We start from the raw sequence: 1046099 nt of genomic DNA on the forward strand, positions 1-1046099 counted from the left end.
CCATCTCTTACTGCTGAGTAATAATCCAGGTAATATATATGTTACACTGTATATCATAACCTACTGTGCATCTCCAGTGGACTTAACTCTGATGGACTTAAGGTCTGGTTTTTACAAGTATGCTCTCAGAGAGGGACTCAGAAACTGATATAACGCCTTCGTGTGCATCTGGTGATCCTGAATTTATCCTCACCCTAATTGTGAACAGTTTTCAAAAGAAATGGTGGGTATTTTCCTGATTTTACAGCAGAATTTAGGACTCAGGGAAAAAACCATCAATTGCGACAATCACATGTCAAGACATAAGCAGATCTGAAGGAAAGATTTTTACACCTCACAATGCCCTCTTAGCAGCAGCATGCGTTTGCTGAGAGTATTTTATAAAAAAAAGTGTAATATTTTTGAAATGTTTTGCAAACAGAGATACTGTAATCTACTCAAGGAAACAAAAATCTTAAATATTCATTCAATTAATGTAAATGCTGTGTTTAAATTAGCTTAGATGACCCTGGATGTTACATATGCGGAAAACTGTTTCTAGTTATATTAACAGAGAAAATTCGAGTATTAAAACAAACATACTGGAAATAGTTTAACAAATAGGTATAAAATATTTTACTTGCAAAAAAATAGGCCTCAATGAGAAATCTTTCTTACTTCAACTAACTTCTAGACCCTTCATTTAAAATGATGCATTTATTAGACTTGTCAGATTAATTATGCTTTATCTATAAGATTAAATAATTGAACTGGAATTCTGACAGTTGTGTGCAAGTATTAAAAGTTATTAACTTTTTAAATGTCAACATTAAAATTTTAAATAGTGCTGCATGTGCAATATCATAAATACCAAAAAATTCAGAGCTACAGTTTATATAAATTAAATGACTAAATAAAAGTGCTTATCAAGTATTTAAGTCCATTTACAATTGAATTCACTGGTGTAAATTAGTGCTCCGATAATACCATTTGAACATCACTCATAACAAATGTTTTATTTTAAGATACTTTCACCTGACTGGATGGAATAGGAGGTTTTATCTCTGCAGATGTGTGTGACAAATATTTAATGTTTCAAATACTTTATAAAAGGTGTAGATTTTATGCTTCTTTTTCTAGTGCATTTTAAAAAAATAGATTTATAACTGAAGGTTTGCGTTCACTCTGGAACGCCATGGGAGCCCTTAAATCACGGACTTAACTCTATGGTCCACTTAAATCCCAGACCCATTTGTTCCCTCACCCAGAGAAGTTGGTTCAATAAAAGATATTACATCACCCACTTTGCCTCACAGTTCAGACGATGAAGATCTGTAGTACTGCCATAACAACAGCCTTCTCCAAAAAAGTGCTTTGCAATTTGCTTAGAAAAAAGAAAGTCAAAATGCTGCACTATCTCACCATAGGGCTGCACTAGCATTTTAGAGCTCATTGTCCAGAAACAATTTGGCATTAATAAGTGCATGTTCTGCAGAGTTAGGCTATTCTTTGCAATAAAAGCAGAGTTTGATGCTCCATCAAAAATTTCTGTCTCTCTTCATGCAGACCTGACAGCGGCTGATGATGTTTTCCAATTCCCCGGCTTTTAAAATCTGTGGTAAAGGCTTCCTAAAAGAAAGAGAACAACACATTTACTTTTCTTTTTAAAATAGGAGTGAGGTGGTGGGAGTTTTCTATATTTGCACTTTTGCCTCTGTCCCCACCACCCCAGCTCTCACATAGCTCTTAGCCAGCCTCACCGGAGCATGTGTCACAAGGGCTCCCAACACTAAGCACTGGTTTTGAGCCAGAGTAAGTGGGGTAAAGTACCACAATCCCATTACTGTTATCTAGACTGTTAGGGTCTAATCCAAAGACCAAAGTCTTTATATTGGGTTTTGGATCAAGGCTTTAGATTCCCCTATTTTTAAAAATCTGTCCTCATCTCCTTCAGCAAGAGGTGAAAGGTGGTGTCAATGTAACCCACACACCTCCTGGGTGCAGTGTTCTGTCCCATCTAGTGGCACCGAGTCCACTTAGAGAGAGAGATAAAATGAGTCTGCTCTACAGCCTTAGCGAACAGCCAGTTGGCTTTTAGCTCATGTGGTAGAGACTCATGCACTAAGCTCCAGAAGTCCCAGATTTGATCCCAACTGCTGGCGACCGGGATCTGTTGGCGTTACATCAACATTGCAACTGACAAGACTGGGGTATGACCATTAGTTGCCTTGAAGAATGAAATGTGTGTTAGTGTACAGTGAGCATATGCTGACAGTGCAGCCCTCAAGAGCACAGGGATATGTACAGCAACACACTACGCATGTGCCTAGGGTTGCCCCTGAATGTGTACAAGATGACCACAAAGCATACAGTATACACCAAGAAAAGATGGAGGGATTATAAAGGACACATTCTTGAAACATCAGTGTTGTTTATGGTTGCAGGAAGAAATATATAAAGCTTTCTAGGATATATGAACTTGGAAAATACTCACTTTTCCCCCATATCAAAATTTAGCACGAAGGGCCAAATTCTGCACTAAGGTACACCTTGGAAATCCCACTGAAATTGCTGGGGTTGAATAGGCTGGAAATCAGTATAGAATCAGGGTTGAAAAGTTCCAGTACGCTTTGGCTTACTTGCTTCTCGCTAGAAAATTCACTATTGACGTAAGCAGGGGAAACTGCTGAAAATAATGGAATTGCACCTGCTTATATTAGTGGTGACTATTTCCCTGTGCATTTAAAAGACTTGTTGCAGGAAAGCTGGGATTTAAAGAAATGAAGGCTTTGATCCTCTTTTAGGCCCCTTTGTGCTGTTCCAACACCGCAAAATGACTCTAAAGTCAACTTAGCCACCCTCGCAAGGACGACTAGCAGGATGTTCAGATAGTGTACAGCCAACTTAATGGCTCCTATGCTACCCCTGGATCTGCAGCAATGGTGGCTGGTGTGGATGAGGGCAACGGGTCATAGCTGAGTCACTGGGAAAGCAAAGGTTACCTGAACATTCTCCTTGGATCTAGTGAAGCCAGCCAGAAGCTGTAGGAATTTGTGTAGTAGTTGCATGTCCCTCTACCATGACATTCTATGAATGGAATGGCACGGAATTCTTCCAAGCAGGATCCAGGTGATGCCAATGCTTGGCCAGAGGCTTCTGAACCGGCACTTGTATACTGTAACCACAAAACTATCTTTAATGAACATCTGCTGTGAAAGTAGAATGAATTATATTGAAATTATAATTCATTAAAGAAATGCTACTTGAAGGGTTTGTTGAAATATAGTTGTCAGGAAGAGAAACATTAAGGCGTGTGAGACAATGGGTCCTCAAAACTAATTAACTTAGAGCTCCTACTGAGCTAGGAGATTGGTAAACGTCAGTATGCAAATAAGATATGTATGTATATTTGTCAGTTTCTGCTTCCTTTTGTCTCTTATGTTAAATTGGCTTTGGCTTAGCTGTATAAATAAGTTATCTTTAGCCTCAGAGAGGGGCTCACATCTTTGGCAAAGCGCTTTGCTAATAAACAGAGTGGTCTGACAAATTATGTGAGTCCTGAATCTGACTTTGACACTGCTAAACACCTTTTACTGAACAGAATGCAAGAAATATCTTTCTAAAAAACACGTGTGAAGTACCATTCTAGCAAAGTACCGTTGTGCAATCGAGCTAAAACAACAATCAGCACCGATTAATTGTATTGAATGATGGATTATTATATTTTGGACTGGTATTATTTTGACATTAATACAATTTACTACCTTGTAATGAAGTCCAGTACAGAAGCTTTAGGACAATTCAAAGGACTTTGTGGTATTTCTCTAATCCCTGCAAAGGTGTTTTTCCTCTGTCGGGGGGAGAGGTCACGATAACCAGGCCCAGGACAAAGACAGAAATTCCCTGGAAGAGGTTTGGCACCTCCTTAGTTAAGTATCATAGTAACCTGATTTCAAATGAGCCATTTCTCCAGCTTTAATCACCTGTGCATCGTTTTCCCTTGCACTGATTGCTTCTCTCTTCATAGAAAGCAGAGAAGGAACTTATCTGCAGTGGGAAACGTGCTTGTAGAAATGCCCATAAAATGACCCTTTACAGTAGAACACTTTGGATGGAAACCTCTTGTAGTTGATAAAAATCTGCATGTTTAAAATCAGCACCCAGTAGTAACCACATCCTAGAAACAAGCTATCTTTCTTTCCTTTCTTCGCTAAGCAGCTTTATATTAGGGACAAATCCTGGGAAGACAGCAAACCCCATTCCCCATGTAAAAGGGTGTTGCTCCACGTGAAAAGTATTTTTTGTCTATTTTCCCCCTTACCATAACAAAGGAAAAACCCTTCCACAGAGATATCCAGCCTTGAGGACATAAAGGAAGTGCAGTTGTTTGGCTGTGAACTGCTATTACCACTGCTGGTCCTTCACAAACAATACATCTGTAATATGAAACATAAGTATTGGGTGAAAAAATCCAGATGACATTTATAGATCTTACTGATACAATTTCACATCCCATTACAGGCATTGGTCTGAATTTTGGAATTTGCACTCATAACATTGCCCCCATGGAAACAGGTAAACTGGTAACCAGCTGTCAGGTACCAGACTATCCAAAATACATGACTTCAGAATTTCCATCCATATACACTGCAAGGAATTGGTGAGGCAAGGAGATTAGCCCTAGAACACTTTGATCATCCTAATGCTGCCATTATTGAAATGAAAGGTTAAAACTTGCTTGCTTTAGATGCTCACTGCTTGGGGTGTTATATATTTTTACGCTGGAATACTCTGCCATGATTAGAAAAATCTGTTTCATCCACTAATGAAGGAATATAGACCAAATCTTGGGGTCTGACTGAACTGCATGGACTGCATGCAAAGGGGGGTGCGTGTGTGCAAAGCTGATCTAAAGCTTGCTTTTGCACCCTCTGGTCTTACTGATGCTCTGTGCAGTGCTGCTGATGTTTTAAAGTTGCCTGAGGGCTTCTCAAACGTAGGCTAGGCTGAAAAATGCCACATGGGACCAAAAATGTAGCTGAAGACTGACACAGTACAGGAGCACCACAGCCATGCCCCATTTCTTCCAGCCACATTCTCTTCCGTCTGAAACTCTGATGCTCCATTACTCTGACAGAAAGGACAGAGATCTGTCAGCTATACATCTCTTAAGAATCATCTGTGCATGCAATAGTGTGATTCTCCCTGGTCCAGTGAAGATGGCTTTAGGGGCAGATTACATGGGTGGTATGGTGCAAAGTGGCTGTAGTGCACAGGATAATCTGGCCCTACAGGTGCAGGAGGTCTCCAAACACTATGGTGATAGAGTCTTGAAGATGGGTCTGTAAACAGATAAAGGATGTAAAATGAGACTCTACACTGCATAACTGCCTTGGGACATTACGCACGAGAGTTCTCTGTAATTTTCATGCACTGATCACAGAAACGATGGTTTATTCCAGTATATGTTCCTTAAAGTAAATTCAGCTGTAAGAAGACAACATATTCCTAATGTTGAAATTATGTCTGTTTCCTTTTAGCCTGTCCAAATCTAATACGCCTGCACATGGAGCAGCTGATTATTATGTAACTATTGCTTCTTAATATCATCAAGGTCAGTGAGACTTTGGGTTGTCTTTCTTGTGCCAGTTATGCAAATTAAACATACCCTAGCTTTAACTAGGATACCAGAACATTTAAATGAACATTTACAGTGTTGTTGTAGCCATGTTTGTCCCAGGATATTAGAGAGACAAGTTGGGTGAGGTAATATCTTGTATTGGACCAACTTCTGTTAGTGTAAGAGACAAGCTTTTGAGCTACACAGACAGAGCTCTTCTTCAGGTCAGGGAAAGATACTCAGGGTTGTCACAGCTAAATACAAGATTGTCTAGCATAATTAGTTAACTCATATTCTAAGGGACCATTCAAGTTGAAGTGGCCTGTTAACATCTGTCAGGGTTCCTTCACCACTCTGAACTCTAGGGTACAGATGTGGGGATCCGCATGAAAGACCCCCTAAGCTTATTCTTACCATCTTAGGTTAAAAACTTCCCCAAAGTACAAACTTTGCCTTGTCTTTGAACAGTATGCTGCCACCACCAAGTGTTTTAAACAAAGAACAGGGAAAGAAACCACTTGGAGACGTCTTTCCCCAAAATATCCCCCCAAACCTTACACCCCCTTTCCTGGGAAGGCTTGATAATAATCCTCACCAAATTTGTACAGGTGAACACAGACCCAAACCCTTGGATCTTAAGAACAAAGAAAAATCAATCAGGTTCTTAAAAGAAGAATTTTAATTAAAGAAAAGGTAAAAGAATCACCTCTGTAAAATCAGGATGGAAAATACTTTACAGGGTATTCAGATTCAAAACACAGAGGATCCCCCTCTGGGCAAAACCGTAAAGTTACAGAAAACAGGAATAAACCTCCCTCTTAACACAGGGAAAATTCACATAAAACAAAAGATAAGCCAGGCAAGGCAGATTAGTTTATCTATATCGGTTGCAATATTGGAGACTTGGATTAGGATGGGTTGGAGAAGACGGATTTCTGTCTGGCCTCTCTCAGTCCCAAGAGAGAACAAACACGTAGACAAAGAGCACAAACAAAAGCCTCCCCCGCCCCAAGGTTTGAAAGTATCTTGTTCCCTTATTGGTCCTTTGGGTCAGGGGCCAGCCAGGTTAGCTGAGCTTCTTAACCCTTTATAGGTAACAGGATGTTGTCTGTGGCCAGGAGGGATTTTATAGCACTGTATACAGAAAGGTGGTTACCCTTCCCTTTATATTTATGACAACATCCCTGCAGTCATAGGAGAAAAAAGGGGGGTAAGTGAGTTACAGATTGTTGTAATAAGCTAATCTGTTAGAAGCTAAAACCATCTGTTTCACCTTGTATTTAGCTGTGACATCCTTTCCTAGACCTGAAGAAGAGTTTTGTGTAGTTCAAAAGCTTGTCTCTCTCACCAACAGCCAGATACCTTACCGATACGCAAAGTACGCAGCTGTGTAGGGCACCAGGAAATTTGGGGCACCAAATTTCCTGGTGCCCTGCGCAGCTACGTGCTGCTCCAGCCCCTGTTCCCCCTGCTCCGCCCCCCCTCTTCCCCGCCCCAGCCCCGCCCCCACTTCTCTGAGTTCTGCAGCAGGGCCGGGCCTGCACTCACCGGCGGCGGGAAGTGCAGCGACCTGGCCCCTGCTGTGCCGCTGGTGAATGCTGGGGGATGGCTCCCCCCTGGCCCCCAAGCCAGCCCCCCCCCCCCCACAGACGCCTGGGGCTGCATGGGGCCCCAGAATAGGTAGGGACAGCCCTGCCAACAGCAATTGGTCCAATAAAAGATATTACCCCACCCATCTTATCTCTTAAATGAACATCTCAGTTTTGGTTTCAGGGTTTTCTTGATATTTGCTCATTTAGGTTAGATTTAAATTATTCACCATTTGGGACTTTGGTACCACATATCAAACACATATTCAAATGTGATCAAATATCCAGGTGGTCAAATTCAGAGCTTGTATTGGCTAAGACAGGCAGGCTGACTGAAAAAAACAAGATCATATTATAGAACTGTGACTGGAGGTTGGATTTCAGTAAGATCAGTTTGAAATATTTCTACTAGAGCCTCACAAATTCTTCTGTTCACAGAGAGATATTGTTATTGCAAGTCTGGTTAATTTGTTAGCTACTGGCATAGTACTTTTTAATACTTTTGCATTTTGAAAGCTTAACTCATCTGTATTTCACATTTTGCTATTCAAAATAAATGATGTTATCTGTGTAGGTCGGAATTGGGGCTGAAGTTATTAAACTCATACCTGCTAATATAGGGCTGTAAGGCGCTGCCAGAGATTGGTTCCATGTCTTCTGGCATTGGTGCTGTAGTTGACAGCCAGTATGAATAGTCATTGCGAGAAGCAAAATTGCAAACATCATTGGTGTTACAGAATAAAAATGGCATGGTGGTAAATCGCTGCAGGCAGCTACCAACTGTCCCTGAAAGACATAGGATGGCAGTTTTGTGAAAGCCATGAGAGATATTTAGCATAACAAATGGAACAGCCATGTGATGAGATCCAATCTACACACTAAGAATAAATACAGATAGAGGATGTAAAGAAAAGAAGCCACTTTTCTGTACAGTTGTACCATAAGTAAGGTAATCTGATGATTAAATTAAATACAAAGAGGCTACATTAAAATAGCATGGAGGCTAAGAACAAAATCTGTTGAAAGCAAGGAATTATTTCTTTTGATTAATTGTGCAATATCATCCTTCACCTCGTCCCTGATACTGAATGGCCAAGGGGGGCAAAGGAGATGCGGATGCTGGGAAGGAACTGCCTCGCTGAGCCAGGATTCCTTCCCTGGGTCTCTCTTGATATGGTAGAGCTACTTGCTTCCCCTTTTATGGGACTGGTTGCATGAGCACTATTTAGTCCTTAGTGTACAGTGGAGATTAGTATCTTTGACTGATATTTTCATTTCAGGTAAATTATGAGATATTTACTGCACATTTGCCTTTCCCATCAGTAGTTTAGGCTTATTCCCCTATTCAGTAAGGTGGTCATGGGATTTACAGTAAATGGTTTTAAAATTCTTTCTAAGATGGTACCAAGGTCTTGGCCATGTGCTTGCCCATTTCCTTGTACAAAGAGAAGAGAATAACCACTGTAGATCTGAGCTGTCCCAGATGGGCATGACGGAATCTTTGTTGACTGGCTGTGCCGGGTAAAGATGAAGCCTCTTCTCGTTGGACCAGCTATGGAAATACCAGGGGAACCAGGTAGGCCCCGTATTCCTGGAAAGCCAATAAGCCCAGGACATCCTGTAAAAAAACCCCAAAACATACATATTTTTATCCTATTACTCTTTAAACAGTATGTCTCTGATTGCTTTCTGAAGTGACTGAACCCATCCGAAAACAAAATTTTAAATAGTTCAACTTAAATATTATTATCTGCCTTCCAGTACTGTCTAGAATCCCCAACAGACAAACAACCCCGACCCACAGAGCTTACGCTCTAAAGAGACAAGACAGATGAAAGCTGGGAAGGCAAACAGACGTGAAATGACCTGTGGAAGGTAACACAGCAGGACAGTGGGAGAGTCAGGAATAGAATCTGGAACTCCTCACTCCCACGTGAGTGTCTGATCCACTGAAATATACTGTCTCTCCTATGTCAAGCTATTGTCCTACATATATCTACATGTATCTTTCTACAAAAACTACATTTTTAAATTCTGACCTAGCTTGAGAAATTTGATAATTTCACGTACATTATACAAATAGATATTGTAAAAAACAGATAAACGTTTTAAATCCTTTTAAATGTAAAAGGTACATAAATAGCTTTTGTGTGGAACAAATAAAACAATATTAGTTATAAAATACAATGCAATTTGATTCTATACAGCATTCTTCCTTCAACCTATATCCCCAAATGCACAGTGCTAAGAAACATGGTTTACTCTGCAGGAGAGTGGTAAATGTAAAAACATTTTATGGTGAAGGACTTAAAACAAGCAGTTCCAATTTGTTGTTCTATAATTGACTGTTTATATAAAAAGTACGGCACCTTGGTGGTGGACATGGATTTCTAAACAAACAAACAAACAAACAAACAAGGTCAATCACAGAGGGAGAGAGAAGTTAAGCAGCATTATCAAGGGAGGAAAGGTATGTTTTCAAATGAGATCTGAAAAGAGATGATTTTAGTGGGACTAGTCATGTGTTTAAAAGTTAAGCATGTGTGTAAGTGCTTTGCTGAATCTGGGCCTGATTGAGGGTGTCATAATGTAATTTGTGTCAGAATGGAAGGATCCCCAGAAATTGGAGTCCAACTTATCTGCAGCTTCAGTATGATGCTCCACAAATAGCTATGTCTCCTTCACTGTACCTCTTTGTCCTTGAAATCCTCTGTCTCCTTTTGGACCAACTGGTCCAAGTATGCCTGGATTTCCAGAATGGCCTGGTAGACCTTTTACACCTTGAGGTCCTGTGTTGTATATGCAAGAATGTGTGTTAATATAACAGTAATTATTCTCCATACACATAATTACCAATTACAAAAAAAACAAAACAAAAACAATCAGCCCGACAAACAACACCGGAATACAACTTCAAAATAGCAGATACTGTGGCATAATTTTTTGTAGAATCAAATGCTTTAAAGTCAGAATTCTATCATATTACTGTCACCAGATTTCGCATCAAATAAATTAGGAAGATGATATAAAAAGAATGGTTATACTGTAGAAAGTTTTAATTTTCACAATGGATTGTTACAAAACTAAAGCTAATGTTAATACTGTCAGGCCTCGATTTACATGCTTTTTTTGCACGGTTTCAGTTATGCACGGTCCATTAATTGTGACCCTTTATTTTTGTACACAGTATGGATTCACTTTTACATGGTGTGGCGCGGTCACCAAGTTGCGCAGATCAGTGGTGTAGCCAGGATGGGACACTTGAGTGGGCGGGCAATGATGGGGGTGGGAGAGGGGAGGCAGGAGGGATCAGGGCTGCCTCCCCATACCCCTACAGCCAGCCTTGCGGGGGGCAATGGACACTCTGGCTGGGGCCCCCCGCCCCAGGCGCACACCTGGGGGGGGACCCTGGTGCCCCACTTCACCCACCTGGCACTCCAGCTGGGGAGTGGGCAAGCCCCTGCGCCCCGACCCCGCTCCCTGGCTGGAGCGCCGGGTGGAGTGGAGTAAGCTGCCTTACCTTGACCCTACTCCCCGGCTGGAGTGCTGGGCAAGAGGAATGGGGCAAGCCCCTGTGCCCCAATCTCCGGCAGGAGCACCAGGCTGGCAGAGTGGGGCAAGCCCCCACGCCATGACCCCGCTCCCCGAGTGCGTGACTGGGGTGTGGGGACCCTGGCCAGAGTGTCCATCGACCCCCGAAAGGCCGGCTGGAAGGGGAATGGGGAGGTGACCCCGATCCTTCCTGCCTTCCCTCCCCACCCCCGTCAATGCCTACCTACCCGAAGTCGGGACCCACCCAAGTGTCCTGTACTGGCTATGCCACTGCTCCACACTCCCTGGCCTCCCAAGACACCCCAGATGAACCATCAGCGTTCTGACTTAAACGACATCAGCATTATCATCATATCAAGTTCATCCTCAACATCAGTAAAGGTTAGTAGCAAGTTGAAATTTCATTAAAAATTTTTAATAAAACCTGTATTGGATAAATTAGGTAGGTCATCTTGTGATCCTGTAACCTAAACCTTTATTTCCCATAGACCTTTGGTATCTTTTTAAGCTATTTCTATTTGCACAGTGTTTTTTCAAGAACGCAACGATAGCGTAAATCGAGGCCTGACTGTAGGATTCATAAAGGTTTATGCGGTTGGCAACATTCAGGGCACACCCGGAGTGTTGTGTAGGAGTAGTGCACACACTGCTCCATCCAAGGGCATCAACCTTGGAATCTCGCCAAGATGATATGAACCGTGGGAAGCCTCTCAGGACTGGGCTCAAGGCCCGAGAGCAAGGAATGCGGTAGATAGAAATTGGTAAATAAGAATGTTAAACAAAGCCAGTGTATTCCTTTTATCTGTTGGAGAATGTAATGCGCGGGGGGAGAGAGAGAATAAAGGGGAAGGTGGAAAGCTGACAGGGAGAAGCCTGTTAGCAGAGACCAGCCTGCTTGCTTGCTAAAAGCTGTGTTCTGTCTTGTCATTGAACCGCCACACCTGACTATATACCTTTTTCAGCATTTGCTGTTTTATTGAAATTTTCCAAAAGTACAGTAGCAATCCAAAACGGTATGAGTTGCTGCTCTTAAATCCATAAATAATTTAGATTCCGATATAAGATAAATTTTCTTGTAAGAGACAAAAAATGTTTCTTTATTCTATGCCTTTTGTTAACCCTTAGGGAACCGGCTAAGTCTTGGGAAGCTTACACCTTAAGGATTGGCCAGATTTCAGAGGAGCACCATAGCATAAAACAGAAATTGATTTTGGTTGCTAAGAGGTGCTGGTTCAGGATTCTCAGTAGTTCTAACTGGCCTTATGTGCTTCTGCTAGGAACACCCACTTCTCTGGCATGCCTGATCTGCTCCACTTCCCTGCTGGTTGGTCTCACCCCCTCCTTTAGTCTGAAAGCAGTTGGGAAATGGTGTTCAGTATCAGCTGAGGACACTGCCATGGAGGAATCAGCATGATGCTGGCAAGGTGTCTCAGTGGCAAGATCAGCTAAGCTAAAATGGGAAGAAAGCATAAGGCTCTCCACTCAGTGGGAGGAGGGTCTCCTCTGGAAGTTCCTGGCTGAGATGGTAAGAATCAGAGGTGGGACATGAGGAGAGAGAAAACAAAAAAGGGAACAGGAGTCAAGAGGAAGTGGGATGGTGGCTGAGTTTACTTGGCTCCTGTCTTTCATCTAAGAACCTTTGGGATGAATGTACTCATCCTGATGGGGGCCAGGATTCTTCAAAAAGCAATTTTTGAGCTGACATGAAGCAGACAAAAAAACAAAACAAATGCCCACACATGACAATCCTAGACAAAAATGCCGTGAGGTCAACCCCTGAAAGAGATACACATTTTGTTATGCATTATAACGGGTATTTTTTGTCAAGATTAATCACCTTTCCCAAATATCATCTTCAGGAATCTCCTCAAAAGGAAATTGTGAGCAGCATGACAAATGTTCATGAATTCTTTTTTGCACAGGTCTACGTTAAGGGAACTGCTCACCCATCCAGTGAACTAGGGGTAAAGTTATGAATAGGAGGTTGTCAATATGACACTAAAATACAATAGAAAAGGAAAGTGATATTAAGAGAGATAAAAGTGTCTATGCAGAAATTCAGGGTGCCAGCCAACCATGAACAAGTCTTATCAAGTAGTCTAGGCAAATGGTAAAACATATACCATGTAATCCTGGTGGCCCTTGAGGTCCTGGATCACCTGGTAGTCCTGGGCTTCCAGGTGATCCAGCAGGTCCTTGATTTCCTGGGATATATGTTGCTTTCCTAAGTGCTCCAGGCTGACCTAACAGTGGAAATACAACAAAGAGCTGGATGCTTTATATTAACACCCCGCCCCCCAAAACAAAGTTTTGGGGCACTAGAATGAGAAGGACTGGAATAATGGTTACCAGGGTGGCCCTTTGGTCCGATAGGTCCTGCTGCACCCATTGGTCCAGGGGATCCTCGATTACCCTTTTCTCCTAAAAAGGAAGATTAGACACATGCATGATTGTAGAAGCCAAAAACTATTGGTGGTTTCAGAGATTCGTTTAAGAATCCTCCGGGTACATGATCTCACAGAGTTAACAAAAAGCTACAGTGACTGTTTACTTGGTAAAAATGGCACTGTAGGGTTCCATGATTACTGATGCTCAATTATTTACATGTAAAATATAGTCAATTTTTAACAGCTGTGAAATATGGAATGGAATCCTGGTCATTCACCCATGGCTGTTTTGGCAATAAAATGCGTTATCCTGTATTAAAATAGCATCCAGAACACCCAATCAGGATCGGGGTCCCATTGTGCTAGGTGCTATGCAAACATAAGAGACAGTCCCTGTCTCAAAGAACTTGGGTTGTGGCCAACTAAAAACATATCCTCATCCCAACCCCCATAACATTTTTATGTAAAATCAATCAGCTCTGGGTTGAATTTATCCCAAAGAATCATTTGGTAAACCTTCCCCCCAAATCCTTATGCTGGCCTTGTGCATAGTGATGGATCATGGTGGATAGGAATAGGGTACAATTGGCTGTGCTGACTAGAAGCCATGCCTGAAAGGTCTCGTAAACCATAGGAGCCACCCTGTTTTGTATTGTGAGTTTATTGATTGAAAAGTTGCACGAAGGGAAGGCAGATGCTTTTTATTGAGTTGGTGTCAGGTTGGTCTAAACCAGAATCTTTGCAATAAAAAACAACCCAGAGAGGATGAGTTGTGAGCAAACCTGATCTTCTGGTGAATTTTCCATCCCTGACCCTTCTACAGCCACGTTTTACTAAGAAGGTTCCATGTCTCCAGTTATACAACTGGTACTGTGCTGTCCACAAAAAGTATGTTTAATAAATAGGTGAATACCTGTTACACCTGGAAGTCCTGTAAAGCCAGGTTCACCTCTAGGGCCTGCATTGCCTGGGGTGCCTTCAACTCCCTGCAAATCAGACAACAAGAATGAAGAAAAATCATAGCAGTATTCAGACACCGCAAGATAGGCTGTCTGGGTTTTTACTTAGAATTCAATAGGTTACTGACTATGCTATTTTTCAGACAAACAGAATGAGACAAAACATGTCCATTAATTTGTACAGCTCAACCAAAAATTGAAAAACAATGTCCAAAGGGGAAATATCGGAGCTACTGCAAAATGTGCCTACAAACATACTATAATCAGACGACATCTGACCCTACGTGTTTGCAAGCACGCTAGAAATATTCTGCCCATTGTTAAGAAAACAAGTAAATAGAAATTCATCCACCAGGAGCTACACTCAGGAATGATAAAACAGCAAAAGCAAGGAAACTACTAAAAATTCATGGTGATGTGTTCGATGCTGTCCAGGCTTATTCCCTACTCTGGCACTTTGAGTGCAGAAGGTGGGGGGCCCACAAGGATTCTAACAATTAATACTGGCCACTCCAGGCTTGTATTAAACTCCCAAGGTTACGGCTTCTCTCTGACCTTGGATGGGTTGATGCTGCCACCACCCAAATGCAAAAAAAACCCTTTGAACCCAGGAAGGCGCATTTGGGAATTCCTCCCTGTGGGGTACCCTCGAACCCTTTCACCCACCCTCCAGGGAAGAGCTGAGAAAGAAAACAAACGAAATTGGGTGTTGCTGCCAGCTAATTAAACAACATATGCACAAACCTCTTAGGACATAAAAAACCCAATCCTGTTCTTAAAAAAAGGTAACTTTTATTAAAAACAAAAAGAAAGAAAATACATCTGGAACTTAGGCTATTGCTAGATTTAAAAAGAGTAAATATAATAATTAAGCATCAAGAATGGTTTTCTTGAGGTCCAGCTTAAAGGTTACAAACAAAACAAAAGCATTTGAGTCTTAGCAAGAGGAGTCCACAAGCCTTACAGAAATAAAAGAGATAAACCTAATCGTGTCTTCCTTGACATTTCCTGATCTACTTACATATCTGGGGTTTCAAAAGAGTAGTATCTAGGCAGGATTTGATGATTTTTCATACCTGCCGCAAGCTTCTTACAGCATTGCTGCTCTGTGTCTCCTCTCCAGGAGGACAACAACAGATAGACAAAGGGAAAGTTTTTTCCCCAATTTTAAAAAGTTCTAGCCCCCCCCATTGGCTCTTTTGGTCAGATGCCCACTCCCTTCATTTTACCTATGGGCTTGTTTAACCCTTTACAGGTAAAGCAAGTAGAGAATAGCTACTAACAGGGATTTCATCGCTAACTGGCTGTCTGTCCATAAAAGGGAGCTACCTCCCCCCCCTTTTCATTTATCACAGATGCCCTCTGAAGCTTATGCACAACAACAAGTACTCACCTTAATTTCTTTCTTACATCACAACTTTTTTTGCCTGGGTGTAATTTTCACCAAAACTGTGAAATTAAAAAGCGAGTAAGAAAGAAGGAGTATTCATTTCACTTACTGTTGAACCTTGAGGACCAATACTGCCTACCAATCCTGGTGGTCCTGGTATGACATCTATACCTCTAACACCTTTGTTTCCTTTTATGCTGTACACAGGGGTTCCAGAAGATCCTGGACTACCAGGAATACCTACATTTTAAAAAAAAGCTGAATCAGTAAAGGCAATCAGTAGGCATATTTCATGGCAGCATTATTTACAGCACAGCTCTGCCATGAAAAATGACTCTGCAGAAGTGGCATCATGGGCCTCCATGTTCATTGTCCCTCAATGAGTCCAGAGCAAGAAGCATAAACGTGTATTTTTTCCAACTGCGAGCCCTGCACACACAACCTGAAATCTGGGTTGAGAGCTGGGTTATTTCCATCCTACACCCAGCACCAGTTACCAAGGCTATTCAGACCAAATTAGACTTTACGTGACACCAGTGCTACCTCATTGCCCTTAAGTAGGCTCTTGGTAATACCTGTGCAAAACCACTGGCCCAGGCCTGGCACGGGATCCAAGGGGTTTATGTAGGGGTAGGGGGAAGGATTGGGATTTTAGCAGAAGATGTGGTTCATGGAGTGAGATCCATTATGTTATTTTAGTTTTATGTTTCACTGTGTAGACATACGTTGTTTTTTGCAATGGTAAAGATACACCAACTGATAAAGCAACTGTCTGCTTAATCATAAAGTGCATAAGCCCCTGTCATCTGTGATTCTAGATTTGCCAAACCATCTCCACTAGATACTAAAACTTCTTTTCCCATCAATAAGAAATAAGAGCAACACACCCAGTCTTCCATTCACTCCGGCAAGACCTCTATTTCCTTTCTGGCCGGGAATTGTTATGCCTGGTGCACCTGGGAATCCTGGCTTTCCATTCAATCCAGGAGGTCCCATTGATCCTGGATCCCCCATTAGACCTTTAATACCTTCTGGTCCTGGACAACCAGGAATCCCCTTGTCACCTTTGATTCCTATGAAACATAAAAAGTTGCTTCATAAGTTCTGAGATAATTTTCAATAGGGCAGCCATTACTTTCAGAATCCCGGCAACCAAGAATGCACACATTTATTATACATTGAAAATGGGATTGTTGTCAGAGTAGGTGCCAAGTGCCTGTTTGCCTTACAACAACAAGTTGTCTCGTGTAACAATGTAGCTCAGGGCAGGCAGCACTCACTGTGGGATGGGTAACATGCTGCTGTTCTTCTGAGACTGCACTTGAGAGCTTGGCTGTGCGAAGGAGTTATTTTGACAAAGGACTGGAAAGATTTGAGGAAGAAAGAACAACATAGGATTGTTGGTTGCCATGATAAAAAATGCTATAATTTTTCAGGTGGAACTAGTAAATCCTTTTAAACCAAGCCACAGCTAAAAATATCAGGATCCAGAACTGACTTATTTTGTTCATAGTGCTGTTCTTGAACTCCTCGCTTTACACGTGAAGGGAAATCTTTTCATTACTGAGATTGGGAACTGCTGTTGTCCCTCTCAGGAAATCTTTTCCCCCTCTTGCAACTCCAAGCATGGAGGTACAAGAAGAGAGAGAGCTGAATAAAAGTGAAAGGGAATTTACATGAAAAGAAATGGATGTGGCTTTCCTTTATCCTGGCAGACAATGGCTAGTGCACAGTAGCAACAGCTTCCTGTATTAGAACATATCCTGATAATCAAATTGCCATAAAAAACAAACTAGAGAATCCTGTGCTTGACTACACCTTTATAAAAGCAGGAAATATGTCCTTGATTTCTCTGTATTATATAGACTTAACTGTACAAGTAAGACATCTTGAAACCTAACAAATAGGGTCGGATCACTGGTTTTAACTACAGAATCACTCTCCTTTTTTAAGAGCCTAAGTGACAATTTAAGCATCCAAGTGCAGAATTTGGCTTAAAAAAAAGGGCGGGGGGCAAAAAATCCCCAAACTCATGGTAGCTGAAAATAATACTCACCTTTAGGACCAGAAATACCTTGTGGACCTGGAATCTGCCACCCGGGTTCACCTGCAAAATAATATTTCATGTGCGACCCAACAGCCTTTAAGCACTGGTAGAAGATACATGTTATATTTGTCTAACATTCCAAACATATACTGGATCAAATATCACATTTTAATTATCTGAAAAATCTTTATTAGTTTGGATTTGTGCTATGCTGCTACTCGGAAATACAAATGAGGTACCATCTTTTTTAATCTGGGAGGCACATTTTACAGTCATATTTGAGGCGTATCTTACCAGTGCTAAAGCCTATTTTCACACACACACACACACACACACCCCCCCCAAACTGAAGAAAAAACCAGGAAAACACTGCATTTGTTTTAAATCAGCAACTAAGAAAAATGCAAAAAGAAACTTAAGTATGTGAAAAGTGAAAATAATATGACAGTCGTTATTAAGAACTTGATATGAAGAAAGAATACTGAATATCTGTTTTTATACTAACACACAAAAAAGCAGCTTGAGGCTAAAAATGTGAAAACACTTTTCTTCTGTAAATGAGGAAGAACTGTAACTTTCTGTGGCTGCTGGGCGAAAAGAGGAAGAGCATCTAACTGAAGGATTTGAGAGTTAAAGGGCTGGATCCTGCAAAGATGTAAGCAGGTGAGTAAATTTATTCATATGAGTAAACCCAAGGCTGGCTTCTAAGTTCTTATTCCATCTAGCAGTTGAGGCTGTTGCTTCATCATAAAGGTGTAATATCTCTAACTCTTAGAGCATTTTTGAGGCCACCTCAGATATTATCAGCAATACCCTTACCTTGGTAGACGTGGACATTAAAAATGGATTATATAATGATCATTATAAACCAAAAATGTCATGCAGGAGCCATGTATATATACTGTATTTTGATGTCCTATGCAAAATTCGTACAGAAAGTTTGTGAAGTGTGAAAGAAACCTTTTAGTTACCAACATAATTTTTGTACTTCAGGGGATTCCTCTTTTAGCCCACAGGATTGACAAGAATTGTGAACAGGAAAGGAAATGAGTTTAAAATAACATGAAAATATTATACTGCAGTACCTTGTTCTCCCTTTTCCCCTGGGGAGCCAGGAAGACCATCCCGTCCTTGATTCCCCCTTTCTCCAACAGCTCCGTTGGCTCCAGGGGCTCCTATTGCACCTGAGAATTATAAACTGTCATTTTCATTTTTACTTATCTGTTTGAAATGCAAAATGACAAGGAAATGATGCTCATTTACTAGAGTGTTATTAACAGTGGTGCATTAAAAACCCCCACAACTGTACTAGTGTATAAATGGTGGTAAAGTGCAGTATCCTGCGCCCACAGAACTCACTGGCAAAACTCCCATGGATTTCAATGGATTCAGAATTAGACCCACATTATGCTTACAGGCTACTTTGTGTCTTTCAGAGAAATTGTAAGGCCCAGTCTGTCAATGGGATCACAATAACGGACCCATCTGGGCCTCAGGGTATCAATCCCTAGATCCTCTGGAGGGTTTGAGGCTTACTGAGTGAGAATGAGAGTCTGACCTCTCTTATACTCATATAAATCTAAAGTAATTTCATGGAAGTCAACAGCACTACTCCCGATTTACCTTGGTGTAAATGAGACGGGAATCTGGACATGACAATACTCAATACTAATTTTGTTGATAATGGCTATTTCCCCCATTGTTTTCATTTCAATAAAATGTATAGTAGATACGTATACATCTCCCTATATGTATATTTTAAAGTGTTCTGATCTTTGTTACTCTAGCAATGGACTGTCACCCTCTGTCTTTTTCACTCTCTTCTCTGACTGCTTTTTTTCTACTTCTGGCTAGGTCTTTGTTTTTTCATCCACTGTGGATATCTCAATAATCTTTCAGGAGGCAGAGCAGGCCTTTCTCACCACTTGTGAGGCTATTACATCTCCCTGCAATCATTAGTGTCCTGATTTTTAAAAACCCCCTTCTCTGGGTTTAAAATTATACTAAAACTTTATAACTGTACCTATAGCTTTATGATGGAAATGTTAAAGAACTTCAGAACCCAATTTCAAAAATATATAAAGTAATTTGCAAAAAACTCAGAAGAAACTGACAAAAACAACAAGGAGTCTGCTGGAACCTTAAAGACTAACAGATTTATTTGGGCATAAGCTATCGTGGGTAAAAAACCCACTTCTTCGGACACATGGAGTGAAAATTACAGATACAGGCATAAATATATATTGGCACGTGATGAGAAGGGAGTTACCTTACAAGTGGAGGACCAATGCTGAAGGCCAATTCAGTCAGGGTGGATGTGGTCCACTCCCAATAATGGATGAGAAGGTAGTATTGACACCTTCTCATCCATTATTGGGAGTGGACCACATCCACCCTGACTGAATTGGCCTTCAGCATTGGTCCTCCACTTGTAAGGTAACTCCCTTCTCATCACGTGCCAATATATATTTATGCCTGTATCTGTAATTTTCACTCCATGTGTCCGAAGAAGTGGGTTTTTTACCCACGATAGCTTATGCCCAAATACATCTGTTAGTCTTTAAGGTGCCACTGGACTCCTCATTGTTTTTGTGGATACAGACTAACATGGCTACCCCTCTGATAGCTGAGATTTTCAATTTCTTCTATCTCATGTCAACAGAGGAAACAAACAAGAATGCAGAGAGCTGGGAAAGAAATGAGAGAGAGGATAAAAATCCAACCTGGAGGGCCTTCAGTGCCTCTCGGTCCTGCCACCCCCTTGCACCCTTTAGTGCCAGTATCTCCAGCACATTCAGATGGCCCTGTAAATGGGGGGGAGAGTTTGGAAGAAAAAGAAGAAAAAGCTGCATCACCCTGAATTCAGATCTATACTGGATCCAGAGTTAATGGCTTGCTAGATCTACTATGATTTTACTTTGACCAGATTCTCAGCTGATGTAAACTAGCAAAGCTCCCTTAATTTCAGTGGTGCTTTGCCAACTCCCATTAGTTGAGGAACTGGCCTAGTTATTTCCGTTGGAGGATTTGGAGATTCCCTTTTGCTAAAAGCATGTAAAATCTCACCATTTTCCAAAACCAAAGCTCACCTGGAGCTCCTGGTTTTCCACAATCCCCCCTGTTTCCAGCTAGTCCAGGTTCTCCTACAAGTCCTGGCTGACCTGGTGATCCTCTTTCCCCTTTTCTTCCCATTTCTCCCGGGGGACCTGGATCACCCTAAGAAGCAGCAGCCAAATACATTTTGGATAAGATTTTAATTAAGTTAAAATGCATATTGAATTAGTAGCATTCTAAAAAAAAATCACATGTATTAATGCTGATGTGAATATAATCATGGCTATTTGTTGTGAGATAATCTGCAGACAGAAAATGTCAAAATAGGCATATGACATGTTGCTTCTAAAATTTTATAATGCACCACTGATGGTTTCAAAGAGAGATCTTAGTTTCTGAAACACATGTCCAATATATTTTAAATATCTCACAAAGCAGTTCCCTGAATCTCTGGCCTCTATTTTCTCCACACACTCAGTATCACCAACACCACATACACTTTATTGGCTTTTACACTAGCTGGTTTAACAGCTCCTGAATATAAAATGGTCACCCTCTGGGGGCCTGGGAATTAATTTCTCCATAATATATAGTTGTACACAAATGTCCACATGAAGTTTTTTTTTTTAATTTCCACCTTCCTATGAATTATCTGGTTTAGGCCACTGTCAAAAACAAAAAGAAAAAAGGAGGACTTGTGGCAACTTAGAGACTAACAAATTTATTGAGCATAAGCTTTCGTGAGTTACAGCTCACTTCATCGGATGCTTATGCTCAAATAAATTGGTTAGTCTCTAAGGTGCCACAAGTACTCCTTTTCTTTTTGCGAATACAGACCAACACGGCTGCTACTCTGAAACCTGTCAAAAACAAGGCTCTGAAGTAGATGGATAATTGGTCCGACCCAATATAATTAGTATGTTCCTACATATAGGTCCAAGATAATAAGTAATGGTGCCTAGATAGAACAGGCATGGGCATGGTATAAAAATCGAGACACATAGATTGGATGGAATGCCTAAGGTGTAATACAACATACTGCATAAGATAATTTGAAATGTGTGGATCAGCTTGTAAGTAAAATAGATTACAATTAATTTGTATTTGAAAATGTGGGTTTTAGCTGCTCACGGACCTGAATATGTGACACTGAATTACAGTCACATGGCCTAACTTTTCTAGAGAAAGTTGAACTGTTTTAAAAAGTAACAATTCATGTTTCATCTTGACATTACTACTCTGTCAAAAACTGATAAGACAATTTTAAAGTTGTCTTATTTTCTTTACATGGGATAAATGGATTTCTGAACCACTTGATAATCGTCAGCAAATATTTGTCAGCACCAGTTCTTATTCTTAAAAGGATCAGTCTTCATAAATAAAAATATGAAAATTATTCCAAGAGGTTCCATCTTTACAAATATGAAACTCCTGGACACAGGGGAACAAAAAAACAACTCACTGATTTCTCCTAAAATGATGACAGGATAGGATTTCAATATTTCTCATCAACAGCAGATTATTTCCCTACAGCGCTGAATGGGTTAGCTTGCGCCATAAAAATTTTCTGCCCTTGCTTATACTTCACATTATTTCATCCGCATTCAAAGGTGCTGCCTATTGTGTCATTACCATAGCTTATCCATTGTCTTCTTGCTGTACCTTTGGTCCTGGTTTTCCTGGAGGCCCAGATGCTGAACTAGCTGGTTCTCCTTTATCACCTGAAAAACCAAGAAGGCCTGGAGGGCCTTGTGCACCAGATGGTCCTGGTAAACCTCGAGATCCTCTCTCCCCTTTAGAACCTGGAGTGATGCAAATATAGGTATCACTCTCAAAAGCATCACCTTAACATATCATACTAGATATTTCCTATGCTTTATGGCCTATTAAAGTAAAACAGATAACTGACAGTACACTTTTCTTTTAATATGTATGTAAGAAAATAATGGTTGCAATTAAAAGTAGTAAGGGAAAACAGCAGAGTTGAGATAGTATAGATTATGAGTTACAGAAGGTACATTTTTCAGAGTAACAGCCGTGTTAGTCTGTATTCGCAAAAAGAAAAGGAGTACTTGTGGCACCTTAGAGACTAACCAATTTATTTGAGCATAAGCTTTCGTGAGCTACAGCTCACTTCATCGGATGCATACTGTGGAAAGTGTAGAAGATCTTTTTATATACACAAAAAGCATGAAAAAATACCTCCTCCCACTCCACTCTCCTGCTGGTAATAGCTTATCTAAAGTGACCACTCTCCTTACAATGTGTATGGGAGTGGCTAAGTCATTATGCAAGGTAACCTATTTCCCCTTGTTTTTTCCTACCCTCCCCCCCCCAGACGTTCCTGTTAAACCCTGGATTTGTGCTGGAAATGGCCCACCTTGATTATCATACACATTGTAAGGAGAGTGATCACTTTAGATAAGCTATTACCAGCAGGAGAGTGGGGTGGGAGGAGGTATTTTTTCATGCTTTGTGTGTATATAAAAAGATCTTCTACACTTTCCACAGAAGGTACATTGCACTTATTAGCTGCTATCACAAGCAATCTTAACAACTTCTGTCTTTGTTTAACTTCAGCAAATCAAGACATTTTCCTAATATTTTAATAATAGTTTTGGGAAAATATCCCTGAAATAACTCTTGGATCAATTTTCCAGCATCAGACCTGAAGTCTTTGGGATAATCCCAGAAGAGTTTTCCTATGTCATGGCATCCCTCCAGCATTTTCCTGTGAATTTTGTGTCAATCATGTTTTGCAAGATTGGTGTGATGCCCTATATTTTTTTAATGGGTTTGAATTCTTTGGATGCTAGTTTGTGCCCACTATTAATTGGAGTTGCAGAAATTATAGCAGTTAGACACAACATTAACAACAACAAGGACAATCAGATAGTCAAATTGCTAAATTGTATTATTTATACCTCCAGTTAATTGCAGGCACACCATTTGAGGCTAAAATGAGGTCTGCTTAAAAAAAAAAATAGTGCATAGAGTAATAAATTTAGCCCAAAGTGTAAAACAAAATTTCTTCTGTAATCTTATATAAATCGGCATAATATCACATAGTGTCAGGTGACAAAAATACAAAATGATATGAAGAGACCATAAGGACAAGAACAATTAAATTTGAACTTTCAGCCTCACCTTTTGGAATACAGTAACTTCTCACTTAAAGTTGTCCCGGTTAACATTGTTTTGTTGTTATATTGCTGATCAGAGAACATGCTCGTTTAAAGTTGTGCAATGTTCCCTTATAACGTTTGGCAGCCGCTTGCTTTGTCCACTGTTTGCGGAAAGAGCAGCCCGTTGCAGCTGGCAGGTGCGGGCTTGGAACCAGGGTGGACTGGCAGCCCCCCATCAGCTCCCCGCTCCCCTAAGTTCCCTGTGCAGCAGCCACCCAGCAGGCTATCAATTGCTGGGCAATTCAGCTGTCCCTCCCCCGACTGCCATATGCTGCTCTTGCCCTCTGCCTTGGAGTTGCTCCCAGTAGCCTCTTGCTTGCTGTGCGCGGGGGTCAGGAAGAGGGGTGCTAATATCAGGGTATTCCCCCCCGCTCTTGCCCCCCACTCCTTTACCCCATCGCCACAGAGCGGGGGTGGGGTAGGGGACACGACAGGACTCAGGACGGAAGGAGCTTGCGGGCAGCAGCTGCTGTCTCAACTTGCTGATTTACTTTAAAAGGCAGTGTACTTAGAATGGGGTCAGCGTACTTAAAGGGGCAATGCTCTTCTCTCTCTCACACACACACACGGTGTGTGTCTGTCTCTCTGCCATGCTGTCCCCCCTCCCTCCATTCGTGCTGCCTTGCAGAGTGTGAGGCTACATTAACAATGTGTTACCCTTGAGGGCTGAGCCAAGTGCTAGTTCATCATTTAGCAGTAAGGCATTCCCTGGGCAATATCCCACCCTCTGAGTTCACCACCTCAACCAACCTTCACAATCATTTTATTTATAGATAGATAGATAGATAGATAGATAGAGAGAGAGAGAGAGAGAGAGAGTGTGTGTGTGTATTTTGTCTGGCGAAAAAAATTTCCCTGGAACCTAACCCCCCCTATTTACATGACTTCTTATGGAGAAATTGTATTCGTTTAACATCGTTTCGCTTAAAGTAGCATTTTTCAGGAACATAACTACAATGTTAAGCGAGGAGTTACTGTATCCTGATTTCTGAGAGCTTATTTCTCAACTTGACCATTGCATTTTGCATTTAATTAATTAATTGTAAATTGTGTGTGTGTGTGGCTCCCAAAACCCTCCTGGGTTCTTGAGCATGAGTTCTTTAGCCAGCCTCTTCCTCTTCCACAGCAGCCCAAACACCAGCACTCTGCAGCTAAATCTGAGCTGCTCCTCATCAGTGCTCAGAGTGGACTCTCAAGCGTCTCTCCTCCACTTTATAGGTCTCTGAACACACTTGAGAGAATCATTTTTGCTTTCACTCCAAGCAGGAGTTCCCTCGGAGAGACCCATGAACACGTGGCTGGCATGTGACTATCATAAAATATGATATGTCAAGGTAAGACTACCAGTACTGCTGCTACATATCAGCCCAATTCTAACTGCATTCTCCAGAAACACTGTACCGGTCCTGTATGGCACTTCTAGTCTCCACCCATGCAGAGACATCATGCTTTCCCTCTCATCTCAGAAAAGAAGAGTCAATTGGGGAAAAAAAGGAATAGCAGGAGCCTCATCTGAGCCAGATTGTATTTCTGTTGCTATAACAATATCTAATAGAATCTCGGCACATCTTTCACAACTGACGAAAACAGTAAATGAACGCATAAGAAGAAATTTGCAAAATAACATTATTTAGCTGGATTTGCATCTTGTTTTCAAGTTGATCAATCTCACTTTAATATGTTTACATGTTACCCCAAAATATTAACAGTATCTTCAATCCCCATAAGGAAGTTAACCACAGATGCATAAGAGCAGGTTTTAGTTACTGATTTAGTTAAAACAGCTAAGTTAAGTTAAAATACTATTCAGTAAATTTATTACAAGATTGTATGCTGAGTACATATGTAGCACTAACTTTAGTATAATCATGTTCCATATTTACAGATATAGAGCTCAAACCTTGCTGATTCGACTAGTCCCAATAAGGTTGATAGGTACTGGAGGGGGTAAAAATTACTTGTCTGAATAGGAACTGCAGGATTGTGCCCACAGTAAGTGTACAGCTATTTCTATGTAGTATATGAATTTGTAACAAGATTTTATAAAGAATCACCTGGCATTCCCATATCACCTCTGTCTCCTGGAGGTCCTGGTAATCCTTGTCTTCCAGAAAATCCTGGCAGACCTACAACTCCTTTGGGACCTGTAAGATGACAAAGTATCAACATTGTCTCAACATGTGTGCCTCAGATTTAGGCTGCTTAGTACACTTATCATGAGCACAAAGTATCCATTCCCATGCTCATTGCCATGGCATCTCAGAAGCGTTTAAATCAATTGGTAGTCTAAATATAATTTCTTCCTCTGCCCAGTACAGGTACAGATTTTTAATTATTACTATTATTTTTGGAAGCCCTGGCAAAGAAATGGGTCTTGTATTTCAGCCTGGAGACTATCAGATTTGCAGCAATTCTCAGTTCCTGTGGCTGGCAGTTCCACAGCTGTGATATCCCAAGTCTAGTCCATTGGGGACTTCATAGATATAGATTAAGATTTTGTTTTTGCTTTGGATTTTTCTTCCCTTGTAGGTCTGAGACTGGTGAACTTCTGAGCACATTGTAAGGACCTACACTGTCTATCCACCAAGTGCTTTGCAATAGGATTAGAGAGGATTTGAGGTTTTTTTGTGTGGTTTGTGGAGTTTCTTCATGACCTTTTCTTGTGTCAGTGTGGATACATTTCAGTTTGGTGACTTTTTAATTTAATATAATTTAGAATTGCCACCTATATGCCTAATTTCTCTGATAGACAAAATGCATACATAGGCTGGTTCCGCTGCATATATAGATAAGTGAGGTTTGGTTCTGCTCTACTTGAGACATTAAAAAGAGGGACAGAGCTGGAGCACCAACACTCTTTCTTGCTAGTTATTGCTTTTTCCTGTTACTGGTACTGGCCTCTTCCTGTTGCCTACTTGGTCTGTCAATAATGATATCTAACATGGACTATTTCTCTCCTGGTGTGGGCTATTTGTGTGAGCACAAGCCCAGATATATTTTTACTTACTTAATCAAGTTTTATATGATGATTTCTAAAAAGAAATCCTTTCAAAGACACAGCTAAAAAGAACACATGGTGATGCAGCATGGCATCAAAGTTTTATCCGCATGAGCCTGAAAAGACTGTGCTACTCATACGTAGCACAGCCACAACTGAGTTAATAACTATGTCATCTCAATCCAGGCTCAATAAACCCTTTTCAGTACACCATCCCACAACATCATGTATCGGGAGAGAAGAATTGTAATTAAAATAAGAAACTTCTAAAGTATCTAAAATAGCTTTTCTATCAATCTTAATGCCACAATACTTTTAGCAGTTTCAATTACAATTGAAGTTACAATTGCTTTATGCCACTGGGGAACCAGTGGATTCCGAACTTCTCTTCAATAGTACAAAGCACCCATTTCTAGTGCTGCTGGCTTATGAGATATTTGGATCTTAGACTTGTCATTGGTTCAGGACTTAATATTGCTTGTCCTGTATATCAAACCCATGTAATTTGGTGGAATTCCACATCTGGGAAGAAAGAAGGAAACATTTGGGGAGCAGATTTTTTTTTTAAATTAGCAGCTTTTTGAAGCTGCTCATAGTTTCGGAAAGCTTGAAATAATCACAGTCGAGGCAGGTTAACAGAGAGAGTTTAGGTTAAGTAATCAAAGTTTTAAGGTTATTATAAAATAAATAATAATAATAATATGGTTTTCCACTCCTCTGTGTGGTTACCACCATCTCTACAGTCTGTGTGGTACTGTGAACATGCTGCTTTTAATTTTCATAGCAGATGCTGCATACCTGGCAGACCTGATACTCCTGATGTCCCATCAAGCCCTGCTGATCCTTGTATACCTTTATCTCCTCTTTCTCCTTTCAGACCTGTTCTTCCTGGAAATCCTATAGCAGCAATTGTATGGAATAGCATTAAAACCAGTAGCTCATAATAGCATTAAATCATCTCTTAAAAGCAATGGAAAAGGAAAAATGGAGCCTGAAGTGATTAATTTGGAGTTATCCTCTTACAAGCAAACGCATTACAAAATACAAGGGCCTTCTGTTAAAGTTTCTGGTATTTCTCATATGGAATTAAAAAAGAAAGTATCTGAACATCTAACACACCACAAGCCTGATTATAAAGGTTAAGTGTACGCAACTTGTGTGAAGATATGTGCATGGTGCCTCACCTATGAGAGCAAATACCAGTGTACATCTGCAAATCAGGTATTGGTGGGCACACGTAAGTCTTTGCAAATGCATCCATACCAAAAGTTCATGACTAAACTTCATACACTATCGACATGACAGCATATCACACCTGATGTGACATCACACTGATATTACTTTTTAGGAATATAGATTGTAATAAGTAATTAAAAAGAGAAAGTGAATATTTTTAATATGTGCTGTAAAAAAATAACCCATAAGCCTCCCTCTGCTGTTCAGCAATCAGATGTTTAAAAATGGTACAGAATAATCTGGGCATTCCGGTCAGCTTACTTCATGAGTAAGAGCCGGGGTTCTCAAACTTCAGTGAACCACAATCCCCTTCTGACAATCAAAATTACTACACAACCCGGGGGGGGGGGGGGGGAAATGGGATCAAAGCCTGAGCCCACCAGAGCCCTTCTGCCCTGGGTGGTGGGGCCAAAGCCAAAGCCTAAGCTCCACCGTCTTGGGTGGGGGGTGGCCAAAGCCCGAGCCCCACTGCCCTGGGTGGGGAAGCCAAAGTTCAAGGGCTTCAGCCTCAGGCGGGGAGCCTGTAACGTGAACCCAGCCACACAGGTCTGAAGCCCTCTGGCTCCAACTTTGGCCCTGGGCGCTTCGGCTTGGGCTTTGGCCCTGGGCCCCAGAAAATTTAAGTCAGTCCTGGTGACCCACAAGCTGTGGGTGGCCAGGCTGTTTGAATTGTAATTTGGATTATTTGTCTCTAACTGTTTTCAAATTAAATAGAAAAAAAGATGTACCTGTTGATCCTGGTTCTCCTTTATCCCCAGTATTCCCTGTGGTCTCTGATGGTCCAGGAAATCCTTTATCACCTGGTTCACCTTTTGCTCCTAAGGACCCCTTTCTTCCCTTCAATCCTGGAAGGCCAGGAGAACCTGCAAAGCAATATAAATGAAATATGCGGAGGAAACATGACTAGCAGATAGTAAATGGAAAAGGAACAAAAATATACTACTATTTTCAAGGACAACTGTATGTGACTATGCTAAAGCAGTAGAAGAACCAGCTTCTTAAAAGCAGCAGTCTTCAACAAGACTTCTTTTTTCACCCTCAGCTGAGAAGACAAAGGCAACTTGGTTTCTTCCATTCCCACTATTACAAGGAAATAGCAGGACCCCAGAGGCCTGATCATTCCATCATCTGCACATGTGAAATTCCCATTGGCTTTAATTGGAGTTGCCTGTGCGCAAGTGCTTCGCTAACTAAATGATGTTATTTATATCATCATTTAAGCAAAGAATGGATTCATGGTGAACTGTTTAACGAGACTGCTGAGGTGAAATTAGCATGCCCACACCAGAAATAATCCACACATTGTGTAAATTAAAAAACTCTCATATGAAGAGAGATTGAAAAGATTGGGATTGTTTATTTTAGGAAGGAGATGAATAAAAGGGACTTGATAACAGTATTTTAAAAAGTGGATGGTCTAGAGAAGGTAGGTGAGGAACTTCTGTTCTCCTCATCTAGTAACACAAATACAAGAGGACATTCAATGAAATTGAAAGGTTTCAAATTCAAAACTGATAGAAGGGAATACTTTTCCACCTAATTTATAAGTGGACTGTGGAACTCATTAAGGCCAAGAATTTAGCAAGATTCAAAGATTGGATATTTATCTACATAAGAAGGCATAGGTGCCGACTCCATGGGTGCTCCAACCCTGGAGCACCCATGAAAAAAAAATTAGTGAGTGCTTAGCACCCACCAGCAGCCAGCTCCTTCCCCTCGAGTGCCTCCCACCCAGCGGCACCCTGCCAATCAACTCCTCCCCTTCCAGCTGTTCCACAGCATGCAGGAGGTGCTGGGGGCAGGGGGAGGAGCTGGGACAGGGCACGCTTGGGGGAGGGGGTGGAACTGGGCGGGAAGAGGTGGAGTGGGGGCAGAGCGGGGGTGGGGCCTGGGACAGAGTGGGGGTTGAGCACCTGTGGTGCAAGGAGGAAGCCAGCGCCTGTGTAACAAGGATATTCAGAGTTATAATGGTTAATGCTAAGAAAAAGCATTCTGGAAGGGATAAAAATATCACATTTCAAGTTTTAAGTAATCTCTAACGATTAGGGATAAGGATTAGACCTTCCTGGGGGCAGATTATACCACATTTGCCTAGTCTGGGGTTTCTTGCATCTTCTTCTGAAGCATATGATTCAAGCCAGTGTGGGTGACAAGATCCTGGATTAAACAGACCACATGTCTGATCTACTATGGCAATTCATATGTTCTTAAATAATTAGATAAGGTAAATATTATAGAGACTAACCAATTTATTTGAGCATAAGCTTTCGTGAGCTACAGCTCACTGTTGCATCCGATGAAGTGAGCTGTAGCTCATGAAAGCTTATGCTCAGATAAATTGGTTAGTCTCTAAGGTGCCACAAGTACTCCTTTTCTTTTTGCGAATACAGACTAACACGGCTGTTACTCTGAAACCTGTAAATATTATAGTAACTCACCTCTGTTTCCTGGAATGCCTGGGTATCCAAAGACACCGGGATGTCCAGGAATTCCTAAATTGCCCATTATACCTTGTTCTCCTCTTTGGCCTGGGGAAATGGAGAAATATAAAGCATGTTTCTGAAGTGTTTGATTAGTAAAGTGTTCCCAGAACATTAGTTTTGAAAAATAAATGTTTGTAAATATGTATGTATGTATGTAATTTTGTGGCTAATTACTTGCAGTGATATGTGGTATATAAATGCCTAACTATGTAATCACTTTCTCTTTTATTTTTAATTATTTTCTCATTTACTTAACATTCTTTAGGACCTAGTCTTGCAATCCTTAGTAATGTGAGTAGTCCCTACATGTATAATATCCCCAAATGTTACTCATGTGAGTAAGGATTGCAGCATCTGACCCTTGGCTTTTAACAGACTATATTTAATGAGATTATCTACAGACACACTATATTTCTATAATTAATTGTATGGGTTGTATTTTACAAAAGATATGCATATTATATTGGGCATTGAAAAATGAAGGATTTAGTTTTTGGCTGTAAATAAGGAGCAGTGCACACTTAAGTGCACTTAAGTGACTTCTTCCTTTCTCCTCACAAATTTTAAAACTATTAAGAACATATTCCTTTACAACTATGGGGATGCCCATTCCAAGAAACAGGGGAAACTCTGGCTAACCCTTGGAGAGAGACAATTATGTCTTTATAAATCCATGCATCAGAGTCAGTATTTGAACATGTTAAGTAAACAGACAAATAATGGATTTCCTTTCACTGTACTGAAATTAAGATAAAATAAAGAAGATGGCATTTACAGAAATAAGTTTTATAAGGCAAAGAGGGCCTCTACCACAGCAGAAGTCAGAAAGAAGGACATATATTAGATGAAAAGCTAAACAGATAGGGAGAATTTCTGTAAAACGGAAACTGTTTCTGGTACAAGGGGATGTGCCAGCAGAAAGTTAGGCTTGGCAGCATCAATATTTCAATAATTAGCAGCATACTGAATTTACAGACCGCACAAGAAGTTTTGGATTACTTCCTGGGAAGATGGAGGAACATAGTGAGCAGGAGGAGTCCTGGAACCTCCTTTCGGCCAAGAAGCACTGTATTGGAGCCTCCAGACATTTTGTATCAAGGACTGCTGATCAGTCTGGGCAGAACACACTATCATTTGTTTTCTGTATAAATCACACCACCATCCAGAAGCATAGCTGTCAGAGTATCATAGAATATCAGGGTTGGAAGGGATGTCAGGAGGTCATCTAGTCCAACCCCCTGCTCAAAGCAGGACCCATCCCCAATTTTCACCCCAGATCCCTAAATGGCCCCCTCAAGGATTGAACTCACAACCCTGGGTTTAGCAGGCCAATGCTCAAACCACTGAGCTATCCATCCCTTCTCCCGCCCGCCCCCAATACAGTAGCTCTGACTGTACTGGGAGGAACCATTCTTCTGTTTCTAAGTGGAAGAAAATGATAGCCAAGTTACAACAAAAGGTGGTATAAACATGTATCTGGAAAATCCTTACCTGGTGCACCTGGTATTCCGGGGCTGCCAGGCTCACCCTTGAGACCAGGTGATCCTGCGTCTCCTTGGCGACCTGGCAATCCAGGCAGCCCAAACTCTCCAGGGAATCCTGAGACATCCAAGCCTGGAATACCGGGGTCTCCTTTTGATCCAACTGAACCTCTTTCTCCTAAGAAAACAAATATGTGGCATACAGTAAATATATGTAATTTCCTGTAGTCATGCCTGTGAAACTCGGCTAGCAGGGTGGCTGGCAGAGAGGTGTGGCAAGTGGCTAGCAGGGCAGCTGGCGGAGAGGCGTGGCAAGCAGCCAGCAGGGCGGCTGGCGGAGAGGTATGGCAAGCAGCCAGCAGAGAAGCTGGTGGAGAGGGCCAGAGCAGAGCCCTGCAGAGGCGTGGCAATCAGCAGTTGGGGCGACGAGCGAGTGGCCGAGCAGTGCAGTGTGTAAGGTGCCTCCTTACCCCCCACTGCCTTCCACAGAGAGTGGGAGGTGAACTTTGCAGATGAACTTCTGAACTCTGGGGCCACACTGGCCAAGGACAGCAACTGTGAGTGGGGTACAGAGAAGGGACAGGAACATTAAAGGGTCTTTTGGGTTGCTGGATTAAGACCCTGAGAGGAAAAGGACACTTCCCAACTTACTTGGGGGTGGGTCTTTTGTTCATGGTTTGTGTTTATGAACCCTAGTTGTGGTGTTTTCCCAAATTAATGCTGAGTTAATTCCCTCCTTTCATTAAAAGTTTTCGCAACATTAAGACTGTGCTTACAAGAGGGGATGCATTGCCTCTTAGAGGCGCCCGGGGGTGGTGTGTAATTGTCCCAGGTCACTGGCTGGGGGCTTGAGCCAGTTTTGTGTTGTATTGTTGAAAAGGAACCCCTAGATACTGAACCCGGCCCTTGTTGCTGCTGGCTCCACTTGGCAGAAGGATTACACTAGATCAAAAAAATAATTGCGATTAATCGCAGTTTTAATCGCACTGTTAAACAATAGTAGAATACCAAGTTAAATTTATTATAAATATTTGTGGATGTTTTTCTACATTTTCAAATATATTTATTTCAGTTACAACACAGAATATAAAATGTAGAGTGCTCACTTTATATTATTACTTTTTATTACAAATATTGGCACTGTAAAAAAAGAAACAAAAGAAATAGTATTTTTCAATTCACCTCACACAAGTACTGTAGTACAATATCGTGAAAGTGCAACTTACAAATGTAGATTTTTTTTCCACATTACTGCACTCAAAAACAAAATAATGTAAAACTTTACAGCCTACATGTCCACTCAGTCCTACTTCTTGTTCAACTAATCACTATGACAAACAAGTTTGTTTACATTTACAGGAAATAATGCTACCCACTTTTAATTTACAATGTCACTGGAAACTGAGAAAAGGCGTTTGCATGGCACTGTTGTAGCTGGCATTGCAAGGTATTTACATGCCAGATATGCTAAGCATTCATATGCCCCTTCATGCTTCGACTTGTAGTTGTTAAGGTCTGGCTATGGAGATGATATTGCAGGATTGTGGCCTTTAACTGGTCTAATATTTTCTGCATAGTATTACATCAAATATCCATAAGACCTTTTCATCATCATTTAGGCAACTGTAGGGTAAAAATAAAACCAAACCCCACTCAATCAACTATATATCAGGCAGATCTGGCACGTATTCCTACCTTGTTGGCCTGTTAATCCACATGCACCTGGGAGACCTTGTGGGCCAATAAGACAATCACCAAGCTTCCCTGGAAGTCCCTTTTCTCCGGGAGCTCCGGGACAGCCAGGTTCTCCTAAGAAAGAGAAAATATTAAATTAATTATGACTTGAATTTTTGTAGGTGGACAATAAGCTTGTCCTTTCCCCCATTCTCTTAGAGCCTCGCTCAACAAAATGGGTGTAAGGTAAAGAGTTCCTTGGCTGTTTTTTTGTAATGACAGCACCTCTTGGCCCATCAGCACCGTTACGTCCTGGGAATCCTGGTAGACCTGGAAATCCTCTGTCACCTTTTACCCCTGGAAAGCCATCTTCTCCTGGGGAACCTAATCCACCCTGTTGGCCAGGAATACTTAATCCGGGGTCTCCCTAAAACAGAGGAAAAACATAAATGCAGAATGTATATTACGTTTTGTAAATCTGAAAATATGACTCTCTCTGTCCTGTCAGTAGTTCATGTTTTCTGTCAAATTATTATCTCCACTCCCAGGGGATCTTTCACATTTATGTCAAAGCACTGAAAATACATTTCTCCCCTCCCCACCAAACACCCCTTTACACCTCTTGCTCTTGAAAGCCTGTATGTTTTAGTATTATTCTTCTACATGAGCATTGGACAGGGCTTCCCCACACAGCTGGAAGAATCATTGTTGAACAATACAAGGTAGTCCTTTCCTTGCTGTCTGCCTCTGCAGCTCTCAGATATCCTGCTGCACCTGTACTTCAGACAACTCAAGTATCTGTCAGCTGCTTGAAATCCATTCGAGTTCCACACTTGCTTCACATTACCCAGCATTCATACTGTAGACTAAATATATATTTAAATAATGGGCCACCAAACCAAGCAATCTTATTTAGTATTAGTCCTGCCACTAACAGAGAATGAAAACAAGGTTCAGTACATGGGTCAGAACTCAGATACCATGCCTCAGAAATACCCTGACATATGTTAGGTGAGTCTGTTTTCTTCAAAAAGAAAATTCTATGAAAGAAAAATTCCTGACAGGAAAGTCTGACCTGCTCTTTTTGACAATCTGCCTGAACTGCTTTGGACTGGCTTTCAAAGAAGCAGGTAAATTCAACAATTTTTATTATTATTATTATTACTCTCACTACAGAGCCTACAAGCCCTAGACATGGCCCAGGACCCCACTGTGCTAGATGCTGTACAAACACAAAAGAAAAGGGCAGTCCCTGCCCCAGAGAGTTAAATCACATCCAGAGGAACAGTTTATATGCAATTACTGATTGTGTATTTGGATCACAAAGGCCTTTCCGAAGGCTGTCATAAACCGAAGCCCTATATTACTGTGGCAGGTGGAACCTTGCTGACTAGTTCCATACCTGAACATTTTATGGGCTGTGTGTGTTACCTTTTAATCTTTTACATTCAGTTTAGGTGACTTTTTAAGCAAGCAAACAAATAATCAGAGTCGTCAGCAAAATAGGGCCAAGCAGAAAAGACAGAACGCAATTCTGAAGCAAAGAAATGTGTTTTATTTTAGTAAAAACAAAACCACTTTGGGGGCTTGATGACACAGCAAACAGCAAATCCCTAAACTCACAAATGATGTCAGTAGCTGAGCTCTTTTTTATCTGCATTTTTAATTACAGCTATGGCCTCTGACTTTTTTTTTTTAAAGTCCTGATTCAGGAGAGCACTTAAGCATATGATTGACATTAAGCATGTGCTTAAGTCCCATTTAGTTGAGTGGGATGTAAGCATGTGTTTAATTGCTGTTCCTAAACAGTGATGCTTTCAGGAACTGTGGCCCTGATTACTCAGTGCAGGTGATGGAAAATCCTATTTGTCCCCTAAAAACAACCTCCAGTATAACCTGAAATTTGGGGCTTTTGAAATGTGGATTTCATTTTTATGGTTTGAGCCCCCACCCCCATGTGGATAGTTTGCACAATTAGAAACTAAATCCTGTGCTCCTTAGACCTCTCATTTGCTTAATTTGTTTGGAAACATGCTTGCTGACAAGCAGCCCTGATTAAGCTTGGGTTGTGTTTCTAATCAAACCTTTTCTCCTGGGTATCCAGACTGTCCCGGCAAGCCTGGTTTTCCTGCCTTTCCTGGCAAACCTGGTGATCCTTTAGACCCTCGAAGACCTTTATTTCCTGCAAAGCAAACCAAATAGCAGGTAAAAACACCCTGCTTATCCATCTATTTTGCTGAATGAGCACACAGAGATTTTTACTTTCTTGTTCATGAGGCTCTGACTTTTGTAACTACTAGTGTAAGTTATGTGAATTGCTGTCAGCCTTCTGATTCCAGAGTTGAATTAGCACCCACTATAACCTGTTCACCTTGGTATTCATTCAAACATTGATTGTTGTACTGCCTAGTTTTAGGGCTCATTTAATTAACTCTCTTTTAGTTGCCTTTACAAGTTGATATGATGCGAGGTAGAAAAGGACTAGAGTCATTTTGCCCAATTTCTGTTTGCTCTCATCTAATTTTAAATGGGGCATTTCTATGGTCAATTTCTTGGTTACTCACTACAGAAAGTGGCACAGTTATGATTTCAGTATCAATGTTCTGGATGGGTTTTCTTTAACTCTGAGGGGGGAATGCAAAGGACCAGTTGTCTAATATTTCTGGAATGGTATCTGGAGACATTTTAGAAGTGGGGCTTACATTTGCAAGGAGGACTAAATTCATGGTACTCAAAACACCTTCTATTCCCTTTACCAAGAGAGCTGGTATGGCATGAACATAACTATATACCTTATAACTAAAGCATTGGTACTTACAAAGGCCCTATCACTGTAATATATAAGCACCTCAGCGATACAATAGTATTAGCCATCACTGTAGTATCTAAGTGCTGCACAGAGAAATTAGATCTGTGTGGCAAGTGTTTTAGTGGACCTCAGAGAGTCTTCTCTCTCTCCTTATAGGAAGTTTTCCTTGAAGTACATTATATGTTCGGTGTGTCTCTATATGCATTTTCAAGATGTTATAGTAAGGCAAATTGTCCAGCTAAATCCTCGTGCACGTTTTTCCAAACATACTCCATTTTCTCAGTTCTGATGCCTGACTTTTGGAAAATAGATAAAAATATTATTTTTTATTTGCAATGTACATGCTTTAATGTAGACGACTGTATGAATGCTGTAATACAGACCCTTTCAAGGGTTATTTGCCTGAACTGTGTATGGGTTAAAATAGTTTTTCTGTCAGTCTCTCAAATGATTTTATTCTCAAAAACAACTAATAAAGAATTATAAAAAACCATAAAGGAGAATTCTACCTTTTGGACCAGGATCTCCAGGAAATACAGTCCCTGAAAATCCTGGAGCACCGTCAGACCCAGGTAATCCCAAATCACCACGTTTTCCTCTAGATCCAACATTACCTACCAGAAGAAAACAAACTCTCAGATATTTTGCCATAGATCTTCTGCATTTAGCAATTTGGTGTTTGCCACCTTACCATTCCCCATAATGATGTCATAATCAATTGGTTCATTAGAACTCAGACACCATTTCTACTCCTACTTTGTCAAGGTCAGACTTGACAAAGCCCTGGCTGGGATGATTTAAGTTGGGGATTGGTCCTGCTTTGAGCAGGGGGTTGGACTAGATGACCTCCTGAAGCCCCTTCTAACTCTGATATTCTATGATTCCTCATTCTAACACTTTCTTCCAGGTGATTTTTTTCCAGATAAAATGCTAAACGTCAATCACAGGGGCATAAGTCTGCAAGTAAGGCATATACAATGCCTTCTGTATGTGCACAGGTCTGGGATGCATGTGTGTAGCTATGTGCATATACAAATCTTTGACTTGCATGTTCATATTGACCACACACGAACATGCATTGTGTGTGGGGGGAAGGGGGGATGAGACAGGCAGGCAGTATAGCTCTATCTCAGCCGAGGAGTCCCCTATGCTGTTTAGGGGCTGCTTTAAGGTCCCTTTGTGCCATGGGAGCAATGCAAAGGGGCTTTAAGATGGACAAGAATCTGGCCCCACAGTCTTTGAAATCATTTTGTGTAACCTATAAAACATAACATTTTATATAAAAATGTAACAGTGGATTAAAACCCGCAGCAACAGTATAGAACTATGTTACATAACACTTAAAACAAAAAGAAGCCAGAAGCTTTGTTACAAATCTGTTCTTTCCAGCAAGCTCGGAAACAGTGGTTGAGGTTCTGTGCTATGCTTCTTTACGGGTTAGCACAGAACTCCCAGTCCAGGGTATGGTGGTGGAGGTGGGATGGCCAAAAGTGGCTTTAAGCCACCTTTGTGCCCTCTCAATTACTGCCTTCTCTGAGGGCTGGAGCAGCCTCAGTGTAATTCAGACAGTGTTGGGAACCATTCTAAATTATAGCAGTCTCCCCAGGCTGCCTTATGAATAGCAACACTGCCCAGAATCTCCACAGCACTAAGTGTTCCAGACATCCCCCAGAATGTTCTTCCTGCCCCCATCTATGCCCCCTACACCAGGGCTTGCAAAGGGATCCTCGGAAGGCAATCTTATGGCTGTCTCTACAGTGCCAGTGAGCAGGGAATTCACTCAGATGGACCCAGAACTTTTAGGGTCCGTGTACACTCCTTTGGCCCTTTTACTCAGCATAAAGAAACCAGAGTGTGGGTTAAAATTTCATGCAGATTAGTTTTATTGCATTTAACCTAGAAGATGCTCTCACCCATTGCTCCTGGGGGTCCTGGTAAACCCTGTGGCCCCCGAGGTCCTGGTGGTCCAGGTATTGGATTTACTGCACTAAGTTCTCCTTCAGGACCTTCAGAAAGTATATATAACAAAAGGTTAAGGAGGTTTGTGGAGATATAGTGTGTGCTCTTGCGCTTTTTAAAACAATATTCATAGAAAATTGTGTTCAGTTAAAAATACTGTATTGAACAGTTTTGAAGCTCCAACAAGCCCATAGAAATGGGCTACATAACAATTAAAGAGATAGTATTTTACTGCTGCCAAAAAATCCCCTAGACACTTCTTTAAATATTAGAAAGTATGGAATTGTGCACCAGGAGGACACAGCAAAGGAAGCATGCAGGCAATAGGACATCTTACAGATACTTAATCCTCAGATCTATTCCAAAAAGATCTAACGTGTCTCTCTGGCTGCATTGATTCTGAAACCTCCAGGAATAATCCCAGGTTTGTCTTCAAGATTTCAAGCCAACAAATAAGAGTTATCATCAGCATGGATGTTGAAGTCCATCAGGACAATAAATGAAAAAGCCAATGAAAGACCAAAAGAGACTCATTTAGACTGGGTAGGACTCATGATGTGACAGTCTGTACACTACAAGGATTCCCAAATGTATCTTATCCCCAGGATCAACAATCAAATTGATACAATCAAATATTTTCATTTTTGGGAGGGGAAACCTATGCCTGATAGAGTCAAAGTGTCTTCTGGCCATCAACTAGCACCGATGACTACTAAATCTTTTTACTGCTAGGGTCCTGTGAGTCTAGTGTCTATTAGCTTATCTCAGAAACCTTGACTATCTTTCTATTGTAAACTACTTTGCATTTTTCCAAATCATGTCATTTGCAACCACACAGGTCAGTTCATCAGTGTGTTTGAATGAAAGTCAAACACTTTAAAAAGGGAAGCTAGTGATAAGATATAAAGTTACAAACCAATTGCTCCAGGCAATCCAGGCAAACCAGATATTCCCTTAGCACCTTTGGGACCTGTCATTCCTTGTGGTCCATATCCTGGTGGTCCAGTGAGCCCCATTTCTCCAGGAAGACCTGGGTTTCCAGGAAGTCCTGATAACCCTCTGTCCCCTTTCAAACCATCCAGTCTCTATTAATAATGAGACACATTTACATAGTGTGCATTGCTTATTTTTCCATGTTAGTTCCAGCAGCAACAAGTTTTGATACATTGGACTGATTATGGTCTCACACTATTTTAACAAAAGAATAACTCCATCATCTTAAGCAAAGTACTCCTGACTTACATAGTGTGAGATACAAAATTGTCTGATTATTGTATCCTTATCTAATCCTGTGCCTTTGTGAGATCCTAAAAGAAAACGCTGCAAGAATACAGGAGATATTTGCCCATTCTGGGATACTGCCTTCTGATCCTCCCAGGGAACCTACTTCTTCCAATCCAAATTCTTAGAGACATTCCAGCAGCTAAAACTAATGAAGAGGACCTTTAATGCTCCAATTTATGGAGATGTAACAGAGACCATAAAAATGATTTGATCAGTACTTTGATTTGACCAAATTTGCCCATGTATAATGGAAGCTGCGCACACAATTCCATGCAAATTGCAAATGAGTAAGTGTAATCAAAACTTTACCACTTTGCCACCATTTTAAGCCACACAGAAAACACTAGACAAACATTATATAAAACATTAGACAAAAATATAAATTTCTGTCCTATGGGAAATTCTGGTATTTTAATATTGTTGTCCAAATTGGGATGAAAAGTTGAAATATCAACATTTTTTACAGAACAAAAAGTGCTGAAAAAGTTTGATTCCCCTAACCCTTGTAGCTACAGAGCAATCAGCGTCAATGCCTGGATATTTTTTATGATGTATACATTTAAAGACCAGAAGGGACCGTTTGATTATCTCATCTAAACTCCTGCAAAACACACACCATAGAATATTACCCAGTAACTCCTGCATCAAGGCTATATCCTTGATTGCGTTAGAGCAGGGGTTCTCCACGTTTTTCTTTCTGAGGCCCACCCAACATGCTATAAAATCTCCATGGCCCACCTGGGCCACAATAACTGATTTTCTGCATATGAAAGCCAGGACTGACATTGGGGGATAGTAAGCAGGGCAATTGCCAGGGGGCCTGCAAAGCTACACTGCTCAGGCTTTGACTTAAGCCCTGGGTAGTGGAGCTCAGGGCCCCAGGCTTCAGCCCCATGTGGTGGGGCTTTGGCTTTCTGCCTTGGGCCCAAGTGAGTCTAATGTTGGCCCTGCTTGGTAGACCCCCTGAAACCTGCTCGCTGCCCCCTAGGGGATCCCGGACCCCTGGTTGAGAACCACTGGGTTAGAACATGTTTAAGTTTACTTAGCTATCTTTACAGTTGTTACAGTGTTTTAATTCTAACGAATAGGGCTGTGCAATGTACAATTATTTACTTAGCTTTCTATTAATTCTAAAATAATTAAAAATAATGTATACCAACCCGTTCGCCTTTAGAACCTTTTGAGCCTTTTGAACCATGTTTTTTGTGCAATCCATCTGAACCTTTCTTCCCTGGATTTCCTCTGATCCCTGGATCTCCTCTGTTTCCTTTTTGCCCTTCTGGATACACATATCCTGGTTCACCTTTTGGTCCCTTAAGTCCTTTATCTCCTGGAAAACCTGGAAGTCCCTAGGACACAGCAGTTAAGAATTTCCATGTTAGATTTATGTCAAGTCATTTTTTTATATCAACACTAAGTGACTAAGTTTCTTTCTTTCTTAGGCAATTCTTTAGAGGGTCCCAGGATTTTAATTTAATTTTGTCTTCACTAATTACACTAGTCAAATAAGAATTAATTATTTTCATTTGCTTGTTGTCCCTGAAGCTGACAAATTAAGTTAGGGGGTCAGATCCTTGGCCCTGCTCCTTCCCCTTTGCACTGCTTTGGTGGAGGAAAGGGATGACAGAAAGATGGCTTAAACCACTAAGATGGGAATTTCCTATTGCATGCTAATGCTGACACAGATGGCTCTATGTTACCCACTACGGGTCCCCCAGCGTAGGGGACATTTGGGGACTGGAGCACACTATACTCTGGTGATCCTGGGCTGGTGAATTGATGATTGTAAGCTCTTTGGGAGAGAGATGATCATTTTATTCTGTGTTATACTTAGGGGCCCTACCAAATTCATGGTCCATTTTGGTCGATTTCATGGTCATAGGATTTTAAAAATAGTCAATTTCATGATTTCAGCTATTTAAATTAGAAATTTCATGGTGTTGTAATTGTAGGGGTCCTGACCCAAAAAGGAGTTGTGGGGGGGTTGCAAGATTATTGTAGTGTGGGTTGCAGTACTGCTACCCTTACTTCTGTGTTGCCTTCAGAGCTGGGTGGCCGGAGAGCAGTGGCTGCTGGCTGGGAGCCCAGCTATGAAGGCAGAGTCACCGCCAGCAGCAGCACAGAAGTAAGGGTGGCATGGTCTGGTATTGCCACCCTTACTTTTGTACTGCTGCTGGCGGGGCGCTGCCTTCAGAGTTGGGCACCTGGCCAACAGCCACTGCTCTCTGGACACCCAGCTCTGAAGGCAGCACAGCAGTAGGGGTGACAATATCACACCTCCTCTAAAATAACCTTGTGACCCCCCCCGCAACTCCCTTTCGGGTCAGGGCCTCCAATTTGAGAAATGGTGAAATCTGTATAATATAGGGTAAAAGCACACAAAAGACCAGATGTCATTGGGGGAGGCCAGATTTCACGGTCCATGATGCCTTTTTCATGGCTGTGAATTTGGTAGGGCCCTAGTTATACTGAGTCCAGCACAGGGAATCCTGGTTTATGACTGCGACTCCTGGGCACTACTGTAATATGTATAATAATAATATAATAAGAATTAATTAATTAATTAACAGGGAGCCACTACTGCTGGTGCAAGTTGAAGCAGACACAAGGCATATCCCTTAAAGATGCTTTGAGGGAATCTTTGTCTCCTGCCCCAGCCAATGGAGCGATGGCTTTACATCCTCTAAAAGGGCAGTGTCATAAATATAAAGGGAAGGGTAACAACCTTTATGTATGCAGTAACATATTAAATCAGTTCAATTAACCTAGTTGGCACCTGACCAGAAGTACCAATGGGAAAAGAAGATACTTTCAAATCGAGATGGGGGAGGAGGGGGAAAGTTTTGTTTGCTTGGTTGGTTCCCTCTTGGGACAAAGAGAGAGACCAAGCAGGTAACCCAGCTCCTACTGAAATAATACATCTAAAATTACAGAAATTGTAAGTAATAGCAAGGAAGTGTGTTAGATTATCTTTTGTTTTAGCTTGTGAATTTTCCCTATGCTAAGAGGGAGGTTTATTCCTGTTTTTGTAACTTTGAAGTTGAGCCTAGAGGGGAATCCTCTGTGTTTTAAATCTTTTTATTACCCTGTAAAATTACCTTCCACCCTGATTTTACAGAGGTGCTTCTTTTACTTTTTTCTTTATAATAAAGTTCTTCTTTTAAGAACCTGATTGATTTTAGTGTCCTAAACATAAAGAGTCTGGTCTGTACTTTTATTAAAAGCAATTGGTTGGTATATTATTCTCAAGCCTCCCCAGGAAAGGGGGTGAAGGGGTTTGGGGGGATATTTTGGGGAAATAGGAACTCCAAATGGTCCTTTTCCTGAATCTTTGTCTAAATCACTTGGCGGTGGCAGCAATATCGTCCAAGGACAAGGGAAGGATTTGTGCCTTGGGGAAGTTGTTGACCTAAGCTGGTAGAAATAAGCTTAGGGGGATCTTTCATGCGGGTCCCCGCATCTGTACCCCAGAGTTCAGAGTGGGGAGGGAACCCTGACAGGAAGCATAAAGCTAGCTTTTCATGCACTCTCTGGGGCTCAAGGAGCCACTGTGCCTGCTTGAGGGAACAATGCATCCCAGAGTTCCTAAGAATCAGAGCTGCCCTTAGCATTTTGGGGTGAGCCAGTCAAACATTTCCAGTGCTTTGTAGGGGAAATGGAACCCCATGGCTTGCACTGGAGTCTAGGAATAGTCACCAGCATTAAGAACAGGTTTATAAAGGACAATTATCTGAATAAATATGCAGTTTGGGGTGTATGTAGTGAATTTAAACACACACGCTTTAAAAACATTAACTAATTAGTCTCCACAACCACCTTTGACTGTGAGATAGGTATCATTGTCATTACCATCTTTATTTCACTGCTGAGGACATTAAGATAGAGAGATTTGACTAAGATGATAGAGGAAGTCAGGGTCAAGCCTAAATTTGAACACAGGAGGCTCTTGCTCTCAGTTCCCTTTAAAATTCAATAGGTCATGCTGCCTCTCACATTACTGAGATTGTAGCCTCTGGTAATGGGTTTCAGGATATGGCCTATGGATGGTCAGCTGGGAGAGGAGCATATAACAGACAGAGCACCATGAGTGACAATGTGAGGAGCACTGCCCCCATAAACATGCACTGATTTGGAGAACTTCAAAAAATCAAAGGACCAGTGAGCATGTATTTCATGAAGCTCAATGGCCAACCCAGGCATTGTAGTATTCATGGTGATGTGTATTTCCTTGAGATATTTAGGAAAAATGTATGTTACACTTCCCACCCTAGTGATCGGTTTACACTGGTTCATATGTTTGAGGATATCTTTACAAGGAAAAAAACTAAAGCACGTTTTTTCCACACCCCTCCCCATTTTTTAATTACAACTTAAATTAGCCCTAAATCTAGACTCTGAAAATACCACCTTCCTGGAACCATCAAGCTAAAACAGTAACAGTATATCCTGCATATGGCAATACAACTAGACACCATGATTCTCAGCTCACGAAAATTCAATATTGCAACTGAAAAACCCATTTAACTTAAATCTTACTTGAGGACCTGAAGGACCTTGTCCCCCTGGAGAACCTCGAGATCCTTTGGGACCACCTATTCCTTGTCTACCTGTGACAGGTGAAAGATAAATGAATGAAAAACTGATTTGACAGGCTCTCGTACTAACATACAATACAGAGAATTGCTGCCTTTCGGATACAACGCACATCAACAAACTGCCGTGGAAGATACATTGGTAAACGGATGGCTGGTGGGTATATAACAAAATCCCTCCAGTATACTTGTTATTTTGGAATTTCTTCCTCCCCATTATTAATTTCCTAGAAAAATTACAATACAGGCTCCTTACTAAAGGTTTCCTAGGTAAATGTTTTCCCTGCCAGAAAAATATTTTCATGTATTGACAACTTCCCTGAGTCTCTGACTCCCTGATACTGAATTAATTCCATATACTTCCACAGTGTTCTCAAGGAACTGAACTCCTTCCAAGATGTCATACTCTTCCTCCTGGGGTAGTTTCCTTCTAATTGTTCCACTGGAGAAATTATGTGTGTGTATGTGGTGGCGGGCAGGGAGTTCACGCTCTGTGAGATTAAAAGGATTGGAGTTTGCCTCCCTAAATCAGCAGGTTATTCTAAGACTGAAAGGCTCCATATTCAGTTCCAATCTGTAGCACATTCATAGACTCTAAGGCCAGAAGGAACCACTGTGATCATCTAGTCTGACCTCTTTTATAGTACAGTCCACAGAACTTCCCCAAATTAATTCCTAGTGCAGGTCTTTTAGAAAAACATCCAGTCTTGATTTAAAAATTGTCAGTCATAGAGAATTCACCATGACACTTGGGGGAGTCACAAGTAGGTTTCAGAGGGTCCAAGCAGGGCCAGCATTAGACTCGCTGGGGCTAGGGCGGAAAGCCAAAGCACCACTGCATGGGGCTGAAGCCCATGGCCCTGAGCTCTGCCATCTGGGGCTGAAGCCAAAGCGTGAGCAACGTAGCTTTGTGGAGGCCCCGGTGGCATGGGGCCCCAGGCAACTGCCCTGCTTACTACCCTCTAACACTGGCCCTGGCTTTTATATGCAGAAAACACTGGCCCTGGCTTTTATATGCAGAAAACCAGAAAATAGATGGGCCCTGGAGTTTTTACAGCAGGATGAGGGGGCTCAGAAAGAAAAAGGTTGAGAACTCCTGTGTTAGGACATTGATACGTAAACATTCAAGTGAATTTTCTTCTGAGTTAACAGTGACTCGGAAACAGGTAATGACAGAGTGCCACTCCCCTTCCCCTTTCCCCCACGCAATCCTTCCTAAATAGGTTATAACCATTGATGTTAATATTCCAATAGTGCGAACCATCCCACCAGGTTTCAGTAATACCACCTAAATCGAATTTATGCTCATAAATGATCAATTCCAATTCCTCTAGTTTGTTACTAGGCTCCTCGCATTAGTGTACAGTATAGGCAATTGGAGAAGTCCTGTTTTCATGTCCTGTGGTTTCTTGATTAATTTTGTTATCAACGTCTCAGTTTTGTGCTGAGTGCTCTTTTTTTACCTTCTCCTTTTGCTCTCCGTGTAACCCCTCCTGACTATCTTAGCCAACCTGTCCCCAAGGAGAGAGCCTCCACCTCCATAGGAGGGGAACCAATCTAAACTGTACAGCCCCCTCTTCCCATAGAAAGTGGACCACAAAATCAAAGCCCTACATCCTGGATATACAGTCCCTGGCCCTAAACCTCCAGTTTCAGACAGTTTTGAGTATAGATTAAAAGAAGTATCTCATTGTAATTGAGGGAATGCTGTTGGATTTGTGCAGCTAAAGATGGTGCATGAAGAAACACTGGCATTTCCCAATAACAGTTTAGTAAAGCCAACTCCTTTTTACCAGTAACTCCTTCTTGACCGTCTTGCCCAGGAGCACCAGGAAGTCCAGGTCCTCCTAGAATATAACTGCATTGATTACAGGGACTTGCTTCTTCACCTGGAACAAAATTATACCTTCATTAATTGCTATACTGGCAAATTACCTCCGTGTTCAATGAATAACTTGCATCAGGCCCTCTCATTATTTGGAAAGAGAGCAGCTGGCTAGGCACAACTACCTAACATATGTCCTGGGTTAAAGAGGAGTGAAAACACTGGGAATAAAGCTTCATTTTAATCATTAATCATCAATAATCAAGGATTATTATCCTTTTAAATACAGCTTGTCTTATCTCTTGGCACCAGAGCCTACAGCACTGTCAATTAAAAGACAGGATCACCCAGTTTCAATAGCCTGTTTTTTGTTCACTATTTTAGTACTCTGCTGAGAATCTGTCATTTTAGCAATAAGCCAAATCCCGTAAAGCAGGAGGAAGGTGTGCCCAAGCCTTTAACTCCTATGCATGGTGGCTCCACAATAGGCTGGCTGACCCTAGACGTTGTCATCATCAGCATGTTAGAAAACACAGAGCTGCAGTAGTCCCTGTGGTACGATCTGCAGGGGGACACAGAAGGGCCCAGGCATGGGGACCTCATTTCCAGCCTCCTCTCTTACATGGCAGGAAGAGGTAAGGTTTGTGGGAGTGACTCTCCCTTCCCCAGACTGTCCTGAGTGGAATTGCTCTTTGTTATCTGGCTCCAGTATCTTGGTGGAGCAAGGGGGAACTTGGCCCTCTTGCTGTTTCCACAAGGAAGACATGGAGAAGTCCTGCTAACACTAATTAATTAATTAATTAATTTCTGATTGGTAATTCCTAAGGACTAGCCAGAATAGCATAATAATTTTTAATCCATCTACATATCTCAGTTTTTAGCTGAAAAGAAATGATCAGTTTATGTCAATCACAACACGGCCCAATCCTGATCTCACATGTGTGTGTATTGTAGAAACCATGCTGCACTCAGTGGAGTTACACTCACACGAAAATGAAGTATAGCAGAATCGGATCCAATTATTTTGACTGACAAACAGTAGAATGATCACATTCAGCTCTCTATTGACTCTTGACTGAATATGATTTTTCAGCTCAGTTGTTTTCTGTAAGTTACAGCAGCTTTCTTGAACATGGAACAGTTTGTTCGATAGAAAGGTTAAATTAATTTCTGCATCTTGTTGGTCCATCTGAATCAACAGTAAATTAATTCTAGGAACATATTTTCGCACACACACACACACGATTGCTGACCTTTCACTCCACTATCTCCTGGAAGTCCTGGAGGTCCCACACATCCGGGGTTTCCTGGAACTCCTGGTGGGTGCGTTTCAAACGTTACTTTACCTGATGATAGGATGAGTATGACAACATTAATTTAGCAGACTGTTCGAAGAGTTTTAGGTTTTGCAAAGAGAAAGAGAGATAGACACCATCATGATGGGTTGTAGAGGATATTCAGGCTCAAAGGAAGAACAATCTTACGCTAAACACATCTGAAAACTTGGAGAAAGACTGACAAGGCCTTGTACATGGAAGTACCAGAGGAAAAATCTGGTAAAGCAGCAGTAAATCTCATGTGGTCTGGTGGGTATGTTTGTGCTAATGGGGTGATGACCTTTAAAGAACATAGTTCTGTGACTCCAGACAAAGATTTTGTACTTTTATTTTGGATGAGAAGTAAATAAATTAAAGCTCCCGGTATGAAAGGGGAAACTCTGAACCCCAAATTTATGTTGCTCCTGTCTCTTCATTAGCGCTGCTTTTGGCATTCTCAGCTATTTCAAAACAACAGAAAAGCCTTTAGAAATAGCATAACGTATTTCCACCAGTAACACTTGGGCTAAAACAAATTACAAAGCCCTATTGTTTATAAAACAAAGTACTCTTTATTTGGCTTTACCATGAATTGCTACTTCGAATAAAAAATTTGTTCTGTGTTGCACACCCATTTGAATCCCACTGAGTTTGCATCTTCCTCAAATTTTATAACCTGCACTTACTCAGCTGATCACCCATTTCTCACTTACCAGCATTGCAAGGGGCGTATTCTCACACAGAATTACTGCTTCAAAGCCCATTGTAGTCAGTAAGAGCTTTGCCATTGATTTCAATAGGGTTTGAATTGGGTCCTGTTGAATTTACTGTTCCAGATTTACTGAAATTTTGGAAATGTCAACCATACAAATAGGCTTTCCTTTAACATCACCAGAGTGTTCTTCATACCTATTTTTTCTTCCTCACTGTGCAATAGATGTATACTGTCACCCATGTACAGAAAGTCCAACTCCCCTGTATTGCTGGAAAGTCCTTACATTTTTTGTACAGAATCTCAGAATAATGATGGAACCCAGCACCTTGTTACATGCAATGTTTCTGTTAATAATGCACATCACGTTTGCTCTTCGGAAATCCCATTCAACCAGGCTATTCAGAGTATTCTCAAGAAGTCACTTCTCATGAAGTGTTAAGACACTAGGCCAGCTTTCTGATCTCCACAGATGTTGAAATAACGCTGTCTTTGTAGCAGTGTAATTGAAACCATAATCTGGCCCATTATATACACAGTTACATAAGTTCTATGCTGTACCTGGCTGTCCTGGAGGACCTGGTGATCCTACAGAGCCAGGTCTGCCTGGAAACCCATGAAGTCCTGGAGATCCCACAGCATTCATGCCAGGCTGTCCTCTCTCTCCCTTAATTCCTTTCAGTCCTGGATATCCTTGTGGACCATTTATGCCAGGTCTCGATACACCTAACAAAAGATAAAACTGTTATTTAATTTCAGGATCCTAGATGAACCTATAGAGCTAATAAGAGTTTTTTAAAAGTGTGTTCTGTAAGACGGGAAGGTGTAGCACGTTAGAACTTTTGTTTCTATCATTCAAATGTGTGTTGAGTTTTGGCCATTTAGGGTATGTGTACACTGCCGACTTTACATGTGTCCAGGAGTGAGGATATGCTCAACCCTCCCCTGCCCCCAACCTTGTCCACACTCAAAACACCTGAAACGTGCATCTCAGGATGGATAGATCCCAAGCTAGTTAGCTCGTTTGAAGGTGTGAGTTTGTGCTCCAGTCAGCTGTAACCATCCAACTTTGCAGGTTGATGTGGTGAAGGCGCAGTAACTAGGTCTCAAATCTCAGTAGTTCTCCACTCCCATACCCACAATTCCTTGTACCCATATCTTTCTGCCCTTCCAGGTATCAAGTTCTCCTCACTCCCCCAGTATGCATTGGAAGTAGGATGCTGCAGTCTCCAAAGCTTACTACAGCTGAAAATACCACCCACTTGCCTCAACAGGTAGGAAAATTGATGGGGCCAGCAGTGATTGGGACAGCTCCAGTTGAACAGGGGAGGAGAACATATGCTGAGGGGAAACTGAAGTGCCCCTCCCTTTTAGAGTCCCTGGCCACTCACTGGCTATCTTGAGCAGGCAGGGAGCTGACTGGTCCCTCACCCTCCCCTTTCATTGGTTTGAACCCTAGCCCAGGCCATGTGGAGCCCCCTTTAGCCCTAGTTGGCTCTAGAAGGACTCTAGAATTTTAATAAATATCTGGCAGGAGTGCAGCTGGCAGCACAATTTTACCTGGTGCAGCAAGGACAACCCCATAAACACTCATGTTTCTAGAAGGCTGGTGGAGTATGGCATTGACCATTCTGCGCTCAGTGCCGAAAAAGAATGAAGACTTAAAACAGCAGTACAGGAAGTTCTGGGACTTGAACAAGGGTGAAAATTTTACAAATATTTACTATATTATCAATCAAAGGGAAAAAATGAGAAATTTTGTAATTTCTTTATTACACTTCAGGAAAGTCACAAGCAAAATCCAAACAAACAAATCACCAATGACCGCAACTGTCCCCAGCACCAACTCCACCCCATGTTACAAACATGCTTCAGGAAATCTGTTTAGAGGGGTTCCATAGTGGGTGAATTGGGGCAATCAATTATGGGGTGACTATCCGAACAATCACGCAATTACTTCAACTGTCCCCATCCCAACCGGTAAACACATTCCAGGAAAACTGTTAAAATGAATTATATACCGGCGTGAACTGTGACAAGCACAGTGACAATCCCAGCAAGTGCAAATCAGATAAAACTAAAATAATAAAAAGCCTCTTGTGGCCTGTATCAATTTTGGCATGTACCTTCATTTAAGGTTAAAGCAGATTTACAAAAGGCTACCAAAGTGCCCCCCAATAGCAGCACAAGTCAGACATCATCCTCTTTCTCCCGGCACTGCAAGGATCTATCAACCCTTATTTCCCTTGCAAGTCTGGACCCAGCACCAGTAGGGAGCTGGTTGCCTGTACTGGGCTTGCATACAAGCAATGTCCTGAGCCAACTCCATGTGGAAATACTTGCCTTTTGCCTCACTGATATTGTGCAGTGTGCAGCAGATCATGATTATATAAATGGCATTGAGCACACTGGGATCCAGACGTGTTTGAATGCAGCGCCATGTAGCCTTAAGCCTATCAATGGCACATTCCACTACCATCCTGCAGCTGCTGAGCTTGAAATTGAATTCCCTTTTCCCAGGGCCCTGACATCACTATACAGTTTCATGACTAAGGCTACCTTTTAGTCGCGGATATTTTTAGTAAAAGTCATGGAGAGGTCACGAGCAATAAACAAAAGTTCACGGCCTGTGACCCATCCATGACTTTTACTAAAAATACCTGTGACTAAATCTTAGATGCTCGGGTGGGCTCCAACGTGCTGCTGCTGCTCTGGCAGGCTCCAACGTGCTGCTGGGGAAGGGGGACCGCTCAGGGTCCTGTGGCTGCTCGGTGGGGTGGCACGGGGCAGCGCCTGGGACCGCTGCTGCTTCAGTGGCACCCGGGGCAAGCTGCCTGGGGCCGAGCAGCAGCCCATGCATCTGGTCCTGGGGCTGCTCCAGCTGCTCAGGCAGCCAGGGGATCAGCTGCACTGCCGTAGTAGAAGTAACGTAGGTCCTGAAAAGTCACAGAAGCCGTGACTTCTGTGACCTCCATGACAGACTTGCAGCCTTATTTATGAGCCATGGCAGAAGCAGGTATGTGGAGTCCCCCATAATAACTATTGTCACAGATACACCTTTCATAACCATATAGTTTGTTGGGAATAAAGTCTCTGCTTCCCCCTTTAAGTACCAGCCAAATCTCCTCAACCCCCTGGCATCGTGAACCTTTCCCGTACTTCCAGTGTTAGTGTTTAAGAACCTGCCTCTGTGGTCAACCAAGCCTTGAAGAATGATGGAATAGTATCCTTTGTGGTTCACATACTCACTAGCCCCTTTTGTCGGGCAAACCATGGGCAACTGAGTGCCACTGATGGACCTAGTAGAATTTGGGTGCCCCAGCACAGTTTGGGTCCCCCATCCTCTGAAAGCCAGCTGTTACTTCAGGAACATTTCTTACGTCCACCACCAGTGGGTAAACCACACAATTAATTGCTTCACAAACCTCCATTCTCACAACCCCAACAGCTGACTTGCCAACACCAAAGCAGTTTGCTATGTACCTCTAGCTGTCCGTACCACTAAACTGGGGCTCTCAAACTTCATTGCATTGCGACCCCCTTCTGACAATAAAAATTACTACATGACCCCAGGAGGCGGGACTGAAGCCTGAGCCCCAACACCCCGCATGGGGGGCTAAAGCCAAAGCCCAAGCCCCACCGCTCAGGGCAGGGGGCCAAAGCAGAAGCCCAAGGGCTTAAGCCCCAGGCGTGTGGCCTGTAACCTGAGCCCCACCACCTAGGACTTTTCAGCCTCGGGTGGTGGGGCTCGGGCTTTGGGCCCAGGCCTCAGCAAGTCTAATGCCAGTCCTGGTGACCCAATTAAAATGGGGTTGCGACCCACTTTGGGGTCCCGACCCACAGTTTGAGAACTGCCACACTAAAAATTTCCTCATCAAGTGGTCAGGCACCGGAGGATTGGTGCTAGTTCCTCACATGGCCCCATGAAGGTCTCTTTCCTCATGCGGAAGTTCTGGAGCCACTGCTGGTTCCCCAAGTCTGCAAGAAGATGTGATCACGCCACACCGTGCTACTTCTCCTGCACTAGAAGCATTGGTAAACCAAGGGGATTTTCTGGCAAGAGGAGCATTCTTCATGTCTGTCCAGTCTGCCATGAATTAATTATTCTCATCCCCCAAGTCCTGCTGGTTTTGACATCTCAGAAAATGCTCCTGAAATGCAATCCAGCATCTCGCTGAGCACCTACGCCACTGCATAAACATTTCACCCACAGAAGGAGCAGGTGCAGGAGCAGCTCCTCCAAAGGATCCATGACTTTGACCCTGTTTTGACCAGACAGAAGTGAGAGGTGACATGACCTGGAAGTGCCACTGGTAAATGTAAGAAGGTGGGGAAAAACGTCTTCTGCACAGGGGTTCAGGAAGGAAAGGAACATGGTACCAAGAACACACCACAGATCAGTTCCTGGAGTGGCTCCATCTGATGGAAAGAATACTGGAATACGACCCCTAAAACGGTAGCACTAAACTCAGGTACCCAGAGCAGCAGTGTGGATGTGGTTTTCTATGTGTGACCAGCACAACAAAGGTGCACTCTCAGATAGGCTTGCCTGGATTACACCTGCATGCACATGATCTAGTACTCGGGTATGCACACCAGTGTAGACATACATGAGAAATGATCACTGCCTTCACAATACTAAGTAAAATAATCAAAACGAATACTGCATTAGGCTTTTTAGCGTGCTGTCAGTTCATGACACATACCTGGTCTTCCTGTCACACCTAGGGGACCTCTTGGCCCTGCAAAAGCAATATATTAAAAATCTGAATTAAACCACTGTATATATTGGATTTTCATTATTCAAATACCTGTGCTGCTGTTTTTAACTACACACTGGATTGTATAATAAGGCTGAATAGCAATTTTGACTTAAAAAACAAAATTTTACACATATTTTGAACTCTGAGTTTTTAATCTGATTTTGCCTAATAGGGATTTGTCATTTGTCGAGTCCTGTAGTTGTTTCACAAAGAACTGCCACTGACATGCAATGAGAGTTTTATGTGCACAACAGTCGTGGGATCAGACCATTACTAATAGGCCAAGTGTTGAGCACCCCTGCAAGGTATTCGGTGCCCTCAATTCCCACTGACTTCAGTAACATGAGTAACTTTATACAGGTGAGTAGCCCCCATTGAACTCTATGAGACCACTTGTATGTATAAACATTTACAGGATTTGGGCTCTAAAGAATAAAGTCAGGGTTGGTGAGGATGGATACAAGGCAAACAAATTGCATCTATGGTGTCAGAGTTTAACACACAAACCCTTCACTACACTGTGATGTGTCCTGAATGACAAACTGATCAGGGTTTGTTTTTGATTTTTGCCAGTATGTTTTCATTTTATAGCATTACCAAATTAAAAAAAACAAACTGATGCCTTTACCATTTCCGAATGGCATGCATTAAAATCAGGATGAGACAATGGGGAAAAAGATAATGAAAATTAGTGTGAAATAAATGCCCTTTCCTAGGGATTATGGCCTTCATCTTTCAATTCCTTGCCTGGTGTGCGGCAAAGATGTGTTGATGCTGATGATGATGTGTTCCAGTAAGAGTATGAGCAGGGGCACACAAATAAGGGTGAAAAGAACAGAAGTAAGTGTCAGGGTCCTTGTGTCCCTTCTCCCATATTCTGAATATGGCCTTCACTGTGATGCTCAGAATACAAGTCGGGCACTTAGCTATGAGCCTCTTCGGTCTCACTTCTACTACTTGATGGCAGTAATTTGGTGGCTGTACAGTGGCACTCTCACGAGTGAAGGCTCAGGGTCCTTGTGACAACTCTTCCTCCCTGTGCTCTGCATGATCAAGCCCTGGCATAGATTTCTTTTTCTATTATGTTTATAGTTTTCAAAGCTCTCTCACCAGGTATGCCAGGTTGACCTTTAAGTCCTGGGGGTCCTGGATATCCTTCATCTCCTTTTTCACCAGCCACCTCATCATAATACTTTGTCTTAAAAGAGAAAGCGAGAGAGAAAGAACAGTAATACTAAAGAGAAAGGCAGTCTCCCATAACGAGTGCTTGACATGAGTAATTTGCTTTCACATACATCTGATTTCTTCCATTAACTCTCAAACCCCAGCTCATGTAGGCAGAGGGAGGTTCCTGTATTTGTCAGGATCCTTCAGTTTACTTGAAAGACACAGGGTATGGAGAGGCTGGGTGACGCTAAACAGCAGCTAAACCAATATCGATTATTTCCAGACTGGCTGTTCTGTTGGGAGAAATATTGGGACCTAGCCCATTCTTTTGACCTTATGACATCATGAGACCTTGTGTTTGCTCATTGCTAATTCCAGAATAATTGTTCACAAGCCACTGTATTTGAAGTTAGGATCTATACATGTGTAATGTGCTATGGCCACATACATGTAGACAGTCCTGGGACTTTCAGCACTACTTGCACTTAAGGAGAACTCTTTCATCTGTGAGTATAGTCACTGGGGCAAGCTGCAAGTTGGAGACATTCACAAACATTAAGCCAGTATTACATGTATTACATGTACATAAAGGATGTACATAAAGGATGGATGTTCCCATTAATGATAATAGTACAGTGCTACCAAGTTTGCATGAAACATGTGCATGAGCAAAACTGGAACTTAGAGACAACAATAAGTTATTGCTCCTTGGTGGATTATTTTCCAGGTGAATAAACAAAGTTGAACATCAGCCACCTTTCAAACCATTGTATGTATTTCATTCAACAGTGGCCAGATAATAGTGATCACCATTGCCTAACCACACTCAGTATAGTGAGTCACGTATAAATCACACAACATAACATGAATATTAGCCCTGAAATTAAAGAAATGTCAGAGGCTGAGCTTGAAGCTCACAAATATTTTTCATTTATTAATTTATTTATTTTGTACAAAGCTCTTGCTAAGCCAGATGATACAAATAGGTTAATGTTTTAAAAAAGAACTGCGTGTAAGCAACTGGAGTCAAAGGCTGCCCTCAGACATGTACATGGGCTTCTAGGAAAGTCAGAAACAGCACGCATGCATCAATGAGATGATTTTGCTTCTAGTTTGCAAAGCCTTTTGATATTTAAAAACTAGCAGCAATTGTTCTAGACATGATTATGGTGTCACTTTGGAAATTTAACTATTGTGAACTTTCATGGCTGTTTCATGACAATTAACTCTCCAGTTGAAATGAATGAGGTGCATGCTTCTCACGGTCCATTCCTGCAATGAGCTCTGCACACGGGGCGAGAGCCCTACTGACTCCATATTTTGAGACAGCAGTGCTTTAGTCATGGCACCTTGGGGATTACTTTTATTTGAACATTTAAAAAAAATGACACTACTATATTAATCCAAGCATAATTTGCACTTACGGGACCAGGAAATCCTGGTGGGCCAATGTCTCCTTTCCTCCCCTGCATGAGAAAACAGAAATGGGCCATCAGTTAGATACATTTAAAAACAAATTACTCACAAGCCTTCACAGCGTTTTGAATATCAACTCTATGTTAATCCGACAGATCTCTAAGATGAACTTCATATTAAGTAGAGCTGAGTGGATCGCTATTTATGGTGTTTATTCAATTATTTCACTTACTGTCATTTTTTGCCATGTCACTGCATGAACACTGTATGTCTAGTGATATATGAGCCAAAATCCAATAAACAAACAAGAAAACCCAACCCCAAAATAACAAGGATATTACGTAATTACCTTAGTGCCTGCTCTGCCAGGCAATCCTGCGTAGCCATGTTCACCCTTCTCTCCCTGTAGATGAGAGAACAGAATTATTATTAGGGGTTAGTCTTCTACCTATTTCATACATAAAATCTGACATTAAAAGCCTAGATCATTCCTACTGATGGAAAAAAGAGTGTGAGTGGCTCAGGGAGAGGAAATCCCTGTGAGAATTCCTGTATAGAGATCTCCCCACATCATCCTATTGAGGGAGGGGTTTACATGCCTACAAGCCCAACCTTCAAATCTGGCAGATCAAGTGACATCTGCAGGAGGACAAGTACATCTGCATGGAAGCCCTCTATCCCATACTGGCTATAGCCACCTCAGGGCCTCCCCTCAGTGCACTGTAGCCCATTTGAAGCTTTGCTACTGGGACATCTCTGATTGCGGTTGCTCCCACAACTCCCAAGGGTTTTGAAGCGGATAAGATAGCACATTATCAGCTGTATTTTCTTTTCTGACTCATTTTAATAGAGCTGCATGGAGGACAACGTGAATCTCCCCAGCCCAAACACTCCTCCCTAGAGACTGCCCAGGCTGCCCTATCTCCAACACAGTGCTGGTCTGTGTAGGGTCTGGAGGGAAAAGAGTGCTACAGAGGCAGCCAGGCCCCCTGTCTGCAAGGAAGACTGCATGCAAAGCATCCCCTCTGTGCCTGGATCTCTGGCCCAAAGCTTGGTGTATAGGAATACAGTTCCAAAATGTATTCAGATGTACATTTCAAGTACAAATCGAAGTAGAGAAGAGCTGTAACACAGAGATACAATCCTGTCACACTTACGCAGCTCTTATTAATATAACAGAACAATTAAAAGGTGTCTTCATTACCAGAAAGCCATGTGGACCGGGGGTACCATCTTTTCCAGGGTTACCCTACCAAAAAAAAAAAAAAAAAAAAAAAAAAAAAGTGCACAATCACAAAAAGGTCACGAGTAATGCTGCATTCTGGAGAACAAATGGCTAAATTCTGCACTCATGTCTGTGCTTTCTATCCCTACGGCTCTAGGACAGAGATTTAAGTTATTTTAAAATGTACATTATTGTTGCTAATCACTTATAGCTCCGCCAGCGTACACAGAGCTTTACAAAACACAGAGTAAAACATTCCTCAGACTGAAGAGCTAATAGTCCTACAAAGGAGTGGTAAATGCTGCCTCTTTCACCAGCAGAGTCCCACTGACCTGCAGGATTCCCTTTGAAGTGAGGTAAACAAAAGACAAGACAGTAAACAAGATAACAGCTCTGATAAAGGAGACAGCTGAGGAAATAAGGTAGAAAAGATGAGTGCAGGAAATGGGTTTAAGGAATGATTTGAAAAGGAGAAAAGTGAGAGCAGCCATTTGGTGAAAAAGAATTGGGAGACTGTTCCGAACATAGTGCAAGCAGGAAATAAAGTGTCAAAGTAAGAGTTGAAGAAGAAGACAACTAAATTATTTGGGGCAGAGACTGTAATTTTCTATGTGTATGTACAGAGTTTGGCACAACAAAGCCTTGGATTGGTTGGTCTAATTTCTACTGCAGTATAAATATAAAAAATATTAATGTAAGCAGTGTCAGGGTGAGCTCCACCCTGACATCTGGTGGTGAGGTGTGGCAAGTTGTGGAAAAAAAACTTTAGGGGCTGATCTCATTTGCATAGGCACACCCACCCCGCCTAGACTGAGGCCATAGCTGCCCAAATGGTCACTTCGGCTGCTGTGGGATCCCCAGTGTCTCTGTTATTGGGGCAGGAAGAATAAATTGTTATTACCCTGATTATGGGAACTGTGCTTGGAACTGTACTTGGCCTTTTGCTATGATGGAGGGACTCACCATCAACTAAGTAGCACTCGCTAGGCAAGGGTCATGGGTTCCAAAACTGTGTGAATTGAGAGAGACTTGAGACAGGTATTAGTACCTGGTGGTGTGGGCCCCTTTGTGAGGGCCTGAAGCACCAATTGCACCTCTGTCTCTCTCCACTGTGGAATGTCAGAGCTAATTTTGGGTCTATTAAGAGTCTTGCTACAGGTACTGTGCTGCATTCACTTTGGCCTTAAGGTGCACCAGCACTAAGGCCCCCACTACTATGAGCTGAAATCACTGAGAGCTGAAATCACTGAGCACTGCGTCAAGTAGTGGGGAGCCGGAAGATCTAGAGTGCAGCGGTGTGTTCGTGAGACGGCGAGCTGTGCGGAGTGGAGCCGGTCGTGGTGGAGCGGAGCCGTCTGAGAGACAGCGGTGTGTTCGTGAGACGGCGAGCTGAGCAGAGCTGTTCGTGAGACGGCGAGCTGAGCAGAGCGGAGCCATTCATGAGACAGCGAGCTGGGCAGAGCTGTTCTTGAGACAGCGAGCGAGCGGTGCGGAGCAGAGCCAGTCGTGGTGGAGTGGAGCCGTTCGTGAGACGGTGAGCTGAGCAGAGCTGTTCGTGAGACGGCGAGCGGTGCAGAGCGGAGCCGGTCGTGGTGGAGCAGAGCCGTTCGTGAGACAGCATAGCAGAGCAGAGCCCTGTGGGGCAGTCAGCTTCAGGACACGTAAGGTGCCCCTTGCCCCTTTTCCCCACACACAGGCACATTTTAGCCAGACTGGGGAGTAACACTATGCAGATGAACTTTTGAACTCTGGGGCTGGACTTTTTGGACTTTGGGTGATTTGTGGATTGCTGGACTCAAGAGACGTTTGGGTGCTGGGACTCAAGAACCCGAGGGAAAGGGGCATGCCCCAATTTGCTTGGGGTGGTTTTTTTGCTCATGGGTTGTGTTATGAATCCTGTTGGTGGTGTTTCCCCAACATAATGCCACATTGTTTCTCTCTGTTATTAAAAGGCTTTTTGCTACACTCAGACTATGTGCTTGCGAGAGGGGAAGTATTGCCTCTTGGAGGCGCCCAGCGGGGGTGGTATATATTTGTCCCAGGTCACTGGGTGGGGGCTCGAGCCGGTTTGCATTGTGTTATTGGAATGGATCCCCTAGATATTGAACCCGGCCCTTGTTGCTGCCAACTCTGATGGGCAGAAGGGTTACATTAACAATAATTAAAAAGAGAGGCCTAGGAAGAAGAGTGTGTGTGCAGAAGGAGAATAGGAGGAAACAGGAGGAGAGATGTAGGCAAACAAGAGGTTATTTAGCACTTTGAAGGTGAGCATGAGGAGCTTGAACTTGATGCAAGAAAGAGAGGAGTCAGTGAAAGAATAAAAGGTGGGTGAAAAGTGAGTCAGTCAGAGTAGTAGGGGAGGAAGTTCAGTTTAGCAGCAGCTTTTGGATATACTGAAGAGGGGAAAAGATTACATGGCAAAAGATGGCCAAGGCATGAGCACTTGCACTAGAGAGAAGAGGAGAATACTGAAAGAATGACAGGACTTAACAAGAAATAGTATGTGGGAACGGAAGGAGAGCGAGGAGTCAAGGATGACACTGAGATTGCAAGTCTGAGAGGACAGCATGTACCCTCTGGTGTGTTTGTGTTCAGGGCCCTCTTAGTGACAATTCACAGAGGAAGTGAGTTGTTACAGCTCCCAGCAGAGGCTTGGCTCTTTAGCTGAAGGAGTAACGCCTCATGCTTTTAGCTCTGGAGCCCCCTGTTCAAGCCTCACAATGTTGGCCAAGAGGGTGGCCATCACAAGTGCACTTGTGAAGAAGAGACAGTGAAGGGAAGAAGCAGCGGAGGCTGAGGAGGAATCATGAGAAGCTCTGACTTGTTGGGCAACATAAATATTTACTATTTTGCACTAAGAAGTTAAACAGAAAAGAGATTTTTCATAATTTACCTTTTTATAAAAATAATATCGCAAATTACTGTAAATAGCATCTTTCATCAGAGGATCTCAGAGAACCCCATAATCATCATAAATTCAATCTAAGCACATTACAGGCCCAGTCTTGCAGTTGTTACTCATATAATTAAAGCTATTGAAGCCCATGAGACTTTGATGTGAGGAAGGGCTGCAGGATCACACCATAAGTAAGTGGTACAAAATTAGCAGGCTCAAAGGCTGATAACTGATTCTTTGAATACATTTCCTGTTTTTTCTCAAATCTATATGCTTCCTACAAATATTATAAAAACTTGCATTCACACCTGTCTATTAAACTCTTTTCAAAATGTGCAGAGATAAACTTAACCTCATTATACCTTCATTGCTATCAGTCTTATTATTTACATGCAATATTTCAAACACTGGAGTCAGTCCTTTGAAACTGTATGAAGTACTGATATGGTAAGAAAAGTAACTAAATATGGCTCCTTTCTCCACAGACGTGTTGGAGTGGAATGTATTGAGAGTCATGTCTTCTGCCTTAATTGACAAAAATATGTCTACTTAAAATATCTTTACTCCTGCTAGCATTGCACAGTCACTGCATCGATTGGAGAGTGAGCAGGATTCCTTTCTGGCTCATGCATCATAACAGAACTGTTGACCAAGTTCCAACCATAGAACCTTTGCTCTATGATATGCAGAAGTGCGTCCTCAACTGAGTTTTAAGTACAGCTCAGGAAGCATGTGCCAGAAAGAATACTCACTTGACTTTCAGATTCCAGGTTGAGTTCACTGGACAAAAATCTCTTTTCACCTAAAAGCCTAGTAAATTTGCTCTGGAAGTCATTGAAAGACAAAGCTGGAACTCCACAATAACACAGAAATGCTTTCAGAGAAGAATGACACTTTAAAGTGTTTAATTTTTCACACGTACCTGCGGGCCAGGCTCTCCTGGGTCACCTTTTTGACTTTGAAAATCTCCAGGAAAACCCTGTAACAAATCCACACATATTTTCAGATTCACATTTTTGCACCTTAATCCATTTTGTATTATTTTATTACCTTGTACAATGAAGTCTGATTACAGCTTCTGTTAATAGATCTTAATTGATGGCTAGACCAAGGAGTATAAATATGGACTCCAAATAGCAACATTTTCCATGTGAATGTGATGCTGTATGAAGGTCCTGGATTTTGAGAGATTTACTTTGATCACTTACCAATGACCCAACAGGTCCTGGGAGACCCCTTGATCCTTTCTCTCCTTTCTCTCCTTTCAAGTCCTGTCACAACAAAATAAAATATTTATTTAGTCTTTCAGATTTTTCAGTGCCTCCAAAAAAACTCTTAGGTGTTTTATACACAGGGAAACCCAAAATTACAAACACATTTTAATTAAACAAATTAAAAGCTTGATCTGGGTAAGGCAGAGATAATGTTAGTAGCCTGATTAAGCAGGTAGAAAAGTTGGCAATTTTTATCACTATCTGTGACTGAGGTGATTTGCCATTTGCAAATCAAGGGACCAATCATTTTCTCAGATGTTTGCCTCTTGGGCTGAAATTTTCCAGGTTTGTTCTTAACCTGAGTACAATTTTTTTGGAAAGTTTGAACAAAAACAGTTTAATTGTTTTCAAGTGAAAAGGGGGAAAAATACACTTTTACTTGTATAAAAATATTTTTGTGAGCCTTTTTGGAACAGCTCTAGTGACTCAGGCTCAGACCTTCAAAGTTATCTAGGTGGCTAACTCCCACTGATTTCAATCGGATATCAGTGCCTAATAAATACCTTTGAGGATCTGGGCCTCAGTGATTTGGGATAAAAACTTGAAATTTGTCAGGGACATGGGCTATAGGTCAACACAGCCTTTCTCAGTCTACTGAAAATCCATTTGGTTTGGCCAAGTTGAAAGTGTTCTATTTTGCACATACCCACTGTTTTTTGTTTCCACAACAGGCTTTTTACAAATGATCACTAACATCCCATTGGCACTGTGCACATGTGCATATTGGTATTGTTGCCTCATCTATCACTGCTGTATGAACATATAATAAGAAGAGCTTGTTATCTAGATAGAGAAGACAAAGAGCGGGAGAAAGAAAATATTATTATCTCCATTTTCCAGATATGGAAATGAGGCATTAAGGGCCAGATTTTCAAAGCTATTTAGGTACCTAGTGGGATTTTCAAAAGTGCCTAAGCAAGTTAGGCACCTAACTCTGAACTGAGTTCAAGTGACTTGCCCAAGGTCATGCAGAAAGTCTGTGGCAAAACTGGGAACTGAATCTAAACCTCCTGAGTCCCAGACCAGTGATTCAGTCACAAGACTGTCCTTTTAATTGCCAAGACAGTCTCATTCAATGCACAACCTCTCAATGTTCTATTGGTTCGACACATGTCCGACAAAAAGTTGAGAGGAATTTCATTTTTAATGTGTGGGGGGTGCATGGAATATAAGGATGTGGATGGAAAGAGGTCGTATGTCTAAGCTGCCCTGTATCATTCTATATGACATATGAAGGTGTGCTTAGGAGAGGGCTGGGCTCTGAAGGAGAAAATAGAATAAATATAAAATACCAACAATATAAATACTGAGAAACTTCTGTCTTGTGACCCAGAGCAAAGCAACTGTGTATATGACCCAAAGCAAATGTGGCTCAAGGTAAAACACACAACTTGGTTTATAAATAATTATTTTACTACCTTCATATGATCTGGTCCGCTTAATGTCACAATAACTGTTCCTGGGGGCCCAGGGGGTCCTGTTGATCCAGGTTCACCCTGAAAATAAAAAGAAAGATTATTCAAATAAAGTTAATACTCTATGGGAGAGGGGCATTGCTGGCACATGATGGCATACATCACATTGGTGGATGTGCAGGTGAACGAGCCTCTGATAGTATGGCTGATGTGATTAGGCCCTATGATGGTGTCCCCTGAATAGATATGTGGACACAGTTGGCAACGGGCTTTGTTGCAAGGATAGGTTCCTGGGTTAGTGGTTTGTTGTGTGGTGTGTGGTTGCTGGTGAGTTTTTGCTTCAGGTTGGGGGGCTGTCTGTAAGAAAAGACTGGCCTGTCTCCCAAGATCTGTGAGAGTGATGGGTCGTCCTTCAGGATAGGTTGCAGATCCTTGATGATGCGTTGGAGAGGTTTTAGTTGGGGGCTGAAGGTGATGGCTAGTGGCGTTCTGTTATTTTCTTTGTTGGGCCTGTCCTGTAGTAGGTGACTTCTGGATACTCTTCTGGCTCTGTCAATCTGTTTCTTCACTTCAGCAGGTGGGTATTGTAGTTGTAAGAATGCTTGGTAGAGATCTTGTAGGTGTTTTTCTCTGTCTGAGGGGTTGGAGCAAATGCGGTTGTATCGTAGAGCTTGGCTGTAGACAATGGATCGTGTGGTGTCGTCTAGATGAAAGCTGGAGGCATGTAGGTAGGAATAGCGGTCAGTAGGTTTCCGGTATAGGGTGGTGTTTATGTGACAATCGCTTATTAGCACCATAGTGTCCAGGAAGTGGATCTCTTGTGTGGACTGGTCCAGGCTGAGGTTGATGGTGGGATGGAAATTGTTGAAATCATGGTGGAATTCCTCAAGGGCTTCTTTTCCGTGGATCCAGATGATGAAGATGTCATCAATGTAGCGCAAGTAGAGTAGGGGCATAAGGGGACGAGAGCTGAGGAAGCGTTGTTCTAAGTCAGCCATAAAAATGGCATACTGTGGGGCCATGCGGGTACCCATAGCAGTGCCGCTGATCTGAAGGTATACATTGTCCCCAAATGTGAAATAGTTATGGGTGAGGACAAAGTCACAAAGTTCAGCCACCAGGTTAGCCGTGACATTATCGGGGACAGTGTTCTTGATGGCTTGTAGTCCATCTTTGTGTGGAATGTTGGGGTAGAGGGCTTCTACATCCATAGTGGCCAGGATGATCACCGATGGATTGTAGTTTCCTCAGGAAGTCAGTGGTGTCTTGAAGATAGCTGGGAGTGCTGGTAGCGTAGGGCCTGAGGAGGGAGTCTACACAGCCAGACAATCCTGCTGTCAGGGTGCCAATGCCTGAGATGATGGGGTGTCCAGGATTTCCAGGTTTATGGATCTTGGGTAGCAGATAGAATACCCCAGGTCGGGGTTCCAGGGGTGTGTCTGTGCGGATTTGTTCTTGTGCTTTTTCAGGGAGTTTCTTGAGCAAATGCTGTAGTTTCTTTTGGTAACCCTCAGTGGGAACAGAGTGTAATGGTTTGTAGAAAGTGGTGTTGGAGAGCTGCCGAGCAGCCTCTTGTTCATATTCCGATCTATTCATGATGACGACAGCACCTCCTTTGTCAGCCTTTTTGATTATGATGTCAGAGTTGTTTCTGAGGCTGTGGATGGCATTGTGTTCTGCACGGCTGAGGTTATGGGGCAAGTGATGCTCCTTTTCCACAATTTCAGCCCGAGCACGCGGTGGAAGCACTCTATGTAGAAGTCCAGTCTGTTGTTTTGACCTTCAGGAGGAGTCCACCCAGAATCCTTCTTTTTGTAGTCTTGGTAGGAAGGTCTCTGTGGGTTAGTATGTTGTTCAGAGGTGTGTTGGAAATATTCCTTGAGTCAGAGACGTCGAAAATAGGATTCTAGGTCACCACAGAACTGTATCATGTTCATGGGGGTGGAGGGGCAGAAAGAGAGGCCCCGAGATAGGACAGATTCTTCGGCTGGGCTAAGAGTATAGTTGGGTAGATTAACAATATTGCTGGGTGGGTTGAGGGAACCACTGTTGTGGCCCCTTGTGGCATGTAGTAGTTTAGATAGTTTAGTGTCCTTTTTCTTTTGTAGAGAAGCAAAGCATGTGTTGTAAATGGCTTGTCTAGTTTTTGTAAAGTTCAGCCACGAGGAAGTTTGTGTGGAAGGTTGTTTTTTTATGAGAGTATCCAGTTTTGAGAGCTCATTCTTAATCTTTCCCTGTTTGCTGTAGATACAGTTATTTATTCACCCACCCCTTCACTTAAAAAGATGCACAGAAAGTGTATGACTTTCAATGTTATTTCTGTCTTTTCTACAAGCAGAAGAGTAGAGGTGTGTATGTTTATTGACATCACAGTATCTAGAAATAGCTCACAGATATAAATGTTGTTTCCAATGCAGTTTCTACAAAACCAATATAGCATCACTTTCTCCCTAATCGTTTTTTAAAGAATCTCTCCTCATAGCAGTTGGAGTTCTTCTCCCATTCTGATGACGTTAACCTGTTAGTAAAAACACAGTCCCTTTGCTAAATTCTTTTAAAGACTGCAGCCTAATAGAATACAGATAGATGGCTGTAATAGATTGCTGCCTCACACAATCAGCTTTCACATTTGACCTAAAATGTTGGAATTTTAGTGCACTCTTTCACTGAGGGCTGCTGAGAACAGAAAAAATCCTAAAAACCATCAGCAGGCATTTTAAACAGCTTTCAGCCATTCATGTGTTATTTTGCGTATGTTATCAGTAACAATTTACAAGAAATATAGTAATGTCTTCTGTGAGGCTCGCTAGCTAGAATTTGGAAGAGTCAAGGTCACCTGAGGTCATCAGTTCCATTTTTAGGAATTTAGCCAAGACAATTTCAATAAATATGTTTACCAGCTAGGTGATTACATAACTAACATTAATTTCAGTGTGCCCAACTCCTGTAATCAGATCAGCACAGACAAATAATTGCATTCATGAGGACTCCAATGACTAAGCTGGGACTCCTCATGGATGTAAAGATCCACTTGCCAGGATCCAATTGCAAGATTGGGGTCTACAAGACAATACATTTGCTTATGGTCACTTGTAATTTGCATTGAGGCACATTTGATCATGGGGTGATATAATAGTGTGAGTGACAAAACATCCTATTTTTATGGTATAACACTGGAGGTTTTCTTGGAAGATATTCTTGGAGTTTCAGAAAGCACCACAAAGATGAACACTTAAAAAGGCAGGATCAGAGCATCTAAGAATGACAGCTATTATTAGTTTATTTATTATTCAACTCAACTTTATTTATTATTCAATTGGCTAGTGGAGGAACAGGATTTCCAAACACTGTATTGCTAATGTAATGTAAACCACATTACTACTTTTTATTAGTAAATACTGACTACTGGCTCCAAGAAGTTAAGCTTCCTCTTAAACTGTTAGCCTGCTTCTATCTTTCAGTTATGTGAAGACAGTTTGTCCTTTAATGTTACCTTGTCCCCATACTCCAGTGAAAGTAGTCTGCAAAGATTCTCCGTTCACGTATATAGAGCAAATTATTTTTGCTTCACGGTACTTCCTCTTCAAAAGATTTCATCATAGTAAGAAGAAATCCACAGCAAAACTTTCTAATGTTATAATTATATTACATAGTTACCTTTATTCCTTTGGTTCCTATGATCTTAATCCCCATGACACCCTACAAAAGAGTTTTTAAAACATTATTTTTTTCTTGTTTTAAAAAGCACCCATAAATAATGAATGAAAAAATGATGTTACATTTGATTTAAGAGTTTTAATTTTTATAGCAAATCTCAGGATACCTTACGTCCTGGAAGTCCCATTCTCCCTGAAACACCCTAGAGAAAACAAAATGAAATGAAAAGAAAAAAAACAGAACAGTAAAATAGTAAATAGTAGAATCCTCAGACCTGATATAAGGCCTTATTCAGAGCCCACTGAAGTCAATGGGAGTATTTCCGTTGACTTCAGTGGGTTCTGGATCAAGCTTCTGGTGCCAGATTTTCATCCAGGTCTTGCCATGGTTTATTTATTGCGCCTACAATTCATTGTGGATACAAATATCAGTAGTATGTCTAAACACCTGATTTGCAAGTGCAAACACTATGTGTATAACTGGAATTAAATGTGAATTTAAAAAATATATGTGCAATTATTTGAAGATGCAAAATTATGCCCACACAAATTGAAGCTACTCTTGAAAATCTATTCTTTAATTAGCAAACATAAAATAAAAACAAATCTGTCAGACATATGAATTTACAGATTTTACACACTCATGGAATTTTCAAACTATAGGAGTCAATGGCACATATTCTTGGGAAATGGGTGACTAACTCCCTTAGGCTCCTTGGAAACACCCAGCCTTAAATCATAAAAATATACTGATTTTATACTCACTGAAGATCCCGGAGGGCCTTGTGGTCCAACTAGCCCTTGGAGTCCTCGAGGACCTGGTTCACCCTTTATATTAAACAAGAAATGAGAATAAATTTCCTGATGTTAAGAAAATGCAAGAATATAAATGATCCACTACGCATGGAAATATCTGGGCACTGGAGAGTGAGTTACAGTCATAGAAGCAAAGTTATCTCTTAATTTTATTCTTTTCATGTTTCAGTTAAATATTATTTAATCTAGGCTTTTGTTTTTAATGTCTTTATATTAATGATAAAAATAACTTTTTAAGTATGGGTTTTATTACTATAGAACCAAAAACGCTCAATGGAAAAATTACAGTTTTTCCACTGAAATCATTACAGCTATTTCACAAATATTACTTGGTCAAATTTGCGATAAATTGGGCAGGTCTGCTTATGAACAAAAGAACTGCAATCCTGGATCAAACCAGTAGTCTTCCTAATAATCCTGAATCCTGTCTGTGAAAACAGCCATATCCAAAGGAAGGTGCCGTCAGTCCTTTAGGGTATGTCTACATTGCAATGTCAGCCCAGAGCTAGTAGAACTCGAGTTAGCAGACCTCGGGTTTGTTAACCTAGGGCTTGAGCATCTACACTCATTTGAAACCCCAGGCTAGAAATTGTTGGACCCTGGGACCGAACCTGGGGCTCCAGGATCTACACAGCATTATGTGGGCCTTAGTCCAACCACCATTATCCCAGACTTCTTAGTGTCCTCTCAATATGTAGCCACTCTAGCCCTTTGTTTGTGGAGTAGTATGAGAAAATCTGACTGTCCACCAAACTTGACTGTCCAGACAACAAAGAAAGTCAGCCTATGGGATTGTGGGATACTTTTGGTGGACTCCCAGAACATGAGTCCAATGGGACTGCACCTACACTGCAAAAAAATAGGGCTTGAACCCTAGCTCCCAGCTTGACTGAGGCTCGAACCCTCTACCCTGTGGGTCTTGGCACCCTGGGTCCGTGACCTGGGTTAGTGCGATTTGTATGTAGATGGAAGACAGAACAGGCTTTAGCCTGAGATCAAACCCTGAGTTTACCTTACGGTTTAGACATACCCTCTGTGGACAGTTATGGAATAACCACCCAGATGGAATATTTCTTCTCAAACTGTGGTCTGTGAACCACCAGTGGTCCGCGAGCTCCATTCAGATGGTCTGCGGACAGTTCCCTCTAAGGTGTGCGCCTGGGTGGCCGCACACGAGAGAATGAAGGGCCACCCACCTAATTAGTGGAGCTTTGCAGGCATGGCTCCACTAATTAGGTGCCTGGACCCTGGAGAGGACGCACATGTAAGGTGACGTGGTGGTTCTGGGGGGAAGAGGGGGTGGGGGAATTTGGGATGTGCAGGGCTGCGGCAGCCAGAGAAAGAGGTGATTTTCCCCAGCTCCAGGGCTGCGGCTGCCAGGGAGAGATGGGCCTCCTTCCCAGCCTCGGCTCTGTGGCTGCTGCAATGAGGGAGAGACCCCTCTTCTTCCCAGCCCAGCTCGGTGGCTGCTGCACTGAGGGAGAGAGGGCACATCCATTGCATTAGAAAGGTACGACTGATATTAAAATACGAGTTGTTCGCTTTTATTTATAGAACAAAAGAAGTTAATTATTATGTTTTTTATATAGCGCTTTTATCCAAAGCACTTTACAATGGTTAGCTAATGGTACAAACAACATTTGGAAAGATCATTGAGTGGTCCACCGAGACCCTCAGCAATTTTCAAGTGGTCCGCAAAAAAAAAGTTTGAGAACCGCTGCCCTAATTAATGCTGACTCATCTGCAAATGGCGCCACCTCACTGTTCACTCCCTTTCCCATACACTTAACAAATACAGTAAACATCACCAGTCCTAGTAAGCAAAACTAACCCCTCCTGGCTTGGGAAAATTTGAATTTTGAAAGCGATAGAAAGAATAACTTTATATCTCTCACCTTTATAATATAAACCCAATATCACATTGAGAACTGAAGTTACTTTCTGATTTAAGAACAATAATACATTACTTTAAAAAAAAATATACATAGCACAATGTAAATTCTTTTAATTACTTGGCGTCCAGTAATTCCTGGTAATCCAGGGTCACCCCTTCTGTCATATCCTGGGTCATATCCACTTGCAGGGCACCCCTTGACAATAAGTAAATGAAAAAAGTCTCATCAACTGTTATATTATGAAACTCGTTTGTATAACTTGAGGCAATAAAGCTCACAGTAAGATATACAGTAGAGAAATCCAACATCAGAAATCTCCTAATGCTGGCTATTGTCCATTATGGACAATTCTACCCCCAAAAAATCAATATTCAGTACATACTACACGATATGTACATATGATCTGTACTTCTTAGTCCTTATGAACCTCCTTCTTTTTAGACCTACACATATTTCCTTCACACACATACCTGGTCTTATCTAACTTTTTTTTTAAGGGTATGTTTATTGGATTTTATTACAAGAGTTCTATTATTGGCATTTTGCATAATCTCCAACAGAATACAGAGAGCCTCTTTCTGACCCGATCTGAGTTACACCTGACTTCATTAGAGTTACTGTGGACTTACACTGGGGGAACTAAGATCAGAATCTGGCCCAAAAGTAATTGCATCATGTAACTGACGGTGACAAGTTCTTTATATAAAACCAGTTCCTAGCGTAAAACATTCAAGCAGGGCCAAAATCTCGTTTTATTTCTTTGTATCACTTACATCAGAAGTCATCTTTGCTTTATTGTTTATTTGTGTCTTTGTTCCCACCAGGGTAAGAGCGCTGATAACAGGATGAAAGTAATTCAGACCACATTATCATGGTCATCTCCAAAGTCTTTGTACAACGCTGCTGTATTTTAAAAAAACTGTAACAACTTCTTAAAGGAAAAGGTTCTGATTCACTGCTGTGTTACTCTGGTTTTCATCCAGTGGAACTGCACTGAAATCAGAGTTACACTAATGTGAAATCAGGATAATGTAGTGAAGAATCAGACCCAAAATATTTCAGATTCATGTTGTGTTCAACTGTTTCACTAGTGTACATGAAGGGTGGGGGGGCTTAGGGAGCTCCCTTTGATAATCTGCGGAGCAGTCAGGCATATTTGCCTGAACTCTGTGGAGCGTGCAGATTGCTATCTCCAGGCAAGTGGGGCTGCAAGACACCGTCAAGGAGGTGAGGCAGGAAAAAAGGTCATGGCCTTGGTCCCTGTGCACAGAAGAGAGTACTGCATTTTCATAAAGCCATGTAGCAGTACAGGCATTCTGCAGTCTACGTGCTTGGGCATTCTGGGAAGAATTCTCCCTCAAGGAAGAATTCTTCCTGTAGCAACCCCTGGGGTGGGCAACACACAGCTGTGTTTAAATGAAACAGAGCTCATACTAACTAGACTCAGCACTTGACTTTTCACAGTAACTCATCTGCATGCCTCCTTTCTTCCTGCCCCTGTGGTTAGAATGATCTTCCTCTTCAAACACACTCTTCTGACACTTTCCAAAAATGATCTTCCTAATAATTTCTGAACTCCTTTGATCTGAACTCTTTTCCAGTGTCTGCATGGCACTTATAAGCTCTTTGGGAGAGGGACCTGGTCCTTGGTGTGTTTGTAAAAAATACTCTTACAACACTCAGTAATAGTAATCACAGAAAATAAGAAATATTGAATTGTAACCAAGGATGAATGTGGCAATCGTATACTAGATTCTGGTGTTAGCTGCATTGCTCTTCTTCTGGGAAATAAACTCTCTAGCTGCAGTGGATGAAGATAGCTATTATAGATCTTTTACCAACAGCTGTGCAAATTCAAAATTTTGCTTTTCAATGAATATTCAATACAACATACTGTGAATAACTTACCTTATCTCCTTTGAAGCCATCAATACCCTCGGGACAGTAAAAATAATAAAAAACATATCATTAAAAAAGGCAACTGATAACACAGGTGATAAGGACAGTCAAGATGTTTAGTAGAGGCAAACTTAAGAAAATGACCTATTTTCATGAATGCATGGGTGAGTAACCTTGGTTGGTTCTGATGCACAAGGATGAATTTCATGCCTTGTGCGCCAGACTGCAATCTCAGAAGAATGGATTTGTTGTTGGAAAGTGGCCCAGCCTACCAGCTGGGATTTCAAAATTATTATAAATTTGATTTGTGCGGCCTGACTTTTTTGGGCGTGTAGGAGGACTTTTTAAAATAGAAAAAAATATATATCTTTAGAGGGGAGCAGATTTTGTGCCAATGACAGTGCTCCACTTTTATTCCTTGTTTATAGTTTACCTTTGATATAATTTCTGTAGAGCAAATCAAGCACTAGCGGTTAAAGCACGAATCCCGGGTTCTGCTTCTGTCATTGACTTACCTTGAGTAAGTCACTTAGGCTTACATTTTTAAAGAGTATTTTCTAATGTTGGGTGCCTCCTGTTTTTGGATGCCCAGCTTGAGACACCCAAGGCCTGATATGCAGAAAGTACTGAGCATCCACAACTTCAACCAAAGCCAGCAAGAACTGCAGGTGTCCATCACCTGTGAAGCTCAGAGCCAATGTGTTTCAAATTGGGCCCCCAAAATCAGGTCACTTTTGAAAATGTTCTCTTAACCTTTTCACTCAGTTTTCCAGCCAGTGGGGATACTAATATTATCCCACCTCACAGGTGCATTGTGGGGCTTAATTAATTAATATATCAACAACTGTTAAGGGTTTTAAGCTTTAAGGAATTAAGGGCTTTATATGGTAGAAATGCACATTATGCTTAATGTTACCACTTACTGGTTTGCCCGGAGCACCTCCTGGCCCTGGAGGCCCTGGAAATCCTTGTTCACCCTGCGAATAATAAACGTAATTGTTACAAAAGCCACTGATCCATTTTGTTTATTTATCCATGATTAACTAGTCCTTTCCTGTGCTCTTAAGAGTATTACAGAATATTCAGTTTCCTTTACTGTAAGCATAGGCGTAGTTTGACTGTTATATCTGGGTTGGCAAAGTGAGCCCAGGCACATGCATGCACATGTACATGCTGAAGCCAGTCCCCTTGGTTCGCTGGCTGTCTCCCCGCCACCTTAAGTGGTACCTGGGCTGCTGGTGGTGGTGGGGAGGTGGGGACGGTGTAAAGGGGGAGTCCCAGCTGCTGCTGGCAGCCACTCTGGCACTGGCTGCTGCAGTGAAGTCGCTGCTCTGGTGCTGCTGCGGATGCCTCCCTGCTCGGGCTGGAGCTGCTGCTGCCCAGGGGATGCCACATGCCGGGTTCCTGCTTCCCCCTGCTCATTTCCATATCCCCTTCTCTTCCCCCTGCCCCATTCTACCCCCCCTTCCCCACTGTCTCTTCTCCTCACCCCACCCACTCGGTCGTCCGTCCCCCTGCGCGGGCACTCATGGTTGTAGAGGAAAGCAGTGGGCACTAGGACCCAGGAGGCGGCATTCATCTGCTGAAGGAGGACCCAGAGCATAGGAGAAAAGCTGCTTCCCACCAGCTGAAAAGTGCTGGGGGGGCAGAAGGGGAAGAGCAGTATGGGAATGACTAAGCCCCTTTCTCCCCCGACCCCAGGCTGATTAGAGCAAGCCCCGCAGGGCAGCTCAATGCTTGCAGAAATGGGGAGGAGAGGAGTGGCGCATGACCCTCCCCCCGATACCTCCCCTCTGTTTGGGGGGACAATGCCCCCCTGCACCACCCAAACTATGCCTATGACTGTAAGGCTAGCTGAAAACTATTTTGGGGTCAAATAAAATGAAAACTTGAAATAAAGTGATTAACTACAGGCTTTAACTTTTCCTCAGGCTGCAATTCAGGACTCATACCCATACCAAGAATAGAGGCCCAAAGCACAATACAGAACATAGAATTTCAAACTGCTGAGTGAAATTGCTTATGATTATTCCACTTCCCATCATCCTGCATCTTCAGGATAGGTAAAAACAACATAGAAAACAAAGAAAAGATTGTCACACAAGTACTTGCAACACTTTTGCTTTCCATGACTATTCTTGTGAACATAATTTCTCTCCGATCAACCAGTGAAGTTGCAAGCTGCAACAAAAGAACTCTGCCGTGCATTTGAGAAAATGCTTGAGAATGCTTTTGGGCAGTATTCACTGATTTTTAAGCTTAGCTCTTGGCAATCCCCATTATCATCACGTTCTACTTGATCCCTACCTTTGGACCATTGCATCCTGGAATTCCTGCACCTCCAGGCGGACCAATGTTTCCTGGTTCACCCTAAACAAGTTCAAAATTGACAGAGTCTTGTTACTGAACATTTATATTCCCCTGTAACTATACTGAAATAGTTTACGTGGATACAGTATCTGGATGGATGGATTACAATTTGTTCTTAAACCATTATGGTGAATAAGAATTGTTGATACCAAGATTGTAATCTTTAGGTTAATTGATAGAGACAATGCTGACATTGACATTAGGTTGGGGAATACTGAAATGCTGTATAAGTAGAGGACTTGGGGTATGCCTTCACTACCCGCGAGATCGGCGGGTAGTGATTGATCTATCAGGGATCGATTTATTGTGTCTCGTCTAGAAGCGATAAATCAATCCCCGAATCGATGCCTGTACTCCACCTCAGCAGGAGGAGTAAGCGGAGTTGGCGGGGGAGCCGCCGCGGTTGACTCGCCGCTGTGAGGACGGCCAGGTAAGTCGAACTAAGATACTTCGACTTCAGCTACGCGAATAGTGTAGCTGAAGTTGCGTATCTTAGTTTGAAACACCCCCACCCCTCACCCGTCCAGTGTAGCCCAGGCCTCGGTTTATCTAGTTTTATTTTACTTACTGGAAGACCTGGGAGACCTGAAAAACCAGGAAATCCTAGCATTCCCTAATGATACAAAAAGAAACAGAGAAAGAATAATACAAATTAATAGGAAAAATGCATGCAATACATTTTTTACTCCATTTGTAAGAACAATAAGCATTAACAGAAGGTAGTCTATCAGGGGATTTTTATATGACTACTACACTTTACCTAACTATTCCATTGGTACACCTCATATGACTGTAAACTGTTACATGGAGATTAACAGATTTTAAGGCCAGAAGGGATCATTATGATCTAGTCTGACTCCTACATAATACAGGCCAATACTTCACAAACACATGCATGAAATCTCATATATGCAGCACAGCAAATTGGAAAACAGCAGCTACAGTTCTAAAAAAGGAAAAAATGGGAGTTCAGTGCCACATTTTTCAAAATATAGTAACATAATGTGGTGTTTTTGTTTGATTTTATAGAAAAGGCAGTCATTAAATCACTTTAATAATAAACAGGATACATAATACGTTAAAAGTTTGCTTAAATATATATTTACCCTTTCACCTTTGGGTCCGACTAAACCTATCAGGCCTGGAAAACCCTAAAACACCAAACAGAAAAAAAAAACATGTATGAAATCTTTGTGCAATATTTATAATGCCAAGATCAGAACACACAACTCATTTATTTTGTTTTTATTGTTCACATCCGTGCATTAAAGAAATTAACATGAACAAAAATTCACAACAGTTGGTACAAATCCCAGCCTCTACCATACCCTCTGATTATTCAGAAGGTATTTATCCCATTAGAGGCACAAAAAACCCCAACAAAAAACAACAGTGCTATTTGGGGAGGTGGTCACTGAGAGAGTTAAGTCTCAAGTCATTTAAGGCTTTATAGACAATATCCAGCACCTTCCATTGCACCCAAAAGGGAACTGAAAGACTGCAGGGGCTAGAATACTGGAGTATGTGTGTTTATACATTACTTTGAGGCCTCAAAGTAAAAGTAAACAGAATGCATTACAACAGTCCACCCAGGAGATAGCAAAGGATTGCATAACAGTGGAGAGGTCCATGTTGGATAGGACCATCCTTATTCACAAACATTCCTACTGGAGTTAATATTTGTACTTTTGAGTCACTTCCCCTTTGATAAAAGTGCATTTGTTCCACTTAACATTTTTTTAACCAGTTGAACAAAATACCTTTGCAACATTCTTGCAAACACTGCATGGATTTATACCAAATATTGAAACAGTATCCAAACAAAAATTACAAGGAGGATTTATTTACACACAAAGTAATTTGTTGTTTGAGGAGGTGATTTCTTGATAACAGAACTCTTTGTCTGAGACAAAATAAAATGAATTTTTAATAAACTAATTAAATAATTGTGAATGTTTATTCTTTCCACTCTTCCAGGACACAGTGCAAATCCCTATGCAGCTTGACACTCTTATGAATCAATGAGAAGAGATCATTGAAGAGGCTTCCTTCTTCTCCTTTTCCCACTTTTCTTTTGTTTTATTATTTGTCGTAGCACCAGTTTGGTTTTATGCATTTCTCATGATGATAGATATAGTTCTTGGATAGCAAATTGTTAAGAAATCACTCCACATCACAATCAGTGGCTCAATGTTATTGTGTTTGTCCTGTATGGATAGTCTTTACACACACACTGCTCTATTGCATTGAATATAAAATTAAAATATTACATATAAAAACATTCTGATTAAATGACGGGCTGCAATAATACCAACTGTAAATAGAGAGGGCAAAATTTAGAGGTGATGTGTAAGAGGATGACATTAGATGCAATAGATGTTATTGTGGTATTCGGGGAATGTGTCCATACAACTTATGAATTCTGGTTAATATTGTGAAGTCACTGTTATGAAAATTATTGTATCATGGAATGAATGCCTCTATGACTATGTGTATACACCATGGGCTGACAGGACCTGTAGCAAATACACACCAAACTAAGCACAATGGAGAGTACTTAACTTTAATGACTGCACTCTGATCTATAAGCCACCTCCTCCAGCTTGTCTGTTTCAGGTATTGGTGGTGGGACATATAGAGACTCACAGGGCCACAAAAGAAGCTTTAAGCAGGAGGAAAGAAGGGGACGGACCAGCCGAGGTGAGAGAAGCCTAGCTGGGGAGAGAAGGCTCCATTTTTCAGAACACAAGCCGTGCGCTGCAGCAGAAAGATCCTGGATGCCCCAGATCACTATGACCAGAACCCAAAGAGTGTGCTGGAGTGGTGAGGAAACTGAGGCAGGGAAACTCATGTAGGGTTTATTGTTTTGGTATAGACCTGTGTATTTCTGATGCAGTTAAATGCGATGGTGTTAGAATCCTGTGCAAAGCTTGTGCACGTTGTATGTGTAACACCTACCATGTATCCCTTGAAGTGGTAAACTGTGGGTTCAGAACTCCCCAGGGCTGAAGCTCTGGGAAAGGGTGTATTTAAACAATGAGGGAGTCTGAGTGGTTAGCTCTGATTCCAGGGGCTTAGCAGTGGGCTGCATGTTTGCATCTCTCAGGATGGGGTGCTAGACAAAGGATCTGTACCCCAAGAGTGTGTCCGGAGGCCTCAAGACTGGAACAGTATATGGGCTCTGTTCAGAATCTAGAGGCTTAAACACACACAGCAGTGTGGTGAGTGAGTGTCCAGCAGCGGGAGCTTGACTGGACCTGTGACAGCCATCATGCTGTTGTAAACTCCCTTAAACTTAGGACTTCTTTATATCTCTTTAAACCTCTTAATGTTGTGTAAGTTGAACTTACACCTTCTTCCAGCTCCTCATTGTGTAAGTCCCAGCAGGAGCTGATCTACTTCAACAGAGACATTATGGCACATTCCTGTTAGTTGTTTTGCTACATCCCTCTCTGCTAGCCTCTTGGCGTGAATGTTACTTAGTTACACTGAAGGAGCCTGATTAAAAAAAATAATAATAATAATTTAAAAAAAAACCCTCATGGAAAGTTTTGACAAAAAACAAAAATACCCTTTGATTGACATTTTCCACAGATATTTAAGTTTTCTGCCAAAAACTCAAAACCCAAAAGTTTTCAGCAGAAAAGCTACAGAGTCTATAGAAAGCAATCACTTTTTGCAAAAGAACTGTTCAGTATAGAAAATCAAAAAACAGTTAGAAACAGTTTTGATGGAAAATTTCAGCCAAGCCGTATCCCTCTATTACACCCAGGATATGACTACACTAAAAACAAAACAAACAAAACCCTGCAGCTGCAAGTCTCAAAATCTGGGTCAACTGACTTGGGGTCTCGGGGCTTGCACCATGGGTCTAAAAATACAGGCGTTCCCACTTGGACTGGAGTCCAGGCTCTGAGACCCTCCCCTATTGCAGGGTTTCAGAGGTCGGGCTCCAATCTGAGTGGGAACGTTTACACTGCTATCTTTAGACCCACAAGTGAATCCCATGAGCCGGAGTCAGTTGACTGGGCTTGGAGACTTGTTGCTGTGGGTTTTTTTGCAATGTAGACGTGCCCTCAGTACGCAAAATTCAGAGGTGATGTATGCAGTGGGGACATGTAAATGATACAGTGCTGCAGTCAGTGGGTGAGAGTCAAAGGGCTTGTCTATACTTAAAATGCTGCAGCGCTGCAGCTGAGCCACAGGCGCTGGCTTCCTCCGGGTCCTGGGGGTGCTCAACCTCCCTGCTCCTCCCCAGGCCCCGCCCCCACCTGACCCTTTCCCCCAAGCCCCCACACCGCCCTATCTCTTCCCGCCCCCACTCCACCCCCACCTCTTCCCACCCAGTTCCAAACCTTCCCCCAAGCATGCCCTGTCATTGCTCCCCCCACGCCCCCTGCACACCACGGAACAGCTGATTGCGGTGGTCGGGAGGCACTGGGAGGGAGGGGGGAGCTGGTTGCCGGTGGGAGCACCCACTAATTTTTTTCTGTGGGTGCTCCAGGGCTGGAGCACCCATGGAGTCAGCGCCTATGAACTGAGCTGCTGTAGCACTTCAGTGTAGACACTGTTAGTGCTGATGAGAGAGGTTCTCCCATCAGAGTAGGTAATCCACCTTCCCGAGAGGTGGTAGCTAGGCTGATGGAAGAATTCTTCCATTGACCTAGTGCTATCTACACGGGGACTTAGGTTGGCATGTGGATTTTTCATACCCTGGAGCAATGTAGCAGGGTCGATCTAATTTTCTAGTGTAGACCAGCCCCAGTCTATGAAGCAATATAATGAGTAATGTCAGAGTAACAAGCAAGGGGGGAAAGCAGAATAAGACATAGTTCTGTAGCTATGTGTCATTTACTCTTATTTGGACTCCCCTCTGAATATGGTCCATAGGCTCTAGTGCTAGTCATCAGGCAGCAGAAGTGTTATGCCTCTGCTCTTATCAAGTACTTTCAGTAACTAGCCAAGCAGCAACTCTGTAGATCCTGACTAAGTATATTTTACAACATTTCTGAGCAAAATTGTAAACTCTGAAACCACACACACACACATACACACACACAAGTCAGCAACCTACCGTGGGTCCCTGAGGCCCTGGAGGTCCCTCAGGGCCGTGGAAACCTGTCTGGCCAGGTACACCTTGAACACCAGGAAATCCTTTTTCACCCTGCAAACAGCATAACAAACAAGTCCTTAGAACTATCCCTGTGTTTTCCTTCTGATAATTTATTTCAGAGATACTAATTATTTGGGGTACCTCTTAGCTTTTATTTGCACCTCTGTGTTTAATCTTATTGTAAAGCACACAGATTAGCTGGCAGAAGATGTGGTCTTAACAATGCAGCTGACACACATTTCTTGCAAACAACTCTATATAATTTGCTTAGTTTCCACCAGCCCCAGAATTCTGATCCAATGAAAAACTCCAAAGTCCCAGTTGGCAAAACTGATAGCTGCTCCTGTGTAACTGGGTGGGCAAACCATTCCATTCCACTCCACTCCATCCCCATATGTGAACCATGTAAAGAAACAAACTATTAGTGAAATATAATGTAGCTGTTTAGGTAGCATAAAATAGCTGTTTGCTTTAAAAAATGCTGTTTTTACTGTTCCAAGTCACATAGATGAAGCTACACAGCCAGTTTAAATGCAAATTTCGACTGAAAACTTTCAGATTAGCCTAAGGCCAAGTTCAGACAACTAACCCATGGCCAGGAAACACAGGAGGCTAAAACCACATGAGCAGAATAATAGGGTTAAATTACACTCTCTTTCTCTGTTGAATATGCTGGGGTTGCGAGGTGGACCATAAAGAAAGCTGAGCTGAACACAGCACTCCAAGGAGCACCAGTGCTATTCCAGCAGCAGTTTAGAGCCTTTATGCTAGTTCTACACCAACTTGAGAGGTGGCCATTTCCACCCACTTTTAGAACCCTTTACTCTGCCAGAGCAGCATTACATGGCCTCAGGGAAATGGAGAACTAGGCCACATAGTTTAAAACCATTTGATATTGTCATCTATAGATAACACAGGCCATTCACTGTCATACAACACAAGACTGCCAGACCATAGGTAAAAGAAAGTCAAAGAAACTTAGACACACATGTAAAAATACTCCCAGTCAGTTCCTTTTCAATACCACTTTTCATGAGTGCAGGTTGTTCGCAGTGGCTGATATTTTCAGAACCAGATACGGAGTTAAAAGTAGTTATGTGATTTTTAAAGGGGGCTTGAAGGATTTATTTTGGCTGGGTAAAGCTATTTAATACATTCTTGATCTGAAACATTTGGTCTCTTTGGATATGTTTACACAGCGACCAGCAGCGAGTCTCTGAGCCCAGCCCGACAGACTCAGGTTCATGGGGCTCATGCTACAGCACTGGAAGTAGCTGTGTAGACATTGTGGCTCGGGCTGGAGCTTGGGAGCCTAGGGAGAAGGGTGGGCTTCAGAGCCCAAGCTCCAACCTAAGCAGCAACATCTACACAGCTATTTTTAGTGTCGTAACACAAGCCCTGTGAGTCCAAGTCTGTTGCCCCAGGCTCAGAGGCTCATAAGATGGGCTGTGTACCCATGGTCCCAGTTTAGGAAAATATCCCTATTCATGACAGCACTTCAGCACAGGCTTAACTTTAAACATATGGCAACTCAATGGGACTTAAGCACATACTTAAGTGCTGTTCTGAATAGGGATAGAATTAAGACATGCTTATGTGCCTTCCTGAATCAGTGCCTATGTGAATAACATAAAGTAGCTTGGCATGACATTTTGCCCTCCAAACACGCATAGAGTCTCAGAAAAAGTTCCAGCCACACCAATCTTTCTCGGTACTGTTAGTAGAAGGAATTCTTATTTTAAAATTATCAATGTACGTAAAAATGTTTGCTAAGACACAGAAAGTATGAAGATGTTACATTAACACTATTTTTTATCATAATTACTTATATTGGCATCTTACAAAAAAGTTGGCTGTAGGGGGGAGGAATTTGAATACATATGCAAACCATTCATAAAATTAGTACAGAAATTGTCATTGAAGATAAGTATTTTATGACAGTTTACATCAGAGCTGCATTTGAGTTAAAAATAACAAAATATGGATTTAAGCTCTTTGGGGCAGAAAAAATAGGCAAGAAGTAATACCAAATACTAAATAATAATAACAAAAGTAACCAGAAACATATAAGCTAGGACAGAAGGAGGGAGTGGCTTATTAATTTTCTTGGAGCAAATTTTCTCATTACTTTATAAAGATGCCTTTGAAATGGAGTTTTGTTTTAAGGTGGATGAGTATTCCAGAGTTTTAAAATGTAATAAAAATGAGGTTTCATTCCCAATGGAATTTGTGACCAATTAATAATTTTGTTTTAAAGCATCGCCTACCTCCATCATTGACAAGTCCTGGTCATCGTGTTATTAAATTCACATGTAGGAAGAGTACAAAAGGAAGGAAATGTAGTAATGTTTTGGCTATAGACAAGTGGAAATCTCTTAGTCTAACCACCCCTTTAAAAACAAATACAGATTTTTAAGTGGGCTCTGAAATGCAACAAAATTTAAATAAATAAACAAGGCCAATTATCAGCTGGAGTAACTCCTGAGTCTTTGGGCTAACCCCAAGAGATATGGACTGTGTTATAAGGTATCTGTGGATTTTGTATCACAGACGAACATAACTTTCGAAAATGAGTAGTTTGGTTACATTTAAGAGACAAGCTGGGTGAGTTCATACCTGTTATTGGACCAACTTCTGCTAATGAAAGAGACAAGCTTTCGAGCTTACACAGAGCTCTTCTTCAGATCTATGTAAACTCAAAAGCTTGTCTCTTTCACCAACTGAACTTGGTCCAATAAAAGATATTGCATCACTTACCATGTCTCTCTAATATCCGTGTTCAACATGGCTACAACACTGCAAACAGCAACGGTTACATAAGAACATAAGAATGGCCATATTGGGTCAGACCAAAGGTCCATCTAGCCCAGTATACTGTCTTCTGACGGTGGCCAATGGCAGGTGCCCCAGAAGGAATGAACAGAGCAGGGAATCATCAAGTGATTTAACACATTTCAAGGAAGATAGGAGAAAAGAGATAATAATGCAATACCAAGATCTGCCACTGGATGGGGTACAATACTAACTCATACGGAGAAATTTAAGGACTTGATCTTTCTTCATTAAGCTTGAATATCTTGCCACAGAAACAAGTTATAAGAGTGATCCCCTCTATTGTTTCAGGGACCCACAGCTGAATCCAGACACAGCTTATTGCCCTCTGCTGATTCACCTAATGAACCTGCTCCTCTGACTGGCTGAAGGCTCCAGCAGACATATTCTTAAACCCTGATGCAGGGCTGGGACTCTAGCTATTCAATAGAATTCCATGCCTGCATATGTGCTCCCGGCCGAGGGTGATCCTCTTTCCCAAAGTGAAAATGGGACAACAGGTGGGGCTGGCCCAAGCCCCCCGACCAGGCTTGCCCGAGCTTCCCTCCCCACAGGGCTAGTCCGAGCTGCTTGGCGTCACCACTCACCCAAGCCAACCAACCTGAGGCTGACAGCCCGGGCCCTGCTGCCTGGTGCCGCCACTTGCCTCCCCAAACATTCCTCTGCACCCCTCTACTGGGGGCATACCCCACTTTGGCACAACTGGGCATTTGTCCTGTTTGCTCCTGCCAATGATGATCAGTTGGCAAAAGCAAATGGGACAAATACCCAGCTTTACCAAAAAAGTCAGGATGTCTGGCACGGGACTTAAAAAGGAGACTGCCCCAGCCGAAATGGGACGTATAGTCACCATACCCCTGCCCCAGCTGATGCTCTGGCTCTGACCCTGAGCTCCTCATTCCTGGATCTCGGCTTTGGCTTGCTCCCTGGACTTGATAACTCAGTTCTTGATTTGGGCTCAGGCCAGAACACCTGGTCACCTCTGCTCCAACCACCAGGCCAGCCTCTTGTCCTGACCATTGGCAAGGACAGCCTGGTTCTTAACATACTGAGCAGTAGCCTTATCTGTTGAGAACCTTGCTCCTTTTTATGTGATGTTATTGGCTTTATTCTAATTCTTATATTTTGTAGCTGACAGATCAGCTATGGTCTTGGAAGGTTCTTTTAACATTCTTACCATTTTTAAAGCATGTTGAATTATCTGATTATGCTGACCCTTCCTTGCTCATGAGTGAGGATATTCAGAAACATCATCAATGCAAATCACTTAATGATTAGCTACTTAATGTACAGCCGAATCCACAGACAATTACAGTAACTCCTCACTTAACGTTGTAGTTATGTTCCTAAAAAATGCAATTTTATGTGAAATGATGTTAAGTGAATCCAATTTCCCAATAAGAATTAATGTAAATGGCGTGGGGGGTTAGGTTCCAGGGAAATTCTTTTCGCCAGACAAAAGACATTATATACATATACAGTATATGTTTTAAACAATTTTAAACAAACAGTTTAATATTGTACACAGCAATGAATGACTGTGAAGCTTGGGTGAGGTTGTGGAGTAAGAGGGTGGAATATTTCCCAGGGAATGCCTTGCTGCTAAATGATGAACCAGCACTCGGCTGAGCCCTCAAGGGTTAATATGCTGTTGTTAATGTAGCCTGACACTCTACAAGGCAGCATGGACTGAGGCAGGAGGGAGGAAACACAATAGATGCAGGGCAGTAGCTGCAAACACTTCCCTGAAAAAACTGAACATGAGGATGAGCCCACGCTATCCAGCGGGGCTATCCACCACTCCCTCCTCCTGACAGCACATGCACGGCTGCACAGGTGCTGACTTTCCAAAGTGCTGGGAGGTGCGTGCATGAGTGAGAGAGAGAGAGAGAGAGAGAGACATGCACTGCCCCTTTGAGTACGCTGACCCCACTTCAAGTACGTTGTCCTTTTACGCAGATCAGCCAGTTCAGACAGGAAGCAACAGCTTCCAGCAAGCTCCTTCCATTCTGTCCCGGAGCCCTGTCCCCCTCCTCCGCTTTGTGGAGAGGGGGTACGGAGCGGGACATCCTGATATCAGCACCTCCCTTCCCCGGCAAGCAGGAAACTCCCAAGAGCAGCTCCAAGGCAGAGGGCAGGGCAGGAGCAGCACAGCAGTGGGGGGAGGGACAGCTGAACTGCTGCTGGGCAGCTGCCGAGCCACATACTTTACAGGGAATTTAGGGGAGCTGATGGGGGGGCTACTGGCCCCCTCTGGTTCTAATCCCCGCAAGGAGGGGCTGTTCTTCCAGAGAATCCTGCAAGCCGTGGACAAAGCAGGCAGCTGCTTTGTCCACGGGACAAAGGGAGCATTGCGCAACTTTAAATGAGCTTGTTCCCTAATAGATCAGCAATGTAACAACAAAACAACGTTAACCGGGACAACGTTAAGTGAGGAGTTACTGTAATTCAGAGAAGTTAGCAGTTGTTCAATTTATTCTTTTTTTTTCTTTTAATGGGTAGTTTGTGTTATTAGTCTCCCTTTTCTCAAAATGGCCCTTATTTATCTTGATTAAATCAAAGTTAGGTCAGACCGATTATAAACATGAAAAATGCTCATTTCAGGATTTTAGTGAAAGACAACAGCACCTATTATTTTTGTGGGTTTTTTTGAGGAGGTGGAACCTGGAGCAGCACAGCCTGAAAAATATATATTATTAATCAACAACTTCTCACTAGCTATTTTCAGGAGATTTTTCATTCAAATCGACCTTTCTAAGGCTACAGCCTGCAGTGGTCATTGTGCTATCAAATTACATACATTAAGGCCATTATGGGAGCCTGATTTGACTGACTGTTTTACAGCCCTGTTTCTGCAGTTATGTACCTGAGTACTTTATGGACTAATGGGACTACTCAGGTCTGTAAAGCTATTCATGCTCTGAAATGCTTGCCAGGCCGGGGCCAATGTCATTTCAATACACCGATCACCACAGTGTGTAGAAGCAGCCTGAACTCTACCCAGGATTTGCTTACAATGCTGCACTAATTTGTGAATAGGTTCAGCAGAGACTCAGACTAGCTTGAGCCACAGTCTCCTAAGCACAGCCATACCTGGTCAGATCAGTGGTCCATCTAGCCCAGTATCTTGTCTTCTGACAGTGGTCATTGCCAGATGCTTCAGAGGGAATGAACAGAACAGAGCAATTATTGAGTGATCCATCCCATCGTCCAGTCCGAGCTTCTAGCACTCAGAGATTTAAGGACAACCAGAGCATGGGATTGCATCCCTGACTGTCCTGCCTAATAGCTATTGATGAACCTAACTTCCATGAACTTATCTAATACTTTTTTGAACCTTCACAACATTCCCTGGAAATGAATTCCACAGGTTGATTGTGTGTTGTGTGAAGAAATACTTTCTTCTGTTTGTTTTAAACCTATTGCCTGTTAATTTCAGTGGTGACCTCTGGATCTTGTGTTATGTGAAGAGGTAGATAACACTTCCCTATTCATTTTCACCACCCCATTCATGATTTTATAGACCTCTATTTTATCCCCCCCCCAGTCATCTCTTTTCTAAGATGAGCCATCCCAGTCTTTTTAATCTCTCCTTATACAGAAACTGTTCCATACTCCTGTTCATTTTTGTTGCCCTTCTCTGTAGCTTTTCCAGTTGTAATATACCTTTTTTGACCATGATGTCCTTTGGCAACCAGAACTGCGCACAGTATTCCAGGTGTGGGAGTACCATGGATTTATATAGTGGCCATTATGATATTTTCTGTCTTATTATCTATCCATTTCCTAACGGTTCCTAACATTCTGTCATTTTTTGACTGCGGCGGTACACTGAGCTGAGGTTTTCAGAGAACTACCGCAATAACTCCAAGATCTCTTTTTTGAGTGGCAACAGCTATTTTAGATCCCATCATTTTGTATGTATAGTTGGGATTATGTTTTCCAGTGTGAACTACTTTGCATTTATCAACACTGAATTTCACTGGCCATTTTGTTACCCAGTCACCAAGTTTTGTGAGATTGCTTTGTAACTTTTTGCAGTCAGCTTTGGACATAACTATCTTGAGTAATTTTGTATCACATACAAACTTTGCCACCTCACTGCTTACCCCTTTTTCCATCACTGGTACAGTATTGTTCCCATTACAGATCCTTGGGGGATCTCTCTCCACTGTGAAAACTGACCATTTATTCCTACCCTTTCCCCCCTATCTTTTAACCAGTTACGGATCCATAAGACCTTCCCTCTTATTCCATGACTGCCTACTTCGCTTAGGAAGTGGGACTAAGTATACATTCTGACAGTCCAAATACACTATATCCACATATTAGCTGACTCCCTCAAAGAATTCTAATAGATTGGTGAGGCATGATTTCCCTTTGCAAAGCCATGTTCACTCTTCCCCAACATATCATGTTCATGTATGTGTCTGATAATTCCATTCTTTATTATAGTTTCAACCAATTTGCCTCGTACTGAAGTTAGTCTTACCAGCCTGTAATTGCAGGGATCGCCTCTGGAGCCTTTTTAAAAAAATCAGCATTACATTAGCTATTCATCAGTCATCTGATACAGAGGCTGATTTAAGCAATACTGTAGGTTATATATACCACTTTTAGTCGTTCTGCAGTTTCATATTTGAGTTCTTTCAGAACTCTTGGGTGAATACCGTCTGGTCCTGGAGACTTATTACTGTTTAATTTATCAGTCTGTTCCAAAACCTGCTCTACTAACACCTCAGTCTGGGACAGTTCCTCAGATTTTTCACCTAAAAATAATGGCTCAGACCTAATCTCCTCACATCCTCTGCAATGAAGACCAACGTAAAGAATTCATTTAGCTTCTTCTCAATGGCCTTATCTTCCTTGAGTGCTCCTTTAGCACGTTGATCTTCTACTGACTGTTTGGCAAGTTTCCTGCTTCTGATGTACTCAAAAACACCAAACAAACAACCTCTTATTGTTTGTTTTTGTGTCTTTTGCTAATTGCTTTCCCATTTTTTTTGTTAGCCTAATTAATTATACTTTTCCATTTGACTTGCAAGAGTTTGTTCCTTTCCATTTTCCTAAGTGGGATTTGACTTCAAATTTTTAAAAGATGTCTTTTTGCTTCTAATTGCCTCTTTTCCTCTATTTAGCCCTGGTGGGGGGTTTTGGTCCACTGATTGTTTCATCTTGTTTTTACTGAGGGTAGCCATATAGTTTGAGCCTCTGTTACGGTGTTTTTAAATAGTTTCCATGAAGCTTGAAGGCATTTCACTCGTGATTGTTCTTTTTTAATGTTCATTTAAGTAACCTCCTAATTTTTATGTAGATCCCCTTTTAGAGTGAATTGTTACTGTGGTGGGTTTCTTTAGTATTCCCCCCCCCCCAGGATGTTAAATTTAATTACAATTTGGTCACTATTACTGAGCGGTTCAGCTATATTCACCTCTTGGAACAGATCCTGTGCTCCACTTAGGACTAAATCAGGAACTGCCTCTCTCTTTGTGGGTTCCAGGATTAGCTGCTCCATGAAGCAGTCATTAATGCTGTCTAGAAATTTTAACTTTTCATCCTGTCCTGAGGGGACATGTACCCAGTCAATATGGGGATAGTGGAAATCCCCCATCGTTACTGGATTTTCTGTTTTTTGTAGTAGCCTCTCTAATCCCTTGAGCATTTCACAAATTACTATCGCCATTCTGGTCGGGTGGTCAGTAGTACGTTCCTACTGCTATACACTTAGTATTCTAGCATGGAACCTATGATTTTTCGAGTAAATAAACTCTTTGTTTATTTTTATCTAAAGTAGGTCTCTGTTGTGCAAACTGTGAGGAGTTAAACTCCAGTGCACGCTGTAAAGCCCATCTTTCTTCCTTGGGCTGCAGAGAGCTGGACAAGCTGGGGAGTGGAGACAGGGGGCTCTGGAGGTGATTTTGTTGGTGGTGTGTGATCTGATTTGCACCCCATACCAGCCCTGACATTTTAATGAGGGCCTCAGAAACAAATTAGATTACCTGGCATCACCCCTGAGAGGGAGGACCAGGGTTAAATAAGAGTGAAGCCCAGCGGGGGAAGGGCTGCGACCGCACTATAAAGACAGGAGGCTGAAAGCAGAAGAGGGAATTGTAGGGGAAGGAGGCTGCCGTCACTTCCTGGGATAAGGGAGGTTGTCAGAGACAAGAAGGAAGTCCAGGGACAGAGTAAACCCTGTGATCCTGCCCTGGAGTAAAGTGTGTAGCAAGATGCTAGGAGAGGGTAAAGTAGCCACAGGGAGTAAAGTAGGCTCCATAGTAAACCAATAAACAGTCAAGGGACAAGAGAGGTGCTGGGTAAGAAGGAGCTCAGGGAAACAGCAATAGGGATGGGGACTGAGCAGACGTGGACTGCTCATTATAGGAACCTGGTGCAGCGGGTGGGCCCAGATTCACCTGCCAGTCACTGCTATAGAGGCATGGGGCTAAACACCACCCAGAAAAGCCATTTGGATAGCGGCCCTGTTCGACTTCCTAAACCCAGAAGGGCTGGACTAACTGGGGACCTGGCTGGAGGGCAAAGTTACAAGACAAGAGACTATTGCAGAGCGAGCAGAGAACAGAAGGGGGCACCTGATGCCACGAGAGTTACTTTCCCATATCTAGTCATGGGAAGTTGCACTAACAGTGAGTGGGAACCCTGTTGCATGACATTATTAAATCTTTGTTATATTTATGTTCTTATCAAGTTAGTGGTATCTGTGGGTGCTTGAAGAGTTCTGTGTAGCTCAAAAGTTTATACCTTCCACCAACAGAAGTTGGTCTAATAATAGACATTACCTCACCCACCTTGTTCTCTCATATCCTGAGACCAAAACAGCTCCAATACCACCACAAACAACTTTGGAAGATATTGAATTTTGCCACTTAAAATGGAAACTTCACAACATGAAGAAACCCAGATCTGAAGAAGAGCTCTGTGTATGTAGCTTAGGGAAGTCACTTATCTGGTTTCATACGGGGAGGGGGGGTACACTTTTTGGCTGATTTGTCCCGTCTGGTACTGGAACAAAACTGGATACGGTTTTGTCCGGTACCTGATGGGGATGCCATTTTGAAGAGCATCTTTGAAGAGCATGTTCTGCCCCTGCTGGTGGACAGTGCATGTGAGGTCACGCTAGTGGGGACGGGTCACGCAGGCAGGGGTAGGCTCATGCCTTTCCCAGAACTGCTGGAAAGTCCAGTATTCCAGGAATGCACAAGTAGCCACCTTGGTGTAGCTTGAAAGCTCATGCCTTCCCCCAATAGAAGTTGGTCCAATAAAAGATATTACCTCACCCACCTCGTCTCTCTCATATTGTGATAATCAGGGTCCCTACCACACAAGGGGAGAAGAACTCCAAAGAATAAACAACCGAATCAACGGTTTGTATACAGTGTTATTCTATCTAAATGTGTCAAGTAAGGCCTTTCATGAAAGCTGGTAATGTTCTGAACTTGATGGCCATTAAGAGATATGTAAACAGGTTATGGTTATAAACATATGCATATATAGGGGTGTGTGCGTGTAGAACATTGTAATTGTAACTAGGATGTAACTGCAGCATTGCCTTGCAGCTTGTGGGGAAGCTATCAGGGAGGGAGGCCACGCAGGCTAGTTGTTTACATGAAACTAACTCCAAGCACGTACCATTGTACAACCTAGAGAAAGACAACAGTGGACCATTAAAGTTAATGAAAAGACACAAATTGAAAAGAAAACCCCAGTCTTGGTAAACTAAAGGAAGGAGGGAGGTCCCTCCACCACACACATATTGTGTAACCATGAATTACCAGTCTGAGAGAAAAGAGGAATGGGCGGGAGAGGGAACCCCTGAAAACAGTTTGAAGGGAAGACTATCCAGAAACTGGATGCCAATATCTAAGCGGCGTGCTGTCCGTGGAACATTGAATCCCCACTAGGACAGACAGCATGCTGGGAAACTGTTCCGAGGCAATAGCTAACTTGTGTTAGAAAAGTTAGCGTAATAGAGAAGTGTAAAGCCTGAGATGGCATCTTTATGTTTATTTTCTGTGTAACTGGTCTGTGTTTGCTCTCCCTTACTATTTCACCTTTGAATCTCTGATTTTTCTATCGAATCTTTTTGTTTATTTTTACCCCATACAGGTCTCTGTTGTGCAAACTGTGTGGAGCATGTGTGCCCAAGTGAACTGATAACTGGGGGCAGGTTTCACTTCTTCAGAGGTGACAAACCAGAGGGGAAAAGTCCATGTGTCTGGTAGTTAAGAACTCGGGGAGATGGATTTGGGCAGAGCCTAGACTGGAAAAGTTGTTGTGGTCACCCTGCAAGGATAACTAGGCTACTGGAAGCCAGGGTTGAGACCTTCATGCTTGCAGGCCGGCCACTGGTCAGGGCTCTGAGCCACAGCAGCATAGCATTAAGGCACCCAAAGTTACAAAGCAGGTGGTGACAGAACCTCTTACTGGTCTGGGTAATCCCCAAAATGTCACACGCATACTGGGATCAACACAGCTACAAAACTGCAAACTAAGAGTATGTCTACACTGGAAACTTCAAAGCACTGCTGCAGGAACGCTCCCACAGCAGCGCTTTGAAGTGCGAGTGTGATCGCGTGCGAGTGCTGGGAGAGAACTCTCCCAGCACTCCTCGTAATCCACCTCCACAAGGGGATTAGCTCCCAGCGCTCGAAGCCTGTCTACACTAGTGGTTTAAAGCGCTATAAAATGTAAGTGTAGACAAGCCCAAACTCACTTGCCGGAGTCTGTTTAAGATGAACAGTTTGTCAAGAGCTTGGGAGGAGTGCTCTTCTGTTTTTAGTACTGTAGAAATCTGAATAACTTAGGCCTTGCCTACACTGCCACTTACAGCGCTGAAACCTTCTTCGCTCAGGAGCGTGAAAAAACCCACCCCCTTAGTGATGCAAGTTTCAGCACTGTAAAATGGCAGTGTAGACAGTGCACCAGCGCTGGCTGGGAGATATTCCCCTTGTGGAGGTGGTTTTATTACAGTGCTGGGAGAGCTCTCTCCCAGCACTGGAGCCGCGACTACAGAGCAGCGCTTTAACGTCGGCTGTGTAGATATACCCTAACTAAATGGAAAAGATTTTAAAACGTTTACATTTTTCCTAGTTAAACAGTGTGTACAGAGTTATTCTGAGAGGTGAATGTAAGGTAGTGAATCCATTTGAGGGTTGTTTTTACCAGAAATAGCTAACCGTTTGTACCACCACCCAGTAAATACATTCTGTTTATCATTCATATGTTATTAATTTGCACCAATGATTCATCTTTAGGGGAGTGGGGAAGGAACAGGGTAACATATTTAATCTCTTACCTTATTACCTTTCATTCCATCACAGTAGCAGTGGCTTTTACGTTTGCAGACACAACTCTGAAAAGAAAAGATAGGAACTTTACAATAAAGGGAATTAATTATTTCAATGTGCTGTCTGATGAAGGACAATTGCCTTGAAAATATTAGATCTATATGGTATTTAAATGAAGTAAAACAATTTCTAGGTAACATATCAATATCTATACATTGCACTATGTACAACAGTCATCCTTAGCACTTGAACACTAGGTAGTTACTCCTCACAACAGATCCATGAGGCAGGTAAAGGATGCTATCCCCATTTTTACAGTTGGGAAAATTGGGGCTAAGGGCACGTCACTCTCCTATGGCACAAAGGCAGTAAGTATCAGGGCTGGGACTGAAATTCAAGAGATTCTGGCTCAGAGTCATGGGCTGTGACCATTCCTGGTAGATCCTTTAGAAATTGAACATAGAACCAGAGCACAAGCACCAACTGTCCAAAGTGCCGGGGGGTGCTCAACCACGGGCTTTGTCCCAGGCCCCGCCCCCACTCCACCCCTTCCCCCAAGGCCTCCCCCCACCTCTTCCCGCCCTTGCTCTAGACCTGCCCCGCCTCTTCCTGCCCCCACCCTGCCTCTTCCCGCCCAGTTCGGGCCCTTTCCCCAGAGTGTGCTGTGTCCTCGCTCCTCCCACTTCCCCCCAGCCTTCTGCATGCCGCAAAACAGCTATTCGTGGCGGGTAGGAGGTGCGAGGAGGGAGGGGGAGGCACTGATCCATGGGGCCCGCCGGCAGGTGGGAGGCTCTGTGGGGGTGGGGAGGAGCTGATAGAGGGGCTGCCAGTGGGTGCTAAGCACCCACCATTTTTTCCTGTGGGTGATCTAGACCCGGAGCACCCAAGGAGTCGGCACCTATGAACCAGAGAAAGCGTAAGCCCCAGTCTACACTACAGAATTAGGTCAACATAAGGCAGCTTACACTGACCTAACTCTGTAAGCTTACACGGACCTAACTCTGCACTAAAATGCAGCTCCCAGCAATGTAACTCGTACTCTACACCGACTTAACTCCACCTCCACAAGAGGTGTAGCTCTTAAGTCAATTTACTTAGGTCGATGCACTGTCAGTGTAGATATTGCGTTGCTTACATTGACTGTTGCAGTTTTTCAGAAGCTGTCCCACAATGCCCCACTCTGGCAGTTAAATCAGTTCGAGCGCTCCTGGTGAGGACGCGAACTGCCAGAACAAGGAGCATAGTGTGGACATGCAAAAGCAGTTTAATTACTGTGGTGGCTGTATGTCTATGTAACTTAGGTTGACTTAATTTTGTAGTGTAGATTTGCCCTGCGGGAGAGTGTGTGATGGGGGAAGGTGGAATATAGTTCTAGGTTACAATGGTATTTTTTTCCTTTTGTCACAATCTAGTTACAAATGCTTTTTCTGACTTCCTCATGTTGCACCTACCTACCCATTCTCTGCCTCAGACCTCTGTACAGCATAATAACTAAGGGCCTGATCCAGTATCTGCAGAAGCCAGTTGAAAGATTTCTATTGATTTCAACGAGTGTGGAATCAGATCCAAAGTGCCCAATCACTTCTGTTGGAGAGATGGACACTGTCCAATACAGATATCATGAAGACACAGTATAAATTCTGCTGCTTATAAAATACACAAAAAATACACCTATAATTTCAGCCTCTGGTCTTCTTTAATCAACAAGGCTCTAAAGACAGTAAACTCTACAAAAAATAGTTTTCACCCATGAATTACTGGTAGAAATTAAACCCCTTTTTTTTTAAAAAAAAAGGACTGTGTTTTAAACTGGCCTAGAATAACTTGAAAACTTTAAATTCTTGAAGAGATTAGCAGGTGTGTAATAACTTATTGCAACCATGGAAGCACATTTAGTCTTGGTTATGGATTGCTATGTCTGTTCATTTTAAACTCAGATTTATAGCTATTTTTAATCTATACAAAATTGTTTTTCTACTGGAAGTCACTATGAAGATCATCTCAATTGTGACTGAGACACAATAAATAATATCTGCTAGATAATTGCAAGAGTAGTTTTTTTATAGAAGTATAATCAAAAGCAAAGGGAAGACGAGCTTAAATTTTTTGTCTTATAAATTTGTGCTTGGACAGCAAGTATTTGGAAAACTATAGAGATATGATTGTTATGAGATAGTTACAATGGAGCAAAAGGGAACAAACAGAGAAGCAGCATATCAGAACATTTTAATGGAGAGCTTTACACTGGAGACAGAGGGTAATTAATATTAACGAGCACAGCATTCCCATATCATGGTGATGAGTGCAAGCTGGTTAGACGGATGCCTTTATTCTCCATTTGACAGCTGCTCTCTCTTCCTAGGACTTTTTATTTTCTTTTTTGATTATGTTTAAATTCCATCCAGTCAGATTTTCTTATATTTGTACTTCCTAGAATTTTAATCAATTAGGATTCATGAATTTGAGAAGATCCAGGTCTAAGATTTCCACCCATGATATTAGAACTATGCCTGAATTCCAGAAGTGAGTGGGACCTTCTTCCACAACACCTCAACTAACGTTAAACTACAAAAATTAAACAAAAAGTGTTTCTCATACTGCACTTCAGTCATGTCCCAAACTGGCAGTACCTACAGTTGGGCCTCGATTTACATGGTGGTTACGTTCTTGAAGAAACACTGTTCAAATAGAAATTGCATAAAAAGATATCAAGGGTCTATGGGAAATAAGGGTTTAGGTTCCAGGCTCACACGATGACCTCCCTAATATATCCAATACAGGTTTTATTAAAAAAATTTAATGAAATTTAAACTTGCTACTGACCTTTACTGATGTTGAGGGTGAACTTAATAGGATGATAATACTGATGTTGTTGAAGTCAGAACTCCGAGAGTTCATCTGGGGTGTCTGGGGAGGCCAGGGAGTGTGGAAGAGTGGCATAGCCATGACGGGACACCTGGATGGGCCCCCACTTCGGGTGAGTGGGCAGGGGCAGGGGAAATGAGGCAGGAGGGATGGGTCAGGAGGGATTTGTACCGCCTCCACTCACCCTCTCCAGCCGGCCATGCGGGGGAGAGATGGACACTCTGGCTAGGGGCCACCCCCTGGCCCCAGGCGTGCACCCAGGGAGTAGAGTCAGGAAGCGGGGGATTGTGCCACTCTGCCTGCGCAGCGCTCCCCAGCTGGAATGCCGGGCAGGTGGAGTGGGGTAAGCCCCCGATCCCCTTCCAGGCAGGAGTGCCATGTGGAGCAGGGTAAGCCCCCGTTCCCCAACCCTGGTCCCTGGCAGGAGCACCGGGTGAGCATGACAATGCACACCCTCAATCCCCTCGCTGACAGGAGTGCTAGGTGGAGCAGGGTAAGCCCCCGTGCCTCGACCCCGCTGCCTGGCTGAAGCATGCGGCGGGTGGGTAGAGCAAGTGCTAGGGCTGGAGCAGAGCAGGCCTGGATGCTAAGTGGGTGGGCCATGGGCCACCCAGGCCCAACCGTGGCTAAAGAGTGGAGCTGGTGGCGGAAGACATGCAAAAAAAACTGGTGATGGTCAGTCGTTTGGTCACACAGACCAGCGTGGTGGAGGGGGTTTGGGGTGGGAAGCAACCAGCTGATTCTAGACACATCTGCACATCTTGGCGACCACGCTGCACCATGTAAAAGTGAATCCATACCGTGTACAAAAATAAAGGGTCACAATTAATTGAATGTGCATAACTGAAACTGTGCAAAAAAACACCATGTAAATTGAGGCCCGACTGTTATCAAAATTCAATGCAGAGCTCTGAATAGTAACACAAACTGACAATTTGAAGCACTTTCTGAACTGACATGGGGCCACAATGCAGGCTATAGAGTGTGCTGTGACAAAAGTTTGCAAATAATGAACATTTGGAGCATGAGTTGGATTTTTCATTTTATACTGTTTGGGTGGCTTTAATATTTTCCTTTTATCAAAAAGTTCAGCCTGCAGCCAACTAATATATGTCAAATTCTGATGTCAAGAATAGAACGCCTTCTTCGTGGTAATGTCAAATTAGGAAAGTCTAATAATAAATCACATGTATTGTACGGCTTGCAAAGTACTTAAGAGTGTGATCCTGACTGCGGTTCAATGCCTGTAATTCTTACTGAAGTCAACTGGAGTTGGAGCACCTAGCAGGACCAGCCTCTAAGTTACCTTGGTGAAGCTAGAAGTATACACTGTATATTTATAAGATAATTGCACATTTGGAATGTAGATGTATTCACAGCATAGTTCACTCTCTGATTCACACACAGGGATAACAGAAACTACAGAGTGTTATGTCAAAACTCACAGAACCATAAAATGTAGAGCTGGATGGGACCTGAAGAAGTCATCTAGTCCACTCCCTTTTGCCAGACCAAGCACACCTAGACCATCCCTGACAGGTGTTTGTCCAACCTGTTCTCAAAAACCTTCAATGAGGGGGATTCCACAACCTCCCTTGGTAACCTATTCCAGTCCTTAACTGACCTTATCATTAGAAAGTTTTTTCTAATTCTAACCTATATCTCCCTTGTTGCAAATTAAGCTGATTACTTCTTTTTCTACCTTCAGTGGATATGGAGAACAACAGATCATCATCTTCTTTGTAGTCCTTAACATACCTGAGGACTTTTCAGGTCCTCCCCCTCTGTCTTCTTTTTTCAAGACTAAACATGCTCAGTGTTTTTTCACTTTTCATTATAGGTCAGGTTTTCTAAACATTTTATCATTTTTGTTGCTCTCCTCCAAATTATCTCCAGTTTGTCCACATCTTTCAGTGTGTTGCCCAAAACTGGATACAGTACTCCAGCTGAGGCCTCACCAATTGCTGAGTAGAGTGAAACATATACTTCCCATGTCTTTATTATAGTACTCCTGTTGATAGACCCCAGAATGACATTAGCCTTATATATTTTTACTGTATTGCAGTAAGGAAAACAAAATAATCTATTATATGTAATATATAAATAAATAATATACATACTACTGACACTATACACTGCATATAATACAAATATAGGGTTAAACTGCATTTATCATGTTCCTTTGGCCACTTCACTTCTTACCCTTATTTATCCACCAAAAGCTTTTAGTGCATTGTTTCTTTTCTACTCTTTGAGAAAGATATTTTTAATGTATCCTTTATTTGTAATTTTTTTTTTAAAAACTGCTATGTACCTTCCCGTATGGCAGACGTTGTGGATCGGTTTTTCAGAGACAACAAAAGGAGAGAAAATGTCACATAGAATTTATTTTTTTTCATTTATAGTCTATAAATAAACTTTTGTTTCTAAATCATGCAAAACTCCAAGTGAAGCGAGGGCGGTATATTTTCTTAAGAGACACAGGCATTTAAGACTTAGTAATATAACATTTCCATTCGAATTCTGAAAAGAGAATTAGGCTATGTCTGCACTACACAGTTTTGTCGACGAAAGTCAGCTTTTGTTGAAAAAACAGTGGAGGCCTACACGCTGCATTTAACTCTCCTGCTATGCAGACATAATAAAGTCACCTGGATGAGAAGCACAGAGCTTTTTGCAAAGTCAGAGCGAGGTAGTGTCAGTGTAGACACTGCATTGCTTATATCACCCTAAGTGTCAGTGTAGACACCGTGTTGCTTGTCACCCTAAATGACCTCCTGAGGTGTCCCACAATGCTCTGTTCACCAGTTTGAACTCCACTGCCCTGAAGCCAGGCACACAGACATGCACCCCTCCCCCTTTAAACGCTGGGAATTTCTGAAATTCCTCTTCCTGTTCACTCAGCATGGACAGCTCACTCTGCATCTTCCCAGCTGACCCTGCCAGCTCCCCCCAGGAAATACGCTCCCGCCTGGAGTACACCAGAGCTGTTGGATCTGCTGGGTCTGTAGCTACAGCTAGAGCTGTAGGAACTTTTATACCTACCTTTGGTCCAAAGGCAGGAAATTTCACGAGAGTAGCTAATTTCATGAGATTATCATGAGACTGGCCAAGCACTGGGCTGCCCAAGAGACAATTCTGGCAGCTCTAAATTGTCCCCTTTTGAACAGTCACACACTGATATAAGACATGCATATTAAGTGACTCTGAAGAATGCTTGAGAAATGGTTGGGGAGGGATTTTCTGACATAATCTCTGGTTTTGTCACAGAAATAGTGAGTACTGGAATAAGATAAATGATTATTTAGAAAAAGTATTATATTTTAAAATTGCCACATGGATCCTTGCTGATCCTATACACAGTCAGTTACTGAAGACTTAACACAACTTTTTAGAAGGTGATTATTCTTATGTTTGGTGCAAAGTGACTTTTGTAAAGAAAGCTGCAAAGTAAATTGACACCAATGATGAATGACTGGTACAGAGATATGGCAGAAGTTTTTGCAGGTGAGCGGTTAGGGTCAGATTTACACTTTTTTTTTTAACTGATATCAAATCAATGAGTACACTAAAAGCTCTTTTTAATATCAGATGCTCAGTAAATACCTTTAGGAGTGTAATTTTCATTCTCTAAAGTAAAATTCACGATGTAGCAACAATCTTGCAATCCTTTGGCCAGCTGTCTTTATTCTAACTATTAACAGCTATTGTAAGAAAGGAAGTAAGCTGTAGAGTCTCTAAAATGAAATAAAATAGAAGGCAACAAAGTCTTCAGCAGATTCCTATCTTGTACATAAATACTGTAAAAAGAGGCAAGTTATGGCCTACAATGAGTATATAAAAACTCAACAACAAACTTGGTCTCAATCCTGCAACGTATGGTATGTGAGGGAATTGCTGCTTCGCCATGCCACATGCTGCAGGATCAGGGCCTTTGTTTTGTAAAACTATTGTAAATAATAACTGCACAGTACGTCACTTTCATTCAATGTCTTTTTACAACATTTCATACATACCTGCTCCAATCTATATCTGGAATTAATTAAAAAACTCACCCTTTAAGTAGGTGACATTCAAGCCAGACTCTTTTGGTAAACATGATGAGGGTATTTCTTCACTGCAGTATTAACCTGAGTTATTGACACCCGAATTAGCCTACCTCAAATAAGAATACAAATTAATTTGCAAACTGGACACCATTAAATTAGACTTGAATAAAGACCGGGAGTGGATGTGTCATTACACAAAGTAAAACTATTTCCCCATGTTTATTTTCCCCCTCTACTGTTCCTCACACGTTCTTGTCAACTGCTGGAAATGGCCCACCTTGATTATCACTGCAAAAGGTTTTTTTTCTCTCCTGCTGGTAATAGCTCATCTTACATGATCACCCTCGTTACAGTGTTTATGGTAACACGCATTGTTTCATGTTCTCTGTGTATATAAAATCCCCCTACTGTATTTTCCACTGCATGCATCCGATGAAGTGAGCTGTAGCTCAAGAAAGCTTATGCTCAAATAAATTTGTTAGTCTCTATGGTGCCAGAAGTATTCCTTTTGTTCACACTGCAAAATAACTCTCGAACTGCTGTATCCATGCTGATGCTGTGTTCTCACCTCATGTGAGGAGCTAAGAGTTCTGGGGCCATATCCCAGGCTTCTTTACATTGTAGTAAACTCTAGGAATTCTTTCCCAGTGAATTGTAGAAGAACTTGTCTCTCATTTCTGGGCACACAGGGGGATGTGTGGGAAGGGACCTGGATGACTAGCAGCACTTGCCTGGAGCTAGCCTTTAGATTGTAAGCTCCTAGGGGGAGAGATTGTCTATTGCTCTGTTTGTACAGTGCCTACCACTACAGGGCCCAACTCTTCTCCCCATGCACTTCCGTAACAAACTTGATTAATAATAAATAAATAATAATAATAGGCTGCGTTACTACAGTGTGGTTGTGTTAACAACTTACAAGCTCTAACTCAAGCTTTAGCTTATACACCCGCTAGGCAGCCAATTTGAGATACAAGCTCTACCATACTCAAGAGTTTTAGTGTGTGGACAAGGCATGATTTGGAGGCAAAACTCGAGTTATAACTCAGGAGTTAACCTTGCAGTGAAGAAAAGCCCTTAGGGCCTGATTAACTACTATGTTACTTCAGCTTTAAACCAGTATAATACACAGCTACCACCTATACCCACAAACTATTAATAATCTCTTCTGGAAGACTGAATATTTTAGTGAAAATGATGAAATAATCCTTTCTTAGCCCTGCATGGGAAGTACAATAGAGATCCCTTGTACTAAGCTAGGACTTGGGGAAACCATGAAAAAACAATTAAGTAATCTTCCTGATGCTCCAGGACTCAGCATCAGAGACAGGATTAGTACAGAGTTCCCACGCCGGTGCTCAAACCACTAGACTAGACCACACCTCTTTGCAGAGACAGCTGTAGAACTGTGACTGTCAAAATAGAAACAGAAACCCTGACTTTTTATCATTACAAATTCTTCTCACAGGATAAGACAACTCCAAGTTTAATCAATGCTACCATACCTTGACAGGGGTGGGGGTAAGCAGACAAAATGGTGGTCTATCATGGTTATTTTTTTCTCCCAACACTTGTATGATTAGTTATTTTCAATGTTCGTACCATTAGCATAGCCCCATGTTCTTGGATCTTCTATTTAAACGGATAGATTTGGGCTTATTTGACATTATTTATTAATTTGATGTTTTCATGAACTCTGTGGTTTGTGTTCCACTGTACTTACTGGATTTTTCACAAATAATGAACTATAAACACATGAAACTCTCTAGCAATACAAATTTGCATTTGCATAAGATTTTTCAGCACTACCTCCATGGCCATTGCAATTTTTATAGCAGAGGTAATAAGTATAATTATTTTTCCTATTTAGTGTATAATTATTGCTTTAACAAATCTAAGTCATGAGAATATAATAAAGCTTAGTCATCAGCTAACCATGTGGAATAAAGTGGTGGAAATGTCTAAACTTTAGCCTTAGGGATGCTACATATAAACTGAAAAATGTTCCTTTAGCATGTATGCAGATTTTATGTTTTTTCTGATAATCTTCCTACCGCAAATAAAATGTTGTATGATCACATATATCGGGTTTCAGCAGTGTCTGTATTAATACCATAGCAAATATGTGTTTGCTATACATTACCACAGCAAAAATAAATTTAAGTTCTTTTAATGGCTAGGTATATCTAATTTTTCTCTTAATAACTCCACTCCATCTTCCCAGTCATTAATATTTGTGCTTTATGGTGACACTTATTACATAAGATGACTCGAGAGGAAATAGGAACTGCAAGTTGTGTTGGTCTACCACTACAAACACTGCCTGCCTCAAACAATATATGGTGTTTAAATCTATTTTTTCTCTCTAATGAAATCCAAGGTCAATTCCCAAGGTGAAATCATATTTGATGCGGGTCCTCCTCGTGATATCCTTTTATACAGGTATTTATATATACAGGGTCTGATTCTGCTCAAACGTAAACTGGGTTTATACCTGTGCAACTCCACTACTACTGATGTACACCAGTATAGGAACAAAATCAGGCCCAGGATGTGTGGTTGGAGAACACCCAACACCTATCTCTTTCTCTCAGATTTTGCTTGGAGTTCATGTGTGCGTGCAGTGAAGGCAGAGGAGAGCACAATGGTCCTTCTTCCCAATTTACACAATCCTCATAAGGACAGGATAGAATTGCCATGGCTGTACTTGGAGGACCTCAGGGACCGTTCCCCCAAATGGCCACAGAAGAAGCAAGCCCATGGCTCTATACACCCAGTTCTTCTCTATGAACCAGCTGGCTGCCTGCCCTAGCAGTACTGAGCTACACCACACAAAGAGATGTAGCAGCAGGGCAATTCACAGCACACTATACACCTGCTAAGCTTGGCGTCCAGCTCTGGCGTGGGTCTCAGTTAACCCTGATAAAAATGATTAACATAATTTGCATGTCTTCAATCTCAGAGATGCAAAGAGGACATTTCGCTAGGTTCTACAGTGCCTAGCTTGAACCCTCCTGTATAACAGAAGATGAAATGAGCATAGTATTCGACCATGTTATTGCAAATTAAATTTAGATAGCTGTTAGATTAACCATACATCTACTCCACTTAGCCCAAGAACAAGACCATGTTCTCTTAATCTTTGCTTGAACAACATGTACTTCTTCAGAAAGTTGTTTGCCAAGTACATTAATTGAAGACATAATCCCATTTAATGAACATTATGTACACCAAAATTTACACTATCTTGATTTAAAAAGCAGAATCCCATTCTGGAATTTCCTAAACATGTTTTATCTATTATGATGCATGCCTGGAACCAAATATCAAAGAGGCACAAAATTAAGCTAACTGCAGTGTATAAAAATACTCCAAAAATATGATTGTCTCTTTTGTGCTACTTTATTGCTAAAATCTAATACTTCTCATCTTTTAGTGGTTTGCCCATTTCAATTTCCATTCATCCTAATTTATCATAAAATTAAATAGTAGTTACTGTTTCTTTAAGGTTTAGGAGCGAAACCTTCCTTGTCCAGTACTACCACAGCAGGTTTCCTGGATCAATATTGTGGCAATAGGGGGAGCAATCACAGAGGGGGAGGGAGGTTTTGGGTAAAGCAGTCTGGGAACTTCTTAGGAAACTGATGGTGCTGACTGATCTCAGGACCCCAGGCTGGAGTTCCATGAGTAATAGGCTAGAACCTCCTGCTCCTCACTATGGTAAGGGCTCAAGTGGGCACTTTTGAGGGGGTTACAGCCAGGCTCTTTTTCAGAATCAAAAGAGCAAAGCACTGGAAATTAAGGGGTTTTTATAAATAGCACCCTTCCAGAAAAAGGAAGCAGGTTGGAGCTGCTCCAACAGGGTCTCTCCAACAGGCAAGTGTGTATTTTATTCTATTGTGTATTCTTTGCAAAGACTTTCAGCAGATCCCTCTGACAATAGTCTCTGATGTACTTTTATTATTAGGGGGGAAAATGAAATGAAGCCCAGAGCAGGAGGAATTTTGTTACAAATCCCAGAGATATGCTTTTTATTTTCCTGTTGAGCCCGACACAGGCAGTAACAAATTAAAAGGAGACAATGTGTGTGAAGTTAAGTGTGATATACATATTTCAGTTTCTTTTCTCATTAACAAAGTTCATAATAGATTTCCTGGTAATATTGGAAGTTCACATATTGCTGATCCTACTCATGCCCACCCTGCTGCATTTAATATGACGGGAATTTTATAATAAAAAAAAATCAAGGCAAGATAGAATGGGCAGATAGTCCTGGCGTTGTATTAGTGGTGCTACTGACAATGTACCCTGCAGTAGTACCATGGGGTGCCAGTTATGGACCAAGGCACCATTGTGTTAGGAGCTGCACAAACACATAACAAAGACAGACCTCAGCCCAAGGAGTTTATAATCTAAATAGGTGTGCCTCTTCTCACTCTCATGTCTATCACAGAAACAGGAGGTGAATTCATGCATCAGTTGATGACACTTTCAGAATGGCTTAAGTGTTTGTTGGACAAAAGTTTCTTATTTAAACTCACTGTGGAGCCTTTCTGGTCAGAGTGAGCCTGCCTGTTAGGGAGTGAATGGGCGCTGCTGTAAAATCACCCTTTTATTCTCCTCTCACAATAGTTTTCCTGTTTGAGGGTCTTATTCTGCAGTTCTTGCTCAGACAGTTCCTATGGGGGTCAATCATAGAATTGTCTGAGCAGGAACAGTATAATCAAGAACATTTAATTTCACCTTTTTCCACCAAAACATCTGCACAGATGGAGGGGTGGATGGCATGGAGGATACTTGGCCCAGATACAGATTTATAGCCCCATTTTGACCAGTTTATGATTAATTTGACAACAATTTACCTAAAATCCTACAATTTATCAAGTAGTGTATGGGAATAGGGTGGTTTAGTAGTTTGTGAGCAATATATTGGTGCTTACTATCCTAGATTGTAGAAGCTGGTTAAAACCAGTCCGAACCGCAGTATAGCTAGGCCTTGCATGCCTGCCTATATTTAGCAAACACCATTTTTTTGGGACTTGACTATGCCCACATGGTTTCTTCATATTGTTTTTGTTGCATAAAGAGCAAAAGATACAACAGGCACTTATTACCTTTCAAAAAACAAAACAATACTGATATTGTTCTTTTTGTGTGCTAAGATAAATGGGCAAGATTCTTATCCCTGTACTCATAGCAATTAGCATCTTAATCCAGGTAGGTCAAGGTACTATTCAGTGTAATTAAGGGTATCAGAATCTGGCCCAAAGTGTTTAAATTGTCAGGCAGGTAGAGTTTCCAAAGGCTGTTCAGTAACCATGTATCCCAGGGAGTTCCTTCTCCAAGGTTTTTGTGCTTGAAATCACTCAAAGCAGAAAGTCCCATTAGGCTAAACAAATGTAGCCTTCAATAAGAACTATGTTAGAGAGTGTTCAAATAAATCCCCCTTTCTGGATTAGCCAAAACAGTCTCAGAGAATTTGGTCTTGTGGAAAAACTTTGGAGAGGTTTTGATTAGCTTGTTCTGCTGCCAACCTTTGTGCCGCTTCACCTCCTCACTCCTTTCCTAACAGGGAGACATTTTAAAAGAGCAACCTAATAACCAGGAACTATATCATCCAACTGGTGAAATGCAAAATTTTACTAACAAGTGCCATGCATAACATCACCTCAAACACTGTGCTTGAATATGGCATCCTCTTACTCCCCCATCCATTGTCCAGTGGGCGTAGGGGGTATTAATTTATATTGTAAGTCTTCTGGTTCAAGGACCTGTCTTTTTGCATGTCTATACAATTCCTACCATGCTTTTGGACACTATATAAATAACATTTTAAAAATGGGTCCCTAAAGGCCACACATAAGGAAAAAACAAGAGGCTATGCAATAGCATGCCATACCACTGAACAGTCAAAAACCTTCCCTTCCACAAAACATAACTGGTGGCAATGCAATGTAGGAAAAAGGGTGCTGGCCTTCTGAAAGTAGATGGAGTCAGGGAACGACCACTATATGTAAGCATGATCCCCTTGCAAAGTGAGGTAATTTCTGACATAGTTTCTAGCACAATTTAGCATTGACTATAACAATATTAGCTTTCTCAGAACAAGCCCACAATATACACTTTGATTTCTGTTATTACCAATAATTCTGGAAGCTCCAAAGTTGTGCAGGCTACTTTTTATTTTAAATGGCCACGAATATTGGGTGAGTCTGGGGTGAGCCTCAAGTCAGGCTCCGAAAATTAGAGACAACTTTTACAAATTTTTGCCACAGATCAGTTGATTTTGTGACAATCTGTTTGGCATGCAGATGTCAGGGAACGATATAATACAACCTACTGCTCCAAATCCCAGTAGATTTTGTTATGTCAGCTTTCTCTATGTTGTTCTGTGTAAAAGTGGAGCACACATGGCCACAGTTGGTAAATTTTCATTTGAACAGAGGGAAAGAATGGCAAATAAGTTAGGAAGTTAGCCTCTCTGTGCCAGTTTTGACAGAAGCTTCCCTACTCTATCACAGAATTGGTAGGTTAAAAAAAACAAAAAAAAACCCCCAAAACGAACTACAACTATAAAGCTGAAAAAATACAAAAACATAATATAAATGATCAGGCAAAATGGAATCCTTTCAGTGTATTTAAGAACTGTTGTGGTTTTAAACAGTTAAGAAGAAAACCAACAGCCGTTGAGTTTTGCACCTAATTTCTGGAATCACGTAATCTATGCCAACATACTGAGTTTACTATTATTACTTTGTTAAATGAGGATGGTAGAGTGAAAAGGTGCCAGTAAAATAGATAACCAGATATCCTCTAGTACTTGCAATTAACAGCAGAGTATTGTGTGTCAAAGCCATGTTATGATAAGACACCTCTCGGTCTAAGTTGCCACTGTAGTTCTTCCATAATAAAATCAGAGTATGTTTGTGACTATCCACGCTGCAAAGCAGTGGAGAATATGACCCACTGTTTGCTCTGCAAGTGTAATAATTTTAATGATCTTTAATCAGATGCAACTTGGACTATACAGTTTTGTTTAAACGTATATCTTGTGTATTTGTAAAAACAAGACTATACGTCAAATGCTGACAATTCATCTTTTATGAATTTTATCACGGCACAGTAATTCATTCATTCGAGTGTCTTACTGCAATTATAAAATGCATCACAGACAGGATTTTTAAAATATATCCCTGTTAATATAATCGGTTCTGAGCAAGGAATTAGTTGTAATGATGTAACAGTTCTGAATTCCAGGTTTCCAGGCAGACTACTTAATTTCTCTTGGCCGAGAGACAATAATAGGTCAGATGTCAGCTGGTGTAAATCGGCATAACTCCGCTGTTTCAATACGTTGACTTGAGTGTAATCATTGATTTACACCACATGAGGATCTGGGCCAATAAGAGTAATTTCACACTCCAGTATTCAACATCCTACACAAGGGTGTAATCAGCATTTGCTACACTTAGCACTGTACCTGTTGGTTTTTATGTGGTTTGTGGTGGACTGGTGACAATTATAGAGCTAATTATAGAGACAATCAAGACCAGTGCAAGCCAGCCCCTGGAAGACAACCACATCTAGAGGCCGATCGTGAATTTCTTAAACAGGTAACATTCCTGCTTACCTCAGGAATGAATTATATAAGAATTAACCAACCCAACAGCACACTTAACCAGGAGTGTATTTTTATAGATTGGTTGATTAACTGTGTTATACATTTTCAAATGTACAGCCTCGATGTCAAATGAGGCAACTATGCCAATCAGTGCAGATAATTCACAATACCTGAGTATTCCCAAAAGCATGCCTAAGGGCAAGTGTTATAACTTTGACAACACTTTGCCCCTCCTACATCTTGGCTCATTGTCAAAGCGTACCGTTCTGCATCACATTTCTAGCAGACTTTGGTATAGGTATGCTTATGGACCAACTACAGGATAATTGTGTTAATTTTTTTCTTCTGATATAACTTTCCTGTTTCATATTTCAAGACATATTTTATACTATCAACTTTATTAATGTTTATTTAGAAAAAAGACAGGTCATCATCAAAAAGAATCATAGAAACATAGGACTGAAAGGCACCTCGAGAGGTCATCTAGTTTAGTCTGGTCCACTCATGGCAAGACTAAGTATTATCTAGAAGACCATCCGTGACAGGTGTTTGTCTAACCTGCTCTTAAAGATCTCCAATGATGGAGATTCCACAAGAAGAGGATCTCATAAACATTTGTTTTTCAATGCTGATGTAGTAAAAAATGAACTAAAAGGGAAATATAAGCCTGCTACACTAATTTAGCTCAGGGTCACATAACTGGCCAGGAACATGATGTTAAAAAGACCTGTTCTACAGACCCTAGGGCTGTAAACTAAAGAACTAGAGCCAGTACTAATTTCAATGGGCTTCTTGTGCAGGATCAAAGTGGAAATAAATTTAGTTGTTTTGAATTATCTTTAATTAAAAATTAAAGCTTCAACAGCAGTCTTTTACAAGATTCACATGCTCTCCCTCTTTCTTTTAAGCAGAGATTTTTCTGAGCTAGAAGAACTGGACTCTAATAATACTGAGTATTTTGTTGACAAAACTTTTGTTGGCATCTGCCATGAATGGATTCATTTTGTATTTATTTTATATTATGTCATGAATACACAGTGTGAAGTGTTACTGGTTTGTCTTTAGCAACTGGATCAGCTAACAGGTCTTAAGAAGGCTAGTCACAGTCTGAATGGAAAGCATGACAGTTGAGTCCGTGGTCATTCCTTTGCTCCAGGGAGAAGATATTTGCATCAGCCCTTCACCTTGTGTTTATTACCTTCCCATCTGCAACTGCTCTGCAAGTACCTTACGGGGCTGAGTAAAGTTTCTACTCACGGCACACCTTTCCCAGCCTATCTGCACAGGGAGGAAAGAAGGCTGCTATCCTCCCACACAGTAACCCACAGTGTAGACAGCATACACATGGAACTAGGGGGTGATTTTATTCTTCTTATGCAAGCATGTAAGATTTTGTAAGATGTAAGACGTTGTAGGCGTCTAGCATGGAAATGTGTGCAAAGTAATCTACTCATACTTTGCTTAGTCCCTGCCCCAAGGAATTTACAGCCTATCTTTTTTGTTCTATGTTGCACAGTACCTAGCACTATGGGGCTTTGGTCCATAACTGGTTCTCCTACGTACTATTGCAAATACAAATACTACATTTTAGTTAGTTAGTTAGTTAGTTAGTTTACTTACTATCGTCATTTTGATATAGCAAAGATCATGAGTTGCTTAGATTCTTGTGCAATTTTAAAGTGCATATTAACTGTGAAACAATTAAGAGAGGTGAGTGCACTAATCATTACTTTAAGTACAGAACTTACAGTACTATAAACAACCCTTCTAACTTTCTAGTATTATCTGAGCAGATAAAGTACCATCATTCTGCATGTTTCTGGAAGTAGAGATTTCACAAGTGAATTAATAGGGAAACTTGGTTATCTATGCCAGCCAAGCTTAATCTTAAGCAACAGAATCTTCAGTTTCCACTTGCAGAGAAGAATAAATTCTTAAAAAAAAGATTTCCTACACAAACTGATCTCTGAAGGACAAATGCATTGAATTAATGAGATTTCATTTCACAGTATAAAATATGCTTAAGGCAATAATTTGGTACCAAAGATACTGTACATAAACTGAATGTACAGATTGCTACTCATTTCTGACTTTGGTGTATCAAATGACTCTAATCTGCAACTGTTTCACTCAGTATGAGAGCAAAATTTGACCCTCAAACCCCTTCAACACAATGGAAAAAAAACTTACGGGTTTTGAGCAATTGAGGTGACTTTGGGTAGGAACCTGATCTCAATTACTCTGCTGTAAACCAAAAACAAATCTATTATATGTTTCTCTCACACAAACATAGCTGAAATCAACTGAACTGCCAAAGAAATACTGAACCTAGTAGAGTTCTGAACAGACCCATGACAGGTTTGAAACAAGTATGCAGAAAAATGTGTATTGTATTGAAAAGGCAAATACAACTGTGATGCTGGATCTTCACTAAAGGAACTATTAAGTATGTTTGATTACCTTAAAAACAAACACTTCGATCTTGATTAAATGGTTAAAGTTTGTCTGCACGTTCCTTGTGAGAGAAGAAATAATTGAATACATAGAAAAAGTCACCTGAGAGTCATTTACTATATTTAATTTTAAATACTTTCTTCAGAATGGGTTAACTATAAAATAACCAGAATATTTTAAGATAGAAGCAATGACTAAACAATCTTGTGCTGGGAATCTTTATACCAGGAACTGTTTAAATCTATCAATGAAAAATAAAGGATCAACAAATTTTTATTTATAGAATGGACTGCTGAATATTTTGTAATTCCACCTCAACTATAAAGCATTACTACTTCTCCACTGAAGTACTAAAAGATAATTGTGACTATTTTTTAAAAGGTAAAATAAACTGATTACTATAATGCAAGAAATTGAATCTGGAAATTCAACAGAAATTGCTAATTTCATCAGTTTACAATTTGACATATAGCAGAAATGTTGCTGGGGAGCCACACCTAGGGTTACACAGTAGCATCCACCCACAAGTAGTTACCTCCTGCTCCACCGTCAGAACAGATGCATTTGTGGGGGTTAATGGCCAGCCAGAGGGGATGGGAAATCCCTCTGGTCAGCTTGCTCTCAAGGGAAAATTGCAGCATAGGGTATTGCAGATGGTACCAGAGTTAAAATATGTATCAAACAGGCATACCGTATATTGTAAAAAGTTCAAACTGAGGTTAATGTAGATGGTAAATAGTTCTTCCTGTGTGTGTGCACATGTGCACACACCTGCATGTAGACAGATATATATCTATTAACAGGGTGGATTTGATTTAAATCACTAGTAAGGAAGACTTGATTTAATCACGGTTTTCTACATAAAAGCGCATTCTTGTTGGTTGTTATAACCTTAATACATATTCTTCACAACTCAGAGATAGATGTAGGTTTCATTTTTAGAAGGTACACACTATACATTTTTAAACAGTGATTTATTTTGAAAACTTTTCAGATTAGTTTTACAGCTGTATCAGAAAATTAATGATTGTTTGGTTATTTCATTTACCAAATGTAACTAAAGCAGATATTTATGAAGTCACTGGGAGATGAACTATCTCCAGTTCAACAGGTTAATCATTAATATTTGGAGGACTTTCTTGCCATGCTGTATTAGGAGGAGAAAATTACCAGACAGACATTTAAATTGTTTTATTTAACTAAAACTACAACGTTAAGTATTCTGGGCTGTTTTCTTCAACAGCAAACATAATATTTTCACAAAAAAGCGTATGTCCCTCGCTTCTCACATTTATCTCCAGACTTCTGCTCCTTGTCCAGATCTATTCCACCCCCAAAAATCTTCTATTCATTGAACTTTTCTGAAACTTTGCACTTTTAGAGAGAGGTAAGGGATTGACTCTGTGTACACAAATTTGCAGAGGGACAATAGAGTTGAGGTTTCTTTATTTCTCACCTCTATATATTATTTATTTAAAAACATTTTTGCTGAAACACAAATCCACAGTTTGAAAACTGCAAAACTAAGCATCTCTGAGGGTATCTTCTAGACTAAGCCCTGAGTCCCATTGGGTAGATAGAAAGATTAACCTAAATAATCGATACAGAAGTCCCTGGAACCCCACAAAATTGGGTCCCTAATCCATGAACTATTGGAACTCATTTACAAAACTTTTCTTAAACATGACATGAATATATGGTCTCATACTATAGAATTAGAATTTATAATCCCTATTCCATGATGAGGTATCTTAATTAAAACTATTTTTAGATCGGTTTTTTTGATAAAATGCTCTTTGAGGAAAAAAACCTTTTTTTTTTTTAAATCATTGATTTTTTCCCACCCTGACTACAAATATACCACAAAAGGAAGAAGAATTACAATTATTAACTAAATAGTCTTGTACCCCAACCAGATTGTTTCAGCCCAGGTAAAATTCCACACTGGAAACAGAATTAAGGCTCTTATCTTGGTCTTTCTTGTGAAGAAAGTTGATTACTCAAATATTGCAGAAATAACAATATTGAGTCTCTCAACAGGTACAAATTGCATTATTTGTAAAACCTTGGGACATGAGTTGATTATTAATGCAGTCAAACTTGTTCCGGGTCTCTTCTTTTTAATTTTATTTTTAATATCACCGCCAGCCCCCACACAGCTGTTCGCGCCTCTAAATAGCAAGTCACTCGCCCTGCGGCAGGGACAGGTCCCCCCCCGCGCGCCCCGACCCTCACCTTGGCGGCGGCGAAGCCGTCGGGCCAGCGCACGCTGCTGAGCAGGGCGAAGAGCAGCAGCCCCAGGCAGCCTCCGCGGGCCATTTCAGCACCAGCGCGCCCGGCCCGGCCACCCCGCGTCCCGCGGCGCCCAGCAGCGGCCGCTCCGCCCGCACTCCAGGGCTGGGGTCTCTCGGGAGGAGCCGGGGCGGGGCCGGCGAGGCCCCTGGGCGAAGGGGGCGGTGGATGCCCCTGCGAGGCGCCGCGGGGCGGGGGAGGCCGGGCCGGGCGAGGAGCCAGCCAGGGATTGGGCGCCCCACCCCGGCGCTGGGGGCAGACGGGCCAAGCGGCAGGAGCTGCGCGAAGGGGCGGGGGCCCAGGCTAGCGGGCATCTCTGGCGTCTTTTCCACAGCAGCGACTCTGCCTCCGCCTGGAGTCCCTCCGCAGCAGCCCTGCCCGCGGGCCCGGGAGAGCCGCCCGATGCCCAGCGCGGGGCTTCTTCTAAACGCCCCTACCTGGTGGGTATAACACAGAGCGGGGCGGCGCCGCTGCCCTGGGGCTTGGCTGGGATCCAGCCCGGAGTGTCTCCTCATCAGCCTCACGTGCCCCTCGCTGCTAAACGGCATGGTGCGTAAGGGGACAGGCGGGGGTGAGGTAGTAACTTGTATGGACCAGCTGCTGGTGCCCGCCGGAGAGCTCGCCTTCAGGCGGAGGACCCATAGCAGCCTTTGGGAACATTAATGGTCATGCTTTGAGAGATAAGGAAGAGCTGAATGCCCCTAGTTTGCAGGCAGTGTCAGTGGCGCCCTGCCCTGCTGGGCATGTTCAAAATCTTGCCCATAGTCACCCCTGTGCAGGGCCGGATTAACCTTTGATAGGCCCGGCGCCAAACATATTTGTGGGCCCCCATGGAGGCAATGGAGCATGGCACAGGGTGGCCCCGCTCCGCCCAGCCCAGTGCAAGGGCACTATTGACAAACTGGCACTATTTACAAAGTGGGCCCCCCCAGCCCTGTGCTGCCAGCATGCCCCTTCTGCGTGGGGGCAGGCCCTAGGCGCCAACTTCTGCTCCCGCTGGTGGGTGCTCGACAGGGCAGAAGTGCTGGGAGGGAGGGAGAGGAGCAGGAACGCGGCGTGCTCAAGGGAGGAGGTGGGGAAGAGGCGGGGGAAGCTTGGCTGCTGGTGGGTGCGGAGCACCCGCTAATTTTTCCCGATGGGTGTTCCAGCCCCAGAGCACACACACAATCGGCACCTATATGGCAGGCCCATGCCATGCCTCCCAACTCCCCCACCCCGACTGCCTATGGCCAGAGCGCCTCTGGACCCACTATGCCCAGCCCCCCCAACAGATGCACAGCGCCCTGCACAACACCACCCCTGCCCAGCGTCCCCTGCCCACAGTCCCACCACAACTGCCCAGCACTCCACACAGAACCCCCCACTCCCTCGTGGCCCAACATGCACAGATCTTCCCCACCCCCTCACAGCCCAGCACCCCTCCACCCAGATCCCTCAGAGACCCACTCCCTCATGCTCTGCTTCCTGGCCGCACTCACCGGCCCTGCTGGGAGGCAACTGTGTCTGCTGGGCTGAGCCAGCAGTGCAGCCAGGGCTGGTCTGGGGTGAGGAATCGCTCTGGCCCCTCAGGAGTGGCGCAATCAGCCAGGCCAGGGCCTGCCCTGTCCAGGCTCCCTCAAGATGTACTTGCCTGGAGAGGCCCAGCCAAGCACCCCACACTGCCCCCACAGCTGGCCGAGACTGGCCAGGCTTCTGCACCAGTCCCAGGTGCTCAGCTCCAGGGAGACAGGCAGGGCCCCATAAGGGGTGGGAAGCAGAGACTGCCCGGAACCGGAGGTGCACTGGTGTCCGGCCAGGGGTCAGAGAAGAGCAGGGGAGTGGGGCCAGGGGGCGGAGAGGAGCCATCGGCCAGCTGGCGGGCAGGACAAGAGAAGCAAGTGGTGAGCTGGGGATGCAGTGCAAGGGGAGCAGCCCGGGGCCCCTTCTGAGCATGGGCCACTGGCGCCATTGTAAACCCAGCAATGCCACTGTGGTTTAATTACCTGATAACTTCATGTTGCTTAACTATTTACTTGTTTCTAATGCAGCCAATGGCTTGTCTTTTCCTGGCGTCACTATTCCTTAATTCTTTCCACAAACTTTTTGATTATATACAATCTGTGGTATTTGGAAAACAAAACAAAGACATTTAAACACTGAAAAGACCGCATGCAACCAGGCAGAAAGCTAAAATATATTAAACATGATTATAGTAAATTATTTCAATTTTGGTTTATGGAGTATAGATTGGTGTGTATATATATTTTAATATTTTAAAATACATTTTCTGTATTGAGTGTACATATAGTTAATGAACTGGACTGGTACATTTGTTTAGTTTGATCCTGCAAACCCTTATGCATGTGAATAACTTTACACACAGTCCAGCTGAACTCAGCAGGACTACTTGTGCATAGTTACTCCCAAGCATAAAGACTTGAAGAATCAGGACCATATTGTGTATTGTAGTTGTTGGCCAAGAATTCCCCGCCCCCCTGCCGAATTTTAGATATGTGCATGTCCAAGTCATTAAGGGCTGGGCTGTAACTTTATAATTCCGCTCCAGCAAGACCCAGCATGTAGCCATGCTGCCTCAAGAGCAGGGCAGGAACCAAACTGTTAGTGAGTGCCAGTCTGGCCCCTGCTGCTTTCTTCTTCTGGGGGAAAGTCAGTTGCACCAGATATCTTGATGGTATAATTCACTTATCCCGCTGCATGGGCTCAGTTGTGCTAGATGATGCATTCTGGGGGGTAGATGCAAGGCTCTCCCTATTTCCCCCTCTTCTTGCTCACCTGAGCATGATAGGGAGTAGCGGTGGGGGTGGCTGCTTTCCTCACATTCTAACTTTGGAGATGGGGGGGGGGGGCGTAAACTCCTTATCTGCCCCCTGTGGACAGGTAGCCAGGGTTACTGGTAAGCCTAAAACTGATGAAATTACAGAGTACATTGGCAATTACCGGATGGCATATAACCCATTACATGTATTCCTTTTCAGTTGATAGTCATTTCAAACCTATCTGAATATTTAAACATTTACTACTTTTTAGATTTCAGAGTAGCAGCCGTGTTAGTCTGTATCCGCAAAAAGAAAAGGAGTACTTGTGGCACCTTAGAGTTTGTGTTTTGTAGTGGGTTTGGTACTGCAGTTTTAATTTAGCTCTTTCTTTCTACCAGGTGGCTAATGACAATTTTTTCAGTGCAACAAATTCATGGGGTAAGTGATTTGGATGCTAATTTTAGACAATCAGTCAATGCTACACACTTCAACCAGGTAGCATTCCCTACCAAGATGAATATAGCTGCTTAGTAGTACCGAGCTGTGTCTTTCCCCGCATCCAATCTGTGGCCAAATCCTATTACTTGTCCCTCCACAACATTTCTAAACTCCTCCCTTTCCTTTCTGGCCTGTGGCCAAGTTGCTTGTCCATGCCATAACTACTGTAATCTTCTTCTGTCCAGTCTCATTAATACTGACCTGCCACATCTGTCCAAACCCTGCTACCAAAATCATCCTCCTTACCTTTTGCTTCGAGCATGTCACCTGCCTTTTCTAATCACTTCAGTGGTCCCCAATCTTCCCTCTAATTTTTCCCATGCATGTGCGGAATGAATTTTGTTACGTGCACCAATATGGAGGTGATGTGTGGTGGGGCCGAGGGGTTTGGAGTGTGGGAGGGGGCTCAAGGCAGGGGCAGAGGGTTGGAGCATGGGGCAGGGAGGAGATGAGGGCTCCAGCTGGGGGTGCAGGGTGTGGGAGGGTGCTCAGGGCTGGGGCAGAGGGCTGAGGCATGGTGGGATGAGGGCTCCAGATGGGGGTGCAGGCTCTGGGTTGGGGCCAGGGATGAGGGATTTGGGGTGCAGGCTGTCCCAGGGCCTCAGCAGGGAGAGAGGTCTTCCCCCCAGCCCTCTCTCACTACAGCAGCTCTGGAGCTGGGGGACAGCGTGTCTCCCCTGCCGCGGCAGCTCTGGAGCTGGGGCTGGGGGGAGGCGCAAAGCCCTTGGTAGGCTGCTTACATTTGGAATGCCCTTACCTTTGGAGTGCCCATCTGAATTTGTTTGCCAACCCACATACTTCACCTCATATGAATACCAACTAAAAATTCACTTTTGGCATGAAGCCATGAAAGGGGGAGGATATGTAACCCCTCCAAAAAAGAGCAGAACACAAACTATCAAGGCATATATATGCCTTACTGAGTAATCACGGGACCACCCTGCTACTCTTGTCCTTCCTCTCACTTTTCTTTTCCTGTCCTATTAAATATAGACTGTATGTGTAACCCACTCGAGCACAGTATCTACCCTTTCCCCTTTCTAGAGGCTGGTTCACATAAGTTAAAAGCTTATTACTTCTACTTGCTAGAAGAGTATTCCTCTATCTCAAGTGATAGAATCTCAGGCTTTTAGTGCTGAAGGACTTGGCATCAGACCCTGCCAAGAACCAAATGTGGGGTCATTAAATATGCTTCCTGGGGAAGGGAACATGTCCACTATATTTTGAAGTGACTGATACATTTTGGGGTACTAAAAACAAAAAAAAAATTGTTTAAGGAAACAGTTTTTAATCTTTTTATCCCAAAGACAATAAAATAATATTTTGATAGAATCCTTATTTATTCATATTTTAGAGCAAATTTGAGAAGAGTTTACAAAAATCTTTAATTGTAATTTAATCTAGATACTGAAAGCCAGAGAAAATTGAAGGAATTAACTTGGAAGTTAGCAGAATGAATTCAAAATTGCCAAACCAGTTAGTCATTACCATTAAGATATCAATATTAACAATTTGAGATACTACATTAGGATTTTTTTATGCAATAGGAAATAAAGAAACACTATTAAGGCTGCAAAGTGAGGCACTCAAAAGTTTGTATATGCTAGAATTAAGATAGGCTTTGCAACCTTAATTCTGCCCCAGATGCTTTATAATGTAGACATACATTATCTCATACTGTTTTTGTCATAGCATTCCTCCCTCATGGAGTTCACAGTACATGCCTTGCTCAATATTTCTTTTTAGCTTCATCCTCCAGTATATACCTTCATTCATTATTTAGGCTGCAGTTCAGCAAGGTGCTGAAGCAGGTGTCTAACTTCAAGTGTACACAAATAGTCAAGTGTACTGAACTCACTGGAACTAATCGTGTTTAAAGTTAAGTATATATTTCAAGTACCTTGCAGAATTGGGGCATTACTGCACATCATCCAAACCCCTCTCTGAGTAAGAATTTGTTAATTTATTCTTTACCATGGCACTCTTCTTTGTAGACTGAGTTTCTTAAATATTAGTAAATCTATTTTCATAATTACTCTGAGAGGTAGAGAAGTACTATTATTCCTATTTGTTATCCCCATTTTACAGATAGGCAACTGAGCTACAAAGAGATTAAAGCCCAACTTTGCAGAAGAGGACACTAACTTTGGGTGCCCAACTCAACATTTATGGTCTGATCTTTTCTCCCCAGAGGTGCTGAGCATCCACACCTCCCATTTAATTCAGTTGGATATGAGTGCTCACACTGGGTATCCAGAAAATGGGAAACACCTAATTAGTGGCTACTTCCAAAATATTTACCCTGCATTACATTGGAAGTATGTGGCAGAACCAGGATGCAACCCAGTTCTCACAGGTCCCTGCTTAGAGATTTAGCCATAAGACATCGTTTCTCTTCCAGCAACCCCTACCACATACACTTGGACTCATTGTTGAAATCAGTGGGACTACTTATAGAGTGAGGTACTACTCAGCTGGAGTTAGGGTGGCAAAATCTAAGCCCAGGTTACTAAATCTGCTGCTCCAGGTCTCCAAAGGATTCAAAAATAACTGCAAAGATGTCACATTTTTCTAATATATATAAAATGTTAGTAAGGTAAAGAAAACATTTTAATAGTTTAAGTTGTTTAAATAAAGGAAATTTGCAGATATCCTACTTATGATAGAGGTAAAATTGGAAATAGGTATCTTGTATAAAAAAGAGTATCACCTGTGGGATGTATATAACTATTGGTTTGGGTTTTTTTGTTCTCGGTGTCGTGCATCCTCAATGTTCTAAGAGTCTGGTCACTACAGAAGGCAGCTGTCATTTTCTGAGGGCAAAAGGTGCTTATCCTTATCTCATCAGAAAATGACCACAAAATCGGACACTAAATCTCTGTGCAGTTAACACGGTCATATAAATTAGTGTTAGAGAAGCAATGTTAAGACAGTTTTATTATGAGGCAGTTTATGGTAATTTCTAATAAGTAGGGCTGTCGATTAATTGCAGTTAACTCATGTGATTAAATAAAATAATAATTGAAATTAAAAAAATTAATATTGCACTGTTAAACAATAGAATACCAATTGAAATTTGTTAAATATTTTTGGATGTTTTTCTACATTTTCATATATATTGATTTCAGTTACACAGTATACAAAGTAGACAGTGCTCACTTGTTTTTTTATTACAAATATTTGCACTGTAAAAATGGCAAACAAAAGAAATAGTATTTTTCAATTCGCTTCATACAAGTACTGTAGTGCAATCTCTTTATGGTGAAAATGCAATTTACAAACGTAGATTTTTTTGGTAACATAACTGCACTCAAAAACAAAACAATGTAAAACTTCAGAGCCTGCAAGTCCACTCAGTCCTACTTCTTGTTCAGCCAGTCTCTAAGAGAAACACATTTGTTTACATGTACAGGAGATAATGCTGCCTGCTTCTTATTTACATCACCTCAGAGTGAGAACAGACATTTGCATGGCACTTTTTTAGCCGGCATTGCAAGGTATTTACGTGCCAGATATGCTAAACATTCGTATGTCCTTTCATACTTCAGCCACCATTCCTGAGGACATACTTCCATGCTGCTGATGCTCGTTAAAAATAATGCATTAATTAAATTTGTGGCTGAACTCCTTGGGGGGGGAAATAGTATGTCTCCTGTTCTGTTTTACCGACATTCTGCCATATATTTCATGTTATAGCAGCCTTGGATGACGAGCCAGCACATGTTGTTCATTTTAAGAATACTTTCACTGCAGATTTGACAAAACGCAAAGAAGGTACCAACGTGAGATTTCTAAAGATAGCTACATCACTCGACCCACGGTTTAGGAATCTGAAGTGCCTTCCAAAATCTGTGAGGAACAAGGTGTGGAACATGCTTTCGGAAGTTTTAAAAGAATAACACTCCGATGTCGAAACGACAGAACCGAACCACCAAAAAAGAAAATCAACTTTTTGCTGATGGCATCTGACTCAGATGATGAAAATGAACATGCGTCAGTCTGCACTGCTTTGGATAGTTATCAAGCAGAACCCGTTATCAGCATGGACACATCTTCTGGAATGGTGGTTGAAGAATGAAGGGACATATGAATAGTTAGTGCATCTGGCACATAAATATCTTATGATGCCAGCTACAACAGTGCCATGCGAACTCCTGTTCTCACTTTCAGGTGGTATTGTAAACAAGAATTGGGCAGCTATCTCCTGCAAATGCCAACAAACTTGTTCATCTGAGCGATTGGCTGAACAAGATGTGGGACTGAGTGGACTCGTAAGCTCTAAAGTTTTACAGTGTTTTGTTTTTGAATGCAATTATGTAACAAAAAAAAATCTACATTTGTAAATTGCACTTTCACCATAAAGAGATTGCACTACAGTACTTGTATGAAGTGAATTGAAAAATACTCTTTTGTTTTATACAGTGCAAATATTTGAAATAAAAATATAAAGTGAGCACTGTATAGTTTGTATTCTGTGTTGTAATTGAAGTCAGTATATTTGAAAATGTAGGAAGTATTCAAAACTATTTAAATCAATGGTATTCTGTAATTCTTTAACAGTGCGATTAATCGTGCAATGAATCACAATAATTTTTTTAATCGTTTTACAGCCCTACTAATAAGGTTTATAAAACAGCTATTCTGTTAATCTATGTGGTGACTGCTGACATATTAGCATCTTTGGTACGAGGTTAAATGATGTACTAGTTATCTAAATAAATACTTTTCCTAGTATGATAAACAAATGTTAGTAGAACTTTGCAGTCCTTTGACATTCCAGTTTTTACTAACAAGGAAAGGGACTAATGCAGAACAGATAGGTATTCTCATGGGAAATTTAGTACATGGTAGAGAAGCAGTCTGAGTGTGTCGGTAATTCCTTCTTGTTCTGAAGTTCAGTATCACCAGACATTTTGAAAATATTTGAGATAACACAAACTGACTCCTCCTCCTCATCTAAAGTTTGATTAATTTTCTCCTTGAAAAACTGCAATGTGAGCCCTATTGTTGTCTCTCTCTTACTGAAACCAATGGCAAAACTTACACAGATTTCTATGGAATCAGGATCAGTCACTGAATCAGTATATTTCACAGTGTCATTTTTTGAATTCATTACCTAAATTATAGTTTCTTATCAGCCTTTTTAATATTAGGCCTGTTTTTTTTCAAGACCACCTATGGCATTTGGACACTCATTTCTAATTAAAATTAATGGAAACTGGGTGTTCAAATCACCTAAGCAGCTTTGCAAATTTTATTCTTAATCTGCATTTTATATAGGCATAGTCAGTTGTTTTCTTAATACTGCTCATTTTCTGGCAGTGCTGTTACGAAATTAAATAAAAAAAACCATTTTGGGACACAAACTAAAAAAAACATGTTTGTTCTACTTATTACATTATAAATCAATTGAATACATGCGTCCTGATATATTAGGATCCCATTAAACATATTTGTTTTCAGCATTACATCAACATTACATCAACTGGAAAGTCTTTCATCTCCTTGTTACTAACAGTATAATTTTATAGAATTTAGAAAGGAAAGAGATCCATTATGTCAGTCTGTCCCCAGTTCTGTGTAATGCAGTATTGCTTTGTGCAGACACTTAAAAAATAAAAAGTGCTTAAGGCCCAGATCCTCAAAGGTATTGGTGCTTAATTCGTATTGTGGAGTGACTTGCCTAAATACCTTTCTAGCGCTTGGACTAAGTTTTAATTTTGACTAGACTAGGCCTAAACACTTATTGTAGCAAAATTCTTCCTAATATTTAGCCTAGATTTTATATTCCTTAATTACATCCAATTATAGCTAGTTAATAATCACCTGATACCGCTTGTCACGGGGTCACTCACCATACTGTTGCCTCATGCTGGGCCTTTTGGGAATTAGCTCAGTCCCAGCGGGTGCACCTCGGGTGATAGTGGCTCTCCTGTTCTCGCCTACAGACTTTTATGGCTCCTTCCTCTCTGCGTCTGCTTCGTAGCACAGTCCTTTGACCGTGTCACCATCCGGTTTCCCCCCCTTATGGGGGACTCTTCCAATAAGAGTCCAGCCACTCCTCACAGCAGCTTGGCAGGCTTGGCTAGTTGGGGGCAGGCCACTACATCTCTACTTCCATGAAGTCTTGAACTGTTACTTGATGTTCTTTGTTTCATTAAAATGTGTTATATTGGATAACAAGTATACTGTATATAAACTAATAAACTCTTAATTTTTAGGGCAAATATTCATATATTGGTCCATGTGGAGGACAAGATTGTTCGGTTTGCCAGTGCTTTCCTGAAAAAGGATCAAGAGTAAGTGATTTAATATAACAATAATTGTTATTGAAAAACATTGCTCATTTTGTGCACATCTCTCATTTAAAATCACTAGGGCTGTTGAACATTGGGAGCTCAAATAAGAAAGTCCCAACTTGGCAAGATAGGAAACAGATCTAAGTCTGCCCTTTGGTGTGAAGTCCAAGCACTTGCACTATCAAAGAAATTCAAGACCATAGGTCATTTCTAGGCAGATTAGCCCACAGAGAAGGTCAGGTTGTAATAACATAACTTTCATTTGAAAGTGATTAGAGACTTTTCAGGATGAGCAGGACAATTAGAAAAATGTCATTTTTAAGGCATCTTCAGTTTGGAATCTGTCCACCTTCTCAGATGTCCTCTGAATGGCCAGTCAAAGGAGAGTATGTTTTTGTCATTTTATAATTGTATATTTGCGGAAACCTCGGTTATTTTTTATCTTCATGTTGATCTGAAATTTGTTTTGGTTCTCCTAATCTTTTATCACCTTTTCATGATTTTTAGTACACTAGATAAGTGTCCTAGGTATAAGAAAATTTGAGTTATTTCAGTGTATTGAGTTTAAAATGTGAAATTCAGCAGGTGTGGTTTTTTAGCTAATATTGTTAGGACTAGTAGTTTAAGTATCTCCTTAGACAGAAATGTTACATAGTAGTCACTAGGTATGAATTTTGAAATACTACCAGCTTTTGGCAGTTTACACAAGTTGATATTTGTTTATAAGTATGTGGGCTTTCTGTCACTGATTTATAAATTTGATAAAGACAAGGTAGGTGAGGTAAAAATTTTTTTGGATGAACTTCTGTTGCTGGAAGGTGCGACACTATGCCCCATATACTTCATAGAAATATTGTTATAATATTATTATAGCATATCTAAAATATATTTTATGCAAGATGGGTCTTGTGAGGTATCATTGGAAAGGTTATGATTTACTGAATATTATTATCCTATTTGTATGCATGTATCATTTTTGTATATAAAGTTAGGAATATTGATTATACATCCGTACTACAAAAGTGTTGCACGTAGACAAAATACAGTCAGTCTGGCTGGTTAGCTGGGAACAAGTCAATGAACCATTAGGGAGGACAGTATGTCTTTGAAGATGCTAATCTCCCACCTTCCTGAGAAGCTTCCTGGGGTGCTACAAACAGCCTTTGACTCATGTCTGCTTTGACACTGCAGGGTCATGTGATCACATCACCTGGTACTGGACTCCATGATAGAATACCAGTATTTTTCCACTTGGGGAAGGGGGGAACCACAATGAAAAACAAAGGCTTCCCGCCGTATGTAAATTCTATTTAAGACAGGGAAGTGAGATGATTGGGGTTCATTCTTCACTGAATCTCTGCCCAGTTTTAGTGATTGTCTGGAGTTTTAAGCTACAAGCAAGAGCAGCCTGTCTTCAAGAACCACTGCAATCTGCTAAAAACAACACTTAGGATGAAAAATTACTACTTGTAACCAGTTTCTTTAGTGTATTAAGCTTAGTTTGCGTGTTTCTTTTATTTGCTCAGTAATCTGCTTTGATCTGTTTGCTATCCCTTATAATCACTTAAAATATATCTTTTGTAGTTAATACATCTGTTTTTGTTTTCTCTAAAACCAGTTTGTGGAATTCATAACTCGTCCGGGGGAAAGCTGTGTATATCTTCTTCCACATTGACAGAGGGGGCGAATTTCATGAGTTTACACTGTACAGTTCTCTGTGCAGCGCAAGACAATACAGTTCTGGATTTGCACCCCAAAGGGGATGTGCACTTCAGTGCTGGGCAATTCCTTAGCTGAGTCTTCCCATGCAGAGCTGATTTCAGTGTCTGTGTCTTTCTTCAGCTGAGTGTGGCCCTACCTGTGTGTGTGCTGCAGGAGGCTTGAGGGCCTGGCTCAGCAGGACAGTGTAAGAGAGCCCAGGTTTGTGGAACAGGCGGGCTCAGTGGTATCCCAGTATATCAGATGGCACCCCAGAGTGGGGGTGGGCAACCTGTCACAGAAGGTCCAAGTTTTCAAGCTACACAGAAGCTTTTCTTCAGGTCTGGGGAAGGAAGTGGAGTATCTGCACTAAATACACATTGGGACAGCTTGTTAAGCAGAAGGGGTAACACATTTGAGTTGGACGTTTGAAATGAAGTTGGCAGTGGGGGCTAGATTGTTATACAGAAAGGGTTTGAAGTGGGCAAATAAGAGTAGCAGGCAGTGTGGTGTGTTACAAATTGTTGTAAAGAGCTATAAAACCAGTGTTCCTGTTAAGTCCATGGTTTTTGGTGTCTAGGAGAGCTATGAATGTAAATTCCCAGGGTTGCCTTTTGAAGGTGTTGTGCAAGTTTCGTTTGAGGACAAGTATTGAAAGATCAGATATGGAGCGATCGCTTTGTGAAAAATGTTTGCCTGTGGTTTTTGTCTTTTATCATTTTTCTGTATGAGTTCATTTGAGAGCATAGTGATTGTCTGGTTTCACCTGCATAGTTGTTACAGGGGCATGGGGTGTGATAAACATGTGTAGGACCCAGGAATCTTGAAAGGTGTGATGTGGGGGCTATTGGTCATCGTAGGCATGGAGATATGTTCACAGGTTTTGCATCTGTTGTTCAGGCAGGGTCTGGTGCTGCTTTGAGTTGGTATGTCCCGGCTGGGTGGGGAGCTTGCTTCTGATGATGAGCTTAACAAAGTTGGGGGCTTGTTTGAAGGCCAGAAGATGGGGGAAAGAGTTCTTTTAGGATGTGGTCCCCATCAAGTATGGGTTACAGTTGTTTACCATATGGATTCCAGTGTGGTGTGGGAGGTGACAGCTAAGGGGGTGTGGTCAGTAGTTTTGGGTTTTTTATTTGTGAAGGTGGCTTTTCTGCAGCTGAGTGTGTTTAGTTGTTATCCTGGACACTCTCTTCGGCACCAGTTCTGTGGTATCTGAGTGCCTAGCTGTAGATAAGAGATTTCTTGGTGTGTCTGGGGGGGTTGCTGGAACTGTGGAGGTAAGTGCCATGATTGGTGGGTTTCTTGAATAAAGCTGTTTGCATTGTTCCATTATTTAAGATAATTGTGGTGTCCAGAAAGTTGATGCTGGGGTGGGAGTTTGATGGATGGGTGGTGGTAGTTTAAGTTGTGGTGGAAATCTAGGAGGGAGTTTAGGTTGCCTGTACAGAGGATGAAAATATCATCAATGTATCTCACATATAACAGTGGTTGATGGTGCATTTTTCCAGAAATTCTTCCTTGAGGTGGCCCATGAAGAGGATGGCATATTGGGGAACCATCCTAGGACTCCTGGCTTTGTCCATGGTTTGGACAAAGGGTTTATTGTTAAATGTGAAGTTGTTGTGGGTGAGAATAAAATGGATGAGTTTGGCGATGTTTTCTGGCGATGTTATAATATAAATTGATGTCAGCTCCACCTCAAAATACGTAGCAATGCAGTGATAGAAAACGTAAGTTAGGAGTGTGATTGAGATAGGAGATTCAGAGAGTAATGCAGGACTATTGATGTGGGTGTGGATACATTTGGATACATTCTTTCAGTTACTTGGAAATCAGGGACTGATTTAGGAATGAAATGTTTTTCTTTCAAGTCATTAAATGTCAGAATTTTGGGGCAAATAAGAAAACCTAAATATCATGGATTAATTTAAAGAAAAACACGTAAAGTTAGGGAGTCCTTATTAATGAATGAAGTTTTATTCTAATCATAGTGGGACATGTTTTCACTAGTTGGGAACAAAATTGCATATAAATGAAATTGAGGTGTAGTGGTTTGCACTAATTTAGACTCAGTAATGTTCTGACATTGCTCTGCCAGACCCTGAGATGTCAGTATCTGCTGGAGATGAGAAGGCACATCCCTAATTCCTCTTCACAGTGGCGGTTCAGATGATGAAAAGAACTAGGCGGCACAGAAAGCTCTCCCACACATGCAGGTGGAACAGGTTCAGCCCTGGCTGTTCCCTGGTGTCTCCTTCATGGTTAGTGACTTTGTGAATCCCAAATAGCACCATCAGTGCAGGTTCTGTTTTATGCCTTCTATCTTTGCTGGAAGGCAGGGCTGAGGTAAACATATAGGTGGCTGATGCATGTGCAGTGCTGTCTTATTCCAGAGTTATGCACTACCAGTTTATCTGTTGGAGTGGGAGGCCAGTAAACACACAGCTGGTCTCTGGGCATAGGATGCCTTTATTTGCATGGAACATGCTCTTTTTCCCTCTTATACTATCCTTTCCCCAGTCTTAGGATGCATATAACTAGTAGATGTACCCCTCCTCTGGTTTTCTCCACTGCTGTGAATTTGAGCACATCTTCAAAGCACTATACTCTTGAGATGTGCTCCATTGTGATTTCACTTTCTCCTCTTTGCGCAGGAGTACAGAATTTGGCCCCGTGTTCTAAAATAACGATTATAATAAACATTTCTAACAGGCCAGTATTTATACACATGCTGTTGTGCAATACAGTATATTTAATATGCTTCAGTGTAACTGTAGCTATATACTTTACTTCTATCACAACTGAATATTATATGTAAATTGTGTAATTTAATCCAGCACACACACTGAAAGATGCAAACTGTATTAGGAAATGTCAGGAGGAATCCCAGCTAGAATCTCAGAGAATGCATGCTACAGCACGAACATTACTACCTGTTCAGCTCTTGCTCCTTTCCGCTCCCAGCGAGCTCTGCTAGCCAGTGTGGAAGGGGTTCAGGCCATGGCCCTGCCCTTTCCCTGTGTCTCCCTATGCCCTTTAAGGGCTTAGACCAACTTCCATTAAAAGAAGGACGCCCAATCCCTGCCCCTTCATACACCAGCATAAGGACAGGCACAGTTGAACTCTAGGGGCCAGATTCTCAGCTGATGTAAATTGGCCTTGCTCTGTGGATGTCACTGGAATTGGGCTAATTTACACCATTTAAGGATCCCACCCAATATTTTGAATTTTGTATAGTAAATATTTAAATACTTATGAGAAAAAAAATAAAACCACAAACTGACACGAACAACCAGCCTCAGCAAAGTGACTAAGGATTGAATGAGCATGGAGTCTGAACTCTTCCCCTCTCACTCAGACAGATAGTCCCCTACAGGCCAGGATTAAGGCTCATTTGCAGGATGATACAAGGAAACATTCACTGCCACTTTCCACACTTATACTTATTCAGAAGACTTCAGCCTCCAGGGTTGTGAATCTCACATCTTTCCATATTTTAAAAACAAAATATAACATTTAATTATTAAAGCAAATTTTAATCCATTTCTGTTTCTTTCCCAGAAAGGTTTAACCTCATTCTCTTCTAACATCTAAAACAGTCAGGTTGAGACATTTCTAAACTGGAAAGGAAATAAAACATTGCAAATGAGCTCTAATTAATATAAGAAAACAACATAAGAAGAGCTACCACTGTAATGGCTAAATAATTATTTATTCAAAAGTTATTGGAAGGGTACATCCACCTTTTCACTATAAATATTATGCAGTAGTGCAGTGTTTCACAAACTTGGGACGCTGCTTGTTCAAGGAAAGCCCCTGGCGGGCTGGGCCAGTTTGTTTACCTGCCGTGTCCGCAGGTTTGGCCGATCCCGGCTCCCACTGGCTGCGATTCGCCGCGCCAGGCCAATGGGGGCTGCAGAAAGTGGCGGCCGGTGCGTCCCTCTGCAATAAACACTGCAATAGTGGATTAAAACTATGTTGTCCCCAAATCCACCAGAACAGTCACCATGCATGCTAGTCACACCAGCTGGGTCAGTCACATTGCTCCAAGCTATATTGCCTGTTCCTTTTTTAGGTTCATGTTGCAAATTAAGGAGGATACCAGAGAACCAGAATGCATCTTTCCTTCTTGGGTGCTATACTGATAGCAGTGAGCTTATATGCTCTGCTGCCGGATGATCACTGATGCTCTGTCTCTGGATTCTACCCTGATCCATTCTAGACTGTGTCTGTACTATTGTCTCCCGTGCTATAGGATTTTCATAATATGGGAGCTAAGATATTTCGTACTTCAGGTATAGTATGATACCTTTGAGTTACCCCAGGAGATCTATTTATGGGGATTAACAGCATCCATAGTATCTCTCAGTGTTATTGAGTATCATGGTTTGGATAAAATAAAGACTGATTTGAAACATCATTTAAAAACCAAACTTTGTCAAAATTCCATGGGAGAAGATTCTTGGACCATGTCTGCTTAGCTAGAAGTTGTACTAATTCTCTCTCAAGAACCTGTTCCAAATTTTTGTCCATACCAAACCTCTGAATATTCTAGGGGTATACTCATCACTAGTAATAACATTTCTAGATATTCAGTGGTGTTGCTGTTGCTACGTTCCATATAGAATATACTGTAAACAATAGACATTTAAAAAAGAAAATTGAATACAATTAAGCAGGCGTAAATCTGTGAGACTTGCATTGTTGACGTAACAGCTTTGAAACCTATATACTACTTGAAGGATTCCCTCAAATGTAATAAACTTATATTTCATATAGGTATTACCATTAACCTTTATGCAGCAAAAACATCCACTTTATGGACAATAGCTACAGTAAACATCAGTTGAGACAGAAACGAAGTATTGGAAGAATGAGATCCTGATATATGTACATATTTTCTGAAATAACATATTGCATAAATTTATATTGTGCGGAATCATTTCAAATCTTCCTCCCTCCCCAACGTACAGTCCTGCTTATTTCGGGAGGTATGTCACTGCATACAGTAAGCCAACAAACCTTTATGTTTTCTCTTTAAACTTTGGCACACTGACTGTATTTGGTGCCTGTTTGGATTTTGTAAAGGCTGCTGATTATAAAGTAACAAAAACATGTATCTTATTTTTGAAATTTGTGCTCCAGAAGCCAAAACATCAAATTTTATTTACATTTCACTCTGAATTTGCTAGAGATAAGGTCTATTATTCTTCCTCAGTCCTTTTACTGGGATGCAAAAACAAGAGATGAACGTTGAAATCCCTTAGTGTGGTACAGTATGTAACCCTCTCCAAAACTCACCAAAATGTACATGTCAGAAATGCACATCTTATCAAATATGTCTATCTATTCCAGTTTAGTTAGGGGCAACACAGTAGAGCTCAATTGTTGATCACAAATTTTTTCCATCTTCAGCATCGCACCTCAGACAGACTGTCTGGTAAAGACAAAGATATTTTTCAATTTCAGAGTCCTAAATTAACCAGTATTAAATATATCAGCTTTTCACAGGAGCTTAGATTTCACTCAGCCCACGAAGACACAAGGCTTTTTTCAATCTCTGTTTTGCTCTAACACCCATCGTATATATTGACAAAACAATGAGTCAAACTCACCACTGATGTAAGCAGGCATAACTCCGTTTTAGCCAATAAAGTTGTACCTATTTACACTAGTGATGATTTTGGATTGTTGATTTTACACTGAAATGCTCTGCTACATGTATAGTCTACATTGTCTAAAACTAAATGAGTTTTGGGTTAGTTTATATTTTCTAAAACTAAACTGAACCCAGGGGTCTGCAGACTGCAAGTTGAAAACCACTGATGGATCATAAAAAGGTGCGTTGGATTAAAAACATACTTTCTAAAAGTGCATTATTTGTGATACACTTGCTTGAATGCATAGGAATGATTTTTTGCAGAAAAGATGTTACTTCTGTCATTGTGGTAACTTTGAGTGTAAACCCATCATTGCTTTATACTTGTCCTTGGGCCAAAGAATGTTTAGGTCTTAGCTGTTCACCTGAATGAGTCTAAATAGCAAACAACTATCACACGATTAATCAAATCTAGTATGAAAGGACAGGTGTTCTAACCGAATGCAGTATGTCCAGACTGCTGTCATTCCTGAGTTTGTGCATTTTGTTAAGGGGATTTTCTATGTGTAATCCAATTCTTAGCTGGAATAACTGGCAACAAAAATAGCTGCCATTTTCATTTAAGGGAGTTTTTTGTGGCTGTTTAAAATAAGGCACAGTGAAGAGAATATATAATAGCACTCTGGCATTATAGACTTCAGAATGTAGCCTCTCTTTAGACTTTCTTCAGTAAACTCGCTCACTGGAATGTGTTTTGCTAATAGATGATGAGACAGTAGAGCATTTTGACAGATACTCAGTATAGGGCTGCTGCACTTTTATTAGAAAACTGCTTCCATTAAGTAATCACTATTAAAATGGAGATAACAGACTTGTACTCATTACATTTGGAAATAGTTTTGAATGGTTCTTCAAGACAGGCAGTTGGCTAATGACAGTGGTCTCTTTGACTAATAAATCCCTCCAGAACACTGACTTAATGTAGTTCCCCATCACACTTAGGGAAAAAGCCAGCATAAACAGAGGAGCCTTTCAACCAGGTCCTCAAGGTGAAAAGGCATAGGCTTCATCCGATCAACGTGGGAGTGAGTACTATCAGGCTGGTTTTCCCCAGGCTCCAAGAACGTATTTGAGTAGTCACCTAAGACAGGTTTGCTATGTTTGTATGTGCACTCAGAGACTTGGGGCTTGTCTACGCTGTGCATTAGCCTGCATAGAGGGGTGTAAATTCTAGTACACGTGCACTAACTGAGCCATATCTGCACACTAACTGACCCTGCTGGCACTCGCTAAAAGTCCCTTAGTGCACATTAATGTAGTACTATTGGGGTCAGCAGCAGTGCCAGCAGGGTCCCCAGGGGACAGTTAATATACGAGTGATGTAATGCAAGTCACAGAAAAGATAGAATTTTAACACACACACACGCACTCGCTAGTATTAAACTAATAGAGGGTAGAGACTAAACAGTTATTAATTAAATAATATTGGCCAAATTCTCCACTTTGTTATACCCGCTACTTCAGTGTAATGAAATGGTGAATCGGGGCTAATGCTTTAAGGATTAACTTTACTTTACATTTCTAATACTGAAGTGCAGCTGCTCATAGTGATGTCATTGTTGAATTACAGGTATTTTCTATGCTTCCTTAAAACATGTTCTAATTTGCTTTGTGGGTCTTCTTACTGCACACAAGTGTAGATCAACATGATTTAATTGCAATTAATAGTGACGAGTGAAATATATTTAACTTTGTAAAATTAAGATTGAAGTGAAGCTATCTTCATGCACTGTATGATAGCCTAAAGAAAAGACTAAGGCAAAATTTTAGAAGAGAATAGGAGCTTGAAAATAGGCTCCTCCATGTGTAGGTTACAGCTATAAGTGGCCTGATTTTTCAGAAGTGCTGAGCACCTGGAAGTTCCCATTGATTGCAAAATCTTTATCTTAATGTATTTGACATAACATTTACGGGGTATTTATCACATTTTTATACAGTACACCTACTATTAATTATGGGTGGGGTTTTCAGGAGTTCTAAAGGAACTAAGCACCCAACTCTCATTGGAAATCAAAGGGAGTTGGGCCCTTAACTGCATTTTTGCCTGTGAAAAGAAAATCTCCCCCATAAAATGACAGGATAGGAAAGGTTCTCTGGACAAGGATATCTGGAGAAGTGGAAGCTGGGTAAAGGAAGGATGAGCCAAGCAATCCCATGGTAATCAAGAATGGAAACAGTGATGGGCATGCTTGAATTAATAGAAACTGTGCTAGGTGGAAGAAAACTAGGGACAATTATGTACGTTAAAGTTCAGATAAAATAGAAGCAGACGGACAAATATCTTGACAGCCTAGTTGCCAGACAGTCTTTTTACAGAGTACATAAAAACACCAGTGTAACCTCCTGCACCTTGGGAGACGAGACCTACTCATAATGTCCAGACTGTAATCCCTCACTGGTCTTAAAGCCATGAATTGTGGTACAGATCAGTGTGCTGACTAGATCCACCAATTCTTACATCAGGAAAATGGGCCAAATCACAGGAAAACTTCAAGGTGTGCTCAGGGGGTGTACTGGTCTACTAGTGTGTAGGAATTACTCTTCCTTTATACCACCCGGGTGTCAAACTTCTGCCTGAGTTTAGAAGGCCTCTTTTCTCCGGAGGGCCTCCTCTGACAGTGCCATTTAATCCCTCTGCAAGTACTGTCTGGCATGGTGCATGTGCATCTAATGACTGTGGTGCAAATAAACACAGTAAAAGAAAAGTCACTAGTGCAAATAAATAAACAGGTAAGCAGCACGTTGCACATTACAGGGATGGGCTGTATACTGCACTCACTTGTATAGTACAGGTAAAGAAAAATTTGTTAATTATATATATGTAATGGTCCTTTTAGTGATGCTGTGCAATTAAATGCAATCATGACAGATATATATTAGGGCTACAGTCAGGAGTCTAATTTTAGGTTAGATTAAAATGGTTTTTAAATCAGTTCCAGATTAGATTAAATTGACTTTCAAAGACATATTTCTCTTTTATTGTCACCACAGGGCAAAGTTAAGGTTGTTTGGATGCCTTAACTGCATTTTCATACCTCAGCATGTTCAGATTTCTTTTAAGGTTAGCTTCAACTGAATTTCCTAGGTTTGCAGTGTTTATTTTGGGGATGATTACCATAGACCCTGGTCTTTATTCCAAATTACCGATACGTACCCTCATCCTGAACTCCATCTTATTGTAGCTTTTGTCTAAAATAAATAAAGTTGCTTTTCCAAATTTAAGAACACATAGTCACACACTGCCAGTTTCATAGAATCATTGAATATCAGTGTTGGGAGGGACCTCAGGAGGTCATCTAGTCCAACCCCCTGCTCAAAGCAGGACCAATCCCCAACTAAATCAAGTTTAAGCAAGTGAAGATCCAAAGTATGAACACAAGTCAGTTGCACGCACGTGGCCATGTGTACATGCAAATACTTGATTTCCATGTGCACATCAGGTATTTGCATGCAAAAATGGGGAACGTGAAATTGTATATATTTCATTATGCATGCCTTCAGGCCAATCCTGCAAATGCTTATGTGAGTAATTTTAATTGGATCACTAGTCCCTTTGTCAATGGGAATACTCACATGAGTGGAGTTACTGACATATGTATTTGCTGGACCACACCCTAAATTTGAAAATCTTGCTGTTGGTTTTTTTTCCAAGGTGACATTATTCTGCAGAGACCAAGCGTGGGGCACTTTTATAAACTGAAAAATAAAATCAATAATTAAATACAATAATTAAATTTAAACATGACAAAGAAGGAAATGGTGCCTGTAACATGATGAGTAGAACAGGAGAAAGAGGGCCATGTTTCAGGAGGGACCTATGCTGAAGAAGGACCAGGGGCTCAGCCAGGGCCAGAGTAGACAGACAAAAAGTGCAGAGCCCCAGCAGGGCCTCCTAACATATTTAATAAAGTTTTGTTTCCTATCATTCTGCCTGCCTGCTGCATCATTTGTTGCTAATTAAACAGTCACCTTTATAATTAGTTTCCTACTTTGGGACTAGCTTGTGCAACCCTTAATCATGTGGGTGTGCACTTATTCACATGAGTAGGCTCTTTGAAGTCAATGGCCCTGACTATGCACAGATTTTTGCACGTGATTAACATTATGCACATGACACTATTTGTGTTAAGTAAGTGCTGCATAATCTCAGGGGTTCTGAAATCTAGCCCTTAAGTTTTAATTGGTAAAATTAAATCTAAGCTATTTTTCATGGTGTTTTTTTTTCTCACTAAAAAGAATTTAAGCTAGTTTGAATTTTCAACTTTTCTGTTGGAATATGTCCCCAAGTATGTTGTTGAGAAGTTGTCTAATTCAGTAGACATGTATTAAGTGGGAGAACATTTTCTGAATTGAAAATTTTAACTGGGAGGAAAATTTGGACTGAAATGCTTTGGAAATTAGATTTTTGAATAGATAAAATGAATAAGTCTGAAAATGGGTCATAGTTTGCATAAAATAAACTCAAAACTAAAAACTTTATGCCATAACCCAGAAGCCCTATTTATAAAGAAACTTATTTTAGAAAATGTGCCAAACTTTCAGTTTTTGACAGGTGACTTTCAGCTTCAGTTTTCACACCCACGCCCCTTACAGCACTTTTATGTAATCCAAATATTATAATTGTCAAAAGGAGAACTGGGGTTATAGATGCCCTCTTTTCTGTCATCCTAAAGAGTCATTTTGGTAAGACTGTGGAATTGTAACTGGGTTCCTGACACTCCCATCCCCACAGAAGTTTTGGTAGGATGTTGTAGTCATGATATCATGTACTGCGTGACAGCTCTCCTGCAAGTCTTTTGCTCAGACACTGATTTCTGCCAAACTCTCTGTCCCAGCAATAGTTGTCCCCTTAGACCTCTTCCCCACTTCCTCAACAATCTGTATGGTAAGCAAGAGGGGTGTGGGAGCTATCAACAAGTCGCTTATGTTTTCCACTCCCAGTACCTTCTTCTAGTGGGCTCAGAAGGAAGCCATAGATGACCTTACACTTGGGAAGTCTGTTTGCTAGGGTCAGCAGAACTACTTGGTTCAGGCTGGCATCCCAGGAACAGGCATGGCCAGATGCAGCTCTTCATGCTATCTCTCTGCTGCACAGCATCTCTGGCCCTGTCAACACAAGTGAAAAATCTTCAGCTATTCTTGCTTTTTTCCCTCCCTCAAGCAGGTGTGTGGGAACACCAGACATTACCCCATTGCCATTGTGAGGGAACAGCAGGCATTTTCCATATTGCCCAGGTGATTCACTGTTTATTACTTACATTCAACATCCAAAGAGGAAAGATTGGGAAATTATCAGTTTATGAGTCCTGATGGAATTCATATAGAAAACCAGAACTTGCCAAGCTATCCACCAAGAAGTCAGAGCACATCCCTTGCAGGTCCATTGAGCTACCTCCAGGGCTCTGGTATTCCTGTTTATTGCTGGAAGCAATCTGCAGGAGGGATCACATTAGTATAAACCAGGGGTCGGCAACCTTTCAGAAGTGGTGTGCCAAATCTTCATTTATTCACTCTAATTTAAGGTTTTGCACGCCAGTAATACATTTTAACATTTTTAGAAGGTCTCTCTCTGTAATATATAACTAAACTATTGTTGTATGTAAAGTAAATACGATTTTTAAAATGTTTAAGAAGCTACATTTAAAATTAAATTAAAATGCAGATCTTATCAGTTTAGTGTGATCCTCGCTCTTACTTTTTCCTGCTGAGTTTTCCAATGTCTGGCACGTATTTGGATAGTTTAAGCTGCACACAGGTTTCTGAGTGATCGGTTGTTAACCGCCTCTGAGAGGGACCGAGGACGGATTTCATGTGTGAAAATACCTGTTCACACAGGTATGTGGATCCAATGCTGAAAGCATTGCAAATGCTATTTTCTTCAAACAGTTAAATTTCATTGGCAGGGACATCCAGCAGGTCAGAATAGAGGCCTCATGATCTCTCTTGGTAGCTTCAAGTGCACTCCACAGATCTCCAAACTTTGATGCCCACAATTCTGAGCTTTTTACCTGAATGAGCTGCATTTCGAAATCTTCAACACCCATCCACATACAGACAAATCCAAGTCGCCTTTGTTGAACTTTTCAGGTTTAATTAGAAAAGAAAGAATTGGGCCAAATTGCTGGAAATCTTGAAATCTGTCAGAAAATTCTGATTCCAGTTCTTGCATGTACATTCCAATCTCATCAACACTGACAGTGCAACATGTCGATAACTCTTTTATGTGTTGGAAGTAGCAGAAAGTTGAAGTTCGAATATCCTGAGAAAAAACTGCTGGTTTTACAACAGGTGCCTTCCAGGTTTCATAAAGATCCAGAACCGTTTGCCCTGCACCCTGGAGACGGAGGTTGAGTTTGTTTAGGTGAGCGGTGATGTCAGTTAGAAACATGAGCTTACACAGCCATTTCTCATCATCTAGTCCGGGGTAGTTTTGTCCTTTTTCCAACAAAAAGGCCTTGATTGCATCAAAACAGTTTACAAAGTGCACTAAAACCTTGCCACGACTTAGCCACCAAGTGTTGCTGTGAAGTGAAATGAATGGACATCTAACTTTGCTTTCTTAGGAGCTGACATTTTGTCAAATGTACCCCTCAACTTACAGTGGGAAAAAAAATCAAGACAGACAGCACACACAATGTCAAACGCAATGTGCTGTTCCACGTGATGTGATAGTGATGTAAGCAGCAAATCAGGACTTAAAAATATCCCAGTACAGTGGCTCTGGAACAATTTTTAAGGTGGGGATGCTGAGCTGCGCCCCCTCTTGCCCCAGTCTGCACCCCTCACTGCCCCAGGCTGGGGCCAGTGGGCCACAGCTGGGGGTGGCTTCAGAGCCCCAGGCCGGCGGCCAGGACCCCAGGATGGCAGCAGAGTGCCTGGGACCGGTGGCAAGCAGCGGGCTGAGTGGGGGCAGGCGGACGGGACCCCAGGTGACAGGGAGCCAGCGGTAGGACCCCAGGTGGGCAGCAGAGCCACCGGGACCGGTGGCTGGGACCCAGGCAGTGTGAGTGCCACTCAAAATCATCTTGTGTGCTGCCTTTGGCAGCGTGCCATAGGTTGCTGACCCCTTGTATAAACTTTTCCTAATTACCACAAGGTCAGAAAGTCACTGGCTAGATGAGATTCACACCCACTGTCAATCAGGGAACAACAGCTAGAGCTAAATACTGTCCTAAGCTATGGCCCCTTTGCACTATCCTAAAATGGCGTTAAATAAGTAGCTAGGGATCCTTGTAGCATGGAGGAATTAATTCAAACCCTCCCCTGACACAAAGGGAGGGAAGGGTGTGGCCAGAACACACTGCATTCCAGTGATACCCTGTGGTGCAGCAGTCTAGATATTAAAAAAAGCTATTAATGATATCCAGTTATTAAAAATTAAAAGCATTTGCCACATCCCTAGTAGGGATTCCCTTTTTGTGATCATATAGGGAAGCATGCAAGTTTAACACAGAGAGCTAAATTCTGCTCTCAGATACACGTGGCTCCTATTTGTGTTCAGTGGAATCTGTGCACATACAGCTAAGGATCAGACTTGATCCCAAATGTACACTTCAAACAAAGGCATTCTCTGTTAATGTGCCATGTAAGGGGAATGTTTCATAGTCCTTTTAAGTAGAATTGGCTCAACACACTTAATCCATACAGATAATCCTTTTCTCCAGTTCTAATGCTTGAAGAGACCGTGGCCTCCACATCCTTTGCTGATGCCCCGTTCGGTTGTGTGTGTGCTGGGACTAAGGACAGCATCCCACCTTTCAAAGGTCAAGCTGGGAATGAAGAAAAGCAACATTTGCTGAGTCTTGAAGGGAAATCCTCTAAATAAACAAAATATGGGAGTAGAAAAAGATTCCTGCACACCCTTTTCACGCCAAGTACTTTGTGAGGTGGGAGAGCTCTTAGGCGGTGGAATAATTCAGCAAGAAAACAAACACAGCGACAGCATCAGCAAGGTCTTTCTCTCAAGTAGCTCTGCTTATAACAAGAAAGCAAAATATATTAACTTAAGCAGAAATGGAAACAAAAAGAAATCCCTACTTTGGAGCTTAATCCAGTCCTGTGACTTTGGATGCTTAATGTGAACTTCCCAATCGTATTTGCTTGCCTTTCCCAGGAAGCCAATTTACAGTCTTGCAAGGGGTGGGGAGCAGCAAACATGATTTTAAAGGTGTTAAATTGTGTCTATACTGGGTGTTAAGAGGGGGTTCAAATTACGTTAGCTAACATGATTTTTTAAATCACCTTTCTGGTCATCTAGACAGGCTAAGATGTTTGTTGTGAGAGAAGAGATCTCGGGTCAAATTCAGCTGTGATGTATAACAAGGAGCTTGACCCCTTTTCGCTAACTGTGGTCTTCTCTACACACAAGCTTGCACTAGTTTAGTTAAATTTGTTTAGTTAAATCAGTACAAATCCCTGTGTATTTCAGTTTAGTGTGTAAATTGATCCCTAATCAATTTAAGCCACACCAGAATAAGTGTGTCCACTGCTTTTTGTACCAGTTTAACTAAATTGGTATAACATCTCAGCTTGAGTTACATCAGAGCAATTCTGTATATAGACATGCTGTAAGTCTCCCTTACTCTGTCTGAGGGAGTCTCAGGGTATGTCTACACTTGCAGAGTTTTTGTGCTGTAAATTTCACTGGTGACAGGTAACCGGTGAAAGTAAAGCAGTGGTTTGTGTGCTCTCTTAATTCCCCAGGCATCAGAGTGTTTACATTAGCAGCACTTCCATCGCTGATGAGAGCAGCGCTCTAGGGCAGCTATCCCACAGTGCAGCTCTCTCCATTTTGACAATAGGTCTTGTGGGTCGGGGAGGTGAGCACAAGGCATTCTGGGTCCCTGCTCAGTGCCCCGTGATGCACTGCTTCATGTCTCAGCAGCCTCATTATTTCCTTGCTTCTTTTGCGGCATTTTTAAATACCCCTTGCTCTCTGGCTGCTTTCCCCACCACATCTACAAGCAGGAAAGGATCCTGCACTGCTCTCCACTACTCTGATAGCTCTCACTTGCACATCGTGCGTGGCAGTGAAGCTGTTCTTAAACTTGCAAAGAGAACTGCAGTCGGAGATGCCTGATGAGCTGCTTGAAATGGAATAAGTAACATTCAGTTGCTTTTGGCATTAACTGAGAGCTGAGCACTGTGGAACAGCGTTTTTGGGCTAGGGAAACTCGCTCAGAGTGGTGGGATCATATCGTTATGCATGTCTGGGATGATGACTAGTGGCTTCAAAACTTTCGGATGCAGAAGGCCATCTTCATGGAAATGTGTGCTGAGCTTTCCCCAGACCAGTGTTGCAAGGACACCAGTCTGAGAGCTGCACTCACTGTAGAGAAGTGTGTGGCAATCACATTGTGGAAGCTGGCAACTACAGCTAGCTACCAGTCGGTTGTGAACCAGTTTGGAGTGGGGAGATCGACCACTGGTGCTGTGGTAACTCAAGTGTGCAAGACCATTAATCACATCCTACTGCACAAGACTGTGACTCTTGATAATGTGCGTGACATTTTGGATGGCTTTACAGAAATGGGCTTCCCTAACTGTGGTGGGGCCATAGATGGAACGCACATCCCTACTGTTGCCCCGGCCCACCTTGGCACTGAGTACATAAATCGTAAGGGATACTTCTCCCTGGTTTTGCAGGCACTAGTGGATCACCGTGGGCATTTCACAGATATTAACGCTGGATGGTCCGGAAAGGTGCATGACGCATGCATTTTTAAAAACACTGGCCTGTACAGAAAGTGCAATTGGGGACTTTCTTTCCAGAACAGCAGATCACCGTCAAGGAAGTGGAAATGCCCATTGTGATCCTGGGAGACCCAGCTTACCCACTGATACCAGGGCCCATGAAACCATACACTGGAATCCTAGATGTCAGTAAAGAACGTTTCAACAATGGGCTGAGTAGGTGCAGAATGGCTGTCGAATGTGCATTTGGCCATTTGAAGGCGCTGGAGATGTTTGTACAGTAGACTGGAAAGGAGCGAGGAAAATATTCCCATGGTTATTGCGGCATGCTGTACTTTACATAACATTTGTGAGGGGACGGGCGAAAGGTTTACTCATACGTGGAGAGTGGAGGCCGAACACCTGACTGCTGAGTTTCAGCAGCCAGATACCAGGGCTATTAGAGGGGCACAACCTGTGGCAGTTAGGATCCGGGATGCCTTGAGGGAAAAGTTTGAAAATTAAAATAATTAAACTTTGCTGCTTGGGAAAGGAAGTATTAACAGCATCTGCTCTGTTACATGGCGGTTCTGTCTGCAATTTCAGTGAAGATGAAGTGCTAGTTGACTTATAGCTGTGATGACATGTAAAGAAATGTGAACACACAAATGAAGCTTGCTTCTTTTTGAAAAATTTGTGCTTTTTATTTAAAAAAAAAGAGAAAACACCACATGTACGTATATCTGTCCTCAGTGATGGTGGTCAACAGGGTGGGCCCATATATCTCACAGCTGTGTATAACTCCAGCTGTCATTTGACAAGCTGTCTGGGGGCGTGGATTGTCAAGGAATGGAAAAATTTGCAGCGAGGCTATAAGAATGTGCAGTGGGAGTTTGGGGAGTGCATGGGAACGAATTCTGCACTTGCTGCAATGGGGGGCGGGCACGAATCAGGTCACTCGGCAGTGTAATGAGAAAATGCAGCATGTCTATCTGATGCTCCAGAATGCTGATTAGCCTCTCCGTGGCTTCCCTATGGAATGCATTATTCTCTTTTCAGTCTCTGTTCTCTCCCTCTTTCCACTTTGTCATGGTTTCTCTCCATTTATTTTTATCATGTGTCTCTGCTTCGGAGTGCAGAATCACCTCATGAAACATGGCTGCCTTAGTGCATCTTGGCCGCTTATGTGTCGCAGACGGTCTACTACAGTGAGGGGTGTCATTTCTGGGGAATGACCACAGTCATTTCTGGGGAGACAAAAGCAACATATTACTGTGAAACATACATACAGGAATCACTGTGTATGTTGCAATACACCACTGGTAAGAAATCACTGTCTTGGTGACAAAAGTCAAGCACCCCTGGTGCACAAGAGCCCAGCAATGGTGAGGGAACGCCGGGTTAGAGGGTTTATTGCATACACCCATTCTGAAAAGGGCAAGCATGAACGGAGGGCTCCCAGCACAAAAACACAGCCACTGTAGTACTCTCCTATGCCCTCCACCTGCTTCATGCATTGTCAAAGCACAGCAACTTACCAGAGCTCTGCTCTCCTGCCTCTGCCTCAGTAGACAGTGGCCGCTCACACCAGCTCCAGAGCAGAGAAGGGGTCTTGAGTGCACTCAGCAATGGGCTCCACAGCTTCCTCAGCCTCCTCCTCCTCCTGGCTAGGGCCATTTTCCCCTGCCTCCAGACATGCAGAAATATCCACTGGGCACTTTGCAATGGAAGCGGGGTTGCACTTAGGATTGCATCCAACTCACTGTAAAAACAGCAGCTTTGGGGCGCAGCGCCAAATCGACGGTTTGCCTCCCTAACCTTGTGGTAGGTGTTCCTCAGCTCCTTCACCTTTGCTCTGCACTGCAGGGTGTCCCTGTTATGCCCCTTCTCCTGCAAGCTGCATGCAATCTGCTCATAGGTATTGAAATTCCTACGGCTGGAACGCAGCTGGCACTACACAGCCTCCTCTCCCCAAACAGTGATCAGGTTCAGTAGCCTGGCATTGCTCGAAACAGGGGATCATTTGCTACATGGAGCAGCCATGCTCACCTGGCCAGATGAGCACTCGCAACAGGAAAGGGAGTTTCAAACTTCCCGGGGATTTACATGGGGAGGGGCAGACATTCGTTTACCTGGCGTCAGAGCAGTGGAGGTGCTGGCCAGGGTGGTCGCTTTTGGAACTGTGGGATATCCTCTGGAGGCCAAAAGGTGTTTACATAAGAAGAATGTGTCTTCACTTTCACATCACCGTAAAAAGAACAGCGGTAAGAACTGTATGCCTCTTGTGAAGGTGGTTTTCTTTTTGCGGTGAAACTTCTGAGTTTCACCGCAAAAAGTCATTAACGTGTAGATGCTCCCACGGTTTTTGCACCAAAAAGGGACATTTTGCACTTCAGATGACAAGTGTAGACATGCCCTAAGGCAGGGGTGGGCAAACTTTTTGGCCCGAGGGCCACATCGGGGTTCCAAAACTGTATGGAGGGCCGGGTAGGGAAGGCTGTGCCTCCCCAAACAGCTTGGACCCTGCCCCCATATCTGCCCCCTCCCACTTCCAGCCCCCTGACTGCCCCCCTCAGAACCGCCGACTCATCCAACCCCCCTTGCTCCTTGTCCCCTGACCGTCCACTCCCGGGACCCCCCGCCCCTAACCGCCCCCTGGGACCCCACTCCCTAACCAAACCCCCCTGCTCCCTGTCCCCTGACTGCCCCAACACCTTTCCACACCCCTGTCCCCTGGGACCCCCCCCACCTAAGCCCCCTCCCAGAACCTCCACCCCATCCAACCCCCCCCCCGCTCCCTGTCCCCTGACTGCTCCCAAGGACCCCCTGTCCCTAAGGACCCCCTGTCCCTTATCCAACACCCCTCCCCCCGCTCCCTGCCTCCTTACCATGCTGCTCAGAGCAGCAGGAGCTCGCAGCCCCGCCGCCCGGCCGGAGCCAGTCATGCCACCACGCTGCCCGGCAGGAGCGGTGGGCCAGAGCGTTGGCGGCGCAGCAAGCTGAGGCTGTGGGGGAGAGAGGACAGCGGGGGGAGGGGCTGGGAGCTCGCCTCCCTGGCCGGGAGCTCAAGGGCCAGGCAGGACGGTCTCACGGGCCATAGTTTGCCGACCTCTGCCCAAAGGTGATGCAATTGGCATGGTGAGTCGCTGGAACAAAGGTACTTTAAAATAGGGTGGGGACTACTCTAAATGTACACACTCTTCTGGCTTTTCCGCATAATTACACCAACTCAGTTCCTATATCTCTTCTCCACTGCCCCTCTTTTCTACCCCACACTCCCCCCAGCCGTGGTCTTCCACATACCTGAGGTGGGCCACCTCTTGTTTTCCAGGGAAGAGGAAGTGCTTTAACATCCTGCAACACGTGTACTCATGCTAGTGGTTAGTGGAGCTCTTCTTGCTATTAATACAATGGTTAAGTTGTTAAAGAAGAACTCAGAATGAGAATACATGTATGCCTGCTACTGAAAGATATAAGTACATGGGTAATGCAGAATATTGAAGCAATTAAGGATAGTTTATCCATGCAAACATACTAATAACCTTGACGATAATAGGAAGGTCAGCAAGACCTGGCTGATGAGAGAAGTATGCATGGTCTTGAAAATGTTTAAAAGACAGTTTTAACTTATGCTCCAGTTTGTTCAAAGTTTCAAAACATTTTGAGGAAGATCATTAATGCTTGCCAACCTCACACAGGTCAAGGTTCTGTTCTGAGACTTCTACAGACCTTTTAGTGTTTCCAGCCTTTCCATTCTACAGCCTCCTTAATAATGCTCTGATTCTTGACTGGGTCCCAGCATGCCATGAGCCCCTTCCTCTAATTCCTCATCACCACCACATGGCTTTCTCTTCCAGTGATTTCCCCCCGCTGACTCCAGACATGCTCTTGCAATGCTTTGTAATCAGATTGGCCTCAATGATTTACAAGAATCCCAGGTACTTTGCCAGAATTTAAGGGGTTACGACATTTTCAGTTAACAGTAAATAATTAAAAACCTGTCTTGCCCTGACCCCAGAGTTGGGTGCCATTCACTTCTTTTGGTGTCAATTCTGGAGTTAAGTAGATTGAAAAAGCCAGCATCCATTCATGATCTGACCTGATCGGTTTCTGTTAAGAGATCATGTCAAATGCCTAGTTTAAGATGATAGCAAGTAAAACTCAGCCTGTCTGATGTTCATTCTTTTTCTTTTTCAGTTGAAACAAATGACCTGTTTTCAGATGAGTAAAATTGGTGCCTTTAAAAAATATATTTTAATACTTTATGGGAGAGAATGCCACAGAATAGAAATTGCTAATTCAGAAATGTGAGGGGGAGGAGTGTCATATTCTGCCATGTGAAGTGAAAGGCAAACTACACAGGCTTTTTGTAGCTGTTCTACCCTAACTAGGTTGTACCATGCTATGCCACTAGATGGACAGCACAGCAAAGCTAGAAAGTCATCTGAACTTGGTGGAATCTAATTTTGTAGCGTGCTTATTAAAAATGACTCCATTCTGTTGAACCTGTTCTCTTCCAGATCTATTAGACCCATTATATAAAAAGGTATAGGCTTGTCATAAATAAAGCTGGCTGAGTAGGATCCACCAGATACAAAATTTGGTGAATTTTGGCTCTTCCTGGTATTGTCAAGCATTCACAGCGCATTCCCATTGTTTGCATGACCTATTCCTATGTATTTGGTATTCAAAAATACTGGACAAATATTACAAGTAAACAAGTGGCAGTCAATGTGAAGTATTTGAGATCTGCATTTGAAGTTTCAAACTGGATGCTCAAGAAACTAGTAAGCTGAACTCACATTTGATAAGAAATACATGTATTCTCCTCACTCATCAAGGCCAGTTTTGAAGGGCCACAAATTCACAAATATAAGAGTTCAAATAGAACTGAATCTGTATCCTACTATTTGTAAATCACTTTTCCCAGTATTATCAGCTGTAGTAATAATAATAGTTTTTAATGTAAAAAACTCCTGAGATCACCAGTTACACATAGTGCTTCACGTCAGTTATCTGAGAACAGCACTATGGATACAGTTGTAAAATTTCACTTTGAGGACTAAATCCCAGGAAGAACACAAAGCCTAAATAACTGGGCAGTGTATTGGGGAGTTCTGTGTGTCCAAGAGGCAAGTTTTAGGGCAGAGGTGGGCAAACTATGGCCCACGGGACTGTCCTGCCTGGTCCCTGAGCTCCTGGCACGGGAGGCTCGCCCCTGGTCCCTCCCCCGGAGCCACACCGCTGCGCGGGCAGTGCTCTGGGCGGCGCGGCTGCCCACTCATGTAGGGCAAGCATGGCAGCGTGTCTGGCTTCGACCGGGTGGCGTGGCTCCCAGACATGCTGCTCTGAGCGGCATGTTAAGTGGGCCGGGGGGCTGGATAAGGGGCAGAGGGTCCCGGGGCATGGTCAGGGGACAGGGGGCGGTTGGATGGGGCGGAGGTTCGGTGGGGGTGGCGGTCAGGGGACGGGGAACAGGGGGCGATTGGATAGGGCAGAGGTTCTGAGGCGGGGACAGTCAGGGGACAGGGAGTGCGGCGGTTAGATAGGGGGTGGGGTCCCGGGGGATGATTAGGGACAGGAGTCCCGGGAGGGGGCGGTCAGGGGACGAGGAGCGGGGGGGTTGGATGGGTGGGGAGTTCTGAGGGGGGGCAGGAAGTGGGAGGGGTCAGGCTGTTCGGGGAGGCACAGCCTTTCCTACCCAGCCCTCCATACAGTTTTGAACCCCGATGTGGCCCTCGGGCCAAAAAGTTTGCCCACCCCTGGTTTAGGGTGATGGAATCTGCCTACCAGCACACAGCAAAGTAACTGAACAGCTCCAGGGCTGTTATCGCATTCCCAGAGCTTCAGTCACCCTCATATGCTCTCAATGGAACAAAAGTCAGTGGATCCACATAGGTGTAGATCATTTAGCCCCATGTTCACCTCACTACCTGCCTCCCCATAGAACCAAATCTGGGGTATACCAGGGAACTGGAACCCACCTCAGAATACACTTCAGTGGCATGCAGGGTGTATGCACAGCATCCCAGTATCCCTAGTGCCACCCTGTACACAGAATGGCACTTCTCCCACAGAGTGTTCCCTGTTGCAAGCCTAATACCCCTTATTTTTGCACAGCACAGATCCTGCTTATTTTCTAATCAAAGTTGAATCAAGCAGTGCAATTTTAGTTGCATGCCAGACTAACAGTTCTGCAAAGATATATGGCAAGAGGAAACATACATTTTTAACCAAATAATGGCCCTCAGAAAAACCCTTTAAGGCATAGCCCCAGTGTTGATTAAAATATCCTAAGCGGGACAGACAAGATACCTGTTTCATTAGAACACTAACCATATGACAAAACAAAGTAGTCAATGGCTGCTATCCCAAGTATTTGGTGCTATATATTCAAATGCAAGTGTCCTTTTAGAGCTACAGAAAGCCGATAGCAAGTTCTAATCTATCACCTGTTGCAGAAAGAAATATTTTCTCTCCTGTGATTTCAAAAAAAGAGGAGGAATAAATGCATTTAGTTATATTTGTGTACAAATTAAATAAAAAGTGGAAAGAATCTGCAATTTAACTTGCTGAGGGTCAGTCAGCCCCTCCTGCAGATTTTTCCAGAGGCCAGGTCCAGGTGGAGGGTTTTTCCTGGGGTTCCTCTTACACATTCTCAAGTCGTTCTGTATGGAGGGTGGGTTCCCCTCTATGGAACAAATGGGGGCTGGTTTTGCCACAAATTCAAAGGTCTCTCAAAGGCCACATGGCATCCTTCAGCCATATCCTGGCAGCTTGGCTCAGTTGGTTCTACTGTACTTATAAGGTTCATCCTGCGCCCATGCTAAGTGCCAGATCCTGCACCACTGAAGTCAATGGGAGTAGGGCCTATTCATAGCATTAAAAAAATAAATAAATAAGACCAGAAGGGACCATTATGATCATCCAGTCTGACCTGCATGACAGCAGGCCATGGAAAGTCCTGCATTGAGCTTAGTAAATTGTGGTAAATTATATGGTTGCTACCTACGTTCCTTCTGCTATCTCAGTTGAACATGGTACTTTACTTCTTGCCCTAAGCTGTTGTGCAGAGTTGCTACGCAATGTTGAAGAGCTGCTGAGTACTACATGAGTTGGGGGCTGTATTTCAGCAGTGGTCAAAGTGATCCCTATCTCATATCCTTTCCCTAGCTCACAAAGGTGTGGTGTGGTTTAATTAATAAATGTCAAAATCCTCATATCAAAGTCAAAAAGAAAAGGAGTACTTGTGGCACCTTAGAGACTCACCAATTTAAATTTAAATTGGCTAGTCTCTAAGGTGCCACAAGTACTCCTTTTCTTTTTGCGAATACAGACTAACATGGCTGTTACTCTGAAACATATCAAAGTCAGTAACAAAATGCAAAAGAATTACTCTTTTATTCATGGACTCTCATGTAAATATCCTACATCATTTCTAAAAGATGAGGAGGCTTAAACCATGGTCCTCTTAATTTAGGAAAAATTAAAGGAACAAATATAAAGAAAAGGGGCTTTGTCACCCCACATCCCCAGTTATAATTCAAGGAAAAGATTGTGTTCATACAAAATCAGTTCAAGTTAAAAAGTATAAACTGTGTAAAATTTACCTCTGTTCTGCCACCTATGGAAATAATTTTACTACTGAAGCCAACAATTATCTTCCTATATCCCTTGTTAATTGACATTTTGCTCCTCTTCCAACCATTGAAATGAAATGAATGTACTGGCTGTTGTTTCTGTGACTGGAGATTGCATTCCAGAATTCTTTGCTGCCCTCAGGTGGTCACCTTTGAGCTGTACACTTTCCCTTAGAAGACTAGGCTCAATTCTGCCCTTGGATTATGTTAGATACAGTAGTAGATAGGCTAAGTCAGAAAAGAAAAACCAATCTTCAAAAAGGAAAAAAAACATGTTTCAGAGAAAAACAAATATAATTACGGTAAATAGAGACAGTGAAAAAGAGCAAAGAAAAGAAGCACCTAGGTACACGGTAGGAAGTGTAGGAATGGAGTGGTGGGGGGTGGGGAGGTGAGGAAAAAAGAAAAATTCTACCTATTACAAATTTAATAGAAAGTTTGCTGTATTCAGTCTTTTGAATATAACATGAGTTCATCAGGCTACTTAGAGAGAAAAATTCCAAAACCTAAAAAATGTTGTTAACCTTTGGCTAGGGAAGGGAATAGACACTATCCTTGAGCCTTTTCCCTTTTGGAATATATATATACACAGTATTACCTAAAAATATATACAGGTGATCTGTATGGTATTGCTAGGCATAGACATTAGTTACAGAGTTGTTTACAAAGAAGTTACCTAATAACCATCATGTTAATTTTACAGAAATTTACCAATTGTTGAACGATACATTTAACTCTGGGAGAAAATGATGGAAGACATATAAGCTAGAAAAACCTGATAGGAGTGCAAATATCATTTGAAAGAAAGAACACTCCCAGTCCAGTCTAACTTACACAGTTTCTTTGATTATGCTAAAATGACGAGTCTCTGATTATGCTTCTGAGAGGCTAAAATGTGGCACTCATTGGGTTCTAAAGCTTACAAAAGGTAGAATGTGCATTGGCATAGCCAGAAAAAGTTGTAATTGATGCCAGGCATCTCACAGAAGGTATTGGAGACCTGATGAAGATTCTAGTAAGAAACAGTTATTATCTTGAGGAACATATTTTTCCTGGAAATTAAGCTCTATTTTCATAGAGAACTAAGCACAGGGCAAGATTGCACATTTTATTGCAAGCTGTCTTTGAATTATGAATAGGCCAAAAAGGTTAAAATAACTTTAACAAATAGAAAATCAAGTAATTTTTCAAAGCGCAACAAATTTGTACAGCTTCTCTGATTTACTGTCAGCTGTCCTGACCCTGGATAAGCATCATGTCTTTCAGAAAAAGAGAACAGCAAGAAGGGAGTAAAAAGCAGCGTGGATAAAAATCAATGATTTAAAAATATATATGTATATATTGTGACAGGGTCGGGCCAGATGGCTATAGGAGAGTAATTTTTTTTTTTGAAGCAAAAGATGTTTTTATTTGCATAACACAAATAGTAAAAACAGCAGCATATTCAATGTGTAACACAGCAACCAATCACAATTGTTTTCTCATTAGCTTCAGGGGAAGGAAGTGTTCAAGCTTGCCTGGGCCCAGAGCGGGGGGCTTCCTCGACTCTTGTGGTCTTCCACCCTTCCGAGTTACCTGGTGGCCCAGAACGAGGGGGCTTCATCGACTCTCAAGGTCTGCCACCCCCTCGAGTTACCTGGCGCCACGCCTCTGAAAGTACCCAACAAGAGGGGCAGGCTGTGGGGTGGACAATCCGGAGGGGGGGGGCACGCACATCCACATGTGAAAGGACCCCTCTAAGGTGGTGGTGACCGCAGCAGCAATGGCTGGGGCTGGGGTTCCTTACTCTCTCCCCCAATCAAAGGGTCAGACAAAGGGACCCGGACGGGGACACCGAGCAGAGAACCCCGGACAGCGCCCACCGCTCCTCAAAAGCATCAAGGGAGTCGGTGGACACCGCCCAGAGGAACTCCGCCCGGATACGTGAACGGGCCGAGGATCGGAAAACGGCCCCACAGTCGCAGGAAACTCCATAGGCCAACCTCCTCTCTCTGGTTTTATAGATGGCCGTTTTAGCCAGGGTCAGGAGGATGTTAACTAGGAGATCCCGCGACTTTGTGAGGCCACGGATGGGGAGTGCATAAATAAAAAGGTGAGGGGAAAAATGCAACCAAAAACGTAATAGGAGATTTGTGAGGAGCTGGAACAGGGGCTACAGCCTGGCGCACTCCAAATATACGTGCGCCAGTGTTTCCCTCACACCGCAAAAGGGACAAGTATCTGGGACGGGGGTGAACCGTGCCAAGTACGTGCCTGTGCTCACAGCTCCGTGAAGGAGCCGCCAACTGATGTCCCCGACGGGCCTCGGAACCAAGGTGGAATATAGGCTGGCCCACCGGGGCTGCTCACCCTCCAAAGGTGGCAGAAGGTCTCGCCACTTTGTGTCGGGGCGGGACACTAGGGTGAGGGCGTTAAGGGTGTGGAGCACGAGCATGTATAGATGTTTCCTTGGCGCGGTTTGGAAGCATACTGGCTGCAGTTTATGCAGCCAACTCGCAGTAAAGGGGTGAGGGAGTCGATTGGATCTGCGGGGCAGGGGTCCAATTAAAAGGTCCGGTGGGCCTGGGGTAGAAGGTGGGCAGGGCGTACCCTCGAGCAGGACCCGGTCGAGGTAAGCTCGAGCAGCAGGCGGCAAAGCGGCCTTCACCTCCTGAAGTACGTGCCGGGGGGTACGAGGTCTGGAGAACCCCATGCGCCGGGCGAGCGTCAGGGGATCCAGCCAGTCTCCTCGGTCGTAGTCCAGGAGGTCTCCAACTCTCGTGACTTCTGCCAGGATCAAGCTCTGGCGCACTCCGCCACCTGCAAACGGAGCTGGGGGTTGTGTAGCAGGGGCTCCAAGAGTAGATCTACCTCCTCGGTGGGCGCCACGGACCTGGTCGTTAAAAACAGTTTCCAAGTCCGGAGGAGGTCCTGGTAGAAGACTGGCAGCCTGGAGAGGTCTCGCGGAAGACCTCCCGGACAGAGATAAAAGAGCTGCCAGTCATATCGGAGCCCTCGGATGCGGCGCAGGATGGCGTGCGCCAGTGTGCTCCACGCCGATCTGCCTGCACCATAGAGGAGCCTCTGTAGAGCCCGGAGGCGGAAGACACAGACCTGAGTGTGTAGACACTTCAGGCCCTGTCCTCCTTCCTTCAGGGGTAGATGAAGAACCCCTACAGGGGCCCAGTGCGTTCCTGACCAAAAGAACCCCAGAATCGATGTCTGGAGGTTGATCAGGAAACCCGGGGCCGGGACCAGGGTGTTGAGCCGGTACCAGAGCGTAGACAGGACTAGTTGATTAAGCACCAGCGCTCTCCCTTGGAGGGAGAGACATCGTAGTAGTCCCGTCCATTTCCGGAGCCGCTCTATCACCCCGCCGTCTAAATTTTCCCAGTTCTCCGGCGGAGAGGGATGCGTGTCAGAAAGGTAAACGCCGAGGTAGAGCAGCGGACCCGCACTCCACCGGATGGTCTGAAGCACGGGTGGGAGGGAGCTCGCCTGCCGCCAGTCTCCTACCGCCAAGCCAGAGCTCTTGACCCAGTTGACCCGGGCGGAGGAGGCTGCCGAATAGATGGTCTGGCAAGCCTCCACCCGCACCAAGTCGCCGGGGTCCTGGATCACGAGGAGCACGTCATCAGCGTACGCCGACAGGACCAGCTGCAGCTCCGGCTCCCGCAGCACCAACCCTGTCAACCTCCTGTGGAGGAGACAGAGGAAGGGCTCAATTGCCAGAGCGTACAGCTGGCCCGAGAGGGGGCACCCCTGCCGTACTTCTCGCCCGAAGCTGACCAGTTCGGTCAGGGTCCAGTTGAGCTTAACCAGACACTCTGCGGAAGCGTACAGCACCCGGAGAAAACCCACAAACTGGGGTCTGAAGCGAAACGCCTGCAGAGTGCTCAGGAGGTACCCGTGGTCCACCCTATTGAACGCCTTCTCCTGATCTAGGGACAGGAGGGCGAACGACAGACCGTCTCTACGCCCGAGTTCCAAAAGGTCCCGAACCAGAAATAGGTTATCAAAGATACTGCAGTCCGGGACGGTGTAGGTCTGGTCTGGGTGGATCACGTCTGCCAGCACAGACCCTAGCCACAGTGAGATTGCTTTCGCTACGATTTTGTAGTCCGTGCTGAGGAGCGAGACGGGATGCCAATTTCGTAAATCGCGGAGGTCCCCCTTCTTCGGCAATAAGGCGAGCACAGTTCGCCTGCACGAAAGAGGGAGGACCCCGCTCTGCAGAGACTCGGCCCAGACGGTGACTAGGTCTGGGCCGAGGACGTCCCAGAACACGCGGTAGAACTCCACGGTCAGCCCGTCCATGCCTGGAGACTTATTAGTGGGCATACGACGGAGGGCTTCCGAGAACTCGGCCAGAGTGAGAGGCAACTCTAGCCGGTCTTGGTCGCTTGCGCTGACTGTAGGGAGCTCCTCCCAAAGCACTCTGCAAGCGCTAGGGTCGGTCGAGTCCAGGGAAAAAAGACTTGCGTAGAAGGCTCGGGCCCTCCCGCACATCTCCGCCGGTTCCGTGAGGGGGGTGCCGTCTTCTGCCAGAAGGCAGGTGATGTGTTTCTTGGCCCCCCTCGTTTTCTCCAGGGCATAGAAGAAGCAGGAGCCGCGATCCATCTCCCTAAGGAGGTGGATGCGGGATCAAACAAAGGCGCCCCGGGTTCGATGGTCCTCGAGGGCCCGGAGCTCCTCCCACTTCTCCTGGCACGCTCCGCAGAGGAGCGGGTCTTCGGGGCTGGCGGCCAAACGCCTCTCCAGCTCTAAGACCTCCCGTTCCAACTGCTCTATCGCCGCATTTCTCCGTCGGCTGTTGTCCCGGGTGTAGTCGCGGCAGAAAAGCCGGGCACGCACCTTCCCCAGGTCCCACCATCGTTGCTCCGAGGGAAAGGCACGCCGCTGCCCTCGCCAGGCCAGCCAGAATTCCCAGAAGGACATCATGAAGCCCTCATCCTCCAATAGGCTGTTGTTAAAATGCCAATAGGCCAGCCCTGGCCTCTCCGCACAGAGGGAGGCTGTCACGGTGGCTAGGTGATGGTCAGAAAATGGGGCCAGCCAAATGCTGGAGGAGTGGGCTTGTGAGAGATGGAAGCGTGATAAATAAATGCGGTCCAACCGGGAGTGGCTCGACCGATGGGCTTCCACCCGGACAAAGGTGAACATGGAGGTGTCATCCAGGTGGTGGTCACACCAGATGTCCACTAGGGAGTGATGTTCAGCTATCTCCCGGAGGGTGTCCGCGGCGGCCGGGCTCTGCTCGGTCCCCGAGCGGTCTCGCTCCTCGAGGGTGGTATTAAAATCCCCTCCTAGGACCAGGCACTCGTGAGAATCTAAGGTGCCGAGGAAGGCGGACGCCCGCTGATAGAATTGCAGCCACTCCGGGCCCAATGTCGGGGCATAGACGTTAACGAGGTTAACCACGAGCCCCTCTATACGGACCCGGAGATGCAGCAGGCGACCCCTAACACCTCAGGCCGTAGGTCAGGGGAGAACAGGGTCGCCACTCCAGCCTGCCGAACCGTGGAATGACTAAAGTAGACCCTGTCCCCCCACTCCAGCCTCCAACTGTCTTCGGCGGTCGGATCCGTATGGGTCTCCTGCAAGAAAATCACAGAGTAGCCTCCCTCCCGAAGGAAGGAGAGCACCTGGGACCTGCGGAGAGCCATCCTACAACCCCAGATGTTCAACGTTGCAATGGTGAGAGGTGTCATGCGGAGGGCTGGGGGGGATCCTCACTGGCAGAGACGCTCGCATCCCCCAGCGGGCCACCCAACAGTCCTTGACCCATCCCGTAGGTGAGTAATTGGTCATGGAAGACGTGGACCCGCCAGTAGGCTTCCCCGTCCCTTTACCTTTCCCCATGAGGTCCCTTGTGGCCCGGAGGATTTGAAAAAAGTCCCCCCATCGCTGGAGAGCAAGCTGTACCTTGTTGCGGGAGCCACGGACATCCTCTAAAAACTTCTACAGCTCTCGTCACAGCTCATGGGGGGGTGGGGTTACGGTTTCCCGGTTGTTCCCTGGCGGGGCCCTTGGTGCAGCCCCGTGGCCCACTAAAACGGGCAAGCAGGGTGCGGACCCCTGACGGGGTGCCTGATGGGCTGGAGCTTCTAGGCCCGCCTCAAGCCCTGGGGCGATAGGGGGCAGTGGAGGGAAAATAGGAGCCCCTAATGGGTTGGGGCAGGAGAACACAAAGGCCGCTCCCTGGGGGTCATCAGTTGGAAAAGGGAAGGAGACAGCCCCGGGGGCAGCAATAATATCGCAGGAGGTAGACTGGATAGGGGTAGGGGCAGGGGCAGAGGCGAGGTTCTGGGTTTCGGGAGGCAAGCAGCTGGATGGTGGCGCCTCCTTATCAGGCTCGAGGGTTAAGGGGGTGGGGAGGGAGCTCTCAGTGATACCGGGTGCGGGCTCTATGGTGGATTTAGCGGCCACAGCATCAGGAGGTGGATTATCTTCTGTTGGGCCCCTGCCCAGGAAGGAAGTCAATTGCTCCGCATCAACGGAGGGTGCCTCTGGTGACTTGTGTCCCGGCCGCGTGGCGCCGGCTGTCACCTGAGAGGCTTGATGATCGTCAGTGGGGTGCCATCAGCCGCCGGGTCGATGAAGGAGTCCAGGGGCTCCTCGGAGGTGGGAGCAGAAGCAGCAGTTAGGGGGAGGGAGCATGGGGAAAAGAGGGGTGGAGTGAGGTTGCCCAAATCGAGGTTACGGGCCCCCTGCTGGGGGACTAGGAAGGACCCCTCGAGCGCCTCTCCGTCACGCGCCGCCGATGGCAGTAGAAGCTGTACTTCCTGGAGGAAGAAAAAGATGTGACGGAGGGTGGGGTCCTTGCAGCCCAACGGGAGAGGGCTGATGACAGAAACAGGTTTCCCCAGGGTGGAAAGGGCGGGTAACAGGGCAGCATTGGGGAGAAAAAGAGGGACAGAGGTCAGGACCAGGCGGACGCCCACATCCTCTAGCGGCTCTAGGGGGACAAACATCCCCCCCACCGCCAGGCCCCTCTCCACCGCTTCCTGGGCAGCAGCCTCTGATGCTAAGAAGAAGACGACCTTCCCATACATTTTGGAGGCTGCCACAATGGCTGAGGGCCCCACCACCCTCGCCAACGCCCGCAAGTAGGCCTCCATGTGGGGCGAGGGGGGCACCAGGAGGCATCGGACACCATGCTTCTTTTTCATGGTGTGGAAGGGGCCCCGGCCGCTGTTGATGGTGGCGGAGGCGGTGGGCAGGAGAGATGACGAGGTGGCAGGCGGGGGAGCTGCCGCCACCCGGGCATACATCCTGGGGGGTGAGGGAGGGACACACGCAGAGCTGGTGGGGGGGGGTAGAGGGGAAGGATGCCGTGGTCGGTGGCGGGACCGCAGCAGTGGGGGTGGCCCCTGCCACGGAGGGCCTGGTGGTTTTAGCAGGGCCCTTCCCCTTCTTCTTGCCCTGGCCTTTCCCGCCAGCTGGGGGGCTCCCCTAGAGTCTGGGGAGGCAGTGGGCATGGCAGCGGCGGAGGTCACCCCGGTGCCATCCATTGCCGATGCCCCAGCGGGGGCGGTGGCAGGTGGTTAACAGGAGTTGGGGTCAGGTAAAAAGGGACAGGCTGTGGGATGGACAGTTCGGGGGAGAGGGGGGCACATGAACCACCGTACGCTTGTCCAGAGAGTCCTGTTTGGTTGGCTGGTGCTTCTGGCCCACACGGTGGAATCAGGGCGAGCAGCTAAGTCCAGAGGCAGATGTTAAACAGCCAGCAATGAGGATGGAGGGGGCAGTGAGGATGATCGTAGTGTGGGGGTTGGGAGGACACAGATGGATTGGGGGACAGCTCCGTGCCACACCCCCTGTGTCCCTACAGACACAGTCAAGACACAGTCAAGGCCTCCCCCCACACGAGAGCACAGTTCGAAAGTTACTCAGTCTTGGGTCCCCTCCATGGCGATTTGTAAATTCCCCAGGCGGTGTTCCTCTGGTAGACGGCTGTTTCTCTTTCTCTCTATTCCGGGCTTTCTCCGTAGCTGCAACATTCCAGGGATGCCGGAGCAGATGATAAAAGTTCCTCTCGGCCGAATACGGGTCCACAAACGAACAGCAAGCGGCTGGGTCTGGGGGCTGGGTCCCTCCACTCCCCCCCTCCGGGGAGCGGCCTAGCAGGCCCCCCTTCTCTCAGGGCGGGAGTTTCAGCTGGAGTGGCAGCAGCGTCCGAGGGCGGGCGGGTGGTGGTGGGGGGCGGGGGGGGCTGACAGCCGGCCGGCAGCCAGCCAGCACTCTAGCAACAGCAGAGAAAGAAAAAAAAACAACAAAAAGAAAGGAAATGGGGGAGAGTGTCTGGCCCAGTCGGGGGGAAAGCCAAAAGCAGGGGCAAAAAGCAAGGAAAGCCCAGGCCAGAGGGCGGCAGCAGCAGGAGAGCAGGCTAAGTAGGTCCCTTTTCCCTGGGTAAGGGAACAGGGAAGGTTCGAGAACCATCAGGAACCTTCTGGAGACAGTTAAGACAGGCTGATTAGAACACCTGCAGCCAATCAAGAAGCTGCTAGAATCAATTAAGGCAGGCTAATCAGGGCACCTGGGTTTTAAAAAGGAGCTCACTTCAGTTTGTGGTGTGTGTGTGAGGAGCTGGGAGCAAGAGGCACTAGGAGCTGAGAGTGAGAACGCGGACTCTTGGAGGACTGAGGTGTACAAGCATTATCAGACACCAGGAGGAAGGTCCTATAGTGAAGATAAAGAAGGTGTTGGGAGGAGGCCATGGGGAAGTAGCCCAGGGAGTTGTAGCTGTTGCACAGCTGTTCCAGGAGGCACTCTAGACAGGTGCATTCCACAGGGCCCTGGGCTGGAACCCAGAGTAGAGGGCGGGCCCAGGTTCCCCCCAAATCCTCCCAACTCCTTGTCAGACACAGGAGGAGTCGACCTGGACTGTGGGTTCAGAAAAACGGCCAAGCTGAGGGCTGCCATGAAGCTCCAAGGCGAGCAAATCTGCCAATAAGCACAAGACCCACCAAGGTGGAGCAGGAACTTTGTCACTATGTGTGTATATATATATATATATATATATATATCAGATTTTTTTTTTTTTATTTAAATGGAATTTTTTTGATAAAATGCTTTTTGAGGAAAAACCCTATCTAAAGATAGTTTTAATTAAGATACATTATAGCTCAAAGATATTTCATCATGGAATAAGGATTATAAATTCTAATTGTATAGTATGAGACAATATATTCATGTAATATTTAAGAAAAGTTTTGTAAATGAGTTCCAATAGTTCATGGATTAGGGACCCAATTTTATGGGGCTCCAGGGGCTTCTGTATAGATTATTTAGGTTAATCTTTCTATCTAGCCAATGGGACTCGGGACTCAGGGCTCAGTCTAGAAGATACCATCAGAGATGCTTAGTTTTGCAGTTCTCAAATTGTGGATTTGTGTCTCCAGAGATAACATGCTTGTTAACAGAGAAAATGTTTTTAAATAAATAAATATATAGAGGTGAGAAATAACAGACCTCAACTCTATTGTCTCTCTGCAAATTTGTGTACGCAGAGTCAATCCCTTACCTCTCTCTAAAAGTGCAAAGTTTCAAATAGATCTGGACAAGGAGAAGAAGTCTGGAGATAAATGTGAGAAGGGAGGGACAGGCACTAGAAACAAAAGTGAAACTGTTTGAGCAGCATATTCCAGAAGTCTTGAGGTCTTTCTGAGTGTAGCCTTCATTGACTTGAAATCTACCATACCATTCTCTCACTAGAAGGGAAAACCTGTAATGGCAGCAGGCCGTAAAAGAGATCCAGTTTGGGAATAAGAATGATTCAGGAAATATATGTTTGGTGACTATGTTTTAAAGAAAGTCACACCAGTGAACTGGTGGAAGTCATTTAAGCACTTAAGCACTAAGATTGGATTCAGAGACTGTTGAAGTGATAATCTCACTTTTAACAACAGTAGCTTCTTCTGCTGGTGGACAAAGAATATTTTCTTCCTTTGGACTAATTCATTCCAAATTGAGAAATCATTTGGGACCTGAAAAAGCAGGAAAGCTTGTTTTTCTTTTCCAGATTATGAACAAACAGGAAAATGAAGGGGAAGACAACATTTTAAGTTTCTCATGTTGACCTGGCTGACATAGTCGATTTAATTTTTTTTTTTAAATATTTCATTTACGTATTTTAGTTTAAAATAATTCTAACAAAAACAAACCTGATTTTAAAAAAAGTGAATGTTTAACTAAATTAAAAAATTCATATGCTTGTTTTGTTAAAATATTATATGTTTGCTGTTGAAGAAAAAAAATCCAGAATACATAACGTTGTTTTAGTTAAATAAAAAAATTTAAATGTCTGTCTGGTGATGGTCTCCTCCTAATACAGCACGGCAAGAAAATCCTCCAAATATTAATGATTAACCTGTTGAATTGGAGATAGTTCACCTCCCAGAGACTTCGTAGATATCTGCTTCAATTACCTTTGGTAAATGAAATAACCAAACAATCATTCATTTTCTGATATTGCTGTAAAACTAATCTGAAAAGATAAATCACTTAAAAATGTATAGTGTGTACCTTCTAAAAATGAAACCTACATCTGTCTCTGAGTTGTGAAGAATATGTATTAAGGTTATAACAACCAACAAGAATGCACTTTTATGTAGACATCCATGATTAAATTGAGTCTTCCTGACTCATGATTTAAATCAAATCCACCCTGGTAAAAAGAATGACTTAGAACTGAAAGTCTTTCAGTCTTAATTATGAAGTTACTACTGTGACACTAATGTCTAAACCAACTTCAGAACAGCAAAGAGAACCTTAAGTTAAAGGTTGTCAGCTGGACAATCACTTTTTCCTCTAATAATGTTGTACTTGCTAGTAACATCTAGAATGACTATGGGAGAAAGAATTTAGCAAACCAGTTCTTAATATTTTTTAGTTTGTTTATTTTGTGCACATGGCAGCACTTTGTGTATTGCTATTTTACTGATTCCCCAAATAGGTAGTTTCTCCCTCACTGAAACATCAACAGGTAAGATGAACAGATATACTTTTTTAAAAAAATCCCAACCATTCTATATAAAGGGTACTCTGTTGGAACCTGGATTCTTTTTTTTCAAATTAGTCATTATAAAAAGATTCAGATTGACAGGTAAAATTTTCAGAAGTGGCCAAGTGATGTAGGAGCTTAAATCCTATAGGACTTTAGCATCTTTTACATTTTATTCAAAGCACAAACATTCCAAAAGTGTAGTATTCGACTGCAATATCAATAGACAGTAACCACAACAACATAAAAGTAAAGTCACTACCAAAATATTTTTCAAAGTGACTGTCTGAAATATTGGTCATTATATTACTAAACATACAATTTATAAATATTTCAAACTTTGTTTTACTTATAGTGTTCTCCACGCCATCAACAGCAGCCAGAGGGAGGTTAAGTATATTTATTTACTGAACTACCTCTGAATTATTTCTTGTGTTTCTTTCAGGGTCATCCTGGTCACTTAGGTGCTCAAGGTCCAATTGGATCTTTGGGATGTACAGGGCCAGATGGTTTGCAAGGAGAAAAAGGAGAGAGAGGTGAGAATGGGCTGCCTGGGCCCGCTGGAGAAAAGGGTGATAAGGTAGGAAATGCCATGGGAAGGTCTTTTTTAGTATGTAAAATATAACGGTGAATATTGCAAAATGAAACAAATCAAGAACAATAAAAGCCTTTACTGAATGTTAAAATTACATGGACATCTCCTGTTCTTACTCATGCAAAACTTCCACTGAAATCAGTTGTAGAGCTGCCTGAGAAAGAACTGCAGAATTTTGCCCCAAGTTATTAAATTGAAGTTGGCAGTAAAAACGTTAAAATTCAGGGGTCTAAGTGTCCATTTGATATGTCCCACCTCACTCACATTAGCATCAAGGTGGTTACGTGCACATATGTGGGGGAAGAATAGAACTTTAAAATAGTACTATACAATAGGCACAACTTTGCCACCTTTGGTTATGGTGGGTAATGGAATCATAAATGGTGCCTTTTATTATAATTCAGCCTTTGGTTTTACATAGTTCTATAATCCTTGAACCTTTACCCTGGCTTTCACTTGTCTAATTCCATTGACACCAGTGTCAGTGAGATCAGAATTTAGCTTCTTTTGTACAACTCCACTAAAATATATTGATCCTCCTCTGGAGCCAATAGAAGTTGTGCCATTGATATAAGTGGGAGCAGAAGCCAGCCTCTAATATGACACATGCTATTATTTTACACATTATGGCTAAATTCATTTTTGAGTAATCCCTTGTGCTTTAATGGATGAAATTGGCCCTAAGAATTTAATATTGTCCCCCAGTACCATTTGTGGCATTCATAGCTATCATTGATCATTGTTCAAGATACACTAGCTAGATAACCTCAGGTGGAGTCTGTCCACTTTATATCAGAGATACAGAGTGGGTGAGGTATATCTTTTATTGGACCAATTTCTATTGGTGAGAGAGAGAAGTTTTCAAGCTACACAGAGCTCTTTTTCAGGTCTGGGAAAGGTAGTCAGAGTATCACAGCTAAATACAAGGTGTTTTACCATAACTGGCCACTTGACCTTGAATGGTCTCTTACCATATGTGTTAACTATTTATGCTAAACAATCTGTTCCACCTTGTATTTAGCTGTGACACTCTGAATATCTTTCCCAGACCTGAAGAAGAGCTCTGTGTAGCTCAAAAGCTTGTCTCTCTCACCAGCAAAAGTTGGTCGAATAAAAGATATTACCTCACCCATCTTGTTTCTCTAATATCCTGGGATCAACACAGCTACAGCAACACTGCAGACATCTTATGTAGCCATTTATCCTGCAGTGAGATCTTAAATTCATGATTCAAATGTGACTATTTCCTGATAGTTTTTGACCTAATTTTACAGCACCACATCCTCATGTTGTCCTCAGTTTTTAAGTATTCTCAAAGAACAAAATTGTAAAAGTGATTTATTTATTTTTTTAGGGCCCAACAGGAGTCCCAGGATTTCCTGGTTTAGATGGTGTGCCTGTAAGTACACTGCCAATATTGTGTTATAAAGATTACAGTTCGTCTGAACCCATAGGGAACTATTTTAACAGATTACCTAAATAATCAGATATGGTTAGTTTTATACCCTTCGTTACTATATCACCTGGAGAGCTGTACATGTTGTACATGTGTGAAAAACAAAGTAAACCATTATGACATTTAGTATTGATAATACTTCACACTTTACATGTTTTCCAAAAGACAGTACAAACCAACTAATTAAATCCATTAACACCTCTTTGAGGTAAGTAAATATTATTACCATTTTACAGAGGGGGGATTGGAGATAGAGAGGTTAACAGAGACTTGCCCAAATCCATGCAGCATGGAAATGCCAATGCCAGGATTAAAAACAAGTAGTTTCTGGCCCTAGTCTCTAAAGTAGACCACACGGCTTCTGAATATTCTTAAAATAGCAAAAAGGATCCCAAAGTAGTAGTTCTTTTTCTGTTGAAACATTTTGAGCGCTGTGCAGCAGTCCGTACTCAAATAAAAATCCCATTGAAACCAACTGAGGGGAGGGATAGCTCAATGGTTTGAGCATTGGCCTGCTAAACCCAGGGTTGTGAGTTCAATCCTTGAGGGGGCCATTTAGGGATCTGGGGGAAAAAATTGGGGATTGGTCCTGCTTTGAGCAGGGGGTTGGACTAGGTGACCTCCTGAGGTCCCTTCCAACCCTGATATTCTATGATTCAGTGGGAGATCTTCTGAATAGGAACTATAGATCTGAATACCTCAGTATTAAGGTAGACAGAAATACAGCTTTGTGTACAAGCTGTCATATATAAATGGAAGTGAAAGGACAGGATGCTCTATTAAATCAATATTTTGAAAATGATTTTTTATTAGAGTTAAATCCTGGGAGGCCCTTTATGACTACAAAAGTGGAAATAGTGCACTTTGGATGTTCACGTAGGCCAGGAAGCAGAAATCCTGTGGAGGGGATCTCTGATTCATTTGTGCTCTGTGTTTGCTCTCCATATCTGTCCATGTAGTTGGGATTGTTTCTAGAGGAGCTGTAAAAGACATGACTCCGTAAGATCAAAATCTATCATAGAGAAGACAACAGGGTTGTGTCTGCTAGAGTTGTCTGGAAAATAGAAATCCCTTTCCATGAAAAATTGCATGTTTGGGAAAAAAATTATCCTGAATCAGGACGAAAAGACAAAGATGCAAAATTTTTCACAGGAAAGGATTTTTTAAAAATTATTGTTTCAGAAGCACTAAAATGGGAATTTTTTTTTATTTGCCAGCTTCCTGCTTGGAAGGTTCTTCTTCCAGACAACAATCTTCCAGGTTGGCAGCCGAGGAGTAGTCATTTCAGTTTTTGCAATGGAAAACCTAACTTTTTTTTGGCAAAACTGACATTTTCATTTGACAATTTTTAATTTTGCCCAAAAGGCATTTTCAGTTGGAAAATTATTCTGATGGAAAATTCCCAACCAACCTCACTGTCCACTACTCTCCCATTCCTATAATAGTGAATGGTCAGTGCATTGGGGGTTGGAAAATCAGTTCCTCCATCCCACAATTAGTGTGTGGATTTTCCTGAGCTCACAGTATGTTTGACTCAAGTTGTGCCGTATTTTCGTGAATTGCACCCTAACAGTAAAAAAGGGCCTAGCTAGTTTGGGATGACCTTAGTGTAGGTCATTCACAAGGAATAAAACCTTTGCATGTTTATCCAAATGTGGTAGCTCTTTATTGCTTCCAGAAGGAATTTACTCTCAGAGAGCTTGATTTTGCTTCCAGTGAAGGAAAAACTTTTGTTATTGATTCTAATGAGAGCAGCATCCAGCCTAATTCTCTGACTCATCCAGCAGAGCTACTATGCATTAAAGAAGAGAATGTAAGAGGTATCAGACCAAAAACTCTAGTTTCAGATTACAGCCCCTTTGAGCCTATTGCTAGGTGTAAGGAAAATTCTCATAGATCTCAGTGGGAGGCTTTTCCACTGTAAAGAGTGTAGAAGTGAGATATGTGGGTGATCCTCTGTCCTCTGGGTTACCAGTGTCACTGTGGTGTTTAGACAAAACCTGAACCTAAATAACCATGCCATCTTTACATGTAATTAAACCCTCACTAGGGATATCCTGGAGTTGAAGGGTCCAGGGGCAAACCTGGCTTGGATGGCTGCAATGGTTCAAGAGGAGATCCTGGATTTCCAGGAGAGACAGGGTGTGTTGGACCAAGAGGCTCATTTGTAAGTTATGAGCTTTATTATATCTATTTAAACTTTCTCTCCATGTTAACACCTTTCAAAATTAAAGGGGCATTAGGCTTATGACTCTGAGTACCTGAGCTCATGTCCTGACTCGGCCATCTTCTACACTGCACCTTTTATGAGGTGCTGACTGGGCTTCCCACTCCTCCTGTTAGCTTCAGCGAAGTGGAGGGTGTTCAGCACCTTGCAGGATCTGGTGTTAGGTTAAAGATGAAATTAAGTTTGCTAACCCTTAAACTGAAGTTCTGCAGTACTTGGTCACACGAGAACTCCTTCAAGCTCAGGGAATGCAGTTGTGTCTGGCCTTTATGCAGGGAAAGTTCCCTACGCTACACGCCACTGGTGTTATAGCATAGAGAGCTGTGTAGGAAACATACTTGCATATATACCCACACCCTTCAAGTGTGCCTTTTCTCTACTTGCCTAAGCTATGCCTCACCGGCTACACTACCGTTTATACCCATGTTAGGGGGACTGCACGGATATGTACTCCATATGCCGCTGAAAGAAGCATGCCGTGTAGACATACCTTGAGACACACACAAGCACCTTGTGCTCCCGTGCAATAGCCAGCCACAGGCTGGCCCCAAGGTATATTTTATAAAACTGAAATATTTAAAATTACCTCTAAGATGGTTAGCTTTTCCCTCTGAAAACAGAAAGTGTGTCTGAATTAAAATTGGTCCAATATTTTAATACTGGCTAAAGCAGATTAATAACTCAGAACCAGATCTTCAGTTGGTGGAAACTGGTATAGCTCCAGTGACTGCAATGGAACTATGCTGATTTACGCCAGCCAAGGATCTGACCCACAGTGTTTGACCTTTTGCAAAAACATGGAATGGCTACCAGGTCATTAGGTTAAGGGCTGCTCTAAATTTTCTAAACTAAACAATAAACAGTTCTGGATGTTATGCTAAAGTCTAACACATTTAACCGAAGGTACTTGGTTGATCACCGTGTGTAAGCATTAAACTACTTGAAAGACATTAGAGGTCACCCTGTTTGCTGTATTTGAGCCTTAGTTTAATAGAAAGGTCATCTGCGGGAAGATGCAATGAACTGATTAATCTGTGTCAAAATTAGTACTGTGCTGTTAGCGCCATTTCTGAAAATTACGCTATGGCCTTATTATTGTTTGTAATCCAGGACTGCCCCATGACATGGCTAGTACTGCTTACACGAATAGCCTGAGGCCCTGACTCAGCAAGTTACTAATGCACATGCCTAACTTTAAGCATGTGAGCAGTCCTATTGAAACCAGTGAAACTATTCAGATGCTTAAAGTTAGGCATGTACTTAAGTTCCTTGCTGAATCCAGGCCTAAGAAAACAAGCAATATACAAGCCGAAGGATAAGGCAGAGGAATAAAATATGATCCAAATACAATAATTAACCCTCCCTACATTTCTGGTGGTGTAGTTTTAATAGGCTGCAAAAAGCCATCAGCTCACAATTTGATAAAAATCTAACCCACTACATCTTTCAGAACAATAGAATAACTTCTGTTCAACATGGTAACGGTAGCTGCTAGGAAATCTCTGACTGTACTTTGGCTCATGGACTAGACTCTCACCGACAAGAAGTAGAGGGATGAAATAAAAGAAAAAGTGAGACATGGAACAAAATTATAGCCTGAATCTAGCTGGTTCAAGGAAATCTGAGCCTTTGCAGACCTATCACTCCCAGCATATAAAAGAACATAAAACAACAGACACGCAGCCTTGGATCCAAACTAAAATACCAACACCAATAAATTGGGCTTTCTAGGAAAACATGACAAAGTCGGAGCAAATGTCTTAATTATCTGCTTGAGTATAATAATGCCACATCGAGCTCTGTATATAGTGTGACTCCAATTTACTAACTGATTTATTGCGCCAAATACCAACTTGATTACCTACTACCAGTATCACAATGGGCTGTTAATTTCCCTGATACTTCCTGTTTACGTCATTTTCGTGTATAATTTCCTATATTAATTAAATACATGTTAATTACACTTATATTAAATATATACCTATTATTGTCCCTTTAAATCACAAATAAATGGTTGGAAAAATTAAAGGAAGGGTTGACAACATAAAATCCTAGCTTAAGTAGCTGAAAAGGTGACAAGATTCATTTAATAAAAATAGTTTGTTGTACAAAGAAATCAAACTCAAAATTTGTTTAGAGACATAAATGTAAATAAGTCAGAGGTAAATATAGCTTTCAGTGGGACAGTTGCAGAAAAGCCTCTGTTTGATAGGTCCATTCTGCTACAGCAACATTTTTCAAAGGTCAGGTTGTCGCGGCATGTCAGGCACTGGGTCGCTCTGGTCAGCACTGCCGACTGGGACATTAAAAATCCCGTAGGCGCTGCTGCCCAGCTAAGGCCGGCTAGTGCCGAGCTGTTCCGACACCGCTCTGCACCCCGGAAGCGGCCAGCAGCGGGTCCGGCTTCCAGGCAGGGGGCCACAGGGCTCCGCATGTTGCCCCCGCTGCAAGCACCACCCGGCCAATGAGAGCTGGGGGCAGGAGGGGCATTGCCTGCAGGCGAGAGTCGCGCAGAGCTGCTTGGGCACCTCTGTCTAGGAGCCGGACCTGCTGCTGGCTGTTTCAGGAACGCAACGCAGTCCGCGGTGCCAGGACAGGCGGGAAGCCTGACTCTGCACTCCGGCTGCGCCGCTGACCGGGAGCTGCCGGAAGTAAGTCCGCGCCCCAATTCCTTGCCTCAGCCCTGAGCCCCCCTCCAAACCCAGAACCCCTTCCTGCACCCCAAAATGCTCATCTGCGGCCACACCCCAGAGCCTGTCCTCCCAGCCCTGAGTCCCCCCCCCACTGCAAACCTGGAGCCCCTTCTGCACCCAAACTCCTCATCCCCAGCCGCACCCCAGAGCCTGCACGCCCAGCCCAGAGCCATGATCCCCTGCCCCAGCCCTGAGCCCCCCCAAACCCGGAGCCACTCCTGCACCCCAAACCCCTGGTTTGAATTTCTAGGAAAGGTAAAGAACTTACATGCCAGTAGCCACTGTGTCCACTGAAATTAAATATGGCTGGGAGGTATAGAGAGTATTAATGCCGTCAAAACTGAGAAGTTATCACTGAAACTGTACAGTAGCTTAAGAGTATCAGAGGACAGATCATAATGTTATTACAGAACATAATATAATTTTTAATTACTGACTGATTTTTCAGGGTGTTCTTGGGCAAAAAGGAGAAAAAGGAAACTCTGCATATATTTCAGATTTCATTAGAGGTGCTCCAGTAAGTATATTATTGTGGAAATAATCATAAAATGTAGGAAAACATGTATAGCAAATGTAAGTATTCTAATAACTTCAAATTGTTTAATAAAAGCTAATTTATCTCTTTTTAAAACAGAAATTAAATGCAAATATGTTAACTGCAGTATACAGATTGAGATATTAATTGCCCTAAAGGCAGGAAATTCCCACAACAGCTATACATTGCCCCCAAAGTCTCTAGGGACATATAGACAGGCATTAAAATTAACATTGTATTCAGTAATGGAAGATTCTACAAATGTACAAAAGAAGCGGAATTAGGGTTACTGTGGGACACAGAACTTCAAATTGCCATGGACAATAGAGGATAATATGGACCTAGAGCCAAACACTTGTTGAATTTTGGGGCTGATGGGTAACACAATTGGCATAGTGAGTTCACATAACACATGGATGAAGGCTTTGTAGCTGCTTCTCTCAGTAAGATGCCTTTGTGCTCCCTGATTGCTTCCAGTTAGTGCTTGCTGCTGATTGCAGGTTTGGTTTAATATGCATCTGCTTCCTGCACACCACATCCACTTGGGGGGTATCATTATCATTGTTTCTAACAGTGCATACAATGTACTAGGTCCTTTTCAAACATAAAGGAAGGCATGGACTCTGCCACAAAAGAGGTTATACTGTGGCTCCCATCCTGCAAACACTTATGCACAAAGTAACTTTACTTGCCTTTGCAGGATTGGGATCTAAAAGACAGAGGAGAGAGAGAGAGAGATGGAGGTTCAGGGAAAGGGGAACAGCAAACCGGTAGGATACTGATAAGCAAAGCAGTAAGGTACTGGGATTGGCTACATCATGATAATGCAAAATTTTAACAATGCTTTAAAAGAAAAAACAAACTTATGAGCATATTCTTAACTGGTGTAAATATAGTTCCACTAACGTCAGTGGAGCTATGCCGATTTATACCAGTTGAAGATCCAGACCTTTATATCTCAAGATGTATAAACTAATCCATCACTGCCCTACAACCAGGACAAAACTCCCACTGAATTCAGTGGAGCAGAGCAGACATATAGCGAGTGCTCTGCTATGGTAGTCATGCACATCTCTTGGTGGACTCACTCTCTGGAGGGATGTTGCCCTGATGCTTGAAGATAGGAAGAATGTTTCCTTCTCTCTTCCATTCTCTCACACAGCGGTACACCAGAATGCAGGCTGTGGCTCATTTCTTTTGCATTTAATCTTCAATTCATCTGGAGTTAGACTAATAGTAAAAACTTTACTTAACCCTATGTTTAAATGTAGGGGATTTTGCTAACTTGAATACAGTACAGTGAAACTGTTGAGCGAAGTGCTGGAGCTTCCATGCTTTATCACTAATTCATTTTTCATGCATGCAGTTTGGGAGTATTTTTATGATTTAAAGTAAAATCAAATCAACAAAAGTATAATCAAATACATGACTTCAGCTACTCTCCTATGAGCTGTTCCCTGTTTTAGAGACTCATAGGTGCATCTGTATCTGAAGTCAGTTATTGTTTTTATGTATTTTCTTTATTATTGGACATTTTTGTGTTTTCATAAAGGCTTTCTCCCTTAATGTTCCCTCATTCCTTTTGGATGATCCGGTACTGACATCATAATCCTGTACTAATGACACTAGTCTGTTGCCCTGGAAATTATTATGTTGTCACTATTCGTCACTGTGTCTTAACTTTGATATCAAAAAGAAAATTTGGGCTTGAGGAAGCCAGTCTTCCTTTAAAATACTAAAAGCTTTAGTATGTAGATAACATTATAAAATTTATTAGAAAAATTCTCTGCAAAATATTTAAATGTATGTCAGTAGTTAAATTATATGTTTAAATGTTGTGATATCAAGTTCTTTAAACCCAAAGCTTGATGTCATTTATATGATGATTTCTATATGATGAAAAATCACGTGTTGGCTCATAATTCTGTGGTAAAGTGAAAGTGTGATCCTTTATTTAGAAAAATACTTTTCATTCCAGGGAGCAAGAGGTGAACCAGGCCCCCCTGGCACACCTGTAAGTATCTTTCTGCCGCTCACATATATGCTTGATCGTTTTGAACAACATACTGTAGCATGAGTACATTACTGCCATGTATTAAGAGTGAGTAATCCTTACTTATGAATGGTTTCATTGAAAACGTAGTAGTGAATGATAGTAGGAGAGAGAAAGACAACAGCTTTTAGCCTGATTTGCCTTCACTATTACCACCCATACACGAGAGATTAAAGATAGTGTAGGAAAAGCAGAAGATGACAGAGTGTATCATGAGTGAGGCTCAAGCTGATGTGATTGGAGGGTGCTAGGTGGCTTCACTGTTGGAGCACACAATAGTAGGTGCAAGAGGACAAAAGTCACAAGAACAGATGAGCAGGCCAACATAGCCAGGTCAGATTCACCATCACTGGCCGTGAGGAACAGAAGCAGACATTGCCCGTGCTTCCCACATTGCATGTGGTTTTGGTCCAGTGGATTTGCAGGGTACTGACCAACTGATGCCCCATCACATTCACAAGCCACAGGAAATCTCTGTGACAAGCACGCCGTGGATGGCAGATCCTCACTGTGTGGGGCTGCTGGGTCTTCCCAGAGTGCACCGAGCGCCTTGGAATTTGGCCATAAAAATAAAATCCCAAATGAAATATTTTCTATTTTTTTTGTTAAGCAGTCCTCCTCCCTATAGCTCAGGGACCCTCTTTTTTTATATCCCAAGGGCTATAGCATCTCCAGTGCTTTGGTAACCTGAGCTTAATTCTTTTCAACATGCTATTATTTATATACATGACTAGTATGTGCTAGAGAGACTAGTGTGTACTGGATGAGGTAATACCTTTTATTGGACCAACTTTTGCTGGTGAGAGAGACAAGCTTTCAAGCTACACAGAGCTCTTCTTCAGGTCTGGGAAAGGTAGTCAGAGTGTCACAGCTAAATACGAGGTGGAACAGATTGTTGGGCATAAATAAACACATTTTGTAAGAGATCATTCAACGTGAAGTGGTCCGTTAATATCTCTGCAGTCATTTGGCAAAAAAGAGGGGTTACTGGGATATAGATTGTTGTAATAAGCCATCAATCCATTGTCTTTAAGACTTTTTTTTTTTTTTTTTACTGTCTAGCAAAGTTATGAATTTAAGCTCCCAAACTCATCTTTTGAAAGTGTTATGCAAGTTTCCTTTGAGGTTGAGGACTGAGAGGTCAGATAAGGAGTGATCATTTTGTGAATCTGTTCCACCTTGTATTTAGCTCTGACACTCTTACCACCTTTCCCAGACCTGAAGAAGACCTCTGTGTAGCTTGAAAGATTGTCTTTCTCACCAACAGATGTTGGTCCAATAAAAGATATTACCTCACCCACCTTGTCTTTCTGATGTCTTGGGATCAACACGGCTACAAGACCACCGCAAACAACAATAGTCTATACTAGTATAACTGTCTAATAGTTATAGTATATATAATGTACTATATACTACTATACATAGCGTCTATACTGCATGACCTAGAAATTGTTCTAGAACATCAGTCAAATGGGAATAGAGAGGCTGCCAGTTGTATATGACTGGAATAGTGCCAATGGGCCGTAGATGGAGTCCAAGTGATATAGGCAATTAGGAGCTTAATGAGAGTTTGGAGCCACTATGTGACACGTTGAGCAATTCTGTGCGAGGAAGAAATTAAGATGCTAGTGTTTTCACAAACAAATACATCTTTTCTCCTCTTTTTCAGGGAGCTAGGGGGCTAAGGGGCCCACATGGATTGCCAGGTCAACCAGGCTTGCAGGTAAGACTGGCACTGTTCTATAATACTGCATTTTGACATTATATATAAATGCTTGTTCACTCATCTAAAAAGTTCAGCCCCAGTGTAAATTCAAGCCTAGACATTTCCTATAAGGCAGTTAATTAAAGGGCCTGATTCTGCCTGGCCCTTACACAGGTCTGCAGTGGGGGAATGAGAATACAAGGACCCTTCCACAAGCTTGTGCACACACATGTACGGTCCACGCATAATTCCAATCCTTGGGCACAGAAAAGTGCTGGTAATGCTCTCTCCCAACTCCTTCCCTGCAACCAAAGCCCTGAAGGAGACAGAGAAGATATGGAGCCAGAGCTCCACTCCACTAAGGGTAGACAAGTGGAGCCAGGGAGGGATTGCACAATCCCATGGGGAGGTGAGGCAATAGGCACACAGCCTGTGCACCTCAGGTGAGCTCTGAGAGAAATTTTGCCTCCAGGTGTTCCCAATAAAGTGTTGCAGCTCTGGATCATGCTCAGTGAAAAGCTTTGCTTTCAAGTCAGAATATTAAGTTGTTTGACTCTCTTTTTTTAAAGGGAGCTCCGGGCCTTCCTGGTTTGCAAGGTGAACAGGTTAGTGTCTGCTTTCCATGGGGTTGGTACAGTTTCAGTGAAATATATATTTATGCTGATATTTAAAGCATTTGACTATTTCTGTTAGCAAAGTTTCAAAAACTTTAATTGTTAAATTATTTTTCAAGCATTTTTGTGATTATTTTTACTCACCATCGCTAGTTTTGATCTTTTTCATTAGGGCAATCCAGGTACTGGAGTGGATGGACAAAAAGGGGAGCCGGTAAGCAAACAGTTAGTGGTATTAAAGGTGGCCTGGATGTAGAATTAAATATATATATGCCTAGGAAAATACATAGTCCTTATAGCTTTACTTAGTATACAGTTACTATGGTTAGTTACAGATGTTCATATAGCTTTACTTATGAGACAATCCCTCCAGCCCTGCCCTGATCCTGCACAGAGATCCATATAGGCAGACTGTGACACCTGCTTGAAGTCTGGGGGGTGGGGGAGAGGAAAAAACAAGGGGAAATAGGTTACCTTGCATAATGACTTAGCCACTCCCAGTCTCTATTCAAGCCTAAGTTAATTGTATCCAATTTGCAAATGAATTCCAATTCAACAGTTTCTCGCTGGAGTCTGGATTTGAAGTTTTTTTGTTTTAATATTGCAACCTTTAGGTCTGAGATCGAGTGACCAGAGAGATTGAAGTCCATCGGTGATCTTCCTGATAACACTATCCTGGCCACTATGGATGTAGAAGCCCTCTACACCAACATTCCACACAAAGATGGACTACAAGCCGTCAAGAACACTATCCCCGATAATGTCACGGCTAACCTGGTGGCTGAACTTTGTGACTTTGTCCTTACCCATAACTATTTTACATTTGGGGACAATGTATACCTTCAGATCAGCGGCACTGCTATGGGTACCCGCATGGCCCCACAGTATGCCAACATTTTTATGGCTGACTTAGAACAACGCTTCCTCAGCTCTCGTCCCCTAACGCCCCTACTCTACTTGCGCTATATTGATGACATCTTCATCATCTGGACCCATGGAAAAGAAGCCCTTGAGGAATTCCACCATGATTTCAACAATTTCCATCCCACCATCAACCTCAGCCTGGTCCAGTCCACACAAGAGATCCACTTCCTGGACACTACAGTGCTAATAAATGATGGTCACATAAACACCACCCTATACTGGAAACCTACTGACCTCTATTCCTACCTACGTGCCTCCAGCTTTCACCCTGACCGCACCACACGATCCATCGTCTACAGCCAAGCTCTGCAATACAACCGCATTTGCTCCAACCCCTCAGACAGAGACAAACACCTACAAGATCTCTATCAAGCATTCTTACAACCACAATACCCACCTGCGGAAGTGAAGAAACAGATTGATAGAGCCAGAAGAGTTCCCAGAAGTCACCTACTACAGGACAGGCCTAACAAAGAAAATAACAGAACGCCACTAGCCGTCACCTTCAGCCCCCAACTAAAACCCCTCCAACGCATTATTAGGGATCTACAACCTATCCTGAAGGATGACCCAACACGCTCACAAATCTTGGGAGACAGGCCAGTCCTTGCCTACAGACAGCCCCCCAACCTGAAGCAAATACTCACCAGCAACCACATACCACACAACAGAACCACTAACCCAGGAACCTATCCTTGCAACAAAGTCCGTTGCCAACTGTGCCCACATATCTATTCAGGGGACACCATCACAGGGCCTAATAACATCAGCCACACTATCAGAGGCTCGTTCACCTGCACATCCACCAATGTGATATATGCCATCATGTGCCAGCAATGCCCCTCTGCCATGTACATTGGTCAAACTGGACAGTCTCTACGTAAAAGAATAAATGGACACAAATCGGATGTCAAGAATTATAACATTCATAAACCAGTCGGAGAACACTTCAATCTCTCTGGTCACTCGATCTCAGACCTAAAGGTTGCAATATTAAAACAAAAAAACTTCAAATCCAGACTCCAGCGAGAAACTGTTGAATTGGAATTCATTTGCAAATTGGATACAATTAACTTAGGCTTGAACAGAGACTGGGAGTGGCTAAGTCATTATGCAAGGTAACCTATTTCCCCTTGTTTTTTCCTCCTCCCCCCCCCCCCCCCCCGCCCGACATTCGTGTTAAACCCTGGATTTGTGCTGGAAATGGCCCAACTTGATTATCGTACACATTGTAAGGAGAGTGGTCACTTTAGATAAGCTATTACCAGCAGGAGAGTGGGGTGGGAGGAGGTATTTTTTCATGCTTTGTGTGTATATAAAAAGATCTTCTACACTTTCCACAGTATGCAGCCGATGAAGTGAGCTGTAGCTCACGAAAGCTTATGCTCAAATAAATTGGTTAGTCTCTAAGGTGCCACAAGTACTCCTTTTCTTTTTACAGTATCATATATACTCCTGTAACGGATATAGGGAGCATTACCTTCCTTTGATTGAAAGAGTGCAGGATGGTTGACAGGCCTCTGCAGAGCTCTTTGTACTCACAAATCAGCAGAAGCTGTTCAATGACAGTAGAGATGTTAGTGTTGTAAGTAGGAGATTTCAATGTTCTGGAGCCTGGCAGAGCCAGTGAGTTGAACCAGATGTTTATTTTTACTGCTTCTCTGGCTTTCACAGGGTGATGTTGGACCTCCTGGATCTCCAGGACAGCCATTGTTGGTTGGGCCGCCTGATTCTTTCCTGGTTAAAGGAGAAAAGGTTTGCAAATTAAAGTCTATTTTTAAACATTACTGTACTCAGTTTACTAGAAGTGCTATCCCATGATGCATTTTTGCACAGATTTTATATAAAGGACATTTATTTTATTGAGTAATATACCACCATCATCAATAGCAATGCTGTTATCCAGTATTGTACTGGCAGATGGAGGCCAGGCCAGCCATTATGTTACTGCTGCAGCCCACCTATTCCCTCCATGAGGTGCCTCTGTGCCACAGCAGGAGCGTAAAAGGAAATACCATTCGCCTTTGTCCTTTTTCCCCACTCTGCACCATTGACAAACTGCCTGAGAACTGGGCTGAATTTACACACATTAGCAAAAACTCACGAAGAGTCTGTCAAGACTGAGGTTATGTCTGCACTATACAGATTTTAGTGACATGGCTGTGTCGCCACAGCCGTGCCGCTAAAAGTCGTGCAGTGTAGCCGCTGTTTGTCGGCTCTCCTGCTGACAAAAAACTTCTACCCCAACGAGTAGCAGCAGCTTTGTTGGCAGGAGAGCACACCTGCCGACAGTGCGCTGTTCACACTGGCGCTTGTCGCAGCAAAACTTTTGTCTTTCGGCAGGGAGGGGTTTTTAACACCTCTGAAAGATAAAAGTTTTGTCGTTCAATTGCCAGTGTAGACATAACCTTATTATCTCTGGCACTGAATTCCTTTCCCTATCCATCTCACAGTTTCATTCATTTCCTTAGACCTTTGTATTTAGTTCATCTTATTGGAGAGATGAATTAGATTTTTTCAGCAAGTTTCAGGCTCTGCTGAAGACAGGTCAAACTGTCAGGCAGCCAACCTTGATGTATTACTTATGAAAAATAAGTGTGGTCCCAGTGTCTATTTTGAAAATGAAACCATGGTATTTAAAGTAATTCCTCTATGACAGGTGTGCTTTGGCTAGAGTTGTAGCACTCCAGGTAGTCAAAATGGATAGAATAATCCTAGCGGCAAAGAGTCCTGTGGCACCTTATAGACTAACAGACGTATTGGAGCATAAGCTTTCGTGGGTGAATACCCACTTCGTCGGATGACATGCATATGACGAAGTGGGTATTCACCCACAAAAGCTTATGCTCCAATACGTCTGTTAGTCTATAAGGTGCCACAGTACTCTCTGCTGCTTTTACAGATCCAGACTAACACAGCTACCCCTCTGAGAATAATCCTAGCAATTTACTCTACAGAGTCATGGACTGTCCTTTGCTGTAGATCCTAAAGCATTTAAAATGCACCTCTGGTCTAAAAAACAATTGTAAAAATTGTATTGTGGAGTCCTATATTGGAATCTCAGTGATTTTCAGATCTAATTAACATTATATACAAATGAAAAGATAATTTTTGCTAACGGCCAGCTCAGCAGAGACAAAGTGGGTGAGGTAATATCTTTTATTGGACCACCTTCTGTTGGTGAGAGAGACAAACTTTCAAGCTACACACAGCTCTTCTTCAGGTTTGGGAAAGGAACTCCTAGCCTCACAGTGAAGTGCAGGTGGAAGAGAGAGTCTGTATCCACAAAAGCAACAAGGAGTACAAACACGGCTACCTCCTGATACTTAGAATAAGTAGTTAGCACATATTGTAAGGGACCAATCAAGTCTGCAGCGCACATTGTAAGGGACCATTAACATATATTGTAAGGGTCCATTCCAGGTCTGCAGACTCAATCTGGGAAATGAGAGTCAAGCTGGGATCTTTCCTGCTGCGCATCACCTGCAGTAATTTTGTCCTCAGTTACAGCTGTGCAACTCTGACTCAGGGCAAAAATTTGCTTTCTAATGACAAGCTTTTTGGACTGTACACATGCACAGGTTACAGTCTGAATGAGTAACAAGGTGCCATATTTACTGACACTTTTCAGGGCAGAACAAAACTTCAGAGTTATACAAGACTTAAATATATTTTGCATGCTAAGATGAAAAAATTCTACATATTTATATTTAGGGTGTAAAAGGAATGCCTGGGTTGGTAGGACCCAAAGGATCACATGGGCCCAAAGTAAGTAACGTATTTTGTTATGCATTGTTCCGTTTCCTTCTAGCAATAAGGATATTTAAGTACTGTAATAGCTTATCAAGGGAGGTTGCAGAATCCCCATCATTGGAGGTTTTAAAGAACAGATTAGACAAACGCCTGTCAGGGATGGTCTAGGTTTACTTGGACTTGGCTCAGGGTAGGGGGATGGACTAAATGACCTCTCAAGGTCCCTTTCAGCCCTAAATTTCTATGTTTTGATCATTTCTCTGATTTCCTAAATGATGCTGGCAGAGTTTCCTTTTATGTTACTAAAAACAGCTTTTCAGTGAGTGAATGACTTAGGAAATAACATGGCATTATACTGTGGAATTTAATCATCACACAAACTGTTGTGAAAGCATAAACGTTGCAAACTCTTCTGGAAAAATCTGTCCACCAACAATCTCTTTTATAGCTGACTATCAAATGTGGCCTCACGCAGGCATCAGTCTTTTTTTTCAATTAGAAAGCAGGGAAGCAGAAGGAACAGCAAACTCCAGGTTCATCCCTTGCAGATGGCGTGGGATTTTAGAGGTGTGAATCGCATAGGAAAGGAAGCCTCCCAACTCCACAGATCCTGACTGTCCTCAGGACAGCTCACTGCAAAGTTGCTAGTCCCCCCGCCCCTAGCATAGTTCCTTCAGCATTTGTTCTGCCCCAGGAAGAGTTCCATGCTGCTGTGCAGTAACAGCCAGAGAGCAGGCTTGACAGCATTAACATGTTTTCTGAAGGGAAATCCATAGGACCTCATGGAAGCAGAGACAATTGTTAGGGCCAGGATCTTTTTTGGAGGCAGGAAAGGGAGAGAAGAGCGCACACCGTTAATATCTGCTGAGACATAAATTATGACCCAGAGTATTGAATTCCTATATTTTGAGTCCAGGCAGCACCTTTTCTTTCGGCCATTTCCTGCCACATAGAAATGCAAGTCAGAGGAACTACTCTGTGTAGGTTTGGGAGGCAAAACTGGGGCTTCGGGGTGTGGGGTAAGAACTGCATTTTCTCTTTGTTTTATTTTTAAAAACTTGTTTCTTGGGTGTTGTCCCTCCTTGCAAATAATTTTATAAATAAATCTTGTTCCTGCTTATTTATAACCAGTAAATGTGCTGGGACCTTAAAATCCCAAAGGTTATTCTTAGTTAGGAGAAGAGCAGGTGTGTATCTACTCCTGGGTAACTAAAGCCAGTGGACACTGGGGTGGATAGAATGTAAAGTCAATCTAAGATATCTGGCCCTAACCATAACACTGCTAATTATGTTTTTACTTTTTCTGCCCATGCACACATTGCAAACTCTCTAGGACTGTCATCTCTGGGTAATCTGTTTAAACAGAGTTTTTTCAATGATAATAGGGTGCACCTGGAAATGGAGAGAAGGGTGAAAAAGGTATTCCTGGAGACCCTGGAATGCAGGTAAGGAAACTTCAGAATAAACCATTTCAAGTACTCACCAAAATTAGTTTATAAAATACTAGGGAGTTAGTTTAAATATGTTAGGATAATTCAGAACAGGATTTTAAGATGCTTTAAATTAATCTTGGTTGCTTTGTACATAGAGTACTTTGGTTCCTAAAACAAGGTATTATTCATGTGTTCCAGACTCAAACATAAATTCAAATAGAATGTTATGTCCTTGCAAAGACAAAAAATTTGGAATCTGATCTTGTAAATAATTACTAGTGGACAAAGTATGGGCTGCTCTGAGCAGCCTTGATGAATTCTATGGGACTGCCTCAGAGTAGAAAGCACTTCCCCAGAAGTTTTTTCAGGACTGTACCTTTAATATGTATAGTATTTCTCACATCAGACTTTTCCAAGGCTCTTCATGATACAGTATAGTAGAAATTAGAATTGGGCCCAATCCAATTTGACTTTGATCCATTGTTCAAGGTCATATTCATCTTAGTAAAAATGTTTGAAAAGATGTTGCAGGAACTAGATACTGGGGAACATTATAGCAAATACATAGTTCTTTCACACAAACTTGTGCAAGAAAGAACATTTCAATTAAATAATTTGGAAATAGATATAAGCAATAGTGTAAGACTGGCTTCTGTTGTTTTGCTTTTCATTCTACTTGCTTTTAATTAGGGTAGCCCTGGTTCTTGTGGATCTCTAGGTTTTCCAGGAATAAAGGTAAGGTGATATAAAAATACAAACGACACAGGCATGGCAGCTCAGGCATGTTGCCATTCACTTTTAGGTACATTTTTTTTTTTTTACATTATGTGGTCTTCTGGTTGATGAGACAGCAGTTCAATATAGTCTGCTGTAAGTCTGGGTTCTGAATCTATGCACCATACCAGATTTAAAACAGAGTGGACACAGCTACATTTGCATAAATCTTTCTCCTTTTCCTGCCTGTACTCTTCAAATCTAGTTAAGACCACAGTTATACTAGTCATGAATTGTAACTACTGTGCAAATTACTGACTCCTGAATTGTACATCCAAGTATCTGTTTTGCCTACATGGCTAATGAATTAAATCCACTATCTACCCAGAGAGTCATTGTAGTCTATCGGGTAGGTATATTAATAGTCCTGAACAAGAAAGGGGGCACTGTGGCACCCTGCTCATGGCAAGGACATGCACTGTTGACGAGCTTGTGCTCTTGTCCTGCCACCAGGGGTCCCCAGGCGCTGTCCAAATAACTGGGTTACAGTTAAAAGATCTTTTCTTTTAACATAAGAGATCCCTTAAAAATGTATCATCTACAAAACCAAATGCTATACAGTGCTGTGAAACAATGCATAATTATTAACAGATGACAGTATTGTATGGTATGACACGTTAACTAATTTCTAATAAACATTTAACTATATGACATGTAGTCCTATTGAATTAATACACAGAGACATTTCTATTATTGGTTCCAGGGGGCAAGTGGAGTTCCTGGTGTTCCTGGTCAGGCTGGTTATGCTGGTCTAAAGGTAAAAGTGCAGAAGCCCTTTATGTTTTGGTTAGCTAAGACCATTTTCAGGTGTACTAGCTTGTCAAGCCACAGCCCTGTCTCCACATTCAAATTACTCTAAAACTCACTTTTTCCATGTTCTCTACAACAAATGAGGCAGCAGTAAGGATTAACAAACAAACAACTGTTGATTGAATGATCATGGTATACACATATCTAACCTGAGTAATTTAATATCAGTATTACTATTTATTTGTATTATTGTAGCACCTAGAAGCCGCAGTCATGGACCAGGACTCCATTGCACGAGACACATTACAAACAGAGAATAAAATGTTAGTCCATGCTGCATAGACTTTGGAGTCTAAGTAACTACATGATCTTGTTGCTGTAATCCTCACCCTTCCTCTCTGCATCAATTTTGTCATTTTAAAATTAGCTTGTAAGAGTATCAGGGCTGGGGCCACGTCTTTTTGTGTGTTCTGTAGAGATCTAGCTACTCTTGGGCACTGTACAAATACTACATAATAACAAATATTCACAGTCAGCAAATAAACCTTAAGTATATGTTAGCAGATCTTAAAATATTTTTCAAGTTTGAAAGCGGAGAAATAAACCTGTTTGTTTTGTTTTTTGTTTTTTTGCATGATGAAAACCTTTTTGCTTTATTATCAAAGACGACAAACTTTGGTTGCTGTTTAAAATAGCTAGAAGGGCCACAATTATTATTACAGTCAATAAAATAAGTTGAACGGAAAAAGTTCCTGCAGCTGTTGAAAAGGGGAGCAGTCAACAATAGCTCCCATACGGTCAGAGGCTCAGATACTACAGAGATGGCAACAGGATAAAGACTTATAAAAATGAGCATCCAGTTTTATAGTCCCAGTACTCCAAGCCTCAGTCCTAAAGAGGCCCGTAGTCCTGATGGGCAGTCCCATGAATGCTACCTCACCAGGCAATTCCCAGATTTCACAGAAAGAGATTGTACATTCTTAGGCACCCAATTCCTGTTTGCCTCTGAGTGCTGGATTGATGCCTAATCTACAAGAAAGAGGCAGTTGCAAAATTCCTCCATCATCGCTTCATTGATTTAATCTGTCATATCAGAGAGTCCTTTAACATCCGAAATTCACTTCTTCCCAATTCAAAGTAGATAATAGTACAAGCTAATTTAGAAATTCTCAAAACAGGTCCTGAAAAGATTTTCATTGCAATTATGCATATTGTATTTGTATATTTCTCTGAAGCAGCTGGCTAAATTATCTGTAAGAACTTTGGGTCTCTCTTAACATGTATGTCATTGACAATCTATGGAAAATCTCTTTCCATCTTACTGTTTACCTATCATTATGAAAAACCATTTCCCAATTTTTGTATAAAATTTTAAATCAAATCACTACATTTTAATGGCTTAATCAAAATAATTTTAGTTAAATATATTTATAATGAGCCTTGTGCTACCAAATTTCCTGTAATTGACTCAATGTCACTTGTGTTTAACACAATATACTAACGTACCCAGATATGACAGTCAGAGTTCTGAAAATTCAAGCAGACAAGCACATCTGAGCAGTCTATCCCACTTAACCACTGATTTCTTCAAAGATATTGAGTCATTTTTATAGTATTGTATTAAAAAAAAAAGAAAAACTAAATAAAAAATGTTAATGTTTCAGAGGCAAGCACTCAAAAATTGAGACATGCCAGAATTAAGTTTGCCATGCCCCCTTTTGTGCATGCCTTATACTATCTTTAATTACATGGTAGCTCACTACTATCTATCAATAAACTTAATGAATTCTTTCAGGGGGATCGTGGAGAACGAGGGCAACCAGGCCTGCCTGGAGTTTTTGGAACACCACCTGTTGCTATGAAAGGTTTCACTTGGTTTTAACTACTCTTTATAGTGTGTAATGCACACAGGGCCCTGTGCTCTGAGGTGCTGAGAGTAATTGATGGGAGCATACTAAGCACCTCAGAACACTGGATCTCTACTGGCCAGATTCTGTCATTGCCTGCACCTTGTTGATGTCAGTGGAATTGCATAGGATGTATGAGAACAGGATTTGGCCCAAAGCATGTACTTCAGATGTAATACATGTTAGCAAGACCTCAGAGCACATATAAACACACCCAGATCTGTCAATTTATTCCTGGTTCTTAGATCTAAGAATATTTTAAAATAACTGGGAAGAGGAGGGCCATTCTGGGGACTGGCATGCAGATGAGCAGAGCACACATATGATTGCATTTCAGAATTCTTATATCCAGAATTGCCACAACATGTGGATTCTTGGCTTCAACTGAAGTCTGGGGTTGCACACCTTGGTTGAAAATCCTGGCCCTAATGATGTTGATGGTAAAACTCCCATTGACTTTGATAGGGCCAGAATTTCACCCCTGGGTTCCACCAGTTTTAAAAGTTATATCAGATTAATATAAACTCCAAAATGTATATATTGTATTTCAATTTGGTTTTATGTGCTGGCGACCTAGCAACAGAATAATATGCTTAATACAGTATTATCATTATCAGTTAAAATGATCTCTTATTTGCAACATTATTGCGATAGAAACTTACAGAGAAGCATTTTAGAATTAACTTCCCCATACATTACATCTACACTGCAAAAAAAAGACCTGCAGTAGCGAGTCTCAGAGCCTGGGTCTGTAGACTTGGGCTCCCAGGGCTTGCATTACACTGCTGAAAATAGCAGTGTAGCCGTTCTCCACTTAGGCTGGAGTTTGGGCTCTGAAGCCTGGGAAGGGGGCTGGATTTCAGAGCCCAAGCTCCATCTGGAACAGGAACGTCTACACTGCTATTTTTCATGCTGTAGTGAGACTGAGTCTGCATATCTGGGCTCTGAGATTCGCTGCCATGGCCATTGTTGTGTGGTTTTTTGTATTTTTTTCAGTGTAGACAAACCCAGATACACAGTGGGACAAATTCTGCTCCCATTGATGCATTAGCATCCCCACTCAGGCCCCAATTCAACAGAACATCTCTATTCTGCAAGAGCCTGATCCAAAGACAGTTGAAGTAAATAGGTGTCTTTCTGTTTATTTCAATGGCCTTTGAGATCAAGCCACAAAGTACATAACCATGTGCTTAAATGGGATTTAAGGTTAAGCATGCCCTTAATTGCTTTGAGTGAGGCTGTTCGGATGTTAACCGAGAGCAGAATTTATACTAGTGTTTTGCTATTCCAGCTTAACTCCATTTTCTTCAACTGTGTATGATCAAATATAAATGTTGTTTTTTGATATATAGCTATAATAATATATAATACCTCTGGTCATGAGTGGTGCGGTGCATAGGCTGGGGAAGGCTATGCCTACCCAAACAGCCTGACGTGGCCCCGACCACGCTCCTTCCCGAAGCCCTGCTTGCCCTTTCCCCTTGGCCCCAGCCCAGGCAGGCTGCTCCTCTTCAGGGAAGCAGCATGCTGGGGCTGGGGCTGGGGCTAGGGCGGCTGGGACTTGGGATGGCTGAGGCCATGACTGCATATGATAAGAGAGCCATTTTCTAAATAAAAGCGAATTGTCAATATAATCCTAGGCCAATGCTCCAAGAAGAGAAGTATTATTTTTTAAACAGAAGCGTGGGCGGTGGCACAAGATTTAATACACAAATGGTGAATGGAATAAGATTTAAAATAATGTATGTAATAAAAGGGAAGGGCTCCAGTGATAAAAGCAACTAAATTCCCCTCCTTTATAATTAAATTAACTCACATTGAAACCAATGTAATAAAGAAAAGGTGATGTATTTTAATTATGAATGGTTCCCAAATCATCATTTCAACTGCATTTTAAACCAGGACTAAAAGCTGTCAATTGTACAAGGTTTTAAATTGACATTTCCTGTAATCCCATATAGGTTCTCGAGGGGATCCTGGATTACCAGGTCCTTCTGGAGATGATGGGTTGATTGGACTAACTGGTCCTCCAGGCCCATCAGGAAGACCTGGTGAAGATGGAACAAGTAAGAGATCATAGACTTATAAACTATGAACTGAGAGCTCTATTTTCTGTCCTTAATCCACCTGCCAACAGAAATTGAGCACAGACCCAGGAAAGTCATGTGTTGTTTTAACCTTTGCAACATTCAGTGTGGGGAGGCCATGTAAATCAGGGAAGGTGATGTTGAGTGAAGAAGGATTTCCCGGCAGTGGAGGATTAGCTGGATCCTTTAACTGTTCATTTCAGGCTGTCTAATGTTGGAGTGTTTTAAAAGGTGAAGATGACTTTTTGTAAAGAAAGGATAACATTGATTTTTGTATCAGCAGAACCTCACTGAAGCACACTTTCAACTTCAACTTCTTTTTAATTGTTATTGCTTACCTGTGTGTGTCCCATACATATACACACTCTTATATATAACGGACAGGACTTATATTCTCCTCTGTCAGAAAATGAGTCAGAAAAGACCTTAATGAAGAGGAGAGGAGAGGGAAGCAGGATTAATGAGTTCCTCCTCTCCCCAGGAGCCTGTAACAGCTCTTTAGAGCCAACATCACATCGTTAGGTCTCTATGGCTCTGGAATGGGCTGGCATGTCTGCGTTGGGGAAGACATGGCATTTGCACTAGTTCCTCTCCATTGGAACTAGTGCAAATATAACCTTCCAAACCACTGGGCGTTAACTCTGCTAAAAGAAACCTGCTCCTTGCTGTCCCTTCATGTGAGGGTGGCAAGCACATGGGAGCAAGAGCATCAGAAAGGGCATTGGAGGAGGGGGAACAGTTTCTCCACAAGGCTGGAGCTTCCTTTCCTCATGGATCCTGAGGAACCAAAGGATTTGAAGGCCATGCCCCTGCCTCCTCAGCAGCCTCAAAACCCATTCCCCAGAGGGAAATACCAGTTACAGATTCCACAAGATAAACTTCAGAGACCTTGGCTTTTCTAGCCCCCCACCCCTGGCACAACGCCAGGGAGGCTTTTCATAGGAAGATACTGTATGGCCCATAATTTCTTCTTCATATCTCTTAAATATTCATAATTACTCTGTATAATTTATACTTACCTATTTTCCCGATAGGCCTCCCTGGTCTGCCAGGAGCATGTGGGCAACAAGGTCCTAAAGGTTCGCACGGGGATCCTGGTCTCCCTGGAACTGCTGAATCAACTCCAGGAAGACCAGGGTCTCCAGGAGCACCAGGATTACCAGGAGCACCAGGAAGACAGGGTTTGCCTGGACCACCTGGTAAGATAAACAATATAAGTGTCTTGTGTGAGAAATATTATAAATAATAGATTTATGGAGTCAGTGAGAACATGCTAATAGAAACGGTATTTTCTCATAAGCCTGCTCTATGGTGTTGCATCGGGTATACAGTAAATACAATACTTTATTTCTGTTACTCTCTTTAGAATATTGTTGATTCTGTTTCGGAGGATAGGGTCCTATTCTTTTTGTGTGTGTAGCTTTTGCGTGGGAGGTCTTTCCCACTCAACTGGATTAATTAATTTTACAGATAAGGACTCCAGCTGTTATCATTCTTATGAGATATGCAGGGAAAATGTTTTTTTACTATTAATTTTTTCATAGAAATCGTTAGCATAGAACCAATTTCTCCCATGTCTCTATACACTAAACTAAATCTAAATGTTCACCAGCAATTGTTGAGGTATCAAGATTTAGAAAGAAGCCAATGTAGTCATTGTAAATAGCTGATGGCCTAGTTCTGATAGCTGTGCTGGAGGATAGAGAACAGTAGGGCTGATGGGAGATGCCCGTGGAGAAAGGACAGTTGTAGGTGTCCTTGTTTTTAAAAAAATATTCTGTGCCTGATTTTCTATTGCCCCTGCACTTTGTGCAGCCCTTAAACCAATATAAAGAGGGTGTAAAAAGTCACCATGTCTGAACTGTGATGTTTTGCACTGGGGCAAAATGACCGCACAAGGTGCATGGCAATAGTGAACAGACACACAATCTGTGTTCATTGATCGGTTTGAAAAGTATTTTTTTCTTCAGGCCAGATCCTCAGCTGAAAACCTGGCTCTGATATTTTAATAGTTATTGAAATGCACTATGTAGTACATTTAATTATTTGTAGGTTAAGTATTCAAGTTTAACTTATTTTTTTTCCAGTGGAGGTACTCCTGATTTACATCAATATAATTGTGATTAGAATCAGTACCTTGCTCTCAAGTTAAGCCTTAACTAACAGAGAACCACATCAATTAAAATGCATGGAATATGTGTGTCTAAATTGCCTAGATTGCTTTGAAAATCTCAAGCTAAAGCCAGAAGTCATGACCAAAACAGAGGAAAATGCCCCAAATCAACACCCATTAAAAGAGATATGAACCCCAATATTCTAATACAGAAAAAAGCAGTATCAGAGAGTAGGAGTTGGCAGAAGTATTGCCTATAATCTTATTTTGATCTTTTCCATACTCTAGTCTTACTCCAAGAACAGTGCCATACGCGTGGCTTGTAAACCATTTCGTAAGATCCCTAGCTATTTATTGAGGATCCCAATGGATGAGATAGAGGGTGGAAGGGAGAGAATATGTCACCTAAGCTGTAAAAATGTTCAGTTCAAATAAGTGCCCTTTTTCTTCTTAAGGTATAGTTTGTCATGGCAGAGGTCTCCATGGACATCAAGGAATAAAAGGCCAAATGGGACCCCTGGGAAGAAGAGGTGAAAAAGGCGAAAAAGGCAAGTATGCATCAGTAACCGATTTTAATGCGGAGGAGACCTTAGCTGAGCTCCATCCTTTTGTTGCACCATTAAAGGCCTGAACCTGCAAGCAGAAGTCGAGGGCAGCTCTCTAAATGGAGAGCTTGGAGGATCAGGCCAAGTCATGAAAATACAGTCCAGATTTTCAGCCAGCGTAATGCCATTGAAGTCAGTGAAATTACTCCAGTAGAGAATTTGTTCCAGAGTGCGTAAAGATTCCACATCTTGTATAGGGAATCACATGACTTTTGTTTCCTGGAGCTGTGGTGGAATATAACAGGCATCTAGCCGCTTACTTCCCCACCTACATACAGAAAAAAGAATGAATGATATTTCTGTTGCATATCACAACCAGTTCAAAGTTGTTTTCCTACATTTGTGTAGGGAATCATGGCCACTGTTCATGTGACCTTGGTTCTGTTGGCCCACCTGGTAGACGAGGGCCACCTGGTCGTCAAGGAAGGAAAGGACAGACGGGATTTCCTGGAAGCTATGGAGAAAAGGGTGATCCAGGTTTCTCTGGCACAATAGGATCAACAGGACTCCCAGTGAGTAATTCTTACAAGTTTCAATTAAAAATAAAGTCAACAAAAACTCACCTCTCCAGGAAGGGAAGTGTCAATTTGGAGGAGGAAGAGGCAGAAGACACTAGGTGCTTATACTCTTGAATTGCACTCAGTATCGATTGGGCACCTCTTTCTCTGTTTTTCTCACCATTATGACTAAGGCTCTTAGAAGGCTACATTTTTCCCTCTTATTTGTTGTAAAGACAGTCCCCGTTGTAGGTGTGGGTTTTTAAAAAATTTTATTTCTCAGTTTCCTTTGGGGAGTTGATATTTTTTTGTTGGTCTGTACAGAAATCCTGTCCTGTGGAGGGCTGGGCTAGAAGAGACAAGGTGGGTTTTATATTAATAGATCGGGAAGGTTTTGGATGGGTTATATTTGGGTTGCCTTACTCTCTCTTGTGCTTCTGGTTTAGAGAAACCATCATTTTTCTTGGAAATATTTTAGACGTGTACACTTGTTGCCCTTGAAGATTGTTGGGCTTTACTTAATTAGATTATGGGGAAAGACTCCTTACAAAATGTTTAAAAGGCAAGAAATAGCAAATGGGAGTCACATGATGTCGGGGGGGAAGCAAACTTAAATCTTTACACAGCCACAGATTTTTTATATTTATATTCAAGATCAGCAGGCCATAATAATAAAAAAAACCCTCCCAAAAACTCCCTCTGCATGACACATACTTTTAATACAAACTAATGCTTTTCTTAATAAAACATAGTAAGAACTTATTTTTGAACTCTTACTGTTGATTGGTAGGTAGAACTATCATGAAGTTGGTAATTTTTAGTCTGATTTCATTGTCATTTAAAAGTATTCCATTTCTTGTTTTCTAAAAAATTATTTTGAGGTGCTTAATACAGCATTCACTGAGCTCATTTGTTTAATGAGCCAAACTGAATTTAATATAGAACCTAATGTTCCCTACAGACACTGTATGATAAAATGGTATCCAATCAAGCCAAGAGGTATCCATATGGAAAAAGTGCCTGAAAATGACTAGAGCCAACAAATTAAAGTATTTTCACTTGCTTATGTGGCATCACTGCAATATAACAATTTCACCTAAAGAAAATAATTCTTACAAAATAGAAGATGAATGCGTTACTGGTCAAAAAAAAATTCAGTACTAGAATCATTTGACATCTGCACACAACAGTTTATATTTTCTAGTATAGCTTTGTTCTAATATCAAATCTGGGATGTAATTTATCATAAACCACTTTTATAAAGAAAATAGCAAGGTGAATTAATTCATCATTACAAAACACCTCAAATGTGTGCGTCCACCTCTCTCTTGTTTGTGTGCTGTTTTATTGGGAATGGCTGCCAGCAGGACTAACAAATGAAAGGAAATCACAGCTGAAGACCTAGATATTCACTGGGTTGATAATTTATATGAGGACATTTGTTACCTAACCCACAGTATATCTATTAATTCTAGACAGAGACTTATTTACTTTAATGTACTTCAGGGAGTGTAATTTACACCCCGCAGCTGCCAACAGCACAAAAGCAGACTTAACCTAACTGCCTTCTGTGCACGTTTCAAGAAGATGATCTATTACACATTCTGATTTTTGTCCCACTGTAGATAAGTTTTGGTCCAACATGTAGACGCTGTATTCATGGGAGTATATATATTGAAGTGCTGCCAGATCTGAATTTCTGTATTTTGTTATGTGATACAGTTACCATGAAAATATGTATATGTGTGTGGTCTTACTGTGGCTCACACATCATAAGATATATCACTTTGCTGTACATATTTGGATATCATAAAACAGTAGAGAAATGACGTATGGGGTTTCCAAACTATTTTTTCTCAGGCTATGTCTACACTACCATGTATGTTGGCAAAACTTACGTAGCACAGGGGAATGAATATTCCACCCCCTTGAGTGACACAAGTTACACCAACATAAGCATTAGTGTGCACAGCGCTGTCAGCGGAGAGCTTCTCCCACCGACATAGCTTATGCCACTCACAGGGCTGGTTTTTTTATGCCGACAGGAGAGCTCTCTCATGTCAGCATAGAGTGTTTTCGCCAGATGCGCTGCACAGGCACCACTGCAGCATTGTACATGTAGACAGGGCCTCAGAAAACCCCACTGTGATTCAGATGTGGAATTTAAAGAAATGCCTGCAGAACTCAGTGTTGTCAACTCCCTCAATTTTATTGGTTTCAGAGTAGCAGCTGTGTTAGTCTGTATCCGCAAAAAGAAAAGGAGTACTTGTGGCACCTTAGAAAGTAACACATTTATTAGAGCATGAGATGAAGTGAGCTGTAGCTCACGAAAGCTTATGCTCTAATAAATTTGTTAGTCTCTAAGGTGCCACAAGTACTCCTTTTTTTTCCTCAATTTTATTACTAGTCTCACAATATTTTTTCCCTCCCCCTTAAAATCCAGCTCCTGGAGTCAACTGATGATGCAAGAATCATCATTTTTTTTAAAGTACATTTTTAGCCCTTATTATGGTTGCAAAGAAAAGTTTTGAAGCCATGACGTGAGTAGCTCAGAATTAGGAAGGCAAAGAAACACACCCATAAATTTATTATTTCTAAAAAACCTCATTATGTTTAAGCCAATCTGATGATTTTTTAATGTTTTGGGTTGGCAATATGAGCAGTTGTTCATCTGCATTTGCCTACTATCTGAGGAGCTGTAGGTATGCACATTCGAGAAATGTGCACCAGAGAGACATTTCAGTATAACAGATTTCTTTTAGGACAAATTTTTTTTTTCTTGAAATATTTTATTTTAAATAACTTTTTGCTCTGAAATTTAAGCTAATTATAATAAAAATAAGTAAGGTCAAAATACAAACAAAACATTTCAAAATGATCAAAACAAAATGTTTGAATTAACCCCAAATTGACAATTTGTTTTCAGATTGTTGGCTTGTGAAAACGTAAGTTTTCAACTTTTTGTTCCAATTTGGGTTGGGAACATTATTTGAATTCTCAGAATGTTTCCCAGCATGGGAACATCATTTCCTACCCTGCTGCAGAAAATACTTTGTTTCCTCTAATCCATTTCAGTTATTGAAGTCTTACATTTTACTTATAACAAAGTAATAAGGGGTCCTGCTTTGAGCAGGGGGTTGGACTGGATGACCTCCTGAGGTCCCTTCCAACCCTGATATTCTATGATTCTATGAATAATTTAGTAGGTACAACATTTTCAGACAAATGAGATTTTAGCTTAACTATATCCATTCAAACGTTGTTCACAACACAGCAAATCAACTTCAGCTGGTACAAAAGTTTATATTTACCCACCCATGTGCTCTCCCATAGCATGGGACTGATCCAACAGCCATTGAGATCCTGTTGGCATCAGTGGGTGCTGGGCCAGGTGCTGTAATGGGAAGAGCATCTGAACACTACAACTTGCTCTAGTCTTAAGACTCTTAAAGTCTTACATGCCCTGGCTGAATAGAGACCAGGAGGCCTGATTCCTTGCTCCATTACATTTATTTTACATAGCTGTATCTCCCTGGACATCAGTGGAGTTAATAAAAATGATACAAAAATAATGAAGAATCAGGCGCCATTTCTACATCTCCTTCTTTAAAGGGATCCCATGAGGTACAGTGGTTTTTTTCTCTCAGTATGTTGCTTTGATTGCTGTATATTTGGAAATAATTTTAGAACATCAGAGATATGCTATTTATTGTGATTCATTACTTGAGCTTAAATGGCTAAAAAGTCATATGTTTTTTAAATCACAAGGGCAAGCCTGGTTCTTCTGGAATAGCTGGTGAAAAAGGAGAAAATGGTGACCTGGCCATAGTGAAAATCAAAGGTAAACCTGTATTTATTGTCATCCGTTGTATTTCATGTATTGCATGCTGGATAATAACGGGAGAGGACTCCATGCTTGTAAAACTACAGACTCTTTATTAAAGCAGCATAGAGGTGCTAGCATTGAAGCCAAGTTCACACAGATTGATTTCCTGGTGCCTCCTACAAAATCTTTCCTCCTGCAACCTGTACTCCTCCCTCCAAATTCTATGCAGATTGCATAATAGCTTGCCATTGCTGCTACCAAATGACTAATATGTCACATGTATATTATTATTCGGGCATTTACAGAGACATACGCAGTTAAGATTGAGCAAAAATGGGAAATGACTGCCTAGGAAGGAGTACTGTGGAAAGGGATCTGGGGGTCTTAGTGGACCTGTAACGGGGGTTGACTCACCACTGTGGCGCCTTCTGCTGGCTGTTCTGGGAATTAGCTTGGGGTTTGCCAGTACACCCTTCTTAGGTAGTGTCTCGCCCGTCATCTCGTCTGTCTCCACCTCCAGAACCAGCGTCGCTCACCGGACTGCGTCGTCCTCTTCTGGACACTGCCCTCCAGCTGTGCCCCACTCGGTTCTTTTCTCACTTCTGGGAGACTGACAGTCCTTAGTCCAACCACTTGCCTCAGTGGCAGTCCCTTCACTGCAGTTCATTCACCAGCCACTCCCCTCAGTAGCAAGTGGGACAAGGACGGGGGGGGGGGGGGCGGGAGGGACCCGGGCCTGCCTGCTACTCCCAGGCCTGACCCAGGGACCCTATAGCCGGCAGATATGTACTGCCCCTCCTCCAACTCTGAAATCATCCATCTATTTGTTGGAGTTACAGTTAATCACTCAGGGACCAAAACCAATAGGTGATCAATCACACAACTTGAATTCTGAAAAAAATGCTGAATGAATTATTCTATGAACAAGAAATATGATGAATAAAGTATTCTTCACAAATAATTCATTATCTGTGTGTGCACATGTGTATGTGCTGTAGAGTGTTTGTGTGCTCTCACAGACATGCACAGACACTGGAGCAGCACAAATTATTCCTGGTTTATTTGTCATAGATTTCCTGAGACAGTGGTGTGAATCCTTTGGAGTTAATATTTTTTGCAAAGTTTAATTTGTGCAAATAGTGTATTTTCATAAACGTTTAGGGAAAAATATAAAACTCTTGCAATTAAATTACTCCACATTATTTACCATGCTCCCGCATAACACTATGAGTGAAATCCTGGGCCCACTGAAGTGGATAGCAAAGTTCCCACTTAATACAATATGTAAAAAGAGAGAGAGAGACCTGCTACCTCCCATATGTCCTCATGATATCCATATGATAAACTGCAAAGCCATGTGACAATTACATTTAGTTGTTTCATCTGCACTCTGCCCATAAATGCATGTCCCCAAAGATATATCAACTATGCTAACGTCCTAAATCTTTGAGCAGTTATGTCAATCACTTAAAACAACAAACTATCATAAAAACATTTCTTCCTTCTGCCCAAATGTCCTCGAAACTACACTGCTTTGAGGTGCAGTTTACACCACTGCGTGGTTTAAGGTTCAATATCTTGTAACTATGCATAACTAAAAACATGAATCTTACCTCACTGGAAAAGGGAGATTCCCAAATTGCTTCTAGCTCTTGCAATGTATTGCAATATCTGATTTTAAAGACATGACATTTTTATGTACACAAAGTTATTTGAGATCATTTATAGAGGCTTCATTAGTTTTAATTTGTCTCTTCTTCTTCTTCTGACTGTCATACAGATAGAATATGCTAAATAGTAGATCTGGCTTTGAAGGTAGAAGAGTGGAAGTCACAGTTCCAACAATTAAAAAAAAAATTCTCTAAAGCATTTGTTGGAAGCCAAACATATGCACAAACAAGACACATGGTGGTGTGATGTAGTGTTCAGGTTTTACTGACACTCATTTGGCTTGCATAATGTGGCCACCCTAAACTCACGGTAATTACGATCATGTGATCTAACCTCTTGCATATCACAGGCCAAAGAACTTCACCCAGTAATCTCTGCATCAAGTCAGTAACTCTGTTTTAACAAGGATGTACATTTGAGAAAGAGATTCAGTCTTGATTTAAAAACTTCAACCCACCACAATCCTAGATAAATTGTTCCAAATTAGGAGAGATGAACAGAGGAAGAAACTTAAATCCTGCATTAAAGAAATCTCACTTTATGAGCTGAAGAAAATTCTTGTAGAGTCTCAGACATTTTGTCCAAATATCAATAATGATGACCTATCATTCAACTGAGGAGAAAGAAATAGACAAACAGCTGCTATATATATTACTCTAAGCTTCTTTTTAATTGTTTTAAGGAATAAAAGGAAAAAGAGGCCCTCTAGGGGTTCCAGGACTTCCAGGCCAAAAAGGTACTGCTGGCAGAGATGGAGATCCAGGATTGCCTGGAGAGAGAGGAATTCAAGTATGTTTAACTTTGTTAGCAACTGTTTCATTCTTTGTTTTGAATTAATTTCTCATTTTACAAAAAAGTCAGTAAATTTCCAAATTATTTACAGATTAAACTGTTTTATATTTTCCTAGTAACCTGTAGCTAACTGCTGACCAATGAAAAAAATCTAACTTCCTTATACAAACACTGCTCTTTATTTTAGGGATCTTACTCTTATCTGCATGATGTGCCACTGAGGCACAGCTTCCATGTGTATCTATCTACCAGATGTTCCTGTTAATACAACCTTGTTCAGAGCGCAGGCTTTAAGGGTTTTCCATTAAGTTGTACATCAGATGTATAGAAATATTTAGCTTTGATCAGGACTTCAGTTTTAAAATGTTTATCAACAACTTGATTGTAAATGATCGTAGACCAGATTCCACTCTGTTACTCCTAGTCAACCCCACTGACTGCAGTGTAACTAAAAGTGAAACTCACTTCTTGGTAAATTGCTTGTGCAAGGTTTTCCAAGCCATTAACTATCTCCAGTACTCATGCATGCATTGAGGTAAGCAGGCCTGTGGTCTGTTCCGAGGAGGATTCTAGCCCCTACAGCTACTCCCACCTAATTCCCAGCAGAAAGCCCATTCACTGAGGGATTGGATTTCACCCAGAGAAGAAATTTCTTCTTTATTTCAGGGACAACTACATAAGAGTACTGTAAAGTTACTAAGCCTATATTGCAGTTTGTAAGCCTACCGCAAGATTAATTTTAAAAAAATCACATGTATCATCCATTTAGTAATTTCACTGTGTAACCAAAGATTTTTCAAATATTGCTCTAATACTGGAGTTAATGAAAGAAAGCAAAGGGGCTAGTCTTATGGAGCTTATATATATATTCTTTTTTTTTCTTTTTTTTTTTTTTAAATAGGGTGATGGTGGATCAGCACTGCCAGGTGATAAAGGATTTCTTGGGGCACCAGGACTTCCTGGTTCAAGAGGGCCTATGGGACCATCAGGTTTGGGATTTCCTGGCCCACAGGGAATCAGGGGTCATCCTGGAGACCCAGGAAGTACTGGCATAAGTGGGCCACCTGGTCCAAAGGGTCAAAGAGGTAATTTTGAAATTTAACATTAAAAACACTCTCATTGAATATGTGCTTGGTAGGATTCAAGTAATCTGCTTTTCAACTGGGATATCTGCATTCAGGAGCAGACACAGGTGAGGCACAAGAAACGTGAAATATCTGTGAATGTTGATTCACTGAGGCCCTGAACCTGCAAACCCTTACTTGTGTGATCCTGGTGGGACTACACTCTTGAACAAGGAGTATTCATTTGAGTAAAGATTTGCAGGGATGGATGAAGGAACAGGGAAAATGACACAATATTCACACAATATAGAGCCATTGCTGATTCACGAAGTAGTGTTAGAATAACCTATGGGAAGATGTCAGACAGACAGAGAAGGTTGAATAACATATGAAAAAGAAATAATAAATCAAAGTAGAAAACAGAGGTTAGTAAAGACATTGTAAATATGATTTCCATATGCTACATTTTAAGTATATACAGTATAATATTTAATATAAAACTGTGCAGTTCAAGTTTGCTATGTGATTCCAAAATGTCTAACTTCTATATTCTCAATTCTTTTACTTTCAGTATATTCCTGTTAATCTTGTGAATAAATCTTGTTTATTACAAGTTGCTACATGTGCAAAGCTAATTCTATCTAAAAATTATTTGGTTAAATCTGGTTAATTTTTTTCTAGATTCTAAGAAATCCAAATATAAATGTTTACTTCCTTAACTGACAGGGATTCTCATTTGAATAAAGTGAGAAAGATTTGGTCTTTATCTATATTTTATAAATCCTGTTAATGTAGACTTTTTTTAAAAAGCAAGTATGTATTTAAAATGTTACTACTGAAGTCATTACACTCTCCTGCTCTTTATGGTAGACAAACTATGGTTGAATTTCAGGTTTCCATCTTGTGGACTCCTTCCCTCATGAACCTTTGCATTCTCCTCTGATCTTCCCAAACTTCCTTCGCTGTTACCTCTAAAGATCACTTACCTTGTGTTAGAGGCCTTGACTTTCAATTAAACACCTTTAGTGTTTTATCAAACATCTTGTGTGTGACAAACCTTTTCCCATGTTTGACTTACACAAGCACCAAACCATGGTGAATTTTCCAGTTCTTGGACGGTCTTGGACCCCTCTTTCCAAATACCTTATCACAATGATACATACATCCTATTTTGAACAAGCAACAGCTGTCACACTCACCCCCCATTTGCTATAACAACCCAGACAGGGTGAAGACTATTTGTGAAGTGCCCTTTTTGGTTCTATACTGCATGCCTTGCTATCACCCTGAATTGTTTCTCTGCAGAACGTAAAGATATTTTAGCAGCAAAAGGAGAATTTTAATCAATTTTTAAATTATCACTACCTCCTCTATGCTGCAGACACTATTGGTCCTGGAATACTTTACTTGTCTGATATGCATGGGGTCGAAACTTGTTCTGGGAATTAAGAACTAATCTTAACCTGGACATCTCAGGTAGCAGATCAGCAGAGCCTGTCATTTCAACATTAAGGCAGCTTGCACCAAGGTGCTTTGATGCAATGTAGCATTTAGAGGATATTGTGGACTTGCCTTAATTGTAGGCATAGCAGAAATTTACATACTTGAGATTAGAATGTCATCTTCAAAGTCTCTCCACCTCCTCTCAGAGAATATTTTAAAGACAATATTTTTACTGCCAACACCACAGAAAATACAAATATATTATTTAATCTCTGCAGAATATATTCCCCACATCAACATTACAGTTGATCAAATTACTAATATAACCTTATACCAAATGTGTAATAAGAACATTACAGTTAAAATACCCCTAAACTTAAAGAATATGGAAATAACTATTTGCATAAATATTCCATAATCCTTACAGTTTGTACATTTGGTTAATGACAATATTGATATTTTCGCACACCTTACAGTAGATAATCAAACTTGGTTTATTTGCGTACAATACTTGCATAATGTTTTTTTTCTCGTTTCAGGTGACATCCACTGTTATGTTCCACCATATCCTGGAAGTCCAGGCCCTCCAGGTTTTCAAGGGGCTCAAGGTGTGTTTATTCAGAGGGGAAAATGCAGGGTGTTCTGATTTTTATAGAATTTGTTAGTGTTTAAATGATGGTGAGTTGCTATTGAAAAGTAGCCAACTAGGAAACAGTAAGTCACATGATGAATGCTCCAGTTCAGTGGTTCTCAAACTGTGGGTGGGGACCCCAAAGTGGGTCATGACTCCATGTTAATGGAGTCACCAGGACTGGCTTAAATTTGCTGGGGCCCGGGGCCGAAGCTGAAGTCCGAGCACCACGGCCGAAGCCTGAAGGCTTTAGCCCTGTGTGTCAGGACTCAGATTACAGGCCCCTGCTTGGGACTGAAGATCTGGGGCTTCAGCTTTGTCCCCCACCCAGGGCTCAGGCTGGCTCAGGCTTCAGTCCCCCCTCCTGGAGTCATGTAGTAATTTTTATTGTTGATAGGGGGTTGCGATGCAATGAAGTTTGAGAACCCCTGCTCTAGTTATTCTGTTGTTTAACGGTGCGATTAAAACTGTGCTTAATCGCGATTAATCTTTTTAATCACGTGAGTTAACTGTGATTAATCAACAGCCCTAATTTATTCTGCTGTGGTTGTTTTACTATCATAGGGGCCCAGAATAACCCCGTTCTGGAGATTTACAGACTAGTGCACAGCCCTTGGGTCCAAGCTGTCAGCTGTCAGTCATGCCTTCCTGTGCCAACTTGGCTGGCCCTTCCCACAATGTTCAGAAAGATATGAAAGCACTTGATCTTCAGAGCAGATAAAAAGGAGGGCTTGCTTGTAAATTCTACACAATGCAGCATACCGTAAAGATGCACCACTATTTACTTACATCTCCTTTTAGTTCACAGAGAGGTCTGATAGGTTACAAGCAGATCCTGGAAAACCTGTATTCTTTCTGTGTTCTTAGGACCAAAGGGATTAAGAGGACCCCCTGGTCCTCCTGGGCCAAATGGCTTTGATGGGCAAAAGGGCCAACAAGGCAAACCAGGAACATCAGGCGATATAGGGCCAGATGGTAAGTGAGAGAGAGACGGTATCTTTTTTACCCCTGAAACATGGAGCTGCACAGACTGTTAATACATGTGCATGTATACTTACACAGGATAGGGTAAGCTGCCTTGCTAGTTTTAACCATCTCCGCCCTTTCCCCTGACAAGCTGGATGTGTGTCTAAAGTTCAGTTGTAAGGTTGTTCAGGTTGGGATGGAAGTTACTTCTCCAGTTAGGCTGTTGTATAGATGTATCCCTTCCACTATTTTCTGTTACCACAATAGAAGGTGCTGCTGAGACTTGATCAATTCAGACCTGTAGCAGGAGCATGATTGTTATATGTAAACCTTGCAGGTACATGGAGAATATATTTACTCCCAAAGGGATTGGAATAAACAAGGATGGGGAATACACAAAACCAATATATCCTGCCCCAAACACATAGGTATCACCCCCCCTTGGCGTATCACTTCCACAATGGCTCGTTGGTTTCTCATGCAATATCATTATCCAGTGAGAAACCTGAAGTATGCAAATGTTATTTTGCATATAAATGGAATATATTTTCATTCTATTAAATTTGCATTATGGTAGTCCACACCTTTAAAACATACCATTTGAATGGTTGTCTACGTTGTGTAATTTTTAAATTCAATAGGCTTTCGAGGCAATGCTGGTGATCCAGGTGATGAAGGTGAAAGAGGTTCTTCTCCTGATGGTGCCCCAGGTTTCCCTGGCAGTCCTGGAGTTTCAGGTCAGAAAGGTGTTCCAGGTGATACCAGTTATGGTCTTCCAGGAATTCCAGGCCACAGAGGATTGCCAGGATTACCTGGTTTACAAGGAATACGAGGTGAATCAGGAACTCCTGGGCCACAAGGTATGAGTCCTATTTCTATTGCGTTTAAAGCATAAAGACAGAGACACTGGGCCTTATGCTGATCTCTCTCTTATGTGGCTCCACAGTGACTGATGTGAAGTTACTCCTGATTTTTGCAACAGTGTAAATAAGAGCAGAATTACGTCCCTGGAATAGAAGAAAAATATTCACGCTTCACACAACAATCTTACAATCACACAACAATTTTAATCTGCTGTCCATGACACACACACACACACACACTAGTACACCCTAAAAAAAAACAGGGCTCATTTGATAGAACAAGGAATAGTCAACTAAGCAGCTCAGCCACCTGTGTGTATAAACATTCGAAATACAGTGAAACCTTTACAAAGCCCTTAAAAGTTATGGGCATTTAGGAAGTAGCGGGTATGTAATGCAGACAAGAAGATATAATTACTTACCTGCAATAATTCTTCTTTGAAGTAATCATGATACACAGTGTCCTCTACTTGATCTCTCATTGCCAGTGTGAGAGAGCTGCTGCGTATTTTGCCCATGGTAGGCATGCACAAGCCTCTACTCAAACACGTTCAAAATGCAGGTACCATGGCCCCCTTTGAACTCTACAAGTTGGCCAGAAACGCTCTCTGCATCCATTGATCAATATCCATTGATGCTAACTGGATTTTTCCCGAAAGGAACTGACTGGACGATTCTAATGGAATTTACACTTAAGGATAAGTCGGGCACTGGAGAGATCTACAGGGTTGGAAGCAGGAAGAAGCCTTCCCCAATGCCATGGCATGGCAGTGGAGCTTCCTATTGTAATTATTTATATCACAGTAGCACCTAAAGGCCCCAGCTGAGATTAGGGCCTGTTGTGCCAGGCACTGTATGTACACATAGGAAGAGCCAGTCACTGCCCCAGATTGCTTATAGTCAATAGACAAGTCAGACAAAGGGTGGGAGGAGAAACAGACACACACAGAGGTGAACTGACTTGCCCGAGGTCACACAGCAGCTCAGTGGCATACCAGAGAACAGAACATGACTATGTTAACACAAAGCGGGTACCTCTTAGTTCATGCTAGCAGGCACTTACAGTTCAGCAAATTAGTGTGGACTGCAGTTCACAGCCCCACAGTCCACACTGCAGGGCCATGTGGGTGAGCCTACCCTGGTTCTGCCACCAGAAGGTCCTCCTTACCCATAGAGGCAGGAGTCAGTATTTGCCCCAGAAAGCAGGATGCAGCAGTTCTCAATAACAGCCAACTCCAAAGTGCAGGAAAGAGGCAAACATTTTTGAAAACCTATAGAGAACCTATACGATCTTTCGGCCCACTGGTGTTTGGTGCAGCATGTTCTATACCTTCCCTTTACTCAGCATGGTCTCATCCCAGCCTGGTCAGGCAGGTAAAATACAACAATAATTGAATACGTTGCCCTGAACTCTATGGGGATGTAGCTAGGGGAGTGGATGGGAAGTTTTTTGTCAGAACAAATATTGCATCTTTTTAGGACAGTCTGGCAGACCAGGATTTCCAGGTGCTACAGGTCTGAGAGGCAGAAAAGGTGAAATAGGAGCTCCAGGTTCACCTGGTCAGCCATGTGATAAAGGCTTACAAGGGCCACCAGGACAGCTAGGAGTTCTTGGACAGCGAGGCCCTCCAGGTAAACTGTGCTCATAACATTACATTCCAGCTCTGAACTTGGGCATCTTTTTCCAGTGAATATCTACAAACTCAGTAATCCCCCATTCCATTTAATCTCTGTCCCATTGATTTTCTATCTGCAGATAATCACTTTGAGCCTCCCCTTGTTCCCAGAGAATGCCAATAGCAAAGCTCCTAATTGATTTCAGTGGTACCAGAGCAAAAACCTTTGTGAAGCTGTCATTTTGATTTAAGAAAAACATCAGCTAAGAATGACTGAATTATGTGACTAGTGAAGATCTTATCTTAAGGTGTAGTAAACTGAAAGTGTCTCCCCTTCCTCTCAGTGGCTTCTCCCCCCACAACTAGCTCATTTCTACAGTGGTGTCTCCCTGCTATCTCTTTGAGCGTCACATGAGGATGTGCAAATAAAATAACCATAGCTGTCCATCTTATATTGAGGAGCAATTCATGTGCCACCATGTTAAAATTAACTACTGGAAACCTTCTAGTTAGGGAGGTTTATCATGGTGATGTTTAAAAAAAATAAACCCAACCCCTAAACTTTGGGACTCTCACAGCCACCCTTCCCTCATTGTGCTCCCATCTGATACCCCTCACTACAGTTCAATCACATTTTTAACTGTTGTGTTATTTTGCCCATATTTGTGAATCAGAGCAATGGTCCCCTTGATAGTGGAAGACAAAGTTATAGGGTTCAGAAAGAGAGAATCGTGAATTCTGTGTCTTCCATACAATTACACAATTGCTTTTTGTTAATACAAGACATGGGGAGTTTGGGATTCATGATGTAGTTGGTTTGAGCAGAGATCTTAAGTTTTTCACTTGTACTTTTATTCTGAACTCTTGTGCTACATTTAATTCTCTCCTGCATACTGACCGCCTGGCTGACATGTCAGAGACAGTCCAATGAGGATCTTTCGGCCCACTGGTGCTTGGTGTAGCGTGTTCTGTACCTTCCCTTTACTCAGCATGATCTCATCCCAGCCTGGTCAGTGGAGTGAAAAGCTCAAGGTCCCTCCCAAACCTGTCTCCGATAGTATAATGCATTGCTTAACTGGCCTTGTAAATATGCATTCATTGTGGTTTAATACAATGGAAGAGTTAAGTATTTCTACTTTGTAATTTCAGTATCTTAAAAGTGTGCTCTTTATTTAGCATGTAGTTACAGCCCAAGCTTAGGTAAAAGTGTCACTGAGCGAGACTGATGGAAAAATTGCTGTTGATACTGTTTTTCTATGGAAAATTGGATTTTCAACTGAATTCAATTTTTCACAAAAAAAGCTTTTTGTGGAAATTTTTTATCAAAAATACCAACACCCGAAAAATCTAAATATTTCATTTGAAAACCAAAATATTGATGGGGCCAGGAATTCCTGTGATGTACCGTCTCCCCACTCCGAGGAGGCACCGTGGCAATGTTTACAAATCAAAATATTTCAGTTTTCAGCCCAGTGTTTTCAGTATTAGTTTCCACCAAAAATCAATAATTTTGTATAAGATCCATGCCCCCATCCTTCTTATGACCATCTGTATTGCTGAATCTTCTTTTGTGCTTCTGGGTATAAAATGAGTAAAATAAACTGTTTTTTCAGGCTTAGCAGGTTTTAAAGGTCAGAAAGGAGACATGGGCCCACCAGGGCCAGCTGGAATGAAAGGCCTACCAGGATCTCCTGGTGTACCAGGGTCCCCTGGTCTTCCAGGCCCTCGAGGATATCCAGGGTTTCCTGGGAGCAATGGATTACCTGGACTCCCAGGCCAACGAGGTATATGAAGCCTAATGTATCTATCACCCTCTTACATATAACTCTTTTAAAGAGCTGCTCCTTATCAAGTGATGTCAGTGAGAGTACTTTGCACTGTTCACACCCTTCCAGCTTCTACTACATGTATCCGTGAAAAACAATGAGAATATCACCCTTTCTTATGTCTCTTGGAGCAAAAGTCAAGCAAGTGTAAAGAGTTTGCAGCTTGCAGGGAGCACCAAAGATTCTTTGGTTTTGGTTGTTTTATGAAAGCTACAGGCAAATTTCTATGGACTATTTCATTCTTCCTGTTTGCAACAGGTCATTATTGTGTCCTGGTTTCAGTGCAATATTGTGTGAGAGCATACTCATGTGTGCCTAAGAGGTATGAGGTCATGTGATTGTGGAAACAGCTTCTCCCAGCTGGGAATCCTCTCTAAAGCTACCAGCATTTGGGGAATTGTTTAGTAAAACCTTAGCAACAGTTTAGATTTGAAAGTAAGAGATATTTACTGAGGCACTAATGGAGCGCTTTAAAAATACATAAATACATTTACAAAAGACTGAACTACTTTCCTCAAACTTAAAAAGATATAACCATTTGGCTTGAAACTAAGTATGAAATAAGCGTTTAAACCCGAAAGGAGGAGAATTTTCCAGAAAGTTATGAGAGTGAAAATATGGGAGGTTAATTGTCTGTGGGCTGGCTGCTCCATTCTGTTAGGCCACTTCATACCCCATAATGTCACAAAGTGGCTTTAAAATGGCTGGAGTTAGCTGGCGGAGAATTCTCCTCACAGAGGGGGACTCTGCCAGAGGAAATCAGGCAGTGACAGCCACACACCTCATGCTGGAGAAAAAAGAGGGAGGGAGTATATCCAGAAGTCCCAGAGGAGGGGCAGGGGTAGGTAGAGCTCCAGTATGCTTGATCTTCCACTGATATAAAGTCTGAGTGGAAGTTAGAGCAGCGGAAGGCTAACACTTTTGCCAGGGCTGGGTGGGAGAGTATTAAGGAGCCTCAACTGGCTCCCTTCCATTACACCTGAGTGCAATTCCATGTGTAACCTTTTGTAGCTCAGACACCAGTGATGAGCATCAGCTAAGTACCTAGATAGTGAATGTCTGCTGCTGCGTGTTCTATTGTTACCCAGCTTACCTTAGTATTACCCAAATACATCTGCTGTTGGTTCTCATATATTACTAACTTTCCAAAACTCTCTCTAAACTGTCTAACCTTTTGTATGGCACTCTTTCTAATAGCACAACAGTAGGCTGTTAGATAAGCACATCAGTATCTTAACATTATTACCAGGTAGCAAAGGCATCCAAGGCATCCAAGGTTTCCCAGGAATCTCAGGAAAAGGCGGACAGACAGGAATCCCGGGTGGACATGGTGAACAAGGAGAAATGGGCTCAAGGGGGCCTTCTGGAGAATGTGGGGATGGAGGGCAAAAAGGTATGGAGAATCCATATTACCTGCCTTCCAATTAGTTTTTTTTTTCATTTTTGTTAATAAAATTGTTTTAATTCCCTGTTGTTATAAAAGGCTTCTAATCAATTCACTGCCATTTTCCAGTGGGATCAATGGAGTTAAGCCAGTGTAAATCAGGTGTACATGCAAGCAGAATCAGATGGTCTGTTTAATGAGTCTGCTGTTTCATGCACCTGTTTGTTTTTATTTGCCTTTTACACCCACTGCTGCATCTGGTGCAGCTCTCTCTCAACAGGGGTGATGAGCAATTGTATGTCATCACCAACAGATTTGAAACAAGGCATTCTTTAAGGTTCTGTCATGTTTTTCTCATTGTTCAATGTAAATATAAAGCTTATTGGCAATATCATGCCCAAACATTAAAACAAGGAATAAAGTTCAACCTGCCAAATACATAGTCAGTGAGAACCAAAAGATCTGTCCAATGGCAGGTCCAGTAGCCCTCAGGCAAACTACTCCACCCAAACCGGAAGCAATTCCCAACTTGTTGAAATAAATGGGACTTACATTACGTTCTAAAGAGAAAAGAAAGGGGCACTCTGGTAAGACTTTGGGAGAGAGTTCAAGCACTTAAATGTATTTTAATGACATTTTATGATACAGTGTGGTCAGCTAGCATTTGTATAGATTATATTCACCATGTTCTTCTTCAAAGGTGAAAGAGGTGCTCAAGGAGACAGTGGCTTCATTACCTTATGGCTGGAAAAAGGACAAAAGGGGGAACAAGGGCTTCCTGGTGAGGCTGGGTTTCCAGGGGAAACAGGTGAGCTCATAAATGTGTGTGTACACCCACCTTGCCTGATTTTTAAAAATGTCTACAATTTTTTGTCACAGTGCCGCAATTAATAGTCGTTTCAAAATTGCAGGCATAAGTGTGAACACAAATAGTAGTATTTGAATATCCAACTACCCCATTATGCTGACATGTCCTTCAGTTAGTTGTATAAGTACTACAGTTTGTCTACAATTTATTACGTACTTCATGAATTGTGAGCGCACAAGGGTACCCACAAAAATGTGGTACTAAAATGTATCAGCCAAGGACCAGGATAAATTTACAATAATCTTTTGTTGTGGAATACTTTCAGGTGAAAAAGGCAGTCTTGGAATCAGAGGGATCCCAGGATTTCCAGGCAAAGATGGGCTCCCAGGAACTCAGAAGGGTGAACCTGGTGATCGTGGGCAGATTGGGTTTCCAGGGCTGCCAGGCTCCCCAGGATTGGGAGGTTTAAGAGGAATTACTGGTTTTCAAGGACAACCAGGTGACCAGGTAAGCTAAGAGCAATAGTGCAAGATCATGGATACATAGTACTGTACTGCATTTTTATACTTCTTGAGAACTCAGAATCCAAGAAATGTGTCTGATTGTGGTACACAAGCCATATGAGCGTGCTTAGAGAGCTCATACGCCAGGTCACACCTAAACCTCTGATTGGCAGAAGCTGGGACTGGATGACAGGAGATGGATCCCTCAATAAATTGCCCTGTCCTATTCATTTCCTCTGAAGTATCTGGGACTGGCCCGTCTCGGAAGACGGGATACTGAGCTAGACGGACCATTGGTCTCACCCAATATGGCTGTTCTTATGATCTTATTCAGAAGACAGCATTGGCCTAGCATGCAAGGTCAACAACTGTGAAATTTGTTTGTTGCTTTTATTTTCACTTATTTTATACTGGGGCTGGATGGGGTCTTTTGTCACCTCCATGGTGCATAGAGTTGTTTGGTTCCACTCTCTGTAGTTGGGAACCCTCACCAGATTTCACTGACTAACAAGAAAGGTGCATGAGCAGTCTATCCTCTGATATTGTTCCCAAGGACACATGGATGGAGTCACCTACTCTATGCATAGTGAGATGGCAATTGAATGAGGCTGAAGTTTACAGAGCCACTTCCAAGAGCAGCCTGCTTGTTTGCATGCATAGTCCAGGAGCATCCCTTGGTCTTTACCCCCCATAGAGGCAGCTTACAGTGAACAGAACCCTGGAAAATACTGTTTCCAAAGGAAAAATGTACAAATATGCATGATATAGTTGAAATTAGAGGCAAGTTCTTCACTATCTTGCATCTCATGCAATGAGTCAATGGGATTGCACAAATGTAAATCCGGGTTGAATTTAGGCCGTTATATTTACATATCCTTTGTTTTCAGTGTTGGGTCTGTGTTTTACCAAATTATTTCTGAGGGACAGTATAAAGCTTTGTACTGCTGACTACAACTCCTTGTTTACGATGAAAAACTAGATTCTTTTTTTAATATTAGAGGGTCAACACTAATTTCTTGGGGGTCAACAAAAGTGGAGATAACATGTTTTTTATTTATTTGTGTTCTTGTGTAAAATACATTACTGAAGTACCATTTTTGAATTAAACTACAGTTGCATTAATTGGATCACCAAGAGGGAATTTAAGATATTTGAGCCAAATTCTAGCCTTAGCGATATATACACAGATCTAACTCAAGACAATTGGCCTTTCCTGCATATATCAAAGGTCAGCATTTAGCCATTATTTGACACAGACTAGTGGATTACTCCAAAGAATCATACAGTGAAGGCACAATAATATTGACATTTAGTATCAGTCTGTTCATCAAAGCAACAGAGTCAAATGTTTTTACAGATTGTGCCTCTTATGTATATTATATTTTAAACAGAGTGTTTTTTTAATAATGTATCAGGGTGAGCAAGGTTTACCAGGAATTCCTGGATGTCCAGGCCGTGATGGTGCAAAAGGACTTAAAGGTAATGAGCTGAAACATACAAGCTATATGAAATAAACAGTATTTTGTTAGGTTGCTGTGTACTTTGATATATTCAATGCACCCTCTAGGGGAAAGAGACAGAGATAATTCACACATGAAAATCATTAGACACAAGACTGTTTTATGCCTAAATAAAAAGTTTTCATTTAACTATAGTAAGACATTTGGTGATTTATCACTTGAAAAAAAGGCTCTCAGTGACTTTGAAGATGACTGTGTCTTAGTTAAATTTCACAAGATCATAGCTTCAGCCCAAAAATGAGTAAAACACCAATATATCTACAAAATACCATGGGATCTGTCAAGGTTCCTTCCCCACTCTGAACTCTAGGGTGCAGATGTGGGGACCTGCATGAAAGACCCCCCTAAGCTTATTTTTACCAGCTTAGGTTAAAAGTTCCCCAAGGTACAAACTGTTTTACCTTTTGTCCCTGGACCTTATGCTGCCACCACCAAAGTGTCTAACAAAAATAACAGGGGAAGTGCCCACTTGGAAACGTCTCCCTTCCCCCCCGCCCCAAATATCCTCCCCAAGCACTACACCCCCTTTCCTGGGGAAGGCTTGATAAAAATCCTCACCAATTTGCATAGGTGAACACAGACCCAAACCCTTGGATCTTAAGAACAATGAAAAACGATCAGGTTCTTAAAAGAGAATTTTAATTAAAGAAAAAGTAAAAGAAAAACCTCTGTAAAATCAGGAAGGGAAATACCTTACAGGGTAATCAGATTCAAAACATAGAGAATCCCTCTACGCAAAACCTTAAGTTATAAAAATACACAAAAACAGGAATATGAATCCCATTCAGCACAACCTATTTTATCAGCCATTTAAACAAAACAGAATCTAACGCATATCTAAATAAATTGCTTACTAACTCTTTACAGGAGTTCTGACCTGCATTCCTGCTCTGGTCCCAGCAAAAGCATCACACAGACAGAGAGAACCCTTTGTTTCCCCCACCCCCTCCAGCTTTGAAAGTATCTTGTCTCCTCATTGGTCATTTTGGTCAGGTGCCAGCGAGGTTATCTTAGCTTCTTAACCTTTTACAGTTGAAAGGGTTTTGCCTCTGGCCAGGAGGGATTTAAAGGTGTTTACCCTTCCCTTTATATTTATGACAGGATCAAATGACAGGACACAATGGTTATCTAGATGGCTTTTGTGATTAAACTTGTATTAGTTTTCAGATACAGTATGTATGAGACCTAAGGAGAAAGGGGAACATCACACATGAGTGGAAAAGAAGACAGGAGAAAATATACTTGCATGAAAAGATGAACATGAAACTATTTTGCTGGCAGCTAAGGGTCACATTTTCAAAAGTGGCCTCTCGATGTGTGCCTTTTTTTGGCGTAGTGTTGCCAACTCACAATTTTATTGCAAGTCTCACAACAACAGTGTGGGTGTTTCGTTTTGTTTTTTAAAAGGTTCTGTTATATTTGGATTTCTGCCTCCAAACTCATGCAGTTTATCTTGAAGGGGATCCAGGGAAATGTGGCATGACGGAATGGGAGAATGTGATGGGGAGGAGAATGAGGAGAAAGGGAGGGAAATACGGACGTGATAAATTTAGAGAATAGGTGGGGACAGTAGACTGTGGGGGAGCACTGAGAGGAGAATTGGAATGGGGACAGCTGCCTATCTGGAGAGGAGAAGAGAGAGAGACTGGCAGCTCTCCACACCCCTGGGGATAGACTAGGATGATCAGTAAAGAAGGCAGCCTGATTTTTTGCATGTGTATTTCTGACTGAATTTTGAACGTGAGATCATCTCACACCAGTTGAGATGGGGAATTCCCTAAAAAAGGTGACATCATCATAAAATGGCCCAAAAAACAACACAATTTTTAATTATTCTTAAATCGCATGCTTTTGGGTCGTCTAGCTTATGATTTTTGAACATTCAGGACAGCTGTAAATCTGATTTGTGTGCACAAATTTGGTAGATAGTTTACACAAACACAACCTTTGACACCACCAAGTTTTCATGTCCAATTTTTCTCATTCCTATTTTGAGGATGAGATGAGACCACTTTGAAAATTTGACCTTGAATATTTAAAGGCAGTTTATGAAGAGCAAGAGGTATCAGCTGAATTGTTCTCTTGTTTCAAGCTTCTGTAGAATATGATTTTCTTCTTAAAACTAGTTTATACAAAAATAAGAGTAAAAGAATGTGAAGACCAGAGATTTATTTGGAAGAAAATACAGAGCAAGGGAAATTCCTTCTCCAGATTCTTTTCCATGGCTCTAGCAATTCAGCATCTTCCTAGCCAGGGAATGTATTTTCACAAAAAATTAAAAAGCATTTATGAACAAATATTTGAGATAAAGAGAAATCCTTTATCAGAAATGGGCTAAAAGGGGGTTATAACACATGTAACGGAATTTTAAAAAAAAGAAGTTGGCTGAAGTAGGTGGCAATCAAGTTATTAAACAGGATCTTCTCTGGTCAGGGAGGATTGCTGTGACATAGAATCACTGATAACACTTGAATTCAAAAGTCTTCTCTATGCATTTCACAACCATCTCAGACAGAGAAGCTAGAAGCCAGCAGGTGTGAGTGGGAGGTATTAGACACCTGCATAATATTCTGGGGTGAAAGGGCTGTGGAACCATGAATTTAATGTGGGAGGAGTTTGAGGAATAGAAACAACAGAAAGAGAGTTCATTATAAAGGGAGGAATTGAAGTAGAGTGGAGAAGGCCAGGCACACCATCTGTGTTGGCTCAGAAACCCAAAAATTGTTCTTAAGGAGCCTTTTCTGAGTAAACAGACTTAAACTGTGTGGATTTTCCTTGCCTTTTCAAAGTTATTTCTGTAGGAACTGTGCGCTTTATTGTAATACTTGGTATTTACGTAGCACTTCTCAAATCTGGGGCAATTAATGAGTTCCTTACTGAGTTTTTACTCAGGCAAATTCCCATTGAACTTAATGGGAGTCATATTGAATGTCAACTGAGTTGATACCTCCGGATATGGCTTTTGATCAGACAGTCTGAGAATTAAATGATGTATTAGGGAAATGGGGATATAATATCTCCACCTATCTAGGCTCTTACACTGCACCTGTCACAAGCTATAGAATGCCAGAATATTCAGTAGCTAATGCCACTTGCCCCTCAAAAAATGTCCTTAAATGTTCAAGGCCGTCATTATCTAATTAACTAGAAATAGGGATATTGTACTAATGCTGTGTCTGTGTCCATTCTCCTTTCTCTCCTAAAGCAGAAACAAACTACTTCTACAGTCCAAAACTTCCTGATTGTCAGGAAGTCATTTCAGTAGTTCTCCTCTGTGTATTTTTCTGTTAATTCCATTATCATTTGCTAAGTGATTTATGATACACTACTTACCTTGGTCCACAGCTTTAAGACATTTGTGTGCATCTTGCTATACTAGAGATTTCACAAATAAATCACTTCTGAAGGCTAAAACAAGCATACAAAAGCAAGCGAAAGATTAAATCTTCAGGATGCACTCAGTTATGATGATGATGGGGGCTATACAAATACTTAGCTACACAGAATACCCAGACTCCTGAAGTTTCCAAAAGGTTGATACTTTGTTTTTAGAATGCTGTTGGCATACTTAACAGTCTGTTACTGTGTGTGTACAGGACCTGGCGCAATGGGGCCCATTCCCAATTAAGTGCTTAAGCGATACTGCAGTATCAAAAATACATCTATATTGTCCATATTTAACATAAAAACTTAGCACAGTCACTTGCAAAGAAGCTTTCCCTTAATCCCACATTCTGTTTCCTAGTATGAACTTATCAAGGACAATCCTCTAGTTTTTTGTGTTCTTTTGGTCCAATGAAATAAAATAATACAATTTGGTTTATTTTTTAATTGAGAATTGTTTTTGTAATTTTAGCTATTAATATTTGTAAGTTACTGGACCTTCAAAATTATCTCTTTTTGGTTTTGCAGATGAAACCGACACTGATGTCTAACGAAAGTCGTTTGTATTTTTAACTTGAATAGGTAACAGAGGTGGCTCGGGCAGTCAATATGGTCCACCTGGTCAAAGAGGTCCTCCAGGAGATCATGGATCACCAGGTACATTTGGGTTATTAAGAAAAAATTAGTGCTTAAATAGATTAAAAAGTTTCTATAGGATTTTTTTCATGATTTGCTGCTTTCAGTATTTGCAGCTTAATACTAATGACTAATGCAAAACAATGGCTTTTGGGCCTTTGGAAGCCCAGGACCAAAAAGGCCTCACAATTTACAATATAGTCCATAAATGAACACAGGAGTTAGGGTCTGCTACTGTCCAGATGCATCATTGATGAGCACTCTGCTAGCCACCTGAAAGTTCTGTCTCTTGCAGTCTCTGGGAACAGACCTTTCTTCTTCAGCCACATGGAAGAGGAAGGAAAAAAAGGGAGATCTGTCAACTTCTTCCCAATCACACTGAGAGTAAAAGGAAGATCAGTAATTCCATGCCCTATCGCTAATTTAAATAAATTCACAGTCCATACATCGGAGAGACCAGAGCAAAACAGCATAATAAACACATCTTTGTGTCTGAAATGCTGAACTATTTGTGTAAAACTCTTCCTTTATTCAGGAGTATGACATGAGGAAGCATATTGAGCTTGGCATTTTTCAAACATACCACAGTGTGAGCCATGGACGTCTTTAAACCTGAAACTGTTATATTTGTCTTTTTTTAAGGACCCTGTGGATTCCCAGGAGAGCAAGGTTTACCAGGTTTCCAAGGGGAACCTGGAAGACAAGGACCCAAGGGGATGCCTGGATCCCCAGGAGCAAAAGGCTTTCCAGGTAAAGTCAAATAAAAAAAAAAAAAAAAAAAACAGAAAAGGATGAGAATTACTTCAAAATGGACAAAAAGTGAGGCAGTCTGCAGTGCAATTCAAAACCATGAAGCTGGCAACAGAGAGTAGGTTGGTATCAAAGGCAGCATGAAGACTTGTGTCAGAAACTACTGGAGCGAAGTAGCAGAGATTCTTCCAAGAGGGGCCATAAAGGAGATTCAAGGAAAGCTGATAATGTTTTTGGATAGAATTTTTGGCCCCAGATGCCTGTCAATAACCACTGTGTACTGAATAGTATGGGAGAAATAACAGCTAAGGGAGCAGGAGTAAAAAGGTTTGCATATTAAAAATGTTTTCCACGTTCAGGTGCTATATGTGATTTGGGATTGCCAGGAGTTCCAGGTGGACAAGGCAATACCGGGCCTTTAGGAGCTGCAGGATTGCCAGGATCACCTGGTCCCCCAGGCAGGAAAGGTAAGTGCTATAGACAGCGTTAGTTACACATTACAGTTCAAGTAATGGTGTCAGAAATTACTGGGAATTTTGTGCAGTAATAAATGTAACTCAAAAGAGAGAGGATTTTCAAAAGCGCTTAGCATTGGCCTAAGTCTGCTCCCATTGAAATCAATAGTAAAATTCCCCTTTGACTTCAGTAACTAGAAGAGTTAGGCCAACTCTGAGCAGGTTTGAAAATCCCACCCTTAAAGCACAAATGTTGGCCAAAGAAATCAGGCTACAATCTAAAGTAAATAAGGAAGCAGAGACATAAACCTTAAATTCTGGTTCAGCTAGTGTAACAGGGCAGAGTATGACACAAGAACAGTAAAATTCTCTGAAGATAGATATTTCACTAACACTTCAGTTACACTGTAATTTACTTTCCGGCCATGTAATGCCACTGTTACTCTGCATACAGCAAACATGAATACGAATAGCAGACCACACTTTAGTGGAAAACATTAATACTGAAAAAGGTGGCCAATTCAAATTTAGGAAATCTCACATGATTGACTGGTGCATTTTATCAAAATGTGATAACTACTGTAAGTACTGTTTGCAAGACAGTTGATCTGTTGGCAGATTACATTTAGAAATACTTCCAATCAATGATAAATTACATCTTTCATGGCAATCACTGTTTAGATTGAAAAAATTAATCTAAAAATCTCTTCCCCCTTAAAGGATACAATATAAATTTTATGTATTGTAGCTAATTAAAATTTAGCATATATTAGATCAACATTATACTAAGATAAATTATATAATCAGAAATGAAGCTATCTTGTTTATTTTTACTGGGTGGTCACAATCTGCTTCCTAAACTACTCCTGGGGTACAACATGCTGCCCCAGACTTGGAGCTCAAAACAAATCCACCCTTGAGTCCATAATAAATTTTCCCAAAAAGAGAACAATCAATTTTTATACAGAAAACATTCATTTTTTCAGTTTCAGTCTACGGCAAACATGGTCAGTTCAAAACTGAAAACTGAGGTTTACATGGAAGCTTTCTCTGATTATCAATGGGAAGGTAGGGGGTGCTGATATAATACAATGCTAACAAATCCCTTGTTGCTGTGTAATCTGCAGGAAAACAGTTTATTGTGTTGCACAGTATACCTATTAGCTACAGCACTGGGATTCATGCTGCAATTACAAGGATTTCCAAATTGCCCTCCATTTGAAAAGGTATTACACACCTGATAGTGAAAACTTGTTAGTTGAAGAAGTGTCCTGTTCTTCTTTAGGAGCAGGCATTTTATTAGTTTTATGCAGCTAACTTCACTCATTCGTTTTTTTGGAAATCATTTTAGGCCCCACAAAGGAAACACAAGAGATCAACAGGAGCACAGGGACTGAAAAATAGGTAGCTCAGATAAAAATGGAAATTCAGTAGGGATCAAGCCACCCAATAAAGATTAGCTCCAATGTGGATTAATTCTACCAATATGTTTGAAAAGAAGAATTCTAAATTTTAAAATGTATCCAATTACAAGGATTTAATGGAATTGGTATGCCAGTGTACTATGGAGTATGGCTCTTAAATAATATTAATAGTTCCATTTTTAATAATGATTGTGATTGTCATTAGAAATGAAATGGTTAACCAATTGTTATTAAGGACTGAGCCTTGTTAGCCTAATTGCTTTTCGTTTACATTAAAGATCTCATGCGTGACCAATTTTCAGATTTAGGGATTGAAGTTACAGGCATTCATCAGAACAAAACATCAGTTTCTTTATGACAGAGAGACAGTCTCAGTAATTAAGGGCCCAATCCTGCAATCTTCACTCATGAGTAGTCCTTATTCAAGCAAATAGTCCCATTAATTTCAGTGGGATTGTGTGAGAAAAGATTGCAGGATTGGGCCCTAAAATTTAGAAATCATGGTTCATATATAGGTCAGCCAATTCAGCTGTATCTGGAAGTATGGGACTGTAACAGTCCAAAATCTAAACTTACAAGTGTTGATGTTATAATGAAGTGTTGACAAATATGTTAGAAATTTCCTGGAAAACAAAGTAAACCAAGTCAGCAATAATGACAGAATAAACAAATCATCAAAAACATTTTAAAACAAAACTGGTTTCCAAAAATTGTTAGCGTTTGTGTTCATTTAGGTAAATTCTCAACATTAGCAAATAACTCGTACATAAGCCTTTCACAAGGAACTCCCCTGAAGTATAGATGAGGCCGTAGTAAACAGGATTGGAAAGGTGAACAAATGTCATGAAAAGTTATTGTACAGTAATGAATTAAGGGCAGAAAGAATATTACAGGTGGGGCTGGTACCACCGTGTAGTATTGATGTTTCTGACATTTCCAATTATAAGACCATGTTTTCATTTGCTTAAAACTTTACCAAACATTAACTGTTTCAGCTGAAATTTTCCATGCCAGTTGTCTGCCTCAGGCTGAACTGTTTTGAAAAGTTTAAGCCAAGATTGTTCAGCCTTCTGAGGACAAGGCTGTGAAAAGATACATTATGCCCATGTTAAATTCTGACAACCTTTACTTTGAAAATTCTTAGAGCCCCCATGGTTTGGAGCAGGGACTTGAAATTCAGCAGGGGCAAGGCCTTTGTGTCAGGGATATGCCTTGTTTTGTCCCCATGAAAATCTGCCCAAATGTGGCCAAGTTATAAACCTTTGAGAAATCAGTTTGTGTATGCTCAATAGAGACTTACATTTTAGCAGCTAAATTCCCCAATGATTCTATCCAAACTGGGAATGCTCCTGCCTGGAGATGAAGGTTTTCCTTCAGTTGCAGCTCTTGACTGATTGGGCAAAGAGACTGGGACAAGAAGACCTAAGCAGAGGAAACTGGGACTGTCTAGGGGAGAAGAATGGGACTGTGAGGAGAAACTGGGATAGGGAAAAGACTTGGAGAATGACAGGTTGGAGGGGATGGGGCAGAAGGGAGTCATGCTTATGGGTGGAAGAGGGTGTGTCCACTAGCACCCACCCCCCTCCAGAGCATAGAATGGCACTAAAGATTGCCGAGTCTCAATAATTCCTCTGCTGTCAGCCAATGAAAGTTTATGCTCAAATAAATTTGTTAGTCTCTAACGTGCCACAAGTCCTCCTTTTCTCTTTCCACTTAGAAAGTGTCCCTTCTCTCTCCAGTGTTGGTGCATATGTAGGATAACAACCTACTATCAGTTACTCCATTAGCTCCAGTGGTTAGACATCCGTGCTGTGGATCTAAAGCTTTCAGTCCTGCTAATGAGCCATGTTGGTTCCAATATGATGCCACATGATGGAAATTCTGGGTTTTTTTGAGTTTCCTTTTTTAAAAACTTAGGAAATTACATACCAAACAAACTAAAGAAACACTCAGAATGTTAAAAGAACATTAGTAAGGCTGCAAAGTCAAGCACTCAAATTTTTAAATGTTTGACTTCGCAAACTTAATAATGTGTAATTGTAGCTATCTTGGCATAAAATTATTAGAAACTTTAAAGTGCATGATAGGTAGGACAGATAACTCATTTTAATGTGAATTCAATTTATTGTTCCTGAAAAAGGCCTGACTAAAAATTATGGTGGCCAATACCCTCTATTTATCACCAGGATAGGTTTAGCACATGAGCAGCAGCAGAGCAAGCTCCTCCACACCAGTTTTACTAATGGCATATTCTCAGGTACCACCTTTCAGTATAGGAGAGTAGTTTTGTTTCCATGCCTATTCAGTCTTTGGCCTCTCTACTGAGTCTATCAGTGAGGCTACCAGTTTGTGACAACTGTGATTTTAGATGCTCGCCCACTAACTAGGAAGTCTACTGATATCATCTTATTTTATAAATGTCATTAATCAGCTGTCAGATGGTAACGGCTGAACTTTGATCCAGTCCCATTCGCAAACTTCTTCACTCTCCAGTCTGCCAAAGTAAAGTCCAGTATATTAAATAGCTGCCTTTTAGCACTAAAATTAATGAAGTGTTGGTGACAACTAGGGTAACCAGATAGCAAGTGTGAAAAATCAGGATGGGGGTGAGGGGTAATAGGAGCCTATATAAGACAAAGCCCCAAATATCGGGACTGTCCCTGTAAAATTGAGACATCTGGTCAGCCTAGTGACAACAGACCAGGTTGGTAAGGGCGGGACAAAGGGAACACCGTGACAAACATTCTCTGGATGCATCCACCACTGCAAGAAGTCCAGGACCAGTGGAGGGAGATGGACCAATCTGTCCACGGAGTAAAGAGTTGTATGGTAAGCTGTCCTGAGCCATATTTGAAGGGGGAGAAGATGCAACCTTGCAAACTGGAGCACCTGTGTGCAAGTGGACATATGGCCCAAGAGCCTGAGGCACATCTGAACTGTCGTGGACGGCTGAGACTGCAGACTGAGGCAAAGGTGGTGAATCGCCTAGCAAAAACACTCTCGAAGTCAGAGTGTAAATATGGGGCCAATGAACTCGATTTTCTGAGTGGAAACCAAAGTTGACTTTCTAGAGTTTAGGATGAGACCTAGATGGTCAGGCAAGTGCAGTGTAGTGTTTACATGGGAAAGGACTTCCTCTCTGGACCTGCCTCTCAGTAACCAGTTGTCTCAATGTGGGAAGATGTGGATTCCTTTCTTCCTGAGGTAGGCTGCAACCACAACTATGCATTTGTTAAAAACCCAAGAGGCAGAAGAGTATCTGAAGGGAAGAACTGTATACTGAAAATGGCACTCTGCTACGATGAATCGAAGGAAATTTCTGTGGCTCAGCAAAATCGCCCCATGAAAGTAGGCATGCTGAAGGTCCAGAGCAGCGAACCAGTTGTTCTGAGACAACACAGGGAGGGTAGTCAATAGACTGTTCAGAACCTCATGTATCTGATATATTTGTAGAGGCTGCGAAGGTCAAGAATGGATCTTACCCCTCCTTTGGATTTGGGCACCAGAAAGTACTGGGAATAGAAGTCCTGCCCCCTGTGTTTTTGGTGGAACCTCCCTTGCTGCTCCCAAAGCCAGTAGAGAGCGAACCTGCTGGAGGAGCAGTATCTTTTGAGAGGGGTCCCTGAAGATGGATGGAGAGGGAGGGTGGTGGGGAGGAATGGAAAGGAACTGGATGGCATAACCTGATCTGACGGTGCTTAGGACGCAGCTGTCAGTGGTGTTTGAGCCCCAAGCATTGTGAAAGTGAGGCAGCCTGTCCCTAAATAGAGGGGATCTGGAGAAGGGAGCAATGACTGGGATGCTGCACTGGACCAAGGAGTCAAAATGACCTTGGTGCTGAAGCAGGCTGCATAGCTTGTTTGAGCAGGTGCTGCTTTAGATCAAGATCCTTCGCCATCTGACTGTTCGGTGAACGATTTGCAAATCCAACACCACCCCTTGTCGTGGACTTCACCTAAGCACAGCAAACACTGAGTGGGGATCATTGTTGGGAATCGCTCCCCCCAGACTTCAGACAATGTTTAAACCCTGGTGAAAGCATCACCAGGGAAATACGTAAACTAAAGCTAACGCTAAAACTAACTAACACTATATTAAATGAAATAATTAACTATATACAGCTCGAAAAGTCACTAAGGAATAGAGAGGTGTGAGGTTAGGAATCACACAGGTCCAACTCCAGCCACGGGCAGTAAGAAGGAACTGAGGGAGAGTTGGGGTGATGTTGCCTGATATACCCAGAGGAGGGCTATGGCCAGGAGGCACAAGTGGCATCTATCTACAGGTAATGCTAGGCAAAATACTCTGGCTCTGGTGTGCGCACACATCTCAGGGGAATACATGGCTGCATCTGCTAGAATATTTAGTTTTTTCATAACCTGAGCCCTATCAGACAGGCATGTGAGATAGTATTTTTACCCCTTAAACAAGTGTCTAATGGAACTGGAATGAAATTAGCTAGCCTCTTCCCAGAAGACAGATAGTATATGAGGAAAATGTTTGTATTTTATAGGACACTAAACATACTACCATTCTGCTAGAAAAGAGTCCTAAAGCAAAGCTGTTTGGCTCCCCTATAACCTCAGGAGGGGAGGACTGGGCTATCAGTATGACTGAAGCATACTTCAGAAATTATACAACTTTTTCCATAGCAAGCTCTGAACCCCACTATAGTGAGCATGAACTTCTACCCCATATTAAAATGAAGTACTTTCCCTTACAGATATTTATTGTTTGAAATTTAGGCAGTAAGGCACAATCAAGAAAGTTCTCAATTTCAGCTGTGCTAAAACAAAACCTAAAGATTATATTAAAGCCTGCTAAGTAATTGGCCTGTGTTACTACAAAAGTTTTGTGCCATTTGATCAGCAAGATGCTTTGCTAAGCAAAAAATTGGACATAAATGCGAGGCAGGTGAGATTTGTAGTTAATATAAATGGTTGTAATTTCTATCCTGAAATGATGAGTTTTGTCGATAAGTTTTAAAATCTATAAATAAAACTTTAACAAAAATTATCATTATTTTACTATCCAATAAAAAGGGGAAATAAATTAGAGCATTTCTACTCTGAAAAGAGACTGTAAAAATGCCATCATAGCATTATCTCTTTGTTGTGTTTCAATTATACTCTTATCAAATGTCCTCAGTTTACAAATAAAAGATGTTCTTTCTCCCTGCCTATCCTGAAACTCAGTCTGATCTTTCCACCTAGTGCATCACCACCAGGGACGATGAGTCTGCATACTAATTTAAGTCCTCAATTACACATGTTCAACTCCATTGTCTTTAAAGGATTTGCAAAGGGGTGGCTTAGAGAATTTTGTAATGTTACTAATTTGTTACCAATAAGGATGTTAGTAAGGTTTGAATTTATTCAGTAATTAAAGAGACCTCAGGATAAGTCAACAGGATTTGAGTTATTAAGATAATTAGCACATAACAGAAAGAGATGTACATCACTACAATCTGCGAGAACCATTTTCTGCAGTCTGTAGACAAGACAGTTAGTTTGTACTATTTATCCGGTTCCGAAGTTAGCTTACAGCTTGGCACTATTATAGTAGAGGGGCCTACAGTTTCATTTTCACTTATTTCCTGTTTTTCACAGACATATATTACTTTTATCCCCAAAATTTCCAGTATATTAACATCTGTTGTTTATCTCTATAAATTCTCCCAAGTAAACGGCTCTTACAATTATTAGTACATCTAAAATAATATTTATTGTTTAATAATTCTTGAAAAGATTGTCTAATCTTTTAATGGTAATTCTTAGGCAGGTTATTTTCCCCTTCTTAATAAGACTCCCACAACACTTTGAGAGTTTAACTCATAAATAAGCGATAAGCCTTACAAAACTCTGGCCCATAGGTCAACAGTAAATAATCCTGCACAAAATAGAATAAAATCCACAGCTCATTCTGTTTTAGCTGTGTTGGTTCTCCAGGGTTAACAGGAATAAAAAGCAGTAAAATTTCATTTTTATCAAGTTGGTAGATGATGACTATCGATGCACACGGAGTAGATGCAATGCATAAAGTGCCATATTTATAGTCATTTTTCAAAGTAAAATCACACTAAAGATTAAAGGTAAATGTTCTGATTGCTAATATAGGAAACGAAATTATCTCTGCTGCTTTCATATTTCCTTCACTATCCAGCAATCTATAAATGATGCTCCTTTTTCAAAACAGGCTTCGACTGTTAATGATGTAGTCCATTCTTCAGTTGTCAAAACACTTTCAGGAAACACTGTACTGAACCAGAAATGTATTGTCAAGTTTTAGACATTTACTTTTGTTAAATCAACGTTTTCAAGTTTTTTGGGTCATGCTTCTAATAATGTCCGCAATACTTCTAAGGTTTATCAGGGTTGCCTGGATTAGATGGCTTGAATGGACTGCAAGGTCAAAAGGGCTCACCAGGAGTTCCAGGTAAAGAATGAAAATGAAAAAGAATTTTTTTAAATGAAAATGAATATGAAATGATCAATGATATTTTGATATTTATCCTGTCATTAAGGATCAGACTAAATTTTAAAACAGTGCCAATAGTTAATGATTTAAAGAGACACACCAGCAATCATTTGTGGGGAAAGACTTAAAATCCTCCATCAGTCTAATAGTCTTGCTGGAATCCTTTGAGTATATTTTTACAATGAAAATGTTCAGTGCAGATGATTCAAAGTGAAGCCAAGTCTCAAACTTTTATGTGCACAAGATAAACAATAGCAAATAAATTAAAAGGAGACTCGGGGGGGAAATCTTGGCCCCACTGAAGTCAATGGGAGTTTTTCCATTGACTTCAGTGGAGCCAGGATTTCACCCATGGTGATCTATTTGAAGCTTTCAAAACACCCTATTAACCATTGTTAAAATCAGTGCTTAACACCAGTCTAAGAGATCACGAGAATAAGATATAAAATGAAAATTAAGAAATTGAAAGCAAAAAGAATAAAACTTAAGAATTTCAAATTAAGGACAAAGACTATGACTTGAGTCAAGGAGCTTAATACCTTTGAAAGGATGAATGAGGGCCAGATTCAACAAAACTCCACCCAACTTACATATGAGAACCAGACAACTAGAGATAGATTAATCACAAAAGGAACATCATCTGCAGCTGGTATTTTTATTCTGTACATCTGTATTTGCATTCACTGTAGACTTCATGCACTGTAATTGTTTTCCTCTGGAGGTAAAAGTGAAATAGGGCCTCCAGGATACACAGGGGCACCTGGACCAAAAGGAGACAAGGGTGAACCTGGACAGCCAGGAATTTCTCTTCCAGGACCTCCTGGAGACAGGGGTTTGCCAGGACACCCAGGTAAGAAACATTTTCTCCTCAACAGTGAACTGCAAAGCTGAAATGAAAACTGAACTAGTTCCCTGCTACTTGGTTAGCAGGCCCATGCAGCACATACATCTGGGATCTCTTCTTTAAGAAAAGTATTTTTCTCATCCAAGAAGTATGCTAGCATTTCCTGACTTGCTACAAATATCCCAGAATGCATCATTCTGCTACATCACTGAAACCGTGGGTTGCATGAGATTTGTTGAATCAGTGATGTCAAGGAATGATGCATTCTGGGACCTCTTTAGCTCCAGTGGATATTATAGAAAGGAATTAGAATTTTTTTTTTTAAAAAGAATTATATTTTCTGTGTCAAATGCCTCCCACAGTCTATTTAGCAGGGAAATGCAGCACACAACTATGGGGTTAACTCCAAGTTCTGCATGACCTTGCACCTCAACTCCCTTAAATCAATATTTTATTTCTGGAATCCAAAGTATAAAATACTGAAAACTCAAAACGTTTAGCATATGATCTGCTCCCTCAGGTAGAACAGGAGATACCGGGCCTGCAGGATCTGTGGGAAGATCTCCTGAAACTGCAGCTTCTGGTCCTCCGGGTGATCAGGGGCCACCTGGCTCACATGGCATCAGAGGTACAAGAAAATCAAACATGATCAGTTAACCAAAACAGTGAAAACTGTATTCTAATGATATATGTATGCACGTGACGTGGGAAGAGGCAAAGAGGGTAATAAATACGCCTGTTCCATAAATACATGGACAGAGGCACAGTGCAGCACAGTGGATAGTGACTCAGGAGATCTGCACTCTAGTCCCATTTCTGGCCTGCTGGGTGACCTTGGGCAAGTTATGCCACCCCCCATGCCTCAGTTTCCCATCTGTAAAATGGGTATAACGATACTTATCTCCTTTGTAAAGTGCTTTTCATCCATAGATCTCAAAGCACTTTACGGAGGAGACACATATTATGATCCCCATTTTACTAGAGATAGGTATCATCATGAGGTTTATGTAGTAAAGTATAAAGGTTTTATCAGGATGCATTATGTAGGTTTCCATACAAGTTCCAATAAAACCTTTAAACCATACCATCATGTACTCTGTGTGGGCCACATATGTTGCAGGGAATAAAAACTATTTTGCAAGCATATTAGAGTGTGTTTAAAATTTTATTGGTACTATTTTTAGTATTCCCCCACAGATACGTGTAAAAACATTCACTGTGAATGCAGCTCTAGCGGGCTAAAAGACGGTGTTATAAAAAGACCTCTAAAATATTCTAAAACAGCTTTTCCATTCATAAAAGTGTCATGATGTTGAGGTTCAGCATCTCAGACCCATCCAGAGCCAGAAACAAGAGTTGCATTTTCTGTTGGAAAATTGGGAATCTTTTTTTCCTCCACTGTTTTAGCGCTCCTCTTCCTAGCTCTGTAGGATCACAGGATATCACACCTTAAAACTGTTACTGGTCTAGGACTGACTACCTCCTGTCTTTTGGTAGGTGTAATTTTGGGAGGTGCTAAAATTGAAGACCATGTGATAAACTGGAACCATCGTATACTTCTGTCCACTTCAATTGTACTCCTTCTGCTTATGAATCTCTGCAGGGATTACTTCCAGCCTTGTACAGCTCTGAGCAGCTTCTGACAGTAGACATTTTTTAAAGCATTGTTCCTTCTTTCCTCCTAATTGTGGAATTTTCCCATTAAAGTGACACCAGCAGGAGGCATAAGATGGGCAATATTTGGTTCTGGGCAATTTTCCTAAGAGTTTTAAGTTCCAATATCTTACAACCCAGCCAAGCTAGAAAGGAACTTTTCATCCTTGCAAAAAAGGTTGATTCACTGCTCTACAATAGGCTGCAGAGCACTTCCTTTTAGTCCTGGAAGGTCCTGTGATATTAGGCCTTAAAATGATGACACTCATGTATAGAAAAAGCCATTTACGAAAAGAACAAAGCTAAAATAGCTTTTCTGTCCCCAGAAGTGGGGAAGAAGAGGGAGCTGCATGTTTATGGATATAACCTCTGTAGATGAGGGCTGTTCTCTTGTAAAGCTTAGGGCATGGCTACACTTGCAGATGTAGAGCACTGTGAGTTAAACCAGTCCTCGGAGAGCGCAGTAGGGAAAGTGCTGCAGTCTGTCCACACTGATACCTGCAAGCACACTGGCATAGCCACATTTGCGGCACTTGCAGTGGCATTGGGAGCAGTGCATTGAGGGCAGCTACCCCACAGAGCACCTCTTCCCATTCTGGCGCTGTGGCTTGTGGGAAGAGGGTGGAGGGTGTGGGGCATTCTGGGTCCTGTCCCAATGCCCCGTGATCCATCGCTTCACATCCCAGCAATTGCTGTGCTTCGGTCCACATTTAGCGCCATCTTTCAATGTTTTTTGTACTGCGCGCTCTGTCTTCCCTTTCGGACTCTGGGAATAGAGCCCGAAGTGCTGAGGAATATGCTGACAAGTCTCGCCAGCACACCACATTTGGCAGTTGAGTTACTCCTTAAGCTACAAACTGACAGTGAGGAGTCTGACGATGATGTCGACTCATGTAACACATCTGACACGAGTTTGCTTCTGGCATTCACGAACATGCTCACCACCGTGGAACACCGCTTTTGGGCTCAGGAAACAAGCACTGAGTGGTGGGATCACATCGTCATGCAAGTCTGGGATAACGAGCAGTGGCTGCAGAACTTTCGGATAAGAAACGCCACTTTCATGGGACTGTGTGATGAGCTCTCCTCCACCCTGCGGCGCAAGGACACGAAATTGAGAGCTGCCCTGCCGGTGAAGGAGGTGGCTATTGCAGTCTGGAAGCTGGCAACTCCAGACAGCTACTGAGTGGTCGCTAACCAGTTTGGAGTGGGAAAGTCAACCGTTGGAATCATGTTGATGCAAGTTTGCAGGGCCATTAATCACATCCCGCTCAGAAGAACGTGACTCTGGGTAACGTGCATGACATTGTGGCTGGCTTTACACAAATGGGTTTCCCCAACTGCAGAGGGGCGTTAGATCGGATGCATATTCCAATTCTGGCACCAGCCCACCTAGCCTCTGAGTACATTAATTGGAAGAGGTATTTCTCTATGGTTCTCTGGGCACTTGTGGATCACCATGGGTGTTTCATTGACATTAACGCAGGCTGGCCCGGAAAGGTGCCTGACACATGCATCTTTCGGAACACTGGCCTGTTCAGGAAGCTGCAAGCGGGGACTTTCTTCCCAGACCAGAAGATCACTGTAGGGGAAGTTGAAATGCCCATTGTGATCTTGGAGACCGCCATTACCCTTTAATGCTGTGGCTCATGAAACCCTACACAGGGAGCCTTGACAGCAGCAAGGAGCAGTTCAACAACAGGCTGAGTTGGTGCAGAATGACTGTGGAGTGTGCTTTTGGCAGTTTAAAGGGCCGCTGGTGCGGTCTGTATGGGAAGCTGGACCTGGCTGATGACAACATCCCCGTGGTTATATCCACGTGGTGTACCCTCCATAACATTTGTCAAGGGAAGGGTGAAAGATTCACTCTGGCATAGAACTTGGAGGTTTAACGCCTGAAGGCTGAATTTGAACAGGCAGAGAGCAGAGGTATTAGAGGGGCCCAGTGCAGGGCTGCAAGGATTAAGAATGCCTTGACGGAGCAATTTGAGGTTGAAAACCACCAGTAATATTTGGTGCCCTGCATGGAAGTGAAGAGCGGTGGTTCCAATGTTAGTGGGAATCTGTGTTTGCTACAGTGCCTTTCCTGGGCTAAGGTATCTTTTACTTAATTCAATAATAAAGAATGTTTCCAAAGCCAAAAAATCCATTTATTTAAAAGAAAATTCATTTATTGAAAAGAAACACAACTGCTTGGGAAACAGAAAGGGCAACGGGGTGGGGTGGGGAACAGTTCAAACACAGATTTGCATATGTCCTGTTATCATACTCTGCCTTCCTGTCTGGAGTGCTGTGCAATGAATGAGTGCTGTACTTCAGGCTGGCTAAAATGCATGGTGATTGAGTGCAGTGGGTAAGGGTCGTAGTTTGCAGGGTTGGGTGGTAAAGCTACAGGTGTTGGAGGCAGCTGGTGGCAATAAGAACCCAGATGTGGGGGAAAGTGGGTTGGACGTGACATGGGGGCACAAGGGAAAGTTTTGGGACAAGGGCTGTGTGTGTGGGGGGGCATAGTAGTGCTCCGCCTGCATGGCTACGAGAGCCTGGATCAAGTCCACTTGGCGCTCCTTAAAATGCTTAGCAGCCACTCCGTGCTTTGGTGCTGGTGATCCGTGTTCTGCTGTCAGACCCTCCTTTCACTCTCCCGCCACTCCTGCACTTTTTGATTTTTATTAGGGGACTGCTGCATTACTTCATGCAGCATGTCCTCTTTTCTTCTACGTGGCCTCTTCCTAATTCTTTGGAGTCTTTCAGCCGGTGATAACATGGACGGCTGAGATCTCAAGGCTGCATCTGTAAAGGCAAAATGCAACACTTAACAGAGGCAGCACTGTTCACAGACAGAGCAATAATTCACCCATACTTAAAGACAAGCACAGCCTACACAAATAGCAGAATTTGCCTGTCCCAAAGCGAGCACACATAACCCACAGGAGCCCCAAAATGGTGAGTAAGCACTGGGCCAAGGGGGATTGATTGTTTCAGGGCCATACTGCCCTCTGGGGTTCTGTGCCTTGGGAAGAGCTAACAGCTGCAGGGGGCCCCTATACTGGACACTGTCCCCACATTTTCCACAGGAGTTCGTCCTGGAAGATATCTCGCTGCTGAGGGTGACCTGGGAAGCAAGGGAGGGTCTTCTACTGCAATGCAGCTTCCGCCCTGGCCCATATGTAGTTTGTGTGCAGCAATGGTCCCCCTGCCCGTCATGGCACAGTGGCGCAGACATGTTAGCCTTACTGGGACAAGGAGTACAGTAGCTCTCTCAAGGAACCCAGCTTCTGCATGAGGCCTTTGAAGAGATCACTGAGGCCGATCACCACGATGTGAGAGAGCACATCAACACCCTATTCCACATCTAGGTATGCATGCAGCCCTAACCCTCCTTGCCTCAAGAGCCCACACCAAACAACTTCCTTCCCAAAATAAAAGCTACTTACTGGGCACCTCCTCTGGTGTTTGTCCTTCCCCAAGCACCGGCCGCTGCGACTGGCTAGGCTACCTTCCTCCTGGCTTGAGAACAGCTCCTGGCTGCATGCATCTAGGGATGCCAGGGTGTCTCCCTCCTCCTCAGCACCCTCGCTCCCACTTTCCTCCTCCTTCTGCCTTGTTGAACTGGGCTCTGAAGTGTCCATGGTGGTCCTCAAAGTGGAGGTGGGGTCGCCCCCAAGTATCGTGTCCAGCTCTTTGTAGAAATGGCAGGTCGCGGGGGCACCACCGGAGTGGCAGTTTGCCTTGCGGGCTTTGTGGTAGGCATTCTGCAGCTCCTTCACGTTAACCCTGCACTGCTGTGTGTCCCGGTCATGGTCCCTTTCCATCATGTCCCTTGATATCTGCCCGAAGGTATTGTAATTCCTATGGCTGAAGCGCAGCTGGGATTGGACAGCTTCCTCCCCCCAAACACTGATGAGGTCCAGCACCTCACCATTGCTCCATACTGGGGATCGCCTGGTGCGTGGAAGCGTGGTCACCTGGAAAGATTTGCTGAGAGCACTCCATGCCAGGCTGAGCAAACAGGAAGGGGATTTTCAAAATTCCCAGAGAATTTAAAGGGCGGGTCTGACGGTTGGTCACCTGAGGGCAGGGCAGTGGAGTTCAAAGTGATGACCAGAGTGGCTAGAACAGGCATTGTGGGACACTTTTGGAGGCTGAGCAGAGCTCATTAACAGATGAGGGTATCCACACTGGTGCTGCGGCGCTCCAGTCGGGGCACAGCAAATGTTATTCCACTCACCGAGGTGGAGTACCAGGAGCACTCTAGCTGCGGAGTCCAGGCACTCTGCGTGCCTTGCCAGTGTGGACGCGTCATGAGTTAGGGCTGCTTTAATGCGCTCTAACTCACAAGTGTAGCCAAGCCCTTAGACTGTAGTCAGTTCAAGAACTGATGATTGGTCACCAAACTTCTGCAAGTGAAGTCAGCAGAGTTTGTACATTCCACAAGCCCAATTACACTGGTTGAAGGGGTTAAACACCTTAGTCATAGTAGCTCTGGATTTTTTCTATATTTATTGAAAAAACAAGGACATTGAAATACAAAGTCCCATACAGCTGATCATGGTGCTGGTAGCTCACTGCAATGAAGCTGCACCACCAGGCAGCTGGGAGTTGAGGAGGGGAGGGCAGCCAGGAGCACAGAGCCAACATGGACAGGTGGGGTCTCCATAGCACTCACCTGCCTCTTTCTGATTGTGGAGGATCCCAGTGGTTTTGGCGGTGGGGGGGCAATCCCATGGAGACATCCTCCCCTGTATTATCTTGACGTAGGGCTTAGAATGACATTTTCTAACACACCTTGGTGACTTAGGATCCTACTTCCCATTGAAATTCAGTGGGACTTAAGCACTTCTGAAAAGATTACCCTTTGTGAATGCATTATTAATATCCATTGTTTTGTTTTAGGCCTGCCTGGCAATCCTGGCCCTCCTGGAAAGACTATCTTTGTGAAAGGCGATCCGGGGGAATTTGGTGTTCCAGGTGCACCCGGTATTCCTGGCCAGCCAGGGCAGCAAGGAGCCAAAGGCTTTCCAGGAAATCGAGGAAGAAGAGGCCTGAAAGGTATGATTTAAAGTGTATGATTTTGTTTGAGTGAATACCTGCCTTCTGGGAGATTCTTCTGAGTATCTACATTATGGTAACTTCCCATTTTTGAAAAATTGCCTACTCAGTCTTCACATTTTTAAACAGTAAGAATTGTGGGCCAGATCATACACCACAGACCCATGTGCTCTTGGGGATCTGCTTCCAGCCAGGTGGAAGGGGAGGGTCAGGCTCCTCCAGCCACAGTCCTGTCATAGATCTTGTCCTAAATATAAAGGGAAGGGTAACCACCTTTCTGCATACAGTGCTATAAAATCCCTCCTGGCCAGAGGCAAAGTCCTTTTACCTGTAAAGGGTTAAGAAGCTAAGATAACCTTGCTGGCACCTGACCAAAATGACCAATGAGGAGACAAGATACTTTAAAATCTGGAGCGAGGGGAGGGGGGGGGACAAAGGGTCTGTCTGTGTGTGTGATGCTTTTGCCTGGACCAGAGCAGGAATGCAGGTCAGAACTCCTGTAAAGAGTTAGTAAGCAATCTGGTTAGATATGCATTAGATTCTGTTTTGTTTAAATGGCTGATAAATAAGTTGTGCTGAATGGGATGTATATTCTTGTTTTTGTCTCTTTTTGTAACTTAAGGTTTTGCCTAGAGGGATTCTCTATGTTTTGAATCTGATTACCCTGTAAGGTATTTACCATCCTGATTTTACAGAGGTTTTTCTTTTAGTTTTTCTTTAATTAAAATTCTCTTTTAAGAACCTGATCGTTTTTCATTGTTCTTAAGATCCAAGGGTTTGGGTCTGTGTTCACCTATGCAAATTGGTGAGGATTTTTATCAAGCCTTCCCCAGGAAAGGGGGTGTAGTGCTTGGGGAGGATATTTGGGGCGGGGGGGAAGGGAGACGTTTCCAAGTGGGCACTTCCCCTGTTATTTTTGTTAGACACTTTGGTGGTGGCAGCATAAGGTCCAGGGACAAAAGGTAAAACAGTTTGTACCTTGGGGAACTTTTAACCTAAGCTGGTAAAAATAAGCTTAGGGGGGTCTTTCATGCAGGTTCCCACATCTGTAACCTAGAGTTCAGAGTGGGGAAGGAACCTTGACAGATCTACACATGGGGACAGCTGCCGGGGCAGGAACAGGAGGGTCTGGGAAGGAGCCAAATGGATGCACACTGTTTGTTGTTCTTCAAGAGATGTCCCTGTGGGTGCTCCACTTCAGGTCAAGGTGTGTCCCAGAGCCTTTGATTGGTGATTTCTACAGTACTCCTATGGGCTGCGCACGCGCTGTGCCTGCCTCTCAAGCTGTCAGTATTTGAACAGCGCGTGCACAGCCCGGGCTCCTCAGTTCCTTCTCTACCGTCCCCGGCTAGAGACGGAGTTCAACAGTGCTCTCTGAGATTAGCTAGGTTTCAGCGTAGCAGCCGTGTTAGTCTGTATCCGCAAAAAGAAAAGGAGGACTTGTGGCACCTTAGAGACTAACAAATTTATTTGAGCATAGCCTCAGCGTGGCCCAGACAACATTGGTACCCCTTCCTCCTCCTCCTCATGTAGGTCAAGCCACCTATTCCCCTTCCCCCACTCAGCAACCTCCTATCACAACGCAGGGGACAACTATTTCACCCCGACGTACAACATCTCTACCTGAGGACCTGGCTGATCAATGGTTCTCTAATGCGGAGTTAACGTGTTCGGACCCAGTATGCACTGTCTTGTTACACAGCAGAACACACAACATGCGCACTGCCTACCTGCATAAATGGTAACGCTTCACATCTTGGTGCTCGACAAGCAGACCTCTCCAGTTTCTGCTTCACTTCCATTGATACTTGATTACCTTTTACACCTTAAAACATCTGGCCTCTCTACGAGCTCACTCAAGGTCCACCTTGTGGCAATCACAGCCTTCCACCATAAGATTGACAACGTAACAGTCTTTGCCCATCCAATCACCAAAAGGTTCCTGAAGGGTATCCAGACACTATACCCAGACGTGAAACCGCCTGCTGCACCTTGGGATTTACCCTAGTCATCAAAGCCCTGATGGATAAATCCTTTGAACCAGTGGCTATCTGCTCCCTTCTCCATCTGTCCATGAAGACCGCCTTCCTCATAGCAATCACGTCTGCCAGACGAGTAGGTGAAATGGGGGTGCTTATGGTGGACCCTCTGTATACCCCGTTCTTCCACAATAAGGTCACACTCCGCACGCATCCAAAGTTCTTACCTAAGATACACTCTCTTCCTTTCACCTCAATGAACCTATACACCTCCCAACATTTTCCCCAAAACCTCACGCTAACGCCTTTGAAACAGCAATGCACACTCTTGATGTTCGCAGAGCATTATCCTTTTACCTGGATAGGACAAAACCATTTAGAAAACACCCAGACTTTTTGTCTCTACTCAGCGCTCACAGGGAAATGCTGTCTCTACACAGAGACTTTCCCAATGGATTGCTGACTGCATACACCTTTGTTACCAACTCAGGCAAATACAACCTCCTACATCAATTAGGACACACTCTACCAGAGCTGTCTCCACCTCCACGGCCTTTCTCCGTAATGTCCCACTCTCTGACATATGCAAGGCAGCTGCCTGGGCATCGAACCTTACCTTCGCCAATCACTACGCTCTCATCCACACTGCAGCGTCTGACACCAGATTGGGTAGAGCTGTCTTGTCAACAGCCTTCTTGCCTCATCCAAAGTCCCAAACATCCTAAGGGATACTGCTTTTCAGTCACCTGAGGTGGAGCACCCACAGGGACATCTCTCTCGAAGAAGAGGAGGTTACTCACCTTGTGCAGTAACTGATGTTCTTTGAGATGAGTGTCCCTGTGGGTGCTCCACTACCCGCCTTCCTCCCCTGTACTTCGGAATTTGTAACGCACTCCGTTGTAGAGAAGGAACTGAGGAGCCCGGGCTGTGCACATGCTGTTCAAACACTGACAGCTTGAGAGGCAGGCACAGCGTGTGTGCAGCCTGTAGGAGTACTGCTGTAGAAATCTCCGATCAAAGGCGCTGGGACGCACCTTGACCTGAAGTGGAGCACCACTGTGAACTGCAGCCACAGGGAGCTGCAGGGGGGGCCATGCCTGCGGACAGTCAACATCAGCAAAATGTCTCGCAACCCGTATTCAGATTACCCTGATGGGCCGTAGGTTGCCCATCACTGCTCCAGTAGAATCATAATGCCAGGGAGCTGTAAAAGCTGCAGGGTTCCATGGAACAAATGCAGAGGCATATATCTTCAATATGGAAGGCTCTGTGCCTCCAAGCAGGTTCATGAGTGTTGCAGGGCTTGATGCTTCTGCTTTGGACAGGAACAGTATACAGCCCTCCCCATGCATGAGTCGTCATAGGAAATTCCATGAGGGGTTTTCCTGTGGGAGAGCAAAATCTGGCCCCCAGCTATTTTGCACAGAACAGTAACTAGTCAGGAACCTGATGCCTGACCTCACTGCTGTTGTGTTCTGTGCTTTCAGCATCACAGGGGGTCACCAGATTTAACTGCTCAGTTTAAGTACTAGTGACAAAAAGTCTTTTTTTTTTTTTTAGGTCCGATGGGAAACCCTGGCCCCCAGGGTCCCCCTGGCCCTCTTGGGCCATCTGGGGATCGAGGTTTTCAAGGACAGCCTGGCCCTCGAGGTCCTGAAGGTACTTTTGAACAGCACATGGTTCTCTGCCATGCAGCAGAGTGTGTGCTGGCCACTCAGCCTTGAGAAGCTTTGATCTTAATATCCGTACAGAATACTTCTATATAGTGCTCACTTGCATGAAAAGAGTTTAAAGCAACCTGACAAAATTCTAGCATCCACTAACTTGGGATAAGGAAATATTGTTGAGTAAATTAGATATAATTCTTTTATTATTATTGTAATCAGTCTTCATTGATGAAATATGTGCCTGGTCTGGTAAATGTTCCTGAGTTGTGCAAGGCTGGTTTAAAATGGTAGTTGCAGCTTTCAGTTGCATAGAACATTTCTGAGTCACTGAAACAATTTAATAAATGATCATTTTCTTCTGATACTTGCAATAGTTTGCAAGACCAGAGAGCATGAGCATGCCATGTGAGGGTTCTTGCAAAGATGTACCATGTGTGAACAGATGCTTTTTGCTGTAAGAGAGGCAAAGTTCATACTGCGTATTTCATCACCCACTTTTCCTTTTCTACATTATCTTTCTCAAGTAACATTCATTAAGCACAATATCTTAATATCCAGAATACTACATACCACAGTATCAAGAATTTCAGTACACAGTAAGAAGTCTTACCTTTGCCTGTTGCATCAAAATAAGAGGCTCTGGGAAGAATTAATATATTCAAATCGATAAAGGAGTTTCTCAAGATTGGAAAATGTAATATTTTATTTACCAATTAAAAAACCTTTCTTAGCGATAAAGAACAGATGTTTTATAATTATGCAAATCTGAAAAGTAGTTTAGAATATAGTCATTTCATCTAATCATCTGTGATGATTTCTTTGCTGAGTGCTGTACTAATTTCTACCCCTGTGGGAATAAGGGATGAATACAAAGTATTGTGGGCCAAATCCTTAGATCCTTACTTAGTTTTTAACTCAGCTGTTATTTCATACCCCAAGCAAGAGTTTGATTAAATAAAGACTGAGTAAGTGTATAGAAAAGCTGAGACCCAGATCACCCTCTATTACAGGAGGCGGCCAGAAGGGCAGGAGAAAACTGAGATTCCAATCACAGAATTCCCTGAAAATCATTCACTCAGTTTAGGTTTATGAAGAGGGGATAAACTGATTTAGGGGATCTGAGAGAGAGAGAGCAGCCTCAGCCTTACCTGTGTTACACCAGCCCTGCCCTTCTGGCTTTTCTGTAGCAGCTGTGGGGAGCCACAAGGAACTATTTTATCTCCCGGATATAGCTGTATGGAACTCAGAGGTCAGTTCACCAAACAAGGGCCCTGGAGGCATGTTCAGTCCCTGCTCCTATTTCAATCATATATGCAGCACCTTTTTGTACAAAACAGTGGAGGGGCATCTCTGGGGTACGTAAATACATGATAGAGGTGGTATCTCTGCTTACATATAGTTGTGAGGAATTCCTCACAGAGAAAGGCCTCTCCACCTGTGGTTCCTAGTGAAAGGACTTAGCCCTGAGCAAGGACCTCGGGATTTGGCACTGTGTGAACTGGCCATCTAGAAGAGTTTGCACATCACACAAAGCACCTCACCATTTAACAATACCATGTATTACATTGTTTTTGGATTCCTTTTTGTTCTTGTGAAAACTGTTTGCAGGCAGTATTCTAAGACATGTACTTTATATTTTGCCATTATTATTTATATCGGTATGAACTGTATATTTATTATACTGAATTATTTATATTCAGTATGAACTGAATGTCAGTTCATACAAACTATTTCAGTTCTCATTCCATTCCTTGTTCTAATTTACATGCCTGAAACTTGTTTCCATCCTGCTTGGCAATGGCTGGCATGGTCTGCTTTCCATTTGATGAATCCTTCAGGTTGCAGAGGTAAGCTGGAGAATGCCTTATCAACCAAATATTTGTTCTGCATGTCTGGGTTTCTTTCTGTACATTCCACGCTCCCTGGATAGTAGAGCCATAGCTGGAAGCTAAGAATGACAGATATCATTATAACATGGTGATTATAATCAATTTTAACATAGCTGGGTTGTGTTTACAGGCAGAGTAATTGTGTACTATGCCGAGGAGCCCCACAATAAAGTGTCAAATATGTGTACATAGAATTCTGTATGCAAGTATGTAAAATACGAGTGTTTTCTCTTAAGCGATCTGTCACATCTATTGCATTTCATTTTATCTGCGGTCACAGTAGGCTCTTTCTAAATGAAGCCAACTAGCCAAGGCCCCAGTCCTGCTATCAGATCAGTGGACGCAGACATCGACTCCACTGACTTTGAACTAATCCAATAAGTCTTCTAGACAAATGTACTTATTACAGACTGCAGATGGTGACCACCACTAAGCAACAAACAATACATAAACTGTAGCCATACTCTGGTGGCTTTCATCTAAAGTGAGTGAGTAATGTGGGATGGAACCCATATTCCCTTACGCCCATGCTGCATGTGGAGACTTTCTCAGCTGCCTTCAGACCGTAGACAAGGCAGTATATACTTTAACATGTGCTCAATGGATTGAGTTAAAGCTTATGTTCCACCCAAGCTTCAACTCAGCCAGTTTAGCACACATTAAGGGCGATGTCCCTTGTCTAAACTAGACTTTTAAAACGTATTAGCTAACACATGCTAACAATACACCTTTAAATTCTAGTCTAGACAGTCTGAAACTAAAGTTAAACCTATGTATCTCATTGATTAACGTTTTGGGAACACAGCCCCAGAAATGCACTCTAATCTCAAAAGCAATTAAAAGGGGAATGTTGATCTCCCACAGTTTTTTGTTCCAATTGGTGTTGTTTTAATTTTATTGCATAATTCCAGGTGACCCTGGTGAACCAGGAAAAACAGAACACTCCCCATGTCCCAAGACACCAGGTCCTCGTGGAGTAATAGGACAAAGAGGAGCTGAAGGGTCTGTAGGATTTCCAGGGCCAATAGGTTACCCTGGACCCCCAGGTAAAGCCTGGATTTAAATACTTGGTAATCTAAGACAAACAGAACACTTAAGGCTTTGAGAAGTGTGTTCTCTGCACCCATCATGCAAAGTTGTGTGGAGTGTACAGGGGTAGGAAGAGGAGGGAGGGGTGTTTAATATTTTCCCCAAGGTGTTTTAGGCATTTTTCTCCTCTTCTTTCTTGTGGCACAATGTGCTAATTTCTTATGCTAATATGGCACAATGGCTAGGCTCATCAATAAGACAGTGAGAGGTTTATTTGGAATTTTAACAAATAAATGTCATTCTTGGTCAGTAAAATGAAAGCAAAAAAAAAATCCCTACTGTTTTAGGTTTTATGACTTATTGAAATTCAGTATTACTATAAAATCTAATTTCACAACAAATTCCTGGTCATACTGAAGAGTGCCTTCTTATGCTGCAAGTAGATTCACTGAAAGCAGCCTGTGAAAGGGTGGCAGAATGGAGTCGGTAACAAATAAACATCTGTGTGATAAGCTTTGTGGTTTTGGAGGTTTGGAAATAAGACTGGGAGAGAGAAAATGGAATAAGAAACATGAAAGCTTTGCTGATCTTAGAACATACTACACTGGGGCACTATGCTATATAGTGTATACCCCTGGAACTCCTTCCCATTTGATGCCAGCAATGATTGGGGTCTAAACTGAAAATAATGGTGAACTAATTTAACTCGTAAGAGTATGCTTCTCAGAGTAGAGGATTTAGTTACTGGGCTCTCTCTCTCTCCCTCTAAATTAAGGAATCAGACTTTACAACCTCTTTCCACTATTCAGATCTTGCATTAAAAAAATAAAGCAGCACACCACACCAGTGGTTTCTGGAAACATACTGTTTAATACTGAGATACTTCATGCAGATGGGCATGCAGAGTGACTGAGAGATTTGGCTGCCGAAGTGCATTGTACTATTTGAATCCAGAACCAGGAGTACAGGGCGTCGTGCAATAGGAATGCCAACCTGATGAATAGCGTTCCTCCTTTTTACAAACTAAAAACAAACCAAACACCAAAGTTACTGGGCTTGGGAAAAATTTACTTGGAAAAATTAAATTTAACAATAATAATTAACAATTAATAATTACTAAAAGGCCTGAAAGGACCATAAAATTAGTTGGATTCATACTACAGTGTTTTGTGTCTCCTGGAACTTGGCAATGTAGATGCAATGGTTACAGTAGAAGAAAAATAGCCAGAGAAAGAATTTAAAAGGGAGCATGTAAGAGGCTGACATTCAGTGATTTTTTTTCTGGTAGATAAAAGATTATGAGGTAAAAACAGCTAGTGATGATTCCAGTCGACGACTTGATAGAAATATGGAGGTTGTGTCTTAATTAGCTGTAGATAATGGGATACATCCGACACTCTCAGGCAGTTATCACCTAGGGAATTCATATTTTTCATGGTGATATTACTGGATATCTTCATATCTTCAGAGGAAGATACTCAGGTTGATCTTTGATATAATTGAGTAAAATACTTTTTACTGCACTGCTTAGTTTACTACAGTGCATTAATTCATTAGACAACTAAGAGGCATCTTTGGAATCAGGGCACAGTGTTTTCATTATATAAATCTTTAAACAGTTTCTGTAAAACCAGGTGGTACAGTGATGCATACTCATGCTGGTATGTTAGGAGAAAATTTAATTATGCTTTTGCTTTTACTGACACAATAGGAACCAACCTTATCCTTGCTGGGAAGGTTATGCAGGCAGATAAGAAAACTAGAAATTTTACTGAGGGATAATATTTATTACAAAAACTACCCAATACTTGAACTTTGGGTAAAAATTAGGCAACAGGTATTGAAAAGCTGTTAAATCAGTGATTCTCAAACTTTATAAGGGGGGGTCGCACTCATAAGCTTGCTGTGTGAAAGTTTTCACGCAGCAAGCTTATGAGTGTGCCCCCCCTTTATAATTTAAAAACATTTTTATATTTATACTATTATAAATGATGGAGGCAAAGCAAGGTATGGGGTGGAGGCTGACAGCTCGCGACCCCTCATGTAATAACCTTGCGACCCCCTGAGGGGTCACGACCCCCAGTTTGAGAACCCCCATGTTAAATTCTCTTGTGACTTTTAGATTCTCTCAAACATAATAAAAAGTAAAATGTGGTGAACTTTTAAAATTTGTCTCAGTATTAAAAAATCATTTTCCAAAGGGTAAACACCTAATGCAAACGTGCAAAGAATTAAGCACACAAATTTCACTAATGAGAATTGACCCTATCTCTAAGGAAACATGTTCATCTTGAAATTCTCTCTCTCTCGCTCAAAGGGGCTGCCAAACACCACAACATCTGACACGTGGAACTATATCAAACTTAGAAAATCATCCGCTTAAAAATGTCTAGTAAACATATCCCACACTGTCTGCTGCCTTTGCAATCAAATTATCAAGCACCCATTGGCACCATCTACTAATCAACAGTGCATTCACAATAATATGGCATTTGTTGCACATCTGAGAAAAAGAGGATGCATTCTTTGAGGGATATCACAGGCTTATGGTGCCGCCTTCTCCACTGAACAAACAATTAAGCCCAATTCAGCAAAGTCCATCGTTGTTTAGCAAAGCATTCAAGCACATGCTTACCTTGCCCTAAAGAGACTCGAGTACATGCTTAAATGCTTTGCTGAATGGGGGCCTGAAAGACCAAGACCTGTTGTGAAACTAGTGATGTAAGAACTAAAGATAGTTTTGATAAAAGTGGTACCACTTACCTGATTGTACCTAGCACAATCTGTCACCCAGTTATGGAGAAGAGTGCAGAATCTAATAGCAGCTTCAGGTCACGAAAGCAGTGAGCTTGTTCTGAGGGACTGTTCAAATAATTAGTCAAGTGGAAATAGACATCTTGGTACAGGCTTCCCCTGGTTTCAATTTTTATTACAGAATTTTTTGCAGTGCTCTGCAGGATTGTAAGCTTTGAAATCCAGAGGCAGGCACATTCTGGAATAGGGACATGAAGTTCAATTGGTGATAGCAATATCATCACACCACTGCATCTAATCCTACGGTCACAGGGAAAGAGCACAACTCTTATACCGCCCCCCCCCAACCAAGTTCTGTAATACTTATTTACTCTGTACGTGTCATTTTTTTAGTATTTTAAGAATATCTGGGACAGGACTAGATACAGCATTGTAAAGCAGGCCCTTGTGCACAGTACTATTAAATGGCTCCTTGTACACTATGTGTTTGGACTGTATTTACCTTTATATGTAGCCATATGAAGATAAAATGCATCCTTCATTTTTGTCTAGGAAGTAAAGGTGAAGAAGGGTTGTTTGGCTTGCCAGGTCAAGATGGCTCACCTGGTCCACCAGGACCCTCAGGTGACCAAGGTGTCATAGGAGAACGAGGATACACTGGTCCAGAAGGTAAGAATGATCACTTTCTGCTGCAAACGTGTCAGGCTGACACTGATGATAGACAGACTAATACAAAACATGGCTCTAATTCAGGAAAGCATCTAAGCATGTAGTTCAATTAGGCCTGCCAAGCGATTAAAAAAATTAATTGCAATTAATCACTGTTAATAATAGAATACCATTTATTTAAATATTTTGGATGTTTTCTATATTTTCAGGCATATTGATTTCAATTACAACACAGAATACAAAGTCTACAGTGCTCACTTTATGTTTATTTTTGATTACAAGTATTTGCACTGTAAAAAAACAAAAGAAATAGTATTTTTCAATTCACCTAATACAAGTACTGTAGTGCAATCCCTTTATCATGAAAGTTGAACTTACAAATGTAGAATTACATACAAAAAGCCTGCATTCAAAAATAAAACCATGTAAAATTTTAGAGCCCGCTAGTCCACTCAGTCCTCCTTCTTGTTCAGTCAGTCGCTCAGACAAAGAACTTTGTTTACATTTGCAGGAGATGATGATGCCCGCTTCTTGTTTACAATGTAACCTGACAGGGAGAACAGTCATTTTCATGGCACTGTTGTAGCTGGCATCGCAAGATAAATATGTACCAGTTGTACTACAGATTCATATGTCCCTTCACGCTTCGACCACCATTCCAAGGAACATGCGTCCATGCTGATGACGGGTTCTCCTCAATAACAGTCCAAAGGAGTGCAGACCGACACATGTTCATTTTCATTATCTGAGTCAGATGCCACCAGCAAAAGGTTGATTTTCTTTTTTAGTGGTTTGGGTTCTGTAGTTTCTGCATTGGATTGTTACTCTTTTAAGACTTATGAAAGCATGTTTCACACCTCGTCCCTCTCAGATTTTGGAAGGCACCTTGGGATGAGTGCTGTAGCTATCTTTAGAAATCTCACATTGGTACCTTCTTTAAGTTTTGTGAAATCTGCAGTGAAAGTGTTCTTAAAATGAACAACATGTGCTGGGTCATCATCCGAGACGGCTATAACATGAAATATATGGCAGAATGTGGGTAAAACAAAGCAGGGGACCTACAATTCTCCCCCAAGGAGTTCAGCCACAAATTTAATTAACACATTTTTTTAATGAGCGTCATCAGCATGGAAGCATGTCCTCTGGAATGGTGGCTGAGGCATGAAGGGGCATATGGATGTTTAGCATATCTGGCACGTAAATACCTTGCAATGTCAGGTAAAAAATTGCCATGCAAATGCCTGTTCTCACTTTCTGGTGACGTTGTCAATAAGAAGAGGGCAGCACTATCTCCTGTAAATATAAACGAGCTATTTTGTCTTAGCGATTGGCTGAACAAGAAGTAGGACTGAGTAGATTTGTAGGCTCTAAAGTTTTACATTGTTTTGTTTTTGAGTGCAGTTATGTAACAGAAAAAAATCTCATTTGTAAGTTGCACTTTCAAGACAAAGATTTCACTACAGTACTTGTAGGAGGTGTTTTGAAAAATACTATTTTTTATCATTTTTACAGTGCAAATAAAAATAATACACTTTGATTTCAATTATAACACAGAATAAAATATATATGAAAATGTAGAAAAACATCCAAAATATTGAATACATTTCAATTGCTATGCTATTGTTTAACAGTGTGATTAAAACTGCGATTAATCGCGATTAATTTTTTTGAGGTAATCACATGAGTGAACTGCAATTAATCAACAGCCCTAAGTTAAATCCATTATAGTAAGCCTGTGTTTAAGTTCCATTGACTTTAAAGATAAGCAACCATACCTGAATAGGGGTGCTTTCTTGAGTTGGGGCCTAGATGGTAATTTTCTGCTGGTAATTAAAACTACATCTCCAATATGACTTTTGTTAACAAACTGGTCTTACTGATGCCTGTTGCTGGTCACAGACATGATGCCTGTTCGTACTTGTTCAAATCCAGGCCAGACCGGAAAGTCCTCATAGTGATCAGCATGTATGTGAAGTTATGAGCTGGCCTCAGTCCATTTCTTAGTGGACATGGATCCATGCTGATAAAATCAGAGGCACAATTGGCACTGCTGATCGTCTCAGTTCAAAGGGTTCAGTGGGCATGTGAGAAAACTACGCTCCAAATCAGTGGTTGAGATGAACCACTCTGTGCTTATACTGCCTTTGACAATACCTGGATAAGAAGAGTACTTCAACGGGAATTGCATTCAATCTGGAACCTTTCACCGAGCATTAAAATTCATTCTGAAAAACTAAAGCAACGCCTGTCTTGGCTGAACTATTTAAATGTTCAAGCAATCATCTTTGTTTTGCCTCTTCTCCCTAAGGTCCACCTGGCCAAGCTGGAATCCCAGGACCACCAGCGCCTGAAACGAGAGCTGCTAGTGGGTTCCTGCTCATTCTTCACAGTCAGTCAGATAAAGAACCATTTTGTCCTGAGGGAATGCCAAGATTGTGGACAGGATATAGTCTGCTATATCTGGAAGGACAGGAGAAAGCTCATAATCAAGATCTTGGTAAGTACTGCAGTAAATAAGGGACATTCTTTATCTCTCATCCAAAATGTTCTGTGCCAGATGTGTACTGCTCATATACAACAAATGATGAGTGTATTGCAGCATATTGTATTAAGCTTTATTATGCAATAGTTGACTCAGTTTATATAGGAAGTGATCGTATGATCCTCAAAATACCGATCCTAATGTCTGCGTATTTCTTATAATATTGGACTGTTTCTTAAATGACTCTAGAAAATGTTGCTATTATAGCATCCTGTTACTTCTTACAAAATAGATTAAAATGACTTTTTCAAAACATAGGTAGCAGCCCAGCATCATAAATCCCATGTATGTCAGCGGGTCTAATCATCTGAGCACCTGATGGAGCCAAATTCTCCTGAATTCTAATGCGAGCTCTGAAAAGGCTCTTTTATGTGCCTTGGGTCACTTGTACCGACATTTCAAACAAAATTAACTAAAGATAGACCCCAAATAAGTGCCTGTATGTTTAGAAATTCTGAGCATCTGCAGCTATTGAGGGCAGTTCCTGGGACCATCATCTTACGTATTCTATAAGAGGCGGAGTCGTCGTCTTTTTCCTTTTACGGAGAAAAGGCTCGAGGGTTAATAAACTTGGCATGCAAAGGTGTTTTTAAGCAATGACTCTTGTTTAACAGCCAAGTTTGGCCTCTTCTTGTCTTGCATCTTTTTTGTTTTGAAATAGTTTAATTTTTACACAAGGTAACAGAAAGATCTACAAAACAGTCATAAAAATCTTTAAAAGTCAACTAATATAAAATCCCAGTATCCCTTACTCCCTACCTCTGACTTGTCTTCTTTTCAAGTCTTTTCTTTATTTATGCCCCCATACTGCAATAGGATCTGCTAGCCCAGACCCTTATACCCACCCGCATTAGCAAATCCTATTGCAGGATCAGGGAATAAAGAGTGCTGTTCAAGGCGGTGATCATGGCTTTTGTTTGTCCATGAAGCACATAGCACACTTTTGGGTGTTATAAAATAGTAATCAGCTTATTCTGTACAGGATTCGCCTTTAGGATACGTACCTGTAGTCATTTTTACAATTCTTCTTTATGTAATAGACCATTACAGGTACAACACTTTTGGGATCCAGTGTTGGCAGGAGAACCCATCCCAAGTGCCGAGTACTTTTTAATTCCCACTGAAGTCTCCTTGATGGTACTGCTCAGAATGTTCCAGGACTGCACCCTTTCAGATGGTCTGATCCCTCTACTACAATGATAAATCCTTGTGAAATCTTTGCTGGGAGGCAGTAAACTTGTTATTGAGATTTAATCTTATTGAGTTAGTAGCAGTGGCCTGTCAGACTTTACAAAATTAACTGATCACAAGTTGTCATTTACGTTTCTATTGCTGATAAGGAGTTGTGTATGAATTGCCAATCTCCCTCCTAACCCTCCTCCTCTTGCCTAATTTTTTTTAGTGATGTCACAGTCCAAAGTATTTGTTTTCACAGTTGCTTCCCATGATGCCAAATATGCGTCACATTTAATTGACTCTCCACTAAATGTACTGATAGGAGCAAACTGATTTGCAAGAAGAAACTTATTTGCATAACCACTCTGCTGAACACCAGCTTAGCAGACTAGCTGATAATTCAATGAAGATTTCTGACATTTTAAAGTTGGCCAGGCTTGCAACAAAGTAAGCTAGAATATTATTTTCAAACTGTCTAGAAACAAACTTTATATTATGACAATGATTTTAGCACAGAGGTTGGTCATGAGGGTGGAATTTACAGTGCTATTCATTGAAAAAAAAATAGGAAAAATTTGCAAAGCATTGCATGATTCTTTGCGTGTGGGAGACTTGTAGATTCCAACAGCCTTGTACTAATTTCTCCTGATGTTTCCACTTCTTTGAAATGGATGGTCTGTTTGTTGGGTGACTATGTACAGGTGCTCGATTTTCAGGATATGTAATTGTTTTAGGCCTGGCAGGATCCTGTCTTCCTGTATTCAACACCATGCCGTTTGTCTTCTGCAACATCCACCAAGTTTGTTACTATGCCAGTCGAAATGATAAGTCCTACTGGCTGTCAACTGCTGCTCCTTTACCAATGATGCCTCTCTCGGAAGATGAAATACAACCCTACATTAGCAGATGTGCTGTATGTGAGGCCTCAGCCCAAGCTGTAGCAGTTCATAGCCAAGATCAGTCCATTCCCCCATGCCCATTGAACTGGAGAAGTCTTTGGATAGGCTATTCTTTTTTAATGGTAAGACTGAAGCTACTTGGTTATATTCAAGTTTCTATTATAAAACTTCTGTGTGCTTTTCCTTAGCAATCATCAAGATTGGGAATGATAGCCTCTTGGATTATGTAGCTTATATTATATACACACACACATTTAATAATAGAGCGGGCCGAAAAATAATCATAAAAATCTTAATCATAATTTCAGTATTTTCCTGTGAGAAATGGAAAGCATCACCTGTTTGCACTTAACTTTCATTTTTCACTTGGGACCCTCATTGTTTGGAAGGAAAAGCAGTGGGAACAGTTGAAAAAAAATCTGTAAAAGTTACAGATCTGTAATATTTGTATTATAGCTGTAATCATCGTGGTTCTGGAAACCATAATCTTTTGCTGACTTCATTATTTATGCAAAATCATAAATGTGCATAGCACTTTACAGATAAATAAGAGACAATGGACCTGCTGCTTCTTTCATTTACAGGAATATAAAAGTTGGATAATATAACTTACTCCATTTTACACTGGAGCATAACAGAGCAGTATATGTCCCAATGTCCCAGGCCCAGAGTATAACTCATCATTAGGGCAATTTTCCCCCCTTCTCTTTGTAGCCTTTGGACACTTCATAGAATCACAGAACTGGAAGGGATCTCAAGAGGTCATCTAGTCTAGTCCCCTGCACTCATGGCGGGACTAAGTATTATCTAGACCATCCCTAATAGGTGTTTGTCTAACCTGCTCTTAACCTCCAGTTGTGGAGATTCCACATCCTCCCTAGTCAATTTATTCCAGTGCTTAACCACCCTGACAGTTAGCATCCCTAGGTTTTTGACACCTTGGGAACTGAGCAGTTTTGAACCATGAGGGCAAGGAGGCAGGGTTTGGACCAGTGGAATCTTTTCTACAGTGTAGCTTCTGCCTGTGTATAGTTAGGGGAAACACCCATAAGGAATTACTGTTTCAAGAAAACCTGGGGTAGACAAGACTTGGGCTTTTAAATCATGTCATTTAACTGCGTTGAGCAAGTTTAGATAATACTATTGTTAAAAAATCCTGAGCCCATCTAAACTACAGCTTCCCTCCAGTATGAGATGTACCTGGTGCTGACCTGAAAGGCTGGTCTGGACTTTTGAGATAAGCCAGTCCTAGAATGACTAGAACTGATTCTTCCTGCCATGAAAGGAAGTTTATTGTAACTTGAGTTTTCCAAGTATTATGTCTCTGCAGATTCACACATCTAGGAGCATTTGCCTTGGTGCAAAAAGTCCCAGAACCAAATAAAAGCAATAGCCAAGACCGTTTGCACATCTCTTTCTTGTTTTTCACATGCAGTTATTTAATTTTTTCATTATTTTTTTCAGCACACTGGGTCTGGAGATCAGGGAGGTGGACAGTCTCTTATGTCAACTGGAAGTTGCCTTGAAGACTTTAGATCAGCACCATTCATCGAATGCCAGGGTCAGCGGGGAACATGTCAATTTTTTGCTAATGAATATAGCTTCTGGTTAACAATCGTCAGGCCAGAATTGCAGTTTGTCTCTGCTTCTCTGTCAGAAACCCTTAAAGAAGGGCATGAACAGCGCAAAAAAATTAGCAGATGTCAGGTCTGCATGAAGCATGGGTAAAAAAGGAAGACAAATCTGAGGGGTTACACTGAGGGTCTTGCCAGGGGAAGAAGCAAATTGTGCTAAAGATTTAAATGGTGCTTACTGTCCGATTTCAGTTGAAGTTGTGCACAGCTCTATTCCATCTGTGTAAAAGTTGGCTGCCTGTATAGTACTGAAAGATACAAATGGTATATTATAGTTATATGCACACATACACAAGCATATGAATAGTGAAACCTAGTGTAAGTGACCGACCAAAGAAACAGCAACATTAAGTTCTATTACATTGCGTTCACCACCCTAGTACACAGGTGACAAGTACAGTTTGGTCTTACACTGAAGGTATAATCAAGTTGAACTGGAAACCTTAGGAAAAACTTTAAAATGAGCGCTCACAATAGCAGATTTCCTGTTGATTCTATGTGCATCTCTCTATGAGATGTATAAACGTAGTTGTGTCCAAACAATTTCTTATATATTTGGTTGAATTTACACTCATACATTCTATTTTTTTGGTGTGTGGGGGGGAATGTGATTTTGTTGCAAACTTATGCTAGCACATAGTAAAAACAAAGAGATCAATGACCATTTTACTAGTTACAGAACTAACCCAGACTGCAAAATTAATTTGCTAATGAAATTTCATAAGCAATGAAAAGCAAAAACTTGTCAACATAAGCTAATGGTTGATTGTTACGCAAGAAAATAAACCAGATAATGAAGGCATAAGATGCTGTTTATATTTTCTTTGCAATTAATTTCTCAGCATATTTAAATGAAAATGTAAAGCCGTAATCCATATAGCTGAAGACAACAAACGGTTGTCAATTCTATTTAAAAAGAAAAGTGAAACCTCCACCCCAGGGGCCTGTAGTAACAGATCTTTAAAGATTACTTTATACTATTGAAAATTATTTAAAAGATGGCAAGCTAAAACACTAGCCACATTTTCAACAAGTTGAAAACCCACAAGTCTTTTACCTAGCTGTAAAAGAATAGAAATGTCCATTATAGTAAATGCCTGTTTGAATAGCACTAAAACTACTGAAAAACCTGTTCACAATAGAGGGGAAATCCATTCCGGCGCAAAGAGCCCACAAAGGTTCTATATTGGAGCTGGTTTTGTCAGAATTTGCCAAAATGAAAACATTTCTTGGAGACTATTTGAGATCGACAGTGTTCCAATAGAACCCTGCCTGCCAAGGAAGCCTGCCTGGTTTCCTGCCAACTTGTCCATCTGGCTCTGCGACAACTCGCGCTACCAGGATTTGTGGCTCCAGGGTAAAATGTCAAGAGACTTGCACTGGAGCCAGGGCTCCATTTCCTTTCATGGAGAATTTTGAAATGTTGGGTGATCCTAACTGGAATGAAACCAAATTTCAAAATATCAAAATCCTCTGTGAAACAGAGCTACCTTTCTCTGCCCAGTTCTAGTCTATACACCACTTAAATGAGGTTAGAATCTACTTCTGTGGTAAAATTCACAGCACTGAGAAACAAACTTTGATTCAGAGGATTTTCAAACAGACTAATTACAAAGATATATCCCTTTAAAGCCAATACCAGTGTAATCAGCCACCCTGGGAGTTGAGCTCATGGCCTCTAAATTAGGTTCCGAAAGGGAGGGCAAAGTATTGGCTCAATCTCAGTCAAAGGAAAACAAAACAGTCAAGAGCAGTTCCTTTCGGTCCCAGAAAACAATTGCAGGGCAATTTCTGTCTGCCTCATCCAACTGCATACCCCTTCAGCCAAACCCAAACCTGTACTGCATTTGATTACCATGTCTGGGTGTCATCTTATCCCTCCTCTTTTCCAGACAGGATCTGGGTGTTTCCTGGGTTATGAAGAGAACTGCTTCTCTTCCCCCCCCTCCATTTCTGGGAACATTTGCTCCCCTTTTATGACTTTCTCTGCTTAGCAGGCACAGCTATCAATTCCACCTCCCAACAGTCGAACAATCCACAGCTGACCACTTTTTTTTTTCCAGGCCATTCTTGAGAGAGAGTTTCCACCATTTTGCCCAGTGAAGGACTTTAACCCCATCCTACCTTACACAGACACAGGTCGCAAGTACCCAGTCCAAGGGAGTTTGAATGAGTAACAGCTGAGAGCTTGATGCTGCAAGGTGCTGAGCATGTCAGGGTCCTCAGGATTTGGTCCATGATGAAGACACACAGAGGGGGAGAACACACCATGAACACATACCACTTAAACAGTGGAAAGCACATCCTAGATGTGAAAAAAAGATCCTGGGTGTGATTTTCAAAAGCCATTTAAGAAGTTAGCTGTCAACTTCCATGCATCTTCCATGGGAATTGCTCACCTAATTCCCTTAGGTGTTTTGGAAAATCCCACCCCATGTTCTTGCAAATAATGACACTTTCCCTTATGTGCATAACACCTCCTCTGTCATGCACCGGTTGTCCCGTCATATGCTTAGATTGTAAACTCTTTGACCAATACCTCTAAAAATACTGTGATGGAAACTGCACATTCTTAGCCACAACATAATGCTTTATATTCCCCAAAGGAAAAAGTCACGCACTTCAACAAAGTGTTAACAACATCAATCTCCTTTCATGTTTCTTCACGTAGACACCCTGAAAATTCATTTCATTCCAGCAACAGTAAAATGGGAACTCAAACTCTAGGAACTGACAGGATTTTCTAACTAATTGCTAATGAAAGAAAACTGTATTAAGATCTTGACTTTCCAGTTTAAGACAGCAGACCAAAGAACAACTGTTCTGTATACCGATCAGTAATTTCAACAGTCTTTAGAATATTTTTCCATGTGCAGTGTATACCAGAAGTTCACAAGTGTGGATAAGAAACAGAACAGATGGAAACCTCCTAGTACCCCAACAAAAAGATTGAGATAGCTTCTACTGATATGGCTCTCAGAGCAGTGCTTTTGATTCAGGATAAATTATTTACTGAACAGGGCACAGATTGTGAGGATTATTAAAACAAAGTTGCACTACTATGCAATGGATCTTGTGTGGGATTTTGTCTTTTTTATGTTGCTTACTAAAATCATTCATATATTACACAGCTAACCTTACAGCCTTTTGCAGTTTTGCATTGTGGAAGGCAGATTTGTTTTCATTTAGGATAGTGGAGATGGTTAAAATTCCCCACAGGGAGAGAGTAATAAAATTCTGCATGGAACTGAGGAAATCTACATCACAATGTTTACTCTGAGACAGTCACTACTGTAATATGTCAGGACTCCTGCACACTGAATTTATTGAGCTAAATCCCAAAGCGGTTTTGATGGAATTTCTTCCATTTATATAAAAGTTGTTTCACTGTTTACATCAGCACTGAATTTGGTTCATTAAGAGCAGCATGAACCATGTGTTAGCTGGAACAGAAAAAAATACATGGGCATCTTCAGGCATACATTCAACAGAGAACTCTCTGCTTAAATGTTATTTGACACATTTGAGCTAATTCAGAAATTAGCAAAAAATCTGAGATACTCAAATTCCATCCTCAGTAACATTATGTAAATTTGAGATCTTTGTCTTGTCTATAGAGAAATGTATGGCATACACTCATCCAGATACTATACGTGTGGCCAGATTTTCCAAACTGTTTAGCCTGCTGCAATCCAGGAACTGTGCACTTGTGAAATCAGCACCTGTATTGCTTTCACTTGCGCAGATACACTATGGACATTAACTTTCATTTTATAAGCAATCCAAGTTAGTATAAAAGTTACCATTGTACATTTGAAATATTTAATTTAACAGACACTGAGTAATATTAAGGCCACAAAGTGAAATGGACAACTCTATTTTCTTCGTCAATGCTGAGTCAAGTTAAAATGTAAACAAGAAAAAGAAATGAGTTTCAAAATCCCTTCAGATTTAATTTTCTAACATTACTGACAGAACTAAGGAAATGTGTGTACTATAAACGTGAATTTTAACTTGATCCTTTTCATTAGTTCCAAACCTCATGTATAACAGAATATAGCTGAAAGGAACTTGCTGACCTAAAATGAGACATGAATGCAACTTTTTGTGACGTGACAAGACTCACATGCAAATGAAAGGCAGGTCACAGTCTAGTTTTTCAACTAAGGTATTGCATAGCCTTGATAGCGCATGGTATACAGGTCACAAAATGTTGCAAAGACAGAGCTTTGTTACACTCTGAAAAGCAAATGGCGCTTGTCTGTATAGGTGGCATTATGGCCTTCAAGGACTACTGACTGTTACTGGTCAGCAAATCTGTTCTGTGTACAAGTTAAAACAATTTTTCTAACCACCAAAACTGCACACTCAACCTCACACCTGAAAATCAATGTTTCCTTACTGTCTCTTGAATAACTAGTAATAAAGATCCTGTCAATGAAATTTAGTTACCATTTCTGTTGATGATGCAGAAGCCAAAATAGAATCCATCTCATTAAAAGACCAAAGTACTCCACTTATGAAGGAATAATCAGCTGCACGCAGACAAATTGGGAAATGACTGCCTAGGAAGTACTGCGGAAAGGGATCTGGGGGTTATAGTGGATCATAAGCTAAATATGAGTCAACACGGAAACACTATTGCAAAAAAAGCAAACATGATTCTGGGATGTATTAGCGGGAGTGTTGTAAGCAAGACACAAGAAGGAATTCTGCTCTATTCCCATGCTAATTAGGCCTCCACTGGAATACTGTGTCCAGTTCTGGGCACCAGATTTCAGGAAAGATGTGGACATATTGGAGAAAGTCCAGAGAAGAGCAACAAAAATGATGAAAGGTCTAGAAAACATGTCCTGTGAGGGAAGATTGAAAAAAAATGGGTTTGTTTAGTCTGGGGAAGAGAAGACTGAGGGGGACAAGATAACAATTTTCAAGTACATAAAAGGTTGTTACAAGGAGGAGGGAGAAAAATGGTTGTCTTTAACCTCCGAGGATAGGACAAGAAGCAATGGGCTTAAATAGCAGCAAGGGCAATTTAGGTTGGACATTAGGAAAAACTTCTGAACTGTCAGGGTGGTTAAGCACTGGAATAAATTGTCTAGGGAGGTTGTAGAATTTCCGTCATTGGAGATTTTTAAGAATAGGTTAGACAAATACCTGTCACAGAAGGTTTAGATCAGTGAGTCTCAAATTGTGGGATGGGACCTGAAAGTGGGTCACAACCCCGTTTTAATGGGGTTGCCAGGGCTGGCGTTTAGGCTTGCTGGGGACTGGGGTCAAAGCCTGAGCCCCACTGTCTGGAGCCAAAGCTTAAGTCCAAGCTCCACCACCCGGGGCCAAAGCCCAAGTGCTTCAGCCCTGGTTGGCAGGGCTCAGGTTAAAGGCCCCCTGCCTAGGGCTGAAGCTCTTGTGCTTCAACTTTGGCCACCACTAAGGGTGGTGGGGCTCAGGCTTTGACACCCCTCCCATCCGGGATCATGTAATAATTTTCGTTGTCAGAAGGGGGGTCGCAGTGCAATGGAATTTGAGAACCACTGGCTTAGATAATACTTAGTCCTGCCCTGAGTGCAGGAAACTGGATTAGAAGACTTCGAGGTCCCTTCCAGTCCTACAAGTCTATGAAAAGGCAGAAAAAAACTTTTTTTGAAAAGAAAAATGGAAGCGCTACGAAATTCTACAAAAGGAAACAGAAACTCCGTAAGAAGCTATAAACAAAACACTATCAACTAGAAAGTAAGTAAGTAATCCAGACTGCTACTCACTCTATCTCAGGCCAAGGGGGGTTGAGAAGGAACTGAGTACAGTTTGCCCGTGCAATGCTAGATAGCCTCGAGGCAGAGCACAAAGGAGGGAGAGTGCATGTGCTGACCAAACGGACACCATTACCTAAAATCTCCAATTAGAGGTGCAGGGGTGCAGACACCTTGTGATAAATGAAGGAGGCGGCGGGAGCTTCCTTTTATGGACACCCAGCCAGCCAGTTAGCTATAAAATCCCTCTTGGTAGCTGTTCTCTACTTGCTTTACCTGAAAAGGGTTAAAAAAAGCCCATAGATAAAAAGAAGGGAGTGAGCACCTGACCAAAAGACCCAATGGGAGGACTAGAACTTTTTAAAATTGGGGAAAAAACTTTCCCTTTGTCTGTTTTTCTGTTGTTATCCGGGGAGAGGAGACGCAGAGCAGGAACCGGGCTGAACTATGATGTAAGAAGCTTCAAGCCAGGTATGAAAACCCATCAGATCATACCTAGAGATTGCTTATCTGAAACCCCAGATATGTAAGTAAGTCAGGGAAGGCCTAGGAAGATGAGATTAGGGTTATTTCTTTTATTTCCTATTGACTTGTGGACTCCTCTGTGCTAACCCCAGGTGCTTTTGTTTTGCTTGTAACTTTTAAGCTGAACCTCAAGAGAGCTATCTTGATGCTTAATTTTTGTAATTTTTTTTGATCTAGCAAAAAGCCAATTTTTCAGTTGTATTTTCTTTCTTTTTGTTTTTAATAAAAATTACCTTTTTTTAAGAACAGGATTGGATTTTTGTGTCCCTAAGAGGTTTGTGCATATGTTGTTTAATTAGCTAGTGACAACAGCTAATTTCCTTTGTTTTTCTTTCTGAGCTCTTCCCCGGAGGGGGTCGTGAAAGGGCTTGAGGGTACCCCACAGGAAGGAATTCCCAAATGTGCCTTTCTGGGTTCTCAAAAGGAGGGATTTTTTTGCATTTGGGTGGTGGCAGCATCTACCCATCCAAGGTCAGAGAGAAGCCATAACCTTAGGCATTTAATATAAGCCCGGAGTGGCCAGTATTAATCCTTGCGGGCCCTCACCTTCTGCACTCGAAGTGCCAGAGTGGGGAATCAGCCTTGACATGGTGGCAAAGCGGTGGGATCATTTTGAACCAGAAGCACAGACCGCAGGATTTTAAAAGGACACAGTTTTCCTTTTGGCAGCCTGCAAAGCCGGGGAGGTTTTTTTCTCTTTCTTTTCTTTGCTGCCTGAGGGGGAACAGGCACACAAAGGGGTCAGCCTGCCAAGCCAGGGAATCCAACAAGCAGTTTATTTTATATTTTTCTCTGGCTTCTTGGCAAGGAAATGGTGGTGGAGCTAAGGCCACAACTCCATGGACTCTTAACAGAGGTGGCAGCTGAAATACCTAAAGAACACATGAACAAGTATGAACTTCTTAAACACAAAGTGAGAATTCGGATGGGACTAACTCCCAAGCATGCCCGTCGGTGGTTCAGAGCCCTACGGTGGAAACCAGACGTGGCATTTCCCCAACATGCCTACCACATTGTGAAAAATTGGGATGCCTGGATATCAGGAACAAATGTTAAATCACTGGCAGATCTGTCTCTCCTCATACAAATGGAGCAGTTCTTAGAGGATGTTCCTGAAGAAATAGAAAGGTACATCCTAGATGGAAAGCCCAAAACTGTAATCGTGGCGGGGGAGATCGGAACCAAATGGGTGGAGGTGGCAGAGAAGAAAAAAGCTAGTAGCATTTGTAGCGGATACCAGAAGGGGCAACCCAAGGCAGCACCCCACCATCAGCGTCAATCCAAGGCCCCACCTTGCAAGGAGGAGCACTCCACACAGCCAGGGAAACCCCAGATGCCCTCTCGTCTCACCACCCCATTCTCCAACCAGCCACCCCGCCCCAACCCACAGTCAGCTGGGCAATGTTTTAATGTAATGAGCTGGGGCATGTGAAGACCAACTGCCCCAAGAGCGCCAGCCAACTGCAACTCATCACTCCGGAGTCCCACTGAGAGCCTTCAGGCCCAGATGCCTCGCAAATACCCCCAGAGCGAAGGGAAACTGTTCATGTGGGCAGGAGAAAAATTACTGCGTGGAGAGACACTGGAGCACAGGTGTCAGCTATCCACCAATCCCTGGTGGACCCCAAATTCATCAACCTTGAGGGCCAAGTGATGGTGCAACCATTTTAGGCCACTTCTTTTAACTTGCCTACAGCCAAGTTGCCTGTCCAGTACAAGGGCTGGTCAGGAATATGGACTTTTGCAATCTATGACGATTATCCCATTCCCATGTTGCTGGGAGAAGACTTAGCCAACCATGTGAGGCTAACAAAACGCGTTGGAATGGTCACCTGCAGCCAGGCTAAACAGGCCTCCACACAACTCCATTCCTGAGCCTCCTACAGGGACCTAGCCAGAGGTGGTGGAACCCAACCCCAGACCAGAGTCTATGGCACCAGTTGTAGATCCAGTTCCTGGAACCCAGCCAGAACCAGCCGAAGGATCAGAACTGACGTAGCAGACAGCACCAGAGCCCGTGCTTACAACTCCACCAGAGAGTCAGGGGAGCCAACACCAAAGGGCGCCATTAAGCCTGCACCTGCAGCAGTAGCTAAACTAGCATAAGAAGCTCAACCGGAGCCTGCAGTACAATCTAGTGCACCATTGGAGAGCGGTTCACAATCGACTGAGACAACCACATCACCTGCATCACTTCCTGTGGGACCAAGCCCAACTCCACAACCCAGCAAGGAAGTAATGTCTCCAGCATCAAGGGAGCAGTTCCAAGCAGAGCAGGAAGCGGATGAAAGCCTCAAGGGAGCTTGGACGGTGGCACGGAGTGACCCACCGCCTCTCAGCTCTTCCAATAGGTCCAGGTTTGCTGTAGAAGGAGGACTCTCATATAAGGAGACCCTTTCTGGACAACACAAGGACTGGCATCCTCAGTGACAGTTGGTAGTTCCAAATAAGTATAGGGAAAAACTCTTGAGCTTAGCCCACGATCACCCTAGTGGCCATGCTGGGGTGAACAGGACCAAAGACCTTTTGGGGAAGTCATTTCACTGGGAGGGAATGGGCAAGGACGTTTCTACCTATCTCCAGTCTTGTGAGGTATGCCAGAGGGTGCGAAAACCCCAAGCCCAGGTCAAGGCCCCTCTCCAGCCACTCCCCATATTTGAGGTTCCATTTCAGCGTGTAGCTGTGGATATTCTGGGTCCTTTCCCTAAGATGACACACAGAGGAAAGCTGTACATATTGACCTTCATGGATTTTGGCACCCAATGGCCAGAAGCCGTAGCTCTAAGCAACACCAGGGCTAAAAGCATGAGCCAGGTATTGGCAGACATTTTTGCCAGGGTAGGTTGGCCGTCCGACATTCTTACAAATTCAGGAACTAACTTCCTGGCAGGGACCATGAAACATCTTTTGGAAGCTCCTGGGGTGAATCACTTGGTTTCCACCCCTTCCCACCATCAAATGAATGGCCTAGTGGAGAAGTTTAATGGGACTCTGGGGGCTGTGATATGTAAATTCGTGAATGAGCACTCCAATGATTGGGACCTAGTGTTGCAGCAGTTGCTTTCTGTACCACATCCCAGTTTGGGATTTTCACCCTTTGAACTCGTTTATGGCCACAAAGTTAAGGGGCCATTACAGTTGATGAAGCAACAACGGGAGGGGGTTACATCTTCTCCAGGAACTAACATTTTGGACTTTGTAACCAACCTGAAAAACACCCTCAAGGACTCTCTAGCCCTTGCTCAAGAAAACCTACAGGATGCTCAACAAGAGCAAAAAGCCTGGTATGATAAACATGCCAGAGAACATTCCTTCAAAGTAGGTGACCAAGTCATGGTCCTGAAAGCACTCCAGGCCAATAAGATGGAAGCTTTGTGGGAGGGGCCATTTACGGTTTGAGAGTGCCTTGGAGCTGTTAATTACCTCACAGTGTTCCCAGACCCTACCCTAAAACCGAAAGTATACCATGTTAATTCTCTAAAGCGCTTTTATTCCAAGAAATCATGGTTCTCCACTTTACAGCCCAGGAGAGAGATGACACTGAGTGGCCTGAAGGAGTCTACTATAAAGGAAAAAGCAATGGTGGCGTGGAAGAGGTGAGCCTTTCCATCACCCTTGGGCCTAAGCAGCGACAGCAAATCCAGGCGCTGTGCACCAGCTTTCCGCCGATGTTTTGAGCCACCCCAGGACGGACAGAATGGGCATACCACTCCATTGACACAGGAGATGCTCGCCCAATTAGAGCCCAACCCTACCGGATGGCTCCTCAAGCCAAAACTGCAATAGAAAGGGAGATCAAGGACATGTTACGGATGGGTGTAATTCGCCCCTTTCAGAGTGCATGGGCCTCTCCAGTGGTTCTGGTTCCCAAACCAGATGAGGAAATCTGCTTTTGTGTGGACTACAGTAAGCTAAACGCCCAGAAAACTATCCAATGCTATGTACAGATGAGCTATTGGAGAAACTGGGACGTGCCCAGTTCATCTCCACCTTAGACTTAACTAAGGGGTACTGACAAGTGCTACTAGATGACCCCGCCAAGGAAAGGTCAGCCTTCATCACCCCTGTAGTGCTTTATGAATTTAATGTGTTCCCTTTCAGACTGCGAAATGCACCCTCCACTTTCCAGAGACAGGTAGATAACCTTCTGGCTGGATTTGGGAAATTTGCAGTCACCTACCTTGACGATATGGCTATATTTTCAGATTCCTGGGCAGACACTTGGAACACCTCCAAGCTGTCTTCCAGTGCATAAAGGAGGCAGCATTAACTGTGAAGGCCAAAAATGTCAAATAGACCTAACCACGGTAATGTATCTTGGACACCAGGTGGGTCAAGGAACTATCAACCTCTACAGGCTAAAGTAAATGCTATCCAAAATTGGCAAGTCCCTAAGTCGAAGAAGCAGGTCCAATCCTTCTTCGGCTTGGCCAGGTATTACTGATGATTTGTACCACATTACAGCCAAATTGCCACCCCACTGACAGACCTGACCAGGAAAAAACAGCCAAATGCAGTTCAGTGGACTGAGACGTGTCAGAAAGCCTTTAACCAGCTTAAGGCGGCCCTTATGTCTGACCCTGTACTAAGGGCCCCGGACTTCGACCAACAGTTCATCGTAACTACAGATGCATCCAAGTGTGCTGTAGGAGCAGTTTTAATGCAGGAAGGACCAGATCAACAATTCCATCCTGTCGTGTTTCTCAGCAAAAAACTTTCTGAGGGGGAAAGCCACTGGTCAGTCTCAGAAAAAGAATGTTACGCCACTGTGTATGCTCTGTAGAAGCTATGCCCATACATTTGGGGACGGCGGTTCCACCTCCAGACTGGACATGGTGCACTGAAGTCAAAGAGACGAACAAAAAACTTCATCGGTGGAGTTTAGCTCTTCAAGACTTTGATTTTAAAATACAACACATTTCAGGAGTCTCTAACAAAGTGGCTAATGCACTCTCCCGGGAAGGTTTCCCAGAATCAGCCTGGTAAAAATGTCCCTATAATCTAAGTCATTGTAGTCCTTGAAATGTGAAAAATACTGTAATTGTTAGTAAAAGTAGAGGTGCATGTATCTTATTAACTCTGTTTCCTAAACCTCCAAGAAGAAATCCCAGCCGGTGTGGACCCGACCTGAACCAGGCTGGCCAGCACCGTCTGTGATTTTGGGGGAGTGGGATAAATGAAGGGGGGGATAGCTTCCTTTTATGGACATCCAGCCAGACAGTTAGCTATAAAATCCCTCTTGGTAGCTGTTCTCTACTTGCTTTACCTGTAAAAGGTTAAAAAAGCCCATAGGTAAAAAGAAGGGAATGGGCATCTGACCTAAAGAGCCAATGGGAGGGCTAGAACTTTTTAAAATTGGGAAAAAACTTTTCCTTTTTCTGTTTGTTGTTGTTCTCCGGAGAGAGAAGACGCTGAGCAGGAACCAGGCTGACCTATGATGTAGGAAGCTTTAAACCAGGTATGAAAACCCATCAGATCATACCGAGAGATTGCTTATCTGAAACTCCAGATATGTAAGTAAGTCAGGGAAGATCTAAGGAAGATGCAATTAGGGTTATTTCTTTTATTTCTTATTAGTTTGTGGACTCCTCTATGCTAACCCCAGGTGCTTTTGTTTTGCTTGTAACTTTTAAGCTGAACCTCAAGAGCTATCTTGATGCTTAATTTTTGTAATTTTTTTTTATCTAGCAAAAAGCCTGAGTTCCAGTTGTGTTTTCTTTCTGTTTTCAATAAAATTTACGTTTTTTTAAGAACAGGATTGGATTTTTGTGCCCCTAAGAGGTTTGTGCATATGTTGTTTAATTAGCTGGTGGCAACAGCTAATTTCCTTTGTTTTTCTTTCTCAGCTCTTCCACGGGGCGGGGGTGTGTGTGTGAAAGGGCTTGAGGGTACCCCACAGGAAGGAATTGCCAAGTGCGCCTTTCTGGGTTCTCAAAAGGAGTTTTTTTGCATTTGGGTGGTGACAGCATCTACCCATCCAAGGTCAGAGAGAAGCTGTAAGTGGAGTGGCTAGTATTAATTAAATGGAGTGTAACCCTGGAGTGGCTAGTATTAATTTTTAGAAACCTTGCGGGCACCCACCTCTGCACTCGAAGTGCCAGAGTGGAGATTCAGCCTTGACACACCCCTAGAGTGGAACACCCACAGGGACTCTACTTGAAGAAAAACTCTCACATCTGTACTATACTATCAGAGTAGTGTAGCTGTGTTGGTCCCAGGATATTATTGAGACAAGGTGGGTGAGGTAACATCTTTTATTGGACCAACTTCTGTTGGCAAAAGAGACAAGCTTCCGAGCTCTACCATCTGGGAATGTCTGGGGATTAATGTACCAAATTAAGAGTTAGTAGACCTGGTTTTTACTTCCAAATGTTCCATTAAAACATATTGTGTACTCTTAGGCACCTTATTGAGGTGGTCTGATCAAAAGCCCATTGAAATCAATTGAAAGACTCCCATGGACCTCAATGGGCTTTGGATCAAGCTCTTATGTGATGGCAGCATGATCAATCAACAATATGCTGACTTTGAAGATATTAAATTTGTTTTCTATAGATTCCAGGCTTTTCCTATGCATGTGAGCCTGAAATACTTTAAAAAAAATGAGTGAACTTGTGGGGCAAGTAGGCTTTCTCCAATTTGCCCAGCTCCTGACAAAATATAACTCAATTATAGGTTTCAGAGTATAGTATAGTTTCAATTATAGTAATTATTACGAGATTTACCCAGAAAAAGGTTTCTACGAAGACACTTATAATTGTTGCATGTTATTTTCAAGCTAAAGTAGTCACTGTACATTTAAACATTCTAGAAGAGCAGCAGTCAGATGAAAAACAACAAATTAAATATTTGTTTTTATACAAAACAAAAAGGGGAATGTTCACATCAATGAGGGTGAATATGTCAGTGCAGCTGTAGGGTAACAGTTACTCATGCATTGACAATTTGTTCTGGTTTTATAAGCCAATTTACTCCAGTGTCATGATAAACGAATTGTTACCATAGCTACTTCCACAGTAGATACTTAAGATTGTCACTGAAATACTATCCACCTTCTTAAATGCACAACATTATTTCGTTGCACTCTGAAAATGGTGTTTTACGAAGAAAATGATGTGGTGTTCCAAGGGAAAGTTTTTTTCCATTTATAATGTCAGTTTCTCCTTAAATTGAATAGTATCCCCCTTTCTATATGCTCACAAATTACCCCAATTTTTTTAAATAAAAAAGTTTGTTATTTTTATGAACCTGTTGTTTTTTTTTTAAAATAAGAACTCAAGTGTTTTTTGTCCGTGCTTTTCGTCTGACAGTACATACACAGAAGAGGCATTATTTGGAACTGTGCATGTCAAATCATGATCATTTCCTCCCATTTTAGATTAAACTGAATTTTGTTTTTACTGCAGGTGTCTGGTTAACCCACACATAGCATTTGGAATAACATGAAAAAGGAAGGCATCACCATCGTGAGAGTTGTGAGCAGCAGAAGCACAGCAAAGTCCATCATTGCACCTACTGAAAACTCAACCGGCTGTATTTAAGGCCTCATCCAAAGAGCATTGACTTCATTTTGTTTTGACACTTACTGCAAGAGTTCTGGACACTGCTAGTCTATTATGCCACCCTGTGCGTGCATAACAAGTCGCTGAACACAATAGCAGCATATAACACCACCACAAAACCATTCTATCCAGCATGTCTGGATTTCCATCGGAACATGCGGAGCTCCAGAATTAGTACGCGTTAACCAGCTGCTTATTTCAGGGCAGTTCAGACACAGCTTTTTCATGTGCCAGACACCAGTATTTATCAATCCTGGAGTAAGAAGTGCTTAAATACAGATCAGCCTCCATGAGGAGGGCCCTCAAACGGATGTCTCGCTTTTTCTGAGTTCTGGGACAAAAGTTCTTACAGATGCGACACTTCTCATTCACCAGTGATTCCCCCAAGCATTTGAGGCAGCTGCTATCGGGGTCATTAACAGGCATAGGCCTGTTACAGTCAGAGCAGGGCTTAAAACGCAGAGACTGAGGCAGAGTTCCCACTGGGACTCTATCTCTAACTACATTACTTAAGTACTTACTAACTACTGTAAAACTATTTACCAGGCCTTAAGGCTCGAAGACTGAAATAGAAGAACCGCTAGCCCAGTGGTCCCCAACCTTTCTCTGGCCAAGAGCACATTCATGCCTTCAGAAGAGTGTGCCGGGCAGAGATGGTTCTTGGCGGCATTTCGGCAGCCGCTTCTCCGCCGGAAGCGCCCAGCAGCGGCATTTCAGCAGCCGCTTCTCCGCCGGAAGCGCCCAGCAGCGGCATTTCGGCAGCCGCTTCTCCGCTGGAAGCGCCCAGCAGCGGCATTTCGGCAGCCGCTTCTCCACTGGAAGTGCCCAGCAGCGGCATTTCGGTGGCGACACTTCTCCGCCGGAAGCGCTGATTGGCGACATTTCGGTGGCAGGTTCTCCGATGGATGCGCTCCTCTCCTCTTCGTTCCTTGGCGCCAGCCCTGACAGCAGGCACACATAAATGTCCTGGTGGGCACCATGGCACCCGTGGGCACCGCGTTGGGGTCCACTGCGCTAGCCCTTGTGAGGCAAGGGAAAGGCGCTCCGACTAACCACCAGGGGCGGTAAGAAGAAACTGAGAGGGTTTACCGCCGGTGGCAGCTAATATACCGACGCATGGGCGCGGCACTCAAGAGGGTGCTACAGCCGACCCTACAGATATCACTAAGGCAAAAATCTCCGACAGCAGCACACGTGGGCATGCGCACACCTAGGATGGAATCGACATGAGCGAACACTCGAAGAAATCACAGCTCCTGATAAAAATGAATTCACCTTCAGATTCAAAGTTCTATACAGCAACATTTCTTGTTTTTAAAAAATTCTCAGTTTACACACAATTACTGAGGCTGATTAAAGGCAGATTCCCCACTCTGGCGCTTGGAGAGCAGAAGGTGGGGGCCCGCAAGGATTCTAAAAATTAATTCGGCCACTCCAGGCTGGTATTAAACTCCTAAGGTCACAGCTTCTCTCTGACCTTGGATGGGTAGATGCTGCCACCACTCAAATGCAAAACCCTTTGGAACCCAGGAAGGTGCACTTGGGAATTCTTTTCTGTGGGGTACGCTTAAGCCCCTTCACACCCCTCTCCCCCCGGGGAAGAGCTGAGAAATGAAAACAAAGAAATCAGCAGTTGCCACCAGCTAACTAAAAAAAACATGTGCACAAACCTCTTAAGACACAAAAGTCCAAATCCTGTTTTTAAAAAAGGTAAATTTTATTAAAAACAGAAAGAAAGAAATACATCTGAAAACTCATGCTATTGCTCAATTTTTAAAAAAGCAATTCCAAAAATTAAGCACCCAAAATAGTTTTCTGGGGCTTCAGCTTAAAGGTTACAAGCAACAAAAGCATCTGGGGTTAGCACAGAAGAATCCCGCAAGTCACATGAAATAAACAAAATAAACCTAATCGCGTCTTCCTACACATTTTCTGATAACTTACATATCTGGGTTCCAGATAAGCAATTCTAGGTATGATTCTGATGATTTTTATACCTGGCCTTCAGCTTCTCACAGCCTAACTGCTGCCCTGTTCCCCTCTTGCCCGGAGAACTACAACACACAGACAAAGGAAAGTTTTTTCCCCCCCAAGTTTAACAAGTTCTAGCCTTCCCACTGGCTCTTTTGGTCAGGTGCCCACTCACTTCCCTTTACCTATGCATGCAGTTAGACTTTTTAACCCTTTACAGATAAAGCAAGTAGAGAACAGCTACCAAGAGGGATTCCATAGCTAACTAGCTGGCTGGGTGTCCACAAAAGGGAGCTATCCCTCCTCTCGTTTATCACAGCATGTTTATGCAGGAAGTACTGAATTTCAAATTCTTACTACCCCGCATAGGTACTGAGGAATTCAGGCAGCCTTAGATATTCAATCCATGACATCACATCTGCAGTCAGGGCTCTCCAAGCTAAATGGATTTATTTTTAAAATAAGAGTTTATTTTCCATTTTGGGAAAGTGCAGGGTAAAACCATATAACAGAAACAGCATTTTAGTGAACTGTATCAGAGTGTAAGGACCTGATCCGGTTCCCATTGAATTCAATGGCAAACATCCATTGACTTCAATGGGAGCAGATACAGGCCATAATGAAGGCAATTTGTTTAATCCACATTACCTTATAATGCGCTTTGACTGAATGTACAAATATAGTATCTTCTGTGCTGATCATTTATTAGGTATTACAATAAAAATGGAGAAGAAGTGGACAGGCTGAAATATAAAAACAAGTATTTATTTCAATTTCGTAGTAAGAAAATGTGAAAAAGCTATATATTTAACAATCTGTAGTTATTGCTGACAAGGTTATTATCCATACATATTTCATGACAATGGTGCTTAGGAAGGCAGTAAAAAGAAAGACAATAAAAGGATCCAGCTCATGAGATTTCTGTGATCACGTGGAGTTTTGTTTTAAGGGAGCACAAGACACCTTTAGTACTAAGTCGCTTTGTGCTGAGACTTCTAAACCAACATTACAAGAGTAAATAAATGCCATAAAATGGATTTTTTTGCCTTTGTTTAAATACTTTTCATTGTACTAAAAACGCCAGAAGACTGTCATTCTTTTACAATATATTTTCTGCCTATATCAGTCTGACTGCTTTAAATAACTGAAATTATGTAGCCTCATGAACATGACCAACTACACGGGAAACTAAACACCACAGCAATGAGATCAGTTTTGGAGGGGATAATGTTCCGGTGAAGGATAAAAAATATGCACAATCACAAATACTCAAATGTTGAATTTTGCTTGCTTTGTTCTATTATTTACTCAGTGAAGAAGGCAGGAAATTATTAGAAAAATCAACCAGTGAAGAAGGCAGGAAATTATTAGAAAAATCAACCTATTTAAATATAAATGAATATCGGCCATTCTAGTTTGTGGCTAGTATGTATAACGTATACAAAGCACAGATAGCTAACAAGAAAGAGTCTTTATACCGACCGTGCAATCCTGAAGGTGATCAAGAAAATGGGCCTTTACAATACAATTTTTCCTGTATTGAGCGTCCTCCAGAAAGCACTGTGAATAACAGGTCTGAACAGTATCTGCAAGTAAGATTTCTAGCTCTGCACTTGAAAAGCCAAACATTTGGCATGCCCATTTCATGCTTCTCCATGGCATGAAATGTACAAGAAGGGAAAGAGGCAAAGAAGATGATAGGAAGCAGCCTGTGCAAATAAAAGACTTTTATTGATGAAAACCAGAGAGTATACATATGTATTTACCGTGCATCCAGTAATTTAACTTTCAGCTATTATTATTAAAATACATACAGCTGTAATAATATACCCAGGTCAAAACTCCATGGAGAGGGAGAGGTTTCAAGATTTCATAAAGCGCAGATCACTGATCACGATAGGTCCCTGAAAATACTCTATACAAGAACTTTTCAACCCAACACGAACATAAATCAATGCTCAAGAGATGCTAGTAGTTCCACACCGCAGGATGGCAATGAATTGTGTTTCATATGGTAACAGCTGTTAAGGACTGAAAAGAACAAAACAGAAGAGGTTTGCCTATTTGGGCATTTCATTGCTCAAACTTGTTTTTAAAATATAGTTGTTCTCAATGTTAATAGACAAAAAATTAACAAAGCTGTTTTTATTAATATTAGCATATCAGCTACTTCGTGTGAATAAAGACATTTTTCTTTGTTTTTCTACTTGCAAACGTAACTGAAAGACAGATCTCTACAGTACACAGCAAAGATCAAGTTATGAATGACCTGCACAGGTGTGCTAGTGTAAGAACAGAGCACGCTGAAACTTTTGTCCCGAGTGGGTCCCAGGTACAACAGCCAATATATGATTAGCTGTACTGGAGAGGAGGAGGGGCAGCTAGTGCTGCCAGCAGGCTCCAGTAGTCCCACAGGCTGCAGGTCTCAGGAAAGTGGCAGCGGAGCGATGGTGCTCTCGTGACCCACTGCTCAAGAACAATTCTGGCTAAATCTTTTCCAAGATGCATCAAGTCCTGCTGCCTAGTGTGCTTTCCACAATTCCGAGGAGGCAGAATGCCTCTAGCCACCAATATTTAGGAAGTATACTTCCTTCTCCCTACAACAGCTCACTTTCTTATGAGCTATAACCAAGCTCCAAATAAGCCAGTGTAGTCCATCAAGAGAAACAGTCTGATTTTTAAAGTTGTATGAAAAAAGATTTGCATGATGGAGTTCCTATAGTCTACAAAGTATTCTTTAAAAGGGAAATAGGTAAGTCAACAACACACAGTAACTTCTTGGATTCCAACTTAGTCTCTTGCCTTGAAAATGTTTCAGTTTTATTTGTTTAAATAATCTTTCCCCTCCCCCAGAAATAAATATATATATATAAATATAAAAGTATAATAACCCCACAAAAGGAAGAACTTTCAGAATTAAGGCTGCAATATTAGGATCACCATATTGGCCATAGGCCGGGAGTATCAAGATAGTGTGAAATGTTACAAATGAGTTTTACTGTATACATATCCTAGGCAGAATGGGATGATTTGAGACAAGAGGAACCAAATTCTGCAACTTTAAAGGCTGTGCTAGCAACTTGTCAGGATTTATAGGGCTGTACCTAATTTACCTATATGCTCAGTCACTGATGTTTTAAAAGTACCATTTTACTCACCAATCCAAAAAGATTATTTGTCACAGGCAAAGAGAAGAATTTTGCAAGGATGATTTATATAGTTTTAAAATCAAGGACACACACTAATATGGTATCTGCATTTTCCCTTTTTTCCCCTTGATAGATGAAGAGAAATTGTTGATTGAGCTCATCAACAAACAAAAAGACAAGGCATTAACAAAGCCTTTGTAGAGAAATGTCAGAAGTGAGTTGCGGCCTGTTACAATCATCAGTCAACCAGTTTTCTTTCATATTTTAAGTACAGCAAAATGGAGGGCAGCCACAGACCACATTCTGGCTCTTGGACCACACCCTTGGCCACTTATTTTAAGCCTAGATTTTCAGCTGAATTTTGCAAAATCCTTGGCATGTTTTGCTGTTAAATTATGTAGCCAGTAGTAAATAGTTCTGAACTAGAATAGAAACTGTATAAATGAACAGATCTGCAAACATTTTGGCAACTTTGAAGAGCACTTTACATATTTTCATTAGACCCTTGGCAATTTCACCATCTCTCAAATCTATTAAGTCTTTGTCTTCTCACTTCCTCTTCTGATAGCTGTTCAGATGGAAACCAAAACCCATAAGGTCGCCTCTCATTGCTATGACTTCCTGCACTAAAACCTGTAAGACAAAATGAAAAGCAAATGTAAACCATTTTTATCCTCTGCTGAGTGCAGAATCGTACACATCCTATGATTTAAACAGTGAAAAAACTGTGTAGTGTAGTAAGGTTGTGAGCATTGTATACTTTTTTTTTGTTTACTATTATTACAAAACCATTTTAAAATAATGTTATTGGTTTTGATATATAACAAGGAGGTTTTAATACAGGCAATCAAATAACTTACATCATGCGGCAGAAATACTTTTACGTAACTCGTCTTTTGATTAATGCTTTGACCAGTAAAGGACAGAATCTGAATCATAAACTGCGGTGGAAAAAAAAACTGTCATAGAAAAAAAGAAAATACATAGAACCAAAATAACTAAACAAGAGCAGCAGTTGTCATTACTGAGACCACACTGTAATGAACTACTGAGTGTGCAGTACTGCCCTCTACTGGACTGAACCAGTACTGCTCAATTGAGTTACATAGGACCCTATCCATGCTAACACCATTATGATTATACTCAGATTACCATTGTAACAGAAGATCATTAACCTTCCTGGAATAGTTTACCATGGAAATATCTTTGAGGGATTTCTGTACAGTTTTCGCTCAATTGCATGAGAAATTTTTGATTCAACAGTAAGGAATCTCTTAGATCAGTGCTTAGTTAGCAGATTAATTTGTCCCCTTGGTCTTGGCGTTTCTGTATTACTTCATTTCTTAATATCGTCTGTACAAATATATTTTAACAAACATGAAATAATTATTGGTCCTTTATGTAACTAGGTAGACTTCCAAAATTTACACTGACAAAGCAGATGAAAAAAATTTTCTGCTAGTTTAAGAGCAAGCCCACTGCATTAATGTTCATTAAAAATGTTTCAGAGTGGTAGCAGTGTTAGTCTGTATCAGCAAAAAAAAAAAAAAAAAAAAACAACAACAAAACCAAAACAACAAGGAGTACTTGTGGCACCTTAGAGACTAACAAATTTATTTGGGCATAAGCTTTCATGGGCTAAAACCCACCTCATCGGATGCATGCAGTGGAAAATACAGAAGGAAGTGTGTGTGTGTATATATATATATATATATATATATATATATATATATACACATATACACACACACACACACACACACACACACACACACACAGAGAACATGAAAAAATGGGTGTTGCCATACCAACTGTAACGAGACCAATCAATTAGGGTCCCTGCTGATAATAGCCCACCCTAATTGATTGGTCTTGTTAGAGTTGGAATGGCAACACCCATTTTTTCATGTTCTCTGTGTATATATATCTTCCTACTGTATTTTCCACTGCATGCATCCAATGAAGTGGGTTTTAGCCCACGAAAGCTTATGCCCAAATAAATTTGTTAGTCTCTAAGGTGCCACAGGTACTCCTCGTTTTTTTTTCCCCCATTAAAAATGTGTACTTTTAATACAGCAATTACTCTTTAAAAAGCCCAGGACTTTACATTTTTCAGCATCCTTGTTTTATATAGTAACATCTAGACTTTTAAACTATTTACAAGTCCTCAACAGTTACTTTTGGCAAAGCAAGCTTTTTAAACTTTCAGCTAGTACTACAGTCCAAGATGTGGTGACCCATACCAGATGCACATGTAACTCCATCTTTAGTTGGCAACAAGCAAATTCAGAAATAAACTACACGTGGCAGTTCAGCTATAGCGAAGCACAGTGAGTAAATTAATCTGAGCCGAGATAGTACAGGCTATAGGTAGTTCTCTCTTCTGGCACCGTTGAAAGACAGAAAGAAAGACAGACAGAACCTCCCCCATCACCACCAACTAAAGAATTCAGAGAATTCAAATTCCAAGTCACATAATAAGGAAAGCAAGAAAAGATATAAAGGCTGTGCCTAAGTATGACATCATCTGCCTATATGCTAAGGGTCCTTGGGAAAAAAAAAAAGTAGAGATTGGCTTCTGAACCTAGGTACATACATTATTAAGGATAAAAAAGTTAGTTCTAAAGATTAGGGAATAGTTGAGTCAAACTGCATATATATTTATAATGTTAGTATTTATTAACTTTTCATCAAGGGATCATGTTTTAATAGTAATAGTGAATATGAAAAACCAAAAACAAGTAGTGTACTATACATATAGTGGAGCTCATTTTCAGATGCGGGGGTGCTTAGCAAGCTTAAATACCAGGGGCCTGTTTGCATAGTACACTGATGGCCTATCTACAGTGCAGTAAGGGAGACCTAGTTATTGACCTCTGACTCAGTTATGTTCTGATTTATAGTACAGACAGGACCTTAATAATAGACAAGTTTACGATTCTACGCAAAGACTGGAAGATGCAGAAGGATTTTTTTTTGTCCTTGCAAATAGCTCAAACTCTTAGGAAATGCTGCCAAGCCTAACTAGCTGCTCAGGCACCAGTGGTTAGCTATAACAACATGGGATATTCACAAAAAAACAGAAATAGTTGAAGAATGTTTTAATTCACGTTAACATGCAGCAAATCAATATAATGTGCATTGTAACACTTTAACCTCAACATGGCCTTGCACCACGTTACTTTTTCAGATTCAGAAACACAATCAGTATTTTCAGATAGAGGCAAAACTACGTCATATTTAAGAAACAGTAAACACAAACACTGCAACTTGTCAATTACTCTTCACCTCACCCATAAGCACACCCACCATTTCAGAACAACATGCCACTCTAATTAAGAGCTAACTAAGTGCTCCTGTATGTGATGAAATATTGCCATCTCCTTTTAAAATACTTTCCTTTAGAAACAAAGTATTCTTCCTGCTAATGTGAAAAAGCCACCCCCACTCCCCAAAGGCCATGGAATACCTCATAACTTGTACCTCCCCCCATCCCTCTGTCAAAATGAGACTGGTTGAGACAAGTTAAGACTGATGACAACATAGCGGTTGTGATGTTATGACCTAAACTGTTTCCATTCTGGATCTGGCCTAACCCCTTCTACCACGTGACCCCAAAGAGAAGTCCCACCTTAATTAGAGGAGACCAATAGGTGTCGGTGCATGGATAGTAACCCTAAACCATGGGTGCAGTAATATTGCAGCCATCCTGTAAACACACACAAGTGGAAACAGCAATGTGCAGATGTTAGAGAAAAATAATTATTCACTTCAGGACGCTAGAAATTTTGTGAGCATGAACTTTTGATTTCAGGCAGCTAAAAAGCATTACAGACCATTGAATTGAAAACAGGCCACTGACTGGCATACTAAGAGAATGTTTATGCATCATACAAACTGGCTATGGTTCATTTGAAAAGAAAGAAAACAATTGTCCCAGATGTGGATGCACAATGGCAGATAGCTTTTTTATACATGTACTGAGCAAGGAAGCTCAATGATGGTTGTAAATACATCTTAAAGGCCTAAACATGCCTGTGCAAAGGAGTTGAAAGAAGAGACCCAAGGTGTGATCCCTAAAGCTTTAAATCAATATTCATTAATGAGAGTGTGTCTCAGAAGCTGGACAGACCAGGGTAAAGAATTTTTTTAAAAAAACTTGATGCTATTTTAACAATTTTTTACAAGTTCATTACTTTGTCACTAATAATGATGTCAAGACCACCATGATGGAAAAGTTTATCAGACTTTGAAACTGAAGATGTGACGGTACTTTAGAGCATACAGTACCTTACATTTTTCTAGGCTGAATAGATGGGAAGGTATGGTGAAAAAGTGAGCAGTGGGGGCTTTTCAGAGAATTGTTTGGTTTTCCATACTGGTACAATTTGTATGGATTTTTAATTAATATTTTGTTCAGATGTCCAGAGTTTTGATGGGCATAAATACATTTAATATACCGAAAATAGTCAAAGCATGAATAAAATACTAAAACCACTGCATGCAGAGGCAATGTAATAAAGGCCATGATTGCAAATGACTCTTCATGGGCACACCACAAGGCCACACAGAGACCTACTGAAGTCACTGAAGCTTTGCATCTGAGCAGGGGTCCAGACACACAGTCAACTGCACAACTGGGACTTAAATTGTATTGCAGCTTTAACTAACATTATGACATACTTTTCTAGATTATTGCTACTCTCTGAAAAAAACAGTTTTTCATTTTCCTTCTTATGTATCACAGTAAAACGGTCAATTAAAAATCAGGGTCTTCCAGGATCCTGTTTATAGAGTGCCCATGTCCAGTTTTAGTATCTGGAAGATAAGACAACAACATTAGAGTTAAACAAAAACTGGGCACAGTACTCACAACTCCTTAAAGTCCAGCCCCCACACCAGCAACAAAACAAAACAAGATCTGGTGAAAAAAGTAGCAACAATTGCTCAATTATATAGTGACCCAAAATGAAAGGCCTTGCAGTGAGCCTTGAAGACCGCTTCAGAGACATCCTCCAGGAAAATGTCCTCACTGAGAGAATTCCATAGATGCATTCCAAGAAACATGAATGCCCTACTCCTGGTCTTATTCTGATAAGAGACAGAGAGCTGAAATGCCCTTGTACACACTGGGGGAGAGTGGTTGCTCATGTCCCTTGTATTAAGGGTTTTATACATTATTAGAGTATGGCTGGATACTGATTGCCCAAAGCCACATTTTGACTAGCTAGTTGGGCCTTTTTGATGAGGTCATAGTCATGCAACAACTCCTCAGCCCTGGTATACACTACAAATGAATGTCGATATAACACTGTCACTCAGGAGTGTGGAAAATCAATACCCCTGAGTGGCAGAGTTATACCGACCTAAGCCCCAGAGCAGACAGCACTATGTCAGTGGCAGGGCTTCTCCTGTCAACATAGCTCCAGCCTCTCTGAGAGGTGGAGTACTTGTGCTGACAGGAGAAGGTAGCGTCTTCACTAAATGCTACAGCGGCTCAGCTGCACCCATTAAGATTTTATCATTTAAGCACACCTGTAATTCTTTATGTACAGAGGAAATGTTAATGTTAAGGCAGGGAAGGGACAAGATAAAAAAAACAACAACCTAGGAGATAGCAATAAAGAGAGGCAATTGAGTGGGGGATGTTTCCTCTTGAGGCTAAAGAAAAAAGTGACAGTTTAAACTGCCTTCTTTGCCAAAATAACAAACTACCCCTTCAGTCACTTTTAATCCGTGTACTATAAAAGATGAACTAGAATCTTTTCAGTAGTGCAGAAGATTATTTGCAAACCACAGTATGCTGAAAGTGACAGTTCATTCAGAAACTGCTGCCAAAAAGGGCGCCTGGATTTCTGGGTAAGAAATCAGGTTGCAAACATCCAAATAGTTCACAAAAATGTAAAAATAATTAAAGGGATAAATTCTTAGGCCCAGATTTCTGAAAGCATTTGGATACTACTGGGCTCAATGTTGCAACACCTAACTGATTTAGGAGTCTAAATTTCATTTTCAAAAGTGATTTGGGCACTTAGAAGCTTAAATCTCAGATTGTCAACGGAATTTGGACTCAAGTGTCTAAATCCCTTCTGAAATATATTTAGACTCCTAAATCAGTTAGGTGTTGCAACACTGAGCACAGTAATGCCTAAATACCTTTAGAAATGCCTTAGCCACTTAATCCTTGCCTACAACTGGAGAATTTTACAAGAAAAAAATTTCACCAGGGCTACCAGTGTTTCAGTGGAACCTATACAAATGAGAACCAAATGTATAGATAAAAGCTGTGGCAGCTTTTGGCATTTTTATCACCATGTTAAGTAAACCAGCTTTTCAACCATTAGCTACCTCTCCTTCAGTCCAGCTACTGTAATGAAGCACATAATTCTGAATCTACAATTTTTTCATAGAAATTATCATATAACATATGTGTTGAGGATACTGCAGGTACACTCCATGCAATGACTACCTGGCATATCAGACATCAAAAAGTGGTTAATTAACATATATGAAGACAATCTTCAGATATTTTATATTACAAAATCATTTTCTAAATAAAAAATAATTACTATCATCCAGGGTAATATTTAGAGAAGGAATCATTTGCATGGCAGCATAAAAGGAGTTTGGAAGAAGGCATGTTAAAAAACCTTGATGGGTGAACTTGGATGACATTTTTATTAGTAAGAAAAAATAATGCTGTTATTTAAAGTTACTTAAATCAGAGAAAAAACTATAATGCAGAAAACTAAAATTGTATGCAGAAATATTATTTGTTGGTACTAATGGAAGTTGTTAAAACACAAGAAAAATAGAAACACAAAAACTCAGGAGGTTACAGAGGTTATCAGCTTATTTCATTTTAACAATAATAAATTCAATTTGACCTAAACAGATTTTTTCCACTCAAGTTCTGAGTTTGGAAGCAAGTTACAGGCATTTTAAACACAGTCATTATATGATGTGATCACCTAAACTCAATGAGACAGACATTTATAGCCTGAATGCAAGAGAAATTAAGTATGCAGCCACCAGTGATGGTTAACTCTCTGTGCTGAAAACGTGAAGCCCAATATTTATTTCTATAATGCCTAAGAAGGTAAAAGCTGTTATTTTATATTCAGCTCCTATTACCTCAGTTATTCCTGATAATTAAAAAACAACTGAAAACAACGTATTAAAAAGACTTTTACTCAATCCACTAGGTCCAATGGCCTTCGAACCAGATCCTCAGAGGCACTCAGCTTCCACAGTTCCAAATGACTTCAGTGTGACTGCTCATGCTTAGCATCTCTATAGATTAGGCTCTTAAACTGACATTCTTAAGCACTATATAATAGGAGTATTTTATCTTAACAATCATGGCACAAGACACACTAGCATTCTAAGCACCTCTTTCTTCCAAAAAAGGAATAAGCCTCCCGCTGTAATCTTACACTAGAGGCATAAAAAGAAACAGATATCATTTGGGACATTCCACTACACCAGCAAATGCAAAGAATTAACCATTGTTACCTTCTTCCCCACCCACAAAAATAAATTTGCTTTCTAGTTACAGGGTTTTCTTCTTTGTAATTCATGTAGAAAGGTTTTTTTGCTTTTCTATCTGACACTATTAACTGTTCTCATTTACATTTTTGGCACTTTCTAAAACTGTTCAGCTGTAGGACTTGATATTGCTAAAAACTGCATCAGAGCAGTCTATGATACCAGAATGAACCCTCATATATATTTGATAGATTATATATGAATGACATGTATCTCAAATCTATCTATCTATATCTCAAACTATCTCCAATATTAATGCAAAAGGCACAGTCCAACACTTATGAAGCACTCGGGGTTCAGTAATGGAAAGCCCTTCAACCAAGCTGAACTGTTTGAAACAGATCATTTAAAGTTAAGTGAAGATTTCATAATTCGGCATTATCATTTTCCGACACAGACCGGTTACTATCAATTAAGGAATAGATATTTCTTCATTGTTTACTTTCTATCTGCCATCAAATTACTATTACCTTATCAACAAAGGATGAGTAAATGAGAAACCTGGAATAAGATATATGACAACAGAAGCCCTATGCATTTTATATATTAAATATACTTTCATTATTCTATTATTATATACAGCTTTCCAGTTTGTTAAAAAATATATGCACCTAAGTCACCAAGGCTAGATAAAGTTTGAAGATATTAAAAATTCTGCTGTCTTCATCAGATACTGAGTATAAACACTAAAGGCAGCCCTTACCACAGGAGCTAACCTTAGGCACCTAAAACAACTAGCAGGAGCTTCTACTGTAGGCTTCTAAAACCAGAAATCTGGCTCACAATAGTTACACTGATCCAACCACAATGTCTAGCTCCAGAAATGCCATGTTCATTAACATCAAATTCTAGCCACAGTGATAACTATAAAAAAACTGCTACCATTGGGCCAAGAGCAATTTGACCTATCTAGCCTCATCTTTTTCAAAGAGTTCACAATGTCAAACTGCATTTTGGAGGATCTATCAGAAAACAGTTAATCATGCTGTAATGCAAAACCTAAAAGCTAATGAAAACTATACAATTTCTTCCAAGCACACTGAATTGCCCTTGAAAATGCTGATTTTTACTGTAAAGTTGGCTTCCTGGAGAGCTATGAAGCTCCATTCTGGACTTTGTAGTAGATAATATCACTGCGACCCCATGCAATACCACTGATCTCAGTAGGATTGCATGGAATATATATAAGGTAGCAGTCGGCCCACTGTCTCCAAACCAGTACACCAGTCTACATCTGGACTATTATAATTTTGGGATGAACACTTTTCATTGTATGTGCAATGTTCCATAAGCAAATAGGTGGGGTGTCTAGAAAACAATAAGATTTGGGATCTTTCCATCACCTCTAAGAGTTGAATGGATGACTGCTGAATCAAACAAAGTGCTGATGCTGTTTGATTTGAAATATTAATTTGATGGCATACTTCATATTTATCCAGGAGATGGCACCAGAGTCACATAGTCAAAACATTCAAGAAAACTAGGACAAACCCTAGACAACAAAGCATTCCGCATAGTAAGCAGAATTAGGGTTATTTTGAAACAGATGGGCTCTACAGAAGCTGCTGCACTGAATATTATAGAGTTGTTTATTGTCTGGCTGGTTTGAAACCCAGGGATTATTCACAAGCATCTAGCAGTTTCTGTGTCACATCAGGTTTCATGTGAAGCAGTGTAAAGTTAAAGCCCACTGGAATACATTACATATATATATACACACACACACACACATATAAGTACTAATCCAGTCCTGCATTCAATTGTGCCCTGTACTTTGTAACCCAATGTTTGTTCTGGAAAGATCAGCATCATAACCAATATTCTAACTCTAATGTAGAGCAGTGAGCTAACAGACCCAATACACTGGACTAAATTTAGGAGGCCTGTTTTGTTTTGTATTTTTAAATCCTTATATTCAACATCCAACATCTTTTCCAGTTTAACAAAATATATTCTGAGCATAAAAAGCTGTCCTTGGAACTCTTGTGCAGGAGCAAAGATTTTATAGGAACATCAGTTTCAAAGGACTTATTAAAGCTGGAAGCCACTTAACATCCATCTATAGCAGGTGGGTATAGGCAATGAGGAGCCATTCTTCTAAAAATCTTAAACCTATACATCACTGCTGTATATTACAAGCATGAACACAGTAACAAGGCTCAGAGTAACAGAGTACCATCTGCAAATAACACATCTGAAAAAAATCTAAAGAAACATGGACTTAATAAACTATATCCAGAGTACTTGGTAAATGCTTTCATAGGGTTCAAATAGTGACATCCTATAAGTTGCCAGAGAGGGATCTGAGTCACCAAAGTTAATGTATTTTTGTGGGAAAGCGGGGGGGAGGTGGAGTCATTATTTAACACAATGGATGATTCAAAATAACTAAGTCCTTCAGTGTCTGTCTCCTAGTCTATCTTCTTCTTGTGTTCACTTCATAACTTTTCACCAGTGTCGTTTTTCACTCACTTGTATTTTACTTTGCTCTCCCTCAAAAGGCACAACTAAAAAGTTTTAAAAATACAGCTCATAGTAGGGAAAGAAGAATGCAAGGCAAGAAGCAGCTACAAAAATTAACTGCGCCAACAGCAGCAATTTTATAGTTCATTAAGGTATTTGGGTGGGAAAGGAAAACATCCAAACAGGGAGACAAAAGAGCTGATTCTCAGAAGAATCCTGAGAAGAATATTTCCTGTTGAGAAGCCTGGGTAAAATCCAAACCCTACTGAAGTCAGAGTTTTGACACTGACTTCAATAGGGTCAGGATTTCACCCTGTGTCTTAGCTAAAGAACTTTTGCCATGAATTCTGGAGAGTAAGGACAGCCTACAGAAAGTCCTAGCTGAGGACATGGTGTAGCAATGTGTGACAGGAAGACAACAGCATGTCCAAGAAAGCCCTGACATATTGCTGAAAAAGGCATTTGGGTTCTGCTTGAAGAGATTTGAGTCTTAAGAGTTCCTCTTTTCCTGCTGGTTAATTCCTTGCCTGAAGTCCTAATTCAACATTTGTGTCATAACAACTATTTCCAGCTATCATTTGTAGCATCTCAACCAGGATTATGACATTTCAGTTCATTGCTGTGGAATGTGCATGCCATAAGGAACATAGGGTTATGATATGACTTTAAGCAAGGAATAAGCAGCAGGAGCAGGCAAACCTGTAAGAGACAAGGATCCTGTTTTCAGACAAATATCCTTAACAAGACAAGAAACCTGAAGAATATGACCTACAAGCAGAATGCTTTCTTAAAGAGAATGTTTTTCCACTAGTGCCAAACAGATTTTAATGCTGTATAAAATATATTTTAAAAAAACTTTGTATTTGTTATGGAAACAGCAAAGCATATTTTACAATCCAAACAAATTTAACATCTGAATCATCATAAAGGGAAGATTTGTAAAACTAGTAAGAATGAAACACAGTAATGGTACACAATAATTGTACACTAATTAAGAGATTTGCTTAAAAGTGCTTAGTTTTAGCCTATCTTTGCTCCCACTCAAGTAAACAGAAGTTTTAATGCATTTGGAAATACCTCCCTAGGTTTCTAGTGTGAAACTTCGTCTCTTAAGCAGCTCAAGGTTCCTTATGGTGGTTTTATAAAAGTTCAAGGAGTTTGTAAAAATTCTTGAAATAGATGTTCCACTTTATTTACCATTTTGACTAAGCAACATCAGTTTGAGAAATATTTGATGAATTATCATCAAAACTTTAAATTCATGCTTGGCTTTCATTTACCTCAGATGACAGACTGTATTTCTTCCATAGCAACATATAATAGTTAGGTCTGCTAATTATGCTGTAATGTCAGGGCATTATTTCATGTGTTTCAAAGTTCACAAATCGCTCCTGGGCATGGTACAGATTACATGAAATGCATTCCACAGCAGTCTCTGTAGCATATACTTGGCTTGCCTTGATTTTCCAACATAAAATGCCAATATTTAAGTAGTTTTATTATAATAACCATAAGGGATTCTCTCAGATTATAAACATCTGAAAACATAACTTTTTTCATGAAAATCTATCCATTTGTAGCACACAAAGTATGAAGAGGAAAGTTGAAAAAAAAGCATACAAATTAAAGGCCAGATTTCCAGCCCCTTCCTGCCATTCAGGCAGTGCAGAGAAGTCATGAGGTCAGCTTAACTTGCTACCTGAGGATTCCTCCAGTGTGGGGAGAATGCCCAGGGGATGCAGAATGCCCAGGCTGCTCTAAGATGCACTGGGAGCCAAATGACCAAACAACTGGAAAGTCACAAAGGCAGCATAAAACTATCTTTTTTCTTCCCACCTCCACCACTGTGTTGTGTACAGCTGAGTCATACCAAATGATCTGGCCATTATCATTTAACATCATCTAGGCAAGGCAATATGATTTTGCTTCTACCTAGCTCACAGAGTATCACTTCCAGCAATCTACGGTGTCATTTCCAACATTCTACATGAAACTTGCGCAATTCCAAAGTGTGAAACAGCTTTGTCATGCTGCGGCAAAAGTACATACATCCAAACGCTCACAAATTCTTTTTCCTGATGACAATGTCTATAGACATACTCTAAAGATTAGAAGATAACAGAGGCTGATGCAAAGGAGAAAAGAAAGCCCACTAGATAGTGGACCATACTTTGGAATGGCTGACAGTTGACAACTGAAGTTGGCAGGAAATTAATCATAGCCTAAGGAAGTAGGCTGAAAAAGCAACATGTAATGAGTTCAGATACAGCTAGATTCTTATAAGGAGAGCAAGTGAGAAATACTCAAACAAGGAACATATTTAAAAAGAACAGGAGTGCTTGTGGCACCTTAGAGTCAAACAAATTTATTAGAGCATAAGCTTTCGTGGGCTACAGCCCATTTCATTGGATGCATAGAATGGAACATATAGTAAGACGATACACACACACACACACAGAGAGAGAAAGGGTGGAAGTTGCCATACAAACTGTAAGAGGCTAATTAATTAAGATGAGCTATTATCAGCAGGAGAAAAATAAACTTTTGTAGTGATAATCAAGATGGCCCATTTAGACAGTTGACATGAAGGTGTGAGGATACTTAACTTAGGGAAACAGATTCAATATGTGTAATGACCCAGCCACTACCAGTCTCTATAACTGGTGCACTGCTGAATAGGTGATCTGGTGCCAGATGCACCAATTCCATAGCTTGATTGCATCAGTGTAGAGTGGGGCAGCCTTTGCTGCTCCCAGCTTGTTTATATAAAATACTGTAGTCATGTTGGCTGACATACTTGGACGTGTGCAAAACAGATGAAGGGTGGGAACTTCCTTTAAGTTTCATGCACTGCCTGATGCTTTAGAAGGTTGATGTGCAGTCTGGATCCCTTCAGAGTCCAGGAGCCCTGCGCTATTTGGTCACTCAGGTGAGTTTTTGAGCCCAGTAGGGAGGCATTCGTAATGCGAGTCTTTATGTGGTGGGTTTATGATGGTGCGTGAATGACGGGAACCCCTACTTAGACAGTCTCTTTGATTTGCCACCAGGTGAGGGACATGGAGATGTTCAGAGGAAGCAAAACTCATTTGTCCAGGAGGTCTGTTGCAGGGTAGACCATCTGCAACTGTGCCTGCAGGTATGGGTGATGGAGCCTCACGAAAGGTGTCACATAGAGATAGGTGGCTATGTGGCCTAAAGGAACCAGATCAGACTCCACTGTCCTTTGGGGTGAAATATCCACTGACAGGTATCCTTGTAGTTGTATAAGCCTGTTTGACAATGAATATATCTTTTTTTCTTTGTAAAGAAGACAGCAGAGGCATTTGTGAGGGTTAAAATGCCACGTTGGAAACTCCTACCTTTGGGGGTACGGGGGAGAGAGAAAGGCCTCCTTAATCAAACCTTTTTAATCTACACACACACAAAACTGGATTACATTTGATTCTAGGTGTGGTCTGAAGATTCAGAGATCCTTATTTTAACCAAAACCTGGTTGCTTGTACCTAATGAATAAACAAGAAGCAATTATGTAGAAATTCATATCTTCGTAGCACTTCACAAACACGCAGCAGTAATCAGAGCATGCAATTTTCATGCTGTTGTTTTAAAAGTTTCTTGCTGTATTCATAATCCATTTTAAAATATTTTTACAACAGATTTGTTATCAGTCCATTTTCTTTGGGAATATAGACTCCCCACAAGAATGGAAGCATCCAAAAGGAAGCTGAACTGGCAAGCCACTTTAAAAACATGTGCTCTCACTTTAAAATTACAGTAAGAAAAAGTAGTAACTAATGCACATTTTAATATACAGTCTGCAAATTCAAATAAACATCTCCTGTGTCAGTACTATATTTACACTTTTTCCATCAGCAAATGTACCACATTGTATGATAACATCTACTGCAGTGAAAGAATACTACTTTTACTCAGGTTTACCATCTGTGATTCAGACACATTAATCAGAATGCAGGGATATATATGTCATAGCCAATAGCTTGTCTTTTAAAGATTCCATTAAAGGAATATGAAGATAACCTATTAGGCCATCAATCTGAGAACATGAAATTATATTCTAAACAATGTTTCAATGTCAAAAATGTTTTAATGTTTTCCTCTTTCAAAATGTCTCAATGTAATGCTAACTGCAATCACATTACTGCTTCTCCACTGAGCGAAATGAGCCCCTACATTCAACTTGATGACATTACTATGTGTGTCCTTATGTAACACGATAACTTTGGAACCATCCAACCTATTTCAAAATTTTGGGGAACGTTCTAGAAATCAATGGGAAGGACCCTCTTTATTTTGAGGAAAATCAGAAAACCAGAGTGTGAAAATGTGGGACACACACAGTCCCTGTATCTGCTTAGCATACCCATCATTTGTAACCAGCTCTGTAATTACTATAGAACAGAGAACCAGCTGATAGCAGCCATTAATGCCTTTCAGTGTAATACACAACCCCTATCTCAGCTCTGCCCCCTAGAGTTTAAAATGCTGATACCAAGAATGAATTATTTCCAAAGACAGAAAGAGAAAAAATAGTAGCAGGGATAGCCAGAAAGAGGAGAAAGCAAAGGAGGCTTCAATTTCTTCCTCATAGCGTGTTGCCTCCCCAAAGCCTGATCTATGGGGTGTGTGAGACAGCCAGTGAACACCAGCCATCTGTCCATCACTTCCAATCTGGGACAATAAAAGGCACTTTGGGGTGGTGAAAAAAAGTTGAGCCCTGGCATAGGGGAGAAGTACGGGGGACCATGATATGGGTAAGTCAGTGTATAAGCCAAGGTGCAAGTCACCGGAAAACATGCCCACAGTAGTTTGTGTAGCATTTGATAAATACACAGAATGAAGTACCTACACCACAATTATCTGGTGCTGGAAAACCAGAAATGTAGCTTGCTCTCAAAGCCAGCTTCCTCTGCTTTGGGCTTGGGCTGTGACCATTCATAAGTCACAGGGAAGGGGGGTCTCACATTATCAAAAAGTATTTGTTGACGTCAGACAACATGAACTCACAGCTGGTTACACATATGTAACCCTTTCAAGGATCCAAACATTTGAGGGGGATTATGTTGGACCCTAGGTTCAATTATCAACAGATACAAAATATAAAAAATATGAAACGGATAAACAATGAACAGAAGATAATGAGTACCCTGTAAAAGTGCCAGATGTTACTGTCTATCCATAGAATCCATAGAGTCTCACTGTTTGTTATTTTCAAAAAAACTGGAAAAGATATTTGTACTTACAAATTTGAACAACACACAGACTTCAGTCTACATAAGCTGAAGTGAGGATGGAGGCATGCAAGGACCACCTGGTATACGCAATGAGCTTGGCCTACAGAAGCAAATCATGCAACCCTCTAGTGATTAAATTCCCATCTGCAGCTAACAAATTGCTTTGACCATATAAATAAAATCTTTGTAAACAAGATAGTTTTAATTGCAAAAGTACAACTTGAAAGTCCTGACTGCTGTTAGCCGCATTTTGGAGAAGTCTTAAAATATCATTATAATTTCATCTCTAATGCCAACATTTCCATAGTGATTTAATCACTATGAATGATTAATACTATCATAGATACATTATCTAATACGGATATAGGGTATTTTACCTTTAAAATGTACTTCTTGGCACAAATTTATCTTTAATATTTGTTGTACAAATTACTGAGCATGCAAATATTAAAAGTTGGAATTATTATTTGTATTTTGACAGCTCCCAGAAATCCCACTGTGTGAGGCACTGTCAATGTGAACAAAACTTGATTTTAAAAAAACAATTAAAATGGATTTTTAATTGGATTTTTTATTTACATTAAATACAAGTTTATTTTGAAAAAATAAGCCTATTTAAATGTAACATTATGACAATGTATGTAAAGATCTAAACTATAATCTATTAGAATCTTTTAAATTAATTTAAAAAAGAATATTCGAACAATATTTGTTTGCTGAAGTTTTAAAGAAAGTCATACCACTGAAATGGTGGAAGTCACTGGGTAAGCACCTGAAAACACATTTTGTTGAAGAATAGTGCTAAACCAGGTGCAGAGAATACTTCTGTCGTTTCAATATATTCATCTAGTTCATTAGAATTGAGAGAATAAATAAGAGTTGAAGAAGCAGGAAAACATGTTCTCTTCCAATCTACGAATAAAAATGAAGTGTGAGGGGATGAGAGCTACTACTTCTAAAATCTTGAAGGACACTGCCAGGAAACAGGGCCTGCAGCAGAGTCAGTCTCTGGGCAACCTAACAAAAGCAGCTGGCCTGCGGAGGGCTGCCTGATTTACTGTACCACCTGATTGGTTGGAAGAGTCAGCAGAACGGCTCTTACGCCCAGCAGCAGCTGCTCAAAGCATTTGCCCATAGCTGAGATAGCACCTGAGCTAATTTGTTCTCAGCCCCTCTCCTGCCTTGTTCCAGTCCTGCTCCTGCTCCAGACCCAGCCTTACCCTTGCTTTGTCTTGCTTCAGGTAACCTGGTCATCTGGTCCCCAGCCTTGGTTTACACCTTTGCCTCTGCCATCTGTCCTCTGACTCCAACTCTGGCCCTTGGCGCTGATTGCTGGCTATCAACTCCGGATCCAACTGTTAGGCACAACCACTCATGCCCCCGGGAGTCACTGGTAAATATGGTGACCAGATAATCAGCTCAATTCACTAACTTGCTTTGTTTAAATAACTTAGTTAATTTTAAATGTAAAACATGTTTTTATAAACTTTTTTTTCCGTACATACCCAGTACATTTAAGGTAGTTCTAGTACTTTAAAAAAATGTTAATGCTGGCTTTGCGCATCTAATTCAATTCCAATTTCCATCCAAATGCAATTTGTCACAAATCATGAGGAAAAAAAAAAATATAGTAAATAAGTGTCATTCACCAGTTTCTAAACAGAACATATGTGAATTTAAGAATCTAAATAAAAAGTATATTAAGCTATATAATTGCTTAAATAAATGTGCACAAATACAGTGTATCCTCCTGGTTAGCAAAAAGTATCAAATTTAGGCCAGGTCTATACCTAAAACTTAGGGTGACCTACTTACACCACTCAGGGCTGTGAAAAATGTTATGCCTTGTGAGATGTACTTAAATAGACCTAACCCCACTGTAAACACATCTAAGTTGATGGAAGAAGTCTTTTATTGACCTAGCTATCACTTCCTGAAAGGGGTCTGTAGGGAGATGGTGTGGTTCCCCGCTGTCCCGGAGAGGGACAAGCTCCACTGGACACCAGAGTGGGCGGAGACAGAGCACTCCAAGCCCATCCCCCAGAGGGTCATGTGCTGGACAGGAAGTATATGAGCCCAACGCCAGAGCTCACTCGGGAGGCAGCTGCTGGAGAGGCCAGACACCTCTGGCCCAGCTCCCACCGGGGAGACTCCAGCAGTGGACTTGAAGATGGCCGATCATTGATGCGGAGCAGCGTGTGGAAGAGTCGCTGAGCTTACTCCTCGCCAGCTACCCAGAAGAGTCGCTGAGCTTTTCCCTCACCAGCTATCCTGAGGATCCAATGGTGATCGACCCCCCTGAGGACACCACCTGGACCCAGGTACCTCCAGAGGGGGAGTTGGGAAGTAGCCCAGGGGCAGCCGACTCAAGTCTGGCTGCAACACTGCCAGAACCCATGTCGGTGTGTTGTGGCCAGGACCCCACTGACACAGCAGCCAGCCTTTGGCTGCTGCTAGGGCCCCAGGCTGGGATGCAGTGGAGTGGGAGGGCCTGTGTCCCTCCTGCCACCCAACTCGTGGGTGGCAGTCTCCCCCTCTCCCAGGTCCTTGGAGCCTGATGCCTGGGTGTGCTAGTTACCTGTGTTTGCTCAGCCCCTGCCTGAGGACCTGTTGACTATATAAACTGCTTCTCAGCCCCTGCCTGAGGGCCTGAGCCTTGAACTCATTGCTGCCCCGCCCTGACCCAGGGCCTGGGCTTGATAACTGCTAACTGCTATCTGTGTTTGCTCAGCCCCTGCCCAAGGGCCTGAGCTGTGACTTTTTACTGCCCCGCCCTGACCTAGGGCCTGAGCTTGTGAACTGCCGTTACCTGTGTTTGCTCAGCCCTGCCAGATGGCTTGAGCCAGGACTCCTGTGGCCCAACTGATTCCCCCAGGGGCCAGTGCAAGGACTGAAGGAGGCTGTGTGGTTCCCCACTGCCCCGGAGAGGGACGAACCCTGACGATATAGGGTCCATTTACCATAGTGAAGGAAAAATTCATCAGTATTATTACTCTAGTCATGAATGCTGCTTTTTTATAAAAACGAAAGAATTTTTTTTTTAAACAAAATATGAACATACAGGAATTTAAAGCACAATAAATGTAAGCTCCAGAGGCTGCATCTTGTTTATCAGCTTCAGGAATAACTAGTAAGTTATAAGTTAAAAAAATGACAGATCCTAGAGTCAGCAACAAATCATTGCGTTTACCAAATAAGAGCCTAACACCATCCGTAACTCTAAGGTTGTACTGTATTGGATAGTTGGTTAACAAATAAATACACTTCTTGCCCCGCACATAAAAACACAAAAATAATAGTTTCTACTGTAGATCTAAATTCTCCTCAGTCCATCTTGAGAGAAAAACTGGACTCTTAGTTATTTTCTTGCCCTTCCGGAATACCAAAAAGTAACTACAAGAAAGTCAGTTCTGAAATCTTTGTCGCAAAAACTGTTACAATTCGAACTTTCAAAGAAAAAACATCTAATGCTCTAAAGAAGACACAAGTGCTGAAGAGCCAAATTAAAACTTCAAAAAATTGTGAAAAGTCACTATATATAAATTTTGGTTGCTGTTCTGAGAAACCCAATTCTCCCTTAGAGAAAACTTACAGAAAGGACAAAGTTCAGTCCTCTTGTAAGGATTCCAAACCACAGAGAGAGAAAATTTGGTAAGAGTTTTCCAGCGGTTCTTTTAATACTACAGTCCTGAAAAGATCAAACAGGACATAACTCCTTTGATACAGACTGCCTCATAATAGCATAGGAGGGTTTTTGTTCTCTGAGCTCATCTACCTTCTCTGTAAAGTCAATAAGACTCTCAGTAACTACAACAGAAATCAATTGCTCAAATAGATTTTAAGCCCCTGGCAGAGTCTGGAGGCTTCTCCTCTGAGCTACTGTTTTACTTTAATCCAGCCTAGATGATTAGAATCAAGGAATTTGGAACACTTCTCAAAGTACAATGGAAGTGTCTAGTCAAAGGAACGATATAATAAAGAGTAGAATGCCACTTCTGGTTTTACTGAGTTGTAAAATTGTCTAAATGCCCAAACCACCCCACCACGCACATGCACCTTCCTGAAAACTAATCAACACAGTTTTACTTCTCCAAGGAAAAACAACCTACCCTTGTTTAGCTATTCTGTTCTCAGTTTTTAATTCTCAGAAAGTTGCAAAACAGGAAGAACTATTTGACTTTTTCTCACTCAATTCAATATTAAATAAGGTCTTTGGTAGACAAACATCTCAAAGATTGTCCCTTTCTCTGGCGAGATATATAGCTACATAGCAGCATATTTTAATTTATTAGGCTCCTTAGATTTGCACTGAGTGCAAATCATTTCGAAACCAGCTCATTATCGGCTCAGTAAAACACATTATCTGTCCTTCATTCTAGATTTCTCTGCAGTTTTCAGTCCCACCATGCCTGCTTGCTCAGATTGTTATTCAGGAACTATGACTATTCTGGTTCCAAAAAGGATTATATCTTAACTATTTTTTTTATCTCGAATTGAGTTAAGAACTGAGTCCTAGGTTGTTTGTCTCCGCATGAGCTTAAGCTTGACTATACAGAACAAGAAAAAATTTAGCAGGATCCCAAAATGAGATTGCACCATCAAGACTAGCTCCAACAGAGATTATCCTCGAATAACTTTTTTATGGTGAGAACAAATTTTCTCTACACAGTATACAAAGTTGTTTGACCTTTGTTTTAGAATATGTATTTCACTGAACGTTCAGAAAAAAGTTTTCCAAATTTTTTTCAACATAGTTCATTTAGTAAAAAGCAAACTTGTTCATTTGTTACAGGTTTGTCCACCATGGAAGAGAAGCAATGATCTTGGTGGGAATTGTCACTCTGGTGTTTATGTGGTCTCTGTCTGGTGAGTAAATGGACTGGAGCCAGGCTTGTAGGACATGTTGCAAGGATGCCACAAGACGTTTCAGCGAATGCCGTTCTCCAGGTGGCTTATAACATCTGGGATAAAATTCCACCAACCAAGGAGTGGAGGTGGCCCAGAGGCAGACTCCCTATTACATGGGTTCATCAAGTCTGTTCCGATGTTGGACTTTAAGGCCTTCAAGCCTTTGCGGTTGTGCAGGAACAAACCAAATGGTGAACGATCGCTACAGCCAAATATCTAGTGGAGGAGGAGCAGGGGGAGGAAGGGGCTTGTAGGCAATGTATGTGAAGTCTGGTGAACGGGCTGTAACATGATGCCATGTGGCCTAGCAGGGAAAGCCAGACCCTGACGTGGTTTTTGGACAGAAAGTGACTTGTCTTATCAATTTGTTCATAGTCTGGAGCACGAGGAGAACAGCGGTGCACATGCAGACCAATGGACACTACTTGCTAGAAATCTCTGAACTCAGGCGCATGGTGCACATGTGTACTCATGAGTGGAATACACACAGGGTCCAGCACTTGAAGATGAAAACAACGTTATTTAGCTGTTCTGTAACTTGTTCTTCTAGATGCATTGTACATTCCACTTCATGTGTGGGCAAATCCACTGCACCAAAGTCAGAGATTGTTCCCATAGCAGTACCCCCTCAGGACAGTGCATGCACCCTTTGCTGCCTTGTTCTGCTGCATGATGGCAAAAAGGGTGAAGCTGCCTCAGAACCCTCTCAGTTCCTTCTTACCAGTCAGACCTAGATATAGAGGGGAAGGAGGATAGGTTGTGCAATGGACGTGTGCAACACATCTTGAAGAACAGTTAAGATTAGTAACCATGTTTTCTTCGAGTGATTTCACATGTCCATTCCATTTCAGGAACACTGATGGAACTAATTGATAGGCCTTCTTGTTTCTAGTAGAACAAGTAATCCAAAACATGTTGGATAGAGACTTGACCTGGCAAAACACCCTTTCAGCTTTGACCATAAGGAGAATCATTTCCACTTCAAACAGGTGAGCATATCTAGTAGATGCCTTTCTGCTATTCATGAGAACTTTTTTCATATTGCCCAAACACACGGCCTCTTGAGGCATTAACCGAGGAGCATCCAGGCCATAAAATGGAGAGCAGCTAAGTTGAGATGTAGCAAGTAACTGTGGTCCTAGGAGATCAGGTCAGACTCTGGAGATAGCATCAAAGCAGCCATGGCTCAGAACAGCAGCAGACTGGAGAACCAATGCTGGTGAGACCATGCCGGCGTTATGAGGATCATGCGAGCATGAACCTTCTGGAACTTGACCAACAGAAGGAGTAGAATGGGAGAGTAGGCATACAGCAGTTTGTCTTTCCAAAACAGCAGGGAAGCATCCATCAGAGATACCTGACTGTGACATGCCCAACAAAAGAGCTGGCACTTTCTGTTGAGACCAGTAGCAAATAGGTCTATGTGATGGATCCCCGCAGCTGTTCTGAACATCAGGAAGATGGAAGATTAAGATGTATTGTATTGGTGACACAAAACTCCCAAAGATGTATTGCCACTTCACAGAGATGATCTGGTCTGGCCCCTCCCTACCTGTTCATGAAGAACATTTCAGCATTGTTGTCCATGAGGATTTGTAGTCTCTTTCCTTTGCTGTGAAGGGCCAGAAGAATAGCCTTCAACTCCCTGCATGTTTATGTGGAGATCCAGATACTGTTGAGACAATTGACCTTGAGTTCATAGGTTTCCTAGGTCAGCTCCCCAATTTAGAGAGGAAGCACCTGTAATTACAGTCAATGTGGGTAAGGGAAGGGTGAAGGGAACTCCCATACATACATTGGCTGGATCCAATGAGGCTACTATTCTTGCAGGAACTAAATCAGTATGTCCAGTGGGTGACGAGCCAGAGTACACTGACTTTAACCTTTTCTGCAGCTTTCTGAGATGAAGTCTGGCATGCCAAACCATATACATACAGGAGCGCAAGTTGTCCCAGTAGTCTTAGACAATTTCTTACTGTTGTGAGCAAATGGCTTTTGAGATCTATATGAGTTTTAACATCTGGAATCTGGCTTGAGGCAGGAACACCCTGGCTACTGTAGAATCCAGGATTGCCCCGATAAATTCTATTCTCTGAACTGGAGAGAACACTGACTTTTCCTCATTGATCAAAAGACCCAGAATACTGAAAAGGGATCAGATCCTGCATAGACTGAGTTCTACTTAAAGCTTGGATTGACCTTTTACCAGCGAGTTGTCCAAGTAAGAAAGTACGTGCACTCATATCTTCTTTAGGAATGCAGCCACTACTCCCACACATTTTGTGAATACTCAAGGGGAAGCACACAGATCAAAGGGCAAGACCAGAAACTGATAATGGATGTTGTTGACTGGAAATTTTAGGAATCTCTTGTGGTTTTGATGGATTGCCACAAGAAAATATGCATCTGTCAAGATGAGGACAGCATATCAGTCCCCCCCAGATCCTTGACGCTCAAGTGAACATGTGAAACCTTATTTTCTTTATATATTTGTTCAAATTTCACTAGCCCAGGATGGATCTGATACTTTCTTTTGCCTTTGTCTTCTCTAGCAGAACCACGTCTCAGCTCTTTCAATGGAAGCTCCTATCTTTTGTGCTTCTTCCTCAGCACCAGAGAAGAGAATTGGTACCAATGTTCAGAAGCACTATCCAAAGCACTATCCTCACTGATGCCGAAGTACCTGGTGCCCAACCCAAGCAGGAAGGTTCAGAAGGCAGATGCAGGACAGCCTTTATGGGATTGTGGTGCAGTCTCATGTTCCTGTCCTTCTTTGTCCAGTGTTTGAAGTCCCTGCAAATCTGGCAGTAGTCTCGCATGTGACCCTCAGTGAGGCATTTTAGGCAGGGTCATGCTCCAGCACAGATTTCTTGCAGCCAGCACACAGCTTAAAATTCAGAGACCAACTCATACCCTGGTACCAGATGTTGATACCCCATAAATAAGAGGGTCCCCCACACTGCAACAAAAAGATCCTATATTAATCTAACAGTAACAAATACTACTAATTAACTATTTACAGAAACAGAAGATAAATTGCCTGTGAAGGGAGAAACTTGCAGAAGCAAATGGATGTGCTCTGACTACTGATCACAGGCAGTCAGAACAAATGGAGGGAGATCTGGGGCAGCTGCACCCATCATACCATCACGCAGCAACATGAGGCAGTGGAGAATGTATAAATTGCCCCAACAGGTACTGCATTAAGGGGAAAATCTCCAGCTCTGGGCGCACACACATCTGAAGTGGAATGGACATGCGCAAATCATTTGTACTAGAAACTGAATGCCTGTACACAAATTAAAACAGGTTGATATTTATTCACCAAACTAGAAGACCAAGGTATTAAAAAGCCTAGCTTCTGTTAGTCAGAAAAACAGCAAGGTCAGTGTAAGACAGTGGTTTTCATACTTTTTTTCATTTGTGGAGCCCTAAAAAATTTCAAATGAAAGTGTGGACCCCTTTGGAAATCTTAGACGTACAGTAAAACCTCAGAGTTACGAACACCAGAGTTATGAACTGACCAGTCCACTACACACCTCATTTGGAACCGGAAGTACACAATCAGGCACGAGTTGAAGCAAAAAAAGTGCAAACAGGAGTACAGTACTGTGTTAAATGTAAATGACTAAAAAAATAAAGGGAAAGCAGCATTTTTCTTCTGCATATTAAAGTTTCAAAGCTGTATTAAGTCAAGGTTCAGTTGTAAACTTTTGAAAGAAGAACCATAATGTTTTGTTCAGAGATACAAACATTTCAGAGTTACAACGTCCATTCTCGAGGTATTCATAACTCAGATTTTACTGTAGTCTGCGGACACAGGTTGAAAACCACTGGAGTAACACTCATTTGTGCTGTATAAAGGAGTTTGAACATCTGAAAATGCAAGGAATTTTTCTTTTTAGTGAAACATTGTGAAAATTAGAAATGGAGATGTTCAGGTCAAATACACGCTCTACAGAGATGTGGCTGCAGAAAAATTACACAGCGAGGTGGCCACAAAATCAGCACAAAACAGAAACAAACAGCCAGAATGTTTTATTTTCACAATATAAAACTTAAAGATAGAGGATGTTACTGTCATCACAAATTGACATTTTAAAATGTCACATAAGAGTCAGATTTCTATTTATGAGGACTTATTACATACCATTCCTTTTCTATGCTGTATTTGAAGAAATCTATGATTTAGGTTTATGACCAATACAGTAACTCCCCACTTAACGTCCTCTCGCTTAACATTGTTTCTATCTTACGTCCCTGCTCAATTACAGAACATGCTCCATTTAAAGTTGTGCAATGCTTCACTATAACATCGTTTGGCTGCCTGCTTTGTCCACAGCTGGCAGCCCCGCATCAGGTCCTCTACATCCTCCCGCCCCCAGCGCCTCCCGCCCGCCGGCAGATCCCGCGGATCAGCACCTTCCCCCTTCTCCCCCCCACCTCCTGCCTGTGGCAATCAGCTGGCTTGCGGCATTCAGGAGGGAGTGGGGGAGGAGTGAGGACTCGGCATGCAGGCTCCCCCTCCCTCCTGAACGCTGCAAACCAATTGACTGCTGTGGGTGGGAGGGAGGGGGGAGACCGTGCACCGAGTCCTCACTCCTCCCCACTCTCTCCTAAACGCCGCAAGCCAGCTGATTGCTGTGGGCAGGAGGGAGGGGGAGGAGCGAGGATTTGGCATGCAGGCTCTCCCTCCCTCCCGAATGCTGCAAACCAACTGACTGCCGTGGGCGGGAGGGAGGGGGGAGGTAGTGCAGTGAGTCCTTGCTCCTCCCCCCTCCCTCCTGCCCCCTGAGCGCTGCAAGCCAGCTGATTGCCATGGGCAGCAGGGAGGGCGGAGGAACAAGGATGCGGCGCACCTTCCCCATCCCTCCCCTGCCTCCTGCCCAGGGCAATCAGCTGGCTTACAGTGTTCAGGAGGCAGGGGAGGGAGGGGGAACCTGCACGCCATGTCCTCGCTCCTCCCAACTCCCTCCTGAACGCCGCAAGCCAGCTGATTGCCGCTGGCAGGAGGCAGGGGAGAGGAGCGAGGACGCGGCACGTGGAGTAAAGGGGGAGGAGGGGGAGGAAGAAGAGGCGGGTTAACGGTGGGGGTTTGGGGGAAGGAGTGTAGTGGGCGGGCCGAGGGTTGAGCCCCCTGCCCCTGGTGCTTGCAGAATAGGGGAAGCTGCTGCTGCTCAGTGTGCTTCTCCTAGCCTACAGAACCTTCAGCCTCCTTTCCTGCCTCATTGTCTCCAGTGCCAGTGGGCTGTGCCTGTGTGGGGTAAGGCGGGAACACCTCCCAACTATAGTACTGTACTGTACGGCAAAAAAAATTTCCCTGGTACCTAACCCCCACTATTTACATTCATTCTTATGGGAAAATTGGATTTGCTTAACATCGTTTCACTTAAAGTCACATTTTTCAGGAACATAACTACAACGTTCAGTGAGGACTTACTGTATAAAGTTACAATAATGATAATAAATGGAAATAAAATGCAAGAATCAATCACCTAAAAACAACATAAAAAGTAATCTCTGACAATCTTTAGGACAATATACAACGGATATCATTTTAATTTATTGAGACTATAGCCATTCTAAAATTAGTAACATGAACAATCTACACAGTGGTTTCTATTATGGAATACGCCTAAGCATTGCATGTCAGTTTGATAATGCACATTAAAACAGATATATACAAAAATAGAATACCCTTGTAAAATCTCAGATAAATAAACCTAGCATTCATTTTGTAGCAATAAACATGCTTTGTTTTTGTTCTAGAAATTTCTAATTCTTTAGTCCTAGAAAATACTATGTATAGGTTGGTGGGATACCAACACAGAGCTATACAAAGGGACCAAAATTCTAGATCTTTACTCAGTATTCCTGGACCTAAAATCCTGATAGACTTATTTCTCCAACTAATAGGACATTAACTGCAGCACCACCTTTCAGCCAAACTGCAGAGCAATTATAACAGCAGCAGAAGCTGAGGTGTCGCAACTGCAGCAGGAGAGAGAAAAATAAAGATATAGAAATTAAGGTAGCTCTAAATTTAGATTAAGTGGTACCTGTCTTTACATATATCTATCCATCTGTTTCCAATTATATGATTTAATTTTTACTCATATAAGTGGCTGTTTCACCATCCATGTAATTGTAAACAGCAGAGAATTACATGCTTTTAGGAAATGCACATCCTTTGAAAGGGCAGTGCTCATTCAGGCTCATTATTCTTCAAGTTAATTGACAGAGAAAAATATCTTAATTGCTCATTATCACTTTAAATGTACTCAGTGTCTTGTGTCAGGGTCTAAGGAGACTTACAGAGCATGCAGCTGCATATTACTGATTTTGGAACGGAAATCACTGCGCTTACATAGGCAGGTAACAGGAATGTTTACATTTTAAGAAAACTTCTTTTTTAAATACTGTAAGTTTTGATCTTTAAACAGCTTTAATTCTTCAAATTTAATGGTAGATTAAATAATAAATAATATTATTAAATAATAAAAATGAAGAAAATTTTTACAATGAAATACCCATCACTAAAGCTTTTGTCAACCCCAAAAAATCCATATAATGTTTAATGCTACAATATAGTGCTGTGTATTGCTTTCTTTAGTTTGTTTTTAACTCCAGAAAGAAGAATGTGCAGTAGCTGATTTTGTGATTTTCTGGTAATTAGAACATTATATTGATTAGTTGAATATCGGTGCTGTAATAAAATATCAAAGCAAAAACAAACTACAACAATATATAAAGGCTTAAGAGGTAATATCTTGTATTGGATCAACTTCTGTGGATGAGACACAAGCTTTCAAGCTTACCCAGAGTTCTTCCTTAGGTTCTGACCAAGCCACAGAGTTCTTCCTTAGGTCCTGACCAAGCCAATACAAGATATTACCTCACCCAACTCATCTCTCTAATATCTTGGGACCAACATGGCTACAAAAACAATATATATACACACACACTTGGCAGGATTCCATTTAATCTTATAGATATTGGTCAACAGGAGTACTCCTTTTCTTTTAACTGACTCACTGAAACTGATACAAAAAAATAGCCATCGGTAACAGTCAGCATGTGTAGCCTCCCTCCACACCTTCCACCCACATCAGTGCCTCTCAAACTTTCTTTTTTACTGGTGACCCCTTTCACATAGCAAGTCTCCGAGTGCAACCCACCTTACAAATTAAAAACACTTTTTAATATATGTAATACCATTATAAATGCTGGAGGCAAAGCGGGGTTTAGGGTGGAGGTTGACAGCTTGTGACTCCCCATGTAATAACCTCGCGACCCCCTGAGGGATCCCGACCCCCAGTTTGAGAACCCCTGCCCTACATGGATCGGTTGTGCCCTGCCCTGAGGAAGCACAAGGAGCCCTCCGTAGCCCTGCTGCCATGGGGATGAGGGAGCAGGGCTGTCCAAGCAGGGTTGCAGAAGGCTCCCTGCACTGCTGAGACAATCGATCGCTGCAGGCACAAGATGTGGAGAAGACAGTTGTCCTCGTGGGCAGAGACCCCTAGCCAGGACTGCAAGGACGATGATGACAAGCCCCTGGATGGGGGAAGAGGTCACCCCACTGCTGAACAGCTCCATCCCTGGGCAGAAGCCATTCAGCAGTGGAGTGGGCCTCCTCTGCTTTGCCCTGCCAGGACCGCAGCCTTCCTCACACCTTGCACCTGCACTGATCCAATGTCACCAGTCATGCACACCTGCAGGGAGCCCTTTGTCACAGCCCTGCTCCCTCGCTCACCAGCCAGGAGTGCAGGGGCCATCCTCAGGCAGAGGAGTGGCCTCCCGTGCAGCCAGTGGCTCATCCTCCATAGAATCCTGGCCAGGGGTTTCTATGGTGCGTGGCCAAGACCATAGCTTTCCCTATGCTTTATGCATGGGTGTCTTGGGCCCCTTGGCCGCACAGGGAGCTCCCTGCATCCCAAGTGTCAGCTGTGCCCTAATCCTAACATTTACCCTATCCCCGCTTAATTTCCCATGCTGTAACAATAGTTACAATCAATTATTTTAAAAAAATCAGTGTTGTTGAAATTGCAAAAAAAAATAATCAAAAATTCTACCAAACCTACATACAGACCCTCTTTTTTAAATTAAAGATTTATGATCAGATACTGCCACATTTACTCAAATTAAATAATACCTTACTTTGAGAATAGCCTCTGATTTTAATAGCGCTACTTGAAGAGTAAGATGTTACTGAATATAAGGATATCAGACTCTGGTCCTTTATGTGGGAGGGAGGTGCAGAGACACATGGGGACAGGGGGAGGGGGTTCAGGACCACATGGGGAAGGGAGAGGAGGGGTAGCTGAGTGGGGGTGCAGGGACACATGGGAACGGGGGAGAAGAAGTGCAGGGACATATTGGGACGGGGCAGATGTGCCTGACTGATAGGAAGAGGCTAGGGGTCAGCCAGGGTCTGCATGGGGGAGGTTCCTTCCCCCCAACCCAAAAAACACCTGTTCCATATTTCTCCCACCCACACCCAACAACCCTCCAGGTGCACTCCCAGGCGCCTTCCCAGCAGTTACTTCCCTCTCCCTCAGCTCCTCCATTATCCCTGATTCCCGAAGCCTTTGCATTGCTTTTGAGGGGTCCAGGAAATATGTTTCCACATTGTAGTTTAAATGAATTATTACTCAAAGTTCTGCCTAGTAAGGAATCTGTCAAAAAACATTTTCTGAATCTTTTTTGATGTCTGTATTGTTACAGACATACTTGTTGATAGGTATTTGAAAGAAATTACCAAAATAATTGAAAGTGGTGAGATTATATTGTGTTATTTTGACAAATGAATTCTGCAGAATTTTTAATTTTTTGGCACAGAATTCCCCCAGGAATATTGCTTACGGGAAAAGTCATATTTGTCCTCTAACATACATTAAGTAACTACTTTTATCTGTAGCTAATCAAGAATGCCAAAATTAGATATCAGATTACAATGGTTCTCTAATTCTGTTTCTGGAAGATGAACTGTTCATGTCTTCACACGTGGAACGGAATGAAAACAGTTATCAAATGATGTGGTTGTTTTTTCCACACAAATCGATCCGTCTGATAATTTCCACCAAAATCATTAAAAAATTAAGCAGTTGTGTAGGTAGGTGTCTGTAAAAAGACCAAGTTGACTGAAGAGTCACACAAAATCTAAATGCGACACTATTCAGCTATCATACTAGGTGAAGCATACCACAGTCACAAGTTGCTACATATGTCAAATGTTTCTGGCACGAGTAAAAATATAAACTTGCAGGCATAAAGATAAGAAGGGCAAAATATTATGAATACGCTAGCTGTAGATTGTGCCAGAACACAAAAAGATTAATTATTCATTAGGAGGCAGAAGGAAGGTGCTGACCTATCATCATCAAGTGGCATCCTCCATTCATTCAGAGATGGATATGACATTTATCCAATCCTTTTCTTCTCGAGTCTTTCACTTGGGTTCAGTTCCCTCAAGGCCTGTGTAGCATATGCATACAAACCCAAGGCTGCTGACAAGAGAGGATAAATTCATAAAAGTGCATTCAGAATACCTGCAATTTGTAGCCCTCAATATCTTCTGCAAGTAAAAACTGCTTAGACTAGAACTGTTCTGATTATAAACATTTTTCCCAGACTGCCTCAAATACAGTGCTTATAATAATAGTCTGGCTCTGGACACTATACTAGGTGCTCTAAAAGGGCCAATTTCATAAAACTGAAAACAATTATTGGGAGAAGAATTAAAACAGAAAAAAGTGAATGCTAACAGGAAACCATTTTAAAATATTTTACTAGATGCCCAAAATGCCATAATTCCACAAATGAGAAAAAAAGGTCAGACTGTGGAACTTTTCAATAAGTGTTGGAACACTGGGAAAGTTCCAGAGCCTGAAAGAAAGCTAGTGCTCTGCCTGTATTTAAAGGGGTAAAAAGGACAACAGAGCTAATTATAGGCCCTATCAGCCTGACATGAACTCCGAGGAAAACAATGGAATGGCTGATATGAGACTTGACTGATAAAGAATTAAAGGAGGATAATATTATTAATTCCAGTCAGCATAGGTTTATGAAAAACACATCTTGTCAAACTGATCTTATATCTTTTTCAGGTAAGATTACAAATAGAGTTGATAAAGGTAATAGTGTTGATATTTAGATTTCTGTCAGGCATTCAAGTTGGTACTGCATGGCATTTTGATTAAGATACCAAATCAGCATGGCACATGCTAAAATAGATTAAAGGCTGGCTAACTGATAGGTTTTAAAATGTAATTTTAATGGGGAATCATCAAGTGGCTGTGTTTCTTGTGAGGTCCTGCAAGGATCAGATCTCAGCCCTATGGTTTCTAGTATTTTTATCCAGGACCCAGGAGAAAACAAAATCACCACTGACAAAAGTGATATATGCCATCATGTGCCAGCAATGCCCCTTTGCAATGTATATTGGCCAAACTGGACAGTCTCTACGCAAAACAATAAATGGACACAAATCTGACATCAAGAATTATAACATTCAAAAACAAGTGGGAGAATACTTCAATCTCCCTGGACACTCAATAACAGACTTAAAAGTGGCAATTCTTCAGCAAAAAAACTTCAAAAACAGACTCCAATGAGAAACTGCAGAACTGGAATTAATTTACAAACTGGACACCATCAAATTAGGCCTAAATAAAGACTGGGAGTGGATGGGTCACTACAAAAACTAATTCCCCCCTGCTGATACTCACACCTTCTTGTTACCTGTTTGAAATGGGCATCATGATTACATTGACTCCGGTGGCACCTTAAAGACTAACAGATTTTTTGAGGCATAAACTTTCCTGGGTAAAAAAACCATTGTGGATTTTTTACCCACAAAAGTTTATGCCCAAATAAATCTGTTAGCCTTTAAGGTGCCACTGGACTCCTTGTTGTTTTTGTGGATACAGACTAACACAGCTACCCCCTGATACTTGATTACACTGGCCTCATTAGCGCTATAAAAGTGATTTCCACCCCTTCTTGTCAACTGTTGAGAATAGCCCACTTCCAACGTAACTGAATTGGCTCATTAGCACTGTCCCCCACTTGGTAAGGCAACTCCCATCTTTTCATATGCTGCATATTTATACCTCTCTACTATATTTTCCACTCCATGCATCTGATGAAGTGGGTTTTAGCCCACGAAAACTTATGCCCAAATAAATTTGTTAGTCTCTAAGGAGCCAGAAGGACTCCTCGTTGTTTTTCCTGATACAGACTAACATGGCTACCACTCTGAAAACTGACAAAAATTTGTAGGTGACACAAAAATTGGGGGAATAGTAAACTAAAGAGGACAGGTCACTGATACAGAGTGATCTGAATCACATGGTAAACTGGGAATGAGCCAATCATATTTGTTAATAGGCCAAGTATAAGGTTATACATCTATGAACAATGAATAAGGCTACGATTTAATCATGGGTATTTTTAATAAAAGTCATGGACAGGTCATGAGCCACTCCAGCAGCAGCCAGTCCTTACTTACAGACTGCCCCCCAACCTGAAGCAAATACTCACCAGAAACCACACACCACACAACACACACACTAACCCAGGAACCTATCCTTGCAACAAAGCCCATTGCCAACTCTGTCCACATATCTATTCAGGGGACACCATCACAGGACCTAATCACATCAGCCACACTATCAGAGGCTCGTTCACCTGCACATCTACCAATGTGATATATGCCATCATGTGCCAGCAATGCCCCTCTGCAATGTACACTGGCCAAACCAGACAGTCTCTACGTAAAAGAATAAATGGACACAAATCAGATGTCAAGAATTATAACATTCAAAAACCAGTCGGAGAACACTTCAATCTCCCTGGTCACTCAATTATAGACTTAAAAGTCGCAATATTACAACAAAAAAACTTCAGAAACAGACTCCAACGAGAGACTGCTGAATTGGAATTAATTTGCAAACTGGACACCATTAAATTAGACTTGAATAAAGACTGGGAGTGGCTGTGTCATTACACAAAGTAAACTATTTCCCCCCCTACTGTTACTCACACCTTCTTGTCAACTGTTGGAAATGGCCTTGATTATCACTACAAAAGGTTTTTTTCTCCTGTTGATAATAACTCACCTTAATTGATCACTCTCGTTATAGTGTGTATGGCAACACCCATTTTTTCATGTTCTCTGTGTATATATATCTTCCTACTGTATTTTCCACTGCATGCATCTGATGAAATGGGTTTTAGCCCATGAAAGCTTATGCTCAAATAAATGCGTTAGTCTCTTAAGGTGCCACAAGAAACAACTCTGACATTATAATCAAAAACACTGACAAAGGAGGTGCTGTAGTCATAATGAATAGGTTGGAGTATGAACGAGAGGCTACTTGGCAACTCTGTGACACCACATTCTACAGGCCATTACCCTCTGATCCCACTCAGGGGTATCAAAAGAAACTGCAACATCTGCTCAAGAAACTCCCTGAAGAAGCACATGAACAAATCTACACAGACACACCCGTAAAGCCCCAACCAGAGGGGTATTCTATCTGCTACCCAAGATCCATAAACCTGGAAATCCTGGATGCCCCATCATCTCAGGCATTGGCACCCTGACAGCAGGACTGTCTGGCTATGTGGACTCTTTCCTTAGGCCCTACACTCCCAGCAATCTTCGAGACACGACTGACTTCTCGAGGAAACTACAATCCATTGGTCATCTTCTAGAAAACACCATCCTAACCACTATGGATGCAGAAGTTCTCTACATGAACATTCCACACAAAGATAGACTACAAGCCATCAAGAACAGTATCCCCAATAATGTCACGGCAAACCTGCTGGCTGAGCATTGTGACTTTGTCCTCACCTATAACTATTTCAGATTTGTGGACGATTTATACCTTCAAGTCAGTGGCACTGCTATGGGTACCCGCACGGCCCCACAGTATGCCAACATTTTTATGGCGGACTTAGAATGCTTCCTCAGCTCTCGTCCCCTAGTGCTCCTACTCTACTTGCGCTACATTGATGACATCTTCATCATTTGGACCTATGGAGGAGGCCCTTGAGGAATTCCACCATGATTTCAACAATTTCCACCGCACCTTCAACCTCAGCCTGGACCAGTCTACAAAAGGGATCCACTTCCTAGACGCTACAGTGCAAATAAGTGATGGTCACATACCACCACCACCACTCTATACTGGAAACCTACTGACCGCTATACTTACCTACATGCCTCCAGCTTTCATCCAGACCACATCACACGATCCATTGTCTACAGCCAAGCCCTAAGATACGACTGCATTTGCTCAAATCCCTCAGACAGAGACAAACACCTACACGATCTCTATCAAGAGTTCTTAAAACTACACTACCCATCTCGGGAAGTGAAGAAACTGACTGACAACGCCAGAAGGGTACCCAGCAGTCACCTACTACAGGACAGGCCCAACAAAGAAAATAAAAGAATGCCACTAGCCATCACCTACCGTTCCCAACTAAAACCTCTCCAGCATATCATCAAGGATCTATAACCTACCCTGAAGGATGATCCCTCACTCTCACAGACCTTGGGAGACAGACCATTTTTTCCTTACAGAGAGCCCCCCAACCTGAAGCAAATATATACCAGCAACTACACACCACACAACAGAAACGCTAACCCAGGAACCAATCCCTGTAACAAACCCCATTGCCAACTCTGTCTGCATATCTATTCAAGATATGCCATCACAGGACCTACCCACATCAGCCACACTATCAGGGGCTCGTTCACTTGCACATCTAGCAATGTGATATATGCCACCATGTGGCAGCAATGCCCCTCTGCCATGTACATTGGCCAAACCGGACAGTCTCTATGCAAAAGAATAAATGGACACAAATCAGACACCAAGAATTGTAACATTCAAAAACCAGTAGGAGAGCACTTCAATCTCCTTGGACGCTCAATAACAGACTTAAAAGTGGCGATTCTTCAACAAAAAAACTTCAAAAACAGACTTCAACGAGCAACTGCAGAACTGAAATTAATTTGCAAACTTGACCACCATCAAATTAGGCCTGAATAAAGACGGAGTGGATGGGTCACTACAAAAAATAATTTTCCCTCTGTTGATACTCACACTTTCTTGTCAGCTGTTGGGAACGGGCCACATCCACCATGACTGAATTGGCCTCATTAGCACTGACCCCCCACTTGGTAAGGCAACTCCCACCTTTTCATGTGCTATATATTTATACCTGCCTACTGTATTTTCCACTCCATGCATCTGATGAAGTGGGTTATAGCACACGAAAGCTTATGCTCAAATAAATGTATTCGTCTAAGATGCCACAAAGACTCCTTGTTGCTTTTACTAACAATTAATATAAACCATATTTACAGAATGGGGAACTTAATCCAGTACAGCATCACACTCCATATTGTGAAAATTCATTCAGGCAACTTTTCTTGGTTTTGCTTGAAGCACTGTTTACTTCCTATACTTTGAAAATTATGAACTCTGAATGATTCACTTGCTGTCAAGATAAACAATAGCTATAAAATTCCTACCTCTGTCATGAAGACTGTTTCTCAATGCCCTTTCAAACTGTTCCTCTTCAGTAAGCCCACCAGTGTACATGTCATAGTTTCCTGGTATGTTGTATGGATAACTTGGGTGTCTAGAATACCCTTTAGAATGAGAGAGAAAAAAAAGCTAAATAAATAAATAAAATGCTGGCATTGCATAAAATATTTGATTTTACTGTCTATCATTGCCTCAAGCAGGTTTTCCTTTTGAATTAGAAAAGTTTTAGGGGAAAAAAACGTGAATAAAGAATCTGCTACAAGCATATATGCAGTAAAACAAACTATTAGCCAGTTTTGTATGTTATAAATGATACACTATGGTGGCAGCCAAGGCCTCTGATAATATTTTAAAGAAAAATGTATTTGATTTTTTAAAAATTATTTCATGGTCTATAAGTGTAATAAAATGCTCCATTTTAATAAAAGACTTGTACTCTAAAATTAAAAGGCTGAGTTTTGATGAGCTCCTTTTAAAATTTAAATGCCAAGAACTGGAGACTATATTAATGTGACAGAGTTAAAAAAGGAGAACTAAACTGAATTTTCAGTTACCTTTCATGCATCTTTTGACCTGTACTTCATTTCACTTCTCTCCACAGTCCCCAACCCACTTTGTCTGCAACTATCAGCACTTTTCAGAATTGTCTTTGAGATCTAAAAAATCCCTGGCTCAAGGTACTCCTGCCAGAAAACCCTACAATTTGCACAACAATCCAGAATTTAATATCTAACTGCTCATGTACAAGCCTACTGATATACTCTGTAGAAGGAGCACAGTGCTGAGTGAAAATTAGCACGATACCCACTGCCAGATCCAGGAAACCCCCCACTGTTAGATCTTCTTTAACATCGCAACCACCACTTGTGGTCTGTTCTTACCATCAATCACCAATCCTCACTTGAGTACTTAGAACCTAGTTCAAGATATAAAGATCCACAGTTCATTGCCCAACTGACCATATGGAAGCAGAAAAAGAGGAAAAGATTTTAGAGGGTGAGGAGACAGGCAAGAGAGTATTTCTCCCTTCCAAAACAGATTTATAATTTTGGTGGACCCCAGAAATCCACAAGCCGGCCATTCACCTTGACGCTCCCCAATATGAAAAATGTTTGAGTTACAGTAAGTGAATGTATGAAGATGCAAAACAAAAATGGTTACTAACTTTTCTTACAACTACAATACCCACGTGCTGAAGTGAAGAAACAGATTGACAGAGCCAGAAGAGTACCCAGAAGTTACCTACTACAGGACAGGCCCAACAAAGAAAATAAAAGAACGCCACTAGCCATCACCTTCAGTCCCCAACTAAAACTTCTCCAACACATCATCAAGGATCTACAACCTATCCTGAAGGACGACACATCACTCTCACACATCTTGGGAGACAGGCCAGTCCTTGCTTACAGACAGCCCCCCAACCTGAAGGAAATACTCACCAGCAACCACACACACCACACAACAAAAACACTAACCCAGGAACCTATCCTTGCAACAAAGCCCATTGCCAACTCTGTCCACATATCTATTCAGGGGACACTCTCATAGGGCCTAATCACATCAGCCACACTATCAGAGGCTCGTTCACCTGCACATCTACCAATGTGACAGATGCCATCATGTGCTAGCAATGCCCCTCTGCCATGTACATTGGCCAAACTGGACAGTCTCTACGTAAAAGAATAAATGGACACAAATCAGACGTCAAGAATTATAACATTCAAAAATGTTATAAATTCAAATGAGAACACTTCAATCTCCCCGGTGACTCGATTACAGACCTAAAAGTGGCAATTCAACAACAACAAAAAAAACTTCAGACTCCAACGAGAGATTGCTGAATTGGAATTAATTTGCAAACTGGATACAATTAACTTAGGCTTGAATACAGACTAGGAGTGGATGGGTCATTACACAAAGTAAAACTATTTCCCCATGTTTATTCCCTTCTCCCTCCCTGCTGTTCCTCAGACATTCTTGTCAACTGCTGGAAATGGCCCACCTTGATCATCACTACAAAAGGTCCCCCCGTCCCCCGCCCCACTCTCCTGCTCACATCAGCTCACCTTACCTGATCACTCTCCTTACAGTGTGTATGGTAACACCCATTGTTTCATGTTCTCTGTGTATATAAATCTCCCCATGTATTTTCCACTGAATCCATCCGATGAAGTGAGCTGTAGCTCACGAAAGCTTATGCTCAAATAAATTTGTTAGTCTCTAAGGTGCCACAAGTCCTCCTTTTCTTTTAACTTTCTGTAACTGTTCTTCTTCAAGATGTATTGCTCATGTGCGTTCCATGCTTGGTGTGTGCGCACGGAGTGCACTGTTTTCCCTCAGTGGTATCCGTTGAGCCGGCTCTAGTGCCCTCTGGAGTGGCACACATATGAACCAGTACAAAGGTGCATTATAAAGGCTCCGCACCCTCTCAGTTTCCTCTTGCCAGTAACTCTGACAGAGAGGTAGGAGGGTGGTCATGGAATGGACATAAGCAACATGTCTCAAAGAACAACAGGCGGAGTTGACGGTACTATCGCTGGCTCGGGGGAGGAAGAGTGGCCCAGCACGGGTCTCATTGTATTAAGCTCTCCCCACTTGTCTCTGTTCTGCACCAGAGAGCATCCTCTCCAGGTGCACTGTTTATGTTTCTTACGTTTATTCCTCTGCACCGGAAATGATAAACGGTACGAGAGGGGTGCTCCACATGGATGTTGAAGTGCTTGGTGCTGATTCAGAGAGGCTCGGCTCCAAGACTGTTCTGAGGGCAGCCTCCATGAGAATGGCCTTCAGCCAAAGGTCCCTGTCCTTTTTAGTAGGAAGTCTGAAGTCCCTGCCGATCTGGCACTTATTTTACATGAGTTTCCCCCAGACACTTTAAACAGCTTGAGTGCAGGTCACTCAACAGCATAGGCTTGCTGCAAGAGGCACATGGCTTGAAGCCCTGGGACCAGGCCATGCCCAGACCCTCGGGCAAAGAATCCCTTGATGACGCGGACCAACTATTCACACTATTATACATATTAACACTAAGAAGTATTTACACTAACTACAATAACTATATAAACCATGCACAAAGAGTCCAAACCACTGGGAAAGAAGCCTTGCTGCAACAAGGATTGTTCCAGCAACCATCACGAGCGGTAAGAAGGAACTGAGAGGGTTCAAGGCCAGTGGCGCCCCTTACACGGGCGCATATGCCCGCGACTCCAGAAAGCATCAGACCCGGCCCAATGGATACCACTGAGGGAAAAATCTCCAGCTACCCTGCACGCACACATCTAGGATTGAATGGACATGTGCAAGTACTCGAAGAAGCAGTGAACTGTGAGGGGGGGGGGGGGGGAAACCACCTTAAAATCTTCCCCACCTTGCCTCTCAAAAATACCAAGTACTGGTTGACATTCTCTGGACTATTCTAACCTACCATATATATGATTTCAAAGACTACAAGTTAGCTCAGAAGCATTAAAATCCAGTGTGACACTATGCTCCCATATTCTTCATAGAGATATTGTCATGATATGATTATGGCATAACTATGATACATTTGATAAAAGATAGGTCATGTGACATATCACTGAAAAGGTTATGATTTACTAAATATGATTATTCTATTTGTATGCCTGTGCCATTTTTGTATCTCAAGTTATGAATATCATCTATGCTTCTATCACAAATGTGTTTACACCTGGGGAATGCCCACGAGACAGAATGCAATCAGTCTATATGGCTGGCTGGGAAGGGTCATTAAGGAAAACAATAGGACTTTGAATATGCTAATCTCCCACTGGGAAGCCTTCCTGGGAATCTTTCCTGAGGACCTTACAAACAGCCTCTGTCTCATGGCTGCTATGGCACTACAGACGCATGTGACCAAGTCACCTGGTAATGGACTCCATCGTAACACTAGTGTTTTTCCACTAACCGGGCATGGGACTCAAACTGGGAGACAAATGGTTCCCGCCCTACACTAAAGCTATTTAAGGCAGGGGAGTGACATTATTGTGGTTCTTTCTTCACTTACTCTCCCTGCCCAAGATGACTGTGGTAAACATCTCAGAAACAAAGACTGAACTGGGGGAGAAGGGCTGTACCCAGGCTAGAGAGTTTTTTAGCCTGTGAAAGGAATACCTAGAGTTTTAAGCTACAAGCAAATGTAGCTTGGCCTCAAGAATCTCTGCAAACTGCCTAAAAACAACATTTAGAGTGAGAATCTGCTACTTATGTCCAATTTCTTTAGTATATTAAGCTTAGACTGTGTTTTGTTTTATTTGCTAATTAATCTGCTTTGATCTCGTTGCTATCCTTTATAATCACTTAAAATCTATCTTTTGTAGTTAATAAACTTGTTTTGTTTTGTCCAAAACCAGCTTGTAGAAATCGTAACCTAGAGCAGAAAGCTGTGTATGTTCCTCTCTACATTGAGGGAGGGGGCAAATTTCATGAGCTTACACTGTACAGTTCTCTGTGCAGAACAAGACGGTATAATTTTGGATTTACCCTCTAGAGGGGGTGTGCACTTGAGTAACCAGGCAGTTCCTTAGCTTAGCCTTCCCATGCAGAGCTGATCTCAGAATCTGTGTGTGCAGCTCAGCAGGGTGTGTCCCTACCTATATGTGTGCTGGTGAAGTGCAGTCTGAAGCCTGAGAAAGTGCTTGGCAGGCTTGCCTCAGCAGTACAGTGTCAAGGGAGCCCAGGCTGGTGGGCAGGCGGGCTCATTGGTACCCCAATTCTAGGTGGAACCCCGAGGGGGGGAGAACCCGTCACCTCAGTTCCTCCCATCCATTCAAAAATACACTGGATTTCTTCTCAATTTGAAAAATAAGATTTAGAATATTTATGCATGAATCAAGCTGAGCATACCATTTCTCTTTATCTTCGGACTTAATGCAACTAACAGTCATATTAATTAACTTAAAACATCAGCAAAAAGTTAGCCCTCATATTGCGGTCCATGTGGATTTCTTGACATATGTTAGGTAAATGAGTACAGACTACAAGATGAAAATGTGAGAGACAAGGTGGGTGAGGTAATAGCTTCCATTGGACCAACTTCTGTTGGTGAAAGACAAGCTTTTGAGCTACACAGATCTCAAGAAGAGCCATGTAACGCAAAAGCTTGTCATGGTGGTTCCATTTAAAACCATATTTTTACATACCAATTAAGCCGACTGCATGACCCTGACTATTGATTTGTACATACTTTTGATGCAATCCTTACATATTTCTCCCCATTCACATTATGTTCATTGAATGAACATTTTCTCTCCTGTAAATGTAAGTTTATCTTCTGGATGTAATTTTATGTTGCACTTAGCTCAGTAACTGCTTACTGAATTGTAGGCTTCAACATTGCACATTTGAACATTATAAAAATAATTCTGGCACTAAAAAATGTAAATATGTTCCTGGCCATAAAAAAAGAACATGTCATGTTTTACGTCTGTTCCATAGCCAGAGTCTTATATGCTCAAGGAATTACATTTGATTCATTACCTTCACAAAAAGCCTTCAAATTGTATTTCATAATGAGAAAGGGCCCCAAAACAACATCCAAGTTATGTGGGGTTCCTACTGTTCATATTTTCATGAACTACATTTCTAAAAAAACCCAACATTCAAGTACTTATCCTAAACAAATTAAATACTGTTTACAACTACAAATAGCTTGGCAGTCACTCAGGAAAATGTAGCTAATGCATACCCCTTTAGCCTGCCACCCTCCACACAGACTCTCCATGGGGTCCTTGCCTCTCCCAATCAATCACAGCCCTGCTTGATGTAGGGCTGCACCAAAGATTGTGCCTTTGGTGATAAGGAGCCCCTCTTATTAGCCAGCTCAACCTAAAGGGGGAGATGCAGAAGCGTAATGTTCTGCACCCTCCTCCTTAGTTGTGAGCTGGGGGAGGAATCAAAGGACCATTCAGGTGCTCCTTCTTCTACAGCAAGGTCTGCCCTCCCACCCACCTATATGCTGGGGGAGGAGGGAAACAGAGCTTAAGAAAAGCAGTTGGTCGCTATCCTTGGGAGACTGTATCAGTACATATTTGCCAAATGTAAGTTATTATATTGATTGATACAGAATTGTGTTAACGTTTCCATGTGTTCTACTACTTTATGTTGCAATTTTGGTGGTGGATGTATTCTTTGCAGGAAGTACATTTGTTCTGCTCTTTGAGCCAGGATGGCAAGAAAGAGAAGATGTACATAACCCCCAGAATTGTGGTTCTTATGTAGCTGGGACTGATACTTGTAAGCAAAAGCTGCCTGGAGTCTGTCCTGTGTTGGCCCTAATCCTCTCTACAGGGATGGAGCATGGCTTGGTACAAGCTAAATGTCCAGGCTCGTGTGGGACAGAGTATCTCTACCTGGTTAGCCATTTTTACTTTGGGATCTGCCAAATCATGAAAAGGGGTGGCTCATGCTGAGTGGCTATAGTACCCTTTGCTGCATATCCCTCCATTTTTTAAAATATTCTTGTTATTTAATAAATTTGAGGCTTTGTGCCATGAACTATTCTTAACTGGTAAGGTGTCACTGTGGAGATCCTTTGAGCAAATCTTAGTTGTTACTCCTAACAACCATAGATAAGAAAATTTCATATGCAAGAGTTTTTAAATTCATGGTGTTCTCTTAACTGAAAGCACAGAAAAAATGTGTCTTTAAATGGCTCCCATCACCATTCAGCAGGAAAAATTTGGACAGGAAACTAGACCCACTCTTGCAAAAAAAATTCTCTGGGATCTTTAATTGCCACAAGTGCCAGGGATTACCAAACAAACAGATATTTTGATATGGAAAATACCCAGTCAGAGCTCTTATTAGGTGGAAAATACTCAGAAAAAATATTAATGGAATCCAGGACATGGAATTCTGTCTTTGTTTAATCCTGAATGGCTAGCCAACTACAAAAGCAGTTTCTCCTCTGTTGGTGTTCACACCTCAACTGCTAGAAGAAGGCCTCATCCTCCCTGATTGAACTAACCTCATTATCCCTAGCCTGATTCTTGCTTGCGTATTTACACCTGCCTCTGAAAATTTCCACTACATGCATCCGACGAAGTGGGTATTCACCCACGAAAGCTTATGCTCCAATACGTCTGTTAGTCTATAAGGTGCCACAGGACTCTGCCGCTTTTACAGATCCAGAATAACATGGCTACCCCTCTGATCTTTGTTGAGGAGGGTCATGTGAAGCAGAAATAATGTGTAGGGGTTCTGGGTCATGCATTGGCTGGAGAATTAAAAGAGCCTTAGGAGGAAGGAAGAAGGTAGTAATTAAGCTGTTAAGTGTCCAAAGATAGGAAAGGCATGAATGAAAAATTTCCTGATGATCCAGATATTAGTAGCATAGTAAATGACATCCCCAGCAGTTCCCTTGAGAAACTTTCTTTGGGCCCTTCAATAAATGCATAGAAGAAATGTTTTAGAAAAGAAACATCTCAAAACTATCTCAGCTGCTAAAAATTGTTTCCCTAGTTAGTTGCCTGATCTGCTGTACAGTAGCGTTAAAACAATGTTCCTTGTCCATTGGCATCACAAAATGATTGCATGACAAGACTAGCAGTAAGTGTTAATGCCACTGCTGCTATTGCTGATCTGACTTTGCTTTTGCTTTTTCCAATAGGGGCCCATCCCAGAGAGGAGAACAGAGAATTTAAGGGCTGTGTTGTTATTGCTGCTGCTATTACTACTACGTAACAAGAGAAAAACACCTAGTAGCAGTGAAGAAAATAGCATGACAGAAAGGAATAGAGACAGTGTTAAGTGTCATTCCACAACCACTACTGTCTTTAATAAAAAATGGCGATTTGAAATTCATACTCAATCTGAATGCAGTGGGTGGAGTATACTAACTCTGGTTGCACAGATCATTTCTTTTGCTCACTGGTTCAGGAAATGGGAGAGTTACAGAGATAATTACACTAAGGGTTGTCATCCTTTGTAGGTTTTCACCATGACTAATATTATGCCTATATACAGTATGCATACCTTGTGAGGTACTGGCTATGTGAAGCAGAAATCACTACCTACAGCACTTGTCTCAACACATCTACCAATGTCTACATACACCTCACACTTCCGGTATTTACATAATGCGACAAGGAACAAAAGACTGCACTCTAACCAATTTCCTCCATTGAGATTTTCAGCCTCTTTGTAGAGAAACTGCTGTTGAACTACCTATACAGTCACCTAAACAGGAAGGAAAAATGTGGTACAGTATCACCAACATATATAGTCTTCCATCGTGAATGCTTTGAATTTCATATAATTTAATAAGAACAATGTTCAAAGTTGCTATTTAAAAAAAAACTAGTTATTTTATTTGTATATTTTGAGGCCAAGATACTTTCTTATGTACATGCATAATTTTCCCCCACTTAACCAAATTTCATTTTCCAAATAACCAAATATTCTACAGTTCATAAAATTGTATCTTTATTTTTATAATTTTAAAGAAAAAGATACAAAGTTGAAAGGAAAAGTGAACAAAGTCTTTAGACAATTGAGTGAAAGTGCTCACCTGAGTAGTAGTCTCTCTGTCTTACAGAATCATTAAAGTAGAAAAAGCCACCTACCAGGGAGAAATGCGATATACTTAATATTCATAAATAATTTTATAATCCTTCTACAAAAATTAAAAATTGACTTTGCAGTAATACCACCTACAGAATCTTGGTCTTTTGTGATGAGGCTCTAGAACAGTGGGTTTTCTATAAAATTTTGCCCAGCAATAATCAAAGTATTTAATGTTTATAATCTTTATATTTTTCTCTGAGTCTCAAAGTGATGTCTGATATAATAAAAAGGGAAGAACCATGCAGAAAAGAAAATACCCACAAACAGCCCAGTAAACATTCTGCAGAATTAATGGTTGGGAAATTTTTGCAGCTAAATTGTGCACTGGGGAGTTCCTCTGGAGTAGAGAAAGGAGCTGTTCAGTTTCAGGCCACTCCACAGAAAACTTACGGCTAGACTAGCCCCTGTTCTGTCTGTGCCCTGCTACATAAGAGGAGGAAGAGAAGACTTGAGGATCCAGGAAACAATCTCTTGGCCCTGCCCCCAAATCCCAGCTGCACAGCAGTGCCCAAGTGATATCCTTCCGGCAGCAAAGAGCTCTCTTCAAATCCTGCTCCACCCACTGTACTACACTGGTTCTACCACCAGACAGTACTGCTACAGATGGGTGAAAGATTCACCTGTAAAAAAGGTGCGAACTGTCTCATATCAACCAAGTGGGCTGTGAAATCTCTCTCTCTTGGTTTTGTCATTTAAAAGTCCTATAGATCTAGAACTTACGGAGGCTTCATCACCAAACCCTGCATGCACTTCAAGCACTGACAGCAAGTAGGATAAATCTTCAGGCTAGTGACCTACTGGATTATTTGTTAAGGATTTATTTTAGTATTTAAAAATAGAGCTAAAACAAATCATTTAATATAACAGCTTTGGTGAAAAGTAGACAGAGCACAGATTTCTGAACTGATAATGTAGTCTCATTATACATTAGCTATATTCACATTTAACAAGGTATCATGAATAAAAATATTAATTAATCAACCTTATCAAGTAAATAAGCTACATATCCATATTTATTAATATTTTTAGTTTATACAAATATTTATGGTGAAAAGCTTTTGTTATGCTGAGAACATCAGCTACTATAGAAAATTGAATGAACATATAAAACACACTTTGTCATCGGGTCCAGCCCTGCAAACGTTCAGTAATGTGGCCCTTGTATTTTTACCTCATTGAAAGAGTTAAGTCAGTGGGACTACTCACATAAGAAGTTGCAGGACTGGGCCCATGGTTTGTATTTCTAAATATACAGATATGCAGTATTTGCATTTCCCCCCCATTTAACTAGCACCTTGTGTAAACCTGTAGTAATACAATACCAAAATCAACAATATCGGAAATTCTTTAGACAACTGTCTACAACGCCAAAAGCTCATTTTTAAAATGTGGGTACTTCCAATATAATATATACAGGTAATAAAAAGACAGAAATGTACCATACTCAGTATAATATAACAACATGATAGTTCTCTGGGTTTACTACATTTCATTTAAAATTAAAGTTTTTAAATAGCATTTTAATTTTACCCCGATCTTTTTTTAATAATTTATTGTCTTAGGAAGTACAAACATTTGAAAAATATTTGATCCTGTTCTTGGCTCCATTTATTGTATTTCTAATAACCCAAATCTTAAATTTAATATTAAGCTAGACTGTTAACTTCTTGTCACGCCAAGAGTGTTCACTACATACCTGCAGTTGCTTTCATGAGCATCTTCAGAGGCCCCAGTGTGTACATCAATCCAACAAGAATACCTGCCAGATGCCCAGCAAAAGAAGTCCTAGGAGGAACAGAATCATTTGCGAGAGTTTGTATGGCTGACGATTAGATATATTCTGTATTCCCATTATTCCAATGTATGTCAATTGGTCACAGTTTGCAGTCTTTGTTCCATATGTCTTTTGTTCTGTGCAGTTTAATACATCTCAAAGAACAACATTTTCCACCTTTTTTGACCACTGAAATGAGTAACAACCACAATATGTTTTAAAGGAACACCTCTGACCAAAGGAGGAGCTAAAAGTGACTGATGTATTACAAGAATCAATACGCCTCAAACAAAATAAGAAGAGTTAAACAAATTGTATAAATTTCATTCAGCTTTAGTTTGTTTCTGTTGTACAAAAAGCATCATCTAAAATTAGTTCTCTATTAGCTCTTGAAATTCCTGATTCAGCATTACACTGCTCCAGTTTTACATCAGTGGTACTCTACTGAAATCAGCGAAGCAACAAAAGCATAAAACTGGAGTAAAGCCATGGTAAATCAGGTCATTGTAAGAGGTAAATTACCACACTGTGTTTATAAAATAATTCAGAACTACTGCACATTTTAAAATATTAAATATATATGAGCGGCAACAATAGCTTTTGTAAGTAAACAGATCTGGCTTTGTTTCTAAACAAGAGCTTTATATAACTAATATTTTTAATTTTGGTGATGGTGTGGATAATGAAGTTCTCTTTCCCATGAACTCACTATAAACTGGCTAGCGGTGCAAGGAGTCTTTAAAACTGTATGTGGGAAAAATTTGGTCCTACTCTTTAGTTTTCTAAGACCCTCCAGTGTGACCCCTACTCAAAATCTCATTATATAGTAGTACTAAGTAATAAGTAGTACGGCAGAAAAGGATCTAGGACAGTGGTCCCCAAACTTTTTTCTGTCACGCCCCCCCTTACCTGTAATGGAATCTGTCCATGCCCCTCACCCCCAGGAGCTGCAGTCGGGAGCTGGGGCCAGGACCAGAGCCACGGCCAGGCTCCGGGCCATGGCCAAGAGTGGAACCAGGCCCAGGACCAGAGCCACAGTTGGGGCCAGGAGTAGAGGCACAATTGGGGCCAGGAGCCGAAGCTGCGGCTGGGAGCAAGGCTGAGGCTGGGGCCCGAGGCCCAGAGCCAAGCTGGGGCTGAGGGTGAGGCCAGAATGGAGCTGGGGGCAGAGAGGGGCTGGGCGATGCTTCCTCCCTGCCCCCAACTGGGGTTGGCTCAGGCCCCACTGTGCCCCCTGAACATTCCTCCGCACTCCACCAGGGGGGTGCACCCCATCGTTTGGAGATTATTAGGAGGTTATTAAAGTGGATCACAAGTTGCATATAAGCCAACGATGTGATGCAGTTGTGAAAAGGGCTAATATTCTGGGTGTATTAACAGGAATATTGTATGCAATTCACAAGCGGTAATTGTTGCACTGTATTGAGCACTGGGGAGGCCTCAGCTGGAGTACTGTGTCCAGTTTTGGGCAACATACTTTAAGAAAGATGTGGAAAACAGAAAAGAGTCCAGAGGAACAACTAAAGTGATAAAAAGTTTAGAAAACCTGAACTATGAGGAAAGGTTAAAAGAATTAGGCAAGTTTAGCCTTGAGAAAAGAAGACTAGGGGAAAAGGAGTAATGAACAGAGAACAGTCTTCAATTATTTTAACATCTATTATAAAGAAGATAGTAATTGCTCTCAGTATCCACTCAAGGCAGGACAAGAGTAATGGGCTTAATCTGCAGTAAGGGTGATTTAGGTTAGATATTAGGAAAAGCTTTCTAACTATAAGGATAATTAAATACTTGAATAGGTTACCAAGGGAGGTTGTATAATCCCCATCATTGGAGGTTTTTAAGACAAGGTTGGACAAACACTTGCCAGGGATGTCTGAAGGGCCTCTTAAGTTCCCTGCTAGCTCTATTTCTATGATCCTGTGGTTTTTCCTAGCAATTACTGATTTGTTAAGGAATTTGAAATTGGAATTTTTCTTCAGGAAAATCCCTAAATTCCTGTTAAGGCTCTAGTGCAAATGGTTTGAGTTGAGTAATGCTTGTTATAAACTTTAACATAGTATTTTTCAGCTTTTGGAGCTATTGTTCTGAAGAGTTCTTCCTGAAGTGAAGGTACTAAGCCCTGATTCAGTGCTGGTCTACTTCCAGTTAATATATGCAGGAGAATGCGCCACTGTAAAGACTGCGAACAAACACGGCACACAGTGCCAAAATGTTCATTCTACAATTTATTCACCTAGATCTCTGTCAAAGAATTTTTCCAAATGCTATAAAAATCTGAGGTGAACAACTCTGCCACTAACAAGATCTAGTTTTGACTATTATACCCACATGGAGGCATAGTTAGGTTATAGCATTAAGATTTAAAAAGGCTTAAAGTGAGAAAAAGAAAAACTTGTTTTAGCTTGTCACACCTTATAGCTGGTATCCAACGAATTGAAGGAAAAGACAGACCAGTTCCCAGAGGTAAATGCAACCTGGGATTTTGTTCGTGGTCCTTCTGCTCATGGGAAAACAGGAGACCTGAAGTCTTTGTAGACTGAGCTCCTCCCTTGGGAGCCTCTATCCCCCAACCTTTTTGCAGGGAAGGTAGGAAGGATTCAGAAGCAAGCTGAGTCATAGGGGTGAGCCAAAGCGGGATGACTCCATGTTACTGGTTCTGTGTTGGGAGTCCTGAACACGATTCTGGACCCAGTTAAATGCCTGCTGGAGAGAGCAGGAAGTGGGGCGCCATGCACCCCTCCCAGTGTTAAATAAAGTTGCGACCTGCTGCTTAAATCCATTCTCTGTATCTCCCATTCATTCACCAGCAAGTATTGATCAACTACATTGGCATTTACAGCAATTGGGTCAGGACTTCCTATGTAAGTTGTTTTTCTATAGGTTTACAGCTCTATAAGTACTCCCTCCAGGCTGGAATTTGACTTAAAATTACTTGGACGCCAAAAAATTTTAACACACGTCCTAAAGACAATGTAATACCTGCACATGAAAAACCTTTCATAATTTACAGTAACATCATCCTGGCTGAAGATTTTTAATTACAAGGAATCACTTAGTGTGAAATCTCTACTTCTTTATTGTTTTGCTTTTATGGTCCCTAGTTCTCTATTGTTTATCTGTATAGTTTCTGTCCGGTTCTTTGATTGTTTCTGTCTGTTACATAACTAATTTTGCAAGGTGTAAATCAACTAAGGTGGTGGGATAGGACTGGGTAAAGGATTATTTTGAAATATATTACGATTAGTCAAAGAATTATTTTGTAATACTTCAGTAAAATGATTGGTTAAGGTATAGCTAAGCAGGACTCAAGTTTCACTATATCAACTGAGGTCCAAAAGGAAGTTTTTTGGAATCAACTCCAGGACACAGCCCCAAGATCCGAACTGCCAGACCGCAACATCCTGCCAACTATAACGTGCAGAAGCTGGAGTCCCTGGACGACCTGATCCTGGCCAGCAGGAAACGTTTGTCTGCCTTATTGGGAGTGGTGAGCATTGTATGCTTACTGTGTGCATTCTGTTGTGGTGATTGTTTACAAACATAGGTTAGGGATTTCACTGTGTAATGTTATTTCACTGGTGAAAGACCCCGCAAACCCGCAGAGGGTAAGGGTTACATCTTGAGCCTGAGGAAGACGGTAAAGGTGGATGCCCCTAATGTGCAGGTAACAGAAATAATTAAGAACACTACAGGAAAGCAAATGAAATCCAAATGATTTGTTTGCACATGAAAAACTTTTAATTTTCCCCACAACTTTATTCTAATTTTACACTAATACTGTACTGGGATCTTCATTTTTTAGTTAGAAATAACTTCTCACCAACATCGCATGATTTATCTTACATTGTTTCAATCCTCCTAACATAACATTTGTAGCTTTAATTATCTGAAATATCTAATGTTAACAGAACAAAAAGACTTGAGTCACTGGGTTGTCACTGTCTCTTATTAACAGTGTTCTGCAGTTAAAAAAAAAAAAAAAAGTGATAGGTGTTATCTTACACACACAAATTATAGGACAGTACATCAGCCATTTAGTCCAGAACTCTGAGCTCAAACCACCATTATTACAGTCTTTTGGAGAAACAGCTTCTTATTTGTTTTCATGTATTTCTTACCTTTGGTCTACTGAGAGGCCATATTAGATAAACCTGTCATGAGATAAAGTGTGCTCTTTTAAAAAAAAGCAGCATTAGCAAACTGACATACTGTGAGCTACCACTGTCTTTAGATAAAATGATGAATTTCTCAAAACAATAAGTGCTAGTTCAACTAAATCAATAGCATGTACAGCCAAATACACCAGACAAGTTATGTTCTTCATTGCTAAATTAAAACATGATTAGCAAGTAGGCCCTATAGCTAATTTAAGAGTGCTGAACAAACGATTTGAATGCAAATCAGACCACATTAAATCATCACACAAGAAGGAATCAACTACTGATTTAGAGCAGCACTGCACAGAAAAACACTATTGGGTTTATTATTATTATTAACAAGCTTTCCTCTTTCAGGTTATTTTGTAATAAATCTGGAATTTTGAATTACCTGGTAAATCTTTACCAGCCAAGTCTGGCAAAGAACAGAAGCCAGGAAACTGGCTCTCACTGGTGAACATCACTTCTCCAGACTCTTATGAAATTAATTTCCTTGTGTAACTGAATGTTAGCAGGTCAAGGGGCACCAAAAAAAAGAGACATTCCATGCAGCATACTGTACCTCTCTAAACAGAGTTTTTCAAACTGTGGGGGGTGCCCCCCTTCAAGGGGAGCGTGGAGGAATGTTCGAGGGACTGAGCGGCGGCAGCAGGTATCTCGGGCCAGCCCCACATGGCAGTGCAGGGAGGGAATGCCCCCTGACTCACCTCAACAGGCTAACTAGCTAGTAAGGTAGAAGCAGCCCGTTGCTAAGGAAGCCTTGGCTGTGTTGTTAGTAAGTATCTGTGTATTTAAAACTTACAGGTGTGGGCAATTTAAAGTTGTATTACAGTCTCTGTTCGTTTTATGAATAGGCTATTGTCAGGGTTCCCTCCCAACTCTGAACTCTAGGGGTACAGATGTGGGGACCCGCATGAAAGACCCCCTAAGCTTATTTCTACCAGTGTAGGTTAAAACTTCCCCAAGGCACAAATTCTTTGCCCTTGGACGGTACGCTGCCACCACCAAACGATTTAACAAAGAATCAGGGAAAGGACCACTTGGAATTCTTATTCCCCCAAAATATCCCCCCAAGCCCTTACACCCCCTTTCCTGGGGAGGCTTGAGAATAATATCCTAACCAACTGGTTACAAAGTGATCACCAACCCAAACCCCTGGGTCTTAGGATAATAGAGAAATCAGTCAGGTTCTTAAAAGAAGGATTTTATTTTAAAAAAAAAAAAAAAAGGTAAAAATCACCTTTGTAAAATCAGGATGGAAAATAACTTTACAGGGTAATAAAAGATTCAAAAACATAGCAGAACTTCCTCTAGGCTTAGTTTCAAAGTTACAAAAAACAGGAATAAACCTCCCTCCAGCAAAGGAAAAATTCACAAGCAAAACAAAAGATAATCTAACAAGCCTTGCCTGGCTTTTACTTACATTTTTTGTAATATGAGAGACTTTTAGGATGGTTAAAAGGAGAAGGAGTTTTCTGACCTGATGCTTCTCTGCTTCCCAAGAGAACACACACAAAGAAGCCTCCCCGCCCCCAAGATTTGAAAGTATCTTCTTTCCCCATTGGTCCTTTTGGTCAGGTGCCAACCAGGTTATTTGAGCTTCTTAACCCCTTACAGGTAAGGAGGAATTCTAGGCTACTCTTAGCTGTATGGTTATTTCAGAGTAACAGCCGTGTTAGTCTGTATTTGCAAAAAGAAAAGGAGTACTTGTGGCACCTTAGAGACTAACCAATTTATTTGAGCATAAGCTTTCGTGAGCTACAGCTCACTTCATCGGAGTACTCAGCCACAAGTACTCCTTTTCTTTCTGTATGGTTATGACAGTTAACAAGCATACTTTTGCATGTCTCTATTTTTGTCTTGGTTGTGCGGGCACAACCAAAAATTTTAACTCAAAGGCCGGGCTCAGCTCAAAATGTTTGCAAACTGCTGCTCTAAAGAGTATGTTTTTAAATTTAAAAAAAAAATCCAATGATTCCCTGTTCCCTAGTTTCAGTCAGAAACAATTTCAGTGATTTCACCAACCCTTTTAAGAAACACTGATGTATTTCAGGCAAGTACCAGAAGCCTCAAATCTGGAAGCTCAAATCTGAGAGTGAGGACCCATGTAATGAGTCAGTGCACAACCCCACCAAAGTCAAAAGGACTGGACACAGAAATGGGCACAGGAATCCACCCACGAACAGCTTGTAGAATCAGGTCTGAATTAGTCCTGCAGATTTTCATGACAACCAACTTGCACAAAACCATTTGAAATTCACTCATGACAACCAATCTAACACATAGAGCCAACATGAGACCAGAGGCACTTCTGGCTTTACATACCTGAAGGCCTCCCCATATGACACCAGAGGCTGAAAGTTGCCAACCCTATGGATGTTGGATGGGGTTTTATTTAAGAGTTTTGGCACAGAAAGGTAATTTTGGTTATCATTTTCAAGCTTGACTAAAGATTCCAGGTGCCTCAGTTTTCTAGAAAGGGCTGAATATGCCTTCTGAAACACCCTTTTTAGGTGCCAAGTTGAACACCCAAATATTCAGGTACACAAAATTGCTATTTCTGAAAATCTTGACCTGTGTAATTTTATCAATAGGCATATAAACAATAGTTGGGGAAGGCAACAGTTTGTTTAACAAAAAGCTGTTAGGCTAGGTATAATACTGAAAACAAAGCCCACAATTTGGTAGTAGTAGTAGTTGTAGATAAAAGTATCTACATAAAATGCATATAAATAAAGATGTGATGTGTGTTTTATCCCTTCCCCCACCCCCACTGACAAGGTTTGTTTTACTAGATTATAAGTACTTCAGGGCACAAAGTGTATAATATATATTTAAATAGCACCTTGAACAACTATTTATTTGTTTTGTGATGGCACACAGAGGCTTCAGCAATGATTGGGGGTCCCCACCAAGAGCTGCTGCATTACCAATAAATTATTATTAATAAATAAATAAAATAAAATAAAATAATGAAGCAGAGTAAAATGGTAAACTAACTAACTACTTCAGCAGAATGTTAGAAAACTCCAACTATCATAAACTGCAGCATTTAGATTGTTAAAATGAACAAGTAGGAAGAAAATATTTATATTATAAATGTTTAATCGATTAGTACCAAGCAACATGTTGATTATATTATCTCAGTAAATTTCTATATATAGGAAACTACATGGCCCTAATGATTTACTATATGTAGGAATAGTGACACTAATTTCACTACAATAAAAAGGGGAAGTACTACTTTTTAAAATAATCTTTAGAGGAGGTGGTGGGGTGAATAGCAGCACAGACAACTATTTTCCCTCCAATGAGCAGTCAGACAAAAGATTAGCTTCTCACCAATGAACCGTGTTGTTTGAACTGTTGCCACAGTTAACCTGCATATCTCAATCACACTCTTGAAATTCCCAGTTGCAGGATCATTTACAACAGGTCACTTCTTTAAATGTGCCCACAACCAATTCAAGAAAAGAAAAGAAAAGGACACACTCTATCCATGTACCTCCTGAGTCGATTTATATTGCTGTTACAGCTTTCATTGGCATAACATTACTGTGAAGACATATTAATGGTACTGCAGGCAAGAGATAGGTGGTGTACTGAAAGTAACAGAAATGTTTGCCATGCAAGAGTAAATTGTCTCATTGATTTAGCAGCTCTCAAAGAGGAAGCTATAAACTAAAACCTGAAGGAGACTGAAAGTTTCTTAGCATCAGCAAATTAAGTCACAAGTCAATAACCATATAATCACTATTAACATGGCAAAGCTGTAAGGCAGCTCTCCTCAATAAAGCAGTATTTAAATACAAGCGATATTAACAATGTGGTCCCTAAACTCAACTAGTGAGCAAAAATACAAATCAGACTATACAGTAATATAGCAAAATATCAAAATCTCATGACATAAATCTTTTAACTTACAGCTGTACAAAATGTTGACAATGATACCTGAAACTATATAAAACTCTCCTTGTTTCATGAAAAACTCAAAATTCAAATCAGATTTGACAAATTATTCTTCAATATTTGCAAAACTGAGCCCAGTTTTGAGCAAACCTGGAATGGTTTTTGGTTTTACATGAAAAATTGAAATTCTCAGTTGTGCGTGTTGCCAAACTAAAAAAGTAATACTGTATTGGAAGTTCTGTCTGGGGTTTGTTTTGAGATTTTAGCTTTCTTTGAAACTCAGAGGGCTTGAACCCACATGGAATGAAACCAAAGAAAATGTTCAGATGGTTCTCTAAGAAGTGAAACCACCAAGGTTTTTTTGTTTCTTTGAGTGTCTTTTGTTTTTTTACAATTCTATTAAGTCTTACCAAGCTACATGATTGATCAATTAAAAAATACCCTTATTTTGCAACAAATAATACACTGAAGACTTCACTGTAGATCTCTGAAATTTGGTTGTGAGTTTAAGAAGCTGACTGAAGCCTCTGTACCTAAATAATAATCTGCTAGCATGCACCTGCTCTTCAAAACTGGGGTAGTTCTCATGTCTTTCACTTTGTGCACGTTAGAGGTTCTCAGTCAGAGTCTGGTATTACTGAAAGTGGGCAGAACTGTCTCAAATCCACATTAAGCAACATAGTTGAATTAGAAACAGGCAGATATGAAGAGAAAACTTTGAACATAAGTTAGTGGTGACCTGAGCTAGAAAAATCTTCCTTTTCAGCATCAGCCATGCACCACATTAAATAAGAGAAATGTATTACATTTTGTGGTATATGCCCATCTTGCTAATCTGGAAAAATTTACCAGACACCTTGTGATGCTGTATGATTGCAATATGACCATTTATATCATTGATATTCCCACTGTTCTACAATTGCAACAATTCTTGTACAAAGTCTATCATGTAAGGTGTCAATGGAAAAGTTATGATCTGCTAAATAAGATTATCCTGTTTAAATCCACGTATCATCACTGTATCTGAAGTTATGAATATTGGCTATGTTTCTGTATCTCAAATACGTTTGCTCCTGGGGTAACACCCACAAGATAGTTTACATCCAATCTAGCCAGCCCATTGTGAACGAACTATTCAAGTTTGATGGCCCATTAAGGACACTTCACTCTAACAATGGGCCATAGAAGAAACATCCCTCCCAGTAAGCCTTCCTCCTATGGATGCCTCAGCCAGAATATGGGTAATGGCTGCCTTTAGGAGTCAAAGCATGTAAGGACATGGAATATGCCCATGTGACCCCAGATTCCATCCTCAAAAAGATGCAGAGTTCTACTTTCTTTGTCCCTCTCTCCCACCTAGCTAGTGAAAGGGAGAGCATTTCTCCAGCTACACCATCGTGAAAGGGGCAGAGGATGGAAAGAGTCTACCCATGCTGTGATGGGGTATATAAATCCCATACTGAACAACAAGGGGTTAAGATCTGCTCTGGGCTCAGGCAGTTCCACCCTGCCACACCTGCATGCACAGGAATGAGGAGAAACTTAAAAGGGGAGCAGAGGAGCTCTCTTGTTGGCAGACCAGGGAAGAGAACAGATCTTCAGCCCTCAGCTCCTGAGGAAAGGGCTGACTGAAGCAAGAGCTTACCAGACAACCATTGCCTGAAGACCCCTCCCTGAAGGAAAGTAGGACCAGATTCTGATGCACCCTGAAAGGGAATTCTTATTACCTCACTTTATTTAAGCGACCTGGCCAAATGGCCAAGTAACAGGAAGAGGCAGGACACTGCAGCCTTGGTCAGGAGACACCCAGCAGGAAGGGAGCAGCCACTCCCGGCCACAGGGAGTCAGTGGTGAATCCCATCACACTGCCCTCAACAACTTCCTGGCTGCTGAAAAGTGAGGTTCCCACTCTCTTCCTCATTTCTCGCCCTCCAAGTATTTTGGGGGTCATCCATCTTCCTTCCTTCCTCGTTCTCAAACCCCTGTAACTTAATTGAGAAGCAGTGTGAAACTGAGTAGAGCACCCAGCCCCTAACCCATACTTTTTCCCTCTACCAGTCTGGCAAAAGTTGGGGTTTATTTCAGAAGGAGTACCATTATCTCTTATAATCTTCTCCTGGTAATAAGATCAGGTTAAGGACTCACGTGTCTTTGTAGATAAATAATCTTGGATATCACTGACCACAACTGTTTTTGAAGAGGATAGGATAATTCTTCAGTAAGTGTGCTCAGTGCTCTCTTCAAATTTCCAAAAAGCAAATCTTTCAAGGATCCTTCCACCCCAATGATCCTTATGTAAGGCCTTCATCTCCTTTTTTAAAGTCAAACCCAGTGTCTGCAGTTTTCGAGTAACAGAATGAAATGGAAGAGTGGAGGTGAGCAAGCAGGATAGGTGTGACTTTGAATAAGACGAAAAAGTAATGCTGATAAAAACTGCACTCCTCTTCTGCCTCTCAAAGTGTGTTGTCCATCCTTCCCAATAGTCTGCAATCTGAGTGTTATTTCTAGATCCATCACTCCTGGATTCTCAGGTGATGCTGTGGCATACGGTCCCTTTTTCATCTATATCAGACCTAATTTGAGTCCATGTCTTTCTGAGATGGACCTTGCCCCAGCGATCTAAACCGTTGTAGCTTCAAGACTAGATTACTGAAATGCACTCCAACAAAGACTATTGTTGAATCAGACTCAAACTTCAGCTACTACAAAAAGTCTTGAGAGGGGAAAGCAATTTTGATTCCATACCACCAGTGCTCCGAGATCCGTACTGGTTACCTGTTCATTTGAATACAACTGGAGATGTTAGTTATAATGTAAAATCTCTAAATGGCTTTGGAGGACATGATTACCTGAGAGATCACCCTGCTGAGTTCTCATTTTTAATTTTCACAATCAGTGGCAATGTTATTAGATGTCCATATTTTTTGAATCTGCCTCCCTTGGAAATTCTTCATATTCCAAGATGGACACGCTTCAGGAGACAACGTAAGAGCTATTTGTCTGGATAGGCTTTCAACTGATGTTTTATAAGAGGAAATGGAGAACAGTTGTTGATAAGTAAGGGGATTCATTATGTTCTATTGATTTGTAATTAAATGCAAACCTTGCAGATTCTTTGGATTGGGTATTAATGTAAACTTACATACACAACATTTTTGACAAACTGAAAAATGGATTTATATTCATTAACTTGAATATGATTTCTAATTAAATCAGGAAAGTTTCTCCGATTCATCATCATTTCCATGATGATAATAGGCAGACTCCTCCATGGGCTTACAGTCTGCTAAAACTTGGTGATCAGCCCCACATGCCAGACAATACCATATACAGCTGACAGATCCACAGAACAGCACCAACTTTCTTGCCCTTCTTGAAGCTATCTTCAATGTCTTGTGTTAGGCGAATAATTTGAACTCGGGTTGTCTGATCACAGCCTGAACAAAGGGCACTCGTGGTTCAATAACCTTGCTGATGCGCATCAAAATCAGGCTCTCCATAAGCTTCTACGTGACACAAATTAGAGATATGTTGCTGACTATTCCCTCTTAGCTCTGGTCTGGTTCATCGTGGAAATAAACTGCAGTTTCATCTCACAAGCTGAAGACAAAGTCAGCCAGCTCAGGAATCTCCACAGCAGACTTGCAAAAGTATCTGTTCTGGCTCCTCTCCTTTTCAACATATATACCTACAACCTAAAAACAACTAAGGCCAATAAGTACATGTACGCAGATGACTTATGTCTTGCGGACGTTGGTAATTATCTACAGGGTCACTTGCCCAGGACATTAATTCTCTGTCCGTTTACCTTTGTCAGTGGAATCTTAGATTAAGTGAGTCTAAGATGATAGCCACAACCTTCCATCTGAACAATCACCTGGCCAATCAACTCCTGACCGCCTGTGTTGAGGACAGTCCACCCCATTTCCAGCCAGTTGCCACTTATTTAGGAATCAATCTGGACCACAGTCTAACACACCAACCTCATCTAGGACACTTAAAGAAAAAGATCACCTCCCATACTGCCAAAACCCAGGATCCTCCTCGGAAGTAGAGGCAAATGTTCTACAAACCTCAGTCCTGGTGCTGATATTCACTCCAGCAAAATATTTTGCAGCAGTTTGGGGAAGATGTAGTCATGTGAGTCTTGTTTATTCAGAGCAGAACACAACCACCCATATCATTAGTGGTTGCCTTAGCCACACATTAACATTAACTTTGTATTTGTTGGCTCAGATAGCTCCCCAAAAGAGAAGACAAGATAACGTCACCCTAAAACAGTATGGAGGGCTATGACACATTAAAGCAACCTGCTGCACACAAGGCTGACAATGATTCCAATAGGTGCAAATAAGCAATGCATAATTCCACAAGAAGATCTGCTTGCCTCCAGGAGAAAACACCTACACCTGCAGTGATTATGACTGATTTCATTACATCCTTTTGCAATAGCTGTTCATCACTCATGTCTAACACTGCCAAAGCTCAGCTGAACAATGGTATATCAGAGCCAACAGCTGTGTGACAGACTGGCAGCAACTCTGGGATAGAGAGACAGGCATGCTGACTAATTTCAGAAGGCCTTATTTAGATACAACAGTTTGTGATCTGGGATGCAGATCCTAGACTAGGCTTAACAATCTGTGGCCTGGAACAGCCAGAATGGCTGCCACAACACAGAAATTTGGCTTAATCCAGTCTCCACAACGTGACTACCAAGCAGCAAAGCAGATGGTCAAAAATGTGGTAGAGGAGCGCACCATTAGAAGACAGAAGGGTAAATTGTAATGCCTTGCTACCCTCAGTGATGCAGCAGTTAGATGGCTAAACAAACTAGACATTCACTTAAGATGCATACAAAAGAAGTAGGAAGGTTTTTGCAATAATGTCAAAGAAGTTATAGTAGTTTTACAATTTAATCAGCACACAACTACATTCACTGACAGTAAAATTGTGTCAGGAGACATCCCATCCATCCGCCACCTTAAAATCATGGAAGTAAGAAATTAAGGGGGAAAATCTGTGCATTCTTTTCCATCTTCATATTGCATACTCCACAGATAACACATTATAGTGCCCCATAAGACTTTCAATTCAATCTCCAAGATACCCAAAAACCAATCCGTATCCCAATTTCAAATGTGCAATTTAAAGCAAAACCTTAACAGTCATCTCATATGCTTTTATATCAATTATATCAATAAATTAGCATATATGATTTCCACAAATACCATGGCTTCAGGAAGTTATTCTGCCTTAACACTTCTGGAGTCACTGCTAAGGTTTTGCATTAGAATACAAGTTTGATGACTCATGATTGTGATGATTGACACTATGATTTACATATTATATTTTTAAGTAAAAAACTGTTTTAAAGTGGTCTTTTCATAGTGTGAATCACATGCAAACATACCATTCCCCCACACAGATCAGCAGCAAGGTTTGAAACCTCTGACGTTCAAGAGTGCTAAATTAGACCCTTACTATTTGAGCTACAGGAGTAATTGCAAGTCCCTTTCCAGATCAGCCACTGGAGAAGGACTTGACACACATTCAGAGTGGGTAACACAACTATTTTATTATTCAGCAGTAGAATACTGATAATCAGGAACCTAGATTCTATCCTAGACTCTGGTAGAGGAGTGTGAGTAATATAGTGGTTAGAAATAGTACAGTAGTTTAGACACACTGAAATGTAGTATAGTGCAATTATAAAATTTGGGTTGGTCATGTTAGAAAGCTTGACTCTATGCCTGCAATGACTTTGCACAAGCTCTCTGCCAATTTAGTTAAAAATTGTGGGTGAGTGGGTGGGGGAATGTTCAGTAGCTCTTCCCTGTCTCCTAGACTGGAGTTCATGACAGCAGTCAATAGTAAGGCTAGTAAATTGCACAGGAATTTAAACATCACTAAGAGTAGAGATTTAAATTCTCGGTCTCCTCCTTTCCAGCTCAGGGAACTTTTCCTAAGCTATACTACCATTTGATTAGGGAGTGTTTTTTTGTGTGTCTCATGTTTTTTTAACCACCCCCTGAAGCAGGTAAATGGTGTTCACAGACTGGTAAAAAAATTAATATTTGGTGGGTTTATCATTTTCCATTATGGTTAAGAAGTTATAAAATATTCTATGCCCTAACACTGTTGATATATAACCAATTTTCTAGAAACTTGTAGAAAAGGAAGAAGAGGAAGATTCTAAACCAAAAGAGGGATAGGATGGGTTGGGAGGATTGATCATAGGGTAGAATAGAGTCATGTGGCCAGTGAGGTTGCGGTTTAATTGGTGTAGGGTTTGGGAGAAAATAGGATAAAGAGATAGATGGGAGAGAAGAGGGGACTGGCACTAGGAATGAACAGTAAAAAAGTGACAGATGGATAAATATTTGTTTTTGCCTGCCAAGCCTTTTCATGCAATATATCCCAGTTTTTCATTCTAACAGGATAAGTGAGTAGGAAAAGGAAGGGTAGTCCCTTCTTTTTCCCAACCAAAACACTTCTCAGTAACCCCCATGAGCAAGGTGTCCCATTTTTTCCTCTTTGACAAGCACGATCAACCTACAAGGTGTGGAGGAGAGAGATGCAGATTGCTACCTGCAACTCCCCTATTTATTTTGGGTACCAGATGTCATTGCTCATATGTCACAATGTATATATACCTAAATGGATCCAAAAAATTATGTGAGACCTGAGACTGATTTAATTAACTTACCCTGGGGAACATAAATGAATGGCCACAAGCTCCAGCCAACAAGCATATCTTCTGGATACATGAATTCCCATGATGTTGCTGGTCCCTCCTGGGTGATGATGATTGTTAAGGACTTTCAAAGCAAATAATACTCCTAAAAACAATAAAAATCACACCAAGAAAGAAATAGTTGACTTCAGATGATGTGAAAAACTCAACTGCAAAACAAACAAAAATGTCTGATAACATCTGGGGTGTTTTGAGGAATCCCTGAACTTGGGGCCAAGTATACTCAGCGCTGAGAAATGAAACTGGTCAAAAGCCAAAATAAATGACTGGGTCTGATTAGACAAAGATACTGCAGAATGTTAAATAGCCAGGGCTGGTAGAAAAATCTGAGCAGCAGCAGAGGACAGAAAGCGAACCTTTGGTTAGAAAATAAGTAGGAAGGGTTCTAGAGATAAATGAGAAACTGGCTTTTTGAACAAAGAGAGTGGAGTTTTTCCTCCACAGCCAGTACCTTTGAGGACTAATAATCTAAAAGCTAGTGGCGTTCTCTGTCTGCCCTGTGCTGAAAGCACAAGAGCAGCAATCTTAAGATTACAAGTATTCATAACAAAAATATTTTTCAGTATTTGCTGCTGACTTTGATTGTGCAGAAACTGTAAACTTAAATATATAATAGAAAAAGAAAACTATTCACTTTACAATAACTGTAATTCGACAAAACATGTTGGCCATACATATCCCACTCTTGGTGTGCATGTACTACACGCATTCAAGTTTGGAGTCTTTTGGCCAGCAGTGTACGTTGAGGCTGGACCTCTGTTCTGTGAGTCCTCATGCCTCCACCCAGAAAATCTAAATTCAAGTGCATGGGCACACACGCACCAAGAGTGAAAGATATACATATGTATGAACAAGCACTCAAAGAAGTAGTGATGGATATTACCTGTTCTAATCCATGTTCATCAGAGAAAATATTTCCATTTTCTATATTATAAAATTTTACTATACAGAATCTATAAATGTGCACTTCACTAAATTAACCTGTACCTCCTGAATGCCTTACCTGAAAAGCCTACGGCACAATTCATTTTGTATGAAGGGTCATTCAGAAGTCCTGCAAGTGCAAATTCCAACACCATGTACACAATGCCAATCAGCACTGAAAATACTGCAATTATATACCCAAACAATATGCTTCCAAGCTTACGTTCCAACTTTATCCCCTTCCAAAGCAAGGAGACCATGTTAAAATATAAATGCCAATCATCTGCATGGTGAACTGGCGCAAGCAGCAAACGTTGCCAGTCTTTCTGGTAATAACTTTGGTCTACACTGATACACACTTTCAGCAGTGGTTTCAGAGGCTTCAAAAAAAGAAAAACGTTCAGTGCTAGGGTCCCAAGTGTTACAGGTGGAATGTTTTCAAGCCCAAATTGAAATACTTGAGAAAGTAGCAAGATTAGTCCAACATCTACTCCTCTCTGTCTTCGCTGCATAATCACTTCTTATTCTGGGAAATTATAGGATTGTTCCAATTTCCAGTCTATTGTTGGAATCCAAAAATACACAGGTTTAGGAAATTCTGAAAGAAAAATAGATCTATATTAACTGACATACAATTATTTTATCAATAACTAATCAAACACACAAGGGGCATTTTCAAGCTCACTGGATGTTTTCTAAAAATACATGGAATATTCTGCAGAATTTTCTCAATTGTAACAGATACACACAGCACAGTTAAAGACAAAAATACAATTTACTTTAACGAAGTTCAAGTACACAAGTTGACCATAAATACAGGATGATGTTCTGCATCCTTGTGTAAGGTCTGAGTTAAAGGACTTTGCACAGATTCATAAAGGCATGAAAAAGAGAAAGGAACCTGCGAGAACAGCTACACTTTGCATCTCACATCCCTATGTAGGGCTGTAGTTGATCTATGCTGTTCATGAATGTGCTAGCCATGTTTCCACCTCCACCCTGATCTACTCACAACTAACTTGTGACCCCAAACTGTCATGAAGGAGTTGGAAAGTTCCTCTCTATGGTCTCAACATTCTGGTATTCCATTTTTAGTTTTCCATGGCCCTAGAGGCAATCACAGTATTTGAGTCTCATTCTATCTGAAATCCTCTCACTATCTTTCTTTCTAAATTTTACAGATATTCAAGAAACACTAAGAATGGTAATCTAAATGACTATAAAGAAAAGGAGTACTTGTGGCACCTTAGAGACTAACCAATTTATTTGAGCATAAGCTTTCGTGAGCTACAGCTCACTCAAATAAATTCGTTAGTCTCTAAGGTGCCACAAGTACTCCTTTTCTTTTTTGCGAATACAGACTAACACGGCTGTTACTCTGAAACCTAAATGACTACGTCAGGTTGCAATATAAAAAAAATCTGCTCATATAGTTAAGTGGTTCCACATAAGAACTTACTTTAAAAACTGAGACTATTAATGTAGTTCTTGGAAAAACCTTGTAGAGTGGTGAAAATACATATTTCTTTAAGCTATAGCAGAAATGAGCCGGGGTGAAAGTAACATTCAACACTTACTGGTACGGTGGCCAACTCAGCCCCTGGAAGGGGCAGGGCCTCGGACGGAAGGGGTGGAGCTCAGTGTCCCCCAGCCTGCCCAGCTGCACTGCCTGGCCCACAGCACCCGGGGCTCCAGCAGTGATTTAAAGGGCCCAGGGCTCTAGCCGCAGCCCTGGGCCCTTTTAAAACACCAGCCCCACGGCAGCTGCTCCTCCCCGGCCCCGTTGGCGGCCTGGGGGGGTAGAAGGGGCAACGATGTTAAAGCACTGCTGTGGCAGCGCTTTAAGCAGGGTCCTTTGCCACAGCAGCGCTTTAATGTCGTCAGCTGAGTATGGGCCGGTACCGGCGGCCACTTTTTACTGGTATGCCATACTGGCTTACTTTCACCCCTGAAATGAGCATAAAAGAACAGTAGTACAAACTAGAAATAAAAATTCCACATAAGTATACTCAATGGGAGAGATTCTTGCTCCCTCTCTTCCCCATCAAGTAAAATGATTTAAGAAACGTAAAAAGCTCCAAGAGCCCTGGGTGTGGCTGGGGGCAAAGAAGGAGGAGAATTCTTCAAGCACGGGAAACTGAGGAAGACAGTCACAGGCTGTCCTTTGAGGACTGTTGTAAGTCCTGGTGTACGTGTAGCGCTGCAGAGACTCTGGAAAGCAGAGCTGCCTATAGGCAGGTGGGGACGGGCTGTTACAATTCTGACAACGCCTCACGGCTTTCTAAATTACACCGGGGGGCACCCCAGAATCAAGAGGGCATGTGTATGGTTTAAAGTCATCATTTTCCCCCACGTCCTGGGGTGTGTGTTCTGTACAGCACCTCTAAGAGATACAGCACAGAATTTCACCCAGTATATGTATTAATCTACAGAACCAGGAATAAAGATCAAATTCATCACAGTCAACTTATCTTTCAAAATTACACCATGAAATCATTTCCATGCTTTCCAAAGTTCTTATCTCAACATAACAATACTCAAGACGTTTTCCAGATAAAAACCATTATTTAAAAAAAAAGAATATTTATATATGATATAAAAGTAGCAGTGGCTTATTTTGGTTTAGCTTAAGTCTGTATTTCACAGCTCTGCATTATTAGAATTGAGAGCCTTATAAACCATTGCAATGGGGAAGAATTCCAGCTTCCTAATGGGACCCAGCACTCGCTAATATTCTTGGAATTGCCAGAGATAAGCCCTGTTTTAAATGTAATATTTTTATTTTCAAAGAAGTTATCTGAGGTCATTTGAGAGTTTATGGCTCCCTCTCTGCTCTCTACATATTTGGATTCATGATGTAGTGACCTCACGCAATAACCACAGTATTATCATTAAAGCATTTTAGTGTTTGTGGTTCTAGATTAGACATTTTACAAGACATATTAAACGTTTTCCCCCTCATGGAATCACTAAAAGGAAGAGTTAAAGCTGTTTCAGTTTTTTAACCATCCATTTCTTATCTCAATATGTTTGGATTTCTCTTAAATGCAATCTCAACTTTGAATTTCCTGGGTATATAACACTTAGGCCTAGAGAGAAGTACAATTTTACTTTTTTTTTTAAACACGTAAGTTACTAATACATACTCTCACCTTTGCATATATTTTTGCCTGGGATTTACTGAATAGTTTTAAATTATTAAAACATCATACATGAACACAATACAAGAAACCCAAAGAGAAAGAAACCATTCACTAATTTCTAACAATCTGAAGATATGTAGTATGAACCTTAATAAAAAAAAAAAGTTTAACTTTTACAGGCAGATTCACTGGTACATTACAGCAGGCAGATTCTACCAGACAGTTAAGCTGGGTTTACATCACAAAAGGAGCTTAAAGCAATCAAAGTGTATTGGGTGAACCAGGCCCTTGTTTTGCAATTGACTTATTGGTTTAGATTAAATGGCTGTGTTAGTGTCATTACATGAAAGAGACACAGGGAGAACCCAGTCCCTGGGTCCCAATGTCCATATGCTTTACGGGCTCCCCCTGTATTTCTGCTTAAGTTCCCCTGGCAGTGCTGCCTAAGTGTGCAGTGGGACTGAGGTAGCAGCACTATGGAGAGTCTCTCAAGCACTGATGCTCTAGCTAGCATGCAGTGAAAAAAAAATTATAAAAAAAAAAAATCTTTAAACAGTCGTAGCTGAGCCAAGTAATCAATAAACCAATGAGAACTTTTGACACAGGCCCAATCTCCCTCTACTACTGAGTCACTGAAACCAACAGAACCATTGCATGCAAAATAGCTGCAGAAAAATTATAGGGATTAGTTAGTTACTTGAGGCATCACAATGGCTCATTTAATAGAGTTATCTGAGATGTGACCTGAGCTTGCCTGTAGCCTGTACTAGATGCAATCATCAATAATTTGACTTAATTGCAAACTAATTACTTCAAATTTAGTCTATGAACAAGACTTCAGTTAAGTACATGAGAAATTTGAAGTGTCTGCATTATTCCCCTGACAATGTCATTCAGGACAGTGAAGTACCCTTACTTATGCTGGCAAAATGTCCATGAAGACCCAGATCAATAATGTCACAGTAACACATGTACCTGCTCCTCTGTCCCCTTTCTGGTGTCTCTGAGTGCACTTCCCTCAGGTGTTATGCCTTGTACCTTTACCTCTCCGGAGGTGGAACTCTGCGATTCTACTTTTAGACTAGGCCATGGGCTGCAGTACCCTATGTATCAATTGAGCTTATCCAGGAGGTCTGACGGGTTTCAGCACCTGGAATTTTTCTCTTTGGGAATCTGTGACTAGTGGTGGATATAGTGACCAAACAGTCTTTTTAAACCCAAAATATTGTTTACTTTAACAGTAGGCACAAAGCAGAAGACATAAAAGGCTTTCAAAACAACACCACAATATATAAACACTCTTACCTAAAGTCTTACTATCCTCAATGGTAACCCAGGCAGCCCTGACTTCTTCAGACATCCCTAAGGGGTGCCTGTGTGTCAGTCTAGTTCCTGTTGAACTCCTCTCTGAACAGTCAACCCCTTTTGAGACAGAGTACCTTTTTAAAACTACTATATTTCTTTTGATCTTCAGGTTCCCAGACCATGGTCCAGATCATCAAAACCAGTTTTGTAAATTGGCTGGAGTAAGGAGTTAGAATCTTAAGAGTTAATAGTTTGGGCAAAGTGTCTTAAATGTAATTAAGTGTTAGCTGAGAAGTGGCTTATCTTGAGCCATTCTTCTTCCCTTCCTGCTTGTTCTCCTTACAGTTCCCCTTAAAGTAAACCAATATATTCATACAGTTAACACACTCAATTACCAGGTCAATACATACTACTCATAATTTATTACAGAGCACGTCCCTCACAGATGTTTACAGTAATTTCTCCAAGAACATAATATAAGAACAGCCATACTGGGTAAGACCAAAGGTCTATCTAGCCCAGTATCCTGTCTTCCGACAGTTGCCAATGCCAGGTGTCCCAGAGGGAATGAACACAACAGATAATCATCGAGTGATCCATCTCCTGTCGCCCATTCCCCGCTTCTCGCAAATAGAGGTTAGGGACACCATTGATGGACCTATCCCCCATGAATTTATCTAGTTCTTTTTTTAATCCTGTTATAGTCTTGGCCTTCACAACATCCTTTGACAAGGAGTTCCACAGGTTGACTGTGTGTTGTGTGAAGAAATACTTCCTTTTGTTTGTTTTAAACCTGCTGCCTATTAATTTCATTTGGTGACCCCTAGTTCTTGCATTATGACAAGGAGCAAATGACACTTCCTTATTACTTTCTCCACAACAGTATTCATTTTATAGACCTCAACCATATCCCCCGTTGGTCATCTCTTTTCCAAGATGAAAAGTCCCAGTCTTATTAATCTCTCCTCATATGGAAGCTGTTCCATACCCCTAATAATTTTTGTTGCCCTTCTCTGAACCTTTTCCAATACATCTTTTTTTGAGATGGGGAGGCTACATCTGCACACAGTACCATAGATTTATATAGAGGCAATATGATATTTTCTGTCCTCTTATCTAACCCTTTCTTAATGATTCCAAACGTTCTGTTCGCTTTTTTGACTGCCACTGCACATTGAATGGATGTTTTCAGAGAACTATCCACAACGACTCCAAGATCTTTCTTGAGCGATAACAGCCAATTTAGATCCCATCATCTTATACATATAGTTGGGATTATGTTTTCCAATGTGCATTACTTTGCATTTATCAACGTTTAATTTGATCTGCTCTTTTGTTGCCAAGTCACACAGTTTTGAGAGATCCTTTTGTAGCTCTTCACAGTCTACCTGGGATTTAACTATCTTGAGTAGTTTTGTATCATCTGAAAATTTTGCCATCTCACCCCTTTTTCCAGTTTATTTACGAATATGTTGAATAGGACTGGGCCCAGTACAGACCCATGGGGACACCACTATTTACTTCTCTCCATTCTGAAAACTGACCTTTTGTTCCTACCCTTTGTTTCCTATCTTTTAACCAGTTACCAATTCATGAGAGGACCTTCCCTCTTATCCCATGACCGCTTACTTTGCTTCAGAGCCTTTGGTGAGGGACCTTGTCAAAGGCTTTCTGAATATCTGAGTACACTATAGCCACTGGATCCCCCTTGTCCACATGCTTGTTGATCCCCTCAAAGAATTCTAGTAGATTGGTGAGACATGATTTCCCTTTACAAAAAACATGTTGACTCTTCCTCAAAAAATTATTTTAATCTATGTGTCTGACAATTTTGTTCTTTAGTATAGTTTCAACCTGTTTGCCTGGTACTGAAGTCAGACTTACCAGGCTATAATTGCCGGGATCACCTCTGGAGCCCTTTTTAAAAATTGGCATCACATTAGCTATTCTCAAGTCATTTGGTACAGAAGTGGATTTAATGATAGGATACAAACTACAGTTAATAGTTTTGATATTTTTCACATTTGAGTTCCTTCAGAACTCTTGAGTGAATGTCATCTGGTCCTGGTGACTTATTACTGGTTAGCTTGTCAATTTGTTCCAAAACCTCCTCTAACACCACCTCAATCTGGGATAGTTCCTCAGATTTGTCACCTAAAAAGAATGGCTTAGGCTTGGGAATTTCTCTCAAATCCTCAGCCGTGAAGACTGATGCAAAGAATTCATTTAATTTCTCCGCAATGGCCTTATTGTCCTTGAGTGCTCCTTTAGCACCTCAATCGTCCAGTGGCCCCACTGGTTGTTTAGCTGGCTTCCTGCTTCTGATGTACTTAAAAATTTTTTGCTATTACTTTTTGAGTCTTTGGCTAAATGTTATTCAAATTCTTTTTTGGCCTTCCTAATTATATTTTTACACTTCATTTGCCAGAGTTTATGCTCCTTTCTATTTTCCTCACTAGGATTTAATTTCCACTTTTTAAACAATGCCTTTTTGTCTCTCAGTACTTCATTTACTTTGTTGTTTAGCCATGGTGGCACTTTTTTGGTTCTCTTCCTATGTTTTTTAATTTGGGGTATACATTAAAGTTGAGCCTCTATTATGGTATCTTTAAAAAAAGTTTCCATGCAGCTTGCAGGCATTTCACTTTTGGCACTGTACCTTCTAAGGATTCAGAAACTGTAGCAATTTTAATTGAAAGTTTTCAAAATTCATGAGCTGAATTACACAGAACTAGCAAGATGCTCCAATCTTTCGACCAGCATACTAGTGGAGTCTTTCGTTTTGGTGAGTCTCATTCTGCAAAAACTGTGGCAACCGAAAACCTGTTGGTACACCCTTTTGAAGAAGGTGAGATCAAACACAATTTCAATGACACAGCTAAAACCGATAAAGGAAACCATTGGCAAGGAGCCACTCCAGGACATCAGGGAACTAAAGGAAAAAGAGAACGTTAAAGGATACAGAAGCACAATACATACCAAAGCTGAACTCCACAATGGAGTTGGAGAAGTGTAACCTACCTAAGCTGGTGCAGTTCAGAAGAAACTGAAATACAATGTTCTAAATGGCACCAGACCAACTGCCAATGTCATAAGAATGAGGCTCGTCTACCCACCTATGCCCTACAGAGCCATATATCTTTCAGCTAAAGTAGTTCAGCCCTGTCATAAGCCAGACTCAGAACAAAGAGTAGAAATATAATAAAAACTGTATATTTACAGAAATGTATCTATCATAAGAGATACTGTCAACTGGATATATTTAAAATCTTTTTTAAAAGTCAGAGTATTTTTCTGCTCCCCTGTTGATGTTTAGAATGCGCTCTGAGCAGGCTCAAACCTTATCACTGGAACATCCTCAAGCTTGTTTCTCCTTCCCTTTCTCTCTTTGCACAATCCTACTTACTACCCATTTTGGTTTTGTTTCCAGTTGCAACACCAAAGCTGTCAAACACCCTCTTTTGCAGAGCCTGAAAAGGGGCTTGCACTTCAGCAAAACAGTGAAACTGACTATATTCAAAGTATTACCAAATGCATAATATAAACAAGCTGAAAAATAAGAGAAAAAGAACTGGTTTTCCTTTCATCTGATAAAAAATTGAAAAATTCACACCCTGAGCAATACAGTTAAGCTGACCTAAACCCTGATTTAAATTTTTCCACTGACCTAGCTACTGCAGCTCGGGGAGAGGCCTTTCCTACATCAATGGAAAACCCCCTTCTGTCGATGTAGAAAGCATGTACACCATGGATTCTCAACTTTTTTCTTTCTGAGGTCCCCCCCATGCTATAAAAACTCCAAAGCACACCTCTGTCACAGTAACTGATTTTCTGCATATAAAAGCCAGGGCCAGCGTTAGGAGGTAGCAAGCAGGGCAATTGCCTGGGGCTCAATGCCACCCGGATCACTGTGAAGCTACATTGCTCAAGCTTCAGCCCTGGGTGGTAGTGTTGTACCAATAAATTAAAAACCAGCAGGATCTTATTAAAGGGAAAAAGGCAAAATACCACATTTATTGTGAATACAGAAAGAATCATAGTAAGCAGTTAGTTACAGCTGTAACATTCCATTCAATCTCATCTTTATTCACTCATTCATTCATACAAACACACACACACACACACACAGGTTCTGCAAGGTTGTTATCATAGTAAGCAGTTAGTTATAGCTATAACATTCCATTCAATCTCATATTTATTCACACATTCACACATTCACACACACACACACACACACACAGGTTCTGCAAGGTTGTCATCATAGTTACCAGCCTTAGAGTTGCTCATGCCAAGCCACTGGCCAGGTGGCCTGGACATGAGGAGGGAGCAGGGCCTTGTCAGATGCTCATCTGATGCTCCTGGAAGTTGGTTTGCAGAATCAGACCCCAAAGTTCTCACTTTTTAAGAGTCTATTTTTATAGGAATTTCTTCCTATGCCAGTCTATGGGAATTGCTTCATCATGCTGTTGCTGAATCAATCAGCAGATAGCACATTCCTGACGGCTCCAAGAAGTTATCTTGTTCTTTGGTTCTCCCATTCTTGAGGCTGTTGGGTGGATTCCAGTCTGCCCTCCGGGGGTCCTCTGGTTATTTCCACTTGACGCCTTCTTCAGCCGATGGACACTGGATTCTTAGGCTGGCACCTCCCTGATCATTCAGTTGTTATCCACACCAAGCATCCGTCCACATACATCCTCTATCTCTATTTTAATCACAATTGTTAATACAACAAAAGGGCGGGGAGTCTCTGGGTGCTGTTTCTGTTGTTAGAGTATTGCTTTGAGTCTCTGTGAATTGCTTTGAGAACAGATTCTGTCTTAGAATGTACTAACACAATTAGCAGCTTGCAAGTTTCACACATAGAGGGAGAGAAACAGTACCAAAACCCAAGAGACCTCTTAATTAGTAATACCCTGGAATTTAAACTATGGGGAATCAAACTCATTTGTGATTTTAATACAGAACTTCTTTAATATGATCCAACAGTAGGGCTCAGGGCCCCCGGGCTTCAGCGCCATGTGGTGAAGCTTCGGCTTTCTTTCCTGGGCCCCAGCAAGTCTAACATTGGCCCTGCTTGGCAAACCCCATGAAACCTGCTCGCAGCTCCCCCAGAGGGCCCCGAACCGCTGGTTGAGAAACAATGGTCTACACTACACTATGGTAGACATGCTTAGTTACAGCAATCTAAAGCTACTTTATTACTGAACAAAAGCATGAGGAGGAGGGGATTAACATATTTGCACGCTGACTTCACATCTTTGGCTGATTCACCTTAACTTTCCTGAACGTTCCCATGTAAACAATTCCCAAAATTAACAAAGATGTATTTTGCAAGCAGCACCCTGAATGTTCAGAAGAGACAACGTGATACTCCTTCACCCACATGTAAGTAAATGGCATTAAAATACAAGCTCAGAATCTGCATATGCTTCAGCACATCAGTTATTTTTTCCTTGAGTTCTTCACGGCCTGTAGGATGCCTAAGTTTTCAAGTTTTTCTAGCTCTGAAGTAGGTCTCAAAGAAGATCTGACCTGACCTCCCGTGAAAATAGTAGCATAAATACTGCTGCTTAGAAATTATATGAACAGGAGAATGGCCACACTGGATCAGACTAATAGTCCATCTAGCCCTGTATTCTGTGACAGATGCTTCAGAAGGAATGAACAGTACAGGGCAACTATCAAATGATCCATCTCCTGTCATCCAGTCCCAGTTTCTAGCGGTCAAAGACTTAGACACAGCCAGAGCATAGGATTATGTCCCTGATCATTTTGGCTAACAGACATGGATGGACCTATCCTTCATGAACTTAACTAGTTCTTTTTTGAACCCAGTTATACTTTTGGCCTTATTCACTACTCAACCCTAATTCATTCCCTGAACACTGTCCACCTTGCGCCCTGAACATAGGGGGCATGTGGAAAATACAGGATGTGATCAGGTAATTAAAACTACAATAGAACCTCAGAGTTATAAACACCTCGGGAATGGAGGTTGTTCGTAACTCTGAAACGTTCGTAACTCTGAACATTATCGTTGTTCTTTCAAAAGTTTACAACTGAACACTGACTTAAAACAGCTTTGAAACTTTACCATGCAGAAGAAAAATGCTGCTTTCCCTTTATTTTTTAGTAGTTTATGTTTAACACAGTACTGTACTGTATTTGCTTTTTTATTTATTTATTTTGTCACTGCTGCTTGATTGTGTACTTCCGGTCCAAATGAGGTGTGCGGTTGACTGGTCAGTTCATAACTCTGAGGTTCTACTACATACCATAACACATATGCACAAGAGGGCCAAATTAAGGTTGCATGGTCAACCTAAATTCTGGCATTTGCAATCTTAATATTCTTTTAACACAGTATTGTTGTAGATAATTTCCCGGGGCTATGGTGTTAAAAAAAGGAAAAACAAATTATATTATGTGTAATTGTAACACTCACCACCTCTACCATGCATCAGCACTGCAGCAAGAGACTTCTACTTCTTTTGTTACACCAATAACTAATTAGGTTGCAACAAGAGAAGGCTATTATTTCAGAGGGTGAATGGCTATTGAAACTATATGCTGGGTTTGGGGGCTGTTTGAGGAGAGCCCCTGCCCCACATAGTGTCCCCAGAGGGTGGGGAGGGAGCCACTGGGCCATCTGCTTGGTCTAGGGGGTGGAGCTGACAGAGGGAGTCCCAATGCAGTGTGTGCTGGTTATGCTGATTTTTTGGTGGGAGAGTGGGCACAGCTCTTTAGAATGTTTAGTTATTTTTTGCATGCTGCCAAAATTTTGTTGATAATACAAGCAACAGAAAGGAAAAGGGCAATTTTTAAAAGTTCATAATTCAACTAAACCTGAACAAAATTTTTTTTGGGGAGGGGGGCTCTTATCTGGCTCTACAGGGCTGTCTTCCTGTTGAATTTCAAAGACCTGTTGTAAATAACAGAGGTGTTAGAACTTTTCAACAAAACAGTAACAAAAAACTTTTATGAAGAAAAGTGGGGGGTAGCCTAAATATAGCAATTGCAACCAGCTCCCCCAATAGCAATATACAAAGAAATACATCAGAATTTTCAGTAAGAATGCTCCAGTTAATGCAATAGTGCAAAAGTTGTTGTTTCTTCTTAACTCAAGATCCTAAAACTAGAAAGAAAATTGTCTTTTATAATTACAATATATTTCTCATACAGTATAGTTACATTTCATTAAAATGTATGTAGCATGTGTATAGTATCAAAACAATGCATTTCACTACTTATATTTAAAAAACAAATTTAAAATAATGTATTGGTATGAAATTGTCCTGTACATTATTGTATCCCTTATCAAATTTATCGAAAAAAATAGACTAACAGACTGATAGTTTTATACATACTATTCTATTTCTCCCCATCAATTTAAATGAAATACATTGTTTATTTTTGAACGTTTGGTTTCCCAAAAATTAAAATAAGAATTCTTACAAAAACAGAAGAAATCCCTGGATCAAAAATAAAAAGCATACCGTAGAATTCTAAGAAATTCCTTATAGAATTCTAAGAGAGTAACCCAAAATATGACAACAAGAAACAGCATTACTTTAAGGTTCAAAATTCACTCATGAGCCTCACATTTAAATTACGAAAAAGAGAGTATAAAAAGTAAGTAACACAAAAAATATTTGGCACTGGTTAGTATACGACAAAGTAAAACAACTTGATAGTGCATGTGAAATGGTGGTTACCACCTAAGTGCCTCCTCATGGCCAAAGGTCATGCAGCAGCACCCTGCCTCTGTTTTTCTGACTCCTTCACTGGACACCAAAGAGCCACCTCACTCTCCCCTTATATCAGGGCGGATCAAAGTGCACACATTCTCCACCATATATAGGCTTGTCTGAATTCTATTTTAATTAATAACTGTCAGTAAATGTACATTTCAGCTGACATACAACTCACACACACACACACAAAACCCACACATACACACCACCCACCCACCACAATTGGTAACAGTTAGCACGCCTGCGGTGATAGTTTGCCTCCTTGCAGTCATGGCCAGGGGTCTCAGCTCCACTGGGCTGGGCAACTGCAGCCTCCCCTATTATATCTTGTGCCCGTATCTCGAGCTCCTTTGACATGCAGGGAGCCCCCTGCAGCCCCGCTGACAGCACTGCCCTAACCATACATCCCCCTTAACTTCCTACAACTGTAAAAATAAAAATAATCAAAATTAGAAAAAAAATAAAAATCAAGCTCTTCCATGCCTAACCATATGTGGCACAGCATGACTTCTTCACAGATTAACAAGCACTTATTGCCATACCCAGACACCTTTAAGTAGGTTTATTTGTCCAAACATAAGCACAGACAAAAACAGTTCCTCCACGGATCTTCTGTCCTAGGATTTCACGGCCTGCCCTCCCAGGGGTCTCTGGTAATCCTGCTTCTTGTAGCTTCCCAGGCACAGTCAGGTCTCATTCTCCTTCTGGAACACCGGCCCCAGGGCTGTCCCCATTAGCACCTAGCCCCTTATTCCAGAGACTCACCCCTATAGTTAGCTCCGCTCCTCTGTAGTTCCTCTCCCCAGGCATATCCTGCTCCAATCACTCTTTTTCTCTTCCCGCCCTCCAACAGGCATTTATAGCCACAGGTGTAGTCCTACCCCCTTAATTGGCTGAACTGGGCTCACCTGCTCTGACACAGGGGAACTGGGCCTGGTCTACTCACAGGGACCAGCTACCCTGTGACAGTGCCTTCGTTTCCAAAGAATTTTTCTTTCCCCCTGAAAACACACAAGACACAGGAGTGCTCACTTTCACAGCAATATCTCTGGCTGAGAACAAAGATTTCTCAGCTATTGCAGAGAAAAGGATGCAGAATAATCATTCCCTTCATTTCAGCACCTACAAAACAGCAGCTCATTTAGGCCCCAATTCGGAAAAGCATCCCTATTCAGTACAGCACTTAAGCATGTGCCTAGGGGGCTTGCATTAATTGGGGCAATACTTGGAAGCACTGTATTGCAATAAAATGGTTATTTCTCTTTCTGCCACATCTCTTAGACTCTGTTTACTCCTTTCAAGGTATGTTTCCTTTGAATCTTCCTCTCATTCTAATTCTATACCTTTTTTACATCAGCCCTTTATGTCTGGGACAGGTGCCTTCCTTTGTGTCAAAGATCCTTCCCCTCCTCCTTCAAAACACACTTCTTTCATCTGACTTTACATCCCTAATGTCAATTTCGTCATTCTTGCCTGTTCATAACAAAACAAAGAAATAAATACAGAACAGCAATTGATTAAATTACCTGAATTCTCAATAAATTTTCCTCTTTACCACAGCATTCCATTTTGCCTACTTTATTCATCCTTGGTTCCTCTGGCTTTCATCACTTCTGATAATTATATTAATCCAAGGTCCTTACTATAATAATCACTGTAAGGTCCTTGAAAGTGTGGGCCCCTTACTGAATGAGGGAGGCAACCTAGTGACAGAGGATGTGGAAAAAGCTAATGTACTCAGTGCTTTTTTTGCCTCTGTCTTCACGAACGAGGTCAGCTCCCAGACTGCTGCACTGGGCAGCACAGCATGGGGAGGAGGTGACCAGCCCTCTGTGGAGAAAGAAGTGGTTCAGGACTATTTAGAAAAGCTGGACGTGCACAAGTCCATGGGGCCGAATGCGCTGCAACCAGAAGCGCTACAGGAGTTGGCGGATGTGATTGCAGAGCCATTGGCCATTATCTTTGAAAACTCATGGCGATAGGGGGAGGTCCCAGACGACTGGAAAAAGACTAATGTAGTGCCCATCTTTAAGAAAGGGAAGGAGGAGGATCCGGGGAACTACAGGCCAGTCAACCTCACCTCAGTCCCTGGAAAAATCATGGAGCAGGTCCTCAAGGAATCAATTCTGAAGCACTTAGAGGAGAGGAAAGTGATCAGGAACAGTCAGCATGGATTCACCAAGGGCAAGTCATGCCTGACTAATCTAATTGCCTTCTATGACGAGATAACTGGCTCTGTGGATGAGGGGAAAGCGGTGGACGTGTTGTTCCTTGACTTTAGCAAAGCTTTTGACACGGTCTACCACAGTATTCTTGCCAGCAAGTTAAAGAAGTACGGGCTGGATGAATGGACTACAAGATGGATAGAAAGCTGGCTAGATTGTCGGGCTCAACGGGTAGTGATCAATGGCTCCATGTCTAGTTGGCAGCCAGTATCAAGTGGAGTGCCCCAAGGGTCGGTCCTGGGGCCGATTTAGTTCAATATCTTCATAAATGATCTGGAGGATGGCGTGGATTGCACCCTCAGCAAGTTTGCAGATGACACTAAACTGGGAGGAGAGGTAGATATGCTGGAGGGTAGGGACAGGATACAGAGGGACCTAGACAAATTAGAGGATTGGGCCAAAAGAAATCTGATGAAGTTCAACAAGGAGAAGTGCAGAGTCCTGCACTTAGGATGGAAGAATCCCATGCACCGCTACAGACTAGGGACCGAATGGCTAGGCAGCAGTTCTGCAGAAAAGAACCTATGGGTTACAGTGGACGAGAAGCTGGATACGAGTCAACAGTGTGCCATTGTTGCCAAGAAGACCAATAGCATTTTGGGATGTATAAGTAGGGGCATTGCCAGCAGATCGAAGGACGTGATCATTCCCCTCTATTCGACACTGGTGAGGCCTCATCTGGAGTACTGTGTCCAGTTTTGGGCCCCACACTACAAGAAGGATGTGGGAAAAATTGGAAAACGTCCAGTGGAGGGCCACAAAAATGATTAGGGGACTGGAACACATGATTTATGAGGAGAGGCTGAGGGAACTGGGATTGTTTAATCTGCGGAAGAGAAAAGAGAAGAGAAGAGAAGAGAAGAGAAGAGAAGAGAAGAGAAGAGAAGAGGAGCTGCTTTCAACTACCTGAAAGGGGGTTCCAAAGAGGATGGATCTAGACTGTTCTCAGTGGTAGCAGATGACAGAACAAGGAGTAATGGTCTCAAGTTGCAGTGAGGGAGGTTTAGATTAGATATTAGGAAAAACTTTTTCACTAGGAGGGTGGTGAAACACTGGAATGCGTTACCTAGGGAGGTGGTGGAATCTCCTTCCTTTGAAATTTTTAAGGTCAGGCTTGACAAAGCCCTGGCTGGGATGATTTAGTTGGGGATCGGTCCTGCTTTGAGCAGGGGGTTGGACTAGATGACCTCCTGAGGTCCCTTCCAACCCTGATATTCTATGATTCAGAAATTTTGCCTTTTTATCTTTTTAATTGTTTAACCGGTTAACTTTTTAAACGATATTTACATCCCTAACTACAACAGGTCCCAAATCTTACTGGGACCTCTGAAGGCTATTATAATGTGAATAAATAATAGTAATGGTAATGTATCCTCAAAAATATGTCATCCAAGAAGCTTTATATTTGGCCCCTATAAGTGAAACACACAAGGAAGATAGCAAACAGTTTCTAGAGAGCCTTTTGGAATGCAATTCATTTAAAACACATAGTGCTTTCAACTGTCTGAAACATTCTTCCTTCAGCCTCTACTGTGTTTATGAAAAAGCTAATGAGACTTAAAACAATAGAGAACTTATTCTCTTTTTCTCCAACGATTTCCAAAACATGCCACCGCCTCCAAAATGTACACATTTTCAGAATAGGCTTGAACTGGATGTTTGTCTTTAACCTAGACTGCCACGAGTCTGCATTTTTTGTCACCTACTCAAGATAAATGTATGAACTAAACATTCCAGGAATTTGTTTTTGTTTGTTTGTTTTGCACTAATTCAGTGAAAAGCATTTAAGGATTTATTTTTAATTTGAATAGAACCCCTTCTGCTTCAGAAAAATTGTTTGGCAGCCATAGGATATTATACTGTGATTAACGGATTACCCTTATTAAATTGCCTGTTAGTAACATTCCTTAAAATATTTTTATAGATAACAACTACGAATTAATTCTGTTCCTGCTACGTTACTGACTTTCCCTAAAGCAGTAGAGTAGATAACACACCACATAAAAACTCCAGTTTCTGGAGAAAGGGCTGAGCTACAAATGTCTAACAACAAGGACTGGGACTCTGCTTAAGTGAAATACATTTTTAAGGAGGCAAAAACTCAACTCTTGCCTTGGGTCTACATTCTACAAATAAATAGAGAAATAAGACATTGGTGGAGCATTCTTTCCCCTTACCATTCCCCAGGTTAGGTGTTGTAGCCAGAGGTTGTAGACAGTGCAGCCATATTTGAGGCTTTGAAACTGCTTCAGTAATTATGGGGGTGCGAGAACTTGAACCTTGGAAGAGCTGTCATCAATCTTCTCTCAAAAAGCTAAGGGTACTGCAGTAAGAGCAGCCTAGAGCCAAAGTTGATTTGTAATGAGAATTCCTAGTTAGAACACGTGAAATAACTATTTGTAATAAAATCAATGAACAAACAACCTTTGTAAAGTATTAGTGTTGTATCTACCTTAACAATGAAGCAGAATAGAAGCAGAAATTCTATGAAAGAAAAGGCTGGTGGTCCAATGAGGCAAATACTACTCTGGATGATTTACCCTGATTTATCAGGAAGATCTAATTATCTAGGATGCTAAATCTGCAGTATAAAACCAAGCATGTGTTTCAAAGAGTATGTCTACTCTACAGGAACGATACAATACAACGATGGCTATGGTAGTATAATCCCATAACACAAATGCAGCCTACACAAATGGAAGGGGTTTTCCTGTCGCAGTAGGAACACCATCTTCCTGAATGACAGTAGCTAGGTGAACGGAAATATTCTTCCATCAACCTAGCTGTGTCTACGCTGGGGGTTAGGTCAGCATAGCTACATAGGTCAGGGATGTGGATTTTTCACACCTTGACCTAAATGTTAAGTGTAAAGAGGCCAAAGTAATAAGTTAGGCCACTTCCTTTAGCATTACCTTCAATACCTGGAAAATCATCCACTAATGAATTAGAAATGAGAATGCAAGTAGAGAAAACTGAACCAGCATGAAAAGCAGCTCAAAAATTTGAAATAGTGTGAATTCCATGTCTATATTCAATGTGTATGCTTAATTTGAATGTAAACAGAAGGCCAAGCCACTAGCTATAAATTTCACAGCTTACTGGAACCGGCAGTCAATTCCGTGGTTAATAACAAAAGACAAGGCTGTGACATCGTTATAGTTGTAATTAATTTACACAGAGTGACTTCTGGTTAATCAAATGGCTCTTTAAAGGATTTAATGATTTTTCATTTGTAAAGCAATATGAAGCTTTGTTAACTGAAGAAACAAAGTTTTTAATTTGTTATGAAAAGATATTTAAGGAATATGTTTCTAAAAAACACACACTTATAATACAGACGCTACTATCTTGTTCACAAGAAACAAGACAGGCAGGAATGCCAACACAAAATGAATACAATATAGTACAAACAACAGAGACTCTTTTCAAATAGCTTTGGCCCAAAATTTAGGTTTAATTTTAAAAAAATTGAATAATAATGATAAATAATATATCTTATAAAATGTAATGGAAATTTTGTAATTATATTTTAGAACATTTTCACAGTAGTTTATTTTAAACTTGCTTCTGCAAAGTATTTGAAACATACAAGTCCAGTTTCATTGTCCTAGAATATTTTAAAATAGCAAACAGAATACACTTTGAAAAAATAAGGCCATGTCTACACTGCAGACTTTACAACGGCACAGCTGCACCACTGCAGCAGTGCAGCTGTAAGGTCTCTCCTGTAGCCACTCTATGCCAGCAGGAGAGCTCTCTCCCGCTGACATAATTAAACCACCCCTAATGAGCGGCGGTATCTGTCAGCGGGAGAGCATCTCCAATTTTAAAAACACAAATTTTTATCCCTTAACTTTGATATCCTATACTTAAATTCACTGCATCCATATCTGACCAATGATTTAAAATCTATTTAGTGGTTATGAAAGTTACCTGCCTTAGCAAGCGATGTCTCATTAATCCACAGAACAGGCTGTGTGTATGTTGTGTACCAACATAAGCTTTCTCAAATGACTACGTCAACATGATTCAGTCGTAGGCATGGTCCACACTACAGAGTTAGGTCGATGTAAGGCAGCTTACTGTGACCTAACTCTGTAAGCATCTATACTATAATGTAGCTCCTACCCATTTAAGTCACCCGCTACATCGACTTAACTCCACCTCCACAAAAGGCATAGCTCTTCAGTCAATGTAGTTAGGGTGATGCAGTGTCAGCATAGACACTGCATTATTTACACCGTCTGTTGACTGTCAGCTAGACACACACACCCCCTCCCTCCCTGCGCTGACTGCTCTGCCCCAGGGCTCACAGCTCGAGCCCCCCCATCGCTGCCCTACATTGACAGCCCCACATTGAGCTCACAGCTGGAGGCCCCCGCTGCCCCACACTGACAGGCCAAGCTGTCAGCCCTACACCGGGGCTTACACAGAAAAACAAGAAAAGTGAATAGCTTGCATCTTTTTAAAGTAATATCTCCTCTCTGACCACTTTTTGGTCAGACTGCCAGAATCACCTGCTCTCTAGATAACCTTTCTTTGGCTCTCCACGGACACATATGGGGCTGGTCTACGTTAGGACAACCCAGTTACACCCCTCAGGCATGTGAAAAATTCACAGCTCTGAAAGACATAGTTAAGCCAACCTACGTCATGGAATCCTTCTGTCAGCTAGCTACTATCCTTGGGGAGGTGGATTTACTACAATGAGAGAACCCCTTCCATTGTTGTAGTGTCTACACGGCAGCTGTCCCGGTGTATCATTTCTAGTGTAGACAAACCCTTAGACCAGTTCTACACTTAAAGTTTTACCTACATAGCTATAACATAACATGTTACATTCTATTGGAAGAATGAGTAGAGATGAGATGGAGTATTATTATGCTTGACGCAGTAATCAGGTCCATCAAACAGTTGTTTGATCTATAGACAATTGAAGACGTGCCTGAAACTGTGACTAATCAGGAGCTCTATGTCTCCTTCATTTTTGGTTTTCTCACTGCCCCCTCAAATCAGCTGGGTTCTGGCCATCGATGCCCTGAACATTCCCTGAAGTTTTAGAATCAGTTAGATGCCATGTCTACATACGTGTAGAAAGACAGAAAACTTAACCCTGGGATGAGAATATTAATCCCCACAACAGAGTCTGATAAATAGTTTCAGTATCCACTTCCCAAGAGATGGTCCACTGAGAAAGAGAAAACCCGTAACAATGATTAATGGCCACTTTCCAAAGGTTTAGACAGGAGCATGTCTACAAACATACTGGGTAGAGTTAGAGTGCTACCATCCCACTAGAGTGGACAGAGTTATATTAGTATAAATGTGCTTATACCAGTATATCTTATTTGCATATAAAAAACAGAATAAACTATATCTGTATAAATTCATTTATATCAATATAACCGCATCTATACTGGGGGACTGTATAGTACAGTAGTATACCTTTTGTGTGTTGATAAGCCCTCAGACACCACCTTTTAGGGCTGTATCCAGTTTTGGTCAGACCTCTTACGACTTGTCTACACACAAAAATCATACCACTTTGCAACTACAGTAACTCCTTGCTTAACGTTGTAGTTATGTTCCTGAAAAATGCGACTTTAAGCAAAACGATGTTAAGCGAATCCAATTTCCCCATAAGAATTAATGTAAATGGGGGGGTTAGGCTCTAGGGAAATATATATATAGCCTTTTTTCTGGTGGAAAAAAAAAATATATATACATATACTCTGTGTGTGTGTGTGTGTATGTGTAAGTTTTAAACAAACAATTTAATACTGTACACAGCAATGATGATTGTGAAGCTTGGTAGAGGTCGTGAAGTCAGAGGGTGGGACATTTCCCAGGGAATGCCTTATTGCTAAATGATGAACTAGAACAGCTGAGCCCTCAAGGGTTAACACATTGTTGTTAATGTAGCCTCACACTCTACAAGGTAGCACAAATGGAGGGAGGTGAGACAGCATGGCAGACAGAGACACATACACACCGTGTGTGTGTGTGTGTGTGTGTGAGTGTGTGAGTGAGAGAGAGAGAGAGATGCGCAAGGCCCCTTTAAGTATGCTGACTCCACTCTAAGTACATTGTCTTTTTAAGTAGATCAGCAAGTTGAGACAGCCCTTGCTGCCCTCCATCCTGAGCCCTGTCGTTCCCCCCCCCACTCTATGTAGATGGAGCAAGCGGGGGGCAGGAGCGGGGGGGGGGAGTACACACTGACATTAGCACCCCCTTTCTCCCCCAACCCCCGCACAGCAAGCAGGAGGCTGCCGGGAGCAGCTCCAAGGCAGACGGCAGAAGCAACACATGGCAGTGGGGGGAGGTACAGCTGAACTGCTCAGCAACTGATAGCCGGCTGGGCAGCTGCTGCACAGGGAACTTTGGGGAGCAGGGAGGCTGATGGGGGGCTGCCGGTCCACACTGTTTCCAAGCCCCCACCAGCTAGCTCCAACGGGCTGCTTTTTCTGCAAGCAGTGGACAAAGCAGGCGGCTGCCAAACAAGGTTATAAGGGAGCATTGCGCAACTTTAAACGAGCATGTTCTCTAATTTATCAGCAACATAACAATGAAACAACTTTAACAGAGACGACTTTAAGTGAGGAGTTACTGTAATACCAAGACAGTTAAAAAAGTGTAACCGTAGTGTGTGTACAGTTGTTTCAGTATAAAAGTATCTCAGCACTTATCTACAACTGGGGAAGGTAAACTTGACTCATATTAAAAACATTTTAAAAGCATATGAACTACATTAATGAGCTATATGCATGAAATAGAAGAAATAAGAAATGCTATATGGCATTTTATCTACTTCTTGTTTCTTTTTTTCCCCTTCAATGCTATTAGACAGCCTGTTAAAAATATTAATTACATTTTAAAAATGAGACATTTGTCATAACTTGTGATGTAAAAATGTAGTATAAAAAAAAACTTCCAGCTAAAATGTTTAAATAATTTGTAAACATTATTGTACTTCACTGAGGTAGAACCCACTGTGAACAGCAATTTAGTAGCCACACAAATTGATGAATCCCATCACACAACAAGGACCTAAAACTCAAGGGCCAGTTTCTGTACCAAATTTTGGTAAAATATTTAGTATTTGAAGGCCCACACATAAAAGTCTCCTGCTTTCTTGTTTCATGTCCGCCACTGACTTGCTAAACAGTCTTGTACAAATTACAATCTCTCTTCCTCAGTTTCCCTATTAGTAAAATGGAGAAATAAAATAAAATAAATAAAAGGAATAAAATACAATCATGAGTGGTGTGAAGAAAGTAAATAACGAAGTGTTATTTACTCCTCATAACACAAGAACTAGGGGTCACCAAATGAAATTAATAGGCAGCAGATTTAAAACAAACAAAAAGTATTTTTCACACAACGCATGACCTGTGGAACTTCTTGCTAGATGCTGATGTGAAGGTCAAGACAATAACAGGGTTCAAACAAGAACTAGGTAAGTTCATGGAGCATAGATCGATCAATGGCTATTAGCCAGGATGAACAGGGATGGTGTCCCAAGCCTCTGTTTGCCAGAAGCTGGGACTGAGCGACAGGGAATGGATCACTTGATGATTACCTGTTCTGTTCATTCCTTCTGGGGCACCTGGCATTGGCCACTGTCGGAAGACAGGATACTGGGCAAGCTGGACCTGTGGTCTGACCCATTATGACCGTTCGTACATTCTTATACTTATCACCAATGGGTTTGAAAAAGTAAAGCGCTATATAAATGAAGAGTTTTATCTTTGCTATGCAGACTGCCTACACTTCCACCAGATGTGACATGCATAATTCCAGGGCACCAGGCTACCTGTAATTCCAAAGCCATCAACATAGACTTAAAACATCAGTGCTACACTGCCATAATTAGGCTTGCAGCAGGATAATGATTTCAGAAGAGCTTTTATTAGAAGCCTATTTTCAAGTGCTTATAACTGGAGGAACGGCAAAGAGTCCTGTGGCACCTTATAGACTAACAGACGTATTGGAGCATAAGCTTTTGTGGGTGAATACCCGCTTAGATGAGGATTGCCCATAGCTGTCTCCCTCCCCCACGCCGAGGAGCTCCCCTGGACTGTGGGGGAAGCCAGCTCGTTATCTCCGCCTGGGAGGTGCATTGGCGTGCTGGGTTGGGAGGAGGTGCCAGGCGCGTAGCTATTGCCAGGCCCTGTGGCAGCTCGCAGAACTGGGAGCGAAAGCTTCAGGTGGGGCCCCCGAGTGCAGAGGGAGCAGGCTCGGCTGGCTGCGGTCAGCCCCCGATTACCTGGGTCACAGCAGAACTTGGTCGCCCCACAGCACCAAGCGCGGAGCCTGGCCTAGCCCCTCCGGCCACAGGTTGCGCCAGGAGAGCACGGCAGACACCCGCCCTGCTGCCAGTACTGGCTGGTACTGAGGAGGGGGTATTCTGGGCCAAGAGATGGCCGTAAGCGGCGGCCAGTCCCCCGGCAACGGCCCCGAGTTCCCGCGGGGGAGGGGGCTGCCCTACTGGGATCCAGGAAGCAGCAGGCCTCCTCTCAGGGTGCCGGGGAAGGGGGGGCTCCGCGCGCAGCGGGAGAGAGTCGGGACTCAACGGGCGAAAGGTCACATCCGGGAACAGCCCCGAGCCCCCTCTCCCCCCACTCACGTTCACTGCCGCGCGCAACGCAACAGCGGCCCCGGCTCACCAGACTCAGCACGTGACCCTGAAGCGGCTCAACGACAGGCAGCCGGACTCCCTACGACGCTCCCAATCCCGAACGCGCATGCGTAGCAGTGGGGTCGCCCCGTCTATGGGTGATGTATGAGTTCCCACTTTCCCCCTGCCCGCGTGGAGTCCGGGCTGGTCTGACCGCTCATGAGGAGGGGGTGTTGGAGCGGGACGCGGGGGCGCGATCACTGCGAGCGCGGGAGGGATTGCAAGAGGAGCAGCCCCGCCCTGAGGCGTTGGGAAGGGGCCGGCTGCGCGCCGGGGAGACTCCAGGGGCGCTGTGGGGCGGCAGCTCTTCCTCCTCAGGCTTGTCTGTTGTGAGCGTTTCTCCCTTAGTGCTGCTCAACCTCGGGCCACAGATCTTTGTGAGCAGAGGGCTCCCTTCCACCCCCTTATATCCACCTGATGAGCTGAACCTGCCGCCGAGTCACCAAGACATCTCCTTGCCGGTTTTCAGAACCTGCCAATAAACTGGGTCAACAGAAGGCCCCATCCAGCCGGTTACCCTGGCCAGCATGAACAGAAGTAAACCACGTGTTACTTTAGGAAAAAATGCCTTTAGGGTGAGTTCTGTGTTGAAGACAAGTTCAAGGGACATACTTTTTAGCTCTAGTGTAGATGTGGGCCTGAAAACTACAAGGCTCCACTCACTGGGTCATTCATTTCTCCCTCATAGTTTGTTTGTTTCTATCGTACCTGCTCATCCACATCACAGATGTATGTATACACCAAGCTCTTCCAGTCATTCTGTTCACAGTTGCAGTAACATAGCTCACCATGTTAAGGCAAGTTTAGCCTCAGGATGTTGCCTTCCGGTAGCCAGTGTCCGCTCAGTTCCCACTCAGGAGATTTTCAGGGCAGTCACTAGAACTATGTCTACAATTTAACCGAGAGAAGAAACCACTGAAGATGCCTAGTGCTCTTGCTCCGAGCAAGAGCTTCTGGATAATTGTCATATATGAGGCACTGCATTGCAAGATGAAGTTAAAACTGACTGAACTGGTGCTGCTGCAACGCTTTTGGCTTCATGTATGGTCTGGGAAGAAATCAATATAGGTTGCACAAGCCCAGCCAGATGAGTTATAGATAGGGTGACCAGATGTCCCATTTTTATAGGGACAGTCCTATTTTTGGGACTTTTTCTTATATAGTTGCCTATTACCCCCACCCCCTATTCCATTTTTTCATAGTTGCTATCTGGTCACCGTAGTTATAGATCCCATCCCAAAATGCCTGGCAGAGTTGTTGGTATGGACACAAGAAGTACAGGCATTGCAAGCTCCATGTAAAAGTTCTTGTTTTATAACTTCCATGTTCTTGTTTCAGGAAACCTATTACCTCATACTGTTGGATCATATTAAAGAAGTTCTGTATTAAAATCACAAATGAGTTTGATTCCCCATAGTTTAAATTCCAGGGTATTACTAATTAAGAGGTCTCTTGGTTTTTGGTACTGTTTCTCTCCCTCTATGTGTGAAACTTGCAAGCTGCTAATTGTGTCAGTACATTCTAAGATAGAGTCTGTTCACAAAGCAATTCTTTGTAACAACTACTACTCACACAGAGAGAGATTCAAAGCAATACTCTGTAACAACAGAAACAGCACCCAGAGACTCCCCGCCCTTTTGTTGTATTCATCTCGCTTTGTTAACAATTGTGATTAAAATAGAGATAGAGGATGTATGTGGATGGATGTTTGGTGTGGATAATAACTGAATGATCAGGGAGGTGCCAGCCTAAGAATCCAGTGTCCATCGGCTGAAGAAGGCGTCAAGTGGAAATAACCAGAGTACCCCCGGAGGGCAGACTGGAATCCACCCAACAGCCTCGAGGATGGGAGAACCAAAGAACAAGATAACATCTGGCAGCATGGAGCCGTCAGGAATGTGCTATCTTCTGATTGATTCAGCAACAGCATGATGAAGCAATTCCCACAGACTGGCATAGGAAGAAATTCCTATAAAAATGGACTCTAGAAAGTGAGAACTTTGGGGTCTGATTCTGCAAACCAACTTCCAGGAGCATCAGATGAGCATCTGACAAGGCCCTGCTCCCTCCTCATGTCCAGGCCACCTGGCCAGTGGCTTGGCATGAGCAACTCTAAGGCTGGTAACTATGATAACAACCTTGCAGAACCTCTGTGTGTGTGTGTGTATGAATGAATGTGTGAATAAATATGAAATTGAATGGAATGCTATAGCTATAACTAACTGCTTACTATGATTCTTTCTGTATTCACAATAAATGTGGCATTTTGCCTTTTCCCCTTCAATAAGATCCTGCTGGTTTTTATTTTATTGGTATAACAATACCGCATATTGTGGAGATTATTTTTTTTCTTTTGGGAGAGCCTGAAGCTAAGGTGTTACATATTCTGCAATTGAAGAATGTAGAATTTTTCTTCTATCAATATAATTTTGTTTTATATACTTTATTAGAAAGGAGCTGTGGAGGCCACTAGGGAGTGCCATGTCTCTTGGCAGGGGTGTACACAGTCCATCCTGCTGTTGGCCAGAATCATAGCTATGGGATTCTTGCCAGTTATGCTTCCACAGATGTGTTTCTGCTATGACTACACCTTCTTACAGAACAAGATTTACGTGTCATTTTTTATTGATTTTTATACACTCTACATATCCTGTTAATTTCCAGTACAACAGAGCAGCAAAGCAAGTACAACGGAGAAAAGCTAAGTGAAACAATTGTAAATATAGTAATATTTGTTTGCTCAAAGCTTCACTCATATGTAAAAGCTCACTGGAATCTTTTCTGGCAAATACAAAGTCATGATTGCTTTTAATTTGGTTGCTTCTGATTGACCACTGAAATATCCTACAAAAGTCCTTGTGGGGAGTACTCAAGAAAAATAAAATCCATAGGTAGGACAAGAAACAGGTCATCAGCCCTTCACATCTAGAATTTTAGGATGACTGCACTACCATCTCTTTCCTGTACATTTTTTGTAAGATGAGTGTGAAAATACTACCTTACAAAACAATTAAATCCAATCTGGGGAAACAAGCATGGTCAACAACAAAAAAATTCCCTCACCACACCAAAAAAATGACTGCCTATTCTCATGCACAAAACTGATTAATACTTCTTTCATTATTAAATTTTATATAGTCTCACAATGCTTGCTTAAATATATTAATACTACTTGATTCACCCAAATGGATATGTTGAGATGATAAATCAACTTTTGACTGTAGAAATTTCTGTATTTTTTTTAAAAAGGAGTACTTGTGGCACCTTAGAGACTAACAAATTTATTTGAGCATAAGCTTTCGTGAGCTATAGCTCACTTCATATGAAATCTTATGCTCAAATAAATTTGTTAGTCTCTAAGGTGCCACAAGTACTCCTTTTCTTTTTTCGACTACAGACTAACACTGCTGCTACTCTGAAACCTGTATGTTTTAAGAGAATATTTTCTTTGTCTAGATTAGTTAATTGAAATTTGAGAGACTAAATGAGAGTAGAACAAGCAGAAAGCTCATCTCTCTGTCACAACTTCTGCTTTGTTCTGGAAAAAGAACTTGTGAGCCCAATGAATTACAAATTTCTGTTCAGTTTTAGACTTGCTTTTCCATGACGATCCTCTCTTCCTTCCTACAGTTTCTCTTGATTTCACAAAGCCAACAAATTGTAAAAGGACAGGAGGTACTCACCTTCCTAGTTGGAAGGCTCCTACATCATTTTTACCCCAAAAGTGAGAATTAAAATATCAGCCTTACTTGTACCTATTCATGTTAAAAAAGGGTAATAAGGATCCTTATGAAAAATATTTAATGCACATGCGCAGAACTAACCAATTTTCTAAGTTTAATAATTCAGCTGCTTTAATTTTTTTCCAAACACTAAAAGCAATTAGAACAACACATTAGTTTCAATTGCATGTAGAATATAAATAGCTGACTTTAAGGATGAACTGTTATTTCAATGAAATTGATATGAATATCTGGACTGCAAGCTTAGTTGTTCTTATTCAGCATAGAACAATTTTTTGAGAACTTACAAATGCCTAAAATAATAGTTTATCATAGAAATGTTGGCATTCCCTTCAATCTGATGGTTCAAATTTGTGACTATAAATCATAAAACCCAGACAAAATTGCATGTAAACTACTCTATTTTGCCATAATTTATGTGGCACTTAAATTGGACTACCAAAGGAAATTCTGGCAAATTATAAAAGTATGTGAAAGAAGTTATATGAAAATTGTATTCTGCCCTTCCAAAAACATCCCATGGCTCAGAAGACTGGTAGGAACAAAAAGGGCTGAATTCCTAGAAATGGGGCAAAGATCAAGTAAAAGGAGTTGAACTTGCCAAAACAAGCACATTTAGCATATTCTTCTCTTCCAAAAACAACAAATGCCAAAACAGCAGGGCAACTTCAGCTTCTGCCCTCATTTAAGCACATTATCTTAAACTCTTGAATTTTGGCACATTTATATCTGTTACTTCAATTCATGTTAATCCTATCCATTCTCAGAAACTGCAGTAATGAGAGAAAATTTCTAACAAAATTTCTGATTTTTAATAATTGATACAGATTTCTATAATAGCATCATTTACTTTCTTGCCATCATACTTCAAATGCAAGTTTCATTTAAAAGGACCACAAATCACTCATTCCTAACAATATAATGCTTTCCTGCAGACTGAGGGTCCAATTCCAGATCCCATTACTGAATATTCAAGTTGTACTTAAGAAGAAAGCATGGTTAAGGTTTTGGACTGGGACGCAGGAGATCTGGGTTCAGTTTCTAGCTCTGCCACAGACTTCTTGTGTAATCTTGAGCAAATCACTTAATCTCTCTGTTCCTCAATTCCTTATTTGTAAAGTAGGAATATTAGTATTTTCCTACCTCGCAGGGATGTTGGAAGGATAAATTAGTGATTATGAGGAGTTGAGGTAGTATGGTAATGGAGCCATATATTAGATACAGTAGATGGGTATTCCTGTGCCCAAGGACCATGTCCAAATGCAAGATTAAGCTTCCTATTAAGGTGTGAAAATTGGGTTCTTCCTTGGCATGCAGAGAAGTTAAATTAAAAATATGCAGCAGTCAACATGGACTTCACCAGTGTTATTTTATTCTATTTACATTCTCTTATCTTTTCAGACACAACCTGCCTCTTCAAATCATGCTTACTTTTGAGGAAGATGATTGGATTATTTTGTGCTCACATAGCGCTAATCAGAAAATAGCAGCATGGTGTTTTTGTGGAAATGTTGATTTATCTTTGAAATGCTAAAAATTGCAGAAAACCAAAATTTTCAGTCAAAAATGGGGGAAAAAAGTTTTGGCTAAAAATTGTTTTGACTTTCAATTTTTTGATGAAAAAATCTGTAGTGTAGACATAGCTTTAGTGTACATCTCTGTGCTTCTCCTCCCTTGGCTATATATGGAACAGCATGGTACAATTGCTTGCATATTAACCTTTAATATTAATGTAAGCCTTAGATCTGGATTTAACTCAATATTTCATTCACAAGTTTAGCATAATTTTAGGTTACTATTATTCTAACACAGGGGTGGGCAAACTTTTTGGCCTGAGGGCCACATCAGGGTATGGAAATTGTATGGCGGGCTCCAGGCTGGGACCGAGGGGTTCAGAGGACAGGAAGGGGATCAGGGCTGGGGAAGGAGGTTGGACTACAGGGGAAGGGTGTGCGGGCTCCGGCTGGGGGTACAGGCTCTGGGGTGGGATTGAGGGGTTCGGAGGGCAGGAGGGGGATGAGGGCTGTGGCAGGGGATTGGGGTGCGGGGTGGGCTCAGGGGCACAGGCTCTGCGCAGCGCTTACCGCAAGCAGCTCCCGGAAGCATATCCCCCCTTCGGCTCTGAAGCTTGGCCAGGCAGCTCTGCGCACTGCCCTGTCTGCAGGCTCCACCCCCTGCAGCTCCCAGATCCTTCTCAGCAGTGCTGCTGCCAGGCCAGTTATCCCCCATTCTTATTTGTGCTTTTTTTTTTTCTTTCCTTAGTGTAGCACTTTACATTTGTCTTTGCTGAATTTAATTTTGTTGACTATAGCCCAGGTCTTCAATCTATCAAGATCCCTCTGAATTGCGGTTCTATCCTCCAAAATATTGGCCAACCCCCTGGCTTTGTGTCATCTGCAAATTTGATCAGTATACTCTCTATTCTTACATCCAGATGTTAAACAATTCTGGGCCCAGAACAGATCCCTGTGTAACCCCATTTGAGATCTCCCTCCAATTTGACATCATTCCATTAATAGTTATTCTGTTTGCCGTTATTTAGCCAATTACATATCCACTTAATGGTAATTTCGCTGAGCCTGCATTTCTCCAGCTTACTTATCAGAATGTCATGTGGGACAGTGTCAAAAGCCTTGCCGAAGTCCAGATATATTATGTCCACTGCATTCCCCCATCTACCAAACCAGTTACCCTGTCAAAGAAGGAAACCAAGCTGGCATGGCATTATTTGTTCTTAGTAAATTCATACTGGCTGCTAGTGATCACCCCTTCATTTTCCAAGTATTCACAAAATGAATGTTTTATAGATTACTCTACTAGATTCCCAGGTATCGAAGTCAGGCTGATTGGTCTATTGTTCGCCCTGCAAATTTGAATTCCTTCAGATTGGTCAGAAGGTTTCTGATATGTTCTTTACTTATCCCAATCTGCATCCTCTCCCCCTTATTGTCTATGGTAACATCGCTAGTCGTCCAGTCACATGTTTCTGAGAAAACTGAAGCAAAGTAGGCATTGAGCAGTTCTGCCTTCCTATCATCTTTTGTTACCAGCTCACCTTCTCCATTGAGTAGCGAACCCACACGATCCCTGATCACTCTATTTTTCTCACATATTTGAAAAACCCCTTCTTGTTGTCACTAACATTTCTTGCCCGCTGTAACTCATTCTTTGCCTAAATTATGTCTACACCACAGTTAAACACCTGCAGCTGGCCTGTGTCAGCTGACTTGGGCTTACGGGGCTCAAGCTGCAAGGCTGTAAAACTGTGGAGTAGACATTTGGGCTCCAGCCAAAGCCCAAACATCTACACAAAATTAAACAGCCCAAGCGCCATTAGCACGAGTCAGCTGACACAGGCCAGCTGCTGGTGTTTAACTGCAGTATAGACATAGCCCAAGTCACTTTTGAAAATGAGACTTTGATGCTTTTGAAAATCCTACCCTTACTCTGTTTAACATTGTCACAGAGTGAATAGGAGAGACATGTTGTTTTATATATTATTCTAAAGTCCAGGGTCCTAACCTTCAAATTTGGGGATAAAGTGTTTCCCTACCCATGCTTTGGGATGTTAACAAAATAAAAACTTTCACAAAATATGAATATTGTTAGTTGATAATTAAAGAATTGAAATAGCCGTTTCCATTTAGCAGAAGTTTGAAAAGGCAAGATTTCTTCAGCTGAGAAGACTAAAATACCACAGTTTGATGACACAGATAAAAAGAAGTCACAGATAAGAAATGCTTTGGTCCTTCAGAGCCTGAAGAAGGGAGATGCAGAAAATTTATTTTTGCTGACGAGTTAGTAGAAATTTTTGGATTACAAAACTTTGCTAGGGGTGTTGATCTTGACTCAGACGGGTGTCTACTTTTGAAGAGGCGGGCCAATTCTGCTTGAGGGTGTTTAGCCTGGATAATATGCAGTTCCCTTGAAGTGAACAACAAGTTCTTACTAGAAGTGGGACAGAACCAAAACCCCAGATCTGAATGCTCTAGAAATTTGTTTTATAAATTGGTGTGGTGGAGAAAGAAGTCAGTTCAAGAGGAATTTGAGTGTATCAAGGTTCTTGAATGACCACCGTGATGTTAGTAGCTGAGTGCCTCCCAAATTAATAAAAAAGATAACAAACAAAACTTTCCCTTCTTTCTCTGCAGGAATAGCTGGACAGAAAGGAGATGACTGCCCCCCTCTCCCCCCACCCTTCTTCTTCCCACTGTGCCTGTGTGTGTGCACTGACTGTGAAAAGAGTTATTGTGGGGAAAACTAAGTTGAAGAAGTGAAGGACGGATGCCTGGTATACGAAGATAAGGAGGCTATTCTAAGCATGGGTGGCTGGTGAACTGCTGGCTCGGGGAGGCTAGCCCCCAGCCCAGCCTGCCTCTGCTGCCCGGGGCCCCTCCCGCCCCTCCTTCTCCCTCCCTCTGTCTCACTGGGGTGATGGAAGGAAAATTAGGGTTAAACTGGGACATTCTGAATAGCCTAATAAAAGTTGGAATCTTGAAAACTCTCCACCCTGAGACTGCCTGAGAGAATAAAGGGGTGGGGACTGGAAATTCCGCAAAGGATCTATAGAGATACTAAGGATTAGATAAGGACTAGTGATAATTTTTGGGAAATAAATTTAAGTATTTTTGCTTTGTATAATTATTATTATAATTATTATATACATACTACACATAAATATTTTTATGTGTAGTATGTATATAGGCCGTGCCCTGTTTAAAACATAATCTCTTGTGCTGCTTGTACACCTCATACTTAGTTTTAGATTTAAGGATAAACATGGTTTACCTTTTCCCCATTCAAATGCTTTTAGGTAAAGATCAGTGATTTAAAGAGGGAGGAAAACAGTCCACTGTGACTGCTCTCTAGATCTGTGGTTCTCTACCTTTCCAAACCACTTTCAGGAGTCTGATTTATCTTGCATACCCCAACCATGGGTGCTGACTTTTTTTTTTTTTTCCTGGTGGGTTTTCCACCCCGCTCCGCCTCAAGGCTCTGCCCTCGCTCTGCCTTTTCCATCCACCCCGTCCCCCAAGGCTCGTCCCCCTGCTCACTCCTGTCTGCCTCCCCCGAGTGCTTTTCGCCAGCCACGGTCCTCCACTGACTGCCCCAGGAGCCCACTGAACAGCTGATTAGCAGTCAGCCCTGGGGCTGGAACCACAGGCTGGTGGGTGCGTAGCACCCCCTATTTTTTTTTCAGTGGGTGCTTGAGCCCTGGAGCACCCACAGAGTCGGTGCCCATGACCCCAACTTTCACCTCACTTAAAAACTACTTGCTTACAAAATCAGACATAAAAATACAAGCGTCACAGCACATTATTACTGCAAAATTGCTTACTTTCTCATTTTGTCTGAATGAAATTTTAGTTAGTACTGACTTTGCTAATGCTTTTATGTAGCCTGTTGTAAAACTAGGCAAATATCTAGATGAGTTGATATACTCATCCTGGAAGACCTCTGCTTTGAGAGCCACTGCTCTAGACAAGTTGTTATAATAAAAGAGAACATAACCTTAGCCCTGAAATTATTTAAACAAAACTGAAATTATTTATGGCAGTATAATTAATTTTTAATTCTCTCTCTAAAACTCAAAGAGAAGATGCCTTTGCTAAAGGCAGCTTTTGGATCTGCAAGACCCAGCCAAATGATATTTTGCCCAAAAGAAGAAATATGCCATTCATCTTTGCATTTGCCTAAAAGAATAAGTTGTTTCCTAGTTACTTCCTGTACTGTCATTTTTTCATAATAGGGTTCTATACAGTTGTTATGAAAAATTCTCTGGAGATACTCCAGGTATGGAAGTAGGCTCTGAAATGCTTTCCAATGAAACAGACCCTCTCTTTTCCCAAAAAATCATGGAAGAGCTCCTCAAGGGATTCCCACAGGGAAGTCCTCCCCATTTACTACAGGAAACGGTGATGCAGCCCATAATTCTCTTTCGGTCTGAAATATATATATGGACATCAGATTCAAGTGTCAAACAATATACAGTATCTTGCTACAACTTTCAGATTTATTTATTTTGGAATTTATGTTCATTTTGATTTGTGTTCAGTGAGCTTTGGAAATGCATATGTATTATTTTTAATTAATCAATTACTTTCCTTGTTCCCATAACCACCTTTCCTTTTGTAAGATAATGATCTGTGGCAATTTTTTGGCTTTTGGCATAACAAAGTATCTAGATTGGTTACAACAAGGTGACTCAGGCTATGTCTATACTGCACTTTTGTTGGTAAAACTTTTGTCGGTGAGGGGTGTGAAAAAACACACCCTGACCAACAAAAGTTTTATCGACAAAAAGCACTGGTGTATACAGTGCTTTGACAGCCAGAGACACTCTCCCACTGACAAGCTACCACGGCTTGCTGGGGGTAATTTTATTTTGCTGGCAGGAAACCTCTCTCCTGCCAGCAAAGAGTGGCTACACAGGAGACCTTTCAGCGGCATGGATATAATGGTACAGTTGTGTCGCTGTAAGGTACATAGTGTAGACATAGCCTAAGTATTCTGCTCATCAACTTGTAGTGACTTCAGCAAGGCCTTCCCTTGATTAATGAGCATTGGCCTATTCTTCAGATGAATTCACACTAGATGTTGCCCAATGGCTACAGCATGGGCATCCCAGGGAATTTATTGAAGCAATTCTGTACTTGAAGCGACTTTTCTTGGAGATCTAATTACTCTAAAAACAGCTTGTTTGAAGATAATGCTAATGATAAGGGGAAAGAGCCAATCAAAAATATAAAAGGAAATTTGTTCATGAAAATTTTCCACAAATTGAAACCAATCATTTCTCAAGTTAGGCATTATGTGAGACACTCAACATTGGGCCTACTCCTCTGATGTGAGTGGGAATTCCCATTACATTCAAAGATCTGGCTAGTGTGTGACACTAGCTTGCCCAGGTATACAAGTGGGGGACAGTTTACAAAGAGCATTTCCCCATCCTATGCTCTTCTGATTACTCCCTGTTACTGTCCTCTGGGACACCAGCCATCCCAAAAGAGGTTGGGAGGCACAGTGCGCTGGACTGAATAACAACAAAAAATGCTGCACATTTTGAAAGTGTGAAGTATCCCCACTCACCCTGGTCACCAGGCAGGTACATCAATATAATATTTTTGTCTGAAAACTGAAAGCAAGTTTTGATGCCACACTGGATGGCTACAGAGAACTGAAATATCTAGCGAAATACTTGGCATGCAAATACAAATTCAAATACCTTCTCTATGTTGATGATTCACAGATATACCTGTACTCCAGACATGTTGCCTTCTGTCCAAACTAAAAACTTTGGCCAGTCTCTTTGACATCTCCTTGTGAATATCTAGCCTTCAGCTCAAGCTAAACATGGCTAAAAGAGAGATTCTAATCTTCCTCCCCAAGCTCTCCCTACTACCTCCTTTCTCAATCACTGTGGACAACACCACCATTTTGCTTGTTGCTCAGGCTGTAACCTGGGCATCATCTTCGACTCAGTCTCTCTTTGGGTTTTCACATCCAGACTGTATCTAATCTTGCTGATTCTTTCTGCATAATATCTCTAAGATACAGCCTTTCCTATCCATCCACACAGCTATAACTCTTGTCCAAGCTCTCATCATCTCATATCTTGATAACTGCAACATCCTTCTCTCTGGCCTTGACAAATGCAATCTTGCCCCACTTATATGCATTCAGAATGCTGCTGCAGAGATCATTTTCCTGGCTTGTCGCTTTCTGTCACCATGTCACCCCTCTCTTTGAGTCCCTCCACTGACTCCCCCTTCTCTATTACATTAAACATAAGCTGCTTGTGTTCATTTTCAAGGACCTTCACAGTCAGTCCCCACCCTACCAGTCACCTCTCATTCGCTGTTGAGTGGGTGATGCTCATCTCCAATCAGCCCATGGTGCCAGATTTCATTGCCACTTGTTAAATTTTCAAAAAAGCGCCTTCATGCTTTCTCCCTTGATTCCCTGCATGCTTGGAAGGAGCTCTCCATAAACATCCACAAAGCTATCTCATTATGCACTTTCAAATCTCTCCTCAAAACTCTCCTTTTCTGCGATGCCTACAAAAAACTTGATAAGGGTTAGGCTGTGTGTGCTTAACATCCATCAGTAGGTCTGAGAGTGTGTGTATCAAGGGAAAATAGCCCCCTAAGTGATTTTGCAATCTCCAGACTCATTTGCAGGAGGAAAAGAGACTAAAACCAAAATATCAGCATACCAAGTGAAAGAAAACAGCAAGAAATGAGAAGCACAAGTCCATGTGCATTTTAGAATGACAATAAATTTAAAATAATAAACAATAAATAAACATGGCTTATTTAATTTTTGAAAGGTAATCCCATTCACAACTGAATTAACAAAGACATATCCCTATGAAGATAACTTTCATTATATAAATCAGTGCACTGATGTCTTTTTGAGTTTGCAGCCAAACAATAGCACCATCAAAGGTGTGAAGTTCCCTGATCATCTAAATAAACTGATAACGTCAAAGCCTAGTTGTGACAATCTAAATGTCATCACTATTAAACAAATAGCCAAAATGCAAACAAACCATCTTAAATCATTAAAATGTAATCATAAGAGACAGCTGGGTCCAATATTAATTTAGACTGTGGGGACTCATAATGGGGAAAAATATGAAACTTTCACATAAGCAAAATTAAACTGCTGAATGTGCCAGCCAGAGCTGTACACAGAGAACATGTGAAACGTGTTTTGTGCATATCCAGTTGTAACAAATGCTTATAGAAGGCTTGCACTAATTATATGGATATTGAATGTAACACAGTGATAGCAACAAATTCAACCATCATCTTTACCCTCCCTCTATCTTATATGCAAAATACTTTTCATGTAAACAACTGAGGCTATGGGATAGCCACCTGTTGCTAAAAAGTGAAGTAGCTGAATTGGATAGGTAGTTGGAAAGTGGTAGTGTCATATAAGATTCAGCAGAAATAGCTATGAAATAGAGATTCAAATCACCCTTTTGCAGAATGCCAGCACAAGGTTTATGCACCACAAATCTAATTTAAGCCCAATTAAGATCAAGTAGAATTTAAATGGTGCAAATACTTTAGGCTGGCTCTCTGCACAGGGGTGAATTTCATCCCAAAGCTCTAAGCAAGCACACACATACATAAGTAATCCCAGTGGGACTACTCATGGGCAGAAGGATACGTACATAAACATTTGCAGGATTAGGCTGTAAATGTGTAATATGAGGGGTTTTTTAGTTAGACTTGTGGTTGTAAATTATTACACTATGTATGTCTCCTGTATATTTTACTTGATGTTTATTGGTGGCATTTTGAGATGTGGACTGGTAGTTTGCAGGGCAGAGTATGTTACTGGCAGGAGTAGGCAGCTATTAAAAAAAAAAAAAAAAAAAAGGTGGTCCAGTGATTTGGGCACTAGTATAGGAGTTGGGAGATGTAAGTACAATTCCTTGCTCTGCCACAGACTTCCAGTTTCACAAATGTGGATAAGAACACACTTCACTATCTCACAATGGTGTTGTGAGGATAAATACGGTCAAGATTGTAAGGTGCTTGGATACTACAGCACGGAAAAACATGTAAGTACCTCAGATGGATAGTAACTATAGGCTGCACCCGGAGAGCTGGATTATTTTTAAGAACATAAGAATGGCCATACTGGGTCAGACCAGTAGTCCATCTAGCCCAATATCCTTGTCTTCCAGCAGTGGCTGGTCCCAGATGCTTCAATGGGAGCAAACAAAACAAGGCATTTCATGAAGTGATCCACCCTGACCTAGGTGGGCAAGGAGATAATGAGGAGTCACACAAAGCCCCTTGGATGGATAGGAGAATGGATACCCTGGCATGGAGAAAAAATGGAGGCCTGAGGATGGAGGTCACACCGAGCCCCTGGCACGAGGGAGAGCATGGGGGGAATCACTGATTAGAGTGGAGGGAATGGAGGAATGCAAAGAGCCCCTGGTGTGGGCGATGAGCTTGGCCTACAGAAGCAACAAAGTGTGCAACCCTCTAGTTTATACGTAGAGGTTTACTACAACAGTATTACAATATGTATTTTGCAAAGCACTGAAAAAACCCCGAAGACCTTTATACTACTTTACGACACATGGGATTCATTATATATAGCCTAGCATCTAAAATGGGTTCCACAGTCTGTGTGTTGTTACTTGTGTGTGAATTATGGAGAAGCAACAGCAACCAGCTTCCATTAATGAGCCCTATTTTCCCCAGACTTTTGGAAGGTGATGGGATGAAGGTAGGAAGACTTTTGGTTTTATTATTATAATTATATTTGCTGATGGATATTTAGTTTCCAAAATGAAATGCGTCGTCATTTTCTATTGTATTGCATATTTTCATGTATCTAATGGGTATCCCAAGCACAGGATAGTTGCCTATTGAGGTTTACATAAATTTAGATAAATATTGATAAGCTTAAAATGCAAACCGCATACATAAATAACTTTACCAGTTGTCAATATTGTGCATTTCTCCTGTAAAAGTATTTGTAATACATTATCCTCAAGAAACAACAACTGAGTGTTTTGACAAAAAAACCCACTGTCGTTTAGATACCAAATTGTAAATAATAAATGTATCTTTTAAAAAAAATCAGTGAGCCAAGATTGCTTGTTGTGACATAATATGCATTTATTTAGTTGGGTAAAGAACAATGAATTTCGCCTAGTGGCTAGAGCACTGGACTAGAACTCAAGAGATATGGGTTCTAGTTCCATCTCTACTCTGGGCCTGCTGGCAAGTAGCTTTATTTCTCTGCCTTTATTTTCTCTTCCCCGTCTATAAAATGGGGATAATGATACTGACCTCCTTTGTAAAGCACTATGAGATCTACTGAATAAAAGCATTAAATAAGAGGTAGATATTCTTCATTGTGGTTTGATCTATTTCCTTCTTTCCTTTCAAGTGCTTGTAAATGATGTAAGTTGGTGCATTGGTATAATTATCAACCTAAACTGTTTTTTTTTTAATTACGCTTTTTGTTTTTAGCGTATGCTGTTGTACAAAAAAATCTGGTTTGTGTCTATATGATTTCAGTTGGTGTGAAGTTTAGACTGCTTAAGATCAGTAACTGTTTCTAGTGAAGGGATGTGCTTTTTTCTGATGCAAATGGAAAGCCAGCTTGGCAGATTTTTTCCCCTTTTTCCCCCACAAAGAAGGATACAGCATCTCAGACTTTGTCCTAATTTTTTTGGCAGATTTGGACTGCCCTACTCAAGGGCATAAAGAACCCTCTCAACCTATCAACAATAAAAATAGGACAATGACCTGCCAAATGTAAGGAAATTAATAAACTGAGGGACAGTAAAAGTCACTGAAGTAGGAAACTTCAAGCAATGAGGAAATGATTTCCTATACAATATAAGCAAAATGTTCTGCTGCTTCAGTTTCATATTGCTACACTGAGGGCTAATGAATTTTAGTAACCAATTCTGTTATGAAAACCAATTCCATAGGTAGATCAGGTCGGCTTATAGAGTGGGCAGTTCGATTATTTTGAAAAGGGGGAAAAAAACGGCCATACTTTCCTCCTCTTTGCATATGTTCTTAACTGAATGAGACGAGACTCCTAACTCAGAATATTCAAATAAAATGTTAAGTCTCCAGGCACAATTACAGGTCCTGAATTTGTGTTAGCAAAAGGTGATGCTATATTAAATTTGTCACCACATAGTAAAAGTCAGCAAATGACATTGTACAATATCCTTAGCTCTACTCAGTTAGAAAGTCTGCGGGGGAGAAGGTCAAAGAAAGGTCAGCTGCTAAGATCAAATCAGGAGCCAGATGTGCTGACCCTTAATCATAGGCTTTATAGACTGCAATTCAGCATAACATTATTGAATTCACCTTTAGATTAAGCTGGTCTGCTTTGACATATACAGCCCCATAGGCAAGTTAATGGCTGTGTCATCTACTTAATTATGCACGCTTTGATAACAAACCAGTGAGGCCACCTCTGCAACTGAGAGAAGTCTTTAAGGTCTTAATTGTTTGCATTTTCAACAAAGTGACAGCTAATGTTTGGTAATTAGTTATATGTATACAAATTAAAACTTGAGAACAATCATAGTGAGAGAGAGACTTTTTAAAAAAATCAGGAACAAAGGCTGTGAGACTACCCAAGGAAATGTAACTAAGCATGTACATAAGTGTTCGAAGGGTTGGGACCTCTGTAAAGAGAACATTAAGGTTGCAAGTTAACCACCCAAAAGTCAGGAAATGCCAAAGTTAAGATTACACACACAGCCATAAATCTCTCTCTTTGTCCTTTTGTATTACTATACACTCTTTAATTACATGATCACATATCATTATTTCCATTGAATCCCAATATTAAAACAGAAGTGAAGAAGAAGGCTTCTCACAATACAATTTCTGTGGGTTTATCAAATTTTAAAATACTTACTTTTTGGAAATTAAATTATGTATTTTAATAATTTATTGTTATAATCTTTGTTCAATTAATGTGCTTCTGATTTATTCACTGCAAGTTGTTTTATCTGCAAACTGCATGGTAACTAGTGACTGGCAGCAAACCCTACCTCATTTGCTGTGCACCACCAACCCATGAACTGAGGGATACATTTTGCTCCAAGTTGCACCAATGTAAATTCAGAGTGACCCTTCTGACGTCACTGGAGATACTCTGATTTTACACTGTTGTAAATGAGAACAGAGAATGTACAAGAACATGTCAGAGATCCTTATGGCCCCTGCCTCATTCACTGAGTACATGAAGTAGAGGTACAACAGAAATGGTATTTTGTGATCACATAGGGCGTGATCCACCTTCCACTGAAGTAAATGGAAGTCTCTCCCGTGACTTTAATGGGAGTTGGGCTAGGCCCATAATGAAAGCCTATATTCTGTCTGTCTATATACGACCAGCCAACCCACCCAGGTTTTTATAGTCATGCCCATTATCACAGTGTTTCAATATATCACAGAGAATTATAAAACACAAACCACAAAAGCCCAATGATTTCATTTCATCCCTACTTCCGCCAAGGCTGTCAGGGCTATATGAGTGTATATGTGGGTTTTTTTGTATGTTGAGTATTTCCTTCTTCTCTCTCTTCTCACCACTCATACTACATTTTTCTCTTCATTATTGACTTACCTTTCATTTTCCTCTTCCTCCTTCTCTCTTCCTTCTTTGCTGTTATTCGTGTCGCTGTGAAAAAGTTCAGTTAAAAAAAATATTGTTACACCTAGGCAGTGAAACTTGTGGTCATTCTAATCTCCTCTGGTCTTCTTAGCTTATGTGCAATATGCCTCAGGTGGCATATGACCAAGATTCATCACTGAATTTGGTCTGCTGGTTGGATCATTAACTTTCCTGGCTTGGGCTGGGTGAGTTCCAAAGCCTTGACCTTAATATCTCCTGCTTGCATGAGCTTCATTCTGGGGACTGACAGCTTCATCATTCCTGAGGAACATAGCTGCCAAGGGAGATTGTCATCACAGACAGAGAGGGTCTCTTTTAGCTACACTGAAACAATTCCATGGAGGGCCTTGAAAATTAGAACTGAGATTCTGAAATGACTCACTATTATACTGTTAGCCAGTGTACTATACAGAGCACTACAGTGATGTGCTCTTGGTGCTGAGAAGACAGGCTGCTGCTTTCTGAACTAATCAAAATGTTTTTAAAAGGTCTATTTTGATTATGCCTAGGCAGAACAAGTTACAGAAAGGTCACAAAGGCATGGATCACTCTGGTCAAATTATCATTCCACTAGAAGCGATGGTCTTCTACCTGAGCTTAGTTAGGAGTCATTTTTCACAGTTCTAGCTATGTTAGACTCCAGCTGTAAAAGGAATAGGGAAAAATCCAAAGGTTGCAGACTAATTTGAAGATGTGGGGTGAGCAGACATCCTCAGTAGAGGGTGATGTGATGCTAGTGAGTTCTTAAGAGTGTCTCCCTCTTCATACTATTCTAACAGCATGTCATTGTTAAAAAGGGTGGGGGAGAACTGACTCTTGCAGAACATTACAGTTGAATGTCCTAGGGGTGAAAGAACTCATCATCATTTTCTTTCATGTTCTGAATTGTAACTTTTTCAGCATTTTCCCATTGACCCACGCTAGTGTCTGAAGAAAGTAGTACAGCATGGTCAACAATATCAAATGCTGTAAACAGATCCAAGCGAATGATATTAACATCCTCTTGCTTCTATTGTCAATAGGAAGTCATCTGTCAGTGCCACCAGCACAGTCTCTGTTCCAGGATCAGATCTGAAACCTAACTGTGAGGGGGTCTATTGACAGTGGATAGATGCCTTCAAGAATTACTTTTAGCTGCTTTCTTGATTACCTATTTCAAAGATGAGCGTTGGATACCAGTGGCAGTTTGTGAGGGCCACTGGCTCAAGAAAAAGTTTCTTGGGCAAAGGCCAGATTATTATATCAATGGATAATTATGACAGTCTCTGGCAGCACACAGTATGGCAGAGTTGAGGTTGTATAAGAAATCTTACCTTTGGCATTTGTTGCCTTTTGAGTGATTAACTTTGCAGACTTTTTATATGGAATGTACTTTAATATCTACCATTAATAATTTCTCTCAGATGTATTCAAAACAATTTAGATGCTTGAAATGTAGGGTTTGTTTCCAGGGATGCCATTCAGAAGTCAGCTCTTTGTTGTTTATTTGATGAGAACTTATAGGTTTTGTACATTGAACGTTTGTCCGTGATCTCGCACACGACACCATCTTCTTCACATCACTCCTTATATCTCACTTCTTTCTACAATATCTCCAACAATGACTGACACTCCCATGGACATATGTACTGTCTAAAAGCAAACACAGTACATATGAAAAACCTAATTTGCAAAAATGTCCTCCTCTTTGCATTATTTGAGCTCTGTGTGTGTCATGTTACATAGACTCTATTAGACTCTAAACTCCTTGGAGTATGGACCATGTCTTCATTCTCTAGGTAAAATGCTTTGATACATCACAGTGTGGTATTAAAATTAAATATAAAAATAATGTACTACATGAAATTAACAAAAGTTAGGGAAGAATATTTTTCATACATAAGACTAGGTATCTCATAATGTGAATTGCTGTTTACATAAATATTATCAAGCACATACAATGCATACTTTATTTGTAAAAGTATACACATACAATTTCATCCTGTATTGGATCTCTTTGCACCCTTGCCATACCAAAGTGTTCAGAAAACATTAGCATTTCAGCTGCATCAGTGTAACAGGCCTCCTAACACAGTTCCACAATTACCCTGAGCTGCCTCTTCTGACTGCTTTGGTTAAGGCTTTGCACCTCCAACCAGATATGTTTCACCTGTAAATTATAACCTCTTAAATGTTACATGTATAATCTGTTTAACTTTTATATGTGTGCAGAATATTCATATGAAAATTATAGATATAAAATATAATAATTTACATTTCATTACTAGAAAACAGGACAGAGATTTGGATGGGGAATTTTGCTGGAAACTGCGGGTTAGGTATCCAGAATTAATTGCTATGGTATTTGTGCAGATTGCACTGTGTGAATCTGAAACAGGATTGCTTGTGTTGTGGACATTGCAAAATTCACCAGTTCAACTACACTAGCGCAGATTGCAACAATGCAGTTCCCATATGGAGAAAACTTATAAAATAACCTGGTGATTGCATTCTAGTCAGAGGTGAAAGTAAGCCGGTCCGGTCCGGTATGGTGTACCGGACCGGACTGGCTTCCCGGGCGGTGATTTAAAGGGCCCGGGGCTCCAGCCGTTTCGTAAGGAGAGTGATCACTTAAGATGAGCTAATACCAGCAAGGGGGGGGGGGTAGGTGTACATTGGTAGATGTGCAGGTGAACGAGCCTCTGATAGTGTGGCTGATATGATTAGGCCCTATGATGGTGTCCCCTTAATAGATATGTGGACACAATTGGCAACTGGCTTTGTTGCAATGATAGGTTCCTGGGTGTAGCCAGACAGCCAGCCCCCCCCCCCCTCAGACCAGCATTGCGGAAGCCAAAACAGGGCACTTAACATAAATAGCAGCACAGCCTTTGAAGCTGTGAAAAGCACAGGTGTGCTGCTACAATGTGCCTCTGGGAACATATACAACGATTAGGCTCACAGCAGGCAGAGGTGCTGTGACAGACATGGCTCTTAGCCCCTACTAAATAGCATGATGCACACACACCAACATCCTAGGTGGGAAAATATTTACCCTAATAAAAGGAATGTCTGGTAGTCGAAACTTATTGTTTCTCTCCCTTGCAAGTGTGAACTACTCTTGCGAGAGCTGGCGTCGCCCAGACAGACCAGCCCCAATTTGGCATAAGAAAGGAGAAAGAGAATAAAGGAGTACAGAGGTATAAGTAGGGGACCTACAGCACCATGATTTTTGAGTGCTTTTCACTATCTATCTGCTGGTCAGATAAGTGACAGCCTCCCAAGGCTTCTGCAGCTAAGAGGGTCCCTAAGCCTTGTCCCTTATTCGTCTTTCCGCGGAATTGAGTGACCGATCCTGGCTTGGCACCGCTGGAATCGAGAGATGCAAGGAGGGTAAGAAGCACCCACACCTGATCTCCTATCTTTAGTGTACACATATTTTGAAATAGAGCTCTATACTTTGTTTTCTTTCTTTGGGATTGTAGCTTCAGTTTTGTAACTTGTTTGTGTGTGTAACATCTCTACATTTAAATAAGTAGGCACTAGCAATTTTGTAACCACATGATTAGAATCTAGTTTAATAAATTTTGGTAACCATTTGTGCATAAGCCTGACTTGTTTCTCTGGTTTACTGTAAAGCAGCCAACATAATTAAAGAACCTCAGCCATTTTGGCTATAAAGCCTGGCCATTAGGTGAGAGTACTAAGAGCCTAGCGTTGAGTTGTGCCGCCTCCACGGGGCAAACTCTTGGGGCACCTGTCAGTCAATCCTGACTGCCCGCTGCGAAGGAGCTCTGGGCTCTAGCAGTTAAAGTCACGGGTGTGAAGAGGCTCTTAGTGCTGCCATTGGGGCACCTGTCAGTCAGTGTTGACTGCCCGCTGCGAAGGAGCTCTGAGCTCTAGCAGTTAAAGTCACGGGTGGTTAGGACCTTGGGGCATCCGTCAGCCTAGCCCGGGCTGCCCGCCGCGAAGGGACAGTGCGTCCTAGCGGTTAAAGTCACGGATGGTATAAACGGGCATAGCTGGCACCTCACCAAACATCCCTGGCCATCGGCTAACACTGGGTTAGTGGTTCTGTTGTGTGGTGTGTGGCTGCTGGTGAGTATTTGCTTCAGGTTGGGGGGCTGTCTGTAAGCAAGGACTAGTCACTAATATTGACATTTAAACTTATCTTTAGGTTCCAGACTTGTCAGCCTATTGAGATGAATGGTCATACCCCTCTGATATACTGTTTCAGACTGTCTGCAGATTCAGAAAGACATCACTGCATTGGTTTACACTCAGTTCATGTTCTGAAGGTGACCTCTATGATGATGAGGGCTAGAAATGTTTTTTTTTTAAATGAAAGCTGAGATTCTTGAGCATAGCTCTTCAGGAAGGGATGAATTCAATGACAAACTCCATAGCTATGGAATATTAGAATATATGGGACTCTGTTGACACTATGAATAAATTGAGGGTTTCAGATTACAGGGCTAGCAGTCTAGCACCTTGCATGAGTAATAAAAACTCTCTAAAAAAGGATTTTAAAAGAGTGGGGGAAATGAAATTCAGAATTCATTAGTTCATATGTATCTGGTGCAATTTTTAAAAGTAACAGGATAATAGAGTAAGCAGATACATTACTCTAGAAGCTATATTCATGTTTATCGTTTAATCTTATGAGAGAGAAAGGAAGAGAAGCAATTGCACTCATCTGCATAAATCTGAATTTTCTTAGAGGGATGTTCAGGTTTATTTTTAGTAAAAGTATTAAAGTCAGAAAGTAATTTTATCCTTAATATGTCATCTCTGTGCAGACTGAGCATAGAAACTGCAAATGGATATATCACCAGGCCTTTTGGAGATAGCTGCTGCATTTGCTGACACAAGCACTGCATCACAATTTCTAGAGTACAAAATGCATTGGATCAAACCAAATTCTATTTTATTGTGTAACAGCAATAGTAAATTCATGCTTGCACCAACAGAACTACCAATAAATACAAAATTATTCAAATAGCTTCTATCTGAGATAAACTCAGTGTCTGGAACTTAGAGAGAAACTGAATTAAAGGCTAGATGGAGTTGCTCTACCTCCACTTGAAGTAAGGAGGAAAAAAGATTGGAGAGCTATATTCCTATTGGGGGCATTCCTTATTCATGAAAAGTTTCTGTAGAATGCCCAGATATTACTGAAATAAGCACTTAAAATATGTAATTATTAATAGTACTTAATATCATGAGATATAGCCAAAGTAGTAAATAATGTATAACAAAGAGTGTTTATCTTTCTCACAAAAAGGACAATCCTATTTTTTTAAAAAAAAAAAACCATTTTATCAGCACTTTCCTAGCTGCATTAAAGCCTCTCTCTGTATTACAGTTGGTAAACAGAATTAACTAACCAGATTTGTCTATTATTTTTAGCAAACAGATTTTTCACTTCAAGCTGGAGGTCTCACAGTAACTCACCTTTTACTTTTTCTTCTCAAAGCAATCAGGGAGAGATGTAGATTCTGTTCTAGTTCCATGTTTCCTGCCTCTAAGCAAAATAAAAGTGAGTGTCAGTGAAATTTTTAGAAAACATTATAATATTTGCAAAATAGCTTTTCTTTAAAGTACATAGTAGACACAAAATACTTGATGGCATTATGTGATAAACATACTTATAGGTACAAACACTGCTTTGGTATAAATTAGGGCTGTCAATTAATCGCAGTCAACTCACGTGATTAACTAAAAAAAATTGATCATGATTTAAAAAATGAATCACGATTAATCGCAGTTTTAATTGCACTGTTAAACAATAGAATACCAATTGAAATTTATTAAATATTTTGGCTGTTTTTCTACATTTTCAAATATATTGATTTCAGTTGCAACACAGAATACAAAATGTACAATGCTTACTTTATATTATTATTTTTGATTACAAATATTTGCACTGTAAAAATGATAAACAAAATAAACTATTTTTCAATTCACCTCATACAAGTACTGTAGTGTAATCTCTTTATCATGGAAGTGCAACTTACAAATGTAGATTCAAAACAAAACAATGTAAAACTTTAGACCCTATAAATCCACTCAGTCCTACTTCTCGTTCAGCCAATCGCTAAGACAAACAAGTTTGTTTACATTTACAGGAGATAATGCTGTCCACTTCTTATTTACAATGTCACCAGAAAGTGAGAACAGGCATTCACATGGGACTTTTGTAGCCAGCATTGCAAGGTATCTACATGCCAGATATGCTAAACATTCGTATGCCCCTTCATGCTTCGGCCACTATTCCAGAAGACATGCTTCCATGCTGATGACACTCATTAAAAAAATAATGTGTTAATTAAATTTGTGACTGAACTCCTTGGGGGAGAACTATATGTCTCCGGCTTTATTTTAGCCATATTCTGCCATATATTTCATGTTATAGTAGTCTCAGATGATGACTCAGCACATGTTCATTTTAGGAACACTTTCGCTGCACATTTGACAAAATGCAAAGAGGGTACCAACGTGAGATTTCTAAAGATAGCTACAGCACTCCACCCAAAGTTTAAGAATCTGAAGTGCCTTCCAAAATCTGGGAGGGATGAGGTGTGGAGCATGCTTTCAGAAGTCTTAAAAGAGCGACACTCCAATGCGGAAACTACAGAGCCCTAACCAACAAAAAAGAAAATCAACCTTCTGCTGGTGGCATTTGACTTCGATGATGAAAATGAACATGTGTCGGTCTGCTCTGCTTTGTATTGTTATTGAGCAGAACCCATCAACAGCAGCATGTCCTCTGGAATGGTGGTTGAAGCATGAAGGGACATATGAATCTTTAGCGCATCTGGCATGTAAATATCTTGCAATGCCGGCTACAACAGTGCCCTCCAAACACCTGTTACTTTCCAGTGACACTGTGAACAAGAAGTGGGCAGCATTATCTCCTGCAAATGTAAATAAACTTGTTTGTCTGAGCGATTGGCTGAACAAGAAATAGGACTGTGTGGATTTGTAGGCTCTAAAGTTTTACATTGTTTTATTTTTGAATGCAGGGGTTTTTTTGTACATAATTCTACATTTGTAAGTTCAACTTTCATGAAAATGAGATTGCATTACAGTACTTGTATTTGGTGAATTGTTTTGTACAGTGCAAATATTTGTAATAAAAAATAAATATAAAGTAAGCACTATACACTTTGTATTCTGTGTTATAATTGAAATCAGTATATTTGAAAATGTGGAAAACATCCAAAATATTTAAATAAATGGTATTCTATTATTGTTTAACAGTGTGATTCATTGCACAATTAATCGTGATTAATTTTTTTAATTGCTTGACAGCCCTAGTATAAATAGTTTATTGGCATAAAATTAGGTTGATGGCATTACTCACAAATAGGGTGCCCACATGTCCCTTAATTTGAGATGCATTAAAATGTATTAAAACTGATATTAAGTACTGTTTGAACAATAAATTGAAGCTTATAATAACTGCATTGTATACTTTAGGGCAGTAGAATGTACACCTGAGAAAAATCTATGATATGCTAAGAAACATGGTGTTTCCCTAAAATGTCCCTTAAAATAAATTGCTGTCCCTTATTTTTCAGTTGATTGTCCCTTTTTTCCATCGAACAAAGGTGATCACCCTACTCACAAATCATAAAATTCAGAGTCTCGTCAATCTCTGTGCTATCCCAGATGGAAGATAGTCTGAAACCACCTCAGAATTAGTAGTGTCTCAAACTCTGGGGCATTCAAATTTAGATGTCCATAACATTAATATTACTGAATAATTTTCTTCAAACTTGGCTTGTTTTTTTAGTCTTCTGGAGATTTAAAGATCAATACAAGTCTGAAGACTCTGTACATTATGGTAACTTACTGTAGTAAGATTTTAAAAAATTCCAGAATACCTTTATGAATTGTCAGCTAACTGATAATTAATAAGTAGGGCTTTTGATTTTAGGTTTTAACTGATAAAATACCCCTGATACAAAAGAAAAAAAGAAATCAATGTTTATCCAATAAACCCTGGAAATGGTTACTTGCAATCTAAAGCTCTGTCTACATGGAGCAGTTATGCGAATTATGGGGGTTTGATTTCTAAATTTCACTAATGTGTTGGGCATTAATTGGTCCACAGAGACCCTGCTGGTTTGCACTAAAGCTTCCTTAGTGTACTTTCACATAGTACTGTTTGAAACAATAGTACGTTAATACACACCAGACAACATTATAAAGAGATTACTCGTTACAGTATATACAAAGAGAAATTTCCCCTCCCCCACACCTCCAATTTTTGGACATCTACATAAAAATAGAAATTTGCTAAAATAAACCCAGAAAAATTAAATTAATAAACCCTGAAAAACAGAAGTCCTGTTTATAAGATATAATGAGATTTTCGGCTTCTAGAGGCAAACATCTAATTTTCTTTCTTGTTTGTAAAGCATCTAGCACACTGCTGGCACTACAAAAATAAATGACAATCATATTAAGGGAGGCTATACTAGGGCTGGGCTTTCAACATTAATTCTGCATTACTTGACTTTTGAGTCTTGGATTCCTCAACTGGATGTTTGCATTAGCGCTAGTTTTTTAATGAATAAAAATTGCCATTAGACCCTATGAATTACATGATTTAGGATTTTTTGACTCAATAAGTCCTGAACCCAACTACCCTTTATCAAGGCTAACAGAACTCAGGCTCCTTTGATTGAGGCCTCCTGGGGAAGCAGGAAAATGTAACCCTTAACCTTTATTTGTCACTTCTGTAGTTCAAACACTAAAACCAGAGTTTAGAATTTCACTCCAGTTTAACAACTGGTTGAACACCACTTTGGTCAAAATTCCTAAATTTGGCAGGTCAGTTTGAGACACCTAAGTTTTTCTAGTGGTATGTACAAAATTTGAGGCATCCAGGATTGGTAGACGCTTTTGAAAGGGTCAGTATTAACTACTTGGCATTAATTAAAACTGACCCTATCACAACAACTTTTGGTAACATTGTCCCAATTAAGTAGCAGTCATTGTCATTCACTATTATTTAGCTAAAAATCAGTTTCCTGGGAAACGGCCCAGTAAAGTGACTGTCCCAATTTAGCATATCCCATTTAAGTAGCACCTACTATAGTAAGATTTTAAATCTATATAGCATCTTTCATTCTAAAGCTTTACAGTAGACTGGGGAGTGAAGGAAAGCTGCTAGACTGTGAGTCTGATGCTTCAAAACAGTCAGGGAAGGGGAAAGTTTGTGCATTGGTACCAATGAAAAAGGGTGTACATTTATTTTTTCACACATGTGGAACTCAAACACAGCTGCAAAGGTTTTGCTTATACATTCCCCAAATAATTTGCCAGCTTCTTGTCTGAGATGAGTCATGGAATTTGAGCCCAAAAAGCATTTGAGAAAGTTGTGAAGCATGGAGCTAAAAGGGGAGTTAAAATTTAAGCTTAACACCACTTGCTACCACTATCTTTCCAGATATGATAAACCGTATGAATTTACAGAAGCACTACACTCAAAACCAGGCATATTCCAATAACATCTCTCAATGCTGGAAGATAAATGTAAATCCTTAGCAAAAACATCTAAGTCCCCTTTATTGGCAGATGGAAGGAACTAAAATGAGGACTAAACACAATAGTAAGTGTGATAAAGCATGGTTATACCATATACTTGTTATAAAACTTAGAAAGCATTTTCACTGAAACAACCCCTAGATAATGATCTGCTATTTGAGAATCAACTGGAGAACAGGAATACCTCTGCACTTAGGATACCCAGGGGAAAAGAACCTTCTGAGAACATTGCTTTCATTGAAAAATTTATTGCTGAACTACTTGATCCTAGAAGTAGAGCCCACTTATATGGAAATATAGTTCAAAGTGCTTACCAGGAACCTAGATGTGGCTAAGGTAATAGATGTATTCTAATAACTACTTTGTCCAATCAAGATGACTGCAAATGGATTTTAAGAATATCCCAGAAAGGTAGTCTATGTTGGAAAGTAGCAAAGTTTTATTTTCTTGCACTGAAATTAACTATACAAAGAGAGACGGTTTTGTTGGCATGAACGGTGTTTTTCTAAAGAAGTGAAATTGCTACACCAATACTGCTTGGATCACACTTAAAATACAGCCTATCCATAAACACAAGGATATTTTCTAGGACTCTGCCTTACCTCAGAAATGGCTCAAAGAGTAGGGTTTAGGAGAGAGGTATGGGACTCTAAATGGATTACTTAACTAGTGCTTTGAAGTATGTCCTTTTCAGTGGCTCTTTTTAGAAGGCATTTATTGGATTCTTTAGTGTATTGACATTTTTAAAAAAGTTCTTGGCAGCTTTGTCCATGTTTTCTGTTTCAACTGTATGGGATTAATACTACTGTTTACTAAATGTATGTCTGAGTTCCATTGAATCTAGGAAACTGTTTTTCATTTCTGTTCTGTTGTGTTAGGTGTATAACCATGCAGTAATTTTAGTTATGCTTTTATCTCTAGAGACTGTGCTTACAGACACTGGATTTGATTCTACTTGCCTTATGCCATGCTACAGGATGTCTAGAGGATTACTGCAATATTGCTGAGTTTGCATTTTGCAATCTTAACTTTTGTTTAGTTTGTCAAAATCTTCTGAGAGTTGGAGTCTAATGATCACATTTTATAACATGCAAAATCAATAAGCAGAATACACTAAACAATATATGAAATAAACAGAATGTGGGTTCCAAATGCAAACACAAAGGAAGCAAATCTAGATGATTAGTGTGATTTCAAAAAATTAATAGGATGCCACACAGAATTTAACATTGTAATTAACTATTTTAAAGCTGCTACATTTTCAGTATTAAGTTGGGATGTTTATTATGGTCCATATTGACTAGAACCTAAAGGCTAATAGATTGTCCTTTCCAGTGAACAGAAGCTGAGGTGTTTGGCATGATGTAATTAGAAAGAATACAACACATTTAGTTTACTAATCCTTGTCTCATATCCAGTAAATAAGAATTTCATTTAGCTACATATCTATCTGACTTTTTAAAAGGGACTTAACCCAACCTTCAGTTTTGCACTCTCAATCAACTGTGGGCATAAGTTAGCTGATGCAAATAATTGTGGGTGCAGATGACTCCCCCAATCCTGACCCTCCCCCCAGTTAATCCCTCTTCCCCCAAATCTACCTCCAATCCTGCCCCTCTGCCCCTCCAAACCTGCCCCCACTCTCTCTTCCCCTGAAATCTGATCCCCCAAACCAGGCCATCTGTATCCACCCCAATCTTGCCCCTAGATGTGCCCCATCAGGTTTAGACAACAGTAGAAACAATTCTTACAAGACTATACCACTGCAGTAAAAGAAGGTTAACAATCCTACTACTCCTCTACAGTCAAGGCAGCAGAAACACAACTGGCAGAGCTATTCCACTTAGTAAACTGGCTAATCAACCAAGGCTGCATAACCCAGATGTTGGACGCAAGCATTGACCATTGCTAAAGGTTGTCAGCGTACTTTGTTAATAAGATCAACCAAATACATATGGAACTAACTTGGAAATAAAACTTGATTCTTGGCCAGACTGTACTACTATCCATCATGCCACCCATGATTGATTTTGGCCCCATCACACATGGTGAAGCGCAAGAAGCCCTGCAGTATATTCGAGCCACAACCTGTGAAATGGATCAGTGCTCCTCCTGGCTGATAAGAGTCACTGAAGAACAGCCATACCCACCACTAATGGAAATAGTCAATGCCTGCTTTAGAGAAGCCCATCTGCCAAACTTGAAAAATGTAATAGTCCATCCTATCCTCAAGGAGCCATCACTCAAGCCTGATGCCCTCTCTAAATACCATCCTATCTCCAGCTTCCCATTCCTAGGCAAAATAATTGAGAAAACAGCAACCACCAAGCTCCAACAGCATGCCTCATCACCCATCATCTTGGAGTCAGCACAATTAGGGTTGAGATGCACAGCACAAACCCTAGTGGCACTGAAAGACAGCTTCCTTATAACCATGAACACAGAGAAGATCTCCATGCTTATATGCTGAATCTCTTTCTGGCACAGTAGACTTCCAGGTACTAATAATCCACCTAAATGACATAGCAGGAATAGATAGCACAGCACTACAATGGCCCTAATCATTCCTCTCCAGCAAAACTCAGAGAGTAGTGATGGATAACTGCTCCTCCTCTCCAAAGGCCTGTGAGTTTCCACAGGAATCCATACTATTCTTCCTCTTCAATATCCACAGGAGACAACTGTGATGTATAGTGAGACACCAGTATGAAGATAACACTCAATTGTATGGTTTCAGAGTAACAGCCGTGTTAGTCTGTATTCGCAAAAAGAAAAGGAGTACTTGTGGCACCTTAGAGACTAACCAATTTATTTGAGCATAAGCTTTCGTGAGCTACAGCTCACTTCATCGGATGCATACTGTGGAAAACACAGAAGATGTTTTTATACACACAAACCATGAAAAAATGGGTGTTTATCACTACAAAAGGTTTTCTCTCCCCCCACCCCACTATCCTGCTGGTAATAGCTTATCTAAAGTGATCACTCTCCTTACAATGTGTATGATAATCAAGGTGGGCCATTTCCAGCACAAATCCAGGTTTTCTCCCCACCCTCCCCAACAAACCCACTCTCCTGTTGGTAATAGCTCTCTCTCGCTGGAGTCTGGTTTTGAAGTTTTTCTGTTGTAATATCACAACTTTCATGTCTGTAATCGCGTGACCAGAGAGATTGAAGTGTTCTCCGACTGGTTTATGAATGTATATCATTCACAGATGATACAATCACCTGCACTGCTAAGATGTCAGAATACATACAAGAAATCAGCTCTTGAATGAACAGCAGCTGGCTTATTCTGAACCCAAGCAAGATGGAAATGATGTTGGAAGGAAGAAAGTATTGACCAAGATACCGTCCAAGAAGCTGTACCCAGCCCCCATTTGTCCAAGTGGTGCAGAGCCTCAGGGTCCTTTTTGAAGCTTCGCTAAGCCTGAATGACCAGATAGCACTAGTGGGAGGCATTCAGATGAAGTGGTGATGAACACTAGGTAAAAAGGAAGACAGATACAGTGATAACACATAGTGGAATTCAAGAAGAGGAAATCAAGCAGGAATTAACAGAAAAAGATAAGCAGAAAAATAAAAAGCAGAATGATGCAATGCTAGGGTGACTGTCCCTTTAAAGAGAGGGAGATCTCAGACCCATCTGTGACACAGCAAATTCTCCTCTGTAGAGGACAGGGGAAAATGAAGGTCCTTTGACCAGTGGGTCTTAGGACCCAATTTGGCCTCTGGGGTAGTGCCTGGGCTTGTAACAGGGTAGTCTGATCTAGTGGTCAGAGCCAGGGGGCAATGTCATGGTCACAGTCAGAAGTCACACCGAAGATCAAAGTCAAAGTTCAATGGTCAATCCAGAATCAGGAGACACACCAAGGGTCAGTACCAGAGTTGGAGTCAGTAGCCACACCTAGGGTTAAGCCAAAATCAGAGTTAGAAGTCAAGCCGGAATCAGTTACTGGAATTAGGGCAAGGAAGCAAGTGACAGGAGCAATGAAAAGAAACCACGTAAAGAGGATTAGGAAGCTTTATGCCTGGTCAGCAGACTGCAGCTAGCCACCGGACCCAGCTAAGTCAGTAGGTGTAGCCTCTGCTGGTGGGGTGTTAGCTGCAGTTCCCTCCCATGCCCGTGCAGTGTTGCGGTGCAGCAGGTAAGGCTGTTGCTTAGCAACCCTACAGGCCTAGGTTTGCGACCTGTGATACTTGGCAGGTAGATAAGGAAGAGGCCTGTGGAAAGATTCAAGGTAGGAAGGCTTAGAAGTAGGGATGAGAGGGCTGTAGAGAATTAGAAGGCAGCTGGGTAGAAGAGCCTGAAACACTAGGGGAGAAAAGATGCTAGCTAGGTTGGGTAAAAAGTGACCTGTCAAGGCAGGGAATACCAGTTAGGAAGGCTTGGGAATGGCTTGACGAAGAGTGGGGAAGTATGACTATATAGACCTTGAAATACTTGGACTTCGAGGATGCATTTTGGAACTGTTTCTGATGATAAACCAGCCCAAATAAAGCTGTTGTTGGCTATAAGAAAGCATTTCTGAAATTAAGAAAGGTGTCTTACAACTATATCAGTGGAAGCAGAAATAGGTCTATTAATAATTAGAACTTAGATCATAAAAGCTTGAGGTGGAAAGGATTTGTCCAAATCATCCTACCCACCTCTCTGTATATATTTTATCCAGTCTAGTTTTAACTGTCTCAACTGGTATATCTTCCATACATCCATTGTTAAGAAATTATCCCCAGATATTCATATTAAATTATTCTTTACTTCTTCTTCGAGTGGTGTCCCTGTGGGTGCTCCACTTTAAGTGTCGTTGTGCCCCTGCACTTGTAGCCAGAGATTTATGGTAGCAGTGCCCCGCACATGTGCAGTCCCCATCTTGCGCCTCTTCAGGCGGTTAACTGGAGCTGTGAGACCAACCCCTCCCCCGCCAGTTCCTTCTCTACTGCCATTGGCTCAAGTCGGAGCACTCAGCAGCACCTCGCAGCTAAAAATAATCCTTTTTCATGTCCCTTTAGCAGTAGTTTGTAGTTCTTAGAATACAATAGATTATTTCCCTTCCTACCTTATCCCCATCCTTTAAAAAAAAATTTCCTCATAGGACCATACGTTTCTAGGCTCCCTGATCTCAGTGGCACTATAGTTTTATGTCTCTCCACATCACTGAGCGAATACGCTCCCTCAGGGGCATGCCTAGCTCCCCAGGCTTCCAATGCTGCACTATCTGCCGGCTTTCAATACCCCTCTCAGACGGACACTCTCAGTGCGTCCGCTGTCTCAGTGAGGGACATATAAGTGCTCGAACTGTCACAACTCGAAAGCCCACATGAGAAAGGCAAGAGATTTACAGCTAAAGCTTCTCATGGAGAAATCACTTCACCTGGCGTCTGAGCCTGAGGTATGAACCCCTCCTAGCCAGAAATCACCGACTGCTGCCTCGGACAAAGGCCCCAGTTTCAGGGGAAAAGATCCTGAACAACTTGCCAAGAAGGCAACAAAGAAACGGGGCACCACATCCCCGATTCCAGAGTTGGCCAAGAAAAGGCACTCTGATAGTGGCCAAATGCTCCCGGTACTGACCGCACCGACCATATCAACGGCCGACAGACCAGGTCCCTCTGGTACCGACGGGACTAAGAAATCCAGAGCTCCTAAGCAGTTAAGCTCTGCCACAGGCATTTAAGGGGAAAGTGAAACCCCATGCCGTGGCACCAACAACAGCAAGCCAGCCATTGGTACCGAGCATCCCAGCGCTAATGCTACCACCTACTGCTGGTACTATGCACACCAGCCACACACCTTGCCGATAAGCTCACTTCAGCACACAGTACTGAGCTCCACCATCCCACCGGTACCGAGTCCGGGCACATCATAGCCGTTCCTGTGTCACACAGACTTATCTGTCTCATTGGTACCAGAGTTTCCTCTCCTTGGCACCGATGGTACCGCAATACATGTGGAACTTAGCCAATCCAGCTCTCCACAGCTTTCAACAAAATTCTCTAGTGGGGAGGACGATGGAGAGGAGGATATAGGACACTCACCACAGCTTTCCTTTTCCTGTGGCTACACCTGCCACACAGCCCCTGCCAAGCATGGACTTCCCTGTAAACTTTACAAACCAACCCTGGTACAGCCAACCCTGGATGCCCACCATGCCCTTCCAACCGCAATGGCCATTCTGGCAGCCATGGGCTTCATACCGACAACAGCAATAAAAGGGATTACCGACCACTCTGCCCACAGCTGGGCCACCTCAACCACCCATGTTGCCATCAAAGACACCTTCTGCCATCTCCGAACAAGGGGCAGAAGAACAGGAGCAATTCTCGGACCCAAACGAACCAGCTGACATTCAATTTTCATCTTCCTCACTGGATGATACAATAATGCCTCCACCTCCCACCACAGTGGACGATTTCAAGCAGTTTCAGGATCTCTACAAGAGAGTGGCTGCTTCCTTCGACATCTCTCTGGAAGAGGTCCAGGAATCTTGCCACAAGCTAGCGGACATACTACAGACGTCCACTTCATCCAAAATTTCCCTTCCCATGAATGATGCGATTATGGATCCTGTGAGTTGCTTTGGCAAACCCCAGCAACGATTTTACCTACATGTAAAAGGTCTGATAAGAAGTATTACGTGCCAGCCAAGGGCACTAAATTCCTTTTCTCACATCAACGCTGAATTCATTGGTTATCGACGTGGGTTAACAACAATACTGTAGAAACACCCCATGTGATAAAGACTGGAAATGGCTCGACCTATTTGGCCATAAAGCATACTCGGCTGCGACCTTACAACTGAGACTTGCCAACTATGAGGCCCTACTGGCAAAGTACGATTATAATAATTACGCAAGTCTCTCAGATTTGATCAACTTTATTCCAGACGACAAAAAGGATCAATTGAAAGCACTCATCACAGAGGGCCAACTTATCACTAGAACAGCGCTACAAGCTGCCCTTGACTCCGCTGATTCTGCAGCGAGAGCCATAGCAAAAGTGGTCATTATGAGGAGAGCCTCCTGACTTCATCTATCTGGTTTTCCAAAACCAGTGCAGTCCACTATAGAAGACTTACCCTTCAGAGGCGCCAAACTCTTCGCGGACAAAATGGATGAGTCATTGCATACCCTGAAAGATTCAAGGGCTACCTTATGGTCTCTGGGCATCCACACACGTAGGAACAAGAGACGGGAGTCCAATTATCAAACTCCTCAATGGTTCCGACCCTCTCTGTATACTCAACGAAATAGGTATTACGACCAACAGGGGCAGAAACAGAAAACTTTGAGGAGAAGGCAATCCGATTCCTCGACTACTATCTCTTAGCCATCAACCTCTGGACAACAGATTCGAAGCCTTGGTCGAGGGCTTTAGAATCCCATCTCTCTCAATGCTGGCACCATCTGCCACTGGCAAAATTTTTGGAGATCGCCTACTTCCATTTTATCCCATCTGGCAGTCCCTCACCATGGACAGATGGTTATTAGAAATTGTCAAAACTTGTTACTCCATCTCCCTTACCTGCAAACCCCCTACCCACCCCCATTCCTTGACCCTCTTCAGGGACTGCTCTCACGAACATCTACTGCTGGAAAAGATGGACCATCTCATATCCCTGGGAGCAGTAGAACCTATAATGACTGAGTATAGAGGGAAGGGGTTCTATTCCCACTACTTCCTCACACAGAAAAAAACAGGAGTTTGGAGACCTAGTTTTGATCTACAGCGACTCAACAAGTTTGTAAAAACACAAAGATTCAAAATGGTCATACTAGGCACCATAATCCCAGCATTAGAGGGGGAGACTGGTTCTTAGCCCTTGACCTACAGGATGCATATTTTCATATATCTATCCATCCCTCACATCGGAAATTTCTGCGGTTTACAATAGCACAGGACTACTTTCAGTACAAAGTTTTACCCTTCAGCCTTTTGACTGCACCACGTGTATTTTCCGAAGTACTCACCGTAGTAGTCACCTACCTATGCAGAGAGGGAATAATTATATTCCCATACTTGAACGACTGCCTGCTGAAAGCACAAACACTGCAAGCAGCCATAGATTCCACCCAACGTACAATACACCTCTTTACCTCCTTAGGACTTCAAATAAACTTACAAAAGTCCACCCTAACACCTGTCCAATGCCTGGAATTCATTGGAGCGGACCTCAACTCCCTCGAAGCAACTGCCTTCCTTCCAACAAAATGCTTTCTGACTCTAACCGCCTTAATCTTAACAGTGTGGAACAGCCCGCAGGCCAGAACTTGCCTGCAACTCCTAGGCCACATGGCCGCCAAGATCTTCGTCATCCAACATGAAAGGCACATGTGGTGCCTTCAAGCCTGGTTATGGGCAAATTATACTCTCCACAGGCACAGCATAAACAAACTAGTCAACATGCCCAATGCAGTTCAGGACTCCCTGCTATAGTGGACAAATCCGGACAACGTCTGAAGGGGCGTGCCATTTCTTCATAATCCACCAGTGCTCACCATCACCACAGGCGCTTCCCTCCGAGGCTGGGGGGCACATCTAAAGGCACATTCTATACAGGCCCGCAGGTCTCCAGTGGAGTCCCAGCTTTATATGAACCTGCTGGAACTACAGGCGGTTCGAAATTCTTGTTCTTATTTCCTACCACTAATCCAAAACAAAACAGTACAGATCCTCACGGACAATGTAGCCACCATGTTCTACATAAACACGCAAGGAGGAGCGCAGTCACACTCCCTATGTGTGGAAGCCATGTGTCTTTGGTAATGGTGCATCAAACAAAATGTCCATGTTGTAGCTTTGTACCTACCTGGCTGCCAGAACAACACAACAGATGCCCCGAGCAGGAAGTTTTATCAGGACCACGAATGGGAGATGAACACTTGCGTCATCCAAGATATTTTCCAGATGTGGGGGTTCCCAACAATAGGTTTCTTCGCAACCACACAAAACTCCAAATGCTCCCAGTTCTGCTCCAGAGCAGGACTCAGTCGACATTCTCTGGGCGACACCTTCCTCATCAAGTTGGAGCGCCCTCCTCCTGTACGCTTTCCTGCCACCCCCCTCCTAGCCCACGTACTCCACAAGATAAAGCAAGATGGATCCAGAGTGATCCTCATAGCCCCCACATGGACATGATAAACGTGGTACCTTTACCTTCTCCATACATCGGTCTGTCCCCCACACACGCTCCTGTTTCTGCCTTGGCTTCTATCGCAGGATGCAGGTCACATCCTCCATCCAGATCCCCAAAAACTTCATCTCAAAGCCTGGTTACGACATGGCTCTTGCGATCTGAAATGACATGTTCCACAGAAGTTCAGAACATATTATTAAACAGTCGTAGGGCAACTACCCGACACACATACGGACATAAATGGAAACTATTTGAATCATGGTGCCAATGCAAACAGACTGCACCTGTGTCAGCCTCCTTACCTCTCATTGTAGACTATCTACTGGAACCTAAACAAATGGGACTTTCCATGAGTTCCATCCGCTTACACCTGTTGGCCATCACAACATTTCATCATAAAGTTGACAGATTCTCTGTTTTCACACATCCCATCACTAAACGCTTCCTAAAGTGTCTCTCCAACTCCTATCCAGAAGTGAGAAAACCTGCCCCACCATGGGACCTCAACCTAGTCCTCCACGCCCTCACCGGGCCCCCTTTCAAGCCCATAACTACAAGCTTGTTACTACACCTCTCTGTGAAGGTTGCATTTCTAGTGGCCTTTACATCTGCCAGGTGGGTGGGAGAACTAGCTGATCTCATGACGGACCCACCCTATACAATCTTTTTTAAAGATAAAGTATCTCTCAGACCCCATCCTATGTTTTTGCCTAAGGTGGCTTCATCATTCCACCTCAACCAACCTATATACTTACCTACATTTTTTCCAGAACCACATATAGACAGTAGACAATCCAGATGATGCTCCTTGGATGTCCACAGGGCTCTCGCTTTTTATATCGATAGAAATCTTTCCGCAAGTCTCCAAGATTATTTGTTTCCATCACCGAACAATCTAAAGGGCATGCCATTTCCAAACAACACCTATCCAAATGGATATCAGACTGTATCAAACTCTGTTATCTCCAGCATGAATGACAACCCCATACAGGGATCCGTATGCATTCTACTAGGAGTCTCTCAACTTCCATAGCGTTTCTCAACAACATCCCTATTGAGGAAATCTGTAGGACTGCAACCTGGACCTCACCGCACACTTTTACACAACACAATGTGTTGCAACAACACACATCTTCTGATGCCCTGTTTGGTCACACGGTACTTTTATCTGCTACAACTTCAACTCCGAAGCCCAGTAACAGAAGTTCTTCAAGATGTGTCCCCCTGTGGGTGCTCTACTACCCTCCCTCCTCCCCTGTGCTTCTGAGTTCTATCAAATACAGACTCTGTAGAGAAGGAATGGGGGGTGGGGCAGAGAGTTGGTCGCACAGCCCCAGTTAATCGCCTGAAGCGGCGTGAGACGGGAACTGTGCATATGCGGCCCAACTAGGGAACTGCTACCATAAATCTCCAGCTACGAGCGCAGGGGCACAATGACACCTAAAGTGGAGCACCCACAGGGGGACACATCTCGAAGAACCTCTGCTACTGCGCAAGGTGAGTCACTTCCTCTTTATTTCACCCTATTACTCCTAGCTACATCCCTTTGAACAATACTTAACAATCCCACTCTCTCTTTATGGCATTAATACCCTTCAGGTTCTTATGGATGCCTACTCTATGACAAGATATCTTCCCCATATGCTACCACCCTGGGGGAGACCATCTGCAGTGCTTTAATTTTTCATGTCCCTATCAATTTCACTATACTTTTATTGTATAACATCTATGTACATATGTGATTCCCTTCCTCAATCAAGAACTGCTTGAGACTGTCACTTTTTGTAACACAGATATAAAAATACGTATAAAATGGATTAAAAACTGCACCATCAGTATCTCACTTTGGAAATCAGTGTTCCTGGCAATATTGTTCATAGAGAGGAGAAAACCCACCAAAAATTAAAAGTGAAAAAGTTTCTATGATGTGTGGAGGCCTTTTTTTTAACTTATTACAGAGAAATCTAAAGATAATAGATCCAGGGATTCCAGGTTGAACAGTCTAATTTAGGAATTATCCCATCATATTCTTTAGTTTGCTGTTAGGTTAATAGTGCAGCATTGGAAATTCCTTGTTCCTCAGCAGAAAGAAGTGGGAGCAGGGCTCCATCTCTCTCTCTCTCTCTTTAGTTAGGGAGGTGGGAGTGAGATGGGAAAAATACAAAAATTACTATAACTATGCAATGTTATTAAGCACACAGTTCTGAAGAGGAAAGATGGATTAACTGATTACTGTTACATAATTGTTTTACAAATTAACTGGACAAAACACAAGAGAAACCATCTGAATAAACAGGAGCATGGACAAGATAATTTAATAGGACTCTTACAATTCTAATTTCTATGACTCTGTGAACTATAACTGCTAACAACTGGATAAAGCATTAAAGCTTACTGTTTTGGATGTAATAGGTCTGAAGATTCTCATTCCTCATTGTACATGTTCCTCGTATACAATATGTTTCTGCCTCAGAGATGTCAGTGGATGTTGTGGGTGTACAAGGAATGCAGGATCCAGCACAATTTTTCTATGTGTTTTGAATTTGTGCTATAATAATTGCATGCGTAGCATTCCTCTGATTGGAAAAACAACCTGTTTGCTTAAAGAAGTAATTATTAATTCATCATGTAGAATAAAGCCACTTCAGGAATGCAACCATTCTGATCTTGGAGAAGGAGTGAGGCAAGTATCATTTATGCTGAAGGACACAGAAAAGTCAAAACTCTCAATCAACTTAGAACAAATAAAAGATGTAATCAAATCAACTTTGAAACAAGGACTATAATCATGAGTACATATGCTATCAAATAATATTTAGCAGGTAGTGGTTTTATGGTCAAATTGTATTACAAACACTGTGTAAGTGTGAGCCTGTGCAATTCTCAGGAATAGGACAGAGAAAATCAGGGGGAAAATATAAAGGAGCTAAGAATACTTACAAGCTGCAAAAGAGGAAGATGCAGCAACCAGATCAAAAATGGTCAGTGCTTAGCCCTGACAAATGTGAAAGGCAAGCTCCAGAAAGGCATATTGGAAAAATGGTTCCTAAACAGCCTTATACTGAGGAGAGTTAGTAAAGAACTGGAGGACACCAGGGAAGGTGCCTGTGTGAAAGGGGCTACCACCACAAACAGCAACAAATCTAAGAGAGTAAAACCTACTTAGTATAAAAATGTACATAACATTTTTAAATTTTTCAAAACCACTTAAGTGCATAAGAACATTGACTTTCAACTGGACTTGGGTACTTTTGAAAATTTACCTATTTTGTCAAAAATATTTTTTTAATTTAATTTTTAGAAAATAATAATAGGAAAACAACTTAAATATGCTCCACAAAATACATCATCATCCAAGAATGAAAATGTCACAGAATGCAGCTGGAGTCTGTGCCAAAAAAGTGGGATGTCAATGGCAAACACATTATGGCTTCTAGTTTTAAAACCATGTTTATTATGAAAAGTCTGACGAAGAAAAGAAATGCATTGTTAAATATTATTTAAATGGGAAAGCTCATAGTTTGTACGGCCCTTTCATCAGATTTGCTATGAGTCAGTATGATAACTGATTGGTAGCATTGTTCATATGATCATATATGACTTCAGTGGGGGTTGGATCAAGCCATTAGGACATGATGTGAAAAAAATGCCCAGAAAATGTGGCTTTCCTGTTCTACATTTTTTTTCCAGTGGTGCCATTTAGGGCTAGAATTTTGTAAGTCTCTTCAACAGGAGAAACAGGACAGAGAGTTGGGAGTAGCAGCTCGTTTAAGACAGTCCTGAAAAAGTTAGGAACAGCAGGTGGAATTAGATGCTACCATGACAGTTGGGAGCAGCAGTTGGGACCAGAAGATCCTGCTATATTTAGAATTGGGTTAGCTGATGAGGGAAGACCTGATTCTTATCTCACACTTGTTTACAACTGTGTAACTCTGTTGATTTCAGTGAAGTTACTTCTGATTTATGCCCCTGTAAGTGAGTCAGAATCAGCCCTAGAAGTCTAAAAAAAAATTGACAGGAGCAGGATTCCTTTTTACAAGGAGAGAACAGGAAAAGATCTTAGGAAAGGCCTAAGGTCTTAGGAAAGGTCAATAAAAAAGAGAGCAAAGTATGTAAGAAGAAGTGTCAAGGGAGTGAAAGGGAGTTGAGAAAAGAAAGAGCAAAAGAAACTTGTGAAAGCAGGGGGACGAAAAGCAAACTGAAAGTCACCTGAATAAATATAAATAAATAAAGATAAATATGTAATGGGCTTTCACTGCACTGAGGATGTATGTAGACTTTGAACTGCTGACTGGCCTGTCTGTATTTCAAATGCAAAAATTAAACATATTAGACTAGAAACTCATGTATGTCAGAGCTCTGCTTGGTGCTGCTGGGGCGTGTGTGTGTGGACAAAGGTGGCTTTAGGCCAAACTAGTCCCCACAGTAATTTACACTACAGCTTCTCTAAATTCTGCTGGCTTGCAATGGCCCTGCTATAGGTTGTTCCACCAGCCCAGGACCACCAACACACTAGGTTCCACTGGCCCATGACCCTCTCCTCAGCATGCCCACTATATTGGGTTTGGTGGGGATGTGGTAGGAGTTGATGGCATAGATCACCCCATGCCACATTAATCCTCAGCTACCTATTTAGGGCAGCTTTGTGGACCCTTTATGCTCCCAGAACGATACAATGAAACTTTAGGATGGGCCAGAACCTGGTCCATTATTATATTTCCTTCATTTCTCCATAATGAATACATTTATTGTCTCTATAACAATAGTTAGTTCTGGCATATTTAAATATGTGTAACCTCAATGCAGAGTGAAGGTGTTTGAGAAATATAATTGTGTTGGTTTAAGGATCCTGCCACAATCACCAAAATAGGGACCTCTGCATCATCCATGTGTGCTAAAGCATACCTTGCTCCATAGAAAAAGGATAGAAAGGATACAGGCAGAGACACATCCTGCTTGTTTGGTGTGCTGTCCTGCACACCTGAATATTGTTAGATTATAAAAAAATTGAATATTTCAGAGTTTAATACGCTACAGACCCAAGTTCAAACAGCTAAGAAACTCCTCCAAGATGGTGTCTGCTGGGATGTAAACTGTCCACTAAAGTTGTAGCTTTGAAAGCCTGATAAAAGTATAAGATGTTCCCTTTTATAATGTGTCAAATGACGGGCTCAGATCTGCATGGAAATGTTTGAAGACAGTTATGGAAACACTCAATTTGAAAATCAGAAATAGAATAAAAAATCTTGATATCTGCAAAGTGAGTTTGTTGTTGGTGATAAATGAGTGGACAATCCTGACTGCTGAGTGCGGACATTAATGATCTCATGACACTTTTTTTAAAGTGTAAAAGTTTACCCCGTTATTCTTGTTCCAAATCTCCTCTCCATCATTCTTGTGCAGCATGCTGCATGACAGATGTCTGTTCACCTAGAAGCGATTGTATTTCAGTGTTGTATATCCCAATATCATTTATGAAATACATTGGGATCATTTGGAAAGAAAAGCACTGTATACATTAAATTTAAGACATTGTTATTTATTACCAGAAATATAACACATCTTCAAAACGCATCCATTCAACAACAATAGTCAAATCTACGTTGGGTGTCTACACAGGTGCATGTGCCTCTGGTGACAGGGAGAAGTGGTAGAGAAGTCATGCTGTCACAGACAGCTGCACCAATTTGAAAAGCAGCAGTGTGCACCAGCCACTAGCACAGGCTGTGGTATGCAGGATGTACACTAGCTGGCTTGGGGGTCTGGCCTTGCCCTATGGTCAAGAAGCCATACCCCCTTGGAATTCTTCATTGACTGGCTGGCATGGTAGCTAATCACTGTTTTCAACAGTCATTTAAGGCTGAAATTCTGCCCAGCAGCAGCTCCATGAAGTTGGGGTGAAGAAGCTCCCAACCCTGTCCCTACACAGCATAGTGTAAGATTTGGTCCATAATGTGCTGAAAGCCAGTGTACATGAAGCCGATTTATTTTTGGTATAACTCCTTGCTTCTTTGCTTAACTATTTTGCAAAGGGTGCGTATTTAGGGAGCTGACAATGGGAAAGAGAAAGCCATATAGGTGGTACACAGTTTGCATTCCTGACCACTTCTTAACAATATGACTCTGTTCCTAGGCATTGTACAATACAAATAATAATATAATAGTCATGTAACTGGAATTTTATCTAGATTATTAACTCTAAGAGGAAAAGACATTAAGGCTGCAATGATGCCTCTTGTCATCTCTAAGCTCTCCAAATTTTGCTGCAAATATTTCAGTGAGAACATTTCATTTTTTGTTTAGATTACTCATGATTTAAAATCATTTTACAACTAATGATCATTTGATAATATTCCTTGCAATAGATGAACATTACCTAATGATTTTGCACTAGTTATTCCATGTTTGGCCCCACATAAATGCAAAATAAAATTAAAATTATGCATTCTAATTCAATATTGAAAGTAGTTATGAATGTTGTTATTGCATTGTCTCACATAAATTATCAATCTAAAAGTATTATATCAATAACAGACTGTTCACTATATATATTGCCAGCAACATGCATATTAAAGAACTATTAAACTGTATAGAATATGTAGATTAATTCATGTTCCAATAAATGTATAGAGACCATTACAAAAACCCAAAACAATCTGGAACTTATATATATATGCACTCTGTATTTGGAGTGGAAAAGAGAAAAGATGTTCAAGGATGTTTTAATGAACTGTCCGGGAGATGGCAGCATTGAGTAATTAATTTTTTTAGAATTGGATTGCAACACTTCTCGTATCCTCTTTCACCCTAACAGTGAAATAAAAGTTACGCATGCAGCACATTTCAGTACTGTAAACGGCAAATCATGTTGAATATTCAGTTTAAGTTAGCATATAATGATTTCGGGAAATATATTTAACGGCTTGACCCCACATTGGAGAAATTCTCCAGGAAATCTCTACCACATAATTCTGCTGTAAAAGATAATGATAGCATAGATTTGGATTTCCAGCTATGATAAATCTCCACTCATCAATAAAAGTCTTTATTTAGGGCCCAACTGCATAGACAATAGGTAAAATCTGTGATTTGTGGCTCCATGCTAATAGGAAACAAAAATAACAAAATAAGTCACTGCTGAGTTTGAACTATAAACATCCCCACAAATGAAAATCACACAAAAATCTTCTATTGTCACTGGTACAGTCAAAATCGGTCTCAAAACTATGCATCCTGTATGCATATCCTATTTTCAATTCCCAACTCCAAACGTGTCTCTTCTTTTAATTTCTCATACCCTTTTGCTATTATTGGTCTTCTTTGAACGGTACAGAACTTTGGGATCCAATTTATGTGGAAAACATTATGCAACATAAAGTTGCATTATTTATTTTAAAATGTTGCTCACGGAGATAGTCTTAGCTCAGTGTTCTGAGCCGCCCAGAGGACAACAGTCTTACTTCGGCACAGGAGAGTCACTCTGTATTATGTTACAGAAATCTCCAATTCCATAGACATTCATGAACGGTTTACGGATGGATTTTGTTTGGGTGGGAGGGGGTTGGGAAACGTTTCTGTTTTGAATTCAGCGGTTGCATTAATTTCTTTCGATCTTTACCCTCTTTGAAAGGGAAGCCTCAATTGCACTAATATGGTGGAGAGCGGAGATAGACGCGGGGGGGGGGGGGACGACGACATGATTTTCAGCACTTTTATGTCTATATTGCAGATCAGGCAACACTGGAGTTTAGACGCAGCTTGTATGTGGTAGGTGGGGGGAGGAGGGAGCCTCGTGGTTACAACGCAGCAACAGCGCCTCGATCAAAGTTGCCACACTGCAGAGATTCACTCGCAAGCCCCTAGTTTATAAATAACACGCCAGTGAATGGCGTCTACGCCTTTTTACTACGCTCCACTCCTCAACCTAGCCTGGGCGCCTCCCCCCGTGGCGGGGTTGAGGGACAGGCCGCGCTGCCAATAGAAAGGCAGCCCCCCAGGGCGCAGAGCGGCTCAGGGCCCGAAGGTAATTGCAGCCGCAGCGGCGCTGAATGAAAGGAGCGGCAGGCGGGGAGGAGGGGGCGGATTGGAATGCCGCGGCACCAGGCTAGGTTGGAGCCTCCCTCGGCCGCTGCTGGGATGGTCCACGCACTGGCGCCGTCACGTGTTTCTCTCCTTGGAGTGAGACTGAGTCGCGGCGGCGGCGGCGGGAGGGGGCCGGACTCATAAACACAGACACCGCCGCTTGTTTGGGTTTGGGGCGCTCGGAAACTCCGAGGAGCAGCCGGAGGAGGAGAAGTCAGCCAGGCAGCCCCAGACCCGCCTTCAGCCTGGGGCACAGGAGGGGGCTTTGCTGCTGGCCTCGGCGCCTTTCCCGACTGGAATGAGGAGGAGGAGGAAGAGAGGATGTTCCTTCCCCACTTGGGCTGCTTCCCCTCCTGCTGCTGCCTGGTTGCATTTTGTGTTGAAATGGCACTTTCTCTTCCTAACGAGATGGGACTGAATGGGGTCGCCAGCCTCCTCACGCATAAGCAGCAGCGGCCACAGCGCTGATTTTTGGGCTGGGCTGTGTTTTAGGGGGGGAGAAGAGGCGTGTGTTTTGGGGTGTAAGCCCCGGACTTTGCAAAATAAACCGCTACCCAGAGGATCTTTGATCTGCTACAGAGATTGAGACTGCGCTCGCTGAGGCGAAGTTGTGAAGGGGAAGGGTGTTTTGGAGCGAAGCAAGGAGGACCCCCTTCCTGCTCCTCTCTACAGAGGAATCCGACCCATACGACTGAAAGATGCGTTTCTTCTCCTCCCCGGCGGCGGCTGCTGGGAGAACTAGACTTTCATCTGGACTGACTGGGACTGGACTTTTTAAGGATATATTGACCCTCCTAAGGGTGATTTGGGCATAAACAGCAATATAAAAGCTGCTGTGGTGCTGGAAACTGCCTCTGCCACTGAACAGCTGCTCTCACCCTGCCAGTATCCCCTCCCCCCATCCCGTTTTGGAGAGGGATTCCGAGCTAGTTTGCTTTTTTATTGTGATTGTTGTTGCATGAATTGTATTTTAAGAGGTTTTTTTCCTGCATTGCTTGGCAGTTTTGGGGGCCTGTGGGCTGATAGCTGCCATAAAAGCACCACCACCTCTCCTTCCACCATGGCTAGCCCCACGGATAATAACGAGGGCTTCTTCTCAGATGTCAGGAAGGTGGGTTACTTGCGCAAACCCAAAAGCATGCATAAACGCTTCTTCGTGCTGAGGGCAGCCAGCGAGTCAGGACCTGCCCGGCTGGAGTACTATGAGAATGAGAAGAAATGGAGACATAAGTCAGGAGCCCCCAAGCGTTCCATCCCACTGGAGAGCTGCTTCAACATCAATAAACGGGCAGACTCCAAGAACAAGCACCTAGTGGCCCTCTATACCAAGGATGAGCACTTTGCCATTGCAGCTGACAGTGAGCTTGAGCAGGAGAGCTGGTACCAAGCCTTGCTGCAGTTGCACAATCGGGCCAAGGGCCACCACCACCTCCATCATCACCGCCACCACCACCACCACAGTGATGTCTCTTTTGGGGGTGGCAGTGCAGGACTGGGGGAGGCAGGTGATGATAGCTATGGCGAGGTGGTCCCTGGCCCAGCTTTCAAGGAGGTTTGGCAAGTGATCCTGAAACCTAAAGGTCTGGGCCAGACGAAGAACCTGATCGGCATATACCGCCTGTGCCTGACCAACAAAACCATCAGCTTTGTGAAGCTGAACTCGGATGCAGCTGCTGTGGTCCTGCAGCTGCTCAACATCCGCCGCTGTGGCCATTCAGAGAACTTCTTTTTCATTGAGGTGGGGCGCTCTGCAGTGACTGGGCCTGGTGAGTTCTGGATGCAGGTGGATGATTCGGTGGTGGCACAGAACATGCATGAGACCATCCTAGAGGCCATGCGGGCCATGAGTGAGGAATTCCGGCCCCGCAGCAAGAGCCAGTCCTCCTCCAACTGCTCCAATCCCATCTCTGTGCCCCTCCGCAGCAGACACCATGTCAACAATCCCCCACCCAGCCAGGTGGGGCTCAGTCGCAGGTCCAGGACTGAGAGCGTGACTGCTACCTCCCCTGCTGGGGGTGGTGGAGGAGGAACAGGGGGCAAACCCAGCTCTTTCCGAGTCAGAGCCTCTAGTGATGGGGAAGGAACTATGTCCAGGCCTGCCTCTGTGGATGGTAGCCCAGTAAGTCCCAGTGCCAACCGGACCCATTCACATCGGCACCGTGGCAACTCCAGGCTTCACCCTCCACTCAACCACAGTCGCTCCATCCCAATGCCTTCTTCACGTTGTTCCCCCTCAGCCACCAGCCCAGTCAGCCTGTCATCCAGCAGCACCAGTGGCCATGGCTCCACCTCAGACTGTCTCTTCCCACGCAGGTCCAGCGCTTCTGTATCAGGCTCCCCCAGTGATGGTGGTTTCATCTCCTCTGATGAATATGGCTCCAGCCCCTGCGATTTCCGCAGCTCTTTTCGCAGTGTAACTCCAGACTCTCTGGGTCACACACCGCCAGCACGGGGTGATGAGGAGCTCAACAACTACATCTGTATGGGGGGCAAGGCTGCCTCATCCTGCAGCTTGGCGGCTCCCAATGGCCACTTCATCCCTCGCAGTTGCCACCCACAGCATCAGCAGTGCCGCTATCCTGGCACCCCATGCTGCCCCCAGAGTGGTGGAGAGGAGGTAACTGACCTGGAGAAGGGCTTCAGGAAGCGGACTCACTCTGCAGGCACCTCACCCACCATCTCCCATCAGAAGACACCCTCACAGTCTTCGGTGGCCTCCATTGAGGAATACACGGAAATGCTGCCTTCCTACCCTTGTGGTGGCAACCGGCTGCCCTCCTACCGGCACTCTGCCTTTGTGCCCACTCATTCCTATCCTGAGGAGCATTTGGAGATGCACCATCTGGAGGGCAGCCACCACCGGACCAACCCCACCCCACACACTGATGATGGCTACATGCCGATGTCACCTGGGGTGGCCCCTGTGCCGAGCAGTGATGGCGCTCCCAAAGGCAGTGACTATATGCCCATGAGCCCCAAGAGCGTGTCAGCCCCACAGCAGATCATCAACCCTGGCCGGGGAGGTCGCCACGCCCAAGCCATGGTGGACTCCAATGGGTACATGATGATGTCCCCTAGTGGCAGCTGTTCACCTGACAGTGGTCCCACCGGCTACGGCAAAATATGGACGAACGGGGCTGGCCACCACCCAAAGCTCTCGGTGGACAGCAGCGAAGGGAAGCTCCCCTGCAGCGGCAGTGACTACATCAACATGTCCCCAGCCAGCGGCTCCGCTACCAGCACCCCCCCGGACTGCTATTTCGCCAGTTCGGGGCCGCCGGGCGCGGAGGAGGGCTCGGCGCAGGGCCCGGCCCAGCCCCCACACAAGCCCATCTACTCCTACTTCTCCCTGCCGCGCTCCTTCAAACACGTGCAGCGCAGGGCAGCCGAGGAGAGCGGCCCTCAGCTGCGCATCTCCCTCAGCTCCGGCCGCTTGCTCTACGCCGCGGAGGACTCGTCCTCTTCCACCAGCAGCGACAGCCTCGGGGGAGGCGGGGGCCAAGAGGGCGCCGGCGGTCCCTACCAGGCGCAGCCCCAGCCGCCGTCGGCTACCCGTCAGGCGGCCGCGCAGAGCAGGAGCCGCCTGACCAGACCCACCCGCTTGTCTCTGGACGGCCCCAAGGCCAGCACCCTGCCGCGGGCGCGGGAGCAGCCCCCGCTGCTGCTGCCGCCAGAGCCCAAGAGCCCCGGCGAGTACGTGAACATTGAGTTCGTGGCCAGTGACAAGCCGGCTTTCCCGTCGGCCGCGCGGCCCCGAGGGGACGAAGTCTCCGAGTACATGAACATGGAGCTGGGCCCGCCGCGGGCTGCCTGCCAAGCCGGCTTCGCGGCCGTACGGGCGGGAGCTGCGGCCCGGCCCGGCCGAGGAGCTGCTACCCTCAGCAGCCGGGACTATGTGACTATGGAACAGGGGGGCGGTGTCGGGGGACCCTGCCCGGGCTGCGGCGAACCCCCGCCCCCCGCCCTCTTGCTCAACTACGCCGACATGCGGACGGGCCGCGCCGCTCCGGAGAACCCCCCCGCCGCCCCTGCCTCCGCCCAGGCGCAGCCGCCGGCCGAGCTGGCAGCGTCGCCACCGCGCTCCTCCTCCCTGATAGGAGGCCCGGGGGTGAACAGCGCCTTCACCCGCGTCAGCCTCAGCCCCGGCCGCAACCAGAGCGCCAAAGTGATCCGCGCCGACCCGCAGGGGGGCCGCCGGCGGCACAGCTCCGAGACCTTCTCCTCCACCCCCAGCACCGCCCGCGGCACGGCGGGCAGCGGCGGCCTCAACGCGCCCTTGCTCTACGGGGCGGGGGGCGCCGAGGAGGTGAAACGCCACAGCTCGGCGTCTTTCGAGAACGTCTGGCTCCGGCCTGCCGCGGGGGAGCTGGGGGCGGCCGCCAGGAGGGAGCAGCAGCCCCTCGGGGCCGGGGGTGGCTTTGAGAACGGACTCAACTACATCGACCTGGACTTAGTGAAGGATTTTAATCAGCGTCGCCAACACCCCCAGGAGGGCACTTCTCTGCTGGGGGGGAGGCAGCCGCCGCCCAAAGCCCCTAATCAGCCTTGTGGGAGTAGCCACTCTAGCGACGATTTGAGTGCATATGCCAGCATCAGCTTCCAGAGGCGGGAGGACGTCTAATAGCTGGGCGGGAGCCAGAGAGAAGGTGAGTGAATGCGGGGGAGGGGGGAGGAAGGCGTTTAAACGAGTAGAAACGCCCACTTAAAACTGAGCCCAAAGGGCTAGCAAAAATCAGGCACCTAGTTGGAGGTTGTTCAGACCACTGAACTGTGTTCTAAAGGGGTAGCTTAAGGTGCGGTCTGTACTGTTCTCTTGTTTTATTGGAACGTTGTTTTTCTCTTGTTCCTTTGCACGTTCACGTCCTACTCTCAAATAGAGCCCTTTAGGTGTGTGGAGTATTTGTTGAGGCGTGGGAAGAAGATCCAGGTTCGCTCATTGAGTTAATCTTTTGATAGCTGCAGTTTCAAATATTGCATAATTAAATTTTTGTGGGGAAAAATAGACCTAAATAGACCTAAGCATGGTTCCTAGTTAAGAGATAACAAAAATAGGTTGGATAAAGTTTGGAACTGTGATTAATCTGTTGAAGCTTATTCCTTCTAGAGGAAGTTTCTGTAATTAAATTGGTGTGGTGACTTGTAAACTAGATGGTATGTTCTTTGAACTGAAAATATTTTTTCTATGTGGGAAGTGTTTTGGAAAATATTGCAGCCACATCAAGTCTTAACTCAGAAGTGTTAAATGAATGTTTTGGTTCATTTTGGTTTTAAATATGCTATTGCTTCCAGAAGCAAAATTAGCATTTGACAGTGCCTCCTTGAATCGTGGATGCTTTTCAGACTTGACACACTGTAAGATTCTCCAAGTAAGGGGGAACGGGGTCTCATGTTTTGTGAAAAGTTATGGTGAGGTGGTTCACTCTGTGAAATCTGCTCGAATATTGTTGCTGAGACTAAAATGCTTTTTAGTGGCACATTTACCTCACTCCTTTAATCTTCAGGAATACATATTTTAAAACTCCCAGTAAGTGGAGGGAGAGGGTGTGGGGGAGGGGATGTAAAAGAAAGGGGTGTGGTCTATGTTGAACATGGGAGTGGGTATAGGATTCAGAAGCTCCTACGTTCTAAATTTAGTGTGGTCAGTTATGATTCCTGTATCCATGTGCAAGCTAATTAACCTTTCTAACTCATTTTTCCCATGTGTAAAATGTGTGTATCTACCTCACAGGGTTGCTGTGAGGATTAATTAGGTAATGTTTGCAAAGTGCTTTAAAGGAATTCTGATGGACTCTGTGTGTGTGTGTGTGTATGTATATATATATATATATACAGGCATTTGTGTTTGATATTGATACTAAATATAATTTAGCAAAGCACAATTTTATAAGTATCTGCAAACTGCAGAAGAAGCAAATGGTGTAGAATGGACTCTGATTATAAGCTTAAAATGTTTAAAAATGAACAAATTAAAAATAATCTAGTCAAAATTTGTCAGCCTGTTGTATTAAGATTGGCATTACAAGGTTTGCATAGGACAAAGAATATTTTTGCAACCAATGTGATGGATCTGCCAAATAGAAACTGAATACAAAGTGTTGATTTTTTAATAAAACATTTTCTCCTCTAAGTATGTATTCCTGTATAATATTGATATTTTATACAACTAAGTTTTGCTCCAAGGTCTCTATTATGAATAGACAACTCCAGTCTAAATTTTAACACTCTTCCTGATCGCTGCAGTTTTTCGTGTATTTAACTCCTAGCAATCACTGTACAGTGAATGGTGAACCTTTACAACAACATAGTTGGACAAATACAGTCAAATAGTATGATACTGTAATAACACACTTATTCAGTGAATATTGTTATTGCTTCTTTGCTTAGTGTAAAGTACTAACACCAGTGGGAGTGGATTTGATAAAAGATTTAACAATCAAATGTAGGCTTTCCTTTTACCTGAACTGGTGAGCCTAGTGTAGAAGTGTGAATCGCAAATACCTGGAACAAAAACAATACACCCTTTCCCATATTTGTTACTTTAACATTTGCAATTATCACTTATTTGAACAATGTATTATTAAGATAGTCTTATTTTATCTTATCAGCATATGCTAGACTAGTCCTGCCTTTGGGCAGGATTTAAAATTTGGTAAGGGTATTGCTGTAGTGTCAAGGGGTGTGTGCCTTTTGCCTTCCCTGAAAAAATCTGCTCAACATTGGCTATGTTGTAGGGTCCTGAAAAATCTGTTTACTAAACACGAAGTTGTAGAGGCTGACAGCTAAATGACTTCTCTGCAGATTCCATCTGCATGGCGCATACTTCATTCCCACACAGATTCTGTGGGTGATCTGGTTGTCCATGCACCATTTCCACAGAGCCAAGGGAGCATGCTCCATCCTGGAGCTGAGCTGGACTTTCCCTGAAATTCCTCCTTCTGGCTGCTGGGACTGCACCGGTCTGGCACTAAAAAGAATTGCGGGCAGGGAGACACTCTCTCCTGTGCTTTCATTGCTCCCTTTGCTGGTGCCTCAGCGCTGAGAAGGAGGAAGCAACGTGATCAGAATGCCGAGAGAGGATCAGATGGATGAGAAGAGGTTGGGGCTAGACTGGAGGAGATATGAGCTGGGTGTGGCTCAGGGAGGAGGAAGAGGGAAGAAGGCAGGGCAGGGGATAGAGATGAGTAGGAGCAGAGAAGGACAGAGACAAGTTTATACAACCTTTATTTGGCTCCCTGGTTCATGTGTGTTATATCTTTAAGCCCCAAAATTGGCAAAAAGTTATATACATGATTGCATTCTATATATTTTTTTTTTCCATAGACAGCTTTCATCCCCAAAAGGTTTAAACTACTTGGGCAGATTTTATTTATCTAGACCAAAATATTTTGTTGTCCCAGCTTGTCAGATCAGGAGTTTCCAGCTTCTCATTAACAGGTGAATAAACGTGTGCCACCTTACCACAATCGCTCTCCCCTCCCCCCCCAAGCCATGCATGTTATGCACATTTAACGATATTGAAACATCTTCCATTCTGTGTCTCCATCAGAAAATCAGTTCTGCCCCCCTAATAGATTTCCCCCTGAACAAATCACTTGTTTCCAAATCTGTTCTGTTTCTCTGTCCCTTTTACCCCCATCCATATTCTTGTCCCCATACCTCTTTGCTGCTGCTGTCCCAAACCCTACTGCTTTCCTGAGTTTACAGGGGGCCTCAAACTCTTTAATTGTTTCTCAACACCAGGGTCCTCTGCTTCTTGCTCCTCTCCCGGCCTGTTAAAGGATCAGCAGTTTAAATTCCACCCTGTTCCTTGAGTTCCTTTACAGTGGTTCCAGCTGCTCTAATCCTTCCTTCCCTCCTTCCTTCCTCAGAAAGAACTTCTAGTGCTTTGGATACTTCCCCCCGCCCCCCTTTTTTCTGGAGAAGGAGCCTGTAGCTCTGTGATTGCACTTACTAGCAACCTTGGTGAGCTGACATGCAATTTTTAAGACCGATGCCAGACAACTACATTCCTTCCCTCCTCCTCCTCCCACCCCCCAGTCTTTCCTCTTCTCTTCCTGGGTTATGGGAAAAGAGAGTTCTTGCTTTCTCTCTGTGCTCTTGGTAAGGAGCAGTAATCTATTTGTGTATGTACCACTCTTAGATTTTCTCTTTTCTGTGTCCTGCCTTTTCTGGTAGCTGTAAACTCTGGTATAGTGAAACTGACAAGATTCTTGTAAGTTTCACTTGGCTTCTCCTGGGATTTCTCAGTGCAGAATTAGCTGAGGCATCTACTTCTTCCAGTGCTTCTGGTGTGGTATTTAGGAGGCTCTCACAGTTGGCAACATTACGAAGATGAGCAATTGATAGTCGATGATCTGAATACAGAGTCACAAAATATTTGAAGTATGAAGCCATCTTGAAATTCTTGTGTAATATATTAAGAAAAAATTTTAAATATTTCTTTTTCTCTAACTTTCAGTTAAAATAGCTTTATAGCTTTCTTCTAAGTTTACTTTATAATTTAAAAAACTTTGTGGACTTAAGAAATTACTTTAAAAATGTGACAGATTTATCTACATGCAATTAAAAAAACTGAAGCACTTCAAAAGACAAAAGATTCAGAAGCCTCTAGCTCTGCGGCAGCAGTAACTTGAACATCAGCAAGATATGAAAGTTATACATGCTACAGCAGTATTATTATAGACTAAATAGGGTGTTTCATACTGTATGTACATATTGTTTTTGTCCTCAACTAGTTATCTGCTAAAACCTAGACTGTGTCACTGTGTGCTTGCAGTGTGTTAAATTATTAGTATATTCTGCACTCTTTAAATACTTTATTCATAATTCAAACTGCAGACCTATTCCTTTAATGTAATTACTATAGATACATTAAACAGTTAGCCTGGACTTCTGACTTACATGGCAGTTTTAGGAAAATTGCTTTCAAGATTTTTCTCTCTGGTTAATAGAGTCCTATAAATTGGGACTGTGTAATAAGACACCAAGTAGGCAATAAAATAGCATCCCGTGACACGGAGGTTTTGTATTCAGTCAGTATTAAAATAACATTTAGGATCATGTTTAAATTAGAAAAACAAACAAGAAATTCAAAGTTAAGGATGACACTCCTTTTTTAGCTGGTGATTGTAAAAAGAACATGTGTGTTCTGGGTTGGTTTTAAACATTTAACAGCTGGGATGTAGAACCCTAAAGAACATATGTGACCAACACCTGTGGAGTTGGAATGTAATCTGACCAAGATCTTCAGTGTATTCTTTTACCCGTATAACTTACGGGATGCAGCCTGGTGAACAGCTGAACTTGAAAATTTCAATTAGGAACATACAGTTTATAATGGTTTTGCAAAAATTTGATTACAACTACTGAGGCTAATTGAATCCAGATCTGAATATCCTTTTGATAAAGTTGCTGTGACTCTGTGTGTGTGTGTGTGTGTGTGTACACGCATGCACGCCTATGTAAAGAAAGGGAATTATTTTTTTACTTTTCAAAACAGACTAAATTAATTCAGTATTGATTGTAGAAACTATTTTTAAAAATAAAGTCTTAAGGGAGCAGTCTTAAATTCAAATTTCTATTTTTCATGACATTCAGGTGAATTTTTTTTTTTGTTTTCAAAACTAATTAGCTTTTGGACTTCAGATTTTGTGTACCAAGTTTCATCTAGATCTTTGATTTGAAAATCAAGGAAGGTGGAACTCGAAATAGAAAAGCTGCCGGTCTGCAAGATTTAGATGCCATGGATAATTTTGAAAAATGTTCACAGTAAAAATCATTACACTTTGGTAAATTCATTCATTTATATTTTTCTTTCCCCCCTCCTTCATTACTTAGGATAGCTTACTTTGGAAAATAGGCTTTCTTAGAGTACCTGCTTCCTACTTATCACAGAATCCCATTCACATTGTTATGCATCCTATTGTCCTGAGTAAGGGGAGCAGGATTTTTCCACTTGCTCTTTTGTCCTGTGCTCTTTGTCATTGCACTTGAATGCTGTGATTATATAATACACAGAACCCTGTTTGTTAACATTGGACTTTAAGTACAGAATAAGCATGAATGAATAACTCCTTAAGCAGCAAGGATCTTGTTGTCATGTAAACATCCTCTTAGTAAAAAAGGAATAATATTCACACTGATTTTTAAATTGCACTTTTTTTCTTCCAGTTTTTCATTTTAGCTTTTTTTCTTTACACTGTGTTACTACTGGGACTACTATAATAAACCTGCTAGATGAAAAATCTTGATACATGCTAATTTAATTATTCATATCCTGCATTTATAATTAAATCCCCTTTAAACTATTTCATTTAAAGGGTAGCTCATAAAAAGAAAAACTCAAATTACAAAATGGTTGTGACTTACTGTTACAATAAATCTTCTCTTACATTTTATGGCAAGAGTTGAAATACAAATAACTATGGTTACAATTCCAGGTTGTCATAATGCTGAAAACTGAAACTTGGTCTCTCAAATATAGTTTGAAAGTGTACATGTTCACTAAACTGAATAGCATTATTTCTCTTTTTAATTGTTCCTTGTTTTGGTAAATTGATGATTTTTGATGATAAACAATTACAGCAGTTTGAATGTTACAAAATAGCAGTGGTGAAGAGGAGAGTCTTGTGTAATACCTCTTTTGATCTATTTAAATATGGTGGAAAACTGAACAAAAACAGAGGTGTGACTAGATAAAGGAGATTTAAATAAGCCTGACACTCTTAACTAAAAGATGACTTGATATGTATTCTCTCTGATCATGCTTGATATATCTAGGTCACATTCTCTGAAGACTGTCATTAGAGATTTAAACTTGAGTAATTGGAAAGTGCTGTGTTCTTCACAATAATTCACGATGGGGTTGGGAGGACAGTGAAAAGTGTGTGTGTATGGAACTGTTAATCATAATATGAGATTCTGACTAAAAACCTAATGTTTTAGTATTTGAATTGTAATATTGATTACATCTTCCTGCTAGTAGTGCATAATAGGTTTGCCTGTATATATTCTGTCAGCTGCCTTTTAAAATTCTGTTGTATGCAGTGTAGTTGTAGCTGTGTCGGTCCCAGGATATTAGAAAGGCAAGGGGGTGAGGTAATATCCCTCATTCAGAAATTAGGTACATAATCTCTGCATGCAAAAACTGATCTGCTAAATACAAGAATGAAAACACCTCACATTCGCAGAAGTATTGTAGACATTTATTCATGATGACTGCCTGCGCATGTGTTAAAGGCTGGAAAGATACAATCTGTGAGTTCTTAAGACCACACCCCCAATTTGATTTATGTCTTGTTTGCTTTTATCTAGATTTATTTATTTTTTCAACTGCTATGTGGGTGGATGTTTCTAAGTCATAGGAATTCTGAAATCTGCAATCAGCATCACCAAAGGTTTCTTTGAAGCAGTGAATTTCAAGAAAAGAAGGTGGGGTGGGGGGGGGGGGGAAGGTAGCCACCTCTCAACCTCAGACATCTTCTTGGACTCCAGTTTGAAGCCTGATCACATGTACTCAACAAGAGAGCTGCTCTGTTTAACTCAACTGCTTCTTGCAGCATGGGAGGAAAAAATGAACCAAAAAATGAGGCAGGAATTAGAAGTTCTAACAGTCCATCCTCCCACAGGAATGGGGAAGGGAATTGAGAGAGACACCAGTGTCATCAGATATACTCTTATTAATTTAGGATTTTTTTTTTTTAAGTCTACTGACACTTATTTTGTTTCTAGCTCTGTAAGAGACATGTCCAGAAACAGCTTTCCAGATCAGCAGTTTTAGCATCTATGGCATGTGTTTTTGGAGAGTCTCCTTTTTTAGTCAATAATAAAAAGGAGTCCTGCATGATGTTGAACATTTTTTTTGAAGATCCACAGTCTGTTTCAATGCAAACTTAACCTCCACAACCTTCTCTCTTCAGGGAATGAAATAGCCCTCTGCCCTGTGTTTTTTACTGAAGAAAAAGGGGGGGAAGGTTCTTGATCTTTTGTAGTTCTGCTAGGGCCTGATCTGACTTGCTCTGAAGTCTCTTGGAGTCTTTCCATTGAAGTCAGTGGAAGTTGGATTGTGTCCTTAATGATAGTTGGTGTCACTTGGAAAAAGATTTTTGCATGTACTCTCCCTCTCTCCTGCCTCTCTTCCCCTTTAGAAATGAAATCTGATAGGGGAGTGTCTAAGTGGTTGTGGTAAGTATTCCTAATGCTTGCCTAGGTTTTGTTTGTTTCAAAGGGGTGCAATAAGTGACTCATCAGTAATAATTCTCAAGTCAAGCTCTAGAGAACATGTGAAAATGATGATTTTTGTACTGTGGAAGAATCAGGATGAATTGATTACTGTTTTTTTTGTTTTGTTTTGTTTAAATCAGCAAGTAGGGAACCTTGATTTAAATAATTAGTTTTGCTTTTGTATTTCAGTCATTTTACATAAGGGCGGTTGATTTCTCATTGGTTGATAACCATTAAAACATATTGATTTGCAACTAAGCATTTACCTCTGCACCAATTTTGGTACTACTTGCTCACCAGGGGATACGCTGTATCTGTACGCATCTAAGCAGTTATATAGCTTTAAAATTATGTATTCAGATTTGTGACTTACTTTTTTATTATGTTAGAAATGGTGACTGATGCATTTCTTACTATAATTTTTTAGTTTTGATTTGTGTCAAGCTGCATTTGGATGGAAATTTTAGCTCTCTATTAAAAATGCGCTAAAATAGCATTTTTAACTAGCCTTATTTAACTAGTAAACAATGTTAAATGTACTGGATGCAGGGTGGTTTAGCCATGTTGGTCCCAGGATATGAGAGAGACAAGGTGGGTGAGGTACCGTAATATCTTTTATTGGACCAACTTCTGTTGGTGAGAGACACAAGCTTTCTTAGCGACAGACAGGGTGGATTTGATTTAAATCACTAGTCAGGAAGACTCGATTTAATCATGGATTTCTACATAAAAGTGCATTCTTGTTGGTTATTATAACCTTAGTACATATTCTTCACAACTGAGCTAGATGTAGGTTTCATTTTTAGAAGGTACACACTATACATTTTTAAAGTGATTTATTTTGAAAACTTTTCAGATTAGTTTTACAGCTATATCAGAAAATGAATGATTGGTTATTTCGTTTACCAAAGGTAATTGAAGAAGATATTTATGAAGTCTTTGGGAGGTGAACCATCTCCAATTCAACAAGTTAATCATTAATATTTGGAGGATTTTCTTGCCATGCTGTATTAAGAGGAGAACATCACCAGACAGACATTTAAATTTTTATTTAACTAAAACAACGTTATGTATTCTGGATTTTTTTTTTCTTCAACAGCAAACATATAATATTTTAACAAAACAAGCGCATGAGTTTTTGAATTTAGTTAAACATTCCAGTTTTTTAAAATCAGGTGTGTTTTTGTTAAAATTGTTTAACTAAAATAATTAAATAAAATATTTAAAAAAACCAACCCAAATTAAATTGACTGTATCAGTCAGGTCAACATGAGAAACTTAAAATATTGGCTTCTACAGCTAACTCCGTCATCTTCACCTTCATTTTCCTGTTTTGTTCATAACTGGGAAAAAAAAGAACGAGCTTTCCTGCTTTTTCAGGTCCCAGACGATTTCTCAACTTGGAATGAATTAGTCCAAAGGAAGAAAATATTCTTTCTACACTGGCAGAAGAAGCTATTGCTGTTAAAAGTGAGATCACATCAACAGTGTCTGAATCAAAGTGCTTAAGTGACTTCCACCAGTTCACTGGTGTGACTTTCTTTAAAACACCATCAGTAAACATCTCTTTCTTGAATGGTTCTTATTCCCAAACTGGGTCTCTCTTATGGGCTGCTGCCATTATAGGTTTTCCCTTCTAGTGAGAGAATGGTATGGTAGATCTCAAATCAGTGAAAGCTACATTCAGAAAGACCTCAAGACTTCTGGAATATGCTGCTCAAGCAATTTCACTTTTGTTTCTACTGCTTGTCCCTCCCTTCTCACATTTATCTCCAGACTTCTTCTCCTTGTCCAGATCTATTCTGCCCCCAACAATCTTCTGTTCATTGAACTTTTTGAAACTTTGCACTTTTAGGGAGAGGTAAGGGATTGACTCTGTGTATACAAATTTGCAGAGGGACAATAGAGTTGAGGTCTGTTATTTCTCACTTCTATTTATTTACTTATTTGAAAACATTTTTGCTGTTAACAAGCATGTTACCTCTGGAGAGACAAATCCACAGTTTGAAAACTGCAAAACTAAGCATCTCTGAAGGTATCTTCTAGACTGAGTCCTGAGTCCCATTGGGTAGATTGTTTAGGTTAATCTTTCTATCTATACAGAAGCCCCTGGAACCCCATAAAATTTGGGTCCCTAATTCATGAACTATTGGAACTCCATTTACAAAACTTTTCTTAAACATTACATGAATATATAGTCTCATACTATAGAATTAGAATTTATTATCCCCTATTCCATGATGAGATATCTTTGAGCTATAATGTATCTTAATTAAAACGATCTTTAGATTGGATTTTTTTGATAAAATGCTTTTTGAGGAAAAAACCTATTTAAATAAAGAAATCAGATTTTATTTTTTTATTTTATTTTTTAAATCATTGAGTTTTATCCACCCTGGTGACAGAGTTTTCTTCCTTAGATCTGGGAAAGGTACTTCTAGTGTCACACCAAAATGCAAGGCAGAACAGATTGCTTTAGGGTAAGTAGTTAGCACACATTGCATGGGACCATTCAAGGCATCTCAGCAGTCATAGGGCAAAAAGAGGGCATTAGTGGGTTATAGGTAGTTGTATTAAGCCATAAATCCAGTGTCTCTGAATGGAAGCAGAAGCTCTGTGTGGCTCAAAAGCTCTCTCTAACCAAAAGAAGCTGGTCCAATAAATAATACTATTTCTCACCTACCTTGTCTCAGATGTACTGGATGAATTTATAAACAGTAAGTTGATCAAAACATATTTGTATTTTAAAACTGATTTCTTGAAGTAAGTATTGTCTGTAATTAATAAATGGAATTGATTGTTTCTGGTTATCATGTCCTTCAAGATTTTAGTACTAGTAGATCTCATCCTCTCACTCCTTATTTTTATTCATAGCTTGGAAGCAGAAAACAAGCTTTCCTGCTTTTTTAGCTCTCCATCAGTTTCTCAAATATTTGAATGAACTGGTGATTGAATTGAACTTGCTGAATAAAGTGAAATAAAGAAAATAGTCTCTGCAGCTACAGAAGAGGTAGCCTAAAGCTGGTGTAGGAGTTTGGATCCAGATGTGTAGCAAGTGACTTCAACCAGTTCAGTGCTCTGACTTTGTTTATAATATTGATAGCAAACACATACCGCCTGAATATATTTTATTTAATGGCTTTAACAGATTATAAGGTTAGGCTTGAACATAGATTGTCAATTTAAAATTGATTTTTTTCAACATTTTTATTTTTAAAAAGAGAAATCTGATTAAATCTGATTTTTATTTAAAAATGGGTTTTTATCCACGTTGTATAAAATTAAGATATCCTATTTAAATTTCAATTTGTTTTGTGTTTAAAAATATTTTTCTAACTGTAAATTTTTAAAATTACAATAATTTTGTTTATTAAAAACAAACAAACCACGGCTTTACCACACAGAGCACAGCACGGACTGTTATATAGAAGGTCAGATTAGATGATTATAATGGTTTCTTCTGGCCTTTTTTCACAGAATCATTGGTTGTGTTATATTTTTTTTTTTTTTAAAGAGGTTCCCACGTTCCTTCACAAGCTATTGAACATAAAGACATTCATGAAGTATTCAAGGGTGGATGGTGCCATCTCAGGAATTGCAGAAAAGACAAACATCCTGGTAGAAGGGAGGAAGAACCAAAAAGCCTCAATAGAAAAGTTGAGGCATTCCTGAAGAGATCTGAGTGTTTGTTTAAATTTCTGTAGACACCTACCCACAGCACAAGAGGCATGAGTGGAACAAACTGAAGCTTGAACCAATCTTCAGAGGCGAAGAATGAGGGCTCTGACCCATCTGCAATGCTCTGTTTTATGGAGTGTACTCTTTTTTGTTCATCTCTGATGCTACATTCAGAATAATACTTGGCCTCATTTTTGTCAGTGAGGAGAGTCTTATGGCTAAAACAATATACAACATACAATATACAGACCAATCTTATAGCCTCTATAGTTGCCTTTCCTTTAAAAGAGGCTATTCTAGGGAGAAGAGCCTTATCAATTCTGTTTATTTAAGAATAATAAATAATAATAATAAATAATTAAATAATGTCATAATTTTAAATGACTCAAACCAGAGCCTGCTTTAAGGGAAGCTCATTCAATGGGAATGGGTTCAAATCTCCTGGCAAAAGGGATCAAAACCTTCCCAATGAGAGAATGATCTTCAACTGATTTTAGTTCCTTTCATCCCTAGACAACAGGAAATCAGTCACAGGGAGCCCCTTCAGGTTTTAAGGGGCTGCTTGAAGGTCAGGAGGCACAAGTGCAGAGCCGCACAATCGGAGGGAGGCCAAGAAAAATAATTCATGTCTAGTCAAAGGTGATTTCCAGTTTGTGGGTCCTGGAAGTTACTGGTTCAGGTATGCAGAAATACTTCATCAACTCTTTTTTCATTCAACTCACCCTGCTCCAAGATGAGCACAATATATCTGGGACAGCTAAACCATCCACTGACATAGAGGCCATCCTTCCAGTCCATTTATGCCTCTATCTGTGATTTTATCTTTTAGTGCAGGCTTTCACGTTAATATTTTATAGGCTGCAGTGTCTCTAGAATATTACAGGTTTCTGAAAAAAAAGAAAATGAAAACCAGGTTGCAATGATTTGGTACTGTCTTAATTCTCCCCTTCCCATGTGTGTGTCTGTCTCATCTCTAAAGTATGGATTAATTGTTTGCTACTTCACTGCAATGTCCTTTGGACTGATAAGGTGACATTTTATGGAAAAATGAAGTATTTTCTTATCTGAACCTCTTTCTGTTTTAGCTTCCACCTGTGCAGAGCACCCTATCTTAGGTTAGCTTATATTGATTGTTTCATCTTGTATTTGTTTTTAGTTTTGGAATTTAACTCTGAGGGTTTCCTTTCATACTGTGGTCAGAATTTATGGCAGTAGCCAAGAGTGATTGGCCCAGCTGCTTCAGTAGTTGAATGGCATAGACGTGTTCTTCAGCTTGTGTCATTAGAAGAAAACAAATCTTACAGTTGAGTGTGTTTTGTTTTTGTTTTCTTTGAGAGGGGGGTGGGTTCGCTGCCTGAACCTTGTCTCCACTAAGATTTTTGCACCGAGATAGCTAACGATGTAGAAATACACCTCTTTTTTTCGTAGTGAAGACATAGATGCAGACTCTGAAATAGAACCATCTGGTGAAGGCACAACTCGCTTGTGCTTTCATTCTCTAATCTTGATTTTCATTTTGCTTAGGAACTGCTTTGTTGAAATGACAATTTTATCTTCTGTCTCTGATATATAAATAAACTTTTTCTCTATGATTTGTTCACTTTTCCTTTACAAAGTGTGGGCAGAGTTGAATTCTTTCCCTTGTATTCCTCTGTGCTCTTACATATTTTATCGAATGCTCGATTTATTGTTTCACGATGTGGATAATTAACAAGGCTGAGTTATAATTCTACAACTATTAATTAAACTGGGCTGATGAATATCTGATTTTCTTGTTAGAAATAATAGGATGTGTGTATTTAATGCTAGCATATGTATACATCAAAGCAATACAAAATTTTAAATATAGGTAAGGGGACACTTCCCAACTTTTAAAAGCACATATTGTGGGGGGGAATGAGATTAAAAATCCCCTAGACTCCTAACAACTAGAGAGAAATTTTATCACTTCAGTTATTACAGTTCAAGAACCTCAAAAACAGTAAGCACATTTTACCACCACTAGTAGTTGTGTGTCTTACGCAGCCTTGCTCCATAACTGCAAAGTTATTTTGAGTAGGCTTACTTTCTTTTTAATAAATTTGTGGGTCTTTTTCCTAACTTCACAACAATATTCAAACTTAACAGAAAAGCAAATTGAATACGGCTATACAAAAAAACTGCGCTGTTAGCAAGTAACGTTTTAAAGTTTCTGTTTGTTCCAACATTTGTCAATATTTATGAAAAAGAGTATTTTTAACTTTCATTGTTTTGGTTTGTAGATAAGTAGTGGGCAATTAATAATTTTGTTAATTTTATATGAAATGAAAACTGAGGAGGAAGAAAGAGATGAAAATACACGCCAACCCTTCTGTCCTCCTCTTACAGGTGCTCCCCCTACACCCCAATTTAACGAACAAAAGTTAAGAACACGCCCTCTGTAATCAGTATATGCAGTACTAAGTTGTGACTTACAGACATGTAAATGATTAAATATTTCAATCTTAAATGGGTTAACATTGCTGTTTGGAGTTTATTCTTAATATTTCATTTTTATTAGAATTTCAAGCAGTTTAATCGTTCTGTTTTTTGTTTTTTTGTTTTTTTTTTAAAGCCATACAAACCCAAGAACCCCCAAACACATTAAATATTTTTCAACATGCAACTTGATCATCTAGCAAGTTGTTACAAGGGAAAAGCCTTTCAGAAGGTGTGCAGACAAGTAACTAGGGCATGTTGTTTTTCAGGCCTTTGAACTAAGTTAGGAACGTGTTTCAAGATGGAAGAATGAATGGTTGTTTGCTGCCTTTAGCCTCAGGGCTTGAAAATCATGAGGCATGTTGTTGTGCCTTCAAAGCCTGTTTTGCATAAGCAAGATTTTTGGATAGAGTTTTGTATTATCAAGGACACAACAATAAACATTGAGCCACTCAATCTCACTTAATTGGTTGGTGATGAGAAATTTCATGCATTTAAGGGCCCTACAAACTAGGGTATATCAATAAATGGATTTCAGTTGATCTATTTTATTAGGAAAAATCCCTCAGAACTAAGGGTTTGTCTACGTGGAGAAATTTATATGAATAGTTATATTGCTATAGCCACACAGATATAACTCCCTGAATGGACACACTTATTCTGGAATAAGTGTCCTTTTGTCTGTTAGTTTGTCATTTCCAGAGGAGGATGAGGTTTAAAAGGAAAAATATGAAACTCTGTCTTCTGGCCCTGTTTAGCTTGAGATGGCCATGGCCCATCTCAGATATGTCTGATCCCCCTGTACAAGATGGTTGAGTGGAAGGGGGCAGGCTAGATTTGGGAATCATAGGCAGACAGGTGGTGGTGGAATCCATGTGACCTCGATGCAGTCATCTAGGGATAAGGTAAGAAGTGAAAAGGTACAGGTCAAGGACATAGCTCTATGGAAACCAAGTGCAACCAAGGGCAAAAGGAGGTGAGAATGAGAAGGTTCCACTATAAGAAATTCCAAAAATGGTTGGAAGGGAAAATAGAGGAACCAAGACTGGACAGGACTGTGAAAGCCAAGGGAGGATGGTGTACAGGAGGAGTGATCAACAGTATTGAGGGCTGCTGGCAAACTGAAAGGTGAGAATAGAGAAGAGTTCCCATGACTTGCCCAGGCAGAGATCGTTAGAAACCACTGTGAGAGAGCGGTTTGACAGGAGTAGAAAGGACAGAAGCCAGGTTAAGAGGAATCCAAGCAGGGAGTTAGCAGAGAGGAATTTGGGGCCTAGGAGCTTCTATTTTCAGTGGATGCAAATGGTATTAATGGTTTAGATTAAACATAACATTAGGTTAAACATTAAAAGTAGAAATAATTGGAGTACTTGAGATAATATTTTAGGAAATAGAGTAGCGAAAGGCATTAATGTGTAAAGAATGGTTAAAGAAGAAAACTATACTGCAGTTACACAATCAGAAATGCCAGTGGTCCTTAAATTTTACCCTTTCTGAGAAAATATTTCTTTGGAGAGATCCATAAACAGTTTTCTCTCTGTGTAGGACACTTAGTGGTATAAAACAAAAATTGCTCATCTTGGGCCAGATGTTGAACTTGTGTGACTCATCATAGCCCAACTGAAGTCAGTGGAGCTAGGACAACTTTCACCACCCAGGATCTGGCCCCTTAAACTTACAGTTTTCCATCATTTGCTTTCAATAAGCCATTACTAAAGCATTCTGTTTGAATTACTATTAAGTCCCAGTTAAATTTAATTGCAACTATATTATTAATGTTACAAAATGATCTGATTCAGTGTTAAATTTTATCTCATAGCCTTGGGTATTTTATACCCAAGTATAAACAGTTTTCAGAAAAACAGTTTCTGAACAGTTTTCAGAAAACTGTTCTCTTGAAGATTGACAAGATATTTGTTTTGGTGCAAGTTTGTTTACTTCTGTGCTTGCTACAGTAACACATCAGCTTTTTATTCTATAGTACTAGCAGATTGATCTTGGGATGTTAATTGCCTTTTACCGATTCAGGTCGTACCTTAGCATTTGTATTTATGTTTAAAAAATCAAGAGCAAAAGATGATTATTAGTAGTATTGCTGTACACTTATTGTTTAGCAGTAACTGTTAAAACACTGTTAAACCAGCTTTTGGGTTGAACTCATAATTTTGCTTTGAATAGCTTTTCAGTCAGATTTTTTTTCTTTTTGGTGATTCATTCACTTTCCCTCCCCGCTCCCCAAGCTTTTACAATAGCTCATTAGTAGTAGAGTTTATGCTCTGGAGTCTGTTTCTCTACAGATCTCTTATTTTAAATCTACAGATGGTAGTAACTTTTATCATTTAGCTTTAAGTTTGTGTGACTGACTGTCTCTGATCCTGGTTCAGGAAAATATTTTAAGCATATTTATCTCATTTCAGGGTGGTATGTCAGAGATTTTAAGGCCAGAAGGGATTATTATTATGATAGGCTGTAGAACTTCACTGAGTAATTCCTATATTTAGGCACATATTTAAGTGCTGCCCTGAATGGGTTTGTTTTTCTGAGTCAGTATCTTACTGAACATTTAAGTACCGCTTTTTTTTTTTTTTTTTTTTTTTTTTTAAAGAAGGAACATCTTATACCATGCCGCCTTTGAGTTCAGGTGGAACATTTTCTACCACTTACCTATTACTTTCTTCTTCTGATCTGGGTGCCACTTCTTGCCAACGCCAGAGACGCTCCTGCATCAAGCTGACAGTTCAGTTTCCAGGAGAGTTTACTTTTTGCCAGAGGTAACCTTGACTCACTTGTAGACAGATCGTTAGGGCCACAACTCCAGTCTGCACTGTGTTTCCTCAGTCTGTGAGTACCTCCGAAGAGCTGATTTCCCTTATGCTCACTCTAAGCTCTCCCACCAGTAGTTTGTAACTCCTTGCTTTACTAAGGGCTTGTGTACACTAGGAAACCTTGCCACTTTTACTGTACTGGTGTCGTTAAATAGCAACCTGCCACCTGTCTTCCCCCCCAGTTCCCCCCCCCCGCAAGTGAGAGCACGGTTATACTGGTACAAAGTGCTTATACCAGTATAGCTAAAGCAGTACCTACACTAGGAAAGGTTTGTTAGTATAGCTATACTGGCAAACCATTGTTACGTAAATGCGGCTTATACTGGCAAAAGAGCGCTTAGTGGCAAAATATTCAGTATAGACTTGATCTTATTCTGCTCTAGAAAGCAAAATAAGCTATACTGGTATAAGGCCTCTTTATGCTGTTATAACTGCATCCCCACTAGTACTTATGTTGTTGTGGGGTGGTTTTAGAAAGCCTAACCACCACAGTTATACAGTAAACCCTTGCTATACTACCCTTCATAATGACGAATCTTTGGCTATAATGAATCTGGTCCTTGGATCCCATCTCCAGCCCCACCACTGTGATTGGGCTCTTTCGCTATAACTATCAAATGGCTTGGATCCCAATGGGTTTGTTATAGTGAGGGTGTATTGTACTGGTGTAAGTTTTTTAGTGTAGAACAGACCTCACATTTGGGAGAATCCTTGAAATCTGACGTTTTGCCTGTAAAATCCTTTTCACATATAAAACAGCACAAATCTAATGGACTAGACACTGTCTTCTACATTTCCAAATACAGATACCTAAGAGTTGAGCTCAAAAATAAGAGCACCCATATCTACCAATCCCCACTTCTGAGTCAGACTTAGAGTGACTATGGAAAAATCTCAAAGTTGATTTGGCTAGTCCAGATTGTTTATGAAGAAGCCTACAATTTACCAATCTCTGCATCCCTCAGACATGTTTCTTTCTGCTTGGCAAGATAGCGATAGATGAGATGTCAGTTGGTGATAGATAAACGTCAGATCTGTTTTTGTACTAAGATTACTTTCTATGGAATATTGACCCTCATCTAGTGGTGTAAATGCTCAAGGCAAATTACACAAGTGGTATGTAAATGGAAGAACAAGGAGTAAATTTTTAGTGTAGAAGAAACTGTGGTCAAATTCCAGAAGTTACCTTTTAAAAGACAGCTTCACTCTGCAAATGTTCAGGAACTCCAGTGGTGGCTTGAGTGGGGAAATCAAGATGCGCTGGGAACCACTAGGAATCTGTAGTTTGATTTTTTTTTTTTTTTTTTTCTGATTTCAAGTTCTTTTTCCATTGTGTATGTTAAGAAAAGTTATTTGCATTTTGTGTGTTAACTAATCCTTCTGCATAACTTACTTTTTGTTGGAAAAAATATAGCATTGTTCCCCTGTTAAAGTTCAGACTGCTTTATTTTTTTAACTAGCAATTTTCTTATCAACTGAAATGACACTAATGGCTCATCCAAACAATGAGTGTTTCTTCTGACCTGAGGAAGTGAGAGTAATAACTGAAGTCTTTAACCATTATTTTAAAGGAGTTTCATGGGTGTTTCCAGAGACTAGGAGAGGGACACAAAGATCTTGTGTATTTTGAAGGAACTGTCTCTAAAGGAGGAGATTGTGAAAATTAAATTAACTTGATTTACTAGTTTAGGTTATACGCTGTTTCTTTATAGTAGGATAAAAGACGCTAAATTGAGTCTACCAGGTTATCCTGATGGATAGTTTTCTTCTACCTTAAGTTACTCTGGCAGCATCAGATATTTTGGCGGTGGGGGTGGGGGTGTGTGTGTGTGTGTGTGTGTCTCTGTCTGTCTCCTCTCTCTCTCTCTCTCTCTGTCTCTGACAGGATTCCTCCAAGTTCATTATGCCTTAGCAAGTGAAGGTCACACAGCACACACTTCCTTTCATTTGCCATCTGGCAGTTTATTATTAGTGATAGTATGGAAATCAGAAATAAGAAAAGCAGGACCAAAATGCTCCACATACTGCTTCAGCTAGCCACTACAAGCTTAGCCCATTTGTACTGCTTGGTGGAATCTCCTTTCAGTTGGTGTCCAATTCAGAGTCCTTTAGGACTAGAAGAAACTTACAATGCCACAAGAAAAGTTGGAGTCTTCAGGGTGCTCCTTCCTCCCCTTATTTTCTTCTGGAGCACAGAATGCCACTGGAGCCTCCCCAGCTCAGGGAACTAAGCTCAGTTTTGAGTTCTGTGGTGCTACCAGCATACTTCTAAGACAGCCTGCCACTTGCACCCCTCCATCCCTTCTGTTGCATGAGGAGATGACATTGCTTATAGACCTGCACGTTGCGAGTGAAATTCTGTCCCCATTGAAGTCCGTGACAAAACTCCCATTAACTTTAGGGGGGGGTAGGACTGCACCCAATGTGTCCTTAGAAAAACAGGCGGAATAGATGATGATCCTAGCGGATCTTAAACATAAAAAAGAAGCTTACAAGAAGTGGAAGGTTGGACATATGACCAGGGAAGAGTATAAAAATATTGCTCGGGCATGTAGGAAAGATATCAGGAGGGCCAAATCGCACCTGGAGCTGCAGCTAGCAAGAGATGTCAAGAGTAACAAGAAGGGTTTCTTCAGGTATGTTGGCAACAAGAAGAAAGCCAAGGAAAGTGTGGGCCCCTTACTGAATGAGGGAGGCAACCTAGTGACAGAGGATGTGGAAAAAGCTAATGTACTCAATGCTTTTTTTGCCTCTGTTTTCACTAACAAGGTCAGCTCCCAGACTGCTGCGCTGGGCATCACAGAATGGGGAAGAGATGGCCAGCCCTCTGTGGAGATAGAGGTGGTTAGGGACTATTTAGAAAAGCTGGACGTGCACAAGTCCATGGGGCCGGACGAGTTACATCCGAGAGTGCTGAAGGAATTGGCGGCTGTGATTGCAGAGCCCTTGGCCATTATCTTTGAAAACTCGTGGCGAACGGGGGAAGTCCCGGATGACTGGAAAAAGGCTAATGTAGTGCCAATCTTTAAAAAAGGGAAGAAGGAGGATCCTGGGAACTACAGGCCAGTCAGCCTCACCTCAGTCCCTGGAAAAATCATGGAGCAGGTCCTCAAAGAATCAATCCTGAAGCACTTACATGAGAGGAAAGTGATCAGGAACAGTCAGCATGGATTCACCAAGGGAAGGTCATGCCTGACTAATCTAATCGTCTTTTATGACGAGATTACTGGTTCTGTGGATGAAGGGAAAGCAGTGGATGTATTGTTTCTTGACTTTAGCAAAGCTTTTGACACGGTCTCCCACAGTATTCTTGTCAGCAAGTTAAGGAAGTATGGGCTGGATGAATGCACTATAAGGTGGGTAGAAAGCTGGCTAGATTGTCGGGCTCAACGGGTAGTGATCAATGGCTCCATGTCTAGTTGGCAGCCGGTGTCAAGTGGAGTGCCCCAGGGGTCGGTCCTGGGGCCGGTTTTGTTCAATATCTTCATAAATGATCTGGAGGATGGTGTGGATTGCACTCTCAGCAAATTTGCAGATGATACTAAACTGGGAGGAGTGGTAGATACGCTGGAGGGGAGGGATAGGATACAGAAGGACCTAGACAAATTGGAGGATTGGGCCAAAAGAAATCTGATGAGGTTCAATAAGGATAAGTGCAGGGTCCTGCACTTAGGATGGAAGAATCCAATGCACCGCTACAGACTAGGGACCGAATGGCTAGGCAGCAGCTCTGCGGAAAAGGACCTAGGGGTGACAGTGGACGAGAAGCTGGATATGAGTCAACAGTGTGCCCTTGTTGCCAAGAAGGCCAATGGCATTTTGGGATGTATAAGTAGGGGCATAGCGAGCAGATCGAGGGACGTGATCGTTCCCCTCTATTCGACACTGGTGAGACCTCATCTGGAGTACTGTGTCCAGTTTTGGGCCCCACACTACAAGAAGGATGTGGATAAATTGGAGAGAGTCCAGCGAAGGGCAACAAAAATGATTAGGGGTCTAGAGCACATGACTTATGAGGAGAGGCTGAGGGAGCTGGGATTGTTTAGTCTGCAGAAGAGAAGAATGAGGGGGGATTTGATAGCTGCTTTCAACTACCTGAAAGGGGGTTCCAAAGAGGATGGCTCTAGACTGTTCTCAATGGTAGCAGATGACAGAACGAGGAGTAATGGTCTCAAGTTGCAATGGGGGAGGTTTAGATTGGATATTAGGAAAAACTTTTTCACTAAGAGGGTGGTGAAACACTGGAATGCGTTACCTAGGGAGGTGGTAGAATCTCCTTCCTTAGAGGTTTTTAAGGTCAGGCTTGACAAAGCCCTGGCTGGGATGATTTAACTGGGAATTGGTCCTGCTTCGAGCAGGGGGTTGGACTAGATGACCTTCTGGGGTCCCTTCCAACCCTGATATTCTATGATTCTATGATAGCTTAGGTTTGTGTCGCCCTACTCACTCTCCAGCAGTTCTGAAAAGAGCACAGTAACTGACTAAATTCTCAGAATTTACCTTTTTTATATAATTCTGTTCCGTATGTGAAAATCATTGGCAATCCTTATTGACTTCCTTTTCATAACTTACTTATCTTCCCCTGAATAGGTATACATGTCAGTACAGCAGGAATTGCAAGCATTGTGCTGCTTTTAAATAAGAATGATCACAGAATGTTTGATTTTTATGATCCTACAGAAAGGAAGGAGTGAGAGTAGGAAAGTGTCTTGGGTCTGGTACTGTTTAACATTTTCATTAATTACTTAGATGTTGGAGAGGAGAGTGTACTTATAAAATTTGAAGATAAGGACAAACTGGGTGGGGTTGCTAGCACTTAGAAGGACAGGAATAGAATTCAAACAACCTTGACAAATTGGAAGAATTGGTCTGGAACCAACCAGATTAAATTCAATAAAGGTATATGCAGAGTACTTCCCTTAGGAATGAAAAATCACATGTACAACTACAAAATGGGGAATAACTGGCTAGGTGGTAGTACTGCTGAAAAGGATTTGGGAGTTATATAAATTGAATATGAGTCAGCCATGTGCTGCAGTTGCAAAAAAGGCTGGAGTACTGTGTACAGTTCTGGGCACTCCACTTTAGGAAAAAGGTGGACAAATTTGAGAGAGTCCAAAGGAGAGCACCCAAAATGATGAAAGAAAACCTGAGCTGAGAGGAAAGGTTAAAAGAACTGGGTGTGTTTAGTCTTGAGAAAAGAAGACAGAGGGTTGATTGGATAATAGTCCTCAAATATGTTAAGGGATGTTGAAAATAGGATTGTGATCAATTCTTCTCCATGTCCATAGAAGGTAAAGAGATTTTAAGTTAAATATGAGAAATTTTCAGTTAAGGATTCTAATAACTTACCAAGGGAGGTTAAGGAATTCCTGTTATGGGGATTTTTAAGAACAGCTTAGACACCTGTCGCTGATGGTCTAGGGGTTTACTTGGTTCTGCCTCTTCACAGGGGGCTGGACTAGATAATCTCTTGAGGTTCCTTCGAGCCCTACGTGTCTATGATTATATTTTCTGGAGAAGAAGGGGGCATCACTAATTTTAAAATAGCAAACTTTTATTCTATAGTCAGAAATCTCCTTGAAACATTCAAATCATGAATTCCCAGATTCTGCTGCTTTTTTGTTTGCTGAATATATAATATCCTAATTTAATAACCATAAATCTAATTTGGCTGGATAGTAACCTGGTCATATGTCAGTTTTTTTCAAACACGAGACTTTGATTAAGCATGGGGGAAATTTTATAATGAAACTAAGGACTAATCTATGTGCAGCACCACAATAATAAAAGATTTTGAATTAAAATCAGTTTAGTTATTTTAGTACAAGTTTATGTGTAAACCAGGCATCAAACTGAAGGGACATACAAACATTACAGCAATTGTAAACAGTTTAACTTACTTCATTGTTGTTTGCTTAGCATAGGTTGTAGGTGTAAATGACTGCACAAGGTCTGAGGCAGTGCAGAATTGGACCTCTGGTTCACAGAATATTTAGCCATTGTCTTCCACTGTTTTGGTTGAGAAATAAGTCCCATGAAGAAGTCTTTGAAAAATTTACTGTGATGACTGCAACATCCAACTTTGATGTAAGGAGCATTAACCAAGGCATGTTTTCCATTTCTCCAGCTCAATGTGGAAATATTATGACAAACTTAAAACATATTTAAAGTAAGTTGGTGCAACTCCACTGAGCTAAATTTTGTGCACTGTTGCAAGTTGATTGCTTAACTCGGATACCCTTGAAAAGTCTAAAACAGTAAATGTTGGGATTTGTGGTGTGGTGTTGGTGGGTTTTTTTTATTCCACTTATGTAGGGACTGGAAATGACCTGTAAATTCAGTAAATGAGGTGCAGCATGACCTCTCCCCCTGAGCTGGCTGGCACATGCACCCTTGGAGCCATGGCTACGCTTACTCCCCACCTATACCCACCTGAGGTGGGGGAGTGTTCCAGATATAACCACTGCATTCCCCAGAGTCCCTATTTTCCCTACTCCCAAGAGTTCCCACGTAGAGCCGTGGCATGAACTAGCCCTATGTTTTATTACTTAATTACTGAGGTTCATGATGGTAGCATTTGAATTCCTCCATAAGAGACAACTATCCATACATTTCAAGCTGCCACTACACCTGGCAACTTTGGTAGTCTTATCAGAGAGGTCAGAAGGATCCAGAAAGAACTTGTGGCAAGTATGGGGAAACTTGCTCAACTTCAGTTAATTGGGAACCTGATTTCTGGATAAATAGAGGTTTTATTCTCCAAAAAGCGTAAACACAACATTTTACAAGGACTTTCTATGCTTAAAGCACTTGAAAAACTTTTCTTTAAAAAGTGTGTGTAATGTAAAATTTGTAATTCTTTTGCTAAAAATGCCGAATGTTGTTCTGTAGTATGACCAATAGTTTAACTTATTTCAAATTGTATCTTACTATTTTCCCTGAGGTTTTCTAGCTGCCATTAAACTCTCTACGCCATCTATGTCTTGCTATTCAATACTACTTTTCTTAGGTTCCAGCTGCATGAGTCACATGACAGTTTTTACTAGAGCAAGCGATTAGGTTGTTCAGAGTCAGAGAGGGCAGGGCAGCTGCGGAAACTCAAGAGCTCATTGCAGGATCTATGCCACTGTGCATTTGAATTTTTAATCCTAGTTATTCCTCTCATCCTTGTATGCTAAGGTTTGGTACTATTTCAGTCACAGAAGCACCTTTCAGAAGGTTTCCTCATAACTTTTTAGATATTTGTTTTTGTTGTCTGACCAGAATTTACTAATACGTTCTCAGTTACAAGCAACATCACTGTTCATATCGTAAGCAGTTTTTACTACAGCTAAGCAAACCAGTATGTTTTGACCTTGCTGACGCTTATTGGGTGCTGTTGCTCTCATTTAGCAATCTATATGGTGCTGATCAACATGGCAGATCAGTTTTGAAAAGATTTTAAAAACATATTACAGTAACTCCTTACTTAACATAGTTATGTTCCTGAAAAATGCAACTTTAAGTGAAACTATATTAAACTAATCCAATTTTCCCATAAGATTTAATGTAAATGTGGGGGGTTAGGTTCCAAGGAAATTTTTTTGGGGTGGAGAAAAGGCATTATATACTGTACAGTACTGTGGTGGGGAGGTACCCCAGCCTACCCCACGCAGGCACAGCCTGCTGCAGACAATGAGGTTGGCAAGGACGCTAGGAAGCACCTTGTGCACCAGCAGCTTCCTCCCCCGGAAGAACAGGTGCTGACTTTGCTGGGGAATGCTCCAGGCCCACCTCTTCCCACTCCACCTCCTCCCTGGGGCACGCTGCAAACCTCGCTCCTCCCCCTTCCTCCCAGCGCTTCTCTGCTGCCAAACAACTGTTTGGCAGCACTTACTGGGAGGGAGGGGAAAGAGTGGAGATGTGACATTTCCCTGCTCCTCTCCCTCCCTCCAGTGGCAGATTTAGAGTTACTGGGGCCCTGTGCTAAGCTTCATTTTTGGGGGACCCCCGCAGGGGAAGCATTCGCTCATCTCCCCTCCCCCCCATTTTTCTTTTTTTTCCCCCTCCATTCCCCTTCTGGGGGTGCAGGGTCTGGGAGGGAGTTAGGGTGCAGAAGGAGGCTCAGGGGCAGGCAGGAGGTGCAGAGCACTTACCTGGGACAGCTCCTGTTTGGTGCGAGGGTGTGCAGGTGGCTTTCTATTTTTTTTTTTTTCCTGTATTTAGCAGGTTGTCTTTGTATATATGCATTGGGGAATGTGGACAGAATCTATTTTAAAAACACTAGACCCGTGTAAGGATATAAATACCCCAAGAGTTGAAAATGAGACATGTTAAAAGGTCACAAAGCTAATGAAGTGTCACTTAAGACTTTAGATGGCCACAAGACAAAGACCAAAGCTGAGAGCATATAGCGGAAGTAGTGGAATTTTAATGTTTTCTTCAAATGTTTTATGAAGTTGGTTTTAAGGCTTTATGTTTTCTGTGATCGAAGTAGACAATACGTCTGGAATTGGACAAGGCTGGAAATGATTCTTGTGATGAAAGGAATAACATTTGGAAATAGCTTTTCTAGCAGATCAACCATTTACATCATTAATTGTTAAAGATTTTGTTTTAAACAAACCCTTCTTGTTTTATTAGAAAAATTGTTAAAGTTATAGTTAAGTGTGGGTATGTAATTTTGAAAAAGAAATTCCAGAAAGAAATTGTAGCACTTCATTAAATTGTTTGAAATAAGAATTACCTTTAGCTACTTTTAAGAGGCAAACAGTATATCCTTTGTTTCCAGTCACAAGGTCAGAAATAACTTTGTGAGAGGCTATATTTCAGTTCTCTGAGTAGTATCTGTTGATCTGATCTAGGTTGACGTTCCTCCATGACCGTGATTGGAGGAAGCTAGCGCTGTCATTCTGTGGGACTGGGATGAAAGAACCACTTAATGACTTCCTGCTCCAAAGTGCTCTGCTTCCAAGCTGACAGTGCATGACAGGAGCTATCTTATAGTATTCTTATGAAGGTAACCACTTCATTACTTAAGCTTTTTGTACAAATTCTCTCAACCTAATTATCCTATCCTGGGAGTCTTACTTCCCTCAGAACATGGAGTGTCATTTCCTTTGGCTGGGAAGTGCAGAACCAACTGTCCGCTCTCAGAAAAGCCTTTCTAGTGCTGCAACTAAACTGGAGGGAGGGGGAGAACCAAGAAAACAACTCCTGAGTGAGTGCAAATTGAAGGGAGAGCCTTAGGAGGATTTGTCTGTGTTGTGGTTGACTACTAGGGAATAAACATTTAATGCTTCCTGTATACCTCATTACAGAGATCTTGCAGGAGCTTTTTAAAAAAACAACCTGCTATGTTATGAGAGATGTGTGGAGGAAATCACAGCAATTTATTTAACAGATGTCTGCTTTAGAGAAGATAAACTTGCATTTGAGAAGACTAACTTTACCTTTGTACATGCTTCACTGAATGGTTCTGGTATGGACAGATGGCCTATTAGAAGTGGTATTATTATGCAGACCAAAGAAGTCCTGTGGGATTGGTTACCCTGTTTATTTTGGATACATCAGCTAGAGCCATAGGTTACACAAATAGCGTAATTTCATCCCATGTGCTCTCACCTGTGGCGTGTTGACTTGCAAGAGGATGCTTTCATCCACAAGGCAGTACAAGAAAGTGTACAAGCTGTTGTGTGTTCCCCTTTGCAAAACAGAGCAGAAAGGGTAATCCGTTCTAGGAATATAAATGGAATAAAACTGGGAGGCTACAGTAGAGGAAAATTTACAGAATGGGCCTCATTAATCTTAAATCAAAGTGCATGGCTCATCAGTGCTAGTCTGAAGAGGATGATGATCTCACGATATGTGTACACTGCAATAGGGAAATGTTATTGCAGCACCTGTAGACTACTTGAGTTGGCTTTGATCTAGCTATCTCCTGTAACAATAGCAGTAAAGCCCCAGCAGCATGGATGGTGGAATGGGTTAGCCACTTGGTATGTAGCCAGGGTCCCAGGAGGGTGGGGCTAGCCTGTGCTGCCAGCCTGCTACTGTAGCTTCACTGTTGTTGTTACTCTAGCCAGATCAAAGCTAACTCAGCTATGTCTGCTTGTGCTGCAGTCACACCTCTGGATTGCAGCAGAGACCTGCACTCTCGTCTCTTCAGTAAAAGATGGCCGGCTACTAGGTAGGTTTTAGTACTGGATATTCTCCAGAGTGGTGACTTCTGTAGAACTAATGCAAATCCACTAACGCAAGTTTTTCATCTTCATCAAAAAAATCACCAGAAAACGAAGGGTATGCAGGTTCCAATCCACCATCTAGCCCAAACTGGGATGAGTGGGAAAAGTTCTGTACTTCATTCTGTTCTTGGACAAATGCAGGTTCTTGTTGAGCACCTCTTGTTAAGATAGTTTCCTATGCAGAAATCCTGGTGCCTATGTGGTGCTCTAGCATCGACAGTGGGAAAGTGGAGTGGATCACAGTGCATCATGGGTGTGGGCTCAACATCTTATGATGCATTTCTTTCCATCCCAACGTTGCATAGGTTTCCGACTGCAATACATGGCATTTTTCAACAGCCCCTGTTTACTGTGCACCCACCATCTCTGTCTGAAAGGATGGATCCCACACTGCTCTCTGTTGTGGTCACTGTTACAAACACATCATGGATGGTCATACAGTATATCATGAGTAAGGCTAAATTTTTGTCTCAGATATTTTAGCTCCACAGTGTCCCGCCCCTCCCCTGTTGGCGGCCGGAAGCTAGGTGGATCCCCCCTCCCCCCCCCCGCGCCCATGGTACTTGGGAGCGGCAAGGATTTTCCCCCATCTCATCAGGTCCCCTCTGGCGGCCAGGAGTGGCGGATCCCTCCCTGCCACCCATGGTGGCTGGGAGCTGCGGGGCAGGGGATCCTGCAGCTCTAAGCCAGTGTTGGCTGAAGTTATAGAGGTCTTTGGAAGTCGGACTCTACAACGTTCGTGACTAAATCACAGCCTTAATCATGAGCTCCAAATCTGAACAGGAATCAGAATTGCCTGACCTACTGTTTGCCATAGAAAGAAACAACACCAGATTTCTTTTGGCATTCACAGAACAGCTGAACACAGTGGATAGGATTGGGAAACAAGCGCTGAGTGGTGGGATTGCATTGTTATGCAGGTCTAGGATGACGAGCAGTGGCTGCAGAACTTTTGGATGTGGAAAGCCACTTTCCAGGATCTGTATGTGGAGCTTGCTCCAGCACTGTGGTGCAAGGACACCAAAATGAGAGCTGCCCTCTCAGTGAAGAAGCGCATGGCAATCATTGTGTGGAAGCTGGTGACTCCAGACTGCTACTGGTTGTTTGCAAATCAGTTTGGAGTCGGGAAGTTGACTGTTGGGGCTGCAGTAATGCAAGTGTGTAGGACCATTAATCACATTCTGTTACGAAAGGACTGTGACTCTTGGCAATGTGCGTAAAATAGTGGATGGCTTTGCAACAATGGGATTCCCTAACTGCGGCAGGGCGATAGATGGCATGCATATGCCAATTTTGGCCCCGGACCAGCTTGCGACGGAGTACATCAGTAGAAAGGGCTACTTCTCTACGGTATTGCAGGTACTTGTGAATCACTGTCATAAAAATAAAGGGAAGGGTAACCACCTTTCTGTATACAGTGCTATAAAATCCCTCCTGGCCAGAGGCAACATCCTGTTACCCATAAAGGGTTGAGAAGCTCAGCTAACCTGGCTGGCACCTGACCCAAAGGACCAATTAGGGGACAAGATACTTTCAAATATTGGGGGGTCTGATCGCTGTATGGGGAGAGGAATCCGTGCTATCAGAACTCCGTTCCAGTTTTCGAAATGCCAAAACCTTTGTCAAGATCTCCCAGGGCATGAAGGACAGAGGCCATAACAGGGACCCGAAGCAGTGCCGCGTGAAACTGAAGGAGCTGAGGCAAGCCTACCAGAAAACCAGAGAGGCGAACGGCCGCTCCGGGTCAGAGCCCCAAACATGCCGCTTCTATGATGAGCTGCATGCCATTTTAGGGGGTTCAGCCACCACTACCCCAGCCGTGTTGTTTGACTCCTTCAATGGAGATGGAGGCAATACGGAAGCAGGTTTTGGGGACGAAGAAGATAGCTCACAGCAAGCAAGCGGAGAAACCGGTTTTCCCGACAGCCAGGAACTGTTTCTCACCCTGGACCTGGAGCCAGTACCCCCTGAACCCACCCAAGGCTGCCTCCTGGACCCAGCAGGCGGAGAAGGGACCTCCGGTGAGTGTACCTTTTAAAATACTATACATGGTTTAAAAGCAAGCATGTGAAAGGATTACTCTGCCCTGGCATTCGCGGCTCTCCTGGATATACTCCCAAAGCCTTTGCAAAAGGTTTCTGGGGAGGGCAGACTTATTGCGTCCTTCATGGTAGGACACTATACCACTCCAGGCCAGTAACACGTACTCGGGAATCATTGTACAACAAAGCATTGCAGTGTATGTTTGCTGGCGTTCAAGCAACATCCGTTCATGTGTTATCCTCAGGAGAGTGAGAGATAATCCATGGTCACCTGGTTGAAATAGGGTGCTTTTCTTCAGGGGACACTCAGAGGAGCCCATTCCTGCTGGGCTGTTTGCCTGCGGCTGAACAGAAATGTTCCCCGCTGTTAGCCACAGGGAGGTGGGAGGGTTGAGGGGGTAGCCACGCGGTGGGGGGAGGCAAAATGCGACCTTGTAACGAAAGCACATGTGCTATGTATGTAATGTTAACAGCAAGGTTTACCCTGAAAGAGTGTAGCCAGTGTTTTATAAAATGTGTCTTTTTAAATACCGCTGTCCCTTTTCTTTTCTCCACCAGCTGCATGTGTTTCAATGATCACAGGATCTTCTCCTTCCCAGAGGCTAGTGAAGATTAGAAAGAAAAAAAAACGCACTCGAGATGAAATGTTCTCCGAGCTCATGCTGTCCTCCCACACTGACAGAGCACAGACGAATGCGTGGAGGCAAATAATGTCAGACTGCAGGAAAGCACAAAATGACCAGGAGGAGAGGTGGCGGGCTGAAGAGAGGGCTGAAGCTCGAATGTGGCGACAGCATGATGAGAGGAGGCAGGATTCAATGCTGAGGCTGCTGGAGGACCAAACCAGTATGCTCCAGTGTATGGTTGAGCTGCAGCAAAGGCAGCTGGAGCATAGACTGCCACTACAGCCCCTGTGTAACCAACCGCCCTCCTCCCTAAGTTCCATAGCCTCCACACCCAGACGCCCAAGAACGCGGTGGGGGGGCCACCGGCCAACCAGCCACTCCACCACAGAGGATTGCCCCAAAAAAAGAAGGCTGTCATTCAATAAATTTTAAAGTTGTAAACTTTTAAAGTGCTGTGTGGCATTTTCCTTCCCTCCTCCACCACCCCTCCTGGGCTACCTTGGTAGTCATCCCCCTATTTGTGTGATGAATGAATAAAGAATGCATGAATGTGAAGCAACAATGACTTTATTGCCTCTGCAAGAGGTGATCAAAGGGAGGAGGGGAGGGTGGTTAGCTTACAAGGAAGTAGAGTGAACCAAGGGGCGGGGGGTTTCATCAAGGAGAAACAAACAGAACTTTCACACCGTAGCCTGGCCAGTCATGAAACTGGTTTTCAAAGCCTCTCTGATGCGTACCGCACCCTCCTGTGCTCTTCTAACCGCCCTGGTGTCTGGCTGCGCATAACCAGCAGCCAGGCGATTTGCCTCAACCTCCCACCCCGCCATAAACGTCTCCCCCTTACTCTCACAGATATTGTGGAGCACACAGCAAGCAGTAATAACAGTGGGAATATTGGTTTCGCTGAGGTCTAACCGAGTCAGTAAACTGCGCCAGCGCGCCTTTAAACGTCCAAATGCACATTCTACCACCATTCTGCACTTGCTCAGCCTGTAGTTGAACAGCTCCTGACTGCTGTCCAGGCTGCCTGTGTACGGCTTCATGAGCCATGGCATTAAGGGGTAGGCTGGGTCCCCAAGGATACATATAGGCATTTCAACATCACCAACAGTTATTTTCTGGTCTGGGAATAAAGTCCCTTCTTGAAGCTTTTGAAACAGACCAGAGTTCCTGAAGATGCGAGCGTCATGTACCTTTCCCGGCCATCCCACGTTGATGTTGGTGAAACGTCCCTTGTGATCCACCAGAGCTTGCAGCACTATTGAAAAGTACCCCTTGCGGTTTATGTACTCGCCGGCTTGGTGCTCCGGTGCCAAGATAGGGATATGGGTTCCGTCTATGGCCCCACCACAGTTAGGGAATCCCATTGCAGCAAAGCCATCCACTATGACCTGCACATTTCCCAAGGTCACTACCCTTGATATCAGCAGATCTTTGATTGCGTGGGCTGCTTGCATCACAGCAGCCCCCACAGTAGATTTGCCCACTCCAAATTGATTCCCAACTGACCGGTAGCTGTCTGGTGTTGCAAGCTTCCACAGGGCTATCGCCACTCGTTTCTCAACTGTGAGGGCTGCTCTCATCTTGGTATTCATGCGCTTCAGGGCAGGGGAAAGCAAGTCACAAAGTTCCATGAAAGTGCCCTTACGCATGCGAAAGTTTCGCAGCCACTGGGAATCGTCCCAGACCCGCAACACTATGCGGTCCCACCAGTCTGTGCTTGTTTCCCGAGCCCAGAATCGGCGTTCCACAGCATGAACCTGCCCCATTAGCACCATTATGCATGCATTGGCAGGGCCCATGCTTTCAGAGAAATCTGTGTCCATGTCCTGATCACTCACGTGACCGCGCTGACGTTGCCTCCTCGCCCGGTAGCGCTTTGCCAGGTTCTGGTGCTGCATATACTGCTGGATAATGCGTGTGGTGTTTAATGTGCTCCTAATTGCCAAAGTGAGCTGAGCGGACTCCATGCTTGCCTTGGTATGGCGTCCGCACAGAAAAAAGGCGCGGAATGATTGTCTGCCGTTGCTCTGACGGAGGGAGGGGCAACTGACGACACGGCTTACAGGGTTGGCTTCAGGAGGCTAAAATCCACAAAGGGGGTGGCTTTACATCAAGGAGTAGTTCAGGCAGGACTTCACGGAGGGTTCCAATAAGAAATGGTGCACCTAAGTTATTGTTCTTATTGGAACAAGGAGGTTAGCCTGGCCTCTGATTGATACATGGCTAGATCTACCTCACTGCACCTTCTCTGTGAGTGACTGCAGTGTGACCTAGAGGAATGAGTCCCCTAGACAGGGCAGAAGGCAAATGAGTACAAAACAAATCTGGTCTATTTCTTGTTTTGATCCACTCCATCTATCTTTTACATCTTTGGCTGGCAGCAGACGGTGCAGAAGGACTGCAAGCCATCCACATCTCATGGCTGCTCGGCAGAAGATGGCACAGTACGACTGCTAGCCATCCTCATCTCTTGCCTGCCTGGCAGAAGATGGCACAGTACGATTGCTAGCCATCGTCATCTCTTGCCTGCCCGGCAGAAGATGGTACAATACGACTGCTAGCAATCCGTATTGCCTGCCTGCTCACCATTAGACGGTTCAATACGACTGACTGCAGGACTAAAGAGAATGACCTGGTCAAGTCACCAAAAATTTAGTCCCTGCGCCCATGTCTGCCCAGGCGCTCCCAGCCGACGTGGCCAGGAGCACCTCGGACATGACGAGGACGGGTACCAGTCATACTGCACCGTCTGCTGCCAGAAGGCAATGGGTTGCTGCTACTGTGTAGCAATGCCGTACCGTGTCTGCCAGCACCCAGGAGACATATGGTGACGGTTACCTGAGCGGGCTCCATGCTTGCGGTGGTATGGCGTCCGCACAGGTAACTCAGGAAAAAAGGCGCGAAACAATTGTCTGCCCTTGCTTTCACGGAGGGAAGGGGGGGACTGACGATATGTACCCAGAACCACCCGCGACAATGTTTCAGCCCCATCAGGCATTGGGATCTCAACCCAGAATTCCAATGGGCAGCGGAGACTGCGGGAACTGTGGGATAGCTACCCACAGTGCAACGCTCCGGAAGTCGACTCTAGCCTCGGTACTGTGGAAGCACTCCGCCGAGTTAATGCACTTAATGCACTTCTGTGGGGACACACACACTCGAATATATAAAACCGATTTCTAAAAAACCGACTTCTATAAATTCGACCTTATTCCGTAGTGTAGACATACCCTAATAAACTAGAGCTGGCCAGATTCGAAGCTGAAGAGACACAAAAAGAGCATGACAGACAGATGGCCTTAAGGCACTTGGAGATGGAGACAGAACAAGCTAGGGTGGAGGCAGAGGAAGCTTCCCACAAGAGAGCTATGGAGGAGAAAGAAAGAGAGGAAGCATGCACTGGAGATGGAGAAGGCAAGGCCTCGGCAGAATATACCAACAAACCCTAGCAATCCTTCTCCAGGTACCGCATTCCCATCCTAGGCAGCTGTTGGAAAATATGCACTACAGGCAGAGTGACAGATTGGTTAGTAGAGTAATACATTGTAACATGGGAAAACTGGGTTTAGAAAAACATGTTCCTAGAATTTCTGCTCGTAAGATTCCCGTGACCAGAGGTAAAGTATCTGGAAAACACACTTAAGAATAAAATAGGCATTACCTTACACTGCCTTCTAGAAACATCTGCAATGGCAATTTTAGGGAAATCCCCCACTGTGGCACTAGCAATGGTAACGGTGCTAGTGTAGATTGCCCACAAGTGTTTAAACTGCAGCGTTTTCTAAGCTTTTTAATAGTAGAACTAGAGACAGTGTGGTGTTTAGCAGTGACCCACTGGTAAATTTAATCTACACACTCTCGTGGCTGATTTTGGAAATAGATGACTTTTGTAGCAGATCAGGAGACCACTTACTGGGTGAAATTTGGTTCACCTGCATAAAGCCTGAATAATTCAGCTTTATGTGGGTGGAAGGTTGGGAGATAAAGTCTTTCCCAAATCTGGTCTCAGAACAGGAGAGTACAGCGCAGTCCCCCAGTAGCTGCTACTCCAGCCTATGGGCTAGATTAGTGGCTGCAGTCGCTCTCTCCTGTTTGAGTAGCATATTAGTACAGCTTGTTCTGTGTAAAATACCTCTTGGCCTTGGAACGTCTGATTCATGGCTTCCCTCTTGTTGGTTTGTATGGAGCTGACATGGAAGCATCTTCTGTAGCAACAGGAGGTGTGCCGCTGAGTAGCTACTTTCCTTGTGATCTCCCATGTCTTCCACTTATTCAAACCTGTAACCGTAATGGGATAGCTGTCCATATGTGTGTGAAGTTCACTCTCTAATTAATAAGCAAAGATATGGAAAAACAAATCTAAAATATAATAATAAGCATGCCCTTTATTTTTCTTTGTATAACTATTTTGGTTTTATTTGAGATTTTAGGGAAGGAAGAGCAAACAGGCACATAAAGATGATGCCTCGAGTCTGCTGCTGAGAAAGTAAGTCTTAAAATCTGAAACTTTGTACCAGGTCACATGAATTCAGTATACTCAAAACCCTTTCTGATGGTCTGTGTTACGGCAAAGCTTACATAATACTTTTCTGCACAAGGGGGCCCATAGACTCTGTATAATGGATCTTCAGCCTGTTCCCAGCTCAGGAGGCAGAACTAGAACTATCAGTCTCTGACAGTGAGGAAGAAGTTCAATACCTGAAGACCTAGTCTGCTACCTCTGTTGCAGGCAAGCTTTTTCAGGCCCTCTTTGCTGCAGAGAAGAAATTGAACCCAAACTGAAACCCCTAAAAGGGGATTTTTAAAATTCCTATTACTGGATTCTAAGCTTTACTGGGTTATTGTTAGCTTTGGGATCTTGGAAGATAGGTTTCTGGAAACACCTAATGAAGAGGTAACTGACCATGGCAGTTCCCTTTACAGTATGTTTGGAAAAGCGTCGTAGGCAGCTGCATCCCCACAGGGATAGGAAAGCCATCAGAAGACCTGTAGCTCCAATCCAACTGGAAGAAGCTAACAGGGTTACCATTCCCTGCTGCTGATGCAAGCCACCATGTCCCACCAAGAGACAGACAAGGTTAGCTTAGCTGTATGGTATTTTAAAGAAGGGGGAAAATATTCTAAGCTCATATAACCAAAGGTTGTCCAATAGCTCATATTCCAAAACATGGTCAAGGTTCTCTTTGGTGCAGCAACAACCCCATATTGGTCAAGGCCAAAACTAAGAATATTCCGGAGTTCCTTTAGCAAACGTTGTCAGTGCACATTGAGCTGCAGACTTCGATAGTCACCTGGCTTGCTGTGTTCAGTCTCTTGTTTCCAGACCTTTCTTATTGCCACTACTTCAGCATCAGAGTTGTCTGGACTCTGTGCATAATCTATTGTACTTTTCATAAGGATAATGTAATACTGGGGACAGACTTTGCCTTTATTTCCAAGTTGAATACTATGCTCCACAGATCACAAGTGATATCCAAGCACCCATCACGAATCTGTGACGGGCACTATGTATTAGTAGAGCATTTAAATTCTTCATAGACTGTTCAGAGGCTTTCAGACACTCTTGATTCCTTTACTCTGTCCCGTCTAGCAGCAATAGCCTGGACTGTCCCAAAGATTTATCCACATATGTGTAGGTAGACAAAGTGCAGTAGCCTACAAATATAGGAGACTTGCTCCTCCTTTACATGTTAGAGGTGAAGTATTGGGCTTCCTGAAGTCAATGGTAGTCTTGCTTTTGACTTCACTGGGGGCCATGATTTCACCCTAGAGCTCGTTCCTTAAGTGTAATGGCAACTAAATGGACAGAAAGACCCTTTGTTTCAGACAAAGAAATAGGTAAACCGTGGTCTTTTGTTCATACTTTTTACCACAATTATACAAACTAGATGTGGAAACCTTTTCAGTCTTTGCTCTAAGCTGTCACATGGACCAGATGCTAATTTGGTGTATATGGTTATTCCTCCGTGGCTGCAGCAGATGTTCTGCTGTAACATACTGTATTATAAGAGTACTGAAGTCGTTATTCGTTTCAAAGTTAGCTGCTGCCATACAAATACTTTATTTATAGAAGCTACCTCAAACTGGCTGCGTCTTCAGGCTTTGGATGATACCTTCCTTGTCACTGACTAACATATGTCTGCCTCTCAAACTGGGAGCAGTGAGAAGTCCAGTTGTAAAGGATGTGTGAATCTTTTACGAGAAGAGAAAATTTTCAAGCAAATGCAGAAAGTTCCTATTTTCATTCCATTGTTTATTACTAATAAACATGCACGTCATTTTATTTTCAGAAGATATTTTTTGCCACATAAAATTATAGGTCCAGTCTTGTCGTTACTCAGGCAGAACTCCTGTTTACGTCAGTGGAAATCTTTCCTGACTTAACACATGTTTGGGCTCTCTAAATATATTCATACATACTTACACATTTGTCTTGTTTTTTCTTGATGCTCAGTTTGGCTTCTAACTTTAGTTTCATATAAACAGCCAGTGAAACCTAGACGTATTGGTTTTCATTGAAGCACTGAGGGAAACCTCAGCAACTCTTGTAGCTCTGCTGAAATGGACATGTATAACTGTATGGTGCAGTGTAGTATAACAGTATTGTGTTGCACTATGATGACTTTAAAAGATTTTCCTTAACATATGCATATCGAGTACTGATCTTTTTATAACTGTGAAAGAAAACTTTCTACATAGTTTCTTGGTTTTGACTTCTTAAAAGCAATTTAAATGACTGATACTGGATAATGAGTATTTGATTTATTTCTAAAGATGATTGTTATGCTGCAGACTTCATATTTAACAGCAGTTTTTAGTCTTGGGCTTGCTGAAGTCAGTGGTAGTCTTGCTGTTAACACTTGATTTGAAACACCGTCCAATGAAAATTATATTAATCTGGTACATTTTCTGAAATTCTGTTGACTTTTTTTGTTTTAGCGATTAATTCTTTGTTTAGCGTGCGTGTGTGTATACACACGCACGCTAAACAATTAATCGCGAAAACAAAAGAAGTTTGTGTGTGTGTGTGTGTGTGCGCGCGCGCGCTCTGAATAAAATCTGAACCAGCTGTACTTGTACTCTTACCGAAGCTTGTTTGAAGGCTTCTGTCTCTGACGTTACTCCTATCCATCTGGAATGTCTTTTTGAAAACAAGTTACACATGCAAGTTTTATTTATTAAACCTATGTTTAAATCTTTTTTCTTAAATGGCTAAAACTATTTGTGAAATGTAACTAGGATGTCATAACAATTGTTAACTAATCTTTTTTATTGACGCTTAAACATTCCTTGTATCTTCCTGTGTATTTACAGTAGCCAGTAGAGTTGGGGCCCCAATCCTGATTTACACATCTATGCTGTTGTAATAGAAATAATGTAGTATTAATGAATATTTTAAAACTCACTTATGAACAGTGTGAAATCAGCATAAAATGAAAGTTTAATTGAAATGTGTAAATTATATAAAGCTTGAATGGTAATTGTTTTTATTTAATGAAGTTCTACTGCATGGTGTCATGTTTAGAAGTAGTCTTCCTTAAGTATTTTTAATGTTTATCTAGAACAGTGGTTCCCAAACTTGTTCCGCCGCTTGTGCAGGGAAACCCCCTGGCAGGCCGGGTCAGTTTGTTTACCTGCTCCGTCTGCAGGTTCAGCCGATCGTGGCTCCCACTGGACGCAGTTTGCTGCTCCAGGCCAACGGGAGCCGCTGTAAGCGATGCGGGCCGAGGGACATACTGGTAAGATCTGTAGGGAATTGAAGCCCCGTGCTATGGATAGAGATGCTAGATTTGGCTCTGTCCTCATGGAGGCAGTGCTCCGACCTCCATTGGAACTGGGCCACCTGGACTTAGCACCAAGGACTTTGGCCTCAGTAAGGAGTCTGCGGCCTCGCTTTGAGACACCCAGTGCTGTTCCCTGATTCCAGTGTCAAGTTGAGACGCTTCATCTAAGGAACCCCGGCACTATCAATCATATCCGGTTCCAAAGAAAGATATGCTGGCGAGAGACACTAAGCACCGTTCACCATCGCTGGTGCCTAGGAAGAAACAAATGAAGACCGACAGAAGCTGATCACCAACACTGAGATTGGCAGGACAAGGGGATATTGCAAGGATGTGACCTGGGTCGGGCCATCCTGTGGTGCTGATAATCCATGCTGCACCATTGACTCCGATCTCTGAACAGGAACCGTTGAGTCCGGCGCTGACAGTCTAACTGCCGCGAGAGAAGCTCTGGAATTCCACGAACCTCCTGGTGTCGTCGACAATGGAGGCCTTTGTGACAGTAAGGGACTATTAGCGCTACTGGTGCAGACATCCCCAGGCTGTATGGGAACTATCAAGGGCGGCACCGATCGGAAAGACCTCTGCAGGCTCGAGGTCGCAGATGGTCGCACAGTCCTGGTCCCCTCCCTCCCGGCGCTGCTCCACCCTGGTCTCCGGAGGATCCTCTGAGGCAGAGTCTTTATGTCTTAAGGAGGAGCCAGCACTGCCAGTCTAGGCACTATCCTGCTGTAGGCCCAAGCCATGGGGTGCCACTGGTGGCGTGGCTACCCAAGCTGTGGCAGTTCCACATGCAGTGGCCTTTCTGGAACCCATGGGCACTTCCAGCCCAACCAGGGTCCCATTCCTAGGTGGTCATATTTAGTAGCTTCAGAGTCCACACGGCCTCCACCACTAGAACATGACCCAGGCTCCGGTACTGAGGCCGGTGCGGTGTACCAGGAGACTGCACTGCAGGATCTGGCCAGTGCCTAGGGTGAAGAACAGGGCCCAGTGCTGGGCCCAGGGCTCAAGCATCCTCCTCCTTTTCCCCAGATGAGATGGTGGCAGGAACTGATGTTTTGCCCCCGCTAGAGGATTATAAGGCACATGAAGAATTTCTAAGGAGGATAGCTCAGAACCTGGGGATCTAGGTGGAGGAAATTAGTCCTCCCACTCTCTTGTGGGCATCTTAGTGGCAACAGGCCCTGTGAGAGTGGCGTTGCCCCCTGAATGATGCCATCATGGACCCCATCTGTGCATTGTGGAAGACCCCAGGATCCCTGCAGTAAAAAAGACGGAAAGAAAATATTTTTTCTCTGCGAAGAGGTTTGAGTTCCTGTGCGTGCCCGGCACTGGACTCATTGGTGGTGTCCCAGCCAACGAACGAGAAAGGCAAGGTCAACAGGGATTGACACCCCAGGCTAAAGATTCCAAAAAGTTGATCTTTTTGGGAGGAAGGTTTATTCAACAGGGGGTCTCCAGCTCAGGATTGCCAATCAGCAGGCACTCCTGAGCAGGTGTGATTTCAACACCTGGGACTCAGTGCAAAAGCTTAAGGACTTGCTACCTCAGGAGTCAAGATGAGAGTTCGTGGCTCCTATAGAGGAAGGTAAGGCCATAGCAAAGGCGTCCCTGCAGACAGCCCTGGATGCAGTGGACTTGGTGGCTCATTCCATGGCCTCGGTAGTCATTATATGCAAGCGTTCATGGCTCCACCTCCCCAGGCTTGCCACACTTTGCAGGACCTCCCCTTTGAGAATACATCGCTCTTTCCTGAGCAGACTCCAGGTTACACAGCTTAAAGGACTCCAAGGCCACACTGAGTCCTTGGGCCTTCCATACTCCGGCCCCAGTGAGGAGGCACTATAAGCCACAGCTGGCAGCTCACTTCTTCCGCTTGCCTGCTTGATAGGACTATAGCAGGAGGAGGAGCAGGGGCTAGAGGAAGAGACCTCTGCCACAGTCTTCACCTGCATCTTTGAGACACTGGACAGGGTCAAAGCGGGTGTTTTGATGGGACATTAGGGACGATATACCAGGACAGTTAATGGATCCAGTTCCCCCATTTTTTGTGGACTGGTTATTCCACTTCTGTCGGGTGTGGTCCTGTATTACCTCGGACCGATGGATGCTACACACAATAGCACTGGGATACACCTGTCAGTTTTGTTGTAACCCCTACTTCCCACTCTCCCTCCCCGTCCCTCTTCAGGGATGCTTCTCACAAGCAGCTTCTAGCCCAAGAGGTGCAGTTGCTCCTAAGGATAGGAGCAGTGGAGGAGGTTCTGCCAGAGCTAAGGTGCTGCGGGTTCTACTCTCGCTATTTCCTAATCCCAAAAGCCAACAGCAGTCTCCGACTGATTGTGGACATGCGAAACCTCACGAAGAAATTCATGAAGAAGCTGAAGATCCACATGGTCTGCTTGGCCTCCATCATTCCCTTTCTGGATCCAGGGAACTGGTGCACCGTTCTTGACATTGCCATGTTTCAGGGACACAGAAGGTTTCTCTTATTTGTCGTGAATCGTGTGCACTACCATTTTATGGTGCTCCCGTTTGGTGCTTGGTGGCCCCTTGGGCATTCATGAAGTGCATGGTGGTTGTCACAGCCTTTCTGGGGAAGTAAGGGGTTCAGATTTATCTGTATCTAAATGACTGGCTGGTCAGAGGTCAGTCCAGACGTCAGGCAAAGGCAGATGTGAGACTAATAGTCAACCTTCCAGGACTTTGGTCTGCTCATAAATGTGCAGAAGTACACCACCTCCCAAGTCCAAAGGATAGAATTCATTGGGGCATTTCTGCACACCATACAGGCTGGGGCTTCTCTCCCAGAGGCTTATAGAAAGCCTCAAGAATCACCCTGTCGCTACAGCAAGGAATTGGTTAAAACTCACTGGCCCCATCGCATCTTGTACCTATGTTGTTCAGTACGTGAGACTCCAGGTCAGACCCCTCCAGACGTGGCTGCATCAGTATACTCTCTAGCTGATGTCGGCTTAGACTCAGTCATTGCAGTTCCCCCAAGGGTGATCACTTCCCTCAAATGGTGGACCCTGTAGCAGTGTGCGCAGGAGTTCCTTTCTCGAGACCCAGACCATCAGTGTCTCTCATCATAGATACGTCCACAATGGGATGGGGAGCTCACTTGGGATCCCTCAGTACTGAGGCTCTCTGGTCTCTGGAAGAGCTCTTGTTACACATCAATGTCAGAGAGCTCAGGGCAGTTCGCCTGGCCTGTCAGGTGTTCCATTCCCATGTAGCGAGCAGATGCATGTCAGACAACACAACAGCCATATTTTATATCAACAGACAGGGCGGAGCACACTCCTCTTACCTGTGCCAGGAGGCACTTCGCTTATGGGAATTTTGTGTAGCCCATTTGACTCTCCTTGAGGCCTCCTGTCTTCCGGGTTGTCAGAACGAATTAGCAGATCACCTCAGCAGGGTCTACTCTGACCACCATGAGTGGTCCATTTACCCTGAGGCCCTATAAGTCCTCTTCCAGAAGAGAGGAACTCCCCAAATAGATCTGTTTGCAACAGAGCACACAGGAAGTGTCTCCAGTTCTGCTCCTTCCTGGGACACAGTTCAGTATCTCTGACAGATGCCTTCCTCTTGCCTTGGGCAGGTCATCCGTACTATACATTTCCACCCATTCCTCTCATACACAAGGTTTTTGCTGAGTATTAGATGGGACAGAGCACAAGTCATCCTGATAGCCCCAGCGCGGCCATGACAGCACTGGTTCACTACGCTCACGAACCTGTCAGTAGATACACCAGTTCCAGATTTGATATCTCAGGACCATAGTTGCTTGCGTCACCTGAACCTCGAGTCCCTTCATCTCATGGCCTGGAAGCTCCATGGATGAACCCATTGGAGCTAGCATGCTCCAGACTGGTTCGAGTAGTTCTTTGAAGGAACAGAGAGCCTTCCACTGAAGCTATGTACCTGGCAAAGTGGAAAAGTTCTCAATCAGTGCGGAAAGGCGTCTTGTCCATGCTTTTGTCAATACCATTCATTCTGGACTACTTACTACACCTGAAGCAGCAAGGGCTATTGGTGGCATCAATTCAAGTCCACCTGGCTGCAATTTTAGCGTTCCACCCATAGGTGAATGGCTGATCTGTTTTTGCAAACTCTATCTGTAGTTGTTTTCTCAAGGGTTGGACAGACTGTTCCCCCAGTTATGACAACCAGTCCCATCCTGGGATCTCAACCTGGTGTTGTCAAGACTCATGGGTCCCCTATTTGAGCCCTTGGTAATGGTGTTCTCTTCTACTTCTTATCCTGGAAGGTGGTGTTCCTGGAGGCCATTATTTCAGCCAGAAGGGTCTTGAAGATCAGGGCCCTTACTTCAGAGCCTCCATTCACGGTATACTTCAAGGACAAGGGCTAGCTGCGTCCTCATCCAGCCTTCCTTCCAAAGGTGGTTTCACAATTCCATGGTAACCAGGACATTATTCCTTCTGATTGTCTATCTGAAACCACATGCCAATAACCAGGACGAGAGACTTCATTCACTAGATGTCAGATGTGCTCTGGCTTTCTAACGGAGAAAGGACTAAATCGTTTCGGAAAACTACCCAACTGTTCGTGGCAATTGTGGCTAGGATGACAAGTTCTCCAGTCAACCCAGAGAATTTCATTATGGATCACCTCCTGTATTTGCACATGTTACAGCCTGGTGAAGGTCCCTGCTTGGGCCCTGACAGCATATTCCACCGGTCTGGGCACAAGCATCTTCACCTGAATTCACGGCACAGGTCTCCATCCAGGACATCTGTAGAGTAGCAACGTGGTCTTCAGTCCACACTTTTGCATCTCACTATGCCATAATTCAGCAGGTCATAGACGATGCTGGGTTTGGCAGAGCGGTGCTACAGTTGTCTTGTCAGTGAACTCCGAATCCTCTGCCTACACTTGCTTGGGAGTCACCTAAGAAAAAATGGTTACTAACCTTCCGTAACTACTGTTCTTTGAGATATGTTGCTCATGTCCATTCCAAAACCCATCCTCCTACCCCTCTGTCGGAGTTAGCAGTCAAGAAGGAACTGAGAGGGTGGCGGTTCAGCAGGGCCCTTTATATTAGTGGTATGAGAGTGCAACTCCAGGGGGCACCAGAGCCGACCTGATGGATACTACTGAGAGAAAAGCTTTCCGGTGACAGTGCTTGGGGCAAACACACACCTACATTGGACTGGACATGAGCAACACATCTCGAACAACAACAGTTATGGAAGATTAGTAACCATTTTTATGATATTCCTGTTACTGTAAATGTTTTGCCAAACAAAAACTTATAACACTTTCTTTCATGTAGTGATAGAGAGATTGGTTGTGTACACTATATTGGAAAAAAAATTTGTTCTGTGTTCTTATTTTTCCATTCATTTAATAATCTTTTACATGTCTTTGAAGGACATGTATCTGTTTGATCTTCATTCAGTGCCAGTGCATCGCAATTATATAGTAATACAGGAAGTGCAGATGTTTCAGGATGCCATTAACAAACTCCTAAAAGTAGGGTGGGTGGGTGTGTGTGTGTGTAACTTGTGATCCATAGTAACCATATTTTTTCCCCCGACAAAAAGGTAGGAACAAAACAAAAAAACAAACCCAGAAAGGAAGAAATACTACTCTTCTTGTAATGCCTTTATTTTTACATAATTGCTTGTATTCTCTTCATCAAAATACATTTCAGGCATAAAATATAGCTTTCTTCTCATGATTTGGTAATATGCTGCAAGAACCAATAATTTAAACAGTTTCAAGAGTAGTCTGAATCTCTCTAATCATTGTACAATGTAATTTAGGTATTGGGATTTTTTTTTTTCATTGAGCCTCTATTAATCATGTCAAATTCAAGCACAGTGTTCTCTTAGTTTTTCTTAGTTTCTTAGTTTTGTTAGGTTTTGTTTTCTTAGTCATCATTTAACATTATGTAGAATATGGTACCTGTGCCTGTGTTGCAGAGCCATTGGTGACAACCAAGTCAAAATCTGATTGAACGATACCTTATCTGTTGTTAAATAACACTTTGTGATTCCTGTTTCCAGTAATGTTCAAGTTTGCCTGTAGTGGAACTGCATTTTGACATTGTGCACAGAGGAGGGACAGGATAGCCCTCTTGGTTATACTGAAAAGATCAAGACAGTATTCCATTGCGTACTTTTTTACTTACCAGATGGTATATAAGGCCTAGTAGTTTTGGGCTGGTATGTCAGTGCTTATATCTAAATGTTCATAAATGTATATAATCTTCTTGGATACATTACAAAGCTCTTTTTTGAAAGTATTCAAGTTAAAAGATAACATAAGGAATCTTTCAAAATCTCAGAAAAACGTGCATGTGCTGCAAGTACTGTAGCTTATAGCAGCTTTTATGTCTTGTAGATATTAAAGAAATCTGTGTTCTTGCTGCTAAGTATTAACAGTGTATCAAATTTTAGAGTATAATTAAAAATTTGTACAGTAATCCATTTCAATATTTCTGGCTTTCACCACCCAGCACACCAGTTTAAAAATCAAGTAATTGTATTATACAGTGCTGTATGTTATGGAGTTGGGAGTGTAGTGAGTCAGTTTCCCACGTTGGCAAGGGGCCAAATCAACAGAACTTGAGGAGGTTCTGGCTGGGCCTCTTCAGTGTAACTTTATCCAAGGAACAGATAAATTCTTTTCAAAGTCAAAGCAAGTAACGAGTTCTCTCCTGATACACAAATGTTATACCAAGTTATAAATGGCTTATGTGATGTTTACGGCTTCCTTATTGGATCTAAAAGGTGTGAGAGGTATAAGAGGGGAAGAACTAACATCGTTGTTTTAAAGAAAATAAGTTTTCACTAAGTCACTGGCACTAATTTTTATTTTACCTAGCATGTTAGGCTTTGTTATACAATGAGTATACTTTATTCAGTGGAGGATCATTGGATAGAGTTCTGAACCAAAAGTGCCCAGCCCGTTAACTGCATTTCCACTACTCTGAAACGTTCTTTACAGTTCATCATACGAAGGAAGGAGACTTCTATAAACAGTGTTGGAATTGACCATGTGTAAAATTCTGAGATATGATATCACTAAATGCTAGCAATATTAGGTTTGCTTTTGTAATAAATGCTTTCATGGTAGCTTTATTGACCTCAAATGATTCTTGGATATTTGTCATATTTTTTTGTTTTTACTGAACTTGAGTATGATCTTGTATAACAGCTTTCTGTGAGGAAAATAGAACTAGAATTTATTTTAAACATACCTTGTACTCGAAATAATCCAAAAAGTCGTTTATTTCCTAAGTGGCCTTCCATGTTCTCCCAACTCCACTCCTTCCATGTAGCAAAAATACTTATTAAAATTGTTCGCTAATCCTAACGGGCACCACAGGCACCAATTATAAAAGACATTTGAAAATGACTGTAAGAGGATAAATATTGCTTGATAAAATGTGCCTTTTAGTGCTTTTTAATATTGTGCAACGGGTACTCTTATAAATAGGACAAATCATTTTGTTCCCAGGTAATGTTTAAAATGAAATAACTAAAATTCTAGTTACATTTCCCCTCTGTCCCCCAATTAAGCTTTTGTACAAGCTTTGGTTTGGTACAAACTGAAAATAAATGAAAAATACCCAGGAATCATTTGGGATCAAGAGAAGTGCGCTAAGAAAGTATTTTATTACAAATGTAATGCTAACACTACTATCATTAGCAACGCTTCTCCTGTAACAAAATAGCATAACTGTAATTTTGTGGTTGTATACAATCTCATACACTTTAGGGTGCAATGTGAGCAGAGTTACCCCAGCACGTGGTGCTTTTGAAAAATCCAGCCTTAAAAGTCTCTACAGATACTGCTAGATTTACATCCTATGTAGCTGATATTGCTCACAGTATTAAAATCTGTGTCAATGTTTCAGTGGCTGAAACCATGCTTTCTAGGATTTCTGTTCCCACAAGTTTAGTATCATGTTCATCACCAAACTCGGTTACAACATATTAGCTATAAAATATGAGTATAATTGGATAAGAATGTTAAAAATATTGGGTGTATTAAAATATTCCGTCTAATACAATATAAAGACGGAATTCAAATTGAAAACTACTGTTTGTTCTTTTTGTAAGTGATACAGTTGTACTTTTTTTTAAAAAGGCTAAAAATAAACATAAACTCACATATTTTAAGGACAGGTGTCAGCCTAAGCTTTAGGAGTTTGACTCTTTTAGTTAAATGTAGTAATTTCTATCTAATTGCAAATAAATGTGTACATATCAAACATCCCTATAGTTAATTCTGACATGACTAAGTCTTGGCTTTGTGCCACTTGAACGAAATAATAAAATAACTCTGGACTTTAGGCTAACCTGTATCAGCAAAATAGGAATGTGCAATGTTCTTTGGTCACTTTTTGCAATTGCAAAACCCAGGTTACTTTAATCACTTCCTAGATAGGAGAATATATGTTTGCGGGACATTCCAATGACATGAATGATTTCTTTTTAAGATTCACTTTTTAGATTTTCTGCAGACAGTGATGATATATTTAATTATTGCTTTATCCTTAAGATATACCAATGTCGAGAGGTTGTATCCATAAGTTTAAGTTTAGCTTAAGTTACCATAAACCGTGTTTTAAAACTAGTGTCATTGTTTAGCTCTTATTCAGGCACAGTGTATTTTGATCTGCATAGGGAATATTTTAAAGAGTGGCTGCCTTAGAAATGTCAACAATTGGAAAGGAAAGTGCAGCTGTTTTCTGTTACTTTTTAATCTTGTACCCTTCTGTGGCCTGTAATGTAGCAGGGTACTTGTTTACTTATTATAGTGTGTGAATTATAATTTTATAAATATACTGTTTGTTTAGAAAGCCAAAACAACCACAAAGAGAAAAAAATTAAGATGTGCCTGCAAGGATTTCAGTCTTTGAAATCAGAGCAACAAGCCAATGTAAGACTGAATGAGAAAATGGAAGTGGAAGGGTTTTGTATGTAATAGAGTTAATTAACTTCCATCCTCGTACCTTTATTTTAGAGCTCCCTTTGATATATTTTAACCTGTCAGGTGAAATTTTCCATGATTTGGTGTCTACCTCATGTTGAAATTTATTGGAAAGCTTGATCCAGAAGAGTTGGCCATATTCAAGAATATCGTCAATGGGAAAATGGGTAGTTTTAACTATGACAGGTTTCAGAGTAACAGCCGTGTTAGTCTGTATTCGCAAAAAGAAAAGGAGTACTTGTGGCACCTTAGAGACTAACCAATTTATTTGAGCATAAGCTTTCGGGAGCTACAGCTCACTTCATCGGATGCATACTGTGGAAAACACAGAAGATGTTTTTATACACACAAACCATGAAAAAATGGGTGTTTACCACTACAAAAGGTTTTCTCTCCCCCCACCGCACTCTCCTACTGGTAATAGCTTATCTAAAGTGATCACTCTCCTTACAATGTGTATGATAATCAAGGTGAGCCATTTCCAGCACAAATCCAGGTTTTCTCCCCACGCGCGCCCCCCCCCCCCCACATACAAACCCACTCTCCTGTTGGTAATTGTTAATTGTTAAACCCAACACTCTCACAAATCTTGGGAGACAGGCCAGTCCTTGCCTACAGACAGCCCCCCAACCTGAAGTGAATACTAACCAGCAACCACATACCACACAACAGAACCACTAACCCAGGAACCTATCGTTGCAACAAAGCCCGTTGCCAGCTGTGCCCACATATCTATTCAGGGGACACCATCACGGGGCCTAATAACATCAGCCACGCTATCAGAGGCTCGTTCACCTGCACATCTACCAATGTGATATATGCCATCATGTGCCAGCAATGCCCCTCTGCCATGTACATTGGGCAAACTGCCCCCCCCCCAATTCCTCAGACGTTCTTGTTAAACCTTGGATTTGTGCTGGAAGAGGCCCACCTTGGTTATCGTACACATTGTAAGGAGAGTGATCGCTTTGGATAAGCTATTACCAACAGGAGAGTGGGGTGGGGGGAGAGAAAACCTTTTGTAGTGATAAACACCCATTTTTTCATGGTTTGTGTGTATAAGAACATCTTCTGTATTTTCCACAGTATGCATCTGATGAAGTGAGCTGTAGCTCCCGAAAGCTTATGCTCAAATGAATTGGTTAGTCTCTAAGGTGCCACAAGTACTCCTTTAGTTTTAACTACGTAATTTTTTTTGTCCAGACTATATTTTGAACATTTCTAGTGTCTTAAAGGTTTTTGAGTAGGACCTTGAAATTTGGCAGGAAGATATCTCGCAAACTTTAGGACTGCTTTACACTGTCCCAGTGAAAATCTGCCTAAATGTGTTAGAGGTCAAAACCGCTGAAAATGGACGCTTGGGCATATGCAGTAGAATTTGTTATAGTCTTGGTCATTAGTTCTGAAAGTTCTAACTCTTTTTGTCATAGTGGAGTTATCTGTAGATCTTAACATTTTTTCCTTATCATGGTGTTTGATACTAATCCTGTTTTTCCAATGAACAACCACCACTCTTACTAACTGGTAAAATAGTCAGTAGTATTGTGTAAAGATTAAACTAGGAACAGTTTTTCCAAATTTCAGCTAATATGCTAGAACACTTAACAGTTTTCAAACCTGGCTGTATAGAGTACAGGATGGTAACCCTAATAAGTTTGAATGAGAAGATTATTCGTATTTTTGAGAAATCTGTTTTAATAAGAAATTGACCTGAAAATCTTTGCTTCTGAAAGTAGCGTGGTTACTTAACTGAGCTAAAGAATAACCTATCTTGTTTGTTGTCGGTAGTAATAGCGCTGACCCATTCTTGCAAGCAACTGCAGCTCACTTTGACTCCCATAATTAGTTCATCTGAGTGTACATGGATACTTCTGCAATATGTTAATTTTAGTTTGTTATAGTCTTATGCTTTATGTAACTTATACTATAGAGACAAGTAGTAGATTCTTGTATTTATCACCCTTTTCCTGCAATGCCCATCCTGACAACAATTCCCAACTTTCTAGAGGGTATGTATATTTTCAATATGATAGTTGAACCTCCAAGTTCTTTCCCTTTCCCACCTATATATGAATGATTACACATTAAAACAATCACGTTTAACTATATGTTCAACCCCCCACTTCCCATTGCTTTATAACTTATAAATACCCCACCCTCTTTTTGGAAAACCTACCCTCTCTTCCCCAAAATAACATGGGTTGAGACACCCTTTGGTTTGGCATGTTGTTTTGTGGCGGGCAGGGGGTTTTCCAAGAACTTGAGAAAATGAAGGTTTGTAATGAAAGTGCTGATTCTACCTTAGCGGCAGTACAGTATTGTTGTGTGAGGTCACTTGGAGCCAGTGTGTCCCTAGCCCCTGTGCACGAGCGTACAGGTGGAGGAGAGGTGCAAGGTGCTTTCTGCCATCCTGCTTCACATTCCTCCTCTCTTGCCATAAGGGCTGGGGGACATTCATAGTGCCTGGGCTCAGGGGAACACAGGGACTGCACCCTGCATGCATCCATGGAGTGCAAACCAACCAAAAGTATTCAATATATCGAAAAAAGACAATATAAAAAAAGAACAGTCTTAGGAAGCAGCCAGTTCATTTAACACTGTTGGCTTTTAATAAATAGGTAATGTAAGGCTAATTTGGTGGCCTTAAAAAACATAAATTGGTACATGAATTGGAACATATGTTTTGGAAGTTAAAAGTACTATTTAAACAATATGCATTGCCTTTCAGCAGTGTAGTACATTTCCTCTCATTGATCGTGGGATAACCAATAAACGTGACTTTGGTGTTGAGACAGCAAGTGTAGGATTTTTGCTGGGATGACACAAGTAGTCTCTGATTTTCTGTGTGACAAATATTATTATGTAGCCTGCAGATAGTGCCTAGTGTAGGGTGTAAATTACAGATCCAACATAAATATACTGACACATGAAGAGAAGGGAGTTATCTATTAATTTTAAGATGCCTTTTAATATGGTATATTTCTTTGTGTAATAGGCCCTCTATTTGAGTTACATAACCACTGGTGGTGGCTGTTTTTTCTGTTCAGTCTTTGGTGAACCTAAATCTCCTTATTATTCCCTTTCCTAAAGTCATAAATATTTTTTCTTGCCACTTTTCTGTCACAATGAAATAGCATCTCTAGGGTAATAATGAAGAGAAGGGGGCCTAATGTAATCAAATGTCAGATACTTAAGGGATATACCTTGCATTAAAATTTCATTGAGTGTAAAACTCAGCCTTGGCCTTGCAACTAGTTGCCTAATAAAGAGACATGCTGATTCACAGGTGTCTTACTAATGTTGTTCACATCGTTTAAAAACTTTTTAACTGGTTGTTGCCACTGCTGACCTGATTTAAAACTGCACTGTTTATGTGTTTTGTTGCAGGTGCTGATCTGTCCCAGTGTTCCCCCCACTCCTCCAATCTCAAACATACAATGAGCCATTTGTTCCTTGCATTCTTTTGAAGTACATTACAGATTCATATACATTGTGAACATCTAGTCTGACCTCTAGCATAACACAGGCCATAGAATGTTACCCAGTATTTGATTTAATATGCTCTTTGTAGAGAAGTAACACAGTAGTAATAGTAGCAACATAGTACTAATATTAAGAAAAAAATCACTTAAAGACTTTTCATATAAATGTTTGAAGAGTTACTGAATTCAGCAGTGTATCTTCTTTTCCTCCTTGTCTACCATGCGCCTTCTGCTCTGCATAAACTCTAATTTTTTTTTAAGAACATAAATAAAAATGCTGGCATACTGCAGTTCTGCTCTGGTGCCAACAGCCATCCTTGCCTATTGACTAATACTCTGTCAGCTGCCAGTTGGGTAATCCATTTGACAAACACTGGGGGAAAAAAAGGTGTTCTGAAAATAACTTTCTCGGGTAGATTAGCCAACAGGAATTTTGAGTCTTAAAATATATTACAAATGTTAATACTTGTGTTAAATTGTAGATAAAAAATAAATCTGAAACAGAAGTTTGATTGTTAGACAATATGTGGATTTCTTGAAGCACAAGGTAACAAGATTTTCTAACAGTTTGATTGAGAAAAGTTTCCTTGAATATTCAAAACAGATAATAGTGTTTATCCTCCTGCTGATATTCCCCCACCCACCGTTTGCATATACATAGCTGTTGTGACGGGTTTCAACACAGAAACCCCCTTGGGGTTGCCAGCTGATGTGCCAAGACGACTACTGCCCCTGCTTTCCCTGCCAGCTTGGGATTCCGGCACCCTGTCTTGTTGAGCCAGACACGCCAGTCTGCTCCAACACAGACCCAGTGTCTGAACCACATGTCCCAAAGCTGGAGGTTTAACTGAAAGCAACTTAAGAAGTGTTCCTGCCTTTAACACTCAGATGCCCAACTCCCAGTGGGGGCCAAACCCTAAATAAATCCAGCTTATACGGGGTAAACTCATAAATTGTTCACCCTCTAACACAGAGAGAGATATGCACAGCTGTATGTCCCCACCCCCAGGTATTAATACATACTCTGGGTTAATTAATAAGTAAAAAGTGATTTTATTAACGACAGAAAGTAGGATTTAAGTGATTTCAAGTAGTAATAGACATAACAAAGTGAATGACTAAGCAAAATAAAATAGAACACGCAAGTGTATGTCTAATACAGTAAGAACTCTGAATACAGAAAAAAAACCTCACCCTTCGAGGAATTCCAGTAAGCGTCCTTTTACAGACTAGACTCCTTCTAGTCTGGGTCCAGCAGTCACTCACACCCCCTGTAGTTACTGTCCTTTGTTCCAGTTTCTTTCAGGTATCCTTGGGGGAGGAGAGGCTGTCTCCTTAGCCAGCTGAAGACAAAATGGAGGGTTCTCCCAGGGGTTTAAATAGACTTCACTCTTGTGGGTGGAGACCCCCCTCCTCTCTCCTATGCAATGTCCGGCTCCAAGATGGAGTTTTGGAGTCACATGGGCAAGTCACACGTCCATGCATGACTCGGAACTTACAGGTGGCAGCCATGGTTCACATGCTTCCTTGAATGTCCTCAGGTAGACTTCTTAAGTGGATTGGAGCATTCCAAGATTCATAGTCTTTTAAGTGTTTCTTGATTGGGTACCTAATTTGCACATTCCTTTCTCAAGGAACTGACCAAAAACTCTGTTAAGGCTACTTAAAAATCAAGCCAGTACACAGCCAATATTCATAACTTCGAATACAAAAATGATACATGCATACAAATAGGATTAACAGATCCAGTAGATCATAACCTTTACATAGATATGTTACATGGCATATGTAGCATAAAACATATTCCAGTTGTCTCATATATACATTCATAAGCATATTTCCATAAAGCCTTATGGGGGCACTGTCACAGAACTAAAGAGTATTTTGGCTTGTTAAAATCCAACTGTGTGCCTTGTCCTGGGCATGAAGGGAAACCATGCCCCAAAGAATGTATAATTGAAATGCAGACACGCACAAAACTGATAGATTCAGAGAATGGTGCCAAAGTAGAATATGTCCAGACTAAGATAAGGTTTTTTTTTATTGTTTAAAATGTTTTAAAATACAACTTACCCTGTCTTTATTAGTATTTTAGCATGTTAGTTGATTGAGATGGTCCCTTAGCTATGACACAAAACCAGCTATAATATATATTAATAAGCTTGCCTTGTTGACGCTAGGGTCCTTTAATCATAGTCTGTGTACTCATAGAGGAATTTTAAGATGAGTTCACATTTGTAAGTCTTTCAGAAAAAGTGAGTCTAAAAGAAGAATATGTTGTATGCCTGACATATAAGGGCAGAGTGGATGTCCCAGGCATATGGTGCATCATAAAAAGAAGGCACAGAGAAAGAAACATGGAGATGAATGAGCATCTCCTAGATAGAGTAAAGCAGGGACTATGATAAGCAAGAACAGAAAAACAGGTGTGGGCAAAGTTTGTGAAGAGCCTTGAAAGTGAGGATGAGAAACTTGAATTTAATGTAGCTGGTGAGAGAGTCATTGGAGGAATTTGCAGGGGAATTCATGATCTTAGCACAAAGTAGTGAAAATCATTCTCACTTTTGAGTTTAGTGCTGCAGCGAGCTAGATGGAATTTGGGGATGCCAGGAAATTCATTAAGAAGAGTAATGAAACAAGAGTGTGCTGAACACAGCAATGGACTTGTATTTAAAGTTATAACAATTACCTTAGATTGGAATTAACATGAGCTATATTGACCTTTTATTAGGTGGAATATACAGAAGACTACACATTTGCATTAAACGTTATTTTAAAAGGATAGAGAAGACTGCCAGACTGAAAACTTTGTGAAAGAACTAATTGTACTGCATAGTCTGGAGCAGTGGTTTTTGAACTGGGGTGTGCGTTCACAAGCTCCCATCAGGGGTACGTGAGAAAAATCCTGTCATGGCGAACACCACATTTTATTTAGTACAGAGGTTTTCAAACTGTGGGGAACACACACACACACGTGTGGGGGAACATTCAGGGAGGTGAGCAGTCCTGTGGGGAAGGGCTTGGGGAGGGAGTGCCACCTCCACCTGCTGACTTACTGCAGCAGGACACCCAGCCTGTCTCGGTTGGGGGGAGGGGCATAACCAAAAATTGGAAAGCAAAGGAGGAATGAGTGTGCAGTTGGCAATCACAAAATCCTAAATTCTAGTCCCAGTCTTGCCGATGACGTGTTGTGTAGTTTTGGGCAGGTCGCTGCACATTTCTGCCACGGTTTCCCCTAAGGTAGCCTAGTGATTGTGATTGTAATTAGGATTAATTAGCTAATGTCTGCACAGTGTATTGAAGTTGTAAAATGCAACATAGGTGCAATTTCCATTTAGATATATTGTGTGACATTATGGTCTCACTGATTTCAGTGGAGCCAGGATTTCACTCCTAGAACAGTGCACATCCATCATTGGTAGGGAAACCAAGGATTGCCAACAAAACTGCAGAAATGAGCTGGTAGTCTCTCGCAGTATCTCTGAGGGCAAACATGCAGTATGGCACTGCTGGGTATGACTAGAACAAAATTAAACTAATTATTACAATAAGGCTTAAGAAATCTTTTGCACTCTCAAGGTGAGATTCCATGCTCATCCCCTGGTATAAATATCTAGATGGAAGGTCAGGGCTGATTCTTCTAGAGCACAAGCTGTTGTCTTGGAGGGAGTGAGGAAGTGCATTTTTTTTTCAGTAAATAATTTGTGATATCCTCATTTAGAAACCAATCTGCTGCTTCACTGACTTACTCTATGGACTAAAATCATGCTCCTGTTGAAGTTAATGAAAGTTCAGACATTCATTTCAGTGTGACCAGCATTGACCCTTTGTATTAGATGTACACAGTTTGTTGATGCAGCTCTTTTTGTCAAATGTTTGTTCCTCTCTGACCCTTTGTGCACTACTATAGATGAAATCCCATCAATCAGGACCTTTTTTTTCTTTTTAAAAAAAAATACGATTTCAGAGGCTTGGCTCAATCAGTCTGGGGTCTCACCAGTTTTCAGACTGTACTTTAGCTTTCTCATCATTGCCTCAGTATGATTTTTCAGGTCCCTACTGCTCTCCTGTTGCACCTTGGTAAAATTCTTATGTAAAAAGGAATTTAAAAGAATTTAAATAATCTGTGGCTACCTTGAAATCTTGACCTGGTGTTGGTGTCTGCTGCCACAAAACTAATTCTTCTGTGATGAGCAACGTGTATATTCATAAATGTGAATCTGAGTTGCAGAACCTGTTATCTATTTGGGAAAAAAACTAATACCTACTTTTATGGGGGCGGTTTTTGTAATCTGAATTCCATAACTCTCCCTCCTTATTCTTTATAAGTACATACTGGTAACTGTAAATAGTATTTATTTGTTAATACTGGTGTGACTAGTTACTAGTAGTTTTATCCAATTATTTTGTCACCCTGCTTTGGGAAACTGTTGTTATGCTAGTCAAGCAAATATTTAAAAATGTGAACATTGCAGAAAGGTTATCTTTGTTTATGCTACAATGTTTATTTTGAGTAATTTTAAATTAAGTTGATATATCAAGGATAATGATTCCTGTAAATGAGTTGCTTTCTGGAGAGGCTTAGGCATGGCATCAATGATATCTGTAATCATTGGGGGCTTGTATACAGAGACGCTTAGTACATAACAAGCCAGAGTATGTATCTGCACTGCACTATCTTACCATGTACTGACTTGCTGTAGTATGTCAAAGTGCATTATGGAACTTCTAGTGTAATTGGTATAGAATCAAACAAGAAAATGGGTTGCTTATATTCATGACTTAGTCATCTGTAACACATGCTACTGATGCGTTTATAATCCTTTATAAGTAGGGCCATAAATTAATGGTCCATTTTGGTCAATTTCACAGTCATAGGATTTTAAAAATGATAAATTTTATTATTTCAGCTATTTAAACCTGAAACTTCGCAGTGTTGTAATTATAGGGCTCCTGACCCAAAAAAGGAGTTGTAGCTGGGGTCACAAGGTTATTGTAGGGGGATTGTGGTACTGTTACCCTTACTTCTGCACAGCTGCTGGCGGTGGCGCTGCCTTCAGAGCTGGGCAGCTGGAGAGTGGTGGCTGCTGGCTGGGAGCCCAGCTCTGAAGGCAGTGCAGAAGTAAGTGTGGCAATACCGTGACCCCTTAAAATAACCTTGTGACCCCCCCTGAAACTCCCTGTGGGTCAGGAGCCTCTATTTGAGAAACACTGGTCTCCCCCATGAAATCTGTATAGTAGGGGGTAAAAGCACACAAAAGACCAGATTGCGTTTTTCGTGGCCGTGAATTTGGTAGGGCCTTATTTATAAGCATGCCTGTAACATGCTGATAACCTCTACTAATCCATTTATTAAGCCTCTATAAACTCTTAATATACCCTTAATGGTAAGTGTGACCAAAAAGATCAGTCTGTTACATAATTGGCTACTACAACATGGTATTGGTTATTTAGTTACACATTTAGTGAAGTTATTGTAAGCCATTTCCATTTTGTGTATCAAATGACTTAACTTACTACAAGTTTAAAAGATTTTGTAATTTTTATGATTGAATTAAAATATCTTACTCGTTCTCAAAATCCAGTTTGAGTATCAGCTTCAATTATTTTAGGTACAATTATGCAAGCAAAATATTATTCTCACATCATTAGATTTGTTAAAATAACATTATTAATGTAGCTATTCAACAATTTTGCACTTAAAATCTTAGTTTTAATGCTTCTAAGTATTAGTTCAGTGAACATTAGGTCCACTTATTATGTTAGAGCCTTTAAATTATAGCTAGGGCCCTACCAAATTCATGGCCATGAAAAACTTGCCACAAACCATGAAATTTGGTCTCCCCCCATGAAATCTTTAGTGGACTTTTACCCTATACTATACAGATTTCACAGAGGAGACCAGTGTTTCTCAAATTGGGGGTCTTGACCCAAAAGGGAGTTGTGGGGGAGTCGCAAGGTTATTTTAGGAGTGTTGTGGTATTGCCACTCTTCTGCACTTCCTTCAGAGCTGGGTGGCCAGATAGCCGCGACTGTTGGCCAGGCACCCAGCTCTGAAGGCAGCGGCCAACTAGCAGCAGAGCAGAAGTAAGTGTAGCAGTACTGCAACCCTCCCTACAATATCCTTGCAACCCTACCCCCCCCCCCCGCCCTAACTCCTTTTTGGGTCAGGACCCATACCATTACAGCACCATGAAATTTCTAATTTAAATAGGTGAAATCATGGAATTAAAGATTTTTAAAATCCTATAACTGTGAAATTGACCAAAATGGACCATGAATTTGGTAGAGTCCTAATTATAGCACTAGCAGTATTTCAGGCTTTCAGCATTTCACTGAATGAAATTGTAAAGAAGCAGAAACAGAGGGTTGTTTTTATTTAATCTATCTTTCATAATTAATCTTAATTTTATTCACAGCTGCATCCAGATCAGCACCCCAGCTCATGCTAGATTCTTCTTCCTGTGTCCACCTAGTACAGCCGTTCTCAAACTGTGGGTTGGGACCCCAAAAAGGGTCGCGGCCCCATTTTAATGGGATCACCAGAGCTGGCGTTAGAGTTGCTGGGGCCCACGGCCAAAGCCCAACCCCCACCTCCTGGGACCGAAGCCTGAGGGCTTCAGACTGGGGTGGCGGTGCTCAGGCTTCGCATGCGCTTCCCCCCGGGTCAGGGTCATGTAATAATTTTTGTTGACCACAGAAGAATACCGTTGTGCCCTGGTCAAATCTGGCTAGAATATGGGTTTAATACCTGGTCTACCTCTCATGTGAAGAGAATAATGCACATTTGTGGTAACCAGGCAGAGATTTACCCCAAGCACTCCAGTCAAAGCTCACTGGTATAGATTAAAACAAAAACAAGTTTTATAATCACTTAAAATCTAATCTTCTGTAATTAATAGTGATTTCAAACTGATCAAAGCAGATTAGCTATCAAATAAACAAAAATGCAAACTAAGCTTAATATACTAAATAGATTGGATATGAATTAGCAGATTCTCACCCTGAGAAATGATACAAGCAGGCTGCAGATCCTTAAGGGGCAAGCTGTACTTGCTTTACAGCTTGGAATCCTCAGGTGTTTCATACACAGGCTAGAAATCACTTTAGCCTGGGTCCAGCACTTCCCCAGTTCAGCCTTTGTTCTTCAGGTTTTTCCAGGAGTTGTCTTGTGTGGGGAGTGAAGAACCACAGATGATGTCACTCACTGCCTTATATAGCTTTAGCATATGGTGGGAGCCCTTTGTTTCAAAACTTGGTTCCCAGACAGGTTTGTGGAAAAATACTGACATCCCAAGATGGAGTCCAGAATCATGTGGCTTGGTCACATGTCCTTGTAGAGGACATAGTAGCCATTACTTACAGGCTGTTCGGAGTGTTCTCAAGAGGCTCTCAGGAAGTTTTTCCTAATGGCCTATTGCCCTGAATAGGCCCTACTCCACTCACTGTCTAGACTGAAAGCATCTTGTCTAGTGAGCATTACCCAGGTGTAACTACATTTGAAGTACAGATACATAGTCAATATTCAGAACTTCTGATACAAAAATGATACATGCATACAAATAGGATAATCATATTCAACAAATTATAACTTTTCCAATGACAACTCACATGACTTATATAAAATACATCATAATTATGCTATAATCATATCATATATAATAATATCACTATGAAGCATATGGGGTGCAGTGTCACACTCTTTATTTGCCTTATTGTTCTGGACTAGAATTGACTATTTTTCCTTTTCCTAATCACTGTCTAGCCCTTATTTTCCTACTACACAGTCTTCGGAGAACAACTAGAACGACAGTAATTGTTTTGATACACATAAGTATTACAGTGTCTAGCAGGTTCACCAGCTAATTCAGCCCTTGCACTGAAAGCTGATTAAATTGCTCAGTGCTGTTTTTGAGGTTAATCCCATTGAAGTCTAAAATATCTTGATAGTTAAATCTAGCGGAGGGCGGGTGTATGTGGCATGCATCTGCCCATCCAAGCTCTTGCACTTATAGTAAAGATTCAGTTTGCTGTAATTGTTGTCAATTTGTTGAACTTTTTTTTAAAAAACAAACAAAAAACCCCTAAAATCCTGTTTTAAGTATAGACCAAAGTGACTTCCCTCTACTAAGAAGAAAAGGCTTGAAGAGCACTGTAAATATTGTTTGTTCTTTTTTTCAGAAATTTGTGTTTTTACCTTCTTCCTGCCACCATCTCCTTTATAATGAAAAAAAGTAGATTTTTGGAAGGTTGTGTGTGTACACATACATTTTCTCTCTTTAAAAAAAAAAAAAAAAAATTAAAAGAACATTATTTAGGTTGCAAAGTCAAGCACTCAAAAGTTAGGAAAGTCAGAATTAAGGTTGTCTGAAAAACCTTAATTCTGCCCCTTTGTGCCTATACGTTGTGATAGTCTCTAACTGCATGGTCACATAATTTTTTCTCAGGATCCCTGCCTAGTCCAGTGTGCAGGATGGATGGAGTTCAGGGAATGAAGCAGTTATTCAGTTTTTCCCTTTTATCCGCAAGGGTCAATTTATGCCTCTATCTTATTTATTGCACACCATCCAAAGCCTGCACTGAATATGGAATTATTAATGGCCACACAGACATTTGCATGGCACTCATCACTGTAATATCTGAACCTCACAAATATGAATGAATTTATAGTCAAACTCCCCTGTGAGATACCAGAGTATTGTCCTTCTGTTACATGCAAGAAACCGAGGCACAGGGAAATAAAGGCTAAAACTTGCAAAAAGTTTCTGCTAATTAGAGGTATTATAGTGACTGTCCTAACTTGAGACATCCAGAGAATGATTTGTTTTCAGAACACTTAGCATTTTTATATTATTTCATATGTTCAAAGCACTGTTCAGACATTGACCGAATAAACCTCACTACAACCTTGGAAGGTAGATGTGAAGTAGTGTAATTGTTGGATCATATTAAAGAAGTTCTGTATTAAAATCACAAATGAGTTTGATTCCCCATAGTTTAAATTCCAGGGTATTACTAATTAAGAGGTCTCTTGGTTTTTGGTACTGTTTCTCTCCCTCTATGTGTGAAACTTGCAAGCTGCTAATTGTGTTAGTACATTCTAAGACAGAGTCTGTTCTCAAAGCAATTCACAGAGACTCAAAGCAATACTCTAACAACAGAAACAGCACCCAGAGGCTCCCCGCCCTTTTGTTGTATTAACAATTGTGATTAAAATAGAGATAGAGGATGTATGTGGATGGATGCTTGGTGTGGATAATAACTGAATGATCAGGGAGGTGCCAGCCTAAGAATCCCGTGTCCATCCGCTGAAGAAGGCGTCAAGTGGAAATAACCAGAGGACCCCCAGAAGGCAGACTGGAATCCACCCAACAGCCTCAAGAATGGGAGAACCAAAGAACAAGATAACATCTAGCGGCACGGAGCCGTCAGGAATGTGCTATCTGCTGATTGATTCAGCAACAGCATGATGAAGCAATTCCCATAGACTGGCATAGGAAGAAAATCCTATAAAAATAGACTCTAAAAAGTGAGAACTTTGGGGTCTGATTCTGCAAACCAACTTCCAGATGAGCATCTGACAAGGCCCTGCTCCCTCCTCATGTGCAGGCCACCCGGCCAGTGGCTTGGCATGAGCAACTCTAAGGCTGGTAACTATGATAACAACCTTGCAGAACCTGTGTGCGTGTGTGTATGAATGAATGTGTGAATAAATATGAAATTGAATGGAATGTTATAGCTATAACTAACTGCTTACTATGATTCTTTCTGTATTCACAATAAATGTGGTATTTTGCCTTTTTCCCTTTAATAAGATCCTGCTGGTTTTTATTTTATTGGTATAACATAATATCTATTTTACAGATGAGAAACCTGAGACAGAGGAGATAAGTGACATGTGTAAGACCAACAAGAAACCAGTAAAAGACCCAAGATTAGATTTAAGGATCTCATGACTTTGAATACTATGCTTATTCCTCCAGACCATACTGCCTTATTATCAAAATTTCCATAACTTCCTTTGGCTTAGTTGCAGTTATGAGTGCCCAGCCCTTCTGAGAATCAGGTCCCAGGTGTCAAATGGGGAATACACAAATGATCACCTGTGAAAAATCAATTTAATTTATTCTTTCATGTGCAAAATTGTAATTTCTTATGTACAAATTTTCCAAATATATGTGGATCTTGATGATTGACTATGTGAGAATTACTAGCACTAAGCACTGCTAGGTCTTCAGGGAAGGGCAAACTGAGTGCAGATTACTGGAAATATATGGCAGAAATGCAGTGAGAATATTCTTATCAAAAGCAATTTTTTGGTTTAAGTGGCAAAGATTTATTTTAAGTTCTCCAGATACATAATTTGCATATGATCTGTGTTTTCTTGACATCAAGATGATCTTTTAATCAATCAGCTAAACTTATCTCTTTAACGTTAGGAGGACTGTGACTTATGGTCAAATGACTGCTTTATTTTCTTGTAGGCTAGTCTGACCTAGTACCTCACCTCTCTGTGTTGCAGATTTTTCACTCAGGACTTCACTCTCCTTTCAATTCTGTATTTACTTGAATTACATTTTTTTTTCCTGCTGGGCAGAACCACTTGCTGTAAGGCACAGCGAGCTCTTTTAACAGAAATTTAAGGTGCTGTACTACACCCGCCCGCCCCCCCCCCCCAATAATGTGGTAATTGGCTGAATGGACGTTTCGTATACTTCTCGTGTCCCAATTTCTCCTCCGCCTCCTCCCCCCTGCACTCCATTTTTGGCAACTTTGTGTTTTTTCTGGTTGGTTCAATCTATTTTGTGCTATTTTTCTGCTTTCTTGGATGTCTGTTCATTCTTCTGGTCTGCCTCCCAGTTGCTCCTTTCTTATCATTGTTGATCCTTAGTGTCGTCTTGTTGGACACTAGAGAACGTGTTTCTTCTACAGTCAGTAAAGCACTTGTGCCTTCAGCACTTCAAGTAGTGCTGTACTGGCTAACCCATTCATTTGGAGAGGCAAAACTTCAGGGGGACCTGGAGGAGTGGTGCTGTGGCCAGGTTACTCCAGAGACTGCTGTATATTTTCCTTTCTTTCACAAAGGGTATGTCTACATAGCAAAGAGAAACCCATGGCTGGCCGATGTCCGCTGACTCAGGCTTGGTTGGTGGGACTGTTTTCACTGCTGTGTAAACTTCAAGGCTCAGACTGGAACCCTCAGTCCCTCCTACCCCACAGGGTCCTAGAGCCTGAGCCCGGAAGTCTGCACAGCAATGAAACAGCCCTGCAGCCCGAGCCCCGCTAGCCAGAATCAGCTGGCAGTGGGCCAGCTGATGGTTTTTCTTTGCTGTGTAGACATACCCAAAGTCTTCCCCACCACAGTCAGGTTCTGCACTCCCCATACATGTCTATCAAAAGAAATGGCCCTAGCTAAGCAGAATTTTGCAGGCTTATCTTTATGGTGGACATACATGAACTGTTATACATACAAAAATCCAGAACGGTCACCGCAAGGCTTCTGTAGATGTGGCTGTAGGCACATATTTCTTTAAGGTGCTGTCAGGAAGACATTTCTGTCTCACTGTGCTGCCTGCCAGTTCACTTATCCTTGGACAAAGAAGACTTGCTAAGTGTAACTGCACTTTTTGTGTGTTAAAATTGCTCTTAAGTTGTCTAGCATTCATTTTATATTAGGAAACAATAATATTACTTAATAAAAGTTGTCTTTGATATCTATGAATTTTGCCTCTCCCTTACACTGATCCTGGAGATGCTTCATACTAAAAAAAAACTTTGGTGCTGAGAAATCCAGTTTTATATATAGGTCCCACTCTTCTTGTTTAAACCAGCAAAGAGAATGCCTTCACTTTGAAAACAGCATGTGAATTGTTAGCAGAGTTTCAGAAAGACGGCACAAGTGACCGCCTTGAAAATTGAGCTCTGGGATAGTCATGTTGGATGCTAGAAAACCTTTTATCTTTTGCTATGGTGGTCATACCAATATACGGGAAGTCTCAGTGCATCTTTGTAAGTTCAGGCAGGATTAATTGTGTGTGCTTAAACTAGCTACAATTTTGAGGCTGTGTTAATATACCAAGAGGCAGGTAGGTTACCAACTTTTCCCCCGTAGAGAGACAGCAGTTCCAGTTGTTAGTAGTGTTGGTGGGATTGTTCAACTCATAACTATATTAAAAGAAATAAAGCAACATTCTTTTGTAAGAAATCCCTTTTGAGAAATGAATTGCATCATGAAGAATCATGCAAGGTAACATCTTCCAATTGTTAGTAATCTTTTATACATTCAGCTGTAAATGGCACTTGTTTTGACAGACCACTTATAACGTAACTACAGTATTTTAACAATCAGATTGTGTAGTTTTAAAATCCATCAAATAAGACTTTTGGCATCCTTGTGTTTTTTTTTTTATTAAAAAAATCTGGATGCAAAATATGTTTGAGTTGGTAGTGTATTTAAAAAAAAAAATGCAATACACTTTTTTTCTGTTCCCTATCTTTGGAGATGTACAATAGGGTAAGATTTATAGTAGTTCCCAAAACAAATATTTTTATAATACATAACCTTGATTAAGATTTTTACAAATCTTTGGCATAAAAATAAAAGATGGGATTTTTCAGAAAAGCTCAGCATTTGGTTCACTCTGCTCTCATTGAAGTTAATGACAATTTTACCGTTGATTTTTATTGGGAACAGTGAGGATATTGCTAAGTGCTTTTGAAAATCTCACCCAATGTATCATCATTTAATTTTATTTTTAAGGCGCTTGGGGTGAGGAGTAGTTTACATTGACTGGATGATGAAAGTGAACACTAATTCAACTTTTACTCTTCAAAGTTAAAATTCAACATTCAGTTTAAAAGGAAGAGAGTAAAAAGGGGTTGTAACTATCAGGTTTTCTACTTTGGATTCTCTAGATTGTGGGCCCAATCCTGAAAGGCACTCAGCATCCTTAAATTCCATCAAATTGGGAATAGATAGCTTGATCTTCTGCGGGAACTGAGGATGCCCAGCAACTCTCAGGTCCTTCAGATTCAGCAAACAGTGCAACTTCTACAATAACTAGTTACTCGTTGGCTGACTCAGTCCATTTCTGTGAGAGTTTTAGAGCAGCAGCAAACACTTTGTGCAATTAATATTGAAACTATTAACATGATGATACACATTTGGTATCTGATATTTATACTCTATGCGGCAAATTGCAATTTTGGGGAGGGGAAAAGAGGATGGGTACCATCACTATTCTTACGTAAGGAACATCAGAGGAAGTTTAAGTTGCCAAGAGTAGTAGAGCAGCATTATAAAAGGTTTCAAGGTGATCTGGATGAAACAAATCTAGTCGGAGTCTGAATTCTCTGACTTTATGGGAACCTTTATTACTTGTCTCTTTTTTCTTTCTGGGGAAAAAAAATTCCCTTCATATTGGTTGGAATGGTGCTTTAGTTGAATCCTCAGCCTGGATTATTATTAAAAAAGCCTGTAGAGAGGGCAAAGGGATCCAAAACACATTGTGTTTTTATTAAACTGGGGCAAAAAGCCAACAAGAGCTTCACTAAAAATGTAACATTTTTCCACAGGGATATACTCTCTTCTGTGTTTCCCATCTTATAAGAAAAAGAAACCCACAATCTGCAGGCTGCAACTCACTTTCCTGTTACTCAACTCATTGATGGACAATAATTTCTTTTGCAAAACTGGAAAGGTAAAAATGATAAACTAGAAATGCAGTTTGAGCTGTCCGCTGTGTTCAAGCTTCTGTCTGCTATTGAACTTCCATAATAAAGTAAAAAGGAGTTTTGGGAGTCTTCGGTCACCCTGATGTCTCCTGGGAGAGCAATACAGTGGTGCATAGACAATCCAAGAAGTTTTTTGGAAAGTGTAGGGGACAATTTCCTGGTGCAAGTGCTGGAGGAACCAACCAGGGGAGAGCTCTTCTTGACCTGCTGCTCACAAACCGGGAAGAATTAGTAGGGGAAGCAAAAGTGGATGGGAACCTGGGAGGCAGTGACCATGAGATGGTCGAGTTCAGGATCCTGACACAAGGAAGAAAGGAGAGCAGCAGAATACGGACCCTGGACTTCAGAAAAGCAGACTTTGACTCCCTGGGAGAATAACGTGAGGGGGAAAGGAGTCTAGGAGAGCTGGCTGTATTTTAAAGAATCCTTATTGAGGTTACAGGGACAAACCATCCCGATGTGTAGAAAGAATAGTAAATATGGCAGGCGACCAGCTTGGCTTAACAGTGAAATCTTTGCTGATCTTAAACCCAAAAAAGAAGCTTACAAGAAGTGGAAGATTGGACAGATGACCAGGGATGAGTATAAAAATATTGCTCAGGCATGCAGGAGTGAAATCAGGAAGGCCAGATCACACCTGGAGTTGCAGCTAGCAAGAGATGTTAAGAGTAACAAGAAGGGTTTCTTCAGGTATGTTAGCAACAAGAAGAAAGTCAAGGAAAGTGTGGGCCCCTTACTGAATGAGGGAGGCAACCTAGTGACAGAGGATGTGGAAAAAGCTAATGTACTCAGTGCTTTTTTTGCCTCTGTCTTCACGAACAAGGTTCGCTCCCAGACTACTGCACTGGGCAGCACAGCATGTGGAGGAGGTGACCAGCCCTCTGTGGAGAAAGAAGTGGTTCGGGACGATTTAGAAAAGCTGGTCGTGCACAAGTCCATGGGGCCGGATGCGTTGCATCCAAGAGTGCTAAAGAAGTTGGCAGATGTGATTGCAGAGCCATTGGCCATTATCTCATGGCGATCGGGGGAGGTCCCGGACGACTGGAAAAAGGCTAATGTAGTGCCCATCTCTAAAAAAGGGAAGGAGGAGGATCCTGGGAACTACAGGCCAGTCAGCCTCACCTCAGTCCCTGGAAAAATCATGGAGCAGGTCCTCAAGGAATCAATTCTGAAGCACATAGAGGAGAGGAAAGTGATCAGGAACAGTCAGCATGGATTCACCAAGGGCAAGTCATGCCTGACTGATCTAATTGCCTTCTATGATGAGATAATTGGCTCTGTGGATGAGGGGAAAGCAGTGGACATGTTGTTCCTTGACTTCAGCAAAGCTTTTGACACTGTCTCCCAGAGTATTCTTGCCAGCAAGTTAAAGAAGTATGGGCTGGATGAATGGACTATAAGGTGGATAGAAAGTTGGCTAGATCGTCGGGCTCAACAGGTAGTGATCTAGTTGGCAGCCGGTATCAAGTGGAGTGCCCCAAGGGTCAGTCCTGAGGCCGGTTTTGTTCAACATCTTCATTAATGATCTGGAGGATGGCGTGGATGACACTAAACTGGGAGGAGAGGTAGATACGCTGGAGGGTAGGGATAGGATACAGAGGGCGCTAGACAAATTAGAGGACTGGGCCAAAAGAAATCTGATGAGGTTCAATAAGGACAAGTGCAGAATCCTGCACTTAAGACAGAAGAATCCCATGCACTGCTACAGAGTAGGGACCGAATGGCTAGGCAGCAGTTCTGCAGAAAAGAGCCTAGGAGTTACAGTGGACGAGAAGCTGGATATGAGTCAACAGTGTGCCATTGTTGCTAAGAAGGCTAACGGCTGTATAAGTAGGGGCATTGCCAGCAGATCGAGAGACGTGATTCGACATTGGTGAGGCCTCATCTGGAGTACTGTGTCCAATTTTGGGCCCCACACTACAAGAAGGATGTGGAAAAATTGGAAAATGTCCAACAACAAATCATTTGTTCCAGTCCCCTAATCATATTTATGAGGAGAGGCTGAGGGAACTGGGATTATTTAGTCTGCAGAAGAGAAGAATGAGGGAGGATTTGATAGATGCTTTCAGCTACCTGAAAGGGGGTTCCAAAGAGGATGGATCTAGACTGTTCTCAGTGGTAGCAGGTGACAGAATGAGGAGTAATGGTCTCAAGTTGCAGTGGGGGAGGTTTAGGTTGGATATTAGGAAAAACTTTTTCACTAGGAAGGTGGTGAAGCACTGGAATGGGTTACCTAGGGAGGTGGTGGAATCTCCTTCCTTAGAAATTTTTAATATCAGGCTTGACAAAGCCCTGACTGGGATGATTTAGTTGGGGATTGGTCCTGCTTTGAGCAGGGGGTTGGACTAGATGACCACCTGAGGTCCTTTCCAACCCTGATATTCTATGATTCCTTGCAGCATCTCTTTCCGTTCATAATCTGATTGATTGCATTTTTTCTAACATCTTTCTACAACAGCCCAGAAAACTGACTTGTTTTCTCCTCCTTATAGGTGAAGCATACACATATGACCTGTAATTATGTCACTCCCTCCTATATTGATGTTTCTGGTTGTCATCCCCTCAGTTTCCTATCGCTAGCCTGTCCAAGTCTTCTCTTACTGACTGAACTGATTGGTTTGGATTTTGTGCTGATTTTTCACTGAGTAGACAGGCTGTAAGGCTGAATTGAAACTGGTTAATTCTTACAGTTGTTCCTTTGCAGTATTGCTATAGCCATGTTGATCCCATGATATTAGAGACAAGGTTGGTGACGTGATATCTTTTATTGGGCTATTCGTAAAAGACAGGCTTTTGAGCTACATAGAGCTCTTTAGGTATGGGAAAGGTCACAGCTAAATACCAAGTGGAACAGATTGTTTGGAGTAAGTAGTTCACAGGTACTATAAGAGACTATTCAAGGTGAAGTGGCCTGTTAACACCTCAACAGAAAAGGACAAAAAAAGGGGGAGTTAGTGGGTTACAAACAATTGTAATAAGTAATAAATTCACTACCTTTAAGGGCATATCTACATGTACAGTGCTGCAGCTGCAGGCTGGTGAAGACTCTCTATGCTGACGGGAGAGAGCTCTCCCATCAGTATAATAAAACCACCTCTGCAAGCAGCAGAAGTTATGTTGGCAGGAGAATCTCTGTCCACACCAGTGCTTTGGTCAGTGTATTTATGTCGCTCAAGGGGGTGATTTATTTACATCTGGACATAAGTTCTGCGGACTTGAGCTGTAGTATAGACATAGCTTTAGACCAGGATTTTTATTGTCTAAAGTTATCAATGTTAAATTCCCAGGCTTGTCTCTTGAAGATGATGTGCAGATTCCCTTTGAGGATGAGGGCTGAGAGGTCAGATACAGAGTGATTGTTTTGTGAACAGTGTTTGTGGTGGTCTTTTCTCTTATAATTTTTCTATGTGAGCTCATTTGAGAGCATAGTGATTGTCTCATTTCACCCACATTGTTCTTGTTGTTGGTGCATTTAGTGCACTGGGTGAGGTATACCACATGTTGTGATTGATAGATGTGTAGCACCCATGAATCTTGCAAGGTGTGTTCTGAGGTGTATTGACCCTCGTACCAGTGGAGATATGTCTGCAGGTTTTGCATCTGTTATGGCAGGACCTGGTGCCACTTTGAGTTGGTGGGTCCTGGTCTGTTGGGAGCTTATTTCTGATGATGAGCTTGGTGACGCTGGTGGGGGATTGTATTCAATGTAGGGATGTAAAAGGTTAAACAGTAAGTATTAGGCTTACCGTTAACCGACCTTAACCATTAACCCCAGAGGCCCTGCACCGGCTGGAGTAGCCCTGGGTGCATCAGGCCAGCCGCCCAGAGGGACCCCAGCCCCGACTGCGCCAGAGTGGCCACAGCCTTGGCCGTGCCATGCCAGCCAGCAGGACCCAATCCTGGCCACATCATGCCAGCCGGAGCAACCCCAGCCTCTGCCATGCCAGGCCGGCTGTAGCTACCTTGGTTAACGATTAAAATTGTTTAACTGGTTAACTTTTATTAACTGATATTTACCTCCCTAATACAATGATGATCTTAAGCAGTGGCAGTTCTGGCTAGGCTGCTGTCACCCTTTCCTCCATTGGAGTTCTGAATGGGACAGTGATCCATTTGTGGTTGACCAGCTCCTGCTCAGCTTTGGTGTGTATTTTTAAAGTCCATTCTTGATAAATGCAAGATGTATCGGGAACTAGCCCAAATGATACATCTCTTGTTTATAATTTTTCCTGCAGACACGGAATATAATTTTTGGGGAGGTGAAAAAGGGAGGATTCATTTTTTTTGGTATTCGCCCTTTCACAACCTGGCCAATCACTCTGTATGGTCGGTCATCAGTCTTTTTTGTAAGTGAGCCCAATCATTTTTCCCATGAATTTCAACTGTAATCAGGGCATAAATTAGATCATAGTTTAAAAAAAAAAAAAAAAAAGAGTTCACAATTGGATAAGGATATATTCCACTCTGTCACAAGCCCCACTGCACTATTTATCTTTTCTCTTTCATGTAACCATCTGCTGCTCCATTTCACACCCCATCCGTTGCCTTCTCTTCTACATCTTGCACTCCTTAAATTTCATTTCCCCCCACCTCCACAACCCTTTTCATCATGTCTTCTGCACCATTTCCCTTCTCCTGAAATGGCTAAAACAATAGCTCTCATTTTCTGTAAGACCGTTCTCTAAAGCTGTTTTCACTAGGAAGAAAGGTGTGTTCTTAACTCAAGTTAGCAAACTTAAGGTGAAAATTTTAATGATGACAAGATGGCTTGTAGCTCTCACATGGTCAAGGTAAAGCCATAGTCTTTAAGTAACTCAAGTTAAGTACGCTGCTTTTTTGTACTTCTTAAGACAAGGCCTGCCAAGCAACATCTTCTTGAAAACTCCTCACCAGAGTACCTTCTGATTTGTTAGTGGAGAAGGTAGTGTTCAGGCTTCCAGCAGATAGGGTAGAGAGAGTCCTGCATTTCTCATTGGCAGAATGAAGAAAACTGCATGTGAGATGAAATGGGATTTAGCTGAAGGAGTGAAATAGTAGGAGAGGAGAAGAACACTATATGAAGTAAGGAAAAGTAGTCTTCGTCGTCGTCATCACCACTCCCATAACTGCATTGGTCGTTGAGGCACCATCACTGATGAGCAATCAACCAGTTGTCTCCACCCCGACGATTGTGTGTCAGTGCTTGAGTCTCTGTGAAGTCCATTCCTGTCAGCTCTTTTATGTTGTCAGTCCATCTCTTCTTCTCTTCCCCTGTCCCTTGGAGGATGATCTTGGATAGGCCCGATGATCTTGTTACATGGCCGTACCAATTCAGCTTGCGCTTCTTCACGGTCGTCAGGAGGTCTTCATATGACCCAGTGGATTGGGTGATGATGTTGTGGACCTTTTCATTAGTGACAAGGTCAAAGTAGGAGAGGCGCAGGATTTTACAGAACTTTCTCATCTCTTCTACCTTTATTTTCTGTTCAAGTTCTGTCGTAAGGATCCATGTCTCGCATACATACAGAAAAATGGAGATGACCAATGTGTGCAGCAGTTTCAGTTTGGATTTCAGAGTGATATTCTTATTTCTCCAAATTGGCTTCAGCTTTGCCGCTGCTGCTGCTGTCTGCGCAGTTCTTGCCAGAATTTCTGCCTTTGATCCTTCATCAATGATGGTTTTCCCCAAATACTTGAACTGTTTCACTGTCTCCAAATCTTGTCCACTGACAGTGATACGTGAGCTGATCCCGTCATGTTTCTTTGTCATCAGCTTGGTTTTCTCTGTACTAGTTTCCATGCTGTATTTTGTGGAGGTTTCATCCAATTGTTTCACAAGGTTGGCAAGTTCATCTTTGCTGCCTGCCAAGCCATCAGTGTACCGAAGATTTGAGATTATTCGCCCCCCAGTGCTGACTGCATACGTGATCTTCTAGGGGATCAGTCATTATGCACTGCAAGTAGATGTTGAGCAGTGTGGGTGAAAGAAGGCAGCCTTGCCGGACTCCAACAGTGGTGCGAAACCACTCTCCTGTTGTGCCATTGACGAGAACTGCACTGCTGGCCTTGGCATACAGTTGCTTAATGGTAAGAATAAGCTTATGACCAACATTTACTACTTCATGGTTGCCCAGAGAGCTTTGTGCTATACTCCGTCAAACGCCTTCTTGAAGTCAACAAAGACGTGGTAGATGTCCTTCTGGTGTCATAAGTACTTCTCACATCGAACACGAAGGTTGAAAATCTTTTTCTGTGGTACTTCTTCCAGCACAAAAGCCAACTTGTTCTGTAGTGATGATATTTTCCGCTTGCGGCTTCAGTCTGTTCAATATGACTTTCAACATCACTTTGCTGGGATGGCTAATTAAGCTTATGGTCTGGTAATTTTGACACAATTGCAGGGCACATTTCTTTGGCAGAGTGATGATTAGTGACTGTGTCCACATGGAGGGCCACTCACCGGTCTGGAAGATCTTGTAGGAAATCTTGGTGAGTACATCTATGACTATTTCTCCTCCGAATTTCATCAGTTCAGCTGGGATGTTGTCAATACCTGTACCCTTTCTGTTCTTGAATGATTTCACAGCTGTCTCCACTGCTTCATGCAGTATTGGGAAGTCATCCTCTGAATCTGGGCTGTCTAGGACACTAGGATCTCCAGTTGTCTGGTGGTTGTATAGATCAGAGCAGTAGTTTGTCCACCTATTGATGATGTCCCTTTCTTCTGGAAGACTGTTCCCTTCTTTGTCTTGAATTGCGTTAGCTTTGGTCCATCTTTCCTTCAGATATTTTACAATCTGGAAGGCTCATTTGCTACTTTTATTATTGATACACTCTTCAATTTTAGAGCGTTGTTTTTCAATCATATCTCCTTGGCAACCATCATTCCTTTCTTGATCTTTCTGCCAATCGCTCTGTACTTATCAGATTCCTCGGTGCTGTTCTTGTCTCTCTTAAGGTCTCTTCTAATGTCACAATCAGTAGTATTTCATTTGTGACCCATGGTTTTGTCGTCTTATAGTGTTTCCCAAGGATGTCCATTGCTGCCTCATTTATTAGTGTTGAAATTGTTGGTCATTGTTTCTACTTCTTTCTCTAGAGCAAGCAATGGGGCAAATTTTCTGCCAATCATTGGTTGGAATAACTCTGCAATGTTTTGGTCTCTGAGTCTTTCTAAGTCAAACTTGGTTCTGGTGAACTTTGGCCTAACGATTTTCCTTAGCCGCTGCCAAAAGTTTAGCATCACAAGTGTCATAAATATAAAGGGAAGGGTAAACACCTTTTAATCCCTCCTGGCCAGAGGAAAAACCCTTTCACCTGGAAAGGGTTAAGAAGCTAGGATAACCTCGCTGGCACCTGACCAAAATGATCAATGAGGAGACAAGATGCTTTCAAAGCTGGAGGGGTGGGGGGAGAAACAAAGGTTCTCTCTGTCTGTGTGATGCTTTTGCCGGGAACAGAAAAGGAATGGAGTCTTAGAATTTAGTAAGTAATCTAGCTAGATATACATTAGATTATGATTTCTTTAAATGGCTGATAAAATAAGCTGTGCTGAAAGGAATGGATATTCCTGTTTTTGTGTCTTTTTGTAACGTAACGTTTTACCTAGAGGGATTCTCTGTTTTGAATCTAATTACCCTGTAAGGTATTTACCATCCTGATTTTACAGAGATGATTCTTTTACTTTTTCTTCAATTAAAATTTTTCTTTTAAGAACCTGATTGCTTTTTCATTGTTCTTAAGATCCAAGGATTTGGGTCCGTGTTCACCTATGCAAATTGGTGAGGATTTTTATCAAGCCTTCCCCAGGAAAGGGGGTGTAGGGTTTGGGAGCATTTTGGGGGGAAAAACGTTTCCAAGCGGGCTCTTTCCCTGTTATATATTTGTTAGATGCTTGGTGGTGACAGCAATAAAGTCCAAGGGCAAAAGGTAAAATAGTTTGTACCTTGGGGAAGTTTTAACCTAAACTGGTAAAAATAAGCTTAGGGGGTTTTTCATGAAGGTCCCCACATCTGTACCCTAGAGTTCAGAGTGGGGAAGGAACCTTGACAACAAGGTTGTGATCACTTCCAATAACAGCACTGGGGAGAGCTCCTTCTTTTAGCTCTGTTAATCCCAGAATGAAATCGGTTTTGCTCTGTGATGTAGACCATCGGGTGCGTGCCACATTGATCATCTGGATGCTTAATGTGCTTGCAAGAACCAGCTGTTATAGCTGGCAAACTCCAAAAGTCTCAATCCTTTCCCATTTGTTACCGCATTACAGAAAGGGCCACAATAATCTCACCAATCTGCCTGTGCATCAGTACCTACTTTAGCATTCCAATCTCCCTCTACAATCAGGATATATTTCTTGTGTTCCTTAACGATGATGTCTTGGAGCTGATCGTAAAAATCTTCAATTTGTTGTTCATCGTTATAGTTTGTTATAGGGGCATATACTTGTACCACTGATATTAAATGGTATTGCCTTTAGATGGATGGAAATAAGTCTGCTGGACATTGGGCGGCATCCTAATACTGAATTCTTGATATCTTTATGCACAAGAAATCCTATGCTGTTGATATGTTTGTCCTCTCCATTGTAATAGAGTACATAGCCTTCTTCCGTTAGTGCCTCTCCAAAGTTCTTCCATCTGACTTCAGAGATACCAAGGAGGTGCCAGGTGTATTGTTCCATTTCGTATGTGAGTTCTTTCAACCTCTCTATTTGTCTCAATATCCTTACATTTCATGTGGCTATGGTGATGTTATCTCTTCCACGGATCCTCTTTGTTGGGGTTACACCAGTAGTATACGTGTTGCATCCGCCCTGTTGGGAGACAGGTGGCGCCGTCCTTATTAACCCAGGCTGCAACCAATCCTGTGTGGACATAGTTGACTTGCTCATCATATGGTGTGTCTTGGGAAAATTTCTGACCTGGGAGAGCCCATCCCTCTCCAGGCAGCCCCCTTTTAGTCACCTCTTACTACGTGCAGGAGGAGCAGTGGGCATATTCTGTGTCCGGACTCACAGGGGGAGATAGGAAGGATAGAGAGAGAAAAGCAAGGGATGGGGAAGAGATTTTTAAAAATTAAATTCCTCCTCCCCAATAATTAGTCTGGCCTGGTCTGTAACAGTCTGGAAAAAGGTTCTTCCTACCAAATGAAAACAGAGGCTTGAAGTTGTGAAGAGCTTGATTTCTGCATATCTGTTGTAGGGATGGGGAGAGGACCAGGAAAACTGGGGGGTTTGGAATAAAGTGAACCTCTTCACACAATTCCCGGTTTGAAACACTGTCTGTATTGAATAGGGGTCGTGAGTGTTTTCCCTTTCCCAAACCTCCAGGGTAGCTGCCTGACCAAAAGCTTAGCAATTGCAGAGCAGACTGCCCATGTTCAGCGGAGATGCATCTGTCCAGGTTTTGCAGAGCAGGATTCTGAATTAGGGGCAGCGAAAAACTATGCGAGTAGTCTGAAAAATCCAGGCTGTACATTAGACAGGCACTATTTTGCTTAGACTGATGCTCATCCAAAGTGTGTGTTGGGTTTTTTTCCTGCCTACAATACAGGAAGATGGAATGATAGCCCAGTATATCGTTACAGTAATCGGTATTCTGTCACCATCCCATAATTGACAGTTTTCTAGTCTGTCCAGGAATATTTCCATGTATGGTGATCTGTGCTCTCTCGCTCTCCCCCCCCCCCCAAAACAAAAACAAACCCCTACTTTGGCAGTTTATTAACTATTTCCCTGTTGCTGCCTTTGTGGCGAGGAGGGGAGAGACATCCCTACCTTAATCACCTTCTAGCTGTTCCGCCCCCCATTTCTGTCTCTGCTCTTCTAACTGCTTCCCCGTTTCTGTCTGTGCTTTTTTTATTGTATTAACGTTCAGTTGAAATTACAATGTAATGTCACAGTATACCAAGTAGGTCCAGTATTACTGGAGATGCACTTTGCCCGATTTGCCTGGCATGTTAAGCAGTAGTAAAATAGTTGTATCTATTTGCTGAACTGAGAACAGTTTCAGCGGAGTCAAATTATTGTGGAGAAAAGTGCATAATTATACTTCTTCTTTGAAACAGTATAATCCTGTAGTTTGCATGGGACTGTTTTACATATGCCTTGTACAGCGCCAAACACAGTGTTGGCACCCAATAAATCAGAATAAGAAATTTAAATGGCAGGCTGGAATGCCTCTTTTGCTTTAACATAGCCCTATTTTTCATTTTCATAGCTTCGAGATATTTTAGTCTTGTGTTTTTCAACGAGAATTGCTTGGGGAGGAAAGAATGAGGATGATAAATTGAATACCTTTTAAGCACACTTCCCTTGTATGCATGAGGTTTCAGTTGACTTCAGGGGAAAAAAATCCTTTTTGTCTAGACTGTTTGGTGTTTTAGGATAGTTAAAGTCCTAAATGCCCCCCCCCCTTTTTTTTTTATTTACCCCTAAGGGGAAATAAGTGAACTTCAGAAAGTCTTCAGTTGCTTTCTCCAGGAGATGTAAATGACATGTTGCTAATATGAAATCTTAAAACAGGCTTCAATAGTAGTGGGAACTACAGTTGAGCTGTCTTGTGTCCAGTCTGGCCTAAAAACCCGGTGAAAAGAGAGTTCTGCCAACTGGATCATACATTAGTGTTAACTGTATCTTCTAACAGATGATGAGCAGAGATCACTTGTCAAATATACCATGTAGTAGCTTTTAAAGATGTTTGTTTGTTTCAGTACATTTTTCGTGCATTACCAACTTCTTCCATAAAGTTAACCACAAACCATATTACTGGGGACTCAGCTACAGCCTGTGGTGAGTAGGAAATAAATTAAACACAGGTTTTCCCTTTTGTTAAGCTGCCAACGGTGATGTCAGTAATGTTAATGATCCTTACCTCAGCTCGCTCTAGTCCTAGCACCATCTATTAAAACATTTGTCTCGTGTGTGCTGTTTTGTATGTTGTTAAGGAAACACTGATGCTTGTTGATAAGAAACAATAGGACACCCAGATGATGACTTGAATCTATATCAGGCGCTTTCCCCATTGAAACATTTTATAATACTACCCTGGGGAGAGGACAAATAAAATGCTCTTACTGTTTAAGAGAAAAACTTTAAATACTTAAAAGAAATATTTTGAGTCCTTTTTCATTTAGTAAAATTTTAGAAAATATAAAACATGTATTTGTAAATATACTACCAATGGATTACAAACTAAAATTTGTCATGTTCTGTTAAGGCTGTTTTGAGTCTGTAAATCAGATGTTGAATATGTGTATTAACCCTGCTGTTTCACAGTTGTGGAAAATTTCAACTAAAACATGCGGCATAAACTCTGGACAGCAAGTTCAGTGCCTAAAATTAGAACATGATGCAAAAACACCCTAATAAAAGAATAATTTCTGCATTTGCCATCGAATAATTTTAAAGGAGACACCACAACTTTTGCCATTGAAAAGCATACTACTTGTCATGTAATGCTCACCAATGTGAGTCCAGGTTGCACAGTCTAACACATGCAAATTAGTGAAGTAGGTTTATCTTTGTCAGGATAGGTAATATAATTAGGCACTACTTAATTTATGGTGTAATTTAGGAACCTTGTGTAAAATATGTGTAAAATGATATACAGTTTCATATTTCATTGTGCCATGTATATCTAAGTCATAATTTTAATGAAAAATTCCCTCTCCCTTTTGGTTTTCTGGATTCGCACCTGAAGTATTGTGTTAAATCTCAGTGTGGCGCGTTACTGAGACCATATATTCCTAATGGATCGTGTGATGTGGTCCAGCTTTCATCCAGACCACATCACACAATCCATTGTCTACAGCCAAGCTCTAAGATACAACATTTGCTCCAATCCCTCAGACAGAAACAAACACGTACAAGATCTCTATCAACTGTTCCTAAAACTACAGTACCTATCTGCTGAAGTGAAGAAACAAATTGACAGAGCCAGAAGAGTACCCAGAAGTCACCTACTACAGGACAGGCCCAACAAAGAAAGTAACAGAACTCCACTAGCCATCACCTTCAGCACCCAACTAAAACCTCTCCAGCCCATCATCAAGGATCTACTACTTATCCTGAAGGATGATCCTTCACTCACAGATCTTGGGAGACAGGCCAGTCCTTGCTTGCAGACAGCCCCCCAACCTGAAGCAAATACTCACCGGCAACCACACAACAAAAACACTAACCCAGGAACCTGTCCTTGCAACAAAGCACCATCATAGGACTTAATCACATCAGCCACACCATCAAAGGCTCGTTCACCTCTACATCTACCAATGTGATATATGCCATCATGTGCCAGCAATGCCCCTCTGCCATGTACATTGGCGAAACCGGATAGTCTCTGTGCAAAAGAATAAATGGACACAAATCAGACGTCAAGAATTATAACTCTCAAAAACCAGTCTGAGAACACTTCAGCTTCCCTGGACACTCAGTTACAGACCTAAAAGTCGCAATTCTTCCACAAAAAAACTTCAAAAATAGACTCCAACAAGAAACTGCCAAACTGGAATTAATTTGCAAACTGGACACCATTTAAATTAGGCTTGAATAAAGACTGGGAGTGGATGAGTCATTACACAAACTTAAAGACTATTTCACCATGCTAATTTTTCTCCTACTGTTACTCACACCTTCTTGTCAACTGTTTGAAATGGGCCATCCTGATTATCACTACAAAAGTTTTTTTTCTTCTGCTGATAATAGCCCACCTTAATTGATTAGACTCATTAGAGTTGTTCATTTTTTCATGTTCTGTGTGTGCGTGATATCTATCTATCTTCCTACTATCTTTTCCACTGCATGCATCTGATGAAGTGGATTTAGTCCACGAAAGCTTATGCCCAGATAAATATGTTAGTCTCTAAGGTGCCACAAGTACTCTTCATTCTTTTTGCTGATACAGACTAACACAGCAACCTGTCTGAATCAGACTGAGAGGATCAAAAATAACACAAACAAACAGAAAATAGAGAATTTTGATACTGTGGCCAAGGTCTGTGGCTCTCTAGATAAATTATATTTATATCCCTTTGCATGCTCTGTGGGAAGATATCATAAGAAACTAATAGGATTTTCTAACCATCCCTAAGAATAGAAAAATAGCAGGTCAGTGTCCCTTGCTGTGTCACCATGGTCCTCCATCTGGGCTATTGTACCTAGCTTCTGCTGCTGCAAGTCACTATGCCATTCCAACCAGGCTGTAGTGCTTAGCTGCCACTGTGGATCATCATTAAGGCTCTGTGAATGACACGGAAAGTCACAGATCGTGACTTCTGCAGCGGCTGGCTCTGGGGCTGTCCGAGCAGATCAGGCAATCCCTGGGCCAGTTGCACTGGCCACTGCTAGGACAGTTTGGGTGTGGGAGGGGGTTGAGTGCTGGGAGTTGGGGTGCGGAGCGGCGCTTACCTCGGGGGCGAGCGGGCTCTCCGGAAACGGCTGGTATGTCCCTGCAGCTCCAAGGTGGAGGGGCCAGAGGGCTCTGCGCACTGCTCCTGCCTGGAAGCACCACCCCTGCAGTTCCCATTGGCTGCAATTCCTGGCCAGGGGGAGCTGGAGCTCATGGCAGGGGCAGCACATGGAGCCTCCCTGGCCTTCCCTCCCCCTTGGAGCTGCAGGAACATGCTGACCACTTCCAGGGAGCTGCGCGGAGCCTGGTAGGGAGTCTGCCAGGCTGCCCCCCGCCTTCCCACCCAGCACCAGTGGGAGTCCCAGGCCACATGCCCCCCCAGCACCAGTGCGGGTCTTGGGCAACCCTCCTGCAGCCCCTTGGCCCAAATTTTAGTTAGGGGTATATAGCACAAGTCATGGACAGGTCACGGGCTGTGAGTTTTTGTTTACTGCCTCTGACCTGTCCATGACTTTTACTGAAAATACCCATGTCTAAATCATAGCCTTAATCATCATACCCCACCGCCTTCTACATCCCATTCCCCCCAACGCTGCATGTGGAAGGATGAGAGTAGCCCAAGATGCAGAACAACATCTTGCCCCACCGTTTACTACTTTGCGGTCCTCTTGCCTTCATTTTAAAGCATACAGTTTATTTGCATGTAGCAGTCTAAATCCAAACTGGTGACACTACAGAGGATGGACAAGGCTATCTTTCCTGGTGGTTAAAGACTCGGCATTTCTAGCTGAAGGTTATTTTTACCTGAAAGAGTGGGCTTCTCACTCAGGAGGAATTACAGGGGATTGTCTGACAATCTAAGGACCTCTCCAACCCCCACATACCTTGCATGAGCAGTGCTAATGTTTGGTCGATAGTACTGCATGTGTAGTGCCTCTCAAAACTAAAGATTTCACAGCCTAAGAGCTTCTCTCTGGAAAATGTCTTTTGACAGCCACTTTCTCTGTGATCACACTAGGTATGCCATATATCTCTTACTCAGAATAGTGGGATACAATGTTTTTTGTAGGCATGAGTGTCTTTGGTCAATGAGAGCGAATTCCTATACAAATCGGCTTCATGCTTTCTTGTTATATCAGTGGAAAATGTTATGGAAGGCAAGGGACAAAGTTAGGGTGAACAGATGTCCCGATTTTATAGGGACAGTGCCGATATTTGGGGCTGTCTCTTATATAGGCACCTATTACCCCCCACCCCCGTCCCAGTTTTCTGCACTTTCTGTCTGGTCACCCTAGACATGGTGGTCATGGAGTCATCAGAAAAGTCAGATTATAATCCGGGCACCTGCCAAACACAATGCAAAGGAATACAGATCATATTGCAAGTTGAAAGAGCCCCTGAAGTACAACAGGAGAAATTACCATTTTGCATTGGTGGTTGGAACAAGTTTGGGGTGAAAGGAGTTAAAGTGATGATGGATATTTTCAGAGCAATCTTCATGAGACTCTGCCAACTGTGTCTTGAATAGACCCTCACCCTGAGTACCCCCACCCCCCCGATTGGTGCCAGGCTCTTTAACTTTGGGAACTAATAGGTACTCACCAGTGGTCAAAATTAAGTTCCTGAACATTGTCCATAGGGGGTGATTCCGAGCTGTGGAAGAATCAAATGGACAGTTTTGTCTCAAGTCAACTATGGAAATGGCAGGACATGAAGGCAGTCCACCATCATTTATTACAGATTCGAGTAATACAACCCATTCCCTGGCAGAGGGAACTCAAGGGCAGTTCCTCATCCTACTATATTTCTAGCCTGGGAGAATTGGGGACAGAAAACAGATTTTCAGGCAGAGCCCTGAATAAGTGTCTACAGGAGCCTTTGTTCATGATGGGATGTTCTCAAGTCTACTTGACAGCTGTCTACAGAGAGGTTTTCTGTTTTCCATGGATCTGAAGGAGACTTGTCTTCATATTCTCATTGTATGATCTACAGACAATAATCCTACTTGGCACATGGTTGCCAGCTTTTTCCACTCTGATCGTTAGTGTTTGGTCTGGCAAAGTGCTTCAGGATCTCTTCCAGGATCATGGTAGTTGTAATAATGAATGAAGAAGGAGGAAATGATCTCATATCACTTCCTGGACAGTTCTGCTAATCAGGGTTCTGTGTGTAGAGAAATCAGATACAGAATGATAGTTTCTGAAGTATCTTAGGATATATTGGATACTATAAGATACAAAGTCTTGTCTTGGAGGAATGTTAAAAATGAAGGCACCGGTAATGAAAAAACAAGTTGTGCCTTAACAAAAGTCCAGTCCCTATTGAAGCCTATTGGGAATGCTGGTTTCATGCATAGATAAGCTTCCCTGACAAGAACTCATGTGAGAGAGATCCATTAATTCCTGTTTATCCCATCCATATTTCACCCTGTCACGTCCATTGGCTGAGGTGAAGGTCCTGTGATTTTTCTTGTTTGTTCCCTCAACTGAGGAACACTGGAAATCCTTGGGTGGTTTTTTTTTGTTTTTTTTGTTTTGTTTTTTAAACCATCAACCTAGCGTAATATCTCTCGATGCCACTGACTCAGAGATCTGCCATCACAAGGGCCAGTCTTCTATCCAGGACCAGACCGGCTCATCCTAACTGTCTTGTGTTTTGAAAGAGGTGACATAAACAAAAATTGACCCAGGTTATCAACAGTAATAGCTCCTAGAAAGAAGTCTATAAAACGAACTTATTCTACTTGCAAATGAAAAGTCCAGGGGCTAAATGTGATGTTAAAGTTGGTTAGAGGTTGCCTGGAGTTCATCCAGGAGGACCTTTTTAAATAGGACACAAGTGTCCAAGCTAAAAAGTCTGTTCGCTACATTATGTTCTTAAGTAAAAGGAGGTTTTCTGCACATCCCAATGTTAAGTGGCTCTCTACGAGGGCTACTCTGATTTCACCCTACAAGGTTGAAGAGCACAATTGTCAACCAGCATTCTGGTTCTTACGATGCTAACTTGATTGAACTCCTATGAGATGTGTTGTTATATTTCCTGTCAAAGTTGTCTTCTCAATAGCTGCTACCTCCACCAGGTATCTCTCTGATGTTGGGAGCTCTTTCTGATGAGACCCGGTATTGTCCATTTAATTCAGACAAGGTTGTCCTCACAAGATGGGAATCATTCCCATAATAAATTCAGTTATTTTGTCACAGAAGTCAAGAAATACTCTATAAAGTTTTTAAGTTCTAATGGTTGTGCACTTCATAAGTTCTAATTTATGTGTGTACACACAGATCTAAGGCCCTGTTTATTCTATGTAGTTATGGTGATATTACAGTGACCTTGAGGAAGCAGGTCTGCTTTCAGTAGGGATGTTATCTTCGTTTTTGTTGTGTGTGGAATCAGTCAGACCACTCATCACAGTTGTGCAGTTATAGTATGGGTTGTCAGTATCTCCATTATACGTTTTTTTGGGGGCAAAGGGGGATAAGGAGTTGATAAGTAGGTCATTTTAAAATCATCTGTCTAGGCTAAAACTTTCCTTAGCAGAGAATCCAGTGTTTCTAAATGTTTTTGTCACTTGTGTGTTATGTTTTTTGTGATTTAGAACATGCGTAACACGTTTCAGATGCCTACTTTAGAATCCTTGTAACTCACATAGTTTTGGTTTTTTAAAAGAAATTTTGAAGACTTAGACCAAAATAATATGGACTGTTTGCCTTATTTTTTAAGATCTCAATGAACAATACAAATTGTTTAAAAGTAGAATCTCTTCACTTAAATAGGATAACTCTTTTTTTATAGATCTATGTAAAAGTGTTTCAGAGGATGTAGTATAGAGCATCTCTTCATTCCTGTTTCAAAAACAGCTGATACACTCAAAAGCTTAATTCAAATGGACAGAGTTCTGAGATCTTGAAAGATTCTCCAGTTAAAATGGTGTCTTTGCTCCAGACTATCTTACAGGGAAACCGAAGTTGCTTATATGGTGTCACAGTAGTGTCACAAGATAATTTTCAGGAAATCTTTACAAGAGTATCGTATCCTGTTGTAACCTTGCAGACATTGAAAGTGTGGTAATAGATCTGAAACTGACCCATGTTACTACTACTTCTACAAGTATCCTTTTCAAAGTGCTTTTCTAAGGAACTACTGAGAGCCAGTTTACATGCATTGAAAGCATACTACAGTTACTGCTCCATATATTTTTGGACAGTCATCCTGAGTCACAGAAATTCCTAGATCTACAACCTACTCCAGCCTTCACCCTGTTTCACTTTTCCAAAGGTTTTGGTAGCTTATGTACCTAATCTTCCATAATTACTATTTTCTTCAGGACAGTTGAAGTTTCTGAATGATTTCACTAGATAATAATTTCCCTGTCTCCAGAAAATGCTTTTTCTCTTGTATTAGTTTCTGTGTACAGAAGACTGGAGAGTAACACCCAGAGATTGCACCAGGTTTCTTTACAAAAGAGTCTTGATGGTACTGGTTGTGTTGGGGGAAGCAAGAGAGGATTTTTAGAAGTAATGCATGACAGATTTGGGAGTTCAGGTAGATTACAGAAACATTAGATAATAGATATGATATATTGCTTTGACACTGAACATTGTTTTTATTTATTGAAAAATCTCAAAACAACAAGCTTGACATAAGTGGAAAAATTGTCCATTTCCCTTCCTGTTTCTTCCACTGTGCAGGTTGGAGCTTGTGACCATACTACTGAGTACAGTTTGTTCTTGGACTAAATTCATTCAGCTATGCTGGATTAGAGCCAGATATGAAATGAAAAGCAAATCATGCGCATTTCACTACTTCTCTGTTTAAATTAGGTGATTTCTTTCTTTGTCACTCGTCCTTTAATAAAGCATGGCATTACTGTCTATTTTTAGGTCCAACATAGTTGAAAGCCGTGAAGCTATGTTAAGCTGTATATAGATATTCTGGTAGGAACATTCCAGTAGATTGCAATATGAGTTCAGGAGAAAGTTGAAAGTAAATGAGAGATCTGTGAGAGAATTCTCCAGGGAGTTTTCACAGCATACCATGCATCATTTGCAAGGATAGATTTTCCTTTCACTTGAAGGACCACACAAAGTAAATTCTGTTTCTTGGGAAATGAGAGTATAGGACAGGAGGCCTTTTCAGTTTTTACTCCAGTGTCCCTTGGGAAGTCTTTATTTGCAGGGGGAAATATACTGTTAATCTCTCTTTTTAAGACATAGTATATGTTATGAAAATTATACACGTTTGTTAAAATCAGAATCTTAGCTTATAAATTCTATTTAGCCCAGAAATAAAACAGAAAGTAGTGGTGTTTATGGAATATTTTTCGCTGGCGGGTCACTTTTTGTCAAAGTCCTAGTTTTAATGATGTCATAACCTCCCTACTGAGAGTAGGCTCAGAAGCAGAATTATGGCTGCAGCATCTTGTGAGGAGTCAGAGGTTGTCTATATGATGCATTAGTCCGCATAAGTGGGATGTAAATTCTAGTTTAGTAGCCCTGGTACACTAGGGAACTTCTAATGCATACCACCAGGGTCAACATGGGCCAGTTGATGCATGACATGCTGGGTTACACTAGAATTTATACCCTGCTAGTACAGACTAACACACCGTATGGATGAGGCATCAGTCTTCTCTCAATGATATGAACTATATTTTTAAAAAGACGTCAGTGGATATCAACAATAGGTCCTGACTTCTTTCACCATAGGAATGTCCAAAATCTGCATTGTTATAGTTTTTCATAACTTATTAATGGTCAGTGGTGGGCATGTTGAGGTTGCATGGCACCTTTTCATACAAGAAATTGTGCACCTGGGTAGGCAGGAAAGTGGGGTCAGCAATCTAACCAAAAACTTCCTTGCGGAGAGTACAAAAGACCCCAGAAGGATAATGGTCTGGACTCTTTTCTTTGATATAGAAATTAGTGTCAAGAAATCTAATCAGTATGAACACTCTTGTTTTCTTTTTTCCATATGTGAATCTCTCAAATATGTTTAAAATATATTTCTGATTTTCAGCATCTTTGGTGCTTTAGTAATTGTTACATGTTTGAGTACAGTTTGTATGTCATTCTTTTCTAAGGTGTTAAAGACTGAAGTTTGAATGGCACATGTCACTTGTGTTGTTCAAAGCAGTAATTATAAGCAGTGTGTTTACAAGCCTAATATGGTTACTTTCTTTCTCTTTCAATTTCAGAGTGATGACCTATACAACCTCAGCAAATCCTTCTTTTTACTCATGGGTATCCAGACTATAAATGTTACATGAATCACAACTAGGACCTCACATCCTCCTCCTCGTCCATAGATGGGTACGATGCATCCAGTTCAGTTTGTTTACTTTACACAAACCTCAGGAGTTAGTTGACTGAACTGCACATTCTGTGTTGTGCCAAGCAAAAGCACTGTGACACCTGGACAATGAGTCTCTATTACTTCATCCTCTACCATAAGGACTTAGCTGGACACGGTGAACTGATGTGCCCACCACTATGTCATGGTGAGAATGGGAATTGTACTAGCACATTTACGTGATACATTACATTTCATTTGCTGCTGAAAACCTGTATGACAAATCATCATTGTAAATTATTACATACAAAACTGTTAATGTTGGTTGAAGAGTATTAAATATTTAACATAGGTTTTGATTTATACATGTACTTTTTTAATTAAAATGTAACTTTTCCTACAGCACATCTTTTTTGATGTGGAACTGAGGTATACTATATTCTGTTGTAAACAGAGTGGGGAACCTGCTTAAAACAAGGCTAATAAGAATAGAGTAGGGTACTATTCTTGTTTTAAGATTGTAATTCAGAAAATAATATAATATGAATCATTGGCCCCTGGGCCTTGATTGTACAGTCATATTTACTGATACTATCAGTTGTAAGATAACCCTGACGTTGAGCTAAATTCTTTCCAAAAGAAAAAATAATAATTTTGTACTCCTCTTGTAAAATAGGCTGTATTAACTCAAATGAAGATAAACTTACTGTAGATGGTATTTACAAGTGTCAACTTGAACTCATCTATTGCACAGAAACTTACAAAAAGCAGAAAAAAGAAATCAGTCTTCCATTGTGTATATATTAGGAGAAAAAAGGAAAAAAAAGAACCATGGGTGAAGTCTTCAAATCAAAACTCTTCCTGGAATGAAATATGTGGGTGTTTGTAAATTCTGGAAATCTTTCTATACATAATAAACTAGATACTGTTTTATCTGCTTATTTTTTTTCTTAGTAAATGGTCTCAATTTTCTACCCATCCACTCAGACATTCTATTGACATTTTCTTTTTGCGCTACCACGAATGGTGGCAGGATACCATAGAGCTTGCTACTTCAGAGTTCAAATTTCAAGCATAATTAGGTAATACAGTATATTAACAGGGAGCACACATCTCTGCGTTACTTCACTAATACTCTTCATGTTTCCAGGAAATTATCACTCCTCCTTATTCCATTGAAGTCAATGAAAAAATTCACACAGGCTTTACTGGAAGCAGTGTCCGGACTTTTGTTTTTCGTTTTAAAAAAGTGGCCTAGACAATTTTTGGGAGTTCCCTGTGTGCAAAAGAGGCAGTGGGGCAGTGCTGTTTCTGTGGCACTATCCTCCTCTGATCCAGTGAATTTCCATGAATAGCACCTGCAGGGCTTCACTAATTTGCTGTGGGGTAGAGCAACAGAGGTCAGGCTCTGCTTCTGGATTTCCATGTGAAAAGATGGTCAAGAAATAATATAACTTGAAGCTGTATTGGTTCTTCCTATGTCCTTTCTGCTGCTTATGTTAAGCAGCTCTAGGCCACTGTCAGTTCAGGAGGTGTATTCCCAAGGAGAGACAGGCCATTGGAACAGTAGATGTCTCTGCAGTATGGCCCTTGAGCCCACAGGGAATGGGTTTCTTTTCTCATCCTTCTTCAAGATAGGCAGAGTTAGAAGAGCGTGCTGCCTTTGAAATTCTTGCCTTTGCCTACAAAAAGCATCTCTCCAGAGAAGTTGGTGCCAGAAAAAGGCACCCTTTTCTTTTCCCGTCTCTGATAGAAAACACCAATCTCGTCTCAGATTTGTTCCATTATTCTTGAAAGGCATTGACGTGGTTTTTACTAAAGAAACATTAATGACTACATCATAAACCACATAAATGTCAGACCAACACTTGTAAACCTAAGTTACCTTTCTTCATTTGTGTTGCACCTTGGACTCCTTATGCTTTTCTTTACAGATCTAAATTTCAATGAAAACTCGCATGTGTTTTAAAGTAAATGTCTGGCACGCAACTTTGTCTGTTTTAACAAATTAACATGAGTGTTCGCTGCATTTAATTCAGTTGCTGAATATTGGCCAGTGCTGCTGTTAAATTAACCTTGATGCTTTAGTATTTGGTGACCAGTGCACTCTGCATTGTTTCAGATAATTTGTATGCTCTAACAATTACTGAAATAAATAGGTTGTAGCTACCGTAGGCTACATTGAAGTGGTTTTTTTAAAATGAAGTATTGACTACCCTTTCTAATACATATATCTATGAACAAAACTTGTGTAAGGGTATTGACTTTTTAATTTAATCGATTTAATTTAAAAATCAGCATTTGTCGTCATATTGGGTGGAAGGGAATGTGTTGGGTGAGAGCACTCTTCCATTCCTGTCGCAATTAACACTGTTAAGCATACAGTAAATTAACAAAGTTAGCACTAACTGTTTTTATGTTGGTGCTTATTTTTTCTTAATAAAAATAAAAATTCCTATTTCAGCAAATATTTATTGAAAAGTCTCATGAAGCAAAATGCATTCATAACCAATTTAAATCTCATATTTTTTCTCCTTTTTTTTTACACTTGTAAATTCCACAACTTACTTTAAAAAAATTCAGACATCATGAAGGAAACTCTATTATATTAAAGCTTATAAACTTTTTCAAGAAATGTGGTATTATCTTGTTTGTTTATGCATTCTCTTGTTCTGTCCATTGCAAAAAAGATTTTTTTTCATTTCTTAAGTTACTAAACTGAACAAATGGGATAGGTTTTACATCAAATTTATTTTCCCTGATTGGTTTGGCTTAGTTTTGCCTTCAGTCTTTTTCAAAGGAAAGCTGCCTATATCTCAAGTTTTATCTGACTGGGACAATTACAATAGAGAAGTCCGTTCATATGTGGCTTTAGCAATAGTTTCCCACCACCATTAGAGAACGAATGGAGCTGAAGTTGGAGAAAGATTGAACCAGTCTCCTGTGGTATTAGCCCCATTTACACCTTGTGTTCTGAGGATTGCTGTAGTGAAGCTCAATTTGCTGCTGAGCTGGCACACTACCACAGAACTGTAAACAAATCCTGATCCTTTGTCTTTGACATTAACCTGGTTTGTTAGCATTTTAAATGTCAGATGTCTCAAATATTAAACATTTTCCAATAAAGGCACACTTAGGAACAGGAAGGAAGGTATATTCATGTTATAGGCAACGTCTAATGCTGCCTTCTGTCTGTTACATATTTAAATAGTAGACTATTGGAGAATCTTGCTTTCAGCTCAGTTTTGTCTGAAGAGGCAGTTCAGTTGTTCTCCTAATTGACATCTTTTAGAATACAATAAAATATCAATTGAAATGTATTAAATATTTTTGGATCTTTCTACTTTTTCAAATATATTGGTTTCTAATACAACACAGAATACAAAGTGTACAGTGCTCACTTTATTATTTTTATTATATTTGCACTGGAAAAATGATAAACAAAAGAAATAGTATTGTGCAATTCACCTCATACAAGTACTGAAGTGCAATCTCCTTATTGTGAAAGTTTAACTTACGAATGCAGATTTTTTTGTTACATAACTGCACTCAAAAACAAAACAATGTAAAACTTTAGAGCCTCCAAATCCACTTAGTCCTACTTCTTGTTCAGCCAATTGCTAAGACAAACAAGTTTGTTTACATTTACAGGAGATAATGCTGACTGCTTCTTATTTGCAATGTCACCTGAAAGTGAGAACAAGCATTCGCATGGCACTCTTGTAGTCGATGTTGCAAGGTATTTACATGCCAGATATGCTAAATGTGTATGCCCCTTCTTGCTTTGGCCACCATTCCAAAGGACGTGCTTCCATGCTGATGATGCTTTGTTTAAAAAAAGTGTTTTAATTAAATTTGTGACTGAACTCCTTGGGGATGATTGTATGTCTCCTGTTCTTTTTAACCACTTTCTGCCATATATATCTTGTTATAGCAGTCTCAGATGGTGACCCAGCGCATGTCCATTTTAAGAACACTTTCACTGCAGATTTGACAAAACGCAAAGAAGGTACCAATGTGAGTTTTCGAAGGATAGATACAGCACTCGACCCAAGGTTTAAGAATCTGAAGTGCCTTCCAAAAACGGAGCATGCTTTCAGATGTCTTAAAAGAGCAACGCTCTGATACGGAAACTACAGAACCCGAATTACCAAAAAAGAAAATAAACCTTTTGCTGGTGGCATCTGACTCAGATGATGAAAATGAACATGTATCTGTCTGCTCTGCTTTGGATCGTTATCGAGCAGAACCTGTCATCAGCATGGACGTGTGTCTTCTGGAATGGTGGTTGAAGCATGAAGGGACATATGAATCTTTAGCGCATCTGGCACATAAATATCTTTAGACGCCGGCTACAACAGTGCCATGTGAACACCTGTTCTCACTTTCAGGTGACTTTGTAAACAAGATGTGGGCAGCATTATCTCCTGCAAATTGTAACCAAACTTGTTTGTCTGAGCGATTGGCTGAACAAGAAGTAGGACTGAGTGGACTTGTAGGTTCTAAAGTTTTACATTGTTTTATTTTTGAATGCAGTTATTTTTTGTACATAATTCTACATTTGTGAGTTCAACTTTCATTATAAAGAGATTGCACTACAGTACTTGTATTAGGTTAATTGAAATATACGATTTCTTTGTTTTTTACAGTGCAAATATTTGTAATAAAAAATAAACATACCGTGAGCATTATACACTTCGTATTCTGTGTTGTAATTGAAATCAATATATTTGAAAATGTAGAAAACATCCAAAATATTTAAATAAATGGTATTCTATTATTATTTAACATTGCGATTAATCACGCAATTAATTTTTTTAATCACTTGATAGCCCTAGTTTGCTTTTGAAAAGTTCAGTTTTTTCAGTGAAGTAATTTCAAATCAGGGAAACCTAATAAAATATATACGTTTAGTTTTTGGCGATAATAATTTACTATAAAGTGTCACTAGTGTTTTAACCACTTCCTACAGAGGAATGATATTGAAGCCAGTGATTTTATGTAATGTAGCAAGGGACATCATGTTCTCTAACATTACAACTTGTGCAGGATATCCTCATTCTTATCTCCTTAGCTATAGACTGGTGGGGCTCCCTTAGCTATCAAGCTTTTTGATTCCTGAGGTCAGTAGTAGTAAGGTAAAGCACAGGCCAAGTCCCCTGCTGCACACACCTGTTGAGTATAAATGCTGCTTTCCAAATGTTTCAGTTGGTTCCTTTTTGACGATGGTCATCAAAGGAGGTTCCTGCAAGATATAGTGCTGCAGTAGGGTGTTGGTCCAGCTCTCTTTCACATCCCAGCAATACGCCTTAGGTATCCTTTCTTCGTTCCTTCCAGTCCTGCTTTTCAGGCCAGGTATGTTTCAGCAGTTCTAAATCTGAGCCCTTTGTTTTCAGTGCATCTCTGAGAGACTTTAGTGCCTGTCTTGTTTTTTGTGATGGAAACTCATTTCTGTATTATAGTTTGCATGGCATGTTTGCATATGAGGCAGTTTTGTGGACTAAGATCATGGAAGCAAGTAATACAGAGACTCTCACGCCATTGGCTAATAGATGATTTTTATCTTGGCTGATCATGAATGCACTCTAGGAACAATCTGTAGCTAGGAATGTGCCAGGCAAGAGGAACACAATTGCAGACAATTGGTTTGTAACCAATCCTTGTAAGAAGTCTCTGGATCAGAACATGAGGGACCAGATTTTCCTACAGTGAGAGACACTGCTTCCATCTTACTTACGCAGAAAGCTATCAAAAGGAGGTTGTGGTAGCAAGGGCTGCCTTCTCCATTCACTGGTGAAGGAGACTTCTGTATGCCTTTCTACCAGCCCTTCTGGTAGCAAAGGCCTTAGCAAAGCCCAGGATTGAAAGATGTTCAGTAATTGTAACTACCCTGTACCGGTCCAGACAGGTATGGTTCTCAACTGAGTTCTGTTGAGCAAACTTGATGAATTCAGGCTGAAAATCTAACTTCAGCTTATCACTTGAAACCACAGCTTCTTGGATGGGGTCTCTGAGCAGCTGCCTCTTGTCCCCCTGCCATTTTATAAGCCATCTGCCAAATAGCCATACAATTTAATGTGGAAAAGAGTTCATGCCCATGTACAATAGCTGCTTATCTACCTTCTTACCTAATTTAATGCTAACTCCACCTAGATAATTGGAATTTGGCCTATCATAAGCTAATGGACAGTAAACCAGGATCCCCTGTGGTACTTAACACTTAGCTCCACTCCTATTTTAAAAATCCATCATGTTGTGGGATATTAATGTGGCAACAAAAATTATGAATGCTCATTTGAACCAACTGTTTCTTGTCTGCTTGACTTTCTTACATGGGAAGCCCTTTTCCTCTTGGTAGTGATTTCAGCTTAGAGTAAGTGAGCTTCAAACTTTAGTGATAAACTCACTTTTTATGAGGTTTTACAAAAAAATGTTCAGCACCTCTATCTCGATTCTTCTCCAAAGTTTTGTTGGACTTCCATCTTAGCCTGTCAGCCTGCTGACAGTCACCTCTCCCAGTGAAGCCCTTCTCCCTAACTAGGTTTGCTAGGTGTCCAGTTTTTGACTGGGACATCCGGTCAAAAAAGAGATCCTGGTGGCTTTGACCAGGCTGTTAAAAGTCCAGTTGCTGCGGGGCTGGCAGGCTCCTTACCTAGCTCAGTGTGGCTCCAGAGAAGCTGCCGGCATGTCCATCCAGCTCCTAGGCATAAGGGCAGCCATATCAGCCTTGTGCGCTGCCTCTGCCCTGCTGCCTGAGGTAAAGGCTGCCTGAGGTTGCACCCCTCACCCCATCTGTCAAGGTTCCTTCCCCACTCTGAACGCTAGGGTACAGATGTGGGGACCTGCATGAAAACCTCCTAAGCTTACTTTTACCAGCTTAGGTTAAAACTTCCCCAAGGTACAAACTATTTTACCTTTTGCCCTTGGACTTTCGCTGCCACCACCAAACGTCTAACTGGGTTTATTTTATTAGGAAAGAGCCCATTTGGAAATGTCTTTCCCCCCCCCAAAATCCTCACCAAAACCATGCACCCCCCTTCCTGGAGAAGGTTTGTTAAAAATCCTCACCAATTTGCATAGGTGACCACAGACCCAAACCCTTGGACCTTAAGAACAATGAAAAAAGCATTCAGTTTCTTACAAGAAGAATTTTAATAGAAGAAAAAGTAAAAAAGAATCACCTCTGTAAAATCAGGATGGTAAATACCTTACGGGGTAATTTGATTCAAAACATAGAGAATCCCTCTAGGCAAAAAAAGACACAAAAACAGGAATATCCATTCCATTCAGCACAGTTTATTTTCTCAGCCATTTAAAGAAATCATAATCTAATGCAAAAAGAAAAGGAGTACTTGTGGCACCTTAGAGACTAACCAATTTATTTGAGCATAAGCTTTCGTGAGCTACAGCTCACTTCATCGGATGCATACTGTGGAAAATACAGAAGATGTTCTTGTACATACAAACCATGAAAAAATGGGTGTTTACCACTACAAAAGGTTTTCTCTCCCCCCACCCCACTCTCCTGCTGGTAATAGCTTATCTAAAATGTTCACTCTCCTTACAATGTGTATGATAATCAAGGCGGGCCATTTCCAGCACTGACTGCTATTCCTACCTACATGCCTCCAGCTTTCACCCTGACCACACCACACAATCCATTGTCTACAGCCAAGCTCTGCGATACAACCGCATTTGCTCCAACCCCTCAGACAGAGACAAACACCTACAAGATCTCTATCAAGCATTTTTACAACTACAATACCCACCTGCGGAAGTGAAGAAACAGATTGATAGAGCCAGAAGAGTTCCCAGAAGTCACCTACTACAGGAAAGGCCTAACAAAGAAATTAACAGAACGCCACTAGCCGTCACCTTCAGCCCCCAACTAAAACCCCTCCAACGCATTATTAAGGATCTACAACCTATCCTGAAGGATGACCCAACACTGTCACAAATCTTGGGAGACAGGCCAGTCCTTGCCTACAGACAGCCCCCCAACCTGAAGCGAATATTCGCCAGCAACCACATACCACACAACAGAACCACTAACCCAGGAACCTATCCTTGCAACAAAGCCTGTTGCCAACTGTGCCCACATATCTATTCGGGGACACCATCACAGGGCCTAATAACATCAGCCACACTATCAGAGTCTCGTTCACCTGCACATCTACCAATGTGATATATGCCATCATGTGCTAGCAATGCTCCTCTGCCATGTACATTGGGCAAACTGGACAGTCTCTGCGTAAAAGAATAAATGGACACAAATCAGATGTCAAGAATTATAACATTCATAAACCAGTTGGAGAACACTTCAATCTCTCTGGTCACGCGATTACAGACATGAAAGTTGCGATATTACAACAGAAAAACTTCAAAACCAGACTCCAGCGAGAGACTGTTGAATTGGAATTCATTTGCAAATTGGATATAATTAACTTAGGTTACCTTGCATAATGACTTAGCCACTCCCAGTCTCTATTCAAGCCTATTTTCCCCTTGTTTTTTCCTAAGCCGCCCGCGCCCCCTCCCCCCCGTTCCTCAGACGTTCTTGTTAAACCCTGGATTTGTGCTGGAAATGGCCCACCTTGATTATCATACACATTGTAAGGAGAGTGATCACTTTAGATAAGCTATTACCAGCAGGAGAGTGGGGTGGGGGGAGAGAGAACCTTTTGTAGTGGTAAACACCCATTTTTTCATGGTTTGTATGTATAAGAACATCTTCTGTATTTTCCACAGTATGCATCTGATGAAGTGAGCTGTAGCTCATGAAAGCTTATGCTCAAATATATTGGTTAGTCTCTAAGGTGCCACAAGTACTCCTTTTCTTTTTGCGAATACAGACTAACACGGCTGTTTATCTGGTTTCAGAGTATCTAATGCATATCTAGCTAGATTACCTACTAAGTTCTAAGACTCCATTCCTGTTCTGTCCCCGGCAAAAGCATCACACAGACAGACCCAGACCCTTTGTTTCTCCCCCCCTCCAGCTTTGAAAGTATCTTGTCTCCTCATTGGTCATTGTGGTCAGGTGCCAGCAAGGTTGTCTTAGCTTCTTAACCCTTTACAGGTGAAAGTTTTTTTCCTCTGGCCAGGAGGGATTTTAAAAGTGTTTACCCTTCCCTTTATATTTGACACGCCCCCCCCAAATCACAGTTAGGGTGAAACGCTGGCTGGGATTTCTTCCTGGAGCTCTAGGAAAAAACAGAGTTAATAAGACACATGCACCTCTAAATATACTACCAAGTATAGAAAGATTAACAATATTTTCCACATCTCAAGGATGATTTTAACCAGTTGATTCTGGGAAACTTTCACAGGAGAGTGCATCAGCCACTTTGTTAGAAGCTCCTAAGATGTGTTGGATGTCGAAATCAAAATCTTGGAGAGCTAAACTCCACCGAGTAAGTTTTTTTGTTATTTCCCATGGCGGTATGAAGCCACTATAGCGCAGCATAGTCGGTTTGCAGGTGGAAATGCCATCCCTAAACATATGGGCGTAGCTTTTCCAGAGTGTAGACAATGGCGTAACATTCTTTTTCAGTGACTGACGAGTTGCTTTCCCTCTCAGACAGCTTCTTGCTGAGAAGCACTACAGGGTGGAATTCTTGATCCAGTCCTTCCTGCATTAAAACTGCTCCCACACCACGCTCGGACGCATTGGTGGTTACTAGGAATGGTTTGTCAAAGTCTGGGGCCCTTAGTACAGGGTCAGACATGAGTGTCGCTTTAAGCTGGTTAAAGGCCTTCTGACAGTCTTCGGTCCATTGAACGGCATTTGGCTGTTTCTTTTTGGTTAGGTCTGTCAGTGGGGCGGCGATTTGGCTGTATTGCGGTACAAATCGCCTGTAATAACCGGCCAAGCCTAAGAAGGATTGAACCTGTTTCTTTGACTTTGGGACAAGCCACTTTTGGATAGCATCCACTTTGGCCTGTAGGGGGTTGATAGTTCCTTGACCCACCTGGTGTCCAAGGTAAGTCACTCTGTTTAGGCTTATTTGACACTTCTTAGCCTTAACAGTTAGTCCTGCCTCCCTTATGTGCTCAAAGACTTTTTGTAGATGTTCTGCCCATGAATCTGAAAATATGGCCACATAGTCAAGGTAGGCGGGTGCATTCTGCAGCCCGAAAGGGAGTAGATTAAATTCATACAGCCCGAGATGTGTGGTGAAGGCTGACCTTTCCTTGGCGGATTCATCTAGCGGTACCTGCCAGTACCCCTTGGTTAAGTCCAAGGTAGAGATGAACTGGACCCGTCCCAGTTTCTCCAATAGTTCATCTGTGCGTGGCATTGGATAGTTGTCTGGGCGAGTTACAGCATTTAGCTTATGGTAGTCCGCGCAAAAGCGTATCTCCCCATCTGGTTTGGGAACTAGAACCACTGGAGATGCCCACGAACTGCCAGGGGGGCAGATTACACCCATCTGTAACATATCCTGGATCTCCCGTTCTATAGCAGTTTTAGCTTGAGGAGACACCCGGTAAGGTTGGACTTTAATTGGGTGAGCATTACCTGTGTCAATGGAGTGGTATGCCTGTTCAGTCAGTCCTGGGGTGGCTGAGAACGTCGGTGCGTAGCTAGCGCACAGCTCTTGGATCTGCTGTCGCTGCATACGCCCAAGGGTCATGGAGAGGTTCACCTCTTCCACCCCACCAGCACTTTTCCCTTCATTGTAGACCCCTTCAGGCCACTCAGTGTCATCTCCTTCCTGGGCTGTAAACTGGCAAACCCTTAATTCTTTGGAATAAAACGGCTTTAGAGAATTAATATGGTATACCTTAGGCTTTCAGTTGGAGGTGGGGAATGCTATGAGATAATTAACAACTCCCAGGGTGAATGGACCTTCCCACAACGCTTCCATTTTATGGCCCTGGAGCGCCTTTAAGACCATGACCTGGTCCCCTACTTTGAAGGAACGCCGTCTGGCATGTTTATCATACCAGGCTTTTTGCTCTTTTTGAGCATCCTGTAGGTTTTCTTTAGCAAGGGCTAGAGAGGTTCGGAGGGTGTTTTGTAGGTTGGTTACAAAGTCCAGAATGTTAGTTCCTGGAGAAGGTGTAAATTCCTCCTATTGCTGCTTCACCAACTGTAATGGCCCCTTAACCTTGCGGCCATATACAAGTTCAAATGGTGAAAACCCTAAACTAGGATGTGGTACAGCTTTGTAGGCAAAGAGCAACTGCTGCAACACTAGGTCTCAATCATGGGAGTGCTCATTTACGAATTTACGTATCATGGCCCCCAAAGTTCCATTAAACTTCTCCACCATTCCATTTGTTTGATGGTGGTAAGGAGTGGCAACCAAGTGATTTACCCCATGAGCTTCCCAAAGGCTTTCCATAGTTCCTGCCAGGAAATTAGTTCCTGCATCTGTAAGGATGTCGGAGGGCCAACCTACCCTGGCAAAAATGTCTGCTAGTGCATGGCACACACTTTTAGCCCTGGTGTTGCTTAGAGCTACTGCTTCCGGCCATCGGGTGGCAAAATCCGTGAAAGTCAGTATGTACTGCTTTCCTCTGGGTGTCTTTTTCGGAAAAGGACCCAGAATATCCACAGCTACTTGCTGAAATGGAACTTCAACGATGGGGAGTGGCTGGAGAGGTGCTTTGACCTGGTCTTGGGGTTTTTCCACTCTTTTTGGCATACCTCACAAGACTGGACATAGGTAGAAACATCCTTGCCCATTCCCTCCCAGTGGAATGACCTCCCCAACCGGTCTTTGGTCCTGTTCACCCCAGCATGGCCACTAGGATGATCATGGGCTAAGCTCAAGAGCTTGACCTGGGACTTAGTTGGAACTACCAACTGTCTCTGAGGATGCCAGTCTTCCTGATGTCCACCAGAAAGAGTTTCCTTGTATAAAAGTCCTCTTTCTACAACAAACCTGGATCGATTAGAAGAGCTGAGAGGCAGTGGGTTGCTCCGTGCTGCCGTCCAAGCTCTCTGGAGGCTTTCATCTACCTCCTGTTCGGTCTGGAACTGTTCCCTTGATGCTGGAGACATCAGTTCCTCATTGAATTGTGGACCTATGCTCGGTTCCTCTGGAAGCGATGTAGGGGATGGGGCTGTTTCCATTGACTGTGAACTGCTCTCCGCTGGTGCACTATGTTGGGGTTCAGGCTCCGGCTGAGCCTCTTGTGTAGGGTTATCGGCTGCTGCCGGTGCAGGTTCGATGGGGCCCTCTGGTGTTGGGGTTGCAAGTATTGGATTCAGTGCTGGCAATGGGTCTGGTGCTGGTGGTTCCGCCAGTTTTGGTTCTGTCTCTGTCTGGGTCTCTGGGACTGGATCCACTACTGCTGTTGCAGACATTGGCCTGGTGTCCGGGTCCATCACCTCTGACCGGGTCCTGGTAGAAGTTTCCGGAACAGAGCTAGGCATGACAGCTTGTTTAGCCTGGCTGCGGGTGACCATTCCCACCCTGTTGGCTCGCTTCACATGATTGGCCAAGTCTTCCCCCAACAGCATGGGGATGGGATAATCATCATAGACTGCAAAAGTCCACGTTCCTGACCAGCCCTTGTACTGGACAGGCAACTGTAGGCAAATTGAAAGAGTTTGACTTGAAGGGTTGAATCATCACTTGGATCTCTGGGTTGATTAAATTGGGGTCCACTAAGGAAGCATGGATAGCCGACACTTGTGCTCCGGTGTCCCTCCACTTGGTGACCTTCTTCCCACCCACACTCACAGTTTCCTTCTGCTCCAAGGGTATCTGGGAGGTATCTGGGCCTGAGGATCTCTGGTGTGATTCCGGTGCAATGAACTGTAATCTGTTGCGGTTCTTGGGGCAGTTGGCCTTTACATGTCCCGGCTCGTTACATTTAAAACATCGTCCAGCTGACGGGTCACTGGGGCGAGGTGGGTTGCTGGAGAATGGTGTGGCGGGACGATAAGATGTCTGGAGGGTTCCTTGGGGGGTAGTTGGGGCCTTGGGCAGCCCCCGGTAGTAGGGGGTGGTCTAAGGTTGTCCCTTCTGGTATCCGCTCCAACTGCGACCAATTTTTTTCTTTTCTGCCACCTCCACCCATTTGGCTCCAATCTCCCCTGCCTCGATTACAGTTTTGGGCTTCCCATCTAGGATGTATCTTTCTGTTTCCTCAGGAACACTCTTTAAGAATTGCTCCATTTACATTAGAAAGGGCAAATCTTCTGGAGATTTAACACTTGCTCCTGATATCCAGGCATCCCAATGTTTCACAGTGTGGTAGGCATGTCGGGTAAATGACACGTCTGGTTTCCACCTTAGGGCTTTGAACTGCCGACGGGAATGCTCGAGTGTTAGCCCCATTCTGACTCTTGCCTTGGTTTTAAACAGTTCATACTGGTTCATGTGTTCCTTAGGCATTTCAGCCACCACCTCAGCTAAGTGTCCACTGTGAGCAGCCTCTTAGTGGTGTTCTGCCTCTTTAGCTCTCCTTTGAGCAGCCTCTTGGTGGTGTTCTGCCTCTTTTGCTGCCTCCATTTCTTTGTCCTTTGCCTCCATTTCTCTCCTGTGGGCAGCTTCTAGGGCCTTTTCTGCCTCTTTCGCTGCCTCCAGTCTGGCTAACTCCAATTTGTGTAGTGTCTTGGTTTCTGTCATCTTTACCTCTCTGGTTTTTAACTAACTTTACACCCGAGAGTTAGAAATAAAACAAACAAACAAAAAAACTTGGCTTGTAAAATTTTGCTGTGCTGTAATATGATACCTCTATTCTCTGATAGTGATTGTCAGCCTATAGAAAAATCCAAAAAAACCCCCAACAATAACAAATAAAAAAAAACCCAAAAAATCCCTAACACCTTTGTCTCCAGGCAAATAGGCAGAAACCCTCTCTAGTTGCCTTTAGGTTAAAAAAAAAAAAAATCTTCTTCAGGTCTGTGAAGACTGGTGAATTTCCCTGCAGGAGGTTAACTACCCTGCCTTTAGGTAGAGAAAACTCCAGCTCACCAAAGACAATTCCCTTTTGTCTCTGCTCTGGCCCCAAAGCAGAAAAAAAAACCTAACTGCTTTCAGCCAAAACCCTGCTTTTCAGCAGCCCAAAGGAAAAAAAAATTCCTTTTCAAATCTCTGCTTCTAGTTCAAAAAATCTCAAATTGATCTCAAAATGATTTCAAGTTAATCCCACAGCTACCACCATGTCAAGGTTCTTTCCCCACTCTGAACGCTAGGGTACAGATGTGGGGACCTGCATGAAAACCTCCTAAGCTTACTTTTACCAGCTTAGGTTAAAACTTCCTCAAGGTACAAACTATTTTACCTTTTGCCCTTGGACTTTTGCTGCCACCACCAAACGTCTAACTGGGTTTATTTTATTAGGAAAGAGCCCATTTGGAAACGTCTTTCCCCCCAAAATCCTCACCAAAACCTTGCACCCCCCTTCCTGGGGAAGGTTTGATTAAAAATCCTCACCAATTTGCATAGGTGACCACAAACTCAAACCCTTGGATCTTAAGAACAATGAAAAAAGCATTCAGTTTCTTACAAGAAGAATTTTAATAGAAGAAAAAGTAAAAAAAGAATCACCTCTGTAAAATCAGGATGGTAAATACCTTACTGGGTAATTAGATTCAAAACATAGAGAATCCCTCTAGGCAAAATGTTGTTACAAAAAGACACAAAAACAGGAATATCCATTCCATTCAGCACAGCTTATTTTTTCAGCCATTTAAAGAAATCATAATCTAATGCATATCTAGCTAGATTACTTACTAAATTCTAAGACTCCATTCTTGTTCTGTCCCCGGCAAAAGCATCACACAGACAGACCCAGACCCTTTGTTTCTCCCCCTCCTCCAGCTTTGAAAGTATCTTGTCTCCTCATTGGTCATTGTGGTCAGGTACCAGCGAGGTTATCCTAGCTTCTTAACCCTTTACAGGTGAAAGGGTTTTTCCTCTGGCCAGGAGGGATTTTAAAGGTGTTTACTCTTTCCTTTATATTTATGACACCATCCCACACCCTCACCCCCTGCCCTAGCCTAGAGCCTGCACCCTCTCCCACACACCTTGGCACTAGCCCGGACCCCCTCCTGCACCTCAAACCTCTCATCCCTGGCTACAGCCCAGAGCCCCTGCCCCCCCGCTTCCCAACCCCATGCTCCAGCATGGAGCCCCCTCCCCCACCCTGAACCCTTCATATCTGGCCCCAGCCTAGAGCCCAACCCCCTGCCTCAGCCCAGAGCCCCATCCTGCACCCTGAACTCCTCATTTCTGTCTCCACCCCAGAGCCCTCACCCCCAGCCAAAGCCCGCACCCCAACATTTCACTTGCCTCGGACTAGGGAGCTAAAATCTAAGAGTGTGACTCTTGAAAAAAGATACCTTCATAGAACCAAAATTCTAAAAATAGCTTTCAGAAAAAAGGAAATTTGAAATTCACTGGACAATGGTCTCTTTGTTATAAGATAATTTTGGTACATTTTTACAATAGTAATCCTTTGCTTCAATTGATTTTTTTTTCTGAGCTTGTTTCACGTTCAGAACATTTTCATGAATACTTAGCCTATTGAGGGTACGCTCACTCTCCAGCAGCTGTCATTTCTGGAAAAGGGGCTCAGCACTGAACTAAAACAATATCTCAGCCGCAGACATTGCACTCTCTAAACCATATGGTTGTTGGCATAAAGTGGTAAAGCTTTCACATCCCCAGTTCACAAAGCATTTGCCTACTTACTTTCAAAGAACACAATTTCTCATAGCTGCTACTATAAGGATGCTATAAATTTATTAATAATTTAATCACTGTCAGATTCTCCAGGCCCTGGCATACACACAGAAAAGAAATTAAGGTCACCACACCAGTCTTCAAGAGGAAATTATTTGTAGGTAAGTGAAATGAGTAATCAGGATAAGATTGCCCAACCTTCTTCCACGCCGTATGTCAGAAGAAGAAACGAAAAGAGGGTGAGGGGCTAATTAAATTGTTGGAAAGGAAAGCGTGGCAGAAAGACGTTTGGTAGAAATCAGTAAGTATGTTCCTGGAAACAGACAATATGTGATTTCCCTACAACAGATTTCTTTAAATATCTGGAAGTTAAAAAGCCTGTGTTAACTTAAATTTGGGTCAGATGTAATTTTTTTGCTAGATGAGATATTAAAATGTGTGTGATGGGGTTTTTGGGGTGCAACCTGAACTGTGGGACCACTGAGCTCTCTTTTGTGCCACCCTGGGGTATTCTTCACACCGTGATGCTGTGACAAGCTACAAACCTCTGGCAGGTACTTAACTTACACAGACATCCACAGGCGGCAGGGACAAATCCAACTGTTACATGAATGCTTCTCCCAGCCACTCATGAACGAACAATAGAGAGGCTCCAGCCAATTCCCCCCAGCTTCTTAGCCTTGCACCCCCGAAATATACCATCTTTTCCTGGTCAGAAGCCTGACCAGTGTATTACCCAGCCTGCCCCTCCCTCGGTGTGGAGAGGTCACACGCGAGCCTTCGTAACCTGAGCTCAGATTTCCCAAGCACTTCAACCAAACCACACTGTTTTAGGTAAAATATAAAACAGATTTATTAACTACAAAAGATAGATTTTAAGTGATTATAAGTAGTAAGCATAGAAATCATAGTTTGTTACCTAAGAAATAAAAGTAAATTCGCAATCTGAGTTCTACAAACTAAACAAGATTTGAATTAAGCAGATCGTCAATACACAGACTGGAACTCTCCTCCAGCCTGGGGCTACCCTCCTCAGTTCAAAGTTTTTGTCCTCCAGACGTGTTTCCAGGTGTTGAGTTGTGTGGGGAGTGAGGCCAAGTCATGATGTCACTTCCCCTCTTTATAGTTTCTTCTAGCTTGTTAGAAAGATCTATGCTTTTGACATTGGGGTCCGCCCCCATTGGTCAACATTCTCCATTGTCTATGTGCTCTCTGAGAAATCTCCGTTGTATACAGTTCCTGGGATAGTGGATTCTCTTTAATGGGCCATCAGCACATATGGCTACTCCATCGTTGTACTTGAAAGACTAGTTCTGGGTGTTCCCAACCTCACAACATATTTTAGTAACACACAAGTAGCAAAACTCCGTAACTTCACGTACAATGGTAGCTCATGCAATCCAACAGGATATTAATGTTCAACAGATCAAGACTTTCAAAGTGATACCTCACAAGGCATAGTTTTTACAAAACATATAATTATATAACAGTGATGAATATGGGGGTTCTAGGGTGTTGCTCTGTGGTATGGAGTGCCACAATGTGTTCTCCTCAAGGCTATTTCCTTTTGTCAATTCATAGCAAAATGTGTAATTCCAGTTTGGGTCTCAGACAATTTAAACTCCCTGTTGATTTAGCAGACTGGTCTGAGTTTTAATTTAAATAGCTCTTCCAATTTTATATTTGCTTCATATATTCCAAAAATGTGTATGCAAAGATAAATACAGCCACATTCTCAGCATGTCAAAAGTATGAGAGCCCCAAAGTGGCCTCCTTACATACTACTGCACTGTATTCAGAAAGAAAAATGTCACAGCTAGCTACTTCCTAAACATGGACCTGATAGGCTCTTATTGATGTCAATGACAAAACTCTCTTTGGTTTCAATGGGAGCAGGATCAGACTCTTCAGGCTCCATAAGAATACTAATCCAATAAATGTAACCAACCAGATGTGTGTTTGCTTTTAGAGAGATTGTAGTAACCTAACTTGACCCCTTTTAAAAAAAATTACATTTTGCTTCATGGTTCTGACTAGGAAATATCTTATATAAGTGAGCCTGTCCCATTCTCAACTCTGTTTGAATTGATGTTATTGTTTGTTGTAAAAGTGGTACTTGAAGCACACAAGCCATTAGACTTTTCCATGACCTATGGGTAATGCTGCTTGGGAATTCCCATAATACTATGCAAACATAAAGAACTTGCTGCCTGAAGATGCCTCTTACACCATGACTACTCCAGCACCTGTCATCTCTGATGTTATATTAAGAACTCTGAGATTGAAAGCAAAAAGCTTTATGCCCTCTAGAGATTAGACAGATGGAACCAGTCACATAAAAAAAAACTACAGTAGAACTTCAGAGTTATGAACACCTCGGGAATGGAGGTTGTTTGTACCTCTGAAATGTTCACAACTCGGAACAAAACGTGTTAGTTCTTTCAAAAGTTTACAACTTAACATTGACTTAATGCAGCTTTGAAACTTTATTATGCAGAAGAAAAATGCTGCTTTTAACCATCTTAATTTAAATTAAACAAGCAGAGAAACAGTTTCCTTACCTTGTCAAATCTTTTTTTAAACTTTCTTTTTGTGCGTGTGGTTTATGTTTAACACACTATTGTACAGTATTTGCTTTTTTTTTTTTTTTTTTTTTTTGGTCTCTGCTGCCTGATTGCATACTCTCAGTTCCAAATGAAGTGTGCGGTTAACCAGTCAGTTCATAACTCTGGTGCTGGTAACGCTGAGGTTCTACTGTACATTATTTGTAGGAAGCTAAAGGGTGTTGCGTCCAAATTGAAGGAAGGGGAGCTAATCAGGATCATGACCTGCAGAAAATGTATTTCCAACTGGTCTCTTGCACCATGCTTCTACAGATTTTTTTTATCTAATTTTATTTACATAGAATTGATTTGTAACTGATGTATGGGAAGAGTTGTCTTTTTGCTAGGTGAAAAACTTAAAAGTAGTAAGCATTTATATTAAAAATTACAAATATTTGCTATGTTGCCTTTGCTATTTTTGCAGATACTTAGCTGTGAATAGGAAGTTTTCCCTTACAACCCAGCTTCTGCTTGAAAGTAAAATGAGTGAAAACTATAGTTTTGTGACATCACAATCTATTGCTATATACTGATATCACAAATTCTGTGTTTTGATGTGAAGACAGGCAAGGAAACAGGGATGAAAGATGAATATACATAGTACATCATGTGATATGCTAAAGCTGAGTGTGAAAGTTCCTCTTTTGGGGCCTTCCTAATATCAGTGTTTCATCCAGGAATCAGTGGTTCTACTGCCATATTCTTTTCAGGACCTTCTTTTCAAAATAATAAATTACTTACACTTTGGACCCAATACCAATACATTTCTAAATGATTTACAGTTAATGTTATATAATTGAAATAATATCAACGGTCAAGTACCGGGAACATCTAACTCCCCCAGCTTTACCTTGTGCTTGTGGCATTCCCTTAAGTAAGTTTCCTCAGCAAAACTGCTCTCCTCTTTGTCCACTTGTCATTTTGATTTGAACAGTAAAACTGAAGGAAAAAGGCACAATATTTATAAGGTAATATTAATATATTGTACCATTTTAGCATATGTGACTGAATTTTGACCATTTCAACTTAATGTTTTGAGTTCTTATTCTTAGAATTTTGGGAAAGAAGGGGATGGAGACAGCCAACAAAATGTGTCTTATTCTTCGTTTTGAAATCAGTACAGGGCCAGATTGAAGCATAAACCTATAAGCCTTTGCCACAGGCCCCAGCTCCTGGAGTTCCAGGATCGGGTTAAGATTTCAGCTTTCATTTTAAAAAAGCCCAAAAACCCAATGCAAGTTTCTTGCTTTCATGGTTGTGGAAAAAACCTTGAAAACAGGACCAGAATGTGACACAGTGATGCCTGTCTGAGTCTGCAGACAGCATGAAGCAATGAATTTGAGAGAGATGAGTTGTCCCATCCATCTTAAATGGGTTGTTCTCAGAGAGGTCCTGCTACTATTGCCCCAGCACAGGATGCTTGGGTGAGGGCTGCTTTCCAGCTCTTCTGGGCTATTGTCAAGCAGCGACCCTCACACAGCAGAGTCTTCTGTTCAGGTGGGTGGTGGCTGAGTCCAACCTACTGTATGTAGGACAGACCCTAACCCACTTGAAGGAAGGAGAAGGCCCACCTTTCCCAAAGAAGAATGGTGATGGGTGCCCTCTGTGAGTAAGCAGAGCCACCTAAGGATGAGGGGTTGTGCTCCCAAGGCACAGGGGTAAGGCCATGGGGAACTCAGGTGTGGTGTGCATAGAGCCCTAGATCACCTTAATCCCATCATGAACCAGTATTTTCAAGTCATTGTTTGTGCATGTACAGCAGCGTTTGTGTTAATTATTAAGCCCTTTAAACATATGTGTGAGTGAATATATCATGGGGTTAGCAGGGGAGATTACATCAAATGTATTTTGAATGGATTGCAGATTTTCAGCATTTCTAGCTTGGTTTCTTGCTTAGTATTGAATATTAAACTTATTAAAATCAAAAGACTTCCTGGCAGTGAGCATATTAGCAAATTATTTCTTTGCCAACACAGTTTTTTATACCTGGGCACCCGCTGGTATATGTGGTGTTTGACATGGAAGCTCACTCCACCGCAAGGCAGCTAGGATTTCCTTCTTTCCCTTTTTGAATTCCAATGTTAGGCTGACTGTTCTCCATAACACAGAGCTGTAGATATGAAAATTTCTTCTCAAACTGTAGGGGGCTTCAGGTGTATTAGATTTACAATATCGAATCTATTTTCCTTGTAGGCCAGCCCAAAGACTCTGTGCTGAGTTTGTGTTCCTTCCAGCTCCCTCAGAGTGGGTGGATCAGTGCAGCCCAGCCCAGCCTGCCATTTACTACATCATCTTCTGGCTTTCCTCAGCTGCACAGCAGAACAGTCTAGCTCAGCCTGCCAGCCTGCCTGTGCCAGTAGACCTCCTGCGTTCATTCCAGCTCCCTCAGAGTGTTTGAGTGACTCCTCCAGCCTGCCGTTTCGCTCCCCCTTCCGCTGGCTTCTCTCGGTAATTCAGCATAGTGGTCTACCCCCTAATGCCAGCCTTTCTGCCACCCAGATAGCGGGGTCCTGCAGGAATAGGTAAGCTGGAATTTAATTTCTCCTCAGTTCCCATGTGTGTGTTAGAGTAGCCTGGCTGCCTTGTTGAGCTCATCAGCAGTTCTTCAAAGAGCAATGCAGAATGTTCTGGTAGCTCAGACTGCCAGCCCCTCCGTCCCTGTAGACAAACCAAATGGCTGTAATCTGTGGTAAAAGATGAGTATGAGGGAGAAAAGTGCCTCAGATGGGACATAGATTCTGTTCCCATACCTCTTACAGCTACCTGCATACAGAGCATTTTACATTAAAATACTAAATTGGGACTTGAGAATTCTGCATTTTGCTCCTGGCTCAACCATAAACATCTTTGTGATCTTGGTCTATTCATTGAATCTTTCTGCCTCATTCTCTACTGTGAAAAGACAATAATACTTTCCAACACCACTGGGGGTTTTATGAGGATAGATTAAGGTGCGTGAGGGGATCAGATACAGCAGTGATAAGTGCCATAGAAAAACCTATGAACAAAAACCATAATTTTCTTTAACAGTGCTGTTGTCCAGCTGTTCTAGTCTCCTATGATTTGTGCCCCTTTAATGTGGTCTTGTCCTGGGCCAGCACCCTCAGTTACCTGAAGGTTCAGTCCTGTGCCCTTGGGGTTATTAATCCAAGAATGTTGGTATCACCCTTCTCGTCACTTCTTCTGTTTCTTCATAGCAGAAGTGAGACTGCCAGGGAACTGTAGCACTTCAATCCGGTTCTGCAGGCTGTCTCTAAAGCTCCTTTTTCAAAATCCTTGTAAGGAAAGGAGGCTGCTTAAGTTCTATTGAGCTGATTTTTACAACACTGAAGTCCAGAGATTTTAAGCAAGTGCTTAAGGTAGCCAGTTCTGAATAGGTATAGACTTAAGCACATGCTTATGTGTTTTCCTGAATGACGGCTTCTGTTTGCTGCTTTTCCTTCTTTTTAGGAATAACCTGAGCTAGGGGAATAAGTGAGCTGCGTGCTCTGTCAGCTAAAGAGCTTCAAACTTTCAATCTTCAAAACTTCCTTGAAAAGGTGGCACTGTTCTTAGTCTTCATGTCTTGTCTTTGTATGCAGCCAAACTAAAAGCGAGTTCCACTTAAACTAATATAGCACCCTCCCCTCTTTACAAACCCACTTCTTCCACGAACCTTAGGTTAAGCACCTTACCAGTGATCATTCCACATCTCCCCCTCCTAGAACTGTTTTATCCCATGTTTTGTCTTGTATGTTATGATCCCATTCTGTGAAGCGCTGAGCACTTCAAAACTCTCTCATTGACTTCAAAGCCCCAAACGCTCTTGTTATAGCACCAGGACCTTTGGAACAAAAGCTGCATGACTGAAGGCAAAGGGAGTTTCCCTCAGACATTAGTGGGAGCTGAACTGAGCCCTTTGTTGTAAATTCTGTGTAGTAGGGACACTCTAATTTCTGTTTTGTTAAACAGCTTGCTAGCTTATAGGGCCATGTAGTTGTTTCTTAGTAAACCCCCCCTATTTTGTGTAAAATAGTCACAAATCCGTGTTAAGTAAATAACCTCATGATAACAGCTGTGGTGTTAATCCATTGTCTTAAGTGTTGTTTAAGCAAGATGTTTCTCACATTTGACATTAATATAGGCTGATGCTGAATAGACTAAATCTTTTAAGAAGTGCCATGATCAGCATGTTTCAGCATTCGTTGTTTGGCTTTTTAGCCACTTAATAAGTTTCTTTCTGTTCATGTGGATAGTCATTTAAAAAACCTTATTGTCAATGAAGTATCTCTGGTTACTCACGTTGTAACAGATAGTTGATTAGGTGGACTTTACTGTGTTCACATCTGATTTTGGGTAGACATTGCTAAGGGGGTCTTGTCAAGAAAGTGGCAGTTATTACAGCCCCATCTGGAGTGATTGATTAGGATGCTGAGATGCTCCATTAGGAAAATGCAGTGACCATATAGATTTTTTTTTTTTAAATCTATGATCAGTTCCTAAATACAGGAGTTAAACCATGCCTAACTTTAATGAAATAGTGATACCTTAAAAAAAACAAAAAAAAACCCAAAAAAGTGTTTCATTGGCTGTGCTATAATGAGAAGGATACAAGAATTGGGACTCAATTAAAAGATTAAATTAAAAGCCTTACATGCTCTAATATTTTCTTTATCATCTTTGGTTGAAAGGCTTGCACTATTTCCTCACAGCTCTTTCTCAAAACCAAAATTTACCCAAGCAGCAAGAATTGGCTTAATGTAGTAGATAAACTACACCCTTTGGTTTCTTTCCCATTATATCTAAGGAGAAGGTTTCTGTCTTTCCTTTATCTATACACCTGAATATAGCTCTGTAATGTAACTCTTACTGTACCTATCTGATAGATATGATGGGAATAAGTGAGGAACTGTCAGCTTCCTCAGCTACATTATGTCTCCTAAGTCAAATGGCTCTGCGCATCCTTATGTATTAAACTGGCAAATGCTCAAAAACAAAATTGTTGGAAATCTTTAAGGCCATGCTTTGAGAAATAGATTTGAACATCTATTAATACTTCTGCAGAAAAATGAAAGGTCAGGAGAGTTAAAAATATGAAGTATGATTTTGGTGCAGCAAAATTCAGTATTTCCATATGATCAGAATTTTAATAATTTATTCTTACACCTCTGCCACCACCAAAGCAATCTGGACAATGTACAACAGAAAGAAACCAAATACAGTAGCATATGTCACGTCGTCTTAAAATACTAATGAGTGGGTCTAATTTAAAAAAGGAATTGAAAGGGAGGGGCTGCGGATACATTTTGAAAATACTTTTAACAGCAGAAACATAAAGCTTTAAGATGGTTAGGTTTTTTTTAAATGGGGATGTTCAAAATGAGGCTGACTACTTCAGATGCAATGACGAGAGCCTTAAATGATGGGTTATGTGCAAATCTGGAAACACAATGGGCTAAAGGAGCAGGTACATGAAGTCTCATGGCCCTTAAGGTTTTAAATAAAATAGTCATAACTGAAATCAGTGTGCCATTTTAGAGTCAGAGACACAGCAGGAGGGGTAATATCTTTTATTGGACCAATATCTGTTGGTGAGAGAGACAAGCTTTTGAGCTTATGCAGAGCGCTTCTTCAGGTCTGGGAAACTTACTCAGACTACGTCTACATTACAGCACGTACAGCAATGCAGCTGCAGCGCTTGTGGTGGAGATGCTCTAAGCTGATGGGAGAGAGCTCTCCTATAGGTTTAATAACTCCTGCCTCTGCGAGAAGCGGTGACTATGTCGATGGGGAAGCTCTCCTGCCGACATAGCACTGCCTACACCGGCGCATAGGTCAGTATAATTTACGTTGCTTAAGGGAGTGCATAAGTCACAGCCCTGAGTGTTATATTGAAGTAACCTGTAGTGCAATGGTTCTCAACCACGGCTATGTGTATCACTGGGGGTACGCAGAAGTCTTTCAGGGGGTACATCAGCTCATCTGGATAGTTGCCTAGTTTTAAAACAAGCTACATAAAAAGCATTGGCGAAGTCAGTAAAAACTACAATTTCATGCAGACAATGACTTGCTTATACTGCTCTATATACTGAAATGTAAGTGCAATATTTATATTCCAGTTGATTTTTTATAATTGTGGTAAAAATGAGAATAAGCATTTTTCAGTAATCGTGCTGTGACACTTTTGTATTTTTATGTCTGATTTTGTAAGTGAGGTGTAACTTGGGGGGTATGCAAGACACATCAGACTCCTGTAAGGCGCACAGTAGTCTGGAAAGTTTAAGAGCCACTGCTGTAGTGAGACAGGGTCTTAGAGTGTCACAGCTAAATACAAAATGGAACAAATTGTTTAGCATAAGTAGTTAACACACATTAAAGCTGAAGTGGCCCATTAACACCCCTCCAATTGTAGGGAGGAAAGGAAGGGGGGGAAAGCAACTGGGGAGGGTTGTTAGTTGGTTATAGATTGTTGTAATAAGCCAGAAATCCAGTGTGTCTGTTCAGTCTATGATTTTAGTATCTAGCAAAGTTATGAATTTAAGCTTCCAGGTTCGTCTTTTGAAAGTGTTGTGCAGGTTTCCTTTGAGGGTGAGTACTGGTAGATCAGATATTGAGTGATCATGTTGGGAAAAATGTTCACGCACAGGTGATATGGGGTGTTTTTGTCTTTTCTCATTTTCCTGATTGAATTCATTTGAGAGAATAGTGGTTGTCTGGTTTCACCCACATAGTTGCTAGTGGAGCGTTTAGTGCGTTGGATGAAGTACACCACATGTTGTCATATGCATGTGTAGGACCCATGGATCTTGAAAGGTGTGGGGGTGGGGAGTGAGGGAGGCAGGGGGTGCTGATCATTTCCGCAGTTTTTGCATCTGTTGTTTTGGCAGGGTCTGGTGCCACTTTGAGTTGGTGGGTCCTGGTCTGTAGGGACCTTGCATCTGATGATGAAATTGAAGAGGTTGGGGGCTATTTGAAGGCCAGAAGAGGGGTTTCAGAAAAGATTTTAGAGTTCAGACAGTTTAAAAAATGGTAGGCAGATGAAATGATGACTCTACCCATTAAGTAACTGAACTGCTAACTGGACATGCATTGTTATGAGGTGGTCAGGCACCATGTTTATACAATCTAGACAGCCTTTAGGGCCAGGTTCTGTGCTCATTCAAGTAAATGACAACATTCTTATGGCTTTCAAAGAACAGTATAGGCCCTAATGAAGCCAACCATGAATCTGATTCAAGACTGCATGGGTTTTCAATATAATTACACCTTTTTGTAAATGTTCTCAATGATTTCTTCATTTCTGTAAAGTTTCTGCTGCAAAAGCCCAAAATGACTCTGCACCTGCACAGAAAATCCTACCTTTGTAATTGAAATGATGTGACCTTAATTTAAAACAACACAAACAAACAAACAAAAGGATTTCCAGCTGCATACTTTCATTTGCATTGAAATTGAACTTTATGTACTTAAGTACTGTGTACTTTTGGGAAAGTTCTGGATTGGGAGTAAGATGAGAGGAATTCTGGCAACTCAATCCTTACTTTCAGATCCAGCTAACATAATTACAGTTTTGCTACTGGCCAGTAGCACTGCTCTTGATATCATCAAAGCATTCTTGTAAAACATTGTGAACTATTCCCAGTGACCATTTCTGTGGTCGGCATGTGGTAATCTTAATGCACATACTGAACCATGCCTTGTACAAAGAGCTATGAAGATTTTACATATAAACACCAGTATAGATCCATGTGAACTACCAAGGTACCAAACAGCTTTGTTGTAAACAGCATAAAATTTGAAATTTTGGCATCTTGGCACCTATTACGCAAATATCTTTCAAATAATTTTGGGACTCTGTGGTCTATAGTTTTGCTGCTGTAATCTATCACATCAAATAATATATTTTGAGGGGGCTATGTCAAAAGCATTGGAGAATCAGTGCTCAATGAACAGTCAGTTGACGTTGATCAGTTGCATTGCTAAAATGATGGAGAAAAAAGCTAGAAAGAAAGCTGTAACAATAGGGTCCGCCTACAAACATGACAAACTGTAACTTCTAGGAAATAAATTGATTTGTTTCTGGAACACATCTGCTCAGTTTTCTAGTAAAGTGCAATTTTTGGAAAGAAAATGTCCTGTTTGAAAGACAAGACTAAGCCAATTGTGATGTAGTTTAACCACTCATAGATACGTACCTATTACTTTTATTTCATTTGTTTCTGGTAGCACTCAAAATGTACTAGGTGTTTTCAACAGCTTTAAAAAGGAAAAAATAACAGTCAAAGAGAGAGATGGTAGGAGGAAAAGGTAACAACAAATAAGTAAGTAGGGCCAAGTCTTGATAATAAAATGTTTGTATTATTCAATGGTGTGTGTGTGTGTGTGTGTGTGTGTGTGTGTAATACACATGCACTGGAATACCAAAACCTAGTTGGTCTGCTGGAATGCTTTCCTTGTTCAAATCCTTCCTGAAGGACTCTGTCTGCTGTGGTGATATCTCAGGAACATTAGCATATATGCCTGTTAGATATTTCCATCCTAGTGAATTGTGTGATGTGGGACTGTTTGCATGGGGAAATACATGGTTTTGCTTTTATAGCACAGTAGTAGGACATCTGCTGTGTACAGTGTTACTGAACATGTTGGAGATGTGCAGGACATAGGGGCAAAGTGGCAGAGAAAGCGGTGAATAGGGATGGTTGTGGGTGTGGCTGCCCTTTAGTGCCCCGTGCTGATCTAATGTGGTGCTCCAGGCACTTGTCTGCTCTGTGTCCCTTCTCTCAGGTCCCCTTACGAACGCTGTGCAGTCCAAGTCCAAAAAGGTTTCAGAAAAATTCCCCCACTGCAATTCTACTATTAAATCCCCAAATAAACTTGTAATAAAGGCTCTCCCTTTGCACTCGTGGGTTGCACAGCCCTCCTTTTTGGGGACTATGATAACTAGGATTTTCTCTCTCTATCTCTCTGAGCACCTCCATGCAGCTGAGCCCTGATGACCTTTTATCAGGTCCAGGTGCTGGTTGTTCAATTAAGGGAAGCTTGGACCTAGACACCCTTAAATGGGTCAGCAACCCTATAACAGGGATGACTAGAGGTTCAAGTATGTTACCCAGTTTCACCCAGAACAGCTTTTGTGCGGTGAAACAATTTATATGAAGATTAGGCAGACTCATATCTCTATTACATCAGTGTAAATTTGGAATAAACTCTGCTGAAATTGAGTTATTCTGGATTTACACCAGTTCAAGTGAGATCAGAATCTGCCTCCCTCCCCATAGAAACCTTCCAAGTAGATAATCCCCTGGCATAGGTGTTTGAAATGAGGGAGATCTAATTCTGAAGAAGACAAACGTGCAGATAAATCTGCCTACCTGTTTGTACCACATTTGAAGTATTTCTGGGAAAAATCCTTAATACTGTATTTCAAATACATTTACGGCACAAAAGACTTGCACAGAAATTCTGAATTAATAAATCAAGCGTTTACATTTAACTGCAGGCATTTATTTTTAATTTTTATCACATATTCATAATACCAAGCATAACGAAACGGATTATAATGAAGTTTACACAGATGTGCATCAGGTTTCAGTAGTTTTGTAGCAGAACATTCTGATTAGGGTGACCAGATAGTAAGTGTGTCAAATCAGGACACTTCTTTTTTCTGGGGGATAGATGGGGGAGGGACAGTTGTGTGTATAAGATTAAAAATAGAATGTGCACTAGGCCTACCTTGTACTATAGGGCTTCTTGGAAGAGTCCGAGCTCTGCAGTGCAAGGCTGAAGGAGCACAAGCTCTGCACAACTGGGACTTGGGCTCCTTCAGCCCTGTGAAAAATCAGGAGAAATAGTACTTTGATCAGGATGGGGGACAAATGGTACTTTAAGCTTCTGTTCCCGAGTGGTGATCACTTCTAGGCCAATTATTACTCTTTGTGCCTTGTATAATAATTCCTATTGGAACTGTTGCATTCTTTCTAGGTTCTATTTGTTTCTCCTTTAGGATCTGTAGCAGATTGGCAGCCCAAATTTTGACACCCTGGCACAGCAAGTCCTTCAGTGCCTAGCTTTATGTGCTCCTCTGGGTGACATATCGGCTTTGGCTTTTCCTTCAGTGACACATTCTGTCCTTCATCAAAATAATTTGGAATGTACTAGGATTAAATAAATGGTATGTATTGAAATACCAACCTGCCAAGCTAACCACACTTAAGTTTGCCAAACCAAACACGATAATTGGAAATTTGCCTCAGCCTTGAAGTCTGTCTCCGATAGGATAGGGCTGGCTCCAGGGAGAGGAGGCTGCTCAAGAAGACACAGACTCAGAGATCCCATTCCTGGAGCAACAGAAAGCAGACTTTGTTTTGCAAATTCAAACTTTGGGTCAGTGTTATGGGCTACAGCTGAATTTCCACATCTCTGGGTTTGCTAATCCCTGTTACCCACCAATGATTTATCATAGTCCCACCATTTCTAGACTATTTTTAAAGCATTATCTCAAGATGATTCTTGTAATTTACAAAATATTTTTTCCTCATTGCTATTTATAATAACTCCTTAGAGACTTCAAATTGAAATCTATTTCCTGGCAGAAGACTCTCCCTCCATCATACATGCTAGTTATTGTAGCATGTATAGTAAGATTTGAGCTGCCTGTTGGCATTGTGGTGTTTTGGGATTTTATTTTTAAGAAACATTAAAGCATTTAAAGTATGAGAAAGAAAACCCACATACACAGAATATTACATGAAGAGGCTGTTGGGGGAGGAGGAAAGGTAGTAGGTAGGCTAATTTGGGGTCTAGCAACCTTGAGAGTGAGCCTTCCCAAAGTTTAACGGCAGCTAAAGAACTATGGGTCCCCTGCGCCCATCTGTGAGTGGACCATTGCCTGTGCCCATGAAAGGGGGTCATTGCTCTAATGTGGCACTTGTCCCACTTCCCCAGGACTTAACATGAACCTCTCTGTAGCTAACTACTGGGTTTCTGACTTCAGGAAGTTGCAGGGTTTGAGACAGGAGAGCAGGCTGGACTCCTCCACATCCTCCCCCTCTCGAATCCATAGAGGTAGGGTGACCATATTTTCCCAAAGGGAAAACAGGATATTGCTGTGGGCCAGCCCGAGCCCCCCTGCAGCGTGCCCACGCGCAGGACCAGTTTGAGGCTCCTTGCTTCCTGCCCACCCATGTGGGGCCATCCCAAGGCCCCCCCTCTACTTTCTGCATGCAGGACTGGCCCAGGACCCCCTGACTCCCACCTGCGCAGGGTTGACCCAGCCCCAGCTGCTCTCCCAAGCCCCTCCCGCATAAGGCTGTCATTGCTGTTGATCTCTGCTCCAAGCCCCATCCCCCCCACACGTTCCTCCGCGCCCCTCTAGTGGTCTAGTGACAAAAGTGGGTCACATCCCACTTTTTTTTTTTTTTTTTGGCAAAACTGCATTTGTCCCATTTGCTCTTGCCAACTGATGATCAGTTGGCAAGAGCAAACAAGACAAATGCCCAGTTTTACCAAAAAAGTCAGAATGGCTTAACAGGGCTTAAAAAAGGGACTGTCCCAGCCAAAATACGGACATATGGTCACCCTACATAGAGGAAACCAGGGCACATTAATACAATCAATTGCTTCATTGAGTGGAACCCCCTTTTAGAGAGTGACTCTGAGAGAAGTGGTGATTGGTTGACACTGTTCACAGTGGCTTGCTCATGGGACCAGAGGAGTCACTGAGCCGGCAATGGAATAGATGCAAGGGGTGGAATCCACAGGATAAGCAACTTAAATGCTCAGGGTGATATTCTGGCCTTGCTGAAATCAATAGGAGTTTTGTCATTTACTTCAGTGGGGCCAGGATTTCACCTTCAGTATTGGGACAAGAGGAATCATGTCCCATTCCCTAATGAAGTTGGAACTGAGTCTTCTCTCCCCTACATGAATTATTCCTATGGAGTCTAGCCCCTAATAGGGAGATAATCTCTAACTCAAAGTTAGGCTTCATCATTTTCTTTCACTGAGAGAAGTCTTTCCCCCTTTCTTTCACATAAACTCTTGCATCCAGGATCTCCCAAATCCATACTCCATTCTCCTTAAGAATGCACCCAGGGTTTCATTTCATCCTTTGTCGGAATCTGTCCTGCCGCTCTGTTTTTCCAAGCACCCGTGCTTCTTGTTTTTTTCCTTTCTTGCTATAGTTCCTGTCACTTTAACAAACCTTGAATATTCTTTCAATAGCTCTGTTCTCACTAGTCTGAATATTGCTATTTCTGAGCTTGTCATGCAATACCTATAGGACATAAAAACATGGGAAATGCCCTATATCCCTCAGTTATATTTAAAGTAGTAAGAGCTCTATTACAGAGTTCAGTTGTAATTACACTGACCTGGTGCTTTGTCAGTTCAATATTTGGTTAGTCAGTTTTGCTGATCTTAATTTACTTACATTTGGTTTTGATGCCAATTTCTCCTTTCTGTTTGCTATTCCTAGTAAATGTGGTTTTTATGGTGCACCTTGCTCTTAAAGGAGATGAGGTTCACAGCAGCAAATTTTGAGATTGTAGCCTGTAGGACTTGTGAAGCAATCAAGGAAAAGTACAGTATATAGAGGCCTGCCTGCTTTATATTATCATACATATAGAGATTGCTAATGCCAATGTTGCGTATAGAGATACAAATTATGATTGACTATTTCAGTGGTGGCTGATGTCAGTGGTAGCTATGAGGGGAAATTGCATCTTTTTTAAAAAATCTGTTAATTCAAGTTATGCAGACTTTATGAAATCAGATTTAATAAATTTTACATTAGGTATGGGTGACAAAGCAGAGTTAAAAACTATATGGAGTTAATAATGTAATGGGAAATCACTTCTAATACCTAAATAATAACCTCTCCCCAAACTAGTCAAAAGCACCCACTCCTTGCCAGGACCAACATCTTAAATCAAACTTGGAATTCATATTCCAAGCTGTTTTTGAGTTATGGCATGCTAAAGATCACATCTTTTTAAAAACGTTGATATCTCCCAAACACTTGCTTCAAGCTTTCCAGATAAATTCTGCCTTGGCGTAAGCACTTGTCTGTGAAATTTCAGATGGCTTGGTTTCATTTTGATGAAGTTAAGGCAGAATATGTCTAAATCAGCCTGCAAATGGAAGGATTCTTTCAACCTGAACTGTGGAGAGACTATTGTCTCTCCATAATAAAGTAATAGATGTTTCAGAAGTGCTTTGAAGTTGTTCCAGCCTCTTCATGGTGCTGTGAAATCTGATACTTCAGCTTTTAAGCAGTCTGTGAAAGTACAAACTGTAGTACTTGTGGAATTCATTTAGTGACTTCCAAGCTCAAGTCTGGCCTGGGAATGAAAAGAAACAGTTTAAGGGAAGGTGGGGCCCGGGGGAGAGAGGGGCAGGCTTCAATAAAATGTGGTGGGCAGTTGTCAATTTTGGCCTATTTTCAGATATGTGGCTTCATGCTTTCTAGAGATAAACTGTGACTTTTCCCAAAGGATTGAAGGATTTTTTTTTCCATTAAAACTTTTAGAATCACATGGCTGTGAAGTTAAGTGAAATACAGAACAGCCAAAAACCATGCTTTGTTAAAGCACTTAAATGTTAAATCTTTTGGTTGGTTGCAAGACCTTGTCTCCACTTATATCAGCGCAGTGCATTTGTCATCTTCAAAAAACAAAACAACCTCTCTCCCCCCCCCCCCCCCCCCCAAGTTACCATACTGTGTAACAGTCTAGCAAGGTTTGCCTGAAACCCCTCATCCAGTCAGCAGATGTTGGTTCTTCATGGAAAGGAGTAAATGGGTTGTGCTGGCTCCGAGGCTCTCAGTTGTTACCTCAACGGTCTATGAGGGAGGTGGAAGTGATAGAGATGGAGGTTTTGGGGAGTGTGCTGGACCAGAAAGAGATGAGGGATCTCTTTGTCTGTTATTCTTCACAATCGGATCGTTTTGTTCTATTTTACAGTAGGCTAGAAAAGGCACCTGATTGTATGTTGCTTCTTAATTTTTCTTTGGACTTGGTTTTCACTGCAGAGTTAACTTTGAGTTATAACTTGAGGATTGTCTGTAACTTGAGTCATGGCGACACAAAAACCCCTTTAAATTCAAGGGGGTGGGTGCTTTTAACTCGAGTTGGCTGGCTCACCAGGGGGCACAGGCTACTGCTCCAGTTAGCACAGCTCCTCAGCTGCTAGCACAACCACTCTGTGTAGTACTCCATTCACTCTGTGCATCTCTAATGTTGTTCTTCAGCATGGCTGCTTTCCATTGAGCACGGCTAACTCAAGAAGAATGAAGTCAGATATGGATAACTGAAGTTAACAATGCACCAAAGACACAGGAGGACACCAGAGGACTAGGCTGACCAGACAGCAAGTGTGAAAAATTGGGACAGGGGGTGGGGGTTAATAGGAGCCTATATAAGAAAAAGCCCCAAATATCAGGACTGTCCCTATAAATTCGGGACATCTGGTCACCCTACAGAGGACTGTGATTCAGTCACCATTTCACCATTCCTCCTCTGCTTCCCGCTTGCTTTGGGGAAGGAGTAAGTTGTTCCACCCTTTTTTGTGAAATAGTTTATTCTCCCCTCTGTGTGCCCATGCAGCTACTCGGACCAGTGAGTACGGAGGATGGAGCTAGGGCTACTGCCATTCCTCCCTTGCCCTCTGACTCCACTCAGCCCATTTGCTTACAGTGGGCAGTTGTATCTGCAGAGTAGCCCTTCCCCTGCCCAGTAAAGCCAGAGTCACAATTTGAGCAGGAGAGAGTGGAAGCGTGTGTGGGGGACATCATGCCCTGCACTGAAGAGTAAGGGTTGTGACCATCTAACGTATATGGAATATCCAGCCTGGAGTTTTAAAAACACTGCAACACAAAATCTGTACACACAATCTGCACATATGTGTGTCCCTAATTAGCATTCACCAGTATCCTGACAACACCAGAGTTGTAACTGCATGCAATCAGATTCAGTGGTTGGTGAAGTCAACCCTATATATAGTTTGTATATCAGATTACGTTTCTGTTGTGTTTTGGAATCCTTTGGTTTGAAAGACACTATGTAAATGCAGGAGCTGAATATTTGATTAAGGATAAATAAATATATATAATATATACACTTAGTTCTCCTGACTGGGGGATGGATATGACGGTGTAATGGGGCAGAATTTGGCCCACAGGGTATAATTTGCTGGTTTGTGTCAGATAAGTATGGGGCTTTCTGATGCCAACTCTGATAGAAGGAAAACAACAAAAGAAAAGCCCAGCCCGTTCTGTTTAGGAATGGCAATAAGAAGCAGACAACTTGGATCAGAGGATAGTCTGCAGTGATGCATCCAAAACAACTGCTTTTGTTCCAAATTGAGCTGATGCATTCAATAAAATATTCAAGGAATGTTGTGCCGTTTGTGGTGCAGTACTATAGATATCGTTGTCATGAAACTAAACACTCAAATCCATGTTAAAATAATATTACCATTGAAACAAAATCAACAAAAGCAAGGCAAATTCCAAGGGAAGACTGCTGCCGCCCTGCAAGTCGACTGAAGTTTGAAATGAAATGAAATGATCTCCATTTAATGCTCAGAGCCATCACTCCGAAGACCCTTTGCTTATGCCAGTTCAGTGGCTCAGAGAAATAGTTTTTAAACTGCTTAGCATCAAGAGGTCAGAAATTACAGACAGTAGTTTAAGAATTTAGAACCAACTGTGTGATTTCAATGAATGTGAGCATGAAGGGTCCTTTATATTAAGGAGTAGTATTTTTTCACTTGGCATTGTTTTCTAAGTCAAACATAGGCGCACATATATGTAATGTTATGAAATTGTGTTTGTGTGTGCGTGCGCAATTCGTACATATACTATATTTCTGGTGACATCATAATGAGCAGTTAAGGTCGCATTCGTATTTTCAATTAAAGTGGGATTTCATTCTTGTAATAGGCAGGAAAGCAGCTGTTGAGCATAACCAAAATTACACTGCTTGCTCTCAGGGTAAAGGTTCATAAGGTTCAAATTTATTCAATGGTCTGGGAATTCAAAGAGGCTAAAAGTAACTTTCTAAAAAATATTTTAGAGCAGCTAACGCTATCTTTCAGAAGGTTTTACTGCTTGAAACTTAAGGTAGAAATAGATCAAAACAAATTTATTAGTATTATGTATCATTAGTGTTTCTGTTTACATCACAATAGCTGAGGGATTTAAAAAATCCTTATCAAATATCATTATCAATACTCTGGCATTTTATAATTTTGGATGTTAGCTCTTTTGAAAGAGATGAGAAGGTTTCTAGCCAGTAGAGCACAAAGTGGTCAGTAATAATAGAATATTTGGGTTAATTACCTTACCAGTCTCTTCTATTCTTCTTAATGGTTAGAGTTTTGTAAATGTAATATTTTTGTTCTGTATTTTGTGTAAATGTATAATGCAATTAGAGACTTGTGCATTGAGATGACACTAATATACAAGTACCACGTAAATATTTATAAATAGAAATAATAACACTAAATGAACAGCCTCCTTTGCATGGAAGTATCCATAGTTGGCCTGGCTAGTGATTTTGGTGCTTCTGAAAGTGGTTGAATTCTGAAATCTTCTGTTAACCTGGAGAGCAGGTAGAGCACAAGCAGCAATGCCAACCTTGCCATGCTCTTCTGCTTTGATCTATAGGGACTGCTTCTCAGCAATCTTTAAAATGTTATGGTGGGGAGGAACTGAGTGAAAAATACATACATCCTCTTTTTTTCTTTATAACTATCATTTGGATTTGTATCTCTCTCCATCCCCAAGAAAAAAACAAACAAACAAAAAACTCCTTTTTTTCCTTCCCTTTTGCAGCTTGCCTAGTTCTGATCAGCTGGGAAGTAGGAACAGCAGCATCTGCCTCTGGAGAACAGGCAGCTGCTGTGGCAAACAATATCAACAGTCTGCAGAAAATCAGGGATAAACTGGGAGGGAAGAGCCCCTGTTCTTCCATTCCAAGGTATCTACTAAGCAGGGAAAGGGCGGGGAGGGAAGGGGAAGCATTGTGATTGCCTAATGTAAATGGAAGGCTACGCTGTCAGAAACCATGGACCGGATAATGGAAGGGGGCAGAAGCAAGTGAGATGAGGAAAGGGGGGATGGCAGCCAGTAGCTAGTGAAGCTGTTTTGCCACAGATCTCCCTCCTGCTACCTGTGCAGAGACCGTAGGACTTGCTGGGGCTACCTCTGCTCTTCTCCTGGCAGTGCTGTCACAACACAGGAACTGCAACCATCCTTGCTCACAGCTCCTCTCTGACTTGCTTTTGGGATGAGAATGAGGGAGAGGAACAGCATTCCCCCAGTGCAGGGTTCTGAAATCCTCACCCCTCTTCTGCATTTGTAACTGCACCAGGTCCACTGGGTCAAGGCCCTTTGTGGCAATGGAAAAGGGGGAAGGATTTGTCTTTTACCATAAACTTTATTTCTCTGAAAAATGAGGGTTAAAAATATTATAGGAGCCTCTTACGCCCCACAACACTCCTGTGAGAGGTAGTAGCCCCATTTTAGAAATGAGGAAACACAGGCACAGAGGACAAGAGACTTTCACACAGCCACACTGGAAGTCTGTGGTAGAGCTCAGAGTTCAAGTCTACCTGCTAGAGTCTTGTGCCTTGACCATCAGACCACCCACTGTTTGTTTGACGAACCCCCCAGCAGATGACCCCAGTTTGGACACCAGCACTCTAGTAACCTACCTCATCAAAAGGGGTCATTGCTGAGGATTCTCTCAGCTTAGGTATTGAGAAGAGACAAATAGTGTTAAAACAATCCCTTTAAAATTTCCATATACCCTATATTTTACTGTAACTCAACTCAGAAAATCCATTCATTTCTGCCTCTCTCCTTTAATCTCTAAATCCATGAACACTAACAGGCTCTCCTATCTCTTTAAGGTGATAGTTTATGGTGATAATAACTAAGACAGTTAAGGGAAAAGAAACAGCTTATTTGTGGTGCATTTATTACAGCCAAGAAATAACAAGATGAATAGTGAAATATTTCTCTCTGTAGAACACAGTTTTGTGTTTTAACGGATAGGCTTTGTCAGAGCTAAAAGGGAGTCTTATAATACATTTTTTGAGAGAAGACTTCCAATGTTAATGAGCAGCTGAATCTGTCTCAGGGAAACAGTTTGTTGCTAAAAATAGATCCCAGCCTAACTGTAACTAAACTCAGATTGCAGAAACCAAGCTATTCAGACTCCTGATTTCTAATGCAGGAGGAGAGGAAGCTATTACAAACAGCTCTGATTAATATATATTTTCAAAATGTGCCAAATGAGCCCAATTTTGAAATTAATCCACTTGTGAACTTCTATCAAATATGCTTACAACATTCTCTGGAGATTTTCTTCAGATTCCCAAAAGCCAATCAGAAACCAGTTAATAGTTATGAGGCTAAAAGGAAAAACACTGCACACAATCTATTTATAGAATGTTAAGCAAAACAGTGTGATAAAGGGCAAATGTAAGCTTTCAGTGAGACTTCTCCCTTGCAGTCCCCGTCATGTGGTCTTTACATACAAACCATACAATTAACCATGGAAATTAATTTGCTTTAGAACAACATTATTTTGATTAGAAGAAAATATTACCATGTTTGTTTACTGTTTAAAATGTTCTCATTTGCAGGCCCTCTATGTTTAAGGGATCCTAATGGCTTGCAGGGCCTAGAGATTTGGGGCTATATTTTCAGGTGGGCATCTGCAGGTCTGCAAGCATGGGTGCATGATGGAACCTTCCATTTTCAGATGGAAAACTTGCAACATTGGCAGATTTTTTTTTTTAAATGCTCAGTTATGGGTGTCAGTGCAGATGGAGTCTTAGCAGGTGGGTGCGAAAGGACACATGCAGAGCTCTGCAGAACTACTTGTGCCTCATTCAACTGGTGGTGCTGTTGCCATTTTTTTAAAAACCCAGGTGGTAGGCTGGGGTGCCATCTAGCTGGAATAAAGGATCCAGTCCAGAATGAGAATGGCAGGTCATAAGAGGTTCTGCTATCTGTTTTGCAGGTGAAGTTGAACTCCTGGCCATGATGAGTCTGACTCAGGAACCCCTTCTCACTGCCCCCCATGAAGATAGTGCCAGTACCAAAGTCTAGCAGCATAGGTTGGGCAAGCTCTGCATAGAACAGATAAGAGAGTAGCACGTCCCTGGGATCAGCTGTCATTTTTGGGGCCAAAAAGTCAACCCATAGGGCAGCCTAAAATGATGCATACCACCTATTAGTAAATAAGAACTGGTACCACCTGGTGTCAGATAGGAGACAAACTATCTGAGGTACTTCCTGTTATGAGTAGTTGTCCTACATTTCTAACAACTAAATAGGCCTTGCAGCTCTCTGTGGAACAGAAAAAATAGTGATATAAAATCTGATACAATTAATTTAGGGTGAGTGGCAAACAATAAGGACAGTGACTTTGAAAGAGTGATGCTACACAGCATGGGATAAGTAGCCAGCAGTGCACTAGTAGAAGAGAGAAACCATGTATTTAGCAATGCAGCCACAGAATTTGATGTCCTTTCACTGGGCATATGTTGCATATGGACTTCCCAGAGCCTCCATAACATACACCCATTTACAGAGCAAAGAGTGGTAAAAGTGAGAACCAGGCTCACCTTTGCATAGGAATCAAATCATACGTATGGCGCTGATCACCAGAAAAATGGGACAGCAGTCCTGTGAGTCAGATGGGCACAAGGCCTGAACAGAATGTTATTCATAGCCAGGCAGAACAAAAGGCTGCTCAAATAAATGCACAAGAATTAGGCAATGCATTGGAGGCAACAGAACAGTTAGCTAGGTGTGGCATTTGTCACAGGTAACAGGGATGTCTCTAATCACGTAGTATTAGGTCAGAGGGAATTGTACCTGTGGTACTGCTATCCTTGCTTATAGTGCATCTTAAAGAGACATAATAAAGTTTATTAATTAATGTACAGCATCCACTATAGAGAAGCAGAACAAAATACCCAGCAAATGCCAAACGCCTACCAACACCTGTATGTTTGTCATGTACTTGTATTTAAGATCTATCTATCAAAGGTACAATACTTATATGACCCTCATTACCATAGCTTCTGCGTGCCTTACAATCTCTAAGCACCATATGACACTCCTGTGATGTAGGGAAGTGCTATTATCCCCATTTTGCAGATAAGGGATTAAGGTATGGAGAAGCTAAGGCCCCGATTTTTAAAGGTATTTAGGTGTTGCTCCACTCAGCATTGCAAGGCCTAAGTCCCATTGCCCTTCAATGAGACTTTGGCTCCTAAGTCACTTAGGTCTTGCAGTATTGAATGGAGCCATGCCTAAATAACCTTTACAAGTGAGCACCTAAGTGAGTTGTTCAGGGTCCTATAGGAAGCCTGTTTAGGAGCACAAAATTGAATGTAGCTCTCCCAAATCCCAGATTATCACCCTAACCATTGGAGCATCCATCCTCATGACTTGCGTGTCATCTGCTTACAGTGACATTGCAAGCCAGGGCCCCAGTTATCATGGTTCTTTTCATCCCTCTTTCTCTGACCACTGGTTTAGTTGTAGACTGTGGCTGGAGTTCCACTGTATCAAACCATGTGGAATCATGGAGGAGGGGACTAAACTAGTGGGAGGTTCAGGGCATGTTACCTCAGCCTGGGTGATTGGGGACGGCACAATAGGCCAGATGACCCTTTTGCACAGTTATAAAACAGCTGCTTTATTGTATGACTCTGCTTTTTTTAAATGTACTACTTTGGGCTTGCAAGTTGAAGTCTTGCCAGAGCCATGGACAGAGACCTATTTTAGAGCCATTTATGTTTCCTTTGGGTCATGTAGGACTTGTCTTCTGTACTCCTGGACAGTGCCAGATAATCCTACTCTTGTATAATGAGGTGTCCACCCCACATAAGCCCCTTGAATCAGGTTAGTGTGGGCCAGAAGGGGCCAATTAACCTTATATGTTGCACCTGCAGGGGAACCAGGGATTGATAAAGTCTAAGGGCAGATGAGCCAGCTGGGAGAGGAGCTGGGATAGCCTTATAAGTCAGGAAGAGGCAGCAGGGAAGAGGTTTGCAGTCAGTCCCTAGAGGGAAAGGGAGTTGGCCAGGGACAAGGAGGTGATCCAGGGGGAGAGGAAGCCCTGGGGAGCTGCGTTGGACTAGCAAGAGGCCAAGCAGGGTGAAGTAGCCACGGGGAGCAGAGGAATCTCTGGTGGTAAACAAGCAAGGAGGTACAGGCAAGGAGATGGAGAGGTGGGGTAGGGAAGAACCCAGGGAAAGAGCAACAGGGTCTGAGATTGAGCAGAGCTGGATTGCTAGTCATTGGGTCCCTGGGCTTAAACCCAGAGTAGTGAGCAGGCCCAGGTTTCCCTACCAGCTCCTGGTAAAGTGGCACAGGTCCTAGAGACTTGGAACGAAACAGACACACCAGTGGACGGCTTGTCCAGTGGGACCTTGTTACCTCAGAAGAGGAGGACTATATCATTATCTGGCTGGAGGGCTGAGTTAAGAAGAGCAAGCACCTTGAGGCATGGAAGTGGGGGCAGGGAGGTGGGGGGAAAAACACAATGCGAACAGCTGAGAGATGGAATAAGAGCTAATTCCCAGAGTTAGCCAGGAAGACATGCACCTACAATGCGTGGAACCCATTTACACCTTGTCACTAGAAATATGCTAGACGCTACCCCAACATGATTGTGATATATAACGTGTTTAAACAAAGATTAAAAACAAGAGCCCTAAGCATTAGCAGTCAATCAAAACCAATACTATTCACTGGAGTGTGTTGCCACTCCTGTAGCAATGGTCTGGCCATAGTATTGATTCAGAAAAGATTCTGCAATTTGCTGCTGCACTAGGTGAGTATAGCCTAGCTAATGATGAAAAGAGCATATTTTCCCATATTTCCTAGTTTGAGGCTGTAAACTCAGAAAAACATCTCCATCCTTTCACCTTCCTTCATAACAAGGTGTTTAGGCCAAAAGGGCTTCCCAGCTGCTGTGCAGAAACTCTTTCATAGTGCTAAATTGCAGAAACCTAATCTCAGGTTCCAAAGCAGACTTTTCTTGGCATCCTTTGGCAGCAGCAAACTATCATTTAAACTGAATATATCAGTTTGTTGCACCCGATTTAACAGTTTGCCTGTGATGGACCAGAAAGGAGAAAAACTGTATAAAGCTCCAACCAAAGTGAACCTGTTTACGCTTTGAAAAGCTAGAACAACTGTAAATATAGATTTAAAAAGCATTATTCTCTACCATCTGTGCAGAATTCCCGCTCCTGAGTCTTAGTTCCTTAGCATGACACTGGTGGATCTCCATTAGCTCTTAAGATCATATGGAAAGCAGTAGTAGTAGGATAGGGCTCAGGCCAAGCTCCATTGGATGCCAGCAGCTGCTGAATTGAAATGCTGCCTTCTGAAAGTTCCTATCATTTGTTCTTACTGTGATCAGCAGAGGAGTTCTTTGCAGGAGACTACATCTGACCAGGTATTACTCCACTTCTTCCTCAGATCCTTACAAAGTCTGATCAGGTATCTTTTGAGTAACCTTCCCTGGTGTTCTTGTAGGTCAGGACAGTCAGCTGAAAAGCTAAGGTCTTTGTCTTAGGTGCCCTTCTGAACTGTCCTGATACTTTGGAAAAATTTTGACCCGGTTCTAAGTTTTGTAGCTCAAGCCCATTTCATATTTGATCCTCTCAGAAACTTTAGAGTTGCGAATTATCTTACATTTACTTGAATTAATTACCAAAATCATTTCTTTGCCAGCAGTGATCTCTCCAGGAGGGAGAATGGTGCCGTTTTGGGAGAAGCAGCTACAGGAATTGCATCCCTAGCATCTCAGACAAATTACTAAATAAGAACTCCTTCCTCACTCTCCGGGAGATTATTTCTAATGCCTGTGATAAGGTGTGTGGGAAACTGTACGCAGCAGGGTATTTAGTGGATTTATATTTATATTGTGGATGATGTTGCTACAAGCTGTAACTTTAAATGTTTGCATATATTTGACATTTGACTGCAGAATCCTCTGTTGCTATGCCCTGGCAACACCTGTTCACATCATCTTGAATTGTGGGTTTTCAGCTGCTCCAAAAATCAAGCCAGGCATCCAAAATTAGTGGGCACCCTTTGAATATTTGGCACTTAGTCTTCCTTTGTCATAATTCTCTTCATTCCCCACAGCGCCACATACAAACTAAAGAAAAATTAGGACACTGCAAACTCATTCTAGCTTGAGCTTGAGGTAGGGAGAAAATATTCACGTCTAACTTTGCTGTCTCTGATCTATATTTTGCAGCTAGGAAGCTGGGTAGCAAAGATCAACCAACATGATGCATATGTTTGTATTCCCATATGTCAGTCTCTCAGATAATTTCACAGATTAGCTAATGGGAAGTAGGCTTTTCAGCTTCTTCAGGGCTCTTATGGAGAGATGTGAATGTACTCCAGAACCTTGATGAGTGATAGAGGGAGCTCTCAAAGACAAATTTCCTCTGATGTTACTTAGACACACGACCTATATAGAAAGTCTGGAGTCACTCTCAGGTTAAAGAAATCAACACTGGCTTCTACCCAGGATGTGAACTGTTTAAGAGCTCCGCTATACTTGTGTTCTTCTTTATTTTCAAACACATGGTGGCAATGCAGCAAAGTTACAGAAACAACAGCCTGGACAATGGCCACATCCTACCCCTGGTAACCCAAGTTTTATGGGATCTGGGTAGACCTGAAGGAGGAAAGCACGGAATAAAGCAAAGCCAGGGAGAGTTGTGGAAATGTTCCACAGAATATGGCAATTACACTGGAGTAGAGTAGCCTTTACATCCCCATTGCACATGGGGAACCAGAGAATCCATGCAGTGGTGGACCCTCTGCACCTTCCCCAGCCATTCCAACCCAGCTCCAAGTTTCCCTGCATGTTGCCTCACAAGAAGCTTGCATGGAAGTCCAGTTCCATGCTTTGCAGGGTGTGCTAATTCCCTGGTTGTCCCAGGCATGGCCAAATTCTGCCTCTCCATCATCTTGGACAGCAAAACCTGCTCCACTGCCATCTGGCTCCCCATAGCCACAGAGATAAAGACAGGAGTTGCCTATCTGTGCATGTGTCACAGTGATGGGAAACAACAAAAATAAAAAGAATAGCACAGTTTGCCCCCAGTGTTTGTTGCCAAACAGACTCCTGTGCGTATTCCTCCTCCTCTTCACACACATACAAACGCACACACACGTCAATGTGAGAGTATCCTCTTACTGGTGCATAGTTAAATGAATCTTGATTCACACTAGAGCTGGTCAAAAATGGGGTTTTTCTCCATGGATATGTTTTTTCTAAAATGAAAAATTTTTTTCATAGAATTTCCAGTGAAATTACACCCCATAATATTTAGATTCTGAAATTCCTCCCTTGTGCCTTCTGGAAATTGTCATTCAGGTGCCTGTTGTTCTCATTCTCCTCTCTGGGTTGGATTCCTGCAACTGTATTCCATCTCCCATGATGCACTACAGCCATAGGATTGCCATGATGTACTGTCTCTCCGCTTAAAAAGTAAGGACCATGGATGGCGTGAGAATGAAGAGGAGAGTGGTCATGTTTGCAGCAGGTTGGAAACCGTTTTCTAGCTCCATCTCCCAGAGAGGTACCACATTTTTCAGGACACTGTGTCCTGAATAAGAGAGGTTGCATTTTGACCCCAGTAATAGTGGCTGACATTGGCACCCACTGTCTGGTGCATGTGGGTGGTTGTCTCACCATTGGAACTGCATGATCTTAGTTTTAGTTCCCCCTACTTGCACAGTTCTGAATATTTCACAAGGTCTCAGCTCCTTTGCTCCTGGCAATTGTAGCATCAATGTGTTTTTGCTCTTATGGTCATTTGTGCATGAAGCAATCTCAAATTTCTCTCCCAAATAACTTAATGACCTAAACTACACCCACTACCTTAGGTATCTCTCCTCCTGCTTCCCCGCGAAAAAAAAATCCCCAATCTACCTAGTCCCCTTATTAACAACCTAGAGTGACGGTTAGTGTAAGAGAATCTCTTAAAAGCTGTTCTACTGGAACACAAATGGGTATAAATGTGCCTCATCACAGTGTACTTCTCAGTCTGAGACTCACACCTCAATGGCATGGAACACACTGATCTGATCCATTCAAATATAAACCTGCCAGAACAGATAGTTCTGCACAAAACCATCCCACACTCCCACTAAGTGCTAACAAACAGGACTGTGCTTGGAAGAGCTCACAGTAAAGCAGCAGTGTGTTCCATTATTTTGTAAATGATCTAGGGGACGAATGACACACCAACCCAGTTCAGGACTATGCAGATTATGGAGGCTTTTCAACAGAGAGAACATAAAGCTCACTGCATGGGGCACATGGGGGGAAATAAACATCAGCGTAAATATATCTCCCAACTTCCATCTCCTTGTGAAGATTTCTGCTGACTTACCTAAGTATCCAAGAGAGGAGTTCTGAGGATTTCTCAGCCCTTTGGTCCTGATTCTTGGAGTAGCCCAGTGAGTGAATAGGAGGGTATTTTCTCCTCTCAACGCCTTATGGGTCATTCCATTCTAACTCTCTGAAGCACTGTACTTCATACTGCAGTATGTTTAATAAAAGTGTGTAGATGCACAATTTACAGTAAAGATGCAAAAGAGACAACACTTAATAGGCAGTCATCTGTCCCAAGAGGCTGCTTCAAAGTATCCTCAGCCATATGGGCCAGATTGTCTGGTATGGTCAGCTGCTTTGTGTTGCCGTCCTGGCATAAACTGGCCCTGCTGCTGACATAACACACATGCAGAGGGTCACTTTAGCATTCTGGGGGCGTAGCAGTAGAAGGCTGAAGGGTGGAAGAGGGGGGAGGGCATGGCTAGGATGCCACTCTACCACACTGATCCTCAGCTGTGCTCTTGGCCCTATGGGGCATTTTCACTCAGTATAAATTAGAGCAGCCTTTCCTCAGGGACACCTGCCTGGCACAGAGACAACACCGGGACTGGAAGAGTGTCAGATTTGCTTGTGTTTTTATTTTTACTATTGGGAAAATGTGATCTTAGTTTTGGTTCCCCCTACTTAGTCACTTCTGAACCTCACACCCCCTCTTCCCCCCTCCCCCCCGCTCTTCAGCAGGGTTAGATCCTTTAGCTTCACAGCACAGACCTCTGCCATTTGAGCTAACAAAGTAACTGATAGCAGTAGAAGGTTCTCACACTCTGTGTGGACTATCCACTAAAGGGAGATGAGGATCGTATTTTGCCAGTGGGTTTCACAGCCATTAAATTACAGCAGAGGAACATTGGAACTCAACAATTCTGGGTTCCAGAATCCAAGAGGAGCGTTCTCTTGTGATCACAGATTCTTCTGCCCCAAACCCCCCATCCCCACCAGGGGTGCTGGAACAATTTGTGTAGTGGGGGTGCTGAGAGTCATTGAACCAAGCTGTAAACCCTGCATATAATGGAAACCACTTCAAGCCAGGAGGTGTGGCTGCGCCCCTAGTTCCAGCACTTGTGATCCCCACTCCTCCTTTCCCTGGCCCCTTCAGCCTGTACTTGTCCCAATCTCTCCCCGGTTCTTTGTCTCAGTCTGCTATCTCGCCACCTGATAAGCCAGGCTCTGTGCCCCTCTGCATTTCAGTTTGGTTATTTCCTCCTCCTCCTTTCTGCCTGGGCACTAGCAGTGAGAGTATTGAGCACAGGAGAGGCCATCTCCCTCCTGTCAGTTCCTGTGCTCTGTGCTACACTGTCCCCCTGGCAACCAGGAGGAGCGATCAGAGGGAAAGTCCTGTTCAGCTCACGCAGTCCCAGGTTGCAGCACGCTCACTCATACTCTCAGGATGGCACATAGGAGCTATGAAGAGGTGGAACATGCTCAGTGCAGATGGACTCTTCAAAGAAGTAAGCTGCCAAACTAACAAGTCTCTACTAAGCAAGTGCAAATTGAGATTTTTCCAGAGGAGGCTTATAACATGGCCAAATTTGGATGAATTTTCACAGTGATAGCAAAAGGCATATCTCTGACCTCAGGGCAATGCCCCTGCCAAATTCAGAGTTCCAGCTTCAAATCACAAATGCACTAGAGGTTCTCAATGAAATAGTTGTAGATTTTTTTTTTTTTTAACACGGACAGAACCAAGTCGTATTTCCGAACCTCATTCTGAGAAATGGCTTACCTGTTTTTGCTTAAACTTTTCACATTTTTTAAGTAAACTGAAAGGGCATCAGATTTAAAACCCATTAAAACATCAAAAATACTCAGCCTGAGGCATGGGAAATTTCAGCCCAAATGGTTAAAGTTTGGCAAATTGTAAGAAACTGAAAACAGGTTCTTATCCTGGGGAGTGTTGGGTAATTTTAACTAGTCATTGCTATCTGCTCCAATCATATCCATGGAATTAGACTGTTTGGTGCAGTATAAAAGTTCTGGGATGGATGTAATATACGTGGTAAAGCACAAGTGAGTTTTGCAGGTTCACCCAAATATTTTCTTTATATAGCGCATTACAGAAAATTATTTTAGAAAGTGTTAAACCATTTTTATTGGGGTTATTTTTCATATCCTTCTGCCAGTAAACCAAGTGCCTTAGTTATTATAATCACAATGGTACAAGATTTTTAGGGGGCCATAAAATTGGTCCCAAGTAACTTTTTATATCTAAAAATGTAACTGTTATTTTGACATCTTCCTGGGCTAAAAGCTGGGATCTCCCCGTCCAGTGGTATATGGTTTCTCTTTCCTAACCCTGCAGGACCATGATATAGCAAATTATGTTGGAATTTCTTTCTTCCTTCCCTTTGGGCTTAATATACTAATGCTGTGATACCATAGTTATGGCAACATTTATAACCAGAAATTATACTAATACAGCAAAAGTACAATATTTTTGCAGGATTATTAGAGAATAACTGGTTGTGTACGAAATGGCCTCCAATGTTGAACATAACTTTCTATCACAGGCAGCTACAGTTATTTATGATAGCAATATAGCTGCTGTTTATTATTGGACAAATTTCTCATACATGAAACAAAAAGAACATAAGCTTTCTTTGGCATCTCCTTAGTAAATAACAGAGGAAGGATTGGAGTTTCAGAAGTTCAGTCCCTTAGGATAAAAAACAACAACCCAAAGCTATAAATCAGACCTTACTAATATGAGCGCTTCTTATTAGCATCATAGTTTTCAAATAAACAATGTGTCTGATAAGCAGTTACTCTGGGAAGTAAACTGCAAATGGAACCTATTGGTAGGTAATACAACACTGAAATCTGTCAATAAAACAAATATTGTTTTGCTTCAACAGCTCTGATTTTTACTCATAGAGAACAGAGCTTTCTAGGTAGTTTTATGGGCTAATGTTTGATAGACATGTTACAGCACTTCTCTGTTTACATGACCCTATCATGTTATAAGAAAAGGAGTACTTGTGGCACCTTAGAGACTAACCAATTTATTTGAGCATAAGCTTTCGTGAGCTACAGCTCACTTCATCGGATGCATACTGTGGAAAGTATAGAAGACCTTTTTATACACACAAAGCATGAAAAAATGGGTGTTTACCACTACAAAAGGTTTTCTCTCCCCCCCACCCCACTCTCCTGCTGGTAATAGCTTATCTAAAGTGATCACGCTCCTTACAATGTGTATGATAATCAAGTTGGGCCATTTCCAGCACAAATCCAGGTTTTCTCACCCCCTCCCCCCACCACACACACACAAACCCACTCTCCTGTTGGTAATAGCTTATCTAAAGTGATCACTCTCCTTACAATGTGTATGATAATCAAGGTGGGCCATTTCCAGCACAAATCCAGGGTTTAACAAGAACGTTGTTGTCCCTGGATTTGTGCTGGAAATGGCCCACCTTGATTATCATACACAATGTAAGGAGAGTGATCACTTTAGATAAGCTGTTACCAGCAGGAGAGTGGGGTGGGGGGAGAGAAAACCTTTTGTAGTGTTAAACACCCATTTTTTCATGCTTTGTGTGTATAAAAAGATCTTCTATACTTTCCACAGTATGCATCCGATGAAGTGAGCTGTAGCTAATGAAAGCTTATGCTCAAATAAATTGGTTAGTTTCTAAGGTGCCAAAAGGACTCCTTTTCTTTTTACGAATACAGACTAACACGGCTGTTACTCTGAAACCTGTTATCATGTTATATGGAGTCTTTAACCTTTACATTTATTTTAATGTTATAACAAAAATAAGCAAGAGATCATTATTTAGTTAATTTAAAAGTCATCTACTATGAGCATTTGGATCAAATAATAAAAAAGCATAGCAAGATGTATCTTCTGTATAGTCTTGTAAACCTGAGGAAGTGTGCTGGAAGTGAAGTGATCTTTTAAAAGAAGTTTTTCACAAAATAGAGAGCAACAAATAAAATTTCAGAATGCTCGTACCTCCTTTGGGGTTTCTAAGGAAATAGAAGCTACATTTTAATTTTGTTTTTACTTAACATTTTAAAATATGAAAAACAAGAAACTCGTTGCAGCAACATGAAATATAAAACAATAATTTCTTGGAAATATATTAAAATATTGGATCATTTTCCAGTAATGTTTATTATTTCAAAATTGTTTGTGTACATGATTTACCTGTCATTGGAAGACTCTTTATACTCTCTTGGATTCTATTAACACAACTATTTTCAGGAAATCACATTCTCTCTCTATCTCTGTGTAAACAGGGATATGGAATATGATAGGGTTATAAACAGAAAAACCGGATATTCGTTCAAATCCAAAGGTAATTGTTGTTCATTTTAGTTTATTTATAGCTTTGAAGAAAAGGGATAATTTTTAAATGCAAAACTTGAGCCATTCTTATCTTTGTTCCACTTGGGACTGACATCATTTTGTGAAAATTCAAAGAATGTACAGTAAGGCATAGAGTGGGAAGGAGATCTTTGTGGAGAGATGATTAATGGTGTTTAAAAGAAGGAAAACAATTATGTAATAAATACAGCCCATGAGATTCAAAGTGAAGAAAGCATCACAGGTGCAGACTGTGAACAAGCCCCAAAAGAAAGAATATTGGACTCTTAAAGAGAAGATACATAGGATATATACGTAAGATACATAAGCAAACAGAAGATATATAGGATATCTCCTTTCATAAAGTCTGTGTTTGATAAATCAGTACATGGACAATTTAAAGGCCTAAATGTTTATAAACTCAAAAGAACATCCGTACTCCTGTAAAGTAGTACAAATAGTACAAGAGTGTTAATTTACATGAAGTGGGAAAGATGTGTGGGCTAATGGGTCAGTTTGTTTTTGACTTTTGCAAACTATGTGATTTCTGCCTCTCTTTGGTTTGGTTTTGTTCTATTTGTTTAGTTCCATTTTGTTCCATCTCAGCTACATAATTGTTCTTTTAGCCTGTAAATATTATGGTCAATCTCCAGCAAAGTTTAGATGAGGCCAGTCTAATGTAAACAAGTGTGTCCATGCCAAATAATGAGAGTAAGCATAGCCATCTCTTGTGATATTTCTTTCCCCCTTTTCCCAAATGTCCTTTGATTGCGAGAGCATTGCAAAGCCTGTCACAGTAGCACACAATTCTGAGCATAGTTTGACTGTCCATCTGGTATTTAGTCTTGGTGTTTGATGCAGGAAACATTCAGTAAAATGCAATGTGGAAATGGGAAGAAGATAGCTTCGGGGGCGTGTCCTGCCTCCTGCAGACTAGGTCCCTGATCTGCCACACATATCCACCAGGGCTGGCCTTACCATGAGGCGAACTGAGGCAGCCGCCTCAGGTGCCAGACTGTGTGTGGGGGGGGGGGGGGCAGGGGGATGCCACTAGGACCCAGAGTGTAGAAAATTGTGTCTGCAGCTGGTGCATATGTATTCTCTCTGCTCTACATGCACAGAGATGGTGGAGTGCTGTGCTGGAGGAAGAAGGGTATAAGAGACATAACAGGAGAAAAGGTAAGAGGGAATAACAAAAAGCAGCAGGAGCTGCAGGGAGAGAGGGGAGGAGGAGGAGGAGGAGGAGCCTCTTATGTTCCTCTCTTGCACCCCCAGGAGCCTGGGCTGATTAGCACCAGCTTCTCAGGGAGCTTCCTGTTTCCTGCTGCTTCCCTGAACCCACTTGAGGAGAACAAGCAGTCAACTGAAGTAGCAGGAGCCAGTTAGGCCCTTAAGACACTGATATCTTTCCTCACTCAGGCCCTGCTACCAGCCTGCTTATTTTCCCCCTTCAATTGAGTGTAGAGAGCCTCTGTAGCGGGCACAGAACAGCAGTCATGAGTGAAAGAAGAAAACGCCCCTCTGGGGCAGCATTTGGAAAAAGAAAGAAAGCAAAGGAAGCTTTTCTATCTGAGCAGGAAGGAGCTCTCCTGAGATACATAGACACAAATGTTCACGTTGAGCCTTCTGGCCCCCGTGCGGATGTGAGTGGTGAGGACATGCCTGATCTTCCTGTTAGTCAGAGTGCAGATGACCTGGCAGCTACTGCAGCATCCAGATCTCCATCTCAAATGGATGTAACCATGCACATTCCTGAAGAAAAGTGTAGATCAGAGAAGAGTGTGGTGGAGGCACAAGAAACAGCTGCTGCTGAGTTCAGTTCCTTAAGTCTAGATGATCCAGGACTGTGGACCCACTTGAGCAGTAGCCTGAGGGACTTCCTTGTACTGCATGAGCCACAGCAAGTGAAAAACTTCATGTTCCCCAAAGACAATGAAAATAGAAGTTTCCATCCAACACATTACTGGCGTGAAATCCCCAATGGTGACAAAGTGGAGAGGCCGTGGCTTATGTACTCAAAAACCCAGAATGCTGCATACTGTTTTTATTGCAAACTCTTCCAGTCTAATGTTCCAGCCACATTGGGTTCTACAGGAACAAAGGACTGGAAAAATCTGGCTAGAAATCTGGCATGCCATGAGAAGGCAGCAAATCACCAGAGAGCATTCCATAGGTGGAAAGAGCTTGAGATGAGACTAAGGTTAAAGGCCACCATAGATGATCAGCATCAAGACAAGATTGCATCAGAGTCTCTTTCCTGGCAAAATGTTCTGAAAGGCTCATTGCCATTGTGAGAATGCTTGCTACCCAAAACCTAGCACTGTGTGGCACTTCAGATCAGCTGTAAGTGCCAAACAATGGAAAATTCCTTAAAATTGTGGAGCTGATGGCCGAGTTTGATGCAGTACTCCAGGAGTATCTAAGAAGAGTCACCACCTAAGAAAAGTACACACACTGCTACCTTGGAAAAACCATTCAAAATGAGATCATTCAGTTACTCGCAACAAAAGTCAAACAGGAGATTGTGGCAGGTCTGAAGTCAGCAAGATATTACTCTGTTATTCTGGACTGCACCTGACATCAGCCATACGGAACAAATGACTTTAATGGTGTGTTTTGTAACAACAGAACCTAGTGAAAATGTCCCTGAAATGGTGACTGTCAGAGAGCATTTTCTAGACTTTATTGACATTGATGATACTACAGGAGCTGGTATGACAAATGTGCTTCTTAAAAAGCTGGAAGATATGGGAATTGCGATAGCTGACATGAGAGGTCAGGGCTACGATAATGGTGCCAACGTGAGAGGAAAGAACAGAAGAGTGCAGACATGGATCCGAGAGTTAAACCCTCAAGCTTTTTTTGTCCCATGCAGTTCTCATTCATTGAACTTGGTGGTCAGTAATGCAGCATCAGCTTCTAGTGAGGCTGCTGAATTTTTTAATGTAATTCAAAGCATCTATGTATTTTTCTCTGCATCAACTCATCGACGGCAAATTTTGAAGCAGTATCTGGGAACATCCTCTCTGACACTGAAACCACTGAGTGCCACACGATGGGAAAGTCGAGTGGAGGCCATAAAGCTTTTCAAACACCAAACTGGGAAGACAGATGATGCCATAGTTGCCATTATGAAGGATAATGCTATGACAGGAACTGTTCGTGGGAGAACAGTGGAAGAGGGAAATGGAATCACCAGAAACATACATAACTTCAAATTTCTGTGTGGCTTAGTGTTGTGGCATGACATACTGTTTGAAATAAATGTTGTAAGCAAGAGACTCCAAGGTGTTGACATTGATATATCTGGAGCAGTGGAACAACTGGACAAAGCAAAGTCATACCTACAGTCTTACCGGTCAGATGAGGGATTTCAAAACGTTCTGAAGAGTGCACAGAAGTTGGCAGAGGAACTTCACACTGAAGCTATTTTCCCACCCATTCAAGAATACAAGAGTCACCGAAGAAGACATTTTGATTATGAGGCACGGGATAATCCCATAAGAGACCCCAAACAAAAATTCAAAGTTTAATTCTTTAACCAGGTGCTAGATTGTGCAGTACAGTCAGTTGAAGAACGGTTCATGCAGCTCAAGGAACATAGCAGTATATTTGGGATGTTGTATGGTATTCCAAAACTCCTCACCATACCTGAAGAAGACCTACACCAGCAGTGCAGGGCACTAGAGACAGTGTTGACACATGATGACATGTGCAATATTGATGGGAGTGATTTAGGTGATGAACTGAAAGCCCTTTCAAGATACATTTCAGCAGGGTCAACTCCAAAGGCTGTTCTGGAATATATGTGCACAAATAAGATGACCACCCTCTTTCCAAATGCTTTTGTTGCTCTGTGCATACTTCTAACACTTCCTGTAACAGTTGCCAGTGGAGAACGCAGCTTCTCCAAGCTGAAGTTAATAAAAACACATCTACGCTCCATAATGACACAGGAGAGGCTGGTCGGCCTTGCAACCATCTCAGTAGAGCATGAGCTGGCCCAGGCTGTGGACCTTCAGGAAGCAGTTCAAATCTTTGCAACCAAGAAGGCACAGAAAGCACCACTTTGATTATTCAAACAGATAAAAATGCCAGTGTTTACTATGCAGACAAGAAAAGTTACATTTGCTGTTCAGGCATTTGAAAGTTAAGTGTTACTTAAAATTTTTGAACAAGGCATTTTAAGTTGTGAGTTCTCCTTTATTGGGGTAGGTAGCAGAGCAGTACCATGAGAGGAGTAGAAGAGGAAGAAAGCAGAATTGAGACCTTTCAAAGTTTTGGCCCAAGAGAGGGAGTATGGGGGCATCAGGTGCCCAAATGTTGTGGACTGGCCCTGACATCCACACAGATGAGGAGCACCATCTGTAAGATGGACGTGAGCGCAATGTAGCTTTCTTCTGATAAGTCAGTGGGTTCAGGTTCCCCTTTCTCTACTGTTGCCGAGTAACCTCCCATTCTGTCCCTAGTGCCCGAGTCTCCTTGCTCATCCTGTTGACCTGGTAGCCTTTCTTCGTTATGGCCTTAGTGCCTGAGTCCCCTGCTTCTCCCTCCAATTGTGGCAATTCAACTCCAGTACCAAGTCTCTCCTGCTTCCTCTGTCCCATTTCCCGTGCCTGGCCCCCACCCCCACTCTAGTCGATGCTTATCAACATCCATATCTGTTTGTTAGCTGTAGGACACGGATGGTCACTGTTTGGTACAAGATATTCACTACTAATATGGAATCTTCACATCCTTATTAGTCCCTAAGGAGCTAAGGGTGAGAGGGGCCTGACATTTTCCATTACCGAGGGGAGAGGAAGGAGTCAGGCTGATCTCCCCACTCCCCCTGCAAGAAATGTATCTGTTTTTGAATGCAGAGTACTTTCTCTGCCAGGGAACCCAAAACCATGTTCATTCACTGACTCTCTGTCTCTGGAAGATTTTTTCCCTGAGCTTCAGATGCGAGTGCTGTGGTGATTTGCAGCTGGAAGAGTTGCAGCATGCTTGGCTAAAAACTATTTTAAATAGCAGGTAAAAATATTAACCACTTCTCAGCTCTGGGGGTACATTCAAACAGTTTCCACCAGCACAGCCCCTCCATGTTTACATTTAGAGTTACTGTAGAATTGATCATAATGGCTAATGGGGGGAGAATCCAGATGCAGTATATTAACAACCGATGATTTATTCTGTATTTCTTGTGTAGAAAGCCAAGCTACAATTTCAAACTTTCCTGCCTTCTCTTATGGGTACTTTTACACTTCTTTTCTTTTTTTTTTTTTCCCTGATATAAAAACCCTTTAGTCACTGCCTTATTAAATCTGCTCTGTTGCCTGTTTACTTTATTTATTGGTAAATGCTTTCAGATTAATCTTTCCTTCTTGGGAGACAATCTCTCTAAAAGCTGGGCAAGAGCTAAGGAAAATCCACTAGACTGGATCTCTCCTCTTGCAGCCTAGGGTAGAATGTGGTGCAGAAACAAATTTTCCTCGAACACATAGATTCTATGGGACAAATACAGCCATTAGATAAACGTGATTAACTCCCTTGAGTTCAGCGAAGCTGCTTTCACTAAGACTGAATATAGCCTATGTCTTTACCTTAACCCATCTCTCAGTTCCTGCTTCCCATCTCTGGATCTGCGTAGTGTCCTTCCTTCCAAGATTCTTAATGGGACAGTGTGCTGTTTCCACACAAAACACTTTACCAAAAAAAGGTATTGAGGGCCCTGACTATATGTAGTTTACCTTCACATTATAAATTCCACACAATATATGAAACAATAGCAAATGTGTACATTAATGCTTCTCTTTTACTTCGATTTACTAGGAAATCTATACACTCAACCAGTTCTTTAAACTAAACTATAGGAATAGCAAAGTGGGAACAGATTTTAAAGAAATGCTTGGAGAAATCAATTCTTTGGGCACTGTTTTGAAAATGTAGTATCTACTGTCTTGTCTCATGTTTTGAATGCTCTTGTCTTTATGCAGGTCAGTTTAGTTAGATCCGAGCCTCAGAGTTTGTCACAAGTGGCAAACAATTTTCTTGAAGAATTTTGCTGCCATTTGGTAAATCTCCATAGTCCAAAATGTGTAAAGCTTCAAACTGCAGCTTTATTTTAGCACCGCCTTTCATGGTTAGGAAGTGTCAGAACATTGACCTGTTAATTGAACTTCTCCTGGGAAATCACTGGGTAAACGTGATTCATATGGTGTTTTTGCCTGTTAATTTCACAACTGGATTATTAGATGCAGTAGTCTCTTTTTTAAAAATCCTCCCTGTGGACAGAAGTGTAGGAGAGTTGTTCAGTGTATACTTTTGGTAGATTTTCAGCAGATGCTCCTTCAACTATGGGCTTTTTGGTCTCTATGACATCTTGATGGGGCTCAGCTTTCGTGGAAGTATAGTCTCTGGAGAGATGCTATACAGATGAGTCCCTCCCAGGTAGTCTGCCTTGGTGGCACACAGGTAAGTAGAATGCATTTTGGGGTTAGGAGGTTGCACACTGAGAATTTGCATCTTACCCCTTCATCCTGGAGGTGTGTCATGTATTCTCTCGCTGCATCAACTTTTGCAGAAAGGGTGGGGTCATGGCTCTATCTCCTTGGTATGTCTAGCACTGATAGCAGTGCCAACACTCCCTAATCTTTGCGCTCAGGACCGGGATCATGACTGCCCCAGTGTGTGTCTGTTCAAACGGGTGTCCTTTATGCTTCCTTTCCCTATTTGTTCATCATTGCCAGGCCCTAAATTATCCTGTTTTTAACCTCATTAACAAATAGCCCTATATGTTCTTAGCCAGGTACCATCTTTGACCTTGATCAACAGTAATCTGGCTGCAAAGCAAAATTTGACATAGAAAAATCAGGTTGTAAGAACTGTAAGAGATGCATTCTCTAAAGAATAATATCCTCTTCCTTCTATCAGCTAGAGTCAGCCTCAAGTACAGAATAATTGCTCAAAACCCCTTCATATTGACTCTTCATGTCTTCTGTTTTCCATTATCGGTCAACTGCTAAATATCTTAAAAGGCAGAGTCAATAATTATTAGAGCAAGCAAAAGCATTTCCTCAGGGTAACCAGTAGTTTCAGAAACTTCAGCTGTTCACCCTGCTTTGTCACCTATTTTAAAAAAAAGTGTCCATATTTCATTGCTATCTAACAAACAAACTTCTGCCCTCGATCCATTTCCTCTTGGGCAGTTTGCCAGAAATAACAAATTCAGCTTCAACTCTTTGCTTAAGAAGTTTCACTTTATTGAGTAGAGTTCAAGTGCAGTCTGTTACCCTAAACTAAGTGATAAAAAGGCCTTTGATGTTAGCTTCTTGAGTGACTTATATAGGCTAGTGCTTCCTGTAGGGAAAATAGGACACCATCTAAAGGAAATGTTTGATTTATCAGGTAACTCCCTCCCCAAGTTCAAAATTATACTGCAAATGCTTGACTGCCTTGTGGAAGAATTATACATGCACATAAATAAAGAGCCTGATCCTGATCCCATTCAGATTAAGGGGAGTTTTGCCATTGACTTCCATAGGACTATAATCAGCCCCAAAATAGTAAGAAAGCAGAGGATATGGTAATGTGGATATTCTGAATTCATTGCTTGTCGTCTTCTAAATGTAATTCCAAATATGGAGATTGAAAATCAGTCTCCTCTCCCTCTGGTCAGTGGAGAAACTGCTTCTGTTTGTACAGCATCAGTAGTTCGTACTAAGCTGGAGCTAAAATTCTATTATATGTGAGTGTTAGTTATGCATATGTGATAGGTTGTTTGTTAATTACTTATTTATTACATGCCATGTTATCTGGAGTTATTTTTTTCCTGCAAGTTTGACAAGGTAAGATTTCATTATAGCCCCAGCTAGCTCCTACTGGTCAGTGGGAGCCCCCGCCCTCCCCACCCCTGATACCAGTGGGAGCAGGTTCAGGCCAAATAAAACACTAATTACAGAATTAAGACATATCTCAGTCTGCATCTTAATTCTGAGTGCTTTTAGTTTTATGCAACTTTATTATAAGGCAGTTAATATGTCAACATGTGGAAAGTCTGCACTAGAGGTTGTCTCTAGTACAAACACACAAACCTGTGTATCTGTAGAGTCCCTTCTGTATGTCTACACTACTGCGGTAAGTCAACCTACACTGTGCATCTCCAGCTACATGAGTAATGTAGCTGGAGTCGATGTACCTTAGGTCAAGTTACTGCGGGATCTACCCTGCGGGGGGTGGACGGGAGAAACTCTCCCGTTGACTGACTTTACTCTTCTCCTCAGGGGTAGAGTACAGGGGTTGACTGGAGAGTGATCTGCTGTCAATTTTGTGGGTCTTCACTTGACCTGATAAATCGACCGCTGGTGGATCGATCCCAGAGCGTTGATCCCGGCTGTAGTGTAGCCATAGCCATATGTGAGAGTAGCTCATGGGCTGTGATCACAGCCTGCTCACTTCTGCTCCTCCCCATCCCTCCTGTTCAGAACTAACAACCTATCGATGAGGGGATTTGTGAAGGGACCTGGTTCTAGTTAGGGCTAACGGCACCAAAATGAAGTGATTTCCAATAGGTTACTGGCTGTGGGTTTGAATCCTGATATGGCATGTTAGCAATTCAAAAAAAAAAATTAGGATGGTTGTAAGAACTGTGACAGACTAGTTTTTTGTGGAAACGCTTTGTGAAATCAATTTCACCAAAATTTCATTTCAGAGGACAAAAGGGAACAAGTGTTCGGACAATATCTATTTTGATATTTCTGGAACTAAATGTTTCCATTTTTCCTTTCAAATAACTTTTCCCTTCAAATCTTTATTCTGTATTATATTTATATAATGTAAAGTAAAAAATTTCGATTGAGCCAGAGCTATTTTTAAAGTTTTCTCCTGTGGAAAATTTTGAAATCTTCAGGCTTCATCCCAAATTGGAATGCAAACAGATTTCAAAAATCCTCCATGCTAGTGGAGGGAGTTAGACAGTGTTTTTAGATGCATCTGTGCTAACTAGAGCAGGAAGAGAGTGATTAATTGTATAATTCTGCCACTGCAGCAGTAGTACCTTACTCTGCCAATAGTCCTCCCACTGGCTTCAACTTCCCATGAAGTAAGGTACTACTCAACTGGAGTAAGGGGGTCAGAATCCAGTACTAAATGAATGGATTAGATAATAAATTAACTCTATTTCCCTAAAGAGGAGAAAAACCACACAATTTCCTGCCTATCCAAAAAATCAGTCACTGGTTGGATTGTGCCACCTTGGATTTGCGCCAAATGTTCAACACTGGCTTGGTTGGACGGGGTTTATGTCATGAACAGGGTTGGCTACTCAGGGCAGTTTAGATCAGTTATTGCAGCTAAGTTCCCTGAGGACTCTTTGGAGGCTGCAAGTGGGTTCTGGGGGAGGCTGGCTGGCTTGACAAGGATTTCCAGCAGCACTCAAAATCCCTAGTCATTCACCTCTGTGCTTCTGACTTTAGTTGTGACACTGACACAACCAAACCAACAGGCACAAATGAAGCCATTGGCTAGAGCTTTCTTTCTTTCACTGCTGCTGAAGCTGCTCTGCTTAAATCATAGAATATGAGGGTTGGATGAGACCTCAGGAGGTCATCTAGTCCAATCCCCTGCTCAAAGCAGGACCAACACCACTTAAGTCATCCCAGCCAGGGCTTTGTCCTTCCATGATGCATTCTGGCACTATTCTTGAAACATGTACATGGTTGATTTCCGGTGGCCCACGTACTACCGAGTATAATCCTCTGATGGTGGCATGGCTGTTTGTTGTTTCTGTCTGTGTCCCTGAAATATCAGGGCAGGGTCTTCATTTCCTGGCCATTTCACAGGCAGCCTCACCTACGTTCCCCATCTTGTGGATGACAGCGTCCAGAGTCAGAGTTATGTTCAGTGTACAGAGGTGCTGTTGGCAAAGGATACTTCTTGATGAGGTCTTGTGTTTGTATGAGAAATGCATCAGTTTGGGGTGAAAGGATGCTGCAGTAGCCCCCTGGATAGAGTATATTCCTTTCCTGCAATATGTCTCCATCAGCCAATATAAACAGGCAAATTTAAACCAAGAGGCAGGTTTTCCCACACTCTTCTCAGCACTTCCTTTTGTGCTGTCTTGTTGGTTTCTTTTATCTCCATGAGTTCTTCCTGTCACCAAGTGTGTGCCTCATGGACCCAACACAGTTTTCTGCTGAGTGCTGGGGACCTATGGTAGCAATGGTATTTAGCAACAAGTGAGCAGAGCAGTGGCTGGGTACTGCAATCCCACATGACAAGCAGGTTAGACAAATACCTGTCAGGGATGGTCTAGATAATACTTAGTCCTGCCATGAGTGGAAGGGACAGGACTAGATGAACTCTCAAGGTCCCTTCCAGTCCCACGATTCAATGATTCTATGACAACTGCCTTCTGAGAATCCTGATGGCTGGGTTCACAGCTAGAGAGAGTCTCAAGACATACGCATTTTTAAGAAACATCAAGTACCACCCACCCTCAGCTTTGAAAATCCTTTCATTTGTCTTGGCCTCTAGAAGGGAAATATAGGTTTCCTGTTGAACACGCAAGACTCTCCTTTTGAAAATCCCTCAGCGCTAGTCTACACCTGGGCTGCAGAGACTCTTGTTCCTTCTGCAAAGCTTTTTCACCTACCCATGGAAATACAGCCCATCAGCTGGGTTAAGGGGAACATTCATGTCTGTCTTGTACTGGCCTACAACCCAGCAATACCTGTCTGTATTCTGAAGGGGAATAACATTAGGGTTCTTAGATACATGGAACCATATTTCCCCCCATCAAGAGATGTGTTTTTATCAAGCTAGTTGCTTAAGGAAACATTAAAATGCTGGAAACCAGAGATGTGAACTGCTGAAAGCCTTGGAAGTTCTTGGAACCAATTCATTCATCTGACTGCAGGCTCATCCTTATCTCAAAGTGTATTGTGATTGTGTTGTCAGCCTGTCAGGTGCATATTTGGAATAGGAGCAAATGGGGTTTACAATGATTGTACAAATACATAAACCTGTTACAAAATTTCAGTAGCAAGATCTAAATCTCATTTCCTAAATCAAGTAAGATATGGCAATGGCAAAGCAGGACTGCTTTTCTCACTACACTCTGATCTTTGCATGAGATGTTTAAAATGAAGTCCATTCTGCCCATCGTATACAGGGCTTCTTCAGAAAGGGTAGGTGATAAAATCATGGTGTCCTTGCCAAGACTTACATCTGCGTGCAATAAAGCACGTTCTAATGCCTGAAAGGTTTTATAAGCCCCCAGGAGCTGGGTTTATCACACAGAAGAATCAACAGTTGTTATTAACTGCTCACATGTTCAGCTCAGTCTGAATCCATTTAAGCTCCCGGAAACCTCTAGTTCACACTCAGCAGGCACAGAGAGATGCAAGTGTAGTCACTCCAACATTAATGTTACAGGATTTCATTTGCATAGTCACTCCTAGGCCACATGTGAGCTATTATTGTGAGTGCACAATGGCATCACACTAATTACACAAGGTATATTCTGTATATGTGAAGAGAAGCAGGATAGTCTTACAATAACAGGAGCTCTGCTTTATGGCTGCTAGATTACTTCTGCCTAGTAGCAGGGGAAAGGCCTCAGAAAGGCTTAAGATGGGGGTTGTGATAAACCTACCAAGCATCTTCTCCATCCATAGGCTGCCCCCCGCCCTCCTTTTTGGTTTTCTGTGCACTTGGGTGTTAGGGAGCAAGCATGAGAAGAGCTTGAGACTTACTTGCACTGATGTGGAGGGAGGATCAAGTCCAGTGGCTGCCCTTATTTGCATATGCATATAGCGGCTCATACTTGTGATGGATCATAGCAATCTTCTGCTTTCTGTTACACATCACAAAAGTTATTTCAGGCTGAAGTCAATCAGCTTGCTGGGTAGTTGGCAATTTTTCTTTGCTAAAGGCTAAAAAAAATAAAATTGCATAATTATAAAATACCAGTATATGCATGAAAGAACAGAAGAAAGGGAGAGTGGAAGTGTCAACAAAAGTCCCAGGAGAAAGTTTCTCATTCTATTTCCAGCCCCCCCCCCCCTTTTTTTAAATAGGGTCAAGAGATTTCGAAAAGCATCTGCACTTGTGGGTGTCAGTCCAAACTGAACCAAACCACTGAACGTTTTGAGGTTCACCTATTACTAGGCTCACTTTGAGACAGTTTTAATTAGAAGTGGCACCAGCTTGCCCAACAACAGAGGTATGTCTACATTGCAGCTGGGAGTGAGCCTTCCAGCCCGTGTCAATAAGGCCCACTCGTGGGAGTCTGCCTTAGCATGCCAATGGTACCAGTGTAGATGCTGCTTTGACATTACAGGTCAAGCTGGAGCTCGGGCTCTTGAGCCTTGGGAAGAAGGTTGGGATAGGGAGTGTAGGTGTCTTGAGAGCCTGAGCTCCAGTCCATGCTGCAATGTCAAAGCCATGTCCATGGTGCTATTTTTAGTGCGCTAGCACAAGCCCCACTAATGCAAGTCTGTCCACTTGAGCCAGGAGGCTTGCTCCCAGATGCAACATAGACATACCCCAAGTTTGGTTCCAGATGCAGCTCCTGATCCAGTGTTCCCCAAAGCTCAGGGATGCAGATGTTCAGCAAGTAGCAGGGATAGTGTTTGATCAGTCCAGCCCAGTGCTGCATGTACTTCGTTAATAACCCATGCCTATTTCTTAAACTGGTGTCACTCTTACAGGGGGAGTCAGCATGTGCCTGTGGAGGGTGTCACTCTTGCTGGGGGTGGGAGTGTAGCCTTCTCCAAGGTGGTATTAAAAGCTTGAGGCTTTGTCTTCCTCTGCCCTCACTCGTTTTATAGGGGAGGTGGTGCTCTCATCTGTGGCCATTCATGCCAGTTACTGACACACAAGGAGGAGGCTGCATTGCAGGTCTGGAGGTAGAGCTGGTCAAAAGAAAATTGTCCACACTTTTTAAGGGGAACAACGTCTTTTTGGCCAGGAATTCTGTAAAATGTTTGCATGGTCACATTTTTTTCCCTTCTTTCTTCAGCCCCTCCTCCCCTGCAATCAAAACAAAAATTTGTTTTATATTGGGGGGGGAAGAAATCATTGAGGTTTTTGTGTTTTTAGGTTTTTTCCCCCCGTTGACTCACTTGTTTGTCTTTTTCCACTGCAAAAATTAGAAGAAAAAAGTCAAAATCCCCATAAAAACCTCAAAGGTATTTGGGGGAAGGGCCTGAGAAACTAACAAAACCAAATCATTTTTCATTTCATGTTTTGATTTGTTTAGATGAAAAATTTCAAAACAAATGAAAGCTTTGTTTCTTTGGAAGGGTTTTATGAAAATGGAATTCTATTGCTCAGCGAGCCCTACCCACAGACTTCCTGCCAATGTTCAGACAGGCCTTACCGGAGATCATTGGTGCCTGGATGTAGCAGGACTGTGCATGTGCATGCTTTTTTGTCTGATCCCTCTCCTAAATTGCCTTTCCTGTGTCCCGCACCCCAGTCACTGGGGGGATATAAAGGGTGCCCAAGGGTCTTGGAGCATGCAGTATTGCACATGTGCAAGTGGAGCAGCTTTTTGAACCCCTTATGGCTATGCTACTTGCCAATAAAGATTCTTTGTATAAATCCACATTAAAAGTGGCAATCTGAATCCAAGGAATTATCAGTTATTCTCTGTTTGAAATATCTCCATAGCTTCTGTGACTGCTTATTTGATCTTGAACACTTTGATTAATACAATTTAAAAATGTAAGGGGTCTTGATAATTGCACTGAGCATTAGAGTTTTATGGGTATACATGAAACCTAATGAACAAAGGGAAAGGTTACTATTTACTGTAAACATTTATATATATAAATGTCACATGAAAGGCTGCTGGATTAAAGAATTACACCGTATTGCTGAGTGCCTGGAAAAAATCACTTAAGCATTATGTTAGCCCTTGGCAGAATATATTGCAATATATACTGTTTAAGGAATCTACATCTCTGTGTCTGAAATGACTCTTAGGACTCTGTGTACAGACTCAAGTACAGGAATCTTTGTATAGGCTAGTAGAAATAGACTCTCTCCTGTGTGTGTGTGTGTGTAAGTAAGACCATGTAAGGGCACAGAAGGCCTCAATGTACCTCAGCACCCCAATAACCAGCGTTGCTAAAGAAATTACTTCTCTGTAAATATTTTTGGCCAGGTATGCAATTAGGATGGGGGCAAGAGACAGTAGATTCACCATCCTAGTGCTCCTCTTCAGCTGCTGCTGATCACGTACACATTTCCTCACAAAAGCTCAAAGGAAACTTGAAATTAATCCACTCAAAATCTGCATTCATGATGGCACAATCCTTAACCAAATGCACGTAGCCTAAAAGTGAATAGTCATCTGGCGATTCCTGCAGCCCTCAACCAATACGCAATGTTTATGGATTGACAGTTGGCAGCCTTTACTCATACCTTCTCAAGTTGTTTGGATTGTTTAATTAAGGCATGGGTTTAGCTGGAAATCCTGCATCATGGCATAACAAATACCATTGCCTTTTACAGGCGCTCTCTCCTCTGCACCAGCAGTACCACATTGGTCTTCCATGCCTCATTCTTCTTGATTGCACTGATTATTCTTGGGCATATAAAAAGAAAAAAAAAAGACATTTGAAAAGCAAAGAAAGAGGACCTGGGGATTGTGGGACTTCATGGTTGTCTGAACAAAACAAATTAAGAACTCATTTCAAGTGTGGGAAGCATACATCAAAGATTTCATAACAGGAAGATATTCAACAGGGTTTGCACTTTCAGGTGGAGTCAAAGCAAAAGGGAGAGATCATTACCCATTAGTTCTGCACTTAATACTGTATGTCACTGCTTTTCTGAGATATAGTTAAAGTTGAGAGAGATCCCTTGCATCTGAACAGAAGCAGGTTAGTGCAATGGCTTGGAACCTGGAAATACCTGTTGGCAGAGGGAAGGCACTAGTATGAAACATAAATGTCCTCTTTAAAGAGCAATCAGTGGCAAGGATTGCCCGCAAAGGTCCCTTCCTCCCCTCAATGTCACTGTGATTTGTAGGAATGATCAGTTCCATCAGTAATAGAATACATCATTAGAGAAGCAGGACAGAGTTCAGACTTGAAGTATGTTTTCAGCACTGGCTTAAGTTGAACCTCCCCATGCCATTTTGGTGGTTTCGCTGCACTGAATTGTCTAAAGGCAGTGCCTTCAGAAAAGCCAGTTTAGTGTGACAGTCTGGTGATAGGAACATAAATCTCTTAAGGTAGGGTAGGAGAACTGAAAAACAGGAAGGAAGGCTGGCAAAAAAGGGTGAATTTGAAGAGAAAGAAATAGGGGTGGGATGGGCCAGCTCCAGACACCAGTGTTCCAAGCAGGTGCGTGGGGCGGCAATCTGCAAGGGGCGGCAGTCCAGCGGCAGCCTCTCTCTTCAGCTGCCCGCAGTGGCAAATCGGTGGCAGCTTCTATCTCTTCAGCTGCTCAAGGTGGCGGCAATTCGGCATGCTGCTTGGGGCAGCAAAAAACGGTAGAGCTGGCCCTGGGGGAGAGTAAAATGTAAAAGTGAATAGAAGGGGTGATCCTTAAACATTTAAAAAAACCTTTTCCACATATGTGATAATGTAGTGCGGCAGGCACTCACCACCATGGTGCCTCCTGCTGGTCGTCTGGGAATTAGCTCAGTTCCAGCCTCAGAGTGCCTCCTGCTGGCCAGTGTCTTCCTACTGGTGCCTGCTTCCTGGTTTCCACCACTTGTAGCACTTCTGGCCCCCTGTCCCTCCCAGACCCCGGTGCCCCTTTCCTCAGGGTGCTGCCCCACAGCAGTGCCCCCACACTCTGGGTCTTCCTTCCCTGGGGAACCCCAATCCCCTAAGCCCACCTGGCCTCAGTGATCCACTGCCAGTCCTCCTCTAGCCCCTTCCCTCAGGTTGCAATCTGAAGTAGCCACTCATCATCAGCAAAAGGGTTGGACCTGCTGCCTTTCTAGCCCCAGCTGCCTCCCTGCAGTCCTAGTGCCTCCCCTGGCCTTTAGCAAGGCCTCAGCCTGGGGACTCACCAGGCCGGAGTTCCTCAGGTACCCTGCTTGCTCTCCCAGGCAGCCTGGCCCTCTCTACTCCTCAGCTGGAGCAAGAGTCCTTTCTCATACTCTCATCCTGCCCTTTTATCAGGGTCAGCTGGACCCTAATTGGGTGTGGCCACACCTGTGGCTGTTTACCCAACCAGCCTCCCCTGGCTGCTTTTAACCCCTTCCTAACCAGAGCGGGGTGACCATCCCGCTGCAGATAGTCACTTCTTACCTACATAATGGAGGCCTCATGAGGCTAGTTCTTTCTTCCAGGAAATTGCTTAAACTATTTTAACTATTATTTTCACTCCTTTTGGTGATTTATGGAGCCACTCCTTTAAACATCACTGCTAGACTGTATGCAACAGTATTACAGATGAATGAACCAATCATAAATAGGCTGAATAACATGAATATCAATTGTATTCAGCAAGGCAAATCTGGCCCATGTATAATTCAGTCTATATATCATCTATTTGTTGGTTAGCAGTTCTGAAGCCTAAGATCAGCTGCCTTCAGGAGAGAGTAGCAGGACCTGTGCAAATTGAATTCAGCTGGATGAGAGGATCAGCTTCTCTTCCAGTGCCTGATCCCACTTACCTGTTAACATTATGGGAAAGTCAGAATGCGGAGCCTACTCCTTTCATGTTCCTTGGACCTGGATAGGTGCGGATCGCTTCCTTGCTCCCAAGTCCTGAAGGGTAGGGAAGGTAAGACAGAGGGATGTGGAATAAAAAACTCTGTTGTAGCCCCACTGCTTGTCCTCCTCAAAAGAGAGGCAGAGCAAAGTTTCTCTCTTCTTGGGGCTCTCTTTTCCTGGGGACTTAAGAGCCACATCATGTACCTCTATTCTTGTGGTTACTCCACACCCTTAAGCCTTTATGGAAGGGAGTGAAGAAGAGGTGTGGAGTGTGTTCACATCTCTGCACATGTTTCCAGATTTCACCTCTTGAATCCCAACCCTTCAAAAGGCCCAGGTTTCCCATCCGCCCACATCTACTTAAGGAGCGTCTTCTAGGGGAAGACTTGAAGGCGCTGAGCCCCTCATCGCTACAGAAGTCTTTGGGGCAGCAGTTGACTGGTCCTCTCTCTTAGACTCCTCAGGGGTAGTCAACTGGCCTACCCCTGTTGGCATGTTTTCTCCATAAACCGTCTTTAGATGAAAGAAATATTGAGTGGGATTTCTGGATTCGGGGAGGTTCTGTCTGGCATGTGGGAGCTGGATGATATACAGTTGTGGGGGTCCAATTAAAATCTGTTAATTTAGACCCCCACATTTAGAATATGAAAATCTTCCATACATCAGCCTAGTCGCCCATCACTGCTATACAGTATCCAGTATCTCTCTTCTCATTCACTTTGTTTTGTTTCTGCCTGCTCTCTCTCTAATGCAGCAGGGATGACAGGAGTTATAACAGGGGCAGCATCCATCAGCAGCCCTTGTTAAAGGACTAACCTTGCAGATACCAAAAAAAAAAAAAAAAACCCCAAAACACCACCAACCAAAAAAACCCCAACCCCAAAGAAACAAACAAACAAAGTAACAACCCCACAGTAGTGTTTAACTAGCCACTGCAGAATCATTACTGCTTTTGAAATATATTCTTACATAATCAGGAGCCAAGAGAAGAGTGGTCTGAAATCTTCAGGGAAAAAATATAAATAAGAAAATGCAACTAGTTATGAGTGAGGTCCGGTTTTACCCCACAATTTACAGCTGGGCTGGTGGGATGTTACAGGGTCAAATGACCTGCCCAAAGTCACACAATGAGTGTGTGGGTTAACTGAGAAGTGAGCCCATAGCCCTCCTGGTCCTTGTCCTTTGCTGTCACAACTAAACCCAAATTACCTTCAAATATGTAGAGATGTACCTTGTCAGAACAGAATTTCTGGACTTGTCCTAGCTGAGTTCCCTCACCTGCCTGAATTAATTAACACTTAGTCTTTATAGAATCCTTATTTTTGGTCACATGAAAAGCCTTCTAAGTTTTTTTTTTTCTTCCCCATTTAACTGAAAGGAACCGTTGAACCAGGAAACTGGAGGTCTTTCTGAGATTTCCCTGTCATGGCAAGTTGTCAGGAAACCTCCAGTAATTGTTTTTACTCTTATATCAATTGCATCAACTCAGATCCATCAACTTTACTGTCCTACCATTTTTACCTTTCAGCAAGATTGTAGCAACATCTCATTTGCCTGCTGCTAAGGGAAGCATAAGAAAACTGATTAGCCTTTGTGTGTAATTTCATTGACATACAAATAACGCAACCAATTAGAATTCTAAATCCAAATGACTCATTATTGACTATTGGGCTTCAACTCTTTTTGATGATACAAATTATCTGAACATAGAGATACTGTGTGGAAGGAGTCAGAGGAAATTATATTTGAAAGAATAACTAAGTTACTGGCATAGGCCTTGATCTTGAAAACACACACGTGCTTAAGTGCTGACATGAGTAGTCTCGCTGAGACAAAGTTACATCTGTGTGTTTGCTGAATCAGGACCACAGTACTCGGTGTATAGTCTACATCTTGTGATAATTGGCTTTAGGTTTTTTTTGGGGGGGAGGAGGTTTTTTATATATCTTATTATTTGAAAAATATAATAAATGTTCTTGATAAGACATGTATAATGCACGCTACATTCAGAAGTTTTAGAGAGGTTTGGTATACTGTATCAGTATGATGTTTGTGTGTGATACCATAAGAAATGGGGGTCAAATTCAGATCTGGTGGAAGGAAGTGTAATTTGGTTGAAATCAGGGACAATTTCAGACATGATGTAGCGGTGGGTGACTCTACTGTGTTTTTAGGAAAGTAAGAGATGGAAAAGAATTGAATATATGTTTTTTTTTGTTTTTGTTTTTAATGGAGGAGGTAATATACCAAGATTATGGTATCAGTTGTAAGTGGTAACTGAAAACTGAAGGGGTTTGGGAAATTCTTATGTTCCAGAATCAACTCTCAAAAGAGTGTCGAATAAATGTTCATTAGTGACACACCCTAATCCAGCTCTGGTTTCTGGAAGTAGAAGCACAGGAGACTTGTTTCTCTAATCTCTTTTGTTTTTAGGATAAGAACAAGTTATAGTGATGGGTGATGCTCAAAAGGTTCAGAGATTTGGTCTGTATAATCCCTGAAAATCCAAATAATTCCTGCAGTTTTCCTTTCCTTTTCCCTAGCCAGACTTCCTGACCTGATTACAAACCCTGCTGGTTTCCCACTTTGGAAGAGGCCCTGATCTGGACCAGCTGCCTCTGTTGGGGTGACCAGATAGCAAGTGTAAAAAATCGGGACAGGGAATGGGGGGTAATAGGTGCCTATATAAGAAAAAGCCCCCCAAATCAGTATTGTCCCTAAAAAATTGGGATATCTGGTCACCCTAGCCTCTGTTCTTCTGCATTGTTTGAAGAAGCTTGGCACATCTTCCATCTTGGTTACCAACTTCATAATTTGTGTGCTTTTGAACTTCCCTAGTATTTGATAGATGCAAAATGTATTACGTGCCTCTGACCCTGGGGGAAGGCCAAGAGTATGCAAAATTTGAGACAGCAGTCAGCGCAAGAGAGAATGTCAGGTCTGCTAAGACACAGATGTGGACTTTGCAGGATATCAGCAAATGCAAGAAGGGTCTTTGGGAACAGATTGGGTGAGGTGGCGATATACCAGGTTGATCTGAGTCTTCAAAAAGGTTTGGTTCTGTTTAACCTTTGTGAGAAAAGTCAGGGTCAAGATACTTCTGTCAATGTACTAATATATAATATAGTAAGTGTGACTTTTGGGGGAACTAACTATATCTTTTTGTGGGTCTTGATAAGCCTATTTCTGGGACACATTCTCTTCTTAGCACTTCCAGATCTTTTTGATTGTGTCAGACCGAGAGATTAGAACACCACAGCAACAATAATGTACATAATCCAACAATGCAGCAAGCCATTGTAATGGAAAATTTGGATTTCTAGCATATCCTGAGGATAGGGCAGTACAATGCCAGTTGGGAAGGTACCTGTATAGACTCTTCCAATTCATGCACAGGAGCAAAGGAAATTATATAAAAATATTGAAGAGTGAATGTGTTCCAGAAGACACTTTCTTTAGCAAATATCAGGAATTTCAGTTACAAACTTGCTTTAATATTTACTTCCTTTAAACATCTATTTTATACCGATCTGTAGCTGCTAATTTAAATCCATTGACATCTTGTGCACCCTATTTGACAGAAAACAATTTGTAATGACAGAACAGGGCATGATTGTCTGAAGTGAAGTCTTTTTCAACTTGAAGGAAAATTTGATAACTCCACATTCTTTTCAGTGTTGTATGTGATAAATCCATGATAACATCGGGAGAGTACTGGTGTGTGTGTGTGTGTGTGTGTGTACATATACACAACCAAGTACTTTCCTGATGTTATCATGGATTTATCACATACAACACTGAAAAGAATGTGGAGTGTGTGTGTGTGTATATATATATATATATATATATATATATATAATGTCATCTTTAACACCGGTGTCACTGGTGAAGTGTAATTTAGGACAGCTGTTGTGGTTTGTAACATTGTGCTCTGTCTTTCATTGTTTATTTGTGCCTCCCTGATAGCTGAGTGATGGCAAGTAAATGGGACTGAAGAGGATAAGGTTACAGGAAGGAGGTGATGTGAGATACTCTTATACCTGAAATCAATCGGAGCAGGTCAAAGGTACAGTATTCTATAAAGAGCAATAAGACTATTCCTGTTTGTTAGCCATTACTTTCATAGTGGAGTGAAGGAAAAGATAGCGCCTCTTCAGCCCCGTTACAGTACGGAAGCGGTCCATTGCTCATCTAAGCTCCAGTAATTGTTTATTCAAGCTGACATGGGAATAAGGACATAAAAGGAATGGCTGGAAAGGAAGAAACCACTTGACCTAAAAATCCTGTCCCCCTTTAAGTTTATCTTAGCCCCAGTTCTCTGCTCTGTCACCGTATCCTTTAATCCCTTCTCTCTCCATAAAAGTGCCAAGATGTCTCCCACTTATACTACAGTACTTGTTTCCATGATCTTATTTGGCAATTAATTCCGTAAGTTTATTACTCTGACCTTGAGTGAAATAGTTTTGTCCTGTATATACTTATTTTTTTCATTATTTTTGAATGTGACTCCTGATTTTTGAACCCCTCATTAAACTGCTGTGAGCAGTTTAAATGCTTACATTTTATCAAATCCCTTTGCAAGCTTTGAGTCCTGTTACTGGGTCATTTCAAAGTCATCATTTCTTCAGGGGCAGTAGATTATTCAGAATTTCTTCATAACAAATATTCTCTTGGAAGCATGATAAAACCTGGGATCATCTGTTTGCCCCATACAAGTAGGGTCTGATTCTGCCATTCTTGTTCACATTAAGTAGTACTTTACTTCATAAATATTGGGACCATTTGTGGAATAATGTACAACTCAGTGTGTATAAGGGGAGGAGAACTGGGCTTATAATAATCAGGATTGTCATATATTCTGTTCTCTCCAGGACAATAATATCCAAAAACATAGACTCTGTTCTGATCTCATTTACAGCAGTATAAATCAGGAGCAATTCTACTGTCTTCAGTATATTGTGTGAATGAAAAACCCAATGTAACTGTGGTCAGAATAAGGGTCTGATATTTGGATGTCTAATCATTCTATTCTGAAGTATCTATAGTCTTTTTTATATGTATCTCGTTTTCCTTTTTGAAGTATTTTTCAATTAATAATTTTAATAAAATATCCATGAATAAAAATAAATGGCAGATATTAAATATCCAGTTACTGCACATAGAAATAGTACAATGGATTTACCTTCTATTCTCTTTCAGGCATTCCACTCTATAGTTATAGCAGGTAATAAGACACTAAAGAGTGATTTCCTCTACCCTCTCCCATTACTGTATCCATTCACTAGACTGACTTCTTCAAGTACTTCTGTAAAATAAACTCTCCGTTCAGATCCTTTTAATATCTCCAACAATTAGTCTAACAAAATGCATCTATTTTAGTGAAGATTGAGTTGGCGTAAGAGTATAATTGAGGGTGCAAAATGGACACATGAATGGTTTCCCAGCTGGAACTGTTTTGAAGTTAGTGCAAAAGCTGATGATGATCTCCTAATGCACATCGCCAACCCAAAAAAAAAAATAAAAAGAAGAAAAGGGCTTACACCACTGAAGTGGTATTTACTATTTTTTATTTCCTTTCTTAGCTTACTATCAGCCGTGGGAATTTACAAGCATTCCAAAGAGGCTGAGGAAATCCAGGAAACCACAATGACAGCTCTACTTGAAAAGACCATTATATGATAGTTACTTGAGAGAGAAAATATAGCATATTTTACCCCATTCATGAAAGATTAGAAATATCACTTATATTAAACTGTTTGGTTTAATAAATGAGTTAGTTTTAATTAGAGCTGGTCGGGAATTTTTTGATAGAATGCTTTTTGTTGGAAAATGCCAGTTTGTTGAAACCAAAACTTGGTGCAGGAATGTAGCAGGTTCAACAAAGTTTTCAAGCGGGGTTTCTGAGGTACAGGATGGAATATCTAGTCACAGAGGAAGAGAGGCAGACAGACAGATACCAGAAAAGCTTGGGGGCACTCACCTGGGTCTTGGGAGGCCTATATTCAAGATCTTTATCCAAATCAACTAGAGTGGGGATTCAAACCTGGGTCTTGCACATTGCAGGGGATTTTCTAATACAAGGCTATTTGGAGGCCCCCCATCTGTGGGTGTTTTGTGTGTGGGGAGGAAACTTCAGAAGGTTTGTTTTGTCCCAAAGTGCAACAGAAAATTTTTTGAAATCTTGAAAATTTTTGTGGGACAGGAGAACTATTTTCCTACTAGCTGTAGTTGTAATGCATTGCGGGAAGATATTTGTTTGCATCAACTGGGATTTTCCATATAAAGGTCATAGTGATTGACTTCTTTGAGATATGGCTATGTTATTACTCATGTCTTGCTGTATCATGTGCAAACTTTTTGAAATGTACCATTTGTTTTTCTCTTGAAATAATTTACATTTTATAGGCAAGAAACCTCCTCAGAGAAATTACTGGTTATTTTTCCATCCGTATGTTTAACAATGAGCTTGGTGTGATGCTGTGTATAAGAAAGATGACCATTTGTATAATTGTTTCTATGACTGTTAAACAATTGCAACAAATCTTGTACAACGTATATCATGTAAGGTGTCAATGGAAAAGTTACGATTTGCTAAGTATGATTATCCTGTTTATATGCATGTATCATCTTTATATGTGAAGTTATGAATATTGGCTATGGACTTGTATCTTAAACATGTGTTGTATTCCTGGGTGACACCCCGCAGACAGAATTTACATCAGGGCTAGACAGCTATGTGTTGATGGACCATCAAGGACACTCCACTCTCATGCAGCCCAGTAGGTCTCGCTGCGGATGCCTCAGACAGCAGGGAGCCAATGGCCAATCCCCTGTGATTCAGCAAAACATGTAGGGGCATGTGATATGCTCATGTGATCTTGGCCAGTAACTTTCCACAGGCAGGGGCTGTGGGCTTTGTTTGGAACAGTACATTCCTAAGAACATGACAGAGGATATAAAAAGACACTCGAGACACCTCCATGGTGCCTCTTTCCTGCTCTTATTCTCTGGATTGTGGATTAACAACTAAAAGGAGCACCTTGAACTATGGACTGAGCACCTTCCAATCTTTTGGAAATTGCCAGAGATACTTCTAAAGCCAGCAGTCTATTTCACCACTACTACAAACCTGATATAAGGACTTTGCAATCATTTGTATGTATATGATCTATTAACCATTTATAACTCTCTTCTTTTCTTTTATTATTGAATCTTTAGTTAGTTTACTAAGGATTGGCTGACATTGTCATATTTGGGAAAGGTCTGAGATTCATATTGACCTGGGGATAGAAAGAATCTCTCATATGATTAAATGGGTTTTCAATAACTTCTCACTATATTAGATTGGGTTGCCTGGATGGGAGCTAAGGGCTGGAATGCCTAAGGGGAACTGTGTTTGGCTTCTTGTTAACCAGCGTGGTACTGCAGAAGCTCTTTTGTTACTGGTCTGGTGAATCTAATTATGGAGTAAACCACTAGCTTTGGGTATTGTCTGCCCTACTTCTTGCAGTCTGCCCTGCAAGAGTGTGTCATTATCAGTGTGGTCTATCACAGGCAGTCATACCTGGTGTAAGAGCTTTAGCTGGATAAGCACCCAAACATTCTGATACTTTTAATTTTTTTTTAAATCCTTGTCAGATCGGGAAATTTCTCCCTCTGTATTGGCCAGAAATATAATGGAAAAAAGCCTCTCTTGAAGTATCTTGGTTGTTTTCAGCAAGAACCAGAAAGTCCAGAGGCACACAAAAATGAAGTAAAAAAGAGTAAGCAAATCTTTGCAGATCTTAAACCTGCCAACCAAACCAAACATCCCACCAACAACAAAACCACACAAACCACCACCACCACCACCACAATTTTGGTTTGAGTTTTTGGGGCAAAGGTTTGGCTCTTTCTTTTAAGAGTTTACAATTTATAGTTCCAATTTTTGAAATAAGTTTCTTTTGTGAGAAGTTAATGTTTCCTTTTGTAGGGTGAGTTTAGATAGTAAACCTCAAGGTCACCACTCAGATAATTTTGAGGAAATGTATAGTTGGTATTTTCTAAGCTGCATAGGTGGATTTGTCCCCACAACTTCTATTGGCTTGAGTGGGAACGTCTGGCTAAATTCACATTGTCAGGTTTGAAAACCTCAGTTCTCTGAAAACCTCTGCCTATAAAACATCCATAGTACTTGTCTCCATACTAGTCACTAACTGAGAATTTTCAACCAGTTGGTTAAGTTGTGGTTCTACTCTGAAACATCGTTAAGACAAAAGATGCCTCCACCCAATGGATCTGCTTTTTGTATGTAACTACTTCTTGATATTAGTGACAAAGAGGTGTTCATTCTTCATTAATCCCATTTAACACTTTAGAGCCTGGGTTAGAGAAAGAAATCTGTATTCTATTCTGTTTTGTGAATCTTCAACAGAATTGTTTGATAAGTTCCAGTCAGTCACACATGCACAGCCCTGAGATTGCACAGGTGTCACTGAGGGCATACCTTAAAGATGCACAGATATAACTGCTGTTGTGATTGGCCCTACAAAACCTTCATTACTAGTTGTGATACATCAGAAGGAAAGAGCCCACGTTGATTCTCAGATCCCAGGTTGTTTCCAAGGCTAGCAAAAGGAGGCTTAGTGCATTTGATATGGAAATCAATAAGAGACAATAAATGTGGAACACCATGTAACATTATTGGGTTTCACCAGACTCCAGTACTGTTGCAGGTGGTGTAAGTGGCTCTGTGTAGCTGAACGCATAGCCACTTAAACTGTGTGGAAAATGACTTTTGCCATTGATGCTGTAGTTGCTTTTAAGTGCTTTACTGAGCCTATCACCGGTAAAAGCTTTGTCTTGGCTTGAATCTCTCTACTTTAGTCTCTTTCTCACTGATTGGGCTATTTCTTAGAGCATGGAGCTGCTGCCACAGAAGCAAACAAAATATTACATGGTGCCAAAGCATTATGCAATGATGCTATGTTACAGAATCATTTTTCAGAGCAGAGCTGCAACTTAAGCAAGATTTTGATCCAAATAAATTGACATAAGCTGGCTTGAATCAAATTGCATGCTGTTTTTTTTTCCCAACATGCTGCCTTGCTAAATTCCACATTCACCCCCAAATGCTGTTAATCTAAGTGGGCTGTGTTGTTTAGTATAACACAGTGCCTTTTCTCTCCCTTTTAAAAACCTATTGGGTTTGATTTGCCAGTCTACAGTCCTCCGGAATCTTACATCTCACTAGAGAATGCCTACAATTAGCAACTGATTTTGTTCCTTTCCAGCTTCATTTCTTTTAAACTGATGGAAGTTACCTGGCCCTGAACCTTTGTCTGCCCCAAAATCTGCAGTCTTTAAATAATGCTATCCAGAATGACTGTCCCTGTTTAATTCCTTCATTTTGTGGGCATTTGGCAATGAGTGATTTTCTAGTTTTGCTCCAGGGAACCCATCCCAGAACAAAATGTTATGCAGGTACAACTGTAAACAAAACTGAAAAGGCTAGGCCATGCAGTAGCAATTCAGGATCATTTGCCATCTTCTTGGAATGCGGGGAAGTGTCAGCTAAGGTCAGGACTCTTCTGGGAAAATTAGATGGATGGTAAATGTATTACCAGCCGACTATCAAACTCCACATACCATGAACTATCCCTGACTTAGGCGACCCTTCCCTTCCTGTAATGACAGAAGGACAGCAACTGTTTAAGAAATCTGTCACTTTCTTATCCCCCCGTCTCCAATTCCCCACTACCAATTCTAGTGAACCAAGTTTTTCCATTATATTCTGTGTGTTTGTGGACATATTTGTAAAGCTCTTTATTATTAAATGAAATATTACCTGCAATTTAATATTTGGTGGTCACTCCCCCCCCCCCCGGGGGGGAATGAAGGGGTACAATTATTTAATGATCTTCTAAACTTTGTTATTTTCGTAACACTGCTCTACTTCTTATCAGATTTTTGGCCAGTTTCCGTTCTCTGTTACACTGAAATAAACCAGGACTAGCACCCTGACTTCTTTTTTGGCTGCTTGCTGTATGTTTCACGAGGACTTGGAGAATCAAAGCCTTTGCACCAATGGAACTATTCATGGAAAGAAAGATTTCAGGATAGGGTCCATAAATAGCCTGGTGTACCCAGAGAAACTTCTGTCCATCTACAGCATCTCTAAGATGCTTCTTATCTTGGCAGCTAAGAGCTGACTTGAATTGAATTGGATTTGATGACTTGAACTTGTGTCTTCTGTTTAAGGTAAAGATTTTTGAGTCTCTGATTTTGATGCTGGTCTTCAGTGGGACTAAGCACCCACAATACCTATTGATTTTGATGGAAAGTGAAGCTGCTCAGCTTTTAGGAGTAGACCCTTTGTCTGTTTCTTATTTTATTTTACTGTTTTTGTAAATAATCCAGTATAAAACTATATACTTCTGGTCAGGGCCTTCTTTCTTCTCTCATATATTTCATATTTTCATGTATATACATACCTGTACACCATAAACTGGGATGACCAGTGTAATTTCCTCATGATTCTACTATTTGAGTGATGCAACCATCTCAGTTATGCTGATAAAAAATCCTAGACATCACCGGACTTTCATGTGTGCACTCACTCTCTGTCTCTCATGTATGAGTGTGTGTGTGTGATGATGGGGTGCAATCTAGAGATTTACTGTTATGAATTTGGGATGACCATACTACTCATGAGTGGGAGTTATGCAGTTCATCCCAAACAAGTGCCAATAATGACTTTATACTACATATTCCCTATATGTGCCATATGTTCCACAGAAAGCTGTTTTAGGAATCTTTTAGAGAGTTATAAAGTTGTTTTTTGGTGCAGATTTTCAAACCCCTTCACCTGAAAGTCTTAGTTACCATTAGTACATTGGTAGAACCTTCCGAGGGAATGGAAAATCATAAATAATACATTTTGGAATCCCTAAAAATGTCGTAAAACAGGTTTTCCATGCATAATGTATATTATTATTTCACCTGTGGGATTATACTAAACAAAACTGAGCACATAGTGGAAACAATTTTCTATGAATATTCATTCAAATTAAAAACCAAATTTTCAATTCAGCTATGTTCATGACCCTTTGTGTTCACTTTCTTTGAAATTTCAAACTTTACTAGCACAGATATGAAGAGAGACGTGATGATTTAGAATATTACAAATAAATATACAATTTAGATTTGTATTATATTGGTTCCATATATAAATCTTAGGGTGCTGTTTTGAACAGGTGGCTTTTGTAACTCATGAACACAGTTTGCAAATATTTGCAATAAACTGCTCTCAAAGGATTTGCAGACCAAGAATTGTTTGTGCACATTATTTGTGAATAATTTTGATGCAAAATTCTCTAATATATTTAATAATGGGCTTGTGAACAATTTCCAAACAGGAACAAAGATGAAATTTGTCAAATAAATTATTTGTTCAGATCCACCACATATGTGATGATGGTATTCAAGTAATAAGTGTTTTAATACAAACATGATAAATGATGCAAAATGTGTATATGACCCTCTCATCACTATTAATCCACCTCAGCTGGGACTGCTTCTGACATTCCAAACCTGAAAAAAAAAATTGGAAGAGCCACAATTAAAAAACAAAAACAAACCCTGTCACAAAAGTTTAATTATTTCCATCTGTCATAAATATAACGGGAAGGGTAACCACCTTTCTGTATACAGTGCTATAAAATCCCTCCTGGCCAGAGGCAAAACCCTTTAACCTGTAAAGGGTTAAGAAGCTAAGGTAACCTCACTGGCACCCGACCCAAAATGACCAATGAGAGGACAAGATACTTTCAAATCTGGAGGGGGGGAACAAGGGGTTCGTCTGTCTGTGTGATGCTTTTGCCAGGAACAGATCATGAATGCAGACTTACAACTCCTGTTAAGTTCGTAAGTAATCTAGCTAGAAATGCATTAGATTTCCTTTTGTTTAATGGCTGGTAAAATAAGCTGTGCTGGATGGAATGTATATTCCTGTTTCTGTGTCTTTTTGTAACTTAAGGTTTTGCCTAGAGGGATTCTCTATGTTTTGAATCTGATTACCCTGTGAGGTATTTACCATCCTGATTTTACAGAGATGATTCTTTTACCTTTTCTTTAATTAAAACTCTTCTTTTAAGATCCTGATTGATTTTTCATTGTTCTTAAGATCCAAGGGTTTGGATCTGTGTTCACCTGTATAAATTGGTGAGGATTCTTATCAAGCCTTCCCCAGGAAAGGGGGTGTAGGGCTTGGGGGGGGGACATTTTGGGGAAGATGTCTCCAAGTGAGCTCTTTCCCTGTTCTTTGTTTAAAACGCTTGGTGGTGGCAGCATATGGTTCAAGGACAAGGCAAAGTTTGTACCCTGGGGAAGTTTTTAACCTAAGCTGGTAAGAATAAGCTTAGGGGGTCTTTCCTGGAGGTCCCCACATCTGTACCCTCGAGTTCAGAGTGGGGAAGGAACCTTGACACCATCAAATATAAATCACAAGGGATTTTAAATTACTCTTATCTAGAATCTTGGACTTGTAATTTTCAGACCTGGGACAGTGATAAATTTAGAGCCTAATGCTTTAAAAAAAAAATCTTGTGACCTCTCAGAGGCTCTGTCTCATAGGTGGGATGGGAGTCCATCCAACCTTTCAAACAGATCATGTATTTGTATCCCTGCAGGTTCACAAGATATTATACCTTAAGCTAATGGCACCCTGATGTATAATAAAATTGCTTTATGTCATTTTTAGACATTTTAAAAGTTTAGACCCCAACCCTACACTGTTGTGCATATGGACAGATCCCTGTGCCTGCAAAGACTTCAAGGAGGCAGCGGCACAGACACAGGGGTCCTCCTGCATGCTTCACATGGCAGAATAGGGGCCTTGTTCTTTCTTATTTTGTCTCTCTAAGGATTTTACATGAGAACTAAGGCAAACTGGCTTTACAGCCACAGGGGTACAATTAACTTTTCTCTAAAAAATGGCATAAAAGAATGGTCTTTGAGGTAATATAAAGATGGGACTGGCACTTACATCTATAATTGTATGAAGAAAAGGAGTACTTGTGGCACCTTAGAGACTAACCAATTTATTTGAGCATAAGCTTTCGTGAGCTACAGCTCACTTCATCGGATGCATACTGTGGAAAGTATAGAAGATCTTTTTATACACACAAACCATGAAAAAATGGGTGTTTACCACTACAAAAGGTTTTCTCTCCCCCCACCCCACTCTCCTGCTGGTAACAGCTTATCTAAAGTGATCACTCTCCTTACAATGTGTATGATAATCAAGGTGGGCCATTTCCAGCACAAATCCAGGATTTAACAAGAATGTCTGGGGGCGGGGGTAGGAAAAAACAAGGGGAAATAGGTTACCTTGCATAATGACTTAGCCACTCCCAGTCTCTATTCAAGCCTAAGTTAATTGTATCCAATTTGCAAATGAATTCCAATTCAACAGTCTCTCGCTGGAGTCTGGTTTTGAAGTTTTTTTGTTGTAATATCGCAACTTTCATGTCTGTAATCGCGTGACCAGAGAGATTGAAGTGTTCTCCGACTGGTTTATGAATGTTATAATTCTTGACATCTGATTTGTGTCCATTTATTCTTTTACGTAGAGACTGTCCAGTTTGACCAATGTACATGGCAGAGGGACATTGCTGGCACATGATGGCATATATCACATTGGTGGATGTGCAAGTGAACGAGCCTCTGATAGTGTGGCTGATGTTATTAGGCCCTGTGATGGTGTCCCCTGAATAGATCTGTGGGCACAGTTGGCAATGGGCTTTGTTGCAAGGATAGGTTCCTGGGTTAGTGGTTCTGTTGTGTGGTATGTGGTTGCTGGTGAGTATTTGCTTCAGGTTGGGGGGCTGTCTGTAGGCAAGGACTGGCCTGTCTCCCAAGATTTGTGAGAGTGTTGGGTCATCCTTCAGGATAGGTTGTAGATCCTTAATAATGCGTTGGAGGGGTTTTAGTTGGGGGCTGAAGGTGACGGCTAGTGGCGTTCTGTTATTTTCTTTGTTAGGCCTTTCCTGTAGTAGGTGACTTCTGGGAACTCTTCTGGCTCTATCAATCTGTTTCTTCACTTCCGCAGGTGGGTATTGTAGTTGTAAGAATGCTTGATAGAGATCTTGTAGGTGTTTGTCTCTGTCTGAGGGGTTGGAGCAAATGCGGTTGTATCGCAGAGCTTGGCTGTAGACAATGGATTGTGTGGTGTGGTCAGGGTGAAAGCTGGAGGCATGTAGGTAGGAATAGCGGTCAGTAGGTTTCCGGTATAGGGTGGTGTTTATGTGACCATTGTTTATTAGCACTGTAGTGTCCAGGAAGTGGATCTCTTGTGTGGACTGGACCAGGCTGAGGTTATGCTTAAAGCTTATGCTCAAATAAATTGGTTAGTCTCTAAGGTGCCACAAGTACTCCTTTTCTTTTTGCGAATACAGACTAACACGGCTGTTACTCTGAAACCTATAATTGTATGCTGCATCAGTAAAATCTGTTATTATTTATTACTGCAGTGCCTTAGTTCTGTGTGGCACTGTTCAGATATAGATGGCAAGTTTTATGCACCACAGATTCTACAATTTAAATTGAAATGTCCACGTGGCCATGTTGCGTATCAGTTTTAGAGTATGTATCAAGACCTCAATCCTACAAAGAAGCCCATGCAGGCATATGCCTGCACAAATCCCTTTATGACCCTGATCCTGCAAAGGGAACCAGGCAGGCATAAGTGTCCATCCATACAGATCCCTTTGTAGGATTAGGATAATAAACGGTACAGGAAAGGTAAACTGGAATAGAAAATATACCTGTGACATGCTATGGATTTAGCACTGTGGGATAACAATATCTAGCTCTTTTCATCAGCAGATCTGAGTGATTTACAAAGGAGGCCAATATCATTATTCCCATTTTGCATGTGGGGAAACTGAGGCACAGAGAGGTTAAAGTCACTTGCCCTAAGCCACCCTATAGGCCAGTGGCAGAGCCGGGAATAGAATCCAGGTCTCCTGAGTCCCAGTTCACCACTAGACAACACTGTCTCTGGAGTTGGAATTAAATAAAATTTTTGGAAATTCCTGACTTTTGAGTGTATAATTGTCAATTGTTCAGCCTTAATGTTGCATCAACAGTATTTTTTCTACAGTATTTCAATTTTCGTAGTTTTTAATTTTTAAAGGACCTCTCCGTAATTCATTGAATTGGTCATCTGGCAAGCTCTAGAAGTTTTACAATGGAGCTTGGTACATTTCTTGAATCACATTTCTTGGTTCCCCAGACTTGGCCAGTTGTAATTTGTATAATAAGGTTGAAATTCATCCCCATGCAGAGGGCCTGCACAAGTTCCATTTTTGGGGTAACTACGTCTGTATTCCCTCACCAGAGTTCATTCCAGGAGTGCCCAGTGAGGTCTGAGGCGTCCAGCCATCACCTGTCTCTGAGCAGGAACCCGTGTCCCACTCTCTTCTAATTGGGATTTTTAAGGCTACACAGCCCCCTTCCATACACTGTGATATCCCCAGCAAGCAAATCTGTCTGGTAGCCCTCAGTGAGAAAGCTGAGCCATGACCAGTGTGTGCCAACAGTTACAAGTTACCATGCAGCTCTTTCTCAGCAGAGTACATTTACTCTTCAGAAAGTAGATTCATAGCGAAAACACATAACCAACAGAATCATAGAATATCAGGGTTGGAAGGGACCTCAGGAGGTCATCTAGTCTAATCCCACGCTCAAAGCAGGATGAATCCATGACTAAATCATCCCAGCCAGGGCTTTGTCAAGCTTGACCCTAAAAACCTCTAAGGAAGGAGATTCCACCACCTCCCTCGGTAACCCATTCCAGTGCTTCACCACCCTCCTAGTGAAAAAGTTTTTCCTAGTATCCAAACTAAACCTCCCCCACTGCAACTTGAGACCATTACTCCTTGTTCTGTCAATACAAGTTCCTACACACTTACTAAACATACCATAAATTTCCCACCTTCCACTTGGGGAGTCTGATAGGTTCACATCCCTTGCACCTCTTCAGCAAGGGTTGGGGGTTGTCTTAGGACCAAAAGTCCTATCTCTTTTGCTGAATCAAAAGAAAGACCCTGTGTTAGTTCAACTCAGCCTTTATATCCCAAGTTATTTCTTTTGTCTTTTGGTCTCTGGAAAACCCAGTTTGAACCAATATATGCAAACCATCTCTGGAGTTGTTTCCAGTCTTTCTAACTCACCTTAATCCCCACCTCTCCATTGTTTTTAATTCCTGGAAGAGCTGTGGTAGCCCACCCCATGGAGTAAAACACAATCATACATAAACCATTCATAAATGTCATCTAGTGGTGCCTAAAGATACTTCATGAGGTTACATCTGTCACTTTTGGTACCACTCAAATCCCATTTACACCCTATTTTGAGAGTTTAAAATAATCTATGTGGTACATAGGCCTTGAACTGTCTTTTTGCACTGGCTTGGATTTCTCTGCAAGTCCCGTGCTCCAGAGCTATTGGGCTTATAGAAACGCAATGCTATTGTATGACCTAAGTCTGCAGCTAATCAGCTTGCTTCACTTGTAAGCTCCACCACCCATTGCTTCAAAACAATTGAACCCCTCCAGTTAACCATACGATCTCTGGCTTCAGCTGCTGACTATGTCCTGGAACCAACTAACTGTGCAGTTAACTACCTGCACGTGTGTTCACACCATATCCCTCTTTAAGGGCTAATTCTTGCCCCTGCTTCCACAGCAGTGGAGGGCCAACTGGCAGTGGAGCTAATGCAGTTCCACTGTGCATATCAGTGGAACTGCATAAGGACCTCCTTATGTGGAGCAGAGCCATGCTTTACAGGGTTCCCTCATAGAGTGGGGCATGGTGTAGGTGACAGGAGAGGTGGGGCTGGAGGATGGCCTTTCCCCCATCCTCCACAGAGGTCTGCATAATGACCACTGAGGCTATTCCAGATGCTGATCCACAGTAGCCTTGAAAATCTCAGGCAGAATTGCTCCATGGCCTGCAGGGAGGCACACATCTGCCAGGACCTGGACTTGCCTTACTGGGCTGGGCACTAGGTGAAGGATTTGCCACTATGTGTGCATTTCAAAATGACTTGGAAGTTTCTAGTGTGCATCGTCAGTCTCCCATTTACAAATTTTCACTGCTTTGTTATTTTGAAACTTTTTTTTTCAAACCTAGCAAAACAACTTAAGCCAGATCCTCATCTGGTGTAAATTGACATAGGCTGATTGTCAGCTAGCCCACATTGTTCATCAAGAAAATTTCTGACTCTTTTTTTTTATTTTATTTTTTTTTACAGTGTATGTGGGGAGGAATTCTTACCTTTGTCTGATTTCAAAATGGCGGCTGGGATTTCACTCATACTTAAAATATTCAGGTGAAAAATGAACAGTGGAAAATGTCAGCATAAAAGGTAAAATCTTTCAGAAACTCACGAACTTGTTTAATTGTAAATTAGTTTTCATTTTAATCTCATAACCTGGATTTTAGGGATTATGACCTGCATGGTTGTTATACTAATAACACATCGTGAGGTCTGCTATAAAGATCTTATTGCCATGTGTTTGGGATGACCACACTATTCACCTCGTAGTTTCAGCATCAGATTCTCAGCTGGTGTAAATTGGAGTAGCTCCATTTAAGTTAATGAAGTTATGGTGATGTACATCACCTGTGGACCTAGCACTGAGTGTCTAACATTTTGCTCATTGCTTTGACTACTCTCTTTTACATATCTTCTTGTATGGCTTCCATCACAGTAGTATCTGGGCACTTTGGTATCCCTTTATGTCAATATCTCTCTACTAAAAGTTATACAAAGTGGGGATTAAAACTGTGTGAATAATCAATTTTTCTATTCAGGGGCTGAGCCAAAAAATTGAAAAAAAATTGTTTCAGGTTGAACAAAACCTCTTGTTTGACCTGAGAGGAAATATTTTGTTTCATTTTTGGTCTTTAAACTTTTTTTTAAAAAATAAACTGTAGTAAAATTCAAAACAAAAAGGTATTTTGAATTGAAAAAAAAAAATTGACCCTAATTCACTTATCCCAAATCTGTATTTTTCAGCACCCTTCTCCCCCCGGCCAAAGAAAAGAAAAGTTTTGGCCAAAAACTTGGCCCAGTTGTAGTGTGGATTGAGTCTGATTTTATCCACATGGATGAACTTGCACAGATGTGAGAGAAGTATTTGGATCATGCCCCACTTCATCTGTTGGAGGCCAGGAGCAAGGGGTCACATTTGATGGAGTAGGACTATAGTATTCATCTATGGCTAAGAGATTAGATGGACTGGCTGTTTCTGCTGTTATAGTGCTTGACTCTCCAGAGTAAACAGTAAAAAAAGGTGTTGTTTGTGAGAGTCTTTTCACTGTAGCATCTCTGTAGCAGTGATGTCAGAGCACCTTCTATGTCAGGGGGTCTCTCAAGAAATATTTTGGTGGCCTCAGACTGCGGCCACCAACTCTTGCTGGTGGCTACTCTGACAATTTTTCCTAAAATACTTAATTAACATTAAGAAAAACAAATATCCATGTCCAAATTGTAGGATTTTGTTGCAGACTCAATAATAAAAATAATGTACGTTGTCTTTGTTCTTTACTGGATCTAAACAGAATAGAAACAAATAATGTGACATGTACATTCTTGTTTTTGTTGTTGTTGTTGTTTCTTTTGCTTTTTTGGTTGCTTTTTTAAAAAGACTTGCTTGCTAGTAAGTCTGTTTCTGTGAAAAGTGGTATTTGTACATTTGTTAACCCTGCTTTTGCCCTCCCCGGCCCCAATCACTACTCAGGAGGCTGTGACTGCACAAAAAGCCCCTGCTGGTCGCATGCAGCCATAGTGATCGCATTTGAGAAACGCTGTCTTATGTGGCTATGCAACATGAAATAAGTATTGAAAATAAATGATCCAACTGAAAAAAAAAGGTGACTGTTTTCTTAGCCCAGTTGCTGCAGAGTTTGCTGTGAAAAGCAACAGTTAATCTGAAACACCGGCAAAAATAATTGCAGCACTAAGGACATGTTTGCCTCGGTTGATGTCTGTTTTGCATTCTAAGCACTATATAGTACCAAGCAGCTTGATGGCCTAATGCCAAACTGTAATATTTCCTTTTGCTGTTGTTCATAAAGGCATTCAGGAAAACAATTGAGCACAATAAGGGCCTTCCTGTTCCGGCAGGCGTGTGAACCACCCAGTAAACTTGGAATGAGTCATCCGAATGAACTGTGAATTTCCTTTCATTTGTAAATAGAGCCTCTCAGCAGCAGCTGCAGAAGTCTGAAAAACACGGAACCCCAGATAGCTGAGCTCAGGATGGCTCCAATAGATTAGCCTTTTCAAAATCAATTTCTCTCACCTCTCAGTGCACAACAGGATTTCCCCAGTCTCACAAAAGTAAATGTTTATACAAGGAAACATCACAAACATATTTTGGTTTGAATGTTGGAGGCTTGGGGCTTAAGCGCTTGTCCACCCACAAAAGTTGTACCATTCTAACAGTGCTAGTATGTAAAGACAGGACAACCCTCCTGGGGTAGACCTAGTTATACTGGTATAAATGTTATACCAATAAAATAAAAACCAGCAGGATCTTATTAAAGGGGAAACGGCAAAATGCCACATTTATTGTGAATACAAAAAGAATCATAGTAAGCAGTTAGTTATAGCTATAACATTCCATTCAATTTCATATTTATTCACACATTCATTCATACACACACGCACACAGGTTCTGCAAGGTTGTTATCATAGTTACCAGCCTTAGAGTTGCTCATGCCAAGCCACTGGCCAGATGACCTGGACATGAGGAGGGAGCAGGGCCTTGTCAGATGCTCATTTGATGCTCCTGGAAGTTGGTTTGCAGAATCAGACCCCAACTCTTACTTTCTAGAGTCCATTTTTATAGGAATTTCTTCCTATGCCAGTCTATGGGAATTGCTTCATCATGTTGTTGCTGAATCGATCAGCAGATGGCACATTCCTGACGGCTTCATGCTGCCAGATGTTATCTTGTTTTTTGGTTCTCCCATTCTTGAGGCTGTTGGGTGGATTCCAGTCTGCCCTCCGGGGGTCCTCTGGTTATTTCCACTTGACGCCTTCTTCAGCTGATGGACACTGGATTCTTAGGCTGGCACCTCCCTGATCATTCAGTTATTATCCACATCAAGCATCCATCCACATACATCCTCTATCTCTATTTTAATCACAATTGTTAACAAAGCGAGATGAATACAACAAAAGGGCGGGGAGTCTCTGGGTGCTGTTTCTGTTGTTACAGAGTATTGCTTTGAGTCTCTCTCTCTGTGTGAGTAGTTGTTGTTACAAAGAATTGCTTTGAGAACAGACTCTATCTTAGAATGTACTGACACAATTAGCAGCTTGCAAGTTTCACACATAGAGGGAGAGAAACAGTACCAAGAACCAAGAGACCTCTTAATTAGTAATACCCTGGAATTTAAACTATGGGGAATCAAACTCATTTGTGATTTTAATACAGAACTACTTTAATATGATCCAACATAATGGTGCTTTGTACTGGTGGTGGTTTTCTGTCTAGGGAGAGGAATAAGCTCGTATAAAGCATCTTTATACTGGTATAGCTGTGGCCACTCCAGGGGTTGTGCTGGTATATCTATTTCAGTTAAAAAATGACACCCCGAAATGGAATAGTTCCACTGTTGCAAAACCTCTATGTAAACCACATGAAATCAGCTACCCATGAAATCAGCTGTGCAAAGGAAGTCATATGGAACGTAAACTGATAAGGATAGAAATGTCTTGAATTACATTTGCATGAGCTGAAACACAAAAGCAATAAACAGGAACAAAATGGAAGCCTTTTAGTCATTTTCCTTTTCTACGTGTAGAACTGTGCTTTCACAGCCTGATACTTCCGGGGGCTGAGTTCCTCCTGATTTCAGTGGAAGTCAAGAGCACCCAGTACCTTGCGGAATCTGGGCCCTTTATTCCCCTTTCCCAAAGTAAGGCTAATGCCCCTTTGATTTCAATGAGACTAGAATCAGGGTCAGACATAGCACAGATAAGTATGCCATGTCTACACTTGGTAATAGCCATGAGTCAGCACTCAGTGGCCAGCACTGGTGTAGCCATGCTGGGACTGACCCCGAAGTATAGACAAGAGTGTGCTGAAGTTTCCACAGATTGTGCTAATGGACGTTGGGGTCAGCACCAGTGAAGCTGCAGCGAATCTTGAATTGGGGCTATTCCTAGATGCTGACAAGGTCCAAGGGTTCTTGTTTTTACATTGTGTGGGGGATGGGGGTGGGGGGAATATGCATAATTATGAGGTCATGGTCATGGTGTTGGCTGCAACACGCATTCCAGGAGGAACCCCAGTGGGCCAGCTTATATTCCACCTTAGTCCCACTGCCTGCCGGGGATATTGGTTGGTGGCTCCTTCACAGAGCCATGAACATGGGCCTATACTTGGCCTGGTTCACCCCCATCCCCGATATCTGTCCCTTTTGCAGCATGAGGGAGACCCTGGCGCACGTTTACCTAGAGTGTGCCAGGTTGCAGCCCCTTTTCCGGCTCCTCCTTTACCTACTGCTGCATTTCCGGGTGCACTTCTCCCCCTACCTTCTTATATATGCACAGTCTATTGGTGGCTCCACAAAGTTGGGGATCTCCTCAACAAACTCCTCCTAGTGATGGCCAAAGTGGTCATCTATAACACGCAGGAAGAGGATGTTGGCTGAGAGGGTTCTCTGTGACTGTGGGACCTATTTCTGATTCTCCCTCTGTTCATGCATCTGGGCAGAGTTCCTCTGGGCTGGCTCCCTTGACACCTTTGAGTAGCAGTGGGCACTGTCCGGGGTTCTCTGCTGGGTGTTCCCTTCAGCTTCCCTTTTTTTGACCCTTTGATCTACACACCTGTCCTTGTTATATTTTCTGTTGTCCCCCAATAATTATTCGAATTCCCGGGCTCAGTGGATCCTCCTGATAGGCTGGGGGAGGGTCCTTTAGCCATGGGTGGGCTTGCACCCGCCCACTTCCCCAGAACCCAGTAGGACCCATTCCAGTCTAACCCAAGACATTTTGGAGCTAGAGAGTAGGGAGAGTTTATCTTGTTTGACTTTTTGCATACTTGCCCACTGTTCCAGTGTGGCCAGCACTGTTCCCAGTGTCCAAATCCAGTTCTAAGCAGCTGACTCAGGATCTTTAAAAAAAAGGAATAGGGAGTGGTGGGGGAAGGAGGGAGGAATTTGGTCTCCCACCAGTAGAGGCCACTATTTCAGACTACTCCCTCCACCCCTCACCAGCACTCCAGTAGCTTTGAAGTCTCTGGCTGCAGAGAGAGCTGCCAGGAAAGAGTCAGCAGTTGACTCCTGACCACACAGCACCAGCGTACTGCAGAAGGGTGTGGTTTAGAAGAGCTTGTTTCTTCTCTTTCTCCTCTGAACATCATCTCAAGGCTGAGAGGGGGGCAGTGTGGGCTGGGGGACAGGTAGTGGTGGAGACAAAGATGACATAACAGAAGATAGGAGGAGGACAAACTTCACCCAGAGGAGAAAAAGATAGGAGAAGCCCTGAGGCCTAGTGAAGAGGAAATAGAAAGAACCCCCTTGCTCCCCAATCTATGTGAGGAGGAGGAGGCAAGATGGCTCCAGAAACTCTGCAAAGCACCAGCCGAAGGTTTTTAGTGAGGGTTAGTGACAGGATTCTTTTGCACACACCCAAAAATTTAACTAACTAATTTTAAAAGTAAAAAATGAGAGAGACTGTGACATTATCTAGGGTACAATCTGGACTGATGGATGGCTGTATCCCCTCAATTCTCTAGCCTCGGGTGCCTTTTACACTGCTTCGCCATGACAGCAGCCACTCCTGGTCTGCTCACACACGCCTCCAGCATGTAAATCACTCCCAGTTATACTATTTGAGTGTTGTGGTCAGCCACTCATGAATTACACTGCAGAACAACACAAGCAAATTCCCAGTCCCAGACTTTCCCGCAGAAATGTACATCTTATCATAGAATCATAGAACTGGAAGGGACCTCGAGAGATCATCTAGTCCAGTCCCCTGCACTCATGCCCGGACTAAGTATTATCTAGACCAGTGGTTCCCAGACTTGTTCTACCGCTTGTGCAGGGAAAGCCCTGGCAGGCCGGACCGGTTTGTTCATATGCCGCATCCTCAGGTTCAGCCGATTGTGGCTCCCAGTGGCCGCAGTTCGCTGCTCCAGGCCAATGGGAGCTGCTGGAAGCGGCGTGGGCCAAAGGACTTACTGGCCACCGCTTTCAGCAGCTCTCATTGACCTGGAGCAGTGAACTGCGGCCACTGGGAGCCGCGATCGGCCAAACCTGCGGACGCGACAGATAAACAAACTGGCCTGGCCCGCCAGGGGCTTTCCCTGCACAAGCGGCGGAACAAGTTTGGGAACCACTGATCTAGATCATCTCTGACAAGTGCTTGTTCAACCTGCTCTTAAAAATCCCCAATGATGGAGAATCCACCATATCCCTAGGCAATTTATTCCAGTGCTTAACCATTCTGACAGTTAGGAAGTTTTTCCTAATGGCCAACCTAAACCACCCTTGCTTCAATTTAAGCCCATTGCTTCTTGTCCTTTCTTCCTCCTCCTTGTAACAACCTTTCATGTACTTGTAAATTGTTATCATGTCCCCTCTCAGTCTTCTCTTCTCCAGACTAAACAAACCCAATTTTTATAATCTTCACTTATAGGTCATGTTTTCTAGACCTTTCATATTTTTGTTGCTCTTCTTTGGACTTTCTCCAATTTGTCCACATCTTTCCTGAAATGTGGCGCCCAGAACTGAACAAAATATTCCAGTCGAGGCCTAATCAGCGTGGAGTAGAGCAGAAGGATTACTTCTCGTGTCTTGTTTACAATACTCCTGCTAATACATCCCAGAGTGATCTTTGTTTTTTTTGCAACAGCTTTACACTGTTGACTCATATTTAGCTTGTGATCCACTATGACCCCTAGATACCTTTCTGCACTACTCCTTCCTAGGCAGTCATTTCACATTTTGTATGTGTGCAACTGATTGTTCCTTTGTAAGTAGAGTGCTTTGCACTTGTCCTTATTGAATTTCATCCTATTTCCTTCAGATCATTTCTCCAGTTTTTCCAGATCATTTTGAATTTAAATCCTATCCTCCAAAGCATCTGCAATCCCTCCCAGCTTGGTATCGTCTGCAAACTTTATGTGTACTCTCTATGCCAGCGGTTCCCAAACTTGTTCTGCCGCTTGTGCGGGGAAAGCCCCTGGCGGGCCGGCCAGTTTGTTTACCTGCCGCGTCCACAGGTTCGGCCGATCGTGGGTCCCAGTGGCCGCGGTTCGCTGCTCCAGGCCAGTGGGACCTGCTGGAAGCGGCACGGGCTGAGGGATGTACTGGCCGCCACTTCCAGCAGCTCCCATTGGGCTGGAGCAGCGAACTGTGGCCAGTGGGAGCTGCGATCGGCTGAACATGCGAACGCGGCAGGTAAACAAACTGGCCGGCCAGCCAGCGGCTTTCCCTGCACAAGCGGCAGAACAAGTTTGGGAACCACTGCTCTATGCCATTATCTAAATCATTGATCATGATATTGAACAGAACCGATCCCTGTGGGACCCCACTTGTTATACCTTCCAGCATGACTGTGAACCACTGATAACTACTCTCTGGGAACGATTTTCCAACCAGTTATGCACCCACCTTATAGTTGCTCCATCTAGGTTGTATTTCCCTAGTTTGTTTATGAAAAGGTCATGCAAGACAGTATCAAAAACCTTAATAAAGTCAAGATGTACCACATCTACCACTTCCCCCCCTATCCACAAGGCTTGTTACCCTGTCAAAGAAAGCAATCAGATTGGTTTGACACTGCCCAGCCCTCTCTTGGACAATACAAGCTCATATGAAGACTGTCATTTCTTTAATAGCAAATGATATGCACAAATCTGTTCTCTCAAATGAAGTTCCCAAGTTCAATCCAAATACATTGGTTTAGATAAAACAAAACAAATGTATTAATTACAGAAAGATAGATTTTAAGTAATTACAAGTAATGAAGCATACAAGTGAGAATTGGTTATAAAGAAATAAAAGGTAAAACACAACTAATAACAAGCTAAATGAATTCAAAGCAAAGGTCCCTCTCACCACAAGTGCCAGCAATCTTACCGGCTAAGGCCATGTCTTCACTTACAAGCATACAGTGGCACAGCTGTACTGATACAGCTGTGCCTCTGTAAAGTGCTCGTGTAGCCGTGTTATGGCGACGGGAGAGAGCTCTCCTATTGACATAATAAAACCAGCTCAATAAGCAACAGTAGCTATGCCATTGGGAAAGCATTGCCTGCCGACATAGCACTGTGCCCATGAGTGCTTATGCCAGCAAAACTTATGTTGCTAGGCTGTGTGGTTTTTTTCACACTCCTGAATGACAAAAGTTTTGCCAACAGAAGTGCTAGTGTACTAGTGGCCTAAATCTTTCAATTAGGATCTCTCCCTAGTCCAGTGCTGCTCCTTTCTTCAGGTGTTGTTGATGCCATTGCCAGATAGAAAGGGAGAGAGGATTTGGGGCATTTGCTCTCTTCTCTTATAGTCATTTCTCTAGTGCAAGAATCATCTCAAGCTGAGGTTCATGAGACAGAAAGTCTATGTGGCCAGGAACCTCAAGCTGCTGCTTTGTCAAAATGTAGATTCTTTGCCCACATCCTCTCTCCTGCTGAACAGTGGCCACTTAATCAGGTGATGGTCCATTTGATCTTGTTGACACCTGGCTGAGGCACTGGCTAACCTTTTGCCTCTGGGGAATGGTTTGTGACTGCCCTCCAGAACATATTGGAATATGGCTCAGCAATATCACACAGTGGAATCTTATAACTCGACATACAATGTTGCCTCACATATTCTACCAAGACAATAATGATCATCAAATCATGAGTTTTCAAATGATACCTCACCAGGTATATTCGTACAAGTTTTAACATAATCCTCTAAAGTGCGTGAACATAGTGGTAGAGACTGTCACAGAGACATTTAGATCTAGCCCAGTCTCTGGAAAAATGAATTCCAGTTGCTTTTTCTCCTTAACCCTAGCATTTAGTTTCCACTCCTTATGTTTTCAAGACTATTTTGAAAAGGAAAGGGCTGGAAACTCTCTCAAAAATAAAGCTCAATTTATATTATTTATTTATCTTCCTTTGCATTTTTCTAGATCTCCCATATCAGGCTTTGTTGTGGGTCCCACAGGCTGTCTCTAACTAAAAGTGAAATGTTTCTGTGAGTGGTAAGTTTGGAGGAGTGATCAGCCTGTGCGTGTGTGTTTTGTGGTCTTATGTATAGCAGGATCAAGAATTTGAATCTCCAAGTGCAATTCCACCTATGTATCAGAGTTCACACTTCATATGATTTGAGGAAATACTAACTTTCCATTTTCACCCTGAACATATTCATGCCATTCCACAATATATAAAATTTCCCTAGCGATATTGTTATTACTTTGCCTTACCAAGAAATGGGCTGTCTTTGGAATTATAAACTCTGAGTTCAAATCCAGTCACTTCTGGGACCTGCATGGAGTGTGTGAGGTTTGTAATATAATGCAGCTGTGGATCATTGTGAACTGCTTTCTAATATTTGGCAGCTTGCTTTTTAATATTTCCAAACACTCCTGTTATCTCTTTTCAGCAGTATGATTCTAATCACTACAATAAATTTATGATCTTCCATTAATCCATCAAACCTTCAAAATTATCAGCATATGCAGTTATATTTGCATTTTAGGAATGCACATTGAAGCAATTTTTTCCACTTCTTAGAGACTTGGGTCTTTTAGATGTAAGATGCACATTACTAACTGGCAATGGTTTTTCAGCAAAGGCTTGTAAATACCTGTAAGTATTTAGGATTGTGCAGATGACATTTTCCTCAATGAATGTAAGAAGGAAAGCTGCAGGGTTTCAGCCAAATTCAGCAGGAAGAAGGAGAAAATTATTTCCACATCTCTTCTGTATGTTATTAAAATGGAAAAATGAGATAATTCCGCAGTACATATAAAAACTAAATAAGAGGTCTATTCTCTGTATAACTTCAACCAATTTCAATGGCTGTTACATGCACATTGATGGGAGAAAAGACACCAAAAATAGACTGATATATGAGTGACGTACATTTAATACTAAAGAAAATGCTCATTTTACTTAGGATAGTCACTTTTTATTCCAGATATATGCATGCATTCTTTTTACAGTAAGTATTCCAGTTGTCAGAATGACCCGATACTTTTGTTATTTGATGTCAATTTGAGTTGCATCACTGTGGAATCATTGCTACAGAAACTCCAGCCCAGTTTTTAAATGTATTGCGTTCACCCATTTTCTTCAGGGAAGCCGGTTTTGATTTCTCATAGTAAAATGGAGAAAATCTCTAAATCTACAGCAGTGTGCGTGGCAAAAGTACCCAGAAAGCTACATCAGAGACAATATGGAAAAAATGTGATTAAAATGCCAACAAACAAAATGTATCTCTTGATAACACGTGCTTCATTTTAATTGAAACCAGTGCTAAATTAGATTAATACCAAAATATCAAAGTGTGCCAAACCTGTGTTCTGTAGGCTTTGCTATAATTGGATTCTGATGTGGATGATAGTTTAAGTAGGTAAAGTCTGTTGATTCAGGAACTTGATTATTCATAGGGCAGGAGCTTCCTGCTAGGGTATACAGTGCTTTGCTTTTTTTTTTTAAAAAAAGAATCACTCATTCTCCCCTTCCCCCGCCCCTATGCTCCATGCTTATGTATCTAAAGTCCATATCGTGCCTACAGTAAATCTTTCTCTTGCTCAGAAAGAAACTATTTCAATATGTAAGCCAGGCATATTGACAACAGATTTACCCCAGCCAGCTCAGCTTTCTTCAGTCACAAGAGAGCTGGGCTGGTTTCAGGTTTCTGGGATACAGGCACAAAAAATGTGCATGCCCCAAGTAGAATCCATTTGTTTTCCTTTGAACGCACCTAGGGGGAGGTCAAAAAGAAATAAATATTTTAGCTGCTCAGAACAAGATGAATTATGGGATTACATGTAATCTAGACGGAAAATTTAATTACAACAAACAAGGTAGCACCAAAAATAAGATCCATTAACTCCTGAGAGTCAAAAGCATATTTTATATTGCTCCTTTAGATTTATCCTGTGTCTTTTCTCTTCAGGTTTATAGTAATCACTGCATGTCTCATAATACCCCTTATGTTTTTGTAGAACTCCCTATTTTTGGAAGATATAAGAAAGATAGCCATTTATGTATCCTGTCTGTTGTATTTCTTATATTGATGTGACTTACAAAATGGAGTGAAGTCTAGAATTTTGCTGTGATATATTAAGAATAAATCAAGTTAGACTCAATACTAGGGGCCCCAGATTCTCTGTGGAGTTCAACCAAACAATGGTAGGGACAATTTGTCACTAACATCTCTGGCTGTTTGATTTTCTGGAGGTTTGACTGGCGATATTTAGGTTTTCACTACCACATATATTACAGCTTTAAAAAAATTCATAGCTGTATGCAGAGGTGTCAGTCTTCATAGAAACAATCCTTTGAACATAATAATAATGAGTGAAATCCCTGCATAATAAAAATTGCTTTAATGAATAATGCAACTTTTTTTTTCTCTCTCCCCAACCTGTTGCCAGAAATAAATTCCAAGCTAGGAGCTGCTTTCTACACAGATCATAAATACTCAGTGTTTTCTTCAGGGACTGGCCTAAACACTGAACCAAGCTCCAAAATGAGACACTGGAAAGGTGAATTGGTAATTTTTTATAGAAGTACATAGACTTCTGCCCCCTTTACCGTCTACTTAGAGGTTAGAGTATTTGGAATATACCCTGTCTACCTGCCCTGGCCCATAGCATGCCTGAAACCAATGCAAAATATTCCCAGGTCTGGCTAGGTTGTCTAGTGACAGTAAAGTAAGGATCAGGGTTCAAATTGTGAATGTGGTCACATGCCTCATAGGCCAGCAGGAGCTGGGGACACAGCAAAGGTGTTGTGTACTGGCCACAGAGGATGGAATGGCTTGCACTGTTCTAGAGTGAACTCTAACCATAATTGTGGTGACAGGATTAAGATGAAGTTGAGGCCAATTCTGTCTCAAATGGTTGGAGGGTGGGTGAGCTGCAGGCCTTTCAGCAGTGGATGTAGAAGATCCCACAGAACTTCTGTTTAAAAGAAAAAAAAAGAAATATTATTTGATCCAACTAGTGTTGGAATGGAAAAGCCCTCCTTCCAATTTTAAGTGTCCTGACCTAAATGGAACTTTAATGGAAATGGTTATAAAGCCTCTCACCTCTATATTGCTGAATCAAATCCAATGTAAGTAGGTTATGACCAGAAGCTGATATCACCAGATGACTGTTAAGGAGCCTGTGTAAGCTGAGGCATGGTAGTTTCAGTACAATTCTCAGTGAGCAAATGTTCACATCACAAAAACTACCATAAGTGCCACCTTTGTTCACAGCTTCAGCAGAGAGGCTCAGTCCTGCAATTTTAGCCCTGTGGCCTCCAGTGGAAGTTTTACCTGGATAAGTGAAATAAAAACAGGACCTTAGGTAATAATTTTTAAAAAAATAAGTAATGCCTTTTGTTGTTGTTTATATTTATATAGCGGAATAAACTAGACATCTAGACGGAGAAAATGTTTTCCCCATCTTTTCCTTGTTTAACTTTGTTGAAAGATAGAGTAAATTCTTAAGAAATAATCTATCTACCCCCTCACAGGCTGGAGCTTTCATAAATCAAAGATTATAAAGAATATTGTAATAATGTAAATCTGAAAATATAAATGTGGCCATGTATGTACATTCTACTACTTCATTGTATTCATTTGTGTTTCTAATAGTATTAGTCCTGTAAATTTTGTGCTCTAATATGAATTATTTATCAAAATACTTTTGCACCAAAGGAAACATATTAAAATATAATGAATCTTCTCCTGAAATGAATGCCCATTAAATAATAATAGTTAAATTAATATATTTTTAAGTAACCAATGTGTGTATTTGACAGGTTTCTACTTTATGAGCAGAGAATAGCAGGAGGAAAATGAAGTATAACTGAGACAAGCACAAAAACTACTAATGGCTATAGATTTCATGCCATCAGAAAAGAAACACAGGGAGCAGTTTTCCACAGGAACATCTTGACAGCAGTGGCCAGTAATGAAATCGGAATACAGCCAGGTACGATCTATTAAAAGAGCAAATTTAGGCACCACAGAGCCCCCAGAGAAATCACTAGGGCTTTGTAAGTGCACGGGGATCCACCTGGCTCGAGCTCATGGCAGGCTCGGGACTAAGGTTGTAGTGCTTTCGAGCAGTAAGTTTGGGATTTGAGTAGTACAATTCTCACCAGCAAAGCTTGGTAAAATTTTGAAGATGGCTGAATGTGCATTACAAAAATGATCAGCTGAGCCAATATTTGGCATTTGAAAACTGAAATTATTCCCCACAACACTGTCCATTCTGCAACCTACCTGATTGTTTTGATGGTGTGTTCAAATATTGATTGGAGCCGAGTGAAATCCTGTTATGGATGGAGCCAAAATGTCACTGAGAGTGGGTGTGAACCACCCTTCAGTTAACATGACTGTCAGGGTGAGTTTATCTCAGATGTCCCCACCTAAGACGAAAGGGGTTTGTGCTGAGTATTATTTGTATTGTGTGGGACAGGGTGGGGAGGGGATGGCAGAACAGAGAGAACACAAAGGACCAGAGAGAAACACAGAGAGCTTGAAGTAGCAGCTGAAACCCTGGGTCAGAGTGCAGGCTGAAAAGTCTCCTCTTGTTGCTGTGTGCAACAGAAGCTGTTTCCTGCTATTTGATTCCTTTTATGTTCAGAGACACAGGACTTTATACATTCCTTGCAAATAAACAAGATTGCATGAAAGAAATACCTGACTATCCATAAGGCTACGTTTTATTCATGGGTATTTCTAGTAAAAATCGTGGACTTTTGGTGGTGTGTGGCCCGGGACCCCCGCTGGTGCTGTGGGAGGGAGGGTTGGTGGGGCTGGCAAGGGCTCCCTACCTGGCTCCATGTCCCTGCAGCTCCTAGGCAGTGGAGGCAGGGGCCAGGGCAGGAGCTACTCCTCTGCTCTCGCCACAAGTGCCGGCTGCCGCAGCTCCCATTGGCCAGGAACCGCACACAATGGGAGCTGCAGGGGCAGGACCTGCAGGCGCAGAGACGCCCCCGCCCCTCCACTGTCTAGGAGCTGCAGCGGGCCCCCTACCCTGGGTAAGTGCCCCACCGCACCTGCCAAAGCTCTGCCCCTAGCCCCGAGACCCATCCCACACACCCAAACTGCTGCTGCTGGCCCAGGGGCTGCCTGGCTCAGGCAGCCCCTGGGCCAGCCCCAGCCATTGTAGAAGTCACAGAGGTCATGGAAAGTTATGGAAGCTGTGATTTCTGTGACCTCCATGACAGACTCATAGCCTTAACTATCAACCATTTTTATTCTCAAGTGGAACATCCCCAGGCCCTCAAATGTCAACTAGGTGCTCTGGTCCAAAACAGGCAAAATTATAAATAAGCATTTGTGTTAGTAAATATACAATTGCTAAAAATATATAGGGCTAAATCCACCACCCCTGTAAGGGGTGTGACAATTGACTTCAGTACAGTTCCACTGGCTTATGCTAGTGGTGATTTTGGCCTGTACTGGTTACATTAACTCCAGCACATTTAAACACATTTATTAGGGTCTTATTGGTAAAGTTATCAACATTGAAACCTTACTGTTTTCTTCAAATGTATTGCTACTTTTTATCAGTTTACAAATACTTAGAATACTTACTTACAAATTTAAGAAAGCAACATTCATTGACATTCACACAGACTGATACAAAGGAAAAGTAAAATATAGTGGTTAGACTGTACAGTATGGAAGAATCCTGTACTCCATTGCAGGAAGAAGGACAAGAGAGTCTATCTTGAATCAGGAATTTATGCCTTTTACTATGCAGACCCAAATTGCAGTGGCCTTAAGTCTAGTCATACTCAGTTGCTAACTCATGTCAGATTTGCAGCCCCCTGTCATCTGTCGGTCTCCTCCCCCCTCTCATTGGTACAATGCGTTTCCAATTATTTCCCCCCAACTTATATTAGGTTTGTTTTTTTTTCCAAACTGAATCTAATTTGTTTTTGCACCGGATTTTTCATAATTCTAGCTCCAACTGAATCCCATTTGAAGATCTAATTATTAGGGTTGGTCAAACATTTTAAATTGAAATAATTTTTATCGACAGGATTTTAGATTTATTTGTTTCTTGGTCAAAAAACTGAATACCCCCAAACCAGAGTGTTTTGATTTGGATATACCATTCTGGTGCCTCATGTCAGTTGTAGTTCAATTGCTTCATTTGCCCTGTCTCTGTGGGCTTGGCTTCCCAGCTGGACTTCATCTTCCATGGTGCACTGCAGCAGGAAGACCCGCCTATGGTGCAGAGTGGCGAAACTATGTCGTGGGAAATGCCGTCCAGCCAGAGACCTGCAGGGCGAGCATGAGAGTATGAGGCACCTGAACCGCAACTTCAGAAGGCATCCTGGCAACATTTCCAAATAAATATTTTCAGTTCTTGGCTTAAAAATTTTGGATTTTGATTTTTCCCTGAAAATTGTCTGGGGAGAGGGGGAGAAGGAGGGGAACAAACATTTGCTGGCCAGCTGTGCTAATTATTACGTCTCTGTCCTGACTGGTGTTTGCAATACCCTCTAGTTGAGCATCCATTGCAAATTTCACAAAGGCAGTATTCATTGCCTCTTCCATATAGTTAATTAACATGTTAAAAATGGACTGGACCTATTGCTAATCTCTAGACATGTCTCCAGCTTCATATGGTGCCATTTACCACAGCCTTTGTTGGGAGTTTTTGCTCTTATGTAAGCCACATTACAGCTTTCAATATCCAAGCCATTATAAACTTATTTTTTCAATGAAGTTCTGTAAAGAACCGTATCAAATGCTTTACTAAAACCCAAATATTTTCCCCCCATTGGGTTCCCTTCATCTACCATAGGCAAGATTGTGTCCTCCTCATGTACACTGATGTCAGTGGGGCTACTCATTAAAATATGGGTCTACGTTTGCTGCCTTGCCATATATAGTGGAATGGGACAGTCACCTCTCTGGCACCATATCCCCTTTCCCCCAAACTACACAATGGGTTTCTTCAGGGCTTGTTCTGAGAATAATTGAGGTGGGTTATGTAGGGGGCATTAGGGGATGGATCATAGCAAGGAATGACATGCATCATCTCCCTGAACCCATCCCTTCAGAGAATGTGGCTGAGGCTGTATCAGCTCTGCAGTGGAACGTTTCTTTGAGTTGTGGTCTTTTTTTAAGTGGGATTCCTCAGGGCAGTTTCTGTTGAAAAACTGACCAAGGGAAAAAATCAGGAGTTCAGCAGTTCGGCTGGAGGCAGGGGACCTCCACAGAACATGGAGCTTCATGTTCTGAAGGCCAAGCCTCAGCTTTCTTCAATGGCAACAACCCTTATGGAGCTTCCTGGCCCTTTTCTTATCTCCCCCAGTTTTGCTGTTCTAAAGTCCAATGTCCTTCTCCTGCTGTGTTCTGTGATCCATCCTGCTGAATTCAAGGATCTCATGATAAATAACTTGCCTACTAGTCTCACATTTTCCATTAGTTCCTGCCTGTTAGTAAGACACAGATCAGTGATGGCTTCTCCTTTAGTTTGGAGTCTTTACTTGCTGGTCATAAAATTGTCTTGTATGTATCTTAGGAACCTCTTTAATGCTTGTTTGGATGTTTTTATTAGTCACGTATCTGAACAGTACAGTGAGTATCCTGTCACTTTACCTTGGGAGTTGGTCCATGAGTTTTTTGCTCCTATCTTTTCCCAGGTTTGGTGATATATATTAGATTCCTGCAGCAGTTCCTTCTTTGCTTTCCCATTCCTTATGTCCTTCAGATATGATTTCAGTACTACTATAGTACCTTAGACTGGTTGTAATTAAGGATCTTTTGAAAAATAGTCTTCTATTGCCATTGTACTGTAGACCCCTTCCAGTTCAGCAATTGAATGAGATTTTCCCACTGAATTTATGTCATAGCTACAGATCCTGTGTGTACAATTCAGTGGAAGCATTAGGATTTTCTTGTAATGTGCTATTGATGCTTGTGGAACAGATATTAATAATGCTGTGAGGAGTTACATAACTCAGCTCTTTGACATTAGAAAAAGCTGTAAAAGACACCACTCTAGATCCAATGCTTGCACATTTTAATTTTTTTAACAAAGCACATTTTGTTTTACTTAGAGCATGCCAAAAAAGCATCTGAATCCAGTAACCCCTAATACCTATCGATTTATCTGTATATAAATCACAGCAAAATTTACGTCAGTTTTTAGAGAGAAATTTGCATTCAGACAGACAATTTTACACCATGCTTCAGTCAAGTGTGTCTAAAATGGTGTTTTAAATTGAAATGACTCTTTAAGGGAAAATTATAGTGATTATTTATAATACCTTAGCAAGTTAAATAAATATTTACTCAAGGAAAATACATACAGTATAGATTTTAACAAAAGAATTTTCAAAACAGCATTAGAAATACCTGTCACAATCTCTCTCTCCATTCAACACCTGGGGCTGCTTCTCACAGGGTGTGAAATTCACCCCTGTGGGGGGGGCCAGCATGAGGCCCAGGCACTTCAGGTTGAAGTGGATATGTGTGCTGGCCCTCTGTATAGGAGCAAATATCACCACATTAAGGGCTGCCCTGTAAATAAAACTTCCCAGCAAGGACCCTAGGTGAGGATGTAGAAATAGGGGTGAAAGATTCTTCATGCTATCTGAAAGCACTGGCTGTTCCAGAGTCATATGGTAAGGGAAGTTCTGCTATTTTAAAAAAATGTGTCATTTAACATTTGGTTAAATAACTGTTACATGAATCAATGTTTCAGAAAACATATAGACCTTGTAGCTCTGTAACGTTCAGATTTCCATTGCTTCCTAATGATAAAGGATCAAAGATTCATGGCAGTTAGAGGAGAAAAGACCTGATAATCACAGTCTATTCTTTGGCATGGGCAAGCAATCATTTTTCTGCAAATCTTGTGAAAACAATTTAAACCAATCTTTGATAAACCAAATGTTAAATTAAACGTTTAAAAAAAAAAATAGCAGAACTTCCCTTACCATACGACTCTGAAACAGCCAATGCTTTTGAATAACTATTTCACCCCTATTCGGTACCTGTCAACCTTCTTGTCCCTTGCAAGCTATATTCAGCTCTTAGTTATGGCAGCTTCTGCTGAGATCTGTGGGATCATACTGATGTAAACTTTGTGTAGGGGAGAGGGCCACAGTTGTGAAAGATGCCCTCAACTTCACGTGGCTGGTGGCTGGAGCAGCTTCAGAAGTAGAAAGCCAGCAAAGAGGCTCACCTAAGGTACCTGTAGGATCTGCTAATTCTGGCAACCCAACCATAACTTAAAGTAGACTTTTCCTGACATGACCTCTGAGAATGACAGCAGTGTAAATACCACCAGCCCTGTGCTGGGGTACGCCCCCGGCATCATTGGCAGTGAATTTAGCCAGTGATTGCAAACTGCAGTAATTTCTGTATGCTTATAACAGGAGATTACTGCAATATTCCAAAACCAGTGAGTGGAAAATGTGGGCAAACTTTGGCTTTCTGTTTGCAAAGTGTACAGTGATTGTAATATAATTTACGTTGAACTGAAATCTGAGCCATCTTAAAAAGGCAAGGAAGCCCACAGACCTGGGTGGGGTCTTGAGTCAAAGACTCCCTTGTCTGGCCATTGTGGCTTATGTCGACCTCCTGACTGAGAAAGTTGCAGTGGCACTGTAATTTCTCTGTTGGCTACCAGCCAGCTGCTTCAGGTGTGCTGCAGCAATGCTGGTCAGTCGCTGTGGCGACAGGTGGATAAGGAAGCACATCCAAAAAGCCGCAGCATGGTGGAGGCAGCCAGTGCCCCATGTGGAGACTCTCGGGAATAGCTCTGTTCCCCCTGGAGAGTGGAAGGAGGCCCCATGTGAAGAACCCTTGCCCTTCTGTGAGCACAGAGTGGCAGGAGGCAGAGTAAGAAAACAACTTCTCCCTGCCTGCACTCTTTTAGCATGTCTGGACGTGGAGTGATGAGGAGAGGCAGGCGCAAAGCTGTGATGATCTGTGTGAGGGAGATGCTGCAGTGTGATGCACAGAGATGGGAGAGGAAGAAGGGAGACAGAAAATCAGGAGGGTCCTAGGAGCGCCTCTAAAAAGAAAGCGATTATAAGATGTGGGAAGTGTGGAAAGGGTTAGCAGCAGATTAAGGGGAACAAATGTAAAATATGTCAGGGACAACGTACACACACAGCTGATTGTAGAAAGAGATTTCCTGAGTGCATCTTCAGCATGTGCTTTGAAAAGCATGCCCTTGTAATTCAGCCTCCATTCGAAGCTCTGAAGTGCCATACAAGCCTATTCCCTGCTCTGTAGGAGTTTTCTCCTGTTTTGTTAATGAAAGTGAATGTGTGTGGGTCATTCAGGGTGCTAAATCTTCCGTTGGGGATCTCTGAGGGCCTGGGAATTTATGTGGGGGAGAGTGTCCAGACTATCTCACAGGCATGTACTGGTGCTGCTCCAGTTCCCCAGTGTTGATTTCCAAGGTGATTTCCCTGTGGCTGTACCAGCAGGAGTGACTGAGGAGCTCAGGAATCAACAGAAGAAGAGGGTGAAGCTGAACCTATATTAGTAGAGCACACAGTGGAGAGCAGACATGCCTTGTATGAAAAAGATGAATGGTCAGAAACTGCAGAACACACTGTGCAATTTTGACACATTCTTTTGCAGTTTTATCTGCAGGGTGTAATCCATGTGAAATCTGAACAAATTGTCAGCTGTTTCGAAGTGGACCTATGCATTAGGGCAGAGGATAAGGACATGTAACTCCAGACAGATTCTGATCAAACAAAGGAGCAGAGCGCTCACAATTCCAGACTGACCTCATTGCTGAAAAGACTTGAAGGTCCTTCTTGCTTAGTGGTAATTCACTTCTAAAGTTTTGGAAACAGTTTCACTGCATTATCCATATTCTTTAGGGGTTGATCCCCGTGCAGAGACAGTGTGTCCTTCTCTGGATTTGTACAGTGCCTAGCACAAAGGGTCCTGATCTAGGTAACTACCATTAGAAACATGATTAATAATAATCCTACATTTTCTATGCAGGAAAAACCCTGCTGAGTCTTGCCCATGCAAGGATTGTAGGATTGGGATTACAGAGTAATTGATACAGCAGTGTTTGCCCTGGATCCTCCAGGGGTGACGGGGAGGATGAGGAAATAGAGCATAACCCACATGTAAAAATAATTTTTTTTTAAATTGCTCTTGTACAAAAAGAATTATTTGGAAAGTCAGTGGCCTGTTGTATAAAATTTTAAAATGGAAGATAATGAAGTCCTGCTGGGGAATACTTCAATACACTTCATCACACAGTCTTGACACAAATAGCTGTGTGTTTTCCTCACCTCACGCACTTCTTCCATTCAGCACCCAGGCCAACACTCCTGTTCCTCTTAAACACTGTTCTTGCCTCATTCACGCTGTGCAGATTACAACATTTGTTCTTGCTTTATCGCGCCCGTTGTCTGAAAACCTATTTTCAACACACAGGCAGAGCGTGTTTTGGAGGGCTCCTTCCCATGGAAAGAGTTTGGCTGGCTTGGGCCCTCTGGCATGTGTGTGTGTGTGCATGCTCATGGTAGGGGACGGTGCTAATTCTTCTGCCTTTCTCCAGTGTACAGACATACTGTACTTCGTAAATTCTGCAGCTGTTACAATTGTGCCAATATTTACATGCTAGGGATAATGCTACCTAATCATGGTGACAAACTGTGGGAATTTACTGGATTGTTACAGTACATGATGAGCCTGTCTGACCAAGCAGGAAACAACAGCTTGTGAGAAAGTGGAAACTGCCTGTTATTCCCATCTCTGCAGACTGATTACAGGAGATGGTCATGGGAAAACTGCATACATCCAAATAAATCTGGAGACAATATTTAACGGGTCGTGTCCTGAATCTCTGCCACAGAGGAGAGCTTGGATCTGCTATCAGAGCTCCACCATTACTTTGGCATCCCATTGACCTGTCTCGTCTTCTTGCCCACTCTCCCATGCCTTGCCTCCACTATGCAGCTGCTAAGGTGGCCTCCAGTTCCCTGAACAGTGCACAAAGGGCACTTCTTCTTTGAACGCTCAGCTTTCCATGCGCACACTTTTCAAGTGCTAACTACCTGTATGCACAATTGACAGTTATCCTTGCCTGAGTGCACAGGCCATGGGATTGGACCTGTTTTGTAATCCTTGCTTTTTTCCCTACTAGTACAACATAGAAATATTCATTTAAATATGGAGCATGATTTGCAATGGTTACTCTGTTACTATCCTCCCTCAGCTCTCATGAGTAGTGGAGTATGAGCCTGTACCAGCAACAGTGCTTGTTGCAGCTGTAATGATTGCACAATATTTATAGTCCATTATAATTCAATGAAATATATATATGGTGTGGCAAGATGGCCGATGTTAGTATGCATTTTTCTTGGCAGGGGGGCTAAGACACCACCCCTTGCCCCTGCTCTTGGGCCGCCGAGGTCCTCACTAGTGGCCCGGGAAGGGTCTGGGTTTGCTCCTCACTCTGAGCCCCAGCCTCTCTCAGCCCCTGCAGGTTCTTACCCTCTTCCCCCTTGGGTGGGGAACCTTTGGTCCTTAGACGCTGGGGGAGGGACTCTCCCTCCCCTGCTGGGGCAGGGTCTCCCTTACTTTGGTTCTCTGGTCTTTCAAATCTTACAACATACCTCCAAGCTCCAGTCCTCTCTCCTTCCTTCTCCTCCCCTGACTGCCTGAAGCAGGGGTTTTTATTAGATTCCTGTCAGGGCTTAATTGACTACGGGTGCTCCAATTAACCTGTAGCAACCCTCCCTAGTCTACAGGGAAACACGCCTTAATTAGCCTAGGGCTTATACATTTCCCCTCTACCACTGCTCCCTGGCCCTCCTGTATCACACTGCAGAGTTGTTGTCCCAGCAGTGCCTGATGATCGCCTCCCACTGCTTAGCCACCTTCCTCGGTTCTTTGGATCCTCGCAAGTGCCTGGTCCTGGGTGGAGACTTCAACTGCACCCTCAGGACAGCATGGGGATCGAGCTGAGCTCTGCCGCCGCAGACATCCTCAGGGAGATCATAGCCCATCACTCCCTGGTGTACATCTGGCACGACCACCACCCGGATGATGACTCTACGTTCACTTTTGTCTGGGTAGAGGAACAACAGTTGAGCCACTCCTGGTTGGATTGTGTTTACTTTTCTCGATGTCGTCTTTCGCAGGCCCACTCCTCCAGCGTTTGGCCGGCCCCATTCTTGGAGCACCATTTGGTGGCCTTGATGGCCTCTGTTTCTTCGGAGAGGCCGCGGCTGGCTTATTGGCATTTCAATAACAGCCTGCTGGAGGATGTGGGCTTTGTGGCGTCCTTCTGGGAGTTCTAGCTGGTCTGGCGGGAACAGAGGCATACCTTTCCCTCAGTGCGGTGGTGGTGGGATGTGGGGAAGGTGTGCGCCCGGCTCTTCTGCCGTAGCCACACCCAGGGCACCAGCCGGCAGAGGGATGTGGTGATAGAGCAGTTGGAGCGGGAGGTTTTGGAGCTGGAGAGGTGTCTGGCCACCAGCCCTGGGAATCCACCCCTCTGTGGAGCGTCCTGGGAGAAGCGGGAGGAGCTCCGGGCCCTTGACGATCTTCGGGCCCGGGGTGCCTTTGTTCGATCCTGCATCCATTTACTGCAGGACATGGATTGTGGCTCCCACTTCTTCTACACCCTGGAGAAGAAGAGGGGGACAAAAAAGCACGACCTCTGCCTCTTGGCAGAGGACGGCGCCCCCCCCTCACGTATCTGGTAGTGATGCGCAAGAGGGCCAGGGCCTTCTATGCTGGCCTTTTCTCCCCAGATCCAACCGACGCTGATGCCTGAGGAGTGCTTTCGGACAGACTCCCGACGGTCAGCATGGGTGACTGGGACCGGCTGGAGCTGCCTCTCACTCTGGCCGAGTTCTCGGAAGCCCTGAGTCTCATGCCCACCAATAAATCTCCAGGAATGGATGGGCTGACTGTGGAGTTCTACCGCGTGTTCTGGGACGTCCTCGGCCTGGATCTTGCCCCATTCTGGGCTGAGTATTTGGAGAGTGGGGTCCTCCCTCTGTCGTGCAGGTGAGCAGCGCTCGCCTTGCTGCTGAAGAAGGGGGACCTCCGCGATCTCCGGAATTGGCGTCCCGTCTTGCTCCTCAGCATGGACTATAAGATGGTCTTGCTGCGGCTGCGGTCCGTGCTGGTGGACATGGTCCATCCTGACCAGACCTACACTGTCCCAGGCCGTACCATCTTCGATAATCTCTATCTGGCCTCAGATCTCTTGGAGCTTGGGTGTAGGGATGGTCTGTCATTCACCCTCCTGTCCTTGGATAAGGAGAAGGCGTTCGACTGGATGGACCACAGGTATCTCCTGGGCACTCTGTGGGCATTCAGCTTTGGGCCCCAGTTTGTGGGATTTCTCCAGGTGCTGTATGTCTCCGCGGTGTGTTTGGTCAGGCTCAACTGGATCCTGACCGCACCTGTCAGCTTCGGGCGAGGGGTGCATCAAGGCTGCCCACTGTCGGGTCAGCTGTACACTCTGGCCATTGAGCCCTTCCTTCATCTCCTTTGCAAGAGATTGACAGGGTTGGTGCTGCATGAGCTGGAGGTGCAGCTGGTCCTGGCAGCCTACGCTGATGACGTGCTCCTCATGGTCCAGGACCAGGTGGAGGCTAGCCAGGCTGTTTATTCAGCGGCCTCCTCCGCCCGGGTCAACTGGGTCAAGAGCTCTGGCCTGGTGGCTGGGGCTGGGTGGTGGGCAAGCTCCCTCCCACCCATGCTTCAGACCATCCGGTGGAGCGCAGGTCTGCTGCTCTATCTTGACATTTACCTTTCTGCCACGCATCCATCTCCGCCAGAGAACTGGCATGCTTTAGAGGGCAGGGTGACTGGGCAGTTGTGGGGCTGGACGGGACTGCTCCAGTGCCTCTCCCTCCCTTAACCAACTTCCCGGTGCTCAAAAGGACCACTCTACCACTGCTTCCTGGCCCTCCTGTATCACAATGGAATAAAAGGGGAAAATTGCTCCTAGATTTCTATTCCTCAGAATTGTTTCCATGATGCATGTGCATCAATTATCAGCAGGAGTAAAAGATCAGATAAAAAGAAAATAACATTTGTATGAAGTTGCAGTCATACTGAGGTTAGGGTTTACACTAACCTGGACTCAGGTGTGTTAATTGTTTTAGCATGACAATGTAGGTCAGTCTTGGGTTTCTTTGCTTTTAGACAGTCCTGTGGCCTATGTGGAACTTTTTCAACCCCTATCATTTTCTGTCTCTAATCATTTCTCTGCGGTTGCTGTGTTTGATATTTCAAAGCTTTCAAATCAGAGTAACCTGGGTTGGATGCATTGCCAGTTAGATTTTTATTTTTGCATTTAAAATTTCATAGCAGAAGAACTCCTCTGAGACCCAATGGGATCCAAGAGCAACAGTAAACAATCACAGCTTGATGGAATGCCTTCTTGCCATGCAAGGAATCCTGATCTCTACAATAATGTCTTCAAATGAGGGAGACAACCTTCAAAGCTTGTGTATAGGTGGTTAGATGGGGGCTCACTGCACGAATATTAAGTACTATTTTTCTATTGTACTCTTTTCCCCCCCGCTGCCATTTTAAACTTGTTACGTAGTATGTGGACAGCATATGGTATAGACCAGAACCTGTAGAGGCCAAAAAGGGGGGAAAGAACGGAAATTTGCAAATGAGAGAGAAACATATTGTTCAGTAAAAAGTCTGGTGAATTTTTGCTGCTAGGATAGGGAATAGGGAGAGCTGCCTATAGCGTAATCTGCTCCCAGATAATCCCACATCGTTTTCATGCCACAGCAAGGGGTGTATAGGGAATGAGTTGGGGTGGGGCCACACTGAACAGATTTACTCCCAGGGCTCTGGTTCCACTTCATATCCAAAATGCCATTTCACTGCACTCCCTGTTAAGTGCAGCATAATCTTTTGCAAGACGTGGCCCAAGATATTTAATAGAGGACACAGAGTATCTGAGAGCAGTTGTGGTAAAAGACATTAAAGCTTATTTGTTCCCACCTGTGAACCCAGCGGTCTCTGAGAGAAAAAATTTGCTTTAACAGAATTCACTTCAAAGAAGTGTCAGACAAAATTGTGCCCTGAATGCGTCGTAGGAACTGACTGTTGTGGAGTGAGACTCGACAGTCAGGTGTTGATAGCATGTAGGAGGAAAGAGCGGTTATTCATCAGCGGGAAGAAACACTGAATGTGGTATGGGAGTAGGGCAGATGGGAGTGAATAGACAGGCTCTTATCAAAATTATTCAGCTTCTGAATCATCTTCATACAAACCTACTTTCAGAGCCTGCAGCACAGAGTAGCCTCTCCCTCCATGGTCTGACAACATTGCCAGGATGAGTATGGCATTCAGAGAGGTGTTGAGTCAGCTCTCTGCACAGTAGTAATTCATGGTGTCCAGCTAGTGCTTTTATCACTGTTTCAACCAAATAGACTGTGACTATAGTATACAGGTGGAAAGCAAAGCCATTAATTCAAGTGCTCTGTGGGATGGAGAAGTAGTAAGAGGTTGTTGTTAAGGTAGTTAGAAGAAGTGTTTGTGAATCTCTGTTTTGGGGGCTATTTTCCATATCCACCCACTTATAAAGCCAACTGCCTTGTTGCCATGAGTTCAGGTATATAAGGCTCAGTGGGAACCATAAGAACCTCTACTGCTGACCTATCCTGGCTTTCCTTTACTGAAAAACGTTACCAGCATTGCCTTGGGCTTGGGGCAAGTGCTGCGTATCCCAATTGGAAAAATTCAGCAATTCCCTTTCCCAATGGAATTACAAAGCTCCCATTTCTACCCTTAGAAGGCCATGAGACAAATGACTTTTATACATTTACACACACGCACATATACACACATGCACACACGTGAAATCCATGTGAAACATTGCAAAGCCATGTGACAAGTTATTCTGCACCTTGACCACCTCACTGGCAGCCTGCCCTGCTCACTTATCCATCCCCTCGGGACTTATTTGAACATTCCAACCCTTTCCTCAGCATCTTCAAATAAGTGCCAGGTTAAACAGAGACATGTCTCCTCCTCCCCGCCCACAAATGTGGAATTTCCCCCCATCAGTTACCCCTGCTAATGTGTATATGTGTTGAAATAAGTGGGCCCAGAGAGTCAAAGGTTTAACCTGATTGTGTTGCTGTACATTATTAAGCAGTTGAATGTGGTTCAGGGATTTGAATACAGACTTTTCTCCTCAGGAACATCCAGAACTCAACACGCCAGTGAGCAATGAGCAATGATCTCCAGATAAAGGAGTGTCTCAAATCCAACAAGGGAAAAGATGTTAATAAACACTTTGTTGGGCCCCAAAACCCCTTCTTAAAATGACACTACCCAACCCCCACAACATGCGAATTTAATTGCTGGGCAGTAAAACCTTTTTCTGTACATAAAAATGTCATGCTTTAAAGTCTATTGTCTCACGGTCTCTGTTATATGGCAGCCTCAGGCCTGGTCCATTTAGCCATGCAGCCTTTCAGAAAAATGTGCCAATTATAGGTACTTGGCTATGCTGTAAAATAAGGTGACTCCGATACCTTTGCAAAACACTTCCATGCTCTCAGCTGAATGAGCACTATGTGATTGCAAAGCAACAACAAACAGCACCCAAGACTCAGTCCTCTGTTCTAAACACTTGCACACATTCTCCGTCTAGAGCCAGGAATAGAACCCAGGAACCTTGAGTCTTAGCACTCCATTACTGTCTACCAAATAGCTGTGTAACTCACTGGCAAGTGCATGCCATAGCCCACCCTTTTGGCTGTTCCAACAGCTTACTATAGCTACCAGTTTCGGCAGCTGAAGTGTTAGAGGTTGGTGCTATGGCTCTGCTGGTCCTGGGTTCAGATCCTGCTGATATTGTATGGGGGCAAGTTTTTCTGGTTGCATATGATAGAATTTCTTTTTTTTTTTTCCTGCTTTAAAAAAAATCCATGCAAACCCCCTTCTCCCCCCCTTTTACTAGACAATGTTCGAGGTCAAGTGCTCAGGAGTTTAGAAATGTCAGCATTAATGTTGCCCAGGAAGTCAGAGTTCCTCCTGAGACTCCGAGGGCTGCATCTGCACTGAAGTTTTTGTGCAATTCTTTCACCACTGCTGTAGCACCAATGTTAACTGGTGGTGAGGAGCATGGGTGTAAACTGCCTGCCAGCATCTTTTTACCACTGGTTCACCTAGTGCTGGGAGATCTTTAGAAAAAGCTTGTGTAGACAAGGCAGTGCAGCAGCGCTCTGCTCTATGCCCAGCTGGCTCTGCTAGCTTGGAACGTGGGGGAGTCAAGATCATGCCCTCACTCTGCCCCTCCTCACCCTCTTATGGAAGACTGCTGACAGCACGAGCATGGAGCTGTGCCTCCCATCCTCAGCCAAGTTATGGCTGGACCCTCTACAGTGGAGCAAGAAAGGGGGAAAACTTCTCATTCCTTCTGTCTTCCCTTGTACCTGCGAGGGCCAGCCACAATAAACCTCTGATATGTTAGTAAGAAATAGGCACCTTTTTAGTTAATAAAAAGCATAGATGTAAACAACTCTGTGTGAAGCTTAACTTAATGAAGCATATTTTCTGGGCCTCTCACAAATCCATTAACACTCTCTTTTCTCATATGCTCTAGTTCTGAACAGAATGTACCTGTTGCAAATATTTTTTTTCCAGTTTTTGGTCTTCTAAAATAATTTCCCCCCAAAGGGCCAAAGGAGGTTGATTTGACAAGTTTATGCCTGAGCTTCCCAGTGCAAAAGCAGTGGTTTCACTCTCAGGGTCAGCGCTGAAAGGTATTTCCTGCGACACTTGTGAAACAGAGGAAAACAAGCCTGTGCACTCCACTTTTGTGGCTCTATGTATGTACTATTACATTTAGTGGCTATTCTTTCTGAAGTTTTATACAGTAGAAGTGTTTCAATTTTCAGGGCCTTTGTCATTAATTGTGACTCAAACAACATATAAGGGTGTGTGTGTGTGTGTGTGGACAGATACAGATAAATAGGTAGTTTGCTTCTGGAAAAGTCTTATCCTGCCTGCATAGCAATCGATAAAAAGAAAAGGAAAAAATTCTAGTTGGAAAATATGATGTTCTTTGAGTGATTGCTCATGTCTATTCAACGTTAGGTGTGTGCTTGCCATGTGCACATTGTTGGAGATTTTTCCCCCAGTGGTATCTGTCAGGCCGGCTCTATCACCCTCTGGTGGCATGTGCTTATATGCTGAATTAAGGGGCACTGTCAGCCCTGAAACTGCCCCCAGTTTCTTCTTACCACCCATGACAGTCACTGGAACAGCTTCTCTTGCAAGGCAAGGCATTTTTCCATGGTTTTCTTCTCTCTATCTTAGTTATTATTGTTAGCCCTGGTCTCCACTACGGGGTTAGGTCGAATTTAGCTGCGTAAGGTCGATTTTAAAATGACTGCGTCTACACAACCAACTCCAATGCACTAGCCAGGTATACAGTAAAAGCCCTGGGAACTTTTGAATTTCATTTCCTGTTTGGTCAGTGTGGCGAGCTCAGCAGCGCAGGTGACCAAGCAGTCCCCCCAGAATCGCAAACGAGCTCCAGCATGGAGTGAATGGGAGACACTGGATCTGATTGCTGTATGGGGAGAAGAATCTATGCAGGGCGAACTCCGATCAAAAAGAAGAAATGCTAATATATATGCCAAAATCGCACAGGGCATGATGGAGAGAGGCTACAACAGGGGCACACAGCAGTGCCGTTTGAAAGTTAAGGAGCTCAGGCAAGCCTACCAAAAGATGAAAGAGGCAAATGGTCACTCCGGGTCAGATCCCCATACATGCTGATTCTATGATCAGCTGCATGGCATTCTAGGGGGGGATCCTACCACTACCCCACCACTGTCCATAGACACCTGCAACGGGGGAGTCTCACGCAACAGGGAGGAGGATTTTGTGGATGAGGAAGAGGAGGATGAGGATGAGGAGAATGCGCAGCAGGCAAGCGGTGAATCCATTCTCCCTGGCAGCCAGGACCTTTTCATCACCGTGGAGCCAATACCCACCCAAGGTGGGATCTCCGACCCTGAAGCCGGAGAAGGCAGCATTGGTGAGTGCACATTTGTAACTACAGTACAGGGTTTAAAAGCAATTGTGTTTAATGTTTGATTTGCCCTGAAGAATCGGGATGCATTCGTGGCCAGTACAGCTACTGGAAAAGCCTCTTAACGTGTCTGGGAATCCTCCAGGGACATCTCCATGAAGCTGTCCTGGAGGTACTCTGAAAGCCTTTGCAGAAAGTTTCTGAGGAGGGCTGCCTTATTTTGTCCTCCACGGTAGGACACTTTACCATGCCAAGCCAGTAGCAAGTAGTCTGGAATCATTGCAGCACAAAGCATGGCAGCGAATGGTCCTAGGTTTTGGTCGTATTCAAGCAACAGTCAGTCTTTATCTTTCTGTTAGCCTCAGGAGAATGATATCATTCATGGTCACCTGGTTGAAATAGGGGAATTTTTGTAAGGAAACAGTAAAAGGACCCCATTCGTGCTGGGTTGTTTGTGCTTGGCTAAAAGGGATCATCCCGGAGAATAGCCACGCAGCAGGGGGAGGGGTGAAGGGATCATTCCAGAGAATAGCCACGTGGTGGGGTCGGGGGAGGTGTGTGCTGCATATCTACCCAAAAACCACAGCCCTTCCTTTTAAATGTGAAACCCAAGCAGCATTGCTTGCTATGGGAAAGGATGGTGCTGCAGTTTGAAACCATTCCCACATGTTATGAAGGCGGAAGAAGCCAACCCCGCTTACCATGGCTTACCATGGCTACCTGGAAACCGAATTCTGTTGCCCAGCCGTGTGTGATGTCACCAGACCGGCAGGCACTCAATATAAAAGGCAAAATGCAACCTTTTAGCTAAAGCACATGTGCTGTCTGCTGTGAATTGCTTGATTCACTGTGAAGGAGTCTCCCTTTTGTTCTCAGAAATGTATCATCTTAAATTTTACTCTCCCTTTTTATCTCCCCTAAGGTGCAAATGTTTCTACGCTCCCCCTATCATCTCCATCCCTGAGGTTATTGCAGATTAGAAGGTGAAAAAAATGCACTTGCGATGACATGTTTTCCAAGCTCATGCAGTCCTCCCGCACTGATAGGGCACAGCTGAATGCATGGAGGCATTCAGTGGCAGAGGCCTGGAAAGCATTAAGTGAGCGTGAAGAGCAGAGGCAGGAGGTGATGCTGAGGCTAATGGGGGAGCAAATGGACATGATGAAGCATCTGTTGGAGCTGCAGGAAAGCCAACAAGAGCACAGACCCCCCGCTGCATCTATTGTATCACCACCTGCCCTTCTCCCCAAGTTCCATCCTCCTCACCCAGACGCCCAAGAATGCGGGGTGGGGAGGTTCCGGGCCCCCAGCCACTCCACTCCAGAGGATGGCCCAAGCAACAGAAGGCTGTCATTCAAACACTTTTGATTTGTAGTGTGGCTACAATAAGCAATGTGGCCTTGTCCTTCCCTCCTCCCACACCTCACCCCACCCGGGCTACCTCGTCAGTTATCTCACTTTTTTTTTAATTAATAAAGAAAGAATGCATGGTTTAAAAACATGAGTTACTTTATTTTGAAGTGGGGATGGTGGTTGGCTTACAGGGAATTAAAATCAACAAAGGGGGTGGGTTTGCATCAAGAAGAAGTACACACAGCTGTCACACCGAAGCCTGGCCAGTCATGAAACTGGTTTTCAAAGCCTCTCTGATGCACAGCGTGCCTTGCTGTGCTCTTCTAATCACCCTGGTGTCTGGCTGCTCAAAATCAGATGCCAGACGATTTACCTCAACCTCCCACCCTGCCATAACCTCCCACCCTTTACTCTCACAGATATTATGGAGCACACAGCAAGCAGCAATAACAATGGGAATGTTGGTTGCGCTGAGGTCTGACCTAGTCAGCAAACAGCGCCAGCAATCTTTTAAATGTCCAAAGGCACATTCTACCGCCATTCAGCACTTGCTCAGCCTGTAGTTGAACTACTCCTTACTACAGTCCAGGCTGCCTGTTTATGGCTTCATGAGCCATGGGAGCAAGGGGTAGGTTGGGTCCCCAAGGATAACTATTGGCATTTCAACATCCCCAATAGTAATTTTGTGGTCTGGGAAGTAAGTTACTTCTTGCAACTTCTCAAACAGCCCTGAGTTCCTAAAGATGCGAGCGTCATGCCCCTTTCCCGGCTGTCCCACGTTGATGTCGGTGAAATGTCCCTTGTGATCCACCAGTGCTCGCAGCACCATTGAGAAGTACCCCTTGCGGTTTATATACTGGTTGGTAAAGTGGTCCGGTGCCAAGGTAGGGATATGTGTTCCATCTATCGCCCCACCACAGTTAGGGAAGCCTATTGCAGCAAAGCCATCCAATATGACCTGTACATTTCCCAGAGTCACTACCCTTGATAGCAGAACGTCAGTGATTGCATTGGCTACTTGGATCACAGCAGTTCCCACAGTAGACTTGCCCACTCCAAATTGATTCCCGACTGACCGGTAGCAGTCAGGCGTTGCAAGCTTCCACAAGGTTATCGCCACTCGCTTCTCAACTGTCAGGGCAGCTCTCATCTTGGTATTCCGGTGCTTCAGGATGGGGGAAAGCAATTCACAAAGTTCAACAAAAGTGGCCTTACACATGCGAAAGTTTCGCAGCCACTTTGAATCATCCCATACCTGCAACACTATGCAGTCCCACCAGTCTGTGCTTGTTTGCCGGGCCCAGAATCAGCGTTCCACTGTATCAACCAGCCCCACTGCCACCATGATGTCCCAATTGCCACAGCCCGTGCTTTCAGGAATGCCTGTGTCCATGTCCTCATCACAATCGTCCTCGTGCTGGCGTCTCTTAGCCCGGTTCTACACATACTCCAGGATAATGCGCGAGGTGTTTACAATGCTCGCAACAGCAGCGGTGAGCTGAGCGGGCTCCATGCTTGCCATGGTATGGCCTCTGCATGGGTAACCCAGGAAAAAAGGCATGAAACGATTGTTTGCCATTGCTTTCACAGAGGGAGGGAGGGGTGACTGATGACATATACCCAAAACCCACCCTCGACAATGTTTTTGCCCCATCAGACATTGGGAGCTTAACCCAGAATTCCAATGGGCTGTGGAGACTGTGGGAACTGTGGGATAGCTACCCACAGTGCACCGCTTCATAAGTCAATGCTAGCCACGGTATTGAGGACACACTCCACCGACTTAGTGCGCTTAGTGGGGACATACACAATCGACTGTATAAAATAAATTTCTAAAAATCGACTTCTATAAAATCAACCTAATTTTGTAGTGTAGACATACCCTCAGTATAGTTGTAGTGTAAATACACTAGTGTAGATAGTTAGACCCTCTCCTTTATTGTAGAGGGGCTCCCTTTACCCTTGAGGCTGGGCATGCCCCAGTCTGCGGGATTCAAACCTTGTGCCTCCTGTGGCAAGCCCATGTTGGTGATCGACCCACGCTCCAGTTCGCTGAAGTGTCTGGGAGAGGCTCACGTAAGACAGCACAGTCAGATTTGTTGGGATGTTAAGCCTCATATGAAGAACGACAGAGTGGCTAGACTGAGGGCTATCCTAATGAAAGCCACTGTTAGACTGGCGTTGAAGCCAAGTTGCTCAGATTCGGCACTGAGCACTTTGGCCTTGGTTCAAAGCGCCCCTTCTGCACCATGCATTTCCCGATACTGTTCTTCATCTCCGGTGCTGAGGAAGGAAGATAAAAAGCAGCCCTCCGAGAGAGGGCACTCTCCTGTGCTGAAGAAAGGCAAACAAGGGGAAGGCAATGGAGTGTGACACACACTGGGCCACTCCTCCACCCGAGAACCTATAGTGGCACCATCAACTCTGCCCAGTTTGAGCCAGTAGTGTCATGCCCTCTGCTGTTTCTCTCATGGAAGGTTGCCTTTCAACAGCAATTACCTCAGCCAGAAGGGTCTCTGAAATAAGGGCCCTTATGTCAGAACCACCATACACAGTATTTTTCAAGGACAAGGTTCAACTGCGGCTTCATCCAGACTTCCTTCCAAAGGTAGTCTCACAGTTCTATATCAACCAAGTCATTTTCCTGCCTGTTTTCTTCCCGAAGCCACACAAGTATTCAGAAGAGCGGTGGCTTGGATGTTAGGCGTGCCTCTGCCTTCTACATTGAGATGACTAACCCATTCCGCAGATCCACACAATTCTTGTGTCAATAGCAGATAGGATGAGAGGCCTGCTGGTTTCAGCCCATAAAATCTCATCCTGGGTAACCTCCTTTATTTGAGCATGTTGTACCTCTTGCCATCTTGACCACTCATTCCATGAAAGCTCAGGCCTATTGAGCAGTATTTCTGGTGGAGGTCCCAATCCAAGACATCTGAAGGGTCGCAACCTAGTTGTCAGTGCATACCTTCTCCTCCCACTGTGCCATCACCCAACAGATTTGAGATGATGCAAGGTTTGGGAGAGCAGTGTTCCAATCCGCATGGCCATGAGTTCTGAGCCCACCTCCTTGGATACTGCTTGTGAGTCACCTAACATGGAATGGATATGAGCAATCACTCGAAGAAAAAAAACGGTTACCTTTCCATATCTGTTCTTCGAGACGTGTTGCTCATGTCCATTCCACGACCTACACTCGTACCCCTCTGTCGGAGTTAGCCAGCAAGATGGAACTGAGAGGGTGTGGGGCCGGAAGTGACCCGTATGCTGATGCATAAGCATATGGCACCAGAGGGCGCTAGAGCCAGCCCAAAGGATACCACTTAGGGAAAAATCTGTGGACACAGTGCATGCAGCGTGGACACACCTAACGTGGAATGGACATGAGCAATACATTTTGAAGAACAACAGTTACGGAAAGCTTAGTAACCATTTTTTTCCATTTCTAAAATAGCTGGGGACAGGGGGGGGGAAGAAAGACAGGAAAAAAATAAGAAACAAGGGATCAGTGAATGGCAATAACAGAGGTGAAGTGCACCATGACTCAAAAATAAAAAAAGCCTCTGGTTTCTGCTGTGTGTTCATTCCAATCCCCAAAACAATTTAAAAAGTTAAAAGTATGAGCTAATTGAGAATTGATTATTGAATTGGCCCCAGTTTTTTTTCTTTTTTGTCTTTTCTCTTCTCCTCTTTTCAATAAACTCTTTCTCATTATAAAGTTTTGCATGACAAAAAAAAAACCCACAACAACAAAAAATGACCCCTCCATAAATATCTGGAAGAGACATTCTTGTATAATAACCCTTTTCTTGCAGTGAATTTTTATCATTATAGCAATATCTCAGTAGCTTTGATGGCCAAATTACAGCCAATCAAAGCTATTACAATAATGGAGCATTTAACCATTTTGGAAATTAAATGTGTAAGCATGTCATTGAAGTGTCTCCAAACATGATTTAAAAGATGTATTTTTACCAAATAATTTGTACATTATCTCACTTCATTTGAATTTTATTAAAATTGCACCATTGATGTTCTCCCCCCGCCTTTTTTGCTCGTGCAGCAATTTTGCAATAGACCTTCCCATCTGTCTTCAGTTTTTCTAGACTTGATCATAATTTGCTCAAGATCAGATCTAAAACTTTTCCATTGAGGGTCATAATTTAGCACCTGACTAATGGTGACACTGTAAATTATGCTGTAAATAACTAGCAGGCTAAATGCCCATAAAGGGTAACAATGCTATCAAAGTCAGTAGCTAAACTGGAGTCAGTAAATGAGAGAGGTTAATACAATTGTCTTCCTCTTTTTGATTAATGTTGAAATGTTTTTTTTCCAATGTTATCATTTCATTTTGTTTAGACTTTATATTACAATACATTAATTTTATTTTATATTATGTTAATATCATACAATAGTTATAAGTTACATGACATTACATAATATATATTATATTTTATAGTGTTTTGACATTATTGAAACAAAATAATTTGACATGAAAATGGAACAATTCAACATGATTGACACAAAGTATTTTGCTGTTTCTGAATGAATTTTTTAATGAATTTCCATTCCAGGAGAAATTTCGAAATTTCAACTTTTTGTTCCAATTCAGAATGAAAACAAATTTTGAAATGACAGCATTTCCCACTGGACAGAAATTCCATCTTCTGACCGGCTCTGCTTACTTGGTGTAAACTGGGGTAGCTGCACTGGTGTCAATGTAACTGTGCCAATTTACAGGTTTCAGAGTAGCAGCCGTGTTAGTCTGTATTCGCAAAAAGAAAAGGAGTACTTGTGGCACCTTAGAGACTAACTAATTTATCTGAGCATAAGCTTTCGTGAGCTACAGCTCACTTCATCGTGAAGTGAGCTGTAGCTCATGAAAGCTTATGCTCAAATAAATTGGTTAGTCTCAAAGTTGCCACTAGAACTCCTTTTCTTTGTGCTAATTTACATCATTTGAAACGTTTTCCCCCAACTATAAATACTTGATCTCCTGCATACTCCTAATAATGAGGTATCGGTTTAATCCAGTGGTATTTCATCACTGTGGGTAAAATCTTGATTCATTCCTTATTCAGGCAAAACATGCCAGATCTCAATGGGAAGCTTGCTTAAGTAAGGACCGAGTAACGAGTGCAGGATGTGGCTGATCGTGCTACTTTCTATTTCAAATATTTCTTTCATTTCACTTCATACTTTTATGGCTGCATGTATAAAATGGGCAGTTACTTCTGCAGAACAGGATGACAGTGGGCCCAGTTCTGCTCTTGGGTACGCTGGTGTAAATCTGGAGTAACTGCTGATGTTGTTAATTTAGATTACAATGAGATCTACAAATGGCAATGAGAGTAGCATTTAGTCTGCAAGTCAATTTTCTTAACAGTCAATTTCCTTATTCAGAGGAACTTTTCCCTGATGATGAGAGATTATCTGCCTCCCTGCCAGAACACTGAGGATAATTCCTATTCCGCCCACAAATCCTTGAAACTACTCATTGTAGCCAATATTTTCCTATTTAAATGAGCTGAATGGGGCTTCTTTCCGAATCCACCAGTGCTGACCATAGGGTCCACCTGTGTTCTTATTCAGTAGTTCAGGGCACTTCCAGTAGGCCACTGGGTTAGCTTAGATTCACCCTTTGTTGCGAGTATTGTTTTATGCGCATGGTCAACAACTCAGGAGTTGCTTACCAGTCAGGTATGTAGCCCAAATGTTTTGAAGAGAAATAAGATGCTATTTTCCCAGGTTGAAACCAAGACAGCAGTGTTTCCTCTAAAAAAAAAAAAATAGATTTATACCATCCAACTCCAATTTGGGGATGTTCAATAGGCCTTTACTGCCAAGCTGGGGCAAATTCACAGAATCATAGAATATCAGGGTTGGAAGGGACCTCAGGAGGTCATCTAGTCCAACCCCCTGCTCAAAGCAGGAGCGATCCCCAATTAAATCATCCCAGCCAGGGCTTTGACAAGCCTGACATTAAAAACTTCTAAGGAAGGAGATTCCACCACCTCCCTAGGTAATGCATTCCAGTGTTTCACCACCCTCCTAGTGAAAAAGTTTTTCCTAATATCCAACCTAAATCTCCCCCACTGCAACTTGAGACCATTACTCCTTGTTCTATCATCAGCTACCACTGAGAACAGTCTAGAGCCATCCTCTTTGGAACCCCCTTTCAGGTAGTTGAAAGCAGCTATCAAATCCCCCCTCATTCTTCTCTTCCGTAGACTAAACATCCCCAGTTCCCTCAGCCTCTCCTCATAAGTCATGTGTTCCAGTCCCCTAATCATTTTTGTTGCCCTCCGCTGGACTCTTTCCAATTTTTCCACATCCTTCTTGTAGTGTGAGGCCCAAAACTGGACACAGTACTCCAGATGAGGCCTCACCAGTGTCAAATAGTGGGGAACGATCATGTCCCTCGATCTGCTGGCAATGCCCCTACTTATACATCCCAAAATGCCATTGGCCTTCTTGGCAACAAGGGCACACTGTTGACTCATATCCAGCTTCTCGTCCACTGTAACCCCTAGGTCTTTTTCTGCAGAACTGCTGCTGAGCCATTCGGTCCCTAGTCTGTAGCGGTGCATTGGATTCTTCCGTCCTAAGTGCAGGACTCTGCACTTGTCCTTGTTGAACCTCATCAGATTTCTTTTGGCCCAATCCTCCAATTTGTCTAGGTCCCTCTGTATCCTATCCCTACCCTCCAGCGTATCTACCACTCCTCCCAGTTTAGTGTCATCTGCAAACTTGCTGAGGGTTCAATCCACACCATCCTCCAGATCATTTATGAAGATATTAACTAAACCGGCCCCAGGACCGACCCTTGGGGCACTCCACTCGATACCAGCTGGCAACTAGACATGGAGCCATTGATCACTACCCGTTGAGCCCGACAATCTAGCCAGCTTTCTATCCACCTTATAGTCCATTCATCCAGCCCATACTTCTTTAACTTGCTGGCAAGAATACTCTGGGAGACAGTGTCAAAAGCTTTGCTAATGTCAAGGAACAACACGTCCACCGCTTTTCCTTCATCCACTGAACCAGTTATCTCGTCATAGAAGACAATTAGATTAGTCAGGCATGACTTGCCCTGGGTGAATCCATGCTGACTGTTCCTGATCACTTTCCTCTCCTCTAAGTGCTTCAGAATTGATTCCTTGAGGACCTGCTCCATGATTTTTCCAGGGACTGAGGTGAGGCTGACTGACCTGTAGTTCCCAGGATACTCCTTCTTCCCTTTTTTAAAGATGGGCACTACATTAGCCTTTTTCCAGTCGTCCAGGACTTCCCCCGATCGCCATGAGTTTTCAAAGATAACGGCCAGTGGCTCTGCAATCACATCCGCCAACTCCTTTAGCACTCTCGGGTGCAACGCATCCGGCCCCATGGACTTGTGCACGTCCAGCTTTTCTAAATAGTCCCGAACCACTTCTTTCTCCACAGTGGGCTGGTCACCTCCTCCCCATGCTGTGCTGCCCAGTGCAGCAGTCTGGGAGCTGACCTTGTTCGTGAAGACAGAGGCAAAAAAAGCACTGAGTACATTAGCTTTTTCCACATCCTCTGTCACTAGGTTGCCTCCCTCATTCAGTAAGGGGCCCACACTTTCCTTGACTTTCTTCTTGTTGCTAACATACCTGAAGAAACCCTTCTTGTTACTCTTAACATATCTTGCTAGCTGCAACTCCAGGTGTGATTTGGCCTTCCTGATTTCACTCCTGCATGCCAAAGCAATATTTTTATACTCATCCCTGGTCATTTGTCCAATCTTCCACTTCTTGTAAGCTTCTTTTTTGTATTTAAGATCAGCAAGGATTTCACTGTTAAGCCAAGCTGGTCGCCTGCCATATTTACTATTCTTTCTACACATCGGGATGGTTTGTCCCTGTAACCTCAATAAGGATTCTTTAAAATACAGCCAGCTCTCCTGGACTCCTTTCCCCCTCATTTTTCAGAGTAACAGCCATGTTAGTCTGTATTCGCAAAAAGAAAAGGAGTACTCGTGGCACCTTAGAGACTAACCAATTTATCTGAGCATAAGCTTTCATGAGCTACAGCTCACTTCATCGGATGCAATGAGCTGTACATCCGATGAAGTGAGCTGTAGCTCACGAAAGCTTATGCTCAAATAAATTGGTTAGTCTCTAAGGTGCCACAAGTACTCCTTTTCCCCCTCATGTTATTCTCCCAGGGGATCTTGCCCATCAGTTCCCTGAGGGAGTCAAAGTCTGCTTTTCTGAAGTCCAGGGGCCGTATTCTGCTGCTTTCCTTTCTTCCTTGTGTCAGGATCCTGAACTCGCCATCTCATGGTCACTGCCTCCCAGGTTCCCATCCACTTTTGCTTCCCTTACTAATTCTTCCCGGTTTGTGAGCAGCAGGTCAAGAAGAGCTCCGCCCCTAGTTGGTTCCTCCAGCACTTGCACCAGGAAATTGTCCCCTACATTTTCCAAAAACTTCCTGGATTGTCTGTGCACCACTGTATTGCTCTCCCAGCAGATATCAGGGTGATTGAAGTCTCCCATGAGAACCAGGGCGGTGCGATCTAGCAACTTCTGCGAGTTGCCAGAAGAAAGCCTTGTCCACCTCATCCCCCTGGTCCGGTAGTCTATAGTAGGCTCCCACCAGGACATCACCCTTGTTGCTCACACTTCTAAACTTAATCCAGACACTCTCAGGTTTTTCTGCAGTTTCATACTTGAGCTCTGAGCAGTCATACTGCTCTCTTACATACAGTGCAACTCCCCCACCTTTTCTGCCCTTCCTGTCCTTCCTGAACAGCTTATATCCATCCATGACAGTACTCCAGTCATGTGAGTTATCCCACCAAGTCTCTGTTATTCCAATCACATCAAAATTCCTTGACTGTGCCAGGACTTCCAATTCTCCTGCTTGTTTCCCAGGCTTCGTGCATTTGTGTATAGGCACTTGAGATAACCCGCTGATCACCCCTCTTTCTCAGTATGAGGCAGGAGCCCTCCCCTCTCACGCGCTCCTGCTCGTGCTTCCTCCCGGTATCCCATTTCCCCACTTACCTCAGGGCTTTGGTCTCCTTCCCCCAGTGAACCTAGTTTAAAGCCCTCCTTACTAGGTTAGCCAGCCTGCTTGCGAAGATGCTCTTCCCTCTCTTCATTAGGTGGAGCCCGTCTCTGCCTAGCACTTTTCCTTCTTGGAACACCATCCCATGGTCAAAGAATCCAAAGCCTTCTCTCCAACACCACCTGCGTAGCCATTCGTTGACTTCCACGATTCCCTTTCACATTCAGCTCAGTGAATAAGAACAGCTCTGTTCCCATTACTGATCCCCCAAGCAAGTCCTGCCCTCATAACTGGCTTAACAAACTCAAGTTATAGGAGGAAAATGGCACAGATCAGCTCTTTTCTCTGTCTGATACAAGTACTCCTGGCTCTCCAGTGTCTCTCATTGGGAGGGCTTAACTCCCTGTTGTCCGTTGCAGTTGATTCCAGCTTTCCCCACAGAACATTCTCTTCTGTATAACTCTTGCAGACAGGTTTCCTCAGCAGTTTCCAAGAGATAATCTCTTTGAACTCAGCCTCCATGATTATTAATGTTAGGTTCTTCCACGTACAAAGAACAGCCGTACAGTGTCAGTGGGAAGGAGCTTGGATTATATTAAGTGAGCACTCTGTGTGTGACTCCTTGGTAGCAGGAAGAAAAGGAGTACTTGTGGCACCTTAGAGACTAACCAATTTATTTGAGCATAAGCTTTCGTGAGCTACAGCTCACTTCATCGGATGCATTCAGTGGATCCACTAAATGCATCCGATGAAGTGAGCTGTAGCTCACGAAAGTTTATGTTCAAATAAATTGGTTAGTCTCTAAGGTGCCACAAGTACTCCTTTTCTTTTTGCGAATACAGACTAACACAGCTACTACTCTGAAACCTTGGCAGCAGGCAGCATCTGAACACAAAACGACAGCTGCTTCTGCGGCAGGAAGGGGGGCTTTTCTCCATTTAAAAGTAGAGTTACCAGAAAACAGGTCAAAAAAGATTGTTAAATGTTACTATCCCCTTATTAGACCAAGATGTTCCTGCTTACAGTAAATGGTTATGATGACAGACAGCAATTCTAGGCTTACTCTGACTTCTATTATCAGCTCTAGCACATGGAATCTGGCCCATCATCACACTAACACTCTTGTACAAAACATGCTTTTATGATGTATCGAGGACTGTGTTGGAATTGCTAGCTATCATTTTAAGTTTGTTTTTGTGTGGCGGGGAGTTTCTGGTCCTGCTTGCAGGCTACAGGTCTCTTTCTGTAGCAAAGCCTGTGATCAGAGTAAGTCTGGAAAGGACCAGCTTAAAACAATGTAGGCGAGTTATGCCTCACTGCCTTGGGGAGTAGTCTGTTTTCTCTCTCTCTGTTTCTAGGTTCTTGTGTGTTATGAATTCTAAGAAATAAAGCAGTGTTACACTTCAACCTTTCAGCAAGAGTATTTGTTCTCCTTGTATATGCTGTGACCATACAACTTTAAGGGGCATCTTTTCTGGATCTAATCTTTCTGCAAGACAAGTGTGTGTATGGAGGTAAGGGCAGGGTTTCACACCCTGTAGTCTGTCATCTTTGATCTAGTTAATGTTCTGAGAGCACTCACTACTGTCCTTTTTAATGTTTTTAAGCTCCCTCATGCTTTTTTCTAGATTCCTCTCTGACTCTCCTTGTCTGCATCTATTTTTCTCTCCTTAGGAAGAACACCAATCCTGTTTCAGTCTCTCTCTTGCAAAGGTTGCCTGCTGCTGTGCTGGCTTCTCTTGGGCCTGGTCTACCCTGCAGAGTTGGGCTGATGTAAGGCAGCCTACATTGACCTAACTCTGTAAACGCTTACACTAAAATGTAGCTCCCACCGATGTAACTCACCCACTACACCGACTTAATAACTCCACTGTCATGAGAGGTGTAGGGTAGCATTTAGGTTGATGTAGTTAGGTCTATGCAGTGTCAATGTAGACACTGCATTGTTTACATCGACTCTTGCTGCCTTTTAGAAGCCTTCCCACAATGCTGCACACTTACAGTTAAATCGGTGCAAGTACTCCTGGTGAGGACCTGCACCGCTGACACAAGGAGCGTAGTGTGGACATGCCAAAGTGATTTAATTACTGCAGTTGGCTGTATATCAACTTAATTTTTAGTTTAGACTTGTCCTGAGTATCTGTTCTTTTCACCAGAAGTTCCCATAATTAAAAACTAATGGGAGAAAAATCATTCAAACCTATTTTCAAACAAAAATCAGATTTGGGTTGAGTTTTAGTGGAGTTCAGATTGTCATTTCTCATTATATCCAGGTATATTTACTTAGCCTTTCCTCTAATATGTAATTGCAGAACCAAATGCAAATGGGCATTAGCAGGTATACCACCATTAAAGTCAGTGGAGCTATGCCCATTTACATCAAGACCGTATTTGGCCTTTTCTGTTTTTCTGCATCTTTTGTTCATTTTACTAGCTAAATCCTGCTGCTTTTCAAGTTACTAAAAATCAGAATAGTTTCTCTTTTTACGGCATCATTACCAAATGTAAACGGATTCCTGAATGCTGGACTTTGACCAGGGTTTTTGAACTGTCAAAAGATAACCACTGTGTATGGTATTTCATACTGAAATAGAATAATGTCATGGTAATAGTAAGTGAAATATAATGGTGTATTCTGAATGTAGTGTGCTTCAGAGAATAAAAGCAATTGGATAAATCTGCTTGCTTTGATACAGTAGATTGCAGGATACTTTACACATATCTCATTCAGTTTGTGCTTTAGTTATATGCAGGGGGCTGAGGGGTGAAGATGCTCTCTAACTGAAATTGGTGAGCATGCAAAAACCACAACTAATCTGTGTAATGCTTGACCATTTTAAAAATACACTTTGCACTTTTGGTAGCTGTTGTAATGCATTTAGCGTAGTGTGAAATCTTGACATAGACCCTGAGTTCTAAAATAAGATGAACTCTATCTTTTAAAATAAATGTTTGCCTATGAAATACTTTTGCTGTTGAGGGTTTGTGAAGGTGACAGTACCTGCAATAGCAAACCAAATTCACTTTTTAATGTCAATAAATATTCACAGAACTGTGCAAGAAATTTTTCTCAGTGAATGCTGAGTGGATGAGATTTTATTCCCACACGTGCTGTTCTAATATCTTTCCCTGCTGCCTATATCCAGCCAAACTCACTCTTGGGTTTTCATGTGTATATGTGGCAGCAGATTTGGGGAAATGTGCAGAGATTTGCGCCATACATCTGAGATTGGAGTCGGATCCACTGACTACATATCAGAAGTTCTAAGCAGCCTTGTGCTGGAGCAAAGTTAACTGGCAGCCAGTGCTGGCTCTGGAAATTACTGCTGGGCAATTGTGTCATGCAGAGCTCTTTACATATACAAGGATCTGATTTTCAAAGGAGCTGAGCACCTGCAGCTCCTGTTGACTTCAGTGGGATTTGTGGGTGTTCAGCACCTCTGAAAATCAGGCCACAGGTTGCTTACGTAAATGCAAAGACAAATTCAAAATTCAAACCAGGTTCCCTGAAAGATAAGCAGTCATTGCAAGCAAACCTGTGCTGTCTTTCCAACCAGACTGTGTCACAGAGGGCATATGGCTCCCTCCCAGTTCTCTTATTCTCTGCTGCGTTCTGACCATCATGGTGTAACTGCTCTTGAAGGAGTCTGGACACTTCCCCATGCTCTCCAGAGCAATGAGTCAGAAGAAATTTAGCAGGAACTTTGTTCAGCTACTTAGGTGCTTCTCCAGCAATCAGTGAACAGTGCAACTTGAGAGGTAGGCCGGACTTCTACAAACATGAGTGGAGCTGCTTCTGCCATCTGGGTGTCGCAAGTACAATGCAGCTAATGCAGTTACACTGCAGTAAGATCAGAATCAGGCCTGTTCTGTTTACATGTAAGGTATAAATCCTCTCTCTTAGAGGCATTCCTCTTTAAAAAGTAGTTTCAACCTACTGTACAACAGGAGGGGCTGGAGAAGTACTTCATCTTTCAGATCTGAGTTTACCCTGAAGAAGATCCCTAATGGAAGAATAAGACTTAGCTAACATCCTTTTCTGTTCCTAACAGAAGATCAGCACTTTCAGAATATTTTATTTAATGAACTCAGTGGTGAAGTGAAGGAGAAGGGGAAGGGCTGGTGTGGCATCACCATTCACTAAGGCCAAATTTGACTCCAAGATTCTCACGTAGGCTTCAAGAGAGCTCCCCACTGTGGTGTTACTGTGGCTTTAAGAAAATAAATAGATTCTTCAGGAGCTGACAGTGGGAGGAGGCAGTTGGTTTAGGTTAAACTGATAGATTGACCTGAGTTAAGATGCTCTCTCTATATGATTACTTTGTACCTAATAAAGCTTGTTAGGTTACTAGCAATGATTTATTATTAAGACTAGTGGATTACTTGAATATAAAACACCCCATGATAACAGGAGTGAAAGAAGAGACAAAAAGAACTGGAAGAAGTTGGAAAAAAAAGGATAAAAGTTACTCAGAAGTGAAAAATAAGTTTTGAATAAAATAAGATGGATCAATTAAGATCAATTAAGAGCAATTGATTGGATCAATTTCTAAAAATGTTGAGAAATCCTGCGGAAAACTGGAAAGGTTTTAAACAAGAATTTGATTTATTTCTGAGGGCATCAGGATCTACGCAGAAGGAAGATGAACAAAAGATTGTCATCTTTTTGGATATTGCAGGTACTGAAGCAATTTCATTATATAATTCATTTGAGCTTACTGTTCAAGAATGAGCTGACTATGAGTTTGTCTTAAAAAAAATTGAGGAATACTGTTACCAAAAAGAAATGAAATATTTGAATGATTTCAGTTTCACTCAGCAAATCAAATTGAGAAAAAGACTTCTGAATAATTTTTAACTGATCTAAGGATAAGAAGTAAGACATGGAATTTCCAGAATCTGAGTCAGTGAAAAGAGTCCAAATTGTGATGGATATAAAAGATAGACTGTTAGAAGAGCCAGATCTAAATCTAGAAAAAGCAGTGAGAATTTGCCAAACTGCTGAACTTAATCAACAATGACTGCACATTTTAGAAAGAAAAGAAACTGATGTGAATATAGACTTAATAAAAAAAAACAACAAGTCTATAGAGGAATAGAGTGAAAGTATTAAAGTTAAAACGTATGAGCAGATGAAAGAATGGTCTAGATGTGGCTGGAGGAACCAACCTAGACAGTGTCCCAGAATATGGTCAAACGTGTCATCCCTGCAAGAAACAGAATCATTTCATGAAAGTCTGTAAACAGAGAAGTCTGGAAAAACTTAGAAATATACATTTATTTCAAAATTCAAAAGCCGCAGACAAGACACCAAATAAGGAATACAGAGCTGACATTACGGATGAAGAAAATTTGTTTCTAGTTATTTTGAAACAGAGTCACCCTGTGAACTACAATGATGATTGGACAGTTACACTATCTATTAATGGAACATTTATTTCATATGTACTAGATACAGAGGAACAAGCTAATGTAATTTCAGAAGAACTTGTAAAATGTCTAAAAGTAAAACCTGTAATAAGAGAACAAATATATGTTAATTTACAATCTTATAGTGGTGAAAAAATTCCTGTTATGGGTATTTGTGAATTACATGTCATAGTTAAAGATAATTTAGAAAACATAAGATTTGTAGTAGTTAAGGGACAAGGTATTTCTATTTTAGGTTTAGAAACATGTGTAGTGCTAAACCTGATAGAACTCAAACTATCCAGGATTCTGAAACACTCGAAATAGAACCTCAATTTACAAATTATTCACCGGCGTTGGTAATTTGGGTACAATGTATACAATAGAGTTAAATGAAACAAAGAAACCAGTTATACACACAGCTAGAAAAATGCCCTTAGCTTTAAGAAATAGGATACAAAAGGAACTGGAAAGGTTAGTTCATTTAAATATAATTAAAAGAGTGGAAGAGCTGCCTGAGTGGGTGAATTCATTAGTAATAGTAGAAAAGAAAGATGGAGACTTGTGTTTATGTTTAGATCCAAAAGACTTAAGTAAGTATGTTAAAAGGGAACACTTTAAAATATTTGAACAAATATCAGTAGCAAAATATTGTTCTTTAGGTGCTTCAAATGGATTTTGACAAATACCATTGGAAGAAAATCAATTGCTATGTACATTTAACACATCTTGTAGATGTTACTGTTTTAAAGGATTACCTTTTGGATTATGTTAAGCTCCCAAAGTATTTCATAGAGCAATGCAAAAGATTTTTGAAAATAGAGATGGCGTACAAATGTACATAGATGATATAATAATGCGAGGAAAAACTTTAGAAGAACATGATAGAAGATTAACAAACATCATCTAGAGCCAAAGAAGCAGGATTAAAACATAACAAAAATAAATGCAAATTTAGAGTGCAAGAATTAACATTTCTAGTAGGAAAACTGACCAGTCGGGGATGAGCCACAATGAATACAAACCATTGATAATATTGCTAACCCAAAAGATAAGGAGTCATTACAGAATTTTTTGGGTATGGTTAATTTTGTAGGGAGATACATACCCAAATTAGCAGAAAAAAACCAACAAATTTAAAGGCTTTACTTTGTAAAAAATAATCAGTGGAAATGGGACTGTCACCATCAACAAGAATTTAAGCAGCTTAAGCAACAAATAAAAACAGCTCCAATATTAAAAATATTTGATAGTTAAAGACTCACAAAATTGTCTTCAGATGCATCCAAACAAGGCCGAGGAGCAGTTCTATTACAAAAGTATGGTGATCTTTGGAAACCTGTCCTTATGCATCTAGAGCTATGTCAAAACCAAAGTGTCATTATGCTCAAATAGAAAAAGAAGCTTTAGCCTTGGTTTTTGCATTAAAAAAATTCCACATATTTATATATGGTAGATCTGTACTGGCAGAAACAGATCATAAACCACTAGTTAATATTTCAAAAAGGAACATGGTAGACCTTTGGGTTACAAAGATTATTTTTTTCAGTTGTACTCATATGATTTAAAATTAGAATATCAGCCAGGCAAATCATTAATTGGTGCTGATACTGTTTCTAGAGTTTGATGTAACCAATATAATTGAAAATGATGATGATGTGGTATATATAGATGCACTTAACAATAGTTTTCTATATCAGAAAGAGTATTGGAAGAAATTGTACAAACAACTAGACAGGATAAGAACTTACAAAGGTTTATTACACCTATTGAAAAAGGATATAATAATGATACCAAAGCCATACAATCAATTTAATTAATTTATTCAAGATTTATCAATAATTGAAGGAATTCTGTTTAAAGGTAACAGAGTAGTAATTCCTTTAGGGCTAACAGCAGAGATGTTGATATGCATACACGAGGGACATTTAGGCATAGACAAATTTAAACATAGAGCAAAACACATTATTGGCCACAAATGAACCAAAACAGAGGATTATATAAAAGAAAGTGACATATGTCAAAAATATAGAAATGCTTGGTCTAAACAACCTATGATGTTTATTCAAGAAAACTAAGGCCTTAATCTAAAGTAGGTTTAGATCTATTTGAGTATAAAGGACATTGATATGTTGTAGTTCTTGATTATTTTTTATATTTTTCTGAAATATCTATAGTAGCAAATGCATCTGCCAAACAAGTAATTAATAAAATTAAATCAATTTTTGCAAGGAATGGCATTCCCAACATGGTAATGACTGATAATGGACCTCAGTTGCACAGTCAAGAGTTTAAAAGATTTGCCACAGCATATAATTTCAAACATATTACATCAAATCCTGGTTACCCACAGTCTAATGGGCTAGTTGAAAATGATGTTAAAATAGTATAAAGATTACTAATAAAAGCTGAAGAAATTAATAATTATTTATATTTTGCATTATTAAATGATAGAACATTGCCATTAAAACATGGTTTATCACTTCCACAGTTGTTGTTTAACAGGAAGGTTAGAAACAGATTACTATTACTAAAACTAGTGGATTACTTGAATATAAAACAACACACTCGTGTATCAAAAGAAAAACAATGAAATGTGTGAATACAAATTGTTCTAATCTTGTGTTTGCAGTTTCCTGTTTTTTCTTTCCCTTCTTTCATTATTTCTTTATTCCTTCTCACCATAGGGTGAGATTGTGGCCGGAGCAAGAAACCTTTCTCATTGTACAAGGCCCAGCCACATTTGCATTCCTTTTATTTCCCTGCAGGTGATAGCTTCTCAAATGGATGCAGGTGGCACCACGATCCCACCACCTTCTACACTAGTCAGTGAAGCTAGCTGGCCATGCGTGGGGAGAGCATGTTGTACCTTCCTAAGCTGATGTGTGGGCCATTTGCTGCCCCTATGATGAGCACAATGCTGCCTGGAGCTGCCAGTAGGGTGGTGTGGCTCCACACTACTGTCTACACAGGACTGTTCCTTTGATGGCATAATCTGACCCATTATCTCCATCCCCTTCCGTGCCCTACCTACTGCAAGGTTGGCTGGCTTGGTCTCCAGGTTCCTGGCCTTTCGAAAGGCTATTTTCCACACTTTCCTGTAGCAGGGTATGGTTTTCATATCAGGACGGCCCACTACACTAGCATGGTTGTCTGGCCATCTCAGAGTGAAATTCATGAGAAAGGGGCTAAACCATGAAAGCCACAACTGGGGCAAAAGTCTACACAAACTCCTGTGAACAAGGTTTCACGCAGCTCTAGGTTGGACTAGTCAAACAACAAATAGTGAACAAACTAAGCCTAAATTGCTTCATCTTCCTGTATGTACCTAGCTGGCACTTCTCTCATCTCCACTCATACCCTCATAGTGTTTTACTCCATAATGATTACAAATGTACAGATAATATCAAAAACAACAAGGAGTCCAGTGGCACCTTAAAGACTAACAGATTTATTTGGGCATAAGCTTTCATGGATAAAAAACCCACTTCTTCAGATGCATGGACTGAAAATTACAGATGCAGGCATTATTATACTGACACATGAAGAGAAGAGAGTTACCTCACAAGTGAGCCAGCCACTCCCAGTCCCTGTTCAAGCCCAAATTAATGGTGTTAAATTTGCAAATGAATTTTAGTTCTGCAGTTTCTCTTTGAAGTCTGTTTCTGAAGTTTTTCTGTTCAAGTATGGCTACTTTTAAATCTGTTATAGAATGTCCAGGAAGATTGAAGTGTTCTCCTACTGGCTTTTATATGTTACCATTTCTGATATCCGATTTGTGTCTGATAATATCAGTAAACTTTACATGTGTTTGCATCAAAAAACTTAAGAACAGCCATTCTCAGTCAGACCAAAGTGGCCAATATCAGATGCTTCAGAGGGAATGAACAGAACAGGTAATCATCAAGTGATCCTTCCATCCCCTGTTGCCCATTCCCAGCTTCTGGCAAACAGAGGCTAGGGACACCATCCCTGTCCATCTTGACTCATAGCCATTGATGGACCTATCCTCTATGACTTATCTAGTTTCTTTTTGAACTCTGTTATAGTCTTGGCCTTCACAACATCCTCTGGAAAGGAGTTCCATAGGTTGACTCTGCATTGTGTGACAACATACTTCCTTTTGTTTGTTTTAAACATCCTCCCTATTAATTTCATTTGGTGACCCCTAGTTCTTGTGTTATGAGAAGGAGTAAATAACACTTCCTTATTTACTTTCTCCTCATCAGTCATCATTTTATAGACCTCTATCATATTCCCCACTTACTTGTCTCTTTTCCAAACTGAAAAGTCCCAGTCTTTTTAATCTCTCCTCATATGGAAGCTGTTCCAGGCCCCTAATCATTTTAATTGTCCTTTTCTGTACCTTTTCCAATTCCAGTATATCTTTTTTTTAGATCAGGTGACCATATCTGCACACAGGTCACATCTTGAATACTATCATGGATTTATATAGAGGCAATATGATATTTTCTGTCTTGTTATCTTATTAACAGAAAGCACAAGCAGAATGTTGTATGATGTTCCCACCTCTGAAGTTGCACAAGACATGCCATTTATATACCATCAGTCAAGGTTTGTGAGTGGCTGTGTGCCAGGGATAAAACCCTGTTAGGTTGAGAGAGTCTATTTATGCTTCTCAGAAAGTGGCCCTACCCTTGCCCAGGTGTGGTTGAGGAGGGGCGAAGGGCTCCATGTGGCCTCTCCCTCATATTGTGCATTCATTGGAGGCGGGAGGCATGATTTAGCTCTATAGCACTAACCCTCGCCCCACATTATCCCCCCTTTATCCCTGAGCAGTAATAACTTCCACCCCTTACAGCTGAATTTCAGCATATCTAAGGATTGATGAGGAAAGGATGTTGCTCCTGTTTTTAATTACAAACAGGCTCCATTCGGTGTTTTCTATTTTGATTTTTCTGTTTCCATGTCTAGCCTTTGTCTTAGGTGTGTGCACATTCTTTCTGCTGTGTTACGGGGTTTGCTTAGCTATTCATGTGTTCAAATGCAAGGAAAGATACTTATGTTTTCAGGCAGATCAAAGACATATGTTTAGGAATTTGGAATATGCAAGCGGGGAGAAAAACATCTTTAAAATGATGATACAATATAACTTCTAAGTAAAATATAGCGTTGTATACACATGTGCATTTGTGTGCTCTCAAAATCAATGTTTTTCAATTACACAGTAAAATACATTACAGCTGAAAAGTTAATTGCAATGGGCATCAATTAGTGTGGCTCGCCAATGACTTTTTCTTTTCTATTTCGGCAACAAACAAATTCCCTCTTGTTGGCAGCACTAGTTTCTGCCACGCCAGCAAAACTGCAGAAGTTTAGTTCTTGAAGAAAAAGTTTTTGACCTGGCTGATGGGTCTAAGACTGGAAAATTCTGGCCTTACAGCACAAAGACTAACAGCACAGCTGCTAAGAGACAGTTGCTACAGGGTGTTAGGCTATGCTATAGGGCTTTTAACACTGCTTAGTGGCTATTGAAAAGATCAGAACTCCCAAGTTTGCCTTTCACTGTGATAATATAAAAATGTGAGGTATTATAAAATGGAAATAGTGGGGTATGTGATGTACACTATATATTATACTAACTTGTGTGTGAGAAGTGTGGATAAGTAAATATCTAAATTAGGACCAGACATTTTTAGATGTTGAGCTGTTTAAAATGCAGACAAATCAACAACAGTCAAATAACATGGGACCCACAGGGGCAAGGATTGCTACATATACAACAGATAAGGATTAATGGTCTATGGTTCTGACATCAGCTATCTAGGCAAAATAGGATAAATTAAGGACACGGGCCAATTTTTTTTTTTTACGGGTGCTCCAAATTAGCTTCCTGAATCCTTATTTATGCTCCTAAATTAAGGGCCTGATCCAAAGTCTGTGGAAGTCAATGGGAATCCTAAGTGGCTGGAATTTCAAAAGTGCTAAGCATCAGGCAGCATTGATGCCATTTTTAACTGCACCTCCGAGCCCCATTTAATTACACTGGTGGAGAATAAACTTCTTCAGCTGGTCAGTTTCAGTTCTTTTGCTTTGTAAATTGGACAGGAAAGAAAAATGACTCCCAAGCTGCCACCTTGGTTTAGCTGGCAGGGAATGTTTACAGACAACTTAAAAACCTTTAAAAACAAAAGTCCCTCACCTCAGAGGCACAAATGCTACATTAACAAGAAATAGCCCAAGCAGTTGATATTAAATAAGAACCAAATTCAAACCACTGCCCATCTCTTAAACTGAATGTTTTTTTTTTTAAGGTTTGAATGTTTTTGTAACTTTTCCCTTCCTATTTTCGCTGGCCTCACTGTCTGCACCTCTTAATTCCCATTAGGGCCACAAATGGAGATGTCAAAATACCACAAGAGAGACTGTTCTCAAAGCATTTCTGGTTCAGCTGGATGTAGGAAGCTCTGGAAATCACAGGACTAAACCCGTTCTTACAAGAGTTAGAGCCTAGCTTTGTTGAGCAAAGGTGAGTAGCTAATTTGGATAAGGTCTGTGACCCTTGTTGTTAGTCCATTGCTAACAGTAACCACAATGAGCCACTTAGGGAATAACTGATCTCCCAGTGGGAGTTCTGCCTGAGTAAGGATTGCAGGATTTGACTCATTAAGAACAGGAGATTAATATATATACATATATTGCACTGCAGAAATAAGTTACAGCAAATCAATACTTGGGAGAAGGACAGCATATAACTAGCTAGACTGAATTCCAATGAAATTCCCTGAATAGTAGTTGTCTGCTGCTACAGAAATCCCAGTGCAAGGCTGAGAGATTTACATTCAAAGCATGGGACTGTGGTAACAAACAGATGTAATTATTTTATAATGCCCAGGAGCCTGCAATTGTCTTGTAAAAATGGGTGAGCTACTTCCTTATTGTTAAGTGTTGATGTCAAGAGAAGAAAATGATGTCAGAAAAATACACAGTAAAGTGTTTGATGCCATTCTGTGAATGTAAATACTTCTGTGTATATATAAAAATAATCTGGAGAGGGCAATGGAATGAGAAGAGGGTCAGAAATACAGAGTTGGGAATTAGGTTGAACTGTTCATGAAGGAGCAATAAATCAGATCCTTTTTCCATCGGTAATAATACTTAAGCACTTTTAATCTTCACAGCATATGAACATTAACTAGTTAATCTTCCCAGTGCTCCTGGCAGGTTGATAAGTGACTAAGTCCTTTCTGTCTCAATTTTACAACTGATGAAGCTGAGCAAGAAAGGATCAGTGACTTCCCAGGGCCACCGTGGTGTGTCCATCAGAGCTGGGATCTAACAGCACTATGTTAAAGTATGCTAGGAAATCTTTAACGTGCACCAGAAGGGTCTACACGGATCAATTAATGTGCAACACATTAGTGCACTTTAGAAATCATGCCCCTTTGGTCCTCATAACATGTAGACAAGCCCATAAGTACTTATGTACCCACGCCCCCCAGTTATCCTCACAACACCCCTGTGAGGTAGGGAAGTACTCTTTTATAGAAGGAGGACTGAGCTTTTGGGAGATTAAGAGTAAAATCTTGTCCACATTGAGGTCAATGGAAATTTTGCCACTGACTTCAATGGAGTCAGAATTTCACCTTAAGTAACTTGCATAATGTCCCACTGGGAGTCTATAGCAGAGCAGGGAATTGAACCTGATTCTCCTGTGTCCCAGTTCCTAGCCACTGGATCTTTTTTCTCCAACACTGAAGTCAGTGGAACGAGAGCAAAATCAGGCCCAATGAATTATTATTTCCCAATCCAACGTTACTCCAAAATCCTGTGTTTACTGTACTCTTCACTGAAAATCATGAGTAATATCTGTTTGCTCACTTTGGCACTCCTTGTCTGAAAGATATGGGAATATACTTGTGATGTTGTGAATTCAGTGTTATTGATAGAGCTTTATAAAGAAATATGATAACCTCATTGCAGTCAAAACATATTAATAGATAACATAAGACTCTTTTATGAAAAAAGTATTTGGAAACACACAAGATAAATTTGTTTTAGAAAGGTGACTTCTGTAGCTCCATTTACCATCGAAGCGGAGGTGTCTGGAAACTTAACTGGAACAGAATTCTAGAAAGTCCTATACTCTTCTTAGAGAAAATGGTAATAAACCCATAACTCACTTGCTAAGTTCTATAAATATTTATCAGATAAAACTATTATCTACCCTACAAAGATTAAAGGACACTGGGGCTTGGATATGAGCATGCAACTGTCTGATTTGCCATGTGATAGGTATGCGTTAACATCAAAAAATCTTTAGACTTAAAATCTAGATCATGCAGCAACAACAAAATTATATTTGGATTCTAAAGAGAATGCTGTGAATGAGTATTTTAACAGCACTAAGAGCTGGTGCTGCAATGTGCCCTTAGGATCTTTAGTATGTGTGTTATGGGACTGTAAAAAAGAATTAAAGGATAGTGGAAAGATACTATCATCGGAATAGGATTCACCCTAAATATTAGTCTTCCATGGGATCCTAAACTATTCATTTTGTGTGAACTTGATGACAACTCTTCAATGTTCTGAAGCTAACAAGAAGTAATTATTAAAGGTAGAATTTCCAAATGCCTAAGGGTATGTTTGTACTGCAAAAAAAGACCTGTGATGGTGCATCTCAGAGCCTGGGTCAACTGACTTGGTGTCACAGGGCTTGCACTACAGGGCTAAAAATAGGCATCTGGGCTCAGGTTGGAGCCTGGGATTTGACCCCCAGAGAGGTGAGTGGGTCTCTGAGACCTGACTCCACCTAAGTCCAAATGTCTAAACTGTGATTTTTAGCCCCATAACATGAGCCCCACGAACCTGAGTCAGGTGACTCAGGCTCTGAGACTTGTTGCTGTGGGTCTTTTTCTGCACCTTAGACAGACCCTATGTGTCTTAGGATACTAAGGCCTGACTACACTACAAACTTAGGTTGACAGAAGGATTGACCAAATAATGTATGCGTCTACACTACCAGGTCCCTTCCACCGACCCATCTCGCCTGTTACATCAACTTAATTACTCCACCTCTGTGAGAGGCATAGCGCTTAATTCGATGTTGATGGGTCAACAGAGAGGCAGTGTAGACACAGCGTTATGTAAGTCAACTGAATTGGCCTCTAGGAGGTGTCCCACAATGCTCTGCTGAGACTGCTCTAGTGATCGTTTTCAACTCCACTCCATAGCAGACAGGTTCACAGGGAACAGTCCCTCCCATGTTAAAGCCACGTGATCTTTTGAATTCCCATTTCTTGTTTGATCAGTGTAGAGATCATCCTAGGTTATCATGGTGGCTCAATGCCCCAGACGTGCTCCAGCCTGGAGTACACAAGAGGTGGTGGATCTTATTGGTCTCTGGGGAGAAAAGTCTGTGCAGGCATAGCTCCGATCCAGCCGTAGAAAAAGATCGTATGGGGCATGGAGGAGAAGGGCTACACCCAGGACATGCAGCAGTGCCATGTGAAAATCAAAGAACTTCAGCAGGCGTACCAGAAGACAAGGGAGGTGAACAGTCATTCTGGTTCTGCACCGCAAACATGCCGCTTCTACAATGAGCTGCATGTGATTCTCAGTGGTGACTCCACCACTACCCCCAAATGCAGCCTGGATACCTCACAGGAGTTTGAATCCCAAGCCACCTCAGGCAACAACGAGGAGGAGATTTTGGAGAAGAGAAGAATGGGAGACAGGCGAGCAGGGGATCCATTCTCCCTGAGAACCAGGACCTATTTTTAACTCCAGAACAGTCCAGCCGGTTACAGGACAGCATCATGGCTGAGCATGATGCCAGAGAAGGCACCTCTGGTGAGTATGCAATCCCAATCAAACTGTAGGGGTTACATGCTCTTATATTTTATGTTTAGTATGAAGAAAAAGTGAGGTGCAGTGGGTATCTGATTCCCAGTGGCCACTTCAGCTATGCAGAGAGTGTCCCCTGGAAAAGATTGTTTATGTGTACAGGGATGGCCTGAGAATTCTACATGGAGATCGCCAGGAAACTTTCATGGAGATACTCTGCAATCCTTTGCAGAAGGTTTCTGGGGAGGGCTGCCTTATTTCTTCCACCATGATAAGACACTTTCCCACACCACTCCAGTATTAATTCTGCTAGCATCATTGCGGTACACAGCATAGCAGCATAAGGACCAGGTCTGTATCCAGACGATTATAGCATCTGCTCCCTTGCCACCTCTGTTTCCCTCAGGAGATTGATATCGCATAGGATCACCTAGGGGAGATGGTGGAAGTTTTCACTACAAGTGCTCATACTAGAAACAAGAGTACATGTGATTCCCCACCCATGGTGTTTTCAGGGATTGGCACTGACCTAAGAATCTGCAAGCCCAGGGTGACTACTACCAGCAGCGTTAAGGGAAGGGAGCGGGGGAGTTTCCCTGTGTTCTCTCATGGCTGCAACCTCCCCCCACCCCTTGAGTTGCCTCTGACACAGACCGCACTTTGGGGGAGGCTTAATGCTGGTCCCCGGTCTCCACGCACCATCCATGTTGCTAAGTAAAGGGGCATTGTCCATTTGCCCACATGTGCTCCTGACACAGGTTGCCGTCAAGTTGCAGCACAAGGCCTGTCGCCCATGCCCCTAGGCTATACTCACCATGACTGGAATAGAAAAAAATGGTTAATTGAATAGCTAGGGATACTGATTATGTTGCATTCAGTGGAATAAGGAGAGTGATTTTTAAAGAGTAACTTTGTAGTAATCCTAGACCCAGGGTATGCACTGGCAATGGTTGCCTTGTGCTCTACATGGCCCTGCAGACTTGGATCACAACAGCTCCTACGGTGGATTTACCAACTCCAAATTGATTCCCCACTGACCAGTAGCAGTCTGGCATTGCAAGCTTTTCAACACAGCAATTGCCACTCACTTCTCCATTGTCAGAGCAGGTCTCATTTTAGTGTTGCTGTGCTTCAGGGCTGGGGAAAGCTCTGCACAGAGTTCCTGGAAAGTGCCCTTCTGCATTCGAAAGTTCTGCAGCCACTGCTTGTCATCCTATAACTGCATAATGATGTGATCGCACCAGTCAGTGCTTGTTTCCTGGGACCAGAAACTATGCTCCACCATGGTCAGTTGCTGCATGACTGCCAGCAGCCATGGGGAATGGTTTCGTTCTATGGCTTGCAGCAGGGCTGCTCGTATGATATCGCAGTGTTCCACGCGGCGGCTCCTGTCTCGGCTCTGGAAATACTGCAGGATAAGGTATGGGGTGTTTGTAATTTTCACAGCAAGAGCGCAGAGCTGAGTGTGGTCCATGCTTCTCGGGCTATGGTGTACCCGTGGCTAATATCAGGATGAAGGGAGTAAACTGCATCATGGGAGGTTGAAGCTATGTTCCCATTCCTTCTTGCGACAAACTTTTGGTCCCAGGAGGCACTGGAAGCCCTTCCCCAAACCTCCTGCAGCATGTTGCACTGTGGGATAGCTACCCATGGTGCACTGCTCTCTGCATCGATGCAAGTGCTGCTAGTGAGGGCACACTCCACCAACACAATGAGCTTGGTGTAGACACACCCAACCAATTTAATTACTGTAGTGGCTGGATGTTGACTTAAATTCAGTCAACTTAACTTTGTGGTGTAGACATGCCCTTCAGCTAAGTTCTCTCTAAGCTGCGTGGCCGTGCAGCAGCCTATTAAGCGCCTCTCAGGCTGTGGTGGAGAGAGATGCCCCTTCCCGCCAACCCCAGCCCAGCCCTGGATCTGCCAAGCCAGGGGAGGGGTGCTCTTCCCCTGACCCCAACACAGCCCAGCCTGGCCCTGCCGCAGCGGGGGAGAGGTACCCTGCCCCCAGCCCAGAACTGCCGTGGCTGGGGGAGAGGTGCCTATCCCCTGCAGCCCAGGTGCTTCTGCGGGGAGAGAGAGCTGGGGGGAGTCCTCTCTCCCTGGCGTAGTCCCGGGGCAGCCTGCACCCCAAATCCCTCATCTTAGGCTCCACCAGAGCCCGCACACACAGCCGGAGCCCTCCCCCCCATACCCCAACCCTTTGCCCCAGCCTTAAGCCCCCTCCCACACTCCGAACCCCTCAGCCCCACCCCCACCACATGAATTTTGTTATGTGTCACACACCACCTCCATATTGGTGCATGTAACAAAATTCATTCCGCACATGCGTGGGAAAAATTAGAGGGAACGCTGCCCTTTTTGATGAGACTTAAGCTGCTAAATTCCTTGTCACTTCTGAGAATAGAATTTAGGCTCTTTGGAAAATTTTACCTTAAGTTCTCTGCTAGTAGCCAAAATCCGAATACTAATGAAAAGAGGGCCCTTATGCACTGCAACTCTAGAGGAATGAAGAAAAGATCTTAGCGATGGACTGTTGCTGTCGTGAATATTTTCAGGGTGTTAAACAAATTTGTTTATTTTTGCAGACAGCTGGGGCCAAAATCTGCCCTGATGTTTACCCCACCACACCCAGCTGCAGTGAATGCCATTGCACAGGATGTAAGTCAAAAGTCAGGGAAGAATTTGGCCCCTGGGCTGCATTTTTGATCTGCATGACTAAACATTTGTTTCAGTTCCCAGTGAGCATGTGCTCACATCCCAACCGCCTGCACAACTGGTACCAATTACCGCCCTGGTTGGCCATGGGAACTGAACTACCTTTTCCCAGGAGGCAAGCTGGTGGGGAAAGGTGGGGAAGGTTGCATTACCACTCTTATTACTGGTCTGAGGAGACACACAGGGCTTCACTCTCCAAGCACCTTCCCAGAAGTTCTATTCACATGAAACATTTAAAAATAAGGGGTTTTATTCTTTTTTTTTTTAAATCCAAGCATTCCTTTCTTTCCTTTCTCTCGCTGCATTATTATTTTGTTTCTTCTCCATTATTCTGTATAATTTCTGTTTAATCTTAACTATATGTATGTAAATATGGTATATGTACCTGCATATAACATTTCAGATGGTTCTTTATCCCACATGCTGCTCTTACATAGCTGAAAGAATTAAAAAATAGAGGAACTGACGTTGTACAGATGTAAACTGCGAGTTTTACAATTTTCTTCCTAGATTTTTCAATGCTTAATCCATGAAGAAATGACAATCATAGTTTTATTTCTAAAGTGCCAATTACTAAGGTGTTCAGGCCACCTTACAACATACAAATTTACATCTACCTAATACCTAGTGGGGTCTGAGATGGAAGAAGGGAAATAGGCCAAGGAAGGTTATAGCATGACCTGTTTGGGGAAACATAACAAGGTAACTGCCCCCTTAAATGAAATTGGGCCCAGTGCTCCTGTTCCAATCCAGGTGTGCCCTCGTTTGGTGTAATGGGGGGGGGGGGGTAGGGAGGACGGCTCTGAGACCTATAAATGAGAGACAGCCCAACGGGAAAGGGGAGTTCAGAATCCAGAGACAGAGAGAACATGCTCAGAAGAGGAGCAGAGCTGGGCTCAGAGCTGCAGGGAGGGGATGCTGCTGAAGGAGGGAGTGGTGAGCATTCCCTACTTGAGCAGTGGAGCCAGGTCAGACTCATGAAAGTGGAAGGTGGTCCAGGGGGGCTCTTTCAAACTTCCCCACACTGGAAAGCCATGGCCAGAAATGGCTGGAGTGGTCTGAAGGCTGATAGCTGTAGACAGAGTTGCCTACTGCTAGAGAACTGAAGCCAGAGGGCCAGAGAGGGCTGGGGAATGAGGGAGGTGTGAGCCCCTGGTGTCTCTGGATGAGAGCTAGAACTAGAGCAGAGAATGAAATAGGGAGGAATAGCTAGAGGGGCTAGGTGAGATGTGGTGAAAGAGTTGTACCGGAGAGCCGGAGCATGGTGAGACATTGGAGCCATGCCGGAGAGCTGAAGCATTGTGAGAGACACCAGAGCTGTACAAGGTGTGTTGATGAACTGTTGGGTCTTGAAAAATTGAATGTACTATTTGGACTGCACTGAGGGATTCTGGATTATGACTGTGGGAATTTTGTAATAAATAACCCCAGAAAGTGCTATTTATATTTGGAAAGCTTATGTGGAGTTCCTGGAGGCTCCAGAAGATAGGGGAAACTGAGGCAGGAGCACTGGTTGTGCTGTGGTCTGCCTTTGGATTGTGTCCCAGGAAGGGGCTACCTTTTCACAAGTGTTGGAGAATGTGAGCAGACAATGGGTCGCTGGGAAGAGGGCCACCCTGAGACACAAGGGGATGCCCTAAAGGAGGCCACCCTTTGACATGGAATACCATTTTAGGGTATTGTGTAAGGATTTGGAGATTTGAACCGAGAAGGATGTGAAAGGGACTGACTTTCATCTTGTAAACTTCTTTCTTTGCCACTCAAACAAATTCTTTTGTGCTGAAATTTGTCATGCTTGCTCTGTTTCTTTGGCTAGTTTGAGCAATTTTGGGATTATGTGAGTGTGAAAAAAAAATCCCATTGTCCTCGTACATTCCAACTGAAATTTTTGCGCACTCATAACTCATGAGTAGCAGGAGCTAGGCTCTTTGGATGCGGTTTGTTTTATAGTCCTCACTGAGAAAGGAGAAACAATTGTAACTAAAAGAAAATTGATTCAGTATTTTTAAACACGCAGGATTGGATACTCGTTTACACTTGGGCCCGTTCACAGTGCTGTAGCAAAGTCCCATGAATAAGGCCCAGGAAGATTTTAATTTCGCATTTTTGCACATGCATGTTAGAGTTTTCTCTTAATCTTTCTTGTGACAAGTTTAATTTAAGGACGTCTCAGCTATGCCCTCCTGAGTTAAAGACTCCTCAGTAAATGTGCTTCAGCTTAGGGTGTGCAGTGAGTTAGTAGCACTTTTCTTTTCCTGCTTTCTTTCAAATAATTAAGAGAAATAGAATGCTAACACCCAACATTCATTCAGTGTTCGAGTGAGAGAAATCACTTCTTAAGAGCCAGGAAATTAACCTTGTCCTGGAACCTGATTCTCCTCTGCCTCAGACCAGCAGCTGGCCCTGACTCCACAAAAGGTTCTGCTATCATTGGCCCTTACACTTGCACAGAGTCCTAATGACTTCAGTGGGTTTCCATGTGGGTAGAGGGATACTAAGTTTGGAACCCTGTGCAGCATCGGGCCTTACTTGTAAGTGAGCCTGTTGAACTCAATAGGGCTATGTTAGCATAAGAACAGGGTAAATGATAGAACCAGCCCCCCTGTTTCTATCACAGTCTGGGAGCAACTGAATCTAGTTTTGATTCAGCCACTGTAGGAAGGATCCAGCTGTGAAATTTACATCTAGATCTCAGTTATTTTTCTGAGCTCCTCAAAGAGCAAAGCCATTTGGATCTGGGGTTCTGTTCTAGCGTATCTCTAGTTTTATAAATAATTTTATAATCTTTGATTTCTTCCCAAGAGATCTTGAATATGGGGTATTTATATAGGCAGCACTGATTGTTGTGAGTGGTAGATCCACCCACACTTAGACAATTAGGCTGAGAGTTTCAAAGGAGCCTATGAGAATTAGCCACTGAATTTCCATTGAAATTAAATGGGAGTTTTATGTGTGGTTTCTGTGAAAATCCCAGCCTTAGTTTACATTGTGCTGTGTCAACTGGCCTCCTGGTCCCTTCCGGGGGGAAGAGGATTCACTTGTGTGGGGAACAGGTGAGTTACTGCTGGGGTCCCCAGGGGTGCCTCATTGGTTGAGATTGCTGAGAGGATGCATTGAATCAGCGCATCCTACACTTAACCCTGTCCATGGCCCTTTCATGACCATGCCACCCACATTTTGGGGAGCATAGTGCCCCACAGAGGAGAGGATCCTGCGGCTGATTACTGCCAGGTCCTGTATATTTCATGTGCTAGCCTGATTAGAAATGTTTCTATATCTGTGAGGTTGAGTAAGATGTTCATATGAGCATTTTGCTTTGGCTTAGTCTACCATTTTGTGGTTACATGTGCCTTATTGAAAGTGAAGGAATTGTCCAGGAATTGAACCCTTGGAATTTACTCTATCTTGGCCATTTCCTTTTTTTGCCTGCGCAATGTGTATAGATTGTCAGCATGGTGTGGTATGTGGTAACCAATACATGCAGAGAGCCATTAATCTTCTTGTACAGCACTTTGTTAATATAAGATTTAGGGGTACGGTGGAATTCATTTATAACAGTCGTACCTTGTAGTAACTGTTTGGCTGTGTGCATCTAATACTTTCCAAAAGCCACTTTCTATTAATGCTGGCATGTGTGCCCCTTACTTATACTGTGCACTGGGGCAGTCAGCTGTAATGATCAGAATAGTTATTATCATTCCTTTATGTTTCAAAGGATAGGGAGGGATTTCATATCTTGTTGGGTACATTCAGCTGCAGGTGAAGAATATTACAGCATATAAGAATGCCAATTAGACCGGAGTGACTTGCCTTGGTATTAAAATGCCTCGGAGAATTTGTTGCATCATTGAAAGATGCAATTTTGCTTCTATGTGTGTGTGTCTAATTTGGGAAGTTTGCTCATGTACGGATCTGGATTTAATGATCATTCAGATATAACACTCAAAAACAACAGCTGCCACAACCACTGTTTAGAAGAGGAATCCATTGCTGCTTATTATCTCTACACATGCAATTATGTGCAAAACAACTGTGAGTTTAGCATATTCCTTGTTTTGTTTAATTTCTAAGAACTGCTTTAACACACACTATGGAGCACTGTCTACCTAGATAGAAAAAAACAGAAAAGCCAATATACTACAACTGTGAAGTTTATAGAATAAAGATGACAGTTATACATCAGTTTAACTACAGCCACGTAGCCCAAAATAATACAATCTCCCCCACAACCAACCAAACAGTCATTAACCCTAGGAGGAAAATGATTGATTAAACTTTATATTTTCACTGCCCGTGCAATTATAACACATCGCATTATGCAGAGGTTTTCACTATACTGCTAATACTCCCACTGGATGTAGGTATATTTTTTCTACAGTGTTTAAAGATGCTTTTAGCTGATACTTTTAGCAATTTAATCCAAACCAAAGCATTTATATCATGGGACTTGCCATTAATTCTCTCTTAGATGCCTTTTTTCCCATATGCCAAATTAGATATCATTCTGAAGGCATGCATTCTTAATTAGATTTTTTTTTTTATCAATGACTGGATTCTCAGGAGGTTTTTTGCAATGCATCGTTATTTTTCTCTCTCTACAGCATCTTCACCGAGTGGATTATTTAAACATAAAGAAACACTTTGTGGATTTTTCTTGTGACAGACCACAAACCTGTGAACTTCTTTTTTTTATTTTTAACTTGAAGCTGCTAATTGTAGGAATGTATAATGAATGCTTTATCCACGACAACAAGGTTCCATGGTTTGTGTTTGGTGAATGTGCATATTTTGGGGGGGGGGGAATACATAACTGAAAGGCTATTAGCACTATGCTGTTCTTTACCATTGCACATGACAACTGGTATTTCAGTCATCATGGGAACTGTACATCTTATCTGGCATGGGTGGCTATGAAAATGCACCCCTAAAATTGACTGGAGCCCTACCATTGTCATTTGGGCTCACAGCTGGAATCTTGCTATTTAACTTTCACAAATACGTTATTATATCCAGATATTCTCATAACTGGAATGTTTGCACCACTAATTGGCACATTCCTACTTCAATTTGGTAGGGCATGCCAATTTGTAACATGACTCAAGAATTTACTTCTTAATGGATAATTAGTTCACCTTTTCTAATTTTTTCTGCTCCCCAACCTCTCCTTTGTCTTGTCCCTGCCTACCTTTCATTTAGCATTTATAATCTTGTGTTATCTTGACTTCCCTGGGATTATTTCACATTTTTATCATTTGGGATTTTCCCTGACCTTTACGTAAATCAACAATACTTTGGCCTACATTGGATATGATGGAATGATTTCCTTTTAAATTGCAGCAAATTGGTGTTATATTAGTGCTGCGTTTGTTACTGCAATATTAGGGACATTTTTAACAAAATGAAGAGTCTGGATTCAGAAATCACATACAGGATAACTGGTGACAATTATAGTACTGAGAGTCTTGGTGACACCAAAGATTAACTACCCGCTCCCATGTGTGAAAATGAGGCAGTGACTTATGACTTGTACAAATATTTATAAATCTCTAATTCAAAGAGAAGGCTGCAAATCCTGCTGGTTCAAGTCTCAGCCAGTCTTTCGAGCCGGTTTAAGTCACATAGTTTTTAATCCCCATTTGAAGTCCCTCTGGTCTTTGGGTTTCTCTGAACTAAAAAGCCCAGTGCAAAACATGGATAAAACTGGGTGAGTTTTGCCAGAGCCATCATCAAATTGAGTGTTGATAGTGTCCTGGTGAGGCTGGTGACAGAGTCAATTCCACAATGAAACCCAAGGAATAAAATTTGCTGGCAGGCAAGCTTTTTCATTGGTTTTGCTCTTTTTAATGTCTCTGGAGATGCTGATGATGCAGTGCTCAGTCAGCTTTGTTGGTGGGCACAAAACCTGACTTCACGTGAGTTTAGAGTCCTGTTCTAACATTTTCACACAGCTCTGCTAGTACTTAATATGATCGCCCTTTTACCAAAATGACTGATGATAATGAAAAAAAACCCATGAGGGTTTTTCACCCTTCCAGAAATAAAATAACCTAAAATTATTTGTCCTTGAATTGTGCACAAGTATGATTTTGAAAATGTGACCTAACTAAAAATGTTAAAAAGATGTATCCACGCTTGCTAAGTATCTCTTAATTAACGTTATATTCACATTGCAAGTCCACACTCTGTTTCCCATAATTATAATAGTAATTGGTTTGTATATAGCGCTTTTCCTCTGTTGGTGTCATGGTGCTTTCAAAGATGGATAAACATAATAATTCCCAGTTTGCAGGTGGGGCAGCTGAGGAATTGTAAACTGGGAATAATGATGATGTTCTTCTACCTTTTTAAGCACGATGAGATCTGTAGTTGAAGTGTCTTGTGCAGCGAGTCATGCACATCAACAGTTATGGAGCGTGGTCCTAAGTAGCACAGCAGGAGAAGACAAAATCTAGTTCTACTCTTGTCCCATAATTGTGTGTCTATAATTTATTGCCTTTGAGGACTGTCTTATCATAGCATCAACTCATTAGTCATTTAATACAGGATAAGCTTATGATAGAGAATCTGTTTACTGAATGGCCTTACTGCAGAGCCATCTAGTTAATAGCATATTTTGAGGATTTGTCTTCCGGATATAGCTGTTAAACCATTTTATCTTTGGATTGTTCTACTCTTCTAAACAGTACAACTATAATGGTTCAAAATATTATATCTTACAATAAAAGGAAAGCATAAGCTTTCGTGAGCTACAGCTCACTTCATCCCTGTAGCTCACGAAAGCTTATGCTCAAATAAATTGGTTAGTCTCTAAGGTGCCACAAGTACTCCTTTTCTTTTTGCGAATACAGACTAACACAGCTGTTACTCTGAAACCTATATCTTACAGGGATATCTCCATCATTTATTATAGAATGTGATAGTATTAGTTTATAAGAATACTAACGTAATGTATTGCCCATCTTGCACAAAATAATAAATATAAGAGCACCCCTCCTTCCTACATTGTAAAGTCAGTTGGCACTGCCTGAAACTTTGACAAAGCCACAACATGATATACCCTCATCCACACAGCTGCTGCTGTTACCTGATATTAGTGATACCATTTCAGGGTTCGTATCCCAGGGTACTGTGCATCACCAGGAGACACTTTGCTGTGTGGTGATGGTATTATCCCCTGCCTTCACACATTTGCTGATGGCAGTTCCTGATCACATCTCGGACCTTTGCCAAGCTGGGTGGAAGAGATGGAGCAATGGGATGATGAAGTGATTCTGCTCCTGCTCCGTCACAGGATAAATGTTTATGTAGCAGAGTAGGCAATCAGCAAAATGCCGGATGGAATTTGGGGAGAACTTTCTGACATGTCAAAGGTAGCCAACCTTGAGGGTCATACAGTTCCCATGTTATAGAGCTGGTGAATGCTGGTATTGCCACAGTATGCCCGTGGGTGGACTGTTGCCTCCAGTGCAGAAGATAAAGCATGATGTGGTGGGATCACATCATTTTGGAAACCTGGGATGGCCTGCAGTGGTTTCAGAACTCCTCAATGAGGAAACAGACTTTCATGGAGCAGTGTGAGAAGCTTGCGCCAAACCTCCAGCACCAGATCACTCGATTCAGGGAAGCACCTTGGTGCAGAAGCGGGTGACTATTACCCTGTGGAAGCTGGCAACACCAAACAGCTCTTGCAAACGACTTCAGGGTTGGAAAGTCCACTGTCGGGGTCATGGCTGTGCAGGTTTGTGAGGCAGTTAACACTGTGATCTACTTCGAGTGGTTGCCATAAAAAAGTTCCAGAAATAATACCTGGATTTCAGAGGATGACATTTTCAAACCGTGCAGGGGCCATCATTAGTACCCCATCCCAATACTTTGCGCACCAAAAGGGGCAAGTGAGTATGTGAATTGAAAAGGCTATTATTGCTTTGTTCTGTTAGGCTTAGTGCACTGCAGAGGCAGATTCATGAATACAAATGTCGGAAACACTGATGTCAGCGTGCTAAAGAGATTGGGATTTTTCCTGAAGGGGTAAGAAGGGACTTTATTCACCAGAAATGATGCGGTTCTCAACAGTGTGCCTGTGCCTACTGTTATTTTGGGGAACCCCGCATACTTGTATAACATCGACAGACCCCGGTCGTTGGTGGGCAGGCTCGAACCTGGGGCCTCTGGAGCTTAGTGCATAAACTACAAGCCATATGGCCCTTAGCTAAGGCTGTAGAGCAGACTCATTAATCTCTCTCTAAATGGTCTCGGTGCCACTAGATGGGACAGATCACCACACCCAGGACCGGTGTTCCCTCTAATTTTTCCCACGAATATGTGGAATGAATTTTGTTATGTGCACATCACCCCCATATTGGTGCACATAACAAAATTCATGTGGTGGGGGTGGGGCCAAGGGGTTCGGAGTGTGGGAGGGGGGCTCAGGGCTGGGGCAGAAGGTTGGGGTGTGGGGGGGAGTGATGGCTCCGGCTGGGGGTGTGGGCTCTGGGGTTGGGCCAGGGATGAGGGATTTGGAGTGCAGGCTGCCCGGAGGTTACAGTGGGGAGAGAGGACTCCCCCCAGCTCTCTATCCCTGCAGCAGCATGTATGCTGGGATGCGGGGGGGAAGAGGTTCTTCTCCCCTGGCCAGTCCATGCAGGGGCTGGGTTTGGGGCTGGGGGAGGGGCGCCTCCCTCCCAGCCGTGGCAAGTCCAGGGCAGGTCTGTGTTGGGGTTGGTGGGGAGAGATGCCTCTCCCTGTCGTGGCAGATCCATGCTGGGGCCAGAGGGGAGAGGCACCTCTCCCCAACACAGCAGGTCCATGCTGGGGGAGAGGCATCTCTCCCTGCTGCAGCCCTGAGCCCCTGTGTGGGGCTTAATAGGCAGCTGCATGGCCGTGCAGCTTAGAGGGAACTTAGCCCACGAGGTGTGTGGGTTACATACTTCCCCTAGTTGAGGAAGCATGTCCCGATCTTCAGAGACTTCCCAGCTGAAATCCTAGATGAGCCCGCACTTGTAACACCAACAGACCCCAATCGTCGGCGGGCGGGATCTAAATGGGCACCTCTGGAGCTAAATGCATGAGCCTCTATTGCATAAACTAAAAGCCATGTGGCCCTTAGCTAAGGCTGTAGAGCAGACTCACTAATTTCTCAGTGCCACTAGATGGAACAGAACACCACACCCAGGAGGTATGTGGATTACACCTGCTCCTAGTTTGTCCCAGGAAACCATACCCCAACATCAATGACCCTGGAAAAAAGGAATTCAATTACAAACTCAGTAGCTGCAGAATGGTTGTGGAGTGCCCATTTGGTAGGCTGCAATCTTATTGGTGCTGCTTATGCACCCGGCTGCTTGCCAGTGTGGCCAGTGCCAGTAGTCTAATTGTCGACTGGTGCATGCTATGACATTTGTGAGGGTAAAGAGGAGTGCTTCTGTCCCAGGTGGGCTCAGGACAAGTCTGACTTACAAACTCTGTACAGGTTTCAGAGTAACAGCCGTGTTAGTCTGTATTCGCAAAAAGACCAAGCTGTAGCTCACGAAAGCTTATGCTCAAATAAATTGGTTAGTCTCTAAGGTGCCACAAGTACTCCTTTTCTTTTTGCAAACTCTGTACAGGCTGCTGGAACCCACCCATCTGCACACTAGGACTGGTTCCTAGTGGCCAAGGGAAATCAGGGATGCCATATGTGCACATGTCTTGGCCCAGCAGGGAGGCAGAGGATGACATCTGGCTGTGCCGAGGGACATTTTCACACCCTGGGTGGCAGCTGGAAAAGTAGGAGGGAACATCGGCACACACTTATGGGGCTATGTGGCTTTGTGAGAGTTTTGTTCCTCTGTAGCTGAAGGTCATTAGCTATTCCTTCCTGTGACTATTCACCCATTACAGGCAATTATCACTGGGTTAACACCTTCAGGGGTTGTGTTTGTGCTGTAGAGGGTGGGTGGCTGACTTGAAATGCGGTCATTGTGAAATGCTTTTGTCTTCACTGTTCACACTTGTTTACAGACCTCTGTTATTGGGAACACTCAATCTCCCTTAATGACCTTATCAACGTTTGCTTTGGTGTGTGCACATGTGCACCCATTCTTTCCCGTAACCATTCATTGTCAGCAGTGCTAACTGCAACTTATTGGCTGTTTTGGAGCACTAATCACTACTAAGGTTGAAACTGATAAAGGTTTTGGGGGCAAAGGACGGGGCCAGTTAAATATTTAATCACTTGGGAGTGGCAGATGTCTGTATTGTTGTTTTTCTTCATGTGAACTACGCCATAAAAACGTTTGTCTCCCCATTTTCTCTGTTGTGAGTTATGGTGCATTTAGAATTAGTAGTACTTTCTGTAAGCACATAATACTAACACACTTTCCCCGCCCTTCTTGTGTAACCTTGGGTTTATGCCCAAATAAATTTGTTAGTCTCTAAGGTGCCACAAGTACTCCTCGTTCTTCTTGGGACTTTAGATATTTTTGAACCTGTGGTGTGGGTGGGTGTGGAATGGACAGAAAAGTGTTTTGCGGTATGAGGGCACCAGACAATTGCACCATTCCAATTCATGTGCTATGAATCACTGGGCCCCATCCTGAACCTGAAAACATCTCTATTCATCATACCTAGGAAGGAGGGTCCACACACAAATCAGGGAAACTACAACACTTTTAAAAGTACTATAAGGTACATGTAAGTAAAATATTTTTTAAAAAAATATGGAAACCAACAAAATATAACAGGAACAATGGCCAAATGTTAATAGAGCTGCACCAGTCTCCTTGCTGTACCCATGACAAGTGGGGAACGATGGGAAAATTATTCTTGAGGACAAATGGGGAGGTCTGCCTGCCAGGGTTTTGGAGACAGGTACTTGATGGGGTTCACAACTCCCACAGGCTCTTTGTTCCTATGCTGGACATTTGTGTGTGTTTGTGTGTGTGGGGGGCTCCCTATGCAAGGAGTTTTAGGTGCCAGTGGAGTCCTGCAGGCTCCTCCTGGTCACTCAGGGAAGGGGAGGATGGATTCTCCACCGCAGCAGCACCATGGGCAGCAGCAGGATGAGGAGGTGGTAGTGATTCATGGACGGTGAAATGACCATGGCAGCAGGCAGACCCTGAACTCATTCAGTCACCAGGTCTATCAGCCTCTCTGTTAGGGATTGCTTCTGTTTCCTTTGGCATGTTCCATGTTCCTTCCTGCTCCATGGACCAGTTAATCCGTGTCTCTTCCCGTTGAAGAGGCCAATGCTCCTGTGCCCTTAAGGAACTCAAACTTCTCTTGGTTCTGCCAATAAGCAGCTCCTCCAAGGTTCTTCTCCTTCTGCCTCTGCTTTCTGTGGGTGCTGCTCTTGTCCGCCTGGTGGAATGGTTTCCCTTTTGAGAGCTGAAGGTCCTGCCAATTCAGAGACAAGGGTATCTATCTAATCTATCTATCTATCTATCTATATTTCTTTTGGAGTAAGCCACATGACATAACATACTGTAGGTGGCCAAAGTTTTGATACTTTTCAGCATTCCAGGCATGCAACTGTTAGACCGCCTTGCTTCTCAGACAACTTTTGCAGCCCAGGAAGAAGGAGCTGAGGCTAATAATGGTAAGATAAATGTACTAATTTTTTTAAAAGTTTTTCATAGTGTCTCCAAAGGGGTGGGAGTGGAGAGTGGCAGTTCCTTCCAGGGGCTGCTAGTTTGCCATGTCTTCTTTAGTCTGGCCAACATTTCCATTATTCCACCATTTGGAGAACACAGAAGTTTCCTACAACTGTCCCATCCTCAAACAGGGCCTTTTAAAATGTATTCTCTCCCTTCCCCTGGTCTGCGTTGCCCCAGGATCATTGCTACGGTGCCGGGGCAGGTGGAGGGGCCCGGGCTTCCTGGCCTGGCTCTGGTTTCCAGCTTGGCCAGGGGATGGGCCCTCTGGGGGAAGAGGAGAGCAGGAGTGGGGACATGGAGGGGTGTGGCCTCCTGTTGTTTTCCCCCCTTCCCCCCCCACTTTTAAGAAGAAACCGCTACCCCTGACCATTGCTGCCTACGTGCTGGCTGAGAAGTGCACAGACAATGGAGCACAATAATTGTTCATTAATTATTTGCTTTTCAATATAGTGTCTGCCAAATGCATAATAAAATAATTGATTTATAGCCATGTGTTGCTTGGGGACCATTGGATTGAAGTGAGGGCTGAGCTTAAAATCCGGCGTATAGCCCCAGAACAAGAAGGGATATAGGCAGGGAGGGTGAGGGATCCATTGTAACTGAGCAGCCTTGGGTTCTGGTTCCTGCTTGGGGTCCTCCTCAGGTTTATCGGACACTGACCACACATTGATCAGCACCCGTGTGTGGTCAGTGGGACAGGCAGCTGTTCTCAGAGCAGGATCCATTTTCACCCATATTGATCAAGAGTGCAGCAGAAAGCTGATGTGGTCAGCACAGCTACTACTGGTGAAAACAGCAAAGAGTGAGGATGGGGAGGGACCTTTATAGGGTGGGTAAGGGTCATGAGGAAAGAAAGAATTCAGTGCATTGTGGGACTGTGGGTAAACGATTACTGAAACTTGAGACTGGGTACATGCCCCTTACCCCCCTCCACACTGCACAGTGGCATGGGTTTGGGGCCAGGCCACAGCCCAAGGCATGTACTTACCCACACCCCTCAGGCATGCTAGCTTACTTGTGAATTATATAATTTTTATAAGATTCCATGGTAAGATTTCAAATTAGGAGCACATTCATTTTGCAACCCCTGCTCCCCAAATTCTATCCCTCCCCATTGGAGAAATGCACTGGTACAGAAAGATACCAAACCTCTTACATATCTTCAGTGAAAAAATAAAACAAGTATCTCCCTGCTGATAAGGTTTTTAGAAAGTGTCCATTCTTGTTTGATTTGAGAGAATATTGTCACTTCAATAAGAATTCAGAGGCTACTGTGGTGTGATTTTAGGTGAAGCAGTGTAGCTGCTCCTTGCAAGCACTTTAACACATTGGCTACTATTCTAATTCTCTGAGTCTCAAGAAGTTTAGTACCTCTAGCCTGTAAAACACACATCTTTATTTGACCTGATGAATGTTTAGTCTGTTTCTTCTTGGCAAATGCACTTCAGCAAGGGTTTTCCACCAGATTGATGCTAAAGTGTTGTCTTTACTTGCCATCTGTCTGGACTGACTGGGGAAAAGAAGCAAAGTGGGCTTCGTTTAGGAAAAATATAAGCAGTTTATTTGACACAAAGAATATCATAGATGTATGAAAAGCAGCTGGGTCCAGAGGGGGAGGTACAGGGGAAAAGTCTGTTTTACAAAGATATTTTTTCTTGTTCATTCAATAAATGCATCTCATTTTGTTCTTATTTTGTTTTGTCTTGGAAAAAGTTACTAATTATTTCTAATGAAAATTTGTTTCCAGTCGCATTTGTTTTATTTATGGTTTTGCCCAGCCCAATAGTTATGACATTTTAAGTGTATGGTCTGCATAAGGATCTAATTCTGCAAATGGTTACTATTCACAAAGCACAGCACTTAAGAGTATGTGTGTACAGGATCTGACTCAAAACTGGTTAAGTTTCTCTTAGGCCTTGAAGTGCTTTTATGTTATTGGTGCCTTATTGTTTCCATCTTTGGTTGTACATGTTCTAGGGATTTGCAATTTATTTCTCTTGTGCATTGCCTTGCTTGTGAAAAATCCACTAGACACAGTTTGGATTGGCAGTGAAATCCTGTTCACAATAATTGTATTTGAACGTGCTCACAAGATGCTTTTTCCTCCAGCTCACCTCCACCCTTGGAAGTACTTGGAATCATCCTTGGTTAGAGTGAACTGGCCAGATGCCTTTTGCAATTAAATTTACTTTCTACCTTGACTGGCTGAACCTCTCCGATGGTGACTGTGCGTCTCAGCGAAAACCAATGTTACATGATTTCTGAAAGAAAGAGGGGTTGAATTTTAGTCGAACTGTCTGATCAAGCTGTTCAACCACAACCTTGCATATATATTCACAATGAGCCTTTACCACATGAAAATGAAACACTGACCACTTGAATATGAACTTTTTTAAAACTTCAGGGCCTATAAGCCCCTAAAAAAGGCTCTCATACTCTTACTCATAAACTTCTTGCAAACTGAATTGGGAAGGTTTCATGCAGCTCTTATGTTTTCCCCTCTGAGAGTCCAACGCTGGAATCATCACTCATGTTGATAGGTACTTCCTCACATGAGTAAGAATTGCTCAGAATGAGCAGGGGTTCCAGATCTAGACCCCATTTACTAGATTTCATAAGAACAGCCATACCGGGTGAGACCCAACTAGTCCCAATATCCTATTTTCGGACAGTGACCATTGCCAAATGCTTCAGAGGGAATAAATAGACCTGTACAATTTATTGGGTGACGCATCCCCTATTCTCCAGTCCTAGTCAGAGGATTAGGGACTCCGAGAGAATGGGATTTCATCCCTGACCATCTTGGGTAATAGCCATTGGTGGAACTAGCCTCCATGAATTTATCTAATTATTTTTTTAACCCAGTTATACTTTTGGCCTTCACAACATCCCCTGGCAATGAGTTCCACAGGTTGACTGTGCATTGTGTGAAGTACTTCCTTATGTTTGTTTTAAACCTGCTGCCTATTAATTTCGTTGAATGACTCCTGGTTCTTGTGTTATGTGAAGGGGTAAATAACACTTCCTTATTCACTTTCTCCACACAGTTCATTATTTTATCAATTTCTAACATATCCCTCCTTAGTTGTCTCTTTTCTAAACTTTTCTAAACCCGTCCCAGTCTTTTTAATCTCTTCTCATCTGGAAGCTGTTCCACACCCCTAATCCTCTTTGTTGCCCTTCTTTGTACCTGTTCCAATTCTAATACATATATTTTTTGAGATGGGCTGATCAGAACTGTGTGCCGTATTCAAGGTGGTGTTATATATTGGCATAATATTTTCTGTCCTATCTATCCGTTTCCTAATGGTTCTTCCCATTCTGGTTTTTGAGTGCCACTGCACATTTGAATGGATGTTTTCGGAGAACTATCCACAATCTCTTTCTTGTGTGGTAACAGTTAATTTAGACCCCGTCACTTTGTATGTATAGTTGGGATTATGTTTTCCATTGTGCATTACTTTGCATTTATCAACACTGAATTTTATCTGCCGTTTTATTGCCAGTTACTCAGTTTTGTGAGATCCCTTTGTAACTCTTCAAGTCAGCTTTGGACTTAACTGTCTTGAGTAATTTAGTATCATCAGCAAACTTTGCCACCTGAGTATTTACCCCTTTTTCCAGATCATTTATGAAGATATTGAATAGCATTCATCCCAGTACAGTTCCTTAGGAGACCCCGCTATTTACCTCTCTCTACTGTGAAAACTGACCCTTTACTCCTACTCTTTGTTTCCTATCTTTTAACCAGTTACTGATCCATGAGAGGACTTCCTTCTTATCTCATGTCTTCCTACTTTGCTTAAGAGCCTTTGGTTAAAGATCTTGTCAAAGGGTTTCTGAAAGTCCACATATATTAAACCCACTGGATCCCCTTTGCCCACATATTTGTTTACTGCCTATAAAAATTCTGGTGAGGCATGATTTCCCTTTGCAAAAACAATGTTGGCTCTTCCCCAACATATTGTGTTCATCTAGGTGTCTGATAACTCTGTTCTTTACTATGGTTTCAATCAATTTGCCTGGTAGTGAAATTAGGCTTACCAGCCTGTAATTGCCAGTATCGCCTCTGGAGCCTTTTTAAAAAATTGATATAATATTAGCTATCCATCAGGCATCTGGTACAGAGGCTGATTTAAGACAGAGATTACATACCACAGTTCTTCTGCAGTTTTATATTTGAGTTCCTTCAGAACTCTTGGGTGAATACCATCTGGTCCTGGTGACTTATTGCTGTTTAATTTATCAATTTGTTCCAAAGCCTCCTCTACTGACACCTCAGTTCCTCAGATTTGTCACCTAAAAAGAATGGCTCAAGTGTGGGAATATTCCTCACATGCTCTGCAGTGAAGACCGATGCAAAGAATTCGTTTAGTTTCTCTGCAATGGCCTTGTCTTCTTTGAGTGTTCTTTTAGCACCTTGATCATCTAGTGGCCCCACTGATTATTTGGCAGGCTTCCTGCTTCTGATATACTTTAAAAAATTGCTGTTAGTTTTTGAGTTTTTTGCTAGTTGCTGTTCAAATTCTTTTTTGGCCTGCCTAATTATATTTTTACATTTGACTTGCCAGAGTTTATGCTCCTTTCTATTTTTCTCAATAGGATTTGACTTCCAATTTTTAAAGGATGCCTTTTTGCCTCTAACCGTCTCTTTTACTCTCTTTAACCATGGTAGCATTTTTCTAGTCCTCTTACTTTTTTAAAAATTTGGGATATACATAAAGTTTGAGAATCTATTATGGTATTTTAAAAAAGTTTCCATGCAGCTTGCAGGCTTTTCACTCTTGTGACTGTTCCTTTTAATTTCTGTTTAACTAGCCTGTTGGTTTTTGTGTAACTCCCCTTTTTGAAGTTAAATGCTACTGTGATGGGTTTCTTTGATTACCCCCCCCCCCCGCCCCAAGGATATTACATTTAATTACATATGGTCACTATTACCAAGCAGTTCAGCTATATTCACTTCTTTGACCAGATCCTGTGCTCCACTTCAGACTAAGCCAAGAACACTCTTTCCCCTTGTGAGTTCCAGGACTAACTGCTCCAAGAGGTAGTCATTAATGGTGTCTAGAAATTTTATCTCTGTATCCCACACTGAAGTGACATGTTCCCATCAGTATGAGGATAGTTGAAACCTCCCATTATATTGGGTTTTCTATGTTTGTAACCTTTCTCATCTCCCTGAGCATTCCACAGTCACCATCAACATCCTCATCAGGTTGGTTGGTATGTATTCCGACTGCTGTACTCCTAGTATTCAAGCATGGAGTTTCTATACATACAGATTCTGTGGTACAGTTTGATTCATTTAACATTTTTACTATATTTGACTCCATGCTTTCTTTCACGTACAGTTTCACTCCCCCACCAGTGTGACCTATTCTGTCATTCCTATATATTTGTGTATATATATGTATATATTTGTATTCTTCATTTAATACCAGGCACACAAGTGGACCCACCTTAGTATTTAGACTTCTAGTATTTCTGTACAAGCACTTATCAAATTTGTCAATGTTTAGTTGTTTGCCTTCATGTGATGTAATTGAATGGGACTCTATTTTTGTTTGACTGTTTCTCTTCACCTCTTGTACTTACCAACTTCTAGTCTCTCCTCTTTACTATGATATAGAGCATAGGTGCCAACTCTGTTGCTGCTCTGGGGCAGGAGCACCCCTGGGGAAAAAATGGTGGGTGCTGAGCACCCACTGGTAGCCCGCCTATCAGCTCCCCTGACACCTCCCAGTGCCTCCTAACCACCAGCGGGCCCTGCGGATCAGCGCATCCCCCTCTCTCCCCATGCCCGCCACGAACAGCTATTTTGTGGTGTGCAGGAGGCTGCAGGGGAGGGGGAAGGAGCAAGGGCGTGGCATGCTTGGGGGAGGAACAGGCAGGAAGAGGCAGGGCGGCAGTAGAGCAGAAGAGGCGGGGCGGGGGCGGGGTCCGGGGCAGAGCCGGGGGTGTTGTTTCCCCAGCACTTTGAAAAGTCAGCACCTGTGGTATAGAGTATCCCCTTTAATGAATTCTTCCCTAAGGAGTGACTCTATCCGAACCATACGTTCCTCTGCACCTGCCGGCTTTCCCCCATCTCTTAGTTTAAAAACTTCTCTGCTACCTTTTTTATTTTACATGCCAGCAATCTGGTTCCATTTTGGTTCCTGTATAGGCTACTCCTTTCCCAAAAGGTTCCCCAGTTCCTAATTAACCTAAATCCCTCTTCTGAACACTATCATCTGATCCATGCATTGAGACCCTGAAATTCTGCCTTTCTAACTGGCCCTGTGTGTAGAACTGGAAGCATTTCAGAGAATGCTACCATGGAGGTTCTGGACTTTAATCTCTTACCTAACAGCCTAAAATTGACCTCCAGGACCCCTTTTCTTCCTTTACCTGTGTCAATGGTGCATACAACCAGCTCCTCCCCAGCACTGCACATAAGCCTGTCTAGATGTCTTGAGAGGTCTGCACCTGGCAGGCAATTCCCCATGTGGTTCTCCCAGTCATCACAAACCCAACTATCTAATCTAATAATGTAATCCCCCATTACTGTTATCTGTCTCTTCTAACAACAGGGGTTCCCTGCTCCGGAGAGGTATCCCCTCTGCAAGAGATGCCAGGACATCATTTGGAAGGAGGGTCCCAAGTCCCAACTATGGGATCATTTCCTTCTGCTTCAGATTAATGTTCTCATTCCCCGAGACTTTCCTCTTCCTCAGCAGCACAAAGGCTGTCAGACTGGAGCTGGGACCATGCTACAGTGTCCCAGAAAGACTCATCTATGTACCTCTCTGTCTCCCTTAGCTCCTGCAGTTCAGCCACTCTGGTTTCAAGAATCTGCACTCTGTCTCTGAGGACCATGAGCTGCTTGCACCCACAGCAAGGTAATCATACATACTGCATTCAGTGCAATAAACTGCACAGCCCCCACTCTGTTGCTGGAATTCTGCCTGTATTATTTTTACTCTTGTAGGGATTTTTTACTTGTATGTGATTTTTTTTTTCTTTGTGGGGGAGGTTTAGTGCCCCAAGTTTAGAGAATGTTTGTTAGGTGTATCTGCCTCTCACAGTCCCTCTAAACTCCCTCACCAAACCCTGCTGTTTGCTAGCTCCTCTGGTCATTTACGAGCAGGCTTTTTGAACCCCCGTTCTCCCTGAGTTATCCCAAGCCCCTTGCCAAGGGATCAAACGATGACAGGCTAGAGCCTCATTAGGAAGCTTTCAGCCTTGCCTAGCTGGCCACTAGGTTCAGTGCACAGCCTCCCAAACAGACCACACTAGAAACTTCAATCAAACAGGCACAGGGCCAGCAAGCCAACACACAACAAACAAACGAACAGACTACAAACTCACTGAGGGTCACACCGTTGCTTCTCCTCCATCTGGAGAAGTGCCTCTCAAAACTCCCCTGTTTGCTGCTTCTTTTCATTATCTTATTTATTGCAGGACAGTAGTTCTCTCTGGTTGTGCATGTTTATTCCTGTTGTTAGAATCTCACATAGCACATCAGAAGTTAGGATGACAGATGAATGTCCGTGTCTAACTTTAGGCTCGCAAGCTGAACATTTTGAATGATGGGGTCCATTTTTAAAGGGCTGAGTCCCAGCCTTTCCTCTTTGATCAGAACAAGTTGTGCCAGTAAAATATCAACTGGGTAAGCAAGTCTGAGTACTTGCATATTTAACTGTCTGAGTGTCACCATCTGTTAGATACACAACTATTCAGAATTGCACTTGCATGTAAACTGTGAGTGTAAATTATGCCTGCAATGCCCTGGTGGCTGCATTGGTGGGATGAATTTTGTGGGTGTAAATTAAGCCCTCCAAAAAATTGCCGCTGTTTTGAAATTTGCTAATAAATAGATTTTTCCTGGAATTAGATTAGCATATAATTGCCTTTCTTCATATTGTTTGCCTTGCATCTTCTCTTTTGCGTGACATGTTTACTTTGTCTCATCTCTTGTGCGGCATGTTTACATTTTACTGGGTTTCAAAAATTGTCTGCTAGGCTGGATGATTCATGTTTTTGTTGGATCTATTAGCTTGATTTACTGTTTTTATAACTAAAAAGAAAAGGAGTACTTGTGGCACCTTAGAGACTAACAAATTTATTTAAGCATAAGCTTTCGTGAGCTACAGCTCACTTTATCGGATGAGTGTGTTTTGAGTTTTAATGTAGAGGTTTTTGCTCTGACCTTCCCTCTTTAAAATGATAACTTTTAGTGCATAATATTTTGAATAATGAGTCAGCTGTTTTTGTAGATAATGAGGCTAACTTATTGAGGAATTTAGCACATATGCACTGGGCTTGATTTTTTATTATGTTTTACTAGTTTTGTGGTGCTGGAGCTCCACTGATATCAATGGAGATATACTGGTGTAAAATTGGTGTAGCAGAGTGGGAAATTAGTCCCTTAATTGATGCACTTCAGGGGGAGATAAGATCCTTCTCAAATATGCTGTGGGCCTGTGTATTTAAAACACTGACACAATCCATTTTGTGGTCCAGGTCCTCAGCTAAAGTAAATTGGCACAGCTCCCATACAATTACATTAATTTGCCACAACAAAGGATCAGATGCTGTATATTTTCATATTTACACAAAATTAGATGAACAGAAGAATTTGCAGAGGTCCATGTATGCAACTGGATTGCACACTATTCATGTAATGTTATTGATCATTGAACAATTATTATAACAACTCTACCCTTTTAAACAAGGTGTTGATTGATATCAACAAAATATGATGGATAAACTAGATTCAATGACATGTAAGGAGATGCTGGATTCTTTACAACAATAAAGGAAATACCAGGAAGAAGCAAACCAGACCCACTAGATAAATACAAAAGGCATAATTGATTAATGGGGTAATCATGTGTGCCAACAACTTTTGTTTCAAAGCAGAGACAAATGAGCTTCTTCCTACATGTTCTTTTGAAGAAAGAACTTGATCTCCCATTGAAAGTTTACCAACAAAGTGAATCTCGTCATGCATCCTCAGAGGAATATTTCTCTTTCTTTTTAAACTAATTGTGGGTAAACATAGTGCTTAGCAAAGTAAAGAAATAATAGTGTTTTCTATAGCCAGGCATAGCGTGGGCAGATGTGTTACAAGCGATCCTCACACAAGGCTGCCAATGACCTCTGTTTTGACCTGCAAGGGCTATGCTATTCTAATCCTGGCTCTTTTTGAGCAGAGATGGTAAACTGTGCTGGAATTGCATGGCAGTTCATGAAGGGGACAAATAGGGACAGAATGAACACAACAAATTTTGTATTAAATTCCACAGAACTAAGCCATACTTGAAAAAGGAGTGAGCTATGGAAAGGACAGGGAGAGGCAGAGGACTCTTGTGGTTAAGGCTCAGGTTCAGTTCCTCAGACCTTCCAGATAACTTTGGACATGTGTGTCAGGATACTGGGTCGTAGGCAGTCAAGCCTAGTGGTCAGAACAGGAGTCAGAACTGGAGTATGTGAATTCAGGGAAGGCAGGAGTAGGACTAGTTCCAAGGTAGGAACAAGGCTGGAACAGGACTGGGGTGCAGGGCAGGAACAAGGTTGGTTCCAAGGCAGACAAAGCAAAATTATTGGAGCAAAGCAAGCACAGGAAAGCAGAGAATCCACAGGTATGTATATTGAGCAGCCACTGGCCCAGCTGCACTCATTGACTGCCTGATGACTGGACAGGCGCAGCTGCAGGCCCTCATTCCTGACAGCGCCTCCATTCCCCATCTGTAAAATGGGGATAATAGCGCTGCTCTATCTCACAGGGTGTCATGAGGACAAATATATGAATGTTTGTGAGACTTTTAGTTATTACACAGATGATAAGCACCACAGACAAGCCTATAAATAAATATTGCAATATGTGTGGGAGATGGCACTCTCACCTGGGGATAGCTAAAAGTTTTGGCTAAGTAGCCAATCCATTGACCCCTTTCCATAATCTCCCAGGGCTGATCAGCCCTTACACATAGTGTGATCACTAACAATTCAGCAGCCAGAGATAGCACATTTGTGGTAAGGAAAGTTGTCCCATGAAATAAAAGCTACACTCTGTGGCGGACATGTGCATACTGGTGTCTGTACCCATGCTCTCAGATGATAAGGATATATTTATGACTGCACATTCTAGACACAAACAAAAGCTTGCATTTCTTTCTCTTCTCCCTGCTCAGGATTCCTTCCCAGAGGATCTCTCCACTTTAACTCTCTCCATATTCTGAGTGTCACAGAAACCTTTCCTCTAGCTGAGGAAAACTGGATGGGGTATTTTTCTGAACCAGCAATGCCATTCCTTATGTGGAGGACCCCCTATTTAGTAATATGAGGCTGTCATGGGGTGTATATACCTCTTGCTGTCTCAGATGCTAAAGGATTAACGGGAAAACTGACTGCTTGCTCAGCTGCGGCAGACTGGTGGCCTCACAACAGCTGTGGAAAGTAGAGTGGACAGGTAGGATGGCTGCTAGAGAGGCTGAGAAGCCACTGAGAGCAGGACCCTTCAGCAGCAGACTGGTGAGAAGTCCTCCAGGAAGACGGTGATGGGCGAGGAACAGCCTGCAAGAGAGGCATGGTGGGAAGCAGTCCAAGGAAATAATAAGGGGTTGGGAAAGATTGGTGCCAATCACTTCATACAGGTTCTCTGGCTGGGCACAGAGGGAATGGGTGGGCCTGGATCTCCATACTGAAGCCAGCAAGTGGGTAACTGACTTTAATATCCAATTGTTGGAAATCTAGTCACTCTAGACAAAAGATTGGTCCCTGGCCAGAAGAACTGGTGTAGCAGGAGGAGGTTGCCTTGGCAACAAAGTCACCTGGCAGGGGTCTGTGCTCATGGGGAAGCTGGTAATGGTGACACATGGGCAGAAGGCTTTTAAAGGGCAGAAGCTGGTCTGCTCAGGGGCCATTGTCCTCTAGTCCATGAGAGAGAAACAACCCAGCATATAATGGCATGAGGCACTGGACTCCCTGCCTGCCTTTCTAGACCCAGAGAAAAGTGAGCTACAAAATGAGGGATATTGTGGTTTCAGGTTTATATGAACTGTGCTTTACGTGATGAAGTATAAAAGAGCATAAAGGTGTTAGACTGTCAAAGTTGTGTGCTGACTGTGTCACAACTGTGGTGTTCTCCCCTGAGAGTTTAAAACTGTAAACCAGAAGCTTCATCATGCCATTGGGTTGGGTTCTGGGAGAGGGATGTGATTAAGTAACTAGGGTATCTTTGGGGGTCAGCGCTGGTCCTGAAGCCTAATGTAGATGAAGTGAAGAGCCTTATTTCCCAGAAGTGGTAGCAGCTTAAAAGTATGTGTCCAGGAAATCTTCCAGAGAGGCCAAGGCAGGAACCAGTGCTGCAACCTGCTAAGGTTACAGAAGTTTAATGCACACTAGGAGATCCAGAGCACAGAGGTTTGGATTCCCCTCATGGCAGTCCTACTGAATGGCCAGCCGGGGATGCTCACTAAGATCTGTGACAGCTCCTTAATAGTTGTGGTTGCAGGGCATTCCAGGTGTTACCACTACAGGGCTCCAAAGCGGTATATGCAGTCTATACCTGGGGAGGGCAGGCACAAAAATTTTGAACACAATTTTTTCTCATTGGAAATAAGGCTTTATTGAAATTGAGATTTTCTGTGGGAAAAGATTGATATTTTTGGCAGAATTTTCTGTCAGGAAAATATAAATAAAACATTTCACTTCAGGTCAGATTTGACATTAATCTCTGCATCCTGGAGCTGCTGTCTCATGGGAATTGTCATTGGTGATCCCTCTCAGCCCCATTCTCCCCTATCAGCAGTGCTTCCTGGCTGGTTCTGCATCATAGTCTCTCCCTGGGGCATAGCTGCCACAGTGGGTGCTGCTGTGGGCAGCACCATGACCACAGGTGCAGACTTTCCAAAGTGCCTGGGGGTGCTTGACACCTGGTTCTGCTGCAGGCTCCCCCACTCCACCCCTTCCCCCAAGGCCCCATCCCCGCCTCTTCCTGCCCAGTTCTGCTCCCTCCCCTGAGCACGCCATGTCCTTGCTTCTACCCCCTTCTCCCCAGAGCCTCCTGTGCATTGTGAAATAGCTGATTGCGGAAGGCGGGAGGGAGGGGGAGGCGCTGATCCATGGTGCCCGCCAGCGGGCGGGAGGTGCTGGGGGATGAGCAGAGCTGATGGGGGCTGCCGATTGGTGCTCAGCACCCACCATTTTTTTCCCCATGGGTGCTCTAGCCCCAGAGCACCCATGGAGTCGGCACCTATGACCAGGAGTTCCACTGGGCACAAATACAGCCACTGGGTACCTCTTAAAAATTTATTTAAAGTCTTAATGAAAAAAGGTCTGAGCTCTTTACTTTTCATTATGGTTCACTTGTGTCATGTAAACTGTGACTTCCTATATGAGGTCTATAATGACAGCTCTAGTTATGACGGAGCATTTAGATATTCTGATAGCATACTGACAAAGGCCAATTTGCTTTGGTCAGATTAGTTATTAAAGATATCTAATGCTCATTCCTGGCTGTTCTAAAAGATAATTAGGTGCTTCATTGAAACCATTTCAGTATCCAGGCTCTGATTTCCATTTTATCCACTTCATTAAAATCATTTAGTGTTAAAGCAGCAAACCACAAATGGCAAAAAGCATTTACATCATTAGTAATTATTATGAACTATTAGTTAAGCACTTCCCCATGTTACTGGTGCTGCCCTTGCCCCAAGAAGCCTACTGCACAATCTAAATAAAATTTAATGAATACTAGTCTATTAAGCTATTAAATGGGGTCCTCTTTATTCTTTCTGTGGGATTTGATATTTCTCTTAATGGATTAAAGCCAATGTCATGTTAATTCTCTGAACACAGTTCAAAAATAGAGCTCTGAATCTTTCCCCAAGCTCTCCCACCTTCCTCCTTTCTCAGTGACTGACAATAACCCATCAACCTCTCTGTCACTCAGCTTATAACTGGGGCATCACTTCAACTTGGCTTTCTCTCTAGATCCCCACGTCTAGGCCATGTCTAAATCTTGCTGCTTCTGCCTGCATAACATCTGTTAGAGCCAGCCTTTCCACACATCCACACAGCAAAATCACTTTATCTAGGCCCTCATCAGGTCGCATTTTGATTACTGCAACATCATCATCTTCTCTGGCCTTGATAAGTACAGTCTTGCTTCTTTTCTCTCCAGAGACAACAGAGAGATGAAGGAACACCATGTGCTCAAAATGCTGCTGCAAAGATCAGCTAGCTGATTGCCTATGTGCCTTTACCTGTCATGCCTGTCTTAGTATCTCTCCACTGGTTTCCGCTGGCTCAAACACAAACTGATTGTCTTCAATTTCAAGGCCCTTCACGACCTATCTCCATGCTCCCTATCATCTCTCTCTCACTGTTGAGATGTCATTTACCACCTCCCATTGGCCAGGACACCAGCCTCCATTCCTGCTTTTTAAATTTTCAAGCAAGAACTTTCATGCTTTCTCTAGGGTTGCCAGGCATCCAGTTTTTGACCAGAATGCCCAGTTGAAAAGGGACCCTGGCAGCTCTGGTCGGCACTGCCAACTGGGCCGTTAAAAGTCCGGTTGGCGGTGCAGCGGCGGTCAGGGCGAAGGCAGGCTCCCTGTCTGCCCTGGCTCTGTGTGGCTCCTGGAAGCGGCCTCCATGTTCTTGCAGTCTCTAGGTGCATGGGCAGCCAGGGAGTTCTCCTTGCACTACCCCCATTCCTAATGCCAGCTCTTCAGCTCCCATTGGCTGGGAACTGTGACTGCGGGTGCAAGGGCAATGTGTGGAGCCTCCTTGGCCGCCCTGCACCTAGGGACTGCAGGAACCTGGTGGCTGCTTCCTGGGAGCCGCGCTAAGAGCTGCTGGGATCCCGCACCCACCCCAACCCCCTGCCCCAGCCCTGAACCCCCTCCTGCACTCAAAACCCCTCATTCCCAGTCCCACCCCAGAGTCCTCATCCCCCTCCCCCTGCACCCCAAACCCCTGCCCTAGCCCAGAGCCCTCTCCAGCACCCTGAACCCCTCATTTCTGGCCCCACCTGGCACCCATACCCACCACACACACCCCAACCCCCTGCCTCAGCCTGGAACCCTCTCTCCTGCACCCCAAACCCCTCATCCCTAGCCCCACCCCAGAGGCCACACCTGCAGCCAGAGTGCTCACCCCTCTGCCCCAGCCCAGTGAAAGTGAGTGAGGGTAGGAGAGAGCAAGTGACGGGGGGGGGTGGGGGTGGGTGGAGTGAGAGCGGGGGCAGGGGCTTGGGGAAGGGGCAGGGCAGGGGCGGGCAAGGGTGTTTGGTTTTGTGCATTTAGAAAGTTGGCAACCCTAGCTTTCTCAGATGTGGCCTCCCACGCTTGGGAGGAGCTCTCTGTAAAAATCCACCAAGCCATCTCCAAATTCTTTCTTAAAACTCTCCTTTGCTGTGACCACAAAAAACTGAACAATGGCTAGGTGACCACAGCCTGTCATGGTGACCACCGTTGTCTCACTATGTCCATGTGCTCCCCCATCAGTCTGTCTATATCCACCATCTGTCTTTTGTCTTTTACTGAGATTGTCAGCGCTTTGGGGCAGGATCCCTCTTTTTTTCTGTTTCCATAGTGCCTAGCATGATAGGGTCCTGATGCATGACCAGATGCTACCACATACAAATAATGAATAATAAAAGTAAAATGCACTCTGATGGATTTCTAGTATGGGACTACCTACTCTCTCTACATATGTGTATGCTTTCTCTCTATATATGCTGTTTATTGTCCCTTATCAAATTCTTGTTACTCCTCAGCAGAGATTTTTTTTTAAACAAAGGATAAACAGGAATTTTATAAGGGACAAAGAGCAGAGGCTCGCATCCTGCAAATACTTCTGAATATGTTTAACTTTAAGCATGTGATCAGTTTCTTTGAAGTCAATGACCTTAGTTTGTAAGGTTTGGCTATACCATGCTGATATCTTGGCAGTGGGCTTTTGCTGTTATACAACACTTTTTTTTTTTTTAAGTCATCTGTGTGGGTAAGACCTGAGAGTGAAGGTAGCTTTGTAGCTTCCCAGTGGGCAGCCAGTTCCCATAGAACAGCTACTGTAGTCAATTCAATTTACTGTAATATAAATCACACATTCACTTGTTACATTTGACTACAAAATGTTTCAGTAGACAAGAAACAGCCAAACATTAAAAAGTCAAGCTTTGAAACCTGAATTCTCCCACCTTCCCTAGTAATTTTTTCATTTTTTCAGGTATCAAAAAAAATTACATGTAATGAATCTTATTACAATGTCCATTATCATGTCAACATATCAGATAACACGCACAGAGAAAAAGAAATGCTAGCAACACTTTTAACCAGAGAGATGAGGAGGTTGTAAAAGCTGATCTACCTAGCACATTACTCCTGGGAGCTTTGTGCAGTAGGCCTGTTTGTTGGTTAGCACTGCAGAGCATGCTAGGAGAGGCGGCTGTTGTAACTGGCCTGGAGCAGGGGCCTAAAGGGAAAGTGGAGGAAGGGAATGGAAGATCTTTGTGTGTCTACTTCCTCTCAATCTTTTGTGCAAAAGCCAGTCACAATCTAGCCCTATAACCCTATTAATTAGGAAATTAAGAGGGCTCCCTATGAATTTTTGGAGAGTTAGCCTGGTTCTTATCCATTGTTCCCACCTCAACTTCAATATCCAGCTGGGATTTCTTGCTGTGACCTATCAAAATCCCACAATTCTTTGTAGCCACAAAAATTGTGGCATTTGGTGGCATGACAAGAAATTGCAGCTGGTTTTAGATGCTGACAGTGGTGTGCGGGGTGAGGCTTTGAGCAGACATTCTAGCTGTGGGTACTGGAGAGTGAGCTGTGCACTGGTGAGGGTGCCCGGGGTCTGGGGCATTGCAGTTTAGTGAGTGGACTGGGAATTATCAGCTGGAGTCACTCTGTGCATGTGAGCACGTTCTGGATGGTGATTCTCATTCCTTCCTCCGCCCTCTTCTGACACCACATATGCAGAGTGTGGTGTCATTGGGCTGAAGCTGAGATGGCAGCAGTGCAGTGCACGCTAGTCATACCTTTCCACCCCAGATACAGCTTACAAAAGAGTACCAGCATACAGACACTGAGTGGGGGTTGCGGAAATGGCCCATTGTAGCATTTAACTGGATTCCTACTCACCTGTCCACCTTTCTCTGAGAACGGGGAATGACTTACTTCCTGGCCAGCCTATCGTACATTTGTCACAATTTTTTCTTACAGTAGAGGTAACCATTTCCTTACTGCTCATCAGAGAAGCAGAGGAATATTTAGTTGTTTTGGTATCAGGTCTGTGCATAAGGTAGATGTGATGATGCCTTAAAGGGCCAGATTCTTTTGGGGGAGATTTTTAAAGGCATTCTTCTCCCCCCTTGAAAGCTACAGGAGTTTCTGCCAGTCACATGGTAGAAACATGAGATCCTCAAGAAGGAATCTTTAGAGAAGCCAAATTGCAGGTAAATGGAAAACTGAGGCACAGATCACACAACAATTCAGTGACAGAGCCAGGAATAGATTCAACAATCCAGTTCTTGTGCTTTAATAATTAGAAAATGTTCTCTTCCTAGTGAACGCCAAGCTCTACACAGACTACTGTGATTTTAACTCCATTTTTAGAGAGAATTCCAGATAGAGAGCTTCCAATTCCAAAGTGTTTTATTTGCACATTAATATACTTAAATTAGGAGCTTTTCTTTTTCCAGAGTTCCATTCACAGGAGTGCTTGGTGGTAAAAGAACTGTCTCCTGGTCCCTTCCAATTGTACTTTCCACAAGAAAAATCTAAACTAGGAAACAATGACTAAAGGGGATATGTGAACTGTCTACAATAGTTAAAGAGTCCCAACCATGAGGAGGAAAAGTAATTTCTTATGTTGGCTGAAAGACATATTACTAGCAGCAAAGGGATGAAATCGAGCAAAAGTAGATTTAGGCTGAATATCAGGAAACATTTCCTAACACTAAGATCGATTGGAATGTAGAATAATCTCCATAGGCAATTGTGATAATCCCATTGCTTGAGTCATTTCAAAGACAGAGAGAGTTTACTGTTGGCAACAACTGTCCATTGGCAGTGGGATATACTAGATAGGGATGGAAAAAACCATATTTGCTTAATTCATATAACTGACTGGATGTATGGTGTCAAATCAATGTGTGTGTTGCCAAACATATACAGCATATGTGAAATCAATCACAGTTCCAAACCCAACTGGATTTGTGTCGGTGGCACCAGATGCCCATTACGGGAGAGGAAAAAAGTTTAAAAATATGGGGAAATTGTTGTGAGGCTTGGTAATCACAAATGCCAAACTTGAAATGTCCTGGGGTGAAATCCTGGTTCAATTGAAGTAAATGGAAGCTTTGGTGTTTACTTCAGTGGGGCCAGGATTTAACCCCTGAATTCTAAGACAGATGCACTTAAAGTCTGACATTTGCCAGTTTATTTGGCTTGGTGAGCATCAGGTTAACTTTTCTTGCGAGGAGAATGTGCATTGTGTTTTAAATTTAGCACCTGCTTTAGATTGTATTTTAAATTTAGAACAAATATTCTCTTAATATTTCTCTTAATTACCTTGTCAAAACACTTAACATCTAAACAGCAATGCAAGCTATATAAATTAACTTTAATCCTGATTGTTTGAACATGCAGAAAAAGATCAGATACTTTACTACCAAGAAAAAGAAACTTGATTTGTCTGCCAAGTTTCAGGCTTAGATGTAGACTTATTGGACTTTGAAATGTCAGCCAAGTAGGCCAATAAGTAACCTATGATAAACTTTGTGTCTTTTTTTAAAACAGTACAGTATGAATTATTGCCTTCTGTCTATTTTTATATGAAATTACCTTAAAGTAACTTAGACGTGTTCTACCATTTCCATTTTTCTCTGTCTGATACTTGTACATTTGTAGACTCTGATGTCCTTGTTTTAATTAAAATAGCTTACAAAATAATGACGAAAAGGACTGAAAAACAGTTATCAAAAGACCACGTGAATCTGCTTCTGTATTTCATAAGGACTTTTATAATGTCACTGCCATTTGTAAGAGCTACCTCTGTTCTGAAGTCCAATCAGAGGCTAAAATAGCCAGTTTGTAAGTTTTAAAATAATACTATTTTGCATTTGTATAGCACTTTTTCATTCAAAGAGCTCACAGCACCTTCTTAACAATAATAATTAGGCTTCCTGAGATCTTGTGTGGCAGGTAAGTATTTTAAAGCTGGTTTAATGTTAAAGAGGTTAAGAGAGTTGTCTGAAGACACCTAGTGAGTTAGTGGAAGAGCCAGGAACACTGCTTCTGTGTCGTGGCTCCCTTCGTATTTTATTCTAAATATTAAATCACACTTCTGAAAGGGTGAAATCTATCCCTGTGCAGAGGGCCAGCACAAGGCATATGCACCATTTAAGTACTCTTTAACCCATATTTTGAGGGCTTATGAGGGACTTCTTGGTGCATGGTCTCTGTGCTGGCCTTATGCCTAAATGTCACCCAGAGGGTATAATGTATAGAATATGCGATGGATAAGAATCGGAGCATATGAAAGTTTTCCCATGAGTTTGTTACTTATGTAATAAAACATTGGCAGATCTGCTAAATGCCTCTATACACAGGAGTGTAGGGATAGGGCAAACACAAGTCCCTGCTTAACTCAGCCCTGGGCTGTAATCGGCAAATACCCATCTTGGTACAATGAGGAACTGTGGCACTTGTAACTGCAAAAATGGATTCAAATTGGCACCTGCAACTTTCAAAATGTTTTTATAAACAGGAAGACTCCTGCTGCTCTGGGCTGTGTGTAAAGGACATGGTTCTACATGCAAAAGGCTTTGCTGCCTGCTAACCTGACTGTGTTTCTGGAAGTTAAAGCTTATGTCTGGGAACTGGTGATTGGCAATTTATCTTTGATCTAACTGGCTTTAAATTAGACTGACTGTCCTTCACGCTGTTATATTTTGACTGGGGACCTTAGCACGGTTATTTCAAAATCAGGTGCTGGAGAATGCTCTGCTGGTATAAGGATGGCTCTCCCTCTGCTCCCCACAGCCTCCCTACACTGTTGTAGGGAATGTGTTGGGTGGTGTATTTGATCAGTATGTGCTAGTGAAAAGTTACATGCAAACACACATGCCCATACTATTTACACCCTAATATTCACAGTACTTTACAGTATTGCTGGGTTGTATTTATATAGTGTTCATGTATGGACTGATTGATTGAGGCTGTATATGGGAAAAGGATCCGTCATGGGTGGGCATTCCATGTGATGTCTCATGTGGCAAGGCAGGTCTGCTATTTCCCCAGCATTATTTCTCTCACCCCCTCTCCTAGGACTCCATCATGGGCTCTACATGGTTTCCGGATACTGCACATGGGAAGGAAGTAGACCAAGGACCAGGTTGGGCTGGAGTGCACATAATCCCCACCACAGGTGCTGACTTTGTAATTTTCCAGAAGGTGCTTGACTGCTGCTCTGCCCCAGGCCCCACCCCGACTCCATCCCTTCCCCCAAACTCCCACCCCCACCCTGCCTTTTCCCACCCCCACTCCTCCCTTCCTCCCAATGCCTTCGGCACACGCTGAACAGCTGATCACTGGTGGGCAGGAGACACTGGGGGAGAGCGGGAGGAGCTCATCTGCGGGGATGCTGAGCACCCACTATTTTATTTCCCCGGAGCACCCATGGAGTTGGCGCCTATGATCCTCACCTCCCACACCATAGTTAAACTGCTCAGAAGTACAGTCTGGGGCTGAATTAGCCTTTGAAATGAAATGAGCCCTCTCCATGTTGTGGGATCTGTCTCTAAGGAGGTTCCTGGAAGTAGTACAGAGGTGCTGTGCCTGAACCTGTTGCAACAGTAATAGAATTGTGGGTAGAAATCTGAGTGCTTGAGTCTCTACCTAACTGGTTGCAGGCACAAATCAGGTGTTTAGTAGTGTTGGTAGTCTGCTGTGCGCCCATAATTAATTTTTCAGGTTAAAAAATGCAGTAGCAAATTGTATTTGCGAAATGGTAGGCCATGTCTCAGACCTTTTGAAAATGTATCCCGTATTGTCTTCCTTTTGACATTCTTACCAGACAATAGCAAGAGAAGGTCTGCAAAATAAATCAGGTAGCGAAGAAAATTCTGCAGGAGAAAATCTTAATTCTGCAGGCCTTTAACTGCCTAATCTGTGCACACTTCATGTGGATACACATGCATTTCTGTTCATAACTCTGCCCGCAGAGAATGAACTAGTGGGTCAGAGAATGAGCTCGTCAACAGTAACTGCAACACTGCCTAGAATGGAATGCGCAGCTTCACTGGTGATCTCTGAAGAAGACCACTGTCTGTATTCAACTTCCGAGCTATTTAAACAACACCTTTTAGAGAGTTGGATCATGATTGGAATGAACTCACTGGGCATTATATAGCTACATTGGATTACGTCTGCTTCTTAAGCATATTGGCTCTTAAAGATGCTAAATAAAACCCAGTAAAAGCCTCAAGAACTGCTGTAATGTCACCTCATGATTGTGGGCTTGCTTTATGCTGTGACATTGCAGCAGTTCTTGAGACTTTATTGGATTTATTTAGCATCTTTAAGAGCCAACATACTTCCAGTCATGACCCAGAAAAGCAGAAAGTTCTTTTGCTTATATGGGATTTGAAATTGCAGTTTATATATATATATATATATACTCTGCTCTGTTTATATAGCCTTAGTTTATAACTAATTAGGCCATGTATCAAATATATGGTCCTATGTAAAAGAAGTGTAATGCTTTCTGTTCAGTCCCAAGTGGACATTACTTCATTGAACAAAACTGCAACTAAATGTAGTGCATCTTGGCAATTTCTGCATAATGCAGGTGGAGGGGTAAGCTATTATGCAGATGGAATTCTTACCACAGCTGGGAAGACCTGTCAACTCAGTTTAAAGGTGATGTTATGGGATTAGATGATGCTTATGTTGCAAATGGCCACATCATAGCTTATAGCTGGAGGTAACTTCTGGGTACTCTTCTGGTCTGTCAATCTGCTTCTTCACTTCAGCAGTTGGGTATTGTAGTTGTAAGAACGCTTGATAGCGACCTCTCAGACAGAGACAAACACATATAAGATCTCTATGAAGCATTCTTACAACTGCAATACCCACATGCTGAAGTGAAGAAACAGATTGACAGAGCCAGAAGAGTACCCAGAAGTTACCTACTACAGGACAGGCCCCACAAAGAAAATAACAGAACACCACTAGCCGTCACCTTCAGCCCCCAACTAAAACCTCTCCAATGCATCATCAAGGATCTACAACCTATCCTGAAGGACGACCCATCACTCTCACAGATCTTGGGAGACAGGCCAGTCCTTGCTTACAGACAGCCCCCCAACCTGAAACAAATACTCACCAGCAACCACACAACAAAAACACTAACCCAGGAACCTATCCTTGCAACAAAGCCCCTTGTCAACTGTGTCCACATATCTATTCAGGGGACACCATCATAGGGCCTAATCACATCAGCCACACTATCAGAGGCTCGTTCACCTGCACATCCACCAATGTGATATATGCCATCATGTGCCAGCAATGCCCCTCTGCCATGTACGTTGGTCAAACCGAACAGTCTCTACGTAAAAGAATAAATGGACACAAATCAGACGTCAAGAATAATAACGTTCAAAAACCAGTCGGAGAACACTTCAATCTCTCTGGTCACTCAATTACAGATCTAAAAGTCGCAATTCTTCAACAAAAAACTTCAAAACCAGACTCCAACGAGAGACTGCTGAATTGGAATTAATTTGCAAACTGGACACCATTACATTAGGCTTGAATAAAGACGGGGAGTGGACGTGTCATTACGCAAAGTAAAACTATTTCCCCATGTTAATTCCCCCCCTTCCCCCCCCCCCCCCATTCCTCACACGTTCTTGTCAACTGCTGGAAATGGCCCACCTTGATTATCACCTCAAAAGGTTTTTTTTTTTTCTTTTTTCTCTCCTGCTGGTAATAGCTCACCTTACTTGATCACTCTCGTTACAGTGTGTATGGTAACACCCATTGTTTCATGTTCTCTGTGTATATAAAATCTCCCCACTGTATTTTCCACTGCATGCATCCGATGAAGTGAGCTGTAGCTCACAAAAGCTTATGCTCAAATAAATTTGTTAGTCTCTAAGGTGCCACAAGTACTCCTTTTCTTTTTGCAGATACAGACTAACATGGTTCCTACTCTGAAACCTGTAGTTCTGAGAAGAAAAATACATTTGTGACTGGGAGGAAGAAATAAAAGTACAATTTTGAGATGTCAAGGGAAGACTTTACAATTTTAATAAATAAAGCAAAACTAGACGTGAGGTATTTTTAGGGTCAATAGGCCAAATTCATCCATGATGTAAGTCCACCGAAATCAACTGAGTTGCACCAAGGATGTCCACTGTTTAGAAAGTTGGTTTAAGTTTTTTTTAAAACATCCTAGTGTTTTTGTGCAATCCTTAATTATTTCCCACATCAGTATCAGCATGTTTGAATTCTAGATAGTATTTGATCAGTTCTCACTGAATAAAAAGGTTTGTTTTTCCCGAGATAGGCTTATCTTTCTCCCCTCCAAAAAGAAAAGCAAGAATGCATGGAAGTTTTCTCCTATTTCCCCCCCTTCACGGTGCAGCAAATGATCAATCTGAGATGAATGACATCTTGGAGAAATTGGAACTGTAAATGTGTCTGTACTTAAGAGTGTAAATGCCTCTGGTGTTTGCATAGGTGGAAATTCAGAGTTTACCTAAACATACATGTGGTCGAGGAAAGCATAAAAATAAAACTGATTTTGCAACAAGAAAATTACAAGGTAGCTTTTTGAATTGATCAGTTGATTTACATGAAGAAAATTGCATGAATGGCCACTACTGTAAAGACTAAAATGGGCGACCCCAAAGTAAGCCTTTGAGTAAAACTACTAGGGCTGGATCCTACACGGTACTGAGAGCCCTTGACTTCCACTGAGTTCAGTGGCAGCTGGGGAAGTTTAGCATCACAACTAGTGCTGAAGACTATGCCGGATCAGGCCCTTCTTACAATGGGTCCGATCCTGTTCCCATTGAAGTTAATGGTAAAACACCCAATGGCTTCAATGATGCAGGATCAGACCCCCTATACTGAACACAGCTCAGTCTGGGCAGATCAGTCTACATCAATGTTTGTCGCTCACTCTTTTTTTTTTTTTTTTTTTGCAAAGTACATTTCCCACTTGTTACAGCAATAATATTAGTAATTATGGTATATACGTTAATTCTTCTCACATATATAGGGTAGTGTTGTTCCCACAATGATCTCGACATGTTTGAAACAGTCAATCCAGTACACTTCACCAGACCCCCACCCCCAGTTGGTAGGAATTATGATGTCCATTTTGCAGACGGGGAAAGGGAGAGAGGTACAGAGGGGTCAATAGACATGCCCAATGTCTCACTAGGTGTCTGGCTGATTTGACTCCCATCCCCTATTTCAAACTCTAGACCACACTGTCTCCCTAGAAATGTGTTCTGTGTATTTATGTTTTGGGCAGGGTACGGTGAACAAACTTTCCACAGTGACTTTCTGGGTCAGTGAGTAGAGACCTTGACTATTCCCTTTGAAAACTGTAAGATTTCCAAAGCCAGAAGTCTGGAAAGTACAAACATGAAGGATCCTTCAAGAGTGTAAAAGCTGATGTAGCTAGGATGTAGATTCCTCACTAAGGGAAACCACTGATGTGTTCCAACATCATTCGGTTTGCCACCAACCAATAAGCTAGTGATGGTGGCATACCAGTGACTTTCAGTCAGACTGTGCAAGGTATTTGTTACTGTTGCTACAACAGATATTCATTATAAACTACAGTTCCCCGCAGTTACTCTGTTTATGCAACCATTTTGTGGTTATTTATTAAAAATAAAATTTCTGTATGGTTATAGCAGGTATACTTTGGCAGGGAAGTGATCCTGACAGAAATATGTCTGAATCAACATATAGCTACCAGTCACTCTTTATGTTGTCATTTAAAATCTTGTTAAATAATATTTTGTTTCTATCTTGCATTGCTGTTATATCTCTTGCTTGTTAAAATCTCACCAAAAGATTGGTAAATGAAGTGAGTTTTTTCTAGAAAGACAAGGTGGGCAAGGTAATATCTTTTATTGGACGAACTTCTATTGGTGAGAAAGACAAGCTTTCAAGCCACACAGAGCTCTTCTTCTGGTCTCTGTGGCTTGAAAGCTTGTGTCTCTCACCAACAGAAGTTGGTTCAATAAAAGATATTACCTCACCCACCTTCTCTCTCTAATATCCTGGGATCAACACAGCTACAACTATACTGCATACAGCAATGTGAGTTTTTCTATACACTTTCTCCATAAATTAAATAACTAAGCCAATAAGAATCAACATTACTGCATATTTGAAGTGCTTGCTACAAACAATGATAGGAAATTATTTAGATATTGGCTGGTATCAAAGTTTTCTACATTTTAATACCATTTGAAAAGCCTTTATAAAAAAAAGCCACAAATTTGACAATGAAACTTGGACAAAAGTGGGTAAACTCACTATGAATTAAAAATAAAATTTCATCAGCTGAAGGCAAACTTATAAAATCAATGGAATTTTACATTGAAGTTAGGGCATTTTTTGAGAAATGACACACTTACAAATACTATAAATTTTGCCACAGATTTGTGTAAAAAAATGTCTGGTTAGGAGCCAAGAATAACTCATATTCAGGAAGGCTTTGAACCTTGATTCAGCAAAGTACTTAACTTTTGTTTCAATGGCACTACTCACATGCTTAGAGTTAGATATGCGCTTAAGTGCTTTGCTGGAATTAAGCTGTTCCTCTGTAGACAGGATACTAAAATAAAATCATGTAAAAACATCAGATTCATTTATAGAAATGTCTGAGGCAAAACTGATAGTACTTGTGACATTTATCACTTACTTGCCTTCGTGTGATGAAATTTCAATTTAAAATTCACAGTGAGTTCAGTTTAAATTCCCTCACTTCTATCTGAATTTCATTGTCAATTTGTACTTTTTATATATTTATATATATAATATATATATATATAAAAAACCAGTCCTTTGCCTCTGCAATTTGTAAGACAATATATAACAAACTGAAATAGAGAGAAAATAGAAATTTCAGAATGATTACATATATGTACTTAAAACTCTAGAGTTTAAACTGAACTGAAGGAAATTGTTTCCATTTTGGTAGCATAGTGGGAAATCTAATCACAGGCTAGAAATTCAGTTACTCTTCCTCCTGAATAGGGGGAAAAGGAGCATGTTTTCCAAAGGACAAAGAGCTTTTTCGAGTGTAAATTACATCACCTGGCTTGGAGGCAAACTGGATGTTAGTATTTATTACATAGGAGAGTATGTATGAGGAAGCCTTAGAAGACATTAGTGTCACAGACACAGGTAATCATACAGCTGGTCCATCCGTGCAGATGTTACCAATGTGATTGATCAGAGTGGCTGATTTTTGTGCTTCTTGAAACACAGCTGTGTGAAGTGCATAGTTTATGCTGTGGGTATGTAGGAAAATGAAATGGCTTTTCAACTTATAAACTGCTGGACGGTGAATATTAGAAATGAAGAGGATTAGCTGTTCTTTCTGGTGTTGCCTCTGGTCAGAGGGAAGAGGAAAATGAGAGCTACAGTACTGTAGCTTTCTTTCCAGCTGCATTTGCTTCCTGCAAGGGCTTATTGGTGGCTTCTAGGTTGGCTGACTGTAGCCTTCAAATATCTGGATGCCACACAAGGCGAAGGGACAGAGAAAATGAGTCTTTATGGTTCAAGCTCCTCCAACAAAGGCTAAACCTTTGTGGATTGTCCCAGTTTACAAGATTTCTCACTCTGGGAACATAACTGAAAAAGTGCATCTTTATAGCACGTGAATAAGCAAGATTATTTGTTGCTTCAGCGGAGCACTCCATATAGACCCTGGTTGTCAGGGGAATGTGTAAAAACCCAGCCCTTATCTTTCAGAACAAGAGGTGGAGAAACCTCAGCCTTTTGCTTTGGGATGAAAACAAAGGAAACTATACTCCTAGAGTCAGCTACACTAGTCTCCATTACCCACTACTATCACACAGGGATACTTGCTCTATACTCAGTCATATTGCCCTATACTCAGAACAGTGTCTGTCTCTGATACCACCATGTGGGATATATGGGACTTCTGAATAGTGACCAGTGTAGGTACAGGGCTAGCCCCTGTTTTAGTTTTGCTCCATGTAGAACTAAGAGTCACCCTTGCTGACTCTAGGCTTCAGAGCTCAATAGCTCATGGCTTTCTCCACCCAGGGATTGAGAGAGAGATTCAGTCCCTCCCTCCAAGGAAAAAAGACTCTGGCTTAATTTGGCTTCTTCCTTTCATACCAGATTGTGCATGGCTGCATGGGAGATCTGGTGAAGGGCAACAATTACTTATATCCCACACTTGCTTACCTGTGAAAGGGACAATAACAATAGTATGACCTGTAAGCTAGGAGTGCTCAGACCCCTCTGAGGACCATATCACCTGCAAAGGTGTGGGAAAGAGGAAGAGGCTGACAGGGCTGTCCCTAGGTATTCTGGGGCCTTATGCAGCCACCCCGGGTGTGTGTGGGGGGCCTTAGGCCTCCACACGGGGGTGGGGCTGGCTCCAGGCCTCTGTGTGTGGGGGGGGTGGGGGTGGGGGACTGGCTTGGGAGGCAGGGGGAACCGCCCCACAGACTCACTGGCAGTGCAGCTGGGGCCGGGGCACTGCACTTCTTACCACGGGTGAGTGCAGGCCCGGCCCTGCTGCAGTCCTCAGGGGGGTGGGGGTGGGGCTGGGGCATGGGCAGGAAGGGGGTGGAGAGGGGTGGGGGCCATGGGGAAGAAGTGGAGCAGGGGCTGGAGCAGCACGCAGCTGCGTAGGGCACCAGGGAATTTGGTTCCTCATATTTCCTGGTGCCCTATGCAGCTGCATACTTTGCGAATGGGTAGGGACAGTCCTGGAGGCAGAGCCACTCCCCCTGCATGCTGATTAGCCCCCAGGAGAAACACTGCCTCCTGGTGCACCTTCCCCATGCAATCCTTTATGTAATCACTAATTAGCTGAAACCAGAGAGCTCTTCCACCAGGACTGTTAATGTGCATAGTCTGAGATAGGGCATGACCTGTCTCCTGGTCCAAGTTAAATCATTCTGGCTTAGCAAGACTGTCATACTATCATTTGGTCCTCACCCTGCTCCTGTCTTTGTAGTGGTGTTTACCCCTTCCACAATTGTAGCACATCCACCACTGCTTTTCTCTTTGAAATAGAGAAGTATTTTTTTCCTCAGGGCCATTGTCTAGGTAGTGGTGCTTCTAGGAGGATTGGTATACTGGTGGGGAGGGCTTGTGGTGATTTCTCTTGCACTTTTTCAAAGTATTTTCAGTAGATCCATAATCCTCATGTCCCTTAATTCCCATTAAGAGCCTCCTGGAAAATGGACACTCTCCTTTTAAGAGCCAGTCTGTCATTGAAGAGATGTATAGTGTGTGTGTGAGAGAAAACAATTATCAATACAGCCATGGGTTACAGGATAATCCCAAAGGGTGTTACCATTTTACTTAGAGATTTGGCCTCTGAAATCTTTCACTAGCTCTTGAAAAGTGACACCTGTCTTTGTGTGTATGTACTTGTGCCAGTATTTCTATGTGTGCATGCATCTGCTGCTGTTTTCCTCCCAGAACATCACTGTCACGATGTCCCAGGATGTTTCCCAGACTTGAAAAGAACAGCATGCTATGAAGTAAACTTTAGATCCATATGCAACTAGAGAGTCACAGGTTGAATATTAGCCTTTCAAACGGAGATAGACATTAGATGCAAAATTTGGGTCCATATCTGTATCCAGTCTTCTCAGGTGTTTCAATCTGGCAGTTTCATTTCAGCCCAAAATAATTAGAAGGGGAAAATAGTATATTATATTTTCCCCCAAACAACCCTCCTCCCAAAATAAAGAACAAAAGAGAAAAGAGCCTGCCACAGTTACCAGTTAAGCATGATTTTTTTTCCCAGTATTTCTTTTCTATTTTTATCTCCAGAATCCTAAGCATGCTCCATTCCCATCCTCTTGTAACTTTTCCTTCAGTGTAGTTGAGCAACTGAACAGTTGCGTAAGGTTTATCCAGGAAAAACAGGTTGTAGGAAATGGTATTTACCCTTTGATCTTTAGCTCCCTTATCTGCTGTGATGTACAGTAACTTGTTTTGTGTTTGCTCAATATAAAGGATACGTTGCCATATCTGTTTTATGTTTATGGAAAAACTATACCACTAGCAAAAGTGGTTTCAACACTTTTGCACAAAACAAAGTCACCTGTTTATTAGGCAAAACTTTCCATCCTGCTTGGGGACTGCAAGAAACTTTCTGAGACATACCTTTCTTTGATTGTAAATATTTGTCACATAGGGCCAGATGCTGACATTCTTACTCAAGTTGAATAGCGCCTTACTTGCTCACTGAGTGGCCCCGTTGAAGTCAAAGGGAGTACTTGCAGAGTGAAGTGCTATTCAGCATGAGTATGGGAGTTAGAATCGGGATCATACATATTAGATAATCCCCAAATAGGAAAATTCTTCCCATCATAGAGATCTCATACAAGCCCTGCATAACCCGGAAACTTCACTGTTTCCCCCTGTGTGAAAGACATTATTGCTTTGGGTGCACTATGGAAGCCTGGTGGGGGACAGGCAGGACTGTCTGCTGGGGAAGGTGCTGTTCTCTGTGATTTTTGTGTGTGTTTTCTGGGCCTGTATTTTCTTATCTCAATTCTACCTGTTCTTTTTATGTTTGCTGCTGCTGTTTAGTGATGCCTGATCTCCACACCCTGCCTTCCTGGCCTAAATTCCACCCTACACAACCTATGTTCTTCCTGTTAATTTTGAAGCCCGGACAGTTTATTGCTGTTATCACTTGCTGATGTCGACGAGTGGAGCTGTAGATAAGACGATGTGGGTAGTGGTTGGAACACTGAACATGTGTGTGAGCACCCCATGGGTCCTCTCTGAGGGAGGAAACTTGAAGTAGGGAAAGGAGGGCAGCAGCAAAAGCATAATACATTTTTCTTCCCTTTTCTATCACTTCTATCCACCTTCCTCATAGGGTGGTTGTTATATCCATCTCTACTTCTGCTAAAAAAAATATTTTGAATTTTCACATAGTTTGATAGATGACAAAACATCACTGTCCTAACATGTAATAGAAAAGCAAAATTTCAGGGGTGTCAAATTGCCCAACATATTAAAAAAGTGAACATTTCTGAGTGAAATTTTGTGATAAATTTCTATCACTCTCATCCAAAACTAGTTATTGGCCTTAACACAACCTGTATTTAGAGATTCCTTTAGTTATTAAAAGTATACTCAAATTTTGACATGCTCTCCAACATTATTGGTGCAATTATTTCTGAAGGATTATAGTAATGAGGCAGGGCTGTGAACGGAGGGAGAAGGAAGAGTGTGAGGTAGCTTGTCCATCCAAGCTGTCTTACTTTTAAAAGCAGAAAGCAAGGGTAGGTTTTGATTAATCTTGTCCTGAAATGTTGTTTTGTAATGTTACATTAGGCCATTTATTTTCATTCCTTATTTATTAGAACACTTGGGCTGCTTGAAAGAATAGCAGTTAGAAATTTGTTTCTGATCTGGAATTCAAGCTATGTGTAAAAACTACTTCTGTACAACAAAGAGCAAGCAGCAAATCTGCTCCCCATACTCCCCCTCCCATCTGCTTTTTGATTGCTTCACTCTCTAGACCTGCTAATCTTTAATCTCAGAGAACTACAATCACTCTAGCTGCTTCCTTTTAAAACAACATTTACACTTGAATCCTTCTAAGGATGCAAAAGCCTTTTACACATTGTGTGCTTTCATGAAGAATAATGACATGATAAACATTATACTGTTCATGCAATGCTGTCATCTCTCTGAAAAAGAGGCCAGGTTGTGTAATGTACTAATGATTTAGCCCAACAAGAAAATGAAAACACTGAGTGGAATCTGTGGCTGTTACCATTAATTGCACACCCTGCAAAAACCCAAACTAATAAACAACTCCCTCTCCCCAACAACAACCCTCAGACTTGCATAAGAACCATTTTCAAATCTGAATAATAGTCCAGTTTTCTGCTGAAACTGTGGCTGCTCAGGTCAGACATAATTTCCTAATTGATTGAAGCTACAGAAATACTAGTAGGGGCTAAATTTCTCTGTAGGAAATGATGACCATTGGTTTCCAAAATAAATCTGTCTTCTAGCCATAGGCATAATCGAAAAATCTTGCTTTTTTCAGAGATCTTGAGAAAACTGGAGGGGCAGAAATCAGTATTTGATGTCAGAGGTGAAGCAGCAAGCATGCAACACTTGACTGATCTGATTAAATTTAGAGGCGTACTAAGCCTTAACCCAATATATGCTTGAGTTTAGGAAGGTGACTTCCAAATCTAGCAGGCAATCCTCTGTTTAGAATTAGTGGTGATGAATTTTAGAAAACTTTGAAAGATTCTTTAGGTCACATTTTTGGAGGCTTCATTCCAGCCTCTTATTTTTGTGTCAACTGAGGTGCAATTAATTGGACACAGATCATAGCATTTAAATATCTTTCTACTTCATTTCCAGGTGCAATCATGTAGTTAGATGTCTTTCTAACTGCTGCCATTTGAGTCTGCCATTAACTGCCTGCAGAAATTATTTCAGATGCAAAATTGCCGGTGCAAAAATAGAGGCTATTTTAGAAAATGTTGCCTTCTGAATCTGAGACCGGTACAGTTTCTATACAGCTAAGCCAAGATATGATGGCCTTGTAATAATTATCATCTTATAATGAAAGAGCAATTACTGATGTGATCTAGCATCAATCATTGGAGCAATTAATGTACCTAGTTCAAGTGAAGAGTTTCACGACAGGTTATACAAATATAGTGCCTAACTGTGCAGTCATTCCTTGGGCAAATTGCTTTGGCTTGAATTTTGCCTGAGTCAGGATGGCAGGACCTGATCTAATGCCCATGGAAATTAATCATTGAGGTTTACTCAATGAGCTTTGGATTGGGACCTACAGGTCCAATCCTCCTCCCATTGGCAAAACTCCCATTAATTTAAGAGGATCGGGATGGATAAACTGTAGGACTGGACAAGTTAAGTCAAAGCCATTGTTCTTACATTCTTACAAGAGACTACAGCTTTGTCCTTAGCCGATATCTGTTGCTGCCTTTTGCCCATTTCTTGCTTTGATAATGAACAGCACAGTGCAACAGTCCAGGGTACCAGATCTGAAGGAAAGCAGAGTTCTCGGAGGAAACCTAATGTTTGCAGAGAAACCCAACATCCTTCTAACTATTACATTTAAATATTGCCAACCTCATTTTGGGGAATAAATAGACTTTTACAGATCAGGGAGTCAGTGTGCATGAAAATATGTAATGCTCAAGGCCCATAAAATCTAGGGTACTAGTTACTACTAAACACATCCAAACGCTTAGATTATTGGTCCTTATTATTTTGAGCAATTAAATCTGCAGCTGGCTACAGTGATTGCTCCTCCATATGTGATCACTATTACAAGACCACCATAGCTTGATTTCCAGCTAGAAACTAATGTCATAGGACTGCTGGCTCCTAATTAGGAGCCATGCCTCTAAGGTGGTCAGGGAGTGGGATGTGAATGGGCAGGGATTTAGATGGCTCCTGCAATCCATAATGAACAAGAAGTGATGTCCAGAATGTATGGGAGATTGGGAACAGGTATGTGCGTATCAGTCTGGAGGCAGCCTGGGAGCTGTGGATGGAGAGAAGGCAAGGCATCAGGGAGGTAGAACAATCCCTGAAGGCCTGAGGAAACATCTGTGAGCTGAGGGCCTCAAGGAACAAGACTGTGGGAGAAACTTCACACTGGATTGACAAGTATATAGGCCCAAATCCATAAAGAGATTTAGGCGCTACTATGATCCACAACCCCCCCACTCAGCTACTGCATAACCCTATAGCCTATGTTTGTGCTGTAGAAGGTGCCTAAGCTTCTATTGTGGCCATTAGCACTGCTGCCAGGTGTCCAGATGCCTATCTCGCTCCTAAACCCTGGCAGGATCCTCAAACCAGATGAAGTCTGAGCTATTGGATATTCTAATGTGATTCTCTCTTGTTGCAGCTGTTCCACTTTGTATAAATAATTAAATATACATTGGGCCAGGGAGACATTGAACGACTCTGTAGTCCAGTGGTTAGAGTACTCACCTAAGAGGTGGACAACCTCTGTTCATATCTCTTCTTCTATCAGAGAGGGGGGAATTGAAGTGGGATCTTCCACCTCTAGAGAGTATGCCCTAACCAGTGGGCTAAAGGTTTTGAGGGAGGCCTTCTCCTCTTGCTGCTGTCACCATTTTGTGTGGAGTTTGGCATGTGCTGCTGCCGTTCTTGCAAGAAACTGCTTAGGTGCCTAAAGGCAATCGATTCCAGGAGAGGGTTCCTGGCTGTGGGTTCCAGGCAGAGATAGGTGCCTTCCTCCAGCCCTGACTAAGGCACCTATGCCCAGATCTTCAGAAATATTTAGGTTTCTAACTTCCATTGAAATCACAATGGATTTAGGAGCCTAAATACTTTTGAAGATCTGGGTCCTAACTCCCTGACAGGGGCAGGGCTTAGGACACATCCCTCCCCTCAACATCTGCTATTGGCTAGTTTAGGTGGCTCCCTACCTAGCATGCTGGCTTTTGTGGATTCCACTTTCAGGCACCTATCTCGCCCAACGCATTGCCCAGGGAGCCTACATGCCTAACTCAGGGTTTGCAGATTCCGGTGGGCTAGGCACCCAAAAGTTAGGTTTGCAATTTAGGTCCCTTTGTAGATCTAGGCCGCAGGACCCAAGCAAGTGACTGGGGAGGTCCTGTAGTTTGTCACTGACAAGTGGGGGATGTAAGTCTAACATGCAGCTTAATTGCAGAGAGATGATGCAGAACGGTTCTCCCCAAAGCAACGACTGAGTAACGCCTAGCACGCTAAAGGTGGAGGCCAGCACATTAAAAGTCTATGAGGCAAATGACCTCACCCCACAGAGAAGTGAACTTAAAACAGAACAAGGATTGCCTTATACCTTCCTATTGGGCTGAGTTAGGAATTGCTCTATCTTTTTTCTGTGACCAAGAATTAAGATCCTTGTATGTAGGGTACTTCCAGCCTTCTTCCTGGGCCCATCAGAGCCAAGAATCTTCCTTTATTACTAGATCGCTGCTCTCATGGAGACTTCACCAAGGGCCAGAGCCTCTATGACCTAATATGCTTCCCAGATCGTGTTAGACACAGAATGCTGTCAAATACCTAAAAGCATTTAGGCCCATATCCAGAGGGGGGCCTTAGGTGTTGTGATGCTGAGCTTTGCAACACCTAACTTTTAGGCACCTAGAAAATCTCTGGAACAATATTGATCCACAAAGCCTAGAAGCTGAGGCTCCTATACAATGAATGGAGTGAGATAGGTGCCTTAGAAAAAGGTCTACAAAGCCAGCATGCTAGGCGGAGAGCTGCCTATGCTAGCCAATAGGAGATGCTAACTTGAAGGGTGTGTCCTAAGCCCCACCCCTCTCATGGAGATAGGTGCTAAAGTCCAGGCTGTGGGGAGACACCTCTTTCTGCTAGTGAGCCATAAACCAGGGGAGGATTAGGTTCTCCTCTAAGTCACATCCAGGGCCCAAGCCAGAAGGAATGCACAGAGGCTGCCTAACTATACACAAACTTTCTGGGAAGGGAGAGGAGAAAGAGGAGGAGTTTCCTTGTAACCTTTAACCCAGTGATTAGAGAACTCACCCCGAATGTGGGAGACCTGGTGCAAGTTCCTGTGGAAAATGTTGGTTTTGCAAAAAGGGCATTTTTCATCAGAAAATCCGTCCCATGAAAACATTCTGATGCGCTCTAAATATTACCCCCCATTTCACAGAGGAGGAAGCCCTTTGGGAGACAGAGGTTTATGTGACTTGTCCAAGGTCACACAGCCAGTTTGCATCAAAGTTCACATGAGAAATCAGGAGGCTCCAGCTTGTCCATGTTACCACTCTAGAAATGTCTTCCAAATTGATGATAACGGTAGTTCTCATAAGCATTATTGTGAAACCTCTTATATTATTTTAACTAGTCTAGTTGCACCAATATAAGATCATCCAAGTGAGCCAGTTTTTAGAGATTTAATGGTGACTGTGATGTATCCATTTGCACTGCAGGGATAAAAATCTCAGTATTTCTGGAGTTGTGTCACATCACATGGTTCAGAAAAAAATAAAGCCAAGAAATCAATCAGATATTGTATTTTATGCAGCCTATGTGATCCAACTGGGATAATTAACTTGCATGGTATCAGATGCCCACACTTTCAGCTGCCCACTTCTTTATATAGCTGTAGTGAAATAAATATATACTTAATTGCCATCACCAGCAACTAAGTATGAGCTATCTTTATTTTTTTTGTCACTGGCAGTATGGTTCATTCCTGGTTTTGACACAGAACACTTAGCAATGTACAATAAAGCCACATGTTAAAATAAATCACTATATCAACACGTTTCTGGACGTGCTACTCACAAAAACCATCACACGTTGGACTGCCAGGGACATTTCAAAACCTCATGAGCGCTAGCACATGACTACCATTTCCTTAAAAAGGTCCAAATACCTCCAGATAAGAAGGCTGTTCATGACTAATATTACACCTTACATTGTTAGAATGCTAACTGTTGATTTAGTCACATATTAATTTTAGGTATTATATTTGAATGCATTTTATACACTCAGGAATGAACACTGAATTTTATGATCTTATTCGTGTGCACTCTGTTAGCAGGCCGCAGTGTTCAAAAGCAATGTAACTAAATGGAAAACAAGCACAACACAATCCATTATGTATTATTTATTCTTTTGATTGGCAGTGGCCAAAGTCACTTTAGGGTCCATTTAGGAGAGAAATTATTATTATTTTTTTAAGTAACTGAATGAAAAATGCCAGACTTGCCAGTTGCAAAATAAATATTGGGTAACTAATGTTCTGTGCTGTAATATCTGGAATTGTGTAATCCGAGAAAGGGCAGCTAGTGGCTAAACACATTTGCAAACAAGCCAAGTTGAGCCAATTTTTTTTTTTTTTTACCTCTGAAGGTGTGAGAGCGGGTCTTATTCTTTTTCATAAATCAATTTAGACATGCCAGTCGTGAGATCAAGATTCATATCATGTGTTGCTGGACCATGATTATGTATGCACTGACATTTTGTACACAGAATGTAATCACAAGCATGAAAAGCAGGAAGGTTTGGGTTGGCAATCCCCAAACCACATACAGCACTCTGAGCTTGGTGTTTGCCCCTGACAATTTCTGGCTGGTCTTCCTCTACCCTATTTTTGAAGCATATACTCTTTCAAATTTCCATGTAGCGGATGTGGAAAATATCCAAGTATTCAATGAGGAAGATGGCTTCCTGTGCTGCAGAACGATTTTACAAAAGCACCTGTGATGAAGATATTCATGGGCCAGTTTCTTTTTTTCAGTTATGTTGGTGTAAATCCAGGATAACTCCTTTGAAGATGACTATCTGAGTGTGGATTTTTGGACCCATAACTTTTTTATGTTATATAAGGTGTTCTATAACTCTTGTTGACGTTAATATCAGTGAAAATGGCCTCAAAGAGCCAGATTCCACTTTCACTTACTCTGGTGTAATTCAGGCAGAATTCCCTCACAGTAAATGGATTTACATCAATACAAAATCACTTGACGGAAGAAGAGGCCAAGCCCAATATTAATCTTGTCTTTTAGATTTTAAGCTAATGTTTCCAGCCCAGAATGAATGTGTGAATAAGAATAGAAACAAGAGTACCCTTGTTGGCTGAACATAACCACTACAAGTCAATGTCCAATGGCGCTGTATACTGACAGGTGATTAGCATCCAGAGATTTCTGAAACCTGTTTGAATCCTCTCTCTGCTGGAGTGTTTTCTATCAGCACTTTAGTTTCTGAAGTATGAGATTCCAAAGAGATTGTCCCACCACCTAAGCTATCCTTTGAGTATTTTCATATGCTAATTAGCTCTAAAATTACCGATGGTGATCAGGGATTGCCTAGAGTTTTGATTTGACTGCTGTTTATTGTCACTCATTTTAATGCTGTAGTACTTCCATTACCTCTGTATCACATATGAGTGGAAAGGTTACACATAAATCTTAGTATCCAAAGTCCACATAAAGTGTGTGTGTGTGTCTATCTGTGTATGTCTCTCTGTGTGTGGTGTCCATGCAATGCATTTGTATGGATACTCCCTTGCCAATGCCCAGACAGATAAACTTGGCTAATTCTGGGAACTCCCTGGGAGAGAAAAGAGAGGAGAAATCCTATTCCTTTGCCTGGGGCTGTGGAAAATTTCACCACCACTGAAATTTAGCCACCTTAACCTCTTGGGGTGGAGGGAAACAACTGACACACACCACACTATGCTTAATGTCAGATGAATGAGAATTTTGGATGTGGACATTCGAACAACTCTCTACTTTTAGAAGAGTGCTGTGTAATCTTTATTTTTCCCCTTCACATAACACAAGAACCAGGGTCACCCAATTAAGTTAATAGGTAGCAGGTTTAAAACAAACATAAGGAAGTATTTCTTCACACAGTGTACAGTCAACCTGTGGAACTTGTTGCCAGTGGACACTGTGAAGGCCAAAAGTATAACTGTGTTCAAAAAAGAATTAGATAAGTTCATGGAGGATAGGTCTGTCAATGGCTATTAGCCATGATGGTCAAGGATGCAACCTCATGCTCTGGGTGTTCCTAAACCTCTGACTGCCAAAAGCCGGGACTGGATGACAGAGAATGGATCACTTGATAAATTGTCCTATTCTGTTCATTCCCCCTGAAACATCTCACTGGCTACTCTTGGAATTCAGGATATTGGGCTAGATGGACCCTTGGTCTGACCCAGTATAACCATTCTTATGTAGATATATAAGGGACAGATTTTCAAAAGTACTTAGCAGCTTCCATTCTGAAGCTTATGACCAGATCTAAAAAAGACACAGTGAATATGCTGAACTCTAGAAAATCTGGTCCCAAATGCTCCTCTGATATCTCTTGGAAATCAGATAATTAATGACCGAACAGAATATTGCTAACAGAAATATTCCATTGTAATTTAATATACCTCTAAAAATGATTCCTGTTCGCTATCAAATCCTCATATTTCCCCTCACTACCTTCCCTTCCTACAAATAATGGATCAGTGGGCAATGGGTGCTTTTGTACTTTGCAAAATAGTTTTCTGAAAGGGAAAAAATGCGATTGTCCCTATACTTTCCGCTTTTTGTAGGGACTGGAAGAAATTACATTCCCTACTGCAATAAATAAATGTTGTGCACAAGGCTACTACTCCAGGTGCAGAGTATGTGCTAACATGTATGTAGATGGACTGGTTTTACATTTGGGGATTTTATTCCTTGTTAAATGATGGAAGATAACTGTACTATCCAGGGACGGCTGTGGTTTTCATACAATGTGCTTTTCCAAACTGGCTGCTTTGCTAGACTGGCAGACAGAAGACCAACAAAGATTTTTAATTAGAGAGAGCTTCTGTAGTTGAATCTTTCTCCCTCTCTTCGTATGAAGCCACTATAAAATGGTAAGTAGCTGCTTAAATGTAGGTCATTAAAAAAAATGTTGTATATACAAATAGCGTTAAATAAAATCTTTGTTGGGCTCAATGACATGGTGCCAAAACAGTTGCTACAGATGTACTAGGGGACTAAATTTGTCCTTCATTTATAGTATTATGTCCCACTGTTTCTCTGTGTTGACGTGGAAATACTCCTACCCTGTTTAAAGGGGCTTCTTAGCTTTATTTCGCCATTCATTTCCCCATACATTCAGCAAGATCCATAACTAGAGGCAAGGATTGAAAGTAACTCAGAAATATAACAAGATGAACTATAACATGGAATTTACTGATTCGGTCCCTGTAATTACAAATTACACAGAATGAGATCCTCCCAAGAGATTAATGTAGATAAACAGCGGAAATGATGACTCCTCTATATTTCAGTACTGAATTGTGGCTTTTTCAGATGCTTCCATGATTCAAATAAAGATTTCTGCTGCTGCTCAGTCCATCTGCTCTGGCCCACACAGAATACCAAAATGCAGGTGTGATCTAACCCTATTATTATTTTATTTTATTTTATTTTATTTTCATTAACTATTTGTATTACAATTGTGTCCATGGGTCCCAACTGAGATCAGGGCCCTGTTGTGCTATGCCTTATGCAAACCACTTCCTTATGTCTTACAGGCATTTTCAGCCGAGTACACTTCCAATGGTTATTGTAATCAGCTGAAGCTACACTGATTTACACCATCGGAAGATCTGGCCCAATGACTAACATTGAATTACACCTGATTACACCAGTATAAATGAGAGGAGAATCAGGCTTATTAAAGCTGAAGGATTTACATGTATTTAGACCTGCTATTGTAAAGGTATATGCTCACACACTTTTTCAGTAAAGTTATCATATTTGAATTATTTTATTTTCTATATAAGCCTATATGATGAAAGCCATCTATTTTAATTAACTAATTTATTTATTTTTAGACATTTGCATAGCACTCACCACTACAGTATTCAGTAGTGCCATCCCCAAATGTTAAAAAATCATGAAATTTTAAAATGAAAACTGGAGCTTTTTTGTTATCTTGTTTCTGAGCCTTTCACTGGGGGTCATGTTTCCATGCATTTCTCTGGAACCGTGGTGGCTAGATACTTACTTAAAAATAAAAAACACAGTTAAGAGTCTCATGCAGTTGCACAACTCCAGCAGCTGTGGTTATAAAAATAACAACTCTCCCCCTCAAAAAAACAACCAAAAACCAAACCACCAGTTATTGCGAGACTTGCAAAATCAAGAAAGTTGGCAAAAGTATTTGTTTCAATATGAAGAGTCATTAGGGAGGAAAACACGTACTGTAAGATGTGGGAGCTTCACAGTCTCGCAGATATATTTCAACATCACTTCAATAATCAAAAACATCTCATAACCATGTATATCTATCTGTTCACTATGGATGAAACTCACTTCTGTGCAGAGGGCTAGCACACAGCATATACTCCATAAAATCTCAAACTGGGTATGAAAGAATGCAAGTGGTACATAGACTTTGAGCTGTCCTTCTATATGTGGTGCGCGTTTCATCATAACTGATGATGAGTAATGCTATATCAAGTAGATTAGCAAATGTGTAGGCAATTGGTAGACTTGCTTGTTCAAGACACTGATATTTAAATATCTTCTATAAAGGAGGCCCTTTGAGGTAAATCAACACATCATAAACCAATCCTAGAAGAAGAGTGCCTACTCATGTTCAAAGATATGGAGAAAATTTAGCATTTCACCCAGACAATAATCCATAAAGATCAAAGGCTGTTTGGGTAGATACTTCTGCTCACCTTGTCAGTAAGGTGTGGCTGGAGAGAAATAGCAAGGCAGATGTTACGCAAGAAAGATGATGTGAATCTAACCTTGTAAAATTCCTTCACCTAAATGGTCTGTTTCTTGTCTTTATCTGTAGCAATATTTGTTTGTGCAAAACTGTAACCCTAAATAAAATGACAGAGCTGATTCTGCTCTATCGCTATACTAGTTTTACGCTGGTATAACTCCATTGATTTCAAGAGTAACTTCTGATTTACACTATTTGTGACAGAGATCAGGCAGGCCCAACCTGTCTGCCAGCTAAGTAATGTTATCTCCTAACCTGTCCAACCCTTTCATGAGGTGGGAAGAGCAGAGTGAGGTATGCATTCCAAATTCATCATTTCTCAAGGAGCACTAATTAAAAGTAAGAGGGCATGGCTGACTGTTGACTTTTTGATTAAATCACTGTAGTGAGTTCAGTTGTTACTGCTGAATCTGAGTATAGCATAGGGATCCAAAAGTGGGAAAAGTTATGGTGACTTGGTCTGTTTCCTTGTGTCTTGTCAATAAGGTCTTTTTGACATAGTAGTGGCATATAAAATGTAGGATTAGCTCTTTCTTTTGGGTGACTATGTGGTTCTTGTTAACTCTTTCCTGCGTAAGAAACTTTTCTCAGCCTGCTTTTCTGTTGGCTTGCCCTTTTTGATTTGGCAGAGATAAACAGCACTGAACTGGTAGTTTTGTAGCTGGCTGCTACATCTCCTCTCCTCTGCTTGGGGAGTATTCCTTTTTCCCTTTCTATTTTTTCCTTTCTTCTTTCTGAGGAGGTGAAACATTTTTTTAATCCTTTTGATAGGAAGGATCTAATTATTCTTTTGCAGTAGTAAACAGATCTTCATCCTCACCAGACCAGGCAGAAGGGCTGTGTAACCTGACTCATTTCATTTTTTTCTAGGCTGCCACCCACCCCAGTTCTTAAACTGCTTGCTTCTGTCTGTAATCCCCCTTCATTTCCCAGTAGTGTCTATGAGCAGGAATCCTTGTCTGAAGTCCATCCATGTATGACAGTAATTAGGCCATTAGAGTGTACTATATTTACTTGTTTTTTTCCCCTCTGGGGGCTAGATGGATCCAACCTACAAGCTGGTATTCATTTCTTAAGTGATTTTAAACTTTTTATTGGTTAATGGTAAAATCAGTACAGTTTTTATTCAGATTTCCAGGCCATTAAGGACAAACAGTTTATTCAGCCATACATTCTTGCCAAGCCTTGTAGGAGCTGTATAACGTTGAGTCTTCACTCCTTTTTGATAGTTAAAATCAGCATAACAATTAAAATATCAGAAAGCACAAAATATACAAACCAATCCAATGCTTGGTGACCATACAAAATGTCTACGCTGCAAAAAAAAAGACCTGAGGCATTAAGCCCCAGAGCCTGGGTCAACTAACTCAGGCTACAGGGTTGAAAATAGCAGTTGTAGACGTTTGGGCTTGGATTGGAGCCAGGCTCTGAGACCATCCCCTACTGCTGGGTTTCAGAGCCCAGAGCCTGCAAGTGTGGGAGGGTCTCAGAGCCTGAGCCCAAATGTCGACACGGCTATTGTCAGACCTGTAGAGTGAGCCCCGCACACTCAACTCAGTTGACCTGGGCTCTGAGACTTGCTGCTGCGGGGCTGTGTGTTTTTTTTCAGTGGAGACGTGCTCTTTGGCATCATTAAATGAAATGTCTGACGCATGGCCCAAGAACAATTAACACATACACTTTTGAACAGGAAACCTTTTCAATTGTTGTCTCAAAGTGGGAGAGTTGTACTAAGAGACTCTCCAGAGGCAGTTCCAAGCTGCTGGGAAAAGGTGAATGTTACCCTATCACTGTAATCCTAAAACCACGTTATTACTCTAGATTAAGCCCTTGGAACTTCTGTATGGGTCTTTGCTGAGCCTGGGCTCCAAGTATGAGGAGGAGGCAGACTTCTCTTCAAGGCATTGCCTCCCCCCTGCCACACACACACTTAAAACCTGCAGGGAGTCCCCACCTATGCTACTGAGAACTGGGTCAGCAATAACTTTGGTGCCTTGCATTCTGAAACCCACCAGGAACAGTAGATTCGAGGCAGTGGCCAGTGAGACAGTTCCATCGGAACTGTGCAGCCTTGGAAATGAGGGAGGGATGGGATACTTTGGCGACTCCTCTACCAGTCAGGAAGCTGAAACTGAAAAATAAATGAGGGGAGAATATATTGACTCTTCTGCTCAATTCTTATTTTATTCAAATCATATTGCCTATCGGTGCTACAAATTATAGAAAAGTAGCTGAATTCACATGACACCCAATGATTCTACTGTTCCTTTCCTACAGTTTGAAAGTGCAGATACTATGTTTGTGGAAAAGCAGCATGGTACAATGGATAGATCCCTAGCCTGGGACTCAGGAGAGCTGGTGATAAAGCTTAGGTCTTCTATTGTTCTATCTAGCTTTATGCTGCTGTTTATCTGCTTGGGCAAGTTACTTCACTCTCTGCCTCTATTTCCCCTCCCCATTGTCTGTTTCGACATAAGTAAAGCCCTACCAAATTCACGGTCCATTTTAATCAATTTCAGGGTCATAGGATTTAAAAAATCATAAATTTCAGGATTTCATCTATTTAAATCTGAAATTTCACAGTGTTGTAATTGTAGGTATCCTGACCCAAAAAGGAGTTGTGGTGGTGGTGGGGGGAGAGGGTTGCAGTACTGCTACTCTCACTTCTGCGCTGTTGTGGCAGCAGTGCTGCCTTCAGAGCTGGGCAGCTGGACAGCGGCTGCTGGCCGGGAGCCCAGCTCTGAAGGCACAGCCGCCGCCAGCAGCAGCAGAGAAGTAAGGGTGGCACGGTATGGTATTGCCACCCTTACTTCTGCGCTGCTACTGGCAGGGTGCTGCCTGCAGAGCTGGGTGCCCGGCCAACAGCTGCCGCTCTCCGGCCACCCAGCTCTTAAGTCAGTGCAGAAGTAAGGGTGGTAATATTGCAACCCCCCAAAAATAACCTTGTGACCCCCCTGCAACTCCCTGTCAGGCCATAAACCCCCAATTTGAGAAATGCTGGTCTCCCCCCATGAAATCTGTATAGTATAGAGTAAAAGCACACAAAAGACCAGATTTCACGCGGGGGAGACCAGGTTTCATGACCCGTGACACATTTTTCATGGCTGTGAATTTGGTAGGGCCCTAGAAAAGCATTTCTTGGGAGGGATTCTTTTCTTATGTGTTTATTTGTGCTATCTCAGTGGGGCCCTGATCAGTCAGGGCCTCTCTAGGTGCTACTGTAATACAAATAATAAAAATGACAAAATATTTAATAATTTCTTATTATCATGGTTGAGATTAATTATAAATTTGCAGTGCTACATCTTACAGTGCATCTTTAGCAGAATAGAAATCTATTAGTTTCTATAATGTTTCATTTTTATACCTCGTGTTTGCTGCTAAAATGTGCCAGCACTAATAGGATGTGTTATCTTGTTCGTCCTGATGCTGACTTTCTGTCTACCTCCTGTTATATATCTATGGCCTTTTCTTGTGAAATATCAGTGCAAAATATTTGCTCTTCAAAACCAATCATACATTAGCCATGGTTGATGGTTGGCTTTTTGATTAAATTGCTGCAGTGCATTCTATTGTTAAGGTTGAGTCTCTTCACCTACCACTTAGTTTAGCAAAGATGCTGGGGACCTGAAGGTGGGATAATTTATAGTGACTTGGAATGATACTATTAGATGTGGTATATTAATCTTTTACAATCATCCCAAATGTGATTCAGAATCAATCAAATAAAAATGTCACCTTTATTTGCTGATTGCACACCAAAGAGCATTTAAAGCTAGATAATCTAATTTTCTAATTAAAGCAAAGCCAAGACAACACATTTTTTAGATATTTTGGGGAAATTAGCAGTCTATTAGAAACATGAAACAAAGAACACCTGGGGGAAAAAATGTACAGAAGCTACATGTATAACTGAAAGGTGTATAAAGGAATCGTCTATGAAAATTCAATTAAAACTTAACTAGCAGAATCCTTCAAAGAAATGTAATTAAAATTTTAGGTGTACGGAAACACTTATGGAAGAAAAATAAAAAGTGCTCTGCATATCAAAAGCCAATGAAATCAAAATTTTCTTTATAATAACCAAGAGAGCCATAAGATAGAACTTCTAAGATACCCCGCATGTCATGCTATTAATATTATCTCAAAGCCTCACCAAGCACACATGAATCAATAGTCACTTTAATACCTGCAGTAAATGGCTGTCTGAATCTTAACAGACTACAAGTAGTGAGCGAGTGTGAAAGTAACTCTGGAATATATAGCCCTGTGAACCAAAATCTCTGAAGTTTATGCCGATGAAAAGCTATTGGAGATGAATACTGCAGCTATAGTGTCCATCCACTAAAATTTGTTATTCCTGAAAAGGGAAGTATTTCTGGACAAGAGTGTGGTGTCAACAAATCAGCAATTCTGGCTCTGTAATTTAATTCCTGGAAGCACTTAGTTTTGGAAGTGATTATTTACAGGAGTGACACAAAAAATGGCTGCACCATAGAAGGTAAAACACTCTATTGTTATCCAACACCAGTACGACCTATTGTGAGAGACCTATTGTGAGAGATGAATCTCAATGAGTTCCGTGACTTAATTAACTTGCAATAAGTCCCCAGATTCGGATGTTTCTCCAAGGCTGATCCAAAGTGTTGAGGTTTCATCTATCAATTCCCTGGTCCTCAATAGGCCCCTTCCAGGAATAATATCATATTTCAGCCCCTCACCCTTCTTGTCAACCCTTCAATAGAGTCGTTGTCTTTCTTGCAAGGTTCCTCAGTCTCTTAATAGGCTTCTTTGGCTTGGCTCCCTTTTTGTGATCCCTCCGTAGTGTCTTATATCTGCCTATCCGATTTCTTGACCCTCCTCTCCCCTTATGCTGCACCCCTTCCCTTCCTCTCAGACTCTTCCAATCCTAAAATTCCTGGCAATTCAGCTGTTTGTCTTCTAGGTCCCCACTTTCCTTCAGTAGTCAGTTTCAGCACCCTATGGCACTTTTGTCTGGGGTGCTAGCAGACATGCTGCAGGACCTGAGTCCACATGAAGACCTTCCGGGATAAAGAAAAAAAATGCGAGGAGGGGAGGGGGTTCATGGAGTATATGGGGTCCTGTAAACTGTGGGGTGTGATGGCACATTGTGGATATGCTGGTCATGTAAGGAAATGAATTGAGAGGATGAGGAATAGTCATTACTGTGCAGAGAAGGGAAAATTTCTTCCAGGTGTTTGAAATGGAGGGATTTGTTGGTGGGTGGGCAAATAGGCCTCTTATCTGAATCTTTCCAAACATTTTAAAAGGTCTGGTTTTATTTTTTATTTTTTTATCATCATAGATCTGGGAAAAGGAATTAAGTTTTGGGTTTATTCTGCCTTTAGTCAAACAAGCACCACTATGCCTACCTGCAAATGCCCACTTGTTTGGTAGGAATGGAATCTGACTGTACCAGCAACACAATATCCCTGAAACTACAGCTTACACCAGACTTGGAAGAGAGAATTTTAATTATACATGTGATTATTTTTTTCTTTAAAGCCTGGCACTGATCAGCTTTGAAACTTTGCCAAAAATGACATTCTGAAATAATATTCTTACTGCTTCAGAGAGAGAATGAATCTAAGCACCGGAGTGCCAGAAGCCGGCTTCATTTTAATTTCTCTATAGTTGGCAGAGGATATTTAAATAAGTAGAGCATATTCCAAACCCTAAGTCTGGTGAACATAAACGGTTTTCTAGACTGAGTAGTAGTACATTCAGTTTAAAGACAACAAAAAAACCTCATGCTCGCTTATCAGCCATCCATGGACAGGGCTGCCTTGTAACATTTGAGCAACTACCCTGAATGTGGATGTTGTGGAATAGCAGGTGTAATATTTCCTGGGACTACTCTATTGCATACGGGATGAGTATTCTGGTTGCTTCCCCCAATGCCTGGCCCTGCTCCATTGGGGTTGGTATTATGGTTCCATGCCCAGAGCTGATTAAAAGTCAGAATTGCCAACTTTCTAGCTGAGTCCCTGATAAAGGCAGGGCTGGGAGGCTGTCACTCTGTGGCAGGGAGTTTGAAAGTCCTGGGGCCTTGGACTCTGAAGTAGTCTGTGTGTTGGGGCTTCCTTGGAGCCAGGGACCCCAGAAGCCTGGCTCCTCAGAGCCCACCAGACGAGATGCAGGAAACCATCAAAAGAGATATTTCACAGAAACATCCAGTATTTGACAAATTGATATTTTTTGATGAAAACTGATTCATTGGAAAACTCCTGACCAGCTCTAGCCATGTCCTCTCAGCCTCCCTTTAGCAATTTGATCCCCAGGGCAGAGGAGTGAGCAGTCTCTCCATTCTACAGATGCAGAGAGGTCCTTGTTGTTGTGCTAGGGAGGTGTCTTTATCCTCCTCCCACCCACACAACACATCACAATCTGGCCCACAATGTGTGGCCCACTCTGTTTGATAAACAGGTGCTCTCTAATTTCTCTCTCCCATATCTTTCCTTATACTTCCTCCATCACAATTTTACAAAATTGTAGCCTTCAGCTTTGTGCTGTGTCTTTCGGGAGGCTTTATGACACTTTTTTTTTTTTTTTGCCTGTGTGGATTTGGCCGAGGGCCTGTCTGACCTGTCCCTAGCATAAATTAGAGTCACCTGAGGGGAATGCTTGCTGCCCTATTCTGTGGAAAGGGATATTTTCAATCCATATTCCCTTGTTTGAAGATGCTTGGCTGTCAAAGATCAAGTGTGTCCTGGATCTGCTATTTTAAATGTTGTAAAGTATTGTCACAGGGATGTCACTCAGTTGTTGACTGATGCTTGTGAAGTAGTGACATCACTCTTGTCACTTGATTCCCTGGTGCACTCTACTGCCAGGCAGGGCAGCGAATGGCATACCACTGACTTGAAAAGGTTCTCTGCTAAATGGCCTCCCTTTATAATAATTTTATTAAGATAATGTTGAAGTAAAAAGAAAACAGTACAGAGTTTAGGCACAGAAGTTTCTGGTTATCAGGGAATAAGGTACAGATTATCAAGGGGTGTGAAACTCGGTTTAGGAACGGAGTAAAGGAATACATAATCTGCAATCTTCCCGAATGGGGCTAAAAGTTTAACCGGTCAAAGTACAGACATTGAGATATGGGGGTATGTTGTCCATATAATGGCTATGTTCAGGTGTGGAGTATAATGCGTTGATACGATGATGGGGATGGATCTACCCTCATTTGGTGGGATTTAATGTTCAGTGAGTTCATGGTTTCAGTTCATATGGTCCAATGGGAAAAGTCTCTCAGTCCCTTTCCCATAGCTGATGCACGATGTCGTACCGGCTCACACCTCCTGGTACTGTCGGTGACCAGTGATGTGTTCGATGTAGATGTCCCTGGACCATCGGATGGTGTCCAAGACCATGAGGTGCCACATGAGCCGTGCGTAGCGTCGACCGATCCCACAGGTCCGCAGCACACGCTCATTGCAGGGGTCTCAAGCGCCCAGGGCTCTAACGATCAGCGCATCCATCTGCACCTCGTGGCCCTTGGCTCTCAGGGTGTCGGCCAGTGGGGCGTATTTTTCCAGCTTCCAAGCTCGGGCTTCTCAGAAGGCCGGGGTCTTGTTCTCGAAGGAGACAGTGATGTTGACGAGGATGATCTTTTTCTGGGCCTCGTCGGTGACTACCACGTCAGGTTGCAACTGCTGTCAGTACTGGGGATGGCGCCATTCATGGTGACCTTCCCCAGGCGCGGTGCGATGGCTTTCACTAGGCGGTTCTGGATGGCGTTGTGGGATGGCTCTGGAGTGGGGCTTGCAGCTGCACAGGACGTGGGGCAGGGTCTCGTTGGAGTAGCCACATTTCCTGCAATGCTTGTCTTGGTTCCCATGGCGGACGGCTCCGTTGAGCGGGACACAGTTGAGCCGGGTGCGGTGGATGAAACGCCAGTCGGCGAAACGGGTGAAGCCGCCCCCGGCGAGGAAGTGGTTGCTTGCATCCCACTTGCTGGTCAGTTCGAAGGCTTTACCCTGGTCCGGTTTACGCTTCAGGGCTTCCATGTACAGCAAGTGTATGGCTGCCTTCAGGGTCCTCTCCAGCATGCCCCTGGCGCTCGGGGTGACGATGGTGTTGTCCTCAGACCTGATCTGCAGCACCAGGACTCCCAGCTCCTGGCGCTCCTCGCACCACTCCCAGCGGCAGCCGATGCGCTTCCCCAGGCGACGCGTGGCATTGCGAGCGCGGGACCACAGTGAAGCGATGTCGCGCCTGTCCCGTCCGAATTCGCCATCCAGGGAACTGCTCAGGAAGCTGGCGGTGTCTTGGTTGGTGGGGGCTCTGCCGATCCGCTTCTTTGTTGCGTCATGGAGGGCGTTTGCTGCGACATTCCTTACCATGGCGTCGGGACACGTCAGCAGGCGGAAGGCGTGGGCGATGTCACACAGGTCACCCATGCGGGGGACATTGGCACCACCATGCCTGTGGGCGATATAGACCAGCTCATTGCTGGCTCTCTGGGGAAGGAACAGCCACTTCTTCACCAGCTGCCAGATGATCTTGTCTGCCTTGTTGAGGGGTACCTTCGCCACGACGGATCCCCTTAGGATGAACTAGATGGGGGGATCAAGAAGGTGTTAAGGGCGTTTATCTTCTGCCATGGTGCTAGCAGGGAGGCGTCGATCTTGGCAAGATCTCCTGGATGGTCTCCTCGGGTGTCTGCTGGACACGGAAACCCGTCGGTGTGCCGAGGTGCCGGTAGGCCTGCCCCTCTGCCAGGGGGATGACGGGCTCGCCCTGGATCTGGAACCCTGTCATCTGCACCGAGTCCCTTTTGCTGCCGTCAATGTGGAGAGATGCACACTTCTTTGCATTGAAGCGGAGCCGCATCCAATCGGCAGCTTGACTGGTGGCATCTAGCATACGTTGGAGGTTCTCTGGGTCGTCCGCGGTCAGGACCAGGTCATCCACGTAAGCCAGGACACTCACCCTCTCACCGTGGAGGTTGAAGCCATCTGCGCCATTGGAGATCGCTCGCAGCAACGGCTCCATTGCAAGGTTAAAGATGATGGGGCTGAGGGGACAGCCCTGCTTAACTCCACTCCTGATCGGGATCTCGGTGGTCTCCCCTTCGACCGAGCGAATGGTGGTGCTGCATCCCTTGTACAACTCTCGGATCACATGGAGGAAGTTCTCTGGCATCCCAAACTCCTGGAGCGTGGCAAAGATGTGGTGGTGAGGCATGGACCCAAAGGCGTTAGCCAGATCGAGCCATGCTACTGTGCACTGCCTCCATGCCCTTCTGGCCGTTTCGATGATGGTTTGGAGGACAAAGTTGTGTTCATAGCAGTACACTAGAGAGTTTCCCCACTGAAAGTAGGAGGAGCAGGCCTGAAACACCCTGCTACTCCCAAGGACCCTGAGCTTATTTCCCCTACCTGTAGTTCTGATGGCCCTGACAACAAGGGTAGACTGGGCCCTTTGAAAGGGAATTGTGCCAGGCCATCTGCGTCTAATTAACAGCCTCCCAGTGGACCTGAGAGGGCAGCTGGTCTCTATAAAGAGCCAGAGAGAAACAGGAGGAGGAAGCTGTGGCAGAGTGAAGCTACAGAGGGTTAGGAGGTGCCTGCAGGCTTCAGAAGAGTCAGTTGCTTTAGAGACCAAGAGACTCCTATCAGGTATGGCTGGTAGTCGCTTGTCAAAGCAGGGAAGAACCAGAAAGGGGAGGACTCACCAGGACTGAGTTTGTTTTGAATTCTACTAATTAGAGCCAGAAGGGGAATGTGTTAAAGACTCTGGACTAATGGAATTTACTTAGAATCCTGAACAGGGGAAACCAAGGCAGGGTGCTGCAGAGACACTCCTGGCAATAGGGATGGGCTCAGGAGGCAGCTGACCCTGTTAGATCACCCAACAAGCTATAGATCAAAGATTGAGCATGAGACAGCATAACTCCAAAGCTTCTTGTTTTGCCTTTGGAAAGCTGCTGTATCTTCTATAGATATTTTATTTTAATCAGTATATATCTGTGTTTGTGTAATTGTATGATTCCTTCATCATATTAATGCCTTGGGGGAAAATGTTTTTTCACAGCTGTAAATTTGTGTGAATTTTTTTTCTTTGGGTGAAAAATAAATCTTCCAGAAAATGCATTTTTGAGGTGTGGGGGAAGGACAAAATTATGATTGGTGGGTTTTTTTTTTCCTGCAAGTTCAATCAGAATGGTTCATTTTGGCCATTTTGAAAAAAAATGTTGTTTTGTCCTTCTCAAAATAAAAATATTTTGACTTTTGTTTTAAAATTTAGTTAATTAAAAACAAATGGCAAAAAACCCACTCAAAACATAATGAAAAACATGGGGGGTGGAGGGGAATGTAATGTTTTTGTTTGACCCAAAATGATTATTTTTCAGGGGTTTTTTTGGTTTGTTTTTGGGCAGGAAACTGAACCCTCCTCCCCAAACTTTGATTAAAATGTAACTGATTTTTTTTTCTTCAGATTTTTCGATTCATCCCCCAACTTGAAAAATTAGCTATTAGCTCAGCTCAAGTCGGGTGTTAAACCCCACTGTCCAAGCAGCTTCCTTTGCTAGTTACATGCTAAACATAGACATGCTAAATCTCATTACATTACCAATGTCCTTTCATTGTCACAGTGAGGGACAGATCTGCGCTTACCCTTTACAAACAAATCTTTCTTATTCAACTTCTGTAGCAAGGAAAGTTAATCTGATCAGCTAATGCTGTGTCTCCTGCCCTCTATGCAGCTTCCAACAGCACTGTGGCAAGCGGGAAACTTCAGCTGTGCATTGCCTTCCTGTCAAGGGGCCACTGAGAGGGGTTGCAAGAGACATTTTTTCTGCTTTCCATGTGAATGTTGGGTCTCTTGCTGAATTCCATGTCAGGCTCGTATGTTACTCTCCATGAAATTGCTGAGTTACTGGTCTGACAGGGAACAGAATTCCATCTGTGTCCTGCCAGGGTTATAAAATTGTGCTGAGAAGTTGGATAATATATAAACAGTGCCTAATGAGATACAATCACAGACATTAAGCCAGCCTATACTTGTTCAAAACATACCCAAGATTACTTTTGTAAAGTTTGATGCATGGCTTCTACATTCTGAATCTTGGCTCTGTATAACTCACTGATGTTTAAGGGAATGCATGATTTTAAAGGGAACTTGCATCATAATACATCAGTGATCAGGCTTGCTACATTTGCCATGAAACACATTGTGGATTTTTAAGTGTAGCTCCAATTAATAATTTGCCACACATGGTACTGAAAACTAGCCCCTTGATATTATTTAATATTTGTTTTTGTTATGTTTCTAGGAATATATTTACATATAGATTTATGTAATGAAAATTGTGAAGAGATGGTAAATTCAGTTTATCAGGATTCAAAAAAGGGTTAAATATTTATAAGGGTAACGGGAAATCAAGAATTCTATTAGGTAGGATTAAAAACAAAAGGGATATAAATCCTCATGCTTCAGGGGATAATTGATGGAGTTTAGGAAGGAATTTTCCCTACATGTAGATTATTCCAATTGCCTGCTACAAGGATTATTGTACCTAAACACATGATACTGGTTGCAGTCAGAGACTAAACTTGATGGACCATTGATCTGATCCGGGATGGCAATTCTTTTGTCATAATAGAATCATATTTTGTTCTGTAGATTTATTACTTCACTGCAAGGTAAGAAGCACTTATAATACCTTGCCACTCATATAGCACTCCTCATGTGTAGCTCTCAAAGCACTTTACAATCTTATTATCCCCATTTTACAGGTAGAGAAATTAAGACAGAGAAGCTTATTGTCCTTGGTTATTGAGGGAGTTAATGGGAGAACTGAGCATGAAAAAGCAGGCTCAGTCCAGTGCCTTATTCCCTGGACCAAAGTACCTTTCCTACCCAGAAGCTTCTATTAAAATACCAATTAGCTTCCCCCTGCACTTCCTTCCCCCAAATCAATGGATCTGTTGTCTTGCATGTCATGAATCCCAGAGGGGGCAGCAAAAATAATCCATTATCTTAAGGGAAAAATCACTACACTGGCAAACTTCCAGCATTAGCAAGTAGTATACACGTTTTGCAGCAGAAAGGCTGCTGGTTGCTAGGCAGATAGGGCAATAGAAATGCCCAGACAGAAATTATATGCAGCGTTGCTGTAGCCATGTTGGTCCCAGGATAGTAGAGACAAGATGGGTGAGGTAATATTTTTCATTGGGCCAACTTCTGTTGGTGAGAGGGACAAGCTTTCTGGCATACACAGAGCTCTGCTTCAGGTCTGGCTTCGTGTAAGCTTGAAAGCGTCTCTCTCTTGCCAACAGAAGTCGGTCCAGTAAAAAAAATTGCCTCACCCACCTTGTCTTTGAGACAGAAACTGACTTTGTTCCTAAAAAAGGAAATCTTAACTCATCTCTTTGTATCATTCACCCAGATCAGGGGTGTTTGTGCAGGAGAGGCTGGGGGCTTAGGACTCCAAGGGCTGGCCCTGAGTTAGCACAGGGAGACTTTTCCCATGTACAAGGTTTTTTTTTGTTTGTTGCTCTGTCATGATGATGGCAGTATCTGGATGATGAACTTGGTATAGAGTCAAAGCAGAGGGAAGACTTTTTTTCATTTCCCTTTCAATAATCTAACAAGGCAACTGCTAAGAGCTCCCTGGGGTTTCTTTTACACAGAGCCAATATTGCTAAAAGCCATGTTACCTTCTGAACACATAACATACTTAATGTGAATTATTTTATTTCTTTGAAAGTGAGCCTCACATAAGCAATAAACACTTACATTTGCTGTATAGTAAAGACAAACTACCAACACTGCTTATCAAGCCTCCCCTCCCCCCTAAAATGATCAAACACAGGGCCTGATCCTCAGTCAGCAAGCTGGGTTGAGCTGTGCTCACAGCAGGAACTGAGGAAAGTAATCTTCAGCCTTCGCAAGCTTTAGCACTTGTATAACTGGTCCATGGCTACTACCGCTGGCTATGGGGCACATGGCTCACTGTTCTCCCCTGCATGTGGTTTTGATTATATGGATGTAAGTAGTGTGTACCCACCGACCACATGCTCCTTTTGTGTGGATCTCATTTACTGTCCTTCCTTCCACGTTTATCTGCTGTGATCCACCATGGAAGTAAGTTCTGCAGTATGCTGAGAATATGTGGTAGTCCCTCCTTTGTGGGTTCTTTAGTCCTCCTCATAGCAGAAACAATATTTCCACTGCTTTAGGCCTTTACTCAACTTTCTGAATAACCTCAAGATTGGATGCAGTGAAAATATTTTTATAAGATTTAAATTTAGCTGTTTTTTTGTTAATTTCTGAGAGCTTGCAGTAAAGGAATTTAATTACCAAGGACCAGTGATTGGTGGTGATGGTACCCTCCTGAGTGATGCCTGGCATGGTACTAAAGCAGCCTGGCACAAATGGTGGGACCTAACCCCAGTTCTCTGTGGCAAAAAGATGCCGATAAAGTTAAAAGATAGAGGTGTATAAAACTGTAATTCAATCCTTTGTAACGTACAGATCAGAGGCTAGCAACAAGAAAGGAGATCAGTATGTTCTCTACCACAGAAATGAAGTTGTTGAGATTGTCAAATGGTTGGACGCTCCACGATAGGAAGGGAAACGAGATTGTAAGGGGCCTAATAGAGGTTGCTCCAAATGAAAACAAGTTGAGGGAAGGTAGGCTACATTGGTATGGGTGTGTCCAGCAGAGACTGAAGTTATATCAATAGGATGGCTTTCAGTGAGATGGATGGAAGATGACCCAGGGGATCCCAAAGACTTGGTACAGGGACCAAATATCAGTGGACCTCAGAGAGATCAGTCTACATGACAGCCTGGAGTACACTCGAGTTTTAGAAGAAGGCTATAAAAGTTGCTAACCCTGAACAGGGGAATGGCAAAGAAGAAGAAGAGTTAACTTCTGTACCTATGAATACCATAGAATTGGCAGTGAAATTGAACCCTGAAGTTCTGCATTTAATTACAGGTTAGACGTAATTTTAAGCATCTAGAATGGGAACTTTCTCACCCTCGTTCAGCAGTGATGTAAAACCTGGCTGTGAAAGATTCCTTTAGTGAAGAGTGAGAAGCTGAATAAGCCACACCCACTGATCTCTTTTGCTACTTGTCAGTTTCATCTCTCTGATCCCTCACTATCTTATATTCCAAATAAATGCATTCATTCCAAAAAATGGAAGCACAGCGCAGCACCTTGCTAATGTTTAAAAAGGCTCTTAGTCTAGTTGTAGTCAATTACTGTGAATAGTGTGGTTTCTGTATCTTCTCATATGTACATAAGTTCCCCTTTCACAGTCTCTTTACAAGAGAGAAGCACCCACCCCATAACCTCTCTTAAGGCAACTTGTAAAATCTCACAATCTAAAAATATGGTAGGTCTGTGTCGCTGTCTCAGAATAAAAATACTAGGATCTTTCCTCAGAATCAAACGTTCTCATCTGACCTTGTGGTGCGCACTGATGAAATAATCAACCTTGAAACCAGGTGAAATGTGCCTGGACTGCCTTCTGTTACAAACCTGCAAAGTGAGTCAGGTTTGCAAGGCTTGCCAAGGTTTGTAAACCTTTTGAGGAGCTTGAGGTTGGGTGAACCTGTACTGGATGTAGGGTGCTTTGGATTTGTGACTTCAGGTGGCAGGAATGCAAATCGGCTGAGTGCCACATGGCTTCCTTCTGAAACTATGAAAACTCAATGGCTGTGGGGACATCTTGCTCTTAGATTTGGCTTTCCCTGTGATTAGGGTTGTGAATGAAAACAGACACCCACAACCCCCCATTTTTACTCAGAACTGCTGCAAACCACAGCAGAAGAGTTTTGCACAGGGAGGTCATGTGGCTGAAGTGAAGATGGCTGGAATGTCCAAAATTAGCTTTGTGCCTTTGCTCCTTCATGTTAGAGCTGTAGCCTCTTTGTGATTACAGTGAAGAGTGCATCCGTTGGTCCCATTTCTGGCTTCTTGTAGGCCAGGCCTACACCTAAAATCTAGGTCAACCTAGCTACATCACTCAGGGTTGTAGAAAATTTCACACCCTGTGTGACCTAGTTAGGTTGACCTAACCCCCACTGTAGATGCAGCTAGGTTGAAGGAAGAATTCTTCTGTCAGTTTCGCTACCATCTCTTGGAGAAGTGAATTTACAACAGAGATGGAGGGGGGATTGGGTGGGGGAAACACCTTCCATTGCTGTAGGAAGCCTCTGTGCTACCACAGCACAGCTGCAGTAGCTGTTGTAGTGTAGCCATACCCATAGTCTAGTACAGAAGTGTTAATTTTAGATTTGCTTTTCAAATATCCTCCATGCAAATCCAATGAAAGGGGTAGGAAGAATAGATGGCTACCAAGGGCACTACAGTCCTATCCCACCCCTCCACAGATGGCCACGGTGGCTGAGCAGTGCTGCCGAGATCTACCTTGACCCCAAAGCAGGTGAATGCGCCACGTCTGCATTGAACTAACAATAGCCCTTCCCACGCTGCAAAACCAACCGGAAGCTAACTGGTGATACACTCTGCCCTTTATACAGTCACCAAAGAGTCTGTCATTAGACCAGAGCTGGCCATTTTGTTGGTGTGAGGAGACAATCTGCCATCTCTCCATTTATGACAGTCAAGTGAGCAGCTCTGACTCAAACACACAGGGAGCAGGGGTGTTTGAATAGAGGTGCCATTTTTACATGGTTATTTTTGGGACCATAGTTGTACTTTACTGTGTAACACAGAAAAGCAAAAGGAAATAAATATGTTGACAGGGAAAAGGAAAGTCACTCTTCTTCCCGCCCTCCCCCCCAGGGAAAACAAAGAAAATTGTTTGAAAAACTTTGAACCAGTGTCCCTAAGTAGCTTCTATTGCCAACCAGTGGGAGGCAGTTAGACAACTCCACCTTATGTTTAAAAAAAATGAGAAATGTGAAGAGCTATAGAGCACCTGTGCATTTTACCCATTTATTGTAGGTGTTTCTATAACTATAATTCATTAGCAAAAGTCCGTGTTCAGTGACCATCACACTCCAGCTCTGTAATGTGGGGATCTAGTGTTAGTGCTCTCGCTTGTAACATAAATCATGGAGGAATCATGGCTGACTTAAGGCCTGTCACACTTGCCCTCTGCTCCCACTGCATCTTTCTCTCTTATAGTTGTGTGTCCTACTTTCTCTAGTTATAAAAACAGAAATGATTTATTTTTTTTATGCTGTGTTTTCAGAACCCATAGGGAAGCTTTGTGGAGTGATGCCTCTATGGCAGAATGGCTCCTGCAGGAGTCATGCACTCTGAAGAAAGTAGCACTAGTGGTGGAGGGTAAAAGATCTGCATGGAGAACCCAGCTAGGGGTCTCTTCTCCTTGGCTCAGTGCTTAGATAGGAGTTTGATAGGTGCCGTAGATAGACTGATTGTCCCCACTTCCCCACCCTGGATCTATGGGGGTTGTGAGGCTGCATCCTCCCCCTAAAGCCCAACAAAACAGTTCCCCCATAGGCAGCTTTTCAAGACACTGTACAAGATTCACCTCTGTATTTACTGGCTTCACTACCCCCCTCAGGTGGCTATTTTTGGGGAATGGACAGTTTGACCCTGAGGGACTGATCTTACACTCACTGAAATACAAGACAAAGCTCCCAGTGACGTAAATGGTGCAGAATCAAGTCCTAAGTGACTTGCCAGAGTCTGTAACAGAGCTGGGAGCAGAACTTAGAAGTCCTAACTCAGTCTTCTGTTCTACCCACTGGACAATGTGAACTGTTCTGCTGCAGGAGGAAATTTTATTTCTTGCATTCCAAATTAATTGTTCAATACCTGTTTATTTAACAACAAAACGATGTGGTTTGTTTTTCCCCCTGGAAAGGGGCAAAACAAACTTTACAAGGCTGATTATGAACTTCCATCCATGGTACTAAAGCTAAGTACATTACTATTTGCCAACTATCTGCATATGTGAACAGTTGAAGGATGTTGGCATTTTCTTTTAGGTAAAGATAACATGGTGAGAGTTTTTGGTGCTGGTGCCTTAGTAGGTCATAACCATCTGCAAAAACACGATGGTAGCAAGTATGCTGATTTATCTCTTGAGGGTAAATTCAATGTGGGGTGGTATTGCCATCTCTCTGTTTTTTCTGTATAAGTTACTTAGAGCTAAGTGTGTTCTCCCTAAATCCTCTATATTAGATGTAATAGCATGTTGCTCAAAGGAGCAATCAGGCTCAGTCCACTTCCCATTTGTAACTCAAAACAGTTAGAAACGAGCAGAATTAGCACAAATTTAATTCTTTCACTTAAAACCATAGGTTAAGTAAAAAGAAGGACAGGTGATGATAAACCGTGTGTGTGTGTGTGTGTGTGTGTGTATGTATATATATATATATATATGTATATACACACGCACACTTGTTACACTGGAACACTTCGTTATAAGAAAAAAACAAATCTTATTGGTCTCTGGTGCTTAATTAAATCTTTGCTGTCAAAAATATTATGAACTGATTTAAGGTGAAATTGCAGCTCTATTGAAATCACTTGGAGCTTTGTTATTGACTTCAGCAGGACCAAGATTTCACCCTCGGTGACTGTAATCTCGCTAAAGATTTCCTTGTGGTGCATACTTGAATGAGCTGGGCTTCCTCCAACTATCCACTTTTTTTCTCTTTAGCATTATCAGGAGGGAATTTTGTGAACTTTGGATTCCAACCCCTCTACTTCTTCCACTATGAGCCTGAGAAACCAAATCTTTTTCATCATATGTGGACCGTAAATCCCATGGTATCTCTGAGAAAAGGGCCTGGACCCAAACCGCAAGATCTGAACATCTTGAAGGTTGGTGGATTTGAAACCTTGACGTGAATAAGAAATTCCGCAATATTAGGGTTGTTTGCGTGGGGCAGCTCCGGAGCAGTGGAGCTGCAGGTTTTTGCCTGGAGCTGGAGCACAGTTCCAAAGCCCTGTTTGCATTTGTTCTATGTAGAGAGAAGCTCATCTGCAAATTAGAGCTGGCTGACAAAAAATGTCAAAACAATTTTCTGCCAGAAAATACCACTTCAACAAAACCTACTGTTTTGTGAAATAGTTTTTTTTCTTCCAATTTTTAAAATGTCAAAACTACCGATTTAGAAATCTTCAGAATGAAAAGGATTTTTTAAAAATTTTTTGTTTCAAAATGAACTTTATATTGAAAAATAAAATAAAGGGATTGAAATAGAAACGAAACATTTTTCAATTTTTAGAAATAAAACATTTCAATTGACACCAAATTTTTGTTTTCAGAATTTTGTTTTGTGTAAAATTTTGATAATCTGGCTTTTTTTAAAATCCCAATTTAGAAGAATTTCTTCCTCTTCTCCCCCCCCCCCCAGATAAATCTCAAAATTTTGCACAGAATGGAAAATCTGCTTTCTAAATATCTGTGCTGTCAATCTAACCCTGTGTTTGGGCTTGGGGTATTTGATTAGGGCCTATCCCTACCTCATCCTCCCTATATTGGCTCCAGCATCTCATCCTTCAGAAACAGGCACCTGTATCCTATCCATGCAAAACAAACTGGCTGAAGAATGTACTGACACTTGTATACAGAAAATGTTACCTTTTCTTTTATAGTCCGTGTAACCTGTGATGTGAAAACATTTTAAAGTTAATACCTTATTTATTCAGTACTTATGATTCAAGTAAAAGGGATTAGAGAGAGGCATAAGAGATTGGATTGTTTGTAGAACTTAACTCTGAATTTCCTGGCTTTTAAACACTCGATTTTCAAAAATAACTGCAATTTTGTTTTTAGAGTAACTACTATTTACTCAAAACTGTATTTCTAAATTTCTGTTCTGAGAATTTTATATGAAAGGCGCCATGTATTCCACCATTCTGCAATTCTGTTGTTCACAACATATCTACCCTTTACTGCAGGATCTTGTTCTAGCTTTAGGGCTTGTCTACGGCACAGCAGCAACACTGCAGCGCTTCTCCTGTTGGCTTAGGTAGTCCACCTCCCCGAGAAGTGGTAGGTAGGTCAATGGAAGAATTATTTTGTTGACCTAGCGTGGTCTACTCTGGGGGTCAGGTCAGATTAACTATGCTCCTCAAGGGTTTGGATTTCTCACACCCCGGAGTGATGTAGTTAAGCTGATTTAATTTTCTTGTGTAGACGTCATGTGATGGATTGCGGACTACGATACGGTGGAGAACAATGCATTTCAGGTAACAACAAAGATTAGTCTGGGTCAATATATCTTAAATTAGGAAACACTACAAAATTTTTTATGGTACCTTCCATAAAAACTCTTGCATATCATTTTAGAGTTGTAAACAATACAGTTAATCAATAAGCAGAGAAGAGAGAAAATAGGAGTTGTAGACATATGTGGGAGGAGCAATGGGGCAGGGGAGGAGGTGTAGGGTTATGGAAAGGCTGTTCTCAATTTTAAGAGCTGCAGAGGAGAAAGCTCTTGCACTGGCAGTGGTGAGTTTGAAAGGATGGACACGGAAGAAGCCAGTGCTATGGGAGCAACAAAGAGAGGTTTAGCAAGTCAATGGAAACCTTAGGGCTGTCTAGGTACTGCTGTAAGGAGGGACTGGCTCAGAGCTAGCTCATCTCGCATGGACCTTGGGGAGGGACTGTACACAATGGTACAGCCTGTTCGCCAGTATGCGTAGCCTACTCCGCCAGAAAATGAGGCAATCCATGTCCAGAAAAGAAGCTGCATGTAACCATATTACAAGTGGAAGATGTATCTGAGGGGAAAAAGCATGTGTAAATTAAGGTCTATCAGGGGCATGTCTAATCTGAGCTGTAGCCAGTTACGCAGCAACAGCTATCGCTATTATATGTGTATTAGCACAATCTTCCTGGCAATCCCAGAGAACTGAGAGGTGGAATGCAAAATACCTTCCTGCATTGCTCTGATGTTTGTGAGCATGGATTCAAATAGCTAAACCGCTTCCTGTGGCTGGTTTTAAGCAGTTCTTTAATTTTTGTGACAAATCTCCATTATTTTATTTTTCTGTTTTTAAAATACAGATTCATCTTTTATAGTCATAAACATTAAGTGCCCTCCAATGAAGTGTTTAGAAAGAACCTTTGTAATAATTAAAAAATGCAATGGATGTAGATTTAAAAAAACCACAGAATAAACTAAGCTAAAAATCCTGTTAGCTTTTCAGGTATCAATGCACCTCCAGAATACAATCTTTAATATGATTTACCCCTTGTTCTGGGTGAAATAAGATGGACTTCTCTATTCCACACTTTTGGGAACATGCTCACCCACTGGCTCAAGGTGAGCAGAGGATGTTGCCAAATGACAGTGAGATGAGGAACAGTTTGAGGAAGGAGAATAAATGGACAGCAGTTTCCTGTCTACTTACAACTTCGGGCTTGTCTACCCGGTCAGTCAGTCTGTGCAACAAGCCAAAGCGTAAAGCTACAGCCCTGTAACCTGCCACACACTAGCTGGCCATGTGGACCCTGCTGCGATGCACTAAAGGTTCTGTAGTAGGCTTTGACAGCAGAATGTTGACGCATGCTATGGAACCTGTAGTGCACAGTAGCAGGGCCTGCATGGCCAAGTTAGTGTCCTGCAGGTTCATGCCCTGGCTTGCTGCCCACTAAGTCAGTGTGGACAAGCTTTGTTGGCAAAACAAACACCATTTTGGGGCTGTCTGCTGTAGGGATGCACAAGAGACAAAAGGCACATGGCTTTCTACCTTCCTCCTCTCCACACTCCTGATTCAGCCACAATTATAGTCATGAGCATCTGAAAATCGGGTCATAGGCGTCTAAAGTTGATTAATCAAAAACGGAGGTGGCCAAAATCAAAGGCCATTAATGAAAATTTGGGCCCAAAAAACATGACCCAAGTCATAAAAAATCATCTGCAGAAATGAGAATGGGGAAATGGGTTCAACTCAGAACCCTGGATCTTAAAGCCAGTGAACTTTCTATCATAGGTCCATATGCTGATAGTCTTGGCTTTAAAACTTTCTCTGGTCCCCAGAAAATACCCTCTCCTATTTTAAAAAAAAATAAAAAGGAGGGAGAGAATTAGTTGATTAGAGAACCTGTGGTAGGGAGTTAAGGATGAGAAGTTCTAACTCTTGTAATTCTTTGACAATCATTGCTGACCACTCCCTTTTCTTCCTTCACCTCATCCTGATGTGCTTTTTTACTCCATCCCATACGCTTGACTTTTCTAACTGATTCAGCCAGCTACCTCTTGCAAAATATTTCTGAAATCCCACCAGCTACTTGAAGCATTCCTCCTATAATGACCACATGCCACTTTATGCCTGATTCACTGGCTTTACATCAGTCAAATTCTGCTGACTTCATTGGATTTGCACCTGATTTCTACCCCTGTAATCAAGAGGAGAATCAGGCCTGCTCTGTTTGGCATAGGTGCTGAAACTATGGATGCTGGGGGTGCTCCTGCATCCCCTGGCTTGAAGTAATAATAACAACCCAAATACATGGTTTCTGCCTTCAATACCCCAACTATAAAAATTGTTCCAGCACCACTGCTGTTGGGTCTACATTGTAGCCACTTGTGTTAGTTTAGATTGTACGCTGTTTTCAGCATAGACTTGTTACATGTTCTTTGGCACGCTTTACCTCCTGTACAGCTCCATGTGCCCTTCATAATGCTATCTAGATAAATTAAAACCTGTTTTTAAGGATAATGAGCTGTATTCTGTCCCCATTCACATCTATGTAGTCCCATTGACTGGGATGGCACTGGTGTAGCTGAGGGCTGAATTGGGCTCAGGTTGTGAAAGAACTGGGCCTGAACACATTTAAATTTATTGAGGTGGCAAAATGTACCTCTGATTAAGCAAATTGAAGAGCTATCTGTAGTCAGTGCATAAGAACAGCCATACTGGGTCAGACCATAGGTCCATCTAGCCCAGTATCCTGTCTTCTGACAGTGGCCAATGCCAGGTGCCCCAGAGGGAATGAACAGAGCAGGAAATCCTCACGTGATCTATCCCCTGTCGCCCATTCCCAGCTTCTGGCAAACAGAGGCTAGGGACACCAGTAGAGACTCAAGGACTTTTAAAGGATGATGCAAAAGGTGTGGAGTGTTTGCTTTTTAACAGGGTTAAGTCTGGATTACTCAAAATGAGTTCCTTACCAATACAATAAAGGAAACTCAAGCACAAGCTTCTAGGTCTTGAGGAGAATGTAGATTGACTTGTTCGACCTGGTGGTAAAGCCCCCTGACCCAAAACATGTCATTCCATCGATCAGCATCTAGGCACTAGAGGGAAAGAAAAATGAATGCTATGGCTTTAGAGGAGTTACTTTTAGAAACATTTACATAGCAGCTAAACAGTTTTTTACCTTCCACCAGGGTTAGGTTATTTCTTAAATCAAAAGTGGCTAAATAAAACAAACTGTTATGGAAAACTTTACCTTAGTTTCTATTTTTACTACCATGATATTTAATCACCAAATGGGGTAGAATAACCAAGTTAGTACATTTAAATCCATCATGGGCCAGACATGTTTTAGGCCAGGGTGGGAAACCTTTTTTCTATCAGGGGCCACCGACCCACAGAAAAAAAATCAGTCATGGGCCACACAGCCCAGCGGGGGGGGGGGGGGGGGAGGGTTTGAAGAGGCTTGGGGCTTCCCCTAGGCTCTGGGGTGGGGCCAGAAATGAGGGACTCTGGGATGGGGCTGAGGGGTCTGGAGTGTGGGAGCAGGCTCGGGCTGGGACAGGAGGATTGGGGTGTGGGAAGAGGTTTGGGGTGCAGGCTCTGGGAGGGAGTTTGGGTGCAGGAGGGGCTCAGGGTTGTGGCAGAGGGTTGGGGTGGGGGAGTGGGGTCTGGGAGGGATTTAGGGTGTGAGAGGAAGTTCCGACCTGGGGCAGGTGGGTTCGAGGTGTGGGCTCTGGCTGGGCAGTGCTTACCTCAGGCGGCTCACAGCTGGTGGTGCAGTGGGCTAAGGCAGGCTCCCTTCCTGCCTTGGCTCTGCCCTGCTCCCAGAAGCGGCCACCATGTCTGGCCCCTAAGCGGTGGGGTCATGGGGCTGTGTGTGTTGTGTGCTGCCCGTGCCCACAGGCACTGCCCCTGCAGCTCCCATTGGCGTGCTTCCTGGCCAATGAGAGCTGTGGAGGCAGTGCTGGGGGCAGTGCGCAGAGTTTCCCTGATCACCCCCATGCCTAGGGGCTGCAGGGACATGCCAGTCACTTCTGGGGGCTGCGTGGAGCTGACTGAACTGTCTCTTTCCCCTGACAGACGTATTTTCCTTGGGCAGAGGACAGTGAGGGGACCTCTCTTGGGCCTGGGGGTTGAGGAGCCAGCTGAGTGCACTCTTAGCCCCCAACTCCTATTTCTGTATGTGAGAACATGTGCCGTGTGGGAGAGAAGTTGGGGAACATGTGCCGAGGGGAAGTCCAGAGCAGCAACAGCCTGAGCCTGAGAAGGAAGAGTGAGTGGCTCCTTGCAGGGGTTGAGTGGGCTCCCCATACCACAGAGCAGCGAGTGGGTGTCTCCATGGGCATCTGGGGACAGCTGGGTTCCCTATAGCACAGAGCAGTGAGTGGGTATCTCCATGAGGGTCAGGGGGACTGCCTGTGCTCTCACTGCACAACAGAGTGAGAGCATGTGTGACCTGGGGGATAGCCCAGTGTGGCAGCATGTACAAAGCATGCCAGGGCAGGATGGCTGGCTGTGCTCGTCTTGCCACAGAGTTGTGTGGCTCCTCCTGGGGCGGCGGTGGGTGGGAGGCAGGGGGAGTGGCTGGCTGTGTTCTTCCCATCATGACAGAGCTGGGGCAGCACAGGGACATTCCCAGAGTTTGGAATTTCTTGTGTGGGATTCCACAGGTCCTACAGTCCAGACGCTGGGGGTAGGCACTTTGCAGCACCCCATAGGCACTCTGCAGGCTATGCCAGGCAGCAGCCAGCCCAGTGTGGGTCTCCCAAACAGGCAGAATGTTACAGAGCAAACATCTTTGCTCCTGTTAAGAGAAGGAACTTAGGGACAGGGGCCAAAGCTCACTGAGAGAGCTCCTCGTATGAGGAGGGAGCATGCAATATAGTGAGCACCTCTGCATGTAACAAAGACAAGAATCTGGTATAAGATGTCAAATAGAGTTGCCTGATTGTAAAGGAAGAAGAACAATTTAATATACATTTTATTCTCCCAATTTCCTTTCTTTACTTGTATGAGAATTTTCCATAAAGATACCCTTTGGTAACACAGCCTCACTCATAGACAAAACCACTTGGGGTAACCAGTATACACTTTTCCTTTCCTCCAAATGAACCAGAAATTGTGGGAGGATTATTTTCCATAGAAACTTAAACATGTGCTTAATTTAATGGAAAGTTAAGTGCTCTGCTGAATAGAGGCCATATTGTACACTAACCATTTCAGCAGCTATTGCTTCTGAACAGGACCTACCTACCAGCAAGAAAAAACAATAGAGGATTTCCACTGGAAGTGTATTTCTTAAACAGATAACCACTCCTTGATACCAAAAGATCATACAGCCATAAATTCTGAGCACTAAAAACCTAGACAGATGTTTAAGGTGGACAATTAATGAAACAGATGTAAATGTTATTGAACTTAGGTTTTATTGTTTAGGATGAAATACCCTATTTTTCAAGCAAATGTAAAAGCTCTGCAGTCTATTAAATGTATCTCTTTCAAAGCCCAAATGACTATTTTTCTAAAAGAATAGTACAACATATTCATCAACATCATATTACAGAAAAGAACGAGAGGTTCACCTAACATCTGCTGCAGATATTAGCGCTGGAAAGAACTGAGCCGATCAGCCCTATAATATTTCCTTTGTACTCCTCTGAAGTACAGCATCAGGCTTCCAAAAGTATATCTGTGAAATATAACAATCTCCTTTGTGGAGTGAGTAGGCACTCTCCAAAGTTTCAAATAACTAATTGCACTTGTATCAAACAAAGCCTGGAGTTGAAACTATTTCTGAAGTGGGAACTGGTAGGTTTGTTTTTAATAGAGGTGAGTAAAATATTGATAAGGGAAAGATAAAACTACTTGAAAACATTGTGATATTACAGTTCATTATGAACTCAAAAATAGTCCCACTTACATGAAAAATCTGGCAAAGATATGCAAGCACTCTAAGTCAAAATGGCCTCTTTTGTGGAAATGGACCCATATCTGACAGAAAATTCTTTTATTTTGCGTGAAAACAGAGCAATTAGCCTGCAAAAACGGGTAGATTTGCATCAAAAACAGACAAGAAGTGGCATTTACTATCCTTTCTTAAATGTAAAAAGTTCATTTGCTTGATATTTTTCCCAAAGCAGATTGTGGTAGAGTGCAAATACACGTAATGAAATGGCAGATTTCTGAGAGTGCATAAATCCTTGCAAAATTATTCTGAGTAGCTGGATGCTTCAGATTTCTGGTATCTGATTACACACTACACAACAACCTACTCCTGGGCTTCTCAAAGGAAGGAACAGTTGGAGTTTCAATCAGTTTGTGTAACTATAGCACATGAGAATGAAATGTTATTTCATAACAGTGGTGCTGAAGATGTTCCAAAGTGCTGTCAGTGGGGTGACATTGTATCTTTATTTGCCTGATCTGGATCTTTCATTTAGTGTCTCCTAAATTTAAGATCCATACTTGGACTCGGAACCTAAGAGATTAAAGGATTTCCTGAGCTCCCTGAACAGTTTTTTATTACTCAGATGACTGCAGAAAGTAATTCTGGTTTTATTTAACCTGTTTTTGGAATATAATCTCCAATGTTGTGTGTTCTTCAGTTAATAAAGCTGTAATGAAAGAGTACCAGCCACTTCACTTCTGATCTGAATTGTACACTCTAATATGATAAAAGACTGATTTTAATTTGTGTATTATTCTTGGTAATAACTCTGCCTATGTAAGCCTTCCCTTGGAAGTCTGCTACAATAATTTAACAGAGAATGTCAATAGACCCCTATCAAATTTTTACTTCTAATTTAAAATTATGGATTTTGAATGGATATCTTATTTGGGCATTATTATTACTGGAAAAATCACATAAATTAAAATCAGACCCTGAGTCCCTAAAAGCCCTTGAAGACTATATAACATGCGGGCCTGAGGAAGTCATCAAAGCCTTCAAGTAAAGGGATACCTCAGTTACAGAGTACAAAGTTTAAGTCATGTTCGTTTGCTAGTTCAAGGGAGAAGCTACCAAAGACTTGTTTCATTCTGGCACAGTGAATACAATCTCAAGTATGTATAAGAGCACAGAGTGAATAGACAAATTTAAAATGCAGATTCAAATGGGAAGATTCCTCTTATTTTATCCAAAATAAAGATAACCAATATCCTGCTGTGAGGCTGTTCTAGATTAGAAAAATGAGTGGTGTTAATTAACATATTGTAAAACACCACATACCATCTAATGTAGAAAAACCCAGTGATATTTAAAAACATTACCTGGTTGTGGTTTATACTAGGAGGGGTTTTTCATAGTTTAAACAAACCATTAAATAACCAACAGGATACCTTCATTTTTGATGACATTCATGATTTTTGTTGCACAAGTTTTATGCTATTTTTTTCCTTTTTTCCTTTTGAACAGAAGTTGCCATATACACTGAAGCCAAGATTTCTGAATATATGTGGGCCCCTCCTGCTGACTTCAATGGGAGCCATGCTTGTGCAGCTGAGGGCAGATTTGGGCCTTAAAAAGAAGCAGCATGTTGACACGTTTATAGGCAGAATGTGTCTGTATGCTAATGCACCTCTGCACAGCCTTCAAGTAAAATCCTAGGGCCTGATCCAAAAGCCCATTGAAGGAAATGGAGAGGCTCCCATTGATGCCAGTGGGCTTTGAATCAAGGCTTTAGGCCCAGATTCTCAAAGGTATTTAGGTGCTTAACTCACCCCCATTGATTTCAATGGCAGATGCCTAAGTATCTTTGAATATCTGGACCCTAGTGATCAGCCTGCTGCAAATGTACGCAACAAGGGGAATGAAGAAGAATCCCTTTGATTACTAAAATAACCCCTCTGTTAATATGTGGAGTTTACATGGGTCTATATTCATCATAGGTGCCAACTCTATGGGAGCACCCACTGCCAGCCCCCCATCAGCTCCTCCCCTCCCCCTACATCTCCTCCCACCCGCTGGCAGGCCGTGTTAATCAGCAGCTCCTCCTCCCTTCCCATGCTTCCCACCCACTGTAGTCAGCTGCTTTGTGGCATGCAGGAGGCACTGGTGAGGGAGCAATGAGGGCACAGTGTGCTCGGGGGAGGACAAGGAATGGGGCAAGAAGAGGCGGGGTGGGGGTGAAGCAGGTGGTGGGAAGAGGTGGAGTGGGAGGGGCCTGGGGCAGAGCTGGGAAAGTCGGTGCCTGTGGTGATCATTTGAATGGAATTAGAACATTTTTTTCAAAGTTCTGTGACACAACTAAAGTGGAGCTAACTGTGCAGGACTGATGATGGTAATGCCAACAAATGCAGTTTAAAGGAAGGCCTGAATTCACTCCTTCCTTTAAAGAAAACAAGAGTTTGCCACATTTCCTCTTAAGAAACAGAGTGAAGGTTCAGAAATAGAAATATGTGCCTTAACCTAAACCTCGGATCCAAATGCCCCACATTTTAGGATATCCTTCAAAGAGGGTGGGGGGAGGGGAATCTGGGGATGGAGGTGTGGGGGAGCTTGTATATTTTACACAAATTATTGCCAAGTGAACATACTGGTCAATCTAAATTGCTTTGTTAAAGTTTCATCACCAGAAATGTTTTGCTGGCAGTGAGATTACATTTTTGGAAGTAACACTTTCTAGAGCTTGGCAAGGAAACAGGACTGAGGCAATTTAATACCCACCCATTTTGGAGAATGTAAAAACATTCAACCAACTGAGTTTGAGTGTTTTTCTGGCTTCTTTCAAACACTGTTGCTGGTATTTACCCCTCGCACAAGGAAGGGATCAGACCGAATAAGGACTGTCTGCCCTTGTCCCTGAATCTCTGCCAGTTTTTAGATCCCAACTCAAACCAATTATTGTCAGAGATTCTGAAATACCTGGAGAAGAATTTCTGCAATTCTGATGTCTGGAAGTGCAAACTCTCCACCACTGCAAGACAAAGGGAGTTCTGCCATGGAAGTCCATTGGGGCAAATGCTCAGGCAAGTTTCAGAACCATATCTGAATTGGGAGGTTTGACTTACGTAAGCAGGTCTGATGAGTGTATCAAGCAGTGTGTGTGTGTGCAGTTCCAAGGATTGTACTCCTGTGTAAGCATGGAGGTCCCAGATTTTATTTGGTCCAAAACACTCAAATATTTTCATTTTAAATTAAAGGAAATGTTACTTTGGACTGAAATTGAATTGCAGGATGGATGGATTACTCTAAATCAGTCTAATCAGAGGACATGATTTCCCCCTCCCCCATCCCCAAATTGATTAGGAGAGAAACAGGGGCTATTCAGCTTCAAGCTCTGTAGGAAAAATCCAGACTTAACTACAAATATATTTCAAATAATTTGGGGACCTATTCCACTCCCCACTGTGGTCCAGTGTAATGACTCTAATGGGCTTTACTCTGTAAGGCCCCCACTTTTGGAGTCCCCATGTTCTTAGTGAAGACAATAAAAGTACAGCAGTTTGGGGGTTGGCAGTATAAGAAGCAACATATACTAGGTCATTTTGGAGGGGTAAATTCACAGCACTCTATAATCTAAGGTGTTCAAGTCCCACAGTGCATATAGTGGCTATGTGAGGAACTTGGGCAAGTGTCGGTGATGTTGGTTAGATTTTTGTTGTTTGGAATAAAGTACTTGGAGCAAATTTTTTTTTTCAGTTTTTTTTAAACAATTATAAAAGGTCCAGACTATTAGGTACTCTTGTTCAAAGCCCAAATGTCTAATGCTTTATTCTAAGGAATAACATAACCCATTCATCACCATCACATTACAAAAAGAATGGGAAGGTCCACCAGACATTTGCTGAAAGCGTCACTGCTAGGAGAGAATGGAGTGTCAGAGCCCAGGTCAGCTGACTTGGGGCTCACAGGGCTCAGCCTGTGGGGCTAAAAATTGCACTGTGGACATTAGGGCGTGAACTGGAGCCTGGGCTCTGAGACCTTCCCACGCTGAGGAGTCTCAGAGCCTGGGCTCCAGCCCACACCCAAATTTCTGTACTGCAATTTTATAGCCATGTGAGGCCAAGTCAGCTGACCCGGGCCAGCTGCAGCAGTGTCACAAGTCTCTTACTGCAGTGTAGACAAGCTTGAAAGGACCAATTTGAATGCAGCCCCTTCTATAGTAACTAAAAACTATTGCAATCTGTGTGCTGGCAGTGGCCGGCAGTATGTACGAGTTAGTGGTCTCACTCCAGTTTCTCGTGGGCTTGTGCAATGTCTTTCCTGCAATCACAGAGTTTGACTACAACTCAAGTAGGCATATCCAGCTAGCTTTAATTTTGCTATCTTGGGTACCAGAGCAGTGAAGCTGTGGCAGTGCAGGCTTCAGTACAAGCCTGTCCTGTGACTACGTACCCAGGGATCTGGACAGGCTTGGACAATCCATGCTGAAGCACCCACCACTGTAACTTCACTGCACTGAACTAGTGAGATTAAAGTTAGTTAAGGTATGTTTACTTCAGCTGCACTCCATCCCATGATAGCAATATTGACATACCTACAGAGGGATGCAAGGGAGTAAATTAAACTCTTGCTCTTAGAGGTGCATGTTTGAGGCATATTGCCAAGGCAGAGTGAGGAAGCTTTCATTGCTATCAGCTGGTTAGTACCCAGTCTATGGTCAATAGAGAATTTCTGTCTCAGGAGTTCAGTGCTTTTCATGACCCCTAAATTTTCTCAAAGAAAAAGGTGATTACCTCCTAACTCCATATAGTCTTACGAAGTTCTGTTAACCAGGGTAGCCTTTTAAGTGGCATATTTGTTTGCACTGGGATGTGCTAATTTAAATGATTCTGCTGCACAACAGTGGGATGATTTAACTTCCGTGAATGTGTGTGTTACACATTCCCCCCCCCCTTTGCCCATGCACAGAGGATATGAGTTGTTATAGCTAATAGCTACAGAAGCTTGGCTCTTTATCTCAAGCTGTAGCATGCTTTTTAGGTCTTGAGGTCCCTGACTCAGTCCCCAGTGTGTCACCCAAGATGGTGGCTGTCACAATAGCAATCCCATTGAGTTGTCTACATCCATGCACAATTTTCTCATGTTAGCCAACAAAACCCACATATAATATGGTAGGACAACAATAACAGTCCAGTAGTCTCTCTCACCAAGACATTTAAGCATTTGCTATGTACCATGAGGAGCTGAATTTTGAAGTGGTCCATCACATTAAAATTCTGTTTTACAAGACTTGCATTCTGAGTAAGTGTCCTGATTTTTCTCTTACATCTGGTATGCATTTGAGTGCAAAATAAAGACTTGTTTAAATTATGGGCATGGATTAGCACCTACATGGAATTAGGTCAAATGTAGGTATTAGACTCATGTGTGCAGATACTTATTATTTGTGTAGGGATTTTTTCACAAGATCTCAAAAATATTTAAATGATTGCTGGCATGTGCAAAGAGCTAATACTGAAAACATGGTTAGAAAGTAAGCCATCTGACGTGGGAGTGGTTTAAAGGAGCCAGCTTGCTGTGTAGCAGAGGCAAGAGCCTATGCAGGCTGTAAAGAAAGTAGGTCTCAGTTTTGTTTATAGTACCCACAGATAGAAGACTTGACGTGAACAAACAGGATTCATGGCTAGGACTGGGTGACGTTTTTCATTCAAAACCTTTTTTGCTGAAAAATGCAGATTCAGGTCAACCAAACAATTAGTTTAATTGCCAAATTGTGTGTGTGGTTTTTTTTTTTTAAATGGAAATGTTTTGTTTTAGCTTGTTAGAGATGAAACATTTTATTTGATTCAAATCATCTTTTTGTTTTGAATTTTACTGCAGTGTTATATATACATAAACAAGGGTAAGCTCCCAAAACAATATGAAACATTTTGATCCAACTAAAACCTGTGTTTTTCAACTTTTTTAGTTTTTGCTGAAAAATTTGGCTTGACTTGAAACAACTGTGTTTTTTTTGTTTTGTTTGTTTTTTGGTTCAGCCACTGAACCAAAAAATTAGTTGTCTGCAAAGCTCTGTTCATGACTAAATATCTAAATAAAGACTGAAGAACAGTCTTTGTAACTGGCACTATAAAAATCAAATAGATGGGGATTGGAGTTCAGAAGGAAAGATACAAATTATGGCCTTGGTTTGACATAGGTAAAACCTTGGCAGGGAACGGAAAACTGCTGTATGATTCTTCTGTGCCATTCCTTCAAGCCAGAATCCCACAAACCCCATAATCTTTGAGGATCAGCCATCACTGTCCTCCTGGAAGCCATCATGATACTGCCTTCAGAATACCATGGGTTCCCCCTTTTCCATTCTGGAAGCGTAACACCATTTGGTTTGGAACTGTATCTTCTACACAGTTCAAAGGTATCTGGATCTAAACCCTACCTGTAATTTGCAGATATGTAACTCAAAACAGAATTTAGGAACTCTCCAAGTGTACTGGGAGTCCATTTGCATGTGCTTGTCTGCTGCTGCTGCCTACAAATGGAAGTAGTAACAAATACAGTGGCTTCCTTCTTTCCATTCTGTGGACAGACTTTTTGGAGTTCCTGATTTGCAGCATTAACTCGTGCTACTTAGGTTATTTATTTGTTAAAGATAATGATAAACTAACAGATATTGGTATCGTTTGCCCTTGCCATTTACCTTATTGGATTTCCCATTGTATCTCCAGTCACATGTGCCTCCAGCTCTGCTACGATGCTTGTAGTAGATCTCCCTCTGATTTGGCTGCAATTCTCATTCTTGTGGTTTCTGTTTCACAAATAAGGTGATGCTGGCAGTAGATTATATGCTGTTTTTCAAGTAATATTTTATTCCGTGTACATTCCGACATGTCTGGCCAAGAATATTTCCTTTGTGAAATCCCCTGCTACACTATCCACACCGTCTGCTTGCTTACTCCTACTGCTTTTATTTCTTTATTTATATCTACTGCTTTTTGAACTACTCTGTGGATTGTATCTAGTTTCTCACTAGCTATTAATAAACACCACTAATGTTTTCCATATACCCTCATAGCCTCCCATCATGGGCCATACTAAATTATATTACCTCAACAATCTCAATTGCTTTGAACATCAGCTACCTCTTACTGATCCTAATTACATGGGCCAAACCCTGTGATGTGCTGAGGGTCTTCCACACCCATTGCCAGCATCTGGCATTCTGTATCATGCAAGAGGTACTCAATATGTTTCAGGGTCAGCCCCACAGAAATTAATGAAAGTGATTTGTGAGGCTACAATTGTTAATATCTGTGTGTAGCATTTAAAAACCCCCCAAACCAAAATAACGCCTTGCAAAACATGATGGTTTGAATATTGTGGCTCTTCCAATATTAAAAAAAAAAATCTGTTTGATGCTGTTCCCTTCATTTTTTTTGCACCTGAACTCCTTGGTGTCTTTGCTGCTTTGGACTGTTTCCACAATGAATTCCTTAGGCAGCAATGATGACTGAAAAGAGGTACTCACTAGAGCGATCAGAAAGTGGAATTTTCATTCTGCAAAAAATTCTGACATTTCAAAATGATTTTCATTCTAAATCAGAATGAAAAGACAATTTTTTAAAAAAAAATTCCTTATTCTTTTTTAGAAACATTGAATTGCTTCATTTTGCTAATGTCAAAACATTGTTAAAAACTATAATATTTAAATCAATATTTTATTTCATAATGAAATAAATTGAAATGATAAAGTTGAAAAAACACTTTTAGCACGTTAAAATTAAGTACTGTGATACTGTCAAAATGAATCATTTTGGCTTTTTTCCCCCATCAAAAACTTAATTAAAATCCACAGATTTTTGTGAAATGGTTTGGTTTTGACAACTGCATTTTCTGACAGAATATTGTGATGTTGAAATGTTTTTTGACTACTTCTAGAAATCACTGGTAAGTGTTTTTTTTTGGTTTTGTTTCTTTTTTCATTTAAGTGGCATATATTTGGGTATGAACCCAGGTACCCTTCCAACTAGTAGAAAGTCAGGGACGATACCTCACCATTTGCATTAGTCCTGCTAAATGCTAGTCAGGAGGGTTTTCTGTAGGTTATGCTATTGAACATTATTCAATTGACAAACAGAAATGTGTAGGAAAAAAATTCTCACCTCCAGTCAAATCAATGGTGAAGTCAGTTTTCATGAACACATTTAATCCTCCCCCCCGCCCCCCCCAAAATCTACTCAACTTTATGCTCAGGAACATAGGAATTGCCATGGGCCGTGGTTAAAGTACTGCCCTAGGACTTGGGAGACCTGGGTTCAGAAGTGCTGGAACAATTTTTATAGTGGGGGGCGCTGAAAGCAGAAACCATATATTTGGTTGTTATTACTACTTCAAGCCAGGGGGTACTACCACCCCAGAAGCCCTAGTTTCAGTACCCCTGCCTGGGTTCTCCTTCCTGTATGACCTTGGGCAAGACACTTAGCCTTTCTGTTTCAGTTCTCCATCTGTAGAATGGGGATAATAGCACTAAGCTACCTCACAGGGGTATTGTGAGGAAAATACATTAAAGATATTGAGATTCTCACATCCTATGGTGACAGGAGCCATAGACAGACTAGTCACTCATCTAGTCCAGTATCTTCTCAAGCCGCAGTCTTTAACCAGTGCAAGATGCTTCAGAGGACTATGCAAGAAACCTTATTATAGAAGACAAGTGTGGAATAACATGCCCACAGTGGGAGTTTCTTCCTAACCCCTCAGTTAATGGTTGGTTAAAATAAAAATTTATTTTTAAACTTCATCTAAAGTAACCATGGCTGTTCCCATTATCCATCTAAAAATATCTAATCTTAAAAAGCTCTTGGCCTCAAGGATAATTTGCTACAGATAGTTCCACAGGTTAATTACACATTGTGTTTAAAAAAGTTTTTTATCCGTTTTAAATTTCAGTTTAAGTGAATATCCTCTTGTTCTTGTATTATGGGAGTGGGTAAATAGAAACACCTAATTTACTTTCTCTTTGTTTGTTCATCTCTCCAGTCTCAATTTAAAAAAAAAAAAAAAGGCGTGCTCCGTGAGCACGCCAATGTCATTTTGCAGCACAAACAATCTTTGCATTGTAAAAACCGATAGGAACTTGAGAAATGGTGACTTCCACATACAAAAAGAATTCATAAAAATGTGGGATTTTGCTGGGAAGGGAAAGGATTTCCATGGCAAAAGTGGTATTCACTGGCAGCAAAGGGAACATTTGGATCTGGATTAAATTAGAAAATACTCATGGAAATGTTAATGGCCACAAACGCTTGTGACTTTAAAACCAGTAGTTTTACACTACTCTCTTTAGAATTGGAAGGGAAAATGTCTCCCTGTCTGGCACTATTCCCTTTCTCTTAATACTTGCTTGGATATACGCTACAAATTTGACGGTTATGGTCAACCTCTGAAGTGCCAAATGGCATGCCCAGGTATTTCCTTAACAATTTGTTCAGTTTCTTCATCTGAGTTTGGGCATTTCCCAGTAGCATTTCTACAACCATTTAATTGGTCTCTCTTGTATATCTGACAGTTCTTTCCATCAGTTCAAACTTCCTGCTTTAATTATTGCTCATGATCAGTAACTGTACACTCTACCTGCATCTCATTTCCTAAATTTTCTTAGGAACATACAGACCATCCAGGCAGGGGCAGTGAGTTGTATGGGCCCGTGGTGCCCGGGCTCCACCAATGTGTGTGCTGCTGGGGGGGGGGGGGGGAGAGGGGGCCCCCTCCCTCAGAGCTCACTGCTTCTCTCTGGCCCCAGCCCCAGGTCAGCCTGCCTGCACCCCAAACTCATCCCCAGCCCTGCCCCACCCCAGAGCCTGCACACCCAACCAGAGCCCACACCCCCTCCCAACCCAAACTCCCTCCCAGAGCTTGTACCCCTCATCTGCTCCTATACCCCCACCCCTTCCCACATACCCTCTCCTGCCCCCAAACTTCCTCCCAAAGCCTGCACCTCAGAGCCTTAGGCAGGTGAGGGGTGGAGTTTGGCGGGGGGGGGGGCAGGTTCTGGGCACCACCAAAATTTCTACAAACCTGCCACCCCTACATCCACGTCTTTTTTTTTTTTATCTGCACTCTATGAGCTACTCCTGTGCCGTTCTCCTGTGAGCCCTTTGCAGTCAAACAGAATAATTTGGTAAACGTGTCATACTTTTTGGCAGTGCTTAGCTTTAATCATGTGAATAGTCCCACATTAGGGAAGAAGGCCCTGATCCTGCATTGGGAGCCACTAGCACCAACCACTGTGCCTCATCAAAGTCAATTTGACTCCACCTGGGTTCTGAATCAGTAGATCCTGCTGCAGGATCAAGGCCCAACATTGTAACTTGGAACAGCTTTCTGCCAAAAGTCTTTCTAAATTAATTGTGTGGTTTTGTATGTTTTTAGAGTATCTTGTCAAGCTTGTCATGTGCAGCAAACTGGTTTTATTGGTGAAAACTGCCATTTGGGTAAATAACAGTCATTTGGAATGTCAACAAGTGATTGATTGATTTACAGCTTTATGTAAACCTCACGAGAAACCAACCAATGATCAACAGTTTTACTTTTGGTGCAGAACTTTCCATGCTGCTCTCCTCCTGGGTCCTTTACAATTATTTCTGACCCTTTCCTCCACTCCTTTGTAGTACATGTAACTCTGGAGTTGCATGGGTTCCATCTTTATAAACCCCACTGGGTCCTTTTAGATAATTTATGCCTTTCCTTTTTGCTTTGGATGCGCTTATTGAAAAATATACATCAGAGGAAAGGGGGTTTTCCGGGCACTCCTATCTCATCTTTCCAAGCTAGGAGAAATATGTCTGGCTCTTACACCTGTGCAGTGATAGGCTGGCAACATTTTTACATGCTGCTCCCTCAAAAATTGTCAACCTCGGGCATGGATGTGATATTCTTTGTGTGAAATACCCCCTTACATGTATCATTTTTATTCTGTGCTCCATCCCTTCACCCACAAAATCCCCAACCATTCCATATAGCCCCAAATCCACTAATCCTCCCACTTGCACCTATATCTTCTTTCCCTTCCCTAGCACTTCCTATAGGTTCCTTAAGGTGTCTCCATACTGGCAAGTTGTTTGCAGCTGCAGTAGCAGGGATAGCTGATAAGAGTATCCTGCAGCCTCTAACTGGAATAGTTGATTGAATGGAGGGTGGGCTCCCTCTGGTGATAAGCTGGATGGTTGATTGGGAAATGAGTCCCATAAGACTTTCAAGACAGGCAGGCTTCCACTGATTGGTGGAGGTCTTCCCTACTTTGTGAGCGTATGTTTGTCTGGTGTGAGAATGAGTCTCCTTGGCTTCTATAAGGACTAGTATAGGAGCCGCTCTCTCTTAGCTTGGTGTGGAGGGGGGGGACAGTTGAAGGAGAAACAGAGCTCCAGGCTCACTCCCAGTCCTGGTTACTTGTTCCCTCAAACTTCAATTTGTACTGGAATGTACTAGTTTGCAGCAGTTTACACTTTCAAAGCTCTCTTTCGAAAGGATAACGTTAGAGAGAGATTTCCCAAGGCCTTATGACTTAGTCCCATTGAATGTCCATAGAAGGGGGGCACTTAGTTGCCATTTGTGCCTTTGAAACCCTCCCCAGAGATTTTTAAGTGAAAGCTGGGATTTTCAGTCCTGAGTCCCAGAGGCCAGCTCTGTTAACACAGTGACCATGCAAGCCCCCTCCTTTTCAAGATGATCTAGTCAAAGAATTTTATCAAACCTCTGTGGAGATGAAAGAGGATTCACTGCAATGAGGATAAAAAGGTTCGCTGACTAACTACATCTAAATGCTGTACTGTGCTACTACTCCTTTAAATTAACTTGGCAAAGATATATGATGTTCACTATTAGGTCAAAATTATGTGAAGCAGCTGCAGTGACAGACAGTTAACCTTATTTTTTCTGTTGCTGACATTAACCCTACTTATAATTGGGGCTGCTGGAATATTGCTATCCCCCCAAATTGGTAATTTTGTCAGCACTTTTATTACCCAAGAGTTATTTTTAAAAATATTAAAATCCTATCCCTCAAATTAGAGTTTGGTATCTGCATTTTTATGACAGTTCTGTGGTGGTGATGATGATACTACTTTGAGATCCTCAAAAGAAGGGTGTTAAAGTGAAGAAGTTAGTGTTAGCCCCAGTTTACAGATGGAGAAACTCCGGCACAGAGGTAGAGACACAACTTTTAAAACATTGGTGTCTAAAGTCAGGCACAGCCATTGATTCTCAATGGGATTTATGCACCATTTTGGCACTTCTGAAAATCCTACTGCTAATTAATATTTAGGCACATAAATAAGTGTCTTGATCTTCAAGATGCTGATATGTGCAAGTTTTGGCCTACGTGACTTGCCCATGGTGTCATAGTGAATCAGAGACAGTGACGGATAGAACCCGTGAATCTAGAAAGCTAGTCCCACCTTGAACTACTAGTTGTGTTTTCTATAGTGATATTGTAAATGCTGACCTGCCAGGAAGGAGGCTATTCTTTTCATACTTCTAGCTGAGAGATGTCACGAGAGAGCCTGTTCTTCAAGAGATTAGGGTGGTAATCTACTTACTAATTGGTACTCTAATGTTTTGGATAAACATCCAATCATTTGCATGTTTATCTGAAATTCTGAGCTTGTCCACTACTGAGAACCATAGCCTGGATTGTGTCCACACACAGAAAGGCCCCATCAAGTCTGACCTTGCCGTCGTGTGTGAAGAAGTGTGTCTGCTCCCTCTGAGGCACTGTCTGCCTAGCACTGGACCCCATGGAGGGAACTCTATAGGTCTAGAGATCCATGCATGCAGAGGTGGCAGGGCTCAAGGAGGGGGGATAGGCATCACTCCCCCCCCCCCCCATCAGCTTCATGGGTATTACTCAGGAATGCTGATTATAGTCCCAGGATATTAACTTTTTGGTCGAGGCACTGCCACCCCATAAAGGGAGAATCTACTGGCAGCAGTAAGCTGGGGAGTTCCCAGCAGCATGACTCCAGTGTAGATGCTCCAGAGCTGGGAAGGGTGAGAGGGATCAGTGAGCCAGTGCAGGGGCTCAGGGCCTCCAACTGGATGGCCTAATATCTCCAGGTTCTAGGGACTGAACCTCTTACTTATTTCATGGGGTGGCAAAGCACCTCCCCCAGTGGAAACATACCAGGGATCCCCCCCACAAATTTCTGGATGTTCAGAGCTGGGGTTTGGACACAGCTGTGCATATAAGATTCCCCCCACCTGAACCATTCCCCCTCTTCCCGTCCCTCTCCCCCCTGCACTGAAGCAATCCTCCAAAGCAGCAAAAAGGATTCAGGGCAGTCTCTGCTTGGATGAAGACAGAGAGAAAATGATGTAATAATTTTACATAAAGAGAAGAAAAATAATGTTTTGTGAGCCTGTATAGAGACAAAAATAATTGTCAATGTTTAAGAGACTAAGGGTAAAAAAACCCACCCATAGTCTGCAATGCTAAATTAGTTTAGAAAAATGAAAGCTGTGAAGAAGCATAAAGTGTTAACTGGATTTAATTTGGAACTGCGCCACACACCTGTTCTTCTAAATATAAGTGAATCTGCAACATGACCCGTTAGCAGTAAGAGGTGGGTAAGCCAATGAAAGCTCACAGAGTCTTGGCTCTGCCTTGTTGGCTCTCAATCTGAGAAAGAGGATGAGCTGCAGAAGAGTAAAGCCTGTGGGAATATTTTTGGCATTACTTCCTGGTGGTCACAGTGACCTTAGATATCTCACTTTTCAAATGTGTACAGTCAGCTCCAATGGCTCGTTGATCCAACCTAAACCCTTTGACCTGGCTCTGCTGTTCTGGTTTGCCCTGGTCTAGTTGTTCTGTGGGTTTAAATTTACCAGAATTTGCTTATATATGCAAATAAATTCTAATAGTGATATGTAATATTTATGGTGATGGCTTTGGAAGTGGTTCTTATTTATCACACTTATGCTGACAAGCTAAACAACTTTCACTTGGTGCAAAACTCTGCCAAGCAGACTACTTCCAGATCTTATCCACTAAGTGAAGGAGGTGTCTCACAAAAGCTCATTTAAACAACTTCACACCATCCCCCTCAATAGGATTGAGTCTACATAATCCACACAAATCTCTTGATTTAAACACTGAACCTCAATACATCGCTGCTTAGAGAGTGACCATTGCCATCAAAGTATTTCTAATTAGCTTTGTATTTAAATGAGTGCAGGCACTAAACTTTTATAAGTGGGGCATGCTTGCCAATTTCAACATGAAGGAAAACTATAGTGGGCTCTTGTTAATTCTAGATGTGCCTCTTAACTATCTTTTATATCTCACTATCCTCAAATATCTTTCTCTATGCATCCAATGAAGTGAGCTGTAGCTCTCGAAAGCTTATGCTCAAATAAATTTGTTAGTCTCTAAGGTGCCACAAGTACTCCGGTTCTTTTTGCGGATACAGACTAACAAGGCTGCTACTCTGAAACCTTTCTCTTTTCTGCTACTGAGACCCTAAAAATATTTATTACCTATTCCACCTTTACTCTTATCCTTTTTCATTGGATGCCCTGACAATCAGGTGTTTAAATTTCTGTTGGTGAAGCAATGTTCTCTCACAGCAGAGATGCTACAATGGCGAGTATTCATACACCACCGGGCACAATGGCTAGCAGCCGCATTTTTCTTTATATATTTCCTTTCCCAAGGGCACTAATTTGAAGAAGCAACCCACCCTCAGATGGTAGCTTATGATGATGATATAGCAGCTTGGATGCTGCTTGCTATTTAATGGCATTGTTGGCATTGAAATCACGTCTTCAGTCCAATTGGATGTATATATGACATTGGTTACGGGTTTAAAGATTATATTCCTAATTACTTTCACAGCATTTTTGAAATAGATGCATGTATTACATAAATATCAGGACTTTCAGCTGGGAGATGATTTATATCTTCCAAAGTTGCAATGATTTCTTAGCAAAATATATGAGCAATCCTTAAAATGTATTTTATTTTTAAATATTTTTCCTTTCTTTTATCTTTTTGTGTGTGTCTGCAATTTCACTATTAAAAGTAGTGAGGGAATGGCAGCCCTAACCAGAAGTGCCAGGTATAATGCAAGGAGCAACCGTTTGAGGTTCCACTCCCAAGCCTTTGCCAAAACACCACAGCTCTAGCATGGAATACCCTTGCTACTCTAATTGTGGACGTCGGAGCCAAGACCTGGCACACAACCATGAACTCTGCCAAACACTCTGCATTGTGGTGATTTTATGACATAGAAAAATTTCATTAGAGATGAATTTTTTAGAATGTCAAACTCATATCTGACCGAAACCAGCTATAAATTCTAGTTTTGAGATATGAGTACAACTTCTGCACTTTCTATTCTCATTTATGTTGGTGCAATATTTGTTGTAGTAAACTGGTCACCAAGGAGTTACTGGGATTATTCAGGGTATTATGGGTTGGAGCTGTACTCCATCCCTTCCTTATTTCCTCTTGTGTTACTGTGTATTTTCTCCCACTCTGTACCTAGTTGAATAAAGCATCGTCCCCTGCAGTACTATAAGTTAAGAGTGTTTTCTTGTGCTCAGAGCGGTCCCTGTACAAAACCTCTGACATCAAAGGGGCGACACCTATGTAATTGAGAGCAGAATTTGGCCCATAGCCTTTGTAATTTACATGATATGGACCAACTCCTGTTCTCATCAGGCAAAACTCTAACTGTAGTGCAGAATAGATAGAAGAAAAGTTAAACAGTAAAAGCGAGAGCTCTTCTTTCTAAAATCCTATTGCTTATTTCTCCTCTATATATTAACCAAATAAAACCTACAAATATAAAAGTATTTTGACTCTACACTTCATTCCAGAAGGGAAGTATTTTTTTGACTTCCCAAAATATATGTGCAAGAGGTGCCAGTCTGTGAATATTTTCTCTAGCATTGGTTTGAATGTTTTGCTGTCCTCTTTACCAATCTGTGCTGCAATATCCACGGAATAACAGTTTAAAATGAAGCTCCATTATAATGATGGACAGTGAGAAATATTTCAGTTGTCTTGATTTCTTCCATGTCTTATATCCAATTGTTATGCATAGGTCCTGTCTCAGTTTCTATTTTAATATGATAACTTTAGATCTAATGATCACTGCAATCTTTGTGAACACTTGGCTATCCATTGAAAGCCTCTAAATTCCACATATAAAATCATGGAAATGTAAGGCTGAAAGGGACCTCAAGAAGTCATTAAGTCAAGCCCTCTATGCTGAGGCACAACTAAGTAAACCTAGACTATCCCTGACAGGATTTTGACCAACCTGTTCTTAAAAACCTCCAATTATGGGGATTCCACAACTTCCCTTGGAAGCTTATTTCAGTGCTTATCTGCCCTTTATTGTTTGTTTTTTTTTCCAAATATATAACCTAAGTTTCGCTTGCTGCAGATTAATACCCTTACTTCTTGTCCTACCTTGGGTAGACATGGAGAACAACTGATGACAGCTATCTTTAAAACAGCCCTTAACATATTTGAAGACTTATCTGGTCTGTCCACAGTCATCTTTTCTTAGGACTCAACATGTCTACTTTTTTTTAAACTTTCCTCATAGGTCAGGTTGTCTAAACCTTGTATAATTTTTCTTGCTCTCCTCTGGACTCTCTCTCCAGCTTGTCCCCATCTTTCCTAAAGTGTGATGCCCAGAATTGGACACAGTACTCCAGCTGAGGCCTCACCAGTGTTGAGTAGGGTGGGACAATTACCTCTCGTGTATTACAAACTACACTCCTGTTAGTTTTCAGAGTAGCAGCCGTGTTAGTCTGTATTCGCAAAAAGAAAAGGAGTACTTTTGGCACATTAGAGACTAACAAATTTATCTGAGCATAAGCTTTCGTGAGCTACAGCTCACTTCATCGGATGCATGTTAGTATGCCCCAACATGATATTAGTCTTTTTTGAAACTGCATCACATCGTTGACTTGTATTCAATTTGTGATCCACTATAACCCCCAGATCTTTTTCAGCAGTACTGCCATCTAGCTAGTTACTCTCCATTTTATAGCTGTGCATTTGATTTTTTTTCCCTTCCTAAGTGAAGTACTCACACCTATGTTTACTGAATTTCATTTTATTGATTTCTCCCTCCAATTTGTGACAGTCATTTTGAATTCTTATCCTGTCCTCCAAAGTGCTTGCAACCCTTCCCAGCTTGGTGTCATCTGCAAATTTTATAACTATACTCTCTACGCCGTTATGCAAAATGTTCAATAGTTTTAGTTATGAGGAATACTGCTGCTACTAATAGCAGTCTGTTTTTATTAATTTTTTAAATTTAGGAGTACTAAGACTCAGTAGATTTGTAAATATAAATACCTAGAAATATTATTATTTTTATGGTAGTGCCCAGGGGCCCCAACTATGAATTCAGGGCCCTAGCATGTTAGGCATTGTAGAAATACCTAACAATAAAATGGTCACCTTCAACAGATAATAGTCTGGGAGTTGCCATTTGTGCTTAATTTCTTCTAATGATAGACATAAAAGGACAGACTCTGATCTCAAGTATGCTGGTGTAAATCTGCAGTGGTTCCGTTGAAATCAAAGGAGTTACTGCAAATTTACAACAATATAATTTAGACTCAGAGCTATATTGCCTTTATTTTTGCTCATTGAGCTTTGTCCATTTAATTTTTCCAATATCCTAATTTAGGGCATGATCCCACAGCGTGCTTAGTGCCCTCAACACCCATCAAAATAAATAATTTGTTCATGGACCTCCCGTGTGCAGGTAATTCTCTCCAAAGGGAAGAGTAGCCAAATTGATTACCTTTGGTTTTTAAACATTGTTTATTACAGTACTGTAGTCCCTATAGGCATCTGTTCAGAGCCGTGTTACAGGGGACTCTGTGTATGTATGTGTGTTTGTGCATGCATGCATAATATATATCTCAAATGGAGTCAGTTTTTGGCCCTCAGCTATTCCCACTCTGGACCAAATTCTGCTCTGCACTACACAAATGTAACTCATCTGAAGTAATTGGATTTATGGGTAAGAATCCAGAGCATAATGCATCTCTCCTTATCTCTACCCAGCATGCATTCTCAAGGTTTAAGTGCCAATACATTAAAGCTATGAGTTGTGATTTTTTTTGAGTAATAATCTGTGATTTTTTGAATACTAATCTCAGTAGATCACCTGCATAACATTTTAATGTGAGCTTTATTTGGCCTGTCCCCACAAGCAATTGTAAATAGCTCTTTCAAATACATATACTTTGTTTTTTCAAGTTTATGCCAGTGTAGAAGTCCATCCTTACATTCTCTGTTCTTCACCCATTTTACTAGAATGTTTTGGGTAACACTGGTTTTATCCAATTCAAACAGCTGACAATCTTAGCTCAAGGTACTTTGCATTTCCATGTGGGAAGCTAAGATCTTGGTATGATTTTTTTAGATCTTTTCTCCCTGAGTCTGTGAAGGCTTGAAGGAAACCTAGAATTGGGGGGTATTTCCTGAGAGCACAGTTGCACTGAGAGATGCTTGGGATTTTCCCAGAGAACATGGCAACCCAGTAAAATTTGATGTCACTTGAAGCAGCCTAACAACTGACTGGCAATTCTGCAGAACAAGTCAGGTTAGTTAAGCAGAACAGTCAACACTGCAGAACAAAGCTCACCAAAGCTTGCCTCTTCCTTCCATATTCAATGGAAACAATAAAAATGCTATCTGTTTTACCTCAGATTCTGGTGCTGAATCCCTACCAGGAAAATGTGCTCAAGCTCTCTTTTGCTGAGGTTCTCTGCAAACTTTGAACCAGTGCTGAGTCTCGGGCTTTCGTAAGGAGAGAGCTCACATTTTAGTGGCTGGGCCTGTTAAGCAGGGAGCTAACAGGGATCTGAAGGGCCCTGCTGCTGTAGAGAAAACCTGGTGACTCATTTATATTATGACATTAGTTACCTTCATAAGTACGAAGAGGAGGACTATCACGAGTGGCCTAGCTGTACATTATTCCTTCTCTCTTCAAAAGTGAAGATGAATGTCAACGAATCAGCTATTGTGTAGGACCTGCAGTAGATTCAGTGTTAATTTTTTTCACTCTCCATGTTTTTCAGAGCTAACAAGGACTTAGGTGACTGTGTGTCATTAAAAGTACTCAGAATTTGTGAGAATGATGTTTAAGATGTTTAATACTTGTGAATGTGGTATTGGGGACCATGTCTTTAAGGGTTGAGCTTCCCAGACAAAGAGTCTGGGCAGGGTGCTGTGGAGCTCTTGTTCTTATGCTCTTGTTCTTATGTTCTTGGAACCAAATACTGAATAAAGCACAGCTCATAGCAGTACCTTAAGCACTGAGTATCCGTGAACGCCAAAGTGAATAATATCAGCCAGGTAATACTGGACCTGATTTGGGCCCATGCAATGGAGCGGAGTGATAAAACTGCCCTAAATGGCATGGGGAATCCCTTCCTGGGGTAGAGCTAGTATAGCTGCTCCCTTCCATCTCCACCTAGTGTGGGGTTATGGAGGCAGTGTGACTAGAGTGACTCTGGGTCAGCCCTGTGGATTGGTGAAATGCAATGGTTGCATACAGCTGTACTAAGGGAAGCTCTGACCCAGCTCAGGATCAAGCCCCATAGATAACATTCCTTTTCGAGTTCTTTAGTTTGGGTAAAAATGAAATATGTGAACATCTTCACAGCAATGATTGCCATAAAAGCTGAAGTCTTTTTTTTTTCTTTTTTCTTCTCTGGTTTTCAGAATTATACAGTATTGGGCTCTCCAGCAAAGCTTGTTGTTTCCAGGGAGGTAATTGATAATCAGATTAAAAAAGCAGCTCTGGGCACATAATGGATCCTTTGTTCAAAAGCCATTCAAGGATCACTGCTGCAGACAACACAATTTACAATTTATTCTGGGAGTTTTCGTAAAAATTGTCAGGAGAGGAGTGGTGGAGATCATGTGAGGCTGAAATTTTGGGTACTTTATAAACTAAATATCCTGGAATAAAATGTAAATTGTGTGTTTTGTGTTTTAATCGTGGTGGTCCTTGATTTACCTTTGAAATAGAGTTCATTTAAATATGGTTTACCTAATACTACTTTATTTGAAAAAACAATGAGATGTGTATTAAACTAGGTTACAGAGGAGAGAGAGAGAAAGTGGAAGAGAGAATACTACACAGGTAACTGAACTATAAGGATATAAACTAGGGCTGTCAATTAATCACAGTTAACTCACACAATTAACTAAAAAAAATCATGATTAATTGCACTTATAACAATAGAATACCAATTGAAATTTATTAAATATTTGTGGATGTTTTTCTACATTTTCAATATTTCAATTACAACACCGAATACAAAGTGCACAATGCTCACTTTATATTATTTTTTATTATAAATATATGCACTGTAAAAATGATAAACAAAAGAAATAGTATTTTTTGATTCACCTCATACAAGTACTGAAGTGCAATCTCTTTATTGTGAAAGTGTAACTTACAAATGCAGATTTTTTTTTTTTGGATTACATGACTGCACTCAAACAAAACAGTATAAAACTTTAGAGCCTGCAAGTCCTCTCAGTCCTACTTGTTCAGCCAATCGCTCAGATAAACAAGTTTGTTTACACTGATGGGAGATACTGCTGCCTGCTTCTCATTTACAATGTCACCTGAAAGTGAGAACAGGCATTCGCATGGCACTTTTGTAGCCAGCGTTGCAAGGTATTTACATGCCAGATATGCTAAACATTCATGTACCCCTTCCATGCTTCAGCCACCAGTCCAGAGGACATGCTTCCATGCTGATGCTCATTTAAAAAAAATGTGTCAATTAAATTTGCAACTGTACTCCTTGGGGGGAGAATTGTATGTCTCCTGCTCTGTTTTACCCACATTCTGCATATATTTCATGTTATAGCAGTCTCGGATGATGACCTAGCACATTTATTTTAAGAACACTTTCACAGCAGATTTGACAAAATGCAAAGAAGGTACCAATGTGAGATTTCTAAAAATAGCTACAGCACTTGACCCAAGGTTTAAGAATCTGAAGTGCTGCCCAAAATCTGAGAGGGACAGGGTGTGGAGCATGCTTTTAGAAGTCTTAAAAGAGCAACACTCTGATGTGGAAGCTACAGAACCCAAACCACCAAAAAAGAAAATGAACCCTCTGCTGGTGGCATCTGACTCAGATGATGAAAATGAACATGTGTTATTTCATTCCACTGCTTTGGATCGTTATCAAGCAGAACCCATCATCAGCATGGAAACATGTCCTCTGGAATGGTGGTTGAAGCGTGAAGGGACATATGAATCTTTAGTGCATCTGGCACGTAAATATCTTGCAACAACAGTGCCATGCAAATGCCTGCTCTCTATTTCAGGTGACATTGTAAACAAGAAGCAGGAAGCATTATCTCCTGCAAATTATAACCAACCTTGTTTGTCTGAGTAATTGGCTGACCAAGAAGTAGGACTGAGTGGACTTTGTTTTGTTTTTGAATGCAGCTTTTTTTGTACATAATTCTACATTTGTAAGTTTAACTTTCATGATAAAGAGATTGCATTACAGTACTTGTATGAGGTGAATTGAAAAATACATTTTTTGTTTTTACAGTGAAAATATTTGTAATAAATATAAAGTGAGCATTGTACACTTTATTCTGTGTAACTGAAATTAATATACAGGTATTTGAAAATGTAGTAAAAATCCAAAAATATTTAAAATAAATGGTATTCTATTGTTTAACAGCGCAATTAATAGCGATTAATTTTTTCAATCGCTTGACAGCCCTAATATAAACACGCACTAAAAGATTCTGGTGACAGCGTGGTAACCATGAGAATGAATTTCAAGTAGTTTGTGATATTAGCAGAGATCTGAGGGATGTGCGTCACCTTACTCAGTGTTCCTTTGTGTTTTATATTGTAACAAATCCCTGGTTGCTTAAGAGGTGGTTGTTTCCATTAGAGCTTTGTGAGGTGTTGCTAGTAAATAATTTATTCCAATAATTTAGCACCCCCCTTTTTTATGCTTGCTGTAGTCACAAAAAGACCATATTTTACAATTTTTTAAATTAAAAAATGTATGATGCAAACAAATTTCATCCAATAGATTGCTCACAAACTATTGAACACAATGGGACTATTCACAAAAGCAGACCATCACTCTGTACCACGTTTTTGCAAGATCAGGCTCTGTTGTGCAGAATACAACTGGATGTGAAGCTTTGTGTAGCTTCAGATAAAAGAGGCATTACAAGAACAGGCCCAAATTCTTTTCCTACTGAAGTAAGTGGAAGTTTTGCCATGTCTTCCATGGTAACAGGATCAGGACCATAAATTTATATTTCTCTCAAGCATTCATCTCTTTTCAGCTTTCCAGTAAGAAATACAGTGAAGTGTTTACCAGAGATTTCAGCTCTGGAAAACCATCCTCCTCTTAACCTTGTGAACTCATCATTTGCCTTTCAGGAATGGATTATGATAAATGGCCAGTGAAACGCCCATGCCACAGACTGAAAATTTCAAAGGGCTGTAAGCGAGGCATCCAGCAGAGCTACTGAGTAGAGTGGCGTAAGACTTGGCCAGTTCCATTCCTGTTGGTTTAATCAGAGTCTCTTTGGTGATTTTTTTTGTTCATACCAGATGAGTTTTTTGTCTCTTCCACTAACTCGGTTAATGTCAAAGACAAAACTTAAAAGGCAATTGTCAAATTTGTTTCAGTTCTGTCATTGCCCTTGGGTTCATGAGCTCCGACATAACCAAAAAGCTAAAATTTCAGTGTGACTGGATGCCCCCCCCCAAAAAAAAATAAAATAAAATTCATCACAAAGACGAAACTGGGCTAGGAAACTGAAAGGTCCTTTGTTTTGGTGCAGCAAAAAGTTTCCTTTTGTGGATCAATGAAACACATTTGGATCTGAAAATATCTGGCTGAACCTCCTGCCATGTCATAAATAAAGTTGACATCAAATTTAGTGCTGGAGAATGGGTTCCCCCTTCAGCTCCTGGAAACCCTGGCTGGCAGGCCCTCTTTGTGAACTGAGCAGCACTCACAGTCCACTAGGGTACCTCCACCATGTGTCTTTATTATTGTTTATTCTCCAGGTACATCACAGCAGAGCAGCAGTTATATACAGCCCCCTTCCTGCTTGCTTGCTTCCCAGAGCTATCCAGCTGGCGAGCTAACTACCTCAGTACCTCATCAATCTCCCTACAGGTGCAAATGATCTCTTCTACCCTTCCAAATCCAAACTACCTAAATCCCTCCTACTCTAACTATACCCAGTGCCCTGGGTGTTTTAAGTGACCAGGGTACTGGCTTCCAAAGGGCTCAATTTATAGCTGCTAATAGTGCCCTGCATGGTACCTTTCATGTGATTTGTGGTTTTGAAAGAACTAAGCTTTCTACAGGACTATGCTGACATCCATGAGCCCAACTGGCAAAAGTTTTTCAGCGTCTTGTCAGGTAAGGTACACCGGATCTAAGAGACTTCCTTAACATCTGAGAATGGGAGGCTTTTGCAATTGAATAGAACAGGATTGCTTTCTCTTAGGACCACGTGGAACAGTTTTTTAGCAATTGGGACAGGGACTATTTATTTGTTTTTGTTGGGGAAAGGAGTTCCTAGGGGTTTGATCAGGTAAATTTAGGGCAGGGAGGGGTTTGTGACTGAGAAGTAGTTGGACCTTTACAACTCCCCCCCCCCCCCAAAAAAAAATTGAAGTGGAGGGCTATTGAGTAGACAGGGGATCCATCTTAGAAAGGGGTGTGATCAATACAGTCACCCTAAAGATCAGAGCACTGAACAGCCGCACAGCTGACATGCTTAGAGGCAACCTTGAATACAATGTAATATTCAGCATCTCTCTGTCCCCATCACATGCTCTGTCTAAATTTTTTTTGAATGGAAAAGATGAGCGAGGAAGGCTTGATTTTTGCATGTGGGTCTCTGCAAAACAGAAAGACATAGTCCCTACTACAGAGAATTTATTACCAGGTCAGCAAAATTTACTATATTTGTTTTTTTGTTTTCTAAATCCAGTTACTTATAATATGATTTTTCCCACAGTTTTGGAGTTTTAGGGTACATTTTCAACAAAGTAGACAGATTTATGTCAAAATCACCTTAGACATCATGATGAGAAACATAGTCCTCTGCCTAGGTATATTTATTCAGGAAAGATTCAGTGGTCACTAAAGGTGGTTAAAATTTTTCAACCAAAGAATTTTCCTGCTGAAAAATGGGATTTTGTCAAAAATGAAATTTTTCATGGGGAAAACTTTTATGATTTTTAAAATTTCTTCTACAGGAAATCTTGGATTGAAATGAAAAACATTTTGTTTCAAACTGAGCTTTTTGTTTCAGTTTTTAAAAACTAAAGGAAAATTTCAGTTTGAATCTCTACAAAACAAGAAAGCTTTATTTTGTTTCAATCAGAAACATTTCCAGCTGAAGATCTGGCTCATTCTAGCCTGCAGTTTTTGGATTATATATGTATGAATGAATGAACAGTCAGACTGGAACTCCCTCTCAATATTTAGGTGCCAAAGTTCATTCCATATGTCCATGAAGAGGTAATTTTCCTGTATTTGCGATAGTCACGGATTTCACCTACAACCTTAATGTCACAATAATGTGGCTGTTCTTAAATACACAGTTCCTTGACCGTTAAGAATTGTTTGGAATCACTAGCTGTTCACCTAAAGCAAAACAAACTAAAACAATTATATTTTTAAACTGACGTATCCCATGAGTAAAACGGAGCTATCTTTTCTCTTTCCCTAGAACATACCAAGGGAACTGGTTGGCTCAGGGAATTGTTAATAGGCTATCCTCCATCTCAGGGTCACCAGTTTGAATTCAGTCCAGCTTAATAGTGTCTAAAAATTGTAACATCTGAAGGCTTTTTGGTGGCATATGTGAAATAAGTTGGTGGTCTCAGTCTTGTTCTTATTGGACAGATTTCCACATTGTAGAAACTACATTGACAATTGGCACCTTGCTGGCGCTTTCATCAGAGGCAAGGGATGAAGGGATAGGAGAATGAATCACCTGCCCTCTTCTAGAGGTGGTCCTTCTGGGTCAGCTGTCTGACATTGGTGAGGCAGTGGTGTGGAGGTCCCCTTGCCAACTGCCCACGCTGTACCTGTTCTGTGAACTTCTGTTTCCAAGGCCCTCAATCAAACTCTTGTCACGAGGACTAAATTCACTTGAAGTAGAAATTCCTCTCTCATGTGGGAATATTCCAGTTACAAGAATCCAGGAGGCTGAATAGTTAAAGCAAATTACAAAGCTGTTGACAAGACTACTGATTTTGTTCTCTTCCAGATCATGGTTGGTTGGCTCGCCCCCTCTCTCCGAACAACAATATCATGATATAGACATTCCTATCCAGTTAGATTCAGCTCCATCTATAGAGAAAAAGCAAAGACAGTAGCATCAGCAATTAGGCAGCTTTCTGTTTGTCAGTCTGCTGGTATTTTTAGGAAGCTGATGGAATTTGGCTTGTCACATAATGGCTGACTCTATGCCAGGTGTCAGGTCCCCTGACCAGCAGCCCAAGTCACTTCACCAACTGTCACCCTCCCTGGCAGAGAGCTGAATGCACTGGAGTTGGCAACTTGATGAAGAATTAACAGCCTCTGCAAGCATCCTCTAATTAAACTGCTATATAGACAACATCTGTGAAAAATTCATCAATCACAGAATGTTTATTATTGGAATTAAAACACCTCATAACTAATGCATAGATTTACATTGATTATGCAGGAAGGAACAGGCTGTTCCAGTTGACTTGCCTGGGCATTTAGAACATCTCTCTTGCTTGCACTACAACCCTTCTGCCTCCTGATTGTGGATTAAAGTTAAAGGGCTGGTCAGCTCCTCTGTAGAAAGTTAGGGCCGACGTTTGTATTGATGAGGGTGGCAACTCAAATATAAAAAGCAAACCTGATAGACAATATGGTAAAATACATCCCAGAAGTTTCAATAACTGAATGCAATATTTAGGCTGGCAAAACATGTGGTGCATTGCAGTGTGCCAGCCCTCTCCACAGGGCTGAATTTCACCTTTTAATTAATTAACTTCAATTGAAAAAAATATAGTACAACATTCCTTTCCTCTGAAACATTAAACAGAGGGGGAGATAATAGGCAAAGGATTGAATCTAAAGTCCTGAACCTGCAATGAGCTCTTCGTGGCCAGACCTCTGCACCCATGCTGAGGTATTTCCAATGTCAGGGCCAGCTAGCATAAGGATATATCCTTTCCCTAAGTTATGAGGGGAAAAGGTATGAGTTATTCATGGATGGCACTGATGGAATTTTTTTAATGTAACAGTAGAAATAGATATTTTTAAAAGGGGGTTTAGAAGGGAGAAATGATTACATTTAAATTAGTGTGATTTTTTTTTAAGATTATTTTATCTGGGTTTTGGTGAGATCACGTTCTCAAGATGTGATAAAGTATGAAGTTTGTGTTGGGCTGCACTGTGATTTCATTTAATGTGGTCTCCCAGCAGAAATGTGCATGTCTGCAGAGGAGGTTTATGATGGGTCTTTAAATTCACAAAACTAAAAATGAATAGTAAAAAAGATATGTTGTTGAGATCTGAGTTTTATGTTCCTGCCAGGTGGGTTTGCCAGTCAAGACAGTTCATGGCTGTGCGCTAAACTGTGGTTTTTCATATTAAATAAACTCTTCAGACAGATTTGAGGATTTCTCATAGTATAGGGATACTTGATGAACTACTTACACTTTCCAAAATATTATTTGGGCAGCTATAGATCTTAATAACCACCTGAGGGTGTACAAATACACAGAGAATTGTTGTGGTAAATTTTTCTTTAATACACAAATATCTGAGAGACTGAATTATAAGATGTCTTAGATAAAAGGTTTCAGCATAAATGTCATGGTCCCCGGACATGGCCAAGGCCTTTTTGATGCAGCTGAGGGATGAAGGATATATAAATCTGACCTAGTGCAGTGGAGAATCTGGGCCTATATCTTACCAGAGTTCATCAGGACTAGAAGAATTTAAGGAATAAGGTTTAAGCAGATTTATGCATTTCATTCAGCAAAATCTAACACCTTTTCAACTTTCTTTTGACAAGAATTTTTCTACATAATGAGCATAGCCCAGACCTCTGTGAACCATCTGTCTGCTGAGGAAATAAAGGCCCCTTTCCAATGGAGCCAGTAGTTCAGAAGTTCTTCTCAATCAACATTTTTCACCCCTCTCAAAAGCTTGATTCTGAAATTACTATTGACCTCAATATGACCAACACTGGGCCCATTTTTTATGCTGGTGAAAAGCTTAACTGGGCTTTTTACTGTACTTTTGGATTCCACTGCCTCTCCTATGACTCCAGCCATGCTGATGTGGGGTGATATTGGAATGGTCAGAACACGATCTATTGCCAGTTCTCCTCCTTCATGGTGGAGGAAAAGGTAAGAATAACAAAGGCAGTGACATGCATAGTGAGACAAAGTGTAAAATGCCTATAAGTTAAGCTTAGTGATCTTAGTGACAAATCCTGCTGGCCAAACTTCCATTTATATCAATGGGACTTTGGACTGAGTAAGGACTGCAGAATCTGGCCCCAGGTCAGCATTTTTTTTATTACGTATGTTTCACCATTTCTTAGCTGATTAGCCACTCTGTTTCTTTTCCTAGAGATTCCCATGCTCCTCCTTACTCTTCACTGGACATTAGTTCTGATAACCATAGGATATTTCTTGACTCAGATAAATGTGTGCCTCACTGCAGTATTTGCAATATTTCTTCTATTTAAGCATAACAATTACTGCACATACAGTGGTAAAGTTAACTACCACAGGCTTTAAATGTTTGTTTGCTGTATTATGGAAGTCTCCCATGTTCATATATTGTAAGGCCCTTCTGCCAGGTACAGGAAGCTGCAACAGAGTTTTCGCATATGAATAGCTATTCATATGCAGCAAAGGAGGATGTAATTCACTTTTAGCTATGGAATGGCTGATGGCACCACCTGTAATAAACCAGCTACCCTTTTTCAAATTGGTCCCAGGTTCTGAGGAGGTAAGAAAGATGTTTAATTCTTTTTGCACACAGAAGTTTCTCAGATCAGTTAGTCTATCCCCTTTATTCATTTGTTTGTTTACTTTATTTAGTTTGTTTATTTCACCAGATGTTTGCTTCTGTAGACTCTTCAGATTCATAACACTATTTTATTCATAAATTTGCATTTACTTTTTCACACTGAAAGTACAAGATGGTAATTGCTTACAGACCCTCAGAACTTTATTTCTAACCCCATTACCATCTAGGCGTCTTAAATAAAGTATAGAAAATAGTATTTTTAAAAGCTAACCTATTATATTGTGTATGATTTTACATATATTCATGCAAAATTGATAACCTAGTTCAAACAAATTGTGAGACAATCGTATATATTTTTAGTAATAAGGCTGTTTTTTATAGCATTGTAAAGGTACCCAATGTTTTGTAACCTGAGGGCTTGTCTATATGCCAACTGGAATTGAAATAACAAAATCAGCTTTAATTCACCCCTTTAGTTATTTTGGTTCAAATCTGTGTGTGGACCATCTTCTTTCTGATTCATTGTCTTGTTTTGTTATCACATTGTTACTTTACAATTTACGATATATCAAAATAGGACACTATGAATCAGAAATAACATGCAAGTTAGCCCTGAAATAACTAAAGGTGTGAATTAAAAGCAATGTAGTTACGTTGTTTCCAGTTTGTGTCTTACTCTAAGGGCTTGTAGACCCACATCCCTTGCCCTGGCTGCTTTTCGTCTATCTGGACTAGACAAAAATACAAATAATAAAACAAAAAAGCCCAGACCAACAACCATTACCACCACCAAATGCAAAATCTAGACACACTCACAAGTCAATGAGTAATCAGTGAGGAGAGATTATTGGTGAGAGCAAAGAAGGAAGATTTCTTTGAAGAAGTAGATTATAGAGAAGGATTTGAAAGAGGAGAGAGAGAGAGGAGCAGTGCATCAGAACTGGGTGACTCTACTGGGTGTAGAGGATAGCTTGATAGAAGTAGAGTGTTAAAAATGACCAAAACAAAGTAAAGGGAGAAGTAAGGCTGGAGGCTTGGGGGCAAAAGAGGGGAGTAGAAAGGGGGAAGGGAGTAGGGAGTTAGGGGGAAATACAGTTAGATGAACATAGCCCAATGGTAAAGTAGGAAACTAGGAATTGGGATAGAAAGTGTTAAGTTGTTTTAGCTTGATATAACTATAAAGAAATTCTGTTTTACATGATCTTTTAACTTAAATTTTAAATACATTCTGGCATTAGGTGATCTAAGAAATAAGTATCTGCTTTTTAACACACTGATGAATGCAACTGTTTTCATCATCTGCAGCCTTTTCAAATTTGATCACTAGACCAACTTTATTGATCCACTTGTTAAAATCTAACTGATTAAGTCCTCCCCCACCCAATTTTCCAGGATTATCTTTAATAAAGTGAATAAAACCATTATCCACAAGTCTCTTCAATGGTATTTCCTTATAGGCTTTAAGAGCAGAGGATTTGATGATGATCAGGCTGCTAGTTATACCATCAGCTATTTTGGCCATTTCTTTTATGAAGAAAGAAATCTGTGATCTCAAAAGGTTTATTGAAGGGGACCATCTTATGGGGGTTAGAGGGCTTCCTTGTATGCATTCATATATTATGTTGGAACTACTGAAATGCCATGTTATTGACAGGGTTCTATTTGCTCTTCACACCAGGTACTTGGCCTTTGTTTTTCTATGAAAAACAGTGCATTTGCAGGAAATTTTCAGTGTATATAGTCTGAGTGAATCTTGATTTCAAGAAAATCTGTTTGTTAGTTTGAATTCTAATATACATACATGAAATTTTCCTTAGGTTAGCCATGTACAGGATCTCTGTTTTATTTTTATATATAGGACACAAGCTTCTGAAGAAGTTCCCAATCCACTCCAGAGAGCAATAATTACTCTTTTGTTGAAGAAATGCTCTCTCAGTGAGGAGATAGTCTATTTATTGGCTACTCTTCACATTACCCCTTTTCATTAAGGTACCAGGAAGAGTCATATTGGATAAGAGGATCCAATACACTGGAATAGCAGGTCTGGTCTAGCTCCTAATGAACCCAACTGGAATCTTTTCATTGACTTAATTAGGAGTTGGGTCAAGATCCAGAAGTACCCTGTTGACCTCAGCAGAGTTACACTGAGGTGGATCTAGAGTAACTGAAACACAGAATTTTGCCCTGTGTATTTCACAAATTTCAGTATTGCATTAGTCTGGTCAAAGTCACCAAAATGGCATTAGGGACATCCGTTGATTTGCCTCTTTGGTGCTTGTATGCTCTCTAGTCTAGTACAGAGATATTTATACTGCTTTGTCTCCATGGAGCTATTTAAAGTTGATGTGACTCAGTGACTTCTGTTCTCAGACCCCCCCCAAACCCCCGGCAGCAGGGCACCTTACCGTTAATTAGTTCCCATATATCCCTCTTGGGAGTTCAGCAGTTCTAGCAATTTCTCTTTGGCCAACTGCTAATTTTTGATTTCATACTCCGAGATCCCCTGCGTTTAAGGTGTCACAACAAGTTACATGTCTCTGACTGAGCGAAGCTCTGGAGACTTGTAAGATTGGAACACACCAGCCTGCCCATTAGCAATGCCTAACCTGCTGGCATATGTGCATGTTAGCAAATGTAAGAGGATGGGGGAGTCCTGAAGTGGCTCTTCATCAGAAGGTGGTGGATACTCATCCAAAACATAACTCCCATTCTGGGCTGATGTTCACCCATGTCTGGCATATTTGGTACTCTACTGGAGAACTACACTACAGGCACTATTTACCCTTTGGGAAAAGGAGAGCAAATAAACTGCATGCAACAGATGTTAGTCACATCAGTTAATGCAGTACTAGAAGGCACTCGGAAACTGTGGTGATGAGGGTGGTACAAGAACCTATACAGAATAGAATAGAATCTTCTGAAAAATCAATTATGGTTGAAATTAAATTTCTAAATTCCATTCCTTTTATATGATTTCAAGCCTGTCTATTTACTTTAAAGTAGTATTTGATAACAAAGGGATTGTCCCTCCCAGGACTATGAAGGATGATCATGCTTATTCATTTAAGGTTTATATTAATGCCGTATCATTATCCCACCTTCTTTTTACCATCTTAAAAATATTGTTGTAATGGGAACAATTTAATATGCGAATAGTGTGTTTATGATTTTTAGGATTGGTTACTACAACTTTACTTGCTGGCCCTCTAGACAAGCTTTTATAGCATGTGCAGATGGTACAAAACCCTGCTGCTGCTATTCATACTCCATTGTCTCAACGTATTAGGGCAATTTGCAATTGCTTCAGAATCTTCTTGTTGTTCAATGTATTGATGAGAAAATTGCTTCTTTACTTAGTAGTCCCCCAATGTCCATTCTCCTCCCTAACAAATGGAGTTGCTCTCTTTTGGGCCTGAGCCAAACTACCCCAAAACAATCCCTGGACTTTATCAATTGTACTAATAGTTACACACTTTCTTGCCTTGTATTGAGATTCTGGGGTCATCATCTGTGCTCATAACTAGAGGTCTGCCTGTACTTTAGAAATTACAAGGGTAAATCAACATTTGATGAGACTTTTAATATGAAATCTACACACAATTATTTTTTTGTCTCCAAGTTCTTGGTTAGATGGTTAACTAGCTTTAGCAGTGTTTCTTTTAAGCAGCCCTGACAGTGCACAACATTTAAACTTGTTCAGTCAGTTCCTCATAATATTTGGTTCTTAAGTTTTTAATTTTAAAGATATTTTAAGAAGGTTCCATCATACGTGATGGAAACTGGAAATAATAAACAAATTTAAATGGTAACACATACATAAGTATATTTTGCTGCCTAAACCCAATTTTAAAAAGAATGGCTATTGTAAGAGACTGGAAAGACAAAAGAATATAACTCTTAAACCTATTGCCATTGAAATATAGGCCTACATTTTCAAAGGCAGATCTCCTAGTATATACACACACAAATGTGTCTGCTCTTGGCAAGAACAAGCAAATGCACACGAATAAAAAAGTTTCTGACAGTTTCTGTGCGAGAGTATATTAGAATTTGCACCCACAAAATCCATTGTTTTTGCATGTGTCTGTGTAGTACCCATACAGGCATTCATATAGTGTCTCACCCGTATAATTTCTTTTGTAAGGAGAAAGATGCTGTTTCTGATCTCACACTAATGTAAATCTAACATATCTCAGTGAAGTTGTGGATCAGAATCAGGTTCAATGGCTTCCATGACTCTTTCCCCTCAGGTCCGGTGGGAAATGATTACTTTTGATTGCCATTTCCATCGCTCTCTGGGTAAAAGAAAATAGATAGCTTTTAAACTAAATTCTTCTATGATGGAAAGGCCCATTGCATGGGTGACACTATGCGGTTTTTTTTCTCAATTTCCCTTCTAATCGGGGGGGGGGGGGGGGAAATAGATTCAGTGACTTGGTTCCTAAATTGGGTCATATCTGCAGACTTTAAATCATTTACAAGGTTCTTTTCTTTCTCTGTATATTTCAATTTTTCAGTGAGCTAAAGTTTTAAATATTTCTGCCTTAAGACAGCAAGTACAGTGATAATTTAATACAGTACTATTTACCCCAAAGTTTCTCATACGCAGGAATCTCTTAATCCATCACCGGAATGAAACCGTATCTGAGATTAAACATTTACTTAATCAACAAATGGCCTATTCTTCATTTGCTACGGACCTGAGGAGCCATGTCATAATAGATAGAGATGCCAGTCCCTTGGGAAGTTTGGAGAAGAGTGTTGATGATTACACTCCAGTAGGTTACCCTTTTCCACCTTGATTTTGACCATTTTTAGACATGATCTGAATGGTCAGGTGGATTTTCCCCTCTCATTTCATTAAAAAGACATTGGCATGACCATGACGGAGAAATTCACGTTCATTCATTGTGCCTCTCTTTAGCATATTTTTATAAAATCTACTGGTTCCTGATGAAGCTGAATGATAGCTTGTTTTTTGTGTGGAATATCAGATCTCATGATCTGTTTGTTCAGGAGGTGTTTCCGCCTTCTGGCTCTTCTACCATTAAAGGTGTACTGTGTTTGGACTGTTTCTTGCTGCCTAGGCTTACCAGCATAGCAGGCAACAGCTGAGTGGCTCTTCTCTCAACCACTCTCTTGTAGTTACTGGGAATTACCTTTCAAAGCCATTTGCGAGGATAATGTTCTAATAAATCTAAGGCTGGATAAAGCCAGCTGGTCAACATGTAGCTTTGGGATACTGAAAATAGAGTTTGCAAAGCATGGTCATGCTTACTAATATCACTGGAAGGTAGCAGTAAGCTAAACCTATTCTTTATACCTGAAATGTTTAGGTGAAAACACTGTTTTATAGTTATACTTTTAGTTAGATTTGTCCCCTTTTACTTGTATGTGTCACCAATACCACAAAAATGGAACACAATCTATATCATTTCCCTTTGTGTAGTTATCAAGTCTTATTCTGAATTAACTTTATTGACTTAATGAAGTTACTCAATTTTTGACTGATATAAGTGAGAGAAGAATATGCATATTGTATACAGGCACGAAGGAGAGAGAAAATGTAAAAAACACCTACCCATGGCCCAGAATTAAATTTCTTTCTGTTAACAGCAATTACTCATAATATCTACCTAACCCTGTGTGCTGAAGAACTAGGCTGTGATGTCACAGTCAGGAGGCACTTTCTGGAATGGTTCTAGGGAGACATTCAGTCAATGCCACACCCAGTATAGTACCTTCATGGATATGTACAAGTTACAAAGGGAAAACATAAGAATAATGGAAGAAATAAAGTAGAAGGCAGTATCAAACTTCTCTGGGTTTAATTGCAAGTTAAACAGTTTCCTACAGTTCATCTTAAAAGGTTCTTACATTCTTAACACAAGGGAGAAAGGTTGCTGTAATTATTGGAGCTGGTGATGGAAGGGAATGGGTGGGGTAAACAGGAGGGGAGAACGTAAGCCTGAGCCCGCCCAAGTCCCACAGCCCCAGGCAAGAGGGCCTAAGCCTGAGCCCTACTGCCCCGGGCAGGGGGGGCCAAAGTCGAAGCCCAAGGGCTTCAGGCCCAATCAGGGGCCTGTAACCTGAGCCCTGCCACCTGGGGCTGTAGCCCTTGGACTTCAGCTTTGGCCCCAAGCAGTGGGGCTCGGGCTTCAGCCCTGGGCCCCGGCAAATCTAAGCCAGCCCTGGTGACCCCATTAAAATGGGGTTGTGATCTACTTTGGGGCCCCGACCCATAATCTGAGAACTGCTGCTCTAGCAGATTGCATGTGCAGCACTTCCATTTCCTACCAGGCCACACACTCATGGATCAAATGTACGGGTCCTCTGCATGGCAATGGGTCCCATTGCTGGTACTACAGGACTACAGCTAGATCCTAGTAGTGTTGTGGTTTAAGATTGAGATCACTCAGCAAAGTCAGTATAGGCTGCTGTTGACATCTCCACCATGAGGAAAAGTGACTTTCACTCACCCAGGGAGGTGCTTTAACTTTCACTCAAACTAATGAAGTTTACTTAGTTTAGTCAGACTGCTCAACAGAGCTAGAGGTGAGAGAGAACTGAATTAGCAGAGTCCGTCTGAGCAGGTGGAGGTTGAGCCCCTGGCTAGTGATTGAAAGGTAAAGTGCTCTTTGCCTTAAATAGTGAAGAGTTTTATCTTCCATTTAAAAACTGTATAGACCAATCCATCAGGCTCTTTGACAGGGAAATTAAATTGGATTACAGCATTCCAAGGAGCCCATGTTATATTCCCACTAGGCAGTAAGGAATCACAGAGATTTCCTTCCACTAGGTTTCCTTTGCCTTTTTACAAGAATAATAGAGTCTAAAGCTAGCCTACGTGTATTGTTCACCACTGACCACAACAGAGATTTGGGAGCCTTTTGGGAAGATTCAGTGCTTCTCACTTGAACAAACAAATAAACAAACCAACCCTAATAAAATCTTAGGCAGGAACTTTATTTTCTTGCCCACAGAACCACATGGTTCTCCAAGCCCTTTATATCGTCCCCTTAAAAGCATTTTACCTTTAAACCCAAGAACAGCAGAAGGACCTGCTTCACCATTTCATTTTGCAGTGTATAATATAAACATTGTCTTTGGTTTTCCTGCACATGGGTTTCTCTTGTTTCCTATTGTGTGTGCGTGCGCAAAAAAGTAACTTCCATTAAAATCAGTGACCATTTCTGATATGCCATGGCAGCAGGGGAATAAGATCCTGAGATTTATTTTGAGTTGAGGATCTGACCCCAAAATTCAAATAAAAACTCACTTAAAACCATTTCAAGTGTCCTATGCATTTCAGTGTCTGTGTACCATGCCAAATATAGTTTGATTTGGAGTGGAATCAGAGTGAATATCCATGATTTGAACACCTCTGAACTGGGTGAAGTTCAGATCCAGAACCAAATCCAGTCTTTGCATTTGTCCCTTATCTCATTTATGGGAGCTTCAGGAAAGTTCAGACCCATTTCTAATGTCAATGCAAAGCTAAAGTTGGCTTGAAAATAGGCCCAGGCTTGTTTGCAAACTTTATGAACCTCAGCTAACCTTTCAATGAACCTGAGTTCCAAGTTTATAGCAGAACCTGAGACCAGGACAGTTTTACATGGTTTCAGGTTCCTTGCAAAACTGTCTTTTTAAAATTGAAAATGAATGTCAGTTGTATGTACAGTATTGTTTGTGTGTGCTTAGGTATGGATGATTAAATAACAAAGCCTTTATTGTTTGCAATTACAAGTGTCTTAGCAAAGGGGAATTAATTCCCTTTGTTAAATATTCATAGACTCTTACACAATTGCAGCATTTGAATAGATAGCATAGATTGTTCTATTCCACAGCCATATTTTAATGGACAAGGAGGAAGGTCTTTGAAAGGAAAAATAACTTCCTATTTTAATGTTACCGTTACAACTTTGGAGTTAAAAGTCATAGCTCTGTTGATACCATCTTTAAATGTAAGTTAAGTATAGCTTTTAGGTACAGATTTGAATGAATAAAACTGAAAAATTAAATAAAGGGGAAAGTTTACTAGATGAGAAAAGGTTAACTATGTTTAATGGAGTGCAACATCTTGATCTGTTTTCAAAGCCATATTCCTTCTTAGGGCATGGCTACACTTCCAAATGTAGAGTGCTTTGAGTTAAACCTGCCTTTGGAGAGCGCAGTAGGGAAAGCGCTGCAGTCTGTCCACACTGACATAGCTGCATTTGCAGCACTGCAGTGGCATTGGGAGCGGTGCATTATGGGCAGCTATCCCACAGAGCACCTCTTCCCATTCTGGCGCTGTGGCTTGTGGGAAGGGGGCAGGGAGTGCGGGGCGTTCTGGGTCCTGTCCCAATGCCCCATGAGGCATGGGTTTGCATCCCAGCAATCCCTGTGCTTCTGGCCACATTTGGCACCATCTTTCAATATTTTTTGTACTGCTCTCTGTCTTCCCTTTCGGACTATGGGAATGGAGCCCGAACTGCTGAGCAGTATGCTGACAAGTCTCGCCAGCATGTCATGTTTGGCAGTAGAGTTATTCCTTATGATCCAAAGTGACAGTGAGGGCTCCGACGATGATATTGACTCGAGTAATGCATATGACACAAGTTTGCTTGTGGCATTCATGGACATGCTCACCACTGTGGAACACCGCATTTGGGCTCAGGAAACAAGCACTGAGTGGTGGGATCACATCGTCATGCAAGTCTGGGATGATGAGCAGTGGCTGGAGAACTTTTGGGTGAGAAAAGCCACTTTCATGGGACTGTGTGAGGAGCTTGTCCCCACCCTGTGGTGCAAGGACACGAGATTGAGAGCTGCCCTGCTGGTGGAGAAGCGGGTGGCAACTCCAGACAGCTACTGATCGGTCGCTAACCAGTTTGGAGTGGGAAAGTCGACCCCTGGAATTGTGTTGAGGGCTGTCATAAATATAAAGGGAAGGGTAAACACCTTTAAAATCCCTTCTGGCCAGAGGAAAAACCCTTTCACCTGTAAAGGTTAAGAAGCTAGGATAACCTCGCTGGCACCTGACCACAATGACCAATGAGGAGACAAGATACTTTCAAAGCTGGCGGCGGGGAGAAATGCTTTTGCTGGGAACAGAAAAGGTATGGAGTCTTAGAACTTAGTAAGTAATCTAGCTAGATATGCATTAGATTCTGTTTTGTTTAAATGGCTGATAAAATAAGCTGTTCTGAATGGAATGTATATTCCTGTTTCTGTGTCTTTTTGTAACTTAAGGTTTTGCCTAGAGGGATTCTCTATGTTCTGAATCTGATTACCCTGTAAGGTATTTACCATCCTGATTTTACAGAGGTGATTCTTTTACTCTTTTTCTTCAATTAAAATTCTTCTTTTAAGAACCTGATTGCTTTTTCATTGTTCTTAGGATCCAAGGGTTTGGGTCTATGTTCACCTATGCAAATTGGTGAGGATTTTTATCAAGCCTTCCCCAGGAAAGGAGGTTTAGAGTTTGGGGAGGATTTTGGGGGGAAAGACTTTTACAAGTGGGCTCTTTCCCTGTTATATATTTGTTAGATGCTTGGTGGTGGCAGCAATAAAGTCCAAGGACAAAAGGTAAAATAGTTTGTACCTTGGGGAAGTTTTAACCTAAGCTGGTAAAAATAAGCTTAGGGGTTTTTCATGCAGGTCCCCACATCTGTACCCTAGAGTTCAGAGTGGGGAAGGAACCTTGACAAGGGCCATTAATCGCATCCCACTCAGAAGAACCGTGACTCTGGGTAACGTGCACGATATTGTGGATGGCTTTGCACAAATGGGTTTCCCTAACTGTGGAGGGGTGATAGATGGCACGCACATTCCAATTCTGGTGCTAGCCCACCTAGCCTCTGAGTACGTTAATTGGAAGGGGTATTTCTCTATGGTTCTCTGGGCGCTTGTGGAAGCGCATTGCCCAAGTTCTGGATGAGACCTTTGAAGAGATCACTGAGGTTGATTACCGCAATGTGAGAAAGCACATCAACACCCTATTCCGCATCTAGGCATGAATGCAGCCCTAATCCTCCTTGCCCCAAGAGCCTGTACCAAATAACTTCCTTCCCAAAATAAAAGCCGCTTACTGGGAACCTCCTCTGGTGTTTGTCCTTCCCCAAGCACCGGCTGCCGTGCCTGGCTACCTTCCTCCTGGCTTGAGAACAGCTCCTGGCTGTGTGCATCTAGGGATTCCGAGGTATCTTCCTCCTCCTCAGCACCCTCGGTCCCGCTTTTCTCCTCCTCCTCCTGCCTTGTTGAACTGGGCTCTGAAGTGTCCATGGTGGTACTCGGAGTGGAGGTGGGGTCGCTCCCAAGTATTGCATCCAGCTCTTTGTAGAAATGGCAGATCACAGGGGCAGCACCGGAGTGGAAACAATTAGAAGGAAAGATTTGACTCAATACTCAAAACTCAGAGATCTGCTGATGTTGTGGTTTTTAATATTTAATGAAATATACACAAATTCCAGAGCTAGATTGATCATTGAGGATAATGTGGCACATTTTGATATAATAAAACAAAACGGGGGGGAATAAGAATACAAGGTGTGCTATGAAATGGTTTGCAGTGATGTGAATTATCATACACTGAAACTCACTATAGGGTGAAATTGGCCCCTGTGCAGAAGCTCAGAACAAGGTCTATGCTCTAAAGTTCCAGTAGGATGAAGTGGAACTTAAATAGTGCTTAGGTGTTAGTGCGCAGAGGTGAATTTCACTGTTAGATAAGCAGCTGCTTAAGAACAGGCCTGTTAACTCACTATGCTTGGGGAGTTAGCCTGTGCCCCATTCTAGGAAATGGATGGGAGTTCTGGGTGAAACTGGAATGAAGGATCAGACCTCTATTGTGGCTCTAAACCTTCTGTAAAAGCCTTGAAAATATTGCATAACAGGGTGCTGAAATACCAAACTTTATTGCTAGAGGTGATTGGAAAAACCCACATTTTGTTGTGGAAAATTTTATGAGGGAAAAATTCCCTCTTTGTCAACCAAAACATTTAGCATTTTCTTCAGGAATTTTCATATTGTAACTAAACAAAGGTTTTTGTTTAGATCTAAAATGTCACTTCATTTAGGATTTTAAAAATTGAGCTTTTCCATTTTTGGATTGTGGGTTTTTGTTTCCCCTTCCCCTCCTTTCTCTCACTTTTTATTCCTCTTTTCCATCCCCCCTTCTTTTTTTGGCTAATGCCGACTGTGGTGACCCCATTAAAAAGGGGTCTCTCTCTATCTCTGGTTTAAACTTTCCTGCTTCTGTTTACCTTACTTACTATGGTAGATTACTGTGTAGTACGTTATGATTGAAGGGGAGGATGACTTTTTTGAACAATTTCTTTTGCCCAGCAGGGTGACTCAGATTAGGATGACTGATGTCCTCCTAATATATTTAAAATCTTTGGAATAATTGATTTGAAACTTGAGCTGTGTCCCTTCCTTCATTCTGATTAGATCTTAGCACAGGAATAAATTTGGGTTTATTGGAGGACTAAGCCTGAATATACTAGTTCATCTGGGACCCGATCCAGCAAAACAGGCCAGTAAATGAGGCCGTAAGAGGCAGGATACCCCTAGATGGCTAGGTAAACTTGACGCTTATGAAGCAACTGTACTGAGGGATGGCTCGTCCTGATGCACAACCTAGGATGAAGGAGGTTTGATCTGTAACTGGGAACTGCCAAGCTGTCTAGGAGTATGGGACCATCATGTATGTGAACTCTCTCTGTTCCCCTCTCTCATTCCTGCCTACAGCATAGAAGGTGCTTTTGCAGTGCTGTTTATCTTGATTTAATACTAAATGAAATGTCAATGGAAATGCTGATATACAGGTGCTTAACAGCATGTATAAATATTTGCAGGATTGGAGCCTGAATCAGTTCGCTAGTCCTGTTGTTTATTGGGCTGGTTGTTGACGATATCAGACTCTTATTTTGAAAGTTAATTGTTAAACATTCTCCATGGTCTGAAAATAGGTTTTTAAACCATTAATTCTCAATCTTGTTTAACTGTGTTCCTTTAAGTTCATTCATTGTAATGTTCTTAAAAAGAATATGCTCTATGAACTCCACTGAATACATAACACTGGATATTACCTTCCTCTCTTAAGTGGGTGCTGGAGCTTTGTTTTGTCTTGGAAATATTATTTGGGCCTTTTTCTTTATGAGTAGATCATAAACAAAAAGAAATGCTCTGAATGACGACATGGCTACAGCTACATTGCATACATAGGAAACAGATTTGTTTCTACTGAAATCCTGGGTAGAGCAGTTAATATTAAAATGTATTGTGGCTGCAGAAATAATCTCTGGGGTGTGTGCATTCCTGTGCTGAGGTAAAATTCTCTTATAGAGACTTCTTCAGTAGGAAAAAAATGATATTCATTGACCCTCATGGTATCAATTTGACAGCAGTAAAGATACAGTCATTTTCCCTCACCCCACTTCCCTCCTCCATTTGTCCCATAAGACAAAAGCTATTGAGGTGGAACTAATATGTATTGAAGGGGAGGTCATGTTAGTAAAAGCTTGTGAGTTGACTGAGCATGCCCGTGTCCTTTGGTACCCCATGTTGTTGAGGGGTTGTTCAATCAACTGAAGAGGAGGTTTGGAGTTCAGTTGGTATTTAGCACAAATGAAATCATATCACCAGAAGCTATATTTACACAGTGATGCCAAGAGCTTGGATACTAAGCAAGTATTGATGTTTATCCCCCCCATGCACTAAATTTACACACTCTGACTGACAGTGCCATTAATAACAACATACTTTGGATCCACTAGTAACAAAATGTTTTGTTTAGAATTATTTAGCAAATACACGTGCATTCTGGCACTTAATTTCCTAATACATTTCATAATATTCATTTAGTGGAAAGAATATAGTTTCTCCATGACAAGATTCATCAAGATTCTTCATCAAGATTCCCACACTGTGATTCCTTTCTTTCATTGCTTACAGGTTGGGCACTGGTTCTCAACCTATGTAAGGGGTACACGAAAGACTTAGTCTAAAAACTGACTGAACAGAATTCAACTATATATACAGATAACAGATTCCCAAAGGGGCCCACACCTCTTGTTTGAAATTTCCAAAGGGGTCCGCAAATGAAAAAAGGTTGAAAGCCAGGGCATTAGGGGATGTCTGTATTGTGTGTTTGTAGAGAGGTAGAAGGAGGGAGGCGGTAAAAGGATGGAATCATATGAAACAGAATTGTGTTGCCAGGCAGTATGGCTAATCTGTGTACTTCATTTTTAAAAAAAACAAAAAACAACTTGGAACAGTTTGTCTAAAGGAAGGTGCTGCCTATAGGCAGCTTCAATTTATGTGCTGACAAGTTAGGCAGGAATTTGCTAGGATAATTACTCTGCTATTCAACAATAGCAAGCAATTACCGTAGCACCCTTGCTATCACATGCCATACGCCCAGCCCCAGCCATTAAACAAGAAACCCAAACACCATTCCTCTCAGTAAACGTTTTCATATTCCTCTAAGGACTGCCACATCCACTCCACACATTCCTTCTGCCTGAGCCATTATGTTGACAGCCTCTTTTATTTTTAATATGCTCGCCCAACAACAAAAAAAAGAAAGCAATGCAGAGTTGTTTAGGCTATCTTCCAGGAGAGGCTGGAGAGCAGGGGATCACTCCACCCCAAGAATAGGTGACAATGAAGAGCGTGCAGTGTATGATTTTCATGATATTTGAATCATGTTTAGCCAGCTTACAAGAGTGCATACAGACCAGAAAGATTACCTTAATTAAAGCCTGATCTTGAAAGGTACTAAGAACCTGCAATTCTCATTGACGCCAATTGTTCCGAATCATGTCATTAGACTGGGGCATATTAGTACATTAGTGGTGGCTAAATACCAGGTGTTCATTTTTGTTTTTAAGGTAGTTTTTTTTTGGTTTGTTTGCATGCAATTGCTAGTCATGTCTATTCATCTGCCAGGGCTTAGAGGGAAAATAAAAATCAATTTAATGCCTAGTGTGAATTGTTTTTTCTTTTGACTTCATAAAAACAGTTTCATGACATTCCCATTCATGAAGTTACATTAGTAGTTTCTATAAGAAAAAAGAGAGACTCTGTGCCTATCCATGCATAAATCCTGCCAAGAGATACAAGCGTACCTATATTTATTTATATTATTTTGACCTCTTTCTTTGTCTCTGTCTCTCTCTGTAGGAACTTGTGACTTCTAAAATCACAATCCATACCAAAAAGTGCAGCAGAACCTACATGTAGAAAGTCCCTGAACATTTCAGAAAGTTGGTCATGGCCTAACTCCTCAGCTTCTGAAATTGTACGTCTTTTCAGTAGGGTTGGAAAAACTGGAAAAAATTAGAACCTCTGTAGACACATTGGCAAACCTGAACCTTCATTAAGGTTGGGATGGAAACTTCCTCCTTCCTGATTGCCAGCCTGTCTAACCTATTGCTATATTACACAAATCCTATTTCAGGGCTCACAGGTCAAGTTTCTGCTATGGTCGGCTGAGTGTTCTCTTCCAATCTGATGATCTCTGAGGGCAGAAGTACATAATACATTCAGGTGTGTTTCTAATCCAAAGAAGCTCAGAGTAAGTGAGGTTTGAAGACAGCAGCTGGCCCCATCAGAGACTAACAGATTTGCTGAGAACCTGTGAAGGACTTGGCAGGAGATCAACAAAGATACCGCAGGGCTTTCGGAAGCCAGAAACGGGATTTTGTGGGATGTAAGCATTTTTGATGCAAGGGTATCAAAGCCTTTTAAAATGGTGGGCAAATAGTGCCCTATGTTTAGCAGATGGTGAAACTGAAGCACAAGGAAGTGAATTGACTTGTCTTTGGGGACAGATAGTCAATGTCAGAGCCAAGAAAAGAAGCAGGTCTATTTTAGGAATTGTTGCTGGAAGGAGGGACTGATAGAAAGGAACAAAATTAAGGCTAGGGAAAGGAAAGGATTTAGCTGCTTTGAGAGGTGGGAAGGAAAAAGATGGGGGAAGATGACAAAAGATTCGGATAAACTATAGATAAGTATTTGGATGAAATCCTGGCCCTATTGAAGTCTGTGTAAAAACTCCCATTAACTTCAATGAGGCCAGGATGTCAACCTTGGACATCTGAGAAATAATATCAGTGAAGCCTTCTAACCTTTTGAGGTCTATGGTAGCAGGAGTTTCTAGTGTGTTATATGAAACCACAGTTTTACAGCAAGCATCACCAAGCACATACTAGTGATGTGCCTTTGAATTTGAAAGTTGTATAAGGTTTTCATTGAAAGATGCAGGTGCTGGAAATCCTAGCAGGCTATTTTCCTGATCCAGCATAATTTATACACACCACATATGCCTGGCAACTATACGTATTTGGAAGATCTCAGGTCAATTTACAGTGAACCTTGTGTTTGATCCATTGTGCCAGTATGTTTCTCCTCCCACATCAAAGCATTAGTGAAAATAGTACTCTCCAGAGAACCCAGCCAGCATCAGGATCTTACTGATGCAAAATTGTGGCATTTAAAGAGCCAGCTTCAGCAGGAGCAAAAAGGAAGCAGATTCTCATCTAATTTGCACATTGAACATGACACAGAGATTAGCAGTCATAATGAGGAATGCCTGCATGAAAAATTCCTGTCCTTGATGATAGGTTTGATGCAGTGTTCCATCAATTCAACATAAATTATTCCTGAGATATTCTCTCTGCATTTACCTGATTAGTAATCCCAATTATTTCTCACTGTTCCTAGGACCTAATTAAATTATATCCCTTTCTGATTACTTTATCAGGACCAGTTTTTATGGATTATTGACAGTTCTCTGTTAACTAGCTGCTTTGGTTTTTTGGCAAGCTGCCAGTGGAGGGGAAAAGCAGCTGTTCCTTGAAATGGGAATAATAAAAAATGCCAACTGATAGTCTTTCTGACTTTTGCAGAACTGAAAGAGGCCATTAGCAGTTCTTGGAATTCTTCAGTTGCTTGCATATTTGTGTTCCAAGGGAAATAATGTGGGAGGGAAGATACCACTGAGAACGTAATGCAGTGGGTACAATCGGAAATACCAGAGCCAAGGGAAAAAAATCTAAAATGCAAACCAGCAGGAAAATACATGGATGACAAGACATCTCCTATAGATATATGGGTCTATTGCTATTCAGGAAACAGTGAGGCTTGTTTTTTAAGGCCATCACAGTGGGCCAAATCCTGGGCTTCTTACTCAGAGCCACATTCTGCCATCCTTACACATGCTGAGTAGCAGCTTGCTCAGTGAATAGTCACTTTAAACAGTTGTTCCTACCTCTCTTACCCTTTGCTAATTTAGAAACCCATAAAGAGTCACTCCATGATCTGTGCTTCCCCCATGTCCCCTCACCCCCCAAACCAGCTATATTTGGCAGATACATTTCAGCCTGAGCATGGCTTTTAGCTCCCTAAATGAGTTCAGGGATTGGGAGGGACCTAGAGATAACATAGGGCACTGGAGGAGAACAACAGCTTCATTAAGGGATTGTTGCTGACAGTGTCTCAGCCCCCATGCAGGAAGCCAGTCAGTCCCCCCAGCCCCCACAAACCTATCTTCCTCAAGAGTCCAGAAAAACCAGGTGTGGAGACCCAGAGTTGAGAGACATAGCAGGGCAGCCAGTGCAATGGGGAGAAGAATCAGCTGCTATGGGTGACAGTCGGACAGCTCTCATGTCTAGGAGCCCAGTCCCAGCAACTGGGAGGCCCTAAAAGGTGGCCCTTTTGCCTATGAGCTAGTTCAGCTGAAAGACGGGTGAGAGGAAGCCTCCTAGCCTTGCCAACAAGAACAGAGAATGTGTAGATCAGCACTCGCTGGGAAGGGGGTGGGGTTTGTAGAACCTGGTGCTTGTAGTATTGGAGACCAGCTACTCCCTGTCTACCCCACTGGCATTAGCAGAAAGGAAGGGACAGGAACTCCCATTGTTTGGACTAGTTGAAGATGGGTGTGTATGGAGGCATGATTGCTGCTTCGGTGAGGGGCAGGGAGAGGAGGTGCAGTCACAAGAGTAGCATAGAGACATCTTCCCTCCCTTTTGCAAGAGCTCCCAGATGAGAGCATTCCCTCTCAGACCCCATCAGCAGGATCATCTCTTTCTTACTCTCCCACTCTCCAGGCAGCAACTCTTCCTTCCCGACCCTTACTCATCATGCAAATACCTCTTCTCTCTCCCACCAATTTCCCTGGCAACAGCATCTTCTCTCTCCCTTTCACTGGTGATAGAAGCTCTACAGTTGGGAGAAGTCATTTCCTTTAACAGCACCACTGCCATGGGATAAAAAACCAAGTATAACCCTCTCGTTAGCAAAGGGATAGGTTTTCTGTGCTTCAGCTGCACTTGCAGTTGGTGGCCTATCATCCCCAGCGGAACTGGGTCTCTCATTTACTGGCTGGTGTTTATTTCTCCCTAGTTGCTGAAACTGAGCTCTCTCCATTTCCTTTCCTTCCTCCCAGCTTGCAGGAGCCTGGAATGTATTTTGTCAGGCATGTTGTATGAGAGTAGTCCTTACAAGACACTTGGAAGCATGTAACCTGTAGCTGCTTCTTCTCTCCTATATCATTAGGACTGAAGGCTCTCCCTGATCTCACTCTTTGTAAGAAAGTTAGCACCCTTAAAACCAACATTCAAGCTAAAATTTGAACTTTGCTATCTTGAAAGCTAAAAACTGAGCGTGAACGCTTCAACAGAATTGTTCTATTTCACGATAAGAGGAATTATTCTCTTGTGCTTTGAAGATGTAGTAATGAATTCTAAAATGCAACAAGACACAAATGAGATACTATGAAAGTTTAACTTGGTATGTTTCCATTTTTTGATTCCTTTTGATGTGTGGGATAAGATTCAGTTGTACTGAAATAGGAAATCCAAAGGAAAAGCTGGAGTGTTCAGGGATCTAAAGGAACACTTTCTCTCTCAAAGAGGTTGGTGAAGTGGAGGAAATGTTAACTAGATTTAGATACACAGATTGCAATATCAAACCCATTCGTATTGCATCGTTAGCTTTATTTTAATGATTGGCCAGAGACACCAAAAATTTAGAATAGCATTTAGACTTCCCTATAGTTTGGTGTGTGTCTAGATCTGGGATTTTTGCATAGCCCATTTTAAAGTCATAAAAGGGCCAGTTGCAAAGTTTTGAACTGGATTTGGCATGGAGTTTGCATATGTGTATGGAAAGGACAGGCAAAGGGGAGTTTGAATGCAGGGGTTTGGTTTGAGCTGCACATTTAGTTAACTCATTTTTTTAAAAAAACCCGCCCTTCTGATCTATTTAGTTAGTGGTTGGGAGGGAGGGGGAAGCAAGTAATGGAGGAAACAGGAAGGAGAGGGAAGACAGTAGGGAAAAGCCAAAATGGGTGTGAGAAAAGGGTGAAACAAGGCTTACGGGAATTAAAAAAAACTTCATATCAGAGGTGGGCCCATATCCGAACACTCCATACTTGGGTATCTGGGAGTTGGAACCTGATCTGGATTCCAGATATTGCATCTGACTCCTATTTGTGTAATTACCCAACACCAAAGCCCAGTTTTTAATGCCCCAAAACACTGGGTGGATGGGTGGGTGCTGAAATCTGGGTTTAGTTTGTAGCTGGGGCCCATATCTAACTCACAATGTCCTACAATATGTTCACACTGGATGCAACTGAGCTGTGTTCCTGGCTTAGAATGGCAAAGATGTCAGGTCTTACTCAGGCAGTTACGTGTTTCTGTGCCACAGTTTTTCTAGCTTTGGATGCTAAAGATGGTGGGTTCAAATCCAACCTAGGTCATCCTGTAGTGTCTAATTCAGTTATGGTTACAAAATAAAGAATATCAATTACAAATATGTTTATTTTATTTAATTTTTATATCTGAGATTTTTATGGAGTGTTGAATTAAAAAAGCTGTTTGGATGTGGTGTAGCAATCTGGTTGTGAAAAGGCTTTATAGTGTAGATTTGTGCATTTGTTTTTCAGATAATACCATGGGTGGGTTCTGCATCTCTCCAGACAAACGGGTCACCGCTCACAGTCAAACTATTTTTATGAGTCCCCATTTGAACATACAATTGCCTGATATGCAAGCTTAAGTACCTCTTGTACATGCAAATACAGGGTGCTCTCATGCAAATTTTATGGATACAATTTAGGAAGCCCATTTGAAATTTGGCCTTAACAGACACATTCTTCAGTCCTTAACTGATCAAAACTCCCAATGAAGACAAGTGGGAGTTTTGTCCAGTTAGGGCCTGAACTCACTCTCACTGACGTCAATGACACAATTCCGAATAATTTCCTGCTTCCACTTAGGTTGTTCCTGCAAAATATCTACCAGGAGAGGCATGGAATCTCAACACTTATACTTCTGATCCTAGCTGGTTGACCCCAAGCCACCTGCAGGGGAAAATGAAGGGAATGATGAAGAGAAATGTTGCAGCTGCTGGAGGAAAAAGCTAGCTCCTGCCAACAACATAGACTAGTATCAGTCAGAACCATTCCAGGTATGAAAAATATTTTCCCCACTCTCAGTATGCTTCTTTAGCCCTGAAGTTGCTTCATCAGCATCTCACATCTGCTACAGGGATTTGTTCTAATGCTTAGTTATTTTTATGCTAAGACTTGATCACTTCATCCTCCCCAAGCTGTTGTTGCTCCTGCAGAACTCTTTGATGAGTCACACCTTTATTTTTTTAATATTTATTCAGTGCTGATTAAACTGAACTTTCGTCCTCATTTTCCTTAGATGTGGCACGGTGATCCAGAGTTGCTGACCACAAAAAGGGCAGAGGCCTACCTTGTGTTGTATGAGATAAAGCTGGTAGAAGTGGGAGCAGGGAGCTTCTCCTTCCATGCTCCGCACATCCATGTGGATGTGGAGCAGGATATACCCCTAATACCGTGAACTCTGGAAGAAGAGTCCAGCTAATATGCCTGTAACCTCACCACTGCCTCGAGAGTGGCAATCAATCTCATTTGAGGCATGGACTAGTTCCTGGCCTCCAGCCTTCCTGTGAGCATGCTGCAGTCAGTAGTAGCAGCAGAGGGTGGCACCAAGTAAGTCTATTTTCCCTCAGGTGTTCCTTGACTCATCCTAGTCTGCATCACTCAGTTTGCTCCAGGTCCACTCACCCCACCACCCAGTATTGTACAGTTGGCAAATCAGAGCTGGATTTTGTTCAAAAGCTTGTTTTTGGAACTCACCACACCCATTTCGGGAAATCAGATCTTGACATAATACCCGAAGGAAGTGAAGCCCAAAACACAGACTGGATCCTCACATGGTGTAAATATTGGAGATACACAAATCTACACCACCTGAGGCATTGGCTGATTGTGTTTTTATCCTTTGGATTTATCTATTTGACTGACTGGTGTTTCTGTCTATCTATTGATTTAAAAAAAAAATTAAAAAGATGCTACCATTATGATGATCTAATCTGAGCTCCTGTATAACACAGGCCAAGGAATTTTACCAAGTGATTCTGGCATCAAGCTCATAACTTCTGGGTGAACTAGAACACATCTTGTAGAAGGACATCCAGTCTCAATGTATCTGTGTAATTCATAATGCAGGGTGATTATAATAAAAGAGCAAACCATATTCCAGGAGCTAGATTCATTGTATTTTAATACATTTGACCCTAAATAGCAAAGCATAAAAATCAACAGAACTCTTAAATGTGCACTGTAGTAAATTGTTTGCATAGCACTACAGGAGTGACTATAAAAGAAAGCAGGGAAGGGTATGAAACCATATATTTTGATAGTTGGAAGTTCTTTGTCTAGGCTCATTCCTACATTAAGAGAATATTTCTGGTTGTCCCCTGAAATGTGTATAATTTCAGATAAACCATGTTGATACAAAACTAGAACACAACCCCCATGGGCAGAAATATAAGCAAAGGCATTTACACTATACCACAGCATTACTTAGTTGTCTCCAGCTGAACTATATTATAAATGAGCTATCACAAAAATCTCTGGGGAGCTTCTGGTCAAAAAGTCAGCATGACAGAGAGCACTGCTTTTTCTTGTTTGTGTTGTAAATGTGACAAACATTTCACAAAAACTGCATGGAGAGAAAATTAATCACAAAACAATCTGCACCTGCAACACAAAAATACTACTGACCCTGCAATGACAAGAAATCCTCATTATGGGAAGTTCTGAGTGCCCAAAGAAGTCTATGGGTCTCATTCTCCATTGCCTGTCACCTTGTGTGGTCATTTATAGCAGTGCAATATGTGGAAGGAGGACATGCTGATTTGGTAACATTTTATATGTATTTTACATAGGAACAAATGACTACAGTGGGTTCAGGGCAATGGAAAGCCAGGCTCAGTGAGAGCTTAGGTGCTCATCACCTGTCAGCATTGATCCCAGTATTACCCAATTACCAACTGTCAGAATATTTTAAGAAAAATTGTCGAATGAGATCTCGACATTGCTGTCTCAGAGGGAATCCCAACGTCTTCATTTCTCTGTGCCTTGATCTCTTCATCTGAAAAATGGTACTGCTGTGTATCCATAGGTGCATGTTATGCCAGGCTGTTATGAGGCATAATTCATTGGTGTTTGTGATTTGATCAGATATTACAGGGACTGTAAATGCCTGTAATAAATTCATATATTGAGTAACATTTTTATCATATGATTCTAAAATACCATATAATTAGTAATATTTTTGCTACCAGTATTTCCCCCATTATTACTAAAGGTATTGTGCAATATTTGGCATGAAACAGTCCTGGAGGAATTAACTCGTAAGACACCAAAGAGCCTCTGCACAGAAGAAAACTTCCTTGATAGGATAGCCATTAAGAATTGAGTTTGGTAGGCAGTTTGAGCATAATAGTACCTAGTAGTGCAGTTGGGGTGAGTCAGACCTTCAGAGGAATAGAGCAGATAGGATTTAATATTCACTTTGGGATTGGAGCAGGAGAAGGGAGTAATAGCAGAACCCTGAAGGATGGAATAGAACAAGGTTTGGTTAAGCAACTGAACATTAGGGACTAGTAGAAGGTAAGCAGAACCTGAGCATGTGATGGGTCAGTGATAGTAGCAGTACAATAACTAAGGAGCCTGGCCTGTCAGGTTGACTGTACATACATGAGGGTGCCTCCCATCAAAAAGATCCACTCTATGCAGCCAAATTACTAAGGATGGACTAGCTGAGACTAACACCTTGGCAACAACGTTAGCAAGAACTGTGCTATGTGGATACACACCTCAATGGGCTAGAGTGCTGTTGTCCCTGGAGTGGGTGCATTAGAATGCAGAAGCTGCACAAGGAGTCTTTTTTAGCTCCAAACAAAGGAACTGCTCTGCTTCCTCCTAGCCCCCAAAAGAGGCAGGGCGGAGTGGAGGGGAGCTGTGGTTATGGATGCCCTTCTCCACTTTGACTAGCAGAGCTGACTGGTCTCAGAGAGGAGAGCAGGCTGCATTGATGTAGGATTGTGTATTTGCTTTGCACACTGGAGGACACAAGGAGACACAATCTTTCCTGAGTCTCAACCTGATAGGTGCTGCTCTGCGCTGCCCTGCTGTATACGTAATTTATACGATAGAGACCTCTCTGAAGTGAGTTAGATACATAGGGAACATACCTCTTTGGCAATAAACTCAATAGGGATCAGAGGGACAAATGGACTAACAATTGAATCATAGAATCATAGAATATCAGGGTTGGAAGGGACCTCAGGAGGTCATCTAGTCCAATCCCCTGCTCAAAGCAGGGCCGATCCCCAATTAAATCATCCCAGCCAGGGCTTTGTCAAGCCTGACCTTAAAAACTTCTAAGGAAGGAGATTCCACCACCTCCCTAGGTAACACATTCCAGTGTTTCACCACCCTCCTAGGGAAAAAGTTTTTCCTAATATCCAACCTAAATGTCCCCCACTGCAACTTGAGACCATTACTCCTTGTTCTGTCATCTGCTACCACTGAGAACAGTCTAGATCCATCCTCTTTGGAACCCCCTTTCAGGTAGTTGAAAGCAGCTATCAAATCCCCCCTCATTCTTCTCTTCCGTAGACTAAACATCCCCAGTTCCCTCAGCCTCTCCTCATAACTCATGTGTTCCAGTCCCCTAATCATTTTTGTTGCCCTCCGCTGGACTCTTTCCAATTTTTCCACATCCTTCTTGTAGTGTGGGGCCCAAAACTGGACACAGTACTCCAGATGAGGCCTCACCAGTGTCGAATAGAGGGGAACGATCAAGTCCCTTGATCTGCCGGCAATGCCCCTACTTATACATCCCAAAATGCCATTGGCCTTCTTGGCAACAAGGGCATACTGTTGACTCATATCCAGCTTCTCGTCCACTGTCACCCCTAGGTCCTTTTCTGCAGAACTGCTGCCGAGCCATTCAGTCCCTAGTCTGTAGCGGTGCCTTGGATTCTTCCGTCTTAAGTGTAGGACTCTGCACTTGTCCTTGTTGAACCTCATCAGATTTCTTTTGGCCCAATCCTCCAATTTGTCTAGGTCCCTCTGTATCCTATCCCTACCCTCCAGCGTATCTACTTCTCCTCCCAGTTTAGTGTCATCTGCAAACTTGCTGAGGATGCAATCCACACCATCCTTCAGATTATGAAGATATTGAACAAAACCGGCCCCAGGACCGACCCTTGGGGCACTCCACTAGATACTGGCTGCCAACTAAACATGGAGCCATTGATCACTACCCGTTGAGCCCGACAATCTAGCCAGCTTTCTATCCACCTTATAGTCCATTCATCCAGCCCATACTTCTTTAACTTGCTGGCAAGAATTCTATGGGAGACAGAGTCAAAAGCTTTGCTAAAGTCAAGGAACGACACGTCCACCGCTTTCCCCTCATCCACAGAACCAGTTATCTCGTCATAGAAGACAATTAGATTAGTCAGGCATGACTTGCCCTTGGTGAATCCATGCTGACTGTTCCTGATCACTTTCCTCTCCTCTAAGTGCTTCAGAATTGATTCCTTGAGGACCTGCTCCATGATTTTTCCAGGGACTGAGGTGAGGCTGACTGGCCTGTAGTTCCCAGGATCCTCCTTCTTCCCTTTTTTAAAGCACATTAGCCTTTTTCCAGTCATCCAGGACTTCCCCCGATCGCCATGAGTTTTCAAAGACAATGGCCAATGGCTCTGCAATCACATCCGCCAACTCCTTTAGCACTCTCGGATGCAACGCATCCGGCCCCATGGACTTGTGCACGTCCAGCTTTCCTAAATAGTCCTGAACCACTTCTTTCTCCACAGAGGGCTGGTCACCTCCTCCCCATGCTGTGCTGCCCAGTGCAGTAGTCTGGGAGCTGACCTTGTTCGTGAAGACAGAGGCAAAAAAAGCACTGAGTACATTAGCTTTTTCCACATCCTCTGTCACTAGGTTGCCTCCCTCATTCAGTAAGGGGCCCACACTATCCTTGACTTTCTTCTTGTCGCTAACATACCTGAAGAAACCCTTCTTGTTACTCTTAACATCTCTTGCTAGCTGCAACTCCATGTGTGATTTGGCCTTCCTGATTTCACTCCTGCATACCCGAGCAATATTTTTATACTCATCCCTGGTCATTTGTCCCATCTTCCACTTCTTGTAAGCTTCTTTTTTGTATTTAAGATCAGCAAGGATTTCACTGTTAAGCCAAGCTGGTTGCCTGCCATATTACTATTCTTTCTACACATCGGGATGGTTTGTCCCTGTAACCTCAATAAGGATTCTTTAAAATACAGCCAGCTCTCCTGGACGCCTTTCCCCCTCATGTTATTCTCCCAGGGGATCTTGCCCATCAGTTCCCTGAGGGAGTCAAAGTCTGCTTTTCTGAAGTCCAGGGTCCGTATTCTGCTGCTTTCCTTTCTTCCTTGTGTCAGGATCCTGAACTTGACCATCTCATGGTCACTGCCTCCCAGGTTCCCATCCACTTTTGCTTCCCTTACTAATTCTTCCCGGTTTGTGAGCAGCAGGTCAAGAAGAGCTCTGCTCCTAGTTGGTTCCTCCAGCACTTGCACCAGGAAATTGTCCCCTACATTTTCCAAAAACTTCCTGGATTGTCTATGCATCGCTGTATTGCTCTCCCAGCAGATATCAGGGTGATTGAAGTCTCCCATGAGAACCAGGGTGGTGCGATCTAGTAACTTCTGCGAGTTGCCAGAAGAAAGCCTCGTCCACCTCATCCCCCTGGTCCGGTGGTCTATAGTAGACTCCCACCAGGACATCACCCTTGTTGCTCACACTTCTAAACTTAATCCAGAGACTCTCAGGTTTTTCTGCAGTTTCATACTTGAGCTCTGAGCAGTCATACTGCTCTCTTACATACAGTGCAACTCCCCCACCTTTTCTGCCCTTCCTGTCCTTCCTGAACAGCTTATATCCATCCATGACAGTACTCCAGTCATGTGAGTTATCCCACCAAGTCTCTGTTATTCCAATCACATCATAATTCCTTGACTTTGCCAGGACTTCCAGTTCTCCCTGCTTGTTTCCCAGGCTTCATGCATTTGTGTATAGGCACTTGAGATAACCTGCTGATCGCCCCTCTTTCTCAGTATGAGGCAGGAGCCCTCCCCTCTCACGCGCTCCTGCTCGTGCTTCCTCCCAGTATCCCACTTACCTCAGGGCTTTGGTCTCCTTCCCCCGGTGAACCTAGTTTAAAGCCCTCCTCACTAGGTTAGCCAGCTTGCTTGCGAATATGCTCTTCCCTCTCTTCATTAGGTGGAGCCCGTCTCTGCCTAGCACTCCTCCTTCTTGGAACACCATCCCACTGGACAGGGGATGTTGAACAAATGAGTATATATGAGAGAGAGAGAGATTGCTCTGTAAACCAAAGTGACACACTTAGCTCCCCAGAATTGACTCAGCACTTATCCAAGAGCTGACTATGGGGAAAGGGAGGCACTGTCCAGAGCAATGATGTAGCTGAACGCATACAGGTTGAAATTTACTGCTCAAACTAGCTTGCTGACTAAGTTAATTCTTTGTTCATTTACAGGGAATTTGTTTTATTCAGTTAATCCAAAGATTGAACCTAATCCTTCTTAAGTCACCTTGATATAAAGCTTCACTCAGTTTTTTAATTTATCATCTTTTTAGTTCTCTCCTAACTAGTAGGAGTTTCTGTATTTTAGCTGACGTGCATATAGTTCATGCATTGTAACCTCTTATTAAACTTTGGCAGCTAAACCAACACTTTTTTTTAACAAAAAAGTTGCTATACTACAGCAAACTATGGGTCTGTCTAGTCCTGTGTGCAGCCTTCTACAATGAACAGCAACTAACTGTTCATGGAAAGATGAACACTTCTCAAAATGCCCTTCACCATTTGTACATTGTTACTCAAGGTATTGGGCCGGAAGAAGAAAATTTTCTGTTTCCTTCCTGATAACCATTAGATACTGGCTGTACAGTCTGAAGCAAGAAGAGATTTTTTTAATGTCTTATGACTAATTCACCATGCTTGCTCACATTGTGTAGTACCTTACTCCATGAGTAATCCCATTGAAATCACAGGGACTCCTTATGAAATAAGGTAATACTGAGGGTGACGAATAGAATTGGTCAGGTTTTTTTTTTTTTTTTGCATAGAGTATTTTTCCAATCCAAAAATTAAATTTAATTGAAACCAACATTTTTTTCACAGGTAAATTGCAATTCCAATAAAAAGTTTTGATTTGATTTAGGAAATTTCAAACAACCTTTTCCTATTTTGTTTTATTTTGACTTAAAGATTGTTTCATTTTGTTTTTTTAGAAACTTTAAAATTTGTTTTTCATTTTCACTTTTTGGATTTTAGTGTGTCCCCCACCCCACCACATTACTTCCTCCCTTTTCCCAAAATGCAACATCTGGAAAATAGTAACAAAGTGTGCGAAGTAGGGAAAATCTGGAACTGAAAGTTGAAAGCTTGTCCTTTATTGGACTTGGACTATAGAACACAAGTGTAAGGTTAGTTATCACAGACATGTGATGGTTATCATGTTTTGACCTGTAAAGCTTTCTGGTAGTTGCCATTAAAAAGTCAGCAGTTAACATGATAGCATCTGAAATATTCCACTTTGCCCTTATTCTTAAAATAGAAATAACAGCAGTGCCTTGTATCCTGTGATGTGGCAATTATGGATAAATAATGAATTTTTAATGGTGACCTCTGGTTTTATAGACCAAAATCATCATCTTCAACTGAACCTGGAAACACATGGGTAGCCAGTACAGTCTAAGAACAGATATAATAAACTTGATACAAGAAAAACATTACTTACTCAGGTCACCTTATTCTGTGGTAGCTTAAGACTCCAAGTACTTTTTGTGGTATGCATTATAATGATTTTAGAAAGCAAAGTCTATATCTTACAGGAAAGCACAAATGTATAGCTAGGCATGGATGGAAAAAACCCCACTCTGGACTACCGATGCTACCTAAGAGTCTGAGAATAACTGAGGACTCTGAAATACCCACATGTTGTGAACCTCAGTAATAATACTAGGTCCCTTATAAAGAACAAACATTATTCTAATCATCTCTAGATGTTTCAGCTTAGTCTACTTTTTCTGGAAAAAGGAATGGCAAAACACAAATTCATACACTCTTTCCTCACCCCAGTTTAAAATTCACTAGAATGGATTTTTTGCTTTTAGAAAGACCCAACTGTTTTGTGCTTCCTTCAAGTGGAAGTATAATCTGCATGGTAATTTTTCAAGATTTCTTGATTTCTGGGTGTGTTTTATGGCTGTTTTATGTAACAAAATTGATCTGATAAGAGAACTTTGCTAGTAAATAAAAGAAGTTAATATTAACCAATGCAACAGATAATTTCTTATCCAGTTGCATGCATGATGCTTTTTATTAACATCCTGCAGTACATAACACATTGTGGTTTGCCTTATATATAATATTTATTATTAAATGTATAATTGAAAAATGTAAGATATCCTGTTGTTACAAGAAAGAAAGCTATTAAGTAAAAGTGTACTAAAATCTAGAGAAATCTATGTGGACCTAAGTTATCTGTATGTCAGTGATTTTTCTAGAGAAATAAGGGGCTGCTAAATAGAAAGTAGCCTATTTTGCTGCAATTCTATAAACCAGTCCTGCAAACATTTATTCTGATGAGTTGTGCTACAGAAGTTCAAGGGACAAGTCAAATGAGTAAGGATTTGAAGGCTTGGCTGTTATCATTTGGTTGCAGTTTACATTCATACAAAATAACTTGTTTTCTGCAGTCTGTTAGCAAAGACTTCCATGGATTACTATTGTTTTCATATGGATAGCAAAATTCTCTGTCTGTTTTCCCAGTCATAAGGATGAAAAGTCTGACTGGAGAATGCAAACATGCTAATCTAACACAGAAGAATTTTCACAGAGGTGTAAATAATCTGTTTTTTGGCCATATGTGCTGCAATTTGGGAAAGGTAAAAACTCAGAGTGAAAATGTAGTGTGCTCTTTCTTCTGTCTGAAACTGTAGAAATAGACAGGCCTACTGCTTTGACTGCTTATACATCATTGGTGCAAATCAGTTGCAGAAAGCATCAAGAAACATCAATACTGACATTGTTTCAGAGGCTTCTTGTGTGAGCAGAATTCAGAAATTTAATTGGTTACAAAACCTATTACACAGTGAGTGGCACTAAGTAATTACAGTGTAACTGCTGCACAACTGTTATAATTTTTCATGCAGCTATGTTACATGATAACACGATAACTCTGATGCTAATGCTAATGTTGGGTTAGGCAGCTAAAGAGGGGATTATAATAGAGAAGTGCTAATAGTATGTTGTTAGGAAGCTGGCTGCCAGGAAGCCAATGGAAATGGGAGTTTAGGAAAATAAAAAGAAAGATGGAGGAGGAAACTGGAAAAGAGAGAGGGGCAGAGAAAGTTGTATCTTTTAACCTGGGGATGTTTTAACTCTTGTGCTGTTGTTAGAGTCTTTAAATCCTTGGAGGAGGGGATAGACTGAGAAGTCAAAGAAATCATTACTATGTGAAAAGAATTGGGAAGCGATGGGTTTGGGAGCAATCACCTCATTTGATGGCTGCAAGGAGTCTTCTCAAATGCATCTGCCAGGTTTGTCAGATTTCTCCAGTGGAAGCAAGTGGACATTTTTTCTGAAAAGAATAAATTGATATTCCTAAAAATACCAGATATTCTCTGGAGTAACATAAAAGAAAGCAAAGGACTCCAGATGGCGGTATTAGGAATGAAGAGCTCGTGATAGATAGTGGTGACATTTTTGTAGTGTCTGAAAATGAGGAAGGTGAAAAAGTTCCTGCTCTGTATGAATGAGAGGCTTCCTTATCAGGCACATGGCAACATCCCTTTCATGGTAGATCTAGCTTCTTAAAGGGTTATATATATAGCTATATAAATAAATGCACATAGATAACTGAAAGTTGACAATAAGTTATTTACAGTCACATTAGTTTTCTGTTACATCAGCACAATTATATATATATATATATTAAATATATGTACGCATATATACACTTTCTTAAGTGTTGGCCAACTTGTTTCGTACTGCACTCACACGTGCTCTCATAGATGGGAGCAGTGTCAGCGAATGGAATGGACAGTCTGTTAACCAAAGAACTCACAGCTGAAGCAAGACAGGCAGAGGATATACTGGGGAGCCCAGAGGCTGCTGACCAAATTGTGTAACTTACAGGGGCAGAAGTCCTGGAGGAGTCTGGTCCACATGAACTGCACACAGAGGTGTGTTTGGCCTACTTCAGGGGCTGGAGTGGAGGGGGAGCACCATGTATCTGCAGGAACACTGAAGAGGGAGGTTTCCTGAGCACAGGGGCTATAATTATTTAGCTGCACATGTTTAAGTGTTAGGGGCTCCTTATGTGCTCTTCCTCCCAAGTACACCAGCACATGGAAGTATCAGAATATAGCTCAAAATACAGGTAAACTGCAGTGAGGTAACAGTAAACTTTGTCAGTGTCACACTTATACATATTCTTGCATTTGACCATGATCAGTTCAGCCATAACTAGGTTCCTAATTCTGCATGTGCAATAAAACTTAAAGAAAATGAGACATTTTAAAAAATCAAATTGACTTTTTGAAGACATCCCAATCAACAAATTATATTATCCAAATGAAATGAAATTTTATTATAAAGCCATAGTAGATGTTAAGTTAATCATTGCACACTACATTGGCTGAACATTTCAAATACAGAAGCATGAATTGGTTCATTAAAACCAACCGACCAAAGAATCTCCTAACTGGTTGGAAGATAATTTTAAAGTGCAATTAAAAAGATAACAACACCATATGCATGTATATAGCACATTTCAGTTAAAGCTGGCAAAGCACTTTACCATTTAGGGAGAAAATCCATCCCATAGAATCTAGCATGAGTTTTTCTGCTGGGCACTTGGGTTTCCCTAGCTGGAAGTGGTGAACGACATCTGTTCCCTAAATATATTCCCTCAGGAATATCAGGAATGCAAAGTCTGCTTTTTGCTATTTATGCGGGGAACCAGTTGGAGGTCTCACAGCACATTTATTTGTAATTTTTTACACCTTAACTGAAATGGCAGGATGCTGAATCTTTAACAAAGACTTCCTTTATCTGAAATGTTAATTAATCATTTGAAGTTATATATGTATTAACAAAAGCAAATCTGTTCTCTTCTCAACTTTTACTTACTTGGCTTTGGTGGTGTCACCATTCCACTACTTCTTTAGACATCAGAGCCTTCCAGGGTGGGCTGGCAAGGCTCGATTTTCAAGCAGACAAAGAAATTCTCAGGCCTTTTTCATATGCCGCAGTGAAGTATGAAAGGGCACAAGCCCTTTTTAAAATCTCTTTTTCAGCTTACCCTTTAAAATTAATGAGCTGTTGTGTTCTATTGCCCTGTGTGCTTAATTCGTCAAGAGGTCTTGTTCTGAGGTGAGGTGTCTAAAGGGTTTCCATTTACTATTTATGTCCAGGTCTTTATACTTTTTAATCAAAATAACTTTTGTCTTGCTAGACCACAGTCCCATGTGTAGTGTAGCTGTCTGATAGGAGGCTTAGACTGGTGGCTTATTCAGAAATTATTGCTGATTCTGCCTACTCTTTTCCTCTTTCTTAGTTGTGTTTTTCTTTAGGATGATGGTGGGATCTATTGTGCTTGTAGGGCTGGTCACACTGACTGTCGTTAAGGCTGTCCAATACTTTCCATTAGAAGACCCTGTTTTAAGTTACTTATAACTTCAGCCATTAGGACTGGGTTTCTTCCTCAGGCTGATTTTTTTTTTTTTGGAAAAGTTTCAGCTAAAGTGCTTCAGCCATTCCCAAGAACAAGATGGGGGAAAATATGTTGTTTTGTTCACATCAAAAAATTTTTTCAGCTCTTTCGTTGGGAAGATCTAGCACCTCCATACTTTGGAATAGGGACTTGAAAATTGGCAGGAGGGTTATCCTGCTGTCGGGGATATGCCTTTTGCTGTTCCTGTGAAATATCACACAAATTTGGCCAAGTTATCAGCCTGTAAAAGCTTCAGTTCAAATTTGCTCAGTAGAGATTTGTTAGAGTTTGGCAGCTAAGTTATCAAAAGATTCTGTCTGTGCCGGGCATGCTCCAGCCCAGGAATGCAAGGGCTGAGCAGAATTTTCCCTCCAACTGCAACTTGTGGTTGCTGTGGGCTGCTGTGCCAGTAGTGAAAGCAGGGAGATTCTCTCCTGGACTCTTAGTGCTTCTCTTGTTGGCTTCCCAGCAATGTGGAGGAGGAAGCATAACAAGAGCTGGCCTGGGATTGGGGTAGCATTGGAGGAAGTAGATTGGGACAAAGAGCCTGTCGGGGGAGTAGACTGGGAGTTGTGAGATGGGTAAGAACTGATGATATTTTAATGTAGTTTTTTGTGTACAATAAAATGTAGATTTAAATATTTTCTTATAGCAGTTAGTATTCACAGAAACAGAATTAATGTGTAACACAAATTTCTTAATCAGAAAAAATATGAGACAAATGCTGGTTCCATTGAAGTCAATAGGAGTTTATTCGTTGACTTCGGTGGATCAAGATATGGCCTTATAGGTATAGATTTATAACCATCCAGTAGATGTTAGTTCTTGTTGAATGATAAATATTATATCTGTAGACTAGGAAATACTTTCACATACTTATGTAGTCGATATAATTGTTCTGAACTGGCTATTAGAAAATAGCTCTTTTTAATAATTTTTGGTAGGTGGGTGAAATCACTTGGGATTGATGGGGTGGAATTCCATGACAAAAGCAGTCTTGTCACATGCTTTTGTCTGTACATTAATGAGCACTACTCTGGGTAATTCAAAAGACTGCCTCGTTTGTTGTATGACACAGAGCTTGAATGCTTGGCACTGGAATACTTCGTTCAGTTCTTTTAGTTATTTCATCTATGCATCGTCATTACCACAGATGTATCTCATTCTAGCATCCTTAGCTGTATTGATAATAAATTGATATATTTTCTAATGTTATATTATAGACTAAGGGCCAGATTTTGATTTCAGTTACACAGACCAAAGAGGCATTCCTTGCCTCAGAGAGCTTAGAGTGTAAGTATAAGGTCCACATTTTGCTTTCATTTACACCAGTGTAAAGTCAGTTCAAGTCTGCTGTAGTCAACTGAGTAAGTAAGAGCAAAGTTTGATGTGACTGCCTTAGAATTTGGCTTTATGCTGCTGTTGTTTCATATATTTATTTAAAAATACTTAAAAGTATTTCAGCTAGCCCAAAGGCTACAGCTGCAATCTAACAATAAATACTAGCTAACGAAAATACTATCCCTATCGCTAACTTATCTTCTGTTGGAACAGATATATGTATTAAATAGGGCATAGGATCTAATTTTCCACCTTAAATGCTCCAATTTAGTGTCTTTCTGAGGAACTAACAAAAATGCTTCATGTCCACAAGAAGCTTCTCTGCTCTTAAAAGCACCATGGATGGAAGCAGTAGAATACCACAAAATTGATAGAATTGCTATTTAAATGAACGCAAAATAGCAACCAGTCTTTTAAAAACATAATTTATGGTATTTCACAATGAGAGTACATTGCTGTTCTTTGGGAATTTATTCTTAGCTACATTACAACATACTTTGCATGTCATAACAAGGCACTTTTAAAGAGGAAAATGTTTCCAATAGCCTTTTGCAAATTAGATGTTGTAAAGAAGTAGATGGATAAATATCAGAGAATGTTAGGTGACAAACAGGTTTAATGACCAGTTCTTAAAACAGTTATATTTATCATAATAGTTTTGGACTTTAATATATTTTTATTCAATTAATTTCAAAAGCATCAATTGAATATTTTTGACATATGTTTTTCTGCTGGTCAGATAATTAGTGAAATTTTGTTTCCGTGAAATTATTATAATAAAATTTGCTCCATTATATATTTGACAAATATCTTTTCTGCTTTTCCACGGGCCCTAATTATCACCCGAGTCTGCAGTTCCACAAAGTGTACTTGTTAATTTTGTCACTTCAGGAATGTACCTAACTTTTGACCAGGAAAACAGAAAATGCACACTAGAGTTTAGATATCATCTCAGGCAGGGGTTGGCAACCTTTCAGAAGTGGTGTGCCGAGTCTCCATTTATTCACTGTAATTTAAGGTTTCGAGTGCCAGTAATACATTTTAACGTTGTTAGAAGGTCTCTTTCTATAAGTCTATATTATATAACTAAACTATTTGTTGTATGTAAAGTAAATAAGGTTTTTAAAATGTTTAAGAAGCTTCATTTAAAATTAAATTAAAATGCAGATCTTATCAGTTTAGTGTGATCCTTGCCCTTGCTTTTCCTTGTTGAGTTTTCCAATGTCTGGCACGTATTTGGATACTTTAAGCTGCACACAGGCTTCTGAGGGCAGGTCTTCACTACCCGCTGAAATCTGTCAGAAAATTCTGATTCCAGTTCTTGCTTGTACATTCTAATCTCAACATCAAATGCAGTGCGCTGTTCCATCTGGTGTGATAATGATGTAAGCAGCAAATCAGGACTTAAAAATATCCCAGTACAGTGGCGCTAGAACAATTTTTAAGGTGGGGGTGCTGAGCTGCGCCCTGTCTTGCCCCTGTCTGCTCCCCGGTGGCTGGAGTCCGGGGATGGCAGTTGGCTGAGCGGAGCTGGTGGACAGAACCCCGGCTGGCAGGGGGCCGGTGGCCGGTACCCCAGGCCAGCAGCGGAGCCCCCAGGACCAGTGGCCAGGACCCAGGCAGTGTGAGTGCCACTGAAAATCAGCTTGCATGCTGCCTTTGGCACGCGTGCCATAGGTTGCCTACCTCTGATCTAAGGCATGATTTGAACCTAAGCCTCTGTAGATGACAAGCTAGTGTATGAGTTCTCTGGATCACCTTTGATTCTTGATAAGTATTGCCTCTGTGACTTTCTAGAACATCACTAAAGCTATTAACAAAATTACCCGTATTCAGCACAGGAAATATACATACAGGGGCTAGATTTTCCAAAGTGCTCAGGATCTAGAATTGCCAATTTTTAGAAGAGCCGAACTCCCATTTAGGGAATGGCCAGATTTTCAAAACTGCTTATCAGTTTTGGATTCATTGATCCCAATAAGAAGATTGGATCTTGAACCCAAACCCTGAATCTTATTTTAATGCTAATTTGAATCAAGTACCTCTTCTGTTATGCTATACTACAGTAAACATTGGAATCGGGTAGCACAAGTCACCTCCTATGTAGGACCAAGTCAATGGTGAATTATTCCATGTTCACACTCGTGTAACAGCGATCACGATATCTGGCCAGTTGCTTGTTTTTTGCGTTTTGCTACAATCTTTTTTTCTTGCTCTCGCTTCTTTCAGGTTGTTCTTTTTCAATCTGATATACTGTACATCTCTTGGTTAGGATAATGAATGCCTATTAATGGGTTGCTGCTGCAATAGAAATTATGCATGGGATAAGCAGCAATTTAGCTATTGTTAGAGGCTTTCAATGTAAATATAAAAAAAAATAGTGATGTGTCAGATCAGATATTCACTGTCAGGATGATTACTCTGAAATTTGTAACCACTATACAACATAGTATAAGGACTGCCTAAAGGAGGTAAAGAAGACTCAATAAAAGGAAATAAAGTGAGAATAAATCAGTTGTCACAGAGTCTTAACGGTAGTTGTTGCGGAGGCTTGTTGCTTTCGCCAGGAATCCTCACTAAATGAGCCCACCCTGACTCATCAAAGCAGCTGCTGCTCTGTTTTTCCTTGTGTATGGTAGGTGAGCAGTGTGGGCCTAACTGCCTCACAGCTTGCTGCTGCTTCTATCTGCAGCCTGACACATTCCAGCTAAACCCCTCAACTAATACTCTGTGATACATCTGAATCCATGGAAAAGCCTAGGTCAGAGGGTTTCCAAAGAACAGCAGAAAAATGCTATTTTTAAAATTTTTCTTCTTCCCTGAAGAGTTTTCAGATGTTATTTGAGACAAGACTTAAGTTATTGATTATTGCCTTCTTGTAATGCCCACCATGCAGTAGATCTCCGTTTCCAGACAAAACAGGAATCTTGTAGCCAACTGGAATGTTAGATATTTAACAGATACACAGTACTCATAACATGGCTGGACTTTTGCATTGCTAGGGCCTGATCATGTGAATTGCTGAGTACCCCCAAACCTCTGTTGAAGTCAATGGGATCTGAAGGTGCTCTGAAAATGAAGCCAAGAATTCACAGCTCTCTAGTGGAAAACAAATGAATTAACACATTTTGAACTAACAGTTAAAAAGACACTAAAAAGAGAGCAACTGTCTAGGAGTTTGACTGTGTCATTTAAACTCATCTCAGAATGAGGGAAGCTGCACACCTGTTAGCCTACTCCTTTTTGGCTCCTCTGGTCTCAATCAAATCCAGCCAGTTCAAATGCTTGCAAAAATATAAAATTACATTTTTTGAGCCTTGTTCATCACTCTCTATCAAACTCCAGATGAATTATTGTGTGTTTCATTAACATTGCACAACATATTTTTGCTTTGTTGTCTGGGAACAACTGTACCCAGAGCTGTTATAGACTCTGTTTTTCAAGGTTTGATTGGGCCAACTGGAGTTTTCATTATTAGAATCCTTTTCAGTTCTCTGGCCATTGCTCACTCATTGCCAAAGCTGGACAAATGATTAGCAATGAGTAATTAGTATGAGCGACTTTTAGCTTTTTTATTTTTTTTATTTTTATTTTTCTGTTTTGTGGGTTGATCCTGTTTCTGGAAATGTCTTAGTTTGAGTGAATAAGGTTCAAAGTATTGGTCACTCACAAATTGTGCACTTTGTTCACTATTTGTGGTATATGATAGGTCATCTAGTCACATGGTATTATTTAAGCTCCTTGATTTGATGACTGAACATTTTTTAACAGGAGACTAAGGAAGACTGAATAGCAACTAATGAATAACCAATAGAAACACTCTTGTTCATTCATGAATTTTCTTTTCAGCATTCTTATTGAAATGAAAAGCAGCTGTTCTCTAAACTTTGTGGACAAAAACATATTCTAACAGATGTTGGTGGATATTGATTATGATGGGGGCACTACAAAGTTGCCTTGAACAGGAGTTTGAGATTTGAACGAATGCTGTGAACACTTTCTTATACTATTCAATCACTGACAGTTAGGAGGGAGATTTTCAAAGGCGCATTGATATTGTTAGTGAGATTTGGATGCCTAAGTCACCTTTGTGCCTTTTGAAAATCTCCCCCAAATAGAGTAACCATTAGTGCTTAAAACTTACTTGTGTGCTACCACTCTCTTCTTCCCCCCTCCTCCCGCCCTGAGCCTAGTACACACAAATGTACATGCTTAACATTTAGCAAATGACTTCAGTGGCATTACACCAAATTGCACGTGCTGAGAAACTGGCCTTTCATTTGTTAGTGGATAAATGTAAGAGTGCCAAGTGTAAACATCAAGGTGAAGGTAAAAGATGCCTGGACAATTTTAACTTCAGGACAAATCTTCTTAATCTTTCTGACATTTTTTTATGTTCTAAACAGTAGGAAAACTCCTTCTGAGCCGCTGTAAGTTGGGGCAAGCTCTCCATGTGACGGTGGTAGAAAAAGTAGAAAAACAGGGCTTTCGTATTTGAAGTGGAAGAAGTGTCCATTACAGGAAGATGGAAAGGGTGAGTGAGGTTAAACTAAAGAATGCCCTAGTCCTTCTTAGTTGAAAATGGAGACATGCAAGATATAAAAATTTTACATGCAAGCAAAGGGACCACTGACATTTATTAGGTTCCCCCCCGAAGCTGTTTAACTTGAGAACTAGAGCTATTTTCAGTCTTCATTTTTTCATAAAGTAAGCCATACATCCAGAAGAATGGCTATTCAGTTGTGGAGTTGTTTTTGTGATAATAATGAACATACAACTCTATGTGTGTGTTTTCTTTTTATGCCTTCTAATCGGCAAAGACTCATCATGTGACAAGTCTTCAACTTTAACTACTGAACTTGTGCTGACATCAAAAGTCATTGTGGAATTTCAGACCTTTGATATCTGGTTTAATGGAAGAGCGGATGGCTGCTATGAAGTAGTTACCAGGAAAAAAAGAGATATTCTAAGTCTCATCACATTCTAAGTCTTTCTGTTAATTCCTGACACTTTCAGTTTTATGAGACAAATGGTCATCATGTGGAGGAGTTCTGTAGATGTTTCACAACTGCTGCTATTGTTCTCTACTGCAATGAGAATTTGGCCTAGAAAATCTCTTTTTAGTGTAGAAAAACTATGAGAACCTCAAAAATAGCAAAACCCATTTCTAAAAAATTAAGATAGGATAAATATGTTAAACATACTTTATAAATCTTACTCTTTCATACCATATTTTGCCTTAAGCTACATCCTTACAACCCCATAATATTTTATGGGTGCAAATTAGGGTGGAATTTCACCCTATGTCTTTCAAAACAAGTAATATATAGTTACACATGCCAGTGAAAATAAGTCAGTTTTACAGTTAAAATTATGAGTCTGCTCTCCCTTACACCAGTTTTAACCGCTATAATCTCATTGACTTCAGTGCAGCTACTTCTGACTTATGCTTGTGGAAAGTCCAAGCAGAATCAAAGCCACAGAATTTGAATGGGAAATAAGAGGGAGAGGCTGTGGGGCACAACCCCACTTCAGCATATTAAACATGGCAGTAGCCCCAAGGAAGTCATTGGCACTACTGGCATGCTTGATATGACATACTTAAGTACTCTGCTGAAACAGGCTACATGTGGGGTTGGAGGAACAGGATGAGAGATGGGAATGTAGGAGAGAATAGGAAGAAGAAGAGGAGCAGATGAACAGTGAGAAAAGAGTGAGGATGAAAGACAGAAGGAGAGTGAAAGGGCAGAGGGGAAGGGAGGGAAGTCAGAGTAGAAGGAAAGCAGGTGGATTAAGCTGTGCACCTGGTCCATTTATTCTTGAAAGATGGATCAGTGCATCCTGACTAAATACACTGGTGTTTAAATCATGCTGGGAAACAGCTTTGTCTGATGTATCAGGCTGCTTCTGCTTGGTAGATTATGCCAGTCCCTGAAGATCTGCAAGATTCAGTCATGGTTACTTAAAGAAAGATTTGTTGTGGCATTAGCTTTAGCTGATAGACTGGAGTCTATTTCACAAGAAGATCCCTCTCCCTCCATAGTTCCTTCAGGGAATTCTACCAGGGAGGACAGCTTACAATGAAAGCAAACATTCTGCAGAAAGCCTGGGAAAACACAAAAATGCCTTATGAGATCCTAAATCCACTCTGTAGCATGAAACTTCTGAGACTCATCTCCAATTGCAGTACCAGGAGCTAGGCAGGATGTCTGTCATACTGTGTGCTGTACCTTCATAAATATGTGTGTGTTATAACCTCACCTTGACCTACTGCCATGTGTGTACTCCCCTGCTGACACAGTGGATAACTTTTTCTGTAGCAAATAAGACCTCACTGCTTAGTTCCCTTTTCCCTCATTTGAGTAAACACAGATTATCATTCTACTTGACAGAAACAGACACTCCAGAACAGTTATGCATGTGGTTAAACAACAGAGTTGGAAGGAATAATCCAGTACATGGAGCTTTAATGGAATGTCATGAAGCAGTATCCCTCTTTAGTGAATATTTCTTGAATGATGGAGAGTCATTTTCATCAGTGTTTCTGAGAGTCTTCAGGCAGAGACACAAGTGTTTGGACATTTCTGAGTGCTACAGCGAGAAACATGGGGACGTATTCCTGCAGTTTATTATGAGACGGGCTGTACATGTGCTGGTTTATGTCTTTAACAAGTAGCCAAAAAACTGTATAGCATCTTGGAGGGTCTCTCTCCCCAAAAGAGTATCCAAATCTGCTTGATGCTTTTAACAGCTAATATTTGCTTTTAACTTTAATCTTAATAGAGCTATAAGTGCGTGGACTTTATCTCCCTCAAAAACTGCTCATTATCTCCCTATCTGCAGAGGCTGTTGAACAGAAGTTAATCTATCTGCAGGAACATTTTTGCTAGATGGGGCTCTGATTTTCACAAATATAATGATGATAGAATCTGTGTAACTAGTGTGGTTGGCTCCTTCTCAGCCTGTATGGGTTATTTTTTGGAGACCCACTGGGGCCAATGCAAATATGTTGCCTTTCTTGGGAACATGGAGGTATGTAGACAAGGGTCATTTCTGCATTGCACCCCAGATAACGTGACATATCTTCTGCTTATTTCAACACTACCCCTTGAATATCATGAGATTATGTAGCACATAACCCTCTGCCCCTGTGCCCAGGCACAATGGGTAAAATTTTCAAAAGTACATATGAGTTTTAGGATACTAAATACCACTAAAAGTCAATGGGACTTATGGGCTCCTATGTCACTTGGGCCTAGATTCCAATGGGAGTTAGGCACCTAAAATCCTTTGAGGATCTGGGACTTAGGCACTTATGAAAATTTTACCCTGTGGCTCTTTCATTTAGCAAAAAAACTTAAATAAAAATAAAAATGAAGCAAATCACAAAACTGAGAATTTCTCCCATTCTGTCTCTCATCTTAGGAATGGAAAACTTGGAAAGGAAGTACTCACTCTTACTTACTCTGATCTTTTTTTTATATCATGAAAATCCAGTCTTTATGTCATGCTGTTCAGTAAAGGTCCCAAACTATTGTTCAGAAATGGATGAATTCTTGAAGAGCCCTTTGCTCCCTTCATCTGTTTGTTTTAGTCACCTGTTGTCTTATACTTAGATTGCATGCTCTTTGGTGCATCAACCATCTCTTTGCTATGTGTATGTACAATGCCTAGCAACTGATGCTGGGGTTTCTAGAAGCTACAATGATACAAATAACTAATAAAAAGATAGCAGAAATAAAATTTAGCTAATATCAAACTCATCTGTTTTCATTAATATTTTGAAAGAGTGAAGATTTCATCTGGTGTATTTTGTCTTAATTTATGGCAAATAATTAATATCTGAGTGATGGGCTGTTTAACCCAGTCCAACTCTGAAAGGGGTAAAGTGGCTCAAAAGGGCCGATTAACCTGATAGGTTGCACCTGGGGGAGACTCAGGCTAGATTGACAAACCCTAGTTGCAGATGAAGCCCAGAAGGGAAGGAGCTGGGAGAGAATTATAAAGAGAAGAAGTTGGTAGGAGGAGGAGGCTGCATGGAGGGAGCCTGTAGTCACTCCTTGGGTACAGATTTGGGTAGGAGGAAACTTAGTGGGGAGCAAAAGGCCTGTGATCTTGTTTCTGATGGAAGAGATTACCCAGAGGAGTTATGGGGAAGAAAGCCTGTGGAAAAGTAGAGGAGGAAGAAGCCCAGGGAAAGAGCAGTGAGGGTTGAGACTGTGTAGACCAGGCGTTCTCAAACTGGGTGTCGGGACCCCTCAAGGGCTCACAAGGCTATTACATGGGGGGTCATGAGCTGTCAGCCTCCACCGCAAAACCCGCTTTGCCTCCAGCATTTCTAATGGTGTTAAATATACAAAAATGTGTTTTTAATTTATAAGGGGGGGTCGCACTCAGAGTCTTGCTATATGAAAGGGGTTACCAGTAAAAAAGTTTGAGAATCACTGGTGTAGACCTTGGCTGCTGATTATAGGTCTCTGGGCTGGAACCTAGAGCAGTGGGTGGGTGGGCCCCGATTTCCCTACTAGCCATTAGGAAGTGGTGCAGGACTGGTGAGGACTGCATCCAGAGGGTTGGTCTGGTGAGACAGTGATACTCCAGATGGGGAGGGCTATATAATCTATGCAGTTCTTCATAGACCATATCCTCAGCTGGTGTAAATTGTAATAGTTCTGCTGAAGTTGATGCAATTGAGCCAATGTTTACCAGCTAAGGACCTGTCTCTCTCTGACTTTTGCAAGTACTCTTTTTTTTAAATTTCCCTTTCTAGAAAATAATCTAATCTGAGGCATACAGAACCCTTAAGTAGCCCCCCAATAATAAACCAGTATTCATAAGCAAGTGAGATGGTGAGGAGAGGAGTTGGAATTCTGTCAGGAAACAGATTTCAGTTCACGCTTGCAATGGTTTATAATGCAAATAACTGTGAGGAAAAAATGATTTAAAAAAAACCCCAACCAATTCCAAAACATACCCTGAGAATGTCATTTTTATCTTAACAAAGGCAACAAAGTTGATGTAACAATTTGCATGTGCTCATCATAACAATGGTGCCAGGAAACGTAGTTTAGTAAAACAGATAAATATGCAAGAATCCTTTTTGTGGCCAAAGCAAAAAAAACAACTGTGCATAAATGACAAATGCTTGAAGATATTTACAGTGAAAGACCTTAAAGCTTTTGCTAAGGTCAAAAATGCCTAAAGAAAGCATTCATGGCCAGATGGCCTAAGGCTGCAAGTGTACATGGCAAGCTTAAATTACATACTGTGTAGGGCATAATACATTTAGTACGCAGACTATTAAAGTGAACAGTCCTATACAACCTGATTTCTCTCTGTCTCCTCACTCCTGATATCATTGTGAGTTATGTGTAATTGGCCCATTTGTCGTACATTAGCTCCAGGTAAAACTGAAGAAAAGGGTTTTACATAAGCAATCACAGTGGGTCTTTACAACACATTATTAACATAATTTCAGGATGTGACCGATTATTTCCATCCCACTTAAAATGACTTTCAAAACACCTGCTTGTAACCTTTGCTACCTTTCTCAACTTCTTCAATAGAAAATATCTTTACCCAGGATGGGTGAAGCTCTGCAGTTGTGGTTTGGGCTTATCTAACCACATTGTACATTGATGCTGAATTTTTTTTTTCTTGCAGGTTGCATTTTCAGGGTCATCCAGCACTGCGTTTTTCAGGGTGGAAGCACAGTACAATGAATTTTGTCTTGCAGTTTGAAGTCATGACGACATCACGATACCTTATCTGCTGAACTCTCAAAAGTTCAGGTTTGTGGCTAGATTCAAGTGGTCAAAAGCAGGTCTAGTCTGAGTGGGTGAGTTACACAGCTCCAATTTTTACTTCAATTGACATGGAATAGTAGGTAGCTTGAAAAAAAATCTATTTGTAAAGATGGTGCAATATGTAAATATCATAGCTGGTTTATATTCACTATGTTGACCCACTTAAAAAACAATAGCTGGTTTATATTGACTATACATGTAAAACCCACTTTAAAATATTCTGATAATTCCTAGCAAACTTGACAGCCTTCACATTAATTATTATACATTTTTTCTACAAACGAGAAAGCTGATCTGCTACTGATATTCCTGATGATGATGATTTTTTTAGTAGATAATCAGACTGTCAAAGTTGTCATGGAAATACCCAGATCTCATGATTCATGTATTTGTCAAAGAAAGATCATCATCTTCAGAATATTATTGATATAATGCGTGCTCTCTGTCTCCATAGATGTTTGTCACAAGTCTCATCATGTCAAAGAAATGAAAAAGAAAAATGTTGCTGTAAAATTGTGACAAGAAAAGGGGTACTTGTGGCACCTTAGAGACTAACCAATTTATTTGAGCATAAGCTTTCGTGAGCTACAGCTCACTTATGCTCAAATAAATTAGTTAGTCTCTAAGGTGCCACAAGTACTCCTTTTCTTTTTGCGAATACAGACTAACACGGCTGTTACTCTGAAACCTGTAAAATTGTGGTTCAACATGTCGTTAGTGTCCTGTCTCAGTGTCTAGATGACCAATGATCATTAAGATAAGAAATGGAAGTTTAAAGGGCATGTACTCCCAGCAAAGAAACACACACAATTTTAAATGTTCCTGCATTTAAACAGTGTGATGATTTTGGAGATCTTGGCTGTTAAGAAGTAGTCTCTTGATCGTTTCCAATCTTAGGCTTATTTTAATCATAGACATTTTTATTCACTTTCCTTAGATTTGATTTGGTTTTTTCCTCCCAGTCTATGCATTTTTTATGCACAAACAGTGAAAAATAACAAAGGGTCTAATCCATTGTTACCTATTGGTAAAAGATGTAGTAGCCCTTTACTCCTATTGTTACTGTATAGCAAAGTGATACGGTCTCCTACCTTTTCAGGATCCAGAGGCACATCTACAGCTGTGGAGCCCAAATGCACTATAGAGCTGCTGAAAGCTCCTCCCTGTGGGCCTGAATTAGGCCATGACTGGGCCTCAAATTTGAAGAATTTCATATTGACAACCAATTTACCCTCCTCTTTCTTTGTTTTCTGTAAAATGGGATTTAGATACTTTATCGTTAGAGCCCTGTGCGGATACAAAAATTTGGATCCGCAGCTGATCTGCATCCACAATAATTAACTTGTATCCGACCTGAGACCCTCACTCCACCTTTTATATGTATCTGCATCTGCACCAGCACCCTATCTCGCTGTTAAAGCCCTGTGCGGATACAAGAATTTGGATCCACATTTGATTCACGATCCACAAAGATGGTAAACAACACAACTGCCTCCGCATCTGCAGATGCAGATATCCACAGCTATAAAGTGGATATTCATGGATGTGCAGGGCTCTACTTATCATCCTTTACAGTTGTTCTGTTTCTCTGATTTGTTTATGTCAGAGCTCTTCTCTAAATTTGCATGGGACATTTCAACTTCACAAAGTGCAGACACCAAAAGAGCAAATTATTTGAGTACTAGAAGTGATACAGAATATTTGGATAAAGCTGGACCCATTACAAGATGCATCTGAAGTAGCAAATCCTCAAGGGAAAATATTAACAAGATTTGCTCCACAAAAGATTTGCTGCGAAAAGATCCAGGAACAAGATCATTTGCATCCAGATTATCTTTTGGCACTTGTGAAATTGTGGTATGGTGATAGGACAACCCAGAAATATTTGTGGACTCCTCCACCTGGTTTGGTAATGGAGAATTTGAAGCTAAAATTTCAAATATATATCTGATTTCACAAGACACAATATTGGATTTAATTGCCAATAAATGAATCTCAAGCTTCTGAGTTTCAATTCAGATAAGCCCCCCAAATTCTGGATGTTTATCTAAACTATTCAAACTGCTTAGGGCTGCAGAGATGGACTAGATAGCTGCAAAGATCAATGGGCTGAGATTTTCTAAAGGGAGTAATGAATCTGGGTGCCTCCATTGTTTTCGGTCATCCAACTTGAGAAATCTTTAAGGGGATAGATTTTCACAGGGTAGGTGCTTAGCTTTTTCAGTTAATCAGGCCTGTTTCAGGTGTCTCAAGTTGAGGCACCTCTGTTCATTGGTGACTTTTAAAAATCTTGGCCCAAGCTTTCTTGTTAGCAGTTTGTGCCTCAGGAAGTATCAGAAACTATGGCAACCTATCTTGTGTTATTCAGCCAAGTAATACCGCGGTGGGTTGTTTTTTTTTTTTTTGACTGAACTCAGATTGATTTTGGATATTTAGGTTTTGTTGAAATCTGGGCAATTGTTCAAGTTAGTTTTATTTTAGTTAAGCCAGTAGTCCCATACCTAATTCTAATCAAATACCTTTGTGATTGTTACTACATTTCCTTTCAGTTCTGCTCTAGAGAGGATTGCCATGTGAAATACTACTCTGGAGTCCTGGTCTTAATTTTTTACTTCATCATTCATATATTTCTAGTGATCAAGAGCAGATGTATTGAAAGCTCAGCCTACCGTCTTATCTCTGGCTGCTTTTGTTACAGTGCTGAGGTGGGAGGATATAAAATTATTTCTCAACCCAATGAATAATCATAGATCGAGATACTTTTTTTCTGCATCTTTTTCAGTGCAGAGTTTCGCCCCAGATGCTGGTTGTATGAGCTGGTGTGAATACAATATCTTACAATTAAAAGACAAGATCTAATTCCACGGTACAATCTACCTATTTGTTATCACAGTTGTCTCTCCTTAATTAATTGTCATTCAGAGCAGGCACATTATATGCAAACAGATCATGACTTTCTGGAATTAGTTTGTTTTCCACAGTTATTCACTAATTCTTGGTCTGGAGTTGGCCAATGTGTGGTTTGTTGCAGCTATTTGATAATGAAATTTCATTGGTTTTGATTGGATGCACAGGTCACATGGTATGAGCTGTTTCCCTGATTGTATGAGTACGATTCTGAGAATCAGGTTTCTGGTGAGAAAACTTGCAATTACAAATTTGAAATTTCCTTTCCATGAATACTCTGCAGTGCTCACTTTTAGTTTGCCAGTAAGCTTGTTTGCTAAAATATCTGGGGGAAGCAAGCACAACGTTCTTTGACTGGGGAAGCAGGTTTTGCTCCTGTGCAGGAGAAGCGAGGGATTTGAACTCAAATTCTGTGGCATTATCAGTACCAGTTTCAGGGCTCCACCAAAGGAAAAGGACCATCTGTGTGGGCATCTATGTCTCTGTACCAGCTGTCACATCTGCTCCCATCTCTCCAGTCACAGCTTCTTTGACTTGCTGACCCCGTTCAGCTCCTCTGGAGCCACACTGCCAGAGACTCCTCAACCTTTAATATGAATTCCACAGCATGTAGCAAGCTTCACAGGAAAAGTAATAAAAAAGCTTTAACTTTCCTGCAGATTTCTAGCATTGCTGGGGAGTGTAAGGGAGTTCCTTCCCCTCTGGCCCTGCCTCACAAAGTGTCCTGGATTGCATGGAATCACAGGGAGTTCAGAATGGTTCTCCAGGAGGAAGCTGACCCCAGCTGTCCCTTATGACCATGGGATGTCCATGTTCAAAGGGTCCCCTCCGTGCTCAGACCAAAGGGAATGATCAGGCACCATGTGCTTAAATATTAACTCCTCAGTCATAAAGGTCATATACTATCCCACCACTGGAGGCAGTAAAGGGAACCTTGCTGCCAGACGACAGAAAGAAAGTGGGTGAATGATTGATTAGGCCATATGTATAGGATGTATTTGTGGGGGAAAGAAGCACCTCATGGGGCACTAATTAAATTTTCACTCCTACTGCTTGGAGAAGTACTCAAATTGTGTGGGTGAGACTCACTTCCATGGGTGCTGGAGGATGTAACTTGCACCCCACTATACCTGCAAATAAGTGGGGGGCAATTGACAGTCCAGGCATTATTCCTCAGAAATTCTGCCTGGGGAGGGGCTTCTTCTAAATTTTCACCTTAGTTCTTTAGGAGCCCTTCTGACACTAACTTCTTGGGAAATGAACTAATTCAGTGCACCTTGGTCACCCCCCGCTAGCCCAGGTCTCTCTTGTTGGCAGCTGAGCTCTCTCAGCAGAGTGGGGTTGCTGACAGCTTGTGCCATGCTGTACAAGACAGGAACTATGCTGGTTTCTCTGGCAGGATCTAGGAGGGGTGTTCCCAACCCTCTGTGTGCAAGCATTCAACTGGAATAAAGCTGCTTCCCTTTTCACTCCTCTGTGTAATTAACACCTGACTTTGCTTGGGGGCTTTCACCTCAGACTTCTGCAGTCTGTTGCCATAGTAATGTTTTGTTGCTGTTTGCCATTCCTAACTAGATAACCTTGGGAGGTTCCCATTACTTCACATTGTTTATGGCTGCCCAGAATTCAGTTAAATTGTTTCCCAAGATTTTCGTATCTGTTTACAGCTTTTGAGCTCTCTTGCAGCCTTGTCGGATGACATTCCATCTCAACTACTCCCTCGAGGTTCTCTAGTTTCCAGGCTACCTATAGTATTTGTTTTTCTTGGTCTCCTTCTTCCTAGCCAGGCAGCACTTTGTATGGAATTGTCTTTATTTTCAGCCTCACAACAAGATGGGTCCATTGGAACTTTGTTTCTGTTATCTCAGAAGGCTTATTCAGAAAGTGGAGCAAGATTTGTGCTCTAGGGCTCAAATACTTCTTAGTCAAGTGTTTCGCAATCATCTGGCTGCCCCAAAGGTGTCATTCAGTTCATTGTTATCTCCTACGGAAAGCATTTGCTCTTTAGGGTGAAATTTACCCAGCAGGCCCCCAAAACAATGGACCCACTGCAGTTCCACAGTGCAGGGCTAGGGTAGATGTGGAACAAGCAGACTCTGCACCGCTCACACATGGTGAAGCTAAGCTCCATACTAGCTCTGCCTGGGCCAAAGTGAAGGAGGGCTGTGGTAGGTGTGGTTAAGCTTGAGGGGAGACTACAATTGGCCATGAACCATAGGCACTGACTTCCTCTGTTCCCTGGGGCGTGCTCAACCCCCACTCTGCCCTAGGCCCTGCCCCCACCCTGTCCCACCTCTTGCCCTGCCCCCACTCCACCCCTTTCCCCAATCCCCCACCTTGCCTCACCTCTTTCCGTCCCACCTCTTGCTGCCCCTGCTCCCTCCCCCACCCCGTGCCTCCTGCATGTCTCTGAACAGCTGATCTGCGGCGCGCGGGAAGGGAGGGGGAGGAACTTATCAACAGGGCTATCGGTGGGCAGGAGGCACTGGGGGTAAGGGTGAGGTGCTGATCCATGGGGCTGCTAGTGGGTGCTGAGCACCCACTGTTCTTTTTTCTGTGGGTGCTTCAGCTGCAGAGCACCCATGAAGTGGGCACCTATACCATCAACCTTGTGCAGTGAGATCATCCATCTCTTGAATCTCAGGGGTTGGAGTAACGACTTTGGAGAGGCATCAGGGCTGCTCCATGCACTGCTCACTGTCCATGGGATGGATTCTTTCCCCTCATTTAGTCAGGCTTGGAAAGGAAAGGGTGAATTTCACCTTTGGTGAGTGATGTCTTACTAATGGTGCTGTTCTTCAGTGCTAATCATGGATGTCTGTTTTCCACCCACTGTTGGATTACTCATGAGTACGCATGCAGCATTTACTTATACATTTTAACGTTTACATTAATTCTTTCCCCTATATTTACATCCTACAGTAATTACTTAAAATGCCTGCATCTGGTTCTCCTCTTACATAAGTTTTACATTGGTGCAGCATCATTGATTTCAGTGGGGTTAATCTTGATTCTCACCAGTGTGAAAACAGAAACAAACCCTTTGCTTTCAAGTGGTATTCACTTTGCACTGAGTTTCTTTTTTTGAAAAGGATATACTGTATCATAGTTATAACAGGTCCCTCTGTTTGTCAGTGACACATCCCCCGGCAGGACACATCAGCATTGCTTTTCCAGAAGCATTTTTCAAAGTACTAACAACAGCTTGTCCAGTTATTTTAATAGGTGTCCCTTTAGAATTCCAGTTGTCAATGTAAATTGAATGGTACTCAGGGAGTCTAATTCTTCCACTCTTACTCACATCATGTAGCACTTCACTGCATGAGTACTCTCACTGAAAGCATAAGTAACAGTGGCAGAATCATGCCCTTGGTGTGTAAAACGTGGCACAATGCCAATTCTTGTTTGGCACTTAGTCATCTTAGTACTCAACAATATGGTGTCATGTCCTGCAAACCTTGCTCATGTGAGTAATCTGTACTCATTAGACTAGTAGCAATGAACTAGCTCTCTGAATACTTTGATGTCAGTGAGTGATGCAGGATTAGGGCCTATGTTTTGCCCTTTTTGTCATATGCCTTTTTCATTTCAAAGAATTACCATGCATTTGTCTTTTCAAATGGCCATACAGAATTAAAATGGCTTTAATCTAGTACTTAACATTGAAAATACACAGTAACTATTATTGATACAAACTTTAACAATCACATTGTCTAAGTTACATGAAGTTGGCACTTGGAAAACGGACTGGTGACGCACTGAAACTGTACTGGCTTTGTGTAGCATCACTTGGAATCTAGCCAGTAAATAATACACATCTAAAAACTGCTTACGTTTAAGTGATAAACCATAACAACTCTGAAACAGCTGTATGAATTGTCAGCACTCAAACATTTTCATGAGCATGTGGGCTCCTCTTGTGCATTTCTTGTAAAAGTAACCATAAAAGAAGGGAGTTAAATGCAAACAGATAAGCTCTAATAATGTTTGTCTGATTTAAATTAACAAAAGCCAGGAAATTCAGAATTATGGCTGGTTCACTGTCATTAACGTGGAGGCTAGCTAATTGAGCATACTGTATGTGGCATCTGAAATCATCCACTTCTGCGATACCTACCATATGCACAATGGATTGGGTAAGAGACAGAATTTCAGCCTCCAATTTGCATGGTCTGGCTTTCATCATGTTAATCCTTATTCTTGACTTTATGTTAACATAGGCTTTGGTATTTAATTTCCCATTCTGAACTGCATGTGTATGTGGTAACTGTTACACACACACATGTCTTTGCAGATATGTTACACATACCAGCATAATTCATAATTTATAATAAATACAAAAAGTTGTAAGAATGTGTTGAATAGGCTCATTATATATAAAAACATCCTGAACTACCAAGTACCATATAGCTAGGAGTAAAGTTTGTAAAAAAAATTCCAAGTGACTCTGTACCTTCCTATGTGCCTTAGATGCGAGCTCTGAACTGGTGCTCTCCTAACAACTGTGGGTCAAATCCAGCTCCACTTAAGTCAATAGGAGTTTTTCTATTGACTTCAAAGAAGGGTGGATTGGTCCCTAGGTGTAGGAAGCCAAGGCAGTGGGAGAGACATAGCACAAACAGCAAATTCAGTATATCCACTGACTACAAAATTTGCTTTGAGCATTGTAATGGACTGTGTCCACATCTCCGTCCACGCCCTATCCTAGCAACTACACATCGGCTGCACCATACTGTTTATAACTAAGGGTATGTCTACACTGGCAGAGTTACAGTGGCACTCAGAGAACACTGAAGGGAAACCACTGTTGTGTGTTCACACTGTCAGCTGCCCATGCAATACGTGTTCACACTTGCGGCACTTGCAGTGGAATTCAGAGCGGTGCACTCTGGGCAGCTATCCCACAGAGCATCTCTTCCTCTTCTGCTGCTAAGAGTTGTGGGAAAGTGGAGGGGGTCAAAGAGCATCCTGGGTCCTGTCCCAATGCCCCGTGATGCATTGCTTCACATGCCAGCAATCCCTGTGCTTCCGTCCGCATTTGGCGCCATCTTTCAACGGTTTGTGTACTGCCCACTCTGCTCTGCCTCTTTGGTCTGCAGGAATGGATCATGCACTGTTGGCCAGTAGGCTGTTTGCTCCCACTAACACATCATGAGTGGCAGTGGAGTTATTCCTTAAGCTACAAAGGCAAGAGCAGTTCAACATTGATCTCACCATGCATAGTAGCTACGACATGAGATTGCTTGTGGCATTCACGGAGGTGCTGACCACAGTGGAACGCCACTTTTGGGCTCGGGAAACAAGCACTGAGTGGTGGGATCAGATCATCATGCACGTCTGGGATGATGAGCAGTGGCTGCAGAACTTTTGGATGAGGAAAGCCACATTCAAGGGACTGTGTGATGAGCTCGTCCCAGCCCTGCGGTGCAAGGACAAAAGAATGAGAGCTGCCTTACCATCGGAGAAGCACGTGGTGATTGCACTGTGGAAGCTGGCTACTCCGGACTGCTACAGATCAGTCACTAACCAGTTCAGATTGGGAAAGTCGACTGTTGGACTCATGTTGATGGAAGTGTGCAGGGCAATTAATTGCATCCTGCTCCGAAAGACCATGACTCCGGGCAATGTATGTGACATTCATTGTGGATGGCTTTGCACAAATGGGCTTCCCTAACTGTGGCGGGGGTGATAGATGGCACGCATATTCCAATTCTGGCACCAGACCACCTAGCCACCGAGTACATTAATCGGAAGGGGTATTTCTCAGTGGTTCTCCAGGCGCTTGTGGGTCACCATGGGCATTTCACAGACATTAACGCAGGCTGGTCTGGAAAAATTCATGATGCTTTTTTCGGAACACTGGCCTGTTCAGGAAGCTGCAAGCAGGTACTTTCTTCCTGGACCAGAAGATCACCGTAGGGGAAGTTGAAATGCCTGTTGTGGTTCTGGGAGACCCCGCATACCCCTTAATGCTGTAGCCATTACACGGGGAACCTTGACAGCAGCAAGGAGAGGTTCAGCAGCAGGCTGTGCAAGTGCAGAATGATTGCTGAGTTTGCTTTCGGCCTTTAAAGCCGTGCTGGCACTGCCTATATGGGAAGCTGGACCTGGCTGATGACAATATTCCTGTGCTTACAGCCATGCGCTGTACGCTCCATAATATTTGTGAGGGGAAGAGTGAAAGCTTCACTCAGGGCTGGACCGCTGAGGCTCAGTGCCTGGAGGCGGAATTTGAACAGGCAGAGACCAGGGCTATTAGAGGGGCGCAGTGCGGGGCCATAAGGATCAGGGCTGCCTCGAGGCAGCAATTTGAAGCTGAAAGCCACTAATATTTGTTGCTATGCTTGGGAGTGCAGGGCTTGTAATGCTAGGAGGTGATTGTGATTGGTGCAGACGATGCACTGTGAAGGTGTAAGAAAATTGCCTGTTGCTTTGCAGGGCTCTGTTTGCTTTCAGTGAATGGAATAAAGATCGCTTTCCAACCCACACCATTCTTTTATTAAAAAACAACAACCGGAGGAGAGAGAGACAAATGAAATAACACGTCAGCATTGAGGGGAATGGGGGAAAGGAGAGTCCCAGGAGGAGGTGGGGTCCAGGGATGGTTAAAGATTTGGGTATGTCCAGGGATCATATCAAACCTTCTCCTTTGGAGTACAGTGGAGCGGGTGCTGTACTTCAGCAGGGCTAAACTGCAGAGGGACGGGTGCTGCGTGCAGTGGGTACTGGGAGTCCGCAGTGCTGGACTGTGAGGGGGGAGGAGTGGAATGCTGTGGGTACAGACTGGAGCCAGGAGGTGGATAAGAGTGTGTTGGCGGTGTCTGGGGGGCACATGGGAAAGAGTTTTGTGACAATGGCTGCAGGGGAGGGCAGGTGTGGAGCTGCTCGATTTGCAGTGCTAGTAGTGCCTGGAGCGTGTCTGTTTGGTGCTCCATAACATTTAAGAGCTGCTCCATGGCTTCATTCTGGCGCGCCACGTTCTTCTTTCAGTCCTTCTTCTCACTGTCCCACCACTCCTTCAATTCTTGTTTTTCGGCCGCGGAGTGCATAATGACATCATGCAGAAAGTCCTCTTTAGTTCTTTGTGGTCGCTTTCTAATTCTGTGCAGCCATTCAGCCGGCGATAACAAAGAGGGAGGCTGGATTCCCAAGGTCATCTCTGTGAAGCCAAAATGCAACATTTTACAGAAGCAGTATTGTTTGCAACACAGGGACCACTGATTCAGTGATTTAAAACACATCCACTATTCACATACCTGTCGCTAACTGTCTGACCCCAGGCAAGCACACATGAGCCACAACATTCCCAAAACGGCGAGTAACCACAGGGGCAGGGGAAATCAGTGTTCCATGACCGTACTGTACCCTGGGCATGTGGCTCCTGGGGAGGGCCAGAACTGGGGGGGACCTTATAATCATTCCTGTCCCCACATTTTCCACAGGCTGTGTTCATTATGGAAGATATCTCGCTGCTGAGGGTGAGCAGGGAATCAAGGAAGGGTCTTTTCCAAGACTGCAGCTTCTGCCCTGGCCTTTATGCAGCTTGCCTGTGTACAGCAATGGTCCCCTTCCATGCCCCTCCCCATGACGGCAGCATGGCATGGGAAAGTTACTCTTAATGGGGCAAGAAACAAAGAAGTTCTGCCAAATAACCTGTGGCAGCGGATTGCCCAGTATCTCCATGAGAGTTTCATGGAGATCTCTGAGGCAGATTCCCGTGAAGTGAGGGAGTCAATCAACACCCTGTTCCTCTGCTCAGACTAGGCATGTGGTGGTATGTGCATCATACAGACACAAGCCTGCTTTCTGCAACCCTCCTGCACCCAACAACTTGCTTCAGCAATTTCCAAAATCAAAGTCACTTACCAGGGGCCTCCTCTCCTGTTTGCACTTCACCAAGCTCTGATAGCTGTGACTGGCTAGCCTGCTCTGGGGTAGAAAAGAGGTCCTGACTGCATGCATCTCTGACCTCCGAGTTGTCCTCTGCCTCTGGGTCCCCCTCCCCCTCCACATCCTTGTCCAAAATTTCCTCCTCCTGGCTCTGTTCACTCTTGATTGGCACGCAAGCCAACGAAGTTTCCACAGGGGACTTTGCAGTGGAGGTGGAGTTGCCACCAAGTACCGTGTCCAGCTCTTTGTAGAACCGGAAGCTCGTGGGCGCAGCACCGGAATGGTGGTTTGCCTCCCGCGCCTTGGGAAGTTGTTCAGCAGCTCCTTCACTTTGACCCTGCACTGCAATGTGTCCCAGTCATGGCCCCTTTCTGTCATGCATCGTGAAATCTGTCCATAGGTTTCATAATTCCTATGGCTGGAGCGCAGCTGGGACTGGATAGCCTCCTCTCCCCAAATTCTGATGAAGTCCAGCAGCTCGGCATTGCTCCAAGTGGCGGATCGCCTGGTGCATGGAGCAGGCATGGCCACCTGGGAAGATGGGCTGAGACCACTGCACGCATCACTGAGCAAACAGGAAGGGGACTTTCAAAATGCCCAAGGAATTTAAGGGGTGGGGCTCACTGTTGGTCACCTGAAGGCAGGGCAGTAGAGTTCAAACTGATGACCAGAGAGGCAAGAAGAGGCATTGTGGGACACCTCCCAGAGGCCAGTCGCAGCACTGTAATTGACAAAGGTGTCCACACTGGCACCACAGCACTGTAGCCCTGGCACAGAAAGCTGTATGCCTCTTGTCGGGGTGGGTTTTTTACAGCGCTGCAACTGTGCAGTTTCTGTGCACTAAGTGGCTTGGCAGTATGTACACCTTGGGAGTTACAACACAGAAAGCTGCTTTACTGCACAGAAACTTGCCAGTGTAGACAAGGCGTAAGAGGGATTCTATTGGTCAGATCACATAGCTTGGTTACTTGAGCTTGTGCTCATTACTAAGCTTTAGCTCCTTGTCTGTATCCTTGTTCCTGCCATCATTTGGAATGTCAAGGCCAAAACCAGAATTATTCTGAGGTTTGGATACCTGTAGAAAGTGTTTATTTTTACAGTTCTTGCCAAAAGTTTCTGCCTTACTTATCGTGAATCCAAATACACACATACACGTTTGCTTATACAGTGCAGACTGAAAAAAAGAGTGTTTTTCCCACTGTTGAAAGCACTGTGCTTATGCAGTAGCTTTTCAGAGACTCATGTCTAAAAGATCTTAAAAATTAATGTTAAGTAAGTGTTAATTAATGTTAATGTAAAAGGAAGGTGGCTGTGAATTCTGTGCATAGTTTAATGGAAACTCAAAACAATGTTTTACGCTAAAGTTCGAAGTTGACCTACAAAGGATTTTAATTAAAAAATGAATGTGTGCCCTTTTTTGCTATTTTATGACTTTATAAAGAAGGTCTGAAAGGTGTTTAAATGTATTGTTTTGTTGTTTGTTTTTACCTTAGAAAATAGTCTGGTCTTCCCTGTTTTGCTGGGAGAAAGAGGGCATCTCCTGATATTTATTGAATTTTCCCAACCTAACTGAAGAGGTGGGAGGTTGAATCTTTGAGGCAGTCTCTATGTTCATTACTTACCTAAGCTGTAAACTCTTTGGGACAAGGACTTTTATTCTTCATTCTGAGAGTGTACAACACCTAGCAAAATGGGATGACTCCAGACCCTGAGTGGGACCTCCACATGCTACCACAATTGAAATATTGATTATATAATAACAACAAAAAGCCTCTTTCCAATAGTACAAAGAGTTGACTTAGTCAACAGGGAAGCTAGGTAGTTCAGAAGCAGCACTGTTAAGATTGCAATTCAGAGTCAGTATAAATATTTCTCCTGTTTGTATTGATACCAAATTAATTACTTTACTGTAAAAATAATTCTCACTTTAGCTTTTAGGCTTAATCTGAGTAATTTTCCAACTTCCTGTCAATATTAAAACAAGTGGCTCCCATAAATATTTACTTTACTACAGAAGATTTAACAGTTTCCTGACAGGTGGTCAGCTCTATCCACAGCAGAGAAATCATCCCAGTCTTCCCTTCGGTGGGTGGAAGAATTTTAACACTGCTCCTGCGAGCCCACTTCATAGGGTTGCCAACCCTCAGGATTGGCCTGGAGTCTCCCGGAATCAGCATCAGTCTCCTGGTGACTATTGAAAGCAATTCAGGAGATTTTAGAAGGATATTTTAAGAAAATGACATTACATCATGTTGGGGGGGAAAAAGAAATCTCCCTGAATAGCTTCAGTCAGAGTTGGCAACCCTACCTCTTCATCATGTCACTAAGCTAGATATGTGGAAGTGTTAGAGAGCTCAGATGCAGAATGTAGCATCCTAGAGGCAAAGTTTTCGAGATGCAATAGTTGCTTTGAGTTTTATTTGAGACTTTCTTGTTCAAAAGGCCTTTTCTGGCCCATACTTTTAAATATCTATTTTCAGCAAAGTGGCTTTTTTTAAGCTTAAAAGTTGGACTTGTTCATGGTATTTTAAAATATCTTTGGATGTGGCTGCTATGCAGTTAAATTACCACTGTCACAGCAGCTCTTTGGTTCTGCAAAAAGGTGTTATATGTAAATATATTATACCATGACTTCTAACAGAAAGGCTATCCTGAATTTTTGAGAAGGGTAATGAGTATCCATAATTATGCTCATTCTGCTAGTGTTATCTCAGAGTTCAAGCATTCATTATACATGCTGAATATCCACAGTTCGTGGTGGGCGAAATACAAGCCAGAATAAAACAGAGAGGATTCAGTTTCAAATATCTGCAGGGGAAAATCCCATGGATCCCAAGCCATCGACCAATTTGTATACCACAAGGAATTTATATTCTTGCACAAAGTCAGAGTTGAGGTTACAATTAGGAGTTTCTATCCACACTGCTCTATCATTTCCCCAAAAAACTCCATTTCTGTTCTATTTTTAAATATTGCTATCCAAGATAAAGTATCCCACACCAATCCAGTGCCAAATGACATGCAGGAATGATGTATTTTTGAAAGGCTGTTATTGTGTCAAATTTCATTTCTCTATAATGTACCTATATATTTTAATGTCACTTTGGATGCTTTCCTAATGTGAGTCAAACCTTTCGAGCTCTAATAAACTAATAAATATCAAGGAATGCTAGAAGTGTGCAGCTACCCAGGACAGCAGCACTGCCTCCTCTTTGGCAGTAGTTTTTGGTATCAAAAAGGGATTATTTTGAGTGGTACGTCATCAATTGTTCAGCCTGATAGGTCAATTCATTCTGGGCCATTTGCCATTGAATTCAGTGAGAATACGATTGGGGCCTACATGCTTTGAGGAAAAAACTACAGTTAACATTTTCAAATGTGGGTGTCTAAATCTAGGTGTAAGCTCCTAAATAAATGGTTGGATTTTCAGAGGTCCTGAGCATGCTTGGCTCACGGTGAATGTGATGGGCATTGTGGGTACCTAAGTCCTTTACTTATATGCTTAAATGTGGATTTGTGCTTAACTTTAAAGACACACAGGTTTGAAAATGTTGACCTGTAGCCTATGTTACAGTGGCAGCATGCACTGAATCTCACTGACATTAAATCCCCTACATTTTCCTTTATCAAAGATCCATTGTGATTATAATATGTAATATGGGCTAGAGCAGGGATCGGCAATGTTTGGCACGTGGCCCACCAGGGTAAGCCCCCTGGCAGGTCGGGCCGGTTTGTTTACCAGCTGCGTCTGCAGGTTCGCCCGATCGCGGCTTCAGCTGGCCGTGGTTCACCGCTCCAGGCCAGTGGGGGCTTCAGAAAGGGTGTCCAGCACATCCCTCAGCTCGCGCTGCTTCCCACAGCGCCCATTGGCCTGGAGCGCCGAATCGCGGCCAGTGGGAGCCGCGATCGGCCGAACCGGCGGACACGGCAGGTAAACAAACTGGCCTGGCCCGCCAGAGGGCTTACCCTGGTGGCCACGTGCCAAACATTGCCGATCCCTGCTCTAGCCCATATTACCACCCAGACAAACTGGACTGCTGTGATGAAAAGTTATTAAAACAAAAAATCACTACACATTAGGTTCTCCAGCCCCAGGGGGCCGGTGACTTACCCAGGCCAATGGATGCTCAGGACTTACACCAAAAACAATGCTGTAACCAATCCTTAGTAAACTATCTAAAGAGTTCTTAACTAAGAAGAGAAGTGTGCCTTATTAAACCTTATTAAGAGGTTAAGGCAGATAAAACACATTACAGTTGGATCTGAGTATGTAGTAGGGATGTTAAATCTGCTAGTTTTCTATAAGTCTTTCCGGGTTGCCCAAGTAGTTCTGGGGACCTCAGTCCTTTTTGTTCAAAACTTCCCTGTCAGAATTCACAGTCCAGAGATGGGGTAGGAAAGAGGTGGCCAGGGACCTTTGTTCTCCATTTTTATACCTTGACCCGTTTTGATGGAAAAATCCTGGCTGTGTTATAGGTCGGGTGGTTCCATGGTGTACGTGCTCTGTCATCCACCCTTCATCTGAATTGCAGATTCTAGCTTTCACCTTTGCCTACCTGCTGTCTGAGGTGTCTTTGGGGATGATGTGCAGATGCCCTTGTTTACAACGCCTTTGTTATTTCTAAAGAACTAACCTATGGGTGTTTCTCAGACCCATAATATGTTTGAGTTACAAACATATAGCAACATTTCATGTTTTCCACACACGTTGATATACACATTGTAACAAGCAGATTACAGTTTTTTTCAGTGATACCTCACAAGGCATACTTTGCAAGATAAATCACAATTTTGTACAAGTGGTGAGCATATTAGTGTCGATGGTCACCTTCCCCTTTAGATTGCATCACACCCACGATCCAAATTACTTCAGATTTTTCAAGCTTGTTTAGAGTCAGTATTATTAGCACAGGGCCTAGTTCTGCCACCATTATTCACAATGAGTAGTTCTTTACTCCATGAATGAGGCCCATTTGAATCACGATGTCTACGGCTGAGGACAAGTAACACCTCTTCGCCCCAGACTGAACTTTCTTGTATGCACTCATAGAATCCCTGTACCAAAAAGATACAATTTTCAAACTCTAGGAGAGGTCTCAGGCATCTCCTCTCCACTCTGTACCCTACTTACTCCATCACCTGGAGAACACTAAACCACTATGGCCACTACACATTAGGGTTCTGCCAAAAGTTGCTAATCCCTGGGCTAGAGGGTGTAAGGGGACTGACTGCCTGTGCCTCCATATTAACCTAGTATAGCAATCCAGGAGCACACATTTGTTACTGGTTTGGTTAAATCGGATTATAGAATAAACCACCAGCGTGGAAGTGTCTGCCCAGTTTTTGTCAGTCTGACATGAAGAAACAACAAAGGGACAAAGAGGGTCTAAGTAGAAAGCAGCCCTCCTGGAATAGCTGATAATAGCTGTCAGTGACTGATCAGCTCCCTGGCTGGAAAGGGAAATTAGCTATGCCTCAACCAGAAAGGGCACTATAAAAATCCCTAGGAATTGTCTAGAAATAAAGTAGCTCTGGTATTGATAACAGGCATTAAATTAGAGATGATGCGTCGGTCAAAAGGAATGACTCAAATTGTGGCAGTTTCCATCCAGATCCAGTGATAAGGTTGAGCCTACGGCCAGCACTAAGGGAGCTTCTATTGATACTGTGGGCAAAACCCAGAGACACTTACTTCCAGGAAAACAGGTGCCAGCCATCCAATATGACATCTGTCCATTGGCTGAAGTCCTCCAATATAAGAGCTCCAACGAGAGCTCAAAGAATTCAAGTGCAAAATCCCTAGTCTAACCGAGGCACTACAACACAAGAAACAAATAGTTGGAACTGCAGCAGGCTCATTTGCAATATCTACTATCGAGAAAGACATCTCCACAGTTAACCATACTGTGCATTGCAAGTTAAATGAAAATATTGCTGCTTCTCCTCCACCTCTTCATTCTGCTCGAAGCTGATGGATCCCTAAGTACCCAGAAGATAGCAGTTGTGCCAAACAGGCTGACGGGATCATGCAGTTGGGTCTCAGTAATACATCTCAGATCTGTTTGGCCCTCCCACCCCCACTGATAAAACTGTCAAATGCATCAGCCTTATTTAAAACAGATCTAGCATTTCCCATCCAAAACCTCATTCAGAAGAAATCTGAATTACCTGTTCCCCCTAAGCTGTGAGACTATTTCCCAACCGGAGCCAAAGAAGCCTAAGATGAAGTAACTTGTGTCATTCCTAGCATTCCCTATGTGCACTCAGCCAACCAAGTATCTTCAAACTCACTAGCTCGGCTCCTTGTTTGGTTTCATCTGTCCCATAAACTCCCCTTATGTAGCCAGTTCCCAGTTCGTACAAACAAAAGACCACACATAACAAAAAAAGGCAGACACAGAAATGTTTTATATTTCACTATGCATTTAAAATGAATTGTAGTGCATACAAACTCCTGTTTAGTAGATGGATTTCTTATTGTGAGAAATTTCTCAAGTTACACAGGGGAGTGCTACGTGTGTAAACTCATTGATTAGACTACCAGAAGCAGTGTCTGAAAAGACCTGAATGGTAGTTTTCTTAATTTTCTTTTGTACAGTTTAAAGCAAATCTGCAGCACATAAAAACTCCAGAACATATAGATATAGATGTACTGTCAAGTATGACTGTGTATTCTTGGTCTAAGTAAAGTTATAAGAATCCTGTGTTAACAGCTCACTTTTTCTATAAGATTTTGATCACACTTAGTGCACATGTCACTCCAAACTGAAGTGACACAGAATATAAAATAAGTCTAGCATGACTTATAGGAGATGTACCAGTTTTAGTCAGCACTTGTAACTCAAGTTCTGGGGGTCACAACCTGTTCTCAACTGACTTATTTACTTCCTGTTTACTGATGGAGGAGGTCAAATTTCAAAACTACTGAACAGAGCAGTATCCGTTTAATAGGGTAGACCTTCAATGATGGGGAGAAAAAAAATCACTCTGTGAATAATGTGTAAACTGATTAATAAGATTCTTCTCAGAGGAAAATCAGAAATCCGCAAATGCCTTTTCTACTTCATGTTCCTTTCCTATTACAAAGTGAATTTATTTTCAGACAATGCACATTAAAAGCTAGGAAGACTATTCTTCAAAGTCTTTACCACTGCACTCTCCCCCTCCCCTTTTTATTCACGTATGTTGCCTTCAGTGAGAAGGCAGACACAGTATTCCCAGGGAAGATGACAGCCCTGGTTATCTGTGGATTGATTTGCAGGGCACAATAAAAAAATTACTTGCACAGTATGTTAGGTTCCTAGTCAACAAAAACTAGTTTTGTCTCCTGCTGCACAGAGGCAATGAGAAATCATCCTGATCAGTAAGCCACACATGATTTTTGATGAATCAAGCTGTAAGTGACGTGCTTGATCCCTGTTGGCCAAAGATTAGAACCTTAATGTTCTCCCACATTCAACATGCTACGGTGATAACTGAATGCCCCGAGCCTTTGGTTCATTGGGGACATTTTTTGCTGCTCCCTCAGAGCAAACAAGCCCTAAAACTGGTGGATCTGGCCACAAAAGGATTCCTCGTGCACAGGGAAATCTTTGGTGATAGAGAGCTGTCATGGTACCTCCTATGATACACCAGTGCTGGGAGTTAGCAGGGTTCTTCAATGCCCTGGTGATCCCTGCCTGACAGAATGCTCCCTGGTGGGCCTTTGGCAGCTGGCACTTTAGCTTTTACCTTTAAATTCACCCACTCCTCCTCCCACTCTCATGCATCTTGAATCATGTGATCCAGTCAGCTCTTACAGATTTACTTTTGTTTTGGAATTTCAGTTGCAAAAATGTGTCAATTGTATGTGGCATATGAGGACACAGTACTGTTATAATAATGAATTTGCTTGAATGGCTCCGTCTGTTACAATTTCTATCCCTGAGCCGTTGCTTAATAATTTAACATAAATGTTAGCTGCTTCTGGTTTCAGAGTACCTTTTTTCATTTGCTTTTTCGTTTGCTGCAATAATATCAGACAACCTTTTTGGCTTATAAATATATTACATTACATGACAGCAACAATTTTATAGTGTATAGTCAATGCAGGTCTTTTAACATGCTGCTGGGGTCCTATAACTAACTACAAACAGAAAAAGCTTCAAAAACAGACTCCAATGAGAAACTGCTGACCTTGAATTAATATGCAAACTAGATATCATTAACTTGGGTTTGAATAGAGACTGGGAGTGGCTGGTCATTACACATATTGAATCTATTTCCCTATGTTAAGTATCCTCACGCCTTCTCGTCAACTGTCTAAATGGGCCATGTTGATTTTCACTACAAAAGTTTTTTTCTCCTGTTGATAATAGCTCATCTTAATTAATTAGCCTCTTACAGTTTGTATGGCAACTTCCACCTTCTCTGTATATATATATATATATATATCTTCTTACTATATGTTCCATTCTATGCATACAATGAAGTGGGCTGTAGCCCACGAAAGCTTATGCTCTAATAAATTTGTTAGTCTCTAAGGTGCCACAAGTACTCCTGTTCTTTTTACACCCACTATGTTCGTGATCTACCAGATCTCTTCAGCTATCTGTCTGATATGCTGGACATGGCCCAACTTGATTATCATACACATTGTAAGGAGAGTGATCACTTTAGGTAAGCTATTACCAGCAGGAGAGTGGGGTGGGAGGAGGTATTTTTTCATGCTTTGTGTGTATATAAAAAGATCTTCTACACTTTCCACAGTATGCATCCGATGAAGTGAGCTGTAGCTCACGAAAGCTTATGCTCAGATAAATTGTTTAGTCTCTAAGGTGCCACAAGTACTCCTTTTCTTTTTGCGAATACAGACTAACACGGCTGTTACTCTGAAACCTGTCTGATGAATAAAGCTCATAAGAGTGGGAATCTGGTACTTGTGTCTACCTTTAACTTGTTTAAGTTCAGCTCTAGACACATTTAGGCCCTGATCCTGTGATCCGATCTGCATGAAGACTCTTATGCCTGTGCTCTGCATGGATACAGGGGTTGGCCCATTCAGAATGGGTTGCAGGATATGTGTCTTAGATTTCATCACTAGCTGTATTTTGTTCAAACTTTTCACTAACTATGGACTCCAGAATTCCTGCCACTTAGCCTGCTAGCAAGGATTTTCTTCACCTTCTGTCCTTTAAAGGTATGGTGTTGCAAGAGACAGGGTCAGGTCCTTTGATACCATAGTCATGAGTGTGATATTGATAGAAAATAATAGATTTGTTGTTTCCTCTGTGATAATATTGATGGGTTCCAATCTGAACCATGAAAAGCACAGTGATAGTCACCCTACTTATAAATGCTTCTATAATCATACATTATTAGGAATAAAATATTTTTAATGATATGTCTTGGGGGAATGTGGGAAAACTGATTGCAGAGTGGGATGTTTGACAGGGTTTGGCTCCCGTGTATAAACTCCTTGCTCAAACTGCTACACAGGGGCAGATTTTCCTCTGTATTATTCACTCAAGTATTGTATCTACCCTGCTGTACTCTGAAACAAATCTGACAAGAGTGTATCAACTGCAGTACATAGAGACTAAATTACACTGTCAATCCTAAAAGCAACTACTTCGAGGTGAGACTTCATAGATAGGGCAGTGTGCACAAGAGACTTTTTCAAAAGATTTCATTGCCCTGGCATAGAAAAGTGCAGCTTATCAGTGCTCCTATGTGTGTGTAACTAGTCCTTTGGAAAATCTGTCCCATAGTCTCCTTTCTTTGTATTAAACATGAGTGAAGAAAAGTGGGTTATATTCTTTTTTTGATAAAAGCCATAGAATATTGAGCTTTTTAGAAAGATCCTTTCATTGTTAGTAATGCTGGCTATAATCATAAAGATATGCACAGGGGAAGCACTTGCTCCAGCCAAAACTAGTACAGAATGGCAAAGTTTGCTAAAACTGTCCACTTGAGGCCTATCCACTCCCCCCTCAATAACAAAAGTGCACAATCTTTTCTGTAGTTTGAAGTTTGCCATCATCAAAGAGCCCTCACAGCATCATAGGCAGAAGCTGATCTCTGTTGGCAAGTTTATCACTTTCTTTAATATTTCATAGATCTTATAGTTTTGCAGTGTTTTGAGGGCAGTGTTAGCCTACTTGACAGATTTCAAGAACCAGCAAGATTATGTCTCTAATCTATTTTGTAGGTTGTTTGTTGTTTCTCAGACTTCCACAGGGAAGGAGATATGAGTTTAGAGGATGTCCTTGGGACAACCATTTTAAAATCTTAAGGGCATATCTTCACCTGGTCTAAATTGTCATAGCTGCATTGAAGTCAATGGAGCTATGAAATGAGGATCTGTCTCTTGGAAACTTTCAAGAGAAAGCCACTCTATAGAAACATTGCCACTGTGAATAAGAGATATTTTAGTCTCCCTTATTCATACAAGCCTTTCTCTCTCTCTCTCTCTCTCTCTCTCTCTCTCTCTCTCTCTCTCTCTCTCCCCTTTGATTTCCACCAAAGGTGCCAGTTAACTTACAAGTAGAGGGCATTGGACATTTTTATTCCCCAAAATAAAATTTTTACAAATACAAATAAAAGTGTTCTCCTAACATTTGAAGCTAGTTGTTGGCTAATGGCCTGAATCATCTCTGGATCTCTCTTATAAAGGGGTCTGGCTGAAAATTTTCCAGTGAAAATTTTTTCCACAAAAGAAATTGGGGTTTTGACTAAATTTTTTGTTGTTGTTGTTGCAAGTGTCTATTTTCTTCTGAAATTTTATATTTTTTATTAGAAAATTAGAAACTCCCCAACTGAATGTTTTTAGCTGAAAACTGAAAGATTTTGTGGTTTTGGCAGGTTAAAAATGTTTTGGTTTTCAAAAGTTTCCAGATGAAAATCTTTTGGTTTGCAACTGAGAAGTTTTGGATTTTGGTAATTTGAGGGTTTTCATTTTTTTGACAAAAAGTAAAAAAAAATTCTACTTAAAATTTTGATGAAAACAAAATATTCTTCCATAGGACTGTTATTGCATAATTGTACATGAAGAGGGTTTTATGTCACCCTCAGAAACTTCTTGTACTAGTCATTATTAAAGACAGCTTAGCAAAGTAGGTGGATCAGTGAGCTGATCAGGTATGGCATTTCCTCTGTCCCTAAGATTTCCCTTAAAAGGAATGCAAATGTGTTATTCTTCTATAGCTCCTTCTGTATGAGGAATGAAAGAATATTGCAAACATTAGTAAATTAAGCCTTACAAAATGGGAAATAGTAGTATCCCCGTATTACAGATGAGAAAATTGAATAACAAGAGGGCAAGTTACTTGGCTGAGGGCTACACAGGACATATGAGTCAAAGACAGGAACAGAACTCAGTTCTCACTCTTTGTTCTGAGTGTTAATCATAAGACGTTCCTTCGTCAGCACCTTTTTATGACAAGAATAAGCTCTCTTGTAAGCATTTTAAAGCACACAGGGCTATTTTTAAATTCCTTGCTTTTTCATAGAATAATGTAGTGTTAAACATAATGTTACCTTTTTATTCTTGCATTGTTATAGAAAGATTTTACAGCCCTTGTTGTTGGCCTATATTTAGCCCTTTTCATTCAAGAATGAAATCTTTTTAGGTCTGCTAAGATAAGTAATTTTATAATCCTTCATAGACTTGTTGCAAACTGCGTCAGTTGACTCAAATCTCTTCTCAATCTATTCATTGAAATATTTTGTTCAATTTGAAGACTTCACATCAGGCATATTCTCCTTTTGATGTGAACTCACAACTCTTATTAATGCTAATGGAAATTAGAATAGGCCTGATAGAGAGAGACTATTGTGAAGAACTACAAGAAAAAAATCTTGTATTTTGACTAAGGAAGATAAAGATGCCTGTAAATTTGTCTTTCTGTTTGTGGGGGGATATTTTCCCTCTGTGAATTAGTTTTTCTATTTTGTTAGGTCAGGAAGACTTGGAAACAAATTAAGAAAGAAAAAAAAAGAGAGAAAGGGGGAGAGAGAGTTGAAATTCGTTTCTCCAGTTGTCATAAATGTTAGTAGTGCATTATTAGCACAAACAACAAAACATGAAATCTGATCTTTCCATTGCTTTTGCTAGCTTCTATTATTTTGAATTAAAGGGTATTGAACAAGAGGCTAGTAGGAATCATCAGTATCTCTCACCTTTCTTCTACTTATTGCTTGCACTGATTTCTGGAATAAGTACTAATGGGCTACTTGATAAATATGAACTTTATTATGATTTTACTGTTCATTAATGGCCTGCTTGGTTCCAATGATAACATGTCAGTTTTTCCAATAACAAAACGTTCTTGATGTACCTTAAATATCTGGCATTGCATTTAAATATACTGAGTGTGGGTATGCATACACTGCAATCACGAGGTGGGATTGCAGCTCATGCGACAAACCAGTTAGGTGTAAAATCTAGCTTGCTTGAGTAGCAGAGTAGTAAAACCCATGGTAGTATGGTCTTCCCTGACCCCTGGGTAATCCACTGGGTGGCTAGTCCATGCTGCTGCAGCTGCATTGCTTCAGTGCCTGAATTAGCTAGATTAAAGCTAGTTTGGGTATGTTTATAGGAGTGCCAGTCATACCCCTCAATTGCATGTAGACATACCCTGTGTAAATCAGGAGTTAGTTTGTTTCATTTACTTTCTACAAAGTCAGATATACACAGATTAAATGATACAGGTGCATGGTGCTGTGGAATGTGCGTATACTCCTGTACTTTGAATCAAGGAATTTGGGTAGCACTGAGCTGTTTTCAAAGATTAGGTAAAATTTTTCAAAAGTGATGAATGATTGGGGTGCCTCCTTTTTGTGGTGCCCAGCTGGAGGCCCCTGAAAGTAGAGAGCGCCAACTCTCAGAAATCTGCTCTGTTTAGGCTGTCTCAAGTTGAGTGTTCAAAATCAGTTGTCACTTTTGAAAAGCTTGGCCTGCATAACTACAGAAAAAAATAGGGTAAAATACAGTTTGTACTGACTTTGCTAGTGCTTTTTATGTAGTCTGTTGTAAAACTAGGCAAATATCTAGATGAGTTGATGTACTGCCTGGAAGACCTCTGTGTATCCTCACAGTGTTGAGAACCATTGTTCCAGTGCTTAACTACCCTTATAATTCAGAAGATTTTCCTAATGTACAACCTATATCTCTCTTGCTGCAATTTAAGCCCATTACTTCTTATTCTGTCCTCAGTGTTTAAGGAGAACAATCCTTCACCCTCCTTTTTATAACAATCTTTTATATACTTGAACACTGTTATCATGTTCTCCCCCTCTAGTCTTCTCTAGACTAAACAACCCCCCCACTTTTTTCCAATGTTTCCTTGTAGGTCATGTTTTCTAGACTTTTTTCATCATTTTTGTTGCTTTCTTCTGGACTTTCTCCAATTTGCCCCCATCTTTTCCAAAGTGTGGTGCCCAGAACTGGACACAGTACTCCAGTTGAGGCTTTATCAATGCTGAGTAGAGTGGAAGAATTACTTCTTGTGTCTTGCTTATAACACTCCTGCTAATACAGTCCATAATAGTGTTTGCTTTTTTAGTAACAGTATTACATTGTTGACTCATATTTAGTTAGTGATTCACTATAACCGCCAGCTCCGTTTCTGCAGTACTCCTTCCTAGGCAGTCATTTCCCATTTTGTGTTTATGCAATTGATAATTCCTTCCTAAGTGTAGTATTTTGCATTTGTCCTTATTGAACTTCATCCTGTTTATTCAGACCATTTCTCCAGTTTGTCAAGCTCATTTTGAATTCTAACTCTACACACAACGTGCTTGCAAGTCCTCCCAGCTTGCTATCATCTGCAAATTTTATAAGTGAACTATCTTTGCCATTTATCAGATGGCTAGCCATGTTAGTGTGTATCCACAAAAACAACGAGGAGTCCGGTGACACCTTAAAGACTAACAGATTTATTTGGGCATAAGCTTTCGTGGGTAAAAAACCCACTTTTTCATTGAGTGAAAATTACAGATATAGGCATATATATATGTTGGCACATGAAGAGAAGGGAGTCACCTTACAAGTGGAGAACCAATGTTGAAGGCCAATTTAGTCAGGGTGGATAATTGATGAAGAGGTGTCAATACCAAGAGAGGGAAAATTGCTTTTGTAGTTAGCCAGCCACTCCCAGTCCCTATTCAAGCCCAAATTGATTGTGTTAAGTTTACAAATGAATTATAGCTCCGCAGTTTCTCTTTGAAGTCTGTTTTTGAAGATTTTTTGTTAAAAGTATGGCTACTTTTAAATCTGTTATTGAGTGTCCAGGGAGATTGTCCCCTGAATAGATATGTGGACACAGTTGGCAATGGGCTTTGTTGCAAGGATAGGTTCCTGGGTTAGTGGTTCTGTTGTGTGGTTGCTGGTGAGTATTTGTTTCAGGTTGGGGGTCTGTCTGTAAGCAAGGACTGGCCTGTCTCCCAAGATGTGTGAGAGTGATGGGTCGTCCTTCAGGATAGGTTGTAGATCCTAGATGATGCGTTGGAGAGGTTTTAGTTGGGGGCTGAAGGTGATGGCTAGTGGCCTTCTGTTATTTTCTTTGTTGGGCCTGTCCTGTAGTAGGTGACTTCTGGGTACTCTCCTACCTCTGTCAATCTGTTTCTTCACTTCAGCAGGTGGGTATTGTAGTTGTAAGAATGCTTGATAGAGATCTTGTAGGTGTTTGTCTCTGTCTGAGGGTTGGAGCAAATGCGGTTGTATCGTAGAGCTTGGCTGTAGACAATGGATCGTGTGGTGTGGTCTGGGTGAAAGCTGGAGGCATGTAGCTAGGAATAGCGGTCAGTCGGTTTCTGGTATAGGGTGGTGTTTATGTGACCATCACTTATTAGCACCATAGTGTCCAGGAAGTGGATCTCTTGTGTGGACTGGTCCAGGCTGAGGTTGATGGTGGGATGGAAATTGTTGAAATCATGGTGGAATTCCTCAAGGGCTTCTTTTCCATGGGTCCAGATGATGAAGATGTCGTCAATGTAGTGCAAGTAGAGTAGGGGCATTAGGGGATGAGAGCTGAGGAAGTGTTGTTCTAAGTCAGCATAAAAATGTTGGCATACACCCCCCACTGTTCCTCAGATGTTCTTGTCAACTGCTGGAAATGGCCCACCTTGATTATCACTACAAAAGGTTTTCCCTCCCTTCGCCCCCCCCCCCACGCTCTCCTGCTGGTAATAGCTCACCTTACTTGATCACTCTCCTTACAGTGTGTATGATAACACCCATTGTTTCACGTTCTCTATGTATATAAATCTCCCCACTGTATTTTCCACTGAATGCATCCAATGAAGCGAGCTATAGCTCATGAAAGCTTATGATCAAATAAATTTGTTAGTCTCTAAGGTGCCACAAGTCCTCCTTTTCTTTTTTTGATAGTATAATGGAAATTCAGTTTAAACTATGGATATGCACACATTGTTTAAGCCACCAGCCTCTTTCATAGATGCAAAATATTCTGTTATTAGGAAACAATAGACCAAGTAATGTAGGCAAAACAAGCGGATACGTGGTAAAATCAGACCTGGGTTTTTAAAATTAGATGAAATAGATGTCTCATATTTGGCCAGATATTGATCTTTTTTGTTGTGGGTCTCTGTGTCTTGTTCCTTGATTATATAAGCTGAACTAATTGATACAAATATGTTTGCTGTAAGTTAAATCAGAAAGCATTTTACAGCTAAGTTGCTGATAAGATACACAAGAGTCAGCGGGAATGGCAGCTTAATGACTTCCACTTTGATAACCCTGTTATTCTGCAGAGATATTTAATGACGGTACTTTGACTCCTGTCAGAGGCCAATTTAGCAGATTTATTAGTTTGAAGAGGTATGTTAAATAATTATGCAAAACCTTTCAGTACAGATTAATTAGAGGTTCAATGTAGGATTCCCTCCTCGCACTGATAGCAGCATGAGGAATCATACACTGTTTTGAACAAGTGTTAAAATTCCCAGCAAATTCTGTGAATTCATGGGTGAAGCAGTAAAAATATCTTGTATCTGTTAATTTTGTTCCCTCACTTAGCCCACTGCAATGGTGTGTCTAAGATTATGTAAGAGAAGGGAAACTTTACTTTAAAACAAGAACTTTTAATGAACATCCTGAAGATCAGAGTTTGATTGCAAAGTCTAGTCTTCCATTTAGATTCCATATTTTCTGCTTCTTTGTCGTGTCCTTTGATGACTTGAGGGAAAAAGTTAGGGGAAACTAGGCATGAGCTTCTCTAGTCTCAGAGGTTTCAACCCTGTGGTCTTTTGCTTGAGAATTTGGCCTCTTGTTTGCTAGATATTGAGCTGAGTTTGGTAACAAGAACCATCTGTTTAAATCCTGAGGGCAAACAAAGGAGTACTATGGGGGGGAGGGATAGCTCAGTGGTTTGAGCATTGGCCTGCTAAACCTAGGGTTGTGAGTTCAATCCTTGAGAGGGCCATTTAGGGATCTGGGGCAAAAATTGGGGATTGGTCCTGCTTTGAGCAGGGGGTTGGACTAGATGATCTCCTGAGGTCCCTTCCAACCCTGATATTCTATGATTCTAGTTACTATTGCTACATTTTGGTGTAGCGTAGTTAACTCTGCATTCACAACAAGGGTGTGGTTTAGCTTGTCCTGTGTACTACTGGCTCATTCCTACACAACCAAGCAGCTAAGAGGGTCACTGAGGTAGGGGAAAAGGGTGTGCTGCTCCATATACTGTACTTGAATAAAGTCTAGTGGGGTAGGTGTAGAGGGTCCCAAAGGATTCTCCTTCCTGAGATACAGAAAATCATGAAACATACAGGAACAGAACTATTCCCAGTGGGAGGCCACTCAGAAAATAACTACTGCAGCTCAGCTGTATTTACCTCTGTGAACCCCAATCAATGGGAGACAAGCATTTCTTTGAGACATAGGGCACAGCATAAATTGTTGCCAATATCAATGAGCCCAAGTGACCATTCACAGTCAGGGCCACTGCCTGCAACCATTGTCCATTCTGACTATGAATATAGTCTTCAGACTCAACACGGTAATTTAGTCCATTTCAAACAAGGAATTTATCAAAAGTGTGCAACTGTAATTGCTTCCTACAGACACGAGCGGAGTGGCAGGAGAACCACAAAATCACTGAATGAGGGCAACCTGTATCACTGCCAATTTCTGCCATGGCCAGCCCCATTGTACAATGGTTTTTGGTGCACATGGAGTTTTGTCCATTATGTAAGGGAACTGTTGCCCCCTTACTAACATTCAGTGGGGGTGTTTTAGTTGCTAGTTCCCAGTACTCAAAGGGGAAGGGTCAATGGGGAATCAGGACCCTGAGACTGACAGCCCCAGAAACAATGGGGAGAGGCCAATGCTCCAGGTCAGCCTGAATGACGGGGCGGGCAGGCTAATCAGGGAGTCAAAAGGCCAGGGAGGCCCCGTCCTCCATGTGAACTGGAATTGCCTGGGTCAGACAGAGTGGGGCCGAGCTAAGGAGAAAGCGGGGGCCCAAGCTGAGCTGGGGAGCAGCCCAGAGATAGCAGACCCCTGTGCTGGGAGCAGAGGTGAAGCCCCAAAGCCAGAGGCACAGTCCAGAGAGAGCAGACTTGCCCTGGGAGGAGAGCTGTAGCAACCAGAGCCAGAGGGTCCAGAAAAGCAGCCCACGAAGCAGGTCAGTGCTGGGAGCAGAGTCACAGAAGCCCTGTAGAGCAGAGCTGCAGCAACCAGAGCCAGAGGGGCCAGAGAAGCAGCCCAGGGAGCTGGAGGCAGAGCAGCAGCCGTGCTGAGGCAGAGTGGAGCTGGGGCTGGGGCTGGAGCAGTCTGGGGCCGGGTGTCATGAGCAGCTGGGGAGAGCGAGGGGGGACCCTGAGTAGTGGGCCCAACACAGGGAGACGCCTCAGCCAGGAGGCTCTGCAGGCCAGACTCGAAGGGGGATTGGTAACGCCAACAGGGCAGGGACGACGCTGGGAAGAAGGGCCTTGCCACCTAGAGCCTGTGGCCACCACCAGAGCGAGTGGCCAACCCACAGCATCCCTGCAGCAAAGCCAGGGTCTGAGAAGAAGGCCTGGGACTTACAAGGAACAGACTGTGAACTGTCCTGACATTCCAGAGACAGTGTTTGTGATGTTCCCTGCCACAGAGTGGGGTGATGTGTTTCCTTTAACCTTTCCCATTTCCCCTTATTATTTTTAAAATTAATTGTTGATTAAATAACTTGCATTTGCTTCAAATTGTATGTAATAATCACTGGGTCAGAAAAGTGCCCAGTGCAGAGAGAGTACTCCGGAGTAGGGACACCCTAGCCCCTGTCTTAGGTGACCACAGCAGTGTTGGGGTCGAGCCCCCCAGGAATCCTGGGCCCAGCCTTGTTGGGATTACAAGGACTCTGCTAGATGGGAGAGTGGAAGGGGAGCCCTCAAGGGCAGGGAGGCCACTGGGTAAAGGAAGTGGGAGCGAGGACTCAGATCCTTTCGCTAGCCCACTTCACTGGGGTAGTGCAGAAGCCAGGAAAGTTCCCCACAATAGCAGGATTGTTCCCCCGCTTACAATTAGGAGTACCTAGAAGGTACTTTATTTGGGTATGAGATGTATGTTGCTCTTGCACCTTCATTGATTCTTAAATGTAGTCCGTATTTTTAACGTGTTACTCCTCCCTGATCACCATTTGGGAAGTCAGCATTTCCACCAGCAGCTATGCAAGCATCTGCTCCAACAACTGTTTCTGCCTCTGCATACCAGCTCTTGCTGCTGTTGCAGAATGGCTGCCTGCACAACTATGTATTAGGCTTGATTGTGCAGGAGGTCCTGAATTGTCCATGAATTCATACTGCAGAGACAGAGTTAGCTGATTTGCTTGTAGCACTGGCAGCTTACCCAAGAGCAGAAATTGGTATTGAAGAAATTTTGAATACAAGAATAAAGGCATTTTATTAATTTTTTTGAATATGGTGTAGCCACGGGGCAACATTTCATTGTATACAGAATAGTAATGATGTTACTTTAACTAGCCTTAAATAGCATTTCATCTGAAAAAAATATTGCAAAGTGCTATGAGAGCAATACATTTTTCATTTAAAAAGTTTTCCTCTATAAAAAGTAACTTAAAATAGTTTAATCAGATTAATCTAGGGCCTTTACGAGGAAAAAGATATGGTTTTAAAAAGGTATTAGCTAACACCTGTTAAATACATGTGTTAACATCAGGTAGAAAAGGCAATTGTAGTTTTAATGCATGTTAACTGGTCAAGATGAACCTGAGGTTCTACCTTAAGCTTTAACTTGACCAATTTAGCACCTTAAAAAGGCACTGTGCCTTGTTTACCTTAGACTTTTAAAACATGTTAGCGTTTGTTAGCTAACATACCAACGTCACCCCTTTAAATTCTAGTCTAGACAAGGCCAATCATGTCTTGTTAACCCCTTGCAAACAGGGACTCAGAGGTTGGATTGGATATAGAGAAGAGACTGATTAGGAGCACTAATAGGGGGCATTCAATGTAACTGAGCCTCTGTGAAGAGAATAGATAAAATGAGTCTAAGAAATTACTAAATTTAAAGGAGAACAGTAAACAAAAGGATCTGAATTTAGAGAAGTACGAGTGAACAGTGAGAAGGAATGCATACAAAATGAAAGCAAGCCGAAGGCACAACTCATGGAACAGGTCAATGGTTATCTATCTGAAAGAGACAGAAAAGGTATTGGAGTGAAATGATACAAAGAAATGCATTGGTACTTTTGCCAAGCATACAGTGCAGAGGGACAATCAAAGCAGCAGCGACTGCAGTATCATGTATTTCGGATGTTAGGTGTGACATTCTGAGAGGCACAGCACAGAACTCTCAGGGGTGAGGCGGCTTTTAGCTTCATTTGTGCCCTCTCAGTCCTGGGATGCTCCAGCTCCTCTGGCATAATTTAGATAAACATAGAGGCCTAAATTACAAAAACTGCCTGGGATTGCCCTGGGGTTGCCCTGCTGCCCAGAATCTCTGCAGTGCTGTGTCTTGTGGCCCACCTGTGACATGCCCTTTCCATCCCCAGTCCTGCCTCCAGCTTGCTCCCTATGCCAGGGCTTGTGACACGAGCCTTGGGATGCAGCTTTCATGGCTGTCTGCCACAGTGCCTGCACTGGGGGAAATCCCTCATGGTCAGAACTGGGGCTTCTAGGACACCTCTTGCTGCTCTGGAGTTTTATGTGGTGAAAATGGGCAGGAGCAGGGGTGAGGGGCTCACCCAAAATGTGTGAATAAACTGAAAACATTTTTAGTATCAGAGGGGTAGCCGTGTTAGTCTGTATCCACAAAAACGAGGAGTCTGGTGGCTCCTTAAAGACTAGCAGATTTATTTGGGCATAAGCTTTCATGGGTAAAAAACCCACTTCTTCAGATGCATGGACAAGAAGTGGGGTTTTTTTTTACCCACGAAAGCGTATGCCCAAATAAATCTGTTAGTCTTTAAGTTGCCACCGGACTCCTTGTTGATTTTGTGAAAACATTTTGAAACATTCAATCACCCCACCCCCCCATTTCTTTGAGGAAAGCTAAGAAAATCTAAGCACAATGTCCTTTGGGTTATCAAATTACATTGTTTTAATTTATTTAATGCCTGTTAAACCATTTATGTAAATACTGTTTGAACTGAAGTACAACCACAATTTTAAGTTATGCACCAATGTGGACACAAGAATAAATGGATATAAACTGGCCATCAACAAGTTTAGGTTTGAAATTAGATGACGTTTTCTTACCATCAGAGGAGTGAAGTTCTGGAACAGCTTTCCATGGGGAGCAGTGGGGCAAAAGTCCTAACTGGCTTCTAGACTGAGCTTGATAAGTTTATGGAGGGGATGGTATGAGGAGACTGCCTAGAATCTGCCAATCTGTGACGGCTAGCAGCAAATATCTCCAATGCCTGGTGATGGGACACTAGATGGGGAAGGTGCTGAGGTACTACAGAGAATTCTTTCCCAGGTGTCTGGCTGCTGAGTCTTGCCCATGTGCTCAGAATCTAACTGATCTCTGTATGTGGGGTTGGGAAGGAATTTCCCCCCGGTCAGATTGGCAGAGACCCTTGGGGTTTTTCGCCTTTCTCTGCAGCATGGGGCTTGGGTCACTTGCAGGTTTAAACTAGTGTAAATGGTGGATTCTCTGTAACTTGGAGTCTTTAAATCAAGATTGGAGGACCTCAGTAACTCAGCCAGAGATTATGGGTCTACTATGTGGGTGGGTGGGTGCAGTTTTGTGGCCTCCAATGTTCAGGAGGTCAGACTAGCTGATCGTGATGGTCCCTTCTGGTCTTAAAGCCTGTGAGTTTATTTGTAGTCTCCTGTCCCATGTATTTAAGGCCAGTTCCTCAGTTGGTGTAAATCATGGTAGCTTCACTTACTTAATTGGAGCAACAATGATTTACCCCAGCTGAGAATCTGGTCCTAAATCCTCCATGGTACCACACTATATTGCTTAGTTTCTTTGTAACTTATTTCTAGGTTCCTCAGAAGTGTTAGACATTTGCAATATCACATCAAATCCTGTACTGGAGAAAATGTCATTTAAGTCTGAATCTCCTAAATGGTGGTATGTGTTTTCCTGTGTCCTTCTGAGCCCATAAAACCCTAAAAGAGTAGAAAAAAGAGAGTGGGCAGTAACCTCAGATGAGTTAGCCACGCTTGCTTACAGTTACAGTCCACAGCTTAAACTTATATCAACCAAGCAGAGAGGCCACATGACCTAGAATAAAATTAAAACATCAGTAACACCACTCTATTTTAAAGCTTTCAACATATTACACAAATATGCTTCTATTTCATTGCTTTTCTTGAGAGAAGCAATGTGAACAGTGGCATTAAAGAATATGAAAAGCTAATGTTTCAGCTACAAGGGCATTTTATTAGGCACTGCTCTTTTGCTGCCCATGCCATTAGCATATTAATGGCTGTGTATTTTAAGAACAGTAAAATAAGTGTCTCTGTACTGTATAAGATAATGTGAGAAATTAAAAACATTGGGTTCTCTGTCTCTCTCAGGTAGTGTGCAGTGTGTGACCTTATTTTGGGTCCGTAGCTATTAAAATATTCCCTCCTTGCAACATTTAAATTACCTTGAGTAACCCATCCTTACACAGAGCTATATTGCTAGCTTTCCAAATCATACAAATTACTCTGAAGTGAAAACCACAATGAAAATGTTCCAAAATCACATTCTTGGCCCAACACATTGTACCCATGGTTAATTGCCAGTTCCCTTTTCCTTGAGCTTTCAGGGTAATTTATAAAAATGTTGCTAGATGTCATACTGAACATTGGCACTAATGTTATTTCCTTCACATTCATTGCTAATCGCTACCAAGATAGTATCAGGAAGGAACAAATTAATGCCAATCTAGTAGCAATTCTATAGACTCATTCTCCACCTTAAGGAGAGGCCTGATATTATCGTTTGTATTTCTCTTGTAGTAAATATTATGATCCAAGAATTACATGAAGATATGCAGGAACCAAAAGAGATGGAAAACATTGCTATGTGATGTGCCACAGGGCCTTTTGTGCTACGATACTTCAAGGCCTTTGCTAATCATTTTAGGAATTTCTAAGGTGCCTAATACCTTGGTATTTAAGTGCCTGGGGCTTCTACAGCCAAGGGATATCTGTGCAAGACAACGTAAGAATAATGAAAATAACTGCTGGTTTGTGATAGATGTATCTGAGGGCAGGGACTTGTGAGGAAAAACAAAAATCCTTAAACGTCTGTAACGTGGCTCAGTGATGATAAAGGGCAGGACGCTGCTTTTGCTTGTACTTTTGCTTAGTAGTACAATACTCTGTGTGTGGCCCCATGAAAGAGAAAATCCTGGTCTGTGTGAATGAGAGTGTTGGAATCTTGTCCCAATCCTCTCTCAATATTCGAAAGGCGGGAAGCCAATATGGAGAGAAGCTGGGAGTGGTGGGATGAATTTAAAAATGGCTGTGTATCCAGGGAAACTTCCTGACAGTGAGATCTGCTAGGCTCAAAAGGAGGTGGTAGAATCCGTATTGCTTAGGCCAGGGGTGGGCAAACTTTTTGGCCTGAGGTCCACATCGGGTTTCTGAAACTGTATGGAGGGCCCGCATAGTGTATTAAATTGCTCCCCGTAGGAATGTGCTACTTATGGTGTATGACTTATGGCTGCCAGTCCTGGTGCTCTGAGTGGCATGGTAAGGGGGCGGGGAGCGGGAGGGGGTATTGGATAAGGGTCAGGAGATCCCAGGGGGCAGTCAGGGGACAGGGAGCAGCAGGCGGTTGGATGGGGTGGAGGTTGGGGGGGGGCGGTCAGGGAACAGGGGGCATTGGATAGGGCATGGGAGTCCTGGGGGGCCTGTCAGGGGGCAGGGGTGTGGACAGGGTTTGGGGCAGTTGGGACAGGGAGCAGGTGGGGTCCTGGGGTGGCATTTAGGGGCGGCAGGTCCCGGGAGGGGGCGGTCAGGGGACAAGGAGCAGGGAGGGTTGGATGGGTTGGGGGTTCTGAGGGAGGCAGTGAGGGGGCGGATAGGGGGCAGGGGCCGGGTGCCGGGCTGTTTAGGGAGGCACAGCCTTCCCTACATGGGTGTAGTGTATTAAATTGCTCCCTGTAGGAATGTGCTAATTACGGCATACCATAAGTAGCATATTCCTACAGGGAGCAATTTAATATACTACACCCACCAGCTGTCGCAGCCACACTGCCTGGCAGGAGCTTGCAGCCCCGCCACCCATAGTGCTGGTGGCATGGCGAGCTGAGGCTGCGGGGGAGAGGGGACAGCAGGCAAGGGGTCGGGGGCTAGCCTCCGCAGCTGAGAGCTCAAGGGCCGAGCAGGACGGTCCGCGGGCCGTAGTTTGCCCACCTCTGGCTTAGGCCATATAAAAGGAGACTGAATGATGCATGATAAAGAGCTATCTAGCATTGGCACAGGGCTGGAGAAAGGCTAGATGACTATAGAGAGATGCATCTCAAATTTCTATGGACCACACTGTGCTCAGGTGCCTCAGGGGTGCACAATAGAAAAGTTGGTGCAAGAAGCCTCCATCTTCACAAAACATGTGCACAGGAAATGCTCTGTCTTTACTCTGTGGAGTAAAGGGGCTGAAGAGGAGACTGATAGTGCTGGCTAGGTATATGGGAGTGGGGAGTATGCTGCAGCTCCTGATGGGTTGTAGCATTATCACATTCTCCATGAGCAGTGGAGAGCTGCGGGAAACATTTTGTCTCTGTTGTCCCTTCCAATATTTGGGCCTTGCTGGATTGTATGAGTCAGGTATATGCTTTAGTACAGTCCTGTTTATTTACATAGAATGTACACGAAGTCCTGTTTCCCTGAACATCATAGGAACAAACAACAACAGTAGGCAGTTTTCTTGCTCACAGTTTCCAAACCTGCTTTTCCAGCCAGTCCTGTGCCCCAAGGAGCTCTACATCTGCTCCCTCTCAGAGCAACTGTTTCTCGAGGATTTTGCTTACTTTCTCTTTGGGTTCCTGTTCCATTCTGCTTTTGAAACCTACACAGACAAACAGAGCTGCAACCAGTCAGTCAGTTCCAGGGGAAACCTCTTTTATTCTCCCTGAATTAGGTCTTGCGCAGGCCTTCCCATATGGCCCAGTGCCTTGGGTGGTGGCTTCTATTGCTTCAGCTATCTTACTCCATAAAGCTTAATTGCTTCCGTTTTTCCTGTATGAATGGATCAATGCCCATCAGCTTTAACAAGGTCTGTGACTGCCTATAGATCAAAATACATGCTTTGTGGCAGCCATTCACATTTTCCAGTGTAACAAACTCTCATGTGGGGTAGTTTAGGTTGGCACTGGTCCCTGTTTGGGACAGCGCTTATAGAGATGTAGTAGTTAGTGCTCTGGCATGTGTTCTTTTAGTTTTCCTAGAACAGGGGTTCTCAAACGCCATTGCACAATGACCCCCTTCTGACAACAAAAATTACTACATGATCCCAGGAGGCAGGACCGAATCCTGAGCCCGTCCAAGCACTGCCACCCCAGGCGGAGGATGGGAGCAAAGCCAAAGCTCTATCCCCACCACTCCAGGCGGGGTAGGAGGGGAAAAACCCAAGTGCTTCAGCCCCAACGGGGGGCCTGTAACCTGAGCCCCACCACTGAGGGCTGAGGCCCTCATGCTTTGGCCCCGAGCAGTGGGGCTCAGGCTTCAGCCCTGGCCCCAGCAAGTCTAATGCCAGCCATGGCGACTCCATTAGAACAGGGTCATGACCCACTTTGGGGGTCCTGACCCACTGTTTGAGAACCACTGTCCTAGAAGCATATTGGATGCTTCAGCCAGCCACAAAAGAATTTCTTTAGCAACACATTGTGATCGTGAAAGCCACAACCTAGCCCACAGCCTTTCTGAGCCATCTCCCTGTGATCACCTCTGATCCCAGTCTGACTAGCTGGCTGCACAATGCAGCAAGGTGGAACTTTTCGGGAGATGGTAAAATAAGTTAGGCTTACACTGGCACCAAAATGACAGGTTTCAGAGTAACAGCCGTGTTAGTCTGTATTCGCAAAAAGAAAAGGAGTACTTGTGGCACCTTAGAGACTAACCAATTTATTTGAGCATGAGCTTTCGTGAGCTACAGCTCACTTCAGCTGTAGCTCACGAAAGCTCATGCTCAAATAAATTGGTTAGTCTCTAAGGTGCCACAAGTACTCCTTTTCTTTTTACTGGCACCAAAGGTGCCCATACTTTTAGTAGCTGATTATTATTAGTCATTATCTACTGTGGCAGTGCCCAGAGACCTCAGTCAGGATTAGAGCCACATTGTGCTAAGTGCAATGCAAACACAGGGGGAAATGGTCCCTCTTACGTTAATAAATGTATAGCCATCCTCTTGGCGCACACAGGGGATTGACTAGTGTCCTCCATAACTAAAAGCACATGTCTCCACAGCTTCACCTATAGAGCCAGGCTCAGTATGTGGGGGCTGTCATAGGTGCTGACTCCGTGGGTGCTCCGGGACTGGAGCACTCACAGGGAAAAATTAGTGGGTGCTCTGCACCCACCGGCAGCCAAGCTCCCTGCTCTGCCCCACCTCCTCCTCACCTCCGCCTCCTCCCTTGAGCGTGCCACGTCTCTGCTCCTCCCTCCCTCCCTCCCAGCGCTTGCTGCAGCCAAACAGCTGTAGCAAGCGCTGGGAGGGAGGGGGAGGAGCGGGAACGTGGTATGCTCAGGGGAGGAGGCAGGGCCAGGGCGGGGATTTGGGGAAGGAGTCAATAGGGGCAGAGAGGGGGCGGAGTTGGGGCGGGGACTTTGGGGACGGGGGTGGAATGGGAGAGGAAAGGGGTGGGGTAGGGGTGGAGTCGGGGTGGGGCCAGGGGCAGAGGGGAGTCTAGCACCCACTGGTGCCAGAAGAAGTCGGCACCTATGGGGGCTGTTACAGACTCATTGTAACTTACACTCACTCCGGTGGGTCACACTTGCACTCTCAGAAAGGGTGTTTGCAGGGACCCCTTTACAATACAATTCCCATGCTTTGAAGCCAGACACATTTGATTCTATTCCTCTTCTCTCCACCCCCCCCGCACCTTTTATATGCATTACTGCTCCATGTAAAGCCACTTCCCCCAGAGGGTGAAGTGCGTGTTGCAAATGATTAGATTTATTTACAGATTTCTCTCTATCGGCACTGCATACAAATACAGAAACATGCCAGGGAAGAGCTGAGCTAGCCTTGAAAGAAGAATAAAATCAAAAGAAATGCCACCAAGAAGCAACACCTAAGCCTGATGGGAAATCCACCTCCTTACTCATCTCCCTGTACTTTTCACCTTCCTCCTGCACAGCATATTTCTCTTCCTCTCGAGTGTCACTGACCCTGCCATCTCTTGCTTGTCATCCACCTGCCGCCCTCAGCTGCTAACTACCTTTGTGCCCACGCTCATTTATATCCTCTCTCTTAACTGTTCACCCTCTTCTGGCTCTTTCTCCTCTAAATAAAAGCATGTTTTAGTTTCCTCAAACACTAACTGTGACCCCACCCATCTCTCTTGCTATTGTCATCTCTAAGTCATGAAGGATCAGTCATGAAGGATTAACTCCCCCCCGGGATAAGTGGCACATTAATCCTTGAGAAGTCTCATTGAAAGCCAATGAAACTACAAGGAGTAGGCACGCAACATGGGTGAGGGTATTGCAATCTGGTCCTTAGCTTGTAAATTCTTTGAGGTATGGAACATCCTTTCTAAGCACTATAGAACAAATACATATATTAATTATTATTATTACTAATCTTAGAAAACTAAAATTGGGCTGAATCATAAAATATAACTTCATCCCTATATAAGGCCATTAAATAGGTCATCTCTTTGCTCCAGCCTCTGTCTTTAAGAACTGAAGCAGCTAGTCAGGTCCACTCTAGTCAAGTACACTGTTTGATCTTCCATTCACTCCCTGGGAGGAACAGATGAACCTTTAGTTTTAACACTCAGTGCTTCAGTCCATTCCCCAGTCAATTCTAGGACTTTACTTCTGTCCCACAGCAATGATCCTTGATGTGGTTGATAGCTGGTTGAAAGCTGAAAAGCAGTGTTATTAAATATTCATTTTAATTCCATATCACTATTGCCTTTGTTACAACCTTTTATTTGGCATTCACAAACATTCAGGTGTGTTTTGTTCATACAAATTTTGCGGGAAAGGCTGTTCTTCATTAGAATAGCCATATTTGCATCAGAGCAAAGCATTTACATGTGAACAAGAATATTTGTTATTGGCTATTTAACAATTAATCTCTTGATTAAAAGGCTTCAGTCACCTAGTCCAGAAGCCCACCATACTGTATGACTTAGGTGACCGCCTACACACTGCAAATGGGATATAGTCCAAGTGAACATTTCATGAACTTTCTGACTGAAATTTGTTCACGCAGGGCCTGATCCAAAGCCCACTGAAGTCATTGGTAGTCTTGGGCTTTGGATCAGGCCCTTAAACAGTTCACCTCACCACCACAAATACAAAATATATCAGTGATCAACGGTAGTCTGTTTGTAAACAATTTGCAAATAGAAAAAAGTCTGAATTTGTCAGCACATGTATTCACAGCCAATAATTTGACCAGCTCTACACATTACCTTAAATGACATTTCTTCCCTTTCTAGACTATATATTCTACTAGTTTCCTTGGCAACTGGCATTCAGGAAGCATAATATTCTATGGTACTTGCCCATTAAGCACCCAACAGCATATGCTGTTTGTGATTCTGTATAAATAGGGGGTTTTCCAATTGCTTTATCAAAAACCAGTCCTGCTAGCAGAGGGTGTATTTGTTTGTGTGAAATGTATGTAGAGCCGCTCTGACCAATTTAGGATTCAGTGCTGTAGCATAGGAGATGTTAAATGGCCCTGCTAAGCAGCAAGACGATGACACTTTTGCAATCATAGAAAACCTAGTCCAAGCTATTGGTAGCCAGTGAGGCTTTTTTTAAATTTAATTTAAGAGCTATTTGCTTTGTGTAAAGTAGGTTTGTGAGTGAGTAATTAAGTGAACTGGAAAATAACTCAACTCAAGCATCACAAAGCACAATTCCCTCTGACAGATATCAAACCTATGCGGTAATCACTGAAGCTCAAAGAGTGGCTGATTGAATTCCCATGCCTTTTGACATCTAGTTTTCAAGTTCAAATATCTCATCTGAATTTATCTGTGTTTCCAAAGCCCTGTTTGCCTGAGAACTGCTCTGACTCCCTCTTGCTTTATTAGTTGCACTCCAGAGTGATAGCAGAGACACCTCCTCTGCATGTGAGATTTAAGGTGCTGCTGTTCTTGCACTTTCTCAGGCCTCCCTTTTAAGGTAGCAAGTACCAGGCAGCTATCACTCCGGCTCATCACCACTCTCCTGTTTCCCACGCTCAATATATATATCTTTTGAGGGGGAAGTTGAGGGAGAACACAAACTGCAGTCATCAATTGCATTTGTAAGCTGAGCCGTGACATTGTCAAGACATGGTTCTTTTCCTGGTATGAGACTTATGTTTCCCCTTCTCTCCTTTGCTTTAGAGATCCACAGGCTCTGATGCCAAGTACTAATGCTTGACCTGCAGGAGTCCTGGTTATGGGGTTCATGAACCTTTCCTTTCTGCTCACAGCATTAGACCTTTCCCAGGGGAGTTCTGAGGCATAGCACCTCATAGCAAATGTACAATGTCTGTGCATTCTTTATAAAATCTTCCGGTTTTCTTTATGGCACTCTGCTCTGCTGATCTGGGGATACTTCCTGGTGGGAAGAGATTGTTCTGATGAATTTCATGACAGCATTGAAATGTGTTGTTGTATCACTTCCTTTACATAGGTGGCCATATTTCACACTTCATCTTGTCAGTATCTTTCAATCAAAGGCCTAGTGCTCATTTTATGTTGGAATGTCAGAAAGTCAGGAAACATAGTGCTGCCAATGGCAGATAAAGGCAAAGGAGACTCAAAGGTCATTGGTGATTAACAAAAGCTTTAAAAAAAAAACCAATATAACCTGAATGATATGAAGGGGTTTTGTTACACACTACTCTTCACACTCCCTGTTCTCCCCCCTGATAATGTGAACAGAAGGGAGCCAGGAGGATGGTAGATTCCTACCATGTGCACAGAAGTGCAGAACATTAACTCAGCTTCATGTGTGTCCCATCTCTCAATCACACAGAAACTACTGCATGGAAGTGAGGAGTGTAAATATCTTTGAAGATCAAGGCCTTGGTAATCTGCTCCATTTAAGTTAAACATCACCTGTTTTGGCATCACACAGGGAGCATGTGTCATGCTGTTGCAGCTTCCAAATTATCGTAGTTACCATGGCTTATTACCTATCACATGTGCAGGGGTTTTCCTCCTCATGACTTGCCCCAAGGCATAGTGCCACTAGTTTTTGCACCTTAGCCTTTACAATGAACTTGAGTGGTGCAATGACCTGAAGCGGCAGCATTGGAGCTGGTTTACAAGAGACATCAGCAATCTGAGGACAACTGGTCTTTATCCTTGGTTTCTGACAAGCAATAGGCCTACATTTTTAAGAGGGCTTAGTGATTTTGAGTGCCTCAATTTTTGAGTGGTAAGCTTGAGACACCTTAATGGGGTTTGATTTTGAGAACAGAGGCGCTTGCCACCTTCTGAAAAATCAGGCCCATTTTAGATGTGATTTCAGGTGCTCAAATTGACACGAGTAACTTTAGAGAATTTAAGACAATGATGTATTTCCTGCTACAAAGGATATCTAGCAGTAGTGAACGCATATCCTCTTCACTCCTCTATCGCTGTTCCTTCATCCTTGTACTCTGTATGATTTTTTTTTTTTATTTTCCTGTCCCTTTTTGCTTATTGGGCTTTCCTTTGGGCCACAGTACTTAATATTTTACACCTATAAACCTTGCAAAATCAATAGAATGCTTCAATCAACAAACAAATTAGTGAATCTAACCTGATGGACACAGCTTAATCTGATGCCCCACAAGGAAAAACACTTCCTGGGATATTTGAAAGATAAAACCAAAACAGAATGATAGGAAAACTGCAAATGAAATGATCCCTTCTGTACATACCCCCATTCCTTACCAAACGGATGTTGGTTGGATATTTATTTGTTGCTGGTCGATATTATGGGTTTTTTTTATGCTTCTGTATGCATGATAAGACTCCTCTCAGTGAGCTTGCTTATCACCCGGAATGTTTCTTTTGACGTAAGGAACAGGTACCAGTGTTTGTTGCAATAAGTGCAACAAAAACATGCCAGCCAATTAGGGAGATTTCAACTGACTGGCAACCTGGATCCCTTTTCAGTACTTTGCTGATTTTGTTGTTGTTGTTTTTGATATTTTTTTTGGTCTGTTTGTAGAGGAAACTTTTATTTACCATTTATTTAATAGAATCATAGATATTAGAGACAAAAATATGTTCGGTCAACAAATCTCCGGCAATGAACCTTGAACCAAAGTACTGAAATAGAAGTGATTTTTTTTTTAAAAAAAGGAAGCAGTTTTGCAGTATGTCGTGCGATTCAAATAACCAAATAGCCTTCTCTGTGTAAACCTAACTCCCCACTCCATTGCCTGACATGGGCTATACCTGCATCCAGTCTTGTGTATCTCACTTTGGGCCTAATTCTTCCAACTCTTACTCACCTAAGTAGTCCTTCTTCACCAAGTAGTCCCATTGGTAAAGGTTTGAAGTGATATAAATCTTAGATTGTAAGCTTTTCAGGCCAAGGGCTGATGCTAAAATTTTCAGAAGTGTTAATAGTTTTGAGTATGCAATTTGAGACGCCAAGGGCCTTTTTTTTTTAAAGAGGTGCTGAGCACCTACAGCTCCAGTTAAAGTCAATGGGAGCTACAAGTGTTTAGCACCTCTCAAAATAAGGAACTTAAATGTCTCCTGGGATCCCAAAATTAGTGACCATTTCTGAAAATGTTGGCCTATATCTTTAACCTCTCTGCAGAGAACCATGCACATCTGTATTGCTTTACTGCTACAAATGTTAATTGTTGTTATTGATGATGATTGTGATAATAAATGGCACTCAATCCCCGTACTAATATATGATAGTTCATTATTTTCTAATCTAGTACTTTGCCTCGTTTAATTTTGAATGTCCCATTCCATTTCAGGGACACAATCTAGGAGATTTCATTGTCAGTTCTTTTCTTGATATTCAGACAAACTTTTCTTTTGTCTGATACTTTCTGTCACATTGAATCATTCTTTGCCATCCTTAGCATTACACTATTTAAATGTCTGTTACAGTAAATACTCAGGGTGTAACTTAGAGCAGAATTTATACTACTGTATTTTAAAATTTTTTTTATAAAGCCAACTGTTTTTTTTTTTGTTACTCCCTTCAATTTATTAGTGTCCTCCTTGCATTAAAGTGCCTTAAAAGAAACAAAATATTCATCAGATCCTACTAATCTAAGGCAAAGCTGAAAAGTACTACCATTAACTTGGGATCATAGATTGCTTGTTGTTACATTAACTGGATCCTTCGCCAATGTTCCCTGGACTGGTAGGTTCAAATTTTGCCTTGGTTCTACTTGGTTAGTCTTGCGGGGCAGGGGGTGGGAGGGTGGGGGGGCAGGCGTAAGTAATGGGCTTCTTGTATCCTCTTCCTTTCAGTGCATCGTTGTAAGACTTGGCGGAGTTTTTTCCCATAAAGTCTATAGGCCAGATTCTCAGCTGGTATAAATCATTGTATCGCCACCAAAGTCAAAGAACTTTTAGGGTTCTTTGATTGGCTATATTACCACCCTACTGGAGGATGTAAAGCAGTGCACAACTCTGCAGTGATAATATGACATTATTGTCTTCAACAAAGCTCCGCTATCACAGGCTCCTGGGTGATTTTATGTTTTGCAAATTCTCCTCCATCACAGTCATTTTTGGGTAGAACATCTGAGAGGGGCAGGCTTCTCAGAGACTTGCACATCTGTTGTAGATGCAGTTTGTTCACTGGCAAATCAACATGAGCTGTATTGGAAATTAGCTAAACATTCCACCTTTAGTAAGTGTCAAGTTACCAAAGAAGAGGAGACATTCTGCTTCAGACTTCTCACTCCCAAGCAATGCTTAAGGAGGCATATCAGCTCCTATTAGACATGGGCGGCTGTTCCTAAATGAAGATACTTTGTTGTGTGTTTTGAGTGAATATGGGCCAGAGTCATTTTGGGAAGCATTTGGAGGTAGTTAGGAATTGTTCTTCACAATTAGAAACAACTGGTAGCTCTGCAGTTATGACTTAAATTTCTTTTAAAAATTCTTTCAAACCACAAAGCCTTGTGTTGCTCAGTGATTTAATGCATTTGTACGTATGGAACTTTTCATGTAATGCTGTTCTCCATTGGTTTTGGCTGAGACCCAAGCCTCACATCTTCTGGTTGCAAGATTCCTTTCTCCAAACTCCATCATTTGCTGAGGACTCAGTGTAACATAACACTATCCCCAGTTCCCAGCAGGCAGCACATTAAAGATCTGCATGTCGACCAGCTGCAAAGACAGGTGTTATTCTCCTTTTCTTTATGCTTCTCCTTTTACTTGCAGTTATAACTTCCCTACCAGTACTATCAAGTCTTGAAGGAAATGGGCGGACTATATAAACTTAAAAAAGGCTATTAATTCAGATGCTATGGCAGGTTGGATTTTGGTTTGAAGCAGCATGCTCTTAACCCATTGAGTACCATGCTTCCCCGGCACTCCGAGGGTCTGAGCCAAACTCCATACCCATCCCGCAGTCCATACAACCAGGCAGGATATATCTGTAGCAGTCTACACATAATGCATCTTTCCTTCTATGACATTTAGCAGCAGCAGAGCTGTTCCACAGTGCTGTTGAAGTCTCCAGGTTGTAGTAGCTAGGATGGTTGCTGTGCTCCTCTACACAAGGGGGATAACTGGACACATGCGCGTGTGAGCACTTACGGAAGTGTGTATGTGTGTGTCTGAGAGATATTTATACCATCTAGATCTCACACACAGCTCCTACCTAGAGTCTGATCCAAAGCCATCTGTAGTCATGGAAGTCTTTCCATTGAGTTCAATAGGCTTTGCCTCAGTCCTTGCTTCTGATATGATGCTGGACTTTGCTCTATACAAATATATAACAATGAAAAATGAGAACCAAGAATGTAAATACAAAACAAACAAAAAAAGTTCTATGATCATTTATTGCAGAAATCGTTCTCCTCCTGTCTCTGTCACTAATGTGTGTTGTCATAACTCTGTGTTTTGTCTAGGCAGGACCACTTAGGTGTCTGTAAAACTTCATGCGTGCCTGTGGTATTCTACAAATAGACCATAATATTACCCTTTTGGAAACAGATTGTTCCTCAAAGAAAAGCAACAGCTCTATGAAGAAAGGGGCACCTCAAACCCAATTCTTGTCACCACAGAGCTATAACTTTATTCACTAACCCTTGAAAACAGCTAAGTCCCCTAATGTCCTGCCCACCAATTGCCAACCTTCTACTGACGATTTGCCAGTCTACCTCTCTACTGTGGGCCTGTCTCATCCATTCAGTCCCACACCTAATAGTACCTCCTGGATATCTCACCATCAACTTCAATTTATAGCTAAAACTCAACTACTTATTTTAACTCCAAAGTCTCTGATAGCTATTTATTTATATTTCTAAAAATACTTTTACATTATTTCAAAACCACCAGGTTATGTAAACACCTGTTCTCATCACTTTTATCTTCCTCCCTTTCCTTGTATGATATGTTATACTCACTTTTTGTGTCTTACATTGTCAGATCTTTGGACAGAGCTTGTGCCCTGTGTTCCCTCTAAGCTGTGCGGTTGGGTGGCCGCCCAGGAGAGATTCAAGTGCCACACAGATGATTAGCAGAGCACACACATCCGGCAGCGTGTGTTCAGGTGCCCCTCCCTACTTTGCAGCCACGTTGCTCCTGCAGCTGCTCCCAGGACCCTTCAGCTGGCTGTGCAGAGCAGGGGGAGAAGGGGGTGCTGATGTCAGGGTATCCCCCTTCCCCTGCCCCTGTACTCCATCTCCACAGAGCAGGGGAGAGGGGACAGCCTGCCTCAGGACTCGGAGCTACTGCAGTCTGAGCTCTAAACAACTCCAGCCTCCAAACAGTGAGTGAGTGCCTTTCTTAAAGAGACAGTGCACGGTCTCTGAGACTTCCCCAGCAGCCAGCTTACACTGTCTCTGTCTCTCTCACAAACACATTCTCTCTCTCTCCCCTCCCCCCATCCATGTACCCCATCTCTGCAGACCAGGGGAGGAGAGACAAGGTCCAGGACAAAGCAGGAGAGCTTTCTGTGAATGCCTTAAAGAGAGAGTGCATGGTGTCTCTCAGAAACTTCCCCAGCAGCCAGAACTCACTCTCTCACTCACTCACAGAGAGTCTCTGTGTCACACATACACACTGTCTCTTTCACACTCACCTCCCAACTAATACTTGTATTATTGTTGTTGTTACTTCTTGATACTTCCTGCAATGCACATATATTCTCTGTAATTTTATTCTTTCAAAGTGTGTTATTTTAGTGTTTTGACTGGTCTATGCATTTCATAATTTTTATTTCTCTTACACTTAAATTTAACTATTTGAGTAGTGAGTTCTAAAATGCCTAACCTGTCCTTGCCTAACCCGGCCTAATTATCCCTATGGTAACCTTTAAAAAATATATATTATATCTAGGTTTTTTGTTTCTACTGGTGGCGCACATCCACACATACCTTGGTGCACATAACAAAATTTATTCTGCGCATGGATGGAAAAATTAGAGGGAACATTGCTTGTGCCATCCTGTTTGTTTGTACAGCACATAGAGCAATGGGACTATAAGAGTCCAGATGATGATGATAATACTAGTCAGCACAGGCTGGAAAATCCACTTTGCCACTTTTGAAACTTTCTTTCACACTGAATTTTCTGCGTTGGCAGGAAGATGAATGTGGTGGTATATAATTCCGTTCCATCTCTTGATTCTACAGCTCTCCATTATTACTTTGTTTAACTAGAAACAAGCCAACCTACAGAAAATATATCGATAAAAACTTAAATGATTTCTTACCCAGTAACTCACCAAGAGAACGAATTATAATTCAAATAGTGTCAGGTGGCACTGATCTCACTTACTAAAATAAGTAAAACTACAGAAGTCCCACCTACTAGCCACTTTAGCCACATTCACTTTTCTGCTTTTCATTGCGCAATCCCAAGGCAATGACTAAACTAAAAATTATGTGAAAAATGTAACTGCAAAAGAGGATACTAACTTCACCCATCAACTAATAAACCATACTAGTCCCACTCCATTCTATCAACGTAGTTTAGGCAACACCGATGATGATTATTAGGCAGTTTTATCAATTTTTTAAAAGTAAAACAAATAAAAAATCACACAAAAATACCAATGATGAGATAAATCCTGAAATCCTCACTGTTTTACTCTGTCCTTACTCAAGCAAACCCACAGTAAAGTTAGAGGGTGTTTTTCCTAAGGAAAGCTTAAGTAACATCTGAATAAGGACTTCAGGATCTGATTGAAATTGTGCGAAACATATTTACATACTAGCAACCAAGTGTTAATGCTAACAGGCAAGGTAATGTGAGACCTTTTGCTTTGCTAGCGATGACTGCTCATAGCCCAGCTGTGGCCATGCTTTGCTGTGTCTTTACCTTGTGAATTATGAAAGGTCATTTCTAACTTATACGAATGTTTCTTAGCTTACAGTGCCTAAAATTACACATATAGTGCCCAGTTCTACTTCCATTCTGGTCAACAACAGAATTCCCATTGACTTCAGTGGGAGAAAGTTAGAAGGAGGATGATGGCAAGAGCCATTTTGAACCAGTTGTTATGTTATGCAGAGGTTCATGTTATGCAACGCTGCTCAATAAGAGCTCAGACTCTGAATGAAGTACACTTCTGTTAGACCCCTTGGCTCTGCATGGTTACTGAATGTCACCGCAGGTGACTGTTCCATTAAATCTTGTGAGATTACTTTTTGTAAAAGAGACTAGAATATAGGAAGATGGGGGTAAAATGAGTTTTGGGCACTGCTTAAGTTGTGCCAAGGCTTGATGGGGCTGAGTCCCGGCACCCGTAGGCTTGGCAGTTGATAGCCACCTCTGGGCTTGCCACGCCTGTTATGAAAGTAAAAAAAATTGCTTGAGCCACAGCACCTCTTTCATTACAGATTAAGCACGGGATTTGTATAATTTAGATCTGCCCCAAGTAGCTGTAATTTACAACTATACTTATTGCAAATGGCTTTCCTGTGAATAGAGGAACCTAGTGCAGCATTTCCCAAACTTTTCTGGCCACGGAACACTTGGTATATATTTACGGAACACTTCTAATATTATTTTGTAGTCATTTGGTTTTCAAATAAAAAATTGTTATTTATGCTCAAATATATTTTATTTTATAAAACACAGCAAAAATACAAATTTAAAATAACTTGAACTAACAATTTCTAACCAGAAAGCGCGTATAAAGTAGTACAAAAATCAAGTGCAAGACCCTTTTTTTTTTAATTACAATTCTTTCACGGAACACCTATTCACATCGTGCGGAACACCAGTGTTCCGCGGAACACAGTTTGGGAAACGCTGACCTAGTGAATTTTGTTCCCTGGGCTAAATTCCCTCCTTTTCTGCTCCCTTTGTGTGGTGTTAATTTTCTTAATTTTCATATGCAATACAAGCCAGGCTGTAATGAGATTTTATGATAGTAGCGTTATGAGCTTGTATACTTTTAAACCCAGACTCTGCTTTGGATTTAAGGCTTTGAGTAGATAAAACATTGGCGATGATCCGCACTGCTATGCACTTTACAGAGTCACCCACACCTGTGCACAGTAGATTAAAAGTCCTGCCCAATCAAAATGGCAGTGTTTGACACCCACTCACTTTGCACGGATGTAAATAGCTACCCAATGGGCACAGCAGTGGAGAATCAAACCCTAAGGCTCTGATCCTCTTGTTGGGAGGTAGGCGTCTAAATACCTTTGAGGATCTGGGCCCAGGTCTCTAATCTGAAAAGATGAAGGCCTCTATTCATATGACTGTGTATATAGGTGTATATAGGTGATGGTGGCAGTAGTAGTGGGAAGTGGGTGAATTGAGTATGCTTGCTCATATTTCAGACAGCACTGCATGATATTCTGAATGATTTTCAGTTAGACTCCATGAGGCTTAATCAATTCTTGCCTGGGTCATCGGGAATAACCACATTCAGATCTGATAAAATATAATGACATCTGTTATTGGATTATGATGATCTAATTTGATAGGTTTCAGAGTAGCAGCCGTGTTAGTCTGTATCCGCAAAAAGAAAAGGAGTACTTGTGGCACCTTAGAGACTAACAAATTTATTTGAGCATAAGCTTTCGTGGGCTACAGCCCACATCATCGGATACATGCAGTGGAAAATACAGTGGGGAGATTTTATATACACAGAGAACATGAAACAATGGGTGTTACCATACACACTGTAATGAGAGTGATCAGATAAGGTGAGCTATTACCAGCAGGAGAGCGGGGGGTGGGGGGAGGAACCTTTTGTAGTGATAATCAAGGTGGGCCGTTTCCAGCAGTTGACAAGTTCCAGCAGTTGACAGCAACATTTTCAAACTGGGGGATATTTGGGGTCTGAATTCAGAAACAAATGTTGTAATTTGGGCCCATTTCTAGTTCTGTTATGCTTGATCAGCTACCAACACTCGTTATTTTCCAACTTCAAGTGAAAACATTGTCTTAAAGAGAAACATGTGTGATGACTAAAATACTCGGATACCCAATGCAACACAAGTTGTCAACTGCTGGAAATGGCCCACCTTGATTACCACTACAAAAGGCTTCCCCACCCCCCCGCTCTCCTGCTGGTAATAGCTCACCTTACCTGATCACGCATGTTACAGTCTGTATGGTAACACCCATTGTTTCATGTTCTCTGTGTATATAAAATCTCCCCACTGTAATTTCCACTGCATGCATCCGATGAAGTGATCTAATTTGAAGCTCTCAATCTTTGACACTATATTGCATGACTTCATTTACTAGCTGGAGCCATTTTGAACACAGTTATGTTCGCTCTTTCCCACTGGTTTGCTTTTAATGTAACAAACAAGTTGCAGTTTGGCTATGTTAGCCTACTTCGGTGTTGCATTGGGTATCCGAGTATTTTAATCATCAAACATGTTTCTCTTTAAGACAATGTTTTCAGCTGAAGTTGGAAAATAACGAGTGTTGGTAGCTGATCGAGCATAACAGAACTAGAAATGGGCCCAAATTACACCATTTGTTTCTGAATTCAGACCCCAACTATCCCCCAGTTTGAGAATGTTGCTGTCCACATCTCATGACTGTCCACCACATTATAGTGAAAGGGGATTGTTCTGAAGTTTGAATGCAGATCCAAATTTCCCCCAAATCTAGGGGCCTGATTATCCTATTTGGTGCATTTGATGTGAATAGTACATGTAGCACCTAATCAATCAATAACACAGAAAAATATATTGTTTTATGATTCCCAGGAAGCACAGGGGGCACAATGTGATGCCCAGGACTTGCTCACTTTTCTGGTAAGCTGTAGCAAAAGTGGCTGTGGCTTTCACACACAAAAAAATAAATAAATTAAAAAAAAATCTCACTCTCTATCATTATAACCAAGAGCGACATATTAAGGGAACTGAGAGGGAGCAAGTTAAATCTGCTCATGGCATTTGTAACTTGTATTTTTGTTGCTCTGTACATGGGACTACAGTTGATATTGGTGCCAAAGAGGGGGTCCCTTTGTTGGACTTTGGATACCTATAGGATAATTAATGTAAGACACACGTCATATGGATGTCATCATGACAATATATGTCTGTTGGAACTTGTATATTTTGGGTTGTGGGCCATTTGGTGTTCAGATCTGTGCAATTCAGTGTGAGGGCAGATTTGTCTCAGAATGGATCTCTTACAGCTATGATCCCTGTTTATTTCACTGAGTTGCTGAAGTTTTGATTGAATGCAACTATACAGTGCCTTTCCAACAACATATTTGTGCTGTATCTGTTTGTGAGCTCTGGAGTATTGCTCTCCTCATTGAAGGGTGAGGGGAGCAATGCTCCAGAACTCACAAACAGACACAGCACAAATAATGCTGTGTATGCAACATTGTTTATCTAAATTGTTATGGGTTATTTTCTCTCGTGGGAATCCAAGCTGCTTTCCTATTCACTTGTATTGTCTGTCTATCTGGTTCTCTGATACAATCAACTGTCACTGTCTCTGTGCTATGTATAACTCTCACAACTGAGCTGGTTGATATGGTAGGACATAAATAAAGGTGCTTTTGCAGAAATTGGGAAAACATTCCTTATATGAACCATCCACCCCTAATGACACTACACCTACTGGTTGCTACTCTTTGCAGATTCAGGTGGATTTGATAGGATGCTGCTAAGATACAATTTATACTTTCCTGTTCTGGAGTAAGATTTGGAGAGTCTCTTCCAGTCACACCCTTCTTTTACTTCAAAGGAGATGATAGAGCCTCTCCAGGGGAAATTTGTTTGGCCCTGTCCCAGCTCTATGTTTATATAATATATATATATTATGCATTTTGGAAGAAATAGCATTATACTTAACTGCTGAAATGTATCAGCCAAGGCAGAGCCCAGAATAAGATCATCATGAGATTATGAAGCCCAGAATGAGATTTTTACAGCATTTCCTATTAAAAATGAACAGAGGAATAACAGAATAACTTTGCTCTGGCCCTATGAGACCCCACTGATGTGAAAAGAAATATGCAATTCTCATGAAATGTACTGGGTTGACTGTCCTCACAAAACAAGTAAAGGACAAGCAGCGACAGAAAACTTCCCTCTGCTGTCCTATGAGGAAGCCCAGGCTGTACCTCAATTCTGTTGTGGAAGGACCAGCTTGAGACATGAAAGGGTAGTTCATCCTCCAGACCCATTCAGTTCTTGTTCTCTGCTGAGACTGTCAGCAATTGTTATAAATGTTTTTGTGCTGTGCATACTAGCCACTGGGACTGAGGCTCCAAAACTCACTTTATGTAAGCAACTGGCACTGTGGTATTATTGGGTCACTATAGAAGGACGTGTTGTTTGAACAAATACCACTGAGTCCGTGGAAAATTTTAAAATGTATTTAAACATCCAAAAAAATTTAGTGGGCCTGATCTCACCCCATTTCACTTCTCTGGCAGTGTAAAGGGGCCTTACTATAGACGTGAAGTATATTTACTCCCACTTTAAGATCCTTGCTGTAAATGAGAATGAGGCCAGCTGACCTTTAGATTCCTTTAAGGGGTTTTGTATGAATGAATCACAAAGAATAGGCGTTTTCCAAACATTACTGCTGAGATATTTTTCTAAGCTGCTGTTCAAACAGCAAAGTAAATTATCACATTCAATCCAATCAATATTAAAACAGTTGTAAAAGTTTGAGTGAAACTATTAACATAGCAAGAAATTTTAGAGTTAATGTTTCCACACTGACTTTATTTAGCCTTGTTCTGCTATGTCTAGGTATCGCAATGGTCATAAAGTCTGATACTCTTTTCATAACTATTCTTTCTCACTGAGTTGAAATCACTCACTCAAGGTTCTAAGGTGTCCAGGATATTTCTCCAAGTCATATCATATTGCTTTTTGGGAAGATCCAGGGACACGTATGTTGATAGCTTTGGACTTGATTCTTTGTGGTGGCTAAATGGATGATGCAATACTACATACCAGTAAATATTTATTTCATCCATATGGGCTGCGCATGTGGAGAGAGAGAATTACTTTGTGCACCGTTTATTATGGCCCACATGCAATATACAAAAACACTGGGTGTAGATAACATCATCTAGCATTTTGGAATGTCCGGCTAAAGACCATGTGTTCTTTCATGATTGTAATGCCATTTTGCTGTATTTGTCTTCTATTCTAAGGAAATCTTGCCATTTTTTGCTATTGAAAATAAGAAGAGCTAAATTAATGAATGCAGTTCCAGCTTGAAAGAGAATCAATGCACTTTTAAAAATATTCCTGACTCTTCTCATTACATAATTAGTCAGAAATGATAGCCCAGATGGAATTCCTGAGCTAATTTTTTACATTTCCCATTTCTTGATGGGTTCCTATTTGCATTTGCAATTAAAAGAGCCTTGTGGACCAAATATGTTGTCTATTTTTGGTTAGTTTTCCTTCTCACTGAACAAATAAAATGGATATAAAATTTTAAAATTAAGGAAAAAAATCTAGCTATTTTTCAAGAACTCAGAAACCCATCACAGGTCCCCCCCCCCCATGTACCTATTTTAGGAACAGTAGTACCAGCAAAATCTAAACTAATCATTTTCTTTTTAAAGTTTCAAAAATTACACTTTTCCCCCATGGAAAACCAGATGCCATTCAGCAACTGGTGGAGTAATGTGTCCATTTTCACTGAAAGGATTTATGAAAACTGTTCATATTTGCCAGGCTTGGGTTCTTCAGAATTTTCAGTTCTGTTTACTGGTGTATTCAAAAGTAATGAATATTATGAGTCAGTAAATACTTGTTCATTTTGCTCTAAGCTACAAAAGGGTAGTTAGCAATTTGAAATTTGTACGGAGAATGAATCACTGTCTTATCTCCAACCCGTTCCTAGTATACTGAATCAAATATGACCACTGATATTTAGAGAGATCTATTAGTGTATTAAAAGACCTGGGATAACATTTTAAAAATGCCTGAGGCCCAGATCCCTAAGGGTATTTACGTGCCTAAACTGCTACTGCAATCCATGGGAGTTAGGTGCCTAAATATATTTGAAAATCTGGGCCTACTGGCTCAGCCACTAAATCCCATTTTCAAAATTGACGTTGGCACTTCGGAGTCTAAGTCCCACTGACTTTCAATGAAATTTAGACTCCTAAGTGCTTAAGTGATTTTTGAAAATGAGACTTGGACTACTAAATCACTCAAGCGATTTTTAAAATGTGAGGTTTCAGAGTAACAGCCGTGTTAGTCTGTATTCGTAAAAAGAAAAAAGAAAAGGAGTACTTGTGGCACCTTAGAGACTAACCAGTTTATTTGAGCATGAGCTTTCGTGAGCTACAGCTCACTTCATTGGATGCATAGCATATCGTGGAAACAGCAGAAGACATTATATACACACAGAGACCATGAAACAAAACTTCCTCCCACCCCACTCGCCTGCTGGTAACAGCTTATCTAAAGTGACCATCAAGTAGGGCCATTTCTAGCACAAATCCAGGTTTTCTCACCCTTCCCCCCCCCCCCACACACACATACAAACTCACTCTCCTGCTGGTAATAGCCCATCCCTCTTTGAAACCTCTCTTTATAATGCGCATGATAATCAAGGTGGACCCACCTTGATTATCATGCGCATTATAAAGAGAGGTTTCAAAGAGGGATGGGCTATTACCAGCAGGAGAGTGAGTTTGTATGTGTGTGTGTGTGTGGGGGGGGGAAGGGTGAGAAAACCTGGATTTGTGCTGGAAATGGCCCTACTTGATGGTCACTTTAGATAAGCTGTTACCAGCAGGCGAGTGGGGTGGGAGGAAGTTTTGTTTCATGGTCTCTGTGTGTATATAATGTCTTCTGCTGTTTCCACGATATGCTATGCATCCGATGAAGTGAGCTGTAGCTCACGAAAGCTCATGCTCAAATAAACTGGTTAGTCTCTAAGGTGCCACAAGTACTCCTTTTCTTTTTTCTTTTTAAAATGTGATGAACACAAAAGAACCTGCTTGTTACCACCAGTTGTACCAGGAAATTAAAAATGTATTCCACTGAAACTGCCCACCTACTAACACCGGTTCCATTTAAATCTAGGATGGGATTTTAAAAAGAATTCAGTTTTGGCTTCTACTTTTCTTGAAGTACTGAGCTAAATATGTAATATATGCAAATGTTTAATAAGAGGTCTAATGCAATTGATTGAACAAAAGAGAGGGCGGAATTAACAAAATATTTTTTGCTATTTTTTAAATGTTAAGATTCGAAATGTCATCAACACTTTGAATTTAATTTTTTCACTAACTTTTTGATAAGTTGGCTGAAAACCTCCAGATTTCACCCCCTGTACTAGTCTAATCTTTTCTTATCTTTTGAATTCTGAAATTCAAAAAAAAATTCAAACCTGCTCTAATTTCTACTAAATATGTTGTCTGCAATCTTTCTCTGCGCAGGGCTTCTGTGTCGCTCTTGGGTTACAGAGTAGTCGGCAGTCAGTGGATTTGGTCATAACAGGAGATTCCCTGCTGCCATTCCTATAGAACTCCATCTTGGCTGCTGTAGTTTGGAGGTGTGGCTGATATCTGTTTGTGTCTTTGCTGTCGCTGGCATTCAGAATAGCTCCTTGAGCAAATTGGCAGCCTGCACAAATTAAAGCAAAAAGAAAAGGAGTACGTGTGGCACCTTAGAGACTAACCAATTTATTTGAGCATAAGCTTTCGTGAGCTTATGCTCAAATAAATTGGTTAGTCTCTAAGGTGCCACACGTACTCCTTTTCTTTTTGGGAATACAGACTAACACGGCTGTTACTCTGAAACCATAAATTAAAGCAACTTTCAGGCAAAACTTAGTGAGATCAGTGGAAATCTGACCTAAATAAGGATTGCAGGATTTGCTTAATATCAGCTGAAGCAGTGTATTATGCAAAGTCAGCTGCTTACAAAGAATGTATTAATACAGTACTTAGTTTTACGCTCTGTTCAAATAAAACTTTGATTTCTGAGGTTTTGGCTAGGGATCCTATGCGGGGCTTTTCCACTTCTACATTCAGGGATTCATAACTTGATTTAGGAACCAGAAGTTTCTTGGCACAGTTTCTGCTGAGATTAGGATCAGGATTTTCCTTGTCCCCCAGCAGCTCAGCTAGCAAGGAACAAGAAGTCATGCCTTCTCCCCATGACCATATGTGGAAGCAGGCCCACAATGCGGTTATATTGACTCCGAGTCCAAACAGCTGTTCATCCTATTCTTAATGTGCAGGAATATGCTTGCTCCTATCTGGCTTTAGGCTCTATTTCTCCTTTTTCTTATATTGGGTTTACACTGATTTTTGTGGTGGTACCCCTCATTTACCCCTATGTAACTGAGAGGAGTATCAGGCCCTTAACTCTTAAACATGAAGGGAAAAAAGGTTTCCACAGTTCTAAAGTGTAAGTTTTTTGGTCGGCTTTAATCAAACATGGATAGCAAGAGAGAGTGAGAGATATGAGGCCTACATTATATTAAAGTCTCCACCCTTTTCTCCTCTCTATGGGAGGTTTATGTAGACTGCATTCTGTAGTGTAGTGTGAGCCAATGCAGGCTTGAGTGGACTGGCTGAGCTGTGTGTGAACAGGTCAGCTAGAGGGGAGAGAGCTGTCCCATGACTGGCGGCTTGTGGAAAATACAAGCTTGTAAAAAAAAAAATAAAAAAAAAAGTTTATGAAAGTGAAAAGCACAAGCACATACAGCCATGCTCCCCATTAATATGACAAACCCTATCAACCTCCTCCCCTGCCATGGTCAAAACTGCTAACGTTGTCAATTCTATCATTGTGCTCTCAGCTGCTAGCTTTGTTTTGTGTCTCATTTTACATGAAAACACATACATAGTCAAAAAGCACTGGTGCTGATAGCTGCAGATGCTAGCTGCAGGTGAATCCCTGATTGTGCAACTGCAAGCTTCAGTTCAGTTTAAAAATAGAACCATTTATTTAGGGAAACAAAAGCATTTGTGTGTAGATAAAATCAGCTGGCTAGCCAAGAAAGAGGGTGTTTCCTTGTGGGGGATCTAGCAGAAAAGAGGAGTAATAATACAGCACCTCTCAAAGAGTGAGTTAACCTGCAAAGAAAACACAAGGCCATTAGCTATTGTGACTATGCCAGAAGGGCCCAAATAAAGATGCTCAATAATAAAGATAATTTATGAGGCTGCATTAAAAAGCAAAAAGACACATGTTTAAGTTCCAGAGTGGTTTTCCTTGAGCTTTATCAAAAATGCATTATTCACTAAAGGTTAGAGATGGACTGAAACCACAGTTTTGGTATCCAGATGTGGATTCAGATATCAAAGTTTTGAGGAGTTTGTGGTGTCTACGGGTTTGGTTCATCCCATTATAAACATGGACACCATTTATAACATTTGTACCTGGATCCAGGTTCAGACTATGAGTACACGTTAAGCTTTTGTTTTTGGATGTGGAGGGAGATTTTCGGAGGCACAAATTCTCGTTGACCTGCAGTGTGTGTTAGGTGCCTAATTGTCATTTGTGCCTTGGAAATCTTCTCCTGGAGAATATTGGTTTGGGCCCATTTCTACAGAAAATATGAGAAGCCATTGTTTCTGGCGGAAACGTGAGATTATATTGTTCATGTTGCAGAAATAACTGCTCATAAAGGGCCCACTTCTGCAACCCTGATTCACAGTGAATAATACTGACTCACTCAGGTACCCTATAGTCTTTAGCAAGACTGGTCCAACAAGAGTAAGAGCTACTCAACATGAACAAATATTGCAGCATCAGGCCCTAGTGTTGCATAAAACCTGGACTCCTGAATGACTCTGATTTCCTTTTTAGTAAATCATTATTTTCTCTTTTCTTTGTGAGCAGGCTCTTTGCCATTTGATTCAAAAAGGGCTCACTTTTCAGAAATATGATTCACAGCACAGTGCAATGAACGTAATCCAAGCATCAGCCTTACCTGATATTATATTTCCTCATCCAGCCACGTCAGTAGTGTAGAGGGATTTTCTCTAATAAATTGTATTCGATTAATGTGAGGTATCTTCAAATCACTGGAGACTTTGCTGTAGAAAGGTTTCAGAGTAACAGCCGTGTTAGTCTGTATTCGCAAAAAGAAAAGGAGTACTTGTGGCACCTTAGAGACTAACCAATTTATTTGAGCATGAACTTTCGTGAGCTACAGCTCACTTCATCGGATGCATACTGTGGAAATTGCAGAAGACATTATATACACAGACACCATGAAACAATACCTCCTCCCACCCCACTCTCCTGCTGGTAATAGCTTATCTAAAGTGATCATCAAGGTGGGCCATTTCCAGCACAAATCCAGGTTTTCTCACCCTCCGCCCCCCCCCCCCCCACAAACTCACTCTCTTGCTGGTAATAGCCCATCCAAAGTGACCACTCTCTTCACAATAAGAAAAGGAGTACTTGTGGCACCTTAGAGACTAACCAATTTATTTGAGCATGAGCTTTCGTGAGCTACAGCTCACTTCATCGGATGCATACTGTGAAAATTGCAGAAGACATTATATACACAGACACCATGAAACAATACCTCCTCCCACCCCACTCTCTTGCTGGTAATAGCTTATCTAAAGTGATCATCAAGTTGGGCCATTTCCAGCACAAATCCAGGTTTTCTCACCCTCCGCCCCCCCCCCACAAACTCACTCTCTTGCTGGTAATAGCCCATCCAAAGTGATTAAAGCCCATCCACTCTCTTCACAATGTGTATGATAATCAAGGTGGGCCATTTCCTGCAGAAATCCAGGTTCTCTCACTCCCTCACCCCCCTCCAAAAACCACACACACAAACTCACTCTCCTGCTGGTAATAGCCTATCCAAAGTGACCACTCTCCTTACAACGTGCATGAAAATCAAGGTGGGCCATTTCCAGCACAAATACAGGTTTTCTCACCCCCCCCCACCCCCATACACACACAAACTCACTCTCCTGCTGGTAAGAGCTCATCCAAAGTGACCACTCTCCCTACAATGTGCATGATAATCAAGGTGGGCCATTTCCAGCACAAATCCAGGTTTTCTTACCCCCCCCCCCCAACACACACACAAACTCACTCTCCTGCTGGCAATAGCTCATCCAAACTGACCACTCTCCCCACAATGTGCATGACAATCAAGGTGGGCCACTTCCAGCATAAATCCAAGTTTAACCAGAACGTCGGGGGGGGGGGTAAACCAGAACGTCGGGGGGGGGGTAGGAAAAAACAAGGGGAAATAGGCTACCTTGCATAATGACTTAGCCACTCCCAGTCTCTATTTAAGCCTAAATTAATAGTATCCAATTTGCAAATGAATTCCAATTCAGCAGTTTCTCGCTGGACTCTGGATTTGAAGTTTTTTTGTTGTAAGATAGCGACCTTCATGTCTGTAATCGCGTGACCAGAGAGATTGAAGTGTTCTCCGACTAGTTTATGAATGTTATAATTCTTGACATCTGATTTGTGTCCATTTATTCTTTTACGTAGAGACTGTCCAGTTTGACCAATGTACATGGCAGAGGGGCATTGCTGGCACATGATGGCATATATCACATTGGTGGATGTGCAGGTGAACGAGCCTCTGATAGTGTGGCTGATGTTATTAGGCCCTGTGATGGTGTCCCCTGAATAGATATGTGGGCACAGTTGGCAACGGGCTTTGTTGCAAGGATAGGTTCCTGGGTTAGTGGTTCTGTTGTGTGGTATGTGGTTGTTGGTGAGTATTCGCTTCAGGTTGGGGGGCTGTCTGTAGGCAAGGACTGGCCTGTCTCCCAAGATTTGTGAGAGTGTTGGGTCATCCTTCAGGATAGGTTGTAGATCCTTAATAATGCGTTGGAGGGGTTTTAGTTGGGGGCTGAAGGTGACGGCTAGTGGCGTTCTGTTATTTTCTTTGTTAGGCCTGTCCTGTAGTAGGTGACTTCTGGGAACTCTTCTGGCTCTATCAATCTGTTTCTTCACTTCCGCAGGTGGATACTGTAGTTGTAAGAATTCTTGATAGAGATCTTGTAGGTGTTTGTCTCTGTCTGAGGGGTTGGAGCAAATGCGGTTGTATCGCATTTATTTGTCTCTATTTAATTTAGGCTTAAATAGAGACTGGGAGTGGCTAAGTCATTATGCAAGGTAGCCTATAAAGGTAGCCTATTTCCCCTTGTTTTTTCCTACCCCCCCCCCCCCAGACGTTCTGGTTAAACTTGGATTTATGCTGGAAGTGGCCCACCTTGATTGTCATGCACATTGTGGGGAGAGTGGTCAGTTTGGATGAGCTATTGCCAGCAGGAGAGTGAGTTTGTGTGTGTGGGGGGGGGGTGAGAAAACCTGTATTTGTGCTGGAAATGGCCCACCTTGATTATCATGCACATTGTAGGGAGAGTGGTCACTTTGGATGAGCTCTTACCAGCAGGAGAGTGAGTTTGTGTGTGTATGGGGGTGGGGGGGTGAGAAAACCTGTATTTGTGCTGGAAATGGCCCACCTTGATTTTCATGCACGTTGTAAGGAGAGTGGTCACTTTGGATAGGCTATTACCAGCAGGAGAGTGAGTTTGTGTGTGTGGTTTTTGGAGGGGGGTGAGGAGGTGAGAGAACCTGGATTTCTGCAGGAAATGGCCCACCTTGATTATCATACACATTGTGAAGAGAGTGGTCACTTTGGATGGGCTATTACCAGCAAGAGAGTGAGTTTGGGGGGGGGGCGCGGAGGGTGAGAAAACCTGGATTTGTGCTGGAAATGGCCCACCTTGATGATCACTTTAGATAAGCTATTACCAGCAGGAGAGTGGGGTGGGAGGAGGTATTGTTTCATGGTGTCTGTGTATATAATGTCTTCTGCAATTTCCACAGTATGCATCCGATGAAGTGAGCTGTAGCTCACGAAAGCTCATGCTCAAATAAATTGGTTAGTCTCTAAGGTGCCACAAGTACTCCTTTTCTTTTTGCTGTAGAAAGTACTTTGCAAAGCTGCGTATCCGTAATGGCTCCCCTCCAAAATCTGGAATTCAAATCTCTGGCCATTGGTAGACATATGTAAGTTTTTTAAATATGTAAGGATCAGTGGGATTGTGGAGGGACTGATTTTGGAATACTCATATAATGCATATTGATTTATTGAAATATTAATTCATATATAAAAGGAATGCTTTTCAAGAATAGTTAGTAGTAATCCGGCATATTGGATCATAAGATTGCATGTTTTGATGTTTCCTCAAACACCGGGTGTAATGGAGCATATTTGTTGTTTTGCTGTCAGGTCAGCAAACACTTAGTTCACCTGGGATTTTTAGAAGTGCTCAGTGTTGCCTTAACTCTGCTCCAGTTAAAGTTAATAAGAGGTACCTTCAGGGGAGTAGAATTGGCCAACTGAGAGTGATTTTGAAAATCCCACTCTTAGTAATTTTACAGGGCCAAGGTTTTCAAAAATTAAGATCCTAAGGTTAGGCTGCTAAATACATGATTTTCAAAAATCCTATGCTAACATCTCCCATTGACCATTTTTGAGAACCAGGTAGGTGCCTAAAATTGGATTGAAGAGCCTAAATGTAGGCTCCTATTTTCAAAAAGTCTTGCTTGTGACTATTATTTAAAGACTTATGGCCAGATTCTACTACTCTAACTGATACTGAGTAGCAACTCATGGTGGCCAGTTCTAATGTCCTTATTTGTCACCTAAGTGTTACTCAATATGAGTAAGGGATACAGTAGGATCTGTTTTAATTTTATATCATGGTAACTGCTGACAATTATATTTAGTAACAGCTGAGATTCTGTGTTGGTTTGAGGGGCTATTGATTCATCTGAGTGAGTGTTTTACAATGTGTACATTATAGACGTGCTCCTTCTCAACTGAAGTCAATCAGAGCAGGAGCAGGCATTATAAGTTTCCTTTAGAGGAACAAATTTCTATTCTGAGGGAAAGAAGCCAACTGAAGTATATCACTGTGAATAACGTCCCTAAACATAACTGAGGGACTGTAAGCAGGTCATGTCAGAGATCTAGTGGAGTTAGAAGACCTGGGTCCTATTCTTGGCTTTGTCACTGACCATGGGTAAGTCACTTCATCTCTCCATACCTCTGTTTCCCCTCCTACACTTAGTTTGTCTTGCCTATTTAGATTCTTAGTTCTTCAGCACAGGGACTGTGTCTTGCTATATTTGTACAGTGCCAACACAATGGGGCCCCGGTCTTGGCTGCAGACTCTAGGTGTTATCATGGTACACATAGTAATAATGTTACCATAGTTATTCCAGTTCATGCTGGTGTAACTCCATTTGCTTTAGTAACTTACAATGGTGTAAATGAGATTAGAATCAGTCCCCATGTATTCAGACAAGGGCATTGTTGATCTCTAGAAATAAAAAAAAAATACTAATAACAAAGAATCTGTTGGAGCCTTCGATGCAATCTTGGCACCATTTGGTTTGTAACAACTCTTTCTTTCATCAGACTGAATCAGTTTCTGTGTAGAAATTGTAATTCATTGAACGAAAGCCACAATCTCTGCAAGAGACCAAGTGAACTGTACCAGGCTGCGTCACCGGGGTCAAACACCTCTTTTTGCAATCAATATACTTGTTGGCATTCTCAAGAGAGAGGTCATGGGCTGTTCGTGCATGGAAACTAAGTTGTCCTATCTCCTCTATAAGCAGAAGGAGACCCCCCACTCCTCTAGACCTTTCTGTTGGTAGTAATGTGTATAGGTGGGAATACTAAGTTAGGGATTTCAGAAGAGGGATTGAAACCGAACGAGGCTATTAAGAGAAAGCATGACAATCTTAACTATGGAATGGCTACCATTGCCCAATAATAAAAGATCATGGAGAGTAACTTTAGAGATTGAAACAATGTCTGTGACACACTGTGCAACAGAGGAGTGTGGTAAGACATGCGAGCTATAAAAGAAGCAATTTCATAATAGGAATAGCACCAGAGGGAACAGTTTGGTAAATAAGATGAAACATCTGATTTTGGAAGATTTAATTCCTCTGAAGAAAATCTAAACTTTTTACTTTAACATTAAGAGTCAAGTGAAATCCTCTTAGAGTGGCAGCACAAGAATAATCCTCTTCCTTTGCATTTCTGCCGCTTTCTTCTTGGGTTAATCCATGTGCGTCATCATTGCTATTATTACTGTAGTACTAGGAAGACCCCATCATTCCAGGTAGCGTACAAACACATAGTTCTGCCCAGAAGAGATTACAGTCTAGATAGATAAGACACACACAGCTTGAGGGGAGACAGAGGCAAAAATAGCTTGCCTAAAGTTAGTGGCTTAGGTGGGAATAGAACTCAGGTCTTCTAAATGCCTATTCACTGTCTCTGCCACAGCACCACCACATGCCCTACCCTAGCTTTAAATACAGAATCTGTGGCATGGAGAAACAGGTATATCAATTTTGTATTTCTAGAGCAATGAAAAAAAGGCTTAGCGATATGACTTTATCCTGTGGTAAGAAACATAGTAAGAATAATGTGACTACAATGTTTTATCTAACCATGGAGACTAGTGCCCCAAAACAAGTGGAGAGAGAACAGATCATAGGGATATGACTGCTTAGTGTTTTCCTGACTTAATAAACAGGGAGAAAACATGTCCTTCTCCCTGGCTCCCACCCTCCCCCTTTCCTAATTTTACAAATACAGGAGCAAATCTTATGGTCTTAATTCAGGCAAATTGTGGTCAATGAAGGATATATGGCCTGTTCTGTGAGCTCCACCATGTACCATAATATCTGTAATGCCGCTTGCATGGAATACCTCTATATAGCTACATCTGTGTAAAGAGCCAGATTTTGCCTGCCGATAGTGCAGGGTTTTGAGGAGGGTACATGGCGTTCAGCTCCATGAAAAGACCAGGTGCTATAGCAGGCCCTGTGCTTCACAGGGCACAAGACTTGCACTTTCTTGGCACCTTGGGAGTACAAATCACTGAAAAGCCAGAGGGGCAGAGGTATGACCATGGCCCACGCCACAGCAATCCTCACCTGTTCGTAGAATTGGTCAGCTGCACTAGGAGAGCACACAGCATCTGTATGACGCAGAACTAATTTTGCCATTGACTTCAGTGGGGTGTTGTGTGGGGCCAGGATTTCACTGCAGAAATCTCCCTCGGTTAGTGTGGCTTCATACCAGCCTCTGCTCAGGGTTGTGTCCTAATAGAAACCTATAACCTTGTTTATCTCACAGAAATTTTGGGAGGAAAAATAATCCCATGTTTCTCTCTCCCTAGTGGAATAAGTCAAAAACCTCCTTTGTTGCCTGATAATGTACATAGATTTGGCCTCTATTGTTTTGAATCTTTCTAGACTCTATGATGAACTAAAGCATGATAGTATTCCACCCACTGGCATACTGTCTGTGGGTATGGGCAGAGATCTAGTACAGTACTGCTTTCCAGCCCAGTGTTAGGAACATTTAGTTTATTAGTTATGTAGTGTTCATGATTCTGAACTTTCTATGCATGTTCATACCAAGCATGTATATTTAGGCAGTCTATCTAGTGATGATCCCTGGGCTGAGAGGAAGCATTATTAGTAGCATTGTTATTTCCTTCACTGGATTATTTGTTTTTATTTGCACTTCCTATTGTTGCCGTCATATTTATTTTTGACTAATTCCCATTTTCCTATCAGTGTTAGCTCTGGAAATTCTACCCCAGCTCTTCATTTCTAGTTTTCTACTGTGTCTGTCATCCTTTGTATTTTAAAGTCTAATTTGTGAACACAATTAGAATTTGTGACTGATGTGTCTACTGTGAATCAGAGCTGACACTCAATTTTTAATGACTCTTCATGATAAGTTTAGTGAGTTTCGGGAACAAGTTTCTAGGAACGTTCATGCAGTATTGATGAGACCATTTATCATAATTTGTGAAGTCATTGGTTCTGACTCAATGTGAAATCCTTTGGGGTCCCACCCATGATGTACAACTGCAAATCTCTTGTTTTAACATGCTCCTCTTTTCATATCCTTACAAATGGTGGCTTCCCTACCTCATGGTGAGGCAGCTCAGCTCCTTTCAATGGTAAAATGAGCATATCGATATCTTTATATTTTGGGTTTTCCTGGAGCAGCATGGAGGGCTACATTCTCTGCTATTGCAATTTGGTATAGCCAGGGCTGGATTAAGGATAGGCACTATCAGTCCAGGTTTAGGGTCCCAGCTCCTGGAGTCAAATGATTACTAGAGCTGTGTGGGAACTCGAATTTCCATTTCATGGGAACTCCCATGATTCTGAAATTTGTTTTCATTGATCATTGGAACAAATGATAAAGAATTTTGAAATTTCCCATTAATTTTTTTTATAATTTTGTTTTGGATCAGTCAAGATATTTCATTTTGATTTTGACTTTTTATTTTTCTATTATAATCTAATGTAAAAATTCTAAAGGAAAGATCATTTCAAAATAAAAAACTGAAACATTCTGTTCTGCTAACATTTTTTCAAAATATGATTTGGTCAAAATTGACATGTTCTTGCAGAAAACTTCAGTATTATAATTGGATATTTTTGGACCAACTCTAATGATTAGAATCTAAGCTCTCATTTTAAGGAAAAAATTAGGCTTTTAGCCCTAACAAAGAAAAGCTTGAATATGTGACTGATAGGTACCAATGCAGTCATGCCTGCCTGAGTCTGCGGCAGCCTGAAACAACAATTCAGAGTGGTGTGAACAGCTATTCCATATATCTAAATATGGTGTTACCATCAAACCCTCTGGTCTGGGTGATCTTGCCAGAATCAACCCAGCAGAGGACTGGGAGAAGAGTGCAGTGGGCCCAGCTTCACACCCAAGCAGTCTACATTTCTATCACCCCTGCCTCTGAGAGATGAAGAGAGCGCTGCTAACACCATTCTAAGTGGGTGAAGACACAGTGAAGGGTTGGGCCATGGAGGTAGAGTTGAGGGTGGCCCATGTCATAGTTTCCCTAGAGCTCGAGATTGTCTTTAATACAGCCCTAAGTGTAGCTCCATTGGCTTCAATGAATCAGTTGACCTGAGTTAAATTAGAGAAATTGGAATTGTTTCAGAAAAGAGTTTGAGTCAAAGAATTTTTTTTTATAAACTTATCAAAAGCTTACAACTTAAGACCCTGATTCTGCAAAAATGCATTCACATGCTTGCCATTAGGCACATGTATAGTCCCATTGAAATCATCATGTGCTAGCCACAGGATCACTTACATGTGTAAAGTCAAGTATGGGCATAAATCTGTGCAAGATCAGGCCTAAAGAGATTAACAGCATAAGATCACTAATAATAATGACAGGTTGCAAAGGAACAGCCAGAGGTATACAGCAAGGGCTAACAGGGATCCTCAGATGTGTATATCCGTTTTCTTGTCATTTAAAAAAAACCCTAGAAAATATATTTGGGGCAAAAGTCTACCTGTTTTGTGTGAGGGGCAGGAGCATTATAGAGAGCCTTTTCCGTGCACAGAACACCCACCCAGCAGTAGGGCAGCATGATCTATTGTATGAAGAGGCCCTGTTATTGTGTTTGAAAAAATTTTCTCCCCCCACCCAGGGGATTGGCGAAGTGCTAGGTGCCCCCAGCCCACCCATGCAATTGGCAGCAGGCATGCTTGAGAGAATGCACACTATTCCTTTCTGGAGCAAAGCAATGAGAGCTGCTAAATGCATTGCCTCCAGATTCTCTGAGCAGTCCTGAACTGTACTAACAGGTTGACTCTTTGACTTTCCACTGGGTTATGATTCATCTGCTTTGCTCCCAGCCCTTCCCACTGCCTTGCACCTTTGGCGAGTTAGATATCTGCTTGTATCTCAAGGGACTTCCCATTTTATTATATCTTTGACATCAATAGGATATGTACAGTATGCCCTGGAAAGCTCTTTGGGTCAGGGACGGTCCTTTTATTGTTTTTGTACACTGCCCAGAACAATGGGGTCCTGATCAATGACTGGGGATCCTAATCACTAATACTATATAAACAATAGTAACAAAAATGGGAAGGAATAATTTGTCATGAATTCAGAGGGCCCCCTGAATACAACAATGTATTTGAATGGAATCTGCTGCTAAATAGTTTATTTGGGGCTCAATTCTGCACGGTGCTGAGTGCCCGCAGGGCTGCCTGGAGTTGCTCAGGGTTGAGCCCTTATTGCCTAACATTTTCCTCTTAATGAAACTGTTGATCTTCACTCATTTGTGACGGCAGCTTGGAGTTCTCTGAACTGGCAAACATTTTGGAAGAGATGTTACTGTCGTCTTTCATAACAGTCAGCACTTTGGAAACATTCCCCTTGAATAATGTCAAAAACAATTTCAGTTTCTATAATTTAACTCATCCATATCATGAGCACCAATAAACTAAACCGCTACAGATTCCAGGCCCATGTCTTGCCAAGAGCTGGCACTATGTTCTGAGCCAAGTAACTCATTATAAACAATGAGTATTTCAGTCCTACAAGTGTGCACATTCTTGCAGGGTGTGTGTGTGTGTGTGTGTGTATGTATGTAGCTGGCACCGGAAGTGATGAGTTTGAGGTCCTTGCTATTCTGAATGATGTCAATAAAAATAGCTACTAAAGCTGTGCTGTTAGAGAAAACCATGTATTTATGTGGGGTTCAGTTGGGCGTGATCTGTGACAGGGGTGGGCAAACTACGGCCCGGGGGCCGGATCCAGATGTGGCCGAGGGCCGAAAAGTTTGCCCACCCCTGATCTATGAGAACACACATATCAAAAAAGGCAACAGTTCTCCGCACTCAGCCATAACTTTTTACGAGAGGATTCCTGCTGGGAAATTCAGTCAACAAGACAAATATCTTTAATGGGACTAAAGGCCAGCATCTCTGCTGGTGCAAATCAGTATAGTCACATTGACTTCGATGACCTATGCCTGTTTACATCAGCAAAGAATCTGGCCCTGGAGGAACTGCTTTCTCAGCCAAAACAAGAGGATTATAGCAACAAGAATATCAGGTTCTCCACTTCTGTGTACCCCTAGCAGTTTCTGACAGGTGCCTCCCCGCCTCTGTTTGTGCTAGGAAAGGAGAAACCATTGCTAAGTGCTACATAGGGTATGCAGTGACACACCTTCTTTTTTGTCCTTTTTACCGCTTCCCAATGCAAATCACGTGATTGTTATAAATCTGATGAAATGCTGCCAGACAAGAACCCCAAAGTAAATACAAGTCGCTAGATATGAAGCTATAGTTGCTCATTTAACTCCCATCAGCTTCTTCCCTTCCATGCAAAACCTAAATGTATGTCGTCAAGGAGTCTTCTGCTCCTCTTCCTTCAGGACTACTGAGAGGTCTTCTTAGGGAAATGGGTTTCCATACTCTTTACAAGGGTGAAACGCCCATGGAAGCTAATGGAACTTCAAGTTTTGCTTGAGGCCTTGTCTACATTATGGAATATCCCAATCTGGCAATCTATGGCCAGCAATCAGTACTGCATTGGTACTGCTGACACTTAAGAGTAGACAAGGAAATGTTAGTGTTTGCACTGACTGAACTAACTGGGATGTTCCCCTTTCAAGTCCTTTTAGTTTAATTGTGCAGACTCCAGGTAGCCTTTCTCTATGCTTAGGGGGTCAGCAGATACACTGATCACGGCCACCAATAGCTGAATTTGTGGTGTTCCTGACCGAAGACAAGACCTGAGTAAGGAATGAAGGATGCTTGCCATGGAAAGAAAAAAACACAGCTTATGGTAACCCATCCCTTTTGCAGTCTGAAGTCATCCTGGCCTAGACATGGTACAATATTTAGGGCAGGGGTTCTCAAACTGGGGGTTGGGACCCCTCAGGGGGTCATGAGGTTATTACATAGGGAGTCGCAAGCTGTCAACCTCCACCCCAAATCCCACTTTGCCTCCAGCATTTAAAATAGTGTTAAATAAATAAAAAAGTGTTTTTAATTTATAACGGGGGTCGCACTCAGAGGCCTGCTATGTGAAAGGGGTCACCAGTACAAAAGTTTGAGAGCAACTGATTTAGGGGAAGAGGGAAAGCGGAGAAATTTACCATTGTATTTTAAAGCTGATCCCCTGTGTTAGTGTGTCTGTTTCCAGTATTAGAGCCTAAATAAGTAACTAAGCAAATGTATGAAGCTGTAATTGTATCCTTGATTTCGTGTTATACAATAAGATGATTTATATAATTTTTTCAAGTAAGATACTTTATATATCTTTCCAAAGTGTCTCTGCCAGGTTTGGCCCCAACAATTGTTTAATAACTGAGGCTGACTAAGAGGCCACACAGTCTTTTTTAGTAACTTAGCCACGAGATGTGATCAATCATTTGGGTACTGTCAAAGAATGTATTTTACACTTCACTGGCAAAACGTTTGATCCCAGACCTGGTTACTGGGCTCTGAGCACGTTGTTGTTTACTGTGGGTTTTTAAGATGAATTTTGCTTTTTAAAAACGTTCCTGAGAAATCATTTTTTTTCCTAATAAGATTATGAAAGTACAAAGCAAAAGTTTGGCCTCATTGGGAAATTAATTATGTGGAATGACTGATATGTTGCTGGAAGAATCAAAAAATAAAATACAGCGTTGCTTGTCTACATCTGACAATGTGGATTTCTTGTGAAAAATTGCTTGAAGTCCTGGATAGCACCCAAATGTGAAATCTTGTGCTGGCTGGAAACTGAGATTCTTAAAATGGCTTCATCTGAAATGTTACAACTAGGATTCTTGGCTGTAGGTTAAAATGGTTAAAAAACAATATTATCCTAGGAAAAATTAGAGTGAGATGGCGAACTCCTAACTCATGTTGGTGAGGAATTATATAAATACCGTAGTCTCCTTGAATATTATAGACAAAAAAGGGCTTGTTTCTTCTTTAACACCAGCTTTACACTGGGGTAACTCATTTAACCTCACCACTGATTTTCACTGATTTTGTTCTCTCTACTCCCACTGAAGTCAGATCTTAAGCATACTGTAGAAAACTCACACAAAATACATGCAATGTATAATTTTTGCACTGTGGAAAATTGTTTGTGAAGAGGGCCAGCTTTCCCAAAGATAGAGTGACCATATTTCCCTATGCTGAATGCGGGACACTTGGTAAAATTACTCATATTCAAGCGAGTTCAACAGCAATCAATCAGAACTATGCAGTACAAAGATTCAAATTAACATCAAGTTGACTGAGCCCCCATTAAAAAGAAATACTGCATAGTGGGATTCTTTTTATTTACTTTCTTATCTTTAAGGCTCACATGGGGAGAGGTGACACACACACTCCTGTACACCTCTCTCACACGGGAGCGAGGGTGTTACTGACCAACCTGACTCTCCTTGCCCAACAGTCTCTGCTCCTCTGCCTGGCTGGGCCCCCAGGATGGACCTGCCTCTCCTGGTACTTGGCACTGTGTCTTCGTGAGGGAACACTTGTGGAGGGCATGGAAAGTCACATGGCCCCCCAGATTTATGCCAGGGTTCACACCAGAATGTGGCCAGCAGCAGCCTTTCGGCACTGTGTGGAGGGAAGGGATGGGAGCTGCTTCTAGCCACAGGGGAGGGAGATGGGAAAGTCTGTTCTGGCTCCTGTCTGCGCAGCTCATCTCTTTCCCACCCTCTCCCTTGTGGCTGGAAGCAGCTGCCGTCCCTTCCTTCATGCACAGTGTCAAAAGGCAGATAACACTTCCTCCAGGCTGTTGCTGACCACCAACATAACCCAGCCACCTCCTGATCTCCTCCCTGCCCCCTGTCCTGGTACAGTGTGGGCAGGAAGGGATTAAGCCCCAAGGATACATTGTGGACCAGGGCTCAGGGAACTTGACTGCAGGGGCTTCAGCAAACCCAGCCAGAGAGATGGGTCAGCAGGGGAGGGTGCCTAGAGGACAGGGCAGCCCTGTGCTTCCTGGGGGCATGACCTGGGGGGGATGGGTGAAGAGGGTGCTAAGCCCCTGCCCGGGGGCTGCTGTGGAGCCTGCAGGGTTGGGGCGCGAATAGGATGGAAATCACTTCTATCCCCGCCACTCCAGAGCTTAGCTGAGGGGCAGAGAGGCTACTTTGTGCCAGCGCTGTGCAGGGCTTTGGCACATGCAGGGCTTGGCTCCTCCTGGCCAGCGCCCTGGACCAGAGGGTCTTGGGCTTTCCCGAGGCACTGCCCCAGCCAGAGGCAGTGGGGAAAGGAGCCTGCTGGCCAGGCTGCTGGGTGAGCTGAGCACTTGGACCAGGGACTGGTTCTCCACACAGCGCTGGGAGCAGGACGTGCCCTGCTGGGGGGAGAGGGGGATATGGAGGAGCAGCGGGGCTGGGGGTGGGGGGTGAAGGGGAAAATCAGGGATAGGACAGTGAGGGGGGAACATGTAAAGGGCCAATGGGTGGGCAGTAGAGGTGACACATTACCGGCCGCTGCCTAGTGCTTGCCCACACTCACCGGCCACCGCAGCGTGCAGCCAGCGTTGTCCGGAAACAGGACGGGGCAAGGCCCTGCTAGCCGAGAGCTGGCACACAACAGGGGCTGTGCTGATGGACTAGCGGGGGAATGGCTGGCCCAGCGTGCTGCAGCTTTGCCCCGCCACCAGCCTTGAACACCCACCGCCATCTTCGACCACTGGACCCTCTCACTCACCGCTGCTGGGCGGGCAGCTGGCGAGCAGCAGGACCCTCCATTATTGATGTGGGGAACACAGCAAATATGGGACAATTTGCCCATCTTTAAGAAAAAGTCGGGCTTAAGTACAGCACTCTCCCTTTAAAAACGGGATGTCTGGTCACCCTATCTAGAGATCTCCCACATACAGACTTTGTCTTGACTAGAATAAAAGTTGTGTTGATAAGATGTGTTAGCTAATGCTATAATACCATGATAAAACCTAGCTCTTACGAGGAGTTTGTCCCAGGAAGTTTGAGAATTAAGATGAGTTCAGATTTTTAATATAATTCAAGACAAACAATTTTTTAGTGACTTCTTTTATGGCCCCAGAATGGGGCCTATTTAAAAAAAGTACATCTATGGGCATGCACAGCCAGACAGTAGATAAGGCCTGACAAAAGGCTACTCGCATAGGATCACAGAAGTGTAGGACTGGAAGGGACCTTGGGAGGTCTTCTAGTCCAGTCCCCTGCACTCAAGGCAGAACTAAGGATTATCTAGAGTGACCATCTCTGGCAGGTATTTGTCTAACCTGCTTTTAAAAATCTCCAATGACGGAGATTCCACAACCTCCCTAGACAATTTATTCCAGTGCTTAACCATCCTGACACAACCATCTGGCACAATTTAGGAAGTTTTTTCTAATGTCCAACCTAAACCGTCCTTGCTGCAAGTTAAGCCCATTGCTTCTTGTTCTATCTTCAGAGGTTAAAGAGAGCAATTGTTCTCCCTTCTCCTTGTAACACTTATATACTTGAAAACTGTTATGATGCCCCCCTTCATTCTTCTCTTCTCCAGACTAAACAAACTTGAGTTTTTTCAATCTTCCCTCTAGGTTGTGTTTTCTAGACCTTTAATCACTTTTGTTGCTCTTTTCTGGATTTTCTCCAGTTTGTCCACATCTTTCCTGAAATGTGGCGCCCAGAACTGGACACAATACTCCAGTGGAAGCCTAATCAGCATGGTGGAGAGCGGAAGAATTACTTCTTGGGTCTTGCTTACAACACTCCTACTAACACATCCCAGAATAATGTTTGCTTTTTTTGCAACAGTGTTACGTTGTTGATTCATATTTAGCTTGTGATCCACTATGATCCCCACATCTCTTTCTGCAGTACTCCTTCCTAGGCAGTCTTTTCCCATTTTGTATGTGTGCAACTGATTGTTCCTTCCTAAGTGAAGTACTTTGTATTTGTCCTTATTGAATTTCACCCTATTTACTTCAGAGTAGGGCTGTCAAGCAATTAAAAAAATTAATCACGATTAATTGCGCGTGATTAATTAATTAAAAAAGTTAATCGCATGATTAATCATGCTGTTAACAGTAATAGAATACCATTTATTTAAATATTTTTGGATGTTTTCTACATTTTCAAATATATTGACTTTAATTACAACACAGAATACAAAGTGTACAGTGCTCACTTTATGTTTATTTTTCATTACAAATATTTGCACTGTAAAAAACAAAATAAATATTTTTCAGTTCACCTAATACAAGTACTGTAGTGCAGTCTCTTTATCATGAAATTTGAATTTACAAATGTAGAGTTATGTACAAAAAATAACTGCATTCAAAAATAAAACAAAGGAAAACTTTAGACCCTATAATCGACTCAGTCCTATTTCTTGTTCAGCCAATCACTCAGACAAACAAGTTTGTTTACATTTGCAGGAGATAATGCTGCCCACTTCTTGTTTACAATGTCACCTGAAAGTGAGAACGGGCCTTTGCGTGGCACTGTGGTAGCCAGTGTCGCAAGATATTTACATGCCAACTGTGCTAAAGATTCATGTCCCTTCATGTTTTAACCATCATTCCGGAGGACATGTGTCCATGCTGATGACAGTTTTTGCTTGATAACAATCCAAAGCAGTGCGGACTGACACATGTTCATTTTTCATCATTTGACTCAGATGCTACCAGCAGAAGGTTGATTTTCTTTTTTGGTCGTTCAGGTTCTGTAGTTTCCACATCAGAGTGTCGCTCTTTTAAGACTTCTGAAAGCATGCTCCACACCTCGTCCCTCTGAGATTTTGGAAGGCACTTCAGATTCTTAACCCTTGGGTCCAGTGCTGTAGCTATCTTTAGAAATCTCACATTGGTACCTTTTTTGCGTTTTGTCAAATCTGCGGTGAAGGTGTTCTTAAAATGAACAAAATGTGCTGGGTCATCGTCCGAGACTGCTATAACATGAAATATATGGCAGAATGCGGGTAAAACAGAGCAGAAGATATATAATTCTCCCGCAAGGAGTTCAGTCACAAATTTAATTAACGCATTATTTTTTTAACAAGCATTATCAGCATGGAAGCATGTCCTCTGGAATAGTGGCCAAAGCATAAAGGGGCATACGAATGTTTAGCATATCTGGCACATAAATACCTTGCAACACTGGCTACAAAATTGACACATGAATGCCTGTTCTCACTTTCAGGTGACATTGTAAATAAGAAGCGGGCAGCATTCTCTCCTATAAATGTAAACAGACTTGTTTGTCTGAGTGATTGGCTGAACAAGAAGTAGGAATGAGTGGACTCGTAGGCTCTAAAGTTTTACATTGTTTTGTTTTGGAGTGCAGTTTTGTAACAAAAAAAATCTAAATTTGTAAATTGCACTTTCACAATAAAGAGCTTGCACTAGTACTTGGTATGAGATTAATTGAAAAATACTATCTTTTGTTTATTGTTTTTACAGTGCAAATATTTTTAATAAACATAATATAAAGTGACCACTGTATACTTTGTATTCTGTGTTGTAATTGAAATAAATATATTTGAAAATGTAGAAAAAATATCAAAAATATTTAACAAATTTCAATTGATATTCTATTGTTTAACAGTGCAATTAAAACTGTGATTAATTTTTGTTAGTTAATCACGTGACTTAACTGTGATTAATTGACAGCCCTACTTCAGCGCATTTCTCTAGTTTGTCTAGATCATTTTGAATTTTAACCCTATCCTCAAATAAAAAAACATATAACCCCTCCCAGGTTGGCATAAAAGTCTGCAAACTTTATAATTATCTATATCTAAATTATCTAAATCATTATGTAAATCATTGATGAAGATATTAAACAGAATCAGACCCAGACCTGATCCCTGCGGGACCCCACTTGATATGCCCTTCCAGCTTGACTGTGATAACTACTCTCTGGGAACAGTTTTCCAACCAGTTATGCACCCACCGTATAGTAGCTCCATCTAGGTTATATTTCCCTAGTTTGTTTATGAGAAGGTCATGTGAGAGAGTATCAAAAGCCTTACTAAAGTCAAGATATACTGCATCTACTGCTTTCCCCCATCCACAAGGCTTGTTACCCTGTCAAAGAAAGCTAGTAAGTTGGTTTGACTCGATTTGTTCTTGAATAAGGACTTTTTACACAAGGAAGGGTGAGAACTGGCATCTTTCTCCTTCCTCAGGAGAAAATCCCATTGAAATTAAGGCTGACTAAAGTTTTAAGATTAGTTAAATCCAACCCTTTTATATTGTACTAGTAAAACACTACTTTGGTAGCAATTTCCAGCATAGAATTACTTCATAATTATGGAACTAAACAGAAACCCTTGATATAAACATCACTGAACATTAGTAGCATTCAGAATCCGGTCCAGAATTTGCAAAGCCCCCTCAATTATCATTGTGACATGCTGAACAAACACATCACTTCCAAACAAACCCAGAAATTGCGAGTGCTTGAAATCTAGACCTGAATTTTTCACTTTGTATCCATCTTTACTTAATTTAGAAATTATTTGGAACCCAAATATTTTTCCTGATTCCTCTGAAAGTCTTTGCTTCAAATATGAAATATGTCACTTTTCTAGACTGCATGTATAAAATGTTGCAGGTTTTGATACCTCCATGCTATGTGGACTGTGGATTCTTTTTGGTATGTGGGTATGCACATATGGCACATAGTTGATGAATTCTAAAGGAATGGCCTTCAGCACTGACATTCTTCCATATTTCTATGTTTTTGTCATGCTGTGGTGGGTTTATTCATTCTTCTTTCATCTCCTCTGAGTGAAAAAGTCTGCATTCATCTAGCCAATCTTTCTCTCTGTCTCACCCTCTCACTCATTCAGTCACACCATCTGTTTCCAGATTACTGATTTCTCTGCATGAGTTCCAGGTACCAGACGTGGCTTCTCCCAATAACTACAGCAAAAAAGCTTTCACACACTCTCCACAATCTGTGAACATACGACCAGTTTAGGATAAGATGTCATGCCAAACACACATTGGAGGAAAGAATCCTGAAATCAGGCTGAGTGATAGCATTTGTAATAAGGTAATTAAGCAGATAGGTTGATTTTTTTTGGACTGTTCTAGTATTTATTCAGTTATGATTCTGAAAATTTCACTACAGCTAGAAAACTGTGCTCAGCAATATTATGAAAAACATTGCCTAAGTGTTAGTGCAGAGGTCTAGATTCTGAAGTTCTGGGTTCCACTTGTTGGAGTTGCCTGCTGTGTCACCTCTGGCAAGTCATTTAGAGTTGACCCTGCAAAATATTGAGGGTCCTCATTTCCCAGTGACGGTACTGAGAGTTGAGGACGTTCAACATTTTGCAGAAACTGGTTTTACTTTCTTTATTGCTGTCTTGCAATGGGAACAATACTAATCTCAAAGGGGTGTGGTGAGGTTTAAATTAATGTTTGTGAAAATCTTTAAGATCCAATGATGAAAGGCAGTGGTATATAAACACAACGTATAATGTATTATTATTAGCTAAGTACAGGGACATATTCATGTTCTGACTCTCTCTGGGTGGAGTTCACCAGTGTAACTGCACCAGTGGACAGCCTCTAAGCCCACAGAGGTTCATACCCAAATATCTGAAGGCAAAATTTGGTCACAGGCTAAGTGAGAGGATTTGATTTTTACATGATTCCTTCAGTGTCACTTTTTTCTGAAAAATCAGCTCAGATTTGAAACGAATCCCTCTTTATTAAGGCTACTCCTTTCCTTTTTTGTTTTTTGAGGGGAAAGGAGAAAGCTAATATGTATATATCATAAAATTTGCTTCTTTATGAAGGTCAAAGTGATATGGGGATGCTCTTCTCAATGTGCGAAGTTTACATCTTCAGCATCAGGCAAAATAAGTGTTTAAGTGTAGATTTTAGGCTCTTTCATTGCCCCCCAAATAATACACATTTGCATTCAAGTCAGACAGATACTTTTGTAGTTTGGAGCAAGATCTTCCTTCTCACTTTCTTTCTTCTTGTTCAATTTTGCTGCTTCATCCACATCTTCGAGCTTTAAAGAATCAACTCTGTGTGTGTGTGTCTGTGTGTGTGTATGTGTGGTTATTTCCAATGTTTAGAAAAGAAATAGGCTGAATTAATCTTAAAGCCAGATACCTTCACTAGACAAAGTGAGGAAAACAACATGTATGATTTGCAAGCTATTTATGTAAAAAAAAAAAGCCATATAATGGCCATATAACTATTTTAAACCATTAATATTTGCCTTGAAATGGTTAACTATTGTGGTTAATAGCCACTGCAAGCTACTCGTAACAAAGGAGTTGTTATCTGCTGATAATAATCAAGTTCTAAGCAATCATGATAGTCAGCTATATTTTCTTCTGTTCTTTCTTCTTTGTTGCTTTTCATAAGCAATAATTCTTGTTTCTCTGTAAAACAGAAGGACACATTCCCCAAGAACAATGGATTATATGTGTATTTTATTCAAGATGCTGAAAGACCAACAGAAACAGGTCCCCTGAAAATTATTTAGATTAAAAATACATAAATACAAAAAAGCACTTTTTTCATCTTTGTGATAATACTCGTGCACAAATACCATTAATAAAATTTGAAATGAAATGGAACCATCTGTTTACTTTTCTGAAGAGGGCTGTCTATATTATAACTATATTCAACAAGGAGGTGCATGGCAGATACTAGCACAGCCTTGGATTTATTCCTTGAACTCTTTTTTCCCATTTACTGTGTAGTACTGTGTACTGTTCTCTGAATCCTGAATGACACATATTGCAGTCCTGTTTGTTCACTAGTGTCCTGTTCTACATCCCTCTTTTTTGCTTAAGTTTTCACACTGATTTTCTTAGTGTCATTGTTATAAATTAACATGTTAACATATGGATCGCTGCCCTTCCAGGCGAGAAAGGAGTGTGAGACAAATGTGTGATTGGATCAAAGGACCCTACCACTCCCCAATATTGTAGTCTAGGGCAAGACAATAGTATCCAATTCAAATCAAAAGCCTTTCATACCCTCACTCTGCAGATCACCTCCTTCTGGGATGGGAAAAAGTGGGCCAGATCTCATGCCTGTGCAATTTGCCCGTGGCTTCTCCCCAGGCCATGTGATTGGATATTCAGTGGATCTGTGGAGAAAACCGACGGATTATGTCAAGACCATCTTTAAATTTAAGCAGAAGTGATGGGTGATTTTATCCTTCTGCGTACCCTGCTCTGGTACACTTGTCAGCACGAGGGAAGTAGTAAAACTAGCACTAAGCACAGTATTGAGCCCCTTGCAGGCTCAGGCCCCAGTTTAGCACAACTAATCCTCACCTGTAACAAACTTAGGTTGGGATTCACAAAGATGAATTAAGTGTTTAATAATGGGAGCTGGCATACAACACCCAATGGCCCCTTGGAAAATCCCAGCCCTAATGTGTAATGAGACAGGATGAGTAATATCTTTTATTGGACCAACTGGTGAAAGAGACAAGCTTTCAAGCTCTTCTTCAGGTCTGTTTTTAATGGCAGATACTGTCTCAAACAGCCAGGTACAGCTATAGAGACTTGTGTGGCCCTACCGTATGCAACATTTCAAAGGGAAAAATCAGTGCGACTTCAGCATGGAAATTAATTCAATCCTGGTTTGTGTGAGTGCAAGTGCAGTGAAGAAACACTCATGCATCCACTTATACCTGGGCTGACTTTACTCCATACACCACATTCTCATTGTATGAGTTAAAGGTTAAAGAGGAATTTTGAAAAATGTTGTGTATTAACAATAACATACATCCTGTCAGTGCGTTTATGTGAACCCCAACTCGGGCTATACCCTGCACCACGGATATAAAGGGGCGATTTGCTACTGACTTCAATGGGATGTTATGTTCTAATAAGAAAAGGAGTACTTGTGGCACCTTAGAGACTAACCAATTTATTTGAGCATAAGCTTTCGTGAGCTACAGCTCACTTCATCAGATGCATTCAGCTGTAGCTCACGAAAGCTTATGCTCAAATAAATTGGTTAGTCTCTAAGGTGCCACAAGTACTCCTTTTCTTTTTGCGAATACAGACTAACACGGCTGCTACTCTGAAACCTATGTTCTAATAGAAACTGATCTGCTAATAAACCAACAGCTGCTCATTTGTAACTTAACTGGACTTCATGTTGTATCTGCCATACCAAATGTAGTACTATTTTAATGTAGGCTCTGAGAACCAGACATAACTTCATCAGTGGGGAAACCTGCAACAAACAACAGCTGGTATAGAGATAATAATCTGAAAAAATATGCCCTGCTTGCCCATTTACCTCATCTTAGATTAGGATTTTTGTTGTTGGCAAGAAAAGTATATAATTTAGGCTTTTAATACTCATGTACTAAGAATCTGTTTAGAGTATCTCAAGCTTTCAGGAGTAAGAGCTGTAACTACAGAAGTAGTAACAGCCACTGTATAGACTGAATGAACCTGGAAGTAAAAAAATACTCATTGTTCCAACTTGAAAATGAAATTGATTAAATTTAGAAAAAAAGCAGGGAAAATAATCCTTTTCCTAACAAAGAAAGAAATCAAATACCAAAAAAGAGAAGAAAAGTATAGAACTCAGGATAATCCAGTTAGAAACTGTTCTTCATGAAAAAAAACATGAGTGTATTGAAGTAAAATAAATGATTAAAAAGGAATGTGGAGACAGAAGGAACTTCCACTGGACTTTGATTGCCATCAACATTTTCGGTAATGAAAGTGACGCAGACTGGAGCTATTTTAAAAAATTCCAGGAGCTGAAATATTCTGGGTTCTTGGCCAGTATAGGATTTGTAGATTCAAAAATTTGGAAGCAGAAGGGCCCATTCTGATAATCAAGTCTGAACCCCTGCATAGCACAGGTCATAGAATTTCACAAGGTGGTTCATGCATCAAGCCCCTAACGTCTGGTTGAGCCAGTGCATAGTTTCTGGAAAGACATTCAATACGGAAAGCACAGAAAGCTGCATTATTGTAATCCGACTTGATCTCAAAATATGAGAAAAGAAGAATGCTTGAACAAGCAAACTACAATGCCAAATAGAGGTGAGAATATCTTGTAAGGCTGGACCCAATGCTCTTCAAAATCAATGACTTCAATGGGCTTTGGTTCAGGCACATAAAGCATGTACCATATAGTAGAGTAAAATAAATATGCATAGAACACAATCGTCCACCCACTTGTTTTCCTGCCTGTATAGTATTACTTTCGGTATTTTTTTTAAATGTGCTCATTTTCTATACTTAAGATCAAAGACCTGCTGGGAACTAACTACAGGCATTACAACCGGAGCTTGAAGTTATTTATAGTGAAAATTGAGACTTGAGCTCAACTACTTTGTTTGCTTCAGAAGTTCAAGAATGGATTTATCTAACTTTAATAAACACGTTGTTAAGGAAACCGAAATAGTTCAGAGCTCATGTGAAACTGCTTGACAAAGGTTTACAAACTTGCTCCATGGAGCTGGGAGCTGCGCTGGCACTGTGCTGAGGTGGGAATTTGTCCATGAAATGGCTAATGTGGCAGTACTGGTGAGAGGGGGGAACCCTTTGAACGGACTCTCCAATAATTAAAGCCTTCTCTTCCTTTTGATGGTGTTTATCTTGTCTGTTTTATTTCTTTCCCCATACAGTTTCATTAGGTCACTAGGCTGCTTTATGAGATCTAATTGAGTCTGTAGCTGTTAATACAGCGCTTCACAGGACAAATATATGTGCAGGTAGAAGGAATTATTATCTTGAACCTCATTGCTGTATCCTTCTGAGTAATAGGAAGAGATTTCCTCAGAGTTTGGCTAAATACAGTCTCATTTCCTGCTCCACTTTAAGCTTCTGTGCCACATTTAAAAGTGACATTTCCCTCCCATTCTCTCTCTCATTTCTAGTACCTACTGTAGGATGTCAGTTGGAAATATGTGTTAGGAAACAGGAATATTATGTACACTAGCAAAATAATATTTCAAGGATGACAGATTTCAAAGTTAAAAAACCCTGCTTTCAATGAAGCTCATAATGTATTAGCTGTATTAGGACTGTAGAAACTGGGAAACATTTGACTTTAATTCTCGTTTGGATCCAATCCACTAAAGTTCAGTTTAAGCAAATGTAACTCAATTCCTACCCTTTGTCACATAAAAAGCACTGGGTACTGTGGAAGTTAATTTGGGGACAAAAGGGACTTAGGCTCAGCACCGGAATGCCTAACTTTAGGTGCTCTTCTGCCCAATGGATTCTCAGCCCTGAGTTGGGTGCCCAAGTTCCTTATACAATGCATGGAGAGAGTTAGGTGCCTAAGAATGGGATTCACAGAAGCCCGCATACTGAGTGGGGAGCCACCTAGGCTAGCCAGAAGGAAATGCAGAGGAGAGGGGTGTGGTCTAAGCCAGTGCTTCTCAAGCTATCTGATGTGGGGGACTGGCAATTTTTTTTTCCAATGTGCGTGCAGACCGGCAGCTGATGGCTCGCGGACCAGCACCGATCTGCGGACCACCACTTTGAGTAGCACTGATCTAAGCCCTGCCCCTATCAGAAAGTTAGGCATCCAACTCTGGTTCAGATAGGGTGACCAGATGTCCTGATTTTATAGGGACAGTCCTGATTTTGGGGTCTTTTTCTTATATAGGCTCCTATTATCCCCAGCCCCCTGTCCCAATTTTTCACATTTGCTGTCTGGTCACCCTAGGTTCAGAAGCAGGTTCTTCCTGCCATTCATGATTCACAGCTATGAACCATCTCTTGGAATTAGGCACCTAAGCCTGTTCTTGAAAAAAAATGTGGAAGGGGGATATTTTACTCAGTACCTAGGTCTCCCATCTCCAGGAAAATGTCCTGACCCCCAGGCTATAGAGTCATTCTCTCGCTCTCTGGCATAATGAATATTTAATTACTTATACAAAATAGTAGAGCTCCAATACAAGAGTCTTAACCCCAGAATACCCTACTCTCTCTCTATATGGGGACCTAGATTCAAGTCCCCGCTCCATATCAGGCAGAGAAGAGATTTGAACTGGCATCTCCCAGGGGAGTACTCTGACAATTGGGCTAGTGGGAATCACTTCTGACTATGTTTTATGCAGGGCCTGATCTGATAGATTTGCTGTCTTAGGTGGCCTTTGAGAACTCTCTCTAGTTCCCCCCTAATGGGCTAGATCCCACAGGTGAGATAGGCAGGGGAAATGCCTAATTTATGAATTCTGCTGGGATTTAGGCATGAATTAGGTGCAGAGCAGCTTGATTTAACTGGCTTTGCATGTGCCCACTGGCAGATTTTTTCAGGACTTTATTGATGGAAATTCAGGCACCTAGGGGATTGAGGTACCTTCAGGGTTGGGGAACAGCTGTTTTGAAAATCTAAATTTTGGGTTCAGGCACTTAAAATGGCAGCCTAAGTATTTTTGTGAATCTAGACCTTTGCATCAGAAAAGAATAGCATCCCTGGCCATTTTATTATCATTCTCACATGCAAGACATCCCAATACAAATTATACTTTCACAATACCTGAAATATTTCTCTGGAATTCATCTACTTACTATACAATATGGCTGTTATCATCAAGTTGGAGAAATGTGAGGGTATGATGATGAACACTATTATAGGCTGCAAAAAAATCATTTTTGTGAGTCACTGAAAAATGTTAAGGTTGTTAAACTAACACTGTAGATTGAATCAATTGGCATTTGTAGGCCTGATTCCCCTTCTACTTCCACCAGCTGTACACCCATGTAACTCCATTGGATCCACTGAAGTTACTTCTGATTTGCATTAAAGTGAGCGGGGACTTGGGCCCAGAATATTATCTTGAAGGATATGCCAATTCTTTTAAAAATACATTGTTAAAGACTCCACCAGTTGGATTAACTGAAGTCTGGTTTCATAGTGAACAACTAGAAAGTCAGAACATTCATGTGTAAATAGTACAATGTTCAATAATCTAAACTGAATACAAACAGCACCTTTAAAGCAGCCATGATCCCTGTGCTTCTGTACAACAGAATGTTAACAGCGTAGAGCAAAGTCAAAAGACTGGAGAGGGATCACCTTTTCCTGAACTTCCCTGCATCTTGTATTATGTTTTTTTCAGTGTTTGTGGTTTTCCTGCAAGAAAGACTGATGAGCAGGTTTGTGTGGTTTGCAAAGCATAGTTAGCATGTGAATACCATGCAACTGCATTTTACTTTTCATGTGTTGCAACCAGTTTTTTAATGCTACTGGTGGTTAGATGGTTCATGGCAACATACAAAGAGCTACAAAGTGTGTGTGTGGGTGGGTGTAATGGGGAGAAGGTTTAAGGGTTTTTTTCTGCAATATTTGTCACTAGAAATTCAGACTTTGTCTACCCTGGAGAATTCTATAAATAACCTGAGAACTAGGTAAGTGAACTCTGATGATGTACCCAAGCCTAATATATAAATGTCTTACAGGATCTTTATTTTTCTACATAAGCATGCCCCTACATCTTTTGCTCACATGACTCATTCTTAGTCATATGACTATCTGTAATGAAGTCAAAGGTGCACCATCTTTAGTCAGGATTTTCTCACGATTAAAGCTTGAAGGATCAAGTCCAAAACTTGCAACGAAGTTTTGCCCTAGGATTCAGATCTGATTAGTAGATGAAATTTATGGATAAATGTGCAGTTAAAATCTCACCATGAATCTGAACATAAATATTCCAAGACATCCACATAAATTACCATTTTGGCCATTGAGCCTCAGAGTGATTATCTCTGCCATAGCAAAGCATGACAAACCTCTACTCAAGTCATACCAAACGGGTCTGTCCACTGTGGAAGTATGCACATCTTCTTTACAGTTAAAAATAGCTTAATTTAGATCCCAGTGTAATATTTGTTCTTCAAAAATCATATGCAACATGGCATTCAAGCCCGGTATTCAACACACATAATGACAAATGATCTCACCATGTACTGCATCATTATGAATGTCAGTGAACAAAACAAGTATGTTTCAAGATAGCATCAAATACGCATGATCCTGAAAGATATCAAACAGCTTTTCTGATAGACCCTGTTGGTACAATGGATAACATTTAACCTGTAGGAGGATTAATAAAGACATGATATAATTTGTTGTCTCTGATTCTTTGACCATTACTGAAGCACAATACTGTATAGTGTTATCCTTTGTCAACCATGTCTAATTGATTAAGCTACTGTAACGTTTTTATTCTGCACATGAGGTTCCCTCCTCAATAGTCTCCCTCCCCAAAATGTACATGCATCATTAATTACAAAATCAATGGCAGAGATGGTCTGGAGCAAATGTAATTGATAGCTTCCTTTTCAAATTAGCATAATCTGCCAATTCATTATGAGGAGTGAATAACATGTTTATTGCTAGTTTGAATAGGGCCAGGTCACTCTCTGTAAACTCCTTGACAAAGTGCTTTTTCATTTAAATAGGGATTACTGAATACAGTGAACATGGAAAGAGACTTCTCCTTTTTTTATGCCCAGAGTTGTCTGCTACCTTTTGGTGAAGTGGTGATCATAAATTCAGAAGAATTAACACTTAATATTGAAAGAATGGGAGATTTCTATTGCTATCTGAAGTGCTTAAACTGTCACCAGCATAGAGCTGAGATGACAACTAGAAGTAGGATATTAAAAAGCATGTAATGGGCCAAAAACTTGGTTCCCTCATGTTTTCTAATTTCATTAAAACCAAGGAGACTATCTGCATGAGCAAGGTGAACAGAATCTGGCTCAACAAGTTCATCTCATTATACATTCAGATGCCTTTTGTAAAAGTACTTTAGAAACAAATAAAACAATGAAATCCCCTAAATATTATTTTTTACAGTACATACCATATCAGGATTGGATTCCTCCAGTTTTCTTTTTTCACTGGCAACAATCTTTCATCCAAATTTTCCAAAATAGCCTCTGTAATTGCTAATCAACTATGTCCTTTTCACACCTACTTTCTTATGCACACACTTAGATTTGTGCACACAACTGTCCAATTTGCACTAGCAAATATAGCTTCAGTGCACAAATACTAAGTGCTGGATATGCAAAGATTGTGTGAAAAATTGCACGTGCAAAAAAGTCTGTTTTTTGAAAATCTGAGCCATTGTATCTTTCAGTTGAAGATCTCAAAAAAGATTTGCAAAAATACATTACGTCTCATGATACATCTATGAGGCAGGTAAATGTTATTTTACCCATTTTATACATAGGCTGAAATTCACCCCTGATTAGAGAGTGAGCCAGGTGTATATCAGATTAATTCTTCAAAACAAGTCTGAAATTGGATTTAAGGACTTGTGTTGACATCGGGAATGAATTTCATGCAGGCAGTTTACCATATATTGGAGCATTCCATGAGTAGTTCCATTGAAGTCAATGGGATTCTTCATGGAGTAAGGTGCTGCACAACACGAGACTCTGACTGTTAATGAAATAGAAATATTTTTGTGGAACATAACACGAAAGCATAAAAATCAAATATATACAGTTTGATTTTCTTTCAAAACATCTATTATTATCTTTAAATTAAATAGAAAATATTGATATATCGAATATGTAAAGAAAATGCGTGTATGCTCACAACTCACATAAATATTGATGGAAGTTGCAATGAAGTTTAAGGGCCTTATCTAATTCAATGGAAAGACATCTGTTGGCTTCAATGGGATTTAAGTGATTCCTATCAGCTTCAACTAGTTTTGGATTAAAGCCTATGAGAACACGCCCCATAATATTTAAGTTATGAATTGGAGCCTACGTGTGTGCTGAAGTGAACTGAAGATACAGCAGCATTATTAGGAACTCTTAATTTAAAAGGAAATAAATTAGGGAAAATGTCTGAAGCAAGGCTAATTCTAATATTTATAATAAAAGCCAAGCTGGGCTATTAAAAAGAATGATGGCAGTTAGTTTTTGTACATGTCAGTAAACTGTACTACAGTGTATCTTTGTGCTAGAGGTGAACAGTATATACAGACAGCTATAAATAGGCTGTAAGTCCTAATGACTTTATCTAGTTTGGTATAACAACAAATTAACTGTCTGCTTTTATTAGCCCCTTTGAACTGCCCTGTGACTTAATTATGTGATATTTGTAATTTAACTGCCATTCATAGTCTTTCATTGAGAACCAGATCATGCAAGCACTTACATATGTCCTTAAGCTTAAGCACATGAGTTGACCCATTTGAGGTGGCAATTGGACAGTAGTCAATGTGATTAGATTACTCACATGCTTAAAGTTAAGTCCGCACATAAGTCTTTACAAGATCAATGGTTTTGATTTTTATTTGAATGGTGTTCTGATATGCTTGGGGGCAGGAACTTGGCAGGGATACTGTTTTTCCCTCTTGTATATATTCTGCATCACATTTTCCCTTTGTCTGCTCTAAAGCCAAATAAACTACATTTCTGTGTGACTTACCAGATAAAAATTAAATTCACAAAGGTAATTTTAACAATCGAATCCCCCGATTTACACTAGGGTGAAATTCACCCCGCTGTGCAGAGAATCAGAGCAAGGCCTATGCAGCCTTTCAATCCCACTGAACTCCTCAGAAGAAGATGCAAGTGGTGCATAAACCTTGGTGCTAGCCCTGTGCACGGGGTGAATTGCATAACACGTGCTTTCCTTTAAAAAGAAAAACACATTTTTCATCGAATCTCCACAAAACTCAACATGTGTTTATAATTTATGGAGAAATGAGGTTTTGCAAAACTCATAATCATTTTGCATAACCCAAAGCATTTGTAAAGTGGGACCAACGTTGCCATTGACTTCCGTAGAAGCAGAATCAGGCCCTAGTTTGTGCAGCTGCCAAAACTTCAAACTCCCCAGAGTTTTATGCATATCTAATTTATAATTCTGAAGTACTTTTTAATTAGTTAAGAGCTTGAACCTGCATTTTGAGCACATTCAAATGTCTCACCGAAGTCAATGTGAGTTTGAGGTTTTCAAGGAATGCAGGGTGAGATCCTGAATGATCAAATCCCTCCATCACTTTTATTCCTTTTCAAAACCATGACCACAATGAGTATATGACTAATCATTGCCGGACTCCAGATGCCAAGCAGCATGTGACTTAGCTGATTCTGTGGTATTATAAAAACAGTCAGACCTTGTTAATCCAAATTGTTTTGGAAATGTTGTACCATGTTCACATTAAAAGAAAATCAAATGAATGAATCAGTGGCACATAGACAATCATAGAATTTCTACTTTCAGCGCCAGTCCTGAAAACAGATGAACACAGGTGGATCTTGAACTCAAAAGGAGCCATGCTAGCTTCAGTTGGGCTCTATATGGGCACAAGGTGTTAGATCTGTTACATCTAGACCCAGGAACTTGCCAATTAAGACACAGAGAGCTAAGTAACCTGTTTGTTTCTTCAGCTTCTTGCTCTGCCACACTTCTTGCTTTGCTATTGCTTCTTGCTCTGCCACACTCTACTGCTCTGCTATTAAGGACCTTAATACCACAAATACTCTCCTGTGGATAGGCATGGAACATGTACAGTTACATCACATACATTACAGTCCTCCCCCCTTATTGAGTTGTTATCTCCTCAGACATGTCTAACCTAACATTACATATTGCAAATATAACTAAGCAGGTCAGAATAGACTATCTGAGCACTCCAGATGAAATGAGAAGATTATTCTGCCTCTGTACCACTCATCAGCTGCAACTATCAACTATTTGAGATTGCGATTGAGTTGCTCAGGTGGTTTCCTTTACGCATAGGTTAGCATCTCTCAGGTTATGGAGTAGACACTTGAACAGATGCTTCATATGACCATTCAGGTTCTGGTCACAAGCTGTTTCCAAGTTTGGCCTATAATGAACTTGGTTGTTTTGTCGCAACTCTCAAAGCTTGTTCCATGGTTTGAATAAAGCATTCTCTTAAGCCATTTGATGCAGGATGGTATGGTGCAGATGTAATGTGTTTGATGCCATTACTTTTCAAGAAAGCTTGGAAATCATCTGAAACAAGTTGTGGATCATTGTTGCTTACAATTTGTCTTGGCAGTCCCATGCAAGCAAAAAGGCTCTGTAGAACTGATATGGCACTTGCAGAAGTCATGGATGGCATGTAGAAAGCTTCAAGCAACTTGGACTATCCATCCACTATTACTAGAAAATTTATACCCAAGAATGGGCTTGTGATATCCAGTTGAAATTGTTCTCAGGGAGCAGCTGGCTAGTTCCAAGGATGAACTAGCCAAGCCAGTCACATTTTTCACCCTCTGACAGCCGGAACAATTCTTAACTGCTCAAACTGTCAGTCAATACCTGGCCATCAGACATATCCTCTAGCCAATGTCTTCATCTTGACTAGGTGCCCTGTATGTAATTCCTCCAAGACCCTTGCCTGGAGTTTCACAGGAACGATGGCATGAATTCCCCACATCAGACAACCTTGAGCAACTGTGATTTCATTCCTCCAGTGGAAGAATGTTTTAAGGTCTCCACTGATTCTGTCTTCCAACTTTTTAAGGTAGCATTATATACGTTTGCTAAGGTAAAGTCCTTGCTTATTTCTTGTTTCAGTATCACACGGGTATGTCAATTTATGCCACGTTGAACATTTCAACAGCTGTAAGTTCATCTTATTGCTGCGTGGAGCTTGTATCCAACAGTGATAGTTGTGATAACCCCTCAGCATTACAATGTTGAGCAGTTCTCTGAAACTTGACATCGTAGTTATGGGCCCCATAAAGAATAAAGAAGAATAAAGCCCATCTCTGAACATGAGCAGCGTTCATTTCTGGAATGCCCCTTCTGGGGTTAAAAATGGACAACAAGGGCTTATGAACGGTCACAAGCATAAACGTCCTACTGTACAGGTAATGTCCAAATTTCGTAACTCCCCAGACTAGACTCAAGGCTTCATAGTCTATCTGAGCATAGTTGCATTAGGGACTGGAACTAAAAATGATAGGTCATTCCTGACCGTCAGGCATCAAGGGGAGATTATTTCTTCAGTTCCATAGAGTGATGTATCACGTGCCAAGGAGATTGCTAGCTCTGGGTTGTAATGAGTTAATACTTAGTGGAAGTAACTAGTTGCTTTGCCTTCTGGAAAGCCTCTTTGCATTGCTTTTTCCATTTTCAGCATTTCCCTTTCTGAAGCAACTGATTCAGTGGGTACAGAACTGTTGCCAGGTTTGGGAAGAATTTATGGCACTACTTAATGAACCTGATGAATGAACGAACCTGTGACACTTCTTCAGAGTAAGGTGCCCTCATAACTACTTAATCTTTCTCTGGTGGTTTATGTAATCCTCTAGCATCTATGACAGGGGTGGCCAAACTTACTGACCCACCAAGCTGTATACAACAATCTCCAGAAGTTCGGGAGCCGGGGCACTCCTGCCAGAAGTTGGGTTTTCAGCACCTTCAGAAGCACCTGCCAGGACTTGGGGTTTCAGCCCTGCTCCTGTTGAAGCCCCAAGCCCAGCAGGTGTGCCTTGTGTGGCTGAAGCCCTGAGACCCCCCATCCCCGCTGGGCAGAAGCCCCTACCCCACGACCCTGCTGCAAGGCAGAGGTCCTGAGCTCCCCTTCCAGTTTGGTAGGTGGAGAATGGGGAGAGGTGGGGCTCCGTGAGCCACAGTTTAACTGTAAAAGAGCCACATGTGGCTTGTGAGCCACAGTTTGGCCACCCCTGATCTATGATGTGTGCACAATATGTAACTGCTTCCTTGAAGAACTCACACCTATCATGATTTACCTGTAATCCATATTCTTCTAACCTTTTGAAAACTTGTGCCAGATTCTTCAAATGATCCTTATCACTGGATCTGGTGACAATGATGTCATCTAAGAAACACCTACAACTTGGTATTTCTTGGAGTACCTGGTCCATTTCCCTCTGGCAGATAGCAGGGGCAGATGCCACTCCAAATTCCAGTCCATTCAACTGGAACAACCTTGTTCAGTGTTGATGATGAGGAACTTCCTCAACCCTTCTCCAACTTTCATTTGCACATAAGCCTGAGCTAAGTCCAATTTGCTGAATTTCTTCCCTCTGGCCAGCGATAAGAAAATACCTTCAATGAAAGGTAAGGGGTACTTTTCCATGCAGAGCATGGGATTAATGGCACCTTAAAGTCACCACAAACCCTTATTGCACCATTTTTCTTCATGACAGGAGCAATGGGAATCGCCCATTCACTCCAGTCGACCTTGATTATCATGCCCTTACCTTCTAGAAGTTCCAGCTCCTTGTCAATTGCATGTCTGATGGCAAGTTGTACTTCTTGAGACTAAAGAGCTGGGGGTTTGCCCCTTCTGTCAGAATGATATTGGCTTTAATGACCTTCAGGTGCCCAATGTCCTTCTGAAATGCTGGCGCAGCTCTAGATAGAAACTCTTCCATCTGCTTTGGTGAGGTAGCACTTTGAGGGACTTGAAGAGGCTTGCTGGCTTGTCAATCCAAGTGAATGCTCTTCAGCCAACTTCGTCCAAGCAATGCTGGTCCTCCTATTTTTACAATCTGAAGGTCCAGGTCATGGCATTGACCATTGTACTGTACATTTACTGTGCATACTCCTAATGGTGATTTTCTATCGTGTGTGCATCTTCAACATAATGTCGGTCCCATACAATATGCTGTTGCTGAAGGTTTCCTGGAATTCTTTGTGTGGAATAACAGATGCAGCTGAAGTCATGTTCAGCTCCATCTTAAGGGGTTTCCCATTTACTACAGGTGTCACCCAGATGACTTCTTTGCCTTTGTCCTCCACACAAACCACTTCCAGGCATGCAATGCTAAACTCAGCTAAGTCAGTTTCTGCTTGCAAAGCATGAACCTTATGGTATGTTTCTTGTCTCCTCTTCTTGTCATTTGGTGTTTTGTTCTTTATGGAAGACCTGGATGTTCCCCTTTTGGCCAGTACTGGCAGTCCTCATGCTGGAAATGGCAATCAGTTGCACTGTGTGCACCCTTGCCACAGTGTTAGAAATTTCCCTGTGATTCTCTTGTCTTTTCACCATAGAATGTAGTGTAATTTGTATGTAGAGTGTTCCCTCTTACCCATTGATTGAAGCTCATGTGACTCTTGGATGTCAGCCTCCACAGAGGTAACTCACCCCATAGTTCTCTTGAATGTGAGGGTGGTTATTGTCAGGAGATGCTTCCAGGTTGCTTCATCTGATACCAAATCTCAGTTGATCCCTTGGGGCAACTTGAGGGTATCTCCAAATTTGCAGCATTCTGCTAATCTTTGTAGCGCTGCTCCACACATCATGATGGTTTCACCTTCCTGCTAATTGCATTTATGGAATCTAAAGTGCTCAGCTATGTCCAAAGGTGCAAAATGCTCGTGTAATATTGTCACTAACTCATCAAAAGTCTCGATGTATGGCTTGTCTGGAGATGTCAGACTGTGAAGCAGGCGGTATGTCTTGCTACCCATATAATTCAGCAACGCAGGCACTTTCTTCACATCTGGCATGTCACAGAATGCAAAATATTGCTCCAGTGTACATAGGGCAGTTTTGTGTTGTGCTGCCAGACGCGTCCATACATTCTTTCTGTGGCCCCATGGTGTCACAGCCTGCAAAACTATGTTTTCAATGTCAGTTGTGAAACAGATGCTGCCTCTTTAAATCTTTGTGAGACTGTTGAGGCCACAACTCATGCCTTGTCTAGCTATAGGGATTTTGAGTGATCCCTTCCTTCCCTCAGTAAGGCCTGCTGCTGGGGAACCGAATACTGCACCAGGCCTGTGTCATCTCCCCCCAACCCATCAGCATGTCCACTGTCACTTATGGGCTCCTGGTGTTGGAGGAGAATTAAAACAGCAGATACCTCCTCGTCCCCTCTGTTAGATCTGGTACATCTGCACCCAGGAACCTGCCAGCTAAGACACGGACAGAGAGCTAAGTAACCTGCTTGTTTGTTCAGCTGCTGCCTTGCTTCTTGCTCTGCCACATTCTACTGCCCCACTACTAGGGATCTTGTTACATACAAATGCCCTCTAGTGGTTAGGCGTGGAGCATACACAATTATGTTGCATACATTACACAAGGGCCCTCTGCTGAGGATCCAGTTACAGGGTAAAAGGCTTGGATTTTTGGACATATAGTATCTTTGAAGACTGAAAAGATGTTTTGAGTCATCTAGGCCATGACCACACCAGCGAGGATAATTTCCTGCAAATTATAATTTTCTGATATTGTGCTGAATGTAATTTTCAATGTCCCAGATGATGGGTTTTCTACCACTTCTCCAGGGAGATTATTCAGCAATCTAACAGATCCCAGTGGCAACTGGCTTTCCTTGTTAATTTTCAATATTATTAAATTCATCACATTTCTATGACTGTAGCTAGAACTCTTTTGTCTTTCTCTAAATAATTTAGCTCCCATCTTACAGTAACACTGTTCAAATTTTAGAAGTCATCTATCATATCGCCTCGCTCTGAGCCAAGCTATGTATATTTAGCGCTTTCATTACCACGACACATAGAAAAAAAGAAAGACAGATGAAGCAGATCTGATTATGTTTCTGCATGAGTAAGGTTTTCTTAGCTAAACAGAGGGTCTTTTCATGTGAAAAACTGCAGATTATTGCTCCATGTAACTACATTTATGAAGTTTTCTAAAAGTTTGTTATTGACTCATTAGACGGCAATGCAGAGTTGTTGCACTTTATTATACAAATATATACTTAGGAGCTTTATAAAATGCAGATTATTAACCCAGTCCTATAAAGATTTAATTACAGGTTTTAAAGCCCAAATTATTTGACCTGATTGTTTAACTATTAATTTAAAACATTTCTTAAAAATTCACTGCAGCAAATATGTATTTGGAGGTTTTAAAAGAGCTTATAATTAAGGCAAAGATTTTGTCATGGATATTTTTAGAAAAATTCATGGACAGATCACGGGAATAATGAAAAATTCATGAAAGCCCATGACCTGTCCCTGACTTTTACTAAAAATATCCCTGACAAAAAGGACAGCCTGGGCAGCTGGGAGCTCAGAGCTCCAGTGTCCCCATCTGCTGTCCACGGCGGCGGGCAGCAGTGGAGGTCCCCTGTGCCGTCTGCGGCGGTGGGGAGCAGCAGGTGTCCCCCATGCCGCCAGGGCGGCCAGGAGCTGCAGGGATCCCCCGTGCCATCTGTAGTGGCGGGGAGCAGTGCGGGTTCCCCCTGCCACCCACAGTGGCCGGGAGCTGCGGGGGTCAGCCTGGGGCAGAGGGGTACCCCGCAGTTCCTGCCTCTGCAAGTGGCAGGGGACCCTGCAGCTCCCAGCTGGTGCTGGCTGAGGTCACGGAGGTCTTTGGAAGTCACGGATTCGGTGACTTCTGTGATCTCTGTGACTAAATCGCAGCCTTACTTATAATTAACCAGATAGGATGTTAAGAGTACTTCTGGAGTAATTTAAAATGCTATATGTTGTGAGTCTGCATGATAGGTGAATGGCTTGCAAAAAATTCATTTTAAAAATACAAACCTGTGTTTGAGTTAAAGGAGGAAAAATATTATATCTTTTCCAGTCCTATAACTTGTATGCCAAGTTTCAGCCCAAAGCAAAAATTTTTATGGCTGAGTTACAAACCTCTGAAAACAGGGATTTATAATGGAAACACTGACACAACTTTAACTATAGTGGCACAAACAGTGCAGCTATAATATACACTAGAAATAGACAACAAGATTAGAGATGACATTTAGGACATGAGGCCTTCTTCAGGCTGTGGGAAGAATAACGATATTCTATTTTTTCCACAGCCTGAAAAAGGCCTCCTGGTGTAAGTGTCACCTCTAATCTTATTTTCCATTTTCTACCATATATTTAATTAACCCGTTTGTTTGTTATTGACTGCAGGTTTTTTAGGTACACTCTTGGGGCCAAACTATGGTTTCCCAAACTACAGGGCATCAGGGTTGGTGGGAGAGGGTCCAAGAAGACCCATCACCATCATAGTACCTCTGTGCATAAAAGGCCACAATGATGCAGCCAGCAGTCCCTGAACGCTGACACTACCAGCAGAGAATACTGCCATGGGAAGGGGTGTGGCCCTGGCAAGTGCCAGTAGGAAGAAGCTAGAGGGTTGTGTGTGTGCTATAGCAAAGGCTGCCAGTTAATACTCTAACCCCAGAACTCCTGGAATCATTAAATGCGCTACTGCACTACTCAGCCATAACGACTTCAGCCATCACTCATTAAGCAGGACACATCCTCCCGCACAACCTGGCTCTGGCTCTAGGAGCCCTTAGGGTTGTAAGGTGAGAATTTCATTAAAGAACAATAAATAATATGGTAGTTTGTGGCGCTCTCCTTACTCCATAGGTCTGCAGGTTGGCTTTTGCCATCTTGGCAGAAACCAGCCCTTCCCAGCCAATAGCTAACCATAAATCAAGAGGGAAGTCTTCACTCCAGAGCCCTAATTAGATAGACAGGTGTCAGGAAGGCCCTCTCCTGAATTCCTGCATCCAGCCTTCCTTTCATAGTAGGACTTAGAGTTTGGGACTTGCATAGCACAAAAGCATGGATTGTCATCACTGCAAAGAAAAAGAGGAACCCCTAACTTGGGAGTAATGGATCAAGTGTGGAGGTGCAATTATGATAGTTTATCCATTGGCTGAGTTAGAATTCTCCTGTTAGGTCTCAGAATTTAATGCGCTTGTTAGCCAGCTCCATATCGAATCATAGGACTGGAAGGGACCTCAAGAAACTCTACAAACTACATATAGTAGGGAGACAAATAGCATTCTTCTCCCCAACACAGGTGACTGGGAATTTGGGACAATTTAGTAACCCTGGGGGCCCTCCACACCAAATTTGATTATAACTGAAGTCAGAACTGTGTGTGTGTGTGTGTGTGTGAATGTGGGCGAGAAGAAGTGTTCATGCAAATGTAAAATACACTGTCTAGGAGAGGAAAGGGTCTGTTTCAGTAATGTTTCAACAGCAATCTTTTGCTTTCTGCTCTTCTTTTCCCATGGCAAAACACGTGTCATTGTCTATTAAAAACAACAACAACCACAGCAACAAGGCAGTAATAGAGAACACTTCACAGAAACCGAGAATGAATATAAGCACTGCAGTGGCATGCCAGAGTTTCAAAGCACAGCTATAATTGGTGACTGAAGATCTAAACATTCATTGAAACACATAGCTTAAAGCCTCAGTCTTAGGGCTACTGTAAGTCAAAACTATATTGTGATATGGATCAGCCCTGTTTAAAGTTAAGAGAGATCTTTATCACTGGAGTACTATGCTGTGAGTATTCAAGCATAAGGCTCATGCTAAAGATTTCCTCAGAAATTTAGTTTCAGTTGAGAGTTCAGTGAGTTGAGAGTTCCCCCCTGAACTTTATATCTCTCCATAGTCTCTCTCCAACTCATACTGCCTGTCCAATGGCTTATCTATTGGACCACACGATTACTCTGCCTAGCAAGAAAGGCTCCTGTAGTCTTACAGTGATGCTTTAATGTTGTCTTGCTGGGTTCACCATCAGACAGTTGGAGGGTGTGAGTGTGTAAAAGACCAATAAGATAAGATGTTTTAAGTCACCACCAAAAAATTTAACCCCATCACCTACCACCCACAGAAGCAAAATCTGTAGGATATCCATATCCTTAGGTGTATCAAATAAAAATGATACATCCACATCTTTTGTATATATCTAGTATAGGACAAACTGATAGACTATCCAATAGAAGTTGCATTTGGACCTACTTTTCTAGAACATCCATTACATTATTTTTATTATTTATTGAGCACTTACAGTATGCACAGACACTGGAAGCCACAGTCTATGCCCCAAGACTTAGAAACTGGGCCAAATTCATTCCTGGTTTGTCTCTGTGACTGTTGCAATCATGGTTGCATGCTCTTATTCAACTGGGAATTTGGTCTAGACAATGCAGTTCTAGCCCACTGAAAGTCAGGATAGCTGTTACAGCAGGGATACATTTGGCTTACTCTGTTCCGTTTGCATAGGTAGATGTATAATGACGTATATTTCAATTGAATACACAGTATTTTCTCAATAGGTAGTCAATAGCCAGAAATTACCATCTGCTTAATGTTCATGGAAACATAGTTTACATTGCTCTCCAGATTGTGGGTGGGTGGTCCAAAGACCACTAAACTAAAACTAATCAGTATGCTTCTGTGGACAATAATATGGAAAAAAAAAGATAGAGATATCTGCAGAGATAGTTTATGGTCTTGGGTTTTTAGGAAATGAGGTGGTTAATGATGACACTCAATTATCTACTGACAAGAAACAAAATCTCATGGAAAATTTGGAATCAAATGATTTGGTACTTGTGGGTGTTCAAAGACGTTGATGTGTCTCCTGGCAGAAAAACCAAAGCAACTTACTTTTGCCAAATAAATAAATAAATAAATAAAAAGGTGGAATCATTGACTTTCACTATATACAACCAAAGTGCGAACGTGTTCAACATTTCTCTTACTAGTGGTTAATCTCCGTTGTGCAATACTTGTGTGCAAGCCAAAAATATAGGATAGTCATCTGAAAAAAGGCAGTACAAACTGTAGTTATTTGACCACTGTTGCTGTAGCAAGCTGGTAACCACAACAATAATTGCTAATATGCAATTGCTGGGAAACAAAATGTTCTCTCATATGCATTCTTGTTCAAATACAGTTGTCCTGTGAATGTGGAATGTGCAAGGGTATACACAAATCCATGCTGGACAGGCAATGCCCTCCAATTTAGGACCTAATTGTGTATATCACTGCTTAAGCATGGTAAGTAATAAAGTATACCAAGGGACGTGCTGACTGTGTCTGACACTCATTTCAGAACATTTTGTTACATTAACTAGCATGTTTTCCCTGTGACAGTCACTGATAACATTTCTTGCTCACTCAAAGTGGATTCTAGGTTTGCCCTAGAAAGAGGGATTTTTTTGAGGAAAGGAGCGGAATGGAAATTAGGTCTTATCTACAAACACATGTTGCAATGGCTTAACAACCAGTTTAGTTAAACAGGTACAACTTTGTGTGGGGACACTCTTATATTGGTTTAGTTTGCTCCTGTGAATGTGCACTAATATCAGCTGGATTTAAATCAATATAATAGTGTCCATACACAAAGTTGGACTGGTTTAATGAAACTGGAATAACTTCAATACTTTAGATACCTTGATACAACTTTGAGTGTAGGCCAGGTCTGAAAGGAACCACCTTCTCCTTTGCTCACAAAATCTCTGATGATTTTTGAATTAACATGCCTTCAGAAGTATTTGGGCAGATCCTCAGCTGGTGTAAATTGGCATAACGCCATTGAAGTCAATGGAGAGACTCTGATTTACACACTGAGGATCTGGCCCACTGTTTTTAGTCCACACATACACTGTTTCTTTCTTAGGTGATGTTTTCAGAAGCCTTCTTTGGGACTTAATTAATTGTTCCCTTCTCAAAGTGTCCTCTACCATTCTGATGAAGTCACTAATCTGGTCCCATGTTCATCACCCGTAGGCAAAAATAGGAGGGAATTGCTGCCATATTTACTGGCATGGAGGACAAATGTTTTACTTTTATGAACAACTCCTACATGGAAAGCAATAGGGCCAAATTCTCTGTCACTATCAGCACCACAACTTTACAGTGTTTAGTACAGTTGCGCTAGTTTAAGTGAGAGGAGAATTTAGCCCACAGCTCATAAGAGTAAGTAGAGTTTCCAACTGACCTAGGACACTGCACAAAAGTCAAGAGAAAAGTCTGATCCTTTGTAAGGAAATGTCAAAACAGAAATGCATTTCCTTATCAACTGAAAAATGGACAATTGGAGCAAATGTATTTATTCTTGGATCATAATCAGGCTGAGAAGTGCTGCACAAAATACTGAAACATGTGAGGGATAAATATAATTTAGAATCTGGGAGGGTCAGAGCAGACATACTTTCTAATTATAATTGCAGAAGGATCGTTGCCTTATCAAGCATCTTTTTTTATTAACAGAGTTAATAGAAATGTGGCCTCATTTTCAGAAGTGCTGACTGTGTAGAATTGTAATGGAAGCCAGCTGGAAGTGTGGGTGCTCAGCTCTTCGGAAACTCAGGCCCATAAATAGGAGAATAAGGGGGAAATCCAGAACCTATCAGACGCCATGGCACAGAGCTCTATGGCACAACATGATTCTGCTGCCACAGAACACTGTACATATTTTGAGGGCGAAATCTCCCTCCGGGGCTAGAAATGCCCCACCAGATCTTGTCCCCTGATCAGCTAGCACAATCTGTTCCTCAGCCCTGGGCTCTGGAAGCACATGAAGAGAGCCTTTCCGACTCTGCATTGGTGGGTCTTTCCTCTCTGTAACTCATTGACAATCAGCCTTGCAGGATTTTGTGATCCCTGAATGGAACCATCATCTCTGAATGGGCTACTGGGCTAGCGGAGGAGGGAGAAAAATGGAAGAACATACTCACACCTAACTCTCCCAACACACAAATACATTGAGACCCATCTTGATCCCCATTTTGCCCCGGACATAGCTCCGAAAGGATTACTGTAGCCCTTGTGTTGTGAGAGGGGAGGACAAGTATTCACGGAGGAAAGCTGAGAGCCTGTGGGCATGAGTCTTCAGCTTTGAGGACCCCATCACAATTTCCCCATTTTCCTACTGTTGGGAGCCAGCAAAAGTAGGCATCCTTATCTCTCAGGGCAGGTAAGCCATCTCCAAAGTAATGCAGCAAGTCTCCACTGAGTCCATTCGCTTTCCCTTGGCACACTGTGTGGCCTGAGATGATTCTGAATGTGCTGCACAGTAATATAGTAATACCTAGGCCACTGCTTCCCATACAACCTAAGAGGACAGCAGGAAATTAAATGTGTGCAAGGGAAGAGGGGAATTAACAAAGCATGGCCAGTTTTCTATTTGCTTTGTGTTTTCAAATTCCTGTGAACCTGAAACTCACTGGTGAGAAACCAAGCAAAGCAAACCAACCCGCTGGCAAAGTTTGTTGAAACCTAAGCAAACCAAAACTGGCAGCTTTTGCACAGTTCTCTAGGTCTAACTCATTTGACTACAGCAAAACTTCATGGCTGTTTTTCTCCTTCTGAAAGTCAATGTTATTATTTCCTGAATGGGTTATTTCCTTCCTGAGTAGAGCAATAACTGGGCTTCCAGCCTTATAACTCATACAGCTATTACACTACAACTGCAGGCCCTTTTGTTGATTATTTCTTTTATATAATACACTGGGAATAGTGTCATTGTGTCATAAATTGCAGAGATTTTTCACAATAGTTTTCAGTGGTGAACTCAACTTTATTTTTTGTTAATTTCAGAAGAAGCTAAATCAAATCAGCTGCAAGTATATTGTCTAAATATCACATTAACATTAAAGACCCTTTGGGAAGTAAGGGCCAGATTGTGTCCCAAGATCCGCATATGAAGGGAATCTTCTGTGCATGGATCTCACCCTTCTCTCCTGTGTGAAAAGAGGCTCCCTGATGGGTCAGTAGCTGCATGGGCATGGGGGCATGAACCCGAGCGGGCCTAAGGGACACACATTGTCTTTTCTCTAGGTCTACCAGTACCTGCTGTGCGGTGCGTCCTCTCAGTTGCCCACCCCCTTTCAAGTAGCCGCCTGGGGAGCTGCAAGCAGGAGAGCCCCTGGTGAGGAGTGCGACTGGAAACATGCTGCCAGGGAAAGGTAGCCATGGCAGAGGCACACTGCGAGTGAGAAGTCACAGGGCGTCTGCACAAGGGGACTGTAGCCTCCCATTGTTCTCTTCGGATCAGGTTCATCCACACTAAGCACACCCTGCCTGTAGATGGAACAATATGGAGGGAACTCGCAAGGGCTCCTCTACGGAGAGGCCCTACCCTTTAGCCCGGCCATGGAGGGTTTTGGCAGCCCAGCCCTAGTTTTTTCAGAAGTATTGGGAGTGGTGACTGTGAAGGGGGCCGTTCTACAGAGACAGCTGGTCTACCTCTTTAGGGTCCCCGCTGTGTTCAGACATGGAGTAATGATCGGCACCTTTGTTTTTATATCAAAGCCGGGGGGCATGAACAAACAGTTCAGTCTTGATGTCGTCATTGATACTGTCATGCAAACTTTAGCAGACAAGCACCTTCTATTGTACAGTCAGTACCTGTGACTAGTCAGCAGCATTACAGGACTAGGTTCTCTGAGTATCACCTATGTGGGCTGCTGCTAGTCTTTCTTATCTTGCTGCTGAACTTAATGATACAGATTTCAATTAATAAAAAAAGTCTCAATTTTGCACAGTCAGCAATTTTTAAAAATTGACACTTGAAAACCTAAATCGGGATTTTGCAATCCTTGTGATCAGAACTATGAGTCCTGATGTTACACCATTAATTCTTACAGTGAGATTGATTTATTGCTGTTATATGAATAACAGACTATAATATATTACCTAAATAAATAAATGTGTGTCTATATACAGAAGTGCCAAATCCCACAGTCCAGTTTCAGGCAAAACTCCCATTAGACTTTTATACGGGTCAAGAAAAATGATTCAAATCAAGTACAATGATAACAGCTACTGTTCAGTTTAACTGAGGCTATTTTGCATAACATTTTAATATATGGAGAAGACTCAGCAGTTTGCTAATAAGGAAAGAAGAATTTCAACAATAAGAATTAGCACAATGTTAGTGAAATCTTTCATGCGAGGGTGCTGCATCTCAGCATGTGTTTTAAAACAGGAGACAGGTACCTAGAACTACCTTCATACTACAGGTCAAACTCGTTGAGTTGGATGAATGGCTTCTATTAGCAGAACTCTGCTGTAACCAGTTGTCAAGCAGTCTCAGAGCTAACATGCCAGCTAGAATTTGGTCCTGATGAGAATGGTGGATTAAATCAAAGTTTTGGAGCAACTTCCATCAAATGTTACCCCTAAGCGGTCAGTGGTTTCGTGTGTCCTCTGGTGTAAGATCATAATCAGGTTTCCCATTTTCCTTTTATCTACTCCAAATTAGTTTGCATCGGACAAAGTGAGCTGTAGCTCACGAAAGCTTATGCTCAAATAAATTGGTTAGTCTCTAAGGTACCCCTAGTACTCCTTTTCTTTTTGCGAATACAGACTAACACAGCTGCTACTCTGAAACTTGGCTTATCTGTTGGTGTTTCATTCTCCCTCACTGGAGAACAACCATATCTGGGAATAAAATATAAGCAACACAGATGGTTATTCTCAGGACTTGATCCTCCAAACCCTTATCACAGGGAATTACTACATTGAATTAGAGTAACAGCCGTGTTAGTCTGTATTCGCAAAAAGAAAAGGAGTACTTGTGGCACCTTAGAGACTAACCAATTTATTTGAGCATGAGCTCTCGTGAGCTACAGCTTACTTCATCGGATGCATACTGTGGATGCATCCGATGAAGTGAGCTGTAGCTCACGAAAGCTCATGTTCAAATAAATTGGTTAGTCTCTAAGGTGCCACAAGTACTCCTTTTCTTTTTACATTGAATTAAACGGGGCTACTCCTATGAATACAGATATTTTTAGAGGAGTAAAGGTTGCAGCAAAATACTAATTCTCTTATTATTGTAATATTCTATGAAATACTGATTTGCTGCCCTTTAAAAAAATACATTTTTACTTTCTTTAAAATAAAATAGCCTGCACTGGATGTACAGCCTGATATACCATTAGTAATTGTTAGGATCAACTCTATTGTCTGCGGATTTAAAATGAGTAGGATATAAATATTGAAATGTTATACAAATGTATTTCAAAATGAAAAGGCCTGACTCTGATCTCACTGAAGTGTTAATTCGTCACTGAGACCCATGAGTGTAGTCCCCTGCACCTGTCTGAATTCCCACCCATCCTACTGAGATTTCACCTGGGCATAGGGGCATATGCTTGTGGGTGCAGTATCAGGGATTATGCTCTAATCAGGAGTAACCCTGAAGTAAAACTGGTGTAAGATCATAATCAGGTTTCCCATTTTCCTTTTATCCACTCCAAATTAGTTTGTCTATTACAATGAAAAATCTCTAACTTCCTGAACTGTTAATTGTTTTAATATAAATCCATTTCTGGATGATGTTTCTGTTGGCAGGTGAGCCTCTCTTTTCTGGTTGGGACATGTTTGGGAGCAGAAGACCATATAGTTAATCCAATTTCCCGAACAAAACATGGCATTTTTTGAAATATTCTTTTTGGCCTTCACTAACACAGAAATGAGAGTAACAGCAGAGTTCTCTTCAGATAGAAATCTCACACCCAGTGGAGCCAATTTCTGATCTATAACTTCATTATGTGTTAAATGAAGCCAGACCCTAGATAATTAAATTAGAAAATATCACTTTCTTGTGCTATTTTAATGTTAGTTCAACATTGTAGCTAAACTCCTGGAAGAACTTTTACCGTAAGCATCTATTTCAAAAGTTGCTGAGGAAAAATGTAGTTTTGCAAATAAAATCACAATTTTTCGAGCTGTTTACAACAAGTCTCTCTACTAGTTCCCTATGGATTCATTTAAGCAATTGATGCTTTTCATCCCCCTATAAAGAACCACACTTTCTTACCTAATTCCAAGATGACTAGATTCCTGAAGGAACTTATTATCAGATCCTTTACACCATTGGTGAAGCCAAAACATCAGTGGGTCCTCAATCTCATTCTTTCATCTCCCCTCAAACTTCTCTTCAAATCCTTAGCTACATGTTCTATGTCCCATCTCTCAATGAAAATTGCCTTCCTAGTCACTATCACATCAGCCAGAAGGGTCAGCAAGCTGGGATCACTCACGGTAAACCCACCACATATGATGTTTCATAATAAAAACATGATATTTCTTCACTCCCACCTAAAATTCACTTACCAATATTTTTTCCAAAACCACACACCTCTGGTGAGGAGAGAAAGCTTCATCCTCTAGATGTCCAAAGAGCCTTTTATCCGCAAAGAACAAAAACCATTAGAAAGACACCTAGGTGTTTTGTTTCCATAGCAGAGAGATCAAGAGATGAAGCTGTATCTCTGCAGGGACTTTCTAAATGGATCTCTGGCTGAATTATCCTTTGTTACCAATTAGCTCACATCTCTTCTGTGGAGAGGGTGAGGGCCCATTCCACCAGAGTTCAAGAAACCTCTGTTGCATCTCTGCAAGATGTATCTCTACTAGAGATATGTAGGGCAGCTCTCTGGAGCTTCTTACACACTGCACAAGACTTTGCACTTTGATTCAGTCTTCTGCTACCGATACAGCTGTGAGGACAGTAGTATGACAGACAGCCATCACTTCTACATCCTCACACCCACCTCCAGTTTGACTTCTGATTGTTAATCTTCCATGTGTGGAATACACACAGGAATCACTACTTGAAGAAGAAATGGATGTTACTTACCCATTACTGGAGGTTCTTTGAGATGTATGGTCCTTATCTGTATTCCACTACTCACTTTCCTTCTCCTCTGCTGCGGATCACACCTGGATTTGTGGTAGGAGAGGGAACTTGAAGAGGGGCCTGTCCACACCACCCTTTATACCTCGGTTCAGAGCGCTAGGAGAACAACTGCACATGTGCAGACCAACGGCCACTGCTTTACTAAAAATTTTCAGACTCATGCACATGCATATCCATGTGTGGAATACAGACAGGAACATATATCCTGAAGAACTTCCAGTTACAGATAAGTAAATTCCATTTCTGAGTGTTGGCATTTTTTAACAGAAGAATTCTGCCTGCAACGATTCTGTCCCCTTTTTGAAGTAGACAGCAGCAATATGATGACTTGTATTTTAGTACCCTTGCTGCTGCTTAAGCATCTCTCCAGCAATCTCCTTTAGCAGTGGGAGAATATTTCCATGTTAAATAGTGCTGTGGAGATTGTACTGATCCTGTAGACAAAAGTATAAGTGCCACAGAATAAAAATATTAAACCAATTTCAGAAATAACAGACCAAGCCCATGCCTCTCTTCAAAAAGAACATCAAGAGATTTTCCACATCTAACTAAAAAAAGATAGGCAGTCCATTTGTTTTATCTTTTCTCACAAGCACATTTTTGCCTTCAGTATAATGGGGAATTTATCACTGACCCATGTCTCAAAGAGCCAATCCATATCAGTTGTTTGGTGTCAATTTTCTCAAATTCTGGATGAGTCTTCCTATGTGTTTGGTATTGGTTTGGTAACTGGATAAAAGATTGGAAATGAAGGGTAGGAATAAATTATCAGTTTTCAGAATGGAGAGAGGTAAATAGAAGTGTCCCCCAGGTGTCTATACTGGGACCAGTCCTATTTAACATATTCATAAATGATCTGGAAAAAGGGGTAAACAGTGAGGTGGCAAAATTTGCAAATGATACAAAACTACTCAAGATAGTTAAGTCCTAGGCAGACTGCAAAGAGCTACAAAAGGATCTCTCAAAACTGGGTGACTGGGCAATAAAATGGCAGATGAAATTCAGTGTTGATAAATGCAAAGTAATGTACACTGGAACACATAATCCCAACTATACATATAAAATGATGGGGTCTAAATTAGTTGTTACCACTCAAGAAAGAGATCTTGGAGTCATTGTGCAGTGACAGTCAAAAAAGAGAACAGAATGCTGGGAATCATTAAGAAAGGGATAGATAATAAGACAGAAAATATCATATTGCCTCTATATAAATCCATGGTATGCCCACATCTTGAATATTGAATGCAGATGTGGTCACCACATTTCAAAAAAGATATATTGGAATTGGAAAAGGTTCAGAAAAGGGCAACCAAAATGATTAGGGGTATGGAATGGCTGTCGTATGAGGAGAGATTAATAAGACTGGGACTTTTCAGCTTGGAGACGACTAAGGGGGAATATGATAGAGTTCTATAAAATCATGACTGGTGTGGAGAAAGTAAATAAGGAAGTGTTATTTACTCCTTCACGTAACACAAGAACTAGAGGCTACCATATGAAATTAATAGGCAGCAGGTTTAAAACAAAAAAAAAAAGGAAGAATTTTTTCAGACAACGCACAGTCAACCTGTGGAACCCCTTGACAGAGGATGTTGTGACAGCCAAGACTATAACAGGGTTCAAAAAACTAGACACATTCATGGAGGATAGGTCCATCAATGGCTATTAGCCATGATGGGCAGGGATGGTGTCCCTAGCCTCTGTTTGCCAGAAGTTAGGGAGGGACGACAGGGGATGGATCACTTGATGATTCCCTGTTCTGTTCATTCTCTCTAGGGCACCTGGCATTGGCCACTGTTGGAAGACAGGATACTGGGCTAGATGACCTTTGGTTTGACCCAGTATGGCTGTTCTTATGTGCTGATGTTCATGGAAAGCTTCATCCATTTATTCACTATTTCCACTTGTAGAGGTATTTATGTATTGTACAAAGTTTAAAAACAAAAAAAACCCCAAACAGTACATATCTATACAATAGCGCTGCCCAAACATTTTATGCAGGATTATCTAACTCTCATAACTGTTTCTGAAGCTGCAGTTACCTTGCTCACTACTAATGCCATAAGTCTAAACATTAGGCAATAGAGTGGATGATCTAATGTATCTTTTTTTCTAATTTCTATGACTATTATTCCCTGCTGCAGTGGTGACAGTGGAGTGCTGCTCTCACAATCTTGCTTCAATCTCCTCTCTCACTTCTTGAACATCTTTGCCTCCTCTGATGTGCATGCCATATGGCTCTTAGGGTTACTTTCACTTGACATCACTACACTCTATCATCATCCTTGCCCTCTCTGATTTCAATGCTTTACTGTTTCTCTTGCTTTCATTCCAATCCCTCACCTTCATCCTGCATGATATCAACATCCATGGTTTAGAACAGCTCACCACGGTATTCACTGGTTTGATCTTGTCTCCACCTTTCCAACCTCTCTGTCCTCATTTCTGATCACCACCTGATCCCCTGTAACATTGTTCACTCTCCCTTACACATCCATCATACCAGGCTATCCTTTCAGTGACCTCTTATCTCCCAGATTTCTCTGTAGCTCTCTGTTCCCTCCTCCTCCTCCCCACACACACCTCCACTGACTCCATGATGTCCAACTACACTGCTACCTTCTCCAGTACCATGGACTCTTTTCTTCCTATTCATTACACTGTGTATACCACAAACCCTCATTGTGGGGGTAAAAGGAATGCAGTGAGAACAAGGCTGCTAAATGAATTATGTGTGTACATTGATTTCCAACCCATACTGTAGGCATATGGGATCATCCTATCAGTGGGTGGGAAGTAGCACCCAAAGGAATATTCCAACAATCTTACCTGTTAGGTGCCATAATATTTGAAGATATGAGGCTTTTTCTGACCAAGAACTACCCGCTTCATATAAGACACCCCAGTCTTCATATGTAAAATGTTTGGGATTTAAGCATAGTTTTATGGAAAGATTTTGTTATGCTTTATACATTTTATTAGTATATTCTATATTCCTTATTTAGGCAAAACGATCACTGAAGTCAATAGGCATTTGAGCCATTAGTGTATTACATTTGCTAATTGAATACACATGCAAATTAAATTTTCTGATGAATGTCTTTGATTAAATTTGATTTAAACCTCAAAAATCTCTATTTCATATCAAATATCTCTAAAGAGAATGCTTGAAAAGGATTAATAGTGAAATCATAATATTAATGAGCTGGGCCAAAGTAAAGACAAGTGTTACTTGAATAAGCCTTGAGACAATCATAAAATCTGTAAGGATGTCAAGCCCAAATCTGGAAAGCATTTATAAAAATGACAGAAAATATTTGAGGAACAGTTATCAGTACCTGCCCTTCCCTTTTTTTTTTAAAAAAAAAAACATCTTTTGACTCTGATTTCTGACATTTTTAATCAAATAACCAGGGCCAAAACAAATATGAAGAGAAACAAAGGGGCAAAGATAGTTTTAAAGCTATCCCCATGGAAGTGTGAAAAGCTTTGTATTCAATTTTACTTTCACACAGACAACTACATTCAATTCACTGAGAGACTGAGTTTCAAAAAAATGTTGTGGTTCTCGCTTAAATCCACAAAAGAAAGGAACTTCAAAGTTAAGGATCAAGCCTCCAATATTTGGCCACAATATGACACAGTTGGGTAGAATTAAGGATGACATCCCGTTGTGACTAGACACTGGGAAAAGGGTTTGATCTTTGACCCTGAATTTCCTTCCTTTTACAGACCGAACCTTAACAAACTCTGAATGCAGTTAGGGGAATTAACTTTTGTATTACTATTGTTCTTTTGGTTTTCCATTTTTAAAGATCTATTTTTTATGGTCAAGGTAATAAAAATAAATTCCTGATTACTTATAGCTTATGCAATAAGACAAGAAGACTCATTCTTCTTTTCTGTTGACTTGGTCTGTGACGCTTATCTCAGTAAAATCCTAGTAAGTTGTTCTTTTCCACTGGCTGACCTGAAAATGCGATCATAAAGTCCAGTGACATACATTGACATGGTATCACAATGTAAGTCAGTGGTGATGCAGAAAGACATTCTAGACAGGAAGCTAAAACCCACTTATAGTAACATCTTGTAGAGCTGGTTAAAATGTTTCCATCAAAATGGTTCTTCAAGGGGAACATTGGGTTTTCATCTAGAATTTTTTCACAAAAAGCATCTGCTTGCCATAGAAATTTTCAACTTTTCACCAAAAAATTTAATGTCTGAATACTTTGATTTGGAAATGCCACTGCAGCCTCTCATGGGAATTCTAATGTGGGAGTCTTGTCCTGATTTTCCTCTGTGGGCTGGACTCCCTAAGGCAAAGCTGGTCCGCCGCTTGTTCAGGGAAAGCCTCTGGAGGGCTGGACTGGTTTGTTTACCTGCCAGGTCCGCAGGTTCGGCCAATCACGGCTCCCACTGGCCAATGGGGGCTGCGGGAAGGGCAGCCAGCACATCCCTTGGCCCACGCCGCTTCCAGCAGCCCTCATTGGCCTGGAGCGGCGAACTGCAGCCAGTGGGAGCCGCGATCAACCTAACCTGCAGATGCGGCAGGTAAACAAACCAGTCCAGTTTGCCAGGGGCTTTCCCTGAACAAGGAACTATTCCTCTGAGGATGTACCCTGGCCATATGACTCTAATGTTGCACCACAGCATTTCAGCAGGTAGGGAGACCATGGGACCTCATGGGATATGTAGTATAGACAGCCAGCCTGGCCTATGCAGTAGAATGGGGGCATGAGGCATCGGAACTACAACTCCTATGAAGCACTGCAGGGGCATTTCTGACGAGAAATTTTCAGCTGAAATGGTTTGGGTTTCAGTTTTTCATTGAAAAGCTGAAATTTTCCATGGAAAAATACATTCTGACCAGCTCTAATATCTTTTTAAACACAATGGGCCTGACCCTGCTCCATCTGAAGTCAATGATGTGTGTTTGGGCTCTAGGGCCCAGATCCTTAATGCTTTTTAGACTTTGATTTCAATGGAAGTCAGGAGCCTAAATATCTTTGAGGTCCTGGACCTAAATTGCTCAGAATCAGCTTTAAATAATGGGATAGAGTACTTTATGGAAGAATTAACCTAATGCAACTACATTTGTTACTCACATTAGTAATGCTATTATTATTGAAATGGATAAAAAATTGAATACCAAAAAAATTAATAGGGAATACATTTGTAGATTTCCATAACACAAGAAGACTTGGAGAATTCTTATGCATTAAAAAAAATATAAAATTTCAAGTACAACATAATCTCTTTACTGGTGACCCTTAATGGACTAAAATAGTCTCAATAAGGAGATTCAAAAAAGACTTTTATATCCGGGGTCCAGTTCTGTAGCTTCACTCATGTGGGTAGTCCCACTAAATCTAAATGGGACTCATGTGAGTAAGAACTGTAGGATCAGACTATAAGTACAGATTATTTTCAGTTTACTCTGAACCATCTTTCTGGCTCTTGATTCGACTTCCATTTATGCCTGAACATGAAAAGATGACCCCTGAAATTGTTTAGTACAGCAAATTGGCCTTTCTGATTAAATTGCTCCTCCCACGAGCTCACAGGTGAGGAAGCTTTATTTGGGTCAAGGGGAAGAAACCCTTGGTTCCTTTAAGTATTGCACCTTTCTTACCTCATAGTGGGCACTCAACCTCCTTCTGGGCTGGAGGAGGTTGGGGCTGTGTGGCCGATTGGTTGGACAGAAGTGTGCGGCATAAGCCTATTGGCTACCACACACCCAAATGAGTGGCAATTTGCACCAGGAAGAAAAACTCCATCCTCCCTCTTGTTGGGTTTAGACTAGTATTGGATTTTTGGGACTTGCTGTCTGCATCATGCTAGTTGCTTTTTGGGTACTGGGCAAGTATTTTTCACTTGCTTCGAGATTAGCCTGGGCAAGGGTCACTTTTTTCACCTGTCTCTTAGCAGCCCAGGAATGTGGTGTGTTGGTTAGTTTATAAAATTCATTTTGTTGCTACTTGGCAGGTGCCCAGGCTTTCCTTGATAAAACCAGAATCGGAATTGGATTAGGAAAAGGCCACTCCTAAAGAAGGTAGAGAACGGGGTTGGGGCTTCTAATGCCTGGTATAACCTCCTCTTCCCACCCCTTAACTCTCGTACAAAGGAAGGTCTCTGGGATCCCAGCAATGGTACTGGGACCAAGTTAATGGGGTCAGCCCTCCCCAAGGTGGAATGGATTACAAAGAGATGACTTGCACTGGAGGAGTTATTGTCGAATAGTTCCCAGATGTGTTACGTACAAAAGTTGCATCCTAATTAAACTACTTTTCTGGTGCCTTGTTTTTTTCCAGCAGGGTCTGGGACAAGAGACGTGTGCCAAAATATTACCCAGCAGCAGTTCAGCCACTCTGAAAACTGCCATGGCTTACTAGCTACAAAATACGCTGACAGTTTTGTGTACTCTTTGCTTTAATCTGCTACTGAACCAAAATTTATAGATCCCTGCAATCTCCTATTGATTGTGTAAATGAGAGGATTAACTATTATTTGCTATTAGAGATCCTCTTTCAAGGCCAGTTTTTGACTGGTTCTTTTCGGGGTCACAGGATGGGTGTGAGTGATAGAAACATTCTGGGGAGTACAGAGAACACTGCATGCCCTCATCTCTCCTCCCAAAGAGCACGAGAAAGGACAGGACCGTTACACCACCCTTCCCTGCACTGGCTTATAGAGCAGAACCAGAACAATAGGAAGAGTATGTTGCCAGAAAGCACTGTAGTAAGGGGTGCACTCCCTGTTCACACTGTGCTACATGCAGAGATACCCTCAGCGATCTCTGACAATACATTCCACGAAAGTCACTTGAAGTTTGGGGGCTTACCATTTACTTGAAGGATTGATCCTCATGCAGAGATCGGGACTTTGCCTATTATTACATTTTCAGAAGCACTAATCTGGTGAGATGTGTAATCAAGTTGAGTTGATTTCACTAAAAATCATGAGACTATCATTATACTGAACACAGGCAGGAATACAGCAGCATGCATGCAAGTGTACATCAGGGAGAGAGTTAGGCACCTGTGTTCGCACCCCTGTTATGTTAATTTTCCGTAAGTGTTCAGGCAAATGAATTCACTGTCAGGAATGTTCATGGAATCAGCAAATAAGCGAATATTACACAATATTCATGGGAAGTGAGTAAATGATTATCTGCGCTGGGGAAAAGTGATTTTAAGAGGCACTGTGACAGGGTCTTACCCAATCCTGCCACTGCCTCCATTTTCCCTTGTTGGGCTTCTCAAAGGCTGCTCTGTCTCTTGAGTGTCAAATAACACCCCTTGTAAGGGCCTGGGGTATTAAAACAACACCATTGTTCAAATGTTAGCTTAAATCAAAACCTCTTTTCCCCACTGCACAGTATTTTCAGCCCCTTGCTGGGTTCAACAGATTTTTCCCTAAATCCCAGGTCCTGTTGCTTGGCATTTCCTCAAGCCTCTTGCTTTTTAGACTTATGCTTCTTCCATTCACTGCAGGTAGCTCCAGCCAGGCCTTTCAACCTGGTTGGTGTGAAGAGCCACTTCCCAAGTCTTCTCTGATACTGTGTCCCCTCTGTATTCACTGCAAAGCCTCCCTCCAGGTCCCTTGCCTTCTGTCTTTTTTCTTACCCTTGTATCAAGGCTTCAGACCCCAGTTTTTTTCAGCTCCTCCTGCTCCGAGCAGGGGAGCTGTGCCAGGCCCACGTCAGAATTCTCCAAAGCACTCTCCCTTAGATGTTTCCTGGCCCCTCATCATCTTCTCCCTGTGAGAGAAGGCTCACTCTTATTGGAAGCCTCGCTCCTGGCCTATCATCATGTGATGCCTGGTCACCTGATCCAACTACAGGACCAAATCCATCACCTGGGACCAGATGAAAAACCACAGGTGGGATGGAACACAAATCTCTTAAAGAGCTAGTCTGCCCTATGACAGATATGCTCACGGAACAGAAACAATACCATGTGGCCTATACGTTTAACCAAAATTGACAACAGAGCTTTTATTTTGGATATTAATGACTCACTATAAACAATTTTATGCTGTAATACATATGCTGTAATAACATATCACCCAAGGTATTACAGTACGAGTCCTTCCCTTAAAACTTCTAGTGATAGCTGCCAAAGACCAAACTCGAGGAAAGTGGGTATCAAAGAAGCACTGAGGTAAGAAAGAAAGAAAGAAAGAAAGAAAGAAAGAAAGAAAGAAAGAAAGAAAGAAAGAAAGAAAGAAGCAGAAAAGAGTCATAAATAGGAGAGAGGTCGGTGAACTTTTTAGTTGGAGGGCTACAGAGGAACAGGTACCTAGAAGAGGATTGACACAGAACATTTCAGTAATAGCAACAGAACTTCCCCGTGGAATTATTGTACCATATCATTGCTTTCCTATTTTAATCATAAAAGCTGAGCTAATCATTGGCAAGTGTTTTCCTAAAATACATATTTTCATTCATAAACAAACGTTGAGTAGCCTATGTTCATTATGATCCTTTCATGTTTGCCATCTGTGAACATGCAAACAGTTAAGCTGTACTCATACTCATTTGTGAGTACTGAAGTTCCAGCTTGAATAGTTTAATATTTTCCAATTTAAAGTGTAGTACTTGAAGTTTACATTGTTAGTTACATTAAGCTAATCATGGTAAGGAAGCATCATGTGACATACATAACTAGCTAGAGCTCTGATCATACAGTTGATAGCCTAATGGAAGACAGGAATCAACACAGCACAAAGTTTGAATTTCACATTCACAATGAACTATTTGTGAGCTGTTCATATAAAGGGAAAAAATAATGAAAAACTTTGAATGACAAATACATAAGAAAATGTTTACAATCTGCTAGTAAACATAACAAAACAGCAAAATTTGAGGAGTGAATTATTAACTATTCACTCTGTTTTACTTGTAACATAGACTATTTTGTAAAATAAAGGATATTTTAACTTTGGGGACAGAAACTGAATATTTAGTTATTTACTGTTGTAACCAGAAAATTGGACTTTTGTATAAGTGGATATTACATTTTCTTTGTGATTTATCATACCGGTAGTGATATTACTTATTTTTTTTACTTCCCAACCATGAAAGCTTAGTTTAGCACGCTAAAGTGCTTTACATATTTTTCAAAGGCCATTCACCTGCATTGGGATTAAACAGCTGGCATACAAACATTTTTGTCTTTGCAGGCTGCTCAACTTCACTAGGGCTATTCACAGCTTGCACTTTAGTAAGGTCATTGGTATCACTATTACACATTTCCTGTGTTACATGAGGATCAAGTTCCAGTAGTTAACAAGTTAAAAAATATTCATAGGGCTGGGGAAGGAACTAGGTGGATGAATACTTTACACGTCTGCTTTATTTCTAGAATGTGATAAATAATTGTGATCAAAAATAATTTTGAATGGCAGTGCCCCAAATCACTTAAAACTGTTTTAACAGGCTGCAGTATGCATTTTCTGATTTTTGGAGGCAGAAGTATGATGGAACCCACACCTGCTTGCCACCATTAATTGCAATAACTTCATGTTGAATAGTTACTGGGCCAAAATGTGCTCAGTTACACCGTGGCAAATTGGGAGCAACTCCAGTGAAGTCAGATACTCCATATTTAAACCACTGTTACTGAAAAGAGAATTTGCTCACTATCTGAATTGATTCCATATGAAAAATAAGGGCCAGATTCCTTTCTCAGTTACATTGGAGTAAATGAGGATTCATTCTTTTGCAGTTAATTGTGGTGGATTCTCATCTCTTTTATACTGGTATAACTCTTTTGATTTTAGTAAAGTTACTCCTAATTTATATCAGTGTAACTGAGATCAGAATCTAGCCCTCACTGTATTGTTTAAGTCAAGTTGCGTGGGTTCCCTTCCAGGATGGAAACTAGTTGCAAACTTTAACAATGTCTTTCTTAGTACTGAAGGTGGTCCCCGCTGAAATTATCTGAAATTACTTGGGGAGAAAATATAAATCCATCTGTGTGCCCAATGATCCCTAGTCTGTGAATAAATAGTAGTCTCTTATCTCCATACCCTAATTTAAAGAATATACTTGGAATGTGGCCAGTAAAGTTTTTAATCTAAAGGCAAAAAAAAAAAAAAAAAAAGCGTTAGAAACTTCAAAATGATAACATGAAGATTTTGCTTAAGTCTTTCTTCTTATACAAGCTTTCCTGCTAATTGATTTTCCTTGTCTCTGCAGCTTCTGTTTTTCTCAGCTTTACATATTATGTTTCTCAAGCATATGATGAATGGGATGCTGTGTAGCTAAAAGATCACAAGGCTCAAATGGCTCACTCTGCATTCTTGTAGTGAAGTGGCTGGCTGAGAGTTGCAGCTGAACTTAAACTAGGGGGAAAGTTGCCTCCCCCTCTTAGGAAAACTTTGTTAAATGCAAAGTGAAGGAGGCTTCACCTTGCAAGCTTTGCTGAGGACAGACCACTGCCTCATACTCACACCACGCACACACTCCTCCACCTCTGCCTCTCTGGAAATATTAAGTTTGTCAGGCTGATTTTTTCCCCTGTTAGCAATGAAAGTTGACCATAAGTCACAGCACGCCACAAGAAATGGAGCTGTGCCCGCATTAAGCATGAATGGCAAGACAAGGTTATAACATGTAACACTATGCTGCGCCTGCTGTAGTTAGTGGTTGGGAGGTGGGGAAAGAGAACTTTTACTGCAAGCTTAGCTCAAACCTGCCTCAGTTGTTTACTCTTGCAAAAGGCATTTAGCAAGAATTTTTTATTTTGAAAACATACCACTTTTCAGCTGCAAGTTTTGTAGCTGGGCAATACAGAGTCAAACTCGAGTACTCCTTAATTTTACCTTCAACTGCTCCAGTGGCATACTTGAACATATTCTAGGAACAGTGGCTTCTAAAGCTTTTCAAAAGCCTCCTGCATGAAGTGCTTCCTGTAAATAGGGTGACTGAATAAGATGGTGTGTTATTTAAGTCATGCATCTGAAGTGCAGCACTATCATCCATTCAGTGTCTGCAGTAGCGTGGTGGGCTTATGGATCTTTATTGTGATAGACGGTAGAGTAACTCTCCTCAGTATGAGGTTAAGCATTCTGCGAATGGGAAGAAAAATCTAGAGGCAGATGAATTCTTTAACCTACTCTAGGAGCCTGCCTCTACAAACTTTCACCTTATGAGAGCTAGCTGTCCCTCTGTTGAATGACTTTCAGCAGTTCTGTTAGAGTCAGATGTAAACACAAAGAATTGTTTGATTTTTGAGGCTGACAATTGATAACTTTAGCCAGACAAAGTGAGTGAGATAATATTTGGTGTTGTATATAGTCTAATTTACTGGGACTAACATGGCCACAACAACCCTGCAAACAATTGATAACTTTCTAATTTACTTGTTCATTGGTTTTGGTTTTATTTACTATTTTTCGCACTCATTTACTCCTTAGACTTAGTGGCCCAATAGTATGGAGCCAGTTTACCGTAGCTGGGAAGGGAATTTGGCCCAGTGTTTTTTGGCAGGGTGGAGCAGTGACTGGCCTCAAACAAGACACACTCCATCAGTCAAAAAGAAAAGGAGTACTTGTGGCACCTTAGAGACTAACAAATTTATTTGAGCATACGCTTTCGTGAGCTACAGCTGAATGCATCTGATGAAGTGAGCTGTAGCTCACGAAAGCTTATGCTCAAATAAATTTGTTCATCGCTAAGGTGCCACAAGTCCTCCTTTTCTTTTTCCGAATACAGACTAACATGGCTGCTACTCTGAAATCCATCAGTCAGTTGCCAGGAGTTCTTCAAACTGTGCTGTGAACTTTTCTTTGTGGAGTATACAGAGAGTGCACAGCCTCCTACCCCTACCTTAAATTAGAGAGGGAAACTGGCAGAATGGCTGGAAACGGAGGCTATGAAAGCATTGTATTGTCCCAACTTTTTAAAACTGTGGTTGGATTTTAGTGATGTGAAACATCCTTTCACTTACACTGATGTAAAACTTACTATATTGACTTTTGTGTGGAGTTGCTCTTGATTTATCCTACTATAAGTCAGAGGAGATTCAGGCCCTATACAACTAATATCTATCCACCTGTTCCCGGACTCACTGAGTTAGGACTTATTCCAAAGTTCATTGAAGTCAATAGAAAGATGCCCATATTTGACATCAATGACTTTGGATCAGATCTGAGTGGCTAGCTTATTATAAGAGGAATTATAGACAAGCAGCAGGACAACAGAGACCATATTAAATAAAAAAAAATATTGAAAAGGGATGAGTTGAAAAAAAGAGGGGCTAGACACTCAGCGGCTGTAAATTGGTGTAGCTCCATTGACATGAATGGAGTGACGCTGATTTATACTAGCAGAGGACATGGCCTCTAATAGGTTTACTATATGCCCTAGCATTAAAACATTCACGCCTCCTGATCTATTACATTGAAAGTGCCACCTCCACCAGGCTAGAAATTGGAATTATACCATCTCCCTTGGATTTGGATCTGTAAATCTAAAGCTGCTACACTGTTGTGATGGATATAAAGCCCTGGTTTATCAATGATTCATGCTCACATAATTAATGCCAGTGGTTTAACTGGACACAGTTGTTGCAAACCATATGAAACTGATGTTACATCCAAATACTGCTGCCTTTTAAGGTTTGTAGGTACAAGTGTTCTGAAGATTCAATAATTAAAAGGTTTTATACATTGAGTTCAGTTACATTAAAAATGTATCAATAGTATCAAAAGTGCTGTCAGGCACTCTCTATTGTGAAACAGCTGAACAAACAAACAAACCCCAAGACAAAAAAAAGTCTCACTGAATTACAGTTTGAGAAAATGATAGTCCATTAAATGATCCCAAGTAATCATATAATTTAAGTTTACAGGTTCAATTGATTTCAATGCCATAAGATTATTAAATGTAATGATTGAATTTAACTAATTGGTTTTCTAGTTAAACCTCAATAAATATTGGTGATTGGTAAGTTTTCAGAAATTCACGTGTTCAGCAGCTGAGTTCAGATAAGGCCTGCAGAAGTCTGGATACTAATTTGAAAATATCCTCTTCTTTGCACATCTCCCTCCTTCCCTAGTTTTTCCTGTACCCTGTCCTACTTTGTCCTACTTCCTCCAAACCACCATCTCTTTCTCTGCTGCCCTCCATCTCTCCCTGTGCTGATACCTTTCATTAGGACCTAATGACTCCAGTGCACCAGGAGTTTGGCAAGAAAGGCAGGATCAGTCCACTTATGTGATATACATGTAGTCCTAGAATACACTGCAAAGTTCTGAACCAGGGGAACTTAGGGAAAAGCTAGATTTTCAAACAATATCTGACTTTAGAGAAACGTCCAGACTTCAAGATGCACAGATACCCCCCACAATAGGTTTTAATCAAAGCAAAGGAGGGCAGTTGTGACCTTAAGCTAGATATAGAGGTGCCTACACTGTCTGAACTTGATATGCAGAGGTTCAGGTTTGATTTGGTATTTGGGATGAAAAAAACAAAACAAAAACAGTATTATTAAGACTAATTGAATAATTAATAAGACTAATTAAAATCTATGTCTTAAGGTGTAACAACTAAGGCATTGATGAATGTTGTTAAAGTGTGTCACGCTGTCTGGAATGGCTCACAAATGTGAGTATCAGGGCAGACTGTCAAAAAGCAGGGCAGAGATCCCAAGCTGGTGGTGTGTTCTATAATTAGACTTCACCAAGCCATGTGAACTCCTGGATCACTATACCAGTCTTACCATGGAGCCACGACAGTCCCCTTAGACTGTCCTTGCCACCCAGACAAACTGAACTTAGTGATAAAAGGTCACTTAAACCAAAAACCACACCACATCAGGTTGCTCCCAGTCACTTACCCCAGATCAATTGATACGCTAGGTCTTACACCAAAGACAATGCTGAGTTCTTTGCCCACCTCTTTTGTACCCCAGGGGAGGGGAAAGGAGTGAGGTTGTGTTATGGTCAGGGGCAGGCATTTCTCTGGCCTTTTAGTATTTTACCTTCCCCACATAACCACTTGACCCTTCCACCTGGTTGCTTGACCTTGCCTTGAGATGGAAGTTGAGGCAGTCTTAAAGTATTTTGTTCATTCAAAACACTATTTGGCAGATGTATTCATCCTTCCACCTTTGTTGGCCGTGCTCATCTCCCCATGCCCAATCCGTTTTCATTCTTAGGCCCTGATCTTGGGTAACGCTTTGGCAACTTTGTGTCATTCCATCAGCGACAAGCAGCTCTAAGCCTGGCAGATCTTCCCTGCACAGCATTGTGAGGTGGAGTTATCTTCCTTATGTAGCAGTTAGAGAGAGCTGTATTAGTCCTGGGTCCTGAAGACACACACGTTAAACTTTCAATTCAATGGAGCTGCTCATGTGTGTAAAGTTAAGTACATGCATAAGTGTTGGAGGCATCAAGGCCAAACTCAGCCACTGGAGTCTGACTCTTCCACTTTGCACTAGAAAAACAGAGACCAATGGATTGTACTATTTGTTCTCCCTCACTGTTCTCATTAATTGATCAGTCCAACTGAGAAGAATAAGAAACAGGTTCTGATTGACACTATATTGTTTTCTTCTTCGCTTGAAATAGTTGGGCAAAGTATCTACTAATGCAACAGCTATAAATTAAATAAATTGAAAACATTTTAAAAAGATAATTTCCACTATTTCTTTCTTCGTCTCAGCTTTGCAGGATTATTGTATTTTGTGTAGTCTCAAATGCTGCTTAGATTTCATATGCCGTCTTGGAATTTAGAATGAAATCCTGGCCCCATTTAGATCAATGGAAATACTGCCATTGACTTCAGTGATCACCCTCACTCTCCAGATTTTTGCTGTCATATGAATGGACTAGATTTAATTCAAAAATAGGGATTTTCTCAGTAGTATACTATCTTCTCTCCAGCATTAGGAAGTTTTATTTAAGATATTTTGGCCCTGATTCCCCATTGCTCTGCATCTTCTGCAGTCATTTACCCTGTGCAAAATTAGTATAAAACACTAGCAAATCAGAATGGAAGCATTTTACACCCACTTTGCAAAAGTATAAATTATTATGTAAGGTGTAAATGAGTGGACAATCAGGTCCTTTGCATCAAAAATGCATTTAGAAATCTTTATTAGTAGTATACCACCAGCCAGCTTTCTGCAGCCCTTGAAAACTGCAGCGTCATAGCAAAGGCTATTCTAATGCAAAGAGACTGCAAAATAAGGACATACAAGGCTAAGAAGGAGTACTTGTGGCACCTTAGAGACTAAACAAATTTATTTGAGCTTAAGCTTTCGTGAGCTACAGCTCACTTGCATCCGATGAAGTGAGCTGTAGCTCACGAAAGCTTATGCTCAAATAAATTGGTTAGTCTCTAAGGTGCCACAAGTCCTCCTTTTCTTTTTGCGAATACAGACTAACACGGCTGTTACTCTGAAGGCTAAGAAGGGAGTGAATTCCTAATTTACCTTGTTCGTAGGCTTCTATCTGGTGGATACTTCAACTCAGTATAGCAAATCCTTTAAAATTCCTAGGAGGTTTTTTTTTTTAATGCCAAAATTCAGCATTTTGCTGGATTTCTACGCTTCACCCTTTATTTTGGTTGCATGCAGGAAAACGTGAAAGATAGGAACAATTTAAAAATGAAAATAACTCCCTTTCCAGAGTTCTTTATTTCTTCATGCAGTATAACATACTGTATATTACCATATATACTGCCATTCACTTTGAATGGAGTTGAGTGGGGTAACAATTTCCCCTATAAACAAAAATATCTACTCTACAGATTTTAATATTCACTTTAAAATTATTCTTATTATGTCCGGAATGGCCTTCTGGTTCAGGAATCCACTACTGGGGTGTCACTGTTTTAGCTCTCATGGTCACATGATTGCCTTAGCCACTATGAAAGCTCCAGCAGTTGCAGTACCTTAGACTCATGGAAATGAAAGCCATCCTGAAGTTCAGTATTTTCTGTGACTGATTATGTTCCGATATACCCAGTGTAACTCTATTGGAGGCTCCGTTGAAGCCTAACCTGTCTGGCAGAGTATTATGGAACAAAGAATATTTATTCTTCCTATACCATGTTTTACTGAAATCAGTGGGGCAGGCATTATATTATTATTATTTAACATTTATATTATGGTAGCCCTAAGAGGCCTCCATTAGGTTAAGGCTTTATTGTGTTGGCCACTGTGCAAATTTATATGCCCATATTGGTAACCCCTTATCTCAGACTGGTGAGTTATAACTCTGCCAAATCAATAAGACAATTTGGGTGAGTAACTGCTCACCCGTGGGAGCAAAGGGCTCAAAGGGCCCACAGTAAATGACAGCTTCTGCCCTAAAAACCTTATGGTGAATTATTCTATGTAAAGAAAATAATCTTATATAAAACTGAGATTATTAATGTAATAACCATGAAATCTGAAAGGTAATTTTTCCTAGTATTGCAACCAAGGTTTTAAAATTGGATTATAAATTTGATTTCATGATAATCTGTTAATATCCTTGCTTGTTACACTGGGCATTGCTAATATAGCCTTCACTAGCCCATGGCACTATGTAAGAACACTGCAGCCATATTTTCAATATTAGCATTTAAATTGTTCCAGTTAGGTTTTGAAGTTCTTATGTCATTGAGGTGAATGGGATGAGAGAGGACAGAGGGTGTACACTTGAGTGATGTGAAGGGAGGATGAGAGGTGTATTCATAGACACACTAAAACTGCTACTATTGTTTGAATGTAGGCTGTTTTCCACAAGACTAGGTTAACAAAGCAGCTGCTCATGAGTTTGTATTGTATTGACTGTATCTTGGGAAATGCTTGAAATGTTGTTTTCAGATGAAAATGTAGACTTTACAGAATATTGCGGAATGCAACAAAATTATAGAGAGACCCTACAGTCTCAAAGTGTCTGCAATTTGTCAATGGTTAAATTTTCCCCTGTTCCTGATGTTATAGCAGTGGTTCTTAGAGAGATGTGTGCTGTGTGTTTCAATCAGTTATTTCTGTTTCCATCATGCAAACTGTCCCAGCAGCACTCGGAGATCAGCAACTCTTGTGCTTGTCAGGCTGGGTGGAGAGAACGTGCATTGATATGTCACAAAGAGTTTTGATAGGCTTAGCTAAAAATCTTAAGCGCTGATCATGAGAAGAAAACCATGTGGGCAGACCCCTGTGTCCATGCAGATCTGTGCAGGTGAAAGGGTCCATTCAGATAGTTATCTTTGCAGGATCAGGGCGTTGGTTACTTACTAACTAATGCTCAAAGAAATGTTGTCAATCTCTAATTACTTGATTATGAAACAACCAATGTTTTTCTCAAATATACTCTAAAATGAATGTTAGTTACATGACCAGTTTCAAAGATCAACTGCTTTTGAATTAAAAAGACAAAGTGTGGCAAAGTATTTTACAGCAGGGAAAGAGATCATTTTCTCAACCTTGCCTCACTCAGAAAAGGGTAAATGAGTTTTCCTTAGATTTTCATCAATAAATAATGACCTTTATACCAAAGCCAAACATGGGAAACTTCAACCCAAGAGAAAATCTGTTTTGGAAAGTGAATGAGTGAGTGAAAAGAGGGGTTATTGATTTAAGCTGTTTTGCAACCATGCCAAGTGAATACTATGACATCAAACACATCACTGTGTTATTCTCCTTTCTACTGCTGTTCTCATTCTCTTATGCAATATTACTGACATACACTGTGAGCTGGGTACTGCTGTTGCCACTCTGGCATGTGCTCTTCAGGGCTCCCTGAAGCATTCTGTGCCTCGCCAGAGACACATCCAAAATACCTCTTGGTCATGCTACTACAATGGAGCCACTCCACAGACACCCCAATGTTGGCTGTGCCACTGACAGCCACAACAGAAGCCTAGTTTCTTAATGACAGGAGCAGGCACTCTGCTGCAATAAGGAATCCTGTATAATTCTGATAGCGAATTACAATCTTATAATAAAACGATGTTATGAAAAGCAGCTCTTCTGGTGAAGCGGGGACTATAAAGAGTTTCTTGACATTATTCTGGGAACTAAACTTGAATGGATATGTGTTTTGACATTTAGGGAACTGGGACACTGATGGAAACTGATGGAGCCAATGTCAGAAAGACACTAGCTGCAGGAGGATACCCAGCAAATTAATAGGCTGATTTTAAGAAACCCCATCCCCAAAGGCAAAGGATGTAAACAGAAGACTGGAAAACAGAAAGAGAAGACAAAAGAAAAAAAAATCTTTCCAATTCTTTCTTTAAAAAAAGAGGTTCACCTCCTTTAATCAAGCCAACAAGAGGAGGTCTATAGGTAGAGCAGATGCAGCCTGGAGAAGAATTTGTTTTTTAAAGTGAAATGTGAGCATTCACCTTGTCTTCCATTCCTGTTATTAACAAGAATAACCTTGTTAATAACATTGAATAGTTCATTATTAGTCAGTCTCCATGCAGGATAATTGATTTTTGCTATATTCTTAATCTCCACATCCAGTTGCACTGTGGTCTGGTTAGAATACACAACACAATTGCCTGTATGTCCACCGAGCAGTATTAGAAGAAACAAAAATACAAAATACAGATTTTTACTATAAGAGCAAACACTTTTCCTGTATTTACCTCAAGCATTTTTCTAAACATGTTCTGCCTACATATTTATAAAGTGTGTTTATACACAACTGTCCAAATAAAAGGCCTATAGTAGGAATTCAACCATAATTACACACTTGTGTGTCACATGGTTTGGCCATTTTGAACTGTGTCAAATAACATTATGTTTGTCCTTCATACTTGATAGGTGAAGGATTGATGATAGTTGTGTAGCTTAAAGCTTTCTTAAATAATATAACTCTCTTAAATAATTCAGTGCCAGAGCTTCATCATTACTGAGGTTTATTAGCTTTTTCTTCAACAAGTAAGTTGTAACATTTCCATATTTTGCTACATGTCATGACTGCCTTTGTACTGAATGAAACAGCAAAATGCCTGTAACGCTAGTCATGGAAGGCTTCACCTCAACTATGGTTTGGTGCAAAAACAAAATAAAAAACCCACAATCCTCACACAAAACCAGAAAAAGCTATTGTGGAAAATAAAATATTGAAAATTAACTGGAAAGAATTTCTTTTTTAATTAAAATGACTTGGCTCTGTTTTTTTGGGGGGGGGGGAGTTTTGCGGTTTTGTTATTTTTTGGTTCTCTGTTGGAACATTTCCATTGATAGCGTTGCTAAGTGTATTCTATTTACAAATGTAAACACTTGGTTTTGATCAGCAAAAATGCATCAGCACACTTGAACAGTGTCAATGATGACATAATTACACTTGCAATTTCCTCTCTGTAATGATTTTTAAATGTCAGCAGTCATTTTTTGTCTAATTGTAGCCTGCATGTCAGCACTTCCTCTTAAAACAGCATGTTCCTCTCTGCTGGAATTTCACACCTCTCCACTCACTTACTCACTTCACCAGTGAAGATAATGAGGATGATATAGGGCTACAGGATATTTTCATTTCTGCTCTGTTTTACCATCTAACATCAAACAGGCAGAATGAGATTATTTTTTTTTAAATACAGCGTTTTAGCATTTAGCCACTAAATAATTATTTGATTTACTGAAGCCAAAAAATAGTGTTCTTTTTCTGGCTCCCTGCCTGTGCTTGATTAATACTCCATGTGGTGGGGCGAGTGCCCCCCGTGAGAGTGGGCAAAGACAGGCCAGAGAGGCTGCGCAAAGTGGTAGCCAATCAGGGAGGGCCTGTTAGAGAGCCAATCAGGGTTGGGCAAGAGGTGGCCAATCAGGGCCGGACTCAGTCCTATGTAAAGGGGTCTGTCTGTCTGTCTGTCTCCTGAGCAAGGAGACCAGCACCTAGGACAGCACAGTGATGGGCAGACTCAGGGGAGCATAGGAGAGCTCCAGCCTGTTACCTGCCAGGCTGCGGGCCCTGACCAGAAGGTCCTAGAGGGTGCAAAGGGGTCAGAGGGGAAGTGACCCAGGGAGAGTGGACAGATGAGGGGAGAGAAGGAGGGCAGGGAGGCTGTCACTAGAGGGTCCCTGGGTCGGGACCCAGAGTAGTGGGTGGTCCTGGGTCCGTCCCCCACCCCTTCCCCCTTATCTTGCACCTGGCTGTGGGAAGTGGCCATAACAGACTGCACCAGACCCCTGAGGGAAGGGGTTAGACTTTGGGGTGTGGTTGGCCACTGCGGCAGGGGCGAACCAGGAAACTGCTGTTAACCTTCCCCCCCCCCACCCGCCGGAAGGGGGTGAGCAAGGACTAAGGGACGCTGCCAGAGGGCAGTGTCCTGAAGAGGATGCTGCCAAGCGGGGAGCAACGCAGGTCCAGACACCAACGGAGGGTGAGAGATGGACGGGACACCACCGGTGGAGGGCGCTCCACATGGACTGAGCTAATTCCCGGAGTCACCAGTGGGAGGTGCCGCGGTGGTGAGTCCCAACCCCCATCACACTCCATTTAAAATCATCCACTGATGGTTAGAATATTCTCATAAATCTGTACTGTAAACTAATTCACAACAGAGGAGGCTTTTCCTAGGATACCTGCTGAACTCTGCTTGATCTGGCTGACAGCAGGTTACCTTTGCTTTGAACAGGGTTTTGTGTTTGTTTTGTTTTACATTGGTTAACACTGTGGCCCTATGCTCTGGCTCTCTAGCTGGTACCAGGCCTCCAGAGTCCATAACATAATAGAACAATAGGATGTTGCTGGAATTAGACTCTGTGCCCTTTCCATAGCTGAGTCTCCCCACTGACAACACCTTCAAGTGTACATCACTTGTGCAGTGAACTGGAAGCTCTGAATCTAGGTTAGCAACAAACGATTTCCACTCATCTGCCCATACACTGGAATTGGAAACAGGAGACCTAAGAGGCCTGCTACAAACCAATTTGCTTACAACTCCTCTTCAAGTTTCTGATGATGCTTAACACCAGGCCTTTAGGAGGCAAAGCAGATACCTTACTGGCACATGTAGTATTAAAATAAGGAAAGAGCCATGAAGCACGCACACAGTGAAATCAAAATTATAAAACAATGCAAGTTATCTGATAAAGGCGAAGGACACTAGTGTGTAGTCTCCATTGAGTTTATGTGCACACACCCATGTATCACTGATACTTGTATGTTGGCATGAGTCCCAGAGACATGTATCAGTAGGCAAATTGTAGGTGTGGGACGAAAGGTACATGATAAATGCAACTTATAATATGGCTCTACAATTTATCACATTGCTATCTATCATCACCACATACATGACATCTGTCCCCATCTGCTCACTCACACACTTGGTTCTTCTAAATTCTTCATGTCCTGCACTGGATTTCTTGCCCTGTAGGGTGGATTTCTTTTGACTAACATGAGTTCCTGTAAAAATGGCACTCCTTTCCCATGAGACAGGAGGCATTTTAGAGGACCAGAATCACATCAAATACAGTATCTAAGTCTGTGCATGAGTATAGAGAATTCAGTATACAAGCTAAAAAGATGCACGTCTGTGTCATCCCACTCTGGAGAGTTCTGAGGCACAATTCAGGTCTCGACCCTGCATAAGAGAAGGAAACATCACTGCATACTCAAGTCTGGTGAATGCTCCCTGCAGGAGAAAAGGAAAAACAAAGAAATAAGACTGTCCAGAGACTTTCAAGAGCCAGTGATTGCTGCTGAGGCCAGAGGAAGGACTGCCACATAGAGAATCCACATAGGGTGCATTTGACCTGCTTGTCAAACTACTAAAGAAAAAAGACAGGAGAGAGTAAAGAAGAGGGAATCCTAAAAGCAGAAGGAACCAGGGAACAAAGGAAGACAGAACTGGAGCTTTCTCCTGCCCCCCATCTTTTATATCTGAGGGAAAGGTCAAAGTCCTTAAAACTTTTACTAACGTTGGTAAACGTGCTTTTGGTGAACTCAGGTACGCTGAAATCTGCTTAGGTTGAAGTGGAATTTAAAGTCCAAAATTACGTTAGTACAATTCAAGGGACTTTCATTCTGCTCACAGTAAAGTTACCTTGACTTATAACCCAGCCACACTTGCAGGTGCTACACTCCAGAAAGATTAACACGTCTTCCTACTCCTATTGCTCAGCTAGAGCAATATGGGAAGGGGAAAAGAAGTAAAGAATCTTTTCTGGAATCTGCATCAGTTCCAGGTGGTAAAGAGAAGGCCTGCACAGAGGTGAAGATGTTGTTTTGTGGCTGGTAGGGTGAAGAGGATGCTTTAGGGCACTGGATCAGTGTGCTCTGTCTTTTCCCAGAGGGCAATAAAATGGAGCATTGCACATCCTGGCTTGACTCAGAACAAATATCCATGGTCCTTTGAGCAGTGTAAGTCCTGTGGTAAGGCCTTTAATTACATGATCACATTTTCTCCCCCTCATGATCTTTTTTTGGGTGGGGGAAGGGAGGAAGGAAGGAGGCTGCTGAGTTTACTATCGGTTGCATCACTGTGATTTCAGTTTTAATATATGGCAAAGGCAGCTAGAGCTCTGGAAAGGTAACTTTTCATAGAATCCTAGAAGATCAGGGTTGGAAGAGACCTCAGAAGGTCATCTAGTCCAATCCCCTGCTCAAAGCAGGACCAACCCCAACTAAATCATCCCAGCCAAGGCTTTGTCATGCTGGGCCTTAAAAACCTCTAAGGAGGGAGATTCCGCCACCTCCCTAGGTAACCCATTCCAGTGCTTCCCCACCCTCCTAGTGAAATAGTTTTTCCTAATATCCAACCGAGACCTCCCCCACTACAACTTGAGACCATTGCTCCTTGTTCTGTAATCTGTCATCACTGAGAACAGCTGAGCTCCATCATCTTTGGAAACCAACTTCAGGTAGTTGATGACTGCTATCAAATCCCCCCTCACGCTTCTCTTCTGCAGACTAAATAAGCCCAGTTCTCTCAGCCTCTCCTCATAAGTCATGTGCCCCAGCCCCCTAATCATTTTCATTGCCCTCCTCTGGACGCTCTCCAATTTGTCCACATACTTTCTGTAGTGAGGGACCCAAAACTGGATACAGTACTCCAGATGTGGCCTCACCAGTGCCGAATAGAGGGGAATAAACACTTCCCTCGATCTGCTGGCAATGCTCCTACTAATGCAGCCCAATATCCCTTTAGCCTTCTTGGCAACAAGGGCACACTGTTGACACATATCCTTTTTAATGTATTAATATACATATGTATTATATAGTATATAAACATGTTCCACTCATCTTTTCTTTCAGACATTGAAAAGTGGGGAAGAATTTCAATGGGGAAGGCAGAATCTGAGTTCCTTAGTTACCTGACCTACTCGGTTATTTTTATATTGTATTTGCTGCAGAGAGGATTTATGTGGATGTTATCCCAACGGTACTTAGAGCATATAAACAGGCACTCCTTAGCATTTCTGCAAAGCCAAACAAATAAATAACACTGGACGATGTGTTTGGCACATACTGTATTTCACAAAGGTGAGTTCAGCATGTGGAAGCATAGCAATGTTTTCTATGCCAACTATAGTGGGTTACTGTTGTATATAAATAGACTGCTATGGATCATGCCACTAGGCTGTTTGTTTGTTCATGTTAAAAGGCATAGCCATATGATCTGTTCATCACATATGAGGCCATTGAAGTCAGCTGGAGTTGTAGGTGCCCAGCACCTCTGGATAATCAGGCCTGAGGGGTCTCAAGTTGGCCACTCAAAAATGGAGACACTCGAAACTAGAGGCTACTTCTGAAAATTTCAACGCCTTTGCTCCCTATGAAATTGAATTGAACCCAGACCTTACAAAATCGGGGATGTTAAAACAAAAAGAAATCTGAGTGGTAACCATGACAACAATATTTCCAAAAATGATTTGTATATCCAATATTTATACATACAGGGGGAGAATGCATATGATGCTGTGCACTTATCAGCATCAATTTGTGCTGTGTGCATTAGCCAGGAGTTAGTTATGCAGGTCTTCCCAAATACCCTACTAATTTGTCACAGACATATTTGTCTTTTCACCTTGGGCTCCCACTTCAAAGTAGAGCTGGTAAAATGTTCTGAATTTCATTTAAAAAATTTTTTTTTGTCAACATTTTGAAAAAAAAAAAAAAAGGGGAAGATTTTTTTCCCCCAAAGTTCACCCTATTTTTCAACAAGCCATAGAGCTGGTTGCAACATTTTGAAATTCGATGCAAGAAAGCTGGACGAATTGTTCACAAAAAAAGTTCTGTCTGAAAAATAAGAACATTTTTTCACAACTGTTTATTAAAGGAAAGTTTAGTCTCTCTGCCCCAAGTATTTGATCTCTTTCCTTGAACTGCCAATACAGTTGGGGGCTAGGAGGAGGAGGGTTTGTGATGCAGATCCTTGTGGACACGGAGGTAAAATGTTTTATATCCCATTCTTGTGTTCTCACCCACCCAGGACATTGAGAAACTGAGCCCTTACTGTCAACTTGGACAGAAAAAAAAATCTCATTTTCCCATCCCCACCCCAATACCTTGCAAATTAGTGTTGTTTTAAATGAGGGTTTTCTAATCTTTAATTAGTATCACAAGTACTTCATTGCATGCACATTCCTCCAGTGAAAGGTTGTATAGAATGAGTCACTGAGTTCTGTGTGTCCTGTGGGACTGTGTGAAGAGCTACATGCTACCCTTTGATATATTGAACAAAGGCCAAATTCTTGGCTGTCATTTTTCAGGGCTGAAGTACTTTAATAAAAAAAAAAAGGAGGTGCAGGGCTGAAGTCTGCATACTGATGACAAGGCTTCTTGGGTGGCAACTGGGGTAAGGTTTTAGGTAGCTCTAGACTGTCTGAAGAGTTAGGCTAGTGACTGTTAATACTACATTGCATACACCTTTTGCTTTCATTGTAAAGCATGCTTACAGCATTTACTGTTTCTGTTGAGCTGTACTTTGTCACTGTAAACACAATGTTCATGCTTCCCACCACAATTACAGGGAAGAAATGATCCTGATAGAATCTGGAGTAAATTTGCTTACATACATTAGTCCAGTCAAGAAGTGTCTCATTCCATTAACTAACCTCAGACCCTCTAGTTAGAATGAGCCCTATTTTATTAAAGTGAACAGATAAATGATATGTAGACCCTAATCCTCAGGCTGCCCCAACTACACTTGACATAAGATGCAACCCGAAGGGTTGAAGTAATCTTTGTTTCCCTGATTCCTAAGGCTGGTGTGGTGACCCAGAGTCACTTAGAACAGCCTCTGTGCTGCTCTCTGTTACATTGACTTGTAATGGTACCCTTGGGATAGTTGACGAACAGAGCATTACACCCACGTCCCTTTTCTTATCCCACACATCCCTTACTCTCAGGGATTCTTCTAGGTTGGGAACTAGAGAAGCTATATAGCTGGAGCAACACAAAGGGACCATATCAAGGCTGAGGATTTGACACAAAATCCCACAACTATACAAAGTTTGCGAAAATGAAAATTGTTTGTGGAGGAGAGCTGTGGGCTCTAAAGATCCTGTCTTGCTCCCTTTCTGGTTCATTCCCAAACTAACTTGTCAGCTAACTAGTTATGTCTAATGTGGGTTCTGAGCAGCATACTGTATACATCTATAGCACCTTTTACCTGAAGAGCTCTATGAACTGTATGAACATTAATTCATTTAGTCTTGGAATATGTCGAATTCCATTTTACAGATAAGGAAACTGAAGCAGTGAGAGTAAATGACTTCTCCAGAGTGACACAAAGCATCTATGGCAGAGCAGGAAATGGAAGGTATGCCCCCCTCCTGCCCTTTTGTTTGAAACAGAAGCCCATATTTCCTCCCATCCTCAGGAGCGTGGTACCTCTGAGAGGAAGGTGTGGGTTTTTTTTTTTTAATTTAATGGTCCAAGATGGATAAGCTCTTAAATTAGAGACCTCTGGGGAGCACTTAGATGGGACAATGAGCTAGCTGTGTTGGTGCTTTAGAAGGAGTGATGGAGACTCTTCATTTTATCTGGGTTGTCCCAAATTACCAGCCACTTGTCTTGGAGTGAAGACCATCCTACAGTGTTGGAGAGACAGGAATCTATACCAGGATACTAAAACAGTATCTCAGTATCTTTATCAGGCACTTGTGGATCTAAGAAAACCAGTGTTAAAAGGCACAATTAAGGGGACTAATGCATGTGGTTAATTAGCCATAGAAATTATACCCTGAGACCTCAATGCAATAAGTCCTGGATACTTTAACCAACAGAAGAGCCCTTTCTTAACCAGTGGAAGACCTTCCAAACTACTCTTCCATCCTCCAAATGTAGCCCCAGCTTAGGGCCCCTCCTTTCTTTTAGCCACAAACCCAAGTTGCTAGCCAGGCTCAGGCTCTGTTGTGTCTCTGCAGTAGAAGCACATGCCCCTGGCCTGTGGCCGATGACATGAACTCTCCACTTGAGCACCATTCACATCCTCCAGCGGGAAGAGAGCTGGTAGCATGATGTCAGGGGTGGAATGTCTTACCAGCTCTCTAATCAGTCAGAGTTTTGGGGGCAAAGAGTTTTGGGGGGACAGACTGCTCTCCGTCTGTCCCCTCATCAGCTGGGGCTCGGAGGCAAGGCCTGGCCTCTTCTCAGCTTTGCTGCTGATAAGTGGAATGGGGCTTCACCCTCTCCCTCCTGGAGCATAGCTGTTCCCAGAAAGTCTTGTTATCATTATTATTTGACATTTATGTGGTGGTAGTGCCTGAATATCTATTAAGACATTTGAACCTTAATCCAGTCTCCGGTAAATTCTGGGGCTGCAGAACCCTAGTAAGGGCCACTCCTCCCACAAGCCATGAGGGTTTTTAGGGGACAGGAAGCTGCCTGACTTCAACACCTACTCCTCCATGGACAAGTAAGCTTGGAAGAATGCTCCCTTTCTGGTTCGTTCCCAAACTAAGCATAGGTGGACAGATGCCAATTAAACCTTAGAACAGTAGTTGGCTAGGGAACGAGGCTGCCCTAGCAACCACACATGAGCAGGGATGCTGCGTAATCTGTAGCAAACAGTTGTATGATCAGACTGATGGGGCATCTATATCCCTGTCCTTTCCTGCTGCTGCAGGGGTGAAATGTTTCCACAGTCTAGCTGGCCCAGTGAGGGAGGAGGATTCTTGACCCCTTAAATATTCTTTAATATCTTTGTTGGAGCAGTGGCCCTTTCCCATGTCTGCCTGAAGCTACAAGATGGGCAACCTGCCCCATAGAGAACTGAAGCTCGACCAAAGGAGTATAGCTGTCACTTCAGAATATATCAAAAGTCAGGTTTAGGGAGGAGTGAGGGAATAGGGGGCTAGGGACTGAGGGCTAAAAATCATACTGGGGGAGCAGTTCCAGTTGTACAGAAACCTTCTTGATCCATGGTTTGGTTTGTAGCCACCACAATGCATGTGTTTTTCTATTTTAATAACATGTGTTGGTATATGTATAGGTTAGGTCACGTGTCGTATACCTCATGTCCCAAGGTGAATTCTTTTCAGATGGCCGCTACAGGTCACACGATGCCCACAGGGCCAAAGGCTCTTGGAGATGTGTTGTTCATTAACTTGGTCATAAATGCTACAAACATGAATTTCCAGGAAAGCCAGCAGGGAAGGGCCCACTCCCAGCCCTTGAAAATAAATGCTGCAGGATTCAGTCTGCATAACCCCCTTATGAACTGAACTCTGTAGAATCTGTTCACTAGGTCTGATCACTAATGATCCCTAACCACAGCTACCAATCCATGGCTCTCTTTGTAAAGTATGGAAGTTAACACTTGGGGGAAAATATGGGGGAGGGTCCTCGTGAAATCAAATTAATCATACTGTCTATGCATTCTACCAGGGAATTCTTCATTCCTGTCCCAAATTACTGTGGGATGTTAATGTGTGCTGTTAAACAGCTGATTTGTTTCACAGTAGAAGTGGCGAATGAAGTGCTCCTTAGAGTGAACCTTGCATACTTCACAAGAATTGTGTGAAATGTATCTTGTTAATATTTGTAAAGTGCTTTGACATTCTCCGAGGAATCACAGTAAAACCAAACAATTGTTTATTACTGTTATAATAAACAACAATCTGCTTTATCTATATAAATATTATACAATTTTTGTTTTGTTAGTGCAGCTCAAATGAGTTTCTTATGTGAGAGTGATTGTTTGCTTCTTTTTCCAAATTATTATGTATTTTTTCCCATGTGTTCTCAGTTCTCCAGCAAATTCATAAAGAAATGATCTGAGATTTTAATGGTTTGAGGTCTTTTTTTTTTTAATCGTGCACATTTTTCATGCAGTCTTGGATGGAGCATGTATTCATGGTGAGCACACTTCTTTGGATTCCACCCTTGAAGCTAGGGGCAAAGATCAGTGCAATGTAGAATTCAACTGTGTTTTGTTTTGTTTTTTCCTTTTTTAAAGGAGAAAAAAAGGACTGCTGAATTTAAGTGTGTTTGAGTATATCTGGTTGACTGAACTGTTTCCTCAAGGAAGTATTCATTCAGTCAATGTCCTGAAGGGTTAAGAAAACAGAAACCCATAGTTTTACTGAGTTATGTATGTTGCCAAGGGAACCGTAGCTGGAATGTTTAAAGGTGTTGTTCCTCCCCAAACCCACAGGAGTGTAGCTTGAGTGTCCAGTGTGTTCTAATCCTTGCAATTAGCTGCTGTGTGTTGGGGCTTATGGGGCTGGATCAGACTAAATGACTGCCAGCGGTGCTAGGTAAAATTCCCACCACGCTGGATGGATTTATCTTAGCATCCTACTCATTGCATATGTGAATCAGAACCACAAGAAAAAGGGATCTTATTTAAAAATCCTTCCTTTCCCTGGGCCCTGGGGACTGCTTTTAGTAAATGTATTGTAGAAATTAATGAACTACACGGAGCTACATCAAAATTTAGTTTAAAGCAACATTAATGTTGAGGAGGTGCTTAGCATCTGTGCCATCTAGCCTACTACAACAGGTCAAATTCTACTCAGCATTGCTAGTGTAAACCCAGAGGAAACTCCATTGAAGTCCACTGGTCCAATACAAGAGGGGATTTTAGTCTTATATGCATCTTGTTTTCATTTTAATGGTCAGGCTCGCCATGTTGCCTGTGGACTGGCAGATTTGCTTCTCAGCAGCTAAAACTAAATGGCCACTTCTAACTCTGACCAGAGACCACCTGAATCTTCCAGGAGCTTGGGAGCAACAATAACAAACTGAATTTCCTCCAGATTGTCTCATGGTAACATCCACTCTTGACTGGAGGTCAGAAAATATAGGGAAAAAGTGAAAACTGCCAAAAGCCAAGCAGAGTTGGACCTTGTAAAGGAAATTAAAACCAATAGTAAAAGGCCCTATAGCTATATAAATAAAAAGAAAACAAGGAAAGAAGTGGGACCGCTAAGCACTGAGGATGGGGTGGAGACTAAAGATAACCTAGGCATGGCTCAACACCTAATTGAATACTTTTCCTCAGTTTTTAATAAGTGTAATGAGGAGCTTGGGGTAATGGCAGGGTGGCTAATGGAAATGAGGATATGGAAGTAAAAATTACCATATCAGAGGGGAAGCCAAACTCAAACAGCTTAATGGGACTAAATCAAGGGGGCCTGGATAATTGCTACCCAAGAATATTAAAGGAATTGGCACATGAAATTGCAAGGATTTTTAATGAATCTGTAAACTTGGGGGTTGTACTCTGTGACTAAGAATTACTAATATAGTACCCATTTTTAAGAAAGGGAAGAAAGTTGATCCAGAAAACTACAGCATTGTTAGTTTTACCTCAATTGTATGCACGGTCTTAGAACAAATTTTGAAAGAGAAAGTAGTTAAGGATATAGAGGTAAATGATAATTGGGATAAAATACAACATGGTTTTACAAAAGGTAGATCGTGTCAGACCACTCTGATATCTGTCTTTGAGAAGATAACTGATTTTTTTTTTTTAGATCAGTGGTTCCCAAACTTGTTCCGCCGCTTGTGCGAGGAAAGCCCCTGGCGGGCCGGGCCCGTTTGTTTACCTGCTGCGTCCACAGGTTCGGCCGATCGTGGCTCCCAGTAGCCGCGGTTCGCTGCTTCAGGCCAATGGGAGCTGCTGAAAGCAGCACGGGCCAAGGGGCGTACTGGCCGCCACTTCCAGCAGCTCCTATTAGCCTGGAGCAGTGAACTGCAGCCACTGGGAGCCGCGATCGGCCAAACCTGCGGATGCGGCAGGTAAACAAACCGGCCCAGCCCGCCAGGGGCTTTCCCCGCACAAGCGGCGGAACAAGTTTGGGAACCACTGTTTTAGATAAAAGAAATGGAGTAGAGCTAATCTACCTGGATTTCAGTAAGGCATTTCATACTGTTCCACATGGGAAATTATTAGTTAAATTGGAGAAGATAAGGATCAGTATGAGACTCGAAAGGTGGATCAGGAATTGGTTAAAGGGGAGACTACAATTGGTCATACTGAAAGGTGAACTGTCAGGCTGGAGGGAGGTTACTTTTGGAGTTCCTCAAGGATTGGTCTTGGAACCAATCTTATTAATATTTTTATTAATGAACTTCGCACAAAAAGTAAGAGTGTGCTAATTAAATTTGTGGATGACACAAAGTTGGGAGGGATTGCCAATACTGAGGAGGACCAGAATATCATACAAGAAGATCTGGATGACCTTGTAAATTGGAGTAATAGAAATGGGATGAAATTTAATAATGCAAAGTGCAAGGCCATGAATTTAGGAACTAACAACAAGAATTTTATCAGTGGGAAGCGATAGAGAAGGAGAACGACCTGGATGTATTGGTTGGTCACAGTATGACTATGAGCCGTCAATGTGATCTGGCCATGAAAAAGGCTAATGTGATCCTAGGATGCATCAGGCGAGGTATTTCCAGTAGCGACAGGGAAGTGTTAGTACTGTTTTACAAGGCACTGGTGAGATCTCATCTGGAATACCATGTGCAATTCTGGTATCCCATATTTAATAAAGATGAACTCGAACTGGAACAGGTGCAGAGAAGGGCTACTAGGATGATCCGAGGAATGGAAAACCTACCTTATGAGAGCAGAATCAAACAGTTGGGCTTGTTTAGCCTAACCAAGCAAAGGCTGAGAGGAGATCTGATTGCTCTCTATAAATACATCAGAGGAATAAATACCAGGGAGGGAGAGGAGTTATTTAAGTTAAGCACCAATGTTGACACAAGAACAAATGGATATAAACTGGACATCAATAAGTTTAGGTTTGAAATTAGACAAACGTTTCTGACCATCAGAAGAGAGAAGTTCTGGAACAGCCTTCCAAGGGGACTAGTGGAAGCAAAAACCTAACTGGCTTCAAGACTGAACCTGATAAGTTTATGGAGGGGATGGTATGATGAAACTGCTACAATGGCATGTAGCCAATCTGTGACAGCTAGCAGAAAATATCTCCAATGGCCAGTGATGGGACACTAAATGGGGAGGGCTCTGAATTATTACAGAGAATTCTGTTCCAGGTGTCTGTTGGGTCTTGCTGAAATGGTCAGAGTCCAACTGACCACCATACTTTGAGTCTGGAAGGAATTTCCCCTGGGTCAGATTGGCATTGGCCCTGGAGGTTTTTTGCCTTCCTCTGCAGCATGGGGCCTGGGTCATTTGCAGGTTTAAACTAGTGTAAATGATGTATCCGCTGCACCTTGAAGTCTTTAAATCATGATCTGAGGACTTCAGTCACTCAGCCAGAGGTTAGGGGGTCTATTACAGGTGTGAGTGGGTGAGGTTCTGTGGCCTGAAATGTGCAGGAAGTCAGACTGGATGATCATGGTGGTCCCTGCTAGCCTTAAAGTCTATGAGACTGTCAAGGCAAGACTGCTGCTATGCTTCTCTGTAAGTGGTATGGCACTGCTTGATATTTGAGCTAGGGTTCTCCTCAGTTAATTCCACCACCATGTCAACCTGTCTGCGCTTTGCATGGTTTATGTCTCTTTTTTTTCCCCCTCAGGTGGAAGGACCCAGAGTATATTCAAGTATAGAGTCCTTACAGGCAGCCACAAAACAGTGCTCTTGAACACAGATACATCTGAGGTGGTGGAATTCTGTCAGCACTATCCCGTGTTGTTGTTTTGCATTGTTATACCAGTTAACCATACAGATTAGTTTTTCTTCAATAGGAGATCAATGGAAAGATTTTTCTCATGGCATTGTCAAAGGGCGTCCATTTGCAGGACAGAGGGCAAAATCCTGGCCAACTGAAGTCAACAGCAGTTTTGCCATTGACTTCAGTGAGGTCAGAATTTCACCCTGTCTTTATTAGTGGGAAAATGGACAGTGGAAAATGCTGTCTTTGTGGACTCATGTGGGTAAACATCCTGGATATCAGTCCATGATGAGGGCATAGAATTCCACCATGTCACTACATCCTGCTTATCTGTTGGCAGGGAAGTGTTTTCAAAGACCATAACGTGTATTTATCACCAGCTGAACAGGGCACAGATTTTCCAGGCTGTGCTCAGACCATGGTTCACTGTATCATTACTGGCGAGGAAGCCCTTCACTACTAGGATGGGAGAATGCAAGAAGCAGGATACCTGTGGGAAATGGCCACCACACATTCCCTAGATTATATTTTGCTGCTTGCCTGAGATTACAAACCCAGGAGAGAGGGGAAAAAAGCATAATAATGATAATATTTAACATTTGTACAGTGCTGTACTTTTTCAAAGCACTGCCCACATTAACACTTAACATTAACACTTATCCTGGTTAACTCCAGGAATGCTTTGAAGATGAATTAGTTGTCTTCACACTTTTTAGAGGCTAGGAAACAATGACAGAATGGTAAAGTGCTTTATTGAAGGTCATGCAGTGAGTTAGTTGCAGAGACAAGGCGAAAGCTCAGACTTCCTGACTCCTAATCCTATGCTCATTTCTCCAGACCACACTGCCTACATCAACCACCTGTCCACCAACAGGGGGATCAATCTTGGGTCCAAATATGCAGATGTGCATTTTTGTGCAAAAGAAGGCAAGAAATTAATTAAAATGTCCTAAAATTCTCTAGGCCTCTCTCTCTCTCTCTCTCTCTCTCTCTCTGTGTCTCTCTCTCTCCAACATCCTAAAATTCCCTAGGCTTGCTCATCTTCTTTTCCTCACCTCCATCTCCCTCCTTCTCTTCCCTTCTCTCAAGTGCTCCCTTCCACAGTCCAACCTCGCCAAAACCACAACAGTTTCTTCAGGTCGTCCAGTTTATAAAACTTAGGAAACAGAAACAGTTCCCTATGATTTAGGTGACCAATCACATGGTATGAAGAAAGAGTTCTAAAAAAACATATACCAACTCTGAGCAGTTCATAAACAGTCCATAGGTTGAAAATGGTTCACAGAAAAGTTTTGTAGATCGGTTACAAATAGTGAGCAAATCAGTAAAATTCATAATCTATTGATGAGCATATTTGCAAACACAGAAAGGCACCAAATTCGCTGAATACATATTTAACTGTTGTGATGGGGCAAGGCCAGATGGCTATAGGAAAGTAGTGAGAAACAGGTATGTTAGCCCCAGGCTAAACAAATCCCTGTTACCATTGTAAGCAGTGTCAGGATGAGCTCCACCCTGACATCTGGTGGTGAGGTGTGGCAAGTTGTAGAAAAGAACTTCAGGGGCTGATCTCATTTGCATAGGCACACCCACCCCGCCTAGAATGAGGCCATAGCTGCCCAAATGGTCACTTTGGCTGCTGTGGGATCCCCAGTGTTTCTGTTATTGGGGCAGAAAGAATAAATTGTTATTACCCTGATTATGGGAACTGTGCTTGGAACTGTACTTGGTCTTTTGTTATGATGGTGGGACTCACCATCAACTAAGTAGCACTCGCTAGGCAAGGGTCATGGGTTCCAAAACTCTGTGAATGGAGAGAGGCTGGGCACAAGTATTAATACTTGGTGGCATGGGCCCCTTGGTGAGGGCCTTACATGCTAATTGCACTTCCTCCTCTCTCCACTGTGGAATATCAGAGCTAATTTTGATTTCATTAGAAGTCTAGTTACAGGCTGCTGAGCTCACTTTGGGCTAATAGTGCACCAGCACTGAGGCTCCCCTACTACAAGCTGAATTCACCAAAGAGCTGAACTGACTAAGAGCTGAAATCACTGAGCGTTGTGTTAAGTAGTGGGGGAGCCTGAAGATATATTGTGGAGCAGTTTGCGGGACAGCTGGAGTGCCTTGTGGATTCTTAACCCTTTACAGGTGAGAGGATTTTTCCTTTGGCCAGGAGGGATTTTAAAGGGGTTTACTCTTCCCTTTATATTTATGACACAGTCACTATCACCATTCTGGTCAGATGGCTGGTAATGTATCCCTACTGCTATATTCTTATTACTCGAGCATGGAATTACTATCCAGAGAGATTCTATGGTACAATTTGGTTAATTTAAGGTGCTCACTCATTCTGTATTCTCTCTACCTGCCTTGCTGGATCTAAGTGTTTGGGACTTTGCTAGCTGTATCAAAACAATTCTAAATACAGAAAAAGCTTTGTTATCCAGCCTGTTAGGGTAATGGGGGGTGCCAGTTAATCAAAAATTCTTGTTAACTAAGAGTTATACTTACCAATGGATTACAAATTTTCAAAGAATTAGAACACAATAAAATGAATAAACATTCTTATTCTCAACCTTTTCAAGATGTACAAATACTTATTTTCTGTTTTAATGTCAACACAATTCTTATGCTTCTCTTCTTTGCTTTTCAATGGTATTTTGGGTGCCATAATGGTATGATGGTGTTGATACTTTCTGGTCTCAAGTTGCAGTGGGGGAGGTTTAGGTTGGATATTAGGAAAAACTTTTTCACTAGGAGGGTGGTGAAACACTGGAATGCGTTACTTAGGGAGGTGGTGGAATCTCCTTCCTTAGAAGTTTTCAAGGTCAGGCTTGACAAAGCCCTGGCTCGGATGATTTGATTGGGGATCGGTCCTGCTTTGAGCAGGGGGTTGGACTAGATGACCTCCTGAGGTCCCTTCCAACCCTGATATTCTATGATTCTATGATTCTATGACAGGCTGGTGGAGCAGTTCATAGGACGGCGGGAGCTGCTCGTGGGACGTGGAGCAGTTCGTGGGACGGCGGGAGCTGCGTGTGGGCCGCAGAGCAGAGCTGAGCGAAGCAGTTTGTGGGGCGGCTGGCGGAGCAGAGCAAAGGCCTATGGAGCTGTGGGGCGGTCAGCTTCAGATCATGTAAGGTGCCTCTTACCTCCACCCAGGTTGGGAGGTAAAGCTCTGTAGATAAACTTTTGAACTCTGGGGCTGCCCTGACCAGGGACAGAGACGTTTGGGTCATTGGACTTTTGGGACTTTGGGTGATTTGGGGTTGCTGGACTCAAGAACAAAAGGGAAAGGGCATGCCCCAATTTGCTTGGGGTGGGTTTTTTGCTCATGGGTTGTGTTATGAATCCTGTTGGTGGTGTTTCCCCAACATAATGCCACATTGTTTCTCTCTGTTATTAAAAGGCTTTTTGCTACACTCAGACTAGGTGCTTGCGAGAGGGGAAATATTGCCTCTTGGAGGCGCCCAGTGGGGGTGGTATATATTTGTCCCAGGTCACTGGGTGGGGGCTCAAGCTGGTTTGCATTGTGTTATTGGAATGGATCCCCTAGATATTGAACCCGGCCCTTGTTGCTGCCAACTCTGACAGGCAGAAGGGTTACACCATGGTAACCAAATGGCAGTTGCTCCAAGTTAATCAAGACACGTGGGGCCAATTAAGATCCTTCCAGAAAGCAGTGGAGACAGCTAGGTTGATTGGGACACCTGAAGCCAATCAGGGGCTGGCTGAAACTAGTTAAAAACCTCCTACTTAGTCAGGTGTGTGTGAGTGTGAGTGAGAGAGAGAGAGAGAGAGAGAGAGAGAGAGAGAAAAAGAAAAAAAAAAAAAGAAACTGTAGGAGGAAGCCACGCTGCTGGAGAAATGGAGCGGTACAAACCCTATCAGGCACAAGAAAGGAGGCCCTGAAGTAAGGGTGACGTAGATATTGTGGAATTGGGGGCTGCTGTGGGGAAGTGGCCCAGGGAATCGTACTCATCCTGTTTCCAAAAAGGCAGCTACCAAGAGCTGCTACTATCAGGGTCCCTGGATTGGAGCCTGGAGTAGAGGGTGGGCCTCCACTCCCCGAGTAATCACTGAGCCTGGGAGACAACAGAGACTGTGCGAGGGAGGATAGCTTCTCCTCACTTCCCTTGCTGACTTATGATGAAAATAGCTCAGTAGGCTGTGACCCTTGCCTCTAGAGAAAGAAAGGCTACATGGAGGGCCACAGTGAGCCCCTGAGGCTAGCGTAATCCGCCAGGAAGCACGAGACCCACTGAGACAAGGTTGGAGCTTTGTCACACTGTGGATTGTTCACCTAGCTTTGTTTCAGAGGCAATGACATGTAAACATCAAGGAGCAGAATTTGGTCCATAAAGTCTCTTTCTGAGCCACTTGTCTCCATAAGTCTCTCAAAGAGATCTCTGACAAAGTTGATCATTTAAAAAGGAAAAAAAACAAACAAAAACAAAAAACCCCAAACCAACTGTTCTGTTCCATTCTGGATTAATGATTTCTAAGTTTTTTAGAAGATCAGTTACTTACTCCATCTCTGTTTTTGTCAAGGATCCACAAGCAACAAGAGAGAATAGCAGAGTTGCTGTAGGTTGGGATTGAGGTGTACTGGCAGGCGCTGTACATGTCTTACCCATGCTAAACCTTGCTCAAGTGAGTGCTTCATCACTCAGATTAATTTTTTAAAAATAGTCTGCTAGAATTTCCCTTCTCAGCTGAATCAGCAAACATCAAAACAAAAGCGGTTACATGCACTATAACTGGTACTTACAATATGAACATTAAGGGCCAGTCCCTACAAGATGCTGAGTAACTGGGACCCAGATCCTCAAATGTACTTAGACACCTATCTCCAACCGATATCCCCGCTTGTTGAAGCCAGCCTCTTTTAAGGTGAGGTCCTATGAAAATATTTGGCATTAGAACAGTAGTGCCCTGTGCATGGCCATCCTTGCCTACTGTAGCTGCAGTTAGACATGCATTAGATATGCGTGGTGGGATTGAGGACTTGGGGAATGGCTCTTTTATTCCACTGACTACACGTTTTGGGCTCGATTATGCCTTTCAGTCACAGCCACCCAACCCTGGTGCTGGGACAATTTCTGCTGGAGTTCACTCTAACACCCACCTCTCTTCAAGGGTGCAGCATATGTTCCTCCTGCATCAGGCAATGCAGAGAGGACAGTGAGGCCTGCAACCTTTGGGAAGGCTAGTAGTGCCTATAGGTGCTAGACCTGCATGGTCCTTGCCTTCTTTGAGCAACAGACAGGGAGTTTCTTGTGTCATTCCCTTCCTTACTTTGTCATGGTGAGCAAAACTTGGCCCTTTCATTTTATTGCATGCAGGGAATGCTTTTGTTATGGGCAGCGCACCGATTTATCATTCAGAAGGTTTGTGTTGTCTCTAGAGCCGTTTGGGAGATTTTTATTTCCTGCTAGAATGTTCAGGGAAAAACTGTTCTTATTTGTCGGTTATGCACCCCTTTGAGTGCCCCTGGATTACACCATAAAAGGAAAAGAAAACTCTGACGTTACTGCCTTATCCATAACGGCTACAATATATAGTTTGTCCTGACTAAATATTCCCAGAACAGGAATAAAACAACTATGAGGAGTTCTTGAACCTCTGTCTGGCATAATACTGAAGAGAATATATGAGATTAGCAATAGGCCTGAATCCAAGCACCCTTGAAGTTTGGGCAAATTTGGTTTTGGATCTGAACAACATTGACCAGGGTGTAATCTCTGCTTTAGATCTAATATTATTTCCCAATTATTCTCCTTTGTTCTCTTTCGTACTTGAAAACAATGTACTCTGGAGCCTTTTAGAATTCTCTTTAGTGATGGTTGGAGAACTTCAAATATTTTAGCCAAGAGCCCCAAAGGTCAGATGCTAATTTGACCTTTAGCCAAACAACCTGCAATACAATAGATCTGCAAAATGGAGTTGAATATCTTGTAAGAATGATCTTCTTGTACTGTGTTTTTGCGGCTTTTTCCACTTTAAGTCTCAGAAGTGCAGAGAGATGTCAACCTGGGAAAAAGTAATACAACCACATTCTTTTCCAACCTCAAAACAGGTTGGGTTTGCATTTCTGGTTTGGGGGTGTTCTTATTTTATCTAAGTCACCCATCCTCAATCAATTGATCTGACTATTGTAGATGTCAAAGGTGAGGCGGAACAAAATCTCTGGATGTAGTGTTCTCCCCAGGACTGCTGGATCAGTTGTTGCCAGTGATACCCATTTTTATAAAGAGCTGGATCAAAACCCCACATCCAAATTGTGGGTCATTTGAAATTTGAGAGCAAATCTGAATTTTGTGGCGTGAGTTGCCTATTTGTCAGTATTTGTTGCAGCCAGGCCCAGTTTGTTTAAGTAACTAATCTTTGAGATCCGACGCATCTCGGAGTATGTTTATGTTTCCTCACAAAGCACGGTGCCCTCTTTAAAGTTGTCAAAACCCTTTAACACTAATGTGCCTCAGGCAGCCAAAGCCCCTTGATGTAATGTGAAATGCTGGATGGTTGAGCGTATTCAGGTTAACATTTTGAATGTGCACAAACCCCTCTGCAGCCAGTAGGATATATGATTTTAACAGCATTAAAAAAAGCTGCCCATTAAATGCAAGCATTAGCATTAGTATAGCAGCGAGGATGTTTCTAAAGCAGGTTTGTCAGACAGAAATGACAGTTCAGTTTGTTAGTAATATTATTGCAAACTGAATTATGCTGCATCTACCACCCCTACAGTTGATAACTCTCTTCCTGTTAGTTCCAATTAACTAGTTATTGAAAATCCACCAGGATCAGCATCACAACAATGAATCAAACCTTTCAGCAAATTCAGTTGCTGGCATACATTTTTCCTTTCTGCTAGGCAGTAGCTTTATAGAACAACAACAACAAAAACATGGCCTTTGATTAGCCCCTGCATTTTTACACTAGGATTTGTTTAGCTGACATAAAATGGTAACTCAGGCTTTCAGAGTCAACTCTATAGGGGGCCTCTAAAGGGGGAAGCTCAGACCCCTCAACATGCATTCCCTGTGCCCCCTGAATTAGTTTCAAACAATGCCATTTTAACTCTCTTTAGAAGAAACCCCCACCAACCTTTATACAGGCCACCCTGTGCCATTAAACTTAGTCCCTTCCCTGAAGGCATTCAGGATCCTTTGAAATGGAAAATTTATGCTATACTGAAATCATTGGTACTATAATAAACAACTAGTGCCATCATTCTGCTGGTATTCGGAATGCACTTAAACCTGAACCTCATGTAAGTGCACCGTTTGAGGGGGCGGTGGTGAGGGGAAAAGGTCTGTTCAAATGTTCTTCTGCAAACGGTTATGTTATGTTCCTTTTTTCTCTCACTGTATTGAAAATCCCCCTCCCTACATTCAGTTGGGGCCACAGGGCCTTGTGGGTGATTATATAACTTATAGGTCAGTTTGTTGTTTAGGCACAAGTACTACAAGAATGTGGTATGTTGGCTGAAGCTGTTTGTTTGCTTAAGTTCTCAGAGTTCAATGAGGTCATTTTCTCATCTTCCCTGTGTTTTCTTGTATTTTCCACAGACCCGCCAGCCTCAAACAACACCCTCTTTCTTCGCATTAGAAATGGAAACACGTCCTCTGCAGGAATTTTCCACTTAATAGCTCCTGCTTTCCTACCGGGGGCCTCAGCGCACCACCACTGCAATGCTGTATTTCTTTCCACTGCAGTTTGACATTTTGCAGCCAGCACAACGAGCGGTATTCACTCAATCCTGATTTAAAAAAAAACCCAAACCGTATTCTATACACATGCATATTGCACCCAATGCAACAATTTTGGGGGCAAATGGCAAAGGTATTTAAACAGGATTTTTGCCATTAATGGTATGATGTTGTGGAATAATAATGATCTTTGATATGCTTTCTTCTACCCCCACGCCTTTTTATATATATACACTCTCTCTTTTTCTCTCTCTGCCTTACACTCCCTTTCCTGGTAAACATTAACAGCAAATCTCATATTCTATAAGTTGATTGTAATTGTTTGTCTTTTCCTTTGCATTATATTTGCAAGCTGTACATCAGTTCCTCACGCTATGATAAGGAAGAACACAGATTGTTTATAACCGCAGTGGTACACAAAAAGCCAGCTTTACAATGTGCTGAATGACCTCTCTGAAAGCAGCAATATTTGCAAACTGTTTACTGCTGCGATGTTTTGATGCGCTCCTAACTGCAGCAACCTAACGATTTGATCAAAACCAGATCTCCGAGATTCAGTTTGATATATATATATTTGGTGGGCGGGGCTGTTGTAAAATAATAATAAACTAATTTCCAGGGATCATGCTGCTACGTCTGATAAGGAAATTTTTAGTAAAATATAGAGCGATGCGTTGAAGCAAACATTGTTTATTGATAGAGCGGAGGTTTCCCCTGTCTGCACTGAGTGGTAGAGTCTCAGACAGCAAGGTCCCAGTAGGTCAGACTGGCACATTGAATTGCGTATAAAATAGAACTGGGATTCTGGAGACAGGGCGGAAAGAGGAAGAGGGATGGTGGTGGGCAGGTTGTTCAGGCGGGGAGGTTGGGCTGCCTGCTGGGGGAAATAAAAAGAAAAAGGATTGATGATTTGCAGGACACCTAGGTATTTCTTTCAGGGGGTATTACTTCCACTTTTAACCAGGAACAAGAGCTGGGAGGAAAAAAGCGGCAGGGGCTGACAGCTTTGTGTTGATCAAAGGGACGTAGCATTGAATGCCTTGCCTTGCTCGCTATTTATTAGAAAGAGAGGAGAGCTCCTTTGCTATTCTAGTAGGGAGAGAAGGGATTAAAGATCAAAAAAAGAAGGGGACTCGCCTGACTCCTTTGTTCAGAAAATATTTTTTTTAAGAAGCTGTCCACTATAAGACAAAACCCCCCTTTCTTTCCCCAGTGGTGCCGCCTCTCTTTTTTCAGTGGTTGAAATTTCTGATGATGAACAATTCCGTCAGCGTCTTTTCTTATGTAGAGAAGTCCCCCTTTGGGAAACTTAGTTAACTGTCTTTTAGCCTGATTAACCTAGGAAATAAAATTTAAATGCACTGCTGGGATTCTATTAGATTCATCAGTTCACACAGATAACAGGGAAAGGTGTTAAAATGCCCTTCACTGGTGCAAGTGACCTCATGTTGTAAAAATGATTATCCCCAGCAGTATAGGGAAGGAGAAAGCTGCCACATCTACATATGGGAAACTCCGTGTTTTATTAGCATTAATACATGTATCGATCACAAATAAGCCCATCATGATGGTAGCAATTGGCGCAGTGTATTAAATGTACTCCCTTAAGTCAGTGAAATGTGATCTTCTTAATTCCTAGAACTGCAATAAAATTATTAAGTGGTTGAAATTGGAAAAGCCTGTTATCTTCATTTTGTGTTGCCCATAATGTAAAAAGAATGAGTGTTACCAAAGTAAGATCATATCATTGCAAAGACTCTGGAGAATGTGGACTAAATTTAGTCCTGGTGTAGCTTCACTAAATCAATGGAATTACCCCAGGGATGAATTTGGCCTTAATTGTCTAAATGCTCAGTTATGTTTGTGGATTCTCAAGCTCTCCATATGGTATATTAGGAGGGAAAATATTATACAGAAAATCCTCTACATGATTACCATGCTTCCGTTACCTTTTAATTTTTTCTTGGTTCAAGTTGTTGCTCTTTAGTTCAGGTGGGAGTGGAGGCTGCATGTAGGCACAAGCAAGGTTAAGATGAAAGCTGGTAAACATAAATGCTTTTGGACAGAGCCGTGAGAAATTCAGGAGTTTGGATTTGTAGCATTTGATGCTGACATTCTCCATGGTTTTGTTCTGTGTACATTTGCAGTTCCTGAATTTTGCTTTAAGTTCAAATGAACCCCAAAAATCAAAGCAAAGCTCAGTGAAAATTGTTGAGTTTAAAATTAAAACCTCATTAACCTCCATCACTAGAGCTAGGCTTCAGAACTGTGCACAGAGGGTACACTTTCAAAAGCAGCTAAGTTACCCTAGACTTTTAGGAGTCTTAGGAGCTTAACTGACTTAAATGCTTTTGGAAAATAGGCCTTAGACTCCTGAATCGCTTAAGTGCTTTTGCAAACATTACCCAGTTAATAGTGTGGTCACCATTCAAGTACTCAACATGTATCAATAATTACCATACTGAGATGTCTGAGAAAATAACTGCAGTGCTGCATCTCACATACTGTGGTTTGGTAACTCTTGGTAAATGACTTTTTCATGATGCCCACATAGCGGATAGCAATTAAACCACAAATTTAATCTAGATTACTAATAAAAATGGTGGTACTGACACAAGTCTGGGTCTTGGCTAGCCTTGGCCTACTCCGTTCTTACTTGTCTCTGTATGGATATTTGGATTAGCATATTACCTCCATCATCTCTTCGGTGGCTCCTGTTATTAGACCCTCCAGCAGCTCGGCCCACCATTTTAAGGGAGCTGGGATCATCAGTCAGGTTTTGGGTGCTTGGTTGAATCACAAAAAGGCCTCAATGCTGCAAACAGACGTGCCGGTGTAGACACATAGGCATTTACACTGATGTAGAATCCCATTCAAGCCAAGCTTCCCTGTCTGCAAAGTAAGGATATTACATCACATAAGAGGGGTTTTGAGAATTAATTTCATAAAGTCAAAAAAATTACAAAAGGAAAAGACCTATTAAACCAGCTAGTTCATTCTCCCAAAAATGCAGGATTGGTCCTATTCTAATGCAATGTTTGTAAAGTGCTTTGAAGATGGAGGGCTGTGTATGTGGTAAGTATTATGAATACTGTAATATTCTTGTTTATGGATTAGTGAGAGAATTGACATTGCCAAAAGCCTAATGTGAGGCTTAACAGGGGGCATAGCAAGTAACCAGGTGACAAAAGAGACAGAAAATAAAGATGCATAGGTAAGTCCAAGGCAGACAACTGGGCAAAGAAGAAATGAGAAACCCAATCTATAAATGTATAGAGAGGCCTCTATAAATGACACCTTCATGACAAATGATCAAGAATGTTTCAAATGCATTGCATTTCTCCACTCATTCCTGAGTAGATCTTAAATACCCTTCACTGCTTTGAAGTCAGATTTCGTGCCAAAATGTCTGTTACTAGTTTTGCAAGTGCTACCACTAACTGAAGCTACAGAGTGTTGCAGATCTGAAACAAGACAGCCATGGCATCCCTGCTGAAAAGCTACCCAGCGGGACAAACCCTTTGTTCTCTTTTTAAAATGAACTAATTCAAGGAAAGTGCTGTCTAGATCATTACTGCTTAATGTATGCAGCATTCCTCCCCTGCCCTCACTTCTTTTCACTATAATTTTCCTGGTTAGATATCAAAGGACTTGGATATTCTTGTAAACTGCATAATTGGTTTTAATATGTAGACTTGTCATTTGTAGGTATACGCATCTCTGCATTAGCAAGAAGTTTTGCATTGACCATATAGAGATCATCTGTGGATAGGCTGACTAATTAACAGAGACAGAGCCCTATTTCATTCCATTTTTACCAGAGTAATTTAGATCTGGGTAATCACTGCAACAGTATTCAATAATTTAACCTCCCTTTCAAGGTTATTTTAGCAATTATAATCTTGGTGAACATGTCAGTGAATGCTTCTACTATTTCCTATTCTGCTGCCTAGTTTTCCTGATCCCTGCATCCCAGGGCTTGTCTTTCTGTGTTGTGCCAGTTGCATTAGTTTAAAAAGCTAGAAATAATATGACTACCATTAGTTGGACATTCTTCAAAGTCTACAAAATGTGGAAAGGTTCCTTGGCGATTTCAGGAGATGTCCATAAAATTACAAAAGAGATTGAGAAAATAGCCTAGTCACGGATCACCTTGGCCATGAAACGACAGAAAAGGAGAATGGACCAAATGTTTATTAAAGCTGGGATTTTCTAAGAAACTTAGGCGCTGAATTCCCATTGAGAGTCAATGGGATTTGACCATCTGTCTTCCTTACGGTCCTTTCAGAATCCAACCTAAAATGATTGTTTGGAAATAACATATCATGCACTTTCCAAAATTATTAACTCCAGATGAGATTTTTAAAGCAGTGCAGAGCAGTTAGCCACACACATTCAATAAACGTTAATGGAAGATGTGTGGCTGAACCCCTGTACAACTTTGAAAATTCCCACATCTGAGCATGTACTCCATTGTAATGAATGGTGACATTGATAGCACCACCTACAAGTCGAAAGGCAAAGCTGTAAATAGTTTTTGTTAATTTGCATCATGATGACAAAAGGCATGCTAGCTCATAGCCCGTTTGAGGTTTTAGAGTGTTAACAGAGTAGATCTATCCTTTGGTACATACTTCTGAAGGGAATTGAGATTTGGGACTTCACAATTTGCTTGTTACTTTTTGGTTTGTCTTGCTCTCTTTCTTTTATTTATATTAAAACAAAACATCTTAAAGGAAAAGTTCATAAAACAGCAGCGTGGTAATTCTAGAACAGTATTTTGTTGTTCTTTATACAACTATTACATGCCAATGAAAATTCAAAGTCCCAACACTTTTAGCATGTATACTAGAAGATACATACTAAGGCCCCAACCCTTTAACCTTTACTCATGTTGGAAACTGATTTCTGTTAGTTTTCTTGACTAAAGATTGTAGTTTAATCCAGCTACATAACCTGCCTTTGTGCCTTGTGGAAAAGTCCTTCCTGACCTTTCAGTTTAAACCCTCTGTGTGGGAGTCAATAGTCACCTCATTTTTAATTTAGGAAAAAGCTGGTGTCCCACCCAGTAATTGTTCATTTTCTGAAATCCTTGGATTAGATCAGACTCCACCAGTACCCTTGAAGACAGAAAATTCCAATAATTGATTAGCTTTGACACAGGGGACCTTTTGTTGAGTGTTTCTTTAACGCAAGAAAAATGTATGTGCGTTTATGTGACGGTCCAATGACTGCACACTGATTCTCCCTTCACTTAAGTCACTAACTCAAAGGAAGTTACACCAGTGTAAGTGAGACGAGAATCAGGCCCAGGGGATAAAAATTCTTGTCATAATATCATCCTTTTCCCTACAGAGCCAGGAGCTTGGAGTGCTATTGTGGCAGCACGCCCAAATCCCCAGTGCAGAGACAGCTCATCGCATTGCTTTCCAACAAGTCCCTCTAGCGGATGTGCAGAACAGAGCTGATGGTTTCTGGGGGGGTGCTCCAGCTAGCAATCTTGGGCTAAAGAGTGATTTATCAAAATGTGAGATCTGTGTCACTCGTGGAAAAATTGTTAAGGGGACTATGAGGGTCGTGAAGGCCCTCCCAAACCCGCGAGAATAAAGAGTGAAACATCTCTGCTTGAAATATTTTCCTGCTGGGAGCGGAGGTGGCTTCTGCTGTTACCAATCTGAAAAGCAGAATGAATAGATGCAGAGGCATCTTAGCTTCAGAGGCACTTCTTCATCAAATAATGCCAACAGGAACTCCTTAACAATCCTCCGGTGAGGTCAGTCTCAAATTAGCTACACAGACAAGTTTTAGAGCAACAATTTTGTCATTTCTATTTATGGGAAAGCTGTAGTGTGTATACCAACCACAGTACTGTCTGCATCACATGACACACATGATTTTCTTATTATCTCACTCGCTATATTACTTCATACACCAGTCCCCTTGGAGTTTTTGTTAATTGTAGAACTTAGTGCAGAGTCAGTAAAGAACTCTTTGCAAGAACTGCTAATGGCTAACTTTTGGGTGTGAAGAACAACAAAGACGAGCTTAGTATTTCTTGGTGCATGACACATATATTGCATGAAAGAGAAATGATTAATTAACCTGCCTGTTTATTGCGTCATTCAGAGTAAGCCGTGGCAGAGTAGCCAGATCAGAATTTGATTTTATATAGAATTTTTCAAACATTTAAGTTATCCCAGTGGACTTTATAAAATAATGAGTCCTGTTAACACTGTCAGTGTGTTTACTGTGTAAGCAGAAAAGAGCAGCCAAGTTCTGCTTAGCAATAACTCACATTAAAGCACTGGACAATGAGAACTTGTTTTAGTGGAAGAGGGGAAAAAGTTGTTCAGGACATCAGGGGAAGCCTCAATATTAAAAAAAAAAAAAAAAAGCCACAGGATCTTTCATTTTCATCTGGTCAGTCACCAGGAGTGGTTAAAGCAACCTCGCTTTAACTCCTCATCTGAAGGATAGCCCCTTAACATCGCCTGCTCTCCCCCTCCCCCAGACACGTACAAAATCGCATGACAGGCTCTGCCATAAGTATGAACATAAATCAGGGGTGTGGATTTAGGGGCAGATTTTTATAGGTACTGAGGCACCCAAAAATGCAATTTGGCACTTAATGGGATTTTAAAAAGCGACATCAGTGGAAGATAGGTGCCTTCATGCTTTTGCACTTGGGGGCAGATTTTTAAAGGTATATAGGCAACTCTCTGCAACTTAGGTGTGTCTAAATCATTTTTAAAACCTGATCCTTAGTGCCTGCCTGCTGCTCTCATCAAAGGCAATGGCTAAACTCCCATCCTCCATTTCAGTGGGAGCAGAAGCAGGCCCTTTATCGGGGAGGATAAATTAAGAACTGACTAAAATTTTCACCCTAGCACTGCTGTTCCCTCCCCCCCACCCCCGTGGGCGTGCTTTGGAACCTTCTGTTTAACTCTGGAATTGAAACTCCATGAAAGGATCTGTTTTCACAGGATTTCTAGTCATTGCAGAATTCAGAAACCACACAGGGATCCTATCCTTACTACGTTTCTAGACAAAACCATTCAGGATTAGCTTTGGATAAGCATCTGACCAGTCAGCCGCTCCTCTAAATGTGACCATGTAAATCTTTTGACATATTCCCATCACTAACTTTTGTGCCGGATATTCTGGTACACAGAGAAGAGTTTTACCAGATAAGCTATACCGCTACATCCATCCCAAAATTATCATATCAAAATGAGGAGATGAATTGTTAGGTATAGGAATTCAATATAACTAGGCCTTTGAGAGCGGGATGAGTTAAGAAAGGCAGGCTGTTTGGGACAGAGACCGCCATTCATTACACAGGTGTACAGTGCCCAGAACAATGGTATTGTTTCCAAATAAAATTTTTTACGAAGTTTTAGAAATCCTCCTATTGCTGCTGTTCACATTCCTAGTCTTGTTTCACCATTATTCTATGACAGTAGAAATTAGAGTTATAAAAGTGCCACTCGATCTCTTAGTCTGTCTCCCTACTTTATATTTTCCAGTGGATGGTCCAGTATTGCCAACCCAAAGCATGCAAAAATCACGAGTCAGCCCTCCCATCCCCCCCATTAAAGAGATTGACTTAAAAATCTTTTTTTAAAAAAAATGTGGGAGTTGTGTGGGGTTTTTTTATTTGCCTTATGGCTTTTGAGCCTTTATGATTCAAGTTTTTGAGATTTCTCCACTTTTTTAAAAAAATGAAAGCTGAGATCTTCACATAATCCCATCACTCTAGCAGCCCTGGCTGCTACAGCTGTGGCTGTAGACACCAAAATAGATAGATAAGAGCACAAGCATTCTAACAGTTGGTACTTATCTGGGCCCCATCACTGTGGTATCTGAGCACCTTAAGCCACTTAATGTATTTCTTCTCACAACACCCCTGCAAGGTAGGGAAATGCTATTATCCCCATTTCACAGATGGGGAACTGAGGCACACAGAAATTAAGTGACTGGTGCAAGGCCACGCAGGAAGTCTGTGGTGAAGCAAGGAACTGAATGTGGGTTTTCTGCATCCCAGACTAGCCCCCTAATCACTGGACTGTCCTTTCTCTTTGATGGTAATCCTGTGTAGTTTGAAAAGTCTCAAATAATGAGGCTTCCATTACTACACAAGGAGTCTTATGTAGCCCATCCATTTTATTACAGTATAAAGAAGTATTTCCTGGTATTCAGTGCAGAACATTCCACTCCTACAGTACATCTAGGCAGGATTTCTGACGGGATTCCAACAGAGACATTTATGGTAACCTGACCAAGGGGCAGCGGTGGCTAAAAGTGTGCTAAGAATTTTAGCGGATTTTTAAAAAATATTTTGAAATTTAAATAAGAGCTACTAACAAAAGGCTACAAAAGGTGTTAGAGTGAGCCACCCAATGCTCCTGGCAGAGCAATCTGAGGGAAAGCTGAATTTAAGTTGTTCAGTATGCTCTCTCCTGCACTGAAGCCGAACGGACGGCTGCGGGTCAGACGCAGCACTTGCTGAGACGGAGGCATATTTTAAATCGACACATCTGAAAAAATAGTATCTTTTTGCCCTCATTCTCCTCACTCCCTTCCTCCATTCACAGTAGGTGGCTCCTTCGTTATACACAGCCCCTCCCTCATTCCCCGCTTTCAGCCATGATTAGTACATATTTTAACAATAAAAATAATCCTCTGCCTTCCCAGCTGTACATTCCCACCCAAATTCCTTTTATGAATCATGACAAATACATGTGTTTAAAATAATAATAATAATAACAAAATCCCTCTGCCCTCCCCACACTTACTGCCTATTCCCACCCATGGCCTCATCTTCACTGAGCTATTTCCTAGCACGCTCCAGGGTTTCCTCTGAGCTGAGGGCGCCTCTTTCATACCAATTTTATTTGTCTGTTTTCAGAGCAGGACATGACCGGAGCACTCGGCAATGATGTCAGGAGTCTCTGTCACACTCATTTAAAGCAGTCAAATGAAATAGGGACAAAAGGGCAAGGAAAACTGGTCGCAGGCTTAATCAGTGAATAGAGGGGCCAAGCCATGCTTTTTTCCCCATACACATCTACAGGGGTTTGTACCCCAGAGTTTAAATTGTTGATAAACAGCCCATTGCCATGAGCTCCTCTCATGCATATTAGATATTCTGAAGAATGAACAAGCGATAACCTGGATAGAGATGCATATACCACATATTCTTGAAGTAGTTAAAAAAGGCAAATTCTTCAAAAAGTTATTGCCTAATGTTCCTTGTAGAATTTAATAGAAAATAACAGATTTTTATAAGTTTTCTTGGAGCATCTAATAGAGCACTAGACCTGCCATAAGGTTCTACAGAAAGGTTGCAAAAGGCTCTCATTCGCTATTAAATCCTACAGATTTTTGGAACAATATATCCTTGTTGCTTCAATCCCTATTAAATTCTATAAGGCTTTCCCACATGGGCTTATTCATATTTGTGTACCATCAGATAAAAAGTAAGTAAAGCTATATGAACTGTGGACATTTCAGTTTTGCATTTCATTTAAATCCAACTGACCCAACACATTTTATCTGCTTTGCCCCTCAAACAATACAGCATCTGTTTTCGTGAAACTCTGCCCAGGCATATTCAAAACCAACCCTTGTTTGACAGCCTCAGCAAAACTGACCTTAGTTTCAGGCTTGTAACCAGCTTTCTCTGTGGATTTAAATGACAATGAGGTTTGAACCTAGAACCTCTTGGACCATAGGCAGCAGGTGTAGCAGGCGACCTAAACAGAAATGACTGCCTGGTTGAGCTAGTCTCACCTGGCTGCTCCTCTTTGCACCCCTTTCAATACAACACTTTGTAATTTTTCCATTTGAGTGCCCTGCCCAACAAAACACGATTCACAAAAGGTAGTGTCATATCGCAGGGTTTGCTCCTCCCAATACTTCACATGAAGGTTGGCAGATTGATGTGAGTTAAAAAACAGTTTGTTCTCTAAACCATGGGATTGGGTCTGGTAGGTTCATCTCACGTTGTCTCCGACTGGGACAGGGCAGTGGCAGAATCTTCAAAACATTCCATTGTGTAAAGCAGTCCTGGACAGTCCATGCCAGAAAGGTCCCTTGTCCTGATGTCTGATGATGGGATGTGAAATTACAGCCCTTGCTGATGAACTTTCCATTGTGGTCATGTGTGTCACTGTTGCGGTTAAGTCCCTGAACTCTGCTAAATTCGTATGAGCCGTAAAGGCTATGGATGTTTATTCACAATTTAGAACTTGATTGTGCATGCCTTTAACCATAAGTACGGACAGCATTTGAACCTGGGCTGTGATAGTCACCTTTCTAGCTATACGCTCTGCAAAACTCCCCAAATTTCATGTGTACAACTAGGTGTGAAAATACTTGCACAAAACTGGGCATGCAAGTGGGCCTTTACTTTTTAAAAATAAAGTCCTGACTCTAACTGAGTTTCTGAAGCTAGAAAAGATGTATGCAGATTTTTTCTCCATTATTAACTATAATCATTCATAGGGCTATTGCCTAACACGCCAGCAGAGACAGATAAAGGATGAATGACTATCCTTGTAGATATAGGTTTCAGAGTAGCAGCCGTGTTAGTCTGTATAGACTAACAAATTTATTTGAGCATAAACTTTCGTGAGCTACAGCCCACTTCATCGGATGCAACGATGAAAGCTTATGCTCAAATAAATTTGTTAGTCTCTAAGGTGCCACAAGTCCTCCTTTTCTTCTTGTAGATATAGTGATATTTCACTGCATATTTAGCCTTTCCATTGCGCTGCACATGTCTTGGACAACTTAACCAAACTATTTCTTTGTGCAGGCTTTTGTTAGGTTTCTTTAGTGGGATCGGAGGAGGTGAAGGTAATTGCGGGGGGGCGGGGGGGGCGGGGGGAAGGGGGCTGGTGGCAAAGGGGTGCCTGAACAACATACTAAACAGGTCATGATCCTTCAGTCCTCCAGTTTGTGACCTAATAGCCACCCACCCTGCCTGATGTCCACCTCACTTTGAAGAGTGCATATTGGGGCAAAGTAGGACCCTGACCACCTGGAAAAATGTGTTGAACCCTGGGCTGGCCCATGTTGCTGGTTTTCTTGTGTTCCCCCGGCTTACACCCAAGGGATGGAGTCACTGAGAATATGTTTCTTTTTCTGGACTGTCAGTCTCTTTTTCCAGTAAATGCCGCACTCTGGGCTACATAGGCTCTGAGATAGTTCACAGGCTTCCCTTCTGGCCAAGTGCCTACAAATGTTGTTGGCCACCTCCACTACGCATGCCAACTACCATGGAGTTAGGATGCCACCTAAAAATAAAACCCTTCAGATTCCCCACTCGCTGAAGGAGGGCTCAAAGCTGCCCTCCAACCCGCAGTGTGGTTGCTGGGTTGCTCCTCTCTTTCATTCCTGACTCAGATTACCAACAGGCTCTCTCCCCTGCTTGAAAAGCATGGAGAGAGAGAGAGAGAGAGAGAGAGTGATGTTGAGTGCCAGGCAGTGAAAGCAATACTCTGTGCAAGGATTGCTACTTTTTTCTGCTCCACGCTTGGCTCCTGGTTCTGGCCATGTGGTTCAGGCAGAGTGGAAAGAGCATTTATTATTTGAGCAGCGACTCAGAGGAGAGGTGGCTTGGCAGAGTGGCACTCTGCCAGCAGGTGGGGGAGTGAGATGGGCATGGCGGGGGAGAGGAGAAGGAACAAACACCCTTGGAAGGAAGCTGTGTGAGTGTGGAGCCCTGTGCAGCTGTACATGCTGAGAGCCAGCCATATATGGTGTGAAAGGTTTGTAACAACACAGTATTTGCAAAGAGCTGGAATCCATTATTAGATATGGTTTCTTCTGGGACTCTGCATTATACAAATACTGGGCTTAAAGTAATCAGCTTCTGCAGAAGGCAACCTGGTCCCAGGTAGGGTGACCAGATGTCCCGATTTTATAGGGACAGTCCTGATTTTTGGGTCTTTTTCTCACCTAGTCACCTATTACCCCCACCTCCTCTCCTGATTTTTGATCCTTGCTATCTGGTCAGCCTAGTCCCAGGGCCCTCAGCGACGATTGACTCCCTCAAGGGATAGGGAGCCTGAAACCCCCCATTCTGATATCTTACCCAGGGCTGCTTTGCAATGTCTGTCACTGGCTGGAAAAGTGAGACACAGGGGCACACTGAGGAAGCCCAGGTAGCTGATTCAGTTTATCCTCCAGTATGCATCCGATGAAGTGAGCTGTAGCTCACGAAAGCTTATGCTCAAATAAATTGGTTAGTCTCTAAGGTGCCACAAGTACTCCTTTTCTTTTTGCATCCTCCAGGCAGGCAGCCTTCGCTGGGGGGCTCTTCGCGAGCACTGATAATAAGTTATTATTGCCTGCCCCCAAAACTGCCAGGAAAGCCAGTGGTTCAAGGACTTATAGGTAAATCTCTTTTTTAGGGGCCACAATTCCCCTGCTGGCATAACAGGTGGAAATTAGAGCTGGGTGGGAAACGGTTTTCCCATGCTGCAAATTTTTTCAAGATTTCAAAAAAAATTGCCATTCCAAATCAGGCAGAAAACCAAATTTTTGATTTTTTTTTTCTTTTTTTGCAAGCTTAAAATCTCCCCACCCAACCCCTCTAAACAAAAATGCAGTTTGGAGCCATTGCAGTGTTTCACTTTGATCACTTGTAAAGGTATTTTTTTCAATTTCAAATAGAAAAATTAACTTAAATTTGAAACAAAAAGCCATTTTGAACCGAAAAATGGAACTTTTCATTGAGAATAGAGCAGAATGGAATGTTTTGACCATTTCAAATGTTCAAGAACCAGGAATTCATTGAAACCTAATGTTTCCTGTGAAACGTTTTGGTTCTGACAGTTGTCATTTTCTGATTAAACAAACTTTTATCAAAAAACGCCTGACCATTTCTAGTATAAATTGCCTTCCCTGAACCAGCAGGCGAACCAGCCTGTGTACTTTATATTTTAGCTCTTTTAATATTTCAGATTGGCTGGAAGCCAACCTCCCTTTTTGCGCGTGCAGTTTGCCCCTTCAAAATTAACCGTTGGCACAAATTGCACCTGTGGAAAATTTGGCCCAAGTGTTTATTATCTGTGATGTAGCAATGCCCAAAATGTGTAAGGTGCTGCACAAACATAGGGGAAGACACTGGGCAGAAAAAAATAAACAAGAAGGTAAATTGAATCATGCACTGGAAACAAGCTGGTGCTGACTTTCTGCCAAGGTTAATCAGGCAGGGGACAAGGGATTAATGGCTCTGCACCGTTAAGCCTCTCTTTTGCACACTTGTCATAACCTTCCACCAGCTCTTGCAGTTTCTCACTAAAACCTGGCTACCAGATGGAGTTTTTTGGCTTTGTCTATGCATTTTGAGATACCCTGGTATCCTCCTGTATCCTATCCAGAATCTCTTGGTGTGTTAATATACAGTTGGGAGAGCCAGTCTGGCACCTTTCATTAAGCCATGCAATATATAGCATGAGATCCCCAGGAACAAGCCAATGCAGTTGTAATGCTCATTTGAGTCAAGCGTGTTTCTGGCAAACCTTCACTAAATTTTAACTCATGAACAATTTAATCATCTTCTCTTTTATTGCCTAAGGGCATTTTTCTATAACGGGAAAACTATGCATGAGCCTGATTCTCTCCTCTCACACTAGTTTTATACTGGTATGATTCCATTGGCTTCAGTGGAGTTATTTGTGAAGTTACTGGTGCAGAATCAGGCACAATATATTTACTGGCACCTTCCTATTAGTTTTTCCCTACACTGGCTTCTTTTTTGGCAATGCCTCTAACTATAGCCCGGTTATTACATCCAATATGTGAAATGGTTCAGGAGGATTTTTTTAATAGTCCCTCCCTCTCCCCATAGTGAGACCTCTTCCAGCTTATTTGACCCAAGCCATGAGACTATGAAATTATGGAATTTTATACCAATATAACAGTAACCAATCTTTTAGTTCTCTTTATACCCCCACTCTGTGCTATTAAAGAGCTTTTGAGCTGTACTTTATGCCCCTGACTTCCACTGGTTATCACCACTTTGCTTGTGAATTTGGACTACATTTTGTCTATTAGCTAGTGGAAGTGGCCATTATGGCTGCGTCCAGTTTTCACATAATTCAGAGCTATCGGTAGTGGGCTATTCAGTTGTTTTTTAACAATTCTGAGGAACAATTAGGCCTATTACATAGATTTTAATATCTCAAATGGTCTTTTACAACTTTTGGGTCACCAGGTTTCCTCCAAATTTGTCCATCAGGGGTTGGGGTTTGGCCCCTGAGAAAAAAGGAAGGGGTTTGGCCTTCAAAGCCTCTAGATCCCTGAAGAGCCTTTTAGATCTCTGGGTATCCACATGAAGCCTATGAGGCACCCGGTGTTGAGCTGAATACAGTAGTAATTGGATAACATTCTATGGCCGGAGGTTAGATTGATCTAAGGGGACCTTCTGGCCTCAAAATCGATGACTGTGACCTTTTGAACAGAGGCCTTGTGCCTCTACATAGACTTTTGGGGGTTGCTGCTTCATCTCCAGCTCCTTCCAAGTGGTGTGGCTCCAGTGAGTCACATAACTAGGGCTTCTCCGAGCAGTGGCTATACCTGGAACCCCACTAAGCAGTGGGGCTGGAGGCCATGGAAAAGCTACGTATCCGCTGAACTCAGCATTAGGAAAATCCCTCCATAAGGAATCTGAAATAAATCCTTATTATTTCATTGCATGGTACTATTACTGACTGTCAAACAAATAAATCCAACAGCTTGTGCAGGCATCTGCCTATTACACGTACATGCCAAGGTAAACTTTTTTTCCAGTGCTGCTTTGACTTGTCAGTTTTTAGTTGCTTTGGCCAGGAGTTGTGTTGTTTCTAACAATAAATGCATCCAGAAATGGCTTGATCATCCCAAACTATGGAGCATGCATGTGGCTTCTACATATATTTACCTTTGCGCCTGATTCACAACTTTCTGTAGCCTGAGTTCAAGAACTATTCAGAATATGTCTAAATCCACCCTACATTTTCTAAAGCTTTACATGGAGTTTTACCCCATTATTTGGCAATTCATCCCAGCTAGTATAAAGCCTTTAAGCTAGATCATGCCTATGGAAGTTGAGGAGCCATTCAGAATTTTTTGAAAATCAAGCAATAAAATGTAATTGAGAGGTCACTGCACTTCAATCACATAATATTTTCATTCGGCACTTGCTCCAAGACATCTGTTCTGGTAAATAATACACATGGACAAAACAAATTCTCAGCAACCAAAAAATACCTACGCACAATCCTGTATCTCCCACCTACTCTTGCATCCTCATGGGGACATTAAGGGAACTCTGGTGATATGAAAAGTGGAAACAAATATGAGTCATGCTTAATTTAGTGTGTTCTATGTATTTATTTAAGGCCAGGCTCTGCCACCCTTATGCACTTGGAGCATGGCTTTACTCCTTGAGCAGTTCTGTTGCTTTCTATGGCACTACTCAAGGCGCAAGGTGCTGCTTCAAGTGAATAAAGGGGGCCTTATTTATTGCTACACCTCTCAAATTCTCTGTGGAGGTGCCTGCACAAAGTTCCCCTATATTAGTACCACCAGCTCAGCTCCACCAAAGGTAGCAAGGGTGGGAATGCTAGCGCTGACAAGGCTCCAAGTGACTAAGAACATTTTAAGCACTACATTGCTTAACTGCAGAGCAGGTTTAGACAATGTGGTAGTTTAAATACCAGCAGCACCTGCCTCATATACACGAGTGCTCCCTCCATTATTAGCACAGATGAAGCCACTCTTGAAATATTACACAGTTTAAAACCCTTCCCAGTAAGCAGGGATCACAGATGTTTTCTTGTTTCCTCCCAGCAGATAGTGCTGAGTTGTCTTTTTCTTCCTTCCAGGTGAATGTGTAATAAATTATCCTTCTGGTTCACTCCTTAGGTAATTTAGACCAACTTCATTTTGATGCCAGGTAGGAATAGCCCAATGATAAATTAGACCAATTGGTTAGAGCTGCTCAAACGTGTTTGTTCAGGCACCAGCCATATTAGACTATTTTTACTAGATTCCTCTCAAGCCCACAAGGTATTGCATGCTATTACATGCAACAGTGACTATTATTACACTTGCCCCCTCTTTTTTCTTGCTTGAAGCACAGTACATTCCACTTAGGAACATGAGATGGGCCTGAGGTGCACAGTAAAGTTCAGATCAGGCTCCTTCTTGGAACGTTGTCAGGTTCAGGGTATTAAACTGGAATTCTTGTTCAGAACTGGAATTCTTGTTCGACCATTTAAAAAGAGACGGGTCAGCCCCATAATTCAGATCCAGATCTGGATTTCAATTTTTCCAACATCTGAGGCAATTAGGGTCAAGGTTTTGGTTCAGCCCATTATAGAGTCAGGGGACAGCCACAATGTTTGGATCCAGCTTTGAACATTCCCCAAATTCAAGGGTGTTCCTTGGAGCTAGGTCCACCTTCAGTCACAAAGAGTTTTAACCGTTTCATCAGCATTGCAAACATTCCAAGTAATTTTTACATTTTTAAACTATTACCTATTTAGATCCCTACAATATACCTGAGATTCTCCCCCCCCCCCCGCCCCTCCTTCCCCAATCCTGCCGTCAAATTAGAAGAGAGACAATTGGCAGGCAAGAGCCACATCTAGGATTTCTCAAATTTCCAACTGCATTGGCCTTTACAGGGAATATTCTTTCTGAGTCTTTGCACCTGTTGGGGTTAGATTTTCAAAGAACACATTTTTAGGGCCAATCATTTGTCGTAGGCTTTGTGCTAGAAGTGGGTTTTAAAGGCAGGCTTTAAATGGAGAGAGGATGGTGAGCTGATGAAGCACTTAAAAAAAGGTTCTGTTCATATGGGGTGAGATGAAAAAATACAGAGATGGCTGTGGGAGCCAGACAAATGGGGCAATGTAATAAGAGATGATGTCGAATAAGCAGGGAGGATCAGCTAGGCAAGACCAGACGATAAGATCAAATATGTAATCGATGAGTATTAATTTTGTGAAGCACCTAGAATCGAAGTCACTATCAGATCAAAAGATACAGCCTATAATTCCTATGCTACTAAGTAAGAGGATTTGCTTTTTATTTATATTACACGCTCGGGTTTGAGGAAATGGTTTTCTGTACATACATATGTTTTGCATATGTGCACGTGCACAACTACAAACCAATAAAATAAGGCTCAGACCAAAATCTCTCTCTAGAAACCATAAAATTAAATATTTGAATCTGAAATTGCTAGATTTTTTTATGGGCCTGATGGTGCAACCCTTCCATCGGTGAATACTTTCTCACACTATCAGATCCAATATGAGAAAGGGCTGCACAATCGGGCCCAGAGCTGAGCTAAAATGACCTGTGATATTCAGCAAACAAGCCCTACCACTTTGACTCACTTTAAAAATGTGTATCTACTCCATCGCATTTGTCTCTCACAACAATTTAAAATTGACAAAAAGACTAACACGGCTGTTACTCTGAAACCTTAAAATTGACAGTTTCTCTCATCATGCGACCTCCCACAGGGAAGGGAAAAGCCTGATTTGCTGAAGAGATACACAAACCTTACTTACTGATCTGAAAACGACAGAGGGCCCTAGAGAGAGACTCTTTAACCTGAAAGCCTGACACCACTGAGGTCAATGGAAGTCTTCCCTGTTGGTAGGTTTAGCACTGAGCCAGATGAGTGTGTCAAATGAGGCAAGAAACATCATTGCCGGAGATGGATAGCTCAGTGGTTTGAGCATTGGCCTGCTAAACCCAGGTCTGTGAGTTCAATCTTTGAGGGGGGCTATTTAGGGATCTGGGGCAAAAATTGGGGATTGGTCCTACTTTGAGCAGGGGGTTGGACTAGATGACCTCCTGAGGTCCTGTCCAACGCTGATCTTCTATGATTGTGCAAATAGTGAATTTTTCAGTTCACTGACAATTTTGAAAAATAATAAAAAAGAATCAAAACAAACATTTCAGATTTAACAGAAAGCAATTCTTTTTCAAACTTTTTGGCAAATTGAAAAGTTTTTTAAAAAAAGTTCGGAGTTGAACAAAAACATTGAGGTTGGATTTTGAGTTTTTCCTCCACTTAATTTATTTTTTTATATAAAATTAAAAGTAATTTTGAAACAAAAGTTCATTTTGAATCAAAAAGACAAAAATTTTCTTTTCAAAAATGTTGAAATGAAATGTTTTGATTTTTTTTTTTTTTTGGAATTTTTGTTTGGTTTGTCCCCCCCGGCCCAGCCCCCAAACTGAAACAACTCACCATAATCTACATGAAGTCATAAAATGTTTTGGTCAAGCTAAATCTGCTTCCCCCTCCCAACAAAAGATTTGGTCACATTTTTTGCCCCATTCTAGCAATAAATACAGCTACTGGGTCAGAAGTGCTGCTATGTAAACCTTGGATACAACCAGGGATCAGTGAGTGCCAACTCAGCCTTAAGAGTAGAGATTATGTATTTAATTTACAGATGTTATTATTTTAAGACAGAGCACATTTACTAAGCAAGCTTTGCAAAGGTCTAGCAAATCTACATTTTTCAAAAAATACATCGGATAGGGAGCCACATACCCAACATCTTTTAGTGAGAGCTGTAAGCAAATATGCAAACAGAGGCTTCAGAATCTGCACTGGTTGAGAAACTTGTTGCGAGCAGCATTTACTGCACCTGTTCCAGGGAGCTACTTTGGGCCTGTGATATGTGCCAGCAACAAAAAGGTCAGAATGAAGATGACGGTATATAGAACACCAAGAACATATCTCAGCATACAGTACGAGCGTGCTAATATGTCAAACTTTTGGCTCCCTTATTAGTCTGAATTTTGGGACTGCTGCTTAGGTCAGAAAGTGCAAAGAGCAGCAATACAGCTAATTTTCTGGCACCACTGAGTTATATTATGGTGATGTTTATGTCCCTCTGTTTGTCAGTGAGTGGGAGAGAAGGGTGGGCATATGCTGAAGAAGAAGAAGAAAGGTGTGTTCAGTACTGAGTGGGGAATGTGGGGGCAGAGACAACTTGAAGGCAGAACTTGCTCTCACAGCATTGAATGTTACTAACTGAGAACATCTGTAGAATTTTTACACCTATACTCCTGTCAGGGATCATGCAGAAGTCTTAAAACCCCCTGTGAATATGCACAAGATAACACAGTAGCATGAACAGCCTGGAGATCTGAACTTCAAATCTCAAATAGGGGACATGCTTGGATTTTAGAAGTTCTGAGGAGGCAGTGGTCGCAAATTTAATGGGAAATTGCACATTCTAGCATGCACTTTATTGAGCAGGCTACATTTTGCTAATAATTCATAACTTGTATGAAGAGAACTTTCCTGGAAAATCATTCAGCCCCTTAAATCACAACCTGATATAATCAACACAGTAACATTGCAACAAAATGTGATGGGTAAATCAGGGAAAGGGCTAGCAAAATTAGAAGGTAGCACCAGGAGGTCTCTAGAAAGCCTTCCATATAAGCAAGTTTTCCCTGATGTTGAAAGAGACTTATTAAGAAGAACAGCTGGTCAGGACATTTTTGATTACATGTATTTTTATTAAAATATGCTGTTTTGTCAAAGCTGAAACACTTTGTAGAGATATCTCTATTTTGAAAAAGTTTTTGCCAGGAAGATTTCTCAGGTTCAGCATAGACTCTCTTGTCTTTTCTGACCAGATAGAGACTATGACAACCTGTACCCCATACGACACCTTGTACCCCATGTTCACCACTTTTATATGGTTATGATATCTTTTGTACAAAGTATGGCTTGTGAGATATCATTTGAAAAATCATAATTTGCCGAATGTCATTGTCCTGTTAAAATGTGTGTATCAACATAGTATATGGAGATACGAGATTTTACTTATGATTGTTACTGAAATATACTGTAGTTCTGGGTAATGCCCAGACCATTTTCTCAAAGAGAATGACACACTTGCATGCCAGCAGGATGCTAAAGAGTCATTACCTGCTTAACCAGAAATTCACCAACAGGGGAGGTGTAAACAAATAAATTTACAATTCATCTGAAAGACATTTAGAATCTCACGTACACAGGGGACTATTTTGTCTATACCTGGGGAGGGGGTAATCCTCAAAGATAGGAGGAGGATAAAAAATAAGAGACAGGACCTCAGAATTACCTCTCCTCTCCATTACATCTCTCTGCCCTTAAAGTCAATGAATACTTGAATAACACTACACTAAGGGGAGTGGTTCCAGGCTGAATAGGAAATCCAGCCTGTGAACTAAAAACTGTGAATTGCCTCCAGCATCTAGTGTGGTGAGAAAGATGTTTGCCTCAAATCTTATTTTGCTTAGTACAGTAGAAACACAGAGTTATGAACCTCAGAGTTACGAACTGACCAGTCAACCACACATTTGGAACCAGAAGTACATAAATCAGGCAGCAGCATAGACCCCCTCCCCCAAAAAGAAGAAGAAGCCAATACAGTACAGCACTGTGTAAAATGGAAACTACTAAAAAAATAAAGGGAAAACATTTTTTCTGCATAGTAAAGTTTCAAAGCTATATTAAGTCAATGTTCAGCTGTAAACTTTTGAAATAACAACCATCACATTTTGTTCAGAGTTACAAAGATTTCAGAGTTATGAGCAACCTCCACTACTGTAATGTTTGTAACTCTGAGGTTCTACTATAAATTTTAGGAAGTAGCTTGCGTGTTTATCTTTTATTTCTTTTGTAACCAATTCTGCCCTTTATGCCTTATCACTCACAACCGCTTAAAATCTAGCACTCTCTAGTTAATAAACATGTTTTATCTTTATCTTTATCTTGTTTAAACTTGTTTTGTCTAAACCAATGTGTTTTGGTTGAAGTATCTGGGGAATCTCTACTCAGGCTCATAGAATCATAGAACTGGAAGGGACCTCGAAAGGTCATCTAGTCCAGTTCCTGCCCTCAAGACAGGACTAAGTCTTTTCTAGATCACCCCTGACAGGTGTTTGTCCAACCTGCTCTTAAAAATCCCCAGTGATGGAGATTCCACAACCTCCCTAGGCAATTTATTCCAGTGCTTAACCTCTCTGACAGTTAGGAAGTTTTTTGTAATGTCCAACCTAAACCACCCTTGCTGCAATTTAATCCCATTGCTTCTTGTCCTATCCTCAGAGGTTAAGAAGAACATTTTTTCTCCCTCTTCCTTGTAGCAACCTTTTATGTACTTGAAAACTGTTATCATGTCCCTGCTCAGTCTTCTCTCCAGACTAAACAAACCCATTTTTTTCCAATCTTCCCTCATAGCTCATGTTTTCTAGACCTTTAATCATTTTTGTTACTCTTCTCTGGACTTTCTCCAATTTGTTCACATCTTTCCTGAAATGTGGCACCCAGAACTGAACACAATACTCCAGTTGAGGCCTAGTCAGCACGTAGTAGAGTGGAAGAATTACTTCTTGTGTCTTGCTTACAATACTCTTGCTAATACATCCCAGAATGATGTTTGCTTTTTTTGCAATAGCATTACACTGTTGACTCATATTTAACTTGTGATCCACTATGACCCCCACATCCCTTTCCGCAGTACTCCTTCCTAGGCAATCATTTCCTATTTTGTATGTGTGCAACTGATTTTTCTTGCCTAAGTGGAGTACTTTGCATTTGTCCTTACTGAATTTCATCCTATTTACTTCAGACCATTTCTCCAGTTTTTCCAGATCATTTTGAATTTTAATCCTATCTTCCAAAGCACTTGCAATCCCTCCCAGCTTGGTATCATCTGTAAACTTTATAAGTGTACTCTCTATGCCATTATCTAAATCACTGATGAAGCTACTGAACAGAACCGGCCCCAGAACTGATCCCTGCGGTACCCCACACATTATGCCCTTCTAGCGTGACTGTGAACCACTGATAACTACTCTCTGGGAACGATTTTCCAACCAGTTATGCACCCACCTTCTAGTAGCTTCATCTAGGTTGTATTTCCCTAGTTTGCTTATGAGACGGTCATGCAAGACAGTATCAAAAGCCTTACTAAAGTCAAGATATACCACATCTACTGCTTTCCCCCTTTCTACAAGGCTTGTTACTGTGTCAAAGAAAGCTATCAGGTTGGTTTGACATGATTTGTCCTTGACAAATCCATGCTGACTGTTATTTATCACTTCATTATCTTCTAGGTGTTTGCAAATTGATTGCTTAATTATTTGCTCCATTATCTTTCCGGGTACAGAAGTTAAACTGACTGGTCTGTAATTCCCCGGGTTGTCCTTATTTCCCTATTTATAGATGGGCACTATATTTGCCCTTTTCCAGACTGATGCATAAACATTTCCTTTGATGAAATGACAGCCTGTTAATCGCTTGCATTGTTCAGTAGTGTGCTGGACAATACAAGATGCATATTTCGGGGAGGGTAAGTTTGGGACTGAGGGATCTGTGGGTGTCGCCCTATATCTTGGATGGTTGGGCACAGCATTCATGTATTCAGCTGGGAATGACTTTGCATGCTGGCAGTTGTGAGTGATCAGCACCTGGAGAGCAAAGCAGGGTAAAAGGCACCCTAGACTGGATAGTTAAGGGGACACAGTGATTCAACAGTCCATTTGGGTCTCTGTGACAGCCTTCAGGGATGTCACAGAAACCCAAATAGAAAACCTGCTTTTTTTAATCTAAAATTGGATGTTTTGACACAATTTATTTAAAAAAACATTTGAAAGGTTTTTATTTATGTTCCAGTGCAGAATGAAGCCCAGAAACCTTGAAAGTTGTCAGGAAATGAAGTTGCCATCCTTTGGCCAGCTCTAATAAGTAGGCTTGCAGGCATAATAAAGGTCCAGAGAAGTGAGAGACAAAAAGTGAGTGCATCAAGAACTGAGAAATATATGCTACATGTTCCAACTTATTCAGGAAAACAGTGGCCTGTTGTCAGCTATAAATTGATTCAGATGATATATTAAAGTTTGTAATCAAAAATTAGATCTGTGCAAACAGGCAAACTTTGGGAGAGTTACCCGTGGCACATCTAATGAACTTAGGAAAGGGATACACAGGGCCAGGTTTTTTAAAAAGTTGCCTTCATGTCTGTACAACTTTGCAGATGCAAAACCCAGTCTTGTGACTTTTCAAATATTAACACCCATGAACAGGTAATATAGTCTATCATGGGCAGTTTCAGCACTGGGTCCATAGATAAATCCAGATTAGAATTTGTCAAACTAATATTTGCAGCCTGGCAGCCCCATCCATCAGCAGGAGGCCAGAGTATCATATTTTTAATGAATGTGATCAAATTTAAGGCACTCAGCTTTAAAATATTTTCATTTTTCTTAAGAAAGCCATTATGATATTTTTGGAGATCACCAGATCACTAGTTTTAGATTTATTGTTCCCAGTTCACCAGTGGGCTTACTGTACATCTGGACTTTGAATGAGGTCAGGGCAGGGGACTTGTTTTCTTACTGCCTGTAAAGTGTTTGTTACATTTTTGGCTCTATATAAAAAAGAATCCTAAATAATAGATTATAATTCCTCTGCCACAGGGTGACTGGCTAGGGTTGCCAACCCTCCCGGATGGCTGGGAGTGTCCCGGAATTGATTGCCCAGTGGCTACTGAAACCAATCCGGGCTATTTTAATAGGCCAATAAATGTCTGGTTGGTGGCACAGCAGGGCTAAGGCAGGCTCCCTACCTGCCCTGGCTCTGCAGCTCCCAGAAACTCCTAGAGGTAGGGGCGGCCAGGTGGTCTCTGCGCGCTGCCCCCACCCCAAGCACCGTCTCCGCAGCTCCCATTGGCCGGGAACTGTGGCCAATGGGATCTGCGGGGGTGGTGCATGCAGTCTGGGGCAGTGCACAGAGCTGCCTGGCCGCCCCTGAGCCTGGGAGCCGGACATGCTGGACACTTCTGGGAGCTGCCCGAGGTAAGTGCCGCAAGGCTGAAGCCCACCTCCCTCACCCCCCATGCATCCCAACCTCCTGCCCCAGGCCTGAGCCCCCTCCTACACCCAAACTCTCTCCCAGAGCCTGCATCCCCTCATGCACCCCAACCCCCTACCCCAGGCTCAGCTTGGAGCCCCCTCCCACACTCTGAATCCCTCAGCCCCCCCAAGCCCAGAGCTCACACACCCTCCTGCACCCCAACCTCCTGCCCTAGCCCAGTGAAAGTGAGTGAGGGTGCGGGAGAGTAAGCAATGGAAGGTGGGGAATGGAGTGAGCAGGGGGCGGGGCCTTGGAGAAGGGGTGGGGCAAGGTTGTTTGCATTTGTGCAATTAGACAATTGGCAACCCTATGACTGGCCCCTTTGAGGGGAGATGAGGGAAGCCACACCTTTGCCACAATTAATCAGCTGTTTCCTAGCCTGAAGGGCAGGGCCAAGGGGGTTAGGTAGTAGCTTAATGGACACCTAGGCCTTATAAAAGGGTGAAGTGAGGTCAGTCTAGAGTGGAACCACAGGGCAGATGCCTGTGGAAAGCTCTGATCCAGGGTCTGCAGGAGACTGGGTGCTCCAGGGGAGCCAGGGCTCTATACAAGAGCTGGGGAAAGATGCACAAAGCTAACCCAGTAAGGATCTGGGAACAGGGCACAGAGGGTGGACTGAAGAGAAGCCTCACACAGCAGAGGAATCTTTTTTGTTTGCCTGAGACTTCTCGACTGGACTTTTATTAGCCTAGAAGGGGTTAAGTTTGTTTATCACTTCGCTGGATGGCTAAGCCACATCTCCAGGTCTGCTCTGTGTGTGGAAAACTGAGGAGGCCAAACTTGGGGAGGGAAACTGAGGCAGGGAGTGGCAGCCATGCCACACTCAGCCAGCAGAGGGTACTATGGGGCAGCCATGCCCTATGACAGCATCACAGATTAAAATGTTTATTAAAATTAGCTTAATTATGTAGTTTAAGTGACTCTCCTACCTGATTTTTCTCATATGACAAAGTGCCTTGCCCTTTTTTTTGATAATACTAAGGGTTGCTGAACAGCAGGTAAGCAATTCTTGCAACTGCCCAAAGAGTAAATGAAAGCACTTCAGTGTATATTTGCTGGAAGAGTCTGGCCTTATAAATGTATTATCAAGTACTGAAAAATAGACAAAGCTGTGCAATTTGAACTTATTTTGTGACCAGAAGAAACAATGCTAGTTATTTTAACTTTTCCTTGGAGTTTCTGCTGTAATGGAATGTACTAAATGATGTCTATTTCTCATGGGTCTATTTGAATATAAAGATGCAGTAGCATGAGGCAGCATCTGTTCTGGGGGAAAAAAATCAGTGTTTAGCATGGTGAGGTGCATTGTGCTGCAGTTCATCAAATTCCTTATTATATATATAAAACTTGACCTACATTTTTAATAGTGGTGTTTAAAGGTTCCTCAGATTGAAATCCACACCCATAGGCACCTAGAATCACTCGTATTTGAAACGTAGACTGATATGTTTAAATTGCTCCCTGTCCCTCTTCCCTGCCCCCCTTTTCTTTTCTTATTTTGTACAACAGCTGAGCAAAAATCAGAATATCTGTCCTTTAGGAAATTCCCATATTTTAACATTTATTTTTATCTGGAAATGGGAGGAAACGTTGAAAAATCGGGTGTTTTGGGGTTGTTGGTTTTTTCTGGCGGATTGAACTGTTCAGGAAAATTTCTGTTTGGAAATGATGAAACATTTAGTTTAGAGTCAGGGCAACATTAAACTGCATCTACCTGTGGTGCTGTTGTGCCTTATGGCTGTTGTAGTTTGGGTGCCTGAAGACCTCATTCTTCCCTAAGTGCTGGGTTCCCTGGTGAAACTACATTTCCCATGATGCACCCACAGTCATCCCCCATTGCACCAGGACACCCCCTCCCCACACAATGCACCAAGAAGCTTGGTCAGAAGGGAGACTGTGTGTTATCATGAGAGTTGTAGCCTGGCCTTGGACAGTGGGGGCATGAGGCATCCAAACTACAATGCCAATGAGGCCTCACAGCACCATAGACAGATGTGGTTTAATGTTGAACTCACTTGATACAAAATATTTTGGTTCAGCTCAACAAACTGAAATATCAATTTGGGTCAAACTAACCCAAAATGAAATAATGAGGAGTCCAGTGGCACCTTAAAAAGACTAACAGATTTATGTGGGTATAAGCTTTCATGGGTAAAAAAGCCACTTCAGGTGCATGGAGTGAAAATTACAGATACAGGCATAAATACATATTGGTACATGAAAAGAAGGGAGTTACCTTACAGCTGGAGAACCAATGTTGAAGGCCAATTCAGTCAGGGTCCAAATAAGTGATGGTCACATAAACACCATCCTATACCAGAAACCTACTGACCACCATACTTACCTACATGCCTCCAGCTTCCATCCAGGACACATCACACAATCCATTGTCTACAGCCAAGCCCTAAGATACAACCGCATTTGCTCTAATGCCTCAGACAGAGACAAACACCTACAAGATCGCTATCAAGCATTCTAAAAACTACAATACCCACATGGGGAAGTGAGGAAACAGATTGACAGAACGAGACGGGTACCCAGAAGTCACCTACTACAGGACATGCCCAACAAGGAAAATAACAGAACACCGCTGGCCATCAAATACAGCTCCCAGCTAAAACCTCTCCAGCACATCATCAACAATTTACAACCTATCCTGAAAAACGATCCCCAATTTCACAGGCCTTGGGAGGCAGGCCAATCCTCGCTTACAGACAGCCCCCAAACCTGAAGCAAATACTCACCAGCAACTACACACCACACCACAGAAACACTAACCCAGGAACCAATCCCTGTAACAAACCTCGTTGCCTTCCTTGTCCCCATATCTACTCTAGCGACACCATCATAGGACACAACCACACCAGCCACACCATCAGGGGCTCATTCTCCTGCACATCTACTAATGTGATATATGTCATCATGTGCCAGCAATGCCCCTCTGCCATGTACATTGGCCAAACTGGACAGTCTCTACGTAAAAGGACAAATGGACACAAATCAGACATCAGGAATGGTAACATACAAAAGCCAGTAGGAGAACACTTCAATCTCCCTGCACATTCAATAACAGATTTAAAAATAGCCATTCTTCAACCAAAGAAACTTCAAAAACAGACTTCAAAGCGAAACTTCAGAGCTACAATTCAATTGCAAACTTAATACTATCAATTTGGGCTTGAATAGGGACTGGGAGTGGCTGGCTAACTACAAAAGCAGTTTTCCCTCTCTTGGTATTGACACCTCCTCATCAATTATTGGGAGTGGACCACATCCACCCTCACTGAATTGGCCTTCAACATTGGTTCTCCACTTGTAAGCTAACACCCTTCTCTTCATGTGCCAATATATATTTATGCTTTATCTGTAATTTTCACTCCATACATCTGAAGAAGTGTGTTTTTTACCCACGAAAGTTTATGCCCAAATAAATCTGTTAGTCTTTAAGGTGCCACCAGACTCCTTGTTGTTTTTGTGGATACAGACTAACACGGCTACCAAATCAAAATAAATGAACAAAATTTCAAATTTCAAATTTGCAGAAATTGTTTTTTCCATTAAAAAAATCATTTTGACAGAAAATTCCTGACCAGCTCTATTTTGTAGAGTACAAAATAGGATTGTGGACATGTCAGAATACACTACCTAAATTCATATTTTCAGAAGATACTACAAAAACTGCATTCTCAAAGACAGCCACAAGATAATATAAAGAAAATGTGGTTATGTTCTTGAAGGCTTTTAGTCTCAGTTTTGTCTAAGTAATTGGTAAAAGGCTACCCATTGATCAGACATCCATTAGCTAAAGCCTTGTTTGAAGAGAGCTTCTCTAGATTGAGAAACAATGCAAATTTATGCAATATTATTTAGTGGCAGCTAATCAGGGTTTTGCCATTGTGTTCCTATGCCAATTCTGGCAGCGAGTAGTAAATACAGAATTAGATTTTGGTATGCCACCTTCATCCAGACTCAGGATAGCATAAAGAATTTGCTTCAAAATCAGTGGGAATGTTCCCACTGATTCAGTGGGCTTTAGGCCATGCCCCAACTTGTGATATAACTAAATTATTGACCCACCCTTTCAGAATAGCGCTTAATAACACGATATTAAGACAACTGTTGTTTAGGACATTGTACTAATCACCTACTGTTACATCTCAACCAAAATTGATCAAGCATTGTTCAGTGCATCTTATTGAACTCATGAGGGGTAAGATAAGATATGAAAAGTTCTCAGCTTTGATTTTGGAGCTGCTTAGTAGATACTGAAATTCTACTGATACATTTGATTATGGTAGACCAGAATTTTTCTGAATGTTGAAGGCGCATGGAATGTTTCCAAGGTATTAGATGCTCAAAGTGCTCTTGTATACTTATCAGGTGATGTCATGAACCTTGAACCAAAAGTGAGGTTTGAATTGCCTATACAGTACAGTGAGCAAATTACAATTCCAGAGAAAGTCAAGCAAGAGACACTTTATAAATGATTTCAGATGAATATGAAAATGTCAACAGCTTTTTTTTTTTTTTTTTTTAAAAATCAACTCCTTAACAGCTGGTAGTTCACAAAAATCACAGAGGGCCAGGTTCTGGTAGTCTTGCTCACATTGCGTTGTGCCTTATTCCATGAGTAATCCCATTGGCTTCAGTTTCAAATCACTGTAAGTAGTGTGGGTGCAAGTCAGTATTTATAACAGTGCAACACATCTACATGGAGTTTGCACTGCTGCAGCTGTAAAAAGCAAAATATAGACAAGGCCTCAAATTAGGAATTTAAGCACAAGCCTCCATTGTGGGAACCACCCTGCCTCTCCAACACCAACTTCTAGTATATTACATAAATTGTCCCTGGCAAACATTTCCATCTGTGAGCAACTGACAGGGAACTGATAAATATAAATTCATAATGTTCATGCCCTGGGTGCATTTGCTTTAAAGGGTCAGCTGTGCACAACTGGCAAAAACAGTGGTGGGAGCTGATTTCAAAGTTGAATCAGTGAATATTTGTGGAAACCAAATTTTATATTTGCATATGCAAGTACTCGATTTGCTGTAGAAGTGCTTGTGTGCTTATTGAGTCAGCAAACACAAACAACACCCTGTGACTTATCTGATGACTCAGAACTCAGAAACAGAGCTTGAACTTCAAATATTCATTATCAATCAATAGACTAAATATATGAAAAGATATTCCTTGAATAAGGAAGTATTTGAAGCAATTTGTGATCACGAATATTCCACAAGCAGAAAGAGAAGCTAAATGATGACTCCGAAGTGATCTTTGAATATTTTTTGTGAGAAAAATCTCATATTGCTTCATGTACTTATTACCTTTTTATTGCAGTCTGATCTAATTTAAGTGAACTTCATTCACTGTGAAATGTCTAATAGTAGGATTCTAATGCTACTAACAACTATTTGCCAGACTTGGAAAAACAGGAGTTAATACTACTACTGTCTGTGTCTGAAGATGTTATTCTTAACACTGAATTAGACAATGTTGTAACCATGTAAATTTATACACTAACACAATGGAAATAGAAGCAAGGTGTCAGAGAAAGCTATTTAATGTTTCTACATAAATACTGACTCTCACAGATGGCAAACAGCTCCGGATTTGAGATCAAGACCCTGAGAGATACTGAAACTAGAAAAAATGTCCCTAAAATTGCAAAGGCTAGGGCATATAAAGTAAAAAGTCAACACATCAAGTTCCTAATTAGATTGACTTGCCAAGGACCTGCCTTGAATTGCTAAATAATTTCCCCAGGTCAGTGACCTAATCTGACTGGATGCACTTTAATCCCTGTTTCCAGAGCCTAACGCCTCTATTTCTTTATGATCCACAGGTCTTAAATGATCGCTGCTAAGGGCCACCAGAATGTTGAAAAGAAAAATCCTTTTCCTGTATGAACAGCTTCTGAACGAGCCCAGCATGCCTTTTATTATGGCTGATCCTCCAATGTCTTTTTGTTTACCTTGGTTTTAGGATTGATAGTAAAAATTGCCTTCAGAGCTTTATTTAATTTCACCTTGTGTTTCAAGAACGGATACTTGCCACTTTTAATCAGCTTAGCACAATCCAATTCAAGGCTACCAACAATAAGGAAATCCTCCCATAACCACACCTTTGAAAAGTTATGGGCAAATCACACTCCCATCTACAGTATCTGATGCAAACAGTTCAGATTAGCAGAGGTTTTACTAATATGTTAAACTTCTCTTTTTTATATTTCTCAAATTTTGTTGTATTCTTGATAGAAAGAGACAATGAAACAAAAAGCATGCACAAAGTGATACCAAGACAACACATTAATAAGCAACCAAGGATATACCTCCCCCCCACACACACATATCTAGGGGACTAAGTGAATTTACAGAGTCACGGATGCATGACTTAAGGACTACTTTAATGCCCAATACTAATCATTTCTAAGTTTTCTGCTATAAAATAAAATTCTGAGCAAATTTAAGAGGGGTGATTCCAGGATAATAATGCTTTTATGAACAGTGGGATGCGAGAAACATCCGCTTCTTTACAAGAAAGGTAAAGCTCACCCACATTTGCTGCACCAGTGCTCTCAAGCCTTAGCCTTGCTCTGCAAGGGTCACCTTTTCTTTAAGTGAGATGAGGCAACTTGATTTCTTTGCCAAGACTTTGACTGAGCCAGGGCGATACTGTAACAGCTAACCAAATACTTTTCTCTCTACTTTTCTTCTCAGTGTGGAAAAAATGCTTCTAATTTTATTTTTATCTTATATTTAAAATAAGGCAAACAGTGCTTCCACAATAGGGAGTGTTCCCTGTGAGTAGGACAGGTGTTCTTCCGCTGTTTGAGGGTATGGGAGAGGGCAGGATTCTAGGGAACCATTCAAGGCACTTCGCAGTGCACAAGGCACTTCCCAGTGCTGTGGGTCAGGAGTTTACTACAAGGTATATTCTATCATCCTCCAATCCTCACCCCACAGAAGGAGTGTGAGGAGGCTACAGTATCTGCCACTGAGTGGCTCTGTGGCCACACTGCAACTTAGGAGGGGGAGGGGAGGGAAGGCCCGAGGAAAGATTTATAACTCCACCTCCCAATGCACCACAATCTTGTAGGATGTTTTGCTGAACGTCTGGGCTTTTGAGTCTAGATTTTCAGCAAGTTGCTAACCACCACTTCACTCTGCACCATTCAAGCCACAGGAGTTTAATAATGCAATATAGTGAGCTCTGGAAAAGGCATGCTGGGTTAATCCTAATGTCTCAGTATCTGATGGATTTAGCAGCTAAAAGAACACTTAGCACATACGCACAACTGGGTCTTAAATCTGAAGAAGAGAGAGTTTACAAACTGAGCTGCATTCATGCAGCAGCCTGGCTTTACAGTGGGCACACTTAAAAAATTCTGGCATTTTTGAGACAGTGACATTCCCTATCGCTATAATGGGAAATTCTGCTAGAAATGGTAGACCCTTTCACAGCAGTAGTCATTTAACTCCAGTACATTTTCAAAACGTGTCTGTCTTGTGCACTACGAATAATGCATTGAAAAGGTAAGTGACTAAGTAGGTATTTTACTGTATCTGACCTTTTGTTACTGAATCATAATGATCTTTGTTCACTAATACTTTACAGGACAAATGCTCGTCTTGGTTGTGATAAGCTTACAGTGCCCATCTCTTCCCAAGCTGGGAAAAAAGAGACTTTTCTAAATACAGAAAGGCTGAACAATGCTGAACACTTTATTCAGCACGATGGGATGCTACCAACCAGGTCCAGGCATTTTATGAAAACCCATGAAGTGCTGTTCTGTGAGCAGAAAAGCAAACTAGGTCACTGACCTTTCCCATGACCTTGACACAAATTCCAGCTTCCATTGACCAGCAGAAGGCAAACATGAATGGGACCTGTCCTTTCCTCTTTTTCACCATGCCTCATTCATTTCAAAGTGACAGAAACAGAACAGAAAACCATAGTTAAGATGAAAAAGGATTTCTTTTTAATAACAAAACCTTCTTGGGGCCTCCTTTTCTTCATGATTTGAGCAAGCTGCGTTAGTTCATTCTAATACTGATATTTAACAATGTTGACAGCTTTAACACCCGTTAAATCCTTCAGATCATATTGTTAAGCAGTCAACATATGACTTTTAGGAATTAATCTTAAAAAGACATGCAGTAGAGTCTGCATCTGGTAAAGACGGATGACAATTGTGCTGGCATTTCAACACACTAAGTAAACCTCATTCTGAACTATGCAGCATTCTCTAGGTCTAGCACACCTAAACTTTTTCATGGCAGGGACCACATCTTAACAGAGACACTGGTTTGTGGCCTAAGCTTCTCTTCTACTGGGGAATCACACACGTCACCTTGCCTCCCATTGGCGACTAAATAATCGGCCCGTGGCAACTGTAGCAATGACTTGCATGGAGCAGTAATATTAGGAAAGTATTTAGGTGGGGATTTTCAAAGAGCATAAAAGAGTCACATGCGCAACGCCTATTGAAAGTCTTTGTAAACTGGAAGCCTGATTCCCTCAGGCTCCTTTGAACATCACAACTGTAGTGCTACTATATACAGGCCTCCAAGTTCTTTTTCTTAGCATGCAAGCAAGATTTTAGTTTTGGGAAGGCATGCTGCATTGTTGTTTAGTTTGGGTTATTCAAGGTTCTAGAGAGAGGAAGCTGTGAAAGCAGCAAGAAAGTTTGCTCTCTGCTCTGATCTGAGTCAATTTTTGAGGCAGAGTTGGTCTCTGGGAACTAGGCATTGGTGTTGGGCTATGATTCCTGAAAGAAAGGATTGTCCTGCATGCTGTTTGACCAGGTCTTGTTCCAAGACTGAGGTATATGTGTAAATAAAACAAGTTACATTTAGAATATACCCAGACTCCAAGCCACTGATTTCTCCTCCTCTATGAAGCCGACCTGAAACACCCTGGGATTCTGCTAGCATGTCAGAATGGGACACTGGTGTTAGGAGAGGGGGCAAGGGTATTTTTAGCTGGCTATAACACAGCTTAGCAGAGAGAAATGAGGAGTGGGAGACAGCACCATGTGATTGGTCACAACTTTCTGTACCACTCACAATTGCTCTTTAGGCCACTGGCAGTTCATGAACCATACTTTGGGAACAATCTAGTGATTATCAGGAAAGGTGGGATTTTCAAAAGCACTCAGCACTGGCCTGCTTTGCTCTTACTGAAGTCAATGATAAATCCTCTAATTGACTTCATCTGGAGTAAAGCTAGGGCAATACTAAATGCTTTTGAAAAGCCCATTCTAAAATTTTTAATGGACATTCATATATCGTTTGGGTCCTGATTGTCTACACTGTCTTGACATATGCTGCCATGGCATGTAAAAATGCATGAACAATTGCACATGCAGTTTCAACATGGACGAACAATGATTGTTGAAACTAATTGAGTAGTTTTGCATGCCCTTTGTGCATGCGGTTGTTTGATTTTTGTGCATGACCAATGTAAGCATGTACTCAGATCATTCAGGAAGAAGGAGTACAAGAAATAAAACATTTGTTTGTCCTTGAGAGGTTTGTGGTTTAAGAGGATAAAGAGAAGATGCTTCTTCAGCCACTGTGCCTCCGAGACATGAAGAGAGCGAAGGTGTTAGTTTTACTGGCCTCTCCCCATGAGCTTTGGACTCCCTATTATTCTATCTTGAGGCTTACTTCAGGCCTTCAAAATGATTATGCTGATGACTAAAAATACAATCCTACCCCAAATAGAGTGTTTATATCCCAAGAAAGGAGACGAGGCAGAGACTTCGTGAACTCCACTAGGAAGTTCACTATTGCTAATAAGTTTGACATGGAAGGTACTCAACTGCTATAATTATGAGTAGCAGTATAAAATCCTGTGACAGCTAGATAAGCAAGAAGGAAGTTCATAAATACATTAATTAGCAGTGGAGTTTTAGATGAACTGGATGGTTTTTAACAACAGGAAAGGAGAATGGGATAGGGAACATGGAGCGTATGCTGCTGGATTTCTGACAAGCAAACTCTATCAAGATGGATGATGGTCCTGGCCAAACTACAGCAGCAGAACTCATTACTGGTGCAGAATTTGGCAGCCAAGTGAAGACCTGTAGAAATCAGTGGAAAAATAGATTGAAATAAAAATGTGTTTAAATAATGAAATTGTAAGTCTGTGTGGATAGAGCCTTGGAATCACGCTCCCTCTTAGCTACAAATCCATGTCTCTGGGCATATATTGTCTCTGGTCAGTAGAAACCTGGGCTAAGAGGCTCAGCAGTGGCTTCAGTTGCTTCTCCCGTTCTATCACTGCATGACCTCCCACCTCACTTTTTTCACATCAGACCTTCTCATCGGAGCTTTATTTCTTGCCAGAAGGTTGAATGACTGCTTCCTCTTTGGCTCATACTAATGCTGTGTCATACATCATTCATTTGGAGTGCATGCAAATCACCTGTGCTTTAATTTATTTCAGGTACTTCAGCTAGAGGGCTCTAGGTTTATTCTCCAGTCGTATGTTTCCTACATAGCAGCACAGAGCGTTCCATACAGCTACAGTGCTTTACTTCAGGCCTTTCTCCCTCTTATGGCATACATACTTTGTAAACATTTTCAATCATCTAAGCTATAAAAAAGTGAAGTGCTATAGTAACAAAATACTTATTTGTCTCCTTAAGTGTTTGTCTGTAATTCAGTTTAATGATGCAGCACTTTCTTGTGGTCTCTCTTTGCCTAGAGGGTAGTTTGTATTGATTTAGTCATTGTGTTAGTCTCAATAAAAAAAACCAACCACATAAAACATAGACTGGAAGTGGAAAAACTTTCCATAGGTGTAAAAACACATATATCACCATGATGAAACTTTTGATTCTGAGCAGCATTTAGGAAAAAAAGAAATCCTGACACTTAAATAGAAAGCTTTATGAAGAGGAAAGGGTACTGCACATTTATTTTTATAGTCTCTCTCTTCCTAAATAGAAAGGACCACTTTGGATCCAAGTTCCCATGGTGGGAAATAAAATACAACTTTACATTTACAATATCAAACCCAAATTTGAGAATCATAGAAATGTAGACTTGGAAGGGACCTCAACAGGTCATCTTGTCCAGTCCCTTGCCCTGGGGCAGGTCTAAGTATTATCTAGACCCTCCCTGGCAAGTGTTTGTCTAACCTGTGCTTAAAAACCTTCAAAGACAGAGATTCCACAACCTCCCTAGGTAAATTTATTCCACTGCTTAACTACCTTTACAGTTAGGACGTTTTTCGTAATGCCTAGCCTAAATCTCCCTTGTGGCTATTTAAGCCCATTACTTCTTGTCCTATCCTTCGTGGATGAGGAGAACAATTTATTACTCTCCTCTTTATAACAACCTTTTACATACTTGAAGAAGCTTGTCATGTCTCCTCTTGGCCTTCTTTTCCTCCAGACTAAACAAACCCATTTTTTTCAATCTTTCCTCATAGGACATGTTTTCTCGACCTCTCATCATTTTTGCTGCTCTCTTCTGGACTTTCATCACATCTTTTCCAAAGTGAGATGCCCAGAACTGGACATGGTACTAAAGTGGCCTTATCAGTAGAGCGGAAGAATTACTTCTCCGGTCTTGCTTACAACACTCCTGCTAATACATCTCAGAATGATGGTCACTTTTTTTTGCAACAGTATTACATTGTTGTCTCATATTTAGTTTGTGATCTACAATACCCTCCAGATCCTCTTTTGCAGTACTCCTTCCTAGGTAGTCATTTCCCATCTTGTGTTTGTGCAACTGATTTTCCTTTCCTAAGTGTTGTACTTTGCATTTGCCCTTATTGAATATATATAATTTATTAATGGGAAGCATAAAAATGTTTATTTTTCATTGGCTCACTTTTTCAAATTTTAAAATGAAGCCAACATTGGCAACAGTGAGTAATGATTTTGGGTGTCTCAACTATTGGATGGTTGGCTTAAAACACCTTAAAGGGCTCTGATTTTCTGAAAGTACTCATCCTCTGAAGATCAAGCCTCTTTAAGGTATCAGGATAGGCACCCAAACACTAAGGCACTCAAAATCACTAGTTACTTTTGAAAAGTATGGCCCATGTCCTTTTCTGATGTTCATCCATCCTCTCTTTCCTTACGGGCTGAGATGGTGTATCATTTGAGGATCTGATATATTTTCTACTTGGGAACTTGATCCTATTCTTGAGCACTTGACCCTACATTCTCCCCGCACATCTATTGAGCAGTCTTATTTAAATCCGATATATTATTTTAAAAACCAATACTCTCCTTTGAGCCTGAATTGTCACTGAGTTTGAGCACCATTTGAGGAATACTCACCCATATCCAAAATGAGCCATTTTTGTCCAAATCACATTCAATATAAAAATATTGACGATGGGCTTGTCTACACTGTCCCGCATTTTGGACTACTGGAGTGGGAATAGCAGTGTGTACCAAAGTGTTGCACTGTAACTCTGCTGTGTGGATGCTGCAGATGCAAAGTGAAAGGTTCCTAACTGGCATTACATGTAATTGTCTTCAAATAAGATTACATTAATGTGAACTAGGAACCATTTAGTTTACACCAGCAGATTTCACACTGGGAGTTACAGTGCAGTTATTTGGTGTGCACTGCTACTCACACCTATCTAGTCTGAACTGCAGGGCAATGTTCATGCACCTTAGTTGCATTTTGAATGTATTTATTTTCAGGGAGGAAACTCATCAGTAATAGACCACAATTTAACTGAGAAACAGCTGTAAGCGATCAGAGGCAACAATCAAACTATTATACTTAAGTACTCAGGGGAGAGATTGTTGGTCAGGAAGGAGGACTGGGAGACAGGTATCTTCATTTTTATTACCAGCTATTCTGTGGTTTTTGAACAAGTCATTTAATATGCGTCCCTCAGTTTACCTGTAAAACGGGTGGAACAATTTAAGCACAGGAAACAGTGGTATGGAAAAATTATATGTTTTAAAGAGGTTTCTTCCATTTTTTAATCAAGATTATCAGTTTCAGCAACATTCCCCATTTTAAGAATAAAAAGAAACTCTCTCAAACTGGCAGCGTCTTACCTAATGGAATGAACACTTAATTGTGGTCACAGTAGAAACATCACAGAAAGGCAAAGAAAAAGATAACTAGATCAAGTACAGCGGACTTGAGCTTTGAAACATTGGCATTTGGATCTGGGTTGTAGTTTGGCCACTTGTAGAGATGGGGACAGGTATAGAGCATGTGGTTTCAAACTTTCTTAAGATTTCAGGATTCAAAAACTCCACTCTAGATTGGAAAAGGGGATAAAAAGTGGAGGCAGTTAAATGATGCTGTGTGACTAGTGCAGTCTTCCATCCGATGAGATTGGGCAAGTTCTGACTGTCAAAGAAAACTGTTAGGTCCTATCACCATTCTCCTCTTGAATTAATGGCGGGCTACACTATAACTTTCATTCCAGGACTAGATCCAGATTACTTGAATCTTATGCACATTTTTCACCACGCAGACAAATAACAGAATTAAGCCAGCAACCACTACTGCAGGTTCTTCTTCTCCCATCAAAGAAAACCATTATCACTTTTTAACTTGACCGCATTAAGTTTTTGTCTTTTGTTTGCAAAAATCAGGCATTATGCTGGACGATACTGTAAACGATGCCGAAATTCAGGAAATGTACAAAAAATGTATAAAGTAAGTTCATTCATTATGGATAATGAAAATTATGTCAGTCTCAGAGAACTTAACCTCCTATTCTGGAGAACATTAATAATAGGTAAAAATTCTCTGTTTAATTCACAATTTTTGTATGTGCTAGATAGCTGCTCCAAAACAGAGTCAAACCATAGGGTCTTTAATGATATTTGCTCTCTGATACCATGCTACTGGCCTGATTTACCCAGACACCAAACTTTTAGGCAGAGGATCACTGTGTGTGCTGTGCCACATTGACACATACTCTCAAATATCATTTAGAATTGCTTTATACTGTGCGGAAGTTACCAAATCTTTCTGCATTAATGAAGTGGTTGGGTTTTTTATCTGCAGCATGTAGTTATAGGAAAATAGTACTAATTCATGTGGGAAAGCTGTTTACATGTTGGCAATCATTTGAAGTGCTGTTCTCTTATGATGAGAACATAAAAAGTTTCAGAATGAGAGGGTAACCAAACCAAACCCACCATTAGAATCATGTTAAAGTATTTCTATAGGTTACTTTCTCAAAGTAATAGTCTAGCATTACCTACTTTCACTCACTAGAGAGGAAGCCTGGCCTTGTGTGTAAGTCATGGGACTGCTCTTTATTATGATAAAATTCACAACCCTAATCCTGCACATGCTTACGAATACTTAACTTTTAGCATGTGAGAATCCCACTTGGGACTACTCATGACTACACGTATGTGCTTGAAGTTAAGCACATGCATAAATGTTTGTAGGATCTGAGACTAAGATGGAAGGTCAGAACTGAAAAAAAAGGGATGTTTTACATAAGCCTGAATCCCTGCTTCTTTAGAAAAATATTCTTTGTTGCTACAAAATAATTGTGGGACCTCAAAAATGGATTTTGTTTTTATAAAGTCATGAGTTGAACCTACAAAATGTTTTGTATTTTTTGTTGAAACCACAAAAAGTATGTTCCCCCCAGCTAGCTTTGTGGGTTTTTCCACAGAGCTCTAATGAGGGGTAAGTATTTGAAAAAATTGTTACTGAAAATTGCATTTTGGAAGGTTAATTTCAGTTATATACTTTGCCTCTTTGTAATGCATTTACAGATGCCTAAACTCACATTTAAATGGATCTATAGTAAACACTTAAAATGACTCCATTAAAAACTATATTCCTGAAATAAAAAGCTATTTTTGTAAGAGTTCCCGGGTTTCTGAATGTATTGTTTTTAGTCAATCTACCAGCAATAAATATAATAGTTATATAAAAAGTTACATGGAACATTAAAACTATACCACTGGTAAGAGAGCTTGAAATAATTTATGGCAGATAAACAGCACTGGAGGCATTTTCTTTGGCAATTTGTAATAAACCAGGAACTTTGTGAGGACTTACAGAAGTCCCTTTTGATGTATAATACTTTACACTCTTTTCAATTGGTTTACAATAGACTAAGAAGGTCCCCTCCTCCAAGACTGAACTTTTCACTATGGGTTAGAGGGAAATTATTTCATAAACATCCTTCAACTTGTACTGTTCAGCAATGTATTTCATTCTTGTTAGTGAGAAACTACGAAGTATGGTTCCTGCAAAGTGAGATCTCTATCTATTTTAGGTTTCCTGCCATTGCTGTCTAAATGTTATGCAGTTAATAATAGTGTAACCACCATGATCTTACCCATCACAGGGCATTTAATCTGGAACCTCCAGAGATAAAAGAGTATGAGTGTCTACAGCTTGAGATAAAAGGACTAAGGTGCAGCTCAAAGGTATTTAGATGCCTCAGTTGGAGGTAGGTGTCTAAATACTTTGGAACACCTGGGCCTAAGCTCCTAGTTGGCAAGTGTAGCAGATGTATATCCTTTGTGAATCAGGCATAGACAGACAAGCATATACACTGATCAGTGGTTCACAATAGCAGATTATGCCTTAAATTTGAATAGTCCCATGAATTCCCTTGTGTGCCTCTTTCCCCCTGCTCCCCCTTCCTCATTATCCTTCATTTCTTTTCTTCTTGCTTTCTACGAACATTTCCCCTTCCATCTCAACACTCATTGGTTGGTCCTGGGAAGCTGCTATATTACTCTGAGAAACCCTCATCAAAGAAGAGCAAGTGGAGATCTGTGCACTGTATCTTTAAATCTGTAGCAGGAAGCCAGACAAGAGCGGGTGTAGGGGAAAGAAAAAGTTTTAGGAGAAGCTTTGCCATGAGGCTTTAGGGATAATATTATTTTCCATTATTCAGTGTTGTATGAAAATGACTCATCCAGTGATTAATTACATGTTCTCACATAAGAGTGGGTCTGGCATTTAGGCCTGAACGTGTCAGAGCTGGTTCCATCTGATCTCCTCTGGCAAGAAGTTCCACAGTTGGGGTCATAGAGTTTAAGACCAGAAGGGATCATTAGATTATTTAGTCTGACCTCCTGTATATCATAGGTCAACAACACCTCCCAGCACCTGAAAACTAAACCCAGCAATGGAAAAGAGACCACAAGGGGTCTGCCCTTGAGAAGCAGGGATGCACCTCAAAGGGATCCTGGCGACAATTGGTCGATAATTCCAATGAACTGGCAGGGAAGTAGACAGAGGTTGGAAACCCAGTCTGAGGCATAGCCACATGGCTTTCTCAGCACTGCAAACCCCAAGCATTTGTGGGTGCCATTGTTGCGTCCTTTTTTTGCTTTTGATTTGATGGGGAAAACATTTAAAAATGAATAGGTCCCAAAAAGAAAGATGTTTTCCAAAGCTTAGACTTCAAGCACTTAAATCTAATATACTTTGGGTGATCCTGTCTGTACACCTCCTTTAAATAAGGAAATCCAGAAGCAGCAGGTACACAGCAGAGGGTAATATTGTACCTAATGTTATAAATTCAATAAGGGAGCAATGCATTCTGGGGAATATAAAGGAGGCCTTCTTGGAGGATGGCTTCTCATTTCCTTAGAATGCTAGAAAAAGGAATAACAAAACTAACTTCCACCAGTGATGACAAAGGTGGGTGTGTGAGTGTAGACCAGATCAGTGTCTCTGAAGAGCTCACTGGATTTGAGAAGGCTTTGTATTGTGCAAGAGACACCTGTGACAGGTCCACACTAGATTACTAATGGAGCTGGTGCTAGACAAACAGTGGACAATTTCCCACAAATAATCTCACTGTAGGTGCAGCCAATTTTATCAAGTCATCAGAATCCCTTTGATATACAACTCTTAAATATAGAGCGAAACGAATACCCAGAAATCACCTACAGGACAGGCCCAAGAAGATAAATAACAGAACACCACTGGCTATCACAAACAGCCCCCAGCTAAAACCTCTCCAGCACATTATCAACGATCTACAACCTATCCTGGAAAACGATCCCTCACTCTCACAGACCTTGGGAGGCAGGCCAGTCCTTGCTTACAGACAGCCCCCAAACCTGAAGCAAATACTCACCAGCAACTACACACCACACCACAGAAACACTAACCCAGGAACCAATCCCTGTAGCAAACCCCTTTGCCTTCTCAGTCCTCATATCTACTCTAGCGACACCATCATAGGACACAACCACACCAGCCACACCATCAGGGGCTCATTCTCCTGCACATCTACTAATGTGATATATGCCATCATGTGCCAGCAATGTCCCTCTGCCATGTACATTGGCCAAACTGGACAGTCTCTACGTAAAAGGACAAATGGACACAAATCAGACATCAGGAATGGTAACATACAAAAGCCAGTAGGAGAACACTTCAATCTTCCTGCACATTCAATAACAGATTTAAAAATAGCCATTCTTCAACCAAAGAAACTTCAAAAACAGACTTCAAAGCGAAACTTCAGAGCTACAATTCATTTGCAAACTTAACACTATCAATTTGGGCTTGAATAGGGACTGGGAGTGGCTGGCTAACTACAAAAGCAGTTTTCCCTCTCTTGGTATTGACACCTCCTCATCAATTATTGGGAGTGGTCCACATCCACCCTGACTGAATTGGCCCTGTCAACACTGATTCTCCACTTGTGAGGTAACTCCCTTCTCTTCATGTGTCAATATATAATGCCTGCATCTGTAATTTTCACACCATGCAGCTGAAGAAGTGCTTTTTTACCCACGAAAGCTTATGCCCAAATAAATTTGTTAGTTTTTAAGGTGCCACCAGACTCCTTGTAGCTCTGAAATACAGTTGTTTAACCTGAAACAACCATGCTCTCACAGATACAAGTCATTGTTCATTTCCTCTAGTCAGAAAGGAAGTGTAAAATAAAAAAGCAGACAAGGTACTTAACTGGATTTTCACTTGGATCAAATTCCTTTTAATTGTGGTTCACTCATTTTCTTTGCTCTGGTGATCAGCTCATAATTCAAGCAATTGCTGTTTGAATGATTTTCCAACTTGTTTGTAACATCGTGTGCTGAATTTGTCCCTGGTGTAAATCCGCTGATGTCAGAGGACTGACACCAGGGATTAATTTGGTCCAATATGTACATTTTCTGCACAGCCTAATTATCTTCACATACCTGAAATTTCATGTAGCATTTCTACTCACTGCATGGATACTTGTTAATAAAAACTGAAGTGATGATCAAAGTAAGGAACCCCCTGCTGCTAAAAGCAACCAACAAGCTGCTTTTGATTCCATCAGCTTTTTATGCTTTGTTTTGTTTTAATTAGTGAGAAATTTTGTGAATCGTCTCTACCTCCCTTTCTCTTAACTGGAGCAACATCCTAGGAGTCCTGAAGGAAAAACATATTTTGCCTCATCAGAATCATAACACTGACATTAGTAACAGCTTTGCGTTAGTCATATAGCTCATAAAAACATCTCTTTTAGAAATAAATTAGGAACTTCATAGTGCATCCTGGCAGGTCAGCTCCCCTATTTTCATGGTACTTGCAGCTATGAGGGGACAGTGTCAATGGTGAGAAAAGGACAATGGTGCCAACAATGATTAAACCAGAACTGGGACTCTGAACATGATGGAACCATGGCCTAGCGGTCTGAAGTTACAGTTCCAGGTACTGGATCAGTGATTCCAACTTCCCCAGGAGTACATTGGAAGCTTATGAGGAAACGCAGGTTTGAGTGAAACCATGGCCTGGACAACTAATGAGGTAGGATCCGAACAGGTCATGCTGACTTATCATTCATTACCTTTGAAAGTTGAGCTGGTCAAAGATAGGGACTTGTTTTTCATGAAAAATGTGTCCCCCCGACCAAATCTCATGGCTGAGACTATGAACATCAAACACCAGAAAGTAAGTAAAAACAACCCAACATTTATTATTTTTGACATCTAATGACTTTGAAGCCAATCTCATGATTTTGGGCGACCTGACTCATGAGGGTTGAAAGATTGGGGTTGGCAATACTGCTTAAGTCTAACTTTGCCAGAATTCTTCATATTAACTGTCACTTAAAATCTTGATATTGTCCATGTGAAACTGCTTGGCAGTCATGCTTATTTATAATAGTTTTAGATTTAATACTTGTCAATAAATGGCCAGTAGGGACCATAAATACAGGTCCAATCCATTTACTCTTAATGGTTCCCTTCTTTTGCACCATTTCGAAGATGTGACTCTATGCCTTCCTGGATTTCATCTTGTTGAGCTAGAGAGTGATGCGAATTCCTTTGTACTGGATTAGAACTGAAATGCAGTTTTTCTCCTTTGATGCCTACTGACAAACAAACAAATAAATATGGGCTTTAGGCTTTTCCAGGTTTGAACACAGAACTGTAGCTCATTCTTGCTCTTAATAGAGCTGCCAACACTTTATTTGGGCAGGACAGTCCGGAGATTTTAAAACTGAGAATACGTAACTGTCATCCAAGGACTATTCACATCTGTTCTAATCTTTGCTCTGAGCACCATCCTTCTCCCACTGACTGCAAGCTGCCATTATCCTGTAAGCTTCACTCCCCCCACTCCCTGACAGTCCTTTGATCTGCCACTGGGTAGAGAGGGTAGAGGAGAGAGGTTTTGTGATTGCCCCCCAAACCTCCCCCCACACCAGTGCAGCCCTTTAGTGGTGCAACTCACAGGCCCTGTCTCCTCTCCCTGCTCTGCCAGCAGCAGATCAATGGGCTGCTGAGCTTCCGTTGACATCAGAAGGAGGTTGCTGGTGCTCCAGCCCAGCTCTCTCAGGATCAGGTTCTCAGTAACCAAAACCAGTGAGCTTCCTCCAGCACTGTGAGGCAAAGAGTTTATCCCACCTTCTCATGAGGCAGCAAGCGAGCTGCGGTGATCTTTTCTGCTTGGCTTGTGGGAGTGACCATCTCTGCCATAAATTTAAAGACGTTGCTAATCTTCACTCCAAATATGGGGTTTTTAAACAAAAATGCTGGCTTTTCTAAGAAGGAAATGTCCCATCCCTCTCTTAAATGTATCGCTCTACATGTAATCTGTCTCTCCTGCACACATTCCGAGGGGCCCCAAAGACATTCTACATCCGATTAAAATGAAAATGAGGATGATATTGAAATCTCATCTCCAGTATGATTGAGTTATAGACTCTTTAGCTTTTGGTAAGAATTCACAACAAGCTTATCAGAGGCATAGAGAGTGGCTTGTTTTATCTCAAACTCAACCCTTTCCTCCACCCCTAGAAGAATCTTAATACGTCATTTATCGTTTGCTTTGTTTCACAGAGGAAACTCATCATATTCAGTCCCAAATTGATCAGTTTTACAAAGAATTTTCCAGATAGATCTTTCGGGCTTCTGAAGCTGTACTGCATGTAGCACGGTGGGGTCCTGGTCCATGACTGGGAATTCTAGGTCCCAGCATAAGACAAATAATAAATAATAATACAGTATTGTTCATTTGCGTAAAGTCCAAACAGAAGACAAGAAAAAACGAATAGAGCAGAAAAACTTTAAAAATTAGATGGAATTCATTTCTTTAATGTCAATTACATTTTCTCTAACCTCACTGTCATGACTTATCATTTCTGAGGTAAATAATTTACAGCAAAAAAAGCAAGAGTCTAGCCAAATGGGTGGTGGGACCGATGAAAAGTTGGGTTTGAAATTAAGGGCAGCGCTCATAATGAAATACTTTCGAAGTAAGGGTATAAATACAGTGCAGTAATTAAATGCATTTTAGGAACAGCATATTTTGCTAACGATGAAATGAAACATTGTTCTTTCTTCAATCAATTTAAAATTTTTATAAAGGAAAATAGAACCATTTTTATGGCCACCCATCCTTGAATTCAGATGTTAGTTTACTCCTTGAAAAAAGAAAGAATTGTGCAGCGTAACATGTAACTCTTCTAAAATCCTTTGAAGAGCCCATTGCTATGAATGAGTTAATAAGGTAATTCTAGAAGCCCAAGTTTGTTTCCTTAGCTACATAACATTACACAAACATTTTGGTTGCAATTTTGTGGCAATGGTTTCACAGTTATTTGATTAAAATGCAGTGCCTTGCTGATTCAAGCCTGGAAGCGTCTGATATCAGTGAAAGCTCTTTAGAAGTGTTACAATTTAAAATTACAGCTTACCCTGTTTGTTGAGGTATTTTTAGTCTATTTATTGCAAGTATAAATTTAGTCCTATACATCACTCCTTTAATGCCACTCTCATGAGCTGGTCAGAAAGACACTTTAGCCAGCACCAAACAAAGGTCAACAAATGGGTGTCTTAAAAAAAAAAAAGCAGCATTAAGTGCTTTAGATAGCAAAATATCTTGTCAGCAAAGCCTGCATGTCTAACCTCTTTATTGCAGTGACCTACTTATAGAAAACACTCCCATTGAAAAGGGCTTTTTCTAAGATCTAACATTTCAAACAAAAACATATCTAAAATTAGGTGGAAAGTATTTGTGAGATCCATGAGCAGAGATAATCAAAAGAAAGAAAGGCAGGGAAATGGTGATGAATCACTATGTAACCAGGAAGAATGATGTAATGCATATTTCTATGAATGGGTATTCTCTGGTTTTATTATCAATATCATCATGAGTTATTTATTTCTGATTATTTGGTTTGGGGTGTCAGGAGATGTTTGTGCCTCCGAACCCCTGGAAACCAAAGTTTTCTGTATATATAAAAGGCATAGTAGCTACAGTGCAGGCAGCTACATTATGGCTCAGCTGTTGCCCTTAACTTTGTTCTAAACAGACCCTCTCTTCTCACCTACAGCTCTACTGCACATATTCATTTTCAGTGCTAACTTCGGTCTCTGGGCATTTCCTGAGCTAAGTTTGCTAGTTGTGTCAAACTGCAAGAAATTCTTCTAGGAGCATTGGAAGTGGGATGTTTTCAGTTTTCAATGTGTGTGAGCAGGGAGTGGGAAGGGTTGAATTCTTCCCCACTAATGCCTGCCCCCACATTCCAATCCTCCCTCTGGAATCCCTCCAACTCTTAGTCTCACACTTACACGTCTTCATGACTGCACAGACTCACCAGTTAGCCTGTCAGTGGAGTTTCCCCAAAATGGCAGCAGAGCTACTTCTCCCCAAACAGCTATGGAGGCACAGAACCCTACTGTTTTTCAGATTGAAGGTGGATTTCAGACTGGAAGGGGAGGTGTCCCGATGTAGTAGCAGTTATGAAGGTAGTTGAGAGGTCTGAGAAAGAGGGGGGTGGGTACTGGAGAGTGCATCTTGCCTGTGAGGTGAAGGCCAGGCACAGATGTGAGTTCAGCATCTGTAAGGGAAGAAGCTGGGGTTGGAAGCAGGAGGTACAATGAAAGTGCAGGGGTGGGCGTACAAAACAGACTTCCCGTAAGTTTCTAGTCTGCACAGCATGTGTATTTCTGGGAGTAAAGTCTTAAAACTTGTCTCTAACTTCAGGGTGGTTGTTCAGAGCTAGACTCTGAATCTGCGTAACACTTTTGTACTGGGCGTATTTTTATTATACTGGGTACTGTCTCACCTGGACCTGTAGGTCTAAAGGATCCTCCATGCTTGGATCTGCCTCATGCCATGCACAAAGGAAAGTGAGATTCAGTCACCACCTCTTTGGCCCTCTCATCCTAGGATCCTGGGAAGCATTCTGTGGGTCCAGGGTTCACTGAGGTAGAGGGTGGAAACATGGGCTGAGGTGCAGTCATGGCAGGCATGCTGTCCCTCTTCTAGTTGCACACATTTCCTGGAAAAGATCATGAAGCCTGATCCAATAAAAAGCTGATAAAAGATCTATTATTTCTTCTGCAGAGCTCTCTGCCCCTGAGGCCTCTGCACGTAGCTGTGGCAGTGAAGAATCACTGGTAGCAGAGCTCCAATGAAGCCACACGGTTAGGGAGGTGGGGCAGAATGATGTGGGGCCAATTAAGAGACAGAGTGGCTCTGTGAGAATCACGTTGGGCCCCCTTGGATTCCCTGGGGTTTCAGTAATTTCTTTATGCAGCAGCTTTCAATAAATAGGCAAGTCATCTGCCAAGTTGGGGCCTCATTCTGTACAGAATATTTCTTCTGGCTTCTTTGCAGTGGGAAAAAGTTCCTTTTTGCATCAGTGCATCAAGAGAGGAAGGGATGGTTGTGTGGTGAATGTAGATTCTATTCCAGCTGTGCCACAGACTCCCATGAGCCTGGGCAAGTGACATGATTTCTGGGTGCCTGGGTTCCTCCTCTGTGAAAATTGGGCTACAAGTGCTTCCCTTCATCACTGGGGCAGTATGAGGATATATTGATTAGCTTTTGCATAGTATGCAGGTGCTATGATGGTGAATACTGTACTATGAAAAGGGGGATCAAATTTGCAAATCTTCACCTCATCTTTGTAGACCTCAGGAAATTGAGATTTTTTTTTACTTTACTTGCACTTTAGTAGGCAGGGTAACAGTCTAGAAAAATATTCTCTGCCCCAAGCTGCAGTGCATAAGTTTCTGTATAGTCTATTCTGCATTTGTTCAGTGTGTAGAATACATATTGATGTCAAAGGGATGATCTGCAGAACAAATGTGGCAATAGAGAACAGCACTGGGGCTTGGAGACAAGGATATTCCTTGTACTGGGACGATAAAAATAAAAGGAATGTTACATTCTTGTTTACAGATAGAAAAAGCAGCAAGATCAAAATGGTTTGCCTGTTGATTATTATCTCACCATTAAAAAAAAACAACCCAACAACAAATCCAAATTCTAACGAAAGTCATATCAGCTAAAAATATTGGGTAAAACATTACAGGGGCCAATAAGGTAATTATTTTAAACCCATGTACAGGACATGGAATTTCGACAGCATTTTACAATATTATATTCTATAAACATTCCACATACAATTCACAATATTTATATTCTGTAATGGACTGGCCTATCTAACCATCTTTCACATTATGGGGCAGAAAAAAACCAAACTAAACCAAACCTAACCTGTCAGGTTCTCAGAGCATGCATAGTTTTGTCTGACTTTTATATTATTGACGTTAAGTACATTTTACTGTATTCTAGTCCCCTTACAACTTTTTTGCGGTTTTTAGTGAACTTTTCCGAAAGAAATAATAAATATTCCGTCTTTATCCTGTACCATATAGATTCACAAATCCACAGGAGCTATCTTGTTTAGTAAGGGAAGAAACAAAATTTGTTAGCTCTTTTGCAGATTTTAATTCATATTAGGCTAACACCAGCTTTTTTTTTAAAGCAGTATCTTAGAAACTATACAGTAGTTCATGTCCTGCTCCTCTGGGGAGAGCGTCATTTATTATTTAAAACATGGATAAACTATAGACAGATGACATAATGATTAGCGTCAACTGTATCACCTACCCCACAGCAAGGACTGCACCTGGAAAGTGTTTATTACAGCCAGAAAGACAGTGCCTCCTTAAGATATTCTTGGGCTGGAACTCATGTAATGACTAATAGAATGTTACTTTACTCAAATCTACCCTGTCCCTAATCAATCTGTTATTCCTGTTGCTACAAAGGGCAATACAATTTGCCAGGATGTTTTTATACAGATATAATACATTTACATGATTGACCCTCTATTGCTGCTGGAAATGTCAGCCATTATGGCATTAAAATGTACTGAAGGAGTGTATTTTTGGACAAGATCTTTGCAATGGGAATTCCAGGTGAGCCATCTAGAGGCAATAGTGGGATCTTCTTAAACATAATAATCTGTAGTGTAATAAATTCATCTCAAATAAATAACTTTTAAAACTCTTAACATTATATGTACCAATAGCTGAGAGATTCCCATCTGTTAAATTCAGAAACCTCTTAAATGCTTTAATTTCCTGTGCACCAAGGCTTTGCATTTAACATTTTCCTCTGCTTTTTTCACATGATTTGCAACAGTGATTTAGATTGTTTTTTTGCTGATGCAGTGTCAAAGCGAACCTATATTACTCATAATAAATACTACACTAGTTAAAGCAGGTAATTGGGAGTCAAAAGGATTCTGTTCCCAGGTCTACCACTGACTTGTGTAACCTTTGGCATGTCTCAACATCTGAGTCAGTTTCCCTATCTGCAAAATGGGATTCCTAATATCTTCTTACATTTGTACAATGCCTTGAAAGCTTTGGATGAAATGAGCTAAGGTCAAAGTATTAGTACTATATATATATATATATATATATATATATATATATATATATACATACATACACACACACACACACACACTAAATTCTAAAGGCTAAATTCTGCTTTGACTTCCATCCTGCACAACCCTACCAAAACTGAGGATGCACTGAGGTATATAAATCAGGACAGAAGGGTGAGCCATGAATGCACTTTCACTCTGCAGTCAGTGGAAACAATATCAGTACATGCCTTATAAAAGAGCATGAGAGTACCACTCCAAAATGTTAGTACAGCTTAAAGCACAGATGCTGCAGGATATTGGGCAACTGCTGTAGAAAGCTGAAGAATTATAGGAGATATTGGTAAAAGGCACTATTTTTACCATTATTAATATAAATATCAACAGTTCCTGCTAAGTCACTTTTAAAAACATTTCTACTCACAGAAATCATAACTGTTTTTCTATTCCACATGAATAAAAGCAGCTAATAAAAAATTCCATTCCCAAGAAACTTTCTAAAATCATGCACCTAAAGGTAGGTCCCTCAATTCATGTTTAGGCCCTGATCCTGCAATTGATTGCATGTGGTCAGAGCCCCATTGACTACAGTGGGGCTAATCAAGGGTGCAGCCTGCTTAAAAGTCATGAATTGTAGGATCAATGCCTTAAATGGTCACTTAGGTTGCTTAATTAGATATTTAGGGGCCCAAGGCCTATTAATAGTTGGAAATAGCAATATAGCAATCGCTAGCTTGCAATCAGTGTAGCTGCATCAGCACTAACTCCTGAGTGTAGAGAAACTGATTAGCTCACATATGTTAGGCAGTGTTAACAAGAAGGGCCCAGTTTTTCACATCAAGACTATGGTGGGTAGGACTGTGAGGAAGTGCAGTGGAAGGGGAAACTGCTTGGCCGTATTCTTTCTGTTCCCCAAATTCACGCTTGGGGAAAGCACTCTGTTCCTGCTCCAAAAAGTACATGGCGAATGGAGCCAAAGTAAGGACTCCCATTAGGAGCTGGAATGGATCACAGGGCTGCTTCTCTTTGCCTTCCGGCCTGGTAACGTGGGCTGCTCACATCACTTGGTGGAATGGCTACTGTGTGAGGAAAGTGAGTCATGGGAGCACTACCACAGCAGTAGAGCTTGAAGGCTGAGCAAACAGAGGATTTCTCACACTCCCCTTACTTTAGTCCATGAATGAGATATTGGTCTATGCTGTACAATGATGGTTAACCAATTCAGGATGTCCATGGTACCCAGCATTGTGCTGGATTCTCTCCCTCTTCCCTCAACTTCTGGTGATCTGGTTTTTCATTAGGGTTCCTATAGGATGATAAAGCAGACCTCTCCTCACTCTACTGGCTAATGGGAGTGCTTCTTGGGTCAGGTGATTTGACCCTGACATCTGTTCTTCTCCCTATCTCTACAGCTTTGGTGAGCTGCTGACAACATTTCCTACAGCTCACAATCTGTTCCAGCTGAACTCCTTTATCTTTAGTTGAAGTGACCAATCCAACTCCGGTTCCCATTTACTTTGGACAGCTGTGGTCTCCTGTGGCTTCTCTCTCAGATATCATATGTGCCTCATAGTATATTTGAAAATTGTCGACCCTGCCCCTCTCTTTCAAGAATTACAAAATACTTTTGTTAACTGGGCAGTGCCAACAATTGTTTACATGTAGTTTGTGGTGCCTGGGATCATACCAATAGTACCAAAGAGCATGCATGATAATTCCCTAAAGACCCAAGTGGGATAAGCATTATGAATCTATCACAGACACTTATTCAGACAGAATAACTAAATTCTGTTCTACAGCTGTTTCCTAGGTAACTAAACCAGTACCACAGAAACAGATAGTACACAGTGGAAAGAAGCTAAATAACAAACTGCAGCATTCGCTCAACTTGCCTCAAAACTTTTGATTTTTTGTAACTGTAAATACAATAACAAAAATGGTGCACTAATGAACTGTGCGAGAATAAACTCTGCAGTAGCTCTCATATACACAAAACGTAATGGTGAAAACCATGTGATAAGCTACATTTATCACGCATCATTAGCAACTTCACCTGCATTCTGACCACTAACCCTGGATTGCTGCTAGTGTTACAGACCTCTGCAAAGCTTCAAAAAGCAGCCACCAAAAACTGCCAGTCAGGTAAGTGCTTCCTTCTTTATTTTCAAATGGGGAATTTCTTTGCCCAAAATTAAATCAGGCTGATGTGTAGGGCGGGCAATCAGTGACAAGTGTAAAAGTCTGAGATCTTCAGGCTACAAATGGTGCTTTTTACCTTAGAAAGACCAGAATCCCTTTTCTTCAATAGCTAAAAGCACTTCAGCTCTATGGAGATGACAAATATCAGACCTCAAAATTGTAACATTATTAACCCTATGAATGCTATTCTAGGTAATGATTAGGGCTTTATACATTTCCATTGGCTATAATTTTTCGCTCTCTGAAGTCTTTGACTCATGGTACTGAGGCACCTTGTTTTGGAGGAGGGAGGTTTATGAAAAATAAACTCTAAAAACATTCCTGAAACAGTTTTTATAATAGTGTGCCATATACAAAATACCTGACGGTGATAAGGAGTAGTAAAATGGCACCTATGTTGAATAACCTGAGACTTGGTTTATGGCTTTTCCACCTCTGTCTTGTAGACTCTCCCAACTGTATATCAGTGACACTTTTAGATCACATCATCATATATTCTATGTGTGTTTGTGTTTACATGCACACATACATAGAAAATACATATCTGCAGTACATCCTTTTATGGCTCCATCACGATCCACTATCTGAGCACCTCACAAACATTAATGGACTTATTCTCGCAACACCCAAGTGAGGCAGGAAAACATTATTACTGGCATTTTATAAAGGGGGAACTGAGGCAGAGAGAGACTGAGCCCCACCACCATTGCCCAAAACCTGACCGCCTCATTCAAAATGAATAAAAATTTATCCCAAGGTGATCAGGAAACCTGTAGCATAACTGGGAATTGAAGTCAGATCTCCTGAATCCCAGTCCAGTACCTTACTGTCTATCCTATAAAATAGAGCTGGGTGAAATTTTTTGGATGAATAGTTTGTCAATTAAAAAAAAACAATTTTCCGGGCTACATTCTTAGTGGGACTTAAATGAACTCATAAAACAGCCAGAGGAGGTAGTGCCCCCCCGGTATAATCTTCAGCCCAGTGAGGAGCACACTCATCTAGGACATGTGAGATGCAGCTTCAAATTCTTGCTCTGAAACAGGCATTTGAATCTAGGTCTTCCTCCCTCCCAGGTGAAGGCCCTACCACCAGCCTATATGGTATTTTGGAGTGGGGAGGAGGGCTCTCTCTCAGTTTCTCCTATTGAAGCTGTGCCACGGTGTATAAAATACTTGACTAGTCATTGAGCCAGAAAAAGAAAACAACTCCATAGCTTGGACGTTAGAGCAATCACCTGGGTAGTGAGAGACCTGAGTTCAAGTAGCTGATCCAGTGATTATTTAATGTATATACACAAAGTGGAATGGCTTTGAATAGGACAGACCCACCCCAGAATAGCCTATAGCTGGTGGCTAGGAAATTCACCTTGTAAGGGAAGACCTAGCTTTAAATCCTTGCTCAGAAGAGGGGTTCAAACCTGGGTCTCCTACATTCTAGGTGAACGCTGTGGGTTATAAAAAGGCTGCTGCCTCGTCCTCTGGCTGTTTTATTAATCTAAGTGGCTGGAACAAAGTGTTTTATTTGACCCAAAAGGGAGTTTTTCAATTTGCTGAAAATTCTGTAAAAGGTTGGATTTGGTTCAACCGGAATCATTTTTTTTTTTTTAAGAACTATCAGCAAACAAACAAACAAACCTACCTGTTACTCACCATGTGTATTTATATACAAAATGGGATAATACTCATCTTATGAATAGATGTAAATACATAGCCATACTGTCAGCCAAACCTCAATGTCCTTTTTTGTGGGTGCAAATCATATTTGCACCCACATTTAATGAATTGCAGCTGCAATACCTGGCTTGTGGGTGCAGATTAGGGACCAGATAGTCTCTTCCCATGGTAAAACCTGCAGGAGAGGACTTTATACTGGGAAATCTCCTCAAGAATTCCTTGCAGAGATGCCATCTCATTCAGCAGTCCCACTCTCCCTCCCCACAGATAACAGCCACAGGCTGCATTCACACTTGGGAGTATTTTCTATGGGGACGGATTGTGGGGTATGTACATTCCCTTATTCTTTCTCTGGCCAATGTCCTGGCCATCCCCTTCCCTCATTTGACCTGTCTCAACTCCATCTCCCATCATAGGTGCATTTGACCACATGGAAAGCCCTCAGCAGAGTCCAAGGACCAGGCACCAGAGTTCACCTGCATAATACCCCCTTCCTGTGCACATCTTGAGTGAGGGTGATGCCCTGGCCAGGCATTTTGATGTCTAACTACTATTATTTACAGTAACTGTTGGGCAGCAAAATGCAGGCACATATATTCAGGTGCAAAATTGCACCTGCAAAAACCAGACAGACAGACAACAGTTGTGAAACTCTACCCTACTATGCTGATAGGTAAAGATAAGGTTATTTGGCCTCACACAGTGAAAAAGCCTGTTATACTTGCTGTAAGGACCTATTTGCATTTAACTAAGGAAATGAGCGAAAATAAATAGATTACACTTGGTGTTACTCTCCTTTACTCTATGCAAAGAGTAAATTGTAAGTAATCACCTGGTAAGTGATGTTTATTTTTGACATTATGGTAATTGCTTCCCCATTTATTTCATGCTAGTTGAAAAAAAAAACAACTTTTTTTTTAATTGTACAGCGCTATGGAACAGCATTTCTGCTTTATGCACTTAGCACCTTTTTTATGCCTAAAGAATCACTTTGCTTGTGTTACTCTGATGACAAAAGCCCAATAAATGAATATTTAACCACAGTGTACTGTTTTGTATAAATTGAACATGAGAACTTAGCTGAACTAGCCATCAAATTCCAAGTAAACTTTAATCAAACCTTCTGGAGAATCAAGAAGTTTGGTAAACTTGTTTTAAAAATAAAAATGCATGCATCTTCCATCATGTGGGTCAAGACATTAAATTTTGACATCCACATAGCAAATGCAGTAAAGCCAGTAAAGCACACAAACAATAATACTTTGTAATAATATACAAAAATGACCATTTTTGTTATGCTCTGCGGTTCTCTCTCACATCCATTAGCCAGCTTGCTCCAATAGCCAGCCAACATTGAAAAATAATGCAAACTGTGCATAAGCATGCATAAGTGAAGGGAAGGGAATTTTAGAGATGGATACCAAAGAAACCCAATTGTTATGGAAAAGGCCATAAGATCTTAAATATCCATGGAAAATAGAGAGACTTTCTGTTTTGACAGATGAATTACGTGCAGCTTATAGGAGAGGAATTACAATATTTCCCTACCCACCAAAACACTAGAATCAGCAGACAAAACTTCTGGAGTTGTACAGCCAAACTTTGAACTTACACCCATTAAAGATAATAGGAGTGAAAGTCAGTGCAAAATTGGTCCCATGTGGTCTGTCCAGTGATATGCAGAGATTTCTTTTGCAGTGGTTTAACTTCCATTCCATTGATTTATGCAGTGGTGTAACTTCAGCTTTACATTGATGTAAATGGGATCACAATTAGGTCACACATAATTACAGTTCCTGAGTTGCAGAATGTGCTCCTATTCTGAAAATGGCTCTAAATATGAAGACCTGGGGTTTCATGTTTGTGTGTTTGCCCTCCATATCAAATTGCTCTGTTTACTGGAATATTTGCCCCCCCTTAACTGCCCATCCTTCAAACTCTATATACGCTCTGAAAGTCATCACCAGCAGTAACCCTGGATAAAGTTAACTATATTATACTTATGGTTAAGGTGCAGCAGAGATGTACAATTCAGTGCATTTTAAGGAAGAGATTCCGCCTCTGAAAGTCCTTTGGGCAATGGACATATGCAGAAAAAAATAAAAAAGCAGCTCCCACTGCCGTTAGTTGACTCAGCAGTGATAACTTGATTAAAAAATAATAAAGCTATTTGTTGCTGAAGTCAGGTCATATGCCTTGGCATACATACATGGACCAGATCTGTCAAGAAAGAACACTCCAATTTTCCATAGTCACATGTCTGAATATGCTCACACTTAATGTTTGATCAACTGCTAGACGTAAGAATGGACTCACAGGATCTCTTCGGTTATAAGTCATAACCTTTCTTGTTATAATCCTGCGCTATCTGCAGGGCATGCCAATACATCAGGTTGTAAAATCTGCACATCTACTCTAGTGGTCTAGTGTTATTTATATTTCAATCAGTCAGGGACAGTACAAAATGCCTTGCAGCTAGGGAAACCCTTATGAACATGGGAATGTCAGTGTTTTTGCAACTGATTCAGTTCAGTGTAATGCTGTGTGGTAATAATGAAACATTTGAGGAACTTGTCAGGGTTCAACAATACAAAAAAAAGTGCACTGTTTCCTCCTTGTGGAGGATTGGTGAAGTACTATACTAGATTGCTGGCATCATCGTTGTTCTGAAGTGTACAGGAATGCTGAAATTACTGAGGCATGTTACAAAATCTGAGATTTTCTGACACACAAGATTGCTATTTCTTATCAAAATTAATTTATGTTTCTGAAAAAATATGATGGATGCAGCGTAAGAGATCTATATAAATTAGCTGTGATGTTACACTCACCTTATTGCTTTAAAGTTGAACACGTCTGCTTGCTGGCAAAAAATACGTGTCTAATTCCACAGCAATAAATCACAAGACTAAATGGCATCAGTGTGAAAATTCTGAAGGGAACAATGACAAAGGGTAACTGAGCCACTATGGGGTCAGATCCTCAGCAGACTTCAAAGGAGCCAATATTTACACCAGCTGTTGATCCAGCCCATTTAACTTATCAGTAAACACCAGTGCTATTAAAGGCCTGCAGCATGAGCTACACTATAGCTATGGTTTAGAAAGGAACCAAAGCCAGGATCCTGGAAAGACTTACACACATACTTAACAATACATACTGAATAATCTCATTGAAGCCAATAGGACTGCTCACAGGATCTAAAGTTAAGTATGTTTGTAAGTCACTGCAGCATCAGAGTGTGAGGTCTCACTTGGTGTAACAGACTACTTAGCCTATCAGGATATTTAGAGGTAGTCTATTTATACTAATCATTAATAAAATTTTCACTTCTACAGCACCTCCCACATGCAGATCTCAAAGCACTTGACAAGTTTTTGAGGAAATTAACCTTACAAGCACCCCTGTGAGGTAGATGAGAACTGTACCCATTTTATTGAAAGGCAAACTGCAGCACAGCTATGTCAACAACACTGAGGCAAAGGAAGAAGAGATTTGCCCAAGGCCCCAGAGGGTACGCCTATACTGCAATTAAACACCCACAGCTGGCTCAGGCTGAGGGGCTGTTAAACTGTGATGTAGATTTTTGGGCTTGGGCTGGAGCCTGAGTTCAGGGACCCCCACAATGGGGGAGAGTCCTAGAGGGCAGACTCTAGCCTGAGCCCGAACACCTACCGCAATTTTACAGCCTCATAACCCTGCGAGCTCTGCAAGCACGAGTCAGTTGACATGGGCCAGCGGCGAGTGTTTAATTGCAGTGTACACATATACCCACAGAGTTAGGAATAGAAACCCAACCTCCCAACTTCCACTACTGCACTTTCATGCCAAGAAAGCTCCCTGATGATTATAACATGATCTTTTAAATTTACATGGCACTTTTCATCCTGATGGATGCCAAAATTCCTTACAGATGACAAGGAATACACACTGTTAGGTACAGGAATTTTCTCATTACCAGTGAAATGAAGCGTCCTCTCAAGTGCCTGCATAGCACCTGTTTAAACACACATTAACATTCCCTGACAGGCCAGACCAGCAGGTGAAGGATACCATAGCCGATTGAAATTGCTGGGCTGAGGAGATGAGATTTAGGGAGGTAGAATGCAGTTATCAGTGCTGCTGCGTGAAGAGTTCACAGGGAACCTCACACCCCGTTTAAGATTAGCTACATTTATAATTATGCAGTGGGAAGTGCGCACAATGGTGAAAGACTCTGTATTCTGAGGGAGCTTCCTTTCCTCCATCCTTGCCCTCCGCTGACCACACTCCCTGCCTGGCCTGCTCCTTCCAGACAGCAAGTTCCAGGACACTTGTAATTACTGCTGATGACTTGGTGGAGGCAACGGCTCTCTTGCCTCTTTCAACTGCTGCCTGGTTGATCCCAGTTCAGGATTCTTAATGGTGTTACTCCCCATCTTATTTCTGGAGGCCAATGCCAACTAAATCCACCGTCATCCCAAATCCCAGGGACAGGGCATTGTGAGAAAGAAATCCTTCCTCTCCAACTATGGAAGGCTCTGTACTAAACCCAGCGGCATGTATTGCCATATAAGGGTCTATGCAATACCTCATATAAGGAATTACAAGGCAGCTTTCCTGCCTCTTCATCACTTCTATGCAGCTGACAGGCTTGTGTGCTTTCTGCATCTATGTTGCATGGTGATTTGTTTCAAGCATTGTCATTCTTCAACTAGCTCCTGGACTAACAGATTCTTCAAATAAAATTCTGAGAAATCATTGCAAGTATAAAATCAGAAGCAAATAGTTTAGCTTTACTGCATGTGCACACACTGTACCGTGGATTCACTTACTTGAGTAGTGCAGAATGTATATATTTTGAAGGGGAAAAAGCCCCAAGTAATTAACCACAAATACTGTAATTATCAGTGTTTTTCCCCTAGACACTTAAGAAATCACTTCAATGGGTGCTTTGTTATGGAAACCATTTAATATGAAACACGTCAGGTTAGAAATGTTAATAGCAGACGAGCTTCTGTGAATACACATGGTCTCCTAGCGATGGATCAATGAAAGTGATGTAATAGGCAGCCATCAGCTGGATACTTTTTTAGCTACTTCTTACAGAATCTGGAAAAAAAAAAGTCAGTTTTTCATTTTTTCATATAAAATTAAGTGTAAAAATAGAAGCATGTTTTCCTTGGGTTTAGTCAACATGATGTTTTCTAACTACAGTGACAGACTGCCTGAGCCACTAGCATGATTCAACTGTCAGCATCGCATGCTCACATTTTCATCTCTTGGGGTTGTCGTGCAGGGGTTGTCCCCCCTAGCTCCCTAAAAAAGTTTCACTTTGAGTATCAGGGTTTGACTCTAAACACTCAAAGCACAACAGCTTAAAGCACCAAGTTTTACCCCAAATTGGCTCAGCTTCATTGAAAGATTAGCAAAGCAATTAGGGAACCTGGGTGGAATTTCAAGGGTGCGATGAAACCAGTGAGGTTTGGATGTTTCAAGCTCATTGTCAACATTTTGTACATCTCCAGTCTTCACTGGCTTGTGAGAATTCCTTACAGGGAGTTCCATTTGAAGCACAGACAGCGTCAGTGTGCGAAGGTGAACAGGCCCTTCAAGGAACACTTGAGAACTTTTATTGCCTGTCTGCGTGGGAGGTTTGCACTCTTGATGAGCCTGAATGGACATAAGCAGGCTTGCAAAGAAGATACTTAAATATAAATAAGCCTCAGAGCCAGATGAAAACATACAGAATGATAACAGGAAAGATGGGAATACTCATGCTGCATGTCTGAAGACAGCAGCTGTGGTGTCTTGTTGTTCTCTTCCCAAAGTGTCAAACTGAGTAAACAAAAGAAAAGGGATACTTGATGGTGGCCTCAAAATGTTAAATCCCTAATACCTGGCATAAGAGGCAAATGCTTTCTGTCTGCATTCCACATGGATTATCTTCCAAGGGATAAATCCCGTACTTTTGCTGTGCCCAAATAGATGAGCTTGCCACAGGGATTCTCTGTGGGAGGAGGAAAGCTACCCACTCCATGCCATGGAGCCATTCCGTGGCTGTTATTACAGCCTAAAACTTCCCACATCTCCGTCACCATTTGGAGGTAGGGGTAGAGAAAATGCATGGGAACCAATGCAATCATGTATCCACACGCCTCACCTCGGGGGCTCCCAGTCACTCCTGTACACTGGGGTGGAAGGAGCACCCAGGGAACTCTGCACCATGGCCCATATGAATTATGGAGCCCTTTGACAGCCTCCAGAATTTCTGTCTTCGACTGCTTAGTACAGTGGTTTTCTACCTTTTTCATTAAACATTTTTGAATACAGATGTAGACCACTTTGGAAATCTTAGACATAGTCTGTGGATCCCTAGAGGTCCATAGACCAGAGGTTGAAAACCACTGGCTTAGTAGAATCATACTAACTCTTCTGCAACCCAAGTTCTCTGTACCCACAGACTTGGGCTTAGCTTTGCCCCTTACATTATATAGTAATAATAGCAATCATTTCATTGCTGCATTGTAATTATAAGGCCGATAAGGGAACAGCACAAGCAGATTAAATACAAAAAGAGTACTTCAGAAGGCTTTAGGAAATAGATAACATAAAACCAAATAAATTATTAAAACACCACCTACCTATCTCTAAAAAACTCTATAAATCTTCACTTTTGGAAATACGACAATATCTATTTGTATTTAGAAGAAATAATTTAGTGTAATATGTTGAAAACAAAAATATATGACTGGAAAACACAGGGGCTCCAATTTATAGGTCTACATGACCCACTTGAAATGGGAACACAAACACAGTTCTCACATGCTGCTAATAAAATTTCTTCAGCTGCAAGGGCTCAGTCATTTGTCGTGCTTCTCTATCACTGGACCCTGGACACTGTACTCCAGTTGCTGATTTTGCAATAAAAAGGCAAACAAAATTGTTAATTGACCCCCACCCCTTCCTCTTCTGATGGTAACTGTAGTCATTTTTCCACCTCCAGCAATGACATTACCTGCCAACACAACCACAGATGGCCTGAAAAAGAATGGGTTTTTATGACTTTGCTTTAGAGAACCTACTTGGAATTTGACCAGCAGTGGCAAAATACAAATTAGGAAGCATATTTTAATGATTTGAGGATTTGTTTCCTTAGTCCCTGGTCATTATGTTGCTAGTATGAAGGTAACATTTTACAGAGCAGCACATGGAAGAGGTCTTATTCTTTTCCTTGATGATATATGGTAGCAAAAGAGAACTCCAGTTTGCAACTAACTCATTCCCTGTATATAGTTTGTTTTCTTGCTGCAGGAGCCTGTTAATGTTTTTGTCACTTCTCTGTGTTTTTAGATATGCACCTCAAGAAGCGGAATGCATGAGACTAGGAAGAGCTGAGATTTATCCCAAAGCCTTAAATTCCAGGTCCTTCAAAAACAGCAGCTGTGGTGGAAATTCTGCTGAAATTATTAAGATACATACACAGTCTGAATTTTTCAGTAGATTCACAGTTCTTTCAATGGCAGATGCCAGAAAATAAAAAAGGAAGCTTTACCCAGCCACAGCTTAATATATATGATAAATATCTCTACTACGCCAATCTTGTTTTCTGATTCAGAAATATTTAAGGCCTTGTATTGTAATTTAGGGCCTAACCTTGAAAACCATAACTCATACACAGTTTTAGTGACATGAATGGAGCTATTCCTAGGAGTGAGGGGTGGAAAGATTAGGTCCTTTCTTCTGTAGTTTACTCAGTCGGGAGGGAACATAATGGGAATTTTGTTTTGAACATTGCAGTACTGCAGAAGCACCTACACATTATAAGACTCTTGCAAGTAGCAATTTTGAGAGGTTCCTTCCCTTCCATGCTCCCCATGTGTACTAACCATATTTAATTAGTTCAGTAACAAATCATTCTCCCTCACTCTCCATCTGGGATAAAGAGGCCAAGCAGTTTACTGTATTCAGTGCTGGAAAAAATTGTTTTGGGGAAAACTCTTCTGTGTTTCTGAAGCAGTCTACAAGACACACTCCAAAATGTGTGCAGTCTGTTACTAGCTAATCTGTTAGGGAATCTGACATTTAACCTTTTAAAAATAACCAAGGGCCAAGGGGAGGAGCACCATAGCTACAAATCAAAGGGCTCATTGGGGGTTGTGAAACACTTGTCCTAGATTTTACTTACCGTATACAAGGTTGCTGTGATAGACAATTGCTTTTTATGGAAGCTACATCGACAGTGGCTGATCCTGCTTGCATTAAAATCAATTGATAATTTATACTAGGCCACGTTTTGGGGTTATTATTTCTGTAATACCACAAAATGAGCCAGGAGTTTAGTATTACTATTTGAAGTCAATGGGAGTTTGCCTGAGTAAAGACATTGGGATTTAGCCCATTTACTGTAATTAATACAGGATCAGTGCCAGTATTTGTATCAACGTGGCAGAGAAATGTACTAAAGTTCAAATTACTGCAATGAAATGGCCTGCAGAGCTGTGTTGGACTTTACATGAATGAGTCATGGCCCTGAACCAAAACCTTGGACTCTGGTCTGTCTGAAATTCAGAGAGATCTCAACTCTCAGTTCTATCTTATGCTTCTAGCCACAAGACTCAATCTAACATAAGATAACAGATCAGATTTACAATCTTTTTATATGAATACTTCATTACAGTAATTCTGGAGCAAATAGAAAGAAAATGTCCCCATTATTCCCTTTTTATTCCTCTCTTATTTTTCCTGTCCTTTCCTTCCCTCTTGGATTGGCTGAGTGTGAAGGGAGAAGGGGAATATGATGGATCCACACAGATGTCTTCAGCTGTAAAGAGAAGCCCACATAGCGTGTATCCTGGGGTATTATTGATTAGGAAATATTGTTTCTTCTGTTACTGTTATTTTCTATGCTATATTTTATTTTGATTCTTATTTTAAGTCCAAATTCAGGAACACTTGGCTCTTGATGGTTGAAAGGCTTTCCCTGAATAGGCCTGCCAAGTTGAAAGTCAATGCAAAGGATAAAGACAATACTGTTATTTTTGTACAGTCGCTCCCAGCTATATTCTTGTTGACAGGCATCAATGAACTCTTAAGAGTATAACTGTCTAATTCCACTAATGTCATTATTATTCTAACAGAACAATGGAAAAAGCAAAAGACTGAAAACTGATTTCAGGTAAGAAATTAATTAAGCATTGAACTAAGGTAATGATAATAAATATCTTACATACATATTGTTAATACTAAAACCACGTACCTGTCCCAAGTCAGTGTAAAAATATACATCCAAATCTAAATTCCATTCAGGCCAATGGCAAAACTCATCTTAGACTTCACTGGGACTGGAATTTGGTTTATAGTGATGGTTATAAAGACATAGATATTTTTTCCAACCTTCTACATGTGACAGTTGAGGTTAAAATAGTTTGTGCAGGTTAAAAAAAAAGCAAAGCAAAGGCACAGAGCATAACATAACCACAAGTGGATGAGAGCAGAGTTACCTGTGAAACCCAGACACGGACCAATGCAAACTCCTGTTTTGCCAGTATAGAGGCTGATCTTACCTATAGTAGAAACAGTTATTAAACTAAACTATTAATCTGAACCCTCCTGACAAAATCTGACCCAGAACCATACTATCACTAGTATTGGTTTTTAAAAGAGTAAACCTTGACAAATGACATTTTGCAAAAATTAAAACTACCCTCATATTTGTCAATCTCCGATTCTTGGGAGATCATACACATACTGCCACAAATTCTCATCTTGTTTAGACTTTAGAGCTGCTGTGATGTAATCAAGATGACAATTAGGTTCTTAAATATCTATTTACATGGGTAAAATTTTAGCTGCAATCCCACTAAAAAGATAAACATATTCACAAGACCAGTTTTGTTCTCTGGGTAATTGAAAGTGTAAATTTGAAGTAGCTTTTGTACTGGGAATTTATTAGAGTTTATTTGGTTAACTATTCCTTTTCCTTGTCTTAATAAATACAATACTCATTGGGCTAAATTCATACTGAGTGTGAACACTTAATTCAATGTGTTTATGACAACAAGGTTTCCAGGATTCAATCCATGGGTTTTTAAAATAGAGGAAAACAACATGTGTATGAGACCTACATGAATTACTGCTACCCCGCAGCAAGAGTGGCTGTCAATTTTTTTTTGACTATGCATATTTCACATCTGAAAAGCCTATTTTTAGAAAGACTGCCTCCTTTTGGAATTGTTTACAGAAACATAATTATAAGGTGTCCATTTAAATTCAGAGATAATAATGGGTCACTACAAAGCATACTTTACACTGGAAAATTACACTTCACATGTTTTTTCTGAATAAAGCAGATGAGATTGTGCAGCAAATGAATAATTTATTGTGAATTGTGCCCCTGATGATACTGCTTTCAGTGTAATTTCTTTGTGTCTAAATTTCTGGCTTTTTTAAAGAAATAGGGTCCACTATAGATCTAGGAGAACTGCACTCTCAGAACAGTACTTCCTTACTATACACAATCCACTAATTATGAATGAGTGATAGCTTAGTGCAGTTTAAAGTTTGAAAATCTTTAGTACCATTAAATAATTTTACAGTCATTTTTCAGTTCTCACCAATAACAGACTTACTCCTTTAGGGGCATTATCATTGCTGATGGAGTCTTTCCATTAGCTTCTATGACAGGGTCAGGCCGGATGGCTATAGGAGAGTAATAGAAGGCAGATATATTAGCCCCAGGTTAAGTAGGTCCCTTTTCCCTGGGTAAGGTAACAGGGAAGGTTTTTTTTTTTTCTCTTTTTTTTTTGAAACAGAAAAGAATTTTATTGTGACAGTTACAAGAGTTACCAAAGAAACAAATCAAAGTATGCAACAAAACAACGCAAACAGAAGGTATAACACAGCAGCTTTCAGGAGGGAGAAGTGTTCAGGCTAGCCTGGGCCCAGAGCGGGGGGGCTTCTTCGACACTCGTGGTCTTCCACCCTCCTGAGTTACCTGGTGGCCTAGAGCGGGGGGGCTTCCTCGACACTTGTGGTCTTCCACCCCCGCAAGTTACCTAGTGCCGCGCCCAGTGTCACCGATCATCCCTCTCCTGAGAGTGCCCGGCAAGATGGGCACGGCTGCGGGGTGGGCAGTTTGGGGGTGGGAGGGTAGACACCCACGTATTATAGGACTCGTCCTAGATTACAGTAACGATGGTATCCACAGCGGCAACGGCTGGGGCTGGTGTCTCTCGCTCTTCCCTCAATCAAAGGGTCAGAGGGAGGGAACCGGACGGGGTCACCGAGCAGAGAACCCCGGACAGCGCCCACCGCTCTTCGAAGGTGTCAAGGGAGTCGGTGGACGCCGCCCAGAGGAACTCCGCCCGGATACGTGAATGTACTGAGGATCGGAAAAAGGCCCTACAATCGCAGGACGTTTCATGGGCCAACCTCCTCTCTCTGGTTTTATAAATGGCTGTTTTAGCCAAGGCTAGGAGGAGGTTAACCAGGAGATCCCGCGATTTTGTGGGGCCACGGATGGGGAGTGTATAGAAAGAGGTGAGGGGAGAAATGAAGCCAGAAGCGCAATAGAATATTTGTGAGGAGCCGAAAAAGGGGCTGCAATCTGGCACACTCTAAATATACGTGCGCCAGGGTTTCCCTCACATTACAAAAAGGGCAAGTATCCGGGATGGGAGTAAACCGTGTCAAAAACACGCCCGTGCTCACAGCTCCGTGAAGGAGCCGCCAACTGATGTCCCCGACAGGCCTCGGGACCAAGGTGGAGTACAGGCTGGCCCACCGAGGTTGCTCACCCTCCAAAGATGGCAGGAGGTCCCGCCACTTTGTGTCGGGGCGGAACACCAGGGTGTGGGCGTGAAGGGTGTGAAGCGTGAGTGTATACAAATATTTCCGTGGTGCAAGTTGAAAACTGACCGGCTGCAGTTCATGCAGCCGGCTCACAGTGAAGGGGTGAGGGGTTTGTCGGGATCGGCAGGGTAGGGGCCCAATGGAAAGGTCCGGCGGGCCTGGGGTAGAGGATGGGCGGGGTGCGCCCTCGCGCAAGGCTCGGTTGACATAAGCCCGAGCAGCGGGGGTCAAGGCGGCCTTCACCTCCTGAAGTACGCACCGGGGAGTACGAGGGCTGGAGAGCCCCATGCGCTGAGCGAGCGTCAGGGGATCCAGCCAGTCTCTCCGGTCGTAGTCCAGGAGGTCTCCGACCCTCGTGACTTCCGCCAGGACCAACCTCTGGCGCACCGAGCGGGACTCCGCCACCTGCACACGGAGTTGGGGGTTGTGTAGCAGGGGCTCCGTGAGGAGATCTGCTCCCATGGTGGCCGCCACGGACTGGTCGTTAGAAACAGTTTCCAGGTCCGGAGGAGGTCCTGGTAGAAGACCAGCAGCCCGGAGAGGTCTCGCGGAAAACCTCTCGGACAAAGATAAAAGAGCTGCCGGTTGTATCGGAGCCCTTGGAAGCGGCGCAGGAAGGCGTGCGCCAATATGCTCCACGTCGAACTACCTGCACTGTAAAGGAGCCTCTGCAGGGCCTGGAGGCGGAAAACGCGGACCTGGGTGTACAGACACTTCAGGCTCTGCCCTCCTTCCTTCAGATGTAAATGAAGAACTCCAACAGGGGCCCAGTGCATTCCTGACCAAAAGAACTCTAGAATCAATCTCCGGAGGTGGGTCAGGAAACCCGGGGCCGGGGCCAGGGTGTTGAGCCGGTACCAGAGCGTGGACAGGACTAGTTGGTTAAGCACCAGTGCTCTCCCTCGGAGGGAGAGACATCGGAGTAGCCTCGTCCATTTCCGGATCCGCTCTATCACCCCGCCCTCCACATTTTGCCAGTTCTCCGGCGGGGAAGGGTGCGTGGCGGAAAGGTAAACGCCGAGATAGAGCAGAGGACCCGCGCTCCACCGGATGGTCTGAAGCGTGGGTGGGAGGGAGCTTACCTGCCGCCAGTCCCCCACCGCCAAGCCAGAGCTCTTGACCCAGTTGACTCGGGCGGAGGAGGCTGCTGAATAGATGGCCTGGCATGCCTCCACTCGCGCCAGGTCGCCCGGGTCCTGGACCACGAGAAGTACGTCATCGGCGTACGCCGACAGGACCAGCTGCAGCTCCGGCTCCCACAGCACCAACCCCGTCAACCTCCTGCGGAGGAGACAGAGGAAAGGCTCGATCGCAAGAGCATACAGCTGGCCCGAGAGGGGGCACCCCTGTCGCACTCCTCGCCCGAAGCTGACCGGTTCGGTCAGGGTCCAGTTGAGCCTAACCAAACACTCCACAGAGGCATACAGCACCCGGAGAAAACTCACAAACTGAGGTCCGAATCCAAACGCCTGCAGAGTGCTCAGGAGGTACCCATGGTCTACTCTATCGAACGCCTTCTCCTGATCAAGAGACAGGAGGGCGAACGACAGACCATCTCTCCGCCCGAGTTCCAAAAGGTCTCGGACTAGAAATAGGTTGTCAAAAATGCTGCGACCCGGGACAGTATAGGTCTGGTCTGGATGGATCACATCCGCCATCACGGACCCTAGCCACAGCGAAATTGCTTTCGCTACGATTTTGTAATCCGTGCTAAGGAGTGAGACGGGACGTCAGTTTCGTAAATCGTGGAGGTCCCCCTTCTTCGGCAGCAAGGCGAGCACAGCTCGCCTGCACGACAGAGGGAGGACCCCGCCCTGCAAGGACTCAGCCCAGACAGTGACTAGGTCTGGGCCGAGGATGTCCCAGAACGCGCGGTAAAACTCCACGGTCAGCCCGTCCATGCCCGGAGATTTATTGGTGGGCATGCGGCGGAGGGCTTCCGAGAACTCGGCCAGGGTGAGAGGCAGCTCTAGCCGGTCTCGGTCGCTCACGCTGACCGTGGGGAGTTCCTCCCAGAGCACCCCGCAAGCGCCAGGATCGGTCGGATCTGGGGAGAAAAGGCTTGTGTAGAAGTCGCGGGCCCTCCCACACATCTCCTCTGGATCCGTGAGGGGGGTACTGTCTTCCGCTAGAAGGCAGGTGACGTGTTTCTTGGCCCCCCTCGTTTTCTCCAGGGCATAGAAGAAGCGGGAGCCGTGGTCCATCTCCCGAAGGAGGTGGATGCGGGACCGGACGAAGGCACCTCGGGCCCGGTGGTCCTCGAGGGCCCGAAGCTCCTTCCGCTTCTCCCGGCACGCTCCGCAGAGGGACGGGTCCTCGGGGTTGGCGGCCAGGCGCCTCTCCATCTCTAAGACCTCCCGTTCCAACTGCTCTATTGCCGCATTTCTCTGTCGGCTGGTGCCCCGAGTGTAGTCACGGCAGAAGAGCTTGGCGCGTACCTTCCCTAGATCCCACCATCGCCGCACCGAGGGAAAGGCACGCCACTGCTCTTGCCAGGCCAGCCAAAACTCCTGGAAGGACGTCACAAAGCTCTCGTCCTCCAACGGGCTATTGTTAAAGTGCCAATAGGCCGGCCCTGGTCTCTCTGCACGGAGGGAGACCGTCATAGTAACTAAATGATGGTCGGAGAAAGGGGCCGGCCGAATGGTGGAGGAGTGAGCCTGTGAAAGATGGAAACGGGATAAGTAAATACGGTCCAACCAAGAGTGGTGTGACCGATGGGCCTCCACCCGGACAAAAGTGAACGTGGAGGTGTCATCTGGGTGATGGTCACGCCAGACGTCCACTAGGGAGTGGTGTTCGACTATTCCTTGGAGGATGTTCGCGGTGGCTGGGCTCGGCTCAGCCCCTGAGTGGTCCTGTTCCTCGAGGGTGGTGTTAAAGTCCCCTCCCAGGACCAGGCACTCGTGCGAATCTAGGGTGCCGAGAAAGTCGGACACCTGCTGGTAGAATTGTGGCCACTTTGGGCTCATTTGCGGGGCATAGATATTAACAAGATTGACCATGAGCCCCTCCATACGGACTCGAAGGTGCAGCAGGTGGCCCAGCACGACCTCAGTGACCCCTAGCACCTCGGGCCGTAGGGTGGGGGAAAACAGGGTCTCCACTCCAGCTTGCCAAGTCGTGAAGTGGCTAAAGTAGACCCCGTCCCCCCACTCCAGCCGCCACCTGTCCTCGACGGTCGGGTCCGTATGGGTCTCTTGCAGGAAAACTACAGAGTACCCCCCTTCCCGAAGGTAAGAGAGCACCTGGGACCTGCGGAGAGCCATCCTACAGCCCCTGGTATTCAAGGTTGCAATAATAAGAGGCATCATGCGGAGGGCTGGGGGGGTGGGGGTTTCTCATTGGCGGGGGTGTTCGTGGCCCCCGGCGGGTTGCGCAGCAACCCGTGACCCATCCCGTAGATAAGTAGATCGTTTCGGAAGCCGCGGGCCCGCTCGTAGGCCGCAGCACCGCGCCTTCCTTGCCCTCTGCCCTCCTTTATAAGGGCTCTTGTGGCCTGAAAAATTTGCTCAAAGTCCCCCCATAGCTGAAGAGCCAGCTGTACCCTATTGTGGGCACCACGGGTGTGTTCTAAGAACTTCCATAGTGCATGCTGCAGCTCATGGGGGGGTGGGGTTACGATTTCCGAGGTATTCCCTGATGGGGCTCTTAATACAGCCTCGTGGTCCGTTAAGGCGGGTAGGCAAGGTGCGGACCACCGACGGGGTGTCTGACAGACTGGGGTTATTGAATCCATTTCGCGCCTTGGGGTGGAAGGGGATGGCGGGGGAAAAAATTGCAACTCCTAATGGGTCGCGACTAGAAAATGCAAAAACTGCTCCCTGGGGGGAATCTGCAAAAGGCGGAAAAAAAACAACCCCAGGGGCGGCAATAGCATTGCAGGAAGAGGTAAACTGGGCGGGGACAGGGGTGGGGGCAGGGGTAGAGGTAAGGCTCTGGGGTTCAGGAGGCAAGCAGCTAAAGGAAGGTGCCTCCTGAGCAGAGTCAAGGGTTAAGGGGTAAGGGAGGGGGCTCCCAGTAATGCTAGGCACTGGCTCCGTGGTGGTCTTGGCGGCCATGGCATCAGGTGGTGGACCATCTTCTGCAGGGTGCTCGCCCGGAAAGGCAATTAGGGGGAGGGAGCATGGGGAAAGGGGGCTGGGGTGAGGTTGCCCAGCTCGAGGCCAGCCGGTAGTAGATCATCCTCTCCCTGGGTGACCGGGGTCAAATCTAGGGCCTCAATCTCCGCATACACAGAGGAGAGGCCAACGCCTGCTACCCCGGGGGCCTCTCCTCTAGGGCCCGCCTCAGCGGTCGCCTCGGGGTTCGCGGGGGGTTCGGGTGGTATCCGGGCAGAAGGGGCGTCCTCAGGGGTCTCGGAGGGGAGGGTCTCCCGTGGAGGGGGGATTCTGCCCTCCAAAGCCAGTCTGTCTTCCCCTCCCGACACCAGCGGATGGATCTGACTCGTGGTCGTAGCGGAGGGCTCGATATCAGTGCCTCCCTTCCTGGTCTTCTGGGGGGCTTCCGCGTCGGATGGATGCAGCGGAGCTTGAGCCTTCCGCTTGCCTCGCTTCCCCTGGACTAGGGTCCAGCCCTCCATAGCATCGTCTGGGGGTTGGTTAGCAGGGGTCGTGTCGGGGGGCGGAGACGATAATTCAGGAGTTCGGGGGGGAGCGGTGAGGCAGCATGGGGGTGGGGTTCTCCTTGGGGCGGGCCCTCTCCTATACCCGATAATATCTTTGCCGCACCCTCCTCCATAGGCTCTGCCGAAGTGGTAATAGCAAGGGTGGGACTCCCTTGCTCGCCCGGGCGTTGTAGGGAAGAAATCTCCTGGGCCCGGATGGGAGAAGCGATGGATTGAGTAGGAGGAGGGTTGGTTTCAGGTGCCGGGCAGCCAGGGGCGTCGGCAACAACGGGGCCGATGTCCTGCTGGGTCTCGGGGGTCTCGGGTGCCCCTCCCCCCCCCGGGCCAAAGGGCAGTCTCTGTGGACATGCCCGGCTGAGCGGCAGAGGTAGCACCGGGCCTCTCCGGTGGAGTAAAAGACCCAATAGCGGGCTCCCTGGTAGAGGACTAGGAAGGACCCCTCGAGCGCCTCCCCGTCACGCACCCCCGCCGGCAGAACGAAAGGACGTGATGGAGGGTGGGGTCCTTGCAGCCCAACGGGAGAGGGCTGATGACAGAGGTAAGTTTCCCCAGGGCGGAGAGAGCGGTTAACTGGGCAGCATTGGGTAAAAAGGGAGGAACGGAGGTGAGGACGAGGCGAACGCCCAGGTCTTCTAGCGGCTCTAGGGGGATGAACACCCCCCCCACCGCCAGGCCCCTCTCTACCGCCTCCTGGGCGGCAGCCTCCGTAGCTAAGAAAAAAACGACCTTCCCATACATCTTGGAGGCCGCCACAATAGCCGTGGGTCCTACCACCTTCGCCAACGCCTGCACGTATGTCTCCACGTGGGGCGAGGCGGGCACCAGGAGGCAACGGACACCGTGCTTCCTGGTCAAGGTGGGGAAAGGGCCCCGGCTGCTGGTGATGGTAGCGGAGGCAGTGGGTGGGCGAGATGACGAGGCGGCAGGCAGGGGGGAGCCTGCCACCGCCCGGGCATACGTCCTGGGGGCCGGGGGAGGGGCATTTGCAGAGCTGGTGGAGGGAACTGCGGGGAGGGGCGCCACGGTCGATGACGAGGCCACGGCTGTGGGGGCAGCCCCTGCCGCAGAGGGCCCAGATGTCTTAGCGGGGCCCTTTCCTTTCTTCCCGCCCTGGCCTTTGCGGCCAGCTGGCGGGGGGTTCCTAGAACCTGGGGGGGCGGTGGGCGCAGCAGCGGCAGTAATCACTCCGGTGCCTCCTGCTGCCGGTGCCCCAGTGGGGGCGGTGGCAAGTATTTTGACAATCGTGGTGGGGGGGGCGAGGTTAGGGGTTGGGCAGGGCTGGGTGGGGGAGGAACAGCTAATATTATTAAAGGGGCCTCGCCCCTCTCATTCCCCGCCATTGTGAGCAGGGAGAGACGGGGAGACACGGAAGGAGGAGGGGGAGGGGGAAGCAGATTAACCGCTCCTTGCTGCAGGCGGCGAGGGGGGGTGGGAAGCCAAATGGGTGGACTGGGAGCGGGGGAATGACAGGAATCGGGGTCCGGTAATAGGGGCAAGCCTGTGAAATAAGCAGTCCGGGGGGGGTGTAGACCCATGCACGTTTGTCCAAAGAGTCTCGTTTGGTCGGCTGTTATGTCCGGTTCGAAAGGCAAAGTTCAAAGCAAACAGCTGGATCCGAAGGCAGATGGCAGGTTGCCAGCAGGGACGAATGGCGGGGGGCCGTGACAGTTGTAGTAATGGTGGGGGGGGGGCACCAATGGATCAGGGTGCAGCTTATTGCCACACCCCCTGTGCTGCCACAAATGCAATTAAAACACAGTCAAACTCCCCCCACAAGAGTATAATTCAAAAAGTTACTCAGTCTTACGGCCCCCTCCACGACGATTTGTATCTTCCCGGGGTGATGTCTCTGAAAATCTTCTTCTCCAACTGTGTTGGCTGCGTTCCAAGGCTTCCGGCAGCCGAGAATGTTGTAAAGATAAAGCTGGAATGTCCAAACAAAACAGCGAAACGGCTGGGTCTGGGGGCTTCCACCCCCCCTCCGGATAGCAAAGTCGGCAATCTTCCCCCCCCTCCTCCGGGGGTTTCAGCTGAAACAAATAGCTGTGCCCGAAAGCAGGCAAGGGGGGGGGGCGGGTGCTGGCTGCAAGCTGAAGGCCGACCAGCACATAAGCGGCAAGAAAAAAAAAGCAACAGAAAATCAAACCAAAACAAAAAAAAGCGTCTGGCCCGGTCGGGGGGGGGGGACTAAGGCAGGGTCAAAAGTAAGAAAAAATCCAGGCCAGGGGGCTTTAGGAAAGAATAGAAAGCAGATAGCTGAGGAGCAAGCGAGGGAGGTCCCATTTCCCAACAGGGAAGGTTTTTTTTTTTTTTTTTTTTTTTTTTTTTATTGAAACAGAAAAAAAATTTTATTGTGACAATTACAAGAATTATCAAGAACCAAATCAAAGTATGCAACAAAACAACACAAACAGAAGGTATAACACAGCAGCTTTCAGGAGGGAGAAGTGTTCAGGCTAGCCTGGGCCCAGAGCGGGGGGGCTTCTTCGACACTCGTGGTCTTCCACCCTCCTGAGTTACCTGGTGGCCTAGAGCGGGGGGGCTTCCTCGACACTCGTGGTCTTCCACCCCCTCGAGTTACCTAGGGCCGCGCCCAGTGTCACCAATTATCCCCCCCCTGAGAGTGCCCGGCAAGATGGGCATGGCTGCGGGGTGGGCAGTTTGGGGGTGGGGGGGTAGACACCCACGTATTATAGGGCCCTCCTAGCAAAGGGTTAGACGGAGGGAACCGGATGGGGTCATCGTGCAAAGAACCCCGGACAGCGCCCACCGCTCTTCAAAGGTGTCAAGGGAGTCGGTGGTCGCCGCCCAAAGAAACTCCGCCCGGATACGTGAATGTACTGAGGATAGGAAAAAGGCCCTACAATCGTAGGACGTTTCATGGGCCAACCTCCTCTCTCTGGTTTTATAAATGGCTGTTTTTGCCAAAGCTAGGAGGAGGTTAACCAGGAGATCCCGCGACTTTGTGGGGCCGTGGATGGGGAGTGTATAGATAAAGAGGTGGGGAGAAAAATGAAGCCAAAAGCGCAACAGAATATTTGTGAGGAGCCGAAAAAGGGGCTGTAATCTGGTACACTCTAAATAGACGTGTGCCAGGGTTTCCCTCACATTACAAAAAGGGCAAGTATCCGGGATGGAAGTAAACCGTGTCAAAAACACGCCCGTGCTCACAGCTCCGTGAAGGAGCCGCCAACTGATGTCTCCAACGGGCCTCGGGACCAAGGTGGAATACAAGCTGGCCCATCGAGGTTGCTCACCCTCCAAAGGTGGCAGGAGGTCCCGCCACTTTGTGTCAGGGCGGGACACCAGGGTGTGGGCGTGAAGGGTGTGAAGCGTGAGTGTATACAAATATTTCCGTGATGCAAGTTGAAAACTGACCGGTTGCAGTTCATGCAGCCGGCTCGCAGTAAAAGGGTGAGGGGTTTGTCGGGATCGGCAGGGTAGGGGCCCAATGGAAAGGTCCGGCGGGCCTGGGGTAGAGGATGGGCGTGGTGCGCCCTCGCGCAAAGCTCGGTTGACATAAGCCCGAGCTGCAGGGGGTCAAGGCGGCCTTCACCTCCTGAAGTACGCGCCGGGGAGTACGGGGGCTGGAGAGCCCCATGCGCCGAGCGAGCGTCAGGGGATCCAGCCAGTCTCTCCGGTCATAGTCCAGGAGGTCTCCGACCTTCGTGACTTCCACCAAGACCAAACTCTGGCGCACCGAGCGGGACTCCGCCACCTGCACACGGAGTTGGGGGTTGTGTAGCAGGGGCTCCGTGAGGAGATCTGCTCCCGCGGTGGCCGCCACGGACCTGGTCGTTAGAAACAGTTTCCAGGTCCGGAGGAGGTCCTGGTAGAAGACCGGCAGCCCGGAGAGGTCTCGCAGAAAACCTCTCGAACAAAGGTAAAAGAGCTGCCGGTCGTATCGGAGCCCCTGGAAGCGGCGCAGGAAGGCGTGCGCCAGTATGCTCCACGTCGAACTACCTGCACTGTAAAGGAGCCTCTACAGGGCCTGGAGGCGGAAAACGCGGACCTGAGTGTACAGACACTTCAGGCCCTGTCCTCCTTCCATCAGGGGTAAATGAAGAACTCCAACAGGGGCCCAGTGCATTCCCGACCAAAAGAACTCTAGAATCAATCTCCGGAGGTGGGTCAGGAAACCCGGGGCCGGGGCCAGGGTGTTGAGCCGGTACCAGAGCGTGGACAGGACTAGTTGGTTAAGCACCAGTGCTCTCCCTCGGAGGGAGAGACATCGGAGTAGCCCTGTCCATTTCCGGATCCGCTCTATCACCCCGCCCTCCACATTTTGCCAGTTCTCCGGCGGGGAAGGGTGCGTGGCTGAAAGGTAAACGCCAAGATAGAGCAGAGGACCCGCGCTCCACCGGATGGTCTGAAGCGCGGGTGGGAGGGAGCTTACCTGCCGCCAGTCCCCCACCGCCAAGCCAGAGCTCTTGACCCAGTTGACTCGGGCGGAGGAGGCTGCCGAATAGATGGCTTGGCATGCCTCCACTCGCGCCAGGTCGCCCGGGTCCTGGACCACGAGAAGTACGTCATCGGCGTACACCGACAGGACCAGCCGCAGCTCCGGCTCCCGCAGCACCAACCCTGTCAACCTCCTTCAGAGGAGACAGAGGAAAGGCTCGATCGCAAGAGCGTACAGCTGGCCCGAGAGGGGGCACCCTTGTCGCACTCCTCGCCCGAAGCTGACCGGTTCGGTCAGGGTCCAGTTGAGCCTAACCAAACACTCCGCGGAGGCATACAGCACCCGGAGAAAACTCACAAACTGAGGTCCGAATCCAAACGCCTGCAGAGTGCTCAGGAAGTACCCATGGTCTACTCTGTTGAACGCCTTCTCCTGATCAAGGGACAGGAGGGCGAACGACAGACCATCTCTCCGCCCGAGTTCCAAAAGGTCTCGGACTAGAAATAGGTTGTCAAAAATGCTGCGACCTGGGACAGTATAGGTCTGGTCTGGGTGGATCACGTCCGCCATCACGGACCCTAGCCGCAGCGAAATTGCTTTCGCTACGATTTTGTAATCCGTGCTAAGGAGTGAGACGGGACGCCAGTTTCGTAAATCGCGGAGGTCCCCCTTCTTCGGCAGCAAGGCGAGCACCGCTCGCCTGCACGACAGAGGGAGGATCCCGCCCTGCAAGGACTCAGCCCAGACAGTGACTAGGTCTGGGCCGAGGATGTCCCAGAACGCGCGGTAAAACTCCACGGTCAGCCCGTCCATGCCCGGAGATTTATTGGTGGGCATGCGGCGGAGGGCTTCCGAGAACTCGGCCAGGGTGAGAGGCAGCTCTAGCCGCTCTCGGTCGCCCACGCTGACCGTGGGGAGGTCCTCCCAGAGCACCCCGCAGGCGCCAGGATCGGTCGGATCCGGGGAGAAAAGGCTTGTGTAGAAGTCGCGGGCTCTCCCACACATCTCTTCCGGATCCGTGAGGGGGGTGCCATCTTCTGCTAGAAGGCAGGTGACGTGCTTCTTGGCCCCCCTCGTTTTCTCCAGAGCATAGAAGAAGCGGGAGCAGCGGTCCATCTCCCGAAGGAGGCGGATGCGGGACCGGACGAAGGCACCTCGGGCCCGGTGGTCCTCGAGGGCCCGAAGCTCCTCCCACTTCTCCCGGCACGCTCCGCAGAGGGACGGGTCCTCGGGGTCGGCGGCCAGGCGCCTCTCCAGCTCCAAGACCTCCCGTTCCAACTGCTCTATCGCCGCATTTCTCCATCGGCTGGTGCCCCGAGTGTAGTCACGGCAGAAGAGCTTGGTGCGGACCTTCCCTAGATCCCACCATCGCCGCACCGAGGGAAAGGCACGCCATTGCTCTCGCCAGGCGAGCCAAAACTCCCGGAAGGACGTCACGAAGCTCTCGTCCTCCAACAGGCTATTATTAAAGTGCCAATAGGCCGGCCCCGGTCTCTCTGCACGGAGGGAGACCGTTATAGTAACTAAATGATGGTTGGAAAAAGGGGCCGGCCGAATGGTAGAGGAGTGGGCCTGTGAAAGATGGAAACGGGATAAATAAATACGGTCCAACCGAGAGTGGTGTGACCGATTGGCCTCCACCCGGACAAAAGTGAACGTGGAGGTGTCATCTGGGTGATGGTCACGCCAGACGTCCACTAGGGAGTGATATTCAACTATTCCCCGAAGAATATTCGCGGCAGCCGGGCTCAGCTCGGCGCCTGAGCGGTCCTGTTCCTCGAGGGTGGTGTTAAAGTCTCCTCCCAGGACCAGGCACTCGTGCGAATCTAGGGTGCCGAGAAAGTCGGACACCCGCTGGTAAAATTGTGGCCGCTTTGGGCTCATTTGTGGGGCATAAATATTAACAAGATTTACCACGAGCCCCTCCATACGGACTCGAAGGTGCAGCAGGTGGCCTGGCACGACCTCAGTGACCCCTAGCACCTCGGGCCGTAGGGTGGGGGAGAACAGGGTCGCCACTCCAGCTTGCCAAGTCGTGAAGTGGCTAAAGTAGACCCCGTCCCCCCACTCCAGCCGCCACCTGTCCTCAAAGGTCGGGTCCGTATGGGTCTCCTGCAGGAAAACTACAGAGTACCCTCCTTCCCGAAGGTAAGAGAGCACCTGGGACCTGCGGAGAGCCATCCTACAGCCCCTGGTATTCAAGGTTGCAATAAGAATAGGCATCATGCGGAGGGCTGGTGGGGTGGAGGTTTCTCGGTGGCGGGGGTGTTTGTGGCCCCCGGCGGGTTGCACACCAACCCGTGACCCATCTCATAGATGAGTAGATCGTTTTGGAAGTTGCGGGCCCGCTCGTAGGCCGCAGCACCGCGCCTGCCTTGCCCTTTGCCCTCCTTTATAAGGGCCCTTGTGGTCCAAAAAATTTGCTCAAAGTCCCCCCAGAGCTGAAGAGCTAGCTGTACCTTATTGCGGGCACCACGGGTGTGTTCTAAGAACTTCCGTAGTGCATGCCGCAGCTCATGGGGGGATGGGGTTACGGTTCCCGGGGTATTCCCCGGTGGGACTCTTAATACAGCCTCAAGGTCCGCTAAGGCGGGTAGGCAGGGTGCGGACCACCGACGGGGGGTCTGGCAGGCTGGGGTTATGAAATCCATTTCATGCCTTAAGGTGGAAGGGAATGGCGGGGAAAAAATTGCAACTCCTAATGGGTCGCGACTAGAAAGTGCAAAAACTGCTCCTTGGGGGGAATCTGCAGAAGGCGGAAAAGAAACGACCCCAGGGGCAGCAGGAGCATCGCAGGAGGGGATAAACTGGGTGGGGCTAGGGGAGGGGGCAGGGGCAAAGGTAAGGCTCTGAGATTCAGGAGGCAAGCAACTGAAGAAAGGTGCCTCCTGAGCAGAGTCGAGGGTTAAGGGGTAAGGGAGGGGGCTCCCAGTAATGCTAGGCGCTGGCCCCGCGTTGGTCTTGGCGGCCGTGGCATCTGGTGGTGGACCACCTTCTGCAGGGTGCTCGCCCGGGAAGGCAATCAGGGGGAGGGAGTATGGGGAAAAAGGGGCTGGGGTGAGGTTGCCCAGTCTGAGGCCAGCCGGGAGTAGATCATCCTCTCCCTGGGTGACCGGGGTCAAATCTAGGGCCTCAATCTCCGCGTACACGGAGGAGAGGCCAACGCCTGCTACCCCGGGGGCCTCTCCTCTAGGGCCCGCCTCAGCGGTCGCCTCGGGGTTCGCGGGGGGTTCGGATGGTATCCGAGCAGAAAGGGCGTCCTCAGGGGTCTCGGAGGGAAGGGTCTCCCGTGGAGGGGGAGTTCTGCCCTCCAAAGCCAGTCTGTCTTCTCCTCCTGACACCAGCGGATGGACCTCACTCGTGGTCATAGCGGAGGGCTCGATGTCAGTGCGTCCCTTCCTGGTCTTCCGGGGGGCTTCCGCGTCGGATGGATGCAGCGGAGCTCGAGCCTTCCGCTTGCTCCGTTTCCCCTGGACTAAGTTCCAGTCCTCCATAGCGTCGTCCGGGGGCTGGTTAGCAGGGGTCGTGTCAGGGGGCGGAGGTGATGGTTCAGGGGTTCGGGGGGGCAGCGGTGAGGCAGCATGGGGGGGGGGTTCTCCTTGGGGTGGGCCCTCTCCTATGCCCGATAATATCTTTGTCGCACCCTCCTCCATTGGCTCTACTGAGGTGGTAGTAGCAAGGGTGGGACTCCCTTGCTCGCCCGGGCGTAGTAGGGAAGGAGTCTCCTGGGCCCGGGCGGGAGCAGCAGTGGATTGAGTAGGAGGAGGGTTGGTTTCAGGTGCTGGGCAGCCAGGGGCGTCGGCAACAATGGGGCTGATATCCTGCCGGGCCTCGGGGGTCTCAGGTGCCCCTCCCCTCCGGGCCAAAGGGCAGTCTCTGTGGACATGCCTGGCCGAGCGGCAGAGGTAGCACCGGGCCTCTCCGGTGGAGTAGAAGACCCGATAGCGGGCTCCCTGGTAGGGAACTAAGAAGGACCCCTCGAGCGCCTCCCCGTCACGCACCCCCGCCGGCGGTAAAAGCTGCACTTGCCGGCGGAAAGAAAGGACGTGACGGAGGGTGGGGTCCCTGCAGCCCAACGGGAGAGGGCTGATGACAGAGGTAAGCTTCCCCAAGGCGGAGAGAGCGGGTAACAGGGCAGCATTGGGTAAAAAGGGGGGAACAGAGGTAAGGACGAGGCGAACACCCAGGTCTTCTAGCGGCTCTAGGGGGACAAACACCCCCTCTACCACCAGGCCCCTCTCCACCGCCTCTTGGGCGGCAGCCTCCGTAGCTAAGAAAAAAATGACCTTCCCATACATCTCGGAGGCCGCCACAATAGCCGTGGGTCCTACCACCTTCGCCAACGCCTGCACGTATGTCTCCACGTGGGGCGAGGCGGGCACCAGGAGGCAACGGACACCGTGCTTCCTGGTCAGGGCGGAAAAAGGGCCCCGACTGCTGGTGATTGTAGCGGAGGCAGTGGGTGGGCGAGATGACGAGGCGGCAGGCAGGGGGGAGCCTGCCACCGCCCGGGCATACGTCCTGGGGGCCGGGGGGAGGACATATGTAGCGCTGGTGGAGGGAATTGCAGGGAGGGGCGCCGCGGTCGATGACGAGGCCACGGCTGTGGGGGCCGCCCCTGCCATGGAGGGCCCAGATGTTTTGGCGGGGCCCTTTCTTTTCTGCCCGTCCTGGCTTTTGCGGCCAGCTGGCAGAGGGTTCCTAGAACCTGAGGTGGGAGGGGGCATAGCAGCAGCAGTAATCACTCCGGTGCCTCCTGCTGCCGGTGCCCCAGCAGGGGCGGTGGCAGGTTTTTTGGCAATTGTGGTGGGGGGGCAAGATTGGGGGTTGGGCGGGGGGGGGGGAAACAACTAAATTTTTTAAAGGGGCCTCGCCTTCCTCATTCCCCGCCATTGTAAGCAGGGAGGGACGGAGAGACACCGGAAGGAAAAACGGGGAGGGGGAAAACAAAATAACCACTCCTCCCTACTAAGCTACAGGAGGGGAGAGGAATACCAAATGGGGTGAACAAGGGGGGGAGGGAAAATCCAATAATAGGGGCAAGCTATAAGCTAAGCAATCCGGGGGGGGGGGGGTGTAAACCCACGCACATTTGTCCAAAGAGTCTCGTTTGGTCAGCTGTTATGTCCGGTCCGAAAGGCAAAGTTCAAAGCAAACAGCTGGATCCGAAGGCGGATGGCAAATTGCCAGCAGGGACGAAGCGGCGGGGGGGTCGTGACAGTTGTAGTAATGGTGGGGGGGGGTGGAGCGGGCACCGATGGATCAGGGGGGCAGCTTATTGCCACACCCCCTGTGCCGCCACAAATGCAATTAAAACACAGTCAAACTCCCCCCCACGAGAGTAGAATTCGAAAAAAAAACCTCAGTCTTACGACCCCTTCACGATGATTCGTAGCTGTTTAAATTATGTCTCCTGTCTTCTGAAGTCCTTCTTCTCCGGCCGTGTTGGCTGTGTTCCAAGGCTTCAGGCATGCTAAGAATGTTGTAAAGATAGTCCGAGCTGCCAGCAAAGCGGCTGGGTCTGGGGGCTTTCACTCCCCCTCCAAACAGCAAAATCGGCAATCTTCCCCCCCCTCCTCCGGGGGTTCAGCTAAAACAAATAGCTGCGCCCGAAAGCAGGCGAGGGGGGGTAGTGTTGACTGCAAGATGGCGACTTATCAACAATCCAAAAAAAAAGCAAAAGCGGCAAAAAATCAAACTAAATCAGCAAAGCGTCCAGCCCGGTCCGGGCGGGGGACTAAGGCAGGGTCCAAAAGTAAGAAAAATCCGGGCCAGGGGGCTTTAGGAAAGAAAAGAAAGCAAATAGCTGGGGAGCAAGCTAGGGACGGTCCGTCCTCCAACAGGGAAGGTTCCAGAACAATCAGGAACCTTCTTGAGACAATTAAGACAGACAGGCTGATTAGAACAGCTGAAGCCAATCAAGAAGCTGCTAGAATCAATTAAGGCAGGCTAATCAGGGCACCTGGGTTTAAAAAGGAGCTCACTTCAGTTTGTGGTGCGCGTGTAAGGAGCTGGGAGCAGAGAGTGAGAATGCATACTGTTGGAGGACTGAGGAGTACAAGCATTATCAGACACCAGGAGGAAGGTCCTATGGTGACGATAAAGCAGGTGTTGGGAGGAGGCCATGGGGAAGTAGCCCAGGGAGTTGCAGCTGTCGCACAGCTGTTCCAGGAGGCACTCTAGACAGCTGCATTCCACAGGGCCCTGGGCTGGAACCCGGAGTAGAGGGTGGGCCCGGGTTCCCCCCGAACCTCCCAACTCCTGGTCAGACACAGGAGGAGTTGACTTGGACTGTGGGTTCACGAAAACGGCCAAACTGATGGCTGCCGTGAAGCTCTAAGGCGAGCAAATCCGCCAATAAACGCAAGACACACCAAGGTAGAGGAGGAATTTTTGTCACACTTCCCATGATACAGGGAGGAGTCACATTGGATGGAGTCACCACAACAAAAAGCCCAGGACCCAACCTATGTGTGGAGTGGCTTCTCCTTCCTCCTATTAGGAAGCACCAGCAAGCCATGCCTCAGGGGAGGAGGGGCTACACAAGACTTTAGAGCAAAAAGCATTCGTTTTAATTTCTTTTATGGCCCACACCTGCAGCCCTGTCACACATAAGACACTAGGTGAGTTTAATGAGAGTTACATGTGTGTAGTGGCTGCAAAGATGCGTTCTTCATTCAAAAAAGGCTGGATGGTATCACAGAACAATGGTTTTCTTAAAGCATTTTTGCTTTGTAAGATGAATGGGCCATTTCCTGACAGATGTACAAATGCCCTCTCTTGGATGCTGAATGGACAATCTATGACAACCCTTTAGAGTGGGATTATCATGCATCAAGGAGGAGAAGTGAATTTTATTATTTTTAATCATGCTGTTGCCTGCTTCAAGTGGGCAGTTGCTAATGCCCTTGTATAAGTCAACCAGGTTGTTGATGTTAACCAGAATATTACTAATGCTAACCATGGGGCAAAGTAGTTCCTGGATCCTGCAGAAGGATTTGTACCAGCTGCAAGAACCCACCCTTAAGCATCTGATATATTAACTGAAAGGAATGATAACCTTGAAATGTGAAAGACTTCAATGATTTGACAGCTGTAGCAAGATGCACTGTGATCAAGATTCCCCGACAGTGAAATAAAAATATTTTAATGGAAGTACAATAATTGATCAAAGAGACATGAGGTACTCATGGGTACAGAGTGAAGATAATCAGAGTCCTTAAATCTGTCATAAAACACTAATGGGCACCCATGGGTACACTATAGCCACTTTATTTTAGTTTAAGTGAATCCCAGGACCCTAAATTATTAGAGAAAACCAAGTTACTTGCTGCATTTACCTTCTTTCCTGCTTTGGAGCTTGAAGGTTGAAACTCAGAGTCTTCATTCTAACTCATTTTATATAGTATGCAAGTACTACTACAAGATTTGTCATTTACTAATGCTGACTGGTTAAAACTGCTTTGGAGAGAGAGGTTAATTTACGTACCTCTACTTATATACAGTATGTTACTCACGTCAAAACACTCTCCTCCTGTTGAGCTCTGAGAGCTGAGTTGATCAGTATTTCATTTATACAAGTGGATTTTTTTTCATCCTTTATAAGATCTTTCTACCAGCACTGTCATTGCCTTAGAGCATCCAATCAGTAAAGGATCAAAAAATACATGCCACCATACTGGAATCTGAACACGATTGGGCTGGTCATTTGAAATATGGGCAGAGTTAATCCCTTTCTTTATGTGGCACACCACATAGTGGATATAAAGAGGCCGATTTCTCAGCAGAGTATGAAATTGCTTCAAACACTAAGCATGTTGATGCCTTGATACTGGCATTGCTGATGCCCTAAGAATTACTGCCTTTACCCCTTCTTTTGTTATCACAGCTTCTGTTCTGATAGTGAGTAAAGGACATGCATGTACAATATATTAAAAATTACGCTGAAATAACGACGGGGATCAGAGAAGAGCTACAAGAATGATTCTAGCTCTGGAAAACACACTGTGGTGACACTTACTGAGCTAAATCTATCTATTTTATCAAAGAGAAGGCAAAAAAGTGACTTGGTTATTGCTTGTAGGTAACTAGAGAAGGTGAAGGCATCTGTTCCTCAAGGGGTCTTTAATTTAGCAGAGTCAGTCTTAACAAGATCCAAGATGAGTTTTGAATTTTCTAACTGGAAATAAAATACAAATTCTCAAAGGCAAATTCAAAATTGAGATCATGTTACCAAAGGATGTGGTCAACAGTACTATCCGCTGGAGTCTGTAGGGCTCAGAGGAACCTAGGGGAGTGAGGTGCCCAGTTCCCACTGAGCTGGGTCCCTAACCGCCTTAATCTCCCTTGAAAATCTCAGCCTAAATCATGACCGGGGCTGGGGTGGGGTGGAATGAAATCATATTCCCATTGACTTCAATGAGGCCAAAATTTCACCCTGGACATAATTCTAAAAGAAACATTCTAGTTGAACCACAAGTTACTGGGCTCAATGCAGGAATCTGTGTGTGAAATTCTATGGTTTGTGCTATGCAAGAAGTTGGCCTAGATGAACATAGTGTTCCCTTCTGGCTTTAAAAACAAAAACAAACAAAAACACCCATGGAACTTCTGCCAACATGAGGAAAACCATAATCAGTTCCCAGACTTAACCACATGCTTATAAGTGCTGTGCTGAACCGCAGCCGTGATGTGTTACTAGTAACCCAGGTAAGGACATTTAAAAATAGGATTTGTATCTTTGAGATGCTTTGACACAGTGCTCTGTTTGCCTTACTCACTGAAGTAAACAGAAATACTTGTGTATTAGTCAAACAGGGGATGGCCCAAGATCTGTTTAGATATAGGGTGTTCACTGGCCACGATGAATTTCCGTCTTTTCATGTCAAGACCAAATACCCAGGCTTGGTAAAGGAATATTCTGTGGGGAAGAATCCTGTTGAGGAGAAGTGGTGGTACAGCCCTGAAGCTATGGTAACCCCCTCTTCTCTACTCTACCAGTGACAATAGCCTCTGGATCCAAGTAAGAGTGAGTCTTTGGCTCTGCCCACCTCCTGCTGTAGCCCACAGTACTGTTGTGCAGCAATCCTCAGTGGATATTGCCCCTTGTTTCCATTGCACTGGGGCTCTCTACCCAGTGGTTCTCAACCTTTCCAGACTACTGTACCCCTTTCAAGAATTTGATTTGTCTCGTGTATCCCCAAAGTTCACCTCACTTAAAAACTTACAAAATCAGATATAAAAATACAAAAGTGTCACAGCACACTATTACTGAACAAGTGCTTACTTTCTCCTTTTTACCATATAATTATAAAATAAAACAACTGGAATATAAATAGTGTACTTACATATCAGTGTATAGTATACAGAACAGTATAAACAAATCATTGTCTATGACATTTTAGTTTGTACTGATTTTGCTAGTGCTTTTTATGTAGCCTGTTGTAAAACTAGGCAAATATCTAGATGAGATGATGTATTTCCTGGAAGACCTTTGCATACCACCAGGAGTATGTGTACCCCTGTTTGAGAACCACTGCTCTACACCACAGACAGACAATTAGATAGGATTTTGCCAACAGTGGCTCAATTTGTAATTTAAAAAAATCTTCCAGGGTTCAAAATTGTGTTCTCAGGAGATGGGGATGTAATTGGTGCTGAAGTCAAATGAAGTTGTACACGTGTAGCTGAAAGAAAAATTTTGCACTAAAACTATATTTGATGCACATGTGATTGAATTTCTTATGAATGCAGCATTCTCCTAATTCCCCTACACGTTTTATTTTCCCATGTGATATGCCCCCTGGGTATTTTGGCAATGCAGTTAAACACAGTCAGAGACACAGGTATGATCAAGACTCCCAGATCTTTTATGTTTGTTCTCTTCTGTGAACTTTTTGATTATCCCCCAACCCTTGACATAATTGCTGTATTTGGTAACTATTTTACATGATTCATGCAGATCTCTCTCTCTTTGAGCTCACTCCTGTATCATTCAGGTTAATGGGAGTTTCGGGAATAGGAATGTCTCATTCTTCTCTTACAACTTCTATTTAAACCAGCACAAGTTGTATTCTTTGGACATTTCCATGTTCTAATTTGGGGCTTGCTAGTTTCATAGTGAGAGCTGGAACATGATAGTTTAAACCCTTGCAAAATGCCTTTTTTTTTTTTTTTTAGAATATAGCTTCTATGGTAGAGAAAAGTAGAATAAATTGTAGATCATGAATCTGTGAACATGTTTGTTCAGTCGAATTGGACCATAATCACTGTGTCACTTTTTTGAGATGATTTTTGTGACAATGTCTTGGTTCCCATGAGGGTTTGGAAGGTACTTTTAGTCATACAAATACAGATGCTTGTAAATGACAAAGATATTGGAATGTGAATGAGCATAAGGAATTGCTTACCTGGGCCTCATAATATATATATGGTACATGAAATTAGGAAACTGAAAGAGGAAACCAAATGTAGAATAAATCTGGTTTATATATTTCTCCCACCCTCAGAAAGGAAGGAACCCAGCTATTTTTAAATCTGGGGACCATGTACATAACCAAATATAATACTTCTCTTCTGTGGAATACAATTTTGTTTAGATGTTGTAGGCCTGTTTATCCCTTATGTCTCACCACACTCCTGCAGAGCTTCAATCCCCTAATAATTTTTTTCAGGCACTGGCCTGTAAGGTCACACAATCAGGGAACACACCTAGGACTGCGATGCTCGGTGACTTAGGTGACCAAGCACACAAAGGAGCATTTGCTTTGAACAGAGTCTCATTATTTACATTACAGTTGCACCCACAATGTGGTAGGTAACAAACAGAGGCATAGTCCCTGACCCAAAGAGTTTATAGTCTTTGGGTCCATTTCTGCAGAGACCCAAGAGAATTCACATAAGGGTACTTTGTCTCCACACCCAATGTTAACTCATCTAACGTCAAAGGTGTGCATGGGTAAGTCAGGACAGAATCTGGACTACATTTTAAATAGAGATTGTTAGATGGCCAAACAAGGGTGATGGGGCCAAAAAGAAAATGGAGCTGTCTCAGTGTTTATGAATATTTCTGCGGGTTAGCTAGTTTGTTTCATTCTGCTGTTTTGTGCATAATAGTTTTTTGTAAAAATGGCCTAATTGAAAAAGGAACTGATTGTGTAAAGCGGAGGTCTTGGACAGTCTGTTCACTCCAAACATGCTGATTTTCCTAGAATTTTACCTAAATGGCTGTGTCATAGGGTTGTCAGTGGTTGGGCGGCTTTGTGGCTAGATTGCTGGTCTCTTGGTCTATAAGCTCCAAGGGGTTGGTAGGAGGACCAGAGCCCTCTTTCTCTACTGGGTCCCAGCCCAGGGTCCCATGTAGAGTAACCCCTAAACAGGGGAGATGGGGTCTCCCTCCCAACTGGGAAGTCAAACCCCATTTCCCTGGGCTACTTGTTACAAGTCTCTTCAGTTTGGGGTGGGGCCCCACAAGTCCAGTTGTCCCAAGTGCAGGGGCTTATTTGCCACCTCCCTTTGGCAGGGGAGCCCTTACTTGCCTCAAGTGGCTGTGTTGGCTGGCAAGTCACAGATCCGTCTCTTTGGGCAAGCACACAGAAAACTCCTGCTTCCTCACTGGTTAGCCCCCAACTGAGTCAGGCTCCCTTCTTTTCTCCCCCTTTTCTCCCCAGGCCTGGCTTTGGCTACAGGTATAATGGAGCAGGGCTAACTGAACTCAAAAGTTTTCTTTAACCCCCAGTGTGCCGGCAGCAGTTTCTCTGCTCCCTCACACTCTGCATGGACTCTATGGATCAGATTTTCAGGTTTGCCATTTCCCTAACCTATTTGCATTACAGTTGAAGAAGAAGTCTAAAGCTAGAGTTTTGTTGCAGATACATTACACACTGGTATGAGTTTCCAAATACATTATACAGAACATTATGTCTTATAACCATTGTTTTACCTTACTATAATTAGGTATGAGATCAAGGGTGGCTCCCAGGAGCCACAGGCATGCAGGGGAGGGGAAGGAAGCACATTACCAGAGCAGACGTGGCTGGAGACATTATTCCTGTATAAAACCAAGGCCAATGGGACTTGCCACATCTTTGCTGAAATAGCTAGAGAAGGGTGATTGCAGAGATAAATACCAATGGCTCCTCCCATCATCTGTACCTGAAGTCAGATTACATCAATCCCTGTGGGGCTGGGTTGGGGGAAGCAAGCACCTACATTATACCGAACATAATTTTGTTCCTCTTAGAAGGCTAGAAAGTTAAAAAGACAGGTCTCTCATTGGACCTTACATATCAGCACCATCTCTTCATATATCATTCATAAACTTAGCCTGATTTCTGCATATGTATTTATTATTCACAACTACTCAGTTTGTGAACAATATCCAGCCTATTAGCTATAAGCCATGTGTAAGTTACACAGTTGGGCATTGTTTCTGTTCCCTATTTTGAGTCCTCCATTTTTAAAACAGGAGAATATTGAACAACAACCAAACAACAACTACTGTGTAGTGAATGACAAATGATGAAAAAATTTACATTCAGTTTTGTGGCCAAATTCAAATGAATTAATGTTCTGCTTTAGAGTAATACACACAGGTATACTCTCAAGGTAATCACGAGTGAACACTTGCCATTTGCCATCAACTTACTCACTCATAAGATATTCATTGTAGACTATGTTCAGGATAAGCCTTAGGCATAGGCAAACTAGCCATCTGCCTTGGGGGAAAATAAGCATAAAGTGAACAGATGCCTAGGGACTTGACCACTTCAAATATTTATGATGAAATCCTACCACGCAAATTTTTAAACACATATTTGTTATCTAGTGAATTCTTCCTTATATAACCTTTTATATAATTATATATAATTCTTCCTTTTATAACCTCCTGGTAAACGTATTTATTTATCCTTTACAATGATTCATGTCTAACCCAATATGGTAGCCAGATAAACATTTCAAGTGTTTAGCAAAATATCACTTTGGCCAATGCATGAACAATCCGAAGATATGGCAATTCAAATTCCTTGTATGAGAAAATGTAACTATTGACTTCAGTAGAACTGCATCTGCTCACAAGAAGTGTCAATTTGGCTCTCTGTCTTCTACCAAAACTTTCTCCTTTTATTGTATTAAGTCATCACTGGTCTTTTGGTGGGAATAAAAGTCAAAATTCCAAGACAGCTTCTTAGGCTTGCTTTGCAGGTGTTCTTGCACTAAGATGTGGAAACTTTCTAACTAAACTGCCCAGAAAAGGTGGGGGAAGGGGTAATTTGCAAGATGATTGCAGTTATAGATATATCTATACATATATCCTAAGGTCAGAAGGGACCATTATGATCATCTAGTCCGACCTCCTGCACAACGCAGGCCACAGAATCTCACCTACCCATTCCTTTGAAAAACCTCTCGCCTATGTCTGAGCGACTGAAGTCCTCAAATCATGGTTTAAAGACTTCAAGGAGCAGAGAATCCTTCAGCAAGTGAGCCCAGCAAGAAAACTGAAGATGTCTCTTTTGATTTAAAGAACCTCACTGCAGGGTTACTCAAAAAAGCAGGGCATGTGTATAGTAATTGACTGTTTGAATATCAAAATACTAGAAATCCAGAAAACAAAATATATTTTGGCTATGAAGTTCATGAATTCAGAGATGACATGCATGCTTAGATGAGTTACATAAGCACTAAATGGTGAAATCCACACTCTCCAGAAGGCTCAAGTATTTATGTTCTATGCAAGTGGAGTCCATAGCAGCTGAGAGGTGAAACTTAATTGCTCAAAACCAGAATTCAGGCAAAAGTCTACTACACCACTCTCACCCGTGGTTACTATCCAGCTAATGGAATGAAATAGAATAGCAGCTTCAGCCTCTGTGCTAGCTGAGTGAGTTACTGAAGTTATCTGTGTCCCTGCCCCATCCTTGCCTCCAGCCCAACCCTACTGTAGACTTCCATGTCTTTTTGCTGTGTATGGAGTACATGGTCACCTGACGCAGTTGATCTGAAAGCTGAGCTCTAGCAAAAACACTTTGTGGTGTTTGAGTGCCGCATTTCACCCTAAGTGAATGTAAGTTAGTGGAAGAGAGTGAAAGTCACAGTGACACTGAGAGGGAAGAAGTAGCAGTAAAATAAGCTAACAGAATGGGATAAAAGATGTAAGATAAAAGTGTAGCACATGCTTAGAGTCATAGAATCATAGAATATTAGGGTTGGAAGAGAGCTCAGGAGGTCATCTAGTCCAATCCCCTGCTCAAAGCAGGACCAACACCAACTAAATCATCCCAGCCAGGGCTTTGTCAAGCCAGGCCTTAAAAACCGCTAAGGATGGAGATTCCACCACCTCCCTAGGTAACCCAGTCCAGTGCTTCACCACCCACCTTTACCCCTTCTGGATGTTTTTTCTTGAGTTGCTCACTTCCACTCCCTGGGGGTGTAAATTATACCAGCTTACACTCCCCTATGCTGACTTACTGATGCAATATGTAACTAATGTCAATGGTGGTGTATATCCGTTTTTCCTCAAGAGCTGGTTGTAAAATCCAGAAATAGATTTGTGAAATTTTTATTTTGTGATATTTGAAACAGTACCAATATTGAAAACTTCTCTCTTCCATAACCTCAGCAATAATTAGTGAATTTAACTGTGGGAATTTCCATTTAGTTCTCATCCTAGCATCCTTTTAGCTTCTCTCATTGCTTCTGAACATCTAAGGCAAATGTATCAAAAATATAATTCTGCAAAAACAAAGGATTATTAGCATTGGATTATGTTATTTGGCAGAGGAGAAGAATTCAGAAGAATGAATCTCAGCCTTTATCTTTGATCCATAATTATTTCATTGACATATACTTCTTTCCTCAATATAACTGTTTAACTAAACCATTAAAATTATGATAATATTTCTCTTATAATGAAAAGTTAACAATTCATGTTATAGAATATAAAGGTCTGATTTAATAACCTAGAAAAGATGGATTATGTTTTCTTTCATAGAACTGTACAGTAGCCAAAATGTTGAAACTTGGATGCCTAAATTCAGCTTCCATATTTAGACACAAATATAAGTGACTTGATTTTGAGAAGTGCCAAGAACCCCTTCTCCTATAGCAATCCCTGGAAGCAAAAGATGCTTAGCAGATTTGAAGATCAGACCACTTATATATAAGTACCTAAATATTCAAGCTGGTTAAATTTTTTCCGACTGACCAGTTTTCCATTGAAATGTTGTGTGAAAATGTCAATTTTGTCAAAATTTGATGGGTTATTGTTGAAATGTTTCCTTTTGCTTTACTGTTTAGACTTTAATACCCTATAATAAAAAATGGAAAAATCTAAATGAAATGTTTTGGTATGTTTATTTTGATATTTTCAAAATAAAATATTTCAGAAATTACATATGTGGTAAATTTCCAAATTTCCACATTTTGTTCCCATTCAGGACAAAAGGAATTTGAAATGTCAATATTTTCCACAGAACAGACAGACATTCTATTTTCTGACCAGCTCTACTAAATATGGATGGAGGAACCCAAATTTAGGCACCCAAATTTAAACATTTAGACCATTATTTTCATCCCGAGACCATATAGAGCAAATGTATGGAATAAGTTCTTTGCTTGGGAACAGTGCTAACTAATATGAGTCATGCCCTATAATTTTTCAGAATGCAAAAGTCATCAACATCCCAAGCAAGAGAGGCAAAGCACTGGGATATCTCATGAACACATACTAACACTGCATTTTTCGCAAGGAACGAATCTTGAAGACAGGAAGTGATAAAAACCGCTAGAACTATAAATGGATTGGTCATATTTTGAGCTCTTCGCAAGACTTTTTGCTTCACACATGTCATTAGTTTACACATACAGAGTTTATTTGGTAAACAAGTTGCATACAATTGAATGGCTAATTTGTGAACACAATCGTTGTGGCTGCATGCAGAAATCAGGTAATTGTGTATGTAAATAACCACAATTAGCTGCCTGCACAATCAGTTACCCAAGGTACATGAAAAACTGGGTCATCTGTAATGTACAGTTTTCTTCCCAACTTGACTAAAAATTAGGTAAACAGAATTTCCTTTTACTTATGAAAACTTTTAAATTGACCTTTAGGGCAGATTTATTGTATTATATCAGATTCAATTGCATATTAATGTACCAAACACTAATAGACCACAAAACATTAAATTACTTTGAAGACTGTTGATTTCAAATAAAGCTGCCTCAGTGTACTATATCAATAATAACTAATCTCTCCATACTTCTAGTGTCTGTTTTGCCCTTCATGGCTAAGTGGGTGGAAAGATACTATACAAGAACAATCAAAACCCTGACATTTTCTAAGTGGCAGCTGACAACTGATTGTGAGAGCTCTTTGAAAACCAAAGTCAGGTTGTACTCTAGTCATGCTGATCCATTTTAAATTTCAATAATTTTTACAAACAGGTGAAAGTATCTCAAGAACATGAAACAACTGGCCAAATTCTCCTCTCACACTGGTTTTGTACTTGTGTAACTCCTGTCTTTCCTTGTGTTACTCCTCACTACCTTGATAAAAATGACCTCAACTGGATGCCAGATGGCCAAGTTGCTTTCAGTGTCTCATAGACAAATATCTATATTCCACAATCTGATCTCGACCACTGTAATACCTCCAATTCCACATCTGCTTACAGCATTTAATCATATAAATATTATGATTTCCAAATCTATCTCCATGAGTTTCATTGTGTATCTTCTCCTGATTTGCTTTTACACAGCCATTGTTTTTCACTACTATCTTTTTACCTTTGTAAATATTAAAAGCCAGTTATATCAGGATTGCTAACACCAAATTATTGACCTATATCATCTTGTTCAGACCTGGTTCTTCCCTAAATTATTTGTAATGCTTTATATTACTCAACAGTAGCTGCAGAAGAACATAGTTCCATGGCATCCTGAATAACACATCTTTCTTTAGTCATTCTGTAATTCTTTTTCTAGTCAGTGTCAGGCTAACTGACGTCTCCCAAGATCATTGTTCAAACCTTTTTACAAGTCTTCCTTATCAGACTGATCTTTCTTTTCATCCTGCCCTGAAGATCGCGAACAATTTACAATTTAATCTCAGTTCAGTCAGTTAATCTGTGTGAGCCATTTAGATTTCAGAATATCCTCTTTCATAACTATTTTCTGCCATAGTCCATCTTATACTATGGAGCCTATTCTTCCTGTGGTCTTTAAATTCTGGAAACTTGATATCCAGATCAGTTGTCCCGATGCAGCCAAGTTTCAGTAACATTAATTACATCATATTTCTTTTTAATATGTTTCCTTTAGATTACACTACCCCATTGCCTATGTGCCAATTTTATTTTGTACAGAAGAACCAGAACTCTGTTTCCATTTCCTTTATTTTCAACGTGATATCTTTAGCTTAGTTCTTAATTTCTGATCTCAAGAATGTGTTTGCCAGCTGTTTCCTTTGCCATTCTCATTTATATCCCTCTATAGTTTAAAAATACTTACTATTTGGACCAAATTCCTCCCTCAGATATGTGCAGTGGGAAGTCACAGACGTATCCAAGGACTGAAATTGGCTCTTAATATTCACCCACAGCCTGTCTGATCCCTGCTCTGTTTGGAATACATCACCTCTATTTTTCTTACATAATTTATCTGACAGCTCAAACATTTATCTTGAATCCTTTCGCTAAGTTACCGTTTAATGCATATACAACTAATAGAGTCTTTATTCAACTTAAATGTAACCATTTATGGTGTTCTAAAGTTCAGCTTTGAGGAAAACAAATCACTGCTAGATTCTCCCCAACCCCAATACATCTTTTTTTGGGGCGGGGGAGGGGGGAGGTTGGTCAACAACTGGGTTGAAACAGGGCCTGATTCGTCTCTCGTAGGAGTGTAACTTAGGATAACTTTAGCGACGTGAATAACACTGTTGTTAAAGAGAAGAGAAACAGTCTGATAGTCTTCAAGAGTAACATAAGGACTTCAACATTTGCACCATAAAAATTCACTTTAGGCATCACTAGATCTCTCCTCTTTCTAGGCTTTCCCACTACCTCACCTCACAAAACTGGCATAGAGGGATTTTAGTCCAGTATAACTTGGATAAAATTATTTGCCTATAATTTTAGTAAGGTTTGTCAGCCATTATTTGGAAAAATACTATATTAAAATATTTTAGATAACATGCCTGTTTACAATGGGAAAGGGAACAAGCTAAGAAGTTTATTTAAAATCAGTTATTAGCACCATCAGTTTATTGTATTTATTACCCTTCATGTTACAGACAAGTAGCAACTTATTCAGAAAAAGGATGGAGGGCCCACTAATTTGTATTTCACCATCCTGAACAATTTTTACTAGATTGAGAGCCAAAAGAAAAAACTAGGATTTGAGTTCCGATCTGCATGTGACCAATTAAATTAAATCAAATTAAAAATCAAATTAAAGACTGAAATCAGTCAAGTAGATCTAGCCATAGGATTTGCCATAGTTTCTCAAAAATATTCCATCAAGTTAGGTCCACTGCTTCTGGCACTGGCTAGCACCTGATCCGCTTACCTTTTTAAAACTCATCTTCACATTGTCAGCTGTAAAGCTTCCAAATACTTCATAACACTAACACATTGCAATTGTACTCAGTTATATCACTGAGTGTTTTAATAAAGGTGGGATGCAACCATCTGGTATGGAAGGCATGCATTTTATAATTAATTGTCTTTTGTTTCGGCTGCTATTCTGAAAGCATTGCAGTAGTTCTTAAGTGGCATGTTCACAAAAACTCTGGGGATTTGTATTCCTACACACTATGAACTCTTTAATTCCCCATGCCTTCTATTTCATCTTAAAGAAAGCACAATACAATAGTTCTTTATTGGCCTGGAAACATCAGCACATTTAGCTACAAGGTATTGATCCCCAGGATTACAAACACAATGGCAAACCCCAAAAGAAGATATATTTTTCTCTATTGGGTCTTACTTCTCTGTTTTTTCTAATTATTCAGAAAGTTTCAACCATCTCATTGTGAACTACTTCAAAAGAACATCCAAAAAGCATACCAGCTTGACTCTTGAGATCAAGGGGAAGTAGTGTAGCCCCAAAATAATCTTTTATGAAGAGTTCTGTCATGAGATTTTATAAAGCCAATGCTACAGTAGTAAGCCATTCTATTGACCAGGACAAATAGCTACAAAACTAGCTTGTTAATAATTAAGTGCACAGTGAAAGATAAATGAGGACACATTACACGTGGTACATACAAAGTGTAACATTCCTTTTAAGATTTAGGGTCTGTCAAAAATCTTATACCAAAACTGTTTTTGATGGAAAATGGGGTTTAAATTAAACTATTTTTTCCCCACAAAAAAGTGTCTGCTTTCCACAGCAAATTTTGTCTTTTGTCAAAAAAACAACAACAAAAAAAACCCAAAAAAAACCAAACCCAGTCCCCAAAACATTTTTGGCTGAAAACCAGAAAAAAAATAATTGATTCAGAAATGCCACCATGGTGCCATGTAGTACAGGTGCCTCTTGCCTGTATTCCCCTCTATGGGCTGATTTTCTTAGCCAGACTACATCTCCCATGCTACACTGCGGTGATGCAGCAAAGGGGGATTCTGATATAGGAGAACGGAGACAGAGGCATCCAAACGACCACTTCCACAAGCCACCATGATGGCATTTCGGAATAGAAATTTTTGGTTTTCCATCAAAAAGAAGAAAAAAATCAAAACCAGATTTTTTTCCTAGGGAAACTTTTGACACAAATTATTAATGATTAATTATTATAATTATGTTTTCCCTCAACATTTTCCTCAGGGGGAAAAAAAAACCAATTTTCCTACAAACTCTAGTTTAGATTATTAGGAATAGTCCCAGTCCTGGATTAAGGAAGGATTGCTCTTAGACATTCAGATCCAAACTGTACACTCTGCATATGACACATGACACTGGCATATACTCACTTATAACAGGTGAGCTTAAAGTTCTACTGATTTGAAAGACTCTGCCTGTTGCAGAGATATCTGCAATTTTTAAAACATGGAATTTGATGAGACCAGGTGGAATTATTCAAGATGTTGGAATCTGTATAGGGTGCTCATTGTAACTTTATTATAGTGTCTCAGACAATGAGAAGGCCACATGAGGTTTCACATAAGAAAAAGCCTACTGGCAACTTACACAGACCAGTTGGGGAGACATGTTAAACTGAGAGTCCTGCTTAAATCACATCCCATTTCTATTCCAGTGAGAAGACCGTATGTGTCTAGAAGCCTCTTCTAATCAAGCAGCAATTCTAAGATCAATCGGGAAGGGGCTCTGGATGAGGTAGTACCCCTATAAGGAGATAGCCATTCTGAGAATTTCTTTACAAGTGACTTTTAAGTTTAATGTGTCTTTTCCAGTTATGAAGATTACTTGTAGCTGTTTATAGCTAAAATCCAAGCTGTGTTATTCCATAGGAACTCATGGCTAAGGGACACAATTATCAAAGAACGATAGGAAAAAGTGGCCTATATTAAATTAAAAAGGCATCTAATCAATAACACTCAGGAATAAAGTTACCTTATATTTAAGCAAAGTGTGTGTTGTAAATGGCTTGTCTAGTTTTTGTAAAGTCCAGCCACGAGGAAGTTTGTGTGGAAGTTTGTTTTTTTATGAGTGTATCCAGTTTTGAGAGCTCATTCTTAATCTTTCCCTGTTTGCTGTAGAGGATGTTGATCAGGTGCTTCCGCAGTTTCTTTGAGAGCGTGTGGCACAAGCTGTCAGCATAGTCTGTGTGGTATGTAGATTGTAATGGATTTTTTACCTTCAGTCCTTTTGGTATGATGTCCATCTGTTTGCATTTGGAAAGGAAGATGATGTCTGTCTGTATCTGTATGAGTTTTTTCATGAAGTTGATAGATTTCCACTCCGTGCGGCTAAATTCAGTGCCTTGCATAATGACAGGTTTCAGAGTAGCAGCCGTGTTAGTCTGTATTCGCCACTAGTACTCCTTTTCTTTTTGCGAATACAGACTAACACGGCTGCTACTCTGAAACCTTATATTTAAGTTTACCTTATGAGAAAACACGTATACAAATGAAGGCTTGTTAAAAAGTAAAAAAAAATAAATATTTCAGTTTTTCTGGGATTGTGCATTTACCTCATTTTAGAAGCTGGATCTAGTGAAAAAATCCCTCCCTCCTCTGCAGGGCCGCATTAAGACATAGGGTAAAATTTGCAAAAGTGCCTAAGTGACTTAGGAGCCTAAGTCCCATTTTCAAAAGTGATTTTCACCCTTAGGCTTCTAAGTCTCATTGACTTTACCTCCATCACTTTTGTCTAAGGACCAGATTTACAGAGTTGTTCAGCCACCTAAAGGTGCAGATAGGAGCCCAGTAATATTTACAAAAGTGCTCAGAACAGGTTAGGTGTGAAATCAACAAGAGCTAGGCAGCCAGCCTGCTAATGTGATTATATCAAAATCTAAATCTATGCTGTTGTTTAAAAAAAATAAGTAGTAAATTTCTAGCCCTCATGGTTGGGGTTACTTTTCCAGCCTATAGGTGCTAGCCCTAGAGTTTGTGAGGAATCCCATCTATTACTGCATGATTTATGTGTACAAGGGGCCGCATTCTGCCCCACTCACAACTATGCAACCCTAGGATTACACAGATGCAGCCCAATTACTCTGGCATTACGCAAATTCTGTGAAATTTGGCAACAGGGTTTTATATGAAATAAAAGCGGATAAATAAATGCATCTGAATTTTTTTTCCCTCATGCCCAGTAATACAACAGTACGTGACTAAGTATTAAAACGTTTGTTAAGTATCAAACTCTCAAAAGATTTTCACTTTTAGCTTAATTTACCATGAAGATTTTATCTGAGTAGATTCATTAATCTAAACATGAACCTAAAGATAAATTGTACACAGGAGAATAGATATTAACTGGAAACATTTTTTCCTCTCAGTCATCAAGCAGCGTTGGACACTATTTTTTCAAAAAGCAGTAAATAACCAGGAGTAACAGAAGGACATCTTTTGGATATTTGCATGGTTTACATTTGCAGCTAAGTCTTCCCATATTTTCACTGAGTCTCTATGGAGCCACAGAAACATGCCATTGTCCTGGTACAAGGGCCAGGGAAGAGTGGCAGAATCCAGGTGTGGTCCAAGGTATTGATGTGTGGTATGTGGAGCACTGAGAGACAAGATGTTTTGATGACTGCTTACACTGTGGTAAGAACTGGACTACATATCTGGGACTTGTGCTTGGGGTCATCTGCACAACATTTTATAATAAACCAGCATGAAGGAGGGGAAGTGTTGAGACCAGAAAGTCTGATGTAAAGTTACTGTGTTACCGGAGAGGGGAAACAGAGGCAGTTGTGCATGTCATGTTGCGGCCTGCCGCTGGAGGGTGTTCCGGTGGACCTGCTGTTTGAATAAATTTTTTTTGAAGGATCTTTAAGATGCAGCTCTCAGTTACACAACCATGGGGGGGGGGGGGGGGAGGAGAGAAAGATAACTGATTCCCCAATCTATCCATAAAACCTCTTACATTTATAGGAAATAATCACAAATATTGACGGATTTTGGTAAGAGTGGCCATATAGTCACAGAGAGGAATTAATTATAACTTTATTATTTGATATTACTGGCCAGAGCTCTCAAACATGTCCTAGGTCCCTCTGTCTTAAGTGCTGTAAAACCCACGCTCTGGGGAGTTTATAAACCAAGGACCAGATCATTATTACACCCAATGTAAGAGTATCACAATTTGGCCTCAATATTATATAATATGGAAAGATTTTTCCATCTAAGACAGTGAAGAATATGCTTTTCAAAATTAAAAATACACAGAAGCTTAATCAATTTCCACGTAAGTGGCCAAGTTCATGTCAAACCTAATTCCATTTACTTCAGCAGAGTTATATCTAAAATGAATTTGGCCATGAAGCTTTGTTTGGTTGCATCTTTAAATGTTCTCATTTGGAATTTTGGACAACTGCAACCCAACCCATAAAAGTTCATCCGAGTTATTTGAACACACACCCAATTCAAATTTGCCACAGATTTTCAAATCCTATTTCAACCCTTTGTCTTATAACATCAAAAGAATTATGGGGCTAAATCTTCAAAAACAAAAAACCCAAAAGGAGATGCTGCATTTGCATTACTCAGAAAATATTTTTGGTGAGATTCTTGTGTGTCATCAGGGTACTGAACATTATAGATTCACCAAATTCCTCCTTGACTGCCTTGAGATTGTTGATCAACAATGTTCTACAGCAAAAGTGTTTGTCAGTACTAGAAGTTATTTTCTGACTATTTCCATAAATAGTCTATTCTGACTATTTCCGACTATTTCCATAAACTTCTAGTAAAGCAACTTTGGCACTGATAAACTATACTTTAGAGTGTTTCTAGAAATTGAAAATCAGCTAGACAACCACAAGCTAACGTAAGGGTTCATATTGGGATGCAAATTAAGAAGCTTTTTTTTTCACCATGGTGGTCTCAATGATTAAGTGTTGCATACCACCAGCAAACAGTCACAAAATAAATGATCACACTATCACACACAATCCAAGAATATACTGTGCTTTTGAATAAGAGCCTCTTGGCTAAAGTTCTAACATTACTGTAAGATTTGTCCATTGTCCTTAAAGCTTTCGAGACCATTTGAACCAAAGCAAGACAAATCTGGCAATTTTGTTATTTTAAAATTAGTTATAGCAGATGTTATGATGGTCCTTGATGGGAATGAAAGAAAAATGTAATAAATTAATAGGAATACGTTTTGGACCAGAACCTTATCTGGTGTAAATTAATATGGCCCCACTGACTTTGATAGTTACACCAGATTATACTAGCTGAAGATCTGTCCCCTTCTTTAGTTTTAATAGAAAACTGAAGTTTTAAGATAAATTGTAGCTCCCTCTAAATGGATGGGGCTTGGACAAAGGGAGCTCTTCCCCCTTCATTAGCAGTAGGTGTATCTGCAAGTGCACTGAAACTCAAGAGATAGGGCCTCTAGCATGCTCATCTGTGCTTAGTGTCATGTGTGGCTAGGGACCTACAGTAGCCTATGCCCATATCTCCTGCTACCACTAGCAAGGCAGGACTAGAGGGAATACAAGTTACACCTGTTTTCAACACACTTCTTTTTACACCTCCCCACCCATTCCTACCCAATACCTGTGGAGGCATAGTGTTTGATTCTCATCTCATGCATGCCATTGATGTCAATGGAGATAGACTGCTCAGGAGGGAGTATCACAACCATAATTGTTTACACAAGGCATCATGTCTTTGCCAACTATATTTAGCCTACTGAGCAGAGGTAACCTTTGTAATCACTCTACATTTACCTATTGAATGTAGAACTTTAACATAAATTAGGAGATAGCATACTGCTCCAGCTAGATGAACTGCATAGACTCAAATGGAGTTTCAGGGGATTCTGAATAGCATTTAGCAGGGTCGCAATGGGCTATAATGAATTTAAAAGTATGCTCTAAGCTTTATTGCAGAGACAGTTCAACCTCCACTATTTCTGAGATAACATCTCTTCGGGACATTATGTACCTAACTGACAAATAAAATATTTTAATTACAGCTAATACGGATCAGATTTTGCTTTTGAGTTCCATAATGTCAAATCTGGCATCCTGCACTAAGGAATCTGTACAGAGAGCACAATAGACTTTCCTATAACTCATTCAGCCTGTTTTATTCATGTCAGTCTGACCCTGTAAAGAACTTCTTGTCCTTAGAGATTCTAAAAATCACAGTGTGTAATCAAAAGTGTTGGCCTAGGAAAACTTCTTCTGCAGCTTTAACTGGTATAATCTGTTACATTATGGGATAAAGAAAGGCAATAATATGTATTTTTATACTTCTGCGGTCCTGGTAAGTCTAAAATACTCTTGTTAGAAATTGTAGAGCTCCAAATTCACCAGCATTACCACATTTACAGTACCACTATCAAAATGTATCAAAATGTGGGCTAGCAAGACTTGTAAACACCATCATTTTAGAGTAAAGGGAGATTATATTGTGATAAGAATATTAAGGGGCTGATCTTGCAAATAGTCATACATCCAAGGATTGCATTTTCCTTCTTAGCTACAGTGTCACATTAGGAGCTCACGTTCAACACCATGACTGCTAAATCCTTTTCAGAATCATTGCTTCCTACCATTTTATAAATATGATCTGCATTCTTCAGATTTTAAAAGGCACAGCATTTAGGTGCCTAAAAGATGCAGAGAGAGGTTTCTGAAAATTTGAAAATTAAAAAAGGTGCTTAATTAATGCCCAATAATTTCAACTCAGCCAATTCTTTTCATAATTCTGGGTGCAAGATACGCTGTTTAACAACCTCCTTAGATATTGATGGAGTAGAAAACATTTCATTATCTCTGTAAAATATGAATACTTCTGGCTTTTCCATATTATAATTTTTTAATCTTACCATCCTTGTCTATGCTATTAGTAAGATTTTGTTTATTCCTAATACAGTTAAGAATTCCTTATTGTTCTTAACCTTACTGGCTGTAGAGTTTTCATTGATACCTTTAGTTTCCCTTATCAACTGTCCTGCATATCCTAACTGATGATTTGTACTCACTGTTATCAGCTCTCTCATTTTTCTGTGCTATAGGTACATGTGTGTTTTATTTTTATTCCTGCCTTCACCTTCACTCTTCACCAGGATTATTTTTTTAACCAAGAAAGCCTTCTTTCATAAATTTGGATTTGTTGATTTCTTGTGCATCTACTTCTATCATGAGCATAGAATATAGGTTTAAGTTAGACTGCAAGTCTATTAACCAGTCCAGATTCGCCAGCAATATGGCACAAAGAAGTCCAGTGCAAAGAGACTACTTTGTGCCATATTGGTGGTAAACGGTCCCTAAAGTGATGAACCTGGCCCTTGAGTGCATGAAGGATACTCTAGTACTAGAGCGCTGGGATAAGGTTACTATGCCAGCTCTCTTCCCTACTGCTGGTGTAGAGGTCATGGCCAAAGATTGCTATGCTGTGCTGGTACCCAATTACGATTTTGATTCCTTATGATTAAGAGGTTGGGAAAGTGTTTTCCCTCTACAAAACACAAAACAACAAAAACCCCGGCAACAAAATTGAGAGAGATTTTGTTTTGGTTGAAATTCTTTAAAGTTTCAGGTTTTCCTCAAAAATGACATTTTTACTTTGTCAAAAAAGAAAAAAAATAGCAACCCCAAAAATGTCATTTTTGAGCAAAATGTGTAAATTTGACAATTAGATATTTTACACCAAAAAAAGTCTGTTTTGGCCAAAAAAAAAAATATAAATTTCCATCTAACTACTTGGATGGAAAATTTTCAGTCAGGTCTGCTTAGAGCTGTTAAAAACTGGCATAAGCTAAACTAGCCCTAAGGCTGATGAAATGAGTCCCTGGGGACCAACCCTGCACACAGCAGCTGAAACACAATTCTAGTTTAATTGAGCCAAATCCTCCCCTTTTATGTATGAAGATTGGGGCATGGGGGCGTACCCAGAGACTTTGGGTCTGTGAGAAGAAAGCTGATGATTCCTAACACCATCAGCTCCACTTTCTGCTTCTCCTTCTTCTTGGATTTATTGCACAGGAGATCACCAGTTGCTCCTGTGGAACTCATCGGTTGACAGAGAATGCCACACTCCCATGTGAGCTCTTCAGATGCTCTAGCACACAGTAGACACCTATCGGTTCCACACAAGCAGGGCTTTCTGTGGCTATCGAGGAGGGAGCAGTAGCTGGGCTCATAATACCTAACATACCGTAGTGGTTCAACAAACATCCATTGCTGGAATGACACTGAGCTCTCAATTTTTTATGGGTTATTTTTGAGGGGGGAGCAGTTAGTGGGAGCAGACAAGTTGTATGGAACCAGCTGTTTAGGACCTCAAACAACCGTCATTATTTTTTTTAAAAAGCAGACAGGCTTACTGAGATCCACTGAGGACGTGTCAAGACTAACAAAGCTGTTAGGTACATTTGCTGCATGCTCTAGCTATCTTAACTCCTAACACTCATTTAGGCATGTCCTCTTATTGCCTTTTTTACAGCTTTAACACAGTCTCATAATCAAGATTTATGGCCACCCACGCTGTTTTTGTGTCTGATCTTTCAAGGCTGAGACCATATGAGATCAAGATGTCGGGCAGCTAGGTTCACACAGCAAGGCTCTCATTAAAAATCTGGATGAATTAATTACCAGCATTAACAATTAGAGCTATGCACACTGTGAGGATTATATGTTTAATAAAACCCATGCCTCAGGCCACAGAGCTTTGGCAAGGAATTTTTTCCACACATGCCCTGCATTGCACAATTGAATGTATCATGGAGGGTTTGGACCTTCTGCTGAAGATCAGTCACTGCAAACACAGGATTGTGAAATATATGGAACAAAGGTCTGCTCCCACAGCAGGTGTCTAGGTGGGACTGAGACAGGGGTTCAGTGCTATGTGTTTCTGGGTGCTCATGTGTGGCTAGCACTCAGACCCTAAAAAGTACTCAGGCACGCAATTCGCATTAAAATCTGGGTCAAAATCTGTATGCATCAATAGGACATGAGATCTCACATCACTGGTCTTTGATTTTGATCACATTCTCTTCTCCTGTTCTAGTCCCAGTTGTTCCTGATAAAGGTGCATAAGCATACTCCACTTAATTTTCATGTTTGTAACAATAGTAACTTGGGTTTATTAGGAGAATTGTTAGCTATTGTACAACAGATTTACACTATCATCCTGTTGTTTGTTTCATTTTGCTTCTCTGTTGCAATTTTTTAATTTGGCTTCATATGTGTGCCTCCTATTATATTGTTTACTGATGCACAGTAAGAAAATGTAGTAACATCAAGCCATCATTTAGAAACTCTGACACCTATTACATGCTATAGGGCTGAAGGGCCAAATTCATCCATATGCTCCAATTGCTTTGTGCCACAAATCAGCCAGAAACTGGTTTAGCTGACCAGATAAACCAAATCTACAGCTGGTTTGCATCTCTAACGTGGCACAAAGCAGTCAGAGCCTATTGGTGAATCCAGGCTCTACATAGTGGACATATGAGAACAGCTGATGGGCCACTCTTCCCTCATGGCTATTTTCTTCCCTCGTTGGCTTGGCTGCCTCCTAGGCTTGTTCATACATTCTTTAGGATGGAATCTGAATCCCTTGTCCCTCACCCCAGGCCATGCCCTAATCCCAGACCTGGAGACCTTCCCCACCCATGACTGTCCTTCCCCTGGTTTCTGAAGTTGGCCCTCTACAGGAGTCTCTCTAAGCATCTCTTTGGCCCTTTTCCAGGATCCCTTCCACAGGACTCACTGCAGAGGGTCGCCTATGCACTTCCCACTCTCACTTGGTGTCCCTCATGCTGAGGGAAAAAGGGAACCTTATATATTCCTGCTGTCACACAATCTCTTTCAATCACATGATCTGGGAGGAAAAGCAGGCACTAATGAGGGCTGAACCTGAACTCTGCTCAGGGGAGCTTCTGGCATCTACTGTTTGAAATTTGTGTCTCTAGAAGGTGTCTCAAGTTGCTAGCTGGACATTAATACCCATATCACTAGTCACTTTTAAACTCTTGGCTCTGTTTTTTTAATTTTTATTTTTTTTTATTTTTAATAAGTGACAAACTGGCAGCTCTTCAAATGTTGCTTTGGATATAAAAGATTCTACAGATTCTCAGATCTTCCTTGTCTTTAAAATGATGAATTCCATTAGACCCAATAGAATACATTTAACCAATGGAACTTCTTAAGGGTGGATATATTGTAGTGAAATAGGATGGTATTGTTCATTTGATAATTAATTGGAGTCAATTTAGAAATGTTAGTAATATAATTTAAAAATGAACTTCATCTTATTTAGCCGTTTTAGAACACCATGTGTAAAAAATACAAACATGAATAAATATAGACCTATGCATGGTCATAATTATGGGTTATATACTGTACTTGTCTGAGTTTGTACAGGAAAACTTGCGTACGTGTGAAAAGCATGCATTCAACCAGGGCATGTCTTAGAAGGGCATGTGTTGATTCACTAAGCAAAGAAGCATCTTAGCAGCCCTTTGACATTCTCATGCCTTTCACCTAGTTCAACAGCTACTTCATTCCAAATGTGCCATCCTTTCAGGGGCAATTTAGTGAGCGTTTGTACAATTTAAATACAATTCTCTGACCAACCTCATGTATAAAACACCCTCGGTGAAAGCCTGGTTCTACTGAAGTCAAGAGTTGCACTTCAGTAGGACCAGGAATTCAGCTCCTGTTCTTACACCATCTCAAACAGGTATTGGCCAAGTAGATTTCCAGACTGAATAATTCTTAGTGTAAACCAAAGACATCTGTGGCCTTTGACTTGTTGCAGAAAGGTGATCCACAGAAGGGTAAGAGATTAGTTAATTTCTGACACCTGCTGAAGTCTCATAAGCATTGGTCAGATCATCTTGTAAGTATCTGATGATCCACCACTGACAGGGAGTAGTGAGTTGTGGCAGCACCGTTCTCCACCAGATCATCCCTCTCCTTTTCCTGCCAGAAATAAAAAGATGTGCTCCATATGAGAGCGCTTTGAAGTGAGGGTGACCATCATGCTAGCCACAATGAAAGAGAGCACTTGTAAAAAGTACACTATGGGGTTACAGAAAAACACTCTTGCTCCTTTTTTATGTCTCTAGTTCAAATAGGCCAAGCTGGCCTCTCTCCCATGGGGCAAGGCTGACTTAGACCACAACAGACAGATTGTCACAGCTCAAGTTGGCCAGGAATGTGCCAAAAAAGGAACAAAATATAACTCTGAAAGAGGTAGGTAGAACATAAAGTGAAATAAATCACTCCTTTATCAGCATCTCTTTCATCTTTGACCTTTCATAATATTCAGAAACAGTTAATTAAAGAGGGGGAACCAAAAAAAACCTCTTTTGTTACTAAATACTACAGCTGGGTTTATGAAAATTATAGCTTGGGCCACTGGAAGATTGCTAGGGTGATAAAACCGTACATATCATAAGCACCATTTTCATTCTGCTCTGTGGCTTTAGAAACTCCTCTCACTCTGTAGTGTTTGTCTTGTCTGAAAAATGTTGCTACATGATCCTCAGTGGTTAAGACTGTGGCTGAATTATTCTGCCCTGCCACAGCTGACCATCGCTTTAGAAAGCCGGCTAACATAGTAGCATTTAAAGATGGATTTGACCTGCTTTGCCTTTTCTATGGTTAGCCCATGAAAGGAGAATTTGTACGCCAGCAGCTTGAAATCATGGAAGAAGTCCTTCAAAAATTAGGAACGAGAGGAAGAAACGCACACGGAAGGCACTCTTTGCTAACACAAGAAGAGTGAGAGAAAAGTGGCTCACTACCTTTTCCATGCTGTGATCCCATGTCTGACAGGAAAAGATTTTGGGACATGCACCCCGTCTACTTGTTAAGAAAGGTCTAAACCTTGGAGTTATGACCTACTAAATCAGCAGGGTAATTGCCTGCAAGTGCAATATATTGCAGAAAACGAAGATAGAGAGCAGGATGAAGAAAGGTAACAAAAGGCAGGGCAGAGAAAGGAAAGATGTGCAAAGGAGAGGAGAAAAAATGGGATTCCTCCAAGAAGTCTCACTGAAATCAAGATCTCCTTTCCCTCTCTTTTGGCCTCTGTTGAAATTGTGCTTTCCCCTTCCCCCCATGCAAAATTGCAGACCCTGGATTCTCTGAAATCACCATGCTTCCTTCATCACATCACTTCTTATAGATGAATAAATTCTAAACACCAGGGATACTGCAAATACACCTCTGAGTGTTTGTCAGGTTTCACTGCATATTGCTGCATGCTTATTAAGGCCTTGATCTGCAGTTTGTCTTCTCTGATGCAAGGATTATGCCCAGTCCAACCAAAAAAAGCTTTTAAAAGTCATTAATGTGTTACACTTTGTCTTTTCCCTCTCTATGCAGCATCTGTCTCACTAACTGTTCAGCATCTGTTCGTTTACCATGAGTTGTTTCAGCAGATGCTGACTAGTTAGTGAAGCATTGTTTGGGAAAATGAAACAGCTATGTTAAGAATAAATGTTTATTAAAATAATCCTATGAGCAAACTTTTTCCTTGATTCTCACATACACATAGTAGGAGTAGCCCACTTTTGAAATGAAAGTTTAAAAGAGCATAACAGAACAAACAGTCAACACAAAAAACCCAACAGACTGTGCTTTACTACTGTTCAGGAAGATATAATATCACTTGTCGCATACTTAATAAGGCCCCCAGAAGGACATATTTAAAGGCTGCATTTTGCACTGTGCATTCTACAAACTATGGGGCTTGATTCTTTTCTCAAGCCAGTTTTCTTTCCACTGATTTAAATTTAGTTACCCCCAATTTACAGTAGGGTTAGAGGACAATCAGACCCAATGCATGTAGAAACAAAGAGAGCCAACCTGTACTGATTACCAGCTTACTCTAAATGTGGGGCCAGAGCCTACATTGTATTAGGCGATCTTTGTCATGATCCCCTGCTGCAAAGCTGCTCTAAGGCAAGTAGATCTAGTCCTGGGAGAATACCCCCTTTAAAAGTAGTGAATGTGGCCAAGGGAAAGGGGCAACAACCTGTGCTGATGTAAGCCCCCATGATCCCATGCTGATGGAGTGATCCCTGAGGGTCAGAGGCCAACACAGTGCAATTTAGAGCAAATTAGCTCTGGACCATCATCCCCAGGATCAGAACAGTGCAAAAGTGACATACAAGCATATTGTCTGCATGCCTCCAACTGAGCCGTGTGAGGGACAGAAAGCACTGACTCAAGTATCTGGCCCATAATGTTGACAAAGCTTTAAAATTCTGTCATCTCTGACTAAACAAAGACATCTTGATCAGTAGACACCGCTAAGAAACATATTGATAAAATGGTGACTGGAATATACAGTAGCAATCTATTACAAAGTCAACATCTGTCAACTGTTACAAACCATTTACCACAGGTATCTCCCTTTCTAAGTACAGGGGGAAACTGTGGTAATGTTAGACACTGCTTCGTGGCTAACCTTGGCAGGTAACATATATTGAACCAGCAAATTCTGAAGTGCATATTTCCCATGGTCCCTAATTAAAATGTATTCAAACCAAAAAGATGTGTTGGCAAAGCAGATAGATAAAGGATAACCCCAATTAAATGAATCACAAATTGTTAAAATTTCACATAGTTGAAATTTGGATATGCTTTCCATAACCAGAATTCCCACAGAAACAAATTTCATTCAGATTAACCAAACATTTTGGTTGTTGCCCAAGATGGTTTGCATAATCAGAATTTACATATGTATTTTGGACTATAGATGTACACTATCTGAGAAGAGAACAGAGTGTAACAACAGTAATAAAGTTAGTATAGGGTTATATAATTTAAAGATTATATGTTAATGAAAATTCAAAGGGGACACATTTAAAGCTGAGCATGGAACCTTGATTGTCACTTCCTAACTTTTGAGTGGATAATCATGCAGATGTACATTCTCCTAGTGTAATGATTTTTTTAAAATAAGATGAGAGGTCTCTAAACTTTGAAGAGTAATCACAATTTTTCATGCATAGTACTTGCACCAGTTAAAGTTCATTGACAAATACTTACTCCTGAGTATTTTGCTTATGTAAGATTTTTCCCAAATCGAAAGTCAAAATACTTTCTAAAATCTGTTTTAAGGTATAAAAACAACCTCTCCCACACCCACCCATTTATTTTAGGAAAAGATGGTTCTACAGGAGGAGTACACATTGGACAGATAGGTTAAAGTAGCAAAACTCACTTAGTCTGTAAAAGAAAAGTACGCCAGAAGAAAGGTGTATTCATCTGTTCTTGAGGGAAGTGAACATGTTTACCTTCGTAAGGATTTATCAGAGCAAAGCTAGCCATGGTTTATATTTGAGCTTCCTGTCATGTTAGCCACGTGGCATACAAGTGTATAAACATCTGATTTTCAGATAACTACAAAGCAGGAGAAGCTAATGTTATTGTAGATGTATTATTTTCAACCCAGAAAAAGATTATTTGAGAGGAAAGAACTATAGAATCTTTTCCTGACATGATACTGATAGGTAACTAACCCCACAAATGCTGAAATATGTGTATACTCCAGGACCGATCAGTTCTAAGGCAGGGTTCAAAAGGGAGCTAGATAGATTCATGGAAGATAGGCCATCAATGGTTATTAGCCAGGATGGGCAGGAATGGTGTCCCTAGCCTCTGTTTGCCAGAAGCTGGGATTGGGTGATGGGGCATGGATTACTTGATGATAACCTGTCTGTTCATTCCCTTTGGGGCACCTGCCATTGGCCACTGTCAGAGGACAGGATACTGGGCTTAGTGTACCTTTGGTCTGACCCAGGATGGCCATTCTTATGTTCAGCCTGATTCTGATCTCATTTACACTACTTTCACATTGATGTAACTCCATTGATATTCCTGGTTACACTTTTGTAATTGAGTTATTTCTGCAGTGTCTGAAATCAATGGACTTTGAGGAAGCTCAGCATCTCCCAGGATGTGCTCAGCACCTTTATATGATCATGTTCTGAGTGAGACCAAAATTGAGCTTATGATTTTTAACTTTAAAGTCTAGCTACTTTAGGTAACAGTATGGTCCCAATTACTGTATTGTTTAAGTGTCTCTTTAATACTTAGAAGTAAACCATCACAGGTTTTTTAGAAAAAGGTCACAATATTATACAGTAGCTCAGAAGAAGTTACTTCATTGCAAATCAAAAGGGAACAGTGTCAAATATTAGGCTGGATCTCAAAGATATATGGAGTTGAAAGATGGAATCCTCATATTATTGGAACAGAGAAAGAAGCATAACTAAGCGAAGCTAAATCTTTTTAACCTAGTTTATTTAATTTACAGTGTGTTTGCTGAAGGTTAAGAACCATTTATTTATGATGTTTCCACTGTGTATCTTCATTCCAAAAGATGAAGCTATTAATACGTTAATTGTGAGTTTATGTAAGAGTAACTGGATGCTGGTTTGTGAACATTGGTTGTACAAATGTAAGATAAAAACTTGTAAAGAAGCACTTCTTACAGCACATTTTTTGGACTAGTAATGGAGAAAGCATTCTGAGTGCATATTTTTGATGTGGAGTGGAAGTCTAATATCACATTAACCAGAGATGACTTAGAAAAATAACAGTGGCTTTCAATAAAAGCTTTATAATTCAGCTATATGAGCAAGATGAATGCTCTGTCTTATTCCAAAATATCATGTACAAAAGTTTCCCTTCTAGATATAGAATGACAACACATTTAACCAGTGAAATACAAGACAGAAGCATAATATCATCAGAACAAGACCTCACTGGCTGATCAATGTCTGGGGAAGAACATGTCACCAGAAACTTTCGGAAGATGATAGCTGTCCAACAACACAGCAGATTGATCAATTTCAAACCTGCAGAAGTTCAGCAACTTGCTGGATAGTGGCTTTTAAGGGTACATTACATTATTTTTGTAATAAAAAAGAGTGAGTTTAATGGGGCTGTTAGGCTATAAACTACTGCTGAGTGGCCCTGTGTTTCTGGAAGCTCCATGAGGAATCCAAGATATGCAGCAATTACCTAGAACATAAGAATGGCCACACTAAGTTGGACCAATGGTCCATCTAGCCCAGTATCCTGTCTTCCAACAGCGCCAGATGTTTTAGAGGGAATGAATAGATCACAATAATTTAGCTAGTGATCCATCCACTGTTGTCCAGTCACAGCTTCTCGCATTCATGGAGTTACATCCTTGACCATGTTGGCTAATAGCCATTGATGGACCTATTCTCCTAACATCACGTTGACTAATGTCAGTCTACACCTCAGCATGGCTTGTTGTTGCTTATGCTTGGAGAATAGATCTAACATCCTCATACCTAAAGCACCTGCTTGCTAAACTGGAACCTACCATAAGCACACAGATTTTTTGACTAATAATCCCAGGGATGTCAGTTGTCCCTGCTTAATCAGTCCCTAAATGTCATATATTGGTACATAACTCTGAGCTACATTGTCCCTGACTGCACTTGCACCTAAAAAGTATATCTGAGATCCACTTTGTACACATACTACTCTCTGTGTCTGTTTCAGTGATAGTTTTGTACAGCCACTGGTTGCCCAGTTCTTAATGGATGAACAGCTCATTCAGCATGAGTCATTGGCTTATTAGCCACATCCTTTTGGATGTTGGGTTTCTATAGATACAGCAAAGAGCACACCTTACATTTCAGTAGCAACACACTCAGTTTCCTCACTGTAAGTAAATAGGAATGTAGCTCATTTCTTCCATAATGTCCCTGGTTCTTTTCTCAAGGCTTTCATGCCCTGTTTAAAGTTTCACAAACCTTCCCATAAGCCTGTTTTTGGCTGGACAGTTGGGGCTGATGGCATTTCAGAAAAAGTTGGGGAAAAGCCCTAGAGACAAGCTGGGGCTCATTGGTACTAACTAGCTCATTGCTGAGGTAAACTGTACCTTGCTTAAGTATCTTGAAAGTAAGTCAGCAATTTGTGTAATTGTGGATGTGGAAACATCAATCATATCTGGCCACTGAGTGTGCAGGCAATATCACCAAGAACATGTGTCTGAGCAATAAGCACATAAACAATGGGTAATGGACTGTTCCCATGAACTGAGCAGAGCATCTGGGGGCACATTCTAGGTGTGCATGCAAACATAATTCCTCATTTCTTGTTCAAAGAAAGGTATGTTTAACAATGTTAGCAAAGTTGCCAAAACTTGTTGGAAACCAATTAAAACTAACAAGTGGATTGACAATAAATCAGTGGACTTGAGTCACATTACCCTGCAGGTGTGCTTGGAACTGCACGTTCTGTAGAACCCAAATCTTGAACATAGCCCTTATTCATCTGAGGGTAAATCCCTCACTGCAGTCTCAGTCAGTTCCTCCCATGAAAGTTTGCTGGTGTTATCAGAGTGTTCTACATCTGAACAGAGATGTTTGCATTGAGTTCAAATATTTTTTCCATAAAAGGGAGGAAAAAAATGTGAAGATTTTGTTTCAGAGGGTCAGATATTGCAACCTACTCTCAGATTTACATACCTAAGTCAGATTTACTTAGGTATGTAGTCCCATTGTGTTTTATGGGAATGCTGTCATAAATATAAAGGGAAGGGTAAATACCTTTAAAATCCCTCCTGGCCTTTCACCTGTAAAGGGTTAAGAAGCTAGGATAACCTCGCTGGCACCTGATCAAAATGACCAATGAGGAGACAAGATACTTTCAAAGCTGGAGGCGGGGAGAAACAAAGGTTCTCTCTGTCTGTGTGTTGTTTTTGCCAGGAACAGAAAAGGAATGGAATCTTAGAACTTAGTAAGTAATCTAGCTAGATATGCGTTAGATTCTGCTTTGTTTAAATGGCTGATAAAATAAGCTGTGCTGAATGGAATGTATATTCCTGTGTTTGTGTCTTTTTGTAATTTAAGGTTTTGCCTAGAGGGATTCTCTGTTTTGAATCTGATTACCCTGTAAGGTATTTACCATCCTGATTTTACAGAGGTGATTCTTTTTCTTCAATTAAAATTCTTCTTTTAAGAACCTGATTGCTTTTTCATTGTTCTTAAGATCCAAAGGTTTGGGTCTTAGTTCACCTATGCAAATTGGTGAGGATTTTTATCAAGCCTTCCCCAGGAAAGGGGGTGTAGGGTTTGGGAGGATTTCGGGGAGCGGGGGGGAAGATGTTTCCAAGCAGGCTCTTTCCCTGTTATATATTTGTTAGACGCTTGGTGGTGGCAGCAATAAAGTCCAAGGGCAAAAGGTAAAATAGTTTGTACCTTGGGGAAGTTTTAACCTAAGCTGGTAAAAAAATGCTTACGGGTTTTTTCATGCAGGTCCCCACATCTGTACCCTAGAGTTAAGAGTGGGGAAGGAACCTTAACAAATGCTCACATAAGTAATTGCTATTTAATGTGAATAAGGGTCACAGAATTACTCCTCAAGTGAAAATTCTTCTTTATGGCTAAGCACATAAAGAAAACAATTTCTCTAATAATTGATTGAAAAGAAATGCCATGAAACTCATATATATACAGATTGCAAATTAGAGTAAATGCACATCAGCAAATAATGAAAATAGGGTTGAATATGTATTAAAATATTGTAAAAAGGGTGGAATAAATTGTACAACTAATATAATTCAACCAGTGCTAATAACTGCAATTGCAGTTTGCACTGGAGTGCAGTCAAGTGATTTGGGTTTTCATTCTACTTTAATAAAAGTGGAGTTTCAGCACATCTAAGTTTACCACAAGCAGTCTTGACTGTATTTGATTCCCCCCCGCCCCCACTCCCTCCACCTGATTTAGCAGAATGTTCCTCTCTAATGGATATAAACTAATTGGAGAGGTAGACATTTCCATTTTGAGTAGTTACCAGTATTGGCTACCACTATTATCCTCATATTACGTGGCTACTGCACAGTTTGTCTTTTTTATGATTCTCCATTTAATAATAATTTTAATCTTTCAATCTGTAACCATTTTCAGTGGTGATGTAAAACACATTTGGTATAAAAATACTGTTCTGATTTACAGCCCTGGGCTAGTTCAACATAATTCAATAACTTTAGGGAGAAAAGGTATCCATATATTACATTTAACTTCAATACATTTTTTAAGCACAGGGAATTTTTAAACATTTTTTCCTCTATCTGATTATATATTTCAGTGCAGCCAGACTGCTTTAGCTTAAGCTCATAGAACTCTTGGCATTTTTTTCCATTGTGTAAGAACCCAGGAAATGTATTTGTATTGATTGATTCTTGAACTTGGTCATAGTAATGGAATACAGTATTGCTTATTTCTGTATTACATCATGAAACGCCATTAGAGGACACTGAAAGAGCTATTATGCACTGGTTAATGAGGTTTCCACATCTCATTCTTAAATAGCTAGGAGCCCTAACAAAAAGGGAGAAAATATTACATGGCCAAGATGAGCCACACCTTGGTTTGAAACTGATTGTAACTTGATTTTCAATATGTGAATTTAGCATCTTAAGAACTCAGTTCTGGTCATTCAGTGAATGTGATTTTACTGTAGTCTCAGTATGATGTCTGGATTTTACATTAGTTTAGACTGGGAAGCTTGAATAAACTTACATCACATGGTTGGGGGAGGGGAGAGGAACTCCCTGTGTTTACAACAGCTCCAAGTCAGTCCTTGCTTCTTATAACCAGAGCTGAAACAAGCTGTTTGTCAGATTTTAGAACTCTGGCACCAGAGCACACGCTAGGCATCTATGTTCTCTTAAATATTACAGGTTCTATCCTCCATTTACAAGTGGAGTCATGTATGGGGGAGAGGCAGGAAGAGGATGAATGAGTCCAAGATTAGGATAGAAAAAACTATTCCCATGTGCTGAGCTCAGTGAGCAAAAAAAAAAAAAAAAGGAAAGTTTCTCATTGTGGACATGGTCGTTCCTCACTGAAGAGAAATGGGCACAGGGCCACTGTGACTGAGGACTGAATGAGAGATGAATGTGAGGGAGGTAGAGCTGAAGAGGAAAAATTACAATGAATAGGAGCAGAGAAGGGGTGAGAGAAAATAAATCTAACAAATATTCAAAAAGCTACTTCTCGTGCTGAGGGGCAGAAAAGTGTCAGGACAAAAGCTGCTCCAAGCTGACCAGCTCCACAGAAAGCCACAGGACGTGAACAGTAAACTCTTGAATATTTAAGGGCATATTGTTTCTTAGTAGAGCTGGAACATCCCACAGGAAATTCCAACATTTATTTCACCCTGAATCAGAATAAAAAAGTCAAAATCTCAAACTTTTTCAGAACAAAAATGCCAAAATATTTTGTTTCAGAAACCTCCGGATGACCTAATAGAAGCATTTTGTTTAAATATCAAAACAATGTACAAATTAGTTAAAAGTTAAAAAATTTGAAATAATTGTCAATTCAAAACATAGGAATGTAATGGACCAAGAAAGTCTAAACAAAGAAAGTTCTTTATTTTAATTTAGAATTGTTTCAAAGTGTTGCCTCAAATTCCCTCCAAAATGACGTTTCCACAAAACCTTTTAATTGTGATGAAACCGCATTTTCTGATGCAAAACTGTTCCATTGGAAATGTTTGGACCAGCTCTATTCCTTGGCCAGTTTATTCCTCCATAGAGACCAGAATCTCCTGACAGCGTGGATTCAGTCATTCCTTGGCAGTCTCCCTTTGGGTGGAAGGTGGGGAAAAAGGGGGCATTCCCCCCTCCATCAAACCCCCAAATTGGCAATGAAGTTAGTGAGAGTTTGGTCTGGGTAAAAAGTAAGACTTTCAGGAGCAGGCCCAAGGAGAGCTTTGCTTGAGCATGAACTTCAGGATCTGGTTATATATTTATGTAAGTTTGTGTTGAAAGGACATTTCTAGGCAAGGTACCACACCAGGGAGTGTTTGAGTAGTCTCATTTTCAGCAGTCTATATATGTGCTGAACTTCTGTTGATCCCAATGGAAGATGCATGTGCAAAGCAAAGAAAGCATACAATATTATAGCACCTTTCATCCTAATAGGCTGGTTCTCAAAGCTGGTCCTGGCGGGCCGGACCGGTTTGTTTACCTTCCAAGTCTGCAGGTTTGGGCGATCGCGGTTTGCGGCTCCAGACCAATGTGGGCTGCGGGAAGGGTGGCCAGCATGTCCCTTGGCCTGCGCTGCTTCCCGCAGCCCCCACTGGCTTGGAGCAGTGAACCTTGGGCAGTGGGAACTGCGATTGGCCGAACCTGCGGATGCGGCAGGTAAACAAATCAGTCTGGCGCACCAGGGGCTTTCCCTGAACAAGCAGCGGACCGGCTTCAAAGGACTTTACAAACAAAGGCCCTGACACTACAGCAGGGGCAGACTCCTGAGACCACCTGAAGTCCCCATGCAGTAAAAGGGCTCTGGGGGATACAAAGCTCTGGCTGTGTAGCTTTCTGCAGGATGTGTATAAGTGCTTTCTTAGTTTGTACTTGGGCAAACTGCCAAAGAAGTCAATAGGAGTAAAAACAAAGTCAGGATTTGTTCCTATATACATTGTCTGCCACATGTGGTACTGGCAACCAATTAGCACTTACATACCAAGATGATAGTTATGTTACAAGTCTTAGATTGGTTAGAGAGATGATTAACCTCTCACTGAACAACAAGGATTTGGGAAGAACGGAGGTTTTTCCCCCTAAAGATGCGGGACAAATATCTAATCTTATGAAAAGTTCTGTGTGATCTTCAGTCTTCATGCAGAGGAGACAGAACTCTGTTGTTTAAAGGATAATATGAAAGACTCACACACAGTAAATGGTATGGTACTTAGCTGATCTGCCTCATTATAATGGAGGACAGGTTGAGGGATAGCCCTGCAAGGAATTACATTTCTGGCCCCAGAGAATATAATATTTCAAAACAGGAAGGTTAGACCATTTTCATATCTTCTCCATTCCAAAACTCATACTATGTTATATGAAATTCTTATAAAGTCAACATCAAATCTATTGCTTAATATACAGTGGTCACAATTAACACATGAACACAATTACCAGTGGTTACCACCCTGGCATCTGAGATACTATAGAAGTTCGCTGGAGTTCAGACCAGGAATTGACTGTGAGCACCCTATTACACTTGATGGGACATAATGGTTTTATGTATCGCTCATTCTTGTCCAATATACTGTGTTTTGATTGGCAGTGACTAAGCTGGGAAAACTAATCAAGCTGTAATATAGGGAAGACTATATAGCTAGCCAGTCAATGTTTAGAATATTGAAATATAAAAGCAGTACATTACACTATTACTGATGCTGGATTTTGGAGACTAAGATGAATTCAGTCATTCTAATGAGCAAAGCTAAAATGAAAACAAATCAGCTGTAAGGTTTGATCTTGAACTTTCCCAACATTTGGGAGTGTTTGGATCAGGAGCTTAAGCTTTGACCCATCTCTAATTAGAACTGAAGCGCTGCATGTAATTTATCCATTCTCATGGCAAAAACCATAAGACTGAGAAAAGATATAAAACCTTTATCATTATAATTTGCAGATGCCAACTTAGCAATTCACTTCAGATTTCATAACTAAGGCTGCTATACATTTACAAGGCTTGGCAGGATCATTGTATCCCTGAGGAATAGTATCTCTGCCATCTCATGTTTTTTTGATAAACGACTGCAGGGAAACTGTCTGGGGCAGTTCATGCCAGTTGGTAGCCTAAGCATATCCTACATGTACAAGCAGTCAGAAGGGTCAGTGCCCAGGAGAGATAAGGGCATACTTATTATAGCAGTTATTATCTGTAGCTTTTGTGTAAGGAAAAGATACAGAACTATTTTCCCAAGAAATTCAGGACCATGATTATAAAGGAGTTTGAGTGTCTGCATCAGGCTATTCACTGTGGTGGGATCTACAGAGGTCAGGCCTAGATCACAACTAAACTCTCCTGACTTTAGAACCTCTTGACCTACTGAAACCTAAATCCCCCAAAGACTAAATTCTATGCTTTAGAATGAACCTCTAAATGCCATATGGCTGTTTTGCTAAAGTAAATAAGACTATGCTCCTTGTAGTTGTGGATTTATGGTAGGTTTGAGGTCAAAGAAAAAAAGATGCCACAAAGCTTTGTGAAATGGAGACAAATTGGATTTCAAAATGTGCTGGTTAACCCCAGGGAGATCTAAGCACTTTGAAATATAGGCATACCAGTCAGTCATCTAGGTATTTCTGTTTGCTGTATCACCATGCAGGTGACCAAGTGTCATAGCTTTCCCCAGAAATATTTTCAATAAATATGTCCTGAAAGGACACATTTAGTTCAAGATTAAATTTTCCTATTTCTGCCAGACAACATGGATTTTATATATGGTGAAAGCTCTTTGGGGCAGGGACTCATTTTGTTATTATTGTGTGTATGTACCTAGTACAGTAGGGCTGGGACTGCTGGGCTTTACTGCAATACAAATAAGTACATAATGAAAAATCTCTCTCAATAAATATAGTTTATCTAAACCTGCTCTTGGCAGAATTTACTATCTTCATAAAGAAATGTCACCATTTTCATTGCGAAAATAGTTCTTGGTAACAAAACAAAAAAATCCAACAACCCACAAATAAAAAAAGACTGTAAAATCCTATGTATTTACCAAATAAATGAATAAGGGCTAGATTCCAATATTCTTACTCAAGATGAATAGTCCCTTACTCCAGTGGAACTATTCATGTGACTAACAATCGCTAGAGTGATTAAAGACTCCTCTCTGGTCCATGGTCTAAGAAAATGATGAGGAGGAAAAGAATAGATAGTCAGATCACAGTCTGTTAAATCAATGAGAGCAGGATGGGGCCCATACATATTCTGCAAAATCTGTTTTCCCCCCAGTTTTGCTGGTGGTAGTACACATCCACAGACAGTTCAGTGGCAGATATTTTGGGGTGTCCTCTACCCACATAATTGAGGTAGGGTTATCATATATGTCCGTATTTTCCCGGAAATGTCTGACTTTTTGGTTCTTAAATTGCCGTCTGGGAGGAATTTTTAAATATCTAAAAAGTCTGGGATTTTGCCATTATTATTTTTCCCCCAAAGAAGAGTTGATTGTTCAAGAAAGAGTGAAAGTTGATCACTCGAGAGAGTGCCCGCTTTTCCCCCCTAGCTCCCAGCACTTGCACCGCGAAACAGCTGTTTCGTGTGGCTGGGAGGGAGGGGGGGATGAGGGGGAACGTGGCGTGCTCAGGGGAGGAGGTGGGGGTGGGAATTTGGGGAAGAGGTGGGGGAGTGCAAGCATATACCCCTCTCCTCCCCCTGTGGAGTGTCCTCTTTTTTGACTATTCAAATATGGTAACCCTAATTGAGGTGATGACCTGGATGATGATAGCCTAAGCTGAATTTGGTGTATGCCTACATTAAATACATTTTCAGAAAGGTTAAAAAAATATCCTTGTGGAGCCTGAATGAAAAATAGTGTCATCTTATCTTTGTGACTAATGGAATAGTACAGCATGTACTGCTAATTATTATATTATATTTTGACAGCAAGTATGAAGGAAACAGTACTGTTTTAGATTTCATACACTAGAGATGAACTAAGGGAACCCAAATTTCAATGCACTATTGACAATTTTTGGATGTAGTCAAAATCTGAACTAGGATCCCATTCCAAATTAAGCAAAATGTCCTCTTTCTATATAATGGGACAAAACCACAATACTAAATTTAAAAGCCCTTTTAAGTTTGAGGAGTCCTTGTGGCACCTTAAAGGACTAACACATTTATTTGGGCATAAGCTTTCGTGGGCTATAACCCACCTGATGAAGTGGGTTATAGCCCATGAAAGCTTATGCCCAAATAAATTTGTTAGTCTCTAAGGTGCCACAAGTATTCCTTGTTGTTTTTGCTGATACAGATTAACACCACTACCCCTCTGAAACCTTTAAGTTTGAGGCATTCAATATCTGGATCCAAATTTTCTAGCTGTAGCTAATCTTAAAACAAACTTGACTTTGGCTAAGTAGGCCTCCACCCAGCAACACACTTTAAACATCTGAGTAATCTCACTGAAATCAATAGGATTATGAGCATAATTAAAATTAATCACGTGTTTAAAGACTAGATTTCCCATAAAGCATAAACCCAAAGTGTTGAGCTCTTGAAAATCAGGTCACTTATGGTGCTCAAATGGGTACTAAGCTCTTTCGAAAATCTTGTTCTTAGTGCTCTGCAGTACCAGGGACTGGTAAAACAATATCATCATAGCTGCAAGTAATTATTGGCTTAGTACCCAAAACCAGCACAAAGTACTTTTAATCTAAAAGAAACAGTATTTTAGCATTCCCATGGCTCCAATTATTAGCATTAATATCTTGAGTATTGCTTTGCATATGTACAGTGTCCCTAAATGATGCTAGTGCTGATTGCTGGTATCATATCTATTAATGCCTCTCCATGTCAACTTCGTTTTTCTGTGGTACTTTATATTGTGAAAATGGGGGTTCAATTCTAGTCAGTCTTTTGGGACAGACTGTTTAGATAAACTAGCATTTAATATAGTTTTCCCTAAAAAGTGAACACATTACTTATGTTTATCAATTCAAGAATTTTCCATTTAATCCTGTCCAGTAGCTGCAAGTTTCAAATGGACGAATTAAGAGTACAGCAAATACAAACCCCAGACTTCTCTGGGATTCAGAAGTTGAAACTGGATTTAATGTTTGTTTGAAGAGCTCCAGGTCCTTTACAGCACGTCATGGGCTAGAGAAAATAAACTGAAATATAGCAGTTGAGACACCTAAATGTAGAAAAAAAAAAGATAATTTGTCAACAACCCAGTAATACATCATATTACTGCTAAAATGAGTGCATTGTATACAGACTGATTAGAGTCTAGCATGTTGAAATTTTTCTGATGGAACAGTTTTCTTGTTGGAAGATAAGATTTCCTGTTGGAAAATGCAGTTTTAATTAAAGCAAAGCGTTTCATGTGAGCTTACAGACTCATTTTTTTATGGGAAATTGAAAATGTTTAGACTTGTTGTAATATACTCAACATCTGACTATATTACACAATATTAAATTGACCTTATCCAATCTTCTGACTCCTATAGTATTTTTGGAATATTTCATATAATGAAAAAAAATTGAGATTTCATCTTTGTCTTATTTCAAGATTAAACCAGTTTCAATGTCTCAATTTCCTGTGGGACAGAAATTCCAGTTTTTGACCAGTTCTAATTAAAGAGATCTTGTAGCAAAATACATTGAAGAAGCCACAGCTTGCATGTTAACTGCACAGGTAAGGCTTTTTTGAAGCGGGGAGTGAGAGAGGCTTTTTTGAAGCAGGGAGTGAGAGATTAAAATCAGGTCATGCCACTTCTCAAGCTCCACCTCTTACTGGAGTCAAAATGAGATGCCACTTACAAAACCTTGTTATGATCTTCACACTCTGCCTGATCCAAAGTCCAGGAAAATCAAATGGGAAACTTTACATTGATGTCTATTGGGCTGTTGATCAAGACCACTAGAAACATCCCTCTTCTTCCTGACATGGTTTGATAGCAGTGAAATGGTTAACAATAGCAACATTGAAATCATCACTGGGCACCTGAATTAATACCCTATTAAGATAAAGAGGGGCAATTCATACTTCTCAGAGGTATTATTTCAGGATCTGTGGAAATTCAGGCAGACACCACTCAATAATTTACAACTTAGTTCACAATTTGAAGTTTTCTTCATATCCATAAAGGGCTAGAGACTTGGCTAGATCTTCAGATGAAATCTATGGAGCTTATACTGATTTACACCAGATGAGGCTCTGTTTGAGTTGCATATGATTGCAGCCTTAAAGTAAGAAGCACTTGCTCATTCAGCCATAATCCTTTCTGATGCACAATGCATCTCAGAGCCCTCAACATAAATCTAGTCAGTAATCTATGTCACTACTCATAGAATAGGGTGCTATTCAACATGAGTAAGGAGGGACAGAGTTGGGCCTTAAATATAGACAAGGCTGACAAAGATGACAATCCAATATGTCACATAGCTGCTTAACTACCTTACCACAGCAGTTCTCAAACTTAATTGCACTGCGACCCCCATCTGACAATAAAAATTACTACATGACCCCAGGATGGGGGACCAAAGCTTGAGCCTGCCCAAGCCTCACCACCCTGGGTGGGGAGGTCAAAGCCCAAGGGCTTCAGCCCTGGGCAGGGGGGTCTGTAACCTTAGCCCAACTCTCCAGGACTGAAACTGAAGCCTGAGCCCCGCTGCTCAAGGCTGAAACCCTTGGACTTCAGCTTCGGCCCCGGGCAGTGGGGCTCAGATTTGGCTTCAGCCCTGGGCCTAGCAAGTCTAACACCAGCCTTGGCAACCCCACTAAAACAGGATCATAACCCACTTTGGGGTCCTGACCAACAGTTTAGTAAGGTCCCTGCCTTACTAAATAGGGAATGGATGGATGATAGTATGTACTGTTAATAATACCTGTTTTTCTAATCCTCCCTGGTATTGGTATTAGAGCCAATGGCATTTAATTAATTTTTTTATTGTTCTGGGGGACTACTGGCTTTATTGTCTCACTCTTTTCTTGCAACATATGCTGCCAATTACCTTGATCTATAAAGGGGGTTAAAAAGTATGTTAGGGAGAGGAAATAAGCTTAAAAGTGATGTTTCAGTCTTGCACCTTTCTTCTGTAGCTCTTCCAAAAAAGGAAGATTTGGGAAGGGAAATGCCTAAATTTTGAATGAGGTGTTATGGAGCAGATGGAAATAGTTGAAGTTGGCTAAAATAAAACAGGACTGTACTACAGAGCTCTTAAAACTCAACAGTATATTTTGTAGTTCCATTGCTCACCATTGGCACGTTTCTGCAACCCTCAGTCATGCTGAAGAGTCTGAGCCTCAATGGAACCATCCATGTGAGTAATGACACTGCACCTGCATCAATGCCAAATATCTCTCGCACTGTCATCACTGACCTTCAAACGTTGCCTCATGCCTTTGATGGATATGTCAAGTAAAACAGGAGACAACACAATTCCCTTTTTAATGGCTGGGAACCAGAGAAAATCAGCTCTCTCCCTCCCCCATTTCAGGGCTTCATAACATTTGAGTTTTAAAAGTTAAGTGTTCCCACTTTTCCCTTCCATAATGGACATGCTGTAAACTTAAAAAAGTTTCCTAGGATAACTTTTCAAAACAACTTGAATTCCCCAGTCTGTGATCCAGTTTCATTACACTGTTGTACTCAGGATTCTGTGGCCTTATTGCTTTCTGATTGAAGAATGCCTGAGATCTCAACTTCAGATGGTGAAATGTTTTGAGCATCCTAATATGAAATCTACAGGTGACTAAAATTCCCACTGAAATTCCTGGGAAAAGGTTGACTTATCAAGTGGGGGATTACAACTATCAACTACTCTGAGTCCTAAAAGTCTCCAGTCTCACAGGTACACTGTAAGAACAGAGAAGGATGAAATATTTAAAGATTAAATGAAACCTCTGCACATGAGATATTCACATGGTCCAAGCTTCATAACCACATAGCCCCTGTGTGCTTCCTCCACATCATTGTAGAATTGGGTTCAAGGTCCCTTTAACTTTAAAAACGCTGTTCTTACTCCATATTATCAAATTGATCTTTTAATCTTCATATGCCAAACTGAATTTTCTTCTCAAACAGTGTATCTATTTGTAAAGCCTGTCTGGACTCTCAGGGACCTCTTACATTCTTTGTTGTGATTCCCATTGTAGTTAATATAATTTACCCAGCTCATTCATGAACAGTCCAACTTTAATCATTTTAGGTTAGTGCTTGAAACAAAATTATGCTGGTGTTATTCCTTCAGTTTTATACCTTAATTTTAATTATCTGATTCTTTTCAGAACAACATTTAATTGTTATATCATGTACTTTACATACATTAAGATCTAGTTCTTCGGGAGTTCCATCATATTCGAGGGAACAAGGATCTTCCAATACCTGAAGACCTAACTAATATATTGAGATTCTGACTCAAATGCTGCAAGCCACAAAAGGTTTTCTGGACAAGAGATCCAAGATTCAGGGTTCCCCTCACTCCGAAGCTTAGCAGTGCAATGTGGACAGATGCCACCACCCAAATAAACACCTCATCAAGGACTCAACCAAAGAACTCATTCATCTTTCACTCCCATGAAAATATGGTCCACTTTGAATTGCATCTATATATCATGTGGCAGATGTGCCTACCTTCTCCATAAAAGAAGACAGACACAATCTTTTGTGACTGCAGAAACAGACTTCAAACTATGGAACACCTTATCAGTGTCACAAACAATCATGTCCCAGCTGTATTTCTGCTATCCACTCTTTGTCACCTGAAGGAATCAAGTGGATTGCCGACCTAGACTTGAACTTTTTGTAGGTCTTAAAAACAGCAAAGATTAAAAAGCAGCTCATTACACTAGTTTGCTTTCTGGTACTAGCTAATAGCCATCAGATAAATGGTGGAGAACTGTAAACTGATGCCGTAGCTGTTGCAAATTCTCTTTAATTGACTTCAGCAGGAGATTAACTGTAAATGCAAAACCACTCTGTTCTCCTGTATTCTGTAATAGATCTAGTAGGCCTTGTGAGTAAGTTGCCCTGGAGTAGGGTCAGAACAGTCAGCACAGCCTGTGTAAATTCAAAACTAATTTTCTTCTTGGAGTTTAGCTTTACTAACAAGTTATCAGAAAATAACCAACATCACCTGTCACCCAACACCATTCCTCAGAAGCTGACTGGGTTAGCTCTAGGCTTGGTTTCTTTCTTTAAGGCTACTCAGCCTCCACCCTAGAATTCTGTGACCAGAGGGTGCACTCCAACTCTCCTTCTATCCAGGATGGGTTAGTGAAGTGGAGTTGTCACAGTGAATCAGCAGGTTTCAACTGGCATCTCATGGCAGGTTTCCAAAACCTGATAACAGGGTGGGTCAATAATAGGGTTGCCATCTCTAAGGTACAACCCCCCCCACCCCCCCAAGACATCTGGTATGAGCCTGAGCACATAACACTGGAGAGCTGGCAGTGTGTACTGAGCACGCTTACAGATTTCCTGGGCCAGCTACCTCAAAAGACAGATGGCAAAACCTAAACAGGTCAACAGAAGAACTCAGCCAAGCTTATTACATTATGCTGCCCTCTCCATTTAACCCTGTGCTAGCAATCCAGACAGTTGGGTACTGAAACTACTGCTGATTAGCCGAATGAGAGATGTAAGATATGCAACAAGAACTATCAGGATAGAGAGAAAATAGTTTTTACAGACTTTTCTCAGTGCATCCCTCCTGCCCAGTGCTATTTGTCTTCCTGACAAGGAGATTTCTACCCTTTCAATTTTCATCTGTTTCTTCCCTTCCTGATCAAAGGAAAGGTGCCTATTGTAGTCCTTGCATCAATGTCCCTCCCTGTACATCACTTGTGATGGTTAAAATAGTCTATTCTATTTAGGCAGAGCTTAAGTCTCCATTATAGCCTTGCATAGTTTCCACATGTGGTACAGTATAAATCCTTATTTAGTATGAGTGGAAAGGGATTAGGAATCAACCCTGTTATTGTTAACTAAGGAAAATAACTATCAGACTACTACATTCAAGATTTCCTACTAGATGCTCCTTAGATGAGCTTGGCATGAGACTACTCAAATTGGACTACTATCTATTAGTAAAAGCAATGAGACCATCAAATAATTCCAAAGAGATTACTCAACATTAATCAGAAAGTGGAATAATTCTCCAAGCACCTGAGCCATCCAGCCCCACTGCCCCCAAACAAACACTATCTTAAATAAAAGATATCATATGGGTTTGCTCACTTTTAGAGTAGCCATGCAGTACGTTCTGTTTCCACAACAGTGGGTTTTTACTTGTCAACCACTACGCTCCATCTGCCTGCCACTTCCTCTTAGCCTCTTTCACGAGAAATTAAATGTGTCCTGAAGAATCCATTGGGGGGGAAAAAATCCTGCCAGTTGATTGAGTTTAACATTGTATTATTGTTTGTTTTTGAGCTTTTGTTGAATATTTAAATCCAGGCATTTACAACATGGGTTTTCTCTAGTAGCTCTCATAAGCTGATACTATTGTGTCTACACAGAAAACATCAGTATTTCTGGATGCATCTCAGGTCTGTAAATAGTTCAAGTATTGGTGATGGTGTATTTTTATTGTCACCCATCCCCTGAGCATTAGCAGATTTCAGGGCCTTGCAATCAGTAACAAAATCTTGTTTGAGTTACACTATACATACACATACCAGTCCTTAAACAGAGGTATGAGGGAATCCTCTCTTTCAGGAATCTCAGCCAACACCCCAATGCCTGTTCTATAATCCTCATATCTGAACACTTTCCAGTAGCGCATTAAGCATCATATCTGTGGTTTGTTCATTCTTCCATCCTCTCCCCAGTGGGAGAAACGTGTGCAGTGGAAAGCTTTGTTTTGGTAGGGAATTACACCCAGAGCAGAGTGCACACTTATGTTAAAGAAGCCAAGTTCAAAGAAGTGCACCCTGCACTTACAATGGAAAGTGGTGAGGTTTGTGATGTTCCTTAATTCCTAGGGAAGATGGGGCTGTTCCATCATTTCAGACCAAAGAAAGCGGTCTTCTTGCACAGATGAACTTTACCTTTGTGATGAAGAGTTCCACTGTGCCTCAGAGTTATTTACCACAGTTTTCTTCCAGGGGCTGTCGGCTCCTTTTAGGTATGTTGGGCCTACGTCATGGAACACTATGAAGATAAGGACTGAGACCTGGAACTTGGCTTGATATTTTATCAAAAGCCAACATAGAGAGCAGATGACAGGTATGAGGTGTTTGCAGTAGCAAATGTTACTGAGGAGACTAGTTGGAATTTAAGGACTGATGTCTGCAGGCCCAGGTATATATGGCTGGTTCTAAGGATCATCTCTACCTCAGGAATTCACTCTAGTTAGAGAGATGAAGACAGAAGGCAATCTTACTTGCTGCTTGCCACAGGACCACTACAAAGAAACTACAAACACAGAGTAACAATGCAGCATTTCTTCAGACTGTACACTGATCACATGCTAAAAATAAAGCCTTGTAGACTAGGGCTATGTCTACACTTGGAGCGAGAGGTATGATCCCCAGCTCATATAAACTAGTCATGCTTGGGCTTATCTGCATGAGCATGCTAAAACTAGTGGTACAAGCCCCTCTGAATCCCATGGGTATGTACTTGGCGCAGCTTTCCCGTGCTGCTGCTGCCTGTGCTACTGTGGCTACACTAGCCATTTTATCATGCTAGCTTAGATGAGAGCTAGCATGAGTACATCCACACTGGCTGGGAATCACACCCCTAGCTCCAAGCATAGGCCTAGTTACATCTGCGCTTGGAGCTCTAGGTGTGATTCCCAGCTTGAGAGCTAGCATTGTAGAAATAGTGTAGCCACAGCAATGGCATGGGCTAGTCGCTCCAATACGTATTTAGGATGGTTAGACTGTCCCGCAGCTCGTGTGACCACAGCTAAATTCTATGTTTAGCGCCTTAGAATGATTAGGTCTTTTTGAGCTGGGAGTCACATCCACAGCTCAAAGTGTAGACAGACCTAATGGGCAATAGAGCCATCTGGTGACTCGCACTTTAACAATAGTATAAAACCTGTAGGAAGCTAGTAGTACTGACCTTTGAGCCAATTAGCTTTCCCACAGCTAACTATTGCAGACACTATCTAGCTCATGCTATTTCATTTTGCTTTTACACAGTTCAGTAATTCCCAAATAAGGTGTGTTACATATTCAAGTTTCCATATAATACCATTTTCTTATACTCCACTTTAAATATTTGGTTGTCTAAAGTTAAGCACCTATATACTGTCTTAGGCACACAGTTAATATATTCACTATTAGAATGTTGCAAAATATCAGGTTATATGGTCCAATGACTTATAGCCAGAGGATCTACTGTTTTCTACATACCACACTACTACACTGTTTAAAGAATGGCAATTTGTCCGGGTTGGAAAAATATGATATTTAGGAATCAGGAAAAGGAAAATAAGGCATTAGAAAACAGACAAATGCCACTGTCTGTACAAACAACAACCAGGAAAGTTACAAAGAACGGGAGCCATTAAATTGAAAATTTATGAGGTATTAGAATTATAAAAGTACACAGCTCAATTAATGTTCCAAAATACAGCCAAGGAACATACTAAAAAACGTACATATTGAAAACAAATTTGCAGCCTCCCTTTGTGGCAAAGACAGAATAATACACAGAGTCAAATTAATCAAATTATAACTGGTCCAAACAAAGGAGGGATGGCATTTAATATAACGGATATATTCTTTACATTTAGAAGATGGAACTTTAATGCTCTTGGAGAACATAACATAAGGTATTACCAATGCCAGGGATTGCTTATTTCAGTCAAGTAAAGATTATACACTCTATTAACTCACTTACAATCTATACATCATAGCAAAAACCCAGAGACACGAATAAGTGGTAATTTCCTAAACGTTATTAAGCAATCGCAATCACGTGGTTAATATCTTGGTCTAAGCAGATACAAAATGAAATTATAAAGTTACCAGGTTTGTTTGATAAGAATCAACTTTGAAATATTTTACGTCTACCTAAACACAGGATCAAAAGATGAGTATTTGTGCATGAGACTAACAGATGCAAAAGGTTTTGGGGAAATAGCTCATGTCCCCAAATCAAGTATGGATTAATGAGTTGTGGAATGATCGAGACACCTTCCTCACAAGGCTTGGAGGTCACTGGAGGCGAGGGATGCTGTAGCAAATAAAGATGGTAATAGCTACAGTATTGTTATAGCCATGTAATAAACACACATGCAATCCACATCAGGGAATATCTTATTCCTAGCATAGAGCTCAAGTGACCAGGCCATGTGCAGGGGGACTTCCTTCCTAGTACATGGAGAGAGAGTACAGCTACTCCACTTCCATGGCTGCTGTCCACTGTGCCATAGAGTCAGGAATTCACTGGACCCATTGTAAACCCACCCCTGCCATAACCATTTTCTCCCCCACACCCAGAATTGTGACTTATTTTGCAGTAGGACTGATCAGTTCTGCTGTAGGCAGAGCCATTGGTGGTTGAAGACAAGAGAGCAGGGTTTACTCTTAATGCATAGTGTTACAAACCCTGCTATGCAAGCAGATTTTGTTCTTGTGTTTTCTAGAAGTATGGAATAGCAATAGTCTCAGAAGGTCTCTGTAATGGGTGCACTCACCTCTTGAATGCCTCCTACAGGCTGGGTGTGATACTGCTCTCGTTTTTTCACAGTGAAGTCTCCTCCAGGCTGCCTGCCACCCTGGGAAGACCACTCGGTCTCCAGCAGCTCAGCCCTTCAGCCAAGTCACAAAGTCCAAATGAACCCCTTCCAGGATAATAAAGAGGCCAATAACTAAAGTCTATTTCTCCTCACGAGGGACTTCAGCCCCTGCACTGGACCATTTAAATTCAGCCCTTTGTTCAGGCTCCCAAATAAGGCTTCTTCTTACCAGGCCCCTTTTACCTTCACCCTTAGCTCAGGTCCTCTCTCTGCTGGCAAATCCAGGTTCAGCAAGTCCAGCCAGTTGTCATTCACACTCCTTTGGCCAGAATAGCAAACCCTTCCTTTCCCCTCTGGTCCCAGCTAGGAACTGACCTGCTAATGTCCTGCAGCTCCTTTTAACTGAGCCTGCTGGACTCAGATTGGCTATTTCCATGAGGCTTCTCTAGGCAGGTCTGGAGGACCCACTTTCCCTGCTCATTTTGTCACTTTGCTGCTGTTTCCTGGGGGAGGGTGTGGTAGGACTGCAGGGCTTCCTGTAGAGCGCTGGAAAAGTGAGGTGCACCCCATCATAATCTCCAGCTGGAATAATCAGGTTTGTTGTCTGAGCACCATCACTAACAGGGAAAGATTGGTCTCTAACTGAAGTACAGACAACTGAGATCTTCAGTCTCACCGGAGAAAAATGGGACTTTGAGCTACATAGTTAAGAAGTGAGAAATTACAAGGAAAAAATGAGCAAAATAAAACCAGCATAGGTTGGCAGAAGTCCTAGGATGAATAGAAATACTGGAATCTGGTCTCCCACGGTGGTATGCTTGCTGTTGCCCTAGGAGGGCATCTAAGCTACTTATTATGCTGTAACAAATCATACCGCTGATGAGAAAAAGTGGAATAAGATTTTTTTTTAAATAACATTAGGACTCTCTTGCGGCTTTACTTGCCACTGATGAGAAGATGGGAAGGAAGATGAACACGGTACCAGGGTTAGTCCTGCAGAGGACAAAGGTAGTTAAACCTTCCAGGGAGACTGGAAAAGTGCACATAGGCATACCAGCCACTACACTACACTTAAAAAAGATGCTGCACACACTCCTCCAGCACCAGCTCTGGGGTGCCAGATGCTGTGAAAGCAGAGCAAGGCAATGGACAGCCTTTCACTTTCTCCAGCCCTCTCTCCTTTGGGATGTCTAGCACAGATAGCACTACGACTCCCCAAGATATTTATATGGCCTTCATTATCATAGTACATGAGCCCTACATAACTCAACTGTGAAGCAGGCAAGTACTATATAATCCCCAAATTCACACATTGGGAACCGAGGCACAGAAGAGACTAAGTGACATATCAGGGAATTGAACCCAGGTGTTCTGAGTTCTGGGACTCTACTTCTCCCTGAACCTTATGCTCTGGAAGCATAAGAGCCAGGTCTCCAGCTATTTCCTTTAAAGGAGTAAGAAAGGGTCTCTACAGAATGTATCCACCTCCTTGAGCACCTGCTCTCGTACAGACAGAATCTGGTCCTTGACACTTTTTTAGACTAGATGGAAAGACACCTTGCACCAAATCCCCCAGACCACTTTTGCACTGAAATGCTGGCAGATTCTGGCCATCAATCTGCCATAATGAGCCCCAGGATGCTAACCCTAGTAGACTGAAGAGCCTCAAAAATGTGCAGACTTCTAAGTGACTTTCTTTCTGCCATCTATGTAGAAGCAAGGGAGCATGGCTAGCTAGTGTGTACATTGCACCCATTGCTAGCTGTTATTTCAGACCCTTGGGGCCATTAGCTAGAGTAGACTAAAGGTGGCTGTTTACACTAAGGAGCTATCCCTGAATATAGTGCATGTTCCAGTGATGCAAAGGGAAGCTTTGTGCCCCTTGGACTGAGGTATGCTCTTGCTGGTGTCATCAAAGATCTGGCTCTTTACATTTGGTCATTGCTATTGCTGGAGAATGGACAGCTGGGTTCCCTCCCCCTGAAAAAATTTCTACATAATTTCCAATTGAGACTCTATCATTCCCATGTATTTTGGACTGAGCACCTGGATTCCTACATCTCTAATATCTACTCACACTAAATTGGACAAAATTTGCACAACTCTACTGAACCTGATGTGAACTCCAGATGGAGGTTGAATGTACACCAGAGTCTCTCAGCACTAGGCACGTGAAATACACTATCATGAGTTCAGATAGCAGGGCTCTGGCTCAGCAAACCTATGGGATTCATTCAGAATGACAACATTGCTCAGGACCATTTTGAGTGTCACACTCACTATGCCTTAGTGATCCAAGAGATTTTGGAATTACTTAGCAAGCTGCACGTAGCAAGCTGCACAGACACCTTTATGAGAATGTGATGGGCGAGGCAGAGAGCAGATGAGAATGAAGTCTCTTAGGATGAGGCTAATAGTTTCTTTCAATGGTACCAATTATATTTTACAGAGTAGCAGCCATGTTAGTCTGTATTCGCAAAAAGAAAAGGAGTACTTGTGGCACCTTAGAGACTAACCAATTTATTTGAGCATAAGCTTTCGTGAGCTACAGCTCACTTCATTGGATACATTCAGTGGAAAATACAGTGAGGAGATTTATATACACACAGAACATGAAAAAATGGGTGTTTATCGTGCACACTGTAAGGAGAGTGATCACTTAAGACGAGCTATTACCAGCAGGAGAGTGCGGGGGGGGTGGGGGGGGCGGAGAGAAAATCTTTTGTAGTGATAATCAAGGTGGGCCATTTCCAGCAGTTAACAAGAACGTCTTTTATGAATTTTTAATTTCCCCTTTTGTCCCTTACTCTGTTGATGCCATATGAATAGTCTATCTGCTGAATTAGCATGTCTTTGCATTTTGCTATGGGATCTAGCTTGTGTGCACGCTTGCTGAAGGTGGGGAAGATTAGGAAGATATTTTGCAGTTTTATGATCCTGTCAGTATCACAAATCATTATTGGATTAAAGTCCCACCAGAGGGCAGTATAAGAGCAGATCAGAACAACTAGCATTTATAATTGAAAAAAATATTATGAATTAAAAAAAAAAAAAAAGACTGTCCTGTCTTGTAACAAACATTGACAGAGACTTTTGCTGAGCTGGGGTTCTGAAGAACCACTGAAATGGGTGCTGGCGACCTGGAAATTGTACAGCTTGTAATCATTCTCAGGGTATTTAATGTGCTTCACTAGTAATGCTTTTAAATGCCAGGCTCATTCCAACCAGTGCTTGAGTCAGAGATGTTGCAATTAATTAGTACCTGGGAACTCTGAACAACTTTTGCATGACACATTTGTTGAGACTAATGTGTGTCTTACAAGTGAAGCTTCATTCTAATGTGTAGAGTATGGTATTGCTGACAGTACCATTTTAATGTTTTGCTGTCAAGGGCATTTTTGTACTATACTGAAGTATTCAGAACTGATCCATAATAATCCCATGAAGGAAAAATTGGGTTCCCAATGATCGTTTATTTAAGTGGGAAGCCACAAATCCTGTCTTGTGAAGCTCTATAGGCACAGAGAGCTGCAGATGCAGTGCAGTACTGGAGCAGATTTGGGGTAGCCCGTGCAAGGGTGGAAAACAACAAGCATAATAGTGAGTTGAGGGTCTTTACAGAAACCTGCACTGCACAACACATCAAATCAGGATGTTTGCTTGCGGATTTATCTACTGATCACTGGGCAGCTGGCTCTTGTGGAGAGTATTCAGTGTTCTAATCAGCAGGATCCAATCTTTTGTTTGAACCCAGTTTTCCAACCTTTCAAGCTTAAGAAAAAAAATCACTGTTATATGTAATTATGGGTTAAAATATTTAGCTTTGTTCTATAGTTAGAGAGTTTTTAAAGTTTTATTTGTTTTAATTAAGTTATTTTTCATGGTTTTCATTTTCTAGAGAATGCCATCTATGTTCAGTTTTAATTACACTTTTAATACACTTATTATTAACCTCAGACTGGTACAGATTGTGGCTGAAGCATTAATTTAAATTTAGTGTCAGTAAAACCCAGAATCAGCTAGTAACTTTCTTAGTCTGTTAGTTTCCTAATTATCTAGAATCCAGATTATTTGATTCTTGTTCAAAAGTTTGAACAAGTTAGCACATCATGAATTTAGTTTGCAAGCTGCTGGCACAGTAATATTTAAGCATTCTAAAAGGCAGTGTAACAGCTCTCTATAAACATTGGGCCCTCAATAAACTGTTCTCAAGGGAAACAAGAAAATTTCTGTTGTATGTCAGTGATTTGAATGATTATTTAACTAACAAGCAGGTCTGAATTTTTACCAAAATCTTTAAACTATACTCTGTCTCTATTTTTGTATTATGTTGCAGTTGCTTGAAGAACAGTTGCCAGGGTAAGATGTGTCATGTAAACACATTTCAAAACTATGTGATTGTAGCCCATTTAGAGACATCTCCGAATAACGTTCAAGTAGCTGAGAAGATAGTTCTGATGGACTTTAATATACAGCACAGTTGAAAAAAGTTCCACTAAGACACCCATTCTTACGATTCAGATCTGCAATACTGCTCTTCTTTCAGTTCAGAAAGCTGGCAACCTGTCCTTAGTGAGACTAACCTGCAGTGCTCATGCACATGACTCTGCTGATCCTTTTGCTGGCTAAGCCACACCAAGGCTTGTTCTTTTACCACATGGCTACTTTTTACACTAACCAACTGATCCTGTGAGATGCTGAACACCGTACACTCCCCATTGAGTCACCTGGAGTTGAGGGTGCTTGTGAGGATGTGAGATCTCTTCAGAAGTAAGAGAAGGAACATAGGAGAGTAGTTACCAAGTGGACAGAGAAAGATTCCACAGGTCTCTTTACGGATGCACCTGTTTGCCTCTGCCAGGCCCAGAAAGGCATGCTGTGAAAAAGATCATATACGATAGAAGCTGTACACTAAAAGTACATAACCAGGGACAGGTTTAGCTGGACCCAGATCTCTAATAAAAGAGGCCCCTAGGGAATGGGCTGCTTCTGTGTTGTGTATATTGCAGTACTGCTCACCCTCTCAATTTTATCCCAAGTGTCACAATGTTTGGTATTATTGTGGTCTTAGCTCCCAGAGTCATGAGAATCTCAGCTTTCATTACAAAAAGTTTCTAGCCTTCATGGTTGCAGAGACTCTTGAAAACACCACCTGACCGGAGTGTACCCTAACAGTGGTGCTGGAACAATTTGTAGTGGGGGTGCTGAGAGCCATTGAAGCAAACTGTATACCCTATATATGATGGAAACCACTTCAAGCCAGGGGTACTGCTGTACCCCTAGCACCCCTAGTTCTAGCACCTAAAGCCCTAAAGGCTCAGAAACCTGAAGCCAAATACAAGAACACTCAGTTTCTTTAATCTCAAGATTCCAAAGCCAATCATGATTTTGGGAGGGGAGGGTTGGGGGGACCCCTGACTTAAGATTTTTGCCATTTGGGATTGGCAATACTCATATCACCACTATATCACCAAGCTCAGTTCCTTTAAAGATCGGGTGCTGCTCAGTTGTGTATGGAGTTCACAAGTGAAAATTATGACAGGCTTCTCAGCTTGTGGCTTCATCCTTTGATTGGGGGCCTACTTTCTCATTGGCCAACTTCCTGCCCACTGCCCTCCTCTTGCTGTTATATACACATAATCAATGAGAGCTATCCCAAGTATAAAAAGCAATGTAGGTGTGGTCACACAGGCAGCCTCAGCAGTGGTGGCATAGTTGACCGGTGCCAAGTATGTACACACAGGGTTCAGGCGGGTTTGTACGCGGCACAGCTAAGCCAGGCCCCGCTGCCTTTGCTATCACAGCAACACTACTATTTATACTCACAAGCTAGCACAAGTAATGTCCACACAAACTAGGAATCACGTCTAGCTCGTAGTGTGGATGCAGCCTAAGTCATTGTGATATGACATCTTGGCATCAAGCACCAGAAGGAGTAGGCCTCGACTTTTTGTTTTTTGATTGTACAGTGCTTAGCACAATGGGGTCCTGATCGTTAACTAGGGCTCCTTGGTGTTATGGCAATACAAATTAATAATAATAATCAACTAGTAACCCAGCATGTTACTTCTAACAGCTCAGATCTGCTTTACGGGTACAAGTCCGCTTTTAAACTTGATCCTCAGTCGCTTTTGAGTCTTAAAGTCAACTGAAAACGTACTCAGTTAGCAGTCCCATCACCCCTGCAAGGATTCAGTATTGATTTTTCACACTTGGATATATGCCTGTTCAAAGCAGCTATGAATGCTTCTGTCCTTGAAAACAGACTGCGTATTTTTAAGAAAATTCTTTGAGGTGGACGTGATAAATCTTGACTTTAGCAAAGCTTTTGATACGGTCTCCCACGGTATTCTTGCCAGCAGGTTAAAAAAGTATGGATTGGATGAATGGACTATAAGGTGGATAGAAATCTGGCTAGATTGTCGGGCTCACCGGGTAGTGATCAACAGCTTGATGTTTAGTTGGCAGCCGGTATCAAACGGAGTGCCCCAAGGGTCGGTCCTGGGGTCAGTTTTGTTGAACATCTTTATTAATGATCTTGATGATGGGATGGATTGCACCCTCAGGAAGTTCGCAATGACACTAAGCTGGGGGGAGAGGTAGATACGGTGCAGGGTAGGAATAGGATCCAGAGTGACCTAGACAAATTGGAGGATTGGGCCAAAAGAAATCTGAGGAGGTTCAACAAGGACAAGTGCAGAGTCCTGCACTTAGGATGGAAGAATCCCATGCACAGCTACAGGCTGGGGACCGACTGGCTAAGCATCAGTTCTGCAGAAAAGGATTTGGGGATTACAGTGGATGAGAAGCTGGATATGAGTCAGCAGTGTGCCCTTGTTGCCAAGAAGGCATATTGGGCTGCATTAGTAGGAACAACACCAGCAGATCGAAGGAAGTGATTATTCCCCTCTATTCGGCACTGGTGAGGCCACATCTGGAGTATTGCATCCAATTTTGCCCCCCCCACCACCACCACTACAGAAAGGATGTGGACGAAATTGGAGAGAGTCTAGTGGAGGGCAATGAAAATGATCAGGGGTCTGGGGCACATGACTTACGAGGAGAGGCTGAGGGAACTGGACTTGTTTAGTCTGCAGAAAAGAAGACTGAGGGCGGATTTGATAGCAGCCTTCAACTACTTGAAGGGGTGTTCCAAAGAGGATGGGGCTCAGCTGTTCTCAGTGGTGGCAGATGACAGAACAAGGAGCAATGGTCTCAAGTTGCAGTGGAAGTGGTCTAGGTTGGATATTAGGAAACAGTATTTCATTAGGAGGGTGGTGAAGCACTGGAATGGGTTACCTAGGGAAGTGGTGGAATCTCCATTGTTAGAGGTTTTTAAGGCCTGGCTTGACAAAGCCCTGGCTGGGATAATTTAGTTGCCGTTGGTCCTGCTTTCATAGAATCATAGAATATCAGGGTTGGAAGGGACCTCAGGAGGTCATCTAGTCCAACCCCCTCCTCAAAGCAGGACCAATCCCCAACTTTGAGCAGGGGGTTCGACTAGATGACCTCCTGAGGTCTCTTCCAACCCTAATCTTCTATGATTCTATGCTTCAGTAAGAATGGCAAAAAAATAAAAATCAACTGAAAGAGAATACCTCCATAGTTAAGTGCTATCTTCTTCTCTCCCAAGACTTCCCTTTGATTTAATAATAATAATCATCATCACTGTCTGGGCTATCAAGACAGGAACAAAATGATTTTTTATTATTATATGCTAAAATGATAGATGCTAATTTCATTAGTGATGCCTATAAGATTTCACTTCCTACAGTAACAGGTTCTGGTGGTTACCGGGGTTCTTGTGTGGACCACACAGATATGGTAGCTCCTCCCATTCTCACATGGCTCAGGATCTAGAGAGTCGGGTAAGGCTTGGATACTCCCTGAAGCAGTGTCCACAGAGTACCCCCACCTATATTTTTTTTTTACTGATTGAGGAAGGGTTTAGGAGATAGCAGGCAGAGGGGGCGCTCTTGCCAGAATGGCTCCATTGGAGCTGTGCAACCATGGAGACCTGGAAAGGCCAGGATGATGGTCAGGCACAGTAGCAGGGGCACATGGCCTCAATTTTGATGGCCCTTGCCATTGGAGAGTTCTCTCATTGTCAGTGTGGATCTCAGAGGGATGCATGAGTTGGGGGTGGAGAGAGGACTGAATTCATTTTTCATTCCAACCCCAAAGGAACAATCTTGTGGAAACTATGCAAATGGGAACCTCCCAGAGATTCCTGCCCCCTGTGTGTGTTTTTCCCCACTGATGAGATGATCTGCCTTGATTTCCTAGAATACTGTGAATCAGTCTAATTAAGCAGCTAAATATCTTCACGATTCTCATAGGGAAGCTAAAATGGAATATTTTGTGGAACATTAGATAGTGGCTGAAGTTCAGCATTGACATATGTATTTTTCTTACTTATTATAGCAATCTTTGGCTAATATGTATGTATAAATGAAATAAGTAATCTCAGATGTCCTATAAAACCTGACTCTGTTATCCAACTATATGTACTGAAGCTTCAGTAGTTACATAAGCCCTATGTTTTGAGATTTGTCTCACTGATGGAGTGACCAATCTTTACTTAGGAAAACTTTTACCTAGAAAATACATACATTGCAGAAGACATTTGTACCTTCTCCAGGGTATTAAGGGCTTTATCTTTCACTGACATGAATATGAATTTTTCTACTATTACTCCTGAATCTGCTTTCAGTGGAATCAGACTCCTTGAGCACCCACAATGTCCACTGATGGCAGTGTGAATTTTGGATTTGCAAGAATGTAGGATCTGCCCCTAAGAAGCTCCCAATTGAAACTCTCTGACAAGAAGAACAACTGTTTCTCAAATCTACATTATATAGGAATTTGACTGCTTCCCATGATGGTACACTCCCATGGGGTAGATTTAGCTGTTTATACTGTCATGGTCCAAAATACTAATTAGCTCTAATGATCTATTTTGGACTAAAATTTAGCTGGTCAAAATAAAAAAACATTCACAGTTATATCCTGTTTTTAAACAGACTCATTAGCACATTCTGAAAAATGTGCATAATGTTGCTTTGATACTTAGGGTGGATATTTTTATTGTTTTCTCCCCAAGGAAAAAAAAGTAATGAACACAGTGTAGTCTTGATATTTCAATGAATGTGCCACTAAATGTTTTTCTAAATCCTAAATTTATGATTGATAAGTTTACCCACATGTTCTCAGGTCACAATATCACTAGTTGGTTATAAGTTATGAAGAGGGTTATTATGGGAGAGTAGTGGGTCAAGGCAGTGGCCTTATAGTTTCTGCTGGCCTAGCCATCCGGTGAATGGCCTGGCCAAGGTTGCATGCAGCAGGCCTCAATCACCTCATTCCCAATGGGGTTCTCCCACTATAGAAGAGCAGGGGGCAAGTTGGGGGACTCAAGCCCACCCATTCCACCAGCTCCCAATCCAGGGCCCTATGGAATTTGTCAAAGTGCCCAGACCAGTTATTGATGCACCTCGAGTTTCAAGTTTTCACTTTCCTACCAGACAGGAGCTCCTCTGGTTTAGAATACTCCACTTGGTCTGTTAAAGTCCAGTTCAAAGCAACCTCTTTTAGGACTTTCAACGCTCCAAAGGAGGGCAGGGAAGGGTAATCCAGACCCCCACTGCTGCAGCAGCCTTACTGTAACCACTCCTACCACAGCTCCTAGTATCAGTCTTGCTTCCTGGTGCAGCCTGAACCTCTTTTCTCCCATTCCTTTCCTGGGCTACCATTATCCTTTTAAACATTCCTCCATGAGCAGCGTGCTCTGCACCTGTTGAGAAGTGGGGTTCTCCCTAGCCCAGTATTGCTCTACTCCTCACCCTGGTTCAACGTGGGGTCTGTATACCCCATCACAGGGAGAAAAATCAACCGTTCTTAAATGTTCAGCCATAAAAGAACAATCCAAGCTTGAAAAGATCAGAAACAGTCTGCCCCAAGAAGTATTTAATTGCTGATAACAAGGCAGCAAGTAGATAAACTGATAGGAAAGCACATTTAAAACATTAATTGTATACACTAGTGCTTGATGCTACCCAAAAGGTTTTTTTTTAAAGACTCCTGTACATTAAAGTTCCATAGTTCACTGCAGAATTGCCTCAATCTACTGGAGACAGCAGGTGATAAATGTGACACAACAAACTAATTTCTTTTACGTTAAGAAAATTACATTTTTTTAAAATTACTATCAGACAGACTTTGCCCACACTTGGTGACCTTACTCTCCTGAGCAGTCCCAATGACAGTAATGTACAGTCATTCATGCGCATATGTTTTTGCAGGATTGGGTCCATAGAGACATAAGTAACTTTACACAGGTAGGATCAGGACCACTGTTCCCTCTAAGCTGTGCACGTGTGCGCGCGCACACAGATCCTAAACCCTGCGCACATGGCGACACACTGGATGCACAAAAATGTGCACAGAAGCACAACAATTTGCACAGAAGCAATTTTTTGTGCACCCGGCCTGTCAAAAATTTGCACAGAAGAATTTTTTTGCGCACACGGCCTGTCAAAAATTGGAGGGAACATTGATCAGGACCTCTAACTGGTGTAGCATAATACATAGAATGAGACAACTGGTCAGTATATTATGCCTTTACCTCCCTCAATGTGAAATCACCCACCCTTCTGGAGAGTGGGTATTTCAGTACTCTCTATCCATCAGACAGCTTTGGGTACCCACAACTTCCAATGTCTTGGAGAGCTTCTGATTCGAAGGGTGTTACTTTCACTCTGCCATGCCCATACTGTACTTCCATCTTTGTGGTCTTGCATTTACTATTAGTTCATTAGTGTGTCACAAGCCCATGAGTGTGTTTTTCTCAAACCTTGAACAAACTCTGTAAAGCCTGTAGTGCGAACTTCACCTCTTGCTGCCTCATCAATCACTTCAGATATCTATAAGGGCCAGATTTTAAAAGGTATTTAGGAATCTAGAACTGCCTATACCAGGGAAGCCCATTCCTCGTTGCCCCCTTGTGGCTAGCAAGGCTCTGGACCCTCTTCTGGTTCCCTTAAAGCCCCACACCATCTCTCTCATGGCTATCACCACTCCCACATCTGGGGTTGGTTAAATAATAGAAACACTTTAAAACATGCTTCAAAATAAAGCCCATCACCACAGCCCAGAAGTTCATACTCAGTTCTGGCTCTTCCACTACACATGGAGATCTTCTTCTATCCTAGTCTGCTTTTCATCAAGCCGCTACTCTTAGCCCATCCAAGCAGGAGCTCAGCCTTCTGACTTCTGGTTTCCTTCTGCCAGCATCTTGCCTGTTCTGGCAGAGAAGGAAGCTTATATATACGGCCCTCCTTTCCCACACTCCTCCTGATTGGCTGAGAGAGAAGGGAGCCCCACCCAATCCCATACTACAAGGCTCCTGGTCTCAGGTCCTTACAGGGTCAGTGTCCTGGATCCCATCCCCATTCAACTACTAATTCCCAAGGACCACTTTCTCTCTTCTGGCTTCTACCATTTTCTGAACCTTTATTTGTTCCTGGAACAGGGTTTTCTGTCCCCCTCTAGGCTTAAAGGGCTAGCATACTGCTTCACAGTGTTTTGCTAACTCTCAAATCAATTACAGTTAGGCACCTGATGGGATTTTCAAAAGCGTCTACCTACATATTTAGGCACATTAGTACCTTTACACATCTGACCGTAGGTCCCTCCATACCAGCTCAGTCCTGGGCCTCTATGGAGAAACACCTTATTTTTCTATATGAGGGCCCAACTGGAAAAACCTTATGTTGGGGAGCACTTGTCTGTGTGACTAGTCATTAGTGTTACTCACGTGAATAAGGGTTGCATGTCAGGCTGATTTGTAATGCAAGAACCAAGTATGGATTCAGTCCTTACTGGTCCTTGTCCTCAAGAGCTTAAAAGCCAAATAAAGAATAGATTTGGGCTCACTGTGGCAGAGACAACCAGATTAATTTTACCTATGTTTCCCTACCTTGGTGCAGGGGGCTATAGCCACAAAGGTACACAACCTCCCTAATTAAATAAATATATATGTATTGTGTCCTCTCTCGTAAGGCTGCTGCTTCTTTCTTCATTTAGTAGGTGTGCAGCAAAGTTACAAGCTGATGACCCATTTCACATGAATAGCTTTCAAAAATATTAAACAAAGTAGCTGAATAACAATTATCCACAATTTAGTTAAAGGGTCCAGCAAGTGGAAAGTTGAGGTAAGGAAATATTGGAGGCTGACACCTATGACATTTCACATTTCATTTTTCTGTAAAATATGGGACACAGAACGCTACTGAACCCTCATTAAATCCTTGATTTACATCTGACAATTTGAGTCAGCCAATGCAGGCCCATCCAGAGATAAATCAAATCTGTATAAAATATTCTCTGTCTAGAGTAAATCCAAAAGGGTGTTCTTCAAAGGTAGCATAGCAGTAAGCGCACCATTAATTATTCTTCCCTGTTGTATTATCTAGTGATCTTAACTTGAGATATTTGATGGACAGAGGACTCCTTGTTAAAAGCAAAAATTCAAAGTCGGCAGTCTATCTGATTTATTTTTAGCGTATCATGGAAACACTATGAAACTTTTCTAAGACACACCTTGAACAAAGAGAATATATACATTAGCTCTAATAAGATAGTCCATGACACCATAAAATAATTAACCTCTCTTTAAAGGACAATAATATATGCTTATTGTAAAGAAAATTAGTATAAAATGTATACATGTTCCTTCTTTCTTTCCCTGATAGATAGCTAGATGCTGACCACAGTTTACATAGCCAATTACTAGTCTTTTTGAAAAGGCACTATGAAAGAACTCACTAGTAAGAAATGACATTATCACAGCAAAAGCCTGGAGCTAGTATTTCATGTTCCTGAAGGTGAGATCATGCTCAAAATAGGATTGTGGTTTGAGGTGTCAGAAATCAAATGCTTCAGAGGAAATACATAGCCATTGATGGTACTAGTCATTGAAGTCATTCTCAATTTTTAGACAATCACAGAATGAATTCAGGTATGTTACTTGACCTCTGTGCACCTCTCTGCATCCACTGTCATCTCCACAAATATTGCATCAGAGATGAGCTTCCCAGGAGAACTAAATTGCCACATACGTATAAATAAATAAATAAATAAATAAATACCTTGTCTCAATAGGTTCATGACCCAGCCTGTACTGAAGGTCCAGTTAATTACCCACTTCAGTAATTATGGTCAACCTACAGTGCACAGTAAATATCACAATGTAATGGTCGTCCCCTCAACATAGCCCCAAAAGTGAGCTAACACCGCCCAAAAAGTGGGTTTTGCTGGCCAACATGGCCTCCTCTAGCAGGACGCAAATTGTAATGTAATATTCCCCACCACCACAATGAAAATCCAGAGGTAGGGCATTGGCAATCCCACTGGCTGCTTTTCCCAGCTGACTCCTCCATGAGATGCAGGAGACCAGAGAAGTGTAATTTACCCCTTCATGTGTCAGCTTCAATGGATCTGGACCTTCAACTAAAATGTGTACCACTATGTGTTTTCTCTCTGGATTACTGCAATGCACTTGGCACAGAGCTACCCTCTCAAACAAGTCATAAATGGTAGCTAATGCAGAATGAAGCTGAAGACAGGCAGTCTTGCAGAGAGCATGTTATACCACCTGGAATCTGCACTGGCAAGTTCTGGGTGAAGCTTAAAGTGTTGATTTTGATCTTTAATATCTTAGGTGATTTGGATCGCAGCTATTTGAAAGACTGTCTCTCTTCATGGCAGTTCAGATCATCTCAGGTGCGTGAGCTGGTGGCCCCATCTGAGTATAACAGGAACTGGGCTGCAGGCAGAGCGTTCTCAGAGAGGGGTCCTGGGCTTCGCCCACTTTTCCACCAGAGCCTAGATTTGAGGGCCTTCATGATGTGCTGCCAGATGTACCTTTATTCCCCGGCTTTCCCAGGGTAAGAGGAGAGATGATTGGGGGAATGGACTAGGATGGGAGGGAAGGATTGTTTGACAGGCTGGGTTAGGAAGAGTTGGGCAGAGGTCAGGGAAAGTTAAGCACCGTTACATTTTATAAGATTATAACAAGTTGCGAGAGTAACCTACTTGTGGCACTCTTGACCTTTTGAGTTGGTTTTTAGTTTTTGTACAGTGCCTACAGGATGGGAGGGTGCTTTAGAAATGTACATTAACTATATAAATATATCCAAAATATTCCTCTGCTGTGCCCTACTGAAGCCTTTTCCCCTCTCAGTAAACAATATGCTGTTATTACTCGAGTATGTTTGGGCAAGAGCCCTTAGATACTTATGCTGTTCTGAAACCTCTTGAATATAATGCCAATCTAGAATAGCAGCTGCACTTCTATAATTTTCCTCTAATAATTCGACATTTATCAGACGGAGGCACAGTCTTGTGCAGAAGCGACATTACAGCCCGTTCCTTAATCAGCTGGGACAAGGGTCTGAATGGCCCTATGATAATGACACCCTTTCACAAATACATCATCTTTGTTCGTGGCTGCATGCTTCCATTTGTGCCAGGTTGCTGGATCTATGTCTGGATGGACACAGTGGTAAATGAGTGTTGCTGTCCTTGCTGGTGCTCAGTGATGTACCATTGAATAAGGGGATAGTGTTTAGTCAGTCGCATAGATTCAGCAGAGAATAATTCATCCAATAAACCTCTTATCCTGTATGTACAGGGTGTCAGAGGATTATTAAGCTTCTGATGAGTTGGAAAAGAGAGACAGGGCGAAAACATTAACCTCCTTCTGTAAATAATTGCACCTCACGCTGGCAGGATGTGTCATCTTTTTGTTTCATAGAAATTGGGTGACAAAATTCAGCAAATTGTGAGGGAGTCTAGAAAATTGGTTAGGTCATGGAGACCTGGACTCTTTAAATACATACCATAGGGAAAAAGAGTTGTGTTTGAAATAATGGCACTAAAAACATGGATGATTTAGAAAAACAAATGCTTTTTGGGAAGAACTAAATTCCACTGAGCTTAATTGAAACTACAGAAACAAGCTGGAGAAGAAGACAACAGAGTTGATTCTTCACTGCCCTGTACCCTGTACGATCATTTACACTCTTTCAAAATAGATGTAAAAATGCTACTAAATCATAATGGCAGCATTTAACACCCACTTTGCGGAGATGGTAATGGCTCTATAAGGTATAAGGCAAGAGAGAATTTGGACCAGAGAAACCCAGCTAAGAATAGTTAGTGAAAAACTGCAGACACACAACTCTGTTAGTAGGATATTGATTGACAAAAAAGTATACCAATGAAACACCAGGCCAACTGTTTGTCAGTTATTTATGTTAATGGCTGGTCAGGGTTCCTAAGGTTAGGTCACTGATACCTAGCAATTTTTCCACAGTAGATTAACCCTTTGATGGCACACATACTTTACAGCTATGCCTTGCTGCTGTCTACTGACTCATAATTCAATTGTGCCATGCTCTAGAAGTGATATCATGGTAAACTGTGTGATCCACCACATTCAAGGCCTAGATATCCAACCTTGCATTAATTGAAAGTTTGCCTCATTGTCTATCAGCTCCCACATGCACCTTTATAGAGGCTACTTCAACGAGTCACAGTAAAGTTTGTGTTCAACACAATCTCTTGCTTAGAACTATTTCTGAACAAATGGAAATTTAATGTTCAACAGTTTAAGTTTTGGTGACATTTCTCCCCCTCCTCCCCAAAGACCTGGCTACAAGGCCAAGACCACGGTATTATAAATTAGAAGTAAATGGGCTGTTCTTCCAAACCTCCAAGCCAAGAGCAGTCAGGCAAACTTGCCAAACTTGGGAAACAAACTGTTATTTAGAGACTTGGTAAATAAAAGAACTTTACAACTAAACTTGAGCTGTGAGAGAAGAGTGAATCAAGAGTCCCAGTGAGACACAGGCAATATATCTAGAAAGCTAAACCAATGCCTAATAGTTCCACAATAGTTCCTAAATGATGCACAACATGCTGTTAGGTGAAGAGAAATACCCCTTAGGATTTTAAAGTTGGTTTAAAAACAAATAACTACATGCATTTACTACACCATTGCTTAAGAAATATTTACTTCAGTGGCTTCCTTTTATTAGTCCCTAAAATTTACCATTTATCTTCCAGACCACCTGATTCATTAGATGAAACTTAACAAAAAAACACTTATTTTCAGTCCTTCACCAATATTCCTCCCAAAGAAAAGGGCACTTCACATATTCCACTAATGTCTTTAAAATAAAGAAAAGGCCCAGCATGCAGCAGTAACCAGTGGAGTGAGTGGATACTGAGCTGTATCATGACAGGTGTTATATTAACCTGAGGCAGGTCAGTTGGCTAGGCTCAGGAAACAGAGTTCAGTCTCTTTGTAAGGACTACTGTGTGTCACGTCTCTATCACAAGGTGAGGACCTTGCTCCTCCCTCTCCCACTTCCTAACACAAGAGCAGGTTTCTGCCATAAAACAGTTGGCCCATCTGTGAGGATCTTCCAGGAAAAATCTAGTCAACAAAGATTTAACCCTGTGGATAAATTATTAATTTATCTTTTCCCATTGAATGTATTGATTCATTTGTCACAGGGTTTAAAAACATATTTGGGGAAAGGAGAATTAAAATAAAATAAAATTTTAAAAAAACTTAACTAAACCAAAAGGCAGAGTCAGCTCCAACATAAAGGAAAATAGGGAGGATTCTCATTACCCAATCCTTTCATTGTTGTTATCAATTATTTGTATTATAGAGCCTTCAAATTCCATCCAAGACCAGGGCCTTCTGGCACTAGGCACTTACAGATACATAGTATGAGGTATGAAAAGAGGTTGCAATCTAAACAGACAATACACATAAGGAGTAGCAGAAATGAGATAGTATTGTCCAATTTTATAGCTGGGGAACTGAGACACAAAGAAAGGAAAGTCCTAGTCTTGTAAAGACTAACCCACATGGTTAACTATAAGAATGTAAGTTTCATTGTCTTCAAACTTAGGGTATAGCGATTCTTCTATCGGGAAGTGTAATTTTTGCAACTCAGGGAGATAGCCAAGTTATCTCTGAATGAGCTCGCACACTAAAAAGACATTGTAGCCATGGTGGTGCGAGTGGTGGGAAGGGCTAGCTGCCTTGCGTACGTAACCATCCAAGATTCTAGGTACATAGGGTGGCTCCTCCCTCCTCTTGCGTTGCCATGGCTGCACTCTGTCTTTTTTAGTAGACACATTATAATCATTATTAATTTTTGTATCATTTTTATTGGTGTAAAACTTAGTCAAATATCATTGCAGGATTTCAGTTATTCTATCAAAGGGCCAACCAAGCTAACCCAAACATGAATCCCCATGTTGTTGATTCTAAATCCAGGGTCAGAGAAGTGTGGGAAAAGTTTTTTTACCTTGATTTTGCTGCACATATGCTGCCCCCTGCCACCTCCCATAAAGATGTATTGTGAAATCAGTGTAGAGCTAAGTTCACTGTTCCTGTGTCTTCTCCATGTACTTTCACATGGCAGCATGCAAGGATAGCAGCAGGGAGTGTACAGAGCATGGAAATGCAGAGCCCTGACTCTTAACTAGAGATACGGGAATGGTTTAGAAAAAATAGAATCTTCATCCAAACAAAACTTCTCAGAATTTTTGTAAAAAAATCAGACCTTTTGAAACCCTTTTAACATTATTATATGTCTCTGCACTATCTGGTTCAGGCTAGGACTGGAAAGAGAAATATCTGCATCCCAGGAGTGAGAATGAATTCATGGAAGTCTCAGGAGAGACATACTATCCCGATGCAATTTGCAGATCAGTTCTGAGATTCTGAGAAGGATCCCGATTTAGGGTAATTGGACTGGGAGTCAAGAAATTTGGGCACTGCTCCCAGCTCTGCCATTGATTTACTGTTGCCTGAGGCAAGTCCATTAAACTATATCTGAATTTTCCCATCTATAAATGGATATAATTATAGTTAACTTACGTTGTAAAGTACTTCAGAGTCTGTGCAAGAAACATACTTTATAAATGCTAAGTATAGTGTCACTAAATATTATCATAGAAAAACAAACCTGTTGACCGTCCACCATTATTCCTGATTTCTGTGCACATCTTCACGTGGAAAGATAGCCTAGAAGCAGGAGAGGAAGTGGTGAAGGGAAAAAAGGAAAAATAAATGGGAGAGGAAGGGGATAGGGCAGAGAGAAAGTGAGGAGGGGAATAACAATTATAATATATGAAATATACAGAGCAAATTTGATCCCAAAGCACATCCGAAAAAAGAAAAGAATTGGACAGAAAAGTAAAGAGAGAAAGGGAGAGAAGGAAATGAAAAAAAAATGCTCCACAAATGAAGAGAAGAATAAAACAACCAGTTGTCACAGGGAGAAAAATCTCAATTTAAAGGTGACAGGTGTGTAATTTTGTTTTAAAGGGAAAGCTAGCCCATAAAAGAGATGTTTTTAGGTTTAAAAAGTAATTGCCAGATGTTTTCATTCATGCCTTTGAGCACTGTTTCTTTTCAGTTCTCTAGTTTTTGTAAATTTTATTTAGCTTCATGCTGTTTCATTGCCGACACTCTGTCAGCTATCACTGTAGTACTGAGTAATGTTGGCCCATCACCACTCTATTAGCTATTCAATTTTTTGCCTTGCTGGGGGCAGGTTACTTATTATTAAGCAAGACAGACTATGTATGTCTGACTATGTGGCCACTTTGGTGACAGGCTAAAGTAACCCAGACTGATTTGCAAGAGAGAGGTGGCCAGTTCTCTACCCAAGGTTACAGAGATCATTTTTAAAACACAAAAGCAATGTACAGAGGGCATAGGGGTTACTTTGAGGTGGGAGAGAGTGGAGATACTCCACTATATGGGCCCAAGATATTGAGTCCACCCCCAAGAGCTGGGGTAGAGGGAGCTAACGAAACTTCAGTATAGCAGTTATGGCCACTTAGTAGCTCTGTTGCCCAACTGCAACCTGAAAGCAGAGAAATGGCTTATCCTGGGGTCCTGCATATGGCTCTCGAAGCAAAAATTGCTTCTTTAGATCTTCTGCCTCCGGGGTGTGCTCCAGTTCCTGTAGAAATCAATGGAAACACTTTTGTTGGATCAGGCCCTTTGCATAAAGCAAAGCTGAAATGACAAACATGGATACTTTCCTCCGGCATACTAAATGTATCACTCATTATTACCATAAACTTTTAGAATCTTGATTAGAATGATTTTTTGTTTAAAATGAACCACTACTTTACCAAGGACACTCCTTTTGCCAGTTTAAAATCTGGAGGGAGCGATGGGCCAACAAAGAAGTGCTTGCTCTTGTTCCTTGTAATATGTCTTTGACAGCAAATATTTTAATATCAAGCCATACCCTTATAGTGGCTTCACCAGATCTTTGGTTGGGGATGGGAGCAGAAAGGATAGGGCCTACCCCCTCATGAAATGAGCAGTTCCCAAATCCGGCAGAACCCCATATCTCATTATAGCCAAACCCAAACATTTAAAAATCAGGAGTCAGGCTCTCCACATATCATGAGAGTGGCTTAAAAATTAAAAGAGTTTTTAAAATCAAAGTTGAATTCTTTTTATTTGTTTTCTGGTTTGAAAGCCTTTCGGTTCATATTTTCAAGCTTTTCTTTGCAACCATGAGGTCTAGAACTCTTTTTTTTTTTTAAACTGAAATGGGAGATACTGTCAATCACAGAAGTGCAGGATCTGGAGCTTTAACAAAATATTGCAAGAATTGGCAATACTGGAAGACCAGGGTCATTCATACAGAGGCCATGTAGTTCTGTACCAGCTTTGGAGCACAGAGGACTGGCCATCCCCAACATCTTCGTGGCATGGCCCACCTGCCCACTACAGTCACCGTGGAATTCCCCTGCAGAGGCTCTGTTTCACATTCAATAGATCCTGAAGTTGACAACAGGCTGGGATCACTTGGGGCTGCATTGACTTTTAAGCAGATTCCTTACACTGCTGATCGGAACATGATGCATATTTGCCCTGCCTCACTTGTGGATTCTGCAGACCGTTGTAGTGCCATCAAGGTGACACTCCTCCTTCCACTCAGAAAGGGGGAGATCAGGAGATGAGGAATTTTTCCACTTGCAGATTCATTGGGCAAGTTCTGGCTCTTGGCTCGGAAGAATATTGCTCTAGTGATCCCTCAAGTTGAGAATGAAACTAATGGCATTCACATAACCAGGCCTAACCAGAGAGTATTCAAA

General features: G+C 41.9%; 6 protein-coding genes across 13 annotated transcripts; 4 read left to right on the top strand and 2 right to left on the bottom strand.

Annotated features, from left to right (window-relative positions):
• Positions 1–1435: 1435 nt before the first annotated feature.
• COL4A3 (collagen type IV alpha 3 chain) lies at positions 1436–109490 on the bottom strand. The gene is made up of 52 exons (XM_074963896.1): positions 109395–109490; positions 90182–90238; positions 77998–78087; positions 74030–74074; positions 73492–73536; positions 72861–72923; positions 71477–71530; positions 70563–70589; positions 68772–68849; positions 66709–66771; positions 66111–66146; positions 65945–65986; positions 62291–62368; positions 60807–60869; positions 60521–60577; positions 56682–56726; positions 55827–55880; positions 55486–55527; positions 54005–54092; positions 52838–52873; positions 48693–48857; positions 47357–47449; positions 46072–46167; positions 44223–44293; positions 40847–41035; positions 39319–39487; positions 38357–38449; positions 36953–37057; positions 35719–35816; positions 33920–34061; positions 33656–33769; positions 31971–32138; positions 30435–30524; positions 28725–28859; positions 27559–27657; positions 25817–25906; positions 22240–22379; positions 20613–20739; positions 20247–20327; positions 18609–18707; positions 17533–17583; positions 16364–16549; positions 15586–15716; positions 14041–14113; positions 13090–13161; positions 12864–12983; positions 9879–9977; positions 8594–8806; positions 7797–7974; positions 4301–4415; positions 2982–3154; positions 1436–1608 (listed from the first exon to the last, which is right to left on the bottom strand). The coding sequence occupies exons 1-52, from the start codon at positions 109476–109478 to the stop codon at positions 1518–1520; spliced, it is 5013 nt and encodes a 1670-aa protein (XP_074819997.1). The 5' UTR covers positions 109479–109490; the 3' UTR covers positions 1436–1517.
• Positions 109491–109763: 273 nt separating this feature from the next.
• COL4A4 (collagen type IV alpha 4 chain) lies at positions 109764–237987 on the top strand. The gene is made up of 46 exons (XM_074963897.1): positions 109764–109891; positions 112606–112645; positions 118927–119004; positions 155103–155237; positions 156607–156651; positions 158759–158875; positions 162077–162145; positions 164142–164177; positions 165886–165939; positions 166491–166526; positions 166708–166749; positions 169134–169214; positions 171174–171227; positions 172598–172657; positions 173336–173380; positions 174123–174176; positions 175965–176034; positions 178038–178142; positions 179198–179362; positions 180732–180824; positions 181230–181393; positions 185147–185219; positions 187558–187664; positions 188569–188752; positions 190714–190782; positions 191673–191780; positions 192413–192631; positions 194114–194266; positions 195864–196034; positions 197326–197469; positions 198161–198268; positions 198594–198775; positions 200187–200250; positions 204258–204332; positions 204954–205061; positions 205421–205528; positions 213304–213375; positions 214139–214267; positions 214782–214889; positions 220808–220963; positions 224503–224601; positions 227410–227544; positions 230834–230950; positions 233259–233447; positions 235403–235689; positions 237032–237987. Exons 1-46 carry the CDS (start codon positions 109854–109856, stop codon positions 237293–237295), a joined length of 5010 nt encoding a protein of 1669 aa, XP_074819998.1. The 5' UTR covers positions 109764–109853; the 3' UTR covers positions 237296–237987.
• Positions 237988–252861: 14874 nt separating this feature from the next.
• On the bottom strand, positions 252862–340224 carry RHBDD1 (rhomboid domain containing 1). 6 transcript variants are annotated; one of them, XM_074963903.1, is made up of 8 exons: positions 340054–340211; positions 317080–317598; positions 316029–316161; positions 301176–301264; positions 299424–299474; positions 290881–291000; positions 259790–259867; positions 256660–256791 (listed from the first exon to the last, which is right to left on the bottom strand). In XM_074963903.1, the coding sequence occupies exons 2-7, from the start codon at positions 317510–317512 to the stop codon at positions 259791–259793; spliced, it is 903 nt and encodes a 300-aa protein (XP_074820004.1). In that variant the 5' UTR covers positions 317513–317598; positions 340054–340211; the 3' UTR covers positions 256660–256791; position 259790. The 6 variants fall into 6 exon arrangements, with proteins under 6 accessions (XP_074820001.1, XP_074820000.1, XP_074820002.1 ...); XM_074963900.1 differs by lacking the exon at positions 259790–259867 and having other exon boundaries at positions 252862–256791; positions 340094–340216; XM_074963899.1 differs by lacking the exon at positions 259790–259867 and having other exon boundaries at positions 252862–256791; positions 340054–340153.
• A 43614-nt stretch (positions 340225–383838) lies between these two features.
• IRS1 (insulin receptor substrate 1) lies at positions 383839–474048 on the top strand. 3 transcript variants are annotated; one of them, XR_012640990.1, is made up of 3 exons: positions 383839–388437; positions 422301–422356; positions 471365–474048. XR_012640990.1 is itself a non-coding variant. In XM_074963905.1 (2 exons), the coding sequence occupies exon 1, from the start codon at positions 384750–384752 to the stop codon at positions 388410–388412; it is 3663 nt and encodes a 1220-aa protein (XP_074820006.1). In that variant the 5' UTR covers positions 383839–384749; the 3' UTR covers positions 388413–388437; positions 471365–474048. The 3 variants fall into 3 exon arrangements, 2 of the variants coding, with proteins under 2 accessions (XP_074820006.1, XP_074820007.1); XM_074963905.1 differs by lacking the exon at positions 422301–422356; XM_074963906.1 differs by lacking the exons at positions 422301–422356; positions 471365–474048 and adding an exon at positions 413820–413991.
• Positions 416829–418299, top strand: LOC141993702 (uncharacterized). Its single transcript, XM_074963247.1, has 2 exons — positions 416829–417220; positions 417800–418299. Exons 1-2 carry the CDS (start codon positions 416839–416841, stop codon positions 418297–418299), a joined length of 882 nt encoding a protein of 293 aa, XP_074819348.1. The 5' UTR covers positions 416829–416838.
• Positions 425588–873762, top strand: LOC141993703 (uncharacterized). The gene is made up of 6 exons (XM_074963248.1): positions 425588–425609; positions 491931–492234; positions 629155–629234; positions 679547–679710; positions 757202–757329; positions 873694–873762. The coding sequence occupies exons 1-5, from the start codon at positions 425588–425590 to the stop codon at positions 757277–757279; spliced, it is 648 nt and encodes a 215-aa protein (XP_074819349.1). The 3' UTR covers positions 757280–757329; positions 873694–873762.
• Positions 873763–1046099: the final 172337 nt, after the last annotated feature.

This window comes from Natator depressus, chromosome 9 (genome assembly GCF_965152275.1).
Source record: "Natator depressus isolate rNatDep1 chromosome 9, rNatDep2.hap1, whole genome shotgun sequence".
Lineage (NCBI taxonomy): Eukaryota > Metazoa > Chordata > Testudines > Cheloniidae > Natator > Natator depressus.

Coding starts and splice junctions, on each gene's coding strand:
- IRS1 (XM_074963905.1), top strand. CDS start 384,750: ATGAATTGTATTTTAAGAGGTTTTTTTCCTGCATTGCTTGGCAGTTTT.
- COL4A3 (XM_074963896.1), bottom strand. CDS start 109,478: ATGGCCCGCGGAGGCTGCCTGGGGCTGCTGCTCTTCGCCCTGCTCAGC. Junction 44,294..46,071: donor CGGTCAAGAAGGAGTTACTG/GTAAAAAGGAGT, acceptor CACCTGTCACAG/GTAGACAAGGAATAGGTGGT. Junction 14,114..15,585: donor TTGGTCCTCAAGGTTCAACA/GTAAGTGAAATG, acceptor TCTGATTTGCAG/GGAGTTGAAGGCACCCCAGG.
- COL4A4 (XM_074963897.1), top strand. CDS start 109,854: ATGCCCAGCGCGGGGCTTCTTCTAAACGCCCCTACCTG. Junction 165,940..166,490: donor CAGGTCAACCAGGCTTGCAG/GTAAGACTGGCA, acceptor CTTTTTTTAAAG/GGAGCTCCGGGCCTTCCTGG. Junction 171,228..172,597: donor AAGGATCACATGGGCCCAAA/GTAAGTAACGTA, acceptor CAATGATAATAG/GGTGCACCTGGAAATGGAGA.
- LOC141993703 (XM_074963248.1), top strand. CDS start 425,588: ATGCGGGCCGAGGGACATACTG. Junction 425,610..491,930: donor GCGGGCCGAGGGACATACTG/GTAAGATCTGTA, acceptor CTCTGTGCTGAG/TTTGTGTTCCTTCCAGCTCC. Junction 492,235..629,154: donor GCGGGGTCCTGCAGGAATAG/GTAAGCTGGAAT, acceptor TGTCTCCCTTAG/CTCCTGCAGTTCAGCCACTC.
- LOC141993702 (XM_074963247.1), top strand. CDS start 416,839: ATGAAGGACAGAGGCCATAACAGGGACCCGAAGCAGTGCCGCGTGAAA. Junction 417,221..417,799: donor AGGCGGAGAAGGGACCTCCG/GTGAGTGTACCT, acceptor TTTCTCCACCAG/CTGCATGTGTTTCAATGATC.
- RHBDD1 (XM_074963900.1), bottom strand. CDS start 317,512: ATGCAGCGAAGACAGAGAGGAGTAGATGTTGGACTAATCTTGCTACTT. Junction 316,162..317,079: donor TTGTGCCGTAGGCTTTTCAG/GTAAGGCATTCA, acceptor TATTGTTTTTAG/GAGTATTATTTGCTTTGAAA. Junction 256,792..290,880: donor AAACAGTCTTCATGACAGAG/GTAGGAATTTTA, acceptor TTTGTCTTACAG/GTTTTAGTGCAGGAAGTCAT.